The sequence below is a fragment of the Pelodiscus sinensis genome, chromosome 1, assembly GCF_049634645.1.
Source record: "Pelodiscus sinensis isolate JC-2024 chromosome 1, ASM4963464v1, whole genome shotgun sequence".
Lineage (NCBI taxonomy): Eukaryota > Metazoa > Chordata > Testudines > Trionychidae > Pelodiscus > Pelodiscus sinensis.
In genome coordinates, this window is record NC_134711.1 from 253,517,824 (window position 1) to 254,671,256 (window position 1,153,433).

The 1,153,433-nt window shown below is 42.3% G+C and overlaps 1 protein-coding gene and 3 long non-coding RNA genes across 8 annotated transcripts; 2 read left to right on the top strand and 2 right to left on the bottom strand.

Moving 5' to 3' along the window:
* Positions 1-18,642: 18,642 nt before the first annotated feature.
* GPC5 (glypican 5) lies at positions 18,643-973,782 on the bottom strand. 4 transcript variants are annotated; one of them, XM_006113650.4, is made up of 8 exons: positions 972,841-973,782; positions 940,486-940,647; positions 841,814-842,508; positions 808,935-809,068; positions 799,439-799,561; positions 653,957-654,077; positions 448,905-449,067; positions 18,643-20,541 (listed from the first exon to the last, which is right to left on the bottom strand). In XM_006113650.4, exons 1-8 carry the CDS (start codon positions 972,995-972,997, stop codon positions 20,384-20,386), a joined length of 1,713 nt encoding a protein of 570 aa, XP_006113712.2. In that variant the 5' UTR covers positions 972,998-973,782; the 3' UTR covers positions 18,643-20,383. The 4 variants fall into 4 exon arrangements, with proteins under 4 accessions (XP_006113712.2, XP_075774940.1, XP_075774941.1 ...); XM_075918825.1 differs by lacking the exon at positions 18,643-20,541 and adding an exon at positions 397,891-400,099; XM_075918826.1 differs by lacking the exons at positions 18,643-20,541; positions 448,905-449,067 and adding exons at positions 620,406-620,995; positions 625,080-625,118.
* LOC142826453 (uncharacterized) lies at positions 446,310-449,069 on the top strand. The gene is made up of 3 exons (XR_012900578.1): positions 446,310-446,438; positions 447,561-447,696; positions 448,941-449,069. It is a non-coding gene; the product is annotated as an uncharacterized LOC142826453 (long non-coding RNA).
* A 34,314-nt stretch (positions 973,783-1,008,096) lies between the features above and the next one.
* On the top strand, positions 1,008,097-1,034,342 carry LOC142826454 (uncharacterized). The gene is made up of 5 exons (XR_012900579.1): positions 1,008,097-1,009,679; positions 1,012,491-1,012,585; positions 1,026,126-1,026,223; positions 1,033,416-1,033,501; positions 1,033,704-1,034,342. It is a non-coding gene; the product is annotated as an uncharacterized LOC142826454 (long non-coding RNA).
* Positions 1,034,343-1,043,624: 9,282 nt separating this feature from the next.
* LOC112544225 (uncharacterized) lies at positions 1,043,625-1,066,133 on the bottom strand. 2 transcript variants are annotated; one of them, XR_012900581.1, is made up of 5 exons: positions 1,065,858-1,066,131; positions 1,064,424-1,064,511; positions 1,049,484-1,063,238; positions 1,047,552-1,047,699; positions 1,043,628-1,046,876 (listed from the first exon to the last, which is right to left on the bottom strand). It is a non-coding gene; the product is annotated as an uncharacterized LOC112544225 (long non-coding RNA). The 2 variants fall into 2 exon arrangements; XR_012900580.1 differs by having other exon boundaries at positions 1,043,625-1,046,876; positions 1,047,552-1,063,238; positions 1,065,858-1,066,133.
* Between the last annotated feature and the right edge of the window lie 87,300 nt (positions 1,066,134-1,153,433).

Genomic DNA, 1,153,433 nt, shown 5'->3' on the forward strand with positions numbered 1-1,153,433 from the left:
TGTAGACATAGCTTAAGGGATCTGAGAGTAGAACTAATCAAAACAAAGGGAAAGAAAAACTCACAACATTTGCTGAAAAGTAGTAAGGAATGATTTTTCTTTCACACACTTTTCCCGATACATATTTATTTGCTTATGTATTTTTGTTTTTTTTCCTCCCATCCAAGTAGAAGCCCACTCTTGTATTCCTCTTTTCCCACCTTTTTCCTTTTTGACCTTAAAAAATGGGGGGGGGGGAGCGTAAGGAGCAGGGAACAAAAAAAAGCAAATGATAAGTCAAATAAAGAAAAACTGAAAACAAAAAACAACTACATTTTTAATCAGATTTTTTAAACTATATTTTCTTCAAAAAATTTCAATCAAGTCAGCTTAAAAATAAGAGTTACTTGGAGAGTGGGGGGGGGGGGCAATGTGTGTCCTTGTGTGTATGTAGTGATCATTGAGCATCAAAGTCTTCAGCTATGGAATAATTTCAGTAATTACTGGTGTGTCAAGCTAACGTTGGGGTTAGAGAGAATTTGAGACAGTGCTATTAGCAGCAAACAGCTTGAAAATTCAAGCCGACAAGTCAATCACAGCAAAAGCAATAGCCAGAGAATAAAGATTTTGAAGTTTGCACTTCAGTGACTGAGAAATAACTGTACAGAAATTGTACATATTGCTGTACTATGATTGGCTAATAAAAGCTGCCAGACTGAAAACAGGGAATCACACAGTGAGAAATAATTGAACAGAGATTATACAAATTAGGCACCTAGAATCAGAGTGTAAAGAATTGCATAAATGAGAAAAAATACAAGTATGCATTAGAACTGTATAGGGTTCCTACACACTGAATGCTTGATTACATTTCAATGTCATTTGAAAATAAATACAATTACAATTATTTTATTGGTTTGCTTATTTCGCCATCTTTTAATACAGCAAACCATAAAACACCACATATGTTAAGTTTTGCTGTTGGTTTCTAGTGCAAATTTTCTTCCTACACGTTATATAAGGACGCAAAACACACCTTGCAAAAGCCCAACAAACTGTCATGGCTTGTCAGTATCTCATCTTACCTTACATTTTATTTCTGCATGATCTCATATAGGCAACTATGTATCAGCAGACAGATATACTTTCTAACATTGAAAATCAATTATGCAAATGATAGAGAACCAAAATCTCTTTGCAGTATTCTCATTGTTAGGCCCTGATGTTTGTAACAACCAGAAAAACATATTATAACAGCAACAAACAGCATGAAGGAAAGGTCTGCATAGCTAGATTTATTAGGCAAAATCTATAATATGCCTTATAGCGGCTTGGATTTTCTTGGAAACAAAACTGTGTGAATGAATGTTCTGAAGTGTGCTGACCAGCGCCAGTAGAGACATAGATGCTACTGGGGGGGGGGGGGGGGGGGCGGGGAGGGAGGAGGGGGAGTGCTTTCAGAAGAATTTTTCACTAGTGTCACTTGTGATACATTTCCAGGTAGTCCATTATATCCCATTATGTTTTCAGTCAAACCAGTGATCTCCATTTAGCTCACTGTTTAGAAGAATCTCTAGGCATCTTGGTTACAAGAAATAGAGTATATTTAATATTTAGCATGTTATTGAACACTGTTTGCTTTTATCAGAATACTTCATGCAGGAAATCCAAACAAAAGGAATAACAAAGGTTTTAAGGGCCATTATTCAAGTGAATGGAAACAAGGCATAGAACACATTGTGTGGAGAGCACGGCAGAGATTTTTCTTCTTCTTCTTCTTCTTCTTCTTCTTCTTCCTGAAAATAACTGTATATGGAAGTCCTTTAACCATTAAAATGTTGCAGCACCAAAAAGTAATTGCTTTTATTGGAATGATTTAAATCATCATTGTATTTCCTTTTCAGTAGCTGTATGTAGTGTTTTTCATTGTTCTTAAAGGAGTTGAGGAATATGAGCTGGTAATATATACACTAAATGCAACCTTGAAAATATAAAATATAGACTCATTTTCTCTGTACAAACTGTTGGAACTTATGTACAGTATCATTTCAATGGCTTTTTATTATTTCTTTTCTGCTCAATGACATGCTGCTTGTCATGTAGCAATAGCACCCAGCTAGTGAATGTATAGAGGAAGGAGAAATATAAAAGATGCCAATGCATGGACAATAAGAGCCTGATCCTTAATCACTGAAGGCAGTATGAGCAAGATCAGATCCCAAATCTTTTCCTTATTAAGGCAAGAAAATAATTTTGGCCACCTTTTCTGCAAAATTCATTCGTTCAGGGAAACTTTTTTTTTTTTGGCACAATGCACGTTTAGCTCACAATCATTATATGATTGAAGCCAACAGTTTAGACAGTTTTAAAAAGTGGGTTAGATATTTTAGTGAGATAAAAACATTGAGCATTAAAGTAGTGAGAAATTGGGTGTTTTTTTAAAGGACAGTTTTTGAAAGGATAAATGTAAGCGGGGGAATGGTCCCGCTATTGTGGGGAACTTTCCTGGCTTCGATACTACCCCGGTGAAATGGACCAATGAAAGGATCTGAGTTCCCACTCCCACTTCCTTTACCCAATGGCCTGATCCTGAGGGCTTCCTTTCCACTCTCCTGAGTAGTAGAGTCCTCAAAATCCTAACAAGCCTGGGCCCAGGTTTCCTGGGGCTTAATCCCCGACCTTGTAGTCACTTGGGGCAGGGACTAGGGTGTCCCCACTCCAGGGTGCTCACTGCACACTGGATGCTCTCTTGACCCACTGATCATTTCATACAGTTCAAAGCAAGTACAATTTATTAAACAGCAACTGATTAAAGAAAGAAGATTAAGAAAAAATGAGAAAGGTTAAATGAGAACACACAGTCCTGCTCTGTAGCATGGGAACATCACAAACAGTAGTCTGCAGAGTGTAAGGACAGTTCACAGTCTGTTCCTTATAGGTCCCAGGGCTCTCTCTCAGGCCCTGGCTGTGCTGCAGGGGGGCTGCAGGCTGGACACGTTTGCTCTGGCAGTGACCACACGGCCTCAGGCTCTAGGTGGCAGGACCCCTCTCCCAGTCTGGCCTACAGGGCCTCTTGGCTGGTGGTGTCTCCCTGCCCAGAGCCTCTTCCCCCACTTTGCTGGTCCCAGCTGCTCACCACACTCAGCTGTGCTGCTTTGCCAGTCTCCAGCTCCTTGTGTTGCTTCTCTGTCCCCTTTGGCTCTCTGATCACTGCAAGACTGCTCCTCAACACAGAGTCTGCGCTCCTTGGGCTGTGTGTTCCTAGCTCTGTTGCTGCAGGACTGCCCCTTAGCACAGGGTCTGGGCTCCTTGGGCTCTGGCACTGCAGGTCTGTCTCTCTACCCAGCTTGCTCTTCTTGCTGCTCTTCTTAGCTCTCTCTGCTTTTTCTCTGAGAGACCCAGAAAATCACACAGAGGACGGGACCTGGCCTCTTAATTTCCTCACTGGCCTGTTCAACCTGTCAATCAGGCTGAGCTGGAGTGTTGGCTGCTTTACATTGTCTTTGGGGTCTGTCCATCTCAAGGCCCTGATTTCTCATGGACCCTTCCCCTTTTGGTACTGGGAGCTGGCCAATCAAAAACTCCCACTGAGTTTTAGTAAGGGGCTAACAGTCCCCTTACATAAATACTCATGCTTCAGGGCACAAGTGAACCACTATTTAGGGAGTTTGTGGAATCTGCATCACTGGTGATTTTTAAGAGCAGGTTGGGGATGATGTAGATGGTGCTTGGCCCTGCCATGAATGCAGGGGATTGGACTTGATGACCTCTCACAGTTCATTCCAATTCTACAATCTATGATTCTGTCCAGTGCAATGGTCAGTTTGGGATGAAGTTTCCCATTGGGTCAGATTAACTCCATAATGGCCTCCTTTCAGGTTTTCTTGCAGCTTCCATTGATGTACAGTGACATCTAATACACTGAGGATTTCAAGAATACTGCATTGATTTCCTCCATAGGAAAGTTCAAGTCATTAAATATATGTAATAGAATTTTTTATTAATGTGCTTGCAAAAGGAAAGTAAAAGAACAGTTTTAAATTTGTAGGACTTCAACTATCATCATACATAGTAAATTTGAATCTTGTAAAGCTTCCATTATTCTTTCCATAACTAATCTGAATTATTTTGTGACTTGTAATAGTAAAAGTTTTCTTTGCACTAAAATGACAGTTGAATAGGTGACTTGATTTTAATTTTGTTGGCAAATATTTTTTATGAACGCTAATCTTAATAGTCATGACTTTTGTTGATGAAAAAAAGTATTTAAACCTTTCATCCAGCATATTCTATGGTAAAAATTAACGTATTCAGCTAATTTAAGTGGCAGGCTTGTTTATGCAAAATTTGGTATCTGTAGGTAATGGCCAAGTGTGACTTTATTTTGCACAAACAAATCCACAAACAAACTATATATATATATATATATATATATATTCAAAGTATATAATAGATATAAAGATCAGACAAGAAGCAAAAATACAAAAAAAAACCAAAACAAAAAACCTTGTCCCTAGTTACAAAATCTAACTTTCATTTCAGTTATACTCTTGTCCTTTTAATAAGGTCAACTTCAACAATAAAGACAACAGTGCTTGTTAGAAATCATGGCCCACAAAAACAAATATGCCATTTATCTTTTGAACATTATTTGCAGTTATTCAAGAGGCAATAGATGCAGAAAAGCTGTTGTGTTTTGCAGTTGAAAAGCCATTAGTTCTCCTTTCCCCCAGCAATTAAATAACAATTGATTTGGAAATCTTAACGTTAAATTGCTCATTACCACTACTGGTTATTGGTTCATTGTCTCAGAAAAAATAATCTTAAACTCTCTATTTTAGAAATAATTAACTTTCATATATTTCAATTATATATAATTAATTGCAAATAATAATAACCATGATGCAGAAATACTTCAAATTATGACACATCTTAGAATTTCTTTTTCACAGCAATTGTTATTTACCTAGCACTAGCTCTATTTAGTTTTATCAGTTAATTCATGAAGAAAAATTGCTAAATTTGTGGTAATATATACACACACTGTTAGTTTTGCCATTGGCAAATAATACTTCCAATACTAACAACAGGTTCATAAGCCTATACATAGCACTTCTGTCATACTGAAACATATTCCCAAAGCAAAATTAACATTGTAGGCTTGCCACATGTAGAAATTTAGAACCAAAAAGATTGTCTTATTTTCATGTTTTTTTCTGTGTTTTATTAAACAGAGTCACAGTGAGAGAAATATAATGGAAGTTGTTACACAAAGTTTACCAGATAATTTGCTAGTCTTACATATCAGTTCAACTGGTTGAAATGAATAAAAAATGCACTCCTTTATGATGGCTAATTTAATATCTATTATGTTGGAAATCATGATTGTGTTTACTAATTTTATTAGTATAAATCTGAAAAATCTGAATTGCCTTTGTTCTTCTCCTTCAGATCCAGACTATGTCCATAAATATAATTTGGAAAAGACACAAAGGTCTTTCTCGGATACAAGTTTTACAGCTACTATTATGCATATGAATATGAATTAGTGTCTGCTCTAATCAAATTCAGACTGTAAAGACACTAATTGTTAGAGGCAGGATTGAATTATGAAACTTACTTCTCTACAGGAGAATTTTTACACTTGGCTCCCTGTGATCAGCAGCTCTCAGAGTATGAACAAAACTGAAAATCTTTTACCAAATGAATCTCTGTCACCATAACATCTTCTGAATATGCTGTTTTAGCAGTAGGGGTAATTTGGAGCTCCACATTTCTAAAATGCATAATCAGAGTTTTAAATAATACAAACCTCAAATAAGGGCCAGCCAGTCATGCAGAACTCTTGTGGTTATAGAAGATTGGTTCTGGTTGGCTACCAGAAATGTTTTCCTTTCTGAATCTGTTTTCATTTTAGAATGAATGTCTCTGTAAAAAGACCCAAATTTCACTCTTTTCGTGTTTACTGGAATACAGAGCAGCTTCTCTCTTTAGGGTTGAGAAGTTTGTTCAATGGCTTTGGTGAATAGTTTCCTCTTTTCCAGGCAGCATAACAATGGAAGTCTTTATTTTGCTTTTGCCTGAGTGCCAGCATTACAGTATCTTAGGTATGTCTACACTACACAGCTTTTAGCAACAGGGTTGTGTCGATACAGCCCTGTTGCTTAAAGTCAGTGTGTGTGAATGCTGTTTGTCAGCAGTTTTGCTAACAAAATACTTCAAGGCCCAATAAGCAGGTTTTGCTTTGTCGGTACGAGAGCGTTCCTGCCAACAAAGAAACGTTCCTGTATGCACTTTCATTGACAAAACTTTGTCATTCATGGAGATTATTTTTTAAGTACCCGAGAGCAATTGAGGAAACATCACTCATATCTGTCTCCTTTCAAACTTTTTGCCCTTGAAGGAATGGCTTTCAAGAGTTTGTTGCTCCAGATCAGAGGTTCCCAAGAAACGCCAATTAACCTTGTGTCATCTAGAACTAATGTCAAAATATGCAACTGCCCATTATGAAGGCTAGCCCTATGCTTTATGGAAACTTTTTGGAAGGAAATTCCTTTGGAGATGTCATTATTTCCTTACTTCTGTAGCTACCTTAGTATGTGCTACAAGGAGTTTATGAACTCAGAGTAACACTACAATTTTTGTATTTGTGTGTTCATTACCTTAGATTTCTCACTTTACCTCTTCCAGTGCAAAGTGTAGAAGATGGAAACATTCCTTCTTATCTCACAATGGGAATTATTATCTCGGAATGTTCTTGTCTCATTTTTCCTTTTGTTCAGTTGAAAGCCCTTAGTGTCTTGGTTGCTTGCCCTTTCATCATAGCGTTGGAGAAACTGATAAGGAAATAAATTTTGTCTTAAGAGTCTTCCTGTGGCTTCTTGTCATCTGAATCTGAGATCTCTTCTTCCTCAGGAGAATGACTTGACCTGGATGAGGGCATCTACTTTGTTTCCCTCTTGACCAATTATTCATCTTTGGGTATGGAAATGAGCATTGTCCTTTTTCTTTTTCATTTTTTCTTTTTTTGCTTCTTCTTTGGATTAATAACGTAGAATGTGAGGCTTTCCCATTATTAGACCATGGGGAGATACCCTTCAGTTTGGGAGACTGTACTTAATATATTCTTATTAACTTGACTTCTCTTTCTCAGCGGAAGAAGTCAGAGACAGCCTTATTTTATGACTTAGCTTGACATTTCTTGGGTCTGGCAGCAAATTTCTCCTTTTGATCATAGACTGCTCTGAGAGAGGCTTAGAGAAAGGGGTTAATTTGAAGGGCTTTGCTGATAAGATGGGAGAGGGATTAAATGAGGTATTGATGTTGGAGGAGGATTGGATACAATAGTATTCCTGGGAACATTAAATTAAAGCTCAAAACTACACCGAGAAGTGTAGTCCAGTGTTGTGAGCATAGAGGTGGAATTAAAAAATTCTTGAGTCTGATATTGATCTCCTTTATTACTTTGGGTAAGATACTTCTAGACTAATTTTCAAATGTGCATGAATGTCAGTGAGTTTTATTAATATAAATTGTAGCCATGGGCATTCTGAACTTTTGAAATCAAACATTTATGGAGCACAGACTTTTACCAATCTAACCTGCCCTCATATTAATGGATATTTTCATATTCAAGTAGAATGAAAACTTGGCAATAAATAATTTCAGAAGCTTTCAATGCAAAACTAAATATGAATTTATTTCAGAAGAAACGTTCTGAGCACTAACATGAGGTCTATTTTCAGGAGAAACTCCTGGTAAAATTAGTGTCTACAGGCTGCAGAATCAAACAAGGTGTCAGCATTCAAACATGAATGGCTTGTTTTCAATCTATGAGCATGTTTCTAGAAACTGACAACAAAGATTACTTCTTTGGACAAAATCTTGTCTAACCATTAAGGTCAGTTAGGGAAAATGTTAGCCCCTCATACAAAGACTGGCTAAAAGTTTTGTGTACAGAGATTAATGACACTGATACTTCCTTCCTATTACAGGGGTAGGGTGCAGACAATATGAACAATTGATTTGTAGGTGCTGGTATAACTGATAGTTATAGTATATTATGCGGACTTTTGGGATTTCTGCCAGTGTCTCTTTTCAATTTCTAAACTCAGTAGTAATTCCTCTCTGATTTCCTCAGATAACCTAGTGCCCTCTCTCTCCAGCCCTCCACCCCTTCTCTGTCACACATATTCCCAGTATCAGAGAGTCAACTAGTAAGGGCTACCCTTCACTAAAAATGGTGACTTTGTAATCCTCTCACACAGCTCAGTTACTTATAGCTTTTCCCCATGGCAAATCTGCAGTGGCTGCACTGCAATATGGAAATTCTGATATCTCTCAGACTTTTCACTATTAATTATTTGAATATGGCCTGGAAGAGAAAGAGGAGAAGAATCTTTTCATGTGTTTCCTGGCCCTCAAAAACAATGATTAGCCTGGTTAATGGAATTCAGATTCTACAGTTTCAGTCAGATATATTTAGTATTGTGCAGATGCTGTCTGGGAAAGAAACAAATGAGATAAAGCCTGCAGGGAACAAAAATAAAGGGCAGAGCTAGGTCAGCAAGTAAGAGATTTGTTTTTAACCTCACAATTTGAAAGAGACACACAGCCCATGTACATCATGTAGCAAAGACATAATTTGCTGAAAAATCAGTGTCAGGGTTTGATGTAAAGCCGTTTCAATACTATAGATCAGAAATCTCCAGGAGTATTTTATTTAAACCAGCTAGCAGGGTTGAAGACATGATAATTACTAGCCTTCATGGAATTTAGATTTAATTTGCCTGAACATTTGATAGCTTGGCGGGATATTTATAGGGATCTAGTGTTTGTGAAACTGGCAGACTGACACTCCAGGAACTTGAAATCTTCTATTTTGCCATAGAATAGACAACACCAGCAGCAGCACTGCAGGCTCTCTGACATCGTTTCAACCCTGTTCTGGAAGGAATCACTGCTAAGGTCGAGAGTAGTTTATCCTTCGTTTATTCAGTTCTTTGCCTCACTGCGGAGGCTCCCAAATGAAGTTATCAGTTGTTATAGAAGGCACTTGACTAAAACCACAATCAAAATAATATAAACTACCAAAAAAGTATCATATAGTAATGACGTTCTTTCACTGCTAATCTGGCTGAAATTGCATAGGCCGCTTATAGATGAAACTCGTCATGTCCCAATTATTAGTTTCCTGGGAGAGCCAGTTCCCTTTGTACCAAGAGGCCAGTTCACTGGGGGTATGTCTACACTACAAAGTTAATTCGAACTAACAGCCATTAGTTCGAATTAACTTTGATAGGTGCTACAGATACAAACCGCTAGTTGGAACTTAATTCGAACTAGCGGAGCGCTTAATTCAAACTAGGTAAACCTCATTCTATGAGGACTAACGCCTAGTTCGAACTAAGGGCTGTGTAGCCACTTAATTCGAACTAGTGGGAGGCTAGCCCTCCCCAGCTTTCCCTGGTGTCCACTCTGGGCCATACCAGGGAAACTGGTCTGCCCCCTTCCCGGCCCCGGAGCCCTTAAAGGGGCACGGTCTGGCTACAGTACCCGTGCCAAGTGCAAGCCTGCCAGCACCCAGCCAGCAGACCCTGCACCTGGCACGGGATGAGCCAGACACACGCTGATCCCCAAACCTCCGCCTCTTCCCAGGACCAGGCTGGCGGCTCCCAGGAGCCTGCCCGGGGCCACAGGAGGCGGGCGACCACCTGGTCTAGTGCGGAGATCGGGGACCTCATCCAGGTTTGGAAGGAAGTCTCCAACGTTCACGACCTCTGCACTAGGCACAGGAAAGTGGCCGTCTAGGGCAGGATAGCTGCCAGCCTGGCCACCCAGGAGCAGGTTTGCATGAAAATCAAGGTGGTCCAGTGAGACCCCTGACCCTGAGCCCTGAGCTTAGAACATAAAAACATAAGAACAGCCGTACTGGGTCAGATCTATCTAGCTCAGTAGCCTGTATGCCGACAGTGGCCCACACTAGGTACCCTAGAGGGGATGGATCAAAGACAATGACCAAGCCATTTGTCTCGTGCCATCCATCTCCAGAGGCCAGGGACACCATTTTTGCCCCCTGGCTAATACCGCTCCATGGACCCAACCTCCATAAATTAATCTAACTTCTCTTTAAACTCTGTTATAGTTCTAGCCTGCACAGCCTCCTGCAGCAAGGAGTTCCACAGGTTGACTATTTGCTTTGTGAAGAAGAACTTTCTGTTATTAGTTTGAAACCTGCTATCCATTCATTTCATTTGGTGTCCTCTAGTCCTCCTATTATGGGAACTAATGAAGAATTTTTCTTTATGCACCCTCTCCACACCACTCGTGCTTTTATAGACCTCTCTCATATCCCCCCTCAGTCTCCTCTTTTCTACGCTGAAAAGTCCCAGTCTCTTTAGCCTCTCTTCATATGGGACCTGTTCCAAACCCCTGATCTTTTTAGTTGCCCTCCCCTCTCCCACCCTCTCTCTTCCCCTCTCCCACCTCCTTTTCCCAGTCTCCCCGAGTTTTGTTCAATAAAGAGAGATTCTATTTTTGACCACACGTTTTCTTTATTTTGTACATCAGGAAGGGGGGCTAGGGAAGGGTAAGTGGAAAGAGGTGAGGGAGGAATGGGGTACGAGCCCCCGATGGGGAGGACTGGGCTGGCTCTGTGGGCTTCTGGGGGTGGAAGCTCTCCTGCAGCCCCCCAATTGCCCCCTCTCCCCAGATGGCAGCCTGCGGCAAGTGCAGCCGGTCTAATGGCCGAGTGCTGTGATGTGCCGAGTGTGGGCATTCAGGGCATTCCAAGCCAGGACTGCTTTGCTGTCCCTCATCGAGTTAGACAAGCGAGCGGGGAACCCCTAAGAACTGTCTGTCCGGGGTGGGGGTCGGTTCCCTTTAAGCACAGCCCTCGGCTAGCCTGAGACAGCAGCTCCACGCCCTAATCTGATGCCCTGCCGGCACTGCTTCCGGCCATCCTTAACCTCGGTTCAGGGTCCACTCAATGTGGACATGCTAGTTCGAATTAGAAAAATGCTAATTCAAACTAATTTTTAGGTCTAGATGCACTAGTTCGAATTAGCTGAGTTAGAATTAACTAATTCGAATTAAGTTAGTTTGAATTAGTGCTGTAGTGTAGACATACCCTGGGAGTGTAAAGTGTGGTATAACATTCATGTAAATTGTAGGCTGTAGGCATTCAGCGAAGTATGTGTCTTCTTGGCCTACTTGTGGGAGCTGTGATGGGAAATAGAGGGGCTCAAAGGAAAAAAAGTATGGTGAAATCCCTTGGTTACAGACACACACATATGGGAGCCTGGGGTTACTGGGAAGAGTTTAGTCAGATGTAGAAATATTTAAACGTATTGCCTCCTCATTTGGAGTCTTTGAATCTCTCATTGCTCAGCGCAAAACAAAGTGGAGCTCCTCAGACCCACCTGCATGACAACTGAGATCTTTCTAATTTCTTCAGGGACATAATTACATTTCTGCTTCTACTCAAGGTTTTGTTTTGCTTTGCTTGCTGTCATTTGACTCCATGTCACAAAACATTACTTTTTAAACTGATCAGTTCTGATCCAAAATTCTGCTATTACCTAAGTGGGGAGAAATAACAATAAATCTAGCATGCAAAAGAAATCATGGAGTGTATTGGTAACATTTGCTAACATAAACATACCTATTTATGCCTCTTAGAATTAGTCCTTGAGCATGATTTCTTTTTGTCAAATGGTGTAAATGACATTCATAAGCACTATAATTCGAATGGAAAGAGAACTAAGAGAAGATGTTATCTGAGATAATGGAAAATCAAGAAATACATTCACCTAGCAAATGCTATGTTAAAATAAAGTTATAAATTCCAGAGAAGAGCCATAAAATGGTCTAGCTACATGCTGGGTTATAGGAAATTTAAATGAACACTAGTATGAAAAGGAGTAAGGAAAGTGAATATGTGTTTAAAAATTATATACCTATGCTGAGTTAGTTTCTCTAGTTTACCTTTTTTCATACTACAAGGACAAAGGAGACACATGGTGAAATTAAAAGACCAACACATTTAAAAAGGAGACAAGAAAATACCTTTTATTCCATGTGCAATTTATCTGTAGAACTTAACTGCTGAAGAATATAATTAATTAGTCATGTTTGAAACTCAGCAGTTTCGCTTTTGTAGGGGTTTATGCAAGCATTTTTCTTTGGTTCTGATCTTTTTGGGGGTATGAATGAGTGAGCTTGGTTTTGTGCTTTGGGATTAAATGAACTACAAATTTCACAAAAACTCAGTTGAAGTTAGTGCACATAATGTGGCTTCCCCTGCTAAACCACAGCGTTTCACGTGGTTTGCTCTTTGCACTGTAATACAGCCCAATTAAGTTTGAAACAGGACCAAGCCTTGCTCAAAATAGGGGCTCCATTTTGGGAATCTTAGTAAACCTTTAAATATCATGGCTTGAGTTTCAAGTCTAATGAAACGTGAAAGCAAATGAATTTTGCATGAATTCCAATTTTGTTGAAAGTATCTCACACAGCTCTGTTAGAGTATGTATCTATTTTCCTTTCCCCAGATCCACACAGAGATGTAATTAAAAGGGCTTATGACAGCCAAACCACAACTTGTTACATGCAGTATGGTTCTATAAATTCATCTTTCCCACTTTCCCCATATACACAGATAAAAAAATCTAGGGTAAACTGTGAAATGAATGTGAAGGTTTTGCTTTATTTTTTCCATAGATGGATATTATTCTCCCTCCTCTCTTCATAGTATCTGTGATAGCTGAGAAGCTATGGGTTGTTTTTTTGTGCCATAAATGTCCAGGATTAGCTGTATTTTATACAAGCATGTGTGGGGTCTGTCACTGTTATAAGGAGTTGCCCTCTAGAGAAAACAACTCAGAAGGCATTCACAGTGATTGATGAATTGTGATTTGTACATGCCATGAACTGTCCCATATAATAGCTACCATTTACAGCGAGGGTCAAATTGGTCATAAGAGTAGAAAACCATAAGAGAAAAGAAGATATGTGCAGGGGAGTTGGGGTGGGAATGGAAGAAATCATTTTATTATTTGTGTTGCCTGTAATCATACTAAAGCAGATCTTTACAACCTGCCTATAAAGTAATCATTAAAGTCTTAAAGGCTGCAATTCTTCTTTAGAACAATAGTTATAATGTAAAACCACAACAAACTGAGGCAAAGAAATACACTAAGGAAACTACTTTTTTTGTCTGAATCTCCCAAGTACCAATCAGACTTTTGTAATGTAGGCAATTGTTAATGGGGTATTCTTTTTTTAACGTATAAGAAACAACAGAAGGAAAGTTGAGCATGAGAGTTGTCCAGGAAGGGTACTCCATGGAATATTGTTTTGTCCAAAGAGAATCAGTTTGTTTCTTGAATGATCTTGTGCGTTTACTTTAATTCCCTAAAATTATTATGCAGTGAGTTTTTGAAAGTGCATAAAGCTCACAGGAGGACATAGAACACATTCTATACACTGTCCACCTGTCCAGCAAAAAAATCAGTCAGCATATCAGTGTGTGTTTGTGCCCAATTCATAGGTTCATCCAGGATAAAATGAGAAAGGGGAAACGACCTTTAAAACAGTAAGAGTAAGAATAACAATATTTACTGCTTTAGGATCTATGTAAGATATCAAAGCTGATTCACTTAATGCTCATAAAACCACATATTCCAATCTCAATGAGTCTCAGGTCACATGAACTTTTCACTCAATTCTCTGTAGTGCAAAAGCATCCACAAATCTGTTTAAGCACTTCACTGCCACTTCTAGTGATTTAGTGGTATTGTGGTTTAGTCAATTTCTGAATGAAACATACAGACACATTACTTTAACCCCTGTAAGGTCAGAATATATAACAATTTATGATCAACCAACACACTTAATCACATTCGGTAGCATGTCCCCTCATGAGGCAGATTCTTAAAGGAATGTAGATGTCTAAAGATGCAGATAAGTTACTAGTAGGATTTTCAAAAGTGAACATTCCATTATGTGATTATGTGCTTATATTCCTTTAAAAATCTGGTCCGTGTGTATTTTCACTTACACAAACTTATGCACTAAGTCTATGTCTAGACAGCGGAACTATTTCAGGATACTGGAAGTATCCCAAAATAGCAATTCTGCATCTTTAAAGGCACCCATTATTTCAAAATATATTTTGAAATAACCGACGCTCTATTCTGGCATCCTTGTAATCCTCGTTCCACAAGGGACTTGTCGGAACAGTGCTTTATTTTGAAATCTGGCACCATGTAGTCAGTGCCAAATTTAAAAATGATCTGTTTCAAAATTTCCTCAAAACAAGCTATGTAATTTGAGGTAGTGCAAATTACATAGCTTATTTTGAGGTAAGGGTGCTATGTAAACGCACCCTAAAGGTGAACCACGTACTTTTTACCTGTAAGGCTTTTCTTCACTGAGGGCTAAAGTTAAGTTAAGATATGCAACTTCAGTTACGTTAATTGCGTAGCTGAGGTCAAAGTACCTTAACTCAACGTTTGGTGCTGTCTACACAGCAGAAAGGCGAAGGAAGAACACTTTTCCTTCAACTTCCCTTACCCCTAGTGAAATGAGGGTTACAGAATTCAGGGTAAGAAGCCCTGTTATATCCATTTTTTTTTAAATAATGGGGTTGCGCTGTAGATGCGTACTCTTTTATTCAAAATTAGCACACAGTGTAGACATAGCCCAGAATTCCCTATAAGTTATCCAAACCCTGCACTGCTTTAGTTGTTATTGGTTTTATAAAGTATTCTAACGAAAACACAGAATTTTCAAGGCAAGCCTTGGCAATCAAAAAAATGATGAACTTATTCTCAAATCTTTCATTTAAATAGGTCTTAATTTGTAACTCTGCATACATATTTGGTTAATGATTTAGCTTCTTTCTCTTCAAATCTCTCTATTCGTTTTTTTTAATGCACTGAATTTCCTGACATACTGAAAGTCTCAAAGCCAGTAAGATAAATATACACTCTGAAATGCAAAAATAATAGTTTGTCTTCTCTTTAAGAGTAATAAATCTAAGATTGATAGTATAATTTTTGTATGGTATACATAGACTGCTGTGAAATAGATACATATTTTTTGTGATTGCCTGTATTGTTGTAAGAAAGAATCTAGCTATGTTAAATGTATGTAAATGTATTGTATGGAGAGGGCAAAGGGCCAAATTCAGCTCTCAGGTTCACCCTTACCAATCAATCTCTTCAATAGGGTTTCATGAATGTAAGTGAAAGCTAGAATTTTGCCAGTGCATTTATTACAAGTCCCTTCAATGTTTTGAAGATATAGTTTTAACATTAAGGTAACAAGTAATGGTATTCTAATACATAGCAGTCTATAGCAATGGACTCTTTAAGGTATGCTTGCTCTCTTAAATGTTATTTTGTAAAAATGGCTTCATTGTGTGCCACATGTTCTCTCTGATTTCCACTGCGTGTGCTGTTCCTAAATTAAAAATTAAAAATTGTCTCAGTGTCAGGCATGCAAACTCAATACCAGATCTAAAAGTCAAGATGGATTCTTCTTCTGATCATCACAAGTACCAAAAGTCTGAAACTGGAATTCTGTTAATAAAGCATGGAAGATTTGCAAGCGAGAAAAAGAACCCATGTCGTGTTCCAGAGCCAAATTACCTTTTTAATAGCATTGTATTATAAATAGTAAAATTTTTTTTGCCATTTTTGGCAGATATGACTCTGAACACACTGGCTGTGTCTACACTGGCACCCTTTTCCGTAAAAGGGATGCTAATGAGACACTTCGGAATTGCAAATGCCGTGGGGGATTTAAATATCCCCCGCGGCATTTGCATGAACATGGCTGCCGCTTTTTTCCAGCTCGGGGTTTTACCAGAGAAAAGCGCCAGTCTAGATGGGATCTTGCAGAAAATAAGCCCTTTTCCGGAAGATTCCTTATTCCTACTTGAAAATAAGCCCTTTTCCGCAAGATCCCTTATTCCTACTTGGAAGTAGGAATAAGGGATCTTGCGGAAAAGGGCTTATTTTCCGCAAGTTCCCGTCTAGACTGGTGCTTTTCTCCGGCAAAACCCCAAGCCGAAAAAAGCGGCAGCCATGTTCATGCAAATGCCGCGGGGGATATTTAAATCCCCTGCGGAATTTGCAATTCTGACTGGTCTCATTAGAATCCCTTTTACGGAAAGGGGTGCCAATGTAGACACAGCCACAGAGAGTGATCTGCTGAGTAAGAAGATATTTTTACATATGCTACGTCTATGCTGCAGGCCTCTTGTGCAAGAACTTTTTGTGGAAGAAAAGTTCTTGCGCAAGAGCTCGTCCACACTGCCATGTGCTTTTGTGCAAGAGAGAGTCCACACTGCCATGGATGCTCTTTTACAAGAAAATTCTGATGGCCATTCACAGAATGGCCATCATAGCACCTGTGCTTTTTCCGATAGGGGTTTCTTGTACATGTCCATCTACACATTCCTTTTTGCACAAGAGCTCTTTCACAAAAAGGCTTATTCCTCATAGAAAGAGGAATAACTCTTGTTCAAAAAGCCCTGCCTTCTGATGATCCACTGTACTTTTTCTTGTGCAAAAACATGATTGTAGTGCGGCTGCTCCGTGCGTTTTTGCGCAAAAATGACAATTTTTATGCAAAAACTCAACAGTGTAGACATAGCCATAGTCATTTTCTAAGCACAATAGTAATTTAAAAAAACCCAAAGACTCATCTTATGCTCAAGAGTTGTTTCTTCTTCTTTTCAATCCATACTTCCAAAGAGGTGCTATGGAAATTTTAATATTGAATTTGGGATACTCATAAAAAATAAGTATAGGTATTATATATTTATTGCTATCTATTATGTGCTTGCATTATGATTTACCTTTTATTGGTTGGCAGTTGCAAAAACCAGCACTGCCTGCTTCCTAAAGAAGTAAATGCATCTTGTCCTTCTTCAGTGACTACACTCAAGAAGATGGCACCTTAAAATATTTATTCAAATTCTCAGAAAACATTGTTGCATGAAAGTGCATTTTAATTCTTTCTTTCAACTGGCAAGCCCATTTAAAGGTGATTAATAAAAGGTTCAAAAAAATCACCAATCATTATTAAATAAGAGTGTAGGACATTTCAGAAAATATGTCCCTCTATTTCAAATTTGTAATTGTACTATATTGTGGTACAAATAAATAAAGCCTTTTCCTATATCCCCACTCTTATAAAAAAAAAATGCTGACTTTTCATACTGACTTTTCACCAACTTCTTGCTTGTAGTGAGATACTCCACCATGCACCATCCTGATGGAATAGTCTTGATGCCTGGTGCCATTATAATATATGGATTTTTTTGCCTTAGGGGATGGTATATTTAGCATCTTAATTTAAATCTCATCAGTTACAAAATTCTAAAAGATTATTTTAAAAAAATCAACTCCAGAAATTAATTGAACACATCAGAAAAGAACCGGATGTATACTTGGACAATGGGTAAAATTTTCAAAACTGCCTATGTGTCCAAGCTCCTTGAAAATGCATTTCTGAGTTGTTTCTAAAAATTACAGTTGTGCCAGTCACAGCAGTAAGGATTAACACAGCAGCCACAAGAACAGTTTGGAATGGAAAAAGTGCTTCTGAGTACATGGCAGCTTCTAACAAATGAATATTGATAAAAATCTTTTCCTATGGAGAGAAGTCTAAGAGGGGGAGCTATGTTAGTCTGCACCTGCAAAAACAATGAGGAGTCCTATGGTACTCTACAGACTAACAGATTTATTTGGGCATAAATAAAACCACTTCATCAGATGCATTGGAGTGGAAATTACAGTGGCAGGGATGTATATGTAATAGTATATTAAAAAATGGGAATGACTTATCAAGGTTAGACCCAGTGTTAATGAGGCCAACTCAGTCAGGGTTGATGTGACTCACTCTCAGCATATGATGGGGAGATATGAATACCAAGAGAAGGAAAACTGCCTTTGTAGTGAACTGAACATACTAAATCCTTATTCAGTACTAATTTGATTGTGTTAAATTTGCAAATGAATTGCAGCACTGCTGTTGAACTTTGTAGTCTAGGTTTTAAGGGTTTCTTGGAGGATGGGTGTGTGTAAAAGGATGGCTGGGTATTCAGAGAGGTTACCATGTTCTTTTACTGTCTTTGTATGTTACATTTCTTGATGTCTGATTTATGTCTATTTATATTTTGGAGCAGAGAGCCTCAGGTTTGGCCAATGCAGAAGGGCATTGTTGGCACATGATGGCATATAGCACATTAGTAGATGTGCAGGTGGATGAGCCTCTGATGGTATGGCTTGTCTGATTAGGTCCTATGAAGGCGTATATTCATATGTGGACAGAATTGACAATGTTTTTTTTTCCAGAGATTAGTTCCTGGGTTAATATTTCTGTAGTGTGTGGCTGCTGATGAATATGTACTTCAGGCTGGGGGGCTGTCTGGAGGCAAGGACTGACCTGTCTTCCTAGGTCTGAGAGAGTGAGGGATCATTTTCCAGGATAGGCTATAGCTTGTCAATGAAGTGCTGGAGGGTGGTAGGTGATAACCAGTGATGTTCTGTTATTTTCTTTGATGGACCTGTCCTGTATGGAGAGGTTATTTTTGGACTGCCTACTGTGGGGTTTCTTTCCGTTTATTCTGAAGTATCTGGTGCTGGCTACTCTTATAAACAGGATGTGGGACTAGCTAGATGATGAGGTAAACCAAGTATACATATAGGTTGGTATGTGTACTAATGATATCTGCCTAGACATTCAGCTGCTTTTAGCAATGTTATGTTGTGATTTTTTTAACACCGTTTCTGTTTACCTGTATGCTATGCCATATGCATATAATGCTTAATCACGCATTTAGGAGCCACTAATATTTCCATATTCTTCTTTATATTAATCCAATATAAAATTATTTTACAGACTAAGAAGACTTCTAAGTACATTATGTAGTTACAATTCTATATATATAATTGACAGGAAGGAAGCAACACACTATTTTTTATACAATGGGATGTGAATCAGTCACAATCAAGATAATCAAATATGAACATGAAATTAGTGAGTGGTAACTGACCTATACAATACACATTCTGTGCTATACAACATTCCAGATTCCATCATCTTCATGTGATATGGGAATTTGCTCTTATCTCTAGCCAAAATGAAATCTTAAACACACGTACCGCAAGTATTGCATAATAGCTAATTTTCCTAAAATATTAAAATAAACACCTTATAAATTAGTTTTATCTGTTTACAATATGTATTTTTTGTCAGCAGAGCTTCAAAAATTATAGATTTGGGGGTCAAATAAATATTTTGTTCTACTCAAAACAAAATAATTCATTTTGAATTTTGAATTTTGTAAAAACATAAATTTGAAGGAAAATTCAAAACAAATCATTTGAATAAAAAATTAAATGTTTTATTTTGCAAAGGGCAAAATGAAGCATTTTGATAGTTCTAGAATTTGTTTGTAGGCATAAACATCCATCAAAACTAACTTGGGGTATGTCTACACGGCACCATTATGCCGGAATAACGGCCATGATTCAGGAAAAGCACTACAAGCATCCACACATCATTTGCATTATTTTGAAAGCAAATCGAAGTAACAGAGGGCTTTTCTCAACATTGGTAAACCTCATTCCACACCGAATAATGCCTCTTCTGAAAAAGGTCTTTCAGAAGAGGGTGTGTATGGGTGCTTCACTGCTACTATACCTAAATAGTTCCTCACCAGGGCCATTCTATGTTATTCCTGCCCAGTGACTCCTGGGGCTCTAAATTGAGATAACGTATCCACATTAGAGGAGCCTGCTACTAATTTTGAGGCTTTCCTGTAGTGTGGACACTCTATTTCAAAATAATCTATTCCAGAAGATATCTTCCAGAATAGCTTTTTCCGAAATAAGCTTGCAGTGTAGACATACCCATAAATTTACAAAATAGTTCAGTGTTGCATAACCTTCATTTTTTTCACTGAAAATAGTTTAGGCTTAAAATTTAATCCATTTACTCATAAGTTTACTCAAACTCTAGTTTTTTAATGTTTTACAGGGGGTGTTTTTCTGTAAACAGAATGAAGACAAGATTTTCAAGTACTAAAATGCTGAGAAGTTGAAACAGGTTTCTCTCTTTCAAAAGTAGTACAGAGTTTAGCAAGTTCAACATACTGGAATTATATTTGTCACATATAATATTCAAAAGAAGAAATATGATTTTGCTTAACTTTACAGGTGTTAAAAAAAACCTAAGAAATATATTATACAAGCAAATAATTTTGTCACTATCCAGACCTAGGATCTGACTATCATAAATATTGTTACATTCGATCTCTTATTCCAGGCTTGTGCAGGAGAACAAACAGGCTGCAATAAGTTGCTTATATCAAGACAGAGTTGCACATTTACCAAAGACTGAGAAGTAATGTTACCACACTAATCAGTGTAAATGTCATATAAGCAGCCATTCCTGTACATCCTGCTCCAGTTGTGTCTAAATTGCTGCCACCGTCGGTTTGATGGATTTGCTTTATGTCACTGAGGTTTGTCTTGTCTGGCATCCCTGTTGAGGCAAATAAGAAAATACAGGATGATGCATGCTTTCCCACTACTGGCAACATGATACAGCTAGGACAAATTTAAATATACAGAGCACACAGACTGTCACTGTTTGGTTTCTAATTCTTTATGCTACTGCCAAATTCAAAACTCTTTGTAATGTTGTCTGGAAACACATGCCACACTCTATGGAAGTTTATCCTGTAAAGTAATTCACAGCCTTACCAGTACTGGACAGAGCAGTTATTGTAGAATTACAATTAAGAAAATATTCACAGACTACAGTGAATAGTTTGTGAGTTCCAGGATTACCTAGAAGTCAACTACTCACAGCGTACACTTGGATGAAGATGGGCATGTTTTTATTAGAACTTTCAGATGTGTGACTCCAAAACTTAGATGAAATGCAAGAGTAACTGATAGAGGATTTCAGGGCCTCCATTTTAGTAAAGAGAAAAATAGACATTCTAAGACAAACGGTAAACGAGGAAGCCTATGTCTACATAGCAGCATTATTTTGGAATAACTAACGTTATTCCAATATTACATAGCCCATGTCCACACAGCAAGCAGTTATTTTGACATAATGTCAACATAATGTCGAGCTGGAGGACTCCTTACTCTGACTTCTGTAACCCTCATTGTGTGAGGAATATGGAAAGTCTGAGAAAGAGTGTGCTATTTTGAAATAAGATACACAATTGACATAGCTCAATTTGCATAGCTTATTTTAAAGTAAGACTTGCAGTGTAGATGCACCCTTTTGAGGAGTAAGGAAAGGCAGTGGAAGAGTGCTCTTTCTTGGACTTTCTGCTGTGTAGATAGTGCCAAAAAACTGAAATAAACTATTTTGACTTAAGCTACACAATAGACATAGCTCAAGTTGCATAGCTTATTTTGGCTTTATCCCGGCTGTGTGGATATGCCCAAAGAGCCTTATTGATTTCCTGGTTGAATGTTTCTGAACTTTAGGAACATATGTAAGAAGAAGTTTTTTTCCCTCCCTGCTTGCATATGAAACACGGATATTACAATAATCCAATTATAGCTCCAATACCTGGTTCAATAATCAGAAGTAGAAGGGTCACAGTTAGCTATATCACTATTGTCATTTGCTTTCATTTTTGTGCACATACTTCCGAACTAACTGTTTTATCCTATATAATAACTTCTGGCATACCACTATCAATCAAAATTAACAAGTCTAAATTCAATATTATTACATGCAACACATATTGACATTGTAATTACACTGAGACTGAAAAGGGCTTCATATAAAGCAAAGTCAATATTTATATAATTAGGTCAATACATATATAATTCAGGAGGTATGCTCTATTGCACTGGAACAGAGGCATTATAAAGAAGCTCAGCTCTACTGAACTGATGTATTGATTCTACAGTCTGAGTTCCTGCATTATGATTCATTGTTTAAGACTTCTTTCACTCTTCTGCATCATAAGCAAAGACAAATAGTCTCATGATTCCATTGCGTTTTCAGGGGCTATGATGAAGTCTGAATATTTTAGTTACAGTTTTATACTTCTTGTTAGAATTTAACCAGAATCTGTGGCAGCTATCTACACCTCTGCAAGGAAGAGTAGGCAAAAGCTAATCATATTGTCTGTAAAACCTGCTGGAATATGTTTGTCTTCTTTGCTGTTGCTCTCAGACAGAAGAATGGACTACTATATTCTGTGGATCAATTGTGATTGCTTGGGATCTGTGAAAATTAGCTCCATAAGTATGCCAGTAATAATAGGGACCATGAACTGAGGAGAAGTAAGTCCTCATCATGCTCACTGTGTAGCCTCTCTGGGAGAACATCAATAACTCAGTACTTCACGGAATCAGTGTTTAGTGGATCACAGAACAGGGTGGATCGAGGCATTTTTTCTTAGGGTTGTGGGGGGTGGAAGCAGAAAGCAGACGGTCTGGGTCATTTGTCCAGCTCTTCAGCGAAGGTTTACTTCATTTGAACAATTGACTTCTACAGATCGTGCTACATCATAGTGAATTCCTTGGGTCAAATTTCGCTTTCAACTACTCTTGGGCAACTCCACTGAATTCAACCAGGTTGTATGGATATTACACAGATACATTTAGCACAATGGATTTCTGAGACAATCTAAAAGAGAGATTGTAAAATTTCTAGCCTCTAAGATAAATCCAGCCCACATAATGCATTTTTTTAACCCACAAGAAATATTTATATTGTACATACTCTCACTTTAACACTAGGGCTATGTTGACCCTGCAAGCTTATTTTGGAATAAGCTTTTCTGGAAGAGATCTTCCAGAAAAGTTTATTTCTAAATAGAGTGTCTACATACAAAAAGCACAATGAAATAGCGATGTGCTATTTCAAAAGATAGAATCCACACTGATTGGACACTCTCTCTCATTTAAGGCCACCAGGAACCAGTTCAGGCAGGGCATTAGGTCAGCTTCCTGGAGCTGCTGCCTGAGGCTATCTGAGAAGCATGCTTAAAGGGATCCCCCTGAACAGCTGTTTCTCAGGTTCTTCTGCTTGCTTGCCTATCTCTCTGAGGGACAGCAAAGCATTTCCAGTTTCTGCAGCAGTTTCTGCAGGCTGCCCTCATGGTCCTGAATAAGCTCAACTCCGAGCTCATAATTGAGAACCTCTGCATGTGTGCAGGAGTGCGGCACTTGCAATCGCACCCCACTGTGGAGCGATGCATCTGGTGGCTGGACACCGGCATGTGAGTTAAGACTCCTATAATCAATGCATGTCTTCCGGTCTTCTTTAGTCTTTTTTACAACTACAATGGGAGTGCCTATGGTAAAATACATTGTTCAGTCAGGACATACTCCATATTGTGACGTTAGCATCTCTTTTATTGTAACACAGCAGGGGAATATGAGCTACATGATGGGAGGGGGAAAGGAGCAGTTTCCTGGAGCCCAGTGACTCAAAGGAGCCTGGGGCTCCTGGCCATCACCACTGTGACTGCAACAGTGGCAGCAACCGGAGCTCCAGGCCCTTCAAATCACTGCTGCAGCACCACTCAGCATGCTCCATGCAGCTCTGTGGGCTAGGAGGGTGCCATGTTTTGGGTGGCACTGAGGGCTGGTATGTAGGGGGTCACTGCACTCAGAGTGGTGCAGAGAGCTGGCTGCCTCAGCCCTGCCTATTGTGCTCAAAGCCCTGCCAGGAGCTTGGAGACAGCCCTTCCACTTCCCCCTCTCCCCGCCCCCCCGTCAGCACTTCTGCCTATAATATGAATGGTAGAAGCACTTCTAAGGCTCCAAGAGTTGCTCCCTAGTGTGGAGCACAACTATTGAAAATGGACATGAATGTCAAATGACACCAAAGCTATATAATCAATTTATTGAAGACTTACCAGTAGTTGAAGAAATTTTGTTGAAAGGTGATAACGTAGTAATTCCTTTAGGCTTAACAGCAGAGGTGTTGTAATGCATATATGAGGGATATTTAGGCATAGAAATACAAAAAAATCATAGTGCAAAGGAAGTTCTGATTTTGCCACAAATGAATCCAAACATGGAGGACTATATAAAAGAATGTGGCAAATGTCAAAAATATAGAAATGTTAAAATCTATGACATGCATGCAATAGAGTCCACAGTAATTTTAAGAACATACAAATGGTTATACTGCGTCAGACCAATGGTCCATCTAACCCAGTATTCTCTTTTCTGACAATGGTCAATGCTGGACCACTTAAAGGGAGTGAATAGAACAGGAAATCGCTGAGAAAATGTCTACTCTACAGAGTTGTTTTGAAATAAAGTGAGCGTCCACACAGCATGCACATTATTTAAAAATTATTGTGAAATAATGGGCTTATTTCAAAATAGTAAGCCCTTATTTTATGAGGAGTAATACCTATTTTGAAATAGCTATTTCAAAATAGGATGAGTGTAGATGGCACAGCTGTGCTTATTTCAGAATAATTGGCCTCCAGGGCTTCTCACTGCTGCCCTAGTGGCCAGTCTAGCCACACCTCTCAAAACTCTATGGTTTCCCTTCCCTTGGAGAATTTAAAGGTGCAGGCAGAAGGAAAGGTACTTGTGGCATGACGCAAGCCCTGCTTGCACCGTGGCATACACCAACACCTTGCCTAGACTTCTCTTCTGCCATGGCAGACCCCAGTACTCCTGCCCAGCCCCCCACGGCTGCAAGTACACCGGCAGCCAGCTTTAAACCCCAGGGGCAAAAGAGGATGACACCCTTGTAGACTGATGCATAGATTCTGAATCTCAAGGTCTGAGGACATCAGTCAAACCTCCAGGATCTCTGTACCAGATGGCAAAATGCTGATGTCTACAACTGGATTGCCACCAGCCTGGTCCAGAGGGGACATAGCTGCACTCTGGACCAGATTAGGATGAAGATCAAGGAGCCTATACCAAGGCTAGGGAAAGAAGTTCCTGATTGGGAGAGGCACCCCAGACCTGTGGCTTTTACACTCAGCAGAATGGCATCCTGGGTGGGAGGGAAGTCACCTCCTCTACCCTTGTCATTGACTCTGACATGGATACATCCATTGTTAGGCTCCCGGAGGGTGGGGCTGTGGAGGAGGATGGCAAGGATGACAACGAGGAGGAGTCCAGCACTGATACCATGCCTACCAACCAGGATGTCAGCCTGTCCAGGGAGCCAGTACTCCCCTCCCAGGATGTCTCCCAGGATTCGAACGACACTGGAGAAGACCTATCAGCTAAGTTTCATCACTTTCCATATCTACATGTAGGGGCAAGTGTCGGGTAGCGAGGGGCTGTGTAGTCCTCACTTGGCCTTCTTGGGCTGGGGATAGCACAACAGCCTGTGCAAGTGGGTGCACATGGAGTGCCAGTCCAGAGCAGACAGCTCCATGAAACTGCCACACAGGAACTTGTTGCTCCTTCTCACAAGGTTCTTGTACAGGCCTGCTTTAGTCCAGACTCCAAGTTGGAACACCCCACCACAAGCCACCACTCAAGAGGCTGAGGTCAGGGAAACACACAAAAGTGCCACACATGGCACAGGGTCATGCCTACACTCTCAGGATAGCATCCGCTCCCAGTCAAGCACAGCAAGGCGGAGAACACCAATCCCCTGCAGGGGAACCTGTCAGGGAGAAGGAAGTGGAGGGGATCTCAGTACCATCCTTCCCAGCAAACGGTGTCTGCTGCTCACACGCACCTCCCCAGCACCCTCCCCCCTCTCCTCCAGTGGGCAGGGATAGAATTTCTCTTTCTGTGGGATGTCACCACAGCCAAACCCAGTGTGTTCAGGGTAGGGAGGTAAGCTAAGCCGCCCTGTCACCCCCCTCCTGCCTGCAGGCTCCTAGCCTCACCAGCACCTTCCCATGCCTGCTTGTACCCCTGCAGGGCATTGCCAACTGCCTAGGCCACAGATGGCCTTGCTCGAAGCACTTCATCTTTCGGTGTTGGCTCACACATTAGAGCTAGGCTTCAAGCATACTGTCTCCTGGAATGATTGGGCTGTGCGTGGGGTGCGTGAGTGGGGGGAAGTAACTTCAGGGATTATGAGTCAATTTTTTCCAGAAATGATATGTCTAATTTTAGAAAGTATGATTCTTTCATTGATAAGAAATGAGTTCTGAATAATAACTTTTCACAGCAAGAAAAATTGGAGAAAATTAAGATAGTTAATCAATCAGGGTCATACAATGTCCCTTTCGATGCTTTTAACAGCAAAATACCAGATGTCTGTGCTGAGAACAGAGAAATTAACTTAGTATACAGTGTGGCCCTGGTATCCTACTTTGTTTAGCTTTCAGTTAACAAAGACTAAATTAAGTAGATAATATTTAGTGTCTATAATTATCAAAAATATCACAAGAAGCTTTTTGGCTTTAGGCCTTAATATTTAAGAAAAATCAATTATCTAGCATTACCCATGGGTTTCCTTATCTGTGTTATAAATCTGTTTGGTCAACTTTAAACTCATTGTTTCTTCACTGGAGCTATGTTAGCTAAGATGGTACATGATGAAAGAAAGTTCAATGAAAAAGGAAAAAAAGCGGTGTTAGGGAGAAAATCCTTATGGTTTATTTGGAGGGCATGAGACTTTTTCATCCTGGACACAATTATCTGTGTAAGCATTTATAATTGCCATCTCTGTTACTGGAAACTGAACCTAAAATTCTTTACTGAAAAATGTGTTAAAATCTAAAATCTCATCTTTGGGCAGACTGGAGAAAAAAACAGCTTGAAAGAAAAATAATTATGGAAATTCCTGATCTTATCTAGTGTGGCATCAGCCATCTATTATAGTAGACTGTCTCTGAAAGGAGGGTGAAAGAAAACCCACACTGGAGAATTTGGAATACACGGCCCACTGGAAAAAAATTTCCCAACCTTTGCCATTCAGAAGTTATGACCCAATCCTTGAGGATATATATTGCCTATTATTAAAAAAGAACAGAGTTCTGAATGTTTTCACTATGCACGTAAGTGCCTAATAACATCACTCCAGCCTCTCCTCAGCAAGACAAACAAAAACAAAAAGTGTTAAACAAGAAGCAATATCAAACCGAAACAACTTATTTTTTTTCCAGAATCTTGAACACATTTTTTCACTATGTAGGCTGAGTAGTCTTAGAAAATGACCATTTAAAAAACTTAAAGCAATGTTAATAACATTGACAGTGATCTCATATTTAACAGAATAATTTTTCAGCAACTTCTCTACAGAGCTTATATGTGTTATTGGGTTCCAGAAATGCTGAGCTTGCTTGTAATTCTTTTATCACAGAAAACATAATGCAAATGAAAATATTAATGTAAAGGACAGAACAGGACAAATTCATGAGCATCAATAGCTAGAGGTAAAGCTCTGTATCTGGAGACTATAACTACTCATGAGTTCTATGTATTGGGCACACTGCATGATCTGCAACACACATAGCTTGCGATACACAGTCTGCCCATTACAGACTAAACTGAGACCATACAAACATTTCACATATAGGCAGCAACACCATTCAATATACCCAGTAGGCCAGGCAAGTACAAATCAAAGACAACTTCCTGCTCCAAACATTCACCATGCTCATAATTCTCCCTAGTTTACAAATGCCTAAGTAAAAATATAATCTTCACGGTGTGCCTTGAAGACTATTAGACATGGGCTACTGCAGACCCAGCTGAGGGAGTGAATTTAAAACATGTCCCAAAGAATTAATAATGGCCTCCCACAAAAAAAGAGGGGAAGGTTTACAAAAATACAGTTCATCTACATTTTAAGGGACTAAATTAAATGGGGGAAAAAAGGATAGGAGTACCACTTGGACTCAGCAGAAACCCACTGCTTTAAGAAATTAAAGGGAGTCAATGGACATTAACCCAGGGGAACATTGCTTGGGTGCTTGGATATGTAAGGCCAAGGGAAATGGTCCCACAGTCAATAAGAGCCAACCCCATGGTCAACCTTGGTTTCCAGACTGATAAGAGTCAATCATTTCTGAGGTAATTGTATGGTGGGAGAGCCATCTCACCAAAAACCTAATTCAAATAAAGGAGAATTACATTATGTTGCTAGCACTGTGACCATTCAGAGATGGTCATTATTCAAACCTGAAGGAAAATTATTAATGAGTCCCATGACATTTGACTGTAACAGTAGAACAGTGGCTGACAGATCAGTTCTTGTTAGGTACCTCAATGTGAAAGTAGAAAGAATTATACTGTAAGAGAAAGATGAATTAAGCTGTAATAATTGAATGAGTTGAAGGAATACTGTTTGTCTCTGAACAGGAAGAAGAAAAGTATGTTAATGTTGTTTGTAGGTATGCAGATTCCAGAGTGCTAGCCAGAGTTAATAGGAAAAGGAACATTAGGTATTAGGGAGAAAGCAATTGAGATAACCAAGGAGATATGGACAGGAGATTGATGTGTGCTTGATGTGGAAATGAAGATACTTGACTAGCCTCACACTAATTATGTGAAGTTTTGCCCCTCTTTTAATCCTGTTAATTTTGGCTTTCTTTTGACTGTATAAATCAAGGGGTTTGAACCTTGTATGGCACTCACATTTTCTGGGTGAATTTAACAGAGCAGCTTTGCTAATAAACGGAGCGGTCTGACAAATCTGTGAGTCCTGTCTGACTTTGACATCAAGCAACCTATGCCAACCCTTGACTACTAGGAAGAATATAGAATTTGATTCTGCATTTCCACATGGAAGCAATGCAGAGAAGTAAGCATTGATGTAATGTTGATAGGTTATGTTACTAAACAGGTAAGCTGATACATTCAGGCTCCACCAGAGATGATTCAGTGCTGGCAGTTTCATTCCCAAATATAATGAATACCAGGAATCAAGCTGAGAGGTCACAGATTAATGGTTCATGGCAGTTAGAGTCCAGTAGGATGGGACACACTCTTCTGGCCAGTAGTAGAAAAAGAACATTTATAGCAGTTGTAGGACAATTAGCATATCCCTGAGTAGTGAAGAGTCCAGAAAGACACCAAGCTTGTGAAAGCTCTTTAATACTGAAGGGCAGATTTCCTCAAGGGACTTCCATCATAGGGAAAACTTTAGCATATGGATGAAGTGGTAATTTTTTTTCAAAGAGCTTCCTTTTCCTTTCCAACATAACCTTTCTGTCCTTTCTAGAATTTTTAGTGCTCTTGAGTTGTTACATTCTATTGGGCAAATTGAGTCATAGAAGTTAGAAATAGATTTTTTCCACAAAGAGCATTCTCTAGTGATTTATTCAAACCTGTTTTAAGTGACATAGCTTTCACCAATTTCCCTAGGGGAAACTATTCCACAACCAGTAAAATGTAGCACTCCTTAGTATGAAGATCCTTGGTGAGATAAAGCTAAGATCCATTTAGGGACTATTTTGTTTGCTGAACTGTTGTCAGGTTTTTTTTTCCTTTGCTTCTGTAGTAAACTGTATGGTTGGCCATGAAGAATACTATTCTGCAATAAAATTGTTGCTGAATAAACTTCCTGAGAATATAGTTTGTTCTATTTAGAAGGAAATAATTTAGTCTTATTTAAAATCCTCTTTTTCAGTTTATACATTTTAATGGTGATTTTAAAAATTTACAAACAGACAAGAACAAACGCAAGCACATAAGGAATCTCAAGTTGCTAATCACGCCTACAGACAAAGGAATAGCATTACTGTTAATGTTAGAATCCAATTAAACAGACTTTCTAATAACATTAGCTAGGAGAATTCTCCATGGCCACCCATATATTAAGAAATAAAACCCACGTATCATGCTTAATTGTACATATTTTCTCCAAGCTGTATAAACTAGAAATAGAGTGTAACCAATGGTCTTAAGATAAATCTGGGAAGTTGTTTTGCACAGTGAGAACAGCACATACTAAAACCTTTGCAATCAATGCAAAACCCAGCATAAAACAATGGTAATAAAACCAAAGTCCTAGAAATCAGCAACTTTTCTGATGATTGTGAAAATAGGCAAATTCTTCTTTGTTAGTATTTTCTGTCCTAGTAATGAAACACTTTATTTAAAGTCCGGGCTCTTAAACAATTCATACTTGTTTTGACTCAGTTTTAAACTTTATGCTTTCAGTTAATCAAAAGGCTATTGTAGAGGTTTACAGACTAATCAATAATTTTGGTATATACCAGGATATCATCTAGGATGGAGAGATGAATTTGAACAAACCCCTCATAATAGAAAACCAAAATGTTCCCAAATTAATTAAAATTTCCTAAATTTAATGAAGTTAAATTGTTTTGCAAACTTTTTTCAAATTTTTCAAAGGTAGCTTCAATAATACATAATTCACATGAAGTTATGTCAAATTTCTACAAACCTTGATTTCCTGTCAATACAATATTTTGATATTTTCATTCTGATTTGCCTACATTTACTCTTTAAATAGAAGACAAAAAAACCCATACTTTCTCAGATGAGGCATCTCATGAGTCACTTTTGTGGGCCAGAGGCTAAAGCTTCTGCAAAATAATGTCTGAAATTTGTTATGCAATAATCCACCTAAAATCTAGTATGCCTGTCTTTATCATACGATGTATTGTCTGGTCCTCACTTTTCATTTGAGAAATTGGTGACTTTGATGGAATGTTCAATTTCATTTGTGCCAGACCCAAACACGCTTCCCACCTGTGACAAATGTGGAGGGACTCTGTAAAGAATAGACATCTGTATGCCAAAATGTGTGGTGTGCTGCAATGTCAAGGAAAGAAGTCAGTTCCAGCACATCACCCTGTGGTTGCAAGTCATTAAGACTGAATAAGTCTAACTGCCAAAAAATAGAACAAGCAGCACTAGAGTATTTTCTTTGATGAGCTGCCTGGCTGAGGCCTTGTCTATACTATAGAATTTTGTCTGGCATACAGACACTATGTTAATTAAAATGCTGTTGGATATCCAGACTATACATCTTCTGTCTGCATAGTGAACCACATTGGCAGCTCTTGCATTGACAGAGAATGCATTGTGGGTATCTATCCCGCTGTATGATTGGCCACAGCATGCCTTGCAAAAGGTTTACAATGCCTTATAGGTAGGGTCCAAGCAAATTTATGGCCATGAAAAGCACATCATGGACTGTAAACTCTAGGTCCCCCCTGTGAAATCTAGTCTTTTGTGTACTTTTATCATATACTACACATATTTCACTATATTTCTGAAATTGGAAATCCTGATTCAAAGGGGAATTGCAAGTTATTATAGGGGGTGAAGGGTATGGTATTACCACTCCTATTTCTATGCTGTCATCAGGGCTGAGCAGCTCTGAAAGCAGTGGCTGTTGACTGGGTCTCTAGCTCTGAAGCCCCCTCCAGCAGCAATGTAGAAGTAAAAGTGGCAAGACCAAACCATTCCACCCTTAGAGTATGTCTACACTACCACCCTAGTTCGAACTAGGGTGGTTAATGTAGTCATACGAACTTGTAAATGAATCCCGGGATTTGAAATTCCTGGGCTTCATTTGCATGTTGCCGGGTGCCGCCATTTTTAAATGTCCGCTAGTGCGGACTCCGTGCCCGCGGCTACACGCGGCACGAACTAGCTAGTTCGGATTAGGCTTCCTATTCTGAACTAGCTGTACGCCTCGTGGAAACCTAATCCGAACTAGCTAGTTCATGCCGCGTGTAGTCGCGGGCACGGAGTCCGCACTAGCGGACATTTAAAAATGGTGGCACCCAGCAACATGCAAATGAAGCCCAGGAATTTCAAATCCTGGGCTTTATTTGCAAGTTTGTATGACTACATTAACCTCCCTAGTTTGAACTAGGGTGGTAGTGTAGACATACCCTTACTTCTATGCTGCTGCCTTCAGGGCTGGGTGGCAAGAGAGTAATAGCTGCTGACTGAGGGCCCAGCTCTGTAGGCAGCAATACAAAATGAAAGGTAGCAATACCATACATGCCATCCTTACTTCTGTGTTGCTGCTGGAAGCTACTCTCTACCAGCAGCAGCAGCAGCAGCAGCAGCAACAAAGTAAGGATGGCAATACTGCAATTCCCTCCAATAAGATTGCAACCCCCTACAAGTACTTTTAGGGTCAGCACTCCTATAATTACACCACCATGACATTTCAGTTGAAATACCTGAAATCATGAAATGTACAATTTGTAAAATCCTATCCCCATGACATTTGGTAGAGCCCTACTCATGGGGTAGGTACAGCACCACATGATGCAAGTTTCTCAATATCATTATTCAATGGATATCCTAGAAGCTTGCCAGCCTCTTTTCAACTGAGTTGTGTGGGGGTGGGTATGGAGGGAGGCTGTGTGACAGGAAGGGAGAGTCAGAGAGAGAGAGAGAGTGAGTAGGCAGACACAGAATTTGTGCTGAGGAAGTTGGTGTGTGTGTGTTGTGGAGAACATGGGTATGTCTGCATGCTGTCTCAGGCTATGTCTAGACTGCAAGCTTTTTTCAGAATAAGCTTTTTTAGAAGAGATCTTCCTGAAAAGCTTTTTTCGAAAGAGAGCATTCACCCAGCAAAAGCTCAACAAAAAAGCATTGTGCTTTTTCAAAAGATAGTGTCCACACTATTTGGATGCTACCTTGCATTTAAGGCCACCCGAAACCAGTTCAGGCAAGATATTAGGTCAGCAGTTGCTTTCAGGTGCTGCTGCCTGATGCTAGCTGAGACATGTGCTTAAAGGGACCTCCCTGGACAGCCGTTTCTCAGCTTCTGCTATTTGCTTGCCTACCTCTCTGAGGGACAGCAGAGCTTTAGCAGTGTGTGCTTTCATTGACCAGCTTTTGGACACCACAGCACACTTCTTGATATGGAGCCAGAGCTGCTTCTGGGTATGCACTGGCCCCACACGGCCATGCTGCAGTTTCTGTAGCACTTTGTGGAGGCTGCCTTCATGGCCCTGCACAAGCTTGCCACCAAGCTCATCACTGAGACCCTCTCCCTGTGTGTGGGAGCAAGTCCCTTGCAATTGCACCCCACAGTGGAGGGAAGGTTCTAGAGGCTGGACACCAGTTCTGACTGGTGGGACCGGCTGGTCATGGAGCAGTGGGACAACCAGCAGCGGCTCCAAAACTTCCGCATGAAAAAGGTTACCTTCACGGAGCTGTGTTTGGCTTGCTTCTACCCTCTGATGACGGGATACCCAGATACGACCTGCCATCACCCTAGAGAAGCAGATTGCCATCATCATCTGGAATCTCACCACCCCAGACAGTTTCCAGTTTGTGGGCAACCAGTTCGGCATGGGAAAGTCCACCATCAGGGCCCTCCTCATAGAGGTAAGGCACTCTCAGGCTGCAGTTCCTGCGGGGGTGGGGGAGGGGAAAGATGTGAAAGTACAGGAAAGGGGGACCTTAGAGAATATACATCATCGAAAAAGCGCATTGAAAAAGTGATCTGCTTTTTTGAAAGATAGCGTCCACACTGAATAGTATCTCGCATTTTAGCTGTGATTACTATGGATGGAGTGGCCACCGGGGCACCTGTACTTTTTCCCCTTTTCTCTCCCCCTTCCCTGTCCACACACACCTTTTTCTGAAAGAGGTCTTTCAGAAAAGGGCTTCTTCCTCGTAGAATGAGGATTACCGATGTCAGAAAAACCCTTCTGTTCTTTCGATTTTCTTTTGGAAGAATGCATTTGCAGTGTTGATGCAATTGAAACTTTTTTGGAAAAATGGACAATGCTTTGGTCCATTTGCCAATACATCTATTTTGTTTTAAAAAGGATGCTATATAGCAGTTGTCTCAGAGAATTAGTTAAAGAAATCAGCAGAACTGTACCAGTCAAGAACTTAAATGCAGTGGAGACTTGAAATTTCTTCAAATCAACTAAACAAAAGCTATCTAGCATTTTCAATCCAAACAAAAGAAAAACTCTTGTATGGAAAGGCTCCAAATCCAGCGGATGAATAATCACTTTTAAAAGGTTATTAGAAGTAATCTAAGAACCTACAGGAAATGTAAAAAGAGCTGATCAGGAATGAAAGCTACCGAGGATGTTATAAAATGCAGAAATAAAGTGAGAACTGCTAAAAATAAATCAGAATTAGCTCTTAACAAGGAAATTACAATAAATAATAAGAGGCTTTTAGTTATATAAATAAAAAGAGACAAAAGAAGGATGAGATTGGACCACCAAGAAGTGCGGATGGAAAGGAGATTAAATATAATCTAGGCATGCTCCAAAAGACAGATGAAAACTTTGCTTAAGTTTTCAATAAGGATGATAATATACGGTATCTGCACAAATTCAGTATGACTGATAAAAATGAATACTTGGAAATTGAAATTACCACATAGAAGGTGGGAGAAAAGCTTAAAGATCTTAACATGGTCCACTTTGGTCCTGATCATTTCCATCCCCAAATATTGAGAGAATTGGCCCAGGAGATTGCTAGTCCAGTACCAGGGATAAAAGAAAAAAACTTTAGTAGTGTTTAGCACCATATGACTGGAAAATAGCTAACATCTTACTTATGTTTAAGAAAGAGGAAATAAATGTGATCCAGGAAATTACAAATCAGGTAGTATGACCTCAGTGGAATGGAAGGTTCTAGAATGAATTGTAGAAAAATAATATTTAAAATCAGAGAGGTAGATAGGAATCTCCATCTCTGGAGATTTTTAAGAGTAGGTTAGATAATTGTCTATCAGGGATGATCTAGACAGTATTTGGTCCTGCCATGAGGGTAGGGGATTGGACTCGATGACCTCTTGAGGTCCCTTCCAGTCCTAGTATTCTCTGATTCTATAAAGAAGATGTAATGTAAGATGAGTGTTTTCTAGAATAATCTCTGATTTTCTTTATCAGGAAAATAAAAGGTTTTTTGGGGGTTGTTTTTTGTTGTTGTTGTTGTTTGTGGGTTTTTTTGCATAAGGAAACTACAATAGATACAATATACTTGGTCTTCAGGAAACCATTTGTTATGATACTCCATGGAAAAATGATTATTAAATTAGGGAAGATGAAGATTAGTGCAAACATAGAAAAATGTATTAGAAATTCACTAGAAGAAGAAAGCAAAGTGTTAATTAAATTTGATGATTTAAAGCTTAGGGGTATCATCACAATAGAGGAGGAGCAGATGATCTGGATTACTTTGAAGATGAACATGTAATGAAATTCAGTAATACAACATGCAAGGTAATGGATTTAGGGTCAAATATGAGTTTCTTCTTCAAGACTGGGGCTTCACCAGCTGGAAAGAACAGAGGTTGAGAGAGACCTAGGTCAATCACAGATGATTATGAGCCATTAATGTGATGTGACTGTGGAAAATGCAGATGTGTTCTTAGGATGTTTTAGTGGACGCAGTTTCAGTAGAAGTAGAGAAGTATACATGCCAGGTACAAGACAATGGTAAGACCTCGCTTGGAACACTGTCCAATTCTGGTCATCCATGTTTAAGAAAAAATACTGAAACTGAAACAAGGACAAAGAACAGCTTCTAGGGTAATACAGGGAATGGAGAGCTTATCTTATGAGAGGAGACTTCAGCTCTCTTAGTGCATGTCTACACTAGGAAATTATTTGAATTAACTAAATTTGACACAACTCCTGATTTTACAAAATCAAAATAATACGTCCCCACTACAGGGAAGCCTTGAAATTAGTCTGAAATAGGTTCCACTAATGGGTACATGCGACCTCAACTTAGAGACCCATAATCATTGGGGTGTAATTAATTGGAATTACTTTGGGGAGTAGTTATTTCAAAATAGCGGCATCATCCACACTACCACTATTTCAATATAACTATTTCAAAATTAGCATTACTTCCTGAGAAAAGCAGGAGTACAGATTTTAAAATAAGTGGTCCATTATTTTGAAACAACGGGTTTGGTAGTGTGAATGTTCTGCTTATAAATTTGACCTAAGGAGGGTTATTTCAAAATAATGCACTAATGTAGACCTGGGTTATGACTAGCAGAAAAAAGGCTACCAGGTGGTATGTCTGAGCTCTGTAACTTTAGTGGTCTTATTGAAGACCCCCCCACAATACTTGTGCCAGTGGTCTCATTCTGAAATCTCTGCATAACTTATTTCTCTCTTTGAACCTTGTATATTAGATTCAATTTATAACTTCTCTTTAGCCAAGTTTAAGGAGAGAAAAAGTTACAACAAAATGTCTGATCCAGATAACTCCTCTCTTCCAAGTCACTGATGTTTCTTCAGGTACACTTATATGGGGAATATTACGTTTTTCAAAAAGGTATTAATCTTTTTTTACAGCGTTTGGAGTCCAGTAGGTTGGAATTAAAAACTAAGGGGTTGTCGATTACTCAGGACTATCATTTTATTAGTAGACATAAACATTGTGCTGTTAATACTACTGTCCATTAGAGCAGGATCAGACCTCTTAAAGCAAAAAGGTCAAAGTAATTAACTAGAACCTAATTATCAGAGAATGGCTTCTCTATTAAAACATTTCTTATTAAGAACATAGAAACTTCTTAACAATGATAGAGAAGACAGCTATTGTTAAAAAAAACCCACATCGCCAGCATCGTGACTTTTCTTCAAAGAAGTTATGTCAAAAAAGATTGACTATTTAAGCAACTTTTCTAAATTGTCTCTGTTCCCAATTCTGTTTTTCACTTGTCATTTAATATTGCCTGTGACAGATTCAGTAATAATATAGTTGCTTTTCAAGGACAAAAAAGAAAGGTGTCACATTTGTAATACTTGAAAGCAATGAGTGATGTACATGTAATGAACCAAACAGATCATCTCTGTGGTTAGACATTAGGGAAAACAGAGAGATATCTTGCTGTTTAATCCTTTTATTGTCATAGTGATTCATCCGCAGGTGTAAACTATTTTAAGTGCACTCTCCAATTATGAACTTCAAAACTGTAAATAAATGTGAATTTTAGAAAGTCTTTTTTTTATAGAAACATAGGGTTGAAAGAGACCTCAGGAGGACATCCAATCCTCTGCCCAAAGCAGGTCCAACCCCAACTAAATCATCCCAGCCAGGGCTTTGTCAAGCTGGGATGGAGATTCCACCACTGTCTTAAGTAACCCGTTCCAGTATTTCACCACTCACCTAGTAAATTGGTTTTTCGTAATATCCAACCTAGACCTCCCCCCCTGTAATTTGAGACCATTGCTCCTCGTTCTGTCATTTGTTACCATTTGAGAATGGCCTCTCTTCATCCTCTTTGGAGTCCCCCTTCACATAGTTAAAATCTACTATCAAATCCCCCGTCCTTCTCTTCTTCAGACTAAATAAATGAAGGTCATGTGCTCCAGCCCCCTAATCATTTTTGTTGCCCTCTGCTAATGCATCCACATCCTTTCTGAAATGGAGTGAGGGAGGGCTCAGAATTTGATACAATACTCTAGATGTGGCTTCACCAGTGCTGAATAAATGGCAATATTCACTTCTCTAGATCTGCTGGCGAAGCTCTCCCTAATGCTCCCTCTTGGCTACAAGGGCACACTGTTGACTCATATCCAGCTTCTCATCCACTTAATTCCCAGATCTTTTTCTACCAAATTGTTGCCAAATCGGTCAGTCCCCAGCCTGTAACAGTGCTTGGGATTCTTCTGTCCCAAATGCAAGACTCTGCACTTGTCGCTGTTGAACCTCATCAGATTTCTTTTGGCCCAATCCACCAATTTGTCTAAGTCACTCTGAACCCTATCCCTACCCTCCAATATATCTACCTCTCCTGCTAGCTTAGTGTTATCTGGAAACTTGCTGAGGGTACAATCCATCCCCTCATCCAAGTCATTGATAAAGATGTTGAACAAAACCAACCCCAGAACTGATCTCTGGGGCATTCCACTTGACACCGACTACCAACTGGACATCAAGCCATTGATCACTACCCGTTGAGCCCAAAAATCTAGTTAGCTTTCTATCTACCTTACAGTCCATTTATCCAATCTACACTTCTTTAGCTTGCTGGCAAGAATACTGTGGGAATCTGTATCAAAAGCTTTGCTAAGGTCAAAGTTTTTATTTTCTCTGAAGAGAGGATTCATTCCACAAAATATGTCCTGTATACTTCATGCTTGTAAGTCAATGGAATCTATGGTTGCAATTCAGCACAAAAGAAAGAATTTAGGGATTGATCCAGTGGTCTTCCCAGTGATGTCAATTAACAGACTCCCCTTGATTTCACTAAGAGTAGAATATAGATCTGAATGTGTATTATAAATTGATAGGCAAAACAAGCATCATTCTTTCTAATGAGTAATATAAAGCATTCTGAATAAATGAAAATACTATTATGTATTTATTCCATTTAACTTTGCCATTATAGTGTATATGATATGCACTATTTCTTAAAATACTTAACTCAGACACAGTAACATAAGCTAATGGCAGTTTTTCAACTTAAATCAAGGCTTTGCCAAATACAAAAAATTGAACAGACGCTGAAAATATTACAAATATGAAGACTTACTGAAATCAAATTGTCTTTCATGTACTGGAGTTTTTTGATGTCTTACTTTAGTCATGAATTGGATTTGTTAACACCATTTGTACTTGGGAAAATTCTATGCCTGCATTATGCAGGAAGTCTGATTAAATGATCATTTTAATCCCTTCTGGCCTCAATCTATGTATATAAGAGAATTCTCTTAAAATGTAACTAATGCATATTGGCCAGGCTTTCAGATACGCTCACAGATGGAAAGATTATATATGATTACCAATGGCTACAACCTTGGATTGACCAGCCTCATCAGTGTTTGTCTTGAGCAAACTGTATGTAGCTGATGGTTAACTCTTATTGTGTATTTAGGCATTTTGGTTTTGAAATGAAAAGTACTTCAGAATATACATTTTAGATTAGAACATAAAATATTGATTGTGTATTTACATCTATATATATATATATACAATCATTATCTGTATATTATATTTTTGATGAATTCCCATAATCTCCGCTTCCTGCATCATCTTTGTCTCTCGGAAAACATGGTGTGGCCTCCCCAGACGACCTTGGTGACTCCGCTGCTGGAACAGCTCAGAGGTCTGGCTGGCGTGGCACCCTCCATGGCAGCTCCTCCTCTGCGCCCTGGTCAGGGCCCTCCGGTCCCGGATCACTGCCCCTTGGAGTGGCATGGACCGTCCCACCCCCCCCATGATGTGGTCCACGGCATCGAAGTAGGGGCAAATGTTCGTGAGGAGTAACAGTTAATTCGAACTAAGGGGTTTATCTTGGAATCCCGCTTCTCTGCCGCTTGTAGACGCGGGCAGTTACTTTGGGCTAGTCAGTTTCCAAAGTGGCGACCAGCCGGGAATATGCTAATCAAGCGTGGGATATTTAAATCCCACGTATCATTAACAATTTCGGTCGCCCTCATTAGCCTCCAGAGTTCGAACTAGGGGGATAGTGTAGAAGAACCCTGAGTTCTCTGTAGTGCTAGGTACCCAACAGGCAAATAACTATATATGAGTAGCATTTTCCTAAAAATAACTGCCCCCTGTCCTTGTCTCTATTTTTATTTAAAATTACTAACTACTTATAATGTTCAATAATACTATTGAACTATAGATGAAAAAAGCTTGGTACTATTACCTGCTGGAGTGAACTTTTTTCATTTATTTGTTTTCATCTACTGAGGCTCATCCTCCTTAACTTGTATAACTAAATACAATACCATAGTATCAATGCGATGCCACCAATTCACACCAGCTGAGAACCTTATCCTCTGAGTTTTGCTTTGGGTTATGGACTGAAAACGAAAATTTCAAATTGAAATTCAGTCTAAACCTCCAAATTTCAGGATTTTTGTGAATACTCAATTGCTTTGTATGGTTTTCACCTAAACTGTAAATTGACTCAAAATTTCACAGAGTTTTGCTGAAAGCTTCACAGACTTTGGAAAAAGAAGCTGAGAAGTCAAACTGAAGGTATTCATCTGTTTTGGGTTTTGCACAGCTGTGAGTATATCATTATTTTAGTATGCTCAAAGACGTGCCAGGTGCTGCACAGAAGAAACGTGCGCAGAGGTTCTTCTAGTCTCAAAGCTTGGCATGATGCAACAAGTGAAGTTATGATAAATATTAGGGAGGGAATAGGGTAGGAAAGGATCAGGATCACAGTCAAATGATTTCATGGATACTCTGTTTCATCCTGTTTACATTAGTTGATTCAATTATGCCCTAAGATTTAGAAGATAAGTTTTCAATTCCCAACTCTGCCTGATCTGGAGTAGGGACTTAAATCCAGATCTCCCTCCTTCTATGAGAACGCCAAAATCCGTGGTCTATTGAGCACCGTGAGGTGGGACTCTGTCAGTTTTTCTTGTGGCAGCTATTCTACTGTGTGTAATAAATACTTTGTATTTAAATATTCAGTGGGCTGGAGAAAGAAAAACTGAGAGATGGATGCTAAATCCACATCGGGGAGTGTCTTAACTACTGGGCTACTACATATTCTCGTAGGCACACACACACACCTTGTTGCCCCCAAATATTTTTTGTGTGGGCAAGATATGTTTAGCACAGCTACCAAACTGGTTCCACAGGGATGATAGGCGGGGCTTAAGAATTTAGCTTAAGAATCCCACGATGAGTAGAGTGCCAAATGATCTGGCAGCATCAGGGCCTAGGTGGCATTGCTCATACTCATCTGCAAAATCTTAGGTGTCTGGAAAATTTGATACTCAGAGGGTTAAGTGGCAACAGAATAGTAGTTTTGTGACTGTCACTGCTGCCTACATTTTAATCTTAGGCAAGTAAAGAGAGCATTACATGCACAAGCCTCTGTGTCACTATGGCCCTTATCTCAGATACCTTTCAGTACTGTAGTCTGTGTGTCTGATTATATATAAAATTGATCATCTTTTTTGCATTTATAGCAAACAAAAATTTCACTGAATCTAAACATTAGGAGATTCTTTTCACAGCATAAAAATTGTTGTTAGGTATCAATTATATAACCACTAGAAGATTTATCCAGCAGTGCTCAAGGCCTTAACTCAATTAATTTTTGTTATTTGTTAATTAATTCATTGTTCGGGGAGGGAGGGTGATGGAGGTGCGAGGTTCAGTATGCAGTCTGCGCTGGGGAGAGAGGACTGCTCTAGCCTTCTCTCCCAACAGCAGTTTGGAGCCAAGTCATTAATGTCTCTCCATGACCACTGCAGCTCCAGTGAGCACAGCTGGGAGAGGGGTATATGTCCCCCAGCTGGGGAAGGTCAAGGTTTGTCTGCCCTCTGCGCTCCCCAGCCAGAGTGAGGAATGAAGCAAAATGTGCATTTTCCCTGACAAAGGGGAATAGACAGCAAAGTTCCTGCATGAATTGGGGAGTGAGAGGGCTGCTGCAGCTGCAGCCTGTACAGGGTGAGATGCTCAGGGTTGAGGCAGTCCCAGATAGGAGGGGACCCCCTGCCAAATCCTTTCATCTGACTGGTTACTCTGTTTCTCTTCTCTGTGCTGTTATGCATCCCCATATAAAGCGGGGGGAGGAAGTTTCGGCCTCCCTACACACCAAACCCTGACCTTGCTCTAAGTGATGATAAGACAATGCTGCATACCAAATTTGGTGGTCCTAGCTCTTACTTCAGAGGGGAGCCAAGTTAATCTGTAAGAGGAAAGACTTAAAAAAACAACAAATAGGGTACATCTAAACTACGGCCTTCTTTCGAAAGGAGATATGCAAATTTGGTGCTAATTTGCATATTTTCTTCCTATTGCTTTTTTGAAAGCAGTTTTTTTGGAAAAGAAAGCAGTTCAGACATGGTTCTTTAAAAAAAACCCACCTTTTTTGAAACAATAGTAATAGAAATGTAGCCGTGTTAGTCTTGTGTAGCTGAAGCAAAATGCAGGACTATGTAGCACTTTAAAGACTAACAAGATGGTTTATTAGATGATGAGCTTTCGTGGGCCAGACCCACTTCCTCAGATCAAATAGGCTATTTGATCTGAGAAAGTGGGTCTAGCCCACGAAAGCTCATCATCTAATAAACCATCTTGTTAGTCTTTAAAGTGCTACATAGTCCTGCTTTTTTGAAAGAACCCTTCTTCCTCAAAAAATTAGGTGTGAAGGGTTCTTCTGAAAAAGGGATTTTTTTCAAAAGAACTGCGTCTAAACTGCTTTCTTTTTCGAAAAAAAAAAACACTTTTGTGTTCAAGAACTCCTCCTAAACAGTAAGAGCAAGGAAAAACTTAAAAAACAACAAATTGACTAGCAGCACCTTAAAGACTAACAAAACATGTAGATGGTATCATGAGCTTTCATGAGCACAGCCCAGTGCTTCAGATGACAGGAGTGTTAGAAGTCCAGAGCCAAGAATAAATAAGGGAAGAAGGGCTGGGGGGAGAAGGAAAAAAAGAGAAAAAAAGGAGAAAAAAAGGAGGGGAGGAAGAAAAAAGATAGTGAGCTGATAAGCTTCAGAGGCCTAGTTGAATTAGTCTGTAACAGGAAAAATTTAAAAAACAACAAATAGTCTAGTAGCTCCTTAAAGACTAAATAGTTACAAGAGGCTGTTAAGAACCATTAGCACCTCCATTGTTTGGTTGATAGTTTAAGTGAAAAAAGAGGGGGAGAAAAAAGAGAGACATCCAGTAGATGGTTCAAATAGTTTCAAGAGGTCCATTGTTTGGTTGGTTACGTCATTAGGATGTGGAAGGTAACCTGCAAGCCAGGGGATGTCTTTGTTAATACCATTTGCATAAGAATAAAACTTGTAAATGAAGTTAAGTTCTAATCCTTCTCTGTGTATTTGCCTTGTGGAATTTGCCTGAAACAAAATGGTGACTTGGAAATCTATTAACGAGACTATATCTAGACTACAGAGTTTTGATGGAAAAATAGCCATTTTTCTGACGAAACTTGAGTTATGTCCACGCTGTGAGCGTGTTCTTTTGACAGTAAATCAAAAGAACTGAAGGCTTTCTACACAATTGTTAATCCTCATTCTACAAGGAAGAAGCCTTTTTGCAAAAGTGCTCTTTCATAAAAAGGCGTGTGTGGACGGGGAAGAGGGAGTTTTTTTGGAATAAGAGGGAAGAGAAAAAAGCACAGGTGCCCCGGTGGCCATTCTGTCCATAGCAATCACTGCTTACTTGCGAGATAGCATCCAGGCAGTCTGGATGCTATCTTTCAAATAAGCACATCACTTTTTCAATGGGCTTTTGCAGTGTGAATGCTCTCTTGCACAAGAAACTTTTTCGGAAGAAAAACGCTTCTTGCGCAAGAAGCCTGTAGTCTATTCATAGCCTAGGTGTCCAGGTAGATGAAAGTGTTCTCCAACAGGTTTTTGTGCATTGCCTTTTCGGATATCTGATTTGTGTTCATTAATTCTTTCCCATAGAGACTGTCCAGTTTGGTCAATATACATGGCAGTGGAGCATTGCTGGCATTTGATGGCATATATCACATTAGTGGATGTGCAGTTAAATGAGCCACTGATTTGGTGGCTGATGTGGTTGGGTCCAGTGATGAAATCACTGTTATAGATGTGTGTGCAGAGTTGCCACCAGGGTTGATTGCAGGGATGGGTTCCTAGATGATTATGGTGGAGGTGTGTTGCATGGTTATTGGAAATAATTTGTTTGAGGTTAGGGAGTTTTCTGTAAGCAAGAATTGGCCTTTTCCCTAAGGCCTCTGAGAGTGAGGGGTCATTTTCTAGGATAGGTTGTAGATTGTTGATAATGTGTTGGAAGGGTTTTAGTTGTGGACTGTAGGTAATGACAAGTGAAATTCTGTTGTTTTTCTCTTTTTGGCCTGTCTTGAAGTAGTTCATGTCTGGGTACTTTTTTGACTCTATCAATCTATTTTTTCACTTCTCTGGGTAGGTATTTCAGTTTTATGAATGCTCTATATAGATCCTTTAGGTGTTCGTCTCTGCCTGTGGGATTTGAGCAAATATGGTCCCCTCCTTTTTTTCTCCTTTTTTTCTCTTTTTTTCCTTCTCCCCCCAGCCCTCCTTCCCTTATTTATTCTTGGCTCTGGACTTCTAACACTCCTGTCATCTGAAGCACTGGGCTGCGCTCATGAAAGCTCATGATACCATCTACATGTTTTGTTAGTCTTTAAGGTGCTGCTAGTCAATTTGTTGTTTTTTAAGTTTTTCCTTGCTCTTACTGTTTAGGAGGAGTTCTTGAACAAATGGACAGACAAAGGCTCGCTCACTCCCAGACAAAGAAACTCCCCCAAACATATAGTAGATTGTTTTATGAATTATTTATGAAAAACATTTTACTACACAGAATATTTCTGTAGACTAAGATTTTTACAAGGATACGTATTTTACTCTCCCTACAAATTCCCAGTAATACTATAGCTACCTATCTGCAAATTTATGGTTTGCTAATACACAATATCTTATGTGGTATTTCTTGTGGAAAGAATAGCTTGTGATAACATGACCCATTGCCAAACATCTAGGCTACGTCTAGACTGCCTCCTCTTGCACAAGAAAATATGCAAATGAGGCAAAGCAGTGAATATCACCGCACCTCATTTGCATACTTGATGAGCTGCCATTTTGTGCAAGAGGCTTTTGCACAAGAGCCGTTCTTTCTGAAAAAAGGAGTCAGAATGGCTCTTGCGCAAAAGCTCCTTGTGCAAAAATGGTGGCTTATTAAGTATGCAAATGAAGCACGGTGATAGTCACCGCTTTGCCTCATTTGCATATTTTCTTGCTAAACAGGGGGCAGTATAGATGTAGCCCTACAGTCTATGTATGAACATGTTTCAAAGGTCCATGGTCAATTTAGGACAGTATATATCAGTCCCTAACAGACAGACAAAGGAAACCACAGGAAAAAACTATCTGAAGTCAGAAACAAATGTAGGTCCATAGAATGGTCACATAATGTGATAGCTACTCTTCTTCAGGTGCTTTTACTTTGTAAAAGAGTTTTGGGTACACTGAACCAATGTTAAATCCTGCCTCTGCTAGGTTCTATTTAAGTAAGGTATGCTCTAAATGTTAGAATTAATGCCCTAACACTTGTTTATTTAAATCTACTAAGAATGACACATTTTTCTCCTTACCCACTGAAACTGAAATCCAGTTCTGCTCTTGCAGCCAAACCAAAAAATAAAAAATAAAATAAATATTACTGATGGAATCCACATAGCCAAAACACAGACCAGTGTTATTTGCTAAGACAAGTTTTTTGCTAAAATGTGCCTTCATCTACCAAACAAGGCTTACATCATGTCCTAAACCTTGAGCAAACATCATGCTCTTAAAAGTCTCTTTGGATTTGTAGTCAAACAGACCTTTGGAACAGCCAAAATGCAATGCAGTGAAACAGATTTCTTTTTAAAGGCTTTTTTTGTTGTTGTTACTTTTCCAAATTAAACAGGCTGCATACTTTAATGCCAGGATTTACTTTTGGTTTATATAGCAATGACTAGCTGATGCACAAGAATTATCAATAACTGTTCTTTATTTATTGCTTTTAAGACCAAATGACTGCACTTTCTCTTGCTTAGAAATTTAAAGAGGTGAATCTGTAGACCTTGACCCTTCCAAGCTGGATGCCAATAGAATTTGAAAACCTATTTTTTTAGCCAGTGTTTAATTATATTTGTAACATTTATGTAACTCATAAATCTTTAGAGTATTACAATGTAGCACAGTCTGTTAAAAAGTCCTGTTGCTATAAATAGTTATGCTCTAAGCAATCAACTATAACTACGAAATTGAAGTGTCATTTTTACATTATCGTTCCAGAAAATTTAAATGATATGGTGTAATATTAGGGATGTTTTGAGATGTTCAGGATTATTCAAATATCTGGCAACCAATTAAAAATATCTTCAGATACAGTAAAGTCCGCAGCGATGCATCTGACTCAAGGCAGTACTTTGTACTAAACTATCCCAGAGGGAAAGGAGTTGGAAGGACTAAAAGCTGTCCCAAAGCAATTGTTGCTGGGCAAATTGTTTAGAAGCCAAGTGTTTGGCATATCTATTTCAATTTGTTTCTGACATGGAGTGAGACAAGATCAGAGCCTCACACTAGGGGAGAAACAAGAAATAATATTTAATCTTTTCAAAGTGTAAAATAAACTAATTCAAGGATTGGCATTTTCATGAATATACGCAACTGATCACAACTATCCTGATGTGTCCCGGGAACAATTTAAAGGGCAAGGGATGTCAAAGTTTTAGTGTGTTGGGAAGGGACAGATGGGGCATACTTTTTCTGAAATATATTGGGAAGTCTACTAATTCTTTAAAAGCCAGGTCTCTGATCATCTGTTATCTGTAAATTTTAAGCCACACTGTAAATACTTACAGGTAATTTCATTCTACCTGTAAAGAAAATGTAGTTCTTAGTATTTTCCTTAAAAAAATAATTAAAAAATCATTTTTCCACAGAAAGTGAGTAAGCAGTAAATTCTCTCCTAAAAAAATTATCATCACCTTTTAAATACATAAATGAATACCCCAAATTCTAGAAAACTGGCTCCCCCACATTTAAAAAAAACCAAACCCATCAAACAAAAAAACCACCAAGAGTTCACCTGTTCAATGGAAGACAAATCATTTTGGGTTGGGAAACAAATTTCAGAATTATGGTTCAAAGTAGTAGTCAAACAGGCCTTCTCTGGAACAATTAAGTTTATATTCTAGTCTCACTTGGGGGTATGTCTACACTTGCACCATATTTCGAAATAGGGATGCAAATGAAGACATTCAAAATTGCAAATGAAGCCGGGACTTAAATATCCCATGCTTCATTTGCATAATTGCATTATGATGCTATTTCAAACTAGCGCTATTTCAAAATAAAACACACTGTGCAGATGCGTTATTTCAAGAGAAAATCCTTCTCATTAGACCTCGTTTTATGAGGAATAAGGGTTATTTTGAAAGAAGGATTTTCTCTCAAAATACAGTGTCTACACAGTGTGTTTTATTTTGAAATAGTGCCATAACATGATTATACAAATGAATATTTAATGGATATTTAAATGGATTTTTAATTGATTTATATGGATATTTAAATTCTGACTTCATTTGCAATTTCGAATGTCTTCATTTGCATCCCTATGTCAAAATAGGGTGCAAGTGTAGACATACCCTCTCTCTTTCTCCCTGTCTTCCTCTCATGCTCTTCTGTGGAATATCTTGAAAAGTTTGGGATTCAATCCATATAATAATGAAAATAAATGATGACACCTAAACATTTTTCACAAAATGGAATTCTTGTTTTCTGTCCACACCTAGGAGTTAAGGCTTCACTAACAAACAGTAACTTAAGTTAACATACTTTCTCACTAAGACTTTAGCCTTTCCAGACAAATATACCTCTTGAATATAAACTATAACATCAGCGTTTTTAGGAAATATTATTTCTTTCTGATATTGCTGGAGGCAAAAGCAAATGCTGTTTCCCACACTTTCACATTTAATGAATATTTTGCAATTCAAATACTGTGGTTATTTTCTGCAAATATTGTAAAATGAAATTCTGCAGTCTCACCTATCTGCCAACAGCAGTTGATGGAGGAGATTCGAACACCGTTGATTTGTGTGCTAGCAATAGGCCACTTAGGAACATTAGGAAACTTTATTAGAACACAGAGGAACACTAATCCTGATATCCAAGAGTGTTGCAGGAAGGGGACACATTAATCATCCCTATAGCAGCTATTTCCATTATTTTACACTAATATAACTGCCAGAGAATCATAGAATCATAGAGCTGGAAGAGACATCAGGAAGTCATCAAGTTCAACCCCCCGCCCAAGGCAGGACCAATCCCAACTAAATCAACCCAGCCAGGGCTTTGTCAAGCCAAGTCTTAAAAACCTCTAGGGATGGAGATTCCACCACTTCCCTAGGTAACCCATTCCAGAGCTTCACCACCCTCCTAGTGAAATAGTTTTTCCTAATATCCAACCTAGACTTCCACCACTGTAACTTGAGACCATTGCTCCTTGTTCTGCCACCTGTCACTACTGTGAACGGCCTTTCTCCATCCTCTTTGGAACCTCCCTTCAGGAAGTTGAAGGCAGCTATCAAATCCCCCCTCACTCTTCTCTTCTGCAGACTAAACAAACACAACTCCCTCAGTCTCTCCTCATCGGTCATGCGCTCCAGCCCCCTAATCATTTTGGTCACCCTACACTGGACCCTCACCAATGCGTCCACATCCTTTCTATAGTGGGGGGCCCAGAACTGGACACAATACTCCAGATGTGGCCTCACAAAAGCCAAACAAAGGGGAATAATCACTTCTCTAGATCTGCTGGCAATGCTCCTCCTAATGCACCCTAATATGCCATTAGCCTTCTTGGCTACAAGGGCACATTGTTGACTCATATTCAGCTTCTAATCCATTGTAATCCCCAGGTCCTTTTCTGCTGAACTGCTACTTAGCCATTCGGTCTCCAGCCTGTAACAATGCTTGGGACTCTACACTTGTCCTTGTTGAATCTCATCAGATTTCTTTTGGCCCAATCCTCTAATCAATCCAGGTTGGTTTGAGGGAGTGACATCACTTCAGTGACAATGTTTATTTATTGGTGCTCCATTTGGCCTCCCCACAAGAAGATTCAAAACAAACAGTTACCTATGGAAATTGGGGGTATGTCTAGACTACATACCCCATGTAGATGAGTTTACTAGACACAGGAAAATGAAGCGGCGATTTAAATAATCGCCGCATCGTTTACATCAAAATGGCTGTCAACGCAGCCATGTAGTCTAGACATACCTCAAGTGAGCTGACAGACTCACAGGGCTCCTGTACAAAGTGGAGGGAAGGTGGCTCTGTGGTCCTGGAATAGGTGTGGCTGGGCAGTTGGTTTTCAGTGCTGCCCACACTGGGCCCTCCCCCACCCCAATGCCATTCGGAGTGCTTTGCCTGGGGCTCTGCATCACACCACATGGATATCTGGCAAAAATTTATAGGGCCCAAGGATCTATAGGTGGGATCGATGGTCATGAGCTGTTGACAACCAGCACCAATAAACTAACATTGTCACTAAAGTGATGCCACTCCCTCAAACCAATTTCATCACTCCTTTGTGACAGACTGATACATGAAGAAAGAAAGAAAGAAAGAAAGAAAGAAAGAAAGAAAGAAAGAAAGAAAGAAAGAAAGAAAGAAAGAAAGAAAGAAAGAAAGAAAGAAAGAAAGAAAGAAAGAAAGAAAGAACAGTTACATATATCTCAGTAACTACAGGCAGTCCCCGGGTTATGTACAAGATAGGGACTATAGGTTTGTTCTTAAGTTGAATCTGTATGTAAGTCGGAACTGGCATCAGCCGCTGCTGAAACTGATCAGTTTCAACAGCCGCTGAATCTGGACACCAGTTCCACTTACATACAGATTCAAGGTAAGAACACCAGGCGTCCCCAAGTCAGCTGCTGCTGAAACTGATCAGCAGCTGATTCCAGGAAGCCCAGGGCAGAGCAACTCTGCCTCGGGCTTCCTGTAGTCAGCCGCTGGTCAGTTTCAGCAGCGGCTGACTTTGGGACACCTGGGGCAGAGCAGCTCGGGTGCTGCTGGCTTGATCCAGTAGTGCGGCCGCTCCTCGGAGCTACTGGACCAACCCAGAAGCACCCCAGCTCCTCTGCCCCAGGCATCCTGATTCCGCCACTGCTGAAACTGATCAGCAGCTGAATCAGGACGCCTGGGGCAGAGCAGCTGGGTGCTGCCAGGTTGGTCCAGTAGCGCCAAGGAGCGGTGCTGCGGGACCAACCAGCAGTGCCCCACCTGCTCTACCACAGGCCCCCAGCTTTGCTCCACGTCTCCCCAGCAGACCAGGGAAACGTGGAGCAAAGCTGCGGAGGACCCAGGCCGAACCGTGGCGCTTCCAGATCAGTGCCGCGGTCCGGCCCAGGTCTTCCGTGGCTTTGCTCAGCGTCTCCCTGGTCTGCAGACCAGGGAGATGCTGAGCAAAGCCACGGAGGACCCAGGCGGACCCGCGGCTTCCAGATCAGCTGAAAGAGCTGCGGGTCCGGCCCGGGTCCTCCGCCGCTCTGCTCAGCGTCTCCCTGATCTGCAGACCAGGGAGACGCTGAACAAAGCGGCGGAGCACCCGGCAGGACCCGCGCCGCTTCCAGCTGATCTGGAAGCGGCCGCGGGTCCGGCCCCCAGTGCTCCGCCGCTTTGCTCCTGTCTCCCTGGTCTGCTGGCGGAGCCAGCAGACCAGGGAGATGGGGAGCAGCTTTTCTCGCCCCGGAGAAGGCGGGCGGCGGGACCAGGCGTCCCGCTGCTCTAGTTCTCCGGGGCAAGAAATCCCCGTTCGTAACTGCAGATCCGACATAAGTCAGATCCGCGTAACTCGGGGACTGCCTGTACTCTAGGGTGGCAAAATTGTATCCACCCCAAGTAATGTTACCTTATTTGTCAGACAAAATGCAGTAGATGTATTATCCCTAGGTCTTGTAGGCATTGTCTTGCCTTTTACATTCCAGCAAATCCACTGGTCAGAATCGTAGTCTCAAGATAAATCTGCTGTCTGAGAAAGGGGAAGAATAGGCCAGGAGAGCCATATGACAGGCCTTGATTCCTAAAGGTGTTTCTCTGAAAGGTTTTGAAACTTCCAAATATTTGGTCATCATTTGTGGTGGCAAAAAAATCACTGTTGTAGCCTCCATAATAATAGCTGCAACTGAAAGGGTAGCAGTTTGTTGTTTAAATTCAAACTAAAACGCCATGTGTATTATTTAAATAAACTATTAAAAAACAATCTGATTAAAATGACAGTTATTGTTAAAGCCTCTGTTATGTAAACATCAGTTACGTCACAACTACACAGCGGGGCTAAAACTGAAATAAGCTACGCAACTTGAGCTACGTCAAATACGTAGCTTAAATCAAAATAGCTTAATTTGGCTTTTGGCCCTGTCTACACAGCAGGAAGTCTGAGATAGAATCATAGAATCATAGGACTGGAAGGGACCTCGAGAAGTCAACGAGTCCAGCCCCCCCCCCCCTCAAGGCAGGACCAAGCTCTGTCTACACCATCCCTGACAGATGTCTCTCTAACCTGTTCTTAAATATCTCCAGAGAGGGAGATTCCACCACCTCCCTTGGCAATTTATTCCAATATTTGACCACTCTGACAGTTAGGAATTTTTTCCTAATGTCCAATCTAAACCTCCCCTGCTGCACTTTAAGCCCATTACTCCTTGTCCTGTCCTCAGAAACCAAGAGGAACAAATTTTCTCCTTCCTCCTTGGAACACCCTTTTAGATATTTGAAAACCGCTATCATGTCCCCCCTTAATCTTCTTTTTTCCAAACTAAACAAGCCCAGTTCATGAAGCCTGGCTTCATAGGTCATGTTCTCTAAACCTTTAATCATTCTTGTCGCTCTTCTCTGTACCCTTTCCAATTTCTCCACATCTTTCTTGAAATGTGGCGCCCAGAACTGGACACAGTACTCCAGCTGAGGCCTAACTAGTGCAGAGTAGAGCGGCAGAATGACTTCACGAGTTTTGCTTACAACACACCTGTTGATACAACCTAGAATCATATTTGCTTTTTTTGCAACAGCATCACACCGTTGACTCATATTCAACTTGTGGTCCACTATGACCCCTAGATCCCTTTCCGCCATGCTCCTTCCTAGACAGTCGCTTCCCATCTTGTATGTATGGAACTGATTGTTCCTTCCTAAGTGGAGCACTTTGCATTTCTCTTTATTAAACCTCATCCTGTTTACCTCTGACCATTTCTCTAACTTGCTAAGGTCATTTTGAATTATGTCCCTATCCTCCAAAGAAGTTTCAACCCCACCCAGTTTGGTATCATCTGCAAACTTAATAAGCGTACTCTCTATCCCAATATCTACATCATTGATGAAGATATTGAACAGTACAGGTCCCAAAACAGACCCTTGCGGAACTCCACTTGCTATCCCTTTCCAGCAGGATTTAGAACCGTTAACAACAACTCTCTGACTACGGTTATCCAGCCAATTATGCACCCACCTTATCGTGGCCCTATCTAAGTTATATTTGCCTAGTTTATCAATAAGAATATCATGCGAGACCGTATCAAATGCCTTACTAAAGTCTAGGTATATGACATCCACCGCTTCTCCCTTATCCACAAGGCTCGTTATCTTATCAAAGAAAGCTATCAGATTAGTTTGGCATGACTTGTTCGTCACAAACCCATGCTGGCTATTCCCTATCACTTTATTACCTTCCAAGTGTTTGCATATGATTTCCTTAATTACCTGCTCCATTATCTTCCCTGGGACAGACGTTAAACTGACCGGTCTGTAGTTTCCTGGGTTGTTCTTATTCCCCTTTTTATAGATGGGCACAATATTTGCCCTTTTCCAGTCTTCTGGAATCTCCCCTGTCTGCCATGATTTTTCAAAGATCATAGCTAAAGGCTCAGATACCTCCTCTATCAGCTCCTTGAGTATCCTGGGATGCATTTCATCAGGACCTGGTGACTTGCTGACATCTAACTTTCCTAAGTGATTTTTAACTTGTTCTTTGTGTATCCTATCTTCTAAAGGATACACAAAGAACAAGTTAAAAATCACTTAGGAAAGTTAGATGTAGAACTTAGGAAAGAGATAGAGCACTCTTCCTTCGACTTCCCTTTCTCCTCATACAATGAGGGTTACAGGAGGTGGAGTAATAAGTCCTCCAGCTCGACATTATTTTGATACTATGTCAAAATAATTGCTTGCTATGTAGACGCAGACTATGTTATTTTGGAATAACATGTGTTATTCCGAAATAACACTGCTGTATAAACATAGCTTTACTCTTGGATAGTTTTAATGTAACAACACTGCTGAATGGGTATTTTGGGTCTATACATTAACAATTCTTCAGCTGGTCATTGGTTTTAACAACAACATTTTATCTTTGTACGTGTTAGTTTCTAACAAATGCATGCTTAAAACAGCAGCATATGCATTATTTTTAATTCAGCCTTTAGCAGCAGAGGCTATCTGAGGAAGGTTCTCATCAGGCAGGTTAGCCCCTGGTAGGTTATCACTACAATATTTGCCTGTACCTCCATAGGTATGGGCAAATGCAGCTCCCGTTGGCTGTGGATTGCTGTTCCGGGCCAATGAGAGCTGTAGGAAGTGGTACAGACCAGTGATCCACAGCCAACACAAGCTGTAGTTGCCCAGACTTGTGGAGGAGCAGAGAAATATAGTGCCAGCAGCCCACAGGGACTATACCTGAAGAAGCACCATCTTATAGCCCATCCTTGGTGTAGGTATTACCACTGTCTACCAGAAATATGTAAGAGAACAGCTCTATTTTATGTAACATATTATGGTGTCTCCTCATTAGCTTTCACAGTTAATGTCTAGTATATTATCAATTTACAAAGCCAGATTTTCATCTCAGCAAAATCCTCTTTGGAATACTCTGGGAACTGGGAATGTCCCTGATAAGGCTAGTGTAGCTCCCTGTACAGAAGTGTCCGCCATTACCTCCAGCTTAGAGAATATTTTGGGCCCAATCAGGGTGGAAGGCAGAAAGGCTCAAGACAGTTTCCAGTTAGTGGTCTCCACAAGCGAAGTAGAGGTTGTTAAAAGCTACCATAATTCCCCTGCTCTGACTTACATTGGAGGCCAAAGCTTACCCTGGTAGCTTTCTCAAGATGTGAATGGCTCAAGTACTTCAGAGGGTCTTACTAATAGCACATAATATACTGAGAGCAGTGTGGCTCCTTTTCACATTGTAAAGTTTCACTATCTTGTTTCAGTCCTGGATTTCTTTTCTGTTGTAGCCCTTAGGGCCACCTAAGCCTTACATAGGTCTATGATCTCTACCACAGATAAAGTGGTAGAGATCAACAGACACCCTAAATATTGGGAAACTGGAAATAGCTTGCTTAAGATAAAAACTGGCATAAAATGAAATTTGGCAACCACAGGAATGCTGAACTGGTATTTAGCTTGGGTATTTTAGGATAGGATTGTGGGCAAATGTCTGAGCACAAGCTTGCTTTAGCAATGTGGGAATGAGTTAATAGGTATTGATATGCTAGGAAACCAGGGAAAGGCACCCCAGTATTATGAAAGTGAGGAATTGGAAAATGGACAGAGGAGGTTGGGTGTCTGTCTGAATATCCATACTATATAAGCAAGAACCAACATGCAGAAGCAAGCTAGGCCCCCCACTGTTAGATAATAGCACTAAAATATCGATCAGAAGCTTTGGAGATGTGGACTATCGGGACCATTTGTCTTGCTAGAAACTGGGCTGGTCCTTTGTCTTCTTGTCTCTTACTACCAGAATTCCAAGAAAGGGGTGAGTATGAAAGTTTGTGAGCATATGCTAGGCAAGGAATAATTTTTAAGATTTTTCTAATTATTTATCATTATTTGTTTATTACCTTATATGGGTTGGAGCTTTCTTTTCTTTATTAACTGTATAAAGTTTGTTAAAGTTATGTTTTGCTCTTCATGTGAGTGCCTTTGCCTCTGTTGAGTTGGATTCTGGGATGAGAACATTATTATATTCTTCTCAATAGATGAGTACCAACTGGCATTCATTATAGGCTCAGAGTACACTTTACTGTAACTCCCATGGGAATCTGCTATAGCTTAGAATCTGTAAGCTACAGGCAGACTAGTTACAGTTTTCTAATGTACAACCATGCTTATAATCAGTGCTCAGTGGAGTCCCCCCATTAATAAACAAAGCAGGATAAAAGTCCTCCCCCCCTCCTTTTTTGAAACTCTACTTGGTTATTCCGATGTATTATTTCTGAGGCATAATAAATATACATAATATTTTCAAACAAATAAATTGCCCCAGAAGGGCTTAATATCTAACTTTGGTCAAAACAGATGAAGAATTTGGAGAAGGAACAAGGAGGCCAGTGAGATAAAGTGCTATAATGCATGGTTGCTGAAGATGCTGATGTACAATCTTGAGGATCAAGTAGGTTTTGTTATATTTTATTCTTTCTACATTCTTTCTGAAAGAATTCTTTATGCCTTTATGGTTAGAGCCTTTGTCATCTCATGCATGCAGATGAACATAAAGACAAAGGGAAGGAATTAGATTGTGGATTCTTGGGTAAGATGTATTCTAAAGAGAGACTTGAAGGAGAAGGTAAAGGCATGATGGGAGGGATAAGGGAATTGGTTCCAGACATAAGGGTTGAATACAGGAACAGCCAGAGACAAGAGTGAGAGGTGAAAGAAAGAAACTTAATGGTTTGTTGAGAGTAGGAGGCAAAGCACAGCAAAGGAGGTGACTTGAGAAGTAGAAAGGTTGAGGGCGTAGAGGTAATTTGTTCAGGGAAGAACAAGGAAATTGAATTGATATGGAAAAAGAGAGAGAACTAGATAAGCAATTTAAATTGCGTCTGGGTATGCATTACTGTTGCAGCTTAGAGTTGTCTTGCACAAGTTCTAAGTTATGTCTCCAGCTGTGCCAGCTCTCATAGGGCTATTGTAGCAACCATTGCTTGCTAGAAAGCAACTGCAATCTGAGCATGTCCCTGGCATGACTCCATACAAAGAATGAGATGGTCTATTGAAAAAAAAAACAGCAAGCAAATGATCTAGTAGCACTTTATAGACTAACAAAACATGTAGATGGTATCATTAGTTTTCGTGGGCACAGCCCACTTCAATGAGATATTGACATTGCTGTACCCACTGGAACCCATACCGCTCAGTACTCTACTTTTTCTCCTAAGAGTGCACATCATTTCTGCAACATTTCAGCAAATTAGTGTGGGGTGCAAGAGCACAGGGGGCAGCGATAGACAGAACTTTCATTCCTCTTAGCAGCCCCAGGAAAGTGTTTGGATGAGCAAGAAAGTGATACTAGCTCAGGAAGCTGTGGGGAGAGGAAAATTAGGGGATTGTGATGGGCCAGCAGCGGACCGCACTAGAGCAGGGCGGGCAGCAGCCCCGCCACTGGCAGAAACCCCGGGAGGCACAGCGGTTCCAGCCCACCAGCAGGGAAACGCACCGGCCGCTCACGGCGGGGAGCAAAGCCTGGCAGCAGGTGCAGGCGGCTGGGGCCAGCAGAGCGAGCCGGATGTGTGCGGCCCTGGCAGGGCACGCCAAGAGACAACCCCGTCCCCTGCGTGCCGGCGCGGGGACACCCACGCCGCCAAGGGCGAAAGCAGAGCATTTAAAAGGAGGCCACGGCCCCGTCATCGAGGAGGGACGCCGCGGAGACGATCCCTCCCGCCGCGGTGGAGTCAGGCGAGGAGGACATCGGGAGAGCACCCGACCCCAGGACCCGACGCCACGGGCGAAGAGGTGAGCCCAGGCGGTTCGGGGGTCAGGGACAACCCCACAGGGGCAGCTAGGAAGCAGCCCGGGACAGGGACCTTTTGGCACCCGTGGGCTGACGCGCTATGGGCTGGAACCCCGTCAGACGGGTGAGGGGGTGGTAGCCCCCAAGCCCTTAGGGTCCCAGGCTGGGACCCGGTAGAGAGGGCGGGCCCAGGTCCCCTAGCCCCCGCCCGCAACGCTGTACTCGTACCCCCCCACGGGGGACTAGAAACAAGGACCAGGAGGAGGGAGCGACCCACGGGAGGCGGGACTGACACCGCCCAGACTGAGGAGGTGGACTAGGGCTCGCAGGGCCCTGCCGGGCGCCCCCTCCGGGGGAGGGAAGGGCTGGCGGGAGCCCGCGCCCACAGCCTTAGAGGTACACGAGAGACCAATAAGACGGCAGGCTTGCTGGGCCATGACCCTCGGGGAGGGGCACGAGCTCGCACCCATAATGGACCCCGTCACAGGGATGTTTGTATTAGACGGGTCAAGAGTTTATGAGGATAGGGTAGCTGGATGAGAGCAAAGGAAAAAGATTGGTCAGGGCCACTTGTGTACGTGGGGGGAGGGAGCAGACACGTAGGAAATGACATATGAATGGGATTTTCAGACATTATTTTAAGCCTTGTGTCCATGAAGCTTGGCTCCTACCGGATAATTGATGTTGCTGTACCAGAGAGTCCTAGATTTGGGAGGTTCAACTTTTATTTATATTAATCTCAGAGATTCAATAGAGCCTACTATTTAGTATCACTGATTATAAATATCACTTTAAAAAAAATTTAAAAACAACGAGTGGTCCTGTATCACCTTAGGGTGTGTCTAGACTACATCCCTCTTTTGACAGAAGGATGTAAATTAGACACTTTGAAATTGCAACTGAAGCCGGGATTTAAATATCCCACACTTCATTTGCATAATCACATAATGGCGCTCTTTTGAAAAAGCATTATTTTGAAATTGAAACCTCAATCTATGCGCAGTTCTTTCGAAAATAGGGCACTTTTTTGAAAGAGCCTGTAAATCTCATTTTTTGAGGCTTAAAGGATCTTTCGAAAGAACCGTGTCTAGACTGCGGTTTCAATTTCAAAATAGTGCTTTTTCAAAAGCACACCATTACATGATTATGCAAATGAAGCTCAGGATATTTAAATCCCGGCTTTTTTTGCACTTTTGATATGTCTAATTTACATCCCTCTGCCGATGGAGGGGTATAGTTTAGATTTAGCCCCAGAGACTAACAAACAAAATATATAGAATCATGAGCTTTCATGGGCACAACCCACTTCAGCCCACGAAAGCTCATGATACTCTCAATATTTTTATTAGTCTCTAAGGTGCCACAGGACCACTCATTTTTAAAAGTTTTTTTAAGTTACAGACTGCTCCTCCGCTGAGACCTTTAAATATCACTTGGTTATACTGGCCTTCCTGCACCTTTATCTTACAGTTGGTCTCTTCCTAGAAAGGGATGATAATGCAAGAATTCAAAATTTCTGTATGCAAACTAGCTTCATCAGATGATTCCTGTGTTGCAGAAGAGAGGAAGGCTACAAGCTTCACCTGGACAAGGGCAGTGTTCAGAACAGACATTTGTCATGCCTTTTCCTAGGCAAAAATATTTGATCCAGCACACATTTGGGTGAGTGTACTATTGGTCTGCTGATTGTCTGACTAATCCACTTGGCATCCATATAAATTAGAAGATCAGATGTCAGCATGCTAATAAGAATGCTGAAGTCCTGAAAAACCATGCATGTGCAGGTGTTTAACATCATCCCAAGCAGCAAGTACATTAGTTGCTCTAGAGAAGACAATGGCCCTTTGTTACTATAAGTAGGTTCCTATTGTCCTTAGCTTTGCAGGCCATATAGATGCCTTTGAAGGTCTCATTTGTGGAGTAGAAAATTTCCTAAATCTAAGGTTGGTGGGAAAACGGGATCATTGCTCCATTTCCCTTTTATTATTGGTTCAAATTTTGGTCACATGTGGATTGTGTTTTACCTGTTTTTGTTTGGTTTGATACCCGTAGTTTACAATTTGTGGCTATAGATTGTACAGACTCAAAATCTTCTGTGTAAGTGAAGGAAACACTTTAATGAAAAGCTCAGATTTACCTAGCAGCTCCTAATGGGCATAAGCAAAAAATGTTTTTCTGACCTATGGAAACTGACATCCCATTAAGTAAAACTGACAATGTTACACAGATAATAATAAAATGATAAAATCAGTATAGTATTATGCATTTTTAAAGAATCATGCAGACCTTAACCAGGCCCCTCCCAACACCCAGGAAGCAATATTATCTCTATTTTTTCCATCTCTACGTGGAATATATTTTTATGTGCACTGAGACATGTATGGATGTGCCCCACAACTAAAAACATATGCTGTCAGCAGTAGGCACTACTAATCAGCTGGGTGGTATTTGAATCTCTCACAGGCAGCTGTCCAAATGCTCAGTTTACAGGGAACACTGCCAGGAAGTTTTAGGTAATTGGATATTACAGTAGATATTGTGGATTAGATGTTTTTGCCCAGCCTTGCACAGACATGCATGAAAAAATGGGCCCGTGTTCTTGATGCAAAAGAAAGGTAGAGGCTGACAACCATTAGTGACATGCCTTAAAGAAAACTGGAAGGTGTGGGACAAGGATGCAACTTTGTCCCTATTTCTTTCTGCATTGATAGATGACAAAATATGTGTTGTTTCTTTTAAAAGAGGTAACAGAGACTGCTAAGCCCCTTGCTTCACAAAATCTGGTGCTCCCTCAGGCTGTCTAGACAGCAGGATTCTTTCGGAAGAAGCTTTTCCAGAAGAGATCTTCTGGAAAGATCCGTACTGTCAATCGCACCGTCAACCGCATCGAAAAAGCGATCTGTTTTTTTGAAAGATAGCGTCCATTCAGTATGGACGCTATCTCGCATTTAAGCTGTGATTACAGAGTGGCCACCAAAGCACCTGTGTTTTTTCCTCTTTCCTCTTCCCCATCCACAGATGCCTTTTTCCAAAAGAGTTCTTTTGGAAAAAGGCATCTTCCTCATAGAAAGAGGTTTACCGATGTTGGAAAAACCCCTCTGTTCTTTCAAATTTTTTTTGAAAGAACGTGATTGCAGTGTAGACGTAAGTGAATTTTTTTTTGGAAAAATGGGAGTTTTCTGCAGTGTAGACATACCCTTAGTCACAACATCTTTGGAAGTGACTGCTAACATCAGGCCATCTTCAGATCCCCAGCCCTCAGTACTCCAACAGCGGCATAAAGTTACAATCTTGTCTTGTGTCTGTGTTGCGCCTTTTCAAAGGCCCAACAGATCACTGCAGCTCCAGATGGTTTCAGTTTTGCCTGTTTCATGTACTACAATGTGTAGTACTGTTGTTTGCTCTCTTATGCCAGTCATAATATATACTGAAATGAGAAGACTGTACTGTTTAATCTACTTTTAATTACCCATTCTTTGATATTTGTATCATCCTTTTGAATTTTATACTGGCACAAGAAACATCTGTTTCTTTTGTAGAAGTACAGTGCAACACATGTATTTCAATAACTGATTTATTTCTAGCTTTTTCCACCTGTAGTTCATGTGAAAATATGATATACATCCAAAGGAGCTGGTAGTATTACAGTGTACTTCTGCTCCAATTGATGCCATAGACGAGTCTAAACTCAGTTTAAAATCTTCCTAGTGTTCTTTAATGTTTCCTGTAAATTTAAGCTCTGTAGGGGGCCTAAGTTACTCCATTTTCCACTTTGTTGCACACTATTCATTCCTGGAACCTGATGCTGATTGCTAATGTGCTAGATATTTCAAGTTTAATATAACTTCTTTATTGAGATATCAAGCATTACAAAAAAAACTTATGTTGACTATAACTGCATCATCACACCTGAATAGACATCTGGTATGTAACCGCATTGTTTTTACCATCAATGGTTTTATGTACTGTATGTAACTATAAAACAGAGGCAATTAATATTAAGTTACATGCATTTTGAACTGACTAATTCCACTGAATATAAGTGTCACAGGTACAAAATGGAAGGAACATTATACAGTTTTATATTGCTCATAAAATACATGCACTCCATGTATACTGAAGAAAAGATTTACAGAATTTTTAGTAACTCGAATGCAACTGAAGCAAACTAAAAAGGTAACCTAAAACAAGTGATTATTTGAGGTGCTGCACTGTAATGTTCAATATATTGTACATTTACATCCTAGAAATGAACAAAAAACTGATGTGGTATTTTTCTATTGGATGTGTAATTTGAAATAATGCATGAAAGAAACAGGAGAAAATATTTCAATCTCAAGATCTCTACAATATTGAGACAAAGAGGACTAGATTTTTATATGTATATTTAAAAGGAACTATCAAGTAATAATAGTAGGTAATAATAGTACAACAGCAAAAGTTGCAGATTTATAGGCTGCCAAAAGAGCAAAAATCACACTTGGGCTACGTCTATACTGCATCCTTCTTGTGCAAATGAAGCATGGATTAGCATATTTCTGCACTTCATTTGCATAGTTAATTAGGGGCCATTTTTGTTCAAGAGGCTTTTGCGCAGAAAAGAGCTGTGTAGACAGTTCCTTTTTCCGCAAAACTCCCCTCTTGCACAAGAGCCATTCTTCCTGAAAAATGCGGAAGAACAGTTCTTGCACAAGAGGGGGGTTTTGCACAAAAAGGAGCCGTCTACACAGCTCCTTTTTGCTCAAAAGTCTCTGCACAAAAACATCACCTAAATAATTATTCAAATGAAGCATGGCAATATGCTAATCTGTGCTTCATTTGCATAGGCTTTTGTGCAAGAAGGGGGCAGTATAGACGTAGTCTTAGCTATTTTGTAAGTACCTTTGCACAAATTCTGGAATAAAACTTTGTTCTCAGGCTGGTCACCTCTTCAATATGCAAATAAGCTACTACATTCAGGTTGCACAAATAAACAATTAACATGTATAGTTCACTGTACACACACACACACACATTGGTAACGGCATCATGTTTGTTGTAACAAATTAACTTCCGTTTGTTGTCATTGATAAACCACAAACTTACAAAAGTAAGAGAAAAAAATGGTACGTGAAAATTGTACAGCTCAGCCTACCTATGCTGTCAAAGCAAATACCCCTAGCTACTTTGATGTGAAATCACCATTTGAACTAAAAAATTCTTTCATATCATTGTACAGTCAATCCACTCCTGTGTTCACTTGTCTTTTTAAACAGTCTCTTGTAAACCATCAAAAGGTGACAACCAATGACACGTCTGCTTAAATAAAGCTGCACTCAGTTTGAATACAAAGAAACTTCCGCTAGTAATAGCTACCAAAAAAAAAAATCAACCCACATCATTGAGTGGATACTTCTGAGACTGTAAACTGAACAAATTGGAAAAGGAACCTTTTCTAAACACAGCAAGGGATAATTGGATACTTGTTCATAGCTCCTGACTGTGCAAGTCTGTGTTTTGACCCTATGTTTCCCGATAAACTTCCACTCCATCTAGTGAACTTTATCCAGCTCCCACATACTAACACATCTGTACAGTTCTAGGTGTCATCTCTGGATAAACTTTAATGTAGGTTAAACCTCCCTGGTCCAGCACCCTCAGTACCTGACCGGTCCTGGACAAAGGAGTTTGCTGGACCAGGGCAGATTGGAGGTACAGAGGGGTAGGCACCTCCCTCTCAGCCCTGCAAGCTGCAGCAGCCCAGCTGAAACACCCAATCCCACAAGCTGAGGCAGCCTTGCCAAGCTCCTGGCCTTGCGGGCTGACAGCCCCACTGGAGTTCCTGGAGGCCTTGCCCTCCCTGTGGCAACCCCAGTGGAACTCCGGTGGCACTGCCGACATTCCAGCAGCTCCACTGCCCTGCTGGAGCTCCCAGCTGTCCCGCTGCCCCATGAGCTCCATGCGTCCCGCCCCCAGCTTCCCTGCCTCGCCAGCTGCAGGCTCTGGTGCTCAGTGGGCTGTACGATTCTGCTGCCCCCTCTGGCTGGCTCCACTCTGAGCCGCCAGCAACTTCTGCTGCTGTGGCTCTCTAGTCCTACAACCAGAGAGTTGACGGACCAGAGAGTTCCAGACCGTAGAGGTTCAACCTGTAGATGTTTAACTGGTTAATTGTTTTGAATAGTGTCTTCCATATATCTTAGCTTCCTAAAATGTCTGCTAATTATAAATCACATGCTGTCATGTCTTCTTTACATAATTTTCATCATTGGGCCTTTTCACTTCACTATAATTGTTAAACTCAAGAAGATTAAAGCTATGCAAATTTACAATAAAACTTGAATCCATTCCAAACTCAGTTGGTTTCTCGCTGAGTTGGAAAAAAATACATATTTGCCAAAGTTTGTAAAAAACTGCTTGGAATCTGTGAATCTTTTGTACAAAACTGAAGCCAAAATTACTGCTGTCTCTTTAGAGGCTCAAATAGTTTAAAACCAAGGGGCTTCTTTTTCAGAAAAAAAAAACATGGTCACATGGCAGGTCTTCTGGGCAGATTTTAAGAAGATTTAAATCAGTGGTCCCCAACCTTTATGGGCTCCCGGGCGCCCAGGGGCGGGGCCACTCACGCGCCGTGCGCCCAGGGACGGGGCCGCGCGTCCTGGGGCACACCAGGGCTGGGGCCGTCTGAACCCCTTGTGCTGTGGGCCCGGGGCTGGCGCCGCCGCCCGAGCTGTGCGCCTGGGGCCGGCACCGGTGCCGCGCGCCCGCATGCCCTGGGGCTGGTGAGTGTTGCGCGCCTGGGGCCGGCGCCTCCAGTGCGCCACGTGCCGGGGGACGGGGCCAGCCCGGGTTGTCGGCGGGTGCATACAAATGCCCTGGCGGGTGCCATGGTGCCCGCGGGCACCGCATTGGGGACCACAGATTTAAATCAACCAAGCTAAAACTGACACTAAAAGAGTTCCTGAAACATATGAGAATCCCAAATAGCAAGTTTGTCACAACCCTAATGAATATTCACAGAGATGGACCTTCAGAAGCTTATTCCTTGACATTATATATGGTATTTATTTTCTTTCCCGCCCTCACTTTCATTCATAATCAGAGAGACCTGAATGAAAATAGGATTCTTATGTTCGAGATTCTTGTATGATAGAGGAATATAAACAATATTAGCAAAGCAATTTAAAATGTATATAAAATAATATGATCAAAATATTGCCCAAGATGAAAAATAGTTTCTCAGATCGTGATACCATATATTGTCTGAAACACAGTAAATGAAATGATGTTTATTTTGGGGCAATTATTTTCTCGTATTGCAAAAAGAGGCAGTGAATCCCTGAAATTTACATTTCAGGGATTTTGATGTTTGCTTCTAAGTTCCTCTTAAGTTTATATGCCTAGGGCATTCTCCAGGTGCATCTGTTAAGAAGACTCTTTGGTTGTTAGGGTTACGTCATCAAGGTTATCTCCGCATTCACAGTGATCTGTGCCATTGGGCATTTTGTACCAATATTGTTTAAAAAGAAAAATAGTTCCAAAGTGTAATACATATGTATAATAATTTGTAAAGAGATTCTAAATTAAAGGTGATATGTAGAGTGTGTTCCAAACATTTATGTGTCTGTAGTGTTAAAAAAAATCAAAATAGTTTTCTTTCATTAAAATATCTCTCAGGTTACTTAGGGTGATGTACTAATTCATCCGTTATGTCTTAATTTAATATGTCCTATATATAAGCTAGAATCTTTATGCAATAGCAAGCAAAACAAAGTAGGCTTGATCTTATTGGTGTGAGTCTAATGGAAGATAGAAAGTAAATAAACCACAGATCCTTTAAAAAAGAGTATGTAATATTCTCCATTAGTGTGCACAAAATGCTTGTCTCATATTCATTATTTGTCTTGGTTTTTATGTAACAAAGAATTCTTATGGCCATTTTTTTTAGACTATCATCATGTAATGAGCAGAGAAACTTGACAGCATTTGAGCTTGAAGTATTTGAGGAATAATAGAGAGCTTCCACCATTCAAGTGTATGACTAGAGTAGAATGAGAAATATTATGGTGTCTGAAAAGAGAAAATATTGATTCAGAATTAAGTACTTCTCCAAGCCACTAGAAAATACAGTACTTTAAAACTATTGTGGCTGTATCACAAACTGAAGCTTAAAATTAGGTGGCTCACAGTTGGTAGCAGTCTACTGCCTCATCCTGTGACTCATTAAAAAAAAACACTGAAAGAGACTGTAGTAAAGGTAAAGACATTTTCTTTTATGAAAGTTGAATGCTCTGTGTTGTTCATTATCTCTGAAAGTAAAGTTACTTTGCTGGGGAAATTGCTTCACACAGAACAAAATAATCAAGCACTTACTGTTACTAATCCATGTTGAGAGCCTCTGGTACACAGAAATAAGTTTTGTTTAGCCATTTCCTTTTCTTCAGTATCTGTGAAAAACTACATTGCTACAGCCTTTCCATGCGGTATAAGCTTCTCTCTATCACTCTAAAACTGTGGCGGGTTATCTGTGGCCCATCGACCACACATAGAATCATAGAATCATAGGACTGGAAGGGACCTCGAGAGGTCATCGAGTCCAGCCCCCCCCCGCCCCCTCAAGGCAGGACCAAGCTCCGTCTACACCATCCCTGACAGATGTCTATCTAACCTGTTCTTAAATATCTCCAGAGAGGGAGATTCCACCACCTCCCTTGGCAATTTATTCCAATATTTGACCACCCTGACAGTTAGGAATTTTTTCCTAATGACCAATCTAAACCTCCCTTGCTGCACTTTAAGCCCATTACTCCTTGTCCTGTCCTCAGAAACCAAGAGGAACAAATTTTCTCCTTCCTCCTTGTGACACCCTTTTAGATATTTGAAAACCGCTATCATGTCCCCCCTTAATCTTCTTTTTTCCAAACTAAACAAGCCCAGTTCATGAAGCCTGGCTTCATAGGTCATGTTCTCCAGACCTTTAATCATTCTTGTCGCTCTTCTCTGTACCCTTTCTAATTTCTCCACATCTTTCTTGAAATGTGGCGCCCAAAACTGGACACAGTACTCCAGCTGAGGCCTAACTAGTGCAGAGTAGAGCGGAAGAATGACTTCACGAATTTTGCTTACAACACACCTGTTGATACAACCTAGAATCATATTTGCTTTTTTTGCAACAGCATCACACCGTTGACTCATATTCAACTTGTGGTCCACTATGATCCCTAGATGCCTTTCCACCATGCTCCTTCCTAGACAGTCGCTTCCCATCTTGTATGTATGGAACTGATTGTGCCTTCCTAAGTGGAGCACTTTGCATTTCTCTTTATTAAACCTCATCCTGTTTACCTCTGACTATTTCTCTAACTTGCTAAGGTCATTTTGAATTATGTCCCTATCCTCCAAAGAAGTTGCAACCCCACCCAGTTTGGTATCATCTGCAAACTTAATAAGCATACTCTCTATCCCAATATCTACATCATTGATGAAGATATTGAACAGTACGGGTCCCAAAACAGACCCTTGCGGAACTCCACTTGTTATCCCTTTCCAGCAGGATTTAGCACCGTTAACAACAACTCTCTGATTACGGTTATCCAGCCAATTATGCACCCACCTTATCGTGGCCCTATCTAAGTTATATTTGCCTAGTTTATCAATAAGAATATCATGCGAGACCGTATCAAATGCCTTACTAAAGTCTAGGTATATGACATCCACAGCTTCTCCCTTATCCGCAAGGCTCGTTATCCTATCAAAGAAAGCTATCAGATTAGTTTGGCATGACTTGTTCTTCACAAACCCATGCTGACTTGTCAGGGTAAGCTGCTGGTGTGCTGTCAGACAGATTGTTTTCATTGTGTCTGCAGGTATGGCTGCCACAGCTCCTATTAGCTGTAGTTCACTCTTCTTGCAGCCTGTGCTGCTTACCACAGTTCCCATTGGCCAGAAAGGCAACAGCTGTGCCTGTGAATGCAAGGTAAACAACCTGTCTGGCAGCCTGCCACTGGCATACTGTGATGAGCCATATGTGGCCCAGAGGCTACAGGTTGTCCACCATGGCACTAAAAGCAAATGACCAATTCATTAATTACCTTACAACAACTGGTTGATGGTGAAAGGAGATATTTTGTGATTCTTCCTTTAGTGATGAGGGAGTGGGATTTCACACCTACCTCCATTGTGAATATTATTTAAACTCTTTTTTATAGCAAATTATTGGCCATATTCCAATATAGGAAATACTATACTTTAGAACTAGTAGCATTAATTTCAACTTAACTACTTGTAAAATAAAGTATCACTCAACATGAGTATCATCATCATAATCAGGCCCTATATAATTTATCATGTTTGAGGACATCTCTAATCACATAAAGTTCATCATGTAGACAAATGCTTATACTATTTGTGAGAAGAAAGACATAAATATGATTGATATGGTCACAGTTTATCTGTCAATCTATATAATTCTACACTTTGGGTGTGGGGAACAAACTGCATGCCAATCACACCACATATTATGGTATTCAGATTATTTCATTATCTTACCATTTTGGTTCTGAAGGAACAGCACAAAGGCAACGTCTAGACTACATCCCTCTGTCCGCAGAGGGATGTAAATGAAGCACTTCAAAAGTGCAAATGAAGCCGGGATTTAAATACTCCGCCTTTCATTTGCATAATCATGTAATGGCGCTCTTTCGAAAAAGCGCTATTTAGAAATTGAAACCGCAGTCTAGAGGTGGTTCTTTCGAAAACGGGGAGCTTTTTCAAAAGATCCTGTAAGAAATGAGGTTTACAGGATCTTTCGAAAAAACACCCCGTTTTCGAAAGAACTGCATCTAGACTGCAGTTTCAATTTCAAAATAGTGCTTTTTTGAAAAAGCGCCATTATGTGATTATGCAAACGAAGCACAGGATATTTAAATCCTGGTTTCATTTGCACTATCGAAGTGCTTCATTTATATACCTCTGCCAACAGAGGAATGTAGTCTAGACATAGCCAAATTGTCTAGTCTCTCTTCCAGACCTGATATTGCATCAGCCTGTGGTTGAAAGGGAGCAATATCACATATGCATAGGAGAGTGGGTCCCTTCCAGTTCTAGGAGATAGGCAATCTCCATTAATTTAAAAATTTAATTAATATTAAGAATCACTTCTTGTGTCTTGCCTACAACACTCCTGTTAATGCATGCCAGGATGAAGTTAACAGTTGACTCATATTTAGCTTGTGGCCCCCGATCCCTTTTGACAATGTTCTTTCCTAGTCAATCATTCCCATTTTTTGTGTGCAACTAATTGTTCCTTACTGTGATGGAATGTGCATGCCCCACACTAGGTCAGGAGGGGTTAACACCACACTGTGGGTAGAGGAAGTCCCATGCCCAGGACTGTACTTGGCATGCTCAGAGTGCTGTGCCAGTATAAAAGGAAGCAGCTCGGCTCAGTCTGGAATGGATGTCAGACAAAGGGGCCATTTTGAGAGCTCAAAGAGGAGTGCAGTTGCACATACCAGGATGCTGCTTGCTCTTTTTCCCTTCCCTTATGATCAGGGAGCACGGGGAAAGTAGACAGCGTGAGTCACTCACTGTTCTGCCCGCTCCCCTCACCAACCAAGATTGACAGGAATGTATGCAAGCTGTGTGCTTCCCTCTCACTCCCTGATAGCGAGGGGAAGAACAAAAGCATCGACTATTTCGGTATGTGTGGCTGCAGGCCCCCCTGCCAAAATGGCACCCTTGATGTCAGAGAGGAAGGACCTGCAGTGGAAGCTCCAGCTGATAACTGGCCACAGACATTGTTAATGGAAGCTGGAGACTCCAAGACCCAAAATAAGCCTGCACATCAGATGAAGCACCAGAGAGCAACCTGCACTGAGGAACCTGGAGATTCAGAGGCTTCATGGACTAGAGATGTTAGATGTTGATTAATTGAATAATTGTGTAACTGCATCAAATTTTAGTGGTTACATGACAATTCAATAGTCCCATTCCTGGGGAGCCTCCGGAAATCCTGCACTGCTGCCTCTCTATAGGAGGCAGCAGTGGGGGGTGGCAGGAGGGAGCCAGTCTATGCAGGAAGCTGGTTTTCAAAGAGGCTGGTTTTGATATAGAGACAACAGCATGGGGCGGCAGCAGCTCCAGTCCTCACGGGCCCCAGGATAAATTCTGTGTTGGCATCCCAGAGAGCAACATCTGTCTGCAGCAGCCTCCCATGCTCCCCACCTGCCGCTGCCTTCCATGGGGGAGAGGCAGGAAGAAATGGGGAGCTGGCTTTTAAGATGGCTTCCCCCAAGCACTGGCTACTGACACCCTTCTACACCCATCTCTGTGGGAGGCAGCAAAGGGAGGGAGGGCAGGCAATTCCACAGAGCCAGCACTCACATACAACTGGCTTAAAAGCTGGCTCCCCATGGGTATCAGCTCCTGCCTCCCTCCTCTCTCCTTCCCGCCCCCCGCACCACCACACACACAGGTGCCAAATTAGCTTAGTGGGAGCCAATACTCACAGGCAGCCAGCTTGAAAGCTAGTTTCCCGTGTGTACCAGCTCCGGCCTGCCCCTCAATCAAAGGCAGCAGCACAGTAGTTTGGGGGTGGGGGAGAGAGAAAGCAGCTCCACAGGATCCGGTGTTCATGATGAGTTGACTTAAAAGCTGGCTCCTCTTGGGCACCGGCTCCACCTCCCACCCCCTTCAGCCTCAGTATCAGAGACAGCAAGGGGGGCAAGGGCATGTAGTTGATAGGATGAATTGATAAGGCTAGGCTTATTGGTTAATGGTTTAGTCGACTACAGGTTGACATTCCTATAGAAACTGGAGACTCCAAGACCCAAAATAAGCCCCTCATCCTCTCTGGGGTACGTCCTACCATGCACTCCACACCACAGAGCATAGTAGAAAGTACCCCAGAAAGGATGAGTGAGGGGTTTCTTCCACCCAGGTGAGGTCAATGTATTTTGATGGGACTCCCTGCTGAGCCAGCAGCAAACTGCTCTGCAACTGCCAGGATCCTGTGTCAGGGCCCAGTGAAATGAGGTGAGCTCAGGCTCCCCTATGAGGGCCACCAGCCAACCTACTGGTAGCCCCTCTGGTACTGAGTGTTAGGCTATGTTGTCCTATAGTGCGGGAAGATACATTCACTCCTGCTGTGAGGTCACATTGCCCTGCATTGAAAGCTTTTATTGTGACCTTGGCTGCTAGGCTATTCTTCCCTGTACTGAAGATCCTCTTTAATTGACTTGGGCTGATTGGCTCTCCTACCCTAGGCACTGGGGTTATTTCTGTTGCCCTAGGCTTTGAACCTTGGAGTTTGTGAGATCTGAGAACATCCAACAGACTTAACACATACCCACTATGCTCCCCCTTATGGGATGGGGAGGGAGGTCCATACATTGCCAGACTTCCTAAATGGAGTACTTTGCATTTGTCCTTATTGTAGTCATTTAGTTCATTCTGTCAATTAGTTGTGTTATTGTCATGATGAACTCATATGTAATTGCATCTGGAATCACAGAATTAAGTTGTAATACTATAGGAATATAATAATAACAAGTATTTAGGAGTGATAAATGACCATTGTACATATAAGTAATATTAACTGTAATGCAAGGCTAACAGACTAAGGCCTGTAAAATTTCAGCTTGGCCATACTAGACCTTAGGCTTGAAGAGCCTTGAGATAAGTAGGTAACCTCAGAAAAATCCTTTGCCAATAAAGTTCAAGACTGATTACTGTAAAGAATTTGCCAACAGGTGATGTTCTGAAATATATAACCAAATGCACCAGTTTATACCACCAGGCAGCTGATTATATTATGGAAAGTTTTTTTCCTTATCACACATTACCACAACAACATGTTTGCATAAATGTTAATAAGAATAAGGGGAACTAACAGAACAACTTATGAGAAGCTGGACTCCTCAGAATTTATGGTGTGTGGAAAAAATACAGAGAAGGAAAAGGCAGATTGAAATCCTCATGCATAGGGATAAGGTATTAGGCATGATCATAAAAAGACATTCCCTGGTATGGCTAGAGTGGGAAGACCTCCCACCAGGTACCATCTCTCTTTCAATGAACCCCAGTTGACAGATGCACCAAACTCTGTACCATCTTTGAGTACATGCCTATAAATACCGCATGGGCTCTCTTGGGTTGCAGATATGTGCATGTTAGCATAACATAAAAAATCTTGTTTGTGTTATTTGTAACTGAGGTTGTGATCACTTTATTCATTCTTGCTCCTAAGATTCTCCCACTTTAAGAGATTCACAAAGGGTATCTTCCACCCTTTAGATCTGAAAACTCTACTATCACAGAAGCTGAATTTGCTTCCCCTGGGTCCTTTTAACACAGTAGTTTAACACAGAACTATCGATTCAATTTTAAATAGAGGCTATAGATTACCTATGAAAGAGGCTGATTATTTTTTGTGAAACTGTATCAGTCTCATCACTCTGCTGAAAGGGATGTACAAAAGCAAAAGAACAATAAAAACATTCCCTCTACCATCAGTCAAAAATGGTTCAAGGGAACACCAAACCAAGCACACACAATGCTTTTACTTGAGCAGGGAAGCATTTCCACATACAATTCTGAATTTGTGAATCTGCAGTTTGTTTATAAGTTCCTATTGCCAATGATCACCTTTTGAGTCTGTCAGCAGCATTGGGCTTCATCTTTTCCCAGAAGAAAAGACTAGAAATCAAGCCATATACCAAATGTTCACCACTAGAAGTTGGTGAACATTTGGTATATGATATAGAGAGAGCCTCCTGGGAAGGTTTGTAAGAACATAAGAACAACCAATCCAAATCCTAGTAGACTTCTTTCTACTAGAACCACATTTGTGCACATTGTGGAAATGATTTTTTAGAATTGCTACATATGTGAGTATGAACAAATTCAATCTGCTTGTCCTAGATTTCAAGGCTCAGCATCAGGTAGCCCCTGCCTCCATATCAAACATGGTCTTCTTTCAAGTTTCCTCTCCTTTAACGAATTACCCCAGTCCCTTTATATATATATATAGCCAATAACCCGTTATACAACGGGATTTTTTAGGACTCTCCTCCATGTCCGTCTCTCTCCTCCTCCTCCTCTTCCTCCTGCCTCTCCCCTCTCTCTCTAAGCTCTCTTCCACCTCCTGCCCTCTCTCTCCGTCTCTGTTTCTCTTCTCTCCCTCCTGCCTCTCATTCTCCCTTTCTCTTCTCCTCCCCCTCCTGCCTTTCATTCGGGGGGCTGTAGAGCCCAAACAGCTGTTTGGGCTCCACACTCCCCGTGTGGGGGCAAGCAGTGCAAGCGGCTGTTTGGGCTCCACGCTCCTCATGCAGCACAGGGAGAGCGGAGCCTAAACGGCCGCTTGCACCTTTTGCTCCCCCGGCGCAGCCCAGCTGAGTGGCGCAGAACTCAGCCGAGAACTCGGAGCGTCCTGCAGAGGTGAGTCAGTAATGCTACAGCTACTAAATATATGATATATAAATTATATATATATATTTTTCTTAACTCACAGGCATCCCCCTCATGCCTTCATGCTTTGAATGTCATCCAGAAACTGATTTGTCAGTCTTCTAGTCAGAATCTACTGAACATGTAATCATACACCCATATTTTTTTATATCTTTCCTAGATAATCTTAACTTGTCTATCTTGCCCATCGTTTATGCCCTCACCTTGCAATGAGCCTCATATTGGCAGAAAAAACAATGCAATGTGTAGAGTCTCACTGTGTGCCTTCGGTAAGCACCCAGCACATCTGTAGGTCCTTTGTATTTTATTAGAACAGCTTTAAGAGCTGAAACTATTATTATAACAGTAATAAATAGATACAGTACAAAGACAAAGTAGTTTACTTGAAAATTGTATGTCATAGGTACCATACATTCTGAGAAGAGTATGCATTGACAGCAAACGTATTCTGAGAATAAAGTAGAAAATATAAGGAATTAAATAATTGGAAATGTAGATGAGCCAGATAGGCTGCAGAACTAACAGATGCATTAGGGAGAGACTGGTTCAAAATCTCATCATTTACATTCTCTGCCAATGTGAATTTCTTTTGCTAAATTTATAATTAATATATTTTAAAGGGGACAAAGTAGGCCTAGCTGGTACAGCCAGCTACATAGAACAAACTGTTGGGTGAATTTTCCCAGAAATGTCATTACACAGAATCAGTTCTGAAGGCCTTATATCCTTATATTGCTCACAGGGACACTGTCAAGAAGTTACAGGCTAAATGCCATCTATAGTTTTGCACTATGGAAATGGGAATTTGTAACCGAGAAGAATATGAGGTATGTATTTAAATACAGGCTAAATGATACCTGCATCATACTATGTGGCTTTTTTTATAAATCACTTTTGAAATACTTAAATTATCACTGTGGTGACTGTCTCTTTGACCTTGGTACCCTGAAGGAGAAAAGTTAACAAGAATCTGTGACTGATGTTGCATGATAGATGTGTAATGTACAAACAACATGTTTGAGTGTAATAAGCATTTCAGAAATTACTGCATACCAATACCATCAGAAACAATTTTCCTATAATTTTCCCTGTACCTAGTGAGGCTACATCCCTTTTTTAATCTAAACTCTAAAAGCACATAGAAGAAAATTAGGTAGCCTCATACAGAAGATATAACTATGAAATATTGTGCTTATAGAAAAACTTAGTGGGATGAAATATGACCTTCATTATTGCTATACAAATAATGATTTTCTTTGCAGAATTATGCAGAAAATTAAATGCAATTTTTGCTCCTGAGGGAGCTTAAGTTATTTGTGTTGTAAGGGATCAAAAATTCTTTTTTTTTGTGTGGTGGTCTAACACGTCTTCTTTCATGCATGTCATACTATAGAAAAAGAGATATAAAGGAATGGGAGAAAATATTGAATGCATAACATTATCTTGAAATAGCATTACATTTGTAAGAAAAAACTGACAGGAAATTCAAAGTTAAGATTAACACCCCTTCTAACATATTCTAGTATATTTAAATACATTACTGTATTCAGCATCCAGAGTCCCTACTTCGGTCAAACTCCGTTTGAAGTAAATGAGTTTCATCTGAGTAAAGATTGCAGAATCTAAAGTGTTTAGTACCTTAATTCTATTGTGTGCTGATACATGATTATGGATTATGTCACCAGATATTTTACTTGAAATGAATTAGACAACAACTATATAAGGGTACATCTACACTTTTTGTTTGCGCTCTTCTCTGTACTTTTACCAGTGAGTGAGTGATAGAATTCAGTATTTTTAGAAATTCATGCTTACTGGAGGTATTTCATGGAATACCAATGCTAATTTTCTCCATTATACAATATTGGAGAGCTTACTTGAAAGTATTGCCTGCCTCTATGAATCAAATGCAATTTACCTATAGTGAATATGGACACTACTTTAACAATTACATGTTCAGTTTTCAATGCAGTTAACTAATTTTGTTTTACAGTATATAATCACTTTCTTTAATAACATTACATGCTGTTAAGCAGATCTGAAATGTAACTCATGAGTATGCATTTCCCATAATGCATGGTTTTTTCAGCATGTTAACAAAGCATGATTGGGCAGAATGCTGGGAGTAAAGAGTATCAGTCAGTTAGATACCTCTCATTCGAGGATAAACTACTGTTTACAGCCCAGATATTTCAAATACAGCAAAATTTAAGAGAAAGTCTCCTCCACAGACTTATCACATGTCAAGAGAATCTTTGGATAAAAGTTTGAAAGAATTCTCTCTCTCTCATAGTAATGTTTAGTAAATTATTTTAGTGTATAAAGCAATGATGCTTTAGAAGATGTATTCTCATATATCAATTTACCCATTCATATTAGCAAGAGTATCGAAGGTATTGCATGCCACACCATTCTACATGAGTGCACATTATTAATAAAAGTGCCTGTTCTTGCTCAAATGCAAGCTAAAGTGAAGAGTTGATGTACACCCTCACCTTTCACTTGAATTCATTCACACAACCATAAAAGTAACATCAATAAGAACAGAAAACAAGAGCAAGTTGCAATCAAAAACATTTTGTTAGGAAAAATCCACAACCTTTCAATAACAAAGGCACAGTTACATTAAGGCTGAATTGTGCCTTTATATATAGCACTGAGTAGGAGACGGTATGTAAATTTCACCACTACAGCAGTAGCCATGTAAAGAATTGTACTTTCAAGACACCCATCCAAGGCAAATATATTACCTCCCTTATTTTGGTATGGGCGATGTAAGGTGAAGTAATTTACTGCATGCCTGATCTGGTTGGTTTAATAGGGGAGCAAACCAAGTGTCTGTCCTCTCCGGGCTCCTCTGTATGTCACTTATTTCCCTGGAGGGAGGTTGGAGGGGAAGCTTATCTTAGCATGCCAAGACCAAGTACATATAGGCTGAGTCTAGACTGGCATGATTTTGCGCAAATACTTTTAACAGAAAAGTTTTTCCGTTAAAAGTATTTGTGCAAGAGAGCGTCTATACTGGCATGTGCTTTTGCTCAAAAGCATCCATGCCCAGTGTAGACGCTCTCTTGTGCAAGAAAGCTTCGATGGCCATTTTAGCCATCAGGCTTTCTTGTGCAAGACATTAACTTGTCTGTCTACACTGGCCCTCTTGTGCAAGAATACTTGCGCAAGAGGGCTTATCCCTGAGCAAGAGCGTCGGAGTATTTGCTCAAGAACCACTGATTTTGTACAGTACAAAGTCAGTGTTCTTGCACAAATACTCGCGGCCAGTCTAGACAGGAGGCAAGATTTTGCTCAAAAGCACCTGCTTTTGCGCAAAATCTTGCCAGTCTAGATGCAGCCTTAGAGTATAGGATCAAATAGACAAGAGTCCAGAGCTGGTGTGATTTTTTCCAGGAGTTTTCCACTCTGTTGCAGCTACATCCTGCTCACCAGAGTAATGTCCTTCTGACCTCTCAGAAAAGTTCTAAACTCAAAAGAGAAAGGGCACTGAAAACTAGAGCCCTGACATTCCCTCTGGTTCTGTGTAAAACATACACTTAGCAACTACAAATGGCATTCACACTAAAATATTCCTGATAACTTTTGAGTGCTAGCTATGAAGAGATGTAAGAGGGAATAAGAATGTCCTGCACTTCTGCACAAGCATTTCAATAAGTCACAATCTAGCCTATAACATGTAAAAGTCTTAAAGAGACCCTGCCAGTATTGACTCAGAAGGATGAGAAAGCTATGACAGAATACCTTTCGGTGACAGATGGGAAGCACCTTATCTAATAAGGCAGAATTTTCCAAGATATGACATCACAGCCTATTCCTTAAATCAGGGGTAGAGAACCTCTGACGTGCCAGCTGCATACAGTTAATCATGGTTAGCCACTGGTGATTTGCCAGGTGCTCAGTTGACCTGAGCATCTTCTGGCACAACCGCTTGCTGCTTTCAGTGGCTTCAATTTGCCATTCTAGGCCAATGGAAGCTGCGGGAAGTGGCATGGATGGGCCACTGCTTCCCTTAACTCCATTGACCGGGATTTGTGAACCATGGCCACTAGAAGCTGTGGGACACTGTACCTATGGAGGTTCAGGTAAGCAAAGCATCTGGCAACATGCTAATGGCTAACCTTGACCAACCACGTGCAGCCGGCATGTTGGAGGTTCCCCACCCTTGTCTTAAATTCAGATTTCAATGCTAGAAGGACTGATTATGATAATCTAGTCTGATCTCCTGTATAACAATGGCCAGAAAATGTCTCTGCAATAGTTCCTAGAACAGATCTTTTATAAAAACATCCAAAGATAATTTTAAAATATTCAGTGATGGCGAATCCACCCTGAGCCTTTGGCAGTTGCTTCGATGGTTAATTACTCCCACTGTTAAGGTGTACATTTTTATTTTCAGTCTGAATGTGTCTAGTTTCATCTTCTAGCCCTTGGATCATTTTACATATTTCATTGCCCATTATTAAATACTAGCAGAAATATCCGGCATCGCCCAGGGAAAATATAGTAAAAGGTGTGATGAATGAACTACGTCAATTACATTAACACAGCATATTTTATTGGAAATACTTTTCTTTGATATATTACTTTAAGAAATTAACATAGCTAGTGATGTGCTTACAAAACGACAAATCCCATTGGGTCTCTTTTCTCAATCCCCACAAATCAGGAAGGCCCATCTTCCCTTAAAGACTCTATTTAAACCAAAACCTGCAGCTTCCTTGCCAGAAGCCCTGAGAAATGGAGGGGATGTCTCCTGGGCCCTGCAGCAGCAGCAAATCACTGCTCCCCAAGTAGCCACTCCCCGAGTGCCTTCGGTGCATGCTCCATGGGGCAACCTGACTGGACTTCTTAGCAGCAGCTGGACCAGTTGCATTGATCAGACAAAGCGAAAGATCATCAGACCAGGTACAATGAGTGATATCTAGATGATCAGAACATGCAGCACCTGAACGTACCTGTTCTAATGAGAATAGGCTGTTCTAAGTGTCCTCCTCAGACTACACGGTGCTCAAAACCTTGTCCTCCTACCCACCTCCTCTTTGTATTGTGAGCTGAATCCTGCAAAGTGCATAATGGCCATGGTACTTGCTGATAATGCACACAGCCCTGCAAGGAGAACGCATGCAGCCCAAAGGAGGCAAATGGTGGGACGGCTCATTTCGGTGTGGAGGGAGGGAAGCAAGTTTAATTTCTAGAAGGGATTCAGTCGGAGCCCGGCTGCATGAAGATGTTGAGTGGCTGTGATAGCTGGAGGCTTCTCCCAGACACAAATAGCGAGGCTAGACCCCCGCCAGCATCAGCCACGTTTGGGTCTGTCCTGGAGACCTGCTGGTGCCCCAGTATAGGGGAGGTTGAGGATTCTCTGCCCCACTGCAGCCTCTCCCCCATGGGCTTTCCCTTGATGGTGCTGCAGGTGCCCACATGCTTTATCCTCTAGGATCTCGTAGTTGCAGTTTATGTGACACGCTTAACAGAAGAGTCCAGCAAATGCCTATGATCAGGCTCTACCAAAAGAGAATGATCAGTGGGCCCAATTGGGGCTCTAAGGGGAACCGATTTAGAGTTATAAGCAATCCAGTTATTGAAGTTAGGAAATCAGGAGTATCCATGCAAAATGTGGTGTTTCTAGCGCTTACCATTTCTGAGATCTTTTGGAATTACCAGTGGGTCCAATTAGGGCTCTGGGGGAACCGGGGGAACCAATTTTGAGGTATAACCAATCCAGTTATTTAAGTTAGGAAATCAGTAGTATCCATGCAAAATTTAGTTTTTCTAGCTCTTACTGTTTTGGAGATCTTCCATTTTGGAGATCTGGTGGAATTATCAGTGAGCCCAATTGGGGCTCTGGGGGACCTGGCGGAACTGATTTTGAGATATAACCAATCCAGTTATTTAAGTTAGGAAATCAGTAGCAAAATTTGGTGTTTATAACTCTTACCATTTTGGAAATCTTTTGGGACAAACAAACAAACAAACTTTCAGAAACATTTGTAAGAAGATTTAAATATTTGTTTCCCCATGTACGCATTTATTAACTGTAATCAAGTCAGACTTTTACCTTTATTAAAACAGACTCAAAGAGTACGACTACACAGTAGGGCTAAAGTCGAATTAAGCTATGCAACTTCAGCTACGTAAGTTGTGTAGCTTAAGTCGAAATAGTTTAACTCAAATTTTGAAGTTGTTTACACAGCAGGAAGTCGAAGGAAAAACACTCTTGCTTTGACTTCACTTACCCCTCATGAAATGAGGGTTACCATGAGTCAGAGTAAGAAGTCCTCCAGCTCGACATCATTTAGAAATAAAGGCTTGTAGTGCAGGTACACACTGTTATTTCAGAATAATGTTTGTTATTCTGAAATAACGCTGCTGTGTACACATACTCAAAAAGTCCAGCCACTATAAAACATGTTTTCTAATCTTGTAATCATTCTCTTGACTCTTCTCCAAATCCTCTCAAATGTATCAATATTTTTCTTGCGGACCCCAAAACAGACACCGGTTTTCTAGTAGTGGCCACACCGCTACTAAACACATAAATAAAACAATCTCTTTACTTGTTCTCAGTATCCCCATGTTTATGTAATGAAGTACTGGAAGAATGTATGGGACTCTGACCATACTGTAAACAGAGGCACCACTGGGAAGTTTCCCACATACAAATATTGAAATAAATGGTTTATTTTGGAAGATTATTTTAAACATGTGGAAAAGCAGATTTTTTTTCTTGCCAATGAGTTTCCATTTACCACTTGGAAAAAGCAGATCTATGAGGTGTCTGGTTTGGATTTTTTTTTTAATTTTATTTCAAAGAAATTCAGTAGATGCTTCTGTGTTTGCTGTGTCTTAAATGAAAACACTCCCACAAGAAAGAAAAAAGAAATTCCTTTCATTTCATTTTCAATAAACGACTTGTTTCTGCCTTCCTAGGAAGAGGTCAGCTTCTGCTCCAGGGAGACCAGTCTTGCAGCATGAGAACACGCATCTAAACAAGATGGGTAGCAAGGGCAGAGGCACCAGAAAGAATATACTTTTCTGGTACCCATGGGATATCCTTTGCAGCTCAGGCTTTATGTATTGTATAGTACAGGATTTTGACATCTATAGAAATCATGTTAATGATGGGTGTTTCTGAAAAGTCCCAGAAGATGAAACAATGATTTGCCCGTAAGAACAAAGAGGGAATCAGTATAGGCAACAATTAAAAACCTGTCCTCAGTATAATGTGAAAAGAAAGCGATACTGATCTCCTGCTTTAAACCATTCAACAATAAGCCTATTAACAAGAAAATGGGGAGTGCTGTCATTTCATCTGTTTAATTACTGTGCTGACTGCATGCAACTGCTTTGAGCATCACTTAATGTTACTTAGAAATAATTAGTAAAGCCCCGATCATGCACTCCTGCTAGACAACCAGATGAAGGGGATCAAGGGAAAAACAATTTTGCTGGCTTTCCCCAATATTGTTTGAAGTGACAGGCAAATCCCCCCATCCTTATCCAGAGTCTGAATTCAGAGGTAGACTGAGAACTCCAGGACAGCTGTCCACAGAAGCCCCATAAAGGGTCGATTCTCAACAATTCATGCCAGGTAGTGGTCTGTCTCTGTGTGAGTTGCTGCAATACACACCTTCCCTTATAACTACAACCAATCTCAAAGCTCACTAAGCTAACTAGAAGGGGAAACTGGTAATAATGTTCCCAAAATGTCCGGAATTTGCAGGTGATTTTTATTCAGTCTATTTTCATTTAATATATGAAAACCACCTTGTACCTGTCCTCTTTTATAGCAGTCATTAGCCTGCTGTCTCTTAGACAGTTTTAGTGAGAGTAACAGTGATCATGCTTGGTTATCGGCTACAGGTATTGCTGCGCTGGATAGGACCTTTAACACCAGTTTCCTCCAAGAAGATATGTGATGGGATGCCCGCCCCACACTGATTCATTAAAAGTAAAACCCAGCTCTAGGAGAGGGCTGAGAGAGAAAAGCTCCACAGCTGAGGCAAATACTGACAATTAGGACCCAGCTGGGGGCTGTATAAACAAGGGCTCCAGGAGAAAGGAGAGTGACAGACTCTCACGTTAGCCGGGGAGCAGGAGAGACCTGGCTGCCAGAGAAGCAGGAGCTTCCTGAGACTGAGCAGTGCTGAGGAAAGGCAGGCAGAGCTCCTGGTCTCACTCCCAGGCTGCAGGGAGGGTCTGAGGGAATGCCTGAGTGTACTGGACTACAGGGAGACACCATTCTGGTGACAGGACAGAACAATCCATAAACAATTGAAATGAACATACAGCCATTCCATCTAAAAATACTCTTAGAATTCCTGCATGTTCTTTTATACATATTATTTTATATTATTTCTGTAAAACCCCCTTATTTATGTGTTCCATGATTCATGGATGGTGTAAAACTAAAACAACAAGATCCACCACCACCACCTCCTTTTGGAGCATTTCTGGCCTCTTCCATTCTAATTTCTACAAGAACAAAATAATCAATTAAGTTTACATAAGTACACACCATAAAGAGACTTCTTTAAGAGTAAGGCATGGGTAGCAGAAGCTGTCTCTAAGTATGTCTAGACAGCATCTAGACATCTGTCTCTAAGTATGCCTCTTCTACGTCTTTTTCATGCGCCTGTTATTTCAAAATAGATTTAGAAATTACAGGCGCACTATTCCGACATCCCTGTAACCCTCATTACATGAGGGTTAAGGGATCTCAAAATAGTGTGTTATTCTGAAATTTGGTGCTGTGTACACAGTGCCAAATTTTGAAATAAGCTATTTCGAAATGCATTCAAAATATGCTAACTTACGTATTTTATTCCAAGATAAGGGTGATGTCTAGATGCACCCTAAATTTTTAGCATATTAATCAGTTTATTAAATAAACAGCTAAAGGATTTAACTGATAAAGATTTTCTCATCAGAATATCAATTCCAAAATGTGACCTGCAATAACTGCTTTTATTTATCTATATTTTTGGAAGTACAGGCAGTCCCCGACTTACGCGGATCCGACTTATGTCGGATCTGCACTTACGAATGGGGCTTTCTCGCCCTGGAGCTCGCAGGCAGCGGTCCCGCCACCTCGACCTCCGGGGCGAAAAAAGCTGCTCCCGGTGCCCCTGGTCTGCTGGGGACCGTCTCCAGCAGTCCAAGGGCACCGGGAGCAAAGCCGCAGCCACGGCGTGGTCCCGCGCCTCTGAGGCTTTGCCAGAGCAAAGCCTCAGAAGCGCGGGAACCTGCTGCCGCTGCGGCTTTGCTCCCCATGTCCCTGGTCTGCTGGGGGGGGGGGCAGCTAGTGTGCCCCCCCCAGCAGACCAGGCTTTTGTTGTTGACCCTGGGGCAGAGCAGCTGGGGCGCTGCCGGTTGGTCCCGCAGCACCGCTCTGGGCACTACTGGACCAACCCGGCAGCACCCCAGCTGCTCTGCCCCAGGCGTCCTGATTCCGCCGCTGCTGGTCAGTTTCAGCAGCGGCTGAATCAGGATGCCTGGGGCAGAGAAGATGGGGTGCTGCTGGGTTGGTCCAGTAGCGCCGAGGAGCGGTGCTACTGGAGCAACCCAGCAGCACCCCAGCTGCTCTGCCCCAGGCGTCCCCAAGTCAGCCGCTGCTGAAATTGACCGGCGCTGACTACAGGAAGCCCGAGGCAGAGTTGCTCTGCCTCGGGCTTCCTGTAGTCAGCCGCTGGTCAATTTCAGCAGCGGCTGAATCTGAACGCCAGTTCCGACTTACATACAGATTCAACTTAAGAACAAACCTACAGTCCCTATCTTGTACGTAACCCGGGGACTGCCTGTACTTAAAAAGGTCACCGTTCTTTATGGTCTAGGATGCTTTGACACATCTTAAATTGTTGCATTTGCACTTTTAAGTTAACCTAGCACAGCCCAGCACAAATCATATAATCTTCCAAATTGTTCCCTACCCCTAGAATTACAATTAAATATACACACCATTTTTAAATGCAGATGATTTTGCGGAAAAACTTGCCAGTTTAGACACAGCCTTGTTGTTTTTTTCTCTTGTGCTCTGGCCCATTCTTCTGAGTTCCAGTACCTACCTCAGATGTTCAGTGCAATAGACTGGGCACCACAGGCTACTCCACTTTCTTATTAGTCTTTCCAAGTTAGTCTTTACCTGGCATACCAGTGGCTTCTGCTTTCAGTATTCTTAATGCATCAGTACCTGATCCATGTTCTTCACACCACAGACCTATCACCCTCTCAAACTAGTGTGGGTCTGTGCTTTGTTGACACTCTGCTACCAGAGCTTTTATTTAGATAACATTAAAGGAGGAAGAAAGGTATTATGGGCTAAAAATAACCACAAGCTGGAAAGGGGTTAACAGTGAATTAATGACAGTACAGTGCAATAAATGCACCCATTTAGTTGCACCCAAGCCATAGGGGCAGGACTGAGAGACCTCAGATGATAGTCGAATACACACGTGAACCCCATATAAGGGAACAGACTTCAGTCTGAAAGGGGAAGCCACAGGAACCAAAGAGGAAAGATGACTCCTGTGAGAGGCTGAAGAGCCAGATGTTCTTAGAGGCTTCAGGAAGATTTCACTTTGGCAGGACAGTATCTGGTACTAGAGCTGGGTAAAAGCAGCGACATTCCTTTGAAGCACACTGCTCCGTGGATAAGGTGATTTCTTCTGACTTTTGATTGCTCTTGGATATTTGTTATCCTGGAAGGGATTGATATTAGCTTTTCTTTAAATGGGAAGCAGAGTGGTGCAAAAGTCAATGGACCCATACGTCCAGTTCACAAAGATACAAAATTTGAATATGCGGAATTGTAAATATTAGCGCTGTTATCTTAAAGTATACAGCAAACCATATGGAATGCTTTAATGTTAGAATTTAATGCAAGCAAAATCAGTCAAAGACTATTGCGGACTTAATTAAATATTTTTATACTTCAAATGTGTGTTGGTGGAAACTGACTGACTCAAGTATGAAATTTTCAGGTACATTAAAACCAAATGTTAAAATCACACCTTTTGAGACAGTATTTCTGTTAAAGACAGTGTTGAAATTATATCTCTGTGAACAAGCAAACCTGCAACTGTCTTTTGATAATTACTGTAGTTCTACTATTTTTATATTGCTATACTTGAATCTTGTGCTGATATTTAAAGGTCTGGAATGTAGTTAACAACGGTTATTATTGCTTTTCATTGAGGCAAAGGGATGAGAAGATTTTAAAAAAAAGATGTTTTCTTATATTTTTGTATGATGATAGCACAAAAGTCCTGCTTCATGTCTATTTGTGGATGGTTTTGGAACTAAGCCGCTTCATTTTTAAGGACAATAGAAAACACTCTCATCCGCATTCCAAAGATTTGGTCTCTGAAGCAATATGGCTTGTCTCATGGACATTTGTGGGAGCTGTAACTTGCTTCTGTCAAATATAAACAAATGGGTAACTAAAGTGTCCTCGTACTACATATGCAATACATGTGTCTGATTCTAGCTGCCACAAAATGTTAGATTCAAATAAATCCAACTAACATTCCTTCACACAAATTTTATACCAGAGTAAACTCATGTACTGCCATAGAATTAATTGGTTTTTTATGCTAGTGTTATTCAAAGAGGAATCAAGTACAGACTATCTACCCCTCGCAAGAGCACCTAAAATTCGTATAATGATCCCAAATCTGGAACATCTTTGATACCAAATCTGGGACATCATAATGCACCTGGCAAATTGTACAGTAAAATGACATGAACTTTCAAACCCTTTGATAAATAGATATTGCCTACGCTAGTGGTATTTCCATTCCATAGTTGGGGAAAGCCTGTTCAAACAACATAGGAAAGGGAGTCTCAGAGGAGAGCCAGGTAAATCCACAGATACTATATTTATATTGGTGGGTATCTGCATCTATGGATGTGGATGCAGATATCCGCAGCTCATTTTTGCAGTTGCAGATACAAATGTATCTAAACCCCTTCAAAGTTGCAGATATTCCTGGATCACTTTTGCATATGTAAATAGAGATACCAATTTTGTATCCATGCAGTGCTCTTACTCAGAGAACACTGTTTTGGTCCTTATACATACACACTATTTGCTTATAACGAAATCCCATAAAAAGGATCTTTGTTCTTTTCGGCACAAAAAGCCCAGCACTGTGAAGTCAGCACTGTTTCTGGGTGACGGTAAATGAAGCCTACCCTGCACTTCTAGAAAAGACTCAGCAGTTCAGCAGAGCACCTGGGTGCAGTGTCTTATGGCCATACTCAGACACAGGAAACAGACAGGAGGAAAGACAGAGAGAGAAAAAATAACAACCGTAAAGAGGAGATTTAACAGGAGTCGTGGAATAAAAAGAGGTAGTTTGGGAATAGAGAAGTACTTTGTGTGAAGAACAAGCGTGTGTATGTGTACACACATTTTAGCAAGTGGCAGGGTAGCAGAGGGCCAATGTGCAGAAGGAAAGGAACAAGTTCAGAGAAATTCGTAATCAGACTGGTGTTAATTCAGATTGGTGCTGCTGACTCATTTTTCTTGTGCTGTCACTATTCTGATTGTTACTGGTTACCCCTCAAATGAGCTTCCCACAAGCAGAGTAGAATCCCAATTTAATTAGAAGTTAGTCCCACAATGGAGTAAACATTTATAGCAACTATATAAAATAGGCACTTCTGATCAGTTTGCCAAGTTATAATCCTTTCAATCTATAAAAGGCCAAGGCGATACTTCATTAGGGTGTAAAAGAAGCAGAAAATTACCTGCAAAGAAATCTCCTTGAAAGTCAAAGACACAACTTAAAAGTAGTTTTGCAAAATAACATTAATGTTGAAGAAATATGCTTAAAGTGGAAATTGCTTTGGGAAGTTGGGAAATGATCTCATGGCCCCGGGTGTCACATAGTAGAAGCAGATCACAGAATAGAGTGCAAAAAGACAGGACAGGGCAAGGACAAAGTTAAAAAATGTTGCCAGAGAAGACAGAGAATCTTAAAGTTAAAGCTGGTAACTGCCAGACCTGTTCCTATCCTGAGTAATATTTTCATCTTCCAGCCCTTTCAAACTCTCAAAACAAAATAATCATTTTAGCCTGGAATTTCTCCTGTTTATTTTCATGTCAGATTTCTTTATTTATTTGTTTCTTTGTTTTAATTGGTGGTTGAGTAGAGAGTGTCAAACAGAAATTTCACTTTACAACATTTTTGGAGGGGAAGATCTCTATTACAAATCATGGACAAAAAGAAACAGACCGGGTGTGATTATATATATCATCCAAATTGCAAAGAAAACAGTGATGTTAGAGGGGAAACTAATATATTGAGCAATCCTATAAATTACAGTTTCTGTTTATAAGCAAAGCAGCTGCAGGAAATAACTTAGACAGCAGGCACTAGTGGTCTCACATATTTCATCACTGTGGACATTATTTCATCGTAAGCACATTAAATATGTGCTTAACTTTAAACACAAGTATTTCCATTGTCTTTGTTGGTGTAGAAGCAGGGTCCTAGTCTACTGACTGTCCATATGAAACAAGTTGGAACACTAATTTAAAGCTCACTGTAGGATTTTCTCTCAGTCAGTATACATGGGTATGTCTATACTACCCCGCTAGTTCGAACTAGCGGGGGTAATGTAGTCATCCGCAGTTACAAATGAAGCCCGGGATTTGAATTTCCCGGGCTTCATTTGCATGAAGCTGGCCGGCGCCATTTTTAAATGCCGGCTAGTTCGAACCCCGTGCCACGCGGCTACACGCGGCACGGAATAGCTAGTTCGGATTAGGCTTCTAATCTGAACTAGCTGTACTCCTCGAGAAGCCTAATCCAAACTAGCTATTCCGTGCCGCGTGTAGCCACGTGGCACAGGGTTTGAACTAGCCGGCATTTAAAAATGGTGCCGGCCGGCTTCATGCAAATGAAGCCCGGGAAATTCAAATCCCAGGCTTCATTTGCAACTGCGGATGACTACATTACCCCCGCTAGTTTGAACTAGCGGGGTAATGTAGACATACCCCATGTTATTTATCTATCATCATCATCAACAACCATGGACTCAATGCCTGTTGGTGTCCGATGCCTTCTTTACTATTTCCTTCCATCTTTCCGAGTCCAGTGAAAAGTGGCTTAGTTTCTGTAGACTAGCTCTGTACCAATCTACTATATCATCTACCCATTCTCTGTTGGGTCTGCCTTTCCTATTCAGACCATCCATTATGCCGAATACCAAGGTCTTAACTTTTTGCTTGTCCATTTTGCAGATCTTCCCCAATAGCTGTAACTTCCGTTGTATAACTTTCTGTAGTAGGTTCTCTTTTGGCTGTATCTTCCTATATAATTCCTTGTTGGTGACCTTCTGCATCCATCCTATTCTCAGGATCTTTCTATAACAACGCCTCTCAAATGCCAATATCCTTCTCTTTGATCTAGCTTTGTTTTATTTCTCCGTTGTTAAAGGATGGACATAATAAGTTAAACATATAGTATTAGAATGTACATGTTATGAAAGCATTGATAGTAACTATAGTTACAGTTGCAATGAAATTTTCTGTTATAAAAGGATGTATCTCTTTTTGGTTTGCACTTCAATAACAGTCTAGTCTCCAGATTTGGTACACTGGAGCTTCATAAGTTATCCTACACATTATAGAAAACCGCATCAAAGAGTCACCTTTTGTAACTGTACTTGAGACTTTATTACACACACACACACACACACACACACAAAATCCTGTTCAGCATTATATACAGGGTGATTTCAACAAACCACAGAATCAAACCAATGACCTGATTTTGGTCTCACCTGTTTTTTATACTGCTCATCGTAAGTGATATTCTGACCAGTTCTTCAAGTCACTGCTCTCTCTTAATTAAATCTACCCTAAACAACTAATTTCTATACATTTCCTATTGGATCAACGTACCATAAACACCTAACTCATAATATCATATGTAAATTTAACTGAACCATGTGTGACATATTAGATCACAGAAGTTTTCTTGGGATTGCCCCACAGTATTCTGATCATGTCACTGATGCCTGCCTTCCTGCTCTCTCAGGCTCACCACCACCCTGTCCTTCTGGGCCAGATCACCCCAACTAACCCCAACCAAAGCACAGAGTTCAGGTTACCACCCTTGTTCAGGGTAACACAGAGGCTGAATCAGTTCAGCTATAAGGGTTCAGTACCCAGGAAACCAGCCCCAAAAAGGGACCAAACCCCAAATAAATCTGTCTTATTCTGTGTAACAGTTTTACACAGAGAAAGCTTATAAGTTCATCCCTTTTACCCAGGAAAGAGAGATATGCACAATGGTTACCCTATCCTCCCTTAACAATTACTTTCACTGGCGTTGATAATAAACAAATTATCATTTTTGTTTTATTAAGTACAAAGTAGGATTTAACTGGTTACAAGTCAATATAGTCAGATCAAAGTACATTACTAAGCAAAAATAAAAAATGCCAGCTAGTCCTAACCCACTGAGAAACTTGTTTCACATTGAATAGTGGTAGAAATGTAGCCGTGTTAGTCTGGTGCAGCTGAAACAAAAAACAGGACTGTGTAGCACTTTAAAGACTAACAAGATGGTTTAATAGGTGATGAGCTTTCGTGGGCCAGACCTACTTCCTCAGATCAAATAGTGGAAGAAAATTGTCACAACCATATATACCAAAGGATACAATTAAAAAAATGAACACATATGAAAAGGACAAATCAAATTTCAGAACAGAAGGGGGATGGAGGGGGAAAGGGGGGAGGTAAATGTCTTCAAAGAGAATCCTCTGAACTGTCATTCATGCTTAAATTCGACACTTTACACTCAAATTTGAATAAAGACGCTAATTATCTTACCCATTACAAAGATAGCTTCCCCAATTATCACCTCTAATATCATTAGCTCACAGACATCTACCTCCTCCCCCCCCCCATCCCCCTTCTGTTCTGAAATTTGATTTGTCCTTTTCATATGTGTCCATTTTTTTAATTGTATCCTTTGGTATATATGGTTGTGACAATTTTCTTCCACTATTTGATCTGAGGAAGTAGGTCTGGCCCATGAAAGCTCATCACCTATTAAACCATCTTGTTATTCTTTAAAGTGCTACATAGTCAGGTGCACTCCCCTTTGCCCCTGGCCTCATATCCATTTTTTCCCAAGGCAGGAATTCTTTGTGCACAGTTCAAACTTTTGTCTCATCAAATTGTAAAGTACAAGATCCAAAATGGGCTTCAGCATGGCCACGTGTCTTTGTAAGACCAACCACAGTTTGAGCTTGTATGGGGAAATTTGGGCAAATCCTGTTCAGTGCCTGAACCACTATTGCTTACTGCTAGTACCAACCAAGCCAACAGGTCCAAAATAGGCCTAGACAGCAGCCTCAGCATGACCAAGTTGGGGAGAGAGAAGAAGGTGGCTTGTGTGTCACCGAGATGGCAGCTTGACTCTGTGTCCTTTCTGAGGGCCAGATATCTGTTGAAATTGCTGAGCTATACTTTTAGAAAACAGGAAGCTTGTCCAGATGTCCTAAGGGATATGTCTGACAGGGCATGCAGACACTGGCTAAACTGATGATCAGAAGAAAACCTCTTGCCAAACCTTTAAAAAGTGCTTGCCTAATAAGGTATGGGGTTGGGGTTTTTTTTTGTTTGTTTGTTTTTTGAGTAACGTTATTGTAATACTAATGGATAAAAAGGAAGGAAAGTTTGGGATATTTGGACACTTTGAGGACTCTTTGGGGCCCCTTTGTGGTCTCTACTTCTGGACACATGTTCAGTCTCCACCAATAGATGGAAGACTTGGCCATCGGAAGCCTACCCTGTGTCACTCGAGAGCCACACTCAACTTCAGTAATTATTGAAGGTGGGAGTGTTTTACTAACCAGTTGTGGATGTGTGTAAGTGCTTGTAAAGTACAGCTTTAAGTGAAAGCACTCCTGTGTTGCCCTGTCTATATGCTCCATCTATTGATCACATGTCTCCCTTGAGTGATTTCCTGATACCACCTCAGAGAGAGTAAAGTTACGGGGAGGTTTGGGTTGAGAGAACCCTGGGTAACAAGCTTATAGGACAAACAAGATTATCCACAGATCATTGGCTTGAATGCTGAGCCATTATATTCCTACCCTTAATGGCGCTCATTCACGCATTCAGAATTAAAAGCAGATTCAAACTTCATATGTCTAATTTAACATACAAGCATGATATGTGCATCTTGTCTAGGACTGAAATGCCAATTAAAATTTTTTATCAAACACACATTCAGTAATATATTCTAAAAGCTTAGCATTAAGGTGATCATACATCCCATTCTGGTCAGGACATTTCTGTTTTTAAGCCCTATCCTAGCTGTCCTGATTTTTTTTTTCAAAAGTGGGAATCTGTCCCATTTGCTCTCATCAACTAATGATCAGTTGGCAAGAGGGTATGCCCATGGGGTGTGCACCCTATAGGGGCTCAGAGGAATGTGTGTGGAGTAAGAGCGGGAGAGAGAGTGGTGAAGCCAGCACAAAAGAGGGAGGAGGACAAGGCCCCTGCAAGTAGTAATGCCAGCCATACAGTGGGGAGAAAAGATTTGAGCGAGCAATAAGAGCCAGCTGCATGGGGGGCAGGCAGTGTATGGGAGAGCAATGATGCCAGCACTATATGGGGAGCAGTCTGGGCTTGAATGAGAGTGCTGAGCATGGGTTAGCCCCATGTGAGCTGGGGTAAGGGAGGCAGGACATGGGCCAGCTCCATGTGCAGGAGGAAGGAGGACCAAGGCTCAGAAAAGCAGCTCAGACCAGCTCTTCATGGTGTTTCATTTTCCTTTTGGGAAATATAGTCATCCTAGTTAGTGCAGATATGTCAGTGCATACTTTTTACACATCTTGGTTTGTTGACTTGAAGACTAAATTTCACCATAGTCTTTAACTAAATCAGCTCAGAATTGGTCCAGTATGCAGTGTCTTGCCTACGCTAGACTTGTAAAATGTGTTTATTTAGAAGGTGTTTGCTCACACTTCCTAAGAAAACACCTCTAACTTCCAATCACAATAAATCTTAAAGAAGATAGTCATACAGCAGTTTTAAACATGCATTTGTAGACTTGAATGCCTGTTAGGATCAACTTCCCTAGTGGCTGATCATTGTGCAGGGAAAGCTAGCCTTTAATCATTACTGGGTCTGAGCTCTTTTCCTGGCATAAAGGGGATGTTAAAGCTCATTTATCACAAAGTACTGCAATTTACTTTTTCAACAGAAAAAAACAGAATACAGTAAAATCTGTGATATCCAGCAAGCTCAGAGATTAAGGCATTCTGGTTATCTAAAAATTATGGTTATCTGAGGGTCCCATCAACCTAGGAAAACCAATGGACAATAATAGTAAAACTCAAGTTTTTAATACTGTTAGTTTTGTAGTGTGAAGCAGTTGTTCTCACATTTCTATTTTGAGTTAAAGAAGATTAGTATTTCTTAAATAAAAAATTGTTAAACCAATCATGGTAAACCAAGCCAAGCCTGTGAACCTAAAGATGTGACAGTATCGTGGCTGGGGGCAAAGCCGGTTAACAACATTTTCTGGTTAATAGAGTACTGGATAACAAAGGTTTCACTGTAGTTTCTTTTTATCAACTACATTTAATAGGGAGCAAATGGGGGCAGGAGGTCAAATACAAATATTTTTCACCATTTCTTAAACAGCAATCACTATATGGTAGGTTAGTGTTTTTAAATATAAAAGCAAAAAAAAATGCTGAAATGTTCATGGTTTGTTCATTTTTTTCACTACTGCAAAAAGATCAAAGACTCAGATACACTCAGCATACTAAGGTGTGCCTAAAAGCAATCTGCACATTTTAATTGCTTAGAAATACAAACAGTTCACCAACCCTTTAATTGTTTAATATAAGTTATGAATGTATTAAAACACTTTTGTAAGAGAATGCACCAGAGTGTGTATTTGAATACTTATATTCAAATATTTTTAGTTAGAAACAAAAGCTCTTTTAAGCTAACAACAATAAAGAATTGCAGAAAATCATATGCAACTCACTGGGGCATTTATTGACCTATTCCATCTCCTTTCTTAACTGAGTCTGAGCACTGCTTATGGATGTTATTGATCATGTTTTTTAAAATGACAGATGACCTCCACAATAGCTTGCACCCCAGTATCTTTTAATAAAATGCAGTGTTACTTGTCAATGCCAGCATAATAATTGAACAAGACATTGATGGACAAGACCTTCAATTTACTGTTGAAACATGTAGATTCCCCTGATTAAACTGGTGCTTTTGTGTTTAATGAGCTCATATTGATTCAGTGTTTACTGTTACAGTAAATTGTAGCATTATTGTTCTCAATGCCTTAGTTAAGGTGTTAGCATTTCCATTATAACACCTAGCTATGAACACTGATTTATAATTTTTAATTTAAAATAAAATCTCATTCATTACAATAGAAACCATACAAGGTCTAATCTGGATAGCAAATTCCTTTCCAATATTAAAAATATATATTTGACACTTAAATTCTATGAGTAAGCAAAATAGGAGGAGCTGCATCAAAACATAAGTCATTTCTGCTGTGTCTGACACTTTCAATAAAAGTCTGTGCACTGTAATTAGAATGCCTCAAAAGACTTCCAGGACTGTTCTTCCACTGGGGAATGGAAACTAAAAATATGGTTCTTCTTTCAAAAGTAACAGCTGGGATTAAGAAAGTTTAAATCAATCACCTAACACAAGCCTTGATTCAGAAAAGGATTGGGACTTTAGAACATACTTGAAATTATGCATGTAACTGCCTTCTTAAAAACCAGGAGACGAGGTGGGTAAAGTGAAATATTTTATGCAATTAGCTTTTGGTGGTAAGAGAGAGAACAGAATTGGTCCAAAAAAGATTTTCATCGCACTTCCCTGTCTCTCTAGTATCCTGGGACTGACATGGCTACAGCTACACTACATTCCTCAAACAGGGTCATAATTGATATATACATATTTTTTCTGTAGAAATGTTGCTGTGATATATTTCAAAAAACTGTCTTAAAGCCCAATTCCTCCACTCATATATAGGATTAAGTATACTGCATGGTAAAGTATTACTCATGAGTGAAACCTTGACTACACTGAAGTCATTTTCATAACTTCCATTAATTTGATTGACTACAATACCTCCCTGAACCACACTGCAGTGTATTTTCATTTCTGTAAAATCAAGCTTGTACTACAGAGGGCAATGCAAATATATTTGTCTTCCTGAATCAAGTTTGTTTAATTTCAGGAATTCCTCAAATTTCTCAAGATTACATTGTGTTTTGGTTCTACCTCCTGAAGTGTTTGTAGTTCCTCCTGTAGTTTCCCTCAGTTTCACATCACAATTTCATAGAATCATATAATACTTGAACGGGAAGGAATCTTGAGAGGTCATCACGTCCAGTGCCCTGCACTCATCTCAGGACCAAATATCATCTAGATGATCCGTGACAGGTGTTTGTCTAACCTGTTATTAAAAATCTCCAGTGATGAAGATTTCACAGCCTCCCTGGGTAATTTCTTCCAGTGATCAATCACCCTGACAGGATTTTTTTCCTAATGTCCAATCTAAACCTCCCCTGCTGCAATTTAAGCCCATTGCTTCTTGTACTGTCCTCAGAGGTTAAAGAGAATCATTTTTCTCCCTCTTCTTTGTAACAATCTTTTAGGTACTTGAAAGCTGCTCACATATCCCCTCTCAGGAGGCTTCTCTTTTCCAAATTAAAAAAAACCCAATTCTTTCAATCCTTCCTCTTAAGTCATGTTTTCTAGACTTATCATAATTTTTGTTGTTCTTCTCTGAATCTTTCCCAATTTGTCCACATCTTTCCTGAAATGTGATGTGCAGAACTGGATACAGTACTCCAGGTTTAATCAGTACTGAGGTTTAATCAGTGCAGAATAGAATGGAAGAATTACTTCTCATGGCTTGCTCATAAAACACCTGTTAATGCATTCCAGAATGTTGTTTGCTTTTTTTGTAACAGTGTAACACTGCTGGCTCATATTTAGCTTGTGGTCCTCTCTGACCCCTAGAATCCTTTTCTGCATTATTCCTTACTAGACAGTCATTTCCCATTTTTTGTATGTGTGAAACCAATAGTTCTTTCATAAACTGAGTTCTTTGCATTTTTCCTTATTGAACTTCATCCTATTTACCTCAGAACATTTCTCCAGTTGGTCCAGATCATTTTGAACTGTAACCCTATCTTCCAAAGCACTTACAAACTCTCTCAGATTGGTATAACTTCAACTTTATAAGTATATTCGCTACCATTATCTAAATAATTGATGAAGATATTGAATTGAACCGGTACCAAAACTGATCCCTGCAGAACCCTCTTGTTGTGCCCCTCCAGCATGACTGTGAACCATTGATAACTATTCTCTAGGAATAGCTATCCCACTTATACCTTATCACCTTATTTTCTTCCAGATGCTTGCAAATAAAATCCTTAATTGTTTGTTCCAATATTTTTCCTGTATCAGAGGGGTAGCCGTGTTAGTCTGGATCTGGTAACAGATGTGTTAGTCTATAAGGTGCCACAGGACTCCTTGTCGCTTTTTCAGATTCAGACTAACACGGCTACCCCTCTGATACTTGACACCATGCAAGGCATTAAATTTAGCTGTATGGAGTGGAATAATTTTCCTGTTTCAGAAGTTAAGTTGACTGGTCCCTAGTTGTAATTTTATCTATTTTCCACTTTTTATAGGACTCTTTTTTGATTTTTAAATTATTCAAGATCTCCTGGTTAAGTCAGGGAGGTCTCTTGTCATACTTCCTATATTTATAGGCATCGGAATAGTTTGCTCTTGCATCCTTAATATTGTCTCTTTGAAAAACTGTCTTCGGTTGTTTTTCCTCTTAGACTCGCTTCCCTTAGGACCTCACATATCAATTCCCTGAGTTTGCTGAAGTCTGCCTTCTTGAAATTCATTGTCTTTAGTTTGCTGTTCTCCCACCTTCCATGTCTTAGAATCATGAACTCTATCATTTCCAGGCCACTCTCACCCAAGCTGCCTTCCGCTTTCAAATTCTCAGCCAGTTTCTTCCTATTTGTTTAAATCTAACCCTTTACCCCTTTCATTGTACCCAGAGATTCTCAACAAATCTGTCATCTATGCCCATTTTAACCTCAGTCCAAGTGTCTACATTTTTTATATATATAAGGAAACACCTCCTCCATTTTGCCCTGTCCTTCCTCAGAAAACTGTACCTGTCTATACCAATATTCCATTCGTACATTTTATCCCACCAAGTCTCCATGATACCAACTATGTCATAATTGTGTTTATTTACTGGCATTTCAAGTTCTTCCTGCTTATTCCCCGCTTCTCACATTAGTATATAGACAACTAAGATATTGATTTGATTTTAAAAATGAGTAGTCCGGTGGCACAGTAGAACTAACAAATAAGTATCATGAGCTTTCATGGGCAAAACATACTTCTCTGCTTTTGATTAACATATTCCACACACCTTCACTGAAGCTATTGATAAACATATTGATTAGTATTGGATTGAGAGGAATACCCACAAGAGCTAAGAGAGCCCTAATTTTCAACCTGACAGTGCATCATAAATATTGATATTTTGATTTTTCATTAAAATCAGTTGCATAGATCCATATGACTTTCCTGATACAATGATTACATTATAATCTTTCTATGCAGGTAATTTTTCCTACCTGGATAGTTAATCATATGACTCTAGTATTTGACCCTCTCTCAAGCATTTATTAGTTAAATAATAAAAAATTGAATATAATGTGTTAACTGAAAAATATTAAGTGACTGTGTACTTGAAAACTGCACTGAATTGCTTATGCATAAGAGGCTGCTCAAATAAAAATGTTTGGCATTTTTTTACTTTTGAGTATCTAACTATGCAACAGTGTTCTTTTAGTCTCATTTTTGTTTATTTTCAAAGGAGTTTGTAATCTCACATGGAATTCATAATTTTGTAGAGAGCCTCAATTCATCAAAAAATTAGAAACTCACTGAATAGTAGTAGAAGCTACAAGATTGATGTAAAGTAGAATGTAGAAAATAATCAGGGCTTGACAAATAATGCAATCTACTTGCCTATGGCGAGTAGATTGCAACCCGGAAGAGCCGGGTTCGGGCGATCTGTGCATGCGCAGAACGATCTGTGCATGCGGTTCGGCGAACCCTGAAAATAATGATTCATAAACTAGACCATAGTAGCCCAGTACACAGATCACAAAAATGGCAGTTTTTTACTCAAGAGTGAAAAACCTAATGAAGAAACAAAAGCAGAAAAAAATAGTGTATTAGAAAATAAGTATGCCTAAAAACTCAGCAATATAAGTCTGAAGATTTCAGTACTGTATTTTCATCTGTGATTATTTTTGCATTTTCATGGTTCTAAAAGACACATCACTAATTCAGTAAGGGTGCAGTAAGCACCCTAAACTTGAAATAAGATACACAATTTGCACTATGCAAATTGTGCATCTTATTTCAAATCTATTTTAAAATATCTTATTTTGAAATTTGGCGCATCTACACAGCACCAAATTTCAAAATCACACGCTATTTTGAGCCATTCCTTATCCCTCATGCAACAAGGTTTACCAGGATGGCAAAATAGCATGCCTGTTATTTCAAAAAATACTTTGAAATAACCGACGGCTTATGTAAGCACTGGGTAGCTATTTTGGGATCTGGTATCCCGAAATAGCCATGCAGTGTAGATGTATCCTAACAGAAGCACAGATATAAATGCTGAGATATGCAAATTCCCGAGGAATTGTATCTTCTTCTGATCTCACTTGTGAAAGTGTAAAAGAGTGGCTTTTTGAAAAAGGGGGGGTGGGTTGCCAAAAAAACGCATCCCAATTTCTTCCGAAAGTGAGATCGGAAGAAGATATGCAAATTTCTACGGACTTTGCATATCCTCTTTCTAAACTTCAGCATAGTCTAAATGAGCCCTAGTGCTAGAGGCTGTCCCTGAAACCCAAACTGTTCACAAACTCAGCTACTGTTCATAAATTCAGCAAAAAATAAAGAGAAAAAAACCCTCAGACTTTATCTATCATCTTGAAGAGTAATCCTATGAAAAATATGCCTAATTATTATTCCTGTGTATAGATCTGACAAAAATCCTTTGAAAGGAAGCAAAATAAAATGTACAGATTTTGAAACTGAGAAAACACTTAGTACTTTATAAATTCAAAGAGCTATAAAACTTTAACTAATTAACAAACCTCTCATCATTTGCCATAACTTAATAGATGTTGTAAAAGTCTTTTAAACCAGTAAACTAAACTGTATAGTATGTACATATACTACATACTTTCTTAATACATGAACACAGCAAAACTAAGTAACCATATAGTTCTGTATCTATAAACATTAGTGTACATTTCAGCCACTTCCCTAACCATCTCAGACCCTATGGATGTTGATCACATTTGTTATTCCACATGTGAAAAATTCAAATATTCAAAACTTTAAATTCAGCTAGTATTATCAAAATCAAGTGCGCAGAATCATGGAAAGGCACCAAAAAAAGATAAATCTGGTTTAAAATCATGGTAGGATGGTTTCTGAGTCTTTGCGGTAGGTACACTTCCTTCACATTTCGATGCTATTTTCTGCAATCATGAGAGTTGGAAACATCGAAGTGGAGAGTCTCATGTAATATGTTGATCCCAGCAGATGGTGCTTTAAGAAAAACACCTGATCTATTAAGACTTATGATGAAATTGTATGAGTTGGTAATCTGCTTACTTAGCCTTTCTTGGCTTATCTTTCTGACATTAATAGGATTTTAAAAATTTAATAGGATTTTAAAATTAAGCTATTTCTGAAGACCTTGGTTGTAAACTGACCTACTTACATTGGTTGCAGAGGAGCTAGGCCAATTCACAACAGTCAAGGTTCTGGTACTACATGTACTGTAACCTACTGTAAAAAATTCCAGTATATAATCTACATATACATTTTAGAGGGTGTTGGTTTGCAAATCCATTTGTTCAAAAACTTCTAAATGGCAAGAGCTATGGCCACCAAATATGAAATGCAGCTTTCTCTTCTCCTACCGTAAAGCAAGGTCAGGGTTTGGTTGGTCAGCAAGGTCAGGGACAACTGGAAGACCTGGGAAAAGGGAGGAGCTGCTGTTTAGAGACACCATATGAGAGTGACCACCAGGAGGGGCAGAGAGCTATACTGCAGAGTATCCACTATGGGTAGTCATACCACAAAAGGAGTGCCTAGCAGGACTGGAACAGGAGTCCACCATCTTGCCTGACATCACACCCATGAGTAGCCCACTTGCCTCCAAACTCTTCCCCCTCCCAGCCACTGGCCGCAATATTGGAGAGGGGGGAGAAAAAAGGCCCCGGTGGTTGCGAGGAGGATTTAGGAGGGACGGGGGGAGAAGGCAGCTGGCAGGCAACAACAGGTCCCTGGTGGACTGAGGAGGGGCCTGGGGAGGGAAGACAATGGTGGCAGTCTGGGAGAGTCTGGTAGGGAGAGAATAGGTCCCTGGCCTCAGCCTCCTGCACACATCTCCCCTACCACATACCCAAGGCCCCGCCCTGAAGGATCTGGGCAACACCTGGTAAGTTTGCTAGTTATTAGTATGTTGTATTATTTGACAAAACAACAATATAATGAGACATTGTTTTAGACAGAAAGAACAAAAGATGTTACAATGTGGTTTATAATTCCTCAACTCTCAATGATAATAGGATGTTCTGAGCACAATTATTTTCCCACAATCCAAGTACAATCTTTATTTACAGTTGGCTATTCCAATAATCAAGGCAAAAGGGGTTTAGATAGATAGATAGATAGATAGATAGATAGATAGATAGATAGATAGATAGATAGATAGATAGATAGATAGATAGATAGATAGATAGATAGATAGATAGATAGATAGATATACAAAAAGGAAAAAGTTCAGATAGCAATAATTTCATTATACATTTACATTTACAGAGTTTAATAAAATAGGCTGCAGGCTGTTAAGCCCATGTCCTGAATCCTGGGGTAAAGAAAACTGCATTAAAATGCAAAGCATAACATTGATCACTCCAGCAAATTAAACTGGTTTTTTCAATTTATTTAAATGCATATGACAAATTATAGGAAATGTATCCTTTCAGGCAGATTGTTACACATTCCAATCTGAGGCTACGTGACGCTGCACAGAAATCTATCCAGAGGCTTAAACCAGTACAGAATGCAGCAGCCTGCATTTGAAATGTTTCCTCTCAGTGGCAGCATATTAGAGCTCCATGAACTACCCTGGTTGTCAGTTAGTTTTTCAATGGATTTCCAATTGGTTTTGACCTATACAGCCCTACATTGGGATCTACCCCTTAAGGGTATTCTGCTTTTTCCTTGGAGTACTGCCACAGCTATGGTAAGCAGAGGCCCTTAAGTTTAAACCTACCTATTACAAAAGGGGTGGTGCTGAGGACTACTGGCAGTGCATTCCATGGACTTCCTTCCTTTGGATTACTGTGCTAATCAGGGCCTGAAATAGCCTGTATTTATTGACCTACTAAATATGTTGAAAAGCCCATTAGTTTGAGTGAGCAATAGTGGAGCATAGAGCTAACTTTTTGTTTTTAAGGGGTTTTTTGTTTGTTTTTTTAAGGATGGGATTTCTGTCTAGGTGGGAAATGCAACGGGGAAGTATAAACCATGCAGATCATAAGACTGTGATCACAAAATTGTGAAAGAATGAAGAAAATGTTTCTGCCTTTTTTTGTATCTCCTTTGTTCTTGCGTTTTACAATGAATGTCAAAGGTCTGGATGGTGTTCATTGGTGTGGAAATTAATATTTCAATAAATGCATACATACATTAAAATCATAAACACATTAGATGTGTTATTTTTTTAAAATGTTCATTTATAAAAACATGATTTGTAAAATGTGGCCTTACTCTTTATTTAATATTAAATAAAATCATACACAGTTATCCACCCAGACTATCATAAACGGTTCAGCTGAACATCAGCAACAGTGACCTTTCCTGCTATAGTACACTGTATAGTTGGCTAGCCATTCACAGCCTTTGTTTAATCCTAAAGTGATGGTGTCAAATTTGCAGATGAACTGAGTTACAAAGGCTGTGAATGGCTAGCCAACTACAAAAGCAGTTCCTCCTCTCTTGGTGTTCACACCTCCACATCAGCTGCTAGAAGTGGACCTCATCCTCCTGACAGAATTGACCTCGTTATGGTTAGCCTTACTCTTGATTGGAACTCTTTTCTTATGCTTGTATATTAATACCTCCCTCTGGAATTTCCACTACATGCATCTGATGAAGTGAGTCTTTGCCCACAAAAGCTTATGCTCCTATAAATCTGTTAGTCTATACTGTGTTTAAAATTTTCTACAAATTCTCAGTTACTGTTTTCCTAGTACAGCACCTCCATCCGTGCCAGGACGTGTGTCTGGTGAAACCGAACAGTTTTCCAACTTAAGATATGGATATATATCTATAGCACATTTCCTACCTTTGGAAATAAATCCTCTACAGCAGCGTGTGCAGGCAAATAATTAAAATGTAATTGCTCACTGGGAACTTGTTGCATAATTCAGTATCTGCCTTAATAATGGGAGCAAACAGTACGGTTTAGGTATGTTTTTAGAAGCAGATTGAGCTCTTTTCTAAATTCAAGATGAAAAGCAGCCAGATAACTAACTGCATTTGATTTTTAGAATAAAATAGGCAGGCAAATTGGGAGAATAAAGTATCATGATCAAAGCTCCATCACAATATGTTTACAAAGCTGAGAAACTGTGTACAATGGTTTTGGTGCTTTTATTCAAAGTTCTGTCAGAAACTGATGCTTGATTTTGGAGCAGACAATTTTTATCCTTCAGCTATTGTAGAATAAATGCATCCTAGAAGTGACATACTAAGATTAGAGGAGAAATAATAGACCTCAGAAAATCCTGCTTGCCTATACCTGAGGTAACTGGTGTAAACTTCAAAGGAAGTCATTTGCCTCCTGTATACTGTACTTTGATACATTAGTGCTATATGTGGTATTCTTCCACCAGACGTCATTTAGAAGCAGTAAGGACAGGTTTCAATGATGTCAAGGGACTAAGTACTGGAGCTAGGGATCTGGGAGGTTCTGTAGCATGCCCTGACTGTTTCCCATTATATACACAATTTACAGTTTGGTTCAATGGCTCGCAGCACCTCCACTATAAGAAATGTTGCAATACCCCTGGTTTAAAATAAATAAATAAATAAATAAATAACAAAGTGATTGTGTCAAGCCCCACCTAAAACCTTATCCCCTCCACCTCTTGTCACCTTTATAACTTTCTCCCCTTCTGACAAGCATTGACAAGTCCCTGAAAATATGAAACTGTCAATACCTTTTAGTTGGTAGACTGAGGTTAGCATCTATTTACATAGAAATGAAATGAGAATAAACCAAAACAGCATATCAAAGGTATGAGCAATCTCACAGTCAAATTATTAAATGTCCAAAATAATCCTATCCTCCTAAACCCCACAAGATCAGTTAAGGTCAGTGATGAAGGCCGCAGTCAAATCTGCAGAATTCTAGTAAAATCCATACTGTAATGTTGCACTCCATATTGTTTATGGAAATATGCTTATGGATAGGAATATGGCATAACTCAAATATGATCTATGCAAATACCTCATGTAACATATAATTTGAAAAAGTTATAATTTGCTGAATGTGTCTGTTCTATTGTGTATGTATCATTCCTGTATTTGAAGTTAGAAATACCAAGGTTAAACCTATTTACTAATCTACACATGCTGAGTGAGGGCCATTAGTAGTACTTAAGGAGCTTAATGGCACAGTACTTGGGACAATGATCTGTGAATAGTTTTACTTTTCCTGTAAATCTGGACTACGGCTAGTCCTGCCAAGACATGTGGACAGGTCACCTGAAGCTGCAACCCATTTTGGATGTTTTTCCATGGGAAGTATGAAAAAGTTTAAACTGTACACAAAGGTTTCCCACATTAGGCAAAACCTATATATAGATGGAGAAGCAGACCATTGGGGACATAGACTCCAGAAAACCCATGTTTACCAGCTAAGACAGAGGTGGACACCTTGTGGCCTGTGCACCACATGTGGCCCACTGGGGCTCCACCAGTGGCCCATGGACCCCTTGATTGCCCTTCTCTCCCACATGCTCAATCTGTACACATTTTATGCAGAATAAGACACATTTATCTGGGTTTCTGATCCCACTGGGACTGTTCAGTTGGGTGTAGGGTCAAGTCCCTTTGACTGAGCCTTCCCAGAGATGAGCAGCTTCCAGTGTCTGTGTTACTCTACTGTGGGCTGCAACTCCACATCTGTGACATCACTGGAGGAGACTGAGGGCCCTGGTTTAGCAGGACAGGGTAAGTGGTCTCAGTGGTATTTCAGCACGTCAAGTGACAATCCCAAGGAGATCTCTGTGACTAAACCGGTTACACATACCACCTAACAGCATTTTCAGAGTCAGTTACAGGTTGGACCTCCCTGGTCTGGCACCCTTGAGACCTGACCCATCTCAACTGAGGTAATGTGCCAGATCAAGGGAGGTCCCCCTGTCACCAGCCCTCAAGGACACTGCCCTTCCTCTGACTGGCTCTGCTCCAGCCCTGCTGCTACAGGGCTTGGGCTTGGCTCTGACCTACTTCTGCCAGCTGGCTGGGGCTCTCCAGGGACAGATCTCCCCATCTACCATGGTTATGCTTCTGTCCTGCCTGGCTGGGGCTTTCCAGGAATGGGACTCTGTGGCTGTCCACTGCTACTGCGTCCAGCCGGGAATTCCCATGGTCAGGATTCTGCGGCTGCCCCACTACTGCCGTGCCCAATTGTGGCTCCCCAGGATGGGGCTCACCAAATCCGATGGTAGGGCTCACCACTGCTAGACTCCTGACCATCTTAAGCTCCTGGCGCTGGGGCTCTCAGGTCCACCAACATCTGTGATCCTGACGGATCCAATTCCAAAAAGCCACCATCACCGCTGCTATTCCACTGAGGTTCATATATACCTTTGTTGTCATAGTCCATGTGCACCTTCCAAATGGGCCAGAGAACTGAATATATCTATTACATAAAGATCATTCTTAGTCAGCCTTCCCACAGCGTTAAAACTATGTGCTGTAATGTTTTGTGTTGGTAGAGTTGGGGAGGAAGGATTGTGGGGGTGGGGGGAGAGTGGTAGTTGTTGTTTCTTTTTTAAATGTCCAAATGTGGTTAAGTTAGAGAAGGCAAGGCGAGAGAAATGCGCCTTCCACTTTGTGATGGCCCTTCCCTAGCAGCCAAGAAAGCTTTATCTCTTCAACGGATAAGTTTTTATTTTATGGTAGAAAGTTCCTTATGCTAGAGGACCATAATTATCAATCAGTCTTTCCCCTGTAATATCTGGCAGCCTTTTAGATATGCTGGGCCCAGGCAATTTTGTGTTTTGGAAATAATATCAGAGATTTTGAACGTGATTTAATATTCTATGGGAAGCTAGTATAGGGATGATCCACAATATTTTGTAGCTGTTGGGGAGACATGGTGCCACAAAAGTCTGGGAATATCACATTGCTGTCATCCAGACAGGAGACAATGAAGGCATTTACAGGATAGGACAAAGTCTCCTAACTAACTGGCAATAGTAGAAAGGCTTCCATATCAGGAGAAATTAATAAGACTGGGACTTTTCAGCTTGGACTAAGAAGGATTATGACAGTGGTCTATAAAATCATCATTGATATGAATGAAGAAAGTAAATAAGGAGATGTTATTTACTCCTCATAATATAAGAAGTAAGGGTTACCAAATGAAATTAATATACAGTATGTTTAAAACTCACAAAAAAGGAACTGCTTTTTCACAGAACATATACACGACCTCTGGAACTCCTTGCCAGAGGATATTGTGAAGGACAAGAATTGCTACAGGTTCAAAAAAGAACTAAGATAGATCACTCGATGATTACCTGCTCTATTCATTCCCTCTGGGACACTTGGCATTGACCACTGTCAGAAGACAGGATACTGGGCTAGATGGACTTTTGGTATGATCTAGTATGGCCATTTTTATGTTCTTTAAATATTATTTGGAGATATTGCTGTGTGACAGCTTAGTGTTAGTGAGAAATCAAGGAGCACTGTTAAGTTACTGACCTGCTGTGGATATTTACCTTCAACCAAAGGAGTGCGCACTGGGGGCTACAAATTCTTCAAAATTTTCTCTTTTGTACACCAGCATCTGTCCTATTTTTTTCACCTTGAACCAGCTGTTCTCCATCTATGATCTCATCCAAGCATGGGGCAATCTTAGTGGTAGTAGTTTGGAGGACAAGTAGAACTGCTTGTTATCTGTATATTGCTGGCACTTGAGTCCAAGTCACTTTGCTAGTTCACCTAGGGCATGTCTACACTAGGGAATTAGTTCAAGAAAACTAAATTTGACTTATCTCCCAATTTTACAAAATTGAAATAGGGTGTCCCACTACAGGGAAGCCTCAAAATTAGTCTGAAGCAGGGTCCATTCATGTGGACACATTATCTCAACTTAGGGCCTGACAAAGCACTGGGAAGAAATTAGTTTGAATTAATATGAGGAGTAGTTATTTCAAAATAGCAGCACCAGGGTGTCCACACTAATGCTATTTTGAAATAACTATTTAAATAAATTAGCATTGTTCACTGAGGAAAGCAACAGCACAGCTTTCAAAATAAGCAGCTGGTTATTTCGAAATAACGGGCTTGGTAGTGTGGATGCTCCATTTGTAATTTTGATTTAAGTGGGTTATTTTGAAATAATGCCCTACTGTAGACCAGAGCCTAGTGGTTACACGTAGATATTAAATAAGACCAGAACTGCTCCAGGCCAGAACCACAAAGTTAGCTCCCCAGCTTGGTCCTACAAAGATTGTTTCACAAAGTGCCCAGACTCTTGAAGGGGAATCATATCATAGGGCAAGACCTATACAGCACATGCCTCCTCCTTGACAAATGAACTGTTTAATTCTGATTCACTTAGAAGAGTTACATGGAGTAATTAATGGGACAGTACAGCAGAATGGTGCAGCAGAGTCAGCTCCACTACTACTGCTGGCAGTGGGAGGAGGGAGCTTGGAAAGCAGGCAAAGGGAAGGATTACATACACAGGGAAATGTAATTGTTGCTGTGTTGTCCCAGGGTATTAGTGAGAACACGTGGGAGAACTCTTCACTCTCTCACTAAGAAAAACTGGTCCAATACAGGGTACTATCTCACTTATCTGTTTCTCATACTCAAGGAAGACAGTCTTAAATGTCATGGAACACTGGCTTCATTACCTACGGAGTCAGCTACTTCACGTACATCACTGAATCCAGCCTAGGGGAAATAAGAAATGAGCGAGAACACGGAACAACTAAAAGCTGCTTATATGGGGTTTGGTTATTTCCTTATATGTTTTTATGCCAATGTTGGTTCTTAGTCACTTGACTAACTAATCCTACTGATTAATCATACTGGCACCAGGAGGCTAAAGATTTGTACAGCTTTTCAAAAATCTCCAGTATAATTATTTTGTGACTTTGCAAATGCCATTCCTGTTAAAGAAGAGCTATGGTTAGGATAGTCTCTGAAAATAACCTTTGTTGATTTTAGCTGAATTGAATGAATGAAACAGCCATTTAACAGAACAGAAAGCTCTATTTACATAATGTAGAGATGGTGACAAACTAGTAAAACATGTGAAAACCCAAATTAACTTTTACACCGCCTTCTTAAAGTGTCAGAGTCAGTTATTTGAATTTGGGATTTCAGATGCACGTCTGTGTGGCCACCACTGATATTAGTGAGAGTTATGTATGAATGCACCTAAGAAAAGAAGGTTTTTTGTGTATATATAGTGCTCCCTAATATTTTAATTTCCCCTCCTCCATGTATCAGCAGCCACTTGAGTCACTGGAGCTTTGCCGTGTTGAAGAGAGAGTCTCTTTTGTAACCCAGACTCATAATATGTGTCTAGAGCTAGGAAATGAAGAGTGTTTCTAGAACTCCTGTGTCACACCCATAATAAAGAATGTGAAAAGAAGACTGAAATTTTGTCAAAAACAAAGCAAATTACTTCCTTACTTTGAAAGAGAACCTCATAAACAACTAGAGGAGGTAGTTTCGGTGCCTTAAATTGTCTTGAAATTGTTTTGCAGAGAGAACAAATAGTGTAAAATACAGGCAGTCCCTGGGTTACGTACAAGATAGGGACTGTAGGTTTGTTCTTAAGTTGAATCTGTATGTAAGTCGGAACTGGCGTCCAGATTCAGCCGCTGCTGAAACTGACCGCCAGTTCTGACTTACATACAGAATCAACTTAAGAACCCCAAGCGTCCCCAAGTCAGCTGCTGCTGAAACTGATCAGCAGCTGATTCCAGGAAGCCCGGGGCAGAGCAACTCTGCCTCGGGCTTCCTGTAGTCAGCACTGGTCAGTTTCAGCAGCGGCTAAATCAGGACGCCTGGAGCAGAACAGCTGGGGTGCTGCTGGGTTGTTCCAGTAGCGCCGCTCCTCGGCACTACTGGACCAACCCAGCAGCACCCCATCTGCTCTGCCCCAGGCGTCCTGATTCAGCCGCTGCTGAAACTGACCAGCAGCGGCTGAATCAGGACCAGAGCAGCTGGGGTGCTGCTGGGTTGGACCAGTAGCGCCTAGAGCGGCGCTGCGGGACCAACCGGCAGCACCCCAGCTGCTCTGCCACAGGCATCCGGAGAAAAGCCTAGTCTTCTGGGGGCGGGGGGCGTACTAGCTGCGCCCCCCCCCACCCCAGCAGACCAGGAAGACAAGGGCAGCGGACCGAGACGCACCGCGGTCCTGCCGCCTGGGTCCTCCGCGGCTTTGCTCCCAGTCTCCCTGGTCTGCTGGAGACCAGCAGACCAGGGAGACGGGAAGCAAAGCCTCTGAGGATGCCGGCAGTGGGACAGCCGCGGGGCGTCTGGGCTGTCCCGCTGCCGGCTTCCCCTGTGGCTTTGCAAAGCCTCGGGGAAGCCGGCAGTGGAGCAGCCCAGGCGCGCCTGGGCTGCCTCGCTGCCCGAGCCCCTCCGCGGCTTTGCTCTGAGTCTTCCTGGTCTGCAGACCAGGGAGATGCAGAGAAAGCCCCAGAGTACACGGGCGGCAGGACCGCGAGGTCCCGCAGTCCGTGTACTCTGTGGCAGCTCCGTTCGTATCTGCGGATCTGACGTAAGTCGGGGACTGCCTGTACTCCACAATAACAAATGAGGCAGGCCCAGAATCTTGGAAGATCTGGGGTGGGAAAACTTTTTTGAGTTGGAGGCCAAGGATCAGTGTTCCCTCTAAGTTGCGTGGTAGCACAGCTTCACAGGTGATTAATCAGCCCTGCCCAATTAGTAACTTCAAGCTTTGTGCATGGAAGGAACACTGCCAATGACACACAGAAAAATCAGTCGGAAGCCACACACAAGACAGAAGTTAAAAACAAAAAACCCAACCCCAAAACCCCACTGACCTGATCCCAAGTGAGGAGAAAATAACCCCCTTAGTCCTGGCTCCCAACTGAGAATCAGGGGAAAAAAGACACTCCCCCAACTCCCTAGTTGTAAGGGGAAGGAGGCTCAGGGTTTTCCCCCTGCCAGGCACATCTTCCCCTCAATCAGTCACAACTAGCAGGCCCAATCCAAGCTAGTTGGATTGGGCCTGCAGGGCTCAGGGTTCACCCCTCGCCTGCAGCAAGCATTCCAGACATGGTCTCCCCTGCATGGCTGGAGTGCAAGACGGCTACGTCTAGACTGGCCCCTAATTCCGGAAAAGTCATGCAAAGCAGGTAAGTCAGAATAGGGAATTCCGCGGGGGATTTAAATATCCCCCGCGGTATTTAAATAAACATGTCCGCCGCTTTTTTCCCGGCTTGGGGAAAAGCCGGAAAAAAGCGTCTAGACTGGCCCGATCCTCCGGAATAAAGCCCTTTTCCGGAGGATCTCTTATTCCTACCTGAAAGTATAAGAATAAGAGATCCTCCGGAAAAGGGCTTTATTCCGGAGGATCGGGCCAGTCTAGACGCTTTTTTCCGGCTTTTCCCCAAGCCGGGAAAAAAGCAGCGGACATGTTTATTTAAATCCCGCGGGGGATATTTAAATCCCCCGCGGATTTCCCTATTCTGACTTACCTGCTTTGCATGACTTTTCCGGAATTAGGGGCCAGTGTAGACGTAGCCAACCTGTCTTATGTTGCGGGGGGTGAGGAAGGGGGCACAAGCCATGAGCCTTGTGGGCCAGATCAAGGCAAGCCACAAGCTGGATCCAGCCCATGTGCCGTAAGTTCCCCATCCCTGATCTACAGTATTATCTAGCAGAGCAAAAGAGGGAAAGCAAACTGCAAGATAAAGTAATCCAAAAACATCACAAATATTGTCATGCACGCAGGAATGTCACATGGAAAATAATCATTTTTATTACAAGAAACTAGCTGCCAGATGAGACTGTAGAGTATTATATTGCAGACTTACCAATTAAAGACAAATTGTGTGAATTTTAAATATTAGCAGGTGGACCAATCAGAAAATAAATTATTAGGTGAATATGAGATCAACACAAAGTTGTTAGAAAAATTGATTAGATTTTGCAAAGAACAATGGATATTTGCAGGACTGATAAAACTGCTTCTCAAATTGAAATAAGAGGAACTGAAAGAACTAACATTTATCTAATTAAAATGTATATTAAGAAATAAAAAACAGAATTTAAATGGCAGAGACCAGATTTATTTGCAAGGAATGCCAGGGAAGGCACAGTGTGAAAGTGAGTAGCACAAGCGTTGTGATGGTATGAAGACAGTAGAATCATAGGGTTAGAAGAGACCATGAAGGTCATCTAGTCACTGCAAGATTTGTTGTGTCTAAACTGTCCAAGACAGATGACTAGCCTCCTTTTGAAACCCTCCAGTGAAGAAGCTTCCATAGTCTACTTAGACCATCTCTTCCATTAGCCTACTCTTCTTATAGTTGGGAAGTGTTTCCTGACATTTAATCTAAATCTACTATGCTGTAGTTTGAATCCACTTCTTCTTGTCTTACCCTCTTTTGCAAAAGAGATAAACTGTTCTCGATCTTTTTTTTTGTCAGCCTTTCAAATATCTGAAGATTATCATATACCCTCATAATCTCTTTCCAAGCTATGCATACCCAGCTCCTTCAGCCTTTGCTCACGTCTTGCATTCCATCCCTTTGATCATCTTTGTCACTCACTTCTGGACCCTTTGAAGTTTCTCCACAACCTTTCTATATATTGGTGACCAAAATGAGACACAATACTCCAGCTGAGGCCTTCCTGTGCCTAGTAGAGCAGTACTGTCATCTCCAGTGCCTCTACTAATGCAGTGAAGATACAGTGGTAAGCAGACCTAACTATATTGACTTCAGCTGTGTGAATAACATAGCTGAAGTTGTGTAACTTAGGTCAATGCCCAAGGTAGTATAGACAGGGCATAAGTCTGTGTCCAGTGTAAGTGAAACTGAAGCTTCCTCTCACAGATCCAGTAAAATGGACAACCAGTGCTGCCAGGGTCATGCTAGTGCTAGTAGAACAATTAGGCAAGGCAACACTTAAGCAACACTCTGAATAGAAGTGGGTTTGAGGGGGGAAGTTTAACAGAGTTCATTCAACCAGAATAACAGGAAAGCATCTTTGATGGAATCAAGACTGTGACTTTGTAGGGAGCAAAACTGATAATATTTCTTTTTGGTTTTGGCTTCAAAGAGGTCTACCTGAGGATTCCTCCTGTGCTAGAAAATACATCTGGCTACATTCTGACGGAGAGACTACACATGGTGACTCATAAATGATCTATTAGGCAGGCTGCTAAATCATTCTGTGAATTAGGCTATGAGACCCCAGAATCTCATGCAGTTTCTAGCTGTTGTGACCCGGTGAGCTTTGAGATCCACAAGAGATCAAATTGTTTACAACCTCATGCCCGGAAGGAAAGTTCTCCCTTAAGTATAGTCCAGTACTGCTCCTGTTAACTCTATCCTCTGAACTGAACATCTACACTGTAGCCTTCTTGCAGAAAAGCATATGCAAATGAAGCGCAGCATGGAATATTGCCGTGCTTCATTTGCATGAGTAATGAGCAGCCATTTTTGCACAAGAGGTTTTTGCACAAAAATGAGCAGTGTAGATGGCTCCTTTTTGCACAAAACCCCCCTCTTGCGCAAGAACCATTCTTCCAAGCACTGAAGAAGTAGGAAAAGTGATTTGCAAATGCAGAGATGGCAGCATCTGGCATCGTGGAAATTGGTATGGGTATCCACAAGCAACTCATCAAAATGCTTGTTTATCACCATGGGTATCTAAATGGAGCATGCAGAAGCAGAAGAAGGTGGTGGTGGTCTGTGCCCAAAGATTCTTCTTTCTATGTAAAAGTGACGAGGAGTCCCGTGGCACCTTATAGACTAACAGATGTATTGGAGCCTAAGCTTTTGTGAGCAAAGACCCACTTTGTCAGATGCAGTGGAAATTCCAGAGGCAGGTATAAATATACAGGCATAAGAAAAGAGTACCAACCCAGAGTAAGGCTAGAGATAACAAGGTCAATTCAAAAGCGGCGAGGAATCCTGTGGCACCTTATAGACTAATCGAAGTGTTGGAGCATAAGCTTTCATGGGCAAAGACCCACTTCATCAGATTCATGTCATATGCATCTAACGAAGTGGGTCTTTGCCCACGAAAACTTATGCTCCAACACTTCAGTTAGTCTAAAGATGCCACAGGACTCCTCACCGCTTTTGCAGATTCAGACTAACACAGCTACCCCTCTGATACTTAAGGTCAATTCAGTACCTCTGTGTACATACATACCTTTCTACATATGTCTGGATGAAGAGCTGGGAAAGAGTAATGATGGGTCTGCTACAAATAGAAATATTTTCTCAGCAGAGCCAGATATACAATCCCCCAAACTGTAAAGTTGTCCTAGGTTATGTCTAGACTACAGGGTTTTGTAGACAGAAGTTTTGTCGATAGATACTGTTGACAAAGCTTCTGTCGACAAAGAGCGTCTAGACTACAGCCAGTTCTGTTGACAAAGCAAGCCGCTTTGTCGACATAACAGTGTGGACGCAAAGGACAGTGTAGATGCAATAATGCCTTCTATCGACAGAACTCTGTCAACAAAAGGCGTTATTCCTCGTAGAATGAGGTTTACATACGTCGACAAAACTGCTGAATTTTGTCAACGTTATGTCGACATAGCTCAAAGGCAGTTTGGACACAGGTATAGTTTTGTCGACAAAAGTCTGCTTTTGTCGACAAAACCCTGTAGTCTAGACACACCCCTAGAGTCTTTCAAGCCATAGAGCAGAGGTGGGGAACCTCTGGCATGCCAGCCACAGATGATTCATCAGGTTTAGCCACTAGTGGGTCACCAGTTGCTTGATTTATTTGAGTGTCCATGGGTCTGGAGTCCTGCAGTTCCCAGTGGTAATTGTTTGCCATTCCTGGCCAATGGGACCTGGCAGGGCCACACTTCCTACAGCCCCCACTGGCTGAGAATAGTGAATCATTGACACTAGGGGCTGCAAGTGGCTGTGCCTATGGACATTCAGATAAACAAACCTTCTGGTAGCGCACGAGTGGCTAATCCTGATGAAGTGTGTGCAGCTTGCAGGCTAGAGGTTCCCTAATTTTGCCATGGAGCTTAGAGTCTGTTTTCTTTGAAAACAGGGAATACCTTTGAAAGAAAGGTTAGATCTTGTTGTGCCTATTAAATTTCATTTAGAAACTCTGAAGACTGTTACTCCCAGCTCCTACTTATGGCCGTAGCAGAAGCCACAGTCCTATCTGCTGAGTCTGGCTTCAAATTTCCCATCATCAACTAAAGAGGAGAACTCCTGCCTAGTGTCTTCCAACAGGCTCAAACATTAAAATTATAACTGTCCATAAGAGCTTATAGTTTGGCAATCCTGAGTGGCAACCCTCTCAGTAGAATAACATTTTCTACCAAATAGATCTCGATTTTTGCTTTGCATGATTTGGACCCTGTCCTCATCAAATTCTAATACACTGGGGCTATGTCTACACTGGCAGCTTCTTGTGGAAGAACTGTTTTGTCGATGAGTTCTTGCACAAAAAGTCTTCCACAAGAGCATGTCTACACTGGCATGTGCTTTTGTGCAAGAGATGTGCTTTTGCACAAGAGCGTCTATGGCAGTGTGGATGCTCTCTTGAGCAAGAAAGTTCTGATGGCCATTTTAGCCATAGGGGTTTCTTGTGCAAGAAATTCATGTTGCCTGTCTACACTGCCCTCTTGCACAAGAGGACTTATTCCTCGTGGGGAGAGGAATAACTCTTCCAGAAGAAGCCCTGTTTTCTGACCCTGTACTATAAATTTACTTGCACAAGAACACGCGTGCAGTGTAGACACCCAGCAAGTTTTGCACAGTTGTTCTTGTGCAAGAAGCCACCAGTGTAGACATAGCATGGAAGTCCAGATCCAACAATAAATAAGGGAAGGAGGAAGGGGAGCAGAGAATGGAAAAAAAAGGAGGGAAAGAAGAAAAAAGAGAGACTGAGTAGATAAGCTTTTTTCTTCCTTCCCTCTATTTTTTTCCTTCTCCGTCCCCTTGGATCTGGGCTTTCAACACTCTGGTCATCTGAAGAAGTAGGTTGAGCTCATGAAAGCTAATATTACCATCTACATGTTTTGTTAGTCGTTAATGTGCTATTAGACTACTTGGCTACGTCTAGACTGGAATGATTTTCCGGAAATGCTTTTAACATAAAAGTTTTCTGTTAAAAGCATTTTCGGAAAAGAGCATCCTTGCCAATCTAGACGCGCTTTTCCGCAAAAAAGCCCTGATCGCCATTTTCGCGATCGTGACTTTTTTGCGGAAAACAAATCCGTGCTGTCTACACTGGACCTTTTGCGCAAAAGTTTTGCGCAAAAGGACTTTTGCCTGAACAGGAGCAGCATAGTATTTCCGCAAGAAGCACTGATTTCTTACAGTAGGAAGTCAGTGCTTTTGCGGAAATTCAAGTGGCCAGTGTAGACAGCTGGCAAGATTTTCCAGAAAAGCGGCTGATTTTCCAGAAAAACTGGCCAGCCTAGACACAGCCCTTGTTTTTTAAGTTTTTCCTGTTACATACAAACTTGGCTACCCTCCTGAAGCTTCTATTAGACTAGTAAGACTGAATTTCTTTTTCCAGAAGCCATTTACAGGATACAAATTTCTCTTTCAGCAGCAACTGAGGATTTGTCAACTATTATTAACCCTAGGGCTGACATGATGTTAGACATGGAGATTCCCAGACTGTTTGCTGACAAGGTTCTGAAGTGTTTGATAAAGAATGGAGGTGCCGCCATTCTTCTTCAGCTTTCGAAGAATCTAAGGGAGAAAAGCTAACTCTTGTAGCCACTCAATATACCATGGGGAATCATCTCTGAGGGCACCTCTAGACTTGCTTTCACTTTCAAAAGAAGATATGCAAATTTGGCATGCATTTGCATATCTTCCTCTGATCACTTTTTAGAAAGAGGATTCGAAAAAGAAAGTAGTCTAGACATGGTTCTTTTGAGAAAAAAAAACCCCTTTTTCGAAAGAACCACTCTTCCGAAAAAAATGAGGCTTATGCGATTCTTTCGAAAAAGGGTGGTTTTTTCTTCAAAGAACTTCATCTAGACAACTTTATTTTTCAAAAGAACCTCTTTCGAAAAAGTGATCAGAAGAAGATATGCAAATTTGCACCAAATTTGCACATCTTCTTTCGAAAGTGAAAGCAAGTTTAGACGTGCCCTGAGAGAAGATGAGAGGGGAATGTGTGTGTGTGGGCATTCAGATGCTCACTAAAGTACAGAAGTAAAATACTTAAAAGTGATGTATAGTATTTCAAACACTATTTATAATGGTTTATACTATTTATGCTGTTTTCTCTGTACATTAAATATTTACTAAGAAACTTCATTTTACAAGGAACTATTAACACCTCCTTACCTTGGTTTTCCATGGAATAGCCCAGAAGTTTAATTTTTTAAACCTTTCTGAAAAGTTCTGAAAAGACAGGGCTCAGGCCTATGCTTCAGAAAAACATGAAAAAAGGTGTAGGAAAAAGGGGAATGTAATACTTAGTGTTACTTCAGCATCTTCCCACCCCATTATTGAGCTACTAGTAAAATAGTAAGTAATAAGCACAGCTGCCTCCCACGCTGCATGGCTCCACAGGGACTGCTCATATTAGCAATTCCTGAACTCAGTAGACTACTGCTTTTTTCTTCCTATTCCCTCCCAGAAGAAGCAGCATTGCAAACAAGGAAGGTGGAAGGAATGACAGAGGTCATAACCCTGGTTCCTATATGCACCAGCCCACAGAGTACTGTCACAAAGAAAGGGTGTGTATGTGTTTGTACACATGCCATATTTTGACTCCCTTTTCCTAGTACATAAGGAGTAGCTGCCGCAGGGGTTGTACCACAAAGAACTAGTACAGAAACCTCTTAATTTAGCTCTTTTCAGTTACCACGGAATGCCTTTTATCCACTGACTTATCTATTTGCTTAATCACAACTTAGTCCTTTCCTCATCCGTCTCAAAACCACGAAGAGGTTTTCACAATATGCTGCATGGTTTTAGTATATTCAACTAATACTAGGTTTTATATTTTGCATCCAGAAATTGATTCTGGAAGTGAAAAGTAAATCCCTTTATCCTCTGGCCATTTGATTTAATTAGGCGAACTCTGCAATCTATTGAAGAAAAGTTGAAAATAATGTTGGCTGAAAAATAGAAATTCTGCAGCAAAGCTACATGTACTTTCAAGTTGGGGCTATGTACCATTAAAACCAGTAAGGTAGTAAAGAAAACTCTGGGGAAATTTAACAGGGAAGTGAAAAAAACCCAAAACAATGCAGAACCCCTGCAAATGAAAAAATAAGGAGATCGATTTCCCTTGAGGAGAAGATAGGCAGCTGAAAAAAAATACTGAAATACAGGATGGGAGATCTTATTTCAGCAGGCACTCTCAGTGCAGAAGGCTTACACTGTACAGCAATATGTATGGCTCGTAAAGGTATGTAACATACTATCTGGCATAGACATGTTTTTAAAAAGTGTAATGTCAGAACTCTTGAGCTAGGTCTATACGAGGGGATAAGTTCAAAATAAGATACGCAACTCTAGTTATGTTAGTTGGAGTCAAAGTATCTTAAATAACATATTGCCACTTTCCACACAGCGGGAGGTTGATGGGAGCACACTCTCCCTTCACCTTCCCTTACTCCTTGTAGGAGCAGGACTATCAGCACCAATTGGAACACCCTCTCAATTCAAATTAGCATGTCTTCACTAGACCCACTAATCCAAACACCGGAAGATCAACCACTGCCTCTTCTCTGTAGTGTAGACAAGCCCTTGGAGTTTATTAGGTACAGCAATGGTACAATCAGAAATAAAGAGAAAATACTGATTCCATGGCAAGAAGATCTAGCTCTAAGGTAAATGCACAATCCAAATGAAACTGTCCTGATTTAGGACCATCTACTAAGAGGCCTACAGATGATTTTCAGTGGAAATAATTGTAGAGTAATGTGTAATTGCAATGTTAGGGTATCAGACTCTGGTTGTTTGCTTATACTTCCAGTGAAATTAATTGTACTGCTAAACTTTTTTATAGTGGAAGTGTGGCAGACTAAGACACACTATTTTCAAATGAATAGGGAAAGGCGAAATCTAGTACTGTATATGGTCATTTGATGGTCTAGTGTATAGTTACAACTGTTTAATTATGCATTTGTATTGCCATTTTTTATCTATTTTACCCATCAACAATGAACTTTAGTTCACTTTTCCTCGACTGGCAATAACTGGTGTCCTGCTACTTAGCCTTGATGCTGTATTATTATTTCAATAATAAGGACAAAGACGTGAAAATAAAAGAAACGGAATTGATTATCAGCATCACTTACTATACTTTAAACACTGCAAAGCATCTGTTTGCCTTGTAGAAATGTATTCATGAGAGACTAAATGTTTAGCTCAAGGTTATGAGATATAAACGGGACAGTGATTATGATATAACCAATGCGTACTTCCATAAAAGGTAAGAAAAATAGGATATTTGAAATTTCAGGGATTTTCCTCATTCTGAAATTTAGTGGATTTATGCAATATGAATTGGGAACTTGTAATTTCAAATATCAGGAAGCAATGGTGGTGAAATGAGTTTTATGTTGGTTCTATTGTTGAGAGTGGTCTGTACTGTATTTTATCCAACTAACACTATTCAGCAAGATTAATAGAAATATGTATTCAAATATGTTCCAGCAGTGAATGAACATTAAAAAGGAGGTTGAAGGTGTAGTGCAGTTTAGTTTAAAGATAAATTGATAGTGACAACTGCCTTCTTTCTCTATGTATTGTTATGGTAAATTTTCCAGACTAACGAGAAAAGAGACACACAAAAAGAACATGATTTCAACATCATTTCTGTGCTGCCCTTTGCCCAAAGAAAAACCATGAGTAACTCACTATTTTGGCAAGTTTAATCTCTTATGGAAATAAGAGCAAGGATGTTCAATGGCTTTGTACAACTTATTACACCATCAGGTCACATCACTCAATAATAATCCAATTATTAAGCTAAATTAGAGGCACTGCTTGTGATTATATATGTTTCTGTTTTTAAGAATTAAATCCTAAAATGTACAGCTCTGAACTAATACATTTTGGCCAAATTATAAACCTAGGGTTCATGCGGTATAAGTCAGAGCAGTTTACTGTAGATTAATCTTTTTGGCAATTCACGCCTGAAACCCACTTGTCTTTTTATTCCTCAAGAAAGAAGCAGTCCAAAATTTAGCTCTGATTAAAACCATTTTAGTAGCCCTAATTAAATGGAAAGAGGAGGGATGTGATGTGTGATGTGCTCTCCCTTAATTATCACCCAGCACATTGTTTTAGCCATATGGTGTATAGCTTGATCCCAGGAAATATATGCAGTAGTTTGACCTCAGGTTGACCTAAAATTTAACAGTTATGGAAATGGATACACAACAAGGGACAGCTTAAAACTAGACTGAAAAAACACCAGGGAGGGAGGCAAAGACACAGAGCCAATTAACATGTACAGTAGAAACAAGCAGGCTAAATAAACTGCACAGTGTGAGCAAATTAATGATAGATTTCAACTCTTCTTTACACTTAATATAAACTTTCATCATTCTTTCACATGCTGGGTATACAGGCCAGCATCTCTTTTTACTTAAAAGCTATAGATATTGCATCAGTATTTTTGTCCCATTAGTACACTCTGCGATATTTATACAGGTTTTGACAATTGTCCCTTGATTCTGTATGGTACTGGGAACTATTGTAGCTGCAAGTCACTGTTTTCTACATTACAACACTAATGTGTGGTAGGTCAAGTTTCCCCTCCCCTCCAGAATGTCACTTGAAACTGGGGTACCACAGAGCCCGTATGGTCTCCCCACACACTGTACTTAAATGACCAGACTTGCCAAACCCTCTCTCAGGCTTCAACCTTCACTTTACCTACATACACACAGGTAGGAGACATACCTAGCTACAGAAACACACAGACACTGAGATCAGCTCTGCATGGGCAAGCTTTAGCTAAGGATCTACCCAATTATTGAAGTGTACACCCATTTGTGGAGGGTACTACCAAAATAATACCACATTCTGCTGCACAGCATGGCTATGTCTAGACTGGCATAATTTTCCGCAAATGCTTTTAACAGAAAAGTTTTTCCGTTAAAAGCACTTGCGGAAAAGAGCGTCTAGATTGGCACGGACGTTTTTCCGCAAAACCACTTTTTGCAGAAAAGCGTCTGTGCCAATCTAGTCGCGGTTTTCTGCAAGAAAGACCCGATCGCCATTTTCGCCATCAGGGCTTTTTTGTGCAAAACAGTTTTCAGCTGTCTACACTGGCCCTTTTGCACAAAAGCATTTCCAGAAAAGGGCTTTTGTCCGAACGGGAGCAACATAGTATTCGCGGAAGAACACTGACAATCTTACATGAGGTTGTCAGTGTTCTTGTGCAAATTCAAGTGGCCAGAGTAGACAGCTGGCAAGTTTTTCCGCAGAAAAACTTGCCAGTCTAGATGCAGCCCATATGTTCATGAAATTCACCCCCCTCTCTCAAAGTGGAGAGGAATACACAGTTTTCTGCCCCCAAGTTATAATTTCTACACACTGGTTTTAGAAAAAACAAACAACTTTATTAACTACAAAAGATAGATTTGAAGTGATTATAAGGGGTAGCAAACAGATCAAAACAGATTACCTAGCAAATAAAACAAAACACAGTCTAAGCTTAATAAACTATAGGAATTGAATATTAGCAGCAAATTCTCATCCTAACCATTGGTTTAGGCAGTTTTCAGAGATTCTTGAGGGCAAGCTTCATTTGCTTGAAACTTAAAACCCCAGGTATTTCTTACACAGTTTAGAAACGTCAACAGCCTGCATTTAGCCCTTCCCCCCAGTTCAGTCCTCATTTCTCAGGTGTTTCAGTCTTCTTGGATGGGGAGTTAGTGAATGAAAATGACATTGATATCATTCCCCTATCTTAAATAGCTTTTGCATGTGGCAGGAATACTTTTTCCTCCAACTTTTAGTTCTCGTGCCTTTCAGTGGGAAAACAGTAGTATTCTGTGATACAATCCAGTACCAGGTGACATGGTCACATGTCTCTGTAGGAGAAGCCATAACCCAGAGGTTGTTTGTAGCATCCTTGGAAAGGCTTATTGGTGGTAGATTACCGTCTTCTTAATTATTCTTCCTAGCCAGCCTTCTAGACTAATTGCATTCTAACAGGTGTCCCAAGATTTAAACACTTTTGTAATAAATACATAGACAACATTCCTAACTTCAGATATCAGAATATTACAAGCATGCAAGGTAGGATAATCATATTCAGTATAAATTATTACTTTTTCAATTATATCTGCATGATTATCTTTCACAAAAACATAATTATGTCATACTCATAATAATACTGTGAAGGATATGGAGCTTAGTTTCACATGTGGTTTGACAAGTCTAGAAGGTCTCTCAAGAGAACGACTGTCCATTACATATATTTATACTAGGTCTGTGTCTAGACTGCATCCCTTTTCCGTAAAAGAGATGCAAATTAGACACATCGCAATTGCAAATGAAGCGGGGATTTAAATCTCCCCCACTTCATTTGCATAAACATGGCTGCCGCTTTTTTCCGGCTCGGAGCTTTGAAGGAAAAAAGCACCAGTCTAGATGGAGATCTTTCGGAAAATAAAGCCTTTTCCGAAAGATCCTTTATTCCTTATTTTAAATCCCCGCTTCATTTGCAGTTGCGATGTGTCTAATTTGCATCCCTTTTACGGAAAAGGGATGCAGTCTAGACACAGCCTAGAAGTATAACTGATATGAAGAAAACAGTGAATGGAGTATTGTCACCTGAGAAGTTGGATTCTAATATACATTTTTATATGAAAACTGAACAAAATACAGGCTAGTGTGCAAAGACTTGGTGTAGCTTATGATTATAGCTAATTCAAAAACTATAAATGTTTCTTACAATTTTTTCTTAAAAGGAACAATGTTTGTTTCTTTGATGTTGGCAGGGTTCAATTTTTATGGCTTACTACTGTCTCTCCATTCTACTTGCTTCTTTTACTTATTTTTTTGGTTTTGCTACTGAAAAAGGAAGACAAAAATGAAAATTGTAATTTCATTTTCACTTTTCAGGTTTTGCCAATTTGGACCAGCTCTATTTACAAATTCTTCTCTTTCATCCAGCCTATGACAGGACCATGACAAAGGCAGTCAGGGCAATGGTCAAAGCACAGTCAAACCTTGGGCCAAAATTAGCATTAGAGCTAGTAGCATAGCTCCAGGCCAGATCAATAACATAGATCAGGTTCTGAGTCAGGAGGCAAATTCTAAATCAAACCAAGACTGAAGCCAAGAGTTCGTGAGCAGCAACGCAAAAATAATCTTGACAGAAAAAAAAAGGATCTACACTATTGCCTGGACACTTCCTAGAATGCCCTTGGGTTTTTTTTTTTAAATGGAGAGGGGAGTCAATCAGAAGTCTTAGATTGCTAAAGGATGAGAAGGCACAAACAAGTTCTCTGATCTCCTAATAGTCTCACCTTCATGGTGCTTTTAGCAATGAATTATGCCTCTAAAATGGCTTTTAAACTCTCACTCAGCCTTTCATGTAATTCAGAAATGCCCAAACCTTCTCTTTCCAATGAGTCTTCAGACCATTCTTCCCATTCCTTTTAAATTGATAATATTAGATCCTTGTCATCAATAGATCTGGAAAGTAACCTGGTAAGCTTTAAAGAGGGTGAGATAACTGAATGGATCTGTGGCCTTAAAGTTCAGAACCCAAAGCAGCTAACAAATGAGGGGGAAACATCTGTGGTACTACATTTTCAAATGTGTTTATTGGTGTGTAAATCAACAGAAAGGAACAAAAAAGAAAATCAGTAGCAGGGAATTTGCAATACACAACAGGATCATCTTGCAGTATATTGCCATCAGCAATAAAAAGGAAATAAAACTCATAGTATGATAAAAAGAATTAAAATCTGTTGTGTGTGTGTGTTATTTTTTTCCCTGCTGTGAGTGTAGAAATATCATTAGATGTTTCACTTTTATGAAACTGTTGCCTCAGGACCTCAGGAAAATGCGATACTTGCCTTTCGGGTGAAAACTTTAGATAGATAGATAGATAGATAGATAGATAGATAGATAGATAGATAGATAGATAGATAGATAGATAGATAGATAGATAGATAGATAGATAGATAGATAGATAGATAGATGTTTATTTAATTGGCTACAGCCTCTAGCATATTATGCTCTGTTCAGTTTTATATATGATCTTTCAATGACATTTCATAGGGAAGACTTTTTTTTTCTGCCCTTGACATATGTTAAGTATTCTGCTCAGGTTATAGAAGATGGTTGTCTGATTGCCTGCCCTATTTTTCTTTGCCAGAACAGATAGAGTACGCTTATCTATTAAAAGCACTCTAGAGCAACATTAAGCCTGGACACCTGTGGAGCTTGTCAGCAAAGGTTCTCAAACAGGTCACTGGTTGCTGGGTCAGCGTCAAGAACAGAATAACAAGCATTATTTGGTATGAGAAACGGACATTTGTGTGGAGGTTTTTTGTTTGTTTGTTTGTTTTTTGCAGTCAACATATGAAAAAAGCTGCTGGATCACAAAATGAGAAAGCCTTCTAAAAACACTAATTCACCTTTCCCTGTTTTCATTGATTACTGAGACATTTCCGTGTATTTTTTAATTATAAAAACATCTTGAAAGTATGGAAGGGGTAAGGGCACTGAAAGAATAGATTTTTTGTATTTTGTGCTTTGATAAGACTGCCTCGTTTTGCGTCATGGTTTAACAAGCACTTCTGTCAAAATCCAGAGTTCAAATCAGGCATCAAATTTTCAGCAACTACTCCTATTATTTTCACCCTAGCCTCAATTTTCAAAAGAACTAACTGACATCTCATGAGCTAAGTCTTCTGGTATTATCCCATTGTTAAAGGTCCTGATCCAGCATTGACCTCATTGGGACTACAGATATGCTTACATTTATGCATGTGCTTAAGTGATTTGCTGGATTCGAGGCTTAATGCATTGGAACTTTACAACCACCCTAGATACATATATTAATAGATTATTCTTTAAAATATAGCAAGAAGATTAAAGTAAATGATGGTGCAATAAAGTACCAAAGCAATAATACTTTTTAATTAAATGAATGATTAGGTATCTCAAAATCATTCAGAAGCAATAAATGGTGAACAAGTTTGATAAAGTTTGATCCAGTATAGATTTGGACAATGAATATTATTTTCAGTGCTATTAAGAGTTTTCCTGTTATTGGTGGAATGAAAAGCTCAAGAGGAACTGTGCATCCTCAAATGGGAGTTGCAGCTGTTGAGCAAGATTCAAGACTTGCCCTAATCAAACAAATTTAGTTTAGAACAGAGTCAGTTCATGACTTTTTAAAGTACATCTTTTGGTTCTTTCAAAGAGCCTAACAAGCTAAGGAGTTGAAAACTGACCAATCACATTATCTGATGAAAGAACTTAGGCATTCCTCAGGAGGAGAATTTGTGGTTCCAGATGATACTTGTTTATATTGTGTTTGTGTAATATATCCTTTCAGATTCATTTCCCACTATCTGGGATCATATAGATTCCTTTTTAACTAAACTTGTTTTAGAATATTTTGTAAAATCATTCTCATTACATAACCAAAACTGCTGTAGGAATTTAATATCAGCATGTAAATATTATTATTATTATTATCAATACCTACATAATGTCCGTGTTAATTTTTGTTTGATATCTACATAGTTTTAAATTTAGCATGGTTTAAACTAGAAAAATGTTAAATAATTTGATTTCTATTTCCTTTAAAAATAAAGTGTGATTTCATGTTACTATTGATGATTCCAGGTTATTAATGATTTGGCACAAAGAATAACAGAATTCCCTAATATATTATATTTCACTATACACCAATAAGCCACAACAATGTATACACTAGTAGACTATTGGGAAATGGCTCAGATGGAGTGGCCTTATATGATTAACTGTCAGGGAGGGTCTAAGTCAGGGGTGGGGAAATAGCAACCTGTGGGTCAGATTCAGTCCACAAAAATTAGCCCCTAGTGGGCTACCACTGCTATATTTACTTGGGCCTGCAGTTCCCTTTGGCCTCAGATTGCTGTTCCCAGTGATATACAGCCAATGGAAGCTGCAATTACTGGTATTTGTGAATGTACAGGTAAATTTAGCAGTGGTGGCCCGCCCCAGGTCTAGGTATATTTGGTCCTGCCTCAGGATGAGAGGCTACACAAGATGAATTCTCATGGTCTCTTCCAACCTTATATTTCTATGATCAGTCACACCAAAAGTGCACGATAGCCTATTATGCCATGGTCGTGGGCTTGGTTTCTGAATGAGGCTCCTTCATTGTCAGCTTTAATGATTCTCTTTAAAATATTCTGATTTTTTTTCACAAAGTATATTTCCACTGTGAAAATTAGACCATGGTAAACATTACAGCATATTCTGGGGAATGAGGTGGTGGCCAGAGTGCCAAGTGCAGTTCTTTGGTTGCTCTAACTAGCCAATTGGCAGTTCTAGGACCAGGAGTGATGGAAAGTGGCTTGGTGTGAGTTCAGTGTACCAAAAATTGTGACCTCTAAATTTAAATACTTCACATGTAGCTCCTCCTTTCTTGGGGAAATGCTGATCAAGTGCCAATGCTATTAAACATTATGACAAAGATTCAGGACTGTGTTGAGAGTGTTATCCTCTTTCCAACTTGAGAAAAAAAATCTCAAATTTAGCCTAATCTCTTATAATAGGTAGGTACTGCACCCTCCCTAAAATTTTATTTACAAGCTAAACTTCTTGTTATTTAAGGGACCATCCAACTAGAAATGAGTTATATCTACAATTTCTGTTACACAGGAGATTTCCTCATTTGAATTTGTCCAAAATAGGATGAAAACATTTAAATACCCTCTTTTTTTTCTTTTAAACCAAACACAATGTTCTGAAAAATTTGTATTGGGAAATATTGAAATGAAAAATTTCAAAAATTTTGAGCTGAAATAAAATATTTCAGAGTTCCCAAATTGAAATGTTTCCTTTCATTTTTTAGAGCTGACCCACAATGCTTTGTTTCCAGTGAGTTGAACATTAAACTGCATTTTTCTATGGGGAGTTATAGCTTGAGCATGTTACATCTTCATTCTGCCCCATGGGACAGTCTCCCGGGCCACACCACATCTCCCCTTATGTGCACAGAGCCATGGGAATCCCAGTCTGCACCATTCAGCTAGATCAGAGGGGCATCCACACTCCATTATGTAAGACGTAGTGAAACAAGGAACCTCCGCCCTTATAAGAGAATTGTAGCCCAAACTACAATTCTCACAAGACAATGACCACGCTAGAGGAATGTTCTTTATTGTTGAACCTATTCAACAAAACAAAATGTTCTAATTTGGGCTAAATGATCAGAACTGAAATACTTTGGTTTGGTTTTCCAAATGGAAAATTTAGAGGTTTCAGCAAACTTTATTTTCCTATGGAATGATTTAGCAGAACTGCATTTTCCATCAGAAAATCATCCCGTGGACCATACTTGTGATCTCGCTGATTAAATATGCTCAAAAATTCATAGATTAAAAAGGAGGCATAAAAATGATGAAGGAATTCTGGTAATAAGGTTTGAGAGGAGGCAGTTATGGGAGGGGGTCTGAGATAGAGGGATAAAAGAGAATAGTAGGCTACAATGCACTTCTGGTGTGGCTGATAATAGAAAGCTAGGATTGGAAGAGACTATGAGAAGTAGTCTCTCCTCCCGAGGCAGCTATCAATGACGCTCTGAGAACTGTTTGGTAAGAAATGTAGAATTAGTATGAAAGACGTATGACAACATAATTTGCATCCAAATAGCACCCTCACAAAAAGCCTGGATGCTAAAAATCTGAAGCACTATAAAGCCTTCCTTTGACTTGAGAAATTAGGAAGTGCTCCCAGCTTATGGTGATGGACCAATATGTGCAAAAGTGTGAAGATTATGGACCTGATTCTCCATTGCCCTATTGCTCTTTTCACTGAAAGTTTCTGCAAAATGCTACCTAACTCACAGCAGTATCTTTATGGAGTCGATGAATACTTAGAAAGGTAGCTTTGACAAAGTCTGAGTTAAAGCATTAATAGGATTAATTCATGATAGGTAAATTTGGGGAGATCATTATATGTATAGATCAGTGGCTCTTAAACTTTTGCAGGGGTAACCTCTTTCACATATCAAGCCTATTAAGTAAGACCCTTTTCTTATCAATTTTTTAAAAATTTAACATTATTATAAATGCTAGAGGTGAAACTGGGTTTGGGGGCAAAGGCTGACACAACACCACCATGTAATAATCTCACAACCTCCTGCGTGGTCATGCCTCCCAGCTTGAGACCCTCTTCCCCCAGTACAGAGGGTTATAATACTATTTTAAAAGCTTTATATTCTAATGAATGGATTTGACAGAAAAATATTATGCAAATATTTGTATGACCTTATTAGCAGAGTCTATTTTCTCATGTACTCACATTGCTTCCCTCAAGTGTGTTCTTTTGATTCTTTAGGGCCTGGATTTTGCAAATGTCAGGTCATGATTTCTGATGCTCTGTTGTCAGAAAGTCTTCACCTTCTATGATACTGTTCCAAAGAACTTAGTACTCAAATTGAACAGTGTTCGTATTAAATGGGATTTCATGAATAATTCATATTGTCCAATTTAGTTTTTGCTGGGCATCAAATGATAGTTTAGAGCAGAACACAATTAATGTTTTTTTAAATATAGATTTTTAATGTTGTGCATGGTTAGCCACTTTAAAAAAGGGAAAACAAGTTTTCACAACTTAATTGCATGTTGTGAATAGCTTTTGGGGTGTTTTTGGTATCCAAAGTCTTATTCTGTGTGCTTATGGTTTCCTGAGGCACTCTGGAGGATTTCAAGAATACAAACATGGAAATAAAAAATGCAATGCCTCTTAGTATACAATCAGCAAATTTAATCAAAATTTCATCTCCATGCGGGTTATAGGGAGAATTCTAGATTGGCATACTCCTTTTATGTCTTGGAACAATGCCATTTTCTTTTTGTTGTATTCCTTTGCTTGAGAAAAGGGTGGTCTTATAATTAAGGTGCATGACTAAGTAAAAAGTTACCTGTGGTGAAATGTTGGCCCTGTTGAAGTCAGTGATAAAACTCCCCATTGACTTTAGAAAAGTCAGGATTTCACCATAGGCTCTATTCCTGGTTCAGCTATTTTTTCTGCATTGCATTTGGAAACACACATTGTACCCAACTTTCTACTACCTTGCGCTATAACATCGTTATTTATGCTTGTACAAAGTGGTTGTAAAATACTCTTTTCTTATATGGTAATATTTTGCACCCACTTTGAACTCATTTTTCACAGTTAAACCACCACACCCTGAGTAAATGCTTGTATAAATAACATGGAGATTGCATATTGGGTCTTTTCCCTCTTCTCGAAAATGGTCATAACAATTCTTTATCTTTTTGGATGGTGAAAGGCTAAATGCTCAAGATGGATGCGCAATATCCTGAATGCTTAAAAGCTTAATTCTCCTCCCTCTTTCACTATCTTTACCCCCGTCTAACTCCAATTATTTTATTGGTGTGACTCCCTCTGGTGAGAGAGATGATTCAAACTTAGAAATGCAAAGCAGTATAATTTCCTAAACTTTTCCTATTTTAGGAAATGGGCAACAGGCAGAAAAAATCCTCAAAGATTCATGCCAGAGAATCCACAGATCAGCCAACAAAGTTTGTTTGGGGATAACATAGAACTGCTAGTTATCATCCTAGAGACCCAGTTCATGGGATTCAGAATCTTTTTTCTGAACTAAGGTCAACCCATTAGCGATTGCCAGCAGCACAGCTCCGAGCTGGCCAAGTTCTGTTATTCAGTTGTCTCACCCACTATGATGAATGTAACATACTCCGCTAACCTAAAGCTAACGATTTAGCACTGGAACTGCCATAGCTGTTCAAAAAATAATTAGTCTGTAAGTTGATCTAGGCAATTATACATTTAAAATGTCATAATTCATCTGGTGCCAAAATTCACCAGTCATTGTTTCTTTCTCAGACAAAATAAAACACAGCATTTTTCATAGTTCTCACATGTATAGGCAACTGATGTTTGTGGGGAGAGAGCATACAGGGAGGGCTCATGTGGGTGTACCCCAGTTAGCAATTAAAATTTCGGCAGGGGGACTAGGGATGGTGCACCTCCCAAATGCTATCACAAGTCACCTATGCTCACAGGGCATTATAAAGATATGTACCCAAAATAATATGATCACTTCATTTTTGTTAACAGAAAAACTGAGGATTTGCTTTTTCACAGCAAATAAAAAAAATGTCGCAGAAAGCTCAGAACTCTTAATTTTCACTCCAATTCCTTACTTATTCAGTACAATACAGTCTTCTTTGAAAGAGAGTTTTAGGGTCTAGCAAATAAACAATATAGCTGACCAAAGGGTATTTAGTTATTTTCTGCATTCTAAGAAATTCTTCAAATTGACCTGATGCTCGAAATAACATGAAGAAATTAAAATGTCATAGCATATTTGCTTCCTGTTCTGAGACACATGCTAGAGAGGGATTAAATAACCATGAGTGAAACTGAGTGGAGAACAGCTCTAGCCACCGTTATAGAGTCACTCATGCATATATGTACATTTGCTGGCATTTATTCTGCAGGACTACAGAAGCTATGTAACAAATATAAATGAAGGATGTTGTGACAATGTACTGAAAACAGAAACAGATCCTGCCTCCAAGGGCATGTCTACCCTGCATTTCGAAGCGTGCTGCCCAATGCAGACAGACACATGCAAACTCTGCTCAAGCTACTGAACTAAAAATAACGGCATATACAGGAGCAACTTGAGATAGCTGCTCAAGTATGTAAGCAGGATATCCAGGTGGGATTGTACTCAGGCTGCCAACCCAAGCTACTGCCCAGGATATGCCTGGCTGCACTGCTGCACAAAGCTAGCATATCTGTGTATGGTCCCAGTTGCAGTGCAGACATATCCAAGGAGATTTAGATCAAAGAAATGAGCATGAAAGAGAAGATGATTTGTAGACAACAGGGGTATGAAAATCTGCCCTAGCTGAGGTGAAGGTGATGTCAATGGGGCAAAGATTTCGCCTGTGGATTTGGAAGAGAATATGTTGTGGAAAGCGTTGGAGAAAGCACAGGAATGGGAGTAGCAGAAGTCAATGTGCAAGATGTTAAGTGTTTACTAAACTGTTATTCACTGGAAAAGTGCAAATTGATATCAGAATGAATTGTATTTAGAGCTGCATACAAATTAATGTTGTCTTTGAAACCTTAACTTTAGAATTGCCTCTGTTTTTAACTGTGCAGCCATAATATTTTACAGTGACCCAGACATTTATTTGTTCTCTAGATTTTATAATAGAAAGCTGATTTTGCTGAAAATTTAACTTATAATTCTAAAAAGGTAGCAAATATGCCTCAGATATATTTTGCCAAAAATATGAATCTACGATCTAAAATACAGGAAAAAGCGGAGGGTTAGTTGTTTGTTTTTTCAAAATTTGTTTAGGGGAAAATCCCCAGACCCTTCCACATTAATGATTTTATTTCTTTCCTATAATCTCATTGATGTAATTGTTCTTCATTATGGCTCTGTGTCATAGATATACTGAGCAACATGCATTCTCCATATTGTACTATGGCAATTCCATATATTTCTTCCAATCGCTGCAGTTCCATTTGCTTTGTTGCCAGCTAAGCTGTTCAAGAACAGCTGGAAAAAACAGCAGGCAAAGAGATTATTGGAAAAGGGAAAATACCATCACAGGAAGGAGATCAAGTTTCATGAACAAGGATGTTCGAGCAATCTCTGTTCACCTTAAAACATTCCATTCTCCTCTTGAATGTGCAGAAATTTACTAATTTTGCTGAAAGTCAAGAGAGTAATTATAAGGGTGTGTCTAGACTACAGGATTTTTTCGAAAAAAGTAGCCTTTTTACGAAAAAAATTCTCACGTCTACACTGCTGCCATGTTCTTTTGAAAGTAAATCAAAATAACGGGGCAGGTTTTTTGACTGCGGAAAACCTCATTTTAGAGGAAGAACGCCTTTTTGTGAAAGTGCTCTTTTGAAAAAAAGGCTCTATGTAATGCAAACTGTACTTTTTCGAAAGAGAACATCCATACTGCCTGGGTGCTCTCTTTTGAAAAAGTGCCTTGCTTTTTCGAAAGTACTGGTTGAAGTACTTTTTTTCAAAAGAGACTTTTTCATAAGTATTTTTCGAAAAAGCCTCTTTTGAAAGAGGCTTGCAGTCTAGACATAGCCAAAGACAACCAATATAACCATTATGCTGCAAAAGTTTCAGAGGAGTAGCCAAGTTAGTCTGTAACAGGAAAAACTTAAAAAATAACAAAGAGTCTGGTAGCACTTCAAAGACTAACAAAACACGTAGATGGTATTATGAGCTTTCGTGGACACAGCCCACTTCTTCAGATGACTTGGAGAGTATGAAAAAGAGCAAAGTGAACCAGAAAAAAAATGAGTTGGGCACTAGATGCATCTGTCCAGGCATCTGCAGATGTTCTACAGCTCTGGTCACTGGGTCCATCCAGGATTGTAAAACCCTCAATTTCAGTACAGTCCAAATTTGCTCTTGCTTGTCTCTTCAGATGTTACTATATAACTGTTATTTCATTGCAGAATGGAAATGACCAAGGGAGGGGCCATACGAGTACATTTAAGTTTGTTTATCAACACAAACCAAACCTCAGACAGGGAACCTTTCCTTGCAGAATGATTGTACCTGGGACTGAGTAGTTTCACAAGTGACAAAGGGGTAATTGCTATTTGTTTTTAGTAAGTTATTTACAAAATTCAAACTCATGCCATGACTTGGAGGTCAGGAAAACACTTAGGGGTAAACTTTCAAAGCATACTGTGGTAGTTTGATCACACCACTCCAATTAACTTTTATGGGAACAGCACAGCTACAACCCTGCAGGCACTGAGAATTAATTGTAAGAGACAAAGACACTAGAGGGATTTCCAGAGCCCTTTCCAAACTGTCTTCTTTTTTTTCTTCCTCTTCTTTTTTTAAACTTAAGCAGGATAGTGGAACTAAAATAGCTCAACAGGTAGCATGATGGGCATTTCACACTCAGGTAAACATTTTACGCTTCTAGGTCAAGCCATAGGTGAGAGAAAAAGGGGAAAGTACCCTATAGATAAGGAAGTGTCATAGGAAAAATATTATTTTAGAAATTTGTTGTATCAGATTACATATAAATCAGTTGAAGGAAATACTAAATACTTCTTTAGTACATCAATACAAATACTTGTTATTTTGTTTGGTGTTCAGCAAAAAAAAAAAATCTCAAAAAAAGTGTTTCAGAGTCACTAGGAAAGCCCAATTCTGTCTTCCTTATACATTCAAGATTTGAATTTGTTTATTTATCTGATTTATAATGTGCCCAGGCACCCTTTTTAGGCACACATACAAAATGGTTGTTTAAAAACATGCATCAAAATAATTTTGATTAACAAAATAAGTTTATCAGAAATCTTCCTATTTGATCCACTCCATCTGAAAAAAAGTCTGAGGGAAAATATCAACATCACAGCCAACCCAGAAGTTCAATACACTTGAGCTCTGTTGTAACAACAAGGGAAATGATACAGGAAATACTGCCACCACAGCGTTGACATTTATGATTATTGGGACTTTCTCTATGTAAGATCCTCACAGTTCATGACATAGAGCATAGAGACACAAGAGGCTCTTGTCCACACAGGGTTTTAAATCAGATCAAAGAAAGTTAATAGCTTTGAAAATTTTCACACATACCTGGCACAGCCTATCATCATATGCACTAATTCCTAATTTATTGGGAACTCTGGAAGTCCGCTTGGAAATTGATCTAGGTTTGCATTAATTGAATCAGTTCAGTCTTTTCACGTGAACGCATCACTTTGTGCATGCTTCCAGAGCACTTTGCAGGTCCATGGTGACAAAGCAGTTTGTTTCTTTGAGTGCCCCCACTGTCCTGGTGTCAAGTTTCCAAAATAACCCTTCCCTCATCTTTCACAAAGTCAGCTCCTGAATCCCAGCGTAACATTATTCTAGTGATTCACCCCCAATAGCACTCATAAAACCCTTCAATGTTGTGTGGTTTTCAATGTAAAACTCTGCATCTTGAATTGTACTGGAAGTAAATTGGAAGTCAGCACTAACTGAAGCACTGATCTAATAATTCTTCCTGTATGAAACACCACTAATAATCAGACAACTGCATCCTGCACTAGCTGAATACTTTTTAGACAATGACTTAATGGAGCATCTGCTTTTTTTCTTCTGTAAAAGGAGCAGCCATATTTTCCATCATATTCAACAATCATTTTGGCTAAAGTCCATCCACAAATTAAGGAACTACATCAGCTAATAAAGAGAATCAGAAATGGTAACACTAAAATCCTCTTACACAGACTATATCATTAGAATTTGAGATGCAAATAAGCATTCTGATTAGGGTTGTTTCTGGGGCAATGTGCTGTCATATTCAAGGCTTATGGCAAAACCAGAGTTTAGCCTATAATAAGTTTGCCACAAAATACTTCTGTACATTTATTTGAGCTGCATTTTTACTTATTATAAATGTAAATATCTTCTTCTGATTTAATTTGAACAACTAGACATGCAAAAAACTATCCAGGCCTTCTTGTCAACCTAAAGGGCTTTTAAAATTGATGCCTGTACTCCACCAGAATGAGTGACGTATAGCCTGAGGTGACATGTATGCCTCGAATTAAGGGCAATGTAAATACTGTGCTTTGTAACTAGGAGTTACTGGCCTCCAGGTGGTCAACCAGAGTGCTTCACTGTGAATGCTCTGGTGAACACTTTCAAATCCAATACTCCTCAGCATGTGAGCAGGAAAAAGCCCCAGGAACTTCTGAATGTTTATTTCCCCTTGGGGCAGCTGAGCCCATCTGAGAGATGTGAACCAGCAAAAGAAACACAGATATCTATGCCAAGATCAAACAGGACATGGTGGATATGGGCTACACCTGGGCACACAACAATGCCATGTGAAAATAAAGGAGCTTAGACAAGCATACCACAGGACAAGTCTGGTTCTGAGTCACAGACGAGGTTGATGACACGCACCCATAAAACCCCACCACAGTGTTTTCATCTAGTGAGGCACTGGGACCCTAGCCCAGAATTCCAATCTGCTACGTTTACTGTGGAATAGCTGGCCACAATGGGTCACTCCTTGAATCAATACAACCCCTGACAGTGAGCATGTGCTTCATCGACCACAGCAACTTAGTGTGGACATGCAGAATCACATTTGTTAAATCGGATGCTCAAAGTCAAATTAAATAAAATCGACTTAATTTTGAAGTGTAGACTTGCCCCGAGTCTCTCAAATTGCAAACAAGTTAAAAAATTAACTGAATAACCTTATATTTTATGCAAATATAGATTAATGTAAAAGATTATACATGCAATCTCCTGTCATCTTCTTCTTCTTGCTCCAAAATTATGTATATTGCTGCCTGAAGAAGACTAATCATGAGAAATTTCAATCCAGAAGGTATTTTCTGAGAGAACAATAGGCAAGTGAGGCTTAGCATGAAAGCACCTCTCAGTTTTAAAGTTTCAGCAGCAATGCTAGAAATATATGAATATGCATTGATTTGATATATAACTTCTTTTTATTTTTCTGCTATTAGGTCTTCAAATAAAATCTTTGATTTGTGAGTTTTAAACAAAATTGATTTGGGGGAAAGCCTCTGAATTAGGTTTTCATTTAGAAATCAGATCATAGTCATCTGATTTGTTGCACACAGGTCACAAGCCATGATAAAATATTATTTTATATCCAACTATGAAATGATAGCAGGATTCCAAATGCCATTGTTGGCATATGCAGTCAAAAAGCAATGAACTGAGTCAAACAGAAAAAGTCTAGAAAAGTGTGTTTTTCCTCCCCACAAATTTCACTGTGGAGACTTAGGTGTTTCCAATTATCTACTCAATAGGAAAATGGAGGGCAGTGATCTAGCTCCCTTATGTTCAGGGCAGAATTAAATGCTACATAGGTAAGAACACCCATTCCCATCATTTCTACCAAAACAGGAGATGCACCATTGTTGGTGTCCATCACCGCCTCAAAGACTAAGCACCCTCTCATCTTTAGACAACTGCTCAGCACCAAAACTACTCACAAGGGCACTGAAGTAATTAAATTAAAATCAGCCACAATTTAGCCCATTCTGTGGAGAATAAAGTCAATGGGAGTTAGGCATGTAGGTGCTTTTGAAAATCCCCTCAGTGCTTATTGGCACCTGTGGGTATCTAAATTCCTTTAAAACTCTGTCCTTGCACATTACTGCTTTAGCATGTGCTTAACAAGGAATGACAGTTAATTTCCATTTATATAGCATCTTTCTCCGCAATGTGCTTAACAAAGCTGTTAAGAATCATCATCCCAGTTTTATAGATGAGGAAACTGAAGCATACATAAATATTTCTCCACAGATTGTGCTGGCTGAAATGCAATTAAGTACATCAGCAAATCTCCATCTCCTGAAATCTCAATTAAAATATAATTCAGACTTCTAGACTTTGTTCAATGGCATGTTTAAGTCTTAGATACAGTAAATTATTTTGTTTGGTCTGTTGGTTGCCACAGCTCATTCTATTCAGGTGACTGGAGGTCACTGACATGCTTCTTCCTCCCCAGAATTAATGTAGTCTCTCTTCATAGCGTAATTCATGTTAATTCATGGTGCTATGGCCTTGCAATCCATTAATTAAATTAATGAGCCTTCACATGTAGGCTGATTTAAAAAAAGGGGGATGGGTGAGAAACCAGCATATGTCATTAGCTGTGTCATGCCCCAGAGAATTATTTAATGGCAGCTCAAGATAATTCATCATTAATAAATTCTATCCACTCTCCAAAAATACATATGATAATGGGGACAATTTGTGAAAATTACATCTTACAAAAATTTCCTCCCTTCTCTATAGCAACCCTGATGACTAATGAGCCAGACATATAAATGACAGGAAAGTGTTACATTCAACTAAATAAACTAAATCTGTAACTTCGGGAGTATCTTCTTAACAAAATTCATGATGTTTAGCTGCTCCTCATTACTGCTAATGGGGCTTGTACAGCAACAGCTGTGTGCACTGTGTTAAGCATATGCCCCCAAAAGTTTGCCTTCAGACTATTAAAGCAAATATTTATAATTAAATCAGTAATTTGTCCATTACTTGTCTGGTCAAGTCCTGGTGTTGCTGAGGTAACTCAAATACAGTGAGCTTATATACCAAAGGAAGGAGTTAAGGACAAAGAATGCATGCTTCCCCATGTTACATAACTTACAGAGAAGCAAAGGTATTGATATGAGAACAAATGGAGCCATAAAACCAGGGAATGAAGGGAGAAGACTTCAATAGGGAAGTTTCCCCACCCTTGGAAGTCTATCTGCTCCCTAACTAAGGCCCCACAGGAGCAACTGCATTCTGTGACATGTTCCCTTCAGGACTTTTAATATTTCCTCTTGGAAAACAACACAAGAATAAATGCTGCCTAAAGCAACAATACAGCCACAGCAAGACACCCTTCGAGGATACTTGCTGTATAGCCATGGGCGCATTCAATAGCAGCATTACTCCACAGGGACCATGAAGAGCAGACTGGTAGGGCATGCCTGTTATTTAGATTCAGGTCCAATGCCTTACCCAGAAAGTGACTCTGCACAGACAATTCTTCCTCAATAACTGTCAAATCCTGTGCATAGGGCAAAAGTTCTGACCTTTTCCATCTCAAAGCTTTGCTTGGGTGTTGTCAGCTCTTCTTTTTATGCACAGCCTGGTTAATACCTTCTCACTTCAGCTGTCACTCATTAAGTAAGGCTTCAATGCCTGAGCGGGGCAGCACCAGAGGCTCCATCACCTCCCCTGCAATTCCAGTGCCATATATGACAATGGAGAGAGAGATGGCAGATGTGACTGGTGTAGAGAAATGGGTGGGATTAGACATCTGCAAGTCCGGTCCACCACTGCTGAGGATATGTGTTTTATTATGATTTTATTAGTGTTGTGCAGGTGCATCAAACTGGCTGAGTCCCATGCTCACTAAGACAGACAGTCCCATCAGAGTAAATCATTCACTTGAGTGACTTCCATCCCCTGAATGCTTGTAAAATCTCCATCCTGTGTTACATTGCTGCAAAATTCATGGGGCTCGAAACACCCATATCAACTAAAAATAAATACATTAGGCCATGGAATTGATGATCAAAATTTCTTCATAAATGTACAGCACCTAGCACACTGGAGCTCAGGTCCATGACAGTGATGCCAATGGCCTACAACAATATAAACAGCATGGGAATAATAATAATAATATTGTTATTAGCCTCTTTTCTTCCCCTTCTCACAAACATTGCACTACCACTTTACTGAATACTGGTCTTGCAAATGACATAGTACAGATTGTTACATCACAATTTTTCTTTCACTGTTTTCCTCCTTTCCTTCCACTCAAAAGTAACTGAAATAAAACCAAAAGTTTAAAAAATAAAAGATAAATGAAAAAAAAAATCCCTTACTTCCAAAAAAATTCATAAATTTCTAGTGGGGAAAAAATATTTTTATCTACTTGCTTTACTAGATTAACAAATATCAAAAACTGAGGGTTGCCCCATAATTTGAGATACAAATTTTTTTTAAAAAATATTTGTTTTGTTTTTGCAAAAAAAATAAAAAAATTGCTATACATTATTTTCCTACGAAATAGCTAATTTTTGATGAAATCCCAATTTGCCAGGGATGGATTTATGTACATATTTATTTATTTTCTTATTTATATTCATTCAGTTTTGTCTAAGTCTTATATTGGGTCATCTTTTCTCCCCTAAAACATGAAGTCAAATTTAAAATGAACCCGTTGATAGGACTTCCATTATTTTCCTAAGATACTTTGTTGTGCTAGTAGAAGTTACCATTAGGAAAATGTTACTAAAATTTAGCATAACAATTCATATGTTTAATTTCATCTGTTTACTCAGATTTTTACCATTCCTGTACCATCCTTAACAATAGATCCTCCTTTTTGGTTTCTGAATGATTTCCAAAACTTGTACATATTCATCATATCCCCTTTATTTATCATCTTGCCTAGCCAAGCACTATTAGTTATTTTAATCTTTCATTAAAAACCATTCCTTCAGCCCCTTAATCACTTTTATTGTTTTTTTTTCCTGAAGAAATACGTACTGCTTACATTTAATTGATACTTCTACAATGGAGAGAAGTGTTTGGAATTCACAACAGCAGAGCAACCTTTCATTATGAAAATCTTCAGAGCAGGAATCAGTCTCTTTTCTACTTTGCAAAACACCCAAAATGGAACATTGCATCACATGACACTATTTGAATTAAATTAGGAAAGGAAAAGGGAGAGTATACATCTACACTACAGAGAAGATCGAAGCTGGTGCTGTCAATCTTTCAGGGTTTAAATTAGCTGGTCTAGTTGAAGCAGCTAATTCTAATGGAAGGGGTCACTCCAGTTGATGCCAGTAGTCCTGCTTTCACAAGGAGTAAGGGAAGTCAAAGGAGAGTGTTGTCCCTTCAATTTCCTGCAGTGTGGACAGCACCAAAAGCCGAGTTAAGGTACTTTGACTTCAGCTACACAATTAAAGTAGCTGAAGTTGCATATCTTAATTCGACTTTGTCCTGTAGTGTAGATGTACCCCAAATGTGCTCTGTTATTTGGGACCTTTAAGTGTAGCTCAGGTTGTTCACAGAGTACCTTTGACTTACTTATTTACCCATTTTCTTGGCACACAGAATTTTACACTCACCATTAGCTAGAAAATTTATAACATTTCAAGGTGGATGCCTTCTTCCTCTCCCCTCCCCATCTCTTTTGAAGTAATACGTGTTATTTCATGCAAAAGTAGTTTTGATGATAGTCCAAAAACACAGAACTCTGAATAAAATGGCACCATCTGCTTTGGAGACCTAGGGCAGTAGTTTTATGAAAGAACTCATGCTGCACTGTGAAAGCTCAAAATAATCTTCCTGACAAATACATATGGCAAATGTTCAGCGAAGCAATACATGGGGAAGACAGCAGCCATTTCTAGCAAACACCTTGAACAAATCAACTGGACAGTCCCAGAAACACCTTCTGCTTTACCATGGAATGAGGCCAGAAATTCTGCTGCTTGGCTATCTCTGTTTTCTCCCCCATAAAACACACACACACACACACACACACACACACACACACACACACACACACACACACACACACACCAGTTTCCTGTCACAGGGACTTTCACTAACATAATATACTTGCCAGGTGAACTAGAAGATTCTGTTAGAGTTCGGGTTTCTTGGAAAATTGTCTATTTCTACATGGCTGGAAATACCTTTTGGTCTCATGTGCTTATACTATTTTTAAAAAGGGAACACAGAAAACGTACAAAGCAAGACTGTCTTAAGCAGTGACTAGGATGATCTCTGTTTTATTCCCAGTTTTAAGATTTCTTCCCAGAGTAAACACTGCTTTCATATATAAATTATGAATTTATTGTATTTAATAACTAATGCAACAAACAATACTCAAAAATGGAGCTGCTTTCTAATTTGTGCCAAACTTGATGACTAAACTAAGCTAAAGTAGATTTTGATTAACAAGGGCCAAATCCCTCATCCCTTAACACAAAAATAACTCCTATCTATGCAAGAGCAGTCCAAATGCAGTAAATGGAACAAACAGCTCATAAAAATAAAAGTGGCAGGATCAGGCTACAAGGCCTCACATACAAACAGAAAAACTGATTGTAAACCATACAGGATATAAAGAAAAAAAAAACAGTCTCAATGAAAGGCGAATTGTTACCTCTATTGGGCACAGCTTGGGAGTGATTTATTTGTTATTTATTTGGGCAAGTCACTCGAGCTATGTCTACCCTAAGCGGAAGATTGATGCTGCCACAATTGAACTTCTGGGGTTCAATTTAGCAGATGTAGTGAAGAGCAGATAATTTGAACTGAGAGGGATCTTCACGAGGAGTAAGATAAGCCAACAGGAGCATTTGCTCCCGTTGATCTCCTGCTGTGTGAACGGCATGAAAACGTAATTTAAGATTCTTCAACTCCATCTATGTAATTAATGCATCTCTTAAGTCAACCTTCCCCTTCAGTGTAGACCTAGCCTCAGTATCTCTTGTGTCTGAGTTCTCCTTCAATAAAATGGGGACAATACCACTTACCTGCCCTCCCACATGCTGTGAGGGCTACCGGTTAATCACTGGAAGCTCAGATAGTATGGAAACAGGAGATATATAAACACCTAACATAGAAAAAAGGCCCTGGTTCAAAGCTCACTTGGGAGTCTTTCCATTCACTCCATTAGGTTTTGGATCAAGCCCAAACAGAAGAAAGAAAGTGTCTTGACTAGTGGTTTGAGAAGGAAAAGCAAGAATCTATTTAGTGTGCTATGTATTTTTTTAGTTTAAAATTGTGGGGGTTTTAAACGAATTAATATTTTTTACAGTATATGCTGAGTGGCTTATTACTTTTCCTATGTGCTGTTGTGTTAATGTAGCAATGGAATCACTTCTGCATTCTCACCTTATTTTCATTGACAGCAACACAAAAGAAATCAATAGCATCATATTACAATACCCCCAAGTGAAAGTTTACAACTGCTTTGTCTATGAAAATACAACAAAATAAAAAATAATTTTAAGTCTGATTTTTCAAAAGCTGGGGGTTCTCTGGCCTAGATTTTGCCTTCAATTATATTTGTGTAACAGAGCAGAATCTGGATTTCTAAAACAAAGTGGCTCAGAACATTGCTATAAAGAGTATATATATATATATATAATAGGCAAATAGAGCAAAAGTAATGTAAATATGTTGCCCTTAAAAGAAGTCCTCTGCTTAGGGCAACTCAACAAAAGTGGTATTTAGCTCAACCTCCTTTTCTGTATGATTCTGCCATTTCTTCCTATTTTAAGATTAGGAGCCTCTTGCAATTGGACAAAGTATTTTGTCAGTCTGTCTGCCTGTCTGTCTCTGACATGAATGATGTAATGAGCATTGAACTACTGTTCAAATAAAGTCCTACACCTTGGTATGTTTAGCCTGTGAGAATGTTCTGACGATGCCATGCTTCTTAAGTATGTTGTCCCTTAGTCTCAGAGGGTATGTCTACACTTGCTCCCTAGTCCAAAATAGGGATGTAAATGTAGCATACCGAAGTTGCTAATGAAGAGCGGGATTTAAATATCCAGTGCTTGATTGGCGTCTGGTCGCCATTTTAAAAATTCACTAGTCTGAATTAACTTGCCGTGTGTAGACGCAATATTCCAAAGAAACCCCTTCCCTCGGATTAACTGTAACTCCTCATTAAAGTAGTACACCAGCTGCTGGCCCTGTGTTAACAACTTGCACTGCGGATTCAGGCTCCACAATAAAATGACAGTGGAGACATTCAGACTCAGTCTGCTGCTTCCTGGGCTTTGGACCACCACAACCCCTTCCATGTTCAACCAGAACCCAAATATCTATGCTGCATTTTTATAGTCCCTCAGACTGTACCCCAACAAGCCATGTCAGGTGACATAAGCCAAGCACAAGTGTCTTATGGCTGTGTAGACCAGAGCTACTCAATACATGGCCCACAGCCCATCTGTTTGCAGCCTGTGGTACAGTTTGGGTTTAAGCGGGGCCCAACTTGTGGCCCATGGGTGGGATCCTTTGAACATGGCCTACACTGGGAACACGCTTCATGATGGCAAGACAATATAATGGTCTTCTGTTGATATGCATTTTAGTAGTTAAAATCCTGGATTGTCATTGCTCATTAAGGGTACATCTACACTGTAACACTATTTGGAAATAACTAGCTCTATTCCGAAATAACTTAGTACATGTCTATACAGCAAGCAGTTATTTCAAAACAGTGTCAAAATACTGTCAAGCTGGAGGATTTCTTACTCTGATTCCTGTAAATCTCATTGTACGAGGAGTAAGGGAAATCAGAGGAAGAGTGCTCTATTTTGAAATAAGTGCTGTGTAGATGCTCCCTATTTAAAAATAAGATACACAATTGATGTAGCTCAATTTGCGTAGCTTATTTCAGTTAAGCCTTGCAGCGTAGATGCACCCTAAAAGTGCTGTTATATGGATGGAAATCGGATAAATATTGCATTTTATTAATATCAGCAGAAGTAGCTTAAATGGGGCCTGCATGTTATGTAGTCTTGCCTTAATTTCTGTATTCATGCCCATCAGTGTGAAAGAATCCATTTGTATATATTTGCATATATATTTGCATGTATATGCAACCATGCTTAAGTTGCAGCCCTCGGTATGTGCTGTGAGTATCATTGTGGCCCCCAGAATTTCCAAAGTTGAATAGCCCTGGTGTAGACAATAGAGCCATAAGTTGAGAAGCTCAGAGACAATTTAAGTCTTGATGGTGTGCTTGCCAAATCCAAAAACCTTAGCTGGAATATGCAAATGGTTGTCAAAGGGTGAATTGGTTTGTGTAATAAATTTTGAGAAACATGTAGAGGCAATCACCGCAAGCAAACAACTTTTGTGTAGAGACAAATAGTTCAAGGCAAAACTTTCCAAAAAAAAGAATCAGGCTGAGGCCAACAATAAGGAAAAAAAGAAAACAGCTAATATGAGGAAATTATTTCATTACTTAAGCTTGTTGGGTTTATTTATGGTAAACCGAATGAAAAATAAAGTTTTTCCCTTTTCGGAGGGCCAATCCTGTAGTTCTAGCAGATGTGTACAACACTAATGGTTTCAATAGTAATGACTAAACGTGTAACTGAGTTTTGACATTAAATCCTTATTGATCTGAAAGGTCCAATTGAAATAAATTACCTGTGCAACTAAATGAGTGGATGATTGGGGCCATAAAAGCCAAATTAATTCTGAAATTGGAAGAATCATTTGCCTATGGATAAATCTTCCCTTTCCATTTTTTAAATTAGAGTTTCTGTAAGAGTCAACTATCCTCTTGCTATTTATATTGTCTGCTGTATTGTACCATATGTTCACAAAAGGTGACTTGTAAGAACTAGACTGAAAGACAAGAGTATGAGAAAAATAGGATTTGCTGTCTAGAATCTCTTGTCCTAGTTTAGTTTGTTTTAATTTTCTGATTACAATAATCCATCAATCTAGTCAAGTGTATTATCATGTGGGCTTTGTTCTTCTTTTAGTGCTGGATCATTCTGTCTTGTACTATTTGGAACCTTGATCCAATTTTAAGCCAATTAAGCATCTGATTGTGGCCCACATGATCAGCAACTCTACCAGTCCGTTCTCCATTTCTCCTACACCTGTTTCATGGGAGCAACATACTTGTCCATGTGCTGGAACTAAACATGGATAGTAGTGTAACCTATTGTGCCTTTTAACCAGCTGCAGGAAGTGAGAATAATGTTTTCTTTTTCTGAACCAGTTCTCTTTAATGCATTTTCCCATATACAATGCCAAATTCTTAACAGTCATTTGAAGAATTAAGTGACATTTCACACATGAAAAAAGATATTCAGTTATGTCTCTTATACTATGGCAAAAATGATAGCGATAGCTAAATCAGGCTCCTTCTTTTGAAAACTAAATTGAAGTCCTAGGCCGTGTCCAGACTCAGGGGTTTTTTCGGGAAAAGTAGCCTTTTCCCGAAAAAACTTCCCTTGTGTCCAGACTCAAGCCGCGTTCTTTCGAAATTATTTTGAAAGAACGCGGCTTTTCTTTCGATGGCGGTAAACCTCGTTTCACGAGGAAGAACGCCTTCTTTTGAAAGTTCCTCTTTTGAAAGAAGGCGTTCTTCAATGTAAAGAGGCCGTCTTCGAAAGAGAGCATCCAGACTCGCTGGGTGCTCTCTTTCGAAAAAGCGGATTTCTCTTTCGAAAGATCCGCCTGCAGTCTAGACGCGATCTTTTGAAAGAGGCTCTTTCGAAAGATGCTTTCGAAAGAGCCTCTTTCGAAAGAAGCCTGCAGTCTAGACATAGCCTTAGTCTAAAGTCTGGACTAAATCTTCCTGGAATTGTAGACATGGGAGTATAAGTATTATTATAATGAACATACCAATTGCACATATAGTCCAGTAACCTCTGTCTAATATTGGCCAATATTAGAAGTTTCAAAGGAACTACAAAATGCTCCCCTGTGGAATAACCTGCCCATCGGGAAAATTCCTGACTTGCCACAGTAAGTGATACACCACCACCATTCTGCAAAGAGGAGTAACGGTAGTTCAAATTAGGAGCTTTAATTTGAAGTACCTAGCCCGTGCCGCGTGTAGCTGCAGGCAGGTAATTCGAACTACCGGGCATTTAAAAATGGTGGCGCCTGGGAACATGCAAATGAAGCCCGGGACATTTAAATATCGGGAGTAAGGAAAGTTGTGCTGCCGTCATCCTCTCACTATGTGGATGGCACCAAAATATGATTTAAGATACTTAGACTCAGTTGCATATCTTAAGTTAACTTTTTCCTTTAGTCTAGACCAAGCCTTGGGTAGCAGTGAGCCACACTGCTAATATATCCTCTGCAGTGTGTTTACTTTCATCCTTGTCTCCAACAGGTCTAAAACATGGACCCTAGACAGACTTATTAGTGATTCAGCTTTGGTGCTCACTGAACAGAAAAAATTACTCTGAGTTGAGTCTAATTAGTTCTGTCTTTAAACACTACAGTGGGGACAGTTCTCTTGTCCTACACTCATGCAATAAGGATAACAAAATTTCATCACCCCTTTACTCCCATAGATTTTCTAATACATTGAACTTATCAATGTTGAATTTCATCTGTCCTCTTGTTGCCCAGTTGGACAGTTTAATGAGATCCCTTTGTAACACTTTACAGTCTGCTTTGGAGTTAACTAATTTTGAATCATCTACAAATTTGGCACTTCACCATCCCTCTCTCCAGATCATTTATGGATGAGTTGAACAGCCCTCGTTCCATATGGACCCCTAAACAATGAAATTGAGTAAAATGGAACAAACAGTTCACTTGCTCTATATTATACAAATCTATAAGTCACCCTTTCGTCATACCACAGCTTATGTCAGTGATAGGAAAAGATTCACGTTACTCCCTTGTCCATACCCAGATCTCTGGACTACCTTAGGTGCAAGGCAGTACACAGATGAAGTACAGTCATCCAACACACTGACACCATGCTGGTGATAATGAGCGCATTAAAAAAAAACTTTAAAAGCTGGTGCTGAAAAGTGCCATGTAAGAGCAGTTATTGCAGTAAAGCAACAAATAGATGTGTCCATGAAGATTTCCCTTTGGATGTGGCTCTGAGGTGCAGAATCTGAAAACCAATTCTGCAATTACTGAAATAAGCAGCAAAAAAATAGCATGAAATATTGTCTATTGGTTAAAGCTTATTTATTTCACGTTCCTCTGTTTCTGACAACTGGCTAGGTCCCATAAAAAAAAAAAAGAAACAAAACAGAATGAAACAACCTAAAGCCAAGTGGGGTTATTGTGGTTGACACTGTATGGACCATGGGATACACTTTATAATATTCCTGATACCAATATTATAAAATTACAAGGAATCTGATGAGGTATGTCATATCAGGTGTCAGTGAAAATGTTATGATTTGCCAAGTATGATAATCATTATGGCTGCGTCTAGACTGGCATGATTTTGCAGAAATACTTTTAACGGAAAAGTTTTTCCATTAAAAGTATTTCTGCAAAAGTGCATCTAGATTGATCCTGGAGTTATCGTTATAACGATGTGCTTTTGTGCAAAAGCGCATCTACATTGGCGGGACGCTTTTGTGCAAAAGCAGAAGCCCGGAGCCATTTTGAAGAGGGCAAAAGGGCACCAGCCCTTTCTGGAGGCGGGGGCTAGAGCTCCTTTGAGACAAATGCTTAAAGGGATCTCCCCGGACAGCTGTTTCTCTCCTGCTGCATGCTATAGGACCTCTTGCGGGGACTGACAGCCATAGCAGTTTTGGTGGTTGCCCTCTGCCTTTTTGGACACCACTGCCTTTTGTCACTTAGTGCCTATGCCTGGTTTTTTTTCATCTTCCTTGTTTTTTCTGCCATGGAGCCAGGGGTGGCCATGTGCCTGCTCTGGCTCCTTCCAGCCATTTTGGAATGCCTGCAGCTGGTGCTCCAGGCTGCTGCCCTCCTGTTCCAGGACATGGAGGCGCAGATCGCTTTGGACTCCCTCACCATGGAGGCCATGGCGTCCCTGTGGCATCCCCACCCCAGAGTGGAGAGGCCACTGTGGAGACTGGACACCAGTACGGACTGGTGGGACCGGCTGGTCTTGGGGCAATGGGACGACCAGCAATAGCTCCGGAACTTTCACATGCGAAAGCAGATGTTCCTGAAGCTATGTGCCTGGCTCGCCCCTGAGCTCCAGAGAACCACCACCCAGCTGCGGGCACCCATCCCTGTCAACAAGAGGGTCGCCATCGCAGTCTGGAAACCGGCCACCCCGGACAGCTACCAATCGGTGGCACACCAGTTTGGGGTGGGCAGATCCACCATCGGTGTCATCGTGATGGAGGTAAGTCCCAGGGGGAGTGGGGTGGGGGGAGGGTGCTGCACTCCATGCCCAGGGGCAGCCAAGACTCCAGGCTGGGTCACCCAGGGGTTTGGGCCGTCCCTCCCTTGCACAGGCCTGCTGGTGGGGAGGAAGGGGGCGTGGAACGAGAGGGCCCTTGTGTGTGTGTGTGCTTGAGCACAGAGGGCAGCACGGGGGGGCCAAGGGAGCGCACACTCACTCTGCCTTATGTGATGTGTTCCCCTGTGTTTCTCTGCATCCTTCTGCAGGTTGTCCACACCATCAAGGACGTCCTGCTCCCGAGTGTCATCCGGCTGCGTGATGTGGACGCTACAGTGGCCAGCTTTGCTGCCCTCGGGTTCCTCAACTGTGGGGGAGCCCTGGAAGCAACCCACATCCCTGTCCAGGACCCGGAGCATTGAGCGGCCAATTTTATGAACAGGAAGGGGTTCTGCTCAATTGTACTCCAGGCCCTCGTGGACCACTGTGGCCATTTCCTGGACGTTTATGTGGGCTGGTCTGGCAGGGCACATGACTCCCACATACTATGCAACTCCAGCCTGTTTCGCAGGCTGTAGGCAAGCACCTACTTCCCCAGGTGGGAGAATACTGTTGGGGATGTGCCTATGCCCATCTGTGTCATTGGGGACATGGCCTTCCCCACTGCTATCCTGGCTAATGCGGCCCTACACGGGGCGGCTGGACCAGAACCGGGCCCGGTTCAATGACTGCCTCAACTGGGCCCACAATCAAATGGAGTGTGCCTTCGGCTGCTTGAAAGCCAGCTTCCAGTGTTTGCTCACCTGTCTCGAGATGGGTGAGCGGGATGTCATGGAGGTAGTTGCTGCGTGCTAGGTGCTCCACAATGTTGTGGAGCAGAGTGGGGAGGCCTTCCTCCCCACATGGATGGCAGCCGAGGGCCAGGCCTACTAACAGCCCTGCACAGCTGCCATCCGCCAGGTGCACCAGAATGGGGTGCGCATCTAGGAGGCCCTGACAGACATGTTCTCCCAGGTCCCATAGTAGGGTCAGGTCTCCCTTTACAACTCCCTCCTATCCCCTTACTTCCCAATAAACACCAAACACAGTTTTTCTTGAACACAAAAACCTTGTCTTTGTTTTATTTACAATGGGGAGAGGAGAGATCTAGGACGGGAGGGGGAGGAGACCTTGAACTGGGAGGGGGAGGAGCTACTCCTGCACACGGGGGCAGACCTGCACATGGGGGGCAGGCTGCGTCAGGGCAGGCTGCATGGGGAGGTTGGCAGGAGGGGCAGGAGCAGGAGGGGGCAGGGGCAGTGCTAGGGGAGGGATGGCGGGTGCATGGGGCAAGGCCATGCCATAATGGATGGCATGGCCAATGTGGGCAGTGAGGGTTGCGATGGAATCCGCCATGTATCTTAACCACCGGTCTGTGTCCTGGCCTCGTGGAGGGTGGGAAGGCGCTTGTGTTGTGTTAACCTGTGGAACTCCCTGCTGGTGGAGGCTGAGAGGCTTTGGGCTAATCAATGGTGTTTGACAGGGAGCTAGATGAATCCCCACACAGTGCCTGGGAGCACATCTGGCAGACGTGGTCTGGGTTCTCAGATCCCCATCACGTGGGATGTCTTCTGGATGGAACCAGGGGTAACTGGGGAGTGTACCATCCTTGCAGCAAAACTGAGGTGGCCCTAGGGCCGGCCCGAGTGCTTCCCCCCCTCTGCCTTCCCCTCCCATTAGCCCTCACACACGTAGCCCAGGGATGTGTGTGGCCGCAGTGAGGACTTCGCGACCCACTGCTGGTGTCTCCTTCCCCCACCTTGGTGGTCCTGGTGACGGGGGGGGGGGGTGCATGCTGCTGTCCATGGGGACGTCTGGTGCTTGCGGTGCTGGCTGGCCCAAGATGGCATGGAGCTGTTGGTAGTGGGAGCAGGTGTTGGCTTCTGCCTCCTGGCCCTCACTGGCCTGGACGTAGCCCAGGCTCAGTTCCTTAACTTTAGCCCGGACTTGCTCCAGAGTCTAGGCTGGATGGCCCTGCTGGGCGAGCGCCTGGACTATGTAGGCAAAAATGTCTGCGTTCCAGCGCTGGGAGCGGGTAGTGTGGAGGGCTTCCTTCTCCTGCCACAGGTCCATGAGGGCTTCCAGCTCCCCCTACGACCAGGATGGGGCCCGTCTTTTTCTGTGCTGTGGGTGAGGGTGCCTGATCCCCCCCTGGAGCTGCCATCGTGGTCTGGGGTGGCTGTTGTGGATCCTGCCGTCCTCGTGGCAGACCTCTGGCCAGAGGTCCAAGAAGGGTTCCTGCCTCGTGACTTTAGCAGCCTGCGTCTGCTTTAAGGGGCCTTGGGTTACTAGGAAGTCTGGGAGCTGACTGCGGCTACGGAGTCTCCAAGCGGCCACTAGCGCTTTTTTCCGTTTAGCCTGCTTTTCTGCAAAACGTCTTAGCTGACTGTCTACACTGGCCCTCTTGCGCAAAATCATTTCTGCACGAGGGCTTTTTCCTAAACAGGAGTGTCAAAGCATTTGCACAAGAAGCACTGATTTCGGACAGTAAAACATCAGTGCTCTTGTGCAAAATCAAGCATCCAGTCTAGACAGCTGGCAAGTTTTTGCGCAAAAGCACCTGCTTTCGCGCAAAATCTTGCCAGTCTAGACACACCCTATATGTTTGCATCACTTTTGTATTGTGAGTTCTGGATATGTACGATAAAGCTGTATTTCAAAATGTGTGCTGTGTTTCTGGATAACACCCCCTCCCCCCCCAGAGAGAATGGCATTATTACTAAGCCTGCTTGATGGTCCATCTACGGATATCAGCTGTACAATGAGACAATGTACATTGAGAGAAGGCAGGGGCTACATCTTATGTGTCAGCAATGCATGACTATAGGCAGAACTCTAAGGATTTTCCACTCTATGTGCTGTGAAGCTTGCATTTGGGACGAAGAACGTACAATCCACATGACAAAAGGTAGATAAGACAGCAGCAGCATCTCAATTTTTGTCTTCATTCCTGCTTCTTACCTCTGGAGTCACTTTTCTACAAACTGAAGCACTAAATAAATGACTGAATGATCCATCCAAGGTGTAGATGTGTTCCAGAAAGACTCTCAAGGAAGCAGACTCATCAACACTGCTAAGAACCTGATATATGGACTGTGACAGGGCTGCACTCAAGCCAGCCTTGGGACCCGGGAGGGACTGGACGGCGCCAGTGGAGGCATGTCAGAGACCCGCAGCAGGGATGCAGCCAGGGGAAATGACCAGAAGCAGGGCAGGCACAAGCTGGCGCCGGCGGATGACGTCACCGGCGTCGCCACGCAGGAGGCGGGGGAACGACATCCGGGGGATGCAGGGAAGGGGTGCAGCCTGGGTGCCACGGCGGGAGGTTCAAAAGGGGGCCAGGAAGGCTCCCACGGAGGAGAGAGAGCAGGAGGTCGTGTCCTGGGAGAGGTGAGCAAACCCGGAAAGGTCGGCCCTGTCCCAGCGGACAGGGACTAGACGAGGCACAAGGGGGAAGAAGCAGCCCAGGGCAGGGTTGCGGAACCCGAGAGCGGAGGGTTTGGGGGCGACAACCCCCTCCACTGAGCGAGGACGTACGACCTTGCCTTAGGGCCCTGGGCTGGGGTTCGGAGCAAGGGCGAACCTGGACCTCCTTGCCCCGACCAGAAGGCCAACCCCACATTGGCTGAGTGAGATAAGAGCGGGGGAGCACCGGCCCCACGTTGGACTGCCGATAGCGGTCAAAAGCCCTGTCCCCGGGGAAATACAAATAAGGGGGAGTTGACTCAGGAGAACATGTGACATGGACTTTGTAGTCTTATGTGTGTATCTGTTTGCTTGACCATTTACAACTCTCTTCCCATTCTTTCTTTGTTATAATGAACTTTTAGTTTTAAGACCGCTAAAGGATTGCCTTGCAACATGGTATTTCAGGTAAGATTCAAATTAATATTGGCCTAGTAAATTGACAGGCCCTTTGGGGTCAGAAGAATATTTTGTATAGTGAACAGAGTTTTTAAATGACTTCTCATTGTACTGTACTTATATTCTGCAAGGGAGATAGAGAACTGAAATTCAATATGGTGACTATGATTTTTTTTCCAGCATCTTAATAAGCAGCATAGGGAAACATAATTTGTGACTGGATGATCAATCTAACTTCAGCATTAACCATCAGTTTCGGGAGACTTTTTGCTCTCCTTTTTGCCTTAGTCTGCCCTGACCTTGGCATTTTCAGTGAGGGCCATCCCAAGCATCCTGGGTCACAGCTGGTGCATATTCCTACCCTGGAATCCATTTTTATAAATTAAGAACGCCTTATGAACTAATTTTGTGCAAAGAGCCCACGATGGACTCAAGTATGCCTAGCGAAGTGATTCTTTATAAGCTCTGCTGATCTGGACTCTATTACTCTAAAAATGGTTTTGGTTCTTCTACAACATTTTCTTATATTTTGTATGAAGACTAGAAGGCTACGTCTACACTGGCCCCTTTTCCGGAAGGGGCATGTAAATTTCACTAGTCGTCGTAGGGAAATCCGCGGGGGATTTAAATATCCCCCGCGGCATTTAAATAAAAATGTCCGCCGCTTTTTTCCGGCTTTTAAAAAAGCCGGAAAAGAGCGTCTAGACTGATCCCGATCCTCCGGAAAAAGTGCCCTTTTCTGGAGGGTCTTATTCCTACTTTGAAGTAGGAATAAGACCCTCCGGAAAAGGGCACTTTTTCCGGAGGATCGGGGCCAGTCTAGACGCTCTTTTCCGGCTTTTTTAAAAGCCGGAAAAAAGCGGCGGACATTTTTATTTAAATGCCGCGGGGGATATTTAAATCCCCCGCGGATTTCCCTACGACGACTAGTGAAATTTACATGCCCCTTCCGGAAAAGGGGCCAGTGTAGACGTAGCCGAAGTGAAATTTATGGGATTGTCACTTTTTTCCTTCTTCTTCTTTAATCAGTACTGCATTTGTTTTCTTCCAGTGTCCCAGTACTGTACCACTTATCCACAACTCTTAAAAATAATTGTCCTTAGTTCAGTGTATATGGAGGGGTAGGGTTACCAAAGGCATGAAGAGACATTTGACACCAAGTCCCAGTGACTTACAATAGGAGCATGTTACCCACATGTACTCTGTGCCTTTGAAAATCTCCTCCTGTCTATTTACTAGTTTCATTAATATCCTGGGCAACATGTGATCTGAACTGGTTGATTTGCATAGGTTCAGATTTTCCCAATCCCCCAAGTGCCTCTACACTGCAGCGCTAGCTCGAAATAAGCTACGCAATATGAGCTACACAAATTGCGTTACTTATTTTGAGCTTATTTTGAGAGAGTCTATTTCAAAATTTGGTGCTGCCTACACAGTGTCAAATTTCAAAATAGATCACTATTCCAACAAGTCCCTTAATTCTTGTGGAATGAAGTTTACCGGGATGTTGAAATAGCATGCCCATTATTTTGATTGCATTTTGAAATAACGGATGTGCTGCAATGATGCAGAAAATGCTATTTCAGGATACTGGATCTATCTGGAAATAGTGCCTCAGTTTAGATGTATTTGTCCTTCATCAAGTCATTTTTACACAGCTTTCTTACCTTATTAATTATAGGTATACATTTTCCTTTCTGAAGATTGTAAAATGAAAATAGCATGTTTGCTACTTTTAATCATCATTCATTCATTGCCTTGTCCCTTGACCACTATGCCTACCATTAAGTCATTTTGCATTTCTGCAACCTTTATCTTTTCTTCAACAATTGTAATGTGCATATTAGTTAATGGAAATCCAGATAGCATTATTGCAAATGTTTATTGTTACCATCACAAGTCAATGCATGCTTTCACCATAGATAACAGTTTTTGTTGGGGAAATTCAAAGATAAGTGTGTAATGAATAAATAAATGATTCTGCTTGAAGCCTCAATAGTTTCTGTGTCACAATCCATTAATTTTTTTCATATGCTGTCTGCAAAAACAACTAATATCCAACTATAAGGAATCTATAAAAAGAGCTACAGTAATATTAGGTGATAAATTTTTAAAAAACCATAATGTTGGAAAAATTTCAATTAATCTTTCAAATTACCAATGATTTTAGGGCAAGCATATTTAAATATTAGTATCTAGACCTAAAATGGGAACAGCACAGGAGCTAAACTTCATTTTAATTAACAAAACATAATTTGCTTTCAATTATGCATAGTGTCACCAGAGAGCTGATCATAATTTTTAACATAATTAATTCCTCTGTTAATCCAGGTTTACACTAGTACAAAATGGATTTACATTGACATGAATGTAACATAGTGGTGAATCAAGTACACTGTACTGGTAACATTCTAAGTAAGAAATATAAAATCAACGCTTCCAGTTGAGGTGGAACTATGCTAGGAGCCATATCAAAGGAAGAGGAATTAATTTTACAACACATCTCAATAGCTCTGAAAAAAGATATAGATTTATTGTGATAAGTGTTTCTAGATATAGATTTCTTGTGATAAGAAATCTAGAAAAGATTTCTTGCGATATAGTGTTTTTCATACCATCCAAATGACATGGCAAGTCAGTGCTTGGTGGACAGAGAACTTTGTCCTCCAAATTATTATTGGTTAATTTGAGTTAACTGCTATTGAAAAAAATAAAGTTATGCAGTGTGAAATGGCCATGGTTACTACAAATCTTGCTGATATCTGTAATTATTTGTGCAAATATATTTAATATGAGCCAGAAACTCAGCTGAATCTCATGTCCACCTGTTCAAAATATAACAGAAAGAGAACTATTATAAAGTGTGTGTTAGAATGAAATATTGCTATTTACGTTTTGTAGTTTTGTAATATATTACATTTTTGGAAAAGGAGAAAATTGGGTCCATGTCATATCTAATTTTGTCTCTTAAGTGTACTTGTAATAGATGCACATGTTACCAGCATGAAAAAGGGGATAAGTCTTTTAGGCTGATTTGTTTCAGTTCAAAGGTTAGGCTATTTCAGGTACAGTTAGTACAGAAGTGGCAGTAATCAGAGTTCAAAAGGAAAAGATTGGCGTTCATAGGAGTGAAGGTCAAGCCCTTTTTTGCAGCAGTACAGGCACATATCTCCTGAACTCCATATACAAAATTATTAGCATTTCAACTAAAGTAGAAAAATAATGTGCCCAGAAATAAATGAAGGCTAAAAGGAAATTATTTCAAAAACGGGTATTCAAAACGGCATTCCTGACTCATGACCCTCTTCTGTGCTGTATAAGTTATTGCTGCAGAAAAGTGGAAACTCTAAAGTTTCAACTCAAAACATTTTCCTGCGTTTCTTCTAGCACATTTTGCAAAGTCACTGAAATCTATAGAAAGACTCCCCCGATGTTGTAGGGTTTTGAGCTCATTTTGAGTTGCTTGGGGGGAAATTTCTACATTGTAACAAGTTTTCCTATAAGAAATTGTATCCCCATTAAGATGGCTAGAAGTTCTAGACACTAATTCTGTGCATCCCCCAAAACCTACGTGTCTTTTTGGTAGGTTAATAATCTAACAGATCATGGCTACCACTCATTTTGACACTGTCCACTCATGGAATTGGGACCAAGTAAAAATAGGTTTTTCTCCCTCATGGCCTTAGGGTGTATCTAGACTACAGGGTTTATTTAAAAAAAAAGTGGCCTTTTTAAAAAAAAAACTTCCCCTGCATCTACACTGCCGCCATGTTCTTTTGAAAGTAAATCGAAGGAATGCGGCAGTTTTTTTTACCACAAAAAAACCTTGTTTTACAAGGAAGAACACATTTTTTCGAAAAAGCTCTTTCAAAAAAAGGCACTATGTAATGTAAACTGCTTTTTTGAAAGAGAGCATCCAGACTGCCTGGGTGCTCTCTTTCAAAAAGGCGGCTTGCTTTTTCGAAAGTACTGGTTGTAGTCTAGACACTCTTTTTTGAAAGAGGCTTTTTCAAAAGTATCTTTCGAAAAAGCCTCTTTTGAAAGAGGCTTGTAGTCTAGCCGTAGCTTGAGTCTACTCATCATAGCTAAAAATAGCAGTGAAGTTATGGAAGCAGAGGCTTCAGTGTGTGCTAGCAATGTGTGTACCCAGGGTTCTTGGTACACTGAACAGCCCATATAGCCCAGGAGTTCACTGCTAATTTTAGTTTTTCTAGGTAGATTAAACCGAGTGCCAGTATGTCTACCCAAGCTGGGATCATGCTTTCAATTACAGCGTAAACACATCCTAACAGTTTCAGAGAGTTAGCCGTGTTAGTAGCTTTAAAAATGAATAGTTTACCCATGAAAGCTCATGATCCTATATATTTTTCTCTTTCCGTGCCCCAGAGCTAGCACTGTATGAGTACGTCTCTACTGCAACGCTATTTCAAAATAGCTAGCGCTATTCTGAAATAACTTAGTCTGTGTCTACACAGCAGGCAGTTATTTTGAAATAGTGTCAAACACTGTCAAGCTCTGTTTACCGTAACCCTCATTGTATGAGAAATAAGGGAAGTTGGAGTGAGAGTGCTCTGTTTTGAAATAAGTGCTGTGTGGACACTCCCTATTTTAAAATAAGCTACACAATTGATGAAGTTCAATTTGTGTAGCTTATTTTGAGTTAAGCCCTGCTGTCTAGACACAATATGGCTAATGGTAGTAGGAAGAATCACAGTTCCACTATGGTCAGGCGTGACAGGGAAGGGAGAGTGATAGCAAGGGGAGGAAAGCAAATTGCTCCTTTAGCCCTTACTCCAGCAAGTGACCATGGGATTTTGCCAAATTTGATTTTGGTTCAGCTACTAAGTGACTCTCCTGGGAATCACATCCAAAGAAGCACTGAGGAGTGAAATGTGGACACAAAGAGGGTGTGAACACAAGCCAGGAAAATTTATTAACAAAAAGTGGAATGAGTATTTCCAGACCTTTACCATATCCACACAAATATTTGCTCACCACTGAGACTTACATAGCCAAAATCTGCAGTCTCTTATACCTGTTTAATGCCATAAAATGAAATTTCTGTGAATTTCCTGGATGTAGCGAAGGCAGAAACTCAGTAACATTGTTTAATTTTCCTACATTCTTTGGTTTCACAATTGTGTTTTTGAAATGCTCAATGAAGCACTACATCTTAATTTCTTTTCGGCAGAGTTGGCACATGGATTTTATTTTTCTGCTGCTGACAGACTTTCTGACTATTAATTGAGGTTAAACCCAGGTTACAGCATAAGTTAAAACAAATGGAATAATTTTATGCCAATGGAGAACGATATAAACAGCTGCAGCTTTGTTTTACAAATTAGGTTTTTTAAATCTGTTTCACTTTTTTAAGAAAAATTTATTGAGTAGTCTACAAAGAGGAACTGGAAACAGTTATTCTATTTAAAAACTGATTTATTTTCAGTTAGCCTTAACTTATTTACCTTTGTTTAAGTCACATTTTCCATATTATTTTCTATTCATCTTCTTTCATCTTGAGGCAGAACTTTAAAAAAAATAGCTGGGATTTATTAATGACTGTATATACTGCACAGAACTCATAAGCTAACATAAGGTATTAATGTGAGCAGCACTCAAAACATTACTAGAAAAGGTGCTTTCCACTTTTAGTTCTGAAAACTTTTTTAATGCCTAAATGAATAAATATCTGCATTTAAGTGTTATCTTTAAAAATAATAAAATAGCTTATTGCTGGTTGTTTCTCAATTCTTCTATGACTAGTTTTGTATCACAAGAATATCAAAAAGAGTCACAGAACACCAACAATTACTCAACTAGATCATTTCAGATGTTTTTATAAAAAATGGTGCCACTCTTTTTTTCCAGTTGCATGTTCTTTCTCTTTCAAATTTTCAAACATAATCACGCTTTTTTAAAAAATTGAGTTTCCCTCTTTAAAAGTGAGAATCAAGGTAAAAAAAAAAAAAGATTAATCTTGGGTTAAATCTTGGTCATTGCCCATATAAGGCAAAATATATATACAGATAGAAACCCTCTTCCTGTCCAAAAAAGTTTGTGCACCTACTTTCTGCTCTGTTACTAGTTCCATCTGTAATCTCGGGCAAATCACTTAACAGTCTCATACCTCTGTTAAATAGATATAATGATAGTTACATTGTAAAGCACTTTGAGATTTATGGAGACGATAGGCTATGTAAGTGCTAATTATTATTAATATAACTAGTATAACCCTAAATTGAGGTAGGGGCAATAGTGCCTCATACTACAGCTGTTGCTAATCTATTAATCTGTGTTACACAAAGAAGATTATAGAAAAATCTGATCCCATGCTTAAGAAAATAAGGTGAGGGCGAAGAATATCTTCACTCTTCCAGGAATTTGATGAAAGCATTAGGACTTGGTAGGAAAGAAACACAATCTCCCCCACAGTCTTCCCCACACAAATTACCTCAGAACGTCAACTGGTTACAGGGAAAATATACTCCCACAAAAAAACTGGCTCACCCTGAATTATGATGATGATTATGATGATGATAAATACCAATAAATATGTGATGCATTTGGAGGGAGAGGTAAGAGGCAGAAGCATGTCAGAAGAGCTCAGCAGACCAGTTACAGTGTTCTCTGAACTGTCTGCTAATTCTTGTCCCCATTCCCCAGGCTACCTTAGATTTCTGCAATGCTACAAGTGCACCTGCCAGCCCTTAGATGACTCTTAGAGGTGGGCACCATATTCTTGTTGTTATTTCAACCCAGCTGGTCTGGATATTTTGGGGAGAAGCAACACAGCTCCTCTTCTCTCCAGATAAGAGGTTATTCTTCCCAGCCTCCATTCCAAGATGTCCCAAATGTTTTGAACAGGAGCAAGACACTATCCATCTCCCCCCATCCAACTCCCACACTTCGGAGCAGCAAGTTATAATCTCTTCAGGAAACCACTATTTTTACAGGCACTGCCCCTAAGAAAGATGAATGAGTTTATCTAAGCATGGACAAAGCTTCTACATGTGAAAACAGAGTATTAGTGAGGGCTCCAAAACATCCAAAAATAACACAGATTAAATTATTTTACAAAAATAATTAATATAAATGTCCTGGATAATGTGCAAAATTGTCTAACACATATACCGTGATTTTCATTTAGAGATCTCTGAACATGTTACCAATAAGGTATCATTATTTTCATTTTACAGATGGGGAAACTGAGATACAGACAGGTGAAGTGATGTACCCAAGGCAGAATTAGGTATAGAGCTCAACACTGCTTGAATCCCATGTGCTAGACCACATTGATAGCAGTGAGAAAAACTGCACATTAATCAGGAAAAACATTTAACTGAAGTATTTCCATGGTAACAGATTTCACTATCCTTAAAGGAAGGGCAATAAATGCTACTCAGTTCTAATATAAATAATAAAACCACACTTAGTGGAAATGCATTTGGCTAGTGTCCATGTGTTAAATAGTGCGTAGCCATTTGTAAATAAGTGTAAAACTCTAACCTCCTTCCCTTATTTATTTTGCAACTAGGAAAAATAAAGACAAAGTTCAGTGATTGTTATTTTTACTCTTATCGTTTTATTCTTCCTTGTATTTAATTGCATGTTCAATATTTTTGACTTAATGAGGACACACACTTCATTAGAAAATATATGCATACCAATGAGATGCCCCAAAAATGACAATTGTAGTGCAGTGTGCTGCAAAATTTAATAATGCTCAGCATTTCCAACAGGACTGCAATAGTCTAGGGACATTTCCCCAATGTGTTTATAAGCCCTGCAACTTAGGAGAAGGGAAAATTGAAGACATGTGTCAGCTGGCATGGGAACAATAGCTAAAGTAAGATGAAAGAAAATTAAACACATGTGAACATTTTCAAGGGGTAACCATATATTTAATTGAGATTTGTGTGTATTCCCAAGCATACTGCTTTGACAAGTTACCCTCGAGAGAGACTGCCTTTCTGTCCTAGAATAAGTTTTTTAACTTATTCTAAGCTTTAGTACTCTGAAACTTGAGTTTCTTTTGATGTGTTTGTTTTCCAATGACCTGTCAGCGACATCCATTTTGGCCTGAACCTCAAAAAATTCCATGTGGGCTGTAAAAGCCAGAAATCCCCTAGGCATTTCCATTTGTAGACATGTTCTTTGAGCTGTCTGTCTGTCTGTCCCAATCTTATGGAACTCAACTGATCAAACAGGGACCCATGTCAATGAGCTACTGAGTGAGCACCTCCCATGGACGCCCTCAACTTCCATTATATTTCAGTCAGAGTTACAGATGCTCAACATTTTGCTAAGAATTAAATTGACCTAAGATTATGGCATAGCTTGCCATTCCACTTATAGCCTTCAGTTCCTTTGGTGAAGTGGCCATCAAATGCTTCCTTTTTATTGCTGAAGCAGCATGAAAAGCTTAGTCTCTTCTACGTACAACCGCAAGAGGTAGGAAGGACCCAAGGCATAGCACAGACCTCACTTACCTAATAGTCATGTTGTATGAGGGTAGAGAGAATTACACGCTAAATGCATAATTCTTTGTGACTTCCAGGAAACGGTTACAGACATTAGCATACTTAAAATGGCATCAGACTTGTCCACTAGCTTTAATATTTTGTGACTGGTTGAAATTATCAGTAATACTCATACTATACCTCCTCGAGATGTTATTGGGAGCTTCTGATATTGCAAAAGACAAAATAGTTATGGCTATGTGACTCTTTCATGAATAAGCACCGAGGATGAAACTTTTAGGAGAAAGTCTTTGTTATTCCATGTTGTAGCTACCAGTCAGTCGTTAAAGGAATTCTATAGGTTAAAACACTCTTCTTGTTTGATTGTGCAGTGTTTAGGGTATACTGCACAAAAAGATCAACACCTAATCTTTTGAGACGTGAGCATTTCTGCTCTAGAAGTTTTGTTTGACGAAAAGTCCAGATGCTAAGGAAGGGAAAAAGGTAAAAAAAAAACCAACCCAGGAAATCCAAAAGAGGCAGATTCACAAAACAGCTGCTTCTTGGTGACTGGGCAATTGTGCCTTAGCCTATGTTTCTGCAAGAAGAGAATTGCCAGTGTGCAGTTGGCAGACACATCTGCTCAAGAAAACAGGACTCTTATACATTCTGCAATAAATAAATGCTAGAAAATGCATGGACTCTGAGACTATGTCTATACTATCATTTACATCGGTGTTATTTATGTCTTTTGGTGTGTGACTAAGCCACACTCCCCAAGCAACATAAGCTACACCGATATAAGTGCAAGTGCAGAAGTTCTCCCTCCACCATAGCTGCTGCCACTTTTTGGGATAGGGGATAAGGTTGATTAATAAAGTCAACTGGAGAACTTTCCCACGTTGGCTTACAGCAGCTATATTGGAGAGCTTACAGCCATGCAGCTGCATCAGTGCATTCCCGCAGCTGTAAGTGATCTAGTATAAGCATAGCCCAAGTCATAAGAATATCTACTACAACAGAAATATTCTCAAGCTCAGCAAAAAAACAATTATGTTAAACATCTGGTTTTCAGGTGTTAACATTTTAAATAATCAACATTAGCTATTTAGTCATATGACAAAACTATGTTAACGTTTGTGCTATGTGGCTAACTTGCTACCCTGCAAATATATTTCCACATGTATACTGGCATCCAAAATTACACAATTATACTTTGATCAATGAATACAGAAACAGACAACTTTGATTATGAATATATTAGTATAGTCTGTTACATATTTAGGATTTAAAGTCCTACTTTCAAGAAACTTTCCAACTGGTTAAGTAGAAATATTTTCACATTATGCTACAAATCACACAAGAAAAATGAAACAAAAAGAAAAAAAGAATAACAAAGTAACATCCGTACTTAGGTTACTGTAATGTACTTTAAAAAGTAAATAAGCATTATACTGTATTTTATGGAGAAAACAAGCATATATATAAATTTTAAAAAGCAAGGGCTCTTTTTTTGCCCGTGAAACTTCTAGTGCCATTTAAGAACACTGAATGGTTGTATGCAGTGAGAATATATTTGTCAAAAAAGTTTATTTTTTCCTCTCAGTTGACACACTGAAGAGGTATTATTTACTCTAGAGATACTGTACTAACTTCTTTGTATAGTGAAAAATAAAGACTACTTGTTAATATATTTCAATAATAATCAAAAGATGCTACATGCTAACATGTGAAGATAGAGTTCATGCCCCAAAGATCTCACAACTACAAATTAATATTGTGATCTCCCAGAACAAACTTTGGGACAAATACACTCTGGCTGTGTCTACACTGGCCAGTTTTTCCGGAAAATCAGCTGCTTTTCCGGAAAAACTTGCCAGCTGTCTACACTGGCCGCTTGAATTTCCGCAAAAGCACTGACGATCTCATGTAAAATTGTCACTGCTTTTGCAGAAATACTATGCTGCTGTCGTTCGGGCAAAAGTCATTTTCCGAAAAACTTTTGTACAAAAGGGCCAGTGTAGACAGCAGAGATTTATTTTCCGCAAAAAAGCCCCGATTGCGAAAATGGCGATCGGGGCTTTTTTGCGTAAAAGTGCGTCTAGATTGGCAAGGACGCTTTTCCGCAAAAAGTGCTTTTGCGGAAAAGAGTCCTGCCAACCTAGACGCACTTTTCCGAAAATGCTTTTAACGGAAAACTTTTCCGTTAAAAGCATTTCTGGAAAATCATGCCAGTGTAGCCTCTGTGTACACTCTTGCTTATATTTTGTGCAGTTTTGGTATAGGCAATGGAATTGCAAAAACATAATTTATGTAATAAACATAATGGCTACGTCTACACTGGCCCCTTTTCCGGAAGGGGCATGTAAATTTCAGCAGTCGTCGTAGGGAAATCCGCGGGGGATTTAAATATCCCCCGCGGCATTTAAATAAAAATGTCCGCCGCTTTTTTCTGGCTTTTAAAAAAGCCGGAAAAGAGCGTCTAGACTGGCCCCGATACTCCGGAAAAAGTGCCCTTTTCCGGAGGCTCTTATTCCTACTTTAAAGGGCACTTTTTCCGGAGTATCGGGGCCAGTCTAGACGCTCTTTTCTGGCTTTTTTAAAAGCCGGAAAAAAGCGGCGGACATTTTTATTTAAATGCCGCGGGGGATATTTAAATCCCCCGCGGATTTCCCTACGACGACTAGTGAAATTTACATGCCCCTTCCGGAAAAGGGGCCAGTGTAGACATAGCCAATTTGTATATTCTAACTATTCTGAAAACTGTGTTTTGCTACTAATTCTCCCAATATATATTGACTTGGTAGTCAAAACCACATCTACTGTTCTGTGTGAAAAAAGTAATTAATGGGCCTATTACTGAAGTGACCAAATGACCTTTCTTCAGTGACTTATTTTTTAGAAAACAAGGCTGGCTATAGAATTTGCATAAAAAATGTCCGAAGACCCAGAAGCTCTTGAGGGACCAAAGTCCTGCTGTCTGACACAAGAAGCATCTGGCTAACTGTCAATATTGATTTGGCTCAATAGAAACTGGCAGTATTAACAGAATAGAGAGGCTGAAATTACAATATCTAGTAACTCCTCACATACCAAATAGTGGGAGGGTAATCTAATTCATTTGACCCCTGAAAAAATGCTGATATTGTATTTGATTCCTTCATTAGTCAAAAAGAACTGTCTATAATTGGACAGTAGCCTGTATTATCAGTATCCTCATATCAGTGCTATGGGCAAAGGAGTTATAAAAGTAAACCTGAGGAAGAGAAGGGACTAAAGTGAGAATTAACAAATACGCTGCTGAACTCTGGACTTAGGCTCAAATCCACAAAGGGATTTAGACACTGCAGTTCGTAACTGTAAAGGTGTTTAGCCACACAGTGAAATCCAGAAAGCCTGAGTTAAGTGCCTAGGCTCTGAATATCATGCACAGGAATAGATAGGTACCTGAGAAAGTGATTCACAAAAGCCAGAATGCTAGGCAGGGACCCACTTAAGTTAGACAATTGTAGATGCTAAGAAGAGTGGTGAGTCCTAAGCTCTGCCCCTCTCAATTGGCCCTGTTCTACACTAGAAAGTTATTTCGAAATAACCCCCCTTATTTTGAAATAATAAGTGGCGCATACACACTACCACGCACATTAGTTCAAAATAATGGACTGGTTATTTTGACATCTGTACTCCTGCTTTCCTTGCAGAATAAGCTTATTTCAAAATAGCTATTTTTGGAGTTATTTAGAATCCAGTTATTTCAAAATAATTTCCCAAAGTAGTCATGCCCCTAGGTACCAAGTCTAGCCTGGAGGGAGACACCTAACTCTGCTTGGAATTCACAGCTGGGAGCCTATCTCCTGGAGTCAAGATACTTCATTTCTTGCCCATGTCTAACTCCAAACAAACTGGTAGGGGAAAGGGAAAAAAGCAGCCCTCCTTCAAACCATTAGTGCAGAGGTTAGGGCACTCTTCACAGGATCAAAAGACTCCAGTTCAATTTCCAATCTGTGCCAGACAAATACAATGGATTTGAATACAGATGTCCCAGCACAGTTGAGTTCCCTAAAAACTGGACTGTGAACTATTCTGTTGCGGGACATTCTGCTATTGAAACAATTCTACTATTTGTAAATAATTGAATATTCACTTGGCCACTGAAAGAGTGAAAATGACTTTATAGGCTAGTGGTTAGGGCATTCATCATTTTCAAGCTCCTCCTCTTCATCAAGCAGGAGGAGGATTTGAATGAAGCTCTCCTTCCTCTCAGGAAGCATCCTGCTCCCCATTTTAGGTGGAGTCAGATGTGTTTGGACACCTACCCAAGTGGGAAGAATGCCTCGTTTCAGCTGGTTTAAGGATTCCAGGCACCCAGGACTATAGTCTGAGTTAGTGTGTGCGCCCAGAAGCTAACATTTGGTCAGCTTGCAGTGGAAAGGTAGGTACTGAGAAATTTTATATCCTTCCAGATTTAGGCAATAGCTTAGTCATTTTTAGAGCAGTGTTTCTTAAACTTTTTAAGACTGAGGAACACCAAACAATTTTTTTTATGAAGAACACCAAGCATTTTTTGTTGAACAAAAAAAAGGGGGGGCGGCGGGGGAAAGTAGTTGAGCAAAAAAAAGGCGGCCATTTCCACAGCACACCTCCGACTGCCTCGCGGCACACTGGTATTCCCCAAAAAACAGTTTAAGAAACACTGGTTTAGAGGCTCTGAGAAGCACCTAAATTTTGGACTTAGGCATCAAATCCTTTTGTGAATCTGGTCCTTAGTCTTATTTCTTAAATGCTGCGTGTATGTATGTAACCTATAGATCTTTTCAGGTTTGCTAGTTTCTTTAAAAATTACAATAGAGCTGTTCTCAACAGTTGAAAATAGAAATGCCATTAAACAAGCCTTCAGAAATTTCTGGTATCTCCATAGCCCAATACAAAGTGAAATCATAATGGCTACAACATTTTTCCAGATCCTTCAGTGTGTCGCAGAGCCAGTGCCAGCATTGTAGACAGATGGAGAGTACACATACCACAGTGAAGGAGACTGCTAATTTCTCCAGTTCTATGGGAAGGGAGTGTTAGTCTTTCATTACAGGAACTAAAATTAATTCAGTGGAATTTACTCTACTGGGCAGGAGGTCCTTTGTAGGGTGGCTGGAATTTTTAAATTCAAGAAGCCTAAGAAATGGACATCTTAGTTAAAGAACAGAATTTTAAACTCTGATAACTTTGCCACAGTTTACATCTGTTTTAAATACATTTGACAATTTTCATATCTATAGGCTTTTCATCATAGAGATATGTATCTCCTGCTACAGATGCAGACTGATTTCCCTTTAATAGTTTCATTGCTGATATCTCAACAACAAAACATGTGAAATGTAGAAATGGTGTACAAATAATATTCACTGCAGACATGAGTATTAATAGTTCCTTATGCTTCCTTAGCCTGCACCATTCCACAACTTCTCTGCTTTATATATGCATGTATGTTTTCATAAGATTTCTTTGGCAGTCACAAAGAAGCACATGTAAACAAGAAGAAGGTGGAGGCAGGTGAAACAGCTTGCAGCACTGCTGTCATGTAAATATGATTCCATTGATCTTTGTCAGTTTCATGGAGAGCTAAGGTGCTGCCCTTGCATAGCCAAGTTATGTATGAAGTCAGCAATTAGCAACTCAAAGCGCTGTGCCAAACATGTGCTTGTTGGCACTAATACCAGTGTCATAAACTTTAAATCTTCTCTCACCTTCATTCCAGACACTGTGCACAAACCTCATTACATTTACAAATACTAAAAAAATGAAAGAAAAACAAGCATATATTATATTAACCTCACCCTATCTCATAATCTCTCCCCCTTCCCACTATTACCTGCTTTTTTTAAACTGTAATCCCTTCCTGTTCATGTTGAGTACAGGTTCTAAGACAGGAAACTGTCTTACATACTCAAGACAGGAAACTGTCCTTTTATTTGTCCATAAGGAGCTTTATAACATAATTGGGATTGATTCTTGTGTGTCTTTCACCACAGGTAGACAGTCATGCCTGCAGAAAATAGGTATAAATGGCTACATTCTGATACTTCTCGTCTATGTAGATTATATTGCAATGCTGTCTTAATTTAGGTGAATGCCGAAAGGGATCATTAATACATATTTGGATATTGTAAGACTGAACTTCTGTAAATTACTTATCAGAGGGGTAGCCGTGTTAGTCTGAATCTGCAAAAGCGACGAGGAGTCCTGTGGCACCTTATAGACTAACTGAAGTGTAGGAGCATAAGCTTTCGTGGGCAAAGACCCACTTCGTCAGATGCATGTAGTGGAAATTTCCAGAGGCAGGAATAAATATGCAGGCCAGGATCAGGCTGGAGATGACCAGGTGGATCCAATCAAGGAGGATGAGGCCCACTTCTAGCGGCTGATCTGGTGGTGTGAATTCCAAGAGAATAGAAGCTGCTTTTGTAGTTAGCAAGCCATTCACAGTCTTTGTTTAATCCAGAGTTGATTGTGTCAAACTTAAGGATGAACTGTAGCTCAGCAGTTTCTCTTTGAAGTCTGGTCCTGAAGTTATTTTGCTGCAGGATGGCTACTTTTAGATCTGCAATTGTGTGTCCAGGAAGATTGAAGTGTTCCCCTACAGGTTTTTGTATGTTGCCATTCCTAATATCAGATTTGTGTCCATTGATTCTTTTACGTAGGGACTGTCCTGTTTGGCCGATGTATATAGCAGTGGGGCATTGTTGGCACATGATGGCATATATTACGTTGGTGGATTGTAAATTACTTGCAATCCTCAGATAAAAGGTTTCCCCATCTGTAAAATGGGGATAATGGTACTGACTTCCTTTGTAAAGTGCATTGAATGTATTGTATAAAAACTGGGTATTATTCTTGTATATGCATAAAGTGTTGTTATATTATATCAAAGCTGTTTTCAGATACATTATACTATACAGAAGGGTCCAATGTTACAGAATTTCAATTGATTTCAATGTGTGTTTTGAGTGTGCAAGGAATGTAGAGTGAGCCTTAAAACAAACTGTACATTTGTAGGAAACATGTAGTATAGAATATTAGGGGGAAAATCTGAAATAAAATAAGAATTAAATAAATGTAAAGAGAAAATATTGAGGAGTAATATAGCTTTCTTTATTGGCCCAAGATATCACAGATAAATAACAATGATGTAGACAATGACTGAATATTATGACCTTATCTTTTCTAAAGTGGATTTTACTAAGCAAAGAGCAGAGTGTCTGTTCACACCCTCCTAGTGGATTTAAATCATAAGATTAATAGTAAAGGATAAAACTAAATGACTTAAAAGGAATTGCACTAATGAAATTCCTTCCACTTATCTTTGCAATACAGGATAAATAGGAGAGTTTGGGGGGTGATAAAGAGAGCATCAGGTTGCAGTGAAAGGCTTAGTGGGGGGCCAAGCAACCCTTTGCTGCACTGGAGATATGGCAATGGTCTGAGTCATGTGTTACAAGTTTTATAGGAAGACACAATAGGTTTTGATTTTTTGACAAAGAATCTTGAGCCTGTATACATAGCTAATAAAAGGGTACATTGGTGTGTGGAAGCTATCTTTAGGGCTCTTTGTTTAGCTCATTTATTATACTTGAATCCTCGCTGTTTTTTTATTCCTCCTGAAAGATGTCCATGGGGACATGTGGGTAAAATTTTGAAGATTCAGTATGATTTTATTGCATTTTAATATAAAAATGTACAAGTTGTAACACTTGTATGAGCTTGTTTGTGAGAGCATGAGCCACCCCTACACAAGTTCAAAGCCAAATGCACTTACTCTAATATCCTTCATACACTAATTCACTGACAAATTCACTGTACTTTTCTGCTGCTGCCTTGCAAACTGTTACACACAGTCCTCTTCTGGCTACTGCATTTGGGTCTTGCATACTGGGCCCATATGTTTTTAAGATTCTCTTGGTCTTGTAGGTTGCAGGACTGTGTCTCCTCCTTGCCTCTCTGATACATATCCTAGACACAGGATCCATGTCTGTTACCCCATAACCAAAATGAGACCTGGCAGCCCAGCTCCTGTGGCCTCTCAGACCAGTACTAAAACTCCAGTGATGTAAGTACACCCTTTCCCAGAACTCCAATGTGGAGGGTACTCTAGATTTATAGGTCACCTCTGTAGAGACATGTGACAGTGAAATCAATCAAACATGTAGTACACTTCCCAAAGGTTGCTAAACACAACCACTCTTTACTTTAGATAACATAAAAGATATACAGATCCAGATAAAAATACACACATTTCTCTGCCTGGTTTCCTCATCTTCCTGGAAAATTCCATGGGGTTAGGCTTCTGGGATATCTAGACTCCTTCTCTTGAAGCTCATGCCTTCTCCAAGTCATGACCCTTTGACCTTGGTAGGTTTACAGTCAGATACAATCCCCTATGCTACAAAAACGTGTGTACACCACTTGCCCAATAGGAAGATATCTCTTTAAGACATGGGGTTGGGGGAATAAATAATGCTAGGCAGATGCATAATTAACACTCCATACTCAGAATTTTCTGGACTGGAGTGTAATAGTTGGGGCAGCTACTTTGCAAAAGACCATGCACCCTGGGTGGGTTGAGAGAAGCTGAACCACAGAGCAGAAAGCAGGCAGCTTTCCTTTAAGTGCAGTGCACTTTCCAGCAGATTAGTGCTATTGTTAGCCATCCAATTATAGAAAGGGCAAATTGTGAGGGAACACCAATTAACCTTATCTTAATTGTATACTTTGAATGTTGTTTGATTTTTGTCAAACTGTTTTAGGCTAGTATGCTTCCCCAAGAGTTTTTTATTTAAATATGATAGGGAAAGAGTCATTCATATTTTGCTATTCTCAGTTTTGTATTTTTCTTGTAAGTAGGTTTATAATATATCTATAGTGACAAAGCTCCTCCTTAACCTCAGCAGATTCTTCACTTTTAGGTGGATTATTTGCCTCAGAGGGTCACAGCAGTCCTCAGTTTAGACACTGGCTTGCTGTTTGTTGAGCTACTCTTATCATTGGCCAGCATAGGAAAAAAGGGGGAAACTAATTTCACACCCTCGTACCAAAACAAGCCTCTTTCTAGTACTGAAATGGGAAGCTAGTGATGCAGAGAACCTGGGCTTGCTTTCTACTCCAGGTTCCAACTCAGAGGCCCTGTATTAGCAAGTGTCTGTAATGTTTCTGGTAATGACAGCTACGAATCCCTGGGCCACTTCCTCAAGCCCGCCCTAGTATCTACCATAATAGAGAGTCTTCCTCCTGGTACATGCTTGCACTGTCTTCTCTCAGATTTTTTTTTTTTTCATCACACTTTCTCTCACCAGCTCCTTCCTCACACAGTGAGCAAAGAGAAGGGAAGCCTTTTTAAAGCAGTCTCAATTGATTCTTAATTGGTCCCCAGGTGATCTGATTTGTCTGTCTCCCTTGAGTTTGGAAGGCTCCTAATTGGTTCCAGGTGTTTTAAATGGCCTGATTGCTCTAACTGATTCTAGCAGCTTCTTGCTGTTTCTGGATGAGCCTTTGTTAGTCTATACTGGGGCTACATCTACACTGGCGTGATCTTGTGCAAAAACTCTTTAGCGCAAGAGTTTTTGCGTTAAAGTAGTTGCGCAAAAGAGCATCTACACTGGTATGTGCTTTTGCACAAGAGATGTGCTTTTGCGCAAGAGCATTCTTCTCAGTGTAGACGCTCTCTTGCGCAAGAAAGCTCTGATGGCTATTTTAACCATAGGGCTTTCTTGCGCAAGAAATTCATGTTACCTGCCTACACTGACCTCTTGCACAAGAACAGTTGCGCAAACGGGCTTATTCCTGAGCGGGAGCATCAGAGTTCTCGCGCAAGAAACCCTGATTTCATACATTAGAACATCAGTTTACTTGCACAAGAATATGCGGCCAGCGTAGACAGGCAGAAATTTTTTGAGCAAGTGTGGCCGCTTTTGCGCAAGATCGCGCCAGTGTAGAGACAGACTGGGAATAGAGACCTATTTAATCTGGGATTAATATATTTTCCTTCCACTACTCTCCTGTAGCCCTCTGGCCTGACCTTTCTCTCTCTCTGTCCTATCTATATAGCTGGTTAATTGGTTAGCCCATACACAAATTAGAAGGATTTTTTTAAAGGAATCTAAGTTAGTAGTTCCCAATGTGGGGAATCAAAAGAGCATAGTGGCTCAAGCTGTACGAGACACCCTCCCACCCATGCCATTTAGCTTGCACCACAGAAAGCTAAAATCAAACAGAAAACCAAACAACAACAACAAAGAAAATCCCTGAGCTCAACAGTTGCTTTGACGTTTGCCTCCATCTTTGACAGGCTCTCAATGAGAAAAGATGGGGGATGTGACTTCCTCTCTCACCCCTTTTTTCTGTTTTCATTTATTTTTATTGCTGTTGTTTTTTAGGTTTCACCTGATGGTCATTTGATCTCTAGTAAATAAGTTAAGCAATGACCTCTGAGAATCTATGTATCCTGTATTCTACTCAGACACAGAAATTATCTTCATTACTTTGCTACTTCTCTCTGTTTAAAAGTCAAAAGGTATGTGGGCCTGCATTCCTGCACCCTTTTCTACTAGCTCATGGTACTAGTAGTTGTTGCTTTGTCATTAGATCTTTTTACAGTAGGAGAATGAAACATAGTCAACACTTTTCTGGGTTCAACTGAGCCAGGACATTTAGTGGTATGACATAAGAGCACTCTTCATTTCCTATGATAGCATTCATAGGCTATCCCACCTCATGAGTTAGGTATAACAGCGGAAGAAGCTACAGAAAGAATATACACCACTTCTCACTCTTCTTTTAGCTTCTGAGGCCTTGTTTACACTTACCAGGAGATTGGAGCTGTGGGGATTTTTCTCCCAGGGATCTAGTAAAGACTTGCTAAATCAACCGCTGATTATGCTCCTATCAACTCTGGTATTCCACCGGGTTGAGAAGAGTAAGGGGGATGCTGTGGTAATTCAAATTAAGACACATCAACTCCAGTTATGCAAGTCACGTAGCTAAGTTGTCTTCCTTAGTTCGACATTGCTCCCTAGTATAGACACGGACCAAGTCTTCTATATTGAAACAGCTGTTTTACCACTGAATTAGCTGCCACTATCTCCTAGCAGACCTGAGAGAAGCCTTTAAGATCAGGCTCCATGAGTCACTCTCACAATTAAGTTCATTGTCACATATTCCAGCCCCACCTGGAATAGCTATGCCAACACCAGCAAGAGAGGAAGAAGAGGGTGAATGCACTTAAAAAAAAGACAACGAAAGCTCTAGTCACCTAACTCTCTTGTCTCCTCCTGCATTACAGAACCACTTGCAAAGTAGGCCTCATTCCAGTTCCTTCTAGCATTACTTACAAAACCACTCATTTCTATAGTTTTCATAAATACCTAAGGAATAAATGTATCTGTTTATAAAATAAAATTACCTCTAGCCCCACATCTGACTAGCATTCATTCACATTAGCTGTTCTCATTTGTTCATAACGCTGCTAGTACTAAACCTAGCATGTTGGGAGAGTGAAGATGCAATAACATTGGGGAGGGGGATAAGAGAAAAAACTCCAAGTGCACTCGAATCTATCTAATCTTGGCAGTAACAACCAAGGTGTGATGCCAGTCTAGTAAAAGAATATCAAGAAGAGGATCTTGTGACAGTCCCTAGCTGTCAGTCTCACTGATTTAAGCTTTAACTCTTGTCCAAATGTTTAGAGCACTATGGATCCACAACAAGAACAAGGTTATCTGTCAGTATAACTATTTTCATTTGTGGTCTGCTTTCAGACGAGGAACCCAAATTCACATGCACTACAGAGGCTTAACAAATCAGTCACAAGATCATTTTCCCTGTCACTGATCAGTGTAATCAGCAATATCTCTTTGTCAATTTGCAAGTGTTTTGGAGACTATCATGAAATACATCTATAAGGAAATATCTTATAGTGACTGTTCTGGAATTATATCTGTCCCCTCAGCCTGATTTTGTGAAAACATTCTGGCATTTATCAGCCTCATTTTATAAGGAGTAAGGGTTATTTTGAAAGAAGTGTTTTCTTTCTAAATAACCATGTCTAGACAGTGTTTTTTATTTCGAAATAGAGTATTTCGAAGTAGCGGCTGGATGTGATTATGCAAATGAAGTACAGGAAATTCAAATCCCCACTTCATTTGCAATTTCACTGAGGTGAATGTTCATTCCTCTCTTAAAAGAGAAATGAAGTGTAGACATACCCCCAGGTTAGACGGAAAAAACGAAAAAAGGAAGTGTCAGACTGTTTTTAAAAAAGGAACAGGCTATAAAGCAAAAGACCCCATTTTATAGCCAGCAGCAAAATCAAGGGCAGGAGGGACTGAAACTTCATGAAGGATACTGACTAAACTGCAAGGGCTCGTCTACATTGGCCCCTTTTCCGGAAGGGGCATGTTAATTTCACGAGTCGTAATAGGGAAATCTGCGGGGGATTTAAATATCCCCCGCAGCATTTAAATAAAAATGCCGGCCGCTTTTTTCCGGCTTTTAGAAAAGCCGGAAAAGAGCATCTACACTGGCCCCAATCCTCCGGAAAAAGTGCCTTTTCCGGAGGATCTTATTCCTACTTTCTGCTGATTACAGAACGGGTAATCAGCAAATGATCCGTCCCCATTCCCAACTTCTGGTAAACAGAGGCTGGGGGCACCATACCTGCCCATCCTGGTTAATAGCCATTGACGGACCTATCTTTCATGAATTTGTCAAGTTCTTTTTTGTACCCTGTTATACTTTGAAGTAGGAATAAGATCCTCCAGAAAAGGGCGCTTTTTCCGGAGGATCGGGGCCAGTGTAGACGCTCTTTTCCGGCTTTTCTAAAAGCCGGAAAAAAGCGGCGGACATTTTTATTTAAATGCCGCGGGGGATATTTAAATCCCCCGCGGATTTCCCTATTACGATTCGTGAAATTAACATGCCCCTTCCGGAAAAGGGGCCAGTGTAGACGTAGCCCACAGGACCCCAAGGAGCGGTAAGAACTCTGGAGGGTGGAAGCTGTATTCAGGTCTTAGTTCTTTTTTTTTTCTGAAGATACATAAATCTCTTCCTCTTTGAAAGCCTTTGTGTTCCTTACTTAGATACCACATGCCCTCACAGAGTTATACTATACACTGAAAAGCCTATGAAGGTGAGGAGGTGCATAACCTACTAGGGAGAATTAGGGCATTCAGCACTGGTTTGGGGCCTCCTGCAGCTATGTGTTTCAGTGCATACCTACACTAGGAAATTATTTTGAAATAATAATTCTCAAAAAATAATTTTGAAATAGGGCATTCACACTACAGGACACCATTGAAATAGCTCGGAATTATTTCAAAATAGCACGTCCACCCTGATTGGCACCTGCATCAGATTTAAAGCACATGGAAGCACTTCAGGGCGGGTGGCCATGTCTGGTAGCTGCTTGCTGAGACACATTTTTACAGGAGCATTCTGTGTGCTCTGATTGCCCTTGCAGTTGCCACAGCACTTCCAACATGGAGCCAGAGTTGCTGCAAAGCAGTGCCAGGCTCATGGGCTCCATGCTGTGCCTCATGGCACAGTTCATCCAGACTGCCCAATTGCTGCTACAGCACAAGGAGAACCAGACCAAACCAGAGGACCCCTTCACCCAGACCCGGGCATTCCTGCTGCACCAAATGATCCTCAATCCCCTGCACACTGTGGAATGCTACTTCTGGTAGAGGGAGACTATTTCCAACAGATGGGACCACATTGTCCTGGAGCGATGAGATGACCAGCGGTGGCTCCAAAACTTCCACATGCAGAAGGCCACATTCCTGGAATTCTGTGAGTGTCCACACTCCTGCTATTTCAAAATAACAATTTTGAAGTAAGCACTATTCCTTGTGAAAAGCTGGAGTTATTTCAAAATAACCAATCCATTATTTTGAAATAATGGGCTTGGTAGTGTGGATACTCTGCTTGTTATTTCAATATAACTCCCAGGGCCCACAGCCCAAGAAGAGAGTGCTAGACAGGGGGTCTGCACCACAAGATTGTGTCTGATTGGCCAGAACTGGAGACAGTATCTGGGCATGGAAATGTATGAGATTCATAGGGTGGGTCTAGTTATAACAGCCTGATGACCACCCCACTAGTGGAGGAGGAAGACTCTCAGAATAACTATACTGGGTCAGACCAAAGGTCCATCTAGCCCATTATCCTGTCATCCAGCTGTGGCCAATGACTTCAGAGGGAGTGAACAGAACGGGTAATCAGCAAATGATCCGTCCCCATTCCCAACTTCTGGTAAACAGAGGCTGGGGGCACCATCCCTGCCCATCCTGGTTAATAGCCATTGACCGACCTATCTTTCATGAATTTGTCAAGTTCTTTTTTGTACCCTGTTATAACCCCTAGCAAAATAATTCCACAGGTGGACTATGCAATATGAGAAGAAATACTTCCTTTGGTTTGTTTTAAACTTTCTATGTATTAACTTCATTTGGTGGCCCTCAAATTCTTGTGTTCCCAGAAGACATAACAACAATTCTTTATTTACTTTCTCCACATGATAATTGATTTACTAGATTCCTTATTCATGTAAGGGGACTGTTACCCCTTACTAAAACTCTGTGGGAGTTTTTTGGCTTGCCCGCTCCCAGTTTCAGAAGGGGAAGGGTTCATGAGACTGACAGACCCCAGAGACAATGGAAAGCAGCCAACACTCCAGCTCAGCCTGATTGACAGGTTGGACAGGCCAGTGAGGAAGGGGAGAGGCCAGGCCCCGTCCTCCCTGTGAGCTGGTATTGTTCTGGCTCTCTCTAAGCAAACAGAGAGCTGAGAGACAGCCCAAGGAGTGCAAGCTGTGTGGAGAAGAAGTTTTGCAGCTGCAGAGCCAGGTATACACAGCTCAAGGAGTGCTGACCCTGTGTTGACCAAGTGCCAGTGGTGCCCCACTCACCTTGCCCCACTGCAGGGACCCTGTGTTGTGACTGGCAGTGCTCAGAGAGCCAAAAGGAACAGAGAAGCAACACAAGAAGCTGAAGACTGGCCAAGCAGCACAGCCTGCAGCTGGATGTGGTGAGCAACTGGGACCAGCAAAGTGTGGGGAAAGGCTCTGGACTGGGAGAGGGGTCTGGCCACTTCGAGCTTGAGGCTGTGTGGTCACTGCCAAAGCAAGCGTGTCCAGCCTGCAGCCCCCTGTAGCACATCCAGGGCTTCTAAGGAAGAGACTGTGAACTGTCCTTACACTCTGCTGGCTGCTGTTTTGATGTCCCTGTGCTACAGAGCAGGGCTGTTTGTTCTCATTTAACCATTCTCATTTTTTTCTTATTCTTTTCTCTTTAATCAGTTGATGTTTAATAAATTGTATTTGCTTTGAACCTTATGAAGTGATCACTGGGCCAAGAAGGCCTGCAGTGTAAAGAGAGCACCTCGGAGTGGGGACACCCTAACTCCTGCCCCTAGTGACTACAAGGTCAGGGATTAAGCCCCAGGAAACCTGGGCCCAGCCTTGTTGGGGTTTCAAGGACTCTGCTACTCAGAGTGGAGGGGGAGCCCTCAGGATCACGGAGGCCGTGGGGTAAAGGAAGTGGGAGCGGGGACTCAGATCCTTTCGCTGGTCCATTTCACCGGGGTGGTATAGAAGCCAGGAAAGTTCCCCACAATAGCGGGACCATTCCCCCGCTTACATTCATCAATTTCCAGGCAGAAAAGTCCCAGCCTTATTTATCTTTTTTGACATGGAGCAATCATGTTTGCACACAGTATTCAAAATGTTGGCATATCATGGAATTATATAGAGGCAATATGATATTCTCTGTCTTATTCTCTATCCCTTAATGATTCTCAATATTCTGTTAGATTTGTTTGACTCAGAGAGGAATATAAAAGTTATGTACTGAAAATGCAGCTCAAAATATTAATTGGTCCTGCTTAGAATCTATAATAAATTGAGATTGAAAATTATACCAATTGCTTTGCTCTGCAAATCATTCAGATTTGCAAATGCAGCTCTGGTCTCATTTGCTTCACATTAAAATGTATGTAAAACATTTACTAACATGTTGTCTGAGCCACCACTGTGATAATTTAAAAATAACCAAATTTGAAACACTCATCAAGGAATAGAGAACATTGTTGCACAATGCCAGAGTCTCATACTAATAAAAACTTTATTGCCTTTAGATAGGGTGACCATATTCCCCAGGCCAAATACAGGATCTGCTGGTGCTTAGAGCTTCAGCCCTGCAGAGAAGGAGGGGCAGCAATTGACGCTTCAGCCCTGCAGCAGGGGGAGGGGCCACACTCAGGGTATGTCTACACTACCACCCTAGTTCGAGCTAGGGTGGTTAATGTAGGCAACCGAAGTTGCAAATGAAGCCCGGGATTTAAATATCCCGGGCTTCATTTGCATCTTGCAGGGCGCCGCCATTTTTAAAGCCCTAGTAGTTCGGACTCTGTGCCTGTGGCTCCACGCGGCACGGAGTAGGTAGTTCGGATTAGGCTCTCTAATCCGAACTACCGGTACACCTCGTTCCACAAGAAGTAACTGTAGTTCGGATTAGAGAGCCTAATCCAAACTACCTACTCTGTGCCGTGTGTAGCTGCGGGCACAGAGTCCGAACTACCGCGGCTTTAAAAATGGCGGCGCCTGGCAAGATGCAAATAAAGCCCGGGATAGTTAAATCCCGGGCTTCATTTGCAACTTCGGTTGCCTACATTAACCACCCTAGCTCGAACTAGGGTGGTAGTGTAGACATACCCTCAGGGATCCAGGCTCACGGAGGTGGGAGAGGAAAAGCAGCCGGTGCTTGGGGCTCAGCCCTGCTGGGGAGGGCAGGAAGGACACACCTGCATTTGGGGGTGCTTCGGGCTCCAGCCCCAGAGTGGCTGAGGAAGGAGCCACCAGCACTGGGGCTTCAGTGGCTGAAGTTCCAAGTGCCAGTGGTGCCCCACTCACCTTGCCCCACTGCAGGGATGAAGTTCAGCCCCGCAGCATGCAGGCTGGGGGGGAGAGGTGCCGCTGGCACTGGGGCTTCAGTGGCTGAACCCCTGAGGGCTGGCAGCTTCTCCCCACCCCCTGCTGCAGGGGAAATATGGATAATGTGCTCGTTTTTTTTTTTTTTAAAGTCAGAATGCTGGGAACTGCCCTTAAATACGGGACTGTCCTGGTACAAATGCGACAGATGGTCACCTTGCCTTTAGATAAGTGGATCCGAACAGTGATTAATCATTATTAGCCTCATTTTACAGTTAAAGGAACTGAGGTACAAGCTTAGTGAGTCAGTTGCTAAGCCAGACATTGAATCAAAGTCTCTTGTCCCCATCCATTGCATGATGCTAAACATCATGCTGAAAAAGAGGCTAAAGAAAAAGTGGCCAACCTAAGCCTGTGTAAATAATCAAAAGTTAGAAAATTTAAAAATTACAATTATAAACAGCTAGGAAGCATTTATGATTGATGAACACATCTTCATTACTGTGAATGTATGTCATACATTTTCATACTGCACTGTGTAGTGCAGTGGACCAGGCATTGCTGAAAACATAGCAAAGAGAGTTTTAGTGGCTGTTGACTACCTAGAATTAATCTGTAACCCAGTCATAATAAAATAAAGGCAGACATAGATGGCATCTCACTAGGTAATAAGTCGTTTATAATGAAATGTGCATCTCTTAAATAAAAGGAATGCATTAGCAGTGGTTAATATGTTAAAATTATTCTCTGCTGTAAGTCTGCTGTAAGTTATGCATTTTCATAAATCAATTAGCTTTACATAACACAGTGACAGGCAACTTTTGAAAATACTGGAACAAACTCATTCCTAGTTTAATTTAATTGTCTTTCAGACTACAGCAAGAATAATTTTGGCCCATTTCCTTGGAACAGAGAGCATTTTTTGACCTAATTTCATTTATTAAAGAATATGATGTAACACAGAAAATCTAATAGTATTTTCAACTGTTTGTAATACAGGATCTTACTGTAGTTGTGTACTTTAAACATTTTTTTATGGGAAGAATGCTATGAGTCAAATTCTGTTAATTGGGAACATTCTAAGTAAGATAATATATGTTGTAATCTGGATCTTGAGATTTTTGATGATTTCTCTAAACAGCACATATTCTCTTGAGTCAGGGTAGTTTCTGTTCCTGGACAAATCAGCCCGCCTCACCAAAATGACAAAAATACTTACATTGAAATGCTTGTAAGGCACATGGAAATTCTCAGGTATAGGGTTATCAAAAAGTTTGACATGTAACATTTAATGAATTAAAAATATAATATGTTTGTGACACACAAATACAGTTCCCCAAACTTCTACCAACCAAGATGCTGATCTTCAGCAGAAAAGATTGTGGCTAAAAGTCTATCACTGCTAGAAACTATACAACTGGTGTCAAAACTATTTATACAGTAAGGTGGCTTGAGACAATCACTGTCCCTTTCCCAAGCAGGAGCCTACTGCAGGTGGAATGGAGTAAAAAGGGAAAGGAGACTGAAGGAGTGGAACTGATTGTGAAGAAAACGCTGCTTTTTTTGTCTCCTCATTTCACCGAAGTACTGCCACGACAGAAGTTTAGCAAGGGCAAAAATAGGGATATCTGACAAATTCCAATTTCCTTTCTTTTCATACATTGCTGACTCTTTCAGTCTTCTACTGCACTAAATTGCCAAGGCTGAGTCCTGCTTGATTCTTTCATAAGTTTAAGCTAATTTTAAAGAAGTGATTTACACCTCTTCGTAGTATGTAATAGTGAACAGGCTCATTAGTGTTTTATGCTTGTGTTTTTCATTATTCCTACAGCTGCTCTTGTTTTTATGTATTACTTCAACACTGTCAATTTATCCTTTGCTTAATCATGATTGCCCTTACTTGCAGCTTAGCTAAAGAAAGGGGGGTTGCCCTTAGCCTGTTGGAAAATATTAGAGGAACTGACACTGGTGGTCATTTTCTGTATTCCATAGTGTGTAATTAGGGCACTTGGGGAAATGTATTTTAGTTTCCATCCTTTTCTCAGCAGAAGAATCAAAAGCAAGAGGCAGTGAGTGGGTAGCTGAAATACTTATTTCTATTTCCTTTTTGCATGAGAAGTTCTTGTTAATTGCACTGTGGCAGTACTGTGGGAAAAACTCTCCATAATTTTGTATCTCTGAGGACAGGTTGGACAAGCTATGTAACTCAGGAGTTCAGAGTTACGTGTTTTTTACTTCCGTTGCTCTGTTAATTGGAAGACAAGATAAATATTGAAAGTGCACATTTGTCTTGGCCTGGTCTGAAGCTCTCCAGGTTCTGGAGATAGGTGGATCAATGTTATTTTGTCAGACCCTAATCACTACACGTTTTTGTGGCACTATTTTAGTATCAGACATATTGCTGTGATCACATTACATTTCTTTTGTTATACATGTGGCCTGCCGTTAGAAACAGAAAATACTATTCCTATTGCATGCAATGATTTTCTTCTTAGAAAGAAAAGCATTTGAAAGGTGTTTCTAATTATGGCTTATTCTTATTTGTTGGTGTACTAACAGTATGCTCACCATTACAGTGAATCTAGTGTGTTGAAACACTTATTCCCAGTGATTTATAAAGTAAGAAGAGAAGCCAGGACAACCATAAAGAAAACAAGTAATGGAAATGCAAATGGTGGAGATGTATAAGAGCTTTTTAATTTTCAGTATTGTATTCTGAGTTTCATTCCTTGTACTTTGTGCAAGATACTGGCAGTTTATCTGGATGATTGCCACACTGCACCAATATGAATTGCCATATCCATTTGGAAAGGAGGCTCCAGGTGTCAATGTGGACAATATTATGGAGATAAAAGTGGAAAAAAGGAAATGAGGGCAGAGGCAAGGTTTGTATTATTATTATTAGATTATTATTACAGGCGACTGATTCAGAACCTTGAGTTCAGGATAAGGAGCTTAATTTGATGCAGAGATCAAGAGAACTATAGAGGAAGTGTTGGAAGAGGTAGGTAATATGGTTGACGTGATTGACATGGAAAAGATTCTTGGGCAATTAAAGTCACAATTCTGGACAGAGTAAAAGGAAAAAATGAAACGACTAAGGACTTTTGTCTATGGAAAATGAAGAAATGTGGAGGAGCCAGAAAAAAAAGAAGAGATACTAAAAGAGAAACGGGGGGTGGAGAATCAGGGGCATATGCTGTCATAGAAACACTGGGAGAAGAGAAGGTCCAAGATAAGTAAAGAAAAGTGGGAGAATAGAGTGGATGGTGTAAAATGATGGTAAGAATAGAGTCAAGGACTTTGGATTTGACCAAGAAGAGTCCATTAATGACTCTTCCAGAAGTCATTTCAGTGATTAAGAGGACACAGAAACCAGACTGTAGAGGAATCTAGGAGATAAAATTAAGGTGGGGAGAGCAAGCTGCATACTTTAGAAGTTGGGAGGCAAATGGAAAAGGAGTGATGCATTGGTGGATGGCAAAACAGATATGATCAAAGGAAGGTGTTTTGAAAAGACTGGAAATGACAGAGAAAGTGAAAGAGAGAATAGGGAAGAAAAAGGAGCTAAAGGAGTCTCAGTTTCAGAGGGTGGTGCCCTCTCCTTTCTGAAAATGAGGTCCCTTAGAGGTGCCATCTTAGATTAGGTATTCACAAATTGGATCTAAAATCTTGGCCTCCTGTGAAGTGCCTAGCATTTTGCACACTATATCATCTCATCCTGCTTGTAGAGAAATTAGAAGAGAGCACAGATAGATCCTCAAGAGTCCATGTGCAAAGTGTGTTCCTAGAATATGGATTCCACAGGATAGCAGTGTATGTTGATGTAAAATGGAACATCATGTTGAGGCCATAAATGAGCCTCCAGAACCTCATATTATTTACACTGGGTGCATCAGCCCTACCGTATCCATCATAAATTACTAAGAATTCTTGTGCGGAGTGATTTGAGCTCTCCTAAAGCTGTCTGATATTGCAGAATTACAAAATTAACTTAGTCGGGTCATGGCCATCTGAATCTGGTTAAGAGGCTACAATCTTTCCTTTTGGATACAGGCTATGCCACTGTCATCCATGCTTTTGTTATTGTTCCCTTTCTGTGGGCTGGGGATGTTAGTTCTGCCCCCAGCCTTTATCAAGTTCTTCCCATTAAGTCCAGTTAATTGGACTTTGTGTGCGGTGTTTGGAAGGTTAGATTTCATTGCACCACAAGCTCACAATGAAGTGTACTACAATAGGCTACCCCTCTTCCATTAGTTGGTGAGCACAGTTTGAGAGCCTGGGGGAGCAGGGTTGTTTAGTAGTTCTGTTGTCATCTCTGGGGAAAGCTGGAAGGATGCTGTTCAAGGTCTGAGCTGCATTAAAAAAGTTTGGATTTGAGGACAATTGGTCATCATTCTTTCAGTTCCACCTAAACCTACAGTGTTTAATTCTATTTCCATTGACCCAACTTGGCAACTTACCTCACTCCTTTTGCCAGAATCACTAAAAAGATATCAGGGGTATATTTGGGGAGGTGTTTAATGACTAAATGGTATGTTCAAATAGGAAAGCAGACAAATAAGAAACAGTGCTAGAGATAATTACCAAATTTCAATATTTATAGAAACCTGGCACTTGTGTAGATAATAAGACAATCCTCAATGTGCTTTGATGAGGATGGAGTGCCAGTTTTCTGTAAATATTGAGAGAAGGTAATTATCACTTGAACTATTCATAATGTATATGCTTTCAAATCAAAATGAATACAGTGGAAATGCCATTTATTCATTACAATTTGAAAAAAATTTTAAAAGCACACTATTAACTCTTTATGTAGCCTCTTGTTAGAAACAGTTTGAAATGTATACTGCAGAGCACACATTGATAGATAATGTGGGCATGTAAGAAAGGAGTAACCTGTCAATTTGTTCTCAGACCTCAGATACAAGCCCTGTTATAAAATAGCTATTACAGGCAGTCCCCGGGTTTCGTACAAGATAGGGACTGTAGGTTTGTTCTTAAGTTGAATCTGTATGTAAGTTGGAACTGGCGTCCAGATTCAGCCGCTGCTGAAACTGACCGCCAGTTCCGACTTACATACAGATTCAACTTAAGAACCCCAAGCGTCCCCAAGTCAGCTGCTGCTGAAACTGATCAGCGGCTGATTCCAGGAAGCCTGGGGCAGAGCAACTCTGCCTCGGGCTTCCTGTAGTCAGCGCTGGTCAGTTTCAGCAGCGGCTGACTTGGGGACGCCTGGGGCAAAGCAGCTTGGGTGCTGCTGGGTTGCTCCAGTAGCACCGCTCCTCGCTCCTTTGCGCTACTGGACCAACCCAGCAGAACCCCAGCTGCTCGGCCCCAGGCGTCCTGATTCAGCCACTGCTGAAACTGACCAGCAGCGGCTGAATCAGGACCTGGGGCAGAGCAGCTGGGGTGCTGCCGGGTTGGTCCAGTAGTGCCCAGAGCGGCGCTGCAGGACCAATCGGCAGTGCCCCAGCTGCTTTGCCCCAGGGTCCACAACAAAATCCTGGTCTGCTGGGGGGGGGGGCACACTAGCTGTGCCCTCCCCCAGCAGACCAGGGACACGGGGAGCAGAGCCGCAGCGGGGAGCCGCGCCTCTGAGGCTTTGCTCTGGCAAAGCCTCAGAGGCGCGGGACCTCGCCGCGGCTGCAGCTTCAGTCCCGGTGCCCCTGGTCTGCTGGAGATGGTCCCCAGCAGACCAGGGGCACCGGGACTGAAGCCGCAGCAGCGGCGGGTTCCCGAGCTTCTGAGGCTTTCCCAGAGCAAAGCCTCAGAAGCGCGGGAACCCGCCGCTGCTGCGGCTTCAGTCCCGGTGCCCCTGGTCTGCTGGAGACGGTCTCCAGCAGACCAGGGGCACCGGGAGCAGCTTACGAACGGGGCTTTCTTGCCCTGGAGCTCGCAGGCAGCAATCCGCCACCTCGACCTCCGGGGCGAGAAAGCCCCATTCGTAAGTGCGGATCCAACATAAGTTGGATCCGCGTAAGTCGGGGACTGCCTGTACATATCTATTTGGATATTGGGATCCTTCAATCCTTATATACGTGAATAGCCCCAATGAATTCAGCAGAGCTACTCATGCATATGTGTACATGTTTTGTAATACTGACTTACAGAAAACAAAGGATTTATTGACCAGTGCAATCACAACTCCAGAACACAAATGCAAAACTTTATTGATATTCTTATCAATAAACTAGTCAAATACAACTTAGATGGGACGATTATAAGGTGGGTGCATAACTGGTTGGATAACCATTCCCAGACATTAGTTATTAACGGTTCACAATCCTGCTGGAAAGGAGTAACAAGTGGGGTTCCACAGGGGTACGCTTTTGGACCGGTTCTCTTCAATATCTTTATGCCGATATCTAAATTGTTGATGGAGAGTACGCTTATTAAGTTTGCAGATGATACCAAGCTTGGAGGGGTTGCAACTGCTTTGTAGGATACAGTAATAATTCAAAATGACCTGGACAAATTGGAGAAATGGTCTGAGGTAAGTAGGATGTAGTTTAATAAGAACAAATGTAAAGTGCGCCACTTAGGAAGGAACAATCAGTTTCACACATACAGAATGGGAAGTGACTGTCTAGGAAGGAGTACGGCAGAAAGGGATCCAGGGGTTATAGTGGACCACAAGCTAAATATGAGTCAACAGTATGACACCGTTGCAAAAAAAGCCAACATGATTCTAGGATGCATTAACCGGTGTGTTGTGAGCAAGACATGAGAAGTCATTCTTCTGCTCTACTCTACACTGAGTAGGCCTCATTTGGAGTATTGTGTCCAGTTCTGGATACCACATTTCAAGAAAGATTTAGAGAAATTTGAGAAGGTCCAGAGAAAAGCAACAAGAATAATTAAAGGTCTTGAGAACATAACCTATGAAGGAAGACTGCAAGAATTGGGCTTGTTTAGTTTGGAAAAAAGAAGATTGAGAGGGGATATGATAGCAGTTTTCATGTATCTAAAAGGGTGCCAGAAGGAGGAGGGAGAAATAATGTTCATCCTGGCCTCTGAGGATAGAGCAAGCAGCAATGGGCTTAAACTGCAGCAAGGGAGGTTTAGGTTGGACATTAGGAAAAAGTTCCTAACTGTCAGGGTAGTTAAACACTGGAATAAATTGCCCAGGGAGGTTGTGCAATCTCCATCTCTGGAGATATTTAAGAGTAGGTTAGATAAATGTCTATCAGGGATGGCCTAGACAGTACTGGGTCCTGCCATGAGGGCAGGGGACTGGACTCAATGACCTCTCGAGGTCCTTTCCAGTCCTAGTATTCTATGATTCTAAGACTTAATATCCTGCAAGACTTAACACATGCAAGACTTACATTGTTTTGGAAATTAAAGGAGACTCAAAATAATACAGCCACTAAAAGGTCCCATTATGAAACTTCTAAAGACAAATTAATTATCTTCATATCAACAAACTTGGCAACTAATCCTACACAGGAATAGAGGATTTATGTCTGTGAGTACCACCTTTGGTTTCCCCAAACTATTACATACAAATAAAGAATTCTACAGGTTGAACCTCTCTAGTTCAGCAGTCTTTGGTCTGGCAACATCCATGGTCCAGCATGATTTTAGTTAGTCAGATGTCTACTTATCATGGGTTAAGGCCAAATTTCGGCACTCCCTTAAAGTTAGTTTACAGCCAACAGTCCTGGATCTCAGTGTTCTATGTTGTTATTTAGCTTTAATTTACCCTTAAATGTCTTCTAGCAGCCTAGTAAGCAGTGCAAACGTTGGCAATGCTGCTAGACAATACTGACCTACCGTGTTGGCAAAATTTCTGGTTCCACACTGGTCAGGTCAAGAGGGAGCCAGACTAGAGACGTTCAATCTGTACTGGACTTGTGTAAAGCAGATGTCATTGTATAAGTATGAGAAAAAGAACAAATGGTCTGGTAGCACTTTATAGACTAACAAAGCATCTAGATGGTATCATGAGCTCTCATGATACTATCTACATGCTTTGTTAGTCTACAAAGTGCTACCAGACCATTTTTTTTCTATAACAGACTAACCCGGTGACCCCCTGAAGCTCCTATAACTATGAAGGGGTCTAACTACAGACAGCAAAATTCAATCTCTGTCTTGAAAAGTGTAACCCTGGACTTCAGGGTGGGGGTCAGTGCAGGCAGCAATAAAACGAGGGCTCTGCTTTTTGCTGTTTCAAAGAGCTATATTATCTTTAAAATAAAAATAATGTAGGCATTAAAGACAAGCTTTTGCAGCTTTAATACGAAAAATGCCCCAGCCAATTCATCTGAATAACATTGCTTACATGTGTAAGTGTTGGAAAGATTGAGCTCTTGCAATTATTTATTATGCGTGTGTAAATACTGACAATTGTTATTGGGATTTTTGTTTTAAACTACTGATTAAAAATGATTACACTAAAAATTAATGCTACAAAACAATTTCCACTCCATATCCCTGTTCTCTCATACTTACCCAACTTTTCAAGAACATGTGGATAATGAAAATATTTTTATGTTTACAGCTTAATCATTCCACCGTATGTAAACATATGTTTCACAATCCCCATGAACATCTACATAATCTGTAAATGTATGCAAACATGAAAATGGATATATCAACCATGTAATAAAATGAATATGGGTGAGAGTGGGAGGTTAAATACAGCTCAAAGAATACAGAAATGTAGATATGGAGAACATCATAGATAGGGAAGGTACAGGCAAGTAGAAAGTGAGTATGACTGAAGAAGAATGGAGGTGAATGTAACTTACTATACTCTGCTTCTAACAACTATACAATTTTCCTGTTTGTTGCACAATTTGTTGCGTAAAACATACAGAAAGCACACAATGCATCCATTACATCCTCAATTAACAATTCGTTATGAAACTTGACCTTGGAATTTCCTGACTTTCTCTAATATTTAATATTCATTCTATTTTAACCCACAATTAAACAGGTTTTTCATTTAATTATAATGACAAATTAATAGCATTTGGTTATGTAGCTTAAATAATACTGCACATTAAACAAGCTGGGAAAAACTATGCCCTAACTTCCTGAGCCTGTGTATTAATCTTTCAGAGTTAGCATAACAAAGTTTGGCTTTCTAATTACTCTGCAGTTATACAGAACATTGAGGTTGCCTAAGTGCATCTCTAATGAGGTAAATACAAGGCTTAGAGTCAAGAGACTAACACTGTCCCGAGATCTGGGCATTGACATAATACTGTGCAGAAAGAGAGATGCTGCTGCAGCAATATCCCAATTTAGGTGAAGCCAAACAATTAAGTTTACAACATTGCTATTGTCCAGATATATACCAGAACTTTTGGATGTGTGCATGTACATGATCACTTGCAAATATATGAATTTTCCAAGTGTGTAGCAGATGCTAGAGCATTAAGCACCATCATTTTTGGCCCAATCTTGGGCACTAAAAAATCTCCTGTATCATTTTCATCCTAAGAAGTCCTAATATCACACCACATACTAGAGTTACGTTATGTCAGGGCCCAACTATCCCCAGACTTTGGGGACGAGGATATATTTATTCTTGTGTCATCATGCACATTTTAGCCATCTGAATGACTGGAGCATTACTGATAGCACTCTTCAGAAGAGGCGTGTAAATACTTGGGAAATGAATGAACTTACTTTGGAAACGTACTTTCTTTCTTGGTAATGACAGATTGCCCTTTGAAAGCTACAAAGCTTAGTGATAAGTAGACAAGCACATCTTAATGTTAACTCTAATTTAAAGCTACAGAACATTATATGGTTTCTGTGGTTATGTTTTCAGTGAAAAACTCAATTACAAGAAGTGATCCAGTAAGGTTACTTTATACTGAACTTTAATATTTTTAAAGCATTAGTGCATTGCAGCCAATCCACATTTGTTTTCTCTTAACGGTGTCTTCAATAAACACATCTGAAGTTCAACAGCCTGTGTCTCAATTTAGTATTTTTATGCACGAAAGTTGGTTCAATCAGCAGGCGTGCATACTTCTTTACTGAGACTGCTACAGTTCAGGTCCATTACACTGGCTGCCATAATTTCCACACTCTTATTTTTAGTTCACGGTCCTTCTGGAAGATTGAGGCCAAACAAAGTTTATCTAGTTAAGTCATACAATGTAAATACTTCTGGTTCTGCATTGCTTCCACCATCTTTCACGTATTTTCCAGGTCTGTGGCAGCAGAATTCAGTGCCAATTTCTGAAGTTGGTTAGTGTTCTTAAAGCCATTTAATGGATTCTTAGGGTACGTCTAGACTACATGCCTCTGCCGCCAGAGGCATGTAGATTAGGCTACCAGACATAGGAAAATGAAGTGGCGATTTAAATAATCGACGCTTCATTTAAATTTACATGGCTGCCACTCTGAGCCGACAAACAGCTAATCAGTCTGGATAGTCTGGACGCACGGGTGTCGACATCAAAGGTATTTGTCGACCACCCAGGTAAACCTCATCCCAGGAGGCATACCTGGGTGGTTGACAAATACCTTTGATGTCGCCACCCACGCGTCCAGACTATTGCGCTGAGCCGACAAACAGCTGATCAGCTGTTTGTCGGCTCAGCGTGGCAGCCATGTACATTTAAATGAAGCAGCGATTATTTAAATCGCCGCTTCATTTTCCTATGTCTGGTAGCTTAATCCACATGCCTCTGGCAACAGAGGAATGTAGTCTAGACGTACCCTTAGATGCAGAGATCTATGGCTGCATAGTAGATGCACAGTAAGCTGGAGTAGGACAGTCAATCAGTGCTCTCTGTAAGCTGTGGCCACCCAGAAGACATTCAAATGCTGGCCAGCTGATTAGCAGAGAGCCCACTACTATTTTGTTTGTTTGTTGCAACTGGTGATGCACATTCACACATGCTTCGGTACACACAGAAAAATGTATTCTGCACATGGATGAAAAAAAAAACACTGCACAGGGGTGCAAACAATTAGAGAGAACATAGATAGTCATGGAAGTACATTAAGTGGTTCAGGACAACATTCACACATCATGGGGCAGCACTGTAACACTCTTAAGCATGGCCCTGCCTCAGTGCACCTGCTGTGCACATTAGCTTGACATCAATTTATATTCAGCAAAGTAACAATCTCAAAGCTCATATTCTAAAGGACTAATTCAAGACAGGGCAACCTGTTAACATCTCTGCAGTCATAGGACATAAAAGGGGCTTAGTGGGTTACAGATTTGTCTGTATTCAGTTCATGATTTTTAATGTCTACCAGAATTATCGATTTAAGTTTCCAGGCTTGTCCTTTAGAATACATGCCAATTGCTTATGTTAAACAATCTGTTCCACCTTTAATTTTCCCAAATCTGAAACAAGAGCCTTTGTGGCTCAAAACCTTTTCTCTCTCTCCAACAGAAGTTGGTCCAATAAAAGATATTACTTTACCCATCTTATCTCTTTATTATCCTGGGACAGACATGGCTACTACACTGCATACAAATTCAAACTCTAGCAGTCTGCACCTTTAAATGAATGAACAAACAAAACAAAACCTCAAGGCAAGCATGTATAAGCAAGGCCTTACTCTGGCCTTGGAATGCTGAGTTAACACTGAGAAGCTCCGTCTATTTCACCCTGCACTGCCCTGGAAATAGTTGGCAAGCCTTCTTAACTGGTCTGCTTGATCTTGATTGGTGCATATTTCCTCCTAGCCCTTCTATGCTTTCGGAGGACTGGTTAGTAGTTGGTAATACACTCTGGCTGTGACTAGCTGGCAAGTTTTTCCGCAAAATCAGATGATTTTGCGGAAAAACTTGCCAGCTGTCTACACTGGCTGTTTGAATTTCCACAAGAACACAGACGGTTTCATGTAAGATCGTCAGTGTTCTTGCGAAAATACTATGTTGCTCCCGTTCGGGCAAAAGCCCTCTTGCGCAAATCATTTGCGCAAGAGGGCCAGTGTAAACAGCACAGTACTGTTTTCCGCAAAAAAACCCCGATCGCGAAAATGGCGATCGGGGCTTTTTTGCAGAAAACCGCATCTAGATTAGCCACAGACGCTTTTCCGCAAAAAGTGCTTTTGCGGAAAAGCATCCTGCCAATCTAGACGTGCTTTTCCGAAAATGCTTTTAACAGAAAACTTTTCCCTTAAAAAAACATTTTTGGAAAATCATGCCAGTGTAGACGTAGCCTCTGAGCGGATTTATCTTGAACAGGGGCTCTAGGCATTTCAATATCAGCTGCAGGGACAGAGAAGGAGTGATAGACCCCATTAACTCTATGGTATGTAATTTAAGGAGATAGAAAATTCAGTCTTGTAATATTTCAAAATAGTAAATGATACAGTGAATACTTTGTGTGGACTGACATCTCTTATTCGGCTGGCTGATATTTTCTGCCATAGTTAGGTTGGCATCTAACTAGCTGGAATTTAATTTAGAATAAAATGGATCACATATTCTCTTTTTTTTATGAATATTATGAATTTTACATTACTTCCCTATTTTCAGCTACCTTTCTAAAAACGTCTTGGCCCTGCTCAATCAATTGTTTGATCTGCATTCACTATCACAAGCCTTTCAGACAAAGTATCAAGTATTTTTAGCAATGTACAAAAATGTACTACCTTCTGACCTCAACAAAACATAGCATCTGTATCTAGACTGGCAAGCTTTTCTGCAAAATCATCTGCTTTTCCGGAAAAACTTGCCAGCTGTCTACACTGGTCGCTTGAATTTCCGCAAAAGCACTGACGATCTCATGTAAGATTGTCAGTGCTTCTGCGGAAATACTATGCTGCTCCCATTCGGGCAAAAGTCTTTTTCCGAAAAACTTTTGCACAAAAGAGCCAGTGTAGACAGCAGAGATTTATTTTCTGCAAAAAAGCCCGATCACGAAAATGGCAATCGGGGCTTTTTTGCGGAAAAGTGTGTCTAGATTGGCCACGGACGCTTTTCCACAAAAAGTGCTTTCGTGGAAAAGCATCCTGCCAATCTAGACGCACTTTTCCGAAAATGCTTTTAATGGAAAACGTTTCCGTTAAAAGCATTTCCAGAAAATCATGCCAGTGTAGACGTAGCCAGCCAGGTTAACTCATGGGAGGTAAGACTTGTACAGTTACTCTGTGAGCTCTCTTCCCCTCGGCCTCTCCACAGCACTGGCACCAAGCAGACACCCACCCACCACTGCAGCAGTAAGTGTCAGAGCTGTGGTCTATGGGCTTGCCCTGGGATGCTAAAAAGAGCTGTAGATTGTGCACTGTAGATAGGGCTACAGGTTGGGCTTTCAAGCACCCCCAATTTCCAAACTAGGTTTAAGAGCTTGAACTCCAGCCTGAGCCTGATTTCCTGCAAAGCTGTTTTCAGTGCGGCAGCATGACCCTGCATGGTTGACTTTGGAATAGTGCATGAGCCTGATTTTGTAGAAGCTGCACTCTTAAGATTCACTGCTGCAGGCTACCACTTGCTGTGTAGATGTAGTCTGAGGGAGCAGCTCTAGAGGGTGTTCAGTCTCTGCTCTGTTAGTTCTGCTCTGTTAAGGAACTTTCTGCCTTGTGATGAAGACAAGATTTGGCCTGAAAGAATCAATGGAATCAATATGATGGAATAGACATTTCAAGTTTCACATCAGCTACACACACACATACTAAAAACTAAACCACAATTTCCCCCCTCTTAGTCTTTAATTAAAGTCAATGTGGGAAGGGAAAGCAGCAGTCTGCAGGCATGCAGAGGGGAGCACCATGCGCTGAGCCTTCTATACACCCACCCAGTTCTCTCCACACCTTGCAAATCAATGTGGGAAGGGAGATTTACAGTCTGCAGGCATGCTGGGGGCAGGAGCAGCTACATGCTGATTGGATTAGACCCTACACACCTGCCCAGCTCCCCTCTCCTTTTGCAGGGCCTCTCAACAAAATTCTTCCCCTGTGCAAAAGCAGATGCCTAGATAGCCATGAGAGCTGCACTTTGCAAGCACTCTTTCACACATGTTTCCAAAGTGGAAGCAAAAGAGCACTATCCCCAACATGTTGCCTACCATGTCTCCTACCAAACTGAGTTCAGCTGTTCCATGTTGTGCTGTGTGTTCTGACTGGCTGGCACTCAGTTTAAAATGAAAATGTTAGCCTTGTATATAACACATGCTTTTGGGCAGCACAGTGCTTCATTCATTGTAAAAGTGTTAACCTTTTCTCTTTTATAATGTATCTGCTCTAAAGTTTACCCTTGTTACCATCCCCTCCCACTCAAACACAATGGCTGAAACAATGTCTCTGTTACCTGCTTCCCCAACTCCTCCCACACTTTGGCTGCCACAGATCAGAAGCGAAAAAAATCATATATGGGATGAAATGTTTAATCACCTCATGCAACATGCCTGTGCTGAGAGAGCTCAAATGAATGATAAAGGAGAACTATGCTAGAGGTCATCTGCATGGAACAGGAAAGCATACAGGAAACATGAGCGTAAAACACAGGATGAGATATTGAAGCAAACAGAGTTGATGAGGGACAGAGGCTGTTTGCCCTTGCTTACAAACAGGTAGGGAGGGTGGAGATAAGAGCATTATGGGAAGCTGATGACATGTACCCAGAATCATCCACTGCAGTGTTTTTGTTCCATCAGAATTGAGACCCTCACCCAGAATGCAAATGGGAAGTAGGAACTATGGAATGGCTACCCACTATGCATTGCTGTTGAAGTTGAAGGTAGCCACATTAGTGGGGGTGCAGTCCGTCAACCTCATGTGCCCAGGGAGGACATGAATTTGTAAATTCAGATGCTAAAATGTTTAACTTAATAAATCTGACCTGATTTCATAGTGTAGACACACATTTAGTATTATTACATTTAGTATTATTTGTGGAAGTCCTAAAGCTGATTTGGTTTCAAATTCATTCCATGGTGGGTAAAATATCATATGGAGTGATCTTCAGGACTGTGACCTAAAATATTACTGTCATTTCCTCATACACTATGCAATTAGCTTATGCCATTCCAAAATTATTAGTCTTAAATTAAAATGCCCCTGGACTCTTTATTGTTTTTGCTGAAACAGACAAACACAGCTCTCTCTAAAACTAGTCCACAGATTGTTTAAAATCTCAGTAATAAAGACTTTAAGAACATTCACACAGTTCTGTGATCATTCTTGCTTATAATATTCCCTCAATGTATGCATTGGGAACATATTTGTAAGTATATAAATAAATAAAATTCTCCCCCAAACTGCATAGCTTATAAAGATAAAAAATATGTCATAGCAAGCATCTGCTTCCAGTGCTTTTTTCTTGCAGTATTTCTCTTCCTGACAGCATCTTTAACTGTCAACACAGAATTTTCCTTGAAATGTGATATATTTATTGTCACTATGGATCCATCAGAAGACATCACTGCCACCCCCTCCTTACTGGATTTTTATGAAAGAATAAATAAATATATTATCCTGAAAAGAAGACAAGTCCCAAACTGCACCCTGTAATCCTTCCAATACACACAGGGTTTCCTTAATATCCTTTCAAACTCTCTCTTCACAGCTTGAGCACATCAGAGGATTATCTCATTATAGATAATCCTGTTTACTGAATATCCTCCTTGCATGACAATCTCTTCAAGGGTGTCCCCCTCCCCTAAGGGATTTGTCAACTTAGTTTTCTCCATTACTCTTTTTGAGACTGCAGCTCATCAAAATGTTTCATCTGTAGCACCCTTCACCTTCAACCAAACATGGTTTTTCTCCTTGGAAATTAAAGTGTCTTTCTAAAAGTTTCCAGATAGAGAAGAAATTTTAAAAAAGTAAAATGATTTCGCCTTATATATTTCTTACATGTGCATTATATACATATTATGGCTGTGTCTACACTGGCATGAATTTCCGGAAATGCTTAAAACGGAATACTATTCCGTTTTCAGTTTTTCCAGAAAAGGAGCGTCTACATTGGCAGGCTGCTTTTCCAGAAAAGCCCCTTTTCCGGAAAAGCGTCTGTGGCCAATGTAGACGTGCTTTTCCGGAAAAGACTACTGGGCTGTCTACACTGGCCCTTTTCCGGAACAGTGTTCCGGAATAAGGACTTATGCCCGAGCGGGAGCTGAATAGTTTTTCCGGAATAGCAGCTGATTTTGTACAGAAGAGCATCGTTGCTTTTCCGGAAATCCAAGGGCCAGTGTAGACAGCTCGCAGCTTATTCCGGAAAAGTGGCTGATTTTCCGGAATAAGTGGCCCAGTGTAGACACAGCCTATTTGAATTTTATACTCACACACACAATTGACAAAGCCTCATTGTCACAAGCTTCTGACAAAGTGAAATTATGTGTATCCCTATTGGTGATAAAAGCTACAGAGTGGCTAAAGTGACATGCTAGCCATCTTTCATTGTTGATTAAAACCATATAAAATATTTTATTTTCATCTTTGTTTTTGTGCATTTTAAAATTGCCACAGTTGCCGCTCTGTTTCGATGGAACAGTTTTGTAAAACTTTACAGTTAGTGGAGCCAGCCTCTCTGATAAAAAAAAAAAAGGGTTAAAAGGATAAGTTACAGGACAAACTGTAATTTTACTGCTTGTGAAGTTCAACTTTCTTGACAGAACAGATTAAACTTCAAAGCTTGACTAAAAACACTGCATATAGCTTATTTATTTGGCGGATACAAAAATAAAAGCCAGAGCTGTGGCTATAACAATAATATTTCAAATGAACCATCTTAAGGGCTCAATATGCTTTTCATCATCAAACTATTTCTAGTTTGCTAAACCTAGTAATTGATTAATAGCTAACTAGCAGGTTTATTGTTCCCCAAACTGTCAGATTTTATCTAGTACATAGACAAAGAATGAATGTTTAGTCATCCTTTCCCCAAACCTGTTCTTTTTTAAAAATGAACTATGCACTTTAAATTATATATTCTAGTCACATTCTTTTAATTGGTTTTTGACCTACATACCTATTATGGGGCTGATTAGCAATTCTCTAATCAAGGTTGCACATCATTTGTCTGCATGTTCAATAATTTAGAGATTCATTTGGGAAATGTATTGTGGCTCATGGTCTTAATCTGCATTTACTGAATTCCATACATGCAGTTCTGAGAAGCAATGTGCCAAAAATAATTCCAAATTCCACAGCAAAAAGCCAGCATGTGTCCAAGCATCTATTTAATTTTATACCGTGTCTTTCTTTCACCGCTAAGCAGATCTGCACATAAAATTGATGAATACATTACTAATTAATATGTTATGTTTGCTTTGCCTGCTCTGTGTGTTTTAAATATATATTTAAACCCATAGGCCTAAATCCTCTGTTGTGTCTACTTTGTGTCACACTGCTAGTGGGAATTTGCCATACAGCCACAAAGTTTGGCCCCTGGAGGACCATTTTTATGCAGGAAGGCAGAAAGCCTCCTTTAGCACCTCTCCTTCCCTTTGCCAGCAGAAGGAGAATTAATAAGAGGAACTGGGTTGTGGCCTGACACCTATACACTGCTTTCATTCACAGCACATTTAAAGACTCCTGAATAAGGGCCAGGAATAATCTTCTTAAATTAGAGTAACCCTCAGTCCTCCCTAATATATGCAGATACAGAAGCACTGCATATGCTGGTCCTAGTGAGCTTTATGCAACATTTTCTACCTTTAAATTGCACTCCCCTCTTTGATGGCTGGTGCGTTGAAAGTCAAGTTATCCACAGAGGATTATGTCAAAATCCATTGTAGGTATTCAGCTTTTGACAGGTGTGCAGATAAATTAACCAAGGCTAGTCAGTCAGTAGTTTTTTTGGTGAGTGTCAGATGATCTATTTTCATCACTGAAAAGATTTAGAAAATACTTTTCGAAAGTGGATCTTTCATGCTTTCCTCCATCAAATGATGTGTCAATGCTAATATAATACAACTAAAGTTCAATATCTTTAAAATTGTTTCCAGTACAATGCATGACAATTGGAGAAAGATCACTATGGCCTCAATTGTTTCAGTCTTATGTTTGTCCAGACATTTATATGTTTTTGTATCCTATTGTATAATTTTGAACAATCTTCTAGTACAACAAGGGCTTTGGTTTCTAAAGTCATTTCCCTACATTCTCACAGATAAGAGTTTGCCACTGTTTTAACTACACTGAAATCCACATCTATGACACACCCGGATACTGATGCTATTTGTAGCCTTAGTGGAAATGCAAAATAACTGATCTATGAAAAGCAATGTCAGCCACTGTAATATTCACAGACTTCCAATCAGATGGAAATGATAAGCAAAAGTGCTACTGAGATATTTTGAATTATGATAATCAAAATAAAAATTGCATTACAAATACCGTATATTCCGGCGTACAAGACGACCTCTGATGTTAAAAAACATCCCCCAAAAATCGGGGGTCGTCTTGTACGCCGGATGCCCCGCCGCCGGAGCCCCTCCGCGGCTTTGAAAGCCTCGGGGGAAGCCGGCGGCGGGGCATCCCAGGCGCGCATGGGCTGCCCCCCCGCCGGAGCCCCTCCGCGGCTTTGAAAGCCTCGGGGGAAGCCGGCGGGGGGGCATCCCAGGCGCACATGGGCTGCCCCCCCGCCGGAGCCCCTCCGCGGCGGCGCGGAGGGGCTCCGGCGGGGGGGCAGCCCATGCGCGCCTGGGATGCCCCCCCGCCGGCTTCCCCCGAGGCTTTCAAAGCCGCGGAGGGGCTCCGGCGGGGGGGCAGCCCATGCGTGCCTGGGATGCCCCCCGCCGGCTTCCCCCGAGGCTTTCAAAGCCGCGGAGGGGCTCCGGCGGGGGGGGGGGGCAGCCCAGGCGCTCCTGGCGGCTTTGCTCCCGGTGCCTCTGGTCTGCTGGGGACCATCTCCAGCAGACCAGGGACACCGGGAGCAAAGGAGGCGGAGGGGCGCTGGGGTATAAGATGAAACCCTATCTTTAATTAAAAAGATAGGGGGTCGTCTTATACACCCAGTCGCCCTATACGCCGGAAAATACGGTATTAAGTATTAGAAAAGAACAATTGTGAGAAACACAGAATGGCAAGTTTTTGTGCATTAGCTGATAGCAATTATATTGATTATACTATATAATTGTATTGTGTTAAAAAAGAACCACATAAATTCATGGAGGAGAAATACTTCAATACTTATTAGCCAGGATGGTCAGGAATGAGGTCCTTAGCCTCTCTCTCTCTCAGAAACTGGGAATTACCTGTTTAGTTCATTCCCTCTGGGGCATCTGGCATTAGCCATTGTTGGAAGACAGATTGCTGGACTAGATGGATCTTTGGTCTGAGCCGGTATGGCCGTTCTTATGTTCTTATGATTAAAATGATGGAGGGAATATTTTATGCTATAATTTCTAAAAGTAATTACTTCAAAGGGTCGGTATACAAGCTGATAGGAGTTTTAAAAGGGCAGGGGCCAATGAAAACTGTTTAATTTCATTATCTAGGTCTCTTACGCAAAATAAATTGTGAATCTGTAAAACATAGTGATGCTGGATTTTTAGCAATGAGAGTTACGATGAAGTTATAGTTTAACGGTGTTGAAATCATGGACTGGTCAATTTCCCACAGGTATCGGCTTTATCTCTGCATTTCCCTACTTTTATTATTTTCTGGGATGGTTTTAATCTGTTGTATGAGGGGAGAGGAGAGGAAAAGATTGCTACTGTTGGCCTAAACAATAATAAACGGAGATTTTCATTAGATTCTCATAAACCACAATATGTGATGGTATGACATGGCAAAGGCAAATTCTGCAGGTAAAAATCAGCAGCTGTCTGTTACTATCATCAAAGAAATACAAAATGTTTTGGGAGCACTTAAGAGAAATAAATCCAGGTGGGGAACCTTCATCTTATGAAGTTCCTTAGGGTTAGCCACTGGTGATCTGCCAGATAGTTTGTCTACCTGACCATCCACATGCATGGAGCCCCACAACTCCCTGTGGTGCATCCTGTGCTGCTTCCTACTGCTCCTGTTGGCTGGGAACGGTGAACTTTGACCATTGGGAGCTGCACAGTTCTCTGCCTGTGGATCAGGCTCCCATATGGTGGGGTGAGAGGGAAAGTGGGATCCACTTTACTGGGGTCCAGAGGCCCTGGGATCCTGGCCCAGGTTGCAGCCCTGTTATCATAAGGAAAATAATCAAAACTAAATTGTAGATATTCCTGAGTATATTTATAGAAACTTATTCCCCTGTATCTATTGTCTGGCTCTTGTGAGATCTCCAGGAACCAATCAGAAGCCATGTTACAGCAGTCTCAAGTAACACTCTGAACAGTGAGCTGCAGGGTTCACTGGCCCAGCCCAGATCCCTGCCTAGAATTGTGTGTGTGTGTGTGTGTGTGTGTGTGCAGTTAAACTACAACTTGTGGATCAAAACTGAGAGACAGAGGGATTTGTGCTCCTCTGCGTGACATGGTCTATCATAACGAGATCAAGAAGTACTAGTCCCAGAGTTCAATGTGCATAGGCAGGAGGAGGGATAGCTGCTGGGAGGGACAAAAGGAAGCAACCTCAGACAATGGGAGCCAATGCAGCTGCTTCTTCTGGTAGGATCTGCTGGCCCAAAATATATGAGAGTGTCTAATTCATTCAGGCTTGGTGTTATGTTAAACAAAAATAGCAAAGAGGGGCATTTTTCAGAAATGTAGACTTTGTAATTTAAGAATTATAACAAACTTCTTTCAGGGCTCATAAAATTGTATGTATGGGATGAGGGATTGTTGTATGTAGGAGGGAGCCCATGTAACAAATTTAAAGTGAGCCCAGAAAATTATTCTTGGGCCCTGCCTGTGGATACTTAGGTAAACAAATGATCTGGCTGCCCGCTGGCAATTAGGTCTGATGAACCACATGCGGCCCATGGGCCAGAGTTTCCCCAACTCTGATCCAACTGCTCAGAATCCTTAGAGTGAGATGCAATTAGGTTATTCCTATCTCCCAAGCTGGAGAAAAAAATTATGAAAAAATCTCCTCGAAAGAATTTTATCTCCACTTTCTCCCACATACCCAGCTAATAGGTGACCAAGCTGCAGCCTCTTCCAGTAGGACAGGGTCGGGAATCCTTTTCCTATCAGGGACCACTGGAGCCCCAGAAAAAATCAGTTACATACCACATTACAGCCCTTTAGGGGGAGGGGGTTTAGAGGCTTAGGCTAAAAATGTAGAGTTCAGAAGGGGGCTGCAGGCTGAGAAAGAAGATTGAGAGGTGTGTGTGTGTCTGTGTCTGTGTGTGCGCGCGTGTGTGTGCATGCGCAACTAGGTTGCAGGCTCTGGGGTGGGGCTGGGAATGAGAGATTTGGGGTGCAAAAAGAGGTCGGAGCAGGAGATTGTGTGTGGGAGAGGTCAGGGTAGTAGTTAGTGAGCTAGAGTGGACTGGGACAGAGGGTGAGGGTGAAGCTCTAGAAGGGAGTTTGGGTGCAAGGGTGGGATAGGGATTTGGGGTACGGAATGGAGTATGGAATGGAGTGCTTACATCAGGCAACTCTCATTCAGAGGTGCAACAGGGCTAAGGAAGGCTCCCTGCATGCCCAGGTCCCATGCTGCTATCAGTCCTGGAAGTAGCCATGGTCACATGTCCCTGCAGCCACAGAGGGAAATGGGCAGATGCCTCTGTGCTCTGCCCTTGCCTGCTGTCACTGCCTCTGTAGCTTCTATTGGCAGTGGTTCCCAGCCCATAGGAGTAAAAGGGGTGGTGCTTACAAGCAGAATGTTGAGTTTCCCTGATAGCCATGAGCCGACAGTGGTGCTCACAACTTCAGCCCATCATTGGGTGCAGGGAGGAACCAAGTCTCAGAGCTTCTGGTCTGTAGCACAGACACTGGCCGTGGGCTGGATGAAATTAGTTAGGGGCACAGATCTGACCCACAGGCCAGAGTTTCTCCATCCCTGCAGTAGGTTCTTGGTCTGACAATGTGGGTAACACGGACCTCCATGATGGCTGCACCTGAATTCAGGTTGGGACAATCTCCACTGTTTAAATATTTTACTGTTTTCTTACTTCAAAAAAACCCCTGCGGAAGTGAAAAGTTTTTGTCTCAGTGTATCTATGCTGTTGTTTCAGTGATAGTGTAATTCCTATTGATTTAGCAAGTAATGCTGTCAAATTTCACAAATACATAGAAATGATTAATAGAAAAAACTCCGTAGCTTTCAGGAAGATCAAATCATAACTCTGCTTGGACTGTTCTTTAGTTCCAGCTATTTCACACTAATGGCCACATTTTATTAACTCCCAGCAATCCTGATCGGATACCTTGTGTCTGCTACTGGATGAAATTCTCCATAGAGTATGACTGACTGTTATATTCAGAGAAATTTTTGCTGTTTATGATTGGTAGACATTTGTCATAAGCCATAGTCTGGATGGGAGATTTATCAATGTTTAAATTTTGTTTTCCACACACTATAGCAGATCTTGTATTCTTAAAAAAGGACTCACCTCATCTGACAATACTGAGATAATATGGACAAATGACAAAACAGGGATAAAATTGAAAGTCTAAGAGATCATGTTTCAGCAGCTGAGTCTAATTTGACATAGAAATGGTGTAAAACTCATTTTTGATATAATTAGAGGATCTGTCACAGAGCATTAAGTTTTATCACACAATGTAAACATTTGGAAAAATCATAAGATTTGGTCACAGAATTAACTAAGTTATCATCTATTTGTTATAGTGCTATTAGAGCAAATAAACAAAATATGTGGAACCCATTTATATTAAACCATGAACATTTTTTGTTACTGACAATTCACAATAACTTGTCTGGGGAAAAAAAAGTGTGTTTTCCAATTCAGTTTTATCAGCTTTCCCCCGACCCATCTTCCAGTGCTTCCAACCTTCCCTTCCCTTGTGTCCAGGATGGATTAAGGGTCTACCAAACAGCATAGCAAGATGATCACTATCCTTCCTGATAAGAGTTGAAGGCTTCAAGAATTTTTAAGTATTATGCCCTAAATAGACAAACAGCTGTTTCAAAGTTTAAACATTAAAAAGAAAGGCTGCTCAGTTTTGTGATTTAGTGCATTAGATCACAGAGTGCATATGCAGTTGGACTATAAAAGAACCAGGGACACTGGCAAAACTGTGATATGCATGGTTGTCTTCTGTGATAGATTCTGTGACAAAAGTAGTTGTGCACGTCAGAGAGCTTTCTATCAACTGTGAGTGTTTTATTCCATGGGCAGATTTGTTTTATAGAGAATCTTTCAGGTTATTAAGAGAACTTTCAATAGCTTATGCTCAGAAGACAGAGATATATGAAGGCATTTATTACAAAAATATCTGTCTCCAAAGTACTCCAAAGGAAATTCAATCCTCACAGGATCTCTCTCTAACTAGGTTAGACTTTTTCTGCAAAGTGTGTGTATGGGGGGAGGGTGAAAGGGGGAGGGGAGAAGGGAACAGAAGCAGAATTTTAAAGTTATGGGGTGAGGTTCATTACCCTTATCTGGAGTCCCTTTAGTGAAAAACAGCCATAAAGATGCTCCCCAATGATCCCCCACAAGTCCTATCAAAGGGGCCATGCTAGATGTAGGAGCGTGTGTTAGGGGAATGACCATAGCACACAATGGAACAGAGGTTTAGAGATAATATGGGGTAGCCCAGGATGGTGCAACAACTTAGCCCCCAAGATGTCTCAATTATGCCAACATCCTCTCTGGTCCCCAGAGCAGCCTACAACCTGGAATGTGTAAAGATAGCTTAAAGCTGCCATAGTTCCCCTCTGACAGCAAGTGTTCCCCTAAGAGGCTTGGCACAGAATCTTGTCTCGTGTTTAAAAATATTCCCTTTCAACCATAGCAGGTGTCATCTTCTTACAAGGAAAGCCTGCGGCCCTTCTACCTAAATCTGGCATCTTTGGCTATGATTGATCACCAGGCACAGCCACTAACTCTCTGAATATTCATCAGGCTATGATGAAAAGTGGTCTTGTTTGCAATTGGGAAGTAAGTCAGGCTCTTGCAATCACAATCTTTTCCAACATCACTACAACAGTTATTACATTGTAACCTTTACTACTCAGCTTATTTCCCTAAGTCATCACTGACCAGCACAGGGACCTCTGGGTGCTGATGCTATCTGTTCCAGAAGATCCATGAATGCTCAAATTACAGTGTCTGGATCCACTGGTGTCTGGCTCCCTGTGAGCGTGATTCAAAGCTCATCAAAATCAATAGGAGGTTTTCCAATGACTTCAGCGCATCTTGATTAAGCCCTTGTGTGGCCTTTGGCATATCACTTAAACTCTCTTTCACCACCAGTAAAATTGGAATAACATTCACTTACCAGATAGATGCATAATGAGGATTCATCCATTAGATGTTATAACAGTTGAAATTATAAAATGCAATTGAAGTGTTACATATCAATGATTATGAGCATATGACTATTCCTGTATTTAGAAATATGCACAATTACTCAAAGTAGGTATGTCCACCTCTTACTGATTACCTCGTTTAATAAAAGAAATGATGTGTTTTGCTGGAGTGATCTTTATCATGCACTATATGTATTGGAAACTTTTTGCTTCAAGTGTATTTCATTAAAAAGGAGAATATGTAATAGTCTATCATTAGACAATTTCTTATTTGTATTTATAGCATTGTACACCCTATGAAAAATAAATGGAAAGAAATGAGATGACATTAAATGATAAAAGCTTTATTAAATAGAGTTTGTAATTACTATTTTTCTTTCTTTGCCCATTGAAAAACAGTTTCTTTGAACAGTACAATTAATGGTGTCACCACTGGCTATTTTTCCAGTGTCTTACACATACCTAGAGGCAGTCTAATGTAATTCAGCAATAACTGATGCATCTTAAATAAAATATTGCCAGTCAGTGTATATCAAGCATCTTTATTTCTAGCCACTAGTCCAACTTTAAAAAACCTATAGGAAAGAAATTGATTTGCATGAGGTATTTAGGTAGCTATATAAAAATTATGATTAATTTATAAAAGACTAATAAAGAAATACTGAAAAGGCAAATCATGTTTATCTTGCTCTATGAGTCCATATTAACATTTAGCAGCTTTGCAATAGGAAAAAAAAGCCCTGTTATTCAGAGAAGCAATGTGTCACACAAATCCAGCACACTGGAAATGCAATTGCAAAGCTAATTTAACAACAAAATTCTCCAACAGATGTGACATTTTGAATGACTAATTTAATTTAGTAAATATCTGCTGGAAATGTAATTTAAGATGTGAGACTTTTTCCTGCTGTATTTAGCAGCAGATTGAGGCAGCTGGGGTTAGGAGAGCTCACTGTAACTGTGTTTCTAGTAGAAACTCATTCTGACTGTCATAAAATAGTAAAATAATTGATGTCTGTGGAATTATCTTCCATGGACAAATGTCTTCCATACCAAAGGCAAATCATTTATGTAAGCAACAGGTAGGGCAAGAGGAAATGTGGAAATTTGGATATAATGGGTCAAATTTATCTCTTTTGTAAATTCAGTGAGCTGACTTTGGACCAGCAACTACAAATACTTCTAAGCAGGTCTTTCTACCTGCTTGCTAGACATTCCCTAAGAGATGTGTTTGTGACAGACTGAGTACAGTCTGTCAAATTAATATATCCTAACCAAGAGATGTGAGTTATAGTTGTAAAAAAAAAACTCCACCCAGTCAGATGGAATTACTTTTCCAAAGAACAAAGGGCTGGCCCATCAGAAGCCAATGAACTTGACAGATCAGATAGACAGTCAAAGGACAAAGTTTTATTGTTTAACGCTTGCAAATAGGAAAACCCACATTACACTGGAGGGCTTCATCTACATTGCAGGGTTTTTGCGCAAGAAGCTGTAGCGCAAAAAGGAGTTATTCCTCATGGAGAAAAGCCCTCTGTTCTGCTGATTTACTTGTGCAAATACGTGCTTGAGGTATGGGCGCTATGCCGGTTTTTGCGCAAAAACTTGTAGTGTAGACATAGCCGAAGTGTTCTACCTTCTAGTGTATTCCAGATCTGGGATTGGGGAGAATGTATCATATTAGGTCATGTACATGGGCAGCCTAATATTCACCCCCATGCTTGTCTCAGCGTCTAAGTCACTCCGCTCTTTGGGGTGAAATGTCTGCCTTGGCTCTGGACTCTGTCGTGCTCCTGACTCTGGAGTGCGGGGTAGGAGGGCCCGGGCCAGCCCTCTCTCACGGGCCCCAGCCCAGGGCCCTAAGGACAGGTTTGACTTGCGCTGTTCGATTGGTGTGGGTTTGCCCGTAACTCACCAGCCCGCGGGTCTTTTAGCCTCAAGACCCTGCCCTGGGATGCTTCCTACCCCGATAGTCCAGATGCATCTGACGAAGTGGGTCTTTGCCCATGAAAGCTTATGCTCCTATACTTCAATTATAAGGTGCCACACGACTCCTCGCCGCTATTGCGACAAAGTTCCTAACTGTCAGGGGGTATGTCTACACTACAGCGCTAATTCGAACTAACTAAGCTAATTCGAACTAACGGATCCAGACTAAAAAACAAGTTCGAATTAGCATTTTGCTAATTCAAACTAGCATGTCCACACTGAGTGGACCCTGAACCGGGGTTAAGGATGGCTGGAAGCAGTGCCGGCAGGGCATCAGAGGAGGACTTAGAGCGTGGAGCTGCTGCCTCAGGCTAGCCGAGGGCTGTGCTTAAAGGGACCCGACCCCCACCCCGGACAGACAGTTCTCAGGGGTGCCCCGCTTGCAAAGCAGTCCTGTCTTGGAGTGCCCTGAGTGCCCACACTGGGCACATCACAGCACTCGGCCATCAGACCGGCTGCACTTGCCACAGGCTGCCATCTGGGGAGAGAGGGGCAATTGGGGGGCTGCAGGAGAGCTTCCACCCCCAGAAGCCCGCAGAGCCAGCCCAGTCTTCCCCATCGGGGGCGCGTACCCCATTCCTCCCTCACCTCCTTCCAGTTACCCTTCCCTAGCCCCCCTTCCTGATGTACAAAATAAAGAAAACATATGGTCAAAATAGAATCTCTCTTTACTGAACAAAACTCGGGGAGACTGGGTAAAGGAGGTGGGAGAGGAAAAGGGAGAGGGTGGGAGAGAGGAGGGCAACTAAAATAATCAGGGGTTTGGAACAGATCCCATATGAAGAGAGGCTAAAGAGACTGGGACTTTTCAGCTTAGAAAAGAGGAGACTGAGGGGGGATAGGACAGAGATCTATAAAAGCATGAGTGGTGTGGAGAGGGTGCATCAAGAAAAGTTCTTCATTAGTTCCCATAGTAGAAGAACTAGAGGACACCAAAGGAAAGGAATGGGTAGCAGGCTTCAAACTAGTAACAGAAAGTTGTTCTTCACAAAGCAAAGAGTCAACCTGTGGAACTCCTTGCTGCAGGAGGCTGTGAAGGCTAGAACTAGAACAGAGTTTAAAGGGACGCGAGATCAAGTCATGGAGGTTGGGTCCATGGAGTGCTATTAGCCAGGGGGTAGGAGTGGTGTCCCTGCCCAAAGTTTGTGGAAGACTGGAGAGGGATGGCACGAGACAAATGGCTTGGTCACTGTCTTCGGTCCATCCCCTCCAGGGTCCCTAGGGTTGGCCGCTGTCGGCAGACAGGCTACTGGGCTAGATGGACCTTTGGTCTGACCCAGGACGGCCAGTGTAAGCTCAGGGTCGGGGTCTCAGTGGACCACCTTGGTTTTCATGCACACCTGCTCCTGGGTGGCCAGACTGGCAGCTCTCCTGCCCTCGACGGTCACTTTCCTGTGCCTAGTGCGGAGGTTGTGGATGAGGTCCACGATGTCCGCACTAGACCAGGCGGGTGCCCGCCTCTTGCAGTCCTGGGCAGGCTCCCGGGAGCCGCCAGGCTAGTCCCGGGAAGAGGGGGAGGGCTGGGGGGCATCGGGTGGCTGGCTCGAGCCATGCCAGGTGCAGGGTCTGCTTGCTGGGTGCTGGCAGGCTTGCACCTGGCACGGGCATCATAGCCAGCCAGTGCTCCTTTAAGGGGTCTGAGGCCGGGAGGGGGGCAATAGAGTTTCCCTGGTGTTGGCCAGAGTGGCCACCAGGGAAAGCTGGGGAGGGCTAGCCTCCCACTAGTTCGAATTAAGGGGCTACACACCCCTTAATTCGAACTAGTAAGTTCGAACTAGGCTTAGTCCTCGTGGAATGAGGTTTACCTAGTTCGAACTAAGCGCTCCGCTAGTTCGAATTAAGTTCGAACTAACGGAGCGCTAGTGTAGCGCCTATCAAAGTTAATTCGAACTAACGTCCGTTAGTTCGAATTAACTTTGTACTGTAGACATACCCAGGGTGGTTAAGCACTGGAATAAATTGCCCAGGGAGGTTGTGGAATCTCCATCTCTGAAGATATTTAAGAGTAGGTTAGATAAATGTTTATCAGGGGTGGTCTAGACGTTATTGAGTCCTGCCATGAGAGCAGGGGACTGGACTCGATGACCTCTCAGGGTCCCTTCCAGTCCTAGTATTCTATGATTCTATGATAGACCATTAGCTGTTCCTGGACAGTGGGAGCTTGGGCTTGGTACTTTCGGCTGATCCTATTGGCGGGGAATTGCAAACTGCAGCCACTGGAAGCTCCAAGGTGTAATGCCTATGGACGATCAACATAAACAAAATGTCACACAGCCTACCAGCCAATTGCCCTGGTGGCCCACATCCCAAAGAGTGCCAACCACTGATCTAAGCAGCTGATAAGAAAAAACAGACAGACACAGACAAATGGGGCAGCAATGAAAACAATAAGACAACGCTGTCTACATAGACAAGACAGAGATGGAGGGGGAAAGAAGGAACACACAAGCAGAGTAAACAATGTGATGGCTGCAAATATCATGGTAGCTAAATGGTAAGAAAAGGGAAGAGTATGAAGGGAACACGACAGGGAAGAAGAGGAGTAGGTGTGAACAGAAGCTAAGGTAAATAGATTGAGGTAAGGGGAGGGAGCTTGAAGCAAACAGACAGAGATTTTTGCTTTGGCTGCTCCTACACCTACTAGCTGGATCATCTGGCTGGCTGCTCTCTCAGTTCTCCACAGGCTACCACTTGGGTCCTAGTGACCCTAGAATGTATGTAGGGTCTATGCTGCAGGGATAATGCAAGGAAGAGTAGGCCTTGATTGGACCCATTTTACCCCCTCGTTCTCTGTGCAACAATTCCTGCTTTTGCTGCTCCTGTTCCTACTCATGGTTTCACATCTGACTTCTGCACCTCCCTCCTTTCTGGATGAAAAATATGCAACTCCTATGTTTTCCCTTTCTCTTATGTCTGAGGAGAAGAAATTTCCTTACAAGACTAAATAGAGGAAAAATTCTTGATAGTGGAATATATTATATTGCAGCATAGTGGCAGAAGCCTAATTGTAAAGGATATTTAAAGGTAGACTCGGGAAACCACTAGAAAATATATTATCAGGAAGCATCTGGCACATTCATGAACTAGATGACCAAAGAGCAAATTCCATATCTAATTGCTGCCATTAACACCTATGTTATGGTACCAACCTAGGGATATCCTGAGGTTAATGGTCTATATAGCTGCTGGACCAAACAATCATAATGTAAAAATACTAAGGTGCTTTGCAATGCTTGAACTCATTACTATAACTTATGTTATGTTAATAGGGCTGACTACTACTGAATCTTACTTATAAAGTATCATGTATTGAGGGAGTATATAGCAGCAGAAAATGCACCTTGTTCCAAAAGGATACTTCTTATATTGCAACTCCGGAATGCAACATCTAACCCACGCCTCACCCCACAGGTAGTGTCACAGAGGGTATGTCTACACTACAAAGTTAGTTCGAACTAACGGACGTTAGTTCGAACTAACTTTCATAGGTGCTACACTAGCGCTCCGTTAGTTCGAATTTAATTCGAACTAACGTACCGCTTAGTTCGAACTAGGTAATCCTCATTCCACGAGGATTAAGCCTAGTTCGAATTTACTAGTTCGAATTAAGGGGTGTGTAGCACCTTAATTCGAACTAGTGGGAGGCTAGCCCTCCCCAGTTTTCCCTGGTGGCCACTCTGGCCAACACCAGGGAAACTCGTCTGCCCCCCTCCCGGCCCCGGACCCCTTAAAGGAGCACTGGCTGGCTATGGTGCCCGTGCCAGGTGCAAGCCTGCCAGCACCCAGCAAGCAGACCCTGCACCTGGCACCCGCCTGGGCTAGTGCGGACATCGTGGACCTCGTCCACGACCTCCGCACTAGGCACAGGAAAGTGGCCGGCTAGGGCAGGAGAGCTGCCAGCTTGGCCACCCAGGAGCAGGTGTGCATGAAAATCAAGGTGGTCCACTGAGACTCCCGACCCTGAGCCCTGAGCTTACAATGGCCGTACTGGGTCAGACCAAAGGTCCATCTAGCCCAGTAGCCTGTCTGCCGACAGCGGCCAACCCTAGGGACCCTGGAGGGGATGGACCGAAGACAGTGACCAAGCCATTTGTCTCGTGCCATCCCTCTCCAGCCTTCCACATACCTTGGGCAGGGACACCACTCCTACCCCCTGGCTAATAGTACTCCATGGACCCAACCTCCATGACTTGATCTCATGTCCCTTTAAACTCTGTTCTAGTTCTAGCCTTCAAAGCCCCTTGCAGCAAGGAGTTCCACAGGTTGACTCTTTGCTTTGTGAAGAACAACTTTCTGTTACTAGTTTGAAGCCTGCTACCTATTCCTTTCCTTTGGTGTCCTCTAGTCCTTCTTTATGGGAACTTATGAAGAACTTTTCTGTATGCACCCTCTCCACCCAACTCCTGCTTTTATAGACCTCTATCCTGTCCCCCCTCTGTCTCCTCTTTTCTAAGCTGAAAAGTCCCAGTCTCTTTAGCCTCTCTTCATATGGGACCTGTTCCCAACCCCTGATCATTTTAGTTGCCCTCCCGTCTCCCACCCTCTCTCATCCCCTCTCCCACCTCCTTTTCCCAGTCTCCCTGAGTTTTGTTCAATAAAGAGAGATTCTATTTTTGACCACACGTTTTCTTTATTTTGTACATCAAGAAGAGGGGCTAGGGAAGGGTAAGTGGAAGGAGGTGAGGGAGGAATGGGGTATGCGCCCCCGATGGAGAGGACTGGGCTGGCTCTGCGGGCTTCTGGGGGTGGAAGCTCTCCTGCAGCCCTCCAATTGCCCCCTCTCTCCAGATGGCAGCCTGAGGCCGAGTGGTGTGATGTGCCCAGTGTGGGTACTCCGGGCACTCCAAGCCAGGACTGCTTTGCAAGCAGGGCACCCCTGAGAACTGTCTGTCCGGGGTGGGGGTTGGGACCCTTTAAGCACAGCCCTCGGCTAGCCTGAGACAGCATCTCCACACTCTAAGTCCTCCTCTGATGCCCTGCCGGCACTGCTTCCGGCCATCCTTAAGCCTGGTTCAGGGTCCACTTAATGTGGACACGCTAGTTCAAATTAGCAAAACGCTAATTCGAACTAGTTTTTAGTTCTGGATGCGTTAGTTCGAATTAGCTTAGTTCGAATTAACTAATTCGAACTAAGTTAGTTTGAATTAGCGCTGTAGTGTAGACGTACCCAGACTCTGCATTTTAATGGCAATCCAAATAATCACAGAATCACAGATTTGCAGGACTGGAAGGTACTTATGGCAGGACCAAGCACTGACCATCCCTGACAGGTGTTTGTCTAACTTGCTCTTAAAATTCTCCACAACATTCCTACACAATTTATTCCAGTGCTCAGCCACCACCTGGAAAATTAGGAGGTTTTTCCTAATCATAGAACTGGAAGGGACCTTGAGAGATCATCAAGTCCAGTCCCCTGCATTCATGACAGAAGCTAGCACCATCTAGACCACTCCTGACAGGTGTTTGACTAAACAACGTAAACCACCTATGCTGCATTTTAAGCCCATTTCTTCTTTTGATATCCTTAGAGGTTCAGGAGAACATTTTTTCTCCTTCCTCCATCTAACCTTTTATGTATTTGAAAACGAGGAGTAACGGTAGTTCGAATTAGAGAGTCTATTTTGAACTACATACTCCGTGCCGCATGTAGCCGCACGCACGGAGTCCGCACTAACAGGGATTTAAAAATGGCGGCGCCCGGCAAGATGCAAATGAAGCCCGGAATATTTAAATCCCGGGCTTCATTTGCAACTTCGAATACCTACATTAGCCACCCTAGTTCGAACTAGGGTTGCAGTGTAGACATACCCTTAGGGAAGTCTTCAAGCTCGTACAGCATGTACTGGGGGCCATTTCATCCCCCAGGAGTCATAGCATGGGGAAAAGCCTAGCTCTATCTTTGCACCATCATCTTGATACTTGCATTGGACTGAGTCAGGTAAAAGACACTTTGTCCCCACAGCATACAGAGGTCAGGAAGATAACTTGTAGGGCATTTGCAGACATTACAACAACTCGGCATTGCCCCAGATGCAACACGACCTAAGTTCTGGACAGATCAGATTGAGATCCAGATTCAGCAGTCAGCATTCCAGACAGAAATTGCATTTCCAGCAGGCAAAAGCAAACAAATAGCAAGAATGAGGTATTAATAATGCTTTAGCTCCCAGAACTGTATAATGTATGAAGTTCAAGCAGGGTTTGTGAGAGGTTGGGAATTACATTCAGCTAGTTCTAGCAATGAAACTGTTTAAACTAGAATGGGATTTTATGTTTCATTTACTATCATTTTTCTTACTGTGTGAGGGTTATTCATTTTTAATGCCTAATTTGCAGGATCTCACATCAAAGGTTATATAAAAGGAATATTTTGTACTCTTTGTACTAACCAGCCTTGGTAGTTTTGAAGTCCCCACATCTTCTCATTTGTAATACTCTCACCATTTACAGGTCACTTATGACTCCCATAGGAAGAAATAAAAAATCTTTCAATTTAAATAAGGTCCTTACTGAAGACTAATCCTTAAAGGGTCTTAATGAAAAATAGGCTCTATTATCATTTCCCCCCCTCTCTCTCTGAATGGCCTCTGCTTTCAACACCCCTATTTACTAATACCCCTATAACACCCCTATTTACTAATCCAGCCCTTCACCGGCAGAACAAATAACATTGTTTTGTAGTAAATGCAGGAAAAAGCTGAAAGAGCTCTTTCAAAACCATATGGATTTTATCCTGAGGGAATCAATGTTTAAAGTTAACCTTACAATGAGGCTTCATCCTTTTCACTGATTTTGTGATTACCAGTTGTATTTGGAATTAGGGTGGGGGCTGCATTTACTGTAAGGATTCACCTGAACTCAGCATATAATAAGGCCATTTAAAACATACTCAGTGGAAAGAAAATGGCACCCCAAGGCAAGGGGTTAACCTTAGATGTTCACCAGTTCACTAGATCTAGCTATCTTAAATGCTTGTTAAGGTGGATTAATCAGACTCCCAAAGCAGGTTTATTTTTCTTAAAAAGTGTTCATTTTAAACACAATGCCTCAGTTGTGGCCCTAATTCAGCTGCAGCTCCTTAAAAGTTATACTTCCTCTATTCTGTAGCCCTATTTCCTTTTAAGCATTTCATCTGAATGGAACCACTGTCTCCTAGTGTCTTTCTATCTGTCCCTACTGTCACATATTTCACAAAGGCTGTGTCTACACTGGCATGAATTTCCGGAACTGCTTAAAATGGAATACTATTCCGTTTTCAGTTTTTCCAGAAAAGGAGCGTCTACATTGGCAGGCTGCTTTTCTGGAAAAGCCCTTTTTCCGGAAAAGCGTCTGTGGCCAATGTAGACGTGCTTTTCTGGAAAAGAGCCCCGATCGCCATTTTTGCGATTGGGGATTTTTCCGGAAGACTACTGAGCTGTCTACACTGACCCTTTTTCCGGAACAGTGTTCTGGAATAAGGACTTATGCCGGAGCAGGAGCAGAATAGTTTTTCCGGAATAGCGGCTGATTTTGTACAGTAGAACATCGTTGCTTTTCCGGAAATTCAAGGGCCAGTGTAGACAGCTCGCAGCTTATTCCGGAAAAGCGGCTAATTTTCCGGAATAAGTGGCCCAGTGTAGACACAGCCAAAATGTTTGTATCCTTAAGCATTTTGGGGTAAGCATAGTGGGGACAATTTAGCAATTTCTCCAAAAAAACCCACATGCTTCTGGATTGAGTGACAAGAGAAACCCAATTAGCTGCCATTACTACTAGGACTCTTAGGTCTAGACTACAGGGCTGTGGGGGATATTCCCTTGAAAGTAGGAATAAGGGATCTTCCAGAAAAGGCTTTATTTTCCGCAAGATCCCGTCTAGACTGGCGCTTTTCTCCGGAAAAACCCCAAGCCGGAAAAAAGCGGCAGCCATGTTCATGCAAATGCCGCGGGGGATATTTAAATCCCCCATGGCATTTGCAATTCCGAAGTGTCTCATTAGCATCCCTTTTCTGGAAAAGGGTGCCAAAGTAGACACAGCCCAGGGTTTTTTTGAAAAAAGTGGCCTTTTTTCGAAAAAACTTCACCTGCACCTAGACTGCCACCACATTCTTTCAAAATTAATTCGAAAGAACATGGCAGTTTTTTCAACAGAGGTAAACCTCATTTTATGAGGAAGAACACCTTTTTTTGAAAGAGCTCTTTTGAAAAAAGCATTCTTGACTGCAAACAGGACTTTTTCAAAAGAGAGCATCCAGATTGCCTGGGTGCTCTTTTTTGAAAAAGCAGATCACTTTTTCTAAAAAGTTGTGGCTGTCTAGACAATCTTTTTCAAACGACGTTTTTTCGACAGCTTCTTTTGAAAAAGCTTCTTTCAAAAGAAGTGTGTAGTCTAGATGTACCCTTTATCTGTATTTGTGCCACAAGAAAGTATCAGAACACACAACATCCAAGCACTACTGTAATAATCCCCAGCCATAAGGTGGTAAAGTGAGCTACATAATATACTCAGAATCTGGGTTTGTTCCTTGTCGCAAAATCACTCTTATGCATGGGAACAATATTCTTGTGAAAGTAGGAAAATAATTTGGAGAGCATTGCATAGTTCGTCAGATATTTGTAGATATGCCATCCTCTGGGATTATTAGTTTTGCCTCACAAGGACAAAATGATAGGAAAACCAAATTTCTTATATTACCCAAAATTTCATACATTGGTATACAGCCTGAACCTTGTACAAGGGTCCACCCTTATTTAAATACTATCTTCAAGCACATTCAGCACCATCTTGCTTTATCTTTATTAGAAGGACTCAATTAAACCACTATTTTTGGTTGTCCCCTTGAATGATTTTTTTGTAAGGAAGAGCTTTGGATTTTTTTTTAATGCCGATAGAAAGTATCAGAACACACATCATCCAAGCACTAATATACTCTACACACAATCCCTTGACATAATGAAAGGCCTATGAAATTGCTGGTCATAAATGAAGAGTTAGGGAAACAGATTGCCCAGGAACATGCTTTTTAAAAAAAAAAAATCTTCCGTATGATTCACAGAAACTTTTTAAAGATATCATATAATAGAGAATCAATTAAAGGTATACCACAAATTTTTTAAAAATATAGCAAGAAAACAAACAAACAAACAAAAATAGTGCCACCACGGCTAAGCAGCAAAGTGAAAGAAACAGCTAGAGGCAAAAGACGTATCCTTTAAAAAGTGGAAGTTAAATCCCACAGAGGAAATTAAAAAGGAACATAAAATCTGGGAAGTCAAGTATAAAAATATAATTAGGAAGGCCAAAGAAGAATTTGAAGAATGGCTAGCCAAAGTCTCACAAAGCGGTAGCAGAAAAATAATCAGATGCAAGAAGCCTGATAAACAATCAGTGGGGCCACTATATGATCAAGATGCTAAAGGAGATAAGAAAGTAGACCCAAAAAAAGATCATTCCATTGCGGAGAAACTAAATTAATTCTTCGTATCATTCTTCATGGCTGAGAATGTGACAGAGATTCCCAGGTCATAGCCATTCTTTTTAGTTGACAAATGTGAGGAGCTATCCCAGATTGTGGTGTCATTAGAAGTGGCTTGGAACAAATTGATAAACAGTAATAAGTCACCTGGACCAGATGGCAGTCTCTCAAGAGTTCTGCAGGAACTCAAATGTGAAATTGCAGAACTGCTAACTACGGTATTCAACCTATTATTTAAATCAGCTTCTGTACCAGAGGACTGGAGAATAGCTAATGTGATGCCAGTTTTAAAAAAATCTAATGCGGCTAATCCAGAAATTACAGGCCAGTAAATCTCAGTTCCGTATGATGCAAATTGGTTGATACTATAGTAAATTACAGAATTACCAGGCACATCAATTAACATAATTTGTTGGGAAAGAGTCAACATGGTTTCTTGAAAAGGGAAATCATGCCTAGCCAATCTACTAGAATTCTTTGAGGAGATCACCAGGCATGTGGACAAGAGTGACCCAGTGGACATAGTGTACTTAGATCCCTCAATGAAAGCGCTTACAGAAAGGAAGTTATCCTGGAATAAGAGACAAGTTTTTCCATGGATCAGTAAATGGTTAAAAGATAGGAACCGAAGGTTAGAAATAAATGGGTGGTTTTCAGAATGGAGAAAGGTAAATAGTTGTGTCCCCCACTGGTCTGCACTGGGATCAATACCATTCAACATAAATGATCTAGAAAAAAGGGTAAACAGTGAGGTGGTAAAACTATTCAAGATAGATAGTTAATTTCACAGCACATTATGAAGACTTATAAAGGGACCCCTTACAAAAGGACCTCACAAAACTGAGGGATTCAGCAAGAAAATTGTAGATGAAATTTAAGGTTGATAAATGCAAAGTAACGCACGTTTGAAAACATAATGGTGTCTAAATTAGCTGTTACTACTTAAGAGAGAGATCTTTGAGTCATTGTGGATAGTTCTCTGGAAACATCCACAAAATGTGCAGTAGCAGTCCAAAAAGCTAACAAAATGGGGGAAATCATTAGGAAAAGGGATAGATAAGACAGACAATATTATGTTTACTCTATATAAATATTGTATACACACAATCTTAAATATTGTGTGCAGGTCTGGTTGTCCCATCTCAAAACAGATATACTGAGATTAAAAAAAAAGTACAAAAAGGCAACAAAATGATTAGAGGTACAGAACAGCTTCCTTAGAAGAACAGGTTAATAAAACGGGGACGTTTCCGCTTGAAAAGGAGATGACTAAGGGGGGATACGATTGAAGTATCTAAAATCATGATTGGCATTGAGAAAGTAGATAAGGAAGTTCTATTAACTCCTTGTAACACAAGAAGTAGATGATCACCACATGAAATTATTAGGCAGCCAGTTTAAAACTAATAAAAGGAAGTATTTCTTCACATGTTACACAGTCAATCTATGGAACTCTTCTCCAGAGAATGCTATGAAGGCCAAAATTATAATGGGGTTCAAAAAAGAACTAGATAAGTTCATGGATGGTCCATCAATGTCTGTTAGCTAGGATTGACAGGGATGGTGCCCAGTATTCCCTATAAGCTGCGTAGCAGCATATCTTCACAGGTGATAAATCAGCCCATCCAGTCAGTCAGCTCCTTGCACAGAGCCCTGAGCCTCTGACTGGATGGGGCTGATCTGTGCACAGTTTAGAGGGAACTCTGGTAGTGCCCTAAGCCTTTGCTTGTCAGAAGCTATGAATGTGCAACAGGGGATGGATTACTTGATGATTACCTGTTCAGTTCATTCTCTCTGGGGTACTTGGCACGGTCCACTGTCAGCAGAAAGGATGCACCATTGGTCTGAACCAGTATCGTCATTCTTATGCTCCTAATGAGGTGAAAATGCCTCATTAGTGAAGAGCAGAGCCTTTGGACCAGGACAGTTGTCAGTGATGTCTAACACTGTGTCTCTGGCTACAGCCACACTTTGGATCATCTCATTTGCCACAGATGTGAAGGGTATCTAAAGAGAGATGTGGGCCTGCTTGAAAGCTGTTAAGAACTACTCACAAGCAGTATGGCAAACGCAGTACATACATGGTGAGATTAGTTGTAAGGGGCTAGGTTCTGACATCATTCTTCATGCCATTCTTCATGCCACCCTGAAATCACAGAAAAATCATTGAGTGCATTAAATGCGCCAAGAATAGGTATGTGAATGAAACCAGACAATCACTATACTCTCAGATTCACCCATACTGGAAAGTAATAAAAGACACTCATGATAAGTGGACATCTGGTTAACTAAGATCATGCTGGACTGGGGATGTTGCCAGACCAGAGAGTGACGGACCAGAGAAGTTCAACCTGTACTTTCAAAAGACAAGCCTGGGTGCTCGTTCATAAATTTGAAAGACACTAACCTATGGGTGGCCAACCCATTAGAATCGAAGAGCCAAAATAGCGGTGGACAGAGTGCAAAGAGCCACGTACTGGGGCAGAAAGTTGTCGAGAAAAAAAAACAAAAAACCCACCCGCGCTGAGAGAAAATAGGTGTCGGTACACTGTCCCAGGGAGGGGACTTTAGGCTGAGGTCAGATGGAGGGTTGGGATGCTGAGCAAGTTACAGGCCTGTGGCTGTGAGGGTGCAAGAGTTTGGGATAGGGTGCATGAGGGGCTCAGGGAAGGGAGGCTGGGAGTACGATGGGCTCAGGACACAGATTTGCAGTGTATGGATGGTGGAGGAGTGTTGTGGCAGAAGACTGGGGATATGGGGGTGCAGGAGTTTTGGGGATGTGAGAGACTCTAACCCAATCCCCCTCCCACAACCTTATTCCTGGATCCCGGAGACAGAGCCGCTGCCGTCGCTGTTACCACCACGCACATTTCCTCAGGAGCTGGGGCGTGTGCTCCAAGCAGCCAGCTTTGAGCATGTGCTCGCAGGGATGCATTGCGTACCCTTCCTCCCCACCCAATCCAACTCTCCTCCCCTTCCCCAGATCCAGACACCTCCCTTTCCTGCTGTAACCCAATCCCCCTCCCCCGAGCCTTATGCCCGGATCAGAGCTGCTGCTGCCGCCACTGCTCGCCAGGTGCTAAGGGCATGGGCTGAGCAGTCAGTGTTGAACATGTGTGCTGGCCGGGATGCCATGTGCACCCCCCCCCCCACCTGATACCCCTCCCCTTCCTTCTCCAGAGCCAGGCATCTCCCTCCCGCTCTAACCCAATCCTCCTCCTCCCCCCTAACCTTATGCCCAGGTCCCAGAGCCGAAGGCGCCACCATACCTGGACCTGGAAGCGCCACCACCGCTGCTGCCTGCGCTCAGCGGCCGGCTCTTAGCACGTGCAGGCTGGGACGCTGAGTGGGATCCGGCCTGCACTGCAGAATATGACGTAGTGCGCTGAGAGCCAGGAGCACAACAGCGTGAGCATGCACACAGCTCAGAGAGGCCTGGCCGTGAGAGTGGTTGACCTGAGCGATTCCAAGTTTGTCCCAGTTCCATCAGGAGTCGCAATTTTTTCCTTCGCAAGCTGCATGCAGCTGGCGAGCTGTGGGTTGGCCACCACTACACTAACCCATATGCAGTATACCCTGGTGAATAAGGCACCCAAAGACTTTGGGCACCACTGGGTCTTAATGTCCATGTTCCTGTCTTTCCTTGCTCTGTGGCTCTGCTTCCTTAGGAGAGTATCTCGTTACTTTAAAAGTGAAAAAGCCTGCCAGATCTATTAGCACAACCTGTGAAAGAGCCATTCAAGTGGTAATGAAGTCATTTGGCACTTGCCAATCCCTGTCAGTTTCTGAATGTGCAGTGTTAGTCTACAGGGCCTTAGTTTTAAATTGGTTTTAAAAGTATTTCATTAGTGTGTAGCTGAAGATTGTAAAATCACATTTCTAAAAATCATCCTCCCCCCCCCCCACCAGCTGCCATCGGGGATAGGGGCACCAATTTAATAGTACTGCATAAGGCTCCATAAATCCTAAGGACAGCCTTGCTCTCCCATATTGTGGGTCTGACAAAGCTATAACATCAATCCATACAAAAATATAAATTAGTACTCCACTGAAATGTAGATGCAGGCTGGTTTTTCTGCAAGGGATGATAGGGCCAGCGAGTTAAAGACATATCATCATTGCAGAATGGGACAGATCCTCCCACTGATAGGGAAAGTGATATGGGAATGTAATAAAATGTTTTATCATTGGGATTCTTCTTTCATTCTTTTTATTAAGCTTTTGAATTTCCATGGGTTCATTTTCAGTTATTTGTTAGCATTGGGAAGATTGTTACTTTCTAAAAGGCTACATAAAACTTACTTGATTAAAAACAAGCCAGCCATTTTTTCATTTACATTTTAATTCTATATAGCTGCAAAGTATCAAAGTTTATTCTTTGATACTCTGGGAGACTCAGATTGCCTTTAGGTTGGGAGTGAGCAATTCAGACCTTTAAAGGATAATTTATGTTCATTTTTCTCTGTTTTTTAATGAGCCATTCTCCAACCCCAGTCGAGAAATATATTCAAAATCGTTATTATTCCTGACATGAATCTTTTTGAAACATTTTTTTTTATTTAAAGGGCTAAATGGTATAGCATAAGCAATGAAAAACCTCTACTGAGAACCTATATGTTTTACAGTCCTTAGGATATTTTCAAAAGTGGGTTTAAATCTCCCTGGGAATGACAGGAACTATATGCTATAAATTCCTCTAATACTAGAGCTATAAATATTATTTTATAAGGCCTGCTTCTACCCACGCTTTATCACAGACTCTGATTCTGCTCTTCTTTTACAGTTTTCAAATATTACCTGCATCAGCAGGTGAAAGACATTGGCCCTTCCTTCTTAAACATAGCTGCTGAAAATAACTCCGAACAGGTGAATTTTAAACAGTCCTTAATAAAAGGGATTTGAGTAGCAAATTATTTGCTGGTGAGATAAGGCCCATAATAATAATTCAAATGAGGAGCGATATTAAATGAAATATTGTAGACTGAACATTTTTGCATTAGAAAATAGAAGTTTTGGAAGAATATCACTTGGAAAACAAATCTGGAACGTAGTGTAGTTTTTGCTGAAGAAATGACTTCTGACATTCTGCATCACTTCAGCTTTGGCAAGTCTCTAGTCTAGTAGCACACAAAATAAATTAAGGGCCCAATCAAGTCTGGTAACACTGTCTGCAGTATTAGCCATCCCAAAGCTTGTGGAAAGACGGAAGAACATGCTGTTGTCTCCATTATATGTTTGTCTCCCAAGGTGAGACAATTCATTCCAGCCGCCTAGTCATCTGCAAATGCTGGTAAGATATTCCTGTCCTGGTGCACATCATCTACCCCCTTCCCAGATCCTCACGTTGCTTAAGTCCAACCATTGTCTTTGACTTCCCAGATTTAGGCAATGCACTCCAGCTGCCTGGCATGTGGTCTGGACCTTTTCAGTGTTTTCAACCTCTGGTGCTGTTTGTTTGTTTAATGTTCTTCAAGATCAGACTAATATTCTCTCACTTCCCTGCCACATTCTCCTCCAGCCTTCTGAGGCTGGTGTTTCAGCACCAACCAACACCTTCTGAGAATGCTGCTGTCATCCAGCTCCTGTGAACACTCAGCTGCCTCCAGAGCACTTCACAGCTGCTCCATCTCACTGCTGCACAGAATCCTGTCACATTGTCAGGCCGTCTGACAGGGGATAGGGGACAGGGCTCTGGCCACTGCAGTAACAGGAGCAGTGGCCGGAGCTCTGGGCTCCTTTGAATTGCCACCAGAGCGTTGCTCCACACAGCTCTGATGGCCAGGGGGAGCTACTTACAAGCATTTCATAGACTCTAAATGCTACATACATTCTTATAAAACTAATACCTCTTTTGAACAAAACTAGCCTATAGGAGAGCTAGTTTGGTTTGTCAGATCATAGCTAACTCCTATGGTGTTGGCCAGAGCTGGCACTTTAGTTTACCAGAGTAACTCTCCTATTATCAGGCTGACTTCCTCCATTATAAACTCACCCTCTCTTCATTCAGTTCTGCCATCTTCCTAGCTAACAACTCTTCTTTTCCATTGTGATTGAACCTCATGCCTTCAAGCCCAGTTTCCCTCATTTCTTGCCACCATTCCTCTGCCTGCACAAGATCTCCATTTCAACAAAGAGAAGGTGGATAAACTATGACATGACCTTCTCCATCCTCTGTGCTTATCTTCTCTTGCCCATTGTGGTAGGCATGTTACAGAGATAGGACAAAAAGACCCACAGAGTTTACAATCTAATACACGACTAGAGACAATGGATAAACAATGAGGAGTCCTGTGGCACCATAAAGACTAACAGATATACGTGGATATAAGCTATGGATGGATACACACAGATGGAGGTGTACAAGGAAGAAATCAGACAATATTGGTCAGGCTGTGCTCTCAGCACTCCTGCTGCCTGAGAAAAACAAAGGATAACTTAAAATCAACAAAGACCAGAAATTCTGCTATTCGCGTTCAATAGTCAAGTCAGACAGACTACTCATAGGAGAGCAGAATTTGGGCTCCCAGTGCTTTCCTTTTTATAATACAGTTATGCATCATATAGTAATGTAATTGGACATGGCAACTTACAAACAGTGTAAGTTAGAAAAACACAAAATACCTGCCCCAAAGATCCTCCAGTCTGTAAACAGGAGCATGCAGTCAGTAAACAGTGAACAGGTAAGTTTATGAATGGTCACTTTGCACTGATGTATGTCCTTTAAAATACCTCTTGCTGCTTGGTGATTTTCCTGAACAATAAAAGATTTGCTTACTGTGGAGAAGATTTTGATCTTTTCAAATACACTGGATTATTTGGTACATCAGGGGATTCATAACACACATCTGTTTAATTAATACCGAATTGCACTGGAAATGCTAGCAAAGTACTTATGACATTCACATTAATACCATATGAGTCATTAAGAATAATGTTATCACAAGAAATACTAAAGTAAATGATAATGGCTAGACAATTGTTGTTGAATCCATTTTAACTAAAGTCCTGTTAACTGAACTGGACAACATAGAAAAAAACAGGGATTGTTCAACTTCTGAGTGAGGTGGGGACGGGAGTTAAATACCATTTTTAATTATGGTCCATGAGCCACAGCATAAATTTAAGTCTATATACTGTACTACCATCCATACATAGCAGAATACCCAAGTCTTGTCAAAGAAGGCTTGTACAAATATCAAGGACAGAATTTCAAATATATCTGCTTAAAATTAGTCCGTAATTAGACAAAAAATTAGCCTAATTTTCAGAAATGCTGGAAAACTAGCAGATCTCATTTTTGAAAATTAATGGGTCCATCTACACTGCAGCCGGGAGTGTGCTTTCCCACTTGACTGAGACAGAGACACACTAGCTTGGCTTGATCTGGTGTGCTGCAATAGCAGTGTACTCAGCAATAGCACAGGTGGTGGCAGCTCATTCAGGCCATGTACCCGAATGAGTACAAGTAAGTATAATTGAGGGCAGGTTTTATTCAGACAGACAGCCCAAGATGCTGCTTGTATTACCCAGCTACACGACTATTGTTAGTGCACTAGCTAGAGCAGAGCTTGCGCATGTCTGTCCACTCAGGCAGGGAACTATGCTCTTGGTTGCAGGGCAGATGTATCCTAACTGAGCCCAGATCTCCACTACCCAGGAAGGTTGAATTAAGATAAGCAATTCCAGCTACATTAATTATGTAGCTGGAGTCAACTTCCCTGCTGTCCCCACAGCAGGAGGTGAATGGGAGCAAACTCTCCCCTCAGCTTCCCTTATTCCTCATGAGGAGCAGGAGTACTGGTGCTGATGGGGGTGCCCTCTGTGTTCATTTTAGTGAGTCTTTATTAGACCAGCTAAACTGAACTCTGGAAGATTGCTTGCAGCAGCATAAGTCTTCCGCCTAGTAAAAACAAGCCCTGAGAGGGAAAGCAGCAGGATCCCTCTCAGATGAAGTAGCAGCAAAGTAATCATGATTTCTGCCCAATACACAGGGAGGTCTGGAGGAGGCAGGAGCTTTGATAGGGATACATCCTCTACAGGCTTTGTAATGGAACATTACCATACTGTTCAGCCAGTAGGAGGCAATGCGTCTATTTAAAGATAATCTTACTCATACCTGGAAGAACATTAAAGGATCTAATGAGGAGCACATCTGGTGTGTATAAGAAAGCTCTGTAGCTAGTTCATATCTGGTTGAGGGACTTGGCATGGTACCAGAAATAAAATGAGAACAGAAACAGAAAGAAAACAGCAATAAAGTTTGCAGACAGAACAAACAGCAACAAAGTTTGTAGTATGTCATCAAGATGCCATCTTCTTCAGAGAACTTGAGCCTTGACAAACCTTCCTAATGGACAGACTGGATGCAGTACAGTAAACTTCCGATAATCCGGCAACTTTAGGACCCAGGGGGTGCCGGATTATCAAATATGCTGGACTATCGGAAGGGGGGCTATGAGGGGTCTGGGGTGGCGTGGGGGGATGCCACCTCAGACCCCTCATAGCCCCCCCTTCCGATAGTCTGGCTCTGCCCCAGGCATCCCCGATTCAGCTGCTGCTGACCAACCCGGCAGCACCCCAGCTGCTCTGCCCCAGACATCCCCAAGTCAGCCGCTGCTGAAATTGATCAGTGGCTGACTCCAGCTGCTCTGCCCCCGGCTTCCTGCAAGCAGCCTCTGGTCAGTTTCAGCAGCGGCTGAATCGGGGACGCCTGGGACAGAGCAGCTGGGGTGCTGCCGGGTTGATCCCGTAGCACAGCGCCTCGGCGCTGCGGGACTAACCCAGCAGCACTCCAGCTGCTCTGCCCCAGGCGTTCCCAAGAGCAGCTAGGGTGCTGCCGGGTTGGTCCCGCAGCCCCGAGGGGCAGCACTACAGGACCAACCCAGCAGCACCCCAGCTGCTCTGTCCCCGGTTTCCCCGATTCAGCTGCTGGTCAGTTTCAGCAGCAACTGAATCAGAGAAGCTGGGCGCAAAGCAGCTCCAATTGTCCGGCTGCCCAGAGCACTTCTGGGTTTCCGATGGTGCTGGACCATCAGGAGTGCCGGAGCATTGGATGCCGGATCATCGGAGTTTTACTGCATTTTGGAAGATTTCAAACTGGAAACAAACTCCACCAAGAAACTGGAAATATACTGCCATTTTCTCTAATTTAGACATTGGGAAGCAGACAGAATATATCTTAAAATTCTTTGATTTCATTGAAAACAGCCACAAAGATTATTATGAAAGGTTTTTATCTATGTTTGATGCATACTCTGTATCTCAGAGAAATGGAGTTTATGAAAGAGCATGATTTCACCGGAGAATTCCAGAATGGAAGAATATGTTGAATATTTTATAAGAGTTCTGCATACATTGGCTGAAAATCGTGAGTTTTGGATGCAAAACAAGAAAATATCAGACATGCTGGTTCTTGGGTTAACAGATAAAAATCTTTCACAGCAGCTACTAGAAAAACTTGACAAGCTTGAGAAACCTGAAGTTAGCTTAAAAACTGTAAACAAATACTAGTGTGTTAAAAGTCGTTTAGAAAAATCCAACCCTGAGGCAAAGAGAAAGAACCCAAAGTGAAGAGGGCTAAATTCCAGCATACATTCACAAGGTATGGGAGAAAAATCATATCCCAAGAGATTATGCATGTCCAACAAGAGGCACACAGTGCAATAAATATATGTAATTTGGACATTTTGCAACATTTTGCTGCACCAAAGCAATCAGGGAGATCTCTCACATTACAGACAATCAAGAGCCATTGTTTCCCGGTAAAGGTTATGCTTACCGGGTAACTGGTGAACTGATAACCCATTCACATGCCTACCAGGTGCTTATTCTGGCCAACTGGCTCCAGATTATTCCCCACCCCTAATTTAGGTGGAATACTGTTGCAACAAAATGGCCCTGAGTGGAAAATAGTTCCTTTTTGCTCTCTTCTATACACTGAAGTAGAAACGCAATATGTGCAGACTGAAAAAAAGTGCTTGGGAAATGTATGTGTATGTGAGAAGTTTTGCAGATGTGTGTGCGCATTGGCTTCATGTATGCTAGGCATGGGCAAAAGGGCCTCTGTGAGCCGAATTCAGCCCACCAAGTGGGTGGATCCAGCCCGCAGAGGCCCTGCCGCTTCCCCGCCCCAAGGCCCTAGTTGGCCTGGGGGCAAGAGAGTAAGCGAAGTCTCCTCCGCTCTGTCCCAGCCCTGAGAGCAGCGCGTGGTGCTTAAAAGCGCCATGCGGTCCTGGCAGGGTGTGGGAAGCTTTTAGGCAGGGGTCCCCACCAGTGCCAGGCTGTGCTGCCCTGGGAGAGGGTGAGCCCAGCAGGCTTGGAAGGGAAAAGGGTCCTGGCCAGACAGATCGCCACTGCGGGGAAAGGGGCGCAGCTGCCGGTGGGCTTTGCTCACAGGGAGGGCTGGCCCGCAAAGCTGTGTGCAGCAACAGGCGCAAATCCCTGCATCTGGCTACAGAGTGATCCTCTGCCCTGGTTGTCCTGATCCATAAGAACCACCACGCATCCAATACTGTTACTCCCCCACACAGGGGCTTCTCGGAGAGCGAGTCACCCTGGGGCGACCAACACAAAGTACTTTTAATAATAACAGCTCTATCAGACAGAATTTAGAAGAGACTAGCTAAAGTTTTATGTGAATTCAGAGAGCCTCAATACTCATCACGGGCTATTTTTCCATATATTTAGAAATAATATACTGTACGTGAAAGATACAATATGTCACAGTATTACTTGCTCTCTCCGACATTCCTAAACACCTCATGAGAGAGAATTGACTGCAATTCAATGTGGCAGAATTTAAGTCTTTCCAAATGAAATAGTATTTGATCATATTACTGAGGGGTCCCAAACCTCGGCATTTGCTGAACATGAGGATGTCAATGCTCCCCTCTGGCCTTACTCGCCCAACTTCTGGCCCCTGCTGCAGCTTCACTTCCTGCTGTGCTGGCCCGTGTAGTGCTGCACTCCCTGGTGCCATTCTCATTGCCTCTGGCCCAAGTGGGATTGTACTCCCAGCCCCTGTTGACAGGGCTGTGCTCCTGCATGCCAGCTCCACTGCTTTCAGCCCAGGAGGGGGTGCACACTCTGCCCACCCGGATGGAGATGTGCTCACAGCACTCGCTGACTGGTACACTCCCAGATGCTGGCCCTACTGCCTTTGTCTCAGGCAAAGGTGTGCTCCCAAGTGGGCCTGCACTCCTTGCCTCCAGCCCCATCTGGGGCTATGCTCCCCACCATGCTGGCCTCAGTGCCACCAGGGCTGCACTCCCCACTGTCAGCCCAGCCCCTGATCCAGCCAGACCACAGAAGTTGCCGGAACAGAGTGTCCTGGATTTTAAAGGTTTAACTTGTACTAGGTGCCTACTTTACCCACCAGTTAATGACCAGGCCAGTAGAGCTGTACTGATAGTCAAGAAATCCTACAGCAGGAAGATCTATTCCTTGCTCTTCTGAGTTACAGATCAACACCAATACCAGCATCTGGTCATAGTCCCAACACAACTCCTGATGAGAAGATAACCCAGAACTACTATTCCAGCTCTGGAAAATAAACTATTTCCAATGTGGCTAGACGTGAAAAGCATAGCCAAATAAAATATAAAGGCTAAAAAAGCTTATGAACATTTCTACAACAGATGTCACTCAGATGGAGACCTGCCAGGTCTAAAACCTGGTGACCATGCTCATGTCAAATTGGATGAAGAAAGGAATGGACAGCTCCAGCTGTCATTAAAAAAGAATTCAGTGTCCAGATCATATGCAATCGAGACTGAAAGTGCAGCGTTCAACAGAAATAATTGACATCTATAGTGTATTCCTCAGAAAGAACAATCAACAGAGAAAGCTCTACAGACTGTGAATGCAGAAGAGGATGATTCAAGAAATCTAGACCGACCACAGCCCATAACTGTGGCTAATGTACAGCCAGATGACAAATTTGTTGCACACTCAGCTTGTGTAATTAGAAAAAAATATGATTCAGTGACATTTAGCAGACTGATCTGTACTGAACTGCAAAAACAGCTTGATAGTGTACATATTGTAAATGGTAGGAATGTAGAGGGGGACAGGAAATAGAATATTAAACAGTATCATACTGTTATGATGATCATACAGCCACTAGGTGATGTTGTGTATGAAATACCTTATTTAGAGCTAACCTTAGTCATAACATGCAGGACATTATAGGATTTTCTGATGAACATATCTGGTACATCTAAGGAAGGTCTTTGGTCAGTCCATATATGGTATAGTGACAGGTATCATCCTAGACAAACCAGTTGGCAGTGAATGGACTGAAGAGGCCATGCATTATGGTGCCTAAGTAGCTGAAGTTGTCTAATCAAGTGGTAGTGATGATGGAGGGTGGAGAATTGTAACTATTTATCCCTTATTGAAAAGAGTTCATGAAGAAAGAAGAGAACTTGGGATCAGCAATGGTGAAGGAAGCTGGAAAATAGCTACAGGGAGAAGAGTCAGCAAAATGTAGTGGGATTTAAATAACTGGTCTTCAGTTTGTTAGTTTGTTTGTTTGTTTGTTTGTATGTTGTGTGCCTATTATTATTTGATACTCTAAACAGACACATGTCTTTAGAGGTAGTATTCTAACGTATTTGTGTAAATGTCTAGCACAATGGGCCTCTTCTCTGTTGAAGCCTTTAGGAACTACTGCAATATAAATAGAGAATACACAAAACATTTAGTTGTGAAGCAGTTAGGACTGCTACTCATGCAACATGCCTGACACAAACCCACAAAAAGAAGGAAATACAAAGTTAAGCCATCTAACAGCACAAATTCTTCACTTTTCCATTGAGAAGCATATACCTTATTGTTAGCACAATTCATCATATGCCTTATTATTAGCACCACAGACCAGGGACAACAACTTAGCTCTGCCCTTATTTCACCCTACTGGACACACCCATTTAACCAGATTATATTTTCCACAATAATAACTATGTAGTGGTTAGAATAGAAGCTTGTCGTTTTAGGAGAAGATAATTTGTGAATTTGTGAAACAGTTGCGTGGTGAACAAATGTTTAAATGCAATCCTGGATAGCTGGTATCTATATGGAGCAGAAATAAGGTTGCATTGTGTGAGATTTGGTGTATGGTAGCAGTAAGTTATAAGTTTGTGTTGCCTGCCCCAGTTTCAATCAAGCGTGTGTGAACAACACAGACTTTCTATTACAACGTGGATAAAACCAAAAAATACTTGAAAAACATTTAAAACAACAAGCCTCCTCTGTTGCAGCAATTCTCCCCAACAGCCACCTCTCAGTTAAGTTTTGTGCAGAGACACAATAATGTTTAGGTGAGATCTATCAACAGTATAATGGAGGACTTCTGGGGACAATCTAAAAGTCAGAGCCCAATTCAAAAGGCTTCATATTAAATATTTACAGTGATGAAACCAAACCAAAGTAAACAGAAACGAAAAGGACTTAAAAACAAAGTCTGTGTGAATTTGCACATCAACTGGCCATCTACATTTTCACAGCAAAATGAGGAATGAATAGCCAATTTTAACTCAATTTCAGAAAGCAGCACCATCTATTGATTCACTATTATCTATGTTCATAATAGTACTAAAATAATAATAATATATTTAGGTGTCTCTCTGTGGACTACATTGTTTAGTTTTTACAAAGCTTTTTTTTTTTTTTTTTTAGATTTTTCAAAATCTGAATGTCAAGCAGAACACAAAAATGCACGTGGCTGGATCCAGTCTATAGATGGATATTTGATGCCACTTGAGTAGAATATACCTTATAATTTGATACCACATTTTTCTTTAGAATTTTTATTATTTCTTTTAAAAAGAAGCTCACATTAGGAAAAAAAAGCTGGATAAAAGATAGTGGAAAGAACAGAAAACCATATTTGGTTGAGACATGGAGAATTATAAAAATGCCATTGTTTTTTCCATACTTAGGCATTATTGATTTTAATCAGACACCGATAAGTGGGAATGTCAATATATCTTCATTAACTATGAAGTTTGCTTGATTTACCTATCTAATAATTTTAACATGAGCAGCTTTTCCTATATTACACTCTCTGTAAATGTAACAATTAGTATTTTATTCTCAATTATCTTGCAGAAACAGATTGCATAATATGACTATACCAATGAAACAGGCAGTGCTAATCCAACACACCAAGTATTGCCTGATAACTAGCATACCAGAAAAGAGTTGCTCAGGTCAATACTTTTCCTTTCAAACAAACAGGATCTTTCTCAATCAAACTGATGGATATTACTTCAAAGGGGAGATTTTTATTTTTATTAGCCTTTTTGTGTTTTTAGCTTTTTCTCTCACTCTCAACAAACTTCAGATAAATTGCTTGAACAGACATAAGGAGGAAGACATAGAAATTATTTGACTTTTGTTGGAGCTTTTGCTACAACAACATTCACTGTAGAGACATGTAGGTGACATATTTTTTATTGGACTAACTTCTCTTGGGGAGCAAGACAAGCTTTGGAGCTAACACAGAGCTTTTCTTCAGGTCTCTGACTGCAGAAGCTGGCCCAATAAAAGACATTACCTCATCCACCTTGTCTCACTAATATCCTGAAGACCTGAAGAAGAGCTCTGTGTAAGCTCCAAAGCTTATTTCTCTCACCAACAGAAGTTGGTGCAGTGAAAAATGTTACCTCACCCTGTCTTTCCAGTATCCTGAGAGCAATGCAGCTAATAATAATACTGCGTACAACATCCACGGTAGTCATATTGTGGATATTCCAGCCAAGGAATAGTTTATATTGAAGCATTAATTGCAAAGTGCTCAGAAAAACAAAAATTTCCAAATAAGAAATCTAAAGAGAGCCAGAGTGAAAACTGAAAATGCTTTAAGTAGATCAAAAATAATTTTGAGATTTCAAATTCAGCTCCTTTTCTCCCCAAAGGAAGACACAGAAATAATATATTGCTAACGTAGGTAGGTTAATCAAGGTTATTGATTAAGACATTCATTTCAGTGTTAAAACATTTAAAAGCAACATTACTGAAGTAACTTTCAGCTGTCTTTCTGAATCATCAATTGCATCAATATCTCACTATTAGTTTGATATTATGGGGAATTACATCGTCACCTGGTGCCTCCTGACCATTCAGAATCAAGGTTTCCTTTAAAAAACAGTTAAGACTGTTTAAATATTTTTGTTATCCTAATTCGTATGATCTTTTTCATAGTTTACAAACAAATTGTCCTGTGAAGGAGTCAGATTCTGATACTTCTCACTAATGCCTAATATTACCTTTACTTTACAAATGCTCCCATAGGCTACGTCTAGACTGCATCCCCCTGCCGACAGAGGGATGCAAATCAAGCACTTTGAAAGTGCAAATGAGCCCGGGATTTAAATATTCTGGGCTTCATTTGCATACTCACGTTTGGGTGCTGTGCCGATTAAGCGCCCTTTCGAAAGTGAAAGTAAAGGAGGAGTACAGGATCTGCCAAAAAAGCTCCCCACTGTCGGCAGAACCGTGGCTAGACTTTACCTTCACTTTCGAAAGGGTGCGTGATCAGCACAGCACCCGAACGTGACTATACAAATGAAGCCGGGATATTTAAATCCCGGGCTCATTTGCACTTTCAAAGTGCTTGATTTGCATCCCTCTGTGGGCAGAGGGGTATAGTTTAGACGCATCCATTGACTTCAATAGTGACTGCTTGTGAAGCACAACACTATCAGCAGAAGTAAAGGTATCAGAATATAGCCCTTATGTGTCATCTGCAAGATCTCTATATAGGTATAAGTATGTCTCACATGAATCTACCGAATGTATTTTGGTTCGGGGCCTTGTTTTGGGAAGACAAGCGGTGTTCAATGTACTTTACCAGCCACCCTGGAGAGATTCAAATGCCACCCATCTGATCAGTGGAATGTCCACAGCTGGCAGCACCTGGCAGCATGTGTTTCTACTAGTAGTGCACATCCACACATACTTTGGTGTAAATAACAAAATGTATTCTGCACGTGGATGGCAAAAATAGAGGGAACATTAGTGGTGTTCCTTTTAAATCCTACATTTTTGGTTGTTTTCTTACATTTTATAGTCAAGTATCAATGTAAGATCCCGTAGAAATTAACCTAATGAAAGTCAACAAAAGAAAGACTATTTTAACTGGAAAAAAAAAAGAGTGCAAGGGTGAAAAGAGAATGGGAAAAGATGATCTTAGGAGGGATGTAAACTGAGTATCACTGTTCACAACTGCTTTTTGTACTAACTTGAGTGTTTTCCTAATAATAAGTTTCAATAATATATAATAAAACCACAGAAATATAAACTGAAGTCCAGTGAGGCTGACCCATTGCACTGCTTTTTCATGAGCAAAATGCAAGTTCAGTTCTCAATTCCTTGATTCATAGACTATCCAGGCATGATAGAATGCCAGAGAGAGATTCAGAAAGAACTATAACACAAAGCTTGTCATTGACTCTTCTATAGAGGGATTGATAGGCTGCTGCACTGGTGGGTTCCTGTCTGTCTGTTCTTTTTAGGCTAGGAATACAGTGGCCATGGTATGTAAGTATGCTAGGAATGTGAATGCTCTGGTGTAGGAAGAGAAATGAAAAGGTGACACAGACTTTGTCTATTTAAAGCGTTTGCTGCAATGGTATATCCAGCCTGCCCCATGCTATCTTGCCATACACCAAGTGGATTCTGCTGCTGTACATGAACAGTTTTCTAATGTGCTTTGATCTACTCCCATCATAGCAAGACAAAAGTGAATCCCAGCACACTGACATACAAGGCTCTGCAGGCTAGCATGGGGTAGATTTACCCCCCAGCTTGCTGTGAACCAAATGTTTGCATAGACAAGCCCTTAGAAAATCATATATATAGTAGCCCAATGTCTGTGACTCTGTAATGCTGAAATGCTGGCTGTTCCCTCTGGGCAGCCCTTGCTGCATGGGGAATGTGGGGCCCAAACGGCCATTTGGGCTCTGCGATCTCCCGAGTGAGAGGCAGGAGGGGGAGGAGAAGAGAAAGAGAGAGAGAGAGAGGGGGAGGCAGTAGGAAGAGGAGACAGAGAGAGAGACGGAGCAAGAGACCGGAGTCTCAAGAGAAAAGACCGATGTGGAGGAGAGACCTGAAAATCTCGTCTTATGACGGGCTAATTGGCTAGTAAAGATAATGATTACCATTCTATTTGATAGATGTTAATTAGTGTTGCAAAAATAAAGCACTAATAAAATTTCTTACATCTAAGGGTGCACAATGCCTTAAACTCGAAATAAGCTACACAATTTATGCTACGCAAATTGTGTATCTTATTTCGAATCTATTTCAAAATAGCTTATTTTGAAATTTGGTGTGTCTACACAGCACCAAATTTAGAAATAATGCGCTGCTTCAAACCATCCCTTAACCCTCGTCCAACAAGGTTTACAAGGATGGCAAAATTGCACACCCATTATTTTGAAAAATATTTAAAAATAACAGGTGGCTTGTGCAGATGCAAGGTAGCTAAATAGCCGTGCAGTGTAGACATACACTAAAAAAGCCCAAGAAAATTCAGGGAGAGGACTGAAAGTATACATCCCTTTGGGTATGTCTACACTACAAAGTTAATTCAAACTAACAGACGTTAGTTCAAATAGTTAATTCGAACTAACAGACATTAGTTCGAATTAACTTTGATAGGCGCTACACATGCAAACCACTAGTTCGAACTTAATTCGAACTAGCAGAGCGCTTAATTTGAACTAGGTAAACCTCATTCCACGAGGACTAATGCCTAGTTCGAATTAACTAGTTCGAATTAAGGGCTGTGTAGCCACTTAATTCGAACTAGTGGGAGGCTAGCTCTCCCCAGCTTTCCCTGGTGGCCACTCTGGGCACCACCAGGGAAACTCTTCTGCCCCCCTCCCGGCCCCGGAACCCTTAAAGGGGCACGGTCTGGCTACGGTGCCCGTGCCAGGTGCAAGCCTGCCAGCACCCAGCCAGCAGTCCCTGCACCTGGCACGGCACGAGCGAGCTACCCGCTGCCTTGGCGGCTTTGCTCGTTTGCCTGGGAGCAAAGCCGCCCAGGCGGCGGCTTAGCTCGGGTGTCCCTGGTTCTGGGGGGGTCCAGCAGCTTTGCTGGACCCCCCCTGCAGACCAGGGAGACCGGGAGAAGGTTTTCTCGCCCCGGAGGACACGGGTGGCGACCCGCCGCCCATGAGCTCCGGGGCGAGAAAAGCCCCGTTCGTAAGTGCGGATCCGACGTAAGTCAGATCCGCGTAAGGCGGGGACTGCCTGTAATTAAAACAATTAGGAAAGGGAAAACAAAAGAAAGGAACATGGGAATTGTAAAGCTAGATTAGACCCAAACTTCATCTAATTGAGTATCTGTCTCCAATATATGCCTCACAGGAAGCTATAAGAGTTCCACATTAAGCAGACATGAGGTAATCTGCCCCATATTAAGTCCCATTCTGATTTCTTATAATAAGACCTTGACTTATATCCTTAAACATGAGTATTAATTTGTCTTTCAAAATTTATCATTAGTTATAACACCTCTAGATCTTATTAATATCCATATAAATAGCCAATCACTTTTTGAATAGTGTGGTTCATTTTTGGTCTTAATGATTTCCTGTGTTACGGATCCCACAGGAATAGTGAATAGTCCTCATTAATAAGGACTCAAAATATTAACTAGTGCTGAAATTGTAGTTTCTGCTGAAATGAAAAAAAATGCATATCCTGTCCCTTGTTTTTCTGAGGAAGAATTAGGAACCATACTTCCTGCTCCCAGATTTCTTGTGACTGCTACTACACTCTTAACAGGTGGAGACATTTCTATTTTTCCATCTATCTGTTTCCACAAGAGGTACCTATTAGTTTAAATTACTAAATTTATTTTATAAAACTATACAATGGGGCTTAAAGTGCTTGGCAGATGATGGTGTAAGTACACAATTACTGTTATTGTTATTAGTAAATTATTATTGTGGGTTTTTTAACATTGAGAAGTACTGGAGCTCCTGCTGTTTTGGATGTTGAAGTATATCTCTGGATAATCTCTATCTGTTATTGTAAGGGTATCATACACTTATAAGAATATTTCTATCTGCCTTTCTTTATAATATAAAAAAGAACCTGCTGCTGTAAAACATAGAGGAACACACATATTAGTGTTAAGAGGTTAATAACAGCCAGAGCAATGAGAGCAGCAAACAACACAGCCTCAGCTGTGATGCCAATGAAAATACAAATGACAAAACCTAAGCAATAGGTCAGGCCAAAGGCAGCAATGCAGACACTGCTTTGCAATTGCTTTTAAAATGTCCCTATAGGCAGATTACTGTTCCTGTAAAACAAGGGAAAACAATACCACCATGAGTCAGCTGTGCTATTTATTTGTATTAAACCTCTCCTTTAGTCCTCTTTGCCGTTTTTCTTTTAGCTCTCTCCCCATTCCTTTGCTCTTTCGTGCTTCAGGGGTCAGGGCTGGCTTCATTTACTATACAAGTGCAGCTTTTTCTTCCCTCAAATTCTCCCCCTGAGCTTTAATTCTAATTCAAGGCAGTAAAGAGCCTTACCAAGACCAGAAACCCATGTTGACCCTCATCACTGATACATGTTTTTGAAATGAGATCAGAGAGCTGGCCTAGGTGCATGAGAGCAGAAAATGAAATTCAAAGTAAAAACAAACATGTTATGTTTTTCCTCTCTCACAAGCAATAGAGCTGGAACCAGAACCCACACTCTAGTATGCTTGATTCAACATCCTTATTTGCAGATCCTGGGGATGTCTGGATTTTTAGCAAAACAGGCTGCCCTTTCCTATTGTAGGAATCACACGTGATATGACAATTAGGTCACTATTGTCACTACAAGATTTTGCACTATATGTTGACCCAAATCCTAAAAGCAGGGGGCAAAGATTTACAATCTATACTCTGAATTTCCTTCATTTTTTCTGTATTACTTTTTCACCAACTCCAGTTGAAGCTGTATTATTAAAATCCCAAGCATTGGTGTGAAAAGACGGAGGTAATATTATTAAAACACAGTATGTTCAGTTTTACATTTTGGTTTTGACTTAACAACATAACATTTTTCATGGACACAGAGAATACTTGACTGACTTCTCTCGGAGTTGTCACAGCCAGTATTGTAAATATGCACATTTCCTTGACACATTTTAAGCCAGTAAAAAGTAAATTTAACAAATTTGATACATGATGCTCAAAAGTAAATGCTAAATCAGTGAAAAGGCAAAGGTCATTTACCCAGCACAGTGTGAATGGAAAGCATGTGGATTTTGTAGAATATCAAATTCTGAAGTAAAATTTAGGAGATTACTCTCAAAGTAACCTGATTTAGAAAAGAAAAAAATGGAGAAAAGGAACTAGTGTCTCATTTTATAAATGAACAAAACACATTCCCAGTTTCTCAGTGCAGTGGAGGATCAAGCATAACTATAAAAATCAGGAAATAATCAGCATTACAAAGTATGACTAGCTATAAAGTCCCTACTTGATAACAATGGGTTAAGAATCTGCTCTGGACTCAGACAGCTCTGTCCTTCCATACCAGCAAGTTATGTACAAACTGAAGGAGGGGCATTAAAAGGGAACACAGCAGCTCACTAGCTGGAAGACCAAGAAAGAGTTCCTGAGGAAAGGACTGAGAAAAGACTGGAACTTCTCAGATGACCATTGCCTGAAGGCCCATTGTGAGGAAATGGAGAGCCAGATTTTGACTCATCCTGAGAGTCAGATTGCCAACTTTCTAATGGCACAAAACCAAATACGTTTTTCCCAACCTTGCCCTGCCCCTTCCCCAAGACTCCACCTCCACTCCACCTCTTTCCTGAGGCCATGCCTCCACCCTTCCACCTCCTATGCCCCTCCCTCACTGTGTCCGAGAAACCTGGGCCCTTTTGAATTCCCGAGTCCCGGAGCAACCTCCACCTTTGTCTCCTTTGTAAAGAACATGGAGCCTGAACTTCATCCCGAGCTGCAATGTCCACACGGCTACGTTCAGCCAGTTTGAGCCCTCCTAGTGTGAATCTGCCCTTTGAGGCTGAGAAGCTTGCTCACTGCTGCAGTGTAGACAGTCTCAAAAGGAGTGTCCTTACTTTTTGAGCAGGGGCGTAAGGGGAAGGCCATCCTTATGTTACCCTCCTATCCCAGAGCTGGTGCTCCCAGCTGCTGACAGGCAATCTCTGCTGCTCTAGGATGTTGACCAATATTCCTTCTTGTCTCTTCCATCCATGTGTGTGTTTTTTTTCCATCCCTGTGTGGAATAATTTTTATGTGCATCTAGCCTGTGGGTGCACCACCAGTAGAAACAATACAACAAGTGGACACTCTGATCATCAGCTGGGTGGCATTTGAATCTCTTCTGAGTGGCTGCAGAAGCGCACATGGGAATACTGGTGTTGACCTCATCCCTGAGAAGAGGTGTATTTCCTCCCACAACCCTTGTTGTTGAAGCAATAATTAAAACCAACTTCAGCATTCTCCAGCAAAGATAATGATCAGTGCAGGAGAAAATGTGGTGTGTTCCATTATAAAATTCTGAGGTCCATAGATGAATCCTCTGGTTTCTTTTATAAGTCAAAAGTCTGCCTTCCATGACACAGAAGGCAGAAGAGCTTTAACCATACAGAGCAGAGATAGTAGGGACAGTGAATAAACAGTATAGGGAAATGCAGTTGCATTTTCCCCAACTTCAGCCTCACTCCAACTACTACTTGGGGGCTGAGTTCTAAGTCCTGGCCATGCAATGGGCAGGCAGCTGGTGGAGGACCACAAGATAGCAGGCTATTATAATACTGATGGTGTGGGAGGGAAGAGAACCCAATTAAAATGGAATCCATAAGAACAAAGTCTAATGTTCCCATGTTTTTTAGCCTCCACAGATATTGACAGTTCTCTCTGAGCTGCTCTGCCTTATTTAATTCTGCACCAGTTTGTCCGTCTCTACCATTGGGCCAAAAATCACTTCGGCTATGTCTAAATGGCAAGCTTTCCGCAAAAGCACCTGCACTGTAAGAAATCAGTGCTTCTTGCAGAAATACTATGCTGCTCCCGTTCAGGCAAAAGTCGTTTTGCGCAAAGTTTGTGCGCAAAAGGGCCAGTGTAGGCAGCTCAGATTTGTTTTGCACAGAAAAGCCCCGATCGTGAAAATGGTGATTGGGGCTTTTTTGTGGAAAAGCACGTCTAGATTGGCATGGACACTTTTCTGCAAAAAGTGCTTTTGCGGAAAAGCATCCGTGCCACTCTAGATGCTCTTTTCCGCAAATGCTTTTAACAGAAAAATTTTCCGTTAAAAGCATTTGCAAAAAATCATGCCAGTCTAGACGTAGCATTCCTGCATGCAATAGTTCAATGTTTAATTGTTCCAATGTACTTGGAACCACCCCGACCCCCTACACACAAACTTGGCTGCCATAGATTTCTACCTCTTGAATTTAAAATTATAAATCAACCCAGGTTAGGATTAGCTCATAAACATGTCAATGAACCCAAACCAAGTTTCATATTTGTAACGTAACCCAGCATTAAGGCAAAACTTTCACCTGGTTCTGGTTTTGTGTTCTCTAACTTTCCACAGAACACAGCATGCACTAAAAATGACATGTTTCTGTCACTCAGCTGAACACGTTTCCATTTATGATATTTACAGGACCATTGCCAAACACTATTGCACCTAGGAGACTAGTGTAAATGGCTACTAAACAACTATGAAAAAAATGATAAACACTACTTTAAAAAGCTAGTGCTGTGAATATATATTGCCAGTGGCCTGGAATTCAGATAGGTGGATGCATATGTATTTTGACTGTATTTATCCATTTCATGGTTCTGTGGTTTGACTATTTATCCACACAGTGGGTGAGGCAACTCACATAAAAATGAGACTCCGTCAACGAGTATCTGTACTCTTGGGCTATGTCTAGACTGCAGGCTTCTTTCGAAAGAGGCTCTTTCGAAAGCATCTTTCGAAAGAGCCTCTTTCGAAAGATCGCATCTAGACTGCAGGCGGATCTTTCGAAAGAGAAATCCGCTTTTTCGAAAGAGAGCACCCAGCGAGTCTGGATGCTCTCTTTCGAAGACGGCCTCTTTACATTGAAGAACGCCTTCTTTCGAAAGAGGAACTTTCGAAAGAAGGCGTTCTTCCTCGTGAAATGAGGTTTACCGCCATCGAAAGAAAAGCCGCGTTCTTTCGAAATAATTTCGAAAGAACGCGGCTTGAGTCTGGACGCAGGGGAAGTTTTTTCGGGAAAAGGCTACTTTTCCCGAAAAAACCCCTGAGTCTGGACACGGCCTTGCTGATCTGTTAGGCTACAGTCTGTACTTAGAGCTTTTCTTTTTCTTTTTAATTTTATATCAGTAGAGCTTATATTAATACTGGCTAGACACTGGAGAAGTTCTGAAGATAAGGTCCCTGTTCTGAAGAATCTTGAAAAGCAGTGGATAGGAGTCTTTCTCAGAAATGTTTGCAAAGTAAAATTTCAGTTATTTTCAAGGACTGAAATTCCTTCCATTTTCATCTGTTTGTGGGTATTTTCCTGTACTAGTTACACTATCCAGAGAAGCTGCCATTCTTCTGATATGCCTTAGGGTTATCTGTCATATGATATGCCTTGGGGTTATCTGGTACCAGGAAGGGCACCTCTGGTATCAGGACCTCATAACCTGGTGTGATGTGGAAAATGTGTGAAGAGTAGTCAAGGGAATGAGCTTCCAAGATTAGTACTGAGGCAACAGGACAGGCTTTGGCTCCACAGCAAGTGGAGGCAAAATCCTGTTCTTGAGAATTCAAAGGCTGATTGGTACTGTGTCACTGGTTTCCTGGTAAGAGCATGAGAAGGTTCATTGCTGGTGGATCTTCCTCATGCAAGGCCTCAGTCATGTAGATCTGGACACTGGAGTAATTCCCCAGAGCATTCAATAGAGTCAAGGAGGGGGACTGGTATTGTGCTGGACCCGAGGTATATCTATCCCAGGAATCCTAATCCCTGCCTGTACTCTTCTCAGATGCATGCAGTAAGTATGGGAATGGGACCAAGAAGAAGCTCAGAACTCTTGGTATCATGAGACCTGGGAACCCACCTCAGAGTCCATGAAGAGTATTCCAAGAGCCAGCACAGTCCAGTATTCGGAGGGTTCCTCAGTGACTGTGGTCAAGATCTATGGCAGGAACAATAATTCCTTAGTTTCTGGCTACGTTTAAGATGGCTAGCAGTTGCTAAATATGACTATATAATATCTTCCATTTCACTACTGTTCAACGTAACTGAGCCTAAAGGTGCTCCAGAAACTCTCCTTGCAATGCAAATTATGCCACAATTGTAAACATCACATCATGGAAACATTTGCATTTCTTCAGCTATCGCGTGTTAAGTCAAATTATATATCACAACAATTTACTGTGCTCTTTAATATGATAGGAGCTTTTCTGGTCGCCCGTTGCAGACATGTTCTTAGTGAAGACAGCTTGTGTTCCTACAGTAACAAACAATGAATGTACATTTCTAAATGGTATAATCTATGAGGGATAAGAAGAATAAATACCACAATTGTGAGAGACATGGATTTCATGAACAAAAAGACATCTTAGTCCATGAGATACAAACCCAGAATTGATGCTATTCAGAGATTGCTTGTGGTACAAGAAGTGATTGCATTTTCCCATTAGAAAGCTGCAGTGCTTTTTGCATAGCAGAAATCTGCAGGGTGAGCAGACAGATTCAACTTTCTAAAGTGGTGTACGTCATTCAGTGGAAGCTGAACAGACAAGATTTTTTTCATTGTTTACAGAAAATAGAAGCCAAACGTTACTAATTCCTGGAATAACATTAACAACAACACTAATCATACTTGGCTGCTGTTACAAAACAGTGTTCTGTTAGCTAAATGTCCTGCACTTAGACTGACTGCCCAATGGGAATTTAATTGGCACTCTATCAAAGAGTCGTGGTCAGCCAAGGATACAACTTGGGGAACCATCTGATTCAGGGCCAGGGCCAGGCTGTGAAAGTTAAATGACAGGGTAATTTAGGAATATGGTACGGAGGCATACCACACAGCAACAACCTCCAGAGGCACCATGCCTGAGAAAAGAATAGTATTTGCAAAAACAAAAGGGGAGCACAATACTGTTACACCTTTTTGATGGACACAATCTCCTCACCATCTAGGCACCAGCTCCACCTACTATGGTGGTGCTATGTTTAAGAATCCTTGCTCCCAACCACAGAGGCCTGGATTCTGCTCACTTCACAAAAGGAGGCACCATGGGAGGGAATGGTCCTTGCAGGGTGTCTACTGAAGAATTCCCTAGAATATCAGATATTCAGGGACTTTCAGAATGGCCTGAGCCTGCCCCCACCTGTGGAACCCCACTCCCAGTGGCATGACATGGATAAAAGGTCATGCCAGCAGGTATGAAGCAACAAGCTCTGCAAAATGGTATAATTCATGATGATACTGGACATCTCCATGTTTGGTATCAGAGAGGGACAAACTTTTCCAAAACTAGGACTGTGTGGTTTAAGACTGGAAGAGTAGCCCACAGTTTCTTGAGACCTTCATTTTTTATGTACAGCTAGCCACAATTTGTTCCTCAATATCTTAGCCCTTTATTTTCCTATGATACCTTAGAACTTTATTTGCCACCCAGTGTTGTCAATACTTACAAGATCATTATGCAGCTAATTGATGTTATTTTTAAAGCCCCATCTCCTGGAGTCAAGTAAATATGCAATACTATCAGCTGATTTCATGGCAGGGGGAAAGTACAGGCAGTCCCCGGGTTACATGGATCCGACTTACATCGGATCCCTACTTACAAACGGGGTGAGGCAACCCCGCACTAGCTGCTTCCCCCCAGCAGACCAGGGAGACGCGAAGCTAGGGCCCCTACCCTCCCCCCCCCCCCCCCGCCCCAGCAGACCAGGGAGACGCGGAGCAGCTTTTCTCAGCAGACACCTCAGCTTGAGAATAAAGGACTGAGGGAAGTGAGGTGTGGGAGAATAAAACTGAGCTCTGGAGAAATGTTTGGCTAGAGTTTCCCCTACAATATGTACCAGTTCCGACTTACATACAAATTCAACTTAAGAACAAACCTACAGTCCCTATCTTGTACGTAACCCGGGGACTGCCTGTAAAAAAAACAAGTTTCTGAACCTCATAGTTGGGGAGCAAAGCTTGAAAGTGTGACCTGAATGACGATTCCTAATAATAATATTAAATTACACCTTATCTACTGTTACTTATCTGCATGTCTCAAAGGCATGGTGAGGTAAGGTGAGGTGAGGTGAGGTGAGGTGAGGTGAGGTGAGGTGGGTTATCTTTTGTTGCACCTTTCTTTCCATTTCCATTCAAGGCAAACCCAGCTGCTTTGACTGTCTTTCTACACGGCACCCTTCTGCCAGCATTCTGTGGCTTTCCTGCTACTTGCATCTCAGAATGTGCTCTGACGTAAACACTCAAATTGTGAAATCTTGACTATTCTGAGGTTACCTATTAAGAAATTTGTAACATTAAGGCACAACACATTAGGGCTCAGGACCCTAGAGATCTCAAGACTCAGGTCAAATTTCAAAGCCTGACCTGAATATGATATGACCAGAGCCAATCTGAACCCAAATAAAACTGTGTCAAATTGGGCTTATACCCAGCCCAATCCTCACACTTGTACACATTAAACCGCTAAAATCCAGGATTCTCTCATCCGGCAAAGTGCAGGACCACGGATATTGCTGGACCAGAGAACCTCAGCTGGCCAGCTTTAGGGGCTGGACTAGTGGTGGAGAGTGCAGCCCCAGCAGCAGCAAGGCTGGTGTGGGGGGTAGCACACCCCTGGCTGGGATCAGCAGCAGGGAGCACAGCTGGGCTTGGGAGCACATCTCTACCTGGGACAAAGACAGTAGGGCTGGCACCTAGGAACACACCGGCCCAGACAAGGCCCTAGCTGGGCAGGCACAGCTGGAAATGCAGCCCCATCCAGGCTGAGAGCAGTGGGGCCAGCATGCAGGAGTGCCACCCCAGCCAACAGGGGCCAGCAGAGTGAGAAGTGGAATTCCAGTCTGGCTGGAGGAACAGAAGTGGAGGCTGGGAGAGCAGCTGTACTGGCACCCCTAGTGGTGAGAAGTGTGGGCCCAGTAGGGATGGCTGTGTTGGCAATGGGGCCGGCAGTGGGGAGCAAGGCCGGAGGTGAATCTTGACCTCCCCTGGTCCAGCAAACTCTGTGGTTCAGGGCCATTCAAGTCCCAAGGGTGCCAGACCAGAGAGGTCCCACTTGTACAGGATGTATCTCCCTTAACCAAGACTCTGTGGTCTGGCAACATCCATGGTCCGGAAGGACCACAGGTGTTGCTGGATCACAGAGTCCAGCTATAAGGAGGTTGGGATGCAGGGCAGGAGTGGGGGAGGACGGGCGTGACACAGCCAGGAGTCCCATGTTGAGAGGAAGGAACAGAAGTGGAAGCGAGGAGAGGATGGGGGTGCAGCAGGGAGTTCTGGCCCCTGTTGCTGGCAGTAGCAGAGGGCTGGCAGTGGCTGCTGCATCTCAGCAGCTGCGGAACCTCAATCCTAGTAGCCACAGCAGCCACGGAGCCCCAGAAGCTGTGGCAGCCGAAGAGCCCCAGCAGTCATGGAGTTCCAGCCTGGGGAGCCATAGCTGGGCAAGTAGTAGCAGGGCTTGGCTGGAATCCTAGCCGGGGCCAGAATAAGCCATGTTGGGAGGGACTGCCCCTCATTTGGAAAATCCCCTTACATAAGAACATAAGAATGGCCATACTGGGTCAGACCAAAGGTCCATCTAGTCCAGTATCCTGTCTGCCGACAGCAGCCCATACCAGATGCCCCTGGTGAACAGAACAGGGATCCCTCTTACACCACCCATTCCCAGCCTCTAACAGAGGCTAGAGACACCATTCCTACCCATCCTGGCTAAAAGCCATTGATGGACCTAACCTCAATTCATTTATCTAGTTCTTTCTTGAACCCTGCTAAAGTCCTGGTCTTCCTCACATCCTCTGGCAAGGAGTTCCACAGGCCAATCATGTGCTATGTGAAGAAAAACTTCCTTTTGTTTGTTTTAAACCTGCTACCTATAAATTTCCTTTGGTGACCGCAAGTTCTTTTGTTATGGAACAATAAACAACTTTTCCTTATTTACTGTTTTCACTCCAGTAATGATTTTATTGACCTCTATCATATCGCCCCCCTCCTCCCTCTTAGTCTCCTCTTTTCTAAGATAAATCCCCTTGTTCGGAACCAGTCAGGTCCTGAGTGTGCCGGATGCGGGAGGTACAATCTGTAGTTGGTTTCAGTTGGAAGGGTCTAGTGGCAGTGCAGACTCCATTTTCTTTACTTTGTTTCCTCCATGGAGTCATCAGGGTAAGTTACCTCCCAAGCTCTCTCCCATAGTTCAATTCCCTTCCTGTATTGCAGCCCCTTTTAACCCTAGCCCAATGTCACACAACCAAGAGGCAGCTGGTTTCCACTCCCACCTGGCTATTTCCCCTGAACCTGTGTCAGTGCTGCCACTGCTACCTCCTTTGGACGTAGCTTTCTACTCCCCACACTTTGTTCCTGCTATCCATTTCTGGCTGCCCCCTGCCTGTAGAGTCAGTGGAGCTGCAGCTGTATTCACCCCAGCTAATTGCTTCTGCTGCCTTTTTTGCACTGTAGAGTGAAGGGTGCTGTGATTTCACTGCTCTCAGTGAACCACAGCCGAGGTGCCAGCAGGGGCAGTGCACACAGCCACTGTTGCACTGAACCCATAGGAAATAGGAGGTGATCATAGACTACTTAACCCAAGAGGATGAGGTTGTTTTCAAATCCAACCTTACTCAAATAATCTGGTTCAATCAGGTTGGGTTGGATTGGGTTGGAAGGCTCTACAACAGAGTGGGTGCCATATGTGCTGGATTTCCATTTAAAATATGTAGGGTGAGAGAGCAGAAGGGGATAGACTCCAAAAAGAAGCCAGTCTATTGACCAAGGTCTACAGGGAAGATGCTCTTATCTGAGTCTATTCAAATTGGAAGAACAATTCCAGACTCATTGTGGTTATTGGTAAATATTTGGTCCAATTTCTGAGCCAATGTAGCCAAGTATAGTAAATCCTTCACAAACAGAACTGGAATGTATAAACTCAGTAGAGTGAAAAGAATAGTATCGCTACTTGATGATAGTGGATTATCTTAGATTGATTTTTCTCTTGAAAAATCTGAAAAAAATGTAGTGACTAAACCTCTTGATGCTGTAATGATAGGATGTGCAGTTTGTGGCATATTACAGCATCAGCAATAGGAAGAAAATGTGTAAAACAGCAAGCTAGAACTAATATGCCAATTGGTTAATCTCTGCTAAAAACCTCTTCCAATTCTAGGAATTGATTAGAACAGATGTGGGGAATGTGGCCTCCTGGTTGTCTAGATCAGGTCCTCAAGGCTTAGGGGGAGCCCATGCAGGCATTCTAGCCCCCTTGCCACTCACCCACAGGCTGGAGCATACAAAATCTACTAACCTGGGGCCATTGGTGTGCGAGGGAAATGTGAGGAGTGTCTTCTTCCTTTTCAGTCAGGGGCTTCTCACTTTGCTTCTCACTTGTGTGCAGCTCTCCCAACTGATTTTTTGGTGGGCCAGCGGCCCCCAACCCAAAAAAGTTTCCCCATCCCGCATTAGAACATGACATAAAAATTAGGCAATTTCTTATGTATTTAAAAGATTTGTTATTCAGAAGTAACCCTTTAGAAACTGGTCCCAAGTTATGATATAACTAAAATGTCTCCTTTCCCCTACTATATTAAAGAACCTTTCAGACAAACAATTAACAGTAATTTTATTAATAAATTCACACTGACAGAGTACATACATAAAGTATGTGTGTAATTATATTATACTGTTTCCTTGCCAGTCATCTAAACACAATCTCTTCCTTCAACTATTGTAAGAATCATACTGGAACACGTCACATTTGGTGTCCCAACAAGAGAAATCTATATTGCCCCACCATTGTTCTCCTCATTAATTACATTTGAGTGTTTTAATTTATGTTACCAGAAGAGAAATTGTTTTTGTATACCTTTGTACATTAAAGTGGTATTTCTATACCTTCCCCATATATTTATTATGAAACACAAAGTCCTCTACTTACCAACAGCATAAGCTAAAATATGTAATACAAATATCAGTAAAGTGTAGGAGCGTAATTGAAGTATGGAAATGCTTTCTGTTATCATAGGTGAAACAGGGTTAAAAGTGCTGTGGAATCATCACAGTATTGTAGAGGAGGTGTTCAGGCCATATAAAGTCTGCACAAGGAAAGCATATGACATAAGTCAGGAACACGAGTTCTGTAGTGATGCTCTATTCAACACCAGAAAGGTTAGTTTTGAAAAAAGGCAAACCCAGGACATCAGTGGATCCTCTTGGGAAAACCCTTATGCGGGAGGAGTGCAGAAGGAGCGGCAATAGCCTTGGTATAGATTGAGGCTAGGAGGGATTCAATCATACTAAACCCCTGTGGGAAATTCATGCATAGATATTCTAGCTTTGCACATGGACAAAGAATTTAATACAAATCGGGGCCGTAACAAGGGCAAGGCAAGTGAGGCACTTGCCTCGGGCACATAGCTGAGGGGGCGCAGAAAAGACAGCTACTACGTTATCTTTACTCGTGCCTTGCACCACATCAGCACCCCTGCCCGCGCCAAGGACAGTCTTGCCTCAAGTGCCAAATTAGGTAGTTACGACTCTGATACAAAGTATATTTGTGAACAAGAAAGATGAGCTCATTTCCATTTAATTAGTTCACACCCTCAAAGCTTCCCACATTAAATTCACCACAAGACATCCAAGAATTTAAAATAAAAAAAAAATCGACAATTGCTACTGATTAACAGACCTGTGCTTATGGCACATTTTTACTATGAAGAAACTATGAAAGCTACATTGTCAGGATTTTTATCCTTTGATCCTTTTTGCCATAACCTTTAATTTCTCTCCAGAGTTCCTCCCCCTGCCTTGTTCTGCCTCTTCTGTTCAGACATCAGAATGATGGAGTTAAAATACTTTCTGGATCTTCCCTTGGCTAAAGAAGTGCACGTTGCTTCTGTGTCTCCAAATCTATTTACTGACAGGCAATGTATCTTGGCACACTGTGGCTTTTGGATCTGATTTGTGGAAATACTTGCAAATATTCATGCACCAATCAACACTGCATACTCAACAGTACAAAGTATTTGTATTTAGAGACAAACAGTGATTTAACTTGAAGATTTTCTTGTTCTCCTGTACTACATATTAAGATAATCAATTATATTTCCCTTTTTATAAACAAATTGCAGCAATTCTATACCTACAAAGACTATTTCCCTATTTTTTTAAAATTACAATTTGCTAAAATTTGAAAATAACATGTCCAACCTCATTGACATTGATACCCCACTATCATTTTGATCAATAAAGACCAGAGTGTTTCTCCCTTTCCCCTTTTTTGACAAAGTCCTTTCAGAACTGATCCCAGAGTCTGTCTACCCTAGTTCTAAAGGCTATGTCTACACTACAAGTTGGGTGTGATTGCCTTGCTCATGTACACACACTCATGCTAGCTCTCACTGAATTAGTGTGAATATAAATAACAGTATAACTGCAGTAGCATCAGCAGCAGAGGCATGGCTTAAGTTACACTAGTAGCAGACAACACTGTAGAACAAATTATAACCAGTGTTTTATTAATTGACGTGACAAATTACACAGGATGACATTGTGCAAATTATTTGGCAACTCTTGACAGCCTGAAAGGTCTTTTAAATACATCCATTATACACGTTATAAAAGCACACATTCTGAATTTGACCTGTTCCTCCCACATCGGATTATTTCCACCTTCAATATTGGACCTTAAATTTCACTCCAGTTTTGCCAATAATAGCTGCTCAGAGAATGCTAAAGGGATTTGGGTCTAACAGCCCATTTTGAAAAATTCCATGCATACCCAAATATGTGCTGAGCCCCAGTTGGAGCTATGCTATACGCAAGCATTTGAACATTTCTGCAAGCTTGTTTTATTTAAACTGCACACTTCTCTCTAAATGAAAGACCCTGTCTACATTGGCCAAATGAATTAATATGGACATCAGATTTGACTATAAAGTACTTTGTCAGTTTAGTGCCAAACTGGTTTAGATCAGCTGAATACACCTTTGGTTTTAGAATATTATTACATTTGAGCCCTATCCTTACCAGCTGAACAAACCAATCAATCCTGTATGGCTATGCCCAAGTTAAAAACAAACCTGTACAAGTTTAATCTTCTTTTCTCCATTATTTTTAGGTATTCCTGTGTTGCACTACTAATTTCTAACAAGGGCTGTGAGTAACAGATTATGCTTGAAATTCTACAAGGAATCTTGCTGTCATGAGAGTTACAGATCAATACTGAATTCCCAAAGGGCCAGAGTTTCAAGAGCACTCAGCTCATTGTTTTCAAAAGGGAGCTGTTGGATTTGAAACTTCTCTAAAAAACCTGCCAGCTTCCTATAGATAGTTAACTGGGAGACATCGGGAGCTGAACTCCTTTGAGAACCTGGCCCAAAAGAATTTACACATCTCTTGACTTGCAACTCTCGAACCTTGTGAGATTCATTGTATGTTAATTACGGTAAATCTAGATATTATAGGTAGAAAAAATAATTTTAAAAATTAATTCCGGATAAAGAAAACACTTTCTAATGATGAATTTGGCTATCACTACTTTTTCACTCTTGTAAATTAGCTCACAGATGGTGTTTAACTAGAGTCAATTGCTACCCGCTATCTTGTGCAGATACATCTACACAGTCTCGCTACCCTAGAGGGCAGTTATAAAAAAAGTAGAATTATTTTTAGCAGCATACACTTGAGAGCTTCAAGTGATTACTATGAATCATGTGACATTAAATACCTGTGGCACACTGCCACCCATGACAAACTCTTTACTGTTAGCCATAAGTATAGGCACAATTAATATTAGATTGTACATCATTAAATTTCCTGTCTGGCTTATGAATGAGCTGTACCCTACAGGAGTATTACCAAGCAACAAAAATGATTCTACTTTACAAGCCTAGGAATAGTTAACCTACTTTTGATATGTCTTCCCCTTGGACTTATAAAAAGACTGTTAATTACACTGATGATATATCACCACACTTTTTTAAATAGGCATTTCAGTAAGAATGTATAACTATTTATATCAAATATTACTTTTCCTGTCACTTGCCTAGAATTTATGTTATTTAATTAACTTATGTCTCAGTGATATTTTGGAAATGAAGTGGTTCTGAAGTAGCCTTTCAATGGAATCTATTTAATATTCTATCATAGTATACAGCGGCATAAATCTAATTCTCTCTATAAGATAACACTTTGAATATAAAGTAGTTTGGAAAAGTGGGCCTTTTTATTTAGCACTGAAAAAGCGCACATATTTCAGAATTCCAAGCAAAATAATGATGATGAATAATAAGACTGATGAGACAAACAAGGTTATCTGAGAGTAGGTGGCTTCCACAATGGGAGTTTTCAGTGGCAACAGGTATGTTATATATGCCATCTAACTCAGAACTGATGGGTAATACCATTAATTTTCATTATTCCATGGTGTATAATCAACCTAATCCTTGGCTCACTTTTACTAGTGTCTCATTCATTTACAAATAAAAATCAAACGATTCCCCTTGATTTTCAAACATGGCTTTTCTCTACCCTACTTCTGTGACCTTATACTCTCCCCACCCCACCTGTTCTCTCTATTGTGAACTCTTTACTATCTTTATATTGCTCCATTAAAACATGTGTAGCTCATTTAAATCAATGGATATTTTGTATTCGCAACAACTAAAGAAGCAATACTTATTACAAGGAATGGCAAATTACCATTCTGCGGGACAAATAGTTGCTGTAGCTCATGAGTTGCAGTCTTTGTTCATTTCATTTGACCTTTTTCCGCACATAATTTTGAGCATAGGAATGAGGTTTCTTTTGTAACTCTGGAATTTGCACAGTGCTGGTATCTGAAACAAATTAAATATATCTGCTATAAAGGGAAATTTAAAGAGATGGGAATTGTTGCATAAAGCCTCTGCCTGTGCCATTACTTGATTTTATACATGGATTTTCTGGAAATACACTAAACTATAAGGTCCTGCCAATACATGACTGAGAGACTGAAAAAAATCTCCTGCTGACTGCATTGCTGGGGGAAAGGGAACAGTTGTCTTCTAAATCACTTCATTACTGATGATTTGTAAAGGATTCTCTGAAGCTTTGTAATTGTTTCAGCTGCATTGCCTTTTAAAATCTGCAACTCTAATCTTTCTACAACCTTGCAACTTTGTAACTCTGAGCAACTTTGCTTTATAAGTTCAGAAACCTACTGTAAGTTTGGTGATTGTTGAGCCTTGCAACTTTGTAATCTTTTTGTAACTTCCATCCGCTCTGCTTGTAATTTGCTGTAAACTGCATTCTCCCCTGGGATCTGCAAGGCTGAGCACATGGAGCCAGATGATCAGACCAAGCAAGGCTGAGCAAACAAAGGAGACACTGCTGCTCTGCTGGATCAAGGGAAGTCTGGGCATGCTTCCTGGTGACAAATGTGGATGAGTCACAAGGGTTGCACAAAGGAAATAAGAGGAGACAGCACGTAGCAGAAACCCTCTTTCTGAGAAGCCCCTCTTCCTGCAGCCAGTGTCTTTCCTGACCAGCTCCCCTGCTATGAACAGCACACAGACCCTCCAGGATCTACATGCCTTCGCTCCTTCTGCAATGCATATGCGTGTGTGAGTGCTTGAGAGCAGCAATGAATGTGTGTGAATGAGTGAATCAATGAAGGGCTGTGTGTGTGTTTGTGCGTGAGAGATAGCTAGTTCCTCTTAAACCTTTAGTGGCACCTCTCTCTCTCTCTCTCTCACACACACACACCTTCATTCATTCATTCCTTCAGGAATTAACACTCCACTATATGCACCTCTCTAGTTTAACCATATAATGCATGTAGTGGAGTGTTGATTCCTCAATCAATCAACCCATACTAGTGTAACCTTGGGTGGTCTCCAGTGGGAGTTTTTTGGGTAACAGGAACTAGACAGCCATATAGGCAGACAAAGATGTCTAAAATCACACAGAATCAACATAGCTGGGAAATATAGAAAAGTTTAATATTTTTTTTTTATTATCAGAGGGGTAGCTGTGTTAGTCTGGATCTGCAAAAGCAACAAGGAGTCCTGTGGCACCTTATAGACTAACAGATGTACTGGAACAAGCTTTCATGGGCAAAGACCCACTTTGTGTATGCATCTGACGAAGTGGGTCTTTGCCCACGATATAAAACATCTGTTTGCTCCAATACATCTGTTAGTCTATAAGGTGCCACAGGACTCCTTGTTGCTTTTGTATAATTTTTATTGCTAGCTAGCTGAAACCAAGCAAGAGAAAGGTTAAGCGGGGCTCTTTTGAAGATGGAAAGGAAAGGCATACATTAATGGCCATTCCAGGATTAGGAGCTGGCACAGAAATAGGGCCAACAATGAGAGCAAGATGTAGTAGCCAAAGTGAAAAGTTAGGATCCATGGTTTAAAGGAGTGAACCTTTGTTCTTTACACTTTAAGTAGGTCACATCACTTTGAGCTTTTCCAGCAGTACACTCACAATACCATGGTGATGAGGGGAACAGAACCTACAAAGAATACATGTTATCAAAATAAATTTTCCAATTATTAATGAAAGGAAAATGAATATATCCCCAAAGAGAAAATTACCTTATTTTAAAAGGCTATTCTAAGTTTGTAAACAACTGTTTGCATAATTAGGATCTAATAAATCTCACATGCCTATTCCCCCACATCTAGTCACGCTAAGTAGTGAGCCATCTAAGAAACCCAATGAAAGGTGCTGATGACAGAAATGTGTTCTAAGCACTCCACCCCTTTGTTGGAAATAGCCATTGAAATCTGGGCTGCAGCACCTCCCATTACTGCTTAGTGACCCATGAATAGGAACAGGCACCGGAAGTCAGACAGCTTAGGCAACTAAGACATATCTTACAGGAATAAGTTAGGCAGCTGCTTCAATCTACACACGACTGAAGAAGCTATGGTGTTAGTGGTCACCTTATAGCCCAGTGGTTAAAGTCCCATCTATAATCAATAAGCTGTAGGGATATTGTGATACTCCATCAATCTCTCCTGTTGAAGCTGCTCCACTGTGGCAAACACTTACATTGGGCCAGAGAGATAATGAATGATTTAATGGACTTTGTAGGTCAGTGGTTAGGAAACTGACTTGGGAGATGAAAGGCTCTGAGTCTTGTCACCCTTTCATTTTTTAGCCACAGTGCTTCAGCTTCAACAGGAGAGGAGTGGAAGGAGTTGCACATCAGAAGAGTCCATAACCTACTAGACAGGGCATGTTTTTTGTGAAAAATTGAGACAAAGACTCTGGCAGAGCGTGGGGAATTGAACTTCAGTCTCCCATATCCCAGATGTGTGCTTTAACCACTGGGCTAAAATTTATGAGATCTTTAACACCATGTCCTAGAGGAAGGCCTCGATGTACATGTTCAGAAGAAAAGAAAAAGGCCTATGGAGCTTTTACCCTGAAAATATGGGTAAAAAAAGAGTTGAGGGGCCTACAAGATTTTGAAGTTTTGTGGATCACAGTGAAATATGAACCTGGAATTTAGAGCCAAATGCCCAAGGATTAGCAGGGATAGTGCCCCTGGCTTCTGTTTGCCTGACACTGGGAATGGCCAACGTGGTATGGATCACTTGATAACTGCCTGTTCTGTTCATCTCTCTGGGGCATCTGGCATTAGCTATTGGCAGAAGACAGGATACTGGGCTAGATGGAACTTTGGTCTTAGCCAGGATGGTCATTTTTATTTTCTTAAATACCTCTGTGGATCCCATCCCAAGAGTGTAAAATCTGCGTTCAATTTAAGCTGAATTTTAAATAATTATAGCGATGTTTATCCCCCTCCTCCCCCCATAATGTACCTTTAAATGTTTTAGGATTAGATATCTGAATGCTCCTAAAATATTTATTCTGCTTGACTAATATTGAAATTGAAATAAAAAAGTAGAGTTTAAATGAGGTGTAAATAGTGCATAGTGCCTGTGCTGGCCATCTGCACAGAGTAAATCCTAAGAGAACAGGTGTTGGTGCAATTCTATGTCTTGGCATCCACTGTTCTATCAACCCAAGTTCAGTTCATTTGAGACAATTTAAAGAAATGGGAAAAGGGCAGATCCCTATCAAGTTAGAACACACAGCTAGTGAAGTCTGATGCAAAAGCCAAAAAAGAAAGCTGATGAAGTCTGAATGGCTAACTAAAGGGAGAAATAAGGGAGAAAGTCATTCCTAGTATGGTTCAGTATTTGTGTAATTGGTAATTCCCTTCTAAACTACCAGGCAATCAAAAGGCAACATATTCTAAATTCCTGGCAACTATCACAGTGTTAATGCTTATCACTGACATGAATTTTATTTCTGCAAGCCAATCTATTTCATGCTACTCTTACATAGTTTGGCTGAATGCTTTATGTTTTTTGTTACTGACTGTGGATTGCCAATTTTCCTTTATTGTTCTGCTATAATAGGTCTGCATTTTATTTGAATTAAATTGTTACTGCTATCTTATATATTTTCTTAGCAATTTCAATATTTAGATGTAATCTACATCTATAATCTTCATCTTTATAATTTATGTTATTTTTTTAGTACTTAAATGTGAAATTAGACATTTTTGGGAAAAAAAATAGTAGCTAATACAGGCTTTAAAGAGATAAACTCAAAAGGCTTCAAATTACTTTGATCTTCAAGGCTTGTTAATGAGTGCATTTTATGTCAAGATGTGCTAACATATTGAAATATTTTCAAATAATCCGAATTGAGACTCAAGGCTGTACAAATTTGCATAAGTGGTTTGAATTTCCAAAAGCTCTGAGTAAACACCACTTACTTCTTGATTAAGTAATCTGAACATAAAGTGACACAGGAGAGATGAGGCTGAAATTTTAATAATTAGAAACAAGATTTAGTCATTTTTAGCCAGTGAGATGAATTATGAGTGAGGTCATGTTCTGAAATAGGATATGGATTCAGATAGCTGACTCAGGACTTGTAAAATAGCATTAAAAGTTAATTTTTGCTCTTGGAAAGGGAATTATTCACATCCATATTTAATTCTAAATTTCTGTGCTGCTCATATCCATTTACTCCTCTGCTCATTCATTCCACATTTTAGGATGTGACTTTCAAGTGAAAGTAAAAGGGATGTAAAATGCTACAAAGTCAGAATGATAGCTTACACATATATTCCCCACAGATGACTACACAAGGTGCAAAGCATTCCAGAACAAGATCATTTGTCACCATTTTTGTACCCTCATTGTGTTTAAGTATAACTAGGTAAGTATACAACTTACTATAGTATGCTACCTACTATACTACTGTAGTAAGCAGGTTGCTTTTTCATATAATCTAAGCCCTATGTCTACGGTTCTTTTACCCTCTGTCTGAACACCTGTCTGATCCTGCCCTGGTCCTTAACTTGTTATAAGACTAATACTAACACTAGCATGTTGTATCAAAATCAAATTGTGTATTTTATGCTGTAATATAATTTTAATTAATTTTATATTATCTTTGCCCAGAGGCTGATTTAATCGGACCTCACTCTTCCATTTGGAATGTAAACGTATCTTTTAATAAATAATAACAGGAGACTATAACAGGTGCAGGTCAACAACCTGATTCACATTTGAGGGGTTTTTTAAGGAAAGAAATCTCAGATTCAAATGGAAATTTTTGTATGTATTGAATATTTCCAGTAAATTTCAACAAAAGTAATTGATTGAAATGCCTAGAAATTGGACAGCTCATGCTACTTAAGGAGCTTTTTTTTTCTGGATCAGCCACTGAGCACTTCATAACTATAATGAAAACACTTGTGATTCTTATATTTCTTATTCTGTAACTTTTTACATTTAAACTTAATCTTGAACATTTGGCAGCTTAAACACAAAAATGCTTAAACAGAAGTTTGGTTGGAACTCTGGGATATTAAAAGTAAAGCAAGGATTTTGGACATAGCATTTCTCTCCTATTCAGTACTGTCATATATACATGGTTGAATTATTAATTGCAAATAATTTCATGAAGCTAGCTCTATTTTATTCATACATTTTCTCTGACCATGCCTGGATTTTTATTAATTACAATATAATTGTAATATAGAGTTGAACAATTTATGCAAACAAGTTCAGCTGTTCATGAACTCTTCATATCAACTGAACAACATGGGTGCAGTTCATTTCCATGCAATGGGACACACAAGGTTTGTGCATATTTCAATACTCTGTAAGCCTTCAAAATAGGGTTTAAGTGGTACAGATGTCCTGTGTCACCTATCGTTTACTGTTCAATAATGTAACATTTCTTCACAAAAACACATTCATTTCCTCATAAGAAATCAAAAAGGGCACAAGCATAATGGAAGGGAACCACTATGTGAAATTGAAACAAATATGTTCTTGCACTGTTCTAAAGTACTTGGCCAACTGTAGTGATTAGTTAGAATTTACCACAATCTAATAAAAGTGTAATCATCAGACACTATTACTTAAGTGTTTTCATTTTAAGCATGAATAGTAAAAAGTTTAACATGCCCTGAAGGTTACATAGCATCAGCCTGGTTGACAGGCATGCAGATGGATAGACCTATTACAGTCTATCTAAACAGGAAGGCCAGGTCACTCATTAAACTTTGGTCAATAAAAGTGGTGAAATGGATTTTGTCCCAAGGACTGATGGCTGGATAATTTGAGAAAGGGATGGAGAAGAATCATGAAATGGTGCAGGATCAATAGCTATTAATTTAAGAGCAGCACATTTCCTGGAATGAAACAGTTTATGTTGTTATGTGGGATAATTACCATTTTCAATTAACTGACATTTCACATAGCTTTGGGACTATAGCAAGACAATAACCCTCAGCACCTAATCTCAGCTTTGCTGTTAGTGGAGCCTTTTGTCAATAGTCTTGTGGTATTATTTCAAAGGCAAGCCCAATACACTGTGAACAATTACTTTCTTTGTCATAAAATACTAAGAACCACACTGACACAGTTCAAATGAAGTTCAAATGAAATGAACACTTTGACAAATCAAGTGTCTCATGCTAATTTCTCTTCAGTGGCTGAACATCTCTGTTCTTCTTTCCAGACCATTTCCCGGACAAAAGCAACTGGGTGAACTAGTACAGTTGTAGTGTGTCACAATAAAGTGGCAGAATAAATATCAGTGAAATGGCAAGTTGATTAGATGGAAACAGAGACCATTTCACTGAACAATGTTTATGCTGTTTGGGCCATAATTTAAATCTTGTAATACACTAAAAATAATTATTGTGGCAATTCAGCACAAATGTCTCAGACTGCTTCTTTCATAACTAATTTAGTGAAGTGCTTAAGTACTTTCGTGACACACACTATATAAAAGCTACTATATAAAGAAAGTGTAAAATTCATTTGTACAAACTATAAAGTTAAAAGTATGCAAATAAGATTAATTTGGCAGCATATTTGATACATTGCCATAGCTACAGGAGGTTTATACCAAGGAAGCCAAAGGCAGTTCAGGGAATTATGTATGCAGTAAGTTAAAGTGATTGCTTTAATCTTTAATTATTAGTGTTTAAATTTTGGCTTAACCTGTAATATTTTTTTCCTAAACTGTATGGATGAGGGATTAACACTCAAACAGTATTGACTTCAACCAAAGTGCACCGAGGCATTGTTTTGTAAGTATTCACATTGCCTTTGCCTCTCATATCCAGACTTCTCTCAAACATAAATTGTTAGACATACCAGGTACAATGATGCTTCTACACATGTCTCTGTGTTCTTTGGCAGCTGGGAAGAGAAAATGTATCTCATTCTCTAGTTGCAACCAAAATGACAAAAACTTTTAGAAGCAAAGTATGCAGCCCATAAACCTAATAAAATCGATCTAATACAATCATTTTAAACAAGTTTAACTTAGATTTCAAATCTGGAGCCAGAGTCACAAAGAGAAAGCAAATTAATTAGAAATCAGTTAAAATTATGATAAATATGGAAATGCCTATAGGGGGCCTGGATCCTCCAAATTATTTGTTCAGGCAGACCGCTGCTTTGTGTGGAGCCCCACTATACTTAGGTATTCACATGTGAGAGAATGGCTACAGAGAGTCAGTTGCAAATCTAGGACGTGAGTCTGTACAATGCATGTTAAAACAGAATACAAATTGTAATTAAATGATTGAAATTCACTATTTAATACATTGTCTACATTTTAATACATTTATAGTACATTGTACTGCATTGTAATACATTGAATACATTGTACATACACCTGTGGTTGGGAAAAACCGTGACTACAGCTTTATGTACAAATGGTAATTGGTGGAGAACTCCATCAGGAAGTGTATAAAATAAAGAGTTATACTGTAATACCAAAATCTGGAAGTAAGCATAATATGAAATACCACTTTAGATATAGGTAGAGACACATGGGTTCCGAAGAGAAAAATATTCCCTAGATGAGATCAAATTATATTTCTGACTCCAGATGTTATTTCCCCACAAAAGAGAACTCCAAATATTGCTAAGTTCTTAAGATACATGAAGAGTACATCACAAGTAACTAGAAGATGAAAAGAAAAAATACTATCAGAAAATATTCAAAAATATTTATTTGAATTTCATTTAAACTATCTATGGAAAAGGCATTTTGTTCTATTCTCTATACTTTCTTATGCAGCATTTATCATAATATCTAAATACTTTAAATGACATGACCGTCTACTACATGATGTTTGTTTTCTCATCCTCTTTGTAGGGGGAGAAGCATGTGCAGTCTTATTTTGGTAAGATTTTATGTTTGTTTTTGCTTTTGCTTTTACTATTGTGCTTGGAGTTGAAAGTGGCGAGGTTTATGATGATTCTTAGTTCTTGGAGGAGTTCATCTCATAGTCTTGGACCAGTTCCAAAAAGGTCCTCTGGAATGGTGGTAAATGAAGGGGCATAGTATGTAAATACCTAGCAATGTCAGCTACAGCAGTATGAAGGGGCATACTACATAATACATACAACATACTATGAAGGGGCATAGTATGTAAATATCTAGCAATGTCAGCTACAACAATAGCATGTGAATACCTGCTCTCATTTTCAGGTGACAGCATAAGTAAGCGTAGGCAGCATTATCTCCTGTAAACGTAAACAAATATGTTTGTTTATTTCAATTATTAGACCTATAAATAGGTGTAGGTTTGCAATGACTGGAAGAAATATGTGGCAAATGGCTTGCTGGATGTGAAGTCTAAGGACTACATAAGACATCTAGAAAGACATATGTGCAGTTCTTGGGAGGAGCTGGTAGTTGCAGGTCATGGAGTAACATAGGAGAAAGCAAGGAGAGACCTAATTTAGGATGCTGGGTAAGAAATTTAAGTCCAGAAGTTTCATGTTAGAATTCTCTGAAATGCTTCCAGTTCCATACACAAGGCCAGTCAGACAGACAGAACTGTTGGGTCTCAATGCTTGGATAAGGCAATGGTGTTTAGAGGGGGATTTAGATTTATTAGGAACTGGAGACCATTTGTAAATGGAGGAGCATATTACAGCTAGCATTAAAACCAAAATAGAACCAGACTGCTGGTACGTAAAGTTAAAAATGTCACAGAGAAATTTTTAAACTAAGGATTGGGGAAAAGCCAATAGGTACTGAAGATCAAATGGTTTGGACTGAGAAATCCCTTAGAGGAGGATTAAAGAGGATTCCGTATAACCTACAAAAGAGGACAGGATAGAAGTTCATAAAGTACAAACAGAAACTGAAGACAAACAGTCAAACAAAAGTCAGTCCCGATTCAATGAAATTGTTTGAGGGCAGAGAGCTCAATACTGACAAATTTTACAAACACTTTTATACATATGCTAGAAGTCAAATACTACAATGGGTGAACTTGAGTGCCTGGTATTAAGTGAGGATATTGATACAATAAGCATAAAAAATGGTAGAATGATGGGGAAATTATATTACTAGAATACAAAATATTTAGGAATGACAGAAGAGGTCATGTTGGCAGGGAAGTGGCACTATCCATGAAAGAAATCATTGAGTTAAATATAGAAATAATCTTAAATGAATCGAACTTTACCATAGAATCTCTATGGATAGAAATTCCATGCTTGGATAATAAGAGTATAGCAGTAACAATATAATACTCTCCACCTGACCAGGCTTTTGAGGGTGTTTGATGAAAGGAGCTTCAAAGGGAGCTTGCAAAACTGAGTGACGGGGAAACAAAATGGCAGATGAAATTCAATGTCAATAAATACAAAGTAATGCATATTGGGAAACATAATCCCAATTATACATATAAAATGATGGGGTCTAAATTAGCCGTTACTACTCAAGAGAGAGATATATTGGGCTGGCACAGTTGTGGTGGGGAGTGCAGCATGGTCAAGGCTGATGGCAGAGAGCACAGCCCCCACTGGAGCTGGAGGCAGCAGGGATGGTGGATAGTTCTCTGAAAACATCCACTCAATGTGCTGCAGCAGTCAAAAAAGCAAACAGAATGTTGGAATCATAAAGAAAGGGATACATAATGAGAGAGAAAATATCTTATGGCATCTTTAGAAATCCTTGGTATGACCACATTTCAAATACTGAATCAAAATACTATATCAAAAAATATATATTGGAATTGGAAAAGTTCCAGTACAGAGAAACAAAAATGGCTCGGATATGGAAAGGCTGACATGTGAGGAGACATTAAGAATGGAACTTTTCAGTCGGAAAAAGAGATGACTAAAAGAGGCTATAACAGTGTGACGGGGTGAGGCAACCCCGTCACCCCCCGCTTGCGACGGACGAGGAGGGAGGGAAGGAAAACGGCATGGCGGACCAAACCACGCCAGGCACGCAGCCACTCGGCAGCACGCTGCGGCGTTTACAGGTGCCCAAAGGAGATGCCTACGTCGCAGGCGCACCCGGGGCAGCCGTTGACATCACAGCTGTGCCCGGGCACGTCATGGGGGAGGGCGTCCCGGAAGCGGGGCATAAAAAGGAGGCCAAGGATGCAAAAGGGGGCCACCTGGAGCAGGGAGGGAGGAGCGGCCACGGGAGACAAGAGGGGGGGAGTCCAAACGCGGCTAGTGAGCAGGGATGGACGGGAGGGGTGAAGGGAGAGTGTGCCGAAGGGACGGCGCGTAGGGAGGGTACGGAGAGGGCCGAGACCGGCCCATGAATTGGGGCGGAGTGTCCCAGGCCCAGGGTGGGCCGCGGAACCCGAGAGCAGGCGCGTTTGGGGGAACACACCCCGTCTGCTACCGCCGAGAGCGCTACAGTTGGCGTTAGGGCCCTGGGCCGGGGTCCGGAGAGAGGGTGGGCCTGGACAAGCACATTGGCCACCAACAGGATGGCCTGTGACACTGAGGTTACAAAATCATGACTGGTGTGGAGAAAGTAAATAAGGAAGTGCTACTTACACCTTCCCATAACACAAGTACAGGTTGAACCTCTCTAGTCCAGCATTTTTGGGACCTGACTGGTGTCAAACTAGAGAATTTGCTGAACCACAAGCACATCAATGTTTTCCAGCAGCGTTACCAACACTTCCACTGCTTACTTGACTCTTTGAAGACATTTAAGGGTGAACTAGAGCAAAATAACAGCACAGAACACTGAGAGCCAGGACTGGTAAGTGTAAACAAACTTTATGGGACTGTGAGAAATTTGACCACACCCATGATAAGTTGACATCTGACTAACTAAAATCATGCTGGATCATTGATGTTGCTGGACCAGAAAGTACCAGACTAGCGAGGTTCAACCTGAACTAGGTGTCATAAGAACAGCCATACTGAATCAGAACAAAGGTCCATGTAGCCCAGTATCCTGTCTTCCAACTGGGCAATGCTAGGTGACCCCATAGATCACAAGTGAAATTAATACACAGCAGGTTTAAAACAAACAAAAGCAACTATAGGTTGAACCACTAAAATCCAGGACCCTGGTCAGTAACCTCTGTGGCCTGGCAGGACCAGGGATATTGCTGAACTAGAGAGCCCTGGCTGGCCAGGTTCAGAATCGCAGCCTGGGCTGGGGTGGGAAGCATAGCCTTGGCTAGGGCTGACAGCACAGAGCACAGTTCTGGCTGGGGCTGGTGAGGTGAGAAACACAGCCTTGGTTGGGGTTGGCATGGTTGTGGTGAGGAGTGCAGCCCGGTCAAGGCTAGTGGCAGAGAGCACATCCCCTACTGGGGCTGGAGGCAGAAGGGATGGCAGCCAGGAGCACAGTCCTGGCCAGGGCTGGTGGCAAGGAGCACAGTTCTAGTCTGTGCTGGAGTCAACTGGGCCAGCAGCTGGGTACACAGCTAACGCCCAGTTGGGGCTATAGACAGTGAGGCCAGCCCCTGTCTAGGGCTGGAACAATGAGGGATGCAGCCCTGTCTGATGCTGGAGACAGGTAGCATTGAGCGCAGCCCTAACCATAGCCTGACCTCCTCTTTTCCAGCAAACTCCCATGATTAGGGACCATTCAGGTCCCAAGGTTGCCAGACAATGGAGGTGCGACCTGTATTTCTTTACACAATGCACAGTCAAACTATAGAACTCCCTGCCAGAGGATGTTGTGAAGGAGGGTTCCAATAAGAATTAGATAAATTCATGGAGGATATGTCCATCAATGACTATTAGCTAGGCTGGGCAGAGATGATGTCTCTAGCCTTTGTTTGATATAAGCTGGGAATGGGCATCAGGGGAGGGATCACTTGATGCTTACCTGTTCTGTTCATTCCCACTATGGCTTCTAGCCCCTGTGAGAAGAGAGGTTACTGGGGTAAATGGTCCTTTAGCCTGACTCACTAGTATGGCTGTTCTTAAAACTGTGAAATGCTCAAGGCAATTAAAGAGAGTACACAAACAGAAAACCTAATTATAGTAGGGGGAATTTAACTGTCCCCACATTGGCTGTATACATGCCCTTCAGGACAGGATGCAGAGATGAAATTTCAAAATGCCATTAATGACTGCTTCTTGAAACTGCTATTCCTGGAACTCAAAGTGGAAGGGCAATTCTTGGTTTAGTTCTACTTGATATACAGGATGTGATCTAAGAGGTAAATATAGCTGAATCTCTCAATAATAGTAACCATAATATATTAAATTAGAAATTAGCATCCTTGTAAGGGAGAAAATAACACGGAAATCCATCATAATAGCATTTAACATTAAAAAGGGAACTATTAAAATGAGGACATTATTTAAATAGAAATTAAAAGAACAATCACAAAAGTGAAATCCCTACAATCTACATGGCAACTATTTTTAAAATACCACATTGAATCTCAAATGGAATGTATGCATCCCCCCCAAAATAGTCAAAGCACCAAAAATAACACCATGGTAAACAGAATTTGAAAGGGCAATTAAGTAAAAAAAAGATCCTTTAAAAACTAGAAATCCAATCCAACTAAGGAAAACAGAAACGAGCATAAACTCTGGCGAGTCTAATATCAAATTAGTTTTTGGCTTGCTTAATTATAATTTGCTGTACAACCAGTGAAAACCATCTGGTGAATGGGGGAGGCACACCATTTTATGAATATTCGAGTCATTCATTTAGCTAAAGTCTTTTCTAGGTATTGGTTAATCTTTTAAACCTAACCCTAATTGCTTTGCCTGTAAGAGTTAAAACCATAAACAGTGGGTCCTAGAGCATACCCAGGAATGATAGGAAAGCAGGAAGTGAATTTGCAGGAGGCCAGGAGAGCCAATGGAAACAGAGTATGGACTTTTGAATTGGAAGGATAGCCTTTTCTGTTCCTGTTGTGTGGCCAGAGCAGGGACAAGACATGAAATAAGCCAGGGAGCCAAGCATGGAGAATCCAGCAACATCCATGCCTAGGGAACAACTAAATCTTGAAACCAAACATTCTGCTCCCATATCTGTAGTCCGATACAATGTGGGAGGGGAGAGGGTTGGACTTCTCTGTGCTGAGCACATGTAACTATTCTCTCTTAAATGTATTTTTCCAAACTGAATCCCAGGGAAGCAGTTCTCTGTGTTTTAAATCCTTTTTTCAGTTGCATGAGCAAGCAAGGAATGTTCCACCAAGTATTCTTTTTTTAATAAAAATCACCTGATAAGACCATGATCCGATTCCTGTGTCCTATAAGGCAGGAGATTCTGTGTATAAATGCCTAAGACTGAAGAGCCAAAATACTAAGAAAAACTAAAGTTCCATTTTCAGCTGAGTTTCATGCTCTCTCCAGAGGGAGAAGTTAAAGGCTTGAGGGTACCTCACAGGGAAGAATACCCAAGTATGCCTTCCTGTGTTCTCAAAGGGGTTTTGCTTTCGAGTCACAGAGACATCAATCCAAGGTGGGGAATCTGTGACCTTGGGGGAAATTTAAGACAAGCCTTTAGTGACAAAGTATTTTAAAGTCTCTTGCAGGCCCCCACCTTATGCACTCAAAATGCCAGAGAGGGGAACAGCCATGACAACCCACAAAAACTAACAGTGAGTTTTTGGACATACATCAGAAGCAGCAAGCCTGTCAAACAGTGCAGAAAAGCTAAATTAATTATTTCTACTAGTCTTCACTGCAGATTCCCACATCTCAGCAATTCTTTTTAGATGACAAGTTGGAGGAACTGTCCCAGACTGAGGAGGTTTTGAAACAAATTGATAAATTAAACAGTCATAATTCACTATGACCAGATGGCATTCAGACAAGAGTTCTGTGGGAGCTCAGGTATGAAATTACAGAACTATTAACTGTAATATGCAGCCTATCATTTAAACCAATGTCTTTACCAGGAGACTGGATAATACCTAATGTAACACTGCTTTTTTTTCATCTTGGCTACTGTAGGTTGGTATACTTAACTTAAGCAAAAATGGTTGAAACTATAGTAAAGAACAGAATTATTAGAACACAGATGTACAAAATATGGTGGAGAAGAGTCAATATGGATTTTGTAAAGAGAAATCATGCCTCACCAACCCATTAATTTTTTTAGGGGGTCAACCACTATGTTAACAAAGGTGACCCAGTGCACACAGTGAACTTGTACTTTCAGAAAGCATTTGACAACATCCCATGCCATTGGCACTTAAGCAAAATAAACAGCCTGAGATAAGAGGAGAGGTTCTCTCATGGATCAGTATGGTTGAAAGGCAGTAAACAAAAGATAGGGATAAATGGTCCGTTTTCAAAATGGAAAGAGGTTAAAAAGTGGGGCGCCTCAAACATTTGTACTGGAATCTGCACTGTTCGGTATAGCCCCAAATTATCTGGAAAGGGGTGGTGGTGTAAAGAGTGAGGCAGAACAAACTGTGGTAGATATAAAATTAAATAAAAAAAATCAAATTAAACCAAAATTTGAAGTTGATAAGTGAAAATAAATGCATATTAAAAACAATCCCAAATATACCTACACTGTTATGGAATCTAAATTAGTTATTAACACACAAAAAAGAGCTTGGCATCAGACTGGATAGGCGTCTGAAAACATCTGCTCCATGTTCAGTGGAAGTCAAAAGCTAACAGAATGTTAGGAAACATTAAGAAAGGAATAGGAGACAACACAGAAAATGTCATAATGCCACAATATAAATACACTGTAGGCACATACTTTGAATATCATATTCAGTTCTGGAATACCCGATCTTAAAAAAATATATACGTCAGAATTGGAAAAGGTACAGGGAAGATCAACATAAATGATTAGGGGTATAGAACAGCTTCCATATGAGGAGAAATTAAAAAACCCTGGAACTATTCAACTTCACAAAAAGACAAGTAAGGGGATATTATAGAAACCTATAAAATCATGAATGATGTGTAAAAAGGGAAGTGTTATTGACTCTTCGTATGATAAAAGTTCACCCAATGAAATTAAGAGGAGGCTGATTTAAAACATGCATAAGAAAGAACGTTAAAGAATGCATGGTCAGCTTGTGGAACTCATTGAAAGGGGATGTTGTAAAAATCAAAAGTATATTTAGGTTCAAAAATAAAAATTAGGTAAGTTCATGAAGAATCGGTGCATTAATGGCCATTAGACAAAATAGTCAGGTCTGCAACCAGATATTCTGGGTGTGCCTGCAGCTCTGCTGGAAGCTGAGACTGGACAACAAGATACATCGTTTTGATGAGAGCAGATGGAAAAAATACTTTCACTTATCTAGATAAGTGCTCATTTTGGAAAGCTTTCCTCTATTGATTCAGAAGTACTTCCTAAATGTCCTTAGAACAAGTTCTTTGTAAAGGTGTTAACCATCACGCATCCATTCTGTCAGGCTGACAAATTGGGATGCACAGATGATAATCACATCTGAATCCACTGGAAAATTTAAAACTTCATTCCTGGCTCAAATTCTTTTCTCAGCTATACATGTAATTCCTGCTGACCACACTGGGAGAGTGAGCAAGTAAATGAGGATGAAACTGGATTCATTATATGCAATATGACAGAGTTAGTGCTGCTATTGTGGGCCCAACTGGAACTTTTGCATCCTTAACTTTGCATTTAAATAGTTTCAGAGGGGTAACTCTATTAGTCTGTAGTCTTGTTGCACCTTAGAAATGAACACAAATATACAGTATCATGAGCTTTCATGGGTAAAATCCACTTCATCAGATGAGCTGGATTGGAAATAACAGAAACCAATATATGCAACAGAAAAAAAAATACCTGTCAATTGCAGGACCAGTGCTAGTAAGGCTAATTAAGTGAGTTGGAAGTGTCCCATTCTTAGCTTTTAATGTAAAAATGTAGTTATTAAAGGCAGGAGAGACTAGCTTTTTAATGCAACAGCTAGTTGATGTCTTCGTTCAAGCCCAGGGTAACAGTGTCAAATCTGTGGATGAATACCAATTATGCACTCTCTCTCTGTAATTGGTACTTTTTTCTGTTATATATAACTTGGTTTCTAATATTTCCACTTCAGCTCATCTGATGAAGTTGGTTTTACTCATGAAAGCTCCTGACACTATATACTTTGCATTAAATGTAAGCATTAGCAGTCTTGTTCAGTAGTTTCTCTACAGTAACCCAGATATTGACAGCAGCTGGTTAATAGCAACATTTTGCCAGGAACAAATCCCATCCTATTGACTTCAATATTAATGGGATTATGATATCGGCAACAGCATTCCACGTACTAACATTTTAGAAGAAAAACCTAACCTCTGAGGCTGCAGCCAGGAAAAGAAATGCTGGAAAACCTTGCCTGTCTGCAGCCCCAGCAAATCGGCTTATGGCTGATGCTCAGCATTTGTCAGCACTTCTGAACCTGCCTGCACACAGGGACCACATAGGAGGAAAGGGACTTTGGGCTGGGAAGGGAGTCTATGGCAAGGCAGTAGCAGTGAGATGAGCTGCAGCCCAGATGCCAGAGCTGTATGGTAACTCTCCAGGTTGTGACCTTGTGTGTCTGCATCCAGGGAAGGAAGCCATGGAATGTCAGGAGCTCTAACCCCTGTAAAGCACAAGGTGCAGGCCTCCAGAATCTCTGCTCCCTGTAGGAATCCCCCTGAATCAAGGCTACCATGTCCCTCCCCACTTGAGCCTACCCTATCCGCAGGCAGGTTGAACATCCCACAGCTTCTGTTCCTGGCTGCTGCTCTGCAATCCTGCTTTCTGCTTTGCAGCAGCTCCTGGATAATAGCAACTTTTTGCTGGAAACCAAGGAGTTGCTAATAAGTGGAATCTACTGTATACGTTGTAAGTCACACACACACACACACACACACACACACACACACACTGGCACTTTAGCAATGAGGTACAGAAGCTCAAGAATTTATTTTTACAATCATAACAGCAGCAAGCTCAGAGGTGTCAGTGTTCAGCCCTGACAAGCCTGGCACAAATTAAACATTGCCTCCACTCTACTTGATATAGCCTCTCCCCAGCCCTTGCCAACTTTGTAAAAGCAGCAGAAGGGGGCATCTACTCTGTCAGCAGAGGTTTTGGAATGGGGGCCTATTAAGGGAGATTGCTGCTCTGAAGGACTGACTGGGGATAGTAGCATAATACTGTGGCAGGGATACCTCATTCTGCAGAGACAACTGACAGGAAAGGAAATGCATTGAATTGGGATGGAGGCAATGAACTGAGGAAACTATGATCATGGTCTGAGTTTTCTAGGCCAAGAATACATAATCCCAAGTATTTCGGTCGAATTTGCTGAGGACAGAAGATTCTTGTATTTAAGGCCTTATAGGTGTACTTTGCAATATTTGAGTTCACTGTATCATAAACCTGTCATGTCAAAAGTCAAGATAGAATGCCTAAGAAGCTAAAGTATAATACTACCCGGAGAAACTGGCACAAGTATTTATGGGCTTGGCAGAGAACTTCCACTTTTCACAACAATCAGTGCTGGCAGAGGACCTTCTATTACAGAAATAATCTCAGGATTAAATTCCTGCATTATTTTCCTACATCATCTGTTTGCACTGTCCTTTGAGAATAATAATGTCCTAAATGATTTATATGAGCTTATTTTGTGTCATTTTCTTTGGGTTTATCTGATAAAGTACTGATGAGCATTTGGCTGTGACAGGCTGCTGCACTGCCCAGCTAGGTAAACATTTTCTTATTTTCAGTTTGTAATTGGATAAAAATATTTTATTTTCATATTTGAGGCAGGGGAGGGTTTGGTGGTGTTTTTACTAGAGTAATATAAAAGATATTGTTATCTTGGGCTTTTATTGTGATTTCTCTAAGCAAAAATGAGAACCCTGTTTTAGTGAGTTTTTAATGTGACATTTGTGTATTCAGTGTTAGCCTGACTCTGCTCCTAATAAAATGAATGGGCATTTGGCAAAGTTAGTTTGGCAACATTAGGCCAGGGTTGAGCTCTTTTCATAATGTCACCCTCAAATTCCTTGGTTATCTTTCAGTTTATGTTCTGTAATGAAATATGGACCAAACCCTGATTCTAGAGACTCCTTTTACAGATCCTAATACAGAATGTGTCAAGTTTCTAGTTTATCTCTGTCAGGGGCATGCAATAGTTTTATAGTTGTATCTTTAATCGAGTAAGATCATACACAACAATAAAATATCCCCAAAGCAAGTCTGTTACTAGCTCATCCTTCCCTTTAGAGTACTTGGGGGATAATCTCTGTTTTGCCCCCTGCCCATGCTGGTTCTGCAGCAGCCCTCTTACAATAATCAGGTACAACCAGTTCACACCTATGAGTTCTTTTAGAGACTCCTGTAATGGTCATCTGCTTCTTTTGTTCTGTTCCTTATAACTTTCTATTACTCATTCCCCCCCACACACACACCACATCACCCTTCAGACAAGAGGAGTACTGTAAGTCTCTTCTACCAGAAAGAGCAAAACCATTGACTCACAGAGTTCTACTTTCAATAGTAATTGAGATGTAGCCGTGTTAGTCTGGTCTAGCTGAAACAAAAGACAGGACCATGCAGCATTTTAAAGACTAACAAGATGGTTTATTAGGTGATGAGCTTTCGTGGGCAAGACCCTTGCAACAAACCCCATTGCCAGCTTTATCCACATATTCACTCTGCTAACACCATCATTGGACCTAACCAATTCAGATATAAGATCAAGAATACATATTCCTGCTCATCCAGAAATATAATTTATGCTATCATGTGCTGACAGTGTCCGTCTGCTATGTACATTGGACAAACGTCTCAGACACTTCGCCAAAGAATCAATGCACATAAAACAGATATAAGACAGTTTCACACAGAAAAAATAGTTTCTTGCCATTTCAACCAGAAAGGGCATTGTCTCAACGACTTGACTACCTGCATACTGCTTCAAAGACATTTTAACACAAGACTTCAAAGAGAAACCTCTGAACTGTCATTCATGCTTAAATTTGACACTTTACAACTGGGCCTCAACAAAGATGCTAATTATCTTACCCATTACAAAGATAGCTTCCCCAATTATCACCTCTAATATCATTAGCTCACAGACATTAACCTCCCTCTATCATCCTCCCTCTGTTCTGAAATTTGATTTGTTCTTTTTATATGTGTTCACTTTTTTTTGATTGTATCCCTGTGATATATATGGTCATGCCAATTTTCTTCCACAATTTGGTCTACTTTCAATAGACATTCACCACAGCTAGAGCTCTACCAAATTCAAGGTCCAGTTGATCAATTTCACCGTCAGAAGTTTTTAAAAATGGTAAATTTTATGATTTCAGCTACTTAAACCTAAAATTTCATGGTTTTATAATTGTAGAAGTCTTGACCCAAAAAGGAGTTGTGTGAAGTCTGCAAGTTTATTGTATGGGGGGAATGGTACTGCAACCCCTTCTACTGTATAGCTGCTGGCAACAGGATTGCCTTCAGAGATGAGCAGAGGCTGCTGGCCAGGAATCCAGCTCCGAAGGCAGAACTGACACTATCTGTAACGTAGAAATAAGGAGGTTAGGATATGGTTGTGACGGACCCTCCTCCCCATGCTTTATGAAAGGGACTTATGGATACAGATATGCATAACTCAAAGATGCTTAGAACAAATTGCCTTATGTAACCTATCAATCTTAATATCTTAATCCCCTGGGTATGTATATCTTATTTTGGTATATGTATAATTTTCATGTGTAAAGTTAGATGTGGAATATTTTGTGGTTTTTAAATGTGCAAATGAAAGCCATCACGGGTGTTTCCAATGCAGGGATACCCAATGTCTGGGTAATCATATATAAACAGTCCCTTTAAGTCTTAGCAGTGGTTAGTCCTAGAGAGTCATGTGACCTCCCTAACTGGCAGGAACTGGCATGTTAACTTCCCGTCTACATCTATACTGGCATGATTTTCCGGAAATGCTTTTGACGGAAAAGTTTTCCGTTAAAAGCATTTTTGGAAAAGCGCATCTAGATTGGCAGGACATTTTTCCGGAAAAGCGTCTGTGGCCAATCTAGATGCGCTTTTCCGCAAAAAAGCCCCGATCGTCATTTTCCCGATCGGGGCTTTTTTGCGGAAAACACTACTGTGCTGTCTATACTGGCCCTTTTCCGGAACAGTTTTCCAGAAAAAGACTTTTGCCCGAACGGGAGCAGCATAGTTTTTCCGGAAAAGCACTGATGATTTTACATTAGATCGTCAGTGCTTTTCCGGAAATTCAAGCAGCCAGTGTAGACAGCTGGCAAGTTTTTCCGGAAAAGTGGCTGATTTTCCAGAATAACTTGCCAGTGTAGACACAGCCCCCATGTAAAAGTGGGAATCTATACAACAACAATGGGAAGCTTAGCAGGGTCTTTGTCTCTAGCTGGTTTGGCATACCCGGGAGGATAACTAAAGACCCCAGGGAAAAGGAGATTTCCCTGGTTTGAAGGCTTAGCTGGAACAAGAACAGTTTTAGAATGGGTTTGTAATAAGTTTGTACTGAGGTTTTAGTGTTAGAATTAGCTAAGCATTTTCTGTTATTTTAAATTTATAATCTACTTTGCTCTGCTTGTTTTCACTTACTACCACTTAAATCCTACTGCTTGTACTTAATAAAATCACTTTTACTTACTATCAAGCCCAATGTAAACACTTGTTACCTGGGGGAGCAGTGTACACATTCTCCTTTCATTGTTAAAATGGGCTTACCTAAATATTTGATTTGGGGTTCTGATCCCCTTTGGGGAGTGATTTCCTTGGAAGCTGGGCCTAAAACCAAATTTTCCTGAAGAGTTTCAGTGTCTGTACTGCTTCGGGGGGGGGGGAGGGGGGGAGCAGTGATCTCTGCTTGGTGCCTTGGCTGGGTGAGACCAGGGAGCTGGTCTCCCCAGGATTGGGTAGCAAGAAAGCCCAGAATGCAGGAAGAGTGGCAGGGGCCTCATCAGCACCCCGGTCTTCTGTGACTGCACCCCATCGCAATGGTATTGCCACTCGTGCTTCTGCACTGCTGCTGGTGGGGTAGTCCATTCAGAGCTGGGCCTCGCCAACATTATAACCACCACTCTCCAGTTATTTTTGCATGAGCTGGGCAAGGGTGGCAATACCTGCCTAAAATAACCTTTGTGATGCTCCTGCAATTTCTTTTTCGGACGTGAGGAACACTGGTCTCCCCGGTGAAATCTATATAGCATAGGGTAAAAACACATAAGTGGCCAGATTTCATGGTCCATGACATGTTTTGCATGGCTATGAATTTGGTAGGGCCCTAACTATAGCCCTGTTAACTGAGGATGGATTTGCATACCTATAGATATTATATAGTAATTTCATGATATATTTTCTTACAATCCAAAATTCAGAAATGTTATAACCAGAAACTTTTATTATATGGTGTTTCAGGGTTTTCTGTGATATTATATGAAATCTGCGGTCCACTTTCTTTGAGAACTGAAGCCAAAATAATACAGGTTTTTTTGCATACACCCATTTTCCATGTCTTTTCCACCAAAAGGGGCTAAGAATTCTAAAGGATCTTAATAAGATTCTAGTATGTCTATCCATTCTAATACCTACTGCCCTTATATTGGGAACTGCATATTTTCCCATAAGAATTATAAGCACCACAGAAAGTGAAACTCTACCAATGAATGATGCTGTATCTTTGTTAGTATTAAGCTGTCTTCTTTTAATTATGCTATTTTGGATCAGGAAGGAGTAATGGGGTGGAAGAAAGTTAAGTCTTTTCTGAAGTGCTGGAGTTATTACTTGAAGTGTACAACAAAGACAACTATTTATTTTTTGTTTGTATAACTAAGTATTACAGCTGTTGTAGTGCCTTCAAAATTGTACAAATTATTTTGGCCTGAGAAGAAACTTCCCGGTCATGCAGCAGAGACTGGATTTTGACACACTAGATAGGCTGTAAGCTATTGTCCTCTGTGAATGAGCAGTAAGAAAATAGCTCAATACACAGCAGGGTTTTTGGATGGTGATGCCAAAGCTTTCTAGCAGTTTCCAATTGCAGATTGTGAACCTTTACAGACATTTACATGAACATTGACCTCTATGAGGGGGACTGTATGTTCTGAAAATCCAGAAGGAATGGCAGACCAGAAACCATAGTGATTTGTGTGAAGTGAGAAGACTGTTTGATGTTTGCAACCCTTGTGCAAGTGAAGCAGAACCTTTGCTTGAGTGATGCTGTCATTATACCAGCTAACAGTGACTTTGTGTGAATGAAGGAATACCATGAAGCATCTGAGTCACTGAAGGAAGGACTTCTAAACTATGCTATGCTTAAATTTCTGGACACAACCAGTCTATTCTTGGTAACCTGCGGATGCCTCAAAGGTTGTTGTCAGATTCCTACTTGAGTTTGGTAGACTTTGGTATCATTCGGAGCGTGAAAATTACACAAGAGCATCTGGCTATTGTGGAGATTCTCAAAGCCCCATGTCCATGTTTACAAGGTACCAAATTCAGCAAGACCACAGTGCCCTGTTGTGGCTCTTTAGGGGGTGCATCTACACTGAACCCTTAGCTCAAAATAAGCTACACAATTTGAGGTACACACATTGCTTAGCTTATTTTGAGTTATTTTCGAAATAGCTTATTTCATAATTTGGCACTGTCTACACAGCGCCAAATTTCAAAATAAACTGCTATTGCAAAATTTCCATTAATCCTCATGGAACAAAGTTTACAAGGATGTTGGAACAGTGGGCTCATTATTTCAAAAGAGGTTTTGAAATAAGAGGCACACTGTCAACATGTGCAATAGTTATTTCAGGATACTGGAAGTATCCCGAAATAGCACCACACTGTAGGCGTATCCTATGAAACAAAACTTGTTGAGATGGATACAGAAGCTCTCTAAATATACACTCACAATTCACCATTAACATGGAAAGTGACATATGTTGTTGATACTTGGAGGGAGGTGAAGGTAATCAGAAAAGGCAACCTGATCTTGTGACAATGTCAATTAGGAATAACGTAAGGACTCTGCCAAAAGAGACCCAGATTTGGAAGGCTAAACACAGTTCAGCAACAATTATCCATTGATCCAGCTTCAACTTGTTCATATATCAGGGTGTGGAGAAAGGACTATTTTCAATTGTTTGCTAGGAGATGCCGTTACAAGACAAATATTAAATGAAATTGAATATGTGGTATGTTATGGGGCAAAATTTAAGAAAAATAATATGCTTCTGGGTGCACAGAGACAGTGGCTTTGACAGAAGCTCCACACAGACCACTCGGAAATATTGGGGGTTGAATATGGAGGATAGTCGGCTGGCTCCTGGGTAAAGGAAGTTCTCACAGGCTTTTATGAGTTTGGTCTATGTCTATTAGAGTATGATATATGAAGACTACTATTTTGTTTGGGTTATGTTTATTCAGATAAAATAAAAGTTTAGTGGTTTCTCAAACCCAGAAGTTGGAGCCATAGTCAGTTGGTGTTTTTTAAAGAGATCTGTGGAGGCCTTGAAATAAAGTTAAGATAATTTCAGGAAAGTTCCCTCAGAAAAAGAGTGAAGGGGGTGACCAGAGCCACAAGGGATAATTAAGGTTTGCTCCCAAGAAGGGAAAGGTCAGCAATCTCACAGAGAAGAGTATTGGAGTGTCTCCATGATAACAACGTAGCAGGCCATCTGAGTTATGAAAAGACACTGAGACTGGTATCTGAGTTTATTTCGCCAGGGCATGGCTGCAGATATTATGGATTGGTTCTAGAATGGGAAATCAACAAGAAAAGGCAGAAGTCCTTTAACCTAATAAGACCCAGGTGTTCATACAAAGGGACTACTCCAAAAACATGATCTAGAAGGTGATATTTGCTGGTAATGAATAACAGAGTATCTAAGTATGTGGTGCACAGACACAGAAGGATAAAAGGACTAAAACAGTTTCAGCTGAATTGTTGAAACATGAAGTGATACAGTTCAGCCAACTGAGTTGCCTTTGCGGTCAAAAGGCATCTGAAATCAGTTATTACAAAAGGGTTGCCAACAACTCCAGATAGCCAATGTGAGGTCCTGAGAATATATACAGCTGGTTCCCACGTTACGAACGGGTTACGAAACAAACACTTGGCCATAACTCGAAATGTTTATAAGTTGGACCCCATCGAGTTACATTGTGACCGTGCTGTTCTTAAGTGCTGGTCGTGTTCATAACTCAAGGACAGCCTTTACGACCGCTTAATGGGAGGCTGAGTCATAAATCTACCGTTTGTAACTCGGGGACCAGCAGTAATCTATTCCTTCTATAGACCTGATCTCCCATTACTAATTACATGAACCAGCTGTGGTATTTCCAAATCCTCTTCTGCATCCCTCTGAGATGGTTATTGAGCATTCTCAGTGTTTGTCCTTTCCTTTCTTTGAACACATCTGTTCACCAGTTTTAATTCCCATTGCATTAACAGGAGTGTTGTGAGCAAGACCTGAGGAGTCATTCTTCTGCTGTACTCTGCACTGATTAGGTCCAGGGAAGAGAAACAAAAATGATTAAAGGTCTAGAAAACATAAGTTGTGAGGCAAGGCTTGTTTAGTTTGGAAAAGAGAAGACTGAGAGGGGACATGATAGCGGTTTTCTGGTATCTAAAAGGGTGTCACAGGAAGGAGGGGAAAAATTGTTCTCTTTGGCCTCTGATGATAGGACAAGAAGCAATGGGCTTAAACTGCAGCAAGGGAGGTTTAGGTTGGACATTAGGAAAAACTTCCTGTCAAGGTGGTTAAACACTGAAATAAATTGCCTAGGGGGGTTGTGGAATCTCCATCTCTGGAGATATTTAAGAGCAGGTTGGAATGACATTTGTCAGGGATGATATAGACCGTGCTTGGTCCTGCTGTGAGGGCAGGGAACTGGACTTGATGATCTCTCGAGGTCCCTTCCAGTTCTAATATTCTATGATTTCTATGGGCAAGTATTACAGAAGTCTCCCTGCTGCTTAATTCTTAGGGGCTGTGATCAGTATATATTTTGTATTTTATGTTGCCCTAATGAGTAGACAAGCTGGTTCCTTTTTGGACAGGATACAAATTCATTTGCTCCAAAGGGCTGACCTGTTTATAAAATAGATGGTGCTATGAGTGTTTCTTGCATTTTTTTGTTTCCAGGTTGGGAGCTACATAGGGAAGAAAGTGTTAGATTGTAAGCCCAATTACTATGAGGTCCAGCCTCCTAATCTTTGAAAAGGCAATACACAAGGCTTTTTTCTGATGAACTGAGCTATCAGAGATTGGTTCTCTTCTCCAGCAGGAGGTGACTGTGACTAATGACTACGCAGATTTGCAGATGGACTAGGAACTGAGAAGGAAGAAGAGAACTCTTTGCCCAGTTTTTCAGTAAACCCCTATCTTGAAGAATTATAAATAGCTCTATGTATAAATAACACACTCCTTGATGAGATTACCTAGGGAGACAAAAATGTGAGTCTTTTCTTTCAGGATATCGACTATAAACACATTCTCATCATAGGCTTAGAAAAGCCCCTCCAGCTAATAAGCCAAATGAATGGAGCCATATATCGTAAGCAGAGTTGTGTAAGAAAATGAAATAATCCATGAAAGGCTAGTTGGATGGGAATATAAAAATGGATCTATTTCAGGACCATCACACACAGAGAAACTTACAGGGAAATCTGAATAATATGGCAAAAGTCTCCATCCTGTATTTGAATTTCTTCAGCACAGACTGAAAAGGGGGTAAACCCAAGTTTGGGTAATCCTCCAACCTTTTGAGCTGACCTGTCTGGTCGATACAGAGAAAAATGGAATGGCTCATATCTGGGTGATTATCATAGGAGACAGTTTCAGACATTAAATGTTTACCGTAAGCTACTCAGTTTGGATAAGAGCAATTATGATGGGCAATGCACACGTGTAAGTAATTTTAAAACAAAGTCTCAAAAAAACCCAAAAAACAAAACCATCCAACATTAAACAAAGTGCAGTGAAAGTAAAAATAATGACTCCACTTCTGTCTATCTACAATTGTAAATGTTGCAATTGCAATTTTAGATTTTCCTTAACTCTTAACATTGTTTGATGCATGGTATGAAACTGCTTCCTCATTCTAGACTAAATTCTGAACAAAATATTTGTTGTCATTTTTTTAAAAAAATTCAGAAAAGAGCATTAATGTCTATCCCATGGAGCATGCTGTTTTGTTTGTTAATTGTGTTATGTTGCAAGCATTAAAGAAGTAAGAGTGCATGGTGTGTGTTGTCTGGTAGATGAGCACTTTTATATAGTTACCAACATTGCAAACACCAGGTGCCCTGGCCTGAAACAGCACCTTTGTTTTATTTAGTTCTGTTCATTGTTACGTTGGTCATTTTCATGTCTACTTGCCACAGGAAGAATGAGAAGGAGGGGCAGTAGGAACTTATGTTAAACACCAGTAACCAGGCCCGCCAATGCGAGAGGTAAAGGGGGCCTGACTATTCCTGGGGCTCCTGGCTGCTGATATTGTGGAAGTGGCCAGAGCCCAGGACCCTTTAAATCACCATCTGAGGTCTTGGCAGTGTGCTCTGGGCAGCTCTGGGGGCTGGTGGTGGAATCCACAACATGCTTCAGGTGGCACTGAGTCTGCCTGAGACAGGCAGGCCCGAGCCCTAGCCCTTCCAGATGTGCGGAGCCACAGCCACACCTTGCTTAGAGACCTGGCAAGTCTTTCAGCTCCCCTGCCAGTGACAAGTGTGTGCTGTAGGTTTCTCTCTGAGCTTCCAGTTGTTATAGCTTCCAACTAGACAATTGTAGTGCCGCATTCTTTTAGGTCTGGAGGTTCCCCAGTTCAATCCTTGGTGTAACTGCCAAGATGGTCATCGTCATCCAAATATTTAAAGCACCAGTGAAACTCCTGAATGTTAGAAAACAAAGTGAACTGCAAAGCATGAACATGGATCTAGTTATCAGCCCCTTAAATGAAGTGTCTATGGATCCGAGATTCTTGTTTTTCCCATGATCTAGGTCAGAGCTTACTAGAAAATTCAGATACAGGTTTAGATTCTGAAGCTGCTTTCCACTCACTTTCATGTCCTTCTCCCTCCCTTTGAATCCTCCACCTCACCCCCCTATACTCACTTAGAGTGTTTTGTTCAGACATTTGGGTCTATTTCTAGGCAATTTTCATATCTATATCTAGATTTTTTTAAATAGTTGACCCAAACTTCTGGGTCAAAAGATGAAAAACAAGAACCAAAGCAACAGAAGGAGAGAGGCTAGAAAAGACTGTTTTCCCCTCTTTATTGACAGTGAGTACCAATAATCACGGCAGAGAAATGAAACCTCAAAGAAATGAAAGCTAAGGCAACCTGTGTCCTTATCAGACTGACAAGTAAAATAATTTATTAGTAATTTCTAAGAAAAACAACTTATCTTACAAGTAGCATTTAAAAAGAAGAGGATTGATTGGCAGAGAGAAATGAATCTTTGGTTCTAGATTATTTGGGTGGTATGTTGTACATGAAAAAAGCTTCTGCTGATGCTCTGAGGGATCTGAGAAAAGGGAAAAAATTGCCCTAGCCTTTTTGTAGCAAAGTTTGAAACTGAACATTTACTTCTTAAAGTCATAGACAGAGAACTTGGATCCAGACAAAGCTTATTGATTACTGTTTTATTGACAGCTATCTAAATATGCAACCAGGAACAACTACTGGTACATTCAGTATGTCAAGGAAAACACTACACTGGTTTACATTGGGTGTCCATTATACACAAATCTAATTAATTATTGGGATACCATGAGTCAGGCTCAAAGACATATTGGGGACCAATGAGGCTGTAGTGAAGCATGGGATGGTTCTGCTAAATTTTAAATTTTGATATCACACCTTAGTCTAAATGACTATTATGAAATTATTTCAGCTATATACTGTAATTAAAATGTGAAATATTTGCATATATGACCAAAATTGGGAATCATCAGAAATCAAATGGAGTCCTGACACTAATTTCATTTTTTCACCCCTGCTGACAACTTTAAAAATGAAAAAAGTCAGTTTAGGATATATATGATTTTATCAAGTGGCTTTGAGCATAGACAAAGGACACTACTCTACAATGCAAAAACCCTGTATTTCATTCCCCGTGTCACAGATTTCCTGAGGGATGTTGTCACATTGTCACAGATCTTAATGGGAAACTGCAAGTGCTCAACATCTTGAAATGAGACCACTAATGTATGTGTCTCAATTTCTCATTTGCAAAGTGAGACCACTTCCTTACCAGGAACGTAGTAAGGAGGAGTTCAGTAATGACAGAAATAGATAGCTACTGAATATCGAATGTACAAAGCTGTATTAACCTTTAGGAACTTTATACAATATTTATATGAATAATCATTTGAACTGGCTATTTTTGAGGTAAACTGTTCCTGCACCGCTGAAGTCAATGCATTTTTTTTTTACTAAAAATGTCAGTGGGAACAAGAGCTGCGTCCTAATGAGTGTTCCAAGATCTATAATACCAATGAAAGCAAAGAGAAGTCAGATACAATACCAACAGTAGACACAAATTTACCTGGTGTTTCTTATCTCACACAGGTTCTACACAAGGCACTGTACAGTAATGGTGCTGGTACTAAGGAAATGCTGAGGTATGTAATTCCAGAAGCAAATAAACCAATTCCAACTTTGTGCCAGGATTGAAGTAGCAGGGTGACATCTGGTCAACACAAACCCAGTGCCACAGAAGGATAGCATTCTGGTATAGCAGTTGGCAGATGGATGAACTACAGGTTGGACCTTCCTGCTACAGCACCCTTGGGACCTGACCAGTCTCGATGAGGGATTTTGCCAGATCAGGGAAAGTCATATCTGCCCTCCTGCTACCAGCTTCCCAGCCCAGGACTAGCCAATGGCCTCTCACCATCCCTGATGCCCTGCCAGTCTCCTTATCCCTTCCCTGCTAAGCCAGGCAGCCCAGCTCCATGTGCACCAGGCTCCTGGATACACCTGGCAATCCCACTGCTGCATGCTGGGCTCCTGGCCCCACCGAACAGCCCAACTGCAGCATGCCAGGCTTCTGGACATGCTCAACATCCCTGCTGGGTTGTAAGTAGTTACCCAGCTATGGCACACTGGGCAGCCCAACTCTGGGGAGCCCAACCACCAGCTTTCCACTGGGACTCTCTAATGGTGGAACATCTGTGATCCTGCAAGACCACGGATGTTGCCAGACCAGTGAGTCCCAGTGAACTGAGGTTCGACCCTTAGTGGGAATGAGCAGTGGGTGCATACAAATGTTACTTTGCCTTACTCAAAACTCAATCAGTTCAGTAGACTTTAAAATAGAACTACAGAATATGTATTAATTGGCCATTTAATACACTAACAATTGTGTTGTGTGCACACAGGTTGCTTCAATATGCACTAATTTGTAGACAAGGCCAAGATATGATTTTTTTAGAAGTCAACAAAGTTGTATAAGTAGCCATTGAATTATCTGGTCATAAGTGACTAGCATACACATTCGTTTTTTGTTCCAATTAAACTGAAAATTAGGGTATTTATTTTACTTGGGATATATGTAACAATTTGTCGAAGTGTGTATAAGATATAACAAAATAAATCAGAAAAACAAAACAACCAAAGACAATTACAATGACAGAGTAATATAAAACATAGCACTGGTTTTCACTATTTTGCTACCATTACTAAAAATAACCCACTTTGCCAGTTTTCTATTGTCACTAACTAATATTCATCTCTTTCTGCTAGAGCTTAAATTTAGTCTTCTTGAATGAAGACAATTCCCCAACATTCAGTGTCCCAGTAGATAGGAATGGAATTGATATCAAGGAAAGAATTAGACAAAGTTTATATGCATAAGTACCCTTCAGTGCTACTCAGAGTGACATTGACATTTTTGCTTGACTTGTTTGTAGTATTCCCTGTCCTTCATTTATAATAGAGTCCTACTAAATTCATAGTCCATTTTGGTCAATTTCATGTTCATAGGATTTTAAATAAATCATGAATTTTATGACTTCAGCTATTCTGAAATTTCACAATGATGACCCAAAAAGGAGTTGTTGGAGAGGAGGTTGCAAAGTTATTGTAGAGGGTGTTGCGATACTGCTACCCTTATTTCTGAGCAGATGACAGCACTGCTTTTAGAACAGTACACAAGGAGAGTGGTGGCTACTAACAGTGGGTATGTCTACACTACCCCGCTAGTTCGAACTAGCGGGGTAATGTAGGCATACCGCACTTGCAAATGAAGCCCGGGATTTGAATTTCCCGGGCTTCATTTGCATAAGCGGGGAGCCGCCATTTTTAAAACCCCGCTGGTTCGAACCCCGTGCAGCGCGGCTACACGGGGCACGAACTAGGTAGTTCGAACTAGGCTTCCTAGTTCGAACTACCATTATTCCTCGTGCATAGAAATAAAGATGGCATAGTATACTATTGCCCCCCTTCCTTCTCCACTGCTGCTGGCAAGGTGCTGCTTTTAGAGCTAGGTGCCTGGCCAACAGCCTTCACCTCTCCAGCCCTTCCAGTTTTGAAGGCAAGGCAGATGTTAGGATGGCAATACCGCAACCCTCCCTAAAATAATCTTTGTGATCCCTTGCAACTCCCTTTTGGGTCAAGACCCCCAATTTGTGAGAGGGTGATCTCCCCCATGAAATATGTATAGTATAGGGTAAAAAAACACAAAAGACTATTTGACAGGAGAAAGACCAGATTTCATGGTCCATAACGCATTTTTCATGACCACGAATTTTGTAGGGCCCTACTTATAAGCTTCGGCATAGAAGCTATGTGGCAAGGTACTGCTTGTTCAGTGGGCGATATAGTCAATAGCACATTGCCAAGACTAGAAAATGCATCTCTTATATGTATACTAATTGGCTATGTCTACACTGCCCCCGTTTTGCACAAAAATATGCAAATGAGGCAAAACGTGGAATATCACCATGCCTCATTTGCATAATTAATGAGGCTCCATTTTTGCAAAACCCCCCTCTTGCACAAGAGCCATTCTTCTTGAAAAAAATGCAGAGGAACGGCTCCTTTTTGCACAAAAGACTCTTGCACAAAAATGGAGCCTCATTAATTATGCAAATGAGGCACAGCGATATTCCACACTTTGCTTCATTTGCATATTTTTTGTGCAAAACAGGGGCAGTGTAGACATAGACATTGAGTTTTACTTCAGTTATAAGAAAAGGATTTTTTTATTTGGAAAGAAAATCAGATCATATGAATTGGTACTGTTTGTTGCTTGTCACAGTAAAATATTTTACTGTGACAAGCAACAAACATCATCATTACCGTATTATAATTGTTTCTCAGAAAGTTCAATGATATTAACATATTTAATAGGGCATTACAGTACAAAAGTTCATTCTTTTCCCAGTATGGAAAAAAGTTCCCTCTTGGAACAGAAGGTTTTATGTTTAATTATTAACAACTGTTTCAAGAAAGCAACAATGTGATGTTTTTAAAATGTTGAGAAATGTTAAGACTGCTTCAATGGGCAGAGGGATCATAAGCATATTTACAGTGACCAATTATAAATGCATATTAATAAAAGTTGACTTAAGGAACCCACTGCACTCCAAGATAATTTGAGCCTATTAGAGGACCAGAAAGTTCATTAATGGCACTGATAGCCCTTTAGGAGGACAGATGCTTCCCCTAAGATGGCTCATTATACACACATTCACGACTGTTGGTGCAATATCCACCAGATGCTTTTTGCCACTCTCTTTCCATACCACAACTTCTGTCAACTGCTCCTCCCACACATCTGTATACTCCCCCATCAAATGCCTATCTTCATTCTCAGGTCTTTCTAAATCCCTTACTTGAAAAACCCCTGCTTTCTTACTCACCCATAACCAATTGTTTAAGTACTGGGGGTGGGCACTACATTCTGTCTGATGATTTCAAGGTGTTCATCTTGCAACCAGACTATCAATACTTCTGGAAAACCTTAATCTGCGTCCTTGACTTAGATATCCCTGGCACCTTTTGTGTCCCGGACTGCTTTTACCAACACTGATTGAGCACAGATCCTGAAATTAGTGGCACAACATTGGCCCACTTGGAGTGCACAAGACCAACAGAACTCAGGGCAGTTGGCCACAATCAATATTAAATCATTAAAAATCTTCTGTGAGCACCAATTCCAACTTGCACCCATAAATGGGTATGTGAATAAGTACCTTCCCCCAAGAAAGTTATATTAATGTTTCCAAGTAGCTTTGCAGATAAGAATCCCTGCATAATTAATATAATGTGATTGGCCTCTAGATACCATGGCAATAGGAACCATAGGCATAATGAGAACTGATAGCATTATTTTTACTGTGCATTGCCTCCAAAAATGGCTTTTTATATTCATTGCTCTCAATCTATAATCATGTGCTAATTTATAGTACCATGAAGTTGGATAGTCAAAGGGTTAATAGGTTTGTATATAAAAATGAAAGATATTGGTGTTAATATGTAGTATTTAAATAGATCTTTAATCAGGGTAGTTAATGATAATGATACTAATTAATCAAGATGTGAAAACACATTTACTTTAGAACAAACCAGAACCATTACACTCTGAAGGAGATTAATCATGTTTATCAAAAACTACTATAACATGGCTATTATAGGACAATGTCAAATAGCCTGTAGATTCCATGACCCCTTTGCTACAGTTCTTACTTGGCCAAAACTCTAACCCCAGTTAATGGAAGTTGTTTGGGTAATAACTACAGTGTCAGATACTACTTTCATAAACAGAAGCCCCAGACTGCCATGAATATTGTATGCTGGGAGGGAGGAGGGGAAGGAAAGCAGAATTTTTGTTTCCAACAACAGTAATGCCAAAGTAATACTCCTAGAATAGTCTTTTCTAATCATGGCAAAACCAGAATGAATAGAAAATCAGCACAAAAATATGGTGGCATGCAACGCTCTGAATTAGATTTCAGTCTGAAACTCTTTATATAGCTCCTCCGGTGGAATTCATACCATAAGGAGATCAAGTTTTCTGATGTCAAGTTCTTATGTGCTGGGTGAATACGGAATCCCATCAATAGTCAGGCAGGCAGCTGACCTCGCCAATGAGGGAGACAAGATTACTAGACATAGCAAAATGAAGCAGCTATTTAAATAATTGCCGCTTCATTTACATCAAAATGGCCAACGTGCTGTGCCGATCAGCTGATTGTTGGCACTGCACGGTAGTCTAGACAGGGATCAGCCGACCCCAGAACCCTTTGTCATCAGATCCTAGAAGCCATCGACGGAGCCATGTAGTCTAGACACCCCCTTTAAGTCTAACAGCAAGGGGGTAACCAAGAAGCAAATCTTGCAGTCATAATCTTTCTTTCAGGGAACATCTACTCAGCAGGGCTAAAGTCAATTTAAGCTATGCAACTTCAGCTTCATCAATTGCATAGCTGAAGTCAAAATATCTTAATTCAGCTTTTGGCGCTGTCTACGCAGCAGGAAGTGAGAGAAAGAACACTCTTCCTTTGACTTCCCTTACTCTTCCTGAAATTAGGGTAACCCTGAGTCAGTGTAAGAAGTCCTCCAGCTCAACATTATTTCAAAATAAAGGCTAGTAGTATAGACGGGAACTATGTTATTTCAGAATAATGTCAGTTATTCTGAAATAATGCTGCTGTGCAGATATCCCCTCACTGTGTTGTTAGGGGAGCACAAAAAGACATTGCCCTTTGTTTGGGTATTTAGGCAAGAGAAGGGTTGGAAGATCCAAAACTGAATGGATAGATGTCAGACAAAAGGATATATTAACTACAGCGTTTTCAAAGAGCTGCTTCAAGTCTGGAATGGAGAAGAACTTTGGGAGCCAATCTTGTATGGGATCAGGGCAAAAGATGATGATAGCTGGTAATTTACAGTAACACAAATATGCCACAGTACAATCACCGTACTGCTGTGTGCCATATAATCCTTAAAAGAGGAATAACATTTTGCTGACATTTATATTGTGTCAGAATAAATACTAGTGTAGTTGTCATTCAGCAAAATGGTTGCTAGTTAGCATCTAGAAGGAAAGGAGATGCCAGTATTTGGCGTATTGGGCTGAAAGAACCCTGAGCTTCAAGGGAAGACCATGTTTTCCTGTATCTGAACCACAGACAGTCTTGTAGTAAAAACAGTTATTTCATTATAAGCATTCCAGTGAGCCTTGCTAATGCTACAATGTGGTAAGACAACCAAATGTTACATGTTGCCTTATGGCAAAGAAGGACCCTTAAGGAATCTGGCCTACGTATCATTGGGGCAGGGACCTCCTCTTACTCTGTATTTATAAGCCAGCTCACAAAATGGGGTTTCCATCTACCCCAATACAAATTAAACACTTATACTAAAGCTTATAGGCAAGAATGCACATCAACCCACACTTGCTTTCAGCATGAGTCAGCTTTCAGAATATGGATCCTGAATGTTTGCTTATAGAATTGACATGACATGACATGACATGACATGGCATGACATGCTTATAGAATTGAATGAAAACCTAGGGCAGGAAACTGAGCAAAGATAAGGATTCGTTAAACTTTATGGCTACGTCTACATTGGCCCCTTCTCCGGAAGAGGCATGTTAATTTCCAACTTCAGAATAGGGAAATCCGCGGGGGATTTAAATATCCCCCGCGGGATTTAAATAAACATGGCCGCCGCTTTTTTTCCGGCTTGGGGAAAAACCAGAAAAAAGCATCTAGACTGGCGTGATCCTCCGGAATAAAGCCGGAGGATCTCTTATTCCTACTTCAGTATTAAGAAGATCAGAATAAGAGATTAAGAAGATTCAGAATAAGAGATCCTCCGGAAAAGGGCGAGTTCCCCCCCAGCACAGCAGGGAGACCCGAGCAAAGCCGCACAGGCGGCGGGGTCCCTCGCCTCTGTGGCTTTGCTCCTGTGCACAGCAGGGAGACAGAAGCAAAGCCGCAGAGGCGGGGGACCCCGCCGCCTGTGCGGCTTTGCTCGGGTCTCCCTGCTGTGCTGAGGAGTCCCCCCCCCAGCACACCAGGGAGACCCGGAGCAGCTTTTCTCGCCCCGGAGGATGCGGTGGTGGGACCACTGCGCTCTGGGCGGTCCCGCTGCCCGCAAGCTCCGGGACGAAAAAAGCCCCGTTTGTAAGTGCGGATTCGACATAAGTCAGATCCGTGTAAGTCGGGGACTGCCTGTACAATGAATATTTAACTGCATATATCTATATTCATCTAAACACACACACAACCACACAGAGGAAATATTGCAACTCCCTGTTTAGCACACATAGAGCCCCTACAAAAAATAAAATGATGTTTATGAAAAAGCAACACACAGAGATGGAATTTATGAAAACTAAAGAGTATTTTTACACCCATGACTCTTTGTTCTAAAAATAACACCACCGCAACTATGCATTATCTATCTTTATAGAGATTCTATTGTATTCTAATCTTCCTGTCCTCTGCCCAGCATTGGAACAGCACCACTCTGATGTTTTAAAATGTCTATTACATCCAACTCCAGAGGTATCTGCAAGGATTTATGTATATTCACAAGGTTTTGGAAAAGCTAAGTGAGATACCATTTATAAAGTAAGATCCTGAAATGCAGCATACAAGATGGTGCCTAACACAATAATGGACACAGAAGAGAAGCCTTTGGATTTACAGCACAAAATAATATTGTATACTTTGAAAATCAAAGAAAGGTCAAGATGGTAAGAAACTGTGCTGTTTAAAAGAATTATTAGAGTAGAAACATCCAAGAGGCCAGGATGCAAGGTAACAGAGATTCGGTAGTTTAATCAACAGCATAAATTGGTAGAGTACTTCTGAGAAAGTCACAAGGACCCCATCAATTCACAACCTGTGATCAAGCAATTGTACTGATTTATTATTCAGAATGAACTTTAGGAGCAGAGCTAGAGTATAAGGGAGGAATCAGATTCTAACCTCTAGATGAGGCTCAAAACAGCTTTGCATCCGTTTTGTGTCCTTTACTTCAGTCCATAGTTTGGAACAGGGATTGGGAGATGTAGTCTGGCCAAGGAGCCCAATCCAGAGAAGAGAGTTGGTATACCAGACACCCAACCTACAGCTCCCCTAGAGCAATGTACCAAGATAAATGCAGCTTAATATCAAAGAGATTAGAAATATTCTGTTTTTCATTAGAAAATCAATACTAAACAAAATATTTTAGGTTTTCTTCCAATAGGGGAAACATTAAAAAAAAAAAAAAAACAGCAAAAAGTTTGCAGAAATTCCAAGAAGAATTACCCCAACAGAAAATTCCTAATTAGTGCTAATTTTCAAGTTTGTGGCTACCAATGCTTTGGAAATGTGGAATCATTGTTCACTCCAAAGTCTGTCTCAAAAACCTCCTCTCGTGCAAAAGATGAGACACTGATTGCTTCTTCTCATGGAAAAAGAAAAGTGAGTTATACTAGCAAAGCATCTAGAGACATTAATGTTATATTTAAATATCAAGTATCAGGAGTCTAATATAGAAAACATTGTAAAAAAAAATCTGTCAACACTTTGAAAAGTTTCTACAATTGTTATCTTTCCTTTGATTTGGAAGAGCTGTATAAAATCATTTTGTAGTAGAGAAACAACTTGCAGATCTATCTACTACACATGTTTTACTAGGCACTATTTGTCAAACATGGCTGTTGCCAAGTCATTCTTACCTACCGTTAAATATGTTTATTACAGTGTTTATGGACAAAGCCTAGTTGTGTCTACCATCTGGTATAAACATTGCACCAGACATGTATCTACACTAGACAAATGTATAAATACTGTATGTGTCTTGGTTATTGGGAGGTTTACTATTATTAGTTACATTAAACAGGGCTGTTGAGAAACAGGAGGCTAAAGCAAAACTCAAAATAAGACAGTCTTCACAAAACACTTGGTTTTTTTTTTTAACAAGAGAACAGGAAAGCAACTGGATAAGAGAAGCTTCAGGGGTAGCCGAGTTAGTCTGTACAGGTAAACTGAAAAAACAGCAAATAGTCTGGTAGCACTTTATAAACTAACAAAACATGTAGATGGTATTATGAACTTTTGTGGGCACAGCCCACTTCTTCAGATAACTGCCTGTGGAGCTCACTAAATTGGTTTTGAGCAGTGTGGTCCAACACCAGAAAACTCAGAAGACAAAGGAATTCCAGCTGGATAAAAAGGTAACGATCTCTTTAGGGAATGTGGAGGAATGGATGCACACAGACCCCTGCTAGAGGAAGCGAAGCTGTCTTAGTCACCCATATCACAAGTGCAGGTTTTAAGAAAGAGATGAATTTTCTTGTTTTAAAATCCTTTTACTAATACAACAGAACTATGTAGCACTTTAAAGACTAACAAGATGGTTTATTAGGTGATGAGCTTTCGTGGGCCAGACCCACTTCCTCAGATCAATATGTGGAAGAAAATCAGCACAACCATATATACCACCTAATAAACCATCTTGTTAGTCTTTAAAGTGCTACATAGTTATGTCTTTTGTTTCAGCTAGACCACACTAACACGGCTGCATCTCTATCACTTTTACTAATACGTTACGCTTGGCTCCTAATGCTGTTAAGATGAGACAAAAATCCAGTTTCAAAAAGAGAGTGGCAACTGTCTTGACCCCACTTTACAGACAGTCTAAAAGAACTGCAGGTGAACCTAATCAGATTTTCAGGCTAATTTGTTGAGACAGTGTGCTGTTGCACAAGGCCTGGTTTAAGAGTGGGTGAATGACGTGATTGAAGCTCAGAGAGGTAAAGGTGTGTTACCAGTTGGAGTGCAGCCAGAGTGGTCAGAGGTGAAGCTGTTCCTGCAACCATAACTAAGATATGAACAACTCCTCTTCAAGTAAGAATAAAGATTGTTTTCTTACAATAGGTGTTAAACTTTAACTAGTCTAACGTATTTTCTCAACTAACAACATATGAGTTTATGACAAGATATTGACACTGCTGTAATCCAGCTGGCTGCCATTTTCTACCTCAGATCATGTAAATCTCATGGGTCTCTATAAATAAAAAATCAGAGAGCCACAGAGAAGTACAAGACTGCAGATTATCATGCACAAAACTTATTAAACTATGAATGGTCCTGCAGCGCCTTAGAGACAAACCAAAATGTAGATGGTATCATGGGTTTTCATAGGCACAACCCACTTCTTCAGATGAAACTTCTTCATGCAGTTTGTATGGCAACTTCCTGATGAAACTTAACATTATACAGAACTGCCCCATTAGTAACGCTTAATCCTTGGTGGCAAGAGGACTATGCCTAATGTCTCTGGCATTTGACACCCAATGACAGAGATTATGATTTCTGTAGAGTTAACCTAGCCAGAGTGACCAATGTGATAAAAAAAAGTTTCAGGGAGTTGCCAGGCTAGTCCATAACTTTAAAAACAAGTAGATCTGTGGCACCTTAGAGACTAACAAAAATATATATGGTATCTCAAGTTTATCTGAAGAAGTAGGTTTTACACACAAAGACACATGATACTATATATATATTTTTGTTAGTTTCTATGGTATCACAGGACTACAACCTGATAAAGAAACTCACTTTCAGTTCAGAATGAATGTGAGCAGCTGTTTAATTGGTACAGGTTTTTTGTAAAGTATTATACTACAATCACATCACAAGTGAATTTCATACAAATGGGATGGCTTGAGTAACAACAGGCTTTTGGATTTTGATTTATACAGTATAATATTTGTGCTTTCCACAATGCGAGCTCACCAGACTCAACTGGCATTTGATTATTTACCAATTATTAATTTCCATACCTAACAATGCCCCCTGGGATGACAAAAATCAAAACATACAGCAAATTCTTGCAAAACTTAATACCTTATAATGGGCACAAAAATGTTTGTATCACTCCATATCTGCATGAATACAATAGAAGATATCGTAGTGAGGCCATATATAACTACCATTACAGTAAAAATACTGGTACAGTATGAAGTACCCAATAATTTAAGCAATAATTGTTTCATAAACAAAGTAAATATAATGGAGTGCCCTTCCTTTTTAAAATTGTGATGGTTCATGTCTGCAAAAATGTGCAAAATTCAATAATATACAATGGGCTTCCTCACGACTGTATTTGTTACGACTGATTAGAATGCACTTCTGTTATACTCTTGTGTATGTGAATTTATAAAAACATAGTGCACAAAGCAACAAATGTACACACACACACACACACTCCTTTTGTCTTTGTGGTCAGTATCTGCTACAAGTAAATTTAAGAGATGTTAACTGTAACAACGGTACAAACAAAATTCAGGTACAAGGAAGGATTTTTAGACTAATTATGTTTGTAGTAGCAAACCTCTTTAGGATTCTTTCTACTTTGAAATATCTAATACTTAAGTTCTTTATACATTCATGCGTAACTGCCATAAATGTCACTAAAACGTACATGTATATATAGTTAGAATAATTCCAGGCTCTATTGGTCTTGCTACAGTTGTTAATAACATATATACCCCTCATAATTGTTGCTGCACTGGTCACATAACACTGAGTAGGTAAGAAACCAAAAGGGGTAAGTTATAACATAATTCCCATGTTACTTATTTTATGTGCTTTATCACTTTTTAAATATTCTTGATCTATCATTTTCTAATCTTTAAACTACAGCACTGGAACAGATGGTTAAGGCATACTTTGCATTTGATTCTGATAGTTATTAGGTCTTGTTCATAGAACTAGAAAATTGCATCTCACTCAGGTCTATCACAAGTCGTAATTTTAAGTGCACGGACACAATAAGTTACTGCATAACAGCTCAGGGTTTTGTCATCTAGTATACCACACTATTTTCTATCTCAGACTCACTTAGGTAGATTTTACACAAGAAAATACCAGATTTGAATACCTCCTCCAGGAACAAAAATGATGTATTTTGGCAGGTAGGAATTTGGAGCAATGAAATTCTATACATTGTCATTTGTATAGGCAGTGAACTGAATATTTTCACCTATTGTCTTGTGCTTAGGAAGTATCCTCTCAGAAACATGAGTGTTTTCATTATCTAATATACACACGCTCCATGCACAATTAAAGCAGCAGCAGCCCTACGGACAGGTGGAAACAAAGCTTTGGGCACCAATATCCTGCTTCTGGCCACTTCCTATATATTCCCATACATAAAGTTCCATCAATTTACCTTTAAGGGGTAACTTGTAATTTTAACTACTCGTTCAGGTCTTGTAATGGAGTGGAGATCACCCTGATGCCTAGGCATGTCACTGCAGGTGAGCCCCTTTCTGAATATCCCCTCACCAGTGTCATGAACAAGTTCAAGAAAGTCTTTCTAGTACAAAAAAAGAACATTCTGGTTGGAGAATCTCATTTATCTAACAGAAAAGGATGACACAAATGAAAGCTTTAGTTAGCTACTTTACCAGAGATTCTTTGCCCTTAGATTAACCAGTCTTATGTCTCATCTCCTGCCTGGTGTTTGGACCTCAACAGGATGCTAGTGTTACCCATACACTCAGTGTGGTTCACTGTCCTATATAGTGACACTTAGACCACTTACAGTGAGAGATAAGAACAAGGGAGCTCTACAGCCTAAGATAAAGACCTGCTGGCTTTATAGCTCAATCTATAGAAGATCCTATCAGTGGATGTGGTATACCTAGGCTTTAGTAAGGCGTTTGATACCATCTCGCATGATATTCTTATCAATAAACTAGGCAAATATAACTTAGATGGGGCTACTATAAGGTGGGTGCATAACTGGCTGGATAACCGTACTCAGAGAGTAGTTATTAATGGTTCACAATCCTCTGGAAAGATATAACAAGTGGGGTTCTGCAGGGTTCTGTTTTGGGGACCGGCTCTGTTCAATATCTTCATCAACAATTTAGATATTGGCAAAGAAAATACGCTTATTAAGTTTGCAGATGATACCAAGCTGGGAGGGATTGTGACTAATCTGGAGGATAGGGTCATAATTCAAAATGATCTGGACAAATTGGAGAAATGGTCTGAGGTAAACAGGATGAAGTTTAATAAAGGCAAATGCAAACTGCTCCACTTAGGAAAGAACAATCAGTTTCACACATAAAGAATGGCCAATGGACCTGAGTGCAAAGCAGCAAGCTAATGTATTGTACCATCATTCATTTCCAGGTTACTCTGTGTTTTTAGAAAGGCTTTACACATTATGATTTCTATATCTGTTATATCCACTGATTCCACTATTAAAATAAAATAAATAAAAGTTAGGCACCATGTGTTGTCTTAAAGACTATTTTTGCTGGTTTGAAGTCTGATGCAAAGACCAGTGAAATCAAAAGAAAAATTCCTATTGACCACAATGAGCAGTGAATTAGTCGATAGGGTTCATCATCCATCCTTCCATTTCAAAGGAGAAATGCTTAACTCTTGTGTAGGTTTGAAATACACAAGACTCCCCTGCTGACTCCAGGCTCCATGCAGCGCTGCCAGTTTGAAATGCCATGGGGAGCCAGGGTCAGCTCCGGACCAGTGCCAGGGTCAGTTTGGACTCCGTGTGGCATTTCTGCAGAACCTGGGATCAGCTAGGGAATCCCAGAAATGCTGCATGGAGACAGCTAGGGAGTCTCCAGCTGACCCTGGACTCTGCGCGATATTTTTGCGGAACCTGGGATCAGCTGAGGACTCCCCAATTGACTCCAGGTTCAGTGGAAATGTCACAGGGAGCCCCCCAGGGTCAGCTAAGGAATCCACAGCTGACCCTGGGCTCCACACAGCACTGCTGCTTTGAAACACTGTGGCGGTATTTCAAGGAGGCAGCACTGCATAGCCGATCCTGGGCTCTGTGCTGCGCTGCTCCTTTGAAATGCCATTATGTTTCAAAGGGGCAGCACTTTGAAGTACTGCCACTTTGAAGTACCTCTGCTTCCCTTGCTGCCTCTATCTGATAGGTGGGGTAGGAGGGAGAAACAGATTAGTTGATTAGACTATCCGATAAACACTTGCTTATTGGATAGTCAACTAGTCCTTAAAATCCTTAGTTTACACTACACAGAAGATCGATGCTATTGTGGTTGATCTTCTGGGGTTTGATTTAGCAGGTCTTCGCTCAGAGGGTGACTACATCAGTGCCACTACTCCTGCTCCTCATGAGGAGTAACAGAAGCCCATGGGAGCATTTGCTCCCATCGGCCTCCCACTGTGAGAATGGCACAGAAACTCAATATAAAGTATGTCAACTCCAGCTATGTAAGGGTGAGTCTACATAGCAGGGCTTAGCTCAATTTGTATAGCTTATTTTGAGTTATGTCAATCGTGTAGCTTATTTCAAAATTGGAAGTGTCTACACAGCACTTATTTCAAAATAGAGCACTCTTCCTCCAACTTCCCTTATTCCTTGTACAATGATGGTTACAGAAGTCAGTTTAAGAAGTCCTCCAGCTTGACAATATTTTGACATTATTTCAAAATAATTACCTGCTGTGTGGATGTGGACTAAGTTATTTAGAAATAATGTTGCTGTGTACTGGTACCCTAATTGTTTAGCCAAGATAAATTATGGACATGTGATTTCTGACAACAAATGTGCTACAATTCAGAAACAAGTCCCCATGGGATTTTTTTCAATGCATTCAGGCTAACACAACTCTTCATACAAACATTACTTTCCACCTGTGGCATTGGAAAGGATACTGATCAAAAGAATCCCTGTACTATCTTTCTAAACCACTACAGTGTATTTGTGAGTATATAATCCATATGCCTTTAATACACAAAATTAAGACACAGATGTATGAGATTTAAAAAAAAATAAATGAAATGATGATGTTACTTTAAGTCAATTAATTTAAACCATTCTTAATTAAAATTTGATTGGTTGAATTGTGCAAGTGGGAAGTCAGTGTTTCAACTGATTTTTCAACTGATTTTTCCACAGAGACTGAGGTAATTTTGCTGTACATGTAATATTAAGTAGTACACATGTGGCCAAACAGTGAAGTAGAAAATGAAATAAAACATTTTAAAGCATAGTATGATTCAATAAAAAATGTGAGAGAAATTTATTCAGGAAAACAATTATATAGATGATTTAAGCTTTTAAAGCATGTAGTGCATTTTGATTCAAACCATTCGACTTTGCAATTTACATTTAAAGAAAGCAATAGGTATTTTTCAAGCATTATATTATAATTTCTGACTCCTCAGATAGGGTACGTCTACACTACAATGTTAATTCGAACTAACTTAGTTCGAATTACTTAATTCGAACTAAGCTAATTCGAACTTTTGGATCCAGACTAAAAAAATAGTTCTAATTAGCGTTTTGCTGATTCGAACTAGCATGTCCACATTAAGTGGACCCTGAACCAGGCTTAAGGGTGGCCGGAAGCAGTGCCAGCAGGGCATCAGAGGAGGACTTAGAGCGTGGAGATGCTGTCTCAGGCTAGCCGAGGGCTGTGCTTAAAGGGTCCCGACCCCCACCCCAGACAGACAGTTCTCAGGGGTGTCCCGCTTGCAAAGCAGTCCTGGCTTGGAATGCCCGGAGTACCCACACTGTGCACATCACAGCACTCGGCCATCAGACGGACTGCACTTGCTGCAGGCTGCCATCTGGGGAGAGAGGGCAGTTGGGGGGCTGCAGGAGAGCTTCCACCCCCAGAAGCCCGCAGAGCCAGTCCAGTCCTCCCCATCAGGGGCGCGTACCCCATTCCTCCCTCACCTCCTTCCACTTACCCTTCCCTAGCCCCTCTTCTTGATGTACAAAATAAAGGACAATTGTGTTCAAAAATGGAATCTGTCTTTACTGAACAAAATGGGGGGAGACTGGGAAAAGGAGGTGGGAGAGGGGAAGAGAGAGGGTGGAAGAGGGGAGGGCAACTAAAATGATAAGGGGTTGGGAACAGGTCCCAGATGAAGAGAGGCTACAGAGACTGGGACTGTTCAGCTTAGAAAAGAGGAGACGGAGAGGGGACAGGATAGAGGTCTCTAAAAGCAGGGTTTGGGTGGAGAGGGTGCATTCAGAAAAGTTCTTCATTAGTTCCCATAAAGAAGGACTAGAGGACACCAAAGGAAAGGAATGGGTAGCAGGCTTGAAACTAGTAAGAGAAAGTTGTTCTTGACAAAGCAAATAGTTAACCTGCGCAACTCCTTGCTGCAGGAGGCTGTGAAGGCTACAACTAGAACAGAGTTTAAAGGGAAGTGAGATCAAGTCATGGAGGTTGGGTCCATGGAGTAGTCTTAGCTAGGGGGTAGGAGTGGTGTCCCTGCCCAAGGTTTGTTGAAGGCTGGAGAGGGATGGCACGAGACAAATGGCTTGGTCACTGTCTTCAGTCCATCCCCTCCAGGGTCCCTAGGGTTGGCCGCTGTCGGCAGACAGGCTACTGGGCTAGATGGACCTTTGGTCTGACCCAGGACGGCCATTGTAAGCTCAGGGCTCAGGGTCGGGGGTCTCAGTGGACCCCCTTGATTTTCATGCACTCCTGCTCCTTGGTGGCCAGGCTGGCAGCTCTCCTGCCCTAGACGGCCACTTTCCTGTGCCTAGTGCGGAGATCATGGACGAGGTCCACGATGTCCGCACTAGCCCAGGAAGGTGCCCGCCTCTTGCGGTCCAGGGCAAGCTCCCGGGAGCCGCCAGCCTGGTCCCGGGAAGAGGGGGTGGGCTGGGGGACATCGGGTGGGTGGCTCTGTGCCGTGCCAGGTGCAGGGTCTGCTGGCTGGGTGCTGGCAGGCTTGCACCTGGCACGGGCACCGTAGCCAGCCCGTACCCCTTTAAGGGGTCCGGGGCCAGGAGGGGGGCATAGAGTTTCCCTGGTGTTGGCCAGAGTGGCCACCAGGGAAACCTGGGGAGGGCTAGCCTCCCACTAGTTCGAATTAAGGGGCTACACACCCCTTAATTCGAACTAGCTAGTTCGAACTAGGCTTAATCCTCGTAAAATGAAGTTTACCTAGTTCGAACTAAGCGCTCCGCTAGTTCGATTCAAATTCGAACTAGCGGAGCGCTAGTGTAGCGGCTATGAATGTTAGTTCGAACTAACGTCCGTTAGTTCGAACTAACATTGTAGTGTAGACATACCCTGAGACTTTAAAACTAACATGAAAACTTCAGTCAAAAAAATCCAGATTCTGATCCCCTAACCCATGGTATGTAGTACCTTTTTTTTTAAGTAGTCCCACTGATTTCAATGAGAGCACTCATAAGAAAGTGTATCAGAATCAGGATCTTATTAAATACTTTTAAAAGAAACGTTATAGCATACTGCTTCACAACACTAAAATGAATTTACATATATATGCATAATTGTAATTCATTCCCAACTAGAAATGGAACCACATTATTGAACATAGTAATGTTGGATTAGTTTCACAATGCTATGTGATCTTGAGAGAGGGTTTAAGCCAAAAGAAACCGTTACTTCATCTAGTCTGACCTCCAGTATAACACAGGCCATAGAATTTCAACAAGCTTCCCCTGCATCAAATCCTATTGCTTGTGCATATCTTCCAGTCAAGTGTCTGCTCTTGATTTAAAGTCCTGAAGAGATGGAGAATCCATCACTTCCCTTGGTAACTTGTTCTAATGGCACAAATGGAAATCATCTGCAGGAAAAAATTCCCCACTTTATATCCTTTTGCTATACGTCCACTGTTTTTTGAATGTATCTTGGATATATAGCGGAGATGCACTTTACCTTTGTTGATACAGTTCAGCTGCTGAATCTAGATCTCCTTCACTTATTTCTCTGAACTCCCAAAGGAATCCAGAAAGGGTACACATTTGTCACAGACACACAAATAGACGTGTAAGACCAGATTTGATGGAGACAATAATAAAAAAATTGACTCAATAGTGCCTTTCTGCATCAGATTGAGATATTAGGCTGCAATTGATAGAAAACTCAGATGAAATGTCAGTACCCTGTTCTACAGATTTGGACACTGAAAGAATCATGTCCCATTGAGCATGAATCTTTTGAGTATCTTTAAGAAGTCATTCAATGTTATCCCTCTCAACATCTAATTAGCATTGCATGCTTCAATTACAAGATTAGTTTCATGGATCATTTTTAGCAGCTTCATCCTCATGGACATTAAAATGCATTCAAATTTGGATGTACACTTCTGAATTGACTTAATCTCAGTGGGAGCCTGTGCTATGGGAGTAAAAGATTCAAGCTCACTTAGAGCTTTTCTCACAAAGTTCAAATACTGTGCAACTGGTGTAACACTATCAGTTCATACTGACCATTTCATTGTCAACATGCCGTGAAGGGAAACAGGCAGATGCTACTTCAGAATTTCCCACTTTCAAGGACTACTGAAGTGGTTGTACAATTGCTGGATTGTTTCAAAGTATGAAATTCCTTCCTTGCATGATTCAAGACAATCAACACCAACAAGATTTACATGTGGTTGTCACAACTGGAGAAAATAGCATTTGGATTTTGCTCAAGAAGGAATGCTTGTACTCTGTTGTACTGCCCAGCCATATTGGATCCATTGTCATGGGGTTGGCCAATGCAGACCTGAAAATTTAATTTGAAGCCTTCCAAAATTTCTAATACATGAGCAGTGATTCCTTTTTCAGTTTTATTTGTGAAATTATTGAACAAAATGAATTGTTCTTCAATTGAAACCTGTGAACTCCCGGAAATGTTAACATATCAAATGACCGACGTCATCTGTTATTTATGAGAACAGCCTTGAGTTGCATCAATAATAATTGAAAAGTACTTTGCATGTCATATCTCTTCAAGAATTGTTGTTTGCACAAATATCCCACATAGCTCGATAAACTTGTTTTGTATGCTGGTAGACAGATAATGTACTTGCATGCATTTTCTGCTTTCTTGTGATTCACGAACATTCTTAACATGGCCTGATAAAAGTGGGTCATACTTGCTAAGATGCTCAAGTATACCAAGAAAGTATCTATTTTTAAGGCCACTGATGTGTTGACTGGAACCAAACAAAGTCAATCCCTGTACAGAAAGAAAAGAATGACATTCAATATGTGCTCAAGGAATTTCTTTTAGTTATCAGTTTTGTTTATTTCACTCAGGAGTAAGTTTTCAATTTACCTGTCAGTTAGTGCTGCTTTATGAGCCAATTTCTACGGAGCATATTTATCTTTCATGTGCAGGTACAGGCAGTCCCCGGGTTACGTACAAGTTAGGGACTGTAGGTTTGTACTTAAGTTGAATTTATACTTAAGTTCAAACTGGCGTCCAGATTCAGCCACTGCTGAAACTGACCAGCGGCTGACTACAGGAAACCCGAGGCAGAATTTCTCTGCTCCAGGCTTCCTGGAATCAGCCGCTGATCAGTTTCAACAGCAACTGAATCTGGACGCCTGGGACAGAGCAGCTAGGGTGCTGCCAGGTAGGTCCCTGCAGCGCCGCACCTCGGCGCTGCGGGGACCAACCCGGCAGCACCCCAGCTGCTCTACCCCAGGTATCCCCAAGTCAGCTGCTACTGAAACTGATCAGCGGCTGATTCCAGGAAGCCCGGGGCAGAGCAACTCTGCCTCGGGCTTCCTGTAGTCAGCCGTTGGTCAGTTTCAGCAACAGCTGACTTGGGGATGCCTGGGGCAGAGCATCTGGGGTGCTGCTGGGTTGGTCCAGTAGCGCTGCTCCTCAGTGCTACTGGACCAACCCGGCAGCACCCCAGCCGCTCTGCCCCAGGCATCCTGATTCAGCCGCTGCTGAAACTGACCAGCAGCGGCTGAATCAGGATGCCTGGGGCAGAGCAGCTAGGGTGCTGCCGGGTTGGTCCAGTAGTGCCGAGGAGCATTAGCTGCGCACCCTCCCCACAGCAGACCATGGAGATGCGGGCGGTGGGACCAAGACGTGCCATGGTGCCGCCGCCCAGGTCCTCCGCGGCTTTGCTCCGTGTCTCCCTGGTCTGCTGGAGGGCGGGGGGGCAGCAGACCAGGGAGACGCAGAGCAAAGCCGTGGAGGACCCAAGCGGTGGGACCACCCAGATACGCCGGGGTCCCGCCCAGGTCCTCCGCGGCTTTGCTCCACGTCTCCCTGGTCTGCAGACCAGGGAGACGCGGAGCAAAGCCCCGGAGGACCCGGGCGGCGGGACCACGACCGGCGCATCTGGGCAGTCCTGCCGCCCGGGTCCTCTGCGGCTTTGCTCCGTGTCTCCCTGGTCTGCTGGGGCCCCCCCAGCAGACCAGGGAGACACGGAGCAAAGCCGTGGAGGACCCGGGCGGCGGGACCGTGGCGCATCTGGGCCCCCCCCCAGCAGACCAGGGAGACACGGAGCAAAGCCACGGAGGACGCGGGCGGCAGGACCGTGGCGAGTCTGGGCGGTCCTGTCACCTGCGTCCTCTGGGGCGAGAAATGCCCCGTTCGTAAGTACGGATCCGACATAAGTCGGATCCGCGTAACTCGGGGACTGCCTGTATTTGTTTTTTTCAACTTCTTCCAACCTCTACTGATGCTCCAACTGGATGGATCAGACAGTACTGATGCATTTGAAGTATTACTCTTAAAAATGAAACAGGGTATGCATTACAGAGCCTGGTTTTCCATGGTCCAGCAGTGCCAGTCTCTTTTGTAGATCTCTTCCTTTGGAAGAGATTTTGTCAGTGAATGAGGGAGAAAAGCATGATTTTCAGCATCTTTCGGTATATTACTTGGAATCTGAAAACAACTAACTGAGAAATGACTATTTGAGCAACATTGTTCTTATCAAGAAGTCTAATATCAGGTTGTGATGTCACTGTTGTTTCAGTGTGTCCTGTGCTAGTCATAAGTTCTTGCTCTTGCTATGTAGCATCTCCAACGTCCTCATTTTCTGCCTGCACAGTCTCTAAATCTAGCGTAGATTCTGCATCTATCGCTACTGTTGGCATTTTTGTGTCTTGATTAACGGCCTCCTCATTTTGAGGCAGTGGCATTGAAATGCCATTTGTGGGTACAAAGTTTTCATCATCAGAACTGGAAGTGTCACTGTCAGTATGGTCACTGTCTAATGGGTGAGGCATCTTTTCTACAAGAAATGATGTTATTGGCTTTAAACTATTAACTGCTGCTTCATTCTGTTACTTTTGCCATCTCTTGCACCACTTTCAAATTTTCGCTTCATTTTTATAAAAAGGTTCTTTTAAAACACAGCAACACACAATAAATTAATTCACTTAAGGCTATTGGTTATACAAAATTATAATTGCATATACTTTGCAATGAATATTATATAATCACCGTTTGGGGGGGTGTTATTTACTATGGCCCTTATGGCCTTATTTCAAAGTCTTGAAATTTTGTCTGCTAACATGTTCCCATGAATAAATTCCTCTAATAACTGGTGCATTATTATGAATATGAACATGGGGCAATCACCAGGTTAGATGTAAAGTTTATTAAAGAACTGGAATTAAAATTTATCATCACAAAAAAAGCCTTTAAAGGGGACTCTAAAACTGGATGAAGAGGTAGCTTACAGATGAGCCTGATATGGTTATTTTATACAAAGACGCATAAAAAAAAACAGGAATACCAAAATTTCCTAAGAAGAGATAAACATCTAACTTAAAGGTTAAACTCACCCTCAGACCAAGCAAAATCACTTTACAGTAGCAGATTTAATTATGACTTTCAAAACCTCTAAACTATGCAAAGACTGTAAACAGCATTTCATAAAGTAGAATCACTAATCACAGAAGCTACTATAGTCTCCAGTGATGCAGATGAAAACTAGGATGTGACCGAAAAATTGGTGAAGACCCAATGTCCCACAATGATTTAAATCAATTTTTTGCAGGTATTATAGCTTCTTTTTTTGTCTCTGTAATAACTGCAGGGTGTATAATAAATGGTAATGACTTGGTAGAAATATGTCAAAATTTGAGGCCCCTTTGTCTGAGACCCGGGCCAAATGGGGGGGTCTGTCTGTCTTTTCCCCCCGCCACCCCTCATAGGACCTGACTTTGCAAATGGTCCAGGTATCCTTTGCAGGATAAATATGAGCGACAGTCTCATTGATGTGTATGTAGAGTGATACAGCACTCCAGATTCCAAGATGATTTTATAATTTTGATCAAAACCCTATTGGGCCTCATTAAACCTAAAACTTCTCCCTAGCTTTACACTATGGAGTTCTCCATTCTAAAGGATTGAGCCAAATCCAAAATATTGTAAACTTTGGATCTCTTAAAAAAAATCACAGCTAAGTGCTAATAGGTATTCCCTCGCTGACATTGTGAATCATTTTACCACAAACAGTCACATTACCACCAGTCCCACACAAGAGCTGCTGCAATGAAGGAAGAGCAAATCCTCCTTACAAACCCACCATTTTTTGTCTCTAACTCTCTTAGATTCTCCCAAAGAGACACTCAGTTTCTTTTTGACTCAATTCTTTCCTCACTGGGCAGACATCCCAGAAAACTTACTACTACCCTGAGAAGGCTGCCAGTGAGGAGAGACAGAGACAGATATACCTATCTAATGGAACTGGAAGGGACCTTGAGAGATCATCAAGTCCACTCCCCTGCCCCCACAGCAGGACCAAATACTATCCCTGACAGATTTACCCCAAATGGCCCTCCTCTCAAGGACTGAGCTCACAACTCTGGGTTTAGCAGGCCAATGCTCAAACCACTGAGCTATCCGTCCCTCCTAACAAAGAGCTCCTTATTTGTCTGGGGTGGGGAGGGGTGGTGGTGGAAGAGAACAAATTAAAAAATAAAATAATATTTCCCCCCCAAGAAATGGTAGTATCAGTGTCTGCAACAATCCCCAACATTACAGCAACACTTAGTTACTTTGCTCCTTCAGTTTGCAGCTGAATACAGTGAGCATTCTGCTGAGCATTAGTATAACTGCAGCAACATGATAATAGCAGGGGATATGTGATTACCACTCTGCTGAGATGATTATAGGCACTGCTTATAGATAACTTATTTTCTGAAGCTTGGAATGCATTCTTCCCCTCCCCCCCGCCATCCCTCCACATCCCGCCACCTCTTACTTTCTCTCTTTTAAACTCTTCTTTGATTTTATGTAACCACCAATTGTGCCTATGAAAAATATGATGAGAGAGACCTTGGGATGTGGCTGTTGAAATGTATAGGTAGGAATTCGATGGGAGGTCCTCTTGAGCTCCTTTTAATGCACAAAGTAGTTGTCAATAAACTGAAAGTGTACAAACCCCGTTGATTCTCTTCACAAGCACTAGCAATACACTTTCTTCCACACCTTGCCTTAGATTAGAAGTTACAAGTTCTAATTTCATGAGGGAGTTAAGGGGAAGTTGTGAGTCTGTTCTTATTTTATCAGAGTTGATTCCATTCTCATCTTAGTACAAAATCTTCATTTTTTCTGTACATAATTGGCACACATCATTTACAGGCCTTTAATCTGCAAAATTAGCCAGCTACACTACTTTTCAATTAAAACATCACGGTATGCATTCTAATAGCACACGCTTGAAAGGCCCGTGTCTATATAAAAAATAAGATTTTCAGTATCAAAAATAGAGTTTGCGATTATTTTAACTGACATTTCATCTTTGATATGGCACAGCATGTACAAGACATGAAAAAAAACAATCCTCAGTCTCTTTTACTGACATATACATTTAACAGAACAGCAGTCACTGTAAGTGCTGGTGGCCTTGGCTCAGAATTGAAATGTCAGAACTAGCATTATAATGCATCGTGTATCTGTTCAGATACTTCAGAGAATGTATCCTAACTGCTATCTTTATAACAAGACGCTTTAACATTTATCACTAAGCGCAGGGATATAGCAGATAAAATTTAATGGCACAAAGATTTTTGAATTATTGCAAGAGGCTTTACAGAATGGTATTATAGCAACATTTTCACAGGTCACAAAGTTATGCATAGTGAATATGGAATCACAGACTGTGATATAGTGCACACAGACCAAATTAAAGCAATTTTTACAAAAAACTTTTTTAAAAAAAGCAAACTGCAGTAATTTCATTGTCAAAGGACATGATACTCAACTGTTTCCTAAAGTGACAAAAATGCTGTTATATTCCTGAAAGTAAGGGTGAAAGGAAATATTTCAACAGAAGAGAAACCTTTTTTTAATGTCACCTCACCTCTGTGTCGCTGCCTGCCCTCCTGTGGTCATTCTGGACTATAACTATCCCTGCTGTCAGAGCCTTCTCTTTCCATTTGATCAGGAACAACTGGATTGCAAGCACATCCCATTGTTCTGTCAGAACCAAACCCTGGCCTTGCTTTAATTTACGATAAGAAGCTGCACACTAAATGTGGTGGTCCTAGCTCTTACCATTTAAGAGGAGTACTTGAACAAACAGACTCACAGAGAGACATATACAAACATTCTCAAATATATAATAGAAACATGTTGTTTGTTGTATTTTCACATCATTTTGAAAGTGTAGCTGTAGTAGACAGAATGACAAAACTTGCACACACTCAGGACAGGAATGAAAGAATTGGCAAGAAAAAAAATCTTGATATATTCCTATGGTGAAATTCTATCACACAACTTTAATGTCTACTATGTTTTTATTTGGTGCACACAGACTCATTTTTATTCCAGTGCCAAGATTATTATTAGACTGACAAATGGCATCAAACTAATCTACCCTCATGACAAAAAAGATTTCAACAAGAATAGAGAAAGCAACAACTTTTTTTTCATCCTTGTGACTACAATCAAACGAGAAATACATTTAAGAGGAAGTCGTTTTTGTGCTAAAGAGCATAATGTGAATGAAAATTATTTCAGAATTAACCCATTTTATGACAATCTAATCTTAACCTAATCCCTTAGTATTCTCCTTAGACATTAGACCTGAGCCACTTATGACACTGCTTGAAACTCTTTTGCTTTTATCTGCTCAAAAAAAGATGAGCACCTAGAGCTTCTGTAACAAACGTAAAAAGCCAAAATTCAGACTTGATATTCAAAGGCTGATGCAAAAAATGAAAACAGATTGTCACCTAACATATAATTATCCTAAAACAACCTAGGACCTATTTCAGAACAACTGACAATAACAATAAGTCACGTGGGCCAAATGATAGTCACCCAGGAATTCTGAAGAAATTCAAGTATGAAATTCCAGAACTACTAATTGCAGCATTTAACCTCTCTCAAATCAGCTTGTGTACCAATTGACTGGAGGCTAGCCAATGTGACACCGATTTTTTGAAAAGGCTTCAGAGGCATTCCTTGTAATTATAATCCTGGTCAATAAACCTAACTTCAGAACCAGATAAACTGATGGAAACTATACTAAATAATCGAATTTCTGACATCTAGATTAACAGGATTTGGAAGGGAATAGCCAACATGGTTTTTGTAAAGAGAAATCATGCCTCAACAATCTACTAGAATTCTTTGAGGAGGGTAAAGAAACAATTGATGATATAGTGGATGTAGTATACTCGGACTTTCAGAAAGCCTTTGACAAGGTATCGATGGATCCGTCTACACTTGTTCCCTCTCTCAAGATATGCATCCCTATGTAGTGTACCGAAATTGCTAATGAAGCACGGGATTTAAATATCCCACACTTAATTAGCATAATGACATCCAAGCACCATTTTGAAGTTGCGTTATTGCGAAATGTAGCAGTGTTATTTCGAGAGAAAACCCTTCAAAATGGTGCCCAGATGTGAGTATGCTAATTAAGCGTGGGATATTTAAATCCCGCACTTCATTAGCAATTTTGGTACACTACATTTGCATCCCTATCTCGAGATAGGGAGCAAGTGTAGATGTACCCAAAGGCTCTTATGAAAACAATGCAGTCATGTAATAAGAGAAACATCCTGTCAGGGATAAGCGATTGGTTAAAAGACTGGAAACAAATGGTAAGAATAAATGTTTAATTTTCAGAATAAAGAAGGGTAAATAGTGAGTCATCCAGGGATCTACCTTGGGGCAAGAGCTAATCAACATATTCATAAATGATCTGGAACAGTTAATAGTGAGGGGGGGGAAATTGCAGACGATACAAAAAATCAGGATAGTAAAGTACAAAACAGACTAGCAGAGGAGTTACAAAAGAGCCTCACAAAAACTGGGTGACTGAGCAACAAAAGGACAGATATAATTCATTCTTAATAAATGCAAAGTAATGCACACTAGACAAGTTAATCCCATTAGAAATCATAACTATAAAAACATACAGCAGCAACAATAAAAAAGCTAATACAATGTTAGGCATTATTAGGAAAGGGATGTATAATAAAATGGTAAAGATCATAATGCCAATATATAAATACATTGTATGTCCACACACACGAAGATTTACCCATCATTGCTCGGGTCCTTCGCTCAATTTTTGTTTTTTGGAAAATAAAATGAGCATGCACGTGCTTCATTTATATCATTACTGTGGGATAGAGATGTGGGGTTCAGTATGCAGGCTGCCCCAGGGAGCGATAACTATCCCAGTCTTCTCTCACCACAGCATCTTGGGGCCAGGTGAGAGGCACCTCTCCATGGCCACTGGGGGAGAGGTGCATGTCTCCTAGCTGGTGCAAGTCTAGGTTCGTCTGCCCCCTGTGCTCTCCAGCCAGAGTTAGGAATGCAGCAAACTGGGCACTTTCCCCTCACTTCCTAATTAAGGGAAACAGCCAGCAATGTTTGCATATTAATTGAGGAGGGGAGGAGCTTCAGTCCCCCACCCTCCCTAAAGGGCACTGAGGTGGGGAGGTGGAAGCTCAGGGCTAGGGCAGTCCTTGGGGGGCAGGGGGAGTGGCACTTCCAGCCAGCCCCTTTGCCTATCTGGTGATTCTAACTCTGCTTCTTCTAAAACAATACCCAACAAATCTCATTCCAGACATCCTATTTTCCTAGCACAACCAAACCCTGACCTTGCTTTAAATTATGATGAGAGGAAACTGAATATTGAATTTGGTAGTTCTAGGTCTTCCTATTTAGGAGGAGTTCTTGAACAAACAAATAGGCACACAGACAGTTAGACTTGCTCAAATATATGGTAAATTTAGAAATGGAAAAGGAATACATTAGAACAACACAATTGACTATGGGCATGAAATAGCTTCCACATGAGGAGAGATTAAAAAGTGTTATTTATCCCTTCACATAACACGAGAATGAAGAGTCACCTAATTACACTGATAAACATCACATTTAACAGAAACATTAGAAAGTATTTCTTCATACAATGCAGTCAACTTGTGTAACTTATTGCCAAACTCATAACTTGGTACAAAAAAGAATTAGATAAATTCCTGGAAGATAGATGAATTAATGGCTATTAGCCAATATAGTCAGAGATACAAGCCCATGCTCTGGGTGTCACTAGACTCTGAATGATACAAGCTGGGAGTGTATGACGGGATGGATCACTCAATAATTGCCCTATCCAGTCATTCCCCATGAAGCACCTGGCATTGACCACTGTCAAAATACAGACTACTGGGCTAGCTGGACTATTGGTCTGACCCAGTATGGCCATTTTCACATTCTTATGTGAGGAAAAGGAAAAGAGAAGAGCAGTAAAGTCTAATGGCATATTGGAAGACCAGGGAAAAGTTGATATTTTATTCTTATAATTAAATTTTAAATCTACATACACATTTGATTGGCTCACTTTTCCCCTAGACTCCACTGCAATATACTCATCTTTTGAATGTTGCTTGTATGCTTAGATAAAGTTCTGTAGGGGAGGAATCTTGTCTACATCTTCTGTAGAAATGGGTAGAAGTTAAGTTTTCTGTCCCATAAATCTTTTCAAGATTTCAGGAATTGTACTGTTCTAGATAAGAATGAACCTGGAACATTATAAAGATTTTTTTCTCCCTGAAAAACAAGTGAAGGAGAGGAAGAGGACATGTGAGACCCACTCCAGGAAAGCTTGATGGCTAGGACACTCTCTTGAGATAGTGGAGATGTAGGTTCAAGTTCCTGGTCTGAAGTAGAAAAGGCAAGGTATTCTGGTGTGTCCGTCTCTCTCCAAATTTGACCAGCAGTTCCATCCTGAAGTTGAGATATCTTCCCTGACAAAACTGTGTGGAACCTGGTACATTGCTACAACATGACTTGGTTCTGAGAAATTGGCATTTTCCAATGGAAAATGCTTAGCTGAAAAATTCCAGTTCAGCTCTGTTTTGCAGTGCCTCGTACATCAGGGTTGTGATCAGAATTATGTCATGTATATTGTATGCATGTTTTTTAGAGTCATTCACCTTTGCAAATACTGCTTTGAATGATTAATTTAAGTTGCTTCTCCTGTACAACTCACATCTCCTTTCCTAATAAACATCCTGAACTCCCAGGCCTCTCTGCTCATTGTTTAAAAGTAAAGATGATATTTGTTCACGTTAACTGTCCTGGTGAAGAGCTCAAGTTGATTTCAGTTCACTGTATGCCTTACGTCAGAGTTTAAAGAGGTAGGGCTCATATATGCTTATCCTTCTCTAAATATTAATTCTACTCTGTATCCAATACGAATTAGTGTTGCTCTATCAAATATCAAAGTAAGTGAACTTAAACAATTTTTCAAAATGTGCCAGCTAATATACCTGGATTTTTAAATATTCATTTCTACAAAGCTACAGTATTTAAAAACTATGTCATACTAAATGTTAAATAAGATTACACGAAGAAATAAGCATTATCAATTCATAGGAAATGAAGGCATATATAGTAATCAACACACACAAGCAGATATCCCCCAAACTACATCAATCAATATGTAGGCAACTAGAGAGATGTAGGAATGAGGTTGCTCGGCCATGAAACCAGCCCTACTCATTTCTGGACTGGTCACAGACAGTAACTATTCATTGTAAAATTTTATGACTACTATAAATTGTATGGAAGAAATGAGGAAACCAAAAGACAGCAGAGTGTTGTTTCAGGTGTCTGCACTGAGTTTTCAAAAAAGGATTCTGCTGCTGAAAGAAAATTACAAACAAACCTTACTATCAATCATGATATTTTATCTTCTCCACTAATATGGCAACAATTATTTATTTTAGTTCATCAACTCAATCGTAAGGCATTCGTTCATGGGCATGTGCTAGCTCTATAACCCTCACATACTATTACAGAACACAATCTGTGGAAATTGTGTGTAACTGTGATTGCGTATGTACCTCACACGGGCTTTAAATGGGTTAATGTGGGCTTGAGAGTCCAATTAATGTAGCAGGCTGAATCTGAAAAGTGTACCAGGTTTAAGCCCACGGCCTGAAGAGGACTATTAAGAGAGCAGAAGATGAGAGCAGAAAATTTACCTCTTCCTCCTATTAATTGGATATCAACACCTAGGTAATATGGAAAACACTGAAGGAATCCCAACCTGAAGCCTTCAGTAGCCCTCAATTTGCTGGTTTAAGAATGCATTGATGAGTATTTAAATATTAATTGTATAAGTGAAAATTTAGAGGAACATCAGAATATTATAAGAGAGTTGTAGCAGCAGCTACAAGTAAAAAGTACATGAATAGTAAGGACTTAATGAACTATAAAAGATGCACACAATGGCACAGAGGGTTATTAAAAAACAGCACAGAAGAGCTGAATAAAGTATGGCAGAAAAAAAAAGAAAAAAGAGATACCAAGATTTCAGAGACATTAAAAAAAACCCACAAGTTAAAAGAATGAATGGGACACAGACTAGACTAAAAACAAATTGATATCTGAACATATAGTAAGTAATATAAGTTTAAAATGCTAACTTGGGAAAGCAGAAATTCTAGAAAAAGTGATTCAAAAAGTCAGTAGTGAAACAGAGTTTTGCTGTTCTTAAATGGCTGAGTAGAACATAAAGAGGACAGACTAAATGAAAATTTCAGCTAAAATCAGAAAAGCTACAGACCAAATAACAAACAAACAAACAAACAAACAAACAAACAAACAAATAATCCAGGTAAAGACAGAATGTATAACACAATTATTAGGCAACTAATAGAAAGTAGTTTAATGGTCTCATTGAAATTATATAATAGTATATGGGAAAAGGAATACTACTGTAAGCAATCAGTAGTTATACCAATAATAATTCTGGTTAATTGTTCACAAAGCATCTATTGCCCTCACATCATGTCCAGACCAAATTATGGAATGATAAATAAGATATTAGAAACATACAGCATTGAAATAAGATATGCAATTTGCATAGTTCAAATTGTGTATCTTTTTTCGAGTTACAGTGCAGTGTAGATGCCCCCTAGGCACCTGATATGTTCATTGTCTGAGGCACCTGGCACTGGCCACTGTCGCAAGACAAGATACTGGAGTATTGGACCTTTGGCCTGACCAAATATGGCCATTCGTATGTTAATAAAAAGGGAAAGAATGTCTCAAAAAGGAAGAATGAACTCTATATCTAGTAGTTCAACATTTTATATTTTTAAGAGCTATATTCAAAAACAAACTAATATGGAAGATCACATAGGATGAATCTGCTAAAAGGTATTGATGGAAACACTTGGGCTGCAGATAAGAACGTGTGATGATTCTGTCCAGGGAATAACTTTATAGATTTTGGATTTCGAGCCCTCAATTCAGCTTCTAAATCTATACAAATACGCAGATCCAATCTAAGCCAGTGATCTGAAATCTGCGTGTGGTGTATTACAACCTCATTATATGTGATGCAGGTAGCTGTAGGAGAAACATATACATTTAAGGATGAAATTATTTCTCTTATTTTCAGTATTGCTATTAACCTTAGCCCAAAAAGGTTAAATCTAAGAAGTATATGTGTACTTTTGGGAATCAAGTAGATCAGATGTAATAGGACTTCAAAAATTCCCATGTGTTAGTGGGGTCAAAAGGTGGATAAAACATAGATCTATGCTATCATAGAATAGATAATTTCCCCAAATTCAATGTATGTATCGTATTTTTAAAGACTGACAAATATGCTCAGGCCATAAGATCAGCACTCTTTAATTAATGTAAATATCCAAAAATATAAATATTCTCCATTTATGACCTAATTAATGACCCCTCTATTGAGCAGCATGTTATTCACCATGGTTAAATTTACCAATATTTTTTCAAAAGCCCTACCTTACTATGGCCTGAATTCAAGAAAGCATCCCTGTTCAGGAGAGCTCTTAACTTTAAACATATGACTCAGAGCTCTTATGAATTGGGGCTTGACTGTCCAAATGTTACTCAAACCTACATCAGACAAGATATAGGTAAAATTAAGATAATAAAAATAAACCCTAAAAAAGCCTTGCCTCCAAGAAACTGTTAACTCACCTTCCTTTGGAGCTTCAGGCTATTTTAAAAATAAATACAATAATTCATCTCCTTAGTAGGTTAAATAGACCAAAAACTGAGTAATTTTCATTCTGACATTAGCTAATCTAATCTCTGCAAATAGTCAGATGAGTGCAGTGCAGGGGAAAAGCTCAGAATTTTAGAATCCCTTGTAATCAAGGGGTTTTTCTGGTGGAAAATTATGCTATTTAAAGATTCATTATCTGTTTTAAATGCCATGCAATAGAACAAACCATTAAGGGCTACAAGATTAGGCTAAGTGCAGCCTGCTTAATAATTGTTCATGAGATTATGTTTTGACAATGCCAAAAATATGAATTAAATATTAAAACCTGTGTTGAAGAGAGCTACAGATGGAAACAAAACAAACTAAGCCAAAAACTTTGGATGAACTAAACATAATTCAATTTAAGTTATGTGCTACAGTCAGGTTTTCATCCTTTTAAAAACTAGACCACATGGCAAAGGAAAACAAAGCCTAAAAGAAAACCTAAAAGAAAGGAAAACAAAGCCTAAATGAGAAAGAAAAAGTTAAATTTGCACATTTCTCAGTATCCTAAAACATTGCATATCGTAGACTGGATAATTTATTTTTCAGTAAAGATGAAATCCTGATTGGATTACTCATACTAATGGAAGTCATTGAAACGACTTATATGAGAAAAGTGAGCCAGATTTGGCCCATTGTTTCTAATTGAGAGCCAAAGAGTGATTAATAGATGTGGGGTAGCACAGATCTCTTGGGTTAAATACTGAAGACATGTCTGAATCAATTTATCTGAGTGAAAGGTTATCTTCCTAAACAATAGTAAAGTATTGAGTTAATCTGATCATTATAATGGGAAACAAATCCACAATCTAACTATCCTTTTAATTGTAAAAGATAGCTGATTTGTACTATGTGATGTCTGCCTGTGTCCATCTGATCTGATATTGCATGGGGTATAGATTGTTCTTTTCTCACAAAAAAGATTGCTTATCCAGGGTTTGTTTACCTTAATGATAAAAGTCTGAATATATGGTCTCTAATTGTTTCCCTCTTAAAATGAACATGACATTTAAAGAGAAAAAAAATGACCATGCTTCACTATACATAAAAGAATTAAACAAATTCAGTTGGTATTTACATAAAACCTCTCTCAGGATATATTTAGGGCTGTGTAAAACATTCATAACTAAACCACAAACCACATGAAAGTGTCTGGTTTTGGGTTAAGTTGCAAAACCAGAAACTCCAATCAAAGTTTTGCAGATGCTAACAATTTTTTGAACAAACATTGCCTGATCGAGGGTTTTGCACCAAAAGCAAGCACAAATTGTGGTTTTACTTGTCTCAATTCAAAACCAGGGGAAATTGCAGCCTGAATTTGAATTTCAGTTTTGGAATTGGTTTTGAGTAAAGATCAAAAGTAAAATTTAGGGGATGCAAAACACATCTGAATTGAAATTGTGACTTCTAGGTATGTATACATTTCACTAAAATATATTCAGAATAATAGCCCTATGAAAACTATATTGTGGTTCAGTCCGACTTTTCAAACAACATGTCCTGTCATCAGACAATTCCATTTTTAATTCCAAAAGTTTGATTTATGTTTAATGCAATAAAAGATTAACTTACGGAAATTAAAGAAAAAAATATGTTTAGGAAACTAAGGAGCAACTTTATCAACAGTGTTTAATAGTGTTTCACATTAATGGTATTTATCTAAGCCAGTTATCATGTGTATAAGAAATATACATCAGCAGCACTATTAGAGGGAATGTATGTAAATTAAGAGCAATGGATTAATATGTATCCATGGGGTTTTCATGTGAGAAAAGGATCTTTAGGGTTGCTTCAGTATCATAAGCAACAGAAAATAAGAAAACCTATAAAAACCACCTAGTACCAGTCTGAAAAAAAGAAAAGAAAATCTCTGGAGTCTGGTTTGAGAAAGCAGAGCTCAAGCTCTTACCAATAATCAAACACAAAGTGCTCATTTCCCTATAGCAAAGCTACTTTTATGTGATCTTCTAAACCGAATCACCAATTAGCAGTTTCCTACTTTTCTTGGCTCCTGGGAAGAAGAGGCAGACATATTGATCAAAATGTTAGTAAAGCATCACTTGGCAAGAAGTGTCTTAGTGGTGTTTCCACACTCTGCCCTTTCTCATAGACTCCAAGGAGGGCATGTTGCCAGAGCTATCTAGTTATTAAGAAATAGACAAATGTTTTCTTCCTGATAAATGAGCAGAAAGAAGAGGCTGCTACAGACTACAAAACCTAAACATTTGTATTATATTTAAAAGCTTTAAGTAGATGTGTGATATTCAAAACTACAACAGACTGTGATTGTGGTGTTCCTTTTTAGAATGTGTTGCAAACTGTAAGCATTACAATACCTGTGCAGGAGATAAGGAGTACAGAAGGCTAAGCTGGGGATAAGTACCTTTCCCAAGGTAAGTAAGAGTTAAGTACCTTTCCCAAGGTCACAAGGTAAACTAGTAGCAGAGTCTGAAATGGAACTTAGCTCTTTGATGACTGCAGCATTCATAATAGTTCCCAGGTCTATTCAATCATTAACTAGCTCTACTTTTTTAATACAATAATTCCTCATTTAACACGATAGAAACGTTTCAGAAAATGATCATTTTAAGTGAAAACGTGTTTTGCGGGGTCAATTTTCCATTGAAAATAATGGAAAAGGTGGGGGTTGCGTTTCAAGCAGTGGTGTTGAAGTCAATTTTCTGTTGGTGCTGAGTCATCAACGTAAACATTAGATGATGTAGATGGAACAGGGCTATCATGTTCATCAGATGATCTTTTTTTAGATTGAACGTGAAAAAAACTTTTGATAGAGAGCTGCTTTGCTGCTTTTTGTTTTTCATTATAAAGTTGCTGGTAGCAAGATATGGCGCTTTCTAAGCTCTTCGCTACTTTTGAGTTCTATTCAAAATCAGGATCATTCTCATCAAAAAATGTTTATTGTATCACTTATAAGCTTAAATGCTTCAGCTATAAGTTTCATTGATAATGTTCGAATAACTGGCTCAGCATGTTCGGGCTCATTTTCCCGCCGCTTTTCATCCAGAAGCTTCAACTCATCGATAGACAACTCCTCCCCATGAGAGTCAAGCAACTCTTGAACATCAGTAGCATCCACCTCCTCTAATCCTGCTTCACAGGCTAGGGCTACAATCTGCTTTTTAGCTTCAGATATTTCAGTGTCAAACTCCCTAAACTCGTGAACACATGCAGGCCATGTACAGCACCAAACTGCATTAAGGCAACTCAATGAAACATCTGCCCAAGCCTCTGATATAATATCTACAGCATCTTTAATGTTCAATTTTCTCCAGAATTCCTTGATTGTAGGCTTATTCTCGCCATCTGTCTCCCTTATAAGCCTAGCAAACGTACGGTGCAAGTAATACACCTTGAAAGCAGCTATCGCTCCTTGATCAAGAGGTTGAATTAACAAGGTTGTATAGGAGGGTAAAAATAACACACAAATGTTTTCTGACAGATCAGTAAGGCAAGGAGGATGCCCTGGTGCATTATCTAGAAGTAAAATTTTGAAAACAAGATTTTCTTGCAAACAATAGTCTTTCAACTCAGCAGTTAGGCGACTGCAGAAGTAGTCTGTGAAGATGCTTGCAGTTACCCATGCTTTCGCATTAGATCTCCAAACAACAGGAAGATGATCCTTTGAATACCCAGCTAAAGCTCTAGGGTTGGCGGAACGGTAAACTACTACCAGTTTGAGCTTGCAATCCCTGTTGGCATTGGAGCATAGCCTCACAGTGATACAATCCTTTGCAGCCTTAAAACCAGGTGCATAAGCCTCATCACAAGAGATATATATGCTTGCTAGCATGCACTTCCAGAAGAGTCCTGTTTCATCCAGGTTAAACACTTGTTTAGAAGAATAGCCACCTTCCTTTATAATAGCTTCAGATATCGCTGGGAATGATTCAACAGCAGCAGCCTCTCCAGTTATTTTTATATTATGTAAGATTGAATGCTTTTAAAAGCGTTCGAACCTACCACGACTTGCATTAAATGGGTTGGCATCAGTTTCATTCAATTCTATTTTAACAGCATCATTTAGGCTACGTCTACACTGACCCCTTCTTCGGAATAGCCATGCTAATTTAGAACTTTGGAATAGGGAAATCCGCAGGGGATTTAAATATCCCCCGTGGGATTTAAATAAGCATGGCCGCCGCTTTTTTTCCGGCTTGGGGAAAAGCCGGAAAAAAGCGTCCAGACTGGCGCGATCCTCCGGAATAAAGCCCTATTCCGGAGGATCTCTTATTCCTACTTGCACGTATAAGAATAAGAGATCCTCCAGAATAGGGCTTTATTCCGGAGGATCGCGCCAGTCTGAACGCTTTTTTCCGGCTTTTCCCCAAACCGGAAAAAAAGCGGCGGCCATGCTTATTTAAATCCCACGGGGGATATTTAAATCCCCTGCGGATTTCCCTATTCCAAAGTTCTAAATTAGCATGGCTATTCCGAAGAAGGGGCCAGTGTAGACACAGCCATAAAGCTTTGGCTTTTTCCTGAATAACAGCCAAACTCACTGGCATCTTTCGTTGTGTTTGGTCTTCAATCCACATAGACAATCGCCTCTCCATATTTTCCATTAGGGTAGATTGTGTACGAACAACTTTTTTCACACTTACTGGTGTTGCATATTTGCAACTTTCCTTAATTTTCTCAGCTTGGGCACGGATTGTAAATTACATTGTCATGGGATAAGAGGGAAGGTCCTTTCATGAACTGAGAACTGGTTAAAAGACAGGAAACAAAGGGCAGGAATAAATGGTACATTTTCAGAATGGAGAGGGGTAACTAGTGGTGCCTCGCAAGGGTCAGTCCTAGGACCACTCCTATTCAACTGATTCATAAATGATCTAGAGAAAGGGGCAAGCAATGAGGTAGTAAACTTTGTGAATGATACTAAAATGTTCAAGATAGTCAAGACAGAAGCAGACTGTGAAGAACTTCAGATAGATCTCACAAACCTAAGTGATTGGGCAACAAAATGGCAAATGAAGTTTAATGTGGGTAAGTGTAAAGTAATGCATGTTGGAAAAAATAACCCCAACTATACATACAGTATGATGGGGGCTAATTTGGCTACGACAAATCAGGAAAGAGATCTTGGAGTTATCGTGGACAGTTCTCTAAAAACGTCCATACAGTGTGCTGCAGCGGTCAAAAAGGCAAATAGAATGTTAGGAATTATTAAGAAAGGGTAAAAAATAAGGCACAGAATATCTTACTGCCCCTGTATGAAACTATGGTAGGCCCACATCTTGAGTACTGTGTACAGATGTGGTCTCCTCACCTCAGAAAAGATATTTTGGCCTTGGAAAGGGTTCAGAAAAGGGCAACTAAAATGATTAGGGGTTTGGGACGGGTCCCATATGAGGAGAGGTTAAAGCAACTGGGACTTTTCAGTTTAGAAAAGAGGAGACTGAGGGGGGATATGATATAGGTATATGAAATAATGAGTGGTATGGAGAAGGTGAATAAAGAAAAGTTATTTGTTAGTTCCCATAATAGAAGGACTAGAGGACACCAAATGAAATGAATGGACAGCAGGTTTAAAACTAATAAGCGAAAGTTCTTCTTCACACAGCACATAGCCAACCTGTGGAACTCCTTGCCAGAGGAGGCTGTGAAGGCTAGAACTATAACCGAGTTTAAAGAGAAGCTAGATAAATTCATGGAGGTTAGGTCCATAAAAGGCTAGTAAGCCAGGGGGTTGGAATGGTGTCCCTGGCCTCTGTCAGATGCTGGAGATGGATGGCAGGAGCCAAATCTCTTGATCATTGTCTTCGGTCCACCCCGTCCAGGGCACTTGGCATCGGCCACTATTGGCAGACAGGCTACTGAGCTAGATGGACCTTTGGTCTGACCCACTACGGCCATTCGTATGTTCAGGGCTTGCCAAGCGGTAAAGAGCCCTGCTCACCAGCCATACAGTTTCGCACCATTCTGCGTTCTGCGCATGCGCAGTTTGCTCTGCGCCGGTTCTTCCGGGTTGTAATCTACTCGTCATGTGCGAGTAGATTACATTATTTGTCGAGCCCTGCTTATGTTCTTATTGGGTGCACACTAGACACATGCATATTCAAAGCGCGGGAGATGTCACAATTGCGTTCACCTTTTTCAATTCACTTAATCACTTCAAGTTTCTCTTCTAATGTAAACGATTTTCTATGCTTCTTGCTTGCAGAAGCAGATGTATCACTTTCCTTACGCTTTCCACTCATGATAAGGTAATACACAGCAAGATACAGTACAGTATCTAACAATTCAGTACAAGACGTTGCGGTTTGTTAACACAAGATGAACATGTAAGTGAGCGGAGGAGCGCTGTGACCATATGTACAGTGTATGCATCTGCTCATATGTACAGTACAGTACAGTAAAACTCCCAATAGGGCATCAGCTGGAATCTGGAAGTGCTCCAGTCGGCAGCTCTCTGGCGGAGCTGCTGAGAGCTGCATGTGTGCTCGGGTCTCCAGCCTGCACTTGTTAGCAGCCAGGACCGGGAGATAAGGTTGGGGGAGAAAGGGGACTGAGTTACAGCAGGGAGGGGAGGTGTTCGGCTCTGGGGATGGGGAAGGGAAAGGAAGGGGATGGGAGGGCAAGGGGATCGGGTTGGGAGTACAGTATGTCCCTGTGACGTGTCTGCCAGGACCCGCGCTGCGTCCGGCAAGTGGGGGTCGCCAGGGAATGGCGTGGTGAGTGGCGAACCCTCCGCTACTTTGAAGGGAGGCAGGGGAAGCCCCGCGCAGCCACCGGCAACAGGCCAGCTGGGGAAACCCAGCCGCCAGCCTGCAAGCAGGAGCGGAGGAGAGGGACCAAGGCGTCCAGCAAGGGGGGGTTGCCAGGGAAAGGCACGGCAAGCGGGGTTATTTCAGGGACAGTCATGTTATTCAAAAAAGGTTCCCTAAAAAAAATCGTGCTATCGTGAAAACGTGTTAAGTGGGCATGTGTTAAATGAGTAATTACTGTACTGCATTATTTTTTTGCAGCATATCCTACAGTATGAATTCTGCCTTTTTCTACATGAGAGAAGTAGACATTTCCCTAATACTGTGCAGGAAACAAGAAATGCTGACTTCTGACTTCCTGAGAATGGGACAGCTAACTTGCACAGTGGTGCCCGACAGTGCAAAAAGGGCATAAGGAGAGGAACTGGGAAATGCAATACGTACTATGGGGAATCTCCTATTATTATTATTGTTTGTCCTATATGGTTGTTTGTTGTTTTTTTTATTTTAAAATGTTTTGAAAACTGAAATTGCTTTACATGAAGTGGCAAGATTGAATTAGTAAAATTAATAGGGAATATTTCATTATATGTAAAAGAAAGCTTGCCCTTCTATATTATTTTCATATGTTACTGCCCAGTGACCCATTTGTTGATACTTCCAGCAAAAGAACAGGAAAATACTATAATTTATTTTTCAGTATTTGAACCCAGTACATGCAAAATGGGCTTTTTATATCCATTGGGATTCACAGGAAAACATTTGACTCCTTATAAACTAACAGATTTATTGGAGCATAAGCTTTCATGGGCAAAGACCCACGAAAGCTTATGCTCCAATAAATGTTAGCCTATAAGGTGCCACAGGACTCCTCATTGCTTTTGCAGATTCAGACTAACATGACTACTTCTCTGATATTTGACTCCTTGTGAAAGATGCAGACAATAATAGTTTAAAAAGAAACACACTCCTATAATTTCACATTTAACCCTTTGATAGATGCTAAGAAAACTTTTCAGGAGTACAGAAAAATAAAGGACTAATTGAAATGCCTCTGCTGGTTAAGTTAGGGGAACATGCAAAGTTGGCAGGGTTATAATGACAACCAATTTCAAAGACTGTGCACATTATATTCCATTACATCTTACTCTTCATATTCTTATTCTTTGGTGGTAGCTGTTTTAATAAGGAAAAATTGCTTTTTGTAGCAGGAATAATTTGCTTCATGTATGACAAAACTGGATATGTACAATAAGACTCCAGTCAGCAATGCATGGATGACAAAATATTTTTAAAAAGTAATATTCATTAACAAATAGTTGAGAAATTCTCCTTTTTGAATCTACGTTGACTCTTGTCTGTGTTATAAAATGTAGATGAAATAAAACGGAACCCAAATAGAGTATCATCACTCCCCAATAATAATGGAATTTTTGTGGTTCTAGTGCTCAGAAAAATCCCAAAGTACTTTCAAGTGTCTTCATTTCATTACCTCATACCCTTTTAAATTTGTTTTCCATTCTGTTTCAATGGTTCCTTCATTAAACTTCAGAAAATGTAAACCCATTTATATAATATATCCAGAACATATACAGATTCCAAACAGTTTTTACAGCAGCTCAAGGATTATAAAGTGTTTTAAAACTAATGTTTTAAAAACAATCCTTTCAATATTTGGCAGATGTCTGGTGATCAGAATTAAATTAGAAGAATAAAAAATATTCCCTATCTTGTAATAATTTATAGATTTTTATCACCCAACTCTATAAACACAAGATACCTCTTATGCTTTATAGGATATCAGGGAGTTGTGTAGGATGAGTTGTCCTACCTAGTTTATATTCCTTTTTAAATAGAAGACTCAATTTAATCCTCTTCTAGACTGTTCCTTTTAAAGAAAAGAAATACACTTCAAAGCACTATGTTGGAGTATTTCAATTTTAAGACCTGTAAGTAAGCAACAAAAGAAAGAGCAAAGAAGGGCAAGGAGTGGAAGCAGACCAAGGACCAGTATGCCTCATATATAAACTAAAATGGTACTTCCGTTTTAAGGAGCTGTTAAGTTTCTTTATCCATTTGTACTTTAGCCTCTCAACTAAAAACCATCAAAAGAAGTCTTCATCATCATACACACATTTTGCATTAAGCAGTGACAGCTGTTCCATGATTATAGTGGATGCACCTCAAAAATGTATTCTTCATATAAGGACCTATAAATATGGAATCTCACTCACCTGAACTTCTGAGTGTTCTGATGCGCTACAGTATGCCCTTTTGACCTTCTAGCTCTATCCAGCTCATTAAAGAGCTGCTCCAAAGCCCACTAAGGTCAATAGGAGTTTTTCCAGTGACCTCAAAGAACTTTGGATTAGGCCATAACACTCAGACTTAGTAATTTTCTCCTCTGATGAAGCTTGTTCCTTTTCTCCTGCCAGATGTTCTTCAAAGAGTAGCTAGACATACACTCCAGCATCAGCTGCTAAAAACTGTGACCCAGCAAGATTTAAGGGTAGGGTTTCCAACTATCCCGGACCAGACGCCATTGCAGGAAATGGTATCCAGTCCATCCGGTCAGGAAAGTAGGCAATCCTGTCTCCTATAGGATACAAATCTCTACTTTCACTCTGGCATTTCATAAGACTGAGGGGAAATGTGGAGGAACTCCTAGTGCACTATAAATGGTAAAAAAAAAAAAAAAAAAAAAGACTCAGGCTGCAACAATTGGGCCCAGTGAAAGGCTAATGGTTCATGTCTTTCCCTGTTCCCATAGAAAAAGAATCTAACTGCATGTTTACCTTTTCAACATCCATAAAAAAACAAAAACAAATCTCATGTTTCAGTCCAAGAGACAGGCACAGATTAAGTCATTTTCTCTTTCTGCATAAATTAGTTTGCCATACCTAACCACCGCCAACCGGGACTTGATTTAATGCAATGACCTAGAAGCAGAAGGCTACCAGTCCCTTTGGTGAGTCAATCACCCTGCTCCTTGATCATTTTCTTAACTCAACACTAGTGCCTAACTCAATTTTGTATGCTATATAAATAATTGATTATACTTTTGTTTGTTTGTTTTCAGAAACACTTACCAGATTATCATGTATCTATTTGTTTTAGCAAGAGAGAGTTTCTATATCTGAACATGTGAGCAGGCACTTAATCTAATTAGTGGAAATACAATGATCTAATTTACTCAAGAGAATCATTTGTCTGATGTGAAGCAAGGTTAAAATAAACATTACAGGATAACCTCTCCAGTTTGCCTCACTGACCCTCATTCATCAAACGTGCCTTTTTATTCCCTAATGTAGAGTTACAGGACACTGATCAAATGTTAAAAGTGAGTTACAGCTTTGAGTTAAATTTTAAAGGTTACACAATTACCATGCCCCTCCTTGGGCTATAGCTACATGTAACAACAACTATTTTCCCCATTTCCACTGCACCCAGAACAAATGTTTCCCCCCCTTACTCATGGGCATCAGTGACATAATGCTAAGTGAATGTTATTTTGAATATATGAATGTGATAGAATAAAATATTTAATTAAGCTACTATGACTGGCAAAATCTCAAACCACTTATGTTCCGAATCCCTTTATGAGTCACGTTACACAGTAACACTGATTAGCTATTTTAAATAAAATTAAGTTCCCTATTTTTCACCATCTCACCTCCATACTTTAAATACTTCCCCTGAGTCCCTGTTAATCTACAAATACAAGTACATACCCAACAACTTTAAAATCTTTAACACTCTGTCTCAAAGTACATCTAACTTACTGTGGTCCCCAAAATTTTACTAATTTGCTTTATTTCATTCTCTGATCTCTATAACTTCTATTCTATTTCTCAAATTGGTTCCTCAAGCCACTGCACTCTCCTCAATTAAATCCCTTCTAAAAGCTCACTTCTGGCATAATGGAGAGAGAAATCAGTTAAAAGAAATCATACAAGAACAACCAGCAATAGTCATACACGCTTAAAAGGAATTACTGGTTTGTTTTTTCACCCCTCAAGTTGCATCCCATTTAAAACTAGAATAAAATCTTCAAGTAGTGATGACATATTTTTGTACTTGCTCTGTAAAGCACATAATACACTTGAGTGTTTTTTTAAAAAACCACAAACAAAAAATGCAGCTTTTCTGTAATTCAAATATAAATAACAAAAGTTAATGCTTAGAATGCCTTATTCATCTCCCTTCCCCCTTTCTGATTAGGTCCTAGCTTATTTCCTTATTCACCAACCCACAAAGGGATGTGTATCTTATTCATGGGTAGAAGATGGATGGCAATAGCCTATATTAAATCATCATCATCATCATCACAACCTCATTCTGTCCACTACAGGGCAAAGAATTCACTGTGCTGCCACAAAACATCCCTGTCACAGAAGAAATATATACACTGAATTTATATGGAGGCTTCTAGTTTAGACTCAACAAATATGTAAAAGAATAATTCAAAATACTTTCTGAAGAGCGAAGAGACTCTTCCTTCTCTAGTTCTCATTTCCTCATTTTCTATCGTTCCTTGCAATTTTGGACTATGACACAGGTGCCTCATGTCCTGGCCTGATATGCTGAAGATGTGGAACTCATTCAGATCACACTCACAAAACTTTTCAACAAAACTTTGCTCAGCAGGATATCTTTACTGAAATACCAGGGTGTTGCACACGTGGTAGGGATTTGAAGCCCTGACTGGTTCTGGATAGGGCCAGCAGTCCTGAGCAGAGCGGATTAGAAAATCCTGGAAAATATATTCCTTACAGAAATTTACATTTTGACCAGAAGCTGATGTTTGTAGGAGATCCAACCTTGATGCACTATTCACAGACTGGCAGAAAGGCTGCTTTCAGTTCCAAAGAAAGGGAAAGAAACTTGTCATTGTGGTGCGTGAATCTTTGCAGACCAATACACTGAGTCACACTGAAGAAGTCTTATCCCTGTTTTTAAGAATGAGGGACTTGAGACATTTCATGGCCTGCCTGGGAGAGAAAGTAGTGAGACACTCTAATTGGAGATGTCATTGTGCATCTAATCCACCTTCCTGATTAGATTCTTGCAGGCAGGGAGATGGCTGTTATAGGATATTACATGGGAAATGACTTCGCCATTGAAACTTGGGACCTGGAGCACCCTCCTTATCCCTGTCTACAATGCACAGTGGCACAGGTTAAGACATGAACCCCCTCCTCGCCCCCGGCAGCTATGCTTACTGGCTTTGACTAGAGACACATGTTTTAGCTTGAGGTGTAGACAACAGATATCAGGTTTCAATAATCCTCCACCCACAAGTCCCACAATGCACTGAATCCTGTTCTTCTGAATCCTTACCCGATCTATAAAGGTCCCTCTGTTCTCTACCCATTTGTACTGCTAGTAGCAAGCTGCACCGACCCCTTCAAAACAGCTTGCTAATCCACCTTTTTCATCAATACAGCTGCAGATGAGTCCTGAGCCTCCTGGCCTGCTCACCACATCTGGGTTCTGAAGGATGGCTGGTTGGAGTAGGCCATTCTGCATGACATTTCCTGGAATGGCAGGAACATTCATCTGTACCAGGAAATTTCCTAGAGACCAGAGTAGGCAGGTGCTGAGTAGACTCCAGTCCAGGACCAGGAATGCATAAAGCTCTTGAGTCTTCTGTAACAGAGGCCAATGATGCCAATGCTTCCTCTGGGAGGGATTGATGCACATGCCCCTTTCATGACAAGGTGAACCAAATATTTTCAAGAGCTCTGAGTACAGAGCCTGGAGTGGCTCATGACCAGAGAAAGATTAGGTGGGTGTGGGGTAATGGGTCAGACTAAGTGGGAACCCCTTCTGCCTGCATTCCTTCCTCTTTCCTTGGGAAAATGGGGTAAGGGTTTCCCCACCCTCCCAGTAGCTAGGTCAGGACATGGGTGTTTTCCCCATCTGCTCTGCACTTCTGCTGGAAAGTGGGGTCAGGATACGGGGACATGGTGTGCTGGGCAGATGGAAAAGGGCAAGTCCCTGCACTCCAAACCTGTTCCCTGACAGGAGTGCCTGGTGGGAGAAGTTGGACATGGCGCAGAAGCACCCATTTTTCCAGGGCCCCAGTTGAGTAGGGCCCCTGGTTACCCTATTGGTCAAGTGGCTAATCTGCCACTTCTCACGAGCTCTTCAACACTGTTGGCTTTATGGTATCACTGAATGCTAACATGAGGCAGGACAAGAATGCAGCAGGAACCTTGGAGGATGTCCTGGAAGACTCAGGGAACATAACTCTGCATCTTGTGAAAATCTCTCCTGATGAACTCAGAGAGTAGTTACTAAGGTTCACAGTCATGCTGGAAGGGCATAACAAGTGGGGTTCCAGAAAGGTCTCTTTTGGGACCAGCTCTGTTCAATATCTTCATCAATGATTTAGATACTGGCATAGAGAGTATGCTTAATAAGTCTGCTGATGATACCAGGCTGGGAGGGGTTGCAAGTACTTTGGAGGATGGGGTCAAAATTCAAAATGATCTGGACTAACTAGAGAAATGGTCTGAGATAAATATGATAAAGTTTAATAAGGACAAATACAAAGTATTTCACCTAGGAAGCAACAATCCGTTTCACACATACAGAATGGGAAGCAACTGTCCAGGAAGGAGTACTTCTGAAAGGAATTTAGGGGTGATAATGGACCACAAGCTAAATACGAGTCAGTGACACACTTAAAAAAAAAAAAAAGCTCCAGTCTGCGCTGATTAGGCCTCAGTTGGAGTATTGTGTCGAGCTCTGGGTACCACATTTCAAGAAAGATGTGGAGAAATTGGAGAAGATCCAGAGAAGAGCAATCAAAATGATTAAAGGTCTGGAAAGCATGAGCTATGAGGGAAGACTGAAGGAATTGGGCTTGTTTAATTTAGAAAAGAGAAGACTGAGAGGGGACATGACAACAGTTTTCAAATATTTAAAAGGATGTTACAAGGAGGAGGGAGAAAATTTGTTCTCTATGGCCTCTGAGGCTAGGACAAGAAGCAATGGATTTAAATAACAGTGGAGAGGTTTAGGTTGGACATGAGGAAAAACTTCCTAACATTCAGGGTGATTAAACACTGGAATAAATTGCCTACGGAGGTTGTGGAGTCTCCATCACTGGAGATATTTAAGAGCGGGTTGGATAGACATCTAACAGGGATGATCTAGATGTTGCTTGGTCCTGCTATGAGGGCAGGGGATTGGACTTGATGATCTCTCAAGGTCCCTTCCAGTTCTAGTATTCTATGACATGAATAAAAAAAAAGAGGCTGTTATGTTACAATGGACCCTCCATCCTCTCTACCACTACCCTGTTGCTCTAGTTTTACATTGCTGATTTAAAGCCCTGCAACCACTCAGCATATCTTGCTCAGCAACAATTTAGCAATCAGTCACTGTTTTTAATAGAGTTATGATGAAGCACTATTATACTTTCGGCAGAATCTATGTCTGAAAAAAACCCAGAGTATTAATGAACAGTCATTTGTGTGACTCTTTGTCTACATATTTCTCAGCCAGAATTCAGGCAATAATGCTCCCAGGCCCACATGGACCAGTGCAAGCAATAAGGTGAGTTTAGAGAAGTTATTTGAGGGTGCAACAGTGTAGAAAAATTATATAGGTTCTCTAAAGTTAGCACACAGTTGTCTTTAATCCCCTGGAAGATTACTGAGTGTCATTGCTTCTGCTTAATTTTACTTCCCCCTTACAAACAGGATCAGCACAAACGTGTGTGTGTGTGTATGGTCCTAGTGGGGGAAGAGGAAACTTTGGTTGTTTGAGGAAAAATTGTCACTTTCTCCCTTGGGCAATTATAATTTTTACCAGCGCTGGCCCTAGTGTCTGGCCTCTCCCTGCATGCTCTCTCCATGAATAAATACAATGTAGTGTCCCTTTACTGTGGAGAGGCGAAGAGGGTGCTGTTCTGAAACTTCAGAGAACCAAGTAAAGTTATGGTGGGTTTCTTTCTTGCACTATTTATTAAACTGTTGCTAGGGGGAAACGGGCAGGATTTTCTGATGATACTAGAGTGTGCGAGGGGAGGGAGGTCATGGTTCACTTACCCCTTTGCACAGAAACTATGTATGCTAAGAATATAATGAATTTTCAGTCAAATTGCCTTAAAGTGCTGTAAACATATTTCAGCAAGTTTCTTGTGTAGTAGAAACTCAAGCTGGGTGTTTAGGTTCAACGGCAGTGCAAATCTGCTTGATTCACTTTCAGAACTGACCTACTCCTCTATGTAGCAATATTTAAAGGGGTGACCATTAGCAAAAACATCTCTCTGGCATTGATTGCTAGATCTCCTCACACCTCACTTTTCCTTTCTGGTATCTTGGAAACAGTTAGGGTATGTCTACACTGCCCCCTCTTGTGCAAAAAATATGCAAATGAGGCAAAGCATGGAATATTGCTGTGCCTCATTTGCATAATTAATGAAGCTCCATTTTTGCACAAGAGGCTTTGGTGCAAAAAAAGTTTGCTGTAGAAGGCCATCATTTTTATGTTCCTTAGCATTCCAGAAATGTACCTGAAAAAAAGAGGAAGAACGACTCTTGTGTAAGAGGTGGTTTTTGCACAAAAAGGAGCAGTGTAGATGGCTCCTTTTTGTGCAAAAGCCTCTTGTGCAAAAATGGAACCTTGTTAATTATGCAAATGAGATGTGGCAATATGCCACACTTCAGCTCATTTGAATATGTTTTTGCACAAGAGGCTATAGTGTAGACATCACCTTTAAAGAAAAAATTGCAAAATTGTATCAGAGCCCTGGAAAGAATGGCCATGCCCTCTTCCCCCATTGACACATTTGGAACATACACTCATTTCTTAAAAATTGTAAATCTCACCGTTATTAGCATCTGCTCCTTCCTCATGGGCATGAAAAATTGGGTGAAAACTAATGATAGATTAACAGGTACATTTCTGGAATGCTAAGGAACATAAAATGTATGGCCTTCTACAGCAAACTTAGTCTATGGGTGGGGAGATCTCTGTGCATCTTTCAAAGGAAAAAATATATATTCTACCATTCTCTTTCAATTTATAGGACTGCCAGCTCCCAGAAGGGAAACCATTATTCCATGAGAGTAGGAGTATACCTCTGGAGACTGCAGAGGCAAAGAGAGAAGGCTCCTGGCAGACCTGCTCCTTGGCATGAACAGGAAGAGCCAGGCACAGCTGGAATTCCTAAGGCACTGGAAAACCAAGCTCTTCAGCAGGAATATTCACTGATGAACTGGCTCATGGAGAAGGATAAATGGCTTAGAATGGAGAGCATAAGGGAACCACAAGTTGAAGTCCAATTACTATACCTGTTCTGTGAACTGCCACCCCCCTTCTCCTCTTTTGTTGCCTGCCATGCAGGATGCTGCTGAGTCAAAAACCAATCTACCTGAGGGTATGTCTACACTACCACCCTAGTTCGAACTAGGGTGGTAATGTAGTCAACTCGAGTTGCAAATGAAGCCCGGGATTTGAATTTCCCGGGCTTTATTTGCATGTTGCCGGGCGCCGCCATTTTTAAATGTCCGCTAGTTCGGACTCCGTGCCCCGCGGCTACACGCGGCACAAACTAGGTAGTTCGGACTAGGCTTCCTATTCCATGGAACGAGGAGTAACGGTAGTTCGGAATAGGAAGCCTAGTCCGAACTACCTAGTTCATGCCGCGTGTAGCCACGGGGCACGGAGTCCGAGCTAGCGGACATTTAAAAATGGCGGCGCCCGGCAACATGAAAATGAAGCCTGGGAAATTCAAATCCCAGGCTTCATTTGCAACTCCGGTTGATTACATTACCACCCTAGTTCGAACTAGGGTGGTAGTGTAGACATACCCTCAGAAACTAGGTAGGGTCTCTAGAGGTTTGTAAACAAGTGTGAACAGTGAAAACCAAAACACTGCACACATGGGCTGTGTCTAGACTGCATCCCTTTTCCGTAAAAGGGATGCAAATTAGACACATCGCAATTGCAAATGAAGCGGGGATTCTTCTTAAAAAAAGGAATAAGGGATCTTTCGGAAAAGGCTTTATTTTCCGAAAGATCCCCGTCTAGACTGGCGCTTTCTTCCGGCAAAGCTCCGAGCCGGAAAAAAGCGGCAGCCATGTTTATGCAAATGAAGCGGGGGGGATTTAAATCCCCGCTTCATTTGCAATTGCGATGTGTCTAATTTGCATCCCTTTTACGGAAAAGGGATGCAGTCTAGACTCAGCCTTAGGGTATGTCTACACTAGAAGAAGTTCCACGAGGAGTAATGGTAGTTCAAATCAGGATCTCTAATTCGAACTACCTACTCCATGACGCGTGTAGCCGCGGGCATGGAGTTCAGACTAAGGGGGATTTAAAAATGGCGGCGCCCGGGAACATGCAAATGAAGCCCGGGATATTTAAATCCCGGGCTTCATTTGCAACTCCGGTTGCCCTCATTTGCCTACCTAGCTCAAACTAACGAGCTAGTGTAGACATACCCTTAGTAAATTACAACTCATCTGCAAACCTCCTCAGCACAAACTGCACGCCTTCTCTCCCTTGAGAAGTTAGGAAACATGAAAATTAAGCTTGCAACTTGTTAAACCTGTACATTTGTGCCATGACTTGTACAGACTTCAATTGATGGATCACCTACTATGTTTGGCACGCTAAATTCCTGCTAATTAATAGCATTATACCCATATTTGTGGGTGTGTAGATGAATTTTCCTTTCATTATGCAACACAAAAGATGAGTATAAGCAGGCTGAGTGCAACAAGAATTTGACAAAGTCTGTTATCTGACGTGTGAGTTCAGATCAAACATCTATTTAGCACAAAATCGTACATTCACATAGGACAATATCTTAACTTCAAAAGAAAATCAACACGTAGCAGTAGTTCTGTTTATTCCACAGTTACCATGTTGATTACTGTTGGTTTTATATCTTACCTTGAGTATTTCAAAGCTCAAAAAACCTATTTGAGCCGCAGGATATCAATCACATTTATTTACCTTTTACATAGGTTATACGAAAGTGCATTACTTCTCAATATCATTTTTCCATTACGCATTTAATTTTTTTAGAAGGGCCTTAAAGTGTTACTATTTAATCAGAATTCCTTATTTACAACTTTAGACCTGTGAATAGTCAATGGGCTTTCAATCCAAGCAAAAGGACATTGCTGAATAAGAATGAAATTATTCACATGCTTACAGTCAGGAGTGTGATTACTGTAATTACTTCGCTGAATCAGGGCCTTAATCAGGATACGACAGAGGATGGGATTGTATGGTTTTGAAGCCAAAGTTATGTGGAACAATTGGTCAACATCTTTGCACTGTTTTATTTAGGGTTGATGGAAAATTCTGTCAAAATCGTTAAAGACAAAACTGTGGTTTTTGTGGAACATGTGCTTTCCTGGTGAAAAATTGTGCCAGCATCTCTGCCCCTCCAAAATCCAAACTAAACTTTGCAGTGGTGGGGACAGACAAGCCATGATTGCATTTTCCTTCTTTGTCTCTTGACCCTGCTGGGCTGCTGTTCCCTGCTCTGCACTTGCTATCGCTACAGGGAAGAATTCAGCCAGCAACTCAACTGCCCTGACCCCTCAGGCCCACTCACACCAGCCAAGAATAAATGTCCACCAGGCAAAACATCTGCACTTGCTGCCTGCTGTGCGTCCCACCACTGAGCTGCCAACCTGCACATGTACTCTCCACTGCTGCCTTGGTTGCCTACGTTGTGACTCTAGGGTAAATTATATATAGGGCTGATGGAAAAGTCTGTCAAAATAATTTCAGACAAAACAGTATTTTTGTGGAATATGTGCTTTCATGGAGAAAAAAAATCAGCTTTCACGTTTTGATCAAAAGTTTTCCTCTCTTGGAAAACTAAAATAGAAAGATTTTTTTGTTAAAAAATTACTTTTTCTATAAGTTTCTGTAGAAAAAACACCTATTTTCCAACCAGCCCTTGTTGTATATGTCCACTGACTAGACAAGTCTAGTGACCGGACACGATTATGCAAATGAAGCATGGGAAATTCAAATCCACTCTTCATTTGCAATTTAGTTTGTCTGCATTTGCATTCCTCTCTTGAAAGAGGAATGCAGTGTAGACATATCCAGTGAGAATAATGAGTCTGCTCTACAGACTTAGCTCTTCGATTCTGCCTGTCAGTGTAATACAGGCACATCACTTAAGCCTGCAGGAGACACCAGCAAGTTGTCTGTGGATCTGTAGGCAGCTGCTGTCGCCGGACTCTACCCCTTCATCTTCTTTTGGGACCTGGATTTGACCTTTGTTTTCAGTCCTTCTCACTTTTCCCAACTCTCTCTCTACCCACGAGCCATGACCTCTCATGGCCCAGCTGACATATGACATGAAAGAAACAAGATTTTCTTTAGGTTCCTACCTGATGGCTCAAATACTCAGCTATGTTCTGAGCCAATGGGATCAGAATAGCTTTGTTCACAATAGAATTGTCCTCACTTATGTAGCATACCTTGCAGAGATGCTTTAAGAGAAGACTTTAAATAATTTTAAATAAGGCAGAGTCAAGATAATAGTTGCATTTAACAACACTGTTGGCAAGGCTTGTCTCTCTCACTGTAGAGAAATAAGAATGGAGCATCCACAAAACTCTCACTAAAAGCTAGACAGACTAGTTTAAGCTCTGGGAAAGTTATGTTACAGAGAAGGGTAGATTCTATAAAAACTTCATGTATACATACTTTTAGAAAATCATAGTGTTATTTTGTCTCAGGTGCTAAGGGTGTCAGAAAACAAACAATTACCAAATACGACATCCTGGCTCATTTTATTCTTTGAAAATTTTCTCTCCTCAGGTTTGATAACTAAGACATTGTGGTGTCTAGAGAACAACGTGTAATTCTGTCAAGTATTTTGTTTCAAGTTGTTCCCCACACAAACCCGTCATGGGACTATTTGTGTCTAGCCCTCCTCCTCTTCCACCCCCTCCCCTCTCCCCAGCATCCTTCCATTCTGGGGGCTTCAGAATCATCATGTTGACTGCCATGCCTGGTTGACTGCCAGACCTGGAATCAATAGTCTGACTTGTATTTTAATAGCCCAAACTGTATGATGTATTTGCAGCAGTTTATTTAGTGTCTGTAGATATTAAGTTATCCATCTGGCTGACTCTCAAATGAAAAGAAGATTATAATTAAAGTAAAGTATCATCTTTATTATTACATGCAGAGCTTTATATTAAAGAGATTGGTACTCCAATGACCAAAGAATTCATTTAGACAAAAATAAACTGTCCAAAAGATAATTTTATTTGCTCTAAACCTGCTGATATACTCAATGGTACACTAACTTCGTTGTAACAAAGAAATATATTAGCCTACACATTCTAAAGCAACTAATGATTTTTGAGTCCCCACCTAAAATGTGTTTAAGGGACCCAATTATCAGAAATGCTGCCTACACTCTGAAAAAAAATCAAGGGCCAAAAACTGGACATCAGGTAATTAAAGGATCACTAGTCACTGCACCACTAGTCACTTTTGAAAAATGCAAGTTATTTACTTTCTTCAAAAGTTGAGAAGGAAAAATATTTTGTCTGCTTCAGTCTTTGTCAAGCATCTAGATTCACATACACAAGATGAAATGTCAAAAAATTCAAAGGTGAGTGTATACGCCATAAACTTTTAACAAATGTTTCAGTTAAAAGTTTCATGAGGGGATGAAGGAAAGAACAATGATAGAATTTTTTAACTGTCCATCAATTATTAATGTAGATACTAGATAGAAAAGTTGTAACCAATACTCATGGTCTACTGTCACAAATTAGTGAATATTTATTTATATTCTACCTTCAGTGTATAACATGCAATTGTGTCAAGTTTTGCATATATATATATATAGCAGGGGTAGGGAACCTCCAGTACATTGGCTGGACGTGGTGTATCAGGGTTAGCCACCAGTAGGCCTTCAGATACTTTGCTTACCTGAGCATCTGAAGCATGGATCCCCATAGCTCCTAGTGGCTGTGTTAGGATTGAAAGTTTTATTATTTTTTATATTTGTATTTTAGGTTTAGTAATGTAAAGTAATATATATAATCATATTTAATATTGTAGTAAGTCAAATCCTTTACTTAAGTATATATCTCCTATATTTCCTTATTCTAAAGTCTAGTGAGTAAAGAGATAAAGTTTTGGTATTGTGTCTGTGTTAATGAGACTAGAGGAATGTTGAAGGTTAAGGCCTTAATTGTTTGATTTACAATGACTTTTTTTTTGCTTTGCCCAATGCAGATATTGGCTACGCTTTTCCTCGAGAGTCCTTGTAACAGATTGTTTATGTGTGAAAGTGGTATGTATGTGTCGAGATAAAGGTGCAAAAGTTATTGCTCAGAACCAGATAGCTGAAGAAGGAGGGGCGAGTATGGGTGAAAACTAGACTACCCGGCGTCAAAGAAGAACCATTTATAACCATCGATGCGTACCCCTACTCACAGGATGATTGGATTATTGGCAGATGGACAGCCTTAACGCGGAGCCAGCACTCCTGAAAGACAATTGATTACAGGATGAGCTTTGGAAATGTTTTGGGTACACTGACTTAAAAAAGATAACACTTGGGTCACAGGCTGACACAACGGAATCCATAGACTTCAACAGAGAAAAGGATTATAAAAGAAGGATGCTTTGCTATGGAACTTTGGGTTCCTCTTGCCACCAACTCCAGAGGAGCATTGGATCGATCAACTGACAAAGGCCCTGCTCTCCTTCTGTGTTCAATCTAGCTGGCCACTAGATTGATACAGAATCTGGACTGGTAACTGAGACATTGTCTGGTGGGACTGTGTATGCATGATGTTTGTGTGTGTGTGTGTGTGACTGAAAAGCATATGCAACTGTTGTATTCTCAATAAATATGGCATACTTCCTTTTCCCCTATAAAAGATCTCATGTGCTTCATTTAAGCATAACAGCTGTGCTTTGCTTCCCACAGCTTCCATTGGCCAGGAACAGTGAAGCATGGCTCCTGTGAGCTGTGGAGTGCCATGCCTGCAGATGCCCAGGTAAACAAACTGTCTGGTGGCACATCAGGGGCTAACCCTGATGAAGTACATGAGGCTGGCACACTGGAAGTTCCTCACCCTGGATATATAAGCTGCACTACATGTAATTTCTGTCACAGTGCAACAAAAGATGGTAAGTGTAGAATTCCTTCTCCTCAAGCCCTCTGCAAGCAGAAGGTTGCCACAGGCAGCTCTGTTGCCTCTTATGCCAGAAAATACTCTGCTTCCAGTAGAAGGAGAAGGAAGACATATTCAGGGTGTTCCAGTTATGAGACATGGGGAAGATGCAAAGAGAGGGTGCATAGCAGAGCCTCTTGGGATTCATGCTGCCCGATCCTCCTCTGAAATAAGTTTTTTTGAAGGCTCTTCCATGACTATCATAGGAGTTCCTCCTATGCACCTCTAACATGCACAGGGGCTCGGTAATGCAGCTGCATCTAGCCTCTTTTCCCCTAGGTCTATCACATTTTTCTTTTTATATCTGCCTAAAAATTCCTAATATATTTTGGTCACCCTGTACCATCAAACCTTTCTATATTTTGCATGACATCTGTCAATATGCAGTTGAGAAAAATGCACAAAGCTAGTCTACAGAATGTAGACATTTGTCAGCCTGTGCTTTTTCCACTCACATCTTACTTTATGGTCCCTTTCCATACAAATGGGCTGTGTCTACATTGGCACCCCTTTCTGGAAAAGGGATGCTAATGAGACCAGTCGGAATTGCAAATGCCACGGGGGATTTAAATATCCCCCGCAGCATTTGCATGAATATGTCTGCCGCTTTTTTCCGGCTCGGGGTTTTGCCGGAGAAAAGCACCAGTCTAGACGGAATCTTGCAGAAAATAAGCCCTTTTCCAGAAGATCCCTTATTCCTACTTTCAAGATCCCGTCTAGACTGGTGCTTTTCTCCAGCAAAACCCCGAGCTGGAAAAAAGCGGCAGCCATGTTCATGCAAATGCCGCGGGGGATATTTAAATCCCCCACGGCATTTGCAATTCCGACTGGTCTCATTAGCATCCCTTTTCCGGAAAGGGGTGCCAATGTAGACACAGCCCTGCTGAATGTAGCAACCATCTCAAATATACACATAAGCTAAACTATTGATGTCCATGCTTTCATTAAAGCCTCAATCCTGCAAACAGGATTAATTCTGCAATTGTCCCTGTTCCTCGTGTGTCTTTTCAGGGATCCTTGCCACTCCTGATTGGCTCTCCTTAGTTTGTCCCCAGTGAGGGCAGTTCTTGGACCCTTACTGCTAATGAGTCTAGCAGCCCTGATTCAATCTCTTGGCAGTATTCAGGGAAACACACTGGTGTAGTGCTGTCATTCTTTTGCTGGCCTAGACCTTCTGTCTATTTGTGCATTCTCCTCTTTATAGGCCTTGCTTCCTCTATTGGCTACAGCTGTGGATTCCCACCTACATAACTGCCAGCTATGGCAGCTGCAGAGGGTATGTGGTTAAGCTGCTTGCCTGTAAATGGGAGATGTTGTCTACTGCCTTCTGTCTATGCTCAGTATGAGGTTTGAAGATCCCATTACAGTTACTTTGAAGTCAGCAGGGTTACTCCAATGTGTTAAGTTAGGCATGCAGATCAGGCCTAATACTGGAGCTGGTAAGTACAAGAGAACAGATTAATAAAACTAATAGAATATTACTTGAGGATACTAACTGCAGGCATCCAAATTATTCTGCAGCTTTGGAAAGACCCCTACCTAAATGAATGCAAATCAATTGATAAAATCTACTCTTGCAACACTATGTTGGGACAATTTAAACAGGATAAAACACTGTAAAGTCATTTTTCAGCATCCAGATATCATGACATAACTGTTTAAATAAGAAATGACCTCTTAATTAAACAATAGTGAATTTGCATTGCTATCTAATCTACTCTTGCTTTTTTTTTATTAGACATTCACAGCCTGCTCTTCCTTCAGTATCTATAGTTTAAAAACTCAAAAATGTTTTAATTTTTTTGGGGGGGAAGAGAGGGATAGGAATACTAGTGGGAGGACTGGACAATAAAAAAAGGAAGAAAAATAAGAATGTTCCCACAGTGCAAGATAAAAGAAGTTCTGTATAAAAATAATTACAAAAGAACAAATGAAACACATAAGAAACTGGCAAACTAATAGAAAACAAAGACTAATTTTAAAAGACTGAAATAAAAAATGGAAGCATGGGAACACAAATTTGTATTTTTAAAACATTCCTTTCATAAGTGAAACATGCCAGTTTGTCTGAACTCAAAACTGAAGTCCTCTCTTTAGCAAACAAAACAAAAACAAACAAAAAAAAACAAACAAAAACAACAACACAACACAGGCAAGCGAAGCCTTTTCCTCCTGCTGTGCTAATGTGCCTCATCTCTGACCTGAAGAGAGCATTTTGAAGGATGAAAGGGTGTGTTCAATTCTTCATTCCTCTGAGGAGGCTGCCAACAAAGAAAACAATTTGTGCTAGTGGTTCCTGTAAGGTGCACAGTGACCCACAAGGAACTGGACATCAACCAACTCATTTCATATAGGCCTCACACAGTAATAATTTCCTCTCTCCTCAATTCAGAATTTGTATACAGTTTGTCCTGGCTATAACCAAAATACGTTCCAAAAAACTTGGTCTTATAGCAAAACAACTTAAAGTGGGGAATTTTTTTCCCCGCTGCTGACTTCCATTTGCTCCTTTCTCTGTGCGTGTGTGATTTAAGAGTAGGAAATGAGAGGAATTATAATGCATCAGTTCTTACAAGCATCAACAACTTTAGTGCAGAACAGATGTATACCAGCACGACCTATATCGGGGACACCCTGTATTCATGAGAACACTGTTGTAATGAGCTGTGAGAAATGGCAAAGCTTGTTGTGCCAGTCTTACAATAACCTGAACATAAAGTAAAGTATAGCATATAGAAAGATAAAATCTCATGGAGATTGTGGTAGAATATAATATGATATTATATGCATGTACAAAAAGGGAATATTTGTTTCATTAGAACTTACAATATTTATGAAACTATGAAACTATTTTTGTTCCGTAAGAGTGTCATAAAACAAAGATAAATAAGGAGTAAGAAATTCAGGAGTCACGAAAAGGTTAATGATGAAAGACCCACAATCAGAAACAGTAAATAGGATCTATATTAAGTAAGGGAATGTCTACACTAGAAAATTATTTCAAAATAACTAAATTTGAAATAATAACTCATGAAATAACAAAATTGAAATAGTGTGTTCACACTATGGGGTCAAGCATCAGAGGGGTCGCCGTGTTAGTCTGAATCTGCAAAAGCGGCGAGGAGTCCTGTGGCACCTTAAAGACTAACTGAAGCGTTGGAGCATAAGCTTTCGTGGGCAAAGATCACGAAATCTGACGAAGTGGGTCTTTGCTGCATCTGACGAAGTGGGTCTTTGCCCACGAAAGCTTATGCTCCAACACTTCAGTTGGTCTATAAGGTGCCACAGGACTCCTCACCGCATTCACACTATGGGGGAGCATCAAAATTAGTCAGAATTATTTTGAAATAGCATGTCCACACCGATTGGAACCTGCCTCAGATTTAGAGCTCCCGGAAGCACTCTGGGGAGGGCACCAGGAGGGTGAAGACTTCCTGAGGCTTCTTGGTCAGGCAAGCTGTGGTGCATGCTTCCAAAGGCTCCTCACTACAGCTGCATCTCACACGCCACTCCTCCACTGCCTCCCCCATCACAGGACACAAAAGCAATGTGGTATGCTCTGGTTGTCCTTGCAGGTGCCACAATACTCACAGCATGGAGCTGGAGATGTTGCAAAGCAATGTTAGGCTCATGTGCCTCATGCTGTGCCTTATGGCGCAGTACTTCCAAACTACTCACATGCTGCTCCAGCAGTATAAGGACAAGCAGTTGCCCATCACCTGGGTTTTTGTGCTCTTGCTGCTACGCATGACCCTCAATCCACTGGGCACCATGGAGTGCTGCTTCTGGCAGTAGGAGACCAGTTTAGACAGGTGGGACCACATTGTCCTGCAGCTACAGGATGACCAGCAGTGGCTTCAGAATTTCCCTTATGCAGAAGGCCATCTTCCTGGAGCTTTGCGAGTGGCTCACCCCTGCCTTCAGGCGATAGGACACCAACATGTGACCTGCAATCCCCATGCAGAAGCACATGACTATCGCCCTCTGGAAGCTCACCACAGGGAACAAGTTCAGTGAGGGGAAATCCACAGTCAGGGCTGTGCTCATACAAGTAGCAAAGGCCATCAACCACATGCTGCTACAAAGGGTCATCACTCTGAGGAACATGGACACCATCGTCAATGGCTTTGCCACCATAAGCTTCCTCAACTCTGGGGGACCATAGACAACATGCATATCCCCATCCTGGCTCTGACCACTGTGCATTGGACTACATAAATGGAAAGGGGTACTTCTCCATGGTGCTACAGGCCCTTGTGGATCACATAAATGTGAGCTGCTTGAGGAAGGTGCATGACACCCACATCGTCCGGAACTCTTGCCTGTCCAAAAGATGCACGCCAGCACTTTTTTCTCTGATTGCTTCATGGTTGGGGAAGGGGACATGCCCATCTGCATCCTGGGACCCTTGCTGCCCTGGCTTATGAAGCCCTACACAGGCAACCTGGACCCCTGCAAGGAGAACTTCAATGCCAGGCTGAGCACGTGCCACATGATGATGGAGTGTGCATTCAACCGTTTAAAGGGGAGGTTCAAGAGTCTCCTCAGCCATCTGGACCTCAGCAAGCACAAAATTCCTCCCCTTTGTGGTGGCAGCCTGCTGTGTTCTTATCTATCTTTGTGAGAGCAAGGGGGAGACTTTTCTGCCAGAGTGGGAGTAGAGGCTAAGCGTCTGGCCAGGGAATATGAGCAGTCATACCAGTGCCATTTGGAGAGCACATCAAGGGGCTGTAATCGTCATAGAGACCTTGAGGGAGAGTTTCATCCAAGCCAGCTGTGAGATTTCCCACCTTCCTCCCACCTTTGCAGAGCAAAAACAAAGTAGTCTTTTGTGAAAAAAACTGGACTCTTTATTGAGTGGAGTGACTGGGTAAAGAACCTGGAATGGGGGAGGGGAGCAGAGGGGAGAAATGGGCTAAGGGATAGGGCAGGAAGTAGCACTTGCCTCTGGTAGTTCAGGAGGCTTTGGCTACCAAAGGAGGTTCACAACCACATGTTCTGGAGCCCTGGAAGCCCCTAGGGGGGCTAGGAGGGGAAGTCATGGGAGGGGGGATAGGGAGGTGGCTGCCTTTATCTTCCCCAGACCATGCGCTCCATTACTGTGAGGAAGGGGAAGCACATGGTGAGGGACGAGCACACTGGTCCCAAGTGGCTTTCCTCTGCTCCTTGTTAGCAGCCTGATCCTGGCACTCTTTTTCCAGGCCCCAGATGAGCCAAGCGAGCCATCTGCTGCCACATGAGATCCTCCCAGGTTCTCTTCCACTGTGGATCCTGCTGAATTGTGGAGAATGCTCCAAGCTTGCAGCTGGCCCAGCTGTGAAGAAAAGTTACAAGGGCAGTCATTCCTGTGACAATGTCTATCAAGCCTAATCTCTGAGCCAACACCAAAGGTCTTGGTTCAGATGATGGACACCAAGCTTGATGTGCTTCAAGCAACACCATCTGTTGCCACTGTTGGGCACTTTCCAACAGGGGCACAAACATCCCAGGGGAGCATCACTATACCCATGGCCTGGGAACAAGAAGTCATGGGAAGGTGTTGGCTGATCCAGGAGCCTTTGAGCGGGAGGAGGGGATGGGGAAGCTCAGCTTCCTACTGTGTCCTGCACATGCTAGGTCTGGCACTTGTGGACTCGCAGAGAGAGAACTTCTACCCTTACGACCTAGAGGAGGGGAGGGTGCTAGGGGAGGTGTGTGTGAGTGGCAGACACCACTTGCCAGAGAGAGTGCTAATGGTTTTCCTCTTCTCCCTCCCACCGTGGCAGGTTCCAATGCATTGGATTGGTTTTTTCCACATCACCAGGAGTGGATGATGCCTGAGTATGGACATGATCCTGTGCCATGTGCTGCGTTGCTGTGTGGTTCCATGATCCCAGCCTCCTTAGTGGTCGCTTGTCATGGGAAGGTGTCTCACCATGAAGTCTAGAGTAAGGCAGGCTGAGTGCTCCGGACTGGCATTCCATGGGCTCCCACTTGCACAGGTTGCTGTGAGAACCCCAGGCTGAGTAAGCTGAGCAAAGAATGAACAGTTCCTCACAGCCTGCTGCCTGCCCCCACATGTAGCTAGAGAAAGTTATAGAACTCACCTGAAGTACCTTCTCCAGGATTATCTGAAGTCTAGGAGACATCCTGGGAGGGGGCGACTAGCTCCAAGATGAGGAGCAGGTCCTGGCTGCCAGGCATGCCTACCTGTCTGGTCTCGTCCTTCCCTTCCTCCTCCTTGACCACAACTCTGCGCTTCTGGATGCCAACGCTGGGCATGTCCTGGCTGAACTCCATAATGACAGGAGAGAAGGAAGGTGGCAGTGGCCGCCTCCCTCCCAGGATGGCATCCAGCTGCTCAAAGTCATGGCACATGTGCCGTGCCACCCCAGAGTATCGGATCTGCTCATTGGCCTTGTGGTAGGCCTGCCAGAGCTCCTTCACCTTCAGCCAGACCTGATCGAATGTCCGGTTGTGGCCTTGCCAGCCAGACTGGTGGCGATCTGGTTGAACATGTCCACATTGCTCTTTCTGGTGCGGAGATCCTGAAGGTTGGTGTCCTCCCCTCATACTTCGATGAGATCCAGGATCTCGGGAGCAGTCCAGGCCAAAGTTCTCCATTCCTGATCAGTGGCAGCCAAAGGCAGGAGTGCTGTCAGCCATGGGGGGCTCTGAGCTATCGTTGGAGTTGCTCATGGCTCTGTCGGATTCTGACATGTGGCATGGGGCTGGCAAACCTGGCCAAGTATGAGAAGCCCTTCTCTTGTATCTTGGAGTTTTAAGCTCTGCAGGAGAAAGGGAGCAGTGGAGATGGCAGATGTGGCCAGAACGGACAGAAGTGCAGCTGTGAGAGGCCTCTGGAGGCCAATTATTTTGAATCAGCAGCACTGGATCATCCACCTAGTAACACTTATGAAACAAACATTCTTCTCCAAGGAAAGCAAGAGTACAGATTTTGAAATAAGTATCCCATTATTTCAAAATAATGGGCTTGGTAGTGTAGTTGCTTTGCTTATTATTTTGAAATAAGGAGGGAGGGGTTATTCTGAAATAACTCCCTAGTGTAGACTAGGCTTTAGCCACAATAAAACATATGAGACCAAATGGTACAACACAGCTATGGAAAAGACTGTGAAAGTATAAATAGTGCAGTACATAGTATTGCATACCACTTGGTCATAATATGGAACATAATTTACAAAATATTTTCACCCACTGAATCAGATAAACATGTTGACAATCCCAGTGCCCATAAAAATCACAGAATATGACAGCTGAAGAAGAGATAGCAAGCCAAAGAAAATGAAGGTTGAGCAAAAAGAACATGTGGTAGCTTTGTTTTTCTGTGAAAGCTTAAAGACATAGGGTATGTCTACACTACAGTGCTAATTCGAACTAACGCATCCAGACTAAAAAACTAGTTCGAATTAGCGTTTTGATAATTCGAACTAGCATGTCCACATTAAGTGGACCCTGAACCGGGGTTAAGGATGGCCGGAAGCAGTGCCTGCTTGGCATCAGATGAGGACTTAGAGCGTGGAGCTGCTGCCTCAGGCTAGCCAAGGACTGTGCTTAAAGGGCCCCGACCCCCACCCCGGACAGACAGTTCTCAGGGGTGCCCCGCTTGCAAAGCAGTCCTGTCTTGGAGTGCCCTGAGTGCCCACACTGGGCACATCACAGCACTCGGCCATCAGACCGGCTGCCATCTGGGGAGAGGGGGCAATTGGGGGGCTGCAGGAGAGCTTCCACCCCCAGAAGCCCGCAGAGCCAGCCCAGTCCTCCCCATCAGGGGCTCGTATACCATTCCTCCCTCACCTCCTTCCACTTACCCTTCCCTAGCCCCCCTTCCTGATGTACAAAATAAAGAAAAAGTGTGGTCAAAAATAGAATCTCTCTTTATTGAACAAAACTCGGGGAGACTGGGAAAAGGAGGTGGGAGAGGGGAAGAGAGAGGGTGGGAGAGGGGAGGGCAACTAAAATGATCAGAGGTTTGGAACAGGTCCTATATGAAGAGAGGCTAAAGAGACTGGGACTTTTCAGTTTAGAAAAGAGGAGACTGAGGGGGGATAGGATAGAGGTCTATAAAAGCATGAGTGGGGTAGAGAGGGTGCATCAAGAAAAGTTTTTCATTAGTTCCCATAATAGAAGGACTAGAGGACACCAAAGGAAAGGAATGGGTAGCAGGCTTCAAACTAGTAACAGAATGTTGTTCTTCACAAAGCAGAGTCAACCTGTGGAACTCCTTGCTGCAGGGGGCTGTGAAGGCTAGAACTAGAACAGAGTTTAAAGAGAAGTGAGATAAAGTGATGGAGGTTGGGTCCATGGAGTGGTATTAGCCAGGGGGTAGGAGTGGTGTCCCTGCCCAAAGTTTGTGGAAGGCTGGAGAGGGATGGCACGAGACAAATGGCTTGGTCACTGTCTTCGGTCCATCCCCTCCAGGGTCCCTAGGGTTGGCCGCTGTCGGCAGACAGGCTACTGGGCTAGATGGACCTTTGGTCTGACCCAGTACGGCCATTGTAAGCTCAGGGCTCAGGGTCGGGGGTCTCATTGGACCACCTTGATTTTCATGCACACCTACTCCTGGGTGGCCAGGCTGGCAGCTCTCCTGCCCTAGATGGCCACTTTCCTGTGCCTAGTGCGCATGGATGAGGTCCATGATGTCCGCACTAGACCAGGCAGGTGCCCGCGTCTTGTGGTCCCGGGCAAGCTCCCGGGAGCCGCCAGCCTGGTCCCGGGAAGAGGGGGAGGGCTGGGGGGCATTGGGTGGCTGGCTCGAGCCGTGCCCGGTGCAGGGTCTGCTAGCTGGGTGCTGACAGGCTTGCACCTGACACGGGCACCGTAGCCAGCCCATGCCCCTTTAAGGGGTCCGGGGCCGGGAGGGGGGCAATAGAGTTTCCCTGGTGTTGGCCAGAGTGGCCACCAGGGAAAGCTGGGGAGGGCTAGCCTCCCACTAGTTCGAATTAAGGGGCTACACAGCCCTCAATTCGAACTAGTAAGTTCGAACTAGGCTTAGTCCTCGTACAGTGAGGTTTACCTAGTTCGAACTAAGCGCTCCGCTAGTTCGAATTAAGTTCGAACTAGCGGAGCGCTAGTGTAGCGCCTATCAAAGTTAATTCAAACTAACGTCCATTAGTTCAAATTAACTTTGTAGTGTAGACATACCCTTACAGAGGTAGATGAATTGACTGGAGGGAAAAAATGGAGTATATGTGAGGAAAAAGTGAAGTGGGGAAGGGGAGATGAACACAGAGTTGGAGGAGAAGGAGGATACAAAAAAAGGGGTGAAAGGAAAGGAGGCAGAGGGAGCATGGAAGAGAAGGAAGGTGAGATGTATGGTGGACAGTTACGTGTAAAAGGACAGGAATGGAGACAGTAATGAACTCAGAAGAAGAGCAGGGAAATATACCATGATACCCCTCCCAAAGGAGAGAATTTGATTCTGACACCTGAGTTAATATTTTAGGTTAGTAGGTCTAAAATACTGTTAATTCAAAACTAGAGGTCCCACTTCTGGATTGTAGCTGAAGTCTTGGAACTTTTAAAGGCCAGTCCTGGAAAAATCCTGGGTGCTGTGCAAGTGCATCATGGAAGTCACACAGATAGACCTGGCAATGCAGAGAGATTCTGCTTTGCTACAGTGTGAGTTCAGGAGAAGCTCTGGAGTAGGACTGGTCAACATTTTATATTTTAAAATTCTGTAATATGAAAATAGGGATTTTTAATTACAATTTTCATTTTCCCAACAAGCTCTTAACTGGTGTACTCCTTTCTCTCCCAGCTCTCATGGACTTGAAGGGTTAGCAGCTGTTGTGGTAGGGACAGCCAGGGTAATTACATCATTAAATCCCTTCATGTTATGGATCACAGGCTGAAAATAACATTTAGATACATATTTCAAAAGGCTTGCATAGTGTGTGTTGAACAATTTAGTAGAGCACAAAAATCTCCTTTTACACTTTCTCACTATAAAAAAAATGATAAAACTTGCTACCAACTTTAAAACACTCCCATGGATGTAGTATTTCTAGCTACTACAATATTTTTATTTAGCTAACATAAAACTTGGGGTTATGATTTTTCACAAACTTTGTGATAATGAAAGACAGTCACTATATGGCAGGTGCTGTGAAAGGAGACCTTCACAGCTTTGCTAATACACATTGATCTCCATTTGCCCAGGAATACAAAAGTTGTTTTATTGCCCTTTCCTGAGCAGAGCTTTCAATGGCATCAGATCAAGTTGGGGTTTTGTGATATAGATAGATGTTACCAGGAACTACATTTAGGTAATTATATATTTATTTTACGTAATACTTCTTAGTACTAAAACAGCATATGTTCAAAGGTCACATATGCAATTCTGAAGCCTTAAAATTTCACCTACCGCTGAAAGTGAATTCCAAATGAATAATGACTGCACCACCACCTTAAGTAGAGGGGGAGGGCTGTTGTCCAGTTTGCCAAGAGAGAGAGAACCAAGTTTTATGGTGCAGGGGAGGGAAAGGGGTAAGAGAGCCTTAGAAGATGTTTCAAAAGGTGGAGTGACTCATTCTATGAGACTAGAAAGGCTGGGGAGTTGAAAAGGGATAAGCCCAGGTCTGAGAAGCCCCTTTTTCCCAGAATACGCAGAGCCCCTTTTTCCCAGAATATCCTCCCTCTCCAAGAGCTGGTAAAGTACCAGGTTTGATCAGGAGTTGTGGGCATTGGACTAGATACCCCTTTCTAGGGAAGCTGGGAAGGAATTTTTTTCCCTCACCACAAGATTGGCCTAAGTGGAATAAGGTTTTTTTTTAGCCCCTTGTTGTATCATGCAAGCAAGGTACAAACAAACTTCAACAGGATTTTATTTACCAAAAGTGGAGCCTTTTTACAAAGTTGCTGCATCTCTCAGTAGCTCTTACTCTGCCCCTGCCAGTCTTCTCCCCACTCCTTCCTGTTTCCTGTGCTTCCAGACTCCCAACAGCCAATGCTCCCAGTTCTAATAATTACAGGCAGCATCTAAAACACCACATTCCCTCCTCTCTTAAGAAGTGCTTTCAATTATAAAATAAACATTGTTCTAACCATAGCAATAAATATGAAACAACCCCCTATACTGTTGGCAAAAATATTACTCTGTAAATACTACATAACATGGTCTCTAGTCCAGATAGGTGGTCGTCTGAGTATGACAGACCATCTCTCAAATCTCATTTCTAGTGCAATGTCTTGTTGTGTTGGTACTATAGTGAAGTCATCCAACATGGGCTGGGTGTTGGCCTCATCTCCTCTTGTTGCATAGGCAGGTGCAAGATAAGAAGCATTCCATACACGCCCATCAGAAAGTCGATAAGTGCAAGGTCCCCTCTTCTCAATGATTTTAAGAGGAGATGTGAATTTATGGTCCACTTTGTGCAGAATTTCAGGTTTTCTTACTCTAATGAAAGAACCATATTCAAACTTCAGTTCCTTAGCACCCCGCCGTTTGTCTGCAAAAGCCTTATACTTCGCTTGCTTCTGTTCAACTGTTTTTCTCACATCATCCTCTTTTGGTGCATCAGGTCTGGACTTTAACAATCCAGCAATGTTCAGTTTAGTATTCATCTGTTTTCCATGCAGAAACTCTTCAAGTGATCTTTGCATTGTGGCATGTCATGTAGCCCTGTATGCTTGCAAGAAATCAGTAGTGAATATTATCCATGATTGCCCTTCCAGTTTAGCCATTTGCAAACTCTCTTTCAAGCTTCTGTTAAAACTTTCAATTTCCCCATTGGCTTGAGGGATGATCTTCTATGCAAAATGTTACTCTCTGCTAGAAAAGTTCAAATTCCAGAGACGACCATTATCTGAAACCAGTTCTTTGAGGTTACTTTCCCTGCTAAAAACTGTAGAGAGGAACTTTATTACTGTAGCAGAAGAGATTCGTGATGTAAATGCTACTTCAGGCCATTTACTGTAATAGTCTATTGAAGTGATGGCATATCAACAGTCAATTGGTGCAGTATCAAAGGGTCCTATGATGTCAATTGCAACTTTTTCCCATGCAGAATCAGGAAGAGGAACAGGCTGTAATGGTGGCATACATGTCACTGCTGTCTTATCATGCATTTGGCAAGTGACACAAGATTTCACGATTGCTTCAGTTTGGGAGTCCATCCCTAGCCACCAATACAGATCCCGTAGTCGTTGTTTGGTTCTGACAATTCCTTGCTGAGTATTGTGTGCTAGGTGCATGACTTTTGACTGTAATTCTTCTGGCACAAGTAGCTGGTGTGTACCTTATAGCACACAACCATCAATCAAATAACGTTCATCCTAAATTCTAAAATAAGGCAGCAAAATGGGATCAAGGTTTTTAGGGTTACTGGAGCATCTCTGTCAGAAATTCCCATAGCTTTTGTTGAATTGGAGATGCCAAACAAACAGCTTGGAATGTTCTCTTGTTACTGCAGTAAGGCTGTGTCTAGACTACATGCCTCTGTCGGCAGAGGCATGTAGATTAGACAGATAGGCAAAGGCAAATGAAGCCGCGATTTAAATGATCACGGCTTCATTTACATTTACATGGCTGCCGCGCTGAGACGACAAACAGCTGATCAGCTGTTTGTCGGCTTGCGCGCTAGTCTGGACGCTCCCCTGCCGACATCTAAGCTCTTTGTCGGCAGCCCCGTTATTCCTTGTGGAATGAGGTTTACCGGGGCTGCCGACAAAGGGCTTTGATGTCGACAGGGGGAACGTCCAGACTAGCGCGCGAGCCGACAAACAGCTGATCAGCTGTTTGTCGTCTCAGCGCGGCAGCCATGTAAATGTAAATGAAGCCGCGATCATTTAAATTGCGGCTTCATTTGCCTTTGCCAAAACAACAAATCTACATGGCTCCGTCGACGGAGCCATGTAGTCTAGACGTACCCTAAGAGTGCTTGTAATAAGTGCAACTACTTCATCCTCATCCTCCAGTGAACCATCTGGTGAAGACAAAGGCAGGCGAGAAAGGCAATCAGCTATCACATTTTGGTTTCCAGGCTTATATTTCAGTTCATAATTGGAAGACAGTAGTCTTGCAGATCATCTAGCAATACGATTTCCTGTTCTTCCTAGTCCTTTCATGGTTAGCAATACTGTCAAAGGGCTGTGGTCTGTGCGCAACTTAAATGTGTGGTCCCTCAGGTAAGTTCTCCATTTTTCAGTAGCCTAGACAAAAGCAAGTGCTTTTTTTTCAACTGTAGAATATTTTCTCTCAGCATCACTCAGTGTCCTTGAAGCAAATGCAACAATCCTCTCTGTGTTGTCCTCATGAAGTTGTGTGAAGACAGCCCCAAGTCCATAATCAGAAGTATTAATAGTCCCAACTGTGGGCAATGCAGGACTGAATAGTGCAAGTACTGGACTATGTACAATCAAGTCTTTCACGGTTTCCAAACTAGCTTGTGCATCCGTTGTCCACACCAAGGTTGAACTTCTCCATAGTAATTCTCGTAATGTTCAGTGACAGAAGCATAACTGGGAATACATTTTGCATACCAGGAGGAATGCAAGGTTTGCAAATCTGTTGGAGGAGGAGCCTTTGAAATTGCTAGGATATGATCTGGATCAGGTTTTAGTCCAGCTGGTGAAATTGTATGCCCCAGAAAGGAGAGTTCTGTTTGTCTAAATTTGTATTTAGACTAGTTGAGCGTGAGGCCTGCTATGCTGATGCAGGTTAACCTGCAGTCTGTACTATTCTCATTCTCCTCAGAAGTCTTTACAAACACAGTAATATCTTCCAGATAGCACTGAACTCCATGTTGATTCTTCAGAATCAATGACATCACTTTTTTGGAAGACACTTGGGGCAGATGCAAGACTGTATGGAACATGTTTAAAATGAAACAGTCCCTCATGTGTAATAAATGCTCTGAGATCTCTGCTGTCTTCATGCAGCATAACCTGGTGGTATGCGCTCTACAAATCAAGAGTAGAAAACATCTTTGCTCCATGGAGTTCTGCAAATACTTCTTCTATGTGAGGCAGTGGGTAGCTGTCAATCACAATAGCTTTATTTGGCTCCCTTAAGTCCACACAAAGGCGAATGCCTCCATCCTTCTGTGTCACCACTACAGGTGAAATCCATTCAGATGAGTCAATCTCTTCAATAATTTTGTCATTTTGTACAAGCTTTTAAAGTTCCTCTGAAACAGTTTCCCTGACTGAAAATGGTAAGTGCCATAACTTCTGTCGTACAGGTATCACATTACGGCACATTTTAACTTTGTGCACAAACCCATAAGCACAGCCAAGTTTCTCCTCAACCTGGTCTTGGGTCCCAGCTGAAACTGGTTTGTGTACTTCAAGAGTGCTTTGCTGAGGAAGGTCAATTTGTCCATTTTCTACCCTGAGGTTTAAAGCAGCCAATAAATCTCTGCCAAGGATAGGAGTGCCTTTGTGGACAATGTAGATCTCTGCAGTTACACAGCAATCACCAAAAGTCACCGTTGCTGGCAGACAGCCACGTACTGGAATTTGGTTATTCAGATAGCACACCAAGGCTATGTCCACACTGGCGCGATCTTGTGCCAGAGAAATGCAAATGAGGCTAAGCGTGGAATATCGCCAAGCCTCATTTGCATATCTAATGAGCCGCCATTTTTGTGGAAGAGGCTTTTGCACCAGAAGGAGCTGTCTACACTGCCCCTTCTTGTGCAAGAAAAACCCTCTTGTGCAGTGCCACTACGCTGATTATTTTCAGGAATAACGGCATTGCGCAAGAGTTTTTCTTGCACAAGAAGGGTCATGTAGACAGCTCCTTCTGGCGCAAGAGCCTCTTCCACAAAAATGGCTGCTCATTAAATATGCAAATGAAGCTCAGCGATATTCCACGCTTAGCCTCATTTGCATTTCTCTGGCACAAGATCACGCCAGTGTAGACATAGCCCAAGTGAAGTTTGGATTCAGTAAGAGGCACATCTTTAAATTAATGCAAATAGATGGAATCAGGTAGTATAGATACTGCTGAGCCAGTGTTCAACATTAGCTGAATAGGATGTGATTTGCCTGGAGATGTGGCAGAAACATTTACAGTGCACCTCATCTGTCCTGGAATATGTGCAGTAGTGATTTTGTCCACACTCAGCACAGTAACATTTGGTATTGTAACTGCATGTACCTGTTGATTGGACTGGTTACTGCGGCATATCTTAGCAAAATGCCCAATCTTTTTGCAGTGATTGCACTGAGCTCCTTCTGCAGGACATCTCGGTGTTGTGGGGATCCACAGAGAAAGCATGCTTTTGCTGTGCTTTGAGTTTGCTGATTCTGTGGTTTTTCATTTGCTTTCTCCTTGTAATTGTTTGTCTGCAGTGATGGTGGACTTTTCTGCAAAGGAGTCACAGCCTGGACTGGGCCTCTTCTCTTGTATCCATGCTCATTATTCTGGCTTCTGCTATAGCTGACTCAATTTGGGTAGCAACTGTTATTGACTTTTCCAGTGTAAGTTGCGGTTCTAGAAGCAAGCGTTCTCTTACATGATGCATGGTTGTTGTCTCAATGAGCTGGTATCTAATCATTTCATCTGCCATATTCCCAAAGTCACAAGTTACAATCAGAGAAGCAATATACTGCATTATAGTCTCCCCTGGTTTCTGCTCACACTGGTGAAATCTGTAGCGATTAGCTATTACATTCACTTTTGGCACAAAAAAGTTCTTTAATGTAGTGAGAGCAGTCTCATATTTGTCATCTGCAAGGGGAAAAGTGGAAAATATACACTGCCCTTTCTGCTTAAAGGCGGTGGATTAGTAGAGCATGCTTTCTTACTTCAGAAATCTCTGTAGTACTGACTGCAAGCAGATAAGTCTCAAACATATGAATCCAGGCAGTAAAAGCAGTTGGAAGCTCACCTGGGCTTTGCAGAAAGGGTGCAGGTGGGTTCAGATACAGAAGATCCGTCCTCGTCACCAAAATGGTGTATCATGAAAGCAAGGTACTAACAAACTTCAACAGGACTTTATTTACCAAAAGTGGAGCCTCTTTACAAAGCTGCTGCATCCCTCAGTAGCTCTCACTTAGCCGCTGCCAATCTTCTCCACACTCCATCCTGTTTCCTGTGCTTCCAGACTCCCAACAGCCAATGCTCCCAGTTCTAATAATTACAAGCAGCATCTAAAACACCACACCCCTTTCCCACAGTGGATACAGGGAGGGCTTTGTTATAGTGAGGAGTGAATGGAGATGGGCTCTTATGATACCGAACCCTTATATAAGTGTGGGGTGGGTGCCCAGTGCAGGTACTTCACGTGGAAGATTTACAGTGATCTTGATGAAGCACTTAAAAAGGAAGTATTGGTTTAAAGAGCAGAACAAGGTGGGAAGGGAGTCAAACTTCCTATAACTGGTATGGCAGGGAGATAACCCCATTTCATATAGCCCTCATATAGTATGAGATAACTCTCATTCTAGGGGGACAGATAGTAAGATACAAGTAATGTGTTGGCTGGGGAACCTGGATGGAAAAGAGGAGGGCAAATGAATGAACATGGAGTTACCTGCACTGTACATTTTTATCTGCAAGGTAGTCCCAGCCATCTAATTATAAAGTTGGGGCTCGATTAGAACCATATCAAGTGTTTCCTGTCCTTCTTTTGGTATAGCTGAAGAACACTGGATTCTTAATAAGGAAAACTAAAAACAAACAAACAAAAACAAAAAAAACCACATTTTTTTCCTACAGGGCAGCTGGGGTTGTAAAGCTACCAGGCTGTATTTGCAACATAAGCAAAGCTGAAATCAGGTCACCAGAAACCAAAATATTCTTTATGAGTTACAATATCAGTTATCCTTGTTCCTAAAGATGCATGCTAAATCAGAAGTATGCAGTAAACACACACAAAGTGTGTAGATTTCAATAGGTATAATAATTCCTTGGCACAAAATTGAAGATGTTGATAATTCAGTCTGACAGTATGTGATTTTTTTACACATATGGGCCTCACTTGTTTGGAATCTGTTACATGGAATTGTATACCTAGTTTACATGCACAATTACCTTAATTGTGTGCACAAATTAGGTAATATTGTCACGCCAGCCATTTAAACATAGAAAATATATAAAAACACCTGATATATGGAAGCAGCTGCAATTACATGTATATTTTATACACAGCCCTGGGTTGGCGCACGTTTTAAAAATAAGGTCTATCATGTAGTTAGCTTGGATACAATTACAGAAGGTGCAAAGCAACTTCTATTCCCATTGATATCAACAGTAGAGTTGAGGTTGTTCAGCACTTTGCAGGATCATCCTCCTAGAGCTCCTTTGTCTCTAGGGGTACGTCTAAACTACATGGCTCCGTCGACGGAGCCATGTAGATTTGTTGTTTTGGCAAAGTCAAATGAAGCCGCGATTTAAATGATCACAGCTTCATTTAAATTTACATGGCTGCCGCGCTGAGCCGACAAACAGCTGATCAGCTGTTTGTCCGCTCAGCGCACAAGTCTGGACGCTCCCCTGCCGACATCAAAGCCCTTTGTCGGCAGCCCCGGTAAACCTCATCCCACAAGGAATAACGGGGCTGCCGACAAAGGGCTTTGATGTCGGCAGGGGAGCATCCAGACTAGCGCGCTGAGCGGACAAACAGCTAATCAGCTGTTTGTCGTCTCAGCGCGGCAGCCATGTAAATTTAAATGAAGCCGCGATCATTTAAATCGCGGCTTCATTTGACTTTGCCTATGTGTCTAATCTACATGCCTCTGATGACAGAGGCATGTAGTCTAGACACAGCCTAGGGCTGCCTCCAGGAATGAGGATGAGAAGCAAAAGGGGTAATTGCCCCAGGGCATGGTGATTTAAAAGGGCCCGGGGCTCCTAGCTGCTATTGGAGTCTTGGCTGCATTAAATCATTGCTAGAGCCCACGCAGCTGAGTAAGGCAGGGCACAGTCTGGATAGTGGTGAAGGCAAGCTAAGTGAGACATGGCACTGTTTGGGCAGTGCTGAGACTAGCTAAGAGAGGCATGGCACTGTTCAGGTGGTGCTGAGACTAGCTAAGGGTATGTCTACACTACCCTCCTAGTTCGAACTAGGAGGGTAATGTATGCATACCGCACTTGCTAATGAAGCCCGGGATTTGAATTTCCCGGGCTTCATTAGCATAAGCGGGGAGCCGCCATTTTTAAATCCCCGCTGCTTCGAACCCCGTGCAGCGCGGCTACACGGGGCTCGAACTAGGTAGTTCGGACTAGGGTGCCTATTCCGAACTACCGGTACACCTCGTTTCACGAGGAGTAACGGTAGTTCGGAATAGGCACCTAGTCCGAACTACCTAGTTCGAGCCCCGTGTAGCCGCGCTGCACGGGGTTCGAAGCAGAGGGGATTTAAAAATGGCGGCTCCCCGCTTATGCTAATGAAGCCCGGGAAATTCAAATCCCGGGCTTCATTAGCAAGTGCGGTATGCATACATTACCCCGCTAGTTCAAACTAGCGGGGTAGTGTAGACATACCCTGAGAGAGGCATGGCACTGTTTGGGCAGTGCTGAGGCTAGCTAAGCAAGGCATGGCACATTTTGGGAAGCATTGAGGGCTGGAGGCCCTTTATCTCCAGCTCTTCTATCCGTGGCCGTACCCCTTACAGGGTGCTGGAGTTGGGCCTCCCCTCCCACACTTTGTCCAGGGCTTGGTGAAGTTTGTCACCAGCCCTGGTTGACACTGTAGTGCGAAGAACTCTCTCCAAGCTGAAATGTATCTTCATATCCAATAGGCATCAATCACTGCTTATTGGTATTGCAGTTTTCAATCAAAATATATCAATAGCATCTGAATTGCCCTTGTACAGACCTAAAACAATGAGCAACTGAAATGTATTTTCATGAAAAATACATAAGGCACATGAAATAATATTGTGGGGAAGCCTGTGCTGATTTGAAAGACAACAGCGGAACGAACATAAAATGGGTTTTTAACAAATTCCTCTGTCACACTACAGAATTAGATGGCAAGTTATAGCCAGCATCAAACAATTTATTACAACATGAGAAAAAGGCACTTGAGTGCTTTTACCCACCAGTTGTTTTGCACCAGGTACTAATTATGTTTAGGGCTCAATCTTTGACTCATTCTTATACTATTTATTTATTTCACAGCCTTTGGGTCAAATGCACTACTAGTGCAAGCAGGCGCAGCTCTGCTGAATTCATCCTTTCATGATTAATCTTTTATATTTAAATCTAATTTAGTTGGGAATGGATTGATATAGGTGATGGTTGCTTTTAAACTGCTGAAACATATACTCACACTCCAGTATTCCACCTCCCTATCTATTTAATTAATCATATATGAAAGGGTTTTTAAAGTATAATTTACTACACAAATGCTCTTCAAGTGTGACATTGATAGAAGAAAAACTGAAAATGGTCAAGTAAAATTATGTGAAATTATTACAGATTTTTTCAGTGCACCAAAATGGTGATCATGCAACCTGATTTCAAGGGATTTCTTTCTGGTTTCTGGGAAATTCAGAGAACAATAACAACAAAACAAACAGGCAAATAATCCAAAATACTTTTACATTCTCATTATTCTTAAAATGGTGGATTTAGTCTGTAGTTCTATACGTGAAGTTTTAGTCTACAGCTGTGGTTCTCTAATTTTTTTGGCGTGTAGCCTGCCCCTCAACACAGACCTTTCTGTGGACCACCAGCCAACCACCGGTGATGACAAAATGGGTGCAGGTGAGGGTGTGGTATCTGACTGGGAGGTACAGTGCTGGAGAGGACTGGGAGTGGCAGTCTAGCTGGAAAGTGGTTGGGTGCAGGAGCAGGGTAGGGGGTCTATCCGGGAGGTTGGGTGCAGGAGTGGGGTGGAGGTGTACGATCTTGGTGGGAGGGGATTCATGAGGAGGATTGAGGTGTGGGGTCTCGGTATGAGGGGGTGAGAGGCACTTACCTAGTTCTGTGCCTCCTGCCACTTCCAGGTTTTGCTCTTCCCTGCTCCCATTGGTTGTCATTCTGGCCAATGGGAGCATCAAGGAAAGTCTCCAGGCAAGCAGTTTCCTGCGCTGTCATTTCCCAAGCCCGGGTGAAAAGGTAGTGGCAGTGCAGAGAACTGCTTCCTTCCCCGTCAGCAGGAAGCCGGAGCTGGCACTCCACACTTGGGGTCGGGGAAGGCAGAGCAGGAATGAAATACCCCGCTGCAGGACGGGAGGGGTGTGCCCTGAGACTGCAGCCCACCTGCAAGAGTACTGTGGCCCATTTATGGTCCATGGACCACACTTTGAGAATCACAGAGAGACATTTAAGATTAGTAGGCTAACATAGTGGCTGCAGGCTGTGCTGGCTGCCAATCAAATACAATTATTTGGCTGATAGCTGGATGGGGAGGCCTCCATTTTTATTCTAGAAAATTTATAAACAATGTGTTTTTGCCCTTATCAAGGGTCAATATACCCGTTTCTGCTGCAGTCAAGCTGGAACTTATTAATAGCCTATTATAACATTCACTGGGAAAAGAGATCAGCTATGTAATGATGACATTTCCATAGCCTCTTCAATAGATCAACAGTCAAACCAAGTCTAAACCACACAATTAAAAATAACACAATTAGTAAGCTGCCTTAAAAAAGGAAAAGTTAGTGATGCAGTACACAGTATTCTTACAATATGTTTCACAAAGATATAGTGCAACAAACGAGTGAAGTATAACAGTATAGTTTTACTAGCCTAGCATTACTTAATTCATCTATGTAATTAGTTTATTTCCTAGCACAATAACTTTTTTGTTCAAGCTATCTGGAAAAGGCAATGCTACATGATTCACTATATTAGAAGAGATGTTATTTTAAAAGCCCCTTTTCTGTGATCAGCATGCAGAAGGAAAACAATACCATCACAAGACAGATATGCATTTATCTCATAGCTGGAAGGCATCACTGAATCCTAGCAAAAACAAAGTCTAACTGATCCAGACGACAATCTACATGTAATCAAGTTCACTCACTCTCTATGGTCCTCTCTTGGAAGAATGGTTTTTTTCTGCTGAAGAACAGAACGCAGCTAATTAGATTTGAACAAAAGCTGTGTGTTTTCATATACTATAGAAGAACTGTAACTCAAACTGACTGAGGAGAAAATGACAGGGTAGGTGGAATGAAGCAGGCGTGGAGATATTTCTGGATGGAGATGCAGATCAAAGTGATAACAAGAGGCAAACATAATCATTTTTAACATACACAGCCCTTATCAACTACAGGCAGTCCCCGACTTACGCGGATCTGACTTATGTCAGATCCGCACTTACGAACGGGGCTTTTCTCGCCCCGGAGCTCACGGGCAGCGGGTCGCCACCCATGTCCTCCGGGGCGAGAAAAGCTTCTCCCGGTCTCCCTGGTCTGCTGGGGGGGTCCAGCAAAGCCACTGGACCCCCCCAGCAGACCAGGGACACCCGAGCAAAGCCGCCGCCTGGGAGGCTTTACGAGCAAAGCCGCCCAGGCGGCGGCTTTGCTTGGGTGTCCCTGGTCTGCTGGGGGGGTCCAGCGGCTTTGCTGGACCCCCCCCAGCAGACCAGGGGGACAGGAGCAAAGCCGCCCAGGCGGCGGGGGTCCCGCCGCCTGGGCGGCTTTGCTCGGGTCTCCCTGGTCTGCTGCGGGGGGAGGGGGCCCAGCTAGTGCGCCCCCCCCCCAGCAGACCAGACTTTTGTTGCGGGACGCCTCGGGTAGAGCAGCTGGGGTGCTGCCGGGTTGGTCCTGTGGGAACCTACCGGGCAGCGCCCCAGCTGTTCTGTCCCAGGCTCCAGATTCAGCAGCTGTTGAAACTGATCAGGCTGATTCCAGGAAGCTGGGGGCAGAGCAACTCTGCCTCCGGCTTCCTGTAGTCAGCCCCTGGTCAGTTTCAGTGGCAGTAGCTGAATCTGGAGCTAGTTCCGACTTACATACAAATTCAACTTAGGAACAAACCTATAGTCCCTATCTTGTACGTAACCCGGGGACTGCCTGTATAGAGAAATGAATAGAGCGTCTTTTTTATATACATATGCCTTACAGATGTAAGAAAGTGGCTGCATTTAGTGAGAAGACAAGCAAACACAGATCAAGCATTCCCTGAGTTTGTAACAAGCAATAACAATAAGAATACATTGGATTCTTATATTACTTACATCCAGGATAATTTGTTTCATAATTACTTTACCCCCTTAAAAATATGTGTCTTTTTAGCTGGGGGTAGGTAGAGGAGACAAGTTTTAAAAATTATATTGACCAAAAGCATATGGCTTGTACTATACAGGGAGGGAGGGAGGGAGGGAGAGAGAGAGAGGAGAGAGGAGAGAGGAGAGAGGGAGAGAGAGAGAGAGAGAGAGAGAGCATTTGTGTGTGCACATACATATGGCTGCCCTATTTGGTTTTAACCCACAAGAAGAATTTGCATCAAATGTTGAATTACTGGGGGGGAGTGTCTTTTTATGAAATGCAGGTTGGAAACAATGAAGCAGCAGAGCAAACAATTAAAAGACAAAGAGAGAGAGCAGGAACACACATGTTGTTGGACCAGTCAGCTGGGTGGTGGCTAGGAGTGGAACCCCAGCCCAGGGCTGGAGGCCAAGAGCAGAGCTCTGGAGCTGAAGCCTGGTGCCTGGAGCCAAGCCAGGACTGGGGGCAGGGAGCCAACAGCTGGCACTGAGGGCAGGGAGCTAGAAGCCACGAGCAGAGCCTGGCAGCTGGGAGCATAGCCTAACAGGGAGCCAGGAACTGGAAGCAGAACCTGGCCAAGAATACAGCCCAGTGGCCAGGGCTGGCAGTCCTGAGACCGGAGCTCAGCAGCCTGTGTGGGAGGCTGGAGCCTGGAGGTTAGGGTGGGAGGGCCAGGGGACTGGCAGCGAAAGCAGAAGGGCTGACATTCATCTCCCCTGGTCTGACAAACTCCCTGATCCAGGACTGGTTCAGGTCCCACAAGTGCTACGTCTACACTATCACCCTTTCCGGAAATGCTTAAAATGGAACAGTTTTCCGTTACAAGTATTTCCAGGAAAAGTGCATCTACATTGGCAGGATGCTTTTCCGGAAAAGCGTCCGTGACCAATGTAGACGCGCTTTTCCGGAAAAAAGCCCCGATCGTCATTTTCGCGATCGGGGCTTTTTTGCGGAAAAGACTACTGTGCTGTCTACACTGGCCCTTTTCTTGAACAGTTTTTCCAGAAAAGGACTTTTGCCCGAACGGGAGCAGCATAGCTTTTCCAGAAAAACACTGACAATTTTACAGTAGATCATCATTGCTTTTCTGGAAAAGCAAGTGGCCAGTGTAGACAGCTGGCAAGTTATTCTGGAAAAGTGGCTGCTTTTCCGGAATAAGTGGCCCAGTGTATACACAGCCGGGAGGTCCAACCTGTATTTGGATTCAAATAAAGTACCAGCATCTCTGAACTCTTTAGAATCATGCAGGGAAGTGTACCAGATGCAAAGTGATGCAATCTAGGAACTCAGAAAAGACTTTTGGAAAACTGGCATTTTAGAATATCACTTCCACCATTTGGAATTATAAAATGTGACTCACCTGTATATATATTTTACCTATTTCAACATCTCAGTAGTTCTCATTTCCTTTTCTTAACTAATAAACCTTTAGTTAGTTTACTAGACATTGGCTGCCAGTGTTGTCTTTGGTTTAAGGCCTAGAGTACAAATTGTAACTGCCCGGTCTTTTGGGACTGGAAACAACCCAGTGTAGTGTGATTTTTGGTTTAAGTGCTCTTTTAGCACAAAGATCTCCCATTTGTTTAGATGGCAATATAGACCTGAGAGTCTAAGGGAACTGTCAATGACTGGATGGTATAACTGGTATAGTGATCAAGGAGTTCACATTTGTCACAAGTTTGGTCTAATTATAGAATATACCATCAGTTTGGAGGGTCTGCCTGTCTGTACTGTGAGAAGTTCAGGCTACAGGGCTGCTACAGAATAGGGGAAAAAACAGCCCAAAGAGACAAACAAAAGAAAAAAAAAAGGCAATCTGGATGCTCTCTTTTGAAAAAGCCCTGTTTGCGGTCAAGAATGCCTTTTTTTGAAAGAGCTCTTTCAAAAAATGGCGTTCTTCCTTGTAAAATGAGGTTTACCACTGTCGGAAAAACCTCCGCATTCTTATGATTTAATTTCTAGACGAAGGTGAAGTTTTTTTGAAAAAAGTCCACTTTTTTTTTCGAAAAACCCCCTGTAATCTTGACATATCCAGAGAGAGCAAGAATTTGGGACATCATATTTTATTTTGACATCAGGAAGGGGGGTTAGGGAAGAGTAAGTGGAAGGACGTGAGTGAGGAATGAGGCACAAGCCCCCAGTGGGGCAGACCAGGGAGGCTCTTAATGCTCCTCAGGATGGAAGCTCTCTCACAGGGCCCCCTGGATCCTGACAGCCCCCTGATGCACCTCTTGGATGGCAGCCTGCGGAAAGTGCAGCCAGGCTAGCAGCAATGCATCCACGAGAAGCACCAGAGTGCCCAGGGGCAGTTCTGGCTCCATGTTGCAGAGTGCTGTGGTGTCCTGAGTGAGGGCAACCAGAGTACGCAGAGACAAAATGCTTTGCTGTCCCTCATTGAGGTAGGCAAACAAGCAGGGAAAGCTGAGAACTGGCTGTTGGGGGGGGGGGTCCCTTTAAGTACAGGTCTCAGATAGCCTCAGACAGCAGCCACACATAGTAACTCCTGACCTGATGCCCTGCCGGACCTGGCTCTGGCCGGCCTTAAATGCGATTCAGAATCCACTCAGTGTGGACGCACTATTTCGAAATAGCAAAATGCTATTTCAAAATGCATTTTGTGTGTAGACGCGTTATTTCAAAATAACTTATTTTGAATTAACTATTTTGAAATAAGATATTTCGAAATAATGCTGTAGTGTAGACATACCCTGAAACACTAAAACACCATTAAATCCTGTGTCTTGTAATTTAATAAATTGTGAGTTTTAAATGAGAATCAAGGTACTGTGGAAAGCCATTTGCTATATTTAAACTGAGTTGGAAATCATACAGTATGCCAATAAGAGCTTCTTTGATGAAAAAGAGAGTGTGATGTCTTAATCCACACAAGCAATGCTGTAATCATTAAAAAGTCAGCTTCTGTTGATCTCCATATTACTAAGACAAGAAAGCTAAATGACCTGTCCAAGATCACAGAGAAAGTGTGTGAAAGAGCAGGGAACTGAATTGTTTTCCCAAGTCAATAACTCTAATCAGTGAACAATTCTTCCTGTTCTGTACTGGGTTGCAGGTATAGATCTTGTTATCGTAACTGAGTTAGATCACTAGGGGTCAGACCAGCCAGTTTGGGCTGGTTCTAGTTAGTTGTGTGTTATGTAATAAAATGGACACTTGCAACTGCTCAAGCTCTTTGTGTTTCCAGTGATTTCTTTCTAAACTGTGGAATTCCAAACAATATAACAAAGTGGTGATGAGAATGGGATACCTGTGCTGCCTCCCGAAACAGAAGAAGTAGAAGTCAATGTAAGGAAACAAATCTTTTTTGCTGTTCTGGAAGGTGGGGGAAGTGAGAACTGACTGCTATACTGACACTAAGATCAGTGGAGCCAGAGACTGGAAAAAGAAAGAAAGAAAGAAAGAAAGAAAGAAAGAAAGAAAGAAAGAAAGAAAGAAAGAAAGAAAGAAAGAAAGAAAGAAAGAAAGAAAGAAAGAAAGAAAGAAAGAAAGAAAGAAAGAAAGAAAGAAAGAAAGAAAGAAAGAAAGAAAGAAAGAAAGAAAGAAAGAAAGAAAGAAAGAAAGAAAGAAAGAAAGAAAGAAAGAAAGAAAGAAAGAAAGAAAGAAAGAAAGAAAGAAAGAAAGAGCATTTTGAACTTTTTGATACTGCAAATGACATTAAGGAAAAGAAGAAGGTACCAATATTTTTAAGTGTTGTAGGGGTTAAGACCTACTTTCTGCTACGCAGTTTGCTGCTCCCTGTTAAGCCAGAGACCAAATCCTTCACTGACACTGTGGAAATCCTGGGGTCACATTATGCTCCCAAACCATTTGGTAATTGCAGAAAGGTATAGGTTCCATAACAGAGACCAAAAAGGAAGTGAAACAATTGTACAATTTGTAGCTAGTTTGAAAAAGCTTGCAGAACACTGTATTTAGGAAGATGTTAAATGATGCCATACATGACAGGTAAGTGTGTGGCCTGCATTGTGAAATTACATGGACACATCTATTAACAGATGCTCAGCTCACCCTACAGAAGGCTGTTGATATTGCGATCTCCATAGAACTGGCCACACGGGAGATGCAATACCTTAGTGCACTCCCTCGGGTGCATAAAGTGTCCCAAGAACCTACCCACAAAACAGTGGGGAGCCAGGAATGTTACCACTGTGGTAAGCCAGGTCACTATGCATCAGAATGCTGATGTAAGGACATAGTGTGTCGACAGCGTGGAAAGAAAGGACACATTGAGTGTGCCTGCAAACAAATGAAAAAAAGGTCTGTGGTTTGGCGGACCAAAAGGGAAAATCTGCATACCATTGAGCAGACTCCTGATGATCAAGGTGACACCCTGTCTGAAGAAGAAGTGCCCTGCTATGTTTTGTCTTTGGAAGAGCGCTCCCATGAATACTAGGTAACCCTGTTGCTGGACGGCATGGAAGTGGACACCGGTGCAGCAGTTTTGTTGGTCTCAGACACTGAGTATAAGGAAAAGCTAAAGCATCTTCCAAAGATTGTTCTGAAGACCTATACCGGAGAAGCAGTACCCCTATTGGGCACCACTGATGTTAAAGTAGAGCTCAATGGGCAGACTGCTGAATTGCCACTGTTTGTGGTTAAAGGCCATTACCCAGCCTTATTGAGTAGATCGTGGCTTAGGAAGATCCAGCTAAACTGGGCAGAAGTGCACCGGATGACTAAAGAAAAAACAGGTCTGACCAATATATTAAAGAAACATGCTGCTATTTTTGGAGAGGATCTGGGAAGTATGAGGGGAATCACCGTGAAACTGAACATTAAACCTGGCAGCCAACCAAAATATCTGAAGGCCAGAACTGTGCCGTATGCCATCAGGCCAAATCTTGAAGAAGACCTGAAGGGAGTCCTAATACCAGTTACCCATAGCCCATGGGCAACTCCAATTGCTCCAATATTGAAGAAAGACGGTTCCATTCCAATCTGTAGAGATTTTAAGGTCACTGTTAACCCAGTGTTGTGTGCAAAACAATACCCTCTTCCTCACATTGATGACCTCTTTGCAGGTCTGGCTGAGGGACAAAAGTTCAGCAAGATTGATCTGAGTCAAGCATATTTACAGATGCACGTCAATGATTAGTCTCAAGAGCTATTGACTACTGTGATGCATAAAGGGCTTTATCATTACTGTCGCTTACCCTTTGGAATAATTTCTGCCCCAGCTTTGTTCCAGACAGCTATGGGCCAGAGGTTCTATTTCATGTCAGGGTGTGAGGAATGCACCTCAGTTGGCACCTCTACACCCATGGGACTGGCCTGAAAAACTGTGGCAATGTATTCACGTTGATTTTGCTGGCACATTTGAACATAGCATGTTCTTGGTGGTGGTAGATGCCCATTCCAAATGGCCAGAAGCCTCTATAATGCTTTCCATTCCTGCTGAGAGTAGTATCCAAAATCTATGGGGAATCTTTTGTTGTTTTGGTCTTCCAGAACAACTTTTGAGCAACAATGGTTCACAATTTGTCTCTCAGGAGTTTGGAAATTTTATGAAAGCAAATGGGATTCATCAAATCACTTCAGCACTGTATCACCCATCCATGAATGGTCTGGATGAAAGGTTTGTGCAGACAATGAAACAAGCTTTGAAATCGGCTAGCGGACATTCACTCATGCAAAAGGTCTGGATATCTTCTTACTATCCTGCAGAAAACTGCCTCATGCTACAACTAAAATTTCCCCAGCTGCGTACTTGCTTTGATCTTCTGAAACCTTCTGAAGCATGACAAATTGTGCAATGTCAACAGCAAGGTCAAGTCATCAGGCATGCATCCAGAGCAAAAGACCAAACCTTTAGTCCTAGAGAGCTGGTTGAGTCGGAACCATGCTTCTAGAGCTAACTGGGTCCCTGCCACTATTATCGCTCAAATAGCACCTGTTTCCTATACCATCAGGACAGCAGAGGATCTCATTTGGTGACGTCATGTAGATCAGTTATTGCCAGGTTATGCCTGCCCCCAAGACACATCTCCAGTTAAGTTGCCTGACCTCCCCACTGCCAGTAAGCTACTGAATCAAGAATCACCTGCTCCTAACTCTCCTCCTCCATCACCACCTGTGGCGAACATAAACCCTCTTCCTGAGCAGGCTGATCTGACAGCATCACCTGTTCGTGTGTCAAGGGCCCATTGTTAGGCCTGCACCCATAACACCTTTGGGTGCAAGAACACCAGATGTCCGCCGTAATCCACCTAGAAAAAGAAGGCTTCCTCAACAGCTGGACCTGCAGTTGAGGTTAACTCACGGATGGGGCAAAATTATCCCCAAGGTTAGCTGGGAACTTGAGGCAGACTGCCCTCATTCCATAGTCGGTGTTTGTTTTATTAAAGGGACGTTCTTATTAAGGGGGGGATCTGTTGTATATTGGGTTCTAGATATAGTTCTTGTTGTTATAATAACTGACAGTGTGTCTACACTGCAGGGCTTATCTTGAAATAAGCGACAGAAATTGAGATACATCAATTGCGCATCTTATTTTGAAATAGCTTATTTTGAAATAGGAAGCATCTACGCAGCACTTATTTAAAAAAAGAGCACTCTTCTTCCGACTTCCCTTACTCCTCGTACAATGAGAGTTACAGGAGTCTGAGTAAGAAGTCTTCCAGCTTGACAGTATTTGATGCTATTTTTGAAATAACTGCCTGCTGTGTAGACACAGACTAAACTATTTTGGAATACTGCTAGCTATTTCGAAATAGTGTTGCAGTGTAGACATACCCTAAGTAGTAACTATGGCAAACGAAAAATTTTTTACTGTGGCCAAACAACTTTCCACATGTTTCCATTTATTTAAAAATACTTTCATGTCTTAATAACAATAAAGCAAAGAAGAAATGTAAAAGTTAAACAATCACTTTAAAAAAAACAATCTTGAAAAGTTTTAGTCAAGATACGACAAGAAGCTGCCTGGATCTCAGCAATCAAAAGGGCCCAGGGTTCCTGGCACTACTGCTACTTCATGAGTCATGGAGCTCTGGGCCCTTTAAATCACTGCTGGAGTGCCCTGAGGTGCACTCTCTCTGGCTCTGAGAAGAGGTGGTCCACAGGGTGGCTTGCTCAGGGCTGGATGCCCCTGAGCCCTGCCTCCTTCACTCCAAGGTCATGCCCCTTCCAGGAGCATACAGCCAACCTCCCCACCTTGCCTGGGAACTGGTAAGTCCAATGGCCCCATTGTGCATGAGTCAAACCTTTTGAATTCTTTTAAAAAGTTTAGTTTGGGTTTAGTTTAAGAGGTAGGCACACCAACCAGGGGCTGGTTCTCCACACAGTGCTGAGAGAGGGATACACCACCAGGAGAAATATGGAGGAGCAGTGGCTGTGAGGAGTGAAGGGGTTAAGTGGGGACAGGACAATGGGAGGGGGAGCATGTAATGGGCCAATGGATGGGCACAGAGGTGACAGATAACCAACCAGCTGACACCTGGTGCCTGCCCACACTCACCAGCTACCACAGCTCACAGCTTGTGCCAGCTGAAAATGTGACTGGGACACTGTATCTTCATAATTCCATCAGCCTTGCACACCCACCTCCATCATCAGCTCCTGAACAGCTCCACTCATCACAACTGGTGGGCAGGCAGCTGTTGAGCAAGGAGAGGGGAGAGAGACAGAAAATACGGGACAATTTGTCCTTTAAAAAAAGAAAAAGTTGGGACACCTGCAGGAGGGATTAAATACAGGACTACCCCTTTAAAAATAGGGCATCTGGACATCCTATAAAATATAAAAGCTTCTGCCTTCACACGCAGTTGTCAGCTCTGTGAACTTCCTTGTTTTAAATGAGAGATCAAAACCTTATAACATTCTTGTGTTTTATCATTTAATGAACGTGCTCAATATTTACCTAATGATTCCTCTCAAAACATGAAAGAAGAATGAGAAATAAATAAATTGTGACCTCCCTGCATAATGACTCTACTTTTAAAGATGAATCATTCAGGGTGGTACTTGATTGCGTCTAATACATCAATATTTATTAAGGAGACAGAAAGTCAATTTCACTATCACTTACTCTGTAATAGGAAGCAGAACAGTAAACAATGTGCCAGGCACAAACACATGTATACTTGTAGTAGGTTCAATTACCTCTTTTATTAAAAGAAAAAAAAACTTTTAAAAACTGAATGAATAATCTACACATATGATCAAAAGGAAGATTGAAGACTGAAAAGGTAAGGACCTTACCAATTCAGAAAGTTGAGGATTTCCAGTCACTGAGAAATAATCAGGCAGGTCATGAATATTAAATAGTCAAATACCTTTGACATAAGAGAACTTCCTGAAAGAAAACTCCCAACTTTTGTGAGGAGGATGACTTATATTTGAGAGTACATACTATTTAGAAGTAACTGATATTGTAAGGCAGTTATGATACTCAGTATTTCTCATACCTCTGCATAAACTGGACATTTCTGAGATACTATAAACTATCAATAATCTTCACTATGAAAGAAATACATAATTAAAGTCAGATAAAACATACTTTGACAGAAGAAAATAAATTAAGGTATTAATGTCATAAAAAGGGAAAGAAAGGAGATTTTTGAACACACAAGGATGCATTTTACATATTGATGGTTATGATCTTAGAGTTTACTGCCTATGTTGTCTCTCGGACACTGCACATTTTGCTTAGGATACTTTTATCCAATTTTATATGTATATGAATATAAATTGAAATTTTTCCATTGGCTTGTCTGTTTTACAGTAATTTTGTATGTACTTTGTGATACTGCCCCCTGTATTTTATGTAAATATTGTTTTTGAATATGCATATGCATAACTTTACACAAAATGGGGGCAAGCAACCTACCATTCAAGAGCTTGTACTCTTGCATGTAATTTTCTTGTATGTGAAATTAGAAATATGAAATGTAAACCAGTTCTTTAATCTAGGTTTTCTAGTGAAAGCCATTAGTGGTATTTAAGGAATGTAATGGTCTGGTGCTAAAAATACTGTTCTGTGAACAGGTGGTTAGTACTACAAAAACAAGTGACCATTCCACTCAGTGCTGGAATACCTATTGAATTTTGTAATTTTCTACCTGGTGGATGTAGGAGAGATTCAACAAAGAATTCCTGGTCTGGCAAAAAGTCTATTTAAGGGATGGGACACCCACAATGATAGTCTTTGGCTGGCTTCACAGACTGTTCCCTACCTCAAGAGGACACATGAAAGGACCAGGATGGAAAAGAACTCTAAAGTGGGGAGAATTCTAATGAGTTCAGAGAAAAGATCAACTCTGGTTTGTCGGACTTTACTGGAAATAAGGAGTGGGGTGAGAAATAATGATTTGTAATAACTTGTCAGTGTAATATGCTTAACTAGCATATTCAGTTTTATCTGAACTGTAAATGATCTGTCTGTCATCATTTGCAGCCACTCCCACTTTTATGCACTTTTGTTTGTTATCATACCCAGTGTAAATTACAACTATCTCAGAGGGAACAATATCTGTGCATGTATCTCTCATTGATAAAGGGAGTGAATTTATTTGGGATTATGATCATATTTGGAACTGTGCTGTTGGGTGCTGTCAAGAATTTAAATAACTGCTGATGTGTCACATCGTTTCAGTGGCACTAGAAACCACTTATAGTGAAGAGACATGAAATCTCTCAACTCAGTATTTTCAAGCCACAAACTAATTGTACTTGTTTTCAAAGAGAATGAATCTTTACACAATACTAGAAGACTTACCTAGTGTTGCTTGGGTCCTTCAGGGCAGGGGGCTGGTAGTATGAGGGTACAGTAGTCAGGCCAGGGGGTTGGCAATGTGTGTGGGGGGGTTAAGGTAGGAGACTGGGAGTATGGGGGTGCAGAAGTCAGGGTTTGAGTGAGGTGTGGAAGTTGTAGAGGATTGAGGGATGCTGATGGTCTCACTGGAGAGGGTGAGGATGGCCACCAGCTTCTCTCCAGTACCAGCCAAGGACAGCTCAGTCCACACAGCCCACCCACCAACTGCTCCCTTGGCGCAGCCTGGGGTTGTGGGGGGTTGCATGACCCAGCCAGCAGCTGGTCCGTTGGGTGGTCTGGGCTTATGCTGGGGCATGTGGCCTGGCCAGTGGCTGCTCCCCACAAGTGGCATGGATCAGAAGCTGCTCCCCTGGGGCAGGCTGGAAGGGAGAGGCCATCCTGATGCTCCCCAGGGCTAAGGCACTTGCTGCCCCCACATGGTCATTCTGAGATACAACTGTCCCTGTACTTCCTGCCCCTTGTGGTCATTTGGGAGTATAGCTGTTTCTGCTATCACAGCACTTCCTTTCTGTTTGATGAGAAACAATCACATTCCAGGACATCCCATTGTCCTGGCACAGCCAAACCCTTACATTGCTTTAAGTTATGATAAAAAGAAGCTGCATGCCAAATTTGATGGCCCTACCTCTTACTGTTTAGGAGAGTTCTTGAACAGACAGACAGACACACAGACAGAGGCACAAACTTTCTCTAATATACAGTAGATTAGCTAATTTCAGAAGAGCTGATCTAAATGCCCTAAAACTGCTATTTGAAGATCCATCCTTTCCAGACTGACATTTTGTATGATAGTAAGAATTTTTGTGGTACTGACATTTAAACTATAAAAAATTGGCATCTCATAAAGTATATGGCAACATCATAAGCATAGTCACATGGTAAATCTCTCACTAAATATACAGAGAGAACTGCAGGTATTGACCAAAAAATAGTACAGCAGAAGTGTTTCTGAATCATAAGCAAAATGATACAAGAAGTATTAGAGAAGACAAATAGGAGAAAGCCCATGGATCACAATGGGATGCATGCCGGGATTCTAAAGAGTTAAGAAGTGATCTGGAAAATCCTCTGGGTTTATATTTTATGTCACTGACAAAAGAGCATCTAAAGGCTGAAAAAACTGTAATATTCTAAAAGCAGGTTATTGAGACCCTTGAATTCCTGATAAAATACTGGAAATCTAAGAAGAGGATAGAGTACATAAAGGCCAACAAGAAACAGAAAAAAATGGGGCAGGATTTCTCATAAAAGCTAGATGAAGGTATAATACAATAGTAGATGTAATCTACTTCGATATCAATAAAGTATCTATCAAGAAGCTAATCCCAAAGATCAAAATTTTATGAAATATTTCCAGTATGTAGACCTGAACATAAAAGACAGGTTGATGGGAAAAGCTATGTCAAAAAATGCAGAATCCTGCAAGTTCAATACCAGTACAGTGTACTCGTACAATGTACAATATTGTATATATACACAATAGCACAGTGTCTAAAGCAGCTAGAAAACTAGACAATTCAGGTCACTGGTGAAAGGTTATGTGAATCATTCCTATTTTTTAAAGTATGCATTTCATTTGCTCCTTACTTCAAGAAAGAACTCATTATTATTAAAGAATCAGAGCTGTGATCCAGGGTTATGAAGGACTGTGTGTCCCCCCTGAAGCTATAGAGGAAAGTTTCCTGCAGGCCGCCATGACTTTCACACAGAGGACAAGGTTTGTATACTTGATGTTTAGATATCTTTTGTTTGGGGGAAAACTACTACCAAGCCTTTACATAGCTTTAAAAGTGGGAAGGGGAGTGCTTCAAAATCCTATACTGCTGGCAGTGTGCCTAACAAGCCATCTTGTTATTTCCTTAAAGAAACTGATCGAATTTATGTCCACTATTAGCTCAGGGGAGGAGTTCTCGCTGTGAAAGATCAAAGGTCCTGGTTGAGTCGAGGCAGGGAAGGTGTTGCTGCTGCAGCATTGTTAAACCTGTGGCTGTGATCTCCTTAAGCACATATCAACCGTGTACTCTGCTTTCAGCATTATATAGAGTACATACACCACATGGCCACTCTACCATGGGTATTAACAGCCTTGTAAAGAGTGGGGCACTAGTTCAGGGAGTAGAATAAAGAGACACTTGAGGCCCCTGTATATACCCCAGTATACAGGGGTCTCTACTCACCCAAGCAATGCCTCTCTATCTGCACTGCTAGTCTGAACAGTCTACATTGCTCCTTTTTGCGCAAACCTCCCCCCCTTGCGCAAGAGCCATTCTGCCTGAAAATAAGCGGCAGAACGGCTCTTGCGCAAGAGGGAGTTTTTGCGCAAGAAGGAGCACTGTAGACTGCTCCTTCTTGTGCAAAAGCCTCTTGAGCTAAATGGCGTCTCATTAAATATGCAAATGAGGCACAGCGATATTTACATATGCTCTTGCTCAAGACTGGCTAGTGTAGACGTAGCCCTGGAGTATTACCCTGCCATAGAAAAAGCTCTAGCAGTGGGGAAAGGCTCCTTCAGTGGAGGAGCTCCCAGAATCTTTCCCTCCACAGTCAAAGACTCTGGCAGTTGATAAAGGCTCTGGCAATGGGGAGGCAGTCAGCAAAGGCTCTGGCAGCTTCCACTGCTAGGGTGTCACTGCCAGGGCCTTTCATTGACATTTGCAGCTGCATGTCACGGTGTGGGCACAGCTTGTTTTTCACCACTAGGTAAAGTCACACATACTCTGTACACCACTGCAGAGGCCACTGAGGGGTTTGTGAGGTCTTGGGCCACAGCAAGTGGGGCCTCTTCCCTACTCCTTCCACCTGCAGTGCCCCCCCATCCTTAGAATCATAGAATCTTAGAACCATAAAGCTGGAAGAGACCTCAGAAGGTCATCAAGTCCAGCCCCCTGCTCTAGACAGGACCAATCCCAACTAAATCAAGCTGGCCAGGGCTTTTTCTAGCCGAGACTTAAATACCTCTAGGGATGGAGACTCTACTACTTCCCTAGGTAACCCATTTCAGTGCTTCACTACTCTCCTAGTGAAATAGTTTTTCCTAAAACTCAACCTGGACCTCTCCCACCGCAACTTGAGACCATTGCTCCTTGTTCTGCCATCTGTCACTACTGAGAACAGCCTCTCTCCATCCTCTTTGGAACCTCCCTTCAGGAAGTTGAAGGCTGCTATCAAATCCCCCCTCACTCTTCGCTTCTGCAGACTAAGCAGACCCAACTCCTTCAGCCTCTCCTCATAGGTCATATGCTCCAGCCCCCTAATCATTTTGGTTGCCCTTCGCTGGACCCTCTCCAATGCGTCCACATCCTTTTTGTAGTGGGGGGCGCAGAACTGGTCACAATACTCCAGATGTGGCCTCACCAGAGCCGAATAAAGGGGAATAATGACATCTCCTGGCAATGCTCCTCTTAATGCAACCTAATATGCCATTAGCCTTCTTGGCTACAAGGGCACACTATTGACTCATATCCAGCTTCTCGTTCATTGTAACCCCCAGGTCCTTTTCTGCAGAACTACCACTTAGCTGGTTGGTACCCAGCCTGTACCAATGCTTGGGATTCTTTCATCCCAAGTGCAGGACTCTGCACTTGTCCTTGTTGAACCTCATCAGATTTCTTGTGGCCCAATCCTCCAATTTGTCTAAGTCACTCTGGACATCCTTCCACCCCGATGCTTCTGCCAGGGAAAAGGAGTCAGAACGCAAGGGTGCTCTCCCTCCAGCACTCCAATGCTGCCTCTCGGCAGGCAGAGAGGTAAGCCCCTGTACCCTGACCCTGCTTCCCAGCAGGTGCTGCTGCGGGGAGGTAGAGCAATTCAGAGCATAGGAGTCTCACAATCATAAATTTTACTGGGGTCCGCCAGTCATACATGGCCCCGGGCATGTGTTCCGTTGGCCCAGCACCTAACCCGCCACTGTACTGCTGCAGGAGGAGTGCTGTAGATCCAGAACCTAAGTGGACAGAAGCTGTCTGCACCAAAATTTTATTAACACTGATAAAACTAGGGGTCAGAGGGAAGGTTTTGTTTGTATTTCACCAATAGTCAAAAAAACCTCAGTGGGTGAGAGAGAGATGAGCTGCTGCCATTTTGTGTATAGAAGCTTATGGCCCCCGCTCCTACAAAATACCCTAGAGTAGCAGAATGTGTGAATGAGTACTGTTAACATGTTTTATTCTTACATTGCATTGTGTTTTCAGTGATAAATATCCCGTCATTTAAAACTTGTGTTTGATCACCTCATTGACCCTGAACCTGTAGCATTAGCTGATAACCCTTCTACTTTAGGTCACTGTTGACTTGGGCCAGAATTAAATCAAAAGCGCCAGTAGCAGTAGCTATTCCATTGTTTGCTATTCAGCGAAGAGGCCAGAGACTGAATCAGTGAGATTATATTATCCTCTCACCTACCGATGTCAGTTGGGCACACTGATACTGGCAGTGGAGAACTCACATAGTTGCTGTTTAAGCAGCACCTGTTCTGTGCCTACCAAATGTCAGTCACCAGATGATGTTAACCGAGCATCTTTACCCAGATTTGAATTTAAAATAATAATAAAAATTCATCTCTGTTTTCTTCAGTTTAGGATTAGTGGACTGTTTGAACATGTAACAAGGACCTAACTGGGCTCCACATGAATCTGAGGGCTGAGGTCTAAGGAAGGAACAGAGTTATGGAAAAAAAAGGAATCGATATTAACTATATATTTTTTAAACCTCCATTTTAAATGTAGGCTTGTCATTGTGAGGTAAGCATGTATGAGCTAGTGGAGAGAAACTGTTTCCATTGGAGTAATTAATATAAGGCTACATTTCCTCATTACCTCCTAGTATAACTGTTAATAAAAGAAGCAGAAGAAAAAGTTTTTTTCCAGGGATCCCTTATTTAAAGTTTGCAGAACCAAAAATTATTGGCCAGAGATCAATAGTGTATAATGATAAATTATATCTCAGAAATCCATCCAGGTTTGGCTGTCCAAGGGCAGAGCACTCGAATAATTTTGTTGGTGTACACTTTTGTATGTGTATGTATGTTCATTAATGCATGTGTGGCACTGGCCACTGGCAGAAGACTGGATGCTATGCAAGATGAGTCATTAATTTGACCCAATATGGTCATTATGTTCTTAAGTGTGTGAGCAATTACGCAATCACACTTAACATCTTGACATACAGCTCATGGCAGACTATACAGGGTTAAGTATGGACTTCTTACTGACATTCATCATTATTCAAGTATAAGAAAGGCCCCACAGACATATTACATTTATTTAGCAGGTTAGCAAACAAAATACATTATTATGCTATCGATTCCCATTTAGTACTATAGCACTACACCCACACCACACCGCTCTAATGCTATTTCATTGTATATGTTTCTTGTAAGCATTAGAGAGACAGATGCCCTCTGTTCTGCAGTAATCATCACTGAAACAAAATTGATCATGATTAGTTGTTCTTTTTGTTAAAATAATGTTATATGTGCATAACTTCAGATTTATTGGAGAAAAACTTGCTGTCGATGTCATTAATTATAGGGTCTGCTTGGCACAGGAAGTCTCCAAAATTGCTTTCCTAACATTTGGAAAGAACATGATGTTTTAGTTTGGAAATGAATTCTACACTGATAGAAAACAGAAGCCTGCATTTTAGAATCAAACGTATGTGACCTGCAGTATACTGAGGTGTTTTACAATAATAGTATTTTCCTATCAATTTTTCTCTTAATGACGAATAGGAATATTGTCTTTTACATAAGGAAGTAAATACTTTCATTTGATAAAATATCATAGGAAACAATATTTCATAAAAATAAATACAAATTGCAACTGTTATTCAAATTCAAGCCTATTTAGGAAGGGTGGATAATCAGTACACTGTTTCACCTTTCTGTGAATACGTAATGAAACACCAGGGGCTTGTTTCTAAGGAAATCAGGTGCTGTCAAGAGATTTTCATTACTTCAGACATTGATTAAACTAGCCTAAGGTTTACTGTTCTCTCGTTTGTTTTGAAGTGCTGATATGTGTCCCTTAAAACATATCTTTGCAGAAATATCTATTACTGTGCATGAAAAGCAAAGTGGAAAATACTGCCAATTTTTCTACATATGCGAAACAAAGTTTTTGAGCTGCCATGTATTTGTTTAGTGCCGAGTGATTATTTACGTTTTAACACACAGTGAGTCAATTTATTGTGATCTAGGCATTTCTTATAACAGTTTTCCATGTACTGCCATTGGTCCACAATGTTAGTCCTCTCCTGGCCCTGAAGTATGTTGTTGACTTCAATGCTAGGGCAAAATTCAAAAACGTATCTCTTTTGTTCATGAATCCAAGTTTTATTTAGTCCTCTTTCTGTTGCAAACATCTTGGCTTTCTACTTTAACCAGCTTCTCCTTGAACCAAGCTTTATTAGCCATTAGTTATTCATTCAGGCCAGATTCCCTGCCAGGAGCTGTCTATACAGCTAGGTGGTCCTACTTACATTAATTCAACTCTTCCGGGCAGGTCTGGTGAATACCCCAAAAGATGTCTGACCTTCCCCTAATTTGCTCATTTTGAACATGACCCCTCTACGTAACGTCAAGCATCTATTTGAACATTTTCACTTGGAGTGTGCCATGTCAATTTTCACAGCTTTTGGTTTGGGGTTTTTTTTTTGAGGGGGGGGGGGATGGTTTGTAATCTCCTGCTTCCTGAATACAGAGTACACCAATATGCAAGGCATCCTATCCAACCAACTCTCAGACTCTACTCAGAGTGGAGAGGCTGCTAATGGGATATTTTTCTGGAATTCACTCCTGTTTCAGCCAAAACTGCCAGAATCTGTTGACTTACAGGGAAATTCCAAAGCTCATCCAATTTACTTGCATGGGAAGGGCATGAAGGAGAGCTGTGAGGGTTCATTTTTAATTTTGTAAAGGGTTGCCAATTAACTGCTGTCAATTAACATGAGATTAACACACAACACAATTCATGCACTCATTTTTTAAACATGCATTAATCACAGATTCTCTGGGCAAGATGGCAGCATCAGTTGCTCCAGAGAATCTACCCCAGTCAGGTGCAGTAATGCAAGCTGTCACTGGAGGACCAGTAGAAAGAGGCTAGAAAAAAATGTCCTTATTCTGGATCCAGTAGAGAGGTAGAGATCTTGACACCCATTCCTTCCCTCCTCCCAGATGACCATATTTCTTAAACTAAAATAGCCAGGGAGACCCCCAAGCCATTCTCCCCTTGCTGGGATCACCCAACCTGCCTCCCTATGCCTCCTGAGGCTGGGACTGACCCAGCTCCTCCCACTGCCCTGAGCACCCACCTCAAACTCCACACTGCTCATGGCAGCGTCTCTCCCCCTCACAACTGTGCCACACACAGCTGGGGGGCTGAGCTTCCCTCCCCCAAAAACTGTGCACTGCCCACTGCAGGGTCTCCCCCCTGCCCTATGTTACCCACAGCTGGGGCCAGGGCTGACCCCTGCTTCCGAGGCTAAGCCTTGTGCCACCTGCAGATGGGGCTTAACCCCTCCACCAGATTCACACTGCCCACTGCTGGGGCTCACCCTCCAGTACTCTGCTGCCCACAGCTGGGTTGGGGATGACTGAAACTAGGGCTGATCTCCCTATGCCGAACTCTGTGCCTCACCCAGCTGATCCTGTACATTTGTAAGTTCAACTTTCATGATAAAGAAACTTCACGACAGTATTTCAATGAAATGAAGTGAAGTTTCTTTTTTAAAGTGCAAATGTTTATAATAAAAGTAAATATAAAATGAGCCCTGAATACTTTGTATTCTGTGTTGTAATTGAAATCAATATATGTGAAGATGTAGAAAACATCCAAAAATTGCAGAATTAATCATGATCAATTTTTAATCGCTTGACAGCCTGAGTCATTTTACTAGTCTACTAAGGGGAAGCTGCAGTTACCCTTTTATAAAATAATTCCTCCTGGTGGTTAGTCTTAGCAATGTGAGTGAAGTTCGTGTCTGGATTTCTAATTTGATATTGTGTTTATTAAGTTTTTGTCAAGGGAGAGCACACAATAGGCACCTCTCACGCTAGGTATCTTAAACTGATGTACACAGGGAAAAAATAAAATCCTTACAAAAATATTTTAGCTCAATAAAACGCCCGGGAGATTATAATGGACAAGATAGTTTTGTTCTTTTTTTTCAGTAATAAAAGACATTTTATAACCTTGCTATAAAAATAAAGCACAGATCTCAGGGAAAAATACACTGTGTTCTAACCAACAAATAAATACTACAGAGATGCTAGAACAGGGGAAAAAATAAGAGTTAAAATTCTGGTATGTAAACAAAACAGTCACCATGAAGCAGTTGCTGCAAAAATTCAGACTGATAAGGTATACTGTGGATCACTGATTATTGCACTTTAATTTTTAAATGAGCTTAGACATCTGTGAAATTTAAACCCCAGAGCTAACAATTTATGTGACAGTATGTTAAAAAAGGAATAAAGCTTTGACATGCAAATTCCAGTTTTACATTGCATCCGAGCAGGTAACCTTGCAAACAACCTTCACAGAGGCCAGCCCCTCTCCTCTCTGAGTGATAGCTCCCATATGGATCCATTCCCTCTCTCTTTTTTTCCAATCATGTTTACAGCAATTGTCAATCTATTTTCTAACAAGACTGATAAAAACTAGACTGGACCTGGACCTGTTCTCAACATCCCATGTACGTTTATTACTTATATTTTCTTCTTTGGAGATAAACAGCTACATTGCACTAGCTGATCTTTGCATGTGATGTGTTATTACTGAAAAAAGGTATTGCAAATGTCATCTTATTACTGGGTCATTAAAGTCAGGTTATGACATTTGAGAATTTGATGTTTTCAACCTTTTCAGATGTTAACCAATACACATTACCAGGTTTATTTGTTGTTTTGCTTAAAGAGTTTTATTTATCTTGGGATGTAGAAGGACATCCATACTATAAGCAGTGTCATGAAAAATTAGGTTACAGTGGTTAAGCTGTGTGGATTGTTAACATTTATGGAATCATTTTCACTAGTCATGTTGAGATTTTCTCAGTTATTTCAGAGGAATAACTTTTAATTTCATATGTATAGAAAGAAATGCTCAAGTCACTTTCCATTAGTAGAAACAGTGTTGTCTTCTTATAAATGGTTCCTGTCTCTCCTATCCTAAACATAGTTTGCTTCCAAATCTTCTCTTGAATAACAGACACCTCTATGTTTGTTATGCAATACTTTTGAGGAGGGTCTATATCAACTGGAAACAGAGTTTTCTCCATTCTAACTATTACATGTGAATATTCAATAAACTAATTTAATTTAAAAAATTGGTATCAGGATCTGGATTAAATATTAGGTTAAGAATCAGATTTGCTGATAAGAAGCAAAGGCTTTCCTTAAACATAAACTTACTCAAAATTGGTTTGTCAGTGCCTTTTCACCTTCCACACAATAACAATTTGCTGCTAGATTTTAAGATCTTTGACACGTGATTTCCGGCCCCAAATGATTTTTACAAGAGTTCCACTATCTTGGACCAACAATTTACAAAAAAAAATTTTGCAAAAATACTGTCTGCAGAAACCAGAAAGCAGGCCCCTTGGTGGTTTTTATTTGACCTAGAGTCAAAACCCAGTGGGAATTGGGATCCAGAACAATTGATCTGAACCAAAATTCCTCTCTCTATTTTGAAATTCAAAGGGTTTGGACATGGGTTTTGGTCCATGTTTTTCTGGATCATCCACAACAAATCTTACAAATCTTCTTGATCTCATCTACTACAGAAGGGACATATAATGCAGGCAATATGACATTTGAGGTACCAAGTGCTTTCTTTCAGGTACCACGCAGCAGAAGCTCACGTACACCTGTAGTGTCCTGCTAAAAGTGAATCGGTACATGTAAAAACATAAAAATTAAGATTCACTGAATTTTACTGTATTACTTTAAATTATTTCACTTTAATTTTCAAAAAGTATGTTTGATGCAAAATATTTACACCTTCCTACAAGGCAGATATTTAGCAGATAATGAGATGATATTCTAGAAGTCCTAGTAAAAACCACATATATATAACTGCTATTAACTTCCTGACTTAAAAAAGAATAAAAGGATTTAACCGAGGGTCTCATAGATTGTAGTGTTATGATAATGATCTCGTCTTTGCGAGGGAAATGTCATACAATTATCACACAGCATAAGCAAAAGAAGCAAAAAAAGAAAAAGATAACATGGCAGGCATGACTCTGAAGTAGTCAGGGAGATCTGAACTCCTGCAGAGAATTGTTACTTTGTGGAGAAAGAGAATGGGTACTATCAGATAAACCAATTTTGAATATGTTTATTTTTCCTTTTATCAGCAAAGAAATCTTAGCTCTCAATTTCTGGATGCAACACAATTAGCCACAAAGAGCTAGTACTGCATATAGCATGAAGCAGGAAAGGTAGTCTCTTTGTACCACCTAGTAAGGTACATTATTATTTCCTCTACTCTTAGGGCTTGTCTACACTACATGGAAGATCAGTGCTGCTGCAATCGATCTTCCAGGGTTTGAAGACCTGCTGATTTGAACTGAGAAGGCGCTGCCATAGGCGCTGGTAGTCCTGCTCCTCACGAGGAGTAAGGGAAGTTGACAGGAGCATTTGCTCCCACTGTGTGGATCGCATGAAAACACAATTTAAGATACGTCGACTCCAGCTATGTAATTAACCTAGCTGAAGTTGCGTATCTTAAGTTGACTTTCCCCTGGAAGGCCTGGCCTACACTAATGTGGGTACGTTTACCCCAGTATTCTGGCACACACAATATTACACCTCACTGAGGACAAAAAGATATGTTACTTTCTAGTCTGGAGCCTTTTCTATACTAGGCTTAATTTTTTTTCTTTAAATATCCCAGCATTCCTACTGCTGGGGCAGTCTCATTGGTGGTAACTAGGGTGGGAAAGTTAGTGAACAGAGGGCTTTCATACCGACTCCACTGTCAATTTAACCTTTGTTCCTTACTCCTGTTTAGAGCAAGGTATACAACATGGCACTTAGAACAACAGTATGGTAGAAATCTAGTCTGAAATGACACATCCTTTTCTTAAAATCCATCTGCCTCTTTCCTTGCTTCTCACTGTGTGTCTTGGCCCATGGAGCCTATCTGAGTTACAGGGCTTGTTTACAGCTTGGTCCAACTCCCTTCTGAAGTCTTTCAGAAGCTTTCAATTTCCTTTAATAGGAGATTAATTGAGCTTCTATATAGCCTTGACCTATTAATCTGGATCATTATTATACTGGGAGATCTTCAGGGTTTCAATTCCTCCTGCAAGGAATGATCCTCTTTCCAGACTTCAGAGGTAAACTGTTTCAGCACACAACATTTTAATCACTTTTTCCACATTATTTAATTGTTGACTGGCCTAACAGGCAGTTTCAGCAAGTGCATTTCCATCAAAAATAATTTGACTATATCTTCTACATAATTGAATTGACTGTGTTCTGCTGTATCATGATTTTTTTTCATTACCATGACAGCTGTGATGTATTACATGTTGGTGACTTCTAGTAGTAGGAAAAAGTAAAAAATATCTGCAAGAAAAAGATTTCCATTTGAATAAGAATTCTTTAAACCTAACAGCAAAAAGAAAGCTGTGATCCCAAGATATGGTAAGTAAATAAATATGACAGTGAATATTTTGTTTACCAATTACCTACATTGTTTCAGGGATATAAAGTATATAATTAGTACAAAAATACTAACATAACAAACTGGTTTCAAAATGATATGTCATACAGATATAGAATAAACATTAACACATTAGAGAAACATACCATGTTGGTTAGTTTGGCATCAGAGGGGTTGATATACTGAAGAAATGTCTGGTAGGTGTGAATGCACTTTAGTATTTGTCATGTCCTTTTACTTCAATAGTTATCCAGAATACCTCTCTCAGATTCAGAGCAACATGAAGTTAATATAAACGGATTTTAAAATACAAAATTGTTCTAATGCTACATTGGGTAAAGTTAACACACAACCTTTTAGAAATTGCATGTAACAATTAAAAAAAATGTGACATCCTAAGCAAGGCAAATTGAGGGATGTACAGTGATTACCTCTAACTGTTCTGTTCAAGGACATCACTGTAGTTTCAGCATCATGCTATCTTTAGACATAGAACTAGTTTATATTATAATGGATTATGTCCATTCATATAGGTAATAATATTCAAATAATTTATGATAAAAACATTCTGCCCTGAATATTACACCTCCCTGCCAGGCCATAACACTACTTTCGCAGTCTGAAGATATGATCACAAATAGAATGGAAAAGTAATTTTCCAAAGGAGTATAATGAGCTGAATACATAAAGTAAAACTGAAGTTCTATTAAGTGAGTAATAAGCATGAAAAGAGCGGGTGGGATTGGGGAAATAGTTTAAAACTATTATTTGTGAATTCACTGAAATGTACAATCTACACCAATGAAAATCTACATGGAGAAAGTCAGACACTGTATTACAGGCAGTCCCCGGGTTATGTACAAGATAGGAACTGCAGGTTTGTTCTTAAGTTGAATCTGTATGTAAGTCGGAACTGTCGTCCAGATTCAGCCGCTGATGGAACTGACCGCCAGTTCTGACTTACATACAGAATCAACCTAAGAACCCCAGGCGTCCCCAAGTCAGCTGCTGCTGAAACTGATCAGCAGCTGAATCCAGGAAGCCCGGGGCAGAGCAACTCTGCCTCGGGCTTCCTGTAGTCAGCGCTGGTCAGTTTCTGCAGAAGCTGACTTGGGGACGCCTGGGGCAGAGCAGCTGGGGTGCTGCTGGGTTGCGCCAGTAGCGCCGCTCCTCGGCGCTACTGGACCAACCCAGCAGCACCCCATCTGCTCTGCCCCAGACGTCCTGATTCAGCCGCTGCTGAAACTGACCAGCAGCGGCTGAATCAGGACGCCTGGGGCAGAGCAGCTGGGGTGCTGCCGGGTTGGTCCAGTAGCGCCCAGAGCGGCGCTCCAGGACCAACCAGCAGCGCCCCAGCTGCTCTGCCACAGGCGCCTGGAGAAAAGCCTAGTCTGCTGGGGGAGGCGGGGGGGAAGACCAGGAAGATGCGGGCGGCGGACCGAGACGCACCGCGGTCCCACCACCTGGGTCCTCCACGGCTTTGCTCCCAGTCTCCCTGGTCTGCCAGCAGACCAGGAAGATGCGGGCGGCGGACCGAGACGCACCGCGGTCCCACCACCTGGGTCCTCCACGGCTTTGCTCCCAGTCTCCCTGGTCTGCCAGGGAGATGGGGAGCAAAGCCTCTGAGGACGCCAGCATCGGGACAGCCGCGGGGCATCTGGGCTGTCCCGCTGCCAGCTTCCCCGAGGCTTCGCTGCCCAAGCCCCCCCGCGGCTTTGCTCCACGTCTTCCTGGTCTGCAGACCAGGGAGACGCGGAGAAAGCCCCGGAGTACACAGGCGGCAGGACCGCGAGGTCCCACAGTCCGTATCCTCTGGGGACTGCCTGTATTATAATACCAAGATTTGCCAAAAAAAAAAAATCTGTATTGTATGTAACTGAGTAACAGTGAATACCAAACTGTGAATACCATATTAACAAAAAGAGAGTGTGGTAAAGCGAGGAACATATCAATTTCCTCTTAAAAATGCTATTTCTATTGAACTATATTTGATAATATTCTTTGTATTCTTTGATAAGATAACGAGCCTTGTGGATAAGGGAGAAGCGGTGGATGTCATATACCTAGACTTTAGTAAGGCATTTGATACGGTCTCACATGATATTCTTATTGATAAACTAGGCAAATATAACTTAGATAGGGCCACGATAAGGTGGGTGCATAATTGGCTGGATAACCGTAGTCAGAGAGTTGTTGTTAACGGTTCTAAATCCTGCTGGAAAGGGATAACAAGTGGAGTTCCGCAAGGGTCTGTTTTGGGACCCGTACTATTCAATATCTTCATCAATGATGTAGATATTGGGATAGAGAGTACTCTTATTAAGTTTGCAGATGATACCAAACTGGGTGGGGTTGCGACTTCTTTGGAGGATAGGGACATAATTCAAAATGACCTTAGCAAGTTAGAGAAATGGTCAGAGGTAAACAGGATGAGGTTTAATAAAGAGAAATGCAAAGTGCTCCACTTAGGAAGGAACAATCAGTTCCATACATACAAGATGGGAAGCGACTGTCTAGGAAGGAGCATGGCGGAAAGGGATCTAGGGGTCATAGTGGACCACAAGTTGAATATGAGTCAACAGTGTGATGCTGTTGCAAAAAAAGCAAATATGATTCTAGGTTGTATCAACAGGTGTGTTGTAAGCAAAACTCGTGAAGTCATTCTGCCGCTCTATTCTGCACTAGTTAGGCCTCAGCTGGAGTACTGTGTCCAGTTCTGGGCGCCACATTTCAAGAAAGATGTGGAGAAATTGGAAAGGGTACAGAGAAGAGCGACAAGAATGATTAAAGGTCTAGAGAACATGACCTATGAAGCCAGGCTTCATGAACTGGGCTTGTTTAGTTTGGAAAAAAGAAGATTAAGGGGGGACATGATAGCGGTTTTCAAATATCTAAAAGGGTGTCACAAGGAGGAAGGCGAAAATTTGTTCCTCTTGGTTTCTGCGGACAGGACAAGGGGTAATGGGCTTAAAGTGCAGCAGGGGAGGTTTAGATTGGACATTAGGAAAAAATTCCTAACTGTCAGGGTGGTCAAATATTGGAATAAATTGCCAAGGGAGGTGGTGGAATCTCCCTCTCTGGAGATATTTAAGAACAGGTTAGATAGACATCTGTCAGGGATGGTGTAGACGGAGCTTGATCCTGCCTTGAGGGCGGGGGGCTGGACTCGATGACCTCTCGAGGTCCCTTCCAGTCCTATTATTCTATGATTCTATGATTCTATGATAACCAAAAATAATTAGTTTAATTAAAACACTTGAACCTGAACTTTGGGTGACTGCTTCCAGGTCACCTTTGAACTGTCCCTGTCCTAATTAATGGAGCTGAGGTTTCAAAATTGCTTAGGGCCTTTGAAAAGTTTTATCTTATACAAGCAAGTTGCTGATTATGAAAGCAGAAGCAGTTAAGCACTTGCACAATTAAAATGCAGCTCTGAAACACTTAAAGTCTCTCATTAGTATCTATGCCTTCTGGTCATTTTCTCTAACACCTTTTGTGTTCTCTTTTTCACACTTATTTTTCTTCCACAATTCCTCCATGTGCACACGTACCATATCAGAAATATCTCCATACACTGTATTCACATGTATGTGATCAGGGGCTCCTAGTGGTGGGCTACATAACATCAGTGAACAGTCTCATGATCCTTCTTCACTCACTATGCTGAAGAGCCCTGCTGCTTTAACTCACTTTTTTGTTTTGTTTTCAGTGATGATATCTAAATCTGCATTCTTGGAGGGACGGATGCGAGATATCATCATACATTAAATTTGTAAACTCTTATTAAACCATCATCAAAAACTAGTAGTTTCACCGAAGTCTAAAGATCTGACTTACATCAGTATTAATAGCTCAACTGTTGTCCCATTTCAAATTCAAAGAGCATGAAAACTGTCTATACTTTTTCAAGACTGTTCACCTTCTGTCTAATGACAGGAAAAAGAGGTAAAGGAAAACGGAGGGTAAAATTGTTTTAAAAGTAATGGCGAGGAAAATGTCTCTAGAGCAGAATTCTCAGTGGGTTTGGGCAGAATACTGCCACGCATTTTTACTTTGTAATTTTAACTGCTTAGTAAAGATTTAACCCATTTGGGATGAGCTGCCTCTTCACTGCAAACTTTAGGCCAAATCCTGCTGAATACAGGATACAACTTTTATACAACTTTCACTGCCTCCAAAGTGCAGAGGGATTCATAGAGATAAACTTAAAAAACAACAAAAGGCCTGGTAGCACTTTAAATACTAACAAAACATGTGGGTGGTATCATGAGCTTTCCATGGGCACAGTCCACTTCTTCAGATGACCAGAGTTATGAGTTTAAGATGTGCAGACCCAAACCGTTTTAGGTTTGTCATCCTAGGTTTGTCTTAGCCAGTCATTTCTTAGGCAAATGTCTCTCTATAAGGTGAATTCTTTCCTTCTTCATTCAGTCACCCATTGAATGAGTAAGTCACCAATCTGACTTTTAATCCTCTCCAGAAGCAGAAAAATACATTTCAATGGGAACACACATCTCCTTAATAAGTTATTTTAGTGAAAACCTTGGGAATGTTTGGTAAAAGGAAGCACCATGAGATAAAGTTTGGGATATTTCAACATCCATCTCTCCTTAGGTTGAGCAGATAATTTTAAATATGATAGCACGTGAGCTTTCAGGATCTGAAATGATTTGTGTAGAATTTGTCAGCTGATGAATTGTGTGAAGAAACAATCATTAATTTTCAACCTTGCCATTAGTCACCTCTATTTCAGATTGCATTACCACTAGTAAAATTAGAATAATCAGTGCTTTAATTTTTCAGGACAACTTCTGTGCTCTACCTTCTGTTACATATTCATTAGGTTTGACAAAAGGACTATTTGAGGAAAACCTTTCATCCCACTTACCCGGTATTTATCATTTCAGCATCTTACATTTATTTTTACATTATACATGTACTAGCCAATATACATCTGGTAGTATCATGTTTATTTGAATATTTATAACTAATGTTACCTGAGGATGTCAGAGTGAGAGAATTTATACTTGTTAAACAGGTCTATATTGCATCCATGATGTTTGGGTATTTTAAATAGCTTTATTGTGCTAAATGTAATATCCAGTTTTAAATATTTAGGGCAAAGTTTCATACCTTCCTTATCCAGCCTCCATTTTGCATGTGCAAAATTTGTGCCTGAAAAATAGGCCAGTCAACTATTTGTGTCCCCGTGTATATCCACAGATCAGAGATTGTAGCTACACTGGACCTGATCCAGCTCCTATTAAATTCAGTGGGAGCCTTTGCATTGACCTTAATAGGAACTGGATTGGGCCCTGGAGAAAAGGAGACTAGTTTGAAAATGTGGTCTTGAAGTAGGAATTTTGCTATACCCTTCAAGTAATATTTGTAACAGTTTATAGATAGTTTTTATTGGCATAATAAAATATCACATGTTCCAAAATGCAAATCCTGTCCTAAAAAGTGAGACATTGATTAAACTCCCACGGGTAGACATAGGTACGAGCTGATTTATGTGACCCTCTCAATGTATCTTAAAAGCTGATGTACCGTTTGTTTTTACTTTTGACCACAGACCAGATGTGCTTTGATACACGTGTTTGAACAGCTAATTAATATTTAAAAGTGGCACTCTACCATATTCTATGCAAACACACATTTGGAATACACTACAACATCCTTTGAATAAGAAGTACCTGTCAAATATAGTATTTTAAAAGTGAAATTCAGACAACTCATTAGCATTTCAGTAAGACGGTGATGAACTCCCTATATTTTTCTTCTTTAAATAAATATTTATTCTGAAGTAAAAATGTATATATAAAGAATTTCATTGATGCAGTACCCTCACTGAAGTATAACCAACATAGCTGCATAAATGTTGCCATTCCACTCAGAAAAACTAATAGTCACAGATTCACTTTCAGATTTTTTTTTAAACTTATTGTTGAAACAAAAGAAATATACCTTCAGAATTGCAACTTGAAAAATCAGTTAGGGTTATGGTTTGGGTTTGTTTTTTTTCCAAAGAATACAAGTTTATTTTAATTGCATGTGGTCATTTTTCTTGAAAGTGTCCTTAACGTTATATATTATTTTAAAATGTTAAATCAAGTATTTCTAGTGGAGACAGACGGAAATATAGTTGCAATTCAGCTTCTTTCTCAGAAAGAAAAACAACAGTACATCTTTAATTTTGAAATGGTACTCAGTTGAATAAATATTTAACAACTACAGAATTATAGTCAGAGTAAACTAGAGCTGAATGAGGAATTCATGAGAATTTGTAAGCACTGAGGTCTTATATTAGGAAGGTGTTTGACAGAAGTGTTTCACCTAGGCAACCTTAGTCAACAGTCATGAGCAATTAAATAAAATTTCACTTATTTTCAGGAGACTCAAATAGAAATGCACCAGAGTGAAATATCTAATACCATCTGTAAGGATATTTTGTGAGTATTTCAGCTGCAGACAAAATTTGCAAGAAAGAACCATTCAACTACCAAATAATTCCAGGACAGATTTACTTTTATTTAGTTTCAGGCACAGAGTACTAGGGAGTATAACGCAGAGTACTAGGGAGCTAGAAGAGACCTTCTCTGCAGCAGTCACAAATTGTTTTTAGCAGAAAATGAATAGAAATCGGTACTGCCATAATACCCAGTGGTTAGTTTCTGTTTAATGTATAGCAGCTTAGGGTTTTAAAAGTTGATTAAGTAAAGAAAGATATACATTAACACATCTGATTTTCTCAAGTTAGCCTTCATAACTGACATTGTTATACATTGAGACAACTTCCTCTTTTGTGATTTATTTCTTTTTTAAGATAATTTACATATATGCTTCCAGAAAATAAATTAATTAATATTTACGCGATTAGGAACATAAGAATGACTATTAATAACATAGTTGTGGGGTAAAACAGCTACGTGGATCATTCTTCAAATTAAAAAAAAATAATTACCTTTCAATTTCATAGTAGCAGCAGTAAATTACAACTTCTGAAATATAGAGTATCTAGTATTGTATAACTCCAAAAGCAGGGTTTGTGTAGTTATATATATGAAAAGTATATGTTTCATAAATATCTGCTTTGTATCATAGAGGTATTACAGAGGTGTGTAGGGGTTTGACTGTTACCTGTAACGATTAAACTATCCTCTGCCAGATAGGCCCACAAAAAGGCCACGAAGGAAGGACAGTTTAGAAGACCAACTGTGTATCATAAAGGCCTGTAGACAAACACGTAGTGTTGATCACATAGAAAACAAATGCATATTGTAGTATCAAGTTCAATATAGCCATTTGTTTGGGCTTGTCCAACAACATTCATGATCCAGTATGATTTTAGTTAGCTGGAGGTCCACTTACGGGTGTGGCCAAGTTCCCTGCAGTCCCATAAAGTTAGTTTATAGCCACTAGTATTGGTTCTCAATGTTCTGTGCTGTTATTTAGCTCTAATTTACCCTTAAATGTCTTATACGAACCCAAAAGGCAGTGGAAGTGTTGGTAATGCTGCTAAACAACATTGAACTGCTGTGGTTCAGCAAACTCTCTGGTCCCGAGGGTGCCAGACTAGAGGGGTTCACCCTGTAACATATGGTGACAGAGGGAGGCAAGGCTAAGGTCAAGTCTACACTCTGTGATAAGACTGAATAAAGATATGCAACTTCAGCTACATTAATTGCACACCTTCATTCAAATCCACTTTGGCACTGTCCCCCCCAGTGGGAGCTCGACTTTCCATACTCTTCACCCTCACCTTTTGATTTAGCAGGTCCCTACTATGCCTGCTAAATCAAACACCAAAAGATCTACTTCCGGAGCGTCGATCAACCGGTATTTATATGCACGGCCTAAGGAAGGGATTTTTAGACACTGACCAGCTGAGCAAGAAAGTACCTAAGTTAGCCAAGAATGAAGTGCAAAAGAAAGGGCAAGTAGGCGTAGAGAGAGAAAATGTCTGTTCATTTATATGGTGGAAATAGACCCAGATTTTTAAAGGGGATGCAGATACCTACATGTATAGAGATGCACCTAAGTGCTTTGTCCACTATCACAACAGAAATCTATGGTTGAAACAGGAAGTGTATTTGGGGTCTCCATAGGCCCAGACTAGAGCCTACCCAATTGCCCCTACCCAACTGCACTAACTCCTTCTCTAATTAGCTTCAGATGTCTATGTTGATGTAACCCAGTGCCCTGGTGGTCACCCCGAGTTCGGGTGACCCTCGTCCTAACCAGCTGATCGGACTCCTGGCCCTCTGTCCGATCGTAGCTCCCGACCGACCGTGTGGGATGTCAGAGCCCGCACTGGCTCGCAGACGCCGGGAAGGGGGCTCGGGCCCTCCCTCACTCTGAGCCCCGACCCAGGGCCCTAAGACGGGGACGCTAGTCCCTAGTCAGTGGAGGGGGTTACGTTCCCCCAAACCCTCCACTCGCGGGGACCACGGCCCCGCCCTGGGTCACTTCTTCCCGGCCGGTTGTTCGGCACGTTCCCCCCAGCAAGGGGACAGACTCACCCGGAGCCCCTGTCTCGGGTGGGGCTTCAGCCGCCCGCGGGTAACGCGTCTCCTCCCCAGGGTTTCCCAACGGGCCCGGTTCCTCCGTCCTGCCTCCAGCATTCTCCCTCCCCTGTCCATGGCCAGGCGCCTTTTGAACGGCCCGCTCCCCTGCGGACGCCGGGGCCGGCGTGGTCCCGTGACTCCAGGCCCCGCCCCTCCCCGCGCTCTCCCCGTCGCCTCCTGTGACGTCATCGCCCGGCGCCGGGGAAAGCGGCGGGCCGACGGCCGTCTCGGCCGGGGCTCCTGTTCCCGGGTTCCCCGTCTCAGTGCGGGGCGGCGCGGACCATGTGCCTGCCCCGTCACAGTTGATTATACTTTAATTCATACAGTATTTCCTTCTATGTACACTATTCTTAGTCAAACATTCAAATTTTGTTTAGCTTAGTTTAATGTTCAGGTCCCTTCCTTTTTGCAGCTCTAGAAATCACTCAGGTAACCCCTAGTTGTAATTTCGGGGAGAGGGGGCTCAGGATCCTCTGAAGTTAAGCATCTGGACTATAGTTTTTCACAGCTATTGAAAACTTTGCTGCTGTGACATTTTCAAGACTATCTCAAGGAACAGTGTTTTTTATTATATTTTGTAGTTTCTGTTGACTTCCTTCTTTAATGAAAGAATAATATATTGCACAGAACACTGGATTTATTCAAATTCAGTTGGAATCATGGTGCTGCTGGTCTTTAGGAATGCACTTTAATATATATGCATTTACCATTCATTAAGTAGTAACAGCTTTAACTTTACTATAAATCTTTCATTAAGCCTCTAATTGCTATCCAACATATTATTTAGGGTTCAGTAAAAGATCCTTTAAATATTTGCCTGACAAATTTAATTATTATTATCTTTCATACTGCAAGGGCTACTTTTCCAATTAACCACGCCAGCATATGATTTGTTAGTCCAATCTTCATATTATTTGTACAGTGCATCTTTTTCTGGAGGGAAAAAACTTACTAATATTCATTTGTCCTCTTTCCTACACTCTTATTTATTTTAACTTGTCTCTTTATTGAGCAACTAACAAGAAAATATCAAGACTGCATTTTTCCCTTATGCAAAGAAAACAAACGTACACGCTTTCAGTATGAGTGACTTTTAGGTTTTGATTAAGACAAACAACCACAAGAACACAAGTAAACATTCCACAAAAGAGCACAGTAGTGACTTCTTTATTGCTGGTAGTAGTTCTCAAGGTAAGATAGCTATTTAGAAAATTAAAAATGCAGTATACAAAAATAAAAGTTATCACCGAGGAAGAGATGGTGATTTAGTAAGTCACTTTTTCCTTTGATTTAGTAATGGAGACCAGTGTACCTTATGATTTTAGGGGACATTGTGCCATTATAAGATACATCTTTCAGATAAGATACAATGTCCAGTTATGATCATTAAGGACACTAAATCCCTTTTTGCACATATATGGGTGTCCCAATCAAATTACAGTTTGTGTAGATACAGTTTTCTTACAGAAATACCCACTGTAATTTGTATCCAAAGCTGTTGTACACTGCTAAGCAGCAGTCACCTTTGTCTGGGTAACTGCATGTCATGAAAATGTTAACTGTTTTCTATATGTTTTATAGCTTCAGGGGATAGCCGAGTTAGTCTGTACAGGATAACCTTAAAAAACAACAAATGGTCTAGTAGCACTTTATAAACTAACAAAACATGTAGATGGTATCATGAGTTTTCATGGGCACAGCCCACTTCTTCAGGTGACCAGAGTTTTGAGTTTAGGATGTGCAGACCCAAAATATATAGGGGAGAACTGATTCCCAGTTCTGCCTTCCTGTTTTTCCCTTTAATATTTCCATACCCTCAGCTCCTTGTTTCCTATCTCCCCACTTTTTCTTCCTGCCCCCTTTTCTCCTATTTATTTTGGGTCTGCACATCCTAAACTCAAAACTCCCATCATCTGAAGAAGCGGGCTGTGCCCACGAAAGCTCATGATACCATCTACATGTTTTATTAGTCTATAAAATGCTACCAGACCATTTGTTGTTTTTTTAAGTGTATACGTTTTATGACATTTTTTAAGCTTTTCCTATCAAGAACTAGTTCTATACACATTTTTAATATTAAAACTTTTTCTTATTTGTATGCTGCTCACTATGCTGGATGAACTCCTGGCTTCTGGGACTCAATGGGGTTTTTGCCATTGACTTCACAGGCCCCAGGATTTCACTCCTTATGCTTCCCAGAGGGAACTATTTTCTTCTACCGCAAACTCCTGTTACGGCTCCAAAGATCCTGGCTTTATTTGTTGCTTATTGTTCTCTCTTTCCAGTTTGCCCTTCAGGCAGAGTGAAGGAATGGTCTCCTCAAACTCATTTTACATTTTAAAAAGGTCTTTATAACCAGATATTTCCAGATGACATATCATTTATCAACCACTGAAGTTTCTTTGTGACCTACAGTGATGTTAGCTGTTTACAATGCATTCCCTGAATAGTCAAGAATGACAGCACTCCTGGATTCTATGCCAAACACTTCTTATCCCAAATAATGCATTTGTTGCTCATGTTATTTAAGCACGTTTTTCCAGGTGCATCAGGGAAGGGGAGAGATCCTGAGAGCCAAGTAATGGGATACAGCATAGGGAACAGTCCGGGATGTCAACACAACAACATTAATCCATCCAAAAATAACAGGTCACCACAGCATGCTTATTCACTAGGTTGTCTGTCATGTGAACTGATTAGCATATAACCATAAATCTTCATAAATTGGGGGTTCTTCTTTTTATAGGATGAAACATACAAATATTGGCCAAAAATGACAGATAAACATAAGAACAGGCAGCCAACAGGAGCCTAAACTGTAACATAAACCTTCCCTCCCACCAATGTGGTTCAACAGTTCCTCCATCAAACCAGAGTTAGAGTCTCTGCATAGGGCGGCAACTGGCACAGCCCCAGGATACAGAAGCTCCCAGAACAGCATGAGCCTATATTTACCTATGCAGCACAAACCCTGCTAATATGACCTTCCTTGCAAAATGCGTATGAGGTTATGCCCTATGGAGGATGCCATTTTGCAGAGTGTATCTTGCACGTGCTATGCCAGTGGAGACAGAGCAGTGCATGCTGCAAAAGGGCTTTTTTTGTGTATCCTCACTGATACTGGACAAAACTGCATCTGGTTTCATATCAGCACTCGTCGAGGACAAGACAGCACTATCTGGTGTAAAACTAGCTTGCCTAATTCTATGAGCAAAGTGTTGGGCAAACATAGTGGATCGTTGTATGCAACAAAAAGACATGGGTGTGACTGTGAGGTCTGAAATGGAATGGCAGTTTCTGTGGGAATCCTCATTATACTTGTAGGAAAGATTGATGGTACTACAGAAGGGTCAGTCCTCCATGAAGATGGCACACAACAACTCCTGCCCCTCCCCTCTTCTCCCAAATATCCTGACAAATCAGTAGGAAACTTGTAAGAGAAGATATATGGAGCTTTCACCTTTGGCCCTATCTGTTGTAATTTGGCTTAGTGTCTTTGAAGCTGATACCATATATTATATTAAGCCTCATTTAAACAACACACATTTCTGGCAATTTCTGCATTTTAGTGATAAAGTTTCCATCACAAAGAACAAGAACCACCTCTGCTGCTTTCACTACAACTGGAATTAATTCTCCTGTAGAATGGAGTCAAAATCTCCTTTTAATTCACTGTGGCCAATACATTTTATCTTCACTGTTTGTCATTTGCTTCGGCAAAAAACAAATGTTCCCATTATATGCAGTAATTGTTCAAGATGTCAGACAGAAGCTCTTTCAAAGTTTTGTTATTTTTACCATATTATATCGTGATGGTCACATTGGTGCAGATAAAATACAAACTAACATGGTCTTGTGTGTAAAATAAATTAGATTTTCCGTCCCTCCTTTCCCATTTTTGTACATCTATAAAATGTTGACTGAGAATTAATGATGTTCAAGGACACCACAAACCTGGTGCTCCATCAGGATTTTATGAATTTCTGAGCAGATGCACACAGACGCTTGAATTGACCATGACAAGACTGAACAAAAGAATTGGAGGTGGGGGGGCGTCTTAAGGATTTTTGCAGATTGTTTTTCTTTTCCCTCACTAACTTTCTCCATGATAGTGTACAGTTTGGAGCATTATTTTTCTCCCTTTTTTCCAATGTTTCCCTTTAATTTTTTAAAATATTAACTATATTTTGAAATAGTTAAATATTTCCCCTTTAAAATTATCCTTTTATTCCTTTTTGCCTCCAAAACACTTTTTCTGAATTTACCTCTCTCTTCTTATAGTTTAATAATCCACTCCTTTCTGTGTCCTCTCAGATTAGAGAGTATGAATCCACATCAGTATCAGTGGATCAATACTTACTACACAACAGCGTCACATTTCTTGAGGCTATGTCTAGACTACGATATCCCGAAAAAACTCCACTGCATCCAGGGAATGAGTCTGCTCTTCTGACATTTTTTACAGAAGAGGAGACACGGTCTTTCAGAAGCCCTGTATTCCTCATTTTACAAGGATTAAGGGCTCTTCCAAAAGAAGGGTTTTTTTCTGATATTTGGCCTACTGTAGATGGAATTCGGAAAAGCCTCTTCCAAAAAAAAAAAAAAAAAAAAAAAACAATCGGAAAAGGGTACGCAATTTCAGAAAAAAAGCAGCAGTCTAGACATAGCCTGAGTATCAACAAGGCCAAAAATCAACGGAAAACACAGACTCCCTTTAGAAAGACTATTCTTGCCATCTTTCAAATCTGAAAGAAATAAAGTTCTGTATAATTCACAAACAACCTTGTTCTCAAAAGGTTTCCAGCCCAAATTGATTAAAACAGATTCAGTTATAAAATGAAAAATGGAGTTTAAAGAAAATGATCACAAAATATGACATATCCTTTAATGAGTACAAATATCTGAATTACTTTTTAGCCACAGTTATTATAGAAGACTCTAAGAGCATCTGAACCCAAAATAATTCACGAACCAGGTTTTTCCCATCATTACTACCGTAAAATCTCGAGAATGCTGCACACTTTTCCCCTGGTATTTAAGGGTTAAAACCAGAGTGTGCATTATACATAGGAGGTAATTTGTAAAGTTTTTACCTAACCATCCCCGCCAGGCTCCCGGACAAGAAGCCGTGCATGAGCAGCTGGGTAGGGGGCCCCGCGGCAGGCGTGAGCTCAGCTGTCCTGCCCGCTGGCTCTTTCCCTTGTCCGGGAGCCTGACTGACCTTGCGCCTGCCGTGGGGGGGGGCCCTGGCCCAGCTGCCGGCGTGCCACGCTGAGCTTACGCCTGCTGCGGTGGCCCCCTGCCCAGCTGAGCATGCGCCTGCCATGGGGGCCCACTGCTCAGCTGCTGGCGCACTGTGCTGAGCTTGCACCTGCCACCGGCAGCTGAGCAGGGGGCCCCCACAGCAGGTGCAAGCTCAGCTGGGCAGGGATCCCCGCGGCAGGTGCGAGCTCAGCGTGGTGCACCGGCAGCTGAGCAGGGGGTCCCTGCAGCAGGCATGAGGTCAGCTGGGCAAGGGGACTCCGTGGCAGGCACAAGCTCAGCACAGCACGTGGGAGCTGAGCAGGAAGCCCCCACGGCAGACGCAACGTCAGCTGGGCAGGAGGTCCCCGCAGCAGGCTCAAGTTCAGCCAGGCTCCTGGACAAGGTGAGGAGCCAGCAGGCGGGGCAGCTGGGCGGCGGGGGAGGGGGAAGGGGCCCCACAGCAGGTGTGAGCTCAGCCCGGTGCACGAGCAGCTGGGCGGGGAGCAGGTTTCAAAGCCCGCTGCCAGCTCCCCTGTGCTGTGCACGCTTTTCCCAGGCAAGCCTGCAGGTGGGAGCAGCCCCTTCCTTCCTATATATACCATAAAATCGCGAGTCTAATGGGGGTGCGCATTATAGATAAGAGCTCAGTTTATTCCAGATTTCTGACGTTTAAAAGGTAGGTGTGCATTATACATAGGTGCGCTTTATTCTCGAGATTTTACGGTAATTCAAAGATGTTGAATGATCTTTTCAGTGTTTGATAGCAAGTCAATCCAAATAATAAACATTAGCTTCTCTGAATGTTTTTGCCCACATATTTATATCCTCTAGATGTTTAACTAAAACAAAGCATAACAATTGAACAACTGGCCCAAATAAGTCCAATTAAAGCCAGTCTAATGTGATATGCACTGGCTCCAAACACTATAGTTATTGTTTCTCTACTTCCCTTTTGATGATATGTTGAGGAATGTAGATTTTTATTCAAGTTCAGCTCACAACATAATCTTATATCTCTTTACATAATTCTTATCTTTAAAATTATGTATAGTGCTAAATTCCCCCTAATCTGCATAGCTGCACCGCTTCTCAGTAAGCCTCGTGCAGGGGTTCAGGGCTGATATTCAGCAATATTATTCCGCAAGCCCTGAAACTGCTGCAGCTGGTAGGGTAGTGCCTCTCCCTGCCAGCCCCAGCGCTGAGCTTCTGAGGCCAGGGGAAAAAGCCCCCTTCTTAGGCTGTGTCCAGACTCAGGGGTTTTTTCGAAAAAAGTAGCCTTTTTTCGAAAAAACTTCACCTGCGTCTAGACTGCAGCCGCGTTCTTTCGAAATTAAATCGAAAGAATGCGGCTTTTCTTTCGACGGTGGTAAACCTAATTCCACGAGGAAGAACGCCTTCTTTCGAAAGTGCTCTTTCGAAAGAAGGCGTTCTTGAAAGCAAACAGGCTTTTTAGAAAGAGAGCATCCAGACTCACTGGGTGCTTTCTTTCGAAAAAGCGGCTTGCTTTTTCGAAATTCCGCGTGCAGTCTAGACGTTCTCTTTCGAAAGAGGCTTGCAGTCTAGACATAGCCTTACTGCCCTCAGCGGGGAGCTGTCCAGGTAAGCTCAAGCTGAAATCCCCATTCCTGCCTTGCTCTACTCCCCCAACTAAGCACTCTCCTTCACCCCAAAGACTCATCTACAGCTCCACCCCAAAGTCCACACTCCCACCCCAGAGCCTGTCCCTACTGCATACCAATCCCCAGCCTTGAGCCCCTCCCCAAATCTGAAGACCTCCTCCTGCACCTCCAACTCTTTTTCCCCAGCCCCATCCCAGAGCCCTTGCACTTCAACCCTCTGTCTAAGCCCTGAGTCCCTCAACTCCAGCCCCACTCTAGAGCTTGCACCCTTAGGCAGAATCTTCACAATCCTGCATCCCTATCCTTTGCCCCAGCCCTGAGCCCCTTCCCACACTTAGAGCCTCCACTCCCACCACATGAATTTTGTTATGTGCACCAATGTGAAGGTGATATGTTGCACATTACTTCCACACTGGTGCATGGAAGAAAATTCATTGTGCACCTGGGTGGAAAAAATAGAGGGAATACTGGTATAAAGTGCACAGACCATAACTCACAGTAAAGCTTCTGCTTAAGTCTCTAAAGGATAGACACCTATATATAAAATCATTCAATCATTCTCCTACCTCATTTGGCTCTGCATGAACTTAGCTTTATTAGTCACTGGTATCAAGTGTACAATGCAGTCACGCTGTAAAATGGAAATGGAATATGCTGTAAAATTGCAGTAATGAACAAACACTGTAGTGCTGGTATTTACACATCACTGGTATGTGTGTTTGGGATAGGGGAAGCGTAGGTTACCTAAAACAATCACAGGTGGGCAGTGAATGTGTCTGCATGAGTTTTGTAATATTTAATCAAAACAACTCTAAGGCTTTGTCTACACTGCAGGGTTCTTGCACAAGAAGCTTTTTGAGGAAGAGATCTTCTGCAAAAACTTCTTGAGCAAAAATGCATCACACCTCAAAAGCACATCGCAAAAACAATGTGCTTTTGTGCAAGAGAGCATCCACACTGCAAGGACACTCTTGCGCAAGAAAGTTCTGATGGCCGTTCACAAAATGGCCATCAGAGCACCTGTGCTTTTTCTGATAGGCTCTTTTTGCACAAGAAACCCCTGTTGAGCATCCACACACATCTTTTTGCACAAGAATTCTTGCGCAAAAAGGAGTTATGCCTCATAGAAAGAGGTATACCTACACTGCAAAAAGCCTTCTCTTCTGTCGATTGACTGTAGATTTTCTAGTGCAAAAATGTGCTTGAGGTGTGGACACTCAATGGGTTTTTGTGCAAAAACAGCTGTTTTGCGCAAAAACCCCACAGTGTCGACAAAGCTTCTGTCAACAAAGAGCGTCTAGACTACATCCAGTTCTGTCGACAAAGCAAACCGCTTTGTCGACATGACAGTGTAGACGCAAAGGACAGTGTAGATGCAATAATGCTGTCTGTCGACAAAAGGCATTATTCCTCGTAGAATGAGGTTTCCCGCCGTCGACAAAACTGCTGAGTTCTTTCGACGTTATGTCGATAGAACTCAGCAGCAGTATAGATGCAGGTATAGTTTTGTTGACAAAAATCCACTTCGGTCAACAAACCCTGTAATCTAGATACACCCATAGAGAGCAGCAAGCCAGAATGTCAATGTATAGTGCATGCCCTGACACAGGCTAAGCTGCTGTGTGGCCCTGGCAACTGTTTCCTAAAGGTTCGGTAACGCACTTTTATGTACAGTCGCGCATGGCAAAGCACATTAAGAACTTTTCAGTGCACAGTGGCAGAGCCCACATAATAACTTAGTGCATAGCAGGGTAGTGCACTAAATATTTGTACCCTGGCTTTGTGCATTAGCTGTCCTGTATGCAATCTATTTATCCATCTATCTAACCATCCATGTGTATATGTATATGTCTCCCCAGTATTGTAAGAGTGCTCTACATCACCTGTCTGTATCTTCTTCTGTAACCAGTCTCCCAGATCACCAGCATTGCTTGCTTTGTATCTTGAAACACATAGTCAAAAGATATAACCAAGAACTAGTGAGAGAAATCCTACGTGTAATACCTCACTTTGGCAATGTGTGTCACAGAAAACAGAAAGTTTTGAACATAAGAAAAAGAGAAGCATTCCTAGCATCACTGCTGACAGGACCAGGCAGAGGAAAGAAGAGAAGTGCGATGGGGAACAGAGAGCAGGATGTTAATTCCAATTTTCCCTCTAATGCTGAGCAAGCATCTCTCTGGTCTCTGACCACTCTGAAGAAAGAATATCTAAATTCTCTATCGCAAGCATTCACATTATCACAGAAGACTTAAATGGTGAACTGAACCCCAAATCTGGAACTTGGATTCAGGGCCAATTTTCAAAATGGGGCTCTCCTTTCTGTTCAGACAGATTCCATCAATAGTATCATAGGACAGGTCAACAGCCTGCCTAATTTAAACAAAAAAGAACAAGCAGACAGCATGCCAGCATGCACATGCACACCTTCCCCCTGCAAACAAAGCAAATTTGGCATTGTGCAAATTGTCTAATGTTATATCTCCTGGCGTTGAATGTATCTCTTTAAAACCAGTAACTATTGATGGAGCCAATAACTGCTCTAATAACAAAAGTTATAATAGGCTTAACAGAAATAGAGCTGAGGAAAAGAAATCACAACATGAGGGAGTTAACTTGGATTAGAGAAGCACTGCAAAAAAAAACCACACTTAACACACCAAAAGAGTATGGCAGCATGTGGCCTGCGGCCTGTTTGTTTGCAGCCTACGGTGCGGTTTCGGTTTACACGGGGCTCAACATGTGGCCTTCAGGTGGGATCCTTTGAATATATCCTCCATTGGGAACACGCTCTACAACAGCGAGGTGTTGCCCAGGTGTGGTGAGCAATGAAAGATGAAAGCAGATGGGCTGGCTGGAACAGATGGATACAGAGTGTTGGCATTTCTAGCCCATAGGGAGGAGGTGCCGGGAGCACCGGGGCATTGTGGGAAGTGCTTTGTATTCATGCCCATCAGAGTAAATGAAGCTATTTGCATATATTTGCATATATATTTGCATGTGTATGCAACCACTCTTAAGTTGCAGCCCTCGGCATGTGCTATGCATATTATTGTGGCTCCTGGGGCTTCCAAAGTTGAGTAGCCCTGTTTCAGATGGAGCTGTGTGCCACACTGTGCCCTGAGTCCTGGCTGCCAACATGCCCCCTTCCACATCACAGGTCCCAACTACCAGCCCCTGGGGTCTACTCCTGGCCCCACCGCTGCCCCCAGCTGACGAGGGAAGGCAGACAGCAGTAAAGGGACTGACTTTCAGCACCCTCAATACGGAAACTGTTCCCACATCACTTATTTTAATAATTCTTAAGTGCATCATGAGGGTAGCAGTAAAACTAGTCCCCATTATTAGCCTTTATCTGGAGCACAAGATGAAAAAAACACTAACGTGCAAAGAAATCACTATGAGTAAAAATAAAGATGACGACGCAGCAGTCAACTTGGGATGAAATGTCACTTAAAATAATGTTAAAACCTCTCATGCTGATTGTCTTCAAAATTATTACATCAATTTCTTTAGCATAGTCAAAGAATTAAGTGTGGAATGTTATTCACAGATACTGTAGAGAGGTAAGAACTACAAAGGTACAGAATGTGTTATGCTGACCAAGGTTTGTCTCCTAAAACAACACAATGTACAACATATTCATGGCCAAAACATACAGGCATGTCAAAGATTAGGAAAAATAATTATCAGAAAACAATAGAAAGGAAGGTTGTAGCTTAAGCAAAGTAGTTACTTCAATCTGCAAATACATAAAATTTTTAGCCTTGGTCTAAAGTCCTTGGTCTACTACCTTTATCAGATTTCTTTATCAGGCATTAATTTAGAGGGTTTTCATCATAAATAACATTATAATGAAACTGTTCACACTGTGGTAGTTAAGATTGTGTCAGCATTTCTATTATAACCCCTATTTTCAAGGGTTTAATAACTCAGTGGTAAACATGGGCTCTGGGCTGAAACTCAGCATGCAAAGCCTAGACATGTAAGTACTTAAACAAATATGAAAGAAAAATCTGTTTGTTCAGCTTTAAATTTTGAATAAAAAAGGGAAAATAAGCTTTGTGGTTTAAAAGATATTTTGTTCTCTTTTTACTAGCAAATGTCTTTGGTCTGGGGTTTTGTCTTTTTTTCTTTCATGCTTTAAACTAAGGTATATTTTCAAGATTTTTAAGATTGACTAATGAGATTTAGGGAAACAAAAAAAGCAACCACAGCTTCCTCCAGTTATCCAGAATAGTATGGTTAAAAAACAAATCAGTTTTTTGGATAGTGTGGTTAAAAACATAGTTTTCTGCATGCCTGTTAATTTAGGTAAGTAAATACTTTGCAGTTACTGAAGCCTGTTCACCACATGCACAAAGGTCACGTGGTCAAGGTTGACTGTAACAGCTCTGAAGTTGATTTATCCATGAAATAGATGGAGATGTGATGCTTTATAGAACAAATATGATAATAACACTGTTTCACATATCAAAATACAGATCAGCACTCAACAGAAACTCTCTCCATCGGAGACAGACACAATCTGAGTCCTAAGCATCATAGAGCAGACTGGCTACGTCTACACTGGCCCCTTTTCCGGAAGGGGCATGTAAATTTCACTAGTCGTCGTAGGGAAATCCGCGGGGGATTTAAATATCCCCCGCGGCATTTAAATAAAAATGTCCGCCGCTTTTTTCCGGCTTTTAAAAAAGCCGGAAAAGAGCGTCTAGACTGGCCCCGATCCTCCGGAAAAAGTGCCCTTTTCCGGAGGCTCTTATTCTTACTTTCAAGTAAGTCTTGAAAGTAAGAATAAGAGCCTCCGGAAAAGGGCACTTTTTCCGGAGGATCGGGGCCAGTCTAGACGCTCTTTTCCGGCTTTTTTAAAAGCCGGAAAAAAGCGGCGGACATTTTTATTTAAATGCCGCGGGGGATATTTAAATCCCCCGCGGATTTCCCTACGACGACTAGTGAAATTTACATGCCCCTTCCGGAAAAGGGGCCAGTGTAGACGTAGCCACTGTGAATACGTGAGGTTAGGGACTCTCTAGCAGGGTGATGATAACGAGTGTGGGAATTGAGACAAGGAGACCATTCCCTCCAACTAACACACCTATATGTAGTGAAGTATGGCTGCGTAAGCTAACATGTGCAGGCCCAAATTAAGATAAGGCATGTCTGAGCAAGTAATCACTGAAATAACTATTGTGGATTTCTTTATAGTAAACACGGTAGGCAGAAACACCCTGAACTGATAAGCTTGCCTTACACAATCTGCAAAGTGATTGCACCTTACATGTAAGATATGTAGATGATAGTAGCTTGCAAAAATGCATATAACCTATATGATATGTGACATGAAAAGTAACAGTGCATCACCCTCTACCTAAACTTCCTGCATCTGGGCCCTGTCTATGTAGGCAAAAGAGCTGTTACATCTTGTCTTATAAATATTTCTGAAAGTTTGTTTGTTTGTCCTGAAAGATCACCAAAACGGTAAGAGCTAGAAACACCAAATTTCGCACAGATACTACTGATTTCCTAATTTAAACAAACTGGACTGGTTATATCTCAAAATTGGTTCCCCTGGTTTCTCCAGAGCCCCAATTGAGCCCACTGATAATTCCAAAAGATCTCAGAAACGGTAAGAGCTAAACCCACCAAATTTTGCATGGATACTACTGATTTCCTAACTTAAATCACTGGATTGGTTTACATCTCTAAATCAGTTTCTCCAGAGCCCCAATTGGGCCCATGGATAAAAAGCTTTTAGTAGCGCCTGATCATAGGCATTTGCTGGATTCTTCTGTTAAGCGTGTCACATAAACTGCACCTACGAGATCCTAAAGGATAAAGCATGTGGGCACCTGCAGCACCATCAAGGGAAAGCCCATGCAGGAGAGGCTGCAGTGGGGCAGATAATTAGTAGCCTCCCCTCTACTAGGGCACCAGCAGATCTCCAGGACAGACCCAAATGTGGATGGTGCTGGCTGGGGTCTAGCCTTGCTAATTGTGGCTGGGAGAAGCCTCCAGCTATCACAGCCTCTCAGCATCTTCATGCAGCTGGGCTCCGACTGAACACCTTCTGGAAATTAAAGTTGCTTCCCTCCCCCCACACCCAAAGGAGCCATCCCACCACTCGCCCTCCTTTGAGCTGCATGTGTTCTCCTGGCAGGACTGTGTGCATTATCACACTCATTCATGCTGCACAATTCAACGAGACATTTTTAAAACAGTGAGAGTTGTGAAAAAAACTGGGAAGGTACAGCAACAGCTTACAGATCAGGTGACAAGTCTACAAAACCAACTATGGAGATGCCAACATGATGGGAGGCAGGATTCTGGAGAGATTTTCCAGTTCACAGAATAGCTATGGGATGTAACTATGCACAAGGGACTGTTCAGGCTCATATGCTCTTATCTGGTTATCAGAATGCTAAAATGAGTTACCCACAGTCTAAGATGAGAAATGTTTAATCAGAATTGGGGGTTGTGTCTCAGGCTTCTATTGTTGATAAGGTGGAAGGAAGTGGGAGGATGTGAGAGGGCGTCTGCCACTCACTGGCTCTTTAAGGGTTAAAACCTAGCCCGGAAGGACTAAGAGAGTAGAGTCCATAGGTGAGGCAGAGACAGCCAATTAGGTTCCAGCTGGGGCTGTATAAATAAAGGCTCCTGGAGGAAGGAGAAAGACACACTCTTGCTCTAACTGGGGAGAAGGAAGAACTTGGCTGCCAGAGAAACTAGAGGCTTTCTGAGACAGAGACGTGCTGGGAAAAGGCAGGCAGAGCTGGGGCAGGCTGCAGGGCTGAAGCAAGGTCTTAGTGTTTTAGGCTGCAGGGAGACAGCCAGCATAGGCAAAGGCAGCAAGTCCACAACCCTTTGCCAATAATGAGTGGCCATTTCAGACTGCAGTTTGCCGCTGAGGTGAGAGGCTAGATGATAACTGGCAGTGGGGCACTGAGGCAAGGTGGGTAAATGGGAATTGGGGGTTCCCTGGGAGTGAAGGACCCCAAAGTGCAGGGGCACTGACCTAGGACATTTTGAGGAGGAAGGGCACTGTGGCCAGGAAGGGACATGGAGTTGAACCAGCAGAAGACTGGCTACAGAGGCCGGGACACTTACCAGCAGAGGGCACTCTGCGGGAGGAGTGCTGATTCCCAGAGTGACTGGCAGGAGGTGCTGTGGGGGTGAGTGTGCGCCCTGTGACAGAGGACAACAAAAGGATTATTTTTGAGACCTGTTCCCTTGGTAGCTTGGAGCTTCGGGTATGTCTACACTAGCGGGGTAATGTAGGCATACCGCACTTGCAAATGAAGCCCGGGATTTGAATTTCCCGGGCTTCATTTGCATAAGCGGGGAGCCGCCATTTTTAAAACCCAGCTGGTTCGACCCCGTGCAGCGCGGCTACACGGGGCACGAACTAGGTAGTTCGAACTAGGCTTCCTAGTTCGAACTACCGTTACTCCTCGTGAAATGTTCAAACTAGGAGGGTAGTGTAGACATACCCATCATGTTGTTAAATACTGGGGATGCCCATCTGGAGATGATTGGAACATGTTTACCCAGTGGCTGTTGAAGGGATTACTGTAAAACAGGGGTGGCCAACCTAAACCTGAGAAGGATCCAGAATTGATCAATGCACATTGCCAAAGATCAACAGTTCTATGTCACCAGCCCTGATCATCTCCCCACCACACCTTTCAGCACATCCCACCCACTGGCAGCCCCACCACTCAGTGCCTCCTTCTCCTTTTCCTTCTGCCCACTGTGATCAACTCTTTCTCAGTGGGAGATGCTGGTGGTGGAAGCCTGGGTGTGAGAGGCTCAGTGGAGAGAGTGGGAAGTGGCAGGATCCTAGGGGGAAAGAGTGGAGGGGGACAGTGCCTAAGGCAGAGCAGGGGGGTTGAACAAAGAGCACCCTTTGGCCCACTGGAACCTTGGCACCTGTAGCTCCAGTCCTGGATTTGATACCAATGTAAGGAGCCGCATGTGACTCTAGAGGTTGGCCACCCCTGCAGTGCAAAAGATGAGCTAGCTGCAAGATTAGCATAAAATACTGCAGCGAGCCTTGGGTAGTGTGCCACCTGCCTTACTGATTCAGATTTAGCAGCAAACTGGGGAGAAATGTTATATGATTAAGAACAGCTCAGGCTTACACGTTTGCCTTAAAGCACTTCTAGAAGAAGATTCAAGTGAAATGGCAGATCAGCTTGTTTGGATGTGAGAGCAAAATGTGTTCAACAGACTAACAAGGGAACACCTACTTGATATCAATTGTTACTAGTTATACTGCCTTCCACATGTAAGGAATATATTGTACTAATTGCCCCTAGTCCTGATGTGTTCAGAACAAAGCACTGGTAAGGGTGCCAGCCCGGTGCCAGCTTATGCCAATGTCTCAGAATGCTGACAAATGTGGAGCTGAAAACCAGTCTGGCTTACATCTGGGTTAGTATTATTAAAATAAATACTAGTTATAGGAATGTGTTTAATGTGCATACTTTATGCAATTCTCTTAGAATTCTGCACATATTAATTCTACTTATAATATCTGTGTCCCATGCTAGAAAGTAATTTTATAATATTTGCTCTGTAACTCTAAAAATAATTGCTAAAACTGCAAATCCCCCACAGTCAGGGGAGATGCATTACAACAAGACCTCACTCATAGGAAAGAAGGTCTCCCTAAGGAAAGAAGGTCTACAGTCAGGCTACGTCTAGGCTACAAGCCTCTTTCAAAAAAGAGCGTCTAGACTACAACCAGTACTTTCGAAAAAGCAATCCCCTTTTTCAAAAAAGAGCACCCAGGCAGTCTGGATGCTCTCTTTTGAAAAAGCACAGTTTGCATTACATAGCGCCTTTTTTCGAAAGAGCACGTTTGAAAAAAGGAATTATTCCTCGTAAAACGAGGTTTTCCGCAGTCGAAAAAACTGCCGCATTCTTTTGATTTACTTTAGAAAGAATTTGGCAGCAGTCTAGGTGCAGGGAAAGCTTTTCCAAAAAAAGGCCACTTTTTTCGAAAAAACCCTGTAGTCTAGACACACCCTCAGGCTACATCTACACTACAAGTTTTTTCAACAGAAAATATGCTAATGAGGGACTCATTAGCATGAGTTGCAACATCATTAGCATATTTACTGCTGTTTCTTTTTGCGCAGGGGATTTTTGCACAAAAAGAAGCAGTGTCAACGGGGTTTTTTTGTGTAACCCCCCCCATTTTGCGCAAGATCCTTATGCCTCTCTGGGACTGCCAGTTCTGCCTACTTGTTTTTCCCTTTGATATTTTCATAACTTCTGCTCCTTGTTTCCCGCCTCCCCCTCTTTTTTTCTTCCTTCCCGCATCTCACTTCTCCCCTATTTATTATGTGTCTGCACATCCTAAACTCAAAACTCCAGTCATCTGAAGAAGTGGGCTGTACCCACGAAAGCTCATCATACCATCCACATGTTTTGTTAGTCTATAAAGTGCTACCAGACCATTTGTTGGGTTTTTTTTGTAATTTATCCTGCACAGACTAACACGGTTACCTCCTGAAACTTTTGAATATTATTGTAATTTTTTGGAGTAAAACCACCATCTATCACAATTTCAGCTTGCTTGGATGGCAAGATAGACTGGATGTTCAAGGAGACTCTATGACCCCATGATAAGACTGCTTTCAGAGTACATCCTTGTTACGGGATTAGTGAAATTTACTTGGAGAACATACAGTCATTTGTGAGAATGTTTACCCTGCCTCTTGATAGTCTGCCGTAAGGCTGGTATTCAGAGCCATGAGCCATTCCAGTCAGCATAACAGGGGATAACTATGAAAACTGTATTAATAGAAGCCACATTTTTTAGACTCTTGCCCAGGTAATCTTCAGGGAGAAGAGGGATCTGGAGCATAGAACAAAGACTTGAAAGGTACAGATTAGATCAGGAAAAAAAGAAAAAAAAAAGACCTGGGTATCCTTTTGACAACTCAGGGAAGAGAAGGAGAAATTGGAGAAAGATAAGAAAAGTTTAAGTGTTTGGAAGAAGGTTCAGCCCATGAGGGAAGCACTCCCACTAGGGTTGAAAGACCTCTTTGTAGTGTCCATCTCACAGGAAAATCGGGGCTATCCCATGGTAAAAATACTGTAGTGGTGTTGGCAGGGGAAGGGTTAGTGTAGAACATCAGTCACAATGGAGAGGAATAGTTTCTGATGGCCACTCCAGGCCCCGTGGCAGCTGCCTCAACCATCCTATGGATGAGCTCCATAAGGCTCAAGACAGCCAACAAGATTACCTGGGAGGCCTAGCAGCAGGGATAAGGCTCCCCCTTACTCACCATGGCAGGGGTAACTTGGCAGCCTGCTTCCCTTCCCACTCTATCTCCCAGTGCAACACGCTCTACTTCACCACAGCTGCTGTGAAAGAATTGTGTTGCCTGCATATTGGTCAAGCATTGAATAAAATATCTGGTAGGCGGACAAAGTATTCAACTCCAGTCACCATAGCTCTCTGAAAGTACTTCTGGAGGGCCAAGTATCAGTTAGACAGGTAAGCAATGAATTCAGAAATGGACTCTGGTATTGCAGGGAGAAAATGTAGAGGCAGAACATCTAAAAGAGCCAAAGGAATGAGTGGCAGGATTCTGCGTTCATGAAATGCCCTGTGAATGTGAAATTAGCTCAGCTAGCACTCAACAACCAATTTTTAAAGAATTAAATGCTAACAAGGTTAGCAAGGAGAAAGATATATGGTATATGGATAAAAGTAGCCGAGGGCTGAAGGAGGGACGATTTAGCAGCAGTGAAGTTAAAGGACTGAGTGATTGTAAATACTTTGCAGTATAACTGTGGGAATAAGTCAACTCAGTGTGCAGAACTAACAGCAGTTATCAGTGTACTGATGGAAGAAAAAGGATCCAGCTCTAAGATCACCATCATCTTTTATTTGAATTGGGTGTTCCAGGGCTGTGCTGATTCTGGTCTGGTGGGCTTAGAATATATGTGGATGGAGGAGAAACAAAGTTCTGTATTATGTAGCTAATGCTGGATGACATGGTAAAAATCTAAGCACACAGAAAAATCTGTCAGTAAAAGGAAATTAGGCAGCAGATTTGGCAGCCAAAGATGTCATGGTAACCTGTCTGCCCTTGCCATGGGAAACTGCTGTAGACCATGCAGTTCTCTTAGAATACTACACATATTAATCCTACTTATAATATCTGTGTCCCCTAATGAATATGCAAACATGCAACTAAAATGTTACTGGTCCACCAAAAGTTTGTCAATGGGTTTGCTAATCTGCAGTATATAAAAGGTTGAGAACCACTCACTATGGAAGTATGATGAGTGCACAAGGGAGAGGCTGGGCCAACACAGCACTCCTGCTTCATGCTTACTTGGGGAACTGTCATGGCTCCTTCCCTACTCTAGCACGATAAATACAGAAGTGGGGGCCAGCAAAAGTATCCCAAAACCTTATCTACTAGGCTTTGGTATAAAACTTCCACCTAAAATCTTAACAACCTAGATTTTGGGATTAAAAACACCGCCGCCACCACCTAAATATTAATAAAGCAACAAGGGAGAGACTACTTGGGAAATCTCATCCCTAAAGTACAAACCAGGACACAAAAATTAACCAATACCAGGTTAATAAAAAGGAAAGAGAAAGAATTGTTATTATCAGCACAATATTCCTGTTGCAAGCATAATGACTAGATGGAACAGTAACAAAATAATATACTCATGGAGAGAAATTTACAATATGCCAGGAACTTAGTTACAAAGGAGAGCAAAACTCATTTTTTAATGCACAGACCAAATCACATTTCTCAAACCATTAAAAAATAACCTAATGGATTTATCTAAACTTTATCCTACTTACAGACTGTGAAGAGTATTTTCTTAGAGGGAGACATCTTGTCCCCTTCAATAGCTAGAGAGAAACTGCCCCAGAGACAAAGGAAGGAAAAAACCCAAAAATTCCCTTGTCCCAGTTTGAAATTCCTACCTACATTTCTATTGGCTGCCTGGGGTCCAGGAAGGCAATAGTGTAGGGGTCTGGCCACAAGATTGGCCAGAGAGTCCTTTGAACATGTTTTTCCCCTTCATCCTTATAGGCTTAAAAAAAAAGTTGCACTGAACAGTGTCTTCTTTGTTTTGTCTTCTCACTATCTGTATAAAAATACTTTCAAAAATCACATCATTTATAATCTCTAACATATTAATTCAAAAAAATATATAATATAAAAAATACTAATGAACAGATAACAGAGATTACAAAGAATGTGACCATGAAAGTATTTTTACAGAGCAAGTGAGAAGCCCAAATAAAGAAGACACTGTTCAGTGCAGTTATTTTTAAGCTGCAAGAATGAAGGGGAAAAAACATGTTCAAAGGACAATGTTTGCTCTGGCCAGACCCCTACCACTATTGCCTTCCCGAACCCCTATTAATTCTTACATATTCCAACATTTACTCCGCAGAATAGACTTTGATCTATGTTGTCTGCCTTGTGCATTAACAGCCTGCACTACAAGGGAATTTGGAGTTGGGTGTGAAAACAGAAACCCAGATTCCCTGGCAAGGAACTTTTTTTTTAATCTGTCCCCAAGCAGGGAGGTTAGTGTTATACCTGAGGTTTGCCAAATAGTCTTAGCAGGTCCCATAAGAGCTTCATGAACTAGAATGATGATCCTTATAGATGCTGAAGTGTGCAAAATAGCTAGGAGTTTATAGTGAGACTCTTGAGTATCTTTTAAGGGAATCTGAAGTATGACTGCAATTTGCTACATCAGTTCTTAAACTTGCTTGAAGTCATTCAACATAGGTGGCAGAGGCATCCTACTATCATCAGGTTATGAGGAGGAAATATTAAGAAGAGGAGCCATCTCCTTATCTGCCTTGTTTCCTGTGCCCTCTGGCACAAGCAATGGTACAAAAGGTGGGACCGACTCCACTCTCTCCTGTGATGTGACAGCTCTAGTGTAAAATGCTGATGATAGAATTCTCACAGTCCCATCAAGGCAACTGAGAGGTGCCAAATGGTATCTATCTGTGTTACTGTGAGAAGGATATCAATTGATGTCTAACTTCCTGAATTAAATCCTGTATTACAGCTGCCAAGCAGGGAGAGAAATATGTCTAGAACAGAATCCTACACCGATATTTGAAAGTCCACAGACCCCAAAGGAAGGGACAGCTGTTCGTTTTGCAAAGTAGATGAGGGAAAGTATGGTACTGAAGATGATGGAAGAATCTTGATGCTGACAACCCCCTCCCACCTACCCACACACACACATATATCAACAGAGAAGACTATGGCTCTGAAGATATTAGCAGATCTTTTGAGGTAAGCAAGAAACTGTGGAGGATGGCTGCAGTATCACCACAACTAGTACCAAACGTTTGGCATGGGAATGACTTAACTCCAAATCCATCAGCATCACCAGTAACCAAGGAGACTTTGGTACAATTGACTTTCATTCGCTTAGTACAAAGTGCTGTTCAGGGACGGCACAGAACTCTTTTTAAATGTGTTTCTGTACCTTTGGAGACAGGTTCCCAACTCGGTACTGAATCCATGTTGGACAACTGACAATAAAAGGTAACTACCTACATGCTAACTAATTATACAATGTTAGAGTGAATAAGCACACAGAAGACTGTCATTGTCCAAAGACAGTTGAGAAAGAACTGAGAGCAGCTTTTCTGCACAGCCTCATGTTGCCTCAGCATGGAGCACAAGGTGGTGGGTTGCATGAGAGGGCTGAATGGGCACTGCTCCCAAAAATCAATGATTAAAGGCCAGGCACATCTGAAATAGAGCACCCATTGGGACACTACTCAAAGAAGAATTAAAAATGATCCCTTTATACCAACAAGAAACTTTGTTTTCTGCAGCCACTCTCACATGTTTATATATCAATGACAGCTACTTAAAAGCCATACTGCAGTACTTTCCAAGCAGCAAGAGATTTTACAATCACAATCCAACCCTGTATTTTTCTTCATTATTTTTCTAAGATCATATTTACATTGTACTATGAACTTTCCAGATATTTAAGGAGACACAGTCCTGTCCTAAGACGTTCCCAATTAAAATATATTTTATAATCTTCCCTTTAAAATACTGCAATAAAAATAGCTGCCTAACAGCCACAGAAAAATAAATGGCACAAAACAACATAGAAACAATATTCAGACTGTGAACTAAATCAACAGAAGTTATAGAATACAAAGTTAAAAGGACACAGTCAAGATAAAAGTCAAATATGTAACTAGAATGTCACTTTCTTTGCTAGTAATGTAACATAACATTTTGAAGACTGAGAGAAAAATTACGAATGTAATTTTTACCATTTATGTCAGCAAAGGTCACAATCTCTCTAAAGTACAGCCCCAGTTCCTGCCCTTGATGTTATGCATGACAGTGGACCAAAGAAACTCATCTACTGAAGATATGAGAGGTCTAAATCTGACAATGTTGAGCATTTATTGGGTGGTGTTATATAGGTATGCTCACCATTTATGAATAGACCATTGCATATGAATTTTCAAAAAGGGAAATTAAATTATTTAAAAAAAACAAGTTCTTGATTCACATGGCTCACAGTTGCTTCCATTTATGTTTCCTATTGGAAGCAATAAAGAGTGTGTCTTTAGTCTACATGCTTTTATGGACAAGCAAAGAGAACACTGTATCCAAACTCATTAGGGAACAAGTCATGCAACTATTGAATCTTCAGCATCAAGGGTAAGGGATTCACAGAATCAGGGCCTGAACAAAACTGCAATTGTATATTTTGGAGACTGTCCATAACTGGCCAAGAAATGGTTAAAAGAATCTTATATAAGACCACATATCCCAGAAACAAGAAAAACAATCTTTTTTTTTTGTATATGAAACGCAGCCTTAAAATAAGAAGCTATTTTATTGAGTACTACAGCCTCTTCCCGACTTACAAAGCGGTTACGGACCAAGCAATTGGTCGTAACTCAGTATGTTCATAAGTCGGACCCCATAGAGTTACATGTGACTGCGCTGTTCATAAGTGTGGATTGTCTTCGTAACTCGGGGTCCGCCATTTACGACAGCTTCGGTCGTAACTGCAAACAGTCGTAAGTCGACCGTTTGCAACTCGGGGACTGGCTGTACAGGCAGTCCCCGGGTTACGTACAAGATAGGGACTGTAGGTTTGTTCTTAAGTTGAATCTGTATGTAAGTCAGAACTGGTGTCCAGATTCAGCCACTGATGAAACTGACCGCCAGTTCTGACTTACATACAGATTCAACTTAAGAACCCCAAGCGTCCCCAAGTCAGCTGCTGCTGAAACTGATCAGCGGCTGATTCCAGGAAGCCTGGGGCAGAGCAACTCTGCCTCGGGCTTCCTGTAGTCAGCGCTGGTCAGTTTCAGCAGCGGCTGACTTGGGGACGCCTGGGACAGAGCAGCTGGGGTGCTGCTGGGTTGCTCCAGTAGCACTGCTCCTCGCTCGGTGCTACTGGACCAACCCAGCAGCACCCCAGCTGCTCTGCCCCAGGCGTCCTGATTCAGCCACTGCTGAAACTGACCAGCAGCGGCTGAATCAGGACCTGGGGCAGAGCAGCTGGGGTGCTGCCAGGTTGGGCCAGTAGTGCCCAGAGCGGCGCTGCAGGACCAATCGGCAGTGCCCCAGCTGCTCTGCCCCAGGGTCCACAACAAAAGCCTGGTCTGCTGGGGGGGGCACACTAGCTGTGCCCCCCTCCCCCAGCAGACCAGGGACACGGGGAGCAGAGCTGCTGCAGCTTCAGTCCCTGTCTCCAGCAGACCAGGGGCACCGGGAGCAGCTTACAAACGGGGCTTTCTCGCCCCGGAGCTTGCGGGTAGCAATCCACCACCTCGACCTCCCGGGCGAGAAAGCCCCGTTTGTAAGTGCGGATCCGACGTAAGTCGGATCCGCGTAAGTCGGGGACTGCCTGTACTTATAATTAAAAGTAGTATCCCTAAGTAGACTCTCTGAATTCCATTATAACAACCAACTAGTATGTACCATTCCTCAAATATCACTAGCCAACACATTGGCCAGTGTTCTGTTTCTGGTTATTTGGCAACAATGTGATCTAACCAACTGGTGTCTGCATTTATTCATCCATGTTAGTGTCATTGTGTTCTGTCCTATTGCTACCTCTGATGGAAAAAGCTATTCAACAGACAAGTTTAGCAGAGTAACTTCATGACAGGAAACCTCTAAAGCTCTAAAATATAAAGTATAATTTCCCCTTAATATTGTTGCTATTTTGTCACAATAAGGAGGAAGAATCAGGTGATCTTTGTTCCTTAATGCAAGAAGGACAGTATGTGGCTTCTGTGTTCTGGAATGACAAACTTTTGGAATGGTATTTTATCAGATAGCATTGTACAATGATGTGCTGTCAGAATTTTAATAAAATTCCCATTCTATCTTTGATGCACAATATATTCCTAAAAATGAAGACATCCATCATCCAAAACCCACAATAAGAAAACAGTTCTCCAATTCCATACACTTCTTTCCCCAAATTCAACAATTATACACATTTCTCATCCCAAAATTTATTATTGCTTCCATTCCCGACCTAGTCAATCTACTATACTCCTTCCTTGTAAGCACCTCATGAAGGCTATTATTTAGGATGGCAGGTATGATTGTCCTGCAGTCACTGGCTGTGTGATAGTTGGTTGGGTGGAAAATAGTTCCCTTCTAGTAATAGACTGAGTGTTTAGATGCAGACTGGGTTCCTTTTGGTTGATGATATGAGTGGATTTCTCCTGACTGTTGGCAGTTTGCTAAGCCATTATGGGACTGGGTAAAAGGTACTCCCCTAGCAGGCATGAATGGTTGGGATGGTTTCCTTGGCATCATGGCAGAGGCCAGGAGAAAATAAGGCTTACTTTACCTGGTTCTTCTATCCAGAGGCTAATGATGGGCAGGTAGGCTTTAGGAGATAGAGAGTTGGTTGCCAGACTTCAACTCAGTGCATCAGAGCCAGTCTCCAAGCAACCTAATGATTGCAGCTGGCCTGTAGTAGGCTAGCTGATTGGCTATGCCTACTGATTGGTTGGAAGAATCAGTCGACTGGCTCTTAAGCCCAATGGCAGTTCAGCGACTGCTGAAAGCATCCACTTGTCTTGTCTTGTCTTGCACCAGGTAACTCAGTTCTGACTCTTGACTCTGACTCCAGATCTGACATCCACCTTCTTATTCCTGACTATCACCTGATACTCTAGCCACTGGGCAGAACTATTCAAGTCCCAGTCACTGACAAGTATCACTTTCCAGTGATTTACACTGAATTATGTTTTTAAGATACAAGAAAAAAGCTGGAAACTTACTTAGTACTCACCCTCCTCACAAAACAGAACATAACCAGAAAATGAAATCCTTCTCCATGGAACTCCGTTTGATTCTGCTGACATGATCTCCCTTCAGTGCTGATTTTGAGATGAAGTTGCTCCAGCTACTCCCATATGTCAACCTTTATATTTCTCTAAGGAAAAGTCTGATAAAATTTAGGAGGCTCTACACTACAGAAAGTTGATAGTTTTAAATGAATTACTGCAATATAACAGGTGGTCTGATGGTACTGCTGTGAGTGTCAAATCAGGGCGAATTCTTCAGAACCAGGGCTAGTTGCAGCCCAAGACTGGGGTCCTTCCCTATAAGGTGCTAAACCAGTCACACAGAGCACTTCAGCTGCCATTCAGGCCAGCAAGAAGTCTCACAAGCAAATTCCCTTAGACACACCAACTTTATCTGTACCATAACCAGCATTGCTCCTTACACAGTGGTTATAAAAACCAAGCTCACCAACTCTGAACAGGTTCTCCCGGTCCCAAAGGGTGAGCCACAGTCCCTCAATTTGTACCTCAGACCTTACCCAAAAGAGCATGCTGTGCCAATCCTTTAGAAACTAAAATCTAAAGGTTTATTGATAAAAGAAAGAAAAGGTAGAGAGTGAGCTAGTTAAATAACATACATTACATATATCTATTGCCAAGTTCTTGATGCAGGCTCTTAGCAGAGATGTAACAAACTGCCAGCTTGAAAGTCTCTGGTGTACATCCTATGCTAGGTTGGGTCTACAAATCCTTCTTGGCCCTCTGTCCTTGGCAAAGATGCTTCTGGAGAGTAAGGCAAAAGCAATGAAAAGATGGAGGCACCCTCAGAATACTTTTATAACCTTACCCATGTAGAGGGAAACCCATTCTTCTCCTGTGTGCTGATGTCTCCCAAAATGGGCTGATCACATGACCCACAAACCACTTGATGACTTTTTTAGGCAAGGAACCATGGAATCCCCAGGTGTATCCTTCTCAGGCAAGGGGCTATTGTTTGCTCCTCAGGTATAAATGGGCAACCCTTTAGAGCCATTGTCCATGCAGTATTGAACAACCCTCCCAGTAGAAAACATTTAAAATATAAATACAAAGCCCATATTCATAACTTTACACACACAGATTGTACGTGAGTAGGTTAGGCAGAGTCAACATAGCATAAGCTTTTGTTTGACACCTCATGTGGCCCTCTTTGCACTGAATTTTAGGCAAACACACACTATTGGATGTAACAATGACTTGCCTAACTCACATTAAAACCCAATAATGTGACAATTACACAAAAAAATGATGCTATTAACTCTGTTATTAGAGTTGTTCACCTCTCCATGTAGGGGCATGCATCTTAGCCATCTTGGCTAGTGTTCTGCTTGTTCAGGAAATTTATTATTTGATTTTTAACCCCTACATTACTACTGATATAACATTTCCAATCCGTTTCAGCTGAGTAACAATGGCTGTTGATTTAGTTTTCTGGTCAATAAAATGTTTCCTGTTGTAATTTACTCAGCTACATAGTCAGTGATTAGAGCTGGGCAGAAAAGGTCATTTTATTCCATGGAGAATTTTGATATTTCAAAAATTGGTTTAGTTCTGATATGGAAGCAAACCTTTTGAAATTCTCTGTGAAAGAGATTAGAGCCCCAGGAATGGAAACTTTGGGGTCCCCAGCTCCAAGGCAGTCAACAAAATGTGCTACTTTAGAGACATAATCCTGGAAAGTCTTGGCTCCTCGATTCCAACAGTGTCTGCCTGCCAAACTGCTTTAGAGCCTAGGTCTCTGAGAAGCTCTGACTGCCATAAAACTAGGGCCTCAAAACCTGGATTGCCCAACTTTCAGAGAGATTTTAAAATCTGCCTAGAAGCCAGGATTATAGTTGGTTGGATGTATTACTGGAAGTTTCATTACATGACAATCTTCAATTAAGCATCAAGCTTTAATTTTTAGATGCTCCAGGACAATCCTGGAGTGTTGGCAACCCTAGGCAAGATTCCACTGGCACTCTGTCTGGGTTCCATCATAATACTGTTGAAACAGAAACCATTTCCACAGAAGGCCAACATTCTGATGAAGCGGAAAATTCCAATGAGAAAAAAAAATCCTCACAATTTTTTTTCAGACAGCTCTACTAATGATCTCTTCCTATGTTCCTAAATTGCACTAACTGCTGGTTGTTTATGAGGTTAACATCAAACATTAGAGCAAGAACAACTTCCATGCACTAGTGGCTTAAAGATCAAGTGACTGTATCAGTGCCACTAATATTAAAAGCTAATGGCTATTCATATTTCACTTTTGGACAAAATTATATTTGTTTCCAAGGCTCAGCAAGGAAATATGTCTTACACTAGGAGCTGAGACCAAGTTCTGAGAGGAGAAATTGCAACCTTTTTAGAACACAGAGGGGGAAGAAAGGACTTAAACCCATCTCTTAGGCTACGTCTACACTGCAGAGTTTTTGCGCAAAAACTCATGGAGCATCCACACTACAAGGGCGTTTTTGCACAAGAAGAAGTACAGTAAATGATTAGAAGACAGGGCTTTTTGCGCAAGAATTATTCCTCTTTCTATTAGGAATAAGCCATTTTGCGCAAGAGCTCTTGCGCAAAAAGGCATGTGTAGACGGACAACAGGGGTTTCTTGCGCAAGAAATCCTTATCGGAAAAAGCACAGGTGCTCTGATGGTCAATCTGTTAATAGCAATCAGAGCTTTCTTGCGCAAGAGCGTCTATAGCAGTGTGGACGTTCTCTTGCACGAAAGCACATGGCAGTGTGGATGCGCTCTTACACAATAACTTTTGCAGACGATCTCTTCTACAAAAAATTCTTGCACAAGAAGCCTGCAGTGTAGATGTAACCTTAGAGTAACTATCTAAAACAGGGGTTCTCAAGCTTTTTTTTCCCTGCAGACCTCTTGAAAATTGCAGGGGGTTTGACAGACCACTTAATGCTCTTTCCAAATGTTACTTGTATTGGATAAAAGCATTATACCAAAAAACCTTAATAATAAACAACGTTTTTGTTCTACATGTGAAAGTACACAACTCATATTTTAATATCAGCAGTTTAACCTTTCTAATGTGATGGATGTGCGTGGTTTTGTTAGCAAAATTCAGGGAAGGATAGTGTAATATTTGTCAGCTTTAGCCTCAGGTCAGGTTCAGCAGTCATTCTGCTTCTGTACTTGGACTTGAGGGCAGCAAGTCATGAAAATCCTGTCTCGTACAGGTACATTGTAGCAAATGGCATCAGAAAAAGTACTACTTTGCCTGCAAGTTCTCGGTAGTCTCCAGTTCTTTGAATCCAAAACTCGATTAGGGAATGTCTTTTAAATTCTGACCATAAAGTTTCATCGCAAGAAAGCTCCAGCAAACACTCTTGTGCCTCTTGTGACTCACTGATTTCAATTTTGAAAGGATTACATATTCAGTTGCTTGGTGCAGTGTCTACTTGGAAAGTAATCTTCAAATTGTTGCATCAGAGCAGTAAGATGTTCTTCAATGCCGTTTTTTATTTTTTATCAACAACCAGTTTGTTTTCTGACAGAAAAACGTCCAAATTGGAACATTAGAGGGAACTATTCATGGATCACCTGCATGGAGCTTGTAGACTACGGGTGGTCTGCAGACCAGTTTGAGAATCGCTGGTCTAGAATACATTAATCTTAGCCCCCACTGTGTACTTACAGGGAACTGGCAAGCCTTAGAAATAAAACTACATTAAAGCAATTCCCCCGCATGCATTCTTAAATTCTAAGCTCAGAGTGAAAGCTGACAAACTATAATTGCTAGATATGGAGCACCATTAAAAAAAGTAAGCCATATGGTAAAATGCAGCTTGTTCAGTCTCTTTTCTTCCCTACTTGCTAGTGAGAAGAAGTTATTACATATAGTTTGATAAGCAGGGATTGTAACAGCAGAAAAGGAGATTTCTGCATGGGAAACATACATAAGAAAATGCTGCTAAGCAATGCTAGTTACTAGTATGGAGTTTTCTCACAATACTAGAAGAACGTGGTATATTGTTTTTATAGAAACAGGGCTACACCAGAGGCTAAGTATTGTATATCAAAAAGAGAAAAAAAAATACGGAAACAAATCAAAACCCGCTGAAAAATAAACATGGGGGTTTATTTGTTTTTTCCCATAGTTCAATTAATGTATGTTATTCATAGAATGCCAGTTTCATTTCATTGTGTCTTCTGGGTATCATAAGTCTAAAATATGAGGCAGCTGTTTTCTTTGAGGACCTGTCTTAGACAGTAAATCGCCTGCAGGTAATCTACAGGGCAAATGTGTTATTACCCCTAAGAGGCTGAACACATCCATCTGCATTTGTAGAAATACTGCCTCATTTGTCCTTGTGAAGAAAGAGGAAATGTGCTTCTCATTGGAGTTAGAAATTTCCATTCTTGCACCAAGTGTACACCCCATTGTGGACACTGAATAAAGACTGGCATTGTTAAGACTAGGAAATGGAACACGTGGATTCTGCTTTATTAAACTCTTGTGAAATGTGTCTTTATTGGAACACACTGACTATAAATAATGTTAGAGGGTAGAACTCTGACATGTAACTATAATCACAAAATACCTGTGAGGAAAGTGTGCATTAATTATTGCTTTATACAAAACAAAGAGCTTCAGTATATTATTAAACTTTGTTCAGTATATTGTGACAGGGTCAGGTCAGATGGCTAAAGATGAGTATTCAAAGGGATATATGTGTACGCCCGACATTTACCCTAGTTAAACTGACAGGGGCTGGCCTAGAACGAGTAGGAACTTCCCAGAAGCAGTCTGCACAATGAGGCCAGTTAGAACACTTGGAGCCAATTAGGAATCTGTAAGGGAATCAGGCTAATCAGACAAGCCTCTGAGGCTGAACACTACCAAGGGAATCAAGAATCAGCTGAGACAGGTTTAAAGGTCTCCTCTCTATTAGTTTAGGGGCATGAGAGGATGAAGGAAGGAGCCAAAGTTCTGAGAGTAAGAGGAGTCTGGGTGAGAGCTGGGATCTGCAAGTCAGGCAGAATGTACTGGAGTGGCAGGATAAGCTGCTCAAGTACCAAATAAACGGTACTGGGGGCGGGAGGAGGGTCATTTGGGGAAGTGGTCCAGGAAAGTAGTTGCCAGACAGGGCATAGAACCACCCCCTTCTGTTGCCACTGCCTTAGGATTCCCTGGCCAGAACTCAGAGTGGTGCGCAAGCCCAGGTTCCCCCCCAGTCCTCCCCATACAACTACAGAGTCTGTCCCTGGATAGGGAGACCAGGACTATAGAGAGATTTCACCCCCCCTATTATGGACTAGCCTATGATGAGTATGGCTTAGTAGGCTGTGAACCTTGCCGCTAGTAAAATGACATTGTCTGGTAGGACACAGCAAGCCTCTGAGGCTGAACACTATCCGCCAGAAAGCAGGACCCATGGGCACAGCTAGAGCTCTGCCACAATATTTACACTGCAAGTTTTTCATCACAAATATATGAATAGATGATACTTTCCAGTTTGGCTGGGAAGGAAGAGAAAGCTTTCCTGAACATTTAGCAACTCCCTAGAGGCTCTTCAGATTTTAAGAATAGAACAGTTGGCAAGCATAATTGTTTCAAAAATACAGTAAAATAGGAACATACAGTTACATAATGCAAAAAAGGTATCAGAGCCATTGTATTAAAAAGTTATTTGGGTCTCGGGCCCAAAATCATGAATTCCTTTTAGTGTTAATACCTCTACCAATGGCATGTCTACAGAAAGCCACTGACTTATATGAGTTTTAGATCAGATCTCATGACTATATCCAACTTCATCATCAGAACAGGGACAAAATTGCATCCTTAAGGTCCTCAACCGTCTACCACCCGAGCTAAATTTCCTTTAGTTGTTAGCAGTAAAGGGCCTATGACACCATGCAGAATAGTTCTGAGTCTATCCATTACCAAGCAATGGCATTCATGCATACACACACACACTTTCACTGCAATATATATTTCTCTGATTGTATACATAAACCTGGTCTGTACAGCAGCTAGGTTTGGCTCTTTTATTCTCCATTAATGTGAGAAGTTTCTTTAATATAGTGTTTGCTCAGATCATCTATTCTCTTGATTAAGAGTTAAAAACTTCTGGGTAACATACTCCATTATAACAGCTGCAGCACCTTGTATATGAGGCAGACATGTCCACAATTGTGATCTTAGGGGAAAAGGAAACAAATGCCCATGACTTCATTGCAAGGTTGAAACTAGAACATTCTAGAGTGTATAAGTGGATTGATGCTGACAACCTATTAAAAATGTATGACTGCACCAGGCCCATCTTACTATATCCCTTGCCAAATATTCATTTTCTTTACACTCTCTCTCCCTCCCTCTACCTAGATATTCCAAGTCTGCAAAAGTCAAGTGTGACCTTACGCAGATCAACTCAGGCTTGTACTTCCTCTGATACATATTGTAAAGCGGAAAATAGTGTAGTGTAGATTCATAAAAATGCAGCAGGAAACATTATAATCAAATCACAATAAAACTGCCGCAGGTGACAGAGACAGAAGCCCTGGGAATTTTTTTTATACAAGTACTTGGAAAGAACATGGTTTTTTGCTTCCAGCCAACCTAATTCCTAAAATCTTGATTTTATATTTATATATGCATATAAACATGTTTAATTTTAATATTTTAAGTTAAAAAGACCTACTTCAAGATTTTAGGCACCAAAATCAGACAAATAAGCACAAGCAAATGAATAGCCTCTCTCTGCAGAAAAACAGCCCAATCATAAAATTAAAAGTTTACACTATTCAACTTTCAAGGAAGTATTTAACCTCCTTCGGGCCAGATCCCCCAGTCTGTGTTCTGGGTAGGCACAGAGTAATCATACTAACGTCAGTGGGATTAGTCAGATGAGTAAATCTGCAGCATTGGGCCCTTCCTTGCAGATATTTGTCTAGATTACTTTGTTGTATAATTATTTTTTCTGTTTTTTTTTTTAGTTCTTCCATTTAACAAATCTTTCAGAGGGCATCTAAACAACCTGTAGCTATGTGGCACCTAAGACCCTGAAATATTTTTTCCAAGCACAGAGAAACACTGGACGTATCTGGTCAATAGAAACATCTCCATCGACTTCAATGGACTTCAGATATTTTGGATCTACATGGCCAAATCTTGGAGCACTGACATCGCCAGAAGCTTTGCCACTGACATGTACAAGAACAGTAATCCTGTATGAACCTCAGATGAGGCCAGTATATCAATTACTAAATAAATAATGCTGTCGGCAATCTACTTGGCAGTATTTGTTTATTACCTTATGACCATAGCTGTAATTAAAGACTTCAGTACAACTTTCAAAAGTGCCTAAAAGTTATGTTTTTAAAAGTATTTAGCCACTGCCGTGTCTAAACGCCTAAATTGCTTTTAAAGATGAGGTAGGTGTTGCAGTCACCAAATAGCTTTAAAAGACTGGATGTAAATGATTTCTGAGCATAAGTCCCATTGAAAGTTGATAGGGCTTGAATTCCTAGGGAAGTTTAGTATACTTTTGACAATTTTTCCTGTCAATCTCAACTCCAGGGTAAAGCCTATTTTGTGAGACATTTAGAATAGAGACCAAAGAAATCCCCCACTTGTGTGAGCAACAGACCCAGGTGTCTTAACGCTGATTCAGCAATGTCATCTAATCATTCATTTAAACAAAACAAAAAGAAAATTACCCTGTAATCTCCAGGTTGTACACTCCAAAATACAGAATTGTATGAATTAGCTATTATGGTCAGCTTTGTCGTCCTCCACCATCCATTCCTTCCCTATTCCAATATGTTCTACATCCAAATGGTGATTCTCTTCCCTATTGAATTGCACCTCTTTGTGGCAGTAATTTAATTTGATTTTATGTTTGTGGAACTACACATCAGCAATGATCCTGAGTGAATATAGGCATGGTAAGTCTCCAAGTCAAAGCACCAAATAAAGATATTTCAGGCTCCAAAATGGTTACGAAAGTTTTTCTTGAGCTTAGGTTGGGAGCATAGTATTAGCTTTGTAACTGCTTGAGTAAAAATAGAATAGATACTGAAATTCAGCTAGAATTCGCTCACTTCACCCAAATGGAAAGTAAAAATTAAAAAGGCAGGAGGAAAGCAGGGAAAAGAGGAGAAAAAATTCTCCTTAAGTGAACATATGAAAAATGCTGCAATGCTGAATTTATTTTTGTGTATGAAATTCCTGGCCTTGTCCATACAGAATTCCATCTCCTATTACATCTGTAAGGTTTCCAGGCCCACAGCGGTAGCAGGCACTTAGCAGCTGCTGCAGAAACAGATCATTGAAAGTTCCATGTTAAAAGGTCTGACACATAACAGCCCGGGCTCCTGATTGGTTCACTGCCCATGTAAACTAAGGCTATGTCTTCACTACAGAGTTTTTCCGGGACACAATGTGTCTGCTTTTTCAAATCAGTTTCCAAAAAGCAGATTCTTTCAGAAGCCCCATATTCCTCATTTTATGAGGAATAAGGGCTGTTCTAAAAGAGGAGTTTTTTTCCCTCACATTTGGCCCTGTGTAGATGGGCCAAATGTCAGAAAAACCTCTTCTTAAAAAAAGAATCAGAAAAAGGTACACAAATTGCTGTTCGAAATTTGCATACCTTTTTTTAAAAAAGAAATGTAGTATAGACATAGCCTAAAGGGGGGTTCCAGGAAGTGTCCAAGCTAAAATGTGGATTTTCTGTATCTGCATGACCATTCCTTGGTCCTGAAGTCCTGGCTTTGACCAAAGCTTGATTTCGACTTTGCCTTCTGACTCACAAACTCTTGGTATCGACCCTCACCTAGAGCCTGACTACACACTACTCTCTACTTCATGTTTGCCTCTGCTCTGACCCTTAGTCCTGACTGCATGCGTTTGGATCCTGATAGCATCCTTCAAAATATGTTGTAATGCTCACTAAGAGTACAAAATATACTGTGTTAGTAGCAACCAAACACAGTACTGCAGGTGGCCCCCTGCCTCATTCCACAACTGCTTGAAATAGGTGACCCATGTTGTAAGCTCTGCTTCAGTCCCTGAACAGTGAGATGATAAAATAAACCATAATCTTGGTGTGTCTTCTTTAAAGAAACAAATCTCAAAAGGCAAGCTCTTGAGTTGCAAGCCCTTGGTTGCAACACTTGAAGGTAAGGCTCTGACCCAGCCCTGGAGATTTGGGTGTGCAAGGAGCCAGTGGAGCTGGAGCTCCTGCTCTCCCAATTTTAACTTGACAGGAAGCAGAAAGCCTTCTTAACTGACCTTCTGGCTCCTTATTGTTCAAGGTGTCCTCTGAGTTTTTCTATGATGCTGGAGGACAGTCTTGTTGGTAGCCAAATTAAAGTCGATTTTCCTTGAACACGTGTGTCAGGCAGACAAGGCCTAATAGACAACATCATATGATGTCCTATGTTTCCCCCCTACAGTTACACAATGAACAATAAACAGTCACACAATGAACTGTGTTGTCTTATTCCAGTTTTGAAAAGTAATGAGACACAGTTTTCCAACTATGTGAATGATTACACATTGACATTCAGAAATCCTAAGAGTCCATTTTGGCTTACTAATTATTTTAAAAATTAAATAAATTATTTTCTTTTACGTAGATGCCAACCCTCATGTTTTTCTCCGGAGTTCCATTACTTTAGAAAGACTCCTCTCTAGGCATCTGTCCAGTTTGGGATATATTCAGGACTTTAATAGCTTAATGAATCTGAAGATTTCCTTTCCTTATGTCATGGATACATAATAAATTGATGTAGGAACACATTTATAAATATAAGAAAGGAAGTGGAATCTGTCCTTTCTTCATATAATTAAATGAATTATTTCTGCCTCTAGAAAGTTTTTTTTCCTCTGGTATTTGAAGGCTGTTCAGAAAAGTTTTAATCAGCATACAAGGATTTATTATTTTAAACACCCTGTATGCAGGATACTTGAGACATGCATCTGAAAGCCTAGAATAAGAAACATATTTCTAAATTTGAGCATTGTTGCCTAATGGAAAACCTTTTGAAAGGTTACGTGAATGCATCCTCTTTACATTTTTTTGACTGTGCGTTGCTAAGACAATGTAATAATGCCATGCCACCTCTTTGGAAAAATTTTGGAAGACACCAGCTGGCGCTTTTACATATAGCTAGTTTCATCTTGGAAATGTAATAGTTAGCCATGGTTCCATTTTGGGGGGGACTCTTACTTTTACACCAGTAAAGTTTGGTTTCTGCCTAAAAAGCTCTACCTGGAAGTATTTCAACAAAACAATATTATTACGCTGTTAAAAATCATCCTACGGTTGAACTTCTCCAGTCTGTCACCCTAGGGACCTGACCAATGCTGAATCAGAAAATTTGCCGAACCATGGGAGGTCAAGATGGTCTAGCTGCATTACCAACACTTCCACTGCTTATTGGACTCTAAGGGCGTATCTAGACTACATGGAATGGTTGAAAGAGGATAAGCAAATTCCCCAGGAGGCATAAGGGATCTGTCGAAAAAGGCTTTCTTTCTCGACAGATCCCCCTCTAGACTGCTGCATTTTGCCGACAAAGTGCTGAGTCGGCAAAACACAGCAGCCATTTTTATGAAAATTAGATGCGGCATATTTAAATCCCTGCCTCATTTGCAGTGTCGACCTGGCTAATCTGCATCCCTCTGCCAACAGAGGGATGCAGTCTAGACATACCCTAAGTATAAGGCTTATTTTGTTGACCCTGCCTTTTCTAACATGCATGCACATGCAAGCACAAACTCAGAGCTATATGTTGTATACACTATGGCAAAGCGATGACCATGATCTCTGAGCCCTGCACATATAGATGTTTACTATATGCTTCAGAGGCTCAATGTGACCCTCTACGCTGCCTCTTATCTTTTCTAGAGGTCAGGGTCATAGGTTACTGAGCCATTCTCATCATTGGCAAAATTAAAGAATTTGTATGAAACCCCTCTATAATCCTCACCTTCCTTTCCAAAAGCAGACATTTTAGTAGTCTGGGGAGGGTTGAGGGGAATACAAGCCCGCCCACTACTCCAGGTTCTAGCCCAGGGACTCTAAGTTGGGGCAATAGATGGGGTTTTTCCTCTAGCCCCAATACAGCAGCTTTTTTCCTGGGTCACTTCCCCAAACATTCCCCTAGTTCTTTCTCCCTGGTATCTGAATGAATCTTGTCTGCTTCAGAACAAACAGACTTTCCTTTCTCAGTTCTCAGCAGTACACTTTCTCCTCTCAGTCCTTCACACTTCTCCTTCTCCCTCCCTTACCTAAGGGGAAACCTTTTAAAGTTCCCCAACAGGCTGCAGGTGTCTGATTAACCTGCTGCAATTCTGTCAGAAATATCTAAATATATGAATCTGTGTTTCTAAAGGTGGTAATAGCAAGCCCCAAGACAAAGTGTTACGGGTGACTCTGAGCCTCTGGAAGGGGTGGGCCCTTGAGTGGAAGAGGCAGGACTGAGGGCAGTCAGCTCCTAGTATCACCCAGACCGCTTGCACCCCATCCCCAGCTCAAAGAGCCATGAAAAGGAGCCTGGGGCTCCATCAACTGTTGCAGAAATGGTGGCCGGGAGCTCCAGGCCCTTGGGCAACTTCTCCCTTTGCCCCTCCTTCCCATCATCCTTGATGGGCTTGGCAATGACTTTATCTGCATGATATGCTCACTAGCATGCACATCACATTTTGGACTTCAGAGTCACTCCCAAAGCCACTAAAAGAGATAGTATGAAAATATCATCATCAAACCAATGGCGCACACACACACATGTTATTACCCTGCACACATTTCTACCCTGGAGAGAGGGTGAAAACAAATATGTGAAAAGACAATAGTCACATTGTTTAACACAAAGAGCTCAGGCATTCTTATACTATGTTATGAGACAGAGTATAAGAACCTAGACACTATAGAATAGCCACGTCCCTTCTTTCACCACATCAAGAGGGGCAAGCTGTTCTTATTGAGATTTTAACAAATAGGGAGGATCTGGTTGAAAATTTGTCAGTGGAAGACAGCTTGAGTGAAAGTGACCATGAAATCATAGCGCTCCTGATACTAAGGAATGGCAGAAGGGAGAACAGCAAACAGAGACAATGGATCCCAGGAAGGCAGCTTTTTAGTAAACTCAGAAAGCTAGTAGGTATGGTCCTATGGGAAGCAAGACTAAGAGGAAAAGCAACTGAAGAGAGTTGGCAGATTTTTTTTTACTCAAGGCCCAAAAGCAAACTATTCCACCATGTAGGAAAGATAGAAAGTATGGCAGGAGATCACCTTGGATCAATCAGGGGATCTTACATGATATACAAATCAAAAAAGACTTGTATAAAAATTGGAAACTAGGTCAAATTACAAATCATGAATATAAGCAAACAACACCGGGGCAAGTTTAGAAAGGCAAAGGCACAAAACAAGCTAAATCTGGCTAAAGACATAAAGGGTAACAAGAAGATGTTCTACAAATATATTAAAAGCAAGAGGAAAAGCATGGACAGGGGCAGACCCAATGCTCAGTGAAGAAGGAGAAACAATAACAAGAAACTTGGAAATGGCAGAGGTGCCTAATGACTTCTTTGTTTTGGTTTTTGTCAAGAAGGTTGATGGTGAAGGGATGCATAACATAGTGAATGCTAGTGGAAATGGCGTAGATTTAAGAGTTAAAATAAAAAAAGAATAAGTTAAAAATTACTTAGAAAAGTTAGATGTCTTCAAGTCACCAGGGCCTGATGAAATGCATCCTAAAATATTCAAGGAGCTGATAGAAGAGGTATATGAGCCTTTATCTATCATCTTTGAAAAATCATGGAAGTCGGGAGAGATTCTAGAAGACTGGAAAAGGGCAAATATAGTGCCCATCTACAAAAAGGGAAATAAAAACAACTCGAGAAACTACAAACCAGACAGTTTAACTTCTGTGCCAGGAAAGATAATGGAACAAGTACTCTATTCTGCGCTGATTAGGCCTCAGTTGGAATATTGTGTCCAGTTCTAGGCACCACATTTCAAGAAAGATGTTGATTGAGAGAAGAGCAACAAGAATGATTAAAGGTCTAGAAAACATGATCCATGAGGGAAGGCTGAACGAATTGGGTTTCTTTAGTTTAGCAAAAGAGACAACTGAGAGGGGACATGATAGCGGTTTTAAGTACCTAAAAGGGAGAAAAAAGGAGGGAGGAAAAAATTGTTCTCCTTGGCCTCTGATGTTAGGACAAGAAGCAATGGGTTAAATTGCAGAAAGGGAGGTTTAGGTTGGACATTAGGAAAAACTTCCTGCCTGTCAGGGTGAGTTAAACACTGGAATCAATTGCCTAGGGAGGTTGGGGAATCTCCATCATTGGAGATATTTAAAAGCAGGTTGGACAGACATCTATCAGGGATGATCTAGACAGTGCTTCATTCTGCCTTGAGGGTAGGGGACTGGACTTGAGTCTATGATTCTACGAGCTGGCCACTTACTTTCCCCTGAAGAGAATCTCTTTTTGCATAATTGTCTGGGAGCTCAATAGAATACAATTTGCTTCCCCTGCTCTTACATAGAGAAATCTAATAAAAATGTTTTGTCACCTATTTCAAAGCAAACAAGTATTTGTCCAACTCTTATATTAAACTTTTGACTTCAAAACCATCGTAAAATTAATTCCAGATCAGGGAACGATTTGTTTAGCTTGAATGATGAATACATCACTAATATCACAGCAATTGCTTCCATGTGTAAAATTACGCCATATGAACCAATAAATTAGGTAAGGCCATTATGAAAGACTGCTTGTAATTTATCAGATTGTGTTATTGTGTACCCGCTGTAAAAATCCCAAATCAAGAAGTTAATATGCCTAGGGCATAAAAACAGAATTGAATTTAAAAAAATCCAACAAATCTTCATTGTTTAACTTTTCAGTAAAACCTTTAGTAGCTTAGTTATTTATATTTTTATTGGATTGTGCTCTTAAAGCAGCAAAACCAGGTGGCTTGAATAAGTCAGCATCAACATTGATATTAAGTATTACATCTACTAAGGAACACTGCATTAAGTTACTTCTGATGCAAGTAAATGCAGTTCAGAAGTGTGTTCAAACACAACTGGATCAAGTTAATGTGGTTACACTCTATAATACATTGAACATTGCCAAATATTCTTTTAGCAATTAAGAGACCTACATGGGGAGAGGTAGTCACTTGAAAGCTGAAATAAAACAGGCCCCATTCCTTCCTCAGAGCCCTGATATATATCAGAAAATAAACAGCAGTTAGCATGTTTCCATCATTCCTTAATCTCGTTATGGAAATTTGCTAGTGTGCAAATTTGTTGTTGTTTTGAACAAAAGGAACAGACTGGATTTGTGTATTCTGTAATCATTGGTTTCCACCATATTTCTACTACGGGCCAGACTGCCACCAGCTTCATATGAATGGGAAACAGGGGCTAAGAACAATCTCATTTGGAAGTGCAGAGTCTGCTACTGCAGTGGCTACAGCTAAACTGAACATGCATAAGCACAGGGGAAGGGTAGGGATATGGCCTCATCTCTCTTTTCCACATTGACTCTGATTTTCTCAGTAAACCCATGAGAATTTCTTGTTGAATCATCAGAATTGAACTGAGGCTCCTATTTTTATCACATTCACTGCACCCTATTTCTGTGGTATGACAAGAAAAACCCATCTATTAACCAGATGTTATTTCTTGGCCAGCGTTATTCAGTTGAGAAGAGGACCATAAACCTCAGGCTGTATCAGTTTTACTTTTAGATGTTGTAGTATCACTCATATTGGACTGTACCAACGAATTTGAGGAAGTGCCTCTTCTGCTGGCACATTTGTAGTAGAACTATGCAAATCACTGATTCTTTAGTTCAGTGGCCAAAACAAAAAATTAAGTGTTTTGTGTCAACTTGAAATTAATATTTTTTATGGGGGAGGTTCAGTAAAATGAAGAAGTCAAAAAACAAAATTTCAAATTAAACAAAACCAAACAAAATGTTTTATGCATCCTGGAACAAATGGTTTAGTTTTGTTTGAGGGCTTTTTACTCATTTAAAGCAGATAATAAAATGGAAATGTAATCTGAAACAAAAGTCAAAGGATTTTGTTTAGGAAACGTTGACATGAAATTCTTTTACCTTTTAGGATATTTTGGTATGAGAGATTTTCAGCCAAAACCAAACAAACACAAACACACACAAACTCTGACAAATGTTTCAGCTAACCTGAGTAGTATTTTCCCATTAAAAAAGTTTTGGCCCAAACCCTCGAATTGTTACCTTTTAATAACCAGTCTTGTATTTAAAATTATGTATTCAGTACAGCTTGGATCTCCCTGCTCGAGCACTGTCAGGACCTGACTGGTCCCAAGTGACAGAATTTGCTGGACCAGGGGAGTTGTCCCCTGCCACAGGCCCGAGCCAGTCAGCCCCCTGCCTTTGGCCTCTTCTACCTAGGGAATCCACTCTGCTGCCACCAGCACTGACCCCTGGCTGCCATGGTTGTCTGGGGTTCTCTGGCCCTGGCCCACCTTGCCGCTTGTGGTCAGATTTCCCCAGCCCTGCACTGTCGCAGGTGACCAGGCCTCTATGACTCCCAGCCCCATGCTGCTGTGGGCACATGAGGTTCCCCAACTCCGGGCTCCACACTGCCAGGGTTCTCCAGTCTCCAGCCCCAGCACAGCTGCGAGGCTCGTCCTGCCCCACTGCCCCTGTCCCAGGCCAGGCTGCAGGCCCTCCTGAAATTAGGCTCCCAGGTTCTCTGGTCCAGGAGCATCTGTGGTCTGGTTGCTGGACCAGAGAGTGCTGGTTTTCAGAGGTGTATTTCAATAAGTAGAGTAATTGGTAAGAGGATAGGATAGGCTGGTAACCGAAGAAGAGAGAGAGTGAACAAACAATTAAGCAAGAGAAAATAGATTAGAAATTGGAAATTATATGTACAGCATTCTTAAGGAAAGGATAATACTGTAGAAGGAAGGCTAGTGCAGAATCTCAGAAAGACTATAGGATTATAATCTTATCAGACCATTTCCCATTTCTGTAACAACCAGCTTTTTTAAGTACATTAAAGTGGTGCCATTTTTTTCAGTTCCAGTTAAATTGTTAGATTAAAAAATAATCAAAGTCATAATTCTGAATAATTGATTATTCAATATTCTCTCACTTGATCACCTGATTTGAGTTCCTTTCCTGCTTCTCTTTCACCCTCCCAGCATTCCACCTCTGGGACAAAGAGCAAACTGGGTAATTTGCAGCTCCTCCAAAAGTGCTGGGGGACGGAGGAGGAATCAGAAATGCAGGGCTCTGGTACCCCAGTAAGCGAGGTTCATGGGAGTGGGAGAGAGCCTAGGAGTCCGCAATCTGTAGGTTGCTCACCACTGAGCTAATAGGAGTTGCTTTTTGCAGAGAGCCCCTGCAAAACACATGATCTGCAGGCCTGATTTTATTTTTAAAAGCAAGCTTCTAAACTCTGATAAAATGATTGTAATATTGCAGCCAAAGATGTTGAAATTCTTTTGAAAAATGGACTTCTAAAGAAATAGAACTGACTTTTTACATTAATAGGACTTTCAACGTTTCATAATCACCTTTGGTTTGATGTCAACTGGTATAAGAACCAGAAATCCCAGAATTGTAATACAGACAATTTGAGGCTATTTCTCACATGGTGAAAATAGGAATACACTGGAAATGTCATGATAGTCTAATGTCACAAGATGTAAAGCACCACATGATTTAGATGAACATTAAGATTAGATTATAAAACTTATTAACCTTAAGGCACAGATCCTAGCTGAGGAAGTAACTTAGACTTGGGATATGTCTACTGTTTGTGCCAGAAGCTGCATTAGGCCACATTGATGCTGTAGTCCTTAACCAAGAAGTTTACAGGAACGCATTCCTTACATTAAAGATGCACAGATATATTAACAACGGGAAAACTGTGAGATGATGCAATATACTAATAGAAAGTAGTGAGTAATACCAACTGTATGACTAGATATATTCTCAAAAAAACAAACAAAAAAACAAAAACAAAAAAAACCCTCACAAACCCTAAGGGCTATATTTACACTGGAGTAGTAAGATACAATTTCCAACTAGAAGAGACATACTGGGTCTTACTAAATTAATGTGCTTTTAAACTCCTAACAATAGCATAGTCATGGTGGCATGACAAGAGAAAGGAGCTGGCTGCCTTAAGCACAGGAGACTCTCACAATTCATGGAATTGTTATTTGCAGTTCCACATATTCACAGGGATCTCCTGTCCTGGTCTGGGAACCGAGGATGGTGGGAATCAGGATATGCGGGGAACTCACCATGGCTCCCAGCCCCCTGCAGCTGCCCAGACACTTGGTGAGTTCCCTGCGACTCCTGGCAGCTATGGTCAGTTCCCAACAGTTGCCCGGAGCCACAGCGAACTTACCGCAGCTGCTCGAAGCAGCAGTGAATTCCCTGTGGCTCTTGACAGCTACAGTAAATTCCCCATGGCTGCCCAGAGCTGCAGTGAGTTACCTGAGGCTCCTGGGAGCTGTGGTGAGTTCGGGAGCTGCAGGGCGCTCACCAGGGGGCTGGGAGCCATGGCTCTCAGTATTAGCGAATTTCACCATTTGCAGCGGTGCCAGGTACACATCCACTGCAAATGGCATGTTTCCTGTCTGTACTTAGAATCTTGGACAGGATCACCCTGGCAGTTTTCTCCCACTGTTCCTTTTTTTTGCTCAATCAGCCCAAGCACAGGTATATCTGCTTGGTCAGAAAATTACATCTTCCAGCCCTAGTATAGACATAGCCCTTAATAATTTCCATAAGAACATATTTACTCACAAAATTTGTATTACATGCCACTTGATATTAATAACTTTCATCACCCTCATATACTTTCCATTGCTGAAAAAAAATCTACCAGGAAGTCCTGCACACTTTACAGTTAAGGAGTATATTTTTGTAGACTTTTCAGTGACACTGGCATTTTAGGATATGTTATTAAATTACAACAACGCTCTACCCCGCCCCCCCACACACAGTTTACATCTAGTATCCATTGCTTTGCTTTCTTCCTTATTTAGGCATCACTTTATCTCCCAGGGCTTACAATTAATTAATAGAAAGCTTGTCCAAAAGATGTTCTTTTAGTAAAGCGTCTTACTCTTATTGTATTTCTTTCTAGATAATCAATTGGGATTTTTTTTGGCTGTCAGTGTCTTCTCAGTCACCTTCCTCTGACTTCTCCTCTGTCACTAGCAAGTATCATTGCTGCCAAAAGGTAACATTTTGAAACTACTCCAAAATAGTTTAAAAAAATCAGTTTTTCAGATAGGTTTATTTGGGAAGTATTTTCCAGCACTTTATTTCATTAACTAGGAAGAAGTGTAGTTTGTAAACTTAGTGATGGACTACTCACTGCTAACTCATTTAAAAGAAAAACAAATAATGATACATCAATAGATACATATAACACTTCTCTACATATAACTGTAATTTTAAGAAATGACACAATGACTTTGGGAGACTTTTTAAAATAAAGTGATCTATCCAGTGGGGAAATATAGCAGCAAGTCTTGGAGAAAAGTCTTTTCTAGGAATCCCTTCTGTGAAAGAACAAATATATTTATGCTGGCATTTGTAACACGGCTCTTCGCATGATTAACTGTGCTGGAAAATGCTGCACGGTGTACTCAGTGAATGAAAGTATACTATAAAATAATTGTTTCCTTTAATTTCCAACAACTGATCATTTCGATAGCAAAAAATATAAGTAGTACTGCAAATTGCAAAATCTCATTCTATTTCCAGTAAGTTATTTCACAAACCTTTTTGACTTTTATACTAATGCATGCTCAGTGGCACACAGTCAAAAAATAGACCTAGTAATATTCATACCTTATTCTCCTGCAGTGAGTCTTTGCTGTTTGTCAGCGAGTGCTGCAGTGGCACCTTCTGGCATACAGAAGAATTAATTGCCTTATGTTTGTGAGAAACATCTTGACAGTGTGAGAGTGGGTTAGCAAACAAACCACAAGTTATAGATATGAAATAAACAACAGCTGTTATTTCTTTCCATTCATTATATTTAAACAATAAAATAATAATGAACATTCACACATTAAAATTCCAATTGATTGATGGATAGCCATTTAGACATAATAGCTAAATATAAGTGCCATATCAAAACCACCTCCTTCATATATCAGTTATTTAAACAATGTGTCTGCAAACTGCAACATTATTGGTCACCCCAAGACAAGAGACCATAGCTAATGTGAAAAGGAAAAAGTAAGGCAAAAGGAAAAAACACTGAAAGAAATGGATTTGTGAAGTAGGACCGAGGCAGAGACACTCATTACAATAGAGCAAAATATTTTCTGACTGTTCTTTCATGTAGAAGCAAAATCTCTCAGAGAAAATATTTAATTATAGGTTATGATCGATATTATGTGCAAGCTGCTGCACAGTAAATTAAGGTAGTGTTTATGGATTTTTTAGCATAAATAATACAAAATGAGATATGTAATTAATGAACTATATATCATATCTGATATTTGTATTGGGAAAATGTTTTACATCTTCTGAGAATTTTATTGAGTTCACTGATTTATCATAATGTCTTTGTCACTCTGTGTAGCTGTTTTTTCTTTACAATATATATTTCTCTGTGTGTGTGTCTCTCTCTACCTTGCACACACCACACTTATGTGCACTTACTTTATAAAAGTAGCAGCTTTGGAGGCAGCAATGCAAACTACCTTGTCCCATCATACACACAAACATCGTTCAGACATTTATTTCATTGGGTTATGGGCCAGCTCTGATCTTGAGAACAAGGTCACATAGTTTGGTTAATTTTCCACTGAATTTTGGCCTTCTCCATGGAGACTGCCAAATAGACTATGAATTATAGTAATACTTTTCATGATGTGACATTACTGAGTAGTACCTGGGAGCTGTCTATTGGGACCTGCCCTGAAACAATCAATTTGTTTACACACAGGATGGAGAGTAACAGCTTTTAAATGCTGACCACAGCTAGGCTGGAATCAGTGATCTAGAAGTGGAGTGCTCTGCATATCACATTACAGACTGTGATATTGCTCCTAGTACTTCTAAGTAGATCCCCTTTTGGGAGACTGCACCCAGGTCACTTAGAATATGCAGAGCACTAGACAGCTAGAGCAGGACGGTGTGAAGTGGCCTGAGTGGGTGCAGAAGGTTAGTGGGGTCACTTGCAGCTGAAGGGAGACTGATGAGTTAATGATGAGTTAATGAGGTAATAGCTCAGAGTGCAAAAGACTGACACACAGAGAAAGAAGAAAGCCCCTTTTATCTACTCTTTCATTGTGTTGTACCTTAATAAATTAATAAATGATAAATATAAATTAATAAATAATAAATAAATAATAATAATGATGATGATGATGATGATGATGATGATGATGTTTGGTGAAAGTACCTTGATAGGGTGGGTGTGTGCTGTTCGGTCTCTAGGAGGCCTTGCCAGCCAGGGTTTCCATGGCTAGAAGGTGAGCCTGCTTACAGTCTCACATTGATTGACACATCTGGGCAATAAAAAAAACCCCAAAAAATCCAGACCAGGATGCTCCACCACGTGCTAAAATGTTTAGTGAAATACCTGTCAAAGCATTAAAAGCTCCTTGCCATGTCAGGCCCTGAGCCTGAAAAGTCTTACACACAATTAATTTTATGCATTACACATAGAATGGTTAATCTCAGTTGAGCTTAGTCAATGGGACTATTCAACCTACACAGTTGAGTAAATGTTCAAGCCTTTGCAGGGTCAGGTTCTAATCCACAGAAAAGTGTCACATAACCTTTTACTGCTTCTGTTTCTGTTATCTATGTACTTTTTAAAAATATCACACACAAACTACAGAAAGTGTGCTTTTAATTAGCTGATATTTAGCAAACTAGAGATGTTTTGAATCTCTAACAATTCTGGAAGATTTTATACATGATCATTATGGTTGTCTAGTTTTTTGCTGAACAGCATTTCCCATAAATATTACCTTAAAAGATACTTCCTTTTGCTATTAATAGTCAGAATGTGTGACTACATTCTGGATTCCAGTTCACTGGATTGTAGGGATCATCTTTAATCTGTTAGCTTTTTTAAAAACCTGTATGTTTGTCCTAACAAAGACTGCCACATTCTCATTTTGTCTGTATACATTTTACAGATAGAGGGTTATTAATTGTCCCAATGATTCCACTTGTCTTGCATATTGGTTTGTTTTACAAGTGTCATTGAATTAACCCATACAGTATGTCTACACTGTAGGGCTTTTCCGGGATACCGGAGGTATCCACAACATCCAGGGAATGCATTTGCTCTTCCACTTTTTTTGGCGGAAGTGCAAACACATTCTTTTGGATGCCCTATCTTCCTCATTCCATGAGGAAGAAGGGATCTTCTGATAGAGAGGGATTTTCTGAAATTTGGCCCCATGTAGACGGGCCAAATTTCGGAAAAGCCTTTTCCAAAAAACAATCGGAAAAAGCTGTCGTGTAGCACTAGCCATAGATGAGACATTTTTCAGACCTGAAATTCAGCCTTGTATGCCTGTCTTCTACACTCCTTAAGATCTTCAGAGGATCTTTGTAATCTAATGCTGTTCATGGCAGTCAGAGTCATAATTATGCAGACCCAATGGCTTTTTTCTCCAATTTCTTTGCCTAGCCAGCATCAATTCTCATCTGCACTCCAGTTCCTTGTTAGTGTGATGGGGTGGATCAGACCCTGAGGCCCCTGCAGGAGACCCTGTGGTCCTGCTATACCCCACTCCAAAGAGGCTATAGAGAAGTCCTTCAACCAGGATAGAGTAGCTGCAAGAAAAGTGTCCAATCAGAGCCAGGAAGGCCCTATAAAAGAAACTGCAGGGACCAGATGTAGTCATTGTCTCTAGAGCCTCCAAGGTGTGCCAACTGTGAGGCAGGCTGGCTAGCTGAGAGAGTGGCAGCACTGCAGACAGGTACATGGAGAGAGCCGACTATAGACTGATGGACTCTGCTTGGAATTTGAAATAAAGCCTGAACTAGCGGCAAGAATGCTGTCTCCAGGAGAGGATGCTCTGGGGGCACCACTCTCATACAGAGTGAAAAAACAGACTCTGAGATACAATACGGAGGGCACCAAGATGGACCCCTGTTAAAAGTATACCCAGGAAGGGTTTCGTTTGATTGTACAATCTGTGTGTGAGAGACTCGGCTGGAGGGCTTTGAATGGAAGAGAGGGCAGGCACATGCACTCAGACAGATCAGGGTGCTTGTGAGAGGTAAGTGCTGCCCCATTATAGTTACCTTGTCAGATCTGTTTCCTGACCTCCTCATTCTAATATCCTTGTTGAGCCACAACCAGTCCCATCCTCCTACTCCTTATCCAATGCAAGCATTTTCCTTCTCTGATTCTAGTCCCAGGCCCTTCCCAACTTCCTGCCCCTGTTCCCAATTACACTGTTTTTCTTCCCTTCTAAGCTTCCCTATTCCCTCTTCCTAGTCCAGCATTTGTTCCTCTGTATTCAAATAAGACTACTTCTGCCACAGAACCTGGAGAGTCAGAGAGCACAGGACTGACAAGTTCCCTTCTCAGTGCCAGTACTCAGCTCCAGATTAGTGCAGTGCAAAGATATTTATTGGAGAAGCAGATATGAGTGTAAACCTAGCGTTACTAGATAAAGGGAAATGTTTGTAAGACACAAGTGCAGATAAGCAGAGAAGGGCAGAAATACAAAGGATATTAAAGACAAGGATGAAAAATATCATCAACGGGTGATGTGGAGTTATGGAAAAGGGTTGGGAGTTACTGTGAGATAGCAAAGACACTCACCTTAGTGGTTGCATTCTGAATGGATTCTTAAGGGATGGAATGGAAGTTGGACCAGAGAGGATGGGGTTGCAAGAATGAATATGGGAAACTGGGGCACAAATGATTTTCAGCTTTCTAGGAAAATAGCTATATTAAACTGTTAGGATTTATACTTCAATTTGGCTTTACACATGGGGCAAAGGACAGTGAAGAATTCATGAAAGATGACACCCAAGTGGCAGGCTAGAACATCACTGATACAATGCATATATTTAACCTTAATTTAATTTGTCATTATGGGTTCATTTCATTTTCAATTCGCTGAATCACTGGATTTTGTTAGAAATGTAGCCGTGTTAGTCTGGTGTAGCTGAAGCAAAATACAGGACTATGTAGCACTTTAAAGACTAACAAGATGGTTTATTAGATGATGAGCTTTCGTGGGCCAAACCCACTTCCTTTTGTTAGTGTTTCATAGCAAAAACATTTACAATCTGAGTTAAATTAGATTGCAGGTTGATATGATCACTATTCACTGTTTAAACTGTGCAATTCTTAACTATTCCATCTGTAATATAGTTTTATTAATTCGTCTGACTTAGTGCAATATGCTCTTTGTTTAATCATCATTATGCATGGTCAAGTTTAATTGGACTGCCATTTCAATAAACAGCTGCATATAATTTTGGTAAAATAGAAATTTTACAATGATTTATTTTTACAATGATTTATTTTAGCTTTCTTCTATAAAACATAAAAATGTACTTCAACTAAGGCACACACAGCAATCTAGAGTTTTACTTTTCATTTTGTGATGGCATTTATTATACTAGCAAATATAAAATACTTTTTTGCTAAAGTAACCATGTACTGCAGAGATTATAGGGTTGAATTATGAAAAACTGCATATTTTTTATTACCGTATTTTCCGGCGTATAAGACGACTGGGCGTATAAGACGACCCCCTAATTTTCCAGTTAAAACATAGGTTTTGGCCTATACTCGCCGTATAAGACTACCCCCCCTTCCGAGGCAACACCATTTAATAACATCAAATTTGATTTATCGTACTTGCGCACCCGGGGGCGGCCCCCCCCATAGCCACACACCCGGGGCCGGTGCCCCCTCCAAGGGCTGCGCACCCGGGGCCAGCGCCCCCCGCGCCAAGCGCCGCGTGCCCGGGGCCGGCGCTCCCCCCGCCAAGCGCCGTGCGCCCAGGGCCGGCGCTCCCCCCGCCAAGCGCCGCGCGCCCGGGGCCGGCGCTCCCCCCGCCAAGCGCCGCGCACCCGAAGCCAGCACTCCCCCCGCCGGCGCTCATCGTGCGCCATGTGCCCGGGGCCAGCCCCGAGCACCGTGTTGGGGACCAGTATCAGCACAGGTACGTTCTATACCTGGCGTATAAGACGACCCCCGATTTTTGGGGGATGTTTTTTAGTGTAAAAAGTCGTCTTATACGCCGGAAAATACGGTAGTTGTGAGACTCTCAAAATAGCAACTTTGCATCTCTGAAATATTTTCTATAGCTGCTGACACTAAAATAAGACCAGAGGCTTTATGTTTTTCTTTGGAGCTCTGTAGACCTTTTCATGGGTTCTTCCTTTACATGCAGTACTCATGGAAGAAAGCAAAGACTTGGCTGTGAGGCTTTAAGATTCCATCCAAACTGGTAAAGGGTAGTGTCACTGTGCATCCTGCAACTCTGAATGGCTTAAATGCTACTTTGAGACTCACAGCCCACACACTAACAACCAGCATTACAAGCCTTCATGTCATACCCTGGCTTCTACCACCAAGTTTCTTTTTGCACAGTGATGCCCAATATCCTCTCAATCACAAATTTCTCCAAAACCATCTGTTCTGTAGCACCCAGTCTTCCTAGGCTGTAGTACTCTCAGAACTTTATTTAATTGCACTGATACTTTCGAGAGACAGTAATTTAATTGGGGTTCATGACTATTATAATTTAAATCACAGCACTGAATAAGTTTATAGCAAAAATCAAAGAAGTTTATTAAACAAAAGGTCAAAAGTGTAAGTGACTCCCAGTGTAAGGAGTAAATATAGAAATGGCTACAAGCAACCAAAAGTGAAATCAAATAAATGAGTCTATGATTAAAACTTAGCACCAGTAAGTTACAATCTTTGTCTCGCAGGATTTCCCCAGAGACTCTTCTCTGATTTCAAGAACTCTGTCCTCTCGAAGCTCCCAAGTGATAGACACCAAAATTGCTTTTTATTTCTACCTGAATGTTCATCGACCTTGTTACAAGAGACAAGAAGGCCTCTTTCTGGTCTTTCCTTTTCATTTGACTTCCTAGTGTCCTGCTGATTCATATAGAAAATAAGCCTTCCACTGTTTTGAGTCCATGCTGTATAATCCACATTGGCAATATGTGGAAACAGGCTATCAGTATTTGTTCACAGACTTTAAAGCATTGTACCAGTGAATATCTGTAATTCCTCTTCTATTGGAAAGAGATGCCATGGGGTCTGGTGAAGTTTTCATTCTGATGGTGATAATTTTATCGTACCTCCTCTCTTTTTTAGTTTATCTTATAGATAAATGGCTTTGTTTATCTTATAGATAAATTAACCTTCATTGTCCCTGCCTAATGAACAGGCTGGCCAGACAAGCCCAGGTCACTGTACATATGCATTTCTTCTCAAAACCACACATTTTAAGAACATAATTCTAGTATACATTTTATAATTCTTTGTGCAAATCCCATACATACATCACGTCCTTCGTCTCCCGCCGTGGTGTTTGGCTGACTTCTGCACCGCTCGGCTGGGCCACCGCACGGAAGCCCAAATGGCTGCTTGCGCCACTTGCTCCCACTCAACGGCCCGGCTGAGCGGCACAGAAGTCAGCCGAAGGCCACTGCAGGAGGCGAAGGGGGGTGGGGCGGTGACGTTCACAGCCAGGGGGCGAGGCTTGGAGCCGCTGTCACGCTGCACGTCACCGCTGCACATTCCATACTCAGGCAACAGCACTGCCCAGAGGGACAGCCAGGGAGGCAACAGCGCCGCCCAGAGGGAACAGCCAGCATTTCAGAGTTACAGAGTCACAGACATTGGGGTACTATATGATGCCTGAAATGTGATACCTGCTGTTTTCTGGGAGTCTATTAGTCACAGCCACTAGTTTCCTAATTCAGAATGCTCTTCGTGGTGCAAACATACATGGAAAATGGCCTCCTGACATGCATATATTACAGCAGCAAGCAACAAACAGCTACTTTTTTACTACTACTGCCAAAAAATTGACAGATTTTCTCATTAAGCCCTCCAAGTGGTTGTTTTGGAAACTATAAAATCAACAGAAGATAACAGGAGACACTACAGTTGGGGGGGGTTCCTACATAATTTCTTCCTGAGGTCAGAAAAAAATGTTGTCATTGTCTGTGAAATTGTAGGGGTATGTTAAATACAGCAAGCAGCTGTCAAAACTGCTTGTCAGGTTTTCTGTTGTACATTTCACGTACATGAAAACACACCACTACCCCGGTGGAATTCTGCAACTGTTCCATTTGGAGCTATAGTATGGTTGCAGAATTCGATCAGGTGTAACACTACATACACATTCACTTCAAGCTCTACATAAAAGACCTAGTAATCATAGGGATTGAAAGGGACCTTGAAAGGTCATATTGTGCAGTGTCTTGGCATGGCTAAGTATTATCTCAACCAATCCTGACAGCTATTTTTCTAACCTGCTTTTAAAAATCTCTAGTGATAGAAATTCTACAACCATCCTGTACAATTTATTTTAGAGCTTAACTATCCTGACAGTTAAGAAGTATTTCCTAACATCCAATCTAAACTTCCCTTACTGCAATTTAAGCCTATTGCTTCTTGTCCTATCTTCATAGGTTAAGAACAATTCTCCCCCTCATTCTTGTAGCAACCTATTATGTACTTGAAAAAAACCTGTTGCCTACCTTTCGTAACTGTTCTTGGAGATGTGTTGCTCCTGTCCATTCCAATAGGCGGGTGCACGCTGCATGCATAGTCATTGGAAAGTTTTCCCTTGTGGTTCCCCTTAGGTCAGCTGTGGAGCCCATTGGCTTGGTGCCGGTATAACAGTGTATCCACTGACGACCCACCACCTACTCAGTTCCTTCTTGCTGATCTACCTATGTGCATGCTGCCATGTGTCTTAAGAGTCTTAGGCAACTCTGTTCCATTGTCACGGAGAATTGGTAGAAAGTCTCAATAACATCTTTTAAGGTCTGGAATTGGGCTTCAGGCAAGGAGGCTCTGTGAATCCATGAGAGCACCTATAAATTCTATTTACTGTGTAGGCATCAAAGTGGATTTGGGTACATTGAGAACAAGACCCAGTTTCAGGACTGTAGTGCATGTCAGGGCCGTATGCTCCTCAGCGTGCTCTCGCTCTCGTGACTTGGCCTTAATGAGTTAGTCATTGAGGTACGGAAATTCCTGTACCCATAGTCTGTGCAGGTAGGCTGCAATCACTGTCTTGCATTTTGTGAACACACTGGGGGCTGATGAGAGGCCGAAAAGAAGCACCCTGAACAGGTAGCGCTTAAACACCTATTACAAAGCAGAGAAACCTCCTGACGGTCAGAATGATGGATATATGAAAGTATGCATCTCTCATTTCAAGGGCAGCATACCAATCTCCCAGACTCAGGAAAGGGATAATGGAAGCCAAAGAGACCTTTTGGAACCTCTTCTTCCTTCTGAAGGAATTGAGGCTTCTCTTTGCCTTGAGGATAAGAAAGTACTGTGAATAAAAACTCCTGCTCCCAAATCCTATGTGAACCTCCTCTATTGTCTCTAACTCAGGAAGTGAATACACCTCCTATAGCAGAAGTTGTTCATGAGAGGACTCCCTGAAGAGGACCAGGCAAAGGGAGTGGGAAGCTGGGAAAGCACAGAACAGGATAGAGTATCCTGATTCCACTGTGATCAGGAGCCAACAATTGGATGTAATTTGGGTCCAGGCATAGTAAAATTGGGGCAGTTGGTTCACAAAAGGGTAAGGATCTGGGTAAATGACTGGTACTCTTTCCTCAGCTGAAGCTGGTGCCGAATTCAGTGATGAGGCTGTGCTGTTGGTCCTGCCTGAACAAGAACAGAAACTGCACAGAAGAGATTACATGGTCAATTCAATCAGGTCACAGCCTCAAATGTGTTAGGTATGGTGAGGAGATCCACATCCTGCTCCTAAACTTCCCTTACTGGTGTATCTAATGGTACCAGACTCAATGAGCTCCTCCCTGAAGCCAAAGTCAATGGTTCCAGTACACGGTGCACTGGTTTGGAGGACCCCAACATAGAGCGTACCTTCCCAGAACTCTTGTGCATAGGCCTAGCTGGGGACTGACTCTGGTCTGTCATCTCTATTTTTTGTGCAGTACTGGGGAATGGGATCAGTGCTGAACACTCACATCCTATATGCACACATGGGAGTGATGATAGCCCTCCTTTGAGGATATCTTCTTTGGCACCAAGAAGTCCCACACTGACGCTGGTGCACTGGACGGCACCAGTGCCATCTTTGCCAGTTGGGGTCTGAGTGTTGCCTCCATCAAGAAAAGTTTAAGAGGATTTTTCCTTTTATTTCTTTAGTCCTTGGCCAGAAACTCTGGCAAATGCTACATTTACCTGTTTTGATGCCCTTCTCCCAAGCACTTCAAAAGGAATTATCTGTCTTGAACCTGGGCATGGACGTCCCACAACTCATAAGGGATTTAAACCTCTGCAACTGAGGCATGCAGTCCGGGGAAGGAAACGCGTGAGAGAGAGACTGTCTGAGACCAAAGCAGTAACTAATGCACTAACTAACTAGAGTAGAAATGAGTAAAAAGGCTAACTAAGGCCAGGTGTGTAAAGGAAGAGAGGATATATCCAGACTGCAGATCAGCAGTGGCATATGTATGCCATCATATTGGTGTCACTCCAGGGGGCTCCATGTGTCACACTGTTTAGACCTTTAATAACTTTTGTTGCTCTTTTCTGGATTTTCTCCAATTTGTCCACATCATGTGGCACCCAGAACTGGACACAATACTGAAGCTGAGGGCTAATTAGTGCGGAGTAGAGTGAGAGAATTATTATCATGTCTTGCTTACAACACTACATCTCAGAATGAGTGTTTCATTTTTTGTGAGTGTCACATTGTCAATACATATTTAACTTGTGATTCAGCATCTCTCGCTCTCACACACACACTTACCTTTTTGCAGTTCTCCTTCTAGGAACTCATTTCCCATTTTGTATGTGTGCAATTCTTTTTTCCTTCCTAAGTAGAGTACTTTGCATTTGTCCTCATTGAATTTTATCCTGTTTATTCAGACCATTTCTCCAGTTTGTTCAGATCATTTTAAATTATAATTCTAACCTCCAAAGCCCTCACAGCTCTTCACAGATATTAGACATAGTGTAATAGAATATCATGAGAACTCATAAAAAAAAAGAGAAGTCCTGTGGCATCTTATAGACTAACAGATTTATTGGAGCATAGCTTTCATGGGCAAAGACCCACTTCATAAGATTTCATGTAACCTCATGAAATCTTATCAGTTACACGGCTATTCAATAGTCCATGTGGGCAGGGTGAGCAGCCAGTGTGTTCCTGGCCCCACTCCCAAAGAGCCCCCCATCACCACTCTCTGCTGCCTCTTATCCCTAGTTGGTATTGTTCACAAACTGTATAAATGTACTCCCTATGGGTATGTCTACACTACCACCCTAGTTCGAATTAGGGTGGTAAGGTAGGCAACCGGAGTTGCAAATGAAGCCCGGGATTTGAATTTCCCAGGCTTCATTTGCATAAAGCTGGGCGCCGCCATTTTTAAATGTCCGCGCTGCGCGGCTACACGCGGCACGGACTAGGTAGTTCGGACTAGGCTTCCTAGTCCAAACTACCGTTACTACTCGTTTCACGTTTCACGAGGAGTAATGGTAGTTCGGACTAGGAAGCCTAGTCCGAACTACCTAGTCCGTGCCGCGTGAAGCCACGCAGCACGGAGTCTGCACTAGCGGACATTTAAAAGGGCGGCGCCCGGATTTATGCAAATGAAGCCCGGGAAATTCAAATCCCGGGCTTCATTTGCAACTCCGGTTGCCTACCTTACCACCCTAGTTCGAACTAGGGTGGTAGTGTAGACATACCCTATGCTATTATCTAAATCACTGATAAAGACATTGAAAAGAACTGTACCTATAACTTATCCCTATGAGACCCCACTTCCAACTTGAGCATGAACCACTGATAACTACTCTCTTGGAATGGTGATCCAACCAGGTTCTAGTTCTTTAGTTTGATTATGAGGTGGTCATGTGATGCAGTTTCATAAACCTTACTAAAATCAAGAGATACCGTATCTACCACTTTCCCTCTATCCACAAGGCTTGTTGCCCTGTCAAAGAAAGCTGTTAGGTTGGTTTGATGAGATCTGTTCTTGAGAAATCAATGCCAACTGTTACCTTTATCTTCTAGGTGTTTACAAATACATTGCTTAATTATTTGCTCCATTATCTTTCTGGGTATTAAAATGACTGGTCTGTAATTCCTTGGGTTTTCCTTATTTTCCTTTGTATGGATTGTTACTTTTCCAGTCCTCTGGAACCTCTCCCATGTTCTAATATCTCCAATATCTCCTCAGTCAACTCCTGCAGTATGTATTTCATCAGGTTGAAAATAATTTGCCTAAGTAACTTTTAACTTGTTCTTTCCCTATTCTGTCTATTAACCAGATGCCTTGTCCTTGAAAAAAAGGGAGAACTTTGTATGAAAGTTGCAAACACCTCATTTTAAAACATACAAGTCACTTCTTAAGTTGCCTGGGTAGATTGACCATTTTATAGAAACCCTTCCCAGAATTATTTCTGAGGATACGTAAACCCATGTGTATTACAGGTATCTAAGCAAAATGTTACTCTACCATATGCATATAGTTTCACTGTTGATTATTTCTAAAGTACACAGAAATTAAACGCCTCAAATATACAACTGGATATTGAATCTAATGAATACAACTCCTCTTTCTTTTAAAAAAAAGAGCAAAATAATGTCCTGAAATGGCTTCCTCAGAAACAGATTAGTCAAGGCTGTGGAATCCTAATTACTGGTAGTGAAAGATGTGAATGTAAAATTAATCCAATTTTAAATTCCTGCAGAGACAGCACTGGAACCCCCAAGAGATTACACCATTTAGTTATTTAAAGAATACAGTGAAGCCTGAAAATGTACAAGGCATAACAGAGAACTATCTTTTAGCATATGTAAGTTTAAAGTTTGTCATGGACAAGCAGTTTAAAAAGGAATAGATAGAAAAATGCAATCTTGTCTTACATAATGACTCAGAATAAAACAGAATGTACCATGAGTAGTAAAATGTTTCATATTTCCCTTTTTTATCTAGTTAATGAACTACATTTTATATCTACCCATTCTTTTAGGGGAAACAGTTGCAGAGATACAAACCTTAAAGTGTTTGCTTTGGTGTATTTTTTAACATTGCCTATATTATGTTCCCATCTTTCAAAAACAACAGACCATCAAGTTGTTGGTCTTTCCATTTTTAACCACACATGGTATATAAAGTAGAATAGGCTCCAAAGTCTTTTTGCACCAGTAGTCAGTTTTTCCATCAGTCTGTAGCCAAATGCTTGTTTCCAACTACAACAAATGAATCTATGCAGGCTAAATTAAAAGCCATTTTACAGATTTTGATGTCTGTGGTTTTGCAATGCATTTGCCTGTAACTGTAACTCTTTATCTTTCTGTAACAAATGATTGGTGACCAGAGCTTATAGATATGCCTCTATCACACAATTTAAAGGATCAATGCCAGCTTTTTCTTAAAGTGTTAAATAATAATGTAAAAATACACATGGGGAAATGTAGCGAAGAAAAGCTTACTCGTCTTGTGTAGTAACTGAGGTTCTTCAAGATGGTTGTGCCTGTGGGTGCCCCACCTTAGGTGTCTTGGCACCTTGCGCTTCTCATTAGAGACTTTTGGTAGCACTGCCATGGTTGGCAATGCGTCTGCAGAGACCATGTCACGTGATTCCGAGTGGCTACTCTGCATGCATGACCAACTGACCCCCAGTTCTTTCTCTGCTAAAGAGGATCACTGAATACCCCAAAGCAGGGGGCGGGAGGAGAAGAGGTACAGCACCCAAAGACAACCATCTTGAAGAACCTCAGTTACTGCACAAGGTAAGTGTCCTCTTCATCTTCAAATAGTGTCCCTGTGGATGCTCCACCTTAGGGCTATGTCTAGACTGCAAGCCTCTTTCAAAAGAGGCTCTTTTGAAAGATACTTTCGAAAGAGCCTCTTTCGAAAGAGCGCGTCTAGACTGCACGTTGAACTTTCGAAAAAGCGGCTTGCTTTTTCGAAAGAAAGCATCCAGTGAGTCTGGATGCTCTCTTTCGAAGAAACCCTATTTACATTGAAGAACGCCTTCTTTCGAAAGAGGAACTTTTGAAAGAAGGCGTTCTTCCTCGTGAAATGAGGTTTACCGCCATTGAAAGAAAAGCCGCGTTCTTTCGATTTAATTTCGAAAGAACGCGGCTGCAGTCTAGACGCAGGTGAAGTTTTTTCGAAAAAAGGCTACTTTTTTCGAAAAAACCCCTGAGTCTGGACACAGCCTAGGTGATTATGGAGCATACCCTCAAAAGGGAGAGGGGTTTCAGAATGGTCGTATGGACTGTGGATGGTATCGGGGATGCAAATTGAGTGTCGGTGGTAGAATGCTATTCCAGAGCATAGTGGTTCATGAAAGTGTGAATGGAAGCTCAAGTGGCAGCCCTCCAAATGTCTACAACTGGCATATTGTGAAGGAAGGTTGAGGCTGCTGAGAGCGCTGTGGTGGTATGAACACTAACTGTGGGTGGAGCAGAGCCATTTTTTAGCTGGTAACATAGTTGGATGCAGCTGGAAATCCATTTGGACAGTCTCTGCTTGGAGATGGCCTCACACCTTAAGCACTCGGTAGTAGACAAAAAGAAATGGTATTGCAGTGGGCAAAGTTCAAGGTACATCTAAGTTGTGGTGCAATGAAGTAATTGTGGCCAAGTGCTCTTTTATGGAACTGTTGGAGAGGTCTAATTTTTTCTGAGGCTCAGGAGATATCCCAGGATGTTTGGTAAAGGATTAGAGTAAAAAGAAATGCTGTGAGGCCAGGAGAAATACAGGAGTCATTTCTGGGTGTTTTTGCATGCGCTCGGCTTAGGCTGTTTACAATGATGTCTTTCAACTCCTGGAAATAGTCTTCATGTAAGTTTTCTATTCACATATTAGCAGGCTTTCAGCTAAAGAATCCCCAGCTTGGGGTGAATGACATAGCTCCTGTCCTGTGTAAGCAGATGGGGAAGTAGCAGCATCATGATTGATATCTGTGATCTGTGCCAAGTAGAGGAATCATGTTTGTCATGGCCAATCGGGCATGAACAGAATAACTCTTGACATGCTGCAACTGATTCTATGTAATACTTACAGTAGTAGGAAGATGGAGGGGAAATGCATTACAGCAGTGACACCTGCCATTTTATGAGTAATACATTGTCCAAGCACTGGTGACCAAGTACTGCCAAAGAACAGAAGCACAAACATTTGGTATTGTGTGCGGACACAAAGAGGTCTATTTTGGGGAATCCTCATTGGCTGAAGATAACATGGAGGGCTGGACAGTCCATTTCCCACTCATGTGTCTGTGCAAAATGCCTGCTCAGGCCATCTGCAGTGGTGCTGTGATCTTCTATCCATCTTGTTGGAAATGTACCAGTTCCAGAGAGTCATGGCTTTGATGCACAAGAGAAATGAGCAGGTTCTCCAGGGTGGTTTATGTATGATATGCAGGTCATGCCTGCAAGGATGATGATGGCAGTGTTGTGAATAAATGGGAAAAAGTGCTAGCAGGTATTCTGGACTGCCCTGAGTTCTAGTATGTTTATATATAAAGTGATCTCTGCTGATGACCATCATCCTTGAGTGGTCTTGGTTCCAAGATGACCATTCCATCCCATCAGGAGCCATCTGTGGTGATGGTGAGTATGGGTGGTTATCTTTGGAATGGGATGCCCGGATATCCATTGCATGATTGCAGCCACCACCAAAGGTAAGTGGTCTGAGAAGGGAATGCCAGTGAGGTCTGTAGCAGAAACTGACCTAGGACTTTAGGTGGTCCTTGGTTGTGGCCATGGCCATGGTGTCTTGTCTGAGGCAGCAGTAAGTGATTGCCTTGCTGGAGACATTCTGGACTCAGGTCCCAAGGCAGGTAGCAGGGATATCTCCATCAGAAATAATTTTAATGGAAGATTCTGAACTTTTAGTGTCTGAGCCATAAGTTGTTTGCAATGGGAGCACTTTTGAAGGCATATCTTGGTCCTGCAGCAGTGAAGAGGAACAATGGAACAGCTCATTGTCAATGGCCAGCAATAGTTACTGGCCAGAGGTGCAGAGCATGCCAGTGAGCGATGGCAAGGAACTGAGGAGTGGTGGGAACACGGGATAGCCAACTGGAGTTATGCGAGGTGGCCTTAGCGCATGCATGGCCACTCAGAACACTGCTATTGAAAGCCTCTGTCAAGAAGCACAAGGTGTCAAGGCACCTAAGGTGGAGGACACTCCTCGAAGAAGAAAGTATTGGTAAACAAATGCTCTTTGACAACTATGCCCTAAAATCTTATTTATAATATTATTTTTCTATTATAGTGTCCCCGCTCACTATGCTTGCCAACCCTGCTCTTGGCTGGGGAGGGCCTGGGCCCAAGGCTGCCCCGGACCCTGCTCTCCATCCCTCCCTGCTCCCAGCTGCCGGGAAAGGGGAAGGGGAATACCCGGGCCAAGGGCACTCATGCGCTTCCCCCTGCTCCCAGCCTCCAGGGAGGCCCCAGCCCTTCCCTCAGGCCTTTGCCTGCCCCCTCCCCCAGTACTCTGTCCCTTACCCTGGCCCCTCGGGCCCGTCCTGGTCTCTCCCCCAGCCGCTTTCCCTCCCAACAACCAGGAGGGAGGCTAAGTCCAGGCTGCATCAGTCCTGGACTCTCTCCCTAGCCACCAGGAGGGGCCAGGCCCAGGCCGTACTAATCCCCATCTCTGTGCCTGGCCGCTGGGAAAGGGGGCCAGGGCCATGTTGTGACAGTCCCCATCTCTGTCCCCAGGCCAGCCCCGGTCTCCTGCCCTGCCACAGAGGAGGATCGGGCTGAGGCTGTGGCAGTCATAGCTCTACCCCCTGGCCACAGAGAAGGAGAGAGCCAGTGCCACAGACAACCCCAGTTCCCAGCCTGCACATGGGGCCTGTGGAGGGCCAGGCTGGGAGTAGATGGGGCTTGGTTCCTGTGGACACCGAATGACTTGATGACGTCACTCTGTTGTCCCACAGGATTTTTTTTATATAGAGAGAGATAAGAACATTAAAATGTTCAAAGTATATATTTTCTATAAATATTACTACAACATGAATATCTTTCCAAGTATACAGATGTTAGAATTTTCTATGGAAAACTTTTGTTGCAAATATTTTCTTTCTTTAGATTGTGGAGGAGATGTGAAGAGGATCTTCTTAGTGGAGGAGATATGAAGAGTAACACTCTGAAACTAGATTATAAAATATCATAGCATATGTGAAAAATGTCACAGTGCTCCATTTAATTAAAATAATTAACTTATTCAATAAAGATATGAAGCAAGAATCCCAAAGTAAATCTTCAAACCTTTGCAAACTTTTACTCTAATCCCAGCCTGTCTGAAATACGAACAAGAGTCCCATGATTAATTAGCTTGTGACACTCTAAGGCAGTGATACTGAAACCCAGGCTTTGGCATAAGAAGTGGCTCTTCAGTGTATCTCTTTAGCTCTTTGCAGTACAGGAGATTAAAACACTGTGTGATTTAATTATTAACCAATATAAGATATTAACCAGTCAGGATGAATTTACCATGTTATTAATCAATTGTAGAATAGTCGGTCAGTCCTTTTGCTGTGAGAATGAAATAATAATAATATATACAAGTAAATGAAACAATGAATTCATATTACTGTGCCTTTTTCAGTTAATGTTAACTATTAATTTGACTCCTAAACCACTGAGATCTGAGTATCACTGCACTAACGGAAGATTTCCATACCTAGGAGAGAGAAGGGAAACACACATGAGCCTGATTATAAAGAATCCCTATTCTTTCTAAACTCTAATGTCCAGATTTCCAAATTTTGGATGCTTATCTAAGCCATAAAATCTCAGATAGCTGAGGTTGATCCAGGACTATGCAGCACTTTAAAGAAACTCTCACTATCTTCAATGAGAAATGAGTTAGATCTATCTTAAAATGCTATATTAACAATCATATTCTAATTACTGTGGCAATTGACCAATATTGGCAAGTAGGGATACAGTTCATTTTAATTATGTTGTAAATGTCACATACCAAATATTTTATGAAGTAATAAAAGCCATGGAAAACATGTCAGCTTTGTTTGAGGCTAAATACCCATCTGTGTAGTGTGAAGTATTCAGAATTTTACATTTGACAGCTTCTGAGGGTCAATTAAGTTGGTTCAAGTAACTGAAATTTGGTTCATTGACAAGTATCTGAGCTTTTGGATAAATATCCATATGCTGTTCCAAGATTTGAGAGTGACTATCTGTAGTACTTGGTACTTATGGTGAGGTAATAAGCACTCTGAAGTCCCAAAGAATTCCAACACACAAATGAATCTTTACATGTGTACAGAGACCTATTGACTTAAGGGGCCTGCATAGATGGACATCATTTCAGGACAGCAACAAGAAACAGTCATCTTATTGGCTACACAACAGCAGAAACAAAACATTAAGATTTTTGTGATACGTTTGTATTCATTTCTAATCTATGCCATCTTTAACTGCATCTTTAGTCAACACCTAGCGCCTGTAATTCTTAAATAATTGGGATCAGTACTGTACTGCCAGGTTGGATCATTTGCTGAAAACCTACAACTTGAGGTTATATGGACTTCACTCAGGGTATTAGTACTGAGACATTAAAGTCAACTAAAATCTTGTAAATTTCATCCTTATGCTACATTCTATTAAAGTTCAACAGAAACAACATGAAAATTAAATTATGATAGGATAGCCAAGCCTCCAAGATTGTTCTATAGTTTACAAAAATTAAAGGTTAATCTGGATATTGCTGCAAGACACCTGGCAGAAAAATCATGGGAAATTTTCAAAATGAGTATTGATTCATGAATCAAATGTATTTTGTTAATAGCTTCTTGTTAGTTTCATACATTCCTGGAGAATTTTAGTCCATCTGAAGTTGGAAATGTCAAAACAATACTTGCTTCTCCTTCACAACCATTTTATAGCATATTTGGTGCTACAACTTGTTATGTAGCTACCATAAAGTCAGTGCTTTCTCATAGTGACCAAACACAACACTAGCTCTTGAACCATAACAACATTTTGAATTTTCAAAATGAGGAGATCTATTTTTTGAGCTGGATGCTTTTCACAGTGACTCTTCAAAATATTGCAACTGTGAAGGTATTGTTAAAAAGAAAAAAGTACAGGTTGAACTTCTGTTAACCACGACTCCCTGGTCCAGCAGTTCCATGTTCCAGGACCAGAGAGTCCCAGAGGAAGGCTGGCAGCGGGCTGCCTGGCATGCCACAGCTGAGCTATTAGTTATAACCCAATGGGGCTGATCAGTGGGGCCAAGAGCCCAGCACATCCAGGAACCTGGCACGCTGCAGTGGGGCTGCCCGGCACATCCAGGACTCTGGTGCACAGGGAGCTGGGCTGCCTGGCTTTGCAGGTAAGGGGGAAAGGGACTGGCAGGGCAGTGGGGCTAGCGAGGGAGGGAAGTGGCAAGGAGACCGGCAGCCAGTTCAGGGCTGACGGGGGTGGTAGCGGAAGGGGGGGCCAGATATGACCTCCCCTGGTCTGGCAACATCCCTCATCTGGGACTGGTCAGGCCCCAAGGATGCCATTCCAGACAAGTCCAACCTGTACAACTCTATTTATGACAACTGGTGTAAGCACTCTGAGTATAAAAACTGTCTTTGCAAAGTTGGTGAATTTACATCTGAATGTGTTTTATGTCATCAAGCATTTTCCATTAAGTATAAAGAAAGATGAACCAGTGTCACTCATGTGGAATGTACAAAATACAGATGCTGAGGAAAAACAGACAGACATCTCAAATTATAGCTTTAAAAAAAAACCACCATCAAAAGTCAGGAAAATCTCGTGACAACAGCAGATATAAAAAAAATTTACTCTAGCATGTGTGATTCATAATTTAAGTTATTATAGTCAAGATTGTTGTGACAAAATTGCTTCCAAAGTTCTTACCAGAATTAGAACTTTAAAAAGGCTCATTGTGGGTGTACAAAAGCAACTACCATTATGGAGAATATTTTGGCTCTGAAATCACAGGAACATTTAGTTAATGGTGTTAAATTAGCACTTTCCCCTGAATTACAACAGATGCTTCAAATAAGGGAGATAAGCTTCACCCTGTAACTCTTCATTATTTTTCAAAGACAGAAGGGACTGAAAACAGCTTACTTGATTTTTACCTCAGTTAACAATGAGGCAACTGATATCACTGCTTCCCACATTTCAAAACAGCATAAAAGAAAACGGCTCAGTACAAGCTATATATATCCTATATAGCTCATATCAACTCTGTTAACTTTGGGAAACAGGTCAGTTTACCAGAAGCTGAAACAACTGAATGGCAGAATGATTCAGTTGAATGCAAGTGCCATGCAATTCAGAACTATCTTAAAAATGGTATGAAAGCTTTGAGTTTTGACATCTTATTGTGAAAGCATATAGTTAGTTCTCTTCTACCAAAAGACAATATCTCTCCGTTCTTTTTTTGTTTTTAATTTGTAGAAATGGAGTGTATAGAACTTCCGTGGCACATGCCCACAAAGGTGGCTGCCCCTTCTGTCTGCAACAGAAACGGTGCTACAGTGCCTGCCTGCTTTAAAAGCATATTACACTGCAGAAAAGGAAGAAGAATGTAACAAGGCTGATCAGGAATCTCTTCCTCTTTGTTCAGTTTACTTCCTATATAACCTACTTTATCAAGCACTTTAGAAAAGCTAGAATGCAAAGATAACTGTACAGTCAAAGTGGTTGAACCATAGAAGGCTTTCATTATAAACTAAACTAAAGAGAAGGAAAGAGGGCATGTTCTTTGGAAAATCAGCCTACACTATTTATCCATAGATGTGTCTCTATGGAACAGAAGAAAATCTGAGGAGGAAGCAAATGAGAGATTGTCAAGATGTATTGCATATCTTGAAATCATACTATTTTGAAAGGTATCTGTTTTCAAACACATGTGAATTCTCTCTCGGGACAATGAAGTGCAATGGTTTGATAATTTAGAGGTTGGCTGGTTTCTTCACTTTGAGATTGATTTTGACAATCTGTACGATCACTAATTCATTTTACACTAAATAAGAGAAAATTTGAAAGGGGCAAAGATATGATCAAAGAAGGTTGGATGTTTTCATTGGATGCCCCAAAATGAAAATGGCCAAAATGTTTAAACTCATATTTCACTTTTTCAAATTTCAGTCTCAAAAGCATATGGAGAAAGGGATTTCTATTTAATTACTCAGCTTTGGCACAAAAGACTGAACTGATTAGCCTAGTGGCGTGAAAGTTGTGTTATGGGTGCAGTTGACTTACAGTATGTCTTGTGCGGATTTATGAATGCGTCAAGGAGTCTCCAGAATTTCTGAAAGCAGAAAGAGGCCAACTAACTTGCACTAATAGTGATTCTCAGAAAAAAAAGTTTCATGCTGTGGCTGGCCTCTGCTCTAGGTGGTACAGAGATGTGGGAGGAAGAGATGCCCTTTGTGTCGTGTATTTCCCCACTCAGTCAATACTCGTGGTGGGATACTAGGGTAACTCAATCCTTCTTCGTTTCTATCTAGCACACAGTTCACAGGCTCTACCTGCAATTAGGCAGAGAACCAGAATGCCAATTATATGAAAATCTAGTGGGACAGCAATTTCAAAACAGGATAGCTCTCAAGATAATGGGAATGAGAAACAAATCAGCTGGCACCAATTGGTAGCTTTTAAAAAACTCTTGTGAGCTGTCTTGTTTAATTAGATAGTAAGCTCTTGGTGATATTAGAGATTCTCTAGCCTTCATTTTGTGTGCCTAAGCTCTATTTTGAATGAGCAGGAGTCACCCATCCTAAAATGGAAGCTGCAGTTCAGGAAGCATGCTCAGTTCAAGTTTGGAGCATGCCCAATGTAAAATTACATAAAATGAGGTATGGCCTTAAAGTAAATGGCCTACAGCATGAACAGTGGGGCCAAATGAGAGAATCACAGCTCTGAAGTAGAAGCAGTGAGTGAGAATATTTTAAAAATGAGGTAATCCGAGTAGTAAACATGCCCACCCAAAGATCTTGATAGCTAAACTGTATATAAGACAGGCAGTTGAGAGAGACCGAGAGAGAGATCAAAGAGCAGGCAAAGGAGAGAGTTGATGACCAGTGATAACAGTTGCTGGAAAGGAACAAGAAAAGAGATCCAAGGGCTTACCAAGAAGATAAAGGAGTTTCTGAGAGAATTAGAAAGCTCCAAAGAGAGGAAAAAGTAATCATTTAGAATTCTGAAAACACGGCTGAGAAAAGCCACTTCAGCAGAAAATAGGAGCAATATTTGTAATATAGCAGAAGCAATGACCGCAACCATAACAACTAAAATGTTATAGTTAAAAATAACAAGCAAAGTAAAATATAGTATGAGTATGCATGAGTGTGTAAATGAATTATTGTAAAATGTAATTTTCTTATGTAAAAATTAAAATGTAAGTTAAGGCTCTTAGGGTGTGTCTAGACTACAGGGTTTTGTCGACAAAAGTGGACTTTTGTTGACAAAACTAAACCTGCGTCTACACTACCGCTGAGTTCTGTCGACATAACGTCGACAGAACTCGGCAGTTTTGTCTACGCTGGTAAACCTCATTTTACGAGGTTCTGTCGACAGAAGGCGTTATTGCATCTAAACTGTCCTTTGCGTCTACACTGCCATGTCGACAAAGCAGCTTGCTTTGTCGACAGAACTGAATGTAGTCTAGACACTCTTTGTCGACAGAAGCTTTGTCGACAGTATCTGTCGACAAAGCTTCTGTCGACAAAAGCCTGTAGTCTAGACGTACCTTGAGTGATTTACTGTAGACTGATCATCTGTAATAGAGTGTATCACTTGGAATCATTCAAAACCTATGCAACTTAGTTTAAACCTCTAACTTATAATAAGGGATTTGTGACTGATTTTTTTTATTTCTATATTTATACCATTGTAGGGACTGTTAGCTACAACAATAAAAGTACTTTATTTTGGAAAGAGAACTGCCTGTGTCAATCACTTTGAAAGATTGTATTTGTGTCCTTCAAGAGTTTCCTCAGTTACCAAAATTCCCTATAGGCTGCACAGCCAGGTGGCCGCACACCTGCCTAATAAACCCCATGCCAGGGAGTCATAGCAGCCCCATGGATTGCTGCCTCTGCCTACCTGCCCCAGCAAGGAGCTGTGGTGACGGGGGCATAAATGCCTGTCCCCCACCACAGCAGCTGCTGGCAGGAAGAGCACCTGTGCCAAGACCACAGCGCCCAACCTGGAGGTGCTGCTGCCAGGGGACAGGTACCACTGCTGGGGAACAGTTGCTCTTTCTATGGCCTTCACCCAGCCTAGAGTAGACCTGCCCTAGCTGGGGGACAGGTTCCCCTCTCCTGGCTGTGCCCCTTGGAGCTGTGGGGCCTGTAGAGGACTGCCTCTCCTCTGGCCCCAAGATGCTGCAGTGAGAAAGGTCTCGTGATAATTTTCTCTTTGGGCAGCCTGCGCACTGAACCCCCCAGGCTCTCCTCAGAGCCTGCATCCCCAGCCAGAGCCCTTACATTGCACCCCAACCCTCTGCCCACGCCCTGAGCTCAATCCCGTGCTCCAATCCCTCAGGACCAATCTCACCACACACTGTGGCTACGTCTAGACTGGCATGATTTTGTGGGAATACTTTTAACGGAAAAGTTTTTCCGTTAAAAGTATTTCCGCAAAAGAGTGTCTAGATTGGCACGGATGCTTTTGCACAAAAAGTGCTTTTGCGCAAAGCATCCGTGGCCAGTCTAGGTGTGATTTTGCACAAGAAAGCCCCAATCACCATTTTAGCCATCGGGGCTTTTTTGCACAAAACAATTCTTCCCCGTCTACACTGGCCCTCTTGCGCAAGTATTCTTGTGCAAAAGGGCTTTTTCCCAAGCGGGAGCATGAAAGTATTTGTGCAAGAAGCACTGATTTTGTACATTACAAAGTCAGTGCTCTTGCACAAATTCAAGTAGCCAGTGTAGACAGCTGGCAAATTTTGCCAGTCTAGATGCACCCTGTCTGGGTATGGAATGACTTTTATTATTTGATACATCACCTCCATATTGGTGCACATCACAAAGGTCATTCCGCACATGGACATAAAAAATTAGAAGGAAAATTGCTGGAGACCCACCCCTTAGGAAAAACATATTAAGGAGGTGACAGGTTACTATAGGGGTGCCCCAAAGCATAAATTTCAGGGTAACATTAAGGACAGAGAACAACATACCGTACTGTAACATAAATTCTCACCAAGGACTCTAGGTTACTATAAATAAAGTATACTTTCTGGATCATTGTCTTGTTTTACTATAATTGAAGAAAAATATAGCATTGGGATCAACCATTGTGTTGCTAAATAGCTATCACAAGTGTACTTCTAATAACAGTTTCTACTGGCAGCAAATCCTCGCTAGACTTAACAAGCAGAAAATATTGTAAACTACTTTTGGAAAGTATAAATTCATTTTAGCTGTTACAGCAGTGGGTTCAAAGCTTTTTAATCTCTTGTATCTATATACTCATAGATACATTTAATCTAGCTTTCTGACTATGGAGCCTAGTAGGCTTTTTCCCCCACTAGATAGTCATTCCCAAGTCTGACATGCAATGTGGATTAATTGGAGCTGAACTGAAGGCTCTCTTTAATGAGCAAACCTTATCTTTCCTATTCCCACTCATTTGTGGAGCTTCCAGGTTGATAGATTTCTTATTACAAAGTCAGTTTCTAAATAAGAAAAATGTTTTTTTTTCATGTCTATCACTGTGCCATCTCCCATACAATTCCTAGTACAGTAAATTTCCAATAATCCGGCAACTTTAGGACCCAGGGGATGCCGGATTATCAGATATGCTGAACTATCGGAAGGGGGAAGGGCTATGAGGGGTCTGGAGTGGAGTGGGAGGGTTGCACCCCTCGGCACTGTGGGTCAAACCCGGCAGCACCCGAGCTGCTCTGCCCCAGACTTCCCCGATTCAGCCGCTGCTGAAACTGACCGGCGGCTGACTCGGGGAAGCCGGGGACAGAGCAGCTCCAATTGTCTGGCTGCCCGGAGCACTTCCGGGTTCCAGATGGTGCTGGACCATCAGGAGTGCCGGACCACTGGATGCCGGACCACTGGAGTTTTACTGTAGTACCAGTCTTCCTCCCTCTTTTTTCAGCCACCCACCTCATTATTAGTTAAGGCCCCTCCTTTAAAAAGATACTACTTTGAAGCAATGATGTGACAATCCACCATGGAAAGAAATTTAAATTAATTCATTTGTGAGGTGAGATGCTATTGGTCAGTCCTGACATCTCAAGAAATGGCAATAATGGCTGGCAAACCTCACAAAAGAGGTCTAGATGAGAACATAAGAATGTCCATACTGTGTCAGACTAAAGGTCCATCTAGCCCATGATTCTGTCTGCTGACAGTGGCCAATGGTAGGTGCCCCCAGAGGGAATGAATAGAATAGGTAATCATCAAACAAAGCTACCCCTGTCAGCCATTCCCAACCTCTAACAAAAAGAGGCTAGGGACACCATTCCTACCCATCCTGACTAATAGCCACTGATGGCCCTAGCCTCCATGAATTTATCTAGCTGTTTTGAACCCTGTTAAAGTCCTAGCCTTCACAAGATCCTCTGGCAAGAAAAAAGATCCTCTGGCAAGAAAAAAGAAGAAAGAGTCTTTCAAACCTGCTCTCTCACTACTACAAAAAAGAGGAGCATTCATCCCATTTCATGATTCTTTTCTCCCCATCCTCAGCTGTTTTATTTTACACTTCTTTAAAATTATACTCAGTTTAATTTTAAATAAGATTATATCCATCTATGGATAAACAAGCCAGAGGGGAGAGTGAAGATGGAACAAGTACCATTCCCTATTCCAGTCTGCACAATTGCTAGGTACAATGTTGCCTTCAGAGTCTCCTGTTCATAAGGACCAAATTAAGTTTCACAAAGGAACTGGGTTTTGAGAAGCAGTAGAATATGGGGAAGGAAGTTGTTTAGCACAGAAGATACAGGATAACACAAGCAACCTAAGAGAAGTCATAAATCCCGATGTGGGAAAAGGAACAGATGAGAAAGATAAGGAAAAGGTTGTTGGGATCAAAAGAGTGCATGATGAATTCAGGACCACTTTTAGATGGGACCTCCTTTGGAATGTGGTTCCTTTTTATTTTGAAGAGCAGCATACCCAACCTGTTTTAATGTCATTTTCCCCACTGTCTATTAGACTAACCAGATAAATGGAGACCTACAAAAACAAAGATCAGACTCCCTTTCCTGAAGTCAAGCATTTTACTTCAGTGATGCCTCTCTTCCCAGTCAGGGCCAGGGTCAAGCATTTTAATGATCACATGAATGATATTCTAAGTAAAATAGTTTGGTAAGAGCCAACATGGAAGAGAATGCAAGCAAGTTTGCTCTCTTTCTCCTCTGAAACATATGATTTATTAATTATTTCATACATGATAAAAACTGTATGCTAAAAACAGACAACACAAGTAATAAATTTAGTCCACCTTTCAGAAAATTAGTGATTCCATTGAGAAACTAACAACGAGAGTTTTGACAGATGTTATTATCTCTCTCACAGGGGCAATATAAAGATTAATTGATGTTTGCACAGCAATTTGAAAGAAGATTGAAATAAATACATTGGTGATAAGTGTTATTGTTTATTATTATCTGTTGAAGTCTCAAGTTGTTTGAGGAGGAAATTCATTGTGATGCTTGTAAGAGACCAGTGGGAGCTCTAGAGTTACTGCAGAATAGAACTAGCAAATGAAATGTCAGGGCTTTATGCCATTCTTTATTTTATTAATTTAAAAGGGTAATATCCATGAAATAAACACACTGACATACAATTTTAAAGATTCATATGAGAATGCAAAAAAGATACTACAATTGTAGGTCCCAAACATACTGAGTTTGATTCATGGGTTAATTATTTGATCCAGGTGAGGATTTGTCAAAAACAATAACATACATAGTGCATATATTCTGTGAGCACTGATATAAAGTTAGATGTTTTCATTTCTGAATCTAATATATTTTTGGCTTTGATTTCTTTTTGGGCACACTAAAGTCCATCATCATACACTTGTCAGTCTCTGACATTTAATGAAGTGTTTTGAATCTGTAACATCAAGTGGAAAATAAAGTCACCTTGATTTTCTGGGAATGTAGGTTAACAAGCAGTTAGTTATCTTGGAAGAAATACTCACACAGAGACACACATACACTTATAACCAGGAAGGACTGACTTGCCCTCAGAAAGGAGCCATCAAGAGAAAAAATACTTACTTTTATTCCCTAAAGTGATCCATAAATGAGCATATTACTTCTATTTCCCATACTTTTTTGCCTTGTCTTGTTAGATTGTAAGCTTTTCAGGGAAGGGACTATGTCTTATTATGTGTTTATCAACAGCTTACACAGTATGGCTTGTTTTCAATTAAGGCTATTGTAATATAAATAAAGAATAATCTCTCTTTTCTTACATGTCAGTCTACAAGGAAAGATTAAGTTACTAAATACAAAAAATAAATAAATAATGTTGGATAAAATCATGGGAAAAAACACAACTGCATACTCTATGATATTAGTACTGCTATATGTACATATATACATACTTTCTCTTCATATGTATGAACAACTTTGAGAAGTGAACATTGCTAAATCCTATCACTAATTAATTTTATACATGTACAGGCATTTAAGATCAATCAGTTTAGTAAAATATGTATTCACTTTTTACTAATTCACAAATTCATTATGATCTTCAAAAAATATACTCAATATTATATGATGATTAGACTAGTTGTCTATGATAAGAAAATAAGATGTCAAATTGTTAAGACAAATTGAGGTCCCTTATTCTGTAATTGGAGTACATGTTTGAACTGAAACATGACAAACCTACTTCATGTGACAATATTTCAACTCTTTGGTGCCTCAATTCAAACTCTGTGTCTTTCAGCTTTTTCAGAGCTACTTTGCCATTAGTTTCATCCATTTATCTCTTATATTGATACAGGAAGAATGGAAATTAAACCCCCGAGAAACAGAAATATGACCCATCTTTCCATGTTCCTTGCTGCCTTGGATAGTTTCTTGCCTGATTATGAAAAATGTACCAATGAACCAGCAATGAAATTCTAGGTAACCAATAGGCAGCTTATTGATATATTTTGCAAGAGGGAAAGAAAGAGGAAGGGGTTTTTTTTAAATATTCTACTAGGAGTTGCTAAACTCTGTATAACCAAAGCCCAACTCTGATGGATGCCTGATTCTTCGTGCCCAATTCTATAATACTTTTAGATCTGTAATCTATTTTGAAGTCATTCATGTTACCCTGATGAGTGAAATTCTGTAGTTATAAAAATACAACATGAAAATGTAAAATCCCAAAGAAGGTATTAGTAATTAAAAACATCATCTCCAGAGATCCAAACTCTCCCAAAGAAATTCATGAATTTGATTGTCATGATAAACTGTATGTGTTCAGAGGCTCAGAAGTTCAGAAAGTGTTGGGTTAAACGAACCGCCCGGGTAAGACCCACATGAACGTGGATTTCTTTTCCCGGGTAGGAGAGGAGGAAGTAAGATCAAGTCAGACTGTAACCAACCACTTAAGGGGGAGGGTGTGTGATGGGACGAACAAGCCTCACACTAAAGGGCTGAGAGTAGCCCAGGCCCAGCTGGCTGAAAGGACCCCGCCCTTACAGCCCTGCTGAGCATGCTCCCAGCCGGGCCAGTATATAAAGCAGGCAGTGGCCCAGCAGGGAGGAGAGCAGCTAGAGGTTAGGAGGAGCCAGGCTGCAAATCCAGTGTTTGTGTGGCATCTCAGACCCAACTGAAGGCTAGCGTGGGACCCCGGGAGTGAAGCCGACCCCAACTCTGCGGAGTAATGGGCACAGCTACCCTGCCAACTCCAGCCCCGGTAAGGACCGCCGCCCAGACGGACAGGCTAGGAGAGGGGGGTGCCAGGGTGGTAGGAAGCGACCCAGGGCAGTGGTTTCCTAATCCAGCTTGGTGCGTAGCGGCTGGATTCCCCACCAAGCCGGCAGGACCTAGAGTCCATGCCCACAGGGCCCTGGGCCGGGACCTGGTAGAGAGGGAGGGTCCGGGTCCCCCTACCATCCCCTTGCTGCACCTGGGGAGTCACTTGGGCCAGGAGAGGCTTTTTCCCCAGAACTAGGCCTGGGTACCATATATGCCCTGAGAGAGGGGCCGAGACTTTTGGGATTTTGGGTACTGTATATGCCCTGAGAAAAGGGCCTGGACTAAGACACAAGCCAGTAGAAGGGGGCCGCAACCCCCGTCAGGGGCGCCCCTCTGACAAGGAGCAAGGGACTGCAGCAAAGGGGTGGATAGAGAATCCCCAGCTAAACAACATCATCACTGGGGTACTCAGGATCTTCTTTCATGTTAAAAACAGCCAGGGCCCAGCCACACGAGTGTAATCTGCTCCAGAGTAACCCAGGGAGGAAAAAGGGGGATACACAAAGATCAAGTGTGAATTTTTTTGCTTATACAAGTTTACACAGTGAACTTACTTTACTCTCAGGAGCCTCAGAACCCAAAATAGAAGAGAATATCATGAGAGTTGTTCTACATAAACCCAGATCAAATGCAAATATAGCACAAACAATAATCACAAAACATCTGTGGATAAAAATGTTTCAGAACATGAAAAAAACCCAAGTTTAATAGATCACTTCTAGTTCATGAGCATAGACTGTAGTCAACCCAAGGCTAGATCAACATGTGTTTGAAGTTCTTATCATGCATTTTTCAGAACATTAATTATGACCACAGCAACAAAACTAATCCTTGAATTGATAAACAAACCCATCAGACAGGAAGAAAAAAATATTTCTGTGAAACACTTGAATCAAAATCTGTCCTGGCATAAATTGGTGCTACTCAATCAAAACCAACTCAGTGTCACCTATTTACATTATGGCTGAATATAGAGCCCTTCATGTTTTATCTCTAGTTAATGTAGATTAAAGAAGATAAATTGCTTGTTTACTGAAATTTGTTTCCTTTGTATCTCTAGGAAAACAGAAGACTTCTCTTGCCTCCCAGAAGCTCTGCCCACATATCTACATGCAAAGGGACATGCAGGGATTCAAAAGTAACATACATTTAATTCCATGACTATTCAGGAAGGCACTGAAGCATACATATTGAAGGTAAGACCATGCTGAAATCCTACTCTGCATGTGTGCAGTTCAATGTGACTAAACTACATGCTTTAAGTACTTTCCTAAATATATTTACCTCAAGTGGGACATGAAGATCTTCTCCTCTAACAAATCTAGCAGGTCAGAATAGAAGCTCATTAGATCAGATATTGAGAAGTTGGATAACTAACTAACTGTCTTAGAAATATCACTAATACATCAGAAAGAAGAAAAATAAAATAAAATAAAATAAAATAAAATAAAATAAAATAAAATAAAATAAAGCAGAAGAGATTAAAAGTGCATGGTACTGGCAAGTGAGTGTCATCTCATAAGATTATTTTCAGAGTCAATTCATACCAAGAAGTATCTTTCATGTAGTAAGTAGCACACAAAATAAATTCAAACCACACTCAAGTTCTATATATTTGATTTCAAACTATTTTTTTTAAATTCTGGGATGTTCAAAGGTGTCTACGGTCCTTGGGGTTTTAGAGTAACAATTCATTATTTGCTTTCCATTACTATTGAAAGTTTTGGAAGATTTAGCAAAACTATCACATACCTTCTACACAGGGAAGATTTGAAAGAAATCTCTGTGTAACTGAACATTTTATCTATTATGTTAAACCACTAATTCATCATGGCCAAGATATTCTACCACTACTTGGATCAAAACATCATTTTACAGATGATATCATTTGCAGTACACAAAATGTGTGTCAACACACCAGTCACATTAAGAAGATACAGATTAGGATAAAATTCATTGTAATACCTGTAACAAGTAGATATAATTCCTATATGTAGATCATGCTCAGTCTTATTGGTTTTGCCTACACTGCAGGGTTTTTGTGCAAGAAGCATCCACACATCCCTGTTGAGTATCCACACTTACCTTTTGGTGCAAGAACTCTTGCTCAAAAAGGAGATATTCCTCATAGAAAGAGATATACCTACACTGCAAAAAGCCCCCTGTTCTGCTGTTTTACTGTAAATTTTCTTGCGCTAAAACGCACCAGAGGTGTGGACGCTCCACAGGTTTTTGCGCAAAAACCCTGTAGTGTAGACATAGCCATTCATGAAACTCAACAACTTCCCTTAGATAATTTTAGCAGTATCATCTCTAAAGAAGACAAATAGTATTCATTAGAGGCTAGTAGACCAATTCAATCTTAAAATGCTTAAATAAGTGGAGTTAGATTCATGGGACTTACAGCCAGTAATCTGCTGAACTCTCTTTACTTCCTCAGTTCCTGATCCTCCACAACCATCCTCATCATCACAGTCTCCACTAACTTGTTCATCCATACTTCCACCGCTGCCTGTTTGTAGTAGACCCCGCTTCTCTTGTTTAGGAAATGATTTTCCCTGTAACCGCTGCAAGAAAAAAATAAAGTATGCCAGTTATCAACAGAGATGAGATGCTTCAAAAGGTTCAGAAACCTCTGGATGAGTATTCAAAAGTTCACATAGTTCTCTAGTATCCAAGCCTGCAGTCTAGAAACCAGGCCACTGTACTGATAAGATCAGGCAACGTTGTTATATTTACTGAAATTTTCCATATTCCAGCCACCCAACTTCAGGTTATTTGGGGCTTGCATTTCTAATACCATCATAAACCAATGCAGAGGTGCCTAAAGGTGTGTACAGGCAGTCCCCGGGTTACGTACAAGATAGGGACTGTAGGTTTGTTCTTAAGTTGAATCTGTATGTAAGTCGGAACTGGCATCCAGATTCAGCCACTGCTGAAACTGACCAGTGGCTGACTACAGGAAGCCCGAGGCAGAGTTGCTCTGCCCCGGGGTTTCTGGAATCAGCTGCTGATCAGTTTCAACAGGCTGAATCTGGATGCCAGTTCTTACATACAGATTCAACTTAAGAACCTCAGGCATCCCCAAGTCAGCTGCTGCTGAAACTGATCAGCAGCTGATTCCAGGAAGCCCGGGGCAGAGCAACTCCTCGGTGCTACTGGACCAACCCAGCAGCACCCAAGCTGCTCTGCCCCAGGCGTCCTGATTCAGCCGCTGCTGAAAGTGACCAGCAGTGGCTGAATCAGGATGCTTGGGGCAGAGCAGCTAGGGTGCTGCCGGGTTGGTCCAGTAGTGCCCAGAGTGGCGCTACAGGACCAACTGGCAGCGCCCCAGCTGCTGTACCACAGGCGTCCGGAGCAAAGCCGCGGAGCACGCGGGCAGCGGACAGCCCAGACACGCCGCAGCTGTCCCACTGCCGGCGTCCTCAGAGGCTTTGCTCCCCGTCTCCCTGGTCTGCTGGTCTCCAGCAGACCAGGAGCAAACCCCGTTCGTAACTGCGGATCTGACGTAAGTCGGATCTGCGTAACTCGGGGACTGCCTGTATTTTAAAAACTGATTGTGGGGACTAAGTTGAGAACCCAGATTTGCTCAGCTTGAATTGCTGGTCAACCACACTGGGTTCAACTAAGCCAGTCAGACTCTGTCTCTTCCCCATAAATCAAATGTAAATATTAATACTTTTAGTGGTTTCATGATTAATTAATAGTGTTTATTCACATTTATACTGAGTTTTGAAAATACAGAGCACTATGTAAATACTATTGTACATTTTAGTTTGAGCTTCAGAAAAAATGCAGATTAGTACATAATCAATATTAAGTTGTATGTAACTTCTTATTTTGTATGAAGGTACATATAATAATTCATATAAAAGTGCCAGGGCTAGAGCATCTGCTTATGTCAATGAAATACCACCAATTTACTGCTGTGGAGTGTCACTCATTCATACTAGCTGAGGCTCTGTCCCTTGGAGTTTTTATTATGGTAGTCCAGGAGTTTTCCCCTTAAACAAGAAGATATATACTAGTTACTTCATCAGTGAGGAACCTATAAGCTATGGTCTGTATTCGCTCTCCGGATTACTTGGATCCAGCCCATGGTGAGGCTTGTGGCTTCTTCCCACAGCGGGGTGAGTTGGTACTCAGGTTCTAGCCCCATAACAAGTCTCTAAGCCTCAGCATCCCACGCACATGGGGCTGAAGCATGGTTGCTGGCTTGCCCTGTTGCTAGGAAAAGCCCTGTGCTTGATGGGGACCAGGTCGGTGCAGTGAGGTTATTTTTTTCTTTTCTGGCTCCACCTGATTTTTCTGTGGGTCAGTGGCCCCTGACCAAAAACGTTTTCAAGAAAAAAATATTGTTTGCATATTCAATTTTTTTGCCAGAGATGGTGGACTCAATTCTGGGCATCAGACTTTTAGATTCAAACTACAATTGCAAAAAGTAATATGACCCGTAGGTGAGCACAAAAAATTAGTACTTCAACTACACCTCTGTTACACCAGTAACCTGCCACAGCATGTCTGGGGCATCAAGTTCAACATTGACTCAATGGCATGAACACCCTCATGCTGACTGATTACCAACAAATCCTACCACAGAGAGGTTTTCCTTGTATATCTCCCATCTATGTATGCTTTTGTTGAGACAACACTGCTAAATTTGAAAGATTGACAAGCTCACAGCTTGAGATGTATTTCTCTTTCATGTCCTGTAGCTCTGTATCTATCTTAAAACAAAATTGGACTAAGACTTTATATTTTCCTATCTGGCTAAATACTAGCCCACAGTAATAACGTTTTGAGTTCTCTAATCTTTCCATCTATAGCATAGCACTCCCCTAGCATTAGAATCATGAGACTCCAGGGGGCCCTATGAAATTGCTTTAACTTCAAAATTTGACATTGAAAAAACAATGTCCTGAAAACGTATCACAACTTTTCTTTGAATTTATGGCAGTTAGTAGTGTTTAAAGAGTGAAAAAACAATTTAGTCTTTTCATTTTGTTTTCCTTTTCAAGCTATTTTCTTAATTATACAAAAGGAAGAAATGCGCCCCTTGCATCCATCCCTGTCACTGGTTGTTCTCTGCAAAGCATGGTTCAATCTTAATAAGATCTTAATATTAAGATCTTTTTATTTCTTAAAAGCTAGCCTTTTTAAACTAACACGATTATAAGTAAACATTAAAAATCCCTCAAATTAAGTTTATTTTTTTCTCTGCAAATGTTATATAAAGCTGCAATTTAAAGGGGAAAGTGTAATTCATTATTGGAGATTTTCTGATTGTATACACTTAGGCTATGTCTACACTGCAGGCTTTTTGCGCAAGAACAATTGTTCTTGTGCAAAAACCTGCGAAGCGTTTACACTGCACGTGAGTTCTTGCACAAGTAAATTTACAGTAAGGCATCAGAACAGAGGGCTTCTTGCGCAAGAGTTATTCCTTTCCTCACGAGGAATAAGCGCTCTTGCGCAAGGAACCCCTATGGCTAAAATGGCCATCAGAGCTTTCTTGTGAAAGAGAGCATCCACACCACCATGGATGCTCTTATGCAAAAGAACATCCCTTGCACAAAAGCACATGGCAGTGTGGACACGTTCTTGTGCAACAACTTTTGCACAAGAACTCTTGTGCAAAACAGTTCTTGCGCAAAAAGCCTGCAGTGTAGATGTAGCCTTAATGAATACTGCAATTACATAGCAATGGCAATACCTTGTCACTATGTGAAAGTCAAAAAAGGATCTTGACTTCTTAACTTTGGAAACAAGCAACAGAACATTGTTTCTTCTCCTTTTTGGTGTATCCTTTTTGTAAGTAATGTACCCAGATAATTTGTATCCAAACATTTTAAAAGAGCTAGCAGTGAAGGTCTCTAGACCATTAATGATGATTTTTAATAAATCTTAAAACACTGGGGAAATTCCAGGAGACTGGAAGAAAATCATGCTGTGCCAATATTTTAAAGGAAAAAGGAGAATTTACAGGCCTATCACTGACATAAGTGACAGAGTGGATAATGGCACAGTTGAAATGGCTCTCAATTAATAAAGAATTAATATAGGGTAACACAATTCCAATTAATAACGGTGCATGGAAAATCAATTTTGTCAAGCTAACATTGCAACTTTTTGTTGTGATTGCAATTTCAGCAGATAAGCATAATAAAGTTAATGTAATACACTCAGATTTATGAAATGCATTTAACTTGGTATAACACAAAATTTTGATTGAAAAAAACTGACTGATACAAAATCAATATGGCACATTGAAGTAGATTAAAAATTGGCTAATTGTTCTCAAAATGTAATTATAAATGTGGATTCATGGTGTGATGGGGCATGTGCCCTGGTCCTACAAGTGGTAAAACCAACCTAGGGAGGCTGAGAAGTAGGCAGCCATAGTTGTGGATGCAGACAATTAAGACACAACTGACCCTGATTAAAAGGAAGCCACAACTGAGGAAAGGGGATTCAGCTGCTAAGAGCTTGTGACAGGGCGTTTGCCCTGCACTGGCCCTTTAAGGGCAAACCCCAGCGGGAAGCAGGGCTGGGGAGTTTAGCCCCAGGTGGGGCTGCCTTAGTGGATTAGGGCCCAGCTGGGAGCTATATAAGAGCATGAGCGGCTGCTCCCAGGGGAGGCCAGTGAGAGCTTGGCTGCTGGGGAAGCAGGAGGCTTCCTGGAGCTAGAGCAGGGCTGGCGAGGTGAGCTCTAGCCAAACAAATCCCTAGACTGCAGGGCCTGCATAATGGCCTGGTGGAGAAACAACTACCCCCGGAAGGGAGGCTCAGAGACTGACTTGGGCGCTGCTGGAGGGCAGCGTGGTGAAGAGGACGACGCAGCCTGGAGGAAGGAGGGGAAACCCCACCTGAGGGAAGGTACCCTGCCAGCTGAAGGAGCTGATTCCGGAGACAGACGGCAGACCCCCGCTACGGTGGTGAATGAACCCCCTCACAGAGCTCGAGGAGGAAAGCTGGTTTCCTGGAAGGCTGCGCCACTAGCACCGAGAATGGCCTTGCTAACTCTAGCAGGGTTGGCCCAGGGAGGAGAGTGCTTGGGGAAGATGTCAGGTGCTGGAAAGCATCACAAGAAGCAGGTGGTGAAAGAGTTGGAGGAGGGGCAGTGAAAGGCTGCCACTAAAAGGTCTCTGGGTCAGGTCCAAAGTAGCGAGCAAGCCTATCATCCTCCTCTCTCCTCCTTATACTTGCCAGTGATGAAGGTGGCTAGGAGAGATTGCAGTTTGCCTCTGGAGTAACTATCTAGACAGAGGACTGCACCAGGCCCCTGAGTTGAGTGACAATACAGTGGTTTGCAGCTCCCCAGGGAAAATGGAAGGGCAATAGCACTGGGGCTCAGCATGGGTCCAAATAGGGGGTCTACACTTGGGGGATCAATAAAGCTAATTCCTTGCACAACTGGCAGGGGCACTGTGATGATGAATTGACCCTTGTGACACTTCATGAATCTGATATGTTTCCTGTGAGGTCCCACAGGAATTGACTCTTGTCCTCCTACTATTTAACTTTTTTTTCCATCAGCGTCCTAAAAAAAAAAAAAATCAGTCATTTCTGATAAAGTTTGCATATGACACAAAGATTGAAGGAGTGGTAAATAATGAAGTGGACAAGCCACTGCTGGAATTATTTACGAAACTGGACAAAAGCAAACAATATGCATTTCACGACAGTTTAACATAAGGTCAGACATCTAGGAACAAAGAATGTAGGTCATGCTTACTGAATAGGAGACTAGCCTGGGATCAGTCAGTGAGAGGCCTAATACAACCCTTGAATAGATAGCCAGGGAAACCTCAGGTACAAACTGGGAGGTAATATAACCTTTGTATTTTAATTGGTGCAATCACCACTGCGCTCTGGTGCCCACACCTCAAGAAGCACGTTCAGAAGTATTAGAAAATATGCTTAATAGTGACAAACTCAAGGACCTCAATCTATTTAGCTGAACAAAAAGGCTATGGGATGATACTATCTCAGTCTATGGGTGTGTCTAGACTACAGAGTTTTGTCGACAAAAGTGGACTTTTGTCGACAAAACTATACCTACACTACCACTGAGTTCTGTCGACATAACGTCGACAGAACTCAGCAGTTTTGTCGACGCTGGTAAACCTCATTTTACGAGGCATAACGCCTTCTGTTGACAGAGTTCTGTCGACAGAAGGTGTTATTGCATGTAGGGTTGTGTCTAAACTACAGGGTTTTGTCGACAAAGCAGCTTGCTTTGTCGACAGAACTGAATGTAGTGTAGATGCTCTTTGTCGACAGAAGTTTTGTCGACAGTATCTGTCGACAAAACCCCGTAGTCTAGACGTACCCTATAAGAGCTAGCGGGAGTGAGACTGTATTAGCCACCAGGCTGTAGAGTCACTTGTGATGCTAGGTTCAAATCCCAACTCGAGCAGATATGAAACAACTTTAGCTGCAGAGAGATTCATCCCAAAATACATAATAATCCAGGAGTTAGGACAAGGCACTGACAGGGAGGAAATATGCAGTTCTAGTCCCTGCTCCAAATCATTCAGAGTGAGGATTTGAAATTGAGCCTCCCACATGAGTGTTACATCCTCATTACCCTGTGGTTTAGGTATGCAGTGATAAAGTCTATAGGTATGTCTACACTTGCCCCCTCATTCGAACTAAGGAGGCAAATGAAGCATACCAAAGTTGCTAATGAAGCATGGGATTTAAATATCCCATGCTTGATTAGCATATTCGAGGCCAGTGGTCATTTTAAAATGCCGGTAGCCTGAATTAACTCGCCGCATGTAGACGCGGTAGTCCGATCCAAAACCCTTCCCTTGAATTAACTATTACTCCTCATTGCACAAATAGGAGACTTAACTGTTACTCCTCATTGCTGAGGAGTAACAGGTAATTCAAGGAAAGGGTTTTGGATCAGACTACTGCATCTACAAGCAGTTAGTTAATTCGGACTACCAGCATTTTAAAAAGGCCACCGGCCACAAATATGCTAATCAAGCACAGGATATTTATTCGGCATGCTTCATTTGCCTCTCTAGTTTGAACCAGGGGGCAAGTGTAGACATACCTGCAGATCAGGTCCTCTAGGAAAGAATGCCTTGTTGGAGAATCCTTCCAGGGCTGAGTGTAGGGATGGGATGTAACTCACTCCCAAATGGATCAGCTTTGCGTGAAATTCAGGGAATTCACCACTAAAATGTAACAATCATGTCTCGTTGCTAAAAGTATAATAGACACTCCTGGCATACCTATTCTGTGTATGTTGCTTTTAAAAAAAAATGTTTAAAGCACAGCTGTGTAAAGGCTCTTCCACTGGGAAAAAGGGCTTGCAGATCTGTAGAGCCCTGAGAGTGTATGGGCTTGCATATGAGTTAACAAGCTTTCTTCCTGAGCTCCATGAATAAGAGTAGGTGCCTTACTCCCCAAGACATCAGAAGAAAAAGAATGGGGGTACCTAAACTGGCAGGGTCACACTTTAAGGGCATATACAGAGTGCCCCCAAATAAAGCAATTAACGGTAGGTACTAAGTGGCTCAGCAGTGACATGTTTTAGGCAGCTTGGTCAGCTCTACAAGCAGAAATTTAGGCATGTTTATTAGGCACCTCCAAGTTTAGGCAGCAGCTGAACCAGGGATTCTGAGGATTTCAGTGGTGCCTACATGTTAGCCTTAGGAACCTGCAATGACTCAGTTCAGTGCCTAATCTCTTTGTAGGTTTAACACCACGTAATTATACTAGTAGCATAAATTTGATAATGGAAGGCTCTTCAGTCTAGCAGATAAAGGTTGAACAAGATCCATTGGCTGTAAGTTGAAGCAAGAGAAATGTTGATTAAAATAAGGCATTATTTTTAAAACAGGAAGGCTAATTATCCATGGGAACAGCTTTCCATCTGTTGTGCTGTTAATCACTGGACATTATAAAAAAGATTTGAGGTTTTGTTGGTGAAGCTCTAGTTCAGCCAAAATTACTGGATTTGAAGCAAGTATTAATTCAGGGAATTCCGACAGCCTATGTTAGGTAAATAGCGTGACTAGATCAGGAGTAGGGAACCTAAGGCCCAGTGGGCGGAAGCAGGCCCTAGCTTACCTGGATCCAACTCTGGAGGCTCAGGGCTTGCCCCAGCACTGAGGATCCCACAGTGGTGGAGGGTTGGGGTTTGTTTCATTTTGTTTTGTTTCTCACCTGATTTTTCCATGGGCCAGTGATTCTGACACCAAAAAAAGGTTCCCCACACTTGGAGTAGATGAACACAGTGGTCTCCTCTGGCTTTATAAAAATCTATACTTGTAATGCATCCTAGGGGATGCATAGGACCAATATCACCTTTTTACTCTCTCTCCAGTGAGAAGATTTTTATTTTTTTGGTACTCATCAATGTGTCAGGTCCCTGACACTAGTCTGTTAGCCACCCAAACAATATCTTCAGGCCCTCACTTTACTATGGAGGTAACAATAAGTGCACCCCATCCTTGCCCTCTATTCCCACCCCAAAACATCCAGCCCTTAATCACTGACCACTCTCCGGAATTACCAGGTAAACTGTCCAGTGCACATGCCAACATTTTTGGTTCAAAAGGGGATAAACTCCCATGTAGCAGCACAGCACTGAGATATATTTATAGTGAAAACAATCACAAGTGTTATCAAAGATTAAGATTTGAGAGATAGTGAGTAAGGACCATGATAGAAATAAAAATGGTTAATCATGAAACACAAGTGTAACACTTCCAGGAGTCTAATTTATCTAAATAAAGGTTGTTAGCCTGCTAAAAAGTAGTTTTTCTCACATTAAAAAAATCTTCCAGCGTGTCCAGTCAATATGGCAGAGGTCTCATTTTCACGAGGCAAATAGTGCTGTGCTTTCTTTTTCCTCAGATGCAGACATGTTTTTCTGCCTTTCCCTGATACTCACCAAAATAATGGCTTTGTCACCAGAGTGAGGATGACTCCTGCCATTCAGTTCCTGGAGTGCTAGTTCCATATTCTCACATTTTCACACACGTCATATACTAACAGGCTTCCACTGAGTTGGATTACAAAGCTAATTTGATGGGTGATCCAAGGTAGGCAAGGGAATACACAACTCCTTAAACAGTCCTCGTCCATGCATATTGCAACCATTATGAGGATCAGCAGGACAAACTGGCATTAAAGACCTTCTTGCTCCTCTCTGGATAAATACTATGAAAGCAAAATGTTGTGTGCATTCAGTTTGTGAGGCATGTTAACAGTTGCTGCTACAGAGCAGCAAACTCTCTGTGTCCAGCACCAATGGACCACTGTAACGTAAAGTAAGCCTTGGTTTAAAATTAGAAGTCTATTACAATTTTCTTCAGGCACAGAAAAGTTGAAGTGGCTGCATCCTCAGGGAGAAAGGAAAGGAAAAAGTATGATTGTATGCTACTGAAGTGAATTTGAGAAGGAAATACTGCTTGTTATGACTTTCTTGTTATCCTTTAGCAGTAACAATATTTAAGAAAATGCACGCTACTATTATGCTCAGTTTTGTCCAAAAATGAAAAGCCAAGAGGATCTTCATTCTGGATTTTAAAAATCTAGAATAAAGAGAACAACCAAGCAACAGAATGTTAAAGCTTGTGAGTATACATTCCATCATTCTGTTACGGCTATCTTCAACTAACAGCTCATTCATAACATTTCCCTCCTTTTTGTTTACATGCACATCTTATTTATATACCATTTTAATAAATAGCTGCAGAGTGCTTCCCACATAACCCCAGCAGTAAATCGAATTTGCGTAAGCAAACCAACAAGTATATGGAACATAACTACAAATAATCTTTCACACAGGAGCAACCAACTCTGCTTATGGGGCTGCCACACACTTGTCCTTCATTCTAAAAAAATACTATTTTCTGTTGCAAAATATATGTTGCACCTTTCATTACTCCAGCCTGGATCTGAATTTTTAGGCATGTCCTTACAGAGCTGGTCTGAAATTTTCCAGAACTGTTTTTAAATTGAGCAAAGGTTTCATGTCAAGAGTCTACTTTATATGAAAAAAATCAGTTTAAAAAGAACTGAAAATATTTCTATTTGTCTTCAGCACTATGGTCCAACATGGGTGTTGTAGTTTTGTTACCTACTGCCCCCATTCTTCTCTAAAAACAGGATCCTCCAGCCAGATTTTGTCTCCCCAAGATACACTGCTCCCTTCATCAAAATGATACTGTGGTATAGCATGGGAGATGCACACAAAGTACAACTTGCATGAGGCACAATGGAAGCATTTTGGAACAATTATTTTGGTTTTCTTTTTTTTTTCCCCACTAAAAAACTGCCCACTTGTTAACATATATCGTGTTATCTTCCCTTCACTGTCTCCGAGTCTGTACAGTTTGCATGGGTAAACCTTTCATAAGAAAAGAGAAAACATTCCCACTTGTCAAGGCTGTTCTCCACTCTGGCACAACAAATGCAGAAGTGGGGGCCCACAAGCACCTCAAAACCTTTTCTCTATAGGTTTTGGTACAAAAAACTTTCTCCCAAAATCCTAATACCCAGATTTTGGGGAATATCTGCTGCACTATCAAGTGCTTTTGAATCCACAAACAGGGTTGGACACTTAACCAATCCATGGGGTACCCCAAGCTTTCTCCCCAAAGAACAAAACTGCAGTCTGTGGTAGCTGACTCCTTAGCCAGCCAGGTGACCAGACCATACAAGTAAAACTAGGATACCAAATGAACCAATACCAGGTTAATTAGAAGAAAAAAACTTGTATTATAAAAACAACAAAACCACAGTTGCAAGCATAGCAACTAGATGAGAAAGAGCCACCAATTAATATACTCATGTGCCCCCCCCCCCCCCCCCCGCCCTCCCCATGGACTCAAAAGTTAGTTACAAAAGAGAAACACTTTTAATAGCACAGACATTTCCACATTCCCAAACCAGAAAACAAACTTCATGGACTTTTTGCCCTACTTACACATTGTAAGAAGACTTTTCTTGGCAAGAGACAGGCCATCCCATCTCCCTATTACTTGAATGAAACCAGTCTGACTCAGACAAAGGAGAGAAGTTAAATTCCTTTGTCCCAGTTTGAAATCCCTACCTGCATTGTTGTTGGCTGACAAGATACCTGGTTAAGGACAAGAGACAGTTAACCCTTTAGTCACCAGGTTGCTGGTCAGCCCTCTTGGTTATGACACCACTCTTAGGCTTCATCTACAATGAACTTTAGTTTGAAATAAACAATTTCAGCTATGCAAATTACGTATCTTATTTTGATCTTATTTCAAAATAGCTTATTTCATAATTTGACGCTGTCTACACTTCTGAAACATCCTTTACTCCTCATGGAATGAGATTTACAGGGACATCAGAATAGCCTGAAATAACATGTTTGCTGTGAAGACATGGGATAGCTATTTTGGGATACTCCGGTATCCCGAAATAGCGTTGCAGTGTAGACGCAGCCTTAGTTAGCTGCCTGCCACTTAACTTCCTCCTTCTCACCATCCCAGGTATCTATTCTCTGATCTTAGAGTTTTCTGTAGCATCTATCACAATATCTAATAACTTAACAAGCAAATTAAGTCTTTAAGATAAGGTTACTAGAGGATACTATATATTTCATTATTCTCTCTTTACTGGCATGAGCCAGTCTGCTTAATATATACGTCTATAATTATCTCCTATATATCCCCAATTCCCCACCACCTTTCTCTATTAACCTGGAGAAAGTTTTACTATAAGAAGGTTTTCTCTAAGTATTACAATATGTCCTAGAGGCAATCAGATTCTGAATCAGTCTGACTTCTTCTGGGAACTCACTGTAGTCAGATCTTGGCTCCATGTTCACAGACCAATCTATTATGTGTAGTCCCTTGGTCTTTCCCTGTCAGTTTGGTGAAGGAGTAGCAGAGCAGTACAAACCTTTACCCCAGCCCAGTTATTAGGATATGCACAGACTATTTAAAATAATTTCTTTATATAAAGTACCTGGGAAATTATTCTTGTACTTATTCTGCAGAGATCTTGCTAACTTGCCCCTATACAGATTTAAATGGTTATTTGGAAATAAAGTGAATGAGAGTCTCAGTCCCTTGCAACATCCAAGGTGAGACACACTAAACCAGTCCTCAGCTTGGACCTTTCCCTTTATCTAGGCAAAGGGAATAGCTGAGCCAAATCATATTATATATGACTGTATTCTAGATGGTGATTCTATGGCCATTTTTGGAATCCATTGAGAGAGCATGGCTCCAACACAAATACATAATTAAAAAAAAAATCCAGCAGAAAAAGATGGGGGGGCGGGGGGGAGGAGAGTTGTGAGCAAGCCACTACTGCAAAGGATAAACCTTTACCAACAAAGACACTTGATGTATTTAAAGCTTAGGTTTCAGCATTTCTCTTAGCTTTAGCACAGTCCCTATCTAAATGGTCTCACCTGAAGGAGTCTGTCACTTTTAATTTTGTTCCTTTCAAGCTAATTGCTGAAAGCACACAAATAAAGAATTTTAAATAATCTGTCATTTTCACTCAATCTCATTCCTTACATTTGTCCTTTGGCCCTTCCCAGATTTTATAGCTGTGGCTTGATTAGGGCTAACGAGAGAGCGAGGCTGGGGGATGGCCTCATACAGCCAGTCCTTCAACACTGCTGGGGACTCCAGCTGTGATATAAAGGGCCCAGGTTTCTGGTTGCTTCTGCAGCATAGGTAGCAGCAATGTCAGCTGGGAGCGCCGACCCCTCTTAAATCGCCGAGCCCTAGGGCAGCTGCCTCATTTGTCCCCCTCCATCCACTGGTGACCCTGGACTTGATAGACATGATCCACTTCATAGATGAGAACATCTTAGCCCATGCCCTTTGGACAGTAAGCACTGCATTAGAGCAGGTTCCAGACATCCTATCTAACAACCCCTGCTTAGAGGTTGAAGGTTCTTTTTTTTCCCAGGATGGTTTTTGTGAAATTCTCCCACAGCCTAAAAATCAAGTACTTTTGATTTTTTTTTATTAATTGTATTAAGAATAAATAGGAGATCAGGCTAAACAAAATTAAATGGACACACAAAGTACCCAGTGTTAAACAAGACCAGGCTCATCTAGAGGAATTTAGCCTAGGTTTAGTTGTGGTATTCTCAGTGTATTTTGCAGAGTGCATTTTTTTCTCAATCCTAGCACCTAAAGCTCCCAGTCTGTCAGATGCATCCTTTCTCTCCCTCCCTTAACCAGGAACCCTGTCAGAGTCCCAGCTTCTGACAATTGTGCTCAGTGTCAAAGCCCCAGATTTCAAGTACCTTTCTCAGTTGAAGCCTGGAATCCCTTAGATCTCCTAGGAGCTGTTACAAAATGCATCATTATACCAGGGTGAGGTTACAGCTACCTTTCACCAAAGTAATATTTGACAAAAGGTACTACTGAAGTGAAAATTCTCTGTTCTCTGTACAACAGCCAACATCCCCTTTTCATTCTTATTATAACTCTTGGTGTCATAGAGATATTTTGCTAAGTAACATCAGTTCCTGTTAGCCCAATCTACCTTCATATCTTATTCTCAATAAGCAGTTCCCCTTCCAAGTCTACCTTTCCCTATGGCCTTAATGGCCATCCTTTGGCAAAACAATTGACTTTATTGAAAGTAGTAACTCAAAAACCTGTTTTCCAGAGTCATAAATACAAACGTGATTTTTTTTCTCCTAATTCCCAGCATTTCTACTCTTATGTGAAATAGATTTTGATAAGTGAAATCAAATTGATACACGTCATATGTTACAAGGCACATGTGTGATCAAATGTGTGTATCCAGAGTAATTTATTGCAAGAATGCAATTCATATAAATAGACAGACCCTCAGCTGCCATATGTCAGTATGCTTCTAATGACTCAATGGAGCTACATTTATACCAGCAGAGGATTTAGAATAATATATTTAAACTTTTCTATGAGATTACAAGATTTAATTGGGGAGGAGTGAAAGGGAACAACTGGACCTAATATGGCTATGCTTACACTGTACACATTTCAGTGACACGTACTTTCTATATAGCTTTTAGATCAGGAGCTCTCTTGTTGCAGGTTTGTAACAAGCATTAGTACAACGGGACCTCAACTGTTAGTGAGGCCATTGTACAATTAGAAAAAAAAACACAAATATTTCAATGCCTTCATTATGTTCTTTTCAAGCTGACAATGAACACTATTTATACATCCTTGTGAGAATTTGTCCAGTCAACAGCTGTCAAAATAATACTGCACTAAGTGAAAGTGAATATATCAAAGATGACCAAAACTTGAGAATTAAAATGTCTAGCTATCTATAAAAAACTTTGAACAAAACATTTCTAACCAGTTCCCTTATAAAAAAAGTATAAGTAACAAATGAACAAAAGTCTAGTACATGAGAACTATTTATGCAAATATAGCTCCGAATTCTATCTTCAGGCATTAGCATCTTATTTGCTTCTATGGTTCTTTTATATTATTTCTGTTATCACTGATATTTGCAACAGTACCTAGTTTAGAGGCAACTGTAGATTCCACTTACATTTCTTTTTTACTGTGATATTCTAATAGACACCTCACTCTAATTAGAGAAATCATTTATCTTTGTTTACGGACATTGGGATTTTTTTCAATCCACGTGACAATATGTAATCCTAAATCAATTTGAATTAATTTTGCAATTAAGATTAAACAGGAAAATATATCAACTGAAATATAATCCGAAGAACAACAAAAATAGAATCTAAAGAACAACAAGAGTACTTCAGATTGCAGCAAACTTGCAGAAGTAGATTATATGCAGAAAAGATCAATATGAACCTCAGTTTGGATTTTTGTTTTTGAATAATCATGACAAGAGATTAACTTTTGTTTTGTTTGATTTTTCAGTTAAAATATGATTAGATTATGTGAAAAATCAGTTATGCCTAACTGTTTTGACCTTTTAGATATTCTATATATTTTTATTGATTACTGTTTCGGTGTCTCTGCTTGTTTACTTCACTGATCTGCTGGTGAAGGAGAGAATATTATGACAATCCAAAAGAAATGCTGTAGAGTTTAATTCTCCCAGTTTAAGACTATATGTAACATTTCCTTTAATATAATTCTCATTCATAACTAACAGAATAAATTATCACATTACACAAAATGCATTCTCATGACCAGAGCTTGAAAGGAGGGATAGTGATCTATAAAATCATGTCTAGTGTGGAAAAAGTGAATAAGGAAAAGTTGTTTACTGATCTCATAGCACAAGAAGTAGGGGTCACCGATTGAAATTAATGGGTAGCAGGTTTTAAAACAAACAAAAGGAAGTTTTTCTTCACACAACACACACTCAGCCTGCGGAACTCTTTGCCAAAGGATTTTGTAAATCATAGAATCATAAAACACTAGAACTGGAAGGGTACTTGAGAGGCCATTGAGTCCAATCTCCTGCCCTCATGGCAGGACCAAGCACTGCCTAGATCATCCCTGACAGGTGTCTGTCTAACCTGTTCTTAAATATCTCCAGTGATGGAGACTCTACAACCCCTCTAGGCATTTTATTCCAGTGCTTAACCACCCTGACAGGCAGGAAGTTTTTCCTGATGTCCAACCTAAACCTCCCTTGCTGCGATTTAAGTCCATTGCTTCTTGTCCTATCCTCAGAGGCCAAGGAGAAACACTATCATGTCTACTTTCAGTCTTCTTTTTTCTAAACTAAACAAGACCAGTTCTTTCAGTCTTCCCTCATAGCTCATGTTGTTTAGACCTTTAATCATTTCTGTTGCTCTTCTCTGGACCTTCTCCAATTTCTCTATCTTTCTTGAAATGCGGTACCCAGAACAGGACACAGTATTCCAATTAAGGCCGAAACAGCACAGAGTAGAGTGGAAGAATGACTTCTCGTGTCTTGCTCACAACACTTCTGTTAATGCATTCCAGAATCATGTTGCTTTTTTTGCAACCATGTCACACTGACTCATGTTTAACTTGTAGTCCACTATGACCCCTAAATCCCTTTCTTGCAGTACTCCTTTCTAGACAGTTGCTTCCCATTCTGTATGTGTGGAATGGATTGTTCCTAAGTGGAGTACTTTGCATTTGTCCTTATTAAACTTCCTCCTGTTTACCTCAGACTATTTCTCTCATTTTTCCAGATCACTTTGAATTTTGACCCCATTCTCCAAAGCACTTGCAATCCTTCCCACCTTGGTATCATCTGTAAACTTAATAATCGTACTCTCTGTGCCATCATCTAAATCATTGATGAAGATATTGAACAGAACCAGCCCCAAAAGAGACCCCGGCGGAATCCCACTTCTTATGCCCATCCAGCATGATTGTGAACCATTAATAACCAGGACTTTACCAGGGATCAAAAAAGTAGATACATTCCTGGATGGTAGGTCAATCAGTGGCTATTAGGCAGGATGGGCAGGAATAGTATCCCTATCTATGCTGTCAGAAGCTGGAACTCATGTCTAGTGTGGAAAAAGTGAATAAGGTGATGAAAAAGTGAATAAGGTGATGATCACCTGGTCTGTTTATTCCCTCTGGGGCATCAGGCACTGGCCACTGTTGGAGGACAGGATACTGGGCTAGATGGGCATTTGATCTGACCCAATAGGGCCATTCTTATGTAATGGGAAACAAGGAAAAACAGCAATTCTAGGTTTTATTTCTAGATTATTAGTCTATGGTCAGTAGTATGTGATTGAGAGCTAGGAAGCAGAGCTCCCTAGACAACTCTCACTACCTCAGAAAACTGAAAGATCAGCTCTGTCAGAAAAATCTACATTTTTCTTCTCCCAGATATTTTATAATTAAAATAACTGCACAGACCATTATATCATCTGAGACTTTCTATTCCTTTCTCCCTCTACAATGCTTTTTGTGCAATGGTTTCTCCATGGAGGGGGAGTTCAGTGTATTCCCTGTGCCTGCTAATTCTCTGTTCCATAAAAGGGCAGAATGGGAGGTGGCATGAGACAGGAAGCAGTATGGAAAAGGGTGATCATCAGCCCTCTCACCTGTAGCGGTGGGAGGCTGAGCTATTCCCCTCCAGGCTGGGTCAAGAGGCAGTATGAAGCAATTCCTAACACTACCATCATGAAGGAGACTATATATTCCTAACACTACCATTCTACAGAAAGGGAGACTATATACAACAGGGATTAAAGAAGGAGCAAGCACAACTAATAACAAAAAATGGCCATAGCATGCAAAAAACTCAGATGAGGTGGCAGGTGCCATCAGGAGCTCCTGAACAACACTGTTGGATCAAAGTCCCACTCATAACTTGGAGCCTTTTTCTTAACCTCACAATTCAGTTCAACTGCCTTGCATGAAGTTAAGGCCATTCACTGTATAATTTAAGTCTAGTATGTCAGACTGTACCAAGCCATATTTAGGGAAACTGCTCCTGAGAGTCTGGTCTCTTATGCCATTAATATTAGTAACTTGATGGAGTTGTGATTGATCATATAAATTTGGGACACTGGAATTATTTAATCCCCTCTTGCCTATACAGCCAAAGAACCGATTGTATTTTAGTTAGTTTGCGGCCTATATTCCTAAATTTAGGCTGCTGAGTGCCTTATTAAATTTTTCCTAACTTCTGCCTATAGCTGGGAAAATGAATTCATTTCCATCTACTTGACATTATAATTAATTCCATTTATAGTTTTATAAATGGAGCACACCACTCTGGGAAAAACCAAAAGCTTTCCCCCCCCCCCCCCCCCCCAGTTCACAAACAGCAGTGGTACAGGCTATTGTCTGAAATTTTTTTTTTTTGGGGGGGAGGGGGGGGAAGGTACCAGTAAAGATGAGAATAGCTAGATGAAGAAAGCAGCTGCAGCATGGATTTCTTATTTTTGGTCTGCTTCTAGATGACAGGTCATCTTACACCACAGAAACCAATGTCTAGTTAGCCAAATTTAAGCAGGAAATCAGAATCTTAGATTAAGACATATGCTGATCTTTCAGAAACTAGAAAGGATGATTTTTCTGGAGGACAATTTCTTTTGGTGCTAACTGATATTGCCACTGGGCCTATGAGCACTAACATAATGAAAGAGTAAGATGATCTGAAAAGGTGCCCAAGGCAACCAGGAGGAAGTCCACAATGCTGATTTATTATCTTCACAACAACTAGGTAGGAGAGGGTATGTCTAGACTACATGGCTCTGTCGCCAGAGCAATGTAGATTAATTTACTAGACATACCCAAATAAAGCGGCGATTTAAATAATCGCAACTTCATTTAAATTTAAATGGCTGCTGCGCTGTGCCGATCAGCTGTTTGGCGGCACAGCGCAGTAGTCTGGATGCTCTACAGTCAACATCAAAGGCATTTGTTGACCTCCCCAGTAAACCTCATCCCACGAGGCATACTGGGGCTGTCGACAAATGCCTTTGATGTCAACCGCAGAGCGTCCAGACTAGCATGCTGAGCCGCCAAACAGCTGATCAGTACAGTGCGGCAGCCATTTAAATTTAAATGAAACGACAATTATTTAAATCGCTGCTTCATTTGGGTATGTCTAGTAAATTAATCTACATGGCTCTGGCAACAGAGCCATGTAGTCTAGACAAACCCTAATAGTGCAGTTATGCCCTGTTTCACATCTCTCCAAACACCTTATTTTCAGAAAGAGATTAGGATGATATTGAAATAAGGAAGGAAAAGGAATCATTACTTGGTTGTGGTCTAACACTGTATCCTTTCAAAATTGACAGTTTAAAAAACATCAGTGATATGTGCTAGACTATGACTTTATAGAGATGCCAAGAAGCTGGTGAATATTGCTAATGCCGTTAGCAACTAGGGAAATAATTCCTTTAGGATCCATTAGTTAAAGAAGACAGTTGATATTATTGGGATACAGTAGATACTACAAAATCAACAAATTTGTGTGTGAGAAGATCAGTAATCCTGTCAATTTCTTAATCCAGGAATTTAAATGCTACTGCTTTCTTGCCTAGGGAAAACAAGAATTCTTGCACATTGTGAAGGCTAGCTAACACAAACGGAGCACATGAAAGATGAACTTGTTCCACAGGCCAGTCTTAGATATGTAAGTTGCCAACAGCATAATGAGAGTAAGTTAAAAGCAGCAGTGAACGGGGTGAAATGTCCTTTTTTGGTGGGATGCCTGAGGTTTCAGTCTTTTGCACAGATGACGGAAGACTGTCTGCAAGACAGCTCTATTATGTCTACTACCAAAGAACCATAAAAGCATGCTTGACTCCTGAGGGACTTGTGATCTGCACTTAAGTAGCTGAGCTTTATCTTTCTAGTCCATCTGAATGTGTAAAGTGCCTACAATTGTAGTATGTATGGCTTGCAGATGGCTGTCAATACCATAGCAACAGTTTACATAAAGCACTATCCAGGGTGCAATCTGAGAGGGCATGGAGTATAGTGTTCCTGTGATGGATTTGCAAAGTTGTTCTATCACAGTAAGTATGGGAGGGACAAATATATATAATAGACACCTGTTACCAAATCACTGATGCGCAAAAAAAAGCCTGAAGGTGCATTTCATCTCATTATACTGCTTAAAATCCCATTTATTGGACCCCCCAAGAGCTCTGAAGTCTTTTAGCAAAATCACTGAAAGAATATGTAGGCAATAAATGTGTTAATATCGTAAACAAGATGCCTAGAAAAATCAATGTTTCAAAAGTTTAAAAATCACCCATGCAACCTTAAAACTATTTTGTGGATAACCCACAACTGCTTCTCATATAAGACATTTACCAAAAATACAAAAGGTTCATTTACCAACAGTTTCTCACATTTTACCATTAATTAGATAACTATGTTAACTGCTCTGTAAAATGCTCTGGGAGAACACTTCCATAAAGAAATGTGATATAGAACCGCCATTGACTTTTAAACAAAAGTAGAACTGAACCACAAGATGCAGGACTATGAACCACAAGTGTTGATACTGATATTAGTGGGAGGAAGAACTTTTTTATAGAGATTTCCTCCAATATAGAGGTAATTCAGCAGAATCAAAAAATAATTACCAAACGGTAAACTCCTTGGAGTAGAAATTACCTCTACCTCACTGAACAAACTCCCTCATACTGCTCCATAGCCCAGTATTTCACAACAGCACTGGCCAAACTTTTTAATAAGCATTCGTGCAGCACTTTCTGCTGCTGACAATGTTCAAAAGTAGTGTTTCTTAAACTTTTTAAGACTGAACAGTATTTTTTTTTTTGAGGAACACCAAGGTTGGGGGGGGGGGAGAAAAGAAAAGGTCGGGAGAAGTTATTGAGCCAAAAAAGGTCGCCCGTCCCTTTAAGGGTGGCCATTTTGAATTCTGTATTTTCTCCACAGCACACCTCCAACTGCCTCCTGGCACATCAGTGTGCACGGAACACATTTTAAGAAACATTGCTAAAGACACTCAAACTTGTTGGCATGTTTGGCAATAACCCTGTTTTATGGTTATGAAGCATGCTAATACAGGGTTCTCTTTACCAAAGGATGCATGAAGACCTGAATCCAGAAAGGGAACTTAAGCACCGGAACACCTAACAATTAGTCTTTTAGAAAATCACTGATACAACCTTCAAATCCGCAAAGCTTGAGTTAGGCACTTATATCACTATTCCATGCATAGGGAGACACAAACCTGAAAATAAGTACCACAAAAGCCAGACATTAGGGAACTGCCTAAACTGTCTTAAACCCTGATCCACCCATGGAATTCAGCTGGCAAATCCAGCTGCAGGGAGATGCCTAACTCTGCTAGTGATCTACAATCAGGAACATGTCTCCGAGAGTCAGGTGTTTAAGTTGTTTCTTGTGAAAATGAGCTAAGTTCCCATCTCAGGCCACACAAAATGAACAGAGATGAAGGATGCAGTGAATGCTATTATGAGATGGGGAACTCCTAGCTTTAGTTCTCCCTTGTACCTGAAGGGGAAGAAGAATTTCAACAGGGTCTCCCTTGCCTCTCAGGAGAGTGAGCCAGGAGACATTCTGTCAGGTCTCAATCTCTCCAGTTAAAACTGTTCCATTGTTAATCTCTCCAGTTAAAGCACTCTATGACTGGAGCAGTGAGACTGGACACTAGGTTTTCCACCTCCCAGGCAAGTGCTCCAATCATTGGGCTAAATGTAAGATGGGCACCATCACAAGACAGATTTTGAATGGAACCTGATCCAGTGGTTAGCTTCTGAGCCTAGCTACCAGACTGCACCCCAAGGGGAAGACAATACTCCTTTCCTTCTATGCCCCTGCTTTGGGGACTGAACCCTGACTCAACTGAGAGGAATTTAGGTGCCTAGATTGAGGCAGCACTACATATAACCACAGGCAGAAACGTTGGCATCTAGGGACATTTTACAGCAAAAAAAATGTAGGTACCTATTGGGTTTGGTGGCAGCTGAGTATGAGTTTTGTGGATTGCAGTGGCACTTGAAACTGGGACTTCAGCACATACGAGTTTTAGGAATATAAGTATCTTTTTAGGCCTGGGCCAAAGTCTTTTATATAGGTTGAAACAACAATTCACTAGTTGTCTAGTATCCCTGTACTACAGGTTGCACGTCTCAAAATTGACACTCTCTGGTCCGGCAACATCCATGTTCTGGCATGGCCATGGATGTTCCTGGACCAGAGAGCCCAGGAGCATAAGGGCTGGAGGGTCAGCTGGGGGTCAACAGCCCGGGGGCAGCGTGGGACTAGGGCTGGAGTTCCCCAGCAGCTCACAACAGCATGGGGCCAGAGCCCCACAGCAGCCCCATAGAGCTCAGGGCTGGAGCCAGAGCCCCGTGGCAATCCACAGCAAGCGGTGCCAAGGCCCTGCTGCAGGAGCCAGAGCCTGGGCCATCCAGGGAACTGGCAGCAGCTGGCTGAGCAGCCCAGTTAGGTTGAGGGCAAGGTAAAGGGCCTGCTGGGGCAGCTTGCCAGCAGCAGACAATGGACTTGGGGCTGGTAAGAAGGGAACCTCCCCTTGTCCAGCAAATTCTCTCATTCAGGACTGGTCTGTACATATTGCCTATTCTTTGGTGACATTCATGCAGACATCCAGCACAATGTCTTAAACCCTGCTTTTGAGGATACAAGTGATACTAAGGACCTTAGCCAGCCCTTTACATAAGACGAATTAAATTTCAGCAAATGCTTGACACAGTTTGCAACCCTGTCTGTTAACAGCAGCCTGTCCCCCTTATCCAGGCTCCTTGTCTAGCTGTGTGTTGTGGACTAAGTTTCATAAAATATCATTGATCTGGTAGAAAAAGCTACCCTCTTAAATCCTTTTAATCTCTAAACTGTTTTTAAATGTGTTTACTGGTTCCCAACATTGTCTAAATAGGCATATTTCTAAAAACATAAGGGACATTAAAGTTTCTTTTTCATTTCCTCCCCCTCTTCACATTAACAGAACAGGGTTTTTTTTAAATGTAATATAAGTAGACAACTCACAATCAGAGCCTTCTTACAATGGGTTTGACAGAAGTAATTGTTAGATCATGCAGGCTTTCTGACCCTCCAGTTGTGATAAGAATGCTAACTTTTTTCAGAGAAGCTGGCTTCAGGTTCAAAAAGCAGCCGATGCCTGTGCCTGCAACATTAGTTATTCAGATGCAATCAAGTAATATCCTACAGAATAATATCAAGTCGTAGCAGCCTTTTGAGATTCTTGAGAAAGCGTGGCTCAGCCACACTGAAGCTATAATGTGCGTGCAACAACACTCTAATTATAGTAATCCTAATCTATGCAGACTATGTTATTAAATGTGACATATACTTTAATTGTTGACAGATGGCTTTGAACCCAGCATAAATATTCATAAGGTCACACATTACTGTAGCGAACCCCCTCTTCCCCAAAAAAATCAGGTATACCAGCTTGTCTCCTCTGAATCCTTTTTTTAATATACATTCCATCTCAGGGTTTCCATTATCATAATTATTTTATTGCTGGGGTTATCTGAAGTCTTTAAAGGCATCATCTCTCTTTTGGAGGAGAATAAAAAGCAGCAGAATATCCAGACAATGTGATTATTCTAGAAGTTACAAGAACTCTATAACAGTTCATCAGATGGGCATTAGCCTGCATATTCCTGCAGGTTAATGCCAACATTTTTGAGTATTATTTGTTATTAATTAGCTCTGCATGGACTAATCACCTACACTTTCCAGCAAAACAGACCAAACCAAACTAAAATAGTAGGCTTGACACCTCTAGCAACAAGTAGTATATCAAACACTAATGATGAAGGAAATAACTGCTAATTAAGATGTCAAGCAACACTGCATGGCAACACATGCTTTTAGCTCTTTTTGACTAATATATGCTGCTAATATATATTATGCTGATAAATACTACCAGAAATATATGCCAGGCATTTAAGTAAACTTTAACATTAGAATAGCAGTTATTATAAAAGTAATTATCTATATTAATAGGCTATATTAGCCTGTTCATTTATACAAAGTCTTCCATAACACCATGCATTATATGAAGCAAGCTTTGGCTTAAGTAGATAGGAAACATATTAGTATTGGGACTTATTTGTTTCCTCATAGCAGCAGAAAGGGAGTTACCCATACAAGTCTGGGGTGGGAGGCTGGGATGTCTTCATGCCTCTTAGTAAATGCTGAAATATATGTGCTCAGAACAAAGATAAGAGTGCACCATGGCTAAGAATCCATAGGTGCAGAACAAAATAAATGGGACACACTATGGCTATGTCTAGACTGCAGGCTTCTTTCGAAAGAGGCTCTTTCGAAAGCATCTTTTGAAAGAGCCTCTTTCGAAAGATCGCGTCTAGACTACAGGCGGATCTTTCGAAAGAGAAATCCGCTTTTTCGAAAGAGAGCACCCAGCGAGTCTGGATGCTCTCTTTCGAAGACGGCCTCTTTACATTGAAGAACGCCTTCTTTCGAAAGAGGAACTTTCGAAAGAAGGCGTTCTTCCTTGTGAAATGAGGTTTACCGCCATCGAAAGAAAAGCCGCGTTCTTTTGAAATAATTTCGAAAGAACGCGGCTTGAGTCTGGACGCAGGGGAAGTTTTTTCGGGAAAAGGCTACTTTTCCCGAAAAAAACCCTGAGTCTGGACACGGCCTATGGGTGCATCTACACAGCAGCATTATTTTGGAATAACAGCCGTTATTCCAAAATAGCAATGCAAGCATTTACACAGTAATTATTTTGAAATAAATTCAAAATAATGGACAGCTTATTCAAACATCTGTAAGCCTCATTCCACAAGGAATAGTACCTATTCCAAAATAGCTATTTCCGAATAGCAGTCGTATGGATGCTCCACTGCTATTTTGAAATATCTCCTCCAGGACCATTCAAACTAATTACTTCCCAGGTCCTGCTGGGGCTCTAAATGGAGGAAGTAATAGGAAAACCTGTCTTGGACTAATTTTGACACTTTCTTTTAGTGTAGACATACTATTATGAAATAAGCTATTTCAGAGTGTTTCTTCCAGCATAGTTTATTTCAAAATAATTCTGCAGTGTAGACATATCCTATGGTATCAATAACAAACAAGGTAGAAAGCTGATTAACTGAATCCAGCTTCAGGTGATATATCTAGTGCACATTCATGGTTAAGAAAAAACAAGTAAGGTACAAAAAGATGGCTTTAGGGATATAACTTTGGGGAATACACCTACTTCATAAAGTGAGTGTAACGTCACTTCAGAGAACTGCTTTTCAGACACTTGTATCATATAGAAAGTTTTTCCTGTACTATAGCGATAGATATGACTGATATTTAGTTATTTGTTCTTATGAGTTTATTTCAGGACAACCCAAAGTGTGTTCAAGCAAGTGACTAAGCAATATATCAATATGTCCTAGTTCCTCCCTTTTGGGCACTTTCTTTCAAATCCTATCAAGATGAAAGAAGGTTGGTGAACTCATTCTCACATTCACAAAATACCTACATTTTCAAGAGTGCCTAGCTCCTGTTTTTGAAAGTGACTTATGCACCACATTTTTTAAAATGGTACCTAGTTTGTCTAATTGTAGGCTCAAAATTATAATATATTAGGTCAAGTCTGAAGTATAATTGCATATTAAAACTCAGTCTGATGGGTGGACAAAGCCCTACATCCCTGATGGAGGCCTTTCAGCACCTTGGCCAGCAACAGCAGCAGTAGAGAAGTTCTCTGAGCAGAACAGAGTGGCAGCCTCTGCTGCAGCCAATCAAGGTGCAGCAGGCTGATATAAAAGGAGCTGCTTGGAGAGGGCCTATCAGTTCCTTTCTGGAGCTCAACCCAGGCAGACTTCAGGGCTGACTGGGGAACACCAACACTCTGGACAGCTGAGTGGGAGCTGCGCTTTGTACCTGGTCAGAGCCAGGTCCTACTGCTGAAGGCTAGCCAAGAAGCCAAAGGCAACCCTACAGAACCCCAGACAAGGGGAACTCAACCACAAGGCCCTAGAGAAAGGAAGGATGGAACAGCATCCTGGGGAAGTGGCCCAGGGATGTGACAGTAACTAACCACTTGAAACTCAGTAGGTAACTGCTATTTGTAGGGTCCTTGGGCTGGGATCCAGAGGAGTGGGTGGGTCTGGGTTCCCCCCAACTTCCCTTGGAAACTGCACCCGGGAGGAAGGGTAAAAGAAGAGACCTGATCTCCAGCCACTTACTGGACACTGATTTGCCCACAGACAGGTGAGTAGAGACTGTAAGATTCCCCACTGTAAGATTCCCCTCAGCCACCAAGGGACACTCACATGAAGGATGGACCCCATTACACTCAGAGACCTCATTTTCCAAACTGTAAAGACTGACAGAAGAGAGGCCCTGAGAATGTTTGTTGGAACAGCTGATGGAAGGGAGATCCTCAACTAGCAAATATGGGACATGGATTGATTCACTGGTGCTAGTAGCGCCTCAACATAGTCAATGGCCCAGGCCTGCGCTAAGCATCTAGTGCTGGTGGTTAATACTGTATTTCTATTACTGTCATCACTGGCTAGCAGCTACCATCATTTAAGTGACAAGGAAATTGAGTCTGTCAGTTTTCCCTGTTGGTACATAGCTTCTCCACAGGCAAGACTTTGCAGTGCCTCCTGAGTGGCACCAATAGGTATTGGTGTCCTTGAATTCTCAGAAATTTTGTGAGGGATCTTTCAGCAATGTGGGGGCCCCAGAAGTGCAGTGAAAAAGCCCACTGGTGTGTGGAGCATACCCTGACACTAGATACCAGACCAATATTGAAGATCTCAGCAGTTTCTATAAGGGATAAGTATTACACTTACAATGATGTAGTAGGCAGAAATGTTATCTACTGTTATTGAAGGTGCATGGAATAATTCCATATTTATGGCAAGAGACTGTAACCCTTGCCAGTTGTCTAGTGGCATATATTCAGAAGAGCACAGATGAAAGGGTGAGACAGTGGGGATGCTGTGATGCAAGCCAGCGCCATCTGAAAATGTACTCGTATGTTTCATTGAAGGTGATTTACAACGATGGATGAGTGGAGAAGCAACAGCAGTTGTGAAACTGGTGATCACAGTTGGAAAATAGCAAGGTAGCAGCTGATAATACTAATAATAGCTTAGCAGAATGTGAGGATTATATGTGGTGATAAAACTGCTACCAGCCAACTTGAAAAAAGACACAGTACTTGTTGCAGGAAAACTAGATAGGAATAAGGTTGACATTGCCACAGTCAGTGAAACCAGAATCACTGACTAATGGTACCTCACCAAGACTGCTGGCGAGTATACATTCTTCAGACAAGATCACACCACATCCTCAAAGCCATGACAGTTGAGTGTTGATTTTACCATTAGCAACTCCATTCCATTAAAACTCAAAGTACACAAAGGCATAAACAACCATCTTAGGGTTCTGCTTTTGCCTTTGAAACAGAAGTGGTACATTACCATCATCAGTGCTTATGCTTATCCTTCTACCATGACACAGTGATTGAGGGGGGGAAAAAAGTTCTACAATGACAGGGAAGATAATGGAACAAGTAATTATGGAAATCATCTACAAACATCTGGAAGGTAATAAGGTGACAGGTAACAGCCAGCATGGATTTGTAAAGAACAAATCATGTCAAACCAATCTGATAGCCCATCAAAAGAAAGCTATCAAGTCTTGTGTATAAGGGAGAAGTGATGGATGTGGTATATCTAGACTTTAGCAAGGCATTTGACATAGTTTCTCATGTCTTTCTTATAAATAAACCTGGGAAATACAATCTATATGGTGCTACTCTAAGATGGGTGCATTACTATCTGGATAACCATTCTTGGAGAGTAATTATGAATGCTTCATAATTATGCTGGAAGGGCATAAGACGGTTTTGCAGGGGCTTGTTTTGGGACCAGTTCCATTCAATATCTTCATCAACTATTTAGATGAAGGCTTAGAAGGTATGATTACTAAGTTTGCAGATGATATCAAGCTGGGAGGGGTTGGAAGTGCTTTGGAGGATAAGGTCATAATTCAAAATGATCTGCACAAACTAGAGAAACAGTCTGAGGTAAAGCAGATGAAGTTGAATAAAGACAAATGCAGAGTACTCCACTTAAGAAGAAACAATCAGTTTCATGCACACAGAATAGGAAGTGACTGTCTAGGAAAGAGTACTGTAGAAAGTTTACAAATCATAGTGGACTACAAGCTAAACGAGTGAACAATGTGACAGTATTGCAAAAAAAGCAAACATTAATGCATTAACAGGAGTGTTGTAAGCAAAGATATGAAGTCATTTTTCTGCTCTACTCTGCACTGATTAGGCCTCAGTTGGAGAACTGTGTTCAGTTCTGGGCACCACATTTCAAGAAAGATGTTGAGAAATTGGAGAAGGTTCAGAGAAAAGCAACAAGAATGATTAAAGGTCTAGAGAACATGAGCTATAAGGGAAGACTGAAAGAATTGGGCTTGTTTAATTTAGAAAAGAGAAGACTGAGAGGGGACATGACAACAGTTTTCAAGTATCTAAAAGGATGTTACAAGGAGGAGGGAGCAAATTTGTTCTCCTTGGCCTCTGAGGATAGGACATGAAGCAATGGAATTAAATAACAGTGGGGAGGTTTAGGTTGGACATTAGGAAAAATCTCCTAACTTTCAGGATGGTTAAACACTGGAATAAATTGCCTAGGGAGGTTGTGGAGTCTCCATCACTTTTTAAGAGCAGGTTAGACCAACATCTATCAGGGATGATCTAGATGGTGCTTGGTCCTGCTGTGAGGGCACTGGACTAGACTTGATGATCTCTCAAGGTCCCTTCCATATCTAGTATTCTGTGAGTTAGACAAACTCACTGTGTCTATATAAGCATTATATTAATGGATTGCCATAGGAGATTTGGAAAGAAGAATTAGGAATAATTTGGTCATGAGGCAGCTTGCTATCCAATAGCATAGAATTGGTTAAAGTAGTAGCAATGGAATTTTGTTACTTAATGAGCATGTCAAAAAAACTAGCAATCAGGAATATCTTTTTCTGCCTACTAGACAAAAAGAAAAAAAAAGGCCTGGATGCACCCAAGATCTAAACAATGAAAATTTCTCACTACATCATCTAAAAGTGTGAGCTATAAATCACTGTAGCCATGTGATTGGGCAGACTGTTGGATTTAGCATCACAGAAGCATAGGACTGGAAGGAACACTAAAGTTGTTTAAGCCAGTCCCTTTGTCCTGGGGAAGTAATATGTGCTAACTAGTCCATCCCTAACAGGTGTTTATCTAACTTGCCCTTAAAAACCTCCAATCATTCCATAACCTTTGTGATGGGTTAGATCCCAAAAATCCCCATAGGGTTGTTCCCCCTCCCCCCAGTGCTGACCATGCCACTGGCCCCCACCTTTCTGCCCTTTGGTGATCCCCATCATCCTGTCTTTCTGGGCCACAAGCTCTGATCTCCCCCACCCAAGGAACAGAGTTGGGGTGACTGCGCTCGCCCACCCTAGCAAAGCAATACAGATGCTGAAGCAGCCCAGCTCTGGGAGGGCTCAGCACCCAGGTAACCAATCCCCAAAAGGACTCAAGACCCCAAAAATATCCATCTTATTTTGTGTCAGTGAAAGATATGCACAGTGGATGTTTCCCCCACCGCAATAATTATTTACACTGGGCTTGATAATAAACAGATGTATTGTATTAAGTGTAAAAGGTAGGAATTAAGTAGTTGCAAGTGAAAACAATCAGAAGAAAGCAAGTTACTAATCTACTAAGAAATACAAATTCCTACCCAAAACAACAAGGTGTCTGCTGGCACTTTAAAGACTAACAAATTTATTTGGGTATTTGTTAGTCTTTAAAATGCCACTGGGCTCCTTCTTGGTTTTGCTGAAACAGATTAACATGGCTGCCTCTCTGAATCCTATCTGAAACAATCGTCCTAAACATCTCTTTCATAAGCTAAGTCCCCGCCTAGGTTGGGCCCAATTCTTCCCCCCTGTTCAGTCTTAGATTTTTCCAGCAGACATCTTAGGTAGTAAGAGATTTGTATCCTGAGCTATGTTTAGACTACAGGCTTCTTGTGCAAGAAGCTTTTTGCAGAAGAGATCTGCCGCAAAAACTTCTTGCGCAAGAGAACGTCCACAGTGCAAAAGTGCATCGAAAAAGCGATGCACTTTTGCACAAGAGAGCGTCCAGACTACCTGGATGCTCTCTCGCAAGTAAGCAGTGATTGCTATGGACAGAATGGCCACCAGGGCACCTGTGCTTTTTCCTATTCCCTCTTCTTTCACAAAAAACCTCTCTTGCCTGTCCCCACACACCTTTTTTAAAAGAGTTATTCTTCATAGAATGAGGAATACCTACACTGGAAAAATCCCTCTGTTCTTTCATTTTACTTGCACAAAAACATGCTTGAGGTGTGGACACTCCGAGTTTTTGTGCAAAAACAGCCATTTTTGCACAAACACCTTGTAGTATAGACCTATCCCTCGCATCTGGAAACAGTTCCTATTGTTTGGTTCCTCCTCCATGCCCGTTATATCCCTTTTGCCTAAGGTCAGAATTCTTTGTGCTCAGTTCAAACTTCTCACCTCAAGTAGAAACATAGAAATGTGAAAGATGCAACTTAAAATGGGTTTTAGCATGAGGTGGCCTGGCCATTTGTCTTTGTAGGACCACCCACAGTTTGGGCTTACAGGAAAAATGACTATTCATAGGTCATTGGTTTAATTATAGAGCCATTATGTTCCTAAAGTACCATCACTGGCACATTTAGAATTAAAACCAGATTCACACTTCATATTTCTAACATCACAAACAAGAATGATACATGCACAAAATGTTATGCGCCTCAAAGGACTCTGAAAACAATGAACCAAACAAGACTGAATATTTAATTGAATGGAGATCCTAGGAAATACTTGAGAAGATGGCAGTCCAAGTTATATCCCAACTCATTCTTTTGAAGCTGTGCCTTGAAGAGAATCACTTGTCTGGGTCACTGTCTATTTACCTATTCATGGTCTCTGCAAAGTCCCAAATCTGATAAAGCAACTCAACTCAGTAATTAAAAAAAAAAACCTTTTATGAAATTGTGACAACAGGAAAATCCCCTTAGCAGGGTTCGAAGGCTGAATCACTAAGCAGTGCCACTGCTGGAATCAAGGGATGATCTATGGCGGGGTTGGCAACCCATGGCTCACGAGCCAAATATGGCTCTCTAGGAAGCCAGATATGACTCTTGTGGAGCCCCAGCTCAGCTCCCCATGCTCCCACTGCAGCATGGAGTCTGTGCTGATGCTACAAAATTAGGTCAGTGCCAGCTTCCAGGGGGCGAGGCTGGAAGGAGAAAGCCCTTAGGCTCCATGCTGGATCAGGTGTGCAGTGAACAAGCAGACAAAATGGCTCTGTGCGCACCACCCTTTTTCATTCCCTCCAGGAAACACTTCCCTAGAGGCTTCCCTGTGAATTCTTCCTGGAGACTTCCACAGAATGGGAGCAGCAGGTATGTTACATGACTGCCACTCAGCGTGCAAACAAGTAAGTATCCCCCCCCTTCATGCTCAGATCCCTACCCCCTCACTCACTCCTGCACCCCAGACAGCCTCTGCCCCAAGTCCCCCCCATGTGTGTGAAAAGATGCAGCAGCAGAAGTCCCATTAAATAAAGTCAGTGAGTACAATGTTTCATTTATGCTATTATTTCAATCATGTCAATTGTCAATATTGTATATTTTCAGTCATGCAAATGGGCCTTCTTATATGGCTGTTTGTTGACCACTTATTCTGAATTTTGATGTAGTTTGGCTCTTTGGTTTGAAAAGGTTGCCAACCCCTGATCTATGGTAAACGTTTAGTAAGAATGTAAGATCTTCTAATGTTTTTCTGTTAAGCATAAAAGTGCTCATTTAGAAACAATTATTTGGTAACCTATAAATGTGGGAATTACAGTGTTAGTTGGAGGACAGAAGCAGAGCAGACCTGGTTAGGTAGTTTGTGTTTTGCTGAGGATATCATAATATAGTCAGGGAACTTTGCTGACTGGAAATACCAAGGTGAGGAGGGAGAGACACATGCATCTCCAACTAAGAGAAATGCCTGAGAAATCTGGAGTCTAGACAGGAGACCCTTGCTGGACCACTAAGAGGGAATAAAGGTGCAGGGAATAAAGTGTCTGTTAACTGTGACAGCATCTGTCTAAATATACTTTAAAAATATTAAAAACTAAGTTGAGGGCTGCCAGGTATAGTTGACGTGTATTTAAAAAAACAATGTAGTAGTAAATACACAAACACTATATATTTCAGCCCTGATCTTGCAGTAGGAGCAAAGCTGGCTGATCCCTGGGTCATGGGACAGAGTGTATGAGCAGATTTTTGATTCCCCAGAGCACAATAACATGTTTAAACTAGGGATGCTAAAATCGAGTATTTGATAGCTGGCTCAGGCCTGACTCACACCTGGAGCAAACCCCACTATGACTCTGCAATTTAAAATGCAGGAGCCAGGCAGCCTGGTCCAGCTTCTACAACACTTTAAATTTCAGAGCTGCAGCAGTGTTTGCTCCTGGTGGGAGCCAGGACTGTGATGGGCTGCCTGCCCAGTCAGCTGTACCCCCGGTCTGTGAGGCGAGATGCTGGGACACTGTTTCCTCCCTCCACCCCCGAATGAGGAAGAACAGCTCTTGAGCAAAAGGGTTTTTTTGCAGAAAAAGGCACCGTCTACACAGTACTTTTTTTGTGCAAAAACCTCTTGCCCAAAAGGGAAAGGAAGAGGAAATGCAAATGAGAGCATGACATATGCAAATGAGCGCTCTATTTGCATTTGCTCTTCTGCAAGAGGCTCGTGATGTAAACGTAGGCCAAGTGACAAAACATTTGTTTCTGAAAAGGCCTTCTGACAGGATGCATTCTTCCAACCTTCAACAGGTTTAGGTTTTTTTTTTTCATTCCAGAAATTTTGGAATGGAAGTGGGGAAAAGAAGTAGGATGAAAAGAACCTCAAAAGGAAGACTTGCTCCAGGCTATAGTATAGAAAAGTGGATTGTCTTATAATAATTTGTTCTCCTGTGAATTGCAATTATAAGAGGGAAAATTCTGTTTTATTCATTTGTCTTTTAATTATCATAGATTTTTATGGCAAATTCTATGCATTTTTCAAGAGAAACAACAGTAAGCTTTGTACTCATTTCCTCATCTGGGAAATATTTCACACACAGTATGCTAACAACGACACTTCAGAAAAGATGAGTCAGCATTCTATAGCTTTCATAAAACAAATTAACTCAAATTCCTTTGAGATGTTATGTTTATTATTTTGTTTTCACACACGCACACATATATATATAGTGTGTGTGTGTGTGTGTGTGTGTGTGTGTGTGTGTGTGTGTGTGTGTTTTAATTGGAAAAGTACTATGAACTTTTAATGTACCTATGCATCTTCTTTTTATTGGAAATATCAAGTTTTACATTAAACTACTTTAACATAAAAATCAAGAAAACATTGTAGAAAAAAATGACTTACTCTACTGCACTTTGGAAAATGCACAATTTATCATAATCCAATTACACATGTGCCAATCCTAGCTGTTCAGAGGATAATACATCACAAATGCAGTTAAAGTCCACTTGCATTTCAAAGAAAATTCACACTGTATTCAATCTGACAAGAATTTCATTACTACAATTCATCCAGTTTAGCATGGATTTGTATTATAAATTATATAGATTAGAATCATTAAGATATCAAGGATTAATACATAAAAATGCATACAGTACAATTCTAATGTGTAAATTCAGCAATTGCAAATCCACAGTTTGTTTCTGGGGTTCCCATTTCCTATTGTATCTTTTCTTCTTTAAATGTTCAATAGATTTTTAAGCAAGAGAGAGCCATATCATGAGTTGTCCATGCAATAATTTCAATAGTAATATTGAATACTTGACTCTGGCATGTATTGTATTATAAATTTTAGTGTAGCATACTACACAGCTATATGTAAAATTACATATTAGTGAACAGAATATGTATCCCTTATGGCATTACCATTTTTAAATGAACTGATATTTTAAGAAGCTTTTTCTAAGATACTCAGTACATTCATGGCAACAGCCTACAACACATTTAAGGAAGTAGACTATATTTTCCTTTGAGAGTCAAATGTGAGCTCCTTTCACAGATTTTACTCAAGTCATCTCCTCATGGATCAAAACTTTTTCTAGTGAGAGGTGGAGCAGCTAACTTCAACACCAGTTTTTCTGCATTTTTTTTCTTGCATCCAGTTTACAAAGAGTTCCAGATAATCCTGAATCAGTGACTTGTCCTCTTCTTTTTTTACCATTTCCCCAATTTGTCAGATGCGTACAAACTTTATCAGTGATGATAGTATGTTTTCTTCTAGGTCATCTCCCCCTCATGCTCCTTCTCTCCTATTTATTTTGGGTCTGCACATCCTAAACTCAAAACTCCGATCATCTGAAGAAGTGGGCTTTGCCCACGAAAGCTGATACCATCTACATGTTTTGTTAGTCTATAAAGTGTTACCAGACAATTTTTTGTTTCTTCATTTATAGTTATTGATCCTTTCTTTTCTGTATCTTTCTATTTGTGTATAGAAAATAGATTAACTCAGTTTAGTTATTTGATCTCTTGAACATTCAATATCAAACTACAAGTGTTGTCAAATTAAGTAGGCTGTACATATCAACTCAAGATTAAATCCTAAATTTCTGCAGCACGATCCTCAATATAACCAAACATATTTTATATCCACCCCAGCTGAAATGCAGCTGAGAGAGATTGGCAAAATACAAAATTATGCAATAGAACAGAATTATTTTCCGTTGAGTAAGCATTACCTTAAAGGCTCTTGAAGTCATCTTTACAGCAGCAGTACAAAGGTGGATTGAGGGAGAGATGAGCCACCGGATAATTTCTCCAAAGACATGGTCTATCACAAATGAGTTATTGATAAATGGTATACATAAAAATTTCCCTCTCCCAGGTTGGGATGAAAAGTTGGAAGTTATAAAAGTCACAACCATTTTTCTCTTCAGATTTTTGTTCAGGTTAATTGAAACACTGCTTCAGTATTTCAGAATATTGCATTTTTATTTTACTGCAATTTTAAAACAAGTAATTTCACATAAGAAAAGCAAAACTTATAAAAAAATACCAAAACAATTTGAAAATTTCCATTTTTTTCAAAATTAGTGAAAAAAACTTGTAGAAATCAACATGAAAAGTTGCAATTTCAGCTAAATGGGATCTTCCAATGGAAAAAAGAAACAAGCTGAACAATTCTGGACCAGTATGTATGCATCTACTTTTTTCAAGGAAACTACATATACATCACATTCATCACCACCCCCCCACACACACACCCCAGCTGCTGCTCAGCATTGCACAGACTAGGGAATCCATGTGCAAAGGTGCTGAGTCGGTCCCTGCCCCATGCTTTTCTTTTCATTCAGCCTAGTGTCTCGTGAAGCAAGGACAGACTCAGCATCTTTGCACACAGCTTTCCTAGACTGTGCAATGTAGAGCAACAGCTGGTGTGTGTATGTGGTGATGAATGAAAAGAAATGCGTGGAGCAGGAATTGACTCAGCGCCTTCGCACATGTCTCTGGCTATTCAATGCAGAGCAGCAGCTGGGGTGGTTATGCTGTAAACTGGTGCTAGCCAGACTGAGCACTGGGACCGCCCGCCTACTCTTGTCGACTCATCGATTAGGAAAGTAATCACATTTTTAACATGCTTAGTAGTTATCTGTTGTATATTTGAGAGAGTCTGTCTGTATAACTGTTCAGGAACTCTCCCTAAATGGTCAAAGCTAGGACCATCAAATTTGATACACAACTTCCTCTTATAACTTAAAGCAGGTAAGGGTTTGGTTGTGACAGGAAAATTGAATGTGCCTGAAACCACATAAAACCATACAGAAGAGAGCCAGAATTCCCAGGCAGATGAAAGGGGCTGCCTGGGGAGGACTCTTTGTCCGGGACTGCCCCAGCCTTGAGCTCCCCACTCCCCAGGAGTCCTTTGGAGGGGGTAAAGTCTCCCACCCCAAATCATATGGGACCATTTCTGACTGTTCCCCTTTGTCACTGAAAGGGAACAAGGGGAAAGTGCACAGTTTGCTGCTTTCTTCACTCTAACTGGGGAGCGCAGGGGGCATACGAGCTATACACTTTGCTCTCACTCCCCGATAGGGACAGGAAGGGGAAGAGCAAACCTCTCAAGAAGCAATCAAAGCTGGGGGATTTGCCCTCCTGCTGTACACACACACAGTCCCCCGTCCTGAACCCCTCCTCATTTTTCAACCCTGACTCCTGTATCCCTATATCCTCAGGTCTTTCCCTGAACCCTCCATATCTCCAAGCCCCTACCCTGAATCCTGCGCCTCCCATATTCCCTTCCCCTGTCTCACATCCCAACAATCCCCAGCCTTGAGCTCTCTCCGCCCTCCACACCACACAAATTTCTTACAGGTACTGTTGTATCATAATTCCCTGCCCCGCTCCTCCCAACCTCCTGCCCTGAGGCTATCCAGGGCAGGAGGTTGCAATACAACAGAACCTATACGAAATTTAAGTTACTTTCACCTTGGACTGAACCAAGATGAGCCAGAAAAATAGGACGAACCTACAGCGGGATTTCTGTAAGATTTATTGAGAAGCAAAGAGAAAAAATGGAGGAATTTGGAGTAGTGCTCTGTCTTTTTGGCATAGATACATCAATGCTTTCAATTTGAAAACTAGAAGATAATGTTACCGGAAACCAAATTGACTATAGCACTTTTTTGTTAAAACATAGTGAATGATAAAAGTTTATAGGGAAGAAGAAAAAAACACACGATGGAACTCCCATTTACAAAAAATATACTATAAACAAAATGTTAATCCCTTTTTCAATAAATCTGAAATAAAAATTAATATAATCAAAATAAAAGTGTATTGAAAAATACAATAATTTAAATAAAACATGTACATTTTCCTTTTACTTAAAAAAATTGATTTAAGAGCCCAAGCAACACTGTGGGTAAATGTGCTAGTTATAAATATTAACAAATGACCTAAAATCCAAAACCTGGAGGATCCGTTCATTGATTTCTCCCTTTTAATATCACAAGTTCATTGAAATCTCTCTATTAACAATTATATTTTGATATCTCCCAACGAGCTATCATTTAATCAATCTCATGTGTGCCCCGGGGGTTACACGTTATGCAGGTTTTGGTGGGGTGGAGGGGAATTAAATTAAATTGCTATAGGGTTCCAAGTAAAGTGCTTTGGAGAAATCCACATATAGCATATCAACATAACTGCCTTTATCAAACAGACCTGTAAGTTTGTACAAAACCATGGCACAGAGATTTGTTTGCTAAGACCTACTTTCCATTAAACTGCAGCATTAATGATATTAGCCTCAATTCATTGTTTATTAAGTCGCAATTTACTCCTAGGGGAACTCTGTGCCACTGTGCATGCACATTATTTATACCCCCCCAACCCCCCCCAGATTTCTCTGTAGAAAAAGGACCACTCCCTGGAAGCAAAAGTATATCGTATTAGGCACCCTGAGCAACAGCAGAGAGGTAAGTGACAGTGGGACTGGGGATTCCCCCCATCAGTGGCTCCAATCTTGAATCAGGCTCAGCTGCTAGTCCCAGCAGGTCTGGAGGCCGGGGAGGATGGGAATTACTCTTCCCCTACAAGGGACAGCAAGAGCTGGGTCTGACCCACACCAGAAACCACCCCCAACTGCTGAAGGCTCAGCATACTCCCCAGCTTCTTGCCCCCATTGCTTCTTAGGAACAGGGAAAGGGATCACTGTGTGGAAGCAGCTCTCTCATCTTCCTCTCTCTGAATACCCCTGTACCCAGAACCTCTCAAAGCCTCACCCCATACACCCATAACCTCCAAACCAGCCTGCCATGCCCAAACACCATCCCGCTGAACCTCAGCCCCTGCATCTGGAGCCCCTGCCTCTAGATCACTACCTCCATGACAACTCCCACACACCCAGACCCCAACCTCACTGAATCTCAACTAGCTGCACAAAGCCCCACTCCTCCAAGAAATGCCACTGCCCTGGACCTACCTCTCCTCCCGCCCCCAACGGCTGAGCCCCAATGACCTTCACCTGGAACCCCCTGCAGAATCCAAAGCCCCTGTACCTGGAACCCCTCCCCCCATGAGCCTCTGTTCATCCAGGTCCCCTAGCATCTCCCCCGAGTTGCCTGAACCCAGGTTGTCCCACACAGATTCCCCTAACTTCACACACCAAGCCTCTCCACATTAGATCCTGCCTGCCTGCCTCACATCTTATGCATCTTGAGTGGAAAAACAGAGCTCTGAGATTGTTATGGGGGCAGGCCCAGTCCTTGGGCCCAGAATTTGGGTCAGCTGCACCACCACCACCACCACCACCACCAAGTCAATGTCCTGACAGAGCATAGGAGATGCTGTAGGCTGATCTTCCACCTCTATGTCACCTCCAGTGACTTATGCTCCCCACTGTCATGCTGGAGCCTCCACAATTTGTTTATTGAAAAATAAAAAAAACTTACAGAATTTTAAAATATTGGGTACAGAATTTTTATTTTTTCAGTGCAGAATTCCCTCAGCAGTAGCAAATTATCGCTCCCATTATTTCCCCCAGGATCAACGTCAAGTTAATTGGACCATAGTCCCCATGTTATGCCTTTTAATATTGAACCAAACTGGCAGTATCCCAATCCTTTGGAGTTTCCTCAGTCCACCAAAATTTGTTAAAAATTAATATTCATGGTTGAGATTTCTCCTTAGGTAGTTCCTTTCTTATCTGAATTAACTGATATGAAAATGTTTAATTTTAGCAGTTGCTGCTTTATAACTTCTTATTTTACACATTGTAAACGTTTTGCATCTACTTCATTTGAGAAGAATGCATGATCCTGCTTTGTTACAAATACAGCATAGAAACATCTAATGAACATTTCTGCCTTTCCTGCATCACTACTTACAATTTTAACACCTGCAGCTAGCAATGGACCCATACGTGATCTGGGTGGTTGGGTTTAGGGTTTTTTTGTATGTATTAAAAATATCTTCCTATTGTCTTTATTTTGTCAAAATAACTGCTTGTGTGTAGATGTGGACTTTGTTATTTCAGAATAAAGTCAGTTATTCTGAAATAGTGAGGCTTTGTAGACATAGCCTCAGAAGGTACTCCTGTTAATTGTCTGCATCTGCAAAAACTAAGAGAATTATAGCACCTTAAAGACAAACAGATATTTTTGGGTCTAAGCTTTTGTGGGTAAAAACCACTTTGCCAGATGAATGGAGTGGAAATCCTAGAGGTAGGCAACTTGCAAATGAATGTTTAATTTGCAAATGAATTGCAGCTCTGCTGTTTCTCTTTGGAGTCTAGTTTTGAAGTTTTTGTTTTGTTTTAAAGCATGGCTACTTTTAAATCTGCATCTAGGTGTCCAGGGAGGTTAAAGTGTTCTCCTACCCTTTTTTTTAAATTATATGTCTTGATGTCTAATTTGTGTCCATTTATCCTTTTGCACAGACACTGTCTGATTTGGCCAATATACATGGTAGAAGGACATTGCTGACACATGATGGCATATATAACATGAGTAGATGTGCAGATGGTTCTTCAAAATGCAGAGAGGGACTATGCATTTTAAAGAACCTTCAGCTACAGGTACGTAACCTCCATATTTTCTTCAAGTGTTAGTCCATATATATAAGTTGAACGTCTCTCCATAATCAGAGAGTCCTGGTGGAGAGATGGTGGCTGGGATCCCTGTACGCTAGCAAGGCAGTGGGCTGCTAGTAACAAGCTACCCAGCATGGCCAGGAGCCATTGTGCAGCTGTAGGGCTGCCCGGAAGGGCCCAGAGCCTGGTTCATGGCTTCAGTACTGCCTGGCGGGGCCCAGAGTCTGATTGGCGGCCATGGGACTGCTTGGTGGGACCCAGAAGCCTGGTGACACCAGGACAGCGGGGCCAGTGGCAGGGGGAAAGCCAGCTGAGAAGCCAGGGATTGTGTGTGGGGGGGGGGGGGGGGGAGGGGAGTTTGGTGGGTCAGGGACCAGATATGACCTCCCCTGATCCAACAAAATCCCTCATCCAGGACTGGGCTAGAGAGGTCCTACCTGCATTACACAGATGTGCACACGCTGCACATATGGGTGAATTGTAAATGGTGTTCAAACCAAAGAAGAGATGTGAGGATGCACTAAGTATAGATGTTAATAGTGTTGACTCAACAAGCTGCTTCTGCAGAAGAAGCATGGACTAAAGGCATATGTTTTGTGAAGTTATGGATGTAGCACCAAGTAGCTAGCTGCCTTACACATACCAAGAATTGGCATTTCTTGAAGAGATGACGCTGAGATTGTTTGTGCTTTAATTAAGTGGACTCTTTCTCCATGCAAAGGAAGACTACATGCCAAATGATACATAATGATGCAGTTGATATGCACTTACTCCTTGTCCCTGTGATTGTTCTACTATAGCTGCAAATGACTTGCTATTTTCCTAACTTATGTAAATATCTAGTCTGGTATCGAAAGAGTGCAGTATCCACTCCTCACTAGGGGTGTATCTAAACTATACCCCTCTGTCGGCAGAGGGATGTAAATTAGACACATCAAAAGCATAAATGAAGCCGGGATTTAAATATCCCGCGCTTCATTTGCAGAATGGCGGCTGCTGCTTTTTTCCAAAAATGGGACTTTTTGAAAAAAATGGCAGATTAGATGGGGCATTTTTGACAGAAATGCCCCATTTCAAATCTCCTGTACTCTTCAAAAAATGAGCATCTTCTTTGGGATCTTTCGAAACAGGGCATTTCTGTCAAAAATGCCCCATCTAAACTGCCATTTTTTTCGAAAAACCCTGTTTTAAAAAAAGCGGTGGCCACCATTATACAAATGAAGCATAGGCTATTGAAATCCCCACTTGATTTTCACTTTTGATGTGTCTAGTTTAGATACACCCTAGAGGTATGAGAATTTTTAAATGATACCAGTAAGTGGACTGATTTGTGAGACTCCCAAAAATTATCAAATGGATGAATTTCAGATGGAGATGAAGCCTTAAAAATGTGGTTTAAGATGGGTCAGCACACTTTATTCATCCTTCTGGCCAATGCTATTGCCACTATTAAGGCAACATGGAAGTGGTTATAAAACATAAAGGGGAAATAAATAGCAATGAATGTGATTCACATTTCATATAAATTAAAGATTTTTATTTATAAATCAATCAGATTTATGGAAAGCTGGAGCACAGAACCTGTAGTCAGTGAAGTTGAGGTCCCATTATGGTGTAGGTTGCACTACTAATGGGATGCTTCTAACAGGATCTTTCAGGAACAAAATCATTGTTATGTGAGCAAAAATAGAATTCCTACATAAGACTGGAAGGTGATGTTTGCTGCCAGGCGGCATTGTGTAAAACAATGCTGCCATTGTATAAAGCAATAACGTAGCTCAAAATAGTTTTTCTAATTTCCTTGTCTCTTCTTCAGAATTTTATTTCCCCCTTGAACAACATCAGACTGCAGGCTCTTTAGTACAGTTCATTAGCTTGACATCAACTAGGATGGATTGTGGGCAATTTGGAGTTAGAATGAATAATTTATTGGGTATATCATTTTGTGAAGACCCATTACTCTACTAATTAAACTTCAAAATGTAAATGTAGTCAGTTCTGCCAATATTTGCTACGTAGATCTTGAAGAAATAAATACATTTCAACTTCAATTATCCAAACTACAACTACTCAATGTTCCCTTTAATCTGAAAGTCATGTATTACAAGATCTATTCTTAAAAATTCCCTTGATTTTCTGATTTTATTTAGTATCCCATATGACATCTAGATGGACTGCTCTTCTTTAAGAATAAGTTGTTCATTTAGGGGAAAGGTGAGTTTTCAAAAACCTAACTGGAAAAAAATGAGTCACCAATTTCTAAAAATGGGTTCCTCAGTTAAGATTTTTAAAGCTTATCTGCAACAGCAACAAATTGACAGTCATAACTGGATCACGGACAGGAACCTAACTTTGAACATATTACCAATATTTGCTGAATGACAATCAATTGGATGGAGCAGTGGTTTTCAATCCACAATGGAACATAGGTTGAGAATCACTAGGATAAATCATATGAACTTACCAACAGCATAGGGCCTTGCACATAGGAAATCTTTTTTCTATCATCAGGTAAATACCAGCGTTATCAATTAATTGTGGTTAATTCACATGATTTTAATCACAATTTTTTGATTTAAATAAGTGTGTTTAATCATACTTTTGATTACACTGTTATAGAAAACCATTTGAAATTTATGAAATATTTTGGATGTTTTCAAGTCAATAAATTTGAAAATGTAGAATTACATCACAGAGTACAATGTGTGTAGTGCTCATTTTATATTTTTTTTCATTACAAATATAATGCTGGAAAAACAAGAGTAATAATATTTTTTGATTCACCTCATATGCTATAGAGAAATCTGTTCATTGTGAAAGGGAAACTTACAAATGTACATTTTTGTAACATAACTGTACCCAAAAAGAAAACAGTGAAAAACTCTACAGCCTACAAGTCTACTGAGGCTACTTCTTGACTATGGGATTTTTTTGCAGAAGAGCCGACACGCTCTTTTGGAAGCCCTGTCTTTCTCATTCCACGAGGAAGAAGGGCTCTTCCGAAAGTGGAGGTTTTCCCAAAATTTGGCCCAGTGTAGGCATGCCAAATTTCAGAAAAGGCTCTTCTGAGTGCAATTTGCTTACCTTTTCCGATAAAACATTGTAGTCTAGACATAGCCTCAGTCATTCTACTTGTTCAGCCAACCACTAAGAGAAACAAGTTTGTTTATATTTATTGAGATAATGTCACTGGAAGAGGAGAACAGGCTTTCATAAGGTACTTTTGTGGCTGGCATTTAAAGGTATTTATGTGCCAGATCTGCTAAACATTCATACAGCATTCATACCTTGGCCACCAAACCAGAGGATATCCTTTCATTGTAATGACACTCATTAAAAAAATAGGGTTAATTAAATTTGACTGAACTCTGTGGGGGAGAATTGTATGCTCCCTGCATTCTGTCATATAGTGTTATAGCAGACTCAGATGAGGACTCAGAACATATTGTTTAAGAGCACTTTCCCTGCAGACTGCACAAAACCACAAAAAGTACCAATATGAGTTTTCTAAAGATAGCTGCAGCACTCAACCTAACTTTTAAGAATTGGAAGTCCCTTCCAAAATCTGAGAGGGACAAGCTGTGGAGGATTCTTTCAGTAATCTTAAAACAATAACACTTCAATATGGAAACTACAGATTCTAAACCACCAAAAAAGAAAACCAATCATTTGCTGGTGGTATTGAGCATCACTACTCAGATGATTAAAATGAACATTCACTGATCTGCACTGCTCTGGATCAGTACAGAGCAGAACTCATCCACAGCATGGATGTATGTTCTCTGGAATGGTGGTTAGCATGAATCTTTAGCATATCTGGCATGTAAACATCTTTCAACACCTGCCATTACATGTGTATGCCTGATCTCACCTTCAAATGTTGTGTAAACAAGAAGTGGACAGCATTATCTCCTGCAAATGTAAACAAACTTGTTTGTCTGAGTGACTGGCTGAACAAGAAGTAGGATTTATAGGCTCTAATTTGTTACATCATCTTATTTTGAAATGCAGATTTTCCTGGGTATAATTCTACATTTGTAAATTCAACTTTGATGAAAAGATTGTGCTAATCAGGAAATTGAAAAACGCTATTTATTTTGTTTTACAGTGCATATATTTGTAAATAAAATATAAAGTGAGCACTGTCCATTTTGAGCTGTGTTGCAATAGAAATCAATATATTTGCAAATGTAGAAAACATCCAAAATATTAAAATAAGTGGCATTCTATTATTAACAGCACCATTAATTGCACAATCATTATTAATTTGAATAACTTGATAGCTCTAGTAAATATATTTAATAGCAAAGGATTGAGGCATAAAACAATAACGGTACAGGACATCTCATCCCATTCTCTTTGCTTGGGGAGTCACCCTCATGTATCACCAGATGGCTCACTTAATGTTAACTTACTTGTGTTATGTTGCTTATCTATTAGACTACATGCTCATTTAAAGTTGCACTCTACTTCCTTATAACATCATTTGGCTGCTGACTTTGTCAACTGCTTGCAGGACTTTCTGGGAAAGCAGCCTGTTTTTGTTGGGGACTGGAACCAGGGTATGCTGGCAGCCCTTCATCGGCTCCCCTAAGTTCCCTGTAAGGTATGCAGCTGGGCAGCTGTAGATCACCTGCCTCTGTCCACTGTCATGCTGCTCCTGCCCTCTGTCTTGCAGCTGCTCCTGGGAGACTCCTGCTTGCTGTGTGGGGAGGAAGGCTAGGGGAATGTCCCCCTCTCTCATTTCCCTCCCATAGAGTCTGGGCAGGTCCTATCCAACTGGCAGCCCTGGGCAACTTCTGGGGGGGAAAAAACCCTACTGGGCAAAATTTGTCTAGCAAAATAAAATTGCTGTGCCCCCGGCTTCCATTGGGCTCTGTCGGCAGCCCCTTGAAAATGGTTGCCCCGGGTGAATGCCCGGCTCACACCCGCTCTGCATAGAGTCCTCCACTCCATACCACATCTCCACAAAGCAGTAGATCACCATCATGTTCAGTTTCTGCAGGGAAATGTTTGCAGCCACTGCCCTTTGTCTACTGTGTTTCCTCCCTCCTATCTTAGTTCATTCTGCCTGTACAGCATGGGTGGGGAACCTTTTTTGGGACTGAGGCCACTGACCCCACAGAAAAATCAGTTGGGGGCTGCACATAAGTGCATAAACACCTCTCACTGACATGGCCCTGAACTGAGAAGGAGAAAGATGCTCCCCACATTCCACTCCCACAACAGAGCCTAGGGGAACCTACCCTAGTGGATCATACGTGCTCCAGTTCCACAGGGGGGGACCCTGAGACTCGGGGGCTGGATCCAGGCAAGCCAGGGACCACATCTGGCCCCCAGTGCCTAAGGTTCCCCACCCCTGCTCTAGAGTATGAGGCTACATTAACATGTTAATCCATGAGGGCTTAGTCAAGTGCCAATTCATCATTTAGTAGCAAGATGTTCCCTGGGAAATATTCCACCCTCTAACCACTACAATCACCAAGCTTCATAATCATCACTGCTGTGTGCCCTATTATATTGTTTGCAAAAATTGATTCTGTATGGCTGTGTCTAGACTGCATCCCTTTTCCGTAAAAGGGATGCAAATTAGACACATTGCAATTGCAAATGAAGGGGGGATTTAACCCCCCCTGCTTCATTTACATAAACATGGCTGCCGCTTTTTTCTGGCTCGGAGCTTTGCCGGAAAAAAGTGCCAGTGTAGACGAGGATCTTTCAGAAAATAAAGCCTTTTCTGAAAGATCCCTTATTCCTTTTTTAAAGAGGAATAAGGGATCTTTCAGAAAAGGCTTTATTTTCTGAAAGATCCCCGTCTAGACTGGCGCTTTTTTCCGGCAAAGCTCCGAGCTGGAAAAAAGCGGCAGCCATGTTTATGCAAATGAAGTGGGGGGATTTAAATCCCCAGTTCATTTGCAATTGCGATGTGTCTAATTTGCATCCCTTTTACAGAAAAGGGATGCAGTCTAGACACAGCCTATATGTATATACTGGTTTTTGTCTGGTGGAAAAAAAAACCCTTGAAACCTATTTACATTAATTCTTATGAATAAGTGAAATTGATTAAGTGAAACAATGTTAAGTGAAAGTAGCATTTTTCAGGAACGTAATTACAACATTAAGCAAGGAGTTATTGTACTGCAGGAGGATAGGAGAGAACAGGAATTATGCTACAATATTTGTTCCTACTTTCCTTAGCATCCCTACCAGCAAAATTATTGGTTACAACCTGGTCAAAAAGAATTCCTAGAAGAAGACAGACAGACACACTTAATTTTTTTTAAAAAAAGGCAAATTAGTATACACAGAACCATTCTTGCAATATTTGCACAGCTCTACTTTCCTGAAACAAGTCTACCCTGACATAATACTATACTAGTGCCACTAGCTGTTTGCGCCAAGTTAAATAGGGTGTCAAAATCAGACTTATAATGGGATGTTTGTTTCAACCTTCATTTTACTGACTGGTTGGCTGACTGACTGACTGGCTGGCTGTAAAGCATGTTTGGGTGGTGCAGTATGGCAAATTCCTTTCTTGCCTTAGAAAGAACAGCTCTCTAGCATAAACTGTGCTTGTATAAATTTCCTGCATGGTGTCACGTCACTAGAAAGCCAACTGGCTACAGCTGGCGAAAATAAAAACCCAGATGTGCCTCCTGGGTGGAGAAGAAGAAACACTCTTTACTCAAAATTAATAATTAAATCAAAGGCATATTGTCTCCAGATGGGGTGAAGATCAGTTACGGCTGGATTTAAAAAAAAAACTATCCTTCTTATCCATAATCTGTCTCCACTTTCCTCATGGAAGCTTGCGCATTTTGGGATAGACTGTTTAAGTGCCCAGTCTGACCCATCAGTGCTGGGAAGTATTTCCTATAAACTGTGTGCTTGGGTGGCTACCCAGAAAAGGCTCAAATGCTGCTCAGTGTATTAGCAGAGCACCCACAGCCACCTGCATATGTTTCTGTAAGTGGTGCACATCTGCACATGCCTTGGTGCACATAACATTTATTCTATACTGTGGCCCAAGAGTCCTGCACTTCTGCGGATAGTGTTTGTCTTAGAGGCTCGCAGTGACCCTCCACACAGCCTCTTCTTTTCTAGAGGCCAGGGTCCCAGCCGACTGAGTCATACCCGTCTTCAGCTAGTCCACAGTTTAGGAGGAAAAACCCCTCTTTAGTCCTAGTCTCCCCTCTCAGGGGCAGACTCTGTAGTGGCATTGGGGAGGGTTGGGGCAAAGTTCCCTCTAAGCTGTGTGGCTGAGTGGCCACGCAGCTATGTTCTGAGCCAGTGCAGACGGTCAAAGGTCCCTACTCAGGCAAGGAGATCAGTGGGGATAGGGCAGGGGAGGCCAACCCATTTAACAGAGAGCCAAAGCAGCAGCGGAAAAAACATGAAGAGCCACACCAGAATTGTCAAGAACCCCCCCCCCCCACCAAAAAAAAAACCTGCCCCCAGAACAAAACAAAAAAAAGGGAGGCTGCCCCTTTCAGATGGCTGCTATCTTGGGCACCATTTTTAAATCCCCACAGCTATGAACCAGTAAGCACAGGGAAACCGGGAGCCAGGGGGGAAGCCAGAAGTGGCGGGGACAGGAGCATCTTCACGCACTGCACTTTTGGGGGGTGCGAGCTGCAGGTTGGCCATGGCTGGGATAGGACCTCCAAAATAAAGCAGCTAAATGGTGCCTGCCCGGTGCTTCAAATGGAAGACAATCAACTGAGATATGCAAGGAATGAGTGGCTAGAAGGGGGGAGTAATTAACTGGCTTGGGGGAAGTCCCATCTGCTGAGGGGGGGATTAATGGGGGTGAGGCAGAGGCAGAAACCCAACAGTCCCTTCAATCCTCGTTGGATGGGAAGGGGGAGGTAGAGGGGGTGACTGCATGGGATAGGGTGGGGGGGGAAGAGGGAGTGATTAAGTGCTGGCATCTGTGCAGTGAGGTGGAGTCAAGGGGCAGTTTGTTTGGGGTATCTAGCTTACTGCAGTCCTCTCTGTTAGGCTAGCCTGGTGTATGTATGTGCGTGCTAGGAGGACATTTGCATGATTACATTTCAAACAAAGTTTACATATTATGGCTTAAGATAAGAAAGAAAAGATTTGAATAACTTCAGAGCAGTACCTGCGGCAGGGTACGTCTACACTGCATTCCTCTTTCAAGAGAGGAATGCAAATGCAGCATGGATTTGAATATCCCCAGCTTCATTTGCATAATCACGGCCAAGTGCTATTTTGAAATACTCTATTTCGAAAAAAGAAATGCTGTCTAGACGCAGTTATTTCAAAAGAAAACCCTTCTTTCAAAATTACCCTTACTCCTTATAAAATGAGGTATAAGGGTAATTTTGAAAGAAGGGTTTTCTTTCAAAATAACCGCGTTTAGATAGTGTTCCTTTTTTCGAAATAGGGTATTCCAAAACAGTGCCAGGATGCAATTATGCAAATGAAGCATGGGAAATTCAAATCTGTGCTTCATTTGCAATTTCGCTCAGCTGCATTTGCATTCCTCTCTTGCGAGAGGAATGCAGTTAGGCATATCCTTAGGCTATGTCCAGACTGGCATGATTTTCCGCAAATACTTTTAACGGAAAAATTTTCCGTTAAAAGCATTTGCGGAAAAGAACATCTAGATTGGCACGGATGATTTTCTGCAAAAGCACATTTTGCGGAAAAAGGTCCGTGCCAATCTAGATGCACTTTTCCGCAAAAAAGCCCCGATTGCCATTTTCGCAATCGGGGCTTTTTTCCGCAAAACAAATCTGAGCTGTCTACACTGGCCTTTCTGCACAAAAGCTTTGCGCAAAAGGACTTTTGCCTGAACGGGAGCAGCATAGTATTTCCTCAAGAAGCACTGATTTCAGATAGTAGGAAGTCAGTGTTCCTGCGGAAATTCAAGCGGCCAGTGTAGACAGCTGGCAAGTTTTTCCGCCAAAACAACTGCTTTTGCAGAAAAACTTGCCAGTCTAGACACAGCCTTAGTGTATAGCTGAAAAAATATGTATTAAACAGTGAATAGTCTTAAAGTGCTGCGGGACTAGTGGTTGGTTTTTGTTTTTTATTTTGAACAGAATTTTTGGAGGGTGTTGTAGATAAATAAACTCTGAACTTAATGATTTTTTAAAATTCTGTGTTACTAATTAATACATGGCAAACTGTGTAGCATTAAGGCCAGATTTTTGCTATCTGATGAGTTCTGACTTTTATGAGTTAGAAATAGCAAGTAGTAGGTGTGATGCTAGCTGTTTTATAGGATGAAACATTATTTGGAAGCTCTTTGAAACATGGAAATGTTTACAAACCCTGAAGCCAGGCGTCTTGTTTTAATATATTTTATTCCACACATATGGATTGCTTAAAATAGAATGTGTCTGTATGTGTGTGTATATAGATAAAGATAAAGATATAAAAATAAATGTGAGTTATGTTTGTTATGGTGGTTTACAACGACACACTACCTCAATGGTGGAGATGCACATAAAATTCAACCCGCTCAGGGATAGAAAATGTTAGTGGGAACACTGGTTGGGGGGAACCTGGGCCCATTCATTATTCAGGTTCTGACCCAAGAATCCGAAGGCAGCAGTACAGGTGGGATTTCTTCTACTCAGTATGGCAGCTTCTTCCCTAGGCCACTTCTCCAAATGATCATAACTTTCCTCTGGTAGTGAGCAAGTCAGTCCTGCTCCTCCATGGCAATCTGTCTTGCTCATAAGTCCTTAGCTCACACCCAATGCACCTTCTCATTCTCAGATCCTGGGCTTCTTTCCTCCCTGCAGGGAGGCCTTGAACAAGCCCCAACAGGCCTTACAATGGGCTGCAGTTGTTCTGATTAGCCTGTTGCTCCCAGCAAGCTCTTACTTGGCCTCAGGTACCTGCCTGATTATGCTGCACTCCTTGTTTACTCAGGAAAGAACCTGTTCATCCAGAGCCCAGCATACCTGGTCTGGGTCTATCACAATATATATATGGAAAAATTGTAGGGAACATTGGTGCTGGGGTGTTGCTGCACCTCCTACTTGAAATGGTTTCCATTATATACAGGGTTCACAGTTTGTTTCAATGGTTCTCAGCACTTCCAATTTACAAATTATTCCAGTACCCTGGCCAGACCTATAGACAATGCAAGAAGATACCACAACTCTTGGACTCTGAAAAATCTACTCAGCTGTTTTCTTATTTCTGTACTAAGCCTTTGTGCTCCCACAAAACCACTCAAGTCTTTACCTTTTGATATCATTACCAAATCCATCCAAAGTTAAAAGAAGCATATAATGGAAGGGTACGGCTTGCTCAGGAAGGACAGACAGGGAAAAAAGGGAGGAGGGGTTGCCTTGTATATTAAAAATGTAGTGGAGATGAATGTAGGAGATAGCTGTGTAGAGAGTCTCTGGGTTAAGCTAAAAGGGGTAAAAAACGAGGGTGATATCATGCTAGGAGTCTACTACAGGCCACCTAGCCAGGTGGAAGAGGTGGATGAGGCCTTTTCTAAACAATTAACAAAACTATCCAAAGCCCAAGATTTGGTGGTGATGGGGGACTTCAACTATCCAGACATATGTTGGGAAACTAACACAGCGTGGCACAGGCTATCCAATAAGTTTCTGGACTGCATTGGAGACAACTTTCTGTTTCAGAAGGTTGAAAAAGCTACCAGAGGAGAAGCTGTTCTGGATTTGGTTTTAACAAATAGGGAGGAACTAGTTGAGAACTTGAAAGTGGAAGACAGTATAGGGGACAGTGATCACGAAATAATAGAGTTCATGATCTTAAGGAAAGGTAGAAGGGAGACCAGCACAATTGAGGTAATGGATTTCAGGAAGGCAGATTTTGATAAGCTCAGAGAACTTGTAGGTAAGGTCCCATGGGAAGCAAGACTGAAGGGAAAAACAACTGAGGAGAGTTGGAAGTATTTCAAAGGGACGTTGTTAAGGGCCCAAAAGCAAACAATTCCGCTGTGTAGGAAAGATAGAAAATATGGCAAAAGACCAGCTTGGCTTAACAAGGAGATCTTGCACGATCTCAAAATAAAAAGGGAGTCATATAAAAAATGGAAACTAGGACAACTAACAAAGGATGAATATAGGCAAGCAACACGGGAATGCAGGGGCAAGATTAGAAAGGAAAAGGCACAAAATGAGATCAAACTAGCTACAGGCATAAAGGGAAACAATAAGACCTTTTATAAATACATTAAAAGCAAGAGGAAGACCAAGGACAGGGTAGGCCCACTGCTTAGTGAGGAGGGAGAAGCAGTAACAGGAAACTTGGAAATGGCAGAGATGCTCAATGACTTCTTTGTTTCGGTCTTCACCGAGAAGTCTGGAGGTGTGCCTAACGCCGTGAATACAAGCAGAGAGAGGGTAAGTTTAGAAGATAGGATACATAAAGAACAAGTTAAAAATCACTTAGGAAAGTTAGATGTCAGCAAGTCACCAGGTCCTGATGAAATGCATCCCAGGATACTCAAGGAGCTGATAGAGGAGGTATCTGAGCCTTTAGCTATGATCTTTGAAAAATCATGGCAGACAGGGGAGATTCCAGAAGACTGGAAAAGGGCAAATATTGTGCCCATCTATAAAAAGGGGAATAAGAACAACCCAGGAAACTATAGACCGGTCAGTTTAACGTCTGTCCCAGGGAAGATAATGGAGCAGGTAATTAAAGAAATCATATGCAAACACTTGGAAGGTAATAAAGTGATAGGGAATAGCCAGCATGGGTTTGTGAAGAACAAGTCATGTCAAACTAATCTGATAGCTTTCTTTGATAAGATAACGAGCCTTGTGGATAAGCGAGAAGCGGTGGATGTCATATACCTAGACTTTAGTAAGGCATTTGATACGGTCTCGCATGATATTCTTATTGATAAACTAGGCAAATATAACTTAGATAGGGCCACGATAAGGTGGGTGCATAATTGGCTGGATAACCGTAGTCAGAGAGTTGTTGTTAACGGTTCTAAATCCTGCTGGAAAGGGATAACAAGTGGAGTTCCTCAAGGGTCTGTTTTGGGACCCATACTGTTCAATATCTTCATCAATGATGTAGATATTGGGATAGAGAGTACGCTTATTAAGTTTGCAGATGATACCAAACTGGGTGGGGTTGCGACTTCTTTGGAGGATAGGGACATAATTCAAAATGACCTTAGCAAGTTAGAGAAATGGTCAGAGGTAAACAGGATGAGGTTTAATAAAGAGAAATGCAAAGTGCTCCACTTAGGAAGGAACAATCAGTTCCATACATACAAGATGGGAAGCGACTGTCTAGGAAGGAGCATGGCAGAAAGGGATCTAGGGGTCATAGTGGACCACAAGTTGAATATGAGTCAACAGTGTGATGCTGTTGCAAAAAAAGCAAATATGATTCTAGGTTGTATCAACAGTTGTGTTGTAAGCAAAACTCGTGAAGTCATTCTGCCGCTCTACTCTGCACTAGTTAGGCCTCAGCTGGAGTACAGTGTCCAGTTCTGGGTGCCACATTTCAAGAAAGATGTGGAGAAATTGAAAAGGGTACAGAGAAGAGTGACAAGAATGATTAAAGGTCTAGAGAGCATGACCTATGAAGCCAGGCTTCATGAACTGGGCTTGTTTAGTTTGGAAAGAAATATTAAGGGGGGACATGATAGCTGTTTTCAAATATCTAAAAGGGTGTCACAAGGAAGAAGGAGAAAATTTGTTCCTCTTGGTTTCTGAGGACAGGACAAGGAGTAATGGGCTTAAAGTGCAGCAGGGGAGGTTTAGATTGGACATTAGGAAAAAATTCCTAACTGTCAGAGTGGTCAAATATTGGAATAAATTGCCAAGGGAGGTGGTGGAATCTCCCTCTCTGGAGATATTTAAGAACAGGTTAGATAGACATCTGTCACGGATGGTGTAGACGGAGCTTGGTCCTGCCTTGAGGGCGGGGGGCTGGACTCGATGACCTCTTGAGGTCCCTTCCAGTCCTATTATTCTATGATTCTATGCCTCTTTTGGAACAGGACCCTTCTATACCATGCCTTCTTCCCTTCATCTTCCTCATTATTAACTATACTGGCAAGGCCACCTACGTGTTAGACACTTCTAGTAACTGTTGTTAGATATAACTAATTGGGTCCCCCCTAGCCTGCTATGACATTGCTCTACTTCATTATACTTCAAGTTTATTGGCACCATTATCTAGGTTCATGTCTTCATAGTTGACCTCAGCTTCTACAATATAATAGATTTCTGACATTCCTAACCTGTGAATGAATGCCGTTCAAGCTATTTTGAACATTTTCTTGAAAGTACCAAAATGTATGTGTTCTTTGTGGTTTGGTTTTGATCATTACAATTTCTAGTGTCTCATATCACCATTTTGGGGCTACGACATCACATGACACCCACAAAGCAGTCACTACAATTTCCACCTATAACACAGCAGCTACATATTTATACTTGTATCTCCACATTGGCCAGTTTGCCTCAAATTGTAGCTCCAAAAGCCAACGTGCACCTTCAAAAAGGTATTTAAGAGGCAATGCCTAGAGAAAACTCCTTAAGAACACCTGGGATGTTCTTCTACACTTGTCTTCATAAAAGCAAACAACTCTAGTTAATTGGCAGTCAATCAAAATAATTAATATAGATGTACTCTAAATTATTGATAGTTAAATGACATGTACATAATAGAATTCCCATTACATTTGTGTGTCCTAATACTAGAAGTTTTAAATACTATTTTCTTATTTAAAAAGTTGATTGATAATGATAGTACACCAAATACATAAAAGTCACTCATATGGTAGAAGCTCAGTAAATATGGCGGATAAAATGCTACATATTTCAATTTCAGGATCTACAAAATGACACAGTCGGCAAGGAGTCCTGTGGCACCTTATAGACTAACTGAAGTATAGGAGCATAAGCTTTCGTGGGCAAAGACCCACTTCGTCAGATGCATCTGACAAAGTGAGTCTTTGCCCACGAAAGCTTATGCTCCTACACTTCAGTTAGTCTATAAGGTGCCACAGGACTCCTCGCTGTTTTTGCAGATTCAGACTAACATAGCTACCCCTCTGATAAAATGACACAGTGAAGCTCATAGCCTTACTCCCCTGCATGTGACTGAATTATGCATTCAGTCTCTAATTCAAGAAAATAAAGAGAAAAATAATTCAGAGCACTAGATACTTGCTATTTGCTTATGGTGTCTAGTTAATTATAAAAGGGCATACTGATAAGGGAAGCAACACAGTTCAACACAAAATTGATGGTGTCCACAGTTCAGTCAGTGCAAGCACTATTCTACATCAGTACACTGTATGAAAAATTTAATATAATTATTTGGCACTGTTTCTGCTTTGGAGAGCACAAATTGCATATCTTATTTTGAGTTTAGGGTGCTGTGAAGACACTCTCTAAGATCATCTCTCTGATTCAGCGGTCCAGAAGCAAAAGCTGGGAATATCAAAATTAAGGCCAGATATTACATCTACTACTATTCTATCAAATAGTAGTAGCTGTAATAGAGAGAACCAGATGATTTAGGAGAGTACAGATTACATATGTAGTATAGACATCAGGGGCTCATTTTTTTATTTTAATTATTCTGTTTAGCTGTTACTGTTTCAAGTGTTTGCGATAATCACAAGAATCTAATTAGACATAAAGCTATAAGGCATTCATTTTCAAACACTATCTTAATTGCATTGTAAATGCCAATATTAACAGATTACAAAGCAGTTTGTTTGGCTACCTCATTAAATGAATCTAAAGCACTCACTAATAAGCAGCAGTAAATGCATACTAATACCTTATCAGTACAGTAAGCATAGACGGCCACGTTCCTTCTTCTAGTGCAGACATCATGGACATTGAGGGTTGGGGGGATGCCGCCAATCAGGGTCATGATCTCCACACTGGACCAGGCAGGCACGACTGGGCTTGGGGAGTGGTGGAAGGCCGGCTGGCACTGGCTGCCTGGCTCATGCTGGGGCCACTGGGTCAGGGGCAGCCAATACTGGCTCTGGGCTGGCAGGCCTGGAGCTGGCACAGACACTGTGGCCAGACTCTACCCCTCTAAGGGCTTCGGGGTAGGGTGAGGGGAGAGGAGTTTTCCTGGTTGGCGCCAGAGTGGAGGCCCCCTATTTCAAAATAGACCCTATTCCACACCTACACCGCACTTATTTCGAAATAGCAATTTTGAAATAGGTGCTATTCCTCATGGAATTAGGTTTACTAAGTTTGAAATAAGCCCTCCACTATTTTGAATTAATTTCGAAATAGCGGTTGTCTTGTGTAGATGTTAGTACAGTTATTTCAAAATAACAGCTGTTATTTCAAAATAACTGTGCTGTGTAGACATACTTTGGATTTTAGGGTATCTGGACAATTTGAATGTTGCTTTTCAGGGATCTGCAACCTTCAGCACACAGTCCATCAGGGTAACCCGTCGGCAGGCCGTGAGACATTTTATTTACATTGACCATCTGCAGCCATGGTACATCCCACAAAGCTCTCTGTGGCTACAGTTTGCTGATACCAGCCAATGGAGGCTGTACGAAGCGGCAGCCAGTATATACTTTAAACACTAGGGACAATATGATCTAACTCTGATGGTACCCTGAGGAAACAACAATTTGAACACACATATACTTACAGGAAGTGAGGAAGATCAAGGGGTGTTAGCAAACAGTAAGTTAAAACATGAGACTTAATACTGAATATGACTTGAGCCAAATCTCACTGAAGTTAATGAACAGACCCATTCAGTGAACTTTGACTCCACCAGTAAAAATGATAAAAATAGATATGCAGTGGAAGATAAAGTACGGAAAATAGAAAAGTCTAAAACAAAGTAAGGAAAATAGAATAGTCTAAAACATATCTAAACACTATAAACTTTAAGGGTAGAAAGAATCACTGCATAGGTTGAACCTCTCTAGTCCGGAACCTTTGGAACCTGACCAGTTCCGAATGAAAATTTTCTGGACCACAGAAGGTCAATATTGTCTAGTGGCATTATTATTTCCACTGCTTCCTGTGCTGTTAGAGGACATTTAGGGGTAAATTAGAGCTAAATAACAGCTTAGAACACTGCAAACTAGGACTGGTGGCTGCAAAACTTTATGGGACTGTGGAAAACTTACCCCCCCCCCATGAAAAGTGGACATCCAGCTAACTAAAATCATTCTAGATGATGAATGTTTGTGGATCTCTGTGTGTGAGTGTGAGTGTGAGAGAGAAAGAGACACAGTATATTAGAATGTGAAATAGTCTCCAAGGGAAGAAGTGGAAATCCAGTCATGAGAAAATGTACAGAATGAAGCCATCTTCTGCTGAAAGGAAGGACTGGATGATCTAACATTTTTTCCCCCACTCTAACTTATGATGAAAACTAAATAAGCCACACTACAAAGTCAACCCAGAATTTGAGAGTCATTCTGTTCAGTGCATGTTACACTTCCTAATCAGCCATTTGGCTCTTATGCAAAATATCAAAAAAGTCACATTGATTTTAAAAAAAAATTGAGGCAGAAAATGGACATTTTCAGAAAATTTGAGGACCTTCTAACCACCTGGTTCAGTTACATGTAACATGGGGACAACTGGGGATGTTACTACTGAAAAGCCCTCTAGAGGAAAAATATCTATTTCAGTGGCAAGCTGCCATTTGAGACCAAGGATGGGAGATAAACATTTAACACACAAATAGAGAATTATCAGAGGGGGACCGTGTTAGTCTGAATCTGCAAAAGCGGCGAGGAGTCCTGTGGTACCTTATAGACTAACTGAAGTGTTGGAGCATAAGCTTTCGTGGGCAAAGATCCACTTCATCAGATGCATCTGACGAAGTGGGTCTTTGCCCACGAATGCTTATGCTCCAACACTTCAAATAAAGAATTGTCTCAATTGCTAATTTTTCAGATTCCTGGCTAGTGTGACTTGCCTTCCCTAATGCCCACTACTCTTCCTGGGCATGGTAGTGCCTCTCCCCACCCCCACAAAAGAAGCAGCATCATAAAATACCAAGCTCTTCTATGGAATGCGCACATGGAAGGACAATACACATTACAGTTCACAAGAAGTGATAAACAATTAGCCAATTGCTCTCATATTTAGAATAAGAACTTTAGAAAACTGGTCAACCCAAACTGTCATTTAATGAAGTTGCAACTTCATTATAGCCAGCATTGCAGATAAGAGGCAGCCATCCATTTTTCAAGGAAATTGTATTTTCCCCAATGTATTTTCTCCTGCTGCCACTCAGGAGACCACAGGGCTGTAGTAGTTACATGTATGCAGTTCTAAGAATTTGCCTTAGTTCTCTCACAGTTGCTGCAGTCTCCATTTCCACCCTCACCATTTCTCCATCAGCAGCATCACAGCAAGATTCAGAACATCCTGACTTTCTAGGTTGAGAGAATATTTAGCCACAGAAAAAAAGGCAATTTCTGGGAGAGATGAAGAGGCCAGTGAGGAAACTTAGAATGAGGAGGGGGATGGTTGAAGTTTAGTCTGGAAAGGAGGCTCATGTTTTCTACCACAGCAACTGAACCAAGTGACCCCTCCATCTCTCCCTTACAGATTGCTTAGTCCAAGCAAAAAGCACTAGTAATTTAGCACATTCTAAGGGAGTATGTTAGGGTGCATCTAGACAGCACCCTTCTGTCGGAATAAGCTACTCAATTTGTGCTATGCATAGCTAGGCCGAAAGAGCTTATTTTGAAATTTGGCACTGTGTAGACAGCACAATTTCAAAATAAGGCACTATTCTGACAATTCCCTTACCTCACGTGGAACGGGAGTTATAGGGACACCGGAATAGTGCACCTGCTCTTTTGGGAAATAGTGGGCATGTTTAAAGATGCAGCATTGCTATTTCGGGATACTTCTGGAATCCTGAAATAGCACCACAATCTAGACATACACTTAGTGGAGCGGGCATTGGTGAAATGTTCCAGGAATGGAGTTAAATGCTGGATAAGTAGGAGGTGACACGTGAGCTCCTGTAGTACAGCATCAAGAGATGGAAAGGTTCAAATGGGTGCCTGCAGTTGCTCAGCACTCAGACGTAGCTGAGCATTTTGAAGGTGGTGAAAGATGGTGCCTGGGAAGACTGCTGCAGGACGAGGATTACATCCATTGTCCATTTAAGCAGTGCAGTTAGCAATGCTACTGCTGGATCTAAAGCAAAGTGGGGCACAATGTTCAAGTCACCACAGAGAGAATGAGAAAAAGAAGACTAAGTTCCTACACAGAAAGGCTAGCTCCAAAATTCATAGCTTTATTAGGCAGATTCAGTTAATCAGACATCAAATCACTGTATAAAACAATATGAATTTTTAATTTTGCTCTTACTATCTGCTGTAGGAAACTAAACCATATCCCTGATCTCACTCAGATAATACTCCTATTGGCTACATCTACACTGGCATGATTTTCCGGAAATGCTTTTAACAGAAAAGTTTTCGGAAAAGCGCGTCTAGATTGGCAGGACGCTTTTCCGCAAAAAGCGCTTTTTGCAGAAAAGCACGTCTAGATTGGCCATGGACGCTTTTCCGCAAAAAGTGCTTTTTGCGGAAAAGCGTCCATGGCCAATCTAGACGTGCTTTTCCGCAAAAAAGCCCCGATCGCCATTTTCGCTATCAGGACTTTTTTGCGGAAAACAGTACTGTGCTGTTTACACTGGCCCTCTTGCGCAAATGAGGTCTGGCTAGATTATCGAAATGGTCTCCTCTAGCCTTAAAATCTATGTCTCTATAAAAAATAAAGCACTAATGGTAGGAGGGTAAATGGAAGAGTCACCGTAGGTTCAAACTCTACCATTTTTAGTTGCCTTGAGGAACACTTTATTGTACTTTGAGGAAAATCCTTTGCAAACATGGGACTAATTACAGAAGATGGTATTACTTACACACTTTATTACTCTAATTATAGAAAATGGTAATCTAGCCCTTATATAAGCTATGTGGATATCCAGAGAACCAAGGTTGAGCTAGGGGCCGTTAGAAACCTGAAACTCAATTTGGGCATTAATAGCAATATTACAAATAAAATGTTTATAGACAGTTGTGTATTCAGGATATAGTATTATCATCATTTCCATTAGACTTTCTCATTGTACATATAGGCTGTAAGGGGGATACATACAGTCAGAGTCTAAAAGGTACTTGATTCAAACCAGGTAAGGAACAGACTTCTTCCTTTCCTCTATATTGAGCCATGTATTAGATTTCCAAAAGTATCAGGAATGATCTTGATGGTGTTTGGTCCTACTGTGAGTGCAGAGGAATGAACTTGACCTTTCAAGGTCCCTTCCAGTTCTAATATTCTATGATTGTGTGTGTGAAGCGTGAGGATAGGTTTGATTTAACCAATGCTGCAACAGTGACCTGTGTTAACTCCAAATTAGCCATCACTGAAGAAAACAAATACTCCACTCCCTCAGGACTTGCTCACTGGAGTCAGTGGCAAAGCTCTCATTAACTTTAATTGGGCAGAATTGGACCTAAACCGGCATCATAAGGGAATTTTCAGGCACAGTTGTGGTACTATATCAGTCCTTAATCCTGCAAACATTCAGGCACACACGTCGCATTTCAAGGAAAGGAGTATCCTGAACCCATGAAAGTTAGGTATGTGCATACCTGTTTTCAAGAACAAGGCCTATAACCCAACTGGTGGAAGGAACAGCTGATAAAGCTGTTATTTGTTTTTAGGTTCATCCAGAAAAAAAACCCACTTCTGCCTATAGTACCTACAGAAACATTCATCAATGACTAGGCATTTAGCACATAGTGGCCACTTTCATGGTAGTGTCTCAAATCTATAATGCACTTCATGGCAAAAGCCAGGATATTAGACCCAGTTATTCCACTCTCAACCAGATCTTCCCTTTAAGATAGCTTTTTGAGAAGATGGCTTCATATAATAAGTCATTCCCAGCACCTTTTCTACATTTTTGTCAGGCCTTTAATTCAGTGCATCAAGCAAGATTGTTGAATCTGATGAGGCAAACTGGTATCTCTGAATGATAGTGTCTGACAGCTTTCTGTTCCAGTAATGTCAGGTGGACTGCATTGTTTCCTATATCCATAGAGATTCAGGAAGACTGATTTCCATCATTGTTCAATATCATCAACTGTTTTAAGGATAAGGATGAGGCAGCAGTCAGTGGCTTTGAGCCAAGCACCACCTTTCTTTGAGACTCAGCAAACAAACGTGTTAGTATGGTGAATTGCTTCATTGGCTGGGCAGGAAGTAGCACTCCGTAATTTGGTCATTATTCCAGGTAAGGTCACTACTTACCAGATTACAATTCGCTTAGTGGGAACTTGCCTAGAGTGGACAAGGAACATTTGGCAATTGTCAAATACTGGGGAAGAGGCATACACAATGTTGGAAGATTTTCCAAAGATATGGACACTCGTATAACAGAAGCTACTTCCATGTTTGTGGAATGCAGCGACCTCTGGGAATGTTGTGACAAGTTTGCTATGAAGCTGTAGATCTATAGAGCCATAGGTATACCAACTATAGCAATGAAACATGGGAGCTGAGAAAGGTGAAGAGTGGCAGATTGATGTTTTCAATTTCTCAGTTCCTTCATAAGTGGCAGGATAAAAAGCAGCATCAAGAATAGTTTTAGCCAAGCCCAGCAACTGCTTCCATCAGTAGTGGTTTGGTTTGGGCAGCTTTCTTGCCATGGACATTATTTGGATGGAAGACCAATCAATTAAAACTGGTTGGACATTACGGTGGTGATAATATGGTTACCAAAAGCCTTATTGTCCATAATTGTTACAATTATTTTGCTATTAAAAGGAACAGTCAGCAGACCACCTCAGGATCTAGCTACAGATCAACGTGGGTGATGCCTATTCTGCCAGGAGGCTACATCCTACTGGGATTTGTCATGATACTCAACAGTGATCTACCAAACTGTGCGGAGAGAGTTACCATTAAGAGGTAGCAGTCTATCTGGTTCCATGTGTTCAATGTCTGAGAGATGAACCATTCAATCATCAGGCAGGGGGGTGGGGAGGGGGAGAGGGCAGAAGATAGGAGGGGGGACAAGGAGGGGTTATAAATAGGGATAGTTGACATCTGAATGCAAGCCTAGGATGTTTCTACTGTAAGAGCTTAATTCCAGAGCCTGTTTCATTAAGCATCCCAAATCTAGTATCATTGGAAGATGAGATGGCCAGTTATCAACTCTGAAAAAATGTTACTTACCTCTCGTAACTGTTGTTCAAGATGTATTGCTCATGTCCGTAAGTGTACGTGTGTCAAGTACATAGATGTTGGAAGCTCTTCCCCCTCAGTGGTACCCGCTGGGCCATCCATGGAGTCCCTTGGAGTGGCACCACTATATTGACACACATTTACCCCTGTTGGTCCTCCACACCCTCAGTTCCTTCTTGCCAAGAATCTGCGAAGTGTGTGGGATTTGGAATAGACATAAGCAAAACATCTTGAAGAACAGTTATGAGAGCTAAGGAACTGTTTTTTCTTCTTTGAGTGCTTACTCATCTCCATTCTGTGCATGTATTGATAGCCCTATCAATGGAGGCAGCATCAAAGACTATGTGCATATGGGATGCACACAGCTCTGCCAAAAGGCCACATTGTCCCTGGCCTGCTGCGCAATGGCATAATGACTGATGAATGTGTGCACCGATGAGCAAATGGCTGTCCTACAAACATCGAGGATGGGCACTTGTGCTAGGAAGGCCGTAGATGAGGCATGTGCCCTAGTGGAACGGGTAGTAAGAAGAAGCACTGGCCTGTTGGTGAGGTCATAGCATATTTTTATGCAGCACATGATCCAGAAGGATAAACATTGGGCCAATACCACAAGGCCCTTCATCCTTTCTACTATGGAAATTAAAAACTAAGCTGATTTACAAAATGATCTCTGTTGTGTAAAGCCTTCGCCCAATGCAGTATTATGTAAATGTAAGTTTCAGTATAACGTGAATAAGTTTTGTAACCTTTTCAGCTTAGTAATATTACATTATGTGAGAAAGCTCAGAAGGTTTCTAGTGATTCACCACCATCACACTGTTGTTCTTAGAAGTAATTAGAATATACATTGTGTTATAAAGAAAATATGATGAATGATTCTTTGTATTGAAATAGATTGATACCTTGTACCTGGGACAATTATATCCCTTTTCCCATGTGTGAAATGATAGTGTAGTTTCTCAGTAGAGGAAGTGAATGAGTTTGGAATGTAAGTGAAGAGGCATCAAGGTACCATAAATTGAGGCCCATAGCAGAACTATGCAGGACATTATGCATGGTCTTGGAGTGTTAAGAGTAAGCATCCCTTTTACAAGCAAGCTAGCCTTAAAATAACACTGGGAAGGAGGCACCAACATACAGATGTCAGCTGGCAAAGAAAAATGACTTCCAGATAAACAGATGTTAAAATGGTGATTCATTAAGAATTGATGCAGCAAAGTGTATACACTTGATTAGGAGAAAAGTCCTATAAAAGACAGGGATTCATCTTGTCAAGATTGGAGGATCAATCGAAACCGAGAAAAAAAATTACTCACCTGGTGCAGTAACGTCTGTTCTTCGAGATGTGTCCCCCTGTGGGTGCTCCACTGAAGGTGAGTATGAAGTAGGGGTCTGATGTCAGTGATATGCTTCAGAATTAAGGTCTTTGCACTGTGGACAGGACAGCCTGGGCCACTGCACAATTGGTTGATAGCACATTTGCGAGGGCGTAATGCCTAGCAAAAGTTAAGGTAGAGGACCAGGTAACCGCACGGCATATGTCTCGCAATGGTGCACCCTTGAGGAAGGCTGTGGAGGTTGCTAACCCTTTAGTAGAATGTGCCCTCGATCTATGAGACAATGATTTATCATGTAAGGAGTAGAAGCAAGTGATGCAGGATACGACGAGAGTGGAAATGTACTGTGCAAAAGTTGCTGGCCCTTAGAACGCTCCGCTATAGATAACAGAAGATGCTACGATTTTCGAAAGGGGCACGTTCTTTCTAGATAAATGGCAAGAGCTCTCCTGCCATCCAGCGTATGTAAGCTCATCTCTTCTGCAGTGGAGTGTGGTTTAGAGTAAAAGGTAGGTAAGCTTATAGGTTCATTTATATGGAAAGGCGAGTTAACCTTTGGCAGAAAAGCAGGGTGAAAGCGAAGTGTTACTCCCTGCTCGGTGAATAACATGTACGGCGGATCATGCAGAGGTAATGGCAATCAGGAATGTCACTTTCATATTTAGTGTGTGAAGAGTGCATGTAGCCAGTGGTTTGAGCCTGGAGGACGAGACAAAGTCTCCAGGACTAGACCTAGGTCCCACGGTTCCAAAGGAGGTTTGTGAGGGGATACAGATTTGCGATACCCTTTAGAAATCTTTTGGTCAGCGGGTGAGCGAAGATTGAACAGCTATCGATGGGCAGACGAAAGGCGGAAAGAAATTGCCGCCAAATGGACCTTAAGTGAGGATATCGCCAGTCCTGCAGTCTTTAGGTGTAGAATATACTCCAGTATTTGCTGGATGGGCCTAGATAGGGGATCGACACCTGTTGTCTCACACCAAGATTGAAATAGACGCCATTTGTGAAGGTAGGTTTTTAAGTGATCTGCTATGTATAAGGATCTCTTTCACTGTGGCTGTGTCTACACTGGCCACATAACCCGTAATAGCTATGGAAATGAGAGAAGTCAGAATAGGGAAATGCGCGGGGGATTTAAATATCCCCCACGAGATTTAAATAAACATGGCCGCCGCTTTTTTCCAGCTTGGGGAAAAGCCGGAAAAGAGCGTCCAGACTGGCGTGAACCTCCGGAATAAAGCCCTATTCCGGAGGATCTCTTATTCCTATTTGCAAGTAGGAATAAGAGATCCTCCGGAATAGGGCTTTATTCCGGAGGATCGCGCCAGTCTGGACTCTCTTTTCCGGCTTTTCCCCAAGCCGGAAAAAAGCGGCGGCCATGTTTATTTAAATCCCGTGGGGGATATTTAAATCCCCCGCGCATTTCCCTATTCTGACTTCTCTCATTTCCATAGCTATTACGGGTTATGTGGCCAGTGTAGACACAGCCTGTGTGGGAACAAATCATTTCTAGGCCTTAGAGCCAGCTAGGAGCCATGCAATGAGGTGTAGGCAGTCGATTTGAGGGTGAAGGACCGACCCGTGTTGCTGCAACAGTAAGTTGCGTAGCTGCGGAAGTCCTTGTGGTTGCGATACAGACATCTGCGCTAACTGGGGCAGCCACGTTTGTTGGGGTGAAAATGGTGCTACTATTATCACTGTCACCCCATCCACAGCTATTTTCTCCAGTACTCGTGGAATGAGTGGGATGTTTGTGTGTGTCTTCGTTAAGACACGCCTTGCAAGTAACAGCAATGGGATGTACATTTAGCAATTTAAGCAAAGTTTACATAAGTATTCCAAATATAGCTGATGTTTTTATATAAACATACTTCCCGAAGAATTTGTTAGGCACTCTTCATTGGCCATTTAACAATGCATAATGCCTTTAAAAGATCATGTAAAGCTACCAGGGGTTCTCAAACACCATGGCACCATGACCCACTTCTGACAAAAAAAGCCTACATGACACTAGAAGGGAAGACTGAACCCTACCACACTGGGTGGGGAGGCCAAGGGTTTCAGCCTCTGGTGGGTGTGGGGAGAGGCTGTGACCCAAATCCCGCCATGCAGGGTTGAAGCAGTTAGGCTTCCGCTTCAAGTGGCAAGGTTTGGGCTTTGATCCCAGGCATTGGATTCAATCCCCAGCAAGTCCAACAGCAGCTCCAGAGTCCCCATTAAAATGAGGTTGTGACCTACCTTGGGATCCTGACCTACCATTTGGGAACAAAGATCTTTGGCTGGCACGTCAATGAAGTAGTAAGATGAGATGCAGGGAAGGGGGAAATGTATATTGCTCAAGTAATATTATATTTGAGCTATATACGCAGGCATTTGGTTTTACATCTTGATTTTAACTACCTCTAAAATCCATGACCTTCTGGATAGGACCATGGATATTGCTGGACCAGAGAGCCCTGGCTGGGCAGGCTCAGAAGCCTGGACTGTGCTGGCAGTGGGGAGTCCAGCCCCAGTGGAGGCACGGTGAAGAGCACAGTCTGGGCAGGGCTGACATCCAGGAGCTCAGACCTGGCTGGGGCTGGCAAGGTGGGAAGGGTTGGCACAATGCAAGACGGGCAGCCCCTGTCGGGACTGGAGACAGCAGAGCCGGCAGCTGAAAGAAGTCCCGGCCAGGGCTGGCAGTGGGGAGAGCAGCCCCAACCAGGGCTGTTGACTCCAACAGGACAAGTACCTGAGTGCGCAGCCCAGGCCACGTTGCTGGCAAGAGTAAGTCTCAGGTCTGACACTGGGTTCTCAAAGTACAAAAACACGCTGCACAGGTATCTGTCAAACACGAGCAGCTTATTTTCTGACAGCTATCAGCTGCGCCCCTTAACTAAAAGAACAACATGATAGGAAAAGCCATGTCTTACGTCCCTTCTGCAAGCCAGGAATCCCGTTTCGGCTGCGGATGAAGTGGGAGACCATCTAAGCTTCCGAGGCACCGGTACCAAAGACCATCAGTGAGGGCCAAATCGCTGTGCTCTGGTGCAGCTTTAAATACAGTGTCTCTACCTTGTTTGGCAGTTTGGAAATTTCCAGGAGTTACTCATCACTTGCGGATGTATGGCTTAGCTGTTAACTATCGATCTGGTTCTACTAGTCCTTTGGCCTTGTTTACATGATCAGCATATTAGGGTAAACAGGATTGTTTGTGTGTTCCTGCCCTTTACCCTTATCTACAACTTGTTTTTGCTACACCAGCACCATTGCTTATCTTAACTGGTATATTTTCCTAGAGGCTTGCTTCTGGCTCATCAGATATAGGGAAAAGGGGAAGGCGGGGGGGAATGCATGTCTCACTACTCCTAAACTTGCCCATACACAGTTCTTCTGCAATTAACCCCTACAGGCCAGCACTGTGGGGATGGTGTGTAGGTCGACCAGGGTTGGAGGCAGCAGGTCAGCACCTATCCAGGGCTGGTGCAGTAGGGTTGGAAGCTAGAGGCAACAGCAGGTAGCACAGCCCCAGCCAGGAGAAGAACCCTACACTCGGGTAGGGAACCTTGACCTCCTTTTGTCCAGCAAATTCGGTGGTGTGGGATCACTCAAGTCCTGTGGGTGCTGGATAAAGGAGGTGCGACCTGTAGGGTCCACTGATTTGCCACTAATGGTGCAATTGCTGTAACTTCAGAGTAATATACTGGGATTTAGGTGAAAATGGGTAGCGTGTGCCAGTCCTTTGGAGATGTGTTTTCAGAAATTGTGTTAAAACTATTTGTTTTAGCCAAGTAAATATTCATTTTTGGTGTCCTCATTAGAAGCTACATCCATACTAAATTTCTGTTTAGTAGTTTCAACATTTGAAGGTTGCATTTTGTAATCTTCATTGCTGTGTAGTCTACATTGCTATGTGCATATTGTCCAAGAATTTGCCAATTCCTCACAATGTGCCTCTGATTTTACATTTGTCCCTGAAGGTTCTAAAGGTTTTTATAGTGCATACTTCAGGGGGCTTAATATAAACCTGCATTGATCACCATTTAGAAAAATCAGTCTAACATCATGAATAAACTACGATTCATTAAATGAAGCCCATAGCTTTTCCTCCACCATAACCAAGTCGATTACTGTACTGCCAGTAACTTCAAATACACGGAAGAGTAGATCTTGTCTATTAATTCAGCTTGGGGGGGGGGGGGGACTGCCTTGTGTAACAGAAAGCACTCCTGTGAATTTTAATTAATTTAGTCTTCTGTACTACCTGAAAATGAATACTATTATAGTAAGACTTGAAGGACAATCAGTGTTTTCAATGAATAGGAATTGAGCTCTGGAAACCCTTTTTCAGCAAGAAATGAGCTCATGAATACCCGAATTAAAGAAGGTTTCTTACAGTTTCACTTGAACAAAATAAGAAATGAAATAGCAACTGAAACCAAGTCCTGTTACAGAGGACGAAGGAAAGAAAGGCAGCAAATAGTTGAAATGCATTTTTTCCATTTAAATCTCCCTACTTTGAGCAATGTAATCAATCTTAGCATTATCACATTCACTTTACATTTACACTTTAGGCTGATTTTGAAATGGAGTCACTGTCACATAAGGTCACCAGGCAGAATTACTGTGACTTTTCTCTTAGCTCCTTCATTACATTTATATTATAGTGCACAATCTTCAGTTCTTTTCTTTTGTACATATTTATTTTGACTCAGCAATGACCAATGCACTGCTAGTCCTAATTATACCATATACCTTGCATTTACCAAAGGCAAGGTTTCCATTATCAAACATTAACTTACTTTTCCTAGCCTGTTTATAAGTTCCTCTAGAGCAGGAATGGGGAACCTCAGGCCCAGGAGCTGGATGCAGCCCCTGGCTTGCCTGGAGCTGTTCCCCAAGTTTCAGGGCTCCCCCAACATTGGGAATCCCCCTCCCAGTGCCCCACCATGGGGATGGAGCACACAACATCTACTAGGCTGAGCCCCACTAGAATCTGGTTGTATTAGGGGAATGTGGGGAGTGTCTTTCTCCTCCTCAAATTGGGTGCTGCATCAGTGAGGGTTCTTGTTTTTTTTGTGGGTTTTTTTTCCCTTTTGCTTCTCATTTGTGTGCAGCCCCCCCAACTGATTATAGAATACTAGAACTGGAAGGGACCTTGAGAAATCATCAAGTCCAGTCTCCTGCTTCACAGCAGGAGCAAGCACAGGTTAGATCATTCCTAACCTGCTCTTCAAATCATTATGATGATGCTTCTGTGTATCAGTGGACCCTAACCCCTCCTAAAAAAGGTTCCCTTTACCCTGCTCCAGAGCATTGTACATATGTGTGTGGCATCATCTTATCACTTTTTGATATATTATGCCATATTCTGGATCTTAATACATTATTCTTATTTTGCTAGAGGAAATAGATATGTGCGCCATTTTCTTTATTGGAAGTTTTCCTGATCCCCATTTCGTTATAGAAATGGCCTTTGGAAAAATTGATTTTCAAGCTAGCTTTTATGAAATAATCTGCACCTATTTCCATTTGGCTTATTTTGCTTTGTTAACAAAATTGTAGCCCAGGGGAGAAATCACATTTCAGCATGTCTACCACTTCTGATGCCAAATTATGAAGTGCTCCGAAAGCTCAATTTTTGAGTTATTTCAATACATTAAACAATGCACACCCGAACTAAGTATTACAAGTCAAATAATCAGCTAGTGTAAATCAGCATTGCTCCATTGAGTACAGTATTCTGCCCTCATGAATGCAGAGCAGCCAGCCCTAAGCATTCATAAAAAGCAGATGATGGATCCTCCCAAAATTGTAGACTGGTTTAAAATACAATTCATTTAGCTTTCATTCTAGCATCATAGCTATCAGTTCACATATTAAAGCTCTCTCTCTACAACTGAGGTGCAAGTCTATTTACATTAATGCAAACATGGCTTTAAGAATCGCATCAAATGCTTTACCATGAGAATTATGTTTTCATCATGAGAATTAGGAAATGCACATTTGCTGGCACAGGTGTCTACAGTTTGGCTTTTATATTATGTAGTCATGTAAATATAGAACCTGATTTTCATGCGTTGAATCACCATGAAAGCCACTGAAATCAAAGTGATTTGGAGGCACTGAACAACATAGAAAGTAATGATAGGCACTGAAACTGGTTTTCAGAGCTGAACTTTCATAAGAGAAGTCAAATTTTCCAACATGGGTAGCACAGACCATAGAATTCTGCTAATTACAATTCTCCAATGTCAGACTTGGCCAGCTTCCTTGCACACTGCTATCTGAAAGAAGCAGAATGTTTTTGGTTCTCCTGTAAGTAAGAGTTTAAACGTTATCATTTTTGTACAGTTCAGTGGAATTTCATTGATCTAGAAATCAATAATAAACCTTCTTACGCCTATGTAAATCAAATTTGGTTCACATAAATACCACAGAGTATTAATTTTCTTCTGATGCCCAAGGATTATAACTCATTTGAAAAATCTGTAATAGATCAAATTGAATTTCTTTTAAAAAAAATAAGGATTTACTCATTTTTCACTCCTCCCCTAACTCTCCTATCTGTCTCCCATTATGGCCTCCCACTGCTGTTTCTTAGAAGAGTGTAATATTTCAAAAATTTAGACATACTGCAAAAACGCTAAAGGCTATTATAAAGAGGAGAGTGATCAATTATTTTCTATGTCCACTGAAGGTAGGACAGAAAGTAAACAGCTTCATCTGCAGCAAGGGAAATTTAGGATGGAAATTTGTAAAAACTTTAATGATACAGTACAGATAGTTAAGCACTGAAACAGGCTTCCAACAGTGCATGTGGAATACCTACCACTGGAGATTAGGAACAAGTTAGAAAAACACCTTTTGGCTAGTAATGGTGAACTGCAGCCAATGGAAGCGGCAAGGCTCCATGCCTATGGACGTTTACAAAAACAAAGAGCCATGTGACCCTCCAGCAGCTTATCTGAGCGGGCCCTCAACCCAACCTTGAAAACCCCTCGTCTAAATAAACTTGGTCGCAGGACTGAGGGGTTAAAGTAGAGGATCTTGAGGTCCCTTTCTGCCCTATGTTTCTATGATTGAGACATTTTTTGCAGTAATCGATGTATTTCCACAACACTGTTTCCTGTGCATATAAACACAGGAATTGCCTTTCTGAATTAGGGTTGTTAAATACCGGTTAACTGAATAGTCAAGTAACCTCATGAGTTCTTATCGGTTACTCAACTATTCAGCCAGTGCAATCTGGCCCCACATACGAGGAGCCCCCTGCCACTACATGCTGCTGCCTCTGTATCAGAGGCAGAAGCAAGGGGTGCCAGGCAGGAGCTGGTCTGCGAGGGGAGCCAGTTTAAAAACAAGTTCCCCTTGTGGACCATCTGCCTGTTGCCCCGTGCTGCTGTCACACAAGGATGGCAACAGCCCCTGTCTGGGGGTGGTCTGAGCCTGTGGACCCCAGGTGAGCCAAAACTGAGCCAAGCTGCCTGCCTACCTCTTAACACTTTAAATGTGGATTTTCTACAAACCAGAACTGAGATAGCAAGCTGGCCAGCTTGCTAAAACTTCTACTGGTGGGAGAGGAAATACGTGTAGTCTATAACATTAACCTATAAGCTTTTATTTATCGGTTAATTGACTACACTATTACATCCCTATTCTGAATCAGACCAATGGGTCAAGGAGTCAGGAATCCTCTCCATGGCAGTACCAAATATTACAGACTAATAAACAATTACAGAAAAAACACAACTAAGGGGAAGTTTCTTCACAGCTCAGGTAGAATGTGTTTTGAGTTCCATGGAATATATCTGAGTCTTTCCAATAACTTCAGTGGTTGCTGGATCTGGCCCTTAGCAATTGGGTTATATTCTTAAGCAGGAAGCTTGGTATCCCTTTACAATATTAATATGTTTATTCTCTTGTGCATGTATTTTACATACATATTTTTGGCATAAATGCATCTTGAAATGATTGCAACATGTGCATTGTCTGTACCTTTTCGCACATTGCACACTTTGCTTGTCTTAGTTAAAAGGGTTAATCCAATGTTTAAAGATGGCTTGCCGTGAATCTTTGTGTATTGTATCTGGTAAGGAAAATAAAATCAAATGTTCTTGCTTGGGTCCTATTGTCTAAATTGTTCTAGTCTCTATAGACTTTCAGATAACATATACACATGCAGTACTCTAAACAAACAAATGGCAAGGAGCCAACCAGGCTTTCAACTGACTAATTTGCTGTAATAGCTCAACTGGAACATAAACATAAAAGGCAAACAGACAAAATCCCCTCAGGAAAAAAAATTCTGCATCAGATGTTTAATCAATTGAAAAAGGTTTAACAAAATGTGTTATAATTTAAAACTGCTTAAACAATGCAACAACAAATAAGAAGAGAAAGTAGTCACTGAATACCCAACTCTTCCACAGCCTCATCTAAATGGTGACATTATGGAATAGGACTTTGCTAATCCAGTGCTACACATGTAAAAGGAGCAAGTCCTGCTGCTCTCCTAAGAGAGATAGTGCATTTCCATTACAAAAACTGGGCATATGGTTTTGGGAACCACTTTGAAGAAAATCAGCTCTACTATAGGTCCCTGCTTCTTCTGCAAAGGGCATCAGATCTGTGAAGAACTATACAGAGGAAGCCAATCTGCACAAGACCACCGCCATCAAAAAGAAACAACCCCCACGTGTTTTATTGAGCCTAGAAGTCCCAGAAGAATGCTACATATTCTTGAGTGCCAACTACTGGTGCCTTGTTAACTACAGTAAAAGCTCTGTTATCAGGCATGTCACAGGGTGCGGGAAGGGGGATCTGTGTGCCAGCAATTGAATATTCAGGTTAATGGAGAGTTACACATTACCAATGGTATACCATTTTTCAAAAAGTTCGAATAAATTATAAAACTGCAAACAGATACTACTACCATTAGTGAGTACTAAACTGTACAATGGTTGGTTTCTTGAACTTAGATGCATACAAGTGAAGTTTTCTATATAGTAGGTTATCTAATGACACTACATATCATTATGGGCAGCACATGTTGTATGCCCAGATCACTAAAAATACACTTCAAACTAAAACCATCTTGGACATTGTAATGGGCCTGGGACTGCAACATGGCCGCCAACTGACCCAGAAGAGGAAGCACCCTCTAAGATCTCTTGGTGGGCAGGCCCAGCTGCACCTAGCCCGCCCACAGGAAGCCAGAGTCTAGGGCTATAAGAGCTACAGCCTCAGTCAGAGCCGGGCAGCCGACCTGAGCAGATGCCTGGCTCCAGCTCCTACAGCAAAGGACTTGGCTATGCTGCCCCCAGCCAGAGGACTGGGTTGAGCTGCCAGTATCCCTGCCAATCCCAGAGCCCTAGCCTGGACTGCTGAGACATGGGCCACCCCCTGAATCCACACCAACCCCTTCAGGACCCTTGCTAGACACCAACCCCTTCAGGACCCTTGCTAGACACTAACTACTAGGCCAGCCCACTGGGACCCAAGTGAGAGCCTGTGGACACCTTGCCAGCTCCTCCATCACCCAACGACCCCCCAGAGAAGTGCCAGAATCTGGTACGCCCACAGGGGGGATTGGAAAGCTGCCCAGGGATAGCCAACCTCAGGCAGGCTGAGAACATGGAGATTGGATGGGCAGCATATTGCAGCCTGGAAACCCGCTGACCCTCAACCTTGTCAGCATATAACTACCCAGATCCCTGCTGACCTATGGCTGCCAGGCCACCACTATCAGGGCCCTGGGCCAGGACAAGTAGAGTGGGTGGGCCTGCGTCCCTCCTCCCCCGCCAATCCTCCCATTGGGTGGCAGATTCACCCTGTGGGGGAAAACCCCCTGCACTTGTCAGGTCTCCCAGAATGAGGAGATCTGACCCTTACCAGGCTAGAACCCAGCCGGAACTTTAAACTACTGTTCCCCCATTGCTCATGGCCCTGACACAGGGCTGCGCCTTAAACAGTGACCTTAGCTTAATTGTGTTCCCCTACAGCCTGGCATCCTGATCCCAGGCTGGGCCGTAGGAGGCTGTCACATGACCAACAGCGAGGCCGAGGTGTACCCCACAAACTTGTGGGCACCCTACAGAATTGTGGGCATCCTAGAGAGTCAGCGGTGCCCCACCCGCTGACGGGAGACCCTTTACAGACATAATTTAATTTTTCCTTGATTCAGAAGGCACTTCAGGATCTTGCAGTGCCTCAGGGGCATCATCATCATCATCATGAACTATCAATTTAGACATAGAAGGTGTAAGAGATAGGGTCATTATAGATTCAGCCCAATGACAGCCTGGAAGCTACTTTTTCGAATAAATCCCTGATTTCAGCTTGCTTGCCTACCTTATGCAAAAGACAACTGCATAACGTGCCAGGCATTGGACTAGTCTAAATTACTAGACTGAAAATGGGAGATGTCAAGGATGCTTCCCACTCTGGCACTTTGAGACTTTAAAATACCTTGCCACTAAAGGCTTGTGTTAACTCCCTGAGATCAAACTCCCTGTCTTTGGATTGATATCACTGCCATCACTCTAATGCAAAACCCCTTTCAGAACCCTGCAACATGCACTTGTGAATTCACGACTGCAGGTACTCTCAAGCTTTACCACGCTGTTGGGAGAACCCCTCTCCATCAGTGTAGTTACTATCTACACTGAAATGCTACAGCACCAATGTAGACAGGCCCTTTTACTCTTCTTCTGTTTGGCTATATTCTCCAAGATCTGGAAGTCACATTATTGGCCTACAAATTACTGCAATAGAAACATTATTTGTTCTCACATTGCTCTAAAATATTCTGTCTCAGTTCAGTGGCCTTAGTGGGGAACTTGATTATAATAAGCTGTCATTCACTGAAGTCATTAAACGTGTTGAAGACCTTTATCACACCATTGATAAAGCTGTAATGGCGCTAAAGTACCAGTCATGTATCAACAGCCAAAAAAAACTACCAATAAAAAAATAAAAATACAAACAAAATTGATAATTTTGCTGTTTATATACCCATCCAGGTCTTCTCTGAATAATTATATCAATGCAAGTAAATTAAGTGGTTTCATTCACCAGCTTATGGCCAGCAGAGTTCAAATCTTCTGTCTCCAGTGATAATATATTCAGTGGCTTTGTCATGGTTCCTATTTGTGTAAATCACAAAAATTTAACATGATTTGGTACTATTTCTGTTCTGATCACTAAAGATTCAGCACTGATAGAATAGATGTTATAGATCAAGATAAAAGTTAGTGGTATAGCAAAAAGCTAAGTCAACACCTACCTACAATAGGTCTTACTCAAGTTGAAATATTTTCTCCCCTTCACCTTCAAAAGCATTGATTTTACACATAATGGTCTTTTAAAAAGGAAAGACCATATCGGTGCAACCATAGAACAGTAATTGAATGGAATTCTTTCATTAGATCTTACCCATATTTTATCATCTTCAATCCTCTTCTCTTAGTTGGACAGAAAATCTTGATTAACAGACATTCTCCTAAGGGATGATTCTGTCTGGTCCATATACTCCTCCATACTTGTCAGTTTCCCCCCAAACCATATTTTAAAAATTGCTCAACAACCTTTGATTTTAAGTGCCAGTAATCTGGTGCCATTTTTATTTAGGTGGAACCCATCCTTCCTGTAAAGGCTCCTCCTTTCCCCAAAGTTTCTAATAAATTTAAACCTCTTCTCTCTACACAATCATCTCATCCACACATTGAGACCCTGCAGTTCTGCCTGTCTACCTAGGCCTGTGTGTGAAACTGGAAGAATTTCAATGAATGCCACTAAAGAGGTCCTGGATTTCAATATTTCCTAGCAGTCAATTTGGCCTCCAGGATCTCTCCTATCCTTCCCTATGTCATTGGTATCTACATGTACCGTGACAACCAGCTGCTCCCCAATACAAATCTATCTAGATGTTTTGAGAGATCCGTAACCTTCCCACCAAGCAAACAAGTGACCACACTGTTTTCCTGGTCATTCCAAACCCAGCTTTCTATGTTCCTAATAACTGAATCCCCAATTACTACAACTTGTCTTTTCCTAATAACTGGAGTTCTCTCTCCCAGAGTGGTAATTCACAGTGAGAGAGGACACCACATCATCTGGAAGGAGAATCTCAACTATGGGATAATTTCTCTGTTTCTCTCTTTCATCCTCCCAAACACAGAGGCTGTCTAACCTAGAGGGGAAGGGGAAGGAAGGGAGGAGAGGGAAATTATTCGATGTCCTAGAAAGTCTCCTCATACCTCTCTGTCTTTCTTAGGCTATGTCTAGACTATGGGGAGGGGGGGCGGCAGCGAGAAGAGAGGTTCAAACTCCACCAGGTCCGGGAACACATCTGCTCTTCCGTTTTGTTTTTGGTTTTTTTGAGGAAGAGCTCTTTAGGAAGCCCTGTCTTCTTCCTCCTACGAGGAAGAAGTGCTCTTCTGAAAGAGGGTTTTTTCCAAAATTTAGCCCAGTGTAGACAGGCTAAATTTTGGAAAAAGCCTCTTCCGAAAAAGCTATCAGAAAAAGGTACGCAAACCTTTTTCCATTAAAGCCCATAGTTTAGACATAGCCTTAGCTCCTCTCCAGTTCAGTCACCCTGGTTTCCAAGCTGATTGACCTTTGAGGACCAGGCGTTCCTTGCACCGAAGGCATACATATGGGCAGGTGATAATACATGCTATATTGGGTTCAGTAAAGTGGATAGCTCCCACTTTGCTGCTGGGCTTCTGCCTGCATCCTCTTTTTGCTTCTACAGCTAACTCTTACTGATAGGTTGTTTTTTTAATTAGAGGGTTTTGGTTTCAGTTTAAAGAATGCCAAGTGTAAATTCACTCAAAACTCCCTTGGCAAACTCCTGTTAGCTGCTCCTCTTTGCTAGCTCCTCTGGTTGCTTAGGAGCAGGTTTTTTTTTTTAAAACCCTGGCCTTCCTGAGTAGCCCTGCCCCCTGGTTAAGGCTTGATGGGTGTTAAAGGAATTAGGTATTAAAACCTTGTTAAGATGCTCTCACCCTTGTCTAGCAGGCTGCTAGCCTCAGCACACAGTTCTTCAAATAAACAAGCTCAATACACAGTATCTTTCAGGCAAGAAGCAAGTAGACCCCAAACACACTACAGCCAGCCATCTATACCATGGGTCATGTAATTGTTCCTCCACCTGGAGAACTCCCTCACCAAATTCCCTTAACTATTCCTGTCATTCTTATGTTGCTCAGGGGTGTGAAAAATCACACCTCTAAACAATATAAGTGATTCAAACCTAACCGTCAGCGTAGACAACATTATGTCAAAAGGATAGCTTCTCCTGTCAACAAAACTACCACCACTCAGGGAGGTGGATTACTTAAGCTCTCCTGCCATAGTGGTAACGTTAATGGAGTGCTACAGCTGCACCACTGGACACAGACAAGTTTACAAATGATTGAGTCAGGGAACGTCTGAAAGTTAACTGTGGTAGGGCTTTTCTACTTCACTTTGAGATGACACTAATAACTGGGTCTGACTTAGCTTCGTGCATCTGAGGACATGGGTTTTACCATGAAAGATCTGAGTCTCTATATAAATTTGTCTCTACACAGGACTACTTATGTCATGCTATTTATTTCTGATACAAGACATCTAAAAATAACTTGTACATGTGTATTTCCTTAGCAAATCAATGTTGTGAAGAGACTGTGTGAGATCTACAAGTCATACAGCTCCTTGCTAAACCCATTTTCTATTATAAAACTGAATTTAGGTCCAAATTAAACATTCAGTTGCATCAACACTTGGGAGTTCATCATGTTGTGGTCGATTGGATCAATGATGGACATATACAAATACACTACTCAGAGATATAGTTGTTGCTATGGTGGATTTCTTCTGTAACCCAGCACATACATTGGTGATACATATTCAATTTTCAAACTACTGGGATACATGCTACAAGCATTCCAGATACACAGCAGCAGAATTAACAGAGTACCAGCTTGAATCCACAGAAGTCCTTGCACATGTTAGCCCAATTATTAATGCTACCTGCTGCTAAGGCCCAGCTTGCAAAAGGATTTTGAGAGAATTTTAAACCTGATCTTTCCCTCATTTAAGAAGGTACTTTCTTCAGCTGAAAGAAAATTGTTCTTGGGAATTTTTGCTGAAATAAAAAGTTTCCAAGCATTTTTCATAAATAAAATATCAAGTCCATACAAGATGCCTCAAACAGAACTTTCAGCTTAGTAGCAAAGGTTTTCACAATTTTATATTTTATTCTCTGTAATGGCTACAAGCCCTTTTTGCCTTTTCTATCTTTGAATGGCATATTTCATTTCACACATCCTTTGCTTGCTGCCAAACGCTGCAATTCAGTTAGAAGGAAAAGCTTACTTGAAAATGTCAACTAGCCAAAAGATATTTGGTAGACTGTGAATATTAATGTTTTTAACATTTGCTTAAAGCCAGCTGAAATTATTGTTCTCCTCTGCCTCTCCATATTTAAGTAAATAAAAGGCACCATTCTAGATGCTTACTTAAGCAGAAATTACCTAGAATGTATGAGTTCTTTGGAGAATATTAGCCTACTAATGCATGTAAATAACTCCCATTCACGTTACTACAATTGCACAAGAACAGATTACTGTACCCCCCTATTGGCATTCAGAATATTTAAGAGTTGTTCAACTTGAGCTTTCATTATTTATTCGGGTAACAATTTTTCTGAGATTCGTTCATATGCATGAAGTTCTTTGTAAAGGAAATAGATTTCTGTTTCTTTGGAAAACCATGGGAGACAGGAGAGATTCCAGAGAACTGGAAAAGGGCAAATATAGTGCCCATCCATAAAAAGGGAAACAAGAACAACCCAGGAAACTACAGACCAGTTAGTTTAACTTCTGCGCCAGGAAAGATAATGGAGCAAGTAATTAAGAAAATCATCTGTAAACACTTGGAAAGTGGCAAGGTGATAGGGAACAGCCAGCATGGATTTGTAAAGAACAAATCATGTCAAACCAAACTGATAGCTTTCTTTCATAGGATAACAAGTCTTGTGGATAAGGGAGAAGCGGTGGATATGGTATTCCTAGACTTTAGTAAGGCGTTTGATACGGTCTCGCATGATATTCTTATCAGTAAACTAGGTAAATACAACTTAGATGGGGATACTATAAGGTGGGTGCATAACTGGCTGGATAACCGTACTCAAAGAGTAGTTATTAATGGTTCACAATCCTGCTGGAAAGACATAACAAGTGGGGTTCCGCAGGGGTCTGTTTTGAGACTGGCTCTGTTCAATATCTTCATCAACTGTTTAGATATTGGTATAGAAAGTACGCTTATTAAATTTGCAGATGATACCAAGCTGGGAGGGGTTGCAACTAATCTGGAGGATAGGTTCATAATTCAAAGTGACCTGCACAAATTGGACAAATGGTCTGAGATAAATAGGATGAAGTTTAATAAAGACAAATGCAAAATGCTCCGCTTAGGAAGGAACAATCAGTTTCACACATACAGAATGGGAAGCGATGGTCTCGGAAGGAGTACGGCAGAAAGGGATCTAGGGGTTATAGTAGACCACAAGCTGAACATGAGTCAGCAGTGTGATGCTGTTGCAAAGAAAGCAAACATGATTCTGGGATGCATTAACAGGTATGTTGTGAGCAAGACACGAGAAGTCATTCTTCTGCTCTACTCTGCGCTGGTTAGGCCTCAGTTGGAGTATTGTGTCCAGTTCTGGGCACCGCATTTCAAGAAAGATGTGGAAAAATTGGAGAGGGTCCAGAGAAGAGCAATGAGAATGATTAAAGGTCTAGAAAACATGACCTATGAGGGAAGGCTGAAGGAATTGGGTTTGTTTAGTTTAGAAAAGTAAAGATTGAGGGAGGACATAACATTTTTCAGATATCTAAAAGGGTGTCATAAGGAGGGGGGAGAAAACTTGTTCATCTTGGCCTCTGAGGATAGAACAAGAAACAATGGGCTTAAACTGCAGCTAGGGAGGTTTAGGTTGGACATTAGGAAAAAAGTTCCTAACTGTCAGGGTGGTCAAACACTGGAATAAATTGCCCAGGGAGGTTGTGGAATCTCCATCTGTGGAGATATTTAAGAGTAGGTTAGAAAAATGTCTATCATGGATGGTCTAGACAGTATATGGTCCTGCCATGGGGGCAGGGGACTGGACTCGATGACCTCTTGAGGTCCCTTCTAGTCCTACTATTCTATGATTCTATGACCACCTAGATGTTTATGGCTTAATGTTCCCTTCTCAAAGCATTACACGAGACTTCAGCAATAGCCCCACATCTTGAGGAAAGTTTAAAATTATTAATATTTCATATTTAATATGGAACCTGGATAAATAGCTGAGATGAATATCCAGCTAGCTGGTAGACCTCATGTGTGAGTACTTTGTACCTATAGAGTTTGGTTGACCTTTTACATCTGCACTTGAAAGGGAATCCTCTGAACTGTCATTCATGTTAAAATTCGACACTTACCACCAGGGACTTAACAAGTCTTTGAACTTTCTCACCCATTATCAAGACAGTTTCCCCAATTATCACCTGTAATACCATTAACTCACAAACATCCCACTCTCCCTACCTTTAATATCAGCAATTCACAGACACTTACCTTCCTTCCTCCCCCTTCCCACCCCCCCGCATCCTCCTTCTGTTCTGCAATGTGATTTGTCCTTTTCATATTTGTTCATTTTTTTAAATTGTATCCTTTGGTATATATGGTTGTGACTACTTTCTTCCACTATTTGATCTGAGGAAGTGGGTCTGGCCCACGAAAGCTCATCATCTAATAAACCATCTTGTTAGTCTTTAAAGTGCTACATTGTCCTGCATTTTGCTTCAACTACCCCAGACTAACACGGCTACATTTCTATCACTATTCTACATGCAAGGCACTACATTTAGCCGTTTGGAATGGAAATCCATCAACCATATGAAGAAACTCGCACAGATACAGACAGACATCATCTTTCTATCCAAGTGCAAGAAAATGGACATCGTACCCAAAGGACTGAAAGTGAACAATCCACTAAGATCAACATACTTCACTGACTACAGTGAAAGACTCTGCCTCACACTATCCAAGAAATTAAGAAACCACCTGATAAGTATTTTATACAAGAAACAGAAAACCATCAAGAATGACATTTCTAACTTAGATCGTCTCATCTCAAGACAAACATCCACACCGACTGACACCTTGCAAGACTTTTGTTCCACCAGACAAGAAATCTACTATACACACTTCTATTCCCTACAACAAAGAAAAGACAATAAATTTTCTAACCTGCTCCATACCACTGGCTACAACAGCAACTGCCTCAACCCACCGAATAATATTGTTAACCTCTCCAGCTACAAACTCAATCCAGCAGAAGAGTCTGTCTTGTCCCGGGGTCTCTCTTTCTGCCCCACGTCCCCCACAAACTGGATACAATTTTGTGGTGACCTTGAGGCTTTTTTTCGCCGCCTCCGTCTCCGAGAATATTTCCAAACCACCACTGAACATCAATCTGATCTACCAGATCCCCCCTACCAACACCAAAGGAAAAATAATTCTATATGGACTCCCCCTGACGGTCGGAATTACAATCTGGATTTCTATATACACAGCTTCCGCAACAACGCACAGACTGACATTATTCACAAACGACAACAAGCGACACACAATCTTAGCCGCGCTGAACACCATGCCATCCAGAGTCTCAAAAACAACCTGGACATTGTAATCAAACCAGCTGACAAAGGGGGTGCTGTGGTCATTATGAATAAGGCCGACTATAACCAGGAGGCAACCAGACAACTCTCGAACACCACATTTTACAAACCTCTCCCCTCTGATCCCACCTTGGACTACCAAAAGAAACTACACTGTCTCCTTAAAAGCCTCCCCACAGCTACTCGGGAACAAATCCTCACAGAATCACCTTCTGACCCCCGACCAGGATTGTTCTATCTACTTCCCAAGATCCATAAACCTGGGCACCCCGGACGTCCCATCATCTCTGGTATTGGCACGCTCACTACTGGTCTATCCAGCTATGTAGACACTCTTCTCAAACCCTTCGTAACCAATACCCCCAGCTATCTCCGAGACACTACTGACTTCCTAAGGAAATTACAAAACATCGATAACCTCCCCAATAATACCATCCTTGCCACCATGGATGTAGAAGCTCTATATACCAACATCCCACATGAAGACGGATTACAAGCAATTAGAAACACTATCCCAGAGGACACTACTGCCAACCTGATAGCAGACCTATGTAACTTTGTTCTCACCCACAATTATTTCCGGTTTGAGAACAACTTATACCTCCAGATCAGCGGCACAGCCATGGGTACACGCATGGCCCCACAGTATGCTAACATCTTTATGGCTGACCTAGAACAACGTTTCCTCAACTCCCGTCCCCTTTCACCCCTCCTCTACCTACGGTACATCGATGACATCTTTATGATCTGGACACATGGCCAAGAAACACTGGAGATATTCCACAGAGATTTCAACAACCTACACCCCACCATCAACCTCAGCCTGGACCATTCTACACGAGAGATCCACTTCCTGGACACCACCGTACAAATCAACAATGGAAAATTAGACACCACTCTCTACAGAAAACCCACTGACTCATACAGTTACCTACATGCATCCAGCTCCCATCCAGAACACACCACACGATCCATCGTCTATAGCCAAGCCCTTCGATACAACCGCATCTGCTCTAACCCCACTGACAGAGACCAGAAGCTTCAGGATCTCTACCAAGCATTTATAAATCTCAACTACCCACCCAGAGAAACAAAAAAGCAAATTGAAAGAGCCAGACGAATACCTAGAAACCATCTACTTCAAGACAGACCCAAGAAAACCAACAATAGAACACCACTTGTCATCACCTACAACCCCCAACTTAAACCTGTCCAACACATTATCAAGAAACTACAGCCTATATTGGAACAGGATACCATACTCAAAGAGGCTCTGGGAGACAGACCCATAGTCTCCTATAGACAACCACCTAACCTCAAGATGATTCTTACCAACCACCACAGGACATACCACACTAATACCAACCCTGGTACCTTCCCTTGCAACAAACCCCGTTGCCAGCTTTGTCCACATATTCATTCTGCTGATACCATTATTGGACCTAACCAAGTGAGTTATAAGATCAAGAACACATATTCCTGCGCATCCAGAAATATAATCTACGCTATCATGTGCCGAAAGTGTCCGTCTGCTATGTACATTGGACAAACATCTCAGACACTTCGCCAAAGGATTAATGCCCACAAAACAGATATTAGACAAGATCACAAAGAGAAAACAGTTTCTTGCCACTTTAACCAGAAAGGACACTCTCTAAATGACTTAGCCACCTGCATTCTGCTACAAAGACCTTTTACATCTGCACTTGAAAGGGAATCCTCTGAACTGTCATTCATGTTAAAATTCGACACTTACCACCAGGGACTTAACAAGTCTTTGAACTTTCTCACCCATTATCAAGACAGTTTCCCCAATTATCACCTGTAATACCATTAACTCACAAACATCCCACTCTCCCTACCTTTAATATCAGCAATTCACAGACACTTACCTTCCTTCCTCCCCCTTCCCACCCCCCCGCATCCTCCTTCTGTTCTGCAATGTGATTTGTCCTTTTCATATTTGTTCATTTTTTTAAATTGTATCCTTTGGTATATATGGTTGTGACTACTTTCTTCCACTATTTGATCTGAGGAAGTGGGTCTGGCCCACGAAAGCTCATCATCTAATAAACCATCTTGTTAGTCTTTAAAGTGCTACATTGTCCTGCATTTTGCTTCAACTACCCCAGACTAACACGGCTACATTTCTATCACAATTGATATTAAGGATTTATTAAAAAAAATTGTCAAAGATTCACACTATTTTCTGAACTTAATGAAATATTTTGGTAAGAGGATATGAAAACACACTCCAGATTTGGAGTTTGTGGGTCATTTTCTGCTATGGCTTGGAAGAGAAAGAAAAACCACATCCTCCTTCTCCTCCCCCCATCCAAAACTCTGAGTTCAGTCAGAGCCTCCTCAAGGGGGAAAAAAGCCTAAGTACTCCCTAAGGAAGGAATGTTTGATAACATGGTAGGATCTCAGTCAACTAGGATAGCTGGCTCTGTTTCCAAGTAGACAGACTCTGTAGCCTAAACTGAGTGATCCCTTAATCTCAAATTGGTTGGTAAGAGAAAGGTGGGAAACCAGAGCATCTGATCCAGTGCATTGGCACTGTTTCCAGCCCATTGCAACCCCATACTTAGTATTTGTTGTGCATTCACCCTGAGTTGTGTGGGCTCCACAGAAAATATAGTACAGCCCCGGCTACAGATCTTTTCCACCTAAATATATACATACACTATACAACTAGCAATGATCAATCAACAGCCCTAACTCATGCTTAATTCAAAAAAATCAAGCATGGTTAATTTGTATTTAATTGCACTGTTAAGAATACTAATTGAAATATATTAAATATAGTTTTGTTATGCAGAACACAGAGTAACCAGTGCTCTTTATATTTTGGTTACAAGTGTTTGCACTGTAGAAATCAGTGTTTTTGAATTCACCGCAGCAGTACCGTGGTGCAATAACTATTGTGCAAGTGTAACTTACAAATGTTGACTTGGCACTCAAGCAAAATGAAGTCCACTCAGTCCTCCTTGTTGTTGCTCTAATCACCAAGCAAAACATGTTTATATGTACAGTAATTAATGCTGAATAATCCTTATTTATATGGTCATGCAGGAAGGTGAGAACAGTTGTTCAACTTGAAGTGATAGCTACAGAACTGCCATGAATTACAGACCACATATGCTTTAAAAAAATTTTTTTGTATGTCCCCTCATGCTTCGGCCACCATTCCGGCAGACATGATTCCAGACTGATGCTTGTTTTTTTTTAAGTCTCTCTCCTACTGTTACCTGGTATATATTACCCATGCTCTGGCATATACTGTACACCTGTATTATAGCAGACTTATGAGTCAGCACATGTTGTTCATTTGAATAATGACTTCACTGAAGATTTGACAAAACATAGAAGGTACTAATGTGAGATTTCTAAAGTTGAGTACAGCACTCGAACTAAAATTTAAAAATCTGAAGTACCTTCCAAAATCTGGAAAGCATGATGTGTGGAACATGCTTTCAGGTGGCACCATAAAGAGCACCACTCCGATGTGGAAGTTAGAACACGAAACTACTAAAAAAGAAAATCAGCCTTCTGTTGGTGATATCTGACTCAGTTGATAAAAGTGAGTATGTCTTGGTCCATACTGCTTTGGATCATGACAAAGCAAAGCCTGTCATCATAGACACATGTCCTCTACAATAGTGGTTGAGACATGAAGGGACAAACAAGTCTGTGAAACTGACTGAACAAGAAGGACTGAGTGGACTTTTAGGTGCTAAAGTGTAACTTTGTATTGTTTCTGAATGCAGTTATTTTTGTACATAATTCTACATTTGTAAGCTCAACTTCCATGATAGAGAGATTAGAATAAAGTACTTGTTTGACATAAAAACAATAATATTTTGTGATGCAAGTATCTAATCAAAAATATAATTGATCACTGTACACCTTTCAATTACAAGACAGAATACCAATATATTTGAAAATGTAGAAAACATAGAATGCAATTTAAATATTTTCAATTTAACATTTTAATTGTATGATTAAAAATTCTGATCAATCACTTGATAGCCCTAAAATAACCCTTCTGAATACATTTGTTTTTCATGAAGTTGAAATATCTAAAATAAATATCATAACTCAATTTTTTAATTTTTTGTACAACAAGATGTTTACTAGCTTGGCAGAAATGATTTGGCCTAACATTCTTGAAATTGATTTATTGCACTTCCTACAATAAATCCAGATTAGCTCTAATCTTACAAATGCAATAGACCCATGTTGCACTAAATTATGCTTATGCAAACTAAGTCTGTTGTATTCTTATTTGCTTTATCTAATTACTAGCACATTTATCTGGCATTGCTCAGTTCCCTAAGGAGGGGCTCAGAGTTGGAGAATGAGGGGGGGCTTTGGGCAGGGGACTAAGGTGTGTGTGGCAGGGGGTTCCCTCAGAGTCATACCAGGGCCTTCCCCCAACCAGCCTCTTTCACCTGCCTGGAGATTTTGGTGGTCCTAGCTCTTTCTGTTTAGGAGGAGTTCTTGAACAAACTGAGAGACCTATAGACTTGCAGACAAACTCATATATATGGTACATGATTTCTCTAAAAATGGATAAGTCATATCCCCAAAATAGGGGATGCCATTTTCTTTGCTAGAACCGTTACATAAGCCATAGACAACATCTTATAAAAAAGTCAACTGTCTACAGTCCCTGAAGCTGTACATGACAAATGAATGATAAGTGTTATCTTCAAAACAGCAGAACAGCAAATGTTTGAATTTAGGTACAATTAACCTAAGGTTTTTCTTCACAGCTCCTCATGGACACTGGATGTAATCACAAGTCACAGAAAGACATGATGTTTCTATAGCACACCAAATATGCCATTTAAGTAACTGTACCAAGGAAATTTGCACAGAAAATACACTTAAACAGCTCACAAGACAAAATTGTACAAACATGATCTGTCATGATCACGCTTTAAAAATAAATCAAGCTTACACAATACAAATTAATTCATACTGAGTGGTTTGATACTCTGCAACAATTGTTACTGAGTTCAGAAAAAACACAACTAACATTCAATAACTATGTTCGGTATCAGAGGGGTAGCCGTGTTAGCCTGAATCTGCAAAAGCGACGGGGAGTTCTGTGGCACCTTATAAGACTAACAGATCTGTTAGTCTTATAAGGTGCCACAGGACTCCTTGTTGCTTTTGTAACTATGTTCAGTTGCCTCACTATTACTATTTACTTTAGCCCATGTTTAACTTATGAACTGCTACGGTTAAAAAAAACCTCATTTAAGTAAGAGAATCCAAAAGTCAGTCCCTTGGTCCTAAAAATACATTGGCATGTAGATATTATATTTAGTTGGGACTGAAAAATGGCCACAAGGATGCAAATCGAAGGAAACATCATGCTTAAGTTGTGTCTTGAGTGTACAACAGGAGTGGGCAAAAGGGCCGCCAAGCAGGTGGATCCAGCCCGCGGACGCCCTGCTGCTCCACTGGCCCCAGGCCAATCAGGGTACCACGCTCCTCGCAGGGTGGGAGGAGACTTCCTGCTCTCCCCTGCCCCCAGGCCCTGATTGGCCTGTGGGTGGGGGAGCATGTCAAGCCTCTTCCATGGATGCCTAGTGGGAAGGAGGGGGCAAAGGGGTTCCCCACCCCCAGACCAGTTATGGTGTGGGGGTGGGGGAGCCCTGCCCCTTCCTATTTAGGCCCTGCCCCTTCTGGGGTGGCCCAGGGCTACTTCAAAAATGTTTGACCCCCGGGCAAAAATTGCCCACCCTGGTGTACTATATCTTTCATACACTGTACAAGTAAATACATTTTAGGAATTATTACACATAGTAGATGACAGAGTACGTATTCTTGTAGATGACGACAAATAAGCCCCTTATTTGGGGAATCTATCGTATTTCTGAAACGCATTTTTTCCTGTAAGTTTGAGACCATAGTAGTTTGTTCAGCTTTTGAGGTGTAGAACTACTTCCTCAAATGATATTGCAAAGAGCCATGGCAACAAAAAGTCAGTGTTATTTTCTTTCTGAAAAAAACCTGACAGAGGTTTAGTTGAGCCCTTGGTTAACCTAATTCACAGAGAGGGTATTTCAAAGTAAATCATTTCAGGTTAGTTTCAGATATATCATACTCCCAAATGAGACTTCTGATTCTGTCAGGGAAAGGGGGAAAAATCATATTTAATTCAGGAATTCTTGTCAGTGAAGACACTTCAAATATTTCTTATTTGCCTCCCCATTTGAGACTCAACCCTAAAGAGCATGTACAGAGCTGCCTACAAATCAAGGACTTCCCAAGCAGTCTTCATGTTCTTCAAAGTCTCCCCTGTCATGAAAATAGTACAAAAGACAAGGAAAAGTAAATTTATAGCTCTTGTGATTACAAAGAAAACTTAAAATGTGAACTAGTTGTAACTGATGCAGCAACATTTGCCTAAGGGAGCAGAATGATATGAACTGCACCATTTTGTCCCAGTATCAACTCAGATCCCATTGACAATACTTTAAATATCATTTTTAACAATTTAGCTTCTCAAAGCAGGAAGGGAAGATAGGAAGGGTTTGATGATTTATATACTCTATTCAGGATGATGCCACCATAAGATGATGGTGTTTCAGAAGAGTGCCAATTAGCTTTTTTTGTCCACACCTATGTCAGGAAAGATCCAGATCCCAGTAGCTTAGAAGAACTCAGCAGGATATTTGTGTAAGCAGGGGAATGGTCCCGCTATTGTGGGGAACTTCCCTGGCTTCTATACCACCCCGGTGAAATGGACCAGCGAAAGGATCTGAGTCCCCGCTCCCACTTCCTTTACCCCACGGCTTCCCTGATCCTGAGGGCTCCCCCTCCACTCTCCTGAGTAGCAGAGTCCTCGAAACCCCAACAAGGCTGGGCCCAGGTTTCCTGGGGCTTAATCCCCGACCTTGTAGTCACTAGGGGCAGGAGTTAGGGTGTCCCCACTCCGAGGTGCTCTCTTCACACTGCAGGCTTTCTTGGCCCAGTGATCATTTCATAAGGTTCTAAGCAAATACAATTTATTAAACATCAACTGATTAAAGAGAAAAGAATAAGAAAAAATGAGAATGGTTAAATGAGAACACACAGTCCTGCTCTGCAGGACAGGGATATCAAAACAGCAGTCTGCAGAGTGTAAGGACAGTTCACAGTCTCTTCCTTATAGGCCCCTTAAAGGCCCTGGATGTGCTGCAGGAGGGCTGCAGGCTGGACACGCTTGCTCTGGCAGAGCTTGAGGCTGTGTGGTCACTAAGTGGCCAGACCCCTCTCCCAGTCTGGCCTGCTGGGCCTCTTGGCTGGTGATATTTCCCTGCCCAGAGCCTTTCCCCACACTTTGCTGGCCCCAGCTGCAGGCTGTGCTGCTTTGCCAGTCTCCAGCTCCTTGCGTTGCTTCTCTGTCCCTTTTGGCTCTCTGATCACTGCAAGACTGCTGCTCAACACAGGGTCTGTGCTCCTTGGACTGTGTGCGCCTGGCTCTGTTGCTGCAAAACTGCCCCTCAGCACAGCTTGCACTCCTTGGGCTGTGTGTGCCTGGCTCTGTTGCTGCAGGACTGCTTCTCCACACAGCTTGCACTCCTCTTAGCTGTCTCTCAGCTCTCTCCTTGCTCAGAGAGACCAGAACAATCCCAGCTCACAGAGAGGACGGGGCCTGGCCTCTTGCTTTCCTCACTGGCCTGTCCAACCTGTCAATCAGGCCGAGCTGGAGTGTTGGCTGCTTTCCATTGTCTCTGGGGTCTGTCAGTCTCATGGACCCTTCCCCTTTTGATACTGGGAGCTGGAGAACCAAAAACTCCCACAGAGTTTTAGTAAGGGGCTAACAGTCCCCTTACATTTGCATCCCAGTGCAGAAAAGCCAAATTTAAGAGGCTCGGCAATTGAGGGACAGCCAGGCCCAATGGAACCCAGAGAATGCGTGATCAGATACTGAAAAAAAGGAACACAATATCATGTGGGTGGAGATTACCACCACCACCTTTCCAGCTACACCTCTGACCCATTCAACCCCCGCATCACAGTCTGATGTTAAGCATAACTGGTTTCCTTTCTTCCTATTGTAGGATTAGATTTTTTTTTTTAAAGAAAGAGGAGCTTGGCAAGCTTCTATCATGAAACAAAATCTGTTTTCCTTTTAGGAAAAGCCTCTTAAAGCTCTTGTGAATCACTTCAACCCCACTTCTAAGAATCCTTCCTATTTTTTACTTTGATCTGGGAGGATGTTCAGAGAGCTTTTACACAGAACATCTCTGAACATCCTCCCAGATCCACAGTGCTACCATTATTAGTATAATATCCCACTGCTGGAGCCTTTCCTTGCTGCTTGTAGTGCCATACCTCAATGTGGACTCAGCTGGCCTTTCACTGTAGCATGTAACTACACCTGTAGGCTCATGCTCTACACACCTTCACAAACACAGAGTTGGGTAAGTTGGGTTGGGATCACTTCGGCCTCTCTAGAAGTCAGAATGAGGTGGACTTAAAACCCAGCATAACCAAAAGAAAAGGAGGCTGGCTATGAGTTTCACCTCAAATGACATGCTTGATTTCTTTTCATGCTACTGTATGGTACCATAAGTAGTTTAAGCATATTTTCTATTTACTTATTTTTTTCAAAACCTTCCTTGATAATGAGTTAACTATTGGCTAATAAAGATAAGATTGAAATTCATTTAACAAACTACAAGCATGAGTTCGTAGTCATTGCTGGGGAGCTGACAGTCTCTGCTGGCCACTGGGCAAGGTGTATGTGGGAGCCTGGCTTTGCACCTACAGAATGAATGGGGCCTCAGACAGAAGTAGGGGGGCAGGGCACCTGCCACCAGTATACCACTCTGCCCCCCCAGGCAGCCTTAAGCACCTCCCCTTCCTGCCCCACACCAACCTTTACCATTGCTCAGAATGTGCAGCATAGGCTCTGGTGGCAATTTAAGAGTGCTAGAGCATGGCCACTGCCAGGAGCCCTGGGCTTTTTGACTTACTGGGCCCAAGGCAATTGCCCCTCCTCTCCGTATTGGTAGGCCTGGTCTTATTCTTGGAATATTCACTGCCCAGAAAGCAGGTACCAAACCTCAAGCTATATAATCATTGGTGGTTAAATCCTTTGCATACCCACTTTCCATTAGAAATACTGTTTATACAGTTTGATACAGCAATTAGAAGGAAAGCAACTCAAACCAGTGTTACTGAAAATACAAGAGATTTGACATTTTATGATACGCCTTTTGTTGTAAAGAATACAATTTTTATGAAGGCTCAGGTCTAAGGATTCAGCATACTGTTACTGTATGCAGCTGCAAACTCCCAGTCTCTTAACTTCTGTTCATGATATTGTCACATGAAGGAAAAGCATAGCAAATGACAAATGTTCCCAGCGGAAACCTCAAAGATAGCTGCTAAAACACATTGGACATTTTAGATGATAAAAGCTTCAGTAGTATTTGTACCCACTTACTCAAGACAGCTAAAGCTAGAAACTTCAAGCTTGGTTTTATTACATTCCTATTTGTAGAAGAAAAATTGTACATTTTTTTGAAGAAGAAAATAAGGCAATTATTGTAGCTTGCATATTGAATCATTTTATAAGGCTGTTAGGCTCTGTAGGTGTTTTATTCTATGCATATTCAATTGAATAAAGCCATATGAAATTGGGCTGATTTGATTAAGGATTTCCTACAGTTTACTTATCATAAGAGTTAGTAAGTTATTGAAGCCATCTACTGGTACAGTCGTGGTATAAAATCTGATTATTGTAATAAAAAAGAAAAGACTCAGACCTGCATAAGGATCTCTTTGCAAAATCTGACTGTGCGGCAGGTCTCTAAAAAGAGATACATACAAACGTTAAGTCCTACAAATCTTTGCTTCCCAACTCATGTGATGCATTACTTCAAGCATTTTCTTTCCTTCTGTGTTCCTTATATTTAACTAAATATAAGAGCTCAGAGCTGCACGTCTGGCAATGGCTTACTGAAATGATAGAAGCTTTCAATACTGCCAAAGAAACATGGGCTATTTATTGTAAGAGCCTGAAGAAGATTATTAACAATATAGCTTGGAGAGAGGAGGATGATACATCATTTCCTTATAGTAATAGGGAAAAACAGGTTATTTCATGATCTAATGGCATTGGTAAAACCCATTTATTCAAAGAATTGACAGGCATTTTGTAAAATCATTTAGCTGCAAAGTTTGATAAGAGTGCAGCATTTTTGCTATAATTTTTAGCCAAGGGACAGGTATTCAAAAAATCTTGTTTCAAAAGACACACTTTAAATAAATGTTTATGAGAAACTGAATTGTGGCTTAAGGAACAACTTTTTTGATTTTTGCTCCTTGCACAACATACATAATAGGAAGGAAACCCATGAGCACAGATGTTACTACTGTTTGACAGCATTTCTTCTGACAAACAGTATCATTAGCATCTTACCATCCCACTACAAAAGGTGGAGTGAATAGGTTTATGCAGACAATCAAGCAATCATTTCTAAATTTTCAGTAGACAGAGCATACTTGTTCATTACTGGGCTCAAACTCTTTGGCTTTGTCTACACTGCAGGGTTTTTGCGCAAGAAGCCTTTTGCGGAAGAGTTCTTGTGCAAAAGCTTCTTGTGCTAAAGCACGTCCAGACCTCAAAGCGCATCACAAAAGCACATTGCCTTTGCGCAAGAGTGTCCACACTGCATGGACACTCTTGTGCAAGAAAGCTCTGATGGCCATTCACAGAATGTGCTTTTTCTGATACGTGTTTCTTGCGCAAAACTCCCTCTGGAGCATCCACACCTGCCTTTTTGTGCAAGAGCTGTAATGCAAAAGGGAGTTATTCCTCATGGGGAGAGGAATAACTATCGGTAAAAGCCCTCTGTCAATTTTTCTTGCCCAAAGATATGCTTGAGGTGCGGACGTGCCACCTCTTTTTGCGCAAAAACCTTGTAGTGTAGACATAGCCTCCAAAGAGAGGCTTCCAAACGCCTATATGCTAAAGTACAGTTACTACCAGAAACCAAGTTCACATTTAACGAAACAGAAAATGCACTGGCTATGGATGTTGCAAGGGGCACATTAAAAGAATTCTGATCCCTGTATGTGAGTTCCCAAGATCCTAGGAGCTGTTTGCATCATCTCAGGTCCTTATTTGGTTAACCAACAAAAATGTTGCTACATGTGAATGTGCAAAGAAACCTATAGGTTATATTAAAATGGCTTGGCCTGCAGACTTTACAGTAGAACAAATCTGGAATATTTTATGCTGAAAGCTAAAACATTTTATTTGTAAAAATAAAGAGCTCGCTCAAAATACCAGACAGGAACACTCACGCAAAAGGTTATTCAAAAATCATAAAAATCCCAGTTTGAGGCCACAAAACATTCTATCTTGCTCTTGAAATGACAGTTAACAAGTAATAAATCATTACAAAACATTTCCCTTAAACAATTTGTGCAGTGAAGCAGTTAGCTACAACAACCCCTTAGCAAAAGACAGCTGGGCTTCAGAGTCTGTGGGTTTAATTAATTAGTTAAATGTCATGTAAACAGTATTAAAAAGAGGTTTCACAATTACAGTATATGCAATCACTATTATTCAAAGTGAAACGCTACATCTTTATTCTTAAAAGGTTAGGGAGATGTACCTAAGTTGATACATTAAAGTTGTTATGCTATGTTAGATGCTATGAAAAGTTATACATCCTGTTCACTTGTCCAAGCTGTTTGCAGAAATAAGTTTTAATCATATGGAAGCTGGCACCTGGTTTCTCTGAGAGCATTTAAAACAGTTACAAGGGCACATCTTCAGTTGGTACATACTGTCACAGTTGCACAATGGAGCTGTAACATTTTGCATCAGCTGACAACACAGATTGCCTGCACTGGGTACTTGCAAGAATGAATTAGTGGACTCTGCAAGAACCTGACAAGTAAGAGAAACAGCATTCAAAGGCACCATAGAGGCTCAACATAAATGAATACCCCAAATTTAAAAACCACAGTAAGAGAACCAAAAAGTGCCACCATGGCTTACTAGACAAGTAAAGGATATAGTGACTGATACAAAGACATCTTTTAAAAAGTGGAAGTCAAATCCTAGAGGGGAAAATAAAAAGCATAAACTTTGTCAAATAAAGTGTAAAAATATAAGAAAAGCCAAAAAGGAGTTTGAAGAACAGCTAGTAAAAAAAAAAGTTAAAAACATTTTGCTATTACTTTTTAGGTACATCAGAAGCAGGAAGCCTGCTCAACAACCAGAGGGGCACTTGGACAATTGAGATGGTAAAGGAGCTCTCAAATATGATAAAATCATGGCAGACATGCTAAATTAATTATTTGCTTCGATCTTCACAGCTGAGGATATTAGGGAGATTCCCAAATCTGAGCCATTCTTTTTAAGGTGTCAAATCTGAGGACTGTCCCAGATAGAGGAATCATTAGGGGAGGTTTTGGAATAAATTGATAAACTTAACAGTAAATCTGATGTACTTAAAATAGGTCTGTACCTAAAGACTGGAAAATAGCTAACATGATGCCACTATTTAAAAAGGGCTCTAGACGTGATACTGGCAATTACAGACCAGAAAATCTAACGACAGTACAGGTCAAGTTAGTTGAAACTATAGTAAAGAATAAAAATGTCAAAGAATAGATGAACATAAATTAGTTGGAAGTCAACATGGTTTCTGTAAAGGGAAATCATGCCTTACTAATCTACTACAGTTCTTTGAGGGGGTCAAACAAACCTGTAGACAAAGAGGATACAGTATACTTAGATTTCCAGAAATCATTTGACAAGGTCCCTCACCAAAGGCTCTTAAGTAAGATGTCATAGGATAAGAGGGAAGGTCCTTTCATGGACTGATAACTGAGACAGGAAACAAAGGATAGGAATAAATGGTAAGTTTTCAGACTGGAGAGAGGTGTCCCAAGAGTCTTTCAAGGGACAAATCCTATTCGACTTACTTATAAATGGTCTAGAGAAAGGGGTAAACAGTGAGATGGCAAAATTTGCAGATGATGCCAAACTGTGAGATAGTTAACACCAAAGCAGATTGTTAAGAGCTTCAAAGAGATCTCAAACTAAGTGACTGGGCAACAAAAAAGGCAAATGAAATTTAATGTTGATAAAAGTAAAGTAATGCACATTGGAAAAAATAACCCCAACTATACATACAATGATGGGGATTAATTTAACTACAACTACGCAAGAGAGATCTTGGAGTCAGTGGATAGTTCTCTGAAAATATCCACTCAGTGTGCAGCGGCAGCCAAAGGAAATAATGTTAGGAATCATTAAAAAAGGGATAGAGAGTAAGACCGAGAACATCTTACTGCCTCTATATAAAACCATGGTATGCCCACATCTTGAATACTGTGCACAGATGTGGTTCTCTCATCTCAAAAAAGATATACTGGCATTGGGACAGATTCAGAAAAAGCCAACAAAAATGATTACGGGTTTGGAACTTTTCAGCTTAGAAAAGAAGGGACTAAGGTGGAATATGATAGAGGTGTATAAAATCATGACTGATATGGAAAGAGTGAATAAGGAAAAGTTATTTACTTTTTTCCACAATATAAGAACTAGAGCTCACCAAATGAAATTAATAGGCAGCAGGCTTAAAATAAACAAAAGGAAGCTTTTCTTCACTCACCACACAGTCAACCTGTGGAAATCCTTGCCAGAGGATGTGGTGAAGACCAGAACTTCAACAGGGATCAAAAAAAGCTAGATAGATTCATGAAGGTTAGGTACTTCAATGGTTATTAGCCAGGATGGGTAGGAATGGTGTCCCTAGCGTCTGTTTATCTAGAAATGGGTGACAGGAGAGGGATCACTTGAGGATTAGCTGATATGTTCCCTCCCTCTGGGACAACTGGTATTGGCCCCTGTTGGCAGAAAGATACTGGGCTTGATGGACCTTTGTCTGACTCAGTACGGCTATTCTTATGTTCTGTTGTCTCAACAATTAGTAATAGGCCTGACCAGAGATGGATTAGAGGTTTGTCAGGCTCTGGACCAGAGTAAGTGGGGGGCCCCCCTTAGCCCTCTTGCCTGTAGTACCTTCTCCCCACACTACAGTAGGAACACTGGACAGAGATGTTCATGAAATTGAGGCACCTATTTTTCTGGCCCCCCAATCAGCTGCCTCTCGTCATGTGCCCCAGTAGTTAATTTGCGGCTAGGCCTGATTTTGATTTATCTGAGAGCAAGGGATAGGATGGCTTTTTACTCTTGTATATGGGTGGTTTTGAAGAATCTTAAGGAAAGCCACCCTGGACTGTAAGGCATTAGTAGAAGATAAAAGCTGGTCACATGCAAGACTCCCACTCAACTAGTTCTGTGTGTTCCCTGCCCTCCACTATAGTGGGTGTCTCAGTCTAGTGAATTTGGATTACTCTGTGGTTCCTTCTTTGATTACCTAGAGGGAAAAATCCTCATCCATGCTAAGAGCTCCTTTTCCAACAGTCAGGTGACTTTGCTGTTTGATTCAGAAGATTGGCCATCCTGGGTCAGACCAAAGGTTCATGCAGTCCAGTATCCTGTCTTCCATCAGTGTCCAAAGCTAGGTGCCCCAGAAGGAATCAACAGAACATGTAATCACAAAGTAATCCATACCCTTGTTAGTTATGCCCAGCTTCTAGAAATCAGAGGCTAATGATACCCAGAGCATAAGATTGCATCTAAGACCATTTTGTCTAATAGCAATTTGTGGACTGATTCTCCATAAACGTATCTAGATTTTTTGTAACCCATCATTTTCACAAAATTCCCACAAAATTTCACAGAGCACTGTGTAAACAAGTATTTCACTTTGTTTTACACATACTGCCTATTAGTTACATGGAGCCACACCTCAAACATTCTTTTCACACTCTCCATCGGTACCAAGCCAGAGCCAAGGAAGCAAATGATCCAACCGGTGGACCAAATTTAGTGATGAATCCTGGTCATGCATCATGTGGCATGCTATGCCCATTCCCCAGTATTGATGATGCTTCATTTATGTGAAGGATTAAAAAAAATTCCTTATTCACTGTCTCCATGCCAGTCAGAGTTTTATAGATCTCTAACATCTCCCCTGTTAGTGATCTCTCCTCACCCCCAAGCTAAGCAGCTCCAGTCTTATTAGTGATAGAAATGTAGCCGTGTTAGTCTGAGGTAGTTGAAGCAAAATGCAGGACAATGTAGCACTTAGTCTTTAAAGTGCTACATTGTCCTGCATTTTGCTCCAGTCTTATTACTCGCTCCTCATATGGAAGCTGTTCCATACCCTTAATCATTTGTCCATTCTTTCTAGGACATACAGAATCATGAAGAGATCCTCCCTAATGGATATCTGTGTAACCCACAAGCTCCTCTGCATGTGCCAGCTTTTAAAAATATTCTTTAAAAACCACTCCTTGCTTATCACCCCCATCTCTGTGGGAATCCATAGTGATCTACAAACACATTAGCTAATTCAGCCCTGAAGTGACATCCATGTAGTCTTCTTTAGTTCAATGTTGTATTGATCTAAATCCCCTTATTCAGGGAATAAGTTTAACTTTACCCAAGTCCAAAAAAGCAGTGTACCAAGTAAGAGCAAGTTATCAATTAAGGATTGCCCTTATTTGAAAGTAACTTTGTCTCATACATGAGAATTCAAGTCATATAGAAATCACTCTGAGAATGAGAGACAGATTTTTAGCAGGTGTATCTCATCCATCAGATCTCAATGGAGCATGAGTTTACACCAAGTAAGTATCTGATCCACTGAGTTATTCATATCTTTTTTTTTTTTGCTAAATAAAAATAATGTTCAAGAACTGTAGGAAACAAAATACTTCATCAATATAATCTTTGATTATAGTCTGAGAAATCTGCCTTAATGTTACCACTCAGAACAGCAAGATGTTTAAAAAAAGACAGATATTTAAAATTAGACAACAAAAAGGTCAAATTAATTTATGGTGCCATTTTCAGAACAACTCAGTTTTGGCCCAACTCTGCTCACTGAAATCCATGGTAGCAGAGGTAAGCAAATACTTTCTAAAATTGTACCTGCAGTAGGTGGGTTTTCAAAAACACTTACGGGATTTAGGCATAAAAATTCTATTGGAAGTTAATAGAATTTGGAAGTTCTATTGAAGTTCCCCTGATTTCTTGTATATTTCTGGCATATAGAATTTCGTCACCAAAAAGAAATACGTAAATCCACAAGCATGGAGAACCATTTTTCTTGTTCCTCATTGAGAAAACACACCATTTTATTTATATGTAAATTTTGTTAGTTATTTACTCAGTGATCATAGGCTAGATATTGCTGGGCAGTAGTCAGTTTGCCTACAATTTGATGCGAGTATTAGGTTGACATGCTATGTTTTGGACACTGTTGATAAGCTTGAAATTTAGATAAGCAAATGATTCTTACATGATCTATAAAGCAATATACATTTTGTACAAACCAATAGATTTAAGTAGTATCTATGTTAGTAGCTAAGAAAAGACGCACTTGTATGCAGTATGTGATATGATGCAAAACTGGTATCACCTCTGACAAAGGTTCAACCCTGTCTTGGTGACTCCCATGCTTCCAAGTGAATTAGGCTTGCCTCATGGGTTTACTATGACCCTTAACCTAACCTCCCTTTCTTTCCCAAAAGGCCATAAAGGGGGTTGGTAGAAAAATTCCCCACAGTCTTTGTAGCCTCTTCAAGCTCACGAGGAGCAGTTCAGCCTCATATCAAAAACAGGGATATATCTTCCCTCTGAGGAGGGGTTTTCTGTAGTCATTTAGGGGCTGGAGGGAAGCCCCAGACCCACCCTCTAGTCTGGATTCCAGCCTAGGGACCCTAATTGCATCAGCTGTTGGCAGTGGTTTTGCTTTACCACTAGAAATGCTACAATTCCCTGGACCATTTCACCATTCCCCCTCATTTAACACCTTCTTCACCACTGCCGAAAGAGGTGGTATCCGAGCCTCTAGCTATCATCTTTGGAAAATCATGGAAGACAGGAGAGATTCCAGAAGACTGGAAAAGGGCAAATTCAGTGTCCATCTATAAAAAGTTAAATATTCCACAACCTAGGAAACTACAGACCAGTTAGTTTAACTTCTGTGCCAGGGAAGATCCTGAAGCAAGTAATTAAGGAAATCATCTGTAAACACTTGGAAGGTGGTAAGGTGATAGGGAACAGCCAGCATGGATTTATAAAGAACAAATCATGTCAAACCAATCTGAAAGTTTTCTTTGATAGGATAACCAGTCTTGTGGATAAGGGAGAAACAGTAGATGTGGTATACCTAGGCTTTAGTAAGGCATTTGATATGGTCTTGCATGATATTCTTATCAATAAACTAGGCAGATACAACTTAGATGAGGCCACTATAAGGTGGCTGCATAACTGGCTGGATAACCATACAAAGAGTGTAGCTATTAATGGTTCACAATCCTGCTGGAAAGGTAAAACAAGTGGGCTTCCACAGGGGTCTGTTTTGGAACCTGCTCTCTTCAATATCTTCATCAACAATTTAGATATTGGCATTGAAAGTAGACTTATTATGTTTGCGGAGGATACCAAGCTGGGAGGGGCTGCAACTGGTCTGGATGATAGGGTCGTAATTCAAAATGATCTGGACAAATTGGAGAAATGGTCTGATGCAAACAGGATGAACTTTAATAAAGAAATGCAAAGTGCTCCACTTAGGAAGGAACAATCTGTTTCACACATACAGAATGGGAAGCGACTGTCTAGGAAGGAGTGTGGCAGAAAGGGATCTAGAAGTCATGCGGGACCACAAGCTAAATATGACACTGTGCGACGCTGTTGCAAAAAAGCAAACATGATTCTAGGATTCATTAACAGGTGTGTTGTGAGCAAGACACGAGAGGTCATTCTTCCGTTCTACTCGGCCCTGGTTAGGCCACAGTTGTAGTATTGTGTTCAGTTCTGGGCACCACATTTCAAGAAAGATGTGGAAAAACTGGAGAGGGTCCAGAAAAGAGCAACCAGAATGACTGAAGGTCTAGAGAACATGACCTATGAAGGAAGGCTGAAAGAATTGGGTTTGTTTAGTTTAGAAAAGAGAAGACTGAGAGGAGACATGGTAGCTGAAAATGTCTATCTAAAAGGGTGTCATAAGGAGGAGGGAGAAAACTTGTTCATCTTGGCCTCTGAGGATAGAACAAGAAGCAATGGGCTTAAACTGCAGCAAGGGAGGTTTAGGTTGGACATTAGGAAAAGTTCCTAACTGTCAGGGTGGTTAAACACTGGAATAAATTGCCCCGGGAGGTTGTGGAATCTCCATCTGTGGAGATATTTAAGAGTAGATTAGATAAATGTCTCTCCGGGATGGTCTAGACAGTATTTGGTCCTGCCATAAGGGCAGGGAACTGGACTCGATTCTCATAGTCCCTTCTAGTCCTAGTATTCTATGATTGCCTCAGGGCTGCCTTCCTAGTTCTGATTATACTGTTTTTTAGCTCCTTCCTTTGAGAAGGACTGGAGCAGAGTTTTTGAACAGTATGACCAGGGCCCTTGATTGGTTCCAGGTGTCTATTAGCTTAGTGGCCTTAATTGATTCTTTAAGGTTAATTGGAGTCAGGTACCCACATTATCATGCAGATCTTAACTGATCCTTTGGCAGGTTAATTGGTGTCAGGTGTCTTGATTAGCCTGGAATAGCATTTGTTTCTGTCATAGGAGACCAAGTAGTATTTTGAGTATCTCTTTTTCTTCTTAAAGAAGGGAAGTTTCTAGTTGCCTAAGCAGTCAAAAAATTCTCCTCAATGCCCCTATATCACTCCCCCTCCCTTAACCCATGTTTACAGGTAGCCCTGAACAGTTTTTCAATCTTTTCACTGACTGGATGTGCAGCAGGCCACTAAGCCTTCCCTTCCAATCCATTTTATTTATTGTTACCCACAGGGACAGATGACCATTTTGCAGGGCCCAGGGCAGCACAATTTCACGGGGCCCCCCTTTGCCACGGCGCATGCGTGAGGCTTCTTGAAGCGTGGGGCCCGGGGCGGCCACCCCACTTGCCCTGCCCTATATCCGCCCCGGTTAGCTATATGAAAGTTTCTTGTGACAATTTCACTACACAATACACTGCCGTTGTAGATGAGAGAAGATCATGTGTGTCCAGGCGGTAACAAAGAGAAGTCAAGCAAGTAGTACAAGAAGGATGAAAGGCAGATTAGATTACAATAGTTAAGCACACTGTGTATTCTAGCAACCTGTGTGGATCATGGAAAGCGCAGCACAGGTTGCAAGAGACAAGGTTTGGAAGAAGCGGGGAGCCAGTCTGTGTGCATAGGGCACAGTTGCAGAATCTATGTAACTAGTTCTTAATCGAAAGGCAGATTAGATTTACAAGCATTGAGTTCCCTGTTATCCAGCATATGATACAAGGAACATACCTGCAATGTTCAGTAGAGACACCTGCAAGTAAAAGCACGTGATTAATAGGAAAGCAAATCAGCAACTTAAGACACAGTCAACAGACAACATGGAGTAACTCAGACCATGAGGAATGCTAAATTTCTAGTAAAAAAACCTCATGCACAGACTCAGTTCTAGATTCCAAATGCAGTGGGATAAAGAGGAGAAAAGAAAGCTAAAATTTATTTACGGTCACATTTTGACAGGAGCAATGCCCTAAACACCAGAACAGCTGATAAACTGGAAAGTATTGTGACCACCGACGATATAGTTGAGAGGCACTGGATTTATTATTTTTATCCAAAATCAAGGCTCAGAAAAAGGAACAGATATTTACATTGCAAAGGTAAGAACTTTGGCATCCCCACATAACTTTGAAGACATTAAATATTCTCTAACGACAGGCAAAATTGCTTGCAGGATGAAATTCAGCTTAAATGGGAGATGGTTGAGCGAAACAGACTAATACTAGAGAAATGCCTTCAAATAGCAAGGGCAATTGAAATGTTCAGTGGAAGAATCAAAACAGTGATAACCCACGCAATTGAAATGTTCAGTGGAAGAATCAAAACAGTGATAACCCACTAGTGCAGGACAAGTATATAGGTTCAAGATATAGGAACCTACAAAGCAAGAAACAAGTGTCAAAACAGAGTATAAAACAATTTCAAAATTGTTCTGCAAAAGTGCATAAGTTGGGAAAATATAAATAAACTGTCTCAAATGGTTTGGTTTTGACACATCTACATTTTCCAAAGAAAAAGAATTTCAAAAAAATAATCCAACAAGATGTACTATTAGCCCACACAGTGGGGAACAGGGCTCAATTCTCAGAGGACCAAGGATTCTTCTGTAGCTCCATACCAGAGATATGCTAGGGAGTCATTCCATAACTCATAACATCTTGATCATCTCATCTCTCTGCACAGTAAGGTCATTCCCACAGGCTTCAGAATTTAGTTAGAATTGATTCTGTAAGATACTTCTAAAATTATAGCAACCCTCTTAACACAGTTCTTAAGAACTACGATGTTGCAAAAAAGGGGTATAAAAAGCAATGGTTTACAGACTTGTGATGAATTAGGTGCTGTCATGCCTGGGTGTATAAATTCCACCCCAATAAAAACATGAACACTTAAAAAGAAAAAGAAGAGTTTAATAGATTATAAGGAATAAACTGTAGTCTTGGGACATATGTTTTATTGCATAAAAAGTTCTAACGGGGATATTTTACAGAATCATTATTATACTCTTCAGTTTCCCTGTGTGGCACAAGTCAAAAAACTTACTGCCTTCAGCCACTGAAAATATGCATTAATGGCTATGTAAATCACATCCTGGAGAAACTTATGAGACTTCATAGCAACATGCTACTCAGGTTGCCCTCCCTCCCCAGAAAAATGAAGGAAATAAGAATGGATTTTTCTAACTTTCAGTTTAGAAGCTATGCATATATTTGTTTCCTAAAGTACACTCTGAACTCCTGTTGGAATTCCTAGGCATGATGTGAGCATTAAGAGGCCAACTACACACACATCCTGCCAGGTACCCAACACCATACTTCTAAAAGGGTGTGTCTACACTGCACCATAACTCAAAATAAGAAAAGCAATTTAAGAAATGTAGTTTATATAGCTCATTTGAATGCTCTTTCCAAATAGCTTATTTTGTCATTTGGCACTGTCTACACAGTGCCAAATCTTGAAATAAAGCACTGTTCCAAGACATCCCTTACTCCTTGTAGAAGGAGATTTACAGGGATGTCAGAAAAGCGAGCCCAAAATAACAGGCTTGCTGTGAAGATGTGAGAGCTATTTTGAGATACTCTAGTATCCCGAAATAGGGTTGCAGTGTAGATGTACATAAAGTGCCCTAACCACCAGGGAAGCATTGCTGAAAGTGGCCAAGTTGGTGAGAGGCATTGTGAAACATGGGCTTTTATTTCTGAAATGTGTTCAGTGTCCCTTTCAAGTGCTGGTATTTAAAAATATTCATTCTTTGTGGAATATGTATTTCTCAATGCTAAATTAGAGAACTTGTGACTTGAACAAGAAATACAGGCAGTCCCCGGGTTACGTACAAGATAGGGACTGTAGGTTTGTTCTTAAGTTGAATCTGTATGTAAGTCGGAACTGGCGTCCAGATTCAGCTGCTGCTGAAACTGATCAGTTTCAACAGCGGCTGAATCTGGACGCCAGTTCTGACTTACATACAGATTCAACTTAAGAACCCCAGGCATCCCCAAGTCAGCTGCTGCTGAAACTGATCAGTGGCTGATTCCAGGAAGCCCGGGGCAGGGGCTTCCTGTAGTCAGCCACTGGTCAGTTTCAGCAGCGGCTGACTTGGGAACGCCTGGGGCAGAGCAGCTGGGGTGCTGCTGGGTCGGTCCAGTAGCGCCGCCGCTCCTCGGCGCTACTGGACCAACCCAGCAGCACCCAAGCTGCTCTGCCCCAGGTGTCCAGATTCAGCCGCTGCTGAATCTGACCAGCAGTGGCTGAATCAGGACGCCTGGGGCAGAACAGCTGGGGTGCTGCCCGGTTGGTCCAGTAGCGCCCAGAGCTGCGCTACGGGACCAACTGGCAGTGCCCCAGCTGCTGTACCACAGGTGTCCGGAGCAAAGCCATGGAGCACGGGGGCAGTGGGACAGCCCAGACGCGCCGTGGCTGTCCTGCTGCCCTTGGGCTCCGTGGCTTTGCTCTGCTTTGCTCCCCGTCCCCCTGGTCTGCAGACCAGGGGGACGGGGAGCAAAGCCGCGGAACACGCGGGCAGCGGACAGTCCAGACGCGTCTGGGCTGTCCGCTGCCCGCGTGCTCCGCGGCTTTGCTCTGCTTTGCCCCCCCGGTCTGCAGACCAGGGGGATGGGGGGAGAGGCAAAGCAGAGCCAAGCCGCGGAGGACGCGGCCAGCTGACAGCTGTCAGCTGACTGCGCGCTCCGCGGCTTGGCTCTGCTTTGCCCCCCCCCGTCCCCCTGGTCTGCAGACCAGGGGGACGGGGGGAGACGGGGGGGGGCAAAGCAGAGCCAAGCCGCAGAGCGCGCGATCAGCTGACAGCCCAGATGCGTCTGCCGACCAGGGGGACGGGGGCAAAGCAGAGCCAAGCCACGGAGCGCCCGGCCAGCTGACAGCCCTGTCCGCTGCCCATGTGTTCCACCGCTTTGCTTCCTCTCCCTGGTCTGCTGGAGACCAGGGAGAGGAACGGCCCCATTTGTAACTGCGGATCCGACGTAAGTCGGATCCGCGTAACTCGGGGACTGCCTGTATCCTCAAAAGTATTACACATACATGGAATCAGCAGCTTGCCTTAACTAACCAATCAGAAGTAGGGAATGGCTAATGTAGGTCAATACCCAAAATCAGAAGCCAGAACTGGACAGTTTGTGTCCATAGGTGCACCATCATAAAATGGTGAAAGCCTATGCCATTATATAAGTAACAACTAATAGTCCTGTAGCACCTTAGGGTATGTCTACACTAGCTTGCTAGTTCGAGCTAGGTAGGTGAATGAGGGCAACCCGAGTTGCAAATGAAGCCCAGGATTTAAATATCCTGGGTTTCATTTCAATGTTCCCAGGCGCCACCATTTTTAAATCCCCCTTAGTCCGAACTAACTGCCCGTGACTAGACGCAGCAGTTAAACGTTAATTTGAACTAACTCCTTAGTTGGAATTAACTGTTACTCCTCATTCAAGCCAAATCCACAGGGAAAGCTTGGAATTCCAGTATATCCACAAATTCAATTCACATGCTAATGGACTCACTGGAGATATGGGCTGGTGGGGATTCTACCACTGAAGGTGCTAGCAGCTTTCTGAGCAGTATCCTTCCTGTCTTAGCAGTCCATCTGCTTAGGTTTAAGTACCCAGTCTCCAGATACTTAATGCCTTGTTTTCCTCCCACCCCCTTCCTTTTTCCCTCCCCTCTCCTATTTATTTCCAGTTTTCATATCCCCTACTCATAACTCCGGTCATCTGAAGAAGTGGGCTGTGCCCACGAAAGCTCATACCACCATCTACATGTATTGTTAGTCTTTGAAGTGCTACCAGACCATTTTTTTTTTTAGGCTTAGAATGCTATACTACTGAAATTCCATTGAAGTCCTGCCATGATGCAGGGAAATGAACTAGTTAAAGACCTGAAAAGATTTATTCTCTAGGGTTATAATTTAAAGACAATTCACTTGTTTTTGCTGGAGAAGACAAATCAGAAAGTCTATTTATATATAATTTAGGCAATACCATGAAACAAGAGCCCAAACCAATGGAATTTGGATGCCATTGTACTAAAAAGTTTGCAAGTGTATTGTGTAACCCCCCCCCCCTTCCTGTCCTGAAAACTCACAATCCATATCAAGGAACTAATATCAGCATTCTGTTGCTATTTAACAAGAGCATAGACTGATCTCTGACTTTGGGTAAACATTAAGTACACAAGTAGTCCCAGTGACTGTTATCAAGCCATAAGTTAGTTGGTTGGAATCACACAGCAAGTCTATGGTGGCGTCAGGACTTAAAGCCAGGTCTTTAAAACTATACTCTGTTGCCTTAGGCATAAGGCCATACCCAAGAGAGAATGGTCTAATATTACAGACACACAGGCTGTGTCTACACTGGGCCACTTATTCCGGAAAATCAGCCGCTTTTCCGGAATAAGCTGAGAGCTGTCTACACTGGCCCTTGAATTTCTGGAAAAGCAACGATGCTCTACTGTACAAAATCAGCCGCTATTCCGGAAAAACTATTCTGCTCCCGCTCAGGCATAAGTCCTTATTCCGGAACACTGTTCTGGAAAAGGGCCAGTGTAGACAGCCCAGTAGTTGCTTTTCCGGAAAAGGGCTTTTCCAGAAAAGCAACCTGCCAATGTAGATGCTCCTTTTCCGGAAAAACTGAAAATGGAATAGTATTCCGTTTTAAGCAGTTCCGGAAATTTATGCCAGTATAGACACAGCCACAGTGCATAGTACTTGCGTTGAAGTCTGTAGTGTTTACACCTACATGTCTATGAATCATGATTTTGTGGGCAAGCATCTTTACAATTTATAGCAATCTACTGTCTGCAAGTACAGCTACTATTTGGTGAGGAAAACTTGATCTCATATGTTGCATAGGAACTACAGATTCTTATCAACACTACACCCTTTTGTTTCAGTTTTCTTTAACATTATCATTATTTCAGATTTTAGCTCTGTTTGGAAAACAAGAACTATGAGAGAGCCAGGCTCAGAAATGATAATGGTAAAAAGCAAAATGGGATCAGTTGGCTACAGCCGCAAAGAGATTTGCTCAAATCGAAGACTTAGCTCTGCAAAACCTCTGCTTACCTGCTGCCATACCGTGTAGTTCAGGTGTGGGCAATAGTTTTTGAAGGGGGGTCCACTTCACAAATTTCTGAAATGACTATAAGATGACCTGTAATGGGTGAGGCCTCAGGCAGAAGGGGCAGGGTTGACAGCTACCCTACTGGGAGCTTTGCTTGGCCTAGGGTCCCTGCCCCCAAACTTATGGTCAATGGAAGTGGCCTGGAGTAAAGGGGAGGGTGCCAGGGGCTAGCCTCCTCCTAGAGTTGTCTGGGGTGGAGGCTTAGATTTCATATGATAGGGCTTGCAGCTCCTGGCCACACTGCTAACCCATTGTCTGGCAGCCTCTCTGCAGGCACAAGCCCTTAGAACAGAAGCAGCTGAAAGGGCACCCACCTCTGGGTAGCTCCCAGGCAACAGGCCAATGGGACAGAGCTGTGAGCTCTTTTCAATTGCTTTGCAGCCATGCAGCAGGTGAGCCCTTTAAATAGAAGCATTTGAAAGGGAGGAATCTCCACAGCCTTCCCTAGCTTGACAAGGGTTTAACTATAAAGAGCCAGGCCCTTTCAAGTACAATGCTGGCAAGCCTTGGGCAGAAATGAGATGCGGAAACATAATGGCTACGTCTAGACTGGCATGATCTTCCTCATATGCTTTTAATGGAAAAGTTTTCTGTTAAAAGCATTTGTGGAAAAGAGTGTGTAGATTGGCACGGACACTTTTCCGCAAAAGCACTTTTTGCAGAAAAGCATCCGAGCCAATCTACATGCGCTTTCGCACAAAAAAGCCCAGATCACCATTTTCACGATTGGGACTTTTTTGCACAAAACAAATCTGAGCTGTCTACACTGGCCCTTTTGCGCAAAAGGACTTTTGCCCAAACGGGAACAACATAGTATTTCTGCAGGAAGCACTGATTTCTTACATGAGATCATCAGTGTTCTTGCGGAAATTCAAGCAGCCAGTGTAGACAGCTGGCAAGTTTTTCCGCAAAAACAGCTGCTATTGCGGAAAAACTTGCCAGTCTAGACACAGCCAACCTGTTACTCTCGGTCATGGGGCAAAGGCTTGACCGTAAACTGCTTAAAGTGCTGAAACTGCTAAGTTCATGTCCTCACTGATAGGGCGAGGCCCACTAAACAGTTCACAGTGCTGAAATCATTGATGTGTATACTATTAAAAACAAGCATGATCAAAATTTCCAGAACTAGTGGGACATGGCTTACAGAAACTGGGATACACAACCAGTGCACTCTGAATTTTATAAGAAAGCTAACTGCAGAAGTGGTAAACTTAGGATAAATGGCATAAATTGAAATTATAAAGTGTGAAGTAAAATGAGTAGTGTCAGAATAATGAAATGTGTATGGCAGGAACACTGTGGCAACGAGAGGTGAAGTAACAGAGCCTCACCATGGATAAAAGGTGCTTTTGCATACACACACTTTGGGAGGAATAGAGTAGACCTGCAACCTCTACTCACATAACTAGAAGTCTGAGGCCTGTCCTAGACTGCATGATACTGATGAACATCTCAGTGTGCAGGAAAAGGAACAAGATCACTACCTCCTGCCTGAGGACTGTTGGGAACTGAGGGTGAACAGTAAGTAAAGTAAGCTTAATATTGTAATATAGCTAGTTTTGCATTAACCGCTTTGCCATATAGGTTAACAAGTTAGCACATGAGGATACTGGCAGAAACTTGTACCGTGATTTGTGTAATCTATCCATCTTCCACTGCTCATGGGGATTGTATTGGCATTGACAGGGAGCCAGAGAGGAGACCTTTCAACTGTTTCTATTGAAAAGGCTTGTGCCTTCCCCACAGCTGCTAGGCAAGACACAAGCCCTTTAAACAGAAGCAGCTAGAAAGGCTCAGGCTCCTCTCCCACTCTAAGGCAATGCGCTATGGGGCAGGGCCTGGAACTGCCTTGCAGGCTGGATCAAAGCCCTAGACAGGCCAAATCCAGCCCACTAAGAGGCTTTTGCCCACCCCTGCTGCAGCTACTTAAGCCCTGCCCTCCCGAACACCTACACTTCTGTAGTTAAGCATATATAAAAATGCTTTCGTTCTAAAGTCCTGGATCTAGATAACGTCTAAGCCACAATGGGATCTGCTACCTACGTGTAAGGGGACTGTTACCCCTTACTAAAACTCTGTGGGAATTTTTGGTTTGCCAGCTTGCAGTATCTGAAGGGGAAGAGTTCATGAGACTGACTGACCCCAGAGACAATGGAAAGCAGCCAACACTCCAGCTCAGCCTGATTGACAGGTTGGACAGGCCAGTGAGGAAGGGGAGAGGCCAGGCCCCGTCCTCCCTGTGAGCTGGGATTGTTCTGGCTCTCTCTCTCTCTCTCTCTGAACAAACAAGCTGTGTGCAGAAGAGGTCCTGCAAAGACAGAGAGCTGAAAAGAGCAGTGCAAGCTGTATGAAGAAGTCCTGCAAAAGGAACAGAGAGCTGAGACACTGCTAAGAGGAGTGCAAGCTGTGCTGAAGGGCAGTTTTTGCAGCAGCAGAGCCAGGCATACAGAGCACAAGGAATGCAGACCCTGTGTTGAGCAGCAGACTGGCAGGGCTCAGAGAGCAAAAAGGAACAGAGAAGCAACACAAGGAGCTGGAACTGGCCAAGCAGCACAGCCTGCAGCTGGATGTGGTGAGCACCTGGGACCAGCAAAGTGTGGGGAAAGGCTCTGGACTGGGAGAGGGGTCTGGCCACTTCAAGCTTGAGACTGTGTGGCCACTACCAGAGCTAGCGTGTCCAGCCTGTAGCCCCCCCCTGCAGCATATCCAGGGCCTCTAAGAAAGAGACTGTGGACTGTCCTTATACTCTGCAGGCTGCTGTTTTGATGTCCCTGTGCTACAGAGCAGAGCTGTGTGTTCTCATTTAACCATTCTCATTTTTTTCTTATTCTTTTCTCTTTAATCCGTTGTTGTTTAATAAATTGTATTTGCTTTGAACCTTATGAAGTGATCACTGGACCAAGAAGGCCTGCAGTGTAAAGAGTGCACCTCGGAGTGGGGACACCCTATCTCCTGCCCCTAGTGACTACAAGGTCAGGGATTAATCCCCAGGAAACCTGGGCCCAGCCTTGTTGGGGTTTCAAGGGCTCTGCTACTCAGGAGAGTGGAGGGGGAGCCCTCAGGATCAGGGAGCCGTGGGGTAAAGGAAGTGGGAGCGGGGACTCAGATCCTTTCGCTGGTTCATTTCACCAGGGTGTATAGAAGCCAGGAAAGTTCTCCACAATAGCGGGACCATTCCCCCGCTTACATACGTATTGCACTGCCTATTTTACCCATTGGGCACAATTCTGAAGGCCTGACCCGCCAACCAAAGAACATTCAAGACTGGGCCTTCCTCCAGGGGCAGAGTCCTCTAACAAGAGCAAAATCTTCAGCTCCAGACAGAGTAACCATATATCTGAAGTTGCTGGCCAGGCTTTTCCCTCCTAGGCAAGATTCAGCTATAACACAATTGTCCTCACATCTGACTATAGTCTCACTCCACCCACACTGGGGTGCTGCAGGACATGCCACACATGCAGGCCCATAGCCACAGGGAGGCCCAAACAGGAGAAGCCAGCAGGCTAGCACACTCAGCTGTATCTGCCCCCAGAGCTCTCCTGCAGGCTGCCTCACTAAGCAGCAGGCAGGTGAAAGGGGCTAACTGAGGTATGTGCATCCCATCTCCTGGTCTGGGGCTGTACAACCCCCCCCCCCCAAGGCATCCACCACACCCTTTGGGAGGGTGAGAGCTACAACCACATCTAGCTGAAATTCTGCTGCTTTCCCCCTCACCTGGGAGCATGGTGGAAAGCACACAACATTGAGCCCGCCTCTCACTCCCGGCTGCCTAGAGAAGACATCACAAGCTGCACACTTCCCCTTGCTCCCTGATTGTCAGAGGAACAGCAGCAATGACCCAGTCGGTAGGTGCAGCTGCAGCCCTCCCAAAATGGTGCCCTTGCCCTACCCCCAGCATCCTGTCTTGATTCCTGTCTCCAGTTCTGGCCATTATTTATGAATTTCCACCCTCTTCCCCCTGCCCTTACTCCTGAACATTCCCCCCACCCACTCTCTACCTGATTCCCCACACTGAGCCTCCTGTACACCCACATCCCACTGCCCTGAGCCCCCTACTGCAGTCCTCTTCCTTATTCCTGAGAACCACAAACACTTTACCCTGAGACCACCCAACACTCCACATTTAAATTTCTCACGAGTATTATTGGTCACACACACCCCAACTCCCTGCCCTGAGCACCCCCCTACAAGGAACATGAGATAAATTTCTTATAGGTAGCATCCTAAGTTCCTTTCACCCCCCATGAAATACTAGGTGCAATTAAAACTATGAAAACTTATTTAATTCCTCTTTAATACACTGAGAAGATAGGGTAAAATAATTAACATTAGCTAAGCAGTAATGCTCAAGAGGTTAGTGGGGGAGGACAAAGTCATGCCCCCCAACAAAGCTAATTGTACCCCTGCACCCACACAAACTAGAGAAGGCACGGTTCTCTGCATCCTCCCCAAGGTTTACCTCAGGCCCGCACTTCTTCTCTACTCTTCCAACCTTATAGCAAACCCCCTCCCAGAATGGAAGGGAATACAATGTCTCTTCTTCCATCTCTCTCTCTCTTATGCTCTCCTCTTTTTAGGCCCTTTCCTTCACCTGATTACTCTCCCAAGGTGCAATCAGTAAAGTAATTAGCACTCTCAGGCTCTGTTAATTTCTTCATGCCTTCTGAGGGTTTCTACCCCATAATTATATTTTCTCACCCAAGTTACTGCACACTTAGTCAGGATGTGAGAGATCTTCCTTCAAATCCCACCTCTGTCTGATACAGAAAACAAATTAGAACTCAGGTCCCCCACCCCTCAGTAGACTGCCTGAGCCACTGCACAATAGGGGGTTTCTTGCATAGTGCTCTCTCATTACCTCCGATGGAACATTTTAAGGCACATACCCATTTTAACATTTTCTGTTGGTTCCCTGCTCAGCTTGCTGGCTTTTATGGATCCTATTCTTTCATGAAGTGTATATGCAGCCTGGGAACCTAACTTAGGGTTGTGTACAGCAGAGCATCTAAATATTAGGTGCTGCAATACTTACTTTAAGTCTTCTTTGTGTAATAGGCCAGTGTTTTCTTAGTATGAGAAATTAAAAAAAACACTGCAATGCATTTAAATTTAAAACAGCCCAGTCTTAAAATGCCATTAAAAGTATGCTATATTTTCCCTATATTTTCTTCTCCAGCCTTGCTAGTTACCTCTCTTTGTAAAAATTATACCTCTTACTTTTACTAACAAGCTTACTGCTCCTGTAAGCAGTACCTGGGAGCACTCAGTACCAATACAGTATTTAACATTACAGTTAATCACTGTCATTAACACTGTAAAATCAGTACTGATAAACTGTAGCACCACAGAATGAATTTCAGGAATTTCAGAATGAATTTCAGAATGCTCTGGGATTATCTAAGCTAATTTTGCTTTTAACAGTCTATTTATTAGCTTAGAGGCATTTCTTTCCCCTCATTCTGTGCTCATATAATAATCATAGTCCCAAAATGGAAATGCCAAAAATAGAGGCATTTCTTTCCCCTCATTCCACTATTAATTTGTAATTAAAAAGGTTCCAGAGCTTAAGCAATTTTTAAAAAACTTTATAACTGAAATGGCAAGACCAGAGTTCCTGGGGCTATAAACTACCAAGTCTACATTGCCAGGGCTCAGCCCTGGCAAGCTCGGGCACTAATGAAGCACTGTCCAGTTGTAAAAGAGATGTTTCACAACCATTATGGTACCCAATAAAAGAAGAAAAATACAAAAGTAGAATTCATTTATAAACAGAGTTAAAATTGCATTTTATAAAATTTAACAGTGTAAAACAATGGCCAGAACTGTATTGCTCTGTGTGCATTTTCACTATTAGCAGTTGTCTCCCTAAAGCACTATGTTTTCATGCTATCATGAAGAGAATTCAAAGAAGACTCTTTAATTAGCGCTTATAAATATCCTTTTAAAAGAAGGCAATGTTCTGGGATTACCTAAACTAATTTTACTTTTAACTGTCTACTTATTAGCTTAGACTCATTTCTTTCCCCTCATTCTGTGTTCATATAATAATCATAGTCCCAAAATGGAAACCCATTGCCCTGATCCATAGACTCGTTCAGTTAAATGCTTGCACTTGTTAGAAAATGGAATTCCCTCTGTACTAAGAAAAGAAATTAAAGTAAATGCTGTGAAATCACTTAACTCTATAGCATTTAATTAGATAATACCCGACCTCATTAGTGATTCAACTATTATTCATTACTATTTCAAAACCAGTATTAATTATTATTTTTTTAATAACTAAGATAATCACACACACACACACACATCCTCTGTTTCTAGGTATATATTTACTTGAGTCTCCCTATACTTCCTTTCAAAAAAAGCACAGTAAATCCAATGGAAAAAATGTCCTCTTTTCCCTTCAACATAACATATGGAATTTTAAAAAATAAAGTGTTTGCTCACAAAGACCTGAGGAAAAACAATATGGTCTTCATGTTCATGTATTTTAAGATGTTTAACTGCTGCTTGACTAATCCTGTGTACAGACAGCAAAAGGATTTTTAACAATAAAAGATTTAATAGCTGAAAATCAAAGGCCATTATTTTTTTAACTTTAAACTAATAATTTTACTATCTATTTTAGAAATGCACATCTTGTCTTCTGTCCACCAAATTTGCTATGCAGCTACCTTGATTTAAGTGATAAAAGGAAACAGTTTGGTTGTGTGAAGACAATGGAATGTGCCTGGAATTTGATTGTTTTTCATACAATGGAAAGGGAAGGAGGGTGGAGAGGGGCAGCAAGGAGATGGAGATGGGATGAGTTCAGCTATAACCCCATTGAGCTAGCAGAGGGCGGGGTGGAGAAAGGAATAGCTATCTACTATTTATTTCAAAGAGTTTGTCTTTTTGTTTGTCTGTGTCTGTCTGTCTCGCAGCAGGGGGACATGCACCCTCCCCCAGTTGTGCCAGCTGCAGCTGCAGTGACCATGGAGAGGTACTTCTCACCTTGCCTCAAGCTTCTGTGGAGAGAGAGGTCTGGGGTAGTTCTCTTTCCCAGCCCCGCCCCACCCCAGAGCAACAATTTAAATATAGTAAGTAGATTTTCATTTTATTTACAAAAAATTAATTGAGTTAAGGACCTAAACAACACTAGGTAAATCTTCTAATATGTTTATATACAAAGAAAGAAACATTCAGATTGCCAGACATTACTGCTTGCATTTAAACCATGTATAATTACTCCATTTAGAAAAAACCTATCATGCCACAAAATCAAATTAACATGGAATGCAACTATTCACATATTCAGGTTTTCCTTCATCTTTTGAACCACATCTAATTTTGACAGGATAGCACATCAAATTTGATTATTTGAAGTATTTGATGAAAGGCAGAATAAAGGAGACTTTTAAAGGTAAACATCATTATTAGTAGGCAGCAGGATTATAGCTAGAGAGTAAAAAAAAGTCAAAGTCAAAGAGTCACAGCTTACTGAGCCATCTTCATCATAGGTCTCTCAAATAGTTTGGGGTAATTTTTATTATAAAAAAACAACAAAGAAACCACACTTGGTAAAATATTATTTGGTTACTAGATGCTACAGAGCAACTAAAACCAGAAAGATTAAAGCACCAAAAATTGCTTCCCTAGAAGTCAGTTTAAAAGTTACAGTTGGGGGGGGGGGGGGGGGGGAAGGGTGAGCATGGGCTCAGAACAAAAAAGTGAAACAAGCCCTAAAATAAAGGAAATAACCTGATCAAATCTGACTAAACATTCCCTGTTCTACTCACATAGGGTACGTCTACACTACAGCGCTAATTCGAACTAAGCTAATTCGAACTAACGCGTCTAGAACGCTGTACTTGCCGCAGGCTGCCATCTGGGGAGACGGGGCAATTGGGGGGCTGCAGGAGAGCTTCCACCCCCAGAAGCCCGCAGAGCCAGCCCTGTCCTCCCCATTGGGGGCTCGTACCCCATTCCCCCCTCACCTCCTTCCACTTACCCTTCCCTAGCCCCTTTTCTTGATGTACAAAATAAAGGACAATTGTGGTCAAAAATGGAATCTGTCTTTATTGAACAAAACTGGGGGAGACTGGGAAAAGGAGGTGGGAGAGGGGAAGAGAAAGACTGGGAGAGGGGAGGGCAACTAACATGATCAGGGGTTGGGAACAGGTCCCAGATGAAGAGAGGCTACAGAGACTGGGACTTCTCAGCTTAGAAAAGAGGAGATGGAGGGGGGATAGGATAGAGGTCTCTAAAAGCAGGAGTTGGGTGGAGAGGGTGCATACAGAAAAGTTCTTCATTAGTTCCCAAAAAGAAGGACTAGAGGACACCAAAGGAAAGGAATGGGTAGCAGGCTTCAAACTAGTAACAGAAAGTTGTTCTTCACAAAGCAAAGAGTCAACCTGTGGAACTCCTTGCTGCAGGAGGCTGTGAAGGCTAGAACTAGAACAGAGTTTAAAGGGAAGTGAGATCAAGTCATGGAGTCCATGGTCCATGGAGTGCTATTAGCCAGGGGGTAGGAGTGGTGTCCCTGCCCAAGGTTTGTGGAAGGCTGGAGAGGGATGGCATGAGATAAATGGCTTGGTCACTGTCTTCGGTCCATCCCCTCCAAGGACCCTAGGGTTGGCTGCTGTCGGCAGACAGGCTACTGGGCTAGATGGACCTTTGGTCTGACCCAGGATGGCCATTGTAAGCTCAGGGTCGGGGGTCTCACTGGACCCCCTTGATTCTCTTGCACACCTGCTCCTGGGTGGCCAGGCTGGCAGCTCTCCTGCCCTAGCCGGCCACTTTCCTGTGCCTAGTGCGGAGATCGTGGTCCACGATGTCTGCACTAGCCCAGGCGGGTGCCCGCCTCTTGCGGTTCCGGGCAAGCTCCTGGGAGCCGCCAGCCTGGTCCCAGGAAGAGGGGGAGGGCTGGGGGCATCGAGTGGCCGGCTCGATCCATGCCAGGTGCAGGGTCTGCTGGCTGGGTGCTGGCAGGCTTGCACCTGGCATGGGCACCGTAGCCAGCCCGTGCCCCTTTAAGGGGTCCGGGGCTGGGAGGGGGGCATACGAGTTTCCCTGGTGTTGGCCAGAGTGGCCACCAGGGAAACCTGGGGAGGGCTAGCCTCCCACTAGTTTGAATTAAGGGGCTACACACCCCTTAATTCGAACTAGCTAGTTCGAACTAGGTTTTATCCTTTTTCCTAGTTCGAACTAAGCGCTCCGCTAGTTCGAATTAAGTTCGAACTAGCGGAGCGCTAGTGTAGCGCCTATCAAAGTTAATTCGAACTAACATCCGTTAGTTCGAATTAACTTTGTAGTGTAGACATACCCTTTGATTTTAAGGCATGCCCTATAATCCTACCCCCGAATTTCTGAGGTATAAGTGCAGCCTGTCTGCATCCATTAAACAGGGATTTTTTTGAAGATTTTAGGTCTATGTAAATGCAGCTGTGAACTTTCCCTTAGTTTCCCCTGTGTACTACTGAGTTCTCCGTACCAGCCTACATGGGGCCATTAATTTTCATGGCATGTAGGACATGCAAAAAGCACTGACTGTGTGTCACCCAGCATAGCCTCTGTGTGGGGTTAAGTGATGCAAAGGACCTTGCATGGATGCTTTGCATGATCGGTGAACTTCACTCTTAGAGTATCCCATAATCAAAGGGAAAACAGATAAATCAGACACTTTTATGTTCATTTGGATAGGAATCTTTCCTTCAGACTGCAAAAAAATATTTTTGTAGGAATCCTAGAGGGATATACTGTGAAAAGCATAGTTCTTCATTACAGATGTAAATAATTTCTCTGAAATGAAGCATCAGAGCTCCAATTATTGAACTCGCTATACTGGGTACTATTTAAACAGCTGGCCTCTGTCCTTTCTAAACACACACATGACCTACTGCTGATTTATGATCCACTGTGATGTTACTGAACTAATGAGCCATACAGGGCCTACTTTTTATGAGGAGACAATAAAGGCCACAAATTTAGCACTGCACTCTATCATTGGGGGACAAAATGTTGACTTGGCACTTGGACGATAGGATCAGCTTTGTTTTTTTTGCCAGCATTAAAATGTTTCCCAAGCTAATGGATTTTTTTCCAGTTTTGACATCAACACTGTTGATTCTAGAATAGATAAAGGAACAAAATATTTTACACCATGCCTTCATAATCAACTTTGGAAATTGTTAATGTCAAATATCTTTAAGAATTATTTGTTGCAAATTTTGCAAATACAGACTGTAAACATTTTCTATGTTCAAACTTTGCAGAAGTTGAGGGAAGAATAAAACCTTTCCCTGTACAGTGACTTGTGTAGTTAGCAGCTTATCATGCATTTTCACTTCATCTATAGTAAAGACAGAATAGCACATGCTGTGACAAGCCATAAACATACCAAAACCAAAAACCCTGTTCTCCGAGACAGTAGGGTTGCCAGATGGTTTCAACAAAAATACCAGACACACTTGACATTACATCACGATCTACATTACATCTTATTTAGAAAATACCGGACATTTATATTTTCTCATTTATATTTCCTCAATTTGTTTCCCGAACAGAAAGCTCAAATACTGGACAGTTCAAAACCAGACACCTGGCAACCCTACGAGACAGGCAACTACACTGATTCTTTTTGCACAAAAAGTCCTTGCTCAAAAAGAAATGGCAGTAAATATGTTAATGATGTTCCAACATATGCTAATGAGTCTCTCATTAGCATATTTTGTACCAAAAAAAATACTTGTAGTGTAGAGATAGCCTTGGATCCATGAGAGAGAAAAGAATCCAGAGAAATCTCCACTGATGTTAAGCTCAATAAAGCAGCAAGTAATACTGCTAATCTTGGGCAAGGATCCCACCCTCGAGGAATCCTGGCCCAAATGCAAGTACACGCTACATGAAGATCTTTTATGTTTGATTAAATGACTCTGCAAGGAACTGGGGAAAATTAGAGATGCTTCTGGATTTAAATTTATTTATTTATAAAACTTTACATACTAGATTAGCCCCGAGGCGACTTTAATTGAAATAAGTTCACACACAGAAGGAGCCTAGGGGAATCAGATAGTGTATCTATAACCTTCTGATGAATTTGCATTATAGGTCTTCCTGATCTGTAGCGGATGTAAGCCTGTTTCAGCCCTAGCTACAGAGCCTTGAATCTTTAGTTCTGGAAGGGTTTGGATCACTACCTGCTGTGTTGGCTAAAATGGCATCTATCGCAGATAAGTATTAAATACAACAATAAGAATATATTTAATTAAGTATCTCGTATATAAGAAATGAGCTACATATGAGGACTATCTACTTAGCTATGTAGAAAACTAATTAGGCAGATAAAAGCCAAATATTTATTTACCAAACATTTGATCTTTCAGTACACTCCTTTGCTTTATAATCCTGAATAGGCAGGAGGACCAGGAGGAAATAAACAAATGTGTTGGCCATGAAAAAAAAAAGTTCCTTCATTTACTTGCTAGAATAGATGACCTTCAAAATAGATGTATAGAATAGAATATATACAGGTTCCGACAAACAAGGAACGCTCCTATATTTTGTCTGTTTAGGTAATCTGCCACACCTAGTCCTATATTATCTAAATGCCATACAATTATAAGAGGAGTTGGCCGCATCACCTACAGTTAAGGTTGCCTAACGTTTACAAAATCCTTTAAAAAATTGTTGATAATATTGCCAAACATTACTAATTTCAGCTGAATTTGTCCAGGAAAGGGACACCATTGCCAAAAAATCATGAGTCAAATCCCGGAATATCGTGACATTAGTCTCAAAATGGTGAAATGTTTTAAAAGAAACAAAATTAAAGTGTGGTTTTATCTGTCTTGTGATTTCGAAGACCTCTTTAATTACCACTAATATATGATCATTAGTGTTGCCGATTCTTGCAAAATTAGAATGTCATGTAGTTTGTGCCCCTATATCTGTAGAATGATTCATTATGTAACCTCATAGGCCCACATCAAATGTCACACTCTTCCTGGCCCTTAGACGATCAATTCTGTACTTCCTCTAGCCACACATCTGACCCTTGTCCCTCAGCACAGCTCTGTTCTTCTTCCATGAGTCCCTCCAAATTGTGGGACAGCTTTGGGGACTTCTCAGGACTGGAGTCCAGCTCCCTGGGTCAATGTCTTGGGAAGAGGGGCAGCTTCAGCTGAGGTCTAGTCTCCCTAGTTTTAGATTCAGTTTTGCAGAATGGAAGATGGAGGGAAAGGGATGAACAAAGAGGAGCTGACCGATTAACTATTAACTTCATTTGGTGCTACCTATTAACTTCATTTGGTGACCCCTGCTTCTTATGTATGACACCATTCCTTGGGATGTAGACTCCCATGTCAGCCACCCTAGTTCCTCAAAGTAGTGTTTACAACTCCCTGAGGGTATGTCTACACTACCCTCCTAATTCGAACTAGGAGGGTAATGTAGGCTACACGCGGCACGGAGTAGCTAGTTCGGATTAGGCTTCCTAATCCGAACTAGCTGTACTCCTCATTCCACGAGGAGTAGAGCTAGTTCGGATTAGAAGCCTAATCCGAACTAGCTACTCCGTGCCGCTTGTAGCCGCGCAGCACGGGGTTCGAACTAGCCGGGATTTAAAAATGGCGGCGCCCGGCTTATGCAAATGAAGCACGGGAAATTCAAATCCCGGGCTTCATTTGCAAGTGCGGTATGCATACATTACCCTCCTAGTTCGAACTAGCAGGGTAGTGTAGACATACCCTGAGTCCTACACAAACTCCCTCACAGCTACAATGCAGCTATGGGCAATCAGGGCTTACTAATTTAACACCTTCAGGAAAGCAGAGAACACAAAGATTAGCAAGTGAAGTTCTTAACTGCATTTATTTTACTTCTAAATCACTTGAGAGCTACAGATCTTGCAAAAATAACAAAACCCCCTTCTTTAGAGCCCACTTACACCTTCTTGTGAGTGTATGGTTTGTCAGTGTTTCAGTTTGGGCAGAACCTTTACAGACCTCTCTGTAAGCCCTTCTTTGTGTGGTATTGCTTACCCTCCCCTCCTCCTCCCATACAAAGCAGGAATCCACTCAAATAGGGCCCCCATCTCCCAGACATCAACCCAATCTCTCAGGCTTGTCTACATGTGAAATGTTACAGTAGGGGTATAAGCTGTAGCATTGCATCTGTGCTGCTGTAGCACTTCAGTGTAGAAACTAGGTTAGCCAGTGGGAGAGGTTCTCCTGACAGTGTACATAAACAGAATAATTATTCCATCAAGCTAGCACTGGTTACACATGGTGTTAAATCAACAGAGTTGGGATGATAGCCCCACCCCCTCCCAGCAGAGTAACATAGATGCTGATAACAGTTCTGCTCTGTTTATCAGCACACAGGAGCATAGCCCAAAGTAGGACCAAAACCTCAACTAAATCTGTCTTACTCTGTATTTTACACAATCTCATATGTTCACTCTCTTTATTAATAAAAAAGAGAGCTGCCCAGCTGTTGCTCCCTCCCTTTTGCCAGTAACAATTGTTTGTTTGATGATAAACAAAATTGTTTTTGTTACGTATAAAAAGTAGGATTTAAGTGACTTGAAGTGAAAACAGATTACATGAGTCAACAGTGTGACACCGTTGCAAAAAAAAAGCAAACATGATTCTGGGATGCATTAACAGGAGTGCTGTGAGCAAGACATGAGAAGTCATTCTTCTGCTCTCCTCTGCGCTGATAAGCCCTCAGTTGGAGTATTTTGTCCACTTTTGGGCACTATATTTCAAGAAAGATGTGGAAAAATTGGAGAAGGTCCAGAGAAGAGCATCAAAAATGATTAAAGATGTAGAAAACATGAGCTATGAGGGAAGACTGAAAGAATTGGGCTTGATTAGTTTAGAAAAGAGACGACTGAGAGGGGACATGATAGCAGTTTTGAAGTATCTAAAGGGGTGTTACAAGGAGGGAGAAAAATTGTTCTCCTTGGCCTCTGATGATAGGACAAGAAGCAATGAGTTTAAATTACAACAAGGGAGGTTTAGGTTGGACATTAGGAAAAACTTCCCAACTGTCAGAGTGGTTAAGCACTGGAATAAAATGCCTAGGGAAGTTGTGGAATCTCTAGCACTGGAGATATTTAAGAGCAGGTTGGTTCTATCAGGGATGATCTAGACAGTGCTTGGTCCTGCTGTGAGGGCAGGGGACTAGACTTGATGATCTCTCGAGGTCCCTTCCAGTTCTAGGATTCTATAAAAAATAAAAGAAAACATGACAGCTAAGTCTAATACACTAAGATAAGTAATTACAAATCATATTTTCAATCTAATTCTTATTTCATGTGCAAGAGCTGATCTTTTTCTCTGACCTGGGTCCAGCAATGCTCCTGCACTCCTCTCATTCAAGTTCTCTTTTTTTCAGGTGTTCTTGTGTATCTTGTTTGCAAGAAAGAGAAGTTTAAAAACATCTGAAGATGATCATTTATTGCTTCCCAAACAGTAAATGGAATTTCCCAGGGTGGGAAACCTTTGTTCCAGTCACCCTATCCTAATAGAAAAATACTAAATTCAAGATGGATTCTAGCATTAATACCTTTGTTGGACCAACCATAGATTAAGCTCACAGGAAAAACCAAACCATTCACAGATCATTGTTTTTAGGTCCAGGCCATTACATTTTTTAAGTGATTTTCACCAATGATTTTCACTAGAAGATTGAAACTGTTTTGTATGTAATATTTTTGACTTCACAGTTTTGTATTTGTAATATTCAGAGGATCACAGGCTCTTGAATTATAGTTTACTTGCCCTGATTGGCATAAAACATATTTGAGTTATGCATCGTCATACTAAAAGTATATTTCCATAAAAATATGAGGGCATAACATCACGTCAGTCCAAATCACTTAGTGACACCTGCTGCTCCTATTGGCAGGCTGCTGGGGAGAACATCTCTACATCCACATAGATGGGCCAGTACTTATGAGTCCCTGAGCATGTCTACTTCAATTGCACTTATTCATACAGAGCACATCAATTAACATATGACATCTCTTGTGTACCCCCCTCAAAGGATGTGACTTTTCAAGGAAGTTTTGCAGCTCAGTACTATGAGGACCATGTTCCACAAGTGAGAATGAACAAATATGCTTAACCAGGTTCTAATATATATATAATATCTAAATTAGGGCTATTCATTAACTGCAGTTACTCATCCAATTAATTAAAATATTAATTGTGATTAAAAATTAACTATGAGTAATCACGGTTTTAACTACTCTGTTAAAAATAGAATAACAATTGAAATATATTCAATATTTTTGAATGTTTTGCTACATTTTTAAAATATACTGATTGCAATTACAACACAGAATGCCTGTTCTTTCTTTCAGATGACGTTGCAAACAAGAAGCAGGAATCATTATCTCCTGCAAATGTCAACAAACAACTTTGAGCAAGATTGAGTGGACCTGTAGGCTCTAAATTTTATATTGTTTTATTTTTGAATGCATAAAGTTATTTTTGTACATAAATTTTATATATGTGAGTTCAACCCTCATGATTAAAAGATGGCACTACTGTACTTGAAATGTTGGAACTAAAAAATACTATTTCTTTTGTTTTCCACAGTGCACATATTGTACTAAAATATACATAGTGAATACTTTACACTCTGTACTCTGTATAATTTAAATAGAAAATGTGGAAAACATCCAAAAATATTTAACAAAAAGTGTTCTATTATTGTTTAACAGTGTAATTAATCATGTGTGATAATCACAATTATTTTTTAATTCTGTGATTAATCACAATTAATTTTTAATCACTCGGCAGCCCTAACGAAAATAGATAGTCAAGGTATATTTTTTATAATACTGTCAGTGTCTTGCCATTCTGTTTACGGCAAGTTCATTGCAGTACAGAAGTCTAAGTACAATATGAATACACAGTTACGTTTATCAAAAAAGTGATATAATTATTGAGGAAATTACAAGTTTATTTGAAAACTAGGTTTAATTCTTTACTAATTATGTCCTATGTTTCCTCCCATTTTTTCCATCCATGCATAGAATAAATTTTGTTATGTGTACCAAGGCATGTGCAGATGTGCACCACCAATAGAAACACATATTGATGGTTATGAGAGACTATGGGTGCTCTGCTAATCAAATGAGGAGCATTTGAATGTCTCCTGAGTGGCCTCCCAAAATTCACAGCTTATAGGGAACACTGACTGTGTCCAATATCAACATTTCCATGATTTTGCCTGTGACTACCAAGTTAGTCATACCAAGTTATGTTCAGTTACCCAAGTCATCTTATTTACCCTTTTAAGAGAGATTGCGATAACGTTTTTCCACTCCTGTAGAATTTCCCCACTGTTTAAATATTTGTAAAAATAAAACATTAATGATTCAAAGAGCTCTTGGGTGCATGTTATTGTTCTTCCTTTGAAGATTTTAAAGTGTTCAACATCTTCCCTAGTTACTGAGGGAATAGTGTTTCCTTACCACTGTAAGGTATGAATAAATCCTGCTGCTTCTTTCCAAACACAGAATAGCAATAGTCATTGAATATTCATGCTTTTTTTTCTGCATAAATTTTGTTTATTCTTGATATATTTTTAAAAAGTTTAATTATCCGTAATCCTGCTTAACCATAGATTATTCTTTGTCACATTTGGCCTCCATTACCGATTGTCTTCATTTCCTAACCACTGATTTGTATTCATTGCTACCAAATTCCCCATCTTCTCCATCTGTTATATATTTATTTTTAATTGTTAGTTCCACTTCCTCTCTTACTTGGGTTTTTTTCAACTGAAGGTTTCTTATATGATTAAAGAATTGGGGTTTTTGGAATAATATATCATACTCACAATTAAAATTTTTTTTCCTTACTGACCCTCTTTAAATACCCAAATTCTTGTGGGTGAAACGTGCTTTTTCTTTTCTTTTCTTTTCTTTTCTTTTCTTTTCTTTTCTTTTCTTTTCTTTTCTTTTCTTTTCTTTTCTTAGTCACAACATTTACATTAAACTCAATATTTAGGGAGAAACATGTCTAATCCAAGAGGGTACATCTACCCAGCAGTGTTATGTCAGAATAACTGACATTATTCTGAAATAACATAGTCTGCGGGTGCACTACAAGCAGTTATTTCGACATAATGTCAAAATAATGTCGAGCTAGGGGGTTTCTTACTCTGACTTCTGTAACCCTCATTTTATGAGGAGTAAGGGAAGTCGGAGGAAGAATGCTCTTTCTCGGACTTCTTGCTGCATAGACAGTGCCAAAAGCCAAAATAAGCTATTTTGACTTAAGCTACACAATTGACTCTGCTTAAGTTGCATAGCTTATTTCAGCTTTTGCCCTGCTATGTGGATGTGCACTGAATGTCCTGCATTTGCATGTGTGAATGTATGTCCTTCCCCTATTTCTCCCTGCTGCTGAGTTGTTTTAGTTAATAGAAAAATACTGTTTTAGCTGATTCAATGAGTGAAAAGTAAAGTGGAGAGATTTATTTTCACTGGAGGCAAGGTTGAGAAATGACAGTTTGCTTCCTGAATATATATCCACCAAGTAGATATGCATGTGTCTAATTCAGATGCAGGTCCCTCTTCTGTTAGTATATTTGCTTTGTTTTTTGCAGGTGAAGGATACCATAGAGGAGATTTTAATTGAACTCTGGTAGTAGAGGATAGACCTGGGAAAGGAGAATGACTTCCAGTTTTCACTCACAAATTAAATAAAATCCTAAGGGATCTTAAACTGGCAGGCATTTGGAGAAAATTAAATGCTAATGTGTGCAGTTGTGCTTTTTACACCTAGAGACATCAAATATATAAAAGCATTAACTTCTTTTCTGTTGCAGTGGGTGCACAATATATGCACAGGGTATAAGGTTAAATCTTATGAAGTAAGATGGAAACTCAATATCAAATCATGCACTGGCAGTATAATGTGACCATGCAATTTCAGCTTGAAAGTAGTTAGGTGAATGGATAACAACATTTAAAAAAAAAAAAAAGTGTGTCAGTATTTCAGAATTAAAGCCCTAGTTGAATATTACAATGCAAATTATACCCAGAACAATAAGGTAAATGAATAACTGGGATGGCATGAAATCTCGTGTGCATAGGCTTTTAATAGCTACTGCCACAGAAAGAGAACATTTAAAATGTTTTCCACTTAAGAACTTTGAAAATAGCTCCTGCAACTAAAGGGAGCAAACATGCCTGCCAATGGGGGTGGGGAAGTGGTAAAGGGGCAATTGCCCTGGGACCTGGTAATTTAAAGGGGCCAGAGGCTCCAGGTGCTGTCACTACTGCAGCTTTTTAAATTGCCACCAGAACACCATGGGAGAACTGTGGCGGCTCTTAGGGCTGCCTGGGGAGGAGGAGGTACTATGTGGTTTGCTCCCAGTCAGTGCTGGGGAAGGGCACTGTGGGCCTGGTAGTACTGAGGGCAGGCTGTCCACAGTCCTGCCCCATCACTCTGAGTCTCTACCCCTTCTGGGGGTGCGGAGCACCTCCACACCTGACCCAGCGGCCCAGCCTGAATGTTGGCTCCCCTGGGAGCAAACAACTAATAATAATAGGAAAGGATTAACGTTTGTCCTAGTGGTCATAAATATCACATATTGCATCATTTTCCGAGGTAGTCAATAGAAGTTCTGCCATTGATTTCAGTGTGACCAGGATTTCATACCAATAATGTTAAATTGTGCATGTGGGCGGGTTATTAAGAAATGAGTTTTTAGGTGGATGAATAAGACCATAAGAACATAACGGCCATACTGTTATGGTCCATCAAGACCAATGGTCCATCTAGCCCAGTATCCTGTCTGCTGACAGTGGCCAATACCAGATACCTCAGAGGGAGGGAACACAACAGGGAATCCTCACGTGATCCTTTGATAAAGAGTTATACAAATTATCCTCATAGACTCATAGACTTTAAGGTCAGAAGGGACCATTATGATCATCTAGTCTGACCCCCTGCACAGTGCAGGCCACAGAATCTCACCCCCCCCCCCCCCCAGAATAATCCTCTCACCTATATCTCAGATATTGAAGCCTTCAAATACTTTGAAGGCCCCAAGATGCAGAGAATCCGCTAGCTGTGATCTGTACCCCATGCTACAGAGGAAGGCGAAAAACCTCCAGGGCCTCTGCCAATCTACCCTGGAGGAAAATTCCTTCCCAACCCCAAATATGGCGATCATCTAAACCCTGAGCATGTGGGCAAGACTCATCAGCCAGACACCCAGAAAGTTCTCTAGTAATTCCTATCATCCCTCCATTGACCTATTTCCCACTGATAATGAATGGTCAATTAGTTACCAAGATCATGTTATCTCATCAAACCATCCCCTTCATAAACCCATCTAGTTTAATCTTGAAGCCAGATAGATCTTTTGCCCCCATTACTTCCCTTGGAAGGCCGTTCCAGAACCTTACTCCTCTAATGGTTAGAAACCTTCGTCTAATCTCAAGTCTAAACTTCCTACTGGCCAGCTTATATCCATTTGTTCTTGTGTCCACAGTGGTATTAAGCTTAAATAATCCCTCTCCCTCCCTGGTATTTATCCCTCTAATATATTTAAAAAGTGCAATCATGTTCCCCCTCAGCCTTCTTTTGGTTAAGGTAAACAAGCCAGCTCCTTGAGTCTCCTTTCATAAGACAGGTTTTCCATTCCTCGGACCATCCTAGTGGCCCTTCTTTGTACCTGTTCCAGTTTGAAATCATCCTTCTTAAACATGGGAGACCAGAACTGCACACAGTATTCCAAATGGGGTCCCACCAATGCCTTGAATAATGGCACTAACACCTCCTTATCCCTACTGGAAATACCTCGCCTAATACATCTCAAGATCGTATTAGCCTTTTTCACGGCCATGTCACAATGGCGGCTCATAGTCATTCTATAATCAACCAGGACTCCGAGGTCCTTCTCCTCCTCCGTTACTTCTAACTGATGTGTCCCCAGCTTATAACTAAAATTCTTGTTATTAATCCCTAAATGCATAACCTTACACTTCTCACTATTAAATTTCATCCTATTGCTATCACTCCAATTTACAAGATCATCCATATCTTCCTGTATGATATCCCAATCATTTTCTGAATTGGCAATAGTTCCCAACTTTGTGTCATCCACAAATTTTATTAGGACACTTCCACTTTGGGTGCTAAGATCAGCAATAAAAAGATTAAATAAAATTGGCCCCAAAACTGATCCCTGAGGAACTCCACTAGTAACCTTCCTCCAACCTGACAGTTCACCTTTCAATATGACCCGCTGTAGTCTCCCCTTTAACCAGTTGCTTATCCACCTCTCAACTTTCATATTAATCCCTATCTTTTCCAATTTAACCAATAATTCCCCATGTGGTACTGTATCAAATGCCTTACTAAAGTCGAGGTAGATTAGATACACTGCATTTCCTTTATCTAAAAAATCTGTTACTTTCTCAAAAAAGGAGATCAGGTTGGTTTGGCACGATCTACCTTTTGTAAAACCATGTTGTAATTTGTCCCAATTGCCATTAGCCTCAATGTCTCTAACTGCTTTCTCCTTCAAAAATTTTTCCAGGATCTTACATACTACAGATGTCAAACTAACAGGCCTATAGTTACCCGGATCGCTTTTTTTCCCTTTCTTAAAAATCGGAACTATATTAGCAATTAGAAAGGCCTCAGAAAATGGTCCTTAAAACTGAAGAGAGTACAGAAGTGGGGGAGGGCTTTATGGCTATAGATGAGAGTTGTAGGCAAAGGGAAATGAAGCGGCGATTTAAATAATCGCTGCTTCATTTAAATTTACATGGCTGCCGCGCTGAGCCGACAAACAGCTGATCAGCTGTTTGTTGGCTCACCGCGCTAGTCTGGACGCTCCCCTGCCGACATCAAAGCCCTTTGTCGGCAGCCCCGTTATTCCTCGTGGGATGAGGTTTACCGGGGCTGCAGACAAAGGGCTTTGATGTCGGCAGGGGAGCGTCCAGACTAGCGCGCTGAGCCGACAAACAGCTGATCAGCTGTTTGTCAGCTCAGCACGGCAGCCATGTAAATTTAAATGAAGCGGCGATTATTTAAATTGCCACTTCATGTCCCTTTGCCCAATAAACAAATATACATGGCTCCGTCAATGGAGCCATGTAGTGTAGACGTACCCTATGTGACCAGAAAGACTTAAAATATCAAGAATCAATGGAGACCTTTGCCAGAGCTTCCATGACTGGAAACTGTTAGACCTGGGACAATCATGGTATAAAAGAAAGGGAACTGTTTGCAGGATATCCTGTGTAATGGGTCTTCACCTTTTGAATCTATTTACCCTTTTGGTGGGAAACCAGCCCAGATCTGTTCTCTTCTTATCCAGTTTTTACCATGAAGAGAGGGTGTTTGTGGTACAGAGTGTACTGGCTATATTTTTATTCTGATATTTTAATTATTTTCCAATTTGGGATCAAAGAAGCACTGCTGACTCAATCTTTTATTGTGACTGTTTTTCTAGTTTGGGGCAGATGTGCCTACAGCCTAGGAGAGGCACCTTTTCAGAGGTATATGTACTCATATATACTGAAATAAATAATCTGTTAATTGATCATTCTGAATATGTTCACAGGTTATTGATTTTTAAATTTAAAAAAGCAATATAGCAAGCAGATAATTGGCCCAGGTGCTCTAAAAGACAACAAAATAGATTAAACTGAAGATGCAAGACTTTCTATTTCATCACAAGAAATCAGAACTGTGATTGTCTCTCTGCTGCAGTGGTAGCAGTAACAGAGCAGGATTTAATTTATGTATCATTTTCTCTGTCTGAGTTTTGTTGAATGTCCAAAATGAATGCTCTAGATGCACGGAGAGAAACCCACTCAACCAGCTGCAAACTAGACACACGCCCTTTGGAATGTGTGAAAGCTACTGGGGAATAGTAGGTCAGACTTAGAGCTGTTTGGCCTGTGAGATGAAACAACAAAGTTAATGACAATATCATATGATTCCCTGTGTCTTACTGGCAGAAGCATAGATTCTCTGTGTCTTTTTCATATTGGCATCCCACTCCTTCTGGCACCTGGCTGAGTTCTTTTCAGAATATCTTGAAACAAAACCGTCAGGGTTCTCATGGATCGTTTAGCTCTTGCTTGCCCATCTAAAGCATTCAATTGTTTGAAGTCCTTTTTTGGACAAACTCTGTATTTAAAATAAAGGTTGAAATATAACAATAGAAAAACATTACTTAATGTAAGCAGCATATATACTCAGATGGGAAGAGCATCATTTTACGGTTTGTAGCTAAATCTGTTTGAAGAAAAGAATATACAAAGGCATAAAAAGCAAGCCAGTGAAGAAAGCAAATTACAGACTGAATTTTCCCTGATAGGACAGACAGAACTATTTTGGATTTTTTTCCTTTAATAACTAGAGTTAATAATGGCATAGCTCATTCATTGTCCTTGAGGGACAAAAAATCAGCCTAAATTTAATGAAAGGTTTATCAACATGAAATTGTTTACAGGATTCAGTGAGAGCAGGAAAAACTTCCTAACTTTAAGAACAGTAGGACAACAGAACACAATACCTAGGGAGGTTGTGGAAACTCATTCACTGGAGGTTTTCAAAAGACGGTGTAGCATCTTGGCAGGAGTGTAGTCTACATGATTCTTCAGATCCCTTCTAATCCTATGACCGTATGATTCTGTTCTGTGATTCTATGGCCTTGTCTACGCTAAAGGGGAAGGTTGAATGAAGATATGCAACTACAGCTATGTTAATTACATAGATGGAGCTGATATATCTTGATTTGAGTTTTCCCACCATCCCCACAGCTGGAGGCCAATGGGAGCAAAGGCTCCTGTCACCTTACTCCTCCCAGGAGCAGGAATACCAGCCACCAAGGGGGTGCCCTCTGAGTTTGATTTAATAGGTCATTGCTAGACTCACTAAGTCAAACTTCAGAAGATCTTCAGTGTCAATCTTTCCCAGAGTGAAGACATGGCCTATAAGTACCTCTCCCAAGGTGGGGAGCACCTTCCTAAACAGCTTGCAAGCTCTCAGCACCTTATAAGATTATGTCTTTAAAAACAGAATCATAAGATTGAGGAGCTTCTTATGCAATTCCAATTCTTTGCAAATCGTGCAGTCCTTTGTGCTCAAAATATTTTTTGTCGGCTTTGGTAAAGGATCCTCCACCTAACATAAAGTACAATATGAATGACAAACTTGTTCTTACAGAAGGAAAATCCACATTATAGTCTCACTTTCATGATGAGTTAGTGTGTACAATTTGGTTAAGATTTTGACTAAATGGTTGGAAGCTATCCATAGACTATTTAATGGCATTTAAACAGCATTTCTGAAAAGAAAAGAAAAGAAAAGAAAAGAAAAGAAAAGAAAAGAAAAGAAAAGAAAAGAAAAGAAAAGAAAAGAAAAAAGAATAATGTCCATTCCTTGACAAATATTAGTAAGTGAATTAGTGTAATACAGGAGATACCTATTATTCCTCAAGTACTGATAGCCATGTGAGTGAAAATTCTTTATTCAAGGTCACATATATGTTTTGACTATTTGTTGTTAAGTTAACCTTATCTGAATTGACTTTAGTTTCTATGTAGGAGGTCTCATTACAGGCAGTCCCCGAGTTACGCGGATCCGACTTATGTCGGATCCGCAGTTACGAACGGGGATTTTCTCGCCCAGAGGACTGAAGCGGCGGGACGCCTGGTCCTGCCGCACACCTCCTCCGGGGCGAGAAAAGCTGCTCCCCGTCTCTGGTCTGCTGGGGGAGCCAGCAGACCAGGGAGACGGGGAGCAAAGCGGCGGAGGACCCGGGCCGGACCCGCGGCGCTGATCTGGAAGTGCTGCGGTCTGGCCCGGGTCCTCCGCCACTTTGCTCCCCGTCTCCCTGGTCTGCTGGGGGGGGGGGGGACGCAGCTAGTGCCGCCCCCCAGCAGACCAGGGAGACGTGGAGCAAAGCCCAGGGCCTGTGGTAGAGCAGGTGGGGCGCTGCCGGTTGGTCCTGCAGCACCGCTCCTTGGCGCTACTGGACCAACCCGGCAGCACCCCAGCTGCTCTGCCCCAGGAGTCCTGATTCAGCCGCTGCTGATCAGTTTCAGCAGCAGCTGAATCAGGACGCCTGGGGCAGAGCAGCTGGGGTGCTGCTGGGTTGGTCCAGTAGCACTGAGGAGCGGCCGCGCTACTGGACCAACCCAGCAGCACCCGAGCTGCTCTACCCCAGGCATTCCCAAGTCAGCCGCTGCTGAAACTGACCAGCGGCTGACTACAGGAAGCCCGAGGCAGAGTTGCTCTGCCCCGGGCTTCCTGGAATCAGCTGCTGATCAGTTTCAGCAGCAGCTGACTTGGGGACGCCTGGGGTTCTTAAGTTGAATCTGTATGTAAGTCGGAACTGGTGTCCAGATTCAGCCGCTGTTGAAACTGATCAGTTTCAGCAGTGGCTGAATCTGGATGCCAGTTCCGACTTACATACAGATTCAACTTAAGAACAAACCTACAGTCCCTATCTTGTACGTAACCCAGGGACTGCCTGTATTCCCATAAACTTTGCAGTTGTTGTGGAACAGCATTAATCAATGCTTAAGGTTGCTTCCTTAATTATTTGATAATTAGCATGTATCATTTAATTACTTATATAGCAAATGTCATACCAGTTTAGTTTTATCTACCAGATAGTGTACAACAGATATTTCCCAAGAAGGTCTTTCAATAGAAATTGCTTCATTTTCATCAAATCCTGGGATAGTGTAGTAGCCTAAATAAAGTAAGGTACATTAGGATTAAGTCTAAATCCTGACTGAAACATCTAATTGTCGGACAAAGCAATTAAGCTCCTTCCCAGTACAAATATCAGCACACACTTAACTTTACATATATGATAAGTACAGATATGTCTATGTGAGTACTCAAGCACGTCAAGGTAAGTAAATATATACATTTTCAGAGGGTCAGGGATTTCAGCATTTGGGTTTCACAGGGCTAGACAATTATCTCCCACTGAGGAACCCCTGCAAGAGTTGCATAGGAGCCTACATAATCGATCATGTAGAATTACCAAAAAAAAAATCCTCCCTGAAGGAAAGGAATAGACAGTCTGACCTCTAAAACCCAAGTTTTCTGGAGATACATTGAGAAGGGAGCCCCTAGATACCTAAAAACAGGAAACACAATATGGGAAAATAAGCAAAGAGAATAAATTGGAGAAGAGACTCTACAATATTGACACCATCTGTTCACAGGAAAACAAATGTTCTAGGTTTTTGCTCAGAAGGAAACATTTCAAAAATATACTGCTGTACCCTGGGAAACTAGTAATATTTTTCATTTACCCAAATGGTTTCTCACTACATTAAAAGGAATCAGAGAATAACTTGTTTAAAAAAAATGTGTGGTAAAGAAGGTCAACCTAATCTACCATTAATAATGGGAGGGTGTGTTTGCAAAAGACACCTAACTGATTTATGAGCACAACTTCCTTTAACTTAAGCACTTTTGAAAATCCATCCTGTAGCTACACTGCAAATTCAACTCTATCCCTAGGGATAAGATGAAAGGGACAAAGAACATATGAAAAATGTCAGTCACATCTTAATGAACTAGGAAGGTGCTCAAATACCACAGTGATGAGGGCAGTGTAAGATCCTAGAAGAGCACAAAATGCAATAGTCCGTAATAGACTTTAGGAAGAATAAATCTCTTTAATCTCCTGTCAGTGAGTTTTTACTAATCACTTCTCTCTTGCTACTATGATGACTTGATAAGCTAATTATAATTTGCATGCAAAAGTTTCAAAGCTAATGTCTCACTTGATGCTTACAGTGCTGAGCTTGGGTTATTTTAACAGAGGACATAACTCATAATTCTCTTTAAAATAACAAGAGGATTTCATAGTGACAAATGCTTAAAAGTGAACAGCAAGTATTTTATATGTAAGTTAAAACCATACATTCTAGCACATAGAAAGAAGGAAAATGCACTTTGTTAAAAAGGCACCCCATTAATTTTGCATTTTCTCTGCCTTTTAGTCTACTTCCATCTCCCTAAGATCCTGAGGAGCTTCAGCTTAAGAATTCCTTGTACCTGAGTGACACAAGGTCTCCCTCCCCAGTTGTTGTTACTGAAATATCAACAGAAACTTCATTTTGTTCAAAATCAAACAGGTGTCTTTATTGAGAGGTCAGGGAAGAGGAGAAGGGAGGAATTGTGGTGGGGAAGGGATAGGGCAGCAAGCCAAAGGCCCCTGTGGGGAGGCTCTAGAGAGAGTTACTGGGGTCCTTCAGAGAACCTCTCCCTCAGGGCCTCCTGGATGCACACCCTGGCCTGATGAGCCTGTCAGATGGCAGCTGTCCGTGGCTGCTCAAAGGGTTGTCCGTCGTGGCTGGCGTATGCCCCCCACTTTGGGAGGAAGGCCTCCTCTTTCCTCTCCACAATGTTGTGGAGGACACAACATGCCGCCACCAGCTGGAGGATATTGTGCTCCCCCACGTCAAGGTGGGTCAGGCCTTGAGAAAGCCGAAGGAGCATTCAACATGAATCCTGGCCCGGTTCAGGAGGGTATTAAATCAGTCCCTGCTGGGGACCAGGTGGCTGGTATACGGCTTCATTAACCACGGCATTGGGGGTAGGCCACATCCCCCACGATGCGAAGTGGCATGTGCATGTCCCCAATGACAAATTCACAGCGGGAGAAGAATGTGCCCACCTCCAGCTTCCTGTACAGGCTAGAGTTCCGAAAGACCCGGGCATCATGTGTCGTGCCCGACCACCTGACAATGTCCGCGAAGTGTCCATGGTGGTCAACCAGAGCCTGCAGCACCACAGAGAAATAGCCATTCCTATTAATATACTGGGCCGCTCTATGTTGAGGTGTGTGAATCAGTACGTAGATCTCATCGATTACCCTAGCGCAGTTTGGGAAGCCCATGGCAGCAAATCCGGCCGTTATCAGGACTAGGTCTCCCAGAAGGATGAACCTCTGCAGCAGGATGGAATTTATGGCCATTACAACCTGCAGAAGGAGACAAACACACACACAAAAAACAGAGAATGAGGGTATGTTTACACTACCCCGCTAGTTCAAACTAGCGGGGTAATGTAGGCATACCGCAATTGCAAATGAAGCCCAGGATTTGAATTTCCCGGGCTTCATTTGCATAAGCGGGGTGCCGCCATTTTTAAATCCCCGCTCATTCAAACCCTGTGCCGCGCGGCTACACGCGGCACGAACTAGGTAGTTCGAACTAGGCTTCCTAGTTCGAACTACCATTACTCCTCGTGGAATGAGGAGTAACGGTAGTTTGAACTAGGAAGCCTAGTTCGAACTACCTAGTTCGTGCCACGTGTAGCCGTGCGGCACGGGGTTCAAACGAGCGGGGATTTAAAAATGGCGGCACCCCGCTTATGCAAATGAAGCCTGGGAAATTCAAATCCCGGGCTTCATTTGCAATTGCGGTATGCCTACATTACCCTCCTATTTCAAAATAGGAGGGTAGTGTAGACATACCCTGAGAGAGGGAGTGACTGAGCCTTTGTGAGGTACCCGTTCCACTCCCATCTCCTCCCCCCCAAAGACCCCAGGACCCACTCTCTTTGAGGCCCCCCCAGCAGAAGGGCTGTGTGAGGGCAGGACAGCACAAGCCCCCGCGGTAGGGCTTCCCCCCCACTCCATCCCCTAGCCCCCCTTTCCCGAGGGTATCCCCTTTCTAGGACTTCCTCCCCCCACCTCCCCGCAGGGACTGCAGCCTGAGTGTGCCTTACCTCCATAAGGAGGGCTCCAACGGTGGACTTCCCACACCAACTGTTGCCCACCGACCTGTAGCTGTGTGGGGTGGCAAGCTTCCAAATGGCTATTGCGAGCTGCTTCTCCAGAGAGATGGCAGGCTGCAAGTAGATGTTGCGCCAGGCACATAGCTCCGAAAAGGTGGCCTTCTGCATGCAGAAGTTTTGGAGCCACTGCGGGTTGTCCCACTGCTCCATGACCAGCCAGTCCCAACAGTAGGAACTGGTGTCCAGCCTCCAGAAATGCCTCTCTAAAGTGGGTTGTGGTGGCAAGAGTGAAGCTCCCGCACCCAGAGAGAGGATCCCCAGTATGAGCTTGAAGTTGACCTCAGTCAGGATCAGGAAAGCAGCTGGCACAAAGTGCTGCAAAAATTGCAGCATGGCTGTGTGGGGCCATCGCATGCCCAAGGGCAGCTCCAGCTTCATGGCAGAAAGAGAAAAGCTGTGGCGTCCAAAAAAGCTGGGCAACCACAGCACACACTGTGAAAGCTTTACTGTCCCTTGAAGAAGTAGGCAAGCACACAGCAGAAGCAGAGAAACAGCTGTCCAGTGGAGTCCCTTTAAGAGTGTATCTCTGCATGGCTCCGGCACCAGCACTTGGAAGCAGCTGGTGACCTAAAGCCTTGGCTGAAGTGGTTCCAGTGGCCTTTTATGCAAAATAGCGTCCAATCAGCATGGACGCTAACTTTCGAAAAAGCAGATCTCCTTTTTGATGTGCTTTGGCAGTGTGGACGCTCTTTCAGAAGAAGTTTTTTCAGAAGATCTCTTCCGAAAGAAGCCTACAGTCTAGACGTAGCCTAAGTGCCCTAGGCACCATTTGATCCTCTTTCTCCACTGTGTAATTGACAGAGCTGATTAAGATTTAATTGACAGTCTTGTACTGCAGATCAGTAGACCTGAAATCACTGGCAAACAGGTCTAAGCATTTCTCTGATGGGAGAAACTGCCCTGCTAACAGCTGAAATCACTGAAAGTTGTATTGTGCCTGAAGGCATCCCAGAACAGCTGTGGCAAATGACCAGGGTGAGTGGCTGGTGGACTGCAAGTAGCTGGAGGAATGAGAAAGGTGCCTTCTCCTCACCTCAGGGTGGGAGGTGAACTCTCCCCAAAGCATCTTGGAACTCTGGTCTCCACTGATTAAGGAAAACTGTTAGCGGTGTGCAATGCAGGGGAAATGAAGGCGCATGTTGGAGGAGTTTTTGGATGTGTGACTTAAGAAACTGAAGTGAAATACACTGCCCAATGTACTCTAGGATGCAGGTTTTGTTTATCATTTTATGATGGTGAATTCTGCTTGTGGTGTATTACCAAGTTAATGCTGGGATATTTTGCCTCTTTTGTTAAGTTTCTTTTCTACACTAAGGCTATGTCTAGACTTCACCGTTAAATTGGAAAAAGATACTTTCAAAAGAGGCTTTTTCAAAATTTAGCACATCTACATGGTGCCAAATTTCAGAAAGAAGTGCTCTTTTGAGCCATCCCTTATGCCTTGTAGAACAAGGTTTACAGGGATGGTGAAAGAGTGTGTCTGTTCAAAATGTTTTTCAAAAAAGCGGACACATTCCTTAGACGTGTCATTGCTTTTTTGGGATACCTCTGGTATCCCAAAAAAGCAATACAGTCTAGATGTAGCCTTAGACTCTGGTTGCAAGAGGAAAAGTATTGCTTTTTAGAGGTGCTCAGGAAATGGGGTGTAATCTTCCTAGTTACTGGGTAGGGGCTCAAGCCAGTTCTGTGTTGTATAGTTGAACAGGAATGGGAACCTCTAAATATTGAAACGGCCCTTGCCATTGCCAATTCCACTAGGCATTAATATTACACTTGTTTCTATGTCTTAGGGTGCATGTACACTGTATCATTATTTCGAGATAACTAGCATTATTTTGAAATAACAATGCAAGCACATACACATACATTCCATTATTTTGAAATAATTTCGGCTTATTCCAAAATCTGTAAACCTCATTCTACAAGGAATAACACCTATTCCAAAATAGCTATTTTGAAATAAGGCATGTGTAGATGCTCCACTGCTGCTAGCTCGAAATAGCCCTTCACCAGGGCAATTCTAAGTTATTCCTTCCCAGTGCCTCCTGGGGCTCTAAATCAAGATAGCACATCTACATTAGGGAAACCTGCCTCGGACTAATTTTGAGTCTTCCCTGCAGTGTAGATGTGCTATTTCGAAATAAGCTATTTTGGAATAACTATTCCAGAATAGCTAATTTCAAAATAGCTGTGCAGTGTAGATATACTGTAAGTGATTAACTTAAGTAATGCTGTTAATAAAGACATTGAGAACAGAGCTTTATAATGGGTATACTGATGCCTGCTCTGGGTAGCTTTTGTGTCACTCGCTTTTACAGGTTTCTAACACACATTTCCTAAGCATTTTAAGGAACTTATAATTGGTTCAAATTTTGTAAAAATACAGTTCAAAATGCCTTTTAATTAAAGGTTTCATATCTTCTCTTCTGGAAACTTACAAGAGTTTTAAATATTTAAGAAAGGGAAAACAAAACACCTTCCCTTTCACCTTAAAGATTTCTTCCTTTTGTATGGAAACTGGACTGTTTGTAGGTTCAGACATTTTTAAGCACAATGAAGCTTCATTCTTATTATCTCTTTACCTACTATATACTCTATGAATGGCCCTTCAGTGCTATATTTACTCTGACCAGGGCCAACCTTTGCATCTAAAGGATGGCTTATGATGTCTGTATTTTGGTTTTTTTTGTAGGTCACTGCTGCAGACAGCTTAATTTCCTTCTAAGTCTCAATAACTCCCATATAATGTGTTGAATTCATGTATTCTTTATTGTTGGATTTTGTTGTGTCTGACTGAAATCTTTCATAAAATGTCACTAAAAATCTATAACAAAGTCACTGAGAGGCCAACCAACATAAACCTTGTTATGTTGATTAGCCATGGTAATCTCCCTTGAGTAGAATACCTCACCTAATTTCCAAACTTCCATGTTAAAATCCACTACTACATCAATGCACACCCACTGCATGTTTCAAGATCTAAAATCCATTTGCTAGCATTTCAAATGTAAGAAACATTTTCATTATTAACTTGCTTGTGTTTGTCCAGTCCAGTCTTCAGTTTGCTTGATACACTGCTTTGAACTGTTCTATTCTGTATTACTTCAGAGATAACTAATCTTTAAAACAGAAAGAGCAAAAAAAATGCTACCCTGGCATGACCATATGATACTGTATTTGCTACTGAATTGACAATAATAACAGCTGTCCCTCTTTTTGGCTAATTCGATTATTTTTAACAAGCAAGCTGCAAGAACCAATCCCTAATGAATGGGGCTTTACCCCACATTAAAAATCTGAATTGTACCCTAACCCTTTTTGTAGTAAGAGCTACAAAAGTCTCTTCGTGCTGAATTTTATTTATTTCACTGTTGAGTCTGTGCACAGAAGGCTTGCATGATTGGACCCAGAGTATTTCACTCTCTCTTCTTCTGACCATGAATGTTAAGAGTTCATACTAAACTGAAAAATCATTCATCTCTGTGGTTCATGTCTAATTATCACATTGTTACTTCCAGATCTTTTTCCCTCGTATTTTGAGTGCACAGCACAATAACACTTAGTAGTAGTATCTAATCCTGAAAATATTGCTGCATATTACATCAAGTTACATTAAAGCAAAAGTATATATTTAATTGTCTGTCATACAAAAAACCTTGCGTTTGGTGAGATGGATAATTTGTCTTCAATTTATGAGATAAAGGATTTTTTTTGCCTTTTTTCCCCCTTTTTTGTTTTCATAAATAAAATATAAATACAGTAAGTTTCTACTTTGGCCATTTGTTGTTAGAAACATAACACTCTTTAAGATCAAACACACAGATGCCAAATCTGATGATTGTGGAAGACAGATAACACTGTAATGGTTATGAAATTTTCCTGGGGAAAAATGAGGGAAGCAGAAATGAAGAGTAAAGGTCTTCCTGGTGTATGTAGGTGGAAACTGTTCAAATCATACAAGGCAACTGGCTAGCTGAAAGAAGTTTGGTTGGACATGCAGGGAGGATGGAAAAGAAAGTGTTAACAATCTTCCTCCTAACATCATGCTAAAAAGCACACCAAATGTACAATATATGCATGACACAAATACATATTATTTTCCTGAAACAGAGTAGCTCCTAAGAAACATTAGCTTCAAGCCTTGTAGTAACAAATTGATGGCTTTAGGCCCACTTTCAAAAGGAGTCTGTAAGGGAAATAAAGCTCAGCATTAGGTTAGTGGGAAGACTACCAGTAAGTAGGTACAGCTAGATAATTTATGTGCAGAATCATCATGCAATAACTGCCTTTTAGCTGGCTGAGGTAAGAAGAAGCAGGGGAAAAGTTGCTAATTCCCTGCCATTCATCCTTCTGAAGTAATGACTTAAAAGATCATGAAATAGTTTAACTAATTAAATGTTTACAACTTCCATTCTGTCACCTAATATGTCTATATATAATTGCAAGGAATTTTGAACTACATTCTCCCCACCCAGTATACTCACACATACAGTTAAACCTGGTTTTCACTGAAGTAAGTTTTAAAAGTCCCTTTTGACTTTATTGGGAACAGAATTTTACACATATGTTCTTTAGAAAAAATACAGAGGGTTGATCAAGTAACCTATGGAGTTTCAAATGGTAGCCATTATAGAAAAAAGCCAAAGTTTATCTATTCTTTACTATTCCCTATATTCTCTCATTGTGCAATGATTTCTTCAGAGCATTTCACTTTAAATAACTTTACGTAAATATGCAGAAATTATGACCGACTAATTGACCTTCAATATCTATGTATTACACAATTTGAGGACAAATGTACCTAAAATGATCTAAACAGGAAAAAAGTTACAGTGCTATATTGCAATGCTCTTTGAAGAGCTGAAATTCCAACACAGAAAATTTCAATTTGCTCATCTTCTGAAGAAGGAAGTGTCTTGCATAATGGAACAATCTAATCCCTAACAGTTCAATTTCAAAAGGTAATTTAAACTTTTTATGGACTTGAGAAACTGATCTTTGAAGGGTCTTAATGAGATTATGCTCATTCATAATAGCAAAAGGACAGATAATCTTTTCCAATTTTCCTTTTGCACCCAATAGGTAATTATAGAGAACAGATGGGCTTGTTCATACTCTGCATATGGATTTGAATTTTTGTCCTGTTAGATAAAATGGAGACATTACTTTCACTGCCATATGGAATCAATTGCAAAATAAATGCACCTATCTTGAATGTGTCATATATACCTGTGCATACAAGGTCATATATGCACCTTACAACCACATATGAATACCCTAATTTAGTGATAACATACAAGAAAATGTAGGAGATTGAAAGTAGAACAAGAACATAATTATGTTTAATATGTACATGTTGGCAACTTTCAAATGTCTTTTTTTCCATATACCAGAGTAAGCAAGGCAACAGAATCTACTCAGAATCTACAGGAACAACATATTTGCCTTATTAGATCCTTTTTGACATGACTGACCAGTACAGCACAGTGTTCCAGATAGAGAGAACCATTGATTCATATAATATCATTAGAATATTTTCTATGTTATTCTCCATGTATTTCTCTATGCAACCATCATTTGGTTTACATTATTGACTGCTTTTGTACCTTGAGTACTTTGAAGTGTCCAAAGTAAGGCTTAGGTGATTTTCTTGAGTTCATATTGTTAGTTGAAAACCCCGAATGGTATGTGAATACTTTAGCCTTTTCCTTCCTGTATGCATTATTTTTGTAATAACATTTTCTGTAAAGTGCCATCATGTTGCCCATTCTTTTGTCATCATATTGCTTATTCAGCTAATTTGGGTAATAGGTTCCTCTGAAATTCCTCACTGTCCACTCTAGAACGTGATTATCTTAAATAATTTTATGCCCCTCTAAGTTTTATATTCACTGTTCACCTGTTTATGAGATCCTTGATATATTAAATGGTCCTGATCTTTTCCATTTTATTTACGAACAAGTAGGATTCAAAAATGAAATTCCTGCCATTCAGTGTATCACCCATTATCTTAAGATGGGCATCAACTGCCACAAAGTTAATAGACATTAAATATGACATAGGCTACTTCTAGACTGCAAGCCTCTTTTGAAAGCCTCTTTCAAAAAAGAACATCTGGACTACAACCAGTACTTTCGGAAAAGCAAGCTGCTTTTTCGAAAGAGAGCACCCAGGTAATTTGGATGCTCTCTTTCGAAAAAGCACAGTTTGCATTACATAGCGCCTTTTTTCAAAAGAGCATTTTTGGAAAAAAAAGTTATTCCTCGTAAAACGAGGTTTTCTGCGGTCGAAAAAACTGCCATGTACTTTTGATTTACTTTAGAAAGAATGTGGCAGCAGTCTAGACACAGGGGAAGTTTTTTCCAAAAAAAAGCCACTTTTTTCGAAAAAACCCTGTACTCTAGACACACCCATAGTATTGAACTACATTTCAATTAAATACTCTTCCCCCCAGACCACATGTGCATCTTCAAGAATCTATTAATCTTTCCCTCTTCCTCATTCAAAATCTTTTCTTCAGTCATAGAGACCCACCCTCCGGCAAACAAGAGCTGGATACAGTTCCCTTCAGAGCGTATCAATATTGCTTCTAATGGTGGTCAACGTTGGGGGCATGTCTGCACAGCAGCTCTATTTCAGAATTACTGACATTATTCTGAAATAAAAAAGAGCAAGTCTACACTACAAGTCTATATTTCAAAATAATGTCAAGCTAGAGGACTTCTTACTCCGACTCCTATAACCCTCATTTCATGAGGAGTAAGGCAAGTCAGAGGAAGAGTTCTTCCTTCAGCTTCCTGCTTTGTAGACTGCGCCTAAAGCCGAATTTAGCTATTTCATCTTAAAATTACGCAATCTGACTTAGCTATAACTTAAATTGACTTTAGCCCTGCTGTGTAGATATACCCTAATACTTACAACCCTATTGACTCTGAAATTCAGTAATGGACTTGTTAGAGAATAGAAACACAGATTATGATCCAGACTAGGGCTTCCCAGAGGTTTTTAAAGGCTCACAGAAAAATCTGCAAACTGAGGCTCCTTATCTTTAAAAAAATATTATCACTGAGGTGAGGTCGTACATATTTTTGGAATGCATTAGAGAATTTTTTTTTAAGGCGGAGAAAGCTACTGGGAGGAGGATGTTCTAGATTTGGCTTTAACAAATAGGGTTATCCTTATCCTCTGATGACAGGACAAGAAGCAATGGACTTAATTTGCAGCAAGGGAGGTTTAGGTTGGGCACGAGGAAAAACTTCCTAACTGTTAGTTTGGTTAATCACTGGAAAAAATTGCTGGGTGAGGTTATAGAATCTCCATCACTAGAAATATTTAAAAGTTGGTTAGATGCTCTAGATGGGGCTTGCCTGCCATGAGTGTAAAAGATAGGACTTGATGACCTCTCAAGACCCCTTTCAGTTCAGTATTCTCTGATTCTGTGTGTGTGTGTGCATGCACTTGTACATGCATATGTGTTTGAGAATGAGATGATTCCCTGGATGTGGCTCCTGTCCTGCATAATTAGACCAGGCTCTCCATCTGGGTGAAGTAACGTGGTGTGTGGGTTGTAGTGTCACTCTTTTGATCCCCAAAGTCCCTGCATCCTCAAGTCAACCTGAGTGATGCTTTGTAATCCTATACACCAGGTCACAAAATCCAGAGTAGGGAGCCAGGCTAGCCTTGTTTGGAGAATCCTCTCAAATGGGCCCTTTTCCCCCTTCTCTGGGTGATCCTGGTAACAATACCTCTTACTCTGACATAATTAGTCAGCTTCATTTCAGGTTTTCTTAACTATGAAAAAACTTGCTACAGAAATGCTCACATTTTGCTTAAAATAAACCTTTTGTAGTAGCTGGAAATATGTTCACTCCCAAGTGCTGATTTTAACAGATAGTCTTAGCTACCTGAAATGTGCTACTTAGCATTCTTTTCGTTAGGTTACAGTCTGTGGAGTAATTTATGTAACATATTATAAAACCTAGTACAAGCAAGGATATTAGTATTGAGGTAATCCCTTGATTTAAGATGAAATTGTGAATTACTCTAGAGAGAAAGTTCAGTCATTTTGGTCAACATCTCATTTTTGCAATATAATGAACCACTCCCCCTGACAGGATACTTATTCACAAGGTTAGCATGAATATTACTGAAAATGCTATTTACACAGAAAGTTATCAGTTGAATAAAGCAAGATATTATTGCTTTCTTCATAAAAAATCTGCTAGCTCTGATTTCTGCTTTACATGGTGATGTTCACAATGGGGAAAATAAAATTAAAAAAATCCCAGTAATTAATCTCCCAGATTTTATGGAAGTCAATAAACATATAAACAGAAACTGTGCACTTTTCTCTGTCCATTATTCAACAGGCATCCAGTTTAAAGAGTAGAAAGACACAGCCATGGATCCTTGGCATCCTATAGTGTTGTGTAAATTTAATAATGGAGATTGCCTATCTCCTAGAACTGGAAAGGACCTTGAAAGGTCATTGAGTCCAGTCCCCTGCCTTCACAGCAGGACCAAGTACCATCCCTGATGAATTTTTGCCCCATATTCCTAAATGGCCTTCACAAGGATTGAACTAACAATGCTGCATTTAGCAGGCCTATGCTCAAGCCACTGAGCTATCCCTCCCCCAATACAGTACTGTGAACAAATTAGATAATTTTTAAAGATCAGTAGTTTCGTTCCCCAGAACAGTATTGTGCATGAACCAAAAATTGAGGTCACTCATTAAGATTTTAGTGAATATCACTCCTATAAAAACAGGATAATTACAGCACTTGAGATTTGTATCAGTAGACACTGACTTTTCTGTAAATAATGTATGAATACAGGGATATTTAAAGAACTTGTTTGGTAGACAATTATACTATACAAATGTGATTTATAGCTAGAGAATGTCAGTACTGCCTTAGTGAAGTTAATATTTTAAAATTATATAAATTGCTATAGCCTTAAAATAAAATGACATGATTTAATGATAGTATTTCTGAAACACAACAATTTTCATCATTATAATCATCATACATGCAGTATTTCAGTAAATTACCGAAAAGCTGCATATGAAAACAGGCAGTAAAATAAATTGCATAATATAAATTGTACATGTAATATCAGTAAGAAGATCTGAGTTCTTCATATAATATACATTACTAGAAACTATGGGAAAATAAAAAAAAAAACCATTCTGCTGTAGGATACAGATTAAAATGTGAAAAATTCAAAATGACTGCAAGATGTTTTAATATTTCACATGTATGGCAAGAATCTTGCCATTTCAACCAGAAAGGACACTGTCTCAACGACTTAACTACCTGCATCCTGCTACAAAGACCTTTTAAATCCCTTTTGAAAGGGAATCCTCTGAACTGTCATTCATGCTAAAATTCGACACTCTACATCTGAGTCTAAACAAAGGCTCTAGTTATCTTACTCATTACAAAGATAGCTTCCCCAGTTATCACCTCTAATATCATTAGCCCACAGACATTCACTTCCTCCCCCCCCATCCCCCTTCTGTTCTGAAATTTGATTTGTCCTTTCCATATGTGTTCATTTTTTTAAATTGTATCCTTTGGTATATATGGTTGTGACTATTTTCTTCCACTATTTGATCTGAGGAAGTGGGTCTGGCCCACGAAAGCTCATCATCTAATAAACCATCTTGTTAGTCTTTACAGTGCTACATAGTCCTGTATTTTGCTTTTTTATGATAAGCTTCTTGTACCTTTAGAGGTGAATCTTCCCCTTCAATGGATGCCAGATGAAGTAGCAAATGAAAAATTATCCTTATACAGACTCTATTCCCACTGTGATGGGGTGGTTGCCCAATATAGGTAACAGAAGGGGTTAAAAGCAGCCCTTAAGAGAGGCTGTACAGAATCCCAACAGATAGGAAGAGGGCTTATTGAGACTGCCATTAAGAAGGTGGCTTGTTGGAGCAGCCAATCTGGGTGAGGGAGGGCCATATAACAAGTTCTGCTCCCCAGAGCAGAGGGTAGTCTCTCCCTGGAGTGCAGGACAGGACTGGCTGCCAGGTGGAGCATTTGAGATAGAACAGTGTTGGACGGGGACAGAGGAGCGACTGACTGAAGCCCTGATACTAAGCCAAAGAAGGTGCTGAGGCAATGGGGAAGGGGCCCAGAGAAACAGACAGCAGAGGTTGGAGAGGGGTAGTAAGTGGCTGCTGGCTATAGGCCAGGGGTAGGCAAAAGGGCCTCCACGGGCTGGATGTGGCCTGCTAAGCGGGTTGATCTGGCCCATGGAGGCCCTGACTCTACCCTGCTTCTCTGCTCTGCCAGAAGGATGTAGTGCTTTGAAGCACTGCACGCTCCTGGCAGGGCAGAAGGAAGCTTTGCACGCTCCCCTCGCCCTGAAGCCAATCAAGACCTGGTGGCGGGGGGAGCATGCGAAGTTTCCTCCACCCTACCCCCGCCCTGCGAGGAGCGCGCATAAATGCTGCATACTCCTGGCAGGGTGGAAAGAGGCTTTGCGTGCTCCCCCAACCCCAGGCCCTGATTGACCTGGGGGTGGGAGAGCATAGGAAGTCTCTTCCCACCACCAGGGGCATGGGTGCTTAGTGGGAAGGGGGGGCAAAGGGGCTCTCCCACCCCCAGAGCAATCATGGTCTGTGGGTGGGGAAGCTGGAAGCATCCTGGCCCCGCCTCTTCCTTTTGAGACCCCACCCCTTCCATGTGCAGCCTGGAGCCACTTAAAAAATATTTGATATGGCCTCCGGCAAAAAATGATTGCTCACCCCTGCTATATTACCCCGAGGTGAAGGGTGGATCCTGGTCCCCCTGCTACCCTTTCTATACCACTTGCCAATGAGGAGAGTGGCTGATCCAGATTGCAGTTTGCCCCTGAGTTGAGGGTTGCACCTTGGAATGTCAGTCCTCCAGAAGGGGGAGATAATGGAGTTGGATGCTATCGTCTGAGGAGTGACACGGGTCCCGGAGTCATGCAGACGGCAGAACTGAAAGTGGCAAGACATCACCTGGGAGGGTGCACTTGCACAGAGAACTAATTCCTAGAATAGCCAGCAGAATGCACTCAAAGCTGAGTCACACCTATCTCTTAATTTAGTAAGTAGGCAAGGTCACTGTAGGAGGAAGGAATATCTTCAGAAACAGTATGTAAGAAGAGAGATAAATCCAGTAAATAATATCAAGTAGGCTTTTTTCTTTAGGCATTTTTTCTCAATGTGAGAAATTATGAACAACAGAATATAATTCATGGTGATATTGTAGATTATGAATTTGTCAAGGGTTCTTCCAATTTATAAAAGTGAATGATCTTCCTAATTAAGGACCATAATATTTATGCTGATAAGTAATGTAATATTTGATTCATTGCATATTGCACGCAATCACTTATTAATGGCTCATTTTTCATTCTCAATGAATACAGTATTTCCTAATTTGCTTTGAATATATGAAAATAAGAAATATGTATGTAAGTCTGAGCTCAATAGTTACTCTATAACTCAAGCACTGAGAACATTTACTAGGGATAGTAGCTTATTCTATCATTGTCTTCTAATTATGGGCTCACATCATCACTGGTGCCTAGAGACACATTTAGTACCAGTGTGGCTTATAATGATCACTCGAGGCTATTTTAAATTATGCAAATCAAAGCTCATATTTTTGACAGTGTCACCTTTTTCATTCTTGTATTACAAGTTTCTTAATAGCCACTGCGCACCTATGATTTGAACTGAAGTGTGCTGAAATAATTTAAGAAACTTTTAATTGATTTAACTGGATTTTGGATCAGGTATATTATGAGACCACAGGCTATACATCAAATTGTCTCCCCAAAAATAACTTCAGTCCAAAGGTGCTCCAAGTAAACAAATAAAGTTAATAACTTTTAAAAATATGGACATAAGTACTGAAAAGGTAGAACACTGAGTCAATTCTTTTGTTTTGTAGTTTTGTTTTTAATTATTACAGGCAGAAACAAATTGTTAGGTAGCATTCTTTTAACCAACTTCTTCCTCTCATGTTTTATCAATATATTGCAACATGGTTAATAGTCCCCCATTATAGCAATCAGTAGAAAATATGACATTGTCTCAAAACAGAATATGGTATTGCTTAATAACAGCATGGAGCCATGACATGAAAGGGCAAAACCTAAGATCTAACATTTGTTTTAATAATTACTGTTGGCCACAACCACACTATCTCCGTTGCTAGAAAATAAAAAGTGGACATTTCATAGAAAGGAAATTCAATTGCAGAAAATAATAGATTTGCTTCAGAGGCAATAGAGAGCAAGGATAGTGGTTATCACAAGTCAATCCTTGTGATATGGTAATTATGCCTCTGTATACAATTATCAAGCTCCATAAATACAAATTTACTCTATCACCCTTACATCCTTCACAAGAAAGTGGCTAATGAGGAAACATGAATTGTTAATACTTCATTAACTAGTATTATTCAATTCATTTTAATAAAATAAAATTTGTTATAGCCTAAGCCGTGTTAAATGTTACACAATATTGTGTATTAAAAATAGTTGATTAATTAGTCAACAGCTCAAGAAAACCCAGCAAGTTGAATCATTTGCCAAGCATGATTATTGTCAAGTGATGCCATAATCCAAGCAGTCGGGCAAAATAATGGTACCCAAAATAAGAGTGTAACTTTTGCACAAGTCCAGAAACACTGGACTATGACCAGAAATGTTTCTGTTAAAGTTAAATTCAACTACTAAATGGCTATGTATTACATTATTTTTATTTATTTTGCATGGGTAAGTATTTTCCAAAAGTGATAAAGTTGTCTAGCATGTAGCAAAATTGGAGAATTTACTAGGGATGTTAGATAGCGTGTAATTGAATAGTCATATAACAGCATGACATTTCAGCAGTTATGATTCTATTCTATAGTCTCCGGGGTTGGACAGCAACCAGTGTGCTCCTGGCCCACTCCTGGGGAGTCCCCTGCTACCTTGCACTGTTGACTCTCTATCAGAGGCAAAAGCATGAGGGTAAGGAAGGGGAAGGTGGATCCTGTGTAGGATCAGATACGTAGGCAGCAATGGGGTAGGGGAAAATGTGTGTAGTTGACAGGATTAACTGATAAGCCCAGTCATATCAGTTAATCATGTAGTCATCTACACATCAACATCCCTAGAATTTACATATTTTGCATAATATTACAGATTGGACCTCTCTAGTAGGACACCTTTGGGACCTGACCAGTCCTGAACCAGAGAAATTGCTGAACCACAGGAGGTCAACATTGTCTAGTAGCATTACCAACACTTTCACTGCTTACTGGGCTATTAGAGGACATTTAGGGGTAAATTAAAGCTAAATAACAGCACAGAACACTGAGAGCCAGGACTGGTGGCTGAAAACAAACTTTATGGGACCATTGGAAACTTGCCACACCCACGATAAGAGGACATCTGGCTAACTAAAATCATGCCAGACCATGGATGTTGCCAGACCAGAGAGTGCCGGACTAGAGAGGTACACCTGAAACATTGAATTTTCCATATCAGATACTCTTAATTGTCAAAATAACTTAAAAGTGATTTGTCTATAATTTCAGTTGAAATTTGCTGACCAAGATCAGTGACACACAGAAGGATGTTCGCAAGTAACAGTAAATTGTATGCCCAGATTTTGTATTGCATAGACCATTTAGTCTGCCTGGTAGAAAGTTTAATTTTATAGATGTCTATGCATGCAGTACTATATTCCAGAAACTAGCTTTTTAATTCAGTGGCACTTACTCACAAGCCAATATTAGAATTATAGATGACAATACAAGGCTTCACAGTGGGCATAAATCAAAGTGTTCCCTATAACAAAAATGGCAGTTTCCATGCTAATTAATGTATAGCTAATTGAGGAGAAGTCTGTATACATATACAGTGGTGCTTATGTCAACAATATTCATTGAGAATTTTACCTTTACAGGGAAGTTACAACATATTAAAACATGGAGGATAGAAGCTTCCATCAAAATCTTATATCAAACAGAAAGACTTTCCAACAACTCTCAAAATATGTTATTTGTCAAGAAAAAAAAGACTACACAATGTTAACAGTGTTAGACAGAATTCTGTGATACTTTCAGTAGAAGCCAGGAGAGATTAATTGTGTTGTCAGGTACTGTTTGAGTTTTCTAGTAGATGATGGTCCACCAATAGTCTGCTATGGGGGATGCTTTCAGAAATACACAAGCAAGTGTAATTTAGTATGTCAGAGCTGTAGAGAACCCACAAAGTAAAACAGACTCTGAAATTGATCAGAAAACATCATGTTCATCTGTAGCCACCAGAGCAAACACACTGTAGTGATTGAACCTGTTGCATTGCTTGCTTAACAAATACACACAAGAAATGTCATAAAACAGAAACATGTAAGAGAGTAACAAATCCAAGGGAGGCAGAATTACAAAGAGACAATGATGACATGTTGCACAGATGATCTTTTCAATACTGGATTGGTAAAGATGTAGTTTAGCATTTAACATGCCTTGCTACCTCTTGGAGTAGAAAGAATCTTGAAGCAAAACCACCTTGTTGCACTACAACAATATACAGAGGGGTAGCCGTGTTAGTCTGAATCTGCAAAAGCGACAAGGAGTCCTGTGGCACCTTATAGACTACACTTCAGTTAGTCTATAAGGTGCCACAGGACTCCTTGTCGCCTTTACAACAATATAGTTGCCTTATGATATTACATTTTATCAGCTGATTGAAGAGATAGACATGGTTGCAAATACAAGTAGCTCTTCTCCTGTCCAAGCTGCAATTATTACATAAAACCCTACTTCCCTCAGCTATAGAAACTGCAAGCTATTCCAGTAGCAAATTATGGCCAAGAATGGAAAAAATGTTATGGTTCTGCAATTGCAAAGTACATGCATAGCATTTTTCTATGAAGTGCACTAACATTATCTGATGTTATCCAAACAGCTAGTAATCTGAAGTTGGAACTTAAGGCATCCAAATGGTTTGTTGATGTTCTTCTAGTAAACGAGCCTGATGAACAGTATCATATGAACAAGTGGTTTTGATAACACTGCTTCAATCCTTCTGACTGAAATAGTCAAAATGAAAGCATCACAGAGTTTTTCAAAGTCAGATCATTGCAATTTACAGAGGTCAGCTATTTTCATGTGCCTACTGAGGTAGGAGTTAGTCATTTGGTTGATAAATAAAGAGGCACATAATTCATCCAGTGATGAGTAACATCCTTCAGAAGACATTAGAAAGTGATGGCTCTCCATTGCAGCATGCACACTATTTAACAATTCACAAAATTATCACACCAATTCACCTTTGGAGCACAGTACACCATGAGTTTAGGTCTCAAAATGTAATTGACAAATTGCACCTTGCTGGATCCTTCATCAATTATGATGAGCTCAGTCTGTTCCTCACAAGTGCTGAAAAAAATTGAAGGAGAAGGACTCCAGAAAGGAGAGTTAATTCTAAATGGAATTGAACAACTTCATGATGGTGGAATTCTCATCCATGAAAGAGAGGATAATATAGACATCAATGCAGAGACCATGAATGGAAAGAATACCTGCCATTCAATGGATAGCTTGCTTTTTAGGAATAGTCTGCTGCTAGTCTAGCAAAACAAAAACATCATTCTCCATGGGCAATCAATCTCTTATGGAAAGTGCATCACCTGAAAACTTGAAAACACAAATAGCACTGACTCACCAAGAAAAAGTTCTTGAAAAAATAAACTCGTCACCTACAAATGAATGCTGCCCAAGAGCCCTTCTGGTGTCTTTTAAAATAATTATCTTTTGATGTCCTGCCAATATAAAAAACAAAACAAAACATGGATACTGTTCATACTCATGGATACTGTTCATATCAGTGATTCTATTTTGGACTGGTTTCAATCACAAGCAAAAAAAAAAAAAAAAAAAAGAGCACCAACATAGAGACCTATTGTGGATGCCAAATCAACTGACATGGCCCCTATCTATACTACAATGTGGAAACGTCAGCTGCTGTAGTGCAGCAGCATGCAATTCCGACCGTAGGTCAGTAGCTCATCTATCCGGTAACTCAACAAGTGAAATGGACATTCCCAAATGAACTTGCTACAAATGTGATTGAAATGGGTAGTTAAACATAAGAACATAAGAACGGCCATACTGGGTTAGACCAAAGGTTCATCTAGCCCAGTATCTTGTCTTCTGACAGTGGCCAATGCCAGGTTCCCCAAAGAGAATGAACAGAAAAGGTAATCATCAAGTGATCCCTCCTTTGTTGCCCATTCCCAGCTTCTGACAAACAGAGGTTAGGGTTTTCACACCCTGTGCTGTTTCACTGCATACACTGGGAAACGTAGGACTGGTAAACCTTCTTGTTAGTATGTTGTGTATACAATTCGTGCTGCAGACCAAATACTTCCTGTTAAGCAATTCAACTATGCTGTATGTGGTTTTACTCTAGGAATCTGAAACTCTGAATACTCTGAAATTTCATTCACTTGTTAAATGATGTGAGCAAGGAGGAGGCACTCAAGTATTTCCAGTATTTCTATGAGATATGTTGGCTGACACTCAAAAAGTATTTGAATCTGAGGTTAGTGAGTCCTTATGTCATTAAAGACTTCAATGATGCTATAACACAGCATATGCAACCACTACCAGAAGAATTTAAAACATACAGAAATAGCCAGTCTTCTGTGATCATCTTCTCCTGGTTATACAGGTACTTCTAAATGTCCATGCAGAGTGAGAAGATGATTGGAAACTTCACCTACATACAGTGTGTCATGCTGTCATAATTCTTTATTGTAAGTGGGTCTAACCACGGGAAATGCACTCCAGTCTATATTCTTGATATGTTAAGTCTCCCTGAAAATTTGAAGTGCTTTTGAATTTGGGAAATCTTTTGTGCATCAAACTCTTGGTTGTCTCAATGGAATTTGGAGTGACATGGGAATAGAGAAAACTTTCAAAGACTCAAAAGACAGGGATTGTAGGACTGACAAGAAAGAAGCCAGTTCTTTTCAGTAGCACACTCACAAGTCATGGCCAGAATAACCCAAGAAAAGTGGTAAAGCAGTCACCTAACAAAAAAAGCAGAGAAGACAGAAAATCCACAAATAAGTTTTGCATGGAAGAGAGACAAAGAACATTTTACAGCTCTCACAAACCATGTTATCAACAATAGAATTACCCATCTGATCCTGAATAACATCTGCAAAGATCAACATATCTACTGTAGTGTATGTAATATCAGAAGTACAAAAATTTCTACCGAAAATCACAGATATTCGTGACAAACAAATGGAGATGTTTTAGAGATGTGCAATTAGCTTCTTCAAACCAGTCAAGCCATCTTCATACCTGTGCATGCAATTTGTGATGCACTCACTCAAGATTTCTGCAATATATTTTCTACTGTACATGCATTAACAGTATATGACTGTCATTCCTATTTGGTTTGGAGGCGGGAGGTTTTCTTGTTTAATGTTGTCAAAACAACGGGAGCTTGCCTCTTGAGAGATCTTGCTCAACTGGAAGAAAGTGATGGGTGAGCCTCAATTTTTGCAGCAAGGGAAGTTGGTAGCAGTGCTGTATGACCAGAGAGAGAGAGAGACCAATACAAACTTGAATTGCTCATGCCTCAATACAGCCAACAAAACACAAGCCACTTGCTAAATTCTCACCAGGTAAGGGCAGTTTTGAAGAGGATGTAAAAAAAAACATATTGGAGAGCAAATTTAGATGTCTTTGCACATAGGTAAACCAGATATTGGATCAACACTGCAACATGAATGAAAATGTGGATTATGAACTATTTCCTGTATTCTTGAAGGACCTAATGGCATCTGAGCATCCACAAAACCTTAATTCTGCCTGTACCAGGAAGAGTTGTGAGCATGTCAAAGCAAGGAAGTCTGAAGTAACCCACACTTCCTTGACAGATGTCATAATGTACAATGAGCTGATAATATTGATCAGAAATATCTATAATATTATTACATTGCAATGGTAACTTGTATAAATAGATTATTAGATTCTTCTTTTACCAGTTAGGTTGTTGTGGTGATGCTCTGAGGCCACAAAGAAATCCAATTTGATGTAATTTGAAATAATACATAGAGTCATTAAGATGATATAAAGAAATGCAAATATTTCAAAGGGGTCATTTAATGTGGTAAAGCAGTCACCTAACAAAAAAAGCAGAGAAGACAGAAAATCCACAAATAAGTTTTGCATGGAAGAGAGACAAAGAACATTTTACAGCTCTCACAAACCACACTGTGGTAACAGCAACAAATCATTCCGCATCTTAACGTACAAACAAAAAGCTTTGAAATGGTGTCTGGCATGCATGTGCCTAGAGAGTGTACAGTAAGTTGACCAAATCAGTGGTGTCTGCCTCTTGCCTAAAGATGCATGGGGCAGAACTTCAACTAGTATAATAACTTTTTATACCTGCACTCAAGTCAACATAGGTATGAGAATGTAGGTCAGCTGCATATCTGCCTCAAATTATTCAGAGATTTTACCTATAAGCATCATCTCAGTTGTGCTTGGTTTCAACTTTAGTCAGCTGTTCTTCTGATATGTGCTAAGTTTGGCTAAGCAATGAAAAAATGTAGGAGATGTTGCTCTTTTAGTTTGAATAAAAAATGGTGCACCATCTCTATTAATAGAAAACAACTTGATAGTTATAAATACAGAAATACTCCAAAGAGGAAGCATAATAACTAGAGTAGAAGTATTAGTAGGTTCACACTACAGATGAAAAATTACCATATAATTATCTAAATCCTTGTACTTTGGCTGTATGCAAGACAATTTGGCTACGTCTACACTAAAGGTTTTTTGCGCAAGAATGAGTGTTCTTGCGCAAAAACTTTCAGAGCGTCTACACTGCACGTGCGTTCTTGCTCAAGTACATTTACAGTAAAGCGTCGGAACAGAAGGCTTCTTGCACAAGAGTTATTCCTCTCCCCATGAGGAATAAGCCCTCTTTCGCGAGAGCTCTTGTGGAAAAAGGCAGTGTGGATGGGCAACAGGGGTTTCTTGCACAAGAGAGCGTCCACACTGCCTGCAGTGTAGACGTAGCCTCAGAGTTCAGAAATTATTATACCAATAAAATTTTGAAATTCAAATAGCTAGAACAATCAGATCCTATGGAATTGTTACATAATAGGGGACGTGTGCAGCTATAAACAACTACATAAAAAGCATCCTTGCATTCTGGTTGGTGAAAAGAATTTCATTCGGTATAGCAGAGTCTGTATATTCCATTTTTAAAAATCCTGGTTAAAGAAAATCACTGGTTAATTATATATCCCTCTGAAAGCAATGGACATCACACCTCAATTTTCCTCCTTCCTCTCCCAGTTATCTGTAGTGTAGTGACAGTTTCTATGTGAGTGTGCAGTGAGCTGTGGAAATTTTAGCTTTAATAAAAGCCTATTTTTCTTGTAGCCAACAGAGTGAAGTCCTTGGGGAATCCCTGTGTGTCATCCTCAGTGTGCTTTTTGATCTGATCAAATTGAAACTTTCATGCTTCCTGAATATACAGGTGGTGCTTTGTGACTGTTCCTTGGATTTTTCATAGCTGTTTCTTATGATTCATGTTTTCACATTAACCAGTGTCTGTGGGGATAAACACGGCTTTCTGGTTTGAAGTTATTTTTGCAAGCTTATGTATTTGTATCAGCCTTCAATTGTATGTTATTTGTTGTGTTGTAGGGTTTTTTAAGATTAAAAAACCCCATGCTTTTAGTGGATATTTTCAATTAATTTACTTTAATCTGTGTAACTTTAAATTTCTATGTTATCACTAAAAATTCCTATTTTGCATCTTAAAATTTTCCTTGAGTGGGAGAGAAGACCAGTATAAAACTGAATGTCACTCACTCCCTAACCAAGGTATGAAGCCTTACAGAGGAGTGGGGAAGTTCTTGTGAGCTGGCTGCATGCAGTTCAACAGGGTCAGCCACTGGCGGGACACCAAATGGGTTTGTTTACCTGAGTGTTCATAGGCATAGTTGCTCGCAACTCCAAAAAGTGTGATTCACAATTCCTGGCCTATAAGAGGTGCAGGAAGTGATGCAGGATGGACGATTGCTTCCCACAGCTATCCACCATTGGCCAGGAATGGTGAACTGCAGCCACTAGGAGCTGCAGGGCTCTGTGCCTACAGACAATCAGGTAAACAGAAAAATCACATCTGGCCCATGGGTCAGAGGTTCTCTACCCATGCCTTACAGAATAAACTCGCTTTGGCTGTGTCTAGACTGGCCAGTTTTCCAGAAAATCAGCCGCTTTTCCGGAAAAACTTGCCAGCTGTCTACATTGGCCGCTTGAATTTCCGCAAAAGCACTGACTTCCCACTGTAAGAAATCAGTGCTTTTTGCGGAAATACTATGCTGCTCCCATTCAGGCAAAAGTCCTTTTGTGCAAAACTTTTGCGCAAAAGGGCCAGTGTAGACAGCTCAGATTTGTTTCCCACAAAAAAAGCCCCAATCGCGAAAATGGCGATCGGGGCTTTTTTGCGGAAAAGCGCATCTAGATTGGCACGGACGCTTTTCCGCAAAAAGTGCTTTCGCGGAAAAGCGTCCGTGCCAATCTAGACACTCTTTTCCAAAAATGCTTTTAACGGAAAACTTTTCCGTTAAAAGCATTTCCGGAAACTCATGCCAGTCTAGACACAGCCTTTGTGTATAGTGGCAGGAATACAGTGCCAGTGACATGTCTAAATGTAACATGCCTGAGTTCCATCAGCCCTGTTGATTGGGAAGTCCAAGTGAATTTATCTGTGTTTCCGTAGAGTATATTGCTGAAGAGTTCCAAAGCAGAGAGAGATCATGAAAATACAGGGTTCAAAATTTGCTAATCCATGAAAGATCATTGGAGCAGAAAGTGGGAAAGACAAAGCTCGAAAAAATTGTGATAGTTCTTCTTGAAATCTACACATTAACACTTGATTTGGAAATTGCCTCTTGAAAGAAATATTTCAGTTTTTCGGGGGCCCCTGTCAGTGCTAACTTAGTTCTACAAATGCCTTGAAATGCTTGCAGGAAGTTTGTGTTCTATTCTAAATAAATCATTGGAGTCAGCTTGAGGCTCCTGCTGAATGCAGCGGAGGCTTTTGCAAAAGGTTTGAGCAGGAATGAACAAGAAAAGCAGGATTGAATAAGAATCCTCCTAATCTTATTAACTAATGTGCTGGAAGAGAAGAATGGGAAAACACAATTGATATTTGTCATCCCACATTTCTGGTTCCTGAACTAATGGCTCAAGAGTAGAACAAAATCTCTGTGCTGGTCTCAGGGCACCAGAACTGATGTTCCACTGTGTCAAGAGGATCGACTACCACCAGCATCTGCCAATCGCTCCATCACATGTGTCACACATCAGTGTCTGTGCATGGCCTTCTCACATTCTTCCTCACTCCAGAGGACCCTGGTTAGGCTCTGGACATATTTCAACATAAGGCACAAGATGTTTGCTAGGATTGCCATAGCACTTTGCTGCTGAACACAGTCGTTCTTCCCCTGTTATGGCATCTGCATGAATAACCAGAGAAAAAAGGGTACAAAAAGATTTGTTTTCAAGCAAGGGTGGGAGGGAGAAGATTAGAATATTATGGGATGCTGACCCAGAACTGCTGCACTGCCTTTGTCCCATCAGGCACTGGGAGCCTAACCCAGAATGAATCACTGTCAAAGTTGATGGTAAGCAACATACTGGGGAAGCACCATGTCAAACTCTTGTACCCAGTGGGGACATGCTCCTCCAACTTTACAAAATTGAGTGCTAAAATATCAACCTTAATAAATTCAATCTTATAGTGTAGGCAAGACTTCAACTTGATACTAGGTTAGATATAGACTATGCTGATTGGCTTATGGGAAAACAACCTTAGGAGATGGCAGATATTACCAAGAGCACTTCTTTGAAAAAAAAACTTCTCGGTTAGTGGATTCATTTTAAGTTGTGGATCTTTCTATTGTTATCCATGCTTGTGATCTCTCCAAACCATTCCATCTGCTGGAGAAGTGAGAGTTCTAATTTTGCCCTGCAAAATTCATAACTATCCCTGCTCTGCTATCAGACAAGCAACATAGTCTCATACTAGCTAGGTGTGTAAAAGAAAGGGCAAAAATATATGCAAAATTCCCTTAGATTATCTCTAAGGCATGGGCAAAACTGACATAGCCACTCTAGCAGATTTCATTACTGTTGTGGTAGATTTTCTTTTATTGACCCTGATAAGATCCTATTAGAATTCTGTCAGGCAGTTGTTTCACAAAACTCATTCCTTAACACTAACGTCTTACTGCCTGATTACAAGTTCATTTATGCTATCCTAGGAAGCATTTTTAGACAGTATAATTTTTGTGCAAGTCTGATTGTTATCTCATTTACTTGCAGACTGACAATTATCTCTTGATATATTGCTCCTAATGCACAGCCTCTGTCATTTACTGAGTGAAACATTCAGCCAGTTAATTTGGATTCTATATAAAAATCTACTAAAACTGTTAAGATTTTTTAAAATTGAAATTAATGTAGCTGTGTAGTTCAGCTATCTTATGCAGGACAGCCTTTGTAACTTACTTATGCATTCACAACTGCATTACTTTGTCTGATACGACTGTCTTTTTCCATCTTCCCCTACTGAGAATTTCTACAGAAATGGTTTAATGATAAAGAGCACATGTTGATTCTCTATGTATTTGGTATAGAAAGTTGGCTGCTTAATATGACCAACATTTCAGAATATGTTGGGTTTCCGTGGGCACTACCCACTTCTTCAGATATGCCCATGAAAGCTAATGATATGAAAGCGTTGTTTCTCAAAGTGGTCTGCGAAACCACATTGAGAAACATGCTAACTAGCCACGCCTGTTTGTTTACTTACCAGTGCTGTGGCCACAAAGCCTCGCCACTCCCATTGAGTCCGGTTCACCGTTTGCAGCCAACGGGAGCTGCAAACAGTGAACTGGAGCCAATGGGAGCTGCAAGACTCTGTGGATGCAGCACCAATAAGTAAACAAACCAGCATGGCCAGTTAGGAAACACTGTAATATATATATTTGTTAGTCTCCAAGGTCTATAGACTACTCATTGGTTGTTTTTTTTCAAGTTACAGACTAACACAGCTACCCATCTGAGACTTTTAGAATATGTTAGTGCATTTATTTGGGAAGATAAAAAGCAAACAAATTCCTCTCAGAAGAAAAGTTTTTTCTTAAAGTGCAATAGAAAATTCCCCTTCAAACCACTTTAATACTTACTAACATACTTACGTAGAGATAAGTGTTGCTGTCCTTGAAGTCAGTAAGAAATTTGCCACTGACTCCATTGGAAGTGGGAATCAGTAGGCAGAAATATCTTGCAGCAGGAAAACAAACAAGGCAGATTCACCTTTGACTAGGTTGCTGGACTGATAAACCTACCCAACAATGTATTTATAGGTAAAATTTTCATCCAGGCTCTGAGTCTTTTATATAAAGTAAAATTACAGGGCTGTTGTTATGGCTAAAAAACATAAACCATACTTCCCATCCAGACTGCAAGTTCTGTTTCACATCACTTAGAAAATAGTAGTTTCTCCCTCTATATTTACATGCTAGATAGTATGACTATAAAAATATGGCTAGAAACAACCTCCTACAGGAGTTGGCAACCTTTTCAAAGCAAAGAGCCAAAGTATATCAAAATTCAGAACAAGTGGCCAACAAAGAGCCATATAAGAACGCCCATTTGCATGACTGAAAATACTTACATTATTGATAATTGACGTGATGATTAATAATAGCATAAATGAAACATTGTACTCACAGACTTTATTTAATGGGACTTCTGCCTTTGCATCTTTTCACACATTTCCTTGAAGTTTACATCATAACTAGTCAAATTCAGGTTCATGCACCCATTCAAGCTACATGAGTAATAAAACATTTTTAAATGTTGAATTAATTTTTCCTTTTAATTTAAAAAGTTGCATGTATTTGGAGAATGACAAAAGAGCAGTATTTGGTTCCATCCTGACTCGAGAGCCATAGGTTGCACATCCTTGCCCTACTAAATATCTATTATTGCTAAAATATTTCCCTATTATGAGTGACTGACTGATTGACTAACATCTATCAAACACAGTTGGTTCAATCCTGATCCCACTGAAGACAATAGTAAAAATCCTATTATCTTTAGTGGGAACATGAGGCAATAGAATCAGTCTCAACATCTACAATAAGGGATTGAAACTACAGTAGAGATAAGAAAAGAAACCTGCTCATTCCTATGAGATAAGAACATGTTAATATAAAAAATGAATCCAAAGCCAGAATGTATAGGTTAACAGGTACTAAGTCTGTTCTGAAGCCAAATGGAATCAATGAGAAGACAGACTGATTTCAGTAAAGTCTTTGATGACCTCAGTGATCTACAATTGCAAAAAAACAAAATTCAAGTTTTGATTTGTTACTCTGTCTATGCCACAAGTTTTTGCAAAGTTCTCATTCAAGCACAGCACTGTATGAAACATACATTCCCTACAAACATATGTAACAGTTCAAGATGAGAATGTGCTTGAGATGTGCACATTTTTAAATAATAACCCTAAAAACTGAGAAAAGTATAGGCCCAAATCCAGCAAAGCACTTAAGTATATGCTGAACTTTAAGTATGATAGCAAAACAACTTTTCACATATATAAAACTAGACACATGCTTACCTGTTTTTGCTGGCTACTGGTGAAAATGTTTAAAGACCTAATAAATCTCTAAATCCTGTACACAAACACAACTGAAAGCACAAAGTGGCAATGCTGCAATAAAATGTAGTGTAAAGATACATTTTCTCTATTTTACTGGAATATTTAGCATCAGTCTTTGTATCGGTTTTGTTTGTTTTTGGTTCTTTCTTCTTCTTACCTGTTAATTTTTCCTTAGCTCCGCTTTTTTTTCTTCCCAGAGTATATCAGCACTTTCCATCTTGTTCACTGTCTGTTTTTCCTGTCTACTTTCTGTTCAATATATACTAACATTTTCAGCTTACTTTTTCTGTTTTTATTCAACCCTCTCTTCATCCTTGTCTCCTTTCCTCTTCCCATTCCACTCCCTGCAATCAGTTTCTGTCTCATTCAGGGAATGTCTATACTAGGCAATTATTTCAAAATAACTAAATTTGAAATAATTACTCCTGAAATAGCTATTTCAAAATAAGCTTATTCCCCAAGGATAGCAGAAGCACAGATTTCACAATAACCAGACCATTATTTTACCATAACAGGCTTGGTCGTGTGGATGATCCACTTACAATTTTGCAACAAGGGGGGTTATTTTGAAATAACTACTTGTGTAGACCTGGGCTGCTTCATCTCTTTACTGCAGTCCCTCCATTCACCCCCACTTTTCTATCTACTGGCAGTCCCTATAATCACCTTCACTTGGCCTTTCAATCTCATGCCCATCCCTAAAAAGAAAAAAAAATCTGTGAAAATGTTTGCTGATTGGTGGTATCTGATACAGTGTACACATATCTATCAGCAAAAAATGAAAGTTGCAAAACTAATGCAGACTCTTATTTAGTGTTAAAATTCCATTTTAAAAGGACATCAATATGCAAAACTAGAATAAAATAGGAAAAATGCTATTTCGGCTCATTTTGGGAGTCAGAGAAGGAGGGAAGTGTTGTTTTAATTTATGTTCCGTTTCATTCAATGAGTTTGTTTCAAGCTTATTGTGGAATATGCCCTATTGGCATTCTGTTCACACCCTGCCAGATACAGTATGTCTTGTTGATCTTAACTGTCAGTAAGAACTACTGCATCATTTCATAGTCCCTTTTGGTCTTCTGTTTTCTGCACAGATATCAATTTGTTAAACAACTTGAATCTTTAACGACTTACACAAGAGTTCAGCTAATGGTCCATGCATTAGTGCATCTTATCAAGTACAAACATCTGTCTAAGGAAGGCTGTGCTTTCCTGACTGTCAAGCTGAGGGGGGAAATGTAAATTTAGATGTCATTTTGTTGATCAGGTTTAAAAACAAGGACTTCAAGATAAAAAAATCTGGCTTGACGCAGTAGTTACACATCAATAGTTTATAGACCAAAAATTATGTGCTAGTGAACACAGAAAAGAAAGTGTCTAGCTATATATCTGTTTCCTAACTGTTCCTTTAGTATGATTCCAATTAATATTCAAGTATTACTAGTTTCCTATCTTTAAATTATTTATTTATTAATATTACATTAACTCTCTTCCTTCCTTCTACCTAGGCAGAGTATGTGCTGTCAACTATATTGACATGAAATACACACATTGGAACTAAAATTAAGCCTTTTACTAATCATAAAGCAGTTTACAACTAAGGTTGTCTGCTTATTCAATTCTCTCTCTCTTGCTCTTCCAAGAGAGCTGTACAGTCTGATGTTTTATCATTAAGATTTTAATAGCTCATACAACAACATTTAGAAAATTAGTGAATGACTTTTCATAAAGTAGACATGTAAACTCTGGGCTTCATATGCACACAGAATTGTACTTTTAGTTTTGTAGTCCAGTTCTTCAAAGAAATACCGCTTTGCAACAAGCATACAGTAACCTGTGAGCAAACAGCCATAAAAATGTTTCTAGTAGCAATAATGATCAATAACTAACAATGGGAGGGCTGAGCCCTCTGCTCGCCTACCCCCCTTTTTGTGGCTGCTTTCACTGAGAAAGTCTGTTGACACTGATGACACTGATAACGTGATTACATCATTCTGTTACCCGGAAGGAACATTCTGTCATCCAGCAGGAAAACTTTATATATATACATGGGGGGGGGGTATGTCTACATTGCCACCCTAGTTCGAACTAGGATGGCTAATGTAGGCATTCGAAGTTGCAAATGAAGCCCGGGATTTAAATATCCCAGTCTTCATTTGCATCTTGCCAGGCGCCGCCATTTTAAATCCCCATTAGTGCGGACTCCGTGCCCACGGCTACACGCGGCATGGAGTAAGTAGTTCGAATTAGGCTCTCTAATTCGAACTACCGGTACACCTCGTTCTATGAGGAGTAACGGTAGTTCGAATTAGAAAGCCTAATTCGAACTACCTACTATGTGCCGTGTGTAGCCGCGGGCACAGAGTCCGCACTAACGGGGATTTAAAAATGGCGGCGCCCGGCAAGATGCAAATGAAGCCAGGGATATTTAAATCCTGGGCTTCATTTGCAACTTCAAATGCCTACATTAGCCACCCTAGTTTGAACTAGGGTGGCAGTGTAGACATACCCAGAGAGAGAGAGAGAGAGAGAGAGAGAGAGAGAGAATGTCCTTCCACCAAAGTGCTTTTTTGAAATAAAAAAAGTAAAATATTTAAATACAATTAACACCACCATAACTCAATGACTGAAAGCTCTCTAAAGTAAGGGTTGCATTTCATGAATGTCTCAGAAAAACAAATCAAATTGTCAAAGCAGGTAAAAACAGAACACAATGGCAATAGCTACAAAGATGTGATGCACTGAATACAACTTCATAACTACATAGTGATTATTTTGACAAGTTCAGCTGTTTAATATTATGCCTGACTGCTTCTTTCTGATTGATGGCTTTCTCTTGTTTAATGTGACAGGCCAAAATGAATTTGAACCCAAGTGAATTAAAACTCTTTGATTCATTTACTTTGGCTAAAATCCCTTATTCACAAACCAAATGTGTGCTTTTGCTGTTATAATACTTTGGAATAAAAAATATATATATTTATATATGAATACTAGAAGATTTATCCAGCATTGCTCAGGACCTTAGCTCAATTGATTTTTGTTTTTCTTTATTGAAATCATTGCTCTGGGGGGGGAGGGGGGGTGGAAGGGTCAGTATTCAGGCCGCCCCGGGGATAGAGGACAAATCTAGCATGCTCTCACCACAACAGCTTAGGACCAAGTGAGAAGTGCCTCTCCATTGCCACTGCAACCAGAGGAGGAATAGGTCCAGGTCTGTTTGCCCCCTGAACTCCCCAGCCAGAGAACTATGCACTTTCCCTTCACTTCATGACAAAGGGGAACAGACAATAATGTTCCCATATGAATCAGGGAGAGGGGGGAGCTTCAGTCCAGCCACTGCCTTCCCTAAAGAGTGCCGGGGGAAGGGGGGAGGCTTGGGGATGGGACAGTCCCAGATGGGGGCAGGTGCCCCCAGCTAGTCCGTTGCACCAGCCTGGTGATTCTGTCTCTTTTCTGTATGGTTTTATGAAAAGCAATCTTATTCCAGGCACATTCTTTTTCCTAGCACAATCAAACCTTTTGCGTTGTTTTAAGTTATGATAAGAGGAAGCTGTATACTGAATTTGGTGGTTCTAGCATTTACTGTTTAGGAGGAGTTATTGAACAGACAGACAGACATTCACACAGTCAGACTCACAGACAAACTCTCTCAAATATATTGAGATATTGAGATTTAGATTGAGATTGATATATTGAGATTTCCATTTGTTATAAAGTCTCTGATTGCAAGGAGGCTGTACTGAGTCACAACGGGATACAAAGACACTAAATAATATGGATGAACACACTCATTTAGGAAACTTAAAAAGTTACCCAAACTGCATAAAGTCTTTCTACACATTCAAATCTATTTTAAATCTGGAAAATTAAATAAAAATATGCAAAACACCTGCACCCCTAAGGATACAAAATACATACTCAATTGATACAGAATTTCTGATATGTAGCCATGCCTGGGATTTTGTAGGCTGTAATTTACCAGCACATTAGTGAGAGGGGTGGGAAAAACAGGCGAAGACATTTACACGAGCTTGATTTATGAAGATTGTCAGTGCATTTTTAATACCATAGCTGAACTAAGTAGAGCTCGTTCAAAAGATAACCTGACCCAGCATGAAAGTCTGCATAATGCTCATTTCATCCACCCAAAACATATGTAAGTGTATTGTCTGACACATGTATTCATGGCAAAGTGCAGAGCATAACCTAATCCAGAGGGTACTCCACCAGACAGATCTTGATGAATTCTGCAAAGACAATTTTACAGGGGGAATGCTGTGTTTAGCCTGAAAGCTCATCCTGAACTGTGACATCATACTGCTTACTATGTTTTCTTATATGCATGTCATATAGGGGGGGAAAAAGAGAAAGCCAAGAGAAAAAAATACAGTCTGCTGTGTGGAAAGGTGACAGTACACTTGAATAACTGGGAAAGACAAAGAATTTAAAAGGTAAGAGGCATACGACTAGGAAGTAGAATGCTGTTCTGTAACATAAATAGGAATGAGTAATATTGCTTAAGAAAAAAATTAAGTGTCCATCTGCCCTCATCTCCCCCCCCTCCGCCCCCCATACATACAATAAGTACAAAACCTACTTATTTTGACTTAAAAGAGCATATGAAGTTCCCTCTGCCCTGGTCTACACTAGGACTTTATTTTGAAATAACTCCTCCAAGGTCGAATTTATAAGCAGAGCATCCACACTACCAAGCCCATTATTTTGAAATAATGGGCTACAGAATTTGAAATCTGTACTGCTGCTTTTCATCAGGAGTAACACTGATTCTGAAATAGTTATTTTTAAATAATGGTAGAGTGGATGTTCCAATGCTGCTATTTCAAAATAATTATGCCCCAGTGCATCCTGGGGCTCTAAGTCCGATAGCCTGCCTTGGACTAATTGAGGCTTCTCCCTAGTGCAGACACACTATTTCTAATTTGTTAAATCAGGAGTAATTAAGTCTAATTTAGTAATTGTGAAATATTTTTATAGTGTAGATATGCCCTTACTCTGATCACGCATGGCCTCCAGTAAGTCACTTATAGTTTTGTTGTATGAGTACTACAGTCAGCCCTCCCACCGCCGCTGGTCAGCCTAGGTACAGCACGTTTGGCTCCCAGTCACCAGCCCTTTACCGGGACTCTCTGATCCAGCAACATCCATGGTCCAACTGTCCCAGTTTAGAGAGGTTCAACCTGCACATTAGTTTATACCTACAAGTTTATACCTTCCTTCACGGGAAAGGTAACACCCCCTCCTCCCACCCAGGGTCTCTCTGCTAATCTGAAAATTCCTTCCCAACCCCAAACATAGTGCTCAGTTATACCTCGAGCATGTTGGGAAGACCCACCAATCAGCCAGACATCTGGGACAGAAGTAGTAACACAGAACCTTTCCTAATACATGTCTGTCCTCAGGCTTTGCAGATGTCTGCTACATCCCATTGTAGGCTATTTCATCACCCCATCTTCTCCACAAATGTATCAAGTTCAGTATTCTCTTGTAAAACTAAATATACAGGTTTTTGTTTATTTGTTTTTGTTCATTTGTTTGTTTTTGTTTGTTTGGGAGGGACTGTTTTTACTTTTTCCTCAAAGATCAGGTTTTCTAAACCTTACATAAGAGCATAAGAATGGCCGTACTGGGTCAGACCAAAGGTCCTTCTAGCCCAGTATCCTGTCTGCCGACAGTGGCCAGCACCAGTTGCCTCAGAGAGGGTGGACCAAAGACAATGATCAAGCAATTTGTCTCCTGCCATTTCTCTACAGCCTCTGACAAACAGAGGGCAAGGATACCATTTTATCCCCTGGCCTTTTATGGACCTAACCTCCATGAAATTATCTAGCTTCTCTTTAAACTCTATTATAGTCCTAGCCTTCACAGCCTCCTCTGGCAAGGAGTTCCACAGGTTGACTACACGCTGTGTGAAGAAGAACTTTCTTTTATTAGTTTTAAACCTGCTACCCATTAATTTCATTTGGTGTCCTCTAGTTCTTCTATTTAGGGAACTAATAAATAACTTTTCTTTATCGGCCCTCTCCACACCACTCATGATTTTTTATACCTCTATCATATCCCCCCTCAGTCTCCTCTTTTCTAAACTGAAAAGTCCCAGTCGCTTTAACCTCTCCTCATATGGGACCTCATGTGGGACCTTTTATCATTTTGTTGCTCTTTTCTGAATTCTATACAATTTCTCTTCATCTTTCTCAAACTGTGGAACGCAAAATTGGACACAGTGTCTACACTACAAGGTTATTTTGAAATAATAACTCCCAAAATAACCATTTCCAAATAAAGCATCCACACTCATTGGACCCTGAATTGCATTTAAAGCCCCCCGGAAGCACTCTTGGCAGGGCATTAGGACAGCAGTCACTTCCTGGAGCTGCTGCCTGATGCTATCTGAGGCTTGCACATATAGGGGCTCCCCTCTCCAGTTCCTTGGCTCAGACTCTTCACCTTTGCCTACCTTCTTGAGGGACAGCAAACACCACACCATGTGCTCTGGTTGCCCTTGAGGATGCCACAGCAGTGTTACCATGGAGCCAGACATGCTGCAAAGCAGTGTCAGGCTCTTAGACCTCCTGCTGCACCATCTGGCACAATTAATGCAGGACGCTCTTATGGCACTGCAGGACCAAGATGGTCAGCTCAGACTGGGGCATCTCCTCACCCCAGCCCAGGTGCTCTTTCTACCCCACAGTCCCCTCCATACTTCCCAGCACACTGTTCACCACTGCTTCTATTGCTAGGACACCACTTCTGACTGGTGGGATCGGATTGTCTTGGAACAGTGGGACAATCAGCAGTGGCTAAAAAACTTCTGCATGCAGAAGGGCACTTTCGTGGAGCACTATGAGTGGCCCACACCTGCCTCCTGGCGACAGGACACCCGCATGCAACCCGCCACCCCCTTCGAGCAAGTCGCCATCACTCTCTAGAAGCTTACCATGCCACACAGCTACTGCTCTGTGGGGAACCAGTTTGGCATGGGGAGACTTATCATCATAGCATGATTCTACTGTCACAGGAGGGCAGTGAACTACTGCAATGGCTTCATGGGCAGAGCTTTGATAACACCGCAAATGTGGAGGAAAATATCCAGGTCTAGAAGCACAACTGAACAATGCAAATCCTTCTGCTTTATTCATACCATGCTCTAGACATTCCTTATATTGAATGTGCAATGCTGCAACCGCATCTTGTGAGGAAGATACACATTTTTTTTACTTAGTTTAAAACACACTTTTTTCTGGTTTCAACAATCTGTGGAGTATGTCACAATCATGCTTGGTGCAAGCAAATGCAAAACATTTAATAGTCAAAAGAATTTATGACAGCAAGTGGTCTGTTTTGCAGATGCTGTTTTGGCTTTGGAAAGGAGCTACGAGGTTTTAAAGAGAACCTTATCAGACATAGCCACATCAAATTCTGAAAAACCACGAATGAAAACTGAAGCAACCCCCCAAACCCTATGTAACCAACACTCCCAGCTATCTCCGAGATACCACTGACTTCCTGAGAAAACTACAAAAGATCGATAACCTCCCTGATAACATCATCGTTGCCACCATGGATGTAGAAGATCTCTACACCAATATTCCACATGAAGATGGATTATAAGAGATTAGAAACACTATCCCAGAGGATACCACAGCCGATCTGGTAGGAGACCTATGTAACTTTGTTCTCACCCACAATTATTTCCACTTTTGGGACAACTTATACCTCCAGATCAGCGGCACAGCCATGGGTGTGCACGTGCATGGCCCCACTGTATGGTAACATCTTTATGGATGACTTAAAACAATGTTTCCTCATATCCCGTCCCCTTTTACCCTTCCTTTACTTACGCTACATCGATTACATCTTTATGATCTGGACCCATGGCCAAGAAACACTGGACGCATTCCACAGAGACTTTAACAACCTGCCCCCCACCATCAATCTCAGCTTGGTCCATACAACATGAAAGATATATTTTCTGGACACCACAGTACAAATCGCTAATGGAAAATTAAATACCGCTCTCTACAGAAAATCCACTGACTGCTACACTTACCTACATGCCTCCAGCTTCCATCTAGGTCACACCATACGATCCATCGTCTATAGTCAAGTCCTTAGGTACAACCGCATCTGCTCTAATCCCACTGACAGAGATCAGAAACTTCAAGATATCTACCAAGCATTTGTAAATCACAATTACCCACCGGGGGAAATAAAAAAAACAATTGAAAGAGCCAGAGAAATACCCAGAAACCATCTACTTCAAGATAGGCCCAAGAATATCAACAATATAACACCACTTGTCATTACCTATAGCCCCCAACTTAAACCCCTTCAACGCATTATCAATAACCTACAACCTATACAGGAACAGGATACTATACTTCGAGGGGCTCTGGGGGACAGACCCATAGTCTCCTAGGCTGTGTCTAGACTACATGCCTCTGTCGGCAGAGGCATGTAGATTAGGGTTGTAGGCAAAGGCAAATGAAGCCGCGATTTAAATGATCGCGGCTTCATTTACATTTACATGGCTGCCGCACTGAGCCGACAAACAGCTGATCAGCTGTTTGTCGGCTTGCCGCTAGTCTGGACGTTCCCCCTGTCGACATCAAAGCCCTTTGTCGGCAGCCCCGTTATTCCTCGTGGAATGAGGTTTACCGGGGCTGCCGACAAAGGGCTTTGATGTCGACAGGGGGAACGTCCAAACTAGCGGCGAGCCAACAAACAGCTGATCAGCTGTTTGTCTGCTCAGCGCGGCAGCCATGTAAATGTAAATGAAGCCGCGATCATTTAAATCGCGGCTTCATTTACCTTTGCTGAATAAACAAATCTACATGCCTCTGCCGACAGAGGCATGTAGTGTAGACGTACCCCTATAGACAACCATTTAACCTCAGGAAGATTCTTACCAACAACCACAGGACATACCACATTAATACCAACCCAGGAACTTTCCCTTGCAACAAATTCTGTTGCCAACTTAGTCCACATATTTACTTTGGTGACACCAACACTAAACCTAACCATGTCAGTTATATGATCAAGAATACATATTCCTGTTCATCCAGAAATATAATTCATGCCATCATGTGCCAACAGTGTCCTTCTGCTATGTATATTGGACAGACTTCTCAGATAGTTCACCAAAAAATTAATGCCCACAGATCAGACATCTTCACAAGGAAAAACCAGTTGCTTTTCATTTCAGCCTACCTGGACATAGTCTTAACAACCTTACTACATGCATCTACTTCAAAGAGACTTTAACACCAGATTACAGAGGGAAACTTCAGAACTTTCTTTCATGCTTAAATTTGACACTTTACGAATGGGCCTTATCAAAGATGCTAATTACTGTAACCATTACAAAGATAGTTTCCCCACTCATCACCCCGATTAGCCATTCATTGACTCATAAATAGCTATTCCCTCCCACCTCTCCCTCACCCCACCTTATGTACTAAATCTGATTTGTCAGTTTAATAATGTGTTCGCTTTTTTCATTGTATTCCTTTGGCATATATGGTCATGGCAATTCTCTTCCAGAATATGATCTGAGGAAGTGGGTCTGGCCCATGAAAGCTCATCACCTATTAAATCATCTTGTTAGTCTTTAAAATGCTACATAGTTTTTCCTTTTGTTTTAGCAAGATCAGACTAACACGGCTACCTCTCTATTACTACAGATAGTACTTGGCATCCTTTACCTCATCAGTAAACTGGTTTCTGAGCTGCTCTGTCATGATAGTAATAAATTCATTGTAGGTTTGGTGCATTAAAAAGTTGTGTTTTCCTGAGCCACAATAATGATAATTTTCCAAACTTCATTGTCAAATTCACTAAGATATTCAAAGCAGGTTAAAAAAAAATGGCTTTTCAATTTGACACTGATGACTCTTAGAGGTAGTCTCAAAAAAGACAACAGTTTCACCATGATAACCCCACATCTCAGCATTTTCTTCCACTAAGAACATTCCTTCTCAAACTGAGCCCATAATACAGAATCAATTCTTCCAGATAATTTACATTTTTGAACAAACTTACATGTAGCATTAATATCAGCTTTAGAAGTTTCATGATTAGCAATATCTCTTGCAACATTTCTCCTATTAAAGTGCATGTTGACAAATGTTTGCAGATAATTGCCTTACAATAGTAAAGGAAAACAAACATAACAGTAGACTGCCTTGGTGGTTTTCCAACAAAATCAAGCAATTTCTCATTTCTGTGGTCCCATTTCTTCATCCTCAGAGAATGGGACTAATGAAGACCTCTAAATTTACTTCATCTTCCAACATCATGCTCTTTTCTCAAATTCTCCATGTTACCTATGTTTTTCAATTTATTTGTTAAGAAATATTCTATCATAGACAATTAAATCAATTTTGGCCATAATGAAATGTCTTCTGGGTAGAAGGTTTCTTCCTTTACTTTGACAAAATTACCAATAGCTTGTTATTCCATTGCCACTTCAGAGTCCATTTGTTCAACTTTTGCATTCATCGTGATATTTCCATAACTCACCAAGTGACCAGCTAATTGAGATGTTTCCTTGCCCATACTTTTTGCTGAATGTCTTCTATTCAATACTTCACGATTTAAGATGACACACTGTCTTTTTTGCTTAGCTTTGTCTTTTTGTCTCACCTTCATTTTTTTTTTCATTTTTGACTGCCAGACTCGTATTGCTTCATTAGTTCTAAAAAGCTGACTTTGATTCTTAGACAGAGCGGGATGTAGCTACAGGTGGGTCTGGGTGGGCCGTGGTCTGGACCACCCATTTCCCAATTAGGTTTAACACCAGTGGCACTGGAACATTTTAATAGTGAGGTGCTGAAAGCCAGACCCTGTCTCTCCTGGGCACAGGTCCAGACCTGGACGCAGGCCACAGCCACAAGAATTTAGGCAGGACTGCTGACAGAATAGCCAGGCCTCTGGGCAAGGTGTGGGAGGAGCATGCCTGGTCCCCATCAAGGGCAGGGCCTCAGGTGGAAAGTCCCCTTAACTTTCTTTGGCTCTCCCACTTTTTTTTCTTTTTCCTTAGCAACTTTTGGGGGGGGGGGTCACACAAATTCAATGAACATTTTAGGGGGTCGCGGTATCAAAAAGTTTGAGAACCCCTGCCATAAGGAATAGGAAGTAAGTTTAGGGATAGTTTTAGCATTATAAGTATCATTATATATATATATGTAACTATGGGAATGTCTACACTACAAAGTTAATTCGAACTAACAGACGTTAGTTCGAATTAACTTTGATAGGCGCTACACATGCAAACCGCTAGTTCGAACTTAATTCAAACTAGCGGTGCGCTTAATTCGAGCTAGGTAAACCTCATTCTACGAGGACTAACGCCTAGTTCGAATTAACTAGTTCGAATTAAGGGCTGTGTAGCCACTTAATTCGAACTAGTGGGAGGCTAGCCCTCCCCAGCTTTCCCTGGTGGCCACTCTGGGCACCACCACGGAAACTCTCATGGAATGAGGTTTACCTAGTTCGAATTAAGTCCTCTGCTAGTTTGAATTAAGTTTGAACTAGCGGTTTGCGTGTGTAGCGCCTATCAAAGTTAATTCGAACTAACATCTGTTAGTTCGAATTAACTTTTTAGTGTAAACATACCCCTAGGGAGGAATGGGAGGTTACAGTTATTTTGACAGAGAGGTTGTAATACTCTTTTACTACATGTTTGTATGACCGTCCTAATGTAATACTAGTCCACATTTCATGGTTCAGTCAATAATCCTTCTGGTCCATAAAGAGCTGAAACCTGCAATGGCTTTAGTAAATCACAACCAAGAGATACAAATCCCACACAGTGAGGTAAACATCACTCAAAAGATTTTTATATACAAAAGGACATAATGAAGAATTACAAAAACAAAACTGGTCAATATATTAAGTTTCCCAAACTGTATGGATAAAGGGAAAGATGGAATTCAAACTATGCAACATGGAGTTGTGAGCAAGTCTGTGGGAATAAAAATCAATCTTCTCAGTTGCCCACCGTGCAGAAGTTGGATATGCTTTTCCCTGAATAGGAAGAATAGTTTTATTTACCTGCATAATAGCTTCCTATAGCACTGCAATGTCATTAAAAGTATGGTCTTGCTCGTCAATTGTATTCAGGAGTGCAGAAGGTGACAGGCTAATGGCTGCTGCGTGGATTTCATTTGTGCCTTTATATAGCTATGAACCATCTGGTGCATATTCTTGTCATTTCCTTCTGTAACACTTTGATGAGCTGTGTCATCAACAGCACATATGCTTGTTCCTGCAGTCTCACTTTTTTCTCTCATAGCATGTTCCTTTATCCTACAATGTATGTACAGTCATTTGAATGCATACCACAGCAACCCATGCATACTGCTTACAGAGTTCCTGAGATACATCTATATTTGAACATATTTACACTGAAAAAATAGAGGTGAATTATTTTTAGAGTTATAGTTACAATAGATAATACACACAAGAACAGTATCTGTGGTCTTAATGGAAAACAGCATCCTCTGCTAACCAGTCAATAAACAGAGAAATAATTTTTACATCTAACCTTGGAAAGCTTTATTCATGCAAATACTCCAGTGGAAATCAAAATGTCAAATGGTAAGATCCTTATTCAGTTTTTAACTAAGAGAAACACTGATATTAATAATTTTTTGTGAGAATTAAGGAACGATGTCAGATATTGGCCTGTTGAGATTATTCAAATGGAAAAGGGAAGGGTGCAGGATCAGGCTCTTACACCATAATAATGAAGTTGTTGATAAAAAAATTATTGCTTCTTTGGATGATTATCTTTAACATGATTGTGACAAAATGCACTGACATTTAAAATAAGGTAAAATCATATATATCAGAGAGGTAACCATCTTAGTCTGTAAGGGTGCATCTACACAGCACCCTGAACTCAAAATAAGATACAAAATTTGCAGTAAGCAAATAGTGTATCTTATCTCGAATCTATTTCAAAATAGCTTATTTTGAAATTTGGTGCATCTAGACAGCACCAAATTTCAAAATAATGCACTATTTCGAGCTATCCCTTATCCATCGTGCAACAAGATTTACTGGGATGGCGAAATAGTGTGCCCATTAGTTTGAAAAATATTTCAAAATAATGGGCAGCTTTGTAGACGCAAGGCAGCTATGTGAGGATACCTGGTATCCCGAAATAGTTGTGCAGTGTAGACATACCTAACTGAAAAAATTAAAATACAATAAATGGTCCTGCAGCACATTAGAGTATGTCTACACTACAGTGTTATTTCGAAATATCTTATTTCAAAATAGTTATTTCAAAATACGTTATTTCAAAATAACACGTCTAGACACAAAATGCATTTCAAAATAGAGTTTTGCTATTTCGAAATAGCGCTTCCACACTGATTGGACACTGAATCGCATTTAAGGCCGGCCGGAACCAGTTCTGACAGGGCATCTTGTCAGGAGTTACTATGTGTGGCTGCTGCCTGAAGCTATCTGAGGCCTGTGCTTAAAGGGACCCCCCTGGACAGCCAGTTCTCAGGTTTCCCTGCTTCCTTGCCTACCTCAATGAGGGACAGCAAAGCATTTTTTTCCTCTCCGTGCTCTGGTTGCCCTCTCTCCGGACACCACAGCACTCTGCACCATGTAGCCAGAGCTGCCCCTGGGCACTCTGGTGCTTCTCTTGGACGTGTTGCCACGAGCCTGGAAGCATTTTCTGCAGGCTGCCTCGCAGGATCTACAGCAACTCAACCCCAGGCCTTCTTCCAGACTCTCCTGAGGTACGTGGAGGAGCAGCTGCAGCTCCTGGACACCAGTGTGCCATGCCGCATCTAGGTCCACCAGCAATGGATCCAGAACTTCAGAATGAAGGACACCTTCCTGGAACTTTGTGAGTGGCTTGCCCCTGCTCTGCACATGCACATAAGGCATGCCATTCCCCTCCAGAAGCGTGTGCCATCGCCCTATAAAGCTCTCCACACCAGATAGCTACTGATCCATCAGCAACCAGGTCGACGTGGGGAGATCCACCGTTGGAGCAGTGCTCATGCAGCTATGGCAATCTCCGGTCACTGTGCCAGGAAGGGGGGGGGGGGGTGCAAGGAGGAAATGGGCTGCCCTAAGGAAAAGGTGAGGAGGTGGTGAAAGTCCCCTCCCCAGGGGGGTTTGTTCTGTCCCACCCTCATTAAGGTTTGAGGCGGCCAGGATTGCAGGGGGGTGGGTTGCTCCTGGGGAGTAGAGGCGCGGGGCAGCGGCGGGGAGAGAGCAATCTCAGCCACCCTGGCACACCAGTAAATCTCAGTTTTGTGTGTCCCTCTGCAGGGGGTCAAGGCCATCAACAGAGTGCTGCTCCACCGAGTCATCCACTTCACCAATTTGGATGCAGTCACAAAGGGGTTTGGCGCCCTAGGCTTCCCCAACTGTGGGGGAGGGCGGCAATCGACAGGACACACATCCCCATCTGTGCCCCAGACCACCAGGCCTCCCTGTACATCAATCTGAACGGATACTTTTCTGTCATCCTGCAGGCTGTGTCTGACCACCGGGGCCAGTTCATGGATATCAACATGGGCTGGTCCGGCAGAGCACACAATGAGCAGGTTTACTGCAACGCCTCTGTGTACCAGAGGCTGAACGCCTGGACTTTCTTCCCCGACTGCCACATCACGGTATGAGATGTGGACATGCCTGTCTGCCTGGTGGGGTATGTGGCCTATCCCCTACAATCCTGGCTCATGAAGCCCTACACGGGACACCACAACCCTTCCTGACAGGCATTTAATGCCAGGCTGAGCAGGGCCTGCATCATAGTGGAGGATGCCTTCGGCCGGCTGAAGGCCGTTTTAGATGCCTCCTCACCTGCCTGGACCTCTCAGAGCAGAATATTACACACATGGTGGCAGTGTGCTGCACAATTTGTGTGAGCGGAAGGGGGAGGCTTTCCTGCCAGGCTGGATGGCAGAGGCCGACCACTTGGCCGGCCTGTACACAGAGACCCACACGGCTGCCATCCAGGAGGTCCATCGGGGGGCTGTCCATATCCAGGAGGCCCTGCGTGAGAGCTTCCATCCGGAGGAGCAGTAACAGTCTCCCTGGTGTGCCCCAGTGGGGGCTTGTGCCTCATTCCTCTCTCACATCCTTCCACTTATCCCTCCCTAATCCCCCTTCCTGATGTAAAATAAAAGATACGTGCTCATGAAAACAAAGTCTCTTTATTGAACAAAACTGGGATGGGAGGGAGGATGAAACAGATGTGAGACTGGGGAAAGAAAGCAGGAGAGGGGAGGAGAGAGGATGAGAGAGGGGAGGGGGAAACATGGAAGGAGGGAGCTGGAAGGGGAAGACAAGGGGAGGAGAAGCTCAGGGCTCAGGGTTGGGGGGTCTCACTGGCCCAACTGTCTCCCACCACCGCGGGTGCAGGTACCTCAGCATCCTTGGGGGGGGGGGGGGGGAGTAGAGGGAGAAGTGGGAAGGGGAGAAGGAGTGGGAGGAGGAACAGTAGCTGGGGAGACAGTAGGGGCAGGAGCAGCAGAAGGCAGCAATCTCTGCACCAGGGTCTGCAGGTGCTCACAGACGGCACAGCCCTGGGCAAACTGCTCCCGCCAACTCTCCCACCAGAGCTGAAGGTCTTTGCACCCAGTGCTTCAGGGTGCGGTGCAGGGCTTGCAGTGCCCCCAGGTGCTGCCATTGGTAGTCCTCTTGTGCAAGGGCCCGCTTCCAGAATGTTCGGGTGTGGGAGGATGTCCTGGGCGGGGTGGTGCGCCCTGCACTCACAGCTGGTGCGGCTGTGGAGAAACACGAGAAGTGGTCAGTTATCCCTGGAGATATAGTGTGAATCTGCAAGTAAGGACAACAGTTCTCTGCACCATCAGAGCCAATGTGCTTACACACAGGCCGTGTTCGGGATGTCCTGCTATCCCTGGGAGTGGGAGCTGCCCCAAGACTGCACAAATTCCCCTGTGCTGCATCGGTGTGGGAGGGGGCGGGGGAAGGGAGGGAGAGGGGGGAAGATGTCCCCTGCCTCCGTGTAGAGAGAGCTTGTGGAGGGAGGACATCCTGCTGTGTCCCACCCTGGGGTCAGAAGCATGTCATGTCTCTTCACACATGCGTACAGCTAACAGGCCGAGGCCCCTGTGTGGCAGCCAGCTGGGGCCATGTGCCCTGGGGTAGCACGGCATGTGCTCTCACGTGCACAGGTTGCTGAATGATTTGTGGTGGCAAGGCCCATGTGTATAGTCCCTGGTCTCCCTCCCCTCCTGGCCCCGCATAAGGGGACAGTGATGGCACTCACATGTTGTTGCCTCACCAGCCGCGGATGACACCAGCAACAGATCGGCTGGGATGGTTTGGAGGTCCTGGCTGTGCAGCATGCTCCCTCCAGGCTCCTATGGCTCCTGGCCCGCCTCCTCCTCCTTCATGCCCTGGTCAGGGGCCTCTGCCCCAGGGTCGATGACCACCTGGGGGGAACCATCCAGCCCCCCCCCCAGGATGCAGTCCAGGGCATACAAATAGGGGCAGCTCTCTGGGTCTGCCCCTCATTGGTAGCTGCCCCCAGTGGCCCTGGTATAGGCCTGCCATAGCTCCTTGATTTTCATCCTGCTCCTGGGTTTGGATGTGGCCTTTGGTGGCCAGTCTGGCAGCCATCCGACTGTAGATGAGAGCATTCCTTCATCTAGTGCAGAGATAATGGACGTTGGCGGCATCCCCCCAAACCTCAATCAGTTCCATGATCTCCGCACTGGACTAGGAAGGCGCCTGCCTTCTCTGGTCCCTGGCAGGCTCCTGGTAGCTGGCAGACTGGACCTGGGGAGCAGAGGAGGGCTGGCTGCCAGTGGCTTGCTGGCTCATGCTGCGGCCTGGGTCAGGGGCAGTAGCAGAATGGCTCTGGGCTGGCAGGCCTGGTGCTAGCCACAATAGACTGTGACCAGACTCTACCCCTTTAAGGGCTCCGGGAGGGGGAGGGAGGAGAGGAGTTTTCCTGTTTGTGCCCCGAGTGGCCACCAGGGCACCCTGGGAAGGGCTGGAGGCCCCCTATTTTGAAATAGCCCCTATTCCCTGTCTACAGAGCACCTATTTCGAAATAGGTGCTATTCCTTGTAGGATGAGGTTTCCCAATTTCGAAATAAGCCCTCTGCTATTTTGAAATAATTTCAAAATAGTGGTTGGCTTGTGTAGACGCTAGGAAAGTTATTTTGAAATAAGGGCTGTTATTTTAAAATAACTTTGCGGTGTAGACATACCCTTAGGCCACTCTGACCCCAACCAGGAAAACTCCTCTCCTCTCCCCCTCCCCGGAGCCCTTAAAGGGGTACAGTCTGGTTACAGTACCTGTGCCAGCTCTAGGTCTGTCAGCCCAGAGCCAGCAGTCGCTGCCCCTGTCCCAGTGGCCCCAGCCCTCTACCGCTCCCCAGGACAAGTCCCCCAGATCCTAGGAGCCTGCCAAGGGCCGGAGAAGGCGGGCGCCTTCCTGGTCCAGTGTGGAGATCGTGAACCTGATTGAGGTTTGGGGGATGCCTCCAACGTCCATGATCTGCACACTAGATGGAGGAACATGGCCATCTCCAGCGGGTTAGCTGCCAGCCTGGCCACCAAAGGCCACATCCGAACCCAGGAGCAGGTTCGGATGAAAATTAAGGGGCTGCAGCAGGCCTATGCCAGGGCCACAGGGGGCAGTTCCCAAATAGGGGCAGACCCAGAGAGTTGCCCCTATTTGGACACCCTGGAACACATCATGGGGGCGCTGGATGGTCCGTTCCCCCCCAGGTGGTCATCAACCCTGGGGCAGAGGGCTCTGACCAGAGCACAGAGGAGGAGGAGGAGACTCAAGAGCTGCAGGAGCCCGGATGGAGCATGCCGCGCAGCCAGGACCCCCAAGCCATCTCAGCAGAGCTCTTGCTGGTGTCATCCAGGGAGGCAACAACATGTGAATGCCATCACTGTCCCCTTATGAGGGGGGAGGTGAGGGAGACCAGGGACCGCGTGCGTGGGCCTTGCTAACTATGGATCATTCAGCAACCTGTGCATGTGCAAGCACATGCCGTGCAACCCCTGAGCACGTAGCCCCAGCTGGCTGCCACATAAGGGCCTTGGCGTGTTAGCCACACGCGTCTGTGAAGAGACATGACATGCTCCTGACCTCGGGGTGGGACACAGCAGGATGCCCTCTCTCCACAAACCCCCTCTATGCAGAGGTAGGGGACATCTCTCCCCTCCACACACACACACTATATACAACTCAGGGGCATGGGTGCAGTCCCAGGGGAGGTCCCACTCCTGGGGATAGCAGGACACCCCGAACATGGCCTCTGTGCAAGCACATCGGCTCTGATGGTGCAGAGAATTGTCATTCTCACCTTGCAGAGGGGGGCTGGGCTTCACGCACTGTGTCCCCAGGGCTAACTGACCACTTCTTGTGTTTCTCCACAGCCGCACCAGCTGCAAGTGCAGGGCATATCACACCACCCGGGACATCCTCCCACATCCAAGGACTCTGCACGCCCACCCGTGCAGTGGAGGGGTACCAGCAGGAGCACCTGGGGGGGGGGGGCTGCGAGGTCTACACCGCACCTCTTGAGCACTGGGTGCAAGAAGACCTGCAGCTCCGGTGGGAGTAGCTTGCTCAGGACCGTGCCATCTGCGAGCACCTGCAGACCCTAGTGTAGAGCTTGCTGCCACCTGCCATTCCAGGCCCTGCTGCCTCCCCAGCTACCAATCCTCCTCCCACTCCTTCTCCGTCTCCTGCTTCTTCCTCCTCACCCCCTGGGGATGCTGAGGCTCCCCACGGTGCTGGGAGACAGGTGGGCCAGCAAGACCCCCAACCCTGAGCTTCTCCTCCCCCTTCCTCCCCGTGCCTCCTCCTGCCAGCTCCCTCCTACCAGGTTTCCCCCTCCCCTCTCCCACTCTCCCTCCTCCCACCTTCTTTCCCCAGTCTCACCTCAGTTTCATCCCCCCCCGCCCCAGTTTTGTTCATAAAGAGACTTTGTTGTAATGAACACGTATCTTTTATTGTACAGCAGAAACGGGGGGTTAAGGACGGGTGTGAGGAAGGAATGAGACACACGCTCCCAGTGGGGCACACCAGGCAGACTGTTACTGCCTGCAGAACATGCTTCCAGGCTCACAGCAACATGTCCAGGAGAAGCACCATAGTGACCAGGGATGGCTCCAGCTCTATACTGCAGAGTGTTGTGGTGTCCTGAATGAGGGCAACCAGAGCACGCAGAGAAAAAATGCTTTGCTTTCCCTCATTGAGGTAGGCAAGCAAGGAGGGAAACCTGTGAACTGGCTGTCCTGGGGCGGGGGGGAGGGGTCCCTTTAAGCACAGGCCTCAGATAGCCTCAGGCAGCACCCATACAAGGCAACTCCTAACCTAATGTCCTGGCAGAATCGGTTCTGCTGGCCTTAAATGAGATTCAGCGTCCAATTGGAGTGGACATGAGACATTTTGTTTACACTGATCACCCACAATCGTGGATCCTTGCAGGTCCTAGGGGTCACAGTTCACTGTTTCTAGGCAATGGGAGTTGTGGGAAGTGGCACTTGATGCTGTATCCAATTTACTGTATCCATGTGTTTAAAAAGATGTTAAAAATATAAAGAATTCAGAAATGATCTACACAAATTATTAGAGGTCTGGGAAACCAGTCTTATAATCTATTCAGTTTATCAAAAAGAAAGTTAAGAAGTCTATGTGGATCTATATGAAGAGACATCAGATGCTCTGTAAACAAACAGTGAGAGAAGATCAAATGTCTGGAAATTGACTGACTTTTGTTCTATATGTATGCTACAATGGGATCTTGGCCCATAACTAGTGCTCCTAATTTCTAGAAAACCAATAATAGAGAAATTTCATCAGGTTGTACTTACTGGCTCCATTGCAAAGAATCATGACCTGCTGCATCTTGGCTTTATTAGAAAAACAGAGTAAAAACATTGTTATATGGTGGGCAGAAACAGCTCCTGAGAAACCATCGATCATAAAGCAAGCTACTTGTTGCACAGAAATAGGGGGGAAATACCATTAACAATACCACTAGTGACCTACTTATTAAAATAAATGAAATGGGAAAATGTACAAAGAAATTAAAATTATAAAACAGTGCAAAGCACACAGTCAAACAATATAGTTTTGCCAACTATAATGCTTTTTGATAAATTCTTATTTCAAGTAAATGGGGATTTTTATTTTGGTAATATATTGCATCTTAAAAATGAACTCAGTTTTTATTGATTTTGAAAGCAACACTTGCAAGTATGAAAGTAATAGCTTTTTGATTGATTCAGTCAAGATGAGTTAGGCTTTGTGAATAAAAAGAGAATTAATCAGTGAGGGTTGATTTAGGACTTCTTCCATAGTATGGATTTCCATTCTTTTTGACATTGTCCTGTTGTTAAAGACCTGATGGACTATTTGCACTGCAGTGAATGATTAAATGACTGTAACTGTCTGAAAAGCAAAGATACCTTACAAGAAACAAGGTCTAGTGATCAAATTTCATCTAACAATGCTTTGGGACTGTACGTGCAAGAGAGCAAGCAAAAATTGTCCCCTTTTCTTCAATTATTTTAGAAGCTTTCACTCAACAAAGAAACAAAAGATTTAAAAATCTTCAGAAAAAGAATTGTTGGAAATAATAGAAGCATGTGCATTATTTTTGAAAGTAACAGAATAATCTGTTAGCAGGAGTCTCATAAGCAAAACACAATAAGTCATTCTTCCACTTTACACTATGCTGATTAGGCCTCAACTGGAGAACTATGTCCTGTTCTGGATGCCACATTTCAGGAAAAATGTAGACAAATTGGAGAAGGTCCAGAAAAGAGCAACACTCATGATTAAAGGTCTAGAAACATGACCTAAGAGACAAGATTGAAAGAATTGGATTTGCTTAGTCTAGAAAAGAGAAGACTGAAAGGGGACATGATAATAGCTTTTAAGTACCTAAAAGGTTGTTATAAGGAGGAGGGAGAAAAAAATATTCTCCTTAACCCCTGATGGTATTACAAAAGCAATGGGCTTAAATAGCAACAAGGGAGGTTTAGGCTGGACATTAGGAAAAACTTCCTAACTGGCAAAGTAGCTATACATTGGAATAAATTGACTAGGGAGGTTGTGCAATCTCCATCATTGGAGATTTTTAAGAGCAGGTTAAGGATAGTTTATATGGTGCTTGGTCCTGCCATGACTGCAAGGGACTGGAGTTGAGGACCCCTCAAGAGTCCTTCTAGCTCTGTGATCCTATGTTTTTTAAGCTAGGGAATCCTTTTCTAGATCCTGTTCTAGTTCCATCTCAGATGGGAACACAGAGCATGCATTGTCCACACAACTTGTCAATTTTTCACAGCTTTTGAAAAATTGGGACAGAGCAGATAGGCCTCTGCTAAATAAAGGAGCCAGACAGTAACCATAGTTAATATTTAACCATTTTTTTCTTTCAATTGGACTACTCAGAATAACATTTTGCAACATGAAAGGCAGGCAACATAGGGTAGTAATAGGCTTCAAATAGAAAACCGAGACCCTCTTCCTAGATTCTGTTCTCCAATCTGCCACTGACTTCTGTGTCATTTGGCCAACTCACATTCTGTGTCTGTTCCACTGTCAAGAAAATGTTGATGCTATTGCTTATGATATTCAGTAAAAGTGAATTGAAATCTATGGACAAAATCCAAGTATTAAATGTTAGTGCAGATTGCACAAATGGAAGTCAACTAGCTAACACAAATATATATTGCGTACAAAATACCTGATTAGCGATTAGATATTTGTGTTCTTTGATGCACGACATTATTTTTCAGGATGTTTTGCTTTATTTTAACTATGAATTGTTTTGCATAATGGTAACAGACTATTTTAATAAAGGTTTATTTTATGTCAATTGTTTAATTTTCTCCATGTGTAGGCTGGAGATATGTATTTTTCCCCCTCTTTACGCCTGATATCTTGCTGCAAAAATAGTAGCTATTTTACTGAAAAAAATAAGGACTCCAATGGGGTAATACTGCTACCACACTGGAGAGCAAAGGATTAAGGAACAATTTTGGGCCCACACATCCCCATCCAATCCCACCTCCAGGGCCTGCACAAGCTGGAGGCAGGGCTTTAAAAAGGGAAGCAGAGGATTTCAGAGGTCAGCAGCATAAGGGAGCAGAGGGCTGCTCTGAGGGGAAATTATGGACCTATGCAATACCATAAGGGAGAAGCAAGGAACAGAATATCTAACATTTTATTAGAGTGATTTACTCTGGGAAGCTGAAGGAGATAGGGGTAGCAAGTGGTCTGAGGTGCAGCAACTTACTCTCAAAGCTCTGGGTGTAGCTGCACGCCACTGGGTTCTGGACTGAAACCTGGTAGAGAGGGTTGGATCTAAGCTCCCCTACCCACTCCAAGGGTGTGTTTACACAGCATGGTTTAACTTGAAATAAACAACACAAATTGAGTTATGTCAATTGCCTATCTTATTTTGAACTAGCTCATTTCGAAATTGTAAGTGTCTACAAAGCACTTTTATTTTAAAGTAGAGCACTCTTCCTCCAACTTCCCTTGCTCCTCATACAATGACCCCAACTATAAATACAATATAATGGGGGCTAATTTAGCTACAACTAATCAGGAAAGAGATCTTGGAGTTATCATGGATAGTTCTCTGAAAACATCCACGCAGTGTGCAGCAGCAGTCAGAAAAGCAAATAGGACGCTAGGAATTATTTTAAAAGGGATAGAAAATAAAACAAAGAATATCTTACTTCTCCTATATAAAACTATAGTACATCCTGAATACTGCATACAGATGTGGTCTCCTCATCTCAAAAAAGATATTTTGGCATTAGAAAAGGTTCAGAAAATAGAAATTAAAATAATAATAATTAGGGGGCTTGGAATGGGTCCCATATGAGGAGAGGCTAAAGAGACTGGGATTTTTCATTTTAGAAAAGAGGAGACTGAGGGGGGATATGATAGAGGTATATAAAATCATGAGTGGTATGGAGAGGGTGAATAAAGAAAAGTTATTTACTTGTTCCCATAATATAAGAACTAGAGGACACCAAATGAAATTAAGGGTAGCAGGTTTAAAACTAATAAAAGAAAGTTCTTCTTCACACAGTGCACAGTCAACCTGCGGAACTCCTTGCCAGAGGAGGCTGTGAAGGCTAGGACTATAACAGAGTTTAAAAAAGAGCTAGATAAATTCATGGAGGTTAGGTCCATAAAAGGCTATTAACCAGGGGGTAAGGAATGGTGCCCTTGGCCTCTGTTTGTCAGAGGCTGGAGAAGGATGGCAGGAGACAAATTGCTTGATCATTGTCTTCAGTCCACCCCCTGTGGGACACCTGGCACTGGCCATTGTTAGCAAACAGGATACTGGGCTAGATAGACCTTTGGTCTGACCCAGTATGGCCATTCTTATGTTCTTACAGGAGTTGGAGTAAGAAGTCCTCCAGCTTGACAGTATTTCAAAATAACTGCCTGCTGTGTAGACGTGGACTAAGTTATTTCAAAATAATGCTAGCTATTTCGAAATAATGTTGCTGTGTAGACGTACCCCAAGAAAGCAGTACAACCACAATAGTCCTCTCCTTTGGCAACAGGCCTGCTAGAAAACACAGACTTCATGAGGCCTGCACTCAAAATCCCTATGCTAAAGGGGAGGACTGGAAACCCCTGGGTGGGAGATATGAGGAGACCAGGCAGTGCTTCAGTAGTAAAATATCCTGCCAGCCCACCATTTGTCCTGACCACTAGGAAATGTGGTCTCTTTCTGTGCATCGCCTACAAGCTAACTGAATTTTGGTAAAGTTCTTCTAATCAAATTTTGCAAGCTGGATCAGTTTCTTTCTTACAAAGTTTGGGCATAGTAGTGGTGGTGTCCTGCTGGTTTCTCCCACTTTGATTAATATTACATCCCAATTACCTGTTCTGAAGGTGGTTCTAGATATTCTCCCATGTTCCCATCTCCCCAACCCCCACAAGGTTGATACATCTACTTTTGCTGTTTAGAAAAGTTGCATTTTATTAAATTGAGTAATAATTCAGTTTATAGAAATGCATGATCATTGTCTAAGCCTTTATATTGATGCATTTATATTGATACAATGCTCCTATATATGCTGCAAACAAATGGTTGCAAGAGCATTCCCTAAAGTTACAGCTTCCCACTGCTGTAATAGATGAACATAGATGGAACATCCCACAACCATATTAAGAGAAAGCATTAAAAACATAATGCATTAAAGTTAATCTACATCAGTCAAAAATCTTGTATGGGATATGCCAGGCAGTGTTCCCTCTAAACTGCTTGGGTGCACAGCTTCACAGGTGATTAATCAGCTCTGCCCAGTCAGAGGCTCAGGGCTGATGGACTGGGTGAGGCTGACTAATCACCTCTGAAGCTGTGCTGTCACGCAGCTTAGGGTATGTCTACACTAGCCCCCTAGTTTGATCTAGGGAGGCTAATGAGGGTGACCGAAATTGCAAATGAAGCGCAGGATTTAAATATCCCGCGCTTCATTAGCATGTTCCCGGCCAGTCGCCATTTTAGAAATTGACTAGCCCGAAGTAACTGCCCGGGTCTACACGCGGCAGTGAAACGGGATTCCGAATTAAAGCCCTAACTCGAATTAGCTGGTATTCCTCCTGCAATGAGGTTTCGGTCGTCCTCATTAGCCCCCCCAGATCGAACTAGGGGGCTAGTGTGGACATACCCTTAGAGAAAACACTGGTGTCAGGTAGACAACGGGGCTTTCTTGGATCAATGGAAGCCAAATGCTGCACAGCTAAGGACCACTTCCCATCATCATTCTGCCACTATACCCCAGGACTGTCATTCTAAGCACCGCTAGCAAGAGCAACTCAGCTGATTTCAAGTATCTCCTTAGGACATGGAAAGAGGGAAGGCATTGCAAACAGTTACAGTCTCAGCCTCTTAAAATCAAATTTAATTTTTTGAATTGCATCTAAATGGGATTGATTTTTCCAATGGCAAACCATTCTAAAACAATGTCTTCAGAGTCTACACCAACTAACGTTGCTTATTGGTCTTCAGAGGATAAATAAAAGTAAAATGCATTCAGCGGTCTCCAAACTTTTTAACCACAAGATCACTTTTTCAATTTAAGTGCAATGTAAGATCTACCTCAAACCAAATACCTTTGCCCTGCTTCCTTCATGCCCCTTCTTTGAGGCCCTGCCCCTGCTCCACCCCTTCTCCAAGGCCTCACCCTTCTCACTCCATCCCTTTTCCTCCCCCACCATCATTCACTGTCTCCAGGCTGGGGTAGGGATTGGGATGCAGGTTCTGGTTTTGGCCCAAGCGATTTGGAGTGCAGGAGGGGCTCGAGGCTTAGCCTAGGTTGGGGGATTGGGGTCTAGGAAGACTTTTGGGTGCAGGGGGACTCACCTCTGGGGCAGGACGTTGGCTGTAAGAGGAGGTTCAGGAAGCAGGCGCTGGCTGGCCACTGTTTAAATTAGATGGCTTCAGGGTGGTGGAGCAGTGGGATTAAGGCAGGCTTAGTCCTGCCTTGGCTCTGCACCACTCCTGAAAGCAGCTGGCATGTACAGCAATGGCTCCATAGTGCCATGTGCTGCCCCTCATCTACAGGCACTGAGCTTCTACAGGCTACGGTTCCCCATTATTGATCAATGAGAGCTTCAGGAGTGGTGTCTGCAGGAAAGGATAGTGTGAGGAGACCCCGTGTTCTGCCTTTCTCAGGGGCTGCAGAGACATGCCAGCCACTTCCAGGAACAGCAATTACCACAGGGATAATTACTGCACCACGACAGGTTTGGCATTTTAGAAATCACTACTCGAAGAATTAAAATTTAGCATAAAAGAAAAATGAAAATGATGAAAAACCAGTCAAAAACCAAAACTAACCCACTTTGCAAGCATTAACAAAAGTACCAACCCCTCCAACCACGTATGTGTTGTGTCGGGAGATAAGAGTGAAGGACCGTGTGCATTTGTGAGAGTGAAAGAGGCATACACAGTGTTGTGAGAGTGACAGAGATTTGCATTGCCAAGCTCCATCCATCCCCTTCTCTGTGTGAAGATGGGATACAGAAGTGGGGGGGGAGGAGGGACACCCTGACATCAGCACCCTCTCACAGCCTGCACAGCAACAGGAGGCTCAAGGGGGGCAGCTCCACGGTAGAGGGCAGGAGCAGTATGACAGTGGTTAGAGGAACAACTGAAGTGCCAGCGCTTGATAGCTTCCCAGCCAAACCAGTCAGAATCACCTGAGAGAGGCTCCAAGATCTACTGGTAGATCCAAATCTACTAGTTGGTGACCACTGCATTACAATAATGAGTTAGGAGATCACAGTGGCATGAATGACTGGTAGGCTACGTCTACATTGGCCCCTATTCCGTAATAGGGATGCAAATGTAGAACTTTGGAATAGGCAAATCCGCAGGGGATTTAAATATTCCCCGCGGCATTTGCATTTTCATGGCTGCCGCTTTTTTCCAGCTTGTAGATAAGCCAGAGAAAAGCGCCAGTCTGGACGCGATCCTCTGGAAAAGAGCTTATTTTCTGGAGGATCGTGACCAGACTGGCGCTTTTTTCCGGCTTATCTACAAGCCGGAAAAAAGCGGCAGCCATGAAAATGCAAATGCCGCAGGGGATATTTAAATCCCCTGCGGATTTGCCTATTCCAAAGTTCTACATTTGCATCCCTATTACGGAATAGGGGCCAATGTAGACGTAGCCGTAAGGTTTTTATGTGAGCAGTACAGATTTAATATTTTGGGGATAGCTTTTGAAACAATGTTTTTCCTTTCAAATACCTACACTTAGGTCACTTATGTTTGCTATGATCACATTAGTATGTAAAGAAGTGGCTTGAGGGTTTTAAGGAATCACCTTGATGATCTTCCCCATCACCCAAACTCTCCTCCAAGTACATTCCCATTGCCTCCTTCCCCCAAAAGAGAATTTTATAAATAAGTGGGAAGGAAGAAGTATTTTAATTTTTTACTAGCAGGCTGTGCCCTGTGCCCTCTATACTCACCAACCCCCTTCTCTCTGGCCATTTCGCAGCCAGAGAGCATGAGAGTGTGATGACATCAAACTGCCACCTGGAAGGAAAAACATTTTTATATGTAGAGAGAGAGATTGTGATAGCACCCACAACCTCCAGTGAAAAATAGGGAGCTCATTGTGCTAGGCTATGTACAAACCCATATTATAGGAAGACATGGTCCCTGTTTCATAAAGATTAAAATATAATTTAACATAAGATGCAAAGTGTGTAACATAATTGGACTGAATTGCAAGGAAAGCTGAGGGAAATAGTAATGCTGTGTTACAGGCAATGTGCAAATCTGAAATTAAAAACAAAGCCTTACATTAATTGTACCCAATGTAGATTAAAACAATCTAGGCACCAACACTACCAGAGATTTCAGGAACAACTGGAGATCTAGAAGCATCGCTAAATTGTTAAACTTATTAGCAAAACCTGAACACATCCCAGCAGTAGCCTCCTTTCATCCAAATGTCATCAGCTCTGTCTTATCGATGTGCACTTCAAATGGCAAAATCAGATTCCAAGTCTAAGGCTATGTGTACACTTAAAAAGCTACAGTTGGGCAATAGCACCCCCACAGCTGTGCTGCTGTATCACCTTAATGAAGACACTGCCTCACTGATAGGAGGGATTCACCCATTGGTGCAGATAATCTACCTCCCTGAGAGATGGCAATTAGATTGATGGAAGAATTCTGCTGTTGACTTTACACAGACTACACTGGGGATTAGTCAGTATATCTCAGTGGTATGGATTTTCATACTATGTAAATTCCTAGCATAGACCAAGCCTAAATATAGCTAGGTAATGGGAAAGCAAAGAAATAGATGTATTTTCCTTCTTGAGAATAAACAATTGTTTTGAAAGTATTTTAAAAGAGCAGGAAACCACACTTGAATAACAAAAATCCTAAAACCATCTGAGGATTCTAACAATTGCTGACCTGTGATTAAGAGACAGAAATCAGACCACATCACATTTCTGGATTGAAAACAAAACCTGATAAATCAAATGAATGTTTATAGTTAGCTAGATACTGAAACAAGCTTACAGAAAGCTTTACTAGGCAGTTTTAGGGCACAAAAATCGCCATTGAACCATACTGCTTCAAATGCCACCCAAACTTGAACTCAGTCAGGATTAAAATTAATTTGAGTTGAAATTAAACAATTTGCACTGCTGCAGTTGTGAAGTTTCATAAAATGTTCCCATATATTATAAAGAACAGTGCAGTGAGCATGATAATAAACTGTGAGTATTTTTATTTTGGTGAAATATGCACAGAGCAATAAAAAGGTTAAAATAAATCTTGATGCATGGTATAGCATTAACAAGGATACCAGTGGTTTAATAAGATCTTTGTCATATTTGGCTTTACTTTTGGTGGAATATGGGGTGTAATCTATTCTTGATTTATTGATTCTAATAAGATAGGATGATTATTCTGTCAAGGCAATGAACTCTAGAATAAAACGGGCTTATCAACAGAATCTCAACAACAGAGAAAGGGGGAAGATGTTTGTCATTTTAAGTAGATTTTTATCTATGAGTCCAAGCCATTATCTTGTTGATTTCGGCAACTGTTCCTCAATATTATTCAGCCAATATTTACCAAATTTCAAAAAGTTACAAAACATTTAAATTATCTGTAATCTCTGATTTCCTAAAAGCAGGTTGTAATACCAATACTGAAAAAAATTAACTATGGAATTCAGCTTTATATGTGTGTTAATGGAAAACAAATTATTGTAATATTTAAATCACATTCACATTACAAATTGATTCATCATTAAATAAACATATAACGCTACCCCACAGTGGCATCTTTTCCATTACTTTTGTTTTACTAAAATTAAACAATCTGAACAACATTTATGAAAAGGTTAAAATAACTCTGTAGCTAGACTGCATCGATGAAAGAATCAAATACATTATATTTAATTTAACAAATTTTCAGATAGCTAAAGATCTTTTGCTCATACAATACAGTATTATATGTGCATTGTTATTTCCAAAGCACTTACAAAACAAATGCTAAAAATGAAAGCAGTTGAAAATTGATTAGTTGTAATCAGAGAATTTATGAACATATTTTTGTATATCATCACTATAACCATAATTTATTTTAAAATATATTTTCCAGCATCTCTTTGACTAGAGCAAGAACTTAACCAAAAGACTTTTTTTCTCTCATTTCTCTTCAAAGATTGACAAAATGAGTACCTGTGAGATATGTTATCATCATTTAAATGCATGATTTTTTTGGCTTGAAGTTCACACTTATTATAAAATAATTCTTCGACTCCTGCTTTTATAAAGTTATTATTAAGAAATCTTTATATTTTTGTAGAAAGACAATATCTAAACAGGCAGTGGAGTCCCTGGACAATCGAGATACAAAAAGAGTACTTAAAGACAATAAAGTAATTGTGGAGAAACTAAATGAATTATTTGCTTCAGTCTCCACTGAGGATGTTAGGGAGATTCCCAAATCTGATCCATCCTTTATAGGTGACAAATCTGAGGAATTGTCACAGATTGAAGTGTCATTGGAGGAGTTTTTGGAATGAATTGATAAACTTAGTAGTAACAAGTCACCGGGACCAGATGGCATTCACCCAAGAGTTCTGAAATAACTCAAATGTGAAATTGCAGAACTACTAACTATGGCTTGTAACCTATCCTTAAAAACATCTTCTGTACCCAATGACTGGAAGATAACTAATATAACGCCAATATTTAAAAAGGGCTCTAGAGGCGATCCCGGCAATTACAGACCAGAAAGTCTAATGTCAATACCAGGAAAATTAGTTGAAACAATAGTAAAGAATAAAATTTTCAGAACATAATTTGTTGGGCAAAAGTCAACATGGTTTCTGTAAAGGGAAATCATGTCTTACTAATCTATTAGAATTCTTTTCAAGAGGTCAACAAAAAGTGGACAAGGGAGATCCAGTAGATATAGTGTACTCAAATTTCCAGAAAGCCTTTGACAAGGTCCTTCACAAAAGGCTCTTATGTAAATTAAGTTGTCATGAGATAAGAGGGAAGATCCTTTCATGGATAGAGAACTGGTTAAAAGACAGGAAACAAAGGGTAGGAATAAATGGTAAATTTTCAGAATGGAGAGGGGTAACTAATGGTGTTCCCTAAAGGTCAGTCCTAGGACCAATCCTATTCAACTTATTCATAAATGATCTGGAGAAAGGGGTAAACAGTGAGATGGCAAAGTTTGCAGATGATACTAAACTGCTCAAGGTAGTTATAACCTAAGCAGACTGTGAAGAACTTAAAAAAGATCTCACAAAACTAAGTGACTGGGCAACAAAATGGCAAATGAAATTGAATGTGGATAAATGTAAAGTAATGCACATTGGAAAAAATAACCCCAACTATACATAGACTATGATGGGGGCTAATTTAGCTACAGCTAATCAGGAAAGAGATCTTCGAGTCATTGTGGATAGTTCTCCAAAGACGTCCATGCAGTGTGCAGTGGCAGTCAGAAAAGCAAACAGGATGTTAGGAATAATTAAAAAAGGGATAGATAATAAGACGGAGAATATCTTATTGCCCTTATATAGATTCATGGTACGCCCACATCTTGAATACTGTGTACTGATGTGGTCTCCTCATCTCAAAAAAAATATACTAGCATTGGAAGAGGTTCAGAGAAGGGCAACTAAAATGATTAGGGATTTGGAATGGGTCCAATATGAGGACAGATTAAAAAGACTGGGACTTTTCAGCTTGGAAAAGAGGAGACTAAGGGGAGACTATGATATAGGTATATAAAATTATAAGAGGTGTGAAGAAAGTGTATAAGGAAAAGTTATTTATTTGTTCCCATAATATAAGTAGGGGCCACCAAATGAAATTAATGGGCAGCAGGTTTGAAACAAATAAAAGGAAGTTCTTCACACAGCGCACAGTCTACCTGTGGAACTACTTGTCTGAGGAGGTTGTGAAGGCTAGGACTTTAACAGGGTTCAAAAAAGAGCTAGATAGATTCATGGAGGTCACGTCCATCACTGGCTGTTAGCCAGGATAGGTAGGAATGGTGTTCCTATCCTTTATTTGTTTAAAAAATGGGTGACGGGAGGGATCATGTGAGGATTACCTGTTGCGTTCCCTTCCTCTGGGGCATCTGGTATTGGCCTCTGTTGGCAGACGGGATACTGCTCTAGATGGACCTTTGGTCTGTTCCCTTATGTTCTTATAATGCAAAGAATTTAGGCTTGGTTAAATCCGAAAAATGCAGATTCATTATTACTGGTACTTGGAAGTCTGGGTTTAGTTGAGGAGGCACATTACTCTGCCCAGGTCTCTGCTGGACTTTTGAATCTCTGCCAGGGTCAGAACATGGGCTAATCTCCCAGCACTTATGAATTCCCGTGGTTTGGAGCCAGAAGGTATAGCCACAAATGTTCCTGTAATAGGAAATGCCCATATGCATCTGAATTAGGACGAATGCCAGATTGAGGTGTAACTCTTAACTCGTGGTTTCCTTGTCTCTGATTCTGGTCAGAGATAAGTGATAAGATCCTTTTGCAAAAAGTAATCAATGAATATCAAATGAAGTATGGGGTACTGGAAATAACTGGGAATTTCTTTTCTTCCTGTCACATATTACAAAAAGAAGGCGATATTCACTTAAATGAAAAGGTGACAAATTCAAAACCTACAAAGGAGACATTTTTCACATAATAGATAGGCAGAACTTGTTGCCTCAGAATGTGACTGAAACCAAGAATTTAAGATTTAGAAAGAGACCAGATATATATGGATATCCTCTTGCAGAGAAGATACTAGACTAGACTGACCTTGGGTCTGACTCGGGTTAGCAATTCCATTGTTTCTATAAAACCATTTTCAGTCAGTAAGACATATCAGTAAGTTATACAGGGATTTTGTGATGCATAAAAGATTCTTCAACTTGATGCCAAAGTGGAAAAAAGAACAAATTTAGCTTAGATATTAACAAACACTTTTTGATGATATGGTCAAGTACAGAGCAGATCAGCTTGGTTAATGAGGAAACTACAGCCAATCAGTCTGTCTTTAATATAAGGTTCCATACATTCCAAGACTAGCAAGAGATCCTCCTTGATACAAGCCAGGACCTGAACTTAGTGACTTGAGAAATCACTTCCAACATTATTACTATTATATTATCATTTAAGATGATTCATTATTTGAATGTATAAAAGGTCTCTCTTGCCACAATTAAGCAAAGAATTTGACATAAGCTTTAACAATTTTCTCCATTTCTTATTCGGCATACAGTGGCAGTGAGTGGCTCCTTAGCTGAAAAGCTGAAAATAACATATCCTAGCTAAAAGTCTGATATTTAACCTTTATTTTCCTCGCACCCACCCACCGCATTCTGTAACAGGCTGGATCACAATCTCACACAGCTGTTTTCACATGAACAAAAAGCATGCAGATTTTTAAACTGTTTTAAATTATTTTAAATGCAATTGACTAGCTACTCTATACAAGATGTGTATTTGGGTAGAAAATGTGAAAGAGAAGCTGAGGAAGGCAGTGGATTGGAACTCAAGGACCGGGTAACTTCTAGGGGTTGTGTCTAGGATCAGTGGAGGGGAGGCAAGTGATTGGCAAAGCATGGAAGGAAAATGAAAGGATGAGGTGAGGACATACTCCAGGGGCAGCGGAAATGGCAACGTGGGATTTTGAGTGACACTGAGAAAGTGCAGGCAACCATGGATAGAAACATAAAGATGGAGGTGGAGTGTGTTGGAGAGCACTAGGGAAAAGAGAAACCTTTGTGCAAGTTAAAATTTAAACATTTGCTCAATACAAAACAAATCCTTTTCTGAATTTCACAGCTTGTGCCAAAGTGCATATATCCACACTAAGCAGGCAGCCAGCTGTCACGACACAAGATATGAAGAGCTTACCTACAAGCACATCTGTTTTGCTCAGTCAAAGTGCCAAGTATTCTTCAGATGTTGAAGCTTCTGGCTGTGTTTCCCCAACCACTTGCTGCATAGCTCCCTTAGTTAAGGCCAAGATTTTGATTTTAAAAAATAGTCACCACAGTGCATCTAGGATCGAGCTGTTCTCTTTCAGGAATTAAACATTTTGTAGTGGTTGGCCTCCTTTATAAGTGTTGTAAGGAACCAACTTTTGTTAATGCTATTACTTTTTTATGTCACTCTGGGTATGTCTACACTGCCACTCTAGTTCGAACTAGGGTGGCTAATGTAGTCATTCAAACTTGCAAATGAAGCCTGGGATTTAAATATCCCGGACTTCATTTGCATGTTCCCGGGTGCCGCCATTTTTAAATGCCCGGTAGTTCGAAATACCTGCCCGCGGCTACACGCAGCACGGGCTAGGTAGCTCAAATTAAAGCTCCTAATTCGAACTACCGTTACTCCTCATACCATTACTCCTCAAGACATGTTCAGTGTTGACACTCTCGGTGCCGGAACAGGGTCCAGTGCCAATGTTGTGGCTGGACTCGGTGCTGAGGATGTCGGTGCCAAGGGTGCCGACAGCATTGGTACCAACTTTTGTCGAGATGTGGCACACACTACTGGTCTCAGTGCCGAAGTACTGCATACCTGTTTGTCCTTGTCTGGTTTACGGGTCACCATCAGTCCTGAGATGCCCAGCTTGTCCCCCGTACTCACTCTGGTAGAGAGCAGGACAGTGACAAGGTCTTCTTTTTATGTGCCACCTTTGGAGAAGTGTGACGCGGCGGCATGGTCGAAGGGTCCGGCTGCGGCTGAAGGGCTTTGTCGAAGAGTAACATTTTGAGCCACATTTCATGGTCTCAATGTGCCTGGGCCATGAATTTTGAACAATGGGAACACTTTTGGGGGATGTGTCCCTCACTGAGGCATCTTATACAAGATGCGTGCCCATCAGAAGCGGGCATGGAATCTTTGCAAGTTGAGCACTTCTTAAAACCTGGAGACCCAGGCATCTTAACAGATTCTACTAATTATTTTTTTAATGTGCTAACAACTAACTAGAACAATATGTAAACTAACAACTAACAAACTAAATACAACTCCTTTCTCTCCCCTCTCGGATCCTGTCAGGATTGACACAAGAGGGAGCTGTTTCTCCGTCTATGCCCAAAGACGGTTAGGAGGAACTGGCAGAGCTGGACTGCACGACTGAAAACGGCGTGAAAAGCCGCAAGATGGCCGCTGCACATACGTGGTCCGGCAGACAACGGCTAAATATCTCTGATCTGCGGCACTGGGATGAGCCCAACACCCACAGCAGAGCACCCACGGGGACACTACCCGAAAAAGAACTGATTGTTGTTACCTAAATGGAATACTTTGCATTTGTCCTTATTGAATTTCATCCTGTTTACTTCAGGCAATTTCTCTAGTTTGTCCAGATCATTTAGAATTATAATGCTATCCTCCAAAGCTCTTGCAATACCTCCTGTCTTGGTATCATCCACAGACTTGGTAAGTGTACCTCTTGTCATTGTCTAAATAATTGATGCAGATATTGAACAGAAGCAGACTCAGAAACAATTCCCCAGAGACCCCACTTGTTATGCCATTTCAGTGTGACTGTGTACCATTGATTACTACTCTCTGGGAATGGTTTTCCAGCCAAGTCTGCATCAGTCTTCTAGTAGCTCCATCTAGGTTTTAGTTCCTTGGTTTGCTTATGAGAAGGTCATGAAAGACAATATCAAAACCTTTACTGAAGTCAAGATATACCAAATCTGTCACTTTTCCCTTATTCACAAGGCTTGTTACCCTGTCAAAGAAAGCTCTCAGGTTGGTTTGATATAATTTATTCTTCCCAAATCCCTGCTGATCATCACTTAACACCTTATTATCATCAAAATGTTTGCAAATGGATTCCTTAATTCTTTATTCCATTATCTTTCTTGGTACTGAAGTTTCTTGGTACTGAGTGGCCTGTAATTCCACAGGTTGTCCTTATTTCCTTTTATAGATGGGCATTATATTTGCACTTTTCCAGTCTTCTAGAATCTCTCCTGTATTCCAGGACTTTCCAAAAAGAATTACTAAGGAGTCAGACATGTCCTCAGGCAGCTCCTTGAGTATTCTAGGATGCATTTCATCATGCACTAGTGACTTGAACACAACTACATCAGGGGTCAGCAACCTTTCTGAAGCAGCATGCTAAGATTTAACCCTCCTGCCCTGGGCCATTCTGCTCTCCCAGGAGGGGGGAAGGGGCTCTCTCCACTGCGTGCCCCATATACCCACCTGGGACAATGCAAACCTTTCTGCGGACTACCACTTGCTAATGGAAATTCACCACCTATTAATTACATAAGTATGCCCCAGCCATTTTGCTAGTGCTGCAGCTGGGAAGAACAGTTTAATTTAAATTATTAAACAGATTAAGCATTTTAACTTTCCTATGTTTATCAAATTTCACTTTCAATAAAATAAAACATTATGTACAACACAAAAGGTTTTAGTGTGTTCTTTATTTGTGGCAGAGGTGGGGAACCATTTTTGTGTTGGGGGTCACTGGCCCACAGAAAAATCAGTTGGGGACCACTCGAATGAGAAGCAAAAAAATCCTCTCCAAACCCCCAACCTTCACTGATGTGGCCCCTAATGGGAACACCTCACTCCTGTGGTGTTCCAGCCCCCCAGTGGGTGAAGGGAAGTGACAGGGAGGACTGATGTTCAGGACTTCCCATAGAGCAGATTTACTTTTCTGGGGTTCCAGAGTTAGTGGATTTTGTTCCCATCCCTTAGGCTCTGGGGTGGGAACAAAAATGAGGGGTTCAATGTGCAGGACAGGGTTGCCAGCAAGTGGGATAGGGATGTAAGATCTAGGTGGGAGGTGGGCTGCAGGACAGGTTGAGAAGAGCAAGGTCTTGAAAAGAGTTTGGTGGCAGGAGACGGTGTGGGGTAGGGATACAAGAGGGAGTTTGGGGGTAAGAAAGGGTTGAGGGAATAATGCAGAAAAAGTGAGAGGGTGAGAATGCAGCCAAATAGCTATTTGGGAAGGAAGGCAAAGAAGTGGGGAGTAAAGGAAAATGCAGCTTCTGCAAAATAAAATTCTATCCCCCCTCTGCTCCATGATCCCCTGCACTGTCCCATGCTCTTCAGTGCAACCCCTACCCTCTTCCATCCTGCCCCCACATCCTCCTTCATCCCTTGCTGTGCTCTGTGCCCCAGCACACACATCGACAGGACAGCAGTGTTATGTCGTGGGGCGTTTCAGAGTATAGGAAGAAATCAGTGGAAAGGCAGAGAGCTGGAGTAGGTGCAAGTGTCCATTTTATTGCATAGCACACAACTCACCAGAACAAGCCCAGACTAGCTGGGCTGACCCCAGTGACCTACTCAGTTACCATAACAACAAGATCTATATCTGCAACCCAATATACAACATATTCCTCCCCCTTAATAAAAACGTCCCTTTAAGAAAACAAAAACTAACTATGAAATGAGGGTAGAACGCCTCAAGTTCCCAGCTAACCCTGGGGATTATTTTGCCTCATCTGTGAGTTAATCTCAACTAAAGGTCCAGCCGTTGAGGAGGCCTCCTTTCTCTAGGTGGATTACAGCGGACATCCAGCGTTCTCGCACCCAAAGATGTTATGGGTGCAGGCCTGACACTGGGCTGGGAACTTGAAGTGTGAACAGGTGAGGCTATTGGATCAGCCTGCTCAGGGAGGGGGTTATTGTTCGCTGCTGGTGGTGATGGAGGAGGAGAGTCAGGAGCAGGTGATTCTTGACACGGTAGCTCACCAGCAGTGGGAACGACGGGCAACTCAACTGGAGATGTGCCTCGGGGGCAGGAATAACCTGTCAATAACTGATCTACATGCCGCCGCCAGATGAGATCTTTCGCAGTCCGGACAGTATAGGAAACAGGTCCTGTTTGAGCAATAATAGTGGCAGGGACCCATTTAGCTCCAGGAACATAGTTCCGAGCCAAAACTGTCTGTCCTGGACTAAAGGTTTGGTCTTTTGCTCTGGATGCACGCCTGATAACTTGACCTTCCTGCTGACGTTGCACAATTTGTCGTGGTTCTGAAGGTTTCAGCAAATCAAAGCACGTGCGTAGCTGACGTCCCATCATTAGAAAAGCCGGGGACACTTTGGTTGTAGCGTGAGGAGTGTTTCTGTAGGATAATAAGAAGGTGTCCAGACTCTTTTGTACGTGTGAATATTCTCTAACCGATTTCAAAGCTTGTTTCATTGTCTGGACAAACCTTTCAGCCAATCCATTTGTGGCCGGGTGATACAGTGCTGAAGTGATGTGATGGATCCCGTTTGCTTTCATAAAATTTCCAAACTCCTGAGACACAAACTGTGGACCGTTGTCACTCACAAGTTGTTCAGGAATACCCAAATGACAGAAGATTCCCCGTAATTTTTGGATAGTACTCTCAGCAGTAGTGGAAGGCATTATACAGACTTCTGGCCATTTGGAATGAGCATCTACCACCACCAAAAACATGTTACCTTCAAATGGGCCAGCAAAATCAACATGAATACGTTGCCATGGTTTTTCAGGCCAGTCCCATGGGTGCAGAGGTGCCAATTGAGGTGCATTCCTCACACCCTGGCAAGAAATACAAGCTCTTGCCTTCTTTTCAATGTCACTGTCCAAACCAAGCCACCAAAAATAGCTTTGTGCAATTTCTTTCATGCGCACCATTCCACAGTGACCTGAATGCAGTTGCTCTAACATTTGTTGTCTCAGTATTTTTGGAATAATGACACGCATTCCCCACAACAAGCACCCCGAATGGGTTGATAACTCCGTTCTCCTGGACATGTAAGGGACAAGGTCAGATGAGACCTGAGAGTTCCGTAGAGATGTTCCACGCATCACTAGTTCTATTACTTTGGAGAGTACTGGGTCAACACGAGTTGCTCTCTTAACTTGTGCAGCAGTGATGGGCCTGTTCTCTACCTGCTCAAAGTAAAAGATTTCCTTCTGGCCACTATCTTGATGTTTGACTGGCAAAGGCAGCCTAGAGAGACCATCTGCATTGCCATGTAGAGTGGCTTTCCGATATCTGATCTCATATGTGTGTCCTGAAAGCCACGATGCCCATCGTTGCATACGACTAGCAGCCATTGGTGGAATACCTGAGTGTGGATCAAAAATTGCCATCAGAGGTCAATGGTCAGTGAGAAGTGTAAACTTCCGTCCAAACAGGTACTGGTGAAATTTCCGAATTCCAAAAACGATTCCCAATGCTTCACGTTCAATTTGTGCATAGTTAGTTTCAGATGTGCTTAAGGTGCGTGAAGCAAGAGCAATTGGTTTCTCCTCTCCTGAGGGCATAACATGTGACAAGACCGCGCCCACTCCATATGGGGAGGCATCACAACAAGCCAACTGTAAAGGTAAGAATGGATCAAAATGCGTCAGGACCTCTGCATTTAGCAATGCACGTTTAGCATTGTTAAATGCAACATCACAGGCATCAGTCCACTTCCAGACCTTGTTCTGGCCAAGGAGCTCGTGAAGTGGTTTTAATAGTGTGGCTAGCTGTGAAATAAACCTTCCATAATAGTTCAATAGTCCTAAAAATGAGCGAAGTTGACTAACATTTTGAGGGGGTGGAGCTTCCACAATAACCTTAACTTTTGAAGGGGACTTATGAAAACCAGTAGCATCAATGATGTGTCCCAAATATTCAACAGAGGGCTGAAAGAATGCACACTTATCTTTACGGACTCGTAGGCCATACTCTTCCAGTCTTTGTAGGGTAGCCTCTAAGTTCTTAAGGTGATCCTCCTCATTCCCACCCGTGACCAGGATGTCGTCAAGATAGCACTGAACACCTGGCAAGCCACACAAGATCTGGTCCATAGCTCTCTGGAACAAGGCTGGAGCAGAAGTTATTCCAAAGGGTAAGCGACAGTAACGATAAAGCCCTTTATGAGTCACAATAGTCAACAGTTCTTGGGATTCCTCCTCAACTTGCATCTGTAAATATGCTTGACTCAGATCAATCTTGCTGAACCTTTGTCCCCCAGCCAGGCCCGCAAAGATGTCATCGATGCGAGGAAGGGGGTATTGCTCTGCACATAAAACAGAGTTAACCGTGACCTTAAAATCCCCACAAATCCGAATAGAACCATCTTTCTTCAATATTGGAACTATTGGAGTTGCCCATGGACTATGGGTAACTGGTATTAGGACTCCATTTTTGACTAGGCGCTCCAGGTCTGCTTCAACTTTTGGTCTGATAGCATATGGCACAGTTCTGGCCTTCAGATATTTTGGTTGGCTACCAGGTTTAATGTTCAGTTTCACGGTGATTCCCCTCATACTTCCCAGATCCTCTCCAAAAACAGCAGCATGTCTCCTTAATATATCAATCAGACCTGTTTCTTCTTTAGTCATCCGGTGCACTTCTGCCCAGTCCAGTGGGATCTTCCTAAGCCATGATCTCCCCATTAAGGCTGGGTAATGGCCTTTCACCACAAACAGTGGTAATTCTGCAGTCCGTCCATTTAGTTCCACCTTAACATCAGTAGTGCCCAATAGGGGTACTGCTTCTCCTGTATATGTCTTCAGAATGATCTTTGTTGCCTTAAGTGGAAGATGCTTCAACTTTTCCTGATACACCGAGTTTGAGACCAATGAAACTGCTGCACCAGTGTCCACTTCCATGCGTACTGGTTTGCCATCCAACAGTGGGGTTACCCAGTATTCATGGGAGCCCCCTTTCAAAGACAAAACATAGCAGGGCACTTCTTCTTCAGACAAGGTGTCGCTTTGATCATCAGGCATCTGCTCGATGGTATGCAGATTTTCCTTTTTGTTCCGCCAGGCCACAGGCCTCTTTTTCTTTTGTTTACAGGCATGCTCAATGTGTCCTTTTTTTCCACACTGTCGACACACTAGGTTCTTACACCAGCATTCTGCGGCATGGTGACCTGTCTTACCACAGCGGTAACATTCCTGGCTCCCCACTGTTTTGTGAGTAGGTTCTTGGGACATTTTATGCACCCCAGGGGGTGCACTAAGGTATTGTGCCTCCTGTGTGGCCAGTTCCAGGGAGACCGCAATATCAATGGCCTTCTGTAAGGTGACCTGAGCTTCTGTTAACAGACGCCTCCGTATAGCTTCACTGTGCAGGCCACACACTAACCTGTCACGTATGGCTTCATTTAACATCTCCTTAAATTCACAGTGTTCAGCAAGCTTTTTCAAATTGGCTACAAATTGTACAATGGTTTCACTTTCCTTTTGGTCTCTGCTATGGAACCTGTACCTTTCTGCAATTACCAGTGGTTTTGGAGCATAATGTGACCCCAGGATTTCCACAATGTCACTGTAAGATTTGGTCTCTGGCTTAACAGGGAGCAGCAAACTGCGTAGCAGAGAATAGGTCTTAGCCCCTACAACACTTAAAAAACACCTTCTTCTCTTCTTTAATGTCATTTGCAATAACAAAAAGTTCAAAACGCTCAGTATATACGTGCCATTGCTCTACAGTCTCCTCAAAAGGTCCCAGTGGCCCAGTAAGTGTAGCCATGGCTGCTGCACTCCCCCCCTTTTTTATTCTTTTCCAGTCTCTGGGCTCCTTGATCTTAGGTTCAGTTTGCACAGGGTAGCAGTCAGTTCTTACCCCCACCTTCCAGAACAGCCAGAAAGAGTTTGTTTTCTTACATTGACTTCTACTTCTTTTGTTGCTGAAGGCAGCACAGGTATCCCATCCTCGTCGCCACTTGTTATGTCGTGGGGAGTTTCAGAGTATAGGAAGAAATCAGTGGAAAGGCAGAGAGCTGGAGTAGGTGCAAGTGTCCATTTTATTGCATAGCACAGAACTCACCAGAACAAGCCCAGACTAGCTGGGCTGACCCCAGTGACCTACTCAGTTACCATAACAACAAGATCTATATCTACAACCCAATATACAACAAGCAGCACTGGGACTCGCAGCCCCCAGGGAGCAGCACTGGGGCAGGGAGAGTCGGTTCCCAGCCCAGCCAAGCCAGTGACTCTGGGGTTGGAGCAGAAAGAGCCTGGGGCTGCCAAGCGCTAGCTCCAGCCCGGCTGGGTGCAGTGGGGCATGGGGAAGGGGCGCCATGCCCCTCCCCCCCCACAGCCTGTGTGGAGCAATGCAGCCTGGACCTCGGTGCCCATGTGTGACCAGCCACCCAGTCCCTGATCTGTGAAGCAGGCCCAGACCCGCCCCCTCCCAAAGCAAGAAGTCTGTAGCCGGGGGTGGGAGGTGGGGGGAGAGGAGGAGTTAATCTCTTGCATACCCAGGCCAAGCAAAGGCAGCCCCACAGATGCACGTGCACACACGCATCTCCTATCCCCCACCGCAGAAGGAAGCCGGAGCTGTTGCTCTAGCCTGCAGTTGTGTGGCTGAGGATGAAGCTGCAGCATGAGCTCTCTGCTGCACAAGAGGAGGATCAGGACTGAGCTCCTACCCTACATGCCACTGACAAGCAGCTCGGTACTGGGGTTGCCAACCCTTAATCTAGATAGTTTGATCTTATTTAGTGCGTTGGCCTTTCTGATTTTATTCTTACATATCTGTGGTATCTTACTATATATTTTAGAAGTGTGTTTGTCTGTCTGTCTGCCCATCTGCAAGTCCATTTGTTCAAGTACTCCAAATGGTAAGAGCTGGTATCACCAAACTCAGGATACATCTTCCTCTTGCCATAACTTAAAGCAACATAATGGTTTGGTTGTGCCAGGAAAACAGGATGTACCTGGAATGGGATTGCCTCTCATAAAACCAAACAGAAAAGAGACAGAATCACCAAATCAAGTATAGTCCTCAAAACTGACATAAGTAAGCAAATGTTGAAAGAGACTAAACTAAGATGAACCAGAAAAATAGGATGAGCCTGGAGTACAATTGTTTTCTGTCAAAAGAAGCTATAAGGCTACGTCTACATTGGCTCCTTTTCTGGAAGGGGCATGTTAATTTCAGAGGTCGTAATAGGGAAATCCGCGGGGGATTTAAATATCCCCCCCGGCATTTAAATAAAAATGTCCGCCGCTTTTTTCCGGCTTTTAGAAAAGCCGGAAAAGAGCGTCTACACTGGCCCCGAGCCTCCGGAAAAAAAGCCCTTTTCCGGAGGATCTTATTCCTACTTTGAAGTCTTTGAAGTAGGAATAAGATCCTCCGGAAAAGGCTTTTTTTCCGGAGGATCGGGGCCAGTGTAGACGCTCTTTTCCGGCTTTTCTAAAAGCCGGAAAAAAGCGGCGGACATTTTTATTTAAATGCCGCGGGGGATATTTAAATCCCCCGTGGATTTCCCTATTACAACCTCTGAAATTAACATGCCCCTTCCAGAAAAGGGGCCAATGTAGACGAGCCCTATCTGTATTTTCAAGGAAATAGCCTTCATCTCTGGACTAACAGGGCAGAATAAGATTAGATAGAAAAGTTAGAGCCCAGGAGTTATTTGGAGAAGCCCTGAAAGACTTTAGAAACTGCCATCAAATTACATCTCTGCTACCATTTGTGATTACAAACTGATTTACAAATATCTAGCTATATCTATATAACTAGATATAGATATATATACATATAAACACACACACAGACACACACACACACACACATATATATATATTGTCGGGTTTAACCTCCCAATAACACACACTTCTTTTTCTTAGCTAGTAAATCTTTAATTTACTATAGAATTATATGCCATCATTGTGTTTAGTGTAATACTGAGGGTACCAATTGATCTGGTCGCTTGGGATTGGGCACAACCTGATATGTGATTTTTGCAATTTTATAACAAAGTCTACATGGTAAGACTGGTGCAGTAAATCCAGAGTTCACATTTGTCACTGTTTTGGTGAAACCTAATTATAAAACACACCACCAGCTTGGGCTGTCTGCCCTATGTTCTAAGTCTGCCTTGAGGTAAAGTACTCAAAGTTGTGAGCCACTCCAGACAGCATCACATAATGTCAGCAGTTCTGGATTCTGATCTGGACTGAGAAGTTAGGAGGGGAACTGTTTGGTGGTACAAAAGGAAGTACTTGAGCAAACCATCTTCCCCTACTCACAATCACTCAACATATGTCTGGCAACATATGTAAGGAAGAGTCCTTGGGGTGTATGAATAAGAATGGGATTTTGCCTACGGCCCAGTGATGGATTAATCCAGCAGAAAATATACCAAGTCTTATGTTCCTGTGGCTCTCTCGTTATTTTTTAACTAAGCACATCACATGATGGAATTCTGACTGGGACTATAGGAACTAACATAAATAATATAAATATCTCTCAAAGGAATATGATAGATACTATTTTTACTCTCACCTATGTTTTAACCTTTTATCACCTAGTAGCCTCATGATTGGCATTGGTTTAGCTTTGTCTTTTAGTAACTGTACCAGCAGCAGTAAAACTGCTGGATTCTGATTTTAGGCATAAATCTGGTGTAACACAGATCAGGACCTGTTTGGCTGTGTTTTCACAGGGCTTCCATGAATGGAATGTTTTGCTAATAGTGGCTCTCCTGGGCCTCACAGGAAAGGCAAATATAAAAATACTGCACATGGCAAGTAATATGCCATGCTCAGAGTAACGTTATATAGCTCATGGAAAAGCTCACTCATTCACAATGTAGTATTTCTTTGACAATACTTTCTGTAAAAATAAATAAATTAAATTGGCCAGCTTTGGAATCTAAATATACTCCATACATACTATACAGGCAGTCCCCGGGTTACATGGATCCGACTTACATCGGATCCCTACTTACAAACGGGGTGAGGCAACCCCGCACTAGCTCCCCCCCCCCCAGCAGACCAGGGAGACGCGAAGCTAGCGCCCCCCCCCCCCCCCCCAGCAGCCCAGGGAGACACGGAGCGGCTTTTCTCAGCAGGCACCTCAGCTTGAGAATAAAGGACTGAGGGAAGTGAGGTGTGGGAGAATAAAATTGAGCTCTGGAGAAATGTTTGGCTAGAGTTTCCCCTATAATATGTACCAGTTCCAACTTACATACAAATTCAACTTAAGAACAAACCTACAGTCCCTAATTTATACGTAACCCGGGGACTGGCTGTAATCATAAAGCCAAAGTAATTAATTTATTTTCATATCAACGGGAATGAAAGGAATTACATCCTTGAATTACTGAGGAAGATGCAGATTTCAGTACAAAACAGGACTAAGCATTGAGATCATCATTTGACTAGTATGAGTATAGCTGATCTAGCAAAAGTTTATCAACTGCAAAGTTATCTATTTGGGCAAGCACTTTTTATGATAGAAGGTGACTTTTCCAATCCAGTTTCAGTAATGCTTGTTAGTTCCTTGAACTGCTCTTTAATACTTGGGTTTATGAATTCAGTTATTGATGAAGTCTGGAGTACAAATTATAGTTCTCAGAGGTCCATGGAAACAAAAAATACTGTTGATCTTTGTTAAAGCCACTACTTTGTAAGGAACAGCGATACAATATGTCTAATAAGGAAAACATTATAAGGCTTGGCAGAGGAGCCTTCACTGCCAAACTTACAAGCACTTACACACCTCTGACACTACAGCCAAGGAGGCACAAACTCCAGTGGTGAGAGACGCTTTCACAGAAAACAAAGCATATGGATTGAAATCACTTAGTACTGTTGGAGAGTCAAGTTAAGTAGTCATAGAACTTACATTTTTAAAACATTTCAGTGGGAATCCTCAGCTGAGACTCTACCTCATAGGCTCATAAGGGCAGAATGGACTATCATGATCATCTAGTCTGATATCCTGAACATCTTAAAAAACAACAAATAGTCTAGCAGCACTTTAAAGACTAACAAAGCATATATCATGAGCTTTCGTCAGCACAACCCATTTCTTCAGATGAATGGACATCATGGGCCACCCAACCTGTACTAGACCCCTAACATGTATCTGATTCACTGAAGACTTCAAATAATGATTTAAAGACTTCAAGTTACAGAGACTCCACCATTTATACAAGTTTAAAACTGCAAGTGATCTTTGCCTCATGCTGCAGAGGAAGGCAAAAAACCAACCAAACAAAAAACCCCAGGTATCCGATAATCTTACCCCAGGGAGAATTCCTTCCCAATCCCATTAAAAGCCATCAGTCAGGCCCAGAGCATGTGGGAAAGATCCACCTTCTGACACAGGGGAATGAATTCTCTGAGGTAACTCAGAGCTCTCCCATTACAGTGTCTCACCACTGGTTGTTGGAAATAGTTACTTTGACGGAGCCCCCCACCCCATGCTTTGTGAACTGGACTCATGGATATGAATATACATAACTCAAAGGTGGTTTGAGAGAATTATTTCATGTAACCCATCACTCTTCATGTAATGGTCTGCTGGTTCTGTTTATCTTACTATGTTGTATGTATCATTTGTGTGGATAAAATTAGACACGTGGAGTTAGGAATAATTTGTGTTTCCAATGTGTGAATTGGAGACCTGGAGGGTGTTACCCTCAACTTCTAGATGAACCACTGTAAAACAACCTTTTGTCCTTAAGTCTGAGCAGTGGTTGGTAGGGAGTGGCCTCAACTCCTCAACAAAAGGAATAGGAAAGGAGAGGCCTGGGTCTTTTGGCTGGGCTGCACCTGAAGGAAGGAGCCTGAGACTCCAGGGTGGGGAAGAGAGCGCTGGATTAGAGTGGCAGCTGGAAAAGAGGTTTTAGGGAGAGTTTAAGTTTGTACTGAGGTTTCAGTGGAGAATTAGCCAAGCGGTTTGTTTCTTTTGATTATTTGTAACCTACTTTGCTCTGCCTACTTTCTCTTATTACTACTTAAATCCTACTGCTTCAACTTAATAAAACCACTTTTATTTCTATCAAATCCAGTGTAAGCGATTGTTACCGGGGTGGGGGGGAGCATCCAGTGTGCACATTCCCCCTTTCATTGCTAAAGGGGGCTTGCTTAATTCTTTGGGGTTTGATCCCATCTGGGGAGTGCTCTCTCAGGAGGGTGGGCCCTAAACTGCACTCTCCTTGGACCTGAAGTGGTTCAGTGTCTGTACTGCTTCTCAGCGGGGGTAGGGCTGGGGCCTTGGCTGGGGAGACCAGCGGGGCTGGCCCAGCAGGACTGGGTGGTGAGGAGGCCCAGAGAGCAGGAAGTTGAGTGGCAGTGGCAGTGGCAGAACCCCAGGAGGCACCCCGGAGGGGTCGTCTGTGACTGCAACCATCACAGTTAATTCTGACAGTCACTGATTGAGTACATGCCTTTGTAGGTACAGGTGAACCTCAGAAATCCATGACTCTCTGGTCCAGCAATGTCCGTGGTCTGGCCGGGTCAGGGATGTTGCTGGACCAAAAAGCCTCCGGAGCAACACAGGGGCTGGGGAGCCCCGGCTGGGCCAGGAAGCGTCTGGGGAGCCTCTGCTCTGGCCCATAACCCCCAGCATCAGTGAGGCCAGGTGGTGACCCAGAAGTTCCCACCCAGGCTGGGGAATTCCCAGCATTAGCAGGGACACATGGCTGGGGGGGGGGCCTCACGGGGAACCCCCAGCTGCAGCTGGGATGTCTGTGGCAGGGTGGCCCCAGCCAGGAACCCCAGGAATCCCCCAGTGGCAGCAGGGCCAGGGTGGCCAGGTAGTCTCTGCTGGGGAATCCCTGGCTGAAGCAGGGCTGGTGGCAGCTGGGTGGCCCCAGCTGGGAACCCTGGGGAAAACCCTGCAGCAGCAGGACTGAACTATCTAAAGAATTTTGGGTTAAAACTTGGCCCCAGTGAATTCAACAGCAAAAATCCCAGTGTCTTCAATAATGCCAGAACCACAGAGTATCAAACAGAGAAAGCAGAGAACATGCAGTGTCACCCTATTGCCCGTAATAACATTATGCCCTTTGTGGATTTTAAGGATGGAGTGAGAGCCCATACAATCCTAAATTCTCACTTTTCCATTTCTTCCCATAGACATAAAGCTAGTGGCATGATTTTCAGAACTGCATAACACACAAATGAACAGGCAAAACTGCATCTGATTTGATGTACAATTGTTACTACATAGATATACATGAAATATTTCCACACAAATGGCAAACTGTCAGTTTGGGTCCTCAGTTATTATTATGATAGTAGCTGTGTGTTTAGATGAGGTGTACCAAATATACACACTCATGTCTTTTTGTAAACACATTTCAAAATGCATCCAGTTCTAAATGTCAAATCAAGTATCTTTTTGTTTTCAGATGCTAAACTAGTCCTCTAGGTTTTTCCACTATGGTAGGATAACTTGAAAACAGTGCTGGCCTACATCTTGTAGAGGTCTGACTTTTCTATACTGGAAGGTACCTCCCAATCTATTAAGTCTCCTTGTTTAATCTCTCAGGGTGATCCAAAATGAATTCAAAAGACGAGTCATCCTTTTTATATCACAAAGGATAAAAAAGGTGGTCTTTTATATTTAATTCCCTAATTCATAGTACACGATTGAGATGAAAGCTTTTCCTTCAGGTTCTTCGGCCTTTTTCATCTAGAGAAAAATAGCTACATATTGTACCTCTGATTCCCCAGAGTATTTGCTGTTTTCTCTATTCACCAGCCCTATTTCCATACCCACATCTGCAAGAAAAAAAACAGATGTCCCACAGAAAGGCAGAATTTGTGCATTATGTATTATTAAATCCTTCCACACAAGATTCACTCTGCTCTTGCAAGTACTGTATAGGAAGAGAAAGCACTGGAAACAATGAATTATAATAGAATTTCTCCTGCCAACCACATTAAGTCTTCAGACTAATCCTCAGGGTAGAACTTAACACATTAAAGTACACAGGACACATTTAATATCAAAATAGGGCATTTCTGACAGATGAAAGACCTTGAGGCTTAAACATAACTGTCTGCAACCTTTTTCCATCAGAGAGCAATCCGTAGCCCTTAATTAATTCTTGGCATTTCTTTGGAGGCCAAAATTGTACTTACTTTCATTCAATTTTAAGAAAAAAATAGGAAAGACTAGAGATAACAGCATGCTTCAGTTGTAAAGAAAAAAGGTTACTTTTTGTTAATGGAACGAAAGGAGTAATTGTATTTGAGCTTGAATCTTCATACCATTGCAGCTACAACCCTCAAATAATAATATGGATGAAATCCAGGTCCTAAAGTAAATGGCAACATTCCCTACCTTTCAGGCAATCTTAGCACACCTCTGTAACTGTAATATCTTTGGGCACATTACGGCACCACACTGACATACAATGGAAATAAACACCATATAAAAGCTTAAATCTCAAAAGGTTACCTGAACATGTGTTATGAGATCATATATACACCAAGTACTGTAGCAAGTATTATGCACATTTCCAACCTTCTCTGCAGTAAAGTAAAATAGAAAATCTTACAACCAGACTTTCAGGTCTGGAAAGAGGTGAAATTAGCAGGATGGTGGTTTGTGTGCTTTTTTATGTGTACTGTCATGTCTTATTAATGATATTACGCCATGATTAACATGTTTAAAATTCACCAATTGAGGATCAGACACATGCTTAGATTCCAAGCACTTATTGTAATGTTGAGTTCCAATCTCAGCTCACAGATACCGATGGCTCTGCTGACAGACTCTCACTTCTAGCTCTCATCTAACATATGCAAAGCTTTTAAATAAATCATTATTAATAATTGGGGATTAAATATTTCATGCCAGACCTACACTGAACTCTGACTTGAGTTAACAATTTAATTCTAATGTACAACAATCCACATTTATTCAGCACCAATATTACCTTAATTCACAAAGTGATGGTTTTAACATATATACACAAAGAAATCTTACCTGGATAATGTGTTTCAGTTTATCAATAATTTGACTTATTACAGGATCTGTGCCTTTCACTTTTACTTCCGGATTTGCAGACTGAGCTTTGATTCCATTGCCAACCACCCGGTGGGTGTAGCTAATATAACAAAAGAAATATGACTTAGTAAACTTTTATAACTTCTTCAGAGATTGGATTTACGTGTAAACACAAACTTAATTGGCACTGCCATTCCATTTTAATGACTGCATGTGTATTTTGTCCAGGTAGGTTTTGTTACCGAAAAGTTACAGAGCAGGGTAAAATTGATATATTTTACAAAGTTGTGCTATGATGAGTCCTTTTTAGTTATTTCTGACCAATTTTAATGAAAAATAAGAATTGTGAAAGGACAATACACCTTCGTGTAGATTATACCTGTCTGTAAGGTAGTCTTTTTTTATTTTGTTATGTGAATGAAAATTGGCTCTTGCTTTGTATCTCTATCTTGACATTTTCTGCCAGCTGTTAATCAATTAAAAAGTAAAAGAATCTTGTGGTAAAAGTAAAAGATGCCATCACAGAGGTGTTACATACCAAAATTCCCCCTGCTAGATGTGCACATGGTAAGTCATCATGGCATATTCAAATTCTGCACAATCTGAATTTTCATTTTGAACAATTTCTGGGGGGGGGGGGGGGTTTCTGAAGAGAATTTCCTACATATTGAGTTAGCATGAAAAGGTGATCTTTGCCTGAATTTGCAAAGAGCCAGAATCAATAGCTTTGAAGACTGTGGTTTCCCTTTGTTGTTGTTATTGTTGTTCTTTATATAATTGGGTTAGAGTTAACTCTAAGCCTCATGAGGATCATTTAGTGTCAACAGTAACTACTTTGCTGATGGTCACTTTGGCAAGTGAAATAGAAGACAGGCTGGGAGTGAAACCCATGGAAAGTGGGAATTGGGGCAAAGAAAGAACAGAGAAAGTAAACAAAGAGAAGATGAAAAGAAACAGTGTGGGTATCAGAGCATGAGTGTGATTTAGAGTCAGAATGGAGGTTAATGTCAGGAGCCATGCCAAAAGTCATAGGCAGATCAGTAGTAGGGTTGATGAGCAGGGACTGGAGCAAGGTAAGAAAGCAAGATCCAACAATGACCCACAGTTCTCATCTATTTGCTTGAAGAGAGATCCTGTTCACAGTGCTGATGCCTCTTAGGGTATAAGGAGTTCCATTGGTTCTATTCTTAGCTGGGCCCACATGAAGGAGTTGGAAATGGCCAAGCAAACTGTGGGGACAAAAGCATGGGTGGTCTTCCCCTACAATCACTGACAGCTGTGTTCCAAAATAGTTACATTCTTCCCTAAAATCCGCCAAAAATATATCCAGTCTTTAGTTGGAGATGTGTATCCCATCATCTCTAAAGAAGATGGACACCAAATAGCATAAGATATTTTGGTGAGTAATCACTGATCTTCCCCGCACGTATACAAATTTAGCCATCTCCCAATTCACAACTCTTCTGGCCTTGCCAATGTGGGAGCCCAACATATCCTCTACAGCAGCATTTCAGACTAGTTTATAGTCACTCCTGGGAGAAAAAAGCTCTAAATGTCTGTGTCCTAATGATTAAGTCAGTCCTTTTACAATTTCCCCCAAGTGTACAACAACCAAGTCTGCTGTCTTCTCTCTGGTCATTAAAGTTCACATAAAAGGGGCATTTGCTGGTCTTAGAGCATGTCTCTCTTGCCACATTAGCTGTGAACCTCTAGGAAAACTAGCACTATCTGTGAGCCAACATTAACATATTCAAACATTGACTCTCATGTCCCCTTCCTCTCCTCTTTGCACCTTTCTCTATATACCAACTCAGAGCTGCCGATAAAGAAAAGTTATTTACTAGTTCCCTTAATAGAAGAACAAGAGGACATCAAATGAAATTAATGGGTAGCAGGTTTAAAACTAATAAAAGAAAGTTCTTCTCCACACAGCGTATAGTCAACCTGGGGAACTCCTTGCCAGAGGAAGCTGTGAAGGCTAGGACTATAACAGAGTTTAAAGAGAAGTGTCACGGGGCGAGACCCCTGTCCGCCGCCCCCACTGTTTTGTTTACAGTCAGATGGTGCCCAATGCACCGCTTGCTTGCGCGCCTCCTTGGCGGAGTGGGGGGTCCGGGCCCGCCCTCACTCCGGACCCCGACCCAGGGCCCTGACACCGAGAGCGTGCCTCTCGGTGGTAGCAGGGGGGTAGTACCCCAAACGCACCTGCTCCCGGGATACACGACCCGCCCTGGGTCCAACTCCACTCCGCCGGCCGCTGCCCCGCTTACCGGGTTGCTCCGCTCCCTGCCTTCCCGTCCGGGACCGCTCCGCTCGGGGCTCCTCTGCCCGTCACTCGCCTTCCCTCCTCCTGGCTTTCCCCCCGCCGCTCTCGTTCCGGCCCTTTTTTGCTCCTCTCCACTTCCGGGTTCCCCCCTCCCTCCTCCGTCGTCGCCCTCGTGACGTCACCCGCCACGCTCCCGGGCGCGCCGTGATGACGCGCCGCGGCCTCCGCGTCCCCGTTCCCTGCGTCCTCCGGCGCTGAGGCGCCTGCGTCCCTCTCTCCCGCGGCCCCCGCTGCCGCTTGCGAGTGGCGGGGCGGTTCTGCCCCGTCACACATCTCCCCCCTTCCTACGGTCTGTCCGCCCTCCGGTTGCTCGTCACCCGGCAGCCGCGAAAGACAGTCCGCGTTCACGTTATCTTTACCAGGTCTGTGTTTAATGTCAAAACGGAAAGGTTGCAAGCTCAGGTACCATCGCATTATCCGTGCGTTGTTGTCCTTCATGGACTGCATCCATCTCAGTGGCGCGTGGTCCGTCACCAGCGTGAAGGTGTTGCCTGTAAGAAAGTAGCGTAAGGAGTCTATGGCCCATTTGATGGCCAGCGCTTCCTTCTCTATCACGGCATAGTTCCTCTCCCTAGGGAACAGCTTCCGGCTTAGGTAGGCTACGGGGTACTCTGCACCCTCCTCCTCCTGTGCGAGGACTGCCCCGAGCCCTACCTCGGAGGCGTCAGTCTGCAAAAGAAACGGCTTCTCGAAATCGGGGGACCGTAGCACTGGCCCCGATACCAGGCATTGCCGGAGCGCCTCAAACGCCCGCACCCCTTGGGGCGTCCATACCACCCTCTGGGGTTTCTCTTTCTTTGTCAGGTCTGTTAACGGGGCCGCCAAGGAGGCAAAATGTTTTATAAACCGTCTATAGTACCCCGCAAGGCCCAGGAACTGGCGTACTTGCCGTTTGGTGTGGGGTCGGGGGTAATCCCTAATGGCGCATACCTTGTCTAGTAGTGGTTTTAGCCGGCCCCTCCCCACCGTATACCCGAGGTAGGATACCTCCCTCTTCCCGAACTGGCACTTCTTGGGATTAGCTGTGAGCCCGGCCCGTTGGAGCGTTCGCAGGACGGCTCCCAGCTGCTGTAGATGCTCCTCCCACGTCCTGCTGAAGACGACGATGTCATCTATGTATGCTGTGGCGTAGTCGCGATGGTCCTCCAGGATCTCGTCCATCAGCCTCTGGAATGTAGCTGCTGCGCCGTGTAACCCGAACGGCATGGTGACGAATTGGAATAGTCCGAACGGGGTGGCGAACGCTGTCTTCTCCCTGGCCGCCGGCGTCAGGGGTATTTGCCAGTACCCTTTCGTAAGGTCGATCGTTGATAAGTATTCCGCCCGCCCCAGGCGCTCCAGTAGCTCATCCACCCTGGGCATGGGGTATGCATCGAACTTTGATACCGCGTTTAACTTACGGAAGTCGATGCAGAACCGTACAGCTCCGTCCTTCTTCGGGACCAGTACGATGGGGCTCCGCCACTCGCTCCGTGATTTTTCCACCACTCCCCACCGCAACATGTCCTGCAGCTCTTTTTGGAACGTGTCCCACAACTTCCGGGGGATGGGGCGTACCGGATCCCTCACTCGACTCCCCGGTTCTGTCGTGATCTCGTGGCATGCCCGGGTCGTCCTCCCTGGCCGGCTCGTCAGGCTGGCTGCCGCCTGCTGTAGTACCGCCCGAAGTTGTGCCTGTTGAGTATGGTTTAGTTCCCTCCCCATGGGGCTGGCCGCCCAGGTGACCTCCTCCTCGCCCCAGGGTCCGAACTCAATCTCCGTGCTAAGGGCTTCCGATGGGGGCTCCTCCCGGGGTACCCATCGTTTTAACAGATTGACGTGGTACACTTGGCTCTGCCGGTGCTTTCCCCCTACCTGGACTTCATAGTCCACCTCCCCAATCCTCTTGGTCACCCGGTAAGGTCCCTGCCACTTGGCCAATAATTTAGACTCCCCTGCCGGCAGTAGGACCAACACTGGGTCGCCCGGGTGGAAGACCCTCAGCCGCGTCCCCGTGTTGTAGTGGCGGGCCTGGGTTTCTTGGGCTTTTTTTAGATTTTCTTGCGCCCACCTGCCTATAGTTCGCATGCGGTCCCGCAACTTGATTACGTATTGGACCGCCCCCAGTGCAGTGGATGCCTGCTCTTCCCAACCCTCCCGCACCAGATCTAGTATGCCCCGCGGGCGTCGGCCGTACAATAGCTCGAACGGAGAGAACCCTACCGAGGACTGCGGTACCTCTCGTATTGCGAAGAGCAGGGGTGGCAGCAGCTTGTCCCAGTCTCGTGGGTCATCTTGGACCAGCCTCCGCAACATGGCTTTTAGGGTTTTGTTGAAACGTTCTACCAGCCCGTCCGTCTGAGGGTGGTAGGCTGCGGTGCGAATCTTCTTTATCTGCAGCCATCTGCACAGCTCTTTCATTAGGCGCGATACCAAGTTCGTCCCCTGGTCCGTCAGGATCTCTTTCGGGAGCCCGACGCGGGCGAACATTTTCACTAGCTCGTCGGCTATTGTGGCCGCGTTGGTCTTGCGTAGGGGAACAGCCTCCGGGTAGCGGGTGGCGTAATCAACCACCACTAATATATACTGGTGCCCTCTCCGAGTCCGCTCCAAGGGCCCCACGAGGTCCAAACCTATCCTCTCGAAGGGTTCGGACACTAGCGGCATGGGTACGAGGGCCGCCCGTGGGACCCGGGCCTCTGCTGTCCGTTGGCACTGGGGGCATGATCTACAAAAGTTCTTGACATCCTGGTATACCCCTGGCCAGTAAAACCGTTGGATCACCCGTTGTTGTGTCTTCTCAATTCCCAAGTGCCCGGCCCAGGGATTGTCGTGGGCCATCTCCATCACCCGCCACCGGTACGCTTTTGGGACGAGTAGCTGGGTTTCCCCGCCTGCTGTCCCTGGGACCCGGTACAGCCGGTCCCCTTGGATCTCGAAGTGGGGTCCCTGTTCGCTCTGCTGTTGGGTCCCCTCGTCCTCCACCCGGGGCTCTAGCGCGTTTTCCCAGGCGTGCTGTAATGACGGGTCCTCCCGCTGCAAGGCTAAGAAGTCGCCGGTATCGACCTCTAGGGTCACCCGCGCCTCTTCCCCGTCTAGCCCCTGTGGGGGCATCGTCTCCTCCTCCTCCTCCTGGGTAGCCCATGCCTCCCGCGTGTCCCTTACGCCGGTAGGGCCCCGTTCCCCTAGCAGCCGCCGCAGCCCGGGCCAATCCCGGCCTAGTAACACGGGGTAGGGTAGTCGGTGAGCCACTGCTACTCGTAACTCCCCGCCCTGGCTCCCGTCGTGTAGCCTCACCCGGGCCGTCGGGTACGGCCGGGTGTCCCCGTGTACGCACTTGATCCAAACTTGGGCCCCCGTGTGCCCTGATCTTCCTAACGCGTCTCTCCGCACTAACGTTTGTCCACACCCCGAGTCTAGAACGGCCTCTACTACCTCCCCGTTCAAGCGTATCCGCCTTATCATGCGGGCCCGGCTTACCTCCTGCCGCGGGCCCTTCCGGGGTCTAGGTTGGCCGTAAGTGCAGTCCATCATAGGGCAGTCCCGACGGATGTGGCCTTCCTGGCCGCACTGGTAGCACGTCGGTTTTGATTGGATCTTCTGCGTGTCCTCTGCCCTCTTCCCGACTTCGGCCCGGGGTTCCCCTTTTCCGTGGTCCTCAGTACCACGCCATACCGGGGCCAATCGCCGCTCCGGTCCTCGGACTGGGGGGCTTCCAGCCCTAGGCCCCGTGTTGTTCCGCCCTTCCTTCCCTTTGGGGCTAGGGCCTCCCCGACCCACCGGGTTGGTCGTTGCGCCTACCTTGCCAGGTCCTTCCAGCGTCTCGGCTGCCATGAAGTGCTCCATGAGCGTGACCGCTTCCTCTAGGGTCCCGGGCAGGTGTCGCCGGACCCACTGTTGGCCTTCCGCGGGGAGCACTTGCAGGTACTGTTCGAGTACGACCAGGTCGGCCACCTGAGTCGCGGTCTTGGTGGACGGTTCCAGCCACCGAAACCCGGCTTCCCGGATCCGCTGCGCCACTGCCCGTGGCCGCTCCCCTGTTGCATATCTGGCCGCCCGGAACCTCTGCCTATACGTCTCGGGCGAAATACCGAGTTGGTCGAGAATCGCCTCCTTGACCTTGTAGTAGCACAGCGAGTCCCGGTCGGACAAACTCCGGTAGGCGAGTTGGGCCGGACCGGACAGGTAAGGGGCGAGTATAGTAGCCCAGTGCTCTTGGGGCCAACGGGCCGCCGTGGCCACTCGTTCGAAAGTTACCAAGAACGCCTCGGCGTCGTCCTCGGCCCCCAGTTTGGTGAGCCTGATGGGGAGTCGCGCTGGGCCCGCCGCCTCCTCCTCTTCTTCATTGGTGGGTCCGACCAGTCCTGTCCCATCCTTCAGCTCCCTCACCAGCTGCTTCTGCTGCTCTCTAAACTCGGAGGTTAGTTGTCGCAACGCCTCCGTTTGTTGTCTCTGGAGCTGGCGCTGGCTATCCACCAGCCATTCTACAATTTTGTCGGCATCCATGGTGCCGTGTCCTATTTGAGATGGCAGTTAGGATAGAGTGGCCCTCCGCCAGTGAAAACGAAAGGCAAAACAAACCACCACCCTCGCACCCTAGGTTTCAGGGGCGCAAAAGTACCCACATTCTCCACCACGTGTCACGGGGCGAGACCCCTGTCCGCCGCCCCCACTGTTTTGTTTACAGTCAGATGGTGCCCAATGCACCGCTTGCTTACGCGCCTCCTTGGCGGAGTGGGGGGTCCGGGCCCGCCCTCACTCCGGACCCCGACCCAGGGCCCTGACACCGAGAGCGTGCCTCTCGGTGGTAGCAGGGGGGTAGTACCCCAAACGCACCTGCTCCCGGGATACACGACCCGCCCTGGGTCCAACTCCACTCCGCCGGCCGCTGCCCCGCTTACCGGGTTGCTCCGCTCCCTGCCTTCCCGTCCGGGACCGCTCCGCTCGGGGCTCCTCTGCCCGTCGCTCGCCTTCCCTCCTCCTGGCTTTCCCCCCGCCGCTCTCGTTCCGGCCCTTTTTTGCTCCTCTCCACTTCCGGGTTCCCCCCTCCCTCCTCCGTCGTCGCCCTCGTGACGTCACCCGCCACGCTCCCGGGCGCGCCGTGATGACGCGCCGCGGCCTCCGCGTCCCCGTTCCCTGCGTCCTCCGGCGCTGAGGCGCCTGCGTCCCTCTCTCCCGCGGCCCCCGCTGCCGCTTGCGAGTGGCGGGGCGGTTCTGCCCCGTCACAAGAAGCTAGATAATTTCATGGAGGTTAAGTCCATAAAAGGGTATTAGCCAGGGGATAAAATGGTGTTCTTGGCCTCTGTTTGTCAGAGGCTGGAGAGAGATGGCAGGAGACAAATCGCTTGATCATTGTCTTCGGTCCACCCTCTCTGGGGCACCTAGTGCTAGCCACTGTCAGCAGACAGGATACTGGGCTAGAGGGACTTTTGGTCTGACCCAGTACGGCCATTCTTTTGTTCTTATGAAAGTGTCAACCCTTCAGGTGGCCAAATGCATTATATGATGCCCATACATGAACTAACAACTCTGATGACCCAAACACTTCATTCTGAAGGAAAGGATGGACAGGAAGAATTTAGCACACAGACATGCCACACAACTATCCTTCCTGACAGGGATCCTAATACCCCTGTATGTTTTGGGAGGCCACCACTGATAGGCATCTATTGCTGCAGTAATCACTTCAAGCCTGAAAGATCAGGATCCCAGTTCACAAGGGGACTGTGACAATACATACTTTTTGTCTTTGACATCATCATGAACTGAAGTTTCTTTTGCAAGGCAACTTACTTCCTTTAAAGGAAGAATGACCTGCCACCAGAAGCCTCCACATTTTGCAAGTCTGTATTGCCTTAACAGAGGCAATCCCAACTTCTTCACACTCTTATAGTACTATGACTCACGTTCTCAGCCCCTAATTGTTTCTCCACTCCTCTCTCTTCCCCCTGGCCAATCAGAGTTGATGTTGAATCTTTCCACTCCCCGTCCCCCCATCACAATGCTTAAACTCCAAGGCTACGTCTAGACTGGCATGATTTTCCGCAAATGTTTTTAACGGAAAAGTTTTCCGTTAAAAGCATTTGCGGAAAAGAGCGTCTAGATTGGCACGGACGCTTTTCTGCAAAAGCACTTTTTGGGGAAAAGTGTCCATGCCAATCTAGACGCGCTTTTGTGCAGGAAAGCCCCGATCGCCATTTTCGCGATCGGGGCTTTTTTGCGCAAAACAAATCTGAGCTGTCTACACTGGCCCTTTTGCACAAAAGCTTTGCGCAAAAGGACTTTTGCCCAAACGGGAGCAGCATAGTATTTCCGCAAGAAGCACTGATTTCTTACATGAGATCGTCAGTGTTCTTGCGGAAATTCAAGCGGTCAATGTAGATAGCTGGCAAGAGACAGCCCAAAGGATTACTTAAATCCTCAATTGATTAATTCCTTATTAGCCTGCAGAGAGCTCTCCACATAGGTGCTGGAACTTGAGATGCTGGAGGTGTTGCCGCAATTCCTGGCTCAAAGTGCTCTCCATCATATACATGATTTATAGTTTGGTTCAATGGCTCACGACACCCTCTTCACAAAAATTCTTCCAGCATCACTGCCCCTCCAAAATCCAAATTAAACTCTGCTACTTCGCAGTGGTGGGGGCAAACAAGCCATGACTGTGCTTTCCTTCTTTGTCTCTTGCTGCTGCTGGGCTGCTGTTCTCTGCCCTGCACATGCTCTCACTCCAGGGTAGAATTCAGCCAGCAAATCAACTGCCAGGACCCACTCACATGCTAGCCAAGAAGAAACCTCCACTAGGCAAAAGATCTGCACTTGCTGTCTGCTGTGCGTCCCACCACTGAGCTGCCAACCTTCACGTGTGTGGCTGCCTCTGTTGTGACTCTAGGATTAGTTCAAGCCAGTCCTTGCTTGAACTCTTCCTGTTACTTTGAGGCACCTGTGAACCCCACACAAGGAAGTCCCTGCAGGCTCCTGTGTTAATCCAGAAGCAAAAGGGGGACAAACAACCTCCCATATGAGCCAATAGCTCACATTAGCCTCATTGGCCAGCCTGCCAGGTGATGCTTCCCTCTCACTCACAGCCCTGAAGGTTGGGGGGAGATCCTTAAAAGAGCCACTGCCCTTATTTCTTCACTAGTCAAGGCAAACACTACATACCTTTGAGGCTGCAGGTTATTTGAAGCAGTGTAATTTTAAACCCTTGCACTGGTAAGCAAATGTAAATCAGATTATCATACCAGGATTTGAATCACTCTACTAAATTTTGGATAACAACATCCCAGTGTTGATATAACTTAGAATTTATCCAAATGGAATAAAAAAACAAAAAGGAAAAAAAACCCTCATTTGGAGTGAATGAAAAGGGTGTTATCCAGTTTTGGCAGGCTATCAAAGAAAGTATTTTTACCAATTTGACAACATTACATGTAATTCTCTTTGTCCACCAGGTCACAGTGCAAGTGTTGAAAGATCCTTTTCATGTTTCGCTACATTGCTAAATGATACATGTAGAAGCAGAGATCTCAAAAATATTCATATATACAGCATGCTGCGGTAAAATAAGATTTACAGAAGAAAATCTTTCCCCCAGTAGAAGCCCTAGAACATTTACGTTTTCTTGTGTCTTATTTAAAGTTGTGATTTTGAACATTTTACACACAAACTATTTTTTCTTTCTAGGACTTTTGTGAGGAAGAACACTGATAATTTACAATGAGCATTGAAATCTTTTGTTTTCTTTCTTTCTTTGGGCGCCTATTGAGACGATTAGATAAAGCACTGTTTGATTGATACTAGCCTTAGAGAAAAGTTTATAAAATTTAACATTGCACTATAATATTTACCATAGTGCTTCATAAAAAAGGCATTTTTCTTTGCTAAAATTAGACTTCCTTATATATCCTTCTTTGATTTTTTTTCAAGCATTATTCAATTTAATTAACTAATGTCTATAAATTTAAAACCCACAGATATTTTAATGTGGAATAAATGATCTGTCAAAACTAAATGAGCTATTGGGAATCTTACCATGGTACATAAAACTTCATCCCGGTAGACTTTCATTTAGATGCAAAATATATTCCCCTCAAGTTGGAAAAAATGTGAACCATAGATTATTGGTTGAGAGACTTCTCCCATTATAAAGTTTTAATAAGCCACTAATCACTTTCTGTTGTTTTCACTCCTAATGTACAATTAATGAAAAGGGGAGAAAAAAATCCTCCAAGGAGCCTCTCAAAGGTAGCTTGACTTGAAAAAATATTGCTCGGATTTGAATCCCGGGGTGACGTGGAATGACAAATTTCTTGTTAGAGAAGTTGTAGACCTGCCATCTGTGCTCATTTCTTTTGTGTAAGCATAGTAATGTATCACATCAGTTTAATAGGCAGACTTGATCCCCAAGTACTATTCATTTTCATCAATGCTCGATGAAATCCAAGCACTGATACATTTATATTCTATAAACATGTTTTAAAATGATGATTTACAAGTTTCCAATTCTCAGAGTTCAATATATAAATATTCATATAAAGTTCTGAAAAATCTCTACTGTAGATATGAAAATAGTTGGTAAGTATTTGCACCTATATACAGGTTAGAAGATAAGGTCAGATCTTATTAGCAATCACTTATTTCATGGTTTATCCAGTTTGAAAGGTTGTAAAATGTTTGTGAATTCTTTGCAGAAGCAGACATTTCAGATCTGGTGTCACTGTACCCTGTATTTCCTCGCCATTTCAAATTATATTCTGCATTGCATTGTGAAGATGGCAAAATACTGATACATCATATATATTGTGAATTCCTAGGCTTGATTTTCACTCTCTTACACTAGCTTTCTGGAGTTACACCACTGTGAAATGGATGGAACTGAAGGGGAAAATAAGAACTATTTAAACAAAAAAAAGATTAATCAGAGCCATGAATTTTTTATCCAGAACATCACCATAGTTCATTCCCCAAAAGTGAGAAGTTTTGTTTCATGCCTACTACACTTCAAAGATAATGCTATACATGCAAACATGGATTTTATTTTAGGGCTAAGAATTTTGAAACTGACTGGATACATTTCAGTCACAGCTCATTTTATATTGTACTAGGTATAGTTAATCGGGTCCTGATTTTTATTTACATGGTTCATCCATTTAATGAAAAACAAAGAACTACAATGTTTAAAGGGCAACAAGACCAGTCATTTACACCGGGTTAATGGCACAGTAGGATCTTATACCAAAGACATTGCTTGTAGGTAATCCTACAATAAGCTATCTAAAGATTAAATAAGAAAAGGAAACAAGATAATTATTCCCAAGATTAAGGCAGATAAACATATACACACACATATATAGTTTACGTATGGGCCCCAGAACACGGGGAGAAGGGGAAAGAACTCAAGGGGAGCCAGTGCCTCCAGGCCCCCGGGAGGTTGAAGACCATTGCAGTCCATTCCTGAGCTCCCCTCCACCCTTCCTGTTCCCAATTCTTTCACTTTCCTGTTGTTTTCCTTAAATTAAAAAAAAAAACATTGTAATTGAACAATAATGTTTTTATTATTTGAACTGCAGGCATAGGGTGGGGGATTGAAGAGAAACACGGGGAATTCAGGGGCAACTTGTGGAAAGCCATGTGGCAGAATCTCAAGAGAGGCCTTGCCTTCAGGACCTCTCTAATTTGCACTACTCCTTGCTCTGCTCTCCTGATCACGCTAGTGTCAGCTGCTCAAACTCTCTGGCTAGGCGCTCTGCCTCAGATCCCCACCACAACACACTGCCACCACAAAGGGGATGTTGCATTCACTGAGGTGAAGGCAAGTTGGGAGACTCCTGAATCTCCCCTTTCAATGTTGAAGCACACATTCCAACACCATTCTGCACCTACTCAACCTATTTTGGAATTCCTCTTTGCTGGGGTCCAGGCTGCCTGTGATGGTCTTCATGAGCAAGGGGTAGGCTGGGTTGCCAGTAATCAATATTGGCAAGTCCACCTTTCTGACACTGATTGTCCAGTTAGGGGGAAAAGTTCTGCCGTGCATCTTTCAGAAGAGGCAGGAGTTCCGAAAGATGAAAACGTCATGCATCTTTCCCAACTATTCCACATTGATGTTGGTGAAACAGCCCTTGAGATCCATGAGCACTTCCTGCACCACGGAGAAGAACCCTTTGTGGTTGATGTACTCTGTGGCAAGGTGGTCAGAGGCAAGATGGGATCTGTGTTCTGTCTACGGCACCATCGTAGTTAGGAAAGCCCATTGCAGCAAAGCCATGCACTATGTTATCCACATTTCCCAAAGTCCCAAAGGATATTATTGATGGCTTTGGCAACTTCGATGACAACAGCCCTGACTGTAGATTCTCCCCCCGCCCCCAGCCAAAACTGATTCCCAACTGAACAGTAGCTGTCAGGCATGACAAGCTTCCACAGAGGTATTACTACATGCTAGAATGGGTCTCATTCAGATATTCTGCCATCTCAGGAAAAGGGAAAGCCATTTGCACAGTTCCAGGAACATGGTTTTCTGCATGTGGAAGTTCTGCAGCTACTGCTGATTGTCCCATGTCTGCATCACAATTCAGTCTCACAAGTCTGAGCTCATCTCACAGTGCCAGAACCAGTGTTGCATTGTGTCCAGAGGACTGACTGGCAAGGGCATTAGCATGAGTGCCCCACAATGCCTGAACAGCACCGAGCTTCATCCTCATCCTCTTCCTGGTGGAGAAATATGTATATGCTCTTGAAGCACAGCGCCATGAAGTAAACCACGACACACACGAGCATGACAATGTTTTTCTGCACACTGGGCTCTATGCTCGCACTGCTGTGGCATCTGCATGGGCACCCAGGGCACAAAAAGGTGCGAGCAGACTGTCTCCCACTGATGTCACACAAGGGGGAAGGAGTAGACGAGTGCATAATGGTATGCTGGCACTATGAGCCGCTGACCACCTTCAGCAGAGTTTTGGACCCAACAGACAGCATGAGCGTAGTCCAGAATGCAAACTTACCAATGGTGTATTGCCCTCTGAGTCAATGGTAGGCTCCCTAATGGGGATGCTCTACTTCAAACTATATTCAATTCTTCCACACAGTGAGGATCTTTGACTTTGCAAAATTGGGTGATAGGAAATCAACCGTATTCGATTTGACCTTATCTTGTAGTACAGATGTGCCCAGAATGTCAGCAGGTATAGAAGAACAAAATCTTTGGTTAAGTGTTTTCGTTTCACCAATGCTAATATTTAGAAGCAGCTGTAAGGCAGAAATGGATATTTAAATGAGAAGTGTAAAATTATAAATGCAAATGTAAGATCTTGATGTAGATTCGCCCTGTAAACATCTGTATAAGTGCTAAAGGATGGAGGTTATCGTTGTATACATATGTCAATGTCAATTCGATTATTGAAATATTTGTAAACTTAAAAATATGCAAGTTTGGCAATGTCTCAAAATGGAGTCTGAAACTCCATTTTGAATTTAGAACTCTTTCTGGTAGCATCCATTTGAGTTATGCATTCTATCACGTTCACAGGTAGCTGTTAGAGTTTGAAAATAGCAACTCACCTACATGTTGGAATTTACATAATCTATGAATATTCACAAGCATCCTGTTCTACCAATCAGTTTAAAACATGCCATAAGAGCATCCTTTAGTGTCCAATCATTTTAAACCTTAGGGTTCATGAATATGTATGAACCAAAACTATAAAAGCTTCTGCCACGCAGCAGTTACCTGTTGTGTCGGGGCGTCAGGCTTAGGGATAGGTTAGGTTCTAGAAAGAGAGAGAGAGAGAGATCCTTCAAGTCTTGTCCTAGGTCTGATAGAATGAGAAAGGTCGTGTAAAGCTATTTCTTTAGAGAACCTGACGGAGGTCAGTTCTCTCATTTAGGTTAGGTTAAGGTAGTTTAGCTTTTAGATAGTATAGCTCCCGTCATCGTGTTTGTACGGCAGGTCACGTCAGTCCACGCATGTCGGCCATCTTTGTGACTGTCCGTCGGGTGCGTCGGGATTAGTTTAAGGTTTTATTTTTAGGTTAGGTTTAGGATAGATAGGATCCAGAGTCGTCCATCGCCTGATCCAGTCGCACCGAAACGCGAGAAGAGGCGTCGAGTACCAGAAATTCTGCGGAAGGCGAATCGACTGTCTTTGATCTCAACTCCTGCTTCGAGGGATCACCTTGGCTGTTCCTCTCCTGCGGTTAGCAAATAGCCAAAGGATCGTAGGTCGCCAAGCACCGGATCAGCCGACGAGGGACACCTGGCCGGTCCTCCCCAAAGGCTTCCAATTAGCCCTAGGGTCGTAGGTCACCAGCGTCCATCAATCGTCTTCGTCGTAGACTCTGTAGTAGGTATAAGGACCTTGAGGGACTTCCCCTCCTGGTCCACTTAGTGTGAGAGGGAACTGCCCCCTTGGGTTAATTTGAGGTATTGTTTTGTTAAATTTATTTTTGCAACAATATAGTCTGATGGTTTTCAGTTTAAAACCAAGTCTTAAGTTTTTATTTAACGCGCCACCTTAATCTATATCTCACACTCTCCGGTGATCAGATACAGCGAAAGGGTCGCTACCTTAAATACCATCCCTTGCGGATTGGTCGGGTTATTAAATTAACTCTCGGGAGAAGTGTCCTTAAAGACCTTTTTCAATTCTGTCGACATTTATTAAATTATTAAATCTCACTGCACTGATGCTCTATCAGAACAGGGAAAACAAAACAACAATTATTTCAAAAGTATTACTTCCTGAGCAACTTAGGAAAATACACAGATAGAAAAAAAAAGCATTCCATTAATAAATTTTTTTTAAAAAAATTATATATTCTGGGGGACATTAGGCAGTGTGGGTAAGCAGATGCCTTGAGCACCAAAGTAGGGATGTTAAATTTAAATTAATCAGTTAATCGAGTAATCAATGGAATTTCCATTGGCTACTTGATTAGTCGATAAGAGGAGAGGGGAGTTCTCACTATCCCCACTGTGCTTCTGCCTTTGAAATGTAGTAAGAGCTGCCTGCAGAGAAATGTAAAGGCAGAGGTGCAACAGTCGGGACCTGGTGCGAGCTGGGGCTGCTTCAGTCCCCACTCATGCCACGTTCCCCTCTATGCCTCTGCCTCCCCTGTCCATTCCTCTCCCCCCCCCTCCGCATCTGCTTCCCTCCCTCTGCTTGCTGCCTCAATATCAAAGGCCTAGGATTATTGGGTAGTCAACTCTTCAACTACTCTTTGACATCCCTACTCCAAAGCCAACAGTTAATATCTATTATCCTCCAGAGTGCAGACCTCCAAATGATATCCCCCCACTTAATAAAGCAACAGGAACCCCAACAATCTCTGATATGTCTACAGGCAGTCCCCGACTTACGCGGATCCAACTTATGTCGGATCCGCACTTACAAACGGGGCTTTCTTGCCCCGGAAGTCGAGGTGGCGGATTGCTGCCTGCGAACTCCGGGGCGAGAAAGCCCCGTTCATAAGTTGCTCCCGGTGCCCCTGGTCTGCTGGAGACGGTCCCCAGCAGACCAGGGGCACCGGGACTGAAGCCGCAGCAGTGGCGGTTCCCGCGCTTCTGAGGCTTTGCTCTGGCAAAGCCTCAGAAGCGCGGGAACCCGCCGCTGCTGCGGCTTCAGTCCCGGTGCCTATGGTCTGCTGGGGATGGTCCCCAGCAGACTACGGGCACCGGGAGCGAAGCTGCAGCAGCGGCGGGTTCCCGCGCTTCTGAGGCTTTGCTCTGGCAAAGCCTCAGAAGCGCGGGAACCTGACGCTACTGCGGCTTCAGTCCCGGTGCCCCTGATCTGCTGGAGATGGTCCTCGGCAGACCAGGGGCACCGGGACTGAAGCCGCAGTCACGGCAGGGTCCCGTGCCTCTGAGACTTTGCCAGAGCAAAGCCTCAGAGGCGCGGTACTCCGCTGCCACTGCGGCTCTGCTCCCCGTGTTCCTGGTCTGCTGGGGGGGGGTGCAGCTAGTGTGCCCCCCCAGCAGACCAGGCTTTTGTTGTGGACCCTGGGACAGAGCAGCTGGGGCGCTGCCGATTGGTCCTGCAGCGCCGCTCTGGGCACTACTGGACCAACCTGGCAGCACCCCAGCTGCTCTGCCCCAGGTCCTGATTCAGCCGCTGCTGGTCAGTTTCAGCAGCGGCTGAATCAGGACGCCTGGGGCAGAGCAGCTGAGGTGCTGCTGGGTTGGTCCAGTAGCGCCGAGGAGCGAGGAGCGGTGCTACTGGAGCAACCCAGCAGCACCCCAGCTGCTCTGCCCCAGGCGTCCCCAAGTCAGCCGCTGCTGAAACTGACCAGTGCTGACTACAGGAAGCCCGAGGCAGAGTTGCTCTGCCCCAGGCTTCCTGGAATCAGCGCTCATCAGTTTCAGCAGCAGCTGACTTGGGGAAGCTTGGGGTTCTTAAGTTGAATCTGTATGTAAGTCAGAACTGGCGGTCAGTTTCAGCAGCGGCTGAATCTGGACGCCAGTTCCGACTTACATACAGATTCAACTTAAGAACAAACCTACAGTCCCTATCTTGTACGTAACCCGGCGACTGCCTGTATAGGCAAATATTTGTGTATGTGGGATTGACAAGTAGCTAAAAAGACAAGCAGACTCTCTAAGACAGCCCTGCAAGAGAAATCTAATCTATCTATTGTCTTCATCAAGGACACATTAGCACAATACAATTGTCATTCAATTAACTTTTCTCTGGAAGCACTGACAGAACAGGTGAATGAAGCAGGCAGGAGAAAGACTATCAGTGGAAGATCATGTACAAGGGCTCTTTAACAAAGTGCAGAGAACTTAACTTCTCTTAAATATGAAACAGCAGACTTTGAGAGGAGATCTTGTCATGATATTTGGAGAATTATAGGAATATCTAAAGACGCAGAGAAAGACAAACACTTTGAGTCTGTTCTTTCAGAAATTCTTACCCACCAGATATTTTTAAATTTGACTTAGAATAAACACGTAGATCCTTTGTTCCCAAGCAAGTCTCAGGTGCCAAATCTTTGCATTGGTTTATAAAACTTCTCAGATTTATTACAGAAGAAAAATAAAGCATGCATCTAACTCATGAGAAGAAAAAATTGTTTGGGGAGATGCCACAAAAAATAATGATATTTTCAGGACTGCCAAAAATATGGTTGAACAGAGAGATGAACCTTTAGAGGATCTAGGGAACTTGCCAAGGACAGGAAGCCCAAATAGTTCATGAAATTTGCAGCTTAGTTTCACCTCAGAGTTGATGAGGAAGTGTGCTTGAGCCAAAAACCACAAGACGCAGAAAGTTTTTTCAATATCCTACAGTGAATTAAATACCTATTCTGTGTTATATCGGGATTACTTCCCCATTGTTATGTCTTCCCTACTTGCCCTTATGGACTTACCCAATAACTGTGACTAACTTACTTATTTGGGTTATTTCTTCTGCTCCAGATTTACATTTTATTAACTTTTGAGACAAAAATATCAATTCTCATCAAACGACTGAATGAGAAGTGCTCCAGAGGCACCATATATGGGAACATTTCACCCCAAACTAATTTCAAAGGCATGAACTGACTGGAAAAATTGTCCGTTAATATACAAATTTAAATTGTGTATTAACAATATAAAGCACCTTTCGTCCTGTATTTGTGCTATGGAAATAATGAAAAATTAACACCATCCCTAATACACCATCAATATGAACTCTCCGTTGGTGATTTTACAAGGTCTGTGTGCTACCTCAGCAAAAACAAAACAAAACAAAAAAATCACCAGGGACAGTGCAGCTCCTTGTTGCTCCGAAGGAAGTAGAGGGATCCAATTCCACTTGCGCCAGTAGCCAAACCCTTCCGTATTATTATGGGTCACTGCCAGGTGGCCACAAAGGTCAGCAGCTTGATGTTCCATGTGCTGGAAATGCAAGTGAGTGGTCTCCTTTTGTAAGATACTGCAGAAAGGTGCACAGGAGCCAAGCTATATAGCTGTATCCTTTATGGGCCATGGAGCAAAGGCATAGGTCAAGGCAAGTTACTGAGCTACATGGACCAGTGATTTCTGCCCTCCTTACCATTACATAAGGCCATAGTGGATCAGTCCAATAGCCTATCTAGCCAGTAGCCTGTCTTCTAACACTGGCCAATGCTAGGTGCTTCAGTGGGAATAAACAGAACAGGCAATCAAGTGATCCCACTACCTACTTTCCCTCTTGTCCCTTTCCCCTCCTTCCTGCCTTCCTCTTCCCTCATGACTTCCCTCCAGTCCCAGTGCCCCCTGCTCCTGCCTCAATCTGTTCCCCTTCCTCATAGTTCTCCCTTCTTCTATTCCCCTCTCAACTTCTTCAGCCCACTTACAGAGACCCTACATCTCTCATATGCTTAGATCCTGAGAACATGAACATTGAGTATGAAATTTGTATAAAAGGCACTTGCTGAAATGGATTGTTGTTGGCTCACTAGTGGTTGAAATTAATAGTTTGTGGGAGCTTATATTTCTCCCCAGTTATATTTTCATTTAAGATCGGGGTGGAGGGGGGGGGGGGACTGAACGGTTGGCTGTAAAGTAAAAGCTTTCAGGAGGCTGGAAAGCATGTAGCTCTGGGAGAATAATTACAGAAACACACATCTCACTGGGTGCATGAAGCTGTATTACCAGTGCTCTGGTGTTTAGTTTTGCAAACTGAAATGATTACAGTTGCATACAAAGTAAAGAAATACTATGTTTGTGGGAAGTCAAATATCAGAGGGGTAGCCGTATTAGTCTGAATCTGCAAAAGCAGCGAGGAGTCCTGTGGCACCTTATAGACTAACTGAAGTGTAGGAGCATAAGCTTTCGTGGGCAAAGACCCACTTCGATGCATCTGGCGAAGTGGGTCTTTGCCCACGAAAGCTTATGCTCCTACACTTCAGTTAGTCTATAAGGTGCCACAGAACTCCTCGCCGCTTATGTTTGTGGGGCACCTCCTCTCTTTCTATCAACTTACTGTGTGGTTATTGCTTTGGAGTAAACATAAGGATGCCTATTAAAAACTATAACTTAAAAATGGGCATTGATGGAATTTCCTGCTTGGATGCCGTGTTTTCCATTACCTTATGGGACTTATAATTGGCTTAATTTTGTTTTTATTTTTAAGTGTTTGGCCACTGCTATTTTTCATTATGATTTACTTTAAGTAGTGAGGGTAGACATTACTCAGTATAGAGTGGGCTGGTGATGGCCAACACTATATAGGAAAACAGCCAATCACATTTGCCAATAGGTCGTTTTATATGTGCCATATGTTTTTATGCTTTTGTTTTAATCTTTCTGTGCTCTTCCCTTTCCCTCTCTTGAGCCGTCTATTAAATCCCTTTGGGTACGTCTACACTTGTTCCCTAGTTCGAACTAGGGATGCAAATGTAGCCAACTGAAATTGCTAATGAAGCAGGAATTTAAATATCCCATGTTTCATTAGCATAATCTTGCTCGTGCGCTATTCCGCTCGCTAGCTGATTCAAACCAGGAAGTGCGCTCAGGGACATGTTAGTTTGAATCAAACCCTTTGGTTCGAACTAACGTTACTCCTCAAAAAATGAGGGGTAATGTTAGTTCGAACCAAGGAGTTTGATTCAAACTAACACGTCCCGGAGTGTACTTCCTGGTTCAAATCAGCTGGCAAGCGGAATAGCACACGGGCAAGATTATGCTAATGAAACTCAGGATATTTAAATACCCACTTCTTTAGCAATATCGGTCGGTACATTTGCATCCCTAGTTCAAACTAGGGAGCAAGTGTAGACGTACCCTTTATCATCTCTGTTCTTTCTTATCCCTTCCCACTTCACTCTAGACAGCAACACTCTACACCCTACATAACTATGATTTGTATCAGTGATTTGCAACAAATGCTGATGCCTCACTCCAATGCTCCTGTACCTACCCAACTCCTTTTAAATCAAGTAAGTGTCAATAATCTGGTAAGATAACGCAAAAAACATGGAGTAAGTGTCTGAAGCATTCCATCCATAGTCTCCCTGCCCCTTTTTGTTGGAGTCAGTGTTGGCAGAAAGATGAGATGCAATGGAGCAAATTACACAGTCATTCCATTGTTTTTAAGATCACACATGAAAACAATAATCCTTACCACAGCCAAATGGCCTGAATCTCCATTTTATTTCCTAAAAGGTAAAGAGATTCAACACTCAAATTAAAAAGAAAAAAGCACACTCTTTATTAAAGAAGGCAAAGGCACATGTAGTGCTTTTGCAGGAAACTTGACCAAAGGTGAGGCTACAATAAAATGTGACTGGTAGGAAAAGCTGCGTCTTCAATCTCAGTCAATTTTAGATGATTAGGGCCAATTTACAGGAGATGAACAGATCACTGCTAATATAGGTGGACCGAATTGTGACGATTCTGTAACTTTTCATATATTTTTTAAACTAAATAATATGGAGGCTCCATATCCCTACTGTGATTAGTGGGACTTTTAATTAAGTGCTTGAAACTTTTATGTACAAAACTCACTCTCAGGATTATGGGACAACCAAAACTGGCATTCACCTGGAGTTACATATTAAAGTCTATGTGACATCTGGTGGCCCATATCTAAGAGATAGGGATTATTCAGACTTTTCCCCGGTAAATGTGTCATATTCTTCTAAGAGTTCTTTTTAATCTCCATGGGCTTGGTTAATTCTGTAAGGGTACATCTACATAGCAGAGTTATTTTGGAATAACAAGAGTATATTTTGGAATAACAAGAACAACATTATGTGCTGTCTACATAATAAACCAGTTATTTTAAAATAAATTCAAAATAATGAGCTTCTTACATGAAGGGATAGCTCAGTGGTTTGAGCAGTGGTCTGCTAAACCCATGGATGTGAGTTCAATCCTTAAGGGGGCTATTTAGGAATCTGGGGAAAATGTGTCACGGAGGGTACTTGATCTTTCTGTGAAGGCACAAGAATAGACATGATGACCTTTCAAGGTCCCTTCCAGTTTTGTTTTAAAAAAGAAAAGATTTCCTGTAAATCTCATTGTATGCGAATTAAGAGGTCAGCAGAATAGCAATTTATTTTGAAATAAGTGCTGTGTAGACAGCACCAAATTTCAAAATAAGCTATACAATTTGCGTGCCTCAAATTGCATAGTTTATTTTGAGGGGTGCACTACTGTGTAGACGTACCCTAATTGACTTCTCCATTGATACAAGTCCTGTCACTGAATATCCCCACATAATTCTTCAAACAGCAACAGATCTGGGTAAAACCTAGTTATGTAGATGGAGATTCTTTACTTTTATTAGATCTATATATCATCATTTTAAATTGAAAAAGAAATAGACTTGTTCCTTGAAATTAATGATATCTCAACATCTTCTAGAAGACTATTACAGGAGACACTCAAGACTTAATAGAGAAGCAACATTAGTTTTTTATCTGTCATGAAGAGGCAACATAGAAAAAATATGATGGTGAAAAAGAGCTTGGTTTGTTTTATCACATAGCCCCATCTCCCGATTTGTTGAAAACTGATCAATTGTAGCTATGAACTCAATAAGCTGCACTTGATGCAATCTCAATTTGTCCTATTTTGACTCAGCGAGATTTCTGGGACTCGGGTGTCAAAACTATTGAGTTGCTGGAATGCTACCTAAGGGAAAAGGCCTCTGAGTGTAAAATCACAACACTGTGTGGGAAACATATACAATTATGTACATAATTTAAAATATTAGTAAAGTGTTTTATAATTCCTATAAAAACCCATGCAAATTGGACAAATTCTCCTATAGTTACTTTGGATCAATTTTTTTTTAATTTACTACACTATCACAAATTACTGCAGCCTAGTGTGGAAACTCTGATACTACTCTAAGGGTATGTCTACACTACAAAGTTAATTCAAAATAACAGCAGTTATTTCGAATTTACTTTAATAGTGTCTACACAGCCAAACCGCTGTTTCGAAATAAATTCGAAATAGTGGAGCCCTTATTTCGAATTTGGTAAACCTCATTCTACGAGGAATAACACCAAATTCGAAATAGCTAATTCAAAATAAGTGCTGTGTATACACTTATTTCGAATTAGAGGGCCTCCAGCCCTTCCCAGGGAGTCTTGGTGGCCACTCTGGGCACAACCAGGAAAACTCGTCTGCTCCCCCCCAGCACAGGAGCCCTTAAAGGGGCAGACTCTGGCCATAGTGCCTGTGACAGTTGCAATCCTGCCAGGACACAGCCAGCAAACCGTGCACCTAGCACAGAATGAGCCAGCAACCCGTTGCCACCCAGCCCTCCACCGTTCCCCAGGACCAGGCTGGCGGCTCCCAGAAGCCTGACAGGGACCGCAAAAGGCGGGCGCCCGCCTAGTCTAGTGCGGAGATCATGGACCTCATTGAGTTTTAGGGAGAGGCCTCCAAAGCCCATGTTCTCCACAATAGGTGCAGGAATGCAGCCGTCTACAGCTGCAAGAGGTCACATGAGCAGCCAGGAGCAGGTGCAGAGCAAAATAAAAGGCAGGGACTCCCAAACAGGGGCTGACCCAGAGGCCTTCCCGCAGTACAAGGCCCTGGACCGCATCCTGGGGGGTCAGACAGTGCCCCCCCGGTCGTCATAGACCCCGGGGCAGAGGGCCCTGCCCCTGAAACAGGGGAAGAGGAGGAGGACAGCAGCCAGGAGCCTGCAGGGAGCGTGCCCTGCATCCAGGACCCCCGAGCCATACTGGAGAGCCCGTCAGCAGCCTCATTCGAGGCCGGGGAGGCCTCCACATGTGAGTGCCATCACGGTCCCCTTACGTGGCGCTGGGGGAGGGCGAGCCCAGGGACCACGCGCATGGGCCTTGCCAACCATGGAGCAGGCAGCAACCTGTGCATCTGCCATGCCAGCCAGGACCTGTGGCCCCAGCTGGGTGCCATGCAGGGGCCCTGGCCTGTTCCCCAAACGTGTCTACATGGTAAGGCACATGATAGGCTCCTGATCCCGGGGAGAGACACTGCACACTGCCCTCCCTCCAGATGCCCCCTCTTCACAGAGGCAGGGCACATCTTCCCTCCCCCGCCCCCCAACACCACACTATATGCAGCACAGGGGCTGGGATGCAGTCCTGGGCCAGCTCACAATCCCGGGGATAGCAGGACCTGGGGAGACCTGGTGGGGAGGCCTTGCAGAGGGGGGCTGGGTTTCACCCACTGTGTCCCCAGGGAGAACTGACCACTTCTCTTGTTTCACCACAGCTGCAGCACCTGCGAGTGCAGGGCGCACCACCCCACCTGGAACATATACCCACATCCGGGCCAGCAGGCGCACCCACAACCAGGAGGAGTACCAGAGGCAACAGCTGCAGTTACAGGGGAAGGCAGGTCCACAGCCAAAAGCAGTGGGTGCAAGAAGACCTGCTGCTGCGGCGGGGGAGCTTGCGGAAGCTGTGGGAGCAGGGCCGTACCCTCTGCGAGCACCTGCAGGTCCTGGCGGATGGATTGCTGCCTCCTGCTGCTCCAGCCCCTGCAGCCGCCCCAGCTATCACTCCTCCTCTCACCCCTGCTCCCTCTCCTGCTTTGAGCGTAACCAAAGCAGGTGGAGAGGAAAACACTTTGCTGTCCCTCAATGAGATAGGCAAATAATAAGGGAAAGCTAAGAACCGGCTGTCCGGGGGGGGGGTCGCTTTAAGCATGAGCCTCAGATAGCCTCAGACAGCAGCCACACAAAGCAACTACTGACCTGATACCCTGCTGGAACCGGTTTCAGCTGCCCTTAAATGTGATCCAGCGTCCAATCAGTGTGGACACACTATTTTGAAATAGCAAAATGCTATTTCGAATTAGCTTTTGTTTCTAGATGCATTATTTCGAATTAGCTTAATTTGAATTAACTATTTTGAATTAAGTTAATTCAAAATACTGCTGTAGTATATACATACCCTAAGGCTATGTCTACATTGGCACCCTTTTCTGTAAAAGGGATGCTAATGAGACACTTCGGAATTGCAAATGCCGCGGGGGATTTAAATATACCCAGCGGCATTTGCATGAACATGGCTGCCGCTTTTTTCCGGCTCAGGGTTTTGCCAGAGAAAAGCACCAGTCTAGACGGGATCTTGCGGAAAATAAACCCTTTTCCGGAAGATCCCTTGAAAGTAGGAATAAGGGATCTTCCGGAAAAGGGTTTATTTTCCGCAAGATCCCGTCTAGACTGGCGCTTTTCTCCGGCAAAACCCCGAGCCAGAAAAAAGCGGCAGCTATGTTCATGCAAATGCCGTGGGGGATATTTAAATCCCCCACGGCATTTGCAATTCCGAAGTGTCTCATTAGCATCCCTTTTACGGAAAAGGGTGCCAATGTAGACACAACCTAACAGAGTAGAAGTGAATTTAAGCAATTAGGAATATGAAAGGGTGGGAAGCTCCCACTGAGTTCTAGGGACACTTCCTTGAACTCCTATCTGACAGGATGCTTGAAATGTTTAACGAGTCACTTCTGGAGATCGTCCTTCTCCCTGTGCCGAGGGAAACATAATATCAGTTATTTCTAAACTAGGAAGTGATGCCACAATATTTTCCAATCAAAGGCCAATTTCACTTATTAACAGTGATGTCAATCTATTGTCAGAAATTCTGGCAATGATACTAACGAAGGTTTTGGGCTCTATCGCACAGCCAAATCAAATCAGGTTTGTTAAGAGCTACCATGGCTTTGATAATCATTAACAACTTAATGATATTATAGCAGTGAAAGGGTGCATTTAGAGAGCACCCTTACCTTGAATTAAGCTACACAATTTGCGCTAAGCAAATTGCATAGCTTATTCTGAGGTAATTTCAAAATAATATTCTGGAACATCCCTTAACCTTCATGCAATGAGGTTTACAGGTAGGTCAGAATATTTCGATATAATAGGCTTGCTCTTAAGACACAGAATAGCTATATCTCCGCAGTGTAGACATAGCCAAATATAACAATCCTGAACCACAAGCCATTATAAGCCTTAGATACAGAAAAGGCTTTTGATAGGATGGGCTGGAGGAATTTGGACCCATGTTGGATCTCTGTACCTAGATCCCACTATTATATTTTCACCCAGCGTCTTGTATTATAACCAACAATGTGACTTTGGATATGTTCAAGCTCTTCCAGGGTAGTAGACAATGGTATCGATTGTCTCCATTCCTTTTTTGATTCAGCTTCTGTGCCCCTGATGATAACTGTAGAAGTGTAGAGGCTCATCCAGATATCTGACGCGTACAACTGGGTTCCACTCTGATGCTTCTAAGAATCATGTTTCAGAGCTGCCTGTACCAAGGTGTCTGATTACACTGGAGAACCCCTCTGGCTAGCCAATGACTCTGTTTGGGGCTTAGAGTCATTTTTTCTTGAGCCTTTAAGGTCTCTTCTATGATCTTATCTCCTTTGAAGTTGAGGAAGGCCAATTTCCAAGTGTATCCAATCCTTTAGGTGCATTCTATTGCACAGTAAACACCATACTGGTGCTGTTGCCATTCTTACACCATACAAAGAGAACTAACCATAGAAATCAAAGCTCAACTAATTACTGTAGACTTCCGATAATCCGGAACCTATGGGACCTAGGTGGTGCCGGATTATCAGATATGCCGGACTATCAGGAGGTACTATAAGCTGGTTATATATATACTGTATACATTATATACTGTATATAAAGTGTTCTTAAGCCTTTTTATTGTATATACTGTATATAGTATACTGTAATGTTTTAGTTTTTTTAAGCCTTTTTTACCCTTTTAGCTCAGTTCAGCTGCTGCTGCTGCTATCTTGTGACTCATGTTTTGCCAAAGCTCACTCACTAGGCTCTTGCCATTTTGATGCAGGACTATCAGGAGTGCCGGACTATTGGATGCCGGACTATTGGAGTTTTACTGTAATCCTAAAATTATCCATCACCTTAATTTGTACAACTGTGCTCCTAAGGAAATTATTTTGAAAACCAAAGATAATGTAACTTTTATTGAAGCAGTAGTAGTTGAGTTCATTGGTAGAAATAGCACATTCCAAAGGTGCTGAAAATTCATGCTTTGAAGATTGTTTCTGGCTTAGTGAATATATTCCAATCACATGTAATGCTAAAGCAAAAGCTCAGTTGTGACAATTTTCAAATGAAACCAATTTGACTTAATCTGCAAAGCTCATTAGGATAACCTAGTTTCAAACTCTATTTATATTAAAAGTCTCAAAAGAAACACTTATATTTGCTTTAGGTCTTCTCTTCTACAATGTTTTTTTTCCTGAATAAACTATAATAACTTTTTTTTTTGAATTAACTCCCACAATTGTTAAAATATTGTCTCTTATCAACTCTCTCACGGAGAATGCTATTTATTCTTATGTCCAACAATACACTATACGGGCAAGTTTGGGAAATTATATTTAGTTTTATCAGGCTGACATTCCAGAGAAGAAAGATGAACTTGAAAAATTCCTTTTACTAAAAAGGTATAATACAAACTAGTCATCTTGGCAACTAATTGTGACTGTGACAACAGTTCCATTGCTGTGTCTGTGTATGTTTCTCCAAAGTCCATTCCTGAAGCCTGGCCACAGAGGCAGCTGTTCAGGCACAGCAAAGCACAAGGTTAAGCTAGAGCAAACAAGCTTCTCTGAAAAATGAACTCCACAAAGAGCAAGACAATTGGCCCAGAATGACAACAATGTTCCGTCAATAGCTAGACTCTGCACTAATGAGAACACAATATGTCAAACATCTAATAGGATCATCTCAGAAAAAGAGGGAAAATTTGTTGGCCATACAGTTCCCTTCTTTTCATCCTCACAATCTTTGTGCTCCTATGTTTTAAAGGAAAGAAGAAGAAAAGAGAAACAATATCAATTTACAACACAAATTAAAAATGTGTTTTAGTAAATGTGGGCTCCACTGTAGAGGAAAAAAAACACAAAGGTTGAGATTTGAGACAACTAGCTCACTTAAATTAGGTGCTTTGGGTAAACCACCTGTTAAAGACTGAGAAAATATGCTCTCATATATTAGGAAGTAACAAAATATCAGACAACTACAAATTTACTAAAACTGAATAACTGGATACAACAATATTTCACTCTTCTTACAATCATCTCTAAAAATCTTATCACTTTAATAATTCCACAGCACTTTTAGTTTATGGTGTGGGGAAAATAAAATATATTAACTACCATAAATAAATCTAAAACATTTACTGAGGATTGCTGAGGGGGAAAACAATTATCCTAGGAAAACAATACAAAGAACTTGAAGATATAAAATTGTCAAGCCTAATTAGTCATAAACAAAGCTGTTTGCTTCCTGTCTCAGATACAAAAAAATATTTTTCTTGAAATAAGCAAAAAGGGCAAAAAACAAAGGTCCAGCAACCATGGCATTTTAAGGACACCAAGCCTGGGAGACATAAGTCTCACATCTTGTATTTTCCTCAACGTGATGCCCCAGAATACAGGCAACTCAAATAAGCCCCTGGATACATGAAGATTACGCAATAATTTCAGAACTGGATCTTGACAATAAGGCAGACATGGTCAATATTTAGTCTCATACAGCCATGTGGGATCAACCCTATCACATATTGCATATCAGAGGGGCATGCTCACAATCCATGCTATTATTTGAGCAGTTTGTATTTTTCTGAGATAATTTATGAAATAATATCACAAAATGACAGGTAGCTTATGGTGAAGGCATATGAAGCAGAAAATAAACTTGAATATCATTACTCACAAAACAAAAGAAGGCCATTCACAGCAAAGAAAGGTCAAACAAAGGAGTGTTGCTGTGCAGTGCCAAGTGCAAAATGAAATTTCAGCAAATGCTCTGAAGTAGGCAGCTTGATATGTTTATTCTTAACATTGAAATTCCCTGTGGTAGAGAATACCGAGAGCGCTTTTAAATGCCCTTTTCTAGTGTCAGGGTACACTAAGAGATAACAGTAGAATGCTTGACTAATAATACATCAATATATCAGTGACCTATTCATCCTTGAAGCATTAGGTTCAATTCATCATCCTAACTTAGCTAATGCTTAAAAAACAACGAATGATCAAGCAGCACCTTAAAGACTAACAAAACATGTGGATGATAGCATGAGCTTTTGTGAGCACAATCCACCATCTGAAGAAGTGGGTTGCACCCATGAAAGCTCATGATACCATCTACATGTTTTGTTAGTATTTAAGGTGCTGCTAAACCATTCATTGTTTTTTAAGTTTTTCAAGTTACAGATTAACTTGGCTACCCTTTTCTTACCTAATGCTGTTCATCCTAAATGTATCTGAGTTAAGTTGCTTCAGTTTTTAATTGACATTTGACTAATTCTTTTAGCCTAAAATGTTTAACATTAATTTGGAGGGGGCAGAATTGCCATAAGACAAGCTGTATTGTATCGATTGTACATGTTTTCAACAGTATGAAGTCCTAAAAAATTACCTTTATTCCTATGAGGGGATGGGGCCTTGCTCTTATCTCACTTATACAGTTTTACATTATGTAACTATTTTATATCTTTGTGAGAGGGAGACTCAGGCCCAAATGACACGACTGCACAAGTGTTTTATAATAAGGAATATGTTGAAGGCGTTCTAAGAAAATGGATATTGCAGAGTTACTGACACATAACTGCTTCATTTTTCAGGACTGTAACTCTCAGCACCTTGGTTGCTGTGTGCATGTGTCTGATTTGCAGAACGGAATGTGAAAACATGACTACTTCTTAGAGTGCAGAAAACAGCAAATACAAGGAACAAGCAAAGAGTTATGAATGAGTTATTCTACAGCGCTCCTGTATTCTGAGAAAACTGCATATCAGTGTAATGTCAAATATTTTTAAAGTATCTATGTGATAATATTATTTGTCTTTATGGGAAATTATGTTGTCTCGGACTTCATAAGTGATCAATATGATCAATACCTCTGTTTGTTTTTGGTTCTCATCTCTCAAGCCCTATGTCAATGACAAATATGGCTGCCATAACTTTTGACCCTTCCTCATCTGGAATATGCATGATATTTAGTACAAGTCAGTTTACATCATTCTTTGTGGGGAAACAGAGGAAACAGACTTTCTCTGGGTAACAAGAATGAGAATATATTAAGTAGACTGGGTTTGAGTAGCGTGATGTTCAAAATTAGAGGGATAGAGCTGAGGAGTCCTAATTGCAGTAGCCTGTCAGAGTTTGGAAACAAGGAATGAAAGATTGTTGTCACATAAAACTACAGATTCAGATTCCATGCATATTAATGAACTTTACTACTGACAGGCCCTCAAAATAGTCTTTTAAAAAGTATATATCTGTCCTCAAACTTTATTAACCATGCACAAAACACAAACATACTGTTAAGAAACATGTTTTACTTATATCGAATTTGATATAACAAGTAAAGTTAATATATTTAAGGCGTTTCAAAATTTCTAAAGTTTCCATCTTTCCGGTTAAAATATTCTATTGCATTATAGCAGATAACTCATTAATAGTCCTCTTAAAGCTGTTTGTATTGAGATTGCTGTAAAAATGGTTGAATGAGTGGAAGTTACAGTTTTTGGCAATGGATAACAAGATTTAATTTGTGGAATAAATTATGTGTATCTGCAAAGTGGCATAACTAAAATGTAGAATTATAATACCCCTCATGGGATAAATGAAGGGTTGCAGTCAGAGTCAGCAAACATAACTTATGTTGCTGAGACTCCCAAGATCTAATCTCTACTTACTTGAGAGTAACTGTCAATGCCAGAAACACAGAATAGGATAAGACGGCAACATAGAGGGCATGTATACAGGTAGCAAACCAGCCCATGCATATTTCACTCAATATTTTTGCACAATACTGTAATTTTGTGGAATACACTGCTCTTACACTCATCTAAATTAGTTTTTTTCTTCACAGGACAGAATGGCAATTTAATTGTCTATACTTATTAAAAGAGAAGTTATTCTTTGAATTTTGTGTGTTCACTCACAGTAACAAAATTATGATTCAAGGACTCTTTAATGGTTAACACTGAGCATGAGATACACACTGATTTTAGTTGTGGATTAGGGGCACTTAGATTTTTTTCCCCACCCAAGAGTTCACTTCCTCAACTATCAGCCATTTTCCTCTCTTTATTCTAAATTCTGTTTAGTACATGGAATTATGTTTTGTTTTGGCTGTAAGAGAATGGTCGACTTCAATGCATTTGTTTGCTCTAGTGTGGGATGAAATGGTCACCTGTATGACAGGAAATAGAGGATCAAACCACAAACTCCTAATAAGGAGGTTTTGTTCAGTCTGGTTATCAAACACAGTCCATTGTCATTAGCTTCCTTGACAGACCAGATTGCAGTGATGATGGGAAAGAGATTCAAAAAGAGGAAAAAAGAATAATTAAGCAAATATTATATTATTTTCCATTGTGAATGCCTGAGAGTGTAAAGTCAAACAGGGACTTATAATCTTTTTTTGGAACACTGAGTTTAATGCATGGTAGAAAACAATGATGAAAAGGTTAGTTTTCCTTTGTTTCTAGTCTGATTGAAAGTATTTCATTTGCTAAAATATTTGGCAGATGCTGACAAAGTGAAGGACAAACCCTCTGATACAAACTCTTTATACCGATTATAATGGACTGTAGCAAGACAAAAAAAAACTTAATGAAAATAAATATTAACACTTCATCCTTCGGGATCAAAAACAAGAGAAATCTATTATCTAGTGAAATTCAGAAATGTTGAGTGAAGTATTGCGTGACCATGTAGTATGCATTCTAAAAAGAGAATTCATTCTAGAAGATGCTGTTCCCAGATATTTGACTTTTAATTCCAAAATATTGCTCTGCTTATAAAAATTAATGTCAGTTAAGTAACAAGAGGTTCAAAGGTAATGTAAATCAAATAGGTCATCTTCTCAATGCGACAAGATGCCAGAAGAAAAAGAAGAAAAGGGGATCAGAGATCACCAGAACTGTTCTTGCTGCAGGGAAAACACTCTGCAGAAAGTATTACATGTCTGAAAATATAAAATGTAGTTTGTGTTCTGACAAAAAATTGAATGCCTGTATCTCCAGATTCTGTCCTAACAATGTAGCAGAAAGGGAACTCAGAAGAGTAGGAGCTAAACCCAATATGGACTGAGTGACTATGCAGTGAGTGAAATGCAGAGGAATGCCTAAGCCTTGCCCTTCAAAGCTTCCTATCTGATAGGCTAGAGGGATCTCATTCCCTCTCCTAGGGTATGTCTACACTACCCCGCTAGTTCGAACTAGCGGGGTAATGTAGGCATACCGCACTTGCAAATGAAGCCCAGGATTTGAATTTCCCGGGCTTCATTTGCATAAGCGGGGAGCCGCCATTTTTAAAATCCCGCTGGTTCGAACCCCGTGCCGCGCGGCTACACGGGGCTCGAACTAGGTAGTTCGGACTAGGCTTCCTAGTCCGAACTACCGGTACACCTAGTCCGAACTACCTAGTTCGAGTCCCATGTAGCCGCGCTGCACGGGGTTCGAACCGGCGGGGATTTAAAAATGGTGGCTCCCCGCTTATGCAAATGAAGCCCGGGAAATTCAAATCCCGGGCTTCATTTGCAAGTGCGGTATGACTACATTACCCTCCTAGTTCGAACTAGGAGGGTAGTGTAGACATACCCCCAGGGACTCATTTTTGAAGCCTCTTCTGGAGTTAGACTCCTAAGGCAGTCAAAGCCATTTATGTAGCCCATGCCCTAGCAACCAAAATCCAGACCTTGATCATGAAAATTGAGAGACAGAGACTCTTCCCCACCCCATTATAACCAATAGCAAAATGGTTAGGGCACTCCTAGGGAATGTGGGAGACATGGTTTCAAGCCCCTCATCTGCTGCAAGAACTTACTACAGAATCAATCTTTCTGAGGCCCAATTAATATTTATTTATACAAAGTGGTACAAATTCAACCAAAGGGATTGAGGAAGACCCATCTAAGAATACCCAATAGCCAGGTGGTTACGGAACTAATGTGGGAAGCCCAGATTCAAGTTCCTGCTCCAAACACACAGAATAGGGACTATGAACCTGGGTCTACTACATCTCAGAAGAGCACTGTAGCCACTACAAATAGTCACAGACGCATGCTTTATCTCAGCTGTGCTGATCAGATATATGGGAGATTGTCTAATTTGCATTTCTCACTACAAGGATTTTGGCTTCATTGAGGACTCTAAGCAGCTCAATAGCTGTGGAATGGAAACAGTGGTTTGGGGATTTTGCACAGACCTACCTGAGGAGGTAAAGATGCAGCCTAACTGGGGTATTAAGAACAGCAATACCACCTAAGGGTACGTTTAGACTGTGGCTCTTTCGAAAGATGCTTTTTTGAAAGAAACTTTCGAAAAAGCGTCTTTCGAAAAAGAGTGTCTAGACTACAATATGCGGATGGGAAAATCGATCCGCTTTTTCGAAAAAGAGCATCCTGACTGCTGGACGCTCTTTTGAAAGAAAAAGCCACCCTGGCTACTTCTGCCAGGGCATGGGGGTAGCATTTCCTTCTGGGTGCCTGCCCTTTGCAGAGACGCGTGGTTAAAGGGACGCCCCTGAACACCCGTTGCTCTGCTCCTGCAGCTGTCTTTGCTGTCCCTCTAGGAGGTAAGCAAGGCATTGCAGTGCTTGTTTGGAGAGCCCAGCTTCCTGGGACACCCCTGCAGGTTTTTTGTTTGGAGGTTTTTCTGATTTAGACCCCTTTTTTTGGCATAAAGCCAGAGCTGCCCCTGGGCAGGTGATGGCCTCACACCATCATACTGCAAGTTTTGCTGCATCTGCATGACATAGTCATGAGGCTACTTTCCCATCTGGACCCAGACCAGAGGTATGAAGGGTTCGCCTGTCATGTAGCCCCACTGCCTTTGCCTCCAAACTTCTTCATGGACAGGCATTTTTGGGGGCTTGACACCCGCTCTGACTGGTGGGACCAGATTGTTATGGAGCTCTGGGATGACCAGGAGTGGCTCCACAATTTCCAGATGCGGAAGGCCGCTTTCCAGGAGCTGTGTACCAGGCTTGCCCCAGCTCTGCAACGGCAGGACACCCACCTGCATCCCGCCATCCCCCTGGAAAAGAGGGTCGCTATTGCCCTCTGGAAGCTGGCCACCCCCGACAGCTACCGCTACAGGGGACACCAATTTGGAGTAGGCAGGTCTACTGTTGGATCCATCCTGATGGAGGTAAGTCATTGTTGGGGACAGTCACAGTTTGGGGGGGGAAGGGAGACTGTCAGGAAAGGACAAGGTGGAGTGGGAGTGGAAGTGGGAGTGGGAGGAAGCTCCTCCACTCACCCTGAGCTGCGGGGGGAAGGGAGTTCTGAGGAGGGGATTCCCGGAGTGTTTGAGGGGAAAGGTAGGTGGTGGGATCTCCTCCTAAGAGATAAGGTACTGTGACGCCCCCACGCCGCCCCGCGGCGTTTGCCCAGAGGGCTCGCTATGGTCCTTGAGTCTCGAGCTCCCTCGGCCAGACTTTTCCGCGCTTTCGTCTTCGGTTTCCCCCCCGCAACAACGCAGGAGGGGAAGGGGGGCCCGGGCCCGCCCACTCTCACGGGCCCCAGCCCAGGGCCCTAAGGGTTCTGGTCCAAGTGACGCGAACCCGGCTGACGGGGTATGACCCCTTAACTCGCCAGCCCACCAGTCATCCCTGACTCTGCCCTGGGCTGCTTCCTTCCCCTCGTGCTCCCGAGCTCACCAATTCGCCGCGGTCAGGGGTACCCGCGAGCCTGGGGGTGGTCCGCTGCCTCGGCGTTGCTCCCCTGGCCGGTGTGGGGCTGTGCGGTGGGGTGCGGAGCTGCGCTGCGCTGCTCTGCGCCGCTCTTCGCGGCGCTGTCCTCCGCCCACGGTCTGCTGCCCCTCCTCTCCTTGGGGCCGCGGTCCCATTTTAAAGTTGGCGCCGGGGGCGCGGCCCCGGCGTCCTGCGTCGTCCCCGCCCTCCACGCCGGGGCGTCTGTCCGTTGCCGGGGCAACGGGGCCTAGGCTCCGGCGCGCCCGGATGACGTCCTCCGGCGCGTCGGAGGCCAACGCGTTCCTCGCCGCCGCCGAACACCGCGGGCAGCGGCGGGGGGCGCTCCGCCTCCCGCTGTACAGGGCGGCTGGGGCGGGGCTCTCCGCCGTGGGCGGGGCCGCCCCGTCACACACCTCCCCCTTTAACTGCCCTCCCTCTTCTTCCGAGTCTGCCTCGTACCTTCTCGAAAAGAAGTCCGCATTTTGATGCTGCGCGCCAGGTCGGTGGGCCACGTCAAAGGCGTAGGGCTGGAGGGCCAGGTACCACCGCATCAGGCGCGGGTTCGCGTCCTTCATAGTTTGTATCCAACGGAGTGGGGCATGGTCCGTGACCACCTTGAACCGTCCCCCTAAAAGATAGTATCTTAACATGTCTAAGGCCCACTTTACCGCAAGGGCCTCCTTCTCAATGGTCGAGTAGCGACGCTCCCGTGGGAAGAGTTTGCGACTGATGTACACCACCGGGTGTTCTTCCTCTCCTTCACCCTGCGAGAGGACCGCCCCAATCCCCGTCTCGGAGGCGTCTGTTAGGACCGTAAAGGGGAGGTTAAAGTCAGGTTGGGCCAATACGGGGTCGCGACTTAAACTTTCCTTTAACCGCTGAAAGGCTACCTCGCACTCGGTCGACCAGCCCACCTTCTGGGGCATCGCGGCCCGAGTTAAGTCCGTTAGCGGCGCTGCTATTGCCGCGAAGTTTGGGATAAAACGCCGATAGTATCCGGCTAACCCGAGAAACTGGCGCACCTGTTTCTTTGGTTTGGGTGGGGGGTAGCTCTTCAAGGCTTCAACCTTTTCTACCACGGGACGTATTTGACCCCGTCCCACTACATACCCTAGATAGACTACCTCCTTTTCCCCGAAGCGGCACTTTCGTGGGTTCGCCGTCAGCCCGGCTTCCCGCAGAGCCTGTAGCACGGCCCCTACGTGTTGGAGGTGTTCTCCCCATGTCTGGCTGTACACGACGATGTCGTCGATGTAGGCGGCCGCCCATCTTCCCTGTTCTCTCAGCACCCGGTCCATAAGGCGCTGAAACGTCGCGGCGGCGCCATGTAGCCCGAAGGGCATCCGGGTGAAATGGTATAGCCCAAACGGGGTCGAGAAGGCCGTCTTCTCTCAGGAGGTCGGCGTCAGGGGACTCTGCCAGTATCCTCGGGTCAGATCCAAAGTGGACAGGTACCGGGCGCCTCCGAGCCGGTCTAGCAGTTCATCTACCCGTGGCATGGGGTAGGCATCGAAGCGCGACTGCGCATTGACTTTACGGAAGTCAATGCAGAATCGTAGTGATCCGTCGGGCTTCGGGACGAGCACTATAGGGCTGCCCCATTCGCTGAAGGATTCCTCCACGACTCCCCACTGGAGCATCTTCTGCACCTCCCCTCGCACCGTCTCCCACATCCGCCGGGGCACGGGCCGCACTCGTTCACACACCGTCTTCCGGGGTTCCGTCTCTATGTGGTGGTGGATGAGGGTGGTTTGCCCCGGCTCGGCCGTCAGGACATCCCCGAAGGTCCGTAGCAGCTCCTCCAGGTCATTCCTCTGGGCCTCGGTTAGGTCGGTTCCTGTGGGGAAGGTCTGGGGCGGGGTCGCCCCGTCGAGGTTCCCGGGTCCTAACTCCGGGTCGGGGGGCACTGGGTTGATCCAGAAGGCCTCACGCTGCTTCCAGGCTTTCAAGAGATTAATATGGTAAATGCGTGTGTCATTCTTCCTCCCTGACACCTTAACCTCATAATCGACGTCCCCTACATGCCTCAGGACCTCGAAGGGCCCTTGCCACTTGGCCAACAACTTCGAGCCGGGGGTCGGCAACAGCACCAGGACCCGTTGACCCGGGTCGAACACCCGCAACTGAGCTCCCTGGTTATAGTACCGGGCTTGCTTGGCTTGGGCTTGCTCTAGGTTCTCTTTCGCGAACTCCCCTAGCCAGTGCAGCTTTTCCCGGAGGTTCAGGACATACTGTACCGACCCCTGCACTCGGGTCCCCTGTTCCTCCCAATTCTCACGAATAATGTCTAGTATCCCCCGCGGGTGTCTGCCGAACAATAGTTCAAACGGGGAAAACCCTGTAGAGGATTGGGGCACCTCCCGTATCGCGAACAGGAGTGCTGGCAACAACGCGTCCCAATCCCGGGGTTCTTGCCCTACAAACTTCCTCAGCATCTCCTTTAGCGTTCTATTAAAACGTTCTACTAACCCGTCTGTTTGGGGGTGGTAGATGGCCGTTTTCAGCCGCTCGATCCGCAACAGCTTACACAACTCGTTCATCAGTCTCGAGGTGAAGTTAGTCCCTTGGTCAGTCAGAATCTGCTCCGGCAGCCCCACTCGGGCAAAAATCTTCACGAGTTCCGCAGCAAGGGTGCTGGCGTGCACGTTTCTGAGCGGGACGGCCTCCGGATATCGTGTTGCATAGTCTAATAGCACCAAAATATACTGGTGCCCGGTTTTGGATTTGTCCAACGGGCCGACTATATCCATGGCGACCCTCGCGAAGGGCACTCCCACCACGGGCAACGGCACCAGGGGGGCTTTGGGTACCCCCTTCGGCCTAACCTTTTGGCACTCGGGGCAGGAGCCACAAAAGTCCTGTACTTCGCGGAAGATGCCCGGCCAGTAGAACCGCCGAATGATACGCTGCACAGTCTTTTCTGCCCCCAGGTGCCCGGCCCAGGGGTTAGCGTGGGCTAGCTCCATGAGGCGTCGTCGGTACCTTTTTGGCACCAGCAACTGCTCGACCCCTGAATCGCCCCCCTGCCCCCTGTCCACCCGGTACAACCGATCGTGCCGTACCTCAAAGTAGGGGCTGGTCGGCCTGTCGGCCTGGGGAGCGTCCTCGTCCTGCGGATCCCGGGCGGCACTCCATGCATGTCGGAGTGACGGATCTTCCCGCTGCTCCTGTATAAAGTCACCATCCACTAGCTCCAGTATTCGCGGTCCTTCTGCCTCGCCCTCTTGTGGGCCGGGGCGGGGGTCCCCAATCATACCCTCCTCTCTCTGGGGAGGCCCTCGTTCCCGCCATGCGTTCAGGGCCCGGCGGAAGCCCCGCCAATCCCGTCCTAGGAGCGCTGGGTACACTAGCTTAGGGGCGACCACCACGTAGCACCACTCTTGGCTGTCCCCATCCGATATCTGGGTCCACGCAGTGGCGTATTGGTGGGAATCGCCGTGTACGCACTGCACCCAGACCGGCGGGCCCCGTGGTCCTCCCTCCGGGAGTAGATCGGCTCTCACAATCGTCTGGCTGCAGCCAGAGTCCACAAGGGCTACCACCGTCTTATCCCCTATCCCTACGGTCCTTAATATCTTACCTTGCCCGTCGCTGGCCTCGGGTTCGGCCCCCGCCAGGGCCTGGGCGTAGGAGCAGTCCATATAGGGGCAGTCCCGGATGAAGTGCCCCTCTTGGCCACAGCGGAAGCAGGTCCCGCGGGCCGGAGGTGGGGTGCCCGGCCTCTGACGCCGGGGGGGTTCGGGCCGGGGTTGCGGTGCCTCCCGTGGCCCCTCCTCGCCCCGCGCTGGCCTCGCTGCGGCGGTCCATCTCCGCTGCCCGTCCCTCTCTGGGCTCCTTCTCCTTTGGACTCCCCGCCCGATGTCGAGACGCGGTGAGGGGGTGGCTTTCCGCCCGCGGTCGCGCCCGTCGGCCCGTTCGGCGGCCTCATAGTCTGTCATCAACTCCACGGCTTCCTGGAGGGTGGAGGGATGGTGTCTGCGGACCCATCGCTGTCCGCCGGCGGGGAGGATGTTGACGAATTGTTCCAGGACGACTTGTTCCGCCACCTGGGGCCCCGTGTGTTGCTCAGGCTCCAGCCAGCGCCAGGCAGCCTCCCTTAGCTTCTGGGCCATGGCCCGGGGGCGAACCTCGGCGCTGTAGGGTTCACCCCGGAACTTCTGGCGGTGCGTCTCAGGCGTGATCCCCATTTGGTCGAGTATGGCCTCCTTCAATCGATAGTAATGCAGGGCCTCGCGGTCACTTAAACCCCTATATGCTAACTGAGCCGGGCCCGTTAGGTATGGGGCCAGTAGTGTAGCCCAGGGTATGTCTACACTACCCTCCTAGTTCGAACTAGGAGGGTAATGTATGCATACCGCACTTGCTAATGAAGCCCGGGATTTGAATTTCCCGGGCTTCATTAGCATAAGCGGGGAGCCGCCATTTTTAAATCCCCGCTGCTACACGGGGCTCGAACTAGGTAGTTCGGACTAGGGTGCCTATTCCGAACTACCGGTACCCCTCCTCGGGGCATGCTGGACTCAGGGGGGTCACCATTGCCGGTGGATATCGTCTCATCCACTCTTCCTGTTGCGCCTTCATTTGCTCGGCTACCTCCCGGATCAGTTGTTTTTGCTGCTCTTGTTGCTGGGTGGTGAGCTGCTGGATTAAGGCTGCCTGCTGCTGTTGGTTTTGCCTTTGGGTCTCCTTAACCCACTCCATGAATTGCGCCGGATCCATGGCGTGTCCCGGTGCAGTTCTCACTCCCCTTTTTCCGAAAAACACCACAAAACACCCCCCTGTTAGTGCTCCCTAAGCCTTCTCACACCCCCTTTCCTTTCCTGGGGGGGGCTGGGTTCGTGAGTGGGTTTTTTTTTTTTTTTTTTTTCGCCCCTTACATCCGGGGTAGGATCCCCACTATGCCCACATTCTCCACCACCTGTGACGCCCCCACGCCGCCCCGCGGCGTTTGCCCAGAGGGCTCGCTATGGTCCTTGAGTCTCGAGCTCCCTCGGCTAGACTTTTCCGCGCTTTCGTCTTCGGTTTCCCCCCCGCAACAACGCAGGAGGGGAAGGGGGGCCCGGGCCCGCCCACTCTCACGGGCCCCAGCCCAGGGCCCTAAGGGTTCTGGTCCAAGTGACGCGAACCCGGCTGACGGGGTACGACCCCTTAACTCGCCAGCCCACCAGTCATCCCTGACTCTGCCCTGGGCTGCTTCCTTCCCCTCGTGCTCCCGAGCTCACCAATTCGCCGCGGTCAGGGGTACCCGCGAGCCTGGGGGTGGTCCGCTGCCTCGGCGTTGCTCCCCTGGCCGGTGTGGGGCTGTGCGGTGGGGTGCGGAGCTGCGCTGCGCTGCTCTGCACCGCTCTTCGCGGCGCTGTCCTCCGCCCGCGGTCTGCTGCCCCTCCTCTCCTTGGGGCCGCGGTCCCATTTTAAAGTTGGCGCCGGGGGCGCGGCCCCGGCGTCCTGCGTCGTCCCCGCCCTCCACGCCGGGGCGTCTGTCCGTTGCCGGGGCAACGGGGCCTAGGCTCCGGCGCGCCCGGATGACGTCCTCCGGCGCGTCGGAGGCCAACGCGTTCCTCGCCACCGCCGAACACCGCTGGCAGCGGCGGGGGGCGCTCCGCCTCCCGCTGTACAGGGCGGCTGGGGCGGGGCTCTCCGCCGTGGGCGGGGCCGCCCCGTCACAGGTACCCTTCTAAAATTTTGTTGTTTGTCTCTTTCTGCAGGTGGTGAGGGCCATCAATTCTGAGCTGCTCAAGAGGTTCGTCCATCTAGCAAACCTGGACAGCGTCATGGCCGGCTTTGCTGCCCTTGGCTTCCCGAATTGTGGAGGAGCACTCGATGGAACACATATTCCAATCCGTGCTCTGCCCCATCGAGCAGACCAATTCATTAACAGAAAGGGCTACTTTTCAATGGTCCTCCAGGCCATTGAAATAAGTCAGTTTACTGACATTTGTGTTGGGTGGTCAGAGCGGGCACCTGATGCCCACATCTTCAAAAACTCGTACCTCTACCGGAGGCTTCAGGCAAGAACATTTTTCCTGCATCGTGACTTTGCGGTTGAGAACGTGCACATGCCGGTGTGCATAGTGGCTGATACCGCCTACCCCGATGCCGTGGCTGATGACGCCCTACACCGGCCACCTGGATGCGAGCAAGGAGCAGTTTAATGCTCATCTTAACCGGGCTCGCAACCAGGTGGAATGTGCGTTTGGATGTTTAAAAGGGAGATTCTGGTGCTTGTTCACACGGCTAGATATGGGGGAATGCAACACCCCTGAGTGGTGGTCACGTGTTGCATTCTCCATAACCTGGTGGAGTGGAAAGGGGAGGCCTTCCTACCAGGGTGGGGTACAGGTGCTGATGGTCAGTAGAGGCACTTTGCCCAGCCCCGGTCAGCTGCCATCCGCCAGGCTCACCAGTCTGCTGTTCGCATCCGGGAGGCTCTACGGGCACGATTCTCTATTAGAGGCCACTGACTCTCCTGAGGGGCTCCTGTTTGGGAGCTTGGCCCTGGCCCAATACAAGCTTCCCTCCTCAACCCTTATCCTGACCCTGTTTGTAGAAATCATAAACACCAGGGTTTGTCTAAAAAGAATAACTTCTGTTTTATTGTTATAAATGTCAATAACTGAAAGAAGGTATAACTGTTGCAAACATAAAAAAAGCTTTTGTTTATTTTTGCTGGAGAAAGTATACTTTAATGACAAACTATGTACAACAAACATTTTCTTAAACACAATGTTTGGTATTTAACTGGGGTGATGGGGGTGCTTGAAACCTGGAGGGGGGAAGGGGATCAGGTTGCACGGTGCTTGCCTGCTCACAGTCTCCTGCTGGTGCCTCGTGTTCGGGGTCCATCATGGCCTCGGGATAGGGTGGGGCGACTGTCCATTGGCCAGACAACAGAGGGTAGGTGCACTTGGGTCTGGGAGGCCTGGGGGAGAGGAGGTCCAGGGGGAGAGAGGGACTGGGGAACGGGGGGGCTGGGGGAGAGGGAGGTACAAGCAGGGAAAAGGGATGGTGCTGTGGAAGGGAGGTTTGGTGGGGTGGGGTCATGGGGTGCTGGAGGAGCAGGACCAGGCGCAGGAGCAGGAAAGCCACAGACCTCCCTGAGGGTATGTCTACACTACCACCCTAGTTCGAACTGCCACCCTAGATTTTGCTCAAAAGCTGTCTACACTAGCCACTTGAATTTGTGCAAGAGCACTGACGTTCTAATGTAAGAATTTAGTGCTTCTTGAGTAAATACTTTGACGCTCCCACTCAGGGATAAGCCCTCTTGCGCAAGAATACTTGCGCAAGAATACTTGCGCAAGAGGGCCAGTGTAGACAGGCACCTTAATTTTTTGCGCAAGAAAGCCCAATGGCTAAAATGGCCATTGGAGCTTTCTTGCGCAAAAGCGCGTCTATTCTGGGCACGGATGCTTTTGCGCAAAAGCACTTTTTGCGCAAAAGCATCTGTGCCAATCTAGACGCTCTTTTGCGGAAATACTTTTAACGGAAAAACTTTTCCATTAAAAGTATTTCCGCAAATCTGCCAGTCTAGATGCAGCCCTAATGTTTTATAAATGAACATCTTATCATCTAGTGTTTTAAGAATCTAAGTGATGATAGTCTCAAAGAGCTCTCTGCTTTTAGTTTTATTGATGTGAATAAGTCAGATATCTGTGTAATCTAGTAATCTGAACAATATAAAAATCATGCATTGTGTTTAAAGATTCAATCTTTACTCAGTATCATTTTAAGGCTCATTTATGAATGTTCACATATTCAGGAGCATAGGATTCCTGTTAATAAGCATTTATCATTAATAAGATAATGAAATAATATGCAATCATTCAGTATTTCTTGTTAATTATGCTTAATTATGTGTTTTATGTTGTGCAGGAATAGCTATGAATAATTAATTTAGAGTTGTGTGGGAAATGGAATTTCTGTCCTACAAAAAGTTTCATATTTTTGAAAATGTTCTGTTGTGGAACAAACATTTCAGAAATGCAGAATTTTGCATGGAATGTACATTTTTGAAAAATTCTATTTCTGAAGAATCAGCTTGGTAAACTCAGAAATCTGGGCAATCTGCCTGCTAAACAGATAGATTGGGGAGATTAATATCCTAAAGAGCCATGCAGTGTGGAGAGCCAGATACTTCTGTAACAGAGAAGCCCAAAGACTCTAGTATCCAGGGAGCCCCAGCTTGTTGCAACCTGCCAGATAGATTACATGGAACCATGGGTCCCAAGGAGCTGGAATGCTCTATTTAAAGTCAGCCTGCTTCCCCAGGGTACTGGGTTAGCCCAAAAGAGGAGCTACTGTGCAGCTATATATTGGGAATCCCAGGGGATGCAGGTAGACTGCCAGGTGGCCTGAATGCAATGGAGCCATGACCATAGAGACTTCCCAATTGCTGCTGGCCTCTGTACCCCCGAGGTGGAGAGGAGTAGTATTTGACAACAGGTAGAAGAAATTTATACAAAATAAAACTGGTGTAGAATGAAATTGCACTGCAATGCCGGACATATTTTGAATGGGGGTGGGAGGTAAGAATTCAGCTGAGTGCAGCCTGACCAGCTTCTCCAGAGCCCAGACATCTCAGAGATGAGGAATGGAGACAAACTGTGTAGCTGGTGCTACATTCTTATGTGACACCAACTTATTCAGGTTGCTCTCCACTTGCATAAAAGTGTCGAGACAGAACACTTCCATTAAAAAAATGCTGATTTGATGGAATCGAATGATTTTGCAGCAATGTGTTGATTCCATGAACATATCTGTAGAAAATAGGCTGCTCAGCCTTCTGGGATCCTGGGAGCAGGCAGCATGTGAGGGTTTGCATGAAGACAATATAGGAAACACTTCTGTGCTCCCTGTGGGCTTCTATCCAGATTCTCAGAGGGAATATGATCCCTAGGATCTCATTATTCAGTGTGATTACTATAGAAGGGATAGGAATAATTTCCCTGGGAAGGGGATCAAACCCAAACCAGATTCCTGTTCAGAACCCCAAGAATCCTTAATCTCTTGATGTCTGATCATTTTCAGGACTGAATTCCCACAGTGAGAATCTAGGGGCTCATCTAGACTATGCGGAAGATTTGAAAGAATTCCTGTGGAATTTGCATATCTTCTTCCGATCTCTCTTTCAAAAGCAATCAAGACACTTTTTTCCAGCAACCCCCCCTTTTTTGAAAAGCAACTTTCCTTCAAAAAATTAGGTTTATGCTCCACTTTCGAAAGTGAGATCAGAAGATATGCAAATTCCTGTGGAATTTGCATATCTTCTTTTGAATCTTCCATATAGTCTAGATGAGTCCTAGGATAGGTATTTTGGGAGAGTATCTAAATTTGGTCTCAGTAACAAGGTTCATTTGTCATTTATTGTGCTGCCCCTAAACTGTCCTATTAGTATTTTTTCAGGGAAAAAATAGCATACTGGACACCTGACTACATTATCTGTGATACTTCTGTTAGTTAGAACTTTGTGATTTCAGTGAGTTGCAGCTGTTCAGAGAAATTTAAAACATTAATAAAAATTCTTACAATGCAAATGTGAAGAGAGGAAGACTTGTTCCCACCCAGCAGATGTGTCTCCAACTCTTAAAAGATGTTATGTCTCCAGGACCTTACTTTACAAGAGGGACATTTGTTCCTCTGGAGAAGCTTGGCATAGAATTCTATTCAGAGCACTCTCTTGAGTTCTCACCATTATTCATTTTGATGCTATTCAGCCAGCATATTCTCAGAAAGGTACTAATGGAAACACTCAGATCAATCCTTATCTCCATTTTCCCAAGTGACTATGCTCTGTTAAGATACAAACGTACATGCTCACATCCTTCCAAGCTCACTTGTGTATTCTGCATTTCAACTTGTGGAACATATATTTCTAGTTTAACATCCTGCCTTCTGAAAACAATGAGCAGTCTTGTATCACCTTTGAGATTAACAAATATATTAAATGAACTTTGATGGGTAAAACTTACTTCATCAGATGAGTTGCATTAGAAATTACAGAATCTAGGGTATATATAACAGCAAAAATAGTTACCTGTCAACTGTAGGACTAGCATTAATGAAGCTAACTGAGTCATGCTGGATGTATCCCATTCATAACTATTGATGTGCAAATGTGAATATCAAAAGTAGGGGAAATTGACTTTATAGTGAGTTAATCAGTTAATATCTTTAGTCAAGCCCAAACTGATAGTGTTGAACTTGTAAATGAATTCCAGTTCAGCAGTCTCCCTCTGTAATTAGGAGATAAAATTCCTTTGTAGAAGAATAGCTAAATCCATTATTGAATGTCCAGGGACGTTAAAATGTTCCCTTATAGGTTTATGTGTGTAACCATTCATGATGTCTAATTTGTGTCCATTTATCCTTTGTGACAGACACTGTCCGGTTTGGATCCTGCTGTCTGGTCTTTATTCACTCTAATGGTATTTACCAAATCATTTTGGTACTGATGGCCAATCTTCCATCTATATATACCCCATCAAAACAAATAAACAAAAACATGGGCACTCACTCTACTGACTACCAATATTCATGAACAGGATATTTCTGAATCTGCCTCAGGAATAAGTTTCTAGTAAACTGGGATAACTCCTATCTTTTCCCATTCTAGAAACTTCCCTATTTCGGTGTGTCCCTGAATACTCCTTTGTAAAATGTTCTCATTCCTTCCCATTACATAAGAGGAACACTATCAATGTGTAAAATACAAATACAGACTTTGTATTTTGCCCGGTGTCCTTCTGATTGGCCCTTACATTTTGCACTCTGAATGGATTTGGTTCCTTAGGTCTGACTGAATCTTTGGCATTTGCAACTTTTACTTCTACTACCTGTATATCATTCCTCTTTGTGGAAGGAATTCTTGTTATTCCCCTGGTGATCATGCCTCTCTGGATTGTCTGGTTCTTCATTGAACCTCCCTTTTCTGCCTCTTCTCTATTCACACTACCCACCTCTATATCACCAGCAACATCTTGAGATGGAGTAATAGGATTTGTAAACCTCGTACTGAACATAGGCAGAGAGGAGCATCTTCTCCAAGCAGTGATGACAACCATTCCCAGCATAGTTGCCAGACCTCCCATTGATGAAAGCGTGCACCCAACAACTGGGACCAAGAGGTAACATAATCCCAGCTATAAAGAGAGGAGAAGAGAGGGAGAGATGGGGAGGCAGAAAGACCTGGAATATTAAAGAGGCAGTAGTCCATGGAAGAATGCTTCTTAAAAAAGGGAGATAAAGGGAAGACTGCAAGTCCAGAAGCTTAAAGGCTGACTGATCATTTTAGTCAGCCTTTAAGCTTTAACTGATGGGCTGGGCCAATGTGAGACCTCTAGAGAAACTCCCTTTGGAGCACTTAACAGATGGGATGGTACATCCAGGATATCATTGTAGGGTCCTGTTTCACAAAACAATGAAGATTTTGTGTCAAGCTCCTTGAGCTATGGGTCTCCTACCACAGTTTCCTAAATGAGGAACCCCTCGTGTCTGTATTTACAATCAAACAATGTGTCTACTCCAAAGCTTGTTTTTCTCGCCAATAAAAAGTGGTCCAATGTTTCTGAGAACTTGAACAGAACTACTCCCTGCTCTCCTGTACAGAATACATTCCCTGCGTGCCATGGGAATACTTTGGCATGCTGACACAACCATGGAGAGCTATCAGAGAATGGACTATAATCCTAAAGCCAACTTCTAGAATCTGGGGTGTCCTGCCTTGGACTGATTTTTGTCTAAGCGGCATGATTAATCCCAAGAGCAGCAAAAGACCACTTGTTAATACAACAATATTCAAAACAGTATACTAAAGATATAGTGCTGTTTTGAAAATAAAGCTTGTTTTTATAATGGTATACATTATTTCTTCTGTAGTTTCCTTACAGAATGAGAGTTGAGTGCATAAGAAACTCTTTATGGCCATGTATTTTGAGTAGATGCACTGTCCACAGTCTTGAATTTTCATTTGGGAATACTGTGGATCTGCAGTCAAAACTTTTATAAGATCTGGGAGTAGCACTTTCATTTTAATGTAATAGTTACAGTACTACAGTGGAAACCTCACAGCAAAACTTTAATAATGTGCTCTACTTTGACCTTTTCACTATTTCATAATTAATTTTGAATGAATATTACAAGCTGTTTCTCTCCATTATGTCTTTCCAACCAATTCAGAAGGAATAGAATGAATAATTCACAGACAGAACATTAAGGGCAAGGTAGTTATGGCACACTCCTATAACAGTTTAGATCTTTTATTTGGATACTTTGTTTTTCAAGAACATTGCTGAGTAGCAAACTGGCACTTAATAACGCTTGGGGAACTAACAGGGAAGGATATTAATGCCACTTATTTTACGTCACTCTTAACCTTTTTGTCTTTGTGCCATGGAATTTTCCATCTGATGAGCTCCATGCTGGCAGATCTTTATGGTCTAGGTCTAGAACCGCAAACACCACTGACATTTTCAAAACTGCCTGCCAGTTGCCACTTTAGCCCTGTAAGGGCCTAAATTTTCATCGGTCAACATTTGCCACGTTCCCTAAAAACTGATGCCCACCCCACAGCTAATGAGTTGCTTAGAGCTCTCTATTTCAAGCTGAAGTTCCAAATTGGGATTCTCAAATGAAGTAAGGGAACACCTTTCCTTGTCAAGGGGGACCAATCCTGCAAGCAAGCTCTAAGCAGGCCTGTCATATCAGACTAAACAGCAGCAGGGCTGGGTGCAGGCCACTGATAGCTGGATGGAGAATCAGCACAACACCTGTACAAAGGACAACTAGATGTATACAGGTGGTACAAATGTGAGATAGGTATCAGTAGTGAAAAGGAAAGAGAAAGCCCATGCTCATCACTGTCCCCTTCCCGGGGGGATGGGGTGGGGAGGGAGACATGGGACCGTGCGCATTGGCTTTGCTTACCACGGATCATGCAGCAACCTGTGCATGTGCGAGCACGTGCCTTGCCACCTCTGGACAGCTGGCTCCAGCTGCCTGCCACGCAGGGGCCGTGGCCTGATAGCCACACTCGTGTGTGAAGAGACCTGACATGCTCCCAACCCCGGGGCGGGACACAGCAGGACACCCTCCCTTCACAAGCCCCCTCTACTCAGAGGCATGGGATAGCTCCCCCTCACCTCAGCCGCACTGTACACAGCACAGGGGCATGGGTGCGGTCTTGGGGCAGCTCCCACAACTGGGGATAGCTGGACATTCCGACCATGGCCTCTGTGGAATCACAGCAGCTCTGACAGTGTGGGCATGGTCATCCTCACCTCACAGAGGGGGGCTGGGCTTCACCTACTGTGTCCCCAGGGAGAACTGACCACTTCTCTTCTTTCTCCACAGCCACTCCAGCTGCACGTGCAGGGCGCACCACTCCACCTGGGACATGCTCCCGCACCCGAGGGCTCAACAGAACGACTACAACACGGCAGGGGTACCGAGTGCAGCACGTGGGGGCCCTGCAAGCTCTGACCGGCATCATGGAGCAGCGGGCACAGGAAGAACGGAAGTTCCAGAGGGAGCTGCTTGCCCAGGGTCGTGCCATCTGTACCCATCTGCAGACCCTCAGAGCGTGCTGCCTTGTGCCACTCCAGCGCCTGCTGCCCCCCCAGCTACCGTTCCTCCTACCACTTCTCCCCCTCCCACTTCTCCCTCTTCAACCTCCTCCTCAATCTCCACACCCCCCACCTTAATCTCCACACCCTCCTCCCCATCCCCCTGGGGACACCGAAGCCCCCACACCCGCCATGCTGGGAGACATGTGGACCAACGAGACCCCCCACCTCTGAGCCCTGAGCTTCCCCTCCCCCTTCCTCCCCTTGCTTCCCCCTTCCAGCTTCCTCCTCCCAGTTTTCCCCCTCCTCTCTCCCACCCTCTCTCCTCCTGTCTCCCTCCTGCCTCCTTTCCCCAGTCTCCCCAGAGGTTCATCTCCCCCATCCCCTGCCGCTTTGTTAAATAAACAGAGTTTCTATTTTTGAAAAAAAGTATATTTTATTTGACATCAGGAAGGGGGGGGGCTAGGGAGGGGTAAGTGGAAGGACGTGAGGGAGGAATGAGGCACAAGCCCCCAGTGGGGCAGACCAGGGAGACTATTAGTGATCCTTGGGGAGGAAGCTCTCCCGCAGGGCCCCCTGGATACTGACAGCCTCCCAGAGGACCTCCCGGATGGCAGCCTGCAGCAAATGCAGCCAGGCTGATGGCAACGCATCCACAAGACGCACCAGAGTGCCCAGGGGCAGCTCTGGCTCCATGTGGCAGAGTGCTGTGGTGTCCTGAGTGAGGGCAAACAGAGCACGCAGAGACACAAATGCTTTGCTGTTCCTCATCGAAGTAGACAAGCAATCAGGGAAACATGAGAACTGTCTGTCTGGGGTGGGGGTAGGATCCCTTTAAGCACAGACCTCAAATAGCTTCAGGCAGCAGCCCCACACATTAAGTCCTGACCAGAGTCCACTCAGTGTTGATGCGCTATTTCGAAATAGCAAAATGCTAATTCAAATTGCATTTTGTGTGTAGATGCATTAATTCAAATTAGCTTAATTCGAATTAACTATTTAAAATTAAGATAACTCGAATTAACGCTGTAGTGTAGACATACCCTTAGGTATCTAATTCTCCCCTGTCACCATACGGCGAACCTAGGTGCCTTTCTCAAGGTTAAAAATTCCACTAGGTGGCAAGACATATATAACAATACCTAAGTTTTGCACATAATAGACCTATACTGATACAAAAAATTGTATTACTTACGTGTTGGCCTTTCGTTGCTTTAATGGAGTGGTTTCGTTTTAAAGAACATAGCAACAGTAAGGTAAAGTGGAGCAAAGCTGTTTAACAAAACCAATAAAAATGGATATGGATGTCTTTAAAGTCATTAATAGTTGGCTTCTCTTTTATGCCTAAGTACCAAATGCAGTTGCAGATCTACTATTCAAATCTGAGTTAAACATCAGAAGTTGGAGGATGGAGAAAAAGCCCGTTCATTAAATGACTGTTTTATTTTAAATAAATTATGCCATTTTTTCACAGCTCAAGTTCACTAAAGCAAAAAAAAAAAAGAGATACAAATATGAAGTGAATAAAAACTGATACACATTTTTCCCCACTCTAGCAATAACTGGTTCAGTCCATCAGTCCCTAACTAACGTACTTATACAGTCCCAATCACTACAGTATCTGAGTACCTCACAATCCTCAGCATATTTATCATCACAACTGTTCTATAAAATTCTATCATTCATATTTTATAGTTGGAGGAGACACACACAGAGAACTTCAAGTGATTTCCCCAAGGTTATACAACGAATCTGTGCCAAAGTAGGGGTCCTAGCTAGTAGACCATTCTTCTTCTGTGTATCACAAGCTGCTATAATGTTATGTAACTGCAGACAAGAAGCCCTCATCTCTTATTAACAGATTAAAAAATTGGATCCATAAATTTCAAACATTTTCACTGAAAATATGTAGGTGGAGCTATTAAATTCATAATACATTATTGAAGAACAGTACTCATTTAAAAGTATCAAGTTAAAGCTGATTCAGTTGAAAACATACAATATACCAAGTATCTGCATCATTTGACAACTCTTTATCAACTACTCAGGCAGAGAATCAACACAGAATACTGAAACATCAAATATGGCTATGATTAATGTTATGGTTTCAGTGGAGTTACTTCAGATTTACACCATGGTAGCTCAAATAAGAATTTGGCCCTAATTGTCTGAGGACTCCTTTCATCTGCATGTCTTGGGAAAACTGTCAGAATTTCCTTTTAATCTGAAGGAGACAATCAATCCTTGACAAAATAAAAGTCATAAATCAAGGTCTTAACAACTTTTCCTGGATAGGCTTCCTGGCACCATTGTTAAATAAGCTTCAACAAGGTAAAAGTTGTTCTGAGAGGCTTGACCTGAATTAAATCAGGGCAGCACATCACAGCTATGATATGCTAATTAAATATTAGCTTCTCTTTGTTGGTTGCTTTCTAAAGATGACATCAGCTTTATGGTTGTTATTTATACTTCAGGTTTGGCATAGCATCTCTTTTAAATATGGAATGTAATGTTCATGGCTAGTGTCTCCTTCTAGTTCCTTTCCAGTCACGGACTACTTACAATGAACAGTACTAAAAGCTAATATTCTTTTACAGTGTTGTCATAAGAATATTAGAACAGCCATACTGAGTCAGAACAATGATCCATCCAACCCAGTATCCTGTCTGTCGACGGTGGCCAATACCAGATGCCCCAGAGGGAGGGAACACAACAGGTAAATCTCACATGATACCTCCCCTATCACCCACCTCAGCGAAACAGATGCTAAGGAAACCATTCCTTCCCATCATGGCTAACAGCCATTGATGGACCTAACCTCCAAGTATCTATCTAGCTCTTTTTTGATGAGTGGATGTTTTCAGAGAACTATCTAACTATGCTTTTGTCAAGTGTCAAAAGAAAAGTAAGGCGGATTTGGAAAGTGAAAAGAGCAATTTGTCACGAGATCAGTTACAGATACATTATAACTACTGAGGTGATGGGATCAGATGGGAGCTATCTTTCTCCAAGAAGAGGAATGTGGCAGAGTTTGGGTGCTGAGGAGCTGGGCTGGAAGTCACTTAACACAAGGCAATGTTTACTAAAAGAAATGTCATCTCTCATATTGACAACTTATTTTCCAGTCATCCTGACCCTGCACTTCTGCATGCTTTCCCCCACCCTATGACCTTACAGACTCCCTTCCTATCTGCATTTCCACTGGTTTCTTCCAGTTATTACACCATAGTGAACCAACTTTCATAGAACATAAAAACAGGTTTTTCAGCTCTAGAGCTGTACATAAGAACATAAGAACAGCCGTACTGGGCTGGCTAGGGGGGAGGAACCAGCTGGCAGAAGCAGGGCTGGCCAGGGGGCGGGAGCAGTGGGGCTGGCCAGGGGAGATCACGGGGGAGGAGGGAACTGGCTGACGGGGGCAGTGAGGCTGTCTTGGGGAGATCACGGGGCTGGCTGGGGAACCAGCCGGTGGAAGCAGTGCTGGTGGGGGCAGCAGGGTTTTCCAGGAGAGAATCAGCTGGCGGGGACAGCGGGGCTGGCCCAGGGTGAGGGGGGGGAGGGGTGGTGGGGAGAGAGGGAGGCTAGAGAGAATCAGCCAGCGGGGAGCGGGACAGTTCAGGGCGTACAGAGATACTGAATAAAAATGTAAAAGCAGTGCCTTTTAAATATCCCCACTGCTGACAGTGAGGTTTAAATGCACCACAGTGTGTCAGAATGGAGAGAACCTGGTGCATTCACCATCCGGAATGAGAATATGGATAAAAAATTCCAAAGATGGTATCAGCTTTCTGAAAATAAATGAGCCCCTTTTCAATACACAATGTGGTGGTGCAGGGTTTTGTTGGATTACAGTCCATTTTTCCAATCCATATTCCTTTAACTCGCTGGTAAGAATGTTTGGCCTTATCAAAAGCTTTGCTAAGCTGGCCCTGGGTACTTTGGGAAGACCAAAACCAACATATTTGCATATTTGTCATTTGCTTAATGAATACGCAATATGCAAATGAATTGCATCGGTCCTCCGAAAGCTCGAGAATGGATTTACTGGTCCCTGTGTCAAAAATTTTGGGAACCCCTGGTGTATGCATTGCTGATGTTTGCAACAAAAACACTGAAAACCTTTTTGCCAATACATTTATTTAATATTCTATGACAAAGAAAAGCAATCTTTGATTAGTTATTTGATCTTTCCTTTCACAATTTAACTCCATAAAAACCAACTGAGACAACTCACTTCTCTGGTGCCCCAGCCTCATGGGGTAAGGGAAAGGGAAGGGAGGGGGACTGATGTTTAAGGCTTCCCATAGACCAGATTTACTTTTCTGGGGTTCTGGAGTTACTGGATTTTATGGACCTCCTTAGGCTCTGGGATAGGGACAAAAATGAGGGGTACAGTGTGCGAGACAAGGCTGCCAGCAAATAGGACAGGGATGGGGTGCAGGATCTGGGAGGAAGGTGGGCTGGTGAAGGGGGAAAAGTTGCAAGGTGCAGATCTACATAGCAAGTCCAGTATTTTGAAATAAATTCAAAATAACATACTTCTTCCTTTGACTTCTGTAAACCTCATTGTATGAGGAGTAAAGGAAGTTGGGGGAAGAGTGCTCTATTTCGAAATAAGGGCTGTGCAGACATGCCCAAAATCAAAATAAGCTATGTCAGCTTAAGCTACACAATTGATATAGCTCAAGTTGTGTATTTATTTCGAATTTAGCCCTTCTGTGTAAACCTGCCCTTAAAGTCAACATAACACCTATTATGAAATGGGGGAAGTAACTGGATTTGTGATACTACTGAATTGAAATTAAAGGGAAAAGTATAATGTGGCTCTACAACAAAAGCAGCATTTGTCCCTCAAATAGTTGATGTAAAGTAGCATCGTTTTGGGCATGTAATGTCCCACATAACTAGCTTTCAATGAACAGTGTACTTATTCTAAATAGGTTAAGAGAAAAAATGCACTGAGAGAAGGCTGGAATATACAGAGTCTCGCTCTTATTTGAGACATAACTTTGAGAAGTTTCCAAACTTTCATGGATATCCCAGTTACAATACATCAATAACACCACAAGCAGGGATGTCCAGATCTCCGATCAACCCGTGGGCAGCATGTATGGGCAGCATGTGTTTCCTATGTACTTGCTTTTTGTATTAGTCATTTCTGCTAGCAAATGTGAGAGTTTCATTAATAGTAAAAGAGTAGCACTTCCAGCTCTCGCCTCTTGGCCACGGAGACAATCATTCCTGATAACCTCAAGCTAGTAAGGAAAGGATGTGAAACCATGTAATACATTGCTCTGGCAATGAAAATAATATGTCATCACAGTAGCCAGAAGTGTCTACAATAATCAATGAAGGAAATGCCTTAGTTTCCTGAAGTTCTCACATCATCTGTTATCAACTAACTTCTTGCACTTCAGCCCAATCGACTGCTTTTACCTCCAGAAACACCACTGCAGTAATATATGATATATAGTTTCAGTTAAATGAGACCTGGCAGAAAAATTGGAGATAAGGTCAAGAAGAACCTGGCTCTGTGCATTCAAGCATCTCTAGTAACTGTAGAATAATTCTGAATTTGTTCTAATTGTTAGATGAAAAAGCTAATAAACCATCTGAGCTACATAAAATGTTTACCTGGAAGGGAACAGAGTACACAAATACTTTTGTATAAAGAGTTGTGGTTTTTACTTCTTAAATACTTTTCACTGAGGTTCTAATGAACACTAAAATCTGTAAAAGATCGTCCAGTACAAAAGTAATCATACTGAACTGAAAAGGTATAACCTTTCATGGATATAGTATGCTGGCCTACTGTATGGCTGTGTCTAGACTGGCAAGTTTTTCCGCAAAAGCAGCTGCTTTTGTGGAAAAACTTGCCAGCTGTCTACACTGGCCGCTTGAATTTCTGCAAGAACACTGACGATCTCATGTAAGAAATCAGTGCTTCTTGCGGAAATACTATGCTGCTCCCATTCGGGCAAAAGTCCTTTTGTGCAAAAGCTTTTGCACAAAAGGGCCAGTGTAGACAGCTCAGATTTGTTTTCCGCAAAAAAGCCCCGATCGCAAAAATGGCAATCGGGGCTTTTTTACGCAAAAGAGCGTCTAGATTGGCATGGACGCTTTTCCGCAAAAAGTGCTTTTGTGGAAAAGTGTCCATGCCAATCTAGACGCTCTTTTCCGCAAATGCTTTTAACGGAAAACTTTTCCGTTAAAAGCATTTGCGGAAAATCATGCCAGTCTAGACGTAGCCTATGTGTATATGTCTAAACCTTGTCACCTCTGAGATGTAGATTATTTTTAGTGATTCATGTTTTCACTTTTTAAAACCAATATCACCAGTCAAAGAAATATTTTAATTTCTCTTACTCAGATGCAAGTATCCCTTTTTTTCCCTAACCACTCTTTGGTGGCAGCATCGTGCCTAACCCCAAAATCTACATTTTTTTTTAAAGTTCTGTTCAAGCATGTTACTCAATCTGCAAGGCAATGTAACTGACTCTGTATAGTGTGTGATATATGTTCCAATAGAGTGGTTCTTATCAGTTTATTATGGCTATTAATCATTTGTTTTATAGTAGTGCATAAAGGCTAAATGAAACCAGGGCACCATTGTGCTAGATGGTGCACATAAACATAGTAAGAGACAGTAAATTCTGTGGGAAGGACAAGATAAACAATGGATAAAAGAAAATTGCAGATGGGCATAGAGAGACTGAGTAATTTCTCTACAGCCATACAGAAAGTCTGCTGCAGAAATGGGAATTATATCCATATCCAAGGGAAAAGCCAGTCCACTGATTAGGGCACTTCTATGAATCTATGGAAGATGTGAGTTCAATCCCCTGCTTTTCCACAAAACTTGCCCTGTGATCCTGGGCAAATCATTTATTCTGCCTCTCAGTATTCTCATCTGTAAACAGGAATAAAAAGAACTTCCATGTCTCACAGTTTCAAGGAGAAAGATACCAATGATGTGAGGTTTTCAGCTTCTGTGGGATTGATAGTGTACAAATACGTAAAACAAAAAACCCCTTAACTAGACCTCCCTTTCTTTATCTCCATAGATATGTTAATTTGAACAATTTAATTAGTTCCCTTGCTGATCAACAAGATCCAGATTAGTATTTAGAAAAATTTACATTGCTTTGATTTTGACAAAAGCCAGATTGTAAAGAATAAAGTTTAAATAAGAAACATCAACCAACCACTTCAGCATTTAAAGTATACATCAAATGTCCTGCTAACAGGCTCTCACATGGTAACCTTAGTGCACTGTCTGTGTCGAAACTGTGGGACATGGAGTGTTATGACAGATATCCCTGGAAGCCTTGGATCACTGTACATAAAGCCAGATGGAAAGGGGTGGATTACTGTAAAACTGAAAATCCCTTTTAAAAATTCATTTTTAAAAACTCATTGTAAACAGTGTAATAAGATGAGGGCCTGAAACATAAGCCCACATATCACAGGTTGGGTATGAAAATATAATTTAAAGCAGAGTTAAGCTGTGAGCAAGAGGCAGGCCCTGCTCACACAATTTGGCAAGAACAGGGTTGATATTACAGAAACACTCATACCTACGGGCTATGTCTAGATTGAATCCCCTTTTTGTAAAAGGGATGCAAATTAGACGTATTGCAATTGCTAATAAAGCGGGGATTTAAATCTCCCCCGCTTCATTAGCATAAAAATGGCTGCTGCTTTTTTCCGGCACGGAGCTTTGCCGGAAAAAAGCGCCAGTTTAGACACAGATCTTTCGGAAAATAAAGCCTTTTCTGAAAGATCCCTTATCCCTCTTAAAATAAGGGCTTCTAGGCACAGGCTGAAGGGTTGTAACAGAACTCTTTGTGAAGAAACATCTTGGTACCAACACATAAAAGGAACATACTGACCCAGGTTCAGGACAGGGATGAAACTGAGAGCATGATAGATATCGGTTGAACCCCAATGTATGAAATAATGATTAGATCTAGGTAATGTTGGGAGACCAATACAGCAGTACACAGACAATCCAGGAAGTTTTTGGAGAATGTTGGGGATAACTTCTTGGTACAAGTGCTGAAGGATCTGACCGGGGGGCCATGCGCAGCTTGACCTTCTGCTCACAAACAGGGAGGGACTAGTAGGGGAAGTAGAGGTGGGTGACAACCTGGGAAGCAGTGATCACGAGATGGTAGATTTCACGATCCTGACCAAAGGAAGAAAGGAGAGTAGCAAAATACAAACCATGGACTTCAGAAGAGCAGACTTTGACTCTCTCCGAGAACTGATGGGCAGGATTCCCTGGGATGCTTACATGAAGGGGAAAGGAATTAAGGAGAACTGGCAGTATTTTAAACAAGCCTTATTAAAGGCACAGGAAGAAACCATCCCGATGCGCAGCAAGAAAAGCAAATATGGTAGGCAGCCAGATTGGCTTACCGGGAATGTCCATGGTGAGCTTAAACACAAAAAGGAAGCTTACAAGAAGTGGAAACTTGGACATATGACTAGGAAGGAGTACAAATATATTGCTCGAGATGCAGGGGAGTTATCAGGAAGGCGAAAGCACAATTGGAATTACAGCTGGCAAGATATCTGAAGGGTAACAAGAAAGGTTTCTTCTACAGGTATGTTAGCAATAAGAGGGTAATCAGAGAAGGTGTGTGGCCCTTACTGGATGAGGGAGGTAACCTACTGACAGATGATGTGGTAAAAGCTGAAGTATTCAATGCTTTCTTTGCCTCTGTCTTCACGGACAAGGTCAGCTCCCAGACAAATGACTCAGGCAAAACAGTATGGGAAGGAGGTATACAGCCCCTGATGGGGAAAGAACAAGTTAGGAACTATTTAGAAAAGCTAAACATACACAAATCCATGGACCTGGATTTAATGCGTTCGAGGGTACTGAGGGAGTTGGCAAATGTCATTGCAGAGCCTTTGGCCATTATCTTTGAAAACTCGTGGAGATCGGGAGAGATCCCAGATAACTGAAAAAAGGCAAATGTAATGCCAATCTTTAAAAAAGGGAAGAAGGACAATCCAGGGAACTATAGACCAGTACAGACTTACCTCAGTCCCCAGAAAAATCATGGAGGGGATCCTCAAGGAATCCATTCTGAAGCACATGGAAGAGGGGAAAGTGATCAGGAATAGTCAACATGGATATACGAAGGACAAGTCATGCCTGACCAATCTGATTAGCTTCTATGATGAGGTAACTGGCTCTGTGGATAAGGGAAAGTCAGTGGATGTGATATACCTTGACTTTAGCAAAACTTTTGATACGGTCTCCCACAATATTCTTGCCAGCAAGTTAAGGGAGTATGGATTGAATAAATGGACTGTAAAATGGATAGAAAGCTGTCTAGACTGTCAGGCCCAGCGGGTAGTGATCAACGGCTCGATGTCAGGTTGGTGGTCGGTTTCTAGCAGAGTGTCCCAAGGATTGGTTCTTGGACTGGTTTTGTTCAAAATTTTTATTAATGATCTGGATTGTTTCAACCCTCAGCAAGTTTGCAGATGACACTAACCTAGGGGGAAAGGAAGGCAGGGATAGGGTCCAGTGTGACCTGGACAGATTAGAGGATTGGGACAAAAGAAATCTGACGAGGTTCAACAAGGACAAGTGCAGATTCCTGCACTTGGGACAGAAGAATCCCGAGCTTTGTTACAGGCTGGGGACTGAATGGCTAAGTAACAGTTCAGCAGAAAAGGATCTGGGGATTACAGTGGATGAGAAGCTGGATATGAGTTAACAGTGTGCTCTTGTAGCCAAGAAGACTAATGGCATATTAGGGTGCATTCGGAGGAGCATTGACAGCAGATTTAGAGAAGTGATTATTACCTTTTATTCGGCTCTGGTGAGGCCACATCTAGAATATTGTGTCCAGTTCTGGGTCCCCCAATATAGAAAAGATGTGGACACATTGGAGAGGGTCCAGCAGAGGGCGACCAAAATGATTAGGGGGCTGGAGCGCATGACCTATGAGGAGAGACTGAGGGATTTGTGTTTGTTTAGTCTGCAGAAGAGACGAGTGAGGGGAGATTTGACAGCATCCTTCAACTTCCCGAAGGGAGGTTCCAAAGCGGATGGAGAAAGGCTGTTCACAGTAGTGACAGATGGCAGAACATGGAGCAATGGTCTCAAGTTACAGTGGGGGAGGTCTAAGTTGGATATTAGGAAAAACGATTTCACTAAGAGGGTGGTGAAGCACTGGAATGGGTTACCTAGGGAGGTGGTGGAATCTCCATGCCTAGAGGTGTTTAATTCTCGGCTTGGCAAAGCCCTGGCTGGGTTGATTTATTTGGGATTGGTCCTGCCTTGGTCAGGGGGCTGAACTTGATGACCTCCTGATGTCTCTTCCAGCTCTATGATTCTAATGTTAAGGGTGGAGACTAATTAGTCAGGATTGATATGTAACTTGTTTGTACCTGTGTATAAAAGTGGACCCCAAAGAGTTATCTTTTTCTGTCTGATCTAGGGGGCAATGATGGACTCCCATGTCACCGAGTCGTGTCCAGTGTCAGGAGGTACATATGTGTAGTGGTTCAGTGAGTCTACTTCTACTGACAACTATGATTGTACTTTGACAAGAAACCTCGTTGGGCACCTTCAATCCTTATCTGATATTGTGGTCTTTGGGGGCTCTCTCAGAGTCTGCTGTGGAGGCTATTTATGCACACCAGCATGACATACAGAGGAGCACACACAGCTGATAGTTGTCATCATTGAAGGAGCAGGTGGTCTGTCAGGACACCCCACAGGTGACACCTGACTACTACAAACACTTTTTTTTATTCACTCTGTCAAAGGCACTTAATAAAATAAAAAATGTAGTTTTAAAAAAGAAAAGTTCAAATTTCGAAAAAAAAATTTTTAAATGTGATACTACAATTCTTCAGAAAGTGAGATACTGCTGCATACGTGTCATGATCTTTGGTTCTACAATTAAGAATGTGATTATCAAAGCATTCCTTTTCTTTGAGTAACATCTACTTTTGTCTCAGGCTTTGGAGAAGTTGGACAACAGGAAAGAAACTGCATGAATAAGCCTTTCATCCATGTCTTCAGAAAATAAAATCGAGATAATGAAATTTGAAGACTTAAGTAATGCCATTTATGTTACCCTAGAGAACACAAATCAATAAAAGTTCATGGCTCAGAGATTCTCAATGATTGGAACATACTGGTAGCACAGTAATTTCAAGAAACCAATGTAGGGTTTGCCAACCACACCACATCTTCTGATTGTACACAATAAAACATTATGACCTAGAAACAGCTCTCTGTAGAATAGGCTTCTTGAATGTCTTTATAAGTTTGACTCCAACATCTCTTAAGTTGACCACCAACTGACTGAAATGTAATTTCAGAGAATTATAAAACTTATATAACATAATATGATTTTACTATAAAAAAATCCACAAAAGATTGTAGGCTGAAGAGCACAGACATCACAAAGATGAAGAAAAAAATGGCATTTCATGGAAAAGTCTGTTTTGTCAACTGCTGTTTAAATGTTCTGCAATATTCTTCAAAGAAGTATCTAACTTCCTCTGTTCATTCAGTATCTACATAGTAGTGTTTGTCATCACAGCCAATTTACCCATGCTGCTATACCAGTAATTAATTCCAGACCATGGAGAAAAAATGTTTAGGTCAGAGATACATCTCAGTTCAATTATCAGGCAAAAATGGACCACTGTATCAATAGGTGCTTTCTGTACACACACACACACACACACACACACACACACACACACACACACACACATACACACACACACACACACACACACACACACACACACACTTCCATTAATATTTATTATAGGTTTCAACCTTTCCTTGTAATTTTTAGCAATGGTAGTCATATACAAAGTTTTCATTCCTAAAAAAAGACAAAATGATTAGTAAAGTACAACAGGCTTCATGTCTGGCTTTGTTAAACTGTTTCCCCACTTCCTACAGTGGGTATTGTAGTTTTAAGAATGCTTGGTGAAGATTATCTACCAATGTAATATATGTGCCAGAAATGCCAACTACAAAAGCAGTTTCTCCTCTCTTGGTGTTCACACCTTCACATCAGCTGCTAGATGTGGGCCACAACCTCTCTGACTGAATTGACCTTATTATCTCTGGCCTTCCTCTTGATTGGTATTCCCTTCTTTTCTTGTGCCTGCATATTTATACCTGCCTCTGGAATTTCCACTACGTGCATCTGACAAAGTGGGTCTTTGCCCACGAAAGCTTATGCTTCAATAAATCTGTTAGTCTATACAGCCCACTGGCGGAGGTTGGGGAGAGGATTAGGGGGCCGCTACTCCAATGCCTAGCGATTCAAAAGGCCCTGGTGTTCCAAGCTGCCACTGTTGCTGCTTCAGAAGCAGCTGAATCTCTGATCGGAGCCCTTTAAATTGCCAACTTAGCCCCACTCCTTCTGCCCAAGATCTTGCCCCTTCTGGAAGCGCAGAGCTGCCCCCCCCCATTGGTCTCGACTGCCCCCCCTCCATGATGAGTGGAATTTTGTGACTGAAAGGTTTTGTAGAGATCCTCTTTCTATTTCTGCTGATAGAACAGGAGCATTTACATGTTTAGTCACTTTCAGCCCCATCTTCCTGGTGTGTGTTTCTATACATGTTATAAAGCTTTATAAGACCTATTTTATCTTCCATTCTCTTCAATTCAAAATTGTGCAAGATGGCTGCCTTGCTTCTTCCTTACAAATTTCTAAGGCCATGTCTACACTAGGAACTTATTTCGAAATAACTACATTTGAAATAATAATGCCCTAAATAACTATTTCGAAATAAGCTTATTCCCCAAGGAAAGAATATAGATTTTGAAATAATGGGCTTAGTAGTGTGGACGCGCCGCTAATGAAGCGGGGATTTATTTTCCACAAGATTAGCATCTAGACTGGCGCTTTTTTCTGACAAAACTCCGTGCTGAAAAAAAGGGCAGCCATTTTTATGCTAATGAAGTGGGGGAGATTTAAATCCCCGCTTCATTAGCAATTGCGATGTGTCTAATTTACATCCCTTTTACGAAAAAGGGATGTAGTCTAGATGTAGCCTTTAAGTCAGTAGTCTCTTCTTGTTGATTATAATAGGTTTTAACAACACCACACAAAAATTAAGCACTTAATACAGGAATAACAATGAATAAAAAGAATAAAATAAGAACACATGGTTCATTCCCTATCTATATTGGGTATACTATGACCATTCTGTTTTAAAAACAACTGAGAAAAATGGGAGTTTGATAGTAAAAAGAATATGTATTCTAGTAAAGAAAAAAATTGTAAACAGTAGAACATTCACATTGCTGCTCATAAGGTAGTTTAAGCATTCTAATAACACGGTACACGTGCAACAGTGTCCACCTGACAGAAGCACTGCAATATTTAAGAATTATTAAAAAGAAAGGCAGGGTAGGTAGCCCCAAGAAGTCCCAAACTTTCAGTCTACAAGTAGTCTTTGGTTTTGTGTTTTGTTTGTTTACAGGTTAAGTTAACTGTACATATTACTGCAAGAAACTGCCTTGGAAGAAGCAAATCTCAGTTGCCCATGTTAACAGGCTACATGAGAAACAAGGAAAACCTCATTTGCAAATATCTGCCATTAAAAGTTAAGGCTTCCTTGGTTCCCACAACCATGGCTCCAAATTATATGTAAATTTCCATTGTGTATATACTTACCCTTAGTGATTCAAACTAAGAACATCTAAGATCAATTAAGAAAATGCATGACTAAGAAAGGGCACCCAAGAAGCTAATTAAAAAGGATATTTCCATTTCTAAACATGCCTACAAAGAGCACTGGTTTTATGTTTCCCATTGCTCTGCTCTTTCTCTTTTCAAGTCCTCTTCACAATTGCTAATAGGTTGCAGCCACTGCACAGAGAGTAAATAACCCCCAAACTGTCTCTTTAATGAACCCTCCTGCTGTTGTTCCTCCCCCTGCAGCTGTTTCTCCTTCTGTTACCTTGCCAGTTCCCAGAATAAAGGTGAGAGTCTGAATATTGCAGACACATTGTTTGACAAATATTTTTGACAATCAATAGCAGCTCTGCAGAACCCCAGTTTACATAATGTTTGTTTGCTAATTTCCATAATAACTTCCCAGCTCGTATTTAGTGTACATCACTGAATGGTTTTATATTTCTTGGGGGCTAACCTGGCCATAGCTGTACAAATACTACAAATAACTAAAGCAGGATACATGCAAAAGGACTATATAACTATAACAGCCCTTGTATTCCAAGACCTACTTAGGCTTGCTTTACACTTCAAAGTTATAGGCTGACATGGCTCTGGTAAGCAGGGTTGTGAAAAACTCACACCCCAGTGCATGATAGCTAAACAGCTGATCTTACCTCCAGTGTAGCTGCAGCTAGACCAGAGGTGGGCAGTAATTTTCTCTAGGTGGCCACTAAATGAATTTTGGTATGTGATCATGGGCAGGCTGAAGAGAGCTGGGGACTAGCCCCCCCACATTTGTCCAGAGCCAGAGGCACAGCAAAGGGCTCACAGCTCTACTGCAACCACACTGCCTGGGAACCACCCAGCATTGCTGTGACTATTTAAAGGGCCTGTGGCTCTGGCCCCTGTTGGGGCAGCACCACGACTGGAGCTGGGAGCCATTTACATAGGATCCAGCTGCCTGAGCCAATGTCAGTGTCGCCAACAGCAGAATATAAATAGAAGGTGGCCAGAAGCAGCCAAAGGCTGAATTAATGTGCTAGGCTTATGGTGACCATATTTTCTGAACCAAAAATAGGGACACATTAGCCACGCCCCTGGCTCCATTAGCCACGCCCCTGGCTCCATTAGCCACGCCCCTGGCTCCATTAGCCACACTTACTTGCCACCGGAAGTCCCACCCCTGGGGTAGTACTTCCAGGGTCAAGGTGGGAACATGATCAGAAGTAAAGGGTGTAATGTGACCCCTCTAAGAATTCCTCCCACCATCCTCTACCAATGTGTTTGGGCACCATAGGACTTCCAAGAGTGGATTTGATCATGGGGACACATGATCTGACAAAAGATTTTTTCTGACCTGTGAATTTGTTTATATGAGAAGTCTTAAAGTGTAAAAAATAAATAATTTAGTTATACATGTAATGAATCACCTTCATTGAAAAAAATAAAACTAATATGAATAAAAATATTTAAAAATACAATACAAATATAATAAAAAATACAAGAAAAAATAGATGTTACATTATTTACATTTACATTGTCATTTTTTGAAACTTCAGGGGGTAGCAGCGGGTATGTCGAACTAGCGGGGGTAATGTAGTCATCCGCAATTGCAAATGAAGCCCGGGATTTGAATTTGCATGAAGCCGGCTGGCGCCATTTTTAAATGCCGGCTAGTTCGAACCCCGTGCCGCGCGGCTACACGCAGCATGGAGTAGCTAGTTCGGATTAGGCTTCCTAATCCAAACTAGCTGTACTCCTCGTTCCACGCTACACGCGGCACGGGGTTCGAACTAGCCGGCATTTAAAAATGGCGCCGGCCAGCTTCATGCAAATGAAGCCCGGGAAATTCGAACTAGCGGGGTAGTGTAGACATACCCCCAGTTAGTCTGAACAGGATAAACTTAAAAAACAACAAACAGTCTGGTAGCACTTTGAAGACTAACAAAACATTTAGCTGGTCATCTGAAGAAGTAGGCTGTGCCCACAAAAGCTCATGATAGCATCTACACTTTTTTTTAGTCTTTATAGTGCTATTTGTTGTTTTTTAAGTTTATCCTGTACAGACAGGACTTGCGGGCTCTGGAGTGAGAATGAGGGATTTGGGTGTGGGAAGGGGTGAGAACTGCAAGCTCTGGGAGGAAATTTGGATGCAGAAGGAGGTGGAGAAGAGGATGCTGGCTCTGGGAGGAGGCTCCAGGCTGGTGAGTATTAGGGTCAGGAGGAGGGTTGGGGTGCTGAGCAAGCCATAGGCTTGTGGATATGAGGGTGCAGGAGTTTGGGTTGGATATGTGAGAGGCTCAGGGCAGGGAGTTTGGGAGTATGATGGGCTCAGGACACAGATTTCCAGTGTGTGGAAGGTGCATGAGTGTTGTGGCAGAAGACTGAGGATGTCAGGGTGCAGGAGTTTGGGGATGTGAGAGGCTCAGGACAGGGGGTTCCAGTGTATGATAGGCTCAGGTTTCGGATCTGGGGGGAATGCAGGAGTGTTATGATTATGATGCTGCAGCCAGATGGGGGCTTGGATCCTATTGGGGGCTTGTTGACTAGGCTTCATTTTTAAATAAAATATTATGTCAAACACAAAAGATTTCTGCATTGTCTTTGTTTATGAGTGGGGTGGGGAACCTGTTTTGAGTCATGGATGACTGACTCACAGAAAAGTCAGTTGGGGCCACACAAGTGAGATGCAAAAAAAAAAAATCCCTCCAACACTGCCCCTCCAGCCTCACTAATGTGGCCCCAACTGTGGGGGTAGGGGACATGGTGCTGGGGAAGGGGGCAGGAGGGTGCTGGGGCAGATGGCAGGGTGCTGTGGGGGACTTGGCTGGGGGAAGTGGGCTGTCCTGGGGGAAGGAACAGGGACAGCTGGGCCAGTACCTGGGGATCCTGCAGCTGTGCTGTTTCCTCCTCCCTCAAACAGCCAGCCTTCTTCCCAAACAGCCAGCCTGCTTCTTGAAATGCCAGGTCTGTGGGGCTGCCAGGGATTTCTTTCTACTGCTGCTTTCAGGAGATGGGGAGGGGTATAGGAGTGTTGGGACTGTGTGCGAGCTCCAAATGCTCACGAAATGTCCGCCCTGCTCACTGATTCTCAGCTGATCTATAGCTGTTCTGCGCTCTGCCTTTTAAAGCTAGTAAGATCCTTCGGCTCTGACTACGTTTAAAAGTAGGGTTGCCAGGTGTCCAGTTTTGAACCGGACAGTCTGGTATTTGAGGGTTCTGTCCGGGAAAACATTAAGAAAATACCAGACACATAAAATGTCTGGTATTTTCTAATTAGGTATGTTTTATTATTACTAGGAGTATCAGTATATAGTTGCCAACTGCCTGGCTGGCAGACATGCTCATGCTGCGTGAGCGTATCTACCAGCCAGGCAACACAACTACATGGGGGGGGCGGGGAGGGATGGAATCCCTGGGGCCAGACTCGCTCGTGCTTCTCCAGGACTGTGCGCGTGACAGGCAGTGCCCCGGGATCTGTGTGTACCTGGGTCAGTCCCGCCCCCCGCTGGCTGATTCTCTCCCCCTGCCCTTCCCCAGCCATCCCCGCTCCTTCCCTCCCTCCTCCCAGCCAGCCCCGCTTCCAGTCTGCTAGTCTGCCCCCCCCCCCCACCCGATCTCCCCCGGCCAGCCAACCAGCCCTGCTTCCCGCTGGGCGGTCGCCCCCCAATCTCCTCCGGTCAGCCCCGCTGCCCCCGCCCTCCCACCCCCCTCCCCAGCCCTGCTTCCCGCCAGCCAGATCCCCCACACACTTCTTCCTGGCCAGCCCCCCCGCATCTGAGATCAAGTGCATCCGGTATTTTTTTTGAAGCCACCTGGTAACTCTATTTAAAAGACAGAGCGCAGAACAGCTGGGATGATTTCCGGTGCAGACTAGGTTTAAAAGGCAGAGCGCAGAACACCTGTAAGTCAGCTGGGAATCAGTGAATGATTCGCCTTGTGGCTGCGACTCTGCCTTTTAAACTTAGCAAGAGCCACACAGCTCTCCTTAAACTGCTGAGCTACAGTTCATCTTTAAGTTTGACACAATCAACTCTGGATCAAACAAAGACTGTGAATGGCTCGCTAACTACAAAAGCAGCTTCTGCTCTCTTGGAATTCACACCTCCAGATCAGCTGCTAGAAGTGGGCCTCATCCTCCTTGATTGGATCCACCTCGTCATCTCCAGCCTGATCCTGGCCTGCATATTTATTCCTGCCTCTGGAAATTTCCACTACATGCATCTGACGAAGTGGGTCTTTGCCCATGAAAGCTTATACTCCTACATTTCAGTTAGTCTATAAGGTGCCACAGGACTCCTCGTCGCTTTTGCAGATTCAGACTAACACGGCTACCCCTCTGATACTTGACAGCTCTCCTTAGATTTAAAGGGCAGAGCTAGCAATATGCACAAACTGGGGCCAGATGATTTTGAGATCAGCTGGCCCCAACCCATGTGACTTCTCTGCCCTTTAAATCTAAGGGGAGGCACGTGGCTCTTGTTAAGTTTAAAAGGCAGAGGTACAGCTGCACCGGGAATCATTGGCTGATTCCCAGCTGATTTAGAGCTATTCTGCGTTCTATCTTTTAAACCTAGTAAGACCCTTCAGTTCTCACTAGGTTTAAAAGGCAGCACAGGTGTAGTTTGGCTGGACTCAACCAATGATTCCTGGTGGGGCTGCCACCCTGCCTTGACTCATGCAAGTTCTCTGCCCTTTAAACCTAGGGAGAGCCACGTGGCTCTTGTTTGGTTTAAAGAGCAGCGGGGTTTGTAGTGCAGGTGGAAGGGAGCCACTTACCCGCTGCAGCTGCTGCTTCACCTGGCGTAGTTCCCAAAAAGAACTACCTGCGGGCGGAGGAAGAGAGGGCTAAGAGGCAGGCACTGCCTCCTGCTACTCTTATTGGCTAGGTTCCAGAGCAGCAGGAAAAGCTGTAGGCGGTGCCTGCATACCTGAATTTCCCCCAGAAGAGAGAAGCAGAAGAGACAAGGGGAGCGGAAACAGCAGCAGAAACAGCAGTGTGCAGCACTATGCGCTGCTGTTTCCGGGACTTTTTAAGAGGTTTTGGGGACACCCCCTACAGGACTGAAATCCAGTACTGTCCCAGATTTTTGGGGCTATATGGTCACCATGGCTAGGCTACATCTTGCCGAGCCCTGGGCTAGGCTGACAGAAGAATTCTTCCATCACTCCAGTTAACGCTGCTCAAAAAAAGGTGGTTTAGCCACTTACATGAAATACTTGGAAGATCCGTGATTTCATCAATCCGACTAGTCTCGCCACTGATGCAGATTGCAAGTTTTCCACACTGTCCTGTTTTGTGTGGTTCTCATCTATGTCCTTCCATGAATCCTCCATAAAGCATTCACCCAACATTCTGGGGGCCTTCCTCTTGTTCTTTTTACGTCTTGTAGATACCAATGGGGTATATGTGCTGTCCATCTGTTGTCTCTCAGTCTCGCTATATGACCAGCCCAACTCCTTTTCTGGTTGTACATAACTTGGATGATATCGCTGACACCACTTCTTGCATGCAAATTGTCAATAGTGACATGCTTTAGGCTACATACACCCATCATGCATTTTTCCATTACTCCTTGGGTAGACTGCAGCTTTAATACTTTGTAAGCACCATGTTCCACGTTTTGCAGCCATACAACATTACCGGAAGGATACTGCTGCTAAAGAGACAGCTTTCACGGTGGTGGAAAGTTTGGGATCAACAAAAGCACTGCGTAGATTCCCAAAGGCAATCCAGCCCGACCGCCTCCACCTGCTCAACTTTGGGCCCAACTCACTGTCCATCTGCAGTGCTTGTCCAAGGTTTACAAGTTGATCCAGCAGCTCAATGGGCTGTCCATCCTGCTGCATGACATACTCTGAGCAATATACATTTTTATCCACTTTGTTCTTCCAGTGTGGATGGTCAGGCCAATCTCCTTCATGTTCTTACCAATATAACTGAGGAGGGTTTGCAATGTTTTGGGTTTTGACACAATTAGGATGATGTCTTCCGTGAAAAGGAGCATCTGAAGAACCTCACCATCAATCAAAAATCCATCTTTCACTTAGATCTTCCACAAGATGTCTTCCAGGACACTGGCAAACAACTTCGGTGAACAAAAGTCCCCCTGCTTTATGCCTCGCTCAACTTTGATGATCCAGGAATCATCAAAAAGCATGATTTCTGTAGTTGTGTCCATCATGGAATATTGTATGATTGTAACGTACACAGGGGAGATGCCCTGTGAAAGGACAGCATTTTGTTCCCCTTCCCCAGCGTCCCTCTGTACCCAGCCAGGCTGGAGCCAGCCCTAGGCAGCCTCGGACTCTGCCTGACCCATCCCTGTAGCCACAGCATGCATGCAAAGGGCTGGTCTGGGCAGGAAAGAGACTCTGCCCCTCCTCCCCTGCCTCTCCTTGCCCCAAGGCTGTTGCCCTGCTGGTGAGTGTGATGGGGGCATAGGAAGCAGGAGGGGATTGAAGGAGGATGCAGGGGAAGGATGGGAGGGGACGGGGGTGCATTGAGAGGCATGGGATGATGTATGGGATCAGGCTGTGGGGGCAGGATGGGAGGGAGAGGAGTTGCACGGAGGGGCATGGGGTGATGCAGAGGATCAGGCTGGGGGGGATCATGGGACTGAGGGGAGCGAGACTGGAGCAGAGGGAAGATGTGAGGGGGGATACAATTTTACTTTGGAGAAGCTGCACTTTCCTTTACTCCCCACTTCTTTGCCTCCTTCCCCAACTAGCTATTTGGCTGCATTCTCAACTTCTCACCTTTTCTGCATTACTGCCCCTGTCATGTTATTCGGTTTTATAATAAGCAGACAGAACACTGCTGTGCCCACGGTGGGGGGGGGGGGGGTGTTTGCCCCAAAGTCTGTACAAAGTGGACCATGTGAAGTGTCAAAAGAAAAGTAAATCTGGCCTATTAGGAGTCATGAACCTCAGTCTTCCACATCCCTTCCCCTTACTCTGTGAGAGCTGGAGTGCCAGAAGAGCGAGGTGTCTCAGTTGGGGGCCACATCAGTGAGGGTTCGAGGTTTTTGGAATTTTTTTGCTTCTCACTTGTGTGGTCCCCAACTGTCCATTGATTTGTGTCCATTGATTCTTTCCCGCAGAGACTGTCCCGTTTGTCCAATATACAGGCAGTCCCCGGGTTACGTACAAGATAGGGACTGTAGGTTTGTTCTTAAGTTGAATTTGTATGTAAGTCGGAACTGGTACATATTGTAGGGGAAACTCTAGCCAAACATTTCTCCAGAGCTCAGTTTTATTCTCCCACACCTCACTTCCCTCAGTCCTTTATTCTCAAGCTGAGGTGTCTGCTGAGAAAAGCCGCTCCGCGTCTCCCTGGTCTGCTGGGGGGGGGGAGGCGCTAGCTTCGCGTCTCCCTTGTCTGCTGGGGGGAAGCAGCTAGTGCGGGGATGCCTCACCCCGTTTGTAAGTAGGGATCCGATGTAAGTCGGATCCATGTAACCCAGGGACTGCCTGTATATATAGCAGTGGGGTATTGCTGGCATTTGATGGCATAGATCAAATTATTGGATGTGCAGTCAAATAACCTTTTGATTTGATAGCTTATGTTGTTGGCTCCAGTAATGAATTCGCTAGTATAGATTATGTGGGCAGAGTTGGCATCGTTTTTGGTTGCACTGCTATATATATTGGACAAACTGGACAGTCCCTGCGGGAAAGAATCAATGGACACAAATCAGATATACGTAAAGGAAACATACAGTAGCCTATTGGGAAACACTTTAATCTTCCTAATCACTGTTTAAAAGATCTTCAAGTAGCTGTCTTGTCACAAACCAGTTCTACTAGCCAGATACACAGAGAAACATTAGAATTAGAGTTCATCTGCAAATTCAATTCACATGCTAATGGACTCAATCATGATGAAGGTTGGTTGAGGCACTACCTATTTAGCAGCCGATGAAGGTGCAAACAGCTCTTTATGTAGACTCCTATGTCAGGAAGGATACTATCAATTGACTTTGATTCTTATTTGCTTCGTTTTAACTACCCAACCTTCAGATACTTAGGGAATGTCCACACTCGCACCCTCTTTTGAAAGAGGGATGCAAATGCAACTGAGCAAAATTGCAAATGAAGAGCGGATTTGAATTTCCTGTGCTTCATTTGCATAATTGCAGACCGCTGCTATTTCAAAATAGCGCTATTTCAGAACAACAAACACTGTGTAGATGCGGTTATTTTGAAAGAAACCCCTTGTTTTGAAATAACCCTTATTCCTCAAAAAATGACACAAAGCAGTACAGAGTGCTGGGCCTTTATGAAAAGGGGCAGTAGATTTAAGGCATGTTCACGAGAGCTCTATCTTTCTGGAAGACACAATATCAGAGACTGTCAGTGCAACTTAGAAGGCTCACTTTAGCTGCTTAGCTAAAAACAAAGTAATGTTTGTCCAGTCCCAATGACTCATTTTGGCAAAGTGAAGTCATTCTAAAGCACCAATCTTTCCTCCTAATAACAGAGGTTCCCAATAGACTCAATCATCGATATTCTTCCTTTTATAAAAGTTTCTAGTCTAGCTAGTCTGTGCCTTTAAAAACAATGAGTGGTCCCGTGCCACCTGTAGAGACTAACAAAAATATATAGGATCATGAATTTTCGTGAGTAAAACCCACTTCATCAGATGAGTTGGAGTGGAAATAACAGAATCCAAGATAAATAGCAAAGCAAAAGCTGTTAATTGTAGGACCTGTATTAATGAAGCTAATTAAGTGGGCTGGATGTGTCCCATTCATAGCTTTCCATGTGAAAACTATAGACATTATTAAAGGCAGCAGAGAATTGTGCATATACAGAAGTCATCTGTTTTTTTATTATGAATACTCAAAAGATTAAGATTATGAATCCAGCTGGCAGATTTAAGTTCTGAAACAATTAACTGATATATTGCCAAAACTAAAAGATATTTTTAACTTAAATGTTCCATTAGCAAATTGATCATGCTGCACATCTAGACTCTAAGAGCATTTTTAACACATACCTTTCATTTAGCTGATCAAAATAAATCACATGTGTAAATTAAACTATCTACAGATTCTTTGCAACGAACTTGTGTTTAGAGGGCATGGAGATACTGATTTTTGCTTCATCATTTATTACACAATCACATGTCAGGCAAAATCTAGAAGGTGAATATTTTATAGTCAGGATTACTATATTATGCAGTCTCTCTTGATAATCACACAATAGAAAGTGTTCCTGATGATTAACCCTAGATTTCAAACTTTAAAAAACAAAACAAAATCCCTACCTAGAAAAAACAGAAGATAGAGAGCAATAAAACTTGCCAAGTCTCGCAACCTGTCTCCCTGTGCCAGTGTAACATTGTTCCTTGCAATAGAGTTTCATGTTCTTTGTCCAGTATAATTATAAAATATCTGAAGGAATAAAGCTCCCACAATTTGCTAAGATATTAGGAAAGTATATCTCAACAAAAGGATTTTTTTCCTTTTAAAAACCTCAGTTTCTTTACATTCCTTATACACCTGTGAAAATGTCTTCTTCAGATACATATACAGGTTGTACCTCCCTTAACCGGGACTCTGTGGTCCAGCAACATCCATTGTCCGACAGGATCACAGATGTTCCTGGACGACAGAGTCTAGATATAAGGAGATTGGGCTGCAGGGAAGAAGCAAGGGAGGAGGGGCATGATTCACTCAGGAGCCCCCTCTTGAGGGAGGAGGCACAGCAGGGAGTACTGGCCTCTACTGCCACTCAGTAGCGGGGGGTCGGCAGCTGCTGCTGAGTCCCAGCAGCTGCGGAGCCTTAGTCCCGGCAGTAACAAAAGCCACGGAGCCCTGGCAGCCCCAGAAATGGCAGTGGCCACAAAGCCCCAGCAGACCCAGAAGCCATGAGAGCCACGGCAGCCCCAGTAGCCCTGGAGATCCAGCCTGGGGAGCCATGGCTAGGCAGGCAGCAGCAGGGCTTGGCTGGAGCCCTAACCTGAAGCAGCAGGAGCCATGTTGGGAGGGAACTCTCCTCATTTGGCAAGTCCCCTTGTTCTGGTCCCAAGGGTGCCAGAGGAGAGAGGTACAACCTGGAATCTGTTGTCATGTGTTCCATTAGTCATAACTGAATTGAATTTCCTCCAGTATGTGTAAATCTTTCTGGTGTCCAGGTTCTCAAACCGAGTAAAATGTTCTAGGTGACGTCTCATCAAAAGCATGTTGAGAGGTATATAGCTTCCTCCTAAGTGATTTTATGTCTCTATATATGTATCCAAAAATAAATCAGTCACAATAGTCTTTTTCTTCTGCCCTGTCATATTGTAATTTAATACCTAATTAGCTAGGTAGAAAGCACAGTAGAAAAGTGGATTTTTATAACCTGCTGGGTCACTTCACATTGTGAACTGTTCCTTATAGGGGATTTTTAGTCTATAATCCTCCTCTCTTTAAGAGACTTCTAATTTTCCACATTTCTACTGATTTCAAACTCCTGCAGAGAACTCTTTACATCTTTAGAGAATAATTGAACCTTTCCATCTTTCATCAGAAACCTTTGATGGTACATTGACCACAATAAGTATGGAATTTTAAAGGCACCTTGAGTCCTTTTCTGACTTATTCATTAAATGAGATATCACAAGAGACATCTTTGAAACTCCTTCTGAATTTTGAGCACATGAGAATTAGGTTCATAGAGGAGTACAGCAGCTTCCTGTGTAGATGACCCATTTTCCACCTACTATGGTCATGATTCCTTTGCATCCCTATTATTATTAAACAATATCACCGATCTCCGTTTCCCCTCCCCCCCATTATATTCTCAGATTTCACAGCCTCACATTTCACCACCACCCTTGCTTTGTGAACCTATTGTATTCTGCTTGAAAAGAGTTATTCACGTGTGAGTCAAGAACATTTAATGATGTCCTTATCTACCTTTTTTATACACATAAAATACTCTTTAACTGAACCACCATGATTTGTACATCATAGAGTATTACTATGACCACTGTCCTTCCTCACCTCAACCCCTACCTGAGACTTGGCATGATCTCTCACTGTATTACATAAAAAAATCCTTGTCCCAAACTTCTTATAGTTTAAATTCTATGTTGTCTATACATCCTCTAACACCACTTCAGGCATTACAATAGTATTCTACACAATCAATTTGTCTAGGTTTATATTCCACATATGTAGTACTATTCCATCCATACTGGGTGGTAGATTGTTTCTGATCTACCCAACTGATAATGAGGGCTTCATTTATAATGTAATTTAGTTTAAGGAAAACAATGTTCCAAGCCCTTACTGTTATGAAGAAAACTTTTCAGACATCAAGCAAATGTAAACTGATGTTATGATTTCAAAAACTCAAGTATGCCCCCCTTCGCCTGCCAAAACTTTTAGTTTCCACTGATGAGGTCTGTAATACAATAAGAATTTTCACAAGATGGTACCACACAGTGAAAATTGAAAATTATGGGAAGCACAAAATAAGCTGAATTCTTACTATGAAAATAAACCCTAACGGATTAGATTACCCAATTTCATATTTATTTAATATTTTTAAAATCTCAATTTTTGAAATAGCATTAAAGTACTAACATACTTCAATTCTTTGATACTGAAGAAACTCAGGGATCTTGTGGCAGAATTTGGGATAGCTTGCAGTGGCATATATAGGGCCTTCACAGTAACTTAGCACTAGAATATATCAGCCTTTCTGCACAACAATTTAAAATGGTATCATTTTCAAGTTCAATACAAGAAAGAAAAATCTTTTTTTCCAATCTTTCGAATGAAGCCCTTAACTATCTTCATGGTTATTCAACTTGCTTTATAAATGTCTTATGATAATTATAACTGATCATATTTTATATTAATGTTCAATTTATAAATACTTTAAAAAGGGATATTAAATTATTGCTACATAGAATAAATGATGAATCAATTATTTTAATTGTGTGGAATGTAAGTAAATAGTTTGCTGGTAACTAGCGCTGTATGGGAATTACAATTTCTGTACTGCAAGAAATACTGTGATTTTTAAATTTATTGTCATTCTGAATTGCAATAATAGCAAAGAATTTCAAAATTTCTCTACACAACGATTTTAAAAAATAATCTCAGATTAAAAGATTACATTTCTATAATATCAATTCAAATTTCAATTTGTTTATTCTATACTATAATTTATAATATTAAATAAATGTATATATCAGAAATGCCATTTTGAAATGAAAAACTGAAAGATTTAGTTCCAATAAGGGAAAAACTAAATGTTTTAAATTTATTAAAGAACTTTGATTTGATAATTTTTCCAAAGAAAAAAATCAGAATTGACAAATTCCTAAAGAAATTATTATTTCAATAAAATGATATAATCTGATGGAATATCTTTCAAATGGATTTTTTTTACTAGCTCAACTAATAATCATCAATAACAACACCTCTGCTGATGTGCTTATAATACATCACTTATATTTATACAATTATGATATGTTAAAATATTGTAATAACTCTTTATAATGGAACTTTTTAAATAGAATGTGGCTATTAATTTTTTTAAAATTTTCTAATTAAAATTTTGTTCTTGGGCAGGGAAAGTGTACACTAAATAACCCTAGATAGACAGATAGAGATGGATGGCAAGCATCTATAGTTATATATATTGTTTTTGACCTGGTATAGCTCCAAAACGTAAATATCAGTCTAAAAACTCAGTAGCCTGCAATGCTTAAAACATCACTGGCAGGTAAACACACAAGGACAGTAAAGCTCTGTATAGCCTGTTAAAAAAGATTTATACTGGTAGAAAATATGCATTTAAAATACAACCTATATTTCTATTTAAATACAAAAATAGAATTAATTGTAGCCATACAGCCCAATTCTGCTCCCAGTGAACCAGATTATGATAGCTCTATTCACAGAGAATAACAACTTACTCCATGGATAGACCCACTGAAGTAAATGGGATAAACTGTAATTCAGACTAAGGGTAACTTATTCTTGCTTAGCTAAGTCAATGGCAAAACAGCTTCTCAATTGGAGGAAAACTTAGCTTTCAGTGCTTGATTTAAATAAGGTGTTGAGCACCCCCCAGCTAAAGTCAATGAGAGCAGAAGATGCTCAACACTTCATGGGATCAGCCCTTTCAATCCAGTTCTGTTCCCATGAAAGTGAATGACAAAATTCCAATCAGCTTCCATGGTTCCTCTCAGGAATTTAGACACTCATCTTTCATCCATTACCACTAAGTCTGGATATCTCTTTTGACAAGGAAAGGATGTTTTTCTAGCAAGTGCTATTGTGTTGTACAAAGGAAAATAAATTAGAGTATTAATGTAAAGTAACAAGTGTCAGGTGTTCACTGTATTATGAGTATAGTATTTGCTTGCATGAGTTATTGATTACATTTAATAATAAGTTGATGAGCTTTTTACAGCAATAAACTTTCAGTGGCACAATTTAAAAAAAAAATTAGCTGACAAACCCTCCTCATTCCTGTTGAAATCAACTTACTTTGAAAATAGGTGCATTTTCCCTTCCCTATAGTATGACAGCCATTTGCTTCAATATACACTTTGCGGTTTTATAAGACCTTCTACATGAGGATCTCAAAGCACTTCACAAAAATTAATGAGGTAGATTTCATAACACTCCTGTGACAAAGGCAAAACATAACCATTCAATTTTCTACATAAAGTTCAAGAGTCCTCTTTGCTAAAATAAGGCATTTTTCTTTATCTGACATGCTTGATGTCACAGAGCCTTATTCCCACTTCACATTTTGCAAGGCATGGTTAGATTTGCTTCCCATTCAATTTATGACACAATTCATTGAATGCTACAGCCTACTTTGGGATTTTTTAAAAAAAAATATTTCCTAGCCCTGAAGAGGAAATCCATTTTTCTGATAAGAAATGTGTGATGCCCCTGTCAGCTAAATATCCTAATTCATCTGTCTCTGTGAAGAAGCTCTTCCCCATAGGCTCTTTCAGAATTCATATATGGATTACTCCGTATGTATTATCACCTGCACAAATATAGCTTTCACAATGCCTTACAAATAAGAAATATTTTGCTATTCTACAACTAGTGCCTGATAAATTCAAAACATTATTACTGTATTTCTCTTTTCCTTGTGAATATATCCACAACATTCAGTGTGAGAGAATTTGCAATAGCTAACATTCCATCCACCTTCTCCTGTAACCTCTCCATTTTCTGCTCGGTGCTGAAAGACGGAAAATATTTGGCAAATTCAAGTCAAATTAATTAATAGTTTTAAAAACTATTTTAAAATTTGGCAAAACTTCATTTTTTGCCAAATAAATCATTAGTTCAAAAAAATGTACTTCGTTCTGTATTCACATATTCAAGATATAGCTTATAAGTGTACAATTATCCAAGCCAAAATGTATTGACTCTGAGTACTAAAATCTCTCTTTTGTGAAATTAAAACTGGAATTGGGAAGGGAAGGTGTTGTTAGGCAAGGAAGAGACTTTATTCTCACAACCACAAAAACAGAACCAAAGATAGGAATAAACTCAATGAAAATAATCTTTATACAGCATCTCTTATCACAAATATTTCTGGAATGCCTCATAAATATATAAATACAGCTGATTACTGTTCTTAAAACTTTATAGAATCTTCTTTCTTTTTTTATTCACAGTAAATGGCTATTTTAAAGCCAAAGCCAGCTTTTCAAACCAAACATTTATAGGGAGTTTAAAGAAGGATTTTTAAATTAGAGATGTTTGAAGTCTTAGTTATAGGGTGGCTACTGCCTCTACATAATAATTGTTACTAAGTTTCCACAAGCCGTGTTGTTTAAGTGCCTGAAATAATTTATGCAGTGTGAGAAAAACTGTAAACATCTCAAATAACATAAGAACATAAGAATGGCCATACAGGCTCAGAACAAAGGTCCATCTAACCCAGTATCCTGCCTTTCAACAATGGCCAATGCCAGGTGTCCTAGCGGGAGTGAACAGAACAGGTAATCTTCAAATGATTGCTCTTCTGTCATCCATTTCCAAACACATGCTAGATACACAATTACTACACTTCCTGGCTAATGATGGAACCTAACCTCCATGAATTTATCTATAGTGTTAGTGTGCTATGTCTTGGTGCATTTCATTTCAGATACTACATCCTCCATTTCACACTACATTTAGAAGAGATGCGAACCAATACTTACGTAGAACACACATTTTAAATCATTACCATTGAAGAATGTTCTACTTCATGTATAACTCTGCTAAGAATTTCTGAAAAGCTTGGCCTACTCCTCATTAGTATTTTAATGTTATAAAAGTATCCAGACAGCAATTACTGACATGAATTCTCTTAGTCTTTACACAGACCCCGACTCTCATTTACCATACTGGTCCCTTTTAGGAATGTAAAAAGTTGTTTAAAAATGTAACAACTAAAAATCCTAATGATTACACGGTTACACGTGCTGCAGGGAAGCTTCTTTTCACTCCTGGGGACATCTGTTTTTTTATACTGCAGACTTCACTGCAGGCTTTAACTTTTATACCGCAGTTACATTCTAATTCATCATTTACATCTAGCTGAAATAATACTATCAGATAAAATAATTGATTTCCAAAATGATGTATAAACTCCCTATTATGCTTCACCCTTAAAGAAGTTTCCATCTAGTCTTTTAATTGTTATGACGTACAGGAGTCTGTCTCCATTGGTACTTCTGCACTTTGATTTGTTCAGATAAATTAAAAAGTGGTTCATATCAGGAAGACGTTCAATGGATGAACGTCTTCCTGACCGGAAAACCTACAAAGCTTCTTTTTGTCTCCAAATGTAACAAGATTATATTTCATCCGCACTTACCATTAGCACAGCTTTTGTCATTCTAGATCCTGTTCCTTAGCAACAATCACAGAAAAAAGCTATTTGATACTAGATTATACCAACCACAATATTATCTAAACCAGATTATTATGCTTGGAAACGTTCTTCGTATTATCATTACTTCACCATATTTTATTGAACAATTCAACTCAACAACTAAAAGTGAGAGAAGAAAAACACTTTCTCTGAAAGATTAAGCTGATAATTTAAAGCAATGCGTATTAACTATCTAAAAGTATTTGTGATTGATGAGAAAGGCTTGACCACCTTGATGCACCATGCTGTCCTGAGCTGCCCGGAACTGGAAGCCCCGCTGCTATAGCCATGCAGTCTGGGGCCAGCTCTGGAGACCAGAGGATCCTGAGGAGAATAGGATCTACCGGAAAAGCCCCCGCTGTCGACAGAAGCGTGGCAGAACTGCGGCTTCACTTAACTTTCACTTTCGACACTGAGACTGATCGGCACAGTGTCAAAACGTGAGCACGCAAATGAAGCCCGGGATATTTAAATCCCAGGCTAATTTGTACTTCCAAAGTGCTTGATTTACATCCCTCTGTCAGCAGAGGGATGCAGTCTAGACGTAGCCCCAGACTGAGCTGCTCCCTGGCTTTTTATACTGCCCCAGCACTTGCAGAATGCCTAGTCTGCTTGAAGGGGTAGGACTTTCTCCACCCACAGGGTTTTCAACCCTCCGGTTCTAGTGAGGGGTATCACAGTATTCATTTTGTCTTGAGCAGCTCTGATACTAAGAACAGGGACAGAGAGCCAAGGGCACTCAATAGCAGGTAATGAACTGCCGCTGGCTTAATCAGCTCAAGTGTACTCCAGTTTTTTACTGTCATGAAATGTATCTGATAAGTATCATGGAAGATGACAATGAAAATCTCTCTAGTTAATAATATGATCACAAAATGTAGATAAAAAAATTAATGCAAAGTTATGGACATACAGTACATTGAACTTATAATTCTTAAGATGTATTTGTCAGCAAAACAAGAATAAACCCAACCTAGGGAAAGAATGTTGTTTACCCACCTGGCGAGTCACTTACAAAGTACTTTGAAAGACAATGAGAATATATTTACATGTCACATAAACAGACCCATCAAGCCAACAAGGGGTAGAAGCAAACCTCAATCAAACATGGCAGGAAGAGATTGACAATCACATGTCTAATGTTCATTCAGTTATACTGGAGGAGGCAGGAAATAAAATAAAATAAAATAAAATAAAATAAAATAAAATAAAATAAAATAAAATAAAAATTGCATTTTAGCACTTTAGCAGACAAAACTCCAGTGGAAAGAAGCAGCAGGAAATTCAGTAAGTAGATGTCATTGAGAAGTTTTGTCAAAAGATAAGACCTTATCTCTAACAAATGACAAGTTTTGTGTAGACAACACAGTAAAGGTGAGTTTGCAGAAGGGACCTGAAGGAAAATTATGTGGTTTTGTGAAAGATTACAGGGAACTGATCCCAAGTGCACAGAGAAGCATGGGGAAAAGCACATGTGATGGCTTAGACCTCTTGGGATGCCAACTGATGTGCTAAGTTACCACTGAGCCTGCATTTTTTGCTAACCTGAGCACCCTTAAGCCTGTCTTTCTGAGCCAGAATATTAAGCCTCTTCCAGCACATATGCAGTAGGGTTACACCCAACTGAGGAATGATACAAACACTGAGATCAGTTCTGGGAAGCCTCAGCTTAAGGGCCCACCTCCCTTAGAGTGAAAACCAAAACTTAGAAGAAATTCACCCCCTCCTTGAATGTGGAGGAAAATATATACAACTTCTTGCCCCATTTAAAAATTACACAAATTGGGTTATATCTTCTTATGAATATTTTCAAAAGTTTTTGTTTGTCTGGGTATGTCTACACTACAGCACTAGTTCGAACTAACTTAGTTCGAATTAGTTAATTCGAACTAAGCTAATTCGAACTAACGCGTCTAGAACTAAAAACTAGTTCGAATTAGCGTTTTGCTAATTCGAACTAGCAAGTCCACATTGAGTGGACTCTGAACAGGGCTTAAGGATGGCCGGAAGCAGTGCCGGCAGGGCATCAGAGGAGGACTTAGAGCGTGGAGATGCTGTCTCAGGCTAGCCGAGGGCTGCGCTTAAAGGGTCCCGACCCCCACCCCAGACAGACAGTTCTCAGGAGTGCCCCGCTTGAAAACCAGTCCTGGCTTGGAGTGCCCGGACTACCCACACTGGGCACATCACACCACTCGGCCATCAGCCCGGCTGCACTTGCCACAGGCTGCCATCTGGGGAGAGGGGGCAATTGGGGGGCTGCAGGAGAGCTTCCACCCCCAGAAGCCCGCAGAGCCACCCCAGTCCTCCCCATCGGGGGCTCGTACCCCATTCCTCCCTCACCTCCTTCCACTTACCCTTCCCTAGCACCCCTTCTTATTGATGTACAAAATAAAGATAACGTTTCTTCCAACATTGACTCTGTCTTTATTGAACAAAACTGGGGGAGACTGGGAAAAGGAGGTGGGAGAGGGGAAGAGAAAGGCTGGGAGAGGGGAGGGCAACTAACATGATCAGGGGTTGGGAACAGGTCCCAGATGAAGAAAGGCTACAGAGACTGGGACTTTTCAGCTTAGAAAAGAGGAGACGGAGGGGGGACAGGATAGAGGTCTCTAAAAGCAGGGGTTGGGTGGAGAGGGTGCATTCAGAAAAGTTCTTCCTGAGTTCCCATAAAGGACTAGAGGACACCAAAGGAAAGGAATGGGTAGCAGGCTTGAAACTAGTAAGAGAAAGTTGTTCTTGACAAAGCAAATAGTTAACCTGTGGAACTCCTTGCTGCAGGAGGCTGTGAAGGCTACAACTACAACAGAGTTTAAAGGGAAGTGAGATCAAGTCATGGAGGTTGGGTCCATGGAGTAGTCTTAGCCAGGGGGTAGGAGTGGTGTCCCTGCCCAAAGTTTGTGGAAGGCTGGAGAGGGATGGCACGAGACAAATGGCTTGGTCACTGTCTTCGGTCCATCCCCTCCAGGGTCCCTAGGGTTGGCCGCTGTCGGCAGACAGGCTACTGGGCTAGATGGACCTTTGGTCTGACCCAGGACGGCCATTGTAAGCTCAGGGCTCAGGGTCGGGGGTCTCAGTGGACCCCCTTGATTTTCATGCACACCTGCTCCTGGGTGGCCAGGCTGGCAGCTCTCCTGCCCTAGACGGCCACTTTCCTGTGCCTAGTGCGGAGATCGTGGACGAGGTCCACGATGTCCGCACTAGCCCAGGAAGGTGCCCGCCTCTTGCGGTCCAGGGCAAGCTCCCGGGAGCCGCCAGCCTGGTCCCGGGAAGAGGGGGTGGGCTGGGGGACATTGGGTGGGTGGCTCTGTGCCGTGCCAGGTGCAGGGTCTGCCGGCTGGGTGCTGGCAGGCTTGCACCTGGCAAGGGCAGCGTAGCCAGCCCGTGCCCCTTTAAGGGGTCCCGGGCCGGGAGGGGGGCATAGAGTTTCCCTGGTGTTGGCCAGAGTGGCCACCAGGGAAACCTGGGGAGGGCTAGCCTCCCACTAGTTCGAATTAAGGGGCTACACACCCCTTAATTCGAACTAGCTAGTTCGAACTAGGCTTAGTCCTCGTAAAATGAGGTTTACCTAGTTCGAACTAAGCGCTCCGCTAGTTCGATTCAAATTCGAACTAGCGGAGCGCTAGTGTAGCGCCTATTAAAGTTAGTTCGAACTAACGTCCGTTAGTTCGAACTAACTTTGTAGTGTAGACATACCCTCTGTTTGTTTGTCCCGAAAGAGCTTCAAAATGGAAAGAGCTAGAAACACCAAATTTTGTACGGACACTACTGATTTCATAACTCAAATAACTGCATTGGTTATATCTTGAAATTGGTTCCCCCAGAGCCCCAATTAGGCCACTAATTAGCTTTTAGTAGCACCTGATCATAGGCATTTGCTGGACTCTTCTGTTAAGTGTGTCACATCAACTGCAACTACAAGATCCTAGAGGATAAAGTATGTGGGCACCTGCAGAAACATCAAGGGAAAGCCCATGGGGGAAAACCTGCAGTGGGGCAGAGAATGAGCAACCTCCCCTATACTGGGGCACCAGCAGGAGCTGGCTGGGGTCTATCCTTGCTAACTGTGGCTGGGAGAAGCTTCCAGCTATTACAACCTCTAAACATCTTTACGCAGCCAACTGAACCCCTTCTGGAAATAGAGTTGCTTCCCTCCCCCCACACCGAAATGAGCTATCCCACCACTCGCCCTCCTTTGGGTTGTGTGTGTTCTCCTGGCAGGGCTGTGTGCATTATCTGCAAGTGCCACGAGCATTATGCACTTTGCAGGATTCAGCTCACAGTACAAAGAGGAGGGGGGTTGGAGGACAAGGTTTTGAGCACTGTGGAACCTGAGAAGGACACAGTACACTCAGAACAACCTATTCTCATTACAACAGGTACATTCAGGTGCTGCATGTTCTGATCATCTAGATATCTCTCATTGCACCTGGTCTGAAGGTGCACTTTGTCTGATCAATGCAGCCGGTCCAGCTGCCGCTAGGAAGTCCAGTCAGGTTTCCCCATGGAGCATGCACTGAAGGCACTTGGGGAGCAGTGATTTGCTGCTGCTCTACAGCCCAGGAGACATCCCCTCCATTTCTCAGGGCTTCTGGCAAGGAGGCTGCCTGCATTGGTTTGCATAGAATCTTTAAGGGAAGATGGACCATCCTGATTTGGGGGGATTGAAAAAAGAGACCCAATGGGATTTGTCATTTTGTAAGCACATCACTAAGCTATGTTAATTTCTTAAAGTAATATATCAGCGAAAAGTATTTCCAATAAAATATGCTATGTTAATATAATTGACATAGTTCATTCATCATACCTTTTACTATATTTTCCCTGGGCGACGCAGGGTATTTCTGCTAGTTATAAATAAGAAAAAATTTATTAACTACAAAAGGTGGATTTTAAGGACTTAAAGAGATAGCAAACTAAACAAAGCAAATTCCTAAGAAATAAAGCAAAACATGCAAATGAAGCTTAATTTACTAAAGAAATTGGTTATAAACAATAATTCCTCACCTCACTAGATACTGTTTTAGGTAGAGTCCTTCACAAGCCAGGTATCTTTTTAGCCTGGGTTGGGCAGTTTGCCCTCCCCACTAAGTTTTAGTTCTTTTGCTTGTAAGTGTTTTCAAGTATCTCTTTGGGTGAGATATTTGAGGAGAAACAAATTGAAATTCTTAATTGTTTCCTACCCTTCCTTTTACATAAGGTGAAAAACCTTTCTTTGATTCCCACACTTACCAGTGGGATCAGCAGTCCAAGAGGGAGGACAGTATGAGGTGACTAGGTCACCTCAGTGTGTAGCATCACATCATCTATGAGCATGGAGGGTCCACAGAAAAGCCAAAATTTTTCACAGTCCATTGTCCTCTCTGATGAGCCATTAGCCCTGTCTAGCTTTTCCACTGTTATACCTGAAGGCTACGTCTACACTGGCCCCTTTTCCGGAAGGGGCATGTAAATTTCACGAGTCGTCGTAGGGAAATCCGCGGGGGATTTAAATATCCCCCGCGGCATTTAAATAAAAATGTCCGCCGCTTTTTTCCGGCTTTTAAAAAAGCCAGAAAAGAGCATCTAGACTGGCCCCGATCCTCCGGAAAAAGTGCCCTTTTCCAGAGGCTCTTATTCCTACTTCAAAGAGCGTCTAGACTGGCCCCGATCCTCCGGAAAAAGTGCCCTTTTCCGGAGGCTCTTATTCTTACTTTGAAGTAGGAATAAGACCCTCCGGAAAAGGGCACTTTTTCCGGAGGATCGGGGCCAGTGTAGACGCTCTTTTCCGGCTTTTTTAAAAGCCGGAAAAAAGCGGCGGACATTTTTATTTAAATGCCGCAGGGGATATTTAAATCCCCCGCGGATTTCCCTACGACGACTAGTAAAATTTACATGCCCCTTCCGGAAAAGGGGCCCGTGTAGACGTAGCCGAAATGTTAGCAGTGGGCATCACTCCAAGAAGCATACTTGAAATATAGACACATAATCAATATTCCTAACTTCAGATACACAAATAATACATGCATATAAATAGGATAAGCATATTCAGTAAATCATAACTTTTCAAATGATACCTTGCATGAGTTATCTTGCATAAAGTATAACTTAGTTATGCCATATTAATATGATACACATATATTCATAAAGAATATGGAGAGTAATGTCACAGCATAAAGGTGCTCTTTTGAAATTTTAACAAGTGGACAATAGAAGGCTGGCATCATGCACTGACTGGACTTCTTTAGCAATGAACCAGAAATAAATTGAGTCAGGATAGATCATGAAGAACCTGGAAAATCAAGACAAGTAGCTTATATTAGATGTGATGGAGAAGGGGGAATCAATAAAGTGTCATGAAGAGGGGGCTGACATGATCAAAGGGACAATTAAGAAAAATAATTTTGAAGCAGCAATTTGAATAAATATCAGGAAGCAAGATGGAATTTCTAAAGAATATATACAACTAGTGCGATTATTTTTATTGATTTCTACATGACACCATCAACTCTGAGCTAATATTTATGGATGCTTCCATCTGTATGTCCAGATTCTCAACTAATGTACATCAACATTGACTTCAGAGATCTATGCCTGATTACACCATTAAGAATCTCACCCATGAGTTAAGTCAGGTTGTCTCCAATCAACTAACCTGGTTAGTTCTGCTGGGTGCCAGTGCAGCTTTTGCTCGTTTATGGAACAGGGTTTTGAAGATCACAGCATTCAAACTGTCACTAAACTTCTTGTCTATCAAGCCGTCATTCTCCAAACACTATTCCATGGGTCTGAAACCTGAACAACCTAGAGACATCACTTGAAAGCCCTTGAGAGATCTCATCAACCATACTGCCTCTGCAAGATTCTGAAGATCAAATGGAAAGATTGGTGCACTAACATTAGTGTTCTGGAAGAGGCAAAGACGATCAGTAGCAAGACAATGATCATCCATCAGCAACTTTGCTGGACTGTTCATGTTGTTCACATGCCAGACCATCACCTCCCAAAATAGGTCCTGTTTTCTCAGCTGAATGAAGGATGCCATATTGTAAGAGGACAATGGAAGAGTTATAAGGACTTGCTCAAGGATAACTTAAAGAAGTGCATCACTGACATTGACACTTGTGAGACACTTACAAGGATCACTCAAAATGGAGTGAAGTCCTAGGCAATGGCTCCCTGCATTTTGAACTTGTCCACCAACAAGCTGAGGAGGAGAAGAGGTGCAGGAGGAAGGGGAGACTGACTTCTAGTCATGGTCAACAGCCTCCTGCTGTACCTGGAAACATCGGTGTGGCTCAAGGATCAGCCTTATCAGCCACCTGAGGGTCCACAACTCCCATGGAAGATGATCCAACTCGGCAACAAGTGATCACCATTAGTCTACCATATGGAATAGAAAATCTATTACCTTAGCTTTTTTCCTCTCAGAAGAACCCCTGACTATCTTAAAGTATTGAAAAGAAGTGTGACGTGCAATGTTACAATAGGAGAACCCTAACCAAAGAATGTTCTGTGTAAAATGTGAGGTAAATAATGCACTGGGAAGTTCCCTGTGAACTTCACCAAATTGCAGGTATGGGTGAAAACTCCATCTTTCTGTAAAGGTAACATGTGAAAGAACTGAACTCCTCAGTATATTAATTAGACCAGCCAGCAACACTGAGAGCTCCAAGGATACGAAGCATTCTGCCAGCTGAAAGTTAGATAAAGGCTATGAACAAATTAAAACAAATTGATGTTCTCATTCAATTGCTTATTGCCTCTAATGTCTAAAATGTGTGTACAGAACACTTGTGTTTAATGCTATGTAGGTGTCTACACAAGGATTACATAGACGCTGTTTGTTTATTTTAATATGACTACAATTTCTGTCTCCAAATTACTTGTTATAAATTTATATAGCACAGCTGATGTTCTGTATAAGCCATAAGGCATTTATGTATACCACAATGAGCAGGTAAAGTATTTACTGTTTGCAAGAGCAGGCCGTGTGGTACTTGTTTTCAAATACTCCCAAAGCATCAGTTGCAAGCTACAATGAAAAAAAAAATAAGTAGAGTCTACAACACATCAGTTCAATCAGCAAATGCTGACTATTAGGAATTAATTTTCTTTCTGCTATGCCCTGGCTAGATTATAGTCATTTATCTTAACTGTCAGGTAAGGGGGAATAAGGATTAGATTAAAGTTGTCCTAATGATTCAGATGTTTCAAGATTTTTTTTTAGTAAAAAGCTGCATTGGAGGACAAATGAAAATATTCTACACTGGGCAGGATTGTGTAGTAGTTATGGTTGGATGGGGAGTAACTCTTCTATAGGAAGAGGTGACCATACTCAGTTTAGGAAAAAATAAGTCATGTGTTTAGTATCTGAAGAAATTATTTGAAAATTTGACTTCCTAAAAAAGTACCCAATGATGTTTTATTGCCACTCAGTGCCACTGCTATGCCACTCAGTAAACCAATATCACAGACACCTAGCATTTTATACTGAAGATTCCAAACCAAAGTTCATGTTTCCTAAGGAGACTGCTTCTTTATTTAATCAAAATGATAGAAATTTGGAGAAGTTGAAAATCACAGGAGAGAAGACAGTAGAATTCAGTATTTTGTCAAATTTTTAGAAAGACTACAATTCTGACTAGCCAGATGAATGACAATCATGTGTGGTTTGGATAGGTATAGGGAAGAATCTCTGTAAAAAGATCTTTGGAAAAAGCAGTGTTTAAAAGTATATGGAAGAATGGTGGTAGTGACTGTGAAATGCTAAGGGAGATTAGAGAAGATATAAAATAAAAAACTCATTAATTATGGGGGATTTAAATTATCCCCATATTGACTGGGTACACGTCACCGCAGGATGAGATGCAGAGAGAAAGTCATTTGAAGCCTTAAATCACTTATTCTTGGAGCAACTGATTCTGGAACCCACAAGGGGAGAGGCAATTCTTGATTTAGTACTAAGTAGAGAGCAGGATCTGACCCAAGAGGTAAAATATAACTGGGCCACTTGGAAACAGTGACCATATTATAATTAAATTTAACATCCCTGTGGTGGAAAACATGCCACCGCAGCCCAACACTCTGGCATTTAATTTCAGAAAGGGGGGCTACCCAAAATGAGGAGTTTAGTAAAATAAAAATTAAAAGGTACAGTGCCAAAAGTAAAAATCCTGAAAACTGCATGGGAACTTTTCAAAGGCACTATGAGGCTCAACTTACATGTATAACCCAAATTAAAAAACCACAGTAAGAGTAACCAAAAAAGTGGCTTTACAACCAAGTAAAAGAGGCAGTGAGAGATAAAAAGGAATCCTGTAAAAAGGGGAAGTTAAATTATAGCTAGGAAAATTGAAAAGAGCATTAACTCTGTCAAATAAAGTGACAGAATTAGGTAAAGAGTAGGGTGGCAAAATTTGTAGGTGATACTAAACTGCACAATATAGTTAAACCAAAGCAGATTGTGAAGAGCTTCAAAAAGATCTCACCAAACTAAGGGATTGGGCAATAAAATGGCAAATGAAATTTAATATTGATAAATGTAAAGTAATGCACATTGGAAAAAATAATCCCAACTACAGGCAGTCCCCGGGTTACGTACAAGATAGGGACTGTAGGTTTGTTCTTAAGTTGAATTTGTATGTAAGTCGGAACTGGTACATATTGTAGGGGAACTCTAGACAAACATTTTTTTTAGTTTTGGATAGCATAGGGAAAGGTTAACTCCCCTCTAATGTTTGTTTTGCTGTCTGTTCCCCTGTTCAGAAGATTTCACATCTATTTCTGTCCCTGTGACAAACTCAGGACTAAAGGAGTAACTCATCAAATACCAAACAGCTCTGCACCATGCTTTGAGCTAATAGCTTTATTTCCACACACCACCCAGGGTTCTAGGAGGAGGGTCCTTTTTTTTGCTAACACAATGAGGCCAGCACTTTGTTTGTTTTGGTGGAGTCTTTGTTTGCCCAGGGAGCCCAGCATGTATAGGGGGAGGAGGGGCGGAGAGGCTGCTTTTGTCTGCTGTTCGGCAGCCTGTTGCTCAGGGGAGGGGGCAGCCTGTTGCTGGCAGGGGGGGAGGGGGGAGGCGTGCAGGATGCGAGGCCGCGGGGGGGGGGGGAGCAGCGGGCGTGGGGAGGCACTTTTCCTCTGCCCGGCAGCTCTGTGGGATCCCTGTCCCTGTGGCCAGCTGCTGCAGGCAGAGGCCAGTTGGAGCCGGCCGAAGAGGAGGAGGAGGTGGATTCTAGGACCCAGGTGAGCGAGCCCCGGGGACGCTGCTGCGCTTGGGAGCCCGGCATGTATAGAGGGGAGGAGGGGCAGAGAGGCTGCTTTTGTCTGTTCGGCAGCCTGTTGCTCAGGGGAGGGGGCAGCCTGTTGCTGGCAGGGGGGTGGGGGGGCAGCGGGCGTGGGGAGGCACTTTTCCTCTGCCCGGCAGCTCTGCGGGACCCCAGTCGGAGCCGGCCCGAGGAGGAGGAGGATCCTAGGACCCAGGTGAGCGAGCCCCGGGAATGCTGCTGCGCATGTGCGGGAGTTGCCTCACCCCGTTCGTATCTAGGGATCCAACGTAAGTCGGATCCACGTAAGTCGGGGACTGCCTGTATACATACAAAATGATGAGGACTAATTTCCCTATAACTGCTCAAGAGAGAGATCTTGGCGCCATTGTGGAAAATATCCACTCAATGTGCAATGGCAGTCAAAAAAACCAAACAGAATGTTAAGAATAATTTTAAAAGGGATCGAGAATAAGACACAAAATATCTTATTGCCATTATATAAATCCATTGTTTGCCTATATCTTGGATACTGTATACTTTCTATTGTATGTGTGAGATTATACTCCATATTCTTTATGAAAATATGCTTATGATATGGATATGACATAACTAAGATATGCAAAATGGCTCATGGAAAGTGCATGAATAACTAAATGTGAATATCCAATTTGCATGTCTGTATTTTTCTGTATCTGATGTTAGGAATATTGACCATGTTGCTGCATTTCAAATGGGCTGCCTTGGATGTCAGAACTAGCCCTTCAGTTACAACACTGAAAAAGCCAGACAGGGCTGTTAGCCCATTAGCCGATGGCTACCATAGCTCTGCAGAGAACTGGGTCCTGTCACCTGGTACTAAATTCCTTGGACTTTTAGTAATTTTTCACTAAATAGAGGGAGAGGTCTAGATCGGGAAACAAAAGATTCCCACCTTATGTAAACCTTATTTAATGATGGAAAGTAAGTTGACTGGGTTTCGCTCTTCACTAAATCCCTACGCAGAATGACAGCTGGAAACACCTAAGGAATGGGGACAAAGGAAAAGGGGAAGGAGTAATGAACCCCCAGACTGGAAACAGGATCTGGTGTATGAATATTTAAGCTTCAAGCAGAGTAGCTAGCCTTCAAGTATTTCTGCAACCTGCCCAAAATCAACCTTTAGTGTGAGAAATGTCTACTTGTGACCAGTGTCATTAAGAGCTTGAGCTTAGTATGAGTGCTTTGTTTTATTTGCTTAGTAATCTGCTTTGTTCTGCTTTGTTCTGTTTGCTGTCCCTTATTATAAGTTACTATTCTCCTTTTGTAGTTAATAAACATATTTCTTATTTATAACAACCCGGTTTTTACAATTCACATCAGGTATGTGTGGGGAACATTGTGCAGATCTCTCCTGCACACTGAGGGAGGAGGGAATTTCATAATATACCTTTGGTTCAACACTCAGGCAAGGTAAGCAGCTGAGTGCTGGGGCAAGTCCCTTAAACTGTGTCTTAGAACTGATTTCAATGTCTGTACCATTCTGCAGTTTGCTATGGCCCTGCCTGTGTGTTTGTGCTAACTGGGGCTTAGGTACCTGACTAAGCAAAACAGGGTAAAAGAGAATCAGTGGTATCCCAATACTTCAATCTCATAGAGGACACTCCTGAGGTGGCATCATGAAGGGGGGCAACCTCTGCCAGCATATACCAATTATCCTCTAATACATACTTACAGAACCCCAATTCCCATATTCAAACCACAGTGCTAATAATCCTTCCTTGGAGCATGAATTATTTAGTTAATGATAGAACTGTTTGTTACTGCTCCTCTTAGAGCATGTTGATTTTTGAGTTTCAAAAATGTGTTCCTTAACCTTAGGAAAACTGGACTTAGCATTTATTTCATTTGGTGGCTACCAAATTTCAAGAAATCTTTAAGGTGAAATGCACACTTACTTATTATTTTAAAGAGTTACAACTTTACAGATTTGTATGATGAATGCCCTGAAGAGGCTAATCAAGAAGTTTCAGTTTTCAAAGCTTGCTGACTTTGGTTGTATTTTAGGTCTAAAGTGTAGAAGCTCAGGCCATGCCTATGTTTACTACGCCAGACATCAATCTGGCATTCAATCTAGTGGGTCTAGTAAGGACCATCAAAATCAAATGGTGCCCCTTGTTTGGTGCTAGCACTCCTACTCCTTACAAAGAATAAGGAAAGCCACCAGGAGCATTTGCTCCTATCAACCTTCCGCTGTGGAGATCAGCTTAAGGTACGTCAACTCCAGCTGTGTTTTTTATGTAGCTAGAATTGAGTACCTTAAGCCAACCTTCCGGGTCTAGTGTAGATCCAGCCTCAGTGATCACTAGCGCCCCCTTGATGTGAAGTTTGGCATTGCAATTTTATACCCACTATTAAAAAAGACTGCATCCTGAATAAAGGAGATTGGTTCCCACGTAAACTCAACCTCTAATATTTAATTTTCCAGAAAAGTAGTATCGGTTTATATCTTACTCAATACAAAATATATTAAATTTTATGGGGAAAAACAACCTTCTTTTTCTTCTTTTCCCCTGCACACACACCACTCTTGCAGCTTCTGATTTAAAGCCACAGATCATCATTCAGTTTTTGTGAATCAAAGTTTATTATTTTAAACCAACACGAAGTATCAGTAAGCTTTAAACTTCTCCCTCTGGGTGTCTGCTAGAGAATGTTTCTGAAAAATGCTTAGATGTATAACACAGAATAAGTCCTTGCTTTTCTAGAAGAAAATGCAAAATGTTTATCGTTGTGCATGCTGATCCGTTATTCTATTCCAGAAAGCGAGTGCTAGGGATGGTAGGGCACTTTCTCAATTCTTAGAGTTGATTATGTCAGTAATGTAAGTTGGGAAATTACCTGCATAATTTATTATCTGTGTCTTGCATACAGTACATTGATGCCATCTACAGACATAAGTAAATGCACTCCAAAATGCAGCTTTCACATGAAGAATCTTCCTTATTGAATCTTAATGTTTTTATTTCCATGTTTCTGACTATCATAGTAACATCTTAGCCAGTGAGGGCCTCATCCAGCTCCTTCTGGGGAGGTGCTGGGGTCCCACTGAGCCCACCAGTCCTTCCAGACTGGGTTTCCCTTGCACTAGATTCTTTGCCAGGCTCTCAAGCCTCTTTCCAACACACTCTCTAGCAAGTCCACTCGCAGCTGAAGACACTGACTATTTTTGTCCAATAGATATGCCATAAAATAGAGATGCCATAGTGCAAAAAGTGCTAGATTTTACTTCTGGAAATGCCATTCCAAATAAAACTGTAACAATCTCCATCCAGGCCTGCCAATGAAAGGGAGAAAGGGGGCAACTGCCCTGGGGCCCAGGGATTTGAATGGGCCCTGGGCTCCCAGCTGCCACTACTACTACTGTAGCAGTGGTGGCACCCAGAACCCCAGGCTCTTTAAGTCACTGCTGGAGTAACGTGCCATGTGCTCCAGGCATCTCTAATGGATGGGGGGTTGTGCACTGCACTCCAGGTGGCACTGAGTGGCTATGGGAGGCTGCTTGCTGTTTTGGCTTAGCCCCTTCTACCTGAGACCCCACCCTTTCCAGGAGCAGAGAACCGCCCTCCCACCCCCCTTCATCTTGCCAAGAGGCCTGGCATGGCGGTCTGCTCTTCTGTCTCCATCACACAATACTGATGTGCATGTATTTATGAGCTTATCAGAGGAAATATATTATCTCTAGTGCAGTGCATATGGGTTAAAATGCACGTTTCAAAGAGAAATAGACAATGGACAAGTGTATTTGAAAAATGTTAGAACCTCCACAATTCCAAATTATCATATTTTTTGGTGTGAACATATAATTGACAATGAAGAAAGAAATAGAAAGGGAAATAAAGTTAGCTGGCGATAATTACGTATAGACTAAAAAAAGAAACTGGGCCATCTGAGCTGTTATGCCTGTAGCTTGAATGTCAGGCTGCAAACTGTATGAAAATATTTGCCCAATTATTTTGGGAATTTTATGTAAGTTCAAGTCAGTGGGCTGACAGATTTCTACTTCTTTGAAAAGGAGTAGTCAAAAAAAATCGACCATATGCAACTAAATTTGAAGTAAAGTCTTAGTGTGGACCAGGCCTACCTGACATGCAGGTAGAAATGGCCTAGTGCTGTCGAAAGATGCACATTGGGTAAGCTGATAAGTGCATACTCCAGTGTTAAGTTTTGGAAAATTTTGAGGGAAACTCGTTCAGGATAGTTGTGCACATAGCTAATATTTGTATGAAATATGAAGGCTATTAGCCTGAACTGACATTACACTGAAAGAAAATGTGAACATAGCTGTCAACCATCAGACTGCAGAGAAACAAGCAAATAAGTCAGAAATTGTCCAGTGTTCGAGCCCACAAAATAAATTCAATGCAACTAGGATGTTTTCACAGAGGTAAACAAAATCACTGAGATGATGTATGCTCATATAAAAATTCAGTATGTCACAAATGTCGCTGATTGGTCTCATTAACCAGACAAAGAGAATAAACAAGCTAGACAGGAGAAGTCTAAAGTTTATGAAAAAGCAAACTGAAAAGCATTCTATGTTTAGACAAGAGACATAAGAAATTGCAAAGGAAAGAGATTCAGAACAGAGTATTGAATTGTCCATTTGTACCATAAAGACTGTAAAATTAAAAAACATGCAGAAATTGACTGAAGTCAAAACAGAAAATCACTCTTTGGTTATGGAACTGGACACAAATGCAACAACCTTCTTGCTACTTATGAGATTATATAGGAGAAGGTTTAAGTAATTTACCTCTTCCAGACGCAGTTCCAATCTTTTACTAATCAAATTTTGCCTGTAACTGGACAGCCAGATGTGACAAATTTGAGACACAAAAAAGGACCAAGTTTGCCAATGATATTTTAAATAGAAGTCAAGATCAGCTCTAGGAGACACAAGTTAAATATGAAAAATAATCTGGAGAAACTGCTATCCAAATATCATCATTTACCATTTAAATTGATTGCATCACTCATACAAATTACTTAGAAAGCAAATTAATGCACCTAAATATCAGAAAACCTCAGACGACTACTGTCATAACCAGGAGGGCTGACCAGGAGCCTGGTGGCTAAGTGGTTAATTATGTCTCCCATCACTAGCCAGCTATCTAGTCAGCCAAAAGTAATTCAGGTAGAGATTTCAAACTGGGACAAAGGAATTTTTATCTTTTCCCTCCTTTGCCTGAGTCAGAGCAGTTTCTTCCAGGTAACAGGGAGATGGGAGGCTAAATGGTACAAATGGACAATTCAATACTCTGTTCTGAATCCCTTTCCTTTGCAATTTCTTATGTCTCGTCTAAACATAGAATGCTTTTCAGTTTGCTTTTTCATAAACTTTAGACTCTTTCCAAGAAAACTCTTTTCAATATATGTAAGTAGGGAAAAGTTTAGTTAGCCCATCAGGTTTTACTGTATTCTGGTTTGGGAATCTGGAATTGAGGTCTGTGCTGTTAAAAATGTTTTTTCTTTCTTTAAAAGTGTTTTTTTTCCTCTCTTGTGATGAAGCTTTTAACCCAGGGAATTTTCTCTGAGTATATTAATTGGTGGCTCTTACCATCTAGCCACCTCAACTATGCTTGCAACAGTAGTTTTGTTTTGATAATAAAAGTGTGTTTTCTTTTACTTATTAACCAGTATTGGCTCATTTTTGTGTCCTGGGAAGTCTGTCTGACTAGGAGTCAGTTACCACAGACTGCAGCTTGTTTTCTCTTTTCCTGGGGTTGGTTTCAAGTGTCCACTCCTCTTTGTGGATTCAAAAGCACATGATGGTGGCAGCGGATATTCTCCAAAGTCCAGGTATTAGGATTTTAGGGGGAAGCTTTTGTACCAAAGCCTGTAGAGACAAGGTTTTGGGGTGCTATTGTGGGCCTCTACTTCTGCATTTATCATGCCAGAACAGTCTTGACAGCTACAAAAGTAGATTTTAATGACAGGTTATTATTTCAAATAAACTCTATCAATTGCACATATCCCATAACCAGACATATCCATAGACTGATATGGCTGCTATGAAATGAGCATAACCTGAACAGTCCATCCACATTTATATATATACCACTGAATGGAAGACCCAAGTTCTCAAAGCTGGATACCTCACAAGTATATTATTATGAAAGATCATTTTCCCACCAGCATTCCATTTAAAATAACTAGCAGGGCGTGCCTAAAGTAGGAAATTATTTTGAAATAACTAAATGTGAAATAACTCTCAAAATAACTATTTTGAAATAGGAAATCGGGAGTTGTTATTTCAAAATAATGAGCTCCTTATTTTGAAATAACGGGTTTGGTAGTGTGGATGCTCTACTTGTTGTTTCAAAATAAGGGGCGATATTTCAAAATAACTCTGTAGTATAGACTACGGCTCAGAAATTACTGCTGTTTAAGCATAGCTTTGGCACCAGCCATTCTAGCCATGAGAGAATAAGTGTCTGCAAGGTCTTCATGCCAGATGTTATATAGATTGAATAATTGGAGGAAGGAAAAAAAACACATTCCAAACACTACCAACGTTTGAAAGTTGTGAATGTGAAACAATCTTGTAAACATTTGGATTTGCTTTATGAAACCCTTTCTTGACTATCTTTGATATAAGGAGAGACTAAGGGATTGGCGCTTATTCAATATACAGAAGAGAAAAGAGAGGGGGGATTTGATGGCAGCCTTTATCTATTTTAAGAGGGTTTCCAAAAAGGATGGAGAGGGGCTGTTCTCAGTAATGACAGATGGCAGAACAAGGAACAATGGTCTCAAGTTAAAGTGGAGAAGGTCTAGGTGGGATATTAGGAAAAACTAATTTCCAGTATCCCTCTACCAAAGTCAGTGAACCCAATTTAAGCATTTACTTAATTTTGTATATGTGAATAATCAGGACTCGACAAATTCTGGAAAACCCTACTCGCCAGACAAAAAAGGGACTCGCCATCCTCCCTCCCCAAAATTGTTTTTTTAATAGCATAAATTCCTAATAAGAATAAAAACAGTAATTACTAATAAGTTATTAATAAATATCACCCAAGTTATTAATAAATATCTTATAAACCTCTTTCCCTCTGCTGCCATGTCTCCTCCTCTTGCTCCATCATCTCCCCTGGTGCCTGCTGCCCCCCCAACCCCTCACCCTCCCCTGCTGTCCTGACTCCTGCCCTTCTCGATGCCCTCAGCCTTCCTGAGACCCGCCCCACTCCCCCAGCCCTTCTCTCCCCCCTGTGCCCACTCCTACAGTAGCCCCACTCTGATCATGTGAGCTACCCCTTCTCATCCCCTCTTCTAACACCTCCCTCTACTCACCTGCCCTGCCTCTCTCCTCTGGTGCTGGTCCCTCCCCTGCAGGTGTCTGCCCTTCTGCTTCACCCCCAGAATCCCCTGGCACCTGCACCCTCCTGGTGCCTCCCCCTTCCCTCCCTCTTTTCTCTCTTTTTCCCTGATGCCCACCCCCTCACCATCCTCTGCCCCCGTTCCCCTCATACCGCTGTGCCCTCACACATGACTTCCTCATGCCCACCCCTTCTTTCTAGCCTTCTCCCAGCACCTTCCTCTTCCCCCTCCCCCTCTAGCCCCCAATGCCCTTACTCTCTCCTCACCCGGCATCACCCTGTTCCCCTCCCACTGACACCTCCCCTCCTGCCCTTTACCTCATTGTCTTCACTTGGCCCCGATATTTGTCTCTCCTGCACCTGTCCCTTGGTGCCTTCCCCTTTCTTCTTCTTCTTCTTCTTCTTCTTCTCTTGACCTCCTCCCCTCCCCTCCCCTCAGCACAAGCCCCTTCCCCATATTTTTTCCCCTCCCCTCCCCACAGTCCAGTCCAGCCCAGCCCAGCCCAGCCCCTTCCCCTCCCCCAGGGCCAGCTCTAGGTTTTTTGATGCCCCAAGGAAAACATTTTTGGCCACCTCCCCACCCCCACCCCCTTTTTTGTTGTCTTTTACACATTTGCATTTTGCAATGGGTTTTTTTTTCATTTTTGTCCCAGCATTTTAGCTCTATAAATAGCAAATAGTATTTTCATTTATTTTTTTCCATAAAGGCAAAGGCACTTCAAGTGAACTCCCGCTTTCATTCACTGCTGGATCACAGCAGCCTTTTCCCTGCCCTATCCAGCCTCTCCCTATGGACAAGCACCCCATCACTCTCGACCTACAGGGGAAACAGGGTGCAGGGACAGCACAGAGCCAGAGGGGTGCAGGGAACAGTGGGGCGGAGGGTACAGGGGTGGCACGGCGAATGGGAAGCACAGAGCCAGAGGGACGCAGGGTGCGGGGTGCGGTGGAGGCACGGGGAATGGGACGCGGGGAACGGCAGAGGGATCGGGGTCTAGGGGCAGTGCAGGGAACGGGCAGCACAGAGCTGTGGGAGCAGGGTACGCGGTGCAAGGGCGGCACAGAGACAGAGTCACAGGGAAGAGGGAGAGCAGGGGATCCAGGGTACAGGGGAGCAGAGGAGGCATGGGGAATGGGTGGCGCAGAGACAAAGGGGCGCGGGGCGGGTGCAGTGAGCCGGGTGGTCGGCCGGGAGCAGTCTCTCACTGGCGAGGGGGTTGGGGCCATGGCAGTACTGGAGCCGGCAGGGCAGGGCCCAGCTGTGCCGCAGCCAGCTCCTGGGGCCATGCAGCCAGAGCCGAGCTGCGGCGGCCATTTAAAATCAGCAAGGCCATGTCACACCAGCATCCTGGCATCTGCCGGCGTCCCGCCCTTTGGCTCGTGCCCCGCTCCTTGTGTCGGAGCTGCCCACAGGCAGCCTGGCACTGAGAATCACTGCACTTCCCCCTTCCCGGTGGCGCTCTGCTCCTCCGCCCGGCTGGCGGATCGGATGGGGCTGTGCCGCCCGTAGTGCGGGCTTTAGCCAGCCCATCACAACCGCCCACTGGGCCAGTCCGCCCCTGCACTCGCTAGCTGATAAAATCTACTCACCACAGGCGAGTGGGCAGGTGCATTTGTTGAGCCCTGTGAATAATCATTCCCATAGTCAGTAATTAATTCAGGGCCAGATTTTTCAAATATATTTAGGCACCAAAAGATGAATAAAGTCCCCAGTGGGATTTTCAAAAAACATCTGTGTAGATGAAGTACCTAACTTCTACTACTTTCAAGAGACTGAATGGGAATAGTGCCTATCTTCATTTTGAGGTTCCTAAATATATTTGGAAATTTGGCTTTTTAATATGTGTTTAAGATTCACTGAAGTGAAGGTGGATTAAACACTGCAATATTATTCTAAGTATTTGCACAACAGATTTGGATATGTGAATGACAGTCCTAAAAAGGTAACATTGAGGTACTTTATCATAAAGTAATTCACATTAGAATATTCCAGCTCAATTAATGCAGAAAACTTTGCCAGACAAAACCTAGATGCTGTCCCCTCAATATTTCTTTCTATGAATTATTTTAAAAGGATATTGTCAAAATTTTCAGACACCAATTTGCTTTAAACTAGTTTATAACAAGATGTAATTAAAAATGATTTGGTAGTTACGGCACTGGTCTGGAAGTCAGGAGACCTGCATTTAATTCACATTTCTGCTTCAGGCTCCCTGTTTGACTTCAGGCAAAACACTTCATCTTGCTGTATCACTTCTGCAATTGTAAAACAGAGATAACATCTCCTGTCCTCTCACTGGGAAGCTGTGAGCACAAATTAATTTGTGGACATAAAACTCTCAGATCCCATAAAAATATTCAACCCTAGGCAGGTACAAGTGCTCCTCATTCTAAATAATGAGCTTCGCTTTAAACTGACAGTAATATCAAAGTGATATTTTCAAAAACTGCCAGTCCTTGAGGGGCAATGACAAATAAAGGTGTTTTGTGCTTTTCTAGCTCCAGCAGTTAACATAACAAGACTTCTTATACTGTGCTGACATCACTGAAGCTGCTGGCTCACAAACAAGGCACTGTAGCATGCCATCATCCTGTGCACCTAGAAGACATTATTTTTAAATAATTTGTTCTAATACAGAAAAAAGACAACTGCAACATCTCCTTTCTTGGGATGTGATGGGAATTGAGATAAAAGAAGAGCAGGCAGCTAAGGGGGGTAGGATATGCAGCATTCAAAACTGTATGGATGCCAATCATGAGCAGAGAATTCAGTTCCTAATCCCAGTTCCTGCATATGTGAGAACATCTGCAGGTAAAGTCTGCCCTACTCCCTGAATCCTTTCTTCCTGGCAGCACAGGTAAGTGATTATTATCACAATAAAGAAATTAATCCCCATTAACTCTTGTATGGGAAAAAAACAAAGAATTTGATTCAATAGTATTTATTTATTATTTTATGTTAACACCCAGGGACCCAAGGCATGGATTAGGGCCTCACTGTACTGGGCAAGGTTCAAACAAATAACACAGATGGATCCAGTCCCCAAGAAACATAGCATTTAGGTGTCTGATAGTAGACAGCAAGCAAGTAAAAAACAAACAACTGGATTGGGGATGAATGGGAAGATGACGTAAGAGAGCAAACAAAATTTTCTTTGTATCCCTCTTTTATTAGCTGTCGGAGCGTTCCCACAAGCAAGGTTTTGTTACTTGTTACAGGAATCTTACTCAGAGAGATAAACTAGTCCCTGAATGAATATTCACGTTTGCACAAAAGCCAAGGAACATCTAAAAGTTTTTTGTTTAGTCATCAAATACAGAAGCAGAAACAATACTGCATGATTTTGAGCAAACCACACAGTTCAAATAATACATATTAAAAAAAAAACCCTATTGGTGTGTCGAGCCTGCACCATTATTTAGAGATAACTAGCATTATTTTGAAATAACAATGTAAGCATCTACACAGCTATTCCATTATTTCGAAATAACAGACGGCTTATTCCGAAATCTGTTAACCTCATGCCATGAGAAATAACGCCTATTCCGAAATAGCTATTTCAAAATAAGGCATGTATAAATACTCCATTGCTGCTATTTCAAAATAGCCCCTTACCAAGGCCGTTTTAAGTTATTCCTTCCCAGTGCCTCCTGGGGCTCTAAATCAAGGTAGCACGTCTACATTAGGGAAGTCTGCCTCGGACTAATTTTGAAGCTTCTCTGCAGTGTAGATGTGCTATTTCAAAATAAGCTATTTTGGAATAACTATTTTGAAATACCATATTTCAAAATAAGAATGCAGTGTAGACGTACCCTAAGAGCAAACAGAAAAGTGGTCCATAAGCTAAAATGTCTTGGAATGTGATTCATTAGATGTCTTCTACTGCCTCAAATACATTATATATGCCCTGGTCTAGACTAGGGAGTTATTTCAAACTAACTCTCCGTATTTCAAAATAACAAGTAGAGTGTCCATACTACTAAGCTTGTTATTTTGAAATAATAACTCCTGCTTGTAAAATTATTTCAGGAGTTATAATTTTGAAATCATTTATTTCAAAATAACTCCCTAATGTAGACATGCCCTATTAGTTTAGCACTATTCCCTGATCTCCAACATTCCACTCTATCTTAGGGGCATTTCTTCTGCTCATTTGATCCACACAACACATCGTCATCGATAAAAAGAGACAATTTCAAATCCATTAAACAAAAACTACATAAGAACAAAAGGAAATCAAAGGGCAGCAAGCTAAACAGGAAAAAAAGACCTTTCAGAAAGGAAGCAATAAGTCAGATTCAACAAGAGTCTTTGACACATTTCTAAGCTTCTGGGAAGTGTTTTAGGTATCAGTTTTTATTTATGTGAGCAGGGGCTGAACTGCTGCTTGCTATCAGCCAGCTAAAAGGAGAGAGCTACCCTGGGCGTGGGTGTGCCCACTACAATTCGTTAGCTCTGCAAGATAATTAACTGTTAACTATTTATATGTAAATACAGCTCATGCCAGGAGGGGAAGGGAATATGAGGTGTGGCTATGTAAATCCAATTCAGCCAGGGCTTATGGAGGATCAGTGTTGGAATGGAATGTGGTCTATTGTAAATAATTTGGGGCTGTTGTGGGGGTCACAAATCATGCTACCCCTAAATGCAGGAACTGTAAAACATGACAGCAGCGCTTGCAGGAGAGACACCATCATTGTAAGAGGTCTCTAAGGAACAAGCCTCCCCCCTTCCAGAATTGAGCGGACTGAGCGAGGGAAAAGGGGTAAAGGCTTGAGTCAGCCTGCTTCACACCTGTCAGGTGTGAGCTGTAAGACTGGCCCAACCTGCCCCTTTGTTTTAAGGGGAGACTCCATGGCTATGTCTACACTTGTGGCTTCTTGCGCAAGAACGGCTGTTTTTGCGCAATAATCCGCAGTGCATCCACACTGCCCAGCCGCTCCTGAGCAAGATGATGTACAATATGGCGTGGTAAGAGAGGGCTTCTTGCACAAGAGTTATGCTCTTTTCTTACAAGTGTAAGCTCTCTTGCACAAGAGCTCTTGCCAAGACAGTTTCCACTTGTAAGAAAAGAGCGTAGCTCTTGCACAAGAAGCACAAGTGTGGACTTTCTCTTGTGCAAGAAAGCTATTTTAGCTATAAAGTTTTATTGTGCAAGAATCCCTGCCACGCATCCACACTTCCATGAGCGCTCTTGCGCAAAAGCACATCTCACACATGGCAGTGTGGACATGTTCTTGTGCAGGACCCCTTGTACAAGAACCTTTGCACAAGAAGTTCTTGAGCAAGGAGCCACCAGTGTAGACATAGCCCATGAGGAGTCTTTTTGCTAGTCCAGTGGAAGCTGGAATCCTTTCCCAATCTACGTGGTGGCTAAAGAGTTGAAATCACTAAGAGCTGAAATCATGGGGGCTCGAGCTGGTTCTGTGTGAGATGGACTCCTAGATATGAAATGTGGGCCTAGAAGGAGGTCCCAGGTTCCTATGCTTATAAAAAAAGGGTGCCCAGAGCTTTTGTTAGAAGACAGAGAGAGGAACAAGATAGAGAAGAGATTGAGAAGAAATAGATAGAAGAAAGATAAAGGAAGGGTGAGGATGTGTTTTAGTTTTAGTTTAGATTAGAAACTAGGGAAAATAAAGACAGGAGTTAGGAGTTGAGATTTTGAAATAACTAGTGTTATTTCGAAATAATGTTGAAATACCGTCAAGCTGGAGGACTTCTTACTCTGACTCCTGTAACCCTTATTGTATGAGGAGTAAGGGTACATCTACACAGCAGGGCTATTTCGGGATACTGAAGTATCCCCACGTCTTTTGAGATAGGTCTCGAAATAGCAGACGCACTGTTTTGTCATCCCTGTAACCCTCGTTCCACAAGGGTTAAAGGATGTCTTGAAATAGTGTATTATTTTGAAATTTGGCACTGTGTAGAGTTGCCAAGTTTTGAAATATGCTATTTCAAAATTTAATCAAAATAAGATACACAAATTGGGTAGAGCAAATTGAGTATCTTATTTCAAGTTTAGGGTACTATGTAGACGCTTCCAATTTTGAAATAAGCTATGCAATTGACATAGCTCAATTTGCACTGATTATTTTAAGTTAAGCCCTGCTGTGTGTATGCACCCTTAGTAATCTAGATTTAGGTCAGTCAGTTAACTAAACTATGGGTATGTCTACACTAGCCCCCTAGTTCTAACTAGGGAGCCTAATGTAGGCATTTGAAGTTGCAAATCAAGCCCGGGATTTAAATATCCCGCGCTTGATTTGCATCTTCCCAGCCGGTTGCCATTTTTTGAAATTTACAAGTCTGGACTAACTGCCCATGTCTACACATGGCAGCCACCCGGTAGTTCGAAATAAAGCCCTAGTTTGAACTACCTGTTATTCCTCCTGGAATGAGATTTAACAGGTAGTTCAAACTATGGCTTTATTTCGAACTAGTGGGTTCCTGACGCGAGTAGACGCGGGCAGTTAGTCCGGACTTGTAAATTTCAAAAAATGGCAACCGGCTGGGAAGATGCAAATCAAGCGCAGGATATTTAAATTTGATTTGAAACTTTAAATGACTACATTAACCTCTCTAGTTTGAAACTAGGGGGCTAGTGTAGACATACCCTAAGTTAGCTTTGATAAACTTTTAATTGAATAATCGAGTAACCTCATGAATACTTATCGGTTAGTCGACCAGTCTATCATCCCGGGGGGGGGGGAGAGGGGGTGCAGCAGCAGCAGTAGCAGTGTGGGGTACCAGGCAGAAGCTAGTCCACAAGGGGAGCCAGTTTAAAAACCAGCTCCTCTTGCAGATTGGCTCCTTGTCACCCTATGCTGCTGCCTCTGATAAAGAGGCAGCAGTACGGAATGGCAGCAGCCTCTGTCTGCAGGGGTGGGTCTGAGCTCCCGACCTGGCGCAAACCAGAACTGATCCAGGCTACTGGCCAGCCTGCTAAAAAAATTACTGGTTGGCGGGGGGGGGGGGGGGGGGGGAGGAAATCTGTATAGTCTATAGCATTAACCTATGAGCTTTTGCTTATCAGTTCATCGACTACACTATTACATCCTTACTATTAACCACCACTTATAAAAATAATACCACGTGTACCTTAGATTAATAATACTGTATTTGTAACCCTGATTTATTTTACTTAATTGCTATTTGATTTCTCTTCCATATATATTAATAATGTTTTAAAATTATTTTGTCTTAATGTCAGCATTCTGTCATACCCCTGAAGGTCTTTGGTATACTCTGTGCCGCCTGATTCTGGGACAAGAATCTTATTATCTTCTGATTAGTTCAACTGTGAGCCAGCAACCCTAACTATCCAAATTAATAATATTTACCATCCTTAAATCCAACAACACTCAAGTTACTAATCTCAATATAATGATATTCTTCCAACTAACAATGCAGAGCATTATAATCAATACTATTCTGAAGTCATTCTAGTACCCTCCAGACTGGGTAAAAGAATATATATGCATTTTTTGTTTTAGTCTACTTCTCTTGTAAATGATGTTGTGTGTGTTTTTGTTCATTTGACTTTTTCTCCGAATATGCAGCCATCTCAATAAATCCATTGGTTCAGCTTTAATTAATGCTGTTGGACATTTGTTATTGTCTAAGATCTGTTATACAGAAAATTAACAATTTCATCTGAAACCACACAAATATAAAAACTAATTCAAAGCTATCTACCCTCTCAGTTCCCACTATCAAATATAATGCCCCATTTCTTGTTCTACTTTTGTCTGAGGTCAGTGAAAAAAAGTTTCCTCTACAGTCAAATACAGTGCCTTTCCTTAGCTTTCTGCATCCTCACCATACTCTAAGAGGCGCATGTAAAGAGAGAGAATGTTTCATATGCCACCATTGTTGGGGCCTACAGATTTTCTTTATCTAATCTTGAGTCTCTCTGCTGGCAGAAGAACACACTGCTGCATCATCAGACTATAACAGCAGAAAGTCTGGCAGCTAAACAAAAGCTAATGAAAATTTCAAAGGTACAAAATCTCTTCTTAGCCTTGCAATAAGTGACAGGGCTGTCAATGGAATCATAACAGCAGCATCTAAGTAAATTGGAAAACAAAATTCTTCCCTCCCCATACCTCCAGAGGTATATAAAAGACAAGTTTACAAACACTGTATATGTAATTTAAAATAAAATGTTTTTCCCAGTACTCAAGAGGTGATTGCTGTTGAAAGAAGTGGTATACACAGCAAAGTGATTTTCCTCTAAGGGCAGACGAAATGCCTTTCACATTAAACATTTAAGTCTGTCAGGCCAGAAGAGTAAACATACAAATATAGATGACATTCTGTGTCATACAGTGAAAATGCCTTTCAAGCCTCAGATATTTAGCTGTACCATAGTTCGGACTCAACAAGGGAAAAAAGCTAAATTCACAGTTGACAGTTGTGGAAAGATTCAAACTAACAAGTTATGTATTTAGCTACCCTGCATTGCTCTGCATTACCACCTTGTAATGCCATCACCTCCCATAGATCTATGGAGAGATTTCTATGTTGTCATTCTATATGTTACTCTATTAAGCAAAGAGATGTAGACTTGATTTTTCATGGGAAAATAACTTTCTGTGGTATACACAGTACAATATTTTGCACAGAGAATGTTACCTAAAAATATTTTTAGTTACTTAACATGCAAATGGAGTACATATTTAATTTTATCAATAAAGTCGAATGACAAATCACAACATCCTAAAATCCTTTCAACTGAAGTTATGCATGTATATTATATACAATATTTACAATATTGATTAGATTAAGGAGGGAATCAGATGCTTAGGGACGTTTCAATTCTATGTCTCTGGTCTCTCTGTATTCCATTATCAGACCTTGAATCCATGCATTGTTCTCTGACAGAAGCTATGTCTACATTACACTGATCTATCGGAAAAAGGTACGCAAACTGTGCTCTGCAATTTGCATACCTTTTTCCAATAGTTTTTTTGGAACATGCTTTTCTGAAATTTGGCCTGTCTACATGGAGCTAAATTTCAGAAAATCCTCCTCTGTGGGAGTAGGAAGACAGGGCTTCAGAAAGAGCGCGTCTGCTTTTCCACAGAAAAAAGCGGAAGAACAGATGCATTCCCTGGATGCGGTAGACATAGCCAAAGACTCAGACTTGTTACCAGAGCTTAGATCAAAGGGGTCAGTCAGATGGCCCCTGAAGCCCAGGTTGCTGCCCAAGCTGCAACTTCTAAACTGCTGTTTTTAACTTACTAGTTCTAGTCCAGGAGTGGGGAACCTCTGGCATGCCAACCACACACAATTTGTCGTGGTTAGCTTCTGGCTGGCCGCCAGATGTTTGTTTACCTGAGTATCCACTGACATGCCCATTTGCATCTTGTAGTGGCTATGGTTCACTGTCCCCAGCCAATAGGAGCTGCGGGAAGCTCCCATTGGCCAGGGACAGGGAACCACAGCCACGGGAGCTGAGGGGCTCCATGACTGCAGTCACTCAAGTAAACAAAGTGTTTGGCGGCCTGCAAGAGGCTAACCCTGACACACCAGGTGCGGCCTGCAGGCTGGAGGCTCCCCACCCCAGCATTACAGCTTTTCCAACCCTACTTGGCTGAGGCAGTGAAAGCTCCACCCAGTGTTTGAGTCTACTTTAACTCAGACTGTTAAAGCAGAATCTGGCCCAGTCAAATGGAAAATGACAGACATATTACTCTCCCTCATATCTATAGTAGGCCACAGTAGCTTCCTTGTTTTCCTCCCTAAAAGTAAACTGAAATGTCCTACATGGTTTGGGAGCTCTATGTCAAACTTGCCACTTCAAGCCGAGCTGGCCCATTCAAATGGCAGATTATTTGACACTGCTGTATCTTTTGGAGAAGCTGGTTCTTGTGACAGGGACTTCAAAAAACCTGTCTGATCAGTCAAAGTCTTTTCTTCAGATCAAAACCAGAACATTTAAAAAACAACAACAAAGAAACACACATATACCCATACACCTGGCATTTCTTAAAAGATCTCATTTTCTCCAAGCTACTATCACTTCACAAAATCTGCCCATTAAGTCAGTGACTCTTGGACTGAAGTGACTGTTTTATTGAAAGCAGGTACAGACACTTGGAGTCCTGCAGTATATAGTACTAAAATTAGTAATACATTCACATTCAAATACAGTAAAACTGTCACAAAAGCCAATAGTTCTAGAAATCTGTCCCAGGATATTATGAAGGCAATTAACTTAATTTACCTTTATGAAAATAACGATTTATATCAATAAGAACAGCAACTGCAGTTCCATCAACTAGGATAAAAATATGACAAGTGTTTTCAATCCTCACGCTTCAGAGAATAAAGTAAGCACAAAGAGGAAGAGCTAAAATATTGCCCTTTTCCAAATAATACACTTTCTCCTGAAGTATATCCATTCTTACTAATGAGTCAGGATACAGGAGTTGATATGGATCATACTCTTCTAGTGTGAAAATTCTTACATTTGTAAACATAAATAAAACTTCTGATATTACCATATTTCTATAAAAAATGGAACACTCCAAACCAAAACATAGAAACAAAGTCTGATGCAGCCACTCGCTAATTTCCTGAATCAAATACAGTGCTATTTTTTTTTCAGTGAACTGTGCCAGATAGCTCTAAAAACTTCTGACTCATTTAGTTATAGCTCCACTGTGTGGCTACTGTGAGGATTTGATTTAGAAAGAACACTTTAAATTTTCAGTACATCGCCTTGCAGTTCCTGATACGATTTCCAATACTATCCCCGTCGTGGATTGAAAATCACATGGGTGAACCTGGAACTTCCATAGATGGGTGCATAGGAAATCAATGAGACTCTGAGCAGGTGCATGAGACTACCTGTCCCCAATGCAAAATAAAAGCCTAATATATTATGAAAAGCAATCTGTAAAACGAGTAATTATTAAAATAAATACATCTATGATGGAGTGACAATATCCTGTATTACTGAGAACAAACCTTATGGAATTAAATTTGGCTGAAATTAAATAATCTTATTCAATAAGGTGTAAATTCCTTGGGAGTTCACTGTATTACAAATGCAAATATTTATTACTATTATAAAGATCTTCTATAGCAGAAAGACAGAGATTAATACAATATTTGGAAGACATGATTGTCTGGACAGTTCCTCCAGGATACTGCTCCCCTCAGTGAGAAAATAATTAAATTAAATAAACTACCACTTCTCCTGACAATGAACCAAGGATATACAATTTTGAATCTCCTGTTAAAAAGTCTGTCCTCTGTGCATGTACTCCTCTGGTATTTATCAATAAGAGGTTCATAAGTCTGGATATGAATACAAACTCTGGAACCCTGACTACAGCACACAGCAAAAATATGAGTTCTATTCTCAGCTGGAACAAATTACCAAGGACGTTCCAGAAGGAACAGAGGGTACGTCTAGACTACATGACAACAGAGGCATGTAGATTAGACTACCCGGCATAGGAAAATGAAGCGGCGATTTAAATAATCGCTGATTCATTTACGTTTAAATGGCTGCCGCGCTGAGCCGATCAGCTGTTTGTCGGCTCAGCGCGGTAGTCTGGATGCTCCACGGTCGACATCAAAGGCATTTGTCGACCTCCCAGGTATGACTTGTCCCAGGATAAGTCTTGCTTGAAATGTGTGGGGTTTTTTTTAAATATGGAATTAGGAAACCCAAGTAATGTGTACATGTTAAGTGAGAAAAGTAAGGCTGGAGGAGGGATATGTCAGAGCAAGCAAGCCCATTTATTCTCCATCATCAGTTTTGGAGTAGATGTTGTAAATCCTATAAAAGAAAATTGTCACTAACCAATCACATTTTTTCTGTTTCATATATTATTTTTTATTTTTCTGATTTTACTTCCTATTGCCACTCTCCCCTCACATGCTCAACTCATTAAACCTCATCCATACATCCCCTCTTCCCTTACCAATGGTAAGATGTTTTTTCTTGGCCTATCTCCTTCATTTCCTATTTTCCACAATGATCTTAACTCCCATTTTAGACTTTCTTTTGTGGCTCTGCGAGATCCTTTCTACTCATAATCATATCACTTCATTAGATTAACGTCATTCCCTTCTCTGCTTCCAGATACACTGATGGATTCTACACCAGGGCTGTGTCTAGACTGGCCAGTTTTTCCGGAAAATCGGCCGCTTTTCCGGAAAAGCTTGCCAGCTGTCTACACTGGCCACTTGAATTTCCGCAAAAACATTGACAATCTCATGTAAGATTGTCAGTGCTTTTGCGGAAATACTATGCTGCTCCCATTCAGGCAAAAGTCTTTTTCTGAAAAACTTTTGCGCAAAAGGGCCAGTGTAGACAGCAGAGATTTGTTTTCTGCAAAAAAGCCCTGATCGCGAAAACGTCGATCGGGGCTTTTTTGCGGAAAAGCGCATCTACATTGGCCACGGACGCTTTTCTGCAAAAAGTGCTTTTGTGGAAAAGCGTCCTGCCAATCTAGACACGCTTTTCCGAAAATGCTTTTAACAGAAAACTTTTCCGTTAAAAGCATTTACGGAAAATCATGCCAGTGTAGATGTAGCCCTGTTGATTTTAAGTTATCCAGATCTTCCACTGAGTTAAATGGGTCCAAGATTTCATCTCCTGTCTTTAGAAGGCAGATTTTCTGAGATGCTGACCACGTAAAGCTTTCATTTACTTCACGGCCTTTCACCCTATGTAGTCATTTACACCTGTGGCAAGCAAGCAGCTAGCCTGTAGAATCAAAAAGCACTTTCTATCCCCTTAGCACTACATCAGATGCAAAACTGGAACAGTACGTTTAGACAGTGGCGCTATTTCGGGATATGTCAGGTATCCCGAAATAGCATTTTCCATGTCTTAACAATACACCCATTATTTCAAAATGCAATCAAAATAACGAGCTTGCCATTCTAACATCCCAGTAAACTTCATTCTACAAGGATTAATAGACTTGCTGGAATAGCAGTCTATTTCAAAATTTATTCTTCAGATGACCAGAGTTTTGAAGAAGTAGGATGTGCCCACGAAAGCTCATGACACTATCTACATATTTTGTTAGTCCATGAAGTGCTACCAGGCCATTTGTTGTTTTTTTAAGTTTATCCTGAACAGACCAACTCGGCCACCCCCTAAAACTCCTGAAATTTAAAGTAAGACAATGGCTAGATTCACTTTGCATCAAGTGTTTTCCACACCTCTTATCCTCTGTGCTTTTTGTTTATAGCACAGAAAATAAATAATTCTGTACTTTCCTACACAAAAGAAGGAAACTGACAAGGAAAATAAAATCTGTTAGGGAATAATTTCATTGCACCAGCCACATTTGAGGGTATGCTAAAGTAAACCTACTTTGGTCAGCAAACGATATCTTTCAGAGATCATATCACTGTGCACATAGCTCACTTAGACTTAAAGCTACTTGTCATTTATGTGCACAGTGATATATATTGGATTCTCTGCAATCTCTCCTATATCATTTTTTCCAAAAGGAAAATCAGTATTGAGTTTTCAAGTTGGAGAGGGAGAGAAGTACACAACAGCTTTCTGAGCAGCATCTGGGCTGAGGAGTGATACTGCATTTGATTTTGTTCCCGAAACTCTATTGTACATTCTTTAGAACACCCCAAGGTATGTTTTGGTGATCTGTTAATACATGTCTTGAGTATGTTTAGAGACACAAGGCCACAGACCAAGTGTTGCCAGCCATCCAAAACCTGTTAATAATCCACTAAACCATGCCCTGGAGTATTTTACTGATATTACAATAGCTTTTTAATTTTTAAGACAAGAATTAAAACAACACACAGGTTTGAAAACATATTAACATCTTTCAATTTCTGAAAATATTTGAAAGTGCAATATAATTATTAGAGGCCATTCTTTTACTACTATGGTTCAAGTGCTTCTCCGGTGGAGATAATGTGAGATTTGCTGTTGATGTCAGTGGGAACTGGAGTACAGTCTATATATAATAAAAATATACTTAGATATTTTAGTCAGCTGTGGTGGCAGCAGCTCTAGGACCCAGGCATTAGGTTAGAGATGGAGCGTGGGGGTGAGAAAGAACAGGTAAAGAACTATTTAGAAAAGCTAGACATACACAAATCCATGGAGCCAGACAATGCATCCAAGAATGCTGAAGGAGTTGGCAGATGTCATTGCAGATGCCCACTATCTCCGGCGGTTGGAAGCTGCGAGCTTCTAAACAAGGATTTGAAATCTAGAACCCTCTGTTCATTGGTTGAGCCTTAGTCAGGGGGCAGGGCTATCAGGAAGGCCAGGGCTTTATAAAGCCCGTAACTAAGCGACCAAGGGCAGCTAACAGGGAGTTTCAAGAGGGAGTTTAGAAGGGGAGTTGGAAGGGACGAGGTACACTTGCTATTCTTTAAAACTTTTAAACTAAACTAAAACCAAAACTTCCTGATTTAAATAAAAACCCTATCAATAACCTAAGTAGCTGTAGGAGAGAATGAAGGCAGAAGCCCAAAAGCAGAGTGCGGGCTATCCTGTTTATTGCATTCAATGTAGCATGTATGATTACCTGCCTTTGCAGGAGGAATAACGGTAGTTCGAATTAGGAGCCTTAATTCGAACTACCTAGTCCGTGCCGCGTGTAGCCACGGGCAGGTAGTTCGAACTATGGGGCATTTAAAAATGGCAGCGCCCAGGAACATGCAAATGAAGCCCGGGATACTTAAATCCCGGGCTTCATTTGCAACTTCGAATGCCTACATTAGCCACCCTAGTTCAAACTAGAATGACAGCGTAGACATACCCTAAGGCTGTGTCTAGACTGGAATGATTTTCCGGAAATGCTTTTAATGGAAAAGTTTTCCGTTAAAAGCATTTTCGGAAAAGACCGTCTAGATTGGCAAGGACGCTTTTCCGCAAAAGCACTTTTTGCGGAAAAGCGTCCATGCCAATGTAGATGCGCTTTTCCGCAAAAAAGCCCCGATCGCCATTTTTGCAATCGGGGCTTTTTTGCGGAAAACAAATCTGAGCTGTCTACACTGGCCCTTTTGCGCAAAAGTTTTGTGCAAAAGGACTTTTGCCTGAACGGGAGCAGCATAGTATTTCCGCAAGAAGCACTGATTTCTTACAGTAGGAAGTCAGTGCTTTTGCGGAAATTCAAGCGGCCAGTGTAGACAGCTGGCAAGTTTTTCTGGAAAAGCGGCTGATTTTTCGGAAAAACTGGCCAGTCTAGACACAGCCTAAGAGACTACATATTCTCTCTTCCCATCTATTATAAGTACAATAGGAACATGCTTTCTAAGAATAACTTTTCCGTTTCTTTCTTCCTCTGCAGAAAGAAGATGGTGGTACAGGCTGAACCTCTAAAATCTGGGACTCTCTGGTCCGGCAACATCTGTGATTTGTCTGACCAGGTTCAGGGGCTTGGCTGCTGGTGGGGAATGCAGTCTGGGGCCAGTGTGGTGGGAGCACAATGTCAATTGAAGCAGGGAGCAGAGCCCAGTCCAGGGGCACAACCTTGGTGGCAGCAGGGCCAGCACAGTGGGGAGCACAGGTCCACCTGGCCAGGGGCAGCGGGACAGGTAGCCAGGAGCACAGCCCTATCCAGTGGGGGATGGCAGCACAGCTGCAGCTAGACCCAGAATAGCAGAGACAGTAGCCCCTCCTGGGCCAGTGGCAGCATGCTGGCAGCCAGGAATGCAACCTGGACTGGAGCCCAAGAATGCAGCCCGGGCCAGAGGCAAGAATGCAGTCCCAGCTGGGGTCAGCACACTGGGGAGCATAATCCCAGCCCTGGGCAGGAAGCACAGCCCTGGCAAGGCTCGGGGAAGCAGGCCTGTGGAGAGGAGCAGGGCCAACAGTCTCCCCTGATCTGGCAAACTCTGTCATTATGGACTGCTCAGGGTCCAGAAAGTTCTGGACCACAGAAGTCCCAAGGGAGTTGCCAAGGGAGGTGGTGGAATCTCCCTCTCTGGAGATATTTAAGAACAGGTTAGATAGACATCTGTCAGGGATGGTGTAGGTGGAGCTTGGTCCTGCCTTGAGGGCGGGGGGCTGGACTCGATGACCTCTTGAGGTCCCTTCCAGTCCTATTATTCTATGATTCTATGAAGTCCCACCAATAATATAACATTGTATTAAAAGCAATCTGCTCCATCCCAAGATGGCCAGTGTACACTTCTTGAGAGAAGCCTCTCAAACCATAAATGATTCAGCTACTTGAAAAAAAGCCAATTCTAATTATTCCCCCTCCCCAAAATAAAACACACACACAAAGCTGAAAGTAGAGAGAGAATTTATTTTGTCTCGTAGTCTTTATGTAACCACAGTAATATGAAGAAACAACAAAGGGGACATTGTCTTCTACACAACACTATAATTATATGCAGAGGTGCAAAACCTGGCAATCTATATACTATAGTACTGCCTGGCTTTTAGAATAGAGTGAACAGCACTGAGGGATCACAACTTTTTTAAAGGATACAACCCATTTCTGAAAGAGCATCAGCAATATTGGCAAATTATAAAATGTCTGCAAGTTTACAAAATCTAGTAAGCCTGGCACAAAACAAAAATTAGCTGAACTTTTGGATAACACTTGCAGGTCCTTGCTACCTTTATACCACTGCACTGCCTGGGTTCTAATATATGGAACCAAGTGAGAATCACTAGTGCTTACATAAAAGGATTTTAAAGGATCTTATCCAACTCCTGAACACTTTGTAAGATTTCATCATTAGAAATTTTGTCTTATTTTATTCCATTTTGTATATAATTCCAGGCTACTCTGACAGTTAAATATCCTCTTTCTACATAACAGTGTTATGTATCTGTTCACCCAACAACTGCCACAAAATATAACAATGTTATAATGATTTTTCCCCTTGAGATAAGGACTGGGATTGGAATAGACTCAAACATTAGCACAGACGAGCAGTAAGTAGATTTACAAAACTGTGGCAGATGTTTTTATAGCACCGGCTTACACCATGTTTGAGTTTACCAATTATTTGTTTAACAAGTAGGATTACTAATACATCTAGTTTATATTTTTTTCAATTGTTTAACCAAAAGAAGGATAAATTAAATGAAATTTGTACTATTTTTCTTTTTATTGACTAAGGATGTTAAAAGGAGCGAGTATTTGGCTAATTGATTAGTTAATTAGTTGATAAGGGGAGGGGCTCTGTCCCAGCTCATGCCGGGTCCAGCCTGGCTCCTATTACATTTAAACTGCAAAGCCGCAGTGGGGGATATGCCTTGGACCTGGTGTGAGGTGGGGCTGGGACCGCTACGCCTCTGCATTTTAAATGTAGTAAGAGCTGGGAGTTTCCGGCACAAGCCTCCCTTGCCTCCCCCCACACTGTGGAGACGGTGCTGTGGGAAACCAGCTTTTAAGTGCTATGGGGAACTGGCTGGGGGGAACCCAACAACACCAGCTCCTGCTCCCTCCCCCCTTGCTGCCTCTGATACAGGTTAGACTTATCTGATGCAGGTTACATTAGCCTAAGCTTATTGGATAGTACACTACTCAACTAGTTGCTTACATCCCCATTATTGACTTGATATTCAGGTTAATAATCATCATTAATCATCATCATCATCTAGAGCTTAAAGTGTGCCAAGCGATTTAAAGAACAAATAAAATATATGCCCCCCGTTCTGCCTTGATCCCCATGAAGGTGGAGTCAGTGAGACTCTGCACAGACAAAAATCTAAATCCCTGGCCCTACACTCCTGTGAAACAACCTAAGTCTTTGAGTAGCTAGCATCAGGTCTACATAGGTTTTCTTCCATCACCTAGCCATTACCTCTGGAGAAGGTGGTATATCTATGCGGATGGCAGAATCCCTTCCTTTGGTGTAGTAATAGAGATGTAGCCGTGTTACTATGGTCTTGCTGAAACAAAAGACAGGACTATGCAGCACTTTAAAGACTAACAAGATAGTTTATTAGGTGATGAGCTTTCATGGGCCAGACCCACTTCCTCAGATCAAATTGCAGAAGAAAATTGGCATGACCATATATGTGAGTCTAGCCCATGAAAGCTCATAACCTAATAAACCATCTTGTTAGTCTTTAAAGTGCTGCATAGTCCTGTCTTTTGTTCCTTTGGTGTAGATAGTGTCTAGGTAGGTAGGTGAGACCTTCAAACTTCCTAAAGGGGTCTCTTTTGTGGTCACAAGTGTGTAACAGCTTTAGTTGAGAACTAACACACACATGAAAAGTTTAGCCCCTCCTTTATACAGTTTGGAGGTCTTTCTTTACTGTTTACGTGCTTCTGTAAACTCCAGGTCAATCAGTTTCTTTCCACAGGGTGTAGCTTCAAAAAGATGTATTTGAAGTAGGTCATTTGTGTCTTTCTCACCGCCAACAATTCATTAGAGAATCCATTTTACAAGTAGTGTTTTGAAATTCCTAATATTTCCCAGAGAATGAATTAACCTTGTCTTCCTATTAAAGAAGTTCCATACAATTCGACAATATTCGTAAACAATTTCATTTTTAATACAATGAACTTCAAAGATGATAAATGTAATTCAATAAGGATTCATTTAATTCAGTAAGGTTTGTTGAGGATATTTCAGGATACTCTCATATTTGTCACAGAAGCTACGACAGCTACCAAGATACTTTGAAAAGTTTCATAAAGGAAAGTTTAAAACAAAACTGACTGTAGATCTGTTTAAAAAAAAAAAAAAAAAAAAAAAAAGGATACCCTGGAGAAAAAAAACGTACCCACAGAAAGTTATTCAAAAAAATCTAGAAAAATATAGCTGTGCCTTAAGTACAAAACATCGGAGGAAACAATTTCTGTACTTCTCAACCACTTTTCTTTAGGCTATGAAACACTTTTAAATGTAAAATTTAATTTGACAATCTTTGAGCTAAAAATGCCTAATTACAATAATTTTGCAAAACACTCTGAAGAGATGAATAGTGGTATAAGTTAATATATTTAAAATAAACTTATTCTGCTCTAAGGGTAAGGAAGTAATTCAAAAAGAATTTTTTTCTGGAAGATAAAGATTATCTGGATTATTCGGTTGCATACTTTTGTTGCTGTTGTTCAATCAAATTTTAAAATGATCCAAATAAGGACAATTTAACCTCTATACATAAAAGACCATTTCTCAACACAACCCATTTCAACTGCAAGAGGTCCTAATATTCATCTTAGTTTTTCTTTTTTAAAATTTCATCCTATTATTCTTCACTATATTCCTGTACTATTGTAATTTCCTCTTCCACCCTTCAAACACTAATGATGTAGCACTGTTTGTCCACATCCCTTTCCTTGTAACTTAGCTTAACCTTCCACATTTAGCTTTTTTCCTCATATAATCATTCCTTGTAAGTCAAACCCTCCAGCCTTCTCCTAACTGATGTCATGTGATTTTACCAAACCTTCCTTCCTTCCTTCATTTTCAAAATATTTACCATCACATTAATAGCATTTTACATTGAGAGATATATTTTCATCACAAGAAACATTACTTAAAGACTTCGGCAAAAGATCTCATTAAATTGACTAGAGCTATTCTTTTTTAAAGGTAAATATCAAACTCCCTTTTTTTTTACATAATATCCTACAGTCAGTAACATTAATTTCTGTTAACATAGGTAATAACCTCCATCACATTCAATTCAATTAAATCACATATTCCATGTAATTCCTTTCCCAAAAGGTAATCTGTGTGAGCCAATCAACTAAAACTGAAGGAGCTAATTAGCAGTCAGAATGTAAGTAGCCCCCCTGGCATTTGGCTGGAGGATCAGGACTGGCCACCCTTCCATTATGAAATGTGCCCCAAAAGTTTTCCTACTCAAAACAGACTGACACTTCCCTTAGATCTTGACTCTGAAAGATGATGAGCATTCCTATTTGACCTAGAAAAATATGTAAGCCATGAGTTTAAAAAAGGGGTTGGAAAACCATGCAATGAGTGCTACAGGGACAGTGCCTGCTGGGGCAGGCAGTACATGCCATGCAGAACTACCTAGCCCAGTGTTTCTTAAACTTTTTAAGACCAAGGAACACCAAACAATAATTTTTTTAAGGATACGTTTTGTTGGGGGGGGAAGGTCGGGGGGGTAAGGGTCAGGGGGAAAGTTATTGAGAAAGAAAAAAAAAAGGTTGCCTTCTCCTTTAAGGGCGGCCATTTATTTTGAATTCTGTTGTTCTCCATGGCACATCTCTGACTGCCTCATGGCACACCAGTGTGCTGTGGAACACAATTTAAGAAACACTGACCTAGCCCCTCTGCTTAGGGACCAAATATGTCAGACACTTCCAGGACCAGCATGGAGCCAGGGCAGGCAGGGAACTTGCCCTGGCCCTGCCACACGACCAAGCATGAAATAAGTATCATCCAGCTAAAGCCTGAACCTCAAAACCACTCCCACACTCAAATTCCTTCTCAGAGCCCATACCCAGCCCCCTTGACCTAGCCCAGATCATGTTCCTGCACTCCAAACCCCTCATCCCCACTTCCAAACGAGAGTCCAAACCTCCAGCAAAGCCCTCACCTCCTTCCCTCATCCCAACACCCTGCTCCAGCCCAGAAGCAAGAGGAAGCCCTGACCCTCCACAGGTATGAACCTGTGAATGCTGTTTTGTCCCACTGTAGGGTAGAAGCTGCGAGCTTTCATGCCGCACCCCTACCCCTGCATTGCTGTGTGTGATGCGTGATTGATTTTTTTCTGTGGGTCAATGTTCTCCACAGCTAGTTTAAAGTTAAGTAGATAATTAGTCTTGCTAATGAATGGAATCATATGCTTAAAACAAAAACATCTGCTTGAGCATGCTGCAGAATTAGACAGCCGTGCTCAGCATATTGCAGGATTGAGGTCTAATATATTTTATCCAAAAGATATGAGCATAATAATACCTCACACCATGCACTGGTTCAATATTTCCTCAGGAGGAAGCGTGCCAATAAGAAAAAAATAGGATCTTGAAAAACAGCAAGTGAAAAAAGAATACAGGCTTACATATTATATACTACTTTATGTATTTTAGTATTCTTCAGTAGTGTATTAAAAACACAAAATAGTAGTTGTATTTTCTCTAGCATTCCTAAATGACTGTGAATTTTGTTAAAATCCAGACAAAGCAGAGCTTTAAAGCATATCTTTAATTAAGAAGTGAAATAATTGCGCCAGCAAGCCCTGCCAAAATTTGAAACTACCATCTATATAACCTTTGTAAAACAGCAATAAGAAAAGGTATAAAAGAATGATGCCAAGTTTCTGTTGCTTTAATAGCGTGATTTCATCAACTGTGACAAGAAAGGATATGGTTTAGTAACAACATATGCACTGTTTATAAAGGAGTCTCTGAATTTAATCTTTATAAAAATAGAATGTATTGAAAAATAGCTCTTTATGGGATTTTATTTTATTAAACAGTTTCCTCAAAAGGGTTTACTTGTAATTAAATTAGAGGCAGTGAAGTTGGTGGAAGAAAAAAGGAAGTTTCTCATTCTTCAGGCCTTCCCATGTTAAAGATGGTGATCAAGGAATCTCATGCCATTTACAGTTGATATTTAATTTCATGTATTTATACAAATGATCTGCACATCAAAGGCTACCCCAGTGAATGCTGAGCCTCCTAAAAAATCCCTCCTACCAAATTTGTTCTCTTCCTAGAAAAAAGTGAGGACTTAAAAGCCTGCTGACATATCTGGAGCACCACATCATTGCACCCTATATGAACTCATAGCATTTTCTGGAGACTCTAAGGTGGTCTATCTGCCTTCAGGAGCAAATATTTCAGTACAGCTTGCTCCTGGAATTTTTTAAAAAGTGAAACAAAACAGACCAGAGGCAGTCATGGTCCTCTGCTCAAGATGAAAGGAGAGAGGAAAACACTCTCTTGTACTGGGTTTCTGGACTGCTTAACGTTGTACAGCACTTGGACACTAGACTGAATTGTGCTAGATATACTTATAGGGTACATAAAAAGACAGCAATTAAAACAATGATCCCATTACTATTCCTTGTTAAAATGCATGAATATACTTTCCAATTGATGTCCCCAAATGCACAGTGCAGCTATGCCCATCCATTTCTACAAGATTCCCCTCTGCTTCCATTCTCTCCAGAATTGATCATATTGCAGCAGGAGAGGGATGGTGTGTTCTCCTGAGAAAAGAGATTTCACATAATCATACAGTGAAGTTTGAAGAACATTCTCCAGCCTGTTATTTTTGATTGAGATATGTCAGGTCGTGGAATCTTAAATGGCAGTTAAGAACCTCAGCATCAACAGGTGGACAAACTACTGAAGATGCCACTACTATGTACTGTTGAGCTACATTAAGTTACCTCTTGAAAATACCAAGGACCAAATTCATCCTATACTGGCTCCTGCACTGCTGGTTTGTGCCTCTCTTATGCAAGCTACTGGTACCCCAAATTTCAGTGTCTCTACAGGCTACTGCAGGGGCACAGATTCACATATTTACTAGAGACATGCCCCTTTCTGCCAGAGCATCTCTTTCCTCTGCCCAACCTCAATATATCCCCGCCTCAGCCCAGAATGGTCCCTGCATCCCAGTTGTCTTGTGAAAGTGGCACAGAGCGAATTTAACTGGCTTTACATAGCTTCTCTGCAGTGGTAGAGTTCTCTGGGGGAGACAGAGGAATGATAACCCAGGGCCCCAGGTTACCAAAACCTCCCCTTCCCCAGAGGTCTTGCTATTAACATCAAAATTAGAATTTCAAATGAAAATTGTATGAAAAAATGTCCGGTGCTTTGCAAAAAAGGAACCAATTGCTCTTAGAAAAGTATAATATGCAAAATATTCTGTTTACAAATATGTTAATTTATATGTATATGTTCAGCCGTGTAAGCAACATAGCGAACCAAGGGTATGAATTATGTAACTAAGCAAATGAATATAAAACCAATAAAATTGATATTTAAATTATTTTTTATGATAGACAGTACACATAAAGGGTGCATGATTGGGGGGTGGGAGTAATTGGTGACAGGTTCTATGGACTATTTTGGAATCTCCCCTTTAAACCAAAGATTTGTGGCTGATCAATGAGGTCCATTTTATGGGAAAATAAATGCTTCAACTGTGTGATGAGAGATTTGGTTCTTTGGTTGTCTTTAGTTCCCACATGTTGACAACAATTCTGCATTTATTTACTTTGATTTAAATAACAAAAAATGATGCCTATACAAGGCTCTACCATGTAATTAACGCTACAGTATAAATCTAGTACCTAAGAACAATCATTAGGACAAGAATGATGCAAGCCAATCACCTATCTGCACTGAAATAGGAGTCATATATGTAATGAGCAAAACAATTAAAAAGAAAGAAAGAAAGAAAGAAAGAAAGAAAGAAAGAAAGAAAGAAAGAAAGAAAGAAAGAAAGAAAGAAAGAAAGAAAGAAAGAAAGAAAGAAAGAAAGAAAGAAAGAAAGAAAGAAAGAAAGAAAGAAATGGCAGCAAGGTTTGTGTATTTATGCAGTAGACATTCTCCTTTGGTGCTTGAGTTCAGTTTTCTTTTTTGGATACAAGTGAAAAATAATTTGGGGGGAGAGGTATCCTAGATTTTTTTTGCACAGGATGAAAGCCAATCACTTTTTTTACTTGATCAATTTCTGGTCTAGAAAAACCAAGAATTATGCGGTTGCTACTCATTTGAGGCAGACCTGTGAAAGGATGCTTGTATGGTATCTGCTTGTTTGGGGGAAGCATAAATATAATTCCCGTGCTTCTTGTTTTTCATTTCCTTGAACTCTTAACTTTCTTTGCCCACTAAAATAGTCAGTATCCATCTGTTAAATATGGTCATAAAAAGGAGGTATGTTTAGTGTCAATCCCTGGAATGCAAGAGAAAAAGGTCTCTCTCACTTAAAGTCTCCGGTATTATGTATCCACATCAAATAATGGGAGCCATTCAGTGAATCATATATTAAAACGATTGTGAAGCTATAATTTGAACATACTGAAAGAACATGATCAATGAATCATGGATTTTTAGAGAGAGTTTGTTCTTAAGACCAAAAGCAACTCAGTTTGCATGCATATGTTTCAATTAGTTAACAAAGTAAAATGCTTGGCTTTTGTACAATATATGTAAAATGTGTGTGGCAGATTAAGAGATAGGGTGAGACAATGAATTGCAGGGAAAGCCAGCTAATTTACTCTTTTTTACGAGAAACAAGGACAAGACCTCTCATTAAATTAAAAAATAACAAATCTAATAAATCACATCAAGTGTTCATTTTAAGGATGGCATGACTGCCGCAAATGCTGTTTGTTAAACACTAGGGCTACGTCTACACTGGCCCCTTCTCCGGAAGAGGCATGCTAATTTAGAACTTTGGAATAGGGAAATCCGCGGGGGATTTAAATATCCCCCGCGGGATTTAAATAAACATGGCCGCCGCTTTTTTTCCGGCTTGGGGAAAAGCCGGAAAAAAGCGTCTAGACTGGCGCGATCCTCCGGAATAAAGCCCTTTTCCGGAGGATCTCTTATTCCTACTTGCAAGTAGGAATAAGAGATCCTCCGGAAAAGGGCTTTATTCCGGAGGATCGCGCCAGTCTAGACGCTTTTTTCCGGCTTTTCCCCAAGCCGGAAAAAAAGCGGCGGCCATGTTTATTTAAATCCCGCGGGGGATATTTAAATCCCCCGCGGATTTCCCTATTCCAAAGTTCTAAATTAGCATGCCTCTTCCGGAGAAGGGGCCAGTGTAGACGTAGCCTAGAAGTCTGAACATGGCCAATACCCACTAATATTTCATAGTAATACACAGGACTGGTCTACGTGGCCTAGCTAATATTTTTTTAACAAGTTAACATATGGATTGAATTATAGATATGAGAATTTTGAGAACATAGGAACCTGTTTTCCTGGAATGTATAACTGATTATAGGGAAATAAAAGTGATAGCATTAGTTATCTAAAGTATTTTAGAAAGAGATTTTGTATTCATTACTATCACATTTAACCAACCCTGTTTAGGTCCTTAACTCAGTTTCATACCAGGGCTGTTTGATCTTCCCTTTCCTGTCACTGACAGGGAGTGAGATCAAAGTGCACAGCTCGTCTGTCCCCTCTGCTCCTCAGCCAGAGTCAGAAATCCAGCAAACTATGCACTTTCCCCTTACTCCCTGATGAAGGGTAACGGGCAGCAATGTTCCCATACAAATTGGGGAAGAGGGGGGAGCTTCAGGTCCCCCCCCCATAAAGGGTGTTTGGAGGATGGGGGCTTAGGGGTGGGGCAGTCCCAAACAAGTGGGCACACCTCTAGCCAGCCCCTTTCATCTGGCTGGTGATTCTGTCTCTTCTCTGTTTGGTATTATGAGAAGCAATTGGCATATCCCATTGTCCTGGCACAACTAGTCCCTGACCTGGCTTTAAGTTACGATAAGAGGGAAACTGTATACCAAATTTAAGGATCCTAGCTCTTACCGTTTAGGAGGAGTTCTTGAACAAAGAGACAAACACAAAAACTGACAGACTCTCTCAAATATATAGTAGATAAAGAATTTTTGAGTGTTCAGCCAATGTGCTAAATGGGCAGAAAGCAGGGGATATAATTTTTTTTCCAAGTTTCAGCAAGTTCCCCATGAATTGATAGTTTCTCTGAGCATATTGTAGCTTTAGAAACTAGGGTATAACTTACTTCACTGTGCTTGTGAATAAGGGGAATTATAAAGCTGCCCTTTATCACTGCATCTAAGTCTAGAGAGTTAGATGTCCACTGCTACTATGGGAGATACGGCATGGGCAAACAGAATAGAAGAGAGAAAGGCTCAGCTCTATGGCCAGCCAGTTTTAAAACAAAATCACTGATGTTTGATAATGTATGTTTAATGATTCTCTTAATTAATTTACTTAAAATGATAATGTTCTTAGGGGGCACATCCAGTGCTTCATAATATCTCCAGAACAGCTCACAAGAACTTCCCAATGGACCGATGATACAGGTAGGGGAGCTCCCAATCAAATGTATGCATAACCTTAAATAAAGCAAAACATTTAAACTCAGTGACAGGATATTTGTAATTAAACCAATAACACACAAGCCACTGGGCCAATTGGGCCCATGACCAGAGGTCCCAGACAACTGGGCATCCCTGTGCCCTAGCCTCAGTCCTTAGTAAGAGCACCGGGCCTGCAGGCAGAGCAGACAAAGCCCCAATATCCCAACCCTATTTCCCTGGCAGGAGCACGGGGGTTGAACGGAAGGAGGAAGACTGCATGTGAAAGAGCTCAGGACCCAACAAAACCACAATCTGCTTTTAAATGCAACATATAATTAACCTAGTGAAATCAGAGCCCAAGTCCCCCCAGGCCAGTGGCTTATCAAGGTGACACAGTTAAAGTGCCCAGCATCATGTATAACTGCCTTTGACTACCCTAACCTGAAGGATCAGGCACCTGTTTTGCAGCTGAGTAAACTGGAGGTAGTGTTTCCGTGTGAAACTTTTAAAACACAACTCCACAACTTTCAGAACTGTGGTCAAGTATCTTAATCACTGAGACACCGTATTTCTACATAGTCCTGGGAATTACTGAAGGGAAAAAGCTTAGTAAATGTCCATGACAGATATTTATAGGAATTAGCCCATATTTTTTCAGTGTTGGTCCAATAACTTCTAAGTTTTGAAGAACCCTCTAGTGGGGCTCCTTCCTAAATGTTTATATATTTGACAATTTTGATTTATTTCCAAATTCTATATGGATAATGTACAGAAGCTTATAAATGTAGAATATAAAATATTTTCAAGTGCCTGCTTGGCCTTTATTATATTATTTTTAATTTCTTCATAGAATATTTCCTTTATTATTTGAGCCAGATCACATAGTGCATCTATGGGAAGTCACAGCAGGATATATAAGAACACATTTTGATTTTTTTCCCAAAATTCAATCCTTTAAACTATTAAGTAGAATGTCTGGGGCACTAAAGTAATGGCCTTGGGTTTGAGTTGGGTTTTTTTACTTTGCATGCTTTTTTTAAACCAATGTTTAAACTTGCTTGCTTGTTGAAATCAGAGGCAGATTAAGTTAGTGGAGAGGCTTACTAAATAAAAATAATGGCAAAAATTAAGCAGCTGCAGCACATTCAGTAAAAAGAGTCATTTGAAAGATGAGAAAAATTGAATGACAATCAGAAGTAAAGATTTTCAAAGACACATGAGGGGTTTGGACACAAAATTAATTTTAATTTGATATTGATTTGGACATGATATTCCAGTGTTTGTCACTTATGCAAGTTGTAAGGTAAAAGTTTTCATATATAAATTTCAACTTGCATAAACACAAATAGTGATTATTTAGAAGCACTTCAAGTGGTTATGTGCAGCTTGATGCAAATTAGTACCTTTAATGTTTTCCTCTAAAGAAGAATGACATTTCAATTGCATAATTTTTCTGCTGCTTTCACCTGTCAAAAAATATGTGTCTCATCATTTTTTTCAGCAAATGCTAATGCCAGAAATCAAATGAGTAGTTTACTCAATATGGGTGTCATTGAACAGGCACAGAAGTGAATAGAAAAATGTTTCATAGATTTCAGTGGGAGCAGGTGCAGCCAAAACCTTCAGGAAGTTACTGCCTTATGCCACAGCTTGCCATACTCACCATTTAATATCTACCATCTGCTTTATGCCTTATAAAACAGCGGTGAGATGTTCTTCTGACACCATTTCTGTCTTTGAAGCATATGTGATATTTATGATATATTCTATGATTAAAATGATAGCAATGGCTCTTCTACTTGAAAAATCAATGAGCCTTATAATTAAAGAGTTTCAACAAACTACTAAAAATATTAATCCATATATAAACAGAAGTCTTCAACTCTTCAAAATGTGGTACAACAACAGCAACAAAAATCCAGGTTTTTTCTCTTTATAATTCTGATGTATTAAGAAATAGTTTAATATCATTTCAAATTTCAAAGTGTGAATATTTACAATTAATTTTATTCTTCCTGATTTGCCCACACTGTGCAAATTGATTATACTTGAACTCTAAGTGGGTACTTAATGTGGGCAGACAATACAAGATATTTTTTCCAACTCCATGCATGGACTGCCTAAGGGCCCTGTAGGGAACTGTTCCATCCTTCTTCGCCAAAATGCACACTTCAAAGGGAGGTGGCTGAGACTCACCTTACCTTTAGCACCAGCTGAATGAGAATGGAGCAACAAAGGACGAAATCTGTGCCCTGTGATAGGATGTAGCAGCTGATGTGCTTCCTTTGAACACTAGAAAGATACCCTGCCTCCTGGAAGCAGGAATTAATCCTAAGTACCACAATTATAGGCACTCTTTTTTTTTCCTGGAATGCCACAAGAAACAGTAATAAAAAAAACTTACAAAACCATTTGTTTTTCAGACTGGTCAGTGATACCTGTGATACAACTAGTAACTATTTCTTACTCTATCCTTCACACACTAACCCTTCCCCCATTAACATGAACATGCTAGTCTTGGTGATTTCTGGTACGTTCTGAAAGCAATAGCTTCACAAATAACACAGACATATTTTTAAAAAACTCATAACTTCAGTGTCAGAATACTGAGCAGAAACTGCATGAATTGCAGGGTATGTCTACACTAGCCCCCTAGTTCAAACTAGGGAGGCTAATGTGGGAATTCAAAGTTGCAATTGAAGCCTGGGATTTAAATATCCCGGGCTTTATTTGCATTTTCCCATCTGGGCGCCATTTTTAAATCCTCTTAGTCCGAACTAACTGCCCGTGGCTACTAAGTTCGAGTTAACGTTTGACTGCTGCGAGTAGCCGCAGGCAATTAGTTCGGACTAAGGGGATTTAAAAATGGCACCCGGACGGGAAGATGCAAATAAAGCCCGGGATATTTAAATCCCGGGCTTCATTTGCAACTTTGAATGCCTACATTAGCCTCCCTAGTTCGAACTAGGGGTCTAGTGTAGACATACCCTGAGTGTCTTACCAGTGATTTTTAAACACAGCTCCCCACTGATTTCAATAGGGAGCCTCAACTAAAAAATAAAAGTAATGGTGTAGCCCTGGTAGTTTAAGATCAAAGTAACTGAGTAATTTAAAACTTAATCAGAAATAAAATGAGACAATCAGAAGACAGCACCCTAGAGCAAATATGATTTGAAGGATAAGCAGTACATAAACAGTATGCTTGCAGTTCAAATAGCATATGATTTCAATAAAAAACAGATTTGTGGTTTTATGACCATCAGGAAAGACAGCGAGGAACAAAGGATTAGGATTAAGATTACAAAACTTTTTCCCCTCTCTTAAAGAACTGAATGCAGTCAAGAGACAATAGCGTCCAAAACCATTTGTGTACCTGTTGTTCGTATTCATCTGATGAAGTGGGTTTTGCCCATGAAAGGTCATGATTCTATGTACAGTAAAACTCCAATAGTCCAGCACCCAATTGTCCAGCACTCCCGGCAGTCTGGCATCAAAATGGCAAGCGCTCCTGACGGAACCGGGATGGAACCCAGAACTGCTCAGGTCAGCCACTCTCACAAGGGTTACAGCAGGGAGGGGAGGTGTTTGGCTCTGGGAAGGGGAAAGGAGGAAAAGGGAATTGAGCTACACACGGCGTTCATTGAAAAGCCGGACGCTCAGCGCACATGCCCCAGAGCCTGGAGGGAGATGTGCGGCTGTACCGGGACCGGAGCATAAGGTTGCGGGGGGGGGAGTGGGATCGGCTTACATCAGAGAGGAGAGGTGTTTGGCTCCCGTGAAGGGGAAAGGAAGGGAGATTGGGTTACAGCAGGAAGGGGAGGTGTTCGGCTCTGGGGAAGGGAAGGGGAGTGGGATTGGGTTACAGCACGGAGGGGAAGTGTTTGACTCTGGGGAAGAGGAAAGAGAGGGGGATTGGGTTATGCACAGCATCCTGGCCAGCTCGTTGAAAAGCTGGCCGCTCAGCACATGTGCCCCAGTGCCTGGAGGGAGATGCGCGGCTGTACCTGTGGCTCCGGCACCTGAGCATAAGACTGGGGGGAGAGAGGGACTGGGTTGGGAGTATGCAGTACCTCCTGATACTCCGGCACCACCTAGGTCTCAAAGGTGCCGGATTATAGGAAGTCTACTGTATTTTGATTTGTTTCTATGGTGCCACAGGACTACTTACTGTTGTTCGTTCAGTTTTGTAAATCTAGCTCTTAATAGATATACTCACAATATAAAAACCACCATGTTGTCCTAATTATTTACCGTCTCAGCAGGAAATTAGTGGTTAAATGGGCTTGGAGAATGAATACTAGTGCTAGTGTCATTGCTCCTAGATGAGGCACATTAGTAGAACAAGCTAAGGGAGCTTGAACTGTGAGTGCTCCTTGAATACTGCACATGATCTGATAAATCAACTGCTTATTAATTTCATTTGGTGATCTATAGTATTTGTGTTATGAGAAGTAAATAACACTTCCTTATTTATTTTTTCCACAGTAATCATAATGTTATAGACCCTTATCATACCCCCCCCCTTAGTCTTCTCCTTTCCAAACTGAAAAGTCCCAATCTTATTAGTTTCTTCTCAAATGGAAGTTGTTCCCTATCTTTTAATCATTTTGTTGCCCTTTTCAATACCTTTTCTCATTCCCAATATAGCTTTTTTGAGATTGGAAAATCACATCTATAATCAGTATTCATCTATAATCAGTATAGTGTAGGCGTATCATGGATTGACATGCAGCAACGTGATATTTTCTGTCTTCCTATCTATCCCTTTCCTAATGACTTCCGATACTCTGTTAGCTTTTTTTGATTGCAACTGCACATTGACTGGATGTATTCAGAGAACTATCTATAATGATTCCAATATCGTTTTCTTAAGTGATAACAGGTAATTTAGATTCTGTGATTTTAAAAATGTTTCACTGAGATTCCATTGTGTTCTGATAGGTGTACTACAATGTGCAAGTCAGAAAATCCCAGATTGTTTACAAACCAGCAGGTGAGCAAGGTTTCATAGAATAGCTGACCAAATTGTGGAGTAGTAAGTTTGAATTATTGCAGTTGTGTGTGGCTGCAAAGCTATATGGCAAAAGTACTTTGATTGCAGGATAACGATTATATGTATCTGGTACTTCCTGCATAATAATTGTTATGATTCACTATTCACAGATACACAAAACTCACAACACATTTCAAGCACAAACATACCGTATTTTCCGGCGAATAAGGCTACTGGGCGTATAAGACGACCCCCTAATTTTTTAGTTAAAAGATAGGTTTTCGTCTTATACCCCAGCGCCCCTCCGCCTCCCCGGCTTTGCTCCCGGTGTCCCTGGTCTGCTGGAGACGGTCCCCAGCAAACCAGAGGCACCGGGAGCAAAGCCGCAGCAGCGGCGGGGTCCCACGCCTCTGAGGCTTTGCCAGAGCAAAGCCTCAGAAGCGCGGCACCCCACCGCCGCTTAGGCTTTGCTCCCGGTGCCTCTGGTCTGCTGGGGACCGTCTCCAGCAGACCAGGGACACCGGGAGCAAAGCCTCTGAGGACGCCCCGGCAGCGGGACAGCCCCTGCGCGCCTGGGCTGCCCCGCCGCCGGAGCCCCCCGAGGTTTTGCAAAGCCGCGGAGGGGCTCCGGCTGCCCCGCCGCCTGTATACCTGGCGTATAAGACGACCCCCGATTTTTGGGGGATGTTTTTTAGCATCAAAAGTCATCTTATACGCCGGAAAATACGGTACTCTTTCAAGTCTACACTGTCCCATCCCACCAGTGGGGCACTGTACTGCTTTAAACTACAGTAGTACATTTAAAGATTTATAATTTGTGTGCATAACCAAGCTCTCACAAGCGCCACAATAACACCCATTCCTCCTGGTTTCTTTTTGTAAGAAACAGTTTGCAAATAAGCAGGAAGCAAAAGCCGCAAGCAATTTGTAGCATTTCAGTTATATCAGTGCCTCTAATTGCAACTGACAGAGCAATTAAGGCTGAGAAATTCCAATACATTGTCTTGCACATTGTCTTGCAGCCCCAGAAATGACAAAAGAGGAAAGGAGACAAAGAAGATGGTCACATGTAGAAGATGGTGGGGGTGTATATAATCCTGAAGTGGGTCTCTGAAAGAAGCCTTCCCATGACATCTTGTCTAACAGAGCTCATGGCAGAGAAGATCCAAGTATCAGGCTGTAGATAATGATGGAATTCAGAAGGGGCTTTGAAAGTATCTTATAGACAGCTGAACTTTTGCAGACATCTTCTGAATAAAAGCACCTGAAAATCAGAACATGAGTAGAGGAGGATGACCCACAAATGAACATGAATACAAGGACAAAAGAGAAGAGACCAGTCGGTGGAGATGAAATAGAGTTGTGTAAGAGGTAAGGAATGAGGAGGAGACAACAGGATAAGATGTGGTAGTGAGGAAGTAAAGAAGAGAAGCCAGTCCCTATAGATGAGAAAATGGAGTTAGCCAGAGACCAGACTCCGCGGAAGAATAAGAAAGATGTATAGGGAATTGCAAGGAAGTGCATCAGGTAGATTCATACCAACAATAGGAAAAGACAGATCTATGTGACTGGTGACTCTATGGGTACGTCTAAACTACATCCCTCTTTCGAAAGAGGGATGTAAATTAAACATATCAAAATTGCAAATGACGCCGGGATTTGAATTTCCCACACTTCATTTGCATAATTGCGTCATGGCATTTTTTCAAAAAATGCTATTTCGAAAGTGAAACCGCAGTCTAGACGCAGTTCTTTCAAAAAGAAAAGCCTTTTTCAAAATATCCTGTACGCCTCAAAAAATGTTTACAGGATATTTCGAAAAAGGCTTTTTATTTTTTTTTCAAAAGAACCGCATCTAGACCTCGGTTTCACTTTCGAAATAGCGTTTTTTTAAAAAACACCATGACGCGATTATGCAAACAAAGCATGGGAAATTCAAATCCCAGCATCATTTGCAATTTTGATATGTGTAATTTACATCCCTCTTTCGAAACAGGGATATAGTCTAGACATAGCCTATATGAAGAAGAGAAAACAGGCCTGTCACCAGAACCATAGCTCCACAGCTGCCTGGCTCTTGTAGCCGGGACCCGACCTCCCTGGCCGCCACTGGGGCTGAAGCTCCACAGCTGCTGTTGGGGCCAGAACACCCCGCTGTGCTGCTCCCCCCTCACCCACACACACTGGGGCTCCCCGCTGAGTCACTGGTGCCTCCTATGGTGCTTCTACTCTGCCGCCAGACCTCTCTGTTCTTGGGCTCTGTGGTCCAGGATGCCAGACCACAGATGTTGCTGGACCAGGGAGTCTGGTTAAGGGAGGTACCACCTCTTTTTAAACCTCAGTGACTTCCTGAACTCCTCTTTCCGCTAGCACTCTTGTTGATACCAAGAGTCAGTGAAAAATTGGGACCATGCTCATTGCTTGGTATGAAAATCATCATTAGTCCCATACAAATACATTTTGCTGTGCTACAGAGTCAGCCAAAAAAAAAAAAAGGGATGACAAACTGTGGCAAGATTAGATCCCAGAGAAAAGTGGCTGGCTATTTATTATTAATTATTTTATTTTGTCCTCTGAATAGAACTCTTACGGCCATTTCTATGAGTTCATGGTTGGGACAAATACAGAACCAGAAAAAGACTCCAGCAGTGCAAACTGGAAATGAGAATGTTGCCCTAAGTAGTGAACAGTCCTGTTTTAAATGTACTTAATGAGAGCAGAATTTACCAACTCAAGTGTTTGCATTAATCACATTTTCAACTTATACAGAAAATAATATTTTTGTGAATTTCCCAAAACAATAAAACATAAATATGAAGCCTAATTCACTGCCAGGTTACTCCAGTTTAATACTGATATAGATGGAGTAACATAGGGTAAATCGGATCACACAAATCTTTATAACATGTTGGTTGAAAATAAAGCTACACAGTGAAGGTGCAGGCACAAAAAAGCACTTTATTATAAATTTCTATAGTATTGCTAGCCAGTTTTTTAAATTTGATTTAAGGTGCTCAAACTAATAAAAGCAGGAACTGGATTTATAAAAGGCCATCCACATATTTTGCTTTGCTTCAGCTTCTGAATCTGTATAAACTGGAATTTGTACTTGTAGCCACTAGGTGGCAACCAAAGACGCAGTAACACTAGGAAACAGCTTCTCAGGGGAAATGCTTAAAACCCTCCACATTTAATGAGTATCTAAAGTTTTGTTTATGTTTGTGCTGTTACAGGCAACATGGTAAATATGTGGAAAAAATAATTTAGAACAGGTCTAAAAAGGGGAATGATTATGGTTTAATCAGAATTAGTTCAAACAAACATTAGCATAGTCTGCTCTGAAAACAATTTAATTGTGTTGTCTAACTGCTCCTCCTTGATATATCTCAATAGGATCATACAATGTCAAAACTAATGCTGATTATGATAAATTTTCCCCTAGATGCATTGTGATAAAAGCCCAATGTTTTGTGTGAGTGAATGGTTAGTTGAATTCATATATAAGAGGATAATGAGAACTGTCATGAAAAGAGTATTTAAGTCTCCAATTTGTTTAAAATGCAGACTACATACTCCCTCATCAAAATCTTCTAATACAATAAAGGATCTTTTCTAGTATACTTGTCAACAGACCCAAACGGTTTTCTAAAGTTGTTTCAAGGGCCACTAGAGGAAAATGCAGGCACAATAAAATGGTGAAGTCCACTTTGCCAGTACTATTTCAAGATTAACATAGCTCCTTAGAGTGAAAACAAAGAAACATGGAATGCACAGAGGCAAGTGTTAAGGGACAGAGAAAGGGAAGCAAAAGAAAAGGAAGTCAACATGGAGAATCTGTACAGGAGGTTGAGTGATATGCTAGAATGAAGAAAAATATGAAAGGATAGGAAAGTGAAAATATAAAGAAGACGGTAGTAGAAGAGAGAAGGATACAGAGAATATACTACCGGTGTATAAAATACTGGGAAAAGAGCACTTAAGCTTTAACCATCATTAAATATAAAGAAAAATGCCATTTCAGATGGAAGTGAAGAAGTCCAAAAGTTTTGGAAACATTTGTGCTAAAGCCAAGGACTCTTCATTTCAAATGTTGTACCCTCCTTAGAAGAAAGTGAGCTCTGGGCCCCAGAATATGAGTACTTTAAAAACAACTTATAACTTAATGATCACACATACTAAAATATTAGTTTGGCTACTAGAACAAATCATAGAACCATAGAGCTGGAAGAGACCTCAGAAGGTCATCAAGTCCAGCCCCCTGCTCTAGGCAGGACCAATCCCAACTAAATCAACCCGGCCAGGGCTTTGTCAAGCCGAGACTTAAACACCTCTAGAGATGGAGACTCCACTACTTCCCTAGCTAACCCATTCCAGCGCTTCACCACTCTCCTAGGGTATGTCTACACTACAGCATTATTTCGAATTAACTTATTTCAAATTAGTTCATTCAAAATAAGCTAATTCGAAATAACGCATCTAGACCCCCAAAATAATTTGAAATAGCGTTTTGCTATTTCGAAATAGCACATCCACACTGATTGGATGCTCGATCACATTTAAGGGCAACTGAAACTGGTTCCAGCAGGGCATCAGGGCAGTAGTTGCTTTGTGTGGCTGATGTCTGAGGCTATCTGAGGCTCGGGCTTAAAGGCACCCCTCTGGACAGCCGGTTCTCAGCTTTCCTGCTTGCCTGCCTACCTCGCCAAGGGACAGCAAAGTGTTTTCCTCTCCGCCTGCTTTGGTCGCTCTCCTTTGGGACACTGCTGCAATCAGGACCATGGAGCCAGAGCCACCCCTGGGCACTCTGGTGCTCATGCTGAATGTGTTGCTGCAAGCCTGGTAGCAATTGCTGGAGGCACAATATTCCGCATGTGGTGGCAGCGTGCTGTGTGCTCCACAATTTGTGCGAGAGGAAGGGGGAGGATTTCCTGCCAGCCTGGATGGCAGAGGCTGACTGCATGGCTGGCCAGTACACGCAGCCCCGCATGGCTGCCAGCTGGGAGGCCCTTTAGGGGGCTGGTCACATCTGGGAAGCCCTGCAGGAGAGATCCAGGCAGACGAGGACTGAAGTCCCCCTGGTGTGCCCCACTGGGGCCTGGGGCCTTACATTCCTCCCTCACCTCCTTCCCCTCCCAAACCCCCCTTCCTGATCTACAATAAAAACACCTGTGTTGCCACAAAAAAATGTCTTTATTTCACATAACCGGGGCAGGGTGAGGGTGGGAGTGAGGGTGGGAGAGGGGAAACCTGGGAGGAGGGAGCTGGAAGGGGGAGGCAATGGGAGGAAGGGGGAGGGGAAGCTCAGGGTTGGGGGTCTTGCTGGCTTTCCCATCTCACTGCACTGTGGGTGCGGGGGCATCTGGGGGAGTGGGTGTGGGGGATGGGGCAGAAGGGACGGGGGGTGCGGAAGAAGCAAGAGGGGGAGCAAGGGTGGGAGGAGGAGCGATACTTGGGGTGGCTACAGGGGCTGGAGCAGCAGGAGGCAGCAATCAGTCCGCCAGGGCCTGCAGGTGCTCGCAGAGGGCATAGCCCGGCTCCCGCAAGCTCTCCCGTCGCAGCTGCAGGTCCTCTTGCACCCAACTGCTCCTGGATCTGGACCTGCCGTCCCTGCAGGCGAAGCTGCTGCCTCTGGAACTCCTTTTGGCTGCGGGTGCGCCTGCTGGCTCAGGTTCAGGTGGAGGGTCCAGGTGGGGTGGTGCACCTTGCACTCCCAGGTGCTGCGGCTGTCGTGAAACAATAGAAGTGGTCAGTTCTCCTTGGGGACACAGTGGGTGATACCCAGCACCCCTTTGCAAGGCAAGGACAGCAGGGCTCTGCACCATCACGTCCAGCTATCCCCAGGAGTGTGAGTTGGCCCAAGACTGCACCCCAGTCCCTGTGCTGCATGTAGTGTGGTGGGGGGGGAAGGGGATATGTGCCCTGCCTCTGTGTAGAGGGGGAGTCTGGAGGAAGGGCAATGTGCAGTCTCTCTCCCCAGGGTAAGGTTCCTGGGCACCCCACCTCCCTCCCCTGCCCCGCATAAGGGGACCGTGATGTCACTCACATGTGGAGGCCTCCCCAGCCTCAGATGAGGTTGCTGATGGGCTCTCTGGGATGGCTTGGGGTTCCTGGGTGCAGGGCAGGCTCCCTGCAAGCTCCTGGCTGCAGTCGTCCTCCTCCTCCTCTTCCTCTGTGTCAGGGGCAGGGCCCTCTGCCCCAGGGTCGATGACGACCAGGGGGGCACGAACCATCTGACCCCCCAGGATGCGGTCCAGGGCCTCAAAGTACGGGCAGGCCTCCGGGTCAGCTCCTGGTTTGGAGGCCCTGGCGTAGGCCTGCCACAGTTCTTTTATTTTGCTGTGCACCTGCTCCTGGGTACGCATGTGGCCTCTAGTGGCCAGGCTGGCAGCCATGCGGCTGTAGACATCCGCATTCCTGTGCCTACTGCAGAGATCATGGAGATTGGAGGCCTCCTCCCAAATCTCAATGGGGCCCACAATCTCCGCACTAGACCAGGAAGGCTCCTGCCTTTTGCAGCCCCTGGCAGGCTCCTGGGAACCTCCAGCCTGGTCCTGGGGAGCGGTGGAGGGCTGGGTGGCAGCAGGTGGCAGGGTTCATCCTGTGCCAGATGCATGGTCTCCTGGCTGTGTGCTGGCAACTGGCACAGGCACTGTGGCCAGAGTCTGCCCCTTTAAGGGCTCCGGGGTTGGAGGGGGAGCAGAGGAGTTCTCCTGGTTGTGCCCAGAGTAGTCACCAGGGCTCCCTGGGAAGGGCTGGAGGCCCTCTAATTCGAAATAAGTGTCTACACTGCACTTATTTCGATTTAGCTATTTCGAATTAAGCGTTATTCCTCGTAGAATGAGGTTTACCTAATTCGAAATAAGGGCTCCGCTATTTCTAATTTATTTTGAAATAGCAGTGTGTAGACAGCTATTACAGTTAATTCGAAATAATGTCTGTTATTTCGAATTAACTCTGTAGTGTAGACATACCTCTAGTGAAATACTTTTTCCTAATATCCAACCTGGATCTCTCCCACCACAACCTGAAACCACTGCTCCTTGTTCTGCCATCTGTCACTACTGAGAACAGCCTTTTTCCATCCTCTTTGGAACCTTCTTTCAGGAAGTTTGTATTTGTATTTAAATATTTTTACCCTGCCTTTCTATTTAAAATATTCATGGCGGCTTACAAGAACAAACAAAAAAATACAAATATATATAAAAATTTAAAATATGTAAATTTAAAATATGAGATCTCAGAGGGACATAACCAGCTAAAAACATATAGAGTGGAGGAACACACACATATGGACTCAAACATTAATAAAAGCACAAGTAACAATGCTAGCCTTGGCACCATGTGAATATCCCAAGGAAGAGAATTCCACAGCCTAGGAGCAAAAGCTGAGAATGCTGTGTTCCGTGTAGATGTTAATCTTATCTCCACAAGTGGGGGAACATGAAGCAAAGCCTCCCCAGCTGACCTCAATCCCCGGGCAGGTTCATATGGGAGAAGACGGTCCTTCAGATACCCTGGACCCAACTCATTTAAGGCTTTACAGGTCAGAATTAAAATCTTAAATTGTGCCCGGAAACATACCGGAAGCCAGTGTAGCTGCCGAAGCACTGGCATAATGTACTCCATATAACTAGTGTTAGTTAAAACTCGAGCAGCCACGTTCTGAACCAGTTGAAGTTTCCGAAGGCTCTTTAGAGGCAGTCCCACATAAAGTGCATTACAGTAACCCAGTCAGGATATAACAAGAGCATGGATTACTGTGGCCAAGTCATGTTTGTTCAGTAAGGGTCGCAGCTGGTGGATCAAATGAAGTTGCTCAAAGGCACCCCTGGCCACTGAAGAAATCTGATTTTCAAATGTTAAAAAAGGGCCCAGGAGGACTCCCAAGTTGCATATCTGTTTTTTCAAGGGGAGAGTAACCCTGTCTAGAACAGGTGCCATGCCACATTCATGAACAGATGGCCTCCTGATCCAAGTTGAAGGCTGCTTTCAAATCCCCCCTCACTCTTCACTTCTGCAGTCTAAACAGACCCAACTCCATCAGCCTTTCCTCATAGGTCATATGCTCCTGCCCCCCTAATCATTTTGGTTGCCCTCCGCTGGACCCTCTCCAATGTGTCCACATCCGTTTTGTAGTGAGGTGGCCCTGAACTGGACACACTACTCCAGATGTGGCCTCACCAGAGCCGAATAAAGGGGAATAATGACATTTCTGGATCTGCTGGCAATGCTCTTCTTAAAGCAACCTAATATGCCATTAGCCTTTTTGGCTACAAAGGCACACTGTTGACTCCTATCCAGCTTCTCATCCACTGTAACCCCCAAGTCCTTTTCTGCAGAACTACTACTTAGCTGGTCCCCAGTCTGTAACAATGCTTGGGATTCTTCCATCCCACGTGCAGCACTGTGCACTTGTCCTTGTTGAACCTCATCATATTTCTTGTGGCCCAATCCTCCAATTTGTCTAAGTCACTCTGGACCCTATCTCTGCCCTCAACTGTATCTACCTCTCCCCCTTGTGAAAGCAGGGTCTTTGCTGGCCAGGCCTCTCGCGCGTATTGCCATCATTGGAAGGCAGAATATGAGCCAGAATATGAGCCAGGTCCGAGGACTGATCACCCGAGGGCCACCTCCCGCTCACCGAACCAAAAGAGTTCCTGTAGAGCGTAATGTATACCAAACATAACGAATACCAAATATGTTGTTGTTATTGTTGTAGTTCGTGTGTCTGTTAAACATAAGTATTGTTATTTGCAATTGTTTAGAGGTACTGTTAAGTAGTAGTGTTAAGAGTTTTAGATAAATGATTAGTCTTATAAGTAAGACTGATGTAAATGTAACTGTTAATAATCCCTGGTCCCTTGTTAACAACTATTGGGATTTACAGAAACCTCAAAGAAAATTCTTTACTGTATTGCATTTTGCTTATTGGTCATTCTAATAATTATTTGGTGCCTACGTATGTAAAAAATTGATAAAATAATAATTTATACGTAGAATCCCTTTAATAAAAGTTTAAAAGATATTTAGTAATAGTTTGCCTGTTTCTGCGCCTCCCTGGGGCTAGCCACATTCTGAACCTTTTACTTTAAACCACACCCCTAGCTTAGTTCATCTGCAAACTTGCTGAGGGTGCAATCCATCCCCTCATCCAGGTCATTAATAAAGATATTGAACAAAACCGGTCCTAGAACCGAACCTTGGGGCACTCCGCTAGAAACCGACCTCCATCCTGACATCGAGCCATTGATCACTACCCGCTGGGCCTGGCCTTCTAGCCAGCTTTCTATCCATCTTACCGTCAATTTATCCAATCCACATTCCCTTAACTTGCTGGCAAGAATATTGTGGGAGACCGTATCAAAAGCCTTGCTAAAGTCAAGGTATATCACATCCACCAATTTTCCCATGTCCACAGAGCCAGTTACCTCATCATAGAAGCTAATCAGATTGGTCAGGCACAACTTGCCCTTTGTGATTCCATGCTGACTATTCCTGATCACTTTCCTCTCTTCCAAGTGCCTCAAAATAGATTCCTTAAGGTTCCTTCCATGATTTTTCAAGGAACCGAGGTAAGACCGACTGGCCTGTAGTGCCCTGGATCGTCCTTCTTCCCTTTTTTGAAGATGGGCACTACATTTGCCTTTTTCCAATTATCTGGGATCTCTCCCGATCTCCATGATTTTTCAAAGATAATGGCCAAAGGCTTCTCAATGAATAACTCCTCTTTTTTTCTCTATGTTCTTACAGGACTAAATTCTTCAGACAATGCTCAATGTATTATGTAAGACCTCCAGATGCAGAACAGCAGCAGTATATCCTTTAACTTGAATGCCACACATACAGTAATGTGTGTCAAGTCTCTCACCATTTTTATGAGCTGCCATCTAGAGCCCTATGAGCTCCCACTCTCTCTCACCATTATGGCAACTACTCCTGCAGAACCCAAAGAATCCCAGCACCATCTGCATGTTGGAAAGAGAAGATACAGGTCCTAAAGACAATATAAAACAGTCCAATTACTGTTAGACTGTGGAAGCTAGACAAATCCAGACTGGCAATAGACATACATTTTTAATAGAGAGAGTAATTAATCACTGGAACAGTTTGCGAAGGATTGTGGTGCATTCTTCATCATAGGCAATTTTAAAATCAAGATTGAATGCTTTTCTAAATTATAGGCTCTTTGAATTATTTTGAGATCTATGCTTCATGCAACATGGGAGGTCAGACTAAATGACCATAATAGTTCCTTCTGGCCTTAACCCACTAGTAGGAGTGCTCACCTGGATGTTGAAGAACTGTTTTCAAATTCCCGTTTTGCATCAGGAACTTTAACTTTGGACTCTCATATCTACAGGCAATAGAATCAGGCTCTCTCTGGCCCAGAGAATATTTAATGTTTTAATACAAAATGGAATGTTTTAATACAAGAGATATTGATTCTACTCCAGAAAACCCTACACCCTGAGGGTTGGCACACCCATGTGGGTGACCGGAGACCTGCATTCAAGTCCTTGCTCCATATTAGGACAATTGAGAATTCAAAACATGGTCTTCAATGATCCAGATATGTGCTGATTACTGGTTAATTTATAATTAGGGGTATGTCTAGACTACAGGCTTTTGTCGACAGAAGTTTTGTCGACAGATACTGTCGACAAAGCTTCTGTCGACAAAGAGCGTCTAGACTACATTCAGTTCTGTCGACAAAGCAAGCTGCTTTGTCGACAAAACCCTGTAGTCTAGACACAACCCTAGATGCAATAACACCTTCTGTCGACAGAACTCTGTCGACAGAAGGCATTATGCCTCGTAAAATGAGGTTTACCAGCGTTGACAAAACTGCTGAGTTCTGTCGACATTATGTCGACAGAACTCAGCGGTAGTGTAGACGCAGGTTTAGTTTTGTCGACAAAAGTCCACTTTTGTCGACAAAACCCTGTAGTCTAGACACACCCTAGGGTCATATGCACATCCCAACTTCTCAGTCTGGTTATCCCCAGCTGTTTGAGATACAATCCATGAGTAGGGTTGCCAGATACTTTCACTAAAAATACCAAACATGGTGGGGGGGAAAAAAGTTGGTTGAGCAAAAAAACAAAAACAAAAACAAAAACCGTGTGTCTTTAAATCCCACGCTCCCCCACCAGATGCAGCAGGGGAAGAATGTTCAAGAAATCAGAAAATACCAGACATTTTCCATGTCTGGTATTTTCTGGAGTTTTTTTTACCAGACAGAGACCACAAGTACCGGACTGTCCAGGCCAATACCAGACATCCGGCAGCCCTCTAACAACACCTGAAAACTCAGGCCCAAGTGAGGAGTCAGGCAGGAGAATGCTAGTTTGAGAATCCTCCTGGGATTTAAGTGCAAGCCTGGATTGCAAGCAGGTCAGCAGCATCAGGACTTAGGCAGTATTGTGTAGGTTCATCAACGGAAATGTCAGCACCTAAGGAACTTAAACCCTTCTGTGCTAAGCAGATCTGAACTGGCTTTTTTTAAGATTTCACTGGTATCTTACTATTGGACTTCAGTAATTAAGTCCCCTCAGATCTAGCCATCAAACACTTAAAAATAAAATAGACTCCTAAATCAGTTAGATGCCTTTCAAAAATGTTCTCTGCTCTGTTACTTATTTTTCCTGTCCACCAGAACATGGCAAAAACTTCTCAAAAGTGAACCATTTCTGCTAAGCATTTTGGTTTTGCGGATTCAGCATTTTTTCATTAAAACACATCAGGAAATTCCCAATCAGCTTTTGTGATAACATATATAAGGGTGTTGAAAGGAAGCTAACAAGATTCCTCTGCATCAGTTGTCATTATAGAAACTTTGTCTGTGTTTGGAAGTTATGTTGGCGTAGCTAGATTGGTCAGCGATATGAAAAAAATCCACATGCCTGAGTGATACAGATATTCTGATATAATCCTTGGTGTAAATGCAGCTATGTTGATGAAAGAGTGCTGCCACTGACATAGCCAATGCTAGTCACAGAGATGGTGTTCTCATATACGGACAGATAAAGTTCTTCTGTTAGCATTCTCTGCATCTGCCCTACAAGGCTATCCAACATAGGTAGGCTGCAATAAGCTCTGTAGTTTCAGAGTCTGTTCTGTAAGGGAACCAACACACCTACAAAAACATATATAAGCCCTACCAGTATTAAACTGTTGTGCAATCATTTCTGTTCAAAAGCTACCTGTTGGGACTGGTAAGCTGCGAACATTTATATGAGACTATTGTGAATACTCCAGTGACAAAGGCCCCCAGAGAAGGACTGCCATAGCCCCAAATACTGCTTAAATAATTCATTTAGTCCCATTATAGCAGTATTTGGATGTGATAAATGCTTGTCTTTCAGAAATGTTTAATGTTTCAGAAATTAGCTATGCAAAAAGGTCTTATTGTAGTATTATATAAAATTCATTACATGAAGAGTACCCTATATATCAAAACAGAATCCAATTAGATGCTACTTCTTTTATGAGAATTTCAGTCAGACAAGGACACACAAATCGTCTACATACTATAAGCCCCCAAGCTGCATGATCATTTGTTTTATGTTGGGTTTGGTTTTCAAGTATGCTACAGAGTTGAAAAAAACATGAGATTTGCTTGCCTTTAATGTAAAGGAGGTGAAATATTTTCAGACTTGGAACACTTTATACCATAATATGGCTAAGCAGCTCCAATCACCACAGCAACAGCTCCTGGTTTCATCAGGACACATACTCTAAATTCTGAGCTACATTTCAGTTTCTGCAGCTATGTAGAGAACAAGAAGAAAACAATCCACAAATAAAGGCTCTAACTTAAAAAAGGAGTTAAACAATACTTGGTTTACAAAACAAGTAAGGCTGTCAATCACAGTTAACTCAAGCCATTGATTCAAAACATATTAAGTTCATTAAAAATTCATCATCATTCATTTAAATTGTAATTGCACTATTACATAAAAATAGAATACTGATTCAAATTTATTAACAATATTTGTGGATGTTTTTCAACATTTTCAAATACATTGATTTCAATTACCACACAAAATACAAAGTATACAATGCTCACTTTATAGGGTTTTTTTTAATTTTGTATTAAATATTTGCATTGCAAAAATATAAAAGTAGTAGTATTTTTTAATTCACCTCACACAAATACTGTAGTATAAAACTTTATAGCCTGCAAGTCCATTCAGTACAAATTCTTGGTTGGCCAATTGCTAAGACAAACACGTTTGTTCACGTTTATCAAAGATAATACTACTTGATTCTTATTTACAATATCATCTGAAAGGGAGAACAGACATTTGCGTGGCACTGTTTGTAACCAGTATTGCAGAGTTTTTACATGCTAGATATGCTAAACATTCACATGCTTAAAAAATATGCAATCCACAAGCTGATCTTTTACAGAGTAAATATTTGTAATAAAAAATAATAAAATACAAGTCAACGCTCTGCCCGTTGTGTTCTGCGTTGTAACTGAAATCAATATATTCAAAAATGTAGAGAAACTTGCAAAATATGTATAACAGATTTAAACCGATACTCTAGTACAGTGTAACAGTGTGACTAAAACTGATTAATGATGTTAACTTTGTGATTAATTTTTAAACATTTTTGACAGACTAAAACTAGGCATCACATCTGAATATATTCCAGAGAAGAAGGAAAAGACTAAATATCCCAGCATTTTATTGGTCATCTTTCTTCCTCTTATTTTTCTAGTCCTTACCACTCTGGGGAATTCCTATTACCCGCCCTTTGTTATGATTTAATAGGGGACATCCTTCATTTTCAATACATTTATTCACCATGCTTCAGATTCTTGGATTTAGAAGCAAGCAATTTGTTATAATGTTCAATCAAATTAAAAAACAAACCAAAAAAAAACGCCAAAGCAACTCTTCCTTGCTCTATGAGAACATTCAAGAACAATTTTCACTAACGTCAACACACTGAAAAGTGACTTATGTGTTAATATTCATCAAAAAAGGAAAATGAATAACATATTTTAGGGTGTGTCTAGACTGCATCCCTCTGTCGGCAGAGGGATGTAAATGAAGCACTTAGAAAGTGAAAATGAAGATTTAAATATCCTGTGCTTCATTTGCATAATCACGTAATGGCACTCTTTTGAAAAAGTGCTATTTCAAAATTGAAACCGCAGCCTAGACGCTTTTTCGAAAAATGAAGTTTACAGGATCTTTCGAAAAGTGCCCTGTTTTCAAAAGAACCGCATCCAGACTGCAGTTTTCATTTCGAAATAGCACTTTTTCGAAAGTGCCACCATTATGTGATTCTGCAAACAAAGTGCGGGATATTTACATTTGCATTCACATTTGCACTTTCAAAGTGTTTCATTTACATTCCTCTGCTGACAGAGGGATGTAGTCTAGACACACCCCTAGTATAAAAGCACAATTCAGGTTTTGTTGACTAATTATGTACATTTCCAGTCTGGGAAGATAAAGAATATTACAAGATTTACATAAATCTTAACAATGAGAATTGAGGGTTTTTTTAACCAGCATTTATCATTATAACAGTATTTCTTGCAGATATGTTAAATTAGAAAGGAAGCTTATGGAAAATATAATTTATGGACACAAAATGAATTGCCTATAATTTCAAGTGTTTTGTATGGAAAGAGAATAAAAAGACTGGTGTGGAAAAAGTGAGTAAGGAAAAGTTATTCACTTCTTCCTATAACATAAGACATGGGATCACCAAATGAAATTAATAGGTAGCAGGTTTAAAGCAAGAGCAAGTTTTTCTTCACGTAGCACAGAGTCAACCTGTGGAACTCCTTGCCAGAGGACAGGACTCAAAAAAGAACTAAATAAACTCACGGGAGTTAGATCCATCAATAGCTATTAGCCAGGATGGGTCGAAATGCTGTTCCTGGACTCTGTTGTCAGAGACTAGAAATGGATGACAGAAGAGGGTCACTTGATGATTACCTGTTCACTCCCTCTGGGGCATCTGGAATTTGACACTGTTGGAAGATGGGATACTAGGCTAGATGAACCTTTCTTTGGTATGGCTGTTCTTATGGGGGGAGGAGGGGTTTGAGCTTATTTGCCTTTTATAGGCAGCAGGAGTGACATTTTCATACAACATTTTTCCAAGGGCAAAAAGAGACTACACCCCCTGGCCCTTGTTAACCACGCCCTGACCCCCCATTAGCTATGCCTCTGGAGGTAACACTCTTGGGGTCAAGATGGACACATGATCAGAAGTAAAAGGTGTCATGTGACCCCCTCTAAGAACTTTTCCCACCATCCTCCTACCAATAGGGATGAGTTTGGCCCCAATCAAACCCCCCTTATGCTACTATCCTGCAATTACATTAACCCAATGTGTGTCACATTAACTCCGGGGGGATGAAGGGGTGGAAGAGGCTGGGGGAAGTGTTCCTTCTAAAAGTTTCCTCCCATGAGCAGAATTAATTTTGTGTTTTGCACCAGCACTGAGTTCGTGTGGCTTGTTTGAATGTGCCACTGTGGCACCCAAGCTATTAATAAATATCTTAGGATATGTCTACACTAGCTCCCTAGTTTGAACTAGGGAGGTTAATGTAGGCATTCGAAGTTGCAAATGAAGCCCGGGATTTAAATACTTGGAAACCTCTTCTACAAAGAAAGGAGGGCATAACATTTAATGTACATAGACCCTTTGGAATGTCATCCTTTGTTCTAGTCATTGACCTAAAGTAAATGGCATTTGCAATAAAATCATGAAAAAGCTTAGTTTTAACCATATCACCAAGACATGCTTCAATGAGTTCACAGGACAGTCAACATCTTCTGACATTCTGAACCAACTTCTATGCCCCGTCGCCATTAAAGTCAGCATCTTTTCATCCTTTGAAAGTTATGCTCTTAGGCACTGTCAGTTTTTTACAGAAAATTGAGTCTAAAATTTACACCCAAACTTGAAAAACAAAACAAACAAGAAAATAAACCAAACTACAGGTTGAGCCTCTCTAATCCAGCATCCTCTGATCCTGAATGGTGCCAGAGAATTTGCTGAACTCCAGGAGGTCAGTATTGTCAAGCAGCATTACCAAAACTTCCACTGATTACTGGGTGCTTAAGAGACATTTAGGGGTAAATTACAGCTAAACAACAGCACAGAATAATAAAAGCCAGAACTGGTGACTGGTGACTGTAAACAAACTATGGGACTGCAGGAAACTTGGCCACCCACATGATAAGAGGACATCTGGCTAACTAAAATTATGCAGGACCACAGATGTTGCCTGACCAAGGAAGTTCAACTCGTAAAGTGAAAAAGCTAATGTGAATCAAACAGCCCCTTCTTTTCAACTAATCAGTTAGTTTGAGAGGTGGAGTTTCAAAATTCTTGCTGAAATCTATAACTTTAGGTGTGAGCCATGTAAACTCAAAATGTTTTTCTATATTGCAAAAATAATTACTAAGAAAACCCAACAATTTACAGCGTACGATTGCCAAAGTAGAAGAGTATAAGATCAGATAGATATGGGGATATTAGGAACAACAAGAAAGCTAAAGCATAACTAAAACCAGATCTATAGCTGCTTCTTACCAATATGTATTTGAAATGTCAACAGAACACTGAGTCATCACTGTACTAATGATATATTTTGGTCAAGTATCATTAGTTTAAAATAATACAGGGGCATACAGTTCATTGGGAGTTTTATCCTATGTAAAAACTAAAGGATCCATTCATATTTAATTTTAAAATGAGTGATTGTGTATTATCATACTTGACACTTGGCAAAGAGGTTGTAACACTAAGAATAAAACAATAAGCAATATGAAGTAATGACATCAGAAATTCAGCCACTTCTAAAGTTTGAAGTAGCATACAAATTCTCATTTCATATCTGCATCATCATAACTTTGATTGAATGGCTTTTACTTTATTTGAAGGAAGACAACAAACGTCACAGGAGGCAGGGTTGGGATGGGACCTGAGACTAAAGCAAAAGAAAAAAAATATATAATCCATAGGTGATGATTTTCATAAAGGTTTGGGAGAAAGACTTGAATTGACTTCAACAAGCTCTTAGGCTTCAAGCACAGTAATCCCACTGTGACCAGGGAGACTAGTCACAAAGTAAATGTAAGTATGTGTGTGTGTGTTTTCTAGAATGGGGTCTGTGACTATATGCATAAACCTTGCATTAGGACTTAAAGTGTTAAGGAGCCACTCTGTGCATAAGTGAGATCCTCCAGCTACACCTGCAGAGCATGCTCCAGCCAGAGGCAGAGCTTAAGAAGGCGCCAAACAGTCCAGACAAGGCAGAGAGAGAGAGAGGAAGGCCAATGCAGAAACCTTCTCTTGGAGAGGAAGGGTCTACTGAACCCAGTGGGGCTGAAGTTCCCTTGGGACCTTTCTCTCACTACTTTGCAACAGATTGCAAGTTTTTGACAAGAGAATGAGTAGCAGAAAGTGGCTAGGAACACAGCCTTAAGGCACCCTTGGATAATGGATATTTGGTAGTCCTTACAGGACCCTGAGGCGGAGCCCACTGGAATGAGAGGGCCGGGGCTCCACTATCAAGAAAGCTATGACATACCTCACCTTCTAGACTTCCCCCTGTTAAACCTAATGTTTCTCTGCAACATATTTAAAGATAAAAGTACTGCTTCTCTGACATCCTCTTATAGTGTGACCAGAGAAGAGGGAAATCTCCTCAATGAAAGCTGGCAGAGGGAACAGCATAACTCACATCACGCCTGACACACACACACTGCACCAACACACTGTTGTCATAATCTATGTCTAAAAGATTTCATGTCTGATATAATATGCAAATGGATAACTATTGCACGATCTACACACAGGTTCTCCACAAAGGATTATAGATGTGTGCTGGAAATATGTCCCTAAATGGTATTTTGCAAGTAGGCAACCCCACCTGTCCTAGACAAAGGAATGTTATTTCACCTGTATCTCCAATGTAAGCTTTCCTGTGTCTCCAATGTAAGCTGAGCCAGGTAATAGCTCAGAGGATAATAAAAAGTACATTTATATGTAAGTTAAATGCCAGCAACCAAGCTAAACAAATATGAGGAAGGCATTTAACACTCACTCCAGGGGATGGAGCTTGCACACCCCTAAGAAGACTTATTGGCTCTTGAAACAGACAGCATACTTTGGAAATATACCCAGGCAAAGAAACTTGTTTTGGCATCCATCACCTTGGGGACAAATGTTGGGAGCAACACCTTTCAGTTCATAATGCATGCTTTGGCTCTAAAAACATAAAATAGTTGGAACTGAATATATGTGAGAAACCTGCTTAGACAAAGGCCTCCTTACATTTTAGTTACTCCAAAACATGTTTTATTTTCCTGGTAATCATATGTGCCTTCTGTTCTTACTTAGTATGCCTTAAATATTTATTATTTTGATGCTTGTTTTATTTCAAATTCATCTCAGGGTTGTGTATTAAACTGAAGGGTGATGTCCACAGCTGAGCTAACACGCTGGTGAATGCTTCAACTCTTTGGGAGGCAGAGAACTTAATAATGTCTGAGAGCATGCAAGGAGAGGCCGGGACACTACAGAAACATTTCTGGAGAAAGTGGGAATTGGGGCTCATTGACTGTTAGCTGCTACGCTAGCTTGGGACTGGCAGAGATCTGAGGAGTTTGGTGACGCCAGAATTAGGTATTTTTGCACCGGGATCAACATATTAATTCTGCCCCCCCTCTTAGGTTAGCACATGTTGCGCTCTTTACTTTCACAGCTTATCATTTCTAATTATTGTGCCTTTGCATTCCTGATTATGATGTGCCCCGCTTGACCCACCATTGTTGTGGCCCTGCTGGCAAGACAGGATCCTGCATCAAGGGGGCTGACACACAGCTTAGTAACGGCAAACCTAACTCCTGTTGAAGAGGAATGGTAAGACAGTTCTTTGTGACCTGAACAAGACAACATGTATAGACTTTTGATATACAGATAAAAAGCTAATTTTACTCTATTTTGCACTAGCTCAGTTTTGTACTAAAAGCAGACAATACTTACAAACACTGGTTATAATTAATTAGCTAATGCTTCAACCCCTGTCTTCCTCAAGAATTCTTGTTGAAAATTATGCTTGTCTTGGGACTTGAAAGAATAGAGGAATTAACTATAGTTTCCTGAAAACCTTCTTGTCATCCAAAATGCTTTTGTTTTGTGCACTGTGAAATATATTGGTTCCAAAGATTTACTTCCAGGAGCTTGGTAGTTTGCTAAGATCAGTCTGTAATACTGCTAGCGAATGACTGCTCCCAAGCCAGTGCTTAATAATTTGTTTCGCCTTTAAAACAGTTTATCTTAGTATCTTAACTTTTAATATTCTCATGAGAAGCTATATTCACCAAGAATTAAGTTAGTCCTCACAGTCAAAGAAAGTTTTAAATGAATGGTTGAAATGTGTTGTCTGCTCTTAATACTAAAGGGATTTTTAAACATACCAGTTTTGAACTTTCACATCCTCAAACAAAAATCCTATCCTGCTGCTGACTTACTATTGCAAATGATAAACCTACCTTTTCTCAATAGTCAACAAGTACCAGACTGGGCCTGAGAAATGGACAACTCAAAACACTGGAGGACCAGTGAGCTTCATATTTTCTCGAAAGAAAGATATGGACAGATTTTAGAATTTCAAGTTTGATAGGGGGAATATTTTCCTAAAGCAATGGTTCTTAACCAAAATAACAATATTCAATGTTACTCTACCAGGAAAGAAGCTTGGAGAAAATATAAGTATAAAAATATAAAAGTACTCTTATAGATAACAGAATGAAGAAGTACCTTTTTACATCTTCACCATTCCAACAGGCTAGCCCATCAGCAGCTGCTAACTCATTGATGCACAGATGATCAGCCAGGCCTCCATAGAATGTCTTGAATAGTCGCAGACTGTTCACAAATTCTCTACCAAAACCAAACAAACAAAATCACAGGAAAAATAATTAACATGGCAATACTGAGCAATCAAACTATTACACATTGTTACAAGAAATCAAAGAATGTGCCATTTTTGTCACTCTGTTGACTTGCATTTATTAGTCAATTCATCAATATCTTTTCTAGATACATTAAGTGCCCTGAAGGAAACACTACTTAATAGCTTACAAAGTTAACATTACCCTTTGTGAAAATCAAACCAAATCACTAGAGCTCTGCCTGAATAAAAAAATTTATATCTGCAGTCACATCTGCAAAAGTGATCCAAGGATACCCACATGCACATCTGCTGATACCCAAAAATATAAAATGGATATCCACAAATTTGCAGGATTCTAGATACAAAATTTGTATCCACATATACAAAATGAGCCACAAATCCACATCCACGGATACAAAACAGATATCCATAGATCTGCAGGGATCTACAAATCACAAACTGATGGTCTGTAAAATTACTTTCTTGATTTTCACCTCACTTCATTTCCAATCCTTTCCTTACTGCTGCTCTGGGAAGCAACACATGTGTATCAATAAGCCAGTATTCCAAAAAACACAAGTCTAAATACTTAGTCACCTTCATAGATGTCCTGATTTTAAGAAGTATTTAATATTCAATAGCTTTTTTCCTGGCTTCAAGCTATGATACAATGACTATCTATTAATTAAGGAATAATGGGGAGATGAAATTTTGGGTAAAACAGGTTTATGGTGGAGATGATATTTTTGGCTGTTTAAATACTGTTTGGATAATTTATTTCAAAATTTTTGGCATGTTATGCTATTGGAGTATTTGTTTACATATACATATTTATTTTAAATAATTGTCAAATTGCCTAGAACTGGGACACATTGAGTAGTTAAATCAAACAAATAAATACCTATTAAATTATTGGATACTAATAAGTAAGTGGACTATTATATTCATTTTTATAAACTACTTTCTAATGTAATGAAAATCTCTCCATGCAAGACTCATACCTGCTGTGAAAATATAAATATGTATCTGTTATGATTCAACATTTCACACTATGTGAGATTATCTATGTCCTACAGATATGAAGAAAGTCATCAATGCAATATTCACTGTCCTGCAAACCAACAGGCATAACGCTGTTAACTTCTGCCCAATGGTTGGAGATAGACAAAATTATGCTACAAATGCATTATGCATTTATCTGTACTTGGACAACATGACATTCAAAAAAGAGTATGAGGAATAAGTGCTATCCATTTTTAAATGAAAGCAAAGAAAATTAAATGTTTGTATACAGTCAGTCATTTAAAAAACGATGATTTTATCTAGAGACACAAGATGGAAGAGGTAATTTCTTTTATTGAACAAGTTCTGCTCTTCCATGGGTCTGGGGAAAGGTACTCAGAGTGTCACAAAGTGGGGAACAGATTATTTAAGACAAGTAGTTAACACATTCTCAGACTATTCAATGCACCATCGCATGTTAGCCCCAATGCAGTGATAGAACAGAAAAGGGGTGTCAATGGGTTACAGCCATAAATAATAAACTGTAATGAGCCATAAACCCAATATCTTTATTAAAACCATGATTTTTAGAATTCCGCAAAGTAATGAAGTTTAGACTGTATCTACACTACAGGGTTTTGTCAACAGAACAGTGACAGTGTGCACATGGTAATGCTCCTCCCAAATTAACTCCCCTGCTATGATGAGATAATGAGACCACCATGACAGATAGCACAGAGCTTTTTGTGGAAAAGATAGAGCAACACAGTGTCAGGGTATATACCACACTTGCTTATGTTGCTTTAAGTGACCTCCAGGTGTTCATCATAACTACTCAAGTGAGCAGTTTAAACTCTGCTGTCCTGCAGCCAGATACACAGGCATGCACCCTTCCCCCTTTAAAGGCTCAGGAATTCTTGAAATTTTAAATTTGGCAAAGAGAGTTTACTTAGCATCTTCTCATTTGTTGCTAACTATGACAGCTCCAAATGAGCTCTCTTCTAGAATAAACCAAAGCTGCTGGATCCAGGGGGATACGTGGGGAGAGGAGTCTGGGCAGTCAGAGCTCACATCCAGAGGAAGGACATTTACACCTATGAGCAGATTGCTCATGTGCATGCAGGAGATATACACTTGCATCTTTGATTATACTCAGTAGTGAGATATCAGCTTTGACCACCATTACTTGTGGAAATTAGTGCCGGTATTTAGAATAAGTGCTTGTCGTGATACCTTTCTGAAACCACCCAGACCCCATCTCCCATCTTACTACTTCCTTCCCCAAGTCTGAACACACCATATTTAGTGCTCTTGTGTGGCATGCTTGTGGCAAGGAAAGTTAGAAAGGGGTATGTAGCTTTTATGATTCAAGACTATGATTCAAGACTAAGTGCACTCACAATACTGACTCTTCAGATTGTTTCTTTTGCTTTTGCAGATTTGCCTTTGAGGACCAGCTCCTATAGACCATTGGAGTGCCTCCATCAGATAAGGAGGCAAATGAGGAGGATATATTTCAAGAAGTGCTGCAATACCACAAAGTAGTAGCTCTTCCTGTTGGTGTACTCTTGTTGCAAGTTCATCTGGGGTCAAAATTGGGATATCTGTGCCATCTATTGCCCAAGGGCAATTTTAGGAAACCCCATGGTAGCAAAGCCATTCACTATTTCGTGCATGATGCCCAGAATCACAGCCCTTTATAGCAGGAGTCGATGCATGACTCTGCACACTTTCATCACATCAATCCCAAGGTAGATTTTCCAATTCCAAACTGATTTGTGACTGACCAGTAGCAGCTTGGAGTTCCCAGCTTCCACACAGCTCTCGCCACACACTTTTCCCCTATGAAGGCAGCTCTCATTTTGGTGTCCTTGCACTGCAAGGGTGAGCTCCACATGCAGTTCAAAGGATATGGCTTTGTGCTTCCGACTGTTCTGCAGCCACTGCTCATTATCTCATAACTGCATCACAATTATATCCAAATACAGCACTGAAAAACATTGCTTTACCATCATTAACTAGAAGGAGGGGGAAACTGAAATAAAATAAAATAGGTAAGGAATAGGAAGGCAGCAGTAGACAATAACATTAATAAATAAGAATATATTGAATAAGGCAATATTTTGTAGTTTAAAAGTCTAGTAACTTTAAGCGTTCCAAGCAATTCAGTCTATCAGTGAAGTGTTACCGCCAATTAGAAATATGGACTGAGATTAGATAAAGATCACTCCAACACTGCAGGCAGGGATCAGTCAGGCATACTTAATCCAATAACATGTGAGGGTTGCACAGATTTAGGAGTTACGATTGATCTGTAAATATGGACCAATTAGAAGGGGTCTGAAAGTGACTTGAGAATAGCTATGCTCATGCTAGCATTGAAATATAAGCCAATCAGAACAGGCCAAAATCTGTACATAAGGCAGATCGCGGGCAGGCAAATGTTAGTAAAGATAGGAGCAGGAGCAGAAGACGACCCAGAAGAGATCAGAAGAAACCTAAATGAGCAAAGAATTCAGAAGAAGCAGCAGAGTGGATCATATAGTGACAGCAATAGCAACAGAATGCTGGGACAGAACAGAGAAGGATAAGCTTAAAACATAACAGTGGAAAGAAGACTACAGAGAGTAAGCATGCCAGCCATAGTATAATATACAGTATAGAAATAGGGTTAACGAATATGAATGCTTGGGATAATAAAGATGAATGTCTGTCGAATGGTAATATTATGTATAAAGTTTACAATATTAAGATTGCTGTCTGCATCCTGCATATGCTGCTCTGTGGATCCCAACATCAATCTTGAATTGTTTCTTTCCATGGCAAACTGCAGGGCAGGCACCAAGAATTCTTGTTCAAAAATTAAGCTCATAAAATACTGTAGGATCAGCTGCACTGTGGGCATAAGGCTCATCACAAGAGAGGCCGGCATGCTTTCAGGCAGAGATGAGGAGCACAAAGTTTACTAGACAGCTGAAAAACAGCAAGAAACTTCGTTGGAAGCCTATGGAATGATTTGACAGAAAAAACTGCATCATGGGGCCATGAGCCTCTGTCTGGGGGGGGGGGGGTTGATTAATCACCTGTGAAGCTGTGCTGCCCTGCAGTTTAGAGGGTACACTGACTAAGAGGTCAGCAAGCCTGCTAACAAGGTGGGGCAAAGGGGGCGATTCAGAAGGGCCTGGAGCAACCAGCCACTACTACTGCAACAGTGTCCAGAGCTTCAGGCCCTTTAAATTGCTGCTGCAGCCATTTCCCGCATACTCCAGAATCCTAGGAGACATGGTCTGGGCATTGCTGAGGGCTAGCTGTCCTAGCTCTGCCCCTTCTGCCCACAGCCATACTTCTTCTGGGAGTGTGGAGTCACTCCCTCCCCACCTTGCCCAGAGGGTCTGTCAGCTCCCCTGGAGATCAGACATTTTTAACTCCATGAAAAAAGTGTTCACCCCTGAGCAACTGGTTTTCTCCTTGTCATTTTTCTGTGTAAGCTCATCCAAGAGCACAGTGATTGTCTGGCTTCACCCACATAATTGCCATAATTGCAAATGAACCACAATCAATCCATACACAATACAGAACACAGGTTTTAGTGATTTTTTTGACAAATTGTTCAGAAAGGACAACTACTCAGTTTATTAGTAAATAAGTCCTGAGGCAAAACTGCACTTAATGGAGAAATAACAACTGATTTCAACCTCTCTAGATGTCTGACCAAAGCAGACAGAAGAGCAGAGAGTTTAAATGTCAAATTTTGAATAATCTCTTTCTAGATAAGATGCCATGGTAGCAGCTGAACACAAATGTGTAATCATAGTTATCAGAAGCTACAGACCTTGCTTATCTGTTTATTTGAAAAAGCTGTGGAAATGTTCGGTTTTGACCGCATTATTCCCTTACCGCTCTAACATTTAGATGCTATTCATGTTTAGTGGTAAAAATATACATTGTTTAGAAGATCTATTAATATTAGTTTTATAGTTACAAAAGTAAGCTTTATTAACTGCAGGATTATTCAGTATCAAAAGCACAGAAATATTTGCTTTATTTCTGTTGTCTCTGATTATTAGAAAATATTGGTTTGGATACCAGCTGTCTAAATGATTAACTAGTGCTGACAATAAGAATTATTTCAGCAGAGATAACAGATATAATATATATAGAAGATTCCATCTCAACAGTCATTTGTGAGTTGTACATTAGGAAACTACAACACTAATAAAGATTTTTAAATACCTGTTACTAATGATATCTAGGGCATTGATCCAATACTAACCATAATGGGAGAAACCACTAACCCCAGCCAAAGTCTGAAAAAAATATCTGGAAACAATGAAAAGGAACTGTCTCAACTTCTCTACAAGTAGCCAGTAGTACACGGGAAGACAGAAAATGGTTGTTCCCTTCAGAGACAGAATCGACAGCAGAGCAGTTTTAAAAACATAATGTAGTTATTTTACATTTCCACATAAGCAGCTGCTGTATTTACCATGGGAATATTGGTATTCTCATGACTAGGATAAGAGGCAGTCCACATGGTAGTGGATGGGAGGTAAGGTAGTCTGCAAATCAATCTCTGATGCACACTGAAAAGTTTGAGAATTAGAGGTAGAAATTACTTGATTGTTCACACACAGAGAGAAAAGCCTGATATGTTATTAATGCTTATAAAAACAGATGATAAACAATGGACTTATATTAAGCAACAGTGGTGGCTCTTATAAAAAAAAAAGTTAGCATTGTTCTGTTCTAGTCAGTTCAGGTTCTTAAACTGTGCCTACCATTGTGCTCTCTCAGCACTTCAAAGGATGCATAGGTCTTCCACACAATTAGCTTGAGTTGACAAAGGCACCAAAATTTAATTGCAGTTCTATCTATCAATACAATAGCGCATTAATTGTTGTGAGAACCAGTAAGTAGGATTACCAAATGATTTCAAAAAAATACCGAACACACTAGATCTCAGATGGGTGGGGGGGAGGGGGGGCAGACCATCCGGGAGGGGAGCAGGGCTGGCTGGGAGGAGGTCAGGGGGAGCGGGGCTGGCCAGGGGAGATGGGGGGGAAAGGCCAGCGGGAAGCAGGGCTGGCCGGGAAGGGACTGGGGGGAAGCGGGGCTGGCCGGGGGGACCAGCTGGCGGGGAGCAGGGCTGTCTGGCAGAGATCAGGGGAAGGAACTTGCTGGCGGGGAGCAGGGCTGGTGAGGTGAGGAACCAGCTGGTGGGAAGCAGGGCTGGCTGGGAGGGGATTGGAAGGAGCAGGGCTGGCCAGGGGGGAACCAGCAGGTGCGGAGTGGAGCTCATTGGGGGAGATCGGGGAAAGGAACTAACCAATAGGAAGCAAGGCTGGCTGGGAGGGGTTGGGGGGGAATGGGGCTGACCAGGGTGGGGGGAAAAGCGGGGGAGAAACGGATGGCAGGGAGTGAGGCTGGCCAGGGCACACTCAGATCCCGGGGTGCTGCACGGTCCTGGCAGGGTGCACGGGCAAGTCTAGCCCCGGGGATTCCATCCTGCCCCGGCTCCACCCCACCCGCCTCTTCTCTACTGTACAGTTGCATACTGCCTGGCTGGTAGACATGCTCACGCAGTGTGAGCGTGTCTGCCAGCCAGGCAGTACACAACTACATACTGATACTCATGATAATAATAAAACTCACTTAATTAGAAAATACCGGACATTTATATGTCCAGTATTTTCTCAATTTGTTTCCCGGACAGAAAGCTCAAATAACAGACTGTCCGGTTCAAAACCGGACACCTAGCAACCCTACCAGTAAGTCTTACTCAATTAACTGGCACTTGCTTCAATGAGATTCCAAGGAATACAGTGTAGTATCTCCTTGGGTCACTGTTAGGGGAAACAACCAGGGATTTTACACCTTGCCAGACACACAGGCTGTCTCTACATTGGGATGCTAATGAGACACTTCGGAATTGCAAATCCACGGGGGATTTAAATATCCCCCGCGGCATTTGCATTTACATGGCTGCTGCTTTTTTCTGGCTCAGGGTTTTTGACGGAGAGAAGCACCAGTCTAGACGCGATTCTCCGGAAAATAAGCCCTTTTCCGGAGGATCCCTTATTCCTACTTGAAAGGAATATTTAAATCCCCCGCGGATTTGCAATTCTGAAGTGTCTCATTAGCATCCCTTTTCCGGAAAGGGATGCCAATGTAGACACAGCCACAAAGTAAGAGAGAACAGATTGCAAGCAGCATCCTAATCAATGTCCTGCAAAAAGCAGCAGATGGTGCCAGAGAGGATCCTATGCTAGCTGAAGCAGCTAGTTTCTCCGCCTCTCTTTCTCTCACACAGAATACAGTGCTAGCAATTCTCTTGTCACTACCCAAAACACTTTGAGAGTGATACCAGCTTGGCCTAATAGCTAAGCCTGTAAGTGCCTTCTCCTCTCCATGAATCAAAAATGGAAATAATCCTTGCTACTGGCTCCAGCTCCCTTCCTCAGGGTAAACAGAGGTGAAAAGGAAAAAGATGGCAAAGTAAAATATTCACCTATGGTTTCAGCAGGCATTTATATATCTATATCTACATACATACATACGCATGCCAGTGCTAGGCACATGCACTCTCCCTTTAAGAACAGAGCACATGCTAGCAAGACATACAGGTTGCACCTTTCTAGTCCAGCATTCTCTGGCCTGGCAAGATCAGTGGCCTAGCATGATTTTAGTTAGCCGGATGTCCTCTTAACATGGGTGTGGCGGCCTATGTGTGGCAAGACCATTTTTGCATCCAGCCTGGGAGACCCAGCTGCCTGGGAGAGAAGTTCACTCACATCCCCTAAGCCCTGCCCCTTCCTATCACTGCCCCACCTCTTCCACCTCCTCCCGCAAGGGTCGCAGCCCCAAGGATTACCGAGGTGGGGAGAAACAGCAGCTGGTGTGGGGCAGAAGCAGGAATTGGGGAAGAAGTACAATGGAGGGAAGAGGGCAGGGAAGTGGCAGAAAGGAGTAGGGATGGATATGGACATGACTCCTGGGACACAGGGAATCCTGGGCCAGATTGTGAAAATGATCTGGACATAGATGGCCTGTGGCCCTTAAGTTTGAGATCCTGTTACTTAAAGCCTTATTCCCTAGACTCCTTAGGCTTTCCTTCTTTTCAACAAACAAAACAACCCAGCCAACAGTAGAGTCTGTCCATGTATCTACCTACCTACCTATGTGTACAGATGGTGAGCTCTTTAGGGCAGAAACTGTTGGAGTTTTTGTGCATGTCTTTGTATAATACCACACACAATGGGGCTCTTCCTATGATATCTTGACTGTGGCCACTAGGTGCTAAGGTAGGACAATGCCACAAGAACAATTTTTAGTGTGGAAGTGCTGAGCTGCACCTCCTCCTCTCCTTACCCTGTCCATATCCCTCACTGCTCCAGGCTGGAGACACAGACAAGGGTGGCTGCAGAGCCTGGTCCAATTCTCAGTGCCCCGGGGCCTGCAGCAGAGCTGCTGGGACCACAGATGCCAGTAGAGCCCCTGGCAGCTGGGATCCAAGGAGACATCAAAGCCAAGACCCCTGAGACAGACATGGGCTGGCATCTGGGACCCAAGTGTGGGGTGAAAAAATCTGGCAGTGCTATAGCATTCCCCACATCCGTAATGTCTTCACCTAGTAGTTCTTTTACTCCATTCATAAGGAAGGGGAATAATAATAACTAGTCATGATTAGTTCTTTTACTCCATTCATAAGGAAGGGGAATAATAATAACTAGTCATGATTAAGGGTCAAATTCTGAAGTTTCTACTTTGTTTTAACTTAGCCTTGCATAGGCAAAAAGCCCCATCATCATAAATAGAATTTTAGCCTAAGGACTTCTGGATTTAGCTCTAAATGCTCAGTCATTACATTTATCATGCTAGAAAATATGTGAGAACAAACCATTTCATTCTCTTATTTGTGATCAATTCAGCTCTCGCCTCATCATACAAATTGTCTACTGATAAAAGGGACAAACACTTTTTTGACACATTTGGTAATCCACATTGTTAGGCCCATTAAGTATATTATACATGCTCTCTCGCGCATATGTGCACGCTTGTACACACAAGGATACAGATGATGTTTTAGCAGCATTGTCAATTCTTCTAAATATTTCAAGCCACGGGAAATGTCCCTGCTCATTTATCCATTATTTCAGGAAACAAAAATCTAGTTTTTGTAAAATGACTACATTTTACAAATCTAATAGAGCATAAAGTACCATTGAAATGTAAAACTGCATTCTTTTCAGCCCCTTATTCTATGCTAATGCATTTCATTGTATTGAATATAGTCTATTCTGTTGTAAAATTAATGGCTTACTTTCTTCTTTCTTTCTGGCTGTAAAACTAATGTCTTACTTTCTTCTGTTGGTCAGTGTTTCTTCACTGTCTCTTGTAGACATCTTCATCCCTTGACTATCTTTGTTCTGATCTGGAGACCAAACTGGGGACAGCGTCGGCTTTCTCAGAGGATGACCACATATCTTGTTTACCTAAAGACAAAGAAGCCATGTGGGGGGAAAATAAATAAACAATGCCACCAGTTTAGAATAGTACAATACCTTACCTCTTATGTTAACTTTGATTAAAACCCTGATTGTATGAAGAATGAAGGCCAGACCTCATGGCCATATTAGGAAGGTTAGCTAGAGTTCCAATGAGTATGGGGGTGTTCAAATCAACTATCCATATTTTATGTACCCAAATTCAGCAAACAAGAGTGTTAACTGCTTCCATTATAAATACAAATGGTGACACACAAAGAAGGAATGAGATACCTGGGTGTTCTCAAGTAGGAAGCTGTCATGGCTCTTTCCCCACTATGGCAAGATAAATGCAGAAGTGGGAGCCAGCAAGTGTACCCCAAAACCTTATCTACCAGGCTTTAGTATAAAACTTCCCCCAAAAATCTTAAAACCCTAGATTTTAGGGATACAATCTCTGCTGCCATCACCCAAATTAATAAAGAAACCAGGGGAGAGACCATTTGGGAAAATCTCACCCCTAAAGTAAAAAGCAGGGCACCACCATTAATCAATTCCAGGTTAATAAAAGGAAAAGAGAAAACTTTTATTATCACCACACTATTCCTGTTGCAAGCAAAACGATTAGTTGGAAAAGTAACAAAATAATATAATCATGGAGAAACTCCATGGGCCTAGAACTTAGTTACAAAGGGAAGCCAAAACATTTTTTAAAAAATGCACAGACAGCAGATCCCATACCCAAACCATAAAACAATGAAAAGGATTTATCTAAACTTTACCTTCTTACAGAAAGTGAAGAAAGAGTCTTTTCTTGGAGTGAGACATAGTGTCTGTCCCACTCAATAGCTGAAGAGAGCTGCCAGAACAAAGGAGGGAAAAACCAAAAATTCCTTTGTCCCAGTTTGAAATTCCTACCTACATTCCTACTGGCCACTCCACCTGGCTAGGTAAGGAACATAGGTAACCCCTTAGTCCCCAGGCTGCTGGCTAACCCTCATGATCACGACAGAAGCATTCATCAATATGTAATTAATTGCATTTTTCCAGAAAGATCTACACATTTAGAAGATTCAGTATCCTATCTAATACTAAGGCTATGTCTAGGCTACAAGCTTCTTTCGAAAGAATCTTTCTAAAAAGCCTCTTTCGAAAGACAGCATCTAGACTACAAGCAGATTTTTCAAAAAAGCGAGCCACTTTTTCTAAAGAGAGTCTAGACGCTCTTTTGAAAATGTATAGTTTGCATTCAACAGTGCCTTTTTTTGAAAGAGTACTTTCCAAAAAAGGCGTTATTCCTCATAAAATGAGGTTTATCATGATCAAAAAAACTGCCGCGTTCTTTCAATTTACTTTCGAAAGAATGTGGCTGCAGGCTAGACGCAGGCTACTTTTCTCGAAAAGACCCTGTACTCTAGACACACCCTCGGTATCAGATTGTTAATTCAGATACCTGATAAATGCTGGAGATAGCAACTTAATCTTTTTCCATTTCAATTAAATTTGGAATATTTAAAAACTATAATTTCTTTATGAGTATTGGATCAATATGTTCAGTGCAGTTACTATATCATACAGGGTACACCTACACTGCATGCCTATTTTGAAATAAGCTATTCTGGAATAGTTATTCCAAAATAGCTTATTTCGAAATAACAAGTCTAGACTGCAGGGAAACCTAATGTAGACGTGTTCTCTCGATTTAAAGCCCCAGGAGGCACTGGGAGGGAATAATTTAGAATGGCCCTGGTGAGGGCTATTTCGAAAGCAGAAGTGGAGCATTCACATGTGCCTTATTTCAAAATAGCTATTTTGTAATAGGCATTATTCCTTGTAGAATGAGGTTTACAGATTTCAGAGTAAGCCATCCATTATTTTGAAATAATGGAATAGCTGTGTAGATACTCGCATTGTTATTTCAACACTCGTTATCTCGAAATAACAGTGCCATGTAGATGCACCCACAATGAACTAGGATGAAGACTTGCATTGATGTTTTGCAAAGTGTAAGTTTAATTACATCCATATAGATAATAAAATCTATTTAACACCAAGGAAGTTAAATTGCTCTTTGACAAAGATACAAATACATATGCTGAGACAACTTGCTATCATGCTCAATATTGCTTCATTGTCCTCAAACATCTCTCTTTATCCACCTGTTGTCTCTTGTCTTATAGTTAAATTGTAAACGTATTGAGGTAAAGATCATCCTTTGGTTTTCTTGTTGTTGTTTGTTGCTTGTTATGTATTTGTTTATTGCCTAGCACAATGAGGTCATTGCCTAGGGCTCCTAGGTGCTATAGTGATACAAATGCAATAAAACAGTAATAATATGAACCCACATCTTCCTTTAATAATATTTGGCACTGTTATCATTTTAATATGACACTGTTATGACATCATTATATCTCATATTCCTATTAGTTACTGAGATACAAATTATGGCAATATATATTTATTAAATAGAAAATATGCCATAGTAAGAGACAAACTCTCAATCAGATATCATTTGAGTCCTGGTCATATAACTTGCATGCACCAATGTATTATTGAAAGACTAACATAATCTCTCTATATATACATAAAAGATTTTCCTGCTGGGTGACAGAATGATGTCATCATGCTCTCAAGCCAACGTCAACATGCTCACACGCTTTCAGGCTGCGAAAGTGAAAGCAGCCGGGGAAGGAGCTGGTGAACATAGGGTGCAGCCTACTAGTATGGGAATGATTTAAGCAAGTTCATAAAAAAATGGGAAAGGAAAGGAAGAGGGACAAGAAGCCCCACTTTTCACGATCCAACTTCCAAAGTTGGGACACATCCAAACTTCCCCACTCCTCACAAAACAGTACCATGGCAAGTAATAAAATATTTAAAAAGGGAACGGGTCCCTATTTTAGGTGGAAGGTTGTGGGCAGATTTTCCTCTCCTGCAATATAAGATAGTGAGCTGAGACCTGCTATTCCTCTCACTCATGAGAAGGGTGAATCTCCTGATGATTCAAGGTTTAAGGACTGAATTCCTCACTAAAAGGACCATACCATTTGTTAAAGATTTAGAAATCTAAGACTATTAAATTAAATATTACCATACCAGGATCAGATACGCTTCTTTTTGTACACACTACTGGATAACTTAAGACTTTTATAAATTGTACTTACTTAGCTCAGTCTAAAAGGCAAGAATCAGAAAAAGCCTTCAACTGCAATGAATAGATTTTTTTAGTAAAAGACAGTAATCTCTTTCCATAACTGGTATTCTTAAAGATGTGTTCTTCATGTTCATTCAACAAAGGTGTTTGAAATGGACTCCCCCAGCAGTATCCATAGGGGACCAGCTCCAGCATGCTTTGGAGTGGTGCACACATGCTGTGCCATCATATAGGGTGCTGCCAAGCCTCTCCCTCCTTAGTTCCTTCTTCTAGGAAACTCTGACAGAGGGGAGGAGGGTGGGAGGTTGAATGGACATGATCAACACATCTCAAACACCAGTTCCAGAAACAGGTAACTGTCTTTTCTTCGAGTGCTTGCTCATGTCCATTCAACATAGGTGACTGCAACCAGTATCTGTAGAGGAGGATAGGCATTTAAGGATATGCAGGCAGCAACACAGCTCTGCTGAACACCTCATCATCCCTGGCTTGTTGTATAAAGGTGTAATGGGACGTGAACATGTGCACTGAAGACCACGTTGCCACTCAGTAGATATCCTGAATAGAGACATGGGCCAGAAATGCCATCGATGAGACTTGAGCCCTGGTAAGATGTACCCTCACCAATGGAAGCAGCTAGAGATGATCCACTTGGAAATCCTCTAAGAAGAGACTGGAAGTCCCTTCATATGATCAGCGTAGGCCATGAAGAGCTGTGGGGATTTATGAAAGGGCTTTGCTCTCTCAAGGAAAAAATAAGTGCCCATCTGATGTACAGCGCTTGAAGGCATCTTTCTTAATTGGTCTTATAGGGCTTAGGGTAGAAGACTGGAAAGAAGATATCCTGACCCATGTGAAAAGCTTACACCACCTTGGGCAGGAAAGCCAGGTGAGGTCTAAACTGTAACTTGAAGACTGTATACGGGCATCCCAATGTCAGGGCATGGAGTTCAGACACTTGCCTGGATGACGTAATCAAAAAGTTAACCGTAGCAGAAAAAAGTGAAAGGGTCAGGAGGCTAGTGGCTCAAAGGGAAGGCCTGTTAACCTGGATAGAATGAGACTGATACCAAAGATGAGAATCTGATACCAAGATTTAGTGCCCCTTTTCACCTGCAATAATCTCCAACTGAGCTCCCGAGTACAATGTATCTTAGGGTTTGGCTTTTAACATTTCTCTTCTTAGTTAAGCCACAAGAGGGAGCACTAGGATTTAAATAATATTTGCAATCACTGATCATGCTTTTACAGTTTGTGTGTTTACAGCTAAGTATTTTATATTAAACTTCTGTTTATATGCCCAACTCAAGGGCTTCTGGTGAAAGTGACAGAGAGAGACAATGTAAGGGAGAAACAGATACTATGTAGGTATATCAGTGTGTGAATGAGAAACTAACTTTTTAAAAAAAATTAAATCAATACAGAAACAGAAAACAAACAAAAAATTATGAATTCAAAAATAATTGCCCGTCATGCATAGTACAAAATGCCTTTTCAATAGACAGCTGCTGAATAAATTGATCCAAACTACTGATAATAGTAGAAAATCTGATCTCCAAATGAAGGCATAAAACCACTACAAAGAAAAAAGAAAGAATATTGGCAACCCCAATACCTAGTTTACAATGGGTTTTTTTAATGTTTCTTACTTGTCTCAGGTTACAGTTATTTGTTTTTACAAATAATAAGTAAGGGTATTTTTGCCTTACTGTCCTTTGATTTTTTTGCCTACTGTCATCATCATCATGGCTTGGCTTCGCAAACGAAGATCTAGGAAGGAAATCCACGTCTTCTGCAGGCACGCTGGTGGCTGATGAGGCCTATGCGGGACAGGCAGGTCCTGCCACAACGGTTGCAAATATAGGTCTGATCTGGGATAGGTGCTGAGGGGTCACGGTTCTTCTTCCTTCTCCTTTTGTCCTCCATACAGGCCCTGCGGGTATCTTCAAAGAAGGAGGTGGCCTGGTGGACTGTATGCCGCCAGGAGTTGCGATCAGCTGCTTGTGTTGCCCACTGACGGTGATCGATACAACAAGCAGTGAGGGACTTCTTCAGGGAGTCTTTGTACCGCTTTCGTGGTGCCCCTATGTCGCGGTAGCCAGGGGACAGTTCCCCATACAGCACAATCTTGGGTAGGCAGTGGGTCTCCATCCTGGCAATGTGCCCTGCCCAGCAAAGCTGTATCTTGAGGACCATGGCCTCGATGCTGGTGACCTCCGCTAACTCGAGGACTTCAGTGTTGGCGACGAAGTCACTCCAATGAATATTGAGGATTGTGCGGAGGCAGCGCTGATGGAAACGCTCGAGGAGACTCAGGTGACAACGGTACGTGACCCAGGACTCAGCGCCATACAAGAGAGTGGTCAGCACAACAGCTTTGTAGACACTGACCTTCGTGTCTCTTTTGAGGTTGCTATTGTTCCAGACACATTTGTATAGTCTGCCGAATGCACTGTTTGCCTTGGCCAGCCTGTTATCGACTTCTTTGTCGATCTTGGCGTCAGACGAGATCACGCACCCCAAGTAGCTGAACTGGTGGACAACTTTCAGTTCTGTTTGTTCGATGAAGATGCTTGGTGGATGGTGCTCCTCGTGCGGTGCGGCGGGCTGATGAAGAACTTCAGTCTTCTTCAGGCTGACTTCAAGACCGAAGATCTGAGCAGTTTTTGCGAAACAAGATGTAATTTGCTGCATAACTGCCTCTGTGTGAGCAAGGAGGGCTGCAGCGTCAGCAAACAGCAGCTCCCTGATCAGTTACTCCATGGTCTTTGTGTGGGCCTGCAAACGCCTCAGGTTGAATACGCTCCCGTCGAGACGAAAATGGATGTATACGCCATCAGCATCGTCAAGGTCCTCTGTGACCTGCTGGAGCATCATGTTGAACAAAATGGTGAACAGTGTGGGAGCAAGAACACATCCCTGTTTCACGCCATTTGCAATAGGGAAAGGCTGTGAGAGGTCGCTGCTATGTCTGACTTGTCCAAGCTGGTCTTCATGAAGCTGGATGATCATGGTGAGGAACTTCGGTGGGCAGCCTAGTTTTTCCAGGATTTTCCAAAGTCCCTGCCTGCTCACGGTGTCAAACGCTTTTGTCAGGTCCACAAAGGTGACGTACAACGCTTTGTTTTGCTCCCGGCACTTCTCCTGAATCTGCCTCAGGACAAACACCATGTCTGTGGTTCCCCGGTTGGCTCTGAAGCCACACTGTGTCTCTGGGAGGTGATCTTCTGCTATCGCGGGTACCAGTCTATTCAGCAGTACTCTTGCGAGGATTTTGCTGGTGATGGACAGAAGTGTTATGCCACGATAATTGCAACAATCTGACTTCTCCCCTTTGTTCTTGTACAGGGTGATGATGACTGCGTGACTTTGAGGTCATGAGGGAGTTTACCCTGCTCCCAGCAGCAGACGAAGAATTCATGGAGTTTGGTGTACAGTGCTGGGCCTCCATTCTTCCATACCTCAGGAGGGATGCCATCAACTCCTGCAGCTTTACCACTCTTCAGCTGTTCAATGGCTTCCTCAGTCTCTTGTAATGTTGGTGCCACATCCAGTTCAGTTTTCACTGGTTGTTGTGCGATGCGGTCAATCTCTGGTTCTTGGACTGAGCGGCTAGCATTGAAGAGGGTGTAGAAGTGCTCAGACCAGCGGTTCAGAATAGAGTCCTTTTCAGTAAGCAGTTCTTTCCCGTCTGCACTCCGCAAGGGGCTCAGGATTTGGTATGAGGAGCCATATACTGCTTTTAGAGCTTCGTAGAATCCCCTGTAGTCGCCAGTATCAGCACAAAGCTGAGTTCTTACTGCGAGGTTGGTCCACCACTCGTTCTGAATCTCTCGAAGCTTGTGCTGGAAAGTGCTGCATTCCAGGCGGAAGGCTGCTTTTTTGTGTGGGCAGGATGGTTGGGCCACGTGGGCCTGGTGTGCTGACCTCTTCTTTAACAGCAGCTCTTGGACTTCTAAGTTGTTCTCATCGAACCAATCCCTGTTCTTCTTCATGGAGAATCCGAAGAACAACGGTTTTGATCAGAACGGTTTTGATCAGAACAACGGTTTTTATACGATCCCACAGCTCGGTTCCTCTAGCCTGGATCGTAGGCTCTCCTGGAAAACTGCCTTGACCACGGCAGACTGAAGGCTGCAGACTTTGAGCTTCTTACTCGGGGCGCCACCTTTCCTTGGTTTGGGCTCAAAGTGGAAGCTGAGTTTGCAGCAGACAAGGCGGTGGTCTGTGTGACACTCGGTGCTGGGTATTACCCTGGTGTGAAAGACATCTTTTAGATCACGCTGGCGCACTAGGATGTAGTCTATGAGATGCCAGTGTTTTGACCGAGGGTGCATCCAGGTTGTCTTCAGACTGTCTTTCTGCTGGAAGATAGTGTTGGTAATGGAAAGCTGCTGTTCCGCGCAGAGTTCAAGTAACAAGCGTCCATTATTGTTGCAGCTGCCCACACCATGCCTTCCAAGTATGCCTTTCCAGGTTTCCGAGTCTCTGCCCACTCTGGCGTTGAAGTCGCCCAGGATGACAATCTTGTCATCAGCTGGAACATCCTGCAGAAGGCTGCGTAGGTCGGAATAAAACTTGTCTTTGTCAGCAGGGTTTGCCTGGAGAGTTGGGGCATACACACTAAACAGTGTGGTGTGTTGCTGGTCACGAAGTGGTAGACGCATTGAGATGATGCGGTCAGAGTGGCCGGTTGGCAGGCTTGCAAGCTTGATAGTGATGGAGTCCCTGACCATGAAGCCGACACCTGAAAAGCGTCTCTCTGTCGCTGGTTTGCCTGACCAGTAGAGGGTGTAACCTGCGCCATGCTCTCTTAGACTGCCTTCCTCTGAAAAGCAGATTTCACTGAGTGAGGCAATGTCAACATCCAGCTTAGTGAGTTCGTGTGCAATTAAAGCGGATCGTCGCTCAAGTCCAGTGCCGTCGGCTGAGTCTAACATGGTTCTGATGGTCCAGCATGCGAGTTTAAGTCCTTTCCCACCTTTTAAGGCGAGTGGGATGCGCCGTTGATTCTTTGATATGGTTCAACTGCATATGGAGATGCCCGTTGACCGCGGTAAGCCAACTGGGGGAGGAGACGAGCTTTGTTTAGGCCACCTTTTCTAGGCCCCTCTCCGAGTGGAGCAAGCAGTGCTGTCCACAAAAAAGGCTGCTTGGTTGCTCAGGGTGCTGCCGAGTGATGTCGTCGTCTCCAGGCCATCATCAGACGACCACTAGCGCCTGAGCCGCCTACATGCAGGATTGAGACTGCGGCTGCCAGTGTCATCTTACACCTGCCGAGTTCGCCCCTTTCTCATCGCTACAGGACTTAGTGAGACCGGGGGGAGTAGACGTGAGTATTTCCTTCTTGCCTGTGCAAAGGAGCTTTCAAGTGGAGTGCAGTGTGCGCAGAACTGGCTCCACCCTTTAAACCCGGGGTTCAGCTGCCATGGCCTAGCAAGCTGGGATGGTGACAGCAAGGTCCTCGGGCCGTAAGTTTTACATCAGAGTTTCCCTCTCCTAGGCAGACGGCCTTCCAGGGCTGAAGAGATCCACCTTCCCTGCTATTTCAAACCATAGCTGGTAGGCCATAGCCGCAATCTACAATAACGAAGTGGCACGCCTTGGTCCCAAACACTTGGCCGTTGGGTCCTAACGAGACCCTTCCGCCCTGGCCGGTGACTCCATCGTGAGAGTTCATTCGCCCAGTGATGCAGGGGGTGATGTTTACACTGCATCACTGGGCGAATGCCTACTGTATTTTACTGTTAAATATAGATTTACAAACATATCTGCATTATGCCTTGAAAATGTTTTGGTCAGACATTGTCCATTTTAAAAAATATACAGTCTCCAATGTGTCTTGAAAAGGACATAACAAAGAAACCTCCAGAATCAAATGGTGTACAAACACATATGTAGAAATAGCTTCATGAAGAATTTTCCACTGGAGATGACTCATTCTGTTCTCAACTGGATGCTTGTATGCAGTTTGCTAGGCTGGCTGACAGGAGTCTATCATCAGACGCTGGCTTCCCTACTACATCAGGATAATCAACCACTAATCGAAAATGACAAATTTTTACCACAAGTATGTACAGCAACTTATGGACTGAGTTGGTACAAGTGAAAAAGACCCCCTGAAGGCAAGCAAGCTGCCAGGCTTGTCAACATCCCAATCCTCAGCAGGAGCAACAGGCAAGACAGAAATGGCTCTCTCAAGGAGGCAACTGTCTTGCTTGACAGTACTGCCCCTCAGATAAAAACTGAGAAACCCCAGTGAACAGAATGAAAACTAAGCTAAGGTATTTGCTGAGACCAACATAAAATTAGTCAAATCAATTAAATGCATCAGTGTCATTACATCAACCGCAGTAAAAGAAGCTATAAGATTCATAGAAATGGAGCTAGGTATTCTCATGGCAGGGTTATAAACAAGAAGTTCAGTTGGCAGCACTGGGCACTCCAACTGTGGCCATAGTTTTAAAAAAACAAACCTTAAAACATCTTTTATAAAAACCAGATAACACTTCAAAATTCAGGAACCCAAGGTTCAACACAAAATCAAACCCCCAAACTGTTACTTTTTACATAAGAAAAATCAAAGGCTAATTGCTTCCAAGGAGCAGGTTTGTCCACAAACCGCTGCTGCAGAGACTGCAAACCAAAAAGTAGCAATTCTGCTCAGGGGGGAAAAATTGATGAGATGTTGACCTCCTTCTACAACAGGCAAATACAAAATACTCTGCCTCACTCATGCCAGAAAAATGTCCAAATGAATCTTCAGAACTTTTTCTAAGAGTGAAAGGGAATCCAAACCAATACACTCATGCCACAACATAGAGGCAATTAAATCATTAACTAGGGCTGTCAATTATTTAAAAATTAATTACAATTAATCATAGTATTAAACCATAATACAATACCATTTAAATATTTTAATATTTTTTTAAATTTTCAAATACCTTGTTTTCAATTACAACACAATACAAATTAAGAAAGGACCTGAAATTGAGCTTTCATCACTGGCTAACTTTGCTAGCCAAGAAGTCCTACAAAAGATATTTTTTACATTTCAAGCTCATGTGCAAATCAGCATCATGTCCCTGAAATGCTTTTTCAAGTTCTTTAATCCTCAACTCTAATCTCCAGCAAAGACCTAGAATTATCATGTATTGTAGCATGTAATGCTCTGAGAAAAATTCTAATATTAACTTTACCCACCTCGCATTATTGCCTCAAGGAGGGGCAAACATATTTTGAGGCAAAAAATGAACATCTGATAGACGATAAGTGTTAAAATGCCAGTATGAATGCATCTTACACAGATAGAACAGAAATAAGACTAAACCTTGATCTGAAATCCCATTAGGGACAAGAAAACTAGAAAGCAAAAGAGATGAATAATGAGTAAAAATATAAAAGTGGACCAAGCAAGCCAACGAGAAAGAAATTGCACTGGCACTCAATACGATATCTGCTGCACATCAGGGTGAAAGTATCACCAGACATCAGTCTGCTCAGATGTCTGTAAAAGAGTTGCACATTACTGATCAGGCAGTGGGTGGAGTTCTGAATGATTCCTATCCAATCTGTCATTAAGAGTACATTTAAAAAGATCACCCTGCAAAATTAAAATATCGCTAATCAAACAATTTGTCAAAAGAATCCAGACTTTTATAAAAGCCCTGTTTTCACCCTTAGTAGAAGAACAGACATTACGTAACTTTTGAGCAATATCTTTTAAAAAAAAATTAAACTGTCAATAAACATCCTGGAACAACTTCCTACACAACCACCAAACCAGGATTCACCTTGTCCACAAAACACATGGCAAACTTCCAAGAGGGACTTTCATCTGTATACTGCTGACAATCATGCAAATATGTACCAGGTAGGTCTTTGCTGAATTTATTGGACTTGAGCATATATCCCACAATGCCCTGCTTAGCCATTCTGGACATCACCTTGAACTTGGCTGCCCTTCAACCATGCAATGTTTACAGGTAAAGAGATGCTCCCCTCTCACCTGCAAACTCTGGGAAGTTTAAATCCATTTCCTATGTTGTGTGGTGGTCCTCATGGCGTCTTCTCAAGGAAACAATCAAAATGCTCTCCTGCTTGGAGGAATGCAGAGCTTTTGGATCTAATCAGCGTGTGGTGTACTACCTCCTCCAGCATCGGTATGTGGGGTAAAGATTCAGTGCAATTGGAGCTGCAAGTGACCCATAAGAACTGGGACATGTCCGGTCACATTTCTCAAGCCTTGTGTACCAAGGGGTATGAGCAAGACACCCTACAAAGCAGAGCCAAGATAAAGGAATTCTGGCAAGCTAATCACAAGTCAAAGAGGCAAACGGCCGATCTGGTGCTGCATCCAAAACATGCCAATTTTATAAAGAACCGGATGTAATTCTGGGTAGGAACCCCATGACCAAATGCCAGGACATTGTGGATAGTTCTCAAAAGAGAAAAGAACCAGAAGTACTTGTCCCAGATACATAACAGACACAAGTTGATGAAGAGACTGAAGAAGGCCAGGATGTGAGGATCAATCCAGTGGCAACCCATGCACCCAGCAGTGAGGAATAGTTCTCAAATGAGAGTTTGCTCAGCAACTCATCGGTGAAGAAACGCCGTGTGTTGAAGGGACACAGCGTATGTTGTGCAGGTGGGCAAAGTTGATGACTGAGCAGGTAGCGGCAATTTAGGATGGAGATGGTGCCCTTGCAAGAAGTTGCCATTCAGGCAGGCTGGATTTGGGGCTGAGCATGCAGCAGCCATGGAAACTGGAAACCCATGGATGTCTAGGAAGAAAAGAGGTAGTTGACAGGATGTTTTTCATATTCCCAAAATGCCTAGCACTACATTGCACGTTACTACAAGTGCTTAGTGGTTGAAAGGGAGGTAAGGCACAGTGGGCTACATACGCATAATGCTTTGCTCTTTCTTTTTATGAGGGAGCTACAGATGTGGCTATAAGTTGTCAACAGAGGTACCAGAAAAAACGGTTTGACAAGTTTCCAATTAAGGCAACTTTTGCCCGTTGACAACACTTTCATCAAAACATGCAAGTGCAAACACAACCTTACCAACAAAAGGTGGTGCAATAAAAGGTATTTCTTCACCTACTTTGTCTCACACAATGGGAGAGTTATTTTTATATGGCACATGATACACCATTATCTTGATTTTTTTCTTAGCAATTTCTATATTGCACATGCTTGAATAATAGTTTCCTTTTCTCCAGTATTTCCTTATATGAAAATCTTAAATGTAGGTTTTAGAATGCCAGTAGGATATATTTTACAGGATTTCAGGTATGGGCAAATTCCTAAACTTCACTTCCATAAGGCTAATGAAACTCGATTATACTGTGTTACTGAGAACTGCAATTTTATACTGGACTACTGTAACTGAGAATTGAAAACTTCTGTGCACTAAATGCACATTCAACCTTGTAAGTCTGGTATGAGAAGAGATAGCAACAATGTGGTCTCACCTTTTTTTTCTCTTTTAATCACCTCTGATTTCCTTAAAATAGTACATTAAATATGAATTACATAAGTTCCATTTGTGTCTTCAGCTCTTTAATTACAAAATCTTCAATGTTGACTCTTCAGATTTGTTTTGTTACAGTTTCCATAGTTTTGTCTGGTTAGGGATTCTTATTGGTATGCTGAAACCTCATCTACTTTCAGAGTAGAAAAATAGTTTAATGTTCTGAATGTGCTATTCCCAAATGGGGGAGGAAAAGGCTTTTTTCTTATAGCTTAAAAGTTAGGCAAAATCCTAATGTACTAAGCCAAATTTCCCTGCTGCCAGAATATAGCACTGCCAGTTCAAATTGTTCAAAGGCTGTTCAACAAAAGTGCTTCTTGAAAAATGTGCCAACTCTCCTACTCAGAGGCTGCTTCAATATATGCCAAGGGTTTCATTTATTTTCAGTATAATATCAATGAGGTTCTACTCTGAAAAGTAATTATATAAAAACACCTTTCCTATTCCAGAAATCAGCTCCTCGTGTATATTGAGTCAGTCATATCATCTCACTTCAGTGGCTAACATACATTTTATTGCATCTTATTCCTGTTTGTTCTGCACATTCAATACAGCTATAAGGGAGTGAGCTCTTTCTCTTTTCTTCTCCATCGCCACTATAATTGTTTAGTGAATTTCAAATACAAGGCCAATCACATATACCTGTGCAGACCTAATGAAATTCAATCAAGTTTTATAAGTGTAACCTAAAGCAGCATCTATAAGACCTTTATCACTGGTATCTCACACTTAAAACATGTAATCTTAGGTACTGAATCATTTGATGAAGCAAAATGACCCTTTTCAGTACATCTGCATAATGGATGTACACAGTGCTTTTTTTGTTAAAAAAAAAAAAAAAAGTGCCAGTACTCCAAGGGAAAAGGTTGTTGAGCTCTGAATGGAGGTGCTGGTACTGCATCTGGAGGTGCCGGTACTGCATACCAAGCAGTATTATTACAAAAAAAGCACTGAGTGTACACACTTCTTAGCAACCTGTAAATTAATGTTCCAAAACAGTAGAGAAAGCAATTTTGTAAGTAAAGCATATGTGTCAGTAAATTCATGTTCACTTACAACAACAGTTATAATGCACTATTTCACTTTCCAGAACACATTGTAAACCACTGCTTAAATAACCCGGAGTTCACCTTTTCCAGTTAATAAACACGTAAAAACCTCTCAAAGGGGTGGAGATGGAAATCAGGGTAGCATATAAATAGCCTCACACTTGGAAGAAGCTATGATTTTTTTTCAAAGCTAGAGACTTTTTTTACCTCAAGTTTAGATGAAGTCACACTGCAGGTACTTATATTAACATTGGCAATATATTGGCAACATCTGTAATACCCCTACCCTTAAAATTCTCTACCATCTTTTTTACTGCAGCAGTGATTGATTGAAACATACCCCAGTTTAGCTATTCTAAGGAAAGCGACATGGGTTCATTCTTAAAACAAGTTGCAGAGGGGTAATTGAGTTAATCTGTTAAGCAAACACCACCAAAAATTTCATGACACCTTAAAAACTAACACATTTATTTGGGCATAAGCTTTCACGGGTTGGAACCCACTTTATCAGATGAATGAAATGGAAACTTCAATTTGGCAGGTATATACAAAAGCAGGGCTTGACAAATTATACAATCTGCTCACCCGTGGCAAGTAGATTGTAACCCAGAAGAGCTGGGTTCCGGCGATCTGCGCATGCGCAGATTGCTGGACAGTGTGGCTGGCGAACGGGGCTCGCCACGGTTCAGCAAGCCCTGTATATAAGCAAAAATGAGTATGTTACGTTACTATACAGAGGACCGGTGCTTACAAGGTCAATTAAATCAGGATGGATATAGCCAATGCTTCTTTTGTTTAAAAAAAAAAAAAAAAAAAAAAGTACCGGTACTCCAGGGGAAAAGTTGTTGAGCTCTGACTGGAGGTGCCAGTACTACGTCTGGAGGTGCCGGTACTGAGTACTTGGCAGTACTGTCACAAAAAAAGCACTGGATAGAGCCCATTCCCAGCAGCTGAAGAGTAGGTGTGAATACAAAAAGAGAGAAAATTACTTTGTGTAGTAAAATCTCAGAGAGGCACACGTGTGAGTCTGTGTCTGCAGAAACAATGGGGAGTCCTGTGGCACCTTAGAGACTAACACATTTATTAGAGCATAAACTTCTTTGGGTACAACCCACTTAATCAGAATTGGAGTGGAAGATACAGAACTAATGTTATATATGCCATCAAGTGCCAGGAACACCCCTCTACCATGTATATTGGCCAAACCAGACAGTCTCTATGACAGAGGTCGGCAACCTTTCAGAAGTGGCATGCTGAGATTTTTTAATTATTCACTTCTATTTACGGGTCTGCATGCCTCTGATACTTTTTAAAGTCAATAATAGTATAATAGTCCTACTTACATTTTAGCAGCTTCATTAATAAATAAATTAAGATGCATTTAGTATGATCTTTGGCCTTGCTTTCCCTTGCTGAGTTCTCCTCAGTTTTTGAGTAACGTTAGTTCGAACCAAGGGTTTTGGTTCGAACTAATGCATCCCGGCGTGCACTTCTGGAGGTGGTAACTTAAACTAGTCTTTGGAGGAGTGGGGGGACTTTTGACAGAAAATCATAACCTTTCTATTTTGTAACACTGGAGAAACAGAAACTATAGGAGCAGAGGGATAGGAGTTTAAGATGAATGGCTATATTTGGTGTGCTCCCTACTACATTCGAACTAGGAAGTGTGCGCCGGGACACGTTAATTCGAACCAAAACCTTTTTTTTGAGGAATAACTTTAGTTTGAACCAAGGGCTTTGGTTCGAACTAACGTGTCCCAGCACACATGTACCGGTTCGAATCAGCTGTGATTCGAACTAGCGTGCCAGTGAGATCATGCTAATGAAGCGCGGGATATTTAAATCCCCGCTTCATTGACTATTTCAAATGCCTGCATTTGCACACCTAGTTCGAACTAGGGTGCAAGTGTAGACATACCCTACTTGAGATAACCCCTTAGTCACCGGGTGCTGGTCAGCACTCCTTCTGATAATGACAGGGGGACTCAGGGCTGAGTTGGGATGTGTATAGAGGGGAGTAGGCGTCAAGGTGAAGGGCGGGGTGTGCCTGCTGGAGCTGTAGCAACCATGAAAATCTGCTTCTTACCTGGCCTCAAGTTGTTGCAGTAAGAGAGGGCTTGGGTAGTCCTCTCTTCCCAGAGCAGCCTGCATGTTGAACCCTTCATCCCCAGCCTCACCCCAGAGCAATGATTTAAATGAAGCATGTATATTTTCATTTTATTTTTTTTTTTAAATTAAGTACCCAAGCAACACCAGGTAAATACACACACACACACACACACACACACACACACACACACACACACTTGTGTCCATAAGGTGTGTACTTTTCTATGTGAATCTTTCCCTCACCTGCTGAACTTTACATCCATTATGTCTGTATAGTTTGTTTCCAGCTTTGTGGCTTCTGATTCACTTTCTTCATCAGATGCTGATTTTCTGTAACATTCTTGCCACCTGCATCCATGACATATCTAGTAACAGATACTTGCTCATGCTGATTGATGAGGGTTTTTTTTTCTGCTTCCTGGCAAATGTTTAGGATGTGCTTCAGAATCAATAGTTTTCCATTAAAAGTTTGCCTTTTTCAGATGATAGTGTAACCTACTGCTATTTATCATTAATCAACAATTCTCATAAAGTTCTAGTGAAAAGAATGACTGTTATTCCTTAGATCAGTTATAAACGTTTTTTGTTGACGCGTATTTTTTGCATTCTCACTTTGAAAGCTTCAATCATAAGTTTTCCTTTTTTCCTGTGGAAAATGCCACAGATTTCAAACCATACTTCAGAATTCTCTGATGCTAGCTAAAAAGAGCATATACACTTACAGTACTTTTATGCTTGTGATGTTAAAAAATAAAACTTCTGATCTGGCTCCTTAATGACTCCTTCTGCTTTCATGTAAAACATGAAACATCATTTAAAACTCTCGTCTCCCTTGCAGAGCTTGCCTGTGAACTTCATTACATGATTTCTTCACTGATCTCTTTTAAGCCCCCTATGCGCGCGCGTGCTCTCTCTGTGTGTGTATATATATAGGGTTTAATCTTACCAGAAACTCCTGTGATTTATTGGACCACTACTAAAAACACATAGTGGCTCCAATCAGTCTTTTTACACACAGTAGATTGCTGTGCCTCCATCAACAGGCTCAATTTGTAGTGGAGGTTTGGGCAGATTTAAGAAAGAGCATCACTCTTTAGAGAACCTGGATTGATAGTTCCAACACTGTACACCAGACCAACAGTCTTCCATATCAAGGTCTTGTTATCCTGTTTTGTGCATAGTTTTGTTTCATTAAACAGCACGTAGGCAAAAGAGATTCACATGTTTGACCTCAACTTTAATGATATTTTGCCCAAAAGGAACTGCAATAATCAGATACAAATAGGAATCTTGCATTGGGAGTCGCATTTAAAGGACTGAACAGTGCTACATTGATCCGTAATGCAGAAAACTGGTAAGGTCACATCAGCGTTAATTTTGTTTGCCTGCCTCTGTCATTTTGTTTCACGTTCTTAGTACTAGTCACATGGACCATATGCTTGTGCCTTAATACAACAAAAATGATGTGTACATTTTTCCAAGCTACTTTAACTTTATAAAGAAGCTTAACTAACAATGAAAGAAAGACATATCATTTGGAAATTGTGTATTCAAGGTTCTTTTTTGGTAAAGTAATGTGTGTAGCACAGATCAGAAACTGGAGTCCTGGTAAGAAGAATAAAATCAGCATATATAAAAAGAATGAATCATTTGACATAATTTAATAGCCCCAATTTCTTTTGAATATACAGGGGAAAGATCCTCAATTATTGTAGAGGTTGGACCTCCCTGGTCCAGTACCCTCAGGATCTGCGCTGTCCTGGGCCAGGAAGTTTGCCAGACCAGGTGAGATCATGCTACCCTGTTGGCTGACCCACTCTCAGGCTCCTCTCCCTGGGGCTAACTGCCCTGACGCTGGCCCCATTAACATTGGCCCACCACAGCTCCCCACCCTGCTGCCCTCCCACTGCCCCAGGGTCTCCCAGAATTCCCAGTAGGAACCGCTTGGCCGCTGCCAGTTCCGCTGCTGCAGGGTGTTCCTGGGGTTTCTAGGTGGGGCCACTCAGCTGCCACCAGCCCTGCTGCCACTGGGGGTTCCCCAGCCAGGGCTGCCACCCACCCTGCTGCTAGAGCCACCCCACTGCCACAGGGGATTCCAACTGCTTGCCTCCACCAGCCCCGCTGCAACCAGAGATTTCCTGGGGTTCCTGGTCAGGGCCGCCTGGCCACTGGTAACCCAGCTGAAGCCAGACAGGGTATGTCTACACTACCCCGCTAGTTCGAACTAGCGGGGTAATGTATGCATACCGAACTTGCTAATGAAGGAGGAGGTTCAGGGTAAGGCTCTTTACGGGAGTTTGGGTCTAGGGATGCTCAGGACTAGGGCAGGGGTTTGGGGTGCAGGAGGGGGTACATGACTGGGACAGCGATTAAAGGATGCAGGCTCCATCTGGACACTGCTTACCACAGGTGGATCCTTTGTGGTGGTGCAGTAGGGCTAAGGTAGGCTCACCCCTGCCCTGGCCCTGCACCACTCTCAAAAGCAGCCAGCAAACTCCCTCCATCCTAAACGCTGTTGAGCCCACACCCCCAATTCTGCAGAGACAGAATACAGGGTGGGAGAGGAAAACATCTCCAAGGCAAAGGGTAGGAGGTACACAGCAGTGAGGGGAGGGGCAGCTGAAGTGCTGCACTTGATAGCCTCTTGGCCAAACCAGTCAAGATCACCTCCCAGAGGCTCCAAGATCTACCAGTAGATCCCGATCTACCAGTAGATCTACTGGTTGGTGACCACTGCCCTACCATATACATTGAAAAGCAACAGATTTGCATAATAAAAAGGCATATTTCCAGGTATTTTCAAGTGCTTTTGAATGTGGTAGGGAGCACACCAAATTTAGCCATTCATCTTAACACCTATCCCTCTGCTCCTATAGTTTGTTTCCCCAGCGTTACAAAATAGAAAGGTTATGTTTTTCTGTCAAAAGTCCCCCTGCTCCCACAAAGACTAGTTTGAGTTACCACCCCCAGAAAGAGTAGAGAACAATTAAAATAAAACAAAGGATTTTGTGACTGTTGAGAGAGCCATTTTTTTTTACTTTGCTGGCTACAAGTTGAACTTCTCTAGTCCAGATCTCTCAGGAAACATCTGTGGTCTGGAATGATGTTAGTTAGTCGAATGTCCACTTATTATGGGTGTGGCCAAGTGTCCTATGGTTACATAAAATTTGTTTACAGCCACCAGTTCTGGCTCTCATTGTTCTGTGCTGTTGTTTAGCTCTAATTACCTCTAAATGTCATCTAAGCAGTGGAAGTATTGATAATGCTGCTAGACAATATTGACCTCTAGTGGTTTGACAAATTACCTGGTTCATAACCAGTCAAGCCCCAAAGGTGCCAGAGTAGAGATGTTCAACCTGTAGTAGTAGGTTTTGTTCAGTGGCTACAATGCCCATTTAAACTATCTAATATTTTGACTACCTCCCTTCACTCTGATATAATCAATGCTGCCATATTTGTGGCACTGCAAGAAGAACCATACAGATAAGGAGAAAAGGAACTATTTACTAAGGAAAAGATAAAGGGTGTGTTTGACTCTTACTAGGTAAAATACCCAGCTTGGTTCCAAAAATAAGGTGACACTTCTCCAGTGCACCATTAGAATCTGTCAGGACTCTAGTTTGGTTTGTGTGGAGAAGCATGTCACAAGAGCTGGTACAAAAACATCCCTCTGGATGCCATATCAGTGAAATTGTTTGTCCCACACTGAATCTCAGCAATGATCCATTTCTTCTGTAAAACGTGTAGCTGGAGTCAGCTTACCTTAAGCCGAGCCTTTGCAGTGGTAACCAACACTCCCATTGTCTTCCCTTACTCCTCACAAAAGGAGAAGTACCGGATACTGGCAGGGGCTGCCCTCAGCATTCGATTTAGGAGTCTATACTGGATCCACTTAATCAAATTCCAGAAGATCAAACTCTGGAGCATCTATCTTCAAGTAAGTAGACATGCCCTAAGAGTGGACATTCTAGACATACGTGTGGAAGTACAATTTTGAATTTGCCCCTAGAAAAAAATATTTTATGGTGAACTATTTGGTTTCTTCGGTTATTGAACAGGCCATTACGGACATATCACTGAATCTGCCACTTAGCATCTCCTGCTAAATAAATGATTATTTGTGTGTAATGTTATATCTTCTTTCTGACTGCCAAGGTATGATGGCCTTTTGATGGGAAGCAGAAATGATAATTAAAGCTGAGATTATTCCATTTCTGGGTGCTCAGTTTCAGATTCTTTAAAGAAGCCTGATTTCTAGAGAAAGGACATGCAACAATTTGACAAATAAGATCCCTTTAAAGTGTCTCAGGTGGAGCATCTAAAATCAATAGTAAGTTTTGATAATCTTGCCTCAACCAGCCAGTGTATGTGTTTCGCATTACTAACTACAACCCACTCAATCTTCTAAAAACCATATATAGAATCAGAGATACATATGGCTCTACAAACCCTAATGCTAATGTTAACCTTTTATTGACATTGAAATCTGCTCCTTCCCAGGCACACAGGCTACAATTCCATCCCTTCTTGCTGGCATAAAAAACATTTGGACTCAATAAAATTTTACTTCTCTCTGAGCATCTTGCCAGCTCTGAACATATTGGTATACGATCTCCTGAGTTGGCTGGCTCAAAGCATTTCTACTATAGTTGGCCTTCTGGGACATATGGCCCATAAGGTTGTACACATTGAGGGTACTTCTACACTTGCTCCCTAATTCGAACTAGGGATGTAAATGTAGCCGATCAAAACTGCTAATGAAGTGGGGATTTAAATATCCCGTGCTTCATTAGTATAATCTAGCCTCACTTCATTTTTTGAGGAGTAACGTTAATTTGAACCAAGGGGTTTGATTCCAACTACCGCGTCCCGGAGCACACTTTCTGGTTCAAATCTGCTGGAGAGTGGAATAGCATGTGGGAGAGATTATGCTAACGAAGCACGGGATATTTAAATCCCCGCTTCTTTAGCGATTTCGGTCGGCTACACTTGCATCCCTAGTTCGAACTAGGAAGCAAGTGTAGACGTACCCTTGGGCTACAAAGGACTTGAAAAAAAAACACACAGTAGCTACATAAAACAGACAAGTGACAGAATCAAGAATGCAAATCAATGTATATGTATAACCTAACCTGCATGTGAACATGCTATACTATTTTGGCTTATCAGTGAAATATTAAATTCTATATGAAAACGTGTTATAGCAATCCAAACTATGTTTTATAGCTAGTCATGTTTGGTAATGATACTCAATAAAGAAATAGAATTCTTATATAGTCTCATTAACTCATCCTTCTTGCTAATATTTAATGACAATAACAGTAAACACAAATCTTCATATAAATTGTAAATCCACAGATTGAGACTATTTTAGAGAACTTAAATCTTCCTAAAGATCTTAAATCTTCTTGCATGTCTAAGCAAATATTTATTGGTTAGAATTCTTGCCACTGATAAGATGCTTAAGACTCTCAGAAAACAGATAGGATTTTCAAAGCATTCAGTGTTGGAGTAACTCTGCTACAACTGAAGACAAAAGGAGTTGCAAGAGAGTTAGACCAACGCTAACTGTTTTTGAAAATTCCACCTCATTACTAAATTCTTATTTCACACAAAGTAGCAACATAAGAGCATTATTAAGGTTGCAAAATAAGGCACTTCAAATGTAGGAAATGCCAGAATTAAGGTTGCTCATACAACCTTAATTCAGCCCTGCTGTGTATACACATTACAATACAATCTTTGATCACATAATCACATACTATTTTTTCATAGAACCTGTACCGAATGGATAGTGTTTATCAAGGCTATGTCTACACAGCTGACGTTATTCTGAAATAACAAAGTCCACATCTACACTACAAGTAGTTATTCTGACAATGTCAAAATAATGTCAAGCTGGCTGACTTCTTACTTCAACTCCTGTAACCCTCATTGCATGAGGAGTGAGGGAAGTCAGAGCAAGAGTGCTCTATCTTGGACTTCCTGATTCATAGACATCACAAAAAGCCAAAATAGGCTATTTCGACTTAACCTTATCTTGGCTTTAGCCCTGCTGTATAGATGTGCACTGAATGAGCAGCTGTCTAATATTTTTACCATAATCATTCAATTTGTGGCCCCATATATTTATTTATTGTACAGCATCCAAGTCCTTGTCTGAAAACAGAATTATTAATTTCCTCATGCACTTTAATATAGTGCTGCCGTCATGTCATCTTAATTGTATTCTGTGCCTACCTCTGCCCTAGAGTCCCTGCGAGATTCTGGGCAAATCACAAACTGAAATTTTTCACAGATGGTGACAGCGTGTTCCTTATTTTCTGGTTACCCAACTTGAGACACTCAAGTCTGATTTGCAGAAGAACTGAGCACTCAACTGCAGCAAAGCTCATGGAAATTATGTTTTGAGCATATAACATTCTATATGGCATTACAGTAATTCCTTGCTTAACACATGCCTGCTTAACACATTTTCACAATAGCACAATTTTTTTTTAAGGGAACATTTTTCGAACAACATGACCGTCCCTACAATAACATGATTTCCCCGACCAGACGGCTGGTCACCGGCAGCTGCACAGGGCTTCCCCTGGCTCCCTGCAAAAGCAGCAGAGGTTTGCCACTTGCTGCACCATTCCCCAGTGATCTCCTCTGACCGGATGCCTCACTCCCTCTCCTCCGCCCCCCTCTTGCAACCGGCAGCTGGGTTTTCCCAGCTAGCCGGTCGCCGGCAGCTGCATAGGGCTTCCCCTGCCTCCCTGCAAAAGTGGAAGAGGTTTGCCGCTCGCCACACTATTCCCTGGCAACCTCCTCTGGCCAGATGTCTCACTCCCTCTCCTCCACCCCCCCAGCTGCAGCCGGCGCCTGGGTTTCCCCAGCTGGCGGGTTGCCAGCAGCTGCACGGGGCTTCCCCTGCCTCCTTGCATCCGGCGAGGAGGGTCGCCGGGGAACAGTGCAGCGAGCAGCGAACCTCCGCCACTTTGCAAAGAGGTGGGTGAAGCCTCACACAGCTGCCATTGACCGGCCAGCTGGGGAAACCCAGCTGCAAGCCTCCTCCCAGTCCTCTCCTTTCCTTCCCCAGAGACAGACACCTCCCCTCCCTGCTATAACCCAGTCCCCTTTCCCCCCCACAACCTTATGTCCCCGTCCCAGCTGCTAACTAGTGCAGGCTGGAGCCACGAGCACTAACACAACCTCTACCTTTTCTGTTATTTTCAATGGGAAAATTGACCCCACATAACACATTTTCACTTAGCACGATCATTTTCTGAAACGTATCTACTGTGTTAAATGAGGAATTACTGTATTTGCTAGACAGCACAGGAATGTTGAGATTCAGGAATAATATTTCAATTCTAGATTCTGAAAGAAAATATATTCTAATGGTTATGGCTTCTTTCTGCCCTTCTGCTTTTTCCCCCACATCCTGCCCTTGTTTATTCCCTTGCTACTAACCCCGTCTCTGAATCATCCCTTGCTTCATGCTTTGCCCTGCACATCCCTCACCTCTAGCTTATGTGTTACCCTATCATACATCTCTCCTCCACATTCCACAACTTCTTGCCATTTTCCACCTGACACCTGTCCCACTCTTCTCTAGTCCTGCCCGCTTCTTCTTGCATCTTCTGACCCTCTTTGCTTCTACCCAGCCTTTACTACTTAGTGCTGTCAGCTCCTGTTCACAGCAGCTCTCCTAGTACACGGAATCATTTCATAACCCTTTGCATTTGATTCAGGTTTTTTAACCCTATCCCTCCATGCTACGTGGATTCTAGCAGAGGGAATTAAAAGAGCTATGCAGAGGCATAGCAGACTCATGCAGTTAATAGTAGCAAAGAGAATCCTAGTCAGCTCCTGTGCCTCTGGACTGGGGCATGTTCAGTTAGGATTCTGCATGTGCAGTCTGGTCATACAGAGGGTCTGTGGTGGCTAAAGAATGCTCAGTGCAGATGGAATCTTCAGATATGTAGCTGCCAAATCCTAGCAAGCCACTGAGAATGTACAAACTAGGATGTTAAAGACTAGTTGACTATCTGATAAGCATTTGCTTATCGGCTAGTCTGTTGACTAGTTGATTACGTCCCCCCCCACACACACACGCTGCCTCTGTCAAACAGAGGCAGCAAAGGGGGGAAGGGGTACTTCAAAGTATGAATTGGATAAATGGATGGTAAGATGGATAGAAAGCTAGAAGATAGATGGCTAGAAGACCGGGCCCAGCGGGTAGTCATCAACAGCTTGATGTCAGGATGGCGGTCGGTTTCTAGCAGAGTGCCCCAAGGTTCAGTTCTAGAACCGGATTTGTTCAATATCTTTATTAATGACCTGGATGAGGGGATGCATTGCACCCTCAGCAAGTTTGCAGATGACACTAAGCTAGGGGGAGAGGTAGATACGGTTGAGGGCAGAGATAGGGTCCAGAGTGACTTAGACAAATTGGAGGATTGGGCCACAAGAAATCTGATGAGGATCAACAAGGACAAGTGCAGAGTCCTGCACTTGGGACAGAAGAATCCCAAGCATTGTTACGGGCTGGGGACCAACCAGCTAAGTAGTAGTTCTGCAGAAAAGGACCTGGGGGTTACAGTGGATGAGAAGCTGGACATGAGTCAACAGTGTGCCCTTGTAGCCAAGAAGGCTAATGGCATATTAGATTGCATTAAGAGGAGTATTGCCAGCAGATCCAGAGATGTCATTATTCCCCTTTATTCAGCTCTAGTGAGGCCACATCTGGAGTAGTGTGTCCAGTTCTGGGCCCCCCCACTACAAAAAGGATGTGGACGCATTGAAGAGGGTCCAGCGGAGGGCAACCAAAATGATTAGGGGGCTGGAGCATATGACCTATGAGGAGAGGCTGAGGGAGTTGGGTCTGTTTAGTCTGCAGAAGCGAAGAGTGAGGGGGGATTTGATAGCAGCCTTCAACTTCCTGAAGGAAGCTTCCAAAGAGGATGGAGAAAGGCTGTTCAGTAGTGACAGATGGCAGAACAAGGAGCAATGGTCTCAAGTTGCAGTGGGAGAGGTCCAGGTTGGATATTAGGAAAAACTATTTCACTAGGAGAGTGGTGAAGCACTGGAATGGGTTACCTAGGGAAGTAGTGGAGTCTCCATCCGTAGAGGTGTTTAAGTCTCGGCTTGACAAAGCCCTGGCTGGGTTGATTTAGTTGGGATTGGTCCTGCCTAGAGCAGGGGGCTGGACTTGATGACCTTCTGAGGTCTTTTCCAGCGCTATGATTCTGTGAAAGCAGTAGCGCTGCACTGTTGAGCCAGGGATCAGCTGTGCAGCACTGCTGCTTTGAAATCCCAAGGCGGCATTCTAAAGGGACAGCCACTGCACAGCTGATCCGCGACTCAGCTGTGTGGCGCTGCCTCTTTAAAATGCAGAAGCACCATGCAGAAGCACCATGGAGCCCGGGGTCAGCTGGGGAATCCCCAGCCGATCCAGGGCTCCCTGTGGCATTTCAGGCATGGCTTTAAAATGCCCAAGGGCCCCCGCTGGGGACTCTTGTACATTTCAATGCAGGTATCTGCGAGTAATCTGAAGTCAGTAGGACTTCCCCAGGCTGTACATGGAGTTCTGCATTCCTCCTTTGAAATGTACACAGGGGCTCTTGTACATTTCAAAGGAGGAATGCGGAAGTGCCTATCGACTAGTCAAGTAGTTTATGGAAATTCCATCGACTACTCAACTAGTCAATTAGCCACATTTTAACAACCCTAGTACAAACTAAGCTTTCAGAAGTTTATAAGGCTAAGATAGGGTAACTTTTCACAGGGGAAAAGTTACCAAAGCAATCCTTCTCATGAATTTCAAGCCATTGCTACAAAAGCATGAAGGCACTAGAGTTTCTCAACAAAATGGTTTGAAAGGTGGGTTTTTTAACATGGGGAAAAAAAAACCATTATCCTCTACGCTTATTCTTGGAAATGGCTGAACTGTTTTAGATGATGTTTCAAAAACCATTGTGTCAGAGGTAGACACCCAACATGGAAGATTTCAACCCATCTGATTGCAGTTTGGCAAAGTTGCAAGCAACTGAAAATGAGGTCTTATGATAGAAAAACTTCAGGTGCAGGCATCAAAACATTTACCATATATAATCTGTTTGTATGTGAGTATACATTCCTATATGTTTATAAAACACTTATGAATATTAGAGAAATTATGTTTATATATACACATACATTTGTGAGCAGACATACACATATTAACTGAATTAACTATTTATATTAAAAAATTGTCTGGACCATTTAACCCACAGAGTTTAAATTGATTTAACTCAGAGCACAAAGTAGAATCTCTATTGTGATTAGTGTGTAACATTTTACATAAGCATTTCAAAATTTCACCTTTCAACATTTATTTTTCACCATACTTCTTAAAAGTTCAGTTTCTTCTGAAGAGACTCTGTTCTAACACTGCAGAGGTTGATTTGAGTGCATGAGACACTCATTATTTGCTGACTCACAATTGTTTATCCTGAATTTGTTAGAATCATTGATGCATGAACTGCTTATCAAAGTTTGATAAACAGTTCATGAGTCACTCTGATAAATTAATATTAATGAGACAATTTCCAAAGTATTCATGACTCCTTTCTAAAAACCAATGCATTATTTTACTTAGGCAATAAATGTTTCTCTATCTGAATAAACTATTTCTATTAAAAAATTGCCTGCACCATTTAACCCAGAGACTTAAATCACATTTTAAAAACCTGCACTGATTAGAGCATTGTATCTCCAAGAGTCAGAGTCTGTTGTGTTGAAGATCAAAAAAAGCCCCATAACTATAACCTTGAGAGTCTATTTGTGATAGGTTATTGTGTCACTGATATACATTACAGAACAGGCCTGCTCCAAAGCCCAGTGAAGTGACTGGAAAGACTCCTACTGATTTTTAGGGTTTGGAACTGGCCAACTGGTACATAGCAACAGTACCGCCAATACCAGACAATAAAAGACTGAATGTTAGCACCAAAAAAATTATAAAATTTAAAAATATAAAAACTAATTGCATTTTATAGGTATTATTTTCGAGGCATTAATGTTACACATGTGATAGGAATGTATCATTAATGCCTCGGAAACTTACCTATTTTACATGAAAATTGATATTCTTGTATACTCCTTTGTGTCCGAGGGCTAGAGCTGTAACAAGAATACTAACCACATTGAGATGTGACAAAACTGAGAGTGGACAATGCTGCAAAAGATAGTAATTTCAGATTTATAGGGTTGTTAGACACTACTGGGGAATTAAATAGTCAGCAAAAAATATGATTAAAATGGTAATTGTGTTTTCTATAATGGAACCAGGCCAATACTCCATATTAGGAAACTCATGTAAGAACCTGAAACATGAATAAGAAATTCATCTATGCTTACCTAATCATGTCCTTTATGCAAGTAATAAGAATCAAAAGTCTATTACAAGGAGTACTCTGGCTGTGTGCAGCTTAGGGATAAAACCATACTACCAGTCACTGACAGCAGGGAAATGTCCCACCTGTTGAAGTTCTCCCACAGAGACAATTCCACAGCTTCATTCAATTGTACTTTCCTAAATTACAGCCTATGTTAAATAATACCTTGAGGAAAAAGCAAGTCCTAGTGCTCAACATTCATTCCCCATAATGAAACAAACCTTCTTCTGGGCACTTCTGCGTCTTCCCCCCCTCCCCCCCCCCCAAAAAAAAGGCTTTAGCCTGGATGGTCAATATGTAGAACCTGGTGAATTTGTACACTGGTGGCCATGTGGCTACCTAGCAGAAATCAATGCATTTCTTTTCTGCCCTACAATCTTAGTGCTCCTAGGGATGGGAGTTTGATGTTTAATAGAATAAGAATACAACTTTAATTTATTTTGAGAATGAATGCTATGACAGTTGTGAGTGCTACTTGTCTGACTTAATCAGTAAATGCCACCAAAATGAAAAATTCATCTAACTGGAGACGGTAGCTATAAGGAAGTCTGTTTTAATGAATAGGAAAAATAATGACACCTGCAGTGGTTCAATCTGGGTAATGTCATAAGGTACAGAATGAAGTTTCAAGGTTGTGCTCTATGAGCTTGTCATGCTTGAATAAGAGTTGTTGCTCTAAGAAAATATTTCATGCTCGAATTTATTTAAACCCTTATTTTATTTTTAACCCTCTGATATTATAACCCTGTAGAAACTTTGATTTTGCTTGAACTTTTTTTGTATATATATATATATATATACACATGAAGGGTGTGTCTAGACTACAGGGTTTTGTCAACAAGGGTACATCTAAACTACATGAAAAAATTCATTCAGTTTTTTAAATTTTTTTTTAATTGTATCCTTTGGTATATATGGTAGTGACTATTTTCTTCCACTATTTGATCTGAGGAAGTGGGTCTGGCCCACGAAAGCTCATCATCTAATAAACCATCTTGTTAGTCTTTAAAGTGCTACATAGCCCTGTACAGGCAGTCCGAGTTACGCGGATCCGACTTATGTCGGAGCCACACTTACGAACGGGGCTCTCTCGTCCCGGAGCTCGCAGGCAGCAGGACCGCCCAGAGCACAGCAGTCCCGCCACCTCGACCTCTGGAGCGAGAAAAGCTGCTCCAGGTGCCCCTGGTCTGCTAGGGACCGTCTCCAGCAGACCAGGGACACCTGGAGCAAAGCCGGGGAGGCGGAAGGGTCCCGCGCCTCTGAGGCTTTGCTCTGAGGCTTTGCTCCCAGTGTCCCTGGTCTGCTGGGGGGGGGCGCAGCTAGTGCGCCCCCTCCCCCCCAGCAGGTCAGGCTTTTGTTGTGGACCCTGGGGTAGAGCAGCTGGGGTGCTGCCGGGTTGGTCCTGCAGGGACCTACCTGGCAGCCCAGCTGTTCTGTCCCAGGCTCGAGATTCAGCCGCTGTTGAAACTGATCAGTGGCTGATTCCAGGAAGCTGGGGGCAGAGCAATTCTGCCTCCAGCTTCCTGTAGTCAGCCCCTGGTCAGTTTCAGCAGCAGCGGCTGAATCTGGAGCCAGTTCCAACTTACATACAAATTCAACTTAAACATATAGTCCCTATCTTGTATGTAACCCGGGGACTGCCTGTATTTTGTTTCAGCTACACTAGACTGACACGGCTACATTTCTATTACTATTCTGTAGTCTAAACTTACCCTAAAAGTCTCAAGGAAGAACTTAAGGCTGTGTTTAACTTGTTTAATATGGCCATTATTCTTGCTGCCTGGTGCACAGTTCATAGTGCATTTGCATAAGTTCCATGAGAATGGTAATGACTTCATCCAAGAGTCCATTTTAACCAGTCTGGTGCTGGACAACTAACTGACTTTTTGCAATTACAGATTTACGCTGACATACAAACACACCAAAAGGTCCAGAAGTAGGTTAGAACCAGAGACTCTTGAGCCAAAATGGCATCAGTATAGCTATCTCTCATCTTTTATATGGCCATGGGGAGCAGGAAAAAAGGCAGACAGCTACCAAATTAATTTAGGTAAATTAGAATATGTCTGGTAATGATAATGACTGGAGGGGAGAGAAGGAGAATTTATCATCCACACAAAAAAATTAGGAATTGTCTGTGAGATAATAAAATGAGAGTGTTAAGATAAACTTCTTTCAGGAAACTATTCAAATAGAGAGTGCTGCTCTGTCTGTTCCCATTTCTCTGAGGCTAGAAATAGGCGTGGGACTAGATAGATTGCATGGCTAAGATCTGAAGTAGGTGTTGGATGACTTCATTTATGTCCTGTCATTTCAACTGGCTACTGGAGACTAGGTATGTGACAAAGTTGTACCCACAGCTCAATAGAGAACCCCTTTTCAACAATATCCAGTGACTCATTTTGACCAAAGCTATAAGAGGACATTTGTTTCCAAAATAAAGGGGTCTAATTTAAAAGATAGCCAGATGGTAATAATGAAGACAAAGTATCAGTGGGCAGCTACTGACCTCATCTCTGAATTCTATGGCTACGTCTACACTGGCCCCTTCTCCGGAAGAGGCATGCTAATTTCGAACTTTGGAATAGGGAAATCCGCGGGGGATTTAAATATCCCCCGCGGGATTTAAATAAACATGGCCGCCGCTTTTTTTCCGGCTTGGGGAAAAGCTGGAAAAGAGCGTCTAGACTGGTGCGATCCTCCAGAATAAAGCCCTTTTCCGGAGGATCTCTTATTCCTACTTGCAAGTATGAATAAGATCCTCCGGGAAAGGGCTTTATTCCGGAGGATCGCGCCAGTCTAGACACTATTTTCTGGCTTTTCCCCAAGCCGGAAAAAAAGCGGCGGCCATGTTTATTTAAATCCCGCGGGGGATATTTAAATCCCCCACGGATTTCCCTATTCCAAAGTTCGAAATTAGCATGCCACTTCCGGAGAAGGGGCCAGTGTAGACGTAGCCTATATGTGTTCTAGTTACCACTTTCAAAGTAGCATTTCCTCCAGTTATACTTCAGGGACTAATTCAACTGGCCACATTACCTATGTTCCTTCTGTAGTGCTGGTAGGAATCAGTTTTGTAACACAATTTTTCCAAGGTCTCTGAACAGCCTCAACTTCCCATAAAGTTTCCCTTTGTAATATTAAAATACCTACACTGGCATCTAGGAATAATAGCCCATTAGGTATGGTGCAGCAACCTGCAGTCAGTGACAACAGACCAGTATTTTCCAATCTTTAGGTATGTCAGAAAAGACCCGTTCCTCTGTTCCATTTTTCAAGGGAGCATGAAATGGGATGTACAGTCATAGTGTTTATCTAAGACAGCTGCAGACCTTCTGAGAGTATTTAAATGAAACTTTGCCTAATAAATTCAATTTAGGAAGAGGGATTTTGTTTGAGGTTTGTTTGTTTTGGGGGAAGAGTTAGTTAATTTTTTGGTTGTTTAGTACTGTAACTAATTTGGGCAACTTAGGAAGAAGAATTACTTTTGTACAGATGTAAGTGCATGCACACCCACAGCAATTAGCATGCCTTGGACCTGCTCTTTTCTGCATTGATCTGTCATGCTGAAGTCTAGTATAACTACAGAGAGGTGGTACATGCACCCTTCCTGTACAACAGGTCTTTCCAATCCTGTGTGTCTCCTTTCCTGCCCAGGAAACGAGGATGATGTGACCTTCCCCAGAATAGACTGTGCAGAGAGAGGGAAAACTGCAAACTGCCCACAGAGTTGACCAAGCTCCCCCATGAAACATTTGACACAGGGAAGGAAGCAGAAGACATTGTCCCTTCCTTTGTCTTTCTAGGCCTAGCTACAGGGCACCAGTTACCCTCCAGTGTAAAAGCAGAATTGCAAGGAAGTTTCTCCAAAGACAAATGCAGCCCTGGGACACAGCTGGAAACTGGAAAGATACGTTGGAGCAAATGTTAGTTAGAAATTTGGGATAAAATATTGGGATTTTTTTTTCATAAAAGTTCTTCTGCTGCAAGGTCTGGCTGAACCACCAATTAGTGGAAAGGCAAACAAAATTTGACAAATCTTCAGGGGGTAGGCCATTCCCTGGCTACCAATGACTAACACATCTGCTATTGCCTCCAAGATGCAAGCAGGCCAAAGTAGCCAGTGTGGTTTATCTGTGGACATTAGCAGGATAAAGACCGCAGAAGTCTCTTGTTTAGTCTGTTAGATAAGTCTCTTGTGGGTGGAAGCCAGTTCAGCAGCAGGTAACATGATACCATACCACAGTCACATACAACCACAAAGTGATCTATACAACCTCTCAAAACAAACAACTTTCTATTCTAGGTTCTTATGTTACCCACAACACCATGACTGTTGAGCAGAGTGTGACAGCACCCATGAAAGTTATAGCTGAACATGTACTTACAAAAATACTATGATGGAATACATCTAACAGAGTAAGAATTAACACTTGTTGGCATAGATATGCCTCATGCCTTTTGCAGAAGCTGCATTAGCTTTAACTAATGCTCTTGGACTAAAAAATAATTCACTGTTCATGTATTCATAGCTAAGTTAGCTTCTCGTGCAAGTTACTCTTCCCCTGAAGTGACCTCAAAAAATGATGTGCTACTCATTGCAAATGAAATACACATTCACTGCTAACAGAAATATTTGAATAAATCTACTTATGGCCAAAGGTATTGAAGACAAACTATTGGCACCTGAAGGAAAGGCTTGTTTATTACCTTCCATCTTTATAGTTATATATAAATTAGACATGAGATGTTGTATTTCTAGTTCATGAAAATAAGGGGATTCAATTATGGTATGATGTCCATGAGATTTCCAAACCTGTTACAGTTTATGTGATAGATTAATAAACATCTTCACCAGCCCAGCTTGTGCCATGTAATATAGATTTTGCTTTTTAGTATTTTAAAACACCACAAATTACTTATCCTTCCAAGTACTCACTCTTACTCAACAAAACCCCAGATTTTTTTGTTTATTCAACAGTTATAGAAATCTCAGTAAAGACCATTCAGCGAGTGCACTGAAAAGTATAATAGCTAATGGGACAAAGTGGTAAAAAGCTAGAAAACTGTATTTTATTTCTATTACTGTGAGTACAGAAATTTTCACAAAATAGATTAAAAAACTCAGGTTGTGGTTTTGTGAGCATGAAACATTTTTCATTGTCACTGTAACTGTTTACAGATTCATTCCACAACTGAAAAAAAAGCTTTTTCACCCTGAAAAACAATCTGCAAATGCTAAAAATGGCACACTGCTTTAGCTGTGAATAGAATATTTAGGAAAATAGCACGTCATGTGAATAATTAAAGGAAACCTTGCAATTTTATACAACTATTTTGCTGCACAAAGCTCTTCTTGGTCCAAATACTGTAATTGGTATAGGATAGTTCAAATATCTACCATCAATTTTCTAAGTTAGTTTCCAAGTGTGTGTTTCCAATAGGCATAGAAGACAGAAAATATATAGGTGCTTACCTGTTGAATTACTTTTGGACCATAGATTCTAGCCTGTGTTAGAGCATCATTAACAAGTGAGTGAAAGTTCAGAAGTGCATGCTCAATGTCATATGTCCCATGCATTGCACTGGACAACTCTTCCAAAGACTGAATATATCCACGCCAGTGAAAGTCAATTTCTGCCATGTTAGCCAAGCAGCCTCTAATTACATTCAGGCAATATCCTATACATGGCTTACTTAAAGCCACTCCTTGGCAGTGAGGGCAATATTGCATTCGCAGTAAGGCTCTACTGCAGTCTTTAGAGAACGGCAAATGATCTGTTGTATTGATCACTTCAATCCCTAAATTGAGGGCTTGCAAGAAAGTACGGCTGGATAACACTGATCTCCCCATTTGTCCCATGACTATTTTTGGAACATTGCCAAAAGGACTGACAACTCTTCTTGACATTCGAATGCATTCTGAATACTCCAGTGAAGTGTCCTTCAGACCAGGATTAATCAGATGATTATAGACTATTGGAAACAGGGTATCAAAAAATCTGTTCACCAGTTCTTCTGTACTAATGTCTATGCCAAATACAAAGAGTCCCAGCTCCGTAAAAAACTCTTGAACAGCGGTAGCAGCCTCGAGAGCCATGTTTTTGTATGTGCTGCAGAAAAGCATGCTTGTGTAATTCTCAGCCTGTTTGATAAGCATTTCAAAGGTTTCTGTAATAAAAAAGAGGTCAATATTTTAGAGTGAAAAGGACTGGACATTTCAGCAAAAACTTAAGACTCTAACAAGGATTATATTATTTTAATTTGTGCTTCACTCATATGACAGACCTTTGTATTGCAACAATTAACGGATAGAGTTTAAGACAATACATTCTAAATGACATATCAATCCTCTTTCTTAGTGTGTGGACAGTACCTAGCATATTCTGGCTCCTTCTAGAATATACAATAATGAACACCAACTTTTCTGATATTATGTATTTTATAAACAAATGCAAAGGGCAAATGAATGGTTACTAACTTGCGGAATTAATCAGACACTAATAGTAGCTGTCTCAATACATCAAATTATTTACTTCATTAATTCAACAGACATTTCACAACTTGTATCACTCATTCCACTTCTAATAATGAAATAAAGCCTCTACCTTTTAATGGGGTGTAAAGGATAGCAATGAACACTTGGAACAGCTCTTCTGTTGTATTCATTAATATGCAATTTTTACAGAGTGAACAGATTTTGCTTCTTTTTGAATAAAAGGAGGTGCAGCACAAACCTTTAAACTGTGCTGATAAATACAGTAATAGCTATGGTCAATGGTAACTGAGGGCACTCAAACTTTGCAGTACAGTATCTCTCTCAAGGCTTCCAAAAATGATGATTGCTATAGCAACAAGTGCTAATGTTGTGCGTTACTGGTGTATAAGTTTCATGATGTATACAATGAGTTCAAATATCCATGCAGTACCTAATTCTTAGAGTAGGTAAGAAAATTGTGTAGGTTTAAGTATTTTCCTCTGTTTGGGAAGTCAAGCCCAGTCTAAGGTTCTGATGATTCATAAAAGCAGGGTTAATGCCCATAACACCTTGCAAAGCACTTGAACCTAAATGAGGTGTCTTGGAGTAGGATTTTCCCAGGTGAAAAGGCCCTAAGCTGAGACTGATTGAGAGAATACAGTGTTTGAGCAGTTATGCTAAGAGTTGCTTCTTCATGACTGGACAGTGATGCCTTAAGATTTAAGGAAACAGCATGTGCATAAAACAGAACTGGGATATGTTGTGTAAATAAGGAAATTATACTAAATACCCTGGTTCTGCATCACTGATTTCTACTAGTTAACACAGAGTTAAGGTTGCATGGTGTCAAAGCTGTTCCCCACTGTGAGTTCATAAGATGGGGGTCCACAAGAGACCTTAAAAATATCTTGCCTCTATAGAATTTGGCTTAAAAGCTGCCCAAGATCACAGATTTCCTGGCTCTGGTATATAGGCTGCCACCACCAAGTAAAAAAAAAACAAACAAAAAAAAAACCCCACACACCACCTTTCTTCAATCCAGGAAGAAACACTTGGAACTTCTTCCAGAGGGGTACCCCAAGATCTTCTTATTCAAGCTCTCTTGTATTAGAAGGCAAAAAACCCTGTAATCTCGGATATCTGACCTCTCAGTCTCAGGCATGCACACATAGATCTCCTATTACCTTCTAGAAAACAAGAAGCAAATCATTTTAAAAAAGATTAACAAAACAAAAAGATATACTTGATAAAGCATACTTGGTTGTCAGGTATTTTAAATCAACTGAGAAAAGAACAATTAAAACAGAGAAAATTCCCTACCTGGGATACAACTTAAAGTAATATATGGGGGGAAGGCACATGGACTTATCACAGAGAAGTTTAACCAAACAGCAAAACAAAGAAACTAACCTGATTGCATCTAAATACACATTTCTCTATCTACTCACGATCCATGCTTCAAGGTCCAGTCCATTTCCATGCCCAGAATTCTTTGTAGGCATGATAGTTCTGCCTAGTTCAATTAATCTTGTACCCTCAAATTCTGGCTTAAAATTCACAAAAAGAAAATCAGCAGGCAGGTATATCTTCCGATTCAAATCTGAATACCGTCTCCAGTTGGTTCTCCTGGCTCCCTGCCAACAGCCCCTAGCTACTGTAGTAAGTTGAGGGTCAGTAACAGAGTCAGCAGGCCTAAGGCCTGCAACATGGAAACAGCAACAGGCCCGCAATCTAGTAAGCAAGACTTTGGTTCAGTAACACAGGAGCCAAGAAAGAAGCCCTATTGATAATTGTGTAAGTTAGGTCGAACATGGAAGGACCCAGGGAGGCACTGGGTACAGACTGTAAGCCAAAGGGGAGTAATGGAACATCTTAATAAGAAATGTCTTGGTACAAAAACTCTCTAAAAACTAATGCACATACCGACCTAGGTTCGGGGGGGGGGGGGGGGGGGGGGGGAGCACTAGGCGCCAAACACTTTTGGATCAGATTTCTTTTTTCTAATTCTTCAGTGGCTTCTCAGACTCCTTAGCTTCTTGGGGAGTAGGATATTGCTTAATGTACGGAGGCACATCACCCTCTAAGTTAGAGGCTTGTACCTTACTGGTATCTAGAGAGTCTGTTGCCCAGTCCACCATTCCCAGCCTTCTGGCATAGGAGGGGGTTGCTTCAGTTTTATGGCTTTGACTGTTTGAGTAGCAAGTCCCATGAGAGTTACCCTACAGTCCATTCCCTCAGTTGCAGTGCGGACTTGCCTGATACACATGTTTGGAAAATCCAGGATTATCCCCAACCGCTTTATGGTTTCTGCTCCAATTAGATTTTCTCTCCCTCTCCCTGATACCGCAAACTTTTCCTGAATAGTATGTGCTCGGAATTGGAGTGGCAGCTTTTTTACATCATAAGTCTGTGTATCTCCTGATATTTCCTATATATGTACAGAGTCAATTACTGTGTATGTTTCAAAAACATTCTTTACAATAGGTATTCCAGCCCCCGTATCTAATAGAAAAATCGATAAGCTCATCCCCGACTCGGATGCATAAGTGGGGGTGCCCCCAAACATCAATACTCATGGGCTGCTGAAAAATGCATTCTGAGTTACAGGGAGAGCTGTCCTATGCAGTCTGATTTCTCACCACAGGATCATTCAAACTAGGGGTTAACAGAGACGCTTCAGCAACTTTAGTCATGGGCTTCTCCTCCCCCTTCACAGAGTTTTTGCTCAGCATGCATGCCTGAAGTCGGGCTTGTAACTTTTCAATCTCTCCTTTCAGCTCTTCATTTTCCTGCTTCAGATCTCCAGCCGGCACCCATTTGCTCTGTCTACCTTTCTGCATTCCTCTACCTCTCCAACCCCGGCCATGGCCATGGGGAGAGTATCCTGGTCCCTCAGTTTTCCACCGTCCTAACTGAGTTTGCAGTTCATGCACTGGGGTACCCTCATTATGCTTCACTGCTGTTTCCACCTTTTCAATCCACTCACTCCATGGTCTATGTTTACCTCCATCCTCACACCATGCATTCATCCATTCCACTACACCTGGTGGTAATGTATCCAGCACGACTGTTTTCAATGCTTCTACATCTTTCCCATTAGTTACCATAAGGAAGGTTTGGATTCGGTCAGCCAGTCGGGCTGGAGCCTCTCCTGGCAGTCTGGCAGAGCCTTTCAGGGTAGCTATAGGTCCAGACAATTTAAAATGCTTTTGAGCTACCCGCTTAATCATTTGCGCAATATCATCATCAAAACCGACAGTGTGCGAATTCAGTGGTCCCAATAATGTCTGCACTAGCAATGGGTCCCGTTCAACTTCAATTCCCACTGCGTTTAGTAACTGTGAACATTTATGCAACCACGCCAGAAATTCATTAAAGTTCTCAGACGGAGGGGAACCAACAGCGCCTGCTAAGGCAGTCAGCTCATTGATTTTTAAAGGGTTGAGCCTGGCTGTTAATGCACTGGCTCGAGATGTACCTGATTTATTCTCTGTGTATTTAGGTACTATATTTCCCCTTCTTTCTTTTTCAATTTCTGATCATGGATGTTTCAGAGCTTCCTCCATCTTTTGAGTGGCCTCCTCCATTTCCCTCAATGTTTTATTTACAGGGGATATTTCGTCAGATTCATCCTCCTGATCTTCTACTGTGCTCCCCACTTTTACAGGGACTGTTCTAGGTTTTGGAAGAGGTTTTTCCAAAACCTGGTTCTCCTCATAAGGTGGTGGTTTTGGTGCAGTAGCCCTTGCCCATGGACCAGCGGAAGATGATCCTGGGTCATTCCACATGTCCCCAGTACAACATCCATTCCAACTGTCCCATGATCCATCTTTCAATTTAGCCAATGCTACCTGTTTCCATTTCTGTCCCATAGCTTCAGGCACCAGAGTTTCTAAAAGTTGTTTTGCAGCCAGGGACGGCACTTCTCTTTTTTGCAGGTTTTCTATAGCTTTTTCCAATTTCTTATTTTCCTGCTTTACCTGCTCAAGCAGATCATGTGTTTGGACTGCCTGTTGCCCTGCCAGCAGAGCCTGGGCCTTCCAATGTTCTGTTGCCTGTGCTCCTTCCTCTACGTCCCTGGTTAGTTCTAGAACCTGAGAGGCTAGCAGTGCAGCATGCTGTTTAAGCCATCTCACTGCCATAGACATAAGTTGCAAAATCCTAGGCCTTTTACTACTATTACTATTTTTCAGTGCTTCAGTTTCTGCCATGGCTGTACATATACTGGTCCATGTTTCTTCATACTCTTTTTTAAACTTATATGGCCCTCCTTTTTTAGCAATCCAACAGGTCCATATTTCATCAAAACCTACCGGCATTTTAAGGGAGTGTAGATGGGGTTACCTAACTCGTGATTTTCTGCCATTTTAGATTGCAAACAGATAAACAGAACTGTTAGCCTTCTTACCAGATCAGCGGTCGGGGTCACCAGTGTCGTACCTCGGGGTTTTCGTACCTCGGTACCTTCGGTGGTCTGGACTGTCAGTGTCCACATCATCTGGTCAGGGACGTCCTGGCGCGCTCCTGACAGGACCTCTACTCCATCGGTGAGGATAAACTTTCGGCTGCATGCGTAACAATCAGTACTCCCTTTATCTAGAGTGTTAGACCACGTGCACTTGGGTCAACACAGGATCTCTCTGAGAGGGCCCGGAAACGACAGATGCAGGCAAGGTTTGAAATCAATCAAGCAGGTTCATTGTCAAATGCAAAGCTCTACCAGTTGGTAACAGAGATCAGTACAATGTTACACCACTGGGCACTATGGCCCGCGTTGACAAGGCACCGGGCAGGCCTATTGCCATATAACAGATATTAACAGCAGTTAGTCAAAGTTAAGCTACTGTGCATTCTGTAAGTTCAGGCAATGACACCTGCTGTTCAGGCGCCTAGTGCCCCCCCCCCTCCCCTCCGCGAAGGTCGGCCGGAGAGCACCTTTTGCAGTGTCCTTTTATAGACAGATACAAGGAACTTACATCATTTCTTTACTTATGGGTTACCACCCTCTGTTGCCTAGTTACCACCCCTTACCTTACGGAAGGGGGGCTTACTTACTATCCTACATACTGTCAATTCTGACCTGGTCCTGAACATAGGTCGGTATGTGCATTAGTTTTTAGGGAGTTTTTGTACCAAGACATTAAGATGTTCCATTACTCCTCTTTGGCTTACAGTCTGTACCCAGTGCCTCCCTGTGTCCTTCCATGCTCGACCTAACTTACACAATCACACAATTATCAATAGGGCTTCTTTCTTGGCTCCTGTGTTACTGAACCAAAGCCTTACTGAATCAAAGCCTTGCTCACTAGATTGCAGGCCTGTTGCTGTTTCCATGTTGCAGGCCTTAGGCCTGCTGACTCCATGTTACTGATCCTCAACTTACTACAGCTACCTGAGTTTAACCCTTTAGTTACCGAATGCTGAGATATTCAGAAAAGGCCACCATTCTTCCTATCCATCACACGTTGCCGTGTACCTTACCTTTCTTTCCTGACTTCCAGAATTTTCAAGTTTGCTGATTTTGACATTTGGAAGGACACAAGATACCACTGGGCAATGATAGATGTGATTGTGCATCGGGGAACCCTGGGCCCCGCACCCCCATCCGCAGCCACATGTGACTCTCAGCCAGACAGCAGAATAGAAAGTTTGGTTCCCAGAAACATAGCATAGCTTAGGATCGATGTTAACACAGAAGTCAGGGCAGACAGCCTCATTCCTCTCAGGGGGAAGGGGCTTCTCCCCCTTACTTGGTCTAAAACATCCTAACTCCTCCTAGCTCAACCAAGACTGCCTCACCCCCACAGCCACTGCTCACTAGCCCCAGGCAGCCCCGCCTCCTCCAGTGTCCTCCTTCCAGGTGTGATGTGCTGTCCCCTGGACCTCAGGAAGTGAGAGACTGCACATACTTCCCCAGTGAGTCACACCCAGGCTCTCCCTCCTCATGCAGTTAGTTCTGCAGGGCCTAGGTAAACTGAGGCATGTACACACCCACTCCCAGCATCACTACAGAGCAGCATAGGACAGTAGGATCATACATAACCCCTTAAGACAAATGGTGAATGCAACACCAGAGCAAACATAGGATTACAACAGTAGACAGCACCCCCACTACGTCACAATAGTTCTGGGGATGTTTTTGGTCAGAGAATGTAGCTTGTGATAAATTTAAAACAGCAAAACATGCCATCAAATGCACAAACTTCCGTTGGTGAATTCTCTTTTCACAAACACTTTGTGGTGCCTCAGTCATTTGCAACTTGTTCAGAATACAGTAGCACAATTGCTCACTGTCTTGAGCTGAAAGATTTACACTGGCTGCCTAGAAACTGACAGATTAACTTGAAACTGACAGGCTTGCTTTCAAAAGCCCTTTACAGTTGGCTTTCCAAATTCTGGGTCCTGCTATCCAAGCCTTTTAATGATGGATTTCTGTACTGACACACTACCCAGTGCTTTATTTTGCAGCTATATCTGACATTGACAGGCAATCAAGGTTTTTACTGCAGTGGGACTTCTAACGTGTAATTTCATTCTCCCCAAACACCCAGACCCACAAAATCCACATCATCTTTATGCCACTTAACAAAACATCTTGGCTACATCTACACTGCAGGCTTCTTGTGCAAGAATTGCGCAAAAACTTGACGAGCATCTACACTGCATGCAAATTCTTACGCAAGTAAATGTACAGTACAGTGCTGGAAAACAGGGCTTCGTGCGCAAGCACTCTGACACTCCATATGAGGAAGAAGCCTTCTTGCACAAGCTCCATACCCACATTTACAGCTCACTAATTCCTGATTGCCGCCCCCCCCCCCCTTTAAAGAGACACACAGCCTGCAGATGCTGCGAGGCAGCAACAGAAGACAGCTCCACCACACAGCTCTGCATTGCAGCTCTGCAGACATGTCTGTCCCTCAGCCACCCTGTGAGCTTGTACCCCCATCCCAGGAGCCATTCCAGGGCTCCCAGCAGCAAGGGAGGGGCACCAACTGGCACGCCCCTTGCTGGTGCGGGGCTGAGGTCCCTTCTGGACCTGTGGGCAGAAGAGGAAGCCCTCCACAACCGCTGTGCCTGTTGCTGCAACGTGGACATTTTCAGCCACATGGCACTCTCAGATCAGGGACATCCGGCCCGGACACTTGAACAGGTCCAGGCCAAGGTCAAGGAGCTGCGCCTGGGCTATGTCCAGGCCACTGAGGGCAAGGGGGCAGGAGCCGACACCTGCCCCCACTACGACCGGCTGCACGCCATCCTCAGCGAGACAGCAGTCCAAGGGCCCTCGGTGGTAGACACAGTGCAACACAGCACCTGCTCCTGGGAAAAGCGCAGAGAGCCAGCCCTGTGAGCATGGCTCTCACAGAGCCCCTCATCTGCTCTTGGCCCCTAGGCTACACCCAAGGAAAGCCCCTTATTGCTGCCACACACTTCCCTAGGCGACTTGTCTGAGGGCTGGGGGGAGGGTGAGCAGGGAAGCAGCCAGCCCATGGCCTCTGGCCACTTGAATCTTGCTGCAGGGATGGTACACGCCCCAGTAGCTCTGGCTCCGTCTCCAAGGAAGTCAACTGACAGTAGTCCGAGAACCCAGACCTCATCTGCCACACTTGTTCCCATGCAATGTGGGGATGTACACACAAACATGACTACAGCATTAATGGTGTGTGCTCAGAGTGACAAGAGTAAAAGCCATGTGCTCTAACTTGGGGAGGGAGTGTGCACAGTGCTACCCAGACACACACACCGCATGCCAACTGGCCAGGACACAGACAAAAGGGTCTTCATTCACAGTGATGTCTCCCAAGGGTTACAATCCATGGAAGATCACTTCACTCCAGGGATTTTGAACTAGTCCTTTAAGCGAACATACACACAGGGGACTGATTGGGCCGAAGCCACAGTTGTGTGGTGTCACGTGGGGCTCAGGGACAGTGTGGACAGGGCTGACTGACTGCCGCATTGTTTTCTATGTTCTCTGCAGCAGGACCTCCCAGGAGCAAGGGACCTTCCAGGCCTGCAGCAGCGGCACCAACCATCCAGGCACCAGTCCGGCAGTGTGACCAGCTCTTCCAGTGGCATGTCCAGGCCGTGGAGAGGATGGAGGCGGTGATCACCACCAAGCTGCAGGCCAACCTGGAGTGGCAGCAGCACACGTGGGGGCAATTCCTCCACAGGTGCAACAGGATGTGCGACACGATCTCCACCCTGACGTTGCACATCGGCCATGCTGATGTAGATGGGAGACAGAAGCGACCCTATTTTGGGACATGGAAGAATATGTCCTTCAGGGCCTCCCAGATGTGCACTCCATTGTGGTGTATCTGACGGATGGTGGCTGCTCAAACGCCCGGCCCTCACCTGCCATCCACCCCAGGGGAAGGACTCCCCCTTCCGCTCCACTATGTTGTGCAACACACAACATGCTGCCACAATGTCTGCGATGTTCTGCTCACCCATTTCGAGACAAGTGAGCAAACAACGGAATCTGGCCTTTAGCCGTCTGAAGGCACACTCCACCTGGTTATAGGCCTGGTTCACATGGTGGTTGAAACATTCACACCTGGGGTCCATGTGTCCGGTGTACGGCCGCATCAGACAGGGCATGACGGGATAGGCTGCATCCCCCACGATGTAGAATGGCATGCGGATATCCCCAACAGTCAATTCCCCTGGGGGAAGAAAGTGCCTGCCTCCATCCTGCAATCCAGACTGGAGTTTTTCAGGATGCGGGCATCATGTGCCCTGCCAGATCACCTCACATAGATGTCTGTGAAGCAGCCATGGTGGTTCATGAGGGCCTGGAGCAACATGGAGAAACAACTGTTACTTACCTTGTAACTGATTTTACCTCATAACTGATTTTTCGAGATGTGTTGCTCATGTCCATTCTAATATAGGTGTGTGCGCACAGCGTGCATGCGTCATCTGAAGTTTTTCCCTCAGCAGTATCCTTAGGGCCAGCAGAGGCCCTTGATGACCATGCTGATTCCGCTTCAGAGTTGGAAGAATAGTCCGATGCAGACCATAGTGGTGCAGACGCCGAGTGTGCTGCAGCATACCGCAACATGGCTTCAGTCTTGCCACAGTGCCGGGGTGGAGAGGGGGGCGTGGCTGTGGCAGGGTCCCCAGGCGGAGCAGGAGCCGCTGTGCCAGGGGTCAGTACAGGCATCTGGTGGGTAACGCGGGCTGCATCCAGTGCTGGTGCCGGTATTGGTTCCTTTATGTGCGGTGCCCCCGGAAGCTCCTGGTGCCCTTTTGCCCTGTCCGAAGTGGTTCGGGGGGGGGGGATGTATTTGTGTAACAGCATCCCGCCAGTATGGACCCACTCTTGCACAAGAACTTTTCTGCAAGAGTTCTTGCACAAGAAGCCTGCAATGTAGACGTATCCCTTAAAGTTTTATTTCTCCCCAGGTGTTTAGAATAGGCACTCTTGGCTTTTTATTTATCACATTCCTATACATAGAATCATAGGGCTGGAAGAACCTCAGGAGGTCATCAAGTCCAGTCCCCTGCCCAAAGCAGAACCAACCATAACTAAATCATCCCAGCCAGGACTGTCAAGCCTGGACTTAAAAACCTCTAGGGATGCAGATCCTACCACCTCCCTAGGTAACCCATTCCAGTGCTTCACCACCCGCCTAGCGAAACAATTTCTTACTATCCAACCTAGACCTCCCCCACTGCAACTTGAGACCATTGCTCCTTATTCTGCCATCCATCACTGCTGAGAACAGCCTCTCTCCATCCTCTTTGGAACCTCCCTTTAGGAAGATGAAGGCTGCTATCAAACCCTTCTCACTTCTCTTATGCACACTAAAGAAGACTAAATCCCTCAGATTCTCCTTGTAGGTCATGTGCTCCAGCCCCCTAATCATTTTGGTTGCCCTTCGCTGGACTTTCTCCAGTGCGTCCACATTATTTCTGTAATAGGAGCCCCAGATGTGTTTTCACCAGTGTCAAATAAAGGGGGATAATCACTTCTTTAAATCTGCTGGAAATGTTCATCCTAATGCACCCTAATATGCCATTACCCTTCTTAGCTACAAGGGCACACTAACTCATATCCAGCTTCTCATCCACTGTAATCCTCAGATTCTTTTCTGCCAAACTGCTGCTTAGTCGGTCGGTCCCCAGCCTGTAACAGTGTTTGGGATTCTTCTGTTCCAAGTGCAGGACTCTGTACTTGTCCTTGTTAAACCTCATCAGATTTCTTTTGACCCAAACCTCCAATTTGTGTAGGTCACTCTGGACCCTATCCCTACCAACACCATATCCCTTTTGATCTACTTGGGGCTCGGGCTACCTTTCAGTGCCTCATGCACAGGATGCTACATCCCTGTCATGACCATGAGGGATGGCCAGGTAGCAGTCAGCCAATAGGAATGCAGACAGGGATTTCAAACAGACAAAGGAATTTTTGGTTTTTTCCCCTCCTTTGTCTGAGCAGTTTCTCTCCAGATACTGCAGGGGACAGACTACATGTGCCTCTCCAAGAAAAGACTCTTCACCATTTGTAAGTAGGACAAAGTCTAGATAAATCCATTAGGTTTATTGTTTTATGGTTTAGGAATGGGAATCTGATGTCTGTGCATTTTAGAAATGGGTTTTCCTCTCTTTAGAAACTAAGTTGTGTTCCCATGGGAAAATTCCCCATGAGTTTATTAACTGGTGGCTCTTACCACCTACCCAATTCAACTATGCTTGTAACAGGTGTATTGTGGTGATAATAAAAGTTAGTTCTTTTTTATTAACCTGGTATTGGTTCAGAGCTTGAGGTGCCCTGTGATTGGTTTCAAGTGTCCACCCCCGTTTGTGGGTTCAAAAGTACCTGATGGTGGTAGTGGATTTATATCCCCAAAATCTAGGTTTTTTAGGATTTTGGGGGAAAGTTTTATACCAAAGCCTGGAAAGATAAGATTTTCGGGTACTTTTACGGGTTCCCACTTCTGCATTCATCATGCCAAAGGGGACAATCAGCCATGGCAGTCCCCATGACAGTTATGCTACCACCTAATTGGTGGATGTAGTCATTCACACGCCAGACTAGGAAACGCACCTGGAGAAGGCAGAGGCAGTTCTTGATACCTTCTGATGAGCTAGCCTGACAGTGAACCCTGCCACGTGTGCTGTGGAGTTCACGGAATCCAAATACCTTGGTTATGTAGTAGGGAAAGGCCTGGTAAGACCCCCAACAAAGTAAGTTGGAGGCCACCCAACATTGGCCTCCCCAAGCAAGCCTGAAGAAACAGGTGTGAGCATTCCTAGGAGTTGTGGAGCACTACAGGGGGTTTATTCCCCATTTTTCCACATGGGCCAGTCCTCTAACAGACTTAATAAAGGCCTGTAGACCTGATCCAGTTAAATAAAAAGGGGAAACAATAACAGAAGACTTGGAAATGGCAGAGGTGCTTAATGACTCCTTTGTGTCAGTTTTCACAAGAAAGTTGGTGGTGACTACATGCCTACAATAGTGAATGCCAGAGAAAAGGAGGTAGGTTTGGAAGTTAAAATAGGAAAACAAGTTAAAAACTACTTAGAAAAGTTAAATGTCTTCAAGGCCTGATGAATGCATCCTAGAATACTCAAGGAACTGATAGAAGAGGTATGACTCATTACCTATCATTTTTGAAAAGCCATGAAAGATGAGAGATAATAAGGTGATAAGAAACAGAAAGCATAGACTTGTAAAGAACAAATCATGGCAAATCAAACACATAGCTTTCTTTGATAGGATAACAAGCCTTGTAGTTATGAAGGAAGCAGTACGCAGAGTATATCTAGAATTTAGTAAAATATTTCATACAATCTTGCATGGCCTTCTTATCAATAAACTAGGGAAATACAACATAGATGGGGCTACAGGTTGGACCTCCCTTGTCTGGCATCCTTGGGACCTGATCCATCCTGAATAAAGGAATTTGCCTTATCGGGGGAGGTCCCCTGCCACCAGCCTCCCACGATGCTCCCCTTCCCTGAGGCTGGCTTCACTTCAGCCCCACTGCCACTGGGCTCCAGCCTGCAGGGCTTGGACTTGGGGTCTAGCCCACTGCAGCTTCCCGGGGACAGAGCTCCCCAGCCACTGTGGCCCCACTTTACCCCAGCCTGACTAGGAATCCCTGGGGAGGGGGCTTGCCAGCTTCGCCGCTTCTGCCATGCTCCACCGGGGATCCCTGGAACAGGACTTGTGGGCTGCCCCCCATTTCTACTGCTGGCTGCCCTCCTACTGCCCTGCCCATCTAGGGCTTCCCAGGATGGGGCTTGCTGGTTCCTCTGCTGTACAACTGGGGCTCCCTGGGGATGGGGCTCTCAGCTTGTTAGCACTCCTGGGTGCTGGGGCTCTGATCCAGCAACATCCACGGCCCTGCCGGAACAGAATCCTGGATTTTGGAAGTTCAACCTGTACTTTAAGATTGGTTACAGAGCCAGTTATGCACCATTCTCAGAGAGTAGTTATTGATGGTCCACAGTCATGCTGGAAGGGCATAACAAGTGGGATTCCAGAGTAATCAGTTTTGGGACCAGTTCTCTTCCAATATCTTCATCAACGATTTAGATATTGCCATAGAGCGTATGCTTGCAAAGTTTGCAGATGATACCAAGTTGGGAGGCGTTGCAAGTGCTTTGGAGGATAGGGTCATAATTCAAAATGATCTGGACAAACTGGAGAAATGGTTTGAGGTAAATAGGATGAAGTTCAAGAAGGACAAAGGAAAAGTACTCCCCTAAGGAGGAAGAGGAGGTTACTCACCGTCCTGTAACTGACATTCTTCGGATGAGTGCCCCTGGGGGTACTCCACATGAGGCGCTGGGATGCTCAGCACCTAATGTGGAGCAGCCCCAGGGATGCCTCTCAAAGGAGAATGATTTTCACTCATATAAAATGGGTAGTGCCTTCTAGAAAGAAGTAATTTAGAAAAGAATCTAGCAGTCAGAGTGGACCACAAGCTAAATATGACTCAACAGTGTGACACTGGCAAAAAAGCAAATATGACTCTGGGACGCATTAACAGGAGCATTGTGAGCAAAACACAAGAAGTAATTCTTCTGCTGTAATCTACACTGAATAGGCCTCAGCTGTAGTACTGTGTCCAGTTCTGGGTACCACTTTAAGAAAGATGTGGAGAAATTGGAAACAATCTAGAGAAGAGCAGCAAAAACTATTAAAGGTCTAGAAAACATGACCTAAGATAGAAGACTGAAAGAACTGGGATTGTTTAGTTTGGAAGAGAGACGACCTGATAATAGCTTTCAAGTACCTACAAGGGCATTACAAAGCAGAGGGATAAAACTTATTCTCCTTAACCTCTGATGATAGGACAAGAAGCAATGGTGATTAAGACTGGACATTAGGAAAAAACTTCCTAACTGTGAGGGTAATTAAGCACTGGAATAAATTGCCTGGAGAGGTTGTAGAATCTCCATCATTGTAGAAATTTAAGAGCGGGTTAGACAACATCTGTTAGAGATAACACGGCTACTTTTCTATCACTATCTGTTAGAGATGATCTAGATCAGTGGTTCTCAACCAGTGGTACGAGAGTACCCTTAGGGATACTTGAGATAATTCTGAGAGGTAATGTAAACACAACTGAAATTTGGAGAAAACTGAATTTGTTTTAAGTTTTACAGCACTTTATTATTTTTGTACTTTTTACACCCCAAAATTTCATCGCCTGCCCAGCTACAATTAAGTTGTTTAAACAAATGGGTTGCTATGGTAGAAAAAAAATTGCGTGTCTGAAAACTGTAGGTACTGGGGGTACTTAATTTTTTTAAAGGTGTACTTTATAAAAGAAAGGTTCAGAAACACTGATCTAGATGGTGGTTAGTCCTGATGTGAATGCTGGGCACTAGACTTGATGATCTATTGAGGTCCATTTCAGTTCTAGGATTCTAACTGGGTACACTGAATGGGTAACTGATTAACCAGTTTTTCATGAAAAAAAAAAATCACTGATTGTTTTGGAAGCTGTATTGAGCCTAAAATGGACACTGAAAGCCTTTAAATATCATCACTCTCAGTAAGTACAGGAAAGAGTTTTCTAACTGTATATCTTGGGGTAGGAGTTGAGGACAGATATTTGGAGCCAATTTCTTATCTTTATGCTTAGTAGAACAGCACATTAAAACAATGGCTACATTTTTCACAATTCTTGTACCTTTTTCTAAGTTTACCCATTCTTTTGCCTAATAGATTTTAATCCACTCAAAGATATCTATGATTTGACACTGGAAAAATTAATGTTTCAAAAAGGTGACCTGACAGATTCCAGTTTCATTATTACTAATGAGCCAGTCAATTACACTGTACTGCAATTTGGCATTACACCAACATCTAATGTTGTACACAAATGAATAATCACTCAGGCAATCACCAATATATAACTAATGCAAGTTACAGTCACAAAGACTGGCTCTCCCAGAAGATCACTCTGAACCTTTGACAAAAGACTTTACAGTATATCAAAAAAAAAAAACCCACAAAAACAAACAGACATAACCCATTAGACCTAAGCCAAATATCACATCTTAAAGATGTAAAAACTAAACTAAATTCTAGTACTTAAAAAGAATGTGAATGTTTACTCAATCTGATCATATAGGACAGACTTAAACTTGTGTTTTACTAAAGACGTTTGCTGTTGAGTACTCTAATGTGTTTTGCTTTTGCTTATGGACAGTCCCAATAATGTTGGGTGTCAAGCGGTTATCTAAAATATGGTCCAATTATATATGTCTGGCACACACATAACTCCTACTGGTCAAAGGGAATTTTGACCACACAACTCTCACCTCAATTTTGCAACTTAGGAAAACAGAAGCATGAAAAAAAATGTCAGAGCTGTCCAAAATAATGCATTTACATTTTTAAAATACATGTTACAGGGAAAGTACTCTTGGAAAATGCCTAAAATGCATAAATACTCCCAGCCAGGAAGTAGCCTGAAGAGCAAATCTAGTGGATGAGTCCCAAATCATTTAACATAGCAACATATATGAGTTGGAAGTATATAGTTCTAAGACACATAAATGATCATAACTAATTAACTCACTCAGGCATTGCCTGTGAAGGTTACATGAGACAGGCATCTAAAAGATAAGTGACAGCAGAAAATTGGTGAGAGTCACTAAAAATAACTTCCACTAACATACACTTTAAATTAATCCAGTTCAACATGGATGATTCAGCATATGCCTCAACATTTCTGTGGAGTAAAATCTGTTGTGAGGTACTAACAGATTGCTCCATATGACACCTATCTGATCCGTCCTTATCTGGAATTACTCTAGATAATTCTCCCACTTTGATGTTTTATTTGCCAAGATATCAAACCTAATTGAACACACAGTTTACTTACCAAAATGGAGCAACTTGAGAAAAGCTGAATTAGCTCAATATTATTTGCACAAAAAATTTGCACAAAAATCTACATTACTGTGTGATGACAGAACATCTCCTACAATTTTTCCCTCTATCAGAAAGTTAATATAGCTTATTATAGAAAATAATAATAATAGAGGGAGAAAAATGTTAGTAAAGGCAACAGTATTTTTGCTAACACCGATAAATTAATAAAATAGTCTTGTTAAGTTCTTACCTGTCGTAATGTTTGTATTACAGCATTATTAAATTAAAATTGTCATTTCAACTTTCTGGACATTGGGAGCTGTTTTGAAATTACTAGATATAAAAAAGTGTCATGTGAATTCACACAAACTCAAGGATATTATATAAGAAATAGTTTGTCATGAGTACATAGTTAAGTAATCACTTGTGAAATCTGTATTCTCAAATCTTCTTGCTGAATAATGACTAGACATGGAGCCTCTGATATAAATGGATATCCAGTGATCTTATTATATAACAATAAAATATAAATCCCTTGTGGATTCTGTAGCGGAAACACAGGTTTACATTTCATTTTAACTCACAAACTCTCTCTTCCGATCCTAGACAAAGAGGGACTATTTGTACCACTTTCACAATAGGAACATAGATGTGTGAACAAGGGCATCTTTTGCAAAGAAGTTTGAGGGAATGAGCAAAATGGGGAGCTGGGATAAAATTATTTTAATCTGATTTCTTTTATTTAAATTAAATACAAGGTTTTTTTTTAATAAATTCATTTAAAATTCAATTTTAAATTGACAATGTTAAATCTTCAATTTATTGTAATCTGTAAATATCGGTTACATTAGATTAAAAAAATTACAACAGTTCACATGTCTTGCCAAATTTTAAAGAAGGCCCAACCAGGGAACTACTGAAAGTCATTAGTTAAGCACCTTGAACCAAGTTTCTTGAAGTGTTAAATAAGTTTGACACTGGTAGTCACCTCTCCAATCAAAAGAAGAAAGAAGTGTAGTGTAATGGCTATGTTTAGTTGCAAATCAATATTTTAATGATTACCAACCAAAGAGAATCAACTACTCCTCAGGAAACATCCCGAGCCCAAATTCTAGCTAACCACTCTCTTATTGGCATGCCGGCCCTCCTGTGGCATTCTGCAGTATAACTGTGCCTGATAGCAGAACCCTCCTTTTGCATTTTATAGGAACAATCACATTTCGGGCAAATCCCATTACCCTGGTACCCTGACCTTGCTTTAAGTTATGATAAGAGGAAGTTGCATACGGTGATCCTAACTCTTGCCATTTAGGAGTTCTTGAACAGACAGACTCTCAGACAAATCTCTCAAAAAAAATTGACAAAACAAGAAAATCCTATGTTTATTATACATAACTATATAACTCTAATCCTATATATCTGCGTTTCTCAAACTGTGAGTCCCGACCCCCCAGGAAGTCACGAGCAAGTTAGAAGGGGGTCGTGGTATCACAAAGTTTGAGAATCCCTGCTCTCTATATAAGGTTTTTTTTTGTTTGTTTTCTTGAAAAGAAAATGGGGAGGTTCAGGCAAAACGTATATGTATGGTAGTGGGAGTATATGATTGGCTCTATATAAGAACCTGTCAGATTTAGCCCTGTATTCAGATATGATTACTAGACAGAAATACAAGAGTGAGTTTAAATATCTGCTTCTCTGCGGAGCTCCACCCTAAGTCTAATTGTTACTGACATAAGTGCATTATGCGATTAGATAATGGATGATACTGCTTTATGCCACATCTTACAGTACTTGTACTACAAAATGCTAAATATAGAAAGAAATGAATTTGAAATATGTACTTTCAAGATATAGACTGGTAAATAAATACACTGTTTCTAAACTGACAAGGGAAAAAGTCTCAGGAGGTAGGTAATAATTAAGACCATTACATTCTTTGCAATTACAGGAGAAAAATAGTTCCCATCTAGTGAAAAAAAATCTGATCTTCTAAATCCGTTATAAAAAACAAAATACAGGAAATTCAGTTTTACTGCTATTGTTATGTCATATATCACTGAGACTATGAAGAATGTTTCTACACGGAGATGGCCTTAGGAAGGCTGAAACAGTGACAATTTTTGATGATAAATGTACAAAATAAACTGTCTTGTTACTTTTCATAGTGATGTTTGGGGGCCGGATTCTGATAACACAATGTGAATGAGGGTATCTTTTCTTTGGAAGTAGCCAATGGGTTCAAAAGAACTCACTTGCGGAACAAAGTGCTATTATAATAGTAGTAGCAGCTGGCCCTCACAATCTATGGTTTCAACCATATCTATATCACATATATCATTAATAACTTGCTGCTACAAATCCATAAAATCTGGACTTTTTTAATTGTCTTTTTTTTATGTTTTGTGTTATCTATGGCTTGGTTTAAGATAGGCATATAGGGCTAGGTCACAGATTTAAAATCCCAATGAAGGCATTTTAAGACTGAGAAAAAAATAAAGTGAAGAAGAAAGGATTAGTGAACCTGGGCTCTAATATAAAAAATTACCACAGATGGGAATCATGATTATCCTTTTAAAATTACTCTCCATTGAAGAAAAATGGGAGTGGAAGGGGTTGGGCAACCTTAATTCAAGCATTTCCTAGCTTTGCAACCTGTTCTTTTAACATCTCTTTTTGTGAGCAATATAATTTAACTCAAACAGCACTTACTTAAATCTATTACCCTTGTTGTTATATAGAAATGTGAAAGTGATGTAGGAAGAAAAATTGATATGATATCTGTCAGGGTGCAAGCCGCCTACCGAGTCTCAGTGCCCCCTGACTGTCCTCACCTAGCCCGTCTCAGGGCAAGTTACAGTCCATATGGGTTGCTCATCATTGGCATGTTGTCTCAACTGCTCTGCTTACCTAGTCAGCCTCATGCTCCGCCCGCAAACCAGGGCTTTGTCTCCAGCCCCTAGCCAGGGGGAGTCTTGGCTGGCCCTCTTCCAGCTGTTACTGGGCTCTCACTCGCCCTAATGGCTTCAGCTGGGCTTTTCCAAGCCAACCGGGCTTTTCTGTGTAGCTGAAAGCTGGGCTCTCATTAGCCCAACAGCTTCAGCTGATACTTCTATTCCCAGCCCTGGCTCAGGGCCTGAGTCCTGGCCTTAAAGGGCCAGTGCAGGGCAAGCGCCCTGTCACAATACCTTAATTTTTTAATTAGAAATGTCCATTCAAATCAATGAAGAGTTCTGACTAAAAATTGATGGCACGCTGTGGCCAAGCAAGAACAGATGCCTCTCAACTTCAGTATATACCATTACAAAAGAAATTAATTACAAACTACTTCTTTTACAAAGTGTTACCTTCTGTGGGCTGAATTGGGAATAATTGGTAGCAAAAAATGAGAAGTCATTTATACGCATACCATCAGGGAAACCAGACCAAAGAGAAATGAAATGATTTGGGCAAGACCATGGATCCAGTCAGCATAAGATCCAAGCCTGATTCCTGATCCTGTTCAATCCTCCAAACTAATTATATTTTAGTGTTGTTTCATTCATGATACTCTTTTTGCTTATGCTTGGTCCTTGAAACCTTTGCATGTGCTCTCCCCTTTACTTGCTTATTGCAGACTATTATCTTTTCTAGAGCCTATGACACCAGGGATAGACTATAACTTATTTACAGATGTAGGAAGTAAAGATTTAATAAAATACTATTGTATTAGAGTGCTGTTTTCTGGATTTGTTCAGGGTATGTTTGCATTTCCATTATAAAAGCCCTATTTTTCACAGATGATTAAAATTTGCTTCAAGCAAAACTATGTTTTAAAAGATCCCTGCTTTACCAGATAGAAATGATGACAATGTTCCATTAAATAATGTGTTTGTCATAATAATTAAGAGTCCAAATCTATAAGGGACCCTTACTCTTGGTCTAATTCACATGAGAAGTTTAACTTGCTAACTCAATTTAATACCGAATTCCAAGTGCCATTTAATAACCTACTATGTTTAGCCTAGATATTGTAGGGATCTGTAAACAGTAAGGGTGTGTCTACACGACACCCGTACCTACTTATTTCAAGGTAATTTTGAAATAGCTTATTTCAAAATTTGGCGCCATCTGCACAGCGCCAAATTTCAAAATAAAGCGCTATACCAACAAGTCCCTGAACCCTTGTGGAATGAAGGTTACAGGGATGTCAAAATAGAGCACCCATTATTTCAAAATATATTTAGAAATAATGGGCATGTTTAAAGATGCAGAATTGCTATTTCGGAATATTTTTGGTATCCCTAAATAGCCCAGCTATGCTGATATACTGTCATCTGTTCCTCCACACAAGGCACTGTGGATTTTAGAATGGGTTTTTTGATGCCTTGGAATATAACTCAGACTTTAATATTTTAATTTCAATGAGATTTAGACTTCTAAAGGTTACAGTCACAAAGGAAAAGTAGGTCCTTGAAAATCACTGGGATTAATAAAACCTATATTAGATGCCTCGGTTTCCTATACAATTAATGAGGTAGAGAATGGGATTTGCAAAAGCCAACATGCAGCATGTGTCCTAAGTCCTGCCCTGCTCTGAAGTTCAGTGCCTCCCTCCACTTGGGATTCTCAACTGCATACCCTCTCCTGGAGTTAGGTGTATACACTGGTTTTGCAAGAAGCCAGAGGAAGGGACAACAGCGCCTCCTTCATAATTTTTAGCCCATTGGTTATGGAACTCACCTGGGATGTGGGAGACCTCAGGTTCAAGTCTTCCCTTAACCTGGAGTGAAAGGGATTTGAACACCTCTGAAGTAAATGCTTTAGCTCCTGAGCTATCAAATAATCTGATGTGGGACTCTTTCAATCTCTGCTGTTAAAGCTGTTCCATTGTGGATTTATAATTCCTAAACAATCTTTGGAGCACGGGACTGGCTTCCAGGGTCTCCCATGTGAGTGCTCTAACAACCTGGCTACAGAATCATTTTCATGTTCTCTTGCACTCGTGCTCTCTCTCTGGCACAATGACTCCTTTACCGATTATCCAAAGAGAAAGAATTTCAACAGGAGCAACTGAGGGAGCCCTTCTTCAAACTATCCAATAGCTCAATGGTCTGGGCCTCTGTGGGCTGGATTCAGCCCGCCAAGCGTGTTGATCCAGCCCACTGATGTCCAACCATTCCCCCATCTCCAGGCGAATCAGGGCGGGAGCAGGGAGCAAGAGACTTTACACATTCCCCCGTGCCCAGAGCTGCAGGCGCCTAGAGGGAACCACCAACTGTTCAGAACAGCTGGTGGTTCTCTCCAGAGGCAGGTGGGAGCAAAGACTTCATGCACTCCTTCGGTCCCAGGTAAATCAGGTACTGTGGGCGGGGGAGCCTAGCCTTGCCCCACCCCTTCCAGAGCAGCCTGGGACCACTTCAAAAATTTGTGAAGTGGCCCCCTTTTTAAAATTAGTGTTCTGGGCACTCTTGAGCAGTAGTAGCTCCCTGTTCAGATACCTTCTTTCTGGTGGACGGAGGATTTAAATGGGGGGATTCCTACATTTTAGGTGAGCACACTAACCACTGGGCTGAAAGTTATGAAAGAGGTCATCTTCCTTTGTGTTACTTTATATGAGCTCGCCCACTGAGCTATATGAGCTATTGGCTCAGCAGGCACATTCTGAGCTGACTCATTGGGCACTGCAGGAGGGTTAGGCAAGAGAAGGACTATCTTTCCCTAGTTTATGCATTTGTCTAGGCTTACACGTCCAGACCTACAGAGCAAGGCAGCTCTGTTCTGCACAGACACAGAAATATAAACATCCAAGAAGCTTTTACTACAGAAATTTAGGCACCAAGCAATCTGATGCATCTACATGGTCTGATGACAGCTAAGTGGGGATTTTGTGAATCCCAGTAGGACCTGATTCTGATACTTAGGTCCCTAAATCCTGTTGTGAATCTAGCCCTAAATGCCATAGTCATTTTTAAAATAGTACTTTGGCTCCTAAGTCACTTAGGAATTTTTGATTATTGTACTTGTAATCTTCAGAATAATTTAGTAGTCTAAGTATTCTGCAGTATCCTTTTCTGCCTCTCTAAATAATGGTATGGCTCTATAAAGAAGTAAAAATAGATATTTTTAAGATTCACAACCAAAGTAATTACTGTAAAAGTGCTTCAAACATATTAGTGAGGATTACATTTTTTAGCTCGCAGCAAAATAAAAGCATTACATACCTCACATGTAAAATTACTCAGAATTACAAGCAAAATCTAATTATTTATTCATGAGTGGTTCCTTCTTCTTGTTTAAATTGTTTATTAAAGAAAAAAATGGAAAACTGTAAATAACATAAAAGCAGACTCATTTTTGTTACTTTACTGTACTGCTTCCATCTAAAAAAATATTAAATATTAGTTGCACCACAAGAGGAAAGATGTTTAAACAATTGCAGATGAAGCCACTTCATTTGTTAGAGCTGTCAACAGAGCAGAGATAGATAATCTTGCTGCAGACTTTGATTCCTCCTGGGACTGGAGAATAGCAACAGCGGGTGTTTTATATTCTAGTGTTACATACATAGCAATGGCAGCTCAGCAATACCTCAAGAACTGATAAGAAATGTGGTACATACACATTCAAATTATTGATTGTGGGAAAATGTTGATGGAAAAACAATACCTGATTGTAAGCAATGGTACAGGACACAAAGCAATGGCAGATGTTTCCAAGAATCTATATGTAATTATAATTCTCATACATTGCTCCCCGATTAGTTCTGGGGTAAACAAGTAGTAGATATTCCCAGTTCTCGTTATTCTCTATTTCTATTTGTCGTGACAACAGCTTGTTTAGTTCACTGCGTTATTCAAAATATGTAATTTTTTTTAGTTTAATTGTTTGCAGTGTTGTTGTAGTTCTGTTGGTCCCAGGATATTAAAGAGGCGAAGTGGGTGATGTGATATCTTTTACTGAACCAGCTTCTGCTGGTGAAAGAAACAAAAATTTTAATCTTACACGAAGTTCTTGTAGTTTAATTGTTTGATGTTTTTTTCACTGATCCTGTATCTTGCCACTTTCAAAACAAATATGAAACTGAATCTGGTTTAATAAATTATTTTTCCAGGTATAAGAATTCAAAGAATGTGTAAATATTATTGAACTTCCTGGGCACACCAGGGTACTATGCAATAGAAATTTATGAAGCTGAAAACAAATTAACAAGCATCCTCCTGATGCTTTTGTATCTTTTGATATTAAGGGCCAAATTTTCAAAGGCACCTCCAAATGGCCTCCTAAATAGTGAGTGCAGTTAGATATCTTAAAATAGTAATTACACACACAAAAATTAATTTAAAACTTTTTTTTTAATTTGCAAAATTGAACACGTGAAAATTAGGAAATGCCAGAATTAAAATTGTCACTACAACCTTATCTGGCAACACTTTACATGCTTTATGATACAGTCTTTTTTACAAGGTTACCTACTACTTGTTCTACATAACTCCTGCCCTGAAAATGCATAGTATGGATTCTCTCTGGAAATTAATGAAGGGTAAGAAATGAAAGAGACTTGTTTGGAATACCTCAGTCTCATTTGTTGCAGAAGTTGGAAGGGGTATAATGAATAGAGCAGGGGATTACAGAAAGAAAGGAGAGTCTCATGGTTAAAGACAGTTGAATACTGCTTTAGAGAACAAGACTCTATCCCTGCCTCTGCCACAGAGTTCCTACATGATGCTAGACAAGTCATTGAAACCATACATTTCAAAGATGACCACAAATTATCTGTTCCTCCTTTTCCAGGCACCAAATTTGAAAGCCTGGTGTGGTTCACTACATTGATATATAGTGCAGGTGACTTGCCAAATAACATCTTGGATCTCTAAGTTAACTGACCAAAAAGTAAAGTTGCCTTCATTTCAGTATCAAAATGCAGTCTCCTGTGTAAATGATATATTCTTCCCCGAAGAATGTACTGCTTATAAGACATGGCCTTAACTTAAATATTCTTGGTGCACTGATTAGCCAGATCAAGCTTACGAGAAACTGACATGCCTAATAATAAGAAATCAGAAGATCTACCCAGCATTTCCCAGATCCTTCAAGCCAGGAGGCTGGTAGAATGGGAGGTGCCGGAATAGGGTTTGGGAGTGAGGAGGGGTTCAGGATGGGCAGGGGGCATCCAGCAGGAGCCTTTTCCCTCCCTCTAACCTCTCTCCTCACAGGAGCCTCCTCTCTCCCCCAGTTCTCCCAGCTAACAGGTGCCTTTACTCTTTCCCTCCAGGCCCACTGAGTGGCAGGGGTCTTTCCTCTCCCTGCTGGAGCCCTGGCCAGCAGGTCCTTTCCCATTTCCCCAGCCCCTGGCTGGCAGGACTTCCTCCCTCTCCCCACTCTAACAAGGCAGCCAAGGGCCAGTTGAAGGGAAAGAGTTTGGGGAAGGGGAACTCCTTACCCAATCTAGTGGTAGACAAGATGGTGAGTCCCAGCCCTGCTGGCCATTCGCTTGGTGGTGTGGCTATACCCAGTGGTCACTCTGCAGTATAACTCTTCCCTGTACTCGCTGCCCCCTGTGTACACTGTGAGTATTGCATCTCTCCTCTCTGCTCCCTCCCTTTCTATATTATGGAAAATAGTCCCATTCCCAGCACTTCCCCTTTTCCTAGCATAACCAAACTGTGGCTTTGTTTTAAGTTAGGATAAAAGGAAGCTGCACACCAAATTTGGTGGCTCTAGCTCTTAGCAGCACCCTTACCTAGAAATAAGCTATGCAATTTGCACTATGTGAATTGTGTTGCTTATTTCAAGGCTATTTCAAAATAAAGCACTATTCCAACAAATCGCTTAACCCTCCTAGAATGAGGGTTATAGGGATGTTGGAATAGCATACCTATTATTTTGAAATATAGGTATTTCAAAATAATGGCCATGTTTAAAGATGCAGAATTGCTATTTCAGGATACTTCTGGTATCCTGAAATAGCTCTGCCATCTAGACGTAGCCTAACTGTTTAGGAGGAGTTCTTGAACAAATGAACCCAGAGAGAGAGAGAAAGAGAGAGAGAGAGAGAGAGAGAGAGAGATGTTGATAAACAGATATAGAATTTAAAGTGTAAGTAGCAGTGTATGCAAGTGCTTAACTGATGTTTGGTACATGCTTTGTCATGCCAGATTTCCACAATTCATACAAATTTGTGGTGGGAAGGTTGATCAGAATAGTCCAGTGCAATTACAGACTGCTTATGAAGGCCCATTGCAATATTTAAGATAATGTACTGGAATTTTTCCATTTATTACATATTTTGAACTTTTAAAAAATACAAATCAAAAGAACCAATGTTTTTAATTCTGGAATCCATGCAATATATGCAAAATATTTGAAAAGAAACATCTTGGATTTACAAAATTTGATTTCTAGAATTCTTCTACGCAGGACAAATCAGAGAACTGTTTTGAGATAACATGTAAAAAGCTCACTTCTGGTTTTTCCCCGCACATTGAAAATTCCTTTAAAAATGTGAGTTCTCCATTTCATTGTATCTCAATTCACTCATGCTTTGCGTGCCAATATACCATTAATATAGCCATTGTGAGATATAATCCAGCAATTTTTTGAAACACCAGTTCATTATTTTTAAACATGTATGTGTCTCATACTTTGTATTCTAAATACTTAAAATGAAGATGGTGACTGAAAGAGACTTTACAATATCCTGCCACTAAAGGCTTCTGTTTAAAAACTTCCCAAGGTCACAGATTCCCTTGGGTGGTACACTGTCAGCAACCAAATGCAAAAACCCCTCTGAGAACCCAGGAAGACACACTTGGGAATATCTCCCTGTGGGGAAACCTCAAGCCCTTTAACCCAGCTTCTGGAGACAGCTTGAAAACAAGCCGTAGTTTAATAGCTGACCTTTAGTCTCAGGCACATGCACACAGAATCTCCTGCATTCTACAATACAGGAGTCACATCATGATCTTAAAAAGGTTATTTTTTTTAACAAAAAAAGACAAACATGATAAAACATATTTCACTGCTAGGTGTTGACAGAGCAACTGAAAAAAGGCAGAATAAAAACTGAGAATTTTTTTCCCTGGGACTCAGCACAGAGGAGTTCGATAAACCCCAAAATAAAGAAAATAACCTGATCATGTCTGACTAAACAGTCCCTCTTCTACTTATATATCTGTTGTTCCAAGGTTTAGTCCTTCCCTAGGCATGGATATAGCTAGAAATTCCATGCCTTGTTCCTGGCTTTACTTATATCTCTAGTTCTTGCTCTGGCTGCAACAGGGGTTCCTGCTTCAATTAAAAAACTCACACTCTTTTCATTGACTCTCTTGGCTCCCTGACAACACTTCTTAGAGACTCTCAAGGGCCCACTGTATTTGAGTTTAATCTTTACAGGCAAATTAGTTAACTGAATACCTGGGATGTCCAAAAAAGAGTTGTACCTCCCCCATTCATCACATCACCACACTGAAAATTCCATTAAAATGTGAGTTCTCCATTCTTCATTTCATTTAATCTCAATGCTCTCATGCTTCTCATGTCCAGATATACTATTAATATAGCATTATGAAATATAATACAGCAATTTGCTAAAACACTAGTTATTTTTAAACATATATGCATCTCACACTTTGTATTCTAAATACTTAAAATGTAATCTGTAATAATTTGACAAAATTAGTTTTTTTTTAAATTAACAGAACTACATAGAAGCATAAAAAGTTATCTATTCCCCAACTTTCGGCTTACATAAAAATCTCATTAGTTGATGCATCATGCATACACATAATGACAAATTCTGTCAGAGGCTTATGTAAAAACACCTTCCAGAAAACCCATCCCATTCCTGATTACCTCCCAAGGACTGGAGAAACTACTGCTCAGGTACTCCTGAGCACAAATGAAAACTCTTGTTCTAAGGACATCTCCATTTTTTGTACAAATGTGACTTAGGAGACCCTAAACACATGTAAATTACTGTACAAGTTATTTATGCTTGTATAGGAAGAATATGCATAGCTATCTGTATGTGGGCCAATTGCCATCTATATTAAAGATGATGTTTAGAGCTTTATCCAGTCTCGACTGATGTTAATAGACGTCCTTCCACTAACTGCAGTGACCTTAGGACCAAATTCTAAATCTTCTTTTACAATATATATGCACTTGTAAGGGGAGGACTGCTGGAAACAGGCAGAATTTACTCCTTTTAGGAAAGGACATATTCCAAAACATTTAGAGATTATGATGCAAAAAAGCATTAAATCTTCTTTTCGTGTTTAGAAAATATACTATTAATTTGGCACTCAAACTGCCAGCATGACCTTGAACTAGTATCTCATTGGAAGTAAATCTTCTTTGTAACGGATGTAGTGATAGATTTTTTCTGTCAAATTCATATACCACAGCTGCTTGCTCAACATCATACTTATTTGTTTTCTTGCCAAGACTGTCTGAAGAAGCTAAAATGGCCTGATAGATAGCAACCATGAGAAAATAAAAATTCATTTCTTTTTAACCTAGTTGGAGCAAAGGAAAGGGGCTTATCTGATGAAAAGTAACTTAAAATCTCAGTATATAGGATTATACTGAAGAAATGGCTTATGATATGAAGTTTCTAAATTACAGGAATCTTATTAGTCCATGATAATTTATTCTGAAATGAAGTGAGTTTTTTAACATACTTGAAAAGGAATGATCATATTAAGTTTTGAGCCATCCCTTATCTTTCGTGCAACAAGGTTTGCCGGGATGACGAAATAATGTGCCTGTTATTTTGAAAAATATTTCAAAATAATGGGTGGCTTGTGTAGATCTCTGGTATCCCGAAATAGCTGTTCAGTGTAGGCATACCCATATATATTTTTACAATTTCCTAGAACATCACTATGCAAAAACTACTTTTGTAGCACAAAAAGTATTTCAATACCCAAGCTACAACACGGTTTTATTTTTGTTTTCATAGAAAGTAAAGGAGGGGACTAAATCCTACTGCCCTTCCTGACACAGCCCACCCCAGAAAAGGGCAGTGGAGGGAGTCTTCCAAGCTGCCCTACAGCAAAGGCATGGGACACAACCAATCAGAGAGGAGCTACAGGAAGCAGCCAATCCAAACCCAGCAGACCCAAAGAACCTACAGTACAGAGCAGAGTTCAGTCCTTGCTGGAACTGGAGGAGAATGGATGGTGTGTCTGCTTGGCTGAGGGAACTACAGGCTCCCAAACAGAGAAGTACCGGTAGATACCAGTGTGCACATGGTGTCTGGAACTCAACCAGGACAAGGCCCTCAGGTATAGATAAAAAACATTCTAGGGCTGCAGGGAAGTGACTCATGGAATCATAGCAGTGACACAGCTTAGTTAACGGAACACAACTTCTACCTTTAGAGCTCTGGGGCTAGGTCCAGACTGGAGTTGAGGGCAGGCCTGAACCCTGTCCCCCAACAGACAGAGATCATACATAAGAACAGCCATACCGTTCTTATGGGTCAGCCCAAAGGTCCAGTATCCTGTCTGTCGACAGTGGCCAATGCCAAATGCCCCAGAGGGAGAGAATGGAACAAGGAATATTCAAGCAATTCCTCTCCAGTCACTCATTCCCAGCCTCTGACAGAGGCGAGGGACACCATTCCTAGCCACCCTGGCTAATAGCCATTGATGGACCTAACCTCCATTATTTATCTAGTTCTTTCTTGAACCCTATTAACGTCCTGGCCTTTAAAACATCCTCTGGCACAGAATTCCACAGATTGACCGTGTGCTGTGTGAAGAAAAACTTCCTTTTGTTTGTTTTAAACATGCTACCTATTAATTTCATTTGGTGACCCCTAGTTCTTATCTTGTGGGAACAAGTAAACAACTTTTCCTTATTCACTTTTTCCATACCACTCCTAATTTTATATCCCCCCTTAATCTCCTCTTTTCCAAGCTGAACAGTCTCAGACTTTTTATGCTCTCTTCCTATTTGACCTGTTCCAAAACCCTAATTTGTTGTCCTTTTCTGAACCTTTTCTAATGCGAGTATATATTTTTTAAATGAGGTGACCACATCTGTACGCAGTATTGGTTTTATACAGCAGCAATAAGAGTTTCTCTGTCTTATTCTCTATCCCTTTTTTAAATGATTCCTAACATTTTGTTTAGTTTTTTGGCTGTCGCTGCACACTGAGTGGATGTTTTCAGAGAACTAACTACAATGACTCCAAGATCTCTTTCTTGAGTAGCTATAGCTAAATTAGTCCCCATCATATTGAATGTATCTTCAACTTAACCTGATAACTGTTGGCCAAGCATTCACAAAGTTAAGGTGACAGTGCTTAGAAGCAATAGCTTTTGAAACCAGGGGGAAGAATGTCTTTGGGAAGTTTGCTGTTCTCACCCAGTGGGTCAGTGAATTGGAATGAATTCTAAGATGGGGTGTCCCCGCCCCATATGCTTTCTGTTTAAACTATTTTTTCTTCTTTGTTATGAATAATAGTTTAATGGGGAAATGGTCCTGCTGCCCACAACTGTGTTTTTCCTCTGAGCTTACAATATTACAACTGTGAATCATCTCCCACTGCCCTCCATTTCCTTTATGCAACCGTCTTCATTTCTGGAAAAGCTTTCTTCCTTCCTTCTCTCTGTCCCAACCAACCAAAATGTTTTTTAAGTAAATAAGATTTGTCCAAATTAAAATACAAACACAAGACTAATCTATTTCACTCAGTCACAAACACATCGCTGCACACACACACACACACACACACACACACACACACACAAAAGCTAATACATCAGAAATGGCACTCAATACATATCATATCTGTATGGTGCCAAAATGGGAGGCTTGATGTCAAAGCCTCAGGTGTGGTGTACCAGACTTCCCAAAAGCATAGGTACACAACTCAGGCTATGTGTACACCACGGGATTTTTCCGGGATACCACTTTTCTTGCAGAAGAGTAGATGCACTTTTTCGGAAACCCTGTCTTCCTCCTTCCACGAAGAAAAAGGGTCTTCCGAAAGAGGAGGCTTTTCCAAAATTTGGCCTTGTGTAGACAGGCCAAATTTCAGAAAAACCTCTTCCAAAAAAGGGATCGGAGTGCAATTTGCGTACCTTTTTCTGATACATCAGTGTAGTCTAGACGTAGCCTCAGGCACAAAATTGCATATCTTCTTCCGATCTCTTTTTTGGAAGAGTTTAAAAAAAAAGCAGTCTAGATGGTTTTTTGAAAGAACACTTATCCCTCAAAAATTAGGTTTACTGTTGTGGCAAAGTCTGGGCTAAACTCCGTGGGTTCTGCACTTCCTGGAGGGGTTTTTGTGTGCTTCAGAGGCTCATGTTGCCCCTAGTACTGTCACGAAGACGAGGGTACCCCGCTATCAGAGCCTTTTTTTCATCACTGGCTTGTCCAGTATCCTTCTTTTTCCCCACCCCACTGGCCCTTCCAGCCCAATGGGAGGGTTGGGGGGAACCCAGTCCCACCCACTTGCTCCGGGTTCTGGCCAAGGGCCCTATAGGTGTGGGCATCCCCGAGCAGGCTGTTCTCCCTCCGCCACTGCCCCTACCATCTTCCTAGCAGGGACTCCAGAGTCCCTGCGTCACCATGTCGACCGGTCATGGGGCATGTGGAGGGGTCTGGCCCCAAAGCGTTCAGAGGCCCAAGGCCCCGATGCCAGATACGCTGAAGGGCGAGATGCACAACTTCTTGGAGAACATTCATGGCTCCAAGAACAAAGTAGCTCTCGCCCTTCAGCACTGAGGAGTTTTCCATCTCATCCTGCAAACGGTGAGGGCCATCTTCGGGGAGGGTAAAGGGACCGGGCAGCGGGAGGCTACGGCCTATCAGCGGGTCTGCAGCTTCTGTGATGACCTGCTTACGTTCAGGTACAGTCACGGTTCACTTCGGGGCCCAATGGGGATGCATCTCCGCATGTGTCAGGTACTCTCCTTCCTTCGGGAGGAGGGAATACTCTGCCATATTCCTGCAGGAGACCCACATAGTTCCAACCGCCGAGGCTAGCTGGTGTCTGGAATAGGGGGACACTGTTTATTTCAGCCATCTGTTGGCCTGTCAAGCCAGGGTGGCCACCCTGTTCTCCCCAAATCTGCAGCCTGAGGTGCTGGGAATCGCCGAGGTCATGCAGGGTCGCCTGCTGCATCTCCAGGTTCAGATGGAGGGGCTGACATTAAATCTCATTAACATCTACGCCCTGATGTCAGGCCCAGAGAGGCTCCGTTTCTATCAGCGGGCATCTGCCTTCCTCGGCTCTCTGGATCCTCGTGAGTGCCTGGTCCTGGGCGGGAACTTCAACTGCACCCTCGAGGAGCAGGACCATATGGGGACCAAGCAGTGCCGGCCACCATAGATGTCCTCAGGGAGATAATAGACCATCACTCCCTGGTGGACATCTGGCGAGACCTCCAATTGGGCAGGGACATGGTGTTTACCTATGTCCAAGTGATGGGTCGACGATCATTCCACTCCCGGTTGGACCGCATTTATCGTTCTCATCATCATCTCTTCCTGGCCCACTCCTCCAGCATTAGGCCAGCCCCATTCTCAGATCACCCTTTGGTGGCTGTGACGGCCTCGCTTTCCTTGGAAAGGCCGGGGCCGGCCTACTGGCATTTCAACAACAACCTGCTGGAGAACATGGGCTTTGTAGCATCCTTCCAGGAGTTCTGGCTGGCCTGGCACAGGTGGCGACGTGCCTTTCCCTCAGTGTGGCGGCGGGATGTGGGGAAGGTGCGCACACGGCTCTTCTGCCATGACTACACTTGGGGGGCCAGCTGGTGGAGTGATGCGGCGATAGAGCAGTTGGAACGGGAGGTGTTATAGCTAGAGAGGCTGCTAGCCTCCGGCCCCAGATATCCATCCCTCTGCAGTGCATACCAGGAGAAGCAGGAGGAACTCCGGGCCCTCGCGGACCTTCAGGCCCAGGGTGCCTTTGTTCGTTCTTGCATCCACCTCCTTCAGGAGATGGATCATGGCTCCCACTTGTTCTATGCAACTCTGCCTCGGGCTTCCTGTAGTCAGCCGCTGGTCAGTTTCAGCAGCGGCCGACTTTGGGACGCCTGGGGCAGAGCAGCTGGGGTGCTGCCGGGTTGGTCCAGTAGCGCCAAGGAGCGGTGCTCCGGGACCAACCGGCAGTGCCCCACCTGCTCTACCACAGGCCCCCGGCTTTGCTCCATGTCTCCCTGGTCTGCTGGGGGGGCACTAGCTGCGTCCCCCCCCAGCAGACCAGGGAGATGTGGAGCAAAGCTGCGGAGGACCCGGGCCGAACCGTGGCGCTTCCAGATCAGCGCCGCGGTCCGGCCCGGGTCCTCTGCGGCTTTGCTCAGCGTCTCCCTGGTCTCCAGACCAGGGAGACGCTGAACAGAGTGGTGGAGCACCCGGGGCCAGACCCGCGCTGCTTCCAGCTGATCTGGAAGCGGCGCGGGTCCAGCCGGTGCTCCGCCGCTTTGTTCAGTGTCTCCCTGGTCTGCAGACCAGGGAGACGCTGAGCAAAGCCGCGGAGGACCCAGGCTGGACCGCGGCGCTGATCTGGAAGCGCCACGGTTCGGCCCGGGTCCTCCGCAGCTTTGCTCCACATCTCCCTGGTCTGCTGGGGGGGGGACGCAGCTAGTGCCCCCCCAGCAGACCAGGGAGACATGGAGCAAAGCCGGGGGCCTGTGGTAGAGCAGGTGGGGCACTGCCGGTTGGTCCCGGAGCACCGCTCCTTGGCGCTACTGGACCAACCCGGCAGCACCCCAGCTGCTCTGCCCCAGGCGTCCCAAAGTCGGCCGCTGCTGAAACTGACCAGCGGCTGACTACAGGAAGCCCGAGGCAGAGTTGCTCTGCCCTGGGCTTCCTGGAATCAGCTGCTGATCAGTTTCAGCAGCAGCTGACTTGGGGACGCCTGGTGTTCTTACCTTGAATCTGTATGTAAGTGGAACTGGTGTCCAGATTCAGCGGCTGTTGAAACTGATCAGTTTCAGCAGCGGCTGATGCCAGTTCCGACTTACATACAGATTCAACTTAAGAACAAACCTACAGTCCCTATCTTGTACGTAACCCGGGGACTGCCTGTACATCTAAAACCAGTGGCTATTTTTGAACACATGGTTTAAGCTCCTTGAACACTGAGGTCTACACTTACCCAGAAATTAGTGTTGCAGTGATTGATCCCCTAGGGCTCAATTTAACAGGTCTAGAAAGAATCCACTAAATGGACCACCAATCATTTGCCCATCAACTCTCATACCTTACTAAAACAAGAAGAGTAAGTGAAGTTGATAGGAGTTACTTCCAATGTCACCCCCCCCCCACGCCCCACCCCTTCGCAGAGATGCCACATCAACTCAACATAAGATACGTTGACTCAAGATATACTATTCGTGTAGCTGGGGTTACGTACCTGAGGTCAACATTGCCCCATAGTATAGACTTGCCCTAAATATTACATACCACCTTTCTGTAGATTAAAGGCTTGCTCCACGTCTCCAGTCTTTTTACTGTTTTATAGTGAACCTTTCTCCTGCCACTGAAGTGACTGCATTGTACTGCCTCTGTACATAGAGGCTTTTGTAAAGCACTTGGGATGAAGGGTGCTTATGTAAACAAATGCTAAAGCTATATGTGCTTAGCCTGAACTTACTTTTATTTTGATGTATTCTACCTTGCAAGATTTGTTCACACTTTATTATGTGTGGAATAGAAGTGACCATAACAGAAACATTAGTAGAATGAGTAAATGACATACTGTGAGACACTGATAAGTTTAAATATGGATAAAATATTGAGAAATACAGAAACCACTTTGTGACAATAAAGCAACTTCATCCGTTTCAAATTTTATGCTACACTAAGTTATATGATTCTGCCAGATGTTTCTCTTTAGATGATTTTTATTATGCCAGAGAGGGCAATTTGTTTTAATGAGAACAGTTTTTTGAATAATATTTGTTCTGGAAAGCAATGCTTTTCAAACTTCACATTCTAATGAGAATAATTTCCTTTGATTCATTGGCATTATCATTCTTCCGTTGATTCAGTCAAAATACCAATTAGCTCTAGGCCTACTATAAAAGTGGGAAAGAGGGAGAATGTTTTTAAGACTGCACTCACTGCAGGTGCCACTGCTTTCGGTGAAGTACTGTGTGAAGATCATTAGCAAGATCAGCCACACAATACAGAAACTCTAAAATTTATGCCAAAAAGTGACTTACTTTGGAATTAAAAGAAAATTCATTTATCTTGATAATGTCCACATTTTCTCCTTTGCTACTCCATCACCTTCCTTCTCAAGTGCCCACCCTGTCTGGTTATTTTTTGCTGCATAAAGATGAAAATCCTCATCTTCATTTTTAAGGATTTAGGTGGCTCAGCCTATAGCTACATATCTGCACTAATCTTTGTCCTGCTGCACCCATCCATTCTCTGTTCTTCACCATTAATTCTCATGCATACTTAATATTTAGAATGTAAACTCTTGGGGTATGTATAAACTGCATGGCTCCAGCGATGGAACCATGTAGATTAGTTTACATAAAAAAGGGAAATGAAGCCGCGATTTAAATAATCGCGGCTTCATTTAAATCAAAATGGCCACCGCGCTGTGCTGATCAGCTGATTGGAATCAAGATACCAGATGGCTGGGACATTATCAACTGAACAAACAATGAAGGTACAACTGGTTCTTTGTCTGTGTAGATTCTGGTGTTAGTACTAATGGTCCTTATCTGCTTCTTTTAACTATCCAGTTTTTAGGTGTTTACTGATTATCAGTTTTGCCTGTTAAACACCAGCTCAGTTTTCTCTTTGATATTTATATACTCACTGCATCCTTTGTCCCCCCCCCCCACCCCACTTCCCATTTTTTTTCTTTTCCCTACCCCTCCTCCTCCTTCTCTCCTATTTATTTTGGTTCTGGACATACAATATCCGGTCATCTGAAGAAGTGGGCTGTTCCCACGAAAGCTCACGATGCCATCTTGTTTTGTTTGTCTTTAAAAGTGCTACCAGACTATTTATTATTTTTTAAGCTTATCCTGTACAGACTAATTCGGCTATCCCTCTGAAGTATTTCAAAATAGTTATTTCAGGAGTTATTATTTAAAAATAAGTGATATTGAAATCATTTCCTAGTGTAGACATGCCCTTAGACAAGGATAAAGAGTACATAAATCTGCACATGTATCAGTTATGAAGTGGGTCCCTTGTCTTTCTGTACCTTCTGTAAAGAACCTAAAACAAATTTGGGTCCTATAAAATAAGTAAATGAATACATTATGCATTCACATACCAACAACTTTACAGGGCACAGTTCCTGAATACAATGTTACAAAGGAGAAAACTAACACCCATAAAATGAATTTTTTTTAGAGCTGTCAGTTGATGTGCACTAACACCTGCGATTAACGCAGTGAAGGATTAACATGTTAATTTTTTTAACGCATTAATCACAGGAATTAATTCTGTGCTGCCCCTTTGAAGCACCGCTCTGGCACTTCAAAGGGGCAGCTCATTAGAAGTCTGGGATCAGCTGGAGTCCCCAGCTGACCCCGGGTTCTGTGCGGCACTTCAAAGGGGCAGCACTGCACGGAGCCTGGGGTCAGCTGAGGACTCCAGCTGACCCCAGGATCCCACGATGCTGCCCCTAGGAAACATCTGGGCAGCACTGCACCGAGCCGGCGTCAGCTGGGGTCTCCAGCTGATCCTGGGCTCCCATGGTGTTGCCCCTTTGAAAGACTGCCACAGCATTCCAAAGGGGCAGTGCATGCAATTAATTGCGATTAACTTTTTTAATCACTTGACAGCCCTAATTTTTTTTTAAAAAACAGCAATGTCCTCTATCAAGATTCAGTAGCAGCAAAAAAGGAATGGGATATGGTTTTAAACTTGATGTTCCAAATATTCTTGTTCTTGCAACACTATTTGTAATGATATGGTGAAATGTAAAAGAGAGCTTCACTTTCAAACTGAAGCTGTGAAGACCTTTAATTCAGAATATTAATTAATTAGTCTAGATTATTTTGGCAAAACATTATTGGGTCACACTAATCTCTTGAATAGCTCAATGGACTTCTACTGCTTTAAAGCAAAAATGAATATGGTAATTTTGTTTGGGCATGTTATTGGACAAAAATGTTAAAAAGGTGTTAAAATAAAAAGCATAAAGGGATGTTAAAAGCATATGAAATTTAGTAACTATAGATTGCAACAGTATGATATTTAGGACATAGTCTGACAAACATGTATGACTAATACTACATCATTATGTCACTGTAATTACTTTCTTTTTTCAACGTTACAGTTATAGACTAACTTCTGCTCAGCTTTACCATAAGTCAATCAGGCTTTTTTCAGCATTGAAGTGATCAGAAATTTATTGCTATTAATTATTAGTTATTAAAATATATTACTGCTCTACTCAAAAGCGCCACATAACACTGGAACCACATTGTAGTGAGTGCTGTCAAATCTGCAGTAAAATACAGCCAATCCCCCAAGCAGTTCACAATCAAGTTTCAAATCAGTAAAGCACTCTAGTTTATGTTTATCTTTCATTTATGCATAAGTCCCACTGAAATCAAGGAAACTTTGACATGTGCCTAAGTGCTTCCCAGAATCAAAGCAGTGGATGCCAGCCTCTGTACTCTCCCTTTAATGAAGACAATATGTTTAATTTTTAACAACCAAAACAAACCTTCAAAGTAAGAATTGCCTTATTTTCATTTGCCCTACCTGGTCACCATAGTTATTTACTAGAGTATAGCAGATGTTTTATATAATCTTAAAAAACAAGTGGTACTGTAGCACCTTAGAAACTAACAAAAAAATAGATAGCATCATGAGTTTTCGTGGGCACAACTTCAAATAGAAAAGATATGATGGAAGCTGTGGAGTTCAGAGGGAGAGACCTTTTAATTCTGGAAATAAAGAGGAAAGGGACATATTTCCACAGAACTGTTGTGTATCAGAGATATATCTACAGGTCAGTTGCAACCTGCACTGACCACACTCCCCTTGACTCCACAGTACAAGTGAGAGGAGTAGCTCAGTCCTACTGCTCTTGCTCAGTGGCAGTTAAACCAATGGAAGTTAGAATAATTCAACACTTCATTCAACTACTATCTGGATTTCCTGGCAGAGCATTGGATGGCCTGGTTTCAAGAACAGCATCTCAGAGCACAACCAACCCCTGTTCTATACCTCAACCCTGATTCTGTGCCTAAAATTCTGAGGAATGATCAACTCATCAGGGACTCAGAGAGACATCAAGTGAATCCTAATGAGACTGAGGAACCATTAGGGGAGTGCAATGTCTCTGCAAAGGAGATCTACCCGATTTGAGTTATTGTAATTTACTCCTTATGGCAGTGTTTCTCAATCTGGAGTCTGCAGACCCTTGGATGTCCATCAGCGGGACTCACCTGGGACTCCTCTCTCCTCCCCCCCCCCACTGTCCCTGAGGCCCATGGCCTAGGCCTAAGGCAGGCTTACCTGCCCTGGTTCCATGCAGCTCCCAGAGGTGTCCAGGAGTTGCAGAGACCCGGTGGCCATACGGGTAGCTAGGTATATTAAATTTAGTTTAATCAACGAATAGATTAGTCAATGGAATTTCCATTGACTAGTCAATTAGTCGATAAGCAAGGGATCTGCACCAGGGTTAGCTCCCGGCCCCACCTTTTAAATGTGGCTCCACCTTTTAAATGTATTAAGGCTCTTAATACATGTTGTATCATGCAAGCAAGGTACTAACAAACTTCAACAGGACTTTATTTACCAAAAGCAAGCCTTTTTACAAAGCTGCTGCATCCCTCAATAGCTCTCACTCAGCCCCAGCTAATCTTCTCCCCACTCCTTCCTGTTTCCAGTGCTTCCAGACTCCCAACAGCCAATGCTCCCAGTTCTAATAATTACAGGCAGCATCTAAAATACCACATTCCATCCTCTCTTAAGAAGTGCTCTCAATTATAAAATAAACATTGCTGTTCTAACCCCTACAACAAATACGGAACAAGTCACTATATTGTTGGGAGAAATATTACACTGTAAATACTACATAACATAGTCTCTAGTCCAGACAGGTGGTCGTCTGTGTATGACAGACCGTCTCTCAAATCCCGTTTCTAGTCCAATGTCTTGTTGTGTTGGTACTACAGTGAAGTCATTCAACACGGGCTGGGTGTTGGCCTCATCTCCTCTTGGTGCATAGGCAAGTGTAAGATAAGAAGCATTCCATACACGCCCATCAGAAAGTCGATAAGTGCAAGGTCCCCTCTTCTCGATGATTTTAAGAGGAGATGTGAATTTATGGTCCTCTTTGTGCAGAATTCCAGGTTTTCTTGCTCTAACGAAGTAACCACACTAAAATTTAGGTTCCTTAGCACTCCGCCGTTTGTCTGTGAAAGCCTTATACTTTGCTTGCTTCTGTTCAACTGCTTTTCTCACATCATCCTCTTTTGGTGCATCAGATCTGGACTTTAACAATCCAGCAATGTTCAGTTTAGTATTCATCTGTTTTCCATACAGTAACTCTTTGGGTGATCTTTGCATTGTGGCATGTCGGGTAGCCCTGTATGCTTGCAAGAAATCAGTAGTGAAGGTTATCCACGATCAACCTTCCAATTTAGCCATTTGCAAACTCTCTTTCAAGCTTCTGTTAAAACTTTCAATTTCCCCATTGGCTTGAGGGTAATACAGGGATGATCTTCTATATAAAATGTTCCTCTCTGCTAGGAAAGTTTCAAATTCCAGGGAAGTAAATTGACTAGCATTATCCGAAACCGGTTCTTTGGGGTTACCGTCCTTGCTAAAAGCTGTAGAGAGGAACTTAATTATTGTAGCAAAAGAGATTTGTCAAGTAAACGCTACTTCAGGCCATTTACTGAAATAGTCTATTAAAGTGATGGCATAACAACAGTCAATTGGTGCAGTATCAAAGGGTCCTACGATGTCAATCGCAACTTTTTTCCATGCAGAAACAGGAAGAGGAACAGGCTGTAATGGTGGTGTACATGTCATTGCTGTCTTATCATGCATTTGGCAAGTGGCACAGGATTTTATGATTGCTTTAGTTTGAGAGTTCATCCCTGGCCACCAATACAGATCCCGTAGTCGTTCTTTGATTCTGACAATTCCTTGATGAGTATCATGTGCCAGGTGTATGAGTTTTGACTGTAATTATTCTGGCACAAGTACTCGGTGTGTACCTCGTAGCACAGAGCCATCAATCAAAGAAAGTTCATCCCAAATTCTAAAATAAAGCAGCAAAACTGGATCAAGGTTTTTAGGGTTCCTCGGCCATCTCTTTGTCAGAAATTCCCATAGCTTTTGTTGAATTGGACATGCCAAACAAGCAGCTTGAAATTGCTGTCTTGTAACTGCAGTAAGAGTGCTTGTAATAAGTGCAACTACTTCATCCTTATCCTCCAGTGAACCATCTGGTGAAGACAAAGACAGGCGAGAAAGGCAATCAGCTATCACATTTTGGTTTCCAGGCTTATATTTCAGTTCATAATTGAAAGACTGTAGTCTTGCAGATCATCTAGCCATATGATTTCCCGCTCTTCCTAGTCCTTTTGTAGTTAACAATGTTGTCAAAGGGCTGTGGTCTGTGCACAACTTGAGTTTGCGGCACCCACAGGTAAGTTCTCCATTTTTTCAGTACTCCAAACACATGCAAGTGCTTCTTTTTCAACTGTAGAATATTTTCTTTCAGCATCACTCAGTGTCCTTGAAGCAAATGCAACAATCCTCTCTGTGTTGTCCTCATGAAGTTGTGTGAGGATAGCCCCAAGTCCATAATCAGAAGTATTAATAGTCCCAACTGTGGGCAATGCAGGACTGAATAGTGCAAGTACTGGACTATGTACAATCAACTCTTTCACAGTTTCCAAACAAACTCATGCATCTGTTGTCCACACCAAGGTTGAATTTCTCCGTAGTAATTCTCGTAATGGTTCAATGACAAAAGCATAATTGGGAATACATTTTGCTTATCAGGAGGTAAGACCCAAGAAGGGAGGTAAAGTTTGCAAATCTGTTGGAGGAGGAGCCTTTGAAATTGCTAGGATATGATCTGGATCAGATTTTAGTCCAGCGGGTGAAATTGTATGCCCCAGAAAGGAGAGTTCTGTTTGTCTAAATTTGCATTTAGACAAGTTGAACTTGAGGCCAGCTGTGCTGATACAGTTTAGTACAGACTGCAAGTCATTCTCATGCTCCTCAGAAGTCTTTCCAAACACAGTAATATCATCCAGATAGCACTGAACTCCATGCTGATCCTTCAGAATCAATTACATCATTTTTCGGAAGGCACTTGGGGCAGATGCAAGATTGTATGGAACATGTTTAAAATGAAATAGTCCCTCATGTGTAATAAATGTTCTGAGATCTCTGCTGTCTTCATGAAGCATAACCTGGTGATATGCACTCTGCAAATCAGGAGTAGAAAACATCTTTGCTCCACAGAGTTCTGCAAATACTTCTTCTATGTGAGGCAGTGGGTAGCTGTCAATCACAATAGTTTTATTTGGCTCCCTTAAGTCCATACAAAGGCAAATGCCTCCTCCTTCTTCTGTGTCACCATTATAGGTGAAATCCATTCAGATGGGTCAATCTCTTCAATAATGTCATTTTGTACACGTTTTTTAAGTTCCTCTGACTGAGGACAGCTTCCCTGACTGAAAATGGTAAGTGCCATAACTTCTGTCGTACAAGCATCACATTATGTCACATTTTAACTTTGTGCACAAACCCATAAGCACAGCCAAGTTTCTCCTCAATCTGGTCTTGGGTCCCAGCTGAAATTGGTGTGTGTACTGCAAGAGTGCTTTGCTGAGGAAGGTCAATTCGTCCATTAACTACCCTGAGGTTTAAAGCAGCCAATAAATCTCTGCCAACGATAGGAGTGCCTTTGTGGACAATGTAGATCTCTGCAGTTACACAGCAATCACCAAAAGTCACCGTTGCTGGTAGACAGCCACATACTGGAATTTGGTTTTTCAAATAGCACACCAAGTGAAGTTTGGGTTCAGTAAGAGGTACATCTTTAAAGTAATGCAAGTAGATGGAATCAGGTGGTATAGATACGGCTGAGCCAGTGTCCAACATTAGCTGAATAGGATGTTATTTGCCTGAAGATGTGACAGAAACATTTACAGTGCACCTTATCTGTTCTGGAATATGTACAGTAGTGATTTTGTCCACACTCAGCACAGTAACATCTGTTATTGTAACTGCATGCACCTGTTGAGTGGACTGGCTACTGCGGCATATCTTAGCAAAATGCCCAATCTTTTTGCAGTGCTTGCACTGAGCTACTTTTGCAGGACATCTTGTGTAGCTTGCGAGGTGTTGTGGGCATCCACAGCAAAAGCATGCTTTTGCTGTGCTTTGAATTTGCTGATTCTGTGGTTTTTCATTTGCTTTCTCCGTGTAATTGTTTGTCAGCAGTTATAGTGGTCTTTTCTGCAAAGGAGTCACAGCCTGGATTGGGCCTCCTGTATCATTATTTTGGCTTCTGCTATAGCTGACTCAATTTGGGTAGCAACTGTTATTGCTTTTTCCAGTGTAAGTTGTGGCTCTAGAAGCAAGCGTGCTCTTACACGAAGCATGGTTGTTTTTTCAATGAGCTGGTCTCTAATCATTTCATCTGCCATATTCCCAAAGTCACAAGTTACAATCAGACTCCTCAGAGAAGCAATATACTGCATTATAGTCTCCCCTGATTTCTGCTCATGCTGGCAAAATCTGTAGCGATTAGCTATTACATTCACTTTTGGCACAAAAAAGTTCTTTAATGTAGTGAGAGCAGTCTCATATTTATCATCTGCAAGGGGGAAAGTGGAAAATATACGCCGCCCTTTCTGCTCCAAGGCGGTGGATTAGTAGAGCATGCTTTCTTACTTCAGAAATCTCTGTAGCACTGATTGCAAGCAGATAAGTCTCAAACATATGAATCCAGGCAGTAAGAGCAATTGGAGGCTCACCTGGGCTTTGCAGAAAGGGTGCAGGTGGGTTCAGAGACAGAAGATCCATCCTTGTCGCCAAAATGTCGTATCATGCAAGCAAGGTACTAACAAACTTCAACAGGACTTTATTTACCAAAAGTGGAGACTTTTTACAAAGCTGCTGATCCCTCAGTAGTTCTCACTCAGCCCCTGCCAATCTACTCCCCACTCCTTCCTGTTTCATGTGCTTCCAGACTCCCAACAGCCAATGCTCCCAGTTCTAATAATTACAAGCAGCATCTAAAACACCACAATACATTAATACAGTAGGCTCTAATACATTTAAAAGGATGAAGCACAGTGGGGTGGACCTAGTGGGAGCCGGGAATCAGCTGTCCTGGCTCACACCGAGTCCCTGCTACTCCCCTACCCCTTGCCCCTTATGGAGACAGTGGTGGGAGGAACCAGCTTTTAAGATAGAGGGAGAAAAGCGGAGGGGGGGGGGGGAGAAGGGGAGGGGAGGGAGTAGTGACTAATCGAAGGACTAGTCAACTAGTTGCTTACATCCCTACCATGTGCTGCCCCTGCAGCTCCCCTTGGCCAGGAACCACAACCAATAGTAGTTGCAGAGGCAGAGCCTTTGGGCATGAAGGCGCATGTGGTGTCTCACTTTGCCTAGGGGCCGCAGGGACCTGGTGGCAGCATCTTGCCACAGTAAGTGCAGCTGGGATCCTGCACTCCCACCTGCACCCCAAACTTCTCATCCAAGGCTCGACTCCAGAGGCTGCAACCCTAACCAACAACCTCTTTCCCTATCCCAGTCCCTTTCCCCACCTCCCTCCTGGAGCTTCCCCCTGCATTCTCTTCCATACTTCAACCGTCTGCCCCAGGCCAGAGCCCCTTCTTGCACCCAAACCCCTCATCTCTGGACCAACGTAGAGCCCACGCCCTCAGAACTCCCCCCCCTCCCTCTCTCTCTCTCTCTCTCTCTCTCTCTCACACACACACACACACACACATATACCAACTTTCGGCCCCCAGCCAGAGCCTTCATTTGCACCCCAAACCCCTCATCCCTAGACCTACCCCAGAGCCTGCATGCACCCCATGTGGAGCCCTCACTCTTCTCCTGCGTCCTAATCCCCTGCCCCCACCTGGTGAAAGGCAGGGAGGGTGAGAAGGAGGGGAGATGGAGCAAGCAAGGGATGGGGGGCTTGGGGAAAGCTGGGGTGAGGCAAGGAGGTCCCAAAATATTTTAAATCAAGATGGGGGTCCTTGGATTACTGAAGTCTGAGAAAGGCTGCCATATGGTATATTAATATAATAATCCCAACAAATGTTTTCATATATTATTTCCAGAATATGTATGTTCATAGTACCATCTTTGCTATGGCCAGGTTGCAGTTTGATAAGACATTTTTCTAGTGATCCAAGCTGTGGCATTTTGTGTCCTAGCTTGGAGCACTAGAAAAATACATTTTTACAAGAAATTGGATTTTATATGTTTCTGTCTGTTGATCTTTATTGAAATACAATTCTTAATATGAATGTCAAAGAATGCATCCTTTCCAAAACTCACAAATTATCAACATGCTTCCAGAATATCTAATTGCAGTAGCTCTTTTAAAGAGAATTTAAAGCGGTTTTTTATTATTTATTTGTTTTAATTTCTGATGTTTGTTTCCCTATTCGTTTATGATAAGTTGCTGTACAGGTTTTTTATATAAGCTTGGGATCCCAGCACCCCAATAAAGCCAGTAAGTAATTTCACACACAGAAAATTGGTGATAATCAAGGAAGTTAACAAAGACCAACTGCCTTCAGGCATTTCAGTCAGTCTGTTCTATTTATAGTAACCTAAGAAGCATATGTATCACACTGTACTTTGAGGTAATATGAGTTGGTGAAATGGTTATTTTATCAGCACACATATTGCAGTTTGCTATCAGACAGCCTCCCACAGCCGGCAGGAAAGGAAGTGTCTGGAATCTGCTAAAGAGGGAACATCCACAGATGTTTGGATAAGAAACATTGGTCTTTTTGCTATTACTGCTGCAAAAATATATTAGCGATGTCCTGGGCTCAACTGTAAAGTGAATGCAGTGTGACTTTAGCTAGCTCTTTCCACTTTGTACTGCATGTTTGGCATGCTTACTCAGAAAACTAGCAATGCACTCCTGTAAACCTCTCTCAGCCATAAATCACCCTGGAAAATTCAACCAAGCAGTTGAATTTATAAGAATGATTTACTGCGTATTTACCTCTGCTAAAACATTCCACAATATTAATGGAGACTTTGAAGACAGTTCTTTTACCAGCAGTCACTGGAAGATAGGTATTGTAATATAAGGGTCTCCAAAAATTCAAAAATATTATAGAAAAAAATAAAAATTTCTGAAGTACAGAACTTCATGACATCCCTGTAGGGACGATTACGTTGAAGAGAAGACAAAATTCCCTTGCCAAGTTTAATAAGATTGTTATTAAACTTACACAAATTGCGTCTTTTTCTGACTTTTCTTTGTAGTGTTGACCTAGCCTGGGTTCCTCTGCAGTGTTTCAGTGCTTGGTAGAATATTCTCATCCAAAATATGATTAAAGATGTTGAATAAAATTAATCTTGACATCAATTTTTTTTTCTAGGAAGCCAAATAGCAGAATTATTTCCTACTTATATCATTTATGGTTCAAGTTCTCTTATCTACATTACTCTTGTATGCTAAATATAACTTGATTTAAATAGTTTGTAAGGACCAAGATACTAGCTACACACCTACACAGGGGAGTAAAGAGGCATAAGTAGCTTCCTTGGTTACTCTGACCCGACTATGAGCACTGAAGGCAGCACCACGGAAAATGTATGCTGGGGCACCTGGTGCCGGCCACTGTCAGCAGACAGGATACTGGGCTAGATGGACCTTGGTCTGACTCAGTACGGCCATTCTTATGTTCTTATGTATCATTACTGAGCGGCTTCTTCCCTTCCCCACACGGTAGGCAAGGAGTGGGAGGAACATTGGCGCTACGACACCAGTGTAGTTACCTAGTGTAGTTGAAACAGATGAGAAGGAAATGAGTAATGCCTGGACAGAGAGTTGGTGCAGCTTATTGCTCACACGGGCCTGGTCTACACGACAACAGAAAGGTTGGCTTAAGGTATGTAACTACAGCTATGTAAAATGCGTAGCTGGATTTGGCTTACCTTAAGCTGAGTTTTGGCGGCATCCACACTGCGGGAAGCCAGCAGGAGCAAAAAGGGGCCTCGCAAAAGGATGCTGGCAGGAGCTGCCCTCAGCATTCAAATTAAGGGTCTATATTAGACCAACTAAATCGAATACCAGAAGATTGACCTCTGGAGCGTCGATCTTCAGATAAGTATAGATATGGCCACGGAGTAAAAAGGAAGCAGGGACCAACCGGTGACCCTAGGAGCCATAATTCAGTCCTTGCTCTAGACCAGTGGTTTTCAACCTACTGACCATTATGGGTTGCATATGCAGTTCTCTCTGTTATGTGGGCAGCATCCACACAATATACATACTAAAACTGCTCAAGATAGTTAAGACCAAAGCAGACTGTGGAAAGCTTCAAAAAAGATCTCACCAAACTAAGTGATTGGGCAACAAAATGGCAAATCAAATTTAATGTTGATAAATTTAAAGTAATGCACACTGGAAAAAAAAATCCCGACATGATGGGGACTAATTTTGTTACAACTACTCAAAAGAAAGATCTTGGAGTTATTGTGGTTAGTTCTCTAAAAACATCCACCCAGTGTGCAACGGCAGTCAAAAAAGCAAATAGAATGTTAGGAATCATTAAAAAAGGATAGAGAATAAGTCTGAAAATATCTTATTGCCTCTATACAAAACCATGGTACACCCACACCTTACATACTGCTCACAGATGTGGTCGCCTCATCTCAAAAAAGATATATTGGCATTGGAAAAGGTTCAGAAAAGGGCAACAAAAATGATTAGGGGTTTGGAACGGGTCCCAGATGTAAGCAGGGGCTGAACTGCTGCTTGCTATCAGCCAGCTAAAAGGAGGGGTGGGTGTGCCCACTACAATTGTTTAGCTCTGCAAGGTAATTAACTGTTAACTGTTGACATGTAACTACTGCTCAGGAGAGAATCCAAGGTGTGGCTATGAAAATGCCATTCAGCCAGGGCTGATGGAGGGTCAGTGCTGGAATGGAATGTGGAGAATTGTATATAATTTGGGACTGTTGTGGGGGTAACTAATTATGCTACCCCTAAATGTGGGAACTGTAAAACATGCCACCAGTGCTTGCAGGAGAGACACCACCATCATGGTAAGAGGTCTCGGAAGAACAAGCCTCCCCCCTTCCAGAGTTGAGGAGACAGAGCTGGGGGAAAGAGTTAAAGGACTTGAGTCAGCCTGCTTCACACCTGCCAGGTGTGAGCTGTAAGACTGGCCCAACCTGCCCTTTTCCCCCCTTTGTTTTAAGGACAGACCTAAAGCAGACTCCCTGAGGAGTCTTTTTGTTTGCTAGTCCAGTGAAAGCTGGATTCATTTGGCAGCCCAGCTGGTGGCTAAAGAGTTGAAGTCACTGGGAGCTAAAATCACTGGTTTGGCTGAGAGCCAGACCTACTGCAGCCAGTGAAGTGGGGGCGACCAGCGGCGTGGCGTGGAGCGGCGGCAGGCGAGGAGCAGCCATCAGCGGCGTGGTGTGGAGCGGTGGCAGGCAAGGAGCGGCGACCAGCGCTGTGGCATGGAGCGGCGGCAGGCGAGAAGCGGTGACCAGTGGCGGCAGCAGACGAGGAGCGGCGAGAGGTGCCCAGTGGAGCGTCCAGAGGTGTGGGACGAGACAGCTGGTGAAGCATGGCGGAGTTTCATATAAGGTGCCCTCTATCTATCCCCCCACCCCCATTTCTACCCAGGTTGAGAGATGAAACCCTGCGGGTGAACTTTGGGACTTTGGGTGACACAGAGACTTTTGAGGACAGAGACTTTTGGGGAGTCGGACTCTGTGGACTTCAGGTGATTCTTGGCTGGGGTGGGGGCTTGGCTCATGTTTGGGTTATGAACTCTGTGGTGTTTTCCCCAAGCTAATGCCATATGAATTCTCTCTCTGTTTCATTAAATATTCTTTTCCTACACTCAGACTCAGTGCTTGCGAGTGGGGAAGCATTGCCTCTCCCAGGGGTGCGTGAATTTCCCAGATCTCTGGGTGGGGGCTCAAGCCGGTTCTTTGTGAAATTGACCCCAAGATATTGAACCCAGCCCTGGTTACTGCCAGGCCTACCCGGCAGAAGGGTTCCACATATAAAAAGAGATTAAAAATAATTGTACTTTTCAGCTTAGAAAAGAGAAGACTAAGGGGGGATATGATAGAGGTCTATAAAATCATGACTGATATGGAAAAAGTGAATAAGTTAAAGTTATTTACTTATTCCCACAATAAAAGAACTAGGGGCACCAAATGAAATTAATAGGCAAGCAGGTTTAAAACAAACAAAAGAAAGTTTTTCTTCACTCAGTGCATAGTCAACCTGTGGAACTCCTTGCCAGAGGATATGGTGAAGGCTGGAACTTTAACAGTGTTCAAAAAAGAGCTAGATAGATTCATGGAGGTTAAGTCTATAAATGGCTATTAACCAGGATGGGTAAAAATGGTGTCTCTAGCCTCTGTTTTTCTGGAGGTGGGTGGCAGTGGAGGGATCACATGAGGATTACCTGTTGAGATCCCTCCCTCTGGGGCATCTGGCATTGGCCACTGTCAGCAGACAGGACACTAGGCTGGATAGACCAGTGGTCTGAGCCAGTATTGCTGTTCTTATGTTCGTACTATATGTGTGGCCTCAGGATGTCACATGAACTGTAGCTGTGTGCTGACTGAGCAGCACGTTGACAACCGCTGTGCGAGGGGTACCCAAGGAAGTGCAACTACACCAGGGGTGGAAAACTTAACGGCTGGATGCAGTTCCCGGCTTGGCTGGATCCATCTTCCCAGGCTCAGGCCTTTCCCTCCTCCCACCAGCATTGGGGAGCCTGCGCTGGTGCTTCAGCCCCCATCACCTGGAGCACACAAAATCTACTAGCCTGGGCTCCTATGGGCTCTGGTGTGTGAGGAGAATGTGGGGAATGTCCTTCCCCTTCTCAGTCGACCTCTCACATGTGTGCGGCCCCCAATCCAAAAAAAGGTTCCCCACCCCTTGTAAAAGTCTTTTTATTGACCCTAGCCACTTTAGCTAGAATTTATTTATTCTACTCATTGTCTTCCTACCCTTATCTTTTCCCTACAAGCCTTAACTGACTGTATTTTTGTTTATTACTCTCAAACCTTTTGAAGTCACATTGGTCTGAACAGCTAAATTTCACAAGCAATTAAAAATTAGCCAAAAAACACAACCATACTAATTAAATAAAGTATGGAGTGAAAATCCATCAACTTCACAAAGAAACTCCCCTAGATCCATGTTTTGTTAGTCTATAAAGCACTACTAAACTATTTGTTGTTTTTTAAGTTTATCCCGTACAGACTAACTCAAATAAAAGCTAATCAAATAAAAATCAACAAGAGGCACTTTGAAGAGACCCCTCAACATTTCAGGGATATGCAGCAGTTTATAAGATTACTACCTACTGACTGTTAAAAATAAACTATGGAAGATTTGGGAGGAAAACAAAGTTACATGGATTGCAGCTTCATGATGTTAGACCCGGGGTGGACAAAAGACTCTCAGCGGGCCAGATGCAGCACACCCAGGGTTTTGATCTGGCCTGAAGGCAGTTTTAGGCCCTGCCCCCTAACTCACTGCCTCGGAGCAGGAGACTGGTACGAGCCTTTCAAACTGCTTCTATTTAAAGAACTCTCAACTTCCCTGCGCCTCGCCTAGCAGCTGCAGGGAAGGCACAACCCTTTTAAATAGAAACAGCTGAACGGGCTGGCATCTCTGTCTCCCTAGCAATGTGCTAGAGGCGCGGGAGCTGTGAGCCCTCTCAGCTGTTTCTATTTAAAGCTATCAGTTTTCATTTGTGTGGCCCTCAGTAGGCTTCGAGTTTGACATGCCTGACGGAGACCATCCTCTGGCTTTCAGTGTTAGTACATAAATGTCCAAAGAGAAACTAAGATTGGAGGTTAGAGTTTTGATTATTCTTTTCTTTATGTGGACTCTCAGTGAAATACACTAAATGAGGTAACATTTTATTGAGGGGGGAGAAAAGTCGTTATTCAGCATATAGTACTTCGATAGAATACACTCTATTCATAGGTAGGCAGTAAGTGGGCATTAGCCTGGTCCGTGCAGTTTCCCACAGCACCTATTGGTAGGGAATGGCAAATTGCAGCCAACAGGAACTGTGAGCAGCTGTACCTGTGGATGTATAGGTAAATAAAGCATTTGGTGGCCTACCAGAAGCTAACCTTGGTGAATCGCATCTAGCCTACAGGCTGCTTATTGCCCACCCTTACGAGAGAAAAATAAGTGATGTAGAATGACAGTTCAGAGTCCAAAGTCTAAAAGGATATAAAAAAACTATATAACCTAAATAATTATAACACGGTACCTTAATATCTTCTAATTACTTAACTAAAATCACCCATAGGAATGAAGAGACATCTGCCGTCCCACATACATCTTGTCAAAGGTAATATTCCCATTGTAGTCAAGACAAATCTCTGAAGTCAGAAAATGTAGCAAAAAGAGTAACATACCCTTTCTTCTCCCCTGCCTCCCCCAGCCAGGTTTCCTTAATTATCTCCTTGGGTTAGATTTCCATTACAGTGATCCAAGCAATTAGAAAGCTAATTCCCATTAGAGATAGTGATAACTGTATGTCTAAAATCCTTCACTTGGCACTGAAAATGTACTTTATCAAATACAGAAGAAAAATTAACCATAGCTTTGACTCATTTGCTACAAATCCAAAAGAGATTTTAAAAGAAAAATATTTATCAAACTGCATTTCCACATTTTAGGGAATGCTGAAAATTAACATAAAAATCAAGAAGCTACAGGCTTCTTTTTTAATATTAAATTAATTTATATATTAATCTTAGAAATCTTTGCTACCCAACCAACAAAGTATGTTTCCAGGTGTAATTATTTATCATTATATATCTTTTTAAACCTTTAACATTATAGAAAGAAAACATCCTTTTTGGTTACATTCTATGGTATTACGGAGTAAGGAACAGGCTATGCTATTTTATACTCAGTAAAGAAAAAGAATACTCTCACAATTTTGCTCTCAGCTAGAATTGATTGTTGCACCTCTGCATTTTAAATGTAGTAAGAGCCCAGCGTGTGTGGCTCTACAGCCAACACGAGCCAACACGGCTCATTCACATTTGGAGTCGACTCATTCACATTTGGAGCTGTAGCTGCAGTGGCTACCAGGAACCTCAAGCACTTTTATTCACCAGGCCTTGGGGCATTGGTTCCTTTTGCTCCCTTCTTTCCCTTCCCCCACTGGTGTCCCTGCGTCCTTCCCAAAATTTCAAGCCTCTGCTCCAAAGCATGGAGCCACTAACATTTTAGAAAGTAAAGATGTCAAGACATGCAACTTACATAAAAAACACATCATTCTCAGAAATCATTTTGACTGAAACTAAACAAACTCATCTTGGGACAGGATAACCAGCAGGGTAAATGGTCCTTGATACAGACAATGCTACCAGACCTGCCTATAGTACCATAATAAAAACTGATCAGAACAAGGACAAAGCAGAAATAAAAAATTCGTGAACATCAGCAGATCTGTACCAATAACAATTTCTAGTGCTGTAGTACCATTTATCTTACTGGAACACTTTATATTGTTGAGTAAATGCATGAATCTGAAGCCAAGATTTATGTAATTTCATAATTGTAATCCTTGGATCACATATTCAGTCATTCTAATGCAATATTAAATACAGGAACAAATACAAAACTGGCTAATATATAACATAAATCATATGCTAACAAAATATGTCAGCTCCCATGTTAATCAAATTACAAACAACTTGTTCCCATATTAATCCACTTCTCTGCTAAAAAAGACCCTATGCAATCTTTTCCCTCCACTAGTGTTTGTTTATACATTCAAAATAAAGATAACCTAAGCTAATAATTTCCCACTTCTGTTTCTCAAATCCTTTTAACCCAATACTCAGAAGAGACATACGCTCTAAAATAACATTTGAATCTGCTCCCATTATCCAATTCTTTAGAAACTACATTGACAACTCTTTTCTGCCTATGCACTCTCGCACACCAAAAATATCTAGACTCTTCAGATCTGTACGAGCCTCAGAATTCTGGGAGAATCACGGCCAATAGGAGATGTGAGTGGCTACATCTAGGATTGCCAGGTGTCCGGTTTTGAACTGGACAGTCCAGTATTTGAGCTTTCTCTTCGGGAAACAATTTGAGAAAATATAATTGAGAAAATATAAATGTCCGGTATTTTCTAAATAAGATGTAATGTAGATTGTGATGTAATGTAAAGTGTGTCCGGTATTTTTGTTGAAACCTTCTGGCAACCCTAGCTGTATCTGTGGACACAAAGCAAACAACCTGTCAGGCAGCAACTTATCCTGATGAGACACGTGGTCGTAGGTTACACACAACTGATTTAGTGATTAGAACACTCATCTGAGATGTGGAAGATATGGGTTGAATCAGAGATATCAAAGTGTAACCATGTTCATGGTTAACCAAAGAGCTTGGGCTCATCGGTTAACCTTCACAGTTACACCCAGGCTCCCGGTATTAGTGGGGAGCCAGCTTAAAAGCCAGTTCTTGGTGCATGCCTGCTCCTCTGTGTGTAACCAAGTAACCACTGAAATTTTCAATGGTTACACATTTACATGATTAAATGCATTTTAACATCCATAGTTGAAATCCCTACTCCAAATCAGATAGAAAATGGATTTGATCTCCTTTTCCCATGGTTTGCACTCTGACTTTCAGGCAATTCTAAGATAGGTCTCTCACAGACACCAGAAATCCCCATCTTCAGAACTCTTTCTAAACAAAAATTTAATCAAAAACGTACCTTTCTTGCCAAAAAGTTTGTTTTTGCTGAGATGGTATTTTCTGACAAACAATCCATTTCATCAGAGAATTCCTAACCAACTCTACTAGCAATTCTCATGGTTACTTGTCTCAATGATTTTTTTCCTCTCTCCTGTGTGTTAGACAAATGCTTACTCAAGAAAATCCATGATCAGCACAAAATCTCAAGAACAAAAGAACCAAAAAATAGCCTGACACCATTCAAAAGATGCAAACAAACCCTTGGGATTCCACAATATTACCAGTATGCCTTCTCCGGTCTACATTAAGGATGACAGGTGTAAGCCAAGATTCAACAGAAAGGATCAGAGAAAATCCTATTGTAAAGGCACACAAAACATCAAGAGACATTTCTATTGCAACAATCACTCTTTCATATATTTAAAAGTATTTCAAAAGAAATAGATGTCTGAATAGTTGAAATAAGAAATCCTTTCATATTTTTTGCAACCTACTTTACGATTGTTAATAAATAATACCTACCTGTGTGTATTTGAGAATAATGAAAATAAAAAGTAATATCAGAAGTAATGTGGTCTGATGGCACCAGAATGGAAGTCAGAAAAGCTGAGTTCTGTTCTTTGTTCTGCCATGGACTGCCTGCCTGACCTTAGGAAAGTTACTTCACCTCTTTCTGTTTTCCTTCACACTTTTTGCCTTCTTTATATAGACTATAAAGACTTGGCAAGGACTATATCTCAGAATGAATTTGCACAGTGCCAAGTGTGAAATCCTGGCCCTGTTGAAGTCACTAGGAATTTTGTCACTGATTTCAATATGGCCAGGATTTCACTTCCAATCTCAGTTGGGGGCCCTAGATGGTATCATAATACAAATAATAATACCTGTGGTAATTAAATATAGTTTGCTACACTTTTTTTAGCAAACCTAAAAGGAAACCATTTACCCTGTATCTGAAGAATACTATAATCTATACTTCAGATACAGTAAATTAAAATTCTAGCATGTTCTAGACTAAGGATATCAAAATGTGTTTAAAAATGTAATTATGTAGCCGCTAAAATATTTATAGTGGTTACACGGTTATATGCATTGCAGAGTCTGCAGTATAAAGTGTCCACAGCGGGGAGGGACGGGGGAGGTAGAGGTGCAGCAGGGAAACAGCACAAGTGGGGACTGAAACAGTCCCCACTCGTGCTGGTCTGACTGCTGTGCCTCTCCCTTTGGTCTGACTGCTGTGCCTCTCCCTTTGAAATGACTGCTGTGCTTCTCCCTTTGAAATGTAGCAAGATCCCCAAAGGACTCTTGCTACATTTCAAAAGGAGAGGCAGTGTAGGGAATCCAGGATGAGCGGGGACTCAAGCAGTCCCTGCTTGTCGAGGATTCCGCCTCCCCCTTTGAAATGTAGCAAGAGCCCCACAGAGAGAGGCTCCATTTCTAAAGGAGAGGCAGAATCCCACTTGAGTCCCCACACACCCAGCATTCCTCTCCCTGCAGGATTCTTGCTACATTTCAAAGGGAGAGGCACAGCAGTCAGACCAGTGCAAGTGGGAACTGTTTCAGTCCCCACTTGCACTGTTTCCCTAGTGCGCCTCTACCTCCCTTGCCTCCCCCCCAACCATGGAGACAGTGCTGGGGAGAACCAGCTTTTAAGTCGGCTCCCTCCAGCACAGTGTCCTGCTCCCTTTCTCCGATAGAGGCAGCAAGGCGGGCGGGAGAGACTAGTCCATCCACTACTCTACTACCTGATAACCATATGCATATCAAGTATTCGAATACTCAACTAGTCGCTTACATCCCAATTAGTCCCAATCCTACACAGTCACCTTTACATATTCCTTTATTAGCGGGAGTTACCCAGCGTTGCTCGGGGAAGTGGAAGAACAAAAGTTAGAATGTCCATTATCGTTTTTTGAATGGTAGAAAAGTTGCACTGAGGGATTAAAATATATATTAAAAAAGTATATATAAAAAAGTATAAAACACCCACATTTTACATTTTATCATCAAAAACTTTATTGTAAACTATATTTTTTGTTTCATTATTCTTAACAAATTTGTACACATTTTTTCCACTTCCAACTCTTGAACACGCAACATAGAGTTGTCCATGTGAAAAGCAAGATGTCTCCAAATCATTTCCAACTACTTTAAGTGACTGTCCTCGCGCTTTGTCAGTATACATTGGTGAAATGTAAGTTGACAGTTGATATAACTGAGGTGAGGAGCCTGAAGGGAGGGAGGGGGAAGGGAGCCACACGCCTGCCGCCAGCACTTGAATCCGCCCTCCACTTCCTTGTCCCTCCGCCAGCTTTAGCGAGTGACTGGCCCTGCCACTTCCCCCAGGAAGCCACTTCTCCCTGCACTGGCAAGCTCCATGCAGCCCCGGGGAGAGGTGTCGGTCTCTCATCTCTTCCCTCCCACAGTACCTTAAAACCTTCTCCTAGATGAAAGGTTATCCCATGCAAAGTTTGGTTGCGGTAGCTCTTATAGTGTCCAAGTTATTAGCGCACACACATACAAACATTCTACTTTATATATTAGATGTATTGTATTACAAATGATGATGAGCACCACATCATCATTTCATTCAGTTGCAGGTGCAGATTATAATGGAGTAGGAAACTGGGAAAGGAATATAATTATCTGTAAGAAAGAAGAGCTTAGTAATTATATAAATATCTTAGAAGGTTTGTAAATATCCATTGATAAAGGAGCAAGCAGGGACTGAACACTGGATCTCTCTCATTACAGCTGCCTAAGAAGTAAAGTTTGGAATGTGTTTAAGAATCTGTAGGTAAAGTGTCATGGAAATACTCAGGATAAAATGTTTACATAAATACAAGTATCAGAATTGCTTTAATTTTAGTAACTTCTTTGTCAGCTTTTTGAGGCAGGGACCATCTTTTTGTTCCGTGTTTGTATAACACCTAGTACAATGGGGTGCTGATCCATAATTGGGGCTCCTAGGTGTTATGATGTGTGTGCGTGCGTGCATGCATGTACACACCATATAAATACAATTAACCACACAAATTCTTCTTCCATAGGAGACCTTTTAAAAACAGATGGTTTAGAAACAGAGTGAAGCCACCATCCACATCAGTGATGGGAAACCTGTGGCCCAAGGACCAAATGCAGCCCATCGGGGTTCTATATTTGGCCTGTGAGATATTTTGTTTACCATTACTCACGCAGGGTTGCCGGATTCTGCTGGTTTCTGTTCATTTTATTTTTAAAATGACACACACATAAAGCAAAGGCACACAAAGTGAGGCGCATCCTAATTGCATGTAACATTGACTGTGGGAGCTGTGGGAGCACCCTCTTTATCCAATCAAAGTGCTGCTATGGTTCAATGGACACATCCTGCAAATTCTAGGTACACAACCACTGTTAGCAAAATTATCCTGTCCCGGGAGACTGTCTTAGCGATTAAAATAATCGCGGCTTCATTTAAATTTAAATGGCTGCCCCGATCTGCCGATCAGCTGCCTCAGGCTTACCTGTGCCGATGAAGAAAGGCTTCTTTGTCGGCGCGTTGCGTCCAGACTGCCCCGATCTGCCGACAAACAGCTGATCGGCAGATCGGGGCAGCCATTTAAATTTAAATGAAGCCGCGATTATTTTAATCGCGGCTTCATTTCCCTCTTCCGATCTGGCTAATCTACATGCCTCCGTCGAAGGAGGCATGTAGTCTAGACACACCCTTAGTTACAACAATCTTGCAGACCACCAAGATAGAGGGCCACTCATACAGCCCATTTACTAGCATAGGTTAGTTACCCATCTCTGATTTACACTATAAATACTGTTAAATGATGTTATAACTGAGGAATCTGCTATGGTTTTACAGCACAGACAATGATATTGGGAGGAAGCATCTTTAGGCTACACTAATATTATAGGGCAGGGAATAGGGAGAAGTGGATCTAGGCTCAAAGGCCAGGAAAGTAGATCTGAAACTGGCCTAGCTGTGATTAAACAAAAGTACAAATTCTGAATGTTCTTTGAAAACCAAGCCTTGTATACATGGCTTATACATTAATCAGTCTAGAAGCCAGCCCTCATCAATATTCAGTCTAGGATGCACTGTTGCTGGTAATTCCCACTGTATAGCAGAGGAAAAATGTGAGTACAACATGGATTTAGAAATTGACAAGTAGCTATGCACATTTTTAAAGAACAGAAGCATTTGCAAGTAAATGCTACTTAATATTTGGTCTGAATTATATTTCTATAGAACTCTAAAAGGTAATTAAACATGGGTTAAAATTACCTGGCCAGATTCTGCTCTCATTTACACTAAAGAAAATCTGAAGTAACTCCACATGTTCTAATGGTATTCAGTTTTATACCAGTTTCACAGAAAGAATATGGTCTGCATTTCTTTGTGAGGGAAAGCTGAATATACTTTTAGGTACACGAAATAACTAATTCTGATCTTTGTTTTGTGACACCATGTTGTAGAACTAAAGGTAATTTTCTATTACACTAAATTGTTTACAAAGAATATAAAATATTTTGCAGGATTTGACTACAGAGATTTTTCCATCTGTCCAGTAATAAAAAGGATAGTTGGTAGTCATCAAACACTAGAACTCTCTCTTTTGCCAACATTACAAAAATACATAAAGTCTTAAATTTTCTTTACCACATTTTCATTTCCTATTAGAGTAAACTGGGCATTATTTTAGAACAGGATGACTGTTTAAAATATAAAAATAATGAACTGAATAAACAAAAGCCACTTATAAAATAAAGATGAAAAATACAGGAAATATGTTCACAGTCAATTAGACATACGGTGGGAGTGGATGGAATAAAGAATTATATATTCATCTTCTTAACATAAAAGAGATAAAGCAAAATATATGTAAATGAGAATCTATTTATACCAATTCAGATAAATAGCCATGCAAACAAACATCCAAAAAGTCATCCAGAATAATGTGACAAACACAAAAGCAAAAATATACAAAAAGGAAGTCTCAAAGTTTATCCTTAATGTGTAATGTTTTACCTGGGCATTGCAGTATATGTGTTATATTAGCACATTCAACACTTTGAAACCCCATATTGAATATGAATAACATCATAATTTAAGTGAGGACGGTCAGCTTTAGCTTTCAATTTAAAAAAAAGTTGTATATGAAGTCCAAGTTTTTCTTTCTAACTTTAAATATTGATGTTATCAGTTTATCCTAAATACCAGAGGGTATGTCTACACTGCAGCGCTAATTCGAACTAACTTAGTTCGAATTAGTTAATTTGAACTAAGCTAATTCGAACTAACGCATCCAGACTAAAAAACTAGTTCGAATTAGCGTTTTGCTAATTCGAACTAGCATGTCCACATTAAGTGGACCCTAAACCGGGGTTAAGGATGGCCGGAAGCAGTGCCGGCTGGGCATCAGATGAGGACTTAGAGCGTGGAGCTGCTGTCTCAGGCTAGCCGAGGGCTGTGCTTAAAGGGACCCGATCCCCACTCCGGACAGACAGTTCTCAGGGGTGCCCCGCTTGCAAAGCAGTCCAGACTTGGATTGCCCGGAGTACCCACACTGGGCACATCACACCACTCGGCCATCAGACCAGCTGCACTTGCCGCAGGCTGCCATCCGGAGGAGGGGATCAATCAAGGGGCTTCAGGAGAGTTTCCACCCCCGAGGAGCCAGCAGAGCCAGCCCAGTCCTCCCCATCGGGGGCTCATACCCCATTCCTCCCTCACCTCCTTCCACTTACCCCTCCCTAGACCCCCTTCCTGTTGTACAAAATAAAGGACAATTGTGTTCAAAAATAGAATCTCTCTTTATTGAACAAAACTGGGGGAGACTGGGAAAAGGAGGTGGGAGAGGGGAAGAGAGAGGGTGGGAGAGGGGAGGGCAACTACAATGATGAGGGGTTGGGAACAGGTCCCATATGAAGAGAGGCTAAAGAGACTGGGACTTTTCAGCTTAGAAAAGAGGAGACAGAGGGGGGACAGGATAGAGGTTTCTAAAAGCATGAGTGGGGTGGAGAGGGTGCATACAGAAAAGTTCTTCGTTAGTTCCCATAATAGAAGGACCAGAGGACACCAAAGAAAGGAATGGATAGCAGGCTTCAAACTAACAACAGAAAGTTCTTCTTCACAAAGCAAATAGTCAACCTGTGGAACTCCTTGCTGCAGGAGGCTGTGAAGGCTACAACTAGAACAGAGTTTAAAGAGAAGTGAGATCAATTCATGGAGGTTGGGTCCATGGAGTAGTATTAGCCAGGGGGTAGGAGTGGTGTCCCTGCCCAAGATTTGTGGAAGGCTGGAGAGGGATGGCACGAGACAAATGGCTTGGTCACTGTCTTTGGTCCATCCCCTCTGGGGTCCCTAGGGTTGGCCGCTGTCGGCAGACAGGCTACTGGGCTAGATGGACCTTTGGTCTGACCCAGTACGGCCATTGTAAGCTCCGGGCTCAGGGTCGGGGGTCTCAGTGGACCACCTTGATTTTCATGCACACCTGCTCCTGGGTGGCCAGGCTGGCAGCTCTCCTGCCCTAGACGGCCACTTTCCTGTGCCTAGTGCGGAGGTCGTGGACAAGGTCCACGCTGTCCGCACTAGACCAGGCGGGTGCCCGCCTCTTGCGGTCCTGGGCAAGCTCCCGGGAGCCGCCAGCCTGGTCCCGGGAAGAGGGGGAGGGCTGGGGGGGCATCGGGTGGCTGGCTCGAGCCGTACCAGGTGCAGGGTCTGCTAGCTGGGTGCTGGCAGGCTTGCACCTGGCACGGGCACCGTAGCCAGACCGTGCCCCTTTAAGGGGGCCGGGGCCGGGAGGGAGGCAATAGAGTTTCCCTAGTGTTGGCCAGAGTGGCCACCAGGGAAAGCTGGGGAGGGCTAGCTTCCCACTAGTTCGAATTAAGGGGCTACACACCCCTTAATTCGAACTAGTAAGTTCGAACTAGGCTTAGTCCTCATACAATGAGGTTTACCTAGTTCGAGCTAAGCGCTCCGCTAGTTCAAATTAAGTTCGAACTAGCGGAGCGCTAGTGTAGCACCTATCAAAGTTAATTCGAACTAACGTCCGTTAGTTTGAATTAACTTTGTAGTGTAGACATACCCAGATTCTTTACAATATCCCGGAATTAGCCTATGCTGAAAAGGAAAAGGATTGGGTAAGAAACCTTAGGATTGTCTACTGTTATCACACTTCACATCTCCAAAAGAACTGTATGCATTAAGTCCCTAAACTTCTGAGGGTTGTGTCTCCCCAACCCATGTCTGGATCCTCTCGCCCTTGCCCCATCCTCCTGGAGTCAGGGCCAGGAACAGGGACAGAGCTCATGGAAGGAAGTGGGGATACAGCCAGGGATCAGGGGTCCAAGGCTGGGACTCCAGCGGTGGGAGGGGAAAGAGTCTGGGTTTGGAAGTAGGGCCATGGCCTGAGGTTGGTGGCTGGGATGGGGGGAGAAATGGAGTCACATTGAATCTGGGTGCTGGGACAAGTGGAGGGATTGGAGCTACTCATGTTACTTCAGGTGAGACCCAAGCAGAGAGGGGATGAGGTTGAAGGAGGAAAAAGAAGGAAAAAAAGGGGGAAAGAAGTGCTCATGTTAAATGAAGCTAAATGAAGCTGATAATACTTAGTACCCACTTTAAGTACCCTTTGTTTGGGCACGCATTAATAGATCTAAAAGTCACCAAAGTATTTCAAACCAATTTCAAAGGCCAACTCCATGGGGAAACTACAGAACTTAATTTCATTTACAAGTTTATTCCTACAACAGAAGTCTAAACAAAGACATTGGCTGGATGGTCCGCTACATTCCACATCTTAATGATATACAAAACCAAACAAGGGGTATTTAAAGTGGGTACTAAGTATTCTTATCAGCTTCAGTTAGCATGGGCATTCTAATTGACAATTTCTCCCTCCCCCTTTTTTTCCTCCTCTTCACTCCCCCCCCCCAACTTCTCTCTGTGCTATTTATTTAAAAACTAGACCCCTTAAATTCCATTCACATGAAGAAGTGGGTTCTGCCCACGAAAGCTCATGATACCATCTACATTTTTGGTGAATCTCTAAGGTGCTGCAAGACTATTTGTTGTTTTTTAAGTTTTCCAGTTACAGACTAACACGGCTACCCCTCTGAAACTCTTAAAATAGAGACACTTAATTTGTTTTGCATTTGTTCAGCTTTGACAACATGCTCAAGTACATACAAGATACAAACATTAAATTAATCAACTGCTCTAAAGAGTTTAAATCCCTGATCCCGCAAAAAAAAAACGCAGTCCCTTTCACCTGTGTGAATTCTTACTAAAACTGAATAGGAGGATCTGCCTGCATGGTTCTTTTTGTTGGGTGGTCCCAAAACAGACACAAAGCAGAAGAGATCCACGGAGAGATCCAAACTAGCAACAAGACAACAGAGCTTCTCATCAGATTGTTATTCTTTATTGCAATATAGAATCATCTTCAAAAGGAAGGCGAGGAAGCAAAAAAAAACTGAACAAGCACTGTCAACTACTGGCAGCAAACCAAGCCTATGTCCCTTTACCCCTTCAACTGACAAATCCAATTTACTATTCCTCCTCTGGCCAAGATAACTAACTGCCACATCAGATGAAAATCTTAATGAAATACCTTTCCTGGATATTATTACATAGCTATTTGAATAAGATATGCAAAGATAGAATTTGGCCTATATACATCTGTGGCTCCTTCTACCTAAGTTTGATTTTGGTACACCTACACATATCAATGGGCAGAATTTAACCACGATTTACAGAAACACCTGATCTACACTATATGAGAAGGTCCAAGTAAGATACACAACTGCAGCTACGTAAAGTATATAACTGGAGTTGATGTATCTTAAATCCCCATCTACATTGTGGGAGGTCTTACTTCCCTTACTCCTCACAAGGAGTAAGAATACTGGCGCCTACTGGGCTGCCCTTTGAGTTCGATCTAGCAAATCTATTCTATGCTCAGTAAATCAAACCCTGGAAGAGCAACTACAGCAGTGTTGATCTTCTGTGTTGCGTAGACATGCCCACAGACACTGGGCCAACAATGATGTGTTTGTGCCCCTCTCTTGGAAACGAGCCATATGGTACCATATCCCATTTATACATCTATCTGTCTCCAGTATTTTGAACAGATTGTTTGTTAACTGCTGGAACACTGATAAGAAAAGAAGCTGGGAAGTATTAGGTGTGTTGAAAATCCAGATTCTTCAGTGGGTTTTGTATAAATTCAGTAGCCACAAACTAAAACTATTGCACCCTTTTTCTTTTCCGTACCAGAGTCTCGTTTTGAAAGTTAACTGTCATTTTTTATAAGGAGGCTATTGGAGCATGTCACCTTTCAGAGACTCCGTAAATATGGATCAGTATTGGGATAAAAGTTCCTATTAAACATTTATGAGGTGAGAGTCAGCTTAGTCAGTGGGTCCATAGTAAATGTCACATAAGTACAAAATTAAAAAAAAAATCTTTCAAGAACTATACATTTTTTCTCTCTAGAAAGTAATAAGCTATAGCTACAGTCCAATCTTAAAAATGGTATAAGAACAGTAATATGACACAATGTCAAGGAACTTTTTGCTGTCATTGCTGGAGTTAGTCAAGCTGCACTCAGCCATAATAATGCCAATTCTCAAGATCTTATTATTTTTGCAATATTTTGTGTTCCACTTAAAGTCCCAGCTCATGGAATCAAATGACAGCAAGAGACTCTCAGCTTGCATTAAAAATTAAATACATTTCCAGTCAAATTGGTTGCTGACAAAAGCTTGAAAACATTAACTAAATGTACCTTTAGGGTATGTCTACACAGCAAAGTTATTTCGGAGTACCAGAGGTATTCCGAATTAGCTACCCTGCATCTTTTCAACGCATCTGCCATTTTGAAATATAGCAGATGCACTATTTAATACATTTACAATTTATTTCCCTGTAAAATTCATTGCACAAGGAGTAAGGGATGGCTCAATATAACGCTGTATTTCGAAATTTGGCGCTGTGTAGACAGTGCCAAATGATGAAATAAACTGTTTTGAAATAGACTTGAAATAAGCTATGCAATCTGCATAGTAAAAATTGCATGTCTCATTTTGAGTTTCAGGTGCTGTGTAGACGCATCCTTAAGGGCTCTGAAGCAGAAGACAAAAAGAAGGCAGTATACATTAATTTCATTATTTTTGAGTGCTTTGCAGTAGCAGTAATGATGACACTTCAGATGATTTAATAAACCTGTAACTTTTGCAAGGAGAGGGGAATGGGCAAGATACCCAGTCCAAACAATGCTCTCACTTTAAATTTACAGGATACAGGCAGTCCCTGGGTTACGTACAAGATAGGGACTGTAGGTTTGTTCTTAAGTTGAATTTGTATGTAAGTCGGAACTGGTACATATTGTAGGGGAAGCTCTAGCCAAACATTTCTCCAGAGCTCAGTTTTATTCTCCCACACCTCACTTCCCTCAGTCCTCTATTCTCAAGCTGAGGTGTCTGCTGAGAAAAGCCGCTCCGCGTCTCCCTGGTCTGCTGTGGGGGGCGCTAGCTTCGTGTCTCCTTGGTCTGCTGGGGGGAAGCAGCTAGTGCGGGGTTGCCTCACCCCGTTTGTAAGTAGGGATCCGATGTAAGTCGGATCCATGTAACCTGGGGACTGCCTGTATCTGCAAGATGCATGTGCCATTTATAGAACTTTCTGGATTGGTAAAGCTGACTCATACCATTAGAACTGATTTTTAAAGTAAACTGAACACAATTTCTAGACCTAATCAATTTACATATCTGAAACTATAAAAGAGGGCTTGACTGACTATCCTAAGCCTTAACATTCTAACCTCTTATCGTCTACAGTTCAAAAGGTAGTGAGTGATATTATTTTAAAATACATTTTCTGATAGCTGCAATCACTGAAGGACTAAATAAAACCAATCAAAAAGCTCTTGTGTATCACACCAAATATTGTATATGAAATGAAACTGCCTCTGAATTGAGGAAAAGCAGAATATTGATTAACATCCCCTAAAATGTCACTGATGAGTTCCTGACATAGCAATAAAGGCGCTGTCTAGCTTTTGTGAGATAACACCTGTCCATCAAGTGTCTAACATATTGTTTGCTACTACTCAAAAATAAAGATAAAAGGATAAAGGAATTTGACAGTGAAGAAATATCATTAAAATTAATAGAAGGAGGGAAAGAGTGCCAAAGTCACATAAAAGCACATCAAGAAGTTAAGGAACCTGAAGGCATGTTATCTACATTTAATTTTATTGCCAATGGGTAAGCATTACAATAATTTGGCTACTAATAAAAAATGCACAATTACCTAGTTGTTCAAATGAGCGTATAAAGTTTTATCCCTCGTGTTATCAAGATTTCAGATTCAGATTTCAGATTCTGCTGAGTCTTTATTTCATTTTGTCATTTCTAACTGTCATCAACCCCTCTTAAAACCATTTGAAAGTAATAACTCCTGTCAGTTAATGCTTCACTGTAGGATAATAGAACTCAGAAATGAGACTTGTGTGCCAAACCAGGAGAAGAGTACATTACACCAACGTCAAATAGCTGTCTATGGAGCCAGAATCAAAAGTGTCTTAACAAAGATTTTAACCAATCCAGCACAGCTGCTGCCTGCAAACAACAAATACAGCCGTAGAGAAGTAGAGGGGGAAAAAACACATGAATAAGTACAGGAGTGGGAACATTTCCACTTTCAACCCAGATTGGTTGAAAATATAATTAAGTCCTACATTCCATTGTGTGTTGTCTTCAGCCACTTTTTACTAAAAAAAATGGTTTTTTTTAACCCAGTATAGTGTGGAGAAACTTGACAAATCTGGTTAAGCACTAAGCATAGTCTATGGATGTTTTGTTCCAGTGGAAACTGACAGAGCTAGTGGCTGTCTTGAAAAAATATCAATGGGTGTGTGTGTATATGAGAAAAACAGTGACACAAAATGGTTATATACACATTCACACACATATGGGTTTATTTCCCATTTTTAGCATTTTTAAAGATGCAGTTTACTAAATCTGTATTTATTATAATGTTTTTCCAAAAGGGAAATAGTGAAAAATAAATGGCATGAAAAGGGTGTTACAATGCCTGAAACTATAGTCCCTTAAGATAAAGGTCTTCATACAGGTTCCAGGGCACAACCAATACAGAAAGTCACTTGCATCACATGAAGTAGAAAGGTGCTTTATGAGCCAGAGGCAAACATAGCTACTTCCTAATACAACACAAACACAAACACAAACACAAACAAACAAAAAAAATCTTTCCCATGATCTTTATGTGAATGTATGTGTCAGCTCTTAGATGGCTAACTACAAAAGCAGAACAGGCCAACTAATACAAAAATACATTCAGAAACACCAGGTCTCTCTCATCCATGCTTGAACAAAGGCTGTTTCCCTCTTTTGCATGCAGCTCCAGCTGAAACTGCCTTTGCTGGATACTCATCGAATTGCTACGTTTGGGTCCAAATACGCTTGATCCTCGACCTCAGGAGACTGTGGTGCTGTTTTTCCCCTGTCCCTCTCTGGCACATTTTCTGGGCACAGGCACTGCTTCCTGGAAATGGGATGTCAGAACCCAGTTTGTAAGTCATGAGGACCAGTGCTGACTCCCCAAAGTACCACAGTAGCTTCAGCACACTTTTCCTGAGCTCCAACTTTGTGGACACTCTGGGTTTACAATTTACCCATCCAAGGAAATATGACAGCAAAGCAAACAGGCATGCACTCTTTGAAATGCTTTCTAAGTACAATTACTCTTTCCTCAGTACAAGAAATGAACAAATCTAGAGAAAATAACATTACACCTTCAGGCACTTCTCTACCTGAGTTTCCCCACCATTCTTGAGCATCTTTAGACTTATGTTAGAAGCCTCTAAGGAAACCAGGATCCCTACTCCAGTATGCAGCTCCTCCTCCAAACCATGGAGTCTCTCCCCTTTCTGTACATTGGCTTTCTTCTTTTTCAGGGGGACCATCAGTTAAACATAATCATCTCTCCCTTACAAAAGCATGCCCCTTTTCTCCTCTCTCTAGTTCAAAGCATCTTCTTCCCTTCTTCCCTGCTCTGTGAATCTCTCAGGTTTGTACATCCTACCACCACCCCCTTGGATCCTTTGTTCTTCTGTGGGAAATTTTTCACTATCTAGAACACCAGCATCCTTCAGAGATTTGAAGAAAACGGGTTCCTCCTAGGAGGCAGTTACTATTTTGTTCTCCCCAAATAAGACCTATTCAGGTGCTGATAGTCTTTAATAATCAGCCTATGTATGGATACAGCTCAGAACCGCATGTTGAGTAGCCCTGTAGTATAGGTAAAAACCCACAAAAGGCCAGATTTCACTGGAGGACACCAGATTTCATGGTCCGTGATGTGTTCTGCATGGCTGAGAATTTTGTAGAGACCTCAGTATGAGCAATACACAGTAAAAGATAGGGTATGTCTACACTACAAAGTTAGTTCGAACTAACAGACGTTAGTTCGAACTAACTTTCATAGGCGCTACACTAGCACTCCGTTAGTTCGAATTTAATTCGAACTAACGGAGTGCTTAGTTCGAACTAGGAAAACCTCATTTTACGAAAATTAAGCCTAGTTCGAACTAGCTAATTCGAATTAAGGGGTGTGTAGCCCCTTAATTCGAACTAGTGGGAAGCTAGCCCTCCCCAGATTTCCCTGGTGGCCACTCTGGCCAACACCAGGGAAACTCTTCTGCCCCCCTCCAGGCCCCGGACCCCTTAAAGGGGCACGGGCTGGCTACGGTGCCCGTGCCAGGTGTAAGCCTGCTAGCACCCAACCAGCAGACCCTGCACCTGGCACAGATCGAGCCACCCACCCGATGCCCCCCAGCCTTCCCGGGACCAGGCTGGCGGCTCCCAGGAGCTTGCCCAGGACCGCAAGAGGCGGGGACCCGCCTGGGCTAGTGCAGACATCGTGGACCTCGTCCACGATCTCTGCACTAGGCACAGGAAAGTGGCCGTCTAGGGCAGGAGAGCTGCCAGCCTGGCCACCCAGGAGCAGGTGTGCAAGAGAATCAAGGGGGTCCAGAGAGACCCCCGACCCTGGGCCCTGATCTTACAATGACCGTCCTGGGTCAGACCAAAGGTTCATCTAGCCCAGTAGCCTGTCTGCCGACAGCGGCCAACCCTAGGGACCCTGGAGGGGATGGACCGAAGACAGTGACCAAGCCATTTGTCTCGTGCCATCCCTCTCCAGCCTTCCACAAATCTTGGGCAGGGACACCACTCCTACCCCCTGGCTAATACCACTCCATGGACCCAGCCTCCATGACTTGATCTCACTTCCCTTTAAACTCTGTTCTAGTTGTAGCCTTCACAGCCTCCTGCAGCAAGGAGTTCCACAGGTTGACTATTTGCTTTGTGAAGAACAACTTTCTGTTACTAGTTTGAAGCCTGCTACCCATTCCTTTTTCTTTGGTGTCCTCTAGTCCTTCTTTATGGGAACTAATGAAGAACTTTTCTGTATGCACCCTCTCCACCCCACTCATGCTTTTAGAAACCTCTATCCTGTCCCCCCTCTGTCTCCTCTTTTCTAAGCTGAAAAGTCCCAGTCTCTTTAGCCTCTCTTCATATGGGACCTGTTCCCAACCCCTGATCATTTTAGTTGCCCTCCCCTCTCCCAGCCTCTCTCTTCCCCTCTTCCACCTCCTTTTCCCAGTCTCCCCCAGTTTTGTTCAATAAAGACAGATTCCATTTTGGAAGACACGTTATCTTTATTTTGTACATCAAGAAGAGGGGCTAGGGAAGGATAAGTGGAAGGAGGTGAGGGAGGAATGGGGCACGAGCCCCCGATGGGGAGGACTGGGCTGGCTCTGCGGGCTTCTGGGGTGGAAGCTCTCCTGCAGCCCCCCAATTACCCCCTCTCCCCAAATGTCAGCCTGCGGCAAGTGCAGCCGGGCTGATGGCCGAGTGGTGTGATGTGCCCAGTGTGGGTAGTCTGGGCAATCCAAGCCATGACTGCTTTGCAAGCGGGGCACCCCTGAGAACTGTCTGTCCGGGGTGGGGGTCGGGACCCTTTAAGCACAGTCCTCGGCTAGCCTGAGAAAGCATCTCCATGCTCTAAGTTCTTCTGTGATGCCCTGCCGGCACTGCTTCCGGCCATCCTTAACCCCGGTTTAGGGTCCACTTAATGTGGACATGCTAGTTCGAATTAGCAAAACGCTAATTCGAACTAGTTTTTTAGTCTGAAACCGTTAGTTCGAATTGGCTTAGTTCGAATTAACTAATTCGAACTAAGTTAGTTCGAATTAACGTTGTAGTGTAGCCATACCCATAGTCATAAGACATAAAGGTACAGTTTATAAAATCCAACTAGGATACACAGAATCCTGAACTGTCATGTGCCTCCCAAAAAAGTATTAGACTTTTTTTATGTTTGTGTGCATGAGCCACAGATTTCTGACTTAAAAATCAAATGTTCTACATGTTCATAACAGAGACATGTCCAAAATTCACAACAAGACTTGAAACTGCTAGGAATGGGTCTTTTCACATCTGTAAAAAATTTAAATGGTCCATTGTCACTGAAAAAAACCTGCTCCAAACTGTGAACAGTAGCAGAAATGAGCCCCTTGTCAAGGAATGTTGACTTTGTACTGGAAACATCATAATATTGATACAAAAATTTCCCTTTTGTGAAAATTAATTAAAAAGAAAAAGGTGATGGGCATGAAACTTACCCCCAAAACGGGAGAACTATTTGAGTGAAATTTAGAGAAACTATATTTTATCTGATGATCTCAAAATTTTAGATTAACAAATATATTAATGTTCATGTAGGAATTCTGTATTAAAAATATTAAGAATTCACACAATTTAAAATTCTGAAAAAAAATCTGCATTTTTTTGTCAAAATGACATATAATCATGCCATTTTCAATTGTTTTGGTAACTTATTTCAAAATGCCTATCAGAAACTATGCCTGTACCAATACAGACAGAAAACATTTCCCCAGAGTAAAGAGTTAAAGAACCCCCTAGATCAACCCAGTTCCTATTTCTCTGAGTCCTCCCATTCTGTTTCTCCCCCAAAGCTACGTGGGGGGTGGGGGTAGATACCCATATCCTCAATCACCACAGCCAAGAGATCCAGAGGAAGAAATAGCCAAATGTTCAGTCCCAGGCTCATATGAAGTTTCCTGCACACTGCCTCCAGGCTTCAAGCCACCCCAGGAACAGCAGATGCTGGGAACCCTGCAAATCCCTCCCCCTCATCACAGCAGTGTCTTCTATTATGAGCTGGGGTCTGCCAAATCCAGCTCCCCTACCTCAGTAACAGCCTGCAGTTCTGCAACCTATTTCTGTGGGGCGGGGGGGGGGGGGGGGGGAATAAATTCTGTGCACATCATTTAATTTCTGTGTAAATTCTGAATTGTGCAGTGCCTCTAAATCCCCCCAGGAATACTATTATGGAAAATGAAATTGAGTATATAAAAGTGTTACTAAGCATAACAAACATTCTACCCCAACCTTTCATAACTAAAAATCTTATCAGGAAAGGAAACTGTTATATGAAATATGCTAATAAAATCACAGATTTCCTTTCCCAAACAAATCCATTTAACTTAAGGTACAGTTATGGATTGCACATTCAAGAAATAAAAATACTCGTACTATTAATGTATTAGTATAAAAGTTCCATAAAGTTCCACTCTGAATTAGTGATGGTTACACCAAAATGGCTGCAGTTCAGTATGATCATCCATAAAAGAAACAGAACATGCTTCTTAATACAAAGAATGTTCTGTCTAATCCCCCTGTAGCTGGGACTGATAGTTTACTTTTAGGTTCATTTTCAGTAACTGAAAAGTTAGAGGTGGGAGGAAAGGGAGACAAGGAAAGTGTGGAATGTGCTAAGAGAAATAGTTTTTCACAGCACTATTGTCTCTGGAAACAAAAAGCTGACACTTTCTAAAAGTGTGGCTATGAATATTAATCATTTTTCACATAGCCAGCTAACCATACTGGAGTAAGAGTGGACAAAGATCCTATAAAATGTGGAATCATACTACATTTTTCTGGAAATCTTTATCAGTTTATGGCTAGATAATATTCAAAATGTTTTTTCATTATTTTTTCTCCTTCCATAATGTTATTTTATTAATTACAGGATCAGGAGTTCAAGAATTTACATTTCCACAGAAATAGAATATTCAGCAAATGTCACTTCCTTTCCCAAAATGTCTCAAAGGATTTCATGAGAAAGTAAACATGAAGATCTGAGCATTTTGCTTTGTTCTGCATTATAAAAAGACCACATGTCTGTAAACAGCTATACTGCAGCAGGACAGTGCACACCTGATAGCTTTTCAGAATCTCAAATATGTGTAAGAATTATCATTACTGACTTTGGTGTAAAAGAGAGAATGTGCAAAGCATGGAGACAAAATTGAGAAATCAAATTATACAGTTACCAATATCCAGTAAAAAAAGAACTTACATATGAAAGTTATAAATCTACCCAAACTATTAAAACTATTATCTTATAAAAGAAGGAGTTTCTAACCAAGATCACAACCTGTACATGAAAAAGGAGGGAAATTATTACGGAGGAAAATTAAACATTTTGAGTCTGCGTCTATTCTGTTACTACAATTTCAGTCTCCTGATTCCAGCAAAAAACTCCATCTTAGAGAGACAGATAGACTTAGAAGGCCTGATCTCATGCCAACTATTAAATGGAAAGGTGACTTCAGAGGAAGGTAGATCAAGCTGCTAGTAATTTCCATTCTGAAATGCAACTTAGAAAGGAAAGACGTAGGAATAACTGTGTAAAATGTATGGAAGGATAGATAGATCATCAGTCAAAAGGGCAATGCCACTAAAAGCTTCAGATCAAGTTCCCAGCATGCAATGTTCTCCATCTCAAAACATTATAATTTTTCATGGGTTTTTTTTAAAGATCCCACAAACCTATGAACCTATGTAGCACGTTCACTGCGCACCATCTCTGAGGCTACGTCTACACTATGAGTTTTTTTCGGCAGAAAATATGCTAATGAGAGACTGATTAGCATGAGTTGCGACGTCATTAGCATATTTTCTGCCGTTTCTTTTTATGCAAAAAGAAGCAGTGTGGACTTTTCCTTTTTGTGTAAAACTCCTCTTTTGTGCAAGACCCTTATGCTGGACCCTTTTACTGGATCTCCATAATAGGGTGCTTACATATATCTACACTAGAATTTGAGTGTAGATATATACATAGGTAGTAGTTTGCAAGACAGCTGATCCAAAGCCTAGTATGTCAACAGAGACTCCTAAAGTGCTCAGTGAGCTTTTGACCAGGACATAGGTCATTTAGATTTTCATTTACAGATACCTAACAGTTGTATTGTTTGGATGACAATGGAACTACTTCAAAACGCACACCCCTATAAAGTAATATTGGCAAATTCTGCATTTTAGTAATGACTATTTTCTCTGTGCAGATTCACACACACAATTTTATCCAAAGTCACACAGCAAAGCCAAAGCTCAGACAGATACTGGCATTGTCTATGGGTTTGGTGGAACCCTGAAGGCCTAGCATGTGATTAACAATCGCAAGTATTATTATCAAATGAAAATAAAAGCATGCAAGTCAAAGACAGCAATGCTATTATTTTTATCTAATTTGTAATCTTATAAAAAAAGACATCAAGTTAGATGATCACAAGAACTGATCTAACAGCCACACCAGTGCAACTTTTGATCATATGCAACTTATCAGAAATTCCACTCAAAAGATTTGAATTTTAGACATCCTAAAGGAACAAAAAAAAGCCCACTTGGGTGCAAAATTGAAGTATTGCTTCTTAAGTCTCTTGTCTATTTGAAAATATGGTTGTAAGGAAAAATACAAAGGGAAAATTTTTCAGGTTAGGCTTTCCAAGAATTTTAATTATATATCAAGTGTGGTAGTATTTTATTAGAGACAGATCGTGAACAAGATACACACTGGTTGGAGGAACGAGATTCTGACTAACTGATGTTATGGTGATTTCCAGCACAGCTAATCATACTCAGGCTATACAGAGGGCTGGAACATGGACTGTGCACCACTTACTTCCCACTTTGTCCTTAATATAGTGTTTAACTGGGACTTAAATGAAGAATAGGCATGTACCGTAATTCTCTATGCCTCAACTACAAATAACAAGTCCACGCCTTAGAATTCTAAGCTTAGCTTCAGTGAGAAAAGGAAAAGGTTTAGTGAGCAAACAATCAAAAGAAAGAATTATGGATGACCAAACAATACTCACTTGGCATATAATGCATGATTTTTCTAGGCTCTGCTGTATAGCAGTCTTAAGGATCAGTACCATGACTCAATTATGCTGAAAATAATTGAGATGCTGTGGTATATAAATAGATTATTACCCAGTATTAAGCACAACAGACAAACACAAAATAAAATAAATCTGCCCAACACTCCAAAATTAGTTATTTTAAAAGAGTATGCACATGGGACATAGAAGTACCAATTAATTTCAGACTTCTCTACAATACAGAGAAGATTAAAGCCACCCCAGTTGATTTTCTGGGGTTCAAATTAGCGGGTCTAATTCAAACTGAGAGGGAACTCCTGAAGGCTCCTGTAGTCCTGCTCCTCAAAGGAGTAAGGCAGGGGTGTCCAAACTTTTTTCAAAGAGGGCCAGATTTGATGAAGTGAACATGCGTGAGGGCCGACCATTTTGCCTGACATTCTTTGAACCATTAAAATTAAATGCAAATTAACTATTTTATGCAAAGTTTATTGCAAACGGCATACTTTTCATTTCGTCACATGGATGACAAATCTAAACAGGTGTTAAATCACTCTGCCTTTCATATCTGAAGGCCAGATGAAAAAAAAATCCAGGAAGCTGAAATATATGTCAGGAACATTGTAAAGTACATTACATATTATTGGTAATAAAGGTTGTCTGTCAACTTTTAAGTTCAAAAAATATGAACAGGAACATAACACCAAGTATACATGTTGTGTCCAAATATATTTATAACTGATTTAGACCAACTGACATTAACTGAGATTTTACAATGTATTCATCTCAATACATATGGCTTCGTTGGGGGCCATAAAAGATAGATATTGCCAAATTACCTGGGGGGCCGTATTAAACCAGAACACGGGCCGCAATTGGCCCGCGGGCCGGACTTTGGACATGCCTGGAGTAAGGGAAGTCAACAGGAGAGTGTGCTCCCACCGATCTCCCATGGTGTGGATGTCGCCAAAACATGATTTAATTAACATAGCTGAAGTTGTGTATCTTAAGTCGAATTTCCCCTTAACGTAGACCAGGCCTTGATGGATGACAAGTGGCATACTAAAACATATCAAACCACAAGTTTAGCAATCCATTTGTATCCTAATTTAGCCACTGCACGGTATCCACTGCCCTCCAACATAAATAATGAAGTCATGCTTTGACAAGTGACATTATACAACAGAAGCTCACTAATAACCAAGAGTAATACAGAGTAATAACCTAGTAAATCTATTGCGAATACCTAAATTTTTCAGATTAACAAATAAACAAGTAAAAATCAAAGATAATGCATCACAAATTGTAATATTTTGAATTGTTTAACTTGTATTGTTTAGCTTTATTTAAAAAGGAAGAGTGTTCTAATAAATATTCTATACTATGTTTTGTAAAATAAATGAAATCTTAGTAATGTCTAAATACTGGAAATCACTTCAACGTCACTACAGAATTTTGCTATCAAATCATCACTGAAAAGCAGGGAGAGATCACTGAAAAACTGTGTGAGTTATGATATGTGTCTAATACATGCAGATTATGTTTAAAATCCTAATCTAATTCTTCATCACATTATAACCATGATTAAGTAAATTCGGTCCCAAATTTCTGCACAGTGTCCTTTAACAAATTTATATTAAAAAGAGTGAAAATAAATTTAAGTGATTATCTCCAGTTTCTCAAGATGTGTAACTATATTGAAATTGAAATGTCCTGCACAGTATACAGAAAACATTCCTGATATTTAATTAAATTGATAGAACTGTTTTTCAATGCACTTCTTCCAAGTAAGGATGTTAAGTATCGGGTAACTGACTAATCGAATAGTTGATGCATTTTTGCACTGACTATTCAATTAGTTGATAGGGGGCCTCTGCCTTTGAAATGTAACAACAGCCCTAAGGCTGCTGCTACACTTCAAAGGCGAAAGCGCCGAAGCCTGGGGTCAGCTGAGGACGAAGCCTGCGGTCAGCTGAGGACGAAGCCTGCGGTCAGCTGGGGCTCCACCCGGCATTTCAAAGCAGCAGCGCTGCACGGAGCCCCGGGTCAGCTGGGGAGTCCCCAGGTGATCCCAGCTCCAGGTGGCACTGCCTCTTTGAAATGACGTGAGGCTCCTCATGGCATTCAAAGCGGCAGCACCACATGGAGCAGCTGATCCCGGGCTTTGTGCGGCACTGCCATTTTGAAGCACCCCCGTCATCTCCCCTTCCCTTGCTGCCTCTATTTGATAGAGGCAGCGGGAGCGGGGGGCAGAAGCGACTAGTTGATTATTCTGTCAACTATCCAATAAACATTTGCTTATCAGATAGTCGACAAGTCAACTAGTCCTTAACATCCCTACTTCCAAGTATGCTACTTAAAGAAAAATAATAATCCTTTCAATCAGGAGTATACATCATGGCTGTGTCTACACTGGCATCCCTTCCGGAAAAGGGATGCTAATGTAGCACTTTGGAATAGGCAAATCCGTGGGGGATTTAAATATCTCCCGCGGCATTTGCATTAACATGGCTGCCGCTTTTTTCCAGCTTGGGGATAAGCCAGAGAAAAGCGCCAGTCTAGACGCGATTCTCCGGAAAATAAGCCCTTGAAAGTAGGAATAAGAGATCCTCCGGAAAAGGGCTTATTTTCCGGAAAATCGCGTCTAGACTGGGACTTTTCTCCGGCTTATCCCCAAGCCGGAAAAAAGTGGCAGCCATTTAAATGCAAATGCCGTGGGGAATATTTAAATCCCCCGCGGATTTTGCTATTCCAGAAAAGGGGTGCAGTGTAGACACAGCCCATGGCTTCTCCACTTTTTTCCCTATTTTATAGCAGCCTGGTTGGCTCCAGACACTTCCCATTTTATCATAACCAAGGGTGTTTAAATGGAATACCTAATATATATAGTAGCCCAATGTCTGTGATTCGGTAATGATGTAATGCTTGGTGTTGCCTCTGGGTGGCGCTTTTGCCTCTGCAACGTCCTTCATCTCCCGCCGTGGCGCTCGGCTGACTTCTGCGCCTCTCAGCCAGGCTGCCGCAGGGTAGCAAGTGGCCGTTTGGGCTCCCCCTTGGTGGCCCAACTGAGTGGCGCAGAAGTCAGCCAAGCACCACGGTGGGAGGCGAAGGGGGGCGGGTGGTGATGTGTGGCATGATAGCAGCTGCAGGCCCTGTCCCGTAGCCGTGAACGTCACCGCCCCGCCCCCCTTCGCCTCCCGCAGTGGTGCTCGGCTGACTTCTGTGCCGCTCAGCCGGACTGCTGCGCGGGAGCAAGTGGCGCAAGCAACCATTTGGGCTCCGTGCTCCCCATGCAGCCCGGGGAGCATGGAGCCCAAACGGCCATTTGAGCTCCGCGCTCCCCCGAATGAGAGACAGGAGGCGGAGGAGAGCTGAGAGAGAAGGGGAGGGAGTAGGAGGAGGAGAGAGAGAGACAGAGAGACAGACCGGAGGCTCAGGAGAGAAGACCGACATGGGGGAGAGACCTGACAATCCCATCTTATCATGTGCTAATTGGCTAGTTAACCAATAAAAACAAAGTCAGTTTTTCTGCTTTTTGCAAACTGCTACTAAAATGCTTTTTCCATCTTAAATCATTTTCATAAAGATGTTCTTGGAAGCCCCTGGGCTATGTGTTTTCCCAGTAGATACTAATAAATTAGATCCTGCCTGCTTAGCAGCAGATCCTCTGGCATATGGTGCTTGGCTGATCATAGTTAAAGAAAAAAGTTAAATTTCTTAGAATCATAGAATCCCAGGGCTAAAAGAGACCTCCAGAGCTCATCGAGTCCAGCCCCCTGTCCAAAGCAGACCAACCCTAACTAAATCATCCTAGCCTTGACTTTGTCAAGCAGGGTGCGGGGATGGAACAATTAGAATATTTCAGCTTTTCCAAGGCAAGAGTTTTATGAGCATTAGCAGATACTGCACAGATCACCAAGCAATTGCTATATTCCAATTTCTGTAAGTTCAACATCTAGCATGTGATCCCTTAATAAAGCTCTGCTGATAAAAAAAATATCCTTTCTATAGAATACAATATCTTTTCTCAAAGAGAATGGTAAGATAATTTTTACAGGGAGAACACTGCATATCTGTGGCAACTATCTAGCTCTTTTCTATAAGGAAAATCTCTTCTGTAATAATTTAGGGGGAAAGGATTTGGATTGAGATTTTTACAGTGATGCCGTATATCTAATGGAAGACAGGAAATTCAAAATAAAACACAAAACTATTAATAAAATAGACACATCCACTAAAAGAATCAGCCATGGAATAATCGACAGTGTTGATATTTAAAATTACTATCTTAAGATTTCAAAGCTATCAACTATATTATGATGAATAAGGCAATTCACACCTTTTGAAGCTTTTAGTTTCAGTATCTTTGAGGACCCGGAGAAACACCACTGCACTGAATACACAGAGTAAAATCCAGGTTCCATTCAAGTCAGAGGTACCCTAAGTTCAATAAGATCAGAATTGTCCCACTTTGTTTACATTGTCAAGGCGTTCATCACAGCTGGGAGAGACAAAAACATTTTAAGAGGAGATCCTGGTGCCATCAATATAATAACAATGATATTAAAACAATGAAAACATTCAATGATCAGTGTGATGTATCTAGGTATGCTTGTACCATGAATTTTGCTAAAATCCATATATCAGCCAATTTTCTAATCTCAAAATTCAAGAGTCAGGACACAACTGCTCTCTGTTCTGCTCTGCTCTACTCAGCTAACAGCTCTTCATAACCAGGGCTGTCTCAGCAAGTTGCCCTCTGGCTGGTTTCCTACATGTCTCTCTTTGATTGGCCAGGACTCTATGCAAGCTATCTCCAAGCCTTCTTCAACCCCTTCTAGTCAGAGTAGGGCAGCTGCATCTCTACATATTATTATACATTTATATCAACAAACATTAATTAATGCATTAAAATACAAATCTCAACAGAGCTTAAAGGGTCAGTCTACACTACATGCTTATTTCAAAATAAGCTATTTAAGAATAAAAATTTATTTTGAAATAGTGCATTCACATTATAAATGCCCATCGAAATAGCACTGAGGTATTTTGAAATAGAGTGTCCACACTGATTGCAAACTGAATTGCATTGAAGGCCCCCCCAGAAACACTTTGGGCAGGCATCAGGACATTTCCTGTAGCTGCTGGCTGAGGCTAGCTAAGGCTCTTGTTTAAAGGGACCTCCTTGTACAGGCATGTCTCAGGCTCTTCACCTTTGCCTACCTCCTTGAGGGACAGCAAACTCTTCCCATTGACTGCTCTGGCTGCCCTTGTGGATGCCATAGCACCCAGCTAGAAAGCACTTACCAGCTCTTAGACCTGCTGCCGCACCTCCTGGTGCAGAGCAGTCAATGGGAAGAGTTTGGGAAGGGAAGGAGAGAAGGGGATTATTCCCAAAAGTCCGGCACCAACTGGAATCTGGAAGTTCTCTGGCCAGCCGGACAATTGGAGCTGCTGTGAGCCTCATGGGCACTCGTATGACTGGGAAAGGGAAGGGGAGAAGAAGAGAAGGGGATTATACCGCTGTGACGGGTCTGCGGGGACCCGTACTGCGACCGGCCAGGGGATGGAGGGTGGGCAGGGAATGGCGCGGCGAGGGGCAAACCCTCCGCCGTTTTGCAGGAAGGCAGGGGAAGTCCCGCGCCGCCGCCTAGAGTTTCTGGGAGGGGAGCGTGCTCCCCACACCCCAGACTGCAGTAATTATCACTGAGCAGGGAGGTGAAGGGCAGTCCTGCGAGACCAACCTAGCAGCACCCCCACTGCTCTGCTCCACAGCTTTCCCAAGTCTGCCGCTCATCTGTTTCAGCAGCAGCAGCGGCAGACTTGGGGAAGCGGCACAGAGCAGAGCAGCTAGACTGCTGCCAGGCACCGAGCAGGGGAGTGAGGGGCGGCACTGCGGGACCAACCCAGCGCACCCCAGCTGCTCTGCTCCGCACCACTTCCCCAAGTCCGCCACTGCCGCTGCTGAAACTGATAAGCATCGGACTCGGGGAAGCTGCAGAGCAGAGTAGAGTAGCTGGGGTGCTGTCGGGTTGGTCCCGCAGTGCCGCTCCTCACCCCCCTGCTCGGTGATAACTACTGCAGTCTGGGGAGTGGGGAGCCCGCTCCCCTCCCAGAAACTCTCAGCAGCAGCGCAGGGCTTCCCCTGCCTTTCTGCAAAATGGCGAAGGGTTCACCCCTCACCGCGTATAGTGCGGGTCCCAACAGACCCGTCACAGCCCCCCGCCAGAGTACCTCCCGATACACCCGGATACTGTGGCATATCTGATAATCCGGCACCACCTAGGTCCCAAAGGTGCCAGATTATCGGAAGTCTACTCTATTTCAAAATTATTTGGAAATAGCAGTTTTGCTGTGTAGACACTCACCTTGTTATTTCAAAATAACATTAGTTATCTCAAAACAATGCTGCAGTGCCCAAAATGTGAAACTATTATGGGACCCTCATACAGAAGCCTGATTCAATTTCCACTAAAAGAGATCCACTGACTAAAATGGTAATTGGATTGGGCCCTATATTAAACATGAACAAGTTGAAAATTGTATATCTGCAGATCCCAAGAGCCTGAGGAACTACATCCTAGAATACTCAAGTAGCTGAAAAAAGAGATATCTGAGCTATTAGCAATTATCATTGAAAAGTCACAGAAGAAGAAAGAGATTCCAGAGGACTGGAAAAGAGCAAATGTAGTGCCAATCTATAAAAAGGGGAATAAGGACAACCCAGGGAATTAAACATCAGTCATCTTACCTTCATTTATGGAAAGATAATGGAGCAAATAATTAAGCAATCAATTTGGAAACACCTAGAAGAGAATAGGGTGATAAATAACAGTCAGCATGGATTTGAATAGAACAAATCAGTCAAAACTACGTAAGGGTAAGTCTACATTTGCTCCCTAGTTCGGACTAGGGATGCAAATGTAGGGTACCGAAATAGCTAATGAAGCGGGGATTTAAATACCTTCATTAGCAAGATCTTGCCCGGCGCGCTAGTTCGAATCACAGCTGATTAGAACCAGGAAGTGCACGCCGGGACATGTTAGTTCAAACCAAAGCCCTTGCTTAGAACTAACGTTAGTCTTCATTTTTTGAGGAGTAACATTAGTCCGAACCAAGGGCTTTGGTTTGAACTAACGCGTCCCAGCGCTCACTTCCTGGTTCAAATCAGCTGTGCTTCGAACTAGCGCCCCGAGCGAGATCTTGCTCATGAAGCACAGGATATTTAAATCACTGCCTCATTAACTATTTCGGTACACTACATTTGCATCCCTAGTCCGAACTAGGGAGAAAATGTAGACGTACCCTACTAGATGTATTTGACAGAGTAATAAGTCTAGTGGATAGAGAGAAAGAAACAGATGTGGTATAACTTGACTTTAGTAAGACTTTTGATACTGTCTTGCATGACTGTCTCAGAAACAAACAAGGGAAATACAGCCTGAATGGAATTAGGATAAGGTGGGTGCTTAACTGGTTGGAAAACCATTCCCAGAGAGTAGTTATCAGTGGTTCACAGTCCATTTCGAAGGGCATAAAAGCGAGGTCCTGTAGGGATCAGTTACAGTTCTGGTTCTGTTCAACATCCTCATAAATAATTTAGATAATAGCGTAGAGCGTAGTTACAAAGTTTACAGATCATGCCGAGCTGGAGGACAGGATTAAAATTCAAAATAATCTGGACAAACTGAAGAAATGATCTGAAGTCAAGAGGATGAAATTCAATAAGGATAAATGCCACTCCACTTAGGAAGGAACAATCAGTTGTACACATACAAAATAGGAAATGGCTGCTTAGGAAGAGAACTGTGGAAAAGAACCTGGGGATCATAGTGGATCACAAGTTAAATATGAGTCAATCATGTAACAGTGTTGCAAACAAAGCAAACATCATTCTGGGATGTATTAGCAAGAGTGTTGCAAGCATGGCACAAGAAGTATTTCTTTTGCTCTACTGATTTGACATAAAGGCTGTGTCTAGACTACTGAGTTTTTTTCGAAAAAAGTGGCCTTTTTTCAAAAAAAACTTTACATGCATCTAAATTACCATCGCATTCTTTAGAAATTAAATCGAAAGAACACGGCAGTTTTTTTAAAATACCAGGAAGAACACCTTTTTTCAAAAGAGCTCTTTTGAAAAAAGATGTTCTTGAACGCAAACAGGGCTTTTTCGAAAGAGAGCACCCAGATTGCCTGGGTGCTCTCTTCAAAAAAGCGGAGCACTTTTGATCGTCTAGACAATCTCTTTCAAAAGAGGCTCGTAGTCTAGATGTACCCAAAGAATGCTGTGGCCAGTTCCGGGCATCACATTTCAGGAAAGATGTGGACAAATTGAAGACAGTTCAAAGAACAGCAACTAAAATGATTCAAAGTATAGAAAACATGATCTATATGGGAAGATTTTACAAAGGGGCTTTAGTCTGAAAAAAAAAGAAGACTGAAGGGAGACATAACAGTTTTCAAGTTCATAAAATGTTGCTACAAGGAGAAGAGAGAGAAAAAATTCTTTTTAACCTCAGGTTAGGACAAGAAGCAGCCAGGGTAGTTTAGGATGAACATTAGAAAAAAAGCTTCCTGTCAGGTTAGTTAAGCACTGATGCGGAATCTTCATCATTGGAGTTTTCTAAGAGCAAGTTAGACCAGTGGTTCGCAACCACTGGACCGCAGCCTGGCTGCGGGCTGATGCAGCTGTCAGAGCTCAAGCTGGCTGTTCCTGGCAGCTCACCTCCGGCAGCTATGGTGGCTGAGGCGGCGGCAACAGGAGGCAGAGCAGGAGGCAACTTCCTCCCTCCTCCGCACTTGGGGCATGAAGAAGGAGGGAGATGCACCCGCGGCCACTTTTGCTGGTGGCAACAGGAGGAAGCAGAGCAGGAGGCGCGTCCCCAGGGCTCTGCTTCACCCTCCCTCCTGTCCACACAGCTGCTTTTGCCAGCGGCAATGCTGTGGCTTAGGCGGCAGCAGGAGGAAGCAGAGCAGGAGGCACCTCCCTCACTTCCCCCCCCCCCCATAATGGCAGCCAGCTGGGGCTCGCATTTCCCCCCTGCCGCCCACGGGGCACGAGACACACTTGTGGAGAGAGGGGGTACAAAAGAGGACCACTGTCCCTGCCCACACAGTAGTAATGACCATGCGCCCTAAAGGAGACAGCCTCGCTCTGATGAGTGGGGGAGTGGAGTAGGGTGGAGCCATGGTGGGGTCACGGGACAAGAGGGTTCTGGCATGGGCTGTAGGGGTCAGATGTTAAAGGATCGCAGGGTGTTAGGCACTCAGGAGCAAGGGGCTGGGTTGAGGTTGGGGGGATCATAACATTTTATTTGCATATTTATTATTTGCATAATGAATATGAAAATATGAAAATAAAATGTTACTGGTCCACCAAACATAGGTGAATAGGTTTGTCGGTCCTTGGCATAAAAAATATTGGGAACCACTGGGTTAGACAAATACCTGTCAGGGATGGTCTAGATCAAAGATGGACAACTTTTTGGCCTGAGACATATCTTGGTATTAGAATTGTAGAGCAGGCCATGACTGCTCACCAAATTGGGAGATGGGGCATGGGAGGAGGCGAGGGCTCCAGCTGGGGGTATAGGCTCAGGAGTGGGTCTGGAGATGAGGGATTTGGGATATAGAAAAGTATTCCAGACTGGGGCTGTGGGGTTTAATGAAAAGGATCTGGCCCAACCGAACAGGATGGTTAGGAACCCTGTAGAGCCAGGGCTTTGTCAAACTGGGACTTAAAAACTTCTAGAGATGGAGATTCTACCACCTCCTTAGGTAACCCATTCCAGTGCTTCACCACCCTCCTAGTAAAATAGTTTTTCCTAATATCCAGCCTACACTATCCCACTGTAACTTGAGACCATTGCTCCTCAATTTGCCATCTGTCAATACTGAGAACAGCCTCTCTCCATCCTCTCTGGAACTTCCCTTCAGGTAGTTGAAGGCTGCTATCAAATCCCTCCTCACTCTTCTCCTCTGTAGACTAAATAAGCCCAAGCCTCTCAGCCTGTCCTCGTAAGTCATGTGCTCCAGCCCACTAATCAATTGTGTTGCCCTCTGTTGGACTTCCTCCAATGCATTCACATCCTTTCTGTAATAGGAGTAGAGGGGGGCAGAATTGGACACAATACTCCAGATGTGGCCTCCTGTGACTGAGCCCTGTCACAACAGGGTGTTTTTGTCTTTTATCACTTTTTTTACAAGTTCATTCAAGAGTGTGCTAACTGTCTGTGGGTCCCCATAGGCTTTTTTATTTGTGAAAGGCAAAAAATTAGGGGAATACATGAAGAAAATAAATATGCGTAAACTACAAGCAAATTGTAAACACATTATGTAGATTTCAACTAAATGTCAGTGAGCATTCCACTGGGCATCATCTGAGTCACAGCCTTAGAGAACTGGGGTCCCCTTGGCACAAGCCCTGTCTGGCTTATTGGATGGTCAAGCTTAAACCAGTATGGGGCCCCTAACTATTAGAAAGGGAAAGAACAAAACCCAAGAACAAAAGCCCTCCCTGTCAGCATTGTGTTCCTAGATCTTTTCTTGATACAATTGCATAAATCATTTGGTAACCACCTAATTCAAAGACATTTCATTCATTTACAAAGAAGGGAGTTCTAAGGGTACCATGAAGAAACAAAATAGCCAGACAAGGGAAGCATTCACCAGTAGATTTATAAGTGTGTCTATGTAAAATACTGAAGAAGTGCACACTACACTTTGATGTGAAGTGTTTGTTTCTTGAAAGTATTCTGTATTGCAGAGATAACAGCTTATACCATGTGATGCAAGGTTGGCCATATAAACTGCTCTTATTAATGAGTTGCCAGATTTAACTTGCACACTCTTAGACTATGTCTACACTACAGCTTATGTCAGAATAATTTATGTTGTTCAAGAGGTGACTAAATCTCTCTCACACGCGCGTGTGCAGTCACAGCACCGACGGACCAGTGCAGAAAGCACTTTCCAGGCAACATAGCTTCTATGGCTCCCTTAGGCTGGAATAGTTACGCTGACAAGAGACCTCTCTCCTGTCACTTGTGCTGCTGTAAACTTTCTAGTATAGTTGTGCCTTTAATAAAGTCACAGGATAAAATGGAAATGTCAAATCAATAAATATATAGTGTATTACATTCACAAGTCTTGGGTCATTATTAAAATACAAGTACTTAGTTCCTCACTTAAGTTTCAGAAACTCAGCTTTTCTTTCTATCAAGAGATCATGGTAATTGGTCTGGTACAAAGTCATGGAGGATTATCTTTCACATATTATTTTATGTAATCCAAAATATATTTCCCCAGTGAAGCATATTATTCTCATCAATGTAGACATTAGCAGTCAGCTTTTCCAAAACAGGAATATGTTTTAACAGTTTGATAATATTGGAATGAATTCCAACAGAAGGCAATTGTGCTGCAGATTATGAGCAGAAACAGTGATACAAGTTCTTGAATAGCTGTTAACTGTCAAAAGAGCAGAATATTAAATCCAGTGATATGGATTTGAGGAGTCCTTAATACAAAAATTAAGGTCCTGTTTGTTCTGCTTCAGCAGTAAAGATCCCATGGCACTTCTTGTGAAAAATTACACAGTCACCTTAGCTAACATTTCCTCCCTGGTATTATTTAAAGCACTGTATACCAATGTGATGCTGCCTTCGTTCCATCCTAATGATAGTTGCATATTAACTAATGTAATTTGGGAGTAAAGGTTTTATATAGGACTGTCAAGAGATTAAAAACATGTAATCATGATTAATTGCGTGATTAATCGCATGTGCCTCCCCTTTGAAACACCGCAGCAGCGTTTCAACGGGGCAGCACTGCCTGGAGCCCAGGATCAGCTGGAGTTCCCAGCTGACCCCGAGCTCTAGGCAGCGCTGCCCTTTGGAAGCGCCACGGCAGCGTTTCCAAAGGGCAGCACATTAGGAGCCTGGGATCAGCTTGTGTCCCTAGCTGGTCCCAGGCTCCTAATGCGCTCCCCTTTAAAGCACCAAAACTGCACTTCAAAGGGGCAGCGCAAGTGGAGCCGGGGATCAGCTGATCCCTGGCTCCGTGGGGCAAAGCCCCTTTGAAGTGTCACTCCAGCTGATCCCCGGCTCTGCTTGTGCTGCCCCTTTGAAGCGCCAGAGCGGCACTTCAAAGGGGCAGCGCAGCATTAATGCCTACAATTAACGCATTAAAAAAATTAATGCATTAATCCTGTCTTGCATTAATCTCAGGCATTAACGCAGGTCAATTGACAGCCCTAGTTTTATATAAACATCGTCTCCAGAAAGCCTATACTTGGAGCTATTTGGCTACAGAAATCCTATATTTTGAAGTAGACACAGTTTTAATGTGTAACCCTGCCACTTCTCATTCAGATGGCTTTTCACAAACCTACCACATAATTAGGCGTATTTTTTCTATTACAAAAGAGAATCTAATAATCATAATTTTCAACCTAAATAAAAGTTCCCTTCCTCCATGGCAAATCAAACTTCCCGTGTCTAGCCAAATCTTCCTAAGTCTAGTCAAATCAATCACCCTTCCCAATGACATACCCAGTTCTTGGTTCCAAGCCTCAATCATTCCTTTCATTCAATGTACACATCCATATATATATCACCACATTTAAGTTCAAAATGGATTGGCTTCTCAGGCAAAGAATTTTCTCAAACAATATAAAAGTCTAGGAAATAACCTCTTTGATCAGCATGGCAATAAAATTCCTGACCAGTTAACACTGAAAACTGGTACTAGACATACATTGCATTTAGTTCTGTGTGGTTCAAAGGAACATAACTCCCTTTTTTTTAAACATAGCTACATATCTACTGACATTGAAATTCCTGTCCCATAACAAGGTATAGGGAAAAGAGTCAAGATTCACATATATGAAATTAAGCAATCTCTCTCTTTGATTATCTGCCAACACTATCTGTGTTCTAATCCATTATTTATATACAACTAGATTTTTCCCCTTCTGTTTTGATATATTCATCGTTAGCTATTGTTTGGAGTTTCCATTTATTCATGAATGAGAGGAGCCTTCTTGAATAGCAAAACCACACAGTTCATTCATTTCTTGCATGCATCATAATTAGGGCTGTCAACTGACCTGCGTTAACGCCAGCGATTAACACAGGATAGGATTAACGCATTAATCGCGGGCATTAATGCTGTGCTGCCCCTTTGAAGTGCTACTCCAGACAAGCGGAGCCAGGGATCAGCTGGAGTGCCCAGCGCTTTGCAATGCAGAGCCAGGGATCAGCTGGAGTCCCCAGATGATGCCAGGCTTCTAATGCACTGCCCCTTTGAAGTGCCACGGCAATGCTTCAAAGGGGCAGCATTGCATGGAGCCGGGGGTCAGCTGGGGATTCCAGCTGAGCCCGGGCTCCCGCAGTGCTGTGACTTGAAGATGCCAGGGTGGCCTTTCCACGGGGCAGTGCTGCATGGCCGAAGTCAGCTGGGGACTCCAGCTGATCCCAGACTCCTGTGGTGCTGCCCCTTTGAAATTCCACCGCTGTGTTGCAAAGGGGCAGCTTCACTGAGCCTGGGGTCAGCTGAGGACTCCAGATGATCCTGGGCTTCCGCAGCGCTGCCCCTTTGAAATGCCGCCGCAGCGTTTCAAAGGGGCAGCACACATGATTCATCGCGATTAATTTTTTTAATCACTTGACAGCCCATAATAATTTGCAAATTCTAGAGAAAATCTGTGAGAGTTATTAATAAGTATTTATTAACCTTTCTAAAAGATCAATGGACTATGACTTTGAACATCATAAAAGAATTTCCCCCAAATAATCAAAATACAGTCAATCATACCACTGACATATGATCCCAAAGGAAAGGGATTCCTAGAACTATAAGCATTTGGGGTATTGGATATAATGCAAACATTTAAAAGACATTTAAAAATAAGTACATATCACTAACATCAATGAGCCTACAAACAGATTTGATTTTAATCCATGTTTCATCTGACAAATAAATATAGCATACTAGAAAATCCAGAAGGAAAAGCCTACTAGAGTGTTTTACAGACAAACATAAGCTCATTATAGACTTGAGCATTTAAGCTGTCAGAAAGGAAACTTATCTAACAATGGTGTAACAAAGAGAAGATTAAATTTCCCTGAAGGACCTGCAATAGCTTTGTAAAGTAACAAAGACAGGACATTAATCCTTCCCCCTCCCAACAACAAAAAAAGGTGTCTTACTTTGTCATGCTGCTTGCAAATATAAATGTCTTGTGTCCAAACACTTGACAGGAAGAGTAACAGTGAAGAGTAAAGGCTAACTTCTCATTTCATTTGGAAAAAAATATGTCAATAGGTGGGAATGAGCAGTAAGATATATTCTCAGAGGAAACTTTGCAAAATGACTTCCAAGAAAGTTAGTTCTCTGCAGAATATGGCCATGCAAGTGTTTTAATAGAGGCAGACAACTTCTAGGCACTGATTCAATCAGAATTCAGTGTGCCACATGTGATGATGGAAATCATATGAGAGCCAGCAATGCTACAAATTAGGGATATAAAAGAGTAGTTGAATAGTCAACTGCTCACATTCCTTCCCCCTCCCCCTTGCTGCCTCATCTCCATGGTGTGAGGGTGGGGAGGAGAGGGTATGAGCAGGGGAGGCAGAAATGCAACGGTCTGGACCCAGTACAAACCAAGACTGAAGCAGTCCCAGCTAGTGCTGGGTTCCGGACCCATTCCCTCTGCGGCTCTGCAGATTAAATATAGTAGGAGCCAGGCTGCTATTCTATACTGAACATCCTTAGTACAAATAGTAAGAAAGGTGTCCAACAAAATGCAAAATAAAAGAAACAGAGTGGTTATTTATAGCTTGTTGCAAAGTGACTGACCTCCAGGAAGTCAATATTGTAAGGATTACTCATATGTCAATAAAATCTTAAAGCGAGCAGCAAATCTCAGAGCTTTTGTGGGTAAGACCCAGTTCAAACTAGGGTCGCTAATGTAGGCATTCGAACTTGCAAATGAAGCCCGGAATTAAATATCCCAGGCTTTATTTGCATGTTCCCGCGTGCCACCATTTTTAAATGCCCCGTAGTTCGAACCACCTGCCCGCCGCTACACGCGGCACGGACTAGGTAGTTCAAATTAAAGCTCCTAATTCGAACTACCATTACTCCTCCTGTAATGAGGAGTAACGGTAGTTCAAATTAGGAGCTTTAATTTGAACTACCTAGTTCGTGCCGCGTGTAGCCACGGGCAGGTAGTTCGAACTACGGGGCATTTAAAAATGGCGGCGCCTGGGAACATTAAAATAAAGCCCAGGATATTTAAATCTCGGGCTTCATTTGTAAGTTCGAATGCCTACATTAGCCACCCTAGTTTGAACTAGGGTGGCAGTGTAGACATACCCTTTCCTTCCCTGCTTTTTCAACAGCATCATTTCTGTTATATCTGGATTCAACATGAACCTTTCATCCAGGTTTGATGGGATATCTAAAGAAAGGAACATGTAGAGCCAGGTATCATCCACAGACATTTGGGACCACAGGTTCCCACAATTTCTCCCAATAGGTTAATGAAAATGTTCAAATGGGGGAGACTTGTAGCACTAGGATGCCAAAGATAATTACTTTGGAGGAAAAGGTGCAGTTATCCATCACAACCCCCCTCCGAGAATACTGAAAGGACTATTTGGGTACATCTACACTGCTGCACTATTTTGGGATACTTCCGATATCCCCAAATAGTTATTCCACGCCCGTTACTTTGAAATATCTTTCAAAATAACAGGCATGCTATTCCGAAGTCCCTGTAAACCTCGTTCCATGAGGATTAAGGGACATTTTGGAATAGCAGTTCATTTCAAAATCTGGCATGGTGTAGACAGCATCAAATTACAAAATAAGCTATTTTGAAATACACTCAAAATAAACTATGCAATTTGTGTAGCTCAAATTGTGGAGCTGATTTCAAGCTAAGGATGCAGTATAGATGCACCCTTTCAGAGCTTTCCTGTCAATTTCTGCTATGTCTCTGTGATCAGACAGCAGTATACTGGGATCAAAGTATCTGTCACAGGCAGATTCAGTATAAAAACCATTGTTCCTTCTCTCCATATGGAATAATTCCCACAGCAGAGAATGACCTGTCAATTATCCAGACATCAATGAAGAAAAAGCTAAATGTCTACAGCAAGAGAAGCCGCTGCTTAGGATATAGAACTTTCCTGTTTTTTCAAAGGTATCCTCAGTGTAAAAGATTTCTCATTAAATGAAGCTGAACTCTGGCTGTAGTTAAAACATCACATATAATAAATACTAGTCAGATTCATGTGAAGCCACATTTAGCCTAGCCAAGCAGATAAATCTACTGAAAAAACTGGAACTTGTTCCCTTTTTCCTGTTACATTTAAACCATATAATGGTGCTCTTTAAAGTTATTTGCCTCACATACTTATACTTCAGTACTGGTATTCCTTGAGGATTGACTCACTTATTTTATGGTAAAGGCTTTTAACACACTAAGAAGAGATTTTGTATATTTTAAATTGTTCTTTAAATAAGCTGTGGTTTAAAGGGTAGGTTTCAAATGAAATTCCTCAGTGAGAGAATAACTATTACTAGTTTATATTTAACACTAAGTAGATTTATACAAATTCCATAGAAGTAAGTCTTAATGGTGTGTTACTCAAGAGGTACATAATTCATTGTGTAAGAAAAACTTCCATCATTTGCAACAAAGCATCTGTTATCAGTGCTAGACAGCAGCTCAAACGTCTTATTTCATATAGCAAAAGAGTGGATCCAGCAAAACTATATTCAAAGGGAAATTTTAAGAAGTTACAAAGTAAAATAAAATAGTTATAAATAAAATTTGGTCAAGTCTATTCTCTTCTATTAAAACACTGGAACACAGTGTTCTAGTTAAACACTGGAATCAATTGCCTAGGGAGGCTGCAGATATTTAAGAGCAGGTTAGACAAACATCTATCAGCGATGATCTAAACGGTGCTTGGTCCTGCCATGAGGGCAGGGGACTAGGCGGCAGGTCACCTCCAATTCTAGTATTTCATGATTCTACGTAGATTCCTACATTGCACTCATCAACATAATACCTTAGGGTATGTCTAGACTACATTCCTTTGTCGTCAGAGGCATGTAGATTAGGCTACCCGGCATAGGGAAATGAAACCGCGATTTAAATAATCGCGGCTTCATTTAAATTAAAATGGCTGTCGTGCTCTGACAACCAGCTGATGATCAGCTGTTTGTTGGCAGTCTAGACGCGCCACGGTCGACAAGGAAGCCTTTGTTGACAGGCCCAGGTAAACCTGGTTTCACGAGGCATACCTGCGCCGGTCGACAAAGGCTTCCTTGTCGACCGCAGCGCATCTAGACTGCCCCGATCTGCCAACAAACAGCTGAGCATCAGCTGGTCGGCAGAGCATGGCAGCCATTTTAATTTAAATGAAGCCGCAATTATTTCAATCGCGGCTTCATTTTCCTATGCCAGGTAGCCTAATCTACATGCTTCTGACGACAGAGGCATGTAGTCTGACAAACCCTCAGAGACTTCCAGTAATGTATTAAGCAATGTGACTAAAATTAGTCATATGTCTATCCTGTCCTATTCTCTCTGGGGAGAACAATGAGTATGGTGGAATGTTTTATTTTGGGCATTACAAAAATGTTACACACGTGTACACACATTTCTGTGTGTCTGTATAAGAGAAAGGAATGCCCAAAAAAAAGGAAAATGGTGAGGTTTGGAATGGTTCTTAGTTCCTTTGAAAGTTGATTCAATAGACATGGGCTAGTTTCAGAGAAAGTACTTTTTCCTCCTTACTGTAGAACATTTTCTGTTGTGAAGTATAAGTGAAGTTATCAACTACAGTTTTTACTCTAGAGCTTTAGTTGATCTTTTCTATATCCTAGACCCAGGCCACTGAGCAATTTGAAGATAAGGACAGAGGCCTTCAACATATTATCTGAGAAGCGAGGATAGAGAGCAAAAGATAGGTTTGATATGTTTGTGGTAGCCTGTGTAACTACACAGATATGCAGTGCTCCGTACCAGTTAGAGTTTCTGAGACCCAAAGTGAAGAATGTTTCATGCACAGGTGTATTGCATTGGTGAAGAAGAATAACTGAGGCCAGCTACTTGTTTCCCAGGATGGAACAGAGTCTCCTAAACAATTGGAGATGGTAGAAATTGTTGCTCAGGTACCACCACATCATGGCCACAGCCATAATAATAAAATAATAGCACCTCTCCCCAATCAGCCCCTCTCCTCTCCACAGACTTGACCAGAACTCTATTGGAAAGTCTTCTATTTACTTCGCTTATTTCAGTATGCTTTGGAACTGGCTCCAAATGCTGGATGAAAACAGTGTGTCAAAAAGATTAACAAATCCAGGCTCCTTATTGTGCATGATAAAATTAAATATATTTTCCACCTATCCAAAGGAAATGACTACAGATGAATTAAGAGCTTTGGGCCTATAAGGTACTCTCAAAGGTGGCAAGATATTTCTTGTTTTATTTACTAAAGGTCATATTTCTGACCAGTGTGTATCTGAGAAGCAGAGTGTAAATGAGTAGAAGATGAATTGTCCCAGACTACCTAAAATATTCCTATGGCTCCTATTACCATAGTATCTAAGCACAAAAAACCTTCATAGCATTTATCTTCATAATATCCTGTTCATCTATGAGGTAGGGTACAGTGTTGTTTTGAAATATCTTATCTCAAAATAGTTATTGTGAAAAAGCTTATTTCGAAATAACACATCTAGACACAAAATGCATTTCGAAATAGCATTTTGCTATTTCGAAATAGCGCGTCCACACTGAGTAGACTCTGAATTGCATTTAAGACTGGCCGGAACCAGTTCTGGCAAGGTAGCAGGTCAGGACTTACTGTTTGGAGCTGCTGCCTGAGGCTATCTGAGGTCTGTGCTTAAAGGGACCTCCCTGGACAGCCAGTTCTCAGGTTTCCCTGCTTGCTTGTCTACCTCGATGAGAGACAGCGAAGCATTTTGTCTCTCCGTGTTCTGGTTGCCCTCACTCGGGACACCACCGCTCTCTATAACATGGAACCAGAGATGCCCCTGGGCACTCTATTTCTTCTCTTGGATGTGTTGCTGTGAGCCTGGCTGCACTTTCTGCAGGCTGCCATCCAGGAGGTCCATCAGGGGACTGTCAGTATCCACAAGGCCCTGTGGGAGAGCTTCCACCCTGAGGAGCACTAAGAGCCTCCCTGGTCTGCCCCAATGGGGGCTTGTGCCTCATTCCTCCTTCACGTCCTTCCACTTACCCCTTCCTAAACCCCCTTTTTTGATGTCAAATAAAATACTCGTATTTTCATGAACACAAACTCTCTTTATTTAACAAAACTGGAGGGCAGGAATGAAACTCTGATGAGACTGGGGAAAGGAGGCAGAAGAGGAGAGAAGAGAGGGTGGAAGAGGGGAGGGGGAAACCTGGGAGGAGGGAGCTGGAAAGGGGAAGCAAGGGGAAAAAGGGGGAGGGGAAGCTCAGGGCTCAGGGTTGGGGGTCTCACCGGACCAACTTGATTTTCATGCAGACCTGCTCTTGGGTTCGCATGTGGCCTTTGGTGGCCAGGCTGGCAGCTATCCTGCCATAGACATCAGTGTTCCTCTGTCTAGTGTGGAGATCATGGACATTGGGGGCATCCCCTCCTCCCCCAACCTGAATAAGGTCCATGATCTCCACCCTGGACCAGCAAGGCATCCGCCTTCTCTGGGCCCTGGCAGGCTCCTGGGGAGCAGTGTAAGGATGGCTGCCAGTGGCCCTCTGGCTCATGTTTTGGGACCACTGGGTCAGGAGCAGTGACTGCTGGCTCTGGGCAGGCAGGCTTGGAGCTGGCACAGGCACTGTGGCCAGAGTCTACCCCTTTAAGGGGATGAAGAGGAGGGAGTGGAGTGTTCTTGATTAAGGCTGGAGTGGCCACCAGGGCACCCTGGGAAGGCTGGAGACCCCTTTTTTCGAAATAAGTGTCTACACAGCACTTATTTCGAAATAGCTATTTCTAATTTGGCATTATTCATCGTAGAATGAGGTTTAACAAATTCAAAATAAGCGTGCCGCTATTTTGAATGTTTTTTGAAATAGCGGTTTGGCTGTGTAGATGCTAGGAAAGTTATTTGGAAATAAGGGCTGTTATTTCGAAATAACTTTGCTATGTAGACATTCCATAGAGAACTATTGTTATAGCCATTGACAGATGAAGAACTGAGGCTCAGATTGACTATGCAACATGCCTAAGGTCACACAGAAAGTCCACGACAAGGCAGGTACCGCAAAACAGAACAAAATGCAAGTCCCAGGCTAATTCCCTAGCCGTTAAGCTAGCCTTCAAATTTCATTATAAATCTATATTAGATGAATGCAAGATTAAATCAAGAGTACACATGATAAGCTTTGTAATCTAATGTCTCTCTTCTACTCGTCTACTTTACCTTGATAGTTGTTATTGATGTTCTTTCATTTAAATCTCTGTAGTGCTTTTGATTCTGCTCAATATTAATCTGGGTTGTGGTTAGTTGTTTAGCCAGATTATCAATATCAGACGATATAAGATTAAGTGAATATTTATTGAGGATTTTAAACAAGTATTAAATTCTGTATGCAAATTGCCCAAGATAGATGTGCAGTCAACTTGGCAATTTCCTGCTTTTCCTGTTATGTGTTAATTGATAATCTAAGACACTCAAAGTCACTTAAATTTGCATGATTATTTTGATAGCTAGAAATCTCAGTCAGTGGTATTACATGAGTGTGCCCAATCTTATCCTTGCAGATATATCACAGCTCTCTACCAAAAGCTAAAAACTAGTTGGTTATCATGGTTATTACAGGATGTTTGTACAGGTAACATTTTTAGAGTTCTGTAACATGTAGAATATTGATTTCCAAAAACTGGCAAAGCTGACACTTGTCATCTAGGGGAAGGGTGTCTCACAGCTTATTCAATCAACACTGAGGACAAATTTAACATCCACCAATCCAGCCCAGCCCTGTGTTTACAGTCTGGGTATTTGCCAACTTGAGCTCTGACAAAGACAAAGGTCTAAGATTGTATAAGAGAAGGAAGAGACAAGGTGGAATGAAAGTAATACCACTCATTGGATCAACTTCTATTGGTGAGACTAGAAACATTAGATATTATGTTTCAGATGACAGCCAGTTTTAGATTTCCTGACTTTTTCTTGAATAATCAGAATATAGAAAACTTTTTCTAATATCATAACTTTTGGAGTTTTGCTATTGGATTTGAGTACAGTTTTTCTCACCAAGAGCAGCATTACTTCTGCCTAGAACTTAGAAGGACGCCTTTGTCAAGTGCTGGCTGAGGCATAATCTGAAAAGCCATTGTGTCACTTTCTCATACTGACCTACTGAATCCAAACTTCATAGGCATATAATAAACCTTTCACTCACCCTGATATAATAACCAGGTCACATAAAATGTTCATAAAATTACTAGACAGCAGAATTTATAGCACTATATATATCAGAGCCATATCTATTGCAGACATTGACACTATACAAATTCTGCTATAAAAATATGCTTTCTCTGCTTATCACACAGGAATAGAACAGCTTTCCCTTTGTTATTATTTAGTTTGTGCTGTTGTTCAAATAAGAACATAAAGCATCACTGGAATAAAACAAACATTCAAGAGAAAGACCTGTACGATAAAATGTATAATTATGGCAGAAAAAGTGCATGGTGTGAGCAAGGCAATGAAGAGTTCAACTTACAAGAAAGGCACATTTCAAACAATACATGTTAATGATCTGGCTTGACCTCAGGTATATTACACATATATTGTTCTTCCCTTTTAAAAGTTCTTGGGGACTCTGGACTAAATTTGTCAGACAAGCAAACAAAACTAATGATATGTACAGGAAAGAACAATTTAGAATCTCACATAAATGTTGTGATGATAAATAATGACCTCCTCCTGGCTTTACTATCCCCAAATATCAGGAGAATAATGTGTAATTCCTAGGAGGGGCAGTGTTTGGGGGTGGGGCATGAAGGGTCATATGCCCCTCAAACACTGTAGGGATGAGGGGCAAGGGCCAACAACCAGCAGCTATGGACAGTTTGTCTAAACCATTCCAGGCCTACACTTTGGGGGGCCCCATGGACCCGAGGGGATTAGTGGGGGCCTGATGCCAGCAATTAGGGTTGTCCCCCACACACACTCACAGGCAGAAGATGTTCCCGGACTACAGAGCACAGGAACAGGGAGGACTGGCAGTGGGGCAGGAGTGGCGTTGGGGGGAGGACCAGCGACTCAGCCCAGAGCCTAGTGTGGTGGAGGGAAGAGGATGGGCAGCACGGAGAGGAGTTCTGGCCCCCGTGGAGCTCCCTGGCCCCAGCGGTGGGGAGCTCAAGGCCAGCAGCGGCCATGGAGCTCCAGCCATGGCCAGAGAGCTCCAACCTCGGCAACAGCCAGGGAGCTTTGGTCCCAGCCCTACCTGAAGATCTCCTGCCCCAACCCATTCCACTGCCCCCAGCTGTATCACCCAGGGCAGGGGCTTTGGGGAAAAGGTACAGAACTGCCCCACACCCACTCACAGGCTCCTGGCAGTAGGTGAGTGCAGAGAGCTCTGACTCCTTCTGTTATTTATAAAACACTTGAAACCAGAAGTAGAAATGGCAGCTCTTGATGAAAAGAGTTTTCTAATCTTTAAATCATTCTCTATGAAACCTTCAAAATTGAAAAAAATTGAATCACTGTCACCACAGTCTGATTTTTTTATAGGCTCCCTTCCCTCTTGTGAATATGCATTACCCTCTTGTGAATACGCATAGTGCTAGTCTTTTATTATATGATGATATACATTTCTAAAGTAATTTAATACATTATGCAATGGGGTCTGTGAGGGATCTGTTCTTAGCCCTATGCTGTTTGTCATTTTTATCAATGACCTTGGGAAAATTACATAAAATGATCACTAATAAAATTGGCAGATTACGCAAAAATTGGCAAAGTGATAAATAAATGAAGCAGAGATGTCACTGATTCATAGTATTCTGGATTGCTTGGTAAACTAGGCACACGCAAACAATATGCATTTTAATAAAGCTAAATGTAAATTTACAAATCTAGAAACAAAGCATGTAGGGGCACACATACAGGATGGGAAACTGCATCCTGAGAAGCAGAGACGCTGAAAAAATATTTGAAGGTTAGGGTGGATAATCAGCTGAAAATGAGCTGCCAGTGTGATGCTGTAGCCAAAAGAGCTAATGTGATCCTGGGTGCATAAATAGGGATTGTGAGAAGGTGTAATAAGGTTATTTTACCTCTGTGTTTGGCACTGGTACAACTGCTGCTAGAACATCCTATTCTGGTGCCCACAATTCAAGAAACATATTTTAAACTAGAAATAGTGCAGAGAAGAGCCACAAGAATGAATAAAGAATTAGAAAACCTGCTTTCTAGTGACGGACTCAAGAAGCTCAATCTATCTTAACAAAAAGGAGGTTAAGGGTTGACTTGATTACAGTCTATAAATATCTACATGGGGAACAAAGATTAATAATAGGCTTTCCAATTATAGAAAGGTATAACTTATTCTAAAGGCTGGAAGTTGAAGCTAGAAAATCTCAGACCAGCCATAAGGCATACATTTATAATGTTAGAGTAATTAACCAATGGAACAATTTATAAAAAGTCACAGTAAATCATTATTTTCTATCACAATGTTTGGTTTTCTAAATGATTTATTCTAGGAACTATTTTAGGGACATTTTATGGTGTGTATTTTACAAAAGGTCAGCCCAGATGACCACAATGGCCACTTCTGATCTAGAAATCTATACTTTCTATCTATACTGTATATAGAAAAATCCTTTTCCTATGGGATGATAGAGTGACGACATGCGTCACTCTGTGTCCTGCAGCCTCTCCCTCCACCTGCAGCCCCTCCCTCCACCCTCAGCCTCTTGGCCCTTCCCCCCACGCTCCGGGGAGCCATAGGAGCCACGAGCCACGTGGCCTCCCTCCTCCCCCATGCTTGGAGGGGTAGGAGCCACAAGGCCTCTGGCCAGGCCAGACACAACCCGCTGGTGGCCAGGGGTAGAGAGCTGAGCCTGCTGTAGCGAGGCCTCAGCCCAGCCCAGCCCAGCCCAACCCACCGGCAGCTGGGGAGAAAAAACTAGGTCTGCCATTTCTCAGCCAAACCCCCTGGCGTCAAGGGGGAGAGAGCCGAGGCTGTTGAGACTCGGGAGGAAGGGGTTAGGGCCAGGGCTGGCCTGAGGGAAAGAGCTGGAGCTGCTGCGGGAGGTGTGGGGGGCAAGGGGGAAGAGCCAGGGCTGGCCTGGCTTTGGCCCCACCCCCCAACATCTGGGTCTGACCTGGCCTGGTGAGGCCTCGGCTTGGTCCCTCCTCTTCTCCCCCTCCCTCGCCCCCCCCCCCCCCCCCCCGGCTCAGGGTTTCAAAAAAATATCGAACACACGTGATCTCAGACCAGGATTGGGGGGCGAGGGGGCTGGACAGGAGGAGGTCGGCGGGAAGCAGGGCTGGATGGGAGGGGGTTGAGGGGAGTGGGGCTGGCCAGAGGAGATCAGAGGGGGAGAGGGGAACCAGTCAGTGGGAAGCAGAGCTGGCTGGGAGGAAGTCAGAGGCAGTGGGGCTGGCTGGGAGAGGGTCGGGGGAGCAGGGCTGGCCAGGGATGAAGAGCGGGGGGGAACCGGCTGGCGGGGAGCGGGGCTGGCCCAGGCGCACACAGATCCCAGGGTGCTGCCCATCCCGCACACGGTCCTAGCAGGGTGCACGGGTGATTCCATTCCGTCCCGGCCCCGCCCCCTCCTCTCTACTGTGTAGTTTCGTACAACATGGCTGGTAGACAATATCCGCTCACACAGTGTGAGGATGTCTACCAGCCAGGCAGTATGCAACTGCGTACTGATACTCACAATCAGGGCTCGCCAAGCGGCGGAGAGCCCTGCTCACCAGCCACATGGAAGCACACACTGAGCATGCGCAAACCACACTACGCATGCGCTGACCGCACTGCGCGGCCCTGCCGGGCTAAAATCTACTCACCACAGGCGAGCAGACTGCCTGATTTGTTGAGCCCTGCTCACGATAATAAAACTTACTTAATTAGAAAATACCAGATATTTATATGTCCGGTATTTTCTCAATTTGTTTCCCGGACAGAAAGCTCAAATACCACACTGTCCAGTTCAAAACCAGACACCTGGCTACCCTTCCCCTCACAGTGGCCCAGGGGAGAGAGCCAGGGCTGCCAAGGATGAGGGGAAAGAGGGGAGAGTCGGGGTTGGCATGACCTGTGCCCTGCCTGGAAGTCAGGGGCAGGGGGGGAGAGACAGGGCTGGCCAGGCCTCACCCCCATCCCGCTGATAGCCAGGCAGAGAGCTGGGCCCACCATGGCTTCAGCATGGCTTTGGCCCAGCACAGCTTCAGTACAGCACCTCCTGGCAGCTAAGGACAGGAAGGGAAGAGCCAGGACTGTCCTAGGCCCTACCCAGTGGTCGGGGGGAAAGCTGGGTGTGACCTCGTCCTGGACCCCCTTTCTAGCAGCTAAAAGGGGGCCCAATAGCTGGAGCCATCTGGGAGGGGCCAAGAGCTGGGGCCACAGGGGGGTCCCCCAAGAACAAGGCCTGTCTCAGCCTGTTGTGGGGGAGCAGGGAGACCTCGGGCCAGAGTGGCCTTGGACCCTCCCCAGTAGCCGGGGTTGGGGAAAGCCAAGCCTGCCCCAGGGCCTTCCCAGCAGTGGGGGAGAGGGGGCGGGGGGGGAGGGAAGAGCTGGGGCCGGAATGGCCTCTGACCCTCCCTGGTGGCCAGAGGGCCAGGGGGGGAGTCTTGGCACCGGCCAAGAGGGGGGTTGGCATGCATAGCGAGCAGGGGGCACAGTCCCCTAGTTTTCTATAAAAAGGCAATTCAATATATAATTAATTGTGTGTTTTGAAGCCTCAATATTACAAGTTTCTTACAAGTCAAATAATTCAATTTTAAGAGCTTTCTTCCTATACACAAAGAGAAACAGATACTTTTAGTTTGAATAACTTATTTCTGATTAAGATAAAAATAAGAAAAACCTAAATAAATTTCCTATCAAAAAGCACCCAATGCATCTCCCCTCTCCAGTGACAGTCATCAGTAAAAGGAGCACAAAATGACTGCCGATTTCTTTAGAGAGCATAGTCATTGAACAAACAAAGGCATGGCAACTACCACTCCAAAACAGGTAAGGAAAGACAGGAGGCCTAACACCTGAAGGATGTACTCAGAGACAAGAAAAAGGAGAAAGATTAAACTAGTCCCATAACTGTGGCACTGGGAATTAGGTGTTGGGGTTTATAGTTCAGGGCACGAATACGCTATAGGCAGATGGGCATAACCTTGTACCAAGTCTCAGCTTATGTAGAATTACATTTGAACAGAATGATAATGTCATCAGTTCACTTCATTTGCTGTTTGAGACAGCCAACAGTAGGGCAGCTTTCCATGGTTAGGGAGTTAACACACTTATAACAATACTTCCCTATCTCAGTGTAATGTTGAAAGATAAATTTATGAATCCTTACAAGGCACTTTGATGATCAGGACCACAAAAGTAACTTGATAGATAATTGGCAAGTTGTCTTCAGCACGACAGAACTTTTGACCTAAGCTTGCCCGCTCTCTCCATTCATTTTTTTCCAGTTTATTACATATACTCATGTATCCCATGTTCTTCTTATTTCCTATGCTCTCAGCTGCCCTCTGCATCAGCCTATGCAAAAGAACCCCTCACCAGTGTGGAAGGGCTGTAATTATAGAACCTACTGAAAGGCTACTCCACAAACCCTGCCAAGAGCTAAGTGATCTGAAGAATGACTTTGCATTGTGCATCTATATCAAAGTGAAACATTTTTAATCATGACATTTTTTAGATACTCAAAGGTGTTAAGTCCAAAAAACACCTAACTAAGTCCACTTCATTATTTTTCTCAAAGGCCATTAGTTACCAACCACACATCCAAGTTTACAGTTCTCTGCACAATTAATATTCTTTTTGATAAAGTACAAGAAGCATTAAGAGGAATTAAAATAGATAACCTATCACAGATTAGTTTAATCATATGATAAAGTGGAGAAAATGTGTTTTTGAACAAACTTTGAAATGTACAACAGGAAGACTTACCTTGGAAAGCAGCTGCATTATGAGATATTAAAAACTTTAAAGTGGAGCTTGATGTCTGAAGCACTTGTTGTATATCCTCCTTTACTACCATCTGGTATCTTTCTTCCATCTTTTTGGTACAGCATGTTAGGTTTTTAGATGTACAAACCTGAAGATCAGCCCCTAGAGAAAGAAACACACTTTCATTTTCCAAATGTACCATTATTTGTACAGTGCACTGTGCCATAGATGGTGTTCAGCTTCCCTGAAAACAAGGGGGAACATAAATCGGGGTAGCCAGACTATGGCTCAACATGCGGCTCTTTTACAGTTAAAGTGCAGCTCATGGTTCCCCTCCCCCCTTCCAATCCCTTCTTATTCTCCACCTATCAGCCTTGGTGGTGGGGAGCGTGGGACCTCTGCCTTGTAGCAGTGTTGTGGAGTTGAGGCCTCTACCCAGCAGGAGAGAAGGGTCTTGGACCTTCAGTCCCATGGGGCATGCTTGCTAGGCCTCATGACTTCATCAAGAAGAGGGCTGAAAGCCCCAAGCCCTCTCAGGTGCCTCCCCTGGGGTACACCAGCTATTGAATTTCTGAAAATTGACATATGTGGGTGAGAAGGTCAGTAAGGGTGCATCTACACAGCACAGTTACTTCAAAATAACGGACATTATTTCAAAAGAACAATGTACGCATCTACACAGCAATTCCGTTATTTTGAAATAAATTTGAAATAACGGACGGCTTATTCCAACTTCTGTAAACCTCATTCCACGAGGAATAATGCCTATTCCGAAACAGATATTTTGAAATAGCAATAGGCTGTGTCTAGACTGGCAAGTTTTTCCGCAAAATCATCTGCTTTTGTGGAAAAACTTGCCAGCTGTCTACACTGGCCGCTTGAATTTCCAGAAAAGCACTGACAATCTCATGTAAGATCATCAGTGCTTTTCCAGAAATACTATGCTGCTCCCGTTCGGGCAAAAGTCATTTTCCGAAAGACTTTTGCGCAAAAGGGCCAGTGTAGACAGCACAGTACCGTTTTCCGCAAAAAAGTCCTGATTGCGAAAATGGCGATCGGGGCTTTTTTGCAGAAAACCGCATCTAGATTGGCCACGGACGCTTTTCCGCAAAAAGTGCTTTTGCGGAAAAGCATCCTGCCAATCTAGACGTGCTTTTCCAAAAATGCTTTTAACTGAAAAGTTTTCCGTTAAAAGCATTTTCGGAAAATCATTCCAGTGTAGACGTAGCCGTAGTGTGGATGCTCCACTGCTGCTATTTCAAAATAGCTCCTCCCCAGGGCCATTCAAAGTAATTACTCCCTAGTGCTTTCTGGAGCTCTATATCAAGCTGGCATGTCCACATTAGGGGAGCCTGCCTCGGACTAATTTTGAGGCTTCCTTGTACACAGGGTTACCAGATGGTTTCAACAAAAATACCAAACACACTTGACATTACATCACAATCTACATTACGTCTTATTTAGAAAATACCGGGCATTTATATTTTTTTATTTATATTTTCTCAATTTGTTTCCCAAACAGAAAGCTCAAATAGTGGACTGTCCAGTTCAAAACTGGACACCTGGCAACCCTTCCCTGTAGTGTAGATGTGCTATTTCAAAATAAGTTATTTCAGAGTATTTCTTCTAGAATAGCTTATTCTGAAATAAGTGTACAGTGTAGATGAACCCTTAGTCTGGCCACTCTTGACATAGGTGAAAGCATTACCCAAAGCTCTCAGAGATGTCTGATCCTGTTGCAGAAAAAGCAGATGCATGTGAAATTTGTATTTATTTGAATACAGGCAGTCCCCGAGTTACGCGGATACGACTTATGTCGGATCCGCAGTTACGAACGGGGCTTTTCTCGCCCCAGAGGACGGGAGCGGCAGGAGGCCCAGATGCGCCGCTGTCCGCCGCCCCCGTCCTCCGGGGTGAGAAAAGCTGCTCCCCGTCTCCCTGGTCTGCAGGGAGATGGGGAGCAAAGACTTGGAGCACGCCCGCATCTTCAGGGAGACGGGGAGCAAAACCTTGGAGCATGCCCGCAGCGGGACAGCCTGGGTGCGCTTGAGCTGTCCTCCTGCGGGCGTACCCCGCGGCTTTGCTCCCCGTCTCCCGACGAGCAGACCAGGGAGATAAGGAGTAAAGCCTCGGAGCACGCCCGCAGCGGGACAGCCCGGGCGCGCTTGAGCTGTCCCCCTGCGGGCGTACCCCGCGGCTTTGCTCCCCGTCTCCCGACCAGCAGACCAGGGAGATGGGGAGCAAAGGCAAGGAGCACGCCTGCAGGGGGACAGCTCAAGCGTGCCCAGGCTGTCCTTCTGTGGGCGTGCTCCGCGACTTTGCTCCCCATCTCCCAGGTCAGCAGACCAGGGAGACGGAGCAAAGCTGTGGAGGACTTGGGCAGTCCCACCACCCCCGTCTCCCTGGTCTGCTGGGGGGGGTGCAGCTAGTGCCTCCCCCAGCAGACCAGGCTTTTCTTGCCTACCCCTAGGGTAGAGCAGCTGGGGGCTGCCGGGTTGGTCCCACAGCGCCGCTCCGGACCAACCCGGCAGCACCCCAGCTGCTCTGCCCCAGGCGTCCTGATTCAGCCACTGCTAGTCACTTTCAGCAGCAGCTGAATCAGAACGCCTGGGGCAGAGCAGCTGGGGTGCTACTGGGTTGCTCCAGTAGCGCCGAGGAGCCGCGCTACTGGAGCAACCCAGCAGCAGCCCAGCTGCTCTGCCCCAGGTGTCCCCAAGTCAGCCTGCTGCAACTGACCAGCGGCTGACTACAGGAAGCCCGAGGCAGAGTAGCTCTGCCCCAGGCTTACTGGAATCAGTAAGTTACTGGGTTTCTTAAGTTGAATCTGTATGTAAGTCAGAACTGGCGTCCAGATTCAGCCGTGGTTGAAACTGATCAGTTTCAGCAGCGGCTGACGTCAGTTCCGACTTACATACAGATTCAACTTAAGAACAAACCTACAGTCCCTATCGTGTATGTAACCCGGGGACTGCCTGTACCTTGTATGTTTTCCCCTTTCCAATGAAATACACAGAAATGGAAAATAGAAAATCTAAGAAAGAAGCAATTAGTATTTCAATAATAAAATTGCAGTGTGTCCAAATGTTCATTTCTAAAAATGGATAAATCAACATTTCTCAAAAAAAGTTGTAACTTTAAACCATAAGAATTAAGAATGTCTAAGAATTACGTTCTGTTCTCAAATACAGAACTTTTACTGATTTGTATAAAGAGATATCTTAGGAATTTATGTAAGAAATCCTCTTAAATTTTCTCTCTGGTTGAAAATCTAATTCTGTTGCTAAGTTTACATGCTGAAGCCTCTTCATGACAGATGGAAGAGAACAATAGGATGAGGACTGCAAGATTGTAAATGGGGAAATTGCCCAGGATAAAATGGACAAAACCTGATGTCATTAACTCTTGACTTCTAACCTTGCTGTTACCCATTCTCATTCACCCACAAGAGCTTTATTTTATTTTAATATATATATACTTCAGCTACTTTTTAAATCCTATTTCTAATCCTCTCTGTTAAATAATACCAAGATACCGTAAATAATATATTGGAGGAAGCGAAAAATACAATTTATGCAATGAAAATTTCATGAGAGGTCTCAAATTTAGTGTTTAAAATAGCATTTTCATAAAATGCTATTTAACAACAATTTCAGCAATTGAGGATTATATCCAAGTGTTCTGGAAAGGCTGGCAATGTATGAAATCAAGAATATTTCTGCTGAAGTCCATGGAGTCATTCTGGATTTGCATAGTAAAACAGAAGATTTTTACACAGGGGCTTTAAACAATGTTTAGTATTTATATATATTTAAACTCTATGCCAGAACATTAATGAAAACAGCCAAATGCAGCTTAGCTGGTTCCCATTTCTCCAAATTAATGTCACATTAGATAGAGTAAACAATATAAGGGTCTTAACTGGTACAGTCTCCTCAAGAAAGTGCCAACTATCACTGATGCTGACCAGTGCATACATAAAATAAACTGGTATCAATGTCTAGAGCTCCAGCCATGCATGAACAGTGCTATCCTTTGATTCATGGGGCACTCCGAGATACAAGGGTAAAGAGGGGAAGGAAGCTCTTATAACTAGAAAAAAACGGCTTCAGAGACTAATCAGGTACACTTGGATCTCATTACCAGTTATTTCCTAACAAGAAAATCCACCTTCCTAGTTGCCCTGTGACTTTAGAACTTATACATGGTTTCCTCATGCCCTACATACAAAACTTCCGTCACTCCAAACATGAAACAACTTGCAACTTTCCCCCCTTTTTTATCCAAACTGGACACAACTATATAGCCTTTAAGTCATTGGTCATTTCAAGGCCCAATGTAACATGCTTTCTCAATCCTTTTGCAAGGAAGGGAAGAATCAGCTGTCTCTGCAGAATTATCCCTGAACCCTGTGAAACCTTTCATACTCTGTCCAAAACTACTCCTAAAGCTTAGGTCACCTTTCTTGTGACCCCTCCAATGCCTTCTTCTTAGGCCCTTCCACCCATCCTTTAGCAGAATTGCTAAGTTGGCTGTAGTAAGGAGATTCCAGTGTTAAGCTACGTTGTATGAGGAATCATTATTATAGCTGCACACAGGAACACCAATTAAAGATCAGGACCCAACAGTGCTAGGAAATATGCAGAACAAATTTTTAAAAAAACATGTCCCTAGAGATCTCAAACTACACAAGGGACAAAATGCAACAGCTGGATGAAAAAGACAAATGGGACAGAGGTAGATTAGAAAGATGAGGTAATAAAACAACTGTTTAGCAAAAGTCACAGCTTGCCACTTGCTTATACAATGCAAGATGGTAATGATTTGTTGATTCTCATGATGACAAATATGTATTGTGGAGAATTATCCTTGCTTTTTATTGTGTTTATGCAAATTGTGAGAGGAAAATTTTGGATGGATCACAGAGCAGTTGGCTGGAGCAGCCTCCAGCCCACATAGTGTTTAACTGGTTAACTTTTTAAACAACAGTTTGCATCCCTAATGTAAAGAAAAACATTTACTGAGCCATCCCAATAAAATGTATTCTACACTAATTCTCTTCTGAAGACAGAAGCAGAATGCATCTCACTATTCCAGAGGATTTAAGCATCCTAAATGCACACAGAACTTACAACTTTGAAATATTCTTGGCTGTGTCTAGACTGCATCCCTTTTCCGTAAAAGGGATGCAAATTAGACACATCACAATTGCAAATGAAGCGGGGATTTAAATCCCCCCCGCTTCATTTGCATAAACATGGCTGCCACTTTTTTCCAGTTCGGGGCTTTGCCGGAAAAAAGCGCCAGTCTAGACGGGGATCTTTCGAAAAATAAAGCCTTTTCTGAAAGATCCCTTATTCCTTTTTTAAAGAGGAAGGGGACAGTAGCTCTGCGGGAGCCTATAAGCATGTGGAGCCAGCTTGAAAGCAGGCTTACCACATGTAGCAGATCCTACCTGCCCCCCCACCCTCCACAATGCTGCTCTCTATCAGAGGCAGCCACGCAGAGGTAGCGGAGAAGGCGGCTCTATGGGACTCAGTGCTCATGGGGAGCTGGCTTAAAAGCAGGCTTCTCACAGGCACCGTCTCCCACCTCCCCCCCACCTTGCTGCTTCTGATACAGAGGCAGTATGGGTGGGAGAGTTGAGTAGTTGAAATGATTAAGCAACTAGCCCAGGCTAAGGTTGCCAGGTGTCTGGTTTTGAAACTGGACAGTCCATTATTTTAGTTTTCTGTTCGGGAAACAAATTGAGAAAATATAAATGAGAAAATATAAATGTCTGGTATTTTCTAAATAAGATGTAATATAGATTGTGATGTAATGTCAAGTGTGTCTGGTATTTTTGTTGAAGCCATCTGGCAACCCTAGCCCAGACTTATTGGTTAATGGTGTAGTTGACTACATGTTGACAACCCTACCCAAAATTCAAAGTTTGATAACTTTGCTGAGTAGGTCCACTCTAGGTCTCTTGCCACCTGAAAACTTTAAAACATGCCATCCTCTGAAACTCTGGTGTCAGCAAAAGAACCAAAACAAAGCTTAATTTTGCTGGTGGGAATTTTGTTAGTGTTTGTAATGATGCCATAAGTATGTCTATATGTACATGATACCGGCCACTTTGCCTAGGACTCTAAACAAGGAAGACAAAGTTGGAATTCAAATATAGTGGAGGTCTAATTGCCTACATCTGTAGTTGTTACTGATTTCTTAATAACTGTCTCCTGTTCAAGAATGGGGGATTCTATTTACCACAACAGTGGTGAGGGCTCCAGTAAGTTGAAATCAGGCTAATCAATGGAATGGCTCAGTAGGATGGATAAGGGAAGGAAGACTCTTAAAACAAGAAATGCAATGCTAACAACTATGCTAATGCAATGTTAAGATTGGGAGAAAATTCATAAAACATTAAAGTCAGGAAACTTAAAAATTTCAATCGTCACACCAAGGATGAGCTCCATTATAAGTGAATAGATCTAAAACACATGCATTAAGCATAATTCTACATAGAATATGCTTTGCAGAGAGCATTTCCAACTTAACATTGATGATGGAAATCTAATCTTTTTAATTTTGTGACTTTTAAACCCTCCATCTTATCATTGTATTTAAGACATACTGTTGTCTTAAATACCATTTAATGTGGCTAATATTTAAACTGACTGAAAATTTAGAATATTCCTTAGAAAATATCACACTGTTAAAATAGTAAACAGCAAACATACCTAATATACCACCTACCAACAAACAAATGACAGGAGCAATAACAGACCTGCAGCAATATTTACTAATCACAATAAGCAGTTTTATCTACATGACCTGAGCATAGTTTCTGCTCACTCATTTTCTTTCATCAAACAGTGAATAAAACCATTGGAAATGAGTCAAGGCCCAGTTTGCAGCATGCCAGCTGCCAAATACTGAACAAACACAAGAGGTAAAATATATTTACAATGTTTGCACCACTGCACTTCTAATTACCATTTTTCTTTGCTATGGGACATTTGTTTGTATTATCTTATCAAACAATAACAAAGTCTTCATGCAAATTAATAAGTCTTTTACAGGCAATCCCCGACTTACGTCGGATCTGCACTTACGAACAGGGCTTTTCTCGCCCCGGAGCTCGCGGGCGGCGGGACCGCCCAGAGCGCAGCGGTCCCGCCACCGCGTCCTCCGGGGCGAGAAAAGCTGCTCCGGGTCTCCTAGTGTGCTGGAGGGGACTGCCCAGCACAGCAGGGAGACCCGAGCAAAGCCGCAGAGGCGGCGGGACCCTGCTACCCGTGCGGCTTTGCTCCTTTGTCCAGCTAGTGCGCCCCCCCCCCCCCCCCAGCAGACCAGGCTTTTGTTGCGGGACGCCTGGGGTAGAACAGCTGGGGTGCTGCCGGGTTGGTCCTGAGGGGACCTACCCGGCAGTGCCCCAGCTGTTCTGTCCCAGGAGTCCAGATTCAGCCGCTGTTGAAACTGATCAGCGGCTGATTCCAGGAAGCCGGGGGCAGAGCAACTCTGCCTAGGGCTTCCTGTAGTCAGCCGCTGATCAGTTTCAGCACCGGCTGAATCTGGAGCCAGTTCTGACTTACATACAAATTCAACTTAAGAACAAACCTATAGTCCCTATCTTGTACGTAACCCGGGGACTGCCTGTATACTGATGCTGATGTGGGGATTTCTAAAAGTGTGGAAATTGTGTTCAAGTGATTAAAACAAGATTCAATTCAACATTTATTTAAAATATATTTTCTTGTTATTTGTTCCTCTTTGTTAGTTTGCCTTTTTATAAAGAAAAATAATTTTTAGTTTAAAATTGAAGAAATCTATTGATTATATGTTTGGAAAATAACAAAATACAAACGTACATTACATATGTATTTCTTCCCTCAGCCACCATATCTGGATCTGTCATTATAATGCCTAATAAAGCAACTAAAAGGTAAAATTCAGTAAGCTGTGTTGTCAACTCACTTGATTGCAATTTCCACAATATGCAGTATGTTTTTCAAAGCGCCACGTCCTGGAACCAATGATATGGATAGAATCCCAGCTTCATTAGTTCCCATTAGTTTCCAAACCCCTGATCATTTTAGTTGCCCTCCCCTCTTCCACCCTCTCTCTTCCCCTCTCCCACCTCCTTTTCCCAGTTGTTTAAAAACAAAAGGTGGGATCCAAGAAGGAACTTCAGCTTTGCTACACTTAGCATCTTAATGCATTTTAGACACCTAAAAAAAAAACCCCACAGGAACATCACTGTGACTCACAAAGCTGATTTTAAGCACCTCAGCTCTCTCTACAATAAATGGGGAAAGACAGATACCTAAGAAGAACTAGGAGAAGTACACAGACCCTCTAGTGGACAGGGATTGAATCATGACAATAGGAAACTGGGTAATCCATTTCACCAAGAGAAGCAGGTCACCTATAAAGAATTATAAAGAACTTGAAATATGCCATTTTGTAATGTTTAGTTTACTTCAAATTTGGCATAAATATTAATCAGCAGATTTTCTTCCAAAATTTCTAGGAGATGATATAGTTACTCTAACTCCAGTTTGTGTTGCTCTCAGAGGGTACGTCTACACTACAGCACTAATTCGAACTAACTTAGTTCAAATTAGTTAATTTGAACTAAGCTAATTCGAACTAATGCATCTAGAACTAAAAACTAGTTCAAATTAGCGTTTTGCTAATTCGAACTAGCGCGTCCACACTGATTGGACGCAGAGGCGCATTTAAGGGCGGCTGAAACTGGTTCTGGCAGGGCATCAGGTCAGTAGTTGCTTTGTGTGGCTGCTGTCTGAAGCTCATGCTTAAAGGGACCCCCCTGGACAGCCGGTTCTCAGCTTTTCCTGCTTGCTTGCCAACCTAGCCGAGGGACAGCAAAACGTTGGTCTCTGTGCCCATCTGTGTCGGTGCTTCCCTTCGGGGACGCCGCCGCAGGTGGCAACATGGAGCCAGAGCTCGCCCTGCACCTTCTGGTGCACTTTCTGGACTTGCTGCTGCAAGCCTGCCAGCAATGGCTCGAGGCTGCCTGGCACCACCTGGTGCACGTCAGCCCCCTGCCTCTCCGCCTGGCTGCCCTGGGGGCCATGGAGGAGCCGCGGCAGCACCCCGGCACCGGCGTGCCCCGCCGCATCTGGCGTCTGGACACCAGCAGCGACTGGTGGGACCGCATCGTCCTCGAGCGCTGGGAAGACCGACAGTGGACCCAGAACTTCAGGATGAGGAGGGACACCTTCCTGGAGCTCTGCGACTGGCTCGCCCCTGCTCTGCGCAGAAGGGACACTCGCATGAGGCCCGCCATCCCCCTCCAGAAGCGGGTGGCCATCGCCCTCTGGAAGCTCTCCACACCGGACAGCTACCGATCCGTCGGGAACCAGTTCGGCGTGGGGAGATCCACCGTCGGAGCGGTGCTCATGCAGGTATGGCACTCGTCGGCCACTGTGCTGGGGGGGGGCTGCAAGGAGGGGACAAAGGGTGGGCAGGAGGAGGCGAAAGCGCCCCGCACCGGAGGGGTCGGTCTGTCCCGGCCGTACTACACGCCGCCGGGGGGTTGCTTCCGGGAGTGGGGCGCGGGGCACTGCCAGGGCACGAATGCTCCCAGCCACCCGGGCGCCCCACTGATTGGCGCTTTGCTGTGTCTCTCTCCGCAGGTGGTCAAGGCCATCAACCGTGTGCTGCTCCGCAGGGTGGTCCGCCTCGCCGACCCGGATGTCGTCATCCAGGGATTCAGCGCCCTCGGCTTCCCCAACTGCGGGGGGGCCATCGACGGGACGCACATCCCCATCCATGCCGCGGAACACCAGGCGTCCCGGTACGTCAACCGCAAGGGGTACTTCTCCATCCTCCTGCAGGCCGTGTGTGACCACTGGGGACAGTTCACGGACATTAATGTGGGCTGGTCCGGCAAAGCACACGACGCCCGGGTGTACCGCAACTCCTCCGTGTGCCAGCAGCTGCAGGACAGGACCTTCTTCCCCGACCGCCACATCAGGGTCGGGGACGTGGACATGCCCGTCTGCCTGGTGGGGGATGCCGCCTACCCACTGCAGCCATGGCTGATGAAGCCCTAAACGGGGCACCTCAATCCCTCCCGCCAGGCTTTCAATGCCAGGCTGACCAAGGCCCGCATCGTGATGGAGGGGGCCTTCGGGCGACTGAAAGCCCACTTTCAATGCCTCCTCACCCGTCTGGACCTGGCCGAGCACAACATCCCTCCCGTGGTGGCATCATGTTTTGTGCTCCACAATTTATGTGAGAGAAAGGGGGAGGCTTTCTGCCCAGCCTGGATGGCTGAGGCTGACTGCATGGTTGGCCACTACGGTCAGCACCGCACCGCCGCCGTCCGGGAAGCCCAGCGGGGGGCCGTTCGGATCCGGGAAACCCTGCGGGAGAGCTTCCTGGTGGAGGAGGACTGACCTCTCCCTGCATGCCCCACTGGGGCCTTCTTCCACCCTACCCCCCTTCCCTTTTCCCCTCCCTACCTACTGTCAAATAAAGACACCTGTTTTTCAAACAAAAACGTCTTTTTATTTAACATAGCTGGGGTGGGGGGAGGGAGGGAGGAAGAAGGGTGGAAGAGGGGAGGGAAACCTGGGACGAGGAAGCTGGAAGGGGAGGGAAGGGAGAAAGGGAAAGGAAAGCTCAGGGGTGGGGGTCCGGCTGCCTCTCCTGTCTCACAACACTGCGGGTCCAGGGGCGTTGGTGGGGAATGGTTGTGGAGGGTGGGGCAGGAGGGATGGGGGGTGTGGAGGAAGCAGGAGCGGGAGCAGGAGGGGGAGCAGGGGGAGCAGGAGGAGAAGGAGGAGCAGGAGGAATTGGGAAGCGGTCAAGCAGGCTCTGGAGGTGGCCTCGCAGGGCACGGCCCTACTCCTCCAGTGCCTCCAAGCTCCTCCGGCGCAGCCTCAGGTCCTCCTGGACCCAGTGGTCCTGGAGACGGAGCTGTTGCTCCAGGAACCGGAGGTGCCGCCTCTGGTACGCCTCCTGGTTCCTGGCTCTCCTGCTTGCCCGGGCGCGGGCGGCTGCTGCAGGCAGGGTGGTGCGCCCTGCAGTCCCAGGTGCTGCGGCTGTGGTGAAACAAGAAAAGTGGTCAATTACCCCAGGGGCCCAGGTGTGTGAAACCCAGCTCCCCTCTGCAAGGCCAGGGCCCCTGCAGGATCCCCAGCTGCTGCTCCATGGTGGGCAAGGCACAGGCGCACGGTCCCGGGGCACCCTCTCGCCCAAGCCCCCAGTACACATAAGGGGAGCATGATGGTACTCACAAGTGGACGCCTCCCCGGCCTCGGACGACACAGGCGAGCAGCTCTGTGGGGTGCCTCGGGGGTCCTGGGCAGGCTGCCGGCAGGCTCCTGGCTCTCAGAGCCCTCCTCCTCCTCCTCCGTCTCTTGGAGCGGTCCCTCTGCCCTGGGGTCTATCACGTCCCGGGGGGCAGGGACGGCATGAACCCCCATGAGGCGGTCCAGAGCCTGGAAGTGGGGGCACGCCTCCGGGTCGGCCCCTGGCAGGCAGGCCCGGGAGTAGGACTGCCGCAGGACCTTTATTTTCCAGCGCACCTGCTCCCGGCTGCGCTGGTGGCCCCTGGCGGCCATGCTGGCAGACATGCGGCCATAGACTGCCGCGTTCCTGTGGCTAGTGCGGAGATCATGGACATTGGAGGCTTCCCCCCAAACCTCGATGAGGTCCACGATCTCCGCACTAGTCCACGCGGGCTCCCGCCTCTTGTGGCCCCGGGCAGGGTCCTGGGAGCCGCCAAGCTGGTCCCAGGAAGAGGGGGAGGTCTGGGTGTCATCGGGTGGCTGGCTCATGGGTGTCAGCTGCTGGGTGTGCTGGTACGGGTGCTGGCAGCCTTGCAACTGGCACAAACTGTGTAGCCAGCCCGTGGCCCTTTAAGGGCTCCGGGGCCGGGAGGGGGGCAGTAGAGTTTGCCTGGTGTTGGCCAGAGTGGCCACCAGGGCAAGCTGGGAAGGGCTAGCCTCCCACTAGTTCAAATTAAGGGTTTACACAGCCCTTAATTCGAACTAGTAAGTTCGAACTAGGCTTAATCCTCGTGGAATGAGGATTACCTAGTTCTAACTAAGCGCTCCGCTAGTTCGAATTAAGTTCGAACTAACGGAGCACTAGTGTAGCACCTATGAAAGTTAGTTCGAACTAACATCCGTTAGTTCGAACTAACTTTGTAGTGTAGACATACCCAGAAAGTTTACTATATTCTGTTTGCATCTTGAACCTCTTTAGTTTCCCAACACAGATATTGTATCTCTTACCACCCTAACATGGGATACAGAGGAACAGACAATAAGCACAGGTCTCAAAGATACTATACAAATCTAAGTAGGTTGGGAGCAGTATTCCCTATAAGCTGTGTGCTTATGTAGCTGCTCAGGAGAGATTCAAATGCTGCCCAACCGATTATCAGAAAGCCCCTAGCTACATTTTATGTTTCTATTGGTGGTCTACATTGGTACATACCTCAATGCACAATATAACATTTAATTTGTGCAGGGATAGCAGAAATCAGCAAATGGAATGGAAAAGATTAGAGAGAACATTGTTTGGGAGATGAAAAGAACACTAGAAAGTCAACCCATGGAAATACTTAACCATCAATCCATTAGCTTTTGGATACATGAGCTCTAATACAGAAAATAGTATTAGTTTTAAGTATAGTGGCACCAATTCTCAATGTGGCCAAGTAGCACATGAGGTAGTTTGGCAGAGCATATGCAAATGTGACTTTAAGCATTCTCAGCCCCAAATTTGGGCTGGCTGTACAAATTGGACTGGGTGCCTGATCTAAGTCATAACAATTTAAATTTTGCTCTAAAAGTAATCCAGTTGCCAAAGGCTCCAGGGGATGTTTTAGTACTCAGAGATGCCAGGATGCACTGACTTTAAAAAGGGGTGATCCTCATGACCAGTTACGCCAGCTTAGGACCACTTTGTACCAGCAGTGCAGGGAAAGGAAAATCACAGTGGAGAAGGGAGGGAGGGGGCATGCTGAAGAGGGAGAAAGTCTTGTTTTATTAGACATTTTCTTTAATTGCTAGTCCTTGTTTAAAATGAATTGCGAGTTTTAATATAGAAACTGTAGATTTCATTTGACCTTCACTTTATAGATATTTTATACTGTTGGCCATGTGATTGCCTAAAGTGGCAGTTTAAAACCGTTCAAGCAAAACAAAGGTCTCACATTTAAAATCACATTATTTTTCATTCATGCCACAGGAGAAAAACCTGCATCTGGCTACTAATAAAAGTCACTCAGCTGATTAGTATCCAACTGGCCCCTGCGTGTCACTATTAGCCCTTGGGATCCACCCCCACAATGAATTCCCAAGCTATTTTTCTGACTACTCCCAGCATCCATTCTCATTGTGTTCACCCACATTCAATTTCACATAACACACACGGAGAATCACCAGATCGCTTTGGTTTTTATTTTTTTGCTGGCAACAGCCTTTTGCTTCCTTTCAGGAGCTCATCTTGACACTAAGGGTGCATGTCTACACTGCAATCTTAGCTCAAAATAAAGTGTCTACACAGCACTTATTACTAAATAAATCGCTATTTCGAAACATCCCTTATTTCTTGTGGAATGAGGTTTAAAGGGACAAAGGAACAGCGAACCCGTTATATTTCAAAATAATGGGCATGCTCAAAAGACGCAGAATAGCTATTTCAGTATATATCTGGTATCCTGAAATAGCACTGCTATGTAGACGTAGCCTAAGTTTTTAATAAAAAACCACAAACTGTTCTCTATTAGATGAAGTCTAAATTTCACACTTTCAAAAAGAGATACCTTCTAGCAGACAACAAAAGAGTTATCAGCAAGGCAAAGAAAATTTCACTTTTCAAAAATCCCAGTCTTATTTCACCTTGTTTTAATAATAAATACACAAGCCATATTTTGAAATTAAACATTAAATATAAAAATAAAATCATTCTACAGGTGTCTAAAGAAGGCCAGAAGAAACAAAAAGCAAAAATAAATTTATCTCATTTCATGTCAGTGGAAGATTTTGCAAGTAAGTTATTTTAATATTCATTGATTTTATATTTTTGGTAAGTATAATATTGTTTCAATATAAACTGACCTTTTTTCCTTTTTATCTGAAGAAATATTTTTAAATTAAGTCGGTAAGCTCTTCAAAACTTTGCAAAAAGCAACACAGGTACAACATGTTGTATGAAAGGGTATGTCTACAATAGCCCCCTAGTTCAAACTAGGGAGGCTAATGCGGGAGACCGAAATTGCTAATGAAGCGCGGGATTTAAATATCCCGCGCTTGATTAGCATATACCCGACCGGTCGCCATTTTGGAAACTGACTAGCCTGAAGTAACTGCCCGCGTCTACACACGGCAGAGAAGCGGGATTCCGAGATAAACCCCTTAGTTCGAATTAACTGTTACTCCTCGTGGAATGAGGTTTAACAGTTAATTCAACTAAGGGGTTTATCTCGGAATCCCGCTTCTCTGTCGCATATAGATGCGGGCAGTTACTTCGGGCTAGTCAGTTTCCAAAATGGCGACCGGCCGGGACTATGCTAATCAAGCATGGGATATTTAAATCCCATGCTTCATTAGCAATTTCGGTAGTCCTCATTAGCCTCCCTAGTTCAAACTAGGGGACTAGTGTAGACGTAACCAAATAGAGTTAAACACAAGAAATAGAGTTAAACACCTAAATTACTTAAGATTAAATTTATTTTACTTAAGGTATTGCCTACACTGCAGGCTTGTCCACCTTTGAAAATTGTTTCAGGTTAGGCTTATCTGAATTAAGCCATCTGGAACTGTTGCATGACCAATGTGTTCATAGTGCCTTTTTAACCCTTTTGGGATAATGTACACACAGCACTGCATTGCTTTGAAATAAATGCTGAGCATTCTGCACAGACAGCCCATGGTGCAATGTTCTTCTACTACTCTCCAAGGATTCTGGGACTTTTCCTACGGAAGCATTGTACATTGTCGAAAAGCTATAGAAGACAGAAATTCTAGGACTTAGAGTCAAACTAAATAAGTCCCTTCACCTTTTGTTTCACTTTTGGTATCAATCAGCATCACATCAAACCACTCAGAGGACACACTGCTGAACACTGCAAATATAATGGTCATTAATGTAAACAGGCTGCTGTACTTATATCTCCAGTCATCCAGTGGCTTGGGAGGCAGAGCAATACATACACCTGAAGAGGATTCAGCTGACATTGAGCAAATACTTCTATATCTTTGCCTAAAGCATCTTCACTTAATGGACTGTTCTTTGTGGGCTCAATCAGCTATCATCGACTAGGGACAGCGGAACAGGATAGCAATGGACACATGGGGTGGCCAAGACTAGCAGCAGAACTTCAGTATACCAATGGCCATTTTGTGCAAAGAAATCTGTGCAGAGCTCACTCTGAAGCTGTAGTGCTGCAATACACCAGGAAAGTACCCCTCAAGGAGGACTGCGAGACCCTTGCTATCTGGAAACTTACCATCCCTGATTGCTACTGCTCAGTGATGAAAAGAACAGTTACTTACTTGTAACTGTTGTTCTTCGAGATGTGTTGCTCATGTCCATTCGAAGTAGATTACTAATGCCCTGTGGCAGACACCGGCGACCTTGACCCCTACCTTAAAAGGGGCCGAGAGCATCCTGTGGCAGGAGGTGTCCGTGCTCCTCGCAAAGGGAGCAACAGAGGAGGTTCCCCCACACCTGTGGGGATGGGGATTCTATTCCCAATATTGTGTTGTCCCCAAACCAAAAGGAGGAAAGCTTTTGCTACCCTTGCATCGAGGAGGGGACCCACGAATTCGAGATGCTGAGAGGGGGTCAGGGATGACTTTTCCTCATTCAGCATGAGCCTGAGTTTGAGGAAGAGGGTCTTTGTGAGTGACACATGAGCCTTCACCTGCTCGTAGGAGCGACCTCGGATTAGCCAATCGTCGAAGTACGGGAAGACATGCACTCCTTGCTTGCGGAGAAACGCCGCAATGGCTGCCATGCAGTTGGTGAACACTCTGGGTGCCGTTGACAGGCCAAAAGGGAGCACCGTAAACTGAAAATGGTGCTGGCCAACAGTAAACCTGAGAAACCTCCTGTGGCTGGTTCTGATCGCCACGTGGAAGTACGCGTCCTTGAGATCGAGAGTTGCGTACCGGTCTCCTAACTGTAGCACTGGAATGACCGAGGCTAAAGTTACCATTCTGAATTTGTGTTTTATGACCACCTTGTTCAGATCTCTGAGGTCCAAGATGGGACGGACTCCTCCTTTTGGTTTGAGGACAACACAATATCGGGAATAGAATCCCCGTCCCCACAGGTGTGGGGGAACCTCCTCTATTGCTCTCTTTGCAAGGAGCACAGACACCTCCTGACACAGGATGCTCTCGAACCCTTTTAAGGTAGGGGTCAAGGTCGCCGGTGTCTGCCACAGGGCATTAGTAATCTACTTTGAATGAACATGAGCAACCACTCGAAGAAGAACCAGTTTGGTGCTGGTAGATCAGCTGTTGGGGACACGGTTGTGGAGGTTTCCATTGCTAAATGGAAGCCTCCTAAATCACAATGAATAAGAGTTTATTGATGGATTTGCATTGCACTGGGGCCACTGATGGCATCCATTCTTCACTCCCCATATTAGACTGCAGAGCCATTAGCAGAAAGGATTGTTTCTCCATGGACATGCATTTAAACACCATGGAGGGTTCACCAATAACATGGGGTGGTCTGGAAAAGACCATGAACTTTGGAAACTCTGGTCTGTTTTGTGCTATGAGAAATGGAACTTTTGCTCTGCATTATGGATTCTGAGGGTGTGTCTAGACTACAGGATTTTTTTCGAAAAAAGTAGCCTTTTTTTGAAAAAAATTCCCCTGCGTCTAGACTGCTGCCAGTTCTTATGAAAGTAAATCGAAAGAACGTGGCAGTTTTTTTGATAGTGAAAAACCTTGTTTTACAAGGAATGACGCCTTTTTTCGAAAGTGCTCTTCCAAAAAAAGGCACTATGTAATGCAAACTGCTTTTTCAAAAGAAAGCATCCAGACTGCCTGCTTGCTTTTTGGAAAGTACTGGTTATAGTCTAGATTCTCTAGAGTCTCGCAGTCTAGACGTAGGCTGAAAGTGTTGCAATTTCTCCTACCGTTCTAGGAGACCCATCTTATGCTCTTCTTCCCTTATTTATACTGTCTTTTACTAGACACCTTAATAGAGGAAAGGGCCTTTTCAATTAGGCTCTGAGGAGCAGCTGCAGAATGGCACTGGAATGTGAATTTGGAAGACTGAAGGGTAAATAGAGATGCCTGATGTTGAAGCAGGAAGCTGATGAGCAATATCTGTCTGGTGCGATAATTGTTTTTTGTGCTATGCACAACCTATAAGAGCAAAGGAAAGAGACTGAGGCTATGTCTAGACCGCAGGTTTCTTTCAGAAGAAGCTTTTCTGGAAGAGGTCTTCCAAAAAAAAATCTTCCGAAAGAGAGCATCCACACTGCCAACGTACATCAAAAAAGCTATCTGCTTTTTCAAAAGATAGCGTCCACACTAAATGGACGCTATCTCTACTATAAGCTGTGATTACTATGGATAGAGTGGTCACCAGGGCACCTGTGCTTTTTCCTCTTTCCTTCTCTACGGGTATGTCTACACTACCCAGCTAGTTCGAACTAGCGGGGGTAATGTAGTCATCTGCACTTGCAAATGAAGCCCGGGATTTGAATTTCCCGGGCTTCATTTGCATGAAGCCGGCCGGCGCCATTTTTAAATGCCGGCTAGTTCGAACCCCGTGCCGTGCGGCTACACGCGGCATGGAGTAGCTAGTTCGGATTAGGCTTCCTAATCTGAACTAGCTGTACGCCTCATTCCATGAGGCGTACAGCTAGTTCGGATTAGGAAGCCTAATCCAAACTAGCTACTCCGTGCCGCGTGTAGCCTCGTGGCACGGGGTTCGAACTAGCCGGCATTTAAAAATGGCGCCGGCCGGCTTCATGCAAATGAAGCCCGGGAAATTCAAATCCCGGGCTTCATTTGCAAGTGCAGATGACTACAATACCCCCGCTAGTTCGAACTAGTGGGGTAGTATAGACATACCCTAAGTGACTAAGATGAACTGGATCATATTTTTGGTAAAGATGCCATCATTGAAGGTTGTAGACTCCATGGGTATGTCTACACTAGCCCCCTAGTTCGAACTAGGGAGGCTAATGTAGGCATTCGAAGTTGCAAATCAAACCCAGGATTTAAATATCCTGTGCTTGATTTGCATCTTCCCGGCCGGTTGCCATTTTTTAATTTACAAGTCCAAGGTTAAATAGTTTCCAGTGTTCACTAGAATGAGTAAGTTCCTGACAGCTACGTACACAATATGAACTGAAGAATAACATCTAAGATTTAATTTCAGAATATTTAAAGCACCAGACTTTCCTCCTGATTTTTGTTTTCCTTGACCTTCATTTTACCACATATCTATTTTAATAATTCAAAGCAAGGTAGTTACTTTTAACTCAACTCTATTACTAGAGTAGGGAATGAAATATGACCACTGACATTGCACATCGCCATTTAAAGAAATCAACTTATTTTACTAGCCGCATGAAGTAAAGCTTGCTCACTCACTTTGCATGGCTGAACTGGAGTAGCTACAATTTTAATAACTACTTTTTAATTAAAGATATAGTTCATGACACTACAAGTTATTTTTCTTGAGTAAGACATGAAAAGTAGATACAGCAGAATTGAGACAATACAAGAAAAAGTTAACTTAAATGTTTATTTACAATTAAAAAAAAAACAGTTCATCACACTAGGTTCTTCAACCAGTTCAGCAGTCAGTCTATTACATCTTGTAAATTGTTTACTTTCTCTTAATTATTTGATCCTGTTCAACCACATTTTTACTTATATCCTTGTGTTCCTTCATATGTAATTTGTTTCCACAGCCTCAGGGATAAAATGCATTTTAGCAACTGCAGACTTACAAACGCTAAATAGGCATCTTATTTCATTTCAGTAAGTCAGTATATTTCTTGAACTCCACAGTAATATAATGGGAATGGGGTAGGGAAAAGAATATATCCCTAAAAAAATTCTTATATTAATTTTCTATCATAGCAGAAGCCTTCCAATTTGGGACAATCAGAAGACTAGAAGCTCTTTCTGTGGCATTCCTTGGAGCATTCTATTAGGCATTTAAATCTAATTTATTTTACAAGACAGTTATGAAAATAAAAATGTACATTTCCACTGGTATTCATTCTCTCCATGAAGGATAACTAGTAATTCTTGTGGTGGCTTTTAGTCCTCTAAAAAAATATTTTGGTTCATTTCAGTTCCCTAACCTCATTTCACATTATCAATATTGTCCTCTACTTCCCAATGAAAAAGACAAAGTGAATACAATACCTCTAATCACTTTGGGTATGTCTATACTTGCACCCTACTTCGAACTAGGGATGCAAATGCAGGCATTCGAAATTGCTAATGAAGCGGGGATTTAAATATCCCATGCTTCATTAGCATGATCTCACCAGCGCGCTAGTTAGAATCACAGCTGATTCGAACCAGGAAGTGCATGCCAGGACCCATTAGTTCGAACCAACCCCCTTGGTTCAAACAAAAAATGAGGAGTAACGTTAGTTTGAATCAAGGGCGTTGGTTTGAACTAACGCATCCCTGCATGCACTTCCTGGTTCAAATCAGCTGTGATTCAAATTAGCATGAGATCGTGCTAATGAAGCGCAGGATATTTAAATCCCCGCTTCATTAGCAATTTCGAATGCCTACATTTGCATCCCTAGTTCGAACTAGGGTGCAAGCGTAGACATATCCTTTCTTACAGACTTCTTCTGAAGATAAATTTTAGGAAGTATCTAGTTTGTAGGGATTTTATAAATAATATCTTAACTATACAAATACAATAAAAAGCCCTGTTTCTGCTAAGTCACTTTTTTTTTATGTTGGGAATTACTATATAGGTTGACCTCCCTGGTCCAACAACATTGGGACCTGACCAGTCCTGAACAAGAGAAGTTTCTAGACAAGGGGAGGTATCCCCTGACACTGTCCCCAAGCCAGATGGTCCTCTGCCTTTGGCCTCCACTATTCCTCTCCTCCCTGCAGCCAGGCTGTCCACCCTGCTACCACCAGTCCCTCGGCCCCAGGCTGTAATTGGTGTCTGGGGTCCTCCAGCCCCCAGCTGCTGCGGTTCCCTGGCCCCTCACTGTTACATGTGGCCGGGTTTCCCCAGCTCTGTGCTGCTGCATGCTTCTGGGGTTCTCCAGCCACTGGCTCTGAACTGCTGTGGTTTCCTGACCCCATGCTGCCATGGGCAGCCAGATTTCCCTGGATCTGCGCTGCAGCAGACTGCCAGGATTATTCTTCTTCCTCCATCCCCATGCTCTTGTGGGCTGCCAGGGTTCTCCAGTCCGTCCCCAGCACTTTTGTGAGGCTCCAGTCCCGCTGCCCCGGCCAGGCTGCTGGCCCACCTACCGTTAGGCTCCAGGGCATTTGTGCGCGCCTACCGACAACCTGGACCGGCCCCGCCCCCAGCGCGCGGTGCACTGGAGGCGCCGGCCCCAGGCGCAACACACACACCGGCGCCTGGTGCACAGCGCTCGGGAGGCTCCAGCCCCGGGGCACATGAGGGCACGCGGCTCGGGCGGCGGCGCCGGCCCCAGGCCCATGACACAAGGCGCTCGGGTGGCCACGGCCCTGGGGCACATGCCGGCGCCGGGTGCAAGGGCATCCCCGCCCCGGCATGCCCCAGGACGTGCGGCCCCGCCCCCGGGCGCCCAGCGCATGAGTGGCCCCACCCCCGGGCGCCCGGCGCGTGAGTGGCCCTGCCCCCAGGTGCCCGGGAGCCTCTAAAGTTTGGGGACCACTGCGTACACAAATCTCCTAAACCAACATAATCAAAGGGAACATGCAGAGGGAATTCCTGATTCCATGTCAAGGGGAGTCTGCCAATGATACTGGATCTTGTTTGTCCCTGAAACAAAACCAAAGACAAGGGATACTCTCTTTGGTGATAAAGAGACCTATTTGGGACTTACTTCCTTTGCATGATAGATAATGCCAGATGGGACCTAAGACAGATATATGGATCTTAGGAAACTGTGTCCTAAGAATCTGCCATTGGGAGAAAGGCACACGGATACCCCTTCTCTCTTCAGCAGATGGACCTTTGGGTATGTCTAGACTGCATCCCCTTGTCAGCAGAGGGATGAAGATTAGGCAAGTCGACATTACAAATGAGGCAGGGATTTAAATATCCCGTGCCTACTTTGCATAAAAATGGCTGCCATGTTTTGCCGACTCAGCACTTTATCGGCAAAAAGTGGCAGTCTAGAGGGGGATCTGTCGAGAAAGAAAGCCTTTTTAGACAGATCCTGTAAACCTCCTTGCAGGAAGGGCAGGGAGCAGGGGAAGCTGCTCCATTTCAAAAACTATATATTGAAATTGGAAAAAGTTTAGAAAAGGGCAACAAAATGATGAGGGGTGTAGTACAACTGCTATATGAGGAGAGATTAATAAATCTGAGACACTTCATCTTGGAAAAGAGAGGATTCAGATGGGGATATGATTGAGGTCTGTAAAATCATGACTAGTGTGGAGGAAGTAAACAAGAAAGTGTTATTTACTTCTCATAACATAAAACTTAGGGGTCTGCAAATTAAATTAACAGGCAGCAAGTTAAAAACCAATACAAGGAAGCATTTTCTTACATAATGAACAATCAACGTGTAGAACATGTTCTCAGAAGATGTTATTAAGGCCAAAATTATAAAAGGATTAAAAAAAGAATTAGATAATTTAATGGATGATAGGTCTGGTCTATTCCAAGGCTATTAGCCAGGATGGAGTGGGACAGTTTTCCTAGCCTCTATTTGTCAGAACTTGGAAATGGGCAACAGGGGGAGATCACTTGATGACTGCCTATAATGATTGTTCCCTCAGGGCTACCTGGCACTGGCTACTGTTGGAAGATAGGATACTGGGCTAAATGGACCTTTGGACTGATCCGGTAAGGTTGTTCTTATGTATAGGTGTCTCAGAAACATTTTCATGTTGTTTTAAACTACAGGCAGTCCCCGGGTTACGTACAAGATAGGGACTATAGGTTTGTTCTTAAGTTGAATTGTATGTAAGTCGGAACTGGCTCCAGATTCAGCTGCTGCCACTGAAACTGACCAGGGACTGACTACAGGAAGCCGGAAGCAGAGTTGCTCTGCCCCCAGCTTCCTGGAATCAGCCTGATCAGTTTCAACAGCTGCTGAATCTGGAGCCTGGGACAGAACAGCTGGGGCGCTGCCCAGTAGGTTCCCACAGGACCAACCCGGCAGCACCCCAGCTGCTGTACCCGAGGCATCCCACAACAAAAGCCTGGTCTGCTGGGGGGGGGGGGAGCGCACTAGCTGCGTCCCCTCCCCCCCAGCAGACCAGGGAGACCCGAGCAAAGCCGCACAGGCGGAGGGACCCCGCTGCCCGTGCGGCTTTGCTCCTGTCTCCCTGGAGTGCTGGGGGGAGTCCCCCCAGCACACCAGGGAGACCCGAGCAAAGCCGCACAGGCGGAGGGACCCCGCCACCCGTGTGGCTTTGCTCCTTTGCCCCCGAGCAAAGCCGCACAGGCGGCGACTTTGCTCGGGTGTCCCTGGTCTGCTGGGGGGGTCCAGCGGCTTTGATGGACCCCCGCGGCAGACCAGGGAGACCGGGAGAAGCTTTTCTCGCCCCGGAGGACACAGGTGGCGACCCACCACCCGTGAGCTCCGGGGCGAGAAAAGCCCCGTTCGTAAGTGCGGATCCGACATAAGTCGGATCCGCGTAAGTCGGGGACTGCCTGTACCTGTTTAAGTTTGTCACTATCAGAGATCTAATTCAGTGAGTAATGGGAACGCATTTAACTTATAAATCTGTTATTCCCAACAGAGAACAAGATGAAAATCCCTTGAAAATGTTGGTATGTAGTGCTATTCCTCTGTCATACAACAGATGGACATTGCTATGTATAAGGTGACATTGACATTTTATCACCTTCATGTTCAAGGCCATGATATACCATTAGTACAAACACATGAACATAATGAAATAATGTATAACTATTCATGTTATCCAAATTCTGCATAATTTAAAATAAATGTCAAACCTCCACCTTTTGAAACCCTCACCCATGTTTCTCAGGGAGAGGTAGAGGAAGAGAATAATGGAATTTTACACAGACCATCCTTATAGACTTTCTGTTACAGCTACAAAAATATCATTAGAACTCACAGAAATGCTCTAAAATAAAATAAATGTTTGTTTAGTGCTGTGATTTGAAGCAGACTCTGATATTTTCACTCCTCTCACTACTTTATTTTATAGAAAGCGTTTAAAAAATAAGTACAGTAAAACTCCGATAGTCCAGCATCCAACTGTTCGGTACTCCTGATACTTTGGCATCAAAATGCCAAGCACTCCTGACCAGCTGATTAAAAAGCCTGCCGCTCAGCACACATGCTGGCTATAACCAGTCGGAGCATAAGGTTGGGGGAGAGGAAGGGGTGGGGTTTGGGGTTACAGTATGGAGAAGAGCGTTTTGCTTCAGCGAAGGGGAAAGGGGAGGGGAGGGGGAGGAGGATCAGGTTACAGCAGGGAGGAGACGCGAAGAGGAAAGGGGAGGGGAGAAAGTGTCCTGGCCAGCTGTTAAGCCGTGCAGCTGTAGCGGACCTCCCGATTCTCTGGCAAATCTGATAATCCGGCACCACCTAGGTCCAAAAGGTACCAGATTATCGGAAGCCTACTGTAGCATCTTTTTAACACGGATATCACTCCAAGCTCCTATAGGAACACTGTTTTTACTTTTAAGACTGCTAATCATATACAAATAAAAGTACATTTTATTGACCTATTTCTTTTCCAGATCTTCAACACAGCTGCTTTCAGTGACTGGAGCAGAGTAATTGAAACCTATCTGCAAAAAACCTAATTGACTAGGAATGGTGTGATAGCTTGAAATCCACTGCATCGGTATTTCTTAAACTGTGTTCCATGGTACACCGGTGTGCTGCAAAGCAGTCGGAGGTATGCCACGGAGTTCAAAATGGCAACCCTTAAAGGAACAGGTGACTTCCCCCTCCCCAATAACTTCCCCCTGACTCTATTTTTCTTTTGCTCAATAACTTTCCCCCCGACCCTATTTTCTTTTCTTTCTTCTCAATAACTTTTCCCAGACCTTTTTTTTTTTTTTGCTCAACAAAAAGTCCTTGGTGTTCCTCATAAAAAAAATATTGTTTGATGTTCCTCCATCTTAAAAAGTTTAATCCACTACATGGATTAGTACATGTGTTGTTAACTAGTGCTGTAGGACAAATAGTTTTGTTGCAGAAGTTTGTGCATGACAGTGAAAAAGAGCAAAAATGTCATTCTGTTTCCATTTCACCTATATCAAGAAAACGTCTGCAAACTTTTATCCATGTTGAGCCTCCTCTCTCCCTCAGAAGTGTATATCAGTCAGATTATGTTGATCACAGAATAGTAGGAAAAAGCTTTTTAGCTCATGTAACAATCACTATCTCTTTTATACAGAACTCTGAAGGTTTCTCAGTATACCCATTCAGCATGATATTTTTTGATAAGTCCCAACACGAATAAAAGGAATATCCTGTTCTCGTGTGTGAAGTTTTCAGAAATGTCTTGCAATAAGTTTCATAATGAAGAGCTCTCTACATCTACATGTGCTCACTTTAAAAAATGAGTGTGATATTATCAGATTAAACTATAATCTTACAGACCATTGTTGCAACCACTGTTTTGTGTTTACAACAAATCTTGTACAAAGCGGACCAAGTGAGATGTATACCCTCTCTTCTGTACAAGGGGTGTTATTGGTGATGTCATAGGAGAACTAGAGTGTCTAAGGGAATTGCTTCTATGGCTTCTTGTTAGTCAGGCTATGTCTAGACTACAGGTTTGGTTTTTTTTAAAGTGGCCTTTTTTCGAAAAAACTTCACCTGTGTCTAGACTGCTGCCGCGTTTTTTCAAAATTAAATTGAAAGAACGTGGTGGTTTTTTCGACAGCGGTAAACCTCATTTTACAAAGAAGAATGCCTTTTTTTGAAAGAGCTCTTTCGAAAAAAGGTGTTCTTGACCACAAAAGGGCTTTTTCGAAAGAGAGCATTCAGATTGCCTAGGTGCTTTTTCGAAAAAAAGCCCTTTTTCAAAAAAAAGCATTCAAAAAGAGCAAAAAAAAAGTTGTGGCTGTCTCAACGATCTCTTTCAAAGGAAGCTTTTTCAAAAGCTTCTTTCGACAAAGCTTCTTTCAAAAGCATGTAGTCTAGATGTACCCTCAGAGTGGTGGAACAAAAGTACTCTTTGTGACTGGTGTGGTGTGCCTTATAGTGAAGGACCCCCAGTATTGCAAGTAGCCCTGTCTCTAAGCAATTTGCCCTGAATTGAGACACTCAAGTGTGTTTCCCAGAACCCTCATATTACAATGAACTAATTAATAAGTTGCCTTAAGTGAGCCACAGCTTCATTGAGAATGAAATTTTAATTATTCTTTTGGTTTAGGTGTACTTATTTGCTAAAGGTCTTGAGTTGAATTCATACTCTCATGCATGGCCTTAGTCTCGCAAATCCTCTTTCCAAATAACTTGATCCATTCATATAAGTGAAAGCTTGTGAAATCAGACCTTTAGCTGTTAGTGAAAGAGAAATAAGTATATTTGAGGCCAAATTCTGCTCACCTTACACATGCAAATTGTTTTGCTAGGCTAAATCCAGAGATCACAGAATTGGTTCAGAACATCCTAGCCTGGCTGAGGTCCAATCCCACTGAACACTATTCATTTCCAGAAAAGGACAGACTTCTTCTCAGCAGAAGCTAGGAGAAGAAGCCCTATCATTAACAAACCGAACTTCCTCCTTTCTGAGCTTGGTGGCAACCCCCAACACGTGCCAAACATTACTTCCAATTCAGCCCATTCTGATGGTCGATCACAGCTAAAGCATGCTGGATCATTTTTTTAAAATTCAGAAACAAACTCATCTGTTTAAAGATTTACTTCAGATTCTGTGCCATTATATATGGAGTGACAGTCTTCCTTACACAACAGGCACAAAACAAGCTAGCTTCCATCTTTTCTGGAGCTTTTCATGTATCGCAAAAAGACTTCTGATTGAACAGCATCACTGCATGTATATATTCTTACACTACCTGCCTCATTTACCCATTGGCCTATTATCAGAACCCTATATATTACACAGCTCTATAGCATAGGAGTTTGCCATGGAATTCACCACTTGGCAGAGAACAGTTGCACTGCTCAATCTCTGCAAGTCTTTCTTTCTTTAATTATGTGTTTAGCTTATGATTGCACAGATAACCTTCAGAAGGTGAACTAAGCATAATGAATGTAATGATTCCTGCTTGACTCTGCAGAGAGCTTGAAGCAATGCTTCTAAGAAACATAAACTGCCCATTCATTTCAAACAGGACTCCCTGGACTTTGTGATTCCATGGAAGCATGGAATATGGCAGTTTCCCAATATGCCATAGAATTTGCAATTCTGCTGCACTCAGGTGTCCCCCATTTTGTTTTCTGTCTCCCTGCCCTGCCAGAAAAAAATTCTTTACATACAGAGGGAGGCAACTGAATTACGGTACATACGTGCACAACTGCAACTTCACACCAAGCACCAGGGAACTAGAGCAGAATCTTGTTTACAATTACTAGTTACTGAAATATGTAATAAAAATTGCTTTTTAAAATACATAAAGAAGTGCTGGGGAAAATGCTATGGGCGGGGTGAAGGACAGATGATATGAAACTAGAATTGTACTTTTACTTTTAACTCTATGTTCAGTGAATATCATCTTACAAAGACCTCATCTACCATAAGAAAGTTATTTTAAGACCACAGAACAATAAAAAAATGAGGTAATGCAATTACAGTAGTTTTACCATTAAGAAAATTAGGCAAGTTGCCAAAGAGTTCAGGCACAAGCTGCAAATGTGAAGTATTCTTAAAGCTAAAGATAAAAATTGCCATGTATTTAAGTGTTTTATTATAAGAGATGATACATGAATATCGAGCACAGGCTTATGAGTCATTGAACAAATCATTAAGGAGACTGAATAAACTTTGTGAAATCTGCATCAGCATAGTTCTCCTACATGGAAAGGTTGTTTGGTTTTTAACATTACGTAAAAGGAGAGGGAAAAGAGACTGATCATACATTCAGACCTGAGGATGAACAAAATTACCCTAATTTTTCCCTGGTGCAACTACATTGACTATAACACGTTTGCATCAGGGATGAAGCAGACTCACTAACACTATGTCTTCACTTACTGCACTGGAGACTGAACTTCTGGCATTTGATTTAGCGTCTCTAGTTGTGACCTGATAAATCAAATACCAAGGGCAGCTCAGGTTGGCACCAGAACTCCTTGCAGTCATGAGGAGTAAGAGAAGGAGATGGAAACATTTGCTTCCATCAGCCTCCCTCTGGGAAGACATCACCAAGCTTGGCTTAAGGTAAGCCAACTCCAGCTATGTATTTTATGTAACTAGATGTGTGTACCTTAACCCAACCTTCCAGGTCTAGTGTAGACCTGACCTTACAAATATGTACATGTGTGTGTGTGCGTGTGCGTGCATGTGTGCACACGCGAGCTCATAATCTCCTACATGCAGTTGTCAGATGCTTATTTTTGTTATTTTAAAATGCCACTGTCAGTCATTAGACTAGACCCAAAGGGGAGTTTCTCACATGAGTAATATTGCACATATGCTTAAATGTATGCAGAATTAGGCTCAATGTCTGGCACCTGAGAAGTTTTACAATTAATTCATCTGAATTACCCAAATACACTAAGCGTTTGAAAAGTGCATTAAGTTTGAAAGATTATTTGCCTTTAAACTCCTCACTCTCTAAATATATTCTCCTCTGATCTGAAAATCAACATTACATTTTTAATCCAAAATCATTACATTTTTAATCCCAACCATAACATTTCATACTGCTATTACTGAAATATTGCAATATCAAGTAATACATGCTTCTGTTTTCAATAACATTAAAATAATTGCTAGTAAGCAGCATAGAGAAAATATTCCTGTATATTGTCAGAAAAGCTTTACCAAAAGGCTTATTCCTAAATGCTTATCCAGAAAATGAACCTTAAAACCTTAAGACAGTGTAAAGTGTGAAAGTTGTCTCTTTTCTCTTTACATTTTGTCCTATCTGCCCCCAGTTATCATTTAATGTTTTTCTCACTGTTTCAAGTTTTCCTTTATATGACATCTCTAATTACATATTCCTTTATCCACAGTTATTTGCCTATGTACTGTTAAAAACTTCATAGATACTCACCAGGAAGGCAATTAGTTTAAATTTTCATTCAGTCTATTGGATACACATATCTGACTGACGGTCTCTATAACAGTGGTAGGCAACTTGAGGCCCACTGGGATTCTGTGTGTGGCCCACAAAACATTTTGTTTACCGCTGCCCATATGTATGGTTGCCAGATACTGCTGGTTTTCATCTGCATAGTTTTTCCCTTGCCAGTACTACAAAAGTGGCATGCATTTAAAGAAAGGGCACTTGAAGAGTGAGGTGTGTGCTGATTGCACACAACATTGGGAGAGCCGTTCGCTTCCTCTGCATCCAAACGAAGTGTTGCTACAGTTCCATTGGCACACCCTGCAAATTCTAGATACACAAGTGTAGTTGGCAAAATTATCCTATCATGCTGGGAGGCTGACTTGGTTACAACAGTTTTGCGACCCACTGAGATGAAGGAGGGCCATTCATGAGGCCCACTCACTAGCCTAGGTTGCCTCTCACTGCTCTGCAGCAATAAAACTCATCTTGAGAGGGAAACTTTTCTGACTATAAAGCTATCTTCCAGCCCCTGCCAGCCTAGCATTTCTTGGGACAGTATCGTAAGTTCTGAAGGGAACTTTTTCCTACTTTCCTAATTCAAAGCAAATACATTTCAGTAGCAGCCCCTACTGACGGAAAGATACAAAGAGGGTGGATGAAGAAAGTTATTAAGTGCTGTGTTGGCAAAGTATTTCTGTAAGCAGAGGGAAAAGTGTGAAGGTAGTGGGAAAGGAACCTCTACAAACATCTTAACTGCAGTCATTAAGCAAAAAATGGCACTATTATGTTTCATTGAGAACTTGAATATATACACTAAAACCTGTGTTATCCGGCACGCTTGGGGATTAGGGCGTTCCGGTTATCTAAAAATTCCAGTTATCTGAGGGTTCCATCAACCTAGGAAAAACCAATGGACCATAATAGTAAAACTCAAGTTTTTAATACTGGTAGTTTTGTAGTGTGAGGCAGTTGGTCTCACATTTCTATTTTGAATTAAAGATGATTAGTACTTCTTAATTAAAAAATTGTTAAGCCAATCATGGTAAACCAAGTCAGGCCTGTGCACCTGAAGATATGTCAGTATCGTGGCTGGGCACAATGCCGATTAACAAAATTTTCTGGCTAAAAGAGTGCCGGATAACAAAGGTTTCACTGTACTACAAATGAATCAAGGTAGGAAAGAAGGTTTTTTTTTTTTTTTTAGTTTAGGGACTCTGGAGAATATGGCTACAATTGAGACTATCTCATAAAAATATCCTGACATTGCTCACATTTAATTAAATAAGCAGTACTATACTAAAGATGTGCAGAAAATACAAGGTTTGGCTCTAGATCCAAATTTCCCCTGAGGGAAACTAGTTTAGCTTTGAGAGTTTGGTTCAAGCCTATCTCTAATAAGCACTTCCAAATGATCTGTCCATCTTTTTTATCATTACATTTTGACAATACAATTACCTTAGTTTGAGATTGTAACTGTCTAATGAAATTTAAAGAATGTGATGCATGTTTCCACATTTCATAGGAAGCTAAAATTTAAATGAAAGTATTATAATTTCATAAATATTTCAGGCTTAATCCATTCTTAATATTACCATTAATGTAGTTTACAATCTAGGTTTATCTGAGTATTAAAATAGTAAATATTGCAATGAGATTTTAGGCATGTCTATGGTGCCCCATACCACAAATTAAGGATGTTAAGTATCTGGTAATTGATTAATTGAATAGTCAATGCATTTTTACACTGACTATTCAATTAGTCGATAGGGCACCTCCGCCTTTGAAGTGTAACAACAGTCCTAGGGCTGTTGTTACACTTCAAAGGCAAAAGCTTGGAAGCCCGAGGTCAGCTGGGGACTTCCCTGCTGACCCCGGGCTCCGTGCAGCGCTGCCACTTTGAAGTAACCCCTTTTTCTTCACCCCCACTTGCTGCCACTATTTGATAGAGACAGAGGGGAGGAGGGAAGCAACTAGTCAACTATTCTGTCAACTATCTGATAAGCATTTGCTTATCAGATAGTCAGTAGACTAGTCCTTTTCATCCCTACCACAAATTTCATTTCCTCAGCAAAGGGGAACAAAACAAGTTCCTTTAGGCCTTGCCTGCATTTAAAAGGATTAACCACTATAGATAAACTTTAAGAACTATACTGGCAAATACTTCTGACAAAAATTCAGTTAATATTGGGGAAAAGAGTCATTTTGACAAAATATCTTAAACCACTTTCCAAAACAGAATACGTTGCACCAGCAAAAGGACATTTTTTTGCCAGCGTAATTACAGTAGGGCTTTTGCCAGCATTGCTATGTCAGTTAAGAATGTATTTTTCCCCCACTCCCTTTTAACTGACAAAGTTATGCTAGCAAAACTTTCTGGGGTAGACCAAGAGGAAACTATCATCTTTTTAAATGATTTCTGAATTGTATCTTCCCCATTTACAGAAAATCTTTTCTGTAAGACTGTACTGCTGATGGTCAATCCGCCATCTCAACATTCAAAGTTGTGAATCAAACATTTTCAGACGCTCAAGTTCCTGACCCTGCACACGTAAGTAATTTTACCTGAGGGACTAGCACCACTGAAATCAATGGTCCTATTCACTTGCATAAAGATACTCAAATCACATTATTTGCAAGGATGGGTCATTTCAATTCAGCACAGGAATCTTGTGAATTTTTGTTTCTAATGTAAAATGCCAAGAGTATTAATTTAACATTGCAGGTACCTCTGTTAATGGGGATTTGCCCCAAATACAGCCATTGCCTGGTAGCCTCTAACTGCTATTTGGACTGATGAAACTATCTCTGCCTGCAATTGCTTGAGTTGCACTAATACAAGTCATAGCTCATGGTGCAGCTACATCAGTGACTGGCTAGTGAAGTCTGAATTTGGGCAAAATCCCCCATGTAATCAATTATTAAGATAGGATTTCAACATCCATCCCCACTATGGGACGCTGCAGGGAAAAAGTGATAAGGATGGGAGTAAGGAGTTATCTTGCTTCCTTTTTTTCCAAGTTTCTGGTACCCTGTAGTATTATTCCCATGAAAAAAGCCCATTCATTTGGATTTGGTGTAGGGTGAACACATGTCCCGTTATGTTCCCTTTTTAAGTCTAACCTCAGACATCCCTGATTATCAGCTGGCAAAAGCAAATGAGCCAAGTGCCCAGTTTTGCCAAAAAATAAAAAATCAGGTGATTTTCCTCCTAGGAAAGAATAGAGGAATGTTCTGGTGTGTTCAGGCAAAGGACACAGGAGTAGGGCCCCTAAGATCAGCCCCCCGCCCCGAGAGTCTGGGAAGAAAAAAGGTGTCATACAGGGTCGAGTCCCACACAGGGTCCCTTTTCATTTTGGGAAAACATGGTCACCCCTAATGTGGTACCAGACGCAGAAGTTCTATATTTATGGTTTCCTGCTTCCCTGATGCAGTCATGGGTCAGCTCGTAAATACACCCACTCCTCTATCGATCCTGCCTGCAGTTACCCTAGCCAGCCCACGCCTTCTCTTGAGGCTGGCCCCACTAACCACAGCAAGAGGCACCATCCCAAAGCCTGTAGCTATTGAACTGGGCCAGCATGGGAGCCCCACGCTCTGCATTTCCCCAGGAGGAGGTGCCACTTGCTGGAGGGAAGGCCGAGAGGAACCAGCCGGCCTCCCAGGAGCACTCCCATTGCTCCTGTCAGCACTGCCTTGCCCCGTGCCCAGCCCCACCGCAGCCAAAACCCTCCTGGCCACACAGCAGAGCTCAGGCGAGCGGCGGGGCGGGTTACCTTCCTGTGGGGGCGAGGCCAGCAGCGCTAACGAGGGAGCTCGTCCACAGGAAGCTGCTGGGGGCAGTCTGGGCTCTGCTCACACCAGCGGCGCCCTGCCTGCGCCTGCCGCGCACCACCAGAGGCAGAGCCTACGCCGCCCCCTGCGGTGCCCGAATGCTGCGTCCCGCTGGGCCGGGAAAGCGGGGGCAACCCGCCCTGCAACGTTGCCTCGCGTACAGGAGCCCGCTCTTACCTGACCGCGGGGTCTCCGGCAGCCCCTTGACCGGGCCGAGCTGCCGCAGCTGGAAAAGTTTCCGAGCGTCCTCGCAGCTTCGCAGCTTCTCGCCTCTCAGCAGACACACCAGAGTGGCCAACAGGAGAATGCCCCCGCGCAGGCTCTGCCTTCCCATCTCCGGCTAGCGCAGCAGCCCTCCAGCCAACTGTGCAAAGTCTGCCCCAAGAGCCCCCTGCCCCGCAGCCGCCCAGCCCGTGCCCCAGGGAGAAGTGGAGTCCGCCAGCAGCAGCAGCAGCTGCCACTCGGGAACCTGCAGGGCGCCCCCCCCCCCCCCAGCTGCCTCAACAGCTGGAGCAGGTAGCGTGGGAAGAATTTCCCAGAGTTGCTGTCACTTGGCGGCGCCGCCTCCCTGTGAGCGGGGATGCTGCTGGGGCCCCCCGCTGTTCCCGCTTGGCTGTGTCAGGCAGGCGGAGCGTTCGCACCGCGTTCGGTGCTAGAGCAGGCACCCTACCCTGTGCTGCAGGAGAGAGAAGAAACCCGAGTACTGCAGCCTGCTGCCCCGCCTTCCCAGCAAACCACCGCCCCCCGACTGACCTCATCAGCATTAGGGTGCAACACCCTCCAAACTCCCCGCTCCGAAAAGGCGAGTCTCATCGCTGCAGTGCTGTGCAACTCCTTCTCGCCCTCGGAGTAGTCTTCGAATGCCTCGCTCTCCACATTCCACCCGGACTGGGAGCGATGGAAGCAGCTTGATTTGGAGCTCCTTGCAGGGCTTCAAAATTAAAAGATTTGAGTATGAATTGGGATGCAGCAGAGGACACTTTACAGAACACCGTCAACCTGAAAGCAAGCAAAGAAAGAAAGAAAGTTTCAAGGAACCCAACAATTGCTGTGGATTTACAAATCACACTTTCTATTTTCAAAAATTGTTTTTCTCTGTTTTTTCCTGTTTGCCTACACAAACAACGGAAACAGACTGAATATACTGTATAGATAGAGCAGCAGAGTGCTGTCATACAAAGGCCAATAGTGGGTCAGACCAAAGGTCATCTAGCCCAGTATCCTGTCAGCTGACAGTGGCCAAATACCAGATGACCTAGAAGAAGTAATCACAACAGGTAATCCTCACATGATCCCTCCCCTGTTACCAGGGCTGCACATGCACGGGGCCCCAGGCGGCACAGCGCATGCATCACGTGCCGGAGGCAAAACACATGCACCGTGTGTCCCGGATGTCATGACGCATGAGCAGTGCACCCGGGGGCCCACGCATGCGCCGTGCATCCAGGGGCCCTGCGCAAGCGTCGTGCGCACGGCGCATGCACCGAGCTCCTGGTGCATGGCACATGCGTCGTTTCCCTGGGCGTGGGGTGAAAGAGGCAGAAGGCCAGAGAGGCAGGAGGTGGAGGAGAGCTGAGAGAAAGAGGGGGAGGCAGTAGGAAAAGAGAGAGAGAGAGAGAGACGGAGTGAGAGACCGGAGGCTCAGGAGAGAAGACCAAGGTGGAGGAGAAACCTGAAAATCCCGTCTTATGACAGGCTAATTGGCTAGTTGTATATATAGTTGGGATTATTTTTTCCAATGCGCATTACTTTACATTTATCAACATTAAATTTCATTTGCCATTTTGTTGCTGAATCACTTAGTTTCATGAGATCTTTTTGAAGCTCTTCACAGACTGCTTTGGTCTTAACTATCTTGAGCAGTTTGGTATCAGCTGGAAATGTTGCCACCTCACTGTTTACCCCTTTTTCTAGATCATTTATAAATAAATGGATTAGGATTGGTCCTAGGACAAACCCAGTGAATAATTCTTTATTGAGGATAAATAATGTCCATGCTGTAAGACACTGAAGAACTTAATTGCACCTTATTTTCTTCCAGATGTTTGCAGATGAATTCCCTATTTGCTCCATTGTATTTCCTGGAACAGAAGTTAAGCTGACTGTGGTTCTATAGTTTCCTGGGTTGTTCTTATTTCCCTTTTTATAGATGGGCACCATATTTGCCCTTTTCCAGTCTTCTGGAATCTCTCCCAACTTGCGTGACTTTTCAAAGATAATAGCTAATGGCTCAGATACCTCCTCTTTCAGCTCCTTGAGTATTCTAGGGTGCATTTAATCAGGTCCTGGTGATTTGAAGACATCTGACTTCTCTAAGTAATTTTTAACTTGTTCTTTTCCTATTTTAACTTCTATACCTATCCCATTTCCACTAGCATTTACCATGTTAGGCATCATGTCACTATCTATCTTCTTGGTGAAAACTATGTTTGCGTTTCTCCATCCAGAGATCCCAAGAATATAGGCTGGCCCACCATTGGAACATCTGTACTGCCTTACTACCAGATCTTGAATTTTGATGATATATAACAGAACACAATATTTACACCAGTGTTCCCTGTAAGCTGTGTGCTTTTGCGACTACTCAGGAGAGATTCAAATGCCAACCAGCATACTAGCAGAACACCCAGAGCTAGCTTTTGTTTCTACTAGTAGTGCACATTCGCACATTCCTTGGTGCACATAAAAATTTATTCTGCACATAGATGGGAAAAAAATCCACACATGGATGGAAAAGATTACAGGGAACATTGATTGGCACCTTTCCCAAGTTGCCTTCTTATGTTCCGGCAGTATCTTAAGTTTCATTTAAAAACAAAAATATAATGTTTTGCTATTGATGTGAAGACAATCTTGGAAGTGTAAAATAAGCGAGACAGCAATATGTGCGTGAGTCTGCAGAGAGCTTGTCAAAATAACTCAGATATGCAAACTGTCCCATTCATCTGATGGGCGATAACTCAGGTACCAGTTATGCTATTAAAAAGCTAATATTGTTATTTATTTCACTTCATGTAAGAAGGAAAGCTTATTTTATTATCAATATCTACACAATCTATTGAATGATAATTTATTTTCATATAACAAGTGGGCAGGCCTAGGAGAGTACTGACTCCCGCCTCTCTCCCCCACACTGCTCCTCTGTACCCCTCACAGCAGCTTCTGCGGAGCCGCTTCCCCTGCCCCTCACGCATGTAACTTTCAGCAGTTACACATTTACCTGAATAAACACATTTTAACATCCCTAGCGTGGATGACTATCCAGGAGGGGTAAAGCAGGGGGACTGCACCAGTCCCCATACAGGGTGGGGAGTGAGCGCCATCCAGCTCTGCTTCAGTCCCATCCCCTGGCCATAGCTATAGCCCCAGCTCCACTCTTGGCTATGGTCCTGACCTTGCTCTCAACCACTGGTCCCCACTCCCAGTCTGGGGGATAGAAGACACATTACCATACTGGTAAAGGGTGACACAGGAGGAAAAGTTTGGGCACCACTGTATTAAAGATAAAGGTTTCAATCGTGTACAACAAAAGGGGGTTTAGTTCAGAAACCTGAACACCTTTAATTACAAAATCTGTCACAATGCTCTCGGAAACATAACTGCAGAGTAAAATCAGTATAAATATGAGGAAAGAAATTTAATAGGGAGACTAAAATCTGAGTATAAAATTGTTAAAAATGCAAATTGTTTATTTGAATACTCTAATACTTTTCTACTTCATTCTTGCTTCATATTAAGGAGAAAGGAAAGATTGGCACTTCAGTACAAAGGTCTGATATGGATACAGAGGTTATATTCATGATTGAGACATGGGAAAAATAAATATTGAAAACTTCTTATATTACTAAAAGGAAAATAGAATGGTAAATCTTATAAATATTTCTAAAAGTTTGGTTTGTTTGTTTGTCCGTCCAAAAGATCTCCAAAACAGTAAGAGCTAGAAACACCAAACTTTGCACAGATACTACTCATTTCCTAACTTCAATAACTGGATTGGTTATATCTCAAAATTGGTTCCCCCAGAGCCCCAATTGGGCCCACTGATAATTAGCTTTTAGTAGCGCCTGATCATAGGGATTTGCTGGATGCTTCTGCTAAGCACATCACATAAACTGCAACTACAAGCTCCTAGAGGATAAAGCATGTGGGCCCCTGCAGCACCATCAAGGGAAAGCCCATGCGAGAGACGCTACAGTGGGGCAGAGAATCAGCAACTTCCCCTATACTGGTGCACCAGCAGATCACCAGGACAGACCCAAATCTGGCTGAGGCTGGCTGGGGGTCTAGCCTTGCTAATTGTGGCTGGGAGAAGCCTCCAGCTATCACAGCCTCTCAACTTCTTCACGCAGCCGGGCTCCGACTGAACCCCTTCTGGAAATTAAAGTTGCTTCCCTCCCCCCACACCCAAACGAGCCATCCCACCACTCGCCCTCCTTTGGGCTGTGTGTGTTTTCCTGGCAGGGCTGTGTGTGTTATCAGCAAGTAGGAATAAGAGATCCTCCGGAAAAGGGCTTTATTCCGGAGGATCGCGCCAGTCTAGACGCTCTTTTCCGGCTTTTCCCCAAGCTGGAAAAAAAGCGGCGGCCATGTTTATTTAAATCCCGCGGGGGATATTTAAATCCCCCGTGGATTTCCCTATTCTGACTTGCCTGCTTTGCATGCCTCTTCCGGAGAAGGGGCCAGTCTAGACGTAGCCGCTATGTTAATGTCATTGACGTAGTTCATTCATCATACCTTTTACTATATTTTCCCCGGGCGATGCCAGGTATTTCTGCTAGTAGTAAATAAATGTTTGTGCCATGTTGTTAAAAAAACAAACTTCAAAAAAAAAAAAGTTTGACCTCACTTCCTTGTACAGAATAAAAGCCATTTCAAACTTAAAACCAGAGCTATAATACATATCAGCTCCTCACTTTTTCTCATTTTACAGAATCCTGTCAAAATCTAGTGCATCTGAATAGTGTTACACAAGCCTACTGGCTTTCTGGGAGAAAAAAAATTGGGGACCTATCACTTAAAATGTAAAGTTACTTTGCTTTTTAAAACATTAGGAACATAATACATTTAAAAATGTTAGCTTAAAAAAAGTATAAAAATAGCTTCATGTCCTATTCCTACCTTGGAATCCCTTTGGAATTTGGATTTTTTGATGGTTTACAAAAATGTTTTTCTATTCATAGTATTTTAAGTCTCAACTGAAACACTCACAAAATGATCGAGGAAGCAGACCCACTGATGATACTGGAGATTTTCAAGGAGGTGGAGAGAGTGGCTACTGACTACACCCAAATCACTGTCAAATATACAAAATAAGACAAAAACAATCAATCTGCCTCGTTTGTTACTTGTAACTATTATAGATAATATTTTTCAGACAAAAATGCTAGTTTTAATTAAAACTGATGGTTCCTTTAATATTTTATTTTTTTCAGATTAGTGGAAGAAATTGCAATGCAAACAGAGTGAACAGCCTTATCCTGGAAGTGGAACAGGACAGTATTTTCAACTACATTTGTCTCCCTCTGCTAGCATGTACAGGCAGTCCCCGGGTTATGTACAAGATAGGGACTATAGGTTTGTTCTTAAGTTGAATTTGTATGTAAGTCGGAACTGGCTCCAGATTCAGCTGCTGCTGAAACTGATCAGCGGCTGACTACAGGAAGCCCTAGGCAGAGTTGCTCTGCCCCCGGCTTCCTGGAATCAGCCGCTGATCAGTTTCAACAGCGGCTGAATCTGGACTCCTGGGACAGAACAGCTGGGGCACTGCCGGGTAGGTCCCCGCAGGACCAACCCGGCAGCACTCCAGCTGCTCTACCCCAGGCATCCCGCAACAAAAGCCTGGTCTTCTGGGAGGGGGGGGCGCACTAGCTGCGCCCCCTCCCCCCCCAGCAGACCAGGGAGACCCGAGCAAAGCCGCGGAGGCACAGAGGTCCCGCCGCCTCTGCGGCTTTGCTCCTGTCTCCCTGCTGTGCCGGGGGAGTCTCCCCCAGCACAACAGGGAGACCTGATCAAAGCCGCACAGGCGGCGGGACCCCGCTGCCCGTGCGGCTTTGCTCCTTTGCCCCGGAGCAAAGCCGCACAGGCAGGGAGACAGCAGGGAGACAGGAGCTTGGGTCTCCCTGCTGTGCTGTGCTGTGCTGGGGAGTCTGTGCCTCCGCGGCTTTGCTCGGGTCTCCCTGGTCTGCTGGGGGGGGAGGGGGCGCAGCTAGTGCGCCCCCCCCCCCAGAAGACCAGTCCCCCCCCAGCACACCAGGGAGACCCGGAGCAGCTTTTCTCGCCCCACAGGACGCGGTGGCGGGACCGTTGCGCTCTGGGCGGTCCCGCCGCCCGCGAGCTCCGGGGCAAGAAAAGCCCCGTTCGTAACTGCGGATCCGACATAAGTCGGATCCGCGTAAGTCGGGGACTGCCTGTACTCTAGTGACCAGAGAGATTTGCACTTAGGTCAGTAAAAATTAATAAAGACCATCCATTGCTTGCAGAATTCCATTAACTTTGGTGAAATTCTGCAAGTGTAGAGGAACCCATGATAATACACCCTGTTTCATGATAATTCACTGAAAACATCCACTAAATATGCAGCAGCACTCAAAAACGCTAACAGAATGTTAAAACTCATTAGGAAAGAGATAGATAATAAGACATATATCTCCTCTGTGTAAATCCATAGTATGTCCTCATCTTGAATACTGAATGCAGATCTGGTTGCCCGATTTCAAAAATATATCTTAGAATTGGAAAAGATTCTGAAAATGGCAACAAAAATGTTTAGAAACATAGAACAGATTCCATATGAGGAGAGATTAATAAGACTGGAACTGAACTTTTCAGCCTTTCCATGACTGGTATGGAGAAAATAAATAAGGAATTTTATTTGCTCCTCATAAGTCAAGAATTTATTGTCACCAAGTGAAATTAATGGGCAGCAGGTTTAAAACAAACAAAAGGAAGTACGGTTTGAATAATTCACAGTCAAACCGTAGCATGCCTTGACAGAGGACGTTGTGAAGGCCAAAAGTGTAAAAGTATAAAAAAGGAACTGGACAAGTTCATGGAGAATAATAATGGCTATTAGCCAGGATAGGAAGGGATGCCAAATCATGCTCTGAAGTGTGTTGAGTCTCTGTTTTCCAGAATCTGGAAATGGAAAGTAGAGGATAGTTTACTGATTCTGTTCTTCCCTCCTAAAACACCTTGAATTGGCCACTCTCAGAAGATAGGATACTTGTCTTGATGGATCAATGGTCTGACCCAGTATGACCTTTCTTATGTAGTGTTAGGATCTTTATTAGTAAAGCATCTTTGATTTGAAAGCTTTATTTGTGTGAGAGAAAAAATTCACAGGCTTCACAAAATAGATAGACTTCTATAATTATGTCAGGGATGTTCCCCACTCTGACACTTTGAGTGCAGAAGTTGGGGGCCTTCAAGAGACTTTAAAATACCTTGCCACTAAAGGCTGCTTTTTAAAAATTCCCCAAGGTCACAGATTCCCTGGCCTCGGATTGGTATCACTGCCACCACCCAAAAACACATTTGGGAATTTCTTCCTGTGGGGTACCCTCAAGTTCTTTAACCTTCCCTCTGTAGAGATCTTGAAAACTACTATAATTTTTCTTAATAGCTGGCATTGCAGTCTTAGGCACATGGACAGAGAACCACCTGCCTTCTAGGACACAGGAATCAGATCATGGTCTTAAAAAAGTGATTTTTATTAATAAAACAAAGAAAACATACTTAGTGAAACATTGTTTCATTGCTAGGTGTTACAGAGAAACTGAAAAAAGGATTAAAACAGAGAATTGTTTCCTGATGACTCAGCTTAGAGAATTACAGTGTAATGAGGTAGTTACATGTGCTCACACAAAGAAGTCCAACAAACCCCAAAATAAAGAAAATAACCTGATCGCACCTGAATTAACATTCCCTGTTCTACTTGCATACCAGTTGTTCCAAGATCTAGTTCTTCCCTAGACATGGATGTCGCTGAATACTCTATGCCCTGCTCCCTGGCTCAGTTTATGTTAGATATCAAGCAATTGAATAACCACATCAAATATTAGTGGCTGCAAAATTATTTAATAGTCCCCAGGGGCAGGACCAGCAGCCAATGCATGCCTTGCTCCACTCCCAGAGACAGCTCGGGAGGAGGGGGGAGTGCATGTACTTGGCTAATAACCAATAAACCTAGGCTTATCAGTTAATCGTAGTACATGTTGACATCCCTAGCTCATGTTTCCTAGTTCTCTTGTCACGCAAAGACTAGAACAAGAAGGTCACTGCTTCCAATTCAAAAACCCACTTCCTGTTTCTATTGGCTCTCCTGGCTTCCTGCCAACTCACTTTCTGCTTCTCTAGCATTTCTGGAGATTCTTGGAGCCACTGTCAATGATTTTAACCTGTAACAAAATTACCTGTAACTGAATGCCTGGAATGTCCAGAAAAAGGTAGTAACTCTCTTATTTATAACAAACTGATTGTACTGAAATTGGTCAGGTGACTGGAGAAAAGTTTTGGTTTAAACACAAAAGTTATTAGTCATGATGCTAAAATTAACTAGCATTTATCTGACCACTTGAATTATTGCCATATAGGTTTTTGTAAAGATTGCTCACTTTATTCATGTAAGTAGCCCCTTTGACATCAATAAGGCTAATTGAAGTGAAGTAAAACAAGCAGGATTTTCACCCTTTCACTATAACTGAACACTGAAGGACTAAATATCTATTCCCCATTCAACAGATTATACTAGTTTTTAATCTCACATTTTTTCATGGGTGATTTGATAGATCAAACACCACACCAGCATCACATATTCTTTAAGCTAAATGTTCTCTTGGAGCATAACTATCCTCAGGGTTTGCCTTGAGGACCATCTCAGTTTCAGGTTCCTTTCTCTCTAGTGAGTAACACCTATTTTCCTTATATCCTTTGTGGAGTTTATGAGGTGTACCTGCAACAAAGAAACAGCAGATCTCCAGCAGCTTTATCTCATTTGAGAACCTTTAAATGGAGTGGATCAACATAATAGACCTGCTATCCCATAAAAACAACTAAAGAAAACATTTCAAAATCAAGCAATTTTCATTGTTTGCTACTTGTTCAATGACAATAGTCAAAACTGTAAATTTTGTCCATTAAGTTATTTTGTTTTTTACTTTACCTTTTGAATATCCATAGATCTAAATTTTGCATCTACATAGATTTTTAGTTCATTTCCTCAAAGTTAAAACCAGTCCTGCTAAAGCACAGTAGGGGTCTTTTGCTAAAGTACATGGAGGACTTGATATTTAAGCATATACACAATCAGAATTCACATGATTGAAAGGAAAGCTGCTTTCTGAATACATTACATAGCTGAATGGAATTTCTTTTTCATCCCAACCCTGATTCCTGTGGTTGAAAGTTATGTCTTTGAGAATCCTCACTGGTCACTGCTCTTATTCTAACAAAACTTCTCTTTAAAAGCCCAGCATTCAGCACTAGTCTTGTAAAAGGTAAGATTTATTTCTTAAAAGAGTTCTAAAATTGTATATTTGCTGATATTAATATAATATGTGACATTAACATTAATCTCACAGGGTAGCCATGAAATCCTGTATCTGCAAAAATAATAAGTCCTGTGGCTCCTTAAAGACTAACAGATCATACGCGCATCTGACAAAGTAGTTCTTACCCATGAAAGATTATGCCCAAACAAATCTGTTGGTCTTTAAGTGCCACAGGATTCCTTGTAGTATTAATTTAAATGTTTGCAGAAAGTGTTTATTAATGTAATAACTTTTTTTTTTGTAAACGTGGTTAATAAATGTTTACTTTCTGAAGTGTGCTTTTCCTTAGCAGGTACGCAGTTTCCATGGAGACTCCCTCAAACATTCCGGTGTTAATGAGCGCGACCAGGAACAGGTAACAGGAGAGTTTGGAGAGGGAGTTCTCCAGGTAAAAGAGGAGTAAAAACGGGACCCTTGTGGTAAGTGGCTGTCTGGAGTATGTGTTTGTGTGGGGGGGAGTTATTTGCAGTGTGCTGAGCTTGTGTTTGTCTGTTTGCCCAGGGCTCCCACGTGCAGCAAATTCAAAATAGCTAATTTGAAATGAGTGCTGTGTAGACACTTATTTCTAATTAAGGGGCCTCCAGCCTTACCAGGATGCCCTGGTGGCCACTCCAGCCTTAGCCAAGAACACTCCTCTCCCTCCCCCTCCCTAGAGCCCTTAAAGGGGTTGACTCTGGCCACAGTGCCTGTGCCAGATCCAAGCCTGCCAGCCCAGAGCCAGCAGTCACTCCCTCTGACCCAGTGGCCCCAAAACATGAGCCAGCAAGCTACCGGCAGCCCTCCACCTCTCCCCAGGAGCAGTCTGCCAGTTCCCAGGAGCCTGCCAGGGCCCGGAGAAAGCGGTCGCCTTTCTAGTACAGGATGGAGATCATGGATCTTATTCAGGTTTGGCAGGGATGCCCCCAACATCCATGATCTCTGCACTAGATGCAGGAACATGGCCGTCTACGGCAGGATAGCTGCCAGCCTGGCCACCACAGGCCACATGTGAACCCAGGAGCAGGTTCGCATGAAAATCAAGTTGGTCCAGTGAGACCTTGAGCCCTGAGATTCCCCTCCCCCTTCTTCCTCTTGTTTCCCCTTTCCAGCTCCTTTCTCCTCCACTCTCCTGCCTCCTTTCTCCAGTCTCATCAGAGTTTCTTTCCCCGCCCCCCCAGTTTTGTTAAATAAAGAGAGTTTGTGTTTATGAAAATACGTGTATTTTATTTGACATCAGAAAGGGGGTTGGGGAGGTGTAAGTGGAAGGATGTGAGGGAGGAATGGGGCATGAGTCCCCGGTGGAGCAGACCAGGGAGGCTCTTAGTGTTCCTCAGGGTGGAAGCTCTCCTGCATGGCCTCCTGGATACTGACAGCCCCCTGATGGACCTCCCGAATGGCAGCCTTCAGAAAGTACAGCCAGGCTCGCAGCAACACGTTCACAAGAAGCACCAGAGTGCCCGGGGCAGCTCCGGCTCCATGCTGCAGAGTGCTGTGGTGTCCCGAGTGAGTGCAATCAGAGCAAGCAGAGACACAATGCTTTGCTGTCCCTCATAGAGGTAGGCAAGCAAGCAGGGAAACCTGAGCCAGCTGCCCAGGGTGGGGTCCCTTTAAGCACAACCCTCAGATAGCCTCAGGCAGCAGCCACACAAATAAACTCCTGACCTGATGCCCTGCCGGACCTGGTTCCGGCCGGCCTTCAATGCTATTCAGCATCCACTCAGTGTGGACGCTCTATTTCAAAATAGCAAAACGCTATTTCGAAATGCATTTTGTGTTTAGACGTGGTTTTTTTAAATAACATTTTGAATTAACTATTTCGAAATTAGATATTTCAAAATAACACTGTAGTGTAGACATACCCTTACTCCCACAGGTTTATGCTGTTATGCCTTATGGATTTAAGGATGTAACAAATCTCAACTTTAATTAAGGGGCTATATTTTGTGTCTCAAATTAACATTTCTGTTCTCTGTCTCAGGCTATGTCTGCACTACAGAGGGTTTTTTTTTTTTTTGAAAAACAGCTGTTTTTCCAAAAAAACTTCACTTACGTCCACACTGCAATTATGTTCTTTCAAAAAAAAAAAAATCGAAAGAACAGAGGGGGTTTACTGACATTGCTAAATCTCTTTCTATGAAGAAGAAGCCTTTTCCCAAAAGAGCTGTTTCAAAAAAAGATATGTGTGAACAGGAAGAGGGAGTTCTTTTGAAGAAGAAGAAGAAAGAGAAAGAGGAAAAAGAAGAAAAAAGAGGAAAAACCACAGGTGCCCTGGTGGCTATTTCATTCATAGTAATCATAGCTTACATGCTAGATAGTGTCCATTCAATGTGGATGCTATATTTTGAAAAAGCAGATTGCTTTTTTGATGCATTTTGGCAGTGTGGACACTGTCTTTCGGAAGAAGTTTTTCCGGAAGATCTCTTCTGAAAAAGCTTCTGAAAGAAGCCTGCAGTCTCAACGTAGCCTCATTTAAAAAGCATTTCTGTTGTTTTGTCTCACATTTTAATTCAAATCTCTCTTGCTCTGCTTGCTGTAGCTCATAAATTCAGAATCCAAGTATATTACAGAATGAACACTCTTGTTCAGGAATAAGAGTGCCTTTTTCTGACATATTATAGAAAACTAAAAGAAGGCATTCTTAGTCCAGAAAAAATGAGTATCCACGTGCAACCCAGAAGCACTGAGACCACTGACAAGGGAGAGTAAAGCCTTCACGAGATTTACCTTTTAGCTCATATGGTAGAGGCCCATGGCTTCAGCCCCTAAGGTCACAGATTCAATCCCACTTACCTGCAATCCAAGTCTGCTTACTTTTCTCACACATGAAGTTATTCAGAAATAGCAATTATACAGTAATTTTGCACCATTTTCCCCAAATTAGCTTTCTAAAGACAAAGCCTTAGACCTTCTCCAAACATCTGTGCAAGGAGAAAGGAACAGAGAATTGCCATTTCACATCTGAATTGAGATGTATTTCTCAGTTAGGAACCAACTCTACAGCCTGTGTTTTGCAATTAGAAAATTCATAGTAGTTTAGGTAGTGGGGCTTTATTTTTTTTGCAAAGTTTCTTGCTGAAATGTGAACATGTGTTCTTATGCTCTTGGCTTTAAAAGTAAACTTGTTTATTCAGAAATGTAGCTCAAAAATGTTTGTTTTGCTTTTGATATGAACTCCCATGTAATTCCAAAGTAAAAGTTTCCCTCTACATTTAATACAGCTAAAACTGACATACTATGTTTCGGCATTATGCACAATTCCAGCTGCAAAGCACTGGAGCCACCAACTGTTCAAATACAGCAACAGCTAGCTAACTTTTCCATCCTACAATGGCTTACAGAAAAAACCATATATATTTCAAACAAAAGTCTAAGAAATGTATTGAGAGGGCAAATAAAGTATATATATAAATTATCAACATGGTGTTTTCTCTCTTTTGTTTAGAGTGAGTGTTAACATCTATTCTTAAGATCAAACAGATGAGTTTTCAGATTTGAAAAATAGATGTGTATTAATGGAGATTGCCTAGCTCCTAGAACTGGAAGGGACCTTGAAAGGTCATTGAGGCCAGTCCCCTGCCTACACAGCAGGACCAAGTACCACCCCTGATGAATTTTTGCCCCAAATTCCTGAATGGCCTCCACAAGGATCGAATTTACAACCCTGGGTTTAGCAGGCCAATGCTCAAACCACTGAGCTATCCCTCCCCCCTATTAGATTCAAATGTTTATGTTGACAGTTTTCAGCTATTGATTTATCAATTATATTTATATTAATAGTAATATACAATTTAGATATGTGAAAAACAGAAGATATGAAGTTAAGATAAACCCCTTAATGCTAATTAGTTCATAATGAATGATTAGATTGCTTGTTTATATTAACATATATTTTACAAATTTAAATTGAAAATGTATCACTGATTTGCATTACTCCATTCAGGGGTAATGGAATATTTCACATATCATGATTGACTGTATGATCAATTTAAATATTTAAAATTTTTGAAAGTGATTAATGCTATTGATGTATATAAATAAAATGAAATTGAAAATTGATCAGTCTAAAGAAAATGTTCCAGATATAAGCAGGGAAATGGTCCTGCGATTGCGGGGAACTTTCCTGGCTTCTGTACTACCCCGGTGAAATGGACCAGTAAAAGAATCTGAGTCCCCGCTCCCACTTCTTTTACCCAAAGGCCTCCCTGATCATGAGGGCTCCCCTTCCACCCTCCTGAGTAACAGAGTCCTCGAAATCCCAACAAGGCTGGGCCAGTTTTCTGGGGCTTAATCCCCAACCTTGTAGTCACTTGGGGCAGGGGCTAGGGTGTCCCCACTCCAGGGTGCTCTCTTCATACTAGATGCTTTCTTGACCCAGTGATCATTATATACAGTTCAAAACAAATACAATTTATTAAACAGCAACGGATTAAAAAGAAAAGAATAAGAAAAAAATGAGAAATGTATTCTCTTTTAACCTAGTCCTGCTCTGTAGCACGGGTTCATCACAAACAGCAGTTTGCAGGGTGTAAGGACAGTTCACAGTCTGTTCCTTATAGGTCCCAGGGCTCTTTCTCGGGCCCTTGCTATGCTGCAGGGGGAGCTGCACATTGGACATGCTTGCTCTGGCACTGACCACATGACTTCAGGCGGCAGGACCCCTCTCCCAGTTGGAGTTATAATCCCTCTCCCAGTCTGGCCTGCAGGGCCTCTTGGCTGGTGGTGTCTCCCTGCCCAGAGCCTTTCCACCACTTTGCTGGTCCCAGCTGCTCACCACACCCAGCTGCAGACTGTGCTGCTTTGCCAGCCTCTACCTCCTTGCGTTGCTTCTCTGACCCCTTTGACTCTCAGGTCACTGCAGGTCTGCTTCTCACCACAGGGTCTGCACTCCTTGGGCTGTGTGTGTCTGGATCTGTCACTGTAGGTCTGTCTCTCAACACAGCTTGCTCTTCTTGCTGCTCTTCTTAGCTCTCCTTTTCTTAGAGAGACCCAGAAAATCCCAGCTCACAAGGAGGACAGGACCTGGCTTCCTAATTTCCTCATTGGCCTGTCCAACCTGTCAATCAGGATAAGCTGGAGTGTTGGCCTCTTTCCATTGTCCCTGAGGTCTGTCAGTCTCAGGGCCCTGATCTCTCATGGACTCTTCCCCTTTTGGTACTGGGAGCTGGCCAACCAAACACTTTGGTCGTAAGTGCAGATGGTCGTAAGTCGAGGTGGCCGTAAGTTAGGGATAGGCTGTATTAACATGTACATCTATATTCAACTCTCTCTAACGCTCTCTGTTGAAGGACTAAGAATTCTGTTAAGTTTAGAAATTTTTCAAATGGATCTCCTAGAGATCCAACATGATACTGAAAAATATTTTACTTTCACATTTCTTTACAGTGCCTATCTATGGGACTAGTCATCATTACATAAAAATAAAGGAGCTACTAATTTAAGTGCTCTCACTGATTTCAATTGAGTGGCATCAATTGGAGGAAGGCAGTTAACTTGCCTACTTATTTGGGGTATATTTATAAAGGTATTTAAATATCTAATTCCCACTGAAATTGTTAGAAATTAGGTGCCTAAATACCTTTGAATCCCACCCTTTGGCTACGTCTACACTGACCCCTAATTCCGGAAAAGTAGGAATAAGAGATTCTCCGGAAAAGGGCTTTATTCCGGAGGATCGCGCCAGTCTCGACGCTTTTTTCCGGCTTTTCCCCAAGCCGGAAAAAAAGCGGCGGACATGTTTATTTAAATCCGCGGGGGATATTTAAATCCCCCGTGGATTTCCCTATTCTGACTTACCTGCTATGCATGACTATTCCGTTTTATGGGGCCAGTGTAGACGTAGCCTTTGGGATTTATGTAGCAAGTTGAAACAGATATATTTGACTTCAACAGGCAATGTAATGTTAAATTGCAATTTATGAAGCACCAAAACAGCATGAACACTGCATAGCACACTGGTTATTAAGCACTAGGACCATACCTTGTACTAGTTTCAATTTACAAATAGTCTCCTGGGGCTTAGTTTACAGAGGAATAATGTAGTGGTTACTTTAAGCATTGCCAGGCCTAACTTTTAGATGCTTAGAAAATCACTGGAATTCATAAAGCCCGAGTTAGGAACCTAGACTCCCCTACACAATGGACTGGGTGAGAGGCATTTTACAGTGGAATTCACAGAAGCCAGCATACTAAGCAGTGCCATTCAAACACATCAGGAAATGGCAGACAGCTAAATAGTGACAATTTTTGTTAGTGCTTATATACAAACGCTAGAAGTCTAAAAAATAAGATGGGTGCGCTAGAATGCTTGTATTTAAGGAGGATATTGATATAGTAGGCACCACAGAAACTTGGTGGATTGAGGATAATCAATGGGACACAATCATACCAGGGTACAAAATATATCAGAAGGACAGAACAGGTCATGTTGGTGTGGGAATGGCACAATACATGAAAGAAAATGAAGAATCCAATGAAGTAAAAGTCTTCAATGAATCAAAATGTTCCATAGAATCTCTGTGGATAGTAATTCCATGCTCTAATGATAAGAATATAGCAGTAGGGATATATTAATGACTCCCTGACCAGGCTAGTGATAGTGACTATGAAATGCTATGGGAGATTAGAGAAGCTATAAAAATATAAAACTCGATAATAGTGTGGGATTTCAACTATCCCCATATTGACTGAGTACATGTCACCTCAGGACAGGATTCAGAGATAAAGTTTCTTGACACCTTAAATGACTACTTCTTGGAGTGTCTGGTTCTGGAATCCACAAGAGGAGAGGCAATTATTGATTTAATCCTAATTGGAGAACAGGATTTGGTCCAAGAGATAAATATAACTGGAACAATGGGAAATAGTGACCACAATGTAATAAAATGGAACATCCTTGTGATGGGGAAAATACCTCAGTAGCCCAACACTGTGGCATTTAATTTCAGAAAGGAGAACTACACAAAAATGAGGTTAGTTAAACAGAAATTAAAAGGTATGATGCCAAAAGCATGATCCCTGCAAGCTGCATGGAGACTTTTCAAAGACACCATAATAGAGGCCCAACTTAAATCTATACCCCAAATTAAAAAACACAGTAAGAGAACCAAAAAGTGCCTCGTGGCTTAACAACCAAGTAAAAGAAGCAGTGAGATATAAAAAAGTATCATTTAAAAAGTGGAAGTTAAATCCTAGTGAGGAAAATAGAAAGGAGCATAAATTCTGTCAAATTAAGCGTAAAATATAAAAAGGAAAATCAAAAAGAAGTTTGAAGAATAGCTAGCCAAAAACTCAAAAAGTTCTAGTAAAATGTTTTTAAAGTACATCAGAAGCAGGATGCTTGCTAAACAGCCAGTGGGGCCATTGGATGATCGAGATGCTAAAGGAGCAATCAAAGATGATAAGGTCATTGTAGAGAAACTAAATGAATTCTTTGCTTCAGACTTCACAGCTGAGGATGTTAGGAAGATTCCCAAACCTGAGCCATTATTTTTAGATGACAAATCTGAGAAATTGGCCCAGATTGAGGTGTCATCAGAGGAAGTTTTGGAACAAATTGATAAACTTAACAGAAATAAGTCACTGGGACCAGATGGCATTCATCCAAGAGTTCTGAAAGAACTCAAATGTGAAATTGAAGAACTATTAACTGTGGTTTGTAACTTATCCTTTAAATCATTCTGTACCTAATGATTGGAAGATAGTTAATGTGATGCCAATATTTAAAAAGTGCTCTAAAAATAATCCTGTCAATTACAGACTGATAAGTCTACCATCAGTACCGGGCAAATTAGTTGAAACAATAGTTAGAATAGAATTGCCAGATGCATAGATGAACATAATTCAGTAAGGGAAATTCAACATGGTTTCTGTAAAGGGAAATCATTCCTTACTAATCTACTAGAGTTCTTTGAGGGGGTCAACAAACAAGTGGACAAGGGGGATCCAATAAAAATAGTATACTTAGATTTCCAGAAAGCCTTTGATAAGGTCCCTCTTAAGTAAAGGTAGTTGTCATGGGATAAATGGAAAGGTCCTTTCATGGATTGATAACTGGTTAAAAGACAAAAAAAATGGTCAGTTTTCAGAATGTAGAGAGGTTACTAGTGGTGTCTCTCAAAGGTCCCTACTAAGACCAATCCTATTTAACCTATTTATAAATGAGAGGTGAACAGTGAGGTTGCAACATTTGCAGATGATACTAAACTGCTCAAGATAGTTCAGAACAAAGAAGACTGTTAAGCGCTTCAAGAAGATCTTACGAAACTAGGTGATTGGGCAACAAAATGGCAAATGAATTTTAATGTTGATAAATGCAAAGTAATTCACATTGGAAAAAATAATTCGAAATACACATATAAAATTATGGAGACTAATTTAGCTATAACCACTCAAGTGATCTTGGAGTCATTGTGGATAGTTCTCCGAAAACATCCACTCAATGTGCACCAGCAGTCAAAAATGCAAACAGAATATTAGGAATCATTTAAAAAGGAAAGAGAATAAGACAAAGAATATCTTATTGCCTATAGATAAATCCATGGTACACCCACATCTTGAATACTGCATACAGATGTGGTCACCTCATCTAAAAAAAAAATACATTGGCATTGGACAAGATTCAGAAAAGGGCAATAAAAATGATTATGGTTTTGGAACAGGTGCCATATGAAGAGAGATTAAAAAGAATGAGACTTTTCAGTTTAGAAAAGAGGAGACTAAGGCGGGATATGATAGAGGTCTATAAAATCATGATAAGTATGGAGAAAGTGAATAAGGAAAAGTTATTTAGAATCATAGAATCCTGGAAGAGACCTCAGGAGGTCATTGAGTCCAGTCCCTGCCCAAAGCAGGACCAATCCCAACTAAATCATCCTAGCCAGTGCTTTGTCAAGCCGGGACAAAAAACCTCTAGGGATGGACTTGATCCCATAATGTAAGAATTAGGGGTGTCACCAAATGAAATTAATACATAGCAAGTTTAAAGCAAACAAAAGGAAGTATTTTTTTCACACAGCACACAGTCAACCTGTGGAACTCCTTGCAAGATGATGTTGTGAAGACCAGGACTTATATAGGATTTAAAAAATGAACTAGATAAATTAATGAGAGTTAAGGGTCCATCAATACTTATTAGCCAGAATGGGTAGGAATGGTGTCTGTAGCTTCTGTTTGCCAGAGGCTGGAAATGGATGTCAGGAGGGTGATCACTTGATGATTACCTGTTTTTGTTCTGTCCCTCTGGGGCATCTGGCAGTGGCCACTATTAGAAGACAAGATCCTGGGCTAGATAGGCCTCTCTTATGTTCTCCTTGCCTAAGCTAGCCAATGGGAAATGAGTCCCAAGGCCTGTCCCTTTGTCATAAATAGGTACCTCCCAGTTTGTAATTTTCAGTTGAAAATCTTCTAGGTGTTGGGTGCCTACACTTTCTCACAAAACATTTTGGTAAGAGGAGCTCCCTTCTAATTTTTATCCTAGTGCTTATCATGCTCATCAAGGATGTGGGAGAGACTTGGTTCGTGTTCCTGCTCTGCCTGACATGGAGAAGGGATTGAAGTGGAATCTGCCACATCCAAAGTGAGTGTTCTAGCCACTGGGCTATGGGATATTCTGATGCGGGACTGGAGGGAGGGTGGAAAGGAGGGAGCACGAGATTGACTCTGTGACTTAGTACTCACCTGGGAGGTTCTAATTCCCCTGCTCCAATAACTTTTTAGAATTATTTATTCGATACACAATAGCTTCATGAGGCGTGACAGAGGAACCCCACCTCTGAATATCCCATAGTGGCTAGCATGCTTACCTGAGATATGGAAGATCCTATTTCAATTCCTTCTCCGCATTAGGCAGAGGGGGAACTTATACCAGGGTTCCCCCACAGCTTAGATGAGTACTTTAAGCACTGGGCCAAAAGCTGGATGAGACATGATCCTCATCTATGGAGGTCTGATGTGGTAGATGAGCTCTGAGCAAGCTTACTAGATCAGGCCTTGCAGGGGAGTTAGGCAGCTGAATGCCTGTCTTTTCCTAGTTTGCAATTCACTCTGGGAATTAGACATCTAGTCACCTAGCATAGGCTGTAGTGTGCATGTGTGGAAGCAGAAACATATACATCAAGGGAATGTAGACTGCAAAAATGTAGGCAGCAAGCAAATTTCAATATCTACATAGTTTGGCATCAGTTGAGTGGAGATTTTGCAATTTAGGTGCTAAATCAGCAGTTACACACTCAGGTCTTTTTGTAGATCTAGACCCTGAAGTAAACTTAGGGCTCTAGTCTACACTAGGGAGTTATTTTGAAATAACTCCCCTTATTTTGAAATAATAAGGCAGGTGTCCCAACTACCAAGCCCATTATTTCAAAATAACGGGCTTGTTATTTCAAACCTGGAGCCCACGAACATATGGCAGTGAGACTTCCAGGGCAGCCAAAACCTCCCAAGGTACCTAAGGCAGGAGCCAATCCCAGCCCCTTATACCTCTTCCCCCTCCCAGGGTCTTTCTCCATCCCTCCTCTGTTGTATAGCCCCCAAATAAATAATCAGTTTTGTGTTCAAACAATTTTTTAAAATTTTGTCTTCAGGGGAGGGGTAAAGGTGAGAAGGGAAGGCAGGCGAAGGAAAGAGTGAGGGAGGAAAGGCAATGCAGAGGACCCTTGTGGGGATGCCTGAGGCAGAGTTTCACAGGTTGTCTTGGCTGAAATGCTCCCTCAAGGCCTCCCAGATGAGCACAGTCCCCTGATGGCACTGGTGTCTGGCTGCTCGTAAGCCCAGGCCAGCCATTCAGCCTCTGCTTCCCACCCTGGCAGGAAGTTGTAGAGCACACAGCAATCTGTCTGCACCTGGGGGATGTTCTGATCACTGAGGTCCACACTCAACTACCATGTGGCACCTGCTGAACATGGCATTAAAGTTCTATTTGGTGGGGTCCAGTTTTCCTGTGTAGGGCTTCAGGGAAGCAAGCGGTAGGCTGTGTCACCCAAGATGCAGATGGGCATGTCGATGTCCCCAACCCTGATGGTGTGGTCAGGGAAAAAACTGCCTGTGTGCATCTCAAATTCTGAAATATGTAGGCATCATGTGCCTTCCCTGACCACCTGACATAAATGTCCATGAACCATCCTTTGTTGTCCACAAGAGCCTGCAACACTAGTGAAAAGTACTCCTTTCTGTTGATGTATTCGGAGGAACTGTGATCAGGGCCAGGATGGGGTTGTGGGTGCTGTCACTTCCCCCTCCACAGTTGGGGAAGCCCATGATGGCAAAGCCAGCAACGACGGGGTCCACATTCCCCAGGGTGATGACCCTCTGCAATAGGATGGTATTGATGGCCTTGACCGCCTATATAATCATAGAAACATCGAACCATAGGGTTGGAAGAGGCCTCAGGAGGTCACCAAAAGCAGGACCAACCCCAAATAAATGATCCCAGCCAGGACTTTGTCAAGCAGGGACTTTAAAACCTCTAGGTATGGAGATTTCAGTGCTTCACTACCCTCCTTCACTATCCCCGCTTCGTTAAAATAAACATGGCTGCCACGCTGTGCCGACGATCAGCTGATCTGGCACAGTGCAGTACTCTAGATGCGGATCTGTCAGTTGGTGAAGCCTTTGCCGACTGATCCCTTATGCCTTGTGAAACGAGGTTTACAGGATCGGTCGGCAAAGGCTTCCCCAGCCGACAGATCTGTGCCTTGACTGCCGTGCTGTGCTGGATCAGCTGATTGTCAGCACAGCGTGGCGGCCATGCTTATTTTAATGAAGCGGGGATTATTTAAATCCCTGCTTCTTTGCCTATGCCAGGTAAACTAGTTTACATGGCTCCGTCGATGGAGCCATGTAGTCTAGACATACCCAAAGTGAGAGACAAAAAAGGTAAATTAAAGGTAACTAGCAAGATCTGTCTACTAATATCACTATTGTCTTCTCTAAAGTGAACAACTGCCCACAAATCCCCTAACAATGAAGGTGCTAATGGTTCTTGATGTCTGTGTAAAATCTGGTGTTGGTCATCTTCCTTTCCAAGTGTTAACTAAAGGTTCTTATCAGCCTTTTTTAACTATTTAGTCTTTGAGATGCTACTAGACTAATTGGGGTTTTTTTATGTTTTTTTCCTGTTGCAGACTAACTCGGCCATTCCTCTGAAACTAGTTTCAGTAAATCTTTTGTTATTTTTTTTTGTTTTTGCAAAAAATGTAACGTTTAAATAATCAATACTTTTCACACAAAAAATGTCAGTTTTGAACAAAGACCACAATAACTATTTTTCACAGAAGAAACTGTGGGTAAAAATTTTCAACCAGCTCTTGTACATACAAATTACAGTAAACTTCCGATAATCCGGCACCTTTAGGACCCAGGGGGTGCCGGATTATCAGATATGCTGGACTATCAGAAGGGGGGGCTATGAGGGGTCTGGAGTGGGGTGGGAGGGGATGCCACCCCAGACCCCTCATAGCCCCCCCTTATGATAGTCTGGCTCTGCCCCAGGAGTCCCTGATTCAGCTGCTGCTGGTCAGTTTCAGCAGCAGCTGAATTGGGGATGCCTGCAATAGAGCATCTGGGGTGCTGCCGGGTTGGTCCCACAGCGCCGAGGGGTGGCGCTACGGCACCAACCCAGCAGCACTCCAGCTGCTCTTGGGGACGCCTGGGGCAGAGCAGCTGGAGTGCTGCCGGGTTGGTCCCGCAGCGCTAAAGGACGGCGCTGCGGGACCAACCCGGCAGGACCCCAGCTGCTCTGCCCCAGGGGTCCCCGATTCAGCCGCTGCTGAAACAGATCAGCGGCTGATTCCAGGAAGCCTGGGGCAGAGCTGCTCTGCTCCCTGGAATCAGCTGCTGATCTGTTTCAGCAGCGGCTGACTTTGGGACCCCTGGGGCAGAGCAGCTGGGGTCCTGCCGGGTTGGTCCCGCAGCGCCGAGGGGCAGCGCTACCAGACCAACCCGGCAGCACCCCAGCTGCTCTGCTCCCGGCTTCCCCGATTCAGCTGCTGGTCAGTTTCAGCAGCAGCTGAATGGGGGAAGCCTGTCCGGCTGCCCCAGCACTTCCGGGTTCCTCATGGTGCCGGACCATCAGGAGTCCCAGAGCATTGGATGCCGGACTAATGGAGTTTTACTGTAGTTGGAGAGGAATAATTCCGTAGTGGGAGTATCTCTCTCAGATTACAATGAATGCTTTAATCAATAAGTAATAAGTTCATTCAGCACTGTTTGTTTTTATTCAACATGATTTCTATTTCCCCAATGGAAATCTTTTTTGTATTGTCTCAAAGATTATTTGTATAATCACCAAACATTTCTTAACTGAATTCAGGATCCAAAATCAATTGTCCATAGTAATTGAGATTATGTTTGTGGAAATCATATTCTATCAATTCAAAGCTGCTAGTACATGGAGAGAATCATCACTTGGACAAAAACATAGCAATGAAAAATTAATCATGCTGTTGTGTAGCTGTTTGTGAACTATCATAAAATTAATTCAATTACTCTGCCTGCTTGATTACAAGAAGCAAATACAAAAATATGTTATATAAAGCTGATAAACTACTTGACTATACTGAAGTGGTGTTAAAAAATCATTGAGACAGTGAGAATGAATTTGCAACTTGAGTTAGAACATCCCCCTAAGTAGGCGTAAGACTACACATCTTGTCTCCCTGCCTCCATAACTCTCATCAGTTATCCAAAGTGAAACAGCATGCACAAGAAAGAATGAGGGTGCCACAGCTGTATATTCCATAGTTCAGTGGTTAGAGCACTCTCCTGATCAGATTTAATCATAAGTTTCCTACCTCTCTTCTCTGTGGGAATGATGGAGTAAATGAACCAGAGTCCTTCATATTCACCACTTTCAGCTGCTATTTTGTGTGGAGAGACCAACTTGTGTGCTTAAGCTACCAGAGGTGTTCCCAGGTGAGGCTCACATGCACAGACAGGCTGGGTTGCTGCAGGGAGAGTCCTATCTTCCTGAGGATGTAGGGCTAGGACACACTGCTATCCTCCATATCTGCTGTTGGATAGTTTAACAGGAAGCCACCTAACTTGCTGGCTTTGTGGGTCATGTTCTAAGGACCTAGTCTTCCCTATTCAATGTACAAGAAGCCTAGGCAGCTAACTAAGGATTTGTAGATTGCAGTACTGTTTGAGTGCTTTTCTAGGCACTGAAGACCCTTTGTGGCTCTGAGCCTTAGTTTTTTTGTAATTACTAGCAATAACCCTCCCACTGCAATGGTAAACACACACTAAGGTTGGCTTGGCACAGGGAAGGGGGGAGCAAAAGCAGATTCCTCACTCAGGCTGGGGGGCAGCGGACAGGATCTGCCCCAGCTGCGGGATATATACCCCTTCCTTGGCAGCGCCTGATGGAGCTACAGCAGCCAAGGAGAGACCATTTAATGCATTTCTAGATATTGCACCGCATCCCAAAGATAGACCTGAAAAATGTTCATCGTGCCATCTGTGTGTAATGCAACTTAATAGTTTAGCCTAAATATTTTTGAGTGTTATATTTAAGACTAAGGGGCTACGTCTACACTGGCCCCTTTTACGAAAGGGGCATGCTAATTTTAAACTTCGTAATAGGGAAATCCGCGGGGGATTTAAATATCCCCCGCAGGATTTAAATAAAGATGTCCGCCGCTTTTTTCCGGCTTGGGGAAAAGCCGGAAAAAAGCGTCTAGACTGGCCCGATCCTCCGGAATAAAGTCCTTTTCCGGAGGATCTCTTATTCCTACTTTGAAGTAGGTGCATTTACACTGCAGGGCTTAACTCAAAATAAGCTACTCATATTGAGGTACGTCAATTGTGTAGCTTATTTCAAAATAGCTAATTTTGAAATAGGGAGCATCTATACAGCACTTATTTCAAAATAGAGCACTCTCCCTTCGACTTCCCTTATTCCTTGTACAATGAGGGTTACAAGAGTCGGAGTGAGAAGTCCTCCAGCTTGACAGTATTTTGACACTATTTTGAAATAACTGCCTGCTGTGTAGACGTGGACTGTTATTTCAGAATAGCTCTATTTATTTCAAAATAGTGTTGCAGAGTAGATGTACCCTAAATCCCCAGAGAAGCAGAAAGCCTACACAAGAGAAGATTCATACTCTTCTGCATGGCCTCAGTCTATAACCAACAACTAGCTTCTGCACAGAGAAATATTTGAACATTGGAAGATGTTAGAGTACAACCTTGCCACAGTAAATCAACACTCTGCTTAGCCACTATGGAGGTTAGGAAAGGAACAAGCACAAGGCTTTGTGAGATCAAGCACTTTTGTGAGGAGAGGAAGATCAGGAATTTAACCATTTTTAGGGTGTATACAGATATCTGGAAGACAGTGCTGGTTAACAGCAGAGCTAATGGGAAACAGAGTTGAACTTGGTTTTTGGAGCAAATGCTGTTGTTGGATAACAAGGGACTGTGAATGAGTCACTAGTGCTGCTAAATGGGGAGTTGGGCCAAAAGCCTGATGCTAATACTTGGATAATGGAAAACAGTAGGGCAGAAAAGCATTTAAAAATACTAGATAAGCCACTGACCCTTCTTTTAACACAGCATCTGTCCATTATATTAGCTAAGTAGCTGCAACCCTTCATGAATGCATATTAACCTTGGACAAAGCATCACTGTTAATAAATCCTTTTAAAATTTTACCTTTGTCAACTGTGCAATGGATTATTATTAGAACTCATCAGAAATGGAGGTTTTCTCCCCTCCCTGTGGAAAAATTTACATTAGTTACTACATTGCCACATGCTTCCATTATCCTTTATAGGCCGGAGTCTCTAATTGAACTAAATCTCTCATGATGCACTCAGTGTGCTAGTCTGGACGCTCCGCGGTCGACATCAAAGTCATTTGTCGACCGCCCCGTTATGCCTCATGGGATGAGATTTACCAGGGCGGTTGATAAATGCCTTTGATGTCGACCGCGGAGTGTCCAGACTAGCGCGTTGAGCCGACAAACAGTTGATCGGCTCAGCACGGCTGCCATTTTAATTTAAATGACGCGGTGATTATTTAAATCGCCGCTTCATTTGGGTATGTCTAGTAAACTAATCTTCGTGGCTGTGGTGACAGAGCCATGTAGTCTAGACATACCCTTGGTGAAGGGAGGCAGTGCATCAAGAGAGATGAAATCAAGTGGGAATGGCTTCGAAGCACTCTATCTGAATTAAATTTTCAATGTCCAGCCAAAACATTTTAGATTTTAGGTGTTTACATTTGTGTAAAAATAAGAATAATCTGCAGACAGCAGAGGTTTTTGTGAAAAGTTTTAAATGACACACACTATTTTCTTTTGAAATGTTGATAGTGTTTGAAATGTTGATAGGCCCAGTGGTTATGTGTTAGCATTACATTAACACAAAGAGGGCTCAACTAAAATCAGGGATCCACTATGAAAAAAGCCGTACACATACATAAAGAAACGTGAGTCATTTGTGAAGTATCACCTCCATTTTAGAAATGGGGAAACAGGCAGAGACAGATAAGTGACTTTCCCAAGTACAAATGTACTATAGAACAAGTTTTCTCAATGAATGAGGACCCAGAATTGGATTGCCAGAATGTTTCAAACCAAGCTGGGCATTCCTGTGACCCAGTGGCCTAGTGGATAAGGCATAATAACATAAGAAGAGCCATACCAGGTCAGACCAAAGACCCATCTAGCCCAGCAGCCTGTCTTCCAACAGGATCCAATGCCAGATGCCCCAGAGGTAGTGAACAGAAACAGGTAATCATCACATGATCCTTCTTCTGTCATCCATTTCCAGCCTCTGACAAAGAAGCTAGGAACACCATTGCTGCCCATCCTGACTAACAGTCATTAATTGACCTTATCTCCATGAATTTATCTAGTTATTTTTAAATCTTGTTAAATTCCTAGTCCTCACAACATTCACTGGCAAGGAATTCCACAGGTTGATTGTGCACTGCATGAAGAAAAACTTCCGTTTGTTTGTTTAAAACCTGCTACCTATTAATTTCATTTGGTGATTCTTAGTTCTTAAGGGAATAAGTAAGAGGAAGTTACTCACCTAGTGCAGTAAAGACTGTTCTTCAAGGTGTGTGTCCCTTTGGGTGCTCCACTCTAGGTGTTAGGCTCATCCCAGTGCTGCAGGTCGGAGATTCGTCAGCCGTGGTTCAACCAGACCACGCAGGCGCGGCAGCGGCGCGTGCTGTTCGCGCCGTTTGTGAGTTTGTGCGTGGTCCAGCTCCCACCAGTTCCTCCTAATCGGGTCACTCCTGAAAAATATAAAGCAGAGAGTCCGAAGTGGGGAGGAAGGTGGGTCGTTGAGCACCCAGGGGGACACATACCTCAAAGAACCATCGTTACTGCACAAGGTGAGTAACTTGCTCTTCTTCAGGTATTGTCCCCATAGGTGCTCCACTCTAGGTGAGTACAGAGCAGTAGCCTCATGTATGGAGGTGGGACTGAAATTAGGATTTCGTTGCTGTGGAAAGTACTGTGGAGGCCAGTGCTGAGTCCCGAGCAATAGCATCGATAGCATAATGTTTAGCAAATGTCATGTCCGAGGACCAGGTTGCCGTGCAGCGAATGTCTTGCAGTGGGACGCCTATAAGGAAGGCCATTGAGATAGATGTTGCCCTGGTGGAATGAGCATTCATTGAGGTAGGTATTGGCTTGTTGTGTAATGAATAGCATGTTGTAATACATTTTACAATCAACTTAGAAATACGCTGTGATGACAATGGTTGGCCCTTAGCTCGTTCGCCTGTGTATAATAGGAGATGTTGCAACTGATGGAAAGGGCGCGTTCTCTCGAGGTAGAAAGCCATGGCTCTACGGATATCTAAGGTATGTAAGTGGGCTTCATGGCTAGAGATATGTGGTTTAGGGTAGAAAGTTGGGAGTACTATAGGCTTGTTAATATGGAATTCCGAATTTCGGTAAAAAGTTAGGATGGGATTGAAGTATTACTCCTTCGTTGGTAAACAGCATGTAGAGTGGACTGTTAGAGCAGCCAGTTCCCCAACCCGTCGAGCCGATGTTATAGCTAGAAGGAAGGCAACTTTCATGGTGAGTGTAGCAATGTCACAGGTAGCTCAGTGCACGAATGGTGGATATGTGAGAGTGTCCAAAACCAGTTCCAAATTCCACAGCGCAGGAGGTTTTCAGTGTGGAAGGTATAGATTTGCTATGTCTTTTAAAAGACGTTTGGTCATTGGTTGAGCAAATACTGAAAAACCCTCAATCAATTGTCTAAGTGCAGAGATCACCGAGAGATGAACTTTGATGGACGAGAGTCCCAGTCCTGGATGGTGCAAGTGAAGTACATAGTCCAGAATATGGTGGATTGGAATGGACATCGCGTCGAGACTATTGGCAGTACAGCAGGAGTGAAAACGATGCCATTTATACAGGTAAGTTTTTCGGGTTGAATCGCGTCTACTATATATTAGTACATGTTTCACCTCATGGGAGCAGAAGTTTTCTGTTCAGTGGAACCAGCTAGGAGCCATGCAGTGAGGTGTAGTTGATCGATTTAGGGGTGTATCATTGACAGCCCTGGTTGCGTCAGAAGGTCGGGTCATTTTGGCAAGTAATATGGGGATTGGAGAGACATTTGTAGGAGGATGAGAAGCCATGTCTGTCTGGGCCAGAATGGGGCTATCAGTATAACTTTGGCTCCGTGTTCGGCAATCTTTTCCAGTACCTTTGGAAGAAGCGGAACGGGAGGAAAGGCATAGAGTAGACGACAACTCCAGTTTATTAGAAATACATCCCCCAGTGATTTTGGCCCCAGACCTGCTTTGGAGCAGTATTTCGGGCATTTTGTATTGAGATGTGTCACAAACAGATCTATAGTGGGGTATCCCCATCATTGAAATAGAGAATGGGTTACAGCTGGGTTGAGTTCCCACTCGTGCTAGGGGGAAAAAATGCCTGCTTAGGGCATTGGCAATGGTGGGAGATATGTGCCTATAATGTTGACTCTGGGGCATACACACCAGTTTCAGAGTCTTGTGGCTTCTGTGCAGAGGGACTTGGATATGGCTCTGCCCTGACAGTTGATATAGTAAATCGTCGTAGTGTTGTCAGTGAGGATTTGAACCATCTGGCAGCAAATCTTTGGTAGGAATATCTTGCATGAACACTGCCCTGAGCTCCAGGAAATTCATATGTTGAAGGGCCTCCTGTGCATTCCACTGTCCTTGAATATAATCGCCCACGCAGTGGGCTCCTCAACCTAGAAGACATGTGTCCGAAGTAATTTGGACTGTGGGTTGTGGACGGTGGAAAGGAACACCTGAGAGCATGCTGGTAGGAGAAGTCCACCATGTTAGGGATTGTCGTACCATCGATGGTATGGTTACTAGTCTGTGTACGTCTTCATTGCCGGGATGATAGATTGAGGCCAGCCAATGTTGGAGGCATCTGAAGTATAACCTCGCATGTTGCACCACATATGTTGTGGCGGCCATGTGTCCCATGAGTTGCAGACCGGTATGTATCGGCACCTTGGGACTGATAGAAAGTGTCTGTGCAAGATTCTGTATTTTGTGGATTCTTTCCTGAGGAAGATAGGCCTTGGTTGCTGTAGAATCTAACCGTGCCCCAATGAACTCGAGGGACCTTTGTGGTATGAATGAAAACTTCAGGACATTGACTACAAGACCCAGAGCCGAAAATAAGTTTCTTGTGACTTCGGTGACACAAAACGTATGATCCTATGTATGCGCCTGGATTAGACAATCATCCATGTACGGGAATATCATGATACCCTGGTGATGCAGATACGCAGCAACCACTGACAATGTCTTGGAGAAGACCCTGAGTGCTGACGTTAGGCCGAATGGAAGGACCTTGTATTGAAAGTGCTACGTGCCTATGATGAACCTGAGGAAGCGTCTGTGTGCTGAATGTATTATCACATGGAAATACACATCCTGCAAATCGAGGGATGTGAACCAGTCGCCTGTGTTTAGTGCTGGGAAAATAGAAGTTAAAGTCACCATCTTGAATTTGTGTTTCTGGAGATACCGGTTGAGACATTGAAGGTCCGGAATAGGCCTCCATCCTCCTGATTTCTTCTAGGTGAGGAAATAACGAGAATAGAATCCTTTGCTCTGAAATTGTTTGGGCACTCTCTCCACTGCCCCAAACTCTATGAGTTGTAGGACCTTGTGCATTAAGAGAGTGTCATGAGATGGGACCCTGAAGAGGGACAGAGATGGCGGGGAGGTAGGAGAGAGAAAAAGAAGTGGAATCAAGTATTCGGATGTTATCAGTTCTTGGACCCACCGGTTGGTGGTGATGGCAAACCATCTGAGTTGGTAAGGTCTTAGGTGATGGTGAAATAACTTCTGTGATCCCAGGTGATATGTCAGGGGAATGGTCTGCAGTCCCTCGACCAGACTGTCAAACTGGCTGCCTGTTGTTTTGAGGATTGGGCGTTCTACCTGTCTGCAGCTGGCGCTTCTGTTGTCAAGGTCTGCTGCACTGCTGTTGGTCATAGAGCCTATATCTAGGTACAGAATATGGGAAAGGTCTCTTGTTTGTAGTAAGGCGTGTGATGCTTAGGACGATATGGTGGCGTGTACATCCCTAGCATTCTCAGAGTTGTTCTGGAGTCTTTGCCCGAGTGCAGAACTTGATCAGTTTTTTAGGCAGAGACTCTGCCTGTAGAAGGGGAAATCTTTGACTTTGGCCTGTAGCTCCATAGGCACTGAGGCCAACTGCAGCCAAGATGATCTTCTCATGACCACCGATGTTGCCGTGGTACAAGCTGCTGTGTCTGCAATGTCCAGAGAAATCTATAAGGCCGTCCTTGAGGCCGCGTAGCCTTCCTGGACTACTGATTTTAGAATTTGCCGCTTGTCCTAAGGTAGGTGTTCCAATAGTGTCACTAACTTTGTATAATTATCAAAGTTGTGGTTAGAAAGGAGGGCGGCATAGTTCGCCATCCTAATGGTCAGCATGGCAGAGGAATAAACTTTTCATCCAAAGAGATCTAACCGTTTAGCCTCTTCATTAGAAGCGACGTTTCTGTATTGTGGCGTCTTGGCTCTTTGTTGGGCTGCATCAATTACCAATTAATTTGGTTGCAGGGGTGTGAACAAATATTCCATCCCCTTTGAAGAGGCAAAATATTTCTATGATGCCGGTGGTACCAGTCATGGTAACACCGCATTGGGGAATAGTCTGGCGAGTATCTCCTTGCAGTGTCATAGAGGTACCTGGAACACGAAGAGTGTGTGGGTGATCGAGGAGAATGAGATCTACCTATGGTATATGATGGAGAATGTGAATGCCTGTGATATAGTTGTGGTGATGGTGAATACCGTGGTGAGGATCTATGTTGTTGGGGCATAAGAGTAATGTGGCTTTCCTGTTGTAATGGCACTGAAAAGACAGAGGCTGGTGACTGCGGTTGAGGGGAAAAGACAGCCAGTTCTGGACGTGGGGAAGGTGTTATCAGCCTTCTAGATTTCTGTTTGGCTTTTCCCGGCACTGGAAAAGGGTATGCGCCAGAGTGGGACATGTGCTGTACCGGTGCCGCCAACTGAAGTATAGGCAGCTCTGTTATGTGCGGTGTCAATGACTCAAGAGTGCCCTGTGCCATTGTCCTGGTGCCGTCATAGTGGTCGGAACCGATGTCAGTGTGGATGAGCTGCTCTGTAATGGTGCCAGAGACAGTGCTGCAGTAGCTGGTGCTAGAGTAGCTGGTACCATAGACCCCAGAGCTGTATGGGTTGGTGCCGCTGTAGATACAGATGTCTGCCGGGACCGCCGCCAACGGAGCCCTAGTTATCGGTGCTGTAGACTTTCATTTTATGGGCGCCGGGGCAGAATCAGGCCTTGGGGCTGGGACCAGTGCCAGAGTTGCTTTCCCATGGCGGGAAGGGCTTGGTTCTGATATGCTGTGGCTTGTCTTGTACCTGTCAACATGCCGTGATATCATCGATCCCGAGGTACCTGGCTTGTCACCCATGCTCTTTGCAAAGACAATGAGTGTCAGGGGGGTTGCCTTTTTGTCCGTTGTTGGCTCCGAAGACATTGTCAGTCTGGCGGCTCAGTATCAGCAGGCTGCAATGTCTTGCTGAAGAGAAGCATTTTAAGCCGCATCTCACGGTTGCGTCTGGCCCGTGCCGTCAGCTTCGAACAGTATGGGCATTTCTGAGGGATATGACCCTCGCCCAAATACTTTATACACGTTGAATGTCCATCTGATGCCAGCATCGTGTCGCGGCATGCTGCGCACTTCTTGAAACCGGGAGACCCCGGCATATTGGAAACTATAACTCGTAATCTGAGGGAAAAATTTTTTTTAAACAAGAACTAGAACGAACTATATAACTACTACTATAACTAACTATCAAGTTTTGTCTCACTAACTATAATTTCTTTATAGGTTCCTTTGGTCAGACTGAAAAGAAGGGGTTTTCTCCGCCTGCGACTGTGAACGGTTAGGAGGAACTGGCAGGAGCCGGACCGTGTGCAAACTCACAAACAGCGCAAACAGCACACACTGCTGCTGGGCTTGTGCGGTCTGGCTGAACCACGGCTGTGAATCTCTGACCTGCGGTGCCAGTACAAGCCCAACACCCTAGAGTGGAGCACCCACAGGAACATGACCCGAAGAAGAAATATATTTTCCTTATTCACTTTCTCTATACCTATCATAATTTTATAGACCTCTATCATATCAGTCTCCAGAGCTGGCGATTGTGGGTTCAAGTCCCATCTGGGTAGTATTAATATTATGTTTGCCTGGCAGAAGGTAGGAATGGGCAATGATGGATTGATCACTCATTGTTCACCTGTGCTGTTCATTCTCTCTGGAGTGCCTAGTACTGACCAATGGCAGAATACTGGGCTAGATGGACCTTTGATCTAACCCAATATGTCTGTTTTGATGTCCTATTGGGCTGGGTGGGCTTGCTTCTCTACTCTAGGCACTTCAACCTTTGGGGGTCCCAGCACCAAGTTTATCCCAGATATCATGATGATGGGAATCCAGATAGGCCAAATTTGAGTGAGCGGTGCAGTGAGGAAGATGAGGGAAAACCTGAGTGGCACTGTGACTCAGTAAGTTGCAACACGTGGAGCAGAGCCAAGCCCAGTCATCCCCACAGCACAAGAGCTGCTACTATGGAGCGAATGCCAGGCAGGACCAAACCCTCTCAGAGGGCAAGATCTGATTAGCACTAACCCAGGGCATCCAATACCAGATGTTTTACTGAGTCAGGACAGGCCATAAATATTTATAATTGGGTCCTGAGCCCAAAAAGGTTGAGAACCACTGCTATAGAGTAAGTCTTCCACAAAGTGTAGTGATCTCAAATTTTTGTACACTCTTTATGCCAAGTTCAGGGCTGGATTTCTCCCTGGCTCTTACGTGCAGTCCCCTAGCACACTTGCTGCTCCTGAGTGATTTTAAATGGTTCAGCCCACCCCCCTCCCCCACCAGTAATGCAGCAGATCTAGAACAGCTTTTGGATGTTACCTCTGCATGGCTACTGGCATGTCTCTGTAGCTCCAGGGTGTGTGTATCTCCACGTGTTGTCCCCTGCCCCGAGCCTGGGAGCAATTACTAGAGGAGCTGCCCCAGGTAAGTGCCACATTCACACCCCCTTCCCCAGTACCTCCATCCACATCAAAACTCTCTCCTACACCCACTGCCCACTCACACTCACTATCCTTCAAATTTCCTCCCAGAGTCTGCACCCCTCGCCCTGTTTTACACTTCCATCCTGATACCCCAGCCAAGAACCTGCAGCCAACACCCAGACTCTGCCTATAGTTTGCACCCCAGACTCCCACACACCCACATTCCCTCCCAGAGCCCAACCCTTTACCCCTTCCTGCACCCTAACTCCTAACTCCCTCTTAGAGCCTATACCCCCTCCTGCATCCCAACCCCTGGCCCATTCCAGAGCCTGTACCTAGCACACAAGCTCCCTCCCAGAGCCTTAAGAAGGGTGTTCTGGGCACCATCAACATTTCTGCAAATGTACGATCCTTTCTGCAACAGGATATATACTGGGACAGAGAAAACAAAAGAGCCCAGGACAAGCTACAGTAAGATGCTTTTTACTTGACTTCTGTACCATAGTTTCCATTCTTAATAAAGGGCTTATCTTAAAGCCAATCTGTTCATCAGTAAGGGTATGTCTACACTACAATGTTAGTTCGAACTAACGGATGTTAGTTCGAACTAACATTCATAGGCGCTACATTAGCGCTCCGCTAGTTCGAATTTGAATCGAACTAGCGGAGCGCTTAGTTCGAACTAGGAAAACCTCATTTTACGAGGATTAAGCCTAGTTCGAACTTACTAGTTCGAATTAAGGGGTGTGTAGCCCCTTAATTCGAACTAGTGGGAGGCTAGCCCTCCCCAGGTTTCCCTGGTGGCCACTCTGGCCAACACCAGGGAAACTCTATGCCCCCCTCCCGGCCCCGGACCCCTTAAAGGGGCACGGGCTGGCTACGGTGCCCGTGCCAGGTGCAAGCCTGCCAGCACCCAGCCAGCAGACCCTGCACCTGGCACAGCACAGAGCCACCCACCCGATGTTCCCCAGCCCACCCCCTCTTCCGGGACCAGGCTGGCGGCTCCCGGGAGCTTGCCCGGGACCGCAAGAGGCGGGCACCTTCCTGGGCTAGTGCGGACATCGTGGACCTCGTCCACGATCTCCGCACTAGGCACAGGAAAGTGGCCGTCTAGGGCAGGAACGCTGCCAGCCTGGCCACCCAGGAGCAGGTGTGCATGAAAATCAAGGGGGTCCACTGAGACCCCCGACCCTGAGCCCTGAGCTTACAATGGCCATACTGGGTCAGACCAAAGGTCCATCTAGCCCAGTAGCCTGTCTGCCGACAGCGGCCAACCCTAGGGACCCTGGAGGGGATGGACCGAAGACAGTGACCAAGCCATTTGTCTCGTGCCATCCCTCTCCAGTCTTCCACAAACTTTGGGCAGGGACACCACTCCTACCCCCTGGCTAAGACTACTCCATGACTTGATCTCACTTTCCTTTAAACTCTGTTCTAGTTGTAGCCTTCACAGCCTCCTGCAGCAAGGAGTTCCACAGGTTAACTATTTGCTTTGGGAAGAACAACTTTCTCTTACTAGTTTGAAGCCTGCTACCCATTCCTTTCCTTTGGTGTCCTCTAGTCCTTCTTTATGGGAACTCAGGAAGAACTTTTCTGAATGCACCCTCTCCACCCAACCCCTGCTTTTAGAGACCTCTATCCTGTCCCCGCTCCATCTCCTCTTTTCTAAGCTGAACAGTCCCAGTCTCTGTAGCCTCTCTTCATCTGGGACCTGTTCCCAACTCCTGATCATGTTAGTTGCCCTCCCCTCTCCCAGCCTTTCTCTTCCCCTCTCCCACCTCCTTTTCCCAGTCTCCCCCAGTTTTGTTCAATAAAGACAGAGTCAATGTTGGAAGAAACGTTATCTTTATTTTGTACATCAGGAAGGGGGGCTAGGGAAGGGTAAGTGGAAGGAGGTGAGGGAGGAATCGGGTACGAGCCCCCGATGGGGAGGACTGGGCTGGCTCTGCGGGCTTCTGGGGGTGGAAGCTCTCCTGCAGCCCCCCAATTGCCTCCTCTCCCCAGATGGCAGCCTGCGGCAAGTGCAGCCGGGCTGATGTCCGAGTGGTGTGATGTGCCCAGTGTGGGCACTCCGGGCACTCCAAGCCAGGACTGGTTTTCAAGCAGGGCACCCCTGAGAACTGTCTGTCCGGGGTGGGGGTCGGGTCCCTTTAAGCGCAGCCCTCGGCTAGCCTGAGACAGCATCTCCACGCTCTAAGTCCTCCTCTGATGCCCTGCCGGCACTGCTTCCGGCCATCCTTAAGCCCTGTTCAGGGTCCACTCAATGTGGACATGCTAGTTCGAATTAGCAAAACGCTAATTCGAACTAGTTTTTAGTTCTAGACGCGTTAGTTCGAATTAGCTTAGTTCGAATTAACTAATTCAAACTAAGTTAGTTCGAACTAACTCTGTAGTGTAGACATACCCTAACAGACTGCATCCCATGGGAAGTTAATGAAAGTCAGGCTGTTATCCACATCTCCTGTGTACCGAAAAGGCAAAAGCAACAGAGACTGCAGTTTGAACAAAATAAGAATATCAAAACTGTTATAAGTAAATGGCATATTTAGGAATGATTATATACCACACTCATCTCTAATTCCCATTGGGTATGCAAACTATTTTAAGCACCACATATTAAATATGTTGTTATGCAATATCAGTTGATACATGCAGTGGTCTATATACAGACAGAAGCACAATATATTAAGACGGACTGATGTGAGGTCCTGCCACTAGCTGTCTAAGAGGCTCAGCAAAAGTCGTAAAGAAAGAATGTAAATATCCAAGCCCTACCAATTCTTAACTATCTCCATTTACTTGTATGAAAAAGTTTACTCACCCGGTGCAGTAATGATGGTTCTTCGAGATGTGTGTCTCTGTGGGTGCTCCACTCAGGTGAGTCAGAAGCAGGTGGTGGGCATTGGAGTCATTTATGTAGAGGAAGGAAGGACCACATCTGCCAGAGATGTGTAGGGTATTGGTCTTTTCTGTAGGCCATAATGTTGTGAAAGTGTGATGGGAGGACTATGTGGCTGCTCTACAAATATCCACCAATGGTACGTTATTTAGGAAGACCGTTGTTGTGGCCATCATACAGGTGGAGTGAGCCCTGATAATCTGTGGCAGCTGCTTGCCACGAAATTCATAAGCTGTATGTATACAGCTGGTAATCCATTTGGATAGATGTGCCAAGACAGCTATTCCTGTATGTGGACCAAGTTACAAAGAGTTTATCCAATTTTCTCATTCCCCTAGTTCTATCCAGGTAGAACACAATTGCTCATCTTTCATCTAATTTATGAAAGATGGCCTCCTTGGAGGAGGTATGAGGTTTAGGAAAATAAGCAGGTATGTAAATGGGTTCATTTAAGTGGAAGTCAGATATGACCATCAGGAGGAACTTCCAGTGAGGCTTGAGTATAACTTTATCCTTGGTAAAGATAGTGAAAGGTGGGTCGGCCATGATGGCTGCAATTTCACCTACCCATCTTGCTGATGTTATTGCCACTATGAAGGCCACCTTCGTGGGCAGGTATTGTGGTGATGTAGTGGCTTGTGGCTCAAAGGGTGGCTTGGTGAGCATGTCAAGAACCAAGTTCAAGTCCCACAGTGGCAGGGGGGCGCGCAGGTTTGGGCGGGTTTTCTGCAGGCCCATGAGGAATTGCTTCACCATCAGATACATAAAGAGAGATAAGTCATCTACAGATTCATGGAATGCCATGATTGCTACCAGGTGGATACAGATAGAGCTGATAGACAGACCCGTGTTGCTGAGGTCCATGAGATACTCCAGCACGGTAGGTATAGGGGCAGTATTGGGATGTAAGTTGCATGTCATGCACCTTTTTTGAAGACGTGTCCATTTGTTTTGGTAGGTGTTTCTCATGGAGGGCCATTGACTGTTCAGTATGATGTGTTTGACCATGTCTTAACAGGTAAGTTCTTCATTCTGGAACCATGGAGAAGCCATGCTGTGAGTTTCAGAGTTTTGATGTTCAGATGGCATGTCCTGCCATGGTGCTGCGTTAAAAGTTTCAGCACCGCAGGGAGAGGAATGGGTTGATCTAGCGAGAGGTAGTGTAGGTAAGGGAACGAGGGTTGTCTTGGCCAGATGGGGGCTATTAGAATTACTGTGACCTGATCAGAGCAGATCTTGTTGATCACTCTGGCAAGTAGAGGGATTGGTGGAAAGGTGGAAAGTAGGGGAGCCGTCCAGCGGATAGTGAAGGTATTCCTAGCCGACCTCTTGCCCAGTCCTGCTCAGGAGCAGAAATGGTGGCATTTATGGTTGAGTGCTCTTGCAAAAAGGTCTATAGCTGGGAAATGCCACTTGCAAAAAACTGAGAGGAGAATATTGGTATTGATCTCCCATGTATGTTGTTCCAAGAGTGTCTGCTCAGTTTGTTGGCCCTCACATTCTGCTGTCCTGGTATATTCAATGTAGTTGGAGTTCTGTGGTTCCTGATACATCAGTTCCAAAATCTGATTGCTTCTGCACATAGTGAGCATGATTAAGCACCCCACTGTTGGTTGATGTAAACATAGAGAGTGTGTTGTCCGTGAGGACACGAATGGTTTTGCCCTTTATCAGGGGAAGGAAATGGGCGCATGCATTGCGAATGAACCCTGAGCTCCAGGATGTTGATATGGAGGTGTCTCTGCCATTGGGATCATGTGCCCTGTATTGACCTTATACCACAATGGGCACCCAAGCCCATAAGTGATCGTCCATTGTTATAGTTACTGATGGATCTTGGTGGTGGAAGGATATACTGGCAAGTAGGTTGGTTGGAGAAGTCCACCAGTCAAGAGATTGTAGTACTGGTGGAAGAAGTATGAGACACCTCAGGAGGCTGTGTTGGGTTGGAATGTAGGTGGTTGCGAGCCAATGCTGTAGGCATGGAGGCATGTCCGGACCATGGAAAAGGGAGTATGCTTGACCCCCCCAAATGAGGTTGCAGAGCACCTTGAATCTTTGTGGAGGCAGATAGGCTCTTGCCGTCACTGAATCTAGGACCACCCCAATCTTTTGCGTGGGCTGTATGGTGGGCTTGTGTATATTGATAAGCAGGCCAAGTTGGGAAAAACATTCCCTGGTAACAGGTGTCATGACTATAGTTTGTTGACAGGTGGAGCCCTTGATAAGACAATCATCGAGGTAGGGAAAGATGACGATGTTCTGTCTTCTGAGTAAGGCTGTGACTACGGCTAGTGTCTTCGAGAACACTTGAGGGGCCATAGAAAGACCAAAAGGGAGAACCCTATACTGCTCCTCGGTGGCCTACGATCTGAGAAATCTCCTGTGGGCCGGGTAGATGGTTACATGAAAATGTGTCTTGAAGGTTGAGGCTGAGAACCAGTCCCCTTTGTCCAGTGAAGATAGGATAGTTGCTTGAATTTTGTGTTGAGGATGAACTTGTTGAGTTTCCTGAAATCCAATATTGATCTCCATCCCCCTGGTTTGTTTTTTGTTTTTTTTGGCTGTTAGCGTATATTTGGAATATAACCCTCTTCCTCGATATAGTGTGGGAACAGGTTCTATTGCCCCCAGGGTAAGTAACTTTTGCACCTCTTTTTTTGTAATAGGGGCTTGTGAGATGGGTCCCTGAAGAGGGACAGGGTAGGGAGTTTGGTAGGGGGCATGGATGTGAAGGGGATTGTGCAACCCAATCTGATAATTTCCAGGACCCATTTGTCTGTAGTGATTTGGACCCAATGTTGGTAGAAGGGTCTCAGGCGGTGATGGAAGGTGACATTGGAATGCACTGAATCTGTGGGGTAGTCGCTCAGATCCCCGACCAAGACTAAATAATGTTGTTTGTGCAAAGTCAATTGAGTGGTGGAGGACTGGTTTTGCTGCATCCTCCTCCTGTTAGGGTGTTGCTTGGGCCTGTTGTTATATAGCTTCTTCTGTGGTCTGTAATAGTTATAATTATAGTCCCTTGGCCTTTTGTAGGGGGTATACTTGCATTTCTTTTTAGGTGGGGTTTATATCCCAAGAGTGCAGAGTGTGGTACAAGAATCCTTCATTGAGTGTAGGACCTCATCTGTCTTAGTGGCGAATAGCTGTTTTCTATCAAAGGGGAGGTCCTCCACCTTCAATTGCAATTCTTTTGGGACCCCTGATGACAGCAGACATGAGGCCCTACCCATTACAATTGCTGCAGCTGTGGCCCTAGCCATCGTGTCAGCCACATCCATTGCAGTCTGGAAGGCCATTTTTGTTATAGATAAATCCTCCTTAATGATGGACTGAAGGTGTGGTCTCTTAATGTCAGGAAGGTTCTGTAGTTTAGCATGGTTGGCATGATCATAGTTAGCCAGGAGAGCTGTATAATTTGATATCCTGAATTGGAGGGTGGCAGAAGAGTATACCTTGTGGCCAAAGGTGCTAAGTCACTTATGCTCTTTGTTGCAGGATGTAGACTTAAATTGTGGGTTCTTAGCCTTGTGATTAACTGAGTTTACGACCAGTGAGTTTGGCTGGGGATGTGCAAAGAAGTCCATATCTTTTGCAAGGACAAAGTATTCTCTGTACGCCCTGCGGTTTGTTGGGGGATAGAGGCTGCAGTTTGCCAAAGCATGTCTGATGGCTCCAAAATAGCTTTGTTGATGGGTAGAACTATCTTTGAGGATGCCATGGGTTGTAGTATTGTCAGTAATTTGTGTTGCTTGTCTTGTACCTCTTGGTGTGTAATATCCTATGATTAAGCTACACGTTTAAATAATTATTGAAATTGTTTTAGATCGTCTGCCGGTGAAGAGGGCGATAGCTGAAAAACTGCCTCATCTGTTCTAGTGGATCTGGGGCTGTGTGAAGAACTCTCTGAGTCCGAATGAGGTAAGTTATCATTATCATTGGAGCCTGCTTGTGTTATTACTGAGGGCAGATGAGATAGTGAGGAATGCACGGATATGGTCGGGGAGTGCATAGCTGTGTGCTGCTGTAATGTAGGAGCTATATTTCTTGAGTGGTAAGCATGGGAGGAACATGGCCAGTATCCTTGCCATGGTTCCCAGGGGGGCCATTGAGGCTGAAACTACTGTGGAGGATAAATCTATAGCTGGTTGGGTCATAGGAGATGTTGTTGTAGAGAATGATCCTGATATGAATGCCAGGAAGCCATTGATCCCGATGGAGATGAATGGCATGATGAAAATCTGCTCCTACGTCTGCTGCCATAGTTAGTTCTTGGTGAGAGTTGCATAGGAAAATGGGGAGCCCTTTCTGGCATATGAGTGTGCCCCTAGGTATAAGACACCATTGAGGAGCATAGTGAGCAAGTTCCTGATCTGAGCTTGGCTCAGGAGATTTTTGTAAGTGCCGCATATTACGCAGCACTTTCTTATGCTGCGGTGCCAGAGCGTGGTCGAGTTCAGTCTGACCAGGGATGGTCTGTTCAGGCACTGTAGAGGTGCCTGTGGGAGCTGGTGGGAGCGGTGGCATATGCGGCTTCGTAGGTGCCACTGCCTCAGCAGCACTGACCAATGTGGCGTGCTTGGGTTCTGAGTCAGCTCTTCTGGCTGGTGCAGACTTGCATTTCTCCGTGATACCAGAGATTGCCAGCACTGGGGAATGAGAGGCCTTGGGCAGCACTGGTAATGAGCGTGCCGGGAAAGCCTGCGAAGCTTGTGAGTCTTTGCAGGGTGGTGAAGCCACCCTGTCAACTGGCTTCTGCCATCCCCATGTCTCCTCAGTTTGTCCCATGGTGGTTGTAGGGACTTCTCCCAGAGGAGATTTTTGAGCTGCATTTTGAGGTCTTTTCTGGCTCTGGATATCATTTTCTGATAGTGCTGGCACTTACGTGCTACATGAATCTCTCCCAGGCATTTAACGCAGGAGGCATGGCCATCAGAAATAGACATTGAATCTCGACATGAGTTGCATCTTTTAAAGCCGGGAGAGCCCAGCATGTTGAAGAAAAAGCTGTGGAGGCAGCGCTTCTCTGTTTTTTAAAAAGTGAACGTTGAAAACGGTCATTAACTGACTAAACTATGAGGAGGCATGGTGCAAGGGGCACCGCTCACCAAAAATCTCTGATCAGCGGTGCGAAGACGCACTGAGACCTGAATGGAGCACCCACAGGGACGCCACTTGATGAAGAACCCAAATTTTTACTGCTTGTGTTTTCACAGTGCAAACATTTCAGGGAAAGGGTTGTACAAAGCTGATGTCCAGGTCTTTCCTTTCTTCAGGGATGCTCAGCCTGCTTTCTCATGCACAAAGGAAAGACACGTTGTTCCTGCTCTCTTAGGGTGCATTGAGCTATGAAAATCGCATAGTTTATTTTGAGTCAATTTCAAAATAGCTTATTTCATAATTTGGTGCTGTTTACACTGCTGTTCCGAAACATCCCTTACTCCTCATGGAATGAAGTTTACAGGGACATCAGAATAGCAAGTTCATTATATTTCGAAATAATGGGCTTGCTGTTAAGACATGGGATAGCTATTTCAAGATACCTCTGGCATCCCAAAATAGTACTGCAGCGTGGACTTAGCCTCACAGACAAGTCTCTGTACTTAGGCACTTAGAATCCATTGACTTCTAAACATAGAAAAAATGTTTTACTCGGGCAGACAGGATGGTCTATTATCTGCTTCCTTACTTTTATTTTATGTTCCTTTCCTGACCTTTCCTTCCTGTTGAAGCATTGCTGAAAAGTGCTGTGGAGTGGAACTGATTAATACCTGTTCGGTCATTTTATTAACCTCTTCCTGTACTGGTCTGGCATTATGCACTTCATGTGAGGACATTCTATAATATCAACACACAGTTGATACAATTATTTGATTCACAATTCTTGATTAGGGAACAATGAATATAAATTGCAGCTATGAAAACAGATGACATGTTCCAAAGGATTCAAGAAACTAGATAGGTTCACTAGTTTATTTGTATCAGTTTTCTCAGCCCCCACAAGGACAAGGAACTAAGGTCACTTTTATAGTCAGCTATTTGTTGGCCTTGTATATTTATATATTTATGTGCTAGAAAAGATTAATACTGAAACATTACAATTTATCAGAGAAAACATCTCAAACGTGGTTGCATTTTGAAGTGTATCCCACAGATGTATTTTTGGAGTATTTTTATAAGTAGTGCATAAATAAAAACTGTAGAAAAAATTGGCATACAGCAATTTGAAATCAGAATATTTACAATTCAACAATAATTCTAGCATCTTTAAAATGTAATAATCATCTAGAGTTTTTTCTTTTAAAATGCCTTTTTTATTTCAAATTTCAGTTAATGACCATAAGCATTTGTATATTCACAGTAAGATAGGTACATTATTTTAGTATCATTAAATGGGAGTAGCATGAACAACATTAGCATTTATTTCCCTCCTATGATGATCAATTCTTGGTTTCTTTGACCATGGGACTCTGTTCCGAGCACAAGGATTGTTAGGAAGAGATGGGATCCACCTACCTAAGAGAGGAAAGAGCATCTTCATGGGCAGGCTTGCAAACCTAGTGAGGAGGGCTTTAAACTAGGTTCGTTGAGGGACAGTAACTAAAGCCCTGAGGTAAGTGAGGAAGTCGGACACCGGGAAGAATCACAAGGAAGAACGAGCAACAAAAGAGGACCCCAGATTCAGATGGAGAAGGCAGGGTGATCAACTGGTTATCTAAGGTGTTTGTACACCAATGTGAGAAGCCTGGGAAACAAAGAAGAAGAATTAGAAGACCTGGCCCAGTCGAAGAACTATGATTTGATTGGAATAATGAAGACTTGGTGGGATGACTCACATGACTGGAGCTCTGTCATGGAAGGGTATAAACTGTTAAGGAAGAACAGGTGGGGCAGAAAAGGAGGAGGAGTTGCATTGTGTATAAGGGTATGTCTACACTACAAAGTTAATTTGAACTAACAGACTTTAGTTCGAATTAACTTTGATAGGCGCTACAGTAGCGCTCCGCTAGTTCGAACTTAATTCGAACTAGCGGAGCACTTAGTTCGAACTAGGTAAACCTCATTGTACGAGGACTAAGCCTAGTTCGAACTTACTAGTTCGAATTAAGGGGTATCTAGCCCCTTAATTCGAACTAGTGGGAGGCTAGCCCTCCCCAGCTTTCCGTGGCGGCCACTCTGGCCAACACCAGGGAAACTCTATTGCCCCCCTCCTGGCCCCGGACCCCTTAAAGGGGCACGGGCTGGCTACGGTGCCCATGCCAGGTACAAGCCTGCCAGCACCCAGCCAGCAGACCCTGCACCTGGCACGGCTCGAGCCAGCCACCCGATGCCCCCCAGCCCTCCGCCTCTTCCCGGGACCAGGCTAGCAGCTCCCGGGAGCTTGCCCAGGACCGCAAGAGGCGGGCACCCGCCTGGTCTAGTGCAGACATCGTGGACCTCATCCATGACCTCCGCACTAGGCACAGGAAAGCGGCCATCTAGGGCAGGACACAAATTTCGGGCAGGGACACCACTCCTGTGACTGTCAGATGGATAGAAAACTGGATAGATTGTCGAGTCCACTCCTACTCCCTGGCGAATACCACTCCATGGACCCAACCTCCATGAATTGATCTCACTTCTCTTTAAACTCTGTTCTAGTTCTAGCCTTCACAGCCTCCTGCAGCAAGGAGTTCCACAGGTTGACTATTTGCTTTGTGAAGAAGAACTTTCTGTTATTAGTTTGAAGCCTGCTACCCATTCATTTCATTTGGTGTCCTCTAGTCCTTCTATTATGGGAACTAATGAAGAACTTTTCTGTATGCACCCTCTCTACCCCACTCATGCTTTTATAGACCTCTATCATATCCCCCCTCCATCTCCTCTTTTCTAAGCTGAAAAGTCCCAGTCTCTTTAGCCTCTCTTCATATGGGACCTGTTCCAAACCCCTGATCATTTTAGTTGCCCTCCCCTCTCCCACCCTCTCTCTTCCCCTCTCCCACCTCCTTTTCCCAGTCTCCCCGAGTTTTGTTCAATAAAGAGAGATTCTATTTTTGACCACACGTTTTCTTTATTTTGTACATCAGGAAGGGGGGTTAGGGAAGGGTAAGTGGAAGGAGGTGAGGGAGGAATGGGGTACGAGCCCCCGATGGGGAGGACTGGGCTGGCTCTGCGGGCTTCTGGGGGTGGAAGCTCTCCTGCAGCCCCCCAATTGCCTCCTCTCCCCAGATGGCAGCCTGCGGCAAGTGCAGCCAGTCTGATGGCTGAGTGCTATGATGTGCCCAGTGTGGGCACTCAGGGCACTCCAAGACAGGACTGCTTTGCAAGCGGGGTACCCCTGAGAACTGTCTGTCCAGGGTGGGGGTCGGGTCCCTTTAAGCACAGGCCTCGGCTAGCCTGAGGCAGCAGCTCAACGCTCTAAGTCCTCATCTGATGCTCTGCCGGCACTGCTTCCGGCCATCCTTAACCCCGGTTCAGGGTCCACTTAATGTGGACATGCTAGTTCGAATTAGCAAAACGCTAATTCGAACTAGTTTTTTAGTCTGGATGCGTTAGTTCGAATTAATTAATTCGAACTAAGTTAGTTTGAATTAGCGCTGTAGTGTAGACATACCCTAAGAGAGCAGTATGATTGCTCGGAGCTCCAGTACTTAGAGGGAGAAAAAGACCATTGAGAGTTTATGGGTTAAATTTAGAGGTGGAAGCAACAGGGGTGATGTTGTGGTTGGTGTCTGCTATAGACCGCTGGATCAGGTGGATGAGGTAGACGAGGCTTTCTTCAGACAACTGAGATGCTTCCAGATCACAGTCCCTGGTTCTCATGGGGGACTTTAATCACCCTGACATCTGTTGGGAGATCAATACAGCAGTACACAGACAATCCACTAAATTTTTTGGAGAATGTTGGGGCTAACTTCTTGGTACAAGTGCTGAAGGAACCGACCAGGGGCCATGCGCAGCTTGATCTGCTGCTCACAAACAAGGAGGAACTAGTAGGGAAAGTAGAGGTAGGTGACAACCTGGGAAGCAGTGATCATGAGATGGTAGATTTCAGGATCCTGACCAAAGGAAGAAAGGAAAGTAGCAAAATACATACCCTGGACTTCAGAAGAGCAGACTTTGACTCCCTCGGAGAACTGATGGTCAGGATTCCCTGGGATGCTTACATGAAGGGGAAAGGAGTCCAGGAGAGCTGGCAGTATTTTAAACAAGCCTTATTAAAGGCACAGGAAGAAACCATCCCGATACGCAGCAAGAAAAGCAAATATAGTAGGCGACCAGATTAGGTTACCGAGGACATTAGGTGAGCTTAAACACAAAAAAGGAAGCTTACACGAAGTGGAAACTTGGACAGATGTCTAGAGAGTAGTATAAATATATTGCTCAAGAATGCAGGGGAGTTATCAGGAAGGTGAAAGCACAATTGGAATTGCAGCTGGCAAGGGATGTGAAGGGTAACAAGAAGGGTTTCTACAGCAATGTTAGAAATAACAGGGTGATCAGAGAGGGTGTGGGGCCCTTATGGATGAGGGAGATAGCCTAGTGACAGATGATGTGGGAAAAGCTGAAGTACTCAATGCTTTCTTTGCCTCTGTCTTCAAGGACAAGGTCAGCTCTCAGACAAATGCACTAGGCAACGCAGTATAGGAAGGAGGTGGACAGCCCTTGGTGGGGAAAGAACAAGTTAGGAACTATTTAGAAATGCTAGATATAAACAAATCCATGGGTCCGGATTTATTGCTTTTGAGGGTACTGAGGGAGCTGGCAAATATCATTGCGGAGCCTTTGGTCATTATCTTTGAAAACTTGTGGAGATTGGGAGAGATCCTGGATGATTGAAAAAAGGCAAATGTAGTGCCCATCTTTAAAAAAGGGAAGAAGGACAATCCAGGGAACTACAGACCAGTCAGCCTTACCTCAGTCCCCGGAAAAGTCTTGGAAGGGATCCTCAAGGATTCCATTTTGAAGCATTTGGAAGAGGAGAAAGTGATCAGGAATAGTCAACATGGATTCACAAAGGGCAAGTTGTGCCTGACCAATCTGATTAGCTTCTATGATGAGGTAACTGGCTCTGTGGATATGAGAAAGTCAGTGGATGTAATATATCTTGACTTCGGCAAAGCTTTTGATACAGTCTCCCACAATATTCTTGCCAGCAAATTAAGGGCGTATGGATTGGATAAATGGACTGTCAGATGGATAGAAAACTGGATAGATTGTCGAGTCCAACAGGTAGTGATCAATGGTTGGATGTCAGGTTGGTGGTTGTTTTCTAGCAGAGTGCCCCAAGGATTGGTTCTAGGGCCAGTTTTGTTCAACATTTTTATTAATGACCTAGATAAAGGGTTGGATGGACCTTCAGCACGTTGGTGGATGACAGTAACCTAGGGGGAGAGGCAGATATGTTGGAGGGCAGGGATAGGTTCCAGAGTGACCTAGACAGATTAGAGGATTGGGCCAAAATAAATCTGATGAGGTTCAACAAGGCCAAGAGTAGAGTCCTGCACTTGGGACGGAAGAATCCTAAGCATTGTTATAGGCTGGGAACCGAATGGCTAAGTAGCAGTTCAGCAGAAAAGGACCTGGGGATTACAGTGGATGAGAAGCTGGATATGAGTCAACAGTGTGCCCTTGTAGCCAAGAAGGCTAATGGCATATTAGCTTGCATTAGGAAGAGCATTGCCAGCAGATCTAGAGAAGTGATTATTTACCTTTATAGGCTCTGGTGAGGCCACATCTGGAGTACTGTGTCCACTATACTCTGGAGTACATCCACTATAAAAAGGATGCGGACAGATTGGAGAGGGTCCAGCAGAAGGCGACCAAAATGATTAGGGGGCTGGAGCGCATGACCTATGAGGAGAGACAAGGTATTTGGGTTTGTTTAGTCTGCAGAAGAGAAGAATGAAAGGGGATTTGATAGCAGCCTTAAATTTTTTGAAGGGAGGTTCCAAAGAGGATGGAGAGAGGCTGTTCACAGTAGCTATGGATGGCAGAACAAGGAGCAATGGTCTCAAGTTACAGTGGGAGAGGTCTAGGTTGGACATTAGGAAAAACTATTTACTAGGAGGGTGGTAAAGTACTGGAATGGGTTACCTATGGAGGTGGTGGAATGTCTATCCCTGGAGGTTTTTAAGTCTCGGCTTGACAGGGCCCTATCTGGGTTGATTTTGTTGGGACTGGTCCTGCCTTGGTCGGGGGGCTGGACTTGATGACCTCCTGAGGTCTCTTCCAGGTCTATGATTCTATGATAATTCTAGCTAAGTCCTCTAGAACCTAGAAAAATGTCCTCTGGCACTCCACAGGAACAGAAATGGCAATTCTAAATGCACTCCCCCCAAAGTCATTTATCTGTTCTAAAGTTAGCTGAGCACTGATGCATCACAAATGTATCCAGATGTTAAAACTGTATTACTGTTGTCCATTAATTCACTTAGGGTATGTCTACACTGCAGCTTATTTCAAAATAAGTTATTCCTGAATAGGTATTTGAAAATGGCTTATTTTGAAATAGAGTATCCACACTACAGGGAATCCCCAAACTTAGTCCAAGGCAGGTTCCCCTAATATGGACACACTATCTCGATTTAGAGCCCTAAAAAGCACTGGGGATAAATTACTTAGAATGGCCTGGTGGGGAGCTCTTTTGAAATAGCAGCAGTGGACAGTCCACACGGCAGCTATTAAAAAATAACTATTTTGGAAGAGGAGTTATTCCTCATGGAATGAGGTTTACAGATGTCAGAATAAGCCACCCATTATATCGATATTATTTCAAAATAACAAAATTGCTGTGTAGATGCTCACATTGTTATTTCGGAATAATGCTAGTTATTCCGAAATAGCAGCGCAGTGTAGATGCACTCTAAGATGGTAGAATAACAGTTTTAAAGAGGAAGGACATGTTTGTTATAGGAAGCAGCTTGAATCCTAAACTGACATTTATCCAGTTTGGTATTTCATAGAAAAATATGTGTTTTTACCTAAAATTAAAATAGATAGTTCCTGTCTGTGCTATACAAATGGAACCCCAACAAACAATTAACTAGAAAACCTTAAGCATCTATTCGTGATTTTGCACCCACACAAAATACCCATCCTATCCATTCAACAAGCTCTGATAATATTGTCTGAAATTCCTAAAAAAAAAAAAAAGGTCTTTATGTTTAATATAGCTGAATTAGGAGTCTATATTGGTTGTTCCCCAGTGGTAGAAATAGTTAAGTTGTTCACGGTGAATAAATTATTCATTGAATGTAACCTTTATTTCTTATTTTTGTTTACCAGTTTTTGTACATTTTCAAGATCTTTTTAAACGTGTGGCTGCTGAATTAAACATTCCCCTCCAGGAGGTCAACAAAAACCCATATAAACTAACAGACATATTGCACTTAGTAACGCCCTCTAAAGTAGCACTACAGCAATAATGGAACTTGCAAAGATAGTGTGGCAAACCCCGGCATTAATCACTTCTACCTCCAAAAGAACAGACAAGAAGTACTATGTTCCACTAAGGGCTCTGAGTTTCTTTTCACCCTCCCAGAATACAACCCTCTCATAGAGGAAGCTGCACAACAGAAAACCAAGCTGAAACAATTCTGATCCACTCCATTGGACAATGATAGCAAAAGACTTGATACATTTGGACGTAAAGTTTACACATCTTCTTACAATTTTGTATTTCCAACTATACTGCTTTATTACGTAAATATGACCACAGAAATTATACCAAACTTAATGACTTTATTATGGACATTCCTGAGGAAAAAGACAGCAGTTCAAAGCACTGATATCAGAGGGTCACATGGTCGCCAGAACAGCCCTGCATGCTGTGTTAGATACTGCTGATACTGCCGCATGATCTCAGCAATAGCGGTAGGCATGAGAAGGGCTTCATGGTTTAACTCCACTCCCTTTCCGAGAGAAATCCAACTGGCTGTGGAAGATCTTCCATTTGACAGCCAGAAGCTGTTTGCAGCAAATACCAATGAAATTCTGCACTCAATGAAGGATTCCAGAGCAATGCTTCACTCTCTAGGGAAGTGTTTCCCAATTGGTGCTCCGTGGAACCCCAGGGTTCCACGAAGCGAAAGTAAGGGTTCCACGAGAATGTGGCATTGCCCCGCCCCTCTTAAAGAGATAGTGTATTTTGCAGTATTTTTTTGCTCGACCAATTCTGACGGTTGGGATTTGGTTGGGTTTTTTTTGTTTGTTTGTTTTTTTGCTTGCCAAATTTTAGGGTTTCCTAGGGGTTCCTTGAAATTATTTTAAGCTGAAAAGGGTTCTGTGGCCAAATAAAATTGGGAAACACTGCTCTAGGGATCCACAACCTGGGATCTAGAAGGAAACAATACAGGTATCAGCCCTGCTCTAGACCTCGATACCTTTCTTATGCTCAATACTATAACAGACAAGATCAACACCAACAGAACAGCAGAGGCAGAAACCAATAATGATGCCTTCCCTCTACTAACTCACAATACTCGCAGCAATCCAATAAGCACATTTGAACAGTAGGTCGAGGGTTGTGAGAGCCTCTTGTCTATTCCAACACTACCTTTGCAAACCAAACTTTTTCACTACCAACTGCTACCATTCTTTAACAGCTGGTAGCGTATAATCTCTGACAGATGGGTCCTCCAGATAATTGAAAAAGGCTATCTTATTCCCTTCGTGTCTCTACCCCCTTTCTCTCCCCCATCCCAGTCCCTCTTCAGGGACCACTCTTATGAAAATCTCCTTCAAGAAGAGGTAGAACACCTCTTGCACATAGGGGCCATTGAACCAATCCCTGCACAATTTAAGGGGAAATGGTTTTACTTGCATTACTTCCTGACGGAAAAAACATCGGGAAGCTGGAGACCCATATTAGACCGGCAAGAACTCAACAAATTTGTTCAGAAACAGACATTTAAGATGGTAACGCTTGCCACTATTATATCAGCATTGGAATAGGATGACTGGTTCTAGTCCCTTGACTTGCAAGATACATAAATTTATATCTCCATCCATGCAGCTCATAGACATTTTCTCTGATTTGTTGTAGGTTCACAACACTACAAAATACAAAGTACTCCCTTTTGGACTCTATGGCGCCGAGGGTCTTCTCAGAGGTTCTGGCTATCATCATAGAATACCAGAGGAAGTAAACCATCATCCTGTTCTCTGACCTGGATGACTGCCTCCTCAAAGCATGCTCCTGCTGCTCTCTGTCAATCACAAGAAACTTATTCAAACATATTGGCCCACAAATAAACAAATACAAATCAATGCTTTCTCCCACACAAAATATCCAATTTATAGGTGCATGCCTTAATTTAACAAGGGCCACTACATCCCTCTCGATGGACCATTTCCAAAAAATAAGACAGTTACCTGTTCTTGTAAATGGTGTTCTTCGAGATGTTTTGTTCACATCCATTCCAATTCAGGTGTACATGTGCTATGTGCACGGAGATCGGAAACTTTTCCCTTAGCAGCTCCTGTAAGTTTGGCTGTGGAGCCCCCTAGAGTGGTATTGCTATATCAGCACATATGTACCACTGCCGACTCCACTCTACTGGTGCCGAGGGACTGTGTTCAGGACCCCAACCGGAGCCAAGAAGGCCTGAAAAGGGAGCAGTGCCTCAGGCTCCTAGATCTTGACCTTGACCTGGAGACTGACCTCTGTGTCAAACGCCGATCCCTCGGTGCTAGTCTAGCACTTGGTGCTGGATTCTCTTGCCGTGCCAGTGGGTGGGGAATATTGTGCCAACGATAGAGGACCCTCTGAGGAAGAAGCTCTGTCTGGGTACCACTCAGTGGACTGTGGTCAGCGGAGCATAGGAGGCTTTCCCCTTGAATGGTGCAGTCCTGGTGGTGTCAGTGGTTTGTCCCGCACTCTGAGATTTCTATCAGGTCTCGGGCCTCTTTGAAAGTATCTGGCATCAAAGAGCAGTTTAAGACCTGCACTGGACTTATGTATCTTGGTAGACGATCATATGCTGGACTTGACTGCCTCTTTCCCAGGGCCGGAGTCAATGGCACTTTCTGGACCTCCCACACCGGGGATTTCCTCCGGGCATGGTTCTGTTTTTGTCGGGGACTATGGGAGACCTGCCCCTGTCCTCTCTCCTGCTCCATGGTGCTGGAAAGGTGCATTTATATCTTGGCACCATCATTTTTGGTTTTAAAAGGAATTAGTATCCAAAAATGTGAACGAGATCGGGAGCACAACTCATCTTCATCTCTGGCTGGAGGTGGTAGAGAAAGAACTGAGGAGAGGGGGGTAGAGACTCGCACTTGCATGATACCTGCCACCTAGGAGTATGTGACTGCAGATGCACACATGTGTGGCCCCAGAGACATTGCTCTAAAATCTCCAATCGATGGCGGAGAGGCAGTGCACTGACCTAATGTGGAGAACCCATGGGGACAGCTCTTGAAGAACAGAGGGTATGTTGTCTGTGAGGACACAAATGGTTCTGCCCTTTATCAGGGGAAGGCACACTTTGTGGATGACCCTGAGCTCCAGGATATTGATATGGAGATGCGTCTCGTGTACAGATGTGAACCAGGACTGTAGGCAACACATATATAGTCTTGTGAATAAGATGACAAAAGTTGTGGCTGCTGTGTCCCAGCATTTGAAGACATGTGCTTGCTGTGGGGAAGGGAGTATGTTTGACTCCCCTGAAGAGGTCGCATAATGTTTGGAATCGTTGCAGTGGAAGGCAGGCTTTTGCTATCACTGCATCTAGGAGTGCTCCAATGAATTCTATCTTTTTTTTGGGTAGGCTATAAAGTAGATTTGTGGATATTTATAAGGAGGCCTAATTGGGAGAAGCAATCTCTGGTAGTGTTTGCCATGGCTATTATTTGTTGATGTATGGGTCCCTTGATTAGGCAGTATTCGAGGTAAGGAAAAGTAATAATGTTCTGCCTTCTGAGGAAGGCTGTGACCATGGCTAAAGTCTTGGAAAAAACTCAAGGGACCATGGACAGACCAAAAGGAAGGACTCGGTATTGGTAGTGTTCTTGTCCTATCATGAACCTGAGAAATCTCCTGTGGGCAGGATGTATGGTTATAAGAAAATATGTGTCCTGAAGATTGAGGGCTGAGAACCAGTCCCCTTTGCCCAGTGCTGGTATAATTATTGCAAGAGTCACCATTCTGAATTTGCTGTTGAGTTTTCTAAGGTCTAAAATTGGCCTCCAGCTCCCTGTTTTCTTGGCTGTTAGAAAATAGTTGAAATAGAACCCTCTTCTCTGATATTCTGTGGGAACTGGTTCTATTGCCCCTAGGCTGAGCAGCTTTTGTACTTCTACTTGTAACATGGGATTGTGATAGGGGTCCCTGAAGAGGGATGGGGTAGAGGGTTGAATAGGGGGTATAGAGATAAAAGGGATTGTGTAGCCTGCTTTGATGATCTCGAGAACCCATTTGTCCATCGTAATAAGGGCCCATTGTTGACAGAAAGGTGGTAGAAAGTTGTATTTGGATGCACTGGATCTTTGGGGTAGTCACTAAGACCCCCCGACCAAAGCTTCAAATCTGCTGTTTGTTTGAAGTGGATTGGGTATTGGAGGACAGCTTGTGCTAGGTGATCCTTCTAATGGGATGTTGCTTGGACCTGTTGTCATATGGCCTCAGCTGTTGCCTGTGATAGTTCAAGTCTCTTGGTCTTTGGTATGGGGCATATTTGTGTCTTTTATTAGGTGGGGTTTACATGCCTAAAGTGCACAGTGTGGTGCGGGAATCTTTCATTGAGTATACCATTTAATCTGTTTTTGTAGCGAACAGTTGGTTCCTATCAAAAGTGGGGGGGTCCTCTACCTTTGTCTGTAATTCTTTTTGGACTCCCACTGATTGTAATCATGATTCCCTGCACATTACTATTTCTGTAGCTGTTGTCCTAGCTGATGTATCCATCACATCCATTGAAGGATAGAGAGATGTCTTTGCTATGGATTGGCCCTCTTTGATGGTGGACTGGAGATGGGGTGTCTTGTTTTCAGGAAGTTCCTCTAAGAGATCTTGTAATCTGGAATAATTGGCATGATCATAGTTAGCCTGAAGAGCAATGTAATTCGATATTCTGAACTGGAGGGTGGTGAAGGAGTATACTTTCCAGCTGAAGAGATCTAATCATTTGTGCTCTTTCTCTTGAGGTGTAGACTTGTATTGGGGGTATTTTGATTTGTGATTAAATGAGTCCGTGACCAATGAGTTTGGGTGGGGATGTGAGAATAGAAAATCCATCCCTTTTTCTGGGACAAAGTATTTTCTGTCTGCCCTGTGGTTGGTGGGGGGAATAGAGGCTAGCATCTGCCAGATTACATCCGATGGCTCCACGGTAGCCATAATGATGGGTAATGCTATCTTTGATGATGTAGCCAGTTGGAATATTTTGAGTAATTTATATTGTTTGTCTTTCACTTCTTGGAGAGTAATGTCCTGAGACTGAGCCACTTGTTTGAATAATTATTGAAATTGTTTTAGGTCATCTGCTGGGGGAGAGGGCAATACTTGGAAAACTGCCTTATCTGGAACAACGGAAGACTACGGGACCTGTGAAGAGCTCTCTGAATTGGATTAAGGTAAGTTCTCATCATCATGTACTAGAGCCACCTGGGTTGTTACCGAGGGATGGGCACTAGAAGGTGATGAATGTGCCATGGTGGCTGGAGACTGTGTAGCTGTATGTGTTGGTGTAGAGTCTGGTGTATCTCATGAGCAGTGGTGTTGGGAGGAGCGGGGGTGATATTGGGGCCATGGCTCCAAGAAAGGCCACTGAGGTTGAAGATGTTGTGATGGATACAAACATAGGTAGGTAAGCCACGGAAGTTGTGGAGGCTGCTGAAAAGGATGGTGTTGAGTGGAGTGCCACAAAGCCACTGATCTGTTTGGGATGAGTGATGTGATGAAAATCTACTCTCTTGCCTGCTGCCATGTGTAGTTCGTGGTGAGAATGGTGTGCGAGAGAAAGAAAAAGCTTCTACACTTTGTCTATACGGGCTAGAGTGAGGTGATGTTGGGGAACATGGTGAAGGTACTCCCTGCACCAGTGAAGATGGTGTGTCCAACTGTGGGGCTTTTTGTAAGTGGCGCATCTTTCTTTTTAGATGCTTTCTTATGTTTTGGTGCCAGAGTATGCTTTAACTCTTCCAGGAACTGGCTTGCTCAATCAGTGCTGGGATGCCTGTGGCTGCTGGTGGCATATCCAGTTTTGTTGGTGCCATCCGGTTAGCTGCATCGGTGGGTGCTGAACATCTCGGTTCTGATTCAGGTCTATTAGCTGAGGTTGATCTTCACTTCTCTGTGGTGCTGGAAGTGGACAGCACCACGGAATGGGTGGCCCGCGAGGTAGCAGGCAGTGTTCATGCTGGGGAAGCCTGCGGCACTTGAGAGCCTCTGTGGAGCAATGAACTAGCCCTCTCACGGGACGCTGTGTGTGCCCATGTGTCTGAGGACTTATCCCCCCAATGGTTGTAGGGATTTCTCCCAGAGGAAGTTCTTCAGCCTCATTTCACGTTTTTCCTTACCCTGGCCATCATACTTTGACAATGTGGGCACTTTTGCACTACGTGGCTTTCGCTCAGAAATTTAATACAAGACACATGTCCATTAGAAATTGGTATTGAGTGCCGATATGAATCACATTGGCATGTTGAGTAGAGAAGTGGGGGGAAAAACGGGGAAGCGGTTTTTTTTTTAAGAACTAGGTGAAAAAAGAAGTTACTCACCCTGTGAAGTAATGATGGTTCTTCGAGATGCGTGTCCTGTGGGTGCTCCACTATAGGTGTTGGGCTTGTCCCGGTGCCGCAGTTTTGAGATCTTTTTAGCCGTAGTCCGCCAGACCGCGCATGCACTCGTGTGGGTCGCGTCTTTTCGCGCCTTTCTTGTGCGCGCGGTCCGGCGCCCGCCAGTTCCTCCTGATCCTCTTGTTCTGAAAAACATAATAAGTTACTCCGAAGAAGGGAGGAGGGCAAGTCGTGGAGCACCCATGGAACACGCATCTCGAAGAACCATCGTTACTTCACAGGGTGAGTAACTTCTTTTTCTTCTTCAAGCGGTGTCCCGTGGGTGCTCCATAATAGGTGACTGCACAGCAATAGCTCTTTAGAATGGAGGAGGATTCGGAGCTAATGGGGTGCAACTGTGGAGAGTACTGCAGATACTACAGCGGTGTCAGGTATAATCAGATCAGACATTGCATAATGCTTGGCAAAGGTAAAGCCAGATGACCATGTGGCAGACCTACAGATGTCCTTTAAGGATACACCCCTCAAGAATGCAGTAGAGGTCGCGACTGCTCAGGTCGAATGAGCTTTCGTTGCTGTTGGAAATGTTTTGTTTAGCAGAATATAACATTTTCTTATGCACTCCACTATGATTGAGGAGATGCGTTGTGTAGATAGCGGACAGCCTTTAGAGCGCTCTACCATCGAGACCAAGAGCGTGCTCGTTCTTCACAGAGGTTTAGTTCTTTGTATATAAAAGGCGAGTGCGCGTCTGACATCTAGAGTGTGAAGACATGTTTGTTCTGCCGAACAATGGGGTCTGGGATAAAAAAACGGAAGAACTATGGGTTCGTTAATATGGAACTGAGAGTTCACTTTGGGCAGGAAATGCGGTTGAGGGTGTAATATGACTCCTTGCGGGGTAAAGACTGTATAAGGAGGAGATGCTGACAATGCAGCCAGTTCGCTAACTCTTCTTGTCGAGGTTATAGCCAATAAGAAAATGACTTTCATGGACAGATTATGGAGGTCGCACATTGCCAAGGGTTCAAACGGGGCAGCTGTCAAGGTATTGAGGACCAGCTCCAGGTCCCGGGGATCTGCTGGTCTGGTGTGTTGGGGAAAAAGGTTTGTGAGACCTTTCATAAATCTCTTCATTAGAGGATGTGAAAAAATCGAATGACCCTGCACAGGGTGATGAAAGGCGGTGATTGCTACCATGTGGACTTTGATAGAAGCTAAGGAAAGTCCGGAGTCCTTAAGGTGCATGAGATAGTCTAGGATTAGATGTATAGGCGCGGAGATTGGATTGTCTCCTACAGCAGCACACCACGCGGAGAAACGGTGCCATTTGTGCAGATAGGTAACCCGTGTAGATTCCTTCCTCCTGTGCAAAAGGACATTTTTGACTGGACTTGAGCAGACTAACTCCGCTTGTTGGAACCATGGAGAAACCATGCTGTGAGCACCAGATGGTCGATCTGAGGGTGAAGCAAACGACGATGATTCTGGGAAAGCAGATCGCGACACCTGGGAAGTGGGATCAGAGGGCAAACTGACATGCGGTGGAGGTAGGGGAACTATGTCTGTTGGGGCCAATAAGGTGCTATGAGAATTACCGTGGCCTTGTCTGCGCGTATTTTCTCCAGCACTCTGGGAAGTAGAGGCGTGGGAGGAAATGCATATAAAAGGCAATGAGACCAGCTGTGTAGGAAAGCATCACCTCTGGATCCCTGTCCGATCCCGGCTCTCGAGCAATACTGAGGACATTTCGTATTGCGGGACGTAGCGAAAAGGTCTACATGTGGAAACCCCCATTGGCCGAATATTTTGTACAGAACTCGGGGGTGTAGTTCCCATTTGTGGTTGACGGAGAAGTGCCTGCTTAGTGCATCGGCAGTACAGTTCTGTTGGCCCAGTAGGTAGTCGGCAATGAGAGAGACGTTGTGGTGATTGCACCAATTCCACAGACGTATTGCCTCGACGCAGAGTGACCGCGACCGTGCACCCACTTGCCTGTTTATGTAATATACTGTGGCCATATTGTCCGTGAGAACACAAACAACCCTGTGCTGGATAATTGGAAGAAAATGCAGACATGCGTTGCGAACTGCTCTTAGCTCTAAAAGATTGATGTGCATGAGGGACTCTTCGGGAAACCAGCAGTCTTGTATATGTAGGTGATCTAGGTGGGCACCCCATCCAAGGAGCGATGCGTCGTTAGTGAGCTGTGGGCTGAGGGCGGTGGAAAGGTACTCCAGACATGAGATTTTTGGGTATGGTCCACCATGTTAGGGATTTCTTGACGTATGAAGGAACCGGAACCATCCTGTGAACGTCGTGAGTGTTTGGAGAGTAAACAGTCGCTATCCAATGCTGGAGGCAGCGAAAATGTAACCTTGCGTGCTGGACGACATGTTGTGGATGCGAAGTGCCCCATGAGTTGTAGGCAGAGGCTTATTGGCACTCTGGGGATGGTCATAAGGACTTGTATTAGATCCTGTATTGAATGGAACCTTGATATTGGTAGAAAGGCTCTTGCCCTGATAGAGTCCAGATGGGCGCTGATAAATTGTATGGACTGATGAGGAGTCGTGGACGATTTTGCAGCATTGATAATGAATCCCAAGGCGTTGAAGACTGTTTCTGTAATATTCGTAGCAGCGCGAGCCTCTTTGAGGGATGGAACCCTGATGAGGCAATCGTCTAAATATGGAAATATCATTACACCTAGACGATGAAGGAAGGCTGTGACCACTTCTAGAGTCTTGGAAAATACCCTGGGGGCTGATGAGAGTCCAAATGGAAGGACTCTGTACTGAAAATGATGAGGGCCGATTTGAAAACGTAAAAAGCGTCTGTGGGCCGAGTGTATGGCTACATGAAAATATGCGTCCTGGAGATCGAGGGACGTGAATCAATCTCCGTCGTGAAGATTGGGATTATTGTTGCTAGGGTAACCATGCGAAAACATTGTTTTCGAAGGTAACGATTGAGACCTCAAAGATCTAATATCGGTCTCCAACCTCCGGATTTTTTCTCTGTTAGAAAGTATCGGGAGTAGAAACCGGTGCCCTGAAACTCGTCGGGAACTGCCTCTATCGCGCCGATGGTGAGTAGGCAGGAAGTCTCCTGCATGAGTAGGAGCTTGTGAGAGGGGTCCCTGAAGAGGGATGGGGCAGGGGGAGAAGTGGGGGGTAGGGAGTCGAAAGGTATTGTGTACCCTAGTTTGAGAGTCTGGAGGACCCATCTGTCTGTGGTAATGTAGGCCCATCACTGAAGAAAAGGTTTGAGGCGATGATGGAAAATGGCATTTGTGGCTTGGGCAGGCAGACGGAGAGGAGTGGTTCTGAGTCCCTCGACCATGGCGTCAAACATGTTGTTTATTACCCTGTTGGGCAGATGCTTTTGGTGGTGGGAGCCTCCTTTGTTATCTTTGCTTTCCCCTGTGTTGCTGCTCCCGTTGTCTATACTGAGGCATTTATGGGGTAAACTGCCTCTGCCTCTGATACGGGGTGTATCGCTTCCTACGATAAGGAGGGGTGTACATCCCGAGCGTTTTAAGTCTCGTTCTAGAGTCCTTCCCTGAGTGAAGGATCTGGTCCGTCTTTTCCGAGAAGAGGTTCTGTTTATCGAACAGGAGATCTTTGAGTTTCGATAAAAGTTCTTTCGGAGTGGATGACTGCTGAAGCCAGGATGCTCTGCGCATGACAATGGAGGTGCCGGTGATGCGGGCTGCCGTGTCTGCAGCATCGAGAGCTATATGGAGCGTGGTTCTGGATGATGTGTATCCTTTCTGCACTACTGCTTTCAGGATTTCCCGCTTTGCATCCGGTAGGTATTCCAGAAGTGGTACGAGCTTGGCATAATTATCAAAACTATGGTTGGCTAGTAGTGCGGAGTAATTAGCCATGCGTAAGGCTAAAGTTGCCGAAGAGTATATTTTGCGGCCGAACAAGTCCAATCTCTTGCTGTCTCTGTCTGCGCTGGTAGGCTTGTGTTGAGGTGTTTTGGATTTCTGGTGTACTGCATCCACGACCGGAGAATTTGACTGTGGATGCGTAAAGAGAAACTCCATCCCTTTAGCAGGGACAAAGTACTTTTTATCCGCTTTCTTACTGGTAGGAGGAGCGGAAGCAGGGTTTTGCCACAGATCGTCTGCTATCTCGAGGATAGCGTCATCCAACGGCAGAGCAATCTTACTCTGATGTGATTGCTTGATATTCGGGAGCAAGTGGTGTTGTTTCTGTTCGACTTCTGCCAACTGTACTCATTGAGTATCAGCTACCCACTTGAAGAGCTCTTGGAATTGATGTAAATCATCAGGGGGTGAGGTATCGCCCTGAAAAACTGCTTCATTTGGAGAGGAAGAGGACTCGTCCATAGGAGATCGGGCCGAAGAGACGTCTTGTGTGGTGACATGTTGCTTGGCGTGATGTGACGGGAGGGATGATGGAATGCCAGATGGTGTCTGCGGTCTTGATTGGGGCAGTGAAGAAGATCGCTCCCGTGGTAATGGAGAGTGGGAATAAGATGTTGACCTTGGGGAGGGCACACCTCGTCGGTGGTAAAATGACGAATGTCGGTCGTGTTGCGGTGCATGGGAGAGAGCCCGGTATGATCGGACATGCCCGGTATGGTAGGCAGAGTGTGGTGACCGATCCGAACCCCTAGGTGATCTAGATCTGTCCCTGGGAGCGTTGGAACGACCGCGCGATCGGCTGGTATGATGACAGCGACACGGTGCGTGATAGCCCCTGTGTGAGTACTCCAGTGATTGTACGTAGTAAGGTGCACGCACTGGTGAAGGCTCCGGTGAAAATTGAGGACTGGGTGAAAAACTTTGTAGGCGTTGTGTCTTATGTTGAAAAGACGGAAAACAGTCGGAAGATGATGATGCTGGCGTAGGAATTCTATCCGGTGACTGGTGACGCTCCCGCCCAGATCCGTCGCCCGCAGGTGGGGACGGCACCGGAGAACGTATTGGTGCTGGTGAACGTCTTGACACCGTCGACCATTCCATTGCCGGTGAGTGCCTCGGTGCCGGCGAGCGCCTCGGTGCCGGTGAGCGTCTCGGTGCCGGCGAGCGCCTCCGCGCAGGAGAACACCTTGGTGCCGGTGATCGCCTCGGTGCCGATAGCTTCGGTGCCGGCGAGTGCCTCCCGACAGGACAGCGTCTCGGTGCCGGTGAACCTCTCGGTTCCAGCGGTTGTCCCTGTGCCGGTGAGTGCCTTGGGGTCAGAGAGCGACTCGGTGCCGGCAAAGGTCTTGGTGCCAGAGAGTGGCTTAAGACAGGGGAACGTTGTGGAGCGAGAGTCGGGTTCGGTACAGGCGAGTGCCTGGACACTGGAGAACGGCTTGCCGCATGAGAGCGTCTCGGTGCAGGAGAGCGCTGAGGAGCCGCAGGGCGTCCCGCCAGAGAGAGTTGGGTTGGAGACGGGACCTTGGCAGATGAAGTCAGCGAAGATACTGAAGGAGTGGGTGCTGACTTGCTGCGGCTTATCTTCAAATTGCCTGAATTGTTTTTGGTGGTAGGGGCTCGTTCCCCCAATGCCGCGCTAGCTCGTGAGAGGGGTAGTGACGGAGACGGGGAAGGTCTCTTCTTTGCCCGCTTGGTGATGGTTTTGGAAGTGGCTGCAGTTGGCTCATCAGAGCCCTGAGGCTGAAAGGCCTTGTCGAACAAAAGCATTTTTAACCGCATGTCTCTATCCCGCCGTGCTCTGGCTGTGAGTTTAGAGCAATGCGGGCACTTTTGAGGTATATGGCCCTCCCTGAGACAGCGTATGCAATGGGAGTGGCCATCGGATGCCAGCATTGCCTCTTGGCAAGTCTCACATTTCTTGAAACCAGGTGAGGCCGGCATGCTGACTATGTACAAGGAACAAAACAAAAAAATTTTTTTTTGACTACAGCTATGGAGAACAAACTAACTAGCTAACAAATACTATATATATATATATATATATATATATATATATATATATATATATATATATATAACTAAATAACTAGAATTTATAATATAAAGCCTCTCTCTCTATCCTGACAGGATTTTGAGGAAAGCACGTTAACTCTGTCTGCGGCCGGGGACTGTCAGGAGGAACTGGCGGGCGCTGGACCGCGCGCACAAGAAAGGTGCGAAAAGACGCGACCCACACGAGCGCATGCATGGTCTAGCGGACTACGGCTAAAAAGATCTCCGAACTGCAGTGTTGGGACAAGTCCGACACCTATAGTGGAGCACCCACGGGACACTGCTCGAAGAAGAACTATTCTTATACTGACTAAAACTTAACAACTGGTAAACTAACTATACTATTTTTCAATTTTCTTTCAGAAAGGAAAGCACTGCTGTGATTCTGTCTTCAACCAAGGACAGTAAAAAAGGAACTGAGAGAGGACCGTGCTGCACACGCATCTAATGGACTAAAATAGCGTGAGAAAATGACTGTGCATGTACAACACTGGAAGGCACTACTAGGCCAAATCTCTGATCATGAGGATGCACTGAGATCTGAGTGGAGCACCCACAGGGACACCATTTGAAGAACTTGCCGCCGCCCACCACCCACCAGGATGAGTGGGAGTGGCAGCTTTTCTGGTGCTGGGTCTCTATCACCGACGGAGACTACAGCGACCAGGAGCATCTGGAGTGCTGGTGAGAACTTCTGCACCACAATGACCTGCTCCTCAAGTCCAGTAAACAGTGCCGGACTGAGGCGCTATAGTGCTGAGATGGGAACTGGGAGAAACAGGATGTGCCTCTGCAGCTGGATTGGCTCAGTGACGGCGAGTTTCTACGGCCCAGCAAGCAGTGCAGATGCTGTGGCAAGGGGTCCCTTTAGCAGCACAGCAAGTAGGGAGAGTCGCTGTCTCCTCGATTCCTGAGGTGCCAGAGGATGCATGCCTGCACAGGTCTGTGCACCGATTCCAGCGACACAGAAGATCAAACATTGTAACCTGGTCTCTGCAGACTTAACGGGCCTGAGTAGCGTTCTCCTCTTAGATGTGTACTCTTCTAGGAACAAACAGAACTTCTCATACAGGTTCTTACACACTTATGTGTTTTAGACCTTTTGGGGTAAAATGTGAAGTTGAAGGGAATGAATCACATCCCTTAGAGAATCCCAACTGAGGCCTAGTCTACACTACCACGGGTCAAATGGTGCAACTTCATCTAAGTGAATAACTTAGCTGAAGTTGAAGTACTTAGATCTACTTATCATGGGTATTTTCACTAGCTGATGCACTGTCACCTCCACCTCCAGCGTCTCATTTTAGTGGAGTACCAGAGTCAACGGGAGAGAGCTCAGCAGTTGATTGATCACTTCTGCACTAGACACAATACTTCAACCCCCCGCTGGATTAATCATTGTCCATTGGTAATAAAGATATGCATTCTGAGATTTATTTGACAGTTAAAAACGATAATGCTAGAGAGGATGGTTGTTTAAGTTACAGCTGGACTGAGCTGAAAAATATGCAGATTAATATTCCTCTACTGGGGGGAAAAGAACATGGGCCCTTAGTGGAACATAGTACTTCTTGTCTGCTCTTTTGGAGGTAGAAGTGGTTGATGCCGGGGTTTGCCACACTATCTTTGCAAGTTCCATTATTGCTGTAGTGCTACTTTAGAGGGCGTTACTAAGTGCAATATGTCTGTTAGTTTATATTGGTTTTTGTTGACCTCCTGGAGGGGAATGTTTAATTCAGCAGCCATACGTTTAAAAAGATCTTGAAAATGTGCAAAAACTGGTAAACAAAAATAAGAAATAAAGGTTACATTCAATGGCATTTTTTATTGGTCCTCAAACACAGCTTAATTTTCAGATATCAAATTGCATATTTCATGGCTGATAGTTAAAGGAAAAAAAAGGCAAACAGCTTTTTAATTGCAAATTTAGCAGTGTCTCTTTACTGTAACTTCTCAGATTAGAGATGAATTTGAAATATATTTTGTGAGAAAGTAAAAGGGTGGGAGAAGAGTTAAGTGTTACTACTAAGCAGAACTCTAGTTCTTCCAACTGACATAAAAGAAGCTTTATGGGGTGCAGGAAAGATCTTTCTTAAAAGAAAAGTTACTAATTGTTTTTACCCAGTACACCAATTCCACATTTTATTCAAGAGCAAGCTGCAATTCTGAGATAACAGAAGAAAAGTGAATGTTATTGCAAAATATTTGCACACTGAAAGTATTTATTCACATTAACACAAAGACTAGTAAAGGCAAATTGGAATTAAAATAATTATGGAAATGAGATCTAAACTTAGAAATCACAATATAGAATCAAAGTTTTGAGATAGCCTTTTTTAGTTAGGAATTCAGTTCAAAGGGGCAGTTTCCTTTTATATATCATGAGCTAATAGTGTTTTAAATTCATATGTACCTATTATTTGTGTTAAACTCATCACATTACAGTAAATGCAAGAATATGGATTACAAAAAGATACCCCAAAAACTAGTTTTAAAGCAAGGTACTTGCTTCAGAGTCAGCATCTTCATCTAGTATATGCTAGAAGATGCATAGCGACGTGTATCTTTCCCCCAACAAGTAACTACAAAACTACAGTAAGAAAAAATTGTTATTAACCTTCCATAACGTTCTTTGAGATATGTTGTCCATGTCCATTGTCAGTGTGTGTACTCGCTATGTGCACTGGTGGCAGAAGTTTTTCCTGCCTTGGCATCCGTAGACAATGGGCTCTGGAGCAGTGCATATATGTGCCAGTATAAGGGGCACAGTCAGCTCCTCCCTCAATTCCTTCTTGACAGAATCCCAACAGAGGGGAAAGAGTGTGGGTCATGAAATGAACATGATCAACATATTTCAAAGTTATTGAATGGATAAAGAAAGCCAGGGAGATCATATGGAATTTCAACTGTTTGAGATATTTGTGTAGGCCTCACCCATCCAATATGGGGCACGGACACCCTTTGACAATCAGTATCAGAAGGTACTGAGTGTAAATCTCCTTCCCTCTTAGATGTATGGGAACTTTCTCTACAGCCCCTAGACAGGGGCCTTTCACCTCTTGTGCAAGAAGTTGCTTGTAAGAAGTTTTCTGAATAAAGATTGAGTTGGGTTGTGGGTTAGAAATAAACTATAGGGAATTAGGGATGTTAAAACTAAATTAATTATATAACTGGGGGAAAGGATAGCTCAGTGGTTTGAGCATTAACCTGCTAAACTCAGGGTTGTGAGTTCAATCCTTGTGGAGGCTGTTTGGGGCAAAAATTTGTCAGGGATGGTACTTGGTCCTGCTGTGAAGGCAGGCGACTGGACTCAATGACTTTTCAAGGTCCATTTTAGGAGATAGGCAATCTCCATTAATTTTTTTTTAAATTTATCGTGTAACTGCTGAAAATTTCAGTGATTACATAGTTACACTCAGGGCCAGGTGGTTCAGTATCAGAAGCAGCAGCATGTGTGGGGGAGGTGGGTCTGCAGGAGCTGAAATGTGTGGGAACAAGCTTAAAAGATGGCTCCCGGTACACACCAGCTCCTGCCTGCCCTCTGCCCACCATGCTGCAGCCTCTGATACAGAGGCAGCAGTGCAAGAGTGTGGGTGGGAGGCTGCGTATATTTGTGCATGTTAACTGATGCAGGCCCAGGCTCATTAGTTAACCATGTACAGTAATTCCTCATTTAACACATGCCCGCTAAACATGTTTTCACGATAGCACGATTTTTTTTTAAGGAACATTTTTTGAATTACACGACCGTCCCCGGAAAAACACAATTTCCCCAGCTGGACTGTTGCTGGCAGCTGCATGGGGCTTCCCCCACCTCCCTGCAAAGCGGTGGAGGGTTTGCCACTCGCCACACTGTTCCCCGGTGACACCCCCTTGCCGGGCGCAGTGCGGGTCCTGGCAGTCCTGTCACAGGGGCATATTCCCAACCTTATCCCCCTCCTCTCTCCTCTCCTTCCTTTCCCCAGAGCCAAACACCTCTACTCCTTGCTGTAACCCAGTCCCCTTTCTCCCCCAACCTTATGTCCTGGTCCTAACAGACACCACCGCTTGAAACGCAACCCCTACCTTTTCCATTATTTTCAATGGGAAAATTGACCCCACATAACACGTTTTCACTTAACACAATCATTTTCTGAAACATATCTATAGTGTTAAATGAGGAATTACTGTACACAGTTACACTTTTACATCCCTACAGGAAATACCCATTGTCACAGTGATGAGGACCAACCGGTCCAATGTTATAGCTGCCCAAGCAGGGAAGAAAGGAAAAAGATGGTTTGAAAACAAGAGGGATGAAGGATCCTGGCTGTAGAGCATAAAGTCACCCTCTGGAACATCCTCAAAATGCCTGTTTTTTCCAGATAGGTAGTAGGAAGGGGTTAGGTGTTGGCTTATAGCCCTTGCTCTTCTTGTGGAAAGGATCTGGTCAGTCCTGACTGCTTGTTCTTTGACATTGCTGCAGATTAAACCTCTTTCTAGCAGGGACTGTTGTGCAGAGACCCAGGGAACTTAGAATAACCATAGAGTTCTTAAGCCCACATAACCTTGTGTCTGTTTGTTCTTCAGACACCGCTAGGCCATCAAAGGGGAAGTCCTGAATCAACTATTGAGGCTCTCAACAGCCTGGAAGTCAATCTCACCACTCACCTCACTGACATGGTCATTGTGATAAACCTTGACACTGAATCCACTGCATTGGAGATGGCCTGAAGAGAGGCCCTTATTATGTTTCTTTCTTCATCTAAAATAGCCAGGAACTCTTGCTTACAGTCCTTCTGCAGTGAGTCTGTGAACCTGGCGCCAACCTGCCACTCACTGAAATCATAACTCCTGAGTAAGGCCCAATAGTTTGCCTCTACTTCTAACTGGAGGCTAGCAGAGTAATAAACTTTTCTGCCAAATAAATCTAACATCTTGAAATCTTTGTTTTTGGGAGTTAGGGTTGCTCGGTTGCTCCTGCCTCTCCTTCGTGTTGGCCACAGAAACTGTGACTAGAGAGTTCAAAGCCAGGTGAAAATACATTCAAACCCTTTTGCAGGGATGTAATACTTCCTCTCTACCTGTTTGGAATAGGTGGGAGAGAGGATAGGGTCTACCAAAAAACTTTCATCAGTTTTATTACCCCTTCATGTATTAGGAGCACAAGCCCAGACAAGGCCACCACAGCCAAAATGTTATATAAAGGGGCAGTGTTCCACGAACTCCTCTGCTTTCAATTCCAGGATTTCTGTGACCCACTTTAGTAGCTCCTGGTATGCCTTGGCATCATTCTGTGGCACTGTCCAGGATGGTTCTGCTACTGCCTAGTCAGGTGATGATGATAAGGCCAGATCATCATAGGCTTTTTGCAGTGATCACAAGGCATGAAGCCTGGAGACTGGGCATGCCACATCACTGGGCTATGTCCCTTAGGAGCCTGGCTAATTTATCTACAGTACTAGAAAACTACATGTTTGACCTCCTTGGTCTGGCACCCCTGGGACTGAGTTGGTCCCTGATGAGGGATTTTTCTGGACCAGGGGAGGTCATTTCTGCCACCTTCCTGCTGCTGGCCCCCTGCCTTGCCTTACCCCTCCAACCAAGCTTCTCCGCACAGCCCAGCTAAGCCCCCACCTCCTCTACTACATCCTCTCTCCCAACATTGCACCAGGCTCTCCAGCCTTTCAATGCCCCTGCAGCAGGCTGGGACTCTCTGGTCCTGGAACATGTGAGGTCCTTCTAGACCACAGATGTTGCTGGCCTAGAGAGTTCCAGTTTTTAGAGGTGCAACCAGTACTAAAAAAAAACAATGAAAATGACTTATCTAAGAACTATTTACACAATCAGTGATAGGGACCAAACCACCCAGTAAAGAACACTTCCTGAAGTAAGGAGCCATTTCAGCACAGTCACTGGTAGTACTGAGAAGTACTAGGAAGGTACTGATGCAGCGGGGAGCTGATAGAATATTCACACTATTCTGAAGAATGCCATAGCTGGTCCCCTACAGATATCACCAAGGAAAAATTCTAGTACTGAAGAATGGTGAGCACATACACCCAATGTGGAACAGACATGAGCAAGCATTTAAAGAACTACTCTTGTGCTTAATGTTAAACACAGTTGAAGGGCTTTAGAACATAAGAACAGCCATACTGGGTCAGACCAAAGGTATCCCAGTATCCTGTCTTCCAACAATGGCCAATGCCAGATGCCCCAGAGGGACTGAGTACTGACTAGAATGGGGAATCATCAAGTGATCCCTCTCCTGTCATTCATTTCCAGCCTCTGAGAAAGAGAGGCTAGGAACACCATTCCTGCCCATCCTAGCTAACAGCCATTGATGGACCTAACCTCCATGAATTTATCTAGTTCTTTTTTGAATTCTGTTAAAGTCCTGGTCTTCACAACATCCTCTGGCAAGGAATTTCACAGGTTGACTGTGCGTTGTATGAAGAAAAACTTCCTTTTCTTTGTTTTAAACCTACCTATTCATTTCATTTGGTGACCCCTAGTTCTTATGTTATGGGAACAAGTAAACAACTTTTACTTATTCACTTTTTCCACACCAGTCATGATTTTATAGACCTCTGTCATATCCCCCTCCCGTTAGTCTCCTCTTTTCGAACCTGAAAAGTCCCAGTGTTTTTAACCTCTCTTTATATGAGACCCATTTCAAACCCCTAATAATTTTTGTTGCCCTTTTTTGAAACTTTTCCAGTGCCAATATATATTTTTTGAGATGAGGCGACCACATCTGTACACAGTTTGTGGTAGCAGCTTTGCTAGGTCAAAGCCCTAAAGAGGTTACTAAGTAGGAGAAACTAAATTAAAAAAAGCCCCACAATAAATAAATAAATAAATAAATACATACATACATAAAAACCCCAGATGTGAGGAAAAAGGGAAGTGTAATTAAGTTTCATGGATATACAAAACTAAGATTGCTTCATCATAATCAATAATGTTTTTTAAATTTAGTGTAGTTCAAAATAGTTTGTTGTAATTAATGTACAGAATGTTAAGGGTAAAGACTAGAACAATAATCTGCATTTTTATTTCTTTCAAAATGTGAACTTTGGATTTTCTAATTTTATGCATACTTTAGATCAGGGCTATTCGACTTTGGAAGCCCCAGGGGCCACGACGATACTCACAGCACGTGGTGAGGGCTGCAGCTTAAGTGTGTTCCCAGTGGAAGCCATATTCAAAGGTTCCCACCTACGAGCCATATTTTGAACACTGTGTAAACTCAAAATACATTGTGGACCACAAACAAATGGGCTGTGGGCTGCATGAGGTAAATCCATGACATACAGGCTATCCCTTGTACTGAACTTGCAAAACCCTGTGCCAAAGCATGAGGAAACAAGAGATTCTCAAAGAAAAGGCAGTTAAAAATCAACAGTGCAAAATGATACATTTTCCCCTAAGCTAATTCTGTGAAGTGCCATTTTGACTGAACATACAGGCTATCCCTTGTAGCCCTGCTTTAGATATAGGGTTGCCAAGCCTACACATGTCTGCCCGACATGTGGCAGAACATTTCGTGCCCGTATTGGCCTTATCAGCCATCTGCGGACACACCGTGGACAGCCCACAACTCGTTAGATGTCAAGGTCCTCTTCGAACACGATGGAGACGAACATCATCATCTTCATCATTATTGACCCGAACAGTCTGGTATTTTCACCTCCTGTCCTGTAAAAAAAATCAGAAAATACCGGATATCTAAAATGTCTGACACTTTCTGATTTTTTCCCGGCCAGGACGTGGGAGGTGAAAATCCCAGGTGCTTACTGGGTTCCGCAGGGTAGCTGTCTGGCCCAGAGAAGGGAGGCAAGATGGTGGCCTGCCGCCGGCAGCCTGTTAGGGCCAAAAAGCATTTCTTAAAGGGGCCAGGTTTTTTTTGCTCAACAACTTTGGTCTCCCCCTTTTTTTTCTCAACAGAATTTTTTCTCTGGTGTTTATTTTTTGTGGGGAATGGGAGAAGGGGTTTCGGTATTTTTGGTTAAGTCATCTGGCAACCCTATTTAGATAGTGTTAGCTGCTCTTACACAAGACTCTACCCAGCTTTTTGGTGGAACAGCCTTTAAGTATTCAGTTCCACAAGCGCACCTGTAGAGTTGCTGCATTCTTGAACTTTTCAATAGGATATGAAAAATTACCTTGAATCACGGAAAAATAGATTGAGAGGAATTTGCAATTTACAGCTATATAACTGCATAGGTAATCATTACTTAAATTCACTCCCTTAAGTTAATGTCCCAAATCACTACAATAACCACCTTTTCTGTACCCTTTACTGATAGCATTGCTTCCTGAGGCTGCCCAATGCTTGCTTTTAGAAGACTTTTCAGTTGCTTCTAATGTTGCCAAACTTTAACGATTTTACTGAAGCGTTCCATGCAAGGTGTCTGCCTCAGGCTATTTAATTTATTTATGGTGTTAGAGAGGGAAAGGTTCAGTCAAAATGGCACTTCACAGAATTAGCTTAGGGGAAAATGTATCATTTTGCACTGTTGATTTTTAACTGCCTTTTCTTTGAGAATCTTCTGTTTCCTCATGCTTTGGCACAGGGTTTTGCAAGTTCAGTACAAGGGATAGCCTGTATGTCATGGATTTACCTTTTGCTGTTCCTTGGAAAATTTCCCCAATGTATAAATATTTTAAAATATCTCAATTCAGACAAGTTCCATAGATACTTAGAATTTAGCAGCTAAAGTTTCAGGAGATTGTGTGAACTGAGCACGTCATCTCCCGAAAACACCTACACAATGGTCTACACTGGAGTTTTGGTGACAGATGTAATGTCAATATGCAAAAATCATCAAAAAGAAAGCAATTAAAGACTGTTTACACTGCCATCCTCTGTCGACATATCATGGTCACTTGGTTAGCTCCTGTCAACAAAAAGAGCAAAGCAATGTGGGTATGTATCCTACAGTGCCTAGTTCACCTTCAGTCACTAGGCACTATGGGAATGCACAACATAGCACAATGTCCTCCCAGGCTTGTGGCTTACTTTTGCACAATTTCAAACTGACAGTCTTTGCTGCGCACTCCAGCATTTGCTGAGAGAAACCATGGATTCCAGACTTTTCTCCTATGCTGTGTTCAATGTACTTAGAGCTACTATTGAACTTACTCCCAGGAAGAAAACTCAGATGCAAATGACAGTGAGTGACATGGACAACAGTGACTTGGCATTGCATTTGTCTATTACAGAGCATCAGTCCAAAGTATCAGTTTTGAGCTATGGAAACCAGAACTGAGTGGTGAGATCACATTGTCATGCACATGTGGGATTAAGACAAGTGGCTACTGAATTTTAGGATGTGTAAAGCAACCTTCCTGGGCCCATGTGATATGCTGGGCCCTGAACTGCATGCAAGGATACCCAAATGAGAGCTGTAGTCTTGGTAAAGAAATGTGTTGCAGTGGCTTTGTGGAAGCTGGTGACTCCTGGTTGCTACTATTCAATTGTAAATTAGTTTGTTGTGGGGAAGTCTACCAGTGGGGAAGCATTTCTACAAGTGCGCAGGGCAACAAATCATATTTTCCTGCATAAGACTGTGACTGTGAAATGTGGATGACATAGTGGCTGGCTTTTTAGACATGGGCTTTCCAAACTGTGGCGCAGCAATCAATGGCACACATATCCCCATTATAGCACCATCCCACATTGCCACAAAGTACATCAATCAGAAGTGGTATTTCTCAATGGTGCTTCAAGTGCTTGTGATTCACTGTGGGCATTTCAAATATAAATGGGGGATGGCCTGGAAAGGTGCACAATGCACACATGTTCAGGAACAGTGACCTGTACAGAATGTTGCAGGCAAGGACTTACTTTCCAGAACACAAAATTACATTGGGAGATGTGGAAATGCCCATAGTGATTCTTGATGACCGGGTTTACTTCTTACAGCCCTGGCTCATGAACCCTTATACAGGGTACCTGTACAGCAATAAGGCAGCAATTAAATAAAAGGCTAAGATGATGCTGCATATCTGTTGTGTCTTTGGAAGATTCATGGACCTTAAGCTACGTTTAGATTGCAAGCTTCCTTCAGAAGCAGATTTTTTTGGAAGAGATCTTCCGAAAATCTTCTTCCGAAAGAGAGCATCCACACACAAAAGTGCATTGAAAAAGAGCATCTCTGATTGGATGCTCTCTTGTAAAAAAGGCCACCTGGAACCACTTCAGGCAGGGCTTTAGATCACCAGTTGCTTCCGACTGCTGGTGCTGAAACCTTGCAGGGACATGTGTTTAAAAGGACCCTCTCCCCCCTCCCCCCCGACAGCCGTTTCACTGCTTCTGCTGTGTGCTTGCTACCTCTTTGAGGGACAGCAAAGCTCTCACAGTGTCTTCTGTGGACACCACAGCTTCGTTCTTTGTGCTCGGGAGCCAGATCTGCCCTGGGAATCTGTTAGCCAGTGGCTGGGGTAATGAGTGGTCTCTATCACACCCATCTTTAACTGCTAGGACAAAGTCCCTTTGCAGCGGGCAGCCAGGGAGGCTGACGGGTGCCCCAAGAGTCTGCCCCGTGGAGGGGGGCACGACTCAACGCTCAGCTCTTACTGTGTTTAGCCCTGACTGTGGCAAGATAGCCAAACCGGCTATGGTTCTTTTTGATTGTGTTTGGTTCTGTTACAGCAACAGGAGGAGTAAGGTTAAAGCTTAAACAGTTACTATTTTATTGTTACAAGGCAAGCTTAGCTGTTAAATGTTACTGCTGTGTTGCAGATAACAGCCACTACAAAGACAAGACAGAAAATACAATAAAAGTAACTTAAAGGTACCATGGAACCCTTTTGGTTCTCGGAGCTCTTATTGAAATGCACACAAAATAGACACCTAGCAGGTATATTCACACCCCTATGATCCTTACTCTGGTGAAGCCAGTGTTCCTTTCAATCTCAATGGGAAGTAGTCGGTACGAGATGAAGGCATCCCTAAAGTCTCAGGGGTCCAAGACCACCTGACCAGAAGGTATATGGTTGGATCTCCAATTAGAGTGGGGCAGAGGACCCCACTTTATACCCCTGTGGTCACATAGATGCTTCTCTTGTCATTAAAATGCCAGTTAAGTTGGAACGTCTTTGTGATGTCCATTTCCACAGGGGGTCCAAAGCTTAATTTGCACCTGTGAGGTGGAGGTAACTAAATCATTAGGGCTGGACATTCTTTTCTGATGGGGCTGCAGATTCCTCTTCTGAGATGGTGTGTATAGGCGTATCAATTACTGGTACCAGCCAAGGGCAGCTCGAGGCCCCGATCATCTGCTGGTCCAATTGCTGCTGTTATCTGGTTCCTGTCTAGCATCCAGAGCCATAGTTATTCCAGCACCTCTGGAGGCCCTGGAGCCTTTGAAGACAGAGTTTCGTAAGGAGGAGGAGAAAGAGGAGGGGAAGTTTCTGTCTGGCTACAGCATGCGATGGCCTCACAAGGACATGCTGCAGTTTTTGCAGGCTGCCTTCCTGGTCCTGCACAAGTGCAACCCTGAGCTGATTCTGGGGACTCTTTCCCTGGGTGTGGGAGCTACACTCTGGCAACTGCACCCCACAGTGGAGAAGCATTTCTGAAGGCTTGACACCAGTTTGGACTGGTGGAAGTGGCTGGTAATGGAGTGGTAGGATCACCAACAGTGGCTCCAAAACTTCTGCATGTGGAAGGTCACCTTTTTGGAGATGTGTGCCTGCTTGCTCCCGCCCTCCAGAGATGCAACACCCATCTGCAGCCTATCATCACCCTGGAGGAGTGGGTCGCTATCACCCTCTGGAAGCTCACCCTCCCAGATAGCTATTGGTCCATAGGCAAGCAGTTTGGCATGGGGAAGTCCACCGTTGGGGCCCTCCTCCTGAAGGTAAGGTACTCTGGGACTGCATTCCCTGCACAGGGGTGGGGGGGAGGTGTCCTGGAAAAGGGGGACCCCAGGGAAAGGGGAGGTGGGAAGCCCCATTCCCATGGGGTTGTGCCATCCACCCTTACACAGCCCTGCTGGGGGGGGGGGGGGGGTAGCCTCATAGGGGTTGGCTCCCGGAGTGTTTGGGGGGTGGGGGAAGGGTAGAGGGCATCGTCCAAGGGCTCAGGCACCCCCTCTCTTCTTCTCTGTTGTGTGTTTGTCTTCTTCTGCAGGCAGGTGGTGAGGGCCATCAACTCCATCCTGCTGTGGAGGGTCATCCACCCAGGAAACGTGGATACAATCGTGGCCAGATTTGTTGCCTGAGGTTCCCAAACTTCAGGGGAGCAGTAAATGGTATCTACATCCCAATCCATGCACCAAATCTTCAAGTGGCCCAGTTCATTAATCGCCAGGGCTATTTTTCTATTGTGCTGCAGGCCCTGGCTGACCACCATGGACACTTCACAGACATTGTTGGTGGGTGGTCAGGCAGGGCACACGATGCCTGCAGTTACAGAAACTCCACCCTGTAACACAAGCTTGAGCTGGGCACATTCTTTCCCCGCCATGAACTTGCCATTGGGGGATGTGCAGATGCCACTCTGCATCATGGGGGATGTGGCCTACCCCCTTATGCTGTGGCTGATGAAACCATACACTGGCCACGTGAACCATGCCTGAATCCAGGTTGAGTGCACCTTTGGCCGCCTCAAGGCACAGTTCAGGTGCCCACTGACCAGCCTCGACATGGGGGAGCACAATCTCCACAGGGTGGTTGTGGTATGTTGCGTCCTCCACAACACAGTGGAGAGGAAGGGGGAGGCCTTTCTCCCAGGGTGGGGGGAGATGCCCACCAGAAGTGGTGAGCGTTCGAGCAGCCAAGGACAGCTGCCATCTGACAGATCCATCAGGCCAGGGTACACATCTGGGAGGCCCTGAGGGAGAGGTTCTTTCAAGGACTCTAGTAACTATCCCCAGGAACTCCCAAACAGGAGCCTTTGGCTTGCAGCCTTCTCCCTTCCCCACCACAACCTCTCCCTTTGCTCTTTCCCTGACCTCGCGATAAACACACCTGTGTGGTTTTCAACAAAATGAAGTTTGTATTCATGAAACATTAAGAAAAAGGTGAGCAGGGGAGGGGGGACTCAACCTGGAAGGGCATGGGGGGGGCCTCAGGGGTGGGAAGGGCATGGCTAGATGTGCCACCTGTGGTGCAAGGACCTCGGCATTGGGGTTGGGTGAGTCTGGGGACTACAGAGGAGTGGACAGGAGGGGGGGCTGGAGTGGAGTCAGGCATGGCAGGAGGAGGGAGCATGGGCATCACTTGGGGAGGGAGCAGAGGCATCGCATGGGGGGCAGGCGGACAGGGAATGGGCATAGCAGGGGGGACAGGAAAATGGAAGCCAGGAGCAGCGGCATCAGACAGGTGTGCCAACATGCATGACATGATAGCACATCACACTGTTGCATGAGCTGGTCCTATGTGTGATTCCGCCACTCGGAGTCCCCACAGACCTTCTGCTACATGTCACACAGGATGCTGACATGCTGCAACATCAGGTCCTTGTGTACCCTGGCGCATCTTCGGGTCCCCTAGGCTCTGGCAGGTGACTGCAGTGCTGTGACTTGGCTCTGGCTGGTCTGGCTGTGAAGAACACCAAGAGGGAGAGGTGGTCAGTCATCCCTGCAGACATTGTCCCTAAGGCCATGTCCTCCTCTGTGAGCAGCAACCAACAGTCCTCAGGGCAGAGCAGGGGTATGTCCCGGGAGCAGTGTATGGTCTTCACAGCATGTGCAGCCTCACAGGGACCCAGCCATGCCCACAGGACACTGCTGCTTCTTCCTGCCCACAGATAAGCAGCCAAGGGAAGGGTCCAGCCACAGTGGGATCCCCTCATGGGTGGCAGAGGAGCTGGGAGTAGCCTGGCCCTCCCTGGTATCCGCACACATAGTTGCAGCTCGCAGTACTGACTGTGGGAGTGGGTGTTGCCTTGCACATGCTGGCATGCCTGTGTGTAGCACTCCTCAGTCTGTGTGGAGTTGTACTTGTGCCCTTGTGGCTAGCCTGCTTCTAGCTGTGGTGACCCTCCCACTGTGGCAGGACATGTGGGGCCTCCCCTGAGCCTGGCAGCAGGATCCAAGCCATGCTCCAGGGATGCCTGCTGTGTCTGCATGCTGGATCCGCATGCTGCAAAACTAACGCTGCACATGGTTGCACATGTACGGACTGCAGCACAACGTCCAGCCCCAGCAACACTTGTCCTCTGCCCCCGTGTGCCTGCCTCCCCTGCCTTGTGAGAGAGAAAGTGAGACCACTCACCTGAAGATCCCTCCCAGGCACCCGAGGAGGACTGGAAGACATCTTGGCTCACAGGCACCAGCTCCAGGGCAAGGGTCATGGCGTCCGTCTCCTCCTCCTCCTGCTGCTAGCCCTGGTCCTCCTATTCCTCCTCTGCCGCGACCTCCGGCTGAGCGAGGATGTGATTTGCAAATTTGACACTATCAATTTAGGATTAAACGAAGACTGAATGGCTAGCCAACTACAAAAGCAGTTTCTCCTCTCTTGGTGCTCACACTGCCATATCAGCTACTAGAAGTGGACCACATCCTCCCTGACTAAATTGACCTTGTTATCTCTGGCCTTCCTCTTGATTGGTACTCCTTTCTTTTTATGTGCCTGTATATTTATACCTGCCACTGGAATTTCCATTACACACATCTAACAAAGTGGGTCTTTGCCCACAAAATCTTATGCTCCAATAAATCTGTTAGTCTATAAGGTGCCACAGGACTGCTCATTGCTTGCTGGTGAGGGTAAGAGTTATTGCAAAAAACCTGACAATTGTGTTAAGACCAGCTGTCAAAGGCAGAGCTCATGTGCATGCTGGTTTAAAACAAACAAAAAAAACCCAACCAACCAAACCAAAAAAACAATTACCAGATAGTGGAAAGGAGTGCATGGGCATAGAGGAAGAGCTGCTGAGGATACAGAATTTTCCATACACTGCTAGGAAGGCTTGTGGGTTGGCCTAGAGTCAGGGCATCCAACACCCTAGCCACATGTGGCTATTTGGCTGGTTGAGTGCGGTTAGTTCATTATAGCAGTAGCCAGAATAGTGGATAACAGGGCCGGCCCACAACATTTTAGCACCTGAGGCAGGGAGCTCAAATGATGCTCCCATGGCCCCTCACTTTGGCCAAAACCTTGAAAGGTCTAAATTCTCTGGGTGCTAGTGGTGCCCTCCCCCCACCCCCGAGTCTGGAACCTAAGGCAGTTCACCTCATGGTAAGGCCAGCTGTGGTGGGTACTGCTTCAGAATTGGTTGGTCACCACAGGCCTACAGGAAGAGTTGCTAGGTAAAGAATTTTGAACATGCTACCAGGGAGGCCTTTGGTTTGGTCTGCTCTGCCTCTTAACACATCAGCATCTCAGTTTGGTCTTCCATAAGCTTTAGCATAGGGTCAGCAGCTTCTGTTTTAGCTTTAATTTTCTTGGCTTGGCTTTCCCTCTTTTCTCCATTTGGAGAGCAAATTGTCCTTTCAGGCTTTTTGAGTTGACAGAGCCAGGCAGCAGGGGAGCATGTTGCCTTTGTAATACCTGGACTGGAAAAGTAACCATTAACAGGAGTGACTATTTTCCAGATAAAGATTGAAACATTTCCTTAACATGCACTTTTCTGAACAAAACCACTTTCCTTTTTACCCTAGAGGAAAATACAGATCTCTGCAAACACTCTGATCATGGTGAGTTTTAAAGGTGGGGAGGGACAAAAGGAGGATTGGGCATGATGGCACAAGAAAGTACAGTCCACACTTGTGCAACAGATGTATATGTAAACAATTTGTAAAAATCCTACACTCATCCATAGTGCCATAAATCTGGCTGACATCTCCCTGCTGAAGAACAGGCAAACCTGGGGTCTGTTTCTGGATGTGAAGAGGTGAGGGTGCCCTACTTTTTATGTGGCCCAACTCTGTGCCACCTTAGTTCCAGCAGCACAGATTGAGGAATGATTTGGGAGTATTTCCCCAGCCTGTGGAATGACAACAGCCCAACCATGAAATCTCCATGAGAAAATACTACCTTCAGAAAAGCTGACACCATATTCCTGCAAGATGCTGTATCTTTGTGTGCATCATTGCCCTGTTTGCACATAATGCAGCCCCAGCATGCCCTTTGCCAGCTCACAGAAATACAGCCGCTGGTTGCCTTGTTCTGCCTCCCTCCACCCACTGCAATAGCACAACTTACCCTGAGTCTCTGTCCTTGCTTCATGCTCCACTTTCAGCTGTTGAGACTCCTCATGAGCCTCAAGATTTGAGAACAGTTCCTGGCTGCCTATCACACCAGATGACCTTGCACCAGTGAGCTCACACCCCTTCGTCAAGAGCTTCTTCCTCTGGGTTAATTCGTGTTTCTGATGACTCTTGTACCATGGAAGTATCCAAAGGATCCTTGCCTGTGGACAGACTCCCCACCCAGGATCACATCCAGTTCTTTATAAAAATGGTATGTCTTGGGTGCAGCACCACCCTGGCTGTTTTGTCTCCTTCACCTTTCAGGTACAACTGCCTGATTTCCTTTGTCTTGGTTCTGTATTTCAGGACATCTTGCTCATACCCCTTCTCACACAGGGCTCAAGATATGTGACCATACATATCCCAGTCCCTGCAGGTCACTCAGTTGTGATTGTATTGATTCTTCACCCTACACAGTAAGATCCAAAAGCCCAAGCAGGAGAGCATTTTGAATGGTAGCCACCCATTTCCCTGAGAAGATGCCATACTGAGTCATCCAGCAGGAATGGATTTTGAAATTCCCAGGACTTTCAGAGAGGGGCACATTTCTGTTTACATGGCTGCAAAGCAGCAGAGTTCAAAACACTGGCTGGAGTGACTAATCAAGCATTGCAGGAAAACATCCTAGAGTTCAATAAACTTGAAAAAAGCCTCCTGTAGTACACACAGCATGTTTGTTGACAGCAAATGGAGGGGGAGGGACAAAAGTCCCTGGCAGAGGTGAAAATTTTGTGTCATTGAAACTGGGTGTTCTTTTGTTACATTTGGCATGTTGCAATGTGAATGCTCTCTGGGTTTTGTTGCTAAAAAGCAGTTTTTGGTGAGAAAACTTGTTAGTGTGGACAAACCCCTAATTTAGACCAGATTGAACATGCACCATCCCCAGTGTATCTGAGGCTACTTTAGCCTCTGGATAGAGTTATCAAAGCAGAATTTTTCCCTATAATTGTTAAAGCTCTGGACAGTTTGAGGGGGAAGACTCGTATTGGGAACTAATTTGGGTGCAGCAGAAATAGGGACAGGTGACCACTAGAAGAGACTCCCCTTCAGAGCCTCGATCGGAACTCAAAATTCCTGAGTCAATCTTATTTGGCTATTAGCAAATACCCGTGAAATATACTGGTAAGGTGTTCCATCCCCCTCTACTGTGTGGCCACTTAAAAGACTGAAAGGTACTACTTCTGTTGGATATGGTTAGCTCAAGGTTTGAACAGTGGATCTATAGGTTCTAGTGCTGCTGAACTTGTGGAAGTCAATAGTATTACATGATGAAATTAGGTTTTTTAAACCTAAAAAAACCTAAGAAATTACACACGCAAAATAGATTAAAGTTGAGAAGTCAGGCACTCGTATTAGTTGCCTGTGAAACAAACAGCAGCCATTGGTACAAGCGGTAGAGGAAGAGGGTAGATTATCCCATCACCTGAAATATTTAAATGAACATTGCGGTTTCTTCCTAAAAGATAGGCTGAAGATACATAAATAGGGCTGCATGCAGGGACTAGTAGTTTAAATTGTATATCACTATATCATGCAAGATCTCATGCCATCACTAATTTTTCCCCTTCAGCTTTAAAATTTAACATCCACATTTTGGATTGCACCATTATTCTATTTGAAGCAAGCTCTGGTATAAATACAATACTGCTAGAGTGATCTTTCAACCATTCCTGTCACCATAGAACTTCATATCCCAGGAAGTAGTGGGCTTGCTGATGGAAATTCAGTCAGTCTATTTTTGAACAGTAAGAATACTGTACCCTCTGATTTCTTTCTAGAGGAGAGGAAAGGGGAGAAGCCATTTCTGCCTTTATGAACTTTGCCCAGTCATCCAATCTGAACACTCAGGATTCAGCCAGTGACGAATCAAGCTTTGCATCATCTCAAAGTGGAAACTTGTCATGATTTCTCGGCTTTATAGCTGGGGTGAGGAATCTAAAGCCTGGGGACAAATGTGGCCATTGATTTCCCTGGATCTGGCCCTTGAGGCTTAGGGCATTCCACAGCATTGGGGAGCTTGTACTGGCACTCCAGCCCCCCTCACTGCCTCCTTTGCTTTTCCTGTGGGTCAGCAGCTCCTGACCCAAAAAGGTTCCCCACCCTTGCTTTATAGAGCAGGTACCATCTGTAGCCTCAACATGCCTTAGTCTCCTATAAAAAAAAATTATGGACACAGCAACCTTGCTAATATGCCCCTGCAGCAATTCATGTATTTGCCATGCTCATCTCTGGCACAAGAACATCAATCTAGAGCTCCGCAATCTCAGCTGTTGCTCTATTGCCCACAAGACACCTAGTTTCCACAGTGCAGTCAGTCTTTGCTTGGGCAAACAGAACATGCATCCTAGTGGAGTGGCGCAAGGTCAAATACCTCACTTGAAAGTTGCCGCCACTCAGGCTCATGCCATGTCCCAACTCATTCTGAACCCCACAAAATACTCCTTTCAAACAATTCATCTGGTTGTTATAAGGACATGAAGCAGGACAACCCTCTCTGCAAGGCAGCTGAATATCTTTTAGACTCTTGATGTTTGGAAATGATTGTGAAGAATTCTGAAATTTGATAGTTTCAGTGGAAAAAAAGTTCCTAACTACAGGAAACTCCCTAAACATTCAATTATCAAAAATATCACCAGTAGCAGGTAGTTAATTCAAGTCTGTAGGAAGTCAAACAAGTCTTCAGAAGCACCCCTTGGGGAAAATTGCACATGCAGACACTCTTAAGTTGCAAACATCTGACTTATGAACATCCAAAGTTCACCTGCAGCCAAGGAACAGGAAAGAGGTACAACTAGCCGTGAGCAGTGCTAAGTGCAGGCTGGAGGACAGTTGCAGACAGCAGCTGGAGAGCTCTTTGAAGGGGAAACCACAGCTTCTTTCCAGCTATATGACCACCACCTGTGCCTCTAGTCTGTGCTTGTGCTGTTTCCCACCTCCTGGTTCAGCTCACAAGAGGAAGTTGGGGAGGATGGTCAGGGGATGAGCATGGCTACAGGAGCCAGTGCAGAGCCAGTGGGGGAGGGACCAGCCGCTGGCTGCCCAGATGTCCCCTTCAGAACCTCCACCTACCTCCTCAACCTCCTATAATTAAGCCTGCCATTCCTCAAGCACCTGCATTCAAAGTTAAATAAAACATTACTTCCATTTTTATTGCAAATATACAGTATTTTAACTACATTGGGTTAAATGGGCTTTTGGGGGCTAGCCTAAGAACCTATCATTTATAACATGGTTTCTATAGGAAAATGCATTCCGAGTTCCAAACAACGAATTTACAAATCAACTTTTGGAACAATCTGTAAATTGGTTTTAACATGGCTCTGCAAACAAATTGCACAAAGCAGTCAGAGTGGTACTGAGTAGGGGAAATCACTAAGATAAGAACCAATACAAGAATGAGACATGAGGTTTAGTAGATTTCAAAATCTTTCAGTCTTCATATGGCAGATAGTTTACTCACATCCTAAATGTACCAAGTCTCACCTGTTTGTTTTCTGCGTAATGCTTCTCTCCTAAATCTCTGAAAACTGGCTGGCTTCTAGTTAAGTACCGTCATTGTCCCTAAACAGAACTGCAGCTGGTAAACTAAATGCTGTTCTGTGAGAATCATAGCAAACTGCAATAAGATTGAAACCCTAAAAATCTGGTGCAGCAAGAAAGGGAAACAGGCTCCTAACTGAAGCCTACAAACTTGAGTGGGGTGCTGCTGAGCCTACTAAAAAAAGTTTTATAGGACTTGCAGCAGGACAAAATATAGGAAAAGCATGAATACTGAACAGTGTGGCCTGTTTTTGGAACCATATTGCATATAAACTTGAAAAAAAGAACTAATCAGTCTTAGCATTTTCTTACTGCTTGAAGGAGCTGCATTAAGAACTAGGGATGTCAGTGCGTAGATGACTACATGCTTAACCGATAAGCATGGGGGAAACCTGCTGCCTCTATCAGGGGTGAGGGAGAGGAGTGGGAGCCTGTGCCCACAATGAGTTGGCTTAAGTCAGTCATTGTCCCCTGCCCCCCCCCCGCCGCCTCTATCAGCATGGGGGGGGGGGGGGGGACGGGGAAAGCAGGCTGTTGCAAAGCAGCCTCTGTCCATGGAGAGAGGGAAAGGGTCTCCCCGGGAGTGGGGCCAAATGCACTGGCTGCCAGCTCCGGCAGCTACCAAATAATCATATAACCACTAAAGTTTCATGCAGTTACATGACTATTCAATTATACACTAACATCCCTATTAAAAACTGTTGGAGAATATTCAAAGAGCAGTTCAACTGCAAAACTTATGTATGAACTCAGGACATAACTGCATATAACACATAATGACCAGAGAACCCACTGCACAAATTTAAAGAACGGTGTTTCCCTGGTAGACATGCACAATCAGCAATACTAGAATTCTAATGTTAGCTGAGGCAATCACTGAACCTGGCAATAATGACAAGCCCACAATTCTAATATAAGCATTCAGCCCAGTACTTTCCTACTTAACAGTACTGATAGGTGCATATCTAGGACCTTGTACTAGAACCATAAGAATCAGTTTTCAATGGCTGGGTTCAGAAAAGAAATATTTACAAGAATGTTGGTTTGTGTTGCTGCTTCATTAAAAAAAAAGATTGTTATAAGTAACTATGGACTTGTTGATGCCTATCACAGGCACCAACTCCTTAATTCCTCTGTGGCTCAAACACCTACTGAAAGAAGAGGTGGCGCTGCACCCACAAGCCACCAGTAGGTGGCAAGAGCATCTATGTGCAAATTGTGAAACCAGCATGTAGAAAGCACCCAACAGCAAAAATTAAGTCAGTGATTGTGGTTTCAACAAAAAGATCTTTTAAGATAAGTTACCTAGATCAGGGTTTCTCAACGAGTGGTACGAGTACCCTTAGGGGTACTTGAGAGAAATCTGGAAGGTACATCAATACAGTTGGAAAAGATTGAATTTAAGTTTGTTTTATTATTTTTGTACTTTTTACACCCAAAAATTTCATCGCCTGCCTGGCTGCGATTAAGTTCTTTAAACAAATGTGTAGCAATTGCAGAAAAAAAATTGTGGGTCTGAAAACTGCAGGTATTGGGGGTACTTAATTTTTTTTTATTATTATTATTATTATTATTTTTAAAGAGGGCACTTTATAAAAAAGGTTGAGAAACAATGACCTAGAAGATACAATATTAAATACTTAACTGATCATTTTAGTAGAAATGTATATTTCATTACTGAAATAAGTGCAAAGAATATAACTTATTTAAAAAGTGAAAGCCAATTTTAAAGTGGCAGCAATTATTTTGGCTGTTTCTGTAAAGACAACTAGCAAGCTAAGTAAACCTAGTGGCTCCAAGGCCTTAATACAATGGCTCTCAACTGGGCATCTACAGATATCACACAATCACAGAATTGGAAGAGACCTCAAGAGGTCATCGAATCCAGTCTTCTGCCCTCACAGCAGTATTGAGCACTGTCTAGATCAGTGGTCACCAACCAGTAGATCAGGATCTACTGGTAAATCTTGGAACCTTTGACAGATGATCCTGACTGGTTTGGCTGGGAGGCTGTCAAGTGCCAGCACTTCATCTGCTCCGCTCAGCACTGCCCTGCTGCTCCTGCCCTCTGCCTTGGAGCTGATCTCCCCCACCCCCAAGAGTCTCCTGCTTGCTGTGCAGGGCACAGGAAAGAGGGGGTGCTGATGTCAGGGTGCCCCTTTCCCCACCCTGCACCCCAGCTACACAGAGTGGCAGGGATGGAAAGTTTGATGGCTGCCTTTGGGAGTGATGCAGATCCAGGGTAGGGGTGAGCCTGCTGTAGCTTCCTGCACCACCATCCAGTAGCAGCCACCTGGGGTAAATGGTGCCCAGCTGGAGACTGCATTCCAAACCCTGACCCCAGTCCTGAACCCCTCATGACCCCAAATCACTGCCTTAGCCCTGAGTCACCATGCACCCAAACTCCCTCCCACAGCCTGCACCCAAACCCTCTTGCACCTCAACTTCCTCTGCTAAGCTCAGAGCTCCCCTCCCCCAAAATACTCCAAATCCTTTAGCCCAACACCAGAGCCTGCATCCCCCTTCCTCACATCCTTTTGCCCCCAGCCTGATAAAATTGGGGAAGGATGGAGTGAGCAGGGGTGGAGCCTTGGAAAAGAGGCAGGAAGGAGGTGAAACAATTGTGTTTGGGTCTGAAGTTGATCCTGGATTGCACTTAAATTACAAAAAGGTGATCTCATTCTTAAAAAGGTTGGAGACCACTGGTCTAGATCAGTGTTTCTCAACCAGTGGTACAAGTACCCTTAGGGGTATGAGGGGAGTCTGGGGGGTACATCCACACAACTGAAATTTGGAGAAACCGAATTTAAGTTTCAGTGCTTTATTATTTTTGTACATTTTACACCCAGGACATCACCTGCCCAACTATGATTAAGTTGTTTAAACAAATGTGAACTGGTAGGGGGGGAAAAAAGTGTCTGAAAACTGTAGATACTGGGGGTACTTTATTAAAAAAAAGGTTGAGAAACAGTGGTCTAGATCAACCCTGAACAGTGTCTATCTAACCTGCTCTTAAATATTGCCCGTGATGGAGATTCTACAACCCCCCTCGGCAATTTATTCCAGTGTTTAACCATCCTGACAGTTAGGAAGTTTTTCCCTAATGTTCAACCTAAATGTGCCTTGCCACAATTTGAGCTCATTGCTTCTTGTCCAATCATTAGAAGCCAAGAACAATTTTTCTCCCTCCTCCCTGTGACATCCTTTTAGATGCTTGAGAATTGCTATCATGCCCCCTCTCAGTCTTATAAACTAAGAGCCCAATTCTTTTAGCCTTGCGTCATAGCTCATGTTGTCTAGACCTTTAATCATTTTTGCTCTTCTTCTCTGGACCTTCTCCAAATCTTTCTTGAAATGTGGTATGCAGAACTGGACACAATACTCCAATTGAGGTCTAATCAGCAAAGAGCAGAGTGGAAGAACCACTTCTCATGTCTTGTTCACAACACTCCTGCTAATGCATCCCAGAATCATGTTTGGTTTTTTGGCAAGTGTCACACTGTTGATTCATGTTTAACTTGTCAACTATGATCCCCTAAAACACTTTCAGCAGTACACTTTCCTAGACAATCACTTCCCATTCTGTAATCGTACTCTAAGCCATCATCTAATTCTTTGATGAAGTTATTGAACAGAACTGGTCCCAAAACAGACCCTGCAGAACCCCACTTGTTATCCCCTTCCAGCAGGATTGTGAACCATTAACTACTGAGAACGTTTGTCCAGCCAGTTATGCACCCACCTTATAGTAGCCCCATATAAATTGCATTTCCCTAGTGTACTGATCTATTTCAACTTATCTAGATATTTGCCTAATTTTAAAACAAGCTATATGAAAAGCACTAGCAAAGTATGTATAAACTAAAATTTCACACTTTATACTGCTCTACGTAACTAACATACAGGGAAAGGTACTCTATATGTTAATTGATTTTAAAGTAGATAAATGAAAATGCACTTTTTCTGTAATGTGTGCTGTTACTTTTGTTTTTATAAAAAAACCTTTTGTTTGTAGTTTTATGCTGTTCTTGTAAACAAGCACTTTAAGCATGACACTTTGGCCCGTCCAAGACAAATTGGACTTCCAAAAAGCATACAGCTTAGAAAGGTTCAGCATCAGTGCTTAAAATTTTTTTTTTGCCAAAATTAGGGAGTCTTATAGAAAGTAATACAAAATGCACTAAACTCATAGTTATTTATACTTTGGCACTGACTAAAGATTATCATCTCTATCAACAATTAACACAATGGGCTCTCACAGTTCTACTGCAATATAAGCTCGACTATTCCCATTCTAAAGCCCTTTCCAACAAAAACCTACCATGCATCCCAAGATCAATATTTATTTGATAGTATCATACTAGTCCAAAAGTAATCTGGACAACTGATTTGTGCCAGAAGATTCCCAAAAAATCACAAATTTTAGAATTACATTAATTTTGCTGATACCTAGATCATACAGCTATGCCACTGAGCAAACAAAAAATTGTATCTGGATGTTAGAATTGGCTCAATAACTGTTAGGACTCAGCCCACATGATTTTCAATGTGCTCAAATTTTGCACAAAAATCTAAATTTTTAAAAGCTGAGAATCATTATAATCAAAGACACCAAATGTGATATTTCAGCCAAACCCTCACAAAGTTGCAGGAAAACCTCTAACTTCATATTTCATTATTCTGATGCATACAGAGAATAGCAGGGTCAGTACTGACTATGCTAAAGCCTTGCATGGATACAAAATTTGTATTTGCATCCCCCAAAAGGATCTACAGATATCTCCCTCCATAGATGCAGATACCCATGGATATAAAGCTGGCCAGCCTGCTTTAAAAAAAAAGCTATTCACAAATTTGCAGAGTTCTAGATACACAATGAGATGCTCACTACAAAAAGTTGGAATCACTGCACGGAAGCGTGTACAGGATGAAAATAAAAAAATAAAAATAAAAAAAATCAAGCAGCAGCACCTATTCCAGGAATAAGATATACTTGCATTATCCTTCATCTTTGTGAGGGCACTCCATTGAAAGAAATGCTGTGCTCATATCCAAATTCTTAAAATATATTAAGAGAACACAATATAGCTCAAAAACCCATGAACTAAAATTAAGATTCCAGCACAAGGGGAACTGTGTTGAAAGGACAAGAGGAAGACAATGGAGAAATGCCAGATGGTGAAGATTCATTTTTAAACTTTTGAAAGATGCTACAGAAATCACCTCTTAGTAATCAACATGACTACTGTGCATTATTGCTTGCCCAGATTTAATTATGTAGGTGTGATTGTGGTATGAAATATACCTTAAGCCATTGGTTGAATCCAAATACAAGCAATACTATGCAACAAACCATGAACAATCTATTCTGAATCCAGAACTGTTTCTCATTAGGGATGTTAAATATGTCAATTGGTTAGTCAATTAACCTCATGAATTCTTATTACTCTCTCAACTATTCTATAGTCCCTCTGCTGTATCAGAGGCAGCAGCGTGAGGTACCAGGGAGGAGCTGGTCTGCTAGCAGAGCCAGTTTAAAAAAGGCAGCTCCCCATGTGGACCAGCTGCAAAGAGTGGCAGCAGCCCATGTCTGGGGCAGGGTCAGTGGTTGAACTCAAGAGACCTGGCTTGAGCCAGGCTGCCTGCCTGCTTCCTAATATACTTTAAATTTAGAGCTGCAGCTGAAGCAGGTACCAGAGCTAGCACAACCCAGGACTGAGCCAGGCTGCTAGCCAGCCTGCTTTAAAAAAAAAAAAAAAAAAAAAAAAGTACTGGCCCCAGAGGGTGGGGAATAGTATTCTATAGCATTAACCAATACGCAAAAGCTTAAAAGGGTTAATCAGCTACACTATTACATCCCTATTTCACAGATCTGAGAAATATGTGGCATTAAATATATTACCATACTGCTCTAAAACTAGCAAACTATTGGACTTTATGAAAAAGTTTGAAAGTATCTTATATTTTGAGGCTGGAATACATCAACAGTAAGACGGAAAGACTTATGAGATGCTGTATAGAGGAAGTTTCTATAGCAGTAACTGCCTAAGCAAGTTGCACTTCCTTACTCATGATCTGCTACCTACCAGTCATAGCTAATCTTTTGCAAGTTGCTTTGGTACTTTTTATGCCAGATAACACAGCAAAGCCACAGCTACAGAAGTGAGTTGGATTTTCAGATTCACACACTAACAGAATTAGTGAGAACCAACTGCAAAATCTTTCCAGTAGACTTTCAGACAACTGAAAACTACCTTGCAAATGCAATCTAAGTTGGTAGTTAAGAGGCCACTTGTAAATTAGAAAGCTTGCTTTAGGAACTATTCGAGGCCATAATACCAATTTAGTCCTAAAAGTCTTGTATAGTTACACATAAGCTTTCAACAGTTTATATTAACTGTAAAATAAAAAAACAAAACTTTAAAATATACTATCCTACCATTTAAAAAAATCCAGATCAATAAACCAAAAATGCATCTTGACCACATTCACCCTAAAAGGTGAAGAACGCATGTGTGTGGTTTCATTTTACTTATTTAACAAGAGTGCATTAAAGATTAATTATATTTAGAACAGGTCTGTCAAACATACCTTGCACAATAAGGTCTTGGTTTGTGACTAGGACTCTTAGGTATTATGATAAAATAGCATAACTATTTTTGATCAAGTAAACAATATTCTTGAATCAACTCTGAACTGCCAGTGCCCTGTGTTGCAAGCATACCAGTTAGAGGTTAAGTATTCTCATGAACTTACTGAACGGATAGAAACACCTTATGCTGTTTTGGTATGTCCCCAGTGTCAATTTATTAAAAAAGAATTTTCTGAGCCTTTAAAACCTCTGACAGCAGTGAGGACCAAATCAATTGGTCTGATTGTGTGTCAGCTGATCAGAAGCCACTTTAAAGCCCTCTATGACAGCACCAGAGGCTCATTGGTGGGCTGCAAGGTTTTAGGAATCCACCAAACAGGGATGGCATTACTCACTGCAGCAATTCTCCTACTTACTACCCTTCAAAGCCTGCCCTGGGTTTTATATGCAGAAAGTTGCGGTACAGGTGGATTATGAAGTACGTTGAAGGATCTTCAGAAAGAAAAAGGATGGGGAGCTGTGTCTCCATGTTGGTTCCAGGATATTACCAAGGCCAAGTGTGCAAGGGTAATATTGTGAACAAGACCAACTTGTGCTTCTCACCAATTCAGACTTGTCCAGTAGATTTCTCTCAAACCTGGTCTACTCAATTCTATTTTTCTGACCAACATTTCCGAGATTGCAAAATGTATCTTGGAAAAATGAGTTTGTATTTCACTTGGTGTTGGATGGAGGTAACTTGAAAAACAGATTTCCAAATTAAAGGTAGTCCTTCAGTTGACCATGAATCCAACATCAGTGTACAGCAACCATGCAAACCTTTTAGCATATACTAGCAGGCCGAGACCAATATTGATTTAACTTGCTAGTAGCACATTCCAAGTGGAACATAAATTAAAATATCTGATATCTATGCAAATCGTACAATCATCAGAACCCATTGAAAATTTAATCAGAAATAAAATTAACAGGATTAGTCAATACAGTATAGACAAACTGTGCTGACACTAAAGGCACAATTTGCCAGTGTTTAAGAGAACACATGTACTAATTATCTTCCCTATGATTTTTCAAATCATGGCTCAAAGTTTAGTTCTAATTTCCACAGCAGTGACACTGAGTCACCAATTAGAATTGATAACCTCTTAAGGTGGACAATGTTGGTTCCTTCCTGGATCAGAGAATCTGTTATCTTGACCATTTATCTAAACTACTAATTCTTGAATTATAGTTCTACTCACTCCAGAAAGCATAAGAGCAGATCACTTACTTTTGTGCCAACAAATTCAGGGTCAAATGATCCCCAAACACTGTATACCAGCAACAAGTTAAGACCCCACAGCTTCAAGTTTTGCTCCTTCAAATACTAATTTTAGTCACATTTCAGATTCCAAACCAAAACACACTTCTGCACGTTACACATGTGCATTTTAAGTGACCATACCGAGTTACATACCAACATCCCCTGTAGTGTCCCCCAAATCAAACTCTCTACAACTTCTAGTACCAATGAGGAATGTGTCATGTTCCTCTTCTATATACCAAATTTGAGGGTTTTCTTTTAAGTCAGCCTGCAACAAATGGATAAAGCCATGCAGGAAGATACAAAAGTCTACATTATAGAAGTGTAGAAAAAAAATCCTAAATTCAGTTTCAAAGTGTATTAGAGCAGCTCTATATTTAACGCTATCCAAAAATACTCATTTCAGTATCACTTTTTTCAATACTTTATTTATGCATTCATTTTTTAGGGAAAAGGTGGAGACAAGACAGGGAGAGAACAGTAGTGTGTAAAATTATTTTTGAGCCCAAGTGAAAGAGGCACTTCCTACAGATTCTCGCCTACCCACCTTAGAGAATGTCTATTTCAATTAGCAAGTTACATATACTTTTTTCATCCAATCATCTTCTTAAAATTGATCTCAAATAATGGATTATTTAATTACAAAGGTGATTTAGATAGGCTCAGTATGTCACTTGCATTATTCTTTTACACATTTCACACACTTTTAATGGTTTATTTAGTATTTGTGGTAGACACATTTGTAGTACTGATATACAACATGTAAACAAAACAAGCTTATAGAAAGATCATATAATACGTGATACTTCTGTTGTATGATCATACAAAAAGATTATTCCAGAGTATGACTGAAGGATAGATTTCACCTTGACATTCTGAACATCTGACAAATTTTGGATGGAAGTACATTAGAATTATATGTTCATTCTAGTGCCAATTTAGAACAGAATGAAAAAAATCCTAAATACAGGATTTTAGTTCAGTCTCAAAATTGTTTAATACAAAATGAAGATTTCTTCATGCAATTTTAGTGCAAAGCTACAGATTCAGGCCAGGTTAAGTAAGTTTGCACAAAATATCTTTGAAAACTAAAAGCTTTTTTGACCCATTTCCCTTTAGCATGGCTACTGAGGATTGACTGTTTTGTAAGCAGGCACTCACTTCAATACAACAGGAGGAGCCCACAAAAGAAAACAGATGCTCTTAAAATCTCCATAACTGAACGTAAGTACACATACAAAAAAAATCAGAAGTAGAGAAACGTCTGTACCATATACTGTCCAGCCACACTTGAGGTCACATGAAACAGATGAAAAAACATGCCATATTAGATATTCGTATTTCCTGGAAAAATGCAGTATGGCTTCCTAAAATAGTTAGACTACTGAAGATGTTTCAGCCTCTGTCCCCACCAACCTCAACAGGCCGGGACAAGTGCAATACTACAGGCACACACAGCATTGCAACTAATCCCAACCTGTGTAGAAAGGGGTATAACTTTCCTCACTTATTCACTGACTTGTCACTGCCACAGTCAGTTTTGCATGGATTTGCACAGCAGAGTATCATACAGCTGGATGCAAACCTGCAAAACTAACCAGAGAACAGTGTTCAATAAAACAAAAAAGTTAATTTGATAGGAAGGCATGCTGAAGTTGTAGTTCTACAGCTAGCAGTACTTTAAGTGCTCATAATGCAGTAGATTACTGAACACTACCTGCACTATAAGCACTTTAGTACTACTGAAGCTGTTATATTTCCTAAATTTAAGGAACCGCTATGAAGGTTAAGACCACCAAAATACTTAAAAAGTAAAAAAAAGTCACTCTCATTCTTGATGTAGACAATAGCAGGCCACCATCAGTTTTGCATAGATTTGCACAACTACATTCTTCTTGTAGTGCAACTATGCAAAACTAACAGAGAACTGCAAAGCATACAGCTAATGGAACATCTATATTTCTCAATCAGTCTGAGTGACTGGATGAAGATATAACTTCTTATGCCAGAAGGAGCACTTAGGGCAGTAGATGCTAATCTACTTCACTATCTGCACTAGATGCACCTTAGAACAAAAAGCAGTGAATACCACAATGTACCTCACAAATTTTTGTATTTCTGCAAGATCTCCTGTGGCACTTGTCAATATAATGCTACAAGTGCCTTCACTGCAGTAGATTCTTATATCACTACCTGCACTGTAAGCACTTTGACATTACTCTGACGTGACCAGATTTTCAGTAGTTCTCCAAGATACGTTGTCTAATTTGCATCTGTGGAAAGAGAACAAAATCAATGTGTTGACCAGATTTTAAATAACTGTCATAAGTAATAAGACAGTGCCAAGTAGCTTAAAAAGAAATGTACGCTAATTCATAGTACAAAAAAAAAGCATCAGTCCAAATTTCAGACTAATAGTAAATTAAAAAAAACTGGAAGCAGAGGGAAGGAATCACAAGGAATCTATGCATTTTTGCATAAATGACCTAAGTGCTCCTATTACCCCAGTTTTATCAGTTCGATCAAATTGATGCAAGAACTTCAAAACATTACAAATAGAATGTTTAAATGTTAAATCTACAAGAGAAAATTAAACGTTTGCCTACTATCAAACAGAAAAAGTTTAATAATCATTGGTGACTTTGCTGTAAGTGTACTCTGAAACAGTAAACAGCAAAATATGCAAAGCATAAGAAGTTACAATGAAACATTTGACATCCAAAGAAATTTATTTCCTAGCAGTTTTAAATTTTTCCTTTGAAATTAGCCAACAGACAGTGAAGAGCATTAGGCCTGAGAACTTTTTATTTTTGTTAGAAGTAGATACCAATTATAATTGGTTACAGAACTAGACTGTGCTCAAACACAGCCATGTCCTAACAAGCAATAGTTCCTAAAGTGGTAGGTCACATTTTAAAAAGCTTTTCTAGACTCCAAGTTAAATAAATACAATATTCTTGTATTCGAAGTCAGAAAGTATGATTCTGAATGAATTTTGATGTATTAGTCTTCATATCTGTATGAAGACTCATTGCCTATAAAATTAATGTATGTAATGTTGTTCTTCAAGTTGCAATGAAAGTTGTGCATTGTATCAACATGTAATAGTTCTATTACTTGTTGAATTTAAGATTAAGGTGGCATCAGTTAAAATTTGAAAGAGGAATTGATGCAACCTCAGGTTGGCTGATCCACTATTTCAATAGACGATAAACAGATTTAAAACATCACAACAAACATTTTTATGTAAACTGAAGGCAGTAACCAAAACACTCAAAGCCTTGAAATAAAGATAATTCCCCCTCCCTCCTCTTGGACAATGGACTCCAAGCATTATCATCTGAATCGTAGAGCTTTTCTAAACCCATCTTCTGCTTCATGATGTAATTATGCTCCTAAACGAACTGAGGCTAATCACAAGCATTTCAAAAATATTTCAAACTAGTCAGCAAACTTACCCCTTTTAACTGAAAATGGTGACTTCTCCATGCAAGTTCTGCTGCAACATCCAAAGCCTTTCCATGTTTACTGCTGCATGCACAGATACTGCAAAGATATTATCAAGATGCATTTGCTTTTCGTGGAAACCGTAAACAAAGCCACAAACCTGAGCGATTACGGCTTTCCTTCCCCAACTCTACTTTCAGGAACAAGGGACACTACGCATTCACTTCTTAAAGTGTAACTGTGGTTTTCCCTTGCGCCCAACGGCCTCAGTACAGGGTGCCTCCCACTTCCCAACATGTTTAAAAGCAAAAAGGGGCTCTCCCCCGTTCCCGGGCATGGCTGCAGCAAGCAGACTCCCAACGTTTTGGCCTTTCCACAGGGTCACTGTCGGCAAGGAGGGGCGCGCAGCCATGGGGACTCTCAGTAGCTCCCTGCTGCCAGGGGCAGGTGCGCCCGGCTGGCTCGGAGCCCCGGCGCCATGTGCTGCTGCTCCCCGGGCCGGGCCCGCACCCCGCAGCACGTGCTCGGCGAGCAGAGGGCGGCCATGCCCCGCGCGCACGCCAGGGGGCGCTGCCAGCCCGAGCGGGGAGGTCACAGCCCGGCTACGGCGGGACGCCCCCGCCTGCTCCGGGCCTGGCCTACCCACGCGGGCCGGGCGTCCGCTGCCTGGGCCGCGAGGAGTAGCAGGGCTGGGGGGGGCGCGGCTCGTGGGGCCGCCGCGCTCCCCCCCCCCACGAGGCTTGGGGCCTAGCAGGGAACAATCGGCCCCAGCACGCAGCCGCCGCCATGTCCCCCGCCCGCTTCCCCTCCCTCCCCGGCAACATGGCGCCGCCGAGGCCCCGCAGCTGCCGCCGATTTCGTAATTAACCGAGCGAGCGGTTCCAACCGCTGCAGCGCGGGGCTCTCGCTGCCCGCGCCCCATCCACGCGGGGGGGCCGCGATCCCTCCCCCCTCCGCAGTCGCCCCCCCCGCCCGCCCGCGGAGAGGAGCCCGCCGCCCCCGCCTCTCCTGCGAACAAAAGCCCATGCGGAGGGGCCCGGCCGGGAAGCGCTCGGAGCCCGCCGCCCAGCCCGGGGCCGCGCAACGTGCCCAGCCCGCGGCCTCCCCAGCCCGGCCCGCGGCCCCGGCGGGGCGAGAGCGAGGAGCGGGGCCGCGGCGGCCCCTGCCCCACGTGCGGCTTTGTTCCCCGGCCGCTCGCTCCCGCGGGGCCGCGGCACAAACTTTCCCGGCCGGGCCTCCGGCTGGCGGCGGGGACTGCGCGGCCGGGGGGAGGCGCGGCGGCGGCGGCAGCAGCAGAGCGCGGCGCACACGCTTTTCAAATCTCCCTCATCCCGGCCCCTCCCGCCCCGTGCGAGAGCTCGGGCGGCGCCGCCGCTGCCATGCGCCCTGCTCCCGCCGCCGCCGCGCACAACAGGTTCCCCGTCAGCGCCGGGCGCGACACTCACCAGCCAGCGGCCGCCACCATCTTCCCCCTACCCGCCCCCAGGCCCGGCGTCCCGCTCGTCTCCTGCCGCCCCCACCCCCTCCGCAGCAGGCGCGGGACGCAGCAGCAGGGGGGTGGGGTGAAGTGGCGCGAAGGCAGGTCCGCCGCTGGCGGCCGGGCTCGCGGACCATGTGGGTGAATGAAGGGCGGCGGCTCCCGCCTCAACGTAAATATCCACAAGCCCCGCTCCGCCCTCATTAGCATAAAAAACAAAGTGCTTCCGAGCGCCGCCCAATCACCAGCCTCGCCCCCCCCCCTCCCCGCACCCGCCGCGCTCCGGCTGCACCGCCCTGCCCCCCGCTCGCCCTGCAGCGCCCCCACCCCCACCCAAACTTTCCCTCTCCCCCTCCCCTCCGCTCGGCAGAGGGGGGCGCGGATCCCGCCCCTCCCACCTCAGCTGCGCTGCGCGGGGCGCGCACCCCGCCTGCGCAGGCGGTAGGTGCCACAGGGGGTGGGGGCAGGAGGGGGCGAGGCGCAGGCCCCCCCCCCCCCCCCAGCTCTTTGCGGCGGTGCGCGACCCGCGGGCGCTCCGGGAGGGTTTTTGTTCGCCGCGGGCTCGCGCGATGCTCAGTGCTGGGGGGCTGCTCGAGGGGGGCCATCCCGCCCTGCCCCCAGCTCCGCCGCACATGGTCCACACACAAGGGCTCAGCACAACTGCTGCTGCGTGCTAGCGTGGTGGTGGAGGCGGCTCCCCGGCATGGCTTTCCTCCCATTGTGCAAGGGAGGAGGGGGATCCCGCCTGCTCCTAGGGCAGGCAGTTAAGTAGTGCGGGGGATTTAAAACAAAACGCTGGGGAAAGACGAAACACGGGAATAAAGGAGAAATAAAGTGTCTGAAAGGCTCTTTCCCTCTCTCTCCCCGAGCAAAATGCACGTTTCCCACCCGTGCGCACATCAGAGTCTCACTTTTCCTGTCATTTAGCTGATTCCCAGTTTACTCGCTGCAGGAAACTCGAAACGTTTTGCACCACTTGTTAATATACGTTATCATGTAACCTAGGACAAGCCGATGATAGGGCCAAAGACATTAATCGAGAAACGTGTTTCTGAGCAGGGGTTATTAATACATCTCTCGTATTATTAAACTTTAAAGCTGACGCTTATTTTAGAATAAATCCAGAACATTTAATTTGAAACAAATCTGAAATTTTCCGAGTGGGAAACTGGAGATTTAATCCCTTTCATTTTAGTATTTTGGTCATTTTAAAATCGGCATCTGAAATCTGTTCCTTCTAATCTTATGCTTATTGTTAGGAACTTTGTAGAAATTACAATTGATTCAGATTGTTAGTCTATCCTTTAATCTACAGTCTCCCTTGTTGCCCTACTCTGATAACAATATGCTTTTGATTTAACAGATGTTTTTCTTCGTGAAGCCACCATTAACTGGAAACTTTCCCTCCTCATTTTGTAGCACCAGAGGCCAGAAATGGTCGAAATTTGACAACTTTTGATTCCAGGAACAAAATGTTGATGAAATAAAAAGTGCCAGTCAGCAATTATAACTAGGGCGGGTGCTTTATAAAAGTAATGCTCAAAGAAGATATTAAAAAGTATTTAAAATAAAATATATATATATAAATCCTGCTATGACACTTTCTAATTGCTTTCTTATGATTTCCCATACTTTCTTATAATGCGTATGCACTAAAAAAGATAGAAAATCATTGGTAATGGTCAAAACATGACTACATGACTTACATATATATGTATGTATTTAACATAATTTTATTTAATTGAATATTCTGGATCTAGAAGGTGAAAAAAGAGTTTGAGTTTCTTAGTGTATAGGGTAGAAATCTGTATTTTTAAAAATATTTTATAGAGGAAAATTCATAGCAGAAATAGATGGAGAAATAGATTTTGTTCCCTTATCAAAGTATAGTGTGCAACTTTTGTACCTAAAATACCTTAAATTTTCAGTGTGACCATGTAATACCACAGTATATTGATCTGACAGTATAATATTTATTTACAAATTAATCTTTGACCTAAAGCAAAAAATGTATTTGTGCACACTTTGTTCAGTTCTGTGTTCGTAATAGGGATAGTTTTAATTTTTATACTAGTTGTTAAATTAAAAGCATATATATTTAAAATAGTATTGACTTTGAGGGCTTTTTTGGAAAACAAACGAAGTCAAGGATTTATTTTTTGTTTTGTTTTTCTACACAATGCTGAAAGCTGTTTATTGATATGCCCCAGCATCTATGTTATATAGTTGTTGAGAGTTTTTTTTCTTTTTGCGTACAGATTTAATTACTGACAAACATGCAAACTTATTTTGGAAGATTTCACCTGATAAGTGACAATTTAAAAGGAAAATTGTAATAACTTATCAAAATCATACTAATACCAAGAGAAATTGGCACAGTATTAGAGTGTTTAGGTGTTTGTTATTGACAAATATTTAATACGCTTAATTCTGTGAGTTAAATTCTGGCTTTACTAAAATCAATTTCCAAGCATCCATTGATTTAGATGGAGCAGAATTTCACCCCTTGTCTTTCATCCAAAGATCTCAAATCACTTATACAAAGATAAAAGATGTAGATTGACAGGGAAATTAAAGTCACACTATAGCTAAATCACTAGTTGGCAATGGGGCTCTGGACATAAGCTAAAACATATAGAAGACATTTAGAAGAAAGAGCATGAATTTAGGAACTAGGTTTGTGTGTCTTTGAAGAATGACCCTGATATGGGAGCAAAACCATTTTGTGTGATGTTATGCAAGTGAGGTCAGGTCCATCTCCTACAGAAGTCAGTGGAATCATTCCCAACTAATTCAATGAGATTTGGCATATGTAACTGTATCTTTGGTAGAATCCCTAAGTTTTTTTTAGAAAGAATAGAAAATACTGATAAAACCAAGAAAAAAAAGTAAATGGAACTATTTGCTAGACAGCAGTGTTCTGCATAAACAAGGAAGCAATGTTAACAATGCCTATTTTTATATATTGATGTACATCTTTGGGCATTATGGAGACCTTTCCTATCTATTTTAGATACGTATGCTGCCCCTTTACCATAGTATCTGAGTTTCCACAATCTTCATTATATTTATCCTCAGATCACCCTTGTGAAGTAGAAATGATCTCTGTTTTACAGGTAAGGAACTGAGGCGTAGAGAGTTTAAGCAAGTAGCATATGGTAACACAAGAAGTTTATAGTAGAGTAGGGAACTGAACACTGGTTTTTTAAGCCCTAGGCTAGAATCTTAACTTGAAGACCATCTGTCCTCTTTAGTGCTGTAAAAGCATACTTAATTGAATACAGTATACAGAATGACCAAGGACTCTCTATTCCTCGTGCAATATCATATGAAACAAGATAGGGGAGGTATGGGGAACACAGATACATTGAGAGATAGCGGATAGAATAGATCTTTAGCGTCAGTAAAAAGAAAATAAAAATAGTGAGCATACATGAAGTAAACCATAGCATCATTGGACTTTCAGAAGATACAGGCAGCCTAGGGATTATCTCCTTGTCAAATTTCAAGTTCCTGTCATGACAATGTAAGAACTGTTCAAAAAGAGTTGGCAATGTCATTTTTAATTGTCAGTTTTTTTCTTTTTAATAGAAAATGCCTCGTACACTGTGGTTTCTAATGCAGATTCTAGTAATACTAACTTCAGAGAGGAAAAATCACTGTTTTTCTTCTCAAAAATGGCCAAAACATTTTTGCTCAAAACTTAAAAAGATTTCTGTGACCCATGGCAGAGACCACAAACCTAAGAAATTTCAGTCTGAAAGATGAAAACTTCAGAAAGCCCTGAAAAAGTCTTTTGGAATTGAAACACTTGGGCAACCCTGTTCCAGCTAAAAATAAAATAAAATAAAATAAAAATGTTTTTACTTAGAGCGTGAGTAGAACAGAACATAGTATTGGTTATTGAAAGTTTATTGCTTAATAATTATTATTCCACTGAGTATTTCTGCTTTACTGAGCATAAAGTAAAATTGACCAAGCATGAGAAAAAATTCGTAAAGAGGATGCCCTATCCTAGATTTAACCTTTTTTAAAATAAAGGTTTTAATTCCCTAATTTTCATGTCATGCTGAAGCACATTTAAATATCTAGATATTTTAAAAATGTTAATTTTAGGATTGAGAAATAAATCTTTAGGGAAATGAGTTATCAAATGGTTTAGGAACCTCTGTCACAGAAGGATGAATGTCTTTATCTGATTACTATTCTTGGGATTTTCTATGCTGTCATCTGAATGCATAATTTTATTTCCTATTATTTAAAATGCTATGAAATTCATAATCCTCTGGAAACCCTTGTTTGTATAGGCTCTACACATTCACGTTTTTGTCTGTAGGAATTTTCACCTCAGATATGTTAATGTAATTAGAGGTATGGTAGTCTTGAGTCTAGGATTACACCTCAGTCTTCGGCTTTTGTGGACAGAAGGGGGTGAAAATTTATCAGATGCCTGCAAATGGGTGAGGGGAGAGGGCATTCAGAAGTGGGGATGTTCTATAGCATTTCCCTGGTGTCCATGGATGCTCTGCTGTGGAAATTCACACAGACGCAAAGGATGGGCTGCGGGGGACTGAAGACAGGCATGATGATCATATTCTCTATATCAGCACACCTGTCAGAATTACTTGTCTCAATAATACTGATGGAGTCAAATGCAGCTTGCAGAGATTATCACTGATATAGGCTATTAGAAAATGGGAAGTAAGAATTGGTAATGTTTCTTTCAAGTGATAGGGATTTTTTATATGCACTTGTGAAGGATATTTCTTGTCACTGGTGGATGTGCATGAGGTCAGCTTCAGCATGGAGCAGGGAGACTGCTGGGACCAGAGTGACTACTAGCCATAGCTGCATAGTTGCTAGCTTTTTAGCATCCATCCTTGCCTGCTTTCTTGGTTAATAGCTGAAACTCCCTCCTTACCTTCTGCTGCCAGTTAATCAGTACCCTCTGTGCTTTCAGTGCCTTCCCTTTAATGGGTCTGGCCCACGAAAGCTCATCATCTAATAAACCATCTTGTTAGTCTTTAAAGTGCTATATTGTCCTGCATTTTGCTTCCCTTTAATGAGCTGCCTAGAAGGAGCTGGAGGAGGAAGCACTGGAAACAAAGGAATGAGAAGAAGACAATGTATGGGCTACTGTGGTTTCTGAGCAAGGAGAGGGGATGAGAAGGAAAAACAGAATGATCCACAGGCAGAGGAGAATAAAAACAGGAAGGGATTACGGGGTAAGAGAATGGATAAAGGGAGGACTAAAAGAACAGAAGTGGTGTGAAGTGAAGAGAATTTTTTGATGTTAAGCCCTCAGGGGCGAGGGGGAGGGGTCCCCTGGTAAGATTTGTACAGTGTCCAGCACAACGGTATCTGGTGGTTGATTGTTACCATAGTATAAATGTTTGGTTCTACTAAAAACAATTTGGAAAGGACATGGGGGAAATGGCAAAGTGGTGGGACTAATGGATTGGAGGAGTGAGTAATGAATGAACTGAAAATAGAGAATCTAGGGGTAAGGATGACTAATAGGTTTTGAGGAGGAAGGGATAGGTGATGAAAAGGGAATTTACTGTAGAGATGAATGGGGAAAGAAAACTTATGAGAAAAGGGAAGACTGAAGGAATTAGAGAGGGACTGATGTGTTGGGTGGGAAGGTGAGGGTAAATGATGAATGGATGAGTGTGTAGAGGGATTCCTACATTTATAATATGTATTAAATATTTACATATATAAATTGTAGTGTATGTGCTCCTAGTTAAATTCCTTCTGGTAATCTCAGGGGCTTTGCCCTCACTCCAGCTCAAATCTTAGGTGTGTATCTGAGACAAGCCTGTGTATCACAAACTGCCTGAGCTTCCTGCTTAGTTAGAGCCTTTGGTGCCAAGAGTGACACTGACTATCTTCAGTCAGTGCATGAAGCATTGGACTTTACACAGTAACTCATGTGCTGAAAGCCTCAGTGAAGCCACTGCTGAAACCCTTAGGCTTTGCCAACACTACAGCCTCCTTGCTTGGCCAATCACTTGGCAGCTCCCTAGAGTAGGGACATGAGACTGTGGCTTCTGCATGGGTTCATAGGTGTTGGAAGATTCTGCTGGAGACAGATAAGTAGTAATAAATATGGCACACACTTGCACTAACTTGCCTTCTTGTCACACTGAGCACACCACTGAGGCATTCTGCTCAGTACCAATGTATCAGCTGTGTTTGGATTACAGTCATCTTTGCTGTGTATTCCCAACCTCACTTCTTTCCCAAACTTGAGACTCTCTGGCTCTGCTGTTCATCTTCTCCAGGCTGGATGCACTGACTGGCCTGTTCACAGGATCTGAGGTCTCCTGTCGGTGCTCATGCCTCTCGGCTGCCCTCCTGTCCCCCATGCCTCACTGCTCCTCCATTTTTCAGACTAACTGTCATGGCAAATTCTGATCCAACATTCCATGTCTGCTTGCTTTGCATCAGCTGGACTCCGGAATAGAGTTTGTCAAAGAGAGAGCCATGCTTCATCTGGATTTCTTCCTCCACTTTTCATGTGGTCATTAGAGCTCTACAGCCCTCTCCAACTACTTCCAACTTAATTAATTCCTTCCTGAGAAAGGACAGCATGATTCCACTATTCACTATGGCTGGCCATGCCAGGCTACACAGAAGTCCACTCTTCATGGTGATGCAATTGTGATCATGCTCATCATTTTATAGAGCCTGTTTATATTAAAAGTGTATATGTAATTCCCCAAGATTAATGTAAAGGAGTGGGAAGCTTATTCACTCCTTGATGGGATAAAACTACTTGTGTACAGAGTGTAGTTCACTGAAGAATCTGTGTCTCATTTTTCAGGCTCACTAGTTTTGGAGTCACTAAGGCTGATAGATAGTTCTTAGTGACCTCAATGAAGAGTCTGCTTGACTAACTCAGACACTCATGATAATGGTTGGACTGTTTTGAGTGGTATTGTATATACCAATCTTGTAAAAGGATGGTGGCAAAAGAACTTTGGCAGTTTCAGACTTTGCTGATTTGTTTATCTCAGGTTTATAGTTGGATATTGGCTGAAAAGATTTTCATGGCCCAGGTAAATAATATCCATCTAGCAACTAATGACAATAAGTTGTCTAAATAGGTTTTATTATATTTGTTATCTACCTTTGGTACATTTGTTCATGTGGTGTTGCTGACATACCTATAGTCCCTAATAGGTGCACATGGAAGAATTCTGGAGTATCATCACAGCAGATGATGGCAGACAAATGTTTGTCTGTTTTGGGGCTGTTCATGCTCTTCCCTCTACCCCTCCTTCCCTGTGTATTTGAAGCCACTGGGAAGGTTAATAAAGAGATATTGAATTAGTTGCCTTCAGTATGCTCATGAACTCCAGTTCTGTAACTCCATCTCTACCTATCCTGCAGCATCGGGATAATGAATTATCCAGTATCTGCTAGAGATTGGGGTTTGCATAAGAACTTTCTGGCTAAAGCCCAACAAAATAATATGTGGGTAACAGTGAAAACCCAGAAGAATTTATTAAATCAGTAAATTTTAATTAATAAGAGTGATAAAAAATATACACATTGGAAATGTTTAAGTAATTTAGAATATATTTTTCATTGTTGTTAGGTAGGGCAAATGAATCCCATTGCTTTCACATGCAGATCCTGTTCCAATTGTCCATCCTTTTGTAATTTCTAGATTACATTTCTGTAATACACTCAACATAGGGCTACATCTTAAGACTACTTCTTTAGCTGAAGCAGGTGGAACTTGCTGATTGAATACAGGCTCATACCAAAAGGATATAATACCTGTGACGCTGCAAGAGAGGCCCACTAAATTACAGCAGTAAACTTATTTACTATGTACGCAAAGCAAATTTCAGTTTCTATGGTCATTCAGAAACTCCAAGTTACTTTCAAACCCAGCCTAATTACCATAAAATTAATTTGAAGCCATTTGAATCTAGATTCTATTGATTTTTCAGAATAGAATAAAACCCTTGTGACTCTCTAAAACCCAGTCCATTAATTTGGATTGGAAAAAGCAAAGGGCAGGAATAATTATAAATGAGTTTCTTGAACTAATGTCTATACAGATTCTGGAGTTGTTTTAATCACCATCCAATACTGTTCTGAAGAATCTGTCGAATAAAATGCTTTGAAAATAAAATTAACAAACAACAATTTTTATCCACAAATTTAAAAAAAGAAAGGAGTACCTACATAAGAACTGCACTGGGATCTATGCTCAATATTTAATGTTTTGCTTTTTAAACATACTGCTAACTATTTTGTTATAAATGAACCATTAAAAGTTAAAAATTAATGGTATTAAATTATCTTTCTCATATAAGTTTAAAATTCTAATTTGTAGCATGATTTGTATGGCATCAAGTAAATGTAAAGGTCCTAATTCAACCTAGATTACACGTTGGCAAATGCTTGGCAAATAATAACTTAATTGAAAAATGTGATTTTTAACTAATTGGAACTATTTTAAAATTCTACACTACTATTTGCAGAGCAGGTTTAGCCAAACTGTATTTCCCCTAGAATTAAGATGCCATTCACATGGTGGCTGGGGGTGGTCGTGGCACTCTCACTGCCCTCACAAGTTTTACATCAGTGGTTAGGGCACTGGGATGTGGGAAATATGTGTTTAGTTATCCCCTCTGCCTGAAGTGTATCAGGGATATGAACTTGAGTCTCTTGTACAGCAGGAGAGTCAACAACATTTTTAAATAAATTGCATTCACAAAATCTGTTTACTAACAATGAAGAATGAACCAAGAAAGTGGCTTGAATTTCAAAAACCATTATTTTAGGATAAGTCTGCAGATCTAACACTTAAAAATAACTTGTAAAAGGAACAAATTTGATATGAACGTCACTGATTAATAACATGAAACTCTATTATTCTTTCCTCACACACACTCTCAACAGTCACACAGTAAAACTACACTTTAATAATGGTGTGCTGATTTATGGCTGTTATATTTGGGACAGATTGCTGAAGAAGTGTGGTTCAATGATTCTCAAGATATATTTTTTATTTTAAAGAATAGAGCATCATGTACCTCAGAAGTACTTTACAAAAAAGATTAATACCTCCATAGAGATTAGACAGTGGAGAAGTCTATAGTCTGCATAAAGGAGTATTTAAAAGTCAGGGATATACATTAACCCAAATACACTTATATATCCTTTTATTTAAAAATAAAATGTATTTTAATAGTACCAAAGCCAAAAAATTGTAGAGATGGAAAACAGTTTTATAAGGAGTTAAAAATAAAGTAGTTCATCCTCCTTTAGAAAAATCACTGTAATTAAGGCCATGTCTACACTACAGATAAGACTGAAGCAGCTACAGTTGATTTTCTGGGGTTCGAATTAGCAGGTCTAGTGAAGACATGCTAATTTGAATGGAGAGGGCACTCCCATCAATGCCGGAAGTCCTGCTTCTACAAGGAGTAAGGGAAGTCGAAGGGAGAGTGTGCTCCTTTTGACTTCCTGTGGTGTGGATTGCACCAAAATTCAAGCTAAGATACTTTAACTTTAGCTATGCAATTAATATAGCTGAAGTCATGTATTTTAATTTGAACTTATCCCTTAGTGTAGACCAAGGGTAAAAGTCACAACAAATTCTGATGATTTTTTAATTAATTAGACTTGTCATGTTCCCATTGAAGTCAGTGGCAAAATCCCTACTGACCTCAGAAGGAGCCAATCCTCTCTAGTATGTTCTTCCTCAACCTGTTTGAAAAGATAAGCAAAATAATAATATCTTCCGCTCTAGAGTGTAATGGAAAACTAGTTGTCCAAGAAAATCTTGTGCATTTTCTAGGTTTAGGAGTCAAAATGATTGAATCTTGTTTCATTGTAGGAAATAAAATGTATGAATGAAAAAAGAGTTTCAAATTTATATTTCCTCAGTTTACCCTCATAATACCCATAAAATTCTGCTGACATCCCTCCAATATCAGATCCTATGTATTCATCGGAAGCTTCTTCTTTTTCGAAAGAACCCTTATTCCTGAAAAAATGAGGTTTACAGGGTTCTTTCGAAAAAGGGGTTTTTCCCCAAAGAACTGCATCTAGGTTGCTTTTTTTTTAAAAAAAAAACCTTTTTCGAAAAAGTGATCAGACGTGATTGTGTAAATTAAGTGTGAGATTTGTAAATCTGAGCTTCATATGCATTTTCGATTTCCTTCATTTACAGTCCTCTTTTGAAAGAGGAATGTAGTCTAGACACACCCTTGGTGTATATGGTTTTTGGAATTACAAGTTTTATTGTGATGTCTTCATAGATATTGAAGATTTTATATATTTTATAAGACTGCTGTACAAGTTTCTAACTCTACTAAATAGCAATCTCATGGTTTCTATAGTGAATAACTCCAGTATTTTGCACATAACCTTAATGAAATATAATCTTTCACACAATTAAAATTAGCACAAATTATAAAGTTTTACCCATACAAAGGGAAGGAAGGGCGGCATAACCTTTCTTCTCTGAGAACAGAGATGATAAGTTGGTAGTATTTTTTCAACTGTCCATTCCAGGATTATGCTGAAAACAAAATACAAAAAATATTTTTTGTGGAGTTGTGATTGGTGTAATATTGAAGAAGTGATTTAGAGATATAGACATTTCATATTGCACTTACGTTTTTGTTACAATTGTTATATGTTGTTGTTTTTAAAGTTACAGACTAACATGGCTACCCCTCTTCACAAGCAGGAGTTATTATTTCAAAATTACAAGCCCATTATTTCAAAATAACAGGCTTTGTAGTGTGGACGCTTACCTTGTTATTTTCAAATAAGGGGAGTTATTTCAAAGTAACTCCCCAGTGTAGACATGCCTTGTGAGTTAAAGTAGAGAAAGGTTCCTGAGCAGCTCCTGTTCTGTTTTAAGCAAGTAGTTTCCAAGTGAGGTGTAACTTGGAGGTAACCTAGACAAATCAAACTCCTGAAAGAAATACGGTAGTTTGGAAATTTTGAGAGCCACTGATCTATTGTACCATAAAGAGAATAGATGCACTAATGATTTGTACAGTCCTTATAAGTGCCAAAGTCTTATCGCATGTCTTATACACATACTTTTAGTAAGTTAGGGTGTCTAACTTGACCTCTCTTTAATGTTAGCGAATTTCAACAAAGGTGAAGAAAAGGGTTTCTTTCTTCAGTGTATGCATAAACACTATATTTGAATATAAGATAATCATCTCAATGGACAATTAAACAGCCCAAAAGTGCCATTCAGTTCCAGTGCACACTCCATACAGATCAAATAAGCTCTCCTGACATACAGAAGGCCTCCCGTATGGCCTTCATTTTAACAGACCCTGTGGCAATAAGAGCTTCATTTGGTGGTTGTCTGGTAACACTCTGATTCATAATTGCCAGCAACCAGTCCATCCCAGACTACTCTTCCTAAAGCTTATGTATATTGTGATCCACACAACTGGCTCCAAGCACAGGTATAGTGTCACCACAGTGCACACAGAATAGCAAAAAGTACCTCATTTCCTTTAGTTGGCCAATTGCACATTTCATCACCTTTCTGCATGTGTAGTTAAATTGCCTGTTGTCCTGCTAGGGCACATCAGATTATAGTTTCATCAGCGAGGGCAGCAGAAGGTACACTGGGTCACTTAAAATTACTGTTGGCACAGTTTCCTCCCTCACATTAATGTACTGTTTTCCCAAACTGAAAGAGACCTGATTTTTGGAACATCCTGGTATCCCTTCCAATGTAAGTGTCCGTGTATGTGCAATGGAGGTCCACCAGGACCTATGTAACAATGGCCTGCTCCTGTTAAACTCGCTTGCTTGAAATGTGGGGCACAGGACAAGTACATGTCTCTCCCATCTATCACTCCTGTACAGTTCCGGAAATCTGTCCATTCAGATTCTGCAATTACTTCAGGAATATTTCCAATTTATCATAAGCCTTGACACAGCTCAATGTTAATTCCCTTGCAAACCTCTATGACCACTATGCCAAATGTAGATTTTTCAACATAAGAAAAGCCATACTGGGTCAGACCAATGGTCCATCTAGCCCAGTATCCTGTCTGCCGACAGTGGCCAATACCAGATGCCCCAGAGGGAGAGAACACAACAGGTAATCATCACGTGATCCCTTCTCTGTCACCCCAGATTGATTTCCAGTAGATCCAGTAACAGTCTGGAATTGCTAGTTTCCACAGAGTGACAGCAACACTCCTTCCAAGTTAGATTACAGTGGAGTTCAGTTCATTCCTGTGTCTTTTCAGAACCCAATTTACAGTCCTTTGATCTTTCTAGACACTAGCATCACTTCCTCAGAAGTTGCTGGAAGGAAGCAGCCCTTCAGAATTTTCACGCATGCTGAATTTATCTTGCCAGTCTGTCCCAAAGAGAGAGTTGAATAATGGATTAGAAACTGCAAGAGGCTGTGCTCCCCTTGGTACTGAAGTTTAGCAGTCCTTGGCAGTTTCTGTTCTCCTTGGAAAAAATCCCCACCACCATTTTTGGCCAATCTCCCAGTGCTAAGCTTTGCATCTTCAGGTGCAGCATGTTCCATAGGTGTGCCTAGTTACTGAGTGCCGAAATGCATGTTAGCCTTTCCACCAGTGGGATAGGAACATGTCCCATCATAGTTCTGTCCTTATGTCTTTTGGACCTCCAGTGTTATGAAAAGGTATAAAATGACAGCATGCAGTTTTCAGGATTTTAGTGTGTTTTATGATTTCTGTGAAACATCTATCTCAATGAAGCTTTCATCTCTCCTTCTTGTATAATTTCTGCTATTGTTTAAGGCTATTCTCATTATGTTGATCACACTTATTTGAGCCAAATGCTTGTAGATTGTCATAGCAAGAAATGTGTAATTAATGGAAGTGTTAGTGGAAAAGCTGCAAAATGACGATCAGATGGCTGGTTGTGGTTTTGAAAAGTGTGCAAGCTGTTTTATTATTTGCTTGATAATCTGCTGGTTGTTTTATTTGCTTTACTAACCCAATCCTTTCCCTCACCAGTTCTTTTCCTAATAAAGCCATCCTCCTGGGCTACGTCTACACTGGCATGATTTTCTGGAAATGCTTTTAACGGAAAAGTTTTCCATTAAAAGCATTTTTGGAAAAGCGCGTTTAGATTGGCAGGACGCTTTCCTGGAAAAGCACTTTTTCTGGAAAAGCATCCGTGGCCAATCTAGACTCACTTTTCTGCAAAAAAGCCCCAATCGTCATTTTCGCGATCAGGGCTTTTTTGCGGAAAACACTACTGTGCTGTCTACACTGGCCCTTTTCCGGAACAATTTTCTGGAAAAAGACTTTTGCCCGAACGGGAGCAGCATAGTTTTTCCGGAAAAGCAGTGATAATTTTACATTAGATCGTCAGTGCTTTTCTGGAAATTCAAGCAGCCAGTGTAGACAGCTGGCAAGTTTTTCCGGAAAAGCCGCTGATTTTCTGGAATAACTTGCCAGTGTAGACACAACCCTGGAGTTATGCTGTATTCTTGTTAGTCCTTAACTTTCCTAGATATTTTAAAATAAGATACATTGTGGTAAATTGAAACCCATTGGGCATGTTTTTCCTTTGTTCAGGACCTTGGTGATTTACATTCACTTTGCACTGGTATAAATGTTACACTTCTTCCCACTGGAATTGGCAGCAACAGGAGCTGGCGTACTTTTCAACAAGAGTTCATAAAACTGGCTCCAGACCCAACCCAGGAACCTGGGACAATTACATAACACCTCTTGCAAGCACAGAATCTGGGTATAGAAAGGAAACCTTTAATAAAAGGAGGGAATTAACTTGGCATTCATTTTGGAAAACACTGCAAACATGGTTCATAAACATAGACCAGGCACGGGGAACCTCTTGCTTGCAGGCTACATGTGGTTTGTCAGGGCTAGCCCCTCGCAAGCCGTCAGATAGTTTACTTGAGTGTCCCCAGGAATGGCCACTAAGAAAACCCAGCGACTGCAGTATGCTATTCAGGCAAATCTGTGTCAAAAACCAGACTATGCCTGGCCAGATCTCTGCCCTCGGCACCAACTGCTCCAAGGGTCAGCACCGCGGACAGGCTCGGCACCTCTGGCACGGCACCGTCCAAGACTCCGGCACCGCATAAGAGGGTACACTTGGAGCCCAAACAAAAACAGATGGCATCCATGGCGCCATCTACAATTCACAAGCACCGCTTGGCACCAAAACTGCCTAATCACTTGGTGCCAACAATGGCACCACAGAAACCCTGTGCCGACATGCTGCCCCTGGAGCAATTAGTTCAGCCTACACCAACAGCACCAAGTGTTACATGAAACCTGGTACCATCCCAGGAACATCCACAATGCAAGTCGCCTAGTAGGAGCCGTCTTTCACCGGCACGCTAGCTCCATGCTCCTCCATTCAGTTGGTGCATTCACGGATCACCGAATTTGTCTCAATCCGCAAGTGAAGCCGGCACTGAGCCACGCAGCCACTTCTCCTCCCAGCAGTCCAGTCCAGCACAGAGAGATCCATCCTGGAGTATGGGGCCTATTGCACACTCATATCCACTGCCACCACTACTCTGGTATGCGCATCACTACACATACCCACTGCCCCCTTATCTTGGGCAATGGCAACCATGGGAGTCACATCTTCATAAGAAGAGTCACCATATAGCAGCTTCAACATCATCCAGGGAGCCACCTCACTCTCCCCAATCTACAACATCCACGATAGTGCCCATCTCTGCAGTGAAGACAGAGATGGAGGATTCTTTGTCAGAGGGCGAAGACTGGTTCTCTCTACATAAGTCTTAATCCTCACCAGACGAGGTGGTTATATCCACCACTCTGCCCCCAACAGATGACACAAAATAGTTCCAGGAACTTTTTAAAGGGTGGCATTAACACAAGAGCAAGACCTACCGGAGGTTCAAGAAAAACAATATCACCTCTTGCGACCCTTGCAACTTCCTACCTCCTTCAGGATTGCCCTCCCCATAGATGAGGCCATTATGGACACAGCAGACAACATCTGGCAGACCCCAGTGTCCGAAAATACTTCATTACACCAAAGGGAATTGACTTCTTTTTCACTCACCTCCCACCAAATTTCCTGGTAGTCGATTCCGTTAGACACAAATCCAGATAACCCAGTATGAGATCAACACCACCGGACAAAGACCACAAAAAAATGGACATCATGGGTCGTAAAGTATACTCCTCGGCCACTCTGCTCCTCAGAGCAGCAAATTATACCACCATGCTAGTGGATTATGATTATTCCAACTACTCGAAACTCTAGGACATGGTACAATACCTAAGAACATAAGAACATAAGAATGGCCGTACTGGGTCAGACCAAAGGTCCATCTAGCCCAGTATCCTGTCTACCGACAGTGGCCAGCACCAGGTACCCCAGAGAGGGTTGACCGAAGACAATGATCAAGCGATTTGTCTCCTGCCATCCCTCTCCAGCCTCTGACAAACAGAGGCCAAGGACACCATTTTATCCCCTGGCTAATAGCCTTTTATGGACCTAACCTCCATGAATTTATCCAGCTTCTCTTTAAACTCTATTATAGTCCTAGCCTTCACCGCCTCCTCTGGCAAGGAGTTCCACAGGTTGACAACACGCTGTTGTCAACCTACCTGAACAAAAAAGGCCTACCCTCCTCAAAATCATGCAGGGGGGCCACACAGTCTCTCGCACCACATTGCAGACTGCAATGGACGTAGCAAACACAGCTGCATGTATCACAGCCTTGGCTATTGTCATGTGCAGAATATCCTGGCTTCAAGCCTCAGGGATGCCGAGGGATTTGCAGCAAAAAGTAGAAATGCCCTTCAATAAGACTAACCTCTTTGCTGCCAAAACTGATGAAGTACTTTATTCGATGAAGGATTCCCATTCCACCCTCCGGACCCAGGACATGTACATGCCCCCCCCCCCCCCCCTTAAGATAGCCAGATATAGCAACTACCAAAGGCCCAGGGAGCCATACAGACAACAACTGAGATATGAATTCTGACCAAAACAAAAGTTCCAATGACATGGACCTCAATGCCAGCAACAACATCAATCAGCGGCAGCCCAACCTTCTACATCCAAACAGCAAATTTGAAGGTTCGGTCAAGAGCCAGAAACTCACTCTCCCTGTGGTCATATCATCGACCAATTATCCAAATTCCACCATTGCCCCCGCCCATTTTTTCCACGGTGGACCCAAATAACATCGGAGAAATGGGTCCTAGAGCTTATCCAATATGGTTACTCCATCCCTTTCCTTTCTCCCCCTCCTACCCACTCTCCCACTCCATCCCTCTTCAGGGATCCATCTCACGAGACCCTCCTCGAACAAGAGGTACTTCACCTTCTCTGGTTAGGCACCATAGAACCAGTACCTACAGAGTTCCAAGGGCGAGGGTTCTATTCAACTTATTTCCTAACACAGAAAAAGAATGGAGGGTACTCAACAAATATGTAGCTTACCACCAATTCAAGATGGTCACCATAGCAACAATAATCCCAGCACTAGATCAAGGAGATTGGCTTTCAGGTCTCAACCTACAGGATGCATATTTCCATATAATAATTCATCCCACCCACAGGTGTTTTCTATGATTCACGGTGGGTCATTACCATTACCAATACCAAGTGCTCCCTTTTGGCCTTTCAGCAGCTCTCAGAGTGTTTTCCAAAACTTTAGCCATCATAGCTACATGCCTATATCATCAGGGAGTCATAATATTCCCATACTTAGATGACTGTCTCATAAAAGGCACATTCTTCCAAGAGGCAAAGAACATGATTGAGACTACTACAAGCCTCCTGCTCCACCTCAGCTTCCATATAAACTACAAGAAATCCACGCTCCATCCCACTCAGACTTTAGGGTTTATGGGAGCACACATCGATACCATCACAGCCAGAGCCACTCTGCCCACACACAAAATCAACATCCTATGCAACCTCATAGCAGTAGCACAGGTGACCGCTACCATGACAGTTCGCGAATGCCTAAAAATCCTAGGCCTCATGGCCGCCACAACCTATGTTGTCAGGCTGGCAAGGCTCCACATAAGATGTCTCCAGTCTTGGCTTGCCACACTTTACGTTCCGTCCAGAGACCCACTGTCCAAGTCAGTTACCATTCTGCCATGGGTCCTCACCTCCTTGCGCTGGTGGACTAATCCACACAACGTCTTAACAGGTGTTCCATTCCATCAACCAACCCCTTCATTTACCATCATGACCGACACATCACTCATGGAATGAGGTGTCCACCTAGTAGCCCTCACAACCCAAGGCAAATGGTTCTTTTCCGAGCAAGCGCTCCATATCAACCTTTTAGAACTGAGAGCAGCACATTATGCATGCTGACAGTTTCTGCACGATATAGTGTGAAAGACTATCAACATTATGACACTTGCATATATTATATCAATTGGCAAGGTGGTGCACAATCCCTGTCCCTACGTACGGAAGCCCTCAAACTATGGAATTGGTACCTGGCACACAAGATTACTCCCGTTGCCACTAACCTCCCAGGAGTGCTGAATGTTACAGCAGACGCCCTCAGTTGCAAGTTCTACGACCACCATGAATAGGAAATAGATATGCACATCCTCAGTTATGTGTTTTACCAATGGGGTCAGCCAGACATAGACCTTTTCACAACCAAGGACAATCACAAATGCCACCTTTACTGTTCCAGAGCAGCCTTAGGAAAACACTCCCTTGGGGATGCTTTCTCCATCAAAGGAGATGTTCTGTTACTCTACGTGTTTCCATCCCTCCCCGTGCTTCACAAGGTCATCATCAAAATCAGAACAGAACAAGCCTGTCTGATTCTCATTGCACCAGCGTGGTTGAGACAAATATGATATCCTTACCTCCACAGAATGATGGATCCATACATCTTTCCACCTCAACACAATCTCCTCTCCCAGAATCACAGTGCAATTCTCCACCCCGAACCGTATAAACTCTACCTCTTTCAAGGCTCCAGGATGCTGAAAACAGCCCCTCTGAAAGGGTAAAGCAAATACTAATAAACAGCAGAAGAGAATCCACCAGAAGAACTTACCTAAAAATGGAACAGGTTCTCCCAGTGGCTTAAATACACTCACACTATACTGTCTGAAACCACCTCCCTTCTCCTCCTACTGGACTACCTCTTGTACTTTAAGGAGTCAGGCCTGGCTTTAAGTACTATCAAGTTCATGCGGCTGCTATAGCACCCTCCATCACACTACTGAGGGTGATTCTTTCCTCTCAAACCCAAACACTAAAAGATTCTTCACTGGTCTACAAAACACTTTTCCATCCATTCGTTCACTAGTTCCCATCTGAGACCTCAATCACATACCTAAGAGCCTCACAAAGCTGCCTTTCGAGACATTGGCAACCTGCCACTGGTCATACCTATCTATGAAGGTCTCCTTCCTAGTTGCAATAGCCTGCAGTAGGAGAGTGGGGGAACTCACCATCCTAATAGCGGACCCTCCCTTATACAATTTTTAGCAAGGACAGAGTGATGCTTTGGCCCCACCCCAAATTTCTTCCAAAAGTTGCCTGTCCCTTTCACATCAACAAACTGATACACACACTTATCTGTGTTCTTCCCCAAACTGCATACTGACCAATCACATGCGGCATGGCACACTCTCGATGTCCACAGAGTACTTGCGTTCTACATTGATTGTACAAGAGCCTGGTGAATATCTCCTTGACTCTTCCTCTCCTTTGTGGAACACTCCAAAGGAAAGGCTGTCTCTTCTCAGAGGATTTCCAAGTGGATCTCTTCGTGCATCCACACATGCTGCACTATCCACAACAGAGAACCCCCGATACCATCACAACACATTCCACCAGGGCTATGTCCTCCACAACCACCTTCCTCAAAAATGTATCTCTCCAGGACATTTGCAACTCAGCCACGTGGTCATCAAACCACACATTTGCACAATATTATGTTCTTGCATCCTTCATCGCACTATCTATGACTGTTGGACAAATGGTATTTATCCTCAGTGATAGTAACAGGGCTCTAAACCCACCTCCATGAGCCGACTACTGCTTTATAGTCACCTAGAGTGAAGCACCCATGGGGACACTACTTGAAGAAGAAGAAAGAGTCACTCAGCTTGTGCAGTAATGGTGGATCTTCGAGATGTGTGTCCCTGTGGGTGCTCCACTATCCTCCCTTCTTCCCCTGCTTTGGAGCCCCCTGCTTTACTAGCATGGGTAGAGAAGGAATGGAGGGAACTGCGCCATGTGCATGCCTAATGACACTAACGGCATGAGGGGGTGCCACAGTGGGTGCTTGGTGCGGTGGACTCTGCTAGAAAAATCTCTGGTCACGGGCACGAGGATGCACCAGTACCCAGAGTGGAGAACCCACGGGGACACACATCTCAAAGAACCACCGTTACTGCACAAGGTGAGTAACTCTTTCTTCCTTCTTCCTAAAAAAATAATAGCATAATGTCAGTATTTGGTGTACACCAAACAACAGGAATGTATTTCGACAGACTTAACAGACTTTTATCCATGAAGCAGTTGATAGATCCTCATGAGGTGCAAAAGTATTTCTAACTTTCCAAGAGAAGGTGAAATACGAAGTGTTGCACAGTGCTGATTGTGCAAATGTTTTCTGTTTGGCAGACAAATATCTAAGTGAAGCCATTTCCACATACACTACTTCACTATTCCTCAGGAACCCCTTGTTACTTACAGGAGAAGAGAAATGCTCAACTTTGGTGCAACCTGGGGTGTGAAACTATATCCCAGGATGCATTTCAGTTCAATTAGAGTACTAAAACAGGTACCGAGCCATAGTTAGTATTCTAGGATCAGGAATACACTACTCACAGGCCTGGAACATTCAGCCTCATTGCTTTTGAGAAGTAAGGATGTTAATAACAAATAACACATGTGGGAGGCAGGCAGCAACCAAGTTACTCCCCCCCCCCCAATAATAGGTGGAGACACAGAACTAATTAGGCCCGGGGTCACTTTCTTCCCCAACTTGGTGCCAGAGTCAGAGGATCTCTCTCTTTGTGCTGCTGAAGCAGGGGCTGAGGAGCACTGTAACTCCGCTGCAGCCAAATGCTTGTAGATATATTTATTCAGATGGCTCCACAATGCATAGATTTTTTGTTGACATGGTGAGTTTACTGCTGTTTATTTCTATGCAGCATGTGTTAATATGGTTTAATGTATATGTGTGTAAGTCTAATGTGCCCCTTCAAAGGCGGTGTAATTTAAATTCTTGTGCATGCCCCTGCTCACGTGCATGTACCACTTTTTGTATTAGTCAGGAGAGGCACTGCACATGGAAACTTGCAGGATCTACAACCTAAGTTCCTGGGAACATGTGTCTTTGGCAAATTGCTGTGAAAACAGATGTACTTTTCAGTGGCCAGGAAGATTAACAAATGTGGTCTCTGGCAAACCCAAGAGGAAGCAAATTCTGGAACCAAAGTCTCCCCATGAAAAATGCCCTGCTAAAAGCCTTCTTTCATTTAAATTGAGGGTCTGTAGGATACTACAATATACTAGTAAAGTAAACTGTAGCATGCAGCATTACAGTAGCAGAGCGCTTTCACATTTATGCTGCCACCCAGTGGTGGCTCATAGTAATTAGTCTCTATTGTGCATAGCAGGGTTGTTGCTGCATTGGTCCCAGAATACTGGAGAGACAAGGTGGGGAAAAATTATATATTTTATTGGGCCAAGTTTTATTTGTGAAAAGACAATCTTTTCAGAGCTGAAGAAGAGCTTTATTTAGCTCAAAAGTTTGTGTCTTTCACAGACAGTAGTTTCTATAAATATATATAATCTCACTTACTGTCTTTTGATCATGAATGCCATGTGTTAGTGTGAACCAATGAAGTGGGGATTTTTTTTTATTTGAAAGAGAGCAGCAATTCGAGTTGTTCTGGATTTCCCCTCCATCACTTAATCAAACAAACTACAGCTTTCCCCAGTGGAAAGTGTTTGTAAGACAAGGAACCTGACCACACAACTGTTTAAGACACAACATTCACTTTGTACTAGAACGGATCCTTTTGAACCAACACAGGAACAAATATCTCAGCCAGACCTATTCTTGACCCAAACAGAAGAGAGGATTGTAGATACCCTCTTCTTTTAAAAGTGAAATATCAGGTACTTCCAAACAGCATCTCAAACAGGTTGTTCAGAGAAAGAAAGGCTAAAAGGAACAGAAAATGGGGTGGATTGGCAAAGAAAGTTATCTCTTGGAGGTGAGAAATAGTAGGGAAAAAGTGAGAACTGCCAAAAGCCAAGCAGAGCTGGCCCTTGCAAAGAAAATTAAAACCAATAAGAAAAGATACTTTAGCCATATAAATAAACAGAAAACAAGGAAAGAAGAAGACCACTAAGCACTGAGGATAGGGTAGAGATGGAAGATTACTGAGGCATGATACAACACCTTACCACGTACTTTGCCTCAGTTATTTATAAGGGTAATGAGGAGCTTAGTGTTAGTGGCAAGGTAGCTAATGGAAATGAGGATATGGGAATAGGAATGACTAAGGCTAAGATTTTGTCATGCATATTTTTAGTAAGTCATAGACCGGTCATGGGCAATGAAGAAAAATTTATGTAAGCCTGTGACCTCTCTGTGACAAAATGGGAGCTGTGGGGGCCCCCCACCATTCCAGTGGGCTATCTCAGAACTGCAGGGTGCCCCCCACCATCCATGGATTTGAGCTTGGGGCACCCTAGGTGCCTGTGGGAACTGTGGTGTACCCTGGAAACCCACTGTGGCTCCCAGCTGTGGGTCACTCCCAATGCCCATGGTGGCTGGGAGCTCCCTGGGGCACTCCCAATGCCCATGGGGGTTCTAAGCTCAGGACATCCCCACTGTCTGTAGTGGCTGGGACATCTGTGGGGTGGGGGACACTTCTCATGTCAGCTAGGAACTGTGGGGCACCCTTGCCACCCAATGCGACTGGGAATTTGGGGCCCCTCCAGTTCCTAGTCATCACTTGGGGAAACTTTGCAGCTCCCAGGTGCCATGGGCTCACGTCACACAGGTCTCTGGAAGTCACAGATTCTGTGACCTCCATGACCTCTGTGACAAAATCATAGGGCTAGACAAACTCAGAGGGTTTAATGGCACCCTGTGACAGGACAGTTGTATAGAGGAAGCTAAGAAGTTCTTTTGGACTTCTGCCATACTAACGAGCCACACCTCCAACATTTATCCAGGCTGGAGAAGCCAGAGGAAGCTTACAATGGGAAGGGATGGTGAACAAGAAGAAGGCTACTCCATCCAGAGACTGTTTGTAACAGAGATAGGCCCATTGAAGAGAGAACTGAGAGACACAGCACTCCTAAAGCCACCCTAACTGACAACAAAGCAAAATTCTTGAGGAAGAGGGGTAAAAGGTAAATCCTGCAAAGGGGCAATAGTCTCTGAGGATACGTCTACACAGCAGCGTTATTTTCAGAATAACTGAAGTTATTTCAAAACAGCAAAATGCACATCTATACAGAAAGTCATTATTTCAAAATAATGTTGAGAGGGAGGAAGTCTTATTCTGATTCCTGTAACCCTCATTTTATGTGGAGTAATGAAAGTAGAAGGAAAAGTGTTCTTCCTTTGACTTCCTGCTGTGTAGGCAGCACCAAAAGCCGAATTAAGCTTAATTCAACTTTTGCCCTACTGTGTAGATGTACCCTCTGAGACTAAGCGCATAGAGGTATATATCCGGGGACTCTCGAAGAGTCTGGCCCACTTTCCAGGTAAATCCTCCTCCCTTGCAGAGGGAAGGGAAGGGAAATGGAGGAGGAGCCTCTGCCAATGGTTGGTTACCTCAGAGCTCTCCTAAGTGCTGCCAGCTGGGGAAAAAGTGAGGGTATGCAACAAAGAGTTGGTCCTCAGTGGGGGTGAGGGGTGGTCCAAGGAGCTTTCTCTTTCTCACAAATCATGCAAAGTTGGCCAGGATAATCGCTATAAAAGAATATTAAAAGAATTGGCACATGAAATTGCCAGTCCAATAGCCAGTATTTTAATGAATCTATAAATGTGGGCATCATACCCCATGACTGCAACATTTTAATATAATACTTACTATTTTAAGAAAGGGAAAAGGTGATCTGTGAAAATACAGGTCCAGTAGTTTGACCTCAACTGTATGCAAGGTCTAAGAACAAATTTTGAAATAGAAAGTAGTTAGAACATAAAGCTAACAGAAATTGGGATAAAATAAAAATTGAAGATGTTTTAAAACAGTTAGATCATGGCAGACCATCCTGATTTCTTTCTTTGAGAAGATAAATAATTTTTTTAGACAAAGGAAATGCAGTAGAGCTAATCTACCTGGATTTCTGTAAGGCATTTGATACAATTCCCCATGGGAAATTATCAGTTAAACTGGAGAAGGTAGGAATTAATAAGTGAATGAAAGGTGAATAAGGAACTGATTAGACAGGAGACTATACTGGGTCATGCTGAAAGGTGAACTGTCAAGCTGAAGGGAGGTTACAGGTGGAAGTCTTGAGGGATCCATCTTGGATCCAGTCTTATTTAACATTTGTATTAATGACCATGGCACCAAAAGGGGAGTGTGCTAATACAATTTGCAGACAGTACAAAGTTCAGAGGGTATTGCTAATATTGAAGAGGACCAGAATATCAAATAAGAAGAGTAGGATGACTTTAAAAACTCAAGAAATACAAATATGATTACATTTAATAGTGCAAAGTGCAAAGTCACACACTTAGGGGCTAATAACATTATTTTTTGCTATAAGATGGGGATGGATCAGTTGGAATTTACAGAGAAGAAAGACTTGAGTGTATTGGCTGATCAGAGGATGGCTATGAATCACCAAAATAATGTCGGTATGAAAATACTAATTCAATATTAGGATGCATCAGGCAATATATTTCAAGTAGAGATAGGAAGGTGTTAATATATTTGTAGCAGGCTCTGGGCAATCTGGAATTTTATGTGGAATTCTGATGTCTCATGTTTAAAAAAGGTTAATTCAAACTGGAAGAGGTGCAGAAAAAGGCTACTAGAATGATCAGAAGACTCAAAAACCTACATTTATGGGCATGTCTAGACTACACGCCTCTTTCGACAGAGAGCATCTAGACAGCAACCAGTATTTTCGAAAAAGAGAGCCGCTTTTTCGAAAGAGAGCACCCAGGCAAGTCTATGCTCTCTTTCAAAAAAGCACTGTTTGCGTTCAATAACTCCTTTTTTCAAAAGAGCACTTTAGAAAAAAGGCATTATTCCTCATAAAATGAGGTTTTCCATGATCAAAAAAACTGCTGTGTTCTTTCAATTTAATTTCAAAAGAACGTTGCAGCAGTCTAGATGCAGGTGAAATTTTTCAAAAAAAAAAAATGGCCACTTTAAAAAAAAAAAACCTGTACTCTAGACACACCCTATAAGAGAAGACTTAAGGAACTTAGTTTGTTTAGCCTACCCAAATGAAAGCTGAGGGATGACATGATTGCTCTCCATCAATACTTCAGAGGGATAAACATCAGGGGAAAAGGAGTTATTTAAGTTAAGGGCTAATCTTGGCACAAGAAGAAATGGATATAAACAGTTCAGGCTTGAAATTAGTCAAAGGTATTGAAGAGTGAAGTTCTGGAACAGCTTTCCAAGAAGAGCAGCGGTGGACAAAAAACATAACTGGCTTCAATAGAATCATAGAATCCTAGGGCTGGAAGAGACCTCGGGAGGTCATCAAGTCCAGCTCCCTGCTCAAAGCAGGACCAATCCCAACTAAATCATCCCACCCTGGGCTTTGTCAAGCTGGGACTTAAAAACATCTAGGGATAGAGATTCCACCAACTCCCTAGGTAACCCATTCCAGTGCTTCACCACCCTTCTAATAGCTTTTCCTAATATCCAACCTAGATCTCCCCCACTGTAATTTGAGACCATTGCTCCTTGTCCTGCCTTCTGTCACTACTGAGAACAGCCTTTCTCCATCCTCTTTGGAACCTCCCTTCAGGAAGTTGAAGGCTGATATCAAATCCCCCCTCACTCTTCTCTTTTGCAGACTAAATAAGCCAAAATCCATCAGCCTCTCCTAGTAGGTCATGTGCTCCAGACTCCTAATCATTTTGGTTGTCCTCTGCTGGACCCTCTCCAATACATCCACATCCTTTCTATAGTGGGGGACCCAGAACTGAACGCAGTACTCCAGATGTGGCCTCACCAGTGCCGAATAAAGGGGAATAATAACTTCTCTAGATAGATCTGCTGAAAATGCTCCTCCTAATACACCCTAATATGCCAGTAGTCTTCTTAGCTATCAGGGCACACTGTTGACTCATCCACTGTAATCCAAGGTCCTTTTCTGCCAAACTGCTACTTAGCCAGTTGGTCCCCAGCCTGTAACAATGCTTGGGATTCTTCCGTTCCAAGTGCAGGATTTTGCACTTGTCCTTGTTGAACCTCATCAGATTTCTTTTGGCCAAATCCTCCAATTTGTCTAGGTCACTTTGGACCCTCTCCCTGCCCTCCAATATATCTACCTCTCCCCCCTAACTTAGTGTTATCCTCAAACTTGCTGAGGGTGCAATCTGTCCCCTCATCCAGGTTATTAATAAAGATGTTGAACAAAACTGGTCCTAGAACCAATCCTTGGGGCACTTCACTTGAAACCGACTGCCAACCAGACATTGAGCCATTGATCTCTCCCTGTTGGGCCTGACAATCTAGCCAGCTTTATATCCATCTTACAGTCCATTTATCCAATCCATACTTCCTTAACTTGCTGACAAGAATATTGTGGGAGACCATATCAAAAGCTTTGCTTCAATCAAGGTACATCACATCCACTGACTTCCCCATATTCACAGAGCCACTTACCTCATCGTAGAAGCTAATCAGATTGGTCAGACATGACTTGCCCTTGGTGAATCCACATTGACTATTCCTGATCACTTTCTCCTCTCCCAAGTGCTTCAAAATGGATTCCTTGAGAATTTCCTCCCTGAGTTTTCTAGGGACTGAGGCAAGGTTGACCAGTCTGTAGTTTCCTGGATTGTCCTTCTTCCCTTTTTAAAAAATGGGCATTACGTTTGCCTTTTTCCAGTCATCTGGGACCTCTCCCAATCTCCACGAGTTTCCAAAGGTAATGGCCGAAGGCTCTGCAATGACATTTGCCAACTCCCTCAGTACCTTCGGATACATTAAATCCAGCCTCATGAATTTGTGTATGTCTAGCTTTTCTAAATAGTTCTTAACCTGTTCTTTCTCCACCAAGGACTGCCCACCTCCTTCCTAGTGCAGTAGTCTGGGAGCTGACCTTGTCTGTGAAGATGGAGGCAAAAAAAGCATCGAGTACTTCAGCTTTTCCCACATCATCTGTCACTAGGTTACCTCCCTCTTCCAGTAAGGGCCCCGCACCTTCCCTGACCACCCTCTTATTGCTAACATGTCTGTAGAAACCTTTCTTGTTATCCTTCACATCCCTTGTTAGCTGCAATTCCAATTGCTCTTTTACCTTCCTGATAACTCCCCTGCATTCTTTAGCAATATATTTATACTCCTTATACCTGTGGTCACCAATCCATCGATTGTGATCAACTGGTCAATTGAGAGGGATTGACCAGTTGATCGCAAGGCGTTCGGGGCCCCCCATTGTTCCCCACCCCCAGGAAGCCCCACTACCTACCTTCAGCGACAATGGAGGTAACGCTGGCTTTCTGCGGGGTGGAAGGAAGTCCGGCAGCTGTGTGTCACTTCTGGAGTTTTAGGAAGAGCACTGGCTGCTCCCCCTCTCCCAGACAGCCAGTGTGGTACCATAACCCAGGTCTATGGCGTGCTGGGGACTTGCTGCACGGGGCGGGGGAGGGGGCGTAAGATTCCCCAGAGGAAGCGCGCGCCGGGGCTTCCCTCCTCTTTGGGGGTGGGGGTCCTGGGAGTAGGTGTGTGCTGGGGACTCCGTGCCCCCATTGGCACCCTGTCCCCTGTCGCAGAACCCACTGGCACCCTGCCTCCTGCCCCACTGGCACTCTGTCCGCACCCCAGCACCCACTAGCACCCTTACCCAGTACCATGTCCCCTGCTCTCACCAGCACTGTTGGGGCCACATTAGTGAGGTGGGGAGGGGGGAGTGGTTGGAGGAGTTATTTTTTTGCATCTCACTTGTGTGGCCCCAACTTACTTTTCCGTGGGTCAGTAACCCCTGACTCAAAACATGTTCCCCGCCCTTCTCATAAATAAAGACAATGCAGAAACTTTTTGTGTTTGACATAATATTTTATTTAAAAATGAAGCTGGGCCAAGCCCCCATCTGGCCACAGCATCATAACACTGCTGCACTCCCCCAAACACTAGATCTGAGCCTATCATACATTGGAACTCCCTGTCCTGAGCCTCTCACATCCCCAAACTCCTGCATTCCCACATCCTCAGTTTTCTGCCACAACACTTCTGCACCATTTACACACTGCAAATCTGTGTCCTGAGCCCATCATACTCCCAGCCTCCCTGCCCTGAGCCCCTCACATACCCAACCCAAACTCCTGCATCCTCACATCCACAAACCTCTGGCTTGCTCAGTACCCCAACCCTCCACCTGACCCCAACACTCCCCAGCCTGGAACCCCCTCCCCGAGCCAGCATCCCCTTCTCCACCTCCTCCTGCATCCAAATTTCCTCCCAGAGCTTCCACCTCTCACCCCTTCCCACACCCAAATCCCTCATTCCCACTCCGGAGCCTACACATCCTGTCTCAACCCAGTGAGGGTACAGCTAGACTGCAGGAGTTTTTCCAGGATTCCAGAGATATCCCAGAAAAACTCTTCCATGTCCAGGAATGCGTTTGTTCTTCTGCTTTTTTTAGCGGAAGAGCAAACATGCTCTTTCGGTAACCCCTGTATTCCTCGTTCCACGAGGAATAGGGGGGCTTCCAAAAGAAGGGGTTTTTCTGACATTTGGTCCAGTCTAGACAGGCCAAATGTTGGAAAAACCTCTTCCTACAGAAGAATCGAAAAAAAAGCAGCAGTGCCTACAGCAAAGAGAGACTGGCAGCAGGAAAAGACTCTGGCAGTGGGTTAGGAAGCAGGAAAAGGCTCAGGCTGTCAATTGTTTATCTCCATGTAAGAGCCTTTCCTCACTGCAGTGAAAAGCTCAAGCAGCATGGAGCTGCTGAAGACTTTCCCTGATTGCTGTCCTCTGTCAGAGCTTTTCATAGATACTTGTGGCCACAGTTTGCACTGCAGAGATGAACTGCTTTTCATTGTGGTCAATAGCTACATGAACACAACACTCTCCCACCAGTATACATATGGGTAGTATAGATGTAGCATCAAGTTCCCTCAGGATCTGTCTCTGGGCATGTGGACTGCTATCTCACTCTAGGCATCTGGACACCTATCTGTTGCTTAAGCCCCAGAATGACCCACAAATCCAGAGGATATAGGTGAGTTAACAGCTGTCTTGGGTGCAGGGTATAATTATAGACCAGAAGGGACATAGCGATGTCATCTAGTTTAGTCCCCTGCACTCATGGCAGGACTAAGTATTATCTTGACAATCTCTAACAGGTGTTTGTCTAATCTGTAATTAAAAATATCCAGTGATGGAGATTCCACAACCTACCTAGGCAATTTATTCCAATTTGCTGCAATTTAAGTCCACTGCTTCTTGTCCTATCCTTAGAGGTTAAGAAAATACTTTTTCTCCCTCCTCCCTATAACAACCTTTTATATACTTGAAAACTATTATCATGTCTCTTTTCAGTCTTCTCTTTTCCAGACTAAACAAATCCAGTTCTTTAAATCTTCTCCCATAGGTCATGTTTTTATAGACCTTTTAATAATTTTTGTTGCTTTTCTCTGGACCTTCTCCAATTTGTGCACTGGACAAAATACTCAAGTTGAGGCCTAATCATTGTGGTGTACAGGAGAAGAACTACATCTCGTGTCTTATTTATAAGACTTCTGCTAATATATCCAAGAATGATGTTCACTTTTATTTTGCAAAAGTGTCACATTGTTGATTTATGTTCAACTTGTGGTCAACTGTGGCCACTAAATCCCTTTTTGCAGTATTTCTTAAATATTAATTTTCCATTTTGTATTTGTGCAACTGATTGTTCCTTCCTATCTGGAGTACTTTGCATTTGTCGTTTTTGAGATTAACCCTAGGGTATATCTACACTGCAAAGTAAATTCAAAATTACAGCCGTTATTTTGAATTAACTTTAATAGCGTCTATACATGCAAACCGCTATTTCGAAATTAATTCGAAATAGCGGAGCGCTTAATTTGAATTTGGTAAACCTCATTCTACGAGGAGTAACGCCAAATTCAAAATAGCTATTTCGAATTAAATGCTGTGTAGACACTTAATTCGAAATAGGAGGCCTCCAGCCCTTCCCAGGGAGCCCTGGTGGCCACAACCAGGAAAATTTACTCTCCTTTCTCCCAGCCCTAGAGCCATTAAAGGGGTAGACTCTAGCCACAGTGCCTGTGCCAGCTCCAAGCCTTCCAGCCCAGAGCCAGCAGTGGCCAACGGGACCCCTGACCCAGAGGCCCCAAAACATGAGCCAGCAAGCCACTGGCAGCCAGCCCTCCACCACTCCCCAGTCTGCCAGCAGTCTGCCAGCTCCCAGGAGCCTGACAGGAGCTGGAGAAGGTGGATGCCTTTTTGGTCCATGGTGGAGATCATGGACCTTATTCAGGTTTGAGGGGGGATGCCCTCAACGTCCATGATCTCCTCACTAGACGGAGGAACGCAGCCGTCTATGGCAGGATAGCTGCAAGCCTGGCCACCAAAGGTCACATGCGAACCCAGGAGCAGGTTTGCATGAAAATCAAGTTGGTCCGGCAAGACCCCCAACCCTGAGCCCTGAGCTTCCCCTCCGCCTTCTTCCCCTTGCTTCCCCCTTCCAGCTTCCTCCTCCCAAGTTTTCCCCTCCCTTCTCCCACCCTCTCTCTTCCCCTCTGCCACCTCCTTTTCCCAGTCTCCCCAGAGGTTCATCCCCCCAGTTTTGTTCAATAAACCCAGTTTCTATTTTTGAACATACGTGTCTTTTGTTTGACATCAGGAAGGGGGGCTAGGAAGGGGTAAGTGGAAGGACATGAGGGAGGAATGGGGCACGAGCCCCTGGTGGGGAGGACTGGGGTGGCTCTGAGGGCACCTTGGGGTGGAAGCTCTCCCACAGAGCCTCCTGGATCCTGACAGCTCCCTGATGGATCCCCCGGATGGCAGTTTACAGCAAGTGCAGCTGGACTGATGACAACGACCCCACAAGACTCACCGGCATGCCCAGGGGCAGCTCTGGCTCCACGTGGCCGAGTGCTGTGGTGTCCCAAGTGCGGGCACTCAGGGCACTCCAAGACAGGACTGCTTTGCTGTCCCTCATCGAGGTAGACAAGCAAGCGGGGAACCCTGAGAACTGTCTGTCCGGGGTGGGGGTAGGGTCCCTTTAAGCATGGAGCTCAGTTAGCCTCAGGCAGCAGCCCCACACACTAAGTCCTAACCTGATGCCCTGCCAGCACTGGTGCCAGCCAGCCTTAACTTCGGTTCAGGGTCCACTCAATGTGGACGTGCTATTTTGAAATAACAAAACGCTATTTTGAAATAGATTTTGTGTGTAGATGCTTTAATTCAAATTAGCTTAATTCAAATTAACTATTTTGAATTAAGATCATTCGAAATAGTGCTGTAGTGTAGACATACCCCTATTTACTTCAGACCATTTCTTCAGTTTGTCCAGGTCATTTTGAATTATAATCCTATGCTCCAAAAATCACTTGCAACCCCTTCCATCTTGGTGTTGTCTGCGAATTTTATAAGTGGTCTCTCTATTCTAATTCATTGATGAAGATACAGAATCAGATCCATAACTGATCTCTTCAGGCCCCAATCCTTATGCCCTTCCAACAGGAGTGTAAACCATTGATAACTGCTCTCTGGGAAGGGTTTCCCAATGAGTCACTGTTCATGAATTACTAAGCAAAGATAACAAATGGTCTGGTAGCACTTTATAGACTAATGAAACATGTAAATGGTATCATGAGCTTTCGTGGGCACAGCCCGCTTCTTCATCTGATGGAGTCTATACGGCTCCTTTTTGCGCAAAATCCCCCTCTTGCCGAAGAGCTGTTCTTCCTCTTTTTTTCAGGAAGAAAGGCTCTTGCACAAGAGGGGGGGTTTGTGCAAAAGGTATCCCTCTATACAACTCCTCTTGTGCACACATTAATTATGCAAATGAGGTGTGGCGATATCTTACACGTCACCTCATTTACATATTCTTTTGCTCAAGAGGGGGCAGTCTAGACATAGCCTATATTTCTATAGTACCTAAGTTTGAGGATCGGAGCTTTTAAACCCACCTTTCTTAAAGGTGTAATCACTTTATGACAAAGTGTGTGGGATTTGAAAAAGGAGAGGGAAATTGCATGATGTTATACATGATCATGGAATATTCTTGAGTCTTAGAAGACTTCATGGTGTGGGTTATGTTTCTCTTTAAGCCTACATCTGTGATTTTTTTTCTCCTGCTCCATCTTTCACTTCTCTCAATCCTTTCTTTCTATTTCTACTTTCTATCTCTCCCATTCTCTGCATTGTGCAGCCTCATATGCTTGGACCAGTTTTCCACTTCTTGCCATCACTGCAACTCTCCCTTCTCCTTAAAAATCTTTCTTTCTAGAAGCCCTGCACATTTTGTTCTAGTCACCTGTAATCTCTCTACAGTATACTCTTTTCTTTTCTATATTGTTCCATGTCTCAGATAATTTTGTTTCCCCCAGGTTATAATTGAGCAAGATATTTAAAAGTAATTAGAGTGTTTGTGTTCTTTAATGGTAGCGGTCAAAACAGGTTTACAAGGATATAGTTTTCTGAGAATGGTTTCCCACAGCCTCCCAGCCAATATAAGATGAAAAGGAAAAGAAAAACCAATCAAATCATTGGTCCTAACCAGGCTCAGCGCACAGCCTTAGTTTTTCAGGGAATCTCCCCCAGCACCCTTGCCAGGACCCTTCTTCTGTCCTTCTCAATACCCTCTCCTCTTCTTAGCTGGGTTTTTAATTTTTTCTCCAGTTGAAGTATGTTCTGCAGGACTGAAGTGGTTGGCTCCAGAGTGGGGTTTGTACACTCCACCACACGCCTAAAAATTGACATGCACATTTGAAAATATTGATTTATGCTTTTAGGGGCTGAGACCTTGTCTCAATATATCTTGTAAACAGTGATTATAAATATTAACTCACTCCAGATAGGCTTGGAGGTGTGTCATTTAGTTTTGGCAAAACCTCAGTTGTATTCAGGTAGGTGAAATTAACTACATTTCTTATGGGTACTCTCCTAGCAAAACCTCTCCACTGCCAGCTCAGGGCAGGGGGTGCAGGAGTTGCAATACTGTAAGAAATTTAAGTGTGGAATGGAGTGCAGGGAATTCAGGTCAGAGATTTGGGATGTGCATGGGGATATGTGTGCAGGAGTCAGGGCAGGGTGCTAGGAACATGGAAGGTGCAAAAGTCAGAATGGGGGTGGGGTGAGGGGCTCAGGGAAGAGGGTTGGTGTGTGGAGGGAGGTTCGGGGCAGGGGCCATGGGGAGGGTGCAGGAGTCAGGACAGGGGGCTGGAGGTATGCGGGTGGTGGTGCAGAAGTCAGAGTTGGAGAGTGAGGGGCTCAGGGCAGAGGGTTAGTGTGTGTGTCTGTGTGTGATGTGCAGGAGTCATGGCAAAGGACTGGGAGTGTGTGGGGGAGGCTCAGGGCAGGGGGTTGGTGTGTGTGTGTACAGGCTGTAGTGGGGAGCTGGAGTATGTCCAGTTGCTGCCAGATTTCCTTTACCTGTTTGCTGTATGGGTCCATGCCTTGCAGCTCCAGTTTGCTGCACTGTCACAAGGGACCTATGTGGGGATACTACTGGAGGGAAACTGGCGGTAGTGCAAGAGATCCCCCTCACCTGCCACTCTCTTCTCCTGGTTTCACAGACTGCAGGGTGTCCAGCGAGAGAGAGGCAGTAGGACAGCTGTAGATGCATCAGGAGCCTGGGGAGGAGAACGTCCATCTTCTCTACAGTGTGTTCTCAGCTGGTCCCTTTCACATCTGCCTGCTTTACCTGGCTGCACACATGGTGCCACCAGTGCCAGCCTGTGGCAGGAGCCTTGGGAGCCTGTCTGAGAGAGAGCACTGCAAGCTGTGCTTACAGCGGTGCACCACAGCCAGCTTTAGTGGAGTGTAAGCTCTCAGCCTTACTTTCACCTCTGGTTGTATTGTACTCAAGGTCAAAACTAAAACTAGTCCCATCTTTGCTCTTGGATTCACACATATAACACTCTAGGGGTATGTCTACACTACCCCGCTAGTTCAAACTAGCGGGGTAATGTAGGCATACCGCACTTGCAAATGAAGCCCGGGATTTGAATTTCCCGGGCTTCATTTGCATAAACTAAGCGCCGCCATTTTTAAATCCCTGCTCGTTCGAACCCCGTGCCGCGCGGCTACACGCGGCATGAACTAGGTAGTTTGGACTAGGCTTCCTAGTCTGAACTACCGTTACTCCTCATTCCACGAGGAGTAACGGTAGTTCGGATTAGGAAGCCTAGTCCGAACTACCTAGTTCGTGCCGCGTGTAGCCGCGCGGCACGGGGTTCGAACGAGCAGGGATTTAAAAATGGCGGCGCCCAGTTTATGCAAATGAAGCCCGGGAAATTCAAATCCCGGGCTTCATTTGCAAGTGCGGTATGCCTACATTACCCTCCTAGTTCGAACTAGGAGGGTAGTGTAGACATACCCTAGGTTATGTTTATTTGTTCACCTATCCCCTCCTCACCTGTGTTATAATTAAGTTAAAATAATAAGAGCTGACCAGCTGAAGATCAATCCATTATGTCCTTTCCAACTTGAAATAATTCTTCTTGCCCTATTATCAGGACTATGAGGGGGATAAAAAACAAAACAAAAAGTTCTTAACTGAGCATGTCTATATACCAGCAATGGGCAACTAAGAATAGGGAGTGGGCTGCATGAATGGCTTTTCTTCACCTCTGTGGGACACTGGAGCGTCACCTGCGGCCCCCATGTCTATCCTCTCCCCCACATGCCTCTCATGCACTAGTGCACCGGAGCCCTGCACTTCCTACTTGTCTTCCTCCCTCCCAGCACTTTCAAAGCATGCAGATCCACTGACTCATGCTCCGTCTCCACACCTACCCTTCCCTGCCAGAGCTTAAATGCCAGAAATCAGCTTTTTGTGGCTGTTCAGGCTCTGGGAGGGAGGGAGAGGAGTAGGACATACAGGGCTCTGCCACCCCAGTGTGTGAGACGCCCATGTGGTAGGAGGGAAGGTAGGAGGGATGTGGGCTGCAGGTGGAGCCCCATACCCCGCTGGCCACAGGTGACTCACCACTGCCGTACACTCTCTAAGAGTAACTAATAAATCAGGCCACTATGTTACCAAACTATACATAAAATTATGCAGTTAGGGAACTCCAGCATTTCCAAAACTGATGTTGAAGCATGTTAAAATCCAATTCTGAATATTGCCCACACGTATGTATACCATATAATAAATCATCCCCAGGCATTAACAAAAATGCATGTTTCTGTTTGTCTATCCATCTCGGTACTTAGATGACTCCCATCATCCTAATGTCTGAATACCTAAGTGAACATGAAAGCATGGCGGAAGCTTTCACCAACAGAACAAACATATTTACAAATTGTGCCAACCAGGGAAACCTTGAAAGGTTATGGGAGTTCCCTGACTATGGGCCCTTCTACGTAGCAAGGCTAAAGCCGAAATAGGCTACGCAACTTGAGTTACGTCAATTGCGTAGCTGAAGTCGAAATAGCTTATTTCAGCCTTTGGTACACAGCAGGAAGACAACTGAGCACTCTTCCTCCGACTCTTTGTAAAATGAGGGTTACAGGAGATGGAGTCCTCCAGCTCAACACTATTTTGACATTATGTCGAAATTACTTCTTGTAGTGTAGGCATGGACTATGTTATTTTGGAATAACTGATGTTATTCTGAAATAACATTGCTGTGTAGACATATCCTATCTCAAAGAATGGAGCCTTCCATCAATCCCTGAGGCTCTCCATTCATACACAGCATCACCCATTTCCAGTAAGACCCCATAAGAAACTATGCCTCCACAACAACCTTCCAGTACCTTATGTCATGCTCTGATCTTTTATCCATTACAATGCCTTCTTGGAGGCAGATATATCTCCTACTTCCTTCTGTTGCTTTCTCTAAAATTAATAATAAAGCTGATTGAAATTTTATAAATTTAATTTTTTTCATACATTTCTGGATTTTCATGAGGTATGGGGCTACTTGTAAATGTTACCCATTGAAATATCTCATTAAAACATTAACACTTTTTGAATTTTTGAAAAAAAAGTAAAGAATTTCAATTTTTTCCTCTCAAGAACTTTTTTTTACCAGCACGTATTAAAAATAGGAATGGAACACAGCTAGATATTTAGAATTCAGAACCTTGCTGTTTATTCATAGATACATTGATGCCAAGGCCAGAAAGAACCATTATAAACGTCTTGCCCTGTATAACACAGGCCCTGGAACTTCCCCATAACAATTCCTACAGCATATCTTTAAGGAAAATGTCAAATTTTGATTTAATAATTATCTGTGATAGATAATCCACCATAATCCTTGGTAAATTGTTCCAACAGTTAATTACTCTCACTATTAAAAATTCATACTTTATTCCCAGTCTGAATTTGTCAAGGTTCAAATTCAGCCATTAGGTTGTATTATATATTTCTCTGATAGACTGAAGACTCCATTATTAAATATTGGTGCCCCATGTAGGTATCTATAGATTATAATCCAATCACTCCAATCCAATCACCTTTTTTTTTTGTTAAATCAAGAGCTTATTCTATTTAACATATATCTCTGGTTTGTGTCCTGCAAAACAAAGAGGTCATGACATACATGACTAGGTCTCCTTAAGGATGTTTCATTTGTGTGATATTAGCTTATTTGCAGCTTAATTGCTGTAACTAAGGTAAGCAGATGCCCTGTGAAACTAGAAATGCCAAGGTTTCTGGATATCATCCAAATCAACCTCACAGTCATGTTTATAATAAAATGAGTTTTTCTTGTTTGTAATCATGGCTTGATTTCTGCAACCAAAATCAGGATTTTTTTAAATGAACATCTTGCCCAATTACTCTTTCCCATGTTTCTGTGGTATTTTGGTTTTAAGCCTGAAAGTCCAATAACCTAGACTTCAACAAAATGCTCCACAGGAGGAGAGTTGGCTACTGTTACATTTCTTTTGAAGAAGCTGGGTCTCCACACCAACCCATTCCTTACCCATCTGCGAATGTATGTTTTTCTCTCTTTTCTAAGAATTGTAAAATTATACAGTAGTATTGCTCTGCCACACTGATACAGAACTGCAGATTTATAAAGTGCATTGGATAAAGGGATCAGGAGTGAAAAATAATGAGTCCTGCATCCTCAGTGAGGGAGAGACAGAGAAGATAATAAAAAACTGTGGAGGTACGTGTTTCCCTCATTTTCCCACAATAGCATAGTCTACATGTGTTTGTGCCTTCCTCTGAAGCATGTTTTGTAGGCAACAGGCTGCTCAGTCACTACGTTTAGTAGGATAGTTCCTATGTTTGTCTTCTCACACCAGTAATTCAGACACTTGCTTTCCTGAAAATCCTACCCTAACCCTTTCTTTCTTTGCATATTAATATAGTAGGTAAAAACACTTTTCTCACTTTTCAATATATGAGGAAAAATCATGAGCTCACTAGGGCTTATAGACACAGATTTGTCATCCTATATGTACTTGGTCTGCAAGGTATAATTTGAGGGAAACAATACTCTTTATAACTAGGATAGCTAGACATGTGTTAGGTTGCTTTAAGTCAATGGTTTTCAAACTTTTTTCCCAGTGACTCAGTTGAAGAAAATTATTGATGACCATGACCCAGCGGAACTGCGGATAAGTGGTTTGGGGTGTAGGAAGGAGCTCTGGACTGGGGCAAAGGATGTGGGCTCTGGGATGGGGATGAGGGGTTTAGGGTATAGGAGGGGACTCTGGGTTTGGCGGTGGCCTCAGGGTTGGGACAGGGGATAGGGCATGGGCATCCCCTGGTAGGTCCTGGTCATCCGCACAGCAGGGTGCACTAGAAGTCAGCAGCAGGTCTGGCTCTTAGGAACTGGCTAATGAGAGGGTAGAGCTGGTGCTATGGCTGGGGGCAGTGTTTGGAGTCCCATGGCCTCCCAGCATGAATATGGGACCCTGGTTAAAATTACTCATACGCAAGCGAGTTCAATGACAATCAGTCAGAACAATGCAGTACAAACATTCAAATTTACATGAAGCTGTTAGAACCCCCATTAAAAAGAAATACTGGAGTCTTTTTATTTACTTTCTTTAAGGTTTGCACAGGAGGAGTGACACACATTCCCACACACTTGTTACATGGGGATGGAGGTGACTGACCGTCCTGACCCAACCCCCCTGCCCAGTGATCTTCAAACACCATGCCTGGTTGGGCCCTCGAGAGAGATCCACCTTTCCTGGTACCTGGGGCCACATCTTCTCAAGGCAACATATGGGGTGCACTCAAGGGTCACAGGCTCTCCTCCCCAGATTTCTATTGGGGTTCTCACCAGAACATGACAAGCAGCAGCCTTTTGGCACTATGTGGGAGGCTTCCATCTGAAAGCAGGTGAGTGTGGGGTAGGAATGATCTCACCTGTGTTTTTCCAGAGGTCATCCCTTCCGCCTCCCACCTTCTCCCCCACCCCGTCCCTGGCTCCTCGATGGTTTGAAGTAGCTTATTTTTTCCAGCTCACGCAGTGTAGAAAAGCAACTAACACCTCCAAGCTGTTGCTGGCCACCGACATAACCCAGCCACTTCCTGGCCCCCGGCTACAGCACAGGCAGGAAGGGGGTAAGGCCTACGGCTGCAAGGAGCACCAGGGCTCAGGGAACCTGGCTGCAGGGGCTTCAGTGAACTGAGTCAGAGAGGTGGCTCAATTAGGGAGGGTGCCTAGGAGACAGAGTGGCCCCACACTCCATGGGGGTAGGACTGAGGGTGGGGGCAGCATATGAAGAAGGTGCTAAGTTCCCTTGCCTGGGGACCCGCAAGTCAGGGTGCAAACAGGCTAGAGATAGCTTCCTCCCCACCATTCCAGAGCTTACCTGAGGGGTGGAGAAGCTTTCCCATGCCACTGCTGTGCGGGAGTTTGGCATAGGCAGGGTTTGGCTCCGCCTGGCCATTACCTTGGCCAAAGCCAGGATCTTGAACTTTCCCTGGGTGCCAGCCCAGCCACAGGCAGTGAGAGAAGGAAGAAGCCTGCGATCCAGGCTGTGGGTGAGCTGAATGCTCTGACTAGGGACTGGTTCTCTGCACAATGCCTAGAGCGGGACACACCCTGCTGGGAGAGGAGAAGGTGAATGGGCGCAGTAGGGCTGGAGGGAAGGTGAATAGGCACAGCAGGGAGAGGGCAGTGAGAGGAGAAGCATGTAAATGGCCAATGGGCAGGCAGTAGAAGTGACACATAACCAGCCACCACCTGTCTGCACTCATCTGCCACAGCTGGGAGGACGGCTGCTGGCCAAGAGCTAGCACACAGCAGGGACTGAACTAACAGACCAGCAGAGGGAGCAACTGGCACCACACACTGCAGTGTTGCCTGACCACCAGCCATGCACACCCCATCATCAACCACTCACTGCTGGTGGGTGGCAGCTAGTGAGGGAGAATCTGGCCAGCAGTAGGGCCTGCTAATCTTGATGGGAGGGAAGAGATAGAAAGCACATGATAATTTGCCCATTTTTTAATAGGGATGCCTGTAGGAAGGCTAAACTATGGGTCTGTCCCCTTAAAAATGGAACATCTCATTACCCTATTCCTGCCTAGGAGCCAGACTTTCTGCTGCTTCAGGAGCACATGGTTTGTGCACAAAGTAGGGACTCCCCAGTGATTCACCTTTACCTGGCCACCAGGGCCCTTGTGTACTGACCCAGGTGACCCAGGTCTGGGTTATGACCCGAAGTTTGAAAACAATTGCTCTAAGTGATCTCCCACTGTTTTTCTTTTACATATAATTTTTGACTTTCTGGAGTACTCTGTTGCAGTTGGTTGTATCTTTTTGCAGTTTTTTTTAAATATTACAAACCTTTACTACAAAGGGGAAATATAAAGCAAAAAGGAAAATGCTTTCAAAATTATTTCAGAACGAAATATACTGTAAGTATCTCCATCAAGGAATCTGAATAAACGGTTGCAAATAGAGGATCCAGCAAAGCACTTAAGCACATGCTTAACTTTAAACTCGTGAAAAGCACACATTGAATTCAGCAAGATACTCAAGTGCTTAAAGTAAAGCACATACTTCAATATTTTGCTGGATCACAGATAGAGTAATAATTAATTATTAACACTTCCAGATACCTGGAATGTATGCAGTTTGTTGCCCTATTTAATTGTATACTGAACTAGATGGCCATGCCTCTGGTCCTTTGCATGTATTTCTGTGCTTCTGTTTAGGCATTCCACAGTTATAATACTACTTCGTCTATCCTCTGAAAACATTACTATATAGTCAATTAATTATTAAATTGTAATATTTGGGTGTGCAAAGAAATCATCCTTCTGAAAACATATGCACCATTCTGATCATCCAGAAAGCACGTGCATATTGCTGACTCTGGATCACATACTAGTAATCAGGATAGCTATGTGAGGAACCTGAGGATACAGACTTGGCATTGTGGCTACAAGCATCAGCATGCAGAGGGATAGCATTGTGGTGAGAGATGACACAGAGGCAACAGCACAGAGTGAACGCTGCAGCAAGAGGCAGAGAGGCATAGCGAAAGGAGGTGCAGAGATTGCAGCAAGGCATCCCTTCATGGAAATATGGCAGGATTTCGACTTATGTGTTGGAGATGGACCTGGCTGAATAGATTCCATACTGTGGGATATTACTAACCATTGAGAACAAACCGTGAGTCAGGTGCACAGAAAGGAAAGTGGGGACTGGAAAGAGACATTTGTCCATTGGATGTGCCCTCAGGCAGGTGTGGTAATTGAAGCAAATGAGTACTGTCCAAAATTCCAGGGGATGGTATTGTAGTTAGTTTTGATCTAAACATATTGTTAATTGTTGCATTTTCCCCAACTAATTCTGTGTTCCCTTTCCCCTTAAGAAAGTTTACCTTGTTTCATACACAGCTTCAGTGTTTGTCAGAGGAGAAACGCTGCTGTGAAAAGCAACCATGGAAAGTTTTTAGTGTTATGCATATTTTTGGATAGGGACTAAGCTGGTGGCATTTGTTAATTTTGGAAAAAAAAAGAGGATACAAATATTTCTCTCTAACCCCTTTTCCTGTTGTCAACACTTGGCAGAAGGGCCACATGCTCTACTTAACACATATATGGATGTGTGCATGTATGCTTTCACATTTCAGTTTTGCATTTCTGCTCATTGTAAGTTTGTATGCCCAGATAGATATGCAATACAGATACATCTTTCGGAGAATTTAACCACAGTAAGTGGACATAATGGCTGCATGCACCTGTAAGTTAATTGCTATTTGTTTTGGAGCAACACATATTTTCTCCTCTAGATGGCATGATATTGCAAGAAATATTGTGAGTCTTTTTCTTATAACCTTCAAAGATCCAATTTTTTGACAGCCTCCAGAAAGTATTTAAGTGCACTTTTTTGTTTTTCTTAAAATGTTTCTTGGGTTGGTAGATGTGACTAAAACTAGGTAAAGAACAGTAATAACTAATCAGATAGAAACATTAAAGCTAATCTGTACATTATAATAATTTAAATATAAAATACAGTGATAATCAAAATCCAACAACAAGCTTCATACTTTTACAGGTGATACATAATATTTAACAATGCCTTATTTCAGATAGTTTGTTTTCTGTGGCCCTGTTTCTGAAATGAGCTCTGTATGTAGTAAGACGACCACCTTTGTTGGATGGAAATAAGGGAAAATTACACGGAAAAATAGTATATCATGTATTTTTATCTCAGGTGTACATTTCTACTGCCCTCACATATACAATTCAATATCATAAATGTCAATTTAATATTTAAAATGGTTCTTATGGTCAGTTTTAATACATTTCAATAAATATTAAGGGATGGGTATCATTTTAAGGAACAAATAAAGAAAGTAAGGGACAAGTGGTCATGGGCTAAGTCTCTATATTGCAAATTTCTGTACAAACAATTTAGCCTATTTCTTACATATCCTAGGACCTGGATACGCTGTGATGATACCATAAGAAAGACTCTGGTGCTCTGGTGGCATTTCATGCTCTCTGGTTCTAGGCAGTGGGACCCTTCTTTATAAAATCAGGCCTCCCATAAATCTCCTGTTCCCTCCTCCCACAAGTCTGGCCTTGTCTGGTGACATTTCCCTCTGCTGGGCCATCTCTGTCCGGGGTCCCACCGTGCTCTCCTCAGCTGCTCACTGCTCTCAGCGGCAGAGTTATTTGTGACACAGCAGGCATCCTCTATCTCAGTTCTGGCCCCACAGGCCCTTGCTGTAGCTCAGTCTTGGCTCACTGTTGGTGTGGCTGGTCTTTGCTACTGCAGCTCCTTGTCTCTGGGATACTTCTTTTCCTCCAGCTCAGCTCTGCCCCTGGATTGCTTCGCTGGCCTCCTGCCATGTTTCTCCCCAGCTCAACTCTGGCCTGGTGCATTCTCCATGGCTCTACTTTACTCTGCCCTGGCAGCCCTAGCCCACACCTCGGATAACATCTGAGTTCTTGACTCCTGCACTGGCCTGCCTGCCCTATCCATGAAGCTGACTTGGAGTGCTGGCCTCTCCCTTGGCTCAGGGCATTGCCAGTCCCAGGATTCAATTCCTGTTTAACTCTGCTCCTTTCTTTCAGTATTAGGAGTGGCCCAACAAAACTGCTCAAGATAGTTAAGACCAAAGCATACTGTGAAGAGTTTCAAAAGGATCTCACAAAACTAGGTTACCGGGCAACAAAATGGCAAATTAATTTTAATGTTGATAAATGTAAAGTAATACATATTGGAAGTCATAAACATAATTATATGTACAAAATGATGGGGACTAAATTAGCTGTTATGACTCAAAAGAGATATCTTGGAGCTATTGTGGATAGTTCTCTGAAAACAACCCCTCAGCAGAAGTAAAATAATAACAATAACAACAACAACAACAAAACCCACTCAAACAAATAAACAGAATGTTAGGAATCATTAAAAAGGGATAGAGAATAAGACAGAGAATATCTTATTGCCTCTGTATAAATCCATGCACATCCACATCTTGAATACTGTGTACAGATGTGGTTGCCTCATCTAAAAAAATATGTCTTAGCGTTGGGAAAAGTTCAGAAAAGGGCAACAAAAATGATTAGTGGTTTGGAATGGTTGTCATATGATGAGAGATTAAAAAGACTAGGAATTTTCAGTTTAGAAAAGAGGATACTAAGGGGGGATATGATAGAGGTCTATAAAATCATGACTGGAGTGGAGAACATGAATAAGGAAAAGTTATTTACTTGTCCCATAACATATGAACTGTGGGTTACCAGATGAAATTAATAGGTAGCAGGCTTCAAACAAACAAACAAACAAACAAACAAACAAACAAACAAACAAACAAACAAACAAAAGGAAATATTTTTTTCACACAATGCACAGTCAACCTGTGGAACTTCTTGCCCGAGGATGTTGTGAAGGCCAGGACTTTAAAAGGGTTCAGAAAAAGAACAAGACAAATTCTGTAATGGGAAATCTTAGAATCACAGAACACTAGAACCGGAAGGGACCTTGAGAGGTCATCGAGTCCAGTCCCCTGCCCTCATAGCAAGACCAAGCACTGTCTAGATAATCTCTGACAGGTCTCTGTCTAACCTGCTCTTAAATATCTCCAGTGATGGAGATTCCACAATACCCCAAGGCAATTTATTCCAGTGTTTAACCAGTTTTTTCCTTATGTCCAACCTAAACCTCCCTTGCTGCAATTTAAGCCCGTTGCTTCTTGTCCTATCCTCAGAGGCCAAGGAGAGCATGCCTTACTAATCTACTAGAATTCTTTGAGGGTATCAATAAGCATGTGGACAAGGAGGATCCAGTGAATATAATGTGCTTAGCTTTCAAGAAAGCTATTGACAAGGTTCCTTACCAAAGGCTCTTAAGCAAAGTAAGTTTTCATGGGATCAGAGGGAAAGACTGATAAGTGATTAAAAGATAGGAAACAAAGCATAGGAATAAATCATAAGTTTTGACACAGGAGACAGGTAACAACTAGTGTCCTGCAGGGGTCGGTACTGGAATCAATCCTGTTCAACATATTCATAAATGATGTGGAGAAAGGGGTAAACAGTGAGGTTGCAAAATTTGCAGATGGTACTAAATCGCTCAATATAGTTAAGACCAAAGCAGACTGTGAAGGACTTCAAAAGGATCTCACAAAACTAGGTAACTGGGTAACAAAATGGCAAATCAATTTTAATGTTGATAAATGTAAAGTAATGCACACTGGAAAACATAATCCCAACTCTATGTACAAAATGATGGGGACTAAATTAGCTATTATCACTTAAGAGAGAGCTCTTGGAAACATCTCTGAAAACATCCACTCAACATGAAGCAGCAATCAAAAAAGCAAACAATGTTAGGAATCATTTAAAAAGGGCTAGAGAACAAGACAGAGAATATCATATTGACTCTGTATAAATCCATGGTATAAGTCTGTATAAATCCAAGATCTTGAATTCTGCATATAGATGTGGATGTCACCTCTCAAAAAAAGATGTCTTATCACATGAAAAAGTTCAGAAATGGGCAAAAAAAGTGATTAGGGGTTTTGAATTGCTGCCATGTGAAGAGAAATTAAAAAGAGTGGGACTTTTCATCTTAGAAAAGAGAAGACTAAGGGGGATATGATAGACATCTATAAAATCATGAAAGGTATGGAGAAAGTAAATAAGGAAAAGTTATTTACTTGTTCCCATAGCATAAGAATTAGGGGTCACCAAATTAAATTAATAGGTAGCAAGTTTCAAACAACCAAAAGGATATATTTTTTCCACACAATACACAGTCAATCTGTGGAACTCCTTGCCAAAAGATGTTGTGAAGGCTAGGACTTTCAGGGTATATCCACACTGTGGGGTTTTTCTGGGATACTGGAGGTATCCTGGAAAAACTTCACCGTGTCCAAGGAACACATTTGCTCTTCCGCTTTTTTTTGTGGAAGAGCAAACACTCTCTTTCAGGGAGCCCTGTATACCTTGTTCTATGAGGGATAAGGGCTCCACCAAAAGAGGAAGCTTTTTCGCTATTTGGCCCCGTTTAGACTGGGCAAATGGCGGAAAAGCCTCTTCCGGAAAAGCAATCGGAAAAAGCTATGCAAATTGCAGATTTGTGTCGCTTTTAAAAAAAAAAAAAAAAAAAAACCCTATAGTGTAGACCTAGCCTCTCAGGGTTCAAAAAAGAACTAGATGCATCCATGGAGTGTAGGCCATCATTGCTTATCACCCAGGATGAGTAGAAATAGTGTTCCTAGTTTCTGTTTGTCAGAGGCTGGATGACAGGAAAGGGATCACTTGATGATTATCTGTTCTGTTCATTTCCTTGGCGTACCTGGCATTGGCCATTGTTGGAAGACAAGACACTGGGCTAGGTGGACCTTTTGTCTGGCTGTTCTTATGTTCTTATGTAAAAAACCATAAAGTTTCTATAAGGGGCGCACAGTTCTCTTACACATGCATCTTCGCTCACCTGAGATAAGAATAGACTTTCATTTGCAGTGCTGGAACAGTGCAAGTTTGGAGATTATTTAGGGGCTAGGGCAATCTCCCCTGTTCTTTCCATTCCCTCCCTCATTGTGCCACATTATCTTTTCAGTACATTCCCTTTTTTATTCCTTTTCAGATCCTACCATAGTCGTGTCCCGGTCACTAACAGCTGTGCCAGCATCTTCTAAACGCTGGACTGGCTCCAGAAATGGGAATACAGAGATGAGAGCCAGCATAACTGCCTGAAGCCAAGGCATCCCAGCTGAAGGCATACATGATAGGGCTGCCAAATGCATGAGTGTCATGCAGGACAGCAGCCACTTGGCAACATTGCCTAAGTCCCATGGACTTAGGGGAAAAAGTCCAGCAAAATTCTGCAATTACTAGGACTAAGTAGGAGCCAAGGCAGATGGAGAGAAAACAGCTTTCTCCTTCTTCCTCTGTTTCTGCCAGTACACCTCCCCCCCAACACAATCCTAGACCAAACTCAGTAGACTTCCCCTTCTTTTTTTGCTGTGTGTTTCAAGAGGCCATGCAATCAGCTTCCTCTGGAAACATTTAAGTGCAGTGCTGGGAAGAAAAGCAGAAGAACGAAGCCTCCACACCGGAAACCCCACCAATCAGAACATCAGTACCTAGACTCAACACCCAGGAGCAGTCCCACATGTCTTAACAAACCATAGAGCCAGCATTTTCTTGCTGGGATCCCATAAAGTTTTGTGTCTACAAAAACTGTGTGATTTGGTGGATCATGGCAAGAAACCACTGTACATGACTCATGGTAGCATCCAGGAGATATTCTGCCTCCCTGTGCCCCTACCAACATTTTGATTGCTACACGAGGTACTCCCTCATGCCCTCTCCCTGTTCCTCAGGTTGGCCCTCCCTGCTCCCCTTGCAGCAACAGTCGTCTAACCACAAGACTTCTAGAACCACACCAAGCACCAGTCCCATGGAGAAAAGTAAACTTTCTAAAACTGGAAAGTACTGGGGAAGATGTCGACTTTGCTGCAGTTATTGGCTGACTGTACTGTTTTCAGTAGAATAAAGGATATGACTGGAGAACAAGGAAACATGCTTTGAAAATCTTTATTTACTCTTGGCCTATATTTTGAAACTCTGTCCCAAAGAGGAAAACATCATGATTGGCAACCAACACAGTTTCAAACCTCCATTCCCCACTTCCCCTTGTCTTTTACAGAGAATATGTATTTCCATGTGTTTAATTTTGCTTGATGGACAAGAATTCTATACAAAGGTGGTACCAGGATTTAAGAGCTAACAAAGAAATGCCTAAGGGGAAAGCTGTTAGCTTCATTACTTTTAACTTAATGTTATAAATAGTATTAATTCAAACAGGAAGAGGTAATGAGGAACCACAATCCAAATTGTGCCATCAATTAACGTTGATATCAAATGTTCAAAGCAATAGGTTTTTAAAACGCTTAGGGTATGTCTACACTACCCCGCCAGTTCGAACTAGCGGGGTAATGTAGGCATACCGCAATTGCAAATGAAGCCCGGGATTTGAATTTCCCGGGCTTCATTTGCATAAGCGGGGCACCGCCATTTTTAAATCCCCGCTCGTTTGAACCCCGTGCTGCGCGGCTACACGCGGCACGAACTAGGTAGTTCGAACTAGGCTTCCTTGAGGAGTAACGGTAGTTCGAACTAGGAAGCCTAGTTTGAACTACCTAGTTCGTGCCGCGTGTAGCTGCGCGGCACGGGGTTCGAACGAGCGGGGATTTAAAAATGGTGGCGCCCCGCTTATGCAAATGAAGCCCGGGAAATTCAAATCCCGGGCTTCATTTGCAATTGCGGTATGCCTACATTACCCTCCTATTTCGAAATAGGAGGGTAGTGTAGACATACCCTTAGCGGTGTATTAGACACTGGAACTAGATATAATAAGAAAATGGTTAGCAAATGTTTTCACAAATTCTGAACTGCATTTGAATGTAGCCACTTGTACCTCCCCGTTTTGTTCATTTCTGCACAATATTAATGAAAGCTGGCCTAGCTGGGGCGGGGAGGGCAGTTGGGCATGTAGACAAATGAGAATACAGGGGTTCAGTATTAATTTGAAAAGCGTTTCCCCAACACTTATAAAGCACCAATCATTTAGTTGGGTAATAGAAAAGATAGTATAAATAGGGCTATGTTTACACTATAGAGTTTTTTTGGAAAAAACTTGCCGAGTGTCCACACCTCAAGCGCATTTTTGTGCAAAAAAATTGAAAGAACAGAGGGTTTTTTCTGGTGTAGGTATTCCTCATTCTACGAGGAAGAGTGCTTTTTTGCGAAAGAACTCTTTCACAAAAAGGTGTGTGTGGATGGGGAAGAGAGTTTTTTTGTGAAAAAAGAAGAAAGAGGAAAAAGCACAGGTGCCATGGTGGCCAGTCTGTGCATAGCAATCAGAGCTTACTTTCGAGAGTGCGTCCATGCAGTCTGGATGTTCTCTTTCGCAAAAGTGCACCGCTTTTTCGATGTCCTTTGCAGTGTGGACGTGCTGTTGCACGAGACGTTTTTGCGGAAGATCTCTTCTGATAAAAGCTTCTCATGCAAGAAGCCTGCAGTCTAGACACAGCTTCTGTAATTAATTATCTAGCAAGTAATGAACAGTTAACCATTGCACCACAGTGGGAGTAAATGGTTTATGACCAAAACATATATATGAAATATATGCCTAAATTGCTAGTGGAGCAACTCTTAGGTAACCAACTCAGCCTCTGGTGTAAAAAGTGTCTAAGAAAAGTGAAATATGATTGGAGAGTCACTGTATTGTGGTGATCCTTGGCTGATGTAGCAACCATTTGGGGTTATAGGCGGATGCAATATAGAGCAGATCTCAGGGTGCTGTAAGTTGCACTGAGAACAGAACTTCCTCCAGACGGGTGAAGGGGCAGCATATTGGTGACACAAAGCTACCTTTGTCCCAACCATCTCTGTTGTTATTCTTAGGATTGCTTCATTTGGCCAGATCAGAGGATCCAACCAAAGTGTTAATCAATAATTACAAATAATGAATACATTAATCAAAATGTAAGTATGTTCATAAGTAATTATGAACCCAAAAGGACTGCATTTGTCAAGTATGATGTTCACTGGAAGTAATTTGCCTTGCTGTCTTAGTCACTCTCTTCACTATTCTTAAAAGAAACACTGACACTAAAAAGAAAAAAAAAAACCCTTAATGATATCCTGTCAAGCAATTCATAGCAAAATAAGATCTCGAATACAGGACAGGACTTCACTAAGTTCGATGGGATTTAAGCACACAGGTCAGGTAAAGAACATGGTTAAATGCTATCCTAATTGGGCACTATATCTATTATCGAAATCACAAAAGGCCAATAAGTGGGGTTTCATAAGGGCAACAGAGGGTAAATATTCGCCCACAGTTTTCTTTATGATGTGCCTCTATCAGGGAAATTCCCACTAGTGTAGCTGTGCTAGAGTGCATCTTTAGTGCAGACTTGGTGCACTGGTGTAAAATGCAGCTAGTGCTGGTATGACTTAGTACAGTAGCTACATTCAAGTGAAAATTTCTCTAATGAAAATGGGCCTTAGTTACATTGAGACTGATACTCTACTGCTTTGCAGCTTGTCCAGTCATTTCCATTTGTGCAAAGAGAATGTAAAATTTTATCAGACCAGAACAGTATCATTTTTACTTGCTGTGGCAAGAGGTAAATAATGAAACATAGGTAAGATTCATTTTTCAGATGGAAGAAGAAGATGATGATATTTACCTTTCACATAGAACTCTACATCTGCAAAGTGCTGTAAAATTAATCACTTCATTAAGGTCCTGACTCTTAGGTGAGTAGACATTAGGCATTAGTCATGCAAGCAGTCCTTTTGAAAAAAATCCTTTTGTCTCCTTTCCTAGAAGTGTTGACCTGTTCCCGTTCACCAAGAAACCTGTCTCCTATTTAAACACTCACCTCTGGAAGCAATCCCACCTCCTTTCTTATAATTATTATTCCCCATAGCCTCCATCTCCAAAACTGCTGCTTTGTGCCTTGTCTCAGTTTTATTTTTCTTATCAAATAGGGATAAGAACCCTCTCTGGGGCAGGGAAAGTTCATGTATGTGCCTTTATAAAATGGCATGGAATTTTACAGTACATGTTCAATGGACTGATCCACTTTTTGGGAAGTGCAGAATATCCTCAACTCCTCTAGAAATAAGTGGGAGATGAAGGTGCACAGCACTTTGTAGGATGGTTATCTAATGGTTTTTGTAATAACATCATAGGAATGAACTAATGATAATTAACAATATCATGTGGCAGGAATATACTGTAGAAGTTAGCTGCCATACTGGGCCTGCTCCCTGCCTTTCTCTATCTGTTGTTTCTAAGCTGCATAGCCCCCCTATGGGGTCTTCTACAAAGGAAGGGCAGGAGTAGGGAAAGATGCAGTGTAGACAGTATTTCCACACCCTTTTGCCCATCACACTGAGAGCCACATGATAACAGCTCTCTTCATCCTCAGTATTTGTGCTTTCTCTTATTAAACCTAAATCTGTCCTGTGCTGTCTCTAGCTAGACTTGTTCATGGTATTTTCTTAGAAAGGGGAATATGACGAATAGTCACCAGTTAATCTATATGTCTATATCTATATATTAGGGTATGTCTACACAGCAAAGTTATTTCGAAATAATAGCCGTTACTTCAAAATAAATTTACGAGCATCTACACAGCCAAACTGCTATTTCGAAATTAATTCGAAATAGCGGAGCGCTTATTTTGAATTTGGTAAACCTCATTCCATGAGGAGTAATGCCAAATTCGAAATAGCTATTTTGAAATAAGTGCTGTGTAGACACTTATATCACAATAGGGGGCCTGCAGCCTTCCCAGGGTGCCCTGGTGGCCACTCCAGCCTCAACGAAGAACACTCCTCTCCCTCCCCCGTCCCTGGAGCCCTTAAAGGGGTTGACTCTGGCCACAGAGCCTGTGCCAGATCGAAGCCTGCAGCCAAGAGCCAGGAGTAACTGCCCCTGAGCCAGGAGTAACTGCCCCTGACCCAGTGGCCCAAAAACATGAGCCAGCAAGCCACTGGCAGCCAGCCCTCCACTGCTCCCCAGGAGCCTGCCAGGGCCCGGAGAAGGCGGGTTCCTTCCAGGTTCAAGGTGGAGATCATGGACCATATTCAGGTTTGGGGGGGATGCCCCCAATGTCCATGATTTCCACACTAGACAGAGGAACGTGGCTGTCTACGGCAGGGTAGCTGTTAGCCTGGCCACCAAAGGCCACATTCGAACCCAGGAGCAGGTTTGCATGAAAAACAAGTTGGTCTGGCAAGATCCCCAACCCTGAGCCCTGAGCTTCCCCACTGCTGTGTAGACATGCCCATAATTAATATTTGCAAAGGACTTTGAAAACCCACAGATGGAGGGTACTATAGTAATGCAAAATTGTATTTCAAATATATTTTTAAGAGCTATACACTAGTTCAAAAGGAATTATTTTGGGAGAATCTCTATGAGCTGTGTCACACAGGAGATCAAACAAGATGATCACAATGGTCCCTTGGAATCTATGAATCTATATTTATAATGTTTAAAAGCAGCAAGCAAAACTTAGACTTTTGTTACATATGAAAATGGTGACTAGGATAACTCATAATTGCGTGAACTGCATATTTTATGTTATGGGAATTAATTAAAACAATCAGAATGTCCTTTCCATACAATATATTCATTGTAATAATGATTTGTAAGGAACAAATCCTCTACTGCTGTGAGATGTGAATGGATTTTTTAGAGCACAGTAAAAGGAGATGCCGTACACAGGTGCAATAGACACCTACCCCTACAAAAGAAAACATTGAAAGTGTAAATCTTTTACTTATTCCTGTCTCAAGAAAGATTGCTAAGTAAGATGCCAAGATGCATTGTGAAGAAGTGTCGTGCAGCCACAAGATACCTTAAGATGATGTAATATCTTCCTGTAGATGAAGTCTGAGAGAAGACAAGACTGCTGTTGGCTTTTCTGTAACTGAAGGTTCATTGTAACTGCATATTTGTCGACATGAGTTATTCTTGCATATAAAAGTGGAAATTAGTGCAGACACAAATGAATCCAGACTGGTATATGTGCTATATTGAAAATTGTATAAAAACTTCCAGTGTGTATTGTTTTAAATACAATTTTACAATGATACATAAAGCATATGCACAAGGGAGTCCCTAGCTGGCCCCAGGATCAGGCAGTGAAAAGGTGGCTTAAAGCAACATGACCCTCCCTCTCACACTCAAGGTATTGCATCAAGCTGGCTTGGCTAGATGCTGAATTCTGACCCTAAAACCCCAGAAAAAACAACCGGGGATAATACAAAAGCAAAAAGAATCTAAAAAGCTGAAAAAACCAAATAGCACTGAAGCCAAGACATCACCATTAAAGATGGTGGTGGTGGCGGCGAGGGGGACTGGTCAAAAGGATAAGGAGAAATAGAAGAATACAAAGTATGGTCAGTGAAAAAATATGACCAAGTGAAGTAAATGGCAGTTACAATGTGCCTTAAAGGCATCTATCTAGGGAATTCTGCAGATTTTCATTTGTGATACTACAAAATGAGTAGTGTCATGTATTTATAATGCATTCCACATCTTTTTTCTCAAACTTTTCTTTTCCTTCACATATTTTTCTCACTCTTTCTTCTATTGTGCAATAGCACTTTTTGGCCATTTAATTCATTGTTAAACAGCAGTCACCATTCAGAGATTTGTAAGGGGTAATTTTTAATTTCATATCTCTGGCCACATGAATCCAGGGAAACGTAGCTTTACATTTCTTTTCATGCCTATACTTTTGCCTCATCATAATTTATTTTTTGTTTTGTGACAAAAATGAACTAAACTACTGTTGTTTTTTATGGGGCATGTATGCAATATTGTTATCAGTTACTTACAGTGAATTTTTTTCAGGGTCAAAATTCAGGACACTAGCACAGTGAAAGCTGTCAATAAAGCTGGGATATTTGCATTGTGTGCACTACTGTTTCTGTGTGACAGTTATGTAACTTGACAACTTTATAAGGGTCAGACTGAGTTATTCTTAATCATACTGTATAGTATTTTACTTACTAACTAGAGTCAAACCAGTTATGGTGTAAACTACTGTTCAGTTTGACTAAAGAGTAGCACAGTCTTGTCCACAATGGATGTACCTGCCATTCATCTGAGATTAGGCTGTTTTCCTATAGGTTTCCTGGGAAAACTGAAGCGTGAAACAAACTTTTATTTTTACTATCTTGTGTGCTGAATTTTTTTGCAGTACCTGAAGGGGTTAAATGAAAATATCTAATGTTATCTCTTTCTTTTAAAATATATTATGTAATAATCTAAACTATTATAAAAGGAGAGGTGTCCGTCACACCGTTTGTCACAGCGAACATTTGAGAATATACTGGAAGTCTTGAGAAGTTTCTAGAAAATGCCAGAATAAGTAAGAAATTATAAGTTATGGGGAACCCCGCCCTAAGGCAGATGTGGGCATGGTGTCAGGTGGCCTGGTGGGCCGGATTGGGCAGGGCGCAGCCAAGGCCCCTCCCCTTGGGATGTCATTGGTGGGGGCTCGGGGTGGGACTTGATACCTCCCCAGCAAGTGGCTGCCAGGTGTGGCGGGGCTGGTGGCAGTACCATGAAGACCTGTGCTTGCTGGGGCAAGCGGCTTGTGCGCTGCTCCTGTGCCCTGAGGGCGGCCTGTCTGGGAAGTGGGGGCAGCAGAGGTTAATGTGGGACAGCGCTTCACAGTCCATCAAGCAGCTGCTGCCGTGGCACAATGACTTCTCCGAGTGGCACATCAGACTGGGGGCAAAGAGAAACGGGAAATGCTGCGTGTGGTGGGGCTGACAGTAAATCCATGCCTGCTCCGTTCTGCCCATCCCTCCCTTGGCCTACCAAGCCAGTTGTCCTCAGGTCTTCCTGCTCCCTGCCCTTCCCTATGCCTGTCCAGCATGCTGCCCGCTTGCCTGCCCCACCTTGCCACCGCATCCTCCTGTCTTTGCTGCCTCTCAGCCCGCTGCACCACAGCCATGTGGTGGGGCTCATCAGGGATCCATTGGCAGCGCTGTGGCTTTAATAAAAGTTCCTGCTCAGGGGCTCTGATCAATGCCCCTTTCATATTCTCAGAGCATCTGGGCAATGAATTACCTCAAATGAAGTGGTTGTCAGGAATGTTGTTTATAGAGAGGTGATTTAGAAGTTGTTATTTTTGTGCTGTATGCAAAATGCATGAGCCAATTTGTCTCTACAAGTATCTGGGAAGAAATTAAATTGATACCATACCTATATAATTCTTGGCATTCATTGAAATGTTATCCTGCTATGCAAGTACTGCCTCAAATAGAATCTAAACATGAAGTTGCAACTCCACACCTGGCCAACCTGAGTGTACGTCTGCTGTCACATCAGGATGGATAGTGCTAGTATAAATAAAGCATGTGCATTTTCCTTTTAATTTACAAAAACAAACCCCAAAGATTGCTACAGTTAACGACCTGAGCAAAGACAGGTGCATCTACTAGTATAATATAATAATTTCACAGTCTTCCAATATGATACTTGATCATAACACATTTTATTGTTATATCAATTAATTAAACATGAAGAAAACTAGTGGCTATCTAGGGAAAATATAATAACCTGTATTGTAAAAATTATTATATTTTCAGAAAGGAATATGGAATGAATTAGAATATGTTGTACGTCAGTTGAATTAAATTGAAATATAAAGAACCCAAAAACAGCATAGTTATTTTTTTTGAAAGCTAGCACTTCAGTTCGTACCCAGCTGCGGTAACATAGTACAGCACTGTTACTAGTGACAGTGACAGTTTGTGTGACACTGAGCAAAAAGCTTACTGAATATTCTTAGTATTTGGTTTGTAGAATGAGGTCCTGAGTAAATAAACATTTTTTTCTCTGTGTGTAATATAGACAGTGAGAGCATTTGCTAATTCATTGTCTTTCCATTGTGTTTAATTATCATTCACAAATCTTTCTTTTTTTTCATTCTAACTCATATTGGCTACGTCTACACTGGCCCCTTTTCCGGAAGGGGCATGTTAATTTCAACTATCGTAGTAGGGAAATCCGCGGGGGATTTAAATATCCCCCGCGGCATTTAAATAAAAATGTCCGCCGCTTTTTTCCGGCTTTTAGAAAAGCCGGAAAAAAGCGTCTACACTGGCCCCGATCCTCCGGAAAAAGCGCCCTTTTCCGGAGGCTCTTATTCCTACTTTCAAAGTATATTCAAAGTAGGAATAAGAGCCTCCGGAAAAGGGCGCTTTTTCCGGAGGATCGGGGCCAGTGTAGACGCTTTTTTCCGGCTTTTCTAAAAGCCGGAAAAAAGTGGCGGACATTTTTATTTAAATGCCGCGGGGGATATTTAAATCCCCCGCGGATTTCCCTACTACGATAGTTGAAATTAACATGCCCCTTCCGGAAAAGGGGCCAGTGTAGACGAGCCCATTATGTTTTCAGTATAAAGCAAAAAGGAAAACAAGTAGGTTCAGTGTGATAAAAAGACATGTATACAGAAATTACCTTTCAATTACACACTTCACACAATATTTCTTGATTGATTTCTGTTTTAGTCATTAAACAGAATGCTAATCTGCATATAATGACTTTTAAAAAGGAAGCCTCTGGCGCAATGCAAGTGAATTGAGAATGGAAGGAATGTGATTTAAACATAAGTTCTTGAGAGTTTTGAAGTAGCTGTAGTATTCTTTTAGTGATTGAAAAGAAGAACAGAGTCATGAATATATTTAACAAAAAATAGCAAGAAGTTAAACATTTAAGAAAATATGTACACTTATGGAACTCCATTTGCCTTCACTCCATTCAGTTCTAGGGTAGGACAGTTACTTTCAAAAGTATTCTACCAAGAGAGGGCAGTTTTAAGTTACAATTGAAGCACAATGATTTCAGTGAAATTATATTGGCATAAAACTGGTGAAATCAGTGGTGAACCACTGGGGCCTTAATATTTTCTCATTATATTGCACAATGGTAAAAGTAAGAAATGAGTGAAAATGAATATGAATTTGTGTTGTAGAATGGTATGTCTAATATATAACAAGGCTTTAGGTCACATAATGATTATATGAATTAAAATATACAACGCTATAATCGTTTTAATTTTATGGCTATACTTTGTACATTCCCACACATTCATGTAATATAATCTTGTGCCTAAGTCATAGGTAAAAATTATTGACTAAATATAAATGACTGAAAATGAGCACAACCTCAGTACTCAATGATTGGAATCATCAAGTTCTGTAAACTTTTTCTGCTATATTTGTCATTCCTTCCTGTTGTTTCACACCTTAACTTGGCACGTCTTGTATTAAATTTAGAGTCTGACTACACAAAAAAGAGATCTGTTGCTCACAAAGGGCATGTTGCACTGGCATTGAACAAAGTTTGGATATTAGTGTCCTGGAGTCAGCTAGAAGTTTTGTCTCAAGACAGAGTGAAGTGGAGGAGACTTGTAGATGATCTATGCTCCAATCGGAGTAAAAGGGTTTAAAAAGAAGAAGTAGCTGAAGAAGAATTGCTTGAAATATGTTCTAATCAGATTTCTGAAATTGTGCTGAACTACTTTATCATTGTGTACATTTTCAATTGACACCCATTGTCAGGAACAGGTAATTTTTGTAGTTGAGCCAAGCCTGGAAAGTATGTCTACACTTTAACCTGGAGGTGTAAATTCCAGCTCAAGAAGAAACACTCACACTAGCTCTAACTGAAGCAGGGCACTAAAACAGAGTGAAGCCATGGTGGAACAAGCAGCAAAATGGCTTAGTCACCCTGAATATGATCCTGTTCGAGAAGACAGGTATATACTTGAGCTGCTAGAGTGTGGTTACTCTGTTTTTAGCAAGCTTGTATGGATACAGCTCCTCAAGTGGGAGTTTATACCTTCAAGGCTAGACATACCCTAAACTGTAAATGTTTTGGAATAGAGCTTGTGTCTGTCTGCATGTTTTGCAGAGTATCTACCAAAACCGAGCTCTTGGGAACTTGTTCTGAACTCTTCTTGTACTTTTGAGCAAAGCTTTGCCATCCCTGTTTATCCTGGTCCGCACTTTGCATTTCAGAGTATGTCTACACTACAGAGCTATTTTGAATTAACTCGAATTAGTTAATTCGAAATAAGCTAAATCGAAATAACGCATCTAGACACAAAAACTAATTCGAAATAGCATTGAGTGGTCCCGGAATTGAAGGTAAGGCTGGCTGGAAGCAGTGCCAGCAGGGCATCAGGAGCGGACGTATTGTGTGGGGCTGCTGCCTCAGGCTAGCCGAGGGCTGGGTTTAAAGGGACCCGATCCCCCCATCCTGGACAGACAGTTCTCAGGTTTCTCTGCTTGCTGATCTACCTCACTGAGGGACAGCAAAGCATTTGTGTCTTGGAGTGCTCTGCTTGCCCTCACTTGGGACACCACGGCACTCTGCAACATGGAAACAGACCTGCCTCTGGCGACTCTGCTGCATCTCGTGGACTCATTGCCAGCAGCCTGGCTGCACTGTCTGCAGGCTGCCATCTGGGAGCATCATCGAGGGGCTGTCAGGATCCAGGGGGCCCTGCGGGAAAGCTTCCACCCTGAGGAGTGCTAACAGTCTCCGCGGTCTGCCCCACTGGGGGCTTGTGCCCCATTCCTCCCTCTCATCCTTCCACTTACTCTTCCCTAGCCCCCCCTTCCTGATGTCAAATAAAAGACACGTATTTTCAAAAAATATAACGTGTCTTTATTTAACACAACTGGGGAGGGGGAATGAAACTCTGGGGAGACGGGGGAAAGGAGGCGGGAGAGGGCAGGAGAGAGGGTGGGAGAGGGGAGAAGGAAAACTGGGAAGAGAGAGCTGGATGGGGGAAGCAAGGGGAAGCAGGGTAGGGGAAGCTCTGCACTCAGGGCTGGGGGTCTCACCAGGCTAACCACCTCCCATCATGGTGGGGGAGGGGGCTTCAGCATCCCTGGGGGATGGGGAGGAGGGTACGGATGTTGAGGTGGGGGGTGTGGACATTGAGAAAGAGGGTGAGGAGGTTGAGGAGAAAGAGGTGGGGGGGGCAGGAGTGGAAGGAGGAACAGTAGTCGGGGGGGGGCAGCAGGTGCAGGACTAGCATGGGGCAGCATGCTCTGCAGCAGTGCCTGCAGGTTACAGTTCACTGCTCCTGGTGGAGCTGCAGGTCCTCCATCATCCAGGCCTGGATGGTGCGGTGCAGGGCTCACAGGGCCCCCAGGTGCTCGTCCTGGTACTCTTGCCACATGCTGGTGGTCCAGAGCAGACCGTGGGTATGGGAGCATGTCCCGGGCGGGGTGGTGCGCCCTGCACAAGCAGCTGGTGCAGCTGTAGAGAAAGAAGAGAAGTGGTCAGTTCTCCCTGGGGATGCAGTGGATGATGCCCAGCCCTCCCCTGTGACTGCCTCCCGGGCTGGCGTGGACCGCCCCGCCTCCCAGGAGTCGGTCGAGGGTAGGGAATTAGTGGCAGGTGTCAGCCCCTGCTGCGGCGCCACCCCTGGTGGGCCTGGAGTACGCCTGCCACAGCTCTTTCACCTTCAGGTGCACCTGCTCTTGGATGCACCTGTGGCCTTTCCTGGCTATGGTGGCAGCGTTCCTCCACCTAGTGCGGAGATCATGGAAATTGGAGGCTTCCCCTCAAACCTCAATGAAGTCCATGATCTCCACACTAGTCCATGAGGTTGTGTGCTGTCTATGGCCCCTGGTTGTTCCCTGGGTGCTCAGGGACTGGGCGGAGGAGAGCTGGTTGCCACTGGCCGCCATCCTATGGCCACTGGCTGAGGGTTTGCAGCTGCTGCCAGGCCTGGCTCTTGCACGTGCCCAGTGGCCAGAGTCTGCCCCTTTATAGGCCCCGGGGCTGGGGGAAAGGAGAGGAGTTTTCCTGGTTTGGCCCAGAGTGGCCACCAGGGAAACTGGGAAGGGCTAGAGGACCCCTAATTCAAAATAAGTGTCTACACAGCACTTATTTCGAATTAGCTATTTCGAATAGGTGTTATTCCTCACAGAATGAGGTTTACCTAATTCGAAATAAGGGCTCCACTGTTTCGAATTTATTTAGAAATAGTGGTTTGTATGTGTAGATGCTATTAAAGTTAATTTGAACTAACGGCTGTTATTTTGAATTAACTTTCTAGTGTAGACATACCCCCAGATACATTTTTCTTCTCTAGGTACTACTTGATGGAGGGATTCGTTTGGTTGGATTCCTTTTGCATGTTTCTCCAGCCGCCGAATGTCACATCTGCTATGACAGGTGCTCTCCCCACGCCCTGTGTTTCCTGGGAGTGGTAATTTTTGATACTCTTTGTTATTGCTTGGGTGCTGTCACATGGTATGGAAGTGAATATTTTAGAGTTCTGTATTTCCACAGATCTTTCAGTTTCTGTTCTGTGTTATAGGAATAGGCTGCATGTTTTTAGTGACTGAGATAATAAAGAATCCTGTGTTTTTGAAGGTCAGAGTCTGCTTTTTGAAGTGTGCTACATTTGGTGAGCCTGGTAGGAGAGCTTGATCCCTGAAGTTGGAAAACAACCTTCCAGACAGCAGAGCCTAGAAAGTAATGCACCTAAAAGCTGAATTCTGGACTGGTGTGCGGTATATACTCATCATCTTGAGAGGGAATTTTACCAGCTACAGAGTGAAGTGTTGTTATTTGTGATCACTTAAATGTATCAGGAGGAAACTGAAGCAGATATAGATACAGTAAAGATTTGATTAGTTTAAAGTCCAAATCAGCACTTTAATCAACAGTTTAATCAGCATTTTCTCTATGGAAAATCAGGACTTGTCTTTGTTGTTGGACGTAAGCAACAGGGTGGGCCAGATAACCAATCCATTACTAGGGAAGAAGACAGGAGAGTGCAAGCCCACAGAGAGAAACCGCAGCGGTATGATCTCTTGCAGCTCGCACCTTTGCTGTTAAAGAGGGGATTCAAAGTGAGAGAATAGATTGGAGGTTTTGACTGGAAGGATGCACTGAGTTCTTCAAATCTGGTCCACTGGATAAGAACAGTACTAAATAGGGGCTATTGTAAAGCTGAGGTAAATGGTAGCGGGCTTTAAAGCAATTTGTCCTGGAACAACTTTTCATAGCTACGCAAAAGGAAATAGTACCATGACATTACCAAAGCTGAAGAGAATTTTGAGATCCTACTGTCGAGAGAAGGGTGCAACTGAACTGACTACTGAGAGTTGAATCAAAATATGGTGCCAGATCATCAACGCCCTGTCTCATATAAGGATGTATTAGATGGCTTACGCGAGACGTCATGGTTCTCGGTCCTAGATCAGGGCAAGACCTACTCTCAAGGGCTCATTGGCACTGAGAGTGGACCTTTCCTCATCTTTATTACAAACTGATATGAATGAATTCATAATTCATTTGGGTTTATGAATTCTCCCACCACTTTCCTGCCTTGAGGATCTGTAGCAGAATTTTCTCAGAACATGTCAAGCATACACAGGAAGTTCTCCAGCAATTAAAAAAATATGATTTCAAATTAAAATTTAAAAAGAGAGAGGGGATATGTGAATATATGACATAAAATAGACCCAGCTGAAAACTGGAATACAGGCATTTAATAAGAAAATGCCTTGCAATGCCGGTGAACTGTGAAGGGACTGGGCTTGCTAAATTTTTATTGCCCAGTACATTAAAGACATAACAGGGCATATAAAGCCCACTTCTGATGTCTTTTCCACCTTGCAACAAGTTCACTAGTAAAGGCATGTGTGTGGGTGTGGGTGTGTGTGGGGGGAGGGATCTTTCAGAAGGCAGACAAAGGATGGGCCAGAACATGTGCTTGCTAGCCAGCCAATCATGTGGCCTGAGGAACATCAGGAAGTATTAGAAAAGTCACTTGTTGCCCCCCCGCCCCCAGTAATAGCCTATTCAGATTTTCACCTGCCATCCTATTTTACATAAATATGCATCTTCTGATGGATTGGGAACTGTGTTGTCAGGAGGGCAAGTTACAAGTGATAGGCTCTGACACTAGGAGCCTTTCTTCTATAGAAAAAAGATACAATTTTCATTCTGGGAAACTGGAGTTTCTAGCTTTGAAATGGGAAATTACAGAGAGACTTTGTTGATTATTTATATTACGTGACATTCGTCACTGATTATGCAGATAATAATCCACTGGCTTATCTACTTACATGACCCAGACTGAAAGTCACTGGAAAGCACTGGTTAACTGAGTTGGCCAGTTTTAATTTCAATGTCAGATATTGGCCTGGAAAATGTTATGCCCATGCTTGATATGGGTAAATTCATGATAGGATATACTGAGGAAACATCTATGGATGTTGTAAATACTATACTAAAATCATTACAGGCCCCGGAAGAAGGGCACATATCTTGGATAACTGCTATCACGATGGATGCTGCATGTTGGAAGGAGATGAGCTGCATCTTCTAGGATCCCTCTCTTGGAAGAACTATGTAAGCAGGATCCCTCTCTTGGAAGATCCCTCTCTAGGAGCCCTCTCTTGGAAGAACTATGTAAGCAGATTTAATAATAAAAGCAATTCTTGAGGCAAAGGACAAAGGATCACAGGGTATGTCTACACTACCCCGCTAGTTCGAACTAGCGGGGTAATGTAGGCATACCGCACTTGCAAATGAAGCCCGGGATTTGAATTTCCCGGGCTTCATTTGCATAAGCGGGGCTCTGCCATTTTTAAATCCCCACTCATTCGAACCCCGTGCCGCGTGGCTACATGCGGCATGAACTAGGTAGTTCGAACTAGGCTTCCTAGTTCGAACTACCATTACTCCTCATTCCACGAGGAGTAACGGTAGTTCGAACTAGGAAGCCTAGTTCGAACTACCTAGTTCGTGCTGTGTGTAGCCACACGGCACAGGATTTGAACGAGCGGGGATTTAAAAATGGCGGAGCCCCGCTTATGCAAATGAAGCCCGGGAAATTCAAATCCCGGGCTTCATTTGCAAGTGCGGTATGCCTACATTACCCCGCTAGTTCAAACTAGCGGGGTAGTGTAGACATACCCTAAGACACCAGTAAGGAAAAGCCAGAGGCAATACCATGAGTTTGACTTGAGGTATGAGTGGAAAAATGGTACGGTAAGGATGATGTCCTCTATTGCAAAATCACTATTTGCAATCAGCTAGTTGTACTTAATTGCAAACTGATCTATGCAGAATTACATGAAAGTATGGGCCACTTATATGTTGCCTGAGTTATTCACCTTGCTAGAGAACATTTCTATTGGTCCCATATGAAGGAGGAAATTATTCCATTGTCTCTCCTTGCTCAATTCACAGTGGAGGCACATTCAATCAGATAGAACCATATCCCTTTGTCTAGAGATGTCTGTCTTAAACCTTACCCCCCAAACACCTCTTAAGAACATATTTCCACCACATATTTACAATTTTTATAATATCACCTGCACATACCCCGCCCCACACACAGATATTATTGACCAGCATATTATCAGAAATCATAGGATACCTTATATGGCACCTTTTAAATACAGATTGTGACAGCAGCGAATTTGGATTCAATGAGCTGGTTAGGCCAGCTGAGACAGTGAAGTCCCTTGCCTGCTGAGGATGGGATGCTCTTAGGGTCACACCTTGTACTTTGAATAAAGTTATTTTGTTGTAATAGTCATGATACATAATTCCAAATGCTCAGTTTATTTAAGACAGGGTAAAGGTAGACTTACTGATTATGTACATACAATGTGAGGGTGAGAAGTTGATTGAGAAATAATGAGAGAGTACTATTAAATTCAGTTTGTTTGTTCCAGTTACCCATGACACCTTTGCGTCTGAAAGTGAAGGTGTTAATTATTGTGAATTAAATACCAATTTAATTGGATTTTTTTCTTGGGTGGAAAAATGTTGATTAAAATATCAAAACAAAAGCCTTGTCAGCCTTTGTATCATTTAGGGGAAATGCTAATGGAAGCATCCGATATGAAACTGTCTAAATTATTTTTGGTAATAGTAACCTATCTCCGGTGTGATACAATCAGAAGATCCCATCTATGCATATCATCTGCTGCGTACTAAATTTCTTTATCCAAATTGTCTTTGGTTATATCTGTCAACCTAGTGTTTCATGTAATTCCTGAGGTGGTTAAACTTACTAGCAACTATTGGCAGCAACTTTAATTCTCATACTTCAAAGGATTCTGGAAGATATTTCCCTATCAAAATCTATTTTTGAATGTACTCCATTTAAATGTAATAGTGAGAAATGAGTCAAACCCAGGGTTTGGAGAAGGTAAAAGATCAATTTACTTGCAAAAGACAGTAATGAGCGAATAATTTCTGCATTTAAAATAATGTAAATTATGGAGTCCCAGGATTTTTTTCTAATTTAGTATTTAGTATTTTAGAATGAATTTAGTGATTGGATTGACAGCCCTGAAAATTTAAACTTCTAATTATCCACAGGATATATATAATAATTCAGCAAAGGTACAGAGATAACAGCGAATCTTAGAATGGTTAAAACTACAATTAGACTGACATGAAGAAATAGTTTGACACAGGCTATAAAACTGTTAATGAATACCACTCAGATGTTAAATATTTAACAAGGGTATCTAGTAAGCCTATATTCTCCCAATTTGGACTAAAAATGGATCTGAACAAAATCCCTGATTACCCACTCCTATATTTAATGAAGTTTGTATCTGTATCTAAACTTTGTGGCTGGCTCTTATCTCAAAAACAAGGAGAACAAAAAGTCTGTCTTGAGTCCTGGCTAACTAGATATTAGTTTTGTGGCTTGGGTGCCACTCAGTTTTGAACCTGTTAATTCACTTTGATCCAGAGTTGAACGATGATCTACAAGTAATGATGGATTCTGTATCAGCAGCTGCCTGAACCGCATAGTCCCCAGTTTTATTATCATTACAACTGTAGGTCCAAAGCCAGGGCAGAAAACAGATGACATAAAGCATTCCCTTTCCTTTCACTTCCTTTCCTGATTTGTCAGGAAGATCATATATCACAACCAATTTGTTTATTCTTTGTATCAACGTACTGGAAAATAATCTTGCTCTATAGGTATGGCATCTCCCAATGTAACATTGAAGCTGGAAGTGGACAGTACTGGTGGTGGCAGCTAGTAAAAAGTGGGCAATATTATTCAGTCCTGGAGTCAACGAACAAAAATATCTAATATAAAAAAGGTATTCAAGCTTTGTGTTTAAAGGAATAGGAATGCCACATTTAAGCTATGTATATTTTGAAATTTTGGTCACCAGGTTATTGAAAGGGTGAAAATGGTAAAATTAATAATAATGACCATTTTGTAGTCTTGTGATATTTATTCCCAAAAGACTCAAGACAGAACCCCTTCTCCCAAAGGCAGTAGGGTACAATAGATTCCCACTGTAGTGTAAAAGCACAACCCTTTAAAAAAATAAGTAAAACATCTCCTGCACCAAACCACATAATACTCAAAAGGAAGCCAAACGGTACTCACCCAGAGGGACATCGGAGATACAATCTGACATGTATTGAGAAGGAGAGTTACACAGGCCTTTAAAAGAAAATGTGTTTCCTCTCATTTGTTCAAGATTATACATTCTTTATAGATAGCCAGCATTTCCAACCTTGCTAATCCCATCTGGCCCCTTATGTGGAGTAGTCATTCATTATTAAGACTTAAACACTAATAGTGAAATCCTGAAACACGCTCATTGGATAATAAGTAACTAACATGGGTTGAATACAAATTTAGACACATCTATACAAAAGATTAAACTCTAAACTGAAAATACTCAAAATTAACCTTTAACTTCAAGATAGCTTAATTTATTAGACTTCAAGGGGAAGCACTGGAAACTCAAATTTTGGTACATTTAAAATTAGAGTGGGCAAAACATTAGTAGAGGTACATAGGAAACAATACTGCTTCGTCAGGCAGATAAACTGTATAGCTGTAACAATAGATCACCATAATCCAACTCCAATAAGACTGGAGGACACAATTTATGTCATCATGTCTCCCCTATCCATCTTCTCTCTGTTGCGCAACTAAGAGGAGAAACTGCAATTCCTCCAGAGACCCTTATTATGAGTTTAACATCTCTGGTATAAGATCATTGGTGGATTCTGTATATTTTTCCTCCCTCCCCTGAGCATGGCACTCTACTACAGCAGTCTTTGTTCCTCAAGATTACTAAACAAATCCACATTACAGTTGGATTCACAGTATTATTTAAGAAGAGGAGAGGAGAAACGAGAGCACGTAATTAAAAAAACGAAGCATTTTTTATTCTTATGCAGGCAAAGGTCTACTAAGGTTCTTTGTAACAAAGCAATGATCTTAATTACAAAGTTCAAAGTTTGTTAATATTATTCTTATAGTCAGATTCCATGTCATCTCCTTTTCTTTTTTTCCTTTCATTTTCTCTCACTCAGTTTATAGAAAATAAATGTTTTTTCTGCTCTTCCAAGTCCATGTCCCATTCCAGGAACGGCTATCTTTTAGGGCTGGTCTTGACTGGGAAAGAGTTCATGGTAGCCAGTATGTTAGCTAACACAGATTAGCTACCATGACTTTAATGTGAACTTCATCCTTGAAGTAGATAATGGTTAATACTTTTGAATATCTCTATATGTTAGCTAGTCTTTGTCAACCCAAGGCTCCCTACTAGGGCTGACTATGATTACTTAGTCTAATCTAAATGACAATAAAAGGAAAGGTGTCTGTCATGCCATCTGTCACAGAGAACATTTGAGAATACATTTGAAGAATTGAAAAGTTTCTAGAACATGCTAGACTAGACTGATATGACAGGCCTTTGTCCTGTCCCTTCCAGCAGTCTGGAGCGGCTGCAGCGTTGAGGGGAGTTTCCTCTGCGTGGGTAAGTATGGGGCAGGATTAGCCCTAAGGGAGCATGGGACAGCTCGAACCCTTTGCCAGGCAGGTGGGTGAGGTGGGAGTGGGGCTGTGAGAGCCTGGCAGGGGCGAGCGGGCAGCCTGGGGAGTGAAGGGCTGTGGAGCCATAGCCCTGGCAATGAGCAACGAGCCGTGAGTGAGCACAGGCCCTGGGCATATTGCTGGGAGCCGCGTCCCCTTGGCCTGGGCGGGGTGGAGTCCATGAGGGGCAGGACAGACTGTGTCTGGTGGGGTGCGTAGCTGTCAGGCGGATCAAGTGTGTGGCTGGGCAGGGCCAGAGCCTGTGTCCTCGTGTCACTGCCCACTCAGCCATCCCCTATTGCACCACCTTGGGGCAGCTTCATCTTTGGTCTCCTCTGGCACTGGTTCACCAACTGGTAGCCTGGTGGGGGGTGGGTGGGGGGAACAGGGCATCTCCTTGTCCTTGACTTCTTGGTTACTGACCCTGCATCCAGCGAGGTGGGGGTGGGGAGAACAGAGGCTATTGCCCCGGGGCCTAGCAATTCTAAAGGGCCTGGTGTTGGCAGCTGGTAGTGTATGTTAAAAGTTGGGGAAAGTCCTGACTGAAGATGTGGTGACATATATGTAAGGGGACTGTTACCCCTTACTAAAACTCTGTGGGAGTTTTTTGGTTTACCAGCTTCAGAAGGGGAAGGGTTCATGAGACTGATAGACCCCAGAGACAATGGAAAGCAGTCAACACTCCAGCTCAGCCTGACTGACAGGTTGTAAGTGGGGATTGTTCTGGCTCTGTCTCTGAACAAACAAGCTGTGTGCAGAAGAGGTCCTGCAAAGACAGAGAGCTGAGAGAGGAGTACAAGAAGAAGTCCTGCAGCGACAGAACCAGACACAGACAGGCCAAGCAGTGCAGACCCTGTGTTGAGCAGCAGACTGGCAGTGCTCAGAAAGCCAAAAGGAACAGAGAGGCAACACAAGGAGCTGGAACTGGCCAAGCAGCACAGCCTGCAGCTGGATGTGGTGAGCTACTGGGACCTGCAAAGTGTGGGGAAAGGCTCTGGACTGGGAGAGGGGTCTGGCCACTTAGAGACTGAGGCTGTGTGGTCACTGCCAGTGCAAGCGTGTCCAGCCTGCAGCCCCTTGCAGCACATCCAGGGCATCTAAGGAAGAGACTGTGAACTGTCCTTACACTCTGCAGACTGCTGTTTTGATGTCCCTGTGCTACAGAGCAGGGCTGTGTGTTCTCATTTAACCATTCTCATGGTTTCTTATTCTATTCTCTTTAATCAGTTGATGTTTAATAAATTGTATTTGCTTTGAACCTTATGAAGTGATCACTGGGCCAAGAAGGCCTGCAGTGTAAAGAGAGCACCTCGGAGTGGGGACACCCTAACTCCTGTCCCTAGTGACTACAAGGTCAGGGATTAAGCCCCAGGAAACCTGGGCCCAGCCTTGTTGGGGTTTCAAGGGCTCTGCTACTCAGGAGAGTGGAGGGGGAGCCCTCAGGATCAGGGAGCCGTGGGGTAAAGGAAGTGGGAGCGGGGACTCAGATCCTTTCGCTGGTTCATTTCACCGGGGTGTATAGAAGCCAGGAAAGTTCCCCACAAGAGCGGGACCATTCCCCCGCTTACATATATATAAGCCAACAAAATATCAGCCACAATCTCCTTTTCTAGTGAAGGTGAGGTCTTATAATGTGGAGCTCAGCTCTTTGCTTATTCTACAGATCCCACACCTGTGTTGGCATCCAAGTGTACTATTTCCAAGGATATGTCTCCATAGCAGCTGGGATGGGTGATTCTCAGCTTGTATAGATATATGTTCTCTAACTCAGCTTGAACTAGTGCCAAAAAATAGGAATGTGGTCACGGTACACTTCCTGGCTCAGACAAGCTGCCTGTGCAGATACCTACCGGATCAGCTGGGGATTGTACTGAGGCAGTTAGCCTGACCCACTACCCATGCTTCAGCCATCACAGTGCTGTTTTCAAGCTCCAATTTGCACAGAGGTAGCATGTGTTTGTCAACCCCACTTGGGGAATCACATCTCAGTGCACAGCTGCTCAGACATCTTTTTAAGGAACCTTTCTGTGGTTTTCAAAACTTTTGTACAAATGTTATATGGAGAATATATATAGAGAATAATAATTAACCTGTATTCTATCTCTGACAACTTTGGTATGATGTGATTGGTAAAGCAATCACCTAGATTCCTCCTGGCTCCCACAGTCTGATCAGAAGTATCTCATGATCAATGATGCCAAATACACAGGATCAGAATGGTGAGTCAGATGAATATACTACATTCTCCTTCTTTTACTTTTTGCTTTTGCATCTTGATGAACAAGTTTAACAAAATTACAATGTTCACTTTATTTGAAAAAATGTTATTTTATTTGTTTTTAAAAATTCTATTTAGGTTTTTAAGGATTTTTTTTCTACTCACTTTTTTATTTCCCTTCATTTTCTTCCAGTGAAAAAGGAGGAGGGGAATAAAAACTGAGAGAAACTGTAGAAAAACACACTTGCTCTTCTCTCGCTTTTTAAAATACATTTCCATCAGATAAAAGAGAAAAAATAAAAATAATGAGAGAGAAATTCCTCTCTCTAGCCCTTCCACTTTGTCATACTCTGACTCGCAGTGCACTAAAGTCAATTTTTCCAGCAAGAAAAAGTAAAGTAAACTTTTCATTTTCTCACTTTAAGTTTATCCTTTCAAAACCTTTCCTCTACTTTGTCCATTAGAAACAAGTAAAAAACAATTCAGAGAGAAACTTGAACTCTACCCACTATTTTGAATCAAACAAAAATATTTTTAATTTTTTTTTCATTTTGAAATGTATACAGAAAAGTTTTTTCCTTAAAAATGTTTTTATCAAACCCAATTTTTCAAAGGAAAAAACTTTCCTCCTTCTGTTGCCTTCTCAGAGTTTTCCACTAAGATCATACATTCTCTGGCTTCATTATGTGGTATATACAGTGCCTAGTATAACAGAGATTTGATCATGGTTGGGGCTTTTAGATAGCCCTGTATTGAAAACATTAGTAATAAATACGGGACAATCAGGTCCTTTGTCTTTAGTAATTTTGCTACTGTATAAATACATTGATAAAAGAAAGCAGAATGAAAGATATACACTAAAACAACATTATGGTTGAACTTTTACATGTACAAAAGAAAGGAAATTCTAAGTTAAATAGCACTTGTGAGATGAGCATGTGCTTGTCATAGATAATCTTTTCATTCTAATTGATGAAAGATTTTTCTAAGATTTTCAATTCACCAAGTGAACCTTTCTATCCAAATTTTAAACTTGCTGTGGAAGAAATGCCACCAATTTGGGTAGATGATATTATTTGCTGAGTGCTGACAGGATTTTCAAAAGTAAGTAGATTTATTAGTTTTATGCGAAAGAAGAGAAGTGTATAGAGCTGAATTTCTTTTTCTTACCAAACAAACATCCTTTATATCCACTTATGCCTAAGAAGTGAACAAGATAAATTTTGTCATTCCTAAAGTAAGTGAGGTGATCCTAACATTCTGAATATAATAAAGAATTCTGATAGTGTTTGATGCTGCTGCTGCTGCACTAACACTACAGTATAAGCTTACTGTGAAATACTGGTAAGTGCCTATGGCAATATTATTAAAATTCTGGTACATTCTGTTGCCACTCAAACTAGCACCACTCTTCCCCCTCCCTATCCTGTTCAGTCAACAAAGAGCTCGTTTTTATTACTCAAAGCAGCTTCCTGCTTTTCATGAAAGCAGTTCTTTCAGCTAGCACCTTAATATTCTTTTTTTCTGAAATAATTTGTATAGAGTGTAGAGCTCCTTTGAACAGCGGAGAGAAGCTATACAGAGAGCTGGCCTGGGAGAGGAACAGAGATAGCAGCCATCTGCTGCTTTAGCTAAGCTGAGGCGAATTGAAAGGGCTCTTCAACACAAGTTCTTTTAATTTTTTAAAAAATCTGGCCTTATGGAAAAACAAACAAAGACTCTTTAAGTGTTTTTGAAATATTTTTGTTTAAAATCCCGTCTGGGTTTTATTGACTGAATTATTTTAGAGAGAGAATTTGTTCTGTGAGATAGCAAATTTGGTAGGGATTGTTAACATAGGGCTCCAAACCCCATTACAGTCAGGGAGAACCCTTTCTGAGATTCAGTATCAGGTCCTACAAGCAATCTATATAAAGCCTCCAGAGTCCTAATTTACATACTATTGTGAGGAACATCAAAGGAAAACAAATAAAATAAATGAATGCACTTCTGAGGATAAAATCACTATAGACTGTTGAAGACATTCACTATTGGGGCCAATGCTAAAATGCTTCCTACATATGCTTAATTTAACACATTAGCAGTCCCATTGTCTTTATTGTCCTTACTGGGACTGAACACACAGCACATGCCTAAGTGATGCAGAACTTCTATCAATCAATAGCTGTTGTCATTGTGCGAGCCTTATTGTTCCAATGTGTCATAATAAAGGTTTAGCCTTGAGTAAAACCACTTAGGGCAAGACTGTGGCTCACCTCACATGCATGTGCAAAGGAGCAAGGGGATGTTTAAGGTGTTATTGATAATCACAGCAAAGTGGGAAAAGCAGCCTCTGTGGTTGTTTACTCTGGTTTTTAAAAGGTTTTCATACTATATACCGCTCTCTCTCTCTCTCTCGTCTTTCCTTTCTCTCCATCACTCCGTCAAGATGGGTGGTCATTGGGGTGCAGTTGAGCTGGGATAGAGATGTCTGGTGCAGATTACTTCCCTTTTCCCCCATCCCCATCCTAGGAAGAAATGGGGAGAGACCAGCAACTGATCTGAAACTCCTTTAGTCATGTAAGCTGGGTAATATTTTGATTGATTGAGTATTAATCACTCTCTTACAGCCTATGTAAAATTCTCTGTTGTGTTGATTGAATGATCATTTACAAATCAGAAAAATATTTAAGATCCACAAGTTGGATAGGGAAATTGAAAGCAAAGTAGTTCAGAATGTATTTACAAGTAATTGTCTGAGGGTATGTCTACACTACCACCCTAGTTCGAACTAGGGTGGTTAATGTAGGCAACCAGAGTTGCAAATGCAGCCTGGGATTTGAATTTCCTGGGCTTCATTTGCATATTGACGGGTGCCGCCATTTTTAAATGTCCGCTAGTTTAGACTCTGTGCCCACAGCTACACGCGGCATGAACTAGGTAGTTCGGATTAGGCTTCCTATTCCGAACTACCGGTATACCTCGTTCCACATGCTAACAGATTTAGCATTAGCACATACAGTAATGAATTTAAATTGTCTATAAGATTCAAATTTCAAAAGCTTTCATAATCCATGAAATTCACCTGACTGGTTATGAATTACTTAGGTAATGTTTGACATAATAGGTATTTTCCTCAGAAGCTGACTTCTGCAATAGTGATGAGTATCTCAGAATTAGTATTGTCAAACTGGAGATGTAGATTTAAATAAAAAACAGAAGTTAATAAGTAAACAGTATAAATTCTCAAGCAGTTTTAAATTTTGTCAACTGTATTTATGTCATGACACTAAGAAACGGAACCATCCTTGAAAGACAAATAGTTAAAGTTAATGGTGACATTTTTTTATATGGAAAATAGTTTAATTCACCATATTCTGAGTTATTGAGCTCTTTTGGAAAAAGTCTTCTTCCTTGTAGAAGGAAGTTTACCGATGTCAGAAAAATCCCTCTGTTCTTTCGATTTTCTTTCAAAAGAATCCGATTGCAGTACGGACGTAAGTGAAGTTTTTTTTTGGAAAATGACTGTTTTTCTGAAAAAACTCTCTAGTGTAGACATAGCCTTAAAAAGCATCAAGCTATGTACACTTCAAAAATATGGCTGAGTAAACAATACATGCCAGATATTATTCTGATAGAATAGAATAGAATAGAATAGAATAGAATAGAATAGAATAGAATACTCAATTATTCTCTGTGTCTCTGTACAAATGTACAGTAGTTCCTCATTTAACATTATAGATATGTTTCAGAAAATGATCGTGTTAAGTGAAAACGTGTTATGTGGGGTTTATTTTCCCACTGAAAATAATGGAAAAGGTGGGGGTTGCATTTCAAGCGGTGGCGTCTGTTGGGACCAGGACATAAAGGTTGGGGGAGAAAGGGGACTGGGTTACAGCAGGGAGGGGAGGTGTTTAGCTCTGGGGAAGGGAAGGGGAGGAGAGGGAAGGGGGATTGGGTTGGGAGTATGCCCCTGTGACGGGTCTGCCGGGACCCGCACTGCATCCAGTGAGGGGGAGTTGCTAGGGAATGGAGTGGCAAGCAGCGAACCCTCTGCCACTTTGCAGGGAGGTGGGGGAAGCCCAGTGCAGCCGCTGGTAACAGGTTGGCTGGGGAAACCCAGCCGCCGGCCTGCAAGCGGGGGCGGAGGAGAGGGGGCAAGGCGTCTGGCAAGGGGGAGTCAGCGGGGAACGGTGCAGCGAGTGGCAAACCCTCCACCGCTTTGCAGGGAGGCGGGGGAAGCCCTGCGCAACCATCGGCGATGGGACAGCTGGGGAAATTGTGTTATTCCGGGGACAGTCTTGTAATTCAATAAACATTCCCTAAAAAAAAATTGTGCTATCGTGAAAACATGTTAAGCGGGCACGTGTTAAATGAGGAGTTACTGTATAGGGTCAAATTCTTCTTATTTTGAGCCCATAAGTAAACCCTATGACCTCAATGCAAGTCTTTCCATTTACTTCTATGGGCTTTGGATTGGGTCCTTTATTAATATGGGAAGACTTGCTGACATTAATGGGACTGCTTGCACAAATAAAGTGAACAGGATCTACTCAGTACTGTGCTGGCTAAAATGGAACTCAAGCAGATTGCACAGATCATTAGAGTCAAGCCTTTCAGTGTCAGTTATAGAGGAAAAAAAGTAAAAATTTGTGGAGCATTGAAATTATGAGTCTGACCTTTTTTTTTCTATAAAAGTGAAAGCTAGAAGAGAAGCCTGAACAGCTAATCATTATGGACTCAAAATGAATTGAAAATGGAACACAGTGAGACCACCAGTTAGCTACATTACACAGAAGTAGGCAAACAGCAGGCAAATGACATTACTAACGACATTTTAAAAAAGGAATTAGTTAATACTTTTCAGGTGAAATTGTCAATGTTCTATAGCTATTCTTTCTAACAATGGTAGTAATTGTTTTCCTCTCACGGGGCTTAAGGAGAACACCCATAAAATAATGGTAAAAGTAGAGTGAGTTCACACATAAACGTGGGATTTTCAAAGGGCTCTCAGATTAAAGCCCCTCTTCTTTCCTTTACGTCAATGTGAGTTTCACAATTGACTTCAAAAAGAGACAGTTAGGCAATGCCAATTGCTTTAAAAAATTCAACCCATAAATTCAAAAAGGGTACCTGGGGTAGTCAAGGGAGTCTGAAGGCCATCAAATCCCACTGTAAGTCAATGGGATTTGGGCACATAACTCTCATTTTGTGTCTTTGAAATATTTCCTATGTGCTGCAGAAAATTGTGTGCCTTAAATCTCTTTTCACTATTTTAATGCATGTTCCCTGTACAAACATGGAATATGAAAGTTTATGACAAATATATTTGACATATATTCTTGTTCATATGTTTCAACAGTCAAACTAAGTAAATTGTTGCAACGATTTACTACAGGATTTGGGATGTGTGCACAGCATATTGAATACTGAGTTAATACCAATAGTCCAATAGTGCCAATAGTCCAGTATCCAATAGTCCGGCACTCCTGATAGTCCGGCATCAAAATGGCAAGAGCCTAGTGAGTGAGCTTCGGCAAAAAATGAGTCACAAGGTAACAGCAGCAGCTGAACTGAGCAAAAAGGGTAAAAAAGGCTTAAAAAAACTAAAACATTACAGTATACTGTATACAGTATGTACAATAAAAAGGGTTAAGAACACTTTATATACAGTATATAATGTATACAGTATATATATAACCATCTTATAGTACCTCCTGATAGTCCGGCATATCTGATAATCCGGCACCACCTAGGTCCCATAGGTTCCGGATTATTGGAAGTCTACTGTATAAATGGCTAGCTATTGTATTAACTGGTGCCATTTGTTTAGCTAATAAGATTTCTTCTGGTGGATATATATGTATAAATACCTATTTTATTAGCATGTCATAAATGTCTGTCCTATTTTTCATTAAAAATTATTTATTTAAGTATTTAATGAGATTAACAATTATGTAATACATAAAATCCACTGCAAAATCTGTAATTCACAATTATTAAACATCAACATGTTTAAAATCAATATTTAGCTTGGTCCAAAGTCTAAATTAAATATTTAAATTATGGAACCTGATTCTCAGGTGCAGAGTGGCTGATCTGTGCTGCTCTAGTAGTGAACTCTGGCTGTTGAGCTGCTGTCTCTGACTCCAAAAGGGTCACTTCACAACCAGAGTGAGAATTTGGTATTATAGAGGCTCCTGGGACATCACTACATTATTCTCATCCCTGGCTATGGTTTCAGAACTCTGGGACCATTAACCAGTTTAGGTTACAGCAGCTCTTAATCTACTGTGCTTTCAGTGACTGGAATTCAGTGTGATCTCTCAATTTTTTTGGTATGCTAGATTTTTGATAACTCTATCTTTCATTGTTTTACAGAGTTCATAAAACATGGGAGTTTGGGGGAATTCGTAGAAGTCAAATCCTGCTCATTGTTGTTCGTAGGAATTCCATTTCAATACCACTTCCAGTGTATAAGCAATCTGTACATTTTGGCAGTGGCTATTCCATATGTGGCATTGAGGAGTGTCTTCTGCATAACATAAGCCGCATAATTTCACCAAGTAGATCTCCAAGTAGTTGTCTTGTCACAAACCAGTTCTACAAGCCAGATCAACAGGGAAGCATTGGAATTAGCATTCATCTGCAAATTCAATTCACATGGTAATGGACTCAATCGTGATGAAAGTTGGTTGGGACACTACCAATTTAACAACCATTGAAGGTGAAACAGCTCTCTGTGTTGTATCCCTCCTGACATGAGAGTCTATCTATTGACTTTGATTTTTATCTGCTTCGGTTTAACTATCCAATCTTCAGATACTAACAGTTGCTCTGTCTCTCAACGCCCTTCCTTTTTCTTCCCTCCCCCTCCCCTTCCCCTCTCCTATTTATTTTGGGTGTACACATCCCAAACTCATAACTCTGGTCATCTGAAGAAGTGGGCTGTGCCCACGAAAGATCATGATACCATCTACATGTTTTGTTAGTCTATAAAGTGCTACCAGACCATTTGTTATAATTTCACCCAGTCATTCCTACATCAAACCCATATTTTTCTGGTAAAGCTAGATCATATCTTTAAGTCTGGCATCCAATCTTAATTTAAATACTTCAAGTGACTAAGATTCATACTCCCCGTTAGTAACTTGTGCCAGTGGTTAATTACCCTCACAGTTAACAAATACACCTAATATCTAATGTGAGTTTGTTTAGTTTTGGCCTCACTAAAGAGTTCTCTATTAATAAGTCTGAAGAAGAGCTCTGTGTCAGCTGGAAAGCTTGTCTCTCTCCAACAGAAGTTGGCCTAAAAGAAAGATATTACCTGACCCATCTTGTCTGTCTACTGCTAGCAACTGATTCGCTATCCAGGCTTCCAAAATATGGCCAATTTGGAGCTGGATACTTATCTAAACTGACCCATATGGGAACCTATGATAGTTGCTCTGTATTTGGCTTTAAGGCAAAGTTCAAACAAAAATGACAGACTCGATTTTCTTCAAAGGAAGCAGACACAGTTTTAAGCTACAAGGTCTAATTTTTTTTTAAATACCAATATCAGACACTTAAACACAGAATTTCAGCATGAAAATGTAGAATACCAAACAAAAGTAAGGTTTCCCCTCCCACTAATTTGTATTTCTTAAAAGAAAACAAATATAATGTCTCAGATTTTATAAGTTTTGTTTTACATGCAATCAAGTTGTTTATGGATCTTGGTATAAAAATGTCCATATAAGGCTAACCCACATCCCCGAAGTGTCACATATAGTTCCTTTTAATATATTTATTGCTACTAGTAACAGTATACCACATTAACCTGAGGTTTTCATAGAACACCAACTGCCATCTGCTATAATGTATTATTTGCTAACATAACTGCATCAAAATATAATAACACATCTAGTTGGAAGTGGCAAGGCATTTCCTGTTCATGTTAATCCACGTTAGGGATATTTCCTTAAATGTGTAGTAAGCATCACAGGCAAACATATTTGGACAAAATAAGAATAGACCTGATTTTTTTCTTAGAACTTGAGTAGAACCCTTGTGAGATTTTAAAAAAAATCAGTAGAATTTTAGTCTCATTTTCACACACATCCAAGCCTCTTGGTTTTGGCTGGGAAAACAAATGCCCTAATAAAGTAAAAGTCTTGTTCTTGTGGTGTTTCTGGCATAACTGAAACCAGGAAATACTGGAAATCTCAAAAGAGCCTGTTCACACAAGATGTTCAGTATTATTTCTAAAAAAATTAGTTAATCATCTTACTTAAAGCAAAGGTAAGAACATTTGGAATTTTATCCATCATTACTAATAACAAAATCCATATAATCTGTGACTCTCATTGGTAAGATATTGAAATTATTAAAAGCTGGTTTCCAAGGGTATGTCTACACTGCAAAGTTAATTCAAACTAACAGACGTTAGTTCGAATTACCTTTAATAGCCGCTACACTAGCGCTCCGCTAGTTCGAATTTAAATCGAACTAGCGGAGCGCTTAGTTCGAACTAGGAAAACCTCATTTTACAAGGATTAAGCCTAGTTTGAACTAGCTAGTTCGAATTAAGGGGTGTGTAGCCCCTTAATTCGAACTAGTGGGAGGCTAGCCCTAGCCAGGTTTCCCTGCTGGCCACTCTGGCCAACACCAGGGAAACTCGTCTGACCCCCTCCCCGCCCCGGACCCCATAAAGGGGCACGGGCTGGCTATGGTGCCCGTGCCAGGTGCAAGCCTGCCAGCACCCAGCCAGCAGACCCTGCACCTGGCACGGATCGAGCCACCCACCCGATGCCCCCCAGCCCTCCCACTCTTCCCGGGAGCTTGCCTGGGACCGCAAGAGGCGGGCACCCGTCTGGGCTAGTGCAGACATCGTGGACCTCGTCCATGATCTCCGCACTAGGCACAGGAAAGTGGCTGGCTAGGGCAGGAGAGCTGCCAGCCTGGCCACCCAGGAGCAGGTGTGCAAGAGAATCAAGGGGGTCCACTGAGACCCCCAACCCTGAGCCCTGAGCTTACAATGGCCGTGTTGGGTCAGACCAAAGGTCCATCTAACCCAGTAGCCTGTCTGCCGACAGCAGCCAACCCTAGGGACCCTGGAGGGGATGGACCGAAGACAGTGACCAAGCCATTTGTCTCGTGCCATCCCTCTCCAGCCTTCCACAAACCTTGGGCAGGGACACCACTCCTACCCCCTGGCTAATACCACTCCATGGACCCAACCTCCATGACTTGATCTCACTTCCCTTTAAACTCTGTTCTAGTTGTAGCCTTCACAGCCTCCTGCAGCAAGAAGTTCCACAGGTTGACTATTTGCTTTGTGAAGAACAACTTTCTGTTACTAGTTTGAAGCCTCCTACTCATTCCTTTCCTTTGGTGTCCTCTAGTCCTTCTTTATGGGAACTAATGAAGAACTTTTCTGTATGCACCCTCTCCACCCAACTCCTGCTTTTAGAGACCTCTATCCTGTCCCCCCTCCGTCTCTTCTTTTCTAAGCTGAAAAGTCCCAGTCTCTTTAGCCTCTCTTCATATGGGACCTGTTCCCAACCCCTGATCATTTTAGTTGCCCTCCTCTCTCCAACCCTCTCTCTTCCCCTCTCCCACCTCCTTTTCCCAGTCTCCCCCAGTTTTGTTCAATAAAGACAGATTCCATTTTGGAAGACACGTTATCTTTATTTTGTACATCAAGAAGAGGGGCTAGGGAAGGGTAAGTGGAAGGAGGTGAGGGAGGAATGGGGCACGAGCCCCCGATGGGGAGGACTGGGCTGGCTCTGCGAGCTTCTGGGGGTGGAAGCTCTCCTACAGCCCCCCAATTGCACCTTCTCCCCAGATGGCAGCCTGCGGCAAGTGCAGCCGGGCTGATGGTCGAGTGGTGTGATGTGCCCAGTGTGGGTAGTCCGGGCAATCCAAGCCAGGACTGCTTTGCAAGCGGGGCACCCCTGAGAACTGTCTGTCCGGGGTGGGGGTCGGGACCCTTTAAGCACAGCCCTCGGCTAGCCTGAGACAGCATCTACGCGCTCTAAGTCCTCCTGTGATGCCCTGCCGGCACTGCTTCCGGCCATCCTTAAGCCCGGTTCAGGGTCCACTTAATGTGGACATGCTAGTTCGAATTAGCAAAACGCTAATTCGAACTAGTTTTTTAGTCTGGATCCGTTAGTTCGAATTAGCTTAGTTCGAATTAAAGTTGTAGTGTAGACATACCCCAGGAGGTTAAAAATTAAGTTACTATTTATACTATAAACAATTCATATATTATATTTTAAGACATTTTATTTCTATCCATTGAATAACTGCGAATCTACATATTAATAAAATAACTTAGTCTTATTTTTAGCATTAATGAATAATTAGAGACAAATACATTTTGTAAGTCAGAAAAAAAGGGGCTTAATTTCCCGGTCTATGTAAAGCCAACTGATGTGGGTTGTTAGCAGGTGGGTTTGAACCTGGTATCTTAGGGGCTAAAGCCATGAGCCTCTACAGAATAAACTAAAAGCCCCCTGGAGCTCAGCTATAGAGCAGACTTTCTTCTCTCTTCTCAGGCTATGTGTAGACTATATCTTCCACAAAAAACTTCTTGTGCTAGAGTGTGTTCACACTACAAAAGTGCATCGCAAAAGCGATGCACTTTTGCACAAGAGAGCATTCAGACTGCAGGGACGCTCTCTTGGAAAAAAAAGGTCTGATTACTATTCACAAAATAGCAACCAAAGCACTTGTGCTTTTGTCGATTGGCTCTTTGTGCACAAAACCCCCGTTTCCTGTCCACACACACCCTTTTGCTCAAGAACTCTTGTGCTAAAAGGAGTTATTCCTTGTAGAAAGAGGAATACCTATACCGCAAAAATCCCTCTGTTGTTTTGATTTACTGTAAATTTACTTGCACATAATGTGCTTCAGGTGTGGACACTTCGGAGGTTTTGGGGCAAAAACAGGGCATCTATGCTTTTTCCTCTTCCCTCTTCTTGTGCAAAAAACTGCTCTTGCCTGTCCACACACACCTTTCTGTGAAAGAACTCTTTTGCAAAAAGGAGTTATTCCTCGTAGAATGAGGAATACCTAACTGGAAAAACCCCTCTGTTCTTTCATTTTACTTGCACAAAACCACACCTGAGGTATGGACGCTCCACAAGCTTTTGCGCAAAAATAGTAATTTTTGCGCAAAAACTCTGTAGTATAGACCTAGCCTCAGTGGTCTCAATTCCTCTGGGTTACACCTACAAGAAAACATTAGAAAGGAAACCAATGAGAGGATAACATCCTTCACAGAATTGTTATCTGAATTTCCACATTGTAGAGAATGAGGGAGAAGGGGTTTTACACCCTGTGGAATGAATCATGAGAACTGATAGACTTCAAAAGAGAGTGGAAATTCACTTGGGGTGTGTCTAGACTACATGCCTCCGTTGACGGAGGCATGTAGATTAGCCAGATCGGCAGAGGGAAATGAAGCCGCGATTAAAATAATCGCGGCTTCATTTAAATTTAAATGGCTGCCCCGCTCTGCCGATCAGCTGTTTGTCGGCAGATCGGGGCAGTCTGGATGCGACGTGCCGACAAAGAAGCCTTTCTTGATCGGCACAGGTATGCCTCGTGAAACCAGGTTTACCTGTGCCGAACAAGAAAGGCTTCTTTGTCGGCGCGTCGCGTCCAGACTGCCCCGATCTGCCGACAAACAGCTGATCGGCAGAGCGGGGCAGCCATTTAAATTTAAATGAAGCCGTGATTATTTTAATCGCGGCTTCATTTCCCTCTGCCGATCTGGCTAATCTACATGCCTCCGTCGACGGAGGCATGTAGTTTAGACGTACCCTTAGAGTCTACAGTCAATAACACAGTTTATGATTCTACACTGGCTCTTGAACCCCTAGATCCCTTACTCAACATCTCCTTTCTTAGGCAAGGTAGTTCTAAAGGAATTGTAATACAATGGGCTTGCCTCCGTCACAGTTATCCCCACCACTGAGGAGGTACCATGGGGAAAGTACAACAGCCCCAAACTGTAAATCTCTGCATTATCTGTTCTTCATCATCACCCTCAGAAAATCAAGCTGTGGAGCCCAAATTAATCAAGAAGCCAAAGGACATAGAGAGAAGCAGTTTTTGAATTGTTTATACATGGGTAAGCATGGGTAACAAACAAGCAAAATTGGAATAAAATTCAATCTAGTTGCTATTAGTGAGATGTGATGGGATGACCCACATGATTGGAATGTTAAAATCAATGGCTACCAAAGTTCAAGTATGTGGAAAGGGAATGGAATTCTACATAAAAAATGGCATTACTGGTTTCTGAGTCACCACTAATCCAGAAGAATATGGTCTTGAATACTTATGGGCCAATGTCATAACAGATAAAGCACAAAATCACCAAATCACACTAGGGAAGAGGATGGATGTCTTCTTGTCATCTACCTATAATGAGCAGGAAATAAAACGGTGTGACCATAGGGTCTTCAGTTTGAGTGACACATGCTGAAAGTTCATGCTGGTAGTATGAAAACATCCCTGGAATTTTTAAACATTATAGTTCACAATTTCTGAACTAAACAAATGTCTCAGCTAGAATTTGTCCTAACAGATAGAGAGGAACTGATCACAGAATTAAAAATTAATGGTATCTTAGGTACAAATGATTATGACAATCATATTTATGAAGAGCAAGGAGAATAATGTTGAGACAATCAATATATATATACTTGATGTTTTAATAAAGACAATTTCACAAAGCTGAAAACAATTTTAAGCCAGTCAGTTAAGAGGATGAATTTAATCAGAAAAATATGAATAGTAATTGGGAATTGTTTAAGAACGTCTTGCTAAAAAATGTCCTGAGACTTAATTAAGGAAGAAGGCCATGCGGATTAAAAAAAAAAAAAAAAAAAAAGCCAACGCTTGATATATAAGGAAAATTAAAACAGTTGTAAAAATAAATCAATACAAATAAATCAGAAGTTAGGAAATGTAGAAAATTGATACGGGAAACCCAGGGACATAAGAAGAAATCTATGGCTGTTAAGGACAATAATAAGGAGGTTGTTACTTAAATATATTAAGAACAAAAGGATCCTGACAATAGTATTGGTACATTACTACATGGAAGTGGTGGCAGTCTCAGTAATAATGCAGAAAAGGCAAAAATATTTGATAAATATTTGTTTCATTTTTGGGGGGAAATATAGATAATTATATAATATTATATGAGCACTTTCCATTTCACCAATAGCTTTGGAGATTATTAAAAAGATGATACTATGTAGGAAAATAAGAACACCCATATTGGGTCAGACCAAAGATTAATCTATCCCATTATTCTGTCTTCACTGCTGTGGCCAATGCCAGGTTCCCCAAAGGGAATGGACAATCAAGTGATCAGTTCCCTGTCATCCATTTCTGACTTCTGGCTAATAGTGCTATGGACACCATCTTTGCCCATCTTGGCTAATAGCCATTGATAGGCCTATTCCCACTTAATTCATTTAGTTCTTTTTTGAACGTTGTAAAAGTCCTACCTTTCACAACATCCTCTGGCAAGGAGTTCCACAGTTTGACTGTACATAGTGTGAAGTACTCCCTTTTGTGTGTTTTAAACCTGCTGCCTACTAATTTCATTTGGTGACCCCTAGTTCTTGTTTTATGCGGAGTAAATAACACTTCCTTATTTATTTTCTCCATCAGTTATGATTTTATAGACCTGTATAATATCCCCTCTTAATCATCTCTTTTCCAAAATGAAAAGTCCCAGTCTTATTAATCTCTCCTCATACAGAAGCTGTTCTGTACTCCAGTCATTTTTGCTGCCCACTTCTGTACCTTTTCCAATTCCAATATTCTTTTTTGAGATGGGTTGACCACTTCTGCATGCAGTACTCAAGATGTGGACATATAATAAATTTATGTAGAGGCAATATGATATTTTTGCCTTATTATAGATAATTATCTATCCCTTTCTCCATGATTGCCAACATTTTGTTTGCTTTTTTGTTTGCTGCTGCACATTGAGTGAATGTTTTCAGAGGACTATCCGCAATGACTCCAAGATCTTTCTCTTGAATGGTAACAGCTAATTTAGACCCCATCGTTTGGTATGTGTAGTTGAGATTATGTTTTCTAATGTGAGTTACTTTGCATTTATCAGTATTGAATTTCATCTGCCATTTTTTGCGGAGTCACCCACTTTTGGGAGATCCCTTTGTAGCTCTTTACAATTGGCTTTGGACTTAACTGTCTTGAATACTTTTGTATCATCTGCAAATTTTGCCATCTCAGTTTACCCCTCTTTCCACACCATTTATGAATATATTCAATAGGATAGGTTCCAGCACAGTGCCCTGGGGAACACCACTATTTACTTCTCTCCATTCTGAAAAAATGACCATTTATTGCTACTCTTCCTTGCCTGTTTTTTAATCAGTTACCAATCCATGAGAGGTTCTTTCCTCTTATCCCATGATGCCAGCTTACTTTGTTAAAAGTGAGGGATCTTGTCAAAGGCTTTCTGAAAACCTAAGTACATTATATCCACTGGATCCCCTTTGCTCACATACTTATTGATCTCCTCATGCTTGCTGACCTCACCTGTTTGTTGACCCACTCATTTTTAAACCAACAGGTCCAGGTGACTTACATCCAAAATTTTATAAAAAGCTGGCTGAGAAGCAAAGTGGAACATTAATGTTGATTTTCAATAAGCCTTGGAGCACTGGGGTTCCGGACCAGTGGAAGAAAGGTGATGTTGTGCCTTTTTTTCAAAAAAGATAAATGGGAGGACCTGGCTAATTATAGGTCTTTCAGCCTGAAATTATTCCCAGGCAAGATAATGAAGTGGCTGATATGGGACTTGATTAATAAAGAAATAAAGGAGAGAAATGTCATTTATGAAAATCAACATGAGTTTGTAGAAAATAAATTACAGGACTATGTAGCACTTTAAAGACTAACAAGATGGTTTATTAGATTATGAGCTTTCGTGGGCCAGACCCACTTCCTCAGATCAAATAGTGGGTCTGGCCCATGAAAGCTCATCATCTAATAAACCATCTTGTTAGTCTTTAAAGTGCTACATAGTCCTGTATTTTGTTTCAGCTACACCAGACTAACACGGCTACATTTCTATCACTATTCTTTGTAGAAAATAGATACTGTCAAACTAATTTGGCATTTTTTAATAAGAAAAAGTAACCTTGAGTAGACATCGAGTAGGTCAGGCAGTGTCCTTTTCCTCTTAGAGTCTCAACTCCAGCAACCCAAAAGTCCCCTTCACGTTCCCCTTGATGTGCCCCCTTCTCTTCACCCAGCTACAGTTGCTGCCCTTAATCAGGGCAGAGACAGAGTTCAGAGGTGCACCCACAGGCTGAGTCTAGACTACACAGTTCTTGCAGAAAAATAATTTGCGTATCTTTTTCCGCTTCTTTTGGAAGAGGCTTTTCCGATATTTGGCCCATCCACATTGTTCCTTTTTAGGAACATCCCTTCTTCTTCATGAAATGAGGTTTACAGGGATGCCGAAAAAAATGTCAGAAGAGAAGACGCTTTCCTTGGATGCGGCAGAGTTTTTCCAGGATCCCAGAAAAATTCTGCAGTCTAGGCGTGCCCACAGTGTTCACCCCCTACCCAGAATGGGAGAGTAAAGAAATGTCTTACTCACTCAACTGGCCACTTGCCATCTACTTGCTCACTGTTTTTCACCACCCTCTTGCTGCCTGCTCATTGCATGTCTCCACTGCTGCCCCATTGGCTGGCTGTCAGCATCCATTGTCATCCAGGTCAAACCAGTCTAGCCATTACTCGTGGGGAGGGTGTGTAGCCTTCTGACCAGAGTACCTGCCACCACCCTTCTTACTCCACAGAGCTCTAAGTCTAGGTCTAGACTGCAATGTTAAATCGGAAAAAGAAACACAATTTACGGTACACATGTTTTGTATCTTTTTTCCAATTTACTTTTGAAAGAGGCTTTTTTGAAATTTGGCACATCTACATAGCGCCAAATGTCAAAAGAAAGTGCTCTTTTGACACATCCCTTATTCCTCATAGAGCGAGGTTTACAGGGACAGTGAAAGATTCTTTTGAAAAAGCAGACAGGTTCCTTGGACATGGTGTTGCTTTTCCGGGATACCTCCGGTATCCTGAAATAGCAATGCAGTCTAGACGTAGCTTTACAGTACAGCCACTCTCTGAGTTACGAACAAGTTACGGACCAACACTTGGTCCGTAACTCGAACTGTTTGTAATTCGGACCCCATTGAGTTACACGTGACTGTTCGTAAGCGCGGGTCGCGTTCGTCACTTGGGGACCGCCTTTACGACCGCTTCATGGGAGCTTTAGTCGTAAGTGCGAACGGTCGTAACTCGACCATTCGCAACCCGGGGAGAGGCTGTAAAGGCCCTGCTTGTCAAGGTCCTTTTTGTTAAACACGATCCCTTTCTTTTGGAACAGATTTAAGGACAGTCCTGCTGTTCTGTATTTCCTAATAATTACACATTGGTAACCATAATTCAATAACCTTGTATTTAGTGCTAACATAATTTGGGACCCTACACTAGCTAAATTGATAACAACGAGCAAAGCACGGTTCCATCTGTCAAATATCTAGCCAATTTAAGCAACACTGGAATAAACTGTATTTACATAAAGACACCCAGCATCTCTTTCCCCCTCCAGCTACCATCCCAGTTAATTCAGATTCTACTTATAGTAATACGGCTAATTGTAAATGCATACATCTGAGAATAAAGACTGCAGGCCATACTTACAGGATGGGGGACTAAACTGGGCAGCAATGACTCTGAAAAAATATATTGGTAGTTGTGATGGATAATCATGGGAGCATGAGCTCCCAGTGTGATGCCATGGCCAAAACTGCTAATGTGATCATAGCATGCAAAAACAGGGAAATCTTGGAGAAGAAAGGTTATTTGCATATGAATTTGGCACTGATGTGGTCACTGCTGGAATATTTTGTCTAGTGCTGGTGCCCACAGTTCAAGAATGATGTTGATAAATTAGAGATGGTGCAGAGAAGAGACATGAGACTACAATGCAAAAGTTCAGAGTAGATAATCACGATTGTCCATTTTGGCCTTACAATCTATGAATAACCCCCCACCTAGCTGTACTCAGCTGCAAAGTTCTCACCCATAATGATCCCACAGAGCTTCATCATCTGTACTTTAATGTTAGCAGTATACTAGTGCACTCAAAAAATCTGTATTTGACCACAGGAAACTCCATATTTCTGCAGCTACCAATTTTTTCTTTTTTTCCCTCCTGGTTTTTTTGAAGACAAAACAAAAGAAAGTTCAATGCAAACAAAATTCTTTAACATCTTTCATACGATATTTAGGTTGTACATATATAATAAAATATAATAAAAATATTAAGGAATGAGGTCTGAAGTTCTTGTAGTGACATTAGTTTATCTATATTATATACATGTAGTAGTTGCAGTTGCTGGTAGGTTAACAATGTGTACATAGAGGAGAGTTAATAGTGCTTTACGAACCTTAACTCTTGCTTTCACTTATTTTTTATTTGAAAAATTGCATTTGGCCTGATAGCATTTACACCCACTTTGCAAATGTGTAAATGACTATATACAATGAAGGGCAGAGGGAAATCAGGCTCACAGTTTCTTAGGGTACGTCTAAACTACATGCCTCCGTCGACGGAGGCATGTAGATTAGCCAGATCGGCAGAGGGAAATGAAGCCGCGATTAAAATAATCGCGGCTTCATTTAAATTTAAATGGCTGCTCCGCTCTGCCGATCAGCTGTTTGTCGGCAGATCGGGGCAGTCTGGACGCGACGCGCCGACAAAGAAGCCTTTCTTGATCGGCACAGGTAAACCTGGTTTCACGAGGCATACCTGTGCTGATCAAGAAAGGCTTCTTTGTCGGCACGTCGCATCCAGACTGCCCCGATCTGCCGACAAACAGCTGATCGGCAGAGCGGGGCAGCCATTTAAATTTAAATGAAGCCGCGATTATTTTAATCGCGGCTTCATTTCCCTCTGCTGATCTGGCTAATCTACATGCCTCCGTCGACGGAGGCATGTAGTTTAGACGTACCCTTATTGCCCTGGAATATTTTATGTTTGTTACCTTCTGGTATATTTACTTACCATCTTAGCTCTCCTATCACCTCACATCTCTCTGAAGGTCTTTATAGACCTCATATCCAGTTGCTGTCCTGCCACTGGTGTATCTAGAGCTGGTGGGATGGATAATGTAATAATAATTCACTGTTCTCCATTCTCTTTGTGACTTTAAACTCACATAGTTAACTTATACAGCAGACAGCTCCCTGTTGCTGCCACACAGACAACTGTGTTTAAAATGTCTTATCTTTAGACATAGAGCTAATTTGCTGTCTTAATGTAGAGCATATTAACAGCAGTTCTGCCCTATTTAGCATAGTCATGAAGATCATACCTCAAAATATTAAATAAGAATACCTTTTGAAATTAAACTCTATCTAGGTATAACTTTTAAAAGAAGCAGTTTTTTTTCCAATGGAGAGTGTAATTCTGTTTCTTAAATTGCCCTTCTTTTAAATGTTGTCGATAAAGAAACCTTGAAGCTACTACATCAGGGGTAGGGACCCTAAGGCCTGGGGGCCGGATGCTTCTCCCGGCTTGCCTGTATCTGGCCCCTGAGACTCAGGGCTCCCCGCCAGTATTGGGGACCCCGCTTTGGTGCTCCCCCTACAGAGCTGAAGCATACAGAATCTACTAGCCTGGGCCCACCCAGGCTCTGGTCCGGGAGGAAAATGGGAGGAGTGTCTTTCTCACTTCTCACTCAGGGGCCATGTCAGTGAGGATTAGGTTTTTTGGGTATTTTTGCTTGTCACTTGTGTGTGGCCTCCGACTGATTTTTCTGTGGGTCAGCAGACCCTGACCCAAAAAATTTTCCCCACCCACTGTACTACATATTCTGTGCTCTTCTAAATTACAACACTTAGCCATGAACACCAATCAGTAAGATTGAGATATAAACTTTATCCCTTAAGTTTACCACATCTGGGAATACGATGGTCTTTTGTATACATCATCTCAGAGGGCTGTTGCTTTCGTTTCATAATCAGAGGGAAAGTTATTTGAAATAATATCCGGTTGCAAGCAAATTCTGGGAGGAACCCCGTAAATGAAGCAATTTTATAACTCAAGAGCATTAAGAGGATGTGGTAGGATGCATGTCAATCACAGCTATAACCAGAGGAGCATTCTTTACAACCACATCCGACTCCCATCAACCGTTATCACTAGAGAGACAGATGGTTCCAGTACAGTCAGATATCGTGGCAATTATATTTCCCCTCTTAAAAGGAAATAATCAAGGAACTTTTATAAACCTACAGCTAGATTTTTCAGTCATTTCATGAAATTAGGACTTGAATACAATCCAAGTTGTACAAATGTATTGGAATATTTTCTCATATAATTGCACCTTGTAGAGCTATAGCCATTCTGCTTATTTTAAAATGCAGGGGTGTATTTAGTGAAAAAATACCTGAAAACACAGCAGGGATTTGTGAAAAGATGTCTAGTAAGAAGCTCTGAAGAATCATACTTCTGACTTCCTAGTTGTGTAAGTTTTCCTTTAACTTATCACCTCAGTGCTCTAAGGAAGTCATGACGAACTTACTATGTACCTGGTCATACAGCAGCTCAGCATGAGGATGTACCACTGATTTGAATGTGATTGGTGTTGTGTGGTATAGGGAATAACTATGTGTACATCTACCAGAGGTATCCCAAAATAGCAATACTGCATCTTAACAAGCTGCCCATTAATTCAAAATTTGGCTGTGCAGATGTGTCAAATTTCAAAATAACCTATTTCAAAATTCAATCGCAATAAGATATGCAATTTACATAGCAGAAATTGAGTATCTTATTTCAAGTTGAGGGTGCTGTATAGATGCACAGTATGAGTCTGGGGCCAGCTAAAACAACTAAAACAATCTAACATCATGTTTACCCAAACTGATGTGTCTTTCACTAAGAATGTATTTGCCTGTGTGAATTTCCTTCACAACTGCCCTCTCTCACATTCTGAAATAAAGTTAATTGAAAGTGTGGGGAAGAGCCTGAGATTATATTCTTAACAGTGTCAGGACAAACATTCATATTCTTATTACAATCTGTGTCACAGAGTCATTAAAATTCTGTGATTTCCAATCCTCATGTATCTTGAAAACTCTTGTGAGGATGGATCACTTTTGGCTGGTTTCTACTCTTTCTATAGTTCTGGACACAAAGTACATTTATCCTGAATGGTAATGTCCTATTACTATTAATATTTTCTTGCTTTTTATGAACATTGTTATAAAGAAACAAGCAAATAAAATAAACATGATAGCTTCTTGACAAGGTTTTAACAGGAGCACAAAGTGATCTAATTGTGTGAAATGGGTAGTATATTAACTGGAACAGTTTTATATACACACATATTCAGAAATATAAACAATACATTTTAGAAACAATAAGTCATTTTAGTTTCAAAGTACTTTACAGCCATTAATTAATTCACCTATCTGATATCCTATAAGGTAGATAAGAATTGTTATCTACATAGGTGCAGATTTTAGTTTAAATAAACTATCATTATCCATAGGCCACCTTCTATCCTCATATGTGCAC

What these genes read in the sequence shown, in the direction of transcription:
- GPC5 (XM_006113650.4), bottom strand. Translation starts at nt 972,997, where the DNA reads ATGGGAAGGCAGAGCCTGCGCGGGGGCATTCTCCTGTTGGCCACTCTG. An exon ending in GTCCAAAAGTAATTCAACAG is followed by an intron (nt 809,069 to 841,813) that starts GTAAGCACCTAT and finishes CTTTGTCTTTAG; the next exon opens with GTAAACAAGATATGTGGTCA. An exon ending in AGTTCAGCAGATTACTGGCT is followed by an intron (nt 20,542 to 448,904) that starts GTAAGTCCCATG and finishes TTGCCTCAACAG; the next exon opens with GGATGCCAGACAAGACAAAC.